At 42.9% G+C, this 932124-nt stretch overlaps 61 protein-coding genes, 1 long non-coding RNA gene and 3 other non-coding genes across 156 annotated transcripts; 32 read left to right on the forward strand and 33 right to left on the reverse strand.

The window, feature by feature from the left end:
- Nucleotides 1-1674: 1674 nt before the first annotated feature.
- On the reverse strand, nt 1675-23449 carry LOC105693493 (protein kinase C, brain isozyme). 5 transcript variants are annotated; one of them, XM_012413462.3, is made up of 14 exons: nt 22631-23449; nt 14884-14915; nt 14655-14737; nt 13290-13401; nt 6925-7053; nt 6465-6618; nt 5400-5628; nt 5177-5308; nt 4914-5087; nt 4704-4795; nt 4237-4438; nt 3932-4120; nt 3731-3871; nt 1675-3609 (listed from the first exon to the last, which is right to left on the reverse strand). In XM_012413462.3, exons 1-14 carry the CDS (start codon nt 22822-22824, stop codon nt 3457-3459), a joined length of 2016 nt encoding a protein of 671 aa, XP_012268885.1. In that variant the 5' UTR covers nt 22825-23449; the 3' UTR covers nt 1675-3456. The 5 variants fall into 5 exon arrangements, with proteins under 5 accessions (XP_012268885.1, XP_012268884.1, XP_012268886.1 ...); XM_012413461.3 differs by lacking the exon at nt 13290-13401 and adding an exon at nt 11492-11603 and having other exon boundaries at nt 22631-23448; XM_012413463.3 differs by lacking the exon at nt 13290-13401 and adding an exon at nt 11492-11603 and having other exon boundaries at nt 5177-5305; nt 22631-23447.
- Nucleotides 23450-23549: 100 nt separating this feature from the next.
- Nucleotides 23550-27384, forward strand: LOC105693443 (N-alpha-acetyltransferase 40). 2 transcript variants are annotated; one of them, XM_048649064.1, is made up of 5 exons: nt 23550-25708; nt 25782-26054; nt 26139-26527; nt 26691-26849; nt 27033-27384. In XM_048649064.1, exons 2-5 carry the CDS (start codon nt 26049-26051, stop codon nt 27145-27147), a joined length of 669 nt encoding a protein of 222 aa, XP_048505021.1. In that variant the 5' UTR covers nt 23550-25708; nt 25782-26048; the 3' UTR covers nt 27148-27384. The 2 variants fall into 2 exon arrangements, with proteins under 2 accessions (XP_048505021.1, XP_020712265.2); XM_020856606.2 differs by having other exon boundaries at nt 25987-26054.
- Nucleotides 26956-31867, reverse strand: LOC105693438 (alpha-mannosidase 2). 3 transcript variants are annotated; one of them, XM_048649009.1, is made up of 8 exons: nt 31532-31867; nt 31267-31433; nt 29745-31114; nt 29332-29670; nt 28897-29205; nt 28207-28735; nt 27963-28115; nt 26956-27863 (listed from the first exon to the last, which is right to left on the reverse strand). In XM_048649009.1, the coding sequence occupies exons 2-8, from the start codon at nt 31405-31407 to the stop codon at nt 27276-27278; spliced, it is 3429 nt and encodes a 1142-aa protein (XP_048504966.1). In that variant the 5' UTR covers nt 31408-31433; nt 31532-31867; the 3' UTR covers nt 26956-27275. The 3 variants fall into 3 exon arrangements, with proteins under 3 accessions (XP_048504966.1, XP_012268792.2, XP_048504967.1); XM_012413369.3 differs by having other exon boundaries at nt 31486-31867; XM_048649010.1 differs by having other exon boundaries at nt 31279-31866.
- Nucleotides 31868-32032: 165 nt separating this feature from the next.
- LOC105693439 (WD repeat-containing protein 37-like) lies at nt 32033-34545 on the forward strand. Its single transcript, XM_048649031.1, has 5 exons — nt 32033-32723; nt 32785-32910; nt 33000-33756; nt 33843-34089; nt 34154-34545. The coding sequence occupies exons 1-5, from the start codon at nt 32450-32452 to the stop codon at nt 34274-34276; spliced, it is 1527 nt and encodes a 508-aa protein (XP_048504988.1). The 5' UTR covers nt 32033-32449; the 3' UTR covers nt 34277-34545.
- Nucleotides 34093-37630, reverse strand: LOC105693441 (protein ARV1). 7 transcript variants are annotated; one of them, XM_012413374.3, is made up of 4 exons: nt 37477-37630; nt 35263-35347; nt 34609-35125; nt 34093-34444 (listed from the first exon to the last, which is right to left on the reverse strand). In XM_012413374.3, exons 2-4 carry the CDS (start codon nt 35344-35346, stop codon nt 34296-34298), a joined length of 750 nt encoding a protein of 249 aa, XP_012268797.2. In that variant the 5' UTR covers nt 35347; nt 37477-37630; the 3' UTR covers nt 34093-34295. The 7 variants fall into 7 exon arrangements, with proteins under 7 accessions (XP_012268797.2, XP_048505019.1, XP_012268798.2 ...); XM_048649062.1 differs by having other exon boundaries at nt 37542-37621; XM_012413375.3 differs by having other exon boundaries at nt 37465-37605.
- Nucleotides 35642-37263, forward strand: LOC105693440 (aldo-keto reductase family 1 member A1). Its single transcript, XM_012413372.3, has 4 exons — nt 35642-35828; nt 36089-36256; nt 36344-36697; nt 36766-37263. Exons 1-4 carry the CDS (start codon nt 35757-35759, stop codon nt 37138-37140), a joined length of 969 nt encoding a protein of 322 aa, XP_012268795.1. The 5' UTR covers nt 35642-35756; the 3' UTR covers nt 37141-37263.
- Nucleotides 37631-37849: 219 nt separating the features above from the next.
- LOC105693346 (sin3 histone deacetylase corepressor complex component SDS3) lies at nt 37850-40061 on the reverse strand. Its single transcript, XM_012413189.3, has 8 exons — nt 39740-40061; nt 39493-39556; nt 39270-39383; nt 38985-39186; nt 38691-38871; nt 38514-38631; nt 38304-38388; nt 37850-38231 (listed from the first exon to the last, which is right to left on the reverse strand). Exons 1-8 carry the CDS (start codon nt 39861-39863, stop codon nt 38136-38138), a joined length of 984 nt encoding a protein of 327 aa, XP_012268612.1. The 5' UTR covers nt 39864-40061; the 3' UTR covers nt 37850-38135.
- A 391-nt stretch (nt 40062-40452) lies between these two features.
- On the reverse strand, nt 40453-42279 carry LOC105693516 (developmentally-regulated GTP-binding protein 2). The gene is made up of 5 exons (XM_012413509.3): nt 42072-42279; nt 41611-41918; nt 41099-41529; nt 40825-41026; nt 40453-40740 (listed from the first exon to the last, which is right to left on the reverse strand). Exons 1-5 carry the CDS (start codon nt 42133-42135, stop codon nt 40654-40656), a joined length of 1092 nt encoding a protein of 363 aa, XP_012268932.1. The 5' UTR covers nt 42136-42279; the 3' UTR covers nt 40453-40653.
- A 203-nt stretch (nt 42280-42482) lies between these two features.
- Nucleotides 42483-47051, forward strand: LOC105693515 (ileal sodium/bile acid cotransporter-like). Of its 3 annotated transcripts, none has more exons than XM_048649037.1 (7): nt 42483-42630; nt 44436-44753; nt 44854-45063; nt 45149-45323; nt 45399-45661; nt 45779-45965; nt 46055-47051. In XM_048649037.1, exons 2-7 carry the CDS (start codon nt 44439-44441, stop codon nt 46237-46239), a joined length of 1335 nt encoding a protein of 444 aa, XP_048504994.1. In that variant the 5' UTR covers nt 42483-42630; nt 44436-44438; the 3' UTR covers nt 46240-47051. The 3 variants fall into 3 exon arrangements, with proteins under 3 accessions (XP_048504994.1, XP_048504995.1, XP_048504996.1); XM_048649038.1 differs by lacking the exon at nt 42483-42630 and adding an exon at nt 43324-43881; XM_048649039.1 differs by lacking the exon at nt 42483-42630 and adding an exon at nt 43903-44332.
- A 255-nt stretch (nt 47052-47306) lies between these two features.
- Nucleotides 47307-52897, forward strand: LOC105693527 (nuclear receptor-binding protein homolog). Of its 4 annotated transcripts, none has more exons than XM_012413527.3 (11): nt 47307-47943; nt 48047-48151; nt 48286-48510; nt 48604-48734; nt 48821-48915; nt 49987-50070; nt 50156-50455; nt 50541-50700; nt 50769-51000; nt 51073-51192; nt 51270-52897. In XM_012413527.3, exons 1-11 carry the CDS (start codon nt 47815-47817, stop codon nt 51573-51575), a joined length of 1887 nt encoding a protein of 628 aa, XP_012268950.1. In that variant the 5' UTR covers nt 47307-47814; the 3' UTR covers nt 51576-52897. The 4 variants fall into 4 exon arrangements, with proteins under 4 accessions (XP_012268950.1, XP_012268951.1, XP_012268952.1 ...); XM_012413528.3 differs by having other exon boundaries at nt 47309-47943; nt 50168-50455; XM_012413529.3 differs by having other exon boundaries at nt 47311-47943; nt 50769-50955.
- A 117-nt stretch (nt 52898-53014) lies between these two features.
- LOC105693321 lies at nt 53015-66658 on the reverse strand. Its single transcript, XM_012413161.3, has 21 exons — nt 65419-66658; nt 64633-64743; nt 64358-64449; nt 64122-64214; nt 63934-64037; nt 58478-58542; nt 58235-58394; nt 57974-58116; nt 57696-57900; nt 57374-57535; nt 56995-57276; nt 56589-56840; nt 56345-56520; nt 56122-56271; nt 55737-56028; nt 55423-55632; nt 55185-55335; nt 54896-55118; nt 54662-54791; nt 54461-54581; nt 53015-54333 (listed from the first exon to the last, which is right to left on the reverse strand). The coding sequence occupies exons 1-21, from the start codon at nt 66006-66008 to the stop codon at nt 53582-53584; spliced, it is 4464 nt and encodes a 1487-aa protein (XP_012268584.2). The 5' UTR covers nt 66009-66658; the 3' UTR covers nt 53015-53581.
- Nucleotides 58642-60088, reverse strand: LOC105693332. The gene is made up of 2 exons (XM_012413173.3): nt 59610-60088; nt 58642-59481 (listed from the first exon to the last, which is right to left on the reverse strand). The coding sequence occupies exons 1-2, from the start codon at nt 59663-59665 to the stop codon at nt 59151-59153; spliced, it is 387 nt and encodes a 128-aa protein (XP_012268596.1). The 5' UTR covers nt 59666-60088; the 3' UTR covers nt 58642-59150.
- Nucleotides 60125-63715, forward strand: LOC110117453 (electron transfer flavoprotein beta subunit lysine methyltransferase-like). 2 transcript variants are annotated; one of them, XM_048649060.1, is made up of 4 exons: nt 60125-60261; nt 61623-61762; nt 61859-62371; nt 63282-63715. In XM_048649060.1, the coding sequence occupies exons 3-4, from the start codon at nt 61897-61899 to the stop codon at nt 63623-63625; spliced, it is 819 nt and encodes a 272-aa protein (XP_048505017.1). In that variant the 5' UTR covers nt 60125-60261; nt 61623-61762; nt 61859-61896; the 3' UTR covers nt 63626-63715. The 2 variants fall into 2 exon arrangements, with proteins under 2 accessions (XP_048505017.1, XP_048505018.1); XM_048649061.1 differs by lacking the exon at nt 60125-60261 and adding an exon at nt 60541-61560.
- Nucleotides 66659-66808: 150 nt separating the features above from the next.
- On the reverse strand, nt 66809-70820 carry LOC105693504 (protein-L-isoaspartate O-methyltransferase domain-containing protein 1-like). 3 transcript variants are annotated; one of them, XM_048649024.1, is made up of 5 exons: nt 70726-70820; nt 68481-68809; nt 68265-68399; nt 67929-68180; nt 66809-67859 (listed from the first exon to the last, which is right to left on the reverse strand). In XM_048649024.1, exons 2-5 carry the CDS (start codon nt 68785-68787, stop codon nt 66859-66861), a joined length of 1695 nt encoding a protein of 564 aa, XP_048504981.1. In that variant the 5' UTR covers nt 68788-68809; nt 70726-70820; the 3' UTR covers nt 66809-66858. The 3 variants fall into 3 exon arrangements, with proteins under 3 accessions (XP_048504981.1, XP_012268905.2, XP_048504980.1); XM_012413482.3 differs by lacking the exon at nt 70726-70820 and adding an exon at nt 69806-69997; XM_048649023.1 differs by lacking the exon at nt 70726-70820 and adding an exon at nt 68932-69531.
- Nucleotides 69502-79131, forward strand: LOC105693502 (lethal(3)malignant brain tumor-like protein 3). Of its 7 annotated transcripts, none has more exons than XM_020856582.2 (18): nt 69502-69592; nt 71676-71871; nt 71956-72250; nt 72344-72583; nt 72696-73318; nt 73441-73594; nt 73669-73840; nt 73913-74159; nt 74231-74429; nt 74514-74731; nt 74825-75053; nt 75144-75333; nt 75406-75527; nt 75603-75963; nt 76039-76113; nt 76196-76505; nt 76590-78267; nt 78917-79131. In XM_020856582.2, exons 1-17 carry the CDS (start codon nt 69567-69569, stop codon nt 76713-76715), a joined length of 3783 nt encoding a protein of 1260 aa, XP_020712241.2. In that variant the 5' UTR covers nt 69502-69566; the 3' UTR covers nt 76716-78267; nt 78917-79131. The 7 variants fall into 7 exon arrangements, with proteins under 7 accessions (XP_020712241.2, XP_012268904.2, XP_012268900.2 ...); XM_012413481.3 differs by having other exon boundaries at nt 69562-69681; XM_012413477.3 differs by lacking the exon at nt 69502-69592 and adding an exon at nt 69641-69817.
- Nucleotides 79132-88502: 9371 nt separating this feature from the next.
- On the forward strand, nt 88503-93712 carry LOC105693342 (fringe glycosyltransferase). Its single transcript, XM_048649071.1, has 5 exons — nt 88503-90622; nt 90706-90791; nt 92008-92173; nt 92249-92334; nt 92433-93712. The coding sequence occupies exons 2-5, from the start codon at nt 90775-90777 to the stop codon at nt 92488-92490; spliced, it is 327 nt and encodes a 108-aa protein (XP_048505028.1). The 5' UTR covers nt 88503-90622; nt 90706-90774; the 3' UTR covers nt 92491-93712.
- A 257-nt stretch (nt 93713-93969) lies between these two features.
- LOC105693421 (kinase D-interacting substrate of 220 kDa) lies at nt 93970-118189 on the reverse strand. Of its 13 annotated transcripts, none has more exons than XM_012413340.3 (20): nt 118042-118189; nt 117363-117469; nt 104526-104657; nt 104306-104404; nt 104128-104226; nt 103831-104028; nt 103654-103752; nt 103285-103581; nt 102044-103215; nt 101740-101962; nt 101455-101634; nt 100509-100968; nt 100255-100420; nt 99708-100182; nt 99444-99617; nt 99213-99360; nt 99013-99131; nt 98875-98880; nt 98528-98642; nt 93970-96199 (listed from the first exon to the last, which is right to left on the reverse strand). In XM_012413340.3, the coding sequence occupies exons 3-20, from the start codon at nt 104634-104636 to the stop codon at nt 95403-95405; spliced, it is 4938 nt and encodes a 1645-aa protein (XP_012268763.2). In that variant the 5' UTR covers nt 104637-104657; nt 117363-117469; nt 118042-118189; the 3' UTR covers nt 93970-95402. The 13 variants fall into 13 exon arrangements, with proteins under 13 accessions (XP_012268763.2, XP_048504956.1, XP_025602086.2 ...); XM_048648999.1 differs by lacking the exons at nt 117363-117469; nt 118042-118189 and adding exons at nt 113385-113762; nt 114482-115470; XM_025746301.2 differs by lacking the exons at nt 117363-117469; nt 118042-118189 and adding an exon at nt 111271-112115.
- Nucleotides 118190-118254: 65 nt separating this feature from the next.
- Nucleotides 118255-119678, forward strand: LOC105693423 (tRNA (guanine-N(7)-)-methyltransferase). Its single transcript, XM_012413344.3, has 6 exons — nt 118255-118570; nt 118670-118806; nt 118889-119073; nt 119140-119253; nt 119336-119437; nt 119503-119678. The coding sequence occupies exons 1-6, from the start codon at nt 118488-118490 to the stop codon at nt 119629-119631; spliced, it is 750 nt and encodes a 249-aa protein (XP_012268767.2). The 5' UTR covers nt 118255-118487; the 3' UTR covers nt 119632-119678.
- Nucleotides 119679-119694: 16 nt separating this feature from the next.
- Nucleotides 119695-125426, reverse strand: LOC105693322 (cilia- and flagella-associated protein 65-like). The gene is made up of 19 exons (XM_048648872.1): nt 124939-125426; nt 124621-124860; nt 124281-124588; nt 123951-123982; nt 123708-123878; nt 123405-123651; nt 123100-123345; nt 122791-123037; nt 122346-122702; nt 122209-122285; nt 121850-122120; nt 121562-121774; nt 121311-121499; nt 120990-121243; nt 120656-120908; nt 120337-120560; nt 120094-120262; nt 119893-120034; nt 119695-119836 (listed from the first exon to the last, which is right to left on the reverse strand). The coding sequence occupies exons 1-19, from the start codon at nt 125050-125052 to the stop codon at nt 119715-119717; spliced, it is 3876 nt and encodes a 1291-aa protein (XP_048504829.1). The 5' UTR covers nt 125053-125426; the 3' UTR covers nt 119695-119714.
- A 151-nt stretch (nt 125427-125577) lies between these two features.
- Nucleotides 125578-129767, forward strand: LOC105693512 (acylamino-acid-releasing enzyme-like). 2 transcript variants are annotated; one of them, XM_012413499.3, is made up of 14 exons: nt 125578-125701; nt 125812-125952; nt 126037-126254; nt 126336-126499; nt 126580-126728; nt 127023-127287; nt 127374-127522; nt 127585-127756; nt 127821-128075; nt 128160-128297; nt 128378-128598; nt 128710-128789; nt 129079-129294; nt 129410-129767. In XM_012413499.3, exons 2-14 carry the CDS (start codon nt 125938-125940, stop codon nt 129519-129521), a joined length of 2154 nt encoding a protein of 717 aa, XP_012268922.2. In that variant the 5' UTR covers nt 125578-125701; nt 125812-125937; the 3' UTR covers nt 129522-129767. The 2 variants fall into 2 exon arrangements, with proteins under 2 accessions (XP_012268922.2, XP_048504976.1); XM_048649019.1 differs by lacking the exon at nt 125578-125701 and having other exon boundaries at nt 125708-125952.
- On the reverse strand, nt 129676-133079 carry LOC105693513. The gene is made up of 4 exons (XM_012413500.3): nt 132825-133079; nt 132437-132675; nt 132082-132325; nt 129676-131785 (listed from the first exon to the last, which is right to left on the reverse strand). The coding sequence occupies exons 1-4, from the start codon at nt 132943-132945 to the stop codon at nt 131334-131336; spliced, it is 1056 nt and encodes a 351-aa protein (XP_012268923.2). The 5' UTR covers nt 132946-133079; the 3' UTR covers nt 129676-131333.
- A 7-nt stretch (nt 133080-133086) lies between these two features.
- LOC105693501 (protein-lysine N-methyltransferase EEF2KMT) lies at nt 133087-134760 on the forward strand. Its single transcript, XM_012413476.3, has 5 exons — nt 133087-133307; nt 133405-133554; nt 133616-133804; nt 133896-134400; nt 134466-134760. The coding sequence occupies exons 1-5, from the start codon at nt 133227-133229 to the stop codon at nt 134573-134575; spliced, it is 1035 nt and encodes a 344-aa protein (XP_012268899.2). The 5' UTR covers nt 133087-133226; the 3' UTR covers nt 134576-134760.
- On the reverse strand, nt 134632-151127 carry LOC105693500 (MICAL-like protein 1). Of its 6 annotated transcripts, none has more exons than XM_020856558.2 (11): nt 150978-151127; nt 144319-144624; nt 141935-142113; nt 141327-141415; nt 137111-138753; nt 136791-137019; nt 136399-136716; nt 136161-136296; nt 135263-135494; nt 135066-135178; nt 134632-134973 (listed from the first exon to the last, which is right to left on the reverse strand). In XM_020856558.2, exons 2-11 carry the CDS (start codon nt 144468-144470, stop codon nt 134789-134791), a joined length of 3276 nt encoding a protein of 1091 aa, XP_020712217.2. In that variant the 5' UTR covers nt 144471-144624; nt 150978-151127; the 3' UTR covers nt 134632-134788. The 6 variants fall into 6 exon arrangements, with proteins under 6 accessions (XP_020712217.2, XP_012268898.2, XP_020712216.2 ...); XM_012413475.3 differs by having other exon boundaries at nt 150907-151045; XM_020856557.2 differs by lacking the exon at nt 150978-151127 and adding an exon at nt 148403-150128.
- A 2131-nt stretch (nt 151128-153258) lies between these two features.
- LOC105693514 (regulator of G-protein signaling 9) lies at nt 153259-166116 on the forward strand. Of its 8 annotated transcripts, none has more exons than XR_003150216.2 (16): nt 153259-153915; nt 154593-154813; nt 154893-155124; nt 155663-155772; nt 155846-155962; nt 156071-156142; nt 156226-156420; nt 156527-156702; nt 156785-156858; nt 156942-157071; nt 157158-157379; nt 157438-157692; nt 157936-157995; nt 158949-159908; nt 160070-160180; nt 160646-166116. XR_003150216.2 is itself a non-coding variant. In XM_048649015.1 (16 exons), exons 3-16 carry the CDS (start codon nt 154742-154744, stop codon nt 160128-160130), a joined length of 2736 nt encoding a protein of 911 aa, XP_048504972.1. In that variant the 5' UTR covers nt 153259-153711; nt 153798-153915; nt 154593-154741; the 3' UTR covers nt 160131-166116. The 8 variants fall into 8 exon arrangements, 7 of the variants coding, with proteins under 7 accessions (XP_048504972.1, XP_025602074.2, XP_025602073.2 ...); XM_048649015.1 differs by having other exon boundaries at nt 153259-153711; nt 153798-153915; nt 160070-166116; XM_025746289.2 differs by having other exon boundaries at nt 153259-153711; nt 153816-153915; nt 160070-166116.
- Nucleotides 166117-166620: 504 nt separating this feature from the next.
- On the forward strand, nt 166621-168765 carry LOC105693526. Its single transcript, XM_012413526.3, has 6 exons — nt 166621-166847; nt 167188-167373; nt 167456-167600; nt 167717-167878; nt 167965-168090; nt 168390-168765. Exons 1-6 carry the CDS (start codon nt 166715-166717, stop codon nt 168538-168540), a joined length of 903 nt encoding a protein of 300 aa, XP_012268949.1. The 5' UTR covers nt 166621-166714; the 3' UTR covers nt 168541-168765.
- A 164-nt stretch (nt 168766-168929) lies between these two features.
- Nucleotides 168930-170659, reverse strand: LOC105693525 (ELMO domain-containing protein 2). Its single transcript, XM_012413525.3, has one exon. The coding sequence runs from the start codon at nt 170510-170512 to the stop codon at nt 169514-169516; it is 999 nt and encodes a 332-aa protein (XP_012268948.2). The 5' UTR covers nt 170513-170659; the 3' UTR covers nt 168930-169513.
- A 178-nt stretch (nt 170660-170837) lies between these two features.
- Nucleotides 170838-172279, reverse strand: LOC105693323. Its single transcript, XM_048649043.1, has 2 exons — nt 171551-172279; nt 170838-171476 (listed from the first exon to the last, which is right to left on the reverse strand). Exons 1-2 carry the CDS (start codon nt 172131-172133, stop codon nt 170866-170868), a joined length of 1194 nt encoding a protein of 397 aa, XP_048505000.1. The 5' UTR covers nt 172134-172279; the 3' UTR covers nt 170838-170865.
- Nucleotides 172280-172422: 143 nt separating this feature from the next.
- LOC105693341 (signal peptidase complex catalytic subunit SEC11A) lies at nt 172423-174256 on the forward strand. Its single transcript, XM_012413184.3, has 4 exons — nt 172423-172591; nt 172713-172822; nt 172978-173127; nt 173211-174256. Exons 1-4 carry the CDS (start codon nt 172544-172546, stop codon nt 173443-173445), a joined length of 543 nt encoding a protein of 180 aa, XP_012268607.1. The 5' UTR covers nt 172423-172543; the 3' UTR covers nt 173446-174256.
- A 279-nt stretch (nt 174257-174535) lies between these two features.
- Nucleotides 174536-236104, forward strand: LOC105693462 (origin recognition complex subunit 2). Its single transcript, XM_048649012.1, is given in 18 exon segments — nt 174536-174736; nt 174972-175109; nt 175229-175432; nt 175512-175756; nt 175891-176105; nt 176282-176414; nt 176498-176738; nt 176828-177061; nt 177167-177361; nt 179147-179198; nt 228079-228226; nt 232568-232689; nt 232818-232969; nt 233126-233253; nt 233346-233523; nt 233605-233716; nt 233718-233924; nt 234076-236104. Coding segments are annotated over 18 exon segments (2949 nt in total). The 5' UTR covers nt 174536-174666; the 3' UTR covers nt 234251-236104.
- Nucleotides 191971-218986, reverse strand: LOC105693465 (ARL14 effector protein-like). Of its 8 annotated transcripts, none has more exons than XM_048649068.1 (4): nt 218368-218986; nt 192651-192754; nt 192268-192542; nt 191971-192177 (listed from the first exon to the last, which is right to left on the reverse strand). In XM_048649068.1, the coding sequence occupies exons 2-4, from the start codon at nt 192711-192713 to the stop codon at nt 192096-192098; spliced, it is 420 nt and encodes a 139-aa protein (XP_048505025.1). In that variant the 5' UTR covers nt 192714-192754; nt 218368-218986; the 3' UTR covers nt 191971-192095. The 8 variants fall into 8 exon arrangements, with proteins under 8 accessions (XP_048505025.1, XP_012268837.2, XP_048505023.1 ...); XM_012413414.3 differs by having other exon boundaries at nt 192268-192548; nt 218368-218828; XM_048649066.1 differs by lacking the exon at nt 218368-218986 and adding an exon at nt 197536-197765.
- Nucleotides 236105-237151: 1047 nt separating the features above from the next.
- On the reverse strand, nt 237152-239470 carry LOC105693464. Of its 2 annotated transcripts, none has more exons than XM_012413410.3 (6): nt 239281-239470; nt 238828-238962; nt 238675-238753; nt 238488-238592; nt 238219-238399; nt 237152-238152 (listed from the first exon to the last, which is right to left on the reverse strand). In XM_012413410.3, exons 1-6 carry the CDS (start codon nt 239342-239344, stop codon nt 238006-238008), a joined length of 711 nt encoding a protein of 236 aa, XP_012268833.2. In that variant the 5' UTR covers nt 239345-239470; the 3' UTR covers nt 237152-238005. The 2 variants fall into 2 exon arrangements, with proteins under 2 accessions (XP_012268833.2, XP_012268832.2); XM_012413409.3 differs by having other exon boundaries at nt 238219-238405.
- Nucleotides 239471-239935: 465 nt separating this feature from the next.
- On the forward strand, nt 239936-287562 carry LOC105693325 (14 kDa phosphohistidine phosphatase-like). Of its 2 annotated transcripts, XM_020856588.2 has the most exons (5): nt 239936-240148; nt 240299-240757; nt 240981-241132; nt 284206-284336; nt 287331-287562. In XM_020856588.2, exons 3-5 carry the CDS (start codon nt 240994-240996, stop codon nt 287418-287420), a joined length of 360 nt encoding a protein of 119 aa, XP_020712247.2. In that variant the 5' UTR covers nt 239936-240148; nt 240299-240757; nt 240981-240993; the 3' UTR covers nt 287421-287562. The 2 variants fall into 2 exon arrangements, with proteins under 2 accessions (XP_020712247.2, XP_048505027.1); XM_048649070.1 differs by lacking the exons at nt 239936-240148; nt 240299-240757 and adding an exon at nt 240783-240910.
- On the reverse strand, nt 241300-276425 carry LOC105693324 (arrestin homolog). 3 transcript variants are annotated; one of them, XM_048649026.1, is made up of 10 exons: nt 276041-276425; nt 271460-271870; nt 263571-263627; nt 261949-262084; nt 259162-259314; nt 251476-251623; nt 251051-251254; nt 250804-250967; nt 244017-244298; nt 241300-243813 (listed from the first exon to the last, which is right to left on the reverse strand). In XM_048649026.1, the coding sequence occupies exons 2-10, from the start codon at nt 271642-271644 to the stop codon at nt 243460-243462; spliced, it is 1683 nt and encodes a 560-aa protein (XP_048504983.1). In that variant the 5' UTR covers nt 271645-271870; nt 276041-276425; the 3' UTR covers nt 241300-243459. The 3 variants fall into 3 exon arrangements, with proteins under 3 accessions (XP_048504983.1, XP_020712244.2, XP_048504982.1); XM_020856585.2 differs by having other exon boundaries at nt 275965-276425; XM_048649025.1 differs by having other exon boundaries at nt 273605-276425.
- A 12886-nt stretch (nt 287563-300448) lies between the features above and the next one.
- Nucleotides 300449-302082, reverse strand: LOC105693529. Its single transcript, XM_012413533.3, has 5 exons — nt 301927-302082; nt 301699-301843; nt 301530-301612; nt 301302-301458; nt 300449-300762 (listed from the first exon to the last, which is right to left on the reverse strand). Exons 1-5 carry the CDS (start codon nt 301987-301989, stop codon nt 300548-300550), a joined length of 663 nt encoding a protein of 220 aa, XP_012268956.2. The 5' UTR covers nt 301990-302082; the 3' UTR covers nt 300449-300547.
- A 143-nt stretch (nt 302083-302225) lies between these two features.
- On the forward strand, nt 302226-316633 carry LOC105693528 (probable ATP-dependent RNA helicase DDX31). Its single transcript, XM_012413531.3, has 9 exons — nt 302226-302603; nt 302694-303521; nt 303587-303853; nt 303933-304153; nt 305136-305979; nt 306068-306298; nt 310407-310749; nt 314490-314685; nt 316375-316633. The coding sequence occupies exons 1-9, from the start codon at nt 302532-302534 to the stop codon at nt 316511-316513; spliced, it is 3141 nt and encodes a 1046-aa protein (XP_012268954.2). The 5' UTR covers nt 302226-302531; the 3' UTR covers nt 316514-316633.
- A 25645-nt stretch (nt 316634-342278) lies between these two features.
- On the reverse strand, nt 342279-364402 carry LOC105693360 (homeobox protein B-H1-like). Its single transcript, XM_020856593.2, has 3 exons — nt 362601-364402; nt 352940-353162; nt 342279-344563 (listed from the first exon to the last, which is right to left on the reverse strand). Exons 1-3 carry the CDS (start codon nt 363094-363096, stop codon nt 344044-344046), a joined length of 1239 nt encoding a protein of 412 aa, XP_020712252.2. The 5' UTR covers nt 363097-364402; the 3' UTR covers nt 342279-344043.
- A 29331-nt stretch (nt 364403-393733) lies between these two features.
- LOC105693357 lies at nt 393734-396876 on the reverse strand. 2 transcript variants are annotated; one of them, XM_048660173.1, is made up of 4 exons: nt 396561-396876; nt 396123-396281; nt 395910-396044; nt 393734-394469 (listed from the first exon to the last, which is right to left on the reverse strand). In XM_048660173.1, the coding sequence occupies exons 1-4, from the start codon at nt 396618-396620 to the stop codon at nt 394377-394379; spliced, it is 447 nt and encodes a 148-aa protein (XP_048516130.1). In that variant the 5' UTR covers nt 396621-396876; the 3' UTR covers nt 393734-394376. The 2 variants fall into 2 exon arrangements, with proteins under 2 accessions (XP_048516130.1, XP_048516129.1); XM_048660172.1 differs by having other exon boundaries at nt 394334-395457.
- A 156-nt stretch (nt 396877-397032) lies between these two features.
- Nucleotides 397033-397981, forward strand: LOC105693358 (huntingtin-interacting protein K). The gene is made up of 3 exons (XM_012413205.3): nt 397033-397213; nt 397445-397552; nt 397730-397981. Exons 1-3 carry the CDS (start codon nt 397058-397060, stop codon nt 397823-397825), a joined length of 360 nt encoding a protein of 119 aa, XP_012268628.1. The 5' UTR covers nt 397033-397057; the 3' UTR covers nt 397826-397981.
- Nucleotides 397982-398125: 144 nt separating this feature from the next.
- Nucleotides 398126-402463, forward strand: LOC105693335 (ras association domain-containing protein 4). Its single transcript, XM_012413177.3, has 10 exons — nt 398126-398726; nt 399134-399228; nt 399315-399445; nt 399554-399629; nt 399693-399833; nt 399920-400099; nt 400252-400749; nt 400824-401106; nt 401191-401410; nt 401515-402463. The coding sequence occupies exons 1-10, from the start codon at nt 398687-398689 to the stop codon at nt 401573-401575; spliced, it is 1725 nt and encodes a 574-aa protein (XP_012268600.1). The 5' UTR covers nt 398126-398686; the 3' UTR covers nt 401576-402463.
- Nucleotides 402464-402782: 319 nt separating this feature from the next.
- LOC105693484 (KAT8 regulatory NSL complex subunit 3) lies at nt 402783-409356 on the forward strand. 2 transcript variants are annotated; one of them, XM_012413448.3, is made up of 8 exons: nt 402783-403208; nt 403279-403627; nt 403860-404445; nt 404543-404824; nt 404901-405596; nt 405683-406052; nt 406225-406377; nt 407284-409356. In XM_012413448.3, exons 2-8 carry the CDS (start codon nt 403317-403319, stop codon nt 408414-408416), a joined length of 3531 nt encoding a protein of 1176 aa, XP_012268871.2. In that variant the 5' UTR covers nt 402783-403208; nt 403279-403316; the 3' UTR covers nt 408417-409356. The 2 variants fall into 2 exon arrangements, with proteins under 2 accessions (XP_012268871.2, XP_020712211.2); XM_020856552.2 differs by having other exon boundaries at nt 403282-403627.
- Nucleotides 408735-411347, reverse strand: LOC105693485 (crossover junction endonuclease EME1). Of its 2 annotated transcripts, XM_012413449.3 has the most exons (3): nt 409695-411347; nt 409583-409636; nt 408735-409492 (listed from the first exon to the last, which is right to left on the reverse strand). In XM_012413449.3, exons 1-3 carry the CDS (start codon nt 410931-410933, stop codon nt 409385-409387), a joined length of 1401 nt encoding a protein of 466 aa, XP_012268872.2. In that variant the 5' UTR covers nt 410934-411347; the 3' UTR covers nt 408735-409384. The 2 variants fall into 2 exon arrangements, with proteins under 2 accessions (XP_012268872.2, XP_048516128.1); XM_048660171.1 differs by lacking the exon at nt 409583-409636.
- Nucleotides 411348-411495: 148 nt separating this feature from the next.
- On the reverse strand, nt 411496-413236 carry LOC105693487 (3-oxoacyl-[acyl-carrier-protein] reductase FabG-like). 3 transcript variants are annotated; one of them, XM_048660175.1, is made up of 4 exons: nt 413164-413236; nt 412229-412562; nt 411950-412151; nt 411496-411858 (listed from the first exon to the last, which is right to left on the reverse strand). In XM_048660175.1, the coding sequence occupies exons 2-4, from the start codon at nt 412543-412545 to the stop codon at nt 411616-411618; spliced, it is 762 nt and encodes a 253-aa protein (XP_048516132.1). In that variant the 5' UTR covers nt 412546-412562; nt 413164-413236; the 3' UTR covers nt 411496-411615. The 3 variants fall into 3 exon arrangements, with proteins under 3 accessions (XP_048516132.1, XP_012268873.1, XP_048516131.1); XM_012413450.3 differs by lacking the exon at nt 413164-413236 and adding an exon at nt 412862-413081; XM_048660174.1 differs by lacking the exon at nt 413164-413236 and adding an exon at nt 412643-412786.
- Nucleotides 413237-413261: 25 nt separating this feature from the next.
- On the reverse strand, nt 413262-417850 carry LOC105693326 (transcription factor ces-2). The gene is made up of 4 exons (XM_012413166.3): nt 417189-417850; nt 414951-415172; nt 414487-414674; nt 413262-414405 (listed from the first exon to the last, which is right to left on the reverse strand). Exons 1-4 carry the CDS (start codon nt 417298-417300, stop codon nt 414190-414192), a joined length of 738 nt encoding a protein of 245 aa, XP_012268589.1. The 5' UTR covers nt 417301-417850; the 3' UTR covers nt 413262-414189.
- On the reverse strand, nt 414760-414832 carry Trnam-cau. Its single transcript has one exon. It is a non-coding gene; the product is annotated as a tRNA-Met (tRNA).
- Nucleotides 415342-415414, forward strand: Trnar-ccu. Its single transcript has one exon. It is a non-coding gene; the product is annotated as a tRNA-Arg (tRNA).
- On the reverse strand, nt 416987-417058 carry Trnah-gug. Its single transcript has one exon. It is a non-coding gene; the product is annotated as a tRNA-His (tRNA).
- Nucleotides 417851-427317: 9467 nt separating the features above from the next.
- On the reverse strand, nt 427318-624801 carry LOC105693328 (leishmanolysin-like peptidase). Of its 3 annotated transcripts, none has more exons than XM_048660240.1 (15): nt 624532-624801; nt 519081-519181; nt 465644-465674; nt 456582-456664; nt 434449-434560; nt 432820-433001; nt 432192-432395; nt 431857-432082; nt 431457-431650; nt 431282-431290; nt 430697-430829; nt 430454-430613; nt 430157-430323; nt 429931-430050; nt 427318-429723 (listed from the first exon to the last, which is right to left on the reverse strand). In XM_048660240.1, the coding sequence occupies exons 1-15, from the start codon at nt 624694-624696 to the stop codon at nt 429562-429564; spliced, it is 2049 nt and encodes a 682-aa protein (XP_048516197.1). In that variant the 5' UTR covers nt 624697-624801; the 3' UTR covers nt 427318-429561. The 3 variants fall into 3 exon arrangements, with proteins under 3 accessions (XP_048516197.1, XP_048516199.1, XP_048516198.1); XM_048660242.1 differs by lacking the exon at nt 624532-624801 and adding an exon at nt 538710-538769; XM_048660241.1 differs by lacking the exon at nt 431282-431290 and having other exon boundaries at nt 624532-624800.
- Nucleotides 624802-625084: 283 nt separating this feature from the next.
- On the reverse strand, nt 625085-627068 carry LOC105682983 (ferrochelatase, mitochondrial). Its single transcript, XM_012395249.4, has 8 exons — nt 626930-627068; nt 626657-626858; nt 626358-626579; nt 626193-626294; nt 625944-626109; nt 625740-625847; nt 625511-625675; nt 625085-625400 (listed from the first exon to the last, which is right to left on the reverse strand). The coding sequence occupies exons 1-8, from the start codon at nt 626970-626972 to the stop codon at nt 625203-625205; spliced, it is 1206 nt and encodes a 401-aa protein (XP_012250672.2). The 5' UTR covers nt 626973-627068; the 3' UTR covers nt 625085-625202.
- Nucleotides 627069-627173: 105 nt separating this feature from the next.
- LOC105682984 (EEF1A lysine methyltransferase 2) lies at nt 627174-628596 on the forward strand. 2 transcript variants are annotated; one of them, XM_012395250.3, is made up of 5 exons: nt 627174-627315; nt 627515-627588; nt 627692-627790; nt 627860-628278; nt 628362-628596. In XM_012395250.3, the coding sequence occupies exons 2-5, from the start codon at nt 627533-627535 to the stop codon at nt 628454-628456; spliced, it is 669 nt and encodes a 222-aa protein (XP_012250673.1). In that variant the 5' UTR covers nt 627174-627315; nt 627515-627532; the 3' UTR covers nt 628457-628596. The 2 variants fall into 2 exon arrangements, with proteins under 2 accessions (XP_012250673.1, XP_025602405.1); XM_025746620.2 differs by having other exon boundaries at nt 627301-627366.
- Nucleotides 628597-628623: 27 nt separating this feature from the next.
- On the reverse strand, nt 628624-633986 carry LOC105682986. Of its 2 annotated transcripts, none has more exons than XM_012395253.3 (4): nt 633503-633986; nt 630839-630988; nt 630083-630214; nt 628624-630007 (listed from the first exon to the last, which is right to left on the reverse strand). In XM_012395253.3, the coding sequence occupies exons 1-4, from the start codon at nt 633645-633647 to the stop codon at nt 629997-629999; spliced, it is 438 nt and encodes a 145-aa protein (XP_012250676.2). In that variant the 5' UTR covers nt 633648-633986; the 3' UTR covers nt 628624-629996. The 2 variants fall into 2 exon arrangements, with proteins under 2 accessions (XP_012250676.2, XP_012250675.2); XM_012395252.3 differs by having other exon boundaries at nt 628624-629996; nt 633503-633985.
- A 2527-nt stretch (nt 633987-636513) lies between these two features.
- LOC105682998 lies at nt 636514-638962 on the reverse strand. The gene is made up of 3 exons (XM_012395279.3): nt 638806-638962; nt 637028-638668; nt 636514-636947 (listed from the first exon to the last, which is right to left on the reverse strand). Exons 1-3 carry the CDS (start codon nt 638825-638827, stop codon nt 636679-636681), a joined length of 1932 nt encoding a protein of 643 aa, XP_012250702.2. The 5' UTR covers nt 638828-638962; the 3' UTR covers nt 636514-636678.
- A 146-nt stretch (nt 638963-639108) lies between these two features.
- LOC105682980 (tenascin-like) lies at nt 639109-646013 on the forward strand. Of its 2 annotated transcripts, none has more exons than XM_012395246.2 (13): nt 639109-640623; nt 641935-642090; nt 642172-642312; nt 642427-642567; nt 642628-642792; nt 642887-643015; nt 643081-643203; nt 643281-643568; nt 643664-643780; nt 643877-643999; nt 644079-644234; nt 644351-644488; nt 645698-646013. In XM_012395246.2, exons 1-13 carry the CDS (start codon nt 640554-640556, stop codon nt 645769-645771), a joined length of 1821 nt encoding a protein of 606 aa, XP_012250669.2. In that variant the 5' UTR covers nt 639109-640553; the 3' UTR covers nt 645772-646013. The 2 variants fall into 2 exon arrangements, with proteins under 2 accessions (XP_012250669.2, XP_048516200.1); XM_048660243.1 differs by lacking the exon at nt 639109-640623 and adding an exon at nt 640662-641816.
- Nucleotides 646014-654131: 8118 nt separating this feature from the next.
- Nucleotides 654132-655278, reverse strand: LOC105682989 (high affinity copper uptake protein 1-like). The gene is made up of 4 exons (XM_012395255.3): nt 655136-655278; nt 654932-655065; nt 654770-654820; nt 654132-654690 (listed from the first exon to the last, which is right to left on the reverse strand). The coding sequence occupies exons 1-4, from the start codon at nt 655139-655141 to the stop codon at nt 654492-654494; spliced, it is 390 nt and encodes a 129-aa protein (XP_012250678.1). The 5' UTR covers nt 655142-655278; the 3' UTR covers nt 654132-654491.
- Nucleotides 655279-655376: 98 nt separating this feature from the next.
- On the forward strand, nt 655377-677196 carry LOC105682994 (endoplasmic reticulum aminopeptidase 2-like). 6 transcript variants are annotated; one of them, XM_048649245.1, is made up of 15 exons: nt 655377-657579; nt 658176-658319; nt 663477-664389; nt 669880-670032; nt 670313-670398; nt 670484-670580; nt 670672-671035; nt 671120-671300; nt 671589-671832; nt 671905-672467; nt 672569-672800; nt 672883-673288; nt 673376-673518; nt 673601-673953; nt 674088-677196. In XM_048649245.1, exons 3-15 carry the CDS (start codon nt 664263-664265, stop codon nt 674244-674246), a joined length of 3108 nt encoding a protein of 1035 aa, XP_048505202.1. In that variant the 5' UTR covers nt 655377-657579; nt 658176-658319; nt 663477-664262; the 3' UTR covers nt 674247-677196. The 6 variants fall into 6 exon arrangements, with proteins under 6 accessions (XP_048505202.1, XP_048505193.1, XP_048505208.1 ...); XM_048649251.1 differs by lacking the exon at nt 655377-657579 and having other exon boundaries at nt 657924-658319; nt 670672-670754; nt 670830-671035; XM_020850679.3 differs by lacking the exon at nt 655377-657579 and having other exon boundaries at nt 657932-658319; nt 670672-670754; nt 670830-671035; nt 671607-671832.
- A 636-nt stretch (nt 677197-677832) lies between these two features.
- On the forward strand, nt 677833-768069 carry LOC105682990 (segmentation protein cap'n'collar). 8 transcript variants are annotated; one of them, XM_012395262.4, is made up of 13 exons: nt 677833-678221; nt 717123-717305; nt 722474-722561; nt 738980-739299; nt 739449-739655; nt 745683-745923; nt 746084-746311; nt 763843-764131; nt 764229-764380; nt 764621-764800; nt 764900-764998; nt 765118-765482; nt 765616-768069. In XM_012395262.4, the coding sequence occupies exons 1-13, from the start codon at nt 678156-678158 to the stop codon at nt 765781-765783; spliced, it is 2586 nt and encodes an 861-aa protein (XP_012250685.2). In that variant the 5' UTR covers nt 677833-678155; the 3' UTR covers nt 765784-768069. The 8 variants fall into 8 exon arrangements, with proteins under 8 accessions (XP_012250685.2, XP_012250681.1, XP_020706340.1 ...); XM_012395258.4 differs by lacking the exon at nt 677833-678221 and adding an exon at nt 679795-681218 and having other exon boundaries at nt 746108-746311; XM_020850681.3 differs by lacking the exon at nt 677833-678221 and adding an exon at nt 679795-681218 and having other exon boundaries at nt 746111-746311.
- LOC105682991 (ATP-dependent RNA helicase vasa) lies at nt 746580-749774 on the reverse strand. The gene is made up of 4 exons (XM_012395264.3): nt 749539-749774; nt 749021-749085; nt 747162-748877; nt 746580-747013 (listed from the first exon to the last, which is right to left on the reverse strand). The coding sequence occupies exons 2-4, from the start codon at nt 749060-749062 to the stop codon at nt 746933-746935; spliced, it is 1839 nt and encodes a 612-aa protein (XP_012250687.2). The 5' UTR covers nt 749063-749085; nt 749539-749774; the 3' UTR covers nt 746580-746932.
- A 643-nt stretch (nt 768070-768712) lies between the features above and the next one.
- LOC105682985 (conserved oligomeric Golgi complex subunit 7) lies at nt 768713-772320 on the reverse strand. Its single transcript, XM_012395251.4, has 11 exons — nt 772101-772320; nt 771810-771899; nt 771386-771571; nt 771196-771327; nt 770945-771128; nt 770677-770876; nt 770101-770595; nt 769902-770022; nt 769658-769828; nt 769126-769584; nt 768713-769043 (listed from the first exon to the last, which is right to left on the reverse strand). The coding sequence occupies exons 1-11, from the start codon at nt 772101-772103 to the stop codon at nt 768871-768873; spliced, it is 2214 nt and encodes a 737-aa protein (XP_012250674.2). The 5' UTR covers nt 772104-772320; the 3' UTR covers nt 768713-768870.
- A 186-nt stretch (nt 772321-772506) lies between these two features.
- On the forward strand, nt 772507-807591 carry LOC105682992. 2 transcript variants are annotated; one of them, XM_012395265.4, is made up of 9 exons: nt 772507-773335; nt 796617-796848; nt 796927-797189; nt 800280-800429; nt 800976-801272; nt 801358-801438; nt 801540-801588; nt 801657-801915; nt 802425-807591. In XM_012395265.4, the coding sequence occupies exons 1-9, from the start codon at nt 772907-772909 to the stop codon at nt 802963-802965; spliced, it is 2301 nt and encodes a 766-aa protein (XP_012250688.1). In that variant the 5' UTR covers nt 772507-772906; the 3' UTR covers nt 802966-807591. The 2 variants fall into 2 exon arrangements, with proteins under 2 accessions (XP_012250688.1, XP_012250689.1); XM_012395266.4 differs by having other exon boundaries at nt 801696-801915.
- LOC125499797 lies at nt 776714-778455 on the reverse strand. Its single transcript, XR_007276787.1, has 2 exons — nt 777694-778455; nt 776714-777640 (listed from the first exon to the last, which is right to left on the reverse strand). It is a non-coding gene; the product is annotated as an uncharacterized LOC125499797 (long non-coding RNA).
- A 127-nt stretch (nt 807592-807718) lies between the features above and the next one.
- Nucleotides 807719-812844, forward strand: LOC105682997 (nanos homolog 3). The gene is made up of 3 exons (XM_012395278.3): nt 807719-808405; nt 809616-809835; nt 810315-812844. Exons 1-3 carry the CDS (start codon nt 808267-808269, stop codon nt 810460-810462), a joined length of 507 nt encoding a protein of 168 aa, XP_012250701.1. The 5' UTR covers nt 807719-808266; the 3' UTR covers nt 810463-812844.
- A 142-nt stretch (nt 812845-812986) lies between these two features.
- LOC105682981 lies at nt 812987-818655 on the forward strand. Of its 3 annotated transcripts, XM_048649303.1 has the most exons (8): nt 812987-814601; nt 815315-815426; nt 815511-815830; nt 815935-817259; nt 817334-817493; nt 817576-817847; nt 817927-818144; nt 818221-818655. In XM_048649303.1, the coding sequence occupies exons 3-8, from the start codon at nt 815517-815519 to the stop codon at nt 818338-818340; spliced, it is 2409 nt and encodes an 802-aa protein (XP_048505260.1). In that variant the 5' UTR covers nt 812987-814601; nt 815315-815426; nt 815511-815516; the 3' UTR covers nt 818341-818655. The 3 variants fall into 3 exon arrangements, with proteins under 3 accessions (XP_048505260.1, XP_048505258.1, XP_048505265.1); XM_048649301.1 differs by lacking the exon at nt 815315-815426 and having other exon boundaries at nt 815445-815830; XM_048649308.1 differs by lacking the exon at nt 815315-815426.
- A 1610-nt stretch (nt 818656-820265) lies between these two features.
- On the forward strand, nt 820266-822874 carry LOC105682996 (phenoloxidase-activating factor 2-like). 2 transcript variants are annotated; one of them, XM_048649353.1, is made up of 7 exons: nt 820266-820559; nt 820673-820710; nt 821150-821468; nt 821555-821950; nt 822041-822309; nt 822392-822555; nt 822660-822874. In XM_048649353.1, exons 3-7 carry the CDS (start codon nt 821197-821199, stop codon nt 822855-822857), a joined length of 1299 nt encoding a protein of 432 aa, XP_048505310.1. In that variant the 5' UTR covers nt 820266-820559; nt 820673-820710; nt 821150-821196; the 3' UTR covers nt 822858-822874. The 2 variants fall into 2 exon arrangements, with proteins under 2 accessions (XP_048505310.1, XP_012250700.2); XM_012395277.4 differs by lacking the exon at nt 820266-820559 and having other exon boundaries at nt 820566-820710.
- A 788-nt stretch (nt 822875-823662) lies between these two features.
- Nucleotides 823663-825436, forward strand: LOC105682988 (phenoloxidase-activating factor 2-like). The gene is made up of 5 exons (XM_012395254.3): nt 823663-824010; nt 824075-824401; nt 824483-824748; nt 824839-825020; nt 825110-825436. The coding sequence occupies exons 1-5, from the start codon at nt 823808-823810 to the stop codon at nt 825314-825316; spliced, it is 1185 nt and encodes a 394-aa protein (XP_012250677.2). The 5' UTR covers nt 823663-823807; the 3' UTR covers nt 825317-825436.
- Nucleotides 825437-826497: 1061 nt separating this feature from the next.
- On the forward strand, nt 826498-833857 carry LOC105682995 (phenoloxidase-activating factor 2-like). Of its 3 annotated transcripts, none has more exons than XM_048649337.1 (6): nt 826498-826534; nt 830921-831218; nt 832305-832613; nt 832859-833127; nt 833216-833379; nt 833479-833857. In XM_048649337.1, the coding sequence occupies exons 1-6, from the start codon at nt 826513-826515 to the stop codon at nt 833674-833676; spliced, it is 1260 nt and encodes a 419-aa protein (XP_048505294.1). In that variant the 5' UTR covers nt 826498-826512; the 3' UTR covers nt 833677-833857. The 3 variants fall into 3 exon arrangements, with proteins under 3 accessions (XP_048505294.1, XP_012250699.2, XP_048505286.1); XM_012395276.4 differs by lacking the exon at nt 826498-826534 and adding an exon at nt 827840-828052; XM_048649329.1 differs by lacking the exon at nt 826498-826534 and adding an exon at nt 828303-828324.
- A 140-nt stretch (nt 833858-833997) lies between these two features.
- On the forward strand, nt 833998-925873 carry LOC105690762 (AT-rich interactive domain-containing protein 5B-like). The gene is made up of 7 exons (XM_048648873.1): nt 833998-837026; nt 854415-854666; nt 917756-918233; nt 919693-919965; nt 920081-920231; nt 920324-920540; nt 920636-925873. Exons 1-7 carry the CDS (start codon nt 837012-837014, stop codon nt 923693-923695), a joined length of 4446 nt encoding a protein of 1481 aa, XP_048504830.1. The 5' UTR covers nt 833998-837011; the 3' UTR covers nt 923696-925873.
- Nucleotides 925874-932124: the final 6251 nt, after the last annotated feature.

Raw genomic sequence — 932124 nt, forward strand, 5'->3', positions numbered from 1 at the left:
AAATACGAAAATATGTAAAGCAAATTGGAATTTCAAGGACTATTATATATATTATTATTATTATAATAACCACGTACGAAAGGTACGCGCATGTGAATCTCGAACTATTTTAAACACACAACATATTATGTATCATATTCTTGTCATAAAATGAGTTATAAGTTATGATCGACGCTATTATAACAGGTCGAAGTAATCAACTTACCTAATGTTTCTTATTTTTTTTTTTTTTATATTTTTATTTCTTTCACAATTGCAAGAGTAACTAGTTATTAGGTAGCAAACAGTATATAGTGTCCGTTCGTCTTTTGTATTTAAATATTATTTTGAAAAATAGAAGTTATACGATTTGTAGATTTTCAATCAATTTTTTTTTTTTTTTGCTTTTTCATTTTTCATTTTTCATTTTTTTTTTTTTGCTTTTTATTTTAAAGCTAAACAATTCAAATAGTATGTATAGTATATAATATAATATGTATGTGTATGTAAAAACATTAAGGTTTATATACTTATTAGGAATTTGAGAATGTCTACGAGACCTGTATAAGTGGTTATGTTTTTACTCTCATTTTCTTATATTATCTTTTGTTTGTTTTTTTTTTTTTTACATTATTTTTTGCTTTGCAATTTGAAAAAGAATGATTCCATCCACCTCTGCGTTCCTCGTTTCGCGAATCAATTTTTTTTTTTTCTCTTCTCTTCTCATTTTTCTTCAATCATTTCTTTCATCGCCGCAATGTATAGAGGTGTGTAATTATCATTATACTTATAGTTATATACACGTGAATGTATCATGTATGTAACGATATTCATAACAGAGACCCAGAGCAGGTCTTGAATAATATGATACATGTAGAATATACATATATCGTAAGGTTATTAGCGTGAAAATTGAGCTCTCATCTTTCAGCACAGTGAGTCACGGTATTACGGGGTGAGTTTCCTCCCGCGAGATTCAACCAATTATTGCATAATCCACGATGGATATATTATTCCTTATATAGGTATCATGTATTACGTATGTATGTATGTACCATACGCGTATGCATGCATCATACACATACCTTTGTATATACGTACCATACGTATTTATATACTGCGGGGAATGCGAGGAGCCCACCCCGCGGGGAGACTAGTGAATCAACGCGGTGAATTAATGAATAACATATATACATGTGTATATATATATATATCTATATATATATACACGCACAGATATATAAATATATATGCATATGTGTACCTATAGTAAATGTATCTCTGTGAATGTATATCTATGAATTGCAATGGATGATCGTGTGTATACTATGCGTAATTGATGTTAAACTATTGACTATAGGACACCGCGTGTATTATATAGCTATATATAAGCGTTGGTGTCACTATAGTTGATAGTTTCAACGAGATCTCTACCGATAGTTTCAACGTAGATTCCATCCGTATATATATATATATCAGGTATAATGTGTGACAGTTGACATCGTGTAATATCTGACATGTGACATTTATATACCGTGAATGGCACTTACGTTTCGCGCACTTGGCACGTGTTTTTTTTTTCTTCCGTATATAGGTATTTATAAGTATATAGGTAAAATGTATATACATGTGTGACCTAAGATACTTGTAATTACGATGATGATTGTGTCAAGACTGATCGTCGCCATTCGCGTACTTTCTTTCTTTCTTTCTATCTCCGCTGTAATTGTTTTCGCTTCGAACCCGTTTTATCCTTCGTCAGTTTATTTCGTAGATTCTCAGAAGACCGTGCGTGCCGGTATGCGTGGAAAATATTTCCTTCGAACAATTGTAAATCAGATTGTCAGATTTTCGGCTGTGTAATATTTTTAACGAGAGTCGAAGTATCTATGAAGAAAATTATTGTGATAGTTACACGTGTACGATATACATATAGCGGTGTGTAGGCAAGAATTGGCGATTGTTTAACAGTCGTTAAGCGCCTATGGCGATACGGATATCTATGTCCTACGATATTATCCGTAACCGAAACTCTACGCGACGACGAGGTAGGCGTAATTATAATGTCAACGGAGGAGGCGGGCGCGGTTGCGATGTATAATCGTGCCAAATAATAGTTGGAAGACTTGAGACTCTTGAGAAGTGTGTAGAAATATATAAGAATAGATTTTGAAGTAGGGTAATAGTATTCGCGGCTCTCGCGGTCGGGGCGTCGTCCGTTCAAACCAGAGTTCATTCGTCAATGAAATATCGCTCGGTCCGACCCAACCACCCGATCGCGATACGCGAAATCACGCCTACGCCCATCTCTCTAATATGGATCACTATAAAGTTGGTAAGTACGTACGTACGTACATACCTACATGTGCATACCACGTATCCCTTGCACTCGTGGGTGATCAGCCTCTGACCGTACTTATGTTCCTTTACCACTTGACCGATTGACGTTTATTCGATCACGATACGTACGGGTACGCGTCATTCTATGTATATTTGTGTATATATATATATATGTATATATATTTCTATATGCGACTGTGTGTGTGTGTGTGTGTGGATTGTATGTATACATATGCAGAGGTATGTTTAAGTATATCAGTATATAATATCGCTTACCTTAATTAACAATATTCAATCGACGACTGACCAAAGTAGGTGTGATATGTTCGAAGGTCAAATCATAAATCGCGTACGCCGCCACGGTGTGGCTACGGGTGAATGTATGTATGTATATACTCAAAAAATGTTCACGATGTATGGCAGAGTTTGTTTTTCACATCGTCCGCCGGAGACGTGGGACGCCATAGCGTACGACGTGGTGGTACGCTTACGTCGGTTTGTTTGTATTTTGCTCTCTGTGTGCTCTCCGTGAAATCAGCGGAATTTCCACCGTCGTCGGTCATCAACGTTATTTCGCCACAAATTGCACATAATCCTCGGTATAATTAAAGACTGGAATAACACGGTACGATGAAATTTGTCTACCCTAATCCTACCCCAGTATCGTACGAGCGTAGGGTATTTGACGTACGTAGAGGTATGCGCGGTACCTGCTATGTAAATAGAGTAGCGCTGAAAATTGATTGGAGCTAGTAAATAAGATGTCGAGAAAGAGTTGATAATTACTACGGGTATGACGGAAGCGAAGGAAAATACCGTTCGCATCGACTTGACAGTGGGATATCCCTCTTCCCACACAGGCGTGTGGTTTACATCATGCCCCATGTAAATATGCACAGAGGAGATATTCATAGTTGTACGCGAGCACGGTGTGTAGGTGGGAGGGGGTGTAGGTATAATAGGTACAGGTATAGGTAGAGTTATTCTATAATTGGAATAAAATTGGCAACCTCTCCTTCATCGGATACCCGCGTATACGTACGTGTAACGCGTACGTATGGAGCTGTTCGTTTTCATCGCGTGTGCAACGTATACGGGCAGAGGTGTGTACACACCGTATGTGTGATACCTGTTGTTTTAAACGTGCTGTACGAACTCGGGATTCAGGAACGAGAAGCCCATAAATTCGGTTTGATCCAAATTCATCATGAATAACTTATCGGTGGGTGTGAGGTCCGTCTTTTCCGACGTAAATTGCTTGTCGAAGTTGCTTACGTCCTTGCGGTGTTTCTGCGAAAATTAATTAATACGCGATGCGTTATACATCAGAGCCCGGAGAACCCGAATTCAACCGTAGCGCTTACACGCTGGTTAATAATCCCACGATTCACGGACGAACGATATGACTTACGATTTTAGGTTTGAAGGGGGGTTGGACTTCCCGGTTCTCGATTCTCTCCCAGTCTATGCGGCGGAAGAAGGCGTGATTCCGCACGTCCTCCTCGCCCCGCAATCCGCAACCCAATCTTTTGTTAGGATTCTTCGTGAGAAACTGAAAAATCAACGTATTTTCAATACACGATCGTAGGAGAAAACGAATCGCGAGTCTCACCCCTTTGCACGCCTCTTTCGCCTCCTTCGAGAGACTTTTGGGATAGCTGACGTTGTGGTCGGTAATGGCGGCGAACAATTCCTCCTCGTCCTCACCGTCGAAGGGCGGTTGTCCGACGAGCATTTCGTACAAAAGAACTCCGTACGCCCACCAGTCGACGGATTTACCGTAGGGTTGATAAAGTATGATCTGCGGATAGTGGTAGCGGGTCGTTCGTTGTTACGTAGGTTACAAACGAGCGGTTAAAATTCAAAGCATGAAACGAGCAAAGTGAGCACGATCTCGTATGTTGGACGAATAAATACCTCGGGCGCGATGTAGTCGGGTGTACCGCAGAACGTTTTTGTCGTCTTGTCCCCGGTTATCCCTTCCTTGCACATACCGAAATCGGCTATCTTAATGTGACCGTCCTGATCGAGCAAAACGTTGTCCAGTTTCAGGTCACGGTAGACTATTCCCCTCGCGTGCAGGTAGAACAAACCGATCGCTATCTCGGACGCGTAGAATCTGCAGATTACGTGATACATGGAAAGAGAGTTTGTTCGGTGATGCGCTCGGCAGATTTTAGGGATTACGGAGAGACGGAGTAGGGGGGGGGGGGGGGGGGGGTACGATTTTGCGAGGCAAAGGTATACGGTATGTGCGAAGAATATCGATCGAGCGTGTAAAAGGGCGTTTCGCGAGGAGAGAGAGAGAGAGAGAGAGAGATAAGGACTACCACGTGCGAGGCATTATCGAGGAAATACGCGTAAAGGTTCGCTTATATGCTTACACGGCTACTGGTTCCTTGAACTTTCCGCACTGTTGAATTTGAAACATAAGATCACCTCCGTTCACGTATTCCATCACGAAGTATAACCGGTCCTGTAATCAGACAATTTTTTGGATCGGCTCGGGTGTTACGTGAAAATTGTGCGAAAAATCTCAAAATAGCTCGAATTTTAGCGGAGAGAGAAAGAGAGAGAGATTCGCACGTAGTTACCATTGTCTGGAAGCACGAGTGAAGTTGTACGAGAAACGGCGGTTTGCTCGACAGAGCGAGTACCCTCTTTTCAACCATTGTGCACTCGACGTCGTCGTCCTGAATAATTATATCCTTTTTCAATATCTTGATCGCGTAGAGTTCGTCGGTTCCTTTCCTCTCCGCCAACATCACCTGCGCAGGTTATACTGTAACAATAGGGGTGGGGGAGAGGGGGGGGGGGGGGGGGGGGCTGCGACCGCGGTACGGAGAGGTGAACGTACCTTTCCGAAACTTCCTTTGCCGAGTACCATGAGGAAGTTGAAGTCCGTCGCTCGGATGACGTCGCTCTTCCCCATATTGTGCGGGACGTCCTTGTCTTGCGTCATCGGTGTCTTTTTCGTGACGGACGTCTTCTGAAAGCAATAACGAGCATGCAACGTATCGTCTCGACTCGCGGCGCGGGGATATTCTTTGGAAAATTTCGATCCGGCAAACAACGCTAACCCGCATCTTCGTTTTCAGTTCGGCGAGGTCGACGCCTTCCTCGGGAACCGGTACGTTGTAAAATTCGCCCTCTTCCTGCGTGAGGAGCTTGAACCATCCGGACGCCGGTGCTTTGATCAGCTCCGAGATACCGAATGACAACGATCCCATGAAATCGTTGCGCGATGTCCGATCCCAATCCCATACTTCCAGGAGGAGCCGTCGGTCCTTGTCTTCGGGCTTCAGCTCGCTGAAAGGATTCCATTATCTCAACCTGCGTGGGAATTCCCAGTTCGCGCCAATGACGCTCATATCGCGGGCGAAAAACAATGATCAAAGGATGCGCCGGAGACTACGTTTGCACGACGTGTGCCCCGGCCTTGAAAATCATCTCTACTCCGGACTTTACAACGTACAGCCGGAGGAGCGCTGCGCAGCCCCGCGGTAGTCGTTGGACCGGGCGAATCCGCCGAGGGAGCGAAGAGGTGAAAATTATAGAATTATCGGAAGTGGGTCAAGTGGCAATCGTACACGCTTTATGTACTACATACTACATACATCCAGTGTCGAAAATGTGTACGTGGCGATAGGGCGATACAGAGCAATACCGTTCACTGGATAATTGGATCACAGAAGACAGTCAACATAATGGCTCTGCAGCCCGCAGCCCGGAGCAGCTTTCAGCTTCCAATCCGAGTTGGATAATCCGTTAATGTGATTATGTAAGTGCCGCTAACGTCGCTGGCGTTCGGGACTTGATGAGTAATTCACCCTTCTCCTTATTTCCGAGTTCTTTCGAAAGTTTTAACGGACGAATAGGTACGCGGCGTATATGCGAAGAAGACCGACCGATTGTAAACTTCGGCGGGCGTGCCGAGTTGCCGGTGCAATTCGCGCTAAAAGACTCCTCAAAAGCCACTTATGTCCTATTTATAGATTGGCCAGGCCCGAAACAAACAGTTCTCGATCCCTCGCATTTTTTTTTTTCTTTCCTCTCCTTTATCTCGCGCTCGGTATTCCCGTTCAATCGTCCGAGAGGACATATCGTCAACCGAATCTGGACAATTGCGAAACTGTAATACTTACAACGTGAGCGTTTCGTTCCATTCGGGATTGAGCGAGGATTTGATGGTTTTCGTTTTCTTCTTCACGTTGTCGGAGTCTGGGATTAATTTCAACTTCACGTAGGGATCCGACAATCCGTTAGGGTCCATCGGAATGAGATTTCGGCCTTGTTTCACTGAGAAATAAATAAAACACGTCAACTTTGGAATTCGCTCGTGTTTCGAAGGTGATGAAAATTTTTCGTTTTTGTTTTTTTTCTGCAATTCCAACTACGCGTACGTAGATTACACACATCCCGCGGTACGGGTCATGAAACTCTCGCGCGAAACCAACAAAATATTAAGCCCTGTTTAGACGATAATCGAATATAGGCAGCTAAGAGGCTACGTTAGTTTATACTCGTTTGTGGTACGAGCTGTCCATACACACCGAACTCTGAGAACTCTTGGGAAAATGAAAAATACCAGCGAAGTGTTCGTACCTTCGACCGTGAGTTTGTTCCCGAAACAGGTGATGTGCAGTTGCATCCGACCACGGCGCTCGGTGTGATCGCATCCGCACAGATTCGGTACGCTCTCCTCGCATCGTTTGTGCACGTTCATGTCACATGCTGCGTAGATTCACAGAAAGATTAACGTTAGAAACAATCGGATTGCGTGCGACTTTCGTTTTCTTCGTTTTTCGTCGTACGCGCGAGTATCTAAGTAGTTTTCTTTTCGTTCTCTCCCAGCTTTTGGGACGAGTGCGAACATCCCCTCGATTCTTTCGACATTCGCCCCCACGTTTTTTGCACCCTTTGTCTTCGCCCCGTCACCTGCACTTCTCCGCTTCTAATTTTCGCGATCGTCGCACAAGGTATACGCCGTTTTTGAGATTTTCAAAAAATTTATTTTTCACGTCTCGTCCACCGGTTTCGCGCCGTTCGATAACTCTGTAGAATTTTCGAAGCTCGATATACCGACGAGGAGCGGCGTCGTTTGAGAATACTAAAAATTGAAAAGTCTCGAAAATACAAAAGGAGACTTCGGTATGTTTGGCAAAGCGTTATGATAATCGGGGAACATGGCCTTTTGTTCTGCGCTTGTTCGCACTCGTCTTCGTTAAAAAAAAAGACCATCCTCCGCGTTAAAGCACCGGCTGCTTGTATAACGATCATCGCCTGTAAACCGAGTTCGCGTAGTCGAGACGAATGTGTGACCGGTACAGTGTAACAGCGTTGTTATACCCAAAGCAGCGTTTCGTCGATAAGCGAAATGCGGTGATATCGAATAAAATACACGACAGACATCCCGAGTGCGATGTGCACCTGGTAGGTGTACACACGTAAGCCGAACGGTATTGATATTCGTCGTGTCCGATATAGTATCGCCTAGCTTGACCACATAGTTCAAGAATCATCAGGTTGGAAAAAGATGATTATTTTTACCTTATTTTTTGTCGTTTTCATTGCATTGCACTATTTCTACCTATTATGCACATTCAAATGTAACACTACGTGAATAATCTGATTTGCATACACAAGGTTACATCGTACAGTATAGGTATCTAATATAGTATAGTTATAGGTAGACAGAATGTGTATGTAGAAAAGATTATGCCAGAATTATAGGTGGATATATGTATGTGGTATACATATTACATAATATTATGATCTACTTCTATGACGTAGGCTATCTTTGGCGATATGTTTTTTATCTGTACTGCGGCATACACGACATGATACGTTTACAAGTGTGTATGCGAAAAATAGGAAAGAGGAAAGAGGAGAAACAGTTAATTAGAATGAAGAGAGATCAACGATTGGTCTATATATATATATATACATGTATATATATATATATATATATATATAGGTATAGTCGTCAAAGTTGCATTTCCACTAATTCTCAACCATTAATAATTAATCATATCTTAGAACAATCGAATACAAGAGAAAAATAATTCTTCTACCGCAAACACATGCTAATTCATAATAATAATAATAATAATGACAATAATAATAATAATAACAATAATAGATACATAACTATATGTCACTGGGTATAACATGGTATGCGTATAGATAAGGTTGAAGGTATGCAATCGAACGTGGCTAAGATATGATTGGCGAGGGGGTGGATAATTGGATATAAACTGATGCGAATAAAAGTATAAGACGCTTGTACGATGGGGGTTCCTTTATTTTTATCCAAATTACCTCCGAACATCCGTACGTACTTCGAAGAATGAAAAGAAAATTAATGGTAACTGTGATTTGCCATTTTATTTTCATCCCCCTCCACCCAGCCGTCGGCGCGTTAAATTAACCCGCGCACCGATTTCGTACGCGCAGCCCCTTAACTTTCAATGGCGTCCAACGTTAGACCGTTAACGAAGCAAATTCTGAGCAGATATATTGTAACGGTGTATACGAACGTAATTGAATCGACGGGGTATAAAGAGGGCGACGTCACTGCCTTTTATTGTTGAAATTATACGGTTGCTACGAACTTCGTCGTGACCTTCTTCGCGAACTTATACCTACGGACACGTACAGGGGGGCATTCCGCGTGGAAGGGGCCACTTTTTCAAAAATATTTTTTTTAACCAGATGAAACATTTTCGACGTCTTGAGAAGTCGCGGATACCGGGCTCATTGTAACGCCGAGAGTCAAAATTTCCAAACGCTGAGATTCGTGGCAGATTTTATGTACTTCGAGGTTTTGCAGATTTTCTATTTATTTCTCGGTCTACGAGGGAGCCCGAGCTTTGCTGGAGTCAGCGTGGCCAGCAGCGTAGCGCTTTGTTGTGAGACGTCACCTTCGGGGCTGAGCAGAGGTGACGCCCCACAACAAACCGCGCGCCCGTGGCTACCTGACTCCAGCTAAGCTCGGGCTCCCTCGTAGACCGAGAAATTCGAATATTTCGACCCTTGGCATGGATTGCGACAAATCAAAGTGGGTCTACGACTAAAACCAATCGATGTGTCTTATAATTTTTCTGCTCCCAACAGCGAATAATTGATGATTACTCGATCGATTGCACGAGTAGATGATTTTGGCTTTCAGATTTGGATTTCGGAGCTGATTATATATCAGATTGCTCTTGAAAACCCCCAAAAAAATTCGATTTTTCAGCAAAAAATAAATCATTCTTTTAATTGGGTTTAATATGCTTTTCTAACGTATTTTGATCTCAGGAATCCGAATCTGAAAGAAAAATTGATCCATCTCTAAAATTGACCGAGTTATCGCCAATTTTCAGCTTTTTGGGCTCAAAAATAAAAAATTGATTATTTAGTCTATCTTTATGTAATTTGAGCTCAGGAATCCGAATCCGAAAGAAAAATTGATCTATCTGCAAAAATAACCGAGTTATTCCCATTTTTTCGCATTTTTTGGTATAAATTTGAGGATATGTTGAAGGGAAAAAATCGTAGCTCAATTTGGACAACGGATTCGTGTTCCCGAGGTCAAAATACATAAGAAAAGTGCCATACGATCAATTTTAAAAAATAAAAATTTTTGGTCAAAATTTGAAAAAATCGTAAGGGGTACCCCTTGGAAAAATCTCAAAATTTGGCCAAAAATTTTTATTTTTTAAAATTGATCGTATGGCACTTTTCTTACGTATTTTGACCTCAGGAACACGAATCCGTTGACCAAATTGAGCTACGAATTTTTCTCATCGAGATATCTCAATTTTTCTGCTCCAAAAAGTGAAAAATCGGCGATAACTCGATCAATTTGACAGATAGATAAATTTAACTTGTGAATTCGGATTCCTGGGATCAAAATACATAAAAATAGCATATAAAATAAAAAAAAAAATTTTCACCCAAAATCGACAAAATTCGAAGGGGTACCCCTTTGGATTTTTTCGATTTTTGGGCCAAAAATAAAGTATTTTTGAAAACGTCGATGCTTTTCTAACGTATTTTGACCCCAGGAACACGAATTTGTCGGTCAAATTGAGCTACGAATTTTTCCCATCGTAATATCCTTGATTTTTCACTTTTTTTTATCGACAAATTGGTGATAATTCGATCAATTTTATAGATAGCTCAATTTGGCTACCAGATTCGGATTCTTGAGAAAAAAAAACGATGGAATTTCGGCCGAAATTTCGAGAAAAATCCCAGGCTGTAGGCCTACCATATTTTTTGCTCGGTAATTTTTAATTCAACTATAAAAAAAAAAAAAAATATCTCCAGATTCATAAAATCTGCCGAAAATCGCAGCATTTGGAAATTCTTACTCTCGGCGTTACGATAAGCGGTGTGACAACTAGCACGGTATCCGCGACTCCTCAAGACGTCGAAGAACTTTCGTCGAGTTGAAAAAAAATATTTCGGAAACAGTGGCCCCTTCGAGTCGGAACGCTCCGTGGTTATTATCCGAATAACATATCAGTCTGCGATGAGAATGAGGATGCAAAATGAGGGTGCGAATAAATTCTACCTACTGGGATTACGTTATCAACGAGCCAATTGAGGACTCAAGATAAAAGATTTACAGATGATTCATTTACCTACTGTGGTATAATATTCCGTGTAACGTATACGCCATCGTGTCAGATATCGTGTTCAAGTTATGCGTACACTACGACCCATAAAGTGAGCTTGAAATTCTGATTATTTCGCCGCGCACGGCGTTACATACCTATAAGTATACATACATATAATATGTATACGCTCAACAGCTAGCGAAATGGCCAGAGTCAATCTCACTTTGCATACGTACCTATAAATCGTCAAGGACATCAATTACACGTCGGTCGTGTATCAACGATCCTCTACCCTCTACCGATTCCAGCGGATTCAATATTATAGGTACATACGTGCAGGTTGACGTAGGGTGGTTTTTTGGGTGCGAGGGTGTTTCAGTCGTTTAACGTTCAATTCGTTCGTTTGTTATTATATATATATATATATATATCGTTCATTCTCGTTCCCACGCCGGAGTATACGTAGGTATATATATGATATTAATTATCGTGTGTGTGTTCGTCCTGGACAACAAGGCGTGTGTGTGTGTGCGTGTATAGATGAGATTGGTCAGCTGAACTACCTGAGCATTTGAGTCCCTGATGCGTGATGCCGTGCAGCATCGAGCCACAATGGTCGCAGAAGGTGGGCGTCAGGTAGCTGAACACCTCCCATTTGTGATGCGCGGTCACGGCCTGAGAACACAAACACGGGACCCAGAGCCCCGGTTTTTTTTCCGTTTTTATTCCGTTTGATAGCACATATCGTACAACATAGCCTGGCCTGCCTACACCATCGTCACCCCTTTTTTTCGCGCGTCTCTACGAACGCCGAAACGAACGATCTCATCTACGTATACCCGTTATCGGCGTCGCCGGTGCTCGGGGGGGTGGAACGCGCCCGTCGGCCACCCGAGACTCGCACCCGAAATTCCGTCTCTACCGCGCGAATCGCCCGTTCGCCCGTTCGTCCGGTCGCCTAATCGCCCACCCTCCGATCGCTCGACCGGCGAATGTAAAATTTCGACAATTCGTAAATGACTTTTGGGAGTAGCCCGGAAATAATCAATGGAACTCGGAGGGGCGGCGGGGAGGGGGGTGGGGGGGGGGGGGAGGAGGACCGGAAAAAAATCAGAGATATAATTCCTGCGGGCGTTTCGAACGTCCCTGATAACGATTTCTGACGATGCGCCGCGATCGACCGTGTTACGGCTGCGGAAACTCCATCGTTCCGTCCGTTGGAGGATGAATCGGGAATAGCGAAAGAACCGTGTACGATATCAGTGGTGTAAAAAAGTTGGAAAAAACCACCAAATAATCCAGGCAAAGAATTATTCACGAAATTATATATGTATAAGCAACATACCGTTCAAATATTCGACATCAATTGAGTAGTTCGATATAGTTGAGTATATATATATATGTAGATGTATATAGGTGTAACACAGCTATTAAGCGATACGACGCGTATATACCGTGTAAGGTATACACGCGAATGCGTATGTAACGTCAAAGTCTGACCACATGTATATATAATAAAATTAAATACAATTATATATGAAAATAGATAGGATATACAGGTACAATGTACGTAATAATATACAGACGACACAATGCTGAGTGCACATATCATCGTATTATCGTATCATAGTTTAGGTAAATATATATTTTAAATGAATTAGAATCGTATGTGATTATATTTGTTAAATATATTTTTTAACGAACAAGCCATTCAAATGTTTAGTTAGCGATTGCGTATAAATTTATATTTTGTTAGTCGTTATTACATCAATGACTTAATGAATGTTTTTTTTGCTTTTTTTTTTTAACTCGATTCCGTCACCTGCAATCCACCACAGCATTTTCCAACACCCATTTCAAAAGATTGTTTGCGATCGGAACGAGTGTTATCATTTTTTTTTTTTTTTTCTTGTTGTTGTTAAATTACACAGTTTATTATAATATTGAGAGAAAAACGCAACATATAAAATCCACAAATTCCACATAGATTCCAGAAATTCCGAATGGAGGAGAACTTTTTTTTTTCCTAACATTATATAACACATCGGCTGTAATATTATTGTATATATAAACAAATAATTGGCAGGTGTAAAGTAGTAGTAGTAGTAAGTAGCGAGAGCGCGGTATAGTAATTGTTATTTGTATAGTAGTACAGCTACTGGCGGTGATAATTTAAATTTTTTAAGTGGCAATTAATTAACCACGAGCAAATCGCATAGTAGATGTGAATCCGATGTCTGGTGTATTACGCTATGCCTGTATCGGCTATAATATACAGTATAAATGCAAAGTATAAAATGTTATGAATGGCGGCGTGTGAATTATAAAGGCGAGGTAGTGTTAGGTCTATATGAGCGATACCTTGGCACTTCATGCCCTGGTGGATGACGCCATAGAGGAGACTACCGCAGTGGTCGCAGAAGGTTGGCCCGCTGTAGGAGTGCTGCTTGAAATGATGTTTCGTCCGAGTATCCTGCACGTGACATCCGTAACACCGTTACACCGTTACACCGTAACACCCATTGCACCGTCACACCGTAGCACCACCCGTCATGCACAAAACCACGGAAATTCCCATGTTATCCATATCAATATCATTTGCCAGAAATAACCCCCGGTGAAAGCTTATACCGTCTGTACTACGATCCTTCTTATCTCCTATCGTTTAACGACCATCTCATGCTCCTTTCTACACATATGTATTACATCCTACGTTCCGCCGCGACTCAATCTCGGGCGGCTCTTTATAATCTTGATCCGGGAACTCGTCGTTGCTTCGTCATATTCGATTATCATTTGTGAAGAATGCGTTGCGTGAATCGTATGGAATCGTAATTCGTTCGTTAGGTAACGCTTGCGACAAACACGGCGACGAATACCTGAGAAAAGGTAAAGGAAGTGGAACGGTAACCCGGGGGGAGGGGTGTTAATTGAACCGAGTTTGGACGAGGGGGCGAACCGGGTGTTCGTCTGCCCGAAGGATGCCCGATCGTCTCGAGGCACGCTATACCGATGAATACCGAAAATGTGGATAAAATTCCGCGTACCGGGACTCGCGAAATCCTTCTATACCCCCCCTGGCGTGGAAGTTTCGGGAACGTGACACGGTGTGCGGGATTAACGAAATAATTCAAAAAAAAAAAAAAAACGTCGAATCTTGGCGGGAGTGAAAAATTATATCGAGGGTAAAGAGAGAGTGAGTGTGTTGTACGTATACAAATTCCTACATGCGCGGGCTACGGATGTGTAATATCGTCCACCCGCGGCCTGCTTTCTTGAATTATTTCTATCCCTGCAGGCTCTCGAAAATTGAACCTTGTACTCCGTGTGTGTTCGTACCGCACTGCGTTCTCCGGTAAACGGGTCCACACGGCTTTTAGAATACGTCTGACCTTCTTCGGAGTTCGTCATTCATCTCGGTGTGCGGGTTATGATGATACTGTACGTACGTACATTATATGTATATGCGGGTATACCTATACCGTCGTGAATTTCATAATTCAGATGCTTCTAAACCACAGATCGATGCGAACGGGGGAAACGGGAGTCTATTATTATTATTATTATAAACAATCGGAGTTGGGAAATTAGCGACATGATATGAGGGACCCTGCCGCGAGGCGTCGTTTCGTCTTCGACGTTTCGATCGACGTCTCCGTCGATTACAGATATAGGGTACGTAACATATGGAATCTTTGAACGATAACAACTCAATGGGATACTCACGTCCGAATCGGCACCCTTATCCGCCCCTGGACACGTGAAGGTCACGTACTCGTGACATCTCTTGTGTACGACGAAACTGCATACTGGAATCCATATCAAATAATCGTGGTCATTCGCGGTTCCTCTGCGTTACGCGCTCATTACGTACAAAGTTTTTAACTCCGAGTTTGAAAGAAAAAAAAAAACTCTCTCCAAAGCACTGCGAGCATAAAAATGCGGTTTTCCTCACCTTGACACTGGTAACCCTGCTTCCCGAATCCCCTGAAACAAAAACAGAAGCAAATTCAAAATCTCCGCACATCTCACCGCTAGCTACGGATGAGTACAGCCGACAATTAGCGGGTGGATCGTTTCGTGCGAGCGAAGAGGACGAAAGAGGAAAAAGGTGACGCGGAGGTGAGCGAGATGAGGTGATTCCCCGAAGAGGCTGCCGCGGTGCGGTAAAATGGGGGGAGGGGGAGGGGGTGGAAAGAAACGGGTGGGTGGGATCGGCCGCTCGCTCGCTTGCGCGGAATCTTCAACCGAGCATAATAATCCGCCACCCCGGTCTCTGACGTCACGCGCAAGACCCGTCGCCCACGAACGGAGCTACCTACTACCCCTGCAGGAGCTGCCCCATTTCCATCGGCAATCCCGGAATCAGATGTTAACCTCGAACTCGCGTTCGCTCTTCGTATATACATATGTATATTTATATGTATGTATGTATACGCGAGTCTCTTACCCGCCTCACGTCGTGTGGCCCGCTCCGAAAACGAACGGATATATCGTCGGTAATAACCACCTGTACAAAGTACTTTGTAAAATGTAACGTTAGGTCCTCGTCGCTTCGCCTCGTTATCGTCGCACAGTTGTAACGCGTTTCAGAAATAATTGTAAAACACACTATTTTCAATGGGCGCATCGTCTCACGTCTTTGTCGGGAAATTCATCGAGAGAGAAAAGCATTCTAGGTGGGTATGGGTACTACGCCCGTCGTAACGGGAGAAAGGACGTAGAATAGATAAAGACGGGTAAAATGAAAAGGGAACGGAATTCCTGCGGACGGTAGGATAAGAGTATTTGGCTTTACGGCCGGGATTCGATTCGCGGTAAAGCTGTGGAGGAGAAAGCTTTCCGGTGTGTATCTGCGGGGGAAACGATGGACGTACGTACGTACATATACCTACACACACACGGGTACATATGTATACCTTACATAGGTAGAACACCTACCCGTGGGAATCTCGTGTAACGCGGAAAACCCGCTTTGTATACCTATATTTCTGCACATGTGTGCAGACGGTGCGTAGGAGTACATAATACAGGTATGTATCTATATAATACATATATATACATGTATACACGTACCGCGATATTCCAATATACTCGTTTCAGATTTCAGCGGCGTGTACACAGAGGTACACAGGGGAAACCCCCGGAATCGATTGTGGCTTTATGCCGAAGGTAACTCACGCGAACCACCAGGCGGCAGGGCGCCCCTTTCCTTTCGCCCGTATGCCCATCAAACCCGCGCACCTTCGCAACCCCCCCTGCCTCCCCAACGAGGACGCCCCACCTGCCCGATGTGCAGCGCGCCCGGGTCCGTGTGTGTGTGTGTCGAATTTATATGTATACCGCACACACCCCCCCCACATCGAGACGATCGACACGCCGAGGTGCACGCCGAACCCCGAACCGTAACGCCGTCTCTCTACACGTACGCGCGCATGGGATAGATTACACGTGTACGTGTGTACATGTACGCCACGTATACATATACATACATAGCCGTGTGTATAAAGTAGTGAGCGGCAAGTACCGCGGAGAACTGGCCGAAAGCTCGCGTCGACGAGCAACCCTTTCCCTTCCATATTGACCAGAGCTTTTCAATTTCGCTGGCGGTAAAATGGCACGCGCCAGTTCTCTTCGGACGCGTATCTGTATACATGTACCCGCGTACCTGTAGATGGAAGCGATACGCCGATGAGAATGGAACCGTCCAGCATCCATCTTACGTTACATCGTATCGTGAAAACGAATTCCGGACGGGGTGCGAGACGGACGTACATTTTAGCTATTCAACGAGCAGCGGGCTGAATTCCGTCGAAAACTATTTTTTTTTTTTCATTCGTTCGAGAACGAAAGAATGAAGCAAACAAAATCAATGTCACGCGAAGTGTACGAGAGGTGGAACCGGAACGTTAATTTTGTATCGAAAATGAGACGGTGGAAAGGTGTTCGTTCTTTTTTTTTTTTTTTCTCCCAACTCTTATGGCGCGTGCGTTTATAATTGCCGCCGCTATCTCGTACGCTATAGCTGTTAATTATCGGATAATTATTTCCGTCAATAACGCGCAATCGTAGGTACTTTTTTTCTCTCTTCCGCCAGGGATAACTCGTGTCCGTCGATATTAACGAAATCGTTTTGGCGAAATGAAAAAATTTACGTCGAGGTGTGCGCGCGTGTTGTTCGGATTTTGTACGCACTCGTGCAATCTTCGATATTCTTTCGATATTTCCCCCCGTTCTAGTTCGATTTGATTAAAACTTAATCTCGTCGGCCTCGCGTTCACGTGTGAATTAGGGTAAATATTAAACGTCTATATATATATGTGTATCGTAGCTCTCGATATCTCTCGCAATCTGTCAGAATTAATTTAAATTTGTCGCTTGTGCAAAGATAGACATCATAGAACGGTAATTGGAGGATACACATCGGACGGAGAAACCGCGGGGGGGGGGACGCGGGTGATGCGGATAATAAATTAACGAGGAGGCGCTGCGGCAGCAGCTGCTTCAAATATTCCAAGAATCGAGGACGATTGCCCTTGATTATATCACGCGGCAACGGATAATTAAAGTTTACACATAGACGCGAGAGCGCGTAATTTCAGAGACCTCAAATATGTCGTATAGCGACCATTCCCGATGACGATGCGCAAAATTCAAACGAAATTATGTGTGCTCATTGTCACCCCGTTACGAGACGATATTCGTATCAAGCGACGTATCGCCGTACCTTTGGCAAAAGTTTTTTCGGAAGAATGAGATTCTACTGGAAATGAAATTACGAAGTTTCGGGCGACGGATTCTCTGCAGTCATTTTCCCGATATACCGAACAATAATTACACGCTACGTGTACGACCCATAGATTCTGATTCTGATTCCGAAAGTATATAACACGTGCAAAGTATTCAGCTGTCTGGTAAAATTCTCGTCGAAGTCGAGTGAAAACTGCCGACGAATAATAAAGGGGGCACGCGACGTTGGAATGCAAAGTTTTTCCACGATCGACGGTTCGACGCCCCCCGAAAACATCAGCGGTTTCGCTCCTGCAGGTTACAAACGGAAAATTTCGCGGACACCTCGGCCGATGACGCGGGTTTACAGGTGTGCGGCAGCGTCGATCGCGATGTGTATACTCGTATAATCGTCGGAGTGCGGTTCCTCGGGGCACGATAACTTACGCGGTATAGCACATCGCGTATACCTATGATATACAGCAGTAAACGCGGGTCGTGCGAAATGGAATTCGTACAAGCTGAAAAGGGAAGCCATTCTCGTGTAGGCTAACACCGATTCTTTCCTCCCGTACCCCGTGAGTCGGCTGCGCAGGGGAACGGAGAGCGTAGAAAGAAGCTTCCCTCCGAGGGAGGCGAGGGGCCGATATGTTATCTCCGATTAGCCTACATTGCTCGAAAGCTTAGGTGGCTGCGCGCGTATTATACGTACACGAGCGAAAGATCGCATATACCTGTGTACCCCGAAGGTGCGCGGGAGCCCTCCACCCCCCATCCCCGTCGGCGTCGCCGCGTAACCCTTCGCGTGAAAATCATCCGATCCGCGATCGCCCCCCCCTCCCCCCCCGCGAATCGATGTCCGCCCGCGAACTCCGACCTCCTTTGCAAACTCCCGGTTCGTCGTCTCACCGCAGGTATGCACGTCGTTTCACGTGTTGCGCGCTCCGATTTATTCAGCACTTGTTATCAGAGATTCGCGTTATTTTTTTCTCCATTTAGCGTTTACCCAACTCTCCCAAAAATTTGGTAGATCGTCGACCCGTGCGGGCGCGATCGGCTCCCGAGATCGGGGAGCTCGGGGATCGGAGAAACGAATGAAAAAAAACATAAAGAAAAGCGGAAAATGACGATTGGAAAAATAAACAAAACAAAAACAAATGAAATGTAAAGAAAAATAGCGAGCGGGCGAAATCTGTTACACCGTAGACAGTTTCCGCTGTAATTCCTATTGATCTTTCCTCTCTCGAGTGGCGAGTCCACGTTGCGTGCAGGGGTAGGTAGACCTATATCGACGCGCGCTGGCTCAACAGCCGCACGACCGTAGCCGGTGGTACCCCAACGGGCGAACGCGAGGGAAGAGGGGCAACAGGAACGGGAAGAGCGAGCGAGCAAGCAGCTCGCTCCTTCCATAATTCATATCTATTAGCTCCGTGGGTACGTTGTTACCTAACCATAACGGATACGACCTTCGGGGTGACGGAGGTTTGACGGAGCTAAAAATTACAATCCGAGCGGAAATTTATCCGCATATACAGAGTTTGGTATCCTCGTTGTTTCAGGTTACAAAACGGACCTCCTACCGATCCATCGGAATATCATCGAACGGGAAAGTCGATCCCGTCGGTTCGGACCGTCCCGCGATTATCGCACCGTGAATTTCTCGGACTGTCGGAGGAAATTTCCCCCCCTTCCCCCCCCAAATTACGACTCCTCCTTCCCAACGAGCGGGAATAATGGAATTTGTCTGGTGACGCACACCTGCGGCGAAATTGAATCAACGGGACACGGGGGTAATGGGAATAATCGAGGGAAATCGTCCCGTAATACCTCGGGTTCTAAGCAGTTGCCTCCAATCAATTCTCCGTGACATATACATATACACACATGTATAGTTATTACGTACGCTCTATACACCGCAAATCTACGCATATTTGGAAATTTATGTAACGCGTGTACACCTGTGGAGAACTAACGGTATGAATTCTTTTTTTCTTCCCACTACTTTTTTATTTTTTTCTTTTTTATTCTGCAACCGAAATTTTTTTCCAACGCCCCGCATATTTACCACGTGACTACTCAATTAACCGATTAGCTGCTTCGATTCCCAAACGTTCCGGTGGCGCGGCGGGGAAAAAATAAAATGAAAAAAAAAAAAATGTATGAAAAAATATGGTCACGCCCGAACGAGCCCTCTGCTCTCGCTCTTCCGAGGTTTGGCATATTTTCTTTTTTTCAATTCATCAAAAAATTACCCAGCTCTCGTATTACCGTAGATATGTATATATATACATATGTATATATATGTACGGGATTAACTCCGCCCGACGTGATACGAACGAGATAAAATGTGGCAAAACTGTGGATAAAAAAAAAAAAAAATAAAAAAAAAGTAACGAACGCATTCGAGTTATAGGAACTGTTCGATGTTACAGCAGCGAGAAATGGTGTTATTTATATTCTATTGATCTTTGTACTATTTTACGGACAGACATTATACGCGTCTAGATTTTATATACCGTCGTCGTCGATGTTAATATGCGTTTTGATCGGGGTCGCGCGGTGTATACGACGTACGTGTTACGCGTCGAGTGATTAGAATACCCGATGAAAGGTAGGTAGGTAGGTAGCGTACGTACGAGTCTCGATCGTTAGATACGATGTGTAGGTACGACGCGGTCGCGCATACCCAACGAAAACAAATAGCGATTAACATAATCCGATTGTCTGTTGCAGTTACAAAAGAAAAGCGATATGAGATCGACCGTACGTCGTACCTAATACCCCGCTAATGTGCCCAGACCCGCCTACGCGTTTCCACACACACGCACACACACACAGACAGACACACACACGTGTGTCATACAGGTGCGCGAATATATACCGGTGTCACAGCCTTTGTGACAATTAACCGCGGCGAGATCCGAAATATGTGTAGATATCGGATACCTGCCCATTGACAATTACGTAACATCGTGAACGGAATCAGTCCTCGAGCGTTCTGCATCGGCACCTGAAAATCAGGTGCTCCGACCTAGGGCGGCGAACCGCTACGTTTTTCGATAAATCGATTGCACGTCTGTGAGCTGCGGTGCAGCTTGTACGGGGGGAAACGTGAAAAGAGCACACGTCAGAGAAAAGTGTAACGTGCGATGCAGAACGCTTCTTCGGAATCAGATAAGGACGGAAAGGTCAGCGTGTGTGGATAGGCAGATGATCAGCCGAAGATTCGATGCATCCGAAGAGCGAGGCGAGATCGATCGTGATTCTTGACCTATTAAATTTGACGTTGAGAATTCTTCGTATTTCCGAGGCGGTACGTGGAGAAAATTGGGGGAGACGGACGGAGAGACGGAGAAGGGGGGAAACCCTCGAGATGGAAATAAATTAATCAAAGCCTGCAGATCGGAGAAGCGAGAGGAGAGAATGTCATCGGAGTGGAAAAGATGATCACCTCATTATTCACCCTTCGTTCTACGATCGTCTTAACTCTAAATTCCCTTTGATAACCCGTATACCTGTACACCGAAACACGTAACGCCTCGCCGGACGGTTTTTACAGATGTCGAGAATCCGTGGCTACGAGCCGCGGGTGATCATGGAACGAATTGTTCGTTATATTCGCGTAACGATCGTACATCTGGATTCGCGAATAATTGGCGGATAAGCGAATTTCGTTATTTGGCAATCGCTTCGCAACTCTCGGCGGCAAACTTTCTCGCCCGCGGAACGAGGCGTTACATAGGTAGGTATGATGTACATAAGTGCGTATCGACGCGATACCGACAACAAGAGAACGATGGAGAGTACGGCTCGAAACGAACGGACGTAAAGTTTACTTATATATACAAATACCCGCACGATACCCGAATTGTATAATACCGCGCGAACGACAGCCGTGATGGGCAATGAATGACGTCACTGGTGCCGATTCTCCGCGTATCCGCTATCGGGTGTCGCGGATTCGCCATTCTTTCTCCGTTGCGTTTTATTGCCTACGACGCGCCTATGGTACTGGGACGATTCGTCCAGCGTATCGAAATGACGAATCCAAGGTCTGGGAAATTGACGTCAATATATATAGCGAGAGAATTTAAAGTGATTCGAGATATCCAGTTTTATCGCTCGATCGACCTTGCCGGTTGCTTTGCGCCGGACTAAGCGCAAAAATTTAGTTTTTCTTTTTCTTCCACACGACGATCTGCGGTGAAGGAAAGTCCGGGAATTCCGAGAAAAAAAAATGTCGCGCGGTATCATCGGTCATTGCATCGAGTTGCTTGAACGCAAGCAAATGACGAGAACGTCTCTCGGGACTTCGGATCACGGGATCATATTGTCCTTGATATTTCGGGACGGGTTCGACTTGCATTATCCTTCGACTGTAACCTTCGATATCGTGCCGAATCCCGTGACTTCTTTATGCCATGGGTATCGTTTCACCGTCCAACCTCAATATCCCGCGCGTTACCCGATCACCTTGATTTCGACGAACGCACGCCAGATCTTAAAGTTTACGTCTGGGGGTCCTCGTATAGCGTCCCTGCCATGAGACGAGTTACGAACCAGAAGCTAGACTTCAAGTTCGTGCAGGTTGTAGGTAGAGAGCGAGACGCTCAGCTTAGCTCTTTATACCACGTGCTGACCTTTCGCACAGATTGGGAAATCGATCGGATTTCGAAAGGGATTCGGATGCTCGCTAAAAGAATATCGAATCAAAGCTCTGATCTTACGCTTCCGACTCCACCGTGACGATATAAGTTTCACGATAAGCGGCAGGGGCATTCTTCGCGGGGGTAAACACGTGCGACGGTCAAGGGGGTGGTAAACGTGACGCTAATGGACACCGAGGGTCGGGAGGGAGGGAGGGAAGGGGGCAGCTCCCACTATCGAGAAGCGAGTCCCGAGGCTTCGTACGTACCTGTAGGACGCGCGCGGAACGAGGATAAATTTATAGGTGTTCCCTGAGAGCGACTTACCAAATGAAATCCTTGCAGTGACTGCAGAAGGTCGGCTGCTTGAAAAATCGGGGCATGAAGCTGTGGTCCTTGACCATGTAGACATTCTTCTTTTTCAGCGCACCCTTGCGACCCCGAAGTTTTTTGGCAAAGGCCGTACTCGAGTCACCTGGTCCAAGCGAATTTTCGCACATGTTCGGGTCCTCGTCCGCCATAGCGAGATCGGATCTTCCTCCGCGGTCCCTTAGATTCCCTCGGTGTCCTCCCGGTTGATTATTCGCCGCCTCCCTTCTTCCCTCCTCGCTCTCTCTCTCTCTCTCTCTCGCCGCTCTATTTCCGCGTCCTTCCTTTTTCCCACTTATCTAGCGACTCCTCTTCTCCCGTCGGTCTTCCAGTTCTGGTCGCTCAGTTCGCCGTCGGCTACTCCCTCTTTCCAACGCCGTATTTATGGTTTATATCCAGATGCACGGCACGCAACTCTGGATACGCTCGTGTATGTGTGCGGTACGTTGTGGCGCGCGCGCGCGCCCCGTGTTTCCCCTTGACGTATATTCACAGATACAACATATTATGCATCGAATTTTTTTGTTAACGTATGGTGAAATATGGATGTACGGATCCCGTACGCGTACGTTGCGTACGGCGACGAGTGGTTGGCGCGCGTACCGCGTAACTGCGTTCGTTCGACGTCGGTGCGTCCGGCGAACGCCTCGTCTTTATCGTATTATTCTCCTTCGCTTCTCGGCGGCGATTACGTCTAAAACACACTCGACACTCGGAGGAACGCGAGATCGAAGACGTGGTGAGGCACACTGCGCTCCGTACTCCGTCCGCGCTGCTTAGCCTCTGTCTCTGGATTAGCTGTCACCGCTCGCCGCTACCCGATAATTTTAGAATCTCGCGCAGTCGTTCGGCAAGGCTATACAGCTGCGCATCGGCGCTCGAACGCGTTGCGCACTGGAATATCGACATTCGCGTCCGCGGTATAACGCGGACGACGTCGACCCCCGGCTCACGGATATCCAGGTTACCAATACCCCGACGACCACCCGCGGGGCCACGTTCCTACTACACCTCTGGCCTCTTCGGATCCCGCACCTGTGTGCGTAAGAGCAACGACCAGGTGAAGCCGGTGCGACCCACGAGGCTGACCCGGCTGGAATCGATGAATATACATTTCGTACGAATGTCGGCGCTTCGATTACAGAGAATTGAAACTCGGTGAATTATTCGCGGGACCTCCGCGAAACGATGAATTCTTACGGTGCGCTCCGGGCCCCCGTCGAAATCGTTGAATACCACGTTCGTTGGATATGACGAACGCGATGGCAGAAAAAACGCGGAGGCAAGAATCGTTCGCAATCGTCAGAAACGTTGTGCGTAAGGAGAGACCCCCACCCTATCACACCTTGACGTGTTGAAATCAATCTACGCGCGCTTTGCGGCAAACATAGTTGATTCGGTCGCCGGAAATGGCGCCACCCCTCGGATTGATGATCTTTCGAACGACCCTTTTCGCGATATGATTGAACGAACATCCCTCGAGCGGAGTTCGATACGAATTTTAAACTTCAAAAGCAATCACCGTCGACGGGTGTAATAAATGGACACGGGAATATAGGATAGCGATTTTTGGTAAACGAACTGTGATTGAAACAGCGGTAACGACGTTACTTCGCTATTCGAAACACAATATAGCTGAGAGACAAAAATAGCTTTGTCATAAATCTCCAAGCGAAACACAGTGACAAATAATTGAATTTGAAGTAGCGGTAAAGTCCTTCAAACTTTCAACTTTGTCCCTCCGACCTCGCGTACACATCATATTACAATGGTAGAAATTCAATCAAATTTTCATCCGAGTCAATAGCTGGAAAACGTCTACGGTGTTCCATATAAATTTGATTTGACGCCATTGATATATTGAACGAACCCTACCGACAAATTACAACGAACAACTAGCCGGTTGTAACGAAAAACGTTTTACTTTAGTTGCATTTTGCACGATCGCACGATATGCTCGTCACTTATACATAAGTATGTACATTATTCCCGTTGTGCGCTCGAGCCCTCGTTATGTACCCCATCTTCGAGGCGTGCTGTAACGCTGAGACCCACAATATTAATAGGTTGCCCTATCGCCGTGCAAAGATGTTCTGAATTAGGCTGTATATCTAGAGTGTCTTTTTACTGCTGGAAGAATGTTTCGGTCGGCGATTTGAATAAATAAACAATGAGGTAGAATTTATCGCAAAGTTAAAAATGTATGGTACACGATTGTGCAGAGAAAGCAATGGGATAGCTCATTGTCAGTTTTCGAACGTGTAAAGTTCGATCCGAAATGGGGTAAAAAAAGGGTTGGAGCGAAGATTTCTGGTAAAAAATGTTCAATAATTGAAATCAACGCGTTGCTGAAAGTTCAAACGGTTACAGGAAAGCAAGTGGAACGATTTTTACGAGCGGGGTACATCGTACAAAATCGAATGAAAAATGTAAAAATTGCGCCAACCGGATAAAGTGCGAATCGTATTAAAATCGAAACGAGCTACGACTGCGCGTACAATATAATGTGAAAGTATTGAATCACAATGATGAATATTCATCCGAATACCGTTTTAGAACAACTTGATATCTATTTTAGGTCGAAATATCGACAATCATTCATTCATCTCGGCATTGTGAACGTGAACCGAGATACATCTGCATGTGTGGTTTGATTGATCGTTAATTGATCGAATTAAATCGAAACTTTCAACACATACCTCTCAATGAAGTGCTCGATATTTGTCGTTACGAATTTCTTTTTCTTTTACCAAGACTCTCACCATACGTTTTCACTTGCCAAAGTTGAGCAAAATCAGCCGGGGCACTATTACTCGATTCTGCGGACCCCGTTTGATCGTCTTTTTAAACTCAAGACTTGGCTCAAGAGACTGTGGAGTAAACCGGCAAGTGGTGCCATCCAACAGTGGTTGCAGATACAAAATATACCCCTCCGATTTCATTCGAGGTTGATAATAAAATTGGAGGGTAAATTCTATCCACACGTGATGGCACATGCATAACTTACGACCGGTGGCACATGTCAAAAGAGAAAAGGTGAATTCTAAATGACGGTAATTCTCTAACATTTCTGACTTGTTCCACGATGGACCCTTTTTTATTTACATAGTATGGTGAAAATATAGACGAACTGTTTATCTCGATTGATACCGAGTTCATCATGGTCCTTTTCAACACTAATACGTGGAATGCCGGTCACGAATTTTGTACAGTGTTTAGAGACCAATAAAGTGATACCTGGCTTCAGTATTAACTGGACTTCACAAGTAAGGTGCCGGTGTTCTCACTTTTGAGATCTGAATTCGTATGTATAGGTCACAGTGTGTATCTGGCCAATCTTGTCAACATACCAGTTGCTGCTTAGTTGATTATCCAAATGAAGGTTCGAATCAAATTAGATCATTTATTTCTTCAAAATGTTGATCTTTCGATGCACTTTGCATGATACACCGTGTTTATATTTCAGAAAAGGGCACACAAAACCAGGCGCCAGTTACTGGCGGAAAAAGAAAAAGTAGCAAAAAAACTTGTAGACAAAGCTAATGCTACAATAGATCCTCTTTCCACGTTAGAATTTCTTCGTAATTACAAAGCAAAGGATGGAACTATGGTGGAGGTTTCGTGCCACAGGGTCGGAGATCTGTCAAAAGAAACTGTATCATGGATTTTAGACCTCATGGAACGGAACATGAAAAAAATGTACGAACAATCCTCATGGGGCTGGGACCAGGTGTCCAAACAAACTGAGTTATTGGAACCAGCAGCCTGGTACTTAATCGCAACTTGTGGTGGCAAACCAATTGGATTTTCTCACTTCAGATTCGACATAGACTATGGCATCGAGGTGTTATACTGGTAAAATAGACACACGAGATTTATCCATTAGTCATAGAAATTAATTATCTCAAGAGAGGCAATGCTTACTACAAGTCTCATTTTTACAATTAATACTCCCTTCATATCTCTGTAGTCAAAGTTTTGGAATGTAGTCCTTTATTCTCCTTTTTCTTATGCATAGTTACGAAATACAGCTGGAGTCATCGACTAGACGAAAAGGGCTAGGTCGTTTCATGATGCAGGTTCTCGAGTCAATGGCTTTTCAGGCTCGAATGCAGAAGGTCATCCTGACAGTCTTCAAACACAATCCTGCAGCCATATCGTTCTTCCATTCTCTCGGGTATGGTAATTCCAATGTTTCATAAAAACGGAAACTTTTTTCACGCTGGCCTAAGTCTAGTCAGTGCGATGAAGGTCCATGAAAATGATATAACATTAAGAACTGGTACAATTAAATACATATATTCAAAATGAAAGACTTGACCCTGAATCTGAGTATAATATACAACTACCATTGTTTTAGGTATGGTCTGGACAGCACAACGCCGGATACTAGAGAAAACTTGCACTACATCATCCTCAGCAAGCTCAACTTATCTCTCGTTTACCCTAACGCCAACCAAAATGCACTGGACTGATTTTTTAGGCTCAAACCCAATGACTCACAATGATTGGTACTTCGGTCAACTCATGTATAAGTGCATCCGTTTAAACGTTCTTATATGTGTTAGTATGACAACGGCTCCCCAACTAATGCATTCGTGTCTTAAGACTGCGCTCTATGCATTAATATGGACAAAATTTGATGTTGACACAAATGGACAATCGGAGATTTAAGAGAGGGTCCGATGCTAATAAACGTTAGTGGAGCTTCACTCATCGTCCAGTCTTCCATATTTCCTAAGAACTTGCTCAAATCAACTTTTCCATTATTTGATACTTGGAATCTCTGCATCATGGACTTTTCACCCCAGCAAAGATCCAAGGCCTGTCTGTGTAGCACTAGTCCCATGCCCTTGTCCGCACCCTCAGGAACTGGAAAAACCCTGAGACTGGCTACGTTTATGTCCACTGGGAACTCGGCATGTAACGGCGATAGCTCTGGATGCAATTCTTTCGATGTGCTATCAGAGGGATGAAGTGCCAATATCGGATGTAGCAGTTCTTGCGAAGCTAAATGACCTGCCAAGGACAATGTGCCCGCTGGATGGTTAGGAGCTGTTGTATTTTCGAGACAAGATGAACTTCGTCTTTCTAATACCAGAGTGAACATATGATTGGTGAGAAGGTTGTCTGATACTGGTTGATGCAATCCACGATTGTCATCTTGCATAAGCCGCCGGTCTTGCATTATCTAGAACATAAATCCATTACAATACCCGCTCCTAAAATACTTGTTTGCCAAATATTGTTAGAGACAATTCTGATGAGCTAGAGTTTTCACAAATCTCACCTCGATTTGACCTGTACCCATGGAAGCAACACCCAGTGGCTGTGCTGTCGTTACTGTCAGTCTCATTCTTTGGTCTTCGATGTATACAGCTGTTGGTAGAGGATAATAATTTCCCTGCGTAGGTAGCTTAGGAAATCTCTGTCGCCTTATCATCTACAAAATGATTTTCACACATAAATACTGAGCTCCTCACGAAATTGTTCTTTGTACAGTAAATTCGAAACAGCGAATAAATAATACTTGCATTAAGCCCATTGAGGTCGGTGAAGAATTGATCTCTGGACGAAATATCTGTATTTAATCTCATAGCAAGCTCAAAGTTATGTGTTTCCGAAATATCCACTTCATTTTGAATATGAAGACCAAGTCCGTCGCTACCGGGGGAATTGAACAGCGTACAAGTGTGCAAAAGGTGAGGCAATTCGAGGTACACCCTCGATAACAGTGGTCCTTCTACCACGTGTACAACTGTCGTGGGTGGCACAGAAATTGGAACAGGGTCTGGTCTATCTGGCAAAAACAGATAAGCCCCACTTTGATCCCCAGAGGCTGTTGTTCCATATTTTACGAACTCTAGATGGATCGGCACCGTAGTATTGCTGACACGCATCGCTTTCAGAAGTCCTGATTCTGTGAATGAGGCGGCAACCTCCGCAGTTCGTTGGATAGAAAATTCTTGTTTCTTTTGAATTACTCGCAGGTGAGCAAAGCCCGGTACGGGTGAAGGTGGAGCTCGGACATTGTACAAAGTGACGTTCGCAATATGAACCAGCCTAAGTAGAAAGTCGAGTTCTTAGTGCTGTTGACTCTGTTAGTCTTTGCATATTGAACGGTTAAAGACGATGAAATCGAATCAAATGACGAAACGGTTACGACGGCGGAATTATGGCATTAATCTCGCTCATGCTCATGAAATGGTTGACTAATTACTTACGGCGGTAAAGTTGTGTCGGTGAGGGCATGGATCAAATACGTGCTTATTCCCAGACCAGGCACAGTAACTTCAAAGGATAACTCAAACTTGGCAGCAGATAATGTTGCTACTTCGGCCCAAACTGGAGATATCTGACATCGAATCGAATGACCAAGCCGATTGGTCACTTTAACATATGGTATCGATACAGTCAATGTTTGAATCTTAGTCCTCTGTCGGGGTAGCGGATTGTAAAAGATCACCCTCCTCGAGAGCTTATCCCCGCCAAAGGTGAGCAGACGTTTATCACCAGGGCTTGTGTGATGTGATCTGAAACAGCCGACCAAATTAGTTCAAAATGTACGTATTATAGTAATGCAATTCACTGGACATGAGATACAGCAACGCAAAACGAAGTAATAATTGTTGATCGGTGTCAATAATTGAATTACAAACCTGGATTCATCCAAAGAAAAGTAGGTGGCCTTAGAGTCAATCACTGATTCTTTCTGACTTTTTAACAGATACATTGCAGACTGTTGCAGCACGTATTCACTATCTTTCAATGCCGATATCATTTTTTCAGCATAATCAACAACCACATGTTCTCTAGCTGTTCCCGCTATGCCATCGTGATGTTGAAACAAGGAGTGCCACCTCCTGGCATTTTGGAGCCTTTCCAACATAGCGCCTTCAGCTAATTGATCGCTGCCTTGGACCCAGGCTGTAGCAGCCATAGCCTCCGAAGCTCTTAGGGAACTCAGTAATACACGGTCCAATCTCTTGTGAAATGGCCTAGAAAATATTAAATATTGCAATGAATCCGACCACAGCTTATTGCTCCACCATAGTCATACTAGGCAACGCACCTCGAAGTATAATATCCACTCCAATAGTGATTCTCTCTGTCTGCATAAGTGAAGAAGTCTCCAGATAAGCTTGGAAACTTCTCTGTGGCTAGTTCGTCTTTCACCGCCTTAAAGTAGTCGCTCAGGGTCCCAAATTGAATTTGGACATTCAGTTCTTTGTTGGAGTTCATATAATCAAAAAGCCTTTGGTAATTGTGATACTGAGCATCCCATTCTGTACCATGATTATATCGAAAGTCATCACCCAATGGTATGAGCAATGCATTAGTCTTGTATAGCTGTGCCTTTTTACGATATTGGTCCAACAAGAGCAAGGCTCTTTCCGGTACATTATTACGAGTGATGTTTTGTGGGGGAACTCTCCAAGGGCAAGGTGGACCGTAATTAGGGAGACGCTTAAAGTCAAACTGGCAACATATTCGGGGATCAGGTCCGCAGGTGTGGGGTACATCGTAGCTATAGAACGGCATCATGTGTGTAAAGAATTCAGAGGTGCCATCTCCATCCCACAGTTGTCTCCACCGGAATTCTAGCTGTTTCTCCTTGGCAAAATGTTTTTTGATTGCGTAGTGTACTCTCTGTATCAATAGATTGTCCATACCAGCACCCTTGTACAAATAAGGCATCGTAGGTGATAAACCAAATGGATCGATTGTCCATCCTGACTTCGGGACAAAATCTAAATTATTTTTGAGCCAATGATGGCCTTCGGTTAATTGCGTGAGCTGAGCCAACCAGTGTGAACTCGATTCATCGGGCATCACCCAACCTCCGCTAACAATTTCCAACTGTCCATCGTGGACTAGCCGTCTCAACTCGTCTTGCCTTCTTGTGATTTGTTCATCCCACCAGAGTTGGAGAAACGATATCTCAGCCCAGATAAATTTACGCCTCTGATCTTCAGCTAGTTTAACCACTAAATTGTTGAGTATGTCACGGGTTTCTGTCTCATAGTACTTTTCAAAAGTCTTCAGCCAACCTGGGTCATTGTGAGAGTGCGGCATAACAAAAACTTTGAGCTTTCGTGTAGGATGCCATTGTTTTTCGTCATATACAATGTCCCAGCCTTGCTTCCATACTCCACCATAAGGATTGTCAAACTTCAGTTTGTTATAAACGTCTAACATTTGAATGTCAACCTCTGGGACCTTCCGAGGTGAAAAACTGCATGTTTGGTCAATAATGCCTCCATTCATTTTGTTGGAAAATGGAGATTTTATTTCCATTTCCTCATGATGTTCCATGTCTCGTTTGTGTATGACCATATCTTTAGATTGAGCTGCACTTTGCAATGCATTCATAGCTTCATGATGTTGAATGAAGTCTTTTTCCAACTTGGACAGTCTATTTTCAAAATGTAGCCACTGACTCTGTGGAAGATAATGATGTGAAATATACCTACATGTATATTAGTTGTGATTTAATTACAGAAGGTAATTTCAAAATAAATTGTCTTTGCTTGCGATGTAACACAAGACATCTACATCTAGTGAGGAATTGATCCTATTGCCGGCGCAATTACCTGGAAACTTACATCTTTGAGGGGTAGTTTTGTTCCATGATCATTTGGAAATAACGCCAAATCCATCATCAAGTAGAGCATGATGCACCCTGCAAAGACCAATCCTGCCCCAAAGACAGCCAATGTCTTTCTGACACGCATTTTGTATGCTAGGAATGTTGTTATTTCTGAAAACAACTGAATTTAATCCCCGTAGATGTCCTTTGGCGTAAATCATACCATTCTGTTTCTGTCACGATAATGTAACAAAATAGGTACTACGCACACGGTATCCCAGGTATTCAAGTGTATAAGATCGTGGTATTTCTTCGGTGACGATACGATCGTAGATATTATATATCTATGATTCGATGTTCTTTACGTGATTCTTTATCATTAGTTTAACCTCTGGACGGACGAGCTACCGTTTCCAAAGCTTTTCACCAACTCTTGTGGAATGTACCTTTCAGCGATGGTTCTGTTACTACAAATTTGTTGTCGACCTTTAATATTCCACGATGCAGATCACGTTGCGGTTGCGGATTATACATACATATGTATGTCATCTGCACTGTGGACCGAGGTCAGCCCATATCAACCTTCGTGGAGATTATCACCCGGTTGACCCGCTGCTCAAATCGCGAACTGTCTGCTAAAAATCAACCTGACGTTTGGTTCAAATCTGCAGTGTGAAGTTTGAGGTCGATTACTACGTGCGTGCGTGAGGTTGACGCAACGCACACTACGGAGAGGACGTCAGCACTTGGTGTGTCCTTATCATTATTGTGTCATTATAGAAAGTGATAAAAAAGTCGCCCGTTTCAAGAAGTGCACCGAAACATACCGACTAATTTGCCCCCTTCAACGATACACTCGTCGTGAAATAATTTTGTCAATCATGGGATTCGGTAGTGAAATCAAAGAAACTTTGACGACGGCACAGGAAGTTCTACGATTACTAGGTTCTCGGAATACCCTGTAGATTAAGAGCCCTGCATATCTCCTGCAAATTGATCTCATTTCATATTTTCCACCGGAGTTATTGACGTTTTTTCTACGACAGTTGAGCGGTTTCTCCAAGTCTTCCGTCGTTGATTCAAACAGTAGACAATTTTTATGCCATAATATTCACATCAATTAATTGCTTGTGAATACACAAATACCGTGATTACTTAATTTCAATTGTTACGTTAACAAGCCAAACATGCCCAGTGAACCATCGGCTACCACCGGAGGCAAGTGCAGTAAAACCAAAAGAATTTCAATACCTCGAGTTCAAAGTAGCACTGACACGGAGCTACAGTCTCAGCAAAGTCAAACTGGTTCAACCCCGCTGCAGCCAACAACCTTCCACTACGTCAGTTTTCGCTCGGATTTAGAGGAAGGAATAATACCGCAAATTTTGCGCTCCAGATTGCATGAGTCATTTCAGCAAATAGAAAAAGAATTCGAGATGTTGTACACAGAAAATATTGCACGTAAGTTGCTCTTGTTGACTTGCATGTTGCTATTTTGGATGTTTATCTATCGAAATTGCAGTACAAGAAAAAGTGGATTTATTGAATGAAAGATTGGAAAGAGAATGCTATGGTTCCGGAGAACGTAGTTTACCTCCAGGTGATCTGACAGACTATCCAGATACAAAGAATCTTGCTAAACAGAAATGTAAGGAGTGGCTTGTTGTCACATAATATTATTCGACCAGCATCAGTCTGGTTGCAGATAATTTATATATTTGTATGTATAAATTATAGCTATGGGTGGAGGTTCAGCTCAGAAAGTGAAGGCTTCGCATAAGCTGAAAGCTCAAACCAGCAAGATCGTTTCTAGCTTCAAGAATCCTACTATGTCTTGTACTATGCAAAGGGAGTATGTCGGTCACAGAGACGGTATCTGGGAAGTAACAGTAGGCAGATCGGGGCAACCAATAATTGCTACTGCATCGACAGATCACACTGCACGTGTCTGGGCAATAGACAGTGGTCGCTGTCTTTTGCAGTATACAGGCCACAACGGTTCTGTGAACTCTGTAAGATTTCATCCAAGCAGAGACCTAGCACTGACTGCCAGTGGGGATTGCTCTGCACATGTATGGCAAGCTGCAGTCAATTGGGAACAAGCAAAAAGGCAGCCCTCATCCGAGGAAATTGCTGGTGTCGTTCTTGACAGGGCAGCAACTGTTATCGGTTCCATAGATGAACAAGAAGAGCCACCTACCCTCAGAACACCGGTAAGGGAACTGGTGGGACATTCAGGTGTAGTGATAGCAGCTGACTGGTTGCCAGGAGCAGAACAGCTGGTTACTGCTTCCTGGGATAGAACAGCAAACTTGTATGACACAGAAACTGGGGATGTAATTCACACTCTCTGTGGGCATGATCAAGAGCTGACACATGTTTCCACGCACCATGTACATAGGCTTTGCGTCACATCCAGCAAAGACAGCACTTTTCGGCTGTGGGACTTCAGGGAACCTATTCATTCGGTGTCGGTTTTCCAGGGGCACACGGAGTATGGTCACATACATTTCATGCTACTGCAAAACATTTCTCAATTTATTCGTTTTATGACATTAATGTTGTGTATATTCCATTTAGAACGGTGACATCCGCAGTATTCACTAGAGAAGACAAAATAGTATCTAGTTCAGATGACAGGAGTGTCAAGGTCTGGGAACTGCGCAACATTCGTAGCCCTTTAGCAACGATTCGGGCGGACAGCGCGGCAAATAGATTGGCTGTTTCCAGCAGTGGTGTGGTGGCTATACCTCATGACAATAGGCAGATCCGACTCTTTGACCTGAGCGGACAACGGTTAGCCCGACTACCGAGGACCAGCAGACAGGTATAGCAATATATTAATTTTTATTACTTTCCCATTGACAAACTTACATTTCTCGTCTTTGCAGGGGCACAGAAGAATGGTTTGTTCGGTTGCTTGGGCAGAAGATGGGGGGATCTGCAACTTGTTTTCTTGCGGCTTTGACCGACTGGTCTTGGGCTGGAGCGTTCTTCCTATTAAAGATGTCTGATAATATATCTTCCCAGTGTCTATTGCGCCAAGACCTTCACCACTGTAGCATTGTCATAATTGATTAATGCTGGATGTATCCCCACAATGTTGCTGGCAACATAGCCATATGCGAACAGTCCCCCAGCCAACCCTACCAGCGAACCGCTTCGCCCACTTTCACAGACCACTAAAACAGTTGTCAAATTTATCTACTTTATTGTATAATATTATGATTGTTGCAATGTACCAACCATATCTGTAGTGAATAAATATATCTAAATACGAAAATTAGTTTCTATGTTCATTGTCTCAGTAGTAGCAGAAATGAAGCAACTATCTTTCCCAGCTTACCTGAATATGCAGTTAGAAGGCACAGCACGGTATATCCATGTATCAATGCATAGTGATGATGGGGTGAGATGTGGCCCCAAACCATATCGAGCAAAGCAAGTAACTTGGCACAACCACCAACTGTCAATGCCCTCCCCAAATCAAGTGCCCTGTATTTTTTGGGTTTACCACCTAAGATTATCCATCGTAATTCAGTCACTCCAATTACTGCGCAAACAAATGCGCCGAGAGAGAGAGTCGTATGTAAGAGTATTACATAAAAGCTCCCTTCTCTTTCGAACACATCATTGTCAGCTTGGTGCACTTCTGGCAACTGAAAAGAATCTTTAGTTGCAGACGATGACCAAATTCTGAATGATTCTCCTAGAAGGAGGACGACTATTAATTTCCAATAAGACTTGAAACCACTATTATACAGTAAATGTCTGTAGGCTGACTTATTCAATAAAACCAAGTCAACTAAAAGAATCACTGGATCATACTCTATGTATTTGTCAGCAATGCTATCGCACTTATCCTGCAATAAAAAATAAATTTATCAACCCAACATCGAGTAAGTATAGATTGATAACAAGGATCATTAGATTATATTAATTTGTATTTACAAAAATAGGATAGATGGGCAGATTCTTTGAACCATCAGTGGAAACTTACACATTTTAAAACCTTCAAAACACTTGGACTGTATCTCCGGTATAATTCATCCACCTCTGCTCCACATTTTATGCAAGTATACATCCTGAAATCACAAAAAATCTGTTCATGATGAGTTGCATTGAAAAATCAGTTCTATGTAGACTCCTAAATCAACAATAGTGTCACAGGTGCTCTTGGTAAAACTCAAGGTAAAACTTTACATGGTATGCCTGGACAATCTGTGCAGCTATTGTTCATTCAGTTGATCAGCATAATATTACCCTTGGATGGAACTGGTATTGCATTGACATACATATCTTTCATAAAAAAATGGCTATAAAAAATATCCTTGCTACTTGAACGAACACAGGAGGAAGAATGCAGAAAAGAGAAAGTCCCTGCTAAGAGCTATGGTGGGGTACTCATAAAATCTTTCCATCTAGCCTGGAGGCAGACAGATAACTGTATTCCAAACAGTTCCAAGTATACTTCCGTGCAAGCAACAGGTTCCAATGGCCTCCAAATTGACCTTAACATTGCCAACAGGGCAAATTATGCCTGCTTTGGGATTCGGAACATGGCAAGTATGTACCTTTATTGACACTAATGTTGACTGTACGTTATATAACATTAAGAATCACACAACAACCGTATATGAATTCTGACAGTGTTTCTCACAACTGAAAATATTTTTTATCTACTTCCTGCAGTATAATATGAATGGCTCTTTATCTTTGTTATTTCCTTCAAATAAATATGACTCAACTTCGTTGAGTAAATAGTCTAACCCATACTTCTAGATATGGCTTGGAAATAAAAAAAAAGTTTTTCTGCAAATTTAAAGGCAACAGATGCAGAATTGGAGGCAGCACTGACCGCAGCGCTTGAAGCAGGCTATAGGCACATCGATACAGCACCTGTATATGAGAATGAACATGTAATTGGCAAGGTGCTTCACAAGTGGCTAAGCTCTGGTAAAATTAAGCGAGATGAACTATTCATTGTATCCAAGGTATGAACATTTATTGTCTGAAAATAATTGAAGCTCCTTATGAGATGGTTGAGCTCCTGAGACTTGAGTCGTGTTATGTATGCAAAGGTACCACCTAGTGGAAATCGGCCTTCGGGGGTTGACAAGTGGATCAAAAGGTCTTTGAAAGATTTACAATTGGACTATTTGGATCTGTATTTGATACACACACCATTCAGCTTTGAAGAAGTCGGTGAAGAATTGCACCCAGTGGATAAGAATGGAGAGATAAAACTTGATAAAAGCACAAACCATTTGCAAGTATGGGCAGAAATGGAAAAACAGGTTGCAGCTGGTCGTACTAAAGCTATTGGCCTTTCTAATTTCAACATGGAACAAATTAACAAAGTCCTTACAGTGACAAAAGTGCCAATAGCCAATTTGCAAATAGAGTTACATGTCTACTTCCAACAGAGGGAATTGGTAAGATTTGATTGTAATAATTTTGATGTGTCAGAACTTTGGATAATGAATAACTCGTGGTTTCACAGGTTGAATATTGCAAGAAAAATGGAATCACAGTAACCGCTTATTCACCGCTAGGGTCAAGAGGACTGGTGAAATTAATGGGAAAGGTAGACTCTCTACCAGATTTGTTAGCCAATCCTGTGGTTTTGAAAATTGGTGAGAGAAGGAAAAAGACACCAGCACAGATCCTTCTTAGATACACTCTGCAAAGAGGAATCGCTGCCATTCCAAAAAGTACAAATCCAGAGAGGCTAAAAAAGAACATCGATTTGTTTGACTGGGAATTGACAGCTGAGGACACTGATGAATTGGATGCGTTAGATCAGGGTTCCTCTGCAAGAATTTGTGATTTTGGCTTCTTTAAGGGTATTAAGAATCATCCAGAGTTTCCCTTTTGAATAGACGTACATTTCTGTCACATTCAATGTCTGACATGTGAATTATAAAGGTGGACAGTCACTTGCTATTGTAGCGATCTTGCAGGTCGGAATGTAGCAAATAAAATTACCTACTTATCTCAATCCTCGCTTGTCACTTCATTGATATTTTTCACGTCAATTAGAATAATTTAGGTGATATGCAAACAATACCACACCTACAATACATTTCTTTTCCTCAAATCTTCAATTTGCGGCTAGCCGTTGGGCGCAATAAATAATGATATTTTTAAAGCATAAGCGTGCATATTCAAGTTTTTTTCATTGCATGCACGTAATGATTACCAAAATGATTACCAGACGATGGGAAAGATTACGAGGCCATACACCAAATACTTGTTTGTCTGATTTTATATCCATACACAATGTTAACCTGAATTCGTATGCTTGGTCCACACGGTCCACAGAAGAGAACTATGATCAGCATAATATCTTCAACCCACGTTGATGGAGCCACTCACCGGTATGTCAAAAAGCTCACATCAATTTGTTCTGATTTGTCCTTGTGAATTTCACTGATAAATTTGCTGTCTCATTAAAAAATACAAAATCGATCTTTCATCCACCAATAGAGTGGCTAATGGTTTTGATTGTAGTCTTAATTTCAACTCTTTGATATGTCAGACTGAATTGGTTCGCAAATTTTCTGGTAAATTAAAAATTCTTTCAATCTTGGTCGCATATAGTTTATTCGGATTAACAATAGCAATATTATTTATAGTAGTTAATAATAAATCCACATTGTTCCAGTATAGGAAAGCAATCCTGGAAAAACGGTTATGTGAACAAATACTATAACTTTTCATCTGTGATGCATCCCTCCGATTAGTTGTAGGTAATAATATCGCTGCTGATACACCCTTGCTTATTTTCAAAGTATATCTATATAAGTATGCAATACCATCAACAACTTTGGTTCCATTGGTGGCGCAAACACCAACATTTGTTATTGTTCATTACGATGCTCGGCGTTTGATGGAAATCTTTCCACGACTAAGTTGGTATATGTATATCCTGACTTTGGTATTGTCAGAGACTTTCTTAACCCAAATCTGTAAGACAAATAGCATTGATTGCCTATCACCTAAGATCCATCCTACTACATGCCAATGAATTCAACTTACTACTTCAGTTCCTATGGCTGATATGTTGCCAGCAAATCTAGGTAAGTCCTTGCCCTCGACATAAACAGGCTGACCACGATGGAACCTGAAATTTCAGTTAGTAATCTGATTTTAGGATGTAATCAGAGATAAAGCCTAAGAAAACTCAATTGCAATGAAATGTGCTATAGAGTAGATATTGATAAACTGAACAGTGACAAAGATACCAACCATCTTCTTTCGTACAACAGTTTTCCATCTTCTATCCTTGTTTCTACCAAAGGAGCATCGGGGGAAGGAGCAACATGCTGATTTGGAACATTGACAACATTGAAAGTGGCCAAAACGGCTGAAAATTGTAAGAATATGAGTAGTGAAAATCAATGGTACAAAACAGTAAATCAGTACCTGGTTTCCGTACAGTAGTCACTATTTTACCACGGCTAATTGCTTTCAAATCATTCTCAATTTCTTTTTCATCAAGTAAGTAATTTAATTGAGCTGGTGGTGGCTTCCGTCGTTTTTCTACTTTTTCAGGTACTGGGTCATTCGGTCGCCGGCGTAATTTTCTGGTCATAGGGGGTTTCACCTGTTTTGAAATTAGTCTATGATTTTATCTTGTAACAATAATCCTAACAAAGAACTGGGGTACAGAGAAGAACACCTAACAATAAAGACACTAACAATCAAAGGTTGTATTACCTCCATAGAATCACCAGTCAGTTCCATTGTGTGACGATCTGATTCGATCATTTTACGTTTCTCCTCCATATCTGTGAGTAGGTTTTCTTTGAGATCGATTTTTTTCTCTTCAAATTCTTTTGCCGCTGCTTTTTTCTCAAGAATATAATCTCTTTCTACCCATTCTGTGAGGTAGTCGCGGTAAATACCATTGATTCGTAACCTGATGAAAGATAAATTAGGGGATTATAATTTTGACTAATGAAGAAAGAATGAACCATTGGAAAATTTACAAACATGTCTAACCTTTCTTTATATTGTACCTCCAGACGTTTGAGCTTACGATTGTATTCTGGATGTGTTCCATCTTTCAATTGTTGAAGCTGTTTTTTTAGGCTGGCCAATTTGTCTTGATACATTCTAGTAAGAATATAATTACGGTATAAAAGGATGATTATAATTGCATTTAGCTATTGATAGCTCTTGAAAATAATCACAAGAATCATGAGAGAATTGGTTCATAGCTTACTGCTCTTTTATTTCGGTGTATTCTTCTGATTTTCCCATATCAGGTTCGCTGGCTTCTTCCGTATCTGAAATCGCAGAATATCAGATGCTAAGTTTGACTAGATAAGCAGAGAGTGGATATGGATTTTTCTTAGTTTGAGACTGTATCCAACAAGACAGAGGATTTCTCTGAACAAGCTTTTTTCAGCAGGAACAAATGGGGACTTATGAGTTTGCAGTACACCTTTACAAACGATCAAATCCTATACCTTCGTCGCTCTCATCTTGATCCTCCAAATCACGATCCTCTTCCAGGTATTCATCATTATCCTCGTCGATGTCATAATCATCTTGCCCATAGGGAGTTGAAAACGGAGACCCTTGAAACGACATTGTAATTTGATAACAATTGTTCACTGTATGCAGACTTTAAGTAGTAACTGATTGACTGATGGAAAATCGGAGTAGATTTTCTCCGCGAAGAACTTTGACATAGGGTTATGTTGTGTTATTATTTACTACAAGAGGTGTGGAGGGTAAAGAGCACGAGTGTCAACAAATGGTGTCAACTCCATGATCAGCGTTGAGAAGAGTAGAGGGTTCAGATATCGATTAATCGCACTTCGACAACATGAACGGCAGCAGGCGCGGGTTTGAATATTTTTTCACTGCGCTTTTCAGAGCTTTTGCGAAAGTGTATCAACTTTAATTAGCTACATACGATTTAACCAGGTAATTTAAAAAATGAAAAATATCTGTGACCATTGCTGAGAATAATCAAATTATTTGTTTTTCGTTTAAATGCTTCTCAATAATCAATGTCTGGAAATCCTCCTGACAACACCTCAAATCAGAGTTCTTCCATTTTTACGGACCCTACTTACTTACAACGATATAACAAAGACACTTCTCTCATTGGACGCGTGCAAGACGTAAAAACCCTGAAATGCTATGACAAGGAAGGCTTTGAGGAGGCTCAAGGTGTAGAACAAAACAGTTTATTATTATTTTCAGTAATAATTGATGTAAACAGTAATTAGACAAATGCATTATATCAGCTGGTGAGCCATTATTTCGTTCCATTATCAAACTCTTGACCGTGAGAATATACAAAAATGTACAGTATGCTATACAATTGGGTGTTACTTAATATCAGTTTACTAATACAAATAGATATTGGCGTTTACTTTTTGAGTACTTGGATAACATCTTCGTCATGCATAATGTGTTGCAATCCCACTCTTTGAGGTGAGTATTTAGTACTTGTCCCCTGCAAAAAAATGTCAAATAAATACGGTTGAAAGAGCAAAACCACTTGTTTGAATGCTGGTTTGTTATTCTGCATTGAACTCACCCAAACTAGAGCATATTTGAATTGTTCCGCCAGAGTACGGTGAATGCTATGGCAGACATGTTCAACGGTAACTCCCTTACGAAGAATTAAGCCATCGTCAAAGTCAGGCGGTTGGCCAGGTTTTTTGGTGTAGACTCTGATCAGAGATAAATACTCCCAGAGAGTTTCCAGTAAGTAGTCCAAATTTAATTTCATGTTGCAGCTGTTGGTAATTACCCAGAAAAAATTTAGCCATTGCAAATGGCTGAATCAGTATTAAGCCATTGAAACTTACCTGACCACCACGCTGTTAGCCTGTCGTGCAATTCTGTCAACTTCTTCTATGGATATTTGATCTATTTTGTTATATACGTAAAGGCAAGGTAGGTAGACTCTGTTGGCATTAATCACATCTATCAGCTCATCTGCAGTGCAGTCCTCCCTGAACAATACCTCAGCATTGAATATCTTATATTCGTGTAGAATCATTTGAACTAGTTTTTCGTCAACGAATGTTAAAGGACATGTTGAGTTGAAGGAGAGACCGCCACCTTTCTTTATTTTGAAATAAATGTTCGGCTTTTGTTTGTTCAGTCGAATGCCAACAGACTCCAGTTCTTTCTCCAATAATTGTCGTTGTACATCCTGCTTGGTTGCATCCAGCATCATCAGAACAAGATCTGCAGTCCTTGCTACGGCTATGACCTGCCGTCCTCTTCCTTTTCCCTGCAAAACAGTTGTATTCAAGGTACGCTCGGTTGGGAATTCTTTCCACATACGACCTGGTAATCGTTGGATGATTTTTACCTGTGCTGCACCCTCAATGATACCAGGCAAATCCAAAAGTTGTATGTTTGCCCCTTTGTATTCGATCACACCTGGTATACATGTGAGTGTGGTGAACTCATACGACGCAGCCTCTGACTCCGTGTGGGTTAGAGTACTCAGGAGTGTGGATTTTCCAACGGACGGAAACCCGATCAATGCCACTCTGGCATCTCCTGACTTCAATACATCAAAACCCTCGCCTTTCTCAGACTTTTTGGTTGGTTCCAGTAACTGGGAGCGATATTTGGCCAACTTTGCCTTCAGGAGACCAAGATGATACTCGGTAGCTGTTAGATACAAGATTAGTATTTCAGGGGAGCATCCCAAGAGTAACAATTCCGTGGGTCAGTGGGGAGATTCGGGTTAACAACAGCTTGCAGCTGAGGTAGTTAGCCGGTGAAATATAGACAAGGATAAACGTATCCTGACATTCAACAAACCTTTGTTTTTTTGGGTCCGCGCAATCTCCTTCTCGATTTCTGATATTTTTTCAAGGATTCCCATGACTGGTTCACCTTTATATTACCACTTCGTAATTTTTCAGATAGCTCATCGACGAGAACTTGTTGAGGGCAGTTGAGATGCAATTAAGTACCTGACACCCGCGTGGCTGTATAATAGAGTTCAGTGTGGTGCTTTTACCGATATGCATAATTCACATCAGTGAATGTACTTCCATACTCTATGAATTTCAACGTGAGATGGTGCAGATAGTCGCACTCTTCAAGTGGCGCCCTCAGGTCATTCAAGAGTTGGGCTCATCATCAGACTTGTCGGTGATGCTGCAATCATCGAGTATCTACCTGCAACGAATTTAAGCTTACGGTATTTTAATGTTCTCATTGCCATTGACGTCGTCACGCGACGTCGGTCGGTTATCATTTATTCCTGTGTAAATCGAAGTATTTGAGAAACTGGTGAGCAGTGAATCAGGAACTGATGAGATACCAAAAACGTTGGATTACTCGAGGATTCATTTCGCGTTAATTTGGAAGCCAGGTATGAACGGTTATCCCAATCAGCTATCGTTGACAATCACCTACCCTACGCATGCGGCGCGTGTATTTTTTGCCGAACACGTGAGGGCGAGGAGAATCATGGTTATTGGACATTCGGAATTCATAAAGCCTTATCTCAAGATTATACACGTAACTTGCAATCAACTGCACGTGAATGACATATCAGCATATGATTTTCTTGAATAAAATAAGTCGTGATCCCGATCTCCGGTATTTTCAGGGCCTGTCTGTACGTGTATTATTACGAGCGTAGTTTTCTCGATTGTTGCACAACAATCACCATTGTAGGCATTTGTGGGAATGTTCTTTATACGATTTCCTCCTAGTCTGATTGTGAGGTAACTTGTTATTTCTATCATCCTAACAATTAGTCATTTGTATGCATCATGCTTGCATTGTAGTGACAATTTGGAAAAGGATGATGCAATACGCGTATAAATAGTCATTTATTGATCGAGATTTTTCGGATTCTGGGTGATCCTCACTCGGCTGCATTGCCATAATGCAAGTCGCGATTTAGGCGAACGAAACCTTTGAAGATTAATCATTTGTTCTATTTCTAATCTATAGTAATTTTTAATCACTTTACTTTATCAAGAACCTTTTATCTCGCACGTACAGATATTTGATTGACACTAATCTGCGGAGAGAAGCTATCGCAAGAGAATTAGTTATGGACATAATAACCCGCAATCGCTCAATAATTGACGAACAAATTCGGCACCGACCGATAAAGATAACAAGAACTTCCAATATTAAGTCAACGTATCTCCTGTTATGACACCTTTCTAGACCTTTTCCATAATTACCACCGATATGTGATAATTACCCATAAGATCCGAGACTACATACGCATTACGCTCATTTGATTTATACTTGGTAGAGCTACGTATTTCTGCAAGTCTTATCATACCGGCCGCAAAATGAAAGTAGGTATTATTGAAGGTGGGGGCCGTCCGCTCATCGAGGTACGTTTTGTATAAATCTAGAGCCAGTGACTAAGCGAAGTCCTTGTGAACGTACAGAACAATTTTTGATACGTTATTTGTTGAGAGAAATACGCTTGTGTACGCTACAGAGCGTTATCTGCAGCAACGAACACCTATCACATCTCTCATGCACGTAAAACTTTACGGAAAAGTAAAACTTGGCGAAGTTCATAATTGCGGGAATAACATACGGCAGATTGGGCTAACATCTATTAGTAGATTTGCAGGGGAGAATAACAAAGGTAATCGTGGTCCGTAATACAAATTTCGCGTATACATGAACTATACTTGAACTATCTCCCCAGGCAAGTAAATCACATCGTCCGTAGAGAATACGTCGCAGTTTACCCATTTACGACTGATTCAAGATTTAAAACCTCTAATACCGTTAAGTGATTCGTATACCTACGTACAGCACGATTTATGTGTAAACGCGGACGAGACTTCTTACACGGAGGCTCGTTTCAAGATAATCGTGTTCGATCTTGATCGTGCTAGTAATGTCTTGTGCCACTCAACTTTATTAGCCCTGTTGTAATAAGGGGTATATAATAGCGCATTAATCGATTAAACCATCAAGGTTCAGATCACACCGATACTTATTGAAACACCGAGACCGCGCGGTATCAGTTTATACCCGACCAGTTTGTAATCGGCGAGTCAGCTTATAATCGGTTTTTCTATAAGTCACAAGTAAGTGCTATTGCAAAGCACTAAATATATGCTAAACTCGTACGACAAGTTTTGTGGCATTTGCAGTTGAGCCTTGTTCGTTAATTAAAAAATTCTCGCATAGACGATGGAGTCAGCCGTGATAGGGTTGCTCTTGCTGATGGGGTCGGCTTCGGCGTGGAACGTGACCTTCTCTTCTCCGAATGTGACGATCCACATGCACGAGACATTGTGCGTACCCTTTTCCGCCCCAGTCAACGCAGCGGACATCATCGATGGAATTTTGACGGCGAGTTCGTCCCGGGACTCGGTTGCTAGCGTCCCTAACTTGCCGGTTTTGGATCCGAGTGACGTCGAAGACTCTACCTGGAAGAGCTGTCTCAACATTACCGCAAACTTCCTCGGTCGAGCGGATGTAGTTATTTCCATAGCTTCTTCTGCGGTATGACCGGAACCGAGTAAATTTAGCCAACGAAATCTTCCATCTCGAGGTCCGCAGGGCGGCAAAACATACCGAATAATTTTGCCCTTTTGGTTCTTAGGGCAACAAAAGTTCCGAAGCCCTCGAGGTCATCGTAATTCGCGAGGAGCGCGTTATAGATACGCTATTTACGGTCTGCGTAGCGGTGCTCGTCTCCGTCCTGTACATCAACTTCGGCTGTGCTATGGACTGGGACATCTGTCAGCGTACGTTAAAAAAACCCGTTGGTCCCACGATCGGATTTTTTTGTCAATTTCTCTACATGCCTTTGGTAAGTTGATTTCGTGTGCGGGGAGGAGGGAGAAGGGGTCGTCCAATTATCGTGCACGGAAATCACCAGCTCTTTCTGTCGACAGCTGAGCTACGTTATCGGGCTTATACTCTTTCCTGACGATGCTGAGATGCGCATAGGGATGTTCTTCTCAGGAGTAAGTCCAAGTGGCGGAGCCTCCAACATCTGGACCGCACTATTGGATGGAAACCTCAACTTGTCCGTTACAATGACTACCATAAGTACCCTGGCTGCATTCGGTAAGTCCCTGTCTCGATTCCAGGCTGTCAGCATTGCGTTCAACGGATCAGTATTTAATTTTTTCATATGTACAGCCATGATGCCGTTGTGGATCTTCACCCTTGGCAGATCGATATTCCATAAGGGAGATCTCGTAGTTCCGTACTCTAAGATAGCAATGTTTGCGGTTTCACTGATCGTCCCACTGGCTATTGGATACATAATACAGAAAAAGTTGCCCAGGGTCTGCAGGCTTCTAGTCAGGATTCTAAAACCGTTCTCAAGCCTGCTTATCCTATTCATCATCGTCTTTGCAATCGTCACGAATCTCTATCTTTTCCAGCTGTTTTCGTGGCGGGTAATTATGCCAAATTTATTACTTATGACGATCCTGCAAACTCACGAAAATTCCTCCTCGAAATTCATCAATCTAATCCCGAACAATACGACTCCTGCGTGAAACAAATCATTGCAGATAATAGTTGCTGGTATTGGGCTTCCATGGCTTGGCTATTTATTCGGCATGATAGTCGCTTGGGTTCTGAAACAGCCGCGTCCGGACATCACGGCAATCTCGATCGAAACCGGAGTGCAGAATACCGGAATATCCATCTTCCTTCTCCGGTTCTCGCTTCCTCAACCAGCAGCGGACCTGACAACCAGTAAGAACATTTTAACGGGCACAACTCGTGTACACATCGCGAAGGGGATAATTGAATGTTAACGAGTGGTTTCTTATGATAATTCACAGTTGCGCCGGTCGCGGTGGCGATAATGACCCCGATCCCGATGACAATATGGTTCATTGGTAAATTGATCAACGATCGGCGAAAAAAGTCCTTGGCTGCTTCCTCGGAGAAGCTGCGAAGCTCCGCGGATCCGATACCGACCATCGCCGACGCTGATAAGTCCACACGGACTGATGGGAGTGCTTGATTGGCAGATCTTTGTCGGCGGCCGAAAGACACAACGTATCAAAATGGATTTAACGCAAAGCTATTTGAAATTGTTGTTTCACAGATCTCGGCTCGCCACATCTCACCTGCCAAGGGTCGTATCACGCGGACACAATGAGCAGAGGCTGCTCACTATTTGGTCGTTTTTTTGTAACACGAAGCATTTTTGGAGTGTTCCCTGCACCGGTACGATACGTACTTAACCATCCAAACGCCCTGTGTTTGCATTTCATATCCATCCCTAGCCCTTCCTCCAATAATGCACAGATAAAGATTTCGAGAATGAATTTTAAAATGCGATTGTGTATCGAGTAGATATCTAGCAGGAGTAGTTAAAATATGTACCTTATATGGTCAGATTAAATAACCTGGGACCTACGGTTTTAGCAACTCTCGGACCCGAAGAGTTCAGGTTGCGACTGAGGGGTGATTTTCCCCATAACTGATACTTATATTGTTGTAATCTAAATTGTAGCGAGTGCGTCGCGAATGCGGACTTGAAGTAGGATTATAATTTCCCAATTCGAATGAGATCCCCTACCTGTAAAAAAAATTAGTTATATGTTTTGAAATCCCAACAGTAAAAGTGCCTTCTATTTTTTTAATTTCCAAATCGCATTGTATACAACAAATTTTACTGTTGTACAGCAAGCTATTGTACAGACAATAATTGATGTAGATTAACAGCATTTATCGCCGCGCTCTTTTAGATAAGTATTTAGGCATAAGTATTTTGATGTTTAGTCATATATGAGATGTATATATTAAACGTTGATTTTTTTATTACCGAAATGTATGACCTGTTTATTGTAAAACGTGCGAAACATCGAATAACTGCTCAATGCTTGACTGATGGAAGTTTACGATACTGCGGATGATTCCCATTCCCGCACGTTTAATTTAAACGCCGGCCAGAGTATAAAGCGGGAGGGGGAAGCTGGGCAAGATATAAGGGTTCGTTATTTTTTCATTGGGGGGCGCCATCTCTCACGGAAAACGCGTAGGTGGAGGTGGTGGGCGCGGCGCGGCGTTGATGGTATTCATGGTGTGGTAGGTACTCGCAGTACTCGAACTCGACTGAACCATATCCCATCCGTCGTATGTATCTCACAATCAGTGCAAGCTTTAACCAAAGAGACAAGATTACAGGTACATCGCAATGAGCGTTGACGGTGTGTAGTGTGTGTCAGACGAATATTTCTTCCCTGACACTGCTCAATTCGAACAGCGAGCTGGCTAATGGATAATAATCGATAATAATCGCAGTATTTGTTATGCCGCAAAACGTTAATCCGGTATCACCGAGTAATATGTTTCGTCGGTAGTTCTCGTTGTGTCGTAAATAATCTACATGCCTATAACGTTTCAATTGGGATCGGTCGTGCATGTGTCACTCGAGTAGGAGGCGTGTATATGTATAAATATATTAGAATATATTTTGTCTATGACGTATATTCTCGCCGTGATCATATGAGATATTTGTAATATTATGGTATTAAACTCGGTGACGTTGAGCTTTCAAGTCTTGAACGTGCCGTCCTAATTGTTGTATGTAATGCCTGGGAGTCGTTCGAGTACAGATCCAGAGCACAAGTCACCCCGCGAAAGTGGCGAGGATTCTGAGGATGAGAGTGAAATCCTGGAGGAGAGTCCTTGCGGACGCTGGCTCAAAAGGCGTGAAGAGGTATCTTTCGCTTGCTTGCAAGCTTCGTCGACTTATGTCAACAATTGCACGGTAGAGACAACGTAGTTATTTTACTAAATCACTGTGCAATGTGTCATTCCAGGTTTACGTTCCTACCAAGTCAGCTTTAGCTGAAGGGTCTAGCTTTGCAGGAGCTCGAAGCAGCGGGGGTGAAATTGAAAAAATTCCGCAGAGCACAGATATGGAAGTAAGAACTTTGACAACCGCATAAACCGCTAAATTCTGAATTCTCAAAATACAAAAGATTTGTTGTCACAAAGTATCCGCATTGCTAAAGTCTAATGAAAAAGCTGATGATCATGTAATTCCATCTTTCAATAGGCTGAAAAGAGGGATCTACCAGGCGTTGACTGTGCCTACCTTGCAATGGACACAGAGGAAGGTGTCGAGGTTGTTTGGAATGAAGTGCAGTTCTCTGAGCGTAAAAATTTCAAAGCACAGGAAGAGAAAATTCAGCTCGTCTTTGAGAATCTCACGCAGTTAGAACATCCCAATATAGTTAAATTTCATAGATATTGGACAGATACTCACAATGACAAACCACGGGTGAGTAGATGTATTACAGGTATCTACTTCTCTGAAATTTGCAAGTAACTGCGATCCTACAATACTGACGTTCTACAACTTGTTGATTTCCAGGTCATATTTATTACCGAATATATGTCGTCGGGTTCGTTGAAGCAGTTCCTCAAAAGAACAAAGCGTAATGTTAAAAAATTACCTTTGCAAGCCTGGAAACGATGGTGTACACAAATTCTTTCAGCTTTAAGGTGAGCAATTTGCATTATTGAAGATTCCCATTGTGACTCCCTTCGCTGATCTACGCTAGAATACATTGAGGAAATTCTTGTTCCAGTTACCTGCATTCTTGCTCACCCCCTATTATTCATGGAAATCTCACCTGTGATACTATATTTATTCAGCACAATGGCCTAGTAAAAATTGGTTCAGGTAAGCAGTGAGATGCAGATTCTAGGTGTGCGATGTTACGTACATGTAACCCATTATTCACGTTGATCATGAAATAGGGAACACGATACTTATGTAGGCATTGAGTGGTATGACTACTAGATTTGAATGATGATAAAACTGTTGGCATTATTATCGAGTGCACGAATCATTCCTAGCTAATCGGAAAGTTGCGCTGTATCAATGAATACGATAATCTTATCATAAACGAGGAGAAATTATATCGATAAAGTCTGGGAGAGAGTAAGATCATATATTAAGAGATCTGAAGCAACAGAAATGTCCTCATGAATGACCGAATAGCAGGAATATAACACTTCGATTTACGTTCTAATATGTTCATCATCAACTGCGCCTAGCTTTATTTTTAAATATTGATAGTAACGGACGAATCGTTTCTTATATTTTGCCACTTGCACAAGTGGGACAGACAGATTGTGCTTCTAATGTTCTCTTGTATTAGGAGTAACTTGAGTCCTCATTTTTAATTGTAGCATATAGCCTAATCTAGATAATGAAAAAAAACAGCAATGCCATCAACGAGAAAGGAGGTACAAACGTACTTTCACCAACTGGAGATTAAACTTTTCAACACCTACAAGTTACCAGTTGGTGTGTAACTTGTCACAGATGGTGAGCTGGCCAAAAGTATAAACTTGGGAATTTAACATCTATCATCAGCTAAGTAAATTAGGGACGGAGAGGTAAACAACATTATTATTATAATACATATTGTATACTAACCATGAAAAATACGATAACTCATTGGTTCAGTTACTCTATTGAATCGCGATGCAGAGTAATGTTTAATAGAACAACAACACCATGTCTCCATAGTAAGTCTTGTACACGAAGAACTCTGTCATTAGGCTTCTGAAGAACCAATTGAAATGAGGGCTCAGTTTGAACTTGACATTAATACTACATGTAAATGATAAGCCAAAAACTTTCCAGCGCCACCTGCAACCCTCGCTCAGTAATTTTATATGATAGTTCAGAAGATCTTTGCCTTCCAGTAAAATAACAAAAAAACACGTTTGTTCTACGTTCCAGTGGCACCTGATGCAATTCATCACCATGTCAAAACTTGTAGAGCAAACATGAAGAATATGCATTTTGTTGCACCCGAGTATGCGAGTGAGTTAAATTACCATTCTCAATTACGAGTCATGTAACTTTGGAATATTTTCACCGAGTGGGTGGAACAATCATATTTTCACAGGTCTATTTTCAGATTCTGTGACTCCAGCCATTGATATTTATTCTTTTGGAATGTGCGCTCTGGAAATGGCTGCTCTAGAAATTCAAGGAAATGGTGATACCGGTACCGTGGTCACAGATGAAAATATCAACAAGACGATAGAATCGTTAGATGATGCTCAGCAAAAAGATTTTATTCACAAATGTCTCCAAGTAGATCCACTCTCCCGACCTAGTGCCAGAGAACTTCTCTTTCATCCCCTTCTCTTTGAGGTTCACTCCCTGAAGTTATTGTCTGCTCATGCTCTGGTTAATTCCACTAGTGAGTATTCGGAGTTGCTCTTCTGGTATCTACTTGTAATTTATTTGCCATCTTATGATAAATCGATCTCGTTAATAATTTGCAGCGAATATTTCTGAAACAATAACAGACGAGGTTCTTCAAAGGTTGTATGGGCCAGACACGGTCGTTGCTGAAATACACTACATCGGACGTCCTCCACAGCAGATTCGCTCTAGCGATATTCCAGTTGCCGAAAAGTTGGAAAAATTCGTCGAAGATGTGAAGTAAGTTTCGAATAGTATAGGGCAGTAGTATTGAAAAAATAATTTTATCATTTCATTGGACTTTTTAGGTACGGAATATATCCCTTAACCGCATTTATGCCAAAATTACCACCTCCGGTTCGACCTCGAGCAATTTCGCCTGAGGTAACTGAGTCAGTAAAGTCTGTGACGCCTGAACCACTCGATTTCGAATCCCGTAGAGTTGTAAATATGATGTGTAACGTCAAACCAAGGGAAGAAAGTCGTGAATTGCTTGTAAGTCTTCCATTGTTACTCCGACGTTCGCCTACATCGCTAAGGGTGAGAATGCGCAACATGCATTTTCCCAGCTCCTCGCAGTTCTCAATTAATGTGTATCGCCATGCATTTCAGATGACAATACTCTTGCGAATGGATGATAAAATGAATCGACAATTGACATGTCCTGTTACGCAAATTGATACGTCGATGCTTCTTGCACAAGAACTTGTACATTTTGGCTTTATCAACGAGGTGAGTATAGATCTTGAAAGCCACCTAAACTTTTCAATTCTATCAGCCTATTAACTAAACTTTTTCGTTTGTCTCAGAACGATCGTGATAAAATAGGGAATCTGATCGAAGAGGCTTTGCGGAGTTGTTTCAATAAGCAATTGATGAATCCAGGAATGGTGTCCTTGACAAGTCTACCAACGCAAACAACCCTGCTACTGTCTGGCTCTGAATTTCCTAGCTTACAACATTTAGATAATTCTATTGTCAGTACCACAACATCCAGTGGGGATTGCTTGAGTGGCAGTTCTTATGAAAGTTCTGGAGTAACCGGAGTCAGTAACAATGACATAACGGAAAGTAAGGAAGCGGAATCGTCAATAATCGCCGACAGTGGCAGTTAACCATCGAGTATTTGTGATAATTCGGTTCAATGTGCCACCATACACATTTTATATATAGACTGGCTATGTATTTTTATATTTAAGTAAATACGACGGAAGGTTGGCCTGGATGGCCTGGAGGATGGGAGGGGTCATGGCTTTAATGTGAGAGTATAACCAAGACCGTAAATGTGCACACTTTAATGACACGTAGGTATCTACGTATACACGGTCTTGATGTATAGTATGACATGACTTCAAGGTCATGCTCTCTACTCCTAGGGATGAGGATATACTTCGAAGAAAGCATAGGAATGGTCATATTGTACTATATTGTATATCGCTGAAATATTAGTGAAAATTTTATAACGTTGTTAGGATATCTCAAAGCTTTGCATACGCTCACACAGCGTAGCAAATTGGTTGAGTGATTATTTTATCTACTTCTATGGAACTTTTCTATGGGACTTTATTTTCCATTGTAGTCCAGCCGTAGATACATTCTCTCGCGGAGCCGTTCTATTGAATGTTTTAGCTGCCGAGGCGATCTAATCGGTGCACGTGACGAAAGTATGATAAGAAAAAGGATATCTCTGCGCCTTTGCAACTTTCCTTTGCTTCCAGACGTATACCTGCTATGATTTTGTTCGGCAACTGCTCCAGCCATTTGTAAAATTCTAAATCACTTATAGACACTTTAGGGGATTTATACCCTCGTAAAGTCGCATTTGTTTCCCTGAGAAATACTCGTTTCTGTGTGTTATTGCGATTATTTTTCTGTTTTTTTTTTTTTTTTATTGTAACCAAATCAAACAACGAGGACGCCGCGTAAATTTGATTTTCAAACTATTGGCGTCATTTTAATACGAAAAGTGACGCGACAAATTAACCAAAAATAAATAAATTAATAAATAAATGCATTTTTCATAATAGCGGCGTGTGTTTTTCATTTCAATAAGTTTTTATCGGCGAGCGAAAATCACGAAAAAGCGTATCATGTTACGACATATTCCTGCGAGCTTGGTGGGGTACCGATTATCAAACCAGGAATCAACTTGAGCATGAGCGCCGATTCATCAATAATCAGAGATAATGAAATCCGAAAGGTCAATGATTAGTCTTTCCCCCACGATTTTTTTTTTTTTCTTTGTTTAATATTACCGAATGTCGCTCACCAACTCCAATATTTCGATTCTCGTTTGCGGAAAGCTGCGCCTTGCACGCGATTGTTTAGAGCAGCGGTGTAATGCCAAATTTGTTCGTTGTACCTATTAAGTGTAATAATCGTAGAATGTATAAAATGTAGTAGGTCTCTGAATCACCAATAAACAAATATTTACAAATTTTATGCATATGAGACATGCACACCTTGCGTTATTGTGTATTTATTTGTTTGTGTATTTATTTATTGGTATATCAATTGTAAAAACCGGAATTTTAATACTTGGTTGATTAATATGTGTAGCGAAGGATCTTCGTTGATTAATTGGCACGCTCTTTTTTGTAAATATTTTTATTTTGAATATACAAATATCGCGCACAGTGAAAGTGCCTCCGCACCGTCTAAAATTATTTACACTTATTTGTATCGAGGTAAAGTAGAAATGATTGAATCACCGGCTGAATCAAACCACTTCATAGAAAATAGGTAGATACATATTGCTTGTTCTATAGTTTTCTAAGGAACGGTTCAATTTATACGGTGGGGCAAACATCCCTGCCTTCCCCTAATAGTTGACGACATTGCGCGTACGAAGTTCGAGAGTTATCCTGCTGATCGTATCGCACAATTGACGAACGCATATATTCACGTAATAATTTTCACACCACACATGGATACCTGGACATTATAATCGACAATTGATCGGAAAAAAATCGAGAAGGACGGATCAACATCTATGAAAATAAAGGGTTTCCACCGTAACGGAATACAATGAAATGAACGATGGTATTTAATTCTAAACCATAAAATTAGGCTCGGAATCGAGTGATGATGGCTCTATGCTTGCATCGAGATGCCTCACGTGCTACGCCTCGTCCTTGCTATGTCTACGGTTCAAAAGATAATCTAGATCGTGGGAGATGCGATCCAGCATCCCGGTCGCATTGCTCTCGCAATCGGTAACGACTATCTTCGGAGCTTTTTCTTCGCCGTCCGGCTGCTTGCGTTCGGCTGTACTGGCGATGTCGGGTATAGTTTTAACGTGCTCCCTGGCCTTCGTTTGGACGGGAAGTAGCTCGATCTCGCTACTTATCGCCAGGGTGACATCGGGCATCGTGCCGATGTTCATTCGCGACTCGACGTCCGCGTTGCACAAGACTTTCGCCGAGCAATTTGAAATCGCTACTTGAGCAGGTATTCTGTAGAGTACGCCGTGATACTGATTAAAATCTCGGAACGTTCGATGATCCGCCGTCCCGTATGATTCGAATGGAAGGGAAGACCCGCTACTGGTATTCGGAATCGCACTGGCACCCGCAACCGCACTCAGGCCCACGGTCCCGCCCGTGTCGGGAGGCTCGAGCCTCGTTTCCTGATATTTTCTCGGACTCGTGCTGTAGTTTTCCAAATTAACGTTCTCCGCCCCGTCGATTCTATTGTCCGGTAGAAATCTGGCTGCGGGCGGTAGGGAAAAATTTTTGTAGGCGTGAGCCGGTTCAGCGGCATATTCTCGCGTGTCGATGCTCCCGGCTGCGACGCCCCGGACCTCCAGGTGGTCGTTCAGCGGCAGAGATTGCCCGACGTCGTTCTCCGAGTTCTCGTTACTCCTCGAGCAAACTGTGGGCCGAAAAATTGCGTCCTTAACAAACAATTCGAGGACACGAGCTCCGAGGATGAGCAATCGCAAACGTGCGCCGATCAGATTCGAAGACCCGATCCTAATAAAATTTAGTTGCGGATATACCTTTGACCGGTTCCGAGAGATTTTCGTCGTTGGTCTTCGTTTTCCATTTGAATTTTTCAAGCATCGGCTCTATGAGTTGAATCTCGCCGTTTATCACGTAGGCAACGATGACTATGAATCCCTGAAAATTACAAAAGCGTCCTGAGGTGCTCTGGATTTCAATCTGGGACAAATCATTCGGTGCTCGCGTGATCCACTCACCAGAAGAGCGCTCACTGTTGCGAATATGTAATGCATGATGGCTGATAATGAATTCACGTAAAATATCGAGCAGGCTTCCACCGAAATTATGCCGCATAAAACGACGGCCGCACGACGCAGCAACCTAATTCTGTAACGAAAACATTAACGTGCGAAAATATTTACATTGTAATGTAATAGGGAATCTATCACTCGATGGCCTGTCGGTAGATTGCTGATTTTTCGCTCGTCTACCTAATTTTTATCGACTCCTTCTTCAGAATATTTCCGGTAACGAGTGCGTGCGCTTTGTGGACGACGCCGATGTGAAGTAAAACGAATATAAGGAGCATCATCGTAGCGCAAGCTACGAATATATTAAGCACTCCGCTTCCAGCCATGAGCCACCACGATTCGTGGTGCCAACCGGTGCTTTTGTGGGCCAATTCCGTCGCGAGCATAGCCAAAACCGGAACCCCTGCAAAATTCCACAAAAATGAGTCGAACGAAGAGCGAGTTATATATTTGCATCGCAGCGTCTCACCTGTAATCACCGCGATCACGGTGGGCTGAAGATGCTGGCTCGGTCGAACTTGAGTCAATTCGGCGTAGACGATCATCGCCTGAGATATAGGCGCCGACGTCCCCACCAGGAGAAAAGCCTCCAAGGATATGGCGACTACGGAATAGGAACTCTGAAATATCGAAGGACATCCGATGGCGTTCAAAATCATTCGCAATGAATCCGAGCTCTACGTCGTATACACGTGTGACGCACCCACCTCTGGCAAGGGGTGGTGCGCGGCGTAAATAAAAATAGCCATCGCTCCCACAAGGGCGGTGGAACATTGTAATTTGAGGAAATTCAACCAAGATCGATTGTTCCACCAACACGAGCCAAGGATCAGGGACGTGACCAGGCATTGTAGTAAACAAATCCCGCAGCCAACCACCACCACTAAAGTGGTCTGCTCCTTCTTGGCCAAGGCTACCTGTGTAGACGCAAGATATCCGCATTATATTCAATCGGATGAAATGAGAATCGATCTGCGTAATTGGAAGGGTAAAATTTTCCTTTATTCATTGTTTTACTCACTCGGACGGCACGTGCCGTGAGAAACACAGCGAAGGTCCCCGCGTGCGGACAAACGCAGCGAGTCGCGCTACCCCCTGGTAGAGAATTACTCACGCAGGTATTCAAGTTCCACGAACCTGTGAAATCTGCTGCTCCGCAGGATATATTCCACAGGCCCGATTGATTTCGGGTGTGACGTAACTGTAGGTCGACCGATATTTTGCTTTGTAAAAGCTTTGTTTGGTTTTCCGGCAATACTACGTCTACCGTTACGATCCGCGAATTAATGCGATACTCAAGATCTGTGCCATCGCTTCCAAAGCATGGTAGAATACAATTATTAATTTTTGCTTTCGCCACAGATTCTCTACGAGATTGCCAACGATCCACCGAATATTATACTCACCGGAGCTCTGCGACGTACACCCTGGGCAAAAGTCCCGTCAAATTTCTGTACGTAATGCTGACTACACCGAGCGCGCCGTTCGACCCGCCGATCCCTAAGTCGTGTTCTCGCACGCGTACGACAATTTTTTCGCCGTACCAACTGGGGTATCTGTAGGCGATCAGAAAAAGAAAGGTGAGCTTTTTTTTGCGGTTTGAATGGCGGCGCAAATGCGATGGCGTACATTTTATCAGAGCCGGGTATCTCGCTCGTGCGAGTCATGGCGTCATTGTCGTCTACTCGCAGAGGAGTCACATCAGCTATCATCCCCGACAACCCCAGGTGCATTCTAGCGGGATTCGCTATTTCGCACCAATGCACCAAATTACGTCGGGCCATTTGTTGCATCAACGACAATTGCTACGGAGTGAAATGAGGATACAGGTGGGCGCTTGCTGTGAGGAAGAATCTCACCTGCAAAAACTCACCTGCTCGTTTAAAATAGAATGCTCATTTTCGACGACGAAATTAACGATGCGCATGAACGCCCCGACCGAATGATGGAAATTTTTCAGTTCCTTCGTAGCGTTGAGATACTGCTCAATTTCCGAAAGGAGAGTCACGATGCGATCGCCCTCGCCAGGGTACAGGGGCGTTTTCCTCGATCTTAAAATATCCCAGTACGCTTCGAGGGTCTCGGCGCCTGTCGTATTCTGATATCCTAGTGTTAAACTTTGAAACTTTGGGATGAAAAAATAGGCGCTTTACGTTGGAAGTGGTTAATTTTCTCGCAGGTATTTGAAGAATGCATTCAAGATAAATACCCATTCGACAGCAGATCGGACTATGGAGCTCGAGTGTCTGCGAGGGTTTTTGTTTTTTTTTTCAACTTACGTTGTTGTACGGTGCGAGAAATGGCTCGTAGAGGCAGGCCGAAAAATCGGGCAGCTGCCACTCGGGGGTGGTCGCGTCTTTCATCGAACAGAGTCTCGAGACGCGATTACCGAGGAAATTCATCGGGCAGTCCAAAAGGGCCTCGAGCCCGGGCCCCGTGTCGGGCCATCGCACGCCCCAAGCTCTCTCCGTCGAACATATCGGGACTAGGGTGCGATTGACGACCTCCACGCGAACCGCCATCGACTTCTGCGCCACGCTGCACGTGTATATCGAAGATTTCTGAGAAAAAGTTTTATCGATAACGAGACGCAAACGGTGGAATTCAGCGGGACGTGCGCGTTATAAATTCACGCGACTCTACGAGCGCCGGGCGTACTTGGGCATTTGTGATTTTCAGTATACTCCCGGCCGGGAACAGATCCTCCCACACCTCGCTTCCGGGCTCGAGTTTCAATAATGCACGATTTTTGCTCCACCCAAATCCAATGCCGATGCTCCGCATGTTCGGGGTCAGGCACTTTAGCTGGATGTTATTACCCTGGGCAAATGTACGTCAGTTTTGACGGATGGGAATTTTTTAAAAGAGGGTGGAAACGGTGAAAACTTTCGTATTTCGCGAGGTATACGAAAAATTGGTCATGCCGCTTGCGGCGTCGATTATCCTGGAGGATAATATTTCATAATTCGTGTATGTATACCTTTTCGATGGTCGCGCTCATCGGAAAAATTCTGACGTTCGGTTCCTCCCGAATGTCGATGGTGATGCTTTTGCATTGTTGCATTCCCCAGTCGATTATTTGGCAGGTGTAACGTCCCGCGTCGAGGATCGTCGACCTGTCGATCCCGAGCAGTGAGGTGTGCTGTTCCGATCCGTCGTTCGGGAGGTGCTTCAGCCAGATCTCCCTGAAAAAACAAATCAGGCAGCCGCCACAACCACCAGGGAAAACAGATTCGTACATCGAGCCCCGGTTCTTACCTGGTAGCCTTACTGGTGTTAACCAGCATTCCATCTTTGTACCAGGTAAAAGTGAGATTATAACTGCCCTGGGCAACGCACGATACGATGAATTGATCACCCAATCGTACCTCGCGTTCGTTCGGCTGATTTACCCGCAGGCTCTGAAATGTGCAGCCGTTATCCTGGATTACTATCAGGTGGTGAAGTTATACCTATCCACGTACACGTATGAATACACATATACCGTTCGGTATCAGAGAGAAATCACGACCATTGTACCTGCAGTTTTAGAGCGGGTTTTTGCTCAAAAGTAAAGTGCGTCGATTCGAGAGAAATTTCACCGAGACGGCGCCGCTGCACCAAACGATTCAAAGATTCTCTTATCTTGTCCCCGTCGTCTGTGTTGCCAAAGAAGTGAAATACGACTTCCGAGGTCGGCCTACATCCGAATACCACGAACGTCGTTTTTGAAAAAGTAATTGTTGTTTCTAATTATTACGAAACGTCTTTAGAAATACTTACGTGACGCTTAAGGTTCGGAGTTCCTCTACGGAGGATATGTTAGCATTTCTCAAGTATTTCCCGATCTGTAAGCAGACGGGCGATCGTTTGAGTCGAAATGAAATTCGGGGGGAGCGAAGAGGATTGGGGGTGTGAGAAGTCAAGGTTCAAGAACACTCGCATCGTCGTTTTGAAAATACGTATTTATTCACATTTATTTATTCAAAATTTTCTCCAACTTCTAAATATTTTTCATCGCTTTGTCTCATTGTATTTCCCTGCTACGTATACTAAGTCTACAATCTTTTTGATTTATCACTCGATAACGGGTGGTTTTCATATTTAGCCACCGACCGGGTCGACGACCCTTCTATCCCTGTACTCGCTAACATATCTATTATGTAATAATACGGACATTGTACACGGACAACAGTCTCCCACTTATTGTTTCCGATGTCCCCCGTGTTTACAGGCGCGGCAACGAAATCTTAAGATACGTACGTACCCCGGACTCTGCACGTAACGGAGACCGCATAACATATTTTTATTAATGGATAATACATCCGGAGCTGAAATCTCTTATGCAAGATCTCAACGATCCGCTCGGGAGTTTCGCCCCCACGATAATTAGAAATTAATATTTCATTCGATTTTTTCCCTCCGAATTCAGGCAGGACGTCGTAGACCGTTCGAGTCATTCGGGTGATTCAAGTACGAAGGGATCAGCGATCGTCACCAACACGCAGGACAAGTCCACATGCTGCGGACCCAACGCCGATCTCAGGTAATCCGCCCTCACGTTTACTACCTGGATACCGTGTTCCCGGCAATAAGCTTCCAACAGGGTCATCTGAAGGTGCTGAGCCGGGTCTGTTTTTTCGTACTGCGATACCAGGCAGACGGTACCCGGGCTCCAACATTCGCGGGACGCCAGGGCCCGCAAGGTGGGCAACATTCCACAAGTCACCTCTGTCCCCGCCCTTTGGCACCTCAGTTCTCGCTGGAGTTCCGAGGGGAGTTTACCACTGGAATTAATAATTGTAAAAAAATTATTCAACCGTGCGAAGAGAGGAGTAATTACTGGGTGATTGATGTAATTTCACCACCGATACGTCGAGACTTTGTAATTTCCACTAAAACGACCGAGGCTTACCTTTCGAAAGTGGCTGTTTGAGGTGTGACTGGCATGATTACGTCCTCGTAAGTCATATTTGAAATTTTCCGCTCCTTTTTCTTAATTCGTGAATTTCCTCGACGCACTTTTGTCCACTGTGGAAAAATTTTTATCTCTTTCCTAGGCGCACTGGAAATACGCTTCTCACTCACTAGCTGATTATTCTGTGCAATTGGAGTGACTTGTTATATCACACACTCGAGTCCGGTTGGTACCAGTTGATATCAGTCGTTAAACGCCGATGATTCGCCGAGGGACGACTCCACCAGATATCGATTATCACTCAAACCACACGTGGCACTTATTTTCTTTTTTATATATATTATCTCTCGGCTTCGCTGGGTAAACTTTTAACCGATCCCCCTCCTCGATGTATTTTGCAATCTCACGCAACACTTTGCAATATTACCGGAGACACGACCCGCCGTACCTCGCGTAGTTGCTTTGGCTATTCAACGTCGAATGTCCCCGTCGCAGCGTCCGACACCCTTATATAGAGGCCGGAATCCCCTCTTCGTCGAAGCTGGTCACGTGGCAGAGGGTTATTCCAGAGAACGGGCTCCCCTATCCCCGTTGCCGTCGATTACGACGCACTTTCATTGGCGAGCCGCCGAACAGATCCACGTATTATGTACGTACGTATACACAATACAGTTATATCTACCATTGCCTACGAAATAAGCGTGCAGGAATCCCGTGGAGCCTTGAATCCGGGAATCGCACCAATAAATCGAACACACACGATTTTCAGAAACGATCTCCGTCACTCCACGAAAAATTCGTCAAGGCTCCCGCCAATGTTGAGAACCTCGGCGTCTCGAGCGAACAATTCTCGCGAAACGACCCACTGAGGATTTTCCTCCATCTTACGCTAGGTCATTTTTTTTTCATTTTTTCTGCCGTTCGGTTTCTGTGTCTTGTTTTTATTTATTATTTATTTTTTTTTTCTCGTCTCTCAAAATCTGGGACTCGCCGAGAATCGCGTTGTCAACCAGAGATTGAGATCCTCATGTTCGAGAAGCCTGCGATCGCTGGAATTCTCGAGTGTCCCCCGTACCTTGGAATCGACGGGGAAAAACCGCATCTCCCCACCGCCGGGCACCGTTTCACCTGTCTGGGACACGAGCGGAGTATTTGCTACTACGTCATCGCTCGGTCCTCTTCACTTTTCCTCCTCCTCGCTTCTCGTTTCTCGACCCTCCAAGGGTTTATCCCCTCTGAAAGTGATTTCGCTGACCCGATGATTCATCGGCGACACTCGGGGCGCCCGGTCGTAATTTAATATCTTGGGGTCAAACTACGCGGACGCGATCGTTAGCCGGTCGCAACTCGTACGAATCGATCGAAAGATCCGACGAGCTTAATCCCGTCGGTCTGCGGCATATTTTGCACTTCGGGGATTCGTGGACCGCACGTGGGTTCTTCGCCACTTGTGGCATTCTCGGTCGTACTCTTCGGTACGGCTAATAAAAGAACCCGAATTACGACGCATTGTGTCCACTCATCGGTCGAGTTATTGCGTATCCGTATGAAACGGTTCCATGCGAATTGTAATCCTGATGAATGAACGCCGTGCGAAATGAAAGGGATTTGCAATTATCTGATCTGTAGAGCGGCGCAAGTACCGCGGCTATAAATAACTCCGGGATTCACGTGATTTTTTTAGGTTTCACGAATCGCCGGTATATAGGAGTGAAGGTTTATTTTCCTTTTGTACGTGTATACCGTTCCACATATCAGTCGCGACACTTCGGGGAACGCTCGAAAAACCAGAGATATCATCGGCAATCAGTCGTCCGTTGTAATCGCTTAATCTGACTTGACTCAGCATTGTAAAAATAACAAATATCTGATCATTATAGTCTTTAGCGTATAAATGTTATACATATTTTATGAACGTTCCAAACTGTACAGACGTAACGCGATTTCGGTATGCATCTTGCAGTTCGTTAATTATAATACATCGATTAATTTATTCATATTATGTAACAGACGGGGATTTTTTATCCAAACGCCATTCTATTCGAAAGGACGATTACGACGTCACGAGTATGACGTCCGCGGCTCCGTTGTAAAGTGGGTTTCTATGGCCACGCAACGAGCCCCTCGCGCATGCTGAATTCATCATAAAGGTATGTCCACATCTGACAATGAATCGCAGAAAATCGGCGATTGTATTGCGAAAACGTGTAGACACAACAATTGAAACTGAAACCACGATTTTCCAGTTCTCCAGAATCCGAGGGTGTTCTTGAATCCTATCGCGATGCGGGGGAGAGTTACGTCCGTCAAAAAATCGCTCCTCTCTTTTGCGATCGGCGGAAAAACGGGTCACTTCGCGAGAGTCGAGAAGAGCTGGACAGCGGTAAGAGATTCGGAGGAGTCGATTACGAGGGGAGCTATCCTGAGGAACACGGAAATCACGCGAAATCATCTCACTCCTGAGATAAGTCTGCATCTTCTGACCCCTAATTGCCCCCTGTATCACGCCCCCGCGCCATCACCGAGTAACGAAGATCGGGAACATGACCCCGCTACGATCGAAACGTTCCGAGAACCCTTCTGGAGCATCTACTGGCCCGGCGGTCAAGCTCTGGCCAGATTCGTCCTTGACCACGGCGAGCATCTTTTCCAAAAGGGCGATTGCACGGTCCTCGATCTGGGGACGGGCTGCGGCGCGACTGCGATTGCCGCGAAACTGAGGGGGGCCAGCGAGGTCGTGGCCAACGACATCGATCCAGGTATACCCGTTTCATTCGACCCGATGGTATTATTACCACTGAATCGTTGATTTACATTCGCTCTCGGCTGTGAAATCGTCGTAACATGTCGGAATCGCGGGAGTTGAGAACCTCTCGCTAAGAGGAAAAATTCAGTCTAGCTATACGGACGAATTGCTCATTGCGAGACACCATAAACGTGTCGAAGAATGTTTTTGTTGAATGCTAGCGCAACAGCTGCGGGTAAATGAAAATCAGTTTCGTTGCTTTTACGGTTGGACTTTGGAACGAAACCGGAAATAATAGGTATCTGTACGTCGTCGGGCTTATCTCTAGCGTACTATAAATAACGGAGTGTACAGGCTGCTACCGATGTACGATTGATAACTACGATTCTCCGCACGAGTCTCTGATAATAATCGCAATCAACTGACTACCTTCTTTCATTGATGGTTAATTAAGTTAGCGATCCGGGTGATACACTTGACGGATAACGCGGATAAGACGTTATCACTTCTGCGAAACGCACTCGAAAAAGTCCATCGTTTCCTCCTCTGATTACAAAACAGAAAAATATACCAGCGATTAAGATCCTTAACTGGAATTGCCTAATTTGCATGCAGTTTATAGCGTCAGGTAATGCCGAGAAATACGCATCGCCTCCAATGGACCGAGGTGGGGGAAGTCATCGGAATCATCGGAGGTTTTTATGAAATAAACCCGTGCCGTGAATTTACTTTTTTGTCGCGCGTGGAATCCTAGGCCCGGTTGAAACTGTTTGGAAAAACCTTGCGGGCTTTCTCCCAGTCCTTGACCCCGCTACGGCGGGGCTCCCCGGCTCCGTTCAGGTTCCTCGAACAGCCAGATGGCCGATGACCAATCGCAGTGCAAATATTTATTAACCGTTCGACGATACGCTGGTTTTTTACAGTCGCCTGTGTGGCAGCCGGTATGAACGCCGCCTTGAACAAGGTACGGTTGAGAACGTCGAAGGATAATTTACTGGCGGAATCTTACAGGCATCGATTCGACGTGATATTCGTCGGCGATCTCCTTTACGACGCGGAAATCGCCGAGATCCTCGAGCCTTGGCTGGACGGCGCTCTTCTTCGGGGCGCCAAAATTTACCTGGGTGATCCGGGAAGGCACGGGGTAACCGACGAATTGCGCAAAAAATTGAAGAGACTCAAAACCTACCCTCTGCCGGAGAACGTGCGTCGGGAAAACTACGGCTTTGATTCCTCAACGGTCTGGCAGTTTTCCAAAATCCCTTAGTTTAGCACGTCCGCTCTATCAATCGCATACGCTCCGATGAACTGTTTTCTCGCAAACCATGAAAATACACATTTACGATATTCTTACTAATGACGAGTTTGAATTTTGTGCCCGGGGTGTCCTCGAATGACACAGGATTTCGGGTAGGAATTGTTTTCTTTGCGCAGCGTGACCGTTTTATTTCTTCATAATTAGGCCCGCGGGCGCAGCTCTGTTCGATAACCAGATCAGAATCATCGTCGCTCCGATGAGTTTGTAACGATTAAATTTACTCGCTAATGAATGAAGAGCCCGAAGGAGATTTTTACCTGTCTGACGAGCAGCGCTTCCAAGCTTCCCTGATTCGGGGGGATGACCATCCTGACGGATGTCGCGTTCGTCAATTTTATTCTGCACTCGAATCTCGAACGATCTGAAAAAAAAAACAAAAAAAAAAAACTGTGAATGAGCGATCGAAATGATACGTTTGCACCGCGTTGACTTTATGCAGACTCACCGGTCATTATTTTCGTCCCGTTTCTGCAATCGCATCCTTTCTGACGCACATCCTCCAATGGACACTGGAGAACGCAACCCTCCTCGACGCACTCTGTAACGGAGTAAAGGAATCTCATCACGCATTTGTATACCTATGTATTTCTCGAGCTCTTCGATACCCATAAAAGAGGTAATGAGTAATATAAATGCTCGCTATAGAGAATTTCAGACCGAATCGGTACAAGGGAGCCTCACCATTTTCGGAAATTTGCACCGGTGGAATTTCGCAGTAATTTCCGGTAAAACCTTCGACACATTGGCAGCGTACAGCTTCTGCTCCGATGTGCCTGAGGTAGGAGAAAATAGAATCAATCAATCGGTTCGGTCTACTGACATAATTTTTTTAAACGTTTCCACCGCCGGTTACGGAAAAACCCTGCGCATGTGTCCGTTGATTTGTATTGAATCACGGACCATTCACCTTTGGGGAACCCTCAAGGACTCATGAAATCATACTCAGTGAGCTATACCTGCAAGTTCCTCCGTTTTGGCAGACAGGATGGTGTTGATCGTCGACGCATAGAGGACCATTAGAACAATCGCGTCCGTTGAATCCATCGAAACATTCGCACCAGAATGTCCTGCGAAAAGAGATAAATCATACAGATCACGTGTAACGCGGGATTATGCGTATGTTTTCGCGGTTGGAGAAAACTTTCCCCTTGTAAGCGAACGTGATTCAGGCGAAAGAATATCGCGCTAAGGCAACTTCCTGGGTATTTTTAATCAATAGCGGTATCTGCGAAGCGATATTCCAGCGTGTCAGCTCATCGGCCCTCCCCTTGGAATAAAAGATAAGCCGGGATACTTCGTGACTTGCGTTTAAATTGAGAGGAAAAAACTGGGGATGTATTCATCATAAGGTCGTGACCCCAGAGCTGACGTGAGGGGGTCGATCATTGAAACAATTAATCTCGAGTCAAAATCGGCTCGCTTTTATGCCTAGCAATTTTCGTTTATCTTCGCGGAATCTTGAGCGAGAGATTTTAAATAAAACGATTTTCCAGCCAGGGGACTCGACTTTTGCTGGCGCCTGGCGCCTACCCGGAAAGCGTTGAATTTTGCGCAAAGAATTGTTCAGCGGAATGCGCCCCCGTGGAATATGCGTACATATGCAAAGGAAATTTCGGAGCGGTTCCCCAGGGTCAGATTCGCGATTCCGCGGGTGTTATGAAATTAATATAAAACGAAATTTCACCGGTAACTTGAACATTTCGCCAACGCTGAGGTGTAAGGATGATTATTTGATAGCTTACGAGTAATTGGAGGCCAATAAACAGTTTCCCGAGTACGAGCAGTCACGCACTGAACACGATTTGGGATTAGCCGGGCCCCCGGACATCTCGTAAGTGAGATTGAATCCGTAGACGTTGAGGAGGTCGTTTAGTACCCGCACGTGGTTACCCTCGAGTCTGTCGAGGTGAAAATCGATGACAAGGATCGGTCGGAACGTCTTGAACCATCGGAACTCGAAGACGTTGCCCTCGGTGACCTCCTGAATTTCGGTAGCGCCCAAACTGAGGGACTCCGACTCGTAGTAAGCGTATTCCGTGAAGGTCAACCCTTTGTAGACGTAGAGTTGCGTGAGGTAGACCGATATCGAGCTGTTTTCCACCGGCAAATCAGACGCGTCGATCACCCACCTGCACTTGATCGGGACCTCGAAGGGCCCGGGAAAGTTCGGGGTCAGTATCACCCCCCTGGTAGCGGTTAATCTTCCCCCGCAGTACGGCTCGGGTTTCGACTGTACGTCGTTAACGAGACAGAGCCAGGAAATTGGGATCACCACCAGCCAAACGTAAGAATCGTGCATTTTACCGGTATAATATCTCGCTTCCTCTTTCATACCAACCCCGTGTTGATCCCGTTATTCGACTCTACTACACCTCTTCCATCGAGATCTCTGAGAGCGGAATTCATCGACACATGCTAACTCGAGGACGAGCGGATTTTACTCCTACGCGCCGAATTTCGACAACCCTTTGTGACGGCACCTCTTGGATCCGGGCAAACCCGAACCGACATTCGTATACAACGGGACTGCCTCCCTCAGGAACGGTGGCTGGGGTTGGAAGCTGAAGGCGTTGTAATTAATCCAGGAATTCGTATGACCAAAAGCACACCAAAAGTCAAGTGCTCCGGTGTATGACTCCAGGAGGGTGGCCGGGGGTTGGTTTCGAGCAGCGCGCGATGGTCCACCCAGTCAAGGGCGAGGGTGCTCCGGATGAGCTCGCGATCAGACTGGATGCTTGGTGGGCGTTAGCCTGCTCTCTACCACCATTGTTCCGATGGCGAACGGTCCATGGGTGCGCACCCTCCGCGCTGACCAGGCGCACCCTAGCTTCGCAATTTGAAGCGCGCGGTTGCGGGGAAATGAGGGAGGGCAGAGCCCGAAGGAAGGAGAGATCCCCGGCCCCCTGTGACAGGGTGCAACGTACTGTCGTTTTGAGAAAAACAACATTCTTCCCTGCTCTCGGAAACGACCGATCGATGCAAGCGACAACGTTATCACCGCTATGTAGATGATACGCGACATTCAAACTTCCCTTAACAGACTTTGCGGTAATGAACACCTGTCGTGTAACAGGGTTCCATGAGTGAATTTTTTTCCTATTCGTAAAAGGGATCTCAGGAATTCAAAATCGATTAGAAACGTATAATTTTATTCAAGTAATGGAGTTGTTTACATATATTATTTACAAAGTCCGGTTGTGATTTATGTACAGCTTCAGTATATCTGGCAAAGGGAGTTGTTGAATTTTTTTTCTCATAAATTCAACGAAGATATTTCCCTCCGTATATGCGCTTTCATTTCTGCCGAAATTCTCAAAAATTGCTCCGGTCATGGTGCTTGATGTGTCGGAATGACAACAGGTTGAAGAGCTGGAGCGCGTGTCCTCACAAATAGCGTTGACGTCATTGTTTGCCCTATCGGTATCTTCCTCCCTGACTACGTTCATCATCTGTGGCGGAAGTTCCTCTTCGCTTTCGCAGCTGCTTTCGCTTTCGCTCTCACTATCGCTGCTGCTTTCGGTGTCGTTGTCAACGTCTATTTCGCATGCCTCCGCATCGCCGGGTTCGCCGTCATATAGAACTCGGAATAGGCTCTCATCTTGAGATTCATTGGCAGAGAAATCGAGGGGAACGTTCGGGCTCAGATCCATGTTTTGCGTACTCGAGGTGCCGGCAGTACCATCCTGTCCCGATGAATTAGCACCATCATTATAGACCTGGGTTATGAATCGGCGAGCCAGGTGTTTGTTTGTTAGCAAAGACTCTTTTTTCATTCTAATCGCTTGGGCCCGAGTGCAATGTCTATCCGCAGTATTGCCCCATTGTGCAAATTTGGTGTATCTTCGCGGCCGCTTACACTTCAACTCGCTATTTCTCACTTCCATGTTGAACAGAACCTGCATCTGCCTTATAAAGTCTACATCAGTCTCGTCATCGTCTGCCTCCTCTTCGGCATCGCTGTGCCGCATATGGTCATGATCTTCCTCTTCCTTATCGATTTGTTCCTGATCATCATCAATCTCCTTAGAATTATTCACCTTCAGTTTTTCTTCCTCAGGGTCCTGGCACTCTGAATAAAGATCTCGCTTCGCAAGTTCTGGATGCTCCCTCCAAACGCTCAGCCGAAGGATTTGGCGAACTCTGTTCCGGCAGAGTTCTTGGAGGGACAGAGGTTCATTTCCCGCTGTAATGAGTGTGTAAGATTCAATAGAGAAGTCCATAAATATTTTACATTCCATAAACTTCTACTTACGTAATACTATCGAAGTCTGATCCGTTGCATTGGGTATGGCTAGCATAGCAAATGATACTTCCAGGATTCTTTTACATCGCCAATTGTTTTTTGCAGTCCTGGTCAAGCAACAAAGAGATCCCTTATAAGGCACCACTACAGTTCCTCCAACTCTTACAAATCTTTTAATAGCGGCGATGTGATTCTCTGACACACCTGCTCCACAGTAAACGACATCGTATTCCCGAGTAGGTTCGACCCTTAAACAATTACCTGCACAAAAATTGAGGATTGAGAAAATCTACACCAGACATGGGTATGTTACTGTGAGACACAAATACTAGACTGACTCAATACCTTTGAAAAACGTAGGCTCGCAGAATTCAAATTCTTCGATAGCCTTAGAATGCTGTTTGAACTCTTCCAATCGATCATATGCATATTGTATACAGTCCTCGTGCAACTCAATGCCGTGATTTGTACCATATGCTCCTGAAAAGTAAATATTGTTCTTCTTGATACTCTATAAAATTCAAGTGATGCGCAAGTGTCCTCCATATTTCGCATACTTACCTAGTAGAAAACCTGCCATTGTACTGAAGTAACCGGTTCCAGAACCAATATTTAGGAAGCTTTTACCAGGTCTCAATGGAAGGAAATCCATTGAGACTCCGTAGACGCAGGGAGAGGACAAGTGGAGATTTCCATGTTTCCAAGCAAGATCTCTGTATGCAGTTTCCTGATGTGTGGATAATATATAGTTGGCACGATCTACTGCCCTGAATACCAGTTCTACCCTCTTCTTACTAATGTAACCAGAACTTAACAAATATTCCACTAACTCGTCGTTATTTATTCCAGTACTGGGACCTCCTCCCATTTTTGTAAACAGTTGGATAGGCCTGGAACCGATTGTTGATATAATTCACAGAGTAGTACAAATGCCTCAGGTATTAATTTATTTTCTATGGTGACAAACAGTTGGTTAATTTAACCCTCCGGATTTACTACCTAGAAGACTTACACGGTTCATATAGGTAGCCTGTCTTGGCAGGGCAAAACTATTTGCCAGTCGTACCCAGACCTGTTGTAACCAATCTGAGGACGAATCTGATCAATCCAACGTACAGGATGAAACAATTTACGGCGCGATTATTTGTAACCACTGATATATGCGAAAGCCGACATACAACCGCTCTTATTCCACTGCGATTTGCATTGCTTGCCTTTCGACTGTTTTGATTCGAACAAAGTTCATCAAGTGCATCGGATTCATCAGCTGATAACCACCAGTTATGAGTAACTGTTTATAAATAAAAATAAGCGTCGTCGCTACGACGTCGCTTTGACGGCGTGAACTGAACTACGTATGTGCAAGCGAACTTTACAAACTCATATTCAGACTCAACTTTGACGCATTGTCAAAAACGTGAAGGGCTTGCGGGCTGTTGTTCAAATAATTCGGATATGTCTGAGGACGCGTAAGTTGGAACTCCGTGCATCACCTTCGTCCGTCCTTTTCTCTGATTATTTTTCAAATCGGTCGAAAAATTGACTTTTTGATTCATTCTCAGGGTGACAGATGTGAATCGGATTTGAGAACGTGAGTGACGTACCGTAACGCGCAGGCGTCGTCTCAATATTTTCCGTTCTGCACGTATGATGGCGACTAGCAACTTTAAAACGTGAGTTGAGAAGATATTTTTTATGAAATACATATAGTGTATCGTGACCGTGAAACGAGTGGTACATCCGTCGTCGGATAATAAATAAGGTGATGCTTTTGTAAGAATTACATTTGTAGCGCCGTGGGTCGAATGAAATCAAAAATAGTTTCATGCTGAAATCGTTGGGCCAATGTTCGTTTACTTCATTTTATACGTGTAGTGGGGACTCACCTATAAACAGCGGTAACTACATGCATTCATGTAACTTTTCATGTTAAGATAGTATAGTTCGTTCTAAATGACCAAGTGTATCAGAGAATCCTACTGGTAAAGCCTGCAGATTTGCAAGGGTTACGATATACACGTCGTGGCGAACAATTCACCGAGCATCGACTTATCCTATTCCATCTATTTTAAATCGTATTTACACAACGAAGCGAAAGGGGAAACCAAGTATATATATGTATGATTCGGCTCCAACTGATCGTCTGGAATCACTGAATGAACGCGGGTTTGTAGCGCTGATGTTCTTGTAATATTGACGTATTTTTCATCTCCGATAGAAAATCTCGTAATTCATCGATGCCGATTGTTGCGTGGTGGCAGCAGGGGCGGGGGGCAGAGGCTGAGGACGAAGGGAGGCGTTCATTTCTTACAATTAGAGCTGGCGACATTAATTTCACCATCATAGAAATTCTCATGGGTGATCACTAACAAGATCATCGCCATGGATTCTGAAATGTATGCTAGTGCTGTTATTTCGTAATTTCACAATCATCGATCGTCGCCATTGCTTGTCGTACAAACTGATTGTGAGATCTGATTCGAAAACATAAAAGTAAATGATCAACATCGATTGGTGAAAATTGCAATTATAACATTACACTAAATTTAGCTTGTGTTGCTACGATCATTGAAACAATTAACTAAGCTAATTACAACGCAAGAAATATGGAATAAGCCTCATTCTCTGTTGTCGTCGAGCAGTTTCGAGGTTACCACAGCCGACTTTATTTTTATTCAAATTCCACCGCCATTTAGATCAAGCTTGAATTTGGGCTGTTACAGTTCCATAATTGGTGTCTTTTAAACTTTCGTACTTGTATAAATGTATGTATGACGCCTGGATGTGATGAAAAAATTAGTTGTACCTGAAATTTTTAAACAAGGCTCGTCCTACGGCCCTCCCACCCTTCGCGGTTTCGTGTAGGGATCGCAAATCGGCGTGCGCCTTCTAGTCACAAACGCTAGCCTACAAAAACGATTGAAAACTGGCAGAGAAGGAAACGCCGGACTTGGACTACGGAACTTGGCCAGAGTTGGCTGTAGCTTTGCGTTCGACAACGGTTCGACGCTAGTTCGGTCCTATGTATGACTGCATTTCAACTGTCTTGCGATAGTTTTATAAACATGTTTCATTGTATGACTCTCGCGTAGTTAATCCTCGATCGACGCGTTCGCGAATTCTGCCAAAAAACAAAGGTAACATCCCTCTAACAAAGAATTATATGGTATTAAGAGAAAACTGTGCGTTAGGGCTTTTCTAGCTATCCTTGTGCATTGAAAGTATTTGCAAATTCAACAAGCACTAGTTCTTCCGAATGTGTTGTATTTTCCTGCGGAGCTCGTCAAATTTGATTCTTTGACTATTACGAGTCGCCGTGTGTGTAATGATTTTCTAATTCTTATTCATACGAATTGAATTCAACGTAATAATCTGTTCATCGAAGAAAATTTCGGCGGGTGATTCAAATCTTCAATGGGAGTAACTACATGTTACGATTCCGATAATTCCACTGCTTGGGTGATTTCGACTAGTTGCCATCCCAATTATTAAAGTTAATACACAATTATCGACCTGAAAACACTGGTGAGCCATGTGAGCACAAGTTTTCTGTAAATTCGACGAAAATTTCGGCCAGTTTAAAAAAAAAAGCACGAGCAGTAGGGTGAGGGCAATAGATAAAGACAAACAGTTGCAATTGATTTGTAGTATGTTTAATTATGTTCATCAAGAGATAGATGTATATGAGTAACGTGACAAATGATGCAATAATTATACTGCATCGAGTAACACCTATTGTTATTGACACTTTGACAGAATGGATGAAGAAGTATTGGTAGATGAAATACATAAGAACGACAAAAGTGATACTCAATTGATGGGGGACCGAGCAACCGCCGTCATGCCTCTATTGTATATTCAGCCAGGCAAGCTACGAGCTGGACAGCCAATAAATGGGACTCCTACTGCAACTACATCTTCCCCTCCTCAGCTAGCCACAATTATCAATCCGGTTAGTAATTAAATAAAATTTCTGGCAAAGCCTGCCTCAAAGCATGCTTGTAAGGTCAAAGATTACAAATTTTTGTTACTTCAGATTACTAGTGGTCAAAACAAAGTATTTGTGCAAGGATTATCTCAAGTTAGCGTTGCTCAGAATAAACAACACATTGTCATTCATCGACCGATTACCACATTGAGTTCAACGACCAGCAATTTGCCACAAAAGCACATAGTTTTGAGAAAATCAACTGCTACCACAGCGCAAATTTTACCCATGCCCTCTTCACAAGGAACCCAATCTCATCCACCGACAGGAAAACATGCCTTTGCTTATCTCAGTAATCTCATCAAACCTAACAAATCCAGGGAACCTGTTATTTTACCCGCAGGTGAGATTTTCAAGTCTGAATATCTCCATTTGAAAATTACATTACAAATAATTCAGATACATGTATTGCAACCTTTAATATATAATTTTACAGGAGTAGTCCCTGCGCCACAAAGTTCTAAACAAAAACTGGTAATCACACCTGTGATATCGCAGTTGTCACCGGCAACAACTGGAAACACTACCACTGTACAAAGTCAGTCTTCGAAACACAGTAGTAATTTGTTGTTGCCTGTCACTATGCCGCAACATAGTGGTCCAGTCAAACAAGGCATGTTTAATTTGAAAATAAACAATGGGCAACTCAGTGCAGATCATAAAGGAACTATCACAGGTATTGGATTACAGTTGAATCAATTTAAAATGTGCATATAAATCCGAATGAGGTTCACTCAACTCTAGTCACCGGCTACAGTATGTAACTTGATTACTATTTTTCCTGTTAGTGTTGCGTGAGTCAAAAGGCGGCAATTCTGGACTTCAACCTCCACCTTTACATCCCTTAACTAAAATGGGCCTGCTGAAATCGGTAAAAGGAAGTGGAAGTGCAAAAGACGGTATTAAAATAACAGAGAATGCTGACTCAGCGGTCATAACACCAATTCCTAGTAAAGATGAGGAGGCACCACCGGAAAAACGCAAGAAAACTATAAGCAATATTTTACGGGGAAACAGCGACAAACGGGCGAAGAAACAGCCAGCAAAGTCAGTTCAGGACACCGCTCCCAGTGTCAAGCCCCCACCAAAAAATTCTGAACTAGATAAGGAAAAAGATAAAAAGCAGCAGAATGACGATGACATAACTTTAATCAAAGTGGTACCTAGTGAAGATAAGAGACTCAGGCAAGACTCCGCATTGGATGACGAGATAAAAATAGAAATCATAAAGGCAATGCCAAGCAAAGACGATACTGTGACTGACTTGCACCACGAACGCAAGGCCGGAAGTCATGCTGTTGAATCTAAGGAGGCGGTCAACTCCTCTCATCAAAATGATCCAAACTTTGATCCTGCCAAGGCACTCGATTGGCAAGACGGTGTTGGGACATTGCCTGGAAGTACGCTTAAGGTTATTATCTTTCAAATGAGAAGCTTCACATCATAATTTTCACGTATAAGCGGTATAGTAGGCTATCCTCTATGTTTTTATGTGCGTATACCGATTCTCATATAATTTGCTGTTGATTTCAGTTCCGAATGAATGAATTTGGGATGATGGAGATGGTTGAAGAAGAGGATAACAAACAAGTGAAAAGTAAAAATAGTGGTGATAAAGAGAATGTGTGTTTGTCCCAGAACTCGTCCAATGCCAGCTCTGCTCCTGCAATAAGCGGTGATAAGAAAGGTTGGTTTGGAATATATTTCTTTAAACTCATATATTGAATTGAATAACCAGATTAATTGTCGCTCTCCCGACAGTTGATGAAAAGCAACCTCGATCCACTGTTCCAGATACAATTTATTATTGCGATAATTGTAACTGCTACGGTTTAGCTGCCGAATTCGAGAGTCCAAACTCTTGTAGCCGCTCGTGTACTGAACTATTGGCGACAAAAAGGGCTGCTATGTCGCGAAGAGAGAGGGATGTGAGGTAAGTTTAATGTTGACACTGATCTGGTGTACATTTTTAGTTGACATATGTATTAATTCATTCCATTGATAGAGACTTACGTGCGAAACGGAAACGCAAGAAATTATTGCAAGAACATGGCTATACCTATCAAAATCAACAACAGCAGCAACAGAAACAAGCTCAAATGCAACAGTCGCAGGGACAGTCAGAAGAATGTGAGCAGGACCAGCAAATTGAAGTAGATGAACCGACCAAGGATAAGTCCGAAACGGATGAAGAAGTGAAATACTCGACATCTACTCCCAATGAAGAGAGTCAGGATGACCCTGAATCTAAGGTAAAATTAAATTCAACGGTCGTCGACAGCATATCAACCTCCCCCGGCTAAAGATTCCATGTAACTTTCAGTATCCCTGGCAAACTGGTAAACGAGGGTTCTCCTGGGCAAAGTATTTAGAGCACAGCAAAGCCAAGGCAGCACCAGTAAAGTTATTCAAGGATGCTTTTCCATACACTAAAAACCAATTCAAACTTGGAATGAAGTTGGAAGGTATCGATCCTGAACATCCATCTCATTATTGCGTTCTGACCGTCGTCGAAGTTCTGGGTGAGTTTGGACAAAGTTATAATTGATCTTTCTTTGACTTTTAGTTTTTAACATTGATTCATCTTTTTTCTTGATCCGTCTCAGGTTATCGAATACGCTTACACTTTGATGGATATCCGGAGAACTACGACTTTTGGGTGAACGCTGATAGTATGGATATTTTCCCTGTTGGATGGGCGGAAAAAAACGGGCATAAACTTGACCCACCCAAAGGTTATGTGGCTACTAATTTCAATTGGAACGCCTATCTTAAAACCTGTAAAGCTCCCGCGGCTCCGAAAAATATATTTTCAAACAAAAACGTGAGTTTTTAATGAAATGGTGAAAGACTAGAACTGTTCGCCCGCATGAGTCATCTCGATGAACATATCTAATACCTCGTTTCACTATTTCAGACACTTTTTCCAACCGGATTCCGGCAGGGCATGAAACTTGAAGCGGTAGATAGGAAACACTCCTCTCTCGTATGTGTTGCTAGCATCGCAGAGCTCATGGACTCGCGAATATTAGTACACTTTGATTCTTGGGATGAAGTCTACGACTATTGGGCAGATGCAAGTTCTCCGTACATTCATCCTGTGGGATGGTGTCATCACAACGGTCACAGCCTTACACCACCCAATAGTAAGAATTCGCCAATTTTTTTTCTTTTTCTTTTTTGCTTGGACAGCTCTGGAGCAATTCCCAATCTTTATTATTTATTGTTCTCGCTAGGTTATAAAGACCCAAAATTTTTCACCTGGGAATCCTATCTGAGAGACAATAGAGCTGTCGCTGCGCCTGCGAGAGCGTTCAAACAACGTCCACCTTGTGGATTCAAACGTGGTATGAAATTAGAAGCTGTCGACAAAAGGGTGCCTCTGCTAATCAGAGTTGCAACTGTTGAGGATGTTAAGGATCATGTGTACGTATTTCAAACTCTAAGGTTTTCTGTTAATTGAATAGTTCAAATTAAATTGTAAAAAATTTTACACAGGTTAAAGATTCGCTTCGATGGCTGGCCCGAAAATCATGCCTACTGGGTTGACGATGATTCACCCGATATACACCCGATGGGGTGGTGCATGAAAACAGGACATCCTCTGGAGCCACCTTTGAGTAATAATACTTTAGTTGAATCATATCTTTATTCCATATAGGATGTGTTATAAATATTTTATTTCACTTTTAAAGCTCCTGAAAATTTGACCGATCGCCCCGAGTGTGGAACCCACGGATGTCGCGGCATCGGTCACGTCAAAGGTCCGAAGTTTGCCGCACACAACTCTGCATCTGGCTGTCCGTACTCACCACAAAATCTGAACCGAATCAGACCATTACCAGACAGATTGAACGTCAAACAAGAGTGTTGCGATTTTGATGAAGATATTCATGAGAGACCGAAAAGCGACAAACTCGAAAGAATAAAAATGGAACGTAGCGAGAAGAGTGACAAATATTCGTACCACGAGGAACGGGGAGACAGAATTGCTGCTAAAGTAGAAAACAACGAATCGTTTGAAATTAAATACGAGAAAACTGAAAGCTCCGAAAAGTAAGTTATCTATCACCATAGCTATTACTAATTTCTTTCAACTCAACTTTCAATTTACGTGTGTTTTGTAATCAGGTCTGGAAAATATCGACAGCAGCAAAGCGACGGCCAAACAGATGATGATGAGGTGTCCAAAAAACGGATCAAACGGTGAGTCATCCTGTCAATCGTCGTAGCTTGATTAGATACCCAAACGGGTCCAGCAGAATCAATAATTATGATTTAATTCCAGGCGACAAATGTCGGAAGAAGCTTCTCTGTCACCGGGAGCATATTTCGGGGATAATTCGGCGATTTCGATGCAGTACGCAACGAACATACCCGACAAACAACTTAGAACCGAAATTTATCACTCGGTTTACAATCCTGGATACAATCCCCTCCCGGAGGCTCCTCATATATGGGCAAAGCACAGCAATGCACTGAACAGAGTGGTCGCGAAGCAGAACACCGACCCTCGTCGATGGTCTAACGAGGAGGTCATCAAGTTTATACACAGCGTTCCTAATTGTCGAGAAATCGGCAGCATTTTCAGAAAACACGTAGGTGTTCATAGCGCAGATATACGAATTCTGGTAAACCGCTGAAATTGATTAAACATGTTCTATTTTTATCCCCGTTTCCAGAGCATCGACGGAGAGGCATTCTTGATGTTGACGCAGGAAGATTTGGTCACATTACTGGGCTTGCGATTAGGCCCTGCGATAAAATTGTACAACAGTATAGTTTTACTTCGCCGTCGAGCGGCGTGAACAGCCACCAACGATCTTCACTATCGCGTTCAAAAATGCTGATTATCGGAGTTAAGTTGAATACACGGTATCAAAATACCGTGACCATTGAAAAAATTCGAATTACCTTCGTGATACTTTCTATATTCGCTCCTAGCTAGTAATTAGCACATCCCACATTTATACTTAGATACTCCCAATAAGCGCATAAAATCACCACAGTATTATACCGCTAATCACAGTGCCGATGATGTAAAAATCCTGACGCCTCATATTTCGAATGGTGATACTTTTAAATTATTAATAACAAAGAAAAAAAAAAAAAAGAAAAGATTATTCGAAACCAACATGTAAAAATGTAAATAAACTAAACTACAATAAATCCCTAAAGTCTATCGCTACATTTAGAGTGAAACTCAACCATAATATTATTCGTACACTATAAATTTGTACCTAAGTTTCCCCAACCACGATTGCGATCTTCTTCGAGATAAAATTTTTCATCCATTCGTTATCAAAGTTTAAAAATGGTTCTTTCCTCATTCCAGAAAAGCCAACCGAATTTATTTCAACCACGTGCATTTCAGACGTGGCTCAACGATGCCCGGTCTCCCTAATTAAGAGTCCACTTCCTCGCGATACGAAAAGCAAGGCAATTTTAATCGCCGTTGAAAAAAGTCGAATGTCTCGCTTTTCCCTTCCAATAAATTGCTCGCGCCATCTCTCTCTCGGTTCCCCCGTCAACCTGCCGGGTCCGACCCCCACCCCCTCTCTAAGACCGCCCGACGAAGTAAAGTCAAAGCTATCGCGGGGCAGGGGGAGACCGTCCGTTACTTCGGTTCAGTCGGTGGTTAGCCGCGCGCTGCGTAACTTGTGTTTTTGTTTACGTCGCTCGACCTCGCGGGACTAACGTGCTTCGAGAGTGTGCAACGGCCACCGCTGTGTGTCGAGCGTAAATAAATGTTCTTGTAATTCTCCCGTTCGGTATTTCCTTGGCAGTGTCCCGAGGTTCCGCCGAGTGCGGGGAGGCTGAGGAACAGCGGTAAGCGTGTCGCGAAATTTTTGTTGTTTTTTTGCGAATCCCCGATACTCCACTTCTTCGTACCGCCGTGGAATTCTTCGGGGCGTCCCCGGTGCATCGGTGGATGGCAGGTGCGGCACGTTGACGGTGAGTCGCGTGCCTCGCGGGGTGATGAGGCGCGTAAAAACAACAATCCCGTTTATCGCGAACGCGAGAATTGTTGATTCCAACGGGGGGGAGGGGCGCGCGGGCGGCCAGGGGATCGGGCTAGTATGAATTCGTTCGAGTTTACGTCCGCCGAGGAGAAACGTGGACTCGCGTTACCCGCGTCTGTTAAAATGTAAAGTGATCGGGGGGTTTGGTGCTTAGTGCATGTGCAACGTGTGTTATGAGCGGAGTCCTCGGAGGGAGGAAGGAAAGCCACCGGAGGCTCTGCCGATACCCAGGATGACCCGAGGCTTACGGATCAGGCGATGTTTGCAGGTGCTCGGATTAATTATCGCCACCGCATACGCCACCCTTCTGCTTTACCAGGCGGTCGCGCCACAAAAGGTGAGAAAAATTTGAAAAAAACGAACGCTTTTATTCACCCCTTATCTTCATCCCCCTCCCTCGCCAACCCGCGCTCCACTTCGCGTTCGTGGTTCGATGAAAATGTTTCTGGCTCCAATCGGTCGTCGATTGCGTGGTACGTTCGAAAATAAATTGGCCCATCAATCGGTGAACGATCTAATATTTGAACGCTCCGCGGTCAACAAATACAATTATCCCCCTACCAGCGGCCCTGGCTCATCGAGACGACACATGTGCGTTGTCGCCTCTAACGCGTAACCCATTACTCCGGAGCAAAAGAAAGAGTTAAAGAATGCAGCAACTAGATGGGAGATGCAAGAGCCCCAGCTACACGTGCACCGACTGCACATGCAGCATGCATATGTATACGTATGCATTGAGTGCGTTGCATGTACATTATTAATATTCTGGTCGTAATAAGGAGGGCTGATGCGTGAGCTTCGAGAAGCAGAACAGGAGTCTGAATTCAAATTATATACCCTTTTTTTGATCTCCTCAAGAGCCACCAGAATCGTAAAATATGTTTCTCGATCGAATACTTCATATCAACCACCCGATTGTGAGTCGAGGAAACCGTGTTATGTCGGATCCTTTTTTTTTTCTCAAATTTCGATCGATTGATTTTCAGTGGCTGGAGGATCAGCCAGAGGTGATCGTCGGGGTGCCGGTCAACGACGACGCTGATATAGGAGAGGTGATCGCTGTTACTCCACCGTTCGCGACAGCGACCGTAGCACCTTCCGGTACAGACCTCAACGACGTCTTCATCAGCGTTAAAACAACCCGCCATTATCATTACTCCCGACTGCCAGCGATCCTCAACACGTGGTTCCAGTTGGCCAAGAATCAGGTTGGTGTTTTCAAAACGTTCATTCTCATTTACCGAATATTGTATACGAGTAGTATAATAAGTTAAGACGCAAGATGCGGAACACCGCGGAGGTAGGGGACCCGCAGAGGTCCGTTGTTTCGGCTCCGTCGTGGGAAGATCTCACGAGGTGACCTTTGACCCAAAGAGAGCGAGCACCGGGTCCGCAAAGAAAGGACGGGACATAGACGTGTGCGTACGTTTCTAACTCACATGCGTAACGTATAACGCCGCATATTCCGATTCTCCCGCTCAGGTTAAATGCACACAAATATTTTATGTACAACACGCATACGTATAACTGTGTCCACTTGTAACGAGGAGACGTCGAATTGGAAATCTTTCGGGATGCGGATCGGCGTCCGACCGTCGCCGTTCATTTCCACCGTCTAATTCTAATCAATTAACCTTGTAACGTACTGTAAACGCGGTGCGTACGTATGGGATATTTCAAGCTGTCCCCCCGGCCGGTTGTTTTTTGAGAGGTCCGCGTTATACGCCGGTCATAAAAATGTTATTCTTACGATCCGGTCCTCCGGAACCTCCGGGGCTCCGGGCATCCCGATATCTCCAAGAGGGATCTCCCGTACACTCGGCGCACAGGCTATACGCGGTAGGCGCCGCGACGTGTCAGATTTCGATTCCAAATTGGATGTATACAGGTTGGAGGCAGGAGGGGAAGTTGCGTCCCGCGTCGACGCTAATGCTCGTTTTAATAATCTGCTCTATTGACGGAGAACGTTAACTGCACTTCACCATTAAGGGGATCGCTGCGATGCAGATTGTGAGTTCACCCGACGATTAGGGGAATCGAATTCCTTATCCCAGAATCAGTCGAGTTGATTTACTCTATACTATTGCTGTTCTCGTACTCTGATATAATATTCAATTCATACGGCGGAGAATTATCGCCTCTCGAGATCGTTGTTGCTTCGACTCTGAAGCACGAAATTTACCAATTTTCCATAGCGTTAAGGCGATGCGTCTATAAATACTCGTAGTCGGGCCAAAAACCGTTTCCATAGATCCGGATCATCTGCAGGGGTATTAAAAAACTGTACGATCATTACAGCGAATTATATGAGATCCGAGGATCCCTCGATCTTTTTATAGTTTTTGCTCCGCCGCGCGCAACGACCGCATTGGGATATCCAATAATTGGCCAATTATCCACTTGATTTTCGTGGCTAATCGCTCGGCAATTATATTCACGTGCGTGGACCGGAGCTCCCTTTAACCCCAGATATCGGTGCGAGGAGTTTTCTCGATGCGCGACTCGCCCGAAACCCTTCATTTCCACGTCCGTTCAAAGGCTATTACATAGATCAACCGAAATTTAAAAAAAAAAAACATTCGCCAACGTCGCAATTTCGCCTGCAATTTTTCATATTCCTCGGTGACTATCCTGTCCCATAGCACGTAATTCTTCACCGTGCGGGCGATTAATCCAATTGTGCCAATGTAACGCGACGCGTCCGTTGACGTCAGTCGATGCGGCATATTATTTATTTATTTTTATTTTTTCTTCTTCTTCTTCTTCTCTCTCTCTCTCTCCATTTTTTCATTCTCATTTTGCAACCGCTCGCTCGTTTTGATATACCGGGATTAGTTTACGTTCTGCGAACGCTGACGGTTCGCATAATAACCCGAGCCCGAGACTCACCCGATCATCCTCGCAATCAGCGAGCGCGTCGAGCTCTAAGCCGCAGCGTAAGCCCCGGCCGATCGCGACTCCGAATAACTAAAGACGCGTGACGAGTGTTGTACAGCCGTACCGAAATTGTGCACACACACACACACACACACACACCCTCAATGATATCACCTCATTCGCTTGGTTTCAGACTTGGTTCTTCACCGACAAGGACGACCCCGTATTCCAGGCGAGAACAAGTGAGTACACCTTCATCAGTACCTGATACGCGATATTGCGTTTATAATAATATGATGCATACACACCGAAAACCCCCCGCGGTATACGTATAATATTATTCTTCCGCCCGCGCCCGCTGCAGTTCACCGCGAAAAAAGTTCTCTCGTTTGCGTGCATCACACGCATACGAGGCGAAATACGTGTATACATACAGTGTAATGATATCACGCAACGCGGCGAACCGCGCGTTCAACGTCCCCCCGTATTATACACATGCGTGTTCGTTTTATACTACCTATACGGTTCGCCGCATAGCTCCGCTGCATCAGAAGGAGAAACATTCTTCTTAACTTGTCGTACGCTTCGGTGGTTGCGGGCCATTGGCGTAGGCGTTTTTAATTCAACGAGGGGAGCTCAAAGCCCTCGCGTTACGCTCTGCGGAGCTCAACTCGACCGGAGATGACAATCCTCCGCGAGCACCTGCGACTCGCGGAGGAACTCCCATTTTCACACTCGTTCGAAAGAATAAAAAACAACAAAACTTCACGTCTCTTTTTTCTATTCGATTTCAGACGGGCACATGATCAACACCAAGTGCTCATCGTCGCACAACAGGAAGGCGTTGTGCTGCAAAATGTCCGTTGAATTCGACAAGTTCTTGGAGAGCGGAAAAAAGTGAGTATACCCATACATTCGTCGCACCTCTCGTTTTTTCGTTTTTTCGTTTTTTTTTTTTCTCCTCTCGTTTACGCATCGATTCAAGATCATAATTTGCCGTACACCGGTTCAATTAGTTAGCGACGAGTGCAGAAGCTCGAAGCTTTTTAGTTCAGAGATGAGTTCAGCCTGGGACGGATGAGATTTATGAGAACCAGATGCCACTCCGGATCTCTCGTAAAGTTTTGGCGAACTCTGCTGGCACCGCACAGCGCGCGTTACGGGGTAACGTAACGGTGTATAGGTACCACCTACGTACGTCCGATTTACAAAACTTTGTTTACAAATCGAGATAGGTCTCAGAAAAGGGGAGACTTTTTAAAAACTCGGCGCCTTATCCCCTCTGTGCACATACACAGTATACACAATTTAATATACACCGCGTATACTATACAATGTGCACCAGCGTTGTAAGAAGAAATATTTAGTCTGGTTTTGGTTCAACACACAGCAGAAAAATTCTAGCGACAAAAAGTTTCTACTTGTCAAGGAGAGCTGGAGTCGTTTTTTTTTTTTTTCTCTCTCTCTCTCTCTCTCTTTCGGTTTTTCCCTCTTTTTCAAGTGGCTCCGACGCGTATGCCAGTGGTCCTCCGGAGGGACGTGGAGAAGGAGGAGAGGGGGACGGGGGGAGGAGAGGCTGCTGGCTCGGGTAGAACCCGGCTCGTTAATTACGAATTAGCCGCTTAATTAACGTTAACGTTCTCATCGGCATCCTTCGCGTTCGCCTCGTTTACCTCGTTTCTGCCGCTATCGTGTGCCGGTCAGCAGCTTGATCTCTCCGTGACTCTTAATTTATGTTGCCCCGGTGACTCTCCAAAGGTATATTTATACATATAATATAATAAAGCTCGCGTCTCGTTTTCTCGTACACCCACCCTGTATATATACGCCCGACCAACACGCACCTCTTAATTTCCCTCCCCCCCCTTCCTCCCTTGTCCCGCTCCGTTCGCGCCGCTTCTCCTATATTATAACCATCCATCCCCTTTTACCTTCCTTCCGATCTACGTTCCATATGCCACCGCTCCACTCATCTCGGCTACCTGCCCGCCCCGTTCGTATATCTCGCCTCTACCCTTCGTCTATTTTCCTTTTTTTCATAATATTACGCTGCCGCCATTTTCCTTTCTTTGACGTTCTTTCGTTGCCAGTGATAACTTTATAGCATAGATCGCGTACACGGAGAATCTTTTCTCGCAGACGTTCATCGTACACTCGTCGTTTTTATTTTCCTTCTTCTTCTTCTTCGTCTAACTTCATCTTTGGCGTTTACATAGACTCGTCGATTTTCACCGGAAATATTGATATTGCCGCGGGTTGATCTTCTACCGCGTTTTACTCGGAGGATATGTGCTCACGCCGTATTATACATATATTTACTCGAATATTACCGCCGCGGTGGAGCGCAGTAAAAATATTATTTCGTCGCGGTCCCGAGTCGCCGTAAAAACATAACTAAACGCATCGATATCGCTTCTGGACTCCGAGCGTTAATTTTATACCGCTTTTGGACTACCGCCCCTGTGACATCGTGTTTTTTTGGGTCGGGGAGCTCCAGTCGCCCGTTCGGGACGAGTGGGGCCTGTTATACTCGCATTAACTGTGTACCGAAATCCCACATTATTATACACACGTTGCTGCCGCCGCTGCCGCTGCTGCTGCGGGCACGAGGCGTGGATCTTTCACTATCCTCCCGTTCATCGTCGGCGCTTATAGGTAGTACACCTCGTGACGTAATTATCCGAACTGCGTCTAGTTTCTCCTCTCCAACCCCTCCGCGTGTCAATTCAACGATTGGAATCCATCTCATATACGTATACGTGTCTTTCGTCTTTCTCGTATAATTTCCAGTTCGGCTCCGCAGTCAGTCATGGCTGCGGGCAGGCGGTTGGATCATATATTCCTCTCTCCCTCCGAGGTTTTTTTTTACGGGACTATAACATCGGGGGTTCCGTGGGTACGTTATATTCTACTCCCCGTGCGTATACGACATACATACATATGTGTATGTATAACGAGCGTGTACGTGGAGCGTCGAAAACTAAGAGACCCGGTAAAAAGGCGAAACGTATAAAAAGTGGAAACGAAGAAGCGACGTACGGGCGCGCTTACAGTCGTGACACGTGTTCCTCCTCCGTCGTAGCGTTTGCCTGCGAGCCCTAGCAGCCGCCCCCCTGATACACGCCGCACTCTCCACTGCAGCCTCGGGATAAACCAGCTGCTCCTGCTCCTTGCTCCCGCTTTTGCTGCCGGGCCAACGATTCAATCTTTCACTCTTCACGGGAGCTGAGGGACGACGACACCGCGGGGAAGGCTTCTCGTATGTCGTGTGTGTATACCTCCTCCTCCTCCTCCTCCTCCTCCTCCTCCTCCGATATATGTATATGCGTTTCCACCGCAGCGACGCTCATACGTGCTCTCGCGTGTTCGGTAAAAAAAAGTGGAAAAAAGGAAAAACCATATTTTTTTAATCACGTACAGGTACGGGCGTATAACGTATGCGCGCGTATACCCGTATAGGTAGGTATATATGTACATATTCGATGCTGCATCGCGCCGGTGTACAGCGGGGCGTATCATGCGGGTACGCTACGATCTCCCTTTTCGTCCCTTTATGCGCCTTTCCATTCCCTTCTATCCCTTCGTTACGTCTCCTTATTTTCATCCGCCCGAAGGAAGACCGCGCCGCGTCGTTGACCCGACGTCAAAAATATGATAAAACAACATTAACTCGCATCGGGTTCTATCGCGACGGATCTTCATCGACCCGTCGATCGTTCGATCGTTGTATTTAAATGCCAAATACACAGCCAGCCGGGTGATCGGATATCACAACGCAGGTCGACGGTAGCGCGGCATGTACATAGAAAGAAAAAAAAAGAATTCGGTCTAACGAATTCTCGTCTTCTTCGTGGTCCGAAAACTCGAAAATTTCACGGGCAAGTTTTACCCGCAGTATCCTAAAATCGACCGCAAGTTATTACGGTGTAATAAACACGTCGGTGTTTATTATACCTCTGCGTTTCTTTATCCGTATCGCGGCGCACCTCAGATGTCCCGGAATATATCGTTGGGGCGAGGCGAGGCGAGGCGAGGCGAGGCGAGGCGAGGTTTGCACCACGTCCGCCTAGGAGATAACGCAACTTTTCGTTCAAATATCCGCAGAGGTTTGTCGTTTTTTTTTCTTTTTTTTTTCCCTTCCGAGATTCGGCCCACCTTTCACCAAGTCGACACGTTCGGCCGGCTCTCGCGCTGTATAATCCCTGCGGATAAATCATTCCGCCTCGGGCGTATAATATCGATCGATTAATTGGGATTCTTGAGCCTACCGTCGGCGTGGGGCCACCGCGCGCGGTCTTCGACGCGCGTATGTACCTTCTACTCCTTCGTGCCTCCGCAGTCGTCCGTCCCGTTGGGCATCTCGTGGTCGGGAACACCTGCAGCACGTCGAACGAGTAAACTGGTTTGCACCTGATATTATATGCGACCCGCGCGCCGACCGGATGACGTCTTTTAATGCCCCGCGTGCTATGCAAATTCCTCCGTAGGCAACGGGCCCATCGCCCGGGAGGAGAATTGTGCAGCCGATCGGACGATGCCTCCGTACGACGCTAGGCTAGGCGACGCTTCCTACGTTTCGTACCGACTTTCCTTTTTCTTTGGATTTGTTGTTGGTTTTTTTTTTTATTTCGCGCGCTCGTGCCGCGAAGAAATTTCGCGCTGTTGCAAAAATGGAAGAGAGTGGAGAGAGAGACGTCCGTTTTAGATTAAGACGTTGTCCGGAATCGGGTGTGCGTTAATAAATGGGGAAAAATGAAGCGCGTCCACTTCGCCGCGTCTGACGCAGACGGTCTACTACTCGACGGATCGACGAAATGATATTACGACGAGGTCGTCAGCGAGCCCCGGAAGTAACTTGTTGACTCTCGCCGACTCGCTCATTGGTACATCCGGTGCGATTGCTTAGCGGTATACGATAACCCGATAGACCCCGCGATCCTCCGACAAAGAGGTCGGGCACGGGTCGAAATTTAGGACCGAATTACCCGAACGCGGGCGGTATCGAATTTCTCGACGTTCGATGTACGCGCACCTTCCGAGACACGAGACCGAAAAAAAAACGTGAAGAGTCAACAATCGGCGGCAAGATTTACCGAACAATTAACGTACGTTATCCACTTCATTGTTCCCACGCAAAGATTCCTCCGGGGGGGGATAAATAAAGATATTCTCATAAAAAAATAAAAAAATAAAAAAAACAACAAACTTGAAATATATATAGAGAGAATTGGTTGCGCAATCTACGTGTTATCCGACGCCGAAAATGATAAGTTCAAAGATTGTGTGTACAACGTAGGTAAAACTTGTAGTCGAATCTCCGTTCGCTGTTTAGGCAGAGAATTATCGCTAAAAGGGAAACGATGTTCTCTGAAACCGAAGCCCCCGTAGTCAATGGGGAGTCTTCCGCCTCCGGCCGCCACATATTTCACCTATACGAGCAAATCGCCCCGCCGTTCGCCCAATTAGCCGGGGGACGCTATCGTGTATCTGCGTTCTACCTGCACGCATACCTAATTACTCCGGTATACGTATACGCGTATATCGTACGTAGGACGTTTCCTTCACCTCTCTCTCTCACTGGCAATCGGACACCCAGATGCGTATCGCACGCATCAGGTGCGTCGAAGGGACGAGAATCGGGTGCGGCTAATTCCGTATCTCCAATTATCTTCGTAGATGGGGGGGGGGGGGGGGGGGGGGAACGCGCCGCGATCGAATTTTTATAAATTCGTCGACCAACTTACATGTTCAAATTTTCTGATTTCAGGTGGTTCTGTCACTTCGACGACGACAACTACGTGAACGTACCGCGTCTGGTTAAACTCCTGGAAGATTACGATCCCCGGGAGGACTGGTACCTCGGAAAACCTTCGATCAGAGCACCCCTGGAGATTCTAAACCGAGAGAACACGCCGCCGTCCAAAAAATCGGTCGGTTCCTCTTTCTTTTCTTTCTTATTACGACTGTCGCGTACGTAGCGCCAACGATTTCATATTCCCGATTCCGCACCGCGGGCTGACCTATCCGGATCCAAGGTCCTCCGATGGCCGCAATAGCGACGTCACGTACAGTTTTTTTTTTTTTTTTTTCAACAAGGAGCGGCTTTCGATTATGTGTTTCATGTCGATCGCGTACACGCGTATATATCTTATCCGCATTGCGTCCAGTGTACAGCCTCTGGTTATTACAACGTAGCTTTGCGAAATAAGGTGGATGGATGTATACGTATACGTACGTATGCGCGCCGTCTACTTTATTCCAGCTCGTGCCCCGCTATAATATACCGGATGACCATCGGGGTTGACCCTATCTCGTGGGTGTGGCCGCCCGTCCGACATACCGCTATAAGCGATCGCCGCACGTTCGCGAAATCGAGTTCTAGGATCTAGGCCGTTTCGATATATGTATGTATGTATGTACGTACTTACTGTATAATACGTACATTGCGGAGGGTTTGCAGAACTTAACCGTAGAGGAAGTAGCCCGAGCGGCTATGGTAGCCGAACGAAGGGTGATAGAAATGAATATAATCGAAACATGGTGTAATTCCGCGCGGTAACTGTACCCGCCTATTCAACTTTGATAGAAATTTTTATCTTAAAATCACACCGTTACCACACGTATGCGGATGCAATTTATATTTGATTCTGCAGCGGCTAGCTGTGTTATTATAGATGTAACGTATTTTCGTTGCTTTATTAAAATTGTTCTCCGTTGCTCCCGACTACGGTCATCGCGATTGTTACGACGACGACGACGACGAGGAGAAGGAGGACGTCGACGACGGCGAAGGGGGCGTTGGACAATAACAGTCGCGGACGGATAATTGTTCGCAATTACACGGGAAAGGAAGGGGGTGGGGGGGGATTATTCGCTCGTGCATTTTTCGATACACACGTGAACGCGCGGCGCCACGCCCTGGGTGAAAGGCCTTACGCTCATTACGTACACCTATACAGGCGTACGAACGGTGTATAATACATATCAGTTCGTTCCGTATAGTAGGTACATGCCCGCAGCAAAGGGTGGAAGGAAGCGGCGGCGCACCTTGTACGTATATGTATATAATACGAACCGTTCCGTTTCGTTTCGTTTCATCTCAGAGATGTAGATACAGACGGTGAAACGATCGGTCAGACGGACGGCTAGATGGATGGATTATAGATACGTCGATAAACGGATAGACGGATCGGGGTACGTATATACATACGTGTATAGTATACGGACGAAGAAATAGAAAAATGAATAAACAAAAAGCGGGGAGCACACACCTGCTCATAAATATCGTACATCGATATCGTGTACGAATACAGCGAGCACGTTACGCGTGTATGCGTGCCGAGTAAACGGTATACGAAGTCGCATTACATCGTCGGATGAGGCTTTTATACGGAGGCGGACGATGTAAAGCGGGGTTATAAAAAGACGGCGCGGTACGCATATAGGTACCCGTATGTTCGAACGAACGCGTACGTACAATACGCGCACGTATGTACGTATGTATACCTATGCGCGGTCCGGTCATTCGGATCGGGGAGCGACGATCGGGATCTCGTGCAACGCGATCCACAAATCAAAGACGGGTCCGGTATAAGACCGGACGGACGGAGAGGGGGGGGGGGGGGGGGAGCGCGCATGCCGAGCGTATGAATTTCTCATTAAAGCCGGGGTAGACGGAGAGACGGAATATTAAAGGAGGGCGAGACGGCGGAGGAGAGAAAATAAAGAAATGATCGGACTAGTCCGCCGGCTGCCGCCGATGCAGGCCAATTGAGCGAGCTGCGCGCTGGGGCTCTTTTCTCTCGATGCCTCCGTGCGGACGGAACGCTCTTCGCTTTCGTGTATCGTATAAATTAACTCGTCGCTCTCCTACGAATTTCCCCTCCAACTTTTCGACGTTTTCATTCTCGGTGACGATCGAATATCGGCGCGGGCGAAGGAGACGAGACGATGAAAATATCCGAGCGAACACGTGCCGATACTTTTCCACATCTCTCTCTCCTACCGCGGGATAATTCCTGCGCCCGCGTGTCTCGGAAATAATAACATCGCCGTATTCGTACGGAGGTATATACGTATATTCTTGAACCGGCTCCGGCAATTACGCGAGCCTCGCGGAGCTCAAATGTAAAACAACTCGGGCGGCCCTTTCACCTCCGGGGCTCAACGCGATCGCCCCTCTCCGATTTCCGTTACTACTAACAATCTCAGCTGCGGTGCATGACTGTTACGCCCATCCACGTCGTGTACGTACATACATACATACGTATAACCAGGGTACGTGGACGCGTGTTACAATTTTATCGCAACACAAATTCCAAACTCTATTCAATAATCGCACCTCGTCATATTCCAAAAACGCGACCGAGGTGTTTTTATTAAGGGCTACCGCGGTGTCTCGTGGTCGGCGCATCTGCGCCGCAGGTAGCACCTGTCTGCCCCGTTTTATCGTTACAGCTTATACGTATACACGGTATATATATATATAACCGCGGGCGTCGTGGCGGAGCAATCAGTCGGTAATTTTAATTATCGTGTGCGTATTTACGAGGCGTAATCGGCCGGCTCGGATCTCCTTGCGCGGGTCGCGGAGAGAGAGGGGCCGCGGCGCAATTGGCCGATCCCTCCGCGCTTCGCCTCGACGGTAACGAACGAGGCGCACAAGATCGGGAGGAGAGATTACGCCCGCCTCTGCGACTAATTGCATTCCTAAGCCCACACCGGATAGGAAACCGCCGACGTACAACGACGAACGCGGACAACGGCTACGTACGCGCGGCCATAGCCGATATAAACGGAATATCAAATTAACCATCTTATACCGCGATTGGTCACCGCGGACAGTATCACTTTCAACTTTCCACCGTCATTTATCTACTCCGCTTATACTCCTCATGACTCCGGGAGTCCGGATCACTTGACCGAGCCTCTCAGGTGGAAATCTGATTCGGAGATTCCACGCTACCCCGGGGCCAACCGTTAGATCCGGTAGACCCGATAGGAATAGTTTAAACCCGCAACGGTGGCTCACCTACGCCGTATTCATCATACTCCACTTGAAATTAGGGTGCACCCGCAAGCCGTATACACGTGAAAAAATCGATCGTTCATTTATTAATCCTCGGTGCGGCTCGTCGAACCGTGTCAACCTTTTGGCTTGAATCTGTGAAGGTGACGCGTGAATTCCGATGTGATTTCCACGCAAATAACGAACGATCTCTTTTTCGCCCCCTGTTCGCGTTTTTTTTTTTTTGGTTTTTTTTTTCTTCTTCTCGTTGTTCAGCTGGGCTGCCGCGAGGCGGTTTCAGGGTAGTCGAATGTAAGGGGCAATTCGGTGTACGTAGCATCGAGGGCATTAGGACTAATGAACAGATGAGAAGCTCGATACTCGACAGTTGATAGGAAACGACCGATAATGAACGTATACGTACGTACGTTGCGCATCGTCACTAGACGGTAACCCGCACCGCGACCACTGTCCTGGCGTTGCTCACCGCCCGCTCCGCATTCCTATGCTAACCATTCCCATTTCCATTCCCATTCCCATTCCCATTCCCGTTTCAGGCCCCCAGTTTCTCGATTATTATCCTAGTTGAAAGTAGTTTAGATTTTTTTAGGAAATCGATTCAGTTAACAACAGGGTTGACGCACACCCGCGTCTTCGGTGTATCCCTTACTGTGTATACGTATATCTCTTTTTCTTTTCCGTCCATGTACAAGCAATCTATTATATATACATTACATATGAACGAGTATACGCATGTGGTTTCTCGCGATGATTAATCGTTCCGCGAGAGATTCCACTTAATATATAGGTGCGGTGATTATTTTAACCCCGCATGTAATTCGTCGAGGTACAGCATTATCGGACAATAACGACGAGCCATCTTTGTTACAGCTCAAGATAAGGTTCTGGTTTGCCACGGGGGGTGCGGGCTTTTGTCTAAGCCGGGCCTTGGCCTTAAAAATGATGCCGGTCGCCAGGTGAGCATGAATTAAAAAAAAAAGTAAAAAAAAAACTCGTAGCGTCTCCCATCCCCCCATGTTCCCCGACGTTGTAATCCCGGTGAAGAAGGCCCGATGCGAAATGCCGATCGCCGTTCGACTCGAGGAAATCGTAAAAACCTGTTGAACGCGTAAAAGTGCGTTTCAACGATCGTTGGTTTGAGTATAATCTGAACGGGCAGGATACGCCGCCGTGCGCTATCTCTATTTGTATCAGGTATAATTATTCTAGCTAACGAACCATGCGAACATCGGCGTTGTTCTCACGTCACGTATTATAATTACTGCGTACGTATGACGGTGCGGCTTTGATCCGCGGGAGATCGCTAACGCGGTTATTAAATGCAGGCGATCGTATATCCACATATTTCCGCTACCAGTAGACGCGCGAAGGAGTTCGTCCGTCATGCGGGATGTTGGAATTGTATCCGGCCGTTGTTATATATGTTCTGAAAATCGTTAACGAGGGATGCTCGCGCGCGCGACAGGCACAAAACTGCACCGGGTTATTTCATAGTTTACGACCATTATTGGCGAGGAATGTGACGCGGTCTCGAGATCGCGGAATCCGAGGATCGAAAGAAGCGTCTCTTTAACCAACTTTCTGACCGAAATTTCGATTTCGGCAAAAGGTATTTTAACGAGGCTTATATACCCGCGAACGTGCCGACGATCCTCACCGACAGCGGGAACCCACTGGTTGAAGCAGCATCGCGATTTCAGTCTAATCTTCCCAATTAAAATCAGCCCACGTACCGCCATGTGACGCCGAAGTTCTCGATCCCCGGTCCCACGGAGGGAGGAGGGGGGAGGAGGGAGGAGGAGGAGGAGTAGGGGGGAAACAGAGGTGGAGGCCACGGTATTGAGAATCCGCCAAAGTTATTCCCTAATGAGTGACTCCGGACAAACGTACAAACTTACAAACGGACAAACGAAGCAGCCGGACAAACGGACCGACCGAAACTCCAGACGCAAAATGCTAATTATACACACGACTGTTTCTTATACATCCTTAATTAGCCCGGTGAAAACGGTCGTTGAAAACGCGCTGGGAACTCTTTGACGGTCAACGGATCGAACGGCATTCTTCCTATATATCAATCCACCTACCTTTCGATCCGCGAAATTCTTCGTCGTTGGTTCAGTCCCCGAGTTATGCGACTGAATCATCCCTTTATTTCGTATGTACTTTTAGCGGTGGTAAGTTCATCAGCATAGGTGACAAAATTAGACTTCCGGACGACGTCACGATGGGCTACATAATAGAGCACCTCTTAAAAAAACCACTCACGGTGGTGGAGCAATTTCATTCGCATCTCGAACCCATGAAGTTTCTGCACAAGGAGACTTTTCAGGATCAGGTAGGAAATTCAGAACGAGGAAATCAACTATCGGTGAAAAAAGACGCGAGTTTTCTATTCGTATTGTAATTACAGATATCCTTCAGTTTTTCTAAAAACACCAAGGATGAATGGAACATCGTTAAAATAGACGGTTTCGATCTGAAGTACGATCCTAAGAGGTGAGTAGAAGGCGAATCATTTCTGAAATTTTATAGAAATACCATATACCACACGCGGACGAATCGTTCTACGCTACAATTTACGATCGAATTTTCAGATTCAAATCGATACATTGCCACCTATTTCCGCACTTCTCTTATTGTCCCCGAAGATGATCCATCGCCGGAGGGCGGCTCGTTGTAAAATAAAGATAAAAAGAATGAACAAGTAACGAACGAAACAAGACGATACTCCTTCGTGGCGCTTCGCTTCTCTCAGGGATCAGTCTTCGAGTTTTTGGATGCTGCGGGTAAAATTACCAACATAAATAAGGCGACGGTATATTATTATGGTATATCGAACGATGTATCCATCCTACGCAGTTGTGGTAGGATTTTTGTCGATTTTTGCGAAACGACGAACCAAGGATACAGACGCTCCACTGCTCTGTACGTATACATATTTAATATCCGAGCCACATATGAAACGTTCTCTGAATACCTGGATAGGTTTTCATTCGGAGCCGTTCCCTCGGGACAAAATGAATAACTCCCAACCTCAGACCGGCGCGAATACTCCGTACTATTCGCGCCGGGATTGCATCGCGCATCATTCGTTTGTAAATAAATAAACGCGGATTGTTGTTTTTTTTTTTTTTTGTACGATATTTTTCGATATTTAAGATGAAAATAATGTATAACTTTTGTAATATAGTTTTCTCAGGGTATCTCTTTGCGTTGTAGTATGTATACGTAACTAGTCCTCGCCTAGAGAGTATATGTATATTGTATACGTTGTCTCTCGCGTTTATAATTCGATTTTATAAACTCACAACGTAATTTGTGTATATTCATTTATTAATCGTTATACGTATATGGATCGTTTCTTCTTTCGCTGTGATGCAATCGTGCAATACAAATAATCTCTTTAGTATCATACTATCGTTGTTGTACAAAAAATTTTCAGGAAGAGGAAACGTTAATAATTGTTTAAAAAAAAAAAAGAAATGTAAAGAAACAAAAATTTATTTGGGTTTAAAGAGCAGCTCGCGGTTCACGTTCTCCGTGTTGAACGATAGGTGTTGGTGTGATATAATTGATAGGAGCAATACGGATAATGTCAATCGCCGAGTAGCCTCGTATCGGTATCAAAATACGAAGTCCTACCGAGTCCGATTGGAAAATAAATAACCCCCTATTAAATGCACTATATTATATGAAATGCAAATTAGACTATTGAATAGTTAGTTTATTGATCACTTCTGTACATAGATTGCTCAAAGCAAAATATATATAAATGGCGATACTGTTTCTGTATTTGTATGGTGTACATACATACATATCAAAAATATTTGTAATCTCAAATTTATTTTATACCATTAAAGAAAAGTTTAATGAATGTCGTGTTCTGGAATATTTTTATTAAATAGCTAATGCGTGTTGATGGCGAAACTGAAATTAATACATACAATTCACGGCCATAAGAAAAGAAGAAAAAAAAATTATGATGTGCAGCTATAGTGAAATCTGCTCCGGAAAAAAAAACTCGAAATATTCCAATCGTCATTACGCATGGAAATGATTATCTGGTTATTGTTATTAAAAGAAGGTAAGTGGGACTTCATCTGCACAGGACAGGACTTCAATACACAATAGTTGTAATAAAACAACGTTTTATTTAAGGCACACAAATATACACTATAATAAAATAATCTCTCCATAACCATTTCTGATGATATCATGATTTTGCCGGTATAATTTGCTCTGTCAATTTAATGATAATATCATAGTCATCGTGTATACAAAATTCATAATAAGATTGAATTACTGTGAAGTCATTTTAAAGGTACAACTGCGATAAAAAAATCAAAAGTACACCCTGTTCTCCATTAAGCTTTGAAATTAAAAACCTTTATTGCTTTCAATTATTTATGGACTTGTATAAATTAAAAATCGAGTTCTCATCACATTTCTCTGCGATATCTTACGCTGAAATGAAAATAATGAACGGAGGATTAATGGAGTTGTAGGTAAACGCTAAAAAAAAGTAATAAGTACTTGAAGGCGATTTTCTAAAAGATAACAATATGCAAGCTGTTCGTAGAAATCAGAAGAATTAACGTTATTCATAGTCATTTGAAAATTGGCATTACTATTTCATACTCTTGACGCTATCGTAGTTGGGCATTGATTGAATATTGTCAATGAGCAAAATCGACATCGGCATTGAATCGATGGACTTGTTCGCGAATATTTTTTTATTTTTTTTCATCCATAAATCGATAAATGCAAAACTAGCAACCGGCAATCACAGCCAACATTTTACAATAGTATTTATCATGCGTATGTGAAAGTATGCGTAATTCTAACTACTTGTGTCGTATACTTATTGTTAGTGTAGGTGTAATAAGTTGGTAAATTGCCTGAAACCTGAATACCCCAGGTGTAATTTACATTAAACAAGTGATGGATACCATAAAACCCATCAGAATAATCCAGACTCTGCCTGCTGATTGATTATTGTGCACGAATATTAGGGACCGTGAACAGTCGATAGACAAATAATATTTTGGAATGGATTGAATTGACATAGATGATGAGAATTGAATTCGCAATTTGAGTATATACCAAAGCCATAAATGGTATTGCTCGCGTCTGGTTGTATTTAATATTTGAAGTGAACCCATTCTCTGGTTAGACAATCAGAGGTAATGGAAATTCACAACTTCTGGCACCAAAGTTTTTTATTCTATTTCATACAAATACCGCGTTAGGTACTTGTGCAGGTACTCCAATAATGTATGTACATACATTCATGTACGAGATATTCGCGCTTCTAGAATATATCTTTATCTTCTACATATCAGAACACAAACTTGTGTCTTTATAATAAGTACCTCTAGATTATGTAAATGGCACATAATATTTCACAATGAAATGTACAAGGCGGATCGATATTATACTTAGATACAGATTGATATCTATAGTCCATAAATATGTACAATCGCAGTTTAATCTGATTGTGAGTACTAGCCATTGAACTTGTCCTAAGTACATATTATAGCTGAGCTGGAATAACATACAACGACTCAAACAGAAGTTTCTGGATCATCTAGATCTTTGGCATCCTGCCGCGAGAGGAATCTTTTAGTGGATGTCTCTCTAATTACCAAATCAAGAGTGTCTGGGTAATCAATGGTCACAGATCGCTCACCTCCGTGTGGCAAACTTTTATTGGAAGCAGGTGATGCATCGCTACTTTCAGCGGGGCTAAAGCCATGTTGAGTACTGTCTGAAAACGAACGCGTAGGGGTTGACAATTCTGATACCAGAGGTGTCGATTCGTCATCGCAGCCTTGGTCATCACCATCCACGGGAGACAATGGCAGAGTTTTCATCAACTTGTCTTTTAATTTCGTCAACTTCTCCAGGCTTGTAGCTGAGACACTACTGGCCGCAGATATAGAAACTGTAGGCTCCACATTCAGTTTGGAATTTTCTTGGTGTGAATTGAGAGAAAGCGAGAATATCGGTTTCATGGGGATGCTGTCTGCTGCAGAACTTTCATCAGCAGATTTTGAGCGAAACGCAGGTCTGGGTGACGGAGGAGGTGAGATGAGGAGAGATGTGGGCCTAGAACGCATTCTGTTGGTTCGTTGTTTGTGATTCAAGTTGCTTTGGGAACAGGCCGACCTTGTACTCCACTGAGAGATGATACTGTGTTGGGAGCTTGAACGATGGAGATGCGAAGTGGAGTCCTGTGAGCTTTCGTCTGATGTGTCAGGATCTCCGAAGACCGGTTGCCAGTGGAGGAGAGGGGAACCTTGTAGCATGACGAACTCCGTTTCAGGTACAGAGGTGATGCTGAGGGAAGCTGGATGCCCACCTAAAACATTTCTTTGCTACTGTACAAGGACCCTTCCAACATGTCTTTCATTCCTAATACAACTATCAAACCAAACCAAAGTCCTTGTGAAAAATACCTTGCAATGTGATCACCAATGGCATATAAGTTAAGGGAGAGTAAAGAACTGCTCTAGGTAGAATTAACCATTCATATTCATATCATGACTAGGTTTCATTTTAGATGCACGAGTTAAATATTGTTCTATGAAAATGTTCGATAGGTATATTGTCAAGGATTTGGATATAGCCTTGAAACAGGAAATTTACAAAAGGGAATGCCGCTTGTATGTATGGTTGGGAAAATAACTTACAGATAGAACTTGCAAGCAGCAAATATGCTGGACACCCGATTGTCACTATACAGTTTTAAATTTCTCGAAACCACAAGATTGAATGTTCATGCATGCACCCTGGTAGCAATATCGTATATGGTAGAGTATTTGAATAAATCTGGGAACTTGGTTGGATAGTTTGAGAAATAGAAAGAACAAATGCTATTGTAATACATTAATACAGATACTTCACAAGTTCAATAAAGCATTATTTAACTGCGATACCTCGATTTATCTACCATTTCAGGCTGATGAAAATGATCGATCAAAAGCGATTTTCCCAAATTGAATGCCTTCAAGAGATCCAACGGATTTCCATATTTTCTGTACATAGGATCACTGTGAAAGGATGGGAAGCCATGCATAATGATAAAAGCAATTAAAGTTTACTTTTAAATAAATCCATGCAGCACTCAGTTTCAAAAATTTTTTATTGCAATTTTCATATAATGTGGATTTGTGAACAATGAGTATGAATTGTATAATAATTCCATGCACCGCGTTGGTAAAAATATAGCGATCTTTATAATTTATACATCTCACACCGTACTGCGTTTTTGTGATAGTACCATAGTACCTATTACTCGATGATATTTTATTCAACTGAAAAATGTGGCACAGATACTTCGCGAAACAAGCTACTAACCATCAATTCAATTATCTATATTCATTGTTAGCTTGTGTTATACAGCAGTTGTGAGTTCACTTCACAACTCTACATCGGTACCACAAACACACATTGTTGCTTTAGCTTTGTTATCATGGCATAGAGTGCATGGCTCCGGGCCACTTATTTGCTTCATTACTTCAACTTACACTTCATACTGCAGAAACGGCGGTTTTCATTATCTAGTAATCTTAATAGAGTATATTTTTGATTTATCTAGTTATTGAATTGACTTATATTTTAAATATTTGAACATCATCTCACTGATATAATAGCTGGACTTCATAAAACAGACCAAGATTACTAAACAAACAACCGTTGACCTTCCGAAGAAATCAGCTGATGGAATGTCATTTCCATTTGTATCAAATACAAACAATTAATTTGTACGGTGCATTGCAGACGCAACAGTAAAAAAGTCTGAACAACTGACTTAATGATGTTTTTCAATTGAAAAGTGACGATGTTGCGGCAATACAAAACGAAATAGGAACTCGCATAAGTCGTTAGAATTATTTATGTTCAAAGATTTTCGTGAGTTTTACATTTATGTAATACCACCAATATATGTCCAGCATAACTTTTGCAGCGACCAACTTCTATTATTATAACAGGCTCAAGAATTAATGAAGGCCCAGGTCAATTGTGGACTCGCTCTATTAACATTTATGACAACTCGCGATTTGTTCAACCTTTGAAACTTCATGAATAAATGACCAATGTTTACAGAAATGAAATTGACAGAGATTGAAATGCATAGTTTCATAATTAAATAAATCAAAATCATGAAATACTAGGCTACTGCATTTTGGAAAATGCTGGAGAAAAAAAATGCAAATGAACTCTGCAAACAATCTAACCGATAGCATGTTGAAATACTAGGTGACGTTTATGACTGTACAGAATTTTATCCCACTTTATATAAAATTCTGTCTTTCACCATACCAGCTACATTATAATACCAACGGATCACAAATTCTTCAGACTTATAAATTGCACCCTCAAAATCGTTCAATATTTATAGCACCCACAATAGTCGTAATCTATATTCAAACTGCCGTAACTACACTCTACATATTTACACATATTTTAAGATATTGAGATAAAAAAGAACCTCTTTGTGCGATAAAGAAATACTCACAGTAATGTAACTACTAAATAGTTACACGATTGACAATGGGCAGAGTATTGTCAAATGACTAGAGGACTGAAGTGAAATCATTTTCTAAATCGGGACTGTGATCAGAGTTTGGTGGTTCCTGAACTATGACCAGAGGCAGTTTAAGCGGAAGAGAAGATGGAGGCTCACCTGCAAGTGAGTCGGTAGGAGCAATAGCTGGTGACGGTACATCCAGCACATCTTCGCATGCCTCTTCGTTCAATGTCTGCAAGGCTCCGCAGATCATTTGTTCCTCGAGGGTTACCTAATGCACACACACACACTCCCATAACGCACATGCTTTACAATATATTTGGCTTATTATGATTAATTAGAAAAATAAGTACGAAATTCAACCAAATCACTGTATTTTTAGATTGAATCAATCTATGATGTATTCTACCACTTTCTGAGATCATTAGAAGCCAATTTTGTAATTAAACCTACATTTGAATCATAAAGGGAACATACGAAATTTGATTGTTTTTCAATATTACCTGAAACTGTATCCAATACGTAAGCGTGTTGATTATCCGTAAATGTTAGTAATCCACAATAGTACAATGCAGGGATTATGATAACCGATTAACATTGATAGATGACGTGATACATGAAAGTATGGAAGAGAATCTCACCTGTTTTTCCATAATAGACTGCTTGTTCGGGTCCCGCCTGGCAGGGCCGTCCGTTCTCGAAGTTGTCTTATCTTTGTCAACTACAATGGGTCGTGAAGATCCACTTTGTACCACGGGCTCTGCAGCATAAGTTACACAATTGTCACTAGCACAAATCTAACAACCTCTGCGACTTTCCTGTAATTATTTTTCGCATTTACCTTTACGTGTAATTTGGTCTGATCCTACGGTAAATCGAACACTACGTGGGCCTTCTTCATGTGCAATAAATAACGACAGTTCTGCTTCCCTGAGCGACACAATCACCATTCGGAAAAGTTCCCAATCTCCGAAGGCCATTTGAAGCACCTGAAATAATCGTCAAAGTACTGGTAAATAAATAATTGTGAATAAGATTTTACATCGCAATTAATTGGAATAATGGATCTCACTTTTTTCAACTCTTGTAGATCACAATGGAGAAGTACTCGGCCATTTATGTTATTATCTCTGATAACATTTTTATAACGAGATACCTGGATTGTACTCAAATCTTCTATTTTTCCTAGTAAATCGCAGACCCCGTTCACGGATAAACTTGATAGTTTCATTTCCAGGATATCTGCCTAAAAAAAAAAAATCACGCAGCCTCGAGGTAATAAATCGAATCGAAATTATGTCAAACTTTCCAAGGCATTACTCATTATAATGCTCACCGATATTGTAGTAATAGCTGATATTGGCCTCGGCGCAGGCTCCATAGGCGGTAATGGTATCCACGGTGGGGGCTGCCATTCCATCCCAGGTTGCATGACCCAACCAGGTTGCATCGGTGGAGAGTGTATAGAGCCTTGCATAGTATTACCACGGCTGGATCTGTGTTGTCGATTAGTTAAGACACTCTTACTAGGTGGCCAATGTTCCTGTTGATGCGCATGGGTGTTCCACGGAGCAGTTGGACCTTTGAACATCCCGGAAGTCATAGCTTCTTCGTCAACGACCTGTTGTTCTTCTTTGATTTTTTTCTTAACATAAGGATCAAGGTTTATTGTGAAAGGAAGAAATATTTTCATATCTGTGACGAGGAGACTAGATCGATGAAAAGTTAGGAACACGTCGAGCTTCCGTTCATCTCTATCCATTTCCAACAGTGGCTGTACATCTTTCATTACCGGTATTTGCGGACGCACTCTGAAATAAGATAGAAATTGAAGATCGCCCTTGTGAACCAATGGATCGTGATCTACGATGCAATTGACTCACTTATCGTAAAGAGCCTTTAGTGACATAGAATCATCTAAGGTCTCTTCATATAAATCATAATAAAGGATCATCCAAGAAGTCCTGAATGGCCACTGCTCCGTGATATTGATCCAACTAGCCAAGTGGTACCAATTAAAGTCTATTTGGAATGCTTTAAGTAATCTACCTGTAATTATCGTACAACAGCGTTAATCTAAAAAAATCCACACCTTGAAACTGAATAGTGTATTCGCAACGGGTTGTAAGGTTCTCACCTGTAACGTAAACGACGTTCATGAGTCGTCTCATACTGCGCGGATTCACGTCACTGAAGTAATCGTCCGTGAGCAGCATTTTATTGAGATCATGGGCTCCTCCAAGTCTGTTCAAATTACTACCAATACTGCTTGCTATAGATTCGCTGAGTCTGAGTTTTCTACTGCCTTTTCTGCTAGGCGGTTTCAATTTTTCCGTACTGTTCATTACTCCCGACTCGGTGCTCAGTCTTCGATTCGATACCGAATGATGAATAGCACTTGTGGTTGCGTAATTGATACTGTCTTCTGTCTCGGTCCAAGCACTCTTCTTGTGATACTGGGCAGTTTGCTGGGCAACTTTTAATTTTCTCAACCCACTATTTTGCAAGTAAAATGGCAAATGAACCATATTGCGCAGGTAATCGTGGCCCCCAATATTCGACTCCGTAAACAATCTCCTGCTGTTTACTTCAACGGCCTGAAAAAAAAAAGGATGCAAGTTTCAATTGAGTTATGACACATGCATTCATCGCCATTAGTTGAAAAAACTCATCCATGTAGAGAGTAGAAAAAAGGTGCAGGGACGAGGATGTATGGATATTTCACATTTCTGTATATCGATAAATACAATGATCACAATATGGATAGGCAGAGATATACACCGAACCAATGTCAAGACCACACCGATACACAAAACGATTAATACGACGATGCCTAACTAACCTGGTCGCAACCCACCTGGCCCGTGCAAAACAGACAATCATCGATTAGTCATGAAGCGATATAATTCTATCTTATAAGCTTGCGAAATGAAATAGAAAATAAAATAAAATGAAGACAAGCTGATTTTGATCAAGATATGCAAGTTCATCGAAAATACTATCCAAAATTTTAGACCTATTACAGGATTATAGATTTTGAGGTATATTTGTAATGATGGGTGGCTGTATAAAAATCATATTACCTTGGCAATAACGTGAGGATCAATAGCTAGGATAACGATGAAAGGACAATGATTATCGCTAAAAAGTGCTTGTATAGCATCCAAAACCAGAAGCACCTTGTCTTGTTCACAACTATCCAATCCATCGACGATCACTACCAGCCTACTTTGTTGAGATGTAAAGCTGTCCAAGCATTTCACCTGAAATTCATTTTAATAAATCTAGTAAGAATCTTTGTGAGTCAGTTGAAATTACACAAATCTCCGGTTTCCATTGAACAAATGAAAAAAATGAACAACACCTACCATTTCCGTCATCAGGTTCACCTCGCCACGCAACGTTTGTATGAATCCCTCACTCTTTAATGTTTCCAATTTAGAAATACTACGCTGTAAGTGCCGTCTTTGGGAAAATACCACAGCCTGTAACATCCTGCTCCATGTATATAAATTGGCTATAATCCCCACTGAAAGTAACAGTGCTACTGTTAACAGAATTACATGAGCAGTTACACGTTCGATGATATGACTGAAACAGTAAAAATAGAGATGTCAAATTTGACTAGTTACGTGCAAAAGAATTAATTCGCAATTTGTCATTGTTACTAACACACTGCTGGTGACACCGATGAGATAGATGGTGAGTATTGAAATGCCCAACAAAAAAGCACCAAAGCAAATTTCAAATATCACAATATATGGCAAGCAGCAAACTCGTCTCCACTTCCAAGAGGATGTAGACTTCGCCATTTTTGGTCTGAATGCTCTGTACAGTCTGGTGGCGAGAGATCCATAATCACTCTCAATGGAGTCGTATAAGGATCCAACCATTTGCACCACTGCATTCTCTCCTGCCGAAGTTGTACCAACACGCGTTTGATCGGTAAAATAAAATTTGGTTGGTTGAGCTGTTGGCGAATCGCCGACTTGAGCACCGGGAGGATGACAGAACATAACTTGAAGCAGGAGCCGCAGGTCGTTTAATTTTTTAGTAAGAGCTACGTTGAAATTGTACGGCCAGTACCAATCATATCTTTGATTAGCATACCAAACAAGCACTAGAAAAACGTAGCTGAATACGACAAGGCTGACTCCAACGCTGAGTCCGATGATCCATGATTGAACAGCTAGACCGACGATCACCCCGACTAGCAGGGAAACATGCACAACGACTATAAATAGCAGGGATGAAAACTGAAAAACTGGATCCATCCACTGTCTTGCAAAATTTTTCATCTCCTCTCTGAGCTTGTTCAGCAGAAATGATTTCCCAGAACCCCATTTTGCATAAAGGCCAACCGTTATTGGTGTGGACAGCGAAGGTTCGCTAAGGATATCTGCCAGGGCACTACTGTAGAGATCATATCCCAGCATGTTCTCATTGTCCTCATTTGTATTCAATCGTCTAGCCCCAAATATTTGCCCTAAAATCGTCTTCGGGTGGTTCATGTCTATGTTGTAGGGAGTTTCTCCCTGCCGATTCGGCCGATAGAGCAGCTGGCTATTTTTTGGATTTCTGAGTAATATCTCCACGATGGCCTTAGATCTGGCTCGCATAGCCACATGCAGCACAGTGTCTCCTTTCTTGTCGGTGGCAGAAACCTTGGCTTTTTTGTCTAGGAGTAATTGAACTATTTCCGAGTTGCGTGATCTTACAGCCCTAAGTAGAGGCGTGTCACCATCCTTGGTTGCGATTTCTAAATCTGGATTTGCGTTTAGCAATAATCGCACCATAGCGACATTTCCTTTCTCTACAGCTATATAAATAGCGGTTTTTTTGTCCTGAAATAAACCACGAATCAGTTAGCAAATGAATTTCCATGTTTAGAAAATAACGTGTGACATATGTACCTTCCCAGCGATATCCACGTCGGCGTATTTTTTAATTAGAGATTCGACGACTCCTCGATGACCTCCTTTCACGGCATGAATCAAATTGGTATCACCAACCCTGTCTTGTATATTAATATATGCCCCAGCATTGACAAGTGCATTAACTATTTCGTGATGTCCTTCTCTGCAAGCTATCGCTAGAGCGGTACATCCGTCTTTATCCAAGGCATTGACGTTCGGTTTGTATTCCAACAAGAGAGTCACCACATCAACGTGATTTCCCAGAGTTGCGACGAGGAGAGCGGTCCACGAATACTGAAAGAAATCCGTATTTCAATTCGAAAATTAGGTGATACTCCGTCGGCTTAGCAGATTCGATGGACTCACCATGCCAGCAGTATCGACATTGGCACCGGCTTTCAATAACGCGTCGACAATTTCTATGTTTCCCTTGCGACAAGACCAAACCAACGCAGAAGTCCCATACTGGAAATTTGGTAACGTTGGATCAAATCAAATGGCCAAGAAAAAAACTAGAGACGCACAGGAGAATTTCGACCATACCTTGTCCCCCACGTTGACTTTAGCGCCGTGAGATATCAGATCTTTGACTATGTCCGCATACCCTCGTCCCGCCGCCCACAGGAGAGAAGATATGTGATAGTTGCCCTGAGCGTTAACATCTGCTCCACGCGATAAGAGCAATGATACCGTTTCAGATCTGCCTTTATACGTCGCCCACATCAAGGGTGTCCATCCTCCCTGTTTCGTTGGAAATTGAATGTGAATATTTTAACTACCGCTATTCTATTGACGATAATAAAAGAACGAACACTTCTTTTAAGATTCCAAAAAACTCACCATATCACGGTGCTCCAAATCAGCGCCGTGCTCCAGTAATTCCAAGCATATATCCGTGTGTCCTTCTTTGGCTGCGCACAACAGGGATGTCCAGTTGTCCTGAATTAACGCAGAAAGATAAGAATTTATGATAAACTATTCGACTTATTTCGAATGAATCATTCGCGAAAAGGCCTACCCCATCTTCGGCATTGACATCGGCTCCATGGTTGACCAATTCGCGGACGAAATGTATCTTTCCTTTGGATGCTGAATGGATAAGTGCTGTGCTACCATTCTGTTGAGAATATCGAAGAAATGTTATCGCAATGTGTTTCGATCTGCACACGCCTATAGCGATGCATTCCTCAATTATTTGTTCATTCCTCGTATACGAGGTGTATACGGAAAAAACTCACTTCGTCGCGATCGTCGACTTGGACGCGTTTATTCTCAAGAAAATTCTGCAGGCCGATGAGATTGTCGTCAGTTACGAAGTTGACGAGGGATCGGTAGCATAGGGAAACCATCGAGTCCGTACGGTGGAGTGTCTGGAAATAGAAAGAAAATCTGATAGCACAATTTTCCGATAACTCGTAGGTGGCGATTGGAACGCAAACAACGCGAAATATTATTTCAAAGATGTATGTACGTAGGCGACGGAATGTTATGGCATTTATATTTCAGCTGATTCCACAAGGGGTGTTGCGAAGAGGTATCTTCGTCATTCGGTTAGAAGCAAAAATCCACACAATTTTTCAACTGAATAATAATCACACATCACGTTAATACGATCAGCTCAAATTAAGAGTAGAAAAATAACTTGCTCACAAGTCGGGCTCACCGTGAATTAAGCGCGAGATAATCCCCACGATAATCGGGCGGCCGTTCCAGTCCTGACGTTTCCGACTTTTTTTCGCTTTTATTCATTCGAAAAAAATTATCGGTGATAACCGTGTGAAATTTAAATATCGCGACGTACGAGCCGCGCGTATTTCGTCAAACGAAAATTAGGACGGCAACCGAAACACGACGCGACAATATTCGGTTGCTGACCTACGCAATGACACCGTGCAACAGGTGGCATGAATACTACGTACGCCAATTGATGCATTTAGACTGTAGGTCGAAGCCATCGAGTTGAACCAGTTGATGATGGGTAGCTGCATCTCGCCCCGAATTCGATCCGGATCCGGATCTTAACGAACTGAATTTAACGCAGCGACTCAACGCTCGAACAGAAACACTAACGTCGTTCCGGCGGAACGACGAGATGAAACTGGAGACCGGGGAGGTTTCTGCCCTCCGTTTTTATACAGGAGTACAATAAAGATACTGCAGGTGTATATATATGTGTATATATATATATATATATATGTATGTGCGTGGCGCCGGAACGATGCGGTCAAACAAGCTCGCGATTATTATCGCTCCACCTCTTCCGAACATCAACTACCACCCGCTCCGGGTCTCGAAACGCAGTGTGTATTCCTCGACTGGGGAACGACGTCGTTTACCGAACTTTCCCCAAAAAATTTCACCGGTGGGGGTAGATACGGGATTCACCGACGACCGTTACCGCGGGGCATCTTTCGGCTGATTGTGAGGCGATAATCGGCCGGCCCAAAACTGACCAGAAATTCAACCCCGCGGTGATCGGACGCCCGGAGCGTACGCTGACCTGTATAATACACATCTGACGCACAGGTATTTACGCGCATTAGGGAAATCGGTTGGAAAATTAGTTTCCGTGCGATGCGCGGTGCGCGTCTCCGAAAGCTCTCGTATTTTCTTCTCGCGACAGGGGTATAACGGGTATACCTGGACGGATGCAGATCGCTGGGGCTCGTGCTCCTCGCGTTCCTCGATGAGATCGGTGAACGGGCGTCGATGGTGAAAACAAAGGTTGGTTCATTCCTTAGTTAGCGGCTGCGGAGGCATTAGTAGAGATTTTTGTTACTGCTGCACACAACGTACCTGACGGGGTTCGCGGCTCGAATCCGATAACCCTCAGGATCACCTCGAGAAGGGCAACCGGTTTGTCGCACGGTCGGGAAGATCGGATCGGTTTCGCCCGAGTCTCGTGGGAGGGGGCGGCGGGGGGTGCGATGACCCCGCGGGGGAGGAGCGAGGACGGGGAGCAGCGAGGAGTAGCGAATCTGCGGGGTGATCGTCGTCTGTGCGTTGACTGACCGTGTGGGAGTGTCGTCGGATGCCGAAACTGAACTTTCGACCGGTTCCATCGGAGGCAGGTGCGGTGAAGGTCAGCGTTGGCACGTGAATGTGCGACAGATGCGACCCGAAGGTGTGATGATGATGATGATGGGGGTGCTGCTGGTCGCCGCCCGCGCTCGTCGTCCACCCCGGTGGCTCGGGTAGATGGAGATGAAGAAACGACATGCGTTTTCTTCTCGATCGGGCCGAAGCGACGAGGATCGCCTCCCCTTCGCTGATGTTCGTCAGGCTGGAGCGATTCGAGGAATCGCGCGGCGCGTAGGCTGCGCTGTTCGAATTATTCCCGAAGGGGAAGGTCGTCTCGGAGGGGCAGGTGGGCAGAAGGGGCTGGGATATAGTGTTCAGGGCACCGGCCAGACTGGGCGTCACGCTCGATCGAATCGCTAATTCCGTTATGCTCCCCTTTCGCATCGAGGGACAGCGAGATTCGATCCTCGGGGAATCGGATGTCGGGGTTTTGACAGCGGAAATCGGCGACTCGTTGGTACCATCGCTTACGGAGGGACGATCTTCGTGCACCTCGGGTAATTTTTCGTTGTTGAGGATCTTCGGATGGACAGGTGCGGCGGTAACGCACCGCATCTCCTGCATGTCGTTCGACGGATAGTCTTACGTTCAACGTCTTCTTGGATAGTTTTGTTTTTCGCTGCTGACAGACGCCAGTAATGCCGGAGGTCGGAAAAGAGACGTTAAACTCGAAGCAACAGGTGGGTGGATTCTGCAACTCAATTTCCATATTTTTCAGCTCACAGGTGCAATGGTATGTACGTTAATCGCTCGTAGATTGTGTTACGCGATGTACATCTTCTCATTCGGGATTAGAACAATTTCGACTCGACGAGCGTTTAATAATTCGTGAAGAATTAACAGCAGGTGGTGATCGTTGTTTCATTTCTTGGTACACTTACAGTCGACGTCGACTCTGATGTCCTGCAGCGTATAGTCGATAATAATTAGCTTCATCCAATTATTTATAGACACGCGTCATCCGCTCAATTAAAAATAATAATTTTAACACGCGATGTAATAATCGCTGAACCGTATCTCTAATCTTGATCGTGAGCTTATATTTTACAACTATAATACCTATTACATCGCGAGCACCTAATACGAATATTTTCTGTTTCGCACGACGGTTGATTACCATCGATATTTTCCAATGACCGTTCAGTTATCCCCCAATCGATTGTTCCAGCGTAAACAACCTCGTTATCCGCAAGTCTTACCAGCTCGTTCGACGATTTCCATCGACGGATCGCAGCTTCCGACATTTTTCTAACCCTCTCCATGGTTTCTCGAGAATTTCCGATATCGTTTTCGGAGACGAACGGTAATCGTATAATCGCGCGCGACTGCACTTAGGTGCGACCGAATGTTTACTGGAGAAATAAGTCCGATCGGCTGCACTCTATACGGAAGAGCTGCGATATCCGTGATCGTGAGAACAAAAACACCGATTATATATACATATATGTATACGCGCATCGTAACCCGCCGTTGAGATCTTCAAAGATCGCGATAACTTTGAGAGCAGGTTTCCGCGAATCGTCGATCGTCCCTGATAATCAATTGCGTTTTATTACCTACTCGAGTTAGTTTAGAAAAAAAAAAATAAAAAATTATTTTCATTCCATTCTCGTTACCTGTTTCAATCCGCGCCCGCGTACGAAAAATGAGATGACCGAGGAGATTCTTATGGTCGTCGAGTCGGGGTAGCCCGACACGATCACCGCCGTCATCTCGGTCAACGATACCAAGGGACGCAGGTGGTACGTACAGAATCCCGTCGAAAGTCACCGATCTCATTTCGCGCCCATTAAGGGATCGCGGCGTGGACCGGATCCGATAAAATTCACCATCCCTCCACGCGTATCTCTTGTCAACTTCCGCGCCTAAAGGCGATACCAACGACCGTACCGTTTCGCTTTCGATACACAATTGACCATAATGGACGGAATTACCAGCGAGCGAACGAATCACGCGAATCCCCGTCGATCCCAGAGTCAACGATAAATGCAGCGCGTGCTCGCTACAAGAAAATACCATTATAGATTCATCGGCGGGGCTCAGGCTGGAATTATTCCACGCCATCGACACGGTAGTGACGCCGAAATCAAAGGCGTTTCGTTCCGTCGAATGCGGCGCGCCGCACACATCAGCTACCGCATTTTACGCGCTATGTACAACAACGAAGTCGGTCTCGCGGTAACGAGTAATAAAGTACAAGGAGGAGCGTAACAGCTGATTGTATAGTTCGATCCGGCTGCGATCACTTGATCTCGCGTTGGCCTCGAGCTTTTCGTGTCGCAAGATCGCGACGAGTTTCAAGACCAAGCGCGAGATATTCGCCAGTACACGTACAGAGTATAGCGGGTCGCAAACTGCGTGCTAAAAACAAGTCTTGGCCACGCGCGTGTCTTCCTTCCCGCTTTGTACATGCATATATATACGGCAGGGGTGTGAGAGAACGTGTAACGGAAACGGAAGACAAAATCAATCAAAGATACAACAAATACAAACTTTTCTCTACATCAATCCCATCATCAAATCCTCGTACCTTTGGCAGAGCGGTGAGCCTCAGCATTCTTTCCATTTTAAAAATGTCGGCGCAGCGATTTCCGAAGTTTTATTTCCTCGCGCGAACCGATTCGACCGTAAGGGACTACGGATCGCGATGACCCTTCGCAAGCGGGTCGGTTTCACCTTCGAAATATCACACGGTACGGGAGAACGGTTTACCGGACGCGAGATGACAGACGGGAGGACGAAGATTATCTTCCGGAGGAAGCGGATGAAATTCACGTGGCAAATAAAACGTGCGGTGGAGAAAAGAGGCGCGATTAATCTGCACAGGGCAGCAGCATTCCCTTCGTACGATCGGGGTAAAAGACGACGCGACGAGGGGACACGGATGATGATCGAGTCGCGAGCGCGAGTTCACCGGGAAAGACGAGCGAACTATGAACGATGCAAGCGTGCCACCGCGATATATGCCCATGTACCGGGTGACCGTTACGAAATATATTCTACCAACGCGAACGCGAACACTCTCGTTTAATTTTTCGTTTGACGCGCATCCGCGAAGTACGCGAGCGAAGAGGAGTGAGTTCGTTCTCACGATCGGTACGACGGATCGAAAGGTCGATGGATTCGCCTTGCAATAAATCTGTTTGGCGTCGTAAAACCGTCGGCGCGAGCGCCAAATAAAAAGATTCAAAGTAATGAACACGCGCGTATTTGTCCAATGTTTATTACGCGAGTAGTTTTCCGTCAGATCACCCGGTATGCACGTAAACAGTGTTATCTCCAGATCCGTAATAAGGCGCGTTATACCGACTGGCGATAGATAAAAAAGACAAAAATTGATAAATAAAAAAAAAACTAACGTAACAACAAACCGTACTCAAGATGAATATCTCTTTTTTTTTTTTTTTTTGGCATCGGAAAATCGATCCTCCAAAGTTTTCTTAGGAATTACGCACCGTGCCTACCGAAACTCGAACCGTGTACATCCAATTTCGCTAATGTGCGACAATTGAGCGATCGACTCGACGGAGTATCCGGTTGTGATCGACGGAAAAAAGTCAATCAAACTCGAAATCCATTTTTCCCACCTGATCACACGTAGACATCCAAACAAATATAAATCTCGTTCACTTTCCGACTGCAGTTCGCAAATAAGTTTTCTAGACGGTCGGTGTTGATTCGCCATCGGAATAAACTGGATATTAATCAAGTCAACAAACGCGTATACACATTGATAATTATTCTCATTGAAATTAGCACTAGGTTTATCGTATATTATACGGTTGTACAGCGACTATGTTTGATGAGAATTGTTCATATAGGTAGAGCGGGAGGTTCACAAAAGTTTTCCGCAAAAATATCAGACGTAATCATGTGTACCGCGAGCATAGGTGATATACGAACGGTACACAATGGTGCCGGCGCTCCCATGTATCAACATCCCAAAACCTCTGGGCAAATAGCGGGATGAAATTGATATCAGATAATCGGGGCGAAATTAGTTTGGCCACATCGCGATGAGAAGTAGATTAAAATTGATAAAACGTCGGGTATACCTCGTGCGCAGACGAATCGCCCCGGAATGGTGGTGGTTCCTTTTGGAAGAGATCAGCCCGTAGAAGAAACGCTAAGTTTTCGACGAATGATATATTTTTCGATCAGGATGCAACGGATTTCCGGAAACTGTAGAGATTATCGCGAACGCGAACTTTTTCAACGTCACCTACTGTAACAGCCGACAGGAAACGATCTCTGAAATAACTCGTCGCAAGATTCTGATAAAGTAGTCTTATCAGAACGATGAGCCGATAATTCCTTCTCCCCACGCGGCATAGTTTTCGGCCGGGTATCCCTCGTCGAAATCGCCGCATAGACGGAATAGGAAAATTTTTCGACCTTGACGATCTCGTCTGAAATGGAAACGACGAACGGTTCGGAGGAGCGTAACATAACGTATTATCGTGAGAGCGTCGAGTTGAAAGTTCGACGCCTCTAGTCGCGCACGTTGCATCTGTTCGGAGTTGCATCATATAATTGTTCGAATAATTGAGACCCGGGAGAACGTCATGTCTGTTATACTGTATGTATGTAGTTACATGTTATACAATCGCGACGAGTCGGCGTCGTAAGGAAGCGGTGCTCTTGATCGAGTAGCGCGTCGTATCATTATCTCACGTCCTTCGTCATTTATTTTTTCGAAGCGATTTAATCAACAGTTCGAGACAACGGCCTGTGGCGGCATCTTCACAATTCCGAGAGTAGGTGATCCTCGGTTTACGTTCGACAACGATTGCCGATCGTTACCCTCCACTGTCAATCCGCGATCTGCGATAATCGCAAAATCGAAAACACGTGAACAAATATCAAAAATTGTACAAAGCGAACGTAACAATTATCTGGTACCTGGGTGTGCGCGCAATCGGCGGTGCGAAGGGCGCGATGGTAGGTGAAAATAGCGCCGTAAAAACGTCCCGGATAAAAGAGTAGGGATGATTCGGACGATCCGGTTTCTTCCGGTGCGGTGGAGGCGCCTCTTTTTACCCCGTAATATCTCACCCCGTTAATTTGCGAACGGGGCAAGAGCGCCGTAGTCTCTTCGACACTCATGAGGAATTATTTCCACTGCATTACGTACGCTCGGTTTATACTCTGTCAGCTGTTCTCCCTGCGGTGATTTGTTCTATCCAACGTTCGATCACTCGTTCTCTCCCCCAGGCTTACCGCGAATGGCACTAGGCTCTCCCATTTTTCTCCGAACATGTAAACGCCTAGCGCTTTTACTTTATTTTTCTCAAACCGCACCGATTGTAGAACGTAAACGCATAATCTGGTATTTTATAATAACAGAGTCGATTATTTTCAAGGAAAATTCCGACGGATCGTGGAATTATATAACTTGACGATCGACGTCCCCTCGATAAGAAGCGCCGGTATAAACTGCACCGATTAATCTTCGATCGCACATATTTCAATCGACGTGCACTTATTTCGAACAATTTTTGGGTATACGAGTGTATACGATAGTCGAATCGGGTAATTAATTATTATATTCAAATAACGGACGGAGAACTTTTTAAAATTTGTTCGGAGCTACGTCAGTTGCACGATCTTCGTATTGTCCATCGAACCGGAGCTGACTGACGGCCAACAAAGTCTTGAGCCGATGCACCGAGGAAAATGCAACTTATTGATACACTCCTCCTATCACTATCGAGCGAGTTCCGATTACCGATAACACGTGATAATCCGTCGTTAAGAAATTTTTTTCTCTTCCATGCACCTGCGGAAGTGCACTCGACAACTCTATACCAAGGTATGTGTAATATTGAGATTCGGTAAGATCGGAGATGACCAATCGAGGTCGACTGTTGGCTGTTCGTCTCCCGAGCATGAGAAGACGGGCACGGCGCGGTATCACGAGTGTAATAATCGGCGGCTGAGATGTTGTTAACATTTCTTTCTTCTTCTCATTCTTCGCGAAACTGGAGTGCAACTGCACACAGCGTCGCAAAATAATTGCGTCATTTTTTTTTGTTGCTATTTGCATCGAGATAAATCCCGGGGTAGAACTGCGACGTGCAGTAATGTCGATAGGATGGAAATTTCATCGACTCAGATAATTACAATACGTGCGTAACATTGTGACTCTGCAGCATAATGCAAGAAACGCTCGACAATAACTTGTAATTATCTTATCGTTATAATTGAATTATATCTGGAGTCGGAATATCGCTTCAAAAATCGCACAACTGATCAATCACTGTCAACCGATCGGTTGTAGCCGGTGTGATGTGCGTTGAAGTTCTCAGACGCGCAGATTCAGAAAAGAAGCTCAACGCATTGAATTCCACGTTGAATGAAACCGGGGCGTACGGAGGAAACATCGTTCTAACAATACAATTCGTGTTTTTTTTTTTTTTCCTGTACTCTCCACAAATATGATCTTCCAAAGGGGCTATTTTTGACACCAGACAACGCGTACGCTACGATATATCCACTACGTTACGATGTTTCGTTGTATACATAGAAATAATAGTGATTGCAAATAGGCACCTGCACCCACGCGACGATTCTTGGCTCCGAATAACGCGAGACTTCGTGTTTTCAAACTATCGTTGAATCATGAAGCGTTAACGTACAAATGTATAGCCGTCCTATACCGTCGGAGTCTCTTGTACGAATCAGCAGCGATTCGTCACAACGAACCACATTTTTCGACTCACTCCAAAAGTCTGATTCAAAGATCTCCCGATTGAATGGATAATCAGGTGCCAAAAATGTCTGAAAATCAGGGGGCTGATTCCTGAAAACAACGCTGAACAGTTATTTGAACCTGGACGAGTTTGTTCGTGACACAGTTACACACGAGCTACGTGAAGATCGGTAAGGTCATTGATAAGCTACGATTAACGGGCGTACTGCAACCTTCGAGCAGAGAGCGCCGTATGACTTCAACGTGTGTTGCCACAGCGATTGAAATAAAGATCGAAAGAGAATAGAAGGTAATAATGGTGTACCTCGTTGATGCGATGTACGATCGCTTGGGAGCGTCCCTTCATCGAGTGGAGTGTTGCGAATTGTCGGCGTCGATGTTCCGCCTGAATCTCTACCTGTTTGTATCCCTTCGTATGGGGCGGATTTTTCGCCTGAAGATGCGACATCGCGTAGCCGAGCAAAATATCGTCACAGGTGAATCACTGCCCGCACTGTTTCGCAACGGGTTGTAAAAAACCGAATCTGCCCGCGAGACCCGGTGGGCGTCGCGCGATTAATATGAAAATAGCTGCTGTTCGTCGATCGTCAGTCCGCACCACCGCACTTCACGTTAACGATGTCTATCAACTTTTGAAAATCCGATCTTTTGCACGAGCGACGCGATCCCGAGCAATGTTTATCTGGAATTTTTCGTAATCGTGAAACGCGGAGTCGCGCGCGCGGGCACTCCTTACCAGGCCGCAATGTCGTTTTGACGATTGGCGCCGGTACATTATTCGGCACTTCTTTGTTAGAGCGATGCACGGATATATAATTAGGATATATCTACTGGCGAAAAGCGCGAGAGATAAAGAGAGATGAGAGAACAATGGGAGCGAAATTGGTGGGAGGAAGAAAGCAGTGTCCCAGATGATAAAACCGCTTGGTGTGAGTGCGAGAGATACGATGTTTTTTTATCCTACGTACAGTATATTTTGACATCGTCGCACACGAGTAGACGATATCGTATAGTTTTACACGTCCCTGTTTCTTTTTTTTTTTTTCACTTTTCACAATGCGCAAGCCAAGCTGAAGCTACGGTACGTTAAATTGCAAGAGGATTCCTTGGAATTCGCAGAAGTCATTATAACGAATCCCTCAATTCAAAGGGGATAATGAAGCCTACACCCCGGCGATTTCTAAAGTCCTTGGCGATCCGCTGTCAAAGTACAACGATATATAACAGCAGTTTATACTTATTTAAAATTAATTAAATCCATTTGACACGTATAATAGGCGTGACTCGAAAGAAAGGTGATCAGCCAAGTGTACTTTGTCTTATCGTCACCGTCGTCGTAATTTTGTTGTTTCAAATTTTGAGTATCATTATAAGCCAAGCGTGTAATAAATTCAAACGAACCTGCAAAAGCAATTTGTCATTCTGCCAAGCGATCAAATTATAACACCAGATCGAGTACGTTAATCAACGGAATAACTCGCTAACGATTCCCGGTACCATGTACACATTCGCAAGCATTAAATTAAACCCAACTACTCCCGTGTGATCACTCTTGCGAAGTACCGAGCGGTAAAAAAAAACATAGGATCTACGGCGTTGAATCGCCAAGGACAAGGTCGAATCCGGTCTATTCGACTTGCGGTTACACCCGCGTGTAATTATATTCCATCGCTGCAGCACCCATGCGTTCGACTACTTTGTGCTATATTAGTGGGCGATTGAAACGGAAAACAAGGAATATGGATATCGATCGATCGGGTTGACAATCGGCATTATGAATCAAGCCATGCGCACACAAATCCAGTCGGAGTTCTGTATTGAAAATCGCGAGTGAGTCTCACGTTAGCGCGAGAAAGTGTGTCAGTACGATATACCGGCGGCACCGGTTCAGCGAAACACAATGGAACTTGCGTAACGCACTGAGAAAATACCGATGACGAAGGGTAACGGACTCAGGTGCCTACACAGCCGCTGTTCTATTCGGGTGAAAAAAATTTCAACGTATTTTAATCCGAGCCGTGCAGATAAAATGGTCGGAAACGATTCAGAGCGTGAAAATAACCGTATAGGTGATATTTATTCGTCGCTCGATTCGTACGACACACCGGGCAATCGATAGGCGTTCGATACACCGCAATCAAAACTAACAGCTCAACGGGACCGCGGCGCGGATTCGGAAGTTTTTTAACGTAGGCGGATAGTGTTGTACGGCCGGTGATTAAAATCGCGATAATTCGCACTCTCAGCCGCGCGCGACCGCAGGAGACTGTGGTACGTACAAAGCAATGCAAAGAAGAAACGGAGACGTTCCACGCACGATTTACGATATTCGATACACGCGACGGAGGCCTCCGTACTGCTTATACATCGCGGTACGCCGAGTATGGAACATCGAGTAAGGGGAACGGGGAACGGGGAACGGGGCAACCCGGACACGCTCACCTGGAGCACGAAGAGCATATCGTCGAGCGCGACGGACCGCTACTCGCGCGGCACTGTAGATTACGCGTTATTCGGGCCGATCGTACGAAACCTCCTGACCTCGGACCTCCCGGACCGGTAGCTCGAGTGAAAAAAAAAAAAAATTTATACAACCGCCAGAAAATCTGGAAGAAATCTCGCGGTTCCCAGGGATACGGGAACGCCACGAGGACGAGAGGTGGGAGCCACGTGGTTCTGACGTAACGGACCCGCAGCTGGCCAATGAGATCGTTTTTCTCTACACGTCATCGAACGCACATGCAGGTGTCCTATGTCCACACTCACGGTAGCCCACAGCGGACACCCCCCCCGTGGATAGACCGAAAGTTACTCCGTAGTTTACACATCGCGGGAATGCGATGTTTCCGATCGATTTTCAGACACAATTGTAGACGCGTGCATTGGTGTGTTGTTTTTTTTTCACGGCTGATTCCAACGTGACGCGTGACTCAGAACCAGAGAAATCTTGGCGTGTTTGCTTTTTTTTATTTCATATTTGTAAAGATATCACGAAAGCGGGGCTGTTAGCGATGAGCAATCGTATAGCTGATGTTTCAGAGGCGCCCGTCGTCCTCGGTTATTTACTCAAACAGTCGTTCAAGGAGAGCTTGGATGTACGACTGCGAAATAATTGTGGTCTTCGTAGCGTCGATAATCTCATATCCGTTACGAAACGGCATTCGACTCGAATATTATTCGTAGTCGCCTGCACAGAGCGGTGTAAACATTGGGGGACGATGAACCGTGGGTCGCACATTTTACGAAGGACGTTGATCGTCGATTCGACTTAGATACATGTGTCCATAAACATTTGTTTGACCCCGTGCGTCCGTAAAGCGGAAGAAAAATTCGACCAACACGTGACGATACACATTTGTCCTTTGTCGGGGCTTCTCGCCACAAAGTTTGCCCCATTTTTTCTCGACCTCGAATTAATACCCAGCTACTCTTCATGCACACTCATCGCCACTCACTCGGTCTTTTTTCATACACATGTTAACGTGAATAAGTTGAACGCATTACATTACCGAATTTGCATCAGACTCGAAAAGCCAAGTTCTAGTTTCGGACAGCCAAGATTGCATCTTGTTGATCGTTGACCAAATCGGACAGAGACAGTAGAGACAGATTATCGCGGATCACAATCCTAAATCGCTAAATCAAACGGCATGCGTTTCGCCGATCACTTCCAGGTTCAAAATCATTTAAAAACACAGACATTAGACTCGTTGCGATTCGCGTGAAACTTGTGCGGCGTTCGGGACGGAATAGCCCTTGGTGGTCGAAAGCCGACGAACCTTTGTCGACGACAAAATTCCGCCCCTTTTTCTATTATTCGCCCACTACGTCATACCTCTACCTCTCTACCTACGCACCCGATAATTGTTTTTGTTTATGTTCGAAAGGTAAGAGGCCTCTGACTGGACACACGGTCGGCGGGGAGGGGGGTCAGTACGACGCTGTAGCATAAAGTGACGACAGCTTGGCGCCGGATTTAGCTCAGGGCCTCAGGTACCCGATGCATCAAAGAAGCGACTTCTCAATGGACCGAAAACTGGGGGTTGGGACGCGCCTCCGTGCCAAGACACATGTTGTCCATATTTCTCCTAGAAGTCTCGTGTCCATCCACGATAACAACGAAGGAATATTTGCTGGTTCCCTACGTGAGCTATACGGTAGCTCGACGCTCGTAAATTGAATTAAAGATATGATAATTTGTATTCCAGATGCGAGGAAATACAGAAAAAGAACAAAAAAAAAAAACTAGGAGCTTTCTAATTAGGAATCTGTGAGATCTTACCAGGCGAACGTAGAAAACGTGGCACCCTCAGCGAAATTCTCGGGATCCTGCGGTTACCGTCATGGGGTTGTTTTTCCTACCACGGATTCACGGATTTCAATCGAGACCTGTAATCAGGTTGAAATTAATTGAATGCTCCAGAATCTGAATGGATAGCTGGATACTGAAAAACTCTCGTGATTTCTTTAGCAAGTAAATTGATCTAACATCGCAATGTCAGGTGGATATCGACGAGTGATTGTCGGATGAACAAAGTACAGGGGTCGTGGGATAAATAAATAATTTGTACATCGTCCGATAAACTTTGGGCAGTAGGATTCGGAAACGCTTCTAAACCATGGAGTTTGAATCAGGTGATTCTCCAAGGGGTGCCAGGTGCATGGTGGAAGAGGAAGGACACAATGAATGACCGCGCTTCCGGCATTGTAGTTTCTTGTATCGCAACGTCACAACTGGATCAAGGTTAACATAATCCCGTTACATCAACTGACATTGTCCCAACAGCGTTTCTAGCGTCGTTTTGATCGAATCGACCCGAAGATTCTCTTTAATAACTATTGTTGGCTGAAATGCTTGCCTTCGACCGATTTCATTAATTATCGTGCAAGTATCGAAAGATGAAAACATGACTGGGAAAAACACAAAGATCAACGGAAAAGTAGGAACATTGTAACCTCACCTAAACAACAAAGCAATCCCTCGGTGATTCCAGAAACTGAACACCAGACACCGAATGAAAATTCTTCATATAAAACATTGACACGCGTCACCTCCGCGCACATTCCTCTCGAGTCAAGATACTATTTTCATTCAAATTTTTACGAAATTTTTACTCGGGACGCTACTACAGCACATCCTTACGAATCTTTACCGTTGATCTTTACGATTCTTTTTTCAACGGCAAACTACTTCTTTGACCGCCAGACGGCGAGTGAAAGCAATGCGTCAGCTGTTCATCGCGCACGTGCGCGATAAACAGCCAACTTCACTTTGGTTTCGCATGCAGTGGATTGCATCGGCAGCGTGCGATCAAGCGAAATGTCAACACCAGATCAGTTTGTTAGGATAAATGGATGTTGATGATGCTTCTGTTCTAGATATATTGTTTGAATATCGTAGAAAATCATGACTGCCGTAGCGCTACCGCAGAAGAAATACTATCGGCAACGGGCTCACTCTAATCCTATCGCAGATCACTGCATAGATTAGTAAGTCAGGTTATATATACCATGTATAAGCATGTGCCACCAAGAACCAAAAATTACTTCATGTAAATTCCGCCTCTTGACCTCACTATTACTTTGCAGTCCAAGGACTCCAAGTTCTATGAATTGGAATGAGCTATACCCTGAACATTTCCAAAGTATAAATGACAACAATGAGGCGGCGTTGCCTGACCAGGTGGAATTTGCAGACATTGGGTGTGGGTATGGCGGACTACTCGGTATGGATCAGTGCTATATGATGAATTGAAATTTTATGATCTGTCGCTAATTTTTTTTTCATAAATCTTACTTTGATTATAGTCACACTCTCAACCATGTTTCCGGAAAATTTAATTCTTGGAATGGAGATCAGAGTGAAAGTTTCTGATTATGTGACAGACCGCATAGCTGCTCTACGACTTCAGCATCCTGGTCAATACCAAAACATTGCATGCTTGAGGTCCAATGCCATGAAATATCTTCCCAATTACTTCCAAAAAGGACAGGTAGTGACTTGAGATTATTTTAATATTATTCATTGTCAATCAACTTATCTCCCCTGAACATTACAGTTGAAAAAGATGTTCTTTCTTTATCCGGATCCCCATTTCAAGAAGGCAAAACATAAGTGGCGCATCATTAATAAATCACTTCTTGCCGAATATGCCTATGTGCTAGCTGAAGGGGTTCGTACATTACCCATGCTGCTGTCGTTATTGTAAACAATATTTTTCCGATCATTGATATACATATACCTACTTGACATAGGCGATTGTTTACACAATGACTGACGTCAGAGATCTGCACGAATGGATGGTGCAGCATTTCACTGAACACCCATTATTCGAGAGAATCTCAGACAATGAAATCGTGAGTCTCATATTTTTGACACATTTTGATTGATAAGAATTTAAATTCGATTTCAAAAATTCCAGAACTCAGATCCGATTGTGGCAAAGCTTTACGAAAGCACAGAAGAAGGTCAAAAGGTGACGAGAAACAAGGGCGATAAATTTCCAGCAGTGTTTCGGCGCATTCCAGATCCATATGAGCAGAAACAATAAGCATTTGTACTATTCTCTCAGTAAGAATAAATTATTTTTCATCAAAAGGGCGAAAATAATCCTTCAACAACCATGTTAATTAATCAATTGCGCGATTCATCGGATGAATCATCAGCCTCAACATTGAATTTAACTTGAGATTCATGATGAGACTTATTGGGACCCACCCTGACTATATCATCACTCTGGAACTGATCGAGTGACCCTGTTGAAAATGACATTTGAGACATGTGGGAAGAATGTATGTCTTTTCGAGCTTACCCTGCGATTCTGATTCGCACATCGTATTCCGCATATGTGATCGTGGCTCTCTTTTTTGGTAGCAGAATTGTCTGATGTCTGCAGGCTCTTTGAAATGATTCAGACTCAATCCGAATTCTTCGTGTATTATTCCGAAAATTATCTGTGAGTAATATCGAACGTTAGGAATGCTGAAGAGATCGTTCGTCCAGAGTAACTTACCTGCTCAAAAATAGATGCAAGAAACTGCATAGGGGGTATGTCGTATGATTTATTTTCTAGCGTCCATCTCTTTGTTGGGGATATTTTGTACTGGCCGTATTTCACGTCTGGTATCCTTGTGAGAGATTCTTTTAAAGTGTGCACGAACATATTACTGTTGAGAACCTCCCTAGAGAATTGAAACCATAAGTCTGCTGTGTGGTAATAGGTTCTTTTTTATCGAGATTCCTATATCTTAATTACCAAATCATTCCTTCCAAGATCAGTGTAGTGATATCAATTAGTTTCTTGTCAATGTTATCGTAGCTGTCATTTCTTCGAGTTCTCAAGACTGCAGGTGGTGTGCTCTTCAACTGATCGTTCAATGTAGCCTTCAAGTCAGCATCCAATAAGCCATAGATATGCAGACTTATTGACAGTGACTTAGTGAAAGGTTTTGGTTTCTCTAATCGTTTCAGCCGAGGTTTCTTATTACAAACATACAATTTGTACTTCAATGAAACTGAACAATCGAAAACATTAGAAACTCTCCAACTCATGCATTTGAATCGGTTTTGCTTACCGGTTCTGTCATTCCCTCTTCCGTTATAACAAACTGACCTGCTAATTCCGTGCAAAGGGAATCGTACTCAATAATACTTTTCGTATATGCACTTTGTGCACTGAGGTCTAAGAATTCACAGCATAAATTGGCAGTTATTTTAGATGGATGAGAACGAGAAATAATTGTTATACGGAACGATTGCACTTTTGTCGGCTGGATCCTGCCACTAGCTGGTTCGGCGAATATCTCAATGATATTTGGCAGATTATAGCTACAAATTATTAATAATTGAAAGAGTCAAAGAAATTTCAAGAGTGGAAGTAATCATGGATAAACTATAATGTTATCGAACCTTCTCCATTGATATCCTATAACTTGATTCTTTGACTCATTGAAAATCATAACCACACGATAGAGTTTCGAGGAAACAGGCATTGGGGAAGCCGTGATATGCTCGATAGAGAAATGCACAGGAATCTCGGGGATAGCAAATTGATCCACGCATGAAACATTGTATGGAAGATATTTTGTTTTGTATGAAATATCAGTTTCTGCCTCAATTGATAGATTGGTCCATCTGTGCCCAAGCTGTAGCGGAAGATTCACCTGAAATATATGAAATAAATTGTAAAGAGCTCGGACAAATGAGAATAGTTTAGATGAAAGAGCATACTTTGTAAGATCCGAAGCTCCTTGGTTGAAACTTGAAGATAATTGGCAAATGAGATCGCCCAAGTAGAGTTCCATGGGGATTTCTACACCGAAATATTTCGCTCATATTTTTTATATTTATTTCATAAAGGGGATTAATATCTAATGTGTACGTCACTTCGTGGTCCGTTGAATTATATAGCCAACACATCTAGTGAAGGATTTAAAAATAAACTCGAATGCCGATTCAAGAAAACGATGTACAGAAGATACCTGATTTACAGCATCCATATCGCCGATATAAGTCTTTTCCAATGAAACATGTTTCGTCAGAAGGCTGGGACCACCCTCATCCTGAGATAGAGCTACGATATCGGCATTGATGATAATACTGCGGTTTTTGGATAAACTCAATTGCCATTGTAAGCTGGTCATTCCCAATATTACATAGCATACTTGAATAGTGATGATAGCTTTATCGTGTGGCTGCAATGAGAAAGATTGAAATTATAAGAAAGTGTAAATTGGAAAACTAAACTTTTTCAACTAAATTAAAATTACCAGCAGAACTCCCTTCTTGGGGAAAATAGTGCAGGCTAATCTGTGATTGCAACAATATTCCTTATATTTAAATGTCAATCCACGGGTCTTAATAATTTGCTGACAATCACATTTTTTCACTCTTTTTATATCCCATGTTGATTGTACTGCAGTGGAATTGACAACGAGTAATTTTATGAGCAACGATTCCCTGTTCAAAACTGATTCGGGAAAGCGGAGATGGATTACTTCTTTATTACCAGGTAAAATGGAATTGGTAATAGCATTGAACCTGAAAGAAACTTGATTAATATTGAACCTATGGAAACTTGAAAGTTATTACAATGAGAAAATATTGTTGGAGTGCTCCTATAACTTACTGGTCAATTCCTAATAAATTCCAGAGTATTGCCTTGCTTACATATTCTTCATTGGTCAAATATAGTAGATCTTTGATCTGCATATTACATACAATTAAAGTAGCTACATGCTACACAAACACTTATGTGCTGATTACCTCAAAGCTAGGCAAGACACACATGCAGTTTATTTTGCAAACATCTCTCGGATCTACTGTGGATAAGGTATCCTCTACCAGAGCATTGGGTCTTAACAAATACTGAACGATTAACTGATGAAAACCAGGCTCGGATGGTGTTATATAAATATCGATCTTCTGATCACTTCCAGGAAGGATTGTCTGTACTAATGGTTCGATTTTAACATTGTGCAACACATGCCCGACACGGGCGCAGGATTGCTCGCATCTTAACTTGTAATGAATTTTGATTGAACCAGAATTAAATAGCTGAAAACTCAATTTTTTTGTTTCGCCATATGCAACGGTTCCAAAATTAAGTTCCTCTGGTAATGCCTACAACAAAATAACGAGCCATTAACTTTATTGTAGCCAGGCAAGAATAATCATTTCTCCAACTTGTACTTATATTCCATAGATTTACCACAAGAAATTCTGATTCTGCCTTTCCAATAATTTCAAGGGGTATATTTGTATTGACCTCCATTTCCATTTCCATTCCCATTTTATTGCCACCTTCCAAAGTTGTCACACAACAATTAACCACATAACTATGATCACCAATATCTTTGGGACAGAATAACCACTCATGGGTCAAAATTTCATTAGCCTGAATGATTCCACGTGATTGATTCACATTTAATGAAGAGGGAATATCGGAGAATGTGTATCTGCAGGTATGAGCTATGAATACCTATACATGGATTGAAATCTCACCTGCCTGCAATCTTACCTGATGCAATGTCTTGTAATATTCCGCATAGTTACTGGGGCAATCTCTTCGCATCCTGGGTGTACAGTGGGGAATTCAACTTTATTGTTGCCACCAAAACTGAGTTTAGGGTATTCCGTAGAAGCCATGAACTCAATGGGCACCTCATTTTTTGGGTTCCCATTAAATTGGACAGACCATTGTTCAACGTATACTTGCTCATCTTTAGTCTCAGGGAAGAATTGCACAACTACTATTTGATAATCTCTGAAATGAGCACATGATGGAGAAATGCAAATCTCACAACATTACAGCAATCTGTATACCTGTGAATTATTCCTACCATCGGCTTTACAATGAATTGAGTTTTTTGTGGAGGAATGAATCTGAAAGTCATTGCGAGTTGTCCATGCGAATTTATGAGGAAAGTTGTGTACACAATTGATTGTGGGAGGCACGGAGGTAGAATCACAGTTTGGGGAAGTTCATATAGCGGGATCCAGCCAATTGACCCAGGGGAAAACGAATGTCCTGGATAAAAGAACTGTCGTGACACTGCATGGGATAAAAAATCTGATGCTCACCGATCAAGCGAATGGATACTGCAAGTGGGATGGGGACTTGCCAGCTCAAATTAGAGTCTGACTTAGAAATTTTAGCTTCCCAGAAGACCTCTGCCAATAGCTCTTCGGAGAACAGAGTATCTGGCTTATTTGGATGGAAATTTACTTGAAAAATGCCAGATTTTTGTCTGGGTATAGTTGTTCTACTAGGTTCAATGTTGAATACACATTTCAAATCTATGGTATAAATTACTCATCAACATGTTCCACAGAATGAATTTCAAAATTACTATGTAATGTAATGCTCACTTTTAATCCATTTTACCGTCATATCTGTTGTACTATTATTTGAGAGGGATATGGTTCGTGGTACGGATTCAAAATTCTTTTTTGTGCTCATCTTTGCCCACCCAAAGTCTAGATAATTATCAGATATAGCGATAGGTGGATGGGCGTCTTTTGGAAACTTGAGAGAATCGCTCATATAGCCGGAAAATCCTTTGATGAGTGGTGCAGGATCAGAAAAAATTACAGGGCAAAATTCACCTCCACCATCCCAGATGGGGGAGGGGCCTTGATATCCATATAGCTCAATAACTATAGGACTCTGGTAACAGAATAATATGACATCAAGTCTACTATTCATCGAAATAACAAAAACCCTGTACCTGATGGTGAATCAAACATGGAAGATTGAATGTGTAGAGCCCTGGCGATGGGGGGGAAAAAGTTATTACAACACGCGTGTGATTATTTGCACTTATTGTTCCTTTTGTTATATCCAATTTAAACGGACAGTGAACTTCGTCAATATCAAACATAAAGATTGCAGGCATCTCAGAAGCATTTGTGAGCCGCAAGCACTTTTTGACTGCTTGTCTTTTTTTTGAGCATATCATTGCCAGACGCGACACTGATGAAACTACATTCGGACCTTTTGTGGAACAGGTTCATCAATCATTTTCTGAAGCAACTTTCAATGGAAATGTTCATAATTACCAATAGATGTTCCTTGTAAAAAAATTTTGTGACAGATGCGATCACAGTTCATGATACTTAGGTAGCCAATGTTTTGATGGAAAGGTAAATTTGGATGATATTCAATTACGCAATCGATGGCGACTCCGGGTAGTAAATCCCAATTGTAAAAGTCTAGCTTAAATACCTCATCTAGTGGATTTTTCTCAGGGTCCCGATGAACTTCGTAACACTGCTTTACCTGTGAATACAAACTGTTTATTACATTCAATTAAGTAACCAACTGATTAATTATTGCAAGAAGAAGAAAATGTCATACACAGCTTTCATTCAGAACCTTAAAAGTTCTCTTCGCAGCCGACCCAACGCTCACTCGTCCAAAATTAATTTTTATCAGCTTCATCTTATGTTGATTCCTGCAGCAGCCAGACATTTTGCAAGTTTAAGTACTTATTATTTTCTATTGAAATTGGCATTGACTTAAAAATATTCTTCAGTCAACGAAATTAACTTCAACAGTCAACAATTGAATGAATTTGGTTTAAAGGGAACCCCGATTCACCGCGTAATGGGTGTACGTTGTGTCACCTAACATAAGGTGCACTGCAACAATACTGCAGCTATGTAGTACTCAACAAAGAGAATCTCGATTTGTTAAGCGATGTGTACGATACATCGAATGTGCGATTTTTCTTATACCGCAATCCCGTATTTGGGTTTTAAAAGTTTTTACAAAAGACGTCAAATAGGAGAATACATTTCAGTGGACAAGATGCAACATCTGCTAGAAATATGGGTATTTAAGAAGATTTAATGACAACTCTAGTCACAATAAGCCATTAAATCCTATTTGTGAAAGTTCTACGCCAGATTGGAAATTTTCTGCTCTTTAAAAATGTGAAAATTCAAACCACTGGACGCAGCATTCGATAACTATCGATGCCTAAATCGCAATATATAAATACGAGATATTTTGGTGGCAATGCCCCCGGGGCCTTCACCCCCGGGCTGTTGTGATACATTGCACTCATCAGTGGTATTCGGCTTGGAGTGTATAGGCCATTCTTCAGTCAATGGTATAGGTATGTATAAATACATCGTGACAGCAGGTAGATGCGCGATAAATTTGTAAATCAGTTGGCTCAAGTCTGGAACTTTCATATCTCTTACATCTAGAACTAATTTTCTACAGCCTCGTCCATATCTAACTTACCATTCTTATCAGAATGAGTTGAAGATTTTTCTACTTGGACGAATTCATTATTCCTTCAGTAGCTGTTATCCAAGAGCTAACCTCAGCCATTATCAAAAGTGTAAAATGACAACGGCACAGGTAAGTGAGCTCTATAATTCTGCATTTGACAATGATCATTTGTTACATTTAGCAGTAAGCGTTGATATTTCTTTCTCATTTTAGATCGATCGAGTTCTTGAGCTGTACAAATCTGTGGTACAAAACCCTTCGTTGTCAGATGCAAGAATTTTAGATGTCAATGCAGGAAATATAACTGTCCAAAGTTCGTGGAATCAGAGGAACCTTGATAGACGGGTGACCCAAAAATTCACTCAACAGCATGTCCTGAACTCAAGTCTTGAAAAACTAATTGAAACCTTTCCAATCGATGTAACAACAGAGTAAGAAGTCCATTCAATTCTCACAACCTTCATTAGGATTTATTAAAATACCACCATTCAAAAAATGTATTATTTCTCAAGAATCACTGCATCGTCTACTGATGACGAACAGCGAAGAGCGGTGCTCAGGCAAGCGACAGTGGACAACACCGCAAAACAATTCATTGAAATTTGGGACAGACAACATCTAGTGAAAAATTATGACCTGTCGGCAATAGATGTGCATGGCGACATTTATACTGATAGTGAGTAACAAAATAATAGAAACACCACACTAGTGTTCCTAGATGTGAATGATGGATTAAACAATTCATTAATTTTACAGCTGAATTCGGGGCATTTAATTGGTCACCTGATAAATCTAAGCTCGTTTATATTGCTGAGAAAAAGCTTAGTAAATCCAGTGCATTCTATAAACAAGCATCTCAAGATAAAACAACACCAACCACCCCAAAATCGGACGAGGAAACGAGGGTACTATAAATTTCCATAATCATATCAAAATTCAATACGTACTATAATATAAAAGTTTTTCAATCAAGTGACCTGATTCAGAATTCAAAAAGAACGTATCAGCTGAAACTCATCTAGGTTTGTCTGATACCATAAATCTGATATCAGCACTAATTTGTTTTTGAAGATAGGTATCTTGTTCTATGTTTCAGAGACCACTAATTAATCAGTTGATAGTAGATATGTGAGAAGGATGTCAAACTAATCAACAAATGCGAACGCGAGTTTTTTTTTATATCAGTATTTTTGTTTCAGGGAAATGAGTATTTGTATAAGCCGCATTGGGGAGAGCGATTAGTGGGCAAACACCGGCCTGTAGTTGTCATATTAGATACAGAGGCAGATACAATTACACCTCTGTCTGGTATACCAGCAGATTTATCCCCAGGGCAACCCCAGTGGAGCCCGGATGGCAAGGATATCATTGGAGTGGCATGGAAACATGAGCCCAGATATCTTGGGCTCATTGCATGTACAAACAGAAACTCGTGGATATTTCAATTGAAGAATGGAGAATACAGTAAATACATTGATCTATGTTTATTCCCTCTACCACTGATGACATGAAAGTAATTTTGGTCATATTACTCAATCGTAAATAAATAGCTGTGATATCGAGCGACAATTGTGCTGTACGGGCCCCACGGTTCAGTCCAGATGGACGATACCTCGTGTGGCTGGAAAGAGAAGCAGGTGGACCGCATCATAACGCACAAAGACTGATGCGCAAGGCATGGACCAGTACTGCAACCGAGGTCTGTGTCCAAATTATGTTCATTCTAGTTCAGCAAAGTACTGATATGGAAATATTTTTTAGCCCGAGATTCTGATCGATGTGATTAACGTCAGTATCACGATAAGTAACGAGAAACAGTTTTACGGTCTTTATAATCAAAGCTTGCCTCAACGTTGCTGGAGTAGCGATTCCCGATATTTATTTCTGAGCACACCTCAACGTGCAAATACTAGATCCTACATCGTAAATATAGGTAAGTCCATTTAAGATCGCCTTACCAAAGGCAATTGTTACATGGTCGGTCTATTCGTTCACAGATACCAAAACGATGTTTGAGATCACAAACGATACTAGCAGTTTGTCCATATTGGACGTCAAAGATGATTTTATTGCTTTTACACGAAGTTCCCTTGTTGAGCCAACCAGACTCACGGTAGGACGATTTGTTGAGACTGCTTCTAACTTGGGAAATATTGAGCGAGTAGAAATTTCAACACCTTTGCAAATTGAGGGGCTCGAGAACCTTAAATACGAGTTCATCGAACACTTGTATGATAACAACGATGACGTCAGTAAGTGGACAAGTTTCAAACTCTTATTTGTGTAAAGTGCAATTCCTTAGTGCTGAATGTGAAACGGCATTTTATACTCAACAGAACAATTCAACTCGATATACTTCGGTCCTGCAAGTGGAAGCGCTGCATCTGTACCTCTGATAGTCACTCCACATGGTGGGCCACATTCCTCATTTGCAAATGCCTTTTCGCTGGATCAAACTATCTTTGCCTTACTCGGTATGAAACCTAAATGATGAAAAATTGTTTATATTATCAATTCCCGACTAGATAATTACCACTATTCAAAAATCTCATAGGCTTTGGAATATTGCAAGTAAACTATCGTGGTTCTACGGGGATGGGTTCGAAAAACGTAGAATTTCTGCCAGGTAAAGTGGGACGCTCAGATACATTGGATTGCGTAACTGCTACCCAAGAGGCAATTAAGAAATACTCGTTCCTCAGTCCGGCGCGCATGGGGCTTTATGGTGGTTCGCATGGAGGCTTTTTAGTAGCTCATCTCAGCGGACAATATCCTGTAAGATATGAATAATATGGATTCTCAGTTGCCCTCTATTGAGAAAAATGATTTTTCACCAATGGGCAGAACACGGAGATTCTCAAATTCAAATTATCATTCATTTTTTAGACCCTATATAAAGCAGTCGTGGCAAGGAATCCGGTCATCGATATTGCAGCTATGTTCACCATATCTGACATTCCGGATTGGTAAGAACCACTAACTTTCCAATTGTTTTATCATCCACCTGATTTATCTGCACAGTTATGTTCACTTTTAGCCGAAATACACTGCCCAGAGAAGACTCAAATAACTTGTAAGCCTAGCATTGCTTCGGCATGTTAAAAGTTTTGTAAGTTTTCGCGTAGAAATAACGCCATCCTTACCCTTTACCCTATTTCCACTAACCATTGATTCGAAATGACAAAAACTTTCTCTAGAAAACAACAGCATCGTGATTGAGTGAGTGACAATTTGTTCGTTTTAATGAATTTCCAGGTGTGCCGTTGAAGCAGGCTTTCCTTACTATGAATCTATCCCTCAACCTCTGGGTACGGAGATGTTCATAAAGATGTTCGAAAGCTCACCGATTATTCATGCTGATAAAGTTCGAGCGCCAACATTGATGTGCATTGGTACTAATGATTTACGTGTGCCATCAAGTCAGGGAAAGCTTTGGCATCATCGACTCAAGGCCAACAACGTCATCACCAAGTATGTATCATCGCAATTATTTCTTGAACACGTATTTCGTAATTTCCAGATGCAAAGGGAACTTGCAATGTCACCCAAGAAATATTCGTAATAAAGTTTTCAAATATCTTTGAAGGATGTTGGTGTACGAGGACAATCATGCCCTGGGTTCTGGAGCTGTCGAAATCGACAATATTATCAACGCGGCCCTATGGCTGATGGAGTATACTTCAGCCACTACGGAATAAAGAACCTACCGAGTCTCTGTGGCTGGTTAATTTCCATCAAATATATTTACGACAACTTTCTCAATTGTAAAAAAAAGACTTCCAATATTTTGCTACTCTTTATGTAACTACTCTGGGAAGGAGTGATATTACTTCTATTAATGCGTGTGTCATGTACTGTTATAAAGTTTGTATTTACAGAATACCATTACTTAGATACTTTTTGTATCACAATAAATTCAAATATACATAATACATATACAAATAGATCCATATATTTTTCTCTGCATTAATGGTTATGCAGCATAATAAGAAATCATGCTTTTATAAAAATACATTCATTGAGCTCTTGAATGTTGTGTTTTAGATAATTGGCTGTGTCACCACAACCCTTTACCTTACTTTTGAAGTCAGGAGTTTCTCCTAATCTCACACATCCTTATGCATATCACAATAATTCATAAGAATTGGATTCCTTTGATAAAACTTATTCTACAAATGATCCTTTGTTTCATTCAATGATTATCGTACTACACGATATGAATGAAAAAAGACTATTACCTCTACAATTGTGACACGTTCGTACCCATGAATCTAAAAAAATTAATCTTATTTGCTGTCACTACTTTTTCATCTGGCATTAGATGGAAGACGCACAACTAGCTGTCATTAAATTATAATCAAATTGAGAGTGAACTATGTTAGAGAAACGCTACCAGCAAACGATGACCTAAATTCGACTATGGTAGAAGAAACGAAAAAATAATAAATAAATAACATCAAAAACAGTGCTATTGTGCGAATGTTACATATTTATAAATAACTGGCAACGACTCCACATAAGGGTCATGATCGGTTATTCAGATCTATGCGTAAAGCGGATATAGACAAAGCCAATGTAAGTACCATTATTGAATAATATCTAGCAGCCGCAGTCAAATAAGTAGTTCGAAGTAAAAATTGATCAGTGGCTCAACACTACGAGACTGGTGGTACGCTAGGGTAATTCAGAGTATTATATTCGTCGTATCAATAATGGGGACGCACTAGGTAGCGTCTTGATAAAATTTTATCAAATATTAGTACAAAAATAATTAAAAAACTATCCCGCTGGAAGCTCTAAAATTCTGTTACCAGCATACCTATATTACATTAGATTTATAGTATTACTTTCGATTAATCTTCGAGATCCTCAGAACGCTTTGAAAATACAATTTGTAGTTTTGTCGGAATGACGGTAAAAGTACATTCTACAGTGAAAGAATCTGTAAAGATTGTACTAAAATTTCGGTAAAGAGAAACTTCGATTAGCCTTTTCAAAGCGGTCTACCTCCAATGGCCCCTTAAGCCGAAGTTATATTGAATAAGATTCACTGACATTTGCTGTATTTACAAACTTCCCACTTAGTAGTCTTAGTGACAACCTAGGTATTGCAGAATATCGATTGGATTAGAACTAGATCTGTTTTCCTTACTGTAATTCCTAAACTGACCCGTTGGGTGTCAGAATAAACCGGTCAGGGACGATCACTCTATGACAGTCCCGCTATTATTTCAGATTTTTACTGCGTCCGTCTGTTTGACCAACAATGGAGGAATTTAAGAACAATGCCGATAGAATTTTAAGTCAAAAATAAGCATGTTATTTGACCGTTGTAAAAATTCCGTTGCCGGTCAATCGGTTGTAGGAATTTTTTCATTTCGGCAAGTGCTTTCACCTGTAAAACTGTATTTGACGGGCAGTTGACGGGTCACACGCCCATTCGTCTCTGGAAATAATATTCGCAGAGAATGAATTATTTTCTGACTCAGTTTAAACATTTGGCTGTCAAGTTACGTGGCAGCTGGAATTGATGGCTCTGGAAATAATGAATCATAACTTGGCGGGAGATCCTTGTCATGCACAGGTCTGGAAGATGCTTCATCCAGCATCGGAGCCGTAGGAACGACGGAACGACTGCTAGAGTCCCTTGTTCTTAAATTGATAGGCTGCGCATTCGTTGCTCCAGCATTTGGTCCAGCACAATCCGGAGACCAACATAATTTTTTGTGCTTGCGACAAGTCCACAAGCACATCACGAACAAAAGAAAGGATAAAATAAGGGTAGTTACCGCACCTACGGTGACCTTGGTGCCTGTGCCATTGCTAACAATTTCACATCCCACCTCATCCCGACAAGTATCGATTGGGCAATTTCTATAGCCGTCACAGTAATATTTCTCCCAGATGCAGTAATTACTAGAGTTCATCCGGTATTTCGTGGTATCCTTTACTTTGTCACAATCTGTAAAAGAAAAGTGTGCTACTTATTCATCTATTGTTTGACACTTTTTTTACATCACTCATGAACTGGAGATAAAAGTATCCAAACTAGAAACATCTTAAAATTACGGAATAACCTTGTGTCAATAGTAATCTTTGTTGTTCTAATGTAATCTTATCTTTGATAACAGACCATCTTTATTATATTTGTTATGTGCTTGACTGTCAAACACAGCTTTTGGGATATAGGTATATTTCATGTAGGTTTTTCATTCTTTGTAAGTCAGTATAGTGCAAAATAAATTGAATGATAAAGACCTTTGTAAGGTGTATAAACGATGCTGAGATCCAAAGTTTCGCCAGGCAATAGTTTCTCCTTGGAAATGAATATGCGAGTCTCTAGTTCACCTTTCGGACTCTTAAATTCAAGACGAGAAGAATTCCACCTCAATGAATTTGAGAGTTCAATACTGTCATCTGCTTCCGGTAAAGATTGATGTGCCATATCCCTGTGATCCAAAACACCACAGAACCATGGGCTTTTCCTACCATCTTCTTTGAACTAAAAAATACTTCTGGTTTAGTGCTTTCCTGACATTACTCCAATCAACTTAGTAGTAAATTTGACTATAGGGTCTCTTCACACATAATGTAATTGAAAATCCATAATTACCTGGACCCAATCTAAACATTCATTTCCATTACGTCGAAATGACATATTTTGAATGACTGCAAATAATCCTGTATGGCGACTTGTTTTAAATACATATTTGCAAAACTTGTCAACGCTAGTTGTCCAGGGATCAAACATGTGGCTAGGCCTAACGATAACCGCTGCGTCCTCTGCATCGGGCAACTTGATAGTTTGCTTAGAGCTATAGAGATGACAAATCTTAGGACTTTCCATCGCATCTGAAAAAGGTTTCAGGATATGGATTACTTGTCACGCTTGTTTACGAGAGGTTAGCATGAGCTTAACGCGTGTATTGAGACAAAGGCTCGCAAGAATTTGATTACCTATCTAAAAACATTGAAGACTAATTTCAAATTTATTTACTCACATTCTGTATACAGAGAAGAACCGTGAACGATAATGGTCAATGAGTAAAATGCATAAATAATGTTGACAGCACGAAGCCCGGGCATCTTGATAGAACTGTCATCGAGGTGAACCGAACACATGAATGACAACACCAAGTAGTGAGCAATCGGCTACCACATCGTTCGGCGCACTGTATACATATACCTATATACTCATAGTATATGTATGTGTATGTATACATATATCATATCAGTGGTTCAGCGAGTACTTCAGCCCAAAGCTTCAGCTGTGCTTCAGCTTCAGCCGTTTATTCATTCATTCATCGCGTCCCGTATCCCTGCTGTTGCAATGGCATGTTGTTTGATTTGTTGATTTTAACGAGATTGAAAATTGATCGCGACAATTTTACTACTTTGTAAAAATGGAAGACGGGTATATTGACCTTGGCAATCTTCAAAAACAGTTTCTTTGTTGTAAGCCAATAAATAAACTCCAATGGAATGTATGTATATTATTTGATCACTTCCACGTTGATCAATGCATTATCGTTTGCGTGTCGAAATAAATAAGTAACCAACATAATTGGCCCCTTGTTTCAGACTGCTAATACTGGCACCATCGAATACAACACGATGAGCTTGGAATTGCAAGAAAAAATTCTAAACAAGACTGTTAATTACGATCTTGTCAAAAAATACCCTATGAAACCATCTTACCAAAGGGCATTTTTGAAGTTCCTTATCAATGAGGTCTGTGCCTGATTATTGACATGAATATGAAACCAGTGTTAACACAACGTATTTTCTGCAGCTGGAAAAAAGTAACCAAGAAGTTCACGATGATCTGTATAATGCTTACTGTCTGCTGCTACAAGTATCGGATCACCAAGAAAATGCAACGCAATATAGGCATTTCGTATACAACGACACAGAAGCAATTACCTTGCAAGAGAGCATGAGCTTTGTTTCCTTAGGGACTACAGGGCTTTGTACTTGGCAGGTAGAAATTCTTCTTTGCTTTGATCGTGCAAGTCTTGGTACTGGCATTGAGTGTTTTTATAGCTGCATACTATGTACATTTTCTGACTCAGGCTGCTTTAGGTTTGGCAGAATGGTGCATGACAAATCGGAAAATCCTTACTGGAAAGAAAATACTGGAACTTGGCTGTGGGGTCGGTTTAACCGGCCTTACTATTCTACGTAATTGCGAACCCAAGGAATACATATTCTCAGATACTCATCCAGCTGTACTGAACATGCTATGCAAGAATATAATCATCAATTATCCATCATATGATGAACATGTCGCAATTATTGGTTCACCTGAAGATGATGTCAAGTTGAAATTTGACTGCAATGGAGTAAACGTTGAGGCAATTCGTTTACCATGGGAGGAGATAAACGATTCCTGGAGAAGATCTAGTTCTGCTCTGAGTCCGGATATTATTCTTGCTGCAGATGTCTTGTACGACGATTCCTGCTTCGACAGTCTAGCTACAGCACTGTGCCATCTTCTCAGAAATGACGGAACTTATGCTATCATCGCTGCTACAGTTCGAAACGTGGCTACAATATCAAAGTTTCTGAATTTGTTAGGTGAGGAACTTAAAATTTTAATGAACATTGATTCACTCTAATCGGGTTTCTTTTACTACTTATAGGATCCTATGACTTGGCTTTTCACGAAGCTCAACTCGCCGAAAAGAAGTTTTTTGCTCATGTGGATGACACGCCTATTCGGATAGTGAAAATTCTTAAGGTAGACGCTTGAAAATTCCTACTCATAATTAGCGATAAGGATAGAACTAGTTGTAAATGCTATAGGAATTCATTGGCTGTAAACAGATCATTTATTACTAAGCTTAATTGGATATATGATACACAGTCATAAATAATAAATCTTGTGCTAAAAAATATTTATAAAAGTATTAAAGAGAAACTACGTTATTAGTTTAACAACGACTTAACTTTGAATAAAATAAACTCAAAACCACTTTTTTTTGTGACGTTTTAGCTTTGTTTCAGTCTCATCTACATCCTTGTCGGCATCTTTTTTATGGCTCTTCTTATTTTTCTTGTCTTTCACCTTCTCTTTTACCTTATTCTTCTTCGAAGTAGGTAAACTACGAGAACTGTCGCTCGTCGAAGTTAGATCTCCTTTACTTTTAGCTGAAACATGAGAACGATGTTGTTTGTTTAAATTATGAAAAAAATAATAGTAAATAGGAGTCACAATTTTCGTAGCAATAAAATCTTCGTACCTGCATATATTCCCATCTGCTCATGAATGCTTCTGTCTTCTTCAACTTCTCTACGACGATCCATTTCAAGGCACTCAACTATTTCATTACGGCGCTCCACAATTTCAACCAATCTATGGATATTTAACAACATTGACTGTTGATGTTCCGAGAGAACAAGAAATAGGCTAAAATATACTGCATTATTAAATTCGAACCTTTGAATCAGTACTTCTTCTCGTTGCTTGTCAGAATCTGTTTTCGTTGCTTCAGGTTGACTCATCAGGCACCGAATTTGATATTCTACGTCTGCATGTTCTTCTTCTAGCCTTTGTTGTCTACGAAGTAGCATAAGTTCAGCCTGCCTCCTGAAGAGCTCATTCTTTTCATTAACTAGTGCAAAGAGTTCCAAGACCAATTCCTCCACATCCACGCGTAAACTTGTAAATTCTGAAATTGAATAAGTAATTTCTTTGATTTTGTTCATGAAAAAAAAAAAACAGGGATGGTCACAGCCTACAACGACAGAGATGGTGAGAATAGGAAGTTTTTAATTTTTAAACGTGACTGGCGACACATACGTATTATTTATTACTCAATAACTACCTTAACTAAAGTGATAATAAGATTGGATTTTGATTAGAGCAGAAAGCGATTAGAATTTTAATTATTCATTCGAGCAGCTGATGTATTTTTATTGAAATGTAATTTCATAAATACCTGTACTACAAAGAGCACAATCTTGTCTTAATTCGAGATCATGACAGATATCAAGATAAATCATTGAAATAATCATACATATAACGTGAATCGTTATCAATGCATACAGCAAAATAGAGGATTTGTTTTTTATCTGCATTAAAAAAAAAAATGAAAAAAACTGAATCATGACCAGAAAAAATTGAGATAGGATTAGGTGATAATTTGCAGGAAACAGTAGAAAAAAGGAGTTTATGTACAAAAAGTGACTAATAGTGTCATACATAAGAACAAATAGGAATACACAAAAACAAATAGAAACAACACATGAACACATGAGAAGAGGAAAAAAAGGAGAGTGACTTGCTACCAGCCCTGCAGGAACGGTAATCAACAATTACGAAGCATTAGGCTGACCTTCACTCTCTTGACCGGTTTCGCACTTGTCCCTAATGAGTTGCTCCAGTCGAACACCCTGTTTTTCTAATCCCTGCTGCTGCATTTCAATTTCATCTAGCTCCAATTTGACGTCCTTGACAGACATGACTTTTATCTAGAAGCATTAGAAAATGTGCGTTTTATAAGTCTGTTTTAACGCAGCGTTTTCCCCATACTTGTCATGGAATTGCTTCGTCGTAAACAATGTGGGAATTACCTTTCTTTTGTGCGGAATTGGTCGGGGTGGCGCGGGTCCCTTTTTCCTCTTCCACTTCCCCTGAGCACTTTTATCAACAAAGGATACCGAGTAATGTGGAACGCCTTCTTCCGCGTTGGATATCGGGGATAAGCTTTGTCTGTTTCTATTTATCTCGTCTTTGCTACTTTTTTGATCATCCCAAACCAAAGCTCCGACTTCTGGATTTTCACTTTCCGTAACGAATGAATCGGTCGTACTATGCGGCGTACTCGTAGACATCGGAGGAGGTGGAGCCGGCTTCGATTTTCGAATACGTGGCGTACGCGATGCAGCTACCTGAAAATTCATGAAGCGTGATTTCTGTGATTGTTTTTTCGAGATCTTACGATTCAGATATGCTATAAACGTACGTTTGAGAGGGACAATTCGTCACCAGATTGCAGAATCGGCGAGGCAAAGGCAGACGAGGAGGAGAACATATCCTGCGCCATAGGAGGTGGCGGAGCTGGCTTCTTCTTACGGTGAGTACCACCAGGTGTAACCAACGATCCCGTACTCGCTATAGAACTGTTCGATGCATATAATCCGCTGCGATCGAGCGATGTTTTCCGTGGAACGGGACTCGGTTCTGGCGTCGGCCTGTATACATGCGGTCAGATGATTATACCAATGGTGTACGTTGATAAAATTAATCGCCGTTCATAAAAAATGTATCACACGATATACTCACTTCAAGGTTCGCGGTTTTGGGATCGGAGTGGTCTTGGTATCGTCATCGCTATCGTGGTCGTCTTCGTCGCTCCAAAAAGGGTTGAGGCTAATTTGTGGTGCTTTGAGGATTCGCTTGGTCTGCAGTTGCGTCCCGCGAATATCCTTATCAGTCTTATTTCGAGACGCAGTTTTGTTGCGTACAGCTGGGCGGGGCGGAGCGACTTCTTTGCAACCGTCTTCCTCTTCGCTGCTACCGAAAGGATTCGTAGATGAATTTTTGTCAGACTTATCGTTAATCGGTGGTTGTCGAAACTCTTCTCCATCGTGGCCGTCACTGTCGTCACTCTGAAAGGGGTTGAGATCCTCGGGGTAATCCACGGCGTCGCTCAAATCCACACCCGATATATTGGACAAGCTCTGGGCTTGGCTGGGTGCGTCTGCTGGAAGTTCCTGGCCCTCTGTCTTTTTCTTGGATGTGACAGCAGCTGTCAGCGGCTCCTCGCCAGGTAAATGTGAAGGCTCTTCCCACTCGTGTACGACCTCGACGTCATCGATGGATTCTCCCGTCACTCGATCGGTTCTTTCATCTTCTTTTTTAGGCTCGTCCTTGTTCATGTTTTGTTTCGACAAATTATGTACAACTGAATTTGGCTCGTTTGCTTTGCCGGCTTCTTCGGCGTGTATACTGTTTTCGAATATTTTCAATCGCTGCTGTACGAGGGAGAGGCGTTCACCAGGGGCCTCGTACGCCTTGTCTTTATCGGCAGCGACCGCGTCTTTGGTATCCTCGTTAAATCTTATACTTCTATTATCTACGTCATGAGTCGCGATGGCAGTTGGGTGCTGATTAACGCTAGAGCTAATAACTATCTTACTCGAATATTTATCATTATTTACACCGTCGTCCTCGTGCTTACTGACCGTCTCCGTCTCCGTGCCGGAGTGAAGATCGTCTTCGTCGGAACTGTCGTCCGATCGTTGGGATTCAACGGGCCTGGCAGACGGCAAGGTCAGCGAAGCAGCGGAATTTATCGAGGACGAAGTGGGAAAAGCGGGAAAACTTGACAAACTAGTATCCGCGCTGGCGTGGCTCGATTCGTCCGGGGTCTCATTCCGCTTATCTACAGGATGCGGTGACTCCTCATTTTCCGCTGCGGGGGGCAGGAGGCGTTCGTTCGCTGGCGGAATTTCGCTTTCTCGATTATCGGAGAGCAAATGGCTGGTGATAAAATTAAGCCTGGTCTTAGACTCCAGGGATGGCGACGGATTCTCGTCCGGCGGAGGGGTGAGACGCGTCGAATCACCCGCGACATCGAAATTTGTGTGCTTCGACGTCTTCTCTTCGTCGCTGAGCGCCCGTTCGTACGGCGCTGGGTACACTTCGCCGGCGTTCTTACTTCCGCCGATCAATGCTATCTGGTTGTAATCCTGATGCATCACGGGGATCGACGACGCCAACTCTTCGTCCGGACAGGTCTCGCAGCAAAATTGGCCCTCCTCCGTTTCGTAATAGTTGCCGAGTGTTAGCTGGTTGTTGCATCGAGCGCACCTGAAGCACGTCCGATGATAGAGGGACCTGGAGATCACTAATCTTTCGGCAAGAAATACCGGCAGCCCACAAACGACGCACGGCTCCTTCCGCATCCCCAGACGAACCCCCACCTGGATAAACAGACGAGGGTGTGACCATCGATTAGACATTTTCTGACATCGATTAACATCATCACCCGGTTCAAGGAACGCTCTGGATTAATCAATGATCGTTAGCGAGGTTCTCTCGTTATCGAGAGAGGGAAGAAATTTTAATAATCAAACGCGATGCACACGGGGCCGAGGTAATTGAAACTATTCTAATATTAACTCCGGTTCTGGGCTTCGGAATTAGTTCTTCGTCGTGCCAAGTCATCGAGTACCGATGGATTTCTGTTACACGCGGAACGGAACAGTCGAATAAAATTTCATTTGACATTGTCAAGTCGCGACAATTATACACATAAGTCGATAACATATAAGTCGCGCGAATGTCGACTACAAGCTAATGAATAATATGTTGGACATAAATTTGAATGACTGTGCAGTGATGTTCGACGAACCTCGGTTTCCGAATCGGTCGTATGTGCCCGGTCGCTGCAGAGATCCGAACGATCGTCGTCCTGCATTTTATCGATTATTTTACAATTCACGTTTTTCTAAAATCAAAAATTTAATATCTTGTGAAACTACGGAATCTAGAGCAAATTGTGTCAGCATGTTGCGCGACCCGAACCAACAGCTGGGACGACACACGCGATACTGGAATATAAATAGCGCTAACGTGCCTTATGGCTGCTTCCTCAGAAGATACCACGAGGAGGCCAAATGGGCGCCCCTCTCTCGAGCAGCTGCACTCGCTAGAATGCCGGAAATTTTACTTTCCTCAATTTAATTATTCACATCGATAACGTGACGTCATTTCATGAATGAAAATCCAATAATTGGAATAAGATTCGGATTCAGAAAAAAAAAAAGTCAAGCATTTGCAAGGAACTTGGGCAGAGGTGTCGATCAACGGATCATCGTAGAACGAATTCTGTTAAATGAGAAAAAAGATGTTAATTGAAGAAATAAAAAGTTGCTTCCAAGCACCGTATCTATTCGCACGGTCGTGTGCGCCCCCCCCCCCCCCCCAAATTTTACCAGTCAAAAGTTCAACGTCCTTTGCGCGATGGGGGGGAAAAAAAGACCGGGCTCATACATCATCGCACGCTATTTACTTTGGCGTGCGATTATTCCCGCGCAAACAACAAACGTAACAAGTAGACAATTCTGCTTAGTTTTGCAAGTACCTAATTATCGTTAGTTGAAGTGGGGGATTTAATGACCGCGGGAGGGATGAAACCAAACCAAGAACCATTGAAAAAAAAAAAAAAAGACCCAAGGCAACTTCAGCCCACATGTACATAACTGCGATGGCACGTATAGAGAATAGGATAGTAAATGGTGTGATAAAAACCGATCGACGTATAGTGTCTGGATTTATTATATTTTCTTTTCGCTAAAACGTTTATACGCATTCGCGCGGTTGGGAATATCAAGCATGCAACGCCGTTGTACCAAGTAAGCAAAACAATAACAACAAAGCAATTACCTTCTAGCAGAATATTTCAGGTTTATATTGCCCCATTAAGTCCAAGCTTTCCTCCTGGAGAACAAAAATAAACAGTGAAGGGTTAAGATTCGAATGAAAGGACGTCCTCACAAATGGATTGCACTGACAACAGCGAATAGGAAAATGATTATTGGCGATGAAAGTCACGGCAAAAATAAATCTCAGCTGGCAATGGGCTTTGGTACATCGTTTACCTCACACGCAGTCACCATACATCATGTTTTACGATCATACAGAGAAAAGAGACAACAAAAGTATACGAAAACGACAACTGTTGAGGACGAGCGTATAGGGGATGGCGGGAGAGTAAAGGGCGCGGCGATTTTTTACGTCTCCAACTCTTGTCCGCGTTCGTATATTTCACATCTACATAACTTTACTAATACGAGGGGTGCGCGAATCTCGAAGAATGTATATGTGATGTGTACTCCGTACTCCGCAGCGTTTCCATTGATTCGGATATAGGTTCTTTTTTCACTTAGAGAAGTGGGCGAATTGTAAAAACGTGAGAATGCCGAAAGGAACTTCCAACAGCGTCAAATAAGCGTAATATTTCTTGCGGCACTCGGCGATCGAGCCTGGCATAAAGGAAATATAATAAATAAATAACAGCAACGGCGCGCTTCATAATGACAACTATGTGCGGGTACCTACTGCGAGCAAGAAGTCAGTGGCTGACGGTACACGTTCCGACTGCTAATAAGCAGCGACGAACCACGTCCCGTTACTTCCTCCGCCGTTTGCGGGTACCTGCGTTATTCACGATCATCGGATATTTCGTCCCATTACGTAGGGGACGAACGACTCTCACGGAAAAGTTCGCCTCGCCATTTGCCGCTGAGTATTTTTTTTTTTTTCTTTCTTTTCTTTCTTTCTTTCTTTCGACGTAACTTTTCATTCGCTCCCTCATATGACAATATAACGAGAGGGAAGAGCGTTCCCGCGTTAAAGCACAACACCGGTTACCCGCATATGAAGAGGAAAAAAATTATTTCGGGGGAAGAAGAAAGCTGCTGCGGCGACAACAAGGAGCTTCTCGGATTGCTTGGATTAGAAATAATCATTCGTATTTTCATTCGGATTCTACCTTGGGCTGGGGACTCCCGGAGACCGATGCGAGCCTTCCGTCGGTTTCCTCCTTTGTCCTCTTGACGGCGGGGCGGCTCGGAGAGAGGGCTGAAAACATACATCGTTGTCATTATTTGGATAGACGAAAAAAATTTCGAAGTCATTTGTCGCGTGAAACTTTTTCGAACGAATACCCATCGCCGCCCGGGGACGAATCGCAGCTTTATTTCCCTCCCATCCGTAAGAACTGTACAACAACATCGAGTACAACGAGCTATAGTAGCGAGCAACACAGTAATAATTATATAAATGCGTCGATAAGAGAAAGCCAAGGAGATAGCCTGCAGCGGTACAGCAACGCGGGCAAGGCAGGCAGCAAACACGACAAAGGCTGTGGCCTATTTAGCAACTCACTTCGCGATTCAGATGAGGCTGCTGCACCTAACCATCTAACAACTACGTGTGTACACACTTCGCACATACTATAATCATTAACGTATGTGAAAACATAGAAGCCATGACGTAAGATGTTAGAAAATGTCATTTCTCTTTACTATTCACCTATACGCGTACACCTAAACAACGACGACGACGAAAGGTGCGTCTTCGGCAATTAATTATCATTACCTCCGAAGGTCTGGTAAAACTGTGACAGGTAGGTGAGTATCGACAGACGATCGGGTACGGCGCAGGACGCCATGTCCTCGGCATCGAGGAGCGCGGGGATCCCCAGATGCTGTTCGGCGGTCCTGAACGCAAGTTCGTTGTTGCCGTAGACGTCGTCTTTGTTCAACCCGTTGAAATCCCTGCGTGAAGATGAAAAAAGAAAAAACAACAATAAAAGTAACAGAATAATACGAGAACGTACATCGTGGTCGTATTCATTAATTTGAAATACGGATGGTGTATATACATATGTATAATGAGATATAAACGAAAAGAGGATCGAATTGAATCGTGGAGTGGTGGGACGCCTCTCCGCCGAGCGGAGGTGATTATGTTAATGTTTGGTCATTTTCTTCATCCGGTGAAGTACATCGTCGTACTGCACATCTCGATCGGGTTTTACAGCAGGAAGTTTTGCGGTACGACGATCCTTTGCAGGAGCCCTCGTCGTTCGATGTGTAGGGGCAACGAGTATAACTCGGGACGCGCGTAAAAGGAAGATAGGCGCGAGGCGAACGACAAGTTATTATAACCGGCTCCCCGGCTTAGTAATCGACCGACCCAACGTGGCACCGCGGGGATCGACCACCGATGACTCAGACGCGAGGAGTCGGGGCCCCGAGTGCCCAACTTGCCCAGCACACGTCGACGCGACGGGGCCACACCTTGTGCCTATAGGTATACCGATACCTGCCTGCGCACCGCGTTATCCTTCAGGTATAACGATAGCTCTGGGGTTGCGTACGGGGGCGAATAAAAATCGGATGAAGGATACAGAGAGAAAAAACGATACGGTTACCAAAATTGTTCGCCGCACTTTACAGCGAAGGGGCATGTTAATTATGTAAATTTGAACAAAGAAAGAAAAAAAAAAAAATGACCCAATACCGAGGGGAATTTGTCTGCAAGCGATTAGACGCGGAGAAAGTTGTTTTTCCTCGATTTTTCGTAAACTCTGCTGGGGGGGGGGGGGGGGGGGGGGGGGCGATATCGGTGTTCATTATTTGGACACGATGGTGTTGTCCCTGCGGGCGCAGCAGTGTTCGGTCGAATCGGAATTGACCCAGTTATGTCCGAACGGTCGTTGCGAGAGATAAAAAGAAAAAAAAACAAAACCAGAAAAAGAAAGAAAGAAAGAAATTGGATCGACCGAGTGTTGGTGGCTTTTTAAGTCATCACGTCGGAGTATCGCGACTAATCAACCGGCGAATCGCTGGCACGCGTTCATCCGGTGTACCGTACAGGGATGATGAACCAGTGAAATAGAAAAAGGACGACGTCGGGATTAGGAGAAGAAACTGTAGTGAAATGCGCGAAGAGGCAGCCCGCCGTGTCGTCGCCGTCACACTTCGACGGTCAATTAGTCGCGCTGGTTTCTGCGCGAAACGGATCATCATCATTATCGTCATCTATAGACCGTCGTAATCGTGGCAATCATCATTGGCACGGTCGTCATCGGCGCGTTTTTCTCATTTTTCCGCCGCGTTATAGTTTAGCTAATATCGCGCCTTTCGCAACAACCGAGTGGAATACTGTGGAGATTATTATATTATCCGCACGAGGCAAAAGGCGCGTTCGGACGCCCCCGAAAGGGCAACGCGATAGCCCCGACATTATATGCCGCGCAGACGAGAGAATCCGCGGATCGGATGTTGTCGCGCGATCACCTCGTCAATAGGGATATCGATTCAGCGATTTTGTACGATTCGTATAACTCCTATATGTATAGCGCAATGCACGAATACCGATGCAATCTAACTGTAAGAATTTTATCTAAACGAAACACCGATCAGCTGTTGCGAATATAATACACACGCAGAGTTTCCGCAGAGATCGGTGGGACGAATTATTCCAGGTATAAGAGAAAAATATTCCGGAGCTTCACGAACTCACGCAATTGTATAATTACACGCGTACTTTCTCCGCACGGTAGAATGATTTCTTCGCGCGTGCAGCTGGAATAGTACATACGTACGTACAACGTATAACAACGGCGAAGTCTTCTCCGTAAACAATTTCGTTCGCAACGTATACTTATATAGTCATACGGTATAGGCCTGACAATGCACGCCGTACAATAATACCTGTGAGGTCGGAGGAGCTCCGCGAATCGCGAAGGACGCAACGCGCGTATCGTCGATCGATATCGATACCCGCGATGCGTCGCCTACGTTGTGTGTGAGCTTCTTCGCGGCGATACGCGTGTACACATGAGCGCGGTGTAGACGATAGGCGACGATGCGAGATGTAAAGATGAAATGATACACCGCGGCGGCGCATCGTCGGCGCATAATGAAATATCGTACGTATGTATATTATACATATATACATATACGTATACTCACACGAGTTCGGGTCGAAAATGATGAATCATCGCGCAGAAGGCCAGTCCGTCGCGCCACGACGTTGTCATATTTTGCACGTTGACCCCCGGGTACCCTTGGGTTATGCGTCGGCACCACAACTCCAGAGCTTTCGTACCCCGTCGTTCGCCCATCGCTTCGATTTTTCCTTCCTTATTTCCTTTTTTCTCTTATTTTCTCTTCTTTTATTTACTTCCACTCCAGTTCCGGGGGATCCCCGGCGCTGTACGATTATTCTTCAACGCGGAATGGCGAATGCTTCGTTGCGATTCCAACGGGGATGTGTATCTGTGTGTTTGGCAAAACGAAAGAAAAAAAATTAATGGATAAAAATTAATCACAGTTAGTGCGGCACGAATGCGGCGTGTATATTAGTCACGAGAAAAGTGCGTGTGGCTATTTTTAGAGGTTGCGCGAGCGACGGTCTGGGAAGGGATTTTGAATATTTGCATTCGCGGAGGACTATCCGGATTTACGATTTGGCGATTGATTCGCGGATATCTATATGTATATGGCGTCGCTCGACCTTGTCTCTCGTTCGATTAATAACGCGCGGGCGAAGGGGCGCGCATATTTCATCGGCGTAGCGCCGCCAACAGCGCTACGTCACGAACGTAACGAATTCAAATTCTATTCGCTATTCGAGTAAAAAACAATCAGTAGGTTAAACGGTATTAATTAAGTTCCGTTACATTCGCTAGAGCGACGTACGGACGCAGGTGGGGCGGACTCGCATCCTCCGACACGAGTTCCACCCGATGTAAATACATACATACATATAATGCAGAGTCGGTAATAGCCGACGATTATTCGAATCATATTCCGACCGTGGTGTGAAAATATTCCAAGCGAGATGCAGGAAATCGCGGCTCATTTATCGGCGCCTCCGCTCTCGATCGTTATAATTACTCCGATTCGAATTTACGACGTACCGAACGATCTGCGTATACGATTCTCTACCCGATTATTTTCATGATCCGCTACACACGTCGATGAATTATAACGAACGCTTATTTCGCCGATGGATATATATTCAAATATCTAGGTCTTCCGGTCGTCCGGGAAAAGAGGGCGTTTTCTTGCATAGCTTTTTACTTTTATTTACCTACACGTGCATATTTCTTTTGAATTTCTTCGCCACTTATACATACGTATATCATTTAGAGTTTAGTTGCTCGGCCGTCGCGTTATTTTAAACGTGATCGAGGTGTTGCCGCGGAGACGTGCAGCGCGTCGCACCTCGCATACTTCGGCAGCGACGATCGTAGAGGAGTGTACAGAAAAAAGTCACAGCCGGAGAAATCGACCACCGAGTACACGAGATAGGTACGGGACATACTTGTCGTGCAATGGGACCCGCGCCACGGTGCGAAGACTTTGTTTTTCGCCCCCGAATTTCGGGAAGCGGTAAAGCGAAGAAAATTGTCTCAATCGAGGAGAGCGTTGAATTAAAACTGAAAGTGGAGATCGTCGTCGTTCATCGGGGGAAACGGGAAATCAGGTTCCGCGTGGCGCGAGGGACCGATTATCGCCTTTTTAGAATCGCTGGAAACCGAATAGAAACCCATAGTACCCGTAAGTACACTGCACGTATACGTACGTGTAACATCCAACGGCCTCGACAGCGAATGGAAAGAAAGGCGAGCGAGCTACGGGTGTACGTACAATGGATCGCGTAATCTCTGAAAACTGTTCGACAGGTATATCCGGGACGAAAAAAAAGGCAGATGACTGTTGTCGTCGTTGTTGGTCACCTGTATACGTATAGCGTCGTTCGTTTATGGTTGCCGTTCTCGTTGTCGCGGTGCGCCAACGACGCCCTTGATATATACCATTAATTTTACAGTTAACAGTCTCGGACAGCGTGGAGCGATTGGTTTCTACCGTGCTGCACACCCCGACAGGCACGAGTTCGCGTTATTCCTATAAATATCAGCGTATAGTCGATACCCGATAGCGTGGCGAAGGTTGCTCGTATCGGAGGGTGTTTCTTTCAGTATTTCTATATATTTTTTTTTTTGTTACCAATTTACCGATTCACGCACCAGGACCAGAGTAAAGATATACATATGTATACAACGAACGGGAACCCAGATGCGGCTTACGTTCGTTCGACCGATTAGTAGAAAAATAAAAGATGACGAAGCGGGTTGTTTTTTTTTTCTTTCTCTCGAAAACGCAGTCACAGCAGCAGAGGTAGAGCAAAGTTCGAACACGGGAAGGTACCCGCAGCCAGGTGCGCCAGGAATCTCGACCGACGCTGAATCGGGGGTGCACGAAGGGCGATGGAAGGGAAACTCTGAAAAGACCGGAAGGCGCGTCGAGGTGAAACACGCCGATCGGAATTATGGAAGCCAGAAAGATACGGGGCGGAGTATAAACCTGTATATCATCCCGACTCCCCGGCTCTCTCCTCTTATTCCTGGAATCTAATTTTCAAGAAGCACGGGGGTATCGGGTAGCGGTCACGCGATTCGAGAGCCGCCCTATCATCGAGCGCGCGGTATCAATCGGGGAACCGACACCGGTCGTGTTCTGGATTTTTTTTAAATTTCGCCGAAGATTCGAGGGAATTCGAGCCAAAGAACCGCTCCCCGCACGTGTTTCGGTACACGCGTTTCGCCGATTTCAGAGTCCGCCGTTCGGCGGCAAACCCGTGGGACGAAAGTCGGCGTTTCGTTCGCCGCAGGTTTCCCTTCGCCTCGTCGCCTCGCCTGGGTGCGGTTAAGGGTCGTCGAACAATGGGAAAAAAAAGTCCCGAGATGCGGCTCTTTATAAGGCTCAACCGAAAGCCCGGAACAATAACCTCGGACAACTACAGCGGCAAGAATTGAGTCTTGAGTGCAACGAAACGTACCGGGGAACTCGCGGGGCGGCCGGCTATTGAGTTACGACCCAAAACCTGATCCAGCGAGAACGGTAACCGACGGAATTTCTTTGGGGAATGGTGTTGTTTTTTTTTTTTCTTTTTCTTTTCTTGTACTCGCATCGCCTTTCAGAGCCCATCTTCTAGTTGGGTCCGCGCGCAGCCTACAAACCTTTTCACCGGGAACAGCTAGGAAGGTACGATATAATCTACGCCACCAGGTGAACGAAGAAGGTGCGGAGACGGGAGAACACGTTGCGAAATAGCAGATCAATTTATGGATTTCACTTTCCAGTGTACCTGTCTTCCACTCTTCGTGGAATATAGCGGTACAGGTATATGATATTATGTCGTCGTTTATATCGGAGTTACGTACATTAGTTTTTCAGGTATGTCTACGTCTTGGGAGTGCGCAGGGGTCGGATAAGTGCAATTAGTAATATAGGCGAGATCGGTATCGCGATAAGGGAACGTTCGTCATCGCGTCTACGAGACGACGCGCGGAGTAAGAAATGAAAAAAAAAAAAAAAAAAAAAAACAAACAAGCTCGTTGATAATGTTTGAAAAATTTACCAATTTCTTCCGCCAAATTTTCGGACGTCGGTCGAGGGCCGGGTGAACGAATTCCAGAAGCCGGAGGGGATTTCACTCCTTCTCTTTGATCGGGAAAGCCTGGGGTACCGTTCGTGGACGGTCGGATTCGGCCGGATGTGATTATTGTCAGGTTTTGTTTTGATTCGGTGTAGCGCTGTCCAGTAGTCAACGCCGATGATAAAACCGTACGAAAAGCCGTACCGCGCGTAACAGGCGTACCGTGGAAACTGGCGATTGCGAGTAAAAAGTGAACACGAGTCGTTGCGTCGTGTACCGTACGAGCGGTCTATTCGTTTTACCTTCTACGTGATTATACCGGGGGGGTATATAGGTATACCGTGGGAAAGCAGCGGCTAACAGGCGGGCTTACTTGTACCCGGCGAGCGAGAACTGGGTGGAAGACAGGGAGGGAATAAAAGAAGCCGAGAGGGAGAAAGAGTAAGAGCAGAGGGAGAGGGGTGGGGAGGGGGGGAAGGGAGACTCGGTTTCTAGAATTTTGCCGTATGTCTTTACACACGATGCATCGATACACCGCCGTCCCTGCTGCACAGGGACGCTACGCTGCGTTGAGCAATGTTACATTACATCCATGAATCCGTTAGTTACCTTACGTCACTTTCATGACCCAACCCGGGGCGCCCTGCTGCCTGCACCAACTGCTACACGCTTAGCCGAGCTCCTCGGTCGCACACTGCACACAGAGTACACACGTGTTCTTTGGGGATTTAAAAGGGTCGCGATCGACGACCACCGAGCGGATTCCGCGTCCCGAGCGAACGAAAAAATATACCACGTAAACTATCCTCGTTGATAACGCCTCCCTCCGTCCGATACTCGAGATCGCTATTGCCGGGGCACGCGCGCTGCCGTTGATCTCGATGTTTTGGGACTGAAAGTCAACTGCCGACCCCCTCGCAGGTTGCTTGTTTTCTGGCCCCGCGGTCCGCATTCAACTGTCCAGCTTTGGCGCCACCGACGCGGCGGGCGGCGACGCGAAGCTTTTTTACTTTTTTTACCAACCGAGCCGGCCACCCCGTCTCCCTCGGTATCCGAAGTTCGACCGATAACGGCTCCGCCCCGCCATCTGTTAGCTACACGGCAGAGATCACGTGGATACGACCCCCCGATCGGGGACCCACAATGCGCCGCGCGATCTTTGGCTCGGGTTATTTGAAATTATGAAATTGCGCCGCCGTCTTCGCGATGCCGCGCTTTTTCTCGCTCGTCATGTTTCGATTTGCCGAAGCGAAAAATAACGAAATACCGCTACGCTTCTCTCGGGGAAAATTGACGTTATCCTTCCGCTTCTGTCGTCGGTCGTCTGTGTTTGTCGTCTCCCGCAGCTGGTTAGGTAATCACCGACTACGGCGAGGTGGGCGCGGATGCATCGACACCGAACCCGAACACCTTGAGCCGCCGCCGCCGAGGTATTTGTTATTCCTACGGAGGTGTCGAGATCCGAGAAACGAGGCGTTTCGTGCATCGGTATGAAATGCGCGTACAAGCGCTCATCGAAATAATTCAATTAACATAATACATCTTTCGCCTCTCGTTGCAGCCTCTACTGTTTGCACGATGATTCCACGCTTTATATTGCGGTATATATTTATTCAACCGAGGCTCTCGGAACACGTACACGTCCCTAGATGGATGTTCGTTCAACCGATCAAATATCTCACGCCGATTTCTCCGCAAATTATTATCTACACGTATACCTGTACGTACGCGCGTTCGGATGAATAAACGATTCTGTATCGGGGCGCACATGTCGCACGTATATTCATAGAAATGTAAACCCCGTTTTCTGCGATGCGCACGTTAAATTTGTTCTTCACGCCTCCGTTGTCGTCGGTCATCTCTGGTCGTTAATTTTTCGAAATATTACGCACGAATATCCATGTGAGAGGCGTGTGTGTGTGAAAACATGTGTGAAACTAGGTGGGTGTGCGTACTGCAAACGCGTGCAAGACGAACATGTGCCAGAAGACAATACCGAACTGTTTACCGTTACCGAACGCTTTCGATCGTTTAGACGAGCACGCGAAGCGAACCGAAAGAAAGTTTCCCCGTATACATACATATGTACTGGAAGATAACGTCGCTTCGTCGTCAACGACGCGTTCCAGTTATTCAAAAGCGGTTCACGCCAATGTCCCGACGTCGCCGTTCGCGTTTCTCACTTTCTTCGTCGCATCTCCGCGCAGTGCCGCGCGGCTCGCCGCTCACACGTAATTCGATCAAACTTCTCTCTAAACGATATAATATTATTATGGTTATCGTTGTCGTCGTCGTCGTCGTTCCGTTTTATTAATTTCAACGCAACGATTATAGAACACCGGTATCTCTACGGAATTGTAACGCGCCGCACGTAGCGATAAATATAAAATCGATTTCTTAACGAGTCAATTATTCGCAACGATTTCACAGCAGCCCCTCCCCCCCCCCCCCCCCCCCCCGCCCCGCGGCTATTGAGACACTTTCGAACGGGTATACGTTTCCCTACGTATAAACACGAATTGATTTATCCGTACGTTTGAAACTGTTGAAATAAAATAACTTCGACTCGTTTATACTTCCTGCCCCTGTTTAACATTTTATCCCATCGAAACGCTATTGTTTACAAGTCACGCATCGACTGCACTCCTATAACACACACGCGCGCGCGCGTTTCCTACCACAGCTAATAATGCTGGCGTGGCATTATTATACAAACATCGGATGAATACGTTAGTGGGCTTTTGTTACTTTACCGTGTTTCGTTTTAAAAATGCAACCGAACAATTGGCTTCTTTAACAATTGAACGGACGTTGGGCGGTGGACAATCGCGATAGCCGATGCCTGAGAAATAAATAAATACGCAGTACCTGTAGGATGTAGTTTATATAGGCGTAGGAGATTCGAAAACGATGGATATTCGTCGTGGATCGAGCGGTGGTGAATTTCATACAATTTTCATTAGCACGCGGGTGCGGGAAATCCAATCCGTTTTACACGCGTGTATAGTATATGACTCAGGAACGCACGATGCGTGAAAATTACGTAATTTCGCATTGTGTGAGGAAAGTGCGAGATGAAATGATCGTGGACCAAAGGATCGAAAATAACTTACGATTTCGATTCGGCGAATCGAGTGAAGAATCGAGAGAAAAAAAAAAACAAACAAACAAACAAAAAACTTACGGATCGAAGAAAAAAACCCACAACGAGTTACGAACTCGACGGTCGAGCTTTCCCGACTCTAATGACATGCCGAACTCGCCAGTGTGGCCGCGTACACCGTACAACTTCTTTCTCCCTCTCTCCCCACCTTCGCATTCCCTCTCTTCGCTTCTGTAAAAATCATCTATGGGCCGGTGTCGCGGCGCACTACCGACGGGAAATGGGCCCAGACGTAAAATGGCATCTATTCAATTGTCAATCGTCCGTAAAATATTAACGTGTAGGAAAACGTCCGGCGTCGTTCGCTTGATTAATCTTCGACACCGCGATTACCCCTCTCGGCGGTACACGCTCGCCGCGTTTGACACACTGTTCCCATTCCTCCCGCTGTACGCGTAATATCTCCTCACTTCTGCGGGTGTAGAAATTACAAATGAAAATGCGACGGACGAACAAAACCAACGACCGATCGCGTTTTATTCACGATCGCCCTAGATGGCCGCGGCGTATCGGCGATCGGCTGCACATGTACGACACGAGTGCCGAGGAATAATAATTCCGATCCCCGTCATCCGCCGTGTACACCGCACATCTCGCACAGGGGCGAGAGAATAATTGATTTCAACGTAGACGGCGTGCACGTGGACGCGGAATATCTTCGACCCTCGGATTACCCAGGAAGTCCGAGTCGTTTGGCGGTCGCTCGTCGAGGGTCCGGCGAGGTCGGACCCTCGTCCTCCGTGCTCCTAAATCGAGTGAATCTTTCGGACGTTCTCTCGGTACAAGAGCGAGCGGTATCAACGCCGGGTCGCTTATATGGGCAGAGTGTTCAAGGATATCATCCGGAGGTAATTCCGAGTACGGGTACGGAGCGGAGGTGAACGAAAAAAAAAAAAAAAAAAAAAACAGATCGACCGTTAATTGCAGGAAGTAATCGTCCGATCGAGAGTTGTTCCCGTACCCGTCGACGATCGGAAGAGTGTCTCGAATTCGTTCGTTCATTTCTTTCCAGAATAATCCGACTCCGTGTACATCCGACATTTTTGTGCAGCTCGAGACGTTTCAGTCCGCGCCGTTCCAACGCTAAAGACCATTGAAATTGGTCGCTTCAATTTTATTCGAGGTCAGTTGGCAGCGAGTTTTTAGGATCGCGGCTGCTTGACCTCCTCAATTGGCAGGAATTAGTACTATTTAGGCTACTCGTGCTCCCCTTTAATCTTATTCGCGCACGCACGAGGACACGCGGGCTTGTACATATTTCCGTACGTATACAGTGTCCCGGAGATTGAAAAAAACTTGTGCCGAAAATAAAAATCAGCCACCACGTACATCGCGATCGTGATTGATACATCCTCTCGAAACATCGGACATGGATTATGTTCATTCTCCCTAAGTTCGTAACTCGAGCGATTTACCGATTTGGAAAAAAATCGGTAAATCGTGTGAAATCCGGTCATTTTCTAGCGCTTTAATTTTCATTTCAATACTTTGTTTGTCTACCCGAATTCCTTCGAAGTAGACCGGAAAGAGTTCTTCGGCAAAAAGTGTACAATACTCCTATCGTCCGTATACTCGTACAGTACACCCTGTAACCGTTGAGAGATCAATACCGATGGTTTGGCATTAATCTATCCGAAGCACGGTATCTCCTTGTTCGAGTTCACGCACGATTCCCGTAACTGCGGAAGCTGCGGGGAAGGGGGTGGGGGGGGGGGGGGGGCAGGTACAATACACACGACGCACTTTCGTCTAAAAATCGCAACGCGAGAGATATCGTTGTTCCTCCGTCACGTATCTGCACGGGAATCGCGCGCGTTGCGGAGTCCAACGTACGCGGGGGGGAGGGATAGGACGGGACGAGCGGCTCGGTTAAAAGAACGTTTTTCATCACATCGGGGTACGGATAAGAGTCGTGCGAAGGAGGCGCGTCATCACCTCTGGTTTGCTTACGTTGGTTTGCCCTCCCCCGGTGCGCCCCCCCTCCCCCCCCCCCCCGCCCCCGCGATGATTATCCCCGCGGCCTCGTGGCTGGAAGGTTGCAGCATCACATGGCGCGTCGAAAGCTGGTGGGATTCTGCGAGGCGAGGGAGGCTCCGAGGCGTACGCGGTCGTTTACGTGAGCCGCAGCTGATCAATAAGTCTCGGTGTCCGGAAATCCGGAGGCGCGGGCAGCCCCTGGCTGCGCGGTGCGGCGAAAGCAGCCCCGTGGACGAGGGGAGGGAGATGAGGGAAAGGAAGTAGACGTAGCGTATGGCGATGGGCGGGAGGGGGGGCGGCGGGGGGAGGGGGAGCGGCGGGGGATGGAGAACGAGGAGGCGAAGGAGTAGATCGGTAGCGCGCAAGCTCTGGAGGTCGGGGAACCTCCCGAAGCTGAGAAGAGAGCTTTCGCCACCGAAAAGCCCCGATTAGCCCCGAACAACATCGACCAGTGACGTGTGGAGGCGATCAACGTCGTCGGATGCTCGCCGACGACATGTCTCTGGGTCCGACTGCCCGCATCGCGAAATTCTAGCCCGACCTATACCTACCTACCTACCTACCTACCTACCTACGGAGCTTTTCTCCGAGAGGCGGACCGGCCACCCTTCAAGGAACGCGTCGCGTCGCGAGGGCGAGAAACCTCCTCCCCGAAACTATCGCGGAATTAAAAAGTGTCGCACGGCTAACGGATCGCCGTTAGAACGCGCAGGGTGGAGTTTAACGGAGTTTGACGTTGTGCACGGTTTGCTGCTGGTGGTGTCATAGCGCGCGCAGGGTTCGTATAACCGTGGTGCGCGCTTATGCGTGCGTCTGTCAATTTTACTTGGTTGATTTGAGAAAAATATGATCTCTACGGCGTAGTCCTTTATCATCGAGTAGACAGACGGTGGCTCTGCAGATTAGATCGCGTGGGCCGGCAGGCCCCATGTCCTGATCGTCCGAATTGTGCCGATGAAGCTTCACCGCCTTCACTTTTCAAGTGAGTATCCTTCCGAGACCCCTTACATTCTTTCCTTCCTCGCTCGCGTTCGGGGTGCAGTCGACTCGATCGCGTCGAATTAAGGAGAGAAGAAACGTTGCCTGAACATTTTCGGGGTGATTGGAAAATAAACGAAGCCCCAAATCTCGATTTCGACGGGGGCACGGACGTAGAGGGAACTCGCGCGGAGGAAGAAAGATATGGCTGCTGCGCGAGAGGAGAAGAAAAACCGAATTTTCCCTCGGTCTAGAATTTTTCAACCGCGATATCGGGGAAAGTAATCGCCCGGTCGCGGTTCGTTTTTCCGGTGACCTTTGCCCCCCCCCAAGGAAATCCGAATCATACGCGTTCCTGCCCCGCGTACGGAAACAGCGCTGTGTTTTGATCGAACGGCTGCCTTCCACCCCCACCAGATTCACCTGAACTCATCCACTCGAGGTCGGTTTAATAATCGCCGCCTCTCAGCGATCACGCGGACCGCGACGCGACATGAACACACATACACTCACGCTGTTTTCACAGCTCCTCGTTCGGCGATAAATAAAGTCCGGGACATGCTTCCCCGACACTTGGTATCCCCGGTACAAAGTCGTTGGAAAAACGAGGAACAAAGTCATCCCTCGTAGATACCGCGCTGTCGATATACAACAGGTTATCGTTCGATCTTACATTTCCAGTGAGCGTGCGGGGGTGACTGGAGTGATGGGATGGGGCCAGAGCCCCATGGAGTTCGGGTAGACCCGTCTCCGGCCCAGCTCCCCAGCCTCCTCCGCAGTCGTTATCTTCACTGGCCCTGCTCGCGACGCAGAGGGTCCCCTCGAACGCGATGGAGGTCGCCGCTGCTCACCAACAGAAGGAGAAGGACCCGCACGTTCACAGGCCCTGTGCCTTTGACAAGGTATGACGCGCGTCCGCTAGTGAGACGGGGACCGCGCGTAGACGTTTCATGACCGCGTGCCTTACGACGATGCTTTCAGATGGAGGGGCTGGTGCGGGAGATGCAAGACCCTGAGAGAGGGGTGCCCGTGCGCAGCCAGAAGCAATTCCTCACCTCGATCCCGTCGGCGTTCATGGGTGAGTGTCGTCGTTACCTTCGACGAGGCGTAAGCGTAACCGGCCATCAGAGCCAGGACACTACAGGATGCCTGCGTGTTGCAGGTTACGACCTCGTCGAGTGGCTAATGGACCGTCTCGCCATCGAGGAATCAGGTACGAAACCATGTCGAAACGCTAGGAAGTAGATGGCTGAACACCTACGCTTCTTGTGTCGCCTAAGAACTGCCGATCGAAATATTGTGGGCACGTTTTTTCTAATCGCTGGCTGACCTCTTCGTCGCATCGCCTGATCGCCTTGTGTCTCTTCTTCAGCTTCGCCCCCCCCCACCCTTCCCCCTCGCCCCCCCGCAGATACGAGTGCCCCGACGGAACTGATCTCGTTTCGACGAAATCGTTTTGCTCGTTTTGTTTTTTCTCTCTTCTTCATCTCCGCGTACATCGCTCTCTCGTCGTTCGCTTCACTTTCGTTAAATCCGAGCGATATTAACACGATAACGCTTTATAATTTCAGCGTCAACTCTTTAGCCACGAGCGAGATAATATAATTGTATACTTTAACGTTCGAACGATCGCGATAACGGAGATCGTTGTAGTGGCATACGTATGCCTGCGCATATTAACTGAGCTGTCAATCGGTGGTGATGGAAAATATAATTATCCAAGATATGAAAGTATATTGTTATGTTGACAGTAGAGGCGGTCCATATTGCTAATCAACTTTGCCAGTACGGTTACTTCTTCCCGGTGAACGACTCCAAGACTCTTACTGTGAAGGACGATAGCTCTCTCTATAGATTTCAGGTGGGTGTTACCGACGATTCCCCGCACTCCGCAGGTTTTTGACCAAAAAAAATTTTCTCTCTCTGACTCGCAGACGCCGTACTACTGGCCCTGGCAGCACAGAACACCCGATAACGTAGAGTATGCGATTTATCTGGATAAACGCACACGCAGAAATAAGCAACGCCACGCCCTCGAGGATTACGAAATTGTACGTATATTATATCATTCGAATCTGTGTATCCGGCAACACGCCTGGTGAATTTCATCGTTCATTTCTTCGCATTTCCGACTCACCGTCGAATTTGGAAAAACTTAGGAGGCACTGAACAGCCTGCGAAGGAATCTACAAAACAAATGGGACATAATACAGCAACAGGCTGAAGAACAGGTGAGACCCTTCAGTCTGATCCGCGATCGACGACCGCGTGAAAAAACGAATTCTTATTTCCCCCCCTCCCCCCCGCCCCGCAGGTACGTCTTTCCAAGGAACGGAAAAAGGGGGACAAGATAGTGAGCGATTCCCAGGAAAGAGCTTTCTGGAGGGTCTACCGCCCCCCACCCGGATGTCTGAGCAGTCTAGAAGTGGTGCCTGTGCCGACGCGCGGCCGTCCCGGCGCCCCACGTCCACCCCCGAGAAAACGCACCCTCGCCGATTTGCAACGCGAGGTACACGACGCGCGCGTGACGCGAATCGGGTCACTTCTTAGGATCGACGAAACACCCCCGCCCCGCCCCCCGAAAAACTGATCCACTCGCAATTTTTTTCCAACAGGTAGAACTGCTACGCAACAGTTTGACGCGCACGAGAATAAAGATGTCGACGGCGATCGAGAACCTGAAAACGCACTTCGAAACCTACACGGAGTACGATCCGATGATCGTTCAGCCGCAGCCCTCCAATCCCTGGATCACGGACGATCAACTATTCTGGCAACTGAACAGCCCCCTGTTAGTAACGGAACGGTCGATCGACGGCTAATTATCTCGATTGACTCAATCGCGACGATAACGTCTTTTTTTTCATTCGCAGAGTCGAAGTGCCGACGGAAAAACGCGTCAAGAGATGGGCTCTGTCGATGGAGGAGGTCATGTCCGATCCGACCGGTAAGCTCGATCGGTTCGTCAGACGAGCGCGAATCGTTCGCAATCGCAGCGGCAACTTGAACCTTTGTTTTTTATCGCAACAGGTTTACTGGAATTCACGAATTACCTGAGAAAGGAATACAGCCACGAAAACATTCGATTCTGGATGGCGGTTAAGGACCTTAGACGAAGTTTTCAAGGGCAAATAAACGCGAAAGTGAACGAAATTTTCGAGTGAGTTACCGAGCGACTATTCATCCCTAGTTTTTATTCGTCAAACTCATCGAGGTGAAATCTGTACGATCCTCGACGAATTGCAGGGAATTTCTCGCGCCCGGTGCGCCCTGCGAGATAAACATTGACGGTAAAACTATGGAAAAAGTTCAGCAAGAAATGAAGAACCCGACGAGATTCACCTTCGACGCGGCCGCCGAGCACGTCTACACCCTGCTGCTGAAGAAGGACTGCTATCCGAGGTTCATTCGTTCGGAGCACTACCGAAATCTTCTGGCGGCGGGGGTGCAACCCTTGCAAAAAAAGAGGTAAGATCGTCAATGGCGACTCGTCGTACCCGTCTACCTCGCCCTTAAATCCCCGCAGATTTTTCGGGTTCGGTGGCCAGGCGAAAAAGAAGACCTCCTCGACGACGGCCCCCGCTCCGGGCAGCCTCCAACAGCAGCACCAGCAACAGCAAACGAGCATAGGAGGCGTCGGTGGAGGTCGGCGACGGGGAAGCGACAGAAGTCTATCCGGATCCGCCCACGAACTCGCTGTCTGCGGCGTCAGAGACATTTCATCCGCCAACAGAGTTCCGCACTCGCACAGCCAGTCGAATCTCACCGATATACCTTACAGGTAGATATAGCGCCGATTTCTAGATATATATATATATTGTTCTTCACTTCCGATCGCTAGCTAGCCAACTTCCGCAACGTGTAACACGTCCGTCGACGATATCCCGCGATCGGGACGTCGCCCCGTTTTGCCCCGCAGACTTTTCGACAAAGTCCGCTACTGGAGTATATAGAATATTATTTTCATTTTCACGATTTAATACGAGTGCATACGGCGGCTCGATTGACGGTTGGGTATTTTCAGAGGAGATCTGCCTTGTCTCGTAAAGATCCCAGCCAGGCCTAGCCCTGCACATGATTTTCAGTAAGTCCCTGGCAATATCGTCATGCTTTGTCGTAACTTTTTGTCGTACGTATTTTACGCTGTAGACGCGGACTGCGGTGTTCGGGGGTCGCTCAATTTACGAATATTTCGAAATTATTTTTACGAATGATACAGCCACATGCGCAGCGCAGATTTGTAATGTCGTCATCGCTACAGTCCGCGGCTGCATTTCTCCTCAATTTAATTAGTCATTATATTATACTTACGATAAACTTCTATATTATATCTTTGTCATGCTGTTGTATATCGTGTTCGACTATCAGATTATTATAACGTATCCACATTCATTCGTTTTCACATCCGTCATCCACGTTTCAACCATAAACTTGGGATTGCTCGTGTGTATTACGGTATACAGCGATTTTAATATACTTTCTATTATTCGATCCACCTTTTTACTGTATCTGTGCTAATACTCACTCGCTGTTTTCTTATATATATATCTATATAGATACATCATCTCATAGGAATTATGTTACAATGCGATATACTATATTCTCCTTGCACCTCTCACGTCAATTTATCTGTCGTAAATTTTGTTGCTACATTGTAACGAGCACCATGAATATTATAATCCCGTAACCGTATCGACAGGCCCATTGTATCGCCGCTTTGAGCGGAACAATATCAAATAATAGATAAACGAGACAGAAATAATTCCAAACCATAGCCACGTCGTAGGTGAGGTATACGGTGGTCGTACCGCAAGTGCCGAAAAATCAAAGCTAATAACTTCCCGCCGATAATATACATATATGATATATATAAATACAATTAGTCGAGAACAAGAGAGAAATAAAAAAGATGAATTGACGGTGCATGACTCTGGCCGCATAATGAACGGAGTGACATGTTACGGTATTTTACAGAAAATATATTCGCCAATCGATTATCCTAAAACGGTAAACGTACAATAAAGTTCGTGTTGTCAGGGATGCTGGGGTGTCCGGGACGACGGTTGTTCGCCCCATAGACGACGTTTGCCCGTGGGACGCGGCGCCGGGTCCGAGTTCGGAATCCCTCGGAGACGCCGGAACGTCGTCGACTCTGCAGACGCAGGCAAGCTTCGGGGGTACCGAAGGTCACTCTTCGGACTCTAACGTGGTTACGGTCTATCCCCACGAGCTGAGAGCCTCGCGAAAAAATTCGTCGCAGTTGGACTCCGGCAGTTCGTCGTCGGACATAAGCGTGGCGATCGTCGAGGCTACGGAGAGATTGCGCAAGTCCTGCGGATTGCAGCAGGCCGGTGCCGGAGGATCGGTCGACCGTGGAGGTAATCCGACGATAACCCGCAACTTTTCGGTCGGTTCCACCGGGGGACGCGTAAAATTCTCGGACACGAGTCGCCCCTCCGTATCGTCGAACGATTACTTCTCGCCCCAGAGATCGTTCGACCTCTCGCACCACGTCGCGGCCGACGCGAGGAACGATAAGGTGACGACAAGCGCCGCTGACGAGTCGTCGAAGGACGTCGAGAGTACAAACGAAAAATTGAACACGGAGAAACTTTCGAGCGATCCGCAAACCTCGCAGAGGAGGCCCTCGGTAATGGCGCCTCTGATAAGCATAAGCGCGATCGTAGGCGATATCGCCGACGAGTCGGCCGATCTCGTGAAAATCGGTGCAGAGGAACTGGAGGAGTGTGACGAAGACGCGGAGGAGGTAACGGAGCCTGAGAAGGCTCGGGATCGGCAAACTGCAGGGGTCGCAAAGGCGGACGCGACGCCCGGTAAAATCGAATCGGGCGACGATCCGGAACTCGCGGAAGAAGCTCAAGTCGTTCCTGTCTGGGAACCGGACACCCAGAACGAGGGAACGGCTGTGGAAACTGTCGCCACGCCCCCGGATCAGCAAGACAATAATGATAACGAAGTGTGCCCATGGGAAGATGAGTAAGTTCAAAGTATGATAAAAATATAAATCTGATATCGGGAGTACGGTGTAGTCGATGATCGTTACGATAGACCGATACGTATACATATATGAATAACTTTCACCCTCCGATGATGAATTGAAACACACTACGTGACTTTTGCTAATTTCTATGTTCCAGAGAAAATTGTAGAGTGGATGCGACCTATGTGAAAACCTATTCGACACTAGGTTATCTGTAATCTGGCATTCGAATAGCGTACCTATATAATCTTACGGATCTAACTTTGAGGTTCGTTGATAATCCGTAATATATCTTCACACCCGACATACATAAGCTCAAGTGCCCACGATATGAGGTGTTGTATAGGTGCCGGATCTTTTATAACGCCACATTATAGATTTTCAACGCTATCGGAGGATATTTACTTTCGATAATTCCCATTCGAAATGCACAGAAGCACAAATATCACCGAACCACGTTGCGAAACGTCACTCTTTTTTTTATTTTAGTTTTTTGTTCTATCATTTCTCTTAGTCCACATCACGCACGAGATGCGCACGAGGTATATTGCACCCGTTATAATATTACATTCGTTAAACTCGAGTCAAATTCGTTAATTTATCACTTATTCAACACGCATTATATATACTTATAGGTATAAAAACATACGCCTGTATAATTGAAGATATTATAAAAAAAAAAACCAAAATACTTATCACATCGCCAGCTGTATCATAAATGTATTTCTTCTAGCAGGTTGACGATAGTTTGTTGTTAGAATGAATTTTCGGCGATGGCTGCGACGTCAAGCGATACAAAATTTACCACGATTATAACATACGTTATTGTCAAAAGCCAAAGAAACCTAGTGAAATTAGAAAAAAAAACAATAAAAGAAAAATAAAAACTAAATAAATACCTCGTTCAAATTTTAATCATATAAGCTATACATGGTCTCGGGGGTGTGAAATGAATGAAAAATAAAGTAAAATGAAAAAGAACAAAAAAACATAAAATAAAAACCCACGCAATATAATTATATTTACTACTGCGCTGCAGGGTATGAAGATGAGAGGGAAATTAACCAAAAAAAAAAAAAAAGAAAAAAAAGAAGAAGAAATCTAATCAACATATACGCTAATAGTTTCAGAGAATAATTTGACGTATAATCAAACGACTATTATTGTCAACTATATCTTAACGTGTACGCTAATTATCATATCTCGTCATAACTATTCTATACATTTGGTGAATTAAAGTTATGAATATTTTTAATTATACTTTCGCTAACGGGGGTAGTATACATATATATGCAGATTATAGTGGACATATATAGAGTGAGTTCCATCTCACGTGAGGAGAAAACCAAAAAAAAAAAAAAAAGAAAAAGAAGAAACTAAATGAATTCGGGGGGGAAATCAAGTAGAAAGAGAAGAGAAGATTAATAAAACTATAGGCGACCGTACGAAGATACTTGCGGACTCCGACGCATTGAATATTTTAATGCTCCCAGGGCTAATTGTAATACGTACTATTATACATATATATATTTAATACATAATATGTATATAGATACCTATACGGTCGCGCGTATAAGGGTAATATATTATCGTATATCGCTGCCTATATCGTTGTTACATTATTTTTACCATTATTGAAATAATGATTGTTATTATTATTGAATCGTTTATCGTAGCTGTTATCATTATTATTGCGAAGGTGCGCTCCGTGGGTGCCTGTCAATTTTGAGCCCTATGACCTCCCCTTCGGATCGCGCAATTCCCTCCCTCGTATACATGGTATATATTATATATATGTATAGTCATATATCTTATCTCATAATTGTCGTAGAACGCAATATCTACTATATAAAAAATAATATCGCGACAAATCGGCTACGGTTCGCGGAATAGTGAGAAGAATCTAATGATTTTTTTCAATTCTTCATTTATACACATGTTGTTGTTCCTTAATTTTTCGCTGTCCTTTTGGTGATTGGAACAATTTTCATTCAATCGATCTTCGAACATTCCATAATTTTGTAATCTGTATAATCGATTGCTTCGAGAACTTATACATAGCTAATGTGATTCGGTGCTTCGTTGCAACGATCGTATATTTATTGACGATTTATGTATAATTTTTATACTATACATACCTATGTCGATTGTCTGTTCCGTGACCTGCGAACAAACGAACGAACGAAATGAATTAAAACAAAAATACCGATAATCAAAAAATGAAAAAAAAACAAAAACAAAAAGAACAAATCGTCGCTGCAGTTCTGCCTGTTATTATTAGCCTGTACCAGATGTGTAATACGCAAATTCTAATGACTAATCAGCTGTACGCTACTTACTATAATTATGTATCGATGAACTGTACGGCCTAGTGAGGCCCTTTTAGGCATCGCTATACGGCGTAACTTATTCTTCAATGTTAATGTTCGGACTAATGTTACATTATATTACTATACATTGTGTCTCTCGATAATCGATATAGTCGCATCCTCGTTAACTATACCTACCCTATATACGAACATGATATATATATATATAGGTATATTTATATATAAATATACATAATAATCAATACTTGTATACCGTATACACCTATATTCTATGCAATTATTAGAAATTTATATCGCGATCCAGCTGGGATGCGAGATCAATATTCCAGGTATTTTATCTATGTATACTATCGTTATCTCTGTACGGTATTCTACATTGACATACTATAATTACGCTAGCCTATATATGTGAACACGAGTCATAGCGCATCGCGGCTTTCCGTGTCGTACGTGTCGTACGTGTCATACGCGTACGTACACGCATACGTACGCGTACGTGCGTAGAATATAAAATTTCTAATATTTTCAACGAAAATCAGAGTCTATATGATAGATAATATTGTTGATATTGTTATCGTTTCGCTATTATTATCATCATCGACGTCATCGTCATCGTCATTATTATATTAGTGTCATAATTGCTGCATCGAATACGTGTCGTAATGAGCCGAATTTATAGGGCGTCGCGTAGTTATAGAGAAAACTGTCATACTCTCGTCTTTGACGTATCTGTTGTGAAATAATTATTTAAGTATAACTATTATCGGGTTTCCTGGACCTGCGACTGCCCCAGAGCCTGGAGCCCTCATATATACGCGCATCGGGATTTCGTAAATTCCAAAATTGGAAGCTTCAACCCCCGCATCACGAATCATTATGCTTATTTTTATCCTTGATCTTATTGTCACTCTTATTATCTCCGTTATATCGTCATTGTTATTATCATCAATGACGCGCGGCACCGCTCGTCCCGCTTACCGCCATGGGGTATACGAGGGGAATGGAAATCAGCAATTGACAATATTGAATTTTGCATAGGCATTTATTAGTTAATATTTATTCCCTGTTACCGCGATGAAAATATGTCATTTAGCTGTGCAACAGATCAACGCGTAAATATATATACGTATTCTACGTACGATGGAGAACAGCAATCGCGATTTTTTTAAGCTTGATGCGCTACACATTGATTTTACTCATTTGTTAATTTCTTTCCTTTTCGGTCTGTCAAAATGTCCCTATATAATTATACTTTACCAATTACTATATCGGGCTGGTATTGTTTTTATATCAATTTGCGTATCGCACGAAAAACTAAGTTATAATATTTTTCATCGGAATAATGTCAAATACGCCTTTTTCGGAAATTTATTTTCTCATCTCGCACGCAATTAACACGCGTTCTATACATATTAATTGTCTCCATTACCGGTATATGTATATTATACGTGTATTACCGCATCATATCCTGGACACTTGAGATTTCATTATGACGTAAGAAAAAGAAAGAAGAAAAAAAAAAAAACCAATAATCGGCCGTATGTACTCTTAACTCGGAGCTCAATATATTAGAATTATTTGAAGATACATCTCTCGTAAAATGATCCACGATCGCGGCCATGATAAATAAAAAAAAAAAAAAAACAATAAAAATCAAATAATTACATAACGTACTATAGCGACCAAGTATATAAATATACTAAAAACCTAACTGCAGGTACATAGATAATGATATATACATAAAAACCTATGTATTAACGTCGGGCAAAGTTCACATAATATTATACATGTATATGTATACCTATAATTCGTATAATATTTTACCATTACCAAGGCATGTACCCATATTTATCGTTAGAGGTGAATTTTCTATAGAGTTATATAAAATGTATCGCAGTCAGCTGTTGCTCTGATTATATCCTCGAAATTATCGTGTGATCCGATATTTGGCGCGGGGGTGGGTGTTTAGGGAACGGACAAGGGGGGGAGGGACAACTCATATAGATATATACCGGCGGAACTGCGAGTTATATGAATATCATTGGAACAATGAACTGCTGCAGTTGAATCGCGCGATGAAAATTAATTAGGAGCTGATCGCGGATAAATAACGAATCAAACACACCTATATACGAGCAGCTTCGACAAAGAGATACATTGAGCATCTGACAAGCTGCCACAAATAATGAATGTCCAAGAATTTCTATATGATTATGACAATTATCAAATGAATGATAAAACGCAAGGCCTAATGAATTTCTGATGCTGAATCTTCAAATAGTGATACACTGCAAGTATTGTTGCTGTGGTTGTAGTAGTCGTTATTATTTTCCATTGCTGTTATAATTACTATTTTTACCATTGTTGTTCCTATTGTTACTATTTATTGTTTTTATTATTATTATCACCATCATCATCGACATCATTATAATCATTATTTCCATTATTTTCAACGCCATCGTGAAAATTATGATAGATCACGTACCTATACATACATCCAATTTGATGAATCGGAGAACGTCGCGTTTGTGTACACGGTTGGGCATTTATATGACCAGGGTAATGAACTTGATCTCTTTCAAGTAGATTAGCATATTTTTCATCTTGGACCTCGGGTCAACAGGTGTGGAAACAGGGGCTGTGCGACTGAAATAACATAGGCAAGGATTCGATGCAAATGTTGGCTGAATGAGAATGGCTTCAATTTTAAATGCCGGAATCAGCTTTTTTTCATTTTCGAAATGTTTGTAACTACGCCGAAAGTGACCATCAAAAGTTTCGGACATTAGAGTTTTTTAGATAAATGCCCACCCTGTGACACATAGCATGTAAAATGAATAACCTGTACTTGAATAGAAGATGATGTTCCAATGCGAATGGAATATGTATAAATGTGTATGTGAAACAACAGGTTCGAAAACTGTTTGCGTATTTTTCTCTGAATTTCTTTCATTTTCACCGAGGACTGCAGTGTTATCTAGTATAAATATAGTAAATGCACACGACGAAAGAGATGCGAGGAAAAATGAAAAAGTAATTATTAAATAAATAAGAATAATACCGGCACAATAAGCAGCAGCAAGTGAATTATTTGTTAAGATGACAACTAACAATAAGTTCGGTTACTTAACCCTGCCATCTGAGCATTGATCGCATCAAAATTCTCAGAGACACAATCAACTGTTTGAATAATTGTACCGAAAATCGATGTATAGGTATGTTTTAATATTACGTAGATTATAACTATGATTCGGATCTGCAAAATAAAAATGAAATCACGGACAAATTTCTCATGCTTGTTAGTGGAAACGAAGAAAAAAATTATTAAAAAATAATAGAAAAATGAAACAAATTAGTTAAAAGTAAAATAGAAAGAAAAAAAAAAAAACTAAGAATAAAATAATATAATATAGATAAATACCGAAAGCAAACCAAAATGAAAAAAGTCAGCAATGATTTTGGATACATAAAATATTGTAACGATATGGGCTTACTATATAAGAATGTTACGTACATGCATACAAATATAAGCACTTATGTATACATATACATACATTATTACCTATAAAGTATACGTTAAGTCGTGTTATAACCATCGATACCGTATGCCGTATCGACCTATGGACGTTGAGTAGTTGTGTATAGATGTAGCATAATCTTTGTTACACTTCATGATACGCATATAGGTATATAATTACATATATATGTATATATACACGCCTGTATAAACATGTATATAGGTGTGCTAGTTCGGAGCAGGTGCAATTCGGGCACTGTTTAGTTAATTAGTTAAATAATGCTACGTTAATGTTAAAATTCGACAATGATTATATTATACGTACGAGGAATGAATAAATAATAATGTTACTAGCTATAGGAAGGTGTTTCAATGCAGGAATATATTTTCCCAATTCGGACAACCTGCGAACCTTATTACATTTTTATTATTCTTTGCGAAATCATCGACATTCAGTCTATACATACCATCATCAGGAAAAGGTAAACCATCCTCCTTGCAGTTAAGGATTAAAATCATGTCCAAAACGATGGTTCATCTTCCCTCTTGTGGAGTTTCGAATCGGATTCACCATTTTGTAACCACCATTTTAGAAATCGAGAATGTGATCTCGAATTGCCAATCGTTGATCCAGAAAACAATCGAGACCGAGTCGTTTTTCAGCTTTTCTCATTTCCTACAATTCCTTCTATAAGCCCTTTTACGTATTGGCACCACTTTAGCACCCCATTAATCTCTGATATGACACTCAACTCAGCTTCATTTCAAGTTACCATATTTTGCCGCGTGATGACGTTTCCCCCCAAATTCGTCGCTTTTAGAATCGAATTAATCCACGCGGCGCGAATGCGCGATCACCGAATGTCAGCTGCAGTGACGTGTTGCAGTTGCGTCCCGGCGAAGATAACAGCTTGCAGCTATCCGAATTCAGACCAAATATTCTACCTTATACGCGATGTTGCGATTAATGTGGTTCCTACCAATTCTCTTACTTTTCTCAGGATGTCCAGCGTCTCCACTCGAAACCGTTAGCGACGATGATCTTATGAATCTGATTAGAACCGAAAAATATGTCATCGTATATTTTAGTAAGTTATCACACGTTGTCAAATTTTCCTGTAAATTTATAAGGTCGAATTGTAACAATCAGGGGGCTAGTTCTTAAAAATATACGTAACAAAATTGAAAATATTGCTGTGAGTTCGATTTCCGGTTGCAGAAAGTATGGTTTTTCAGAAAAACAGTATTTCATCATAATATGGAATAATACATTTGAGATCTATTCACATCAATACCCCAATTATTTGCCATTTGACTCCATCGACGTTTCACCTGGCAATGCCATCAATTCTTGTTAGAATCATAAGCGGACCTAACCTCGAGCATGACTTGTTACTGAAAGTTTATTCACTAAATTTTCGTTTACAGCAAAAAAGGACTGTGAGCAATGTGACGCTATTGAGAATGAACTCGTACATTTGCGAGAAGATTTGGTTGATTCTCTAGGTGCCTGGGTCGTCAAAGCATTGAACAGTCAAATGGTGCGTCTCTACAGCCCGAACAAGGAACCTGCACTAATATTCTTCAGACAAGGCATACCATTGCTTTATGATGGTAAATAATTGACTATACTAGCTAACAAGAATCATTTGTCAATCCAGGATATCATACATTTGATCTTGCTTCCATTTAACAGGGTTGGCTAAATTCGATGATGAAAAACTGTTGCAAACATTTACGGATAATAAAGAGCCAGTCGTCAAAGAACTCACAGATGATACATTTGAACATTTGACACAAGCCAGCAGCGGTGCTACCACGGGAGATTGGCTCATTATGTTGTAAGTGGCTATTCCACATTATGGATTAATTCAGTTATGATTCATTGAGTTCAAAATTGAGAAACCCTATCAAGCGTCTTCAGTCTTTCTATAATGTTTTTTTGTCCATGGCACAGTTATAGTACAGATTGTGTAGACTGTCAGAGGATGGGTGCCTTGTGGGAAGCGGTAGGAGCGGAGCTGAAGCAGAAGATGAATGTAGCTCGTGTAAACAAACAAACAACTGGCGCCTCAACTGGTAGAAGATTTAATGTGTTCGATGTTCCCTCATTTATCCTGTGAGTCCCCATTCAGAAGATTTTCAATTTTAGTCTTTTGTATTTTATACCCTGAAATGATAATGACTTTCCACCCAAATTCTCAGTTTCAGGCAAGGTAAAATGTACCGCTACCAGATCCCCAAGTATGACGTCAAGTCGTTTGTTTCATTCGCTAAAGACTGGTGGAAAAATGCTCACGGAGAAAAGGTTCCTGTGCCACAGAGTCCCTTGTAAGTATCTGTTACTCAACACTCATCATTTTGCGTCATGGTAGAAAAACGACAGACTTGGTAAATTTAAATTTATTTCCAAAGTTGCACCATTTATTATTGCACCAAAGAAATCGGACACATAATCTCAATCTCTTGGAAAATGATGTTTTTTCAATTAACCGATCTTATTCATTATTATTTCCCTGTGGAATGACTTGATTGCATAGTTAGGCACCAACAGTTTTTACAGTAATTTCTTCATTCTTTTTGTACTCATTCCGATCAAAGATTATATCGAGGTCTATATTTAATTTCAGTGACGACTTCACACTTCTGATTGCCAACTTCCTGCGCGAAAATCCATGGGTAATGAAGCTTGGCAGCATAACAATAGGTGTGTTGGTTATTGTCTCAGTTGCATCAAAACTCAGACGCAAGTCTGAAGCTCCTTTGAAGAAGGAAAAGTAATTGATGGATCCTTTTTTGTATCAGAATGTATGTATGTATGTATGTATGTATATACTTTTAAATATAACATGAAAAAGTTAAGATTATCATTACTAAAAAACTGTATTGAAGAGTTAGTGCCCGATAATCGTTAATTATACGACCATGAATCTGACGATATGGATATTTTCTAATGCCAAACTATAATTTTTCTACGTGTGCTGCAATAAATATTTTATTCGTAAATTACTATCTTATTTTATTAACACCCAGATATCTATATCCTTTAGACATTCTGTCCTTCCATTCGTGAGCCATAACTCATTTAACTCTTTGTTGTGTGTTAATTAGAAATACTTTGTGGATCGACTAATCCGTTAATGAACACAAATAATTGAAGAACTTATTCCTAATGATCAGCAGATGCAGGCAAATATATTTTCGCGTTGGCAAGCACCTAATTGCATTTTATCCATATGGATTTACATATTTATCTCAACAATTCATCCAGCCGTCTTTGTACCTCACCATTATCTTGTGGATCAGCTGGTTTATCAGTAATATTAGATCTATAAATAAATTCGGTGTTATTTACACTTCTATTTCTGTATGAAAAAAATCTATTTTCACTTTTCAAGTATTAATTCACAATTCTTGCACACTGACTTTTGTAAGATATGATCAAGTACAACTCCAGATTGAACTGAATATGAAGGCACCGAATTTGTTTGTGGACCTAATGCATAAAAGTCTTACATCAAGATTCAGGATTTTGTCATAGGTATTAAAGAAATTTAAACTTAATGCAGGTAAATGAAATATCAATGAGCCTAGCCCAGCGTGTGTGAAAAAGCATTACGAATTCACTAATGATCATGAGATGAGAATCTGTGCAATATAGATCATATGAAATGGCTTGGTCCGTTCAATTAGCCAGGAATCTTCTCCCAAAAAACAATCTAGTTTAGAAAATTATTTTCATTAGATTGCCTTTTCAAACATTGTCGACCGATATATTTATCCTAAAGATAGTTTTTGGATTGCTAAGGGCAATTCTTATGCTATTTTCAAATTTTTCTTGAATGGATGAAAATTCCATCATATTACTAGGCTTTGACTCTATCCAGAATCTATCAAATTCGTATATAAGATAGCAATAGAATTGGTGGAAAACTCGTATTGTTGGTAGCGTTTTTGAGACATTAAATATGTGAGTTTTTGCTGAGCCATCTCGCAACAGCCTTAATGCCATACTGGTTAAATTGATTCCAACGATAGCAAAGGCGTAGCCATAACGAGGGTGCGAAGAATGCGACAAGACATGTTTTGCTGCACTGGGGTACTCCTCTGCGAAATAAACAAGATTCTCTAGTCCTAGAACTCCCATCCCGCGGAAGTCAGTCTTTGGATCATCACCTTGAAACCCTATATCTTTCCATTGCTTGGTGACTCGGCCTTCAAGACTTTCTTGAGGCATCAACAAGTTCCATAACTTCAGAAGCAGCATCTCATGCTCAGAATTATCGGCATCATAGGGCGTCTTTCTTATTTCTTCAGCTTGAACACACAGTTGACGGTATCCCCAAATTAACTCAACACATTTGCCAAAAGATCTTGCAAAATCTGGATGGGCTATAGGATTGATTTTTTTAGTCACCAATACAGTTCTGATTGCTTCTTCAAGTATGCTACGCTCAGTTTTGTTTGTTATTTCACGTCTGTCGCTAAGAGTGTCCAAGTGAGAGACGAGAGATTTTATGTCCATATTTCTTGACTGTCGAAGGCTACCTTCGACGGCAATTATTCTTCGGGCACCTGTCGGCTCTCCATAGCAAATTCGTTGAAGTTCACACATTTGAGTCGTCCGGTGTAGAAACCATTTAATCAAAGGGCGAAAGTACCAGTATACCAGGGACCAGATATAATGATACATTTTTTTCGGGTTCGACGCGAGCTTTATTACCTCACGCACGACGTCTCGGTTCAATATCATCACAGATAATTCCGACTTTTATTTAACTGTATGCATCTTTGGCAAATTGCTCGGATATTCATGTGAAGTATCGATTAACATAAAAACCTAACCTACTACTGGCAAGAAAATGACACCGCGACAGAGTGGATACAGGACGAAAACAGTAACTAGGGTCGTAAGTGATACCATGGATACGATACGCAAGTCGTTGCCACGCGCAAGTGCAGCGAGGGATACGAATCACGTCGAATGGAACGGTGGTGTTTAAATTCAATTGTATGTAGGTGCGACATACTTTGCGTATCTGCTGTTTTTAATATACACAGGACATTAGGCATCAGAAAATTACATAAGCGAACTTAGAAGTAGTCTTAAGGATTCCCTTGCGTCGTTGACAAAGTAAAATTCGAAGAGTCCCATTTGACTGAGAGAGGATTAGACGATCCCGCATCCGGAATTTTCTGATCAAAATCATTGTTCATCCAATTGGTGGTACCGGGTTTACTATACATTAAACAGTCGGTGTCCTCAACCTTAAATTTCGCCCCAAACATTTCGGGCGTCATATTCACCTCGGCGTCAACTTTGCACATACTCAACGATGGACCTCTGAACATTGATGTCGTGTACGATGCTTTTTCAGATAAGATCGATGATTTATAGGGGACGTTTCTTGGACTAACATCTGATTTATCAGCGTCACCTCCGCATCGGTCATCATTGTACCACTGCGACGCTATTTGCTTCAGAGGCTGTAGAAAGTTTGCATTTTGCTTAATCTTCTCCAATTCTTCGTCACACAATCGTTCGACCTCCATCAGCTTCTGGTGATACGTATTCACCGCAAGTTGTCGACGCATGTTGAACCTTTTCTCGGCTTGCGCTAAAGCTAGAGCATCCTGGTACTTGGCGAGCCTCTTTTCATACTCTAATATCGTCAATTCGCTCAGAGCTTGTTCCGGATTAACGTCAAGAATTTCACCTACAGAATAAAACGTAAACGCTATAAATTTAACGAAAAGACTCCACATATGTGTTTTAATAATAAATTATCACCAGGAAAATTGAAGCAGCTAAATGTTAGGCCATCTATGCGTTCGGAGAGAGGAGATTCAGCTGCGTAAGCCTCAGCAGCCGCACGCGCTGCTGCGGTTGCCTCCTCCAGAGCGAAGAGATCTTTTTTTTCTTGGAGAGTTTGGAATTCGTCGCGTTCCTTGCGCAAGAGAGAAACCTCTTTATCCAATTCTTCTCGTAATGAGATGATAACTTCGTTGAGTGCGGATATCCGTTCTTGTAGAAATCTACTTTTCTCGGATGTTTTCATAGAGCGAGGAGTTGCCTCGACAATTGACGCATTAGTAGCCAAATCTGTAAAATCTTCAGGTTCTTCGATCACCTCGGATAATTTTTCGTATTTTTCTTCCTCATTTTGCAGATCGCTCTGTAATCCCGGAAAATTTGGGAAGTTAATATCCAGTTCCTTCGGAGTTTCTGAATCGTTGCAACACTCGCCCGTTGATGCTGATTCATTGACTCTCGCGACACATGTTTCGGAATTTTGATTTAAATCTTCGTGGAAAGATTCATCTGAGCTAGTATCCGTTGTACTGCCCAGTGATGACGGAAGTTCGTTATCCATTTAAAATTGTTTTACTAATAACAGCGGCCTTGCAAATGATTTTTTATCATTTAGTATTCACAATTAGAGCCGAAAAAACCTTTGAAAAATTAGGTGTATATTTTTTGTAAAAAAAATTGGCCGTCATCGCAATTATTTTCTCAAGGATAACTCGGTCAGCGCGCGACAGCGCTTTCAGACTTTTGAAATTGGGATACATCGAAATTCCCGCTTCGTTTTATGTTTTCCGTTTACGGAATTCTGTAGTGTTCCGCGTTTGATGTTTCAGCCAACGCCGCGGCTTCGAGTAATCGAATGACGTGGTGTAGTGGACTGGTAGGTAGTTGACTCCGTGGTTTGCCGGTTGTGTCCACCTGAAATTATTAAACAGGTTATCGAATCGTCATTAGAAATAATAAATTTTGGTCAAAATGTTACAAAGCGTGTTCGACGATGTGAGGCGGATGAATAAACGTCAGGTAAAATCTTACGCCTATCAAAATCTTTAAAGAATTGACGTCGTATCGGCGACTGACATATGGATGTGACCACCAGCGACCTGTATCACCTATACTTCATGCTATTCGAATTGTTCCACAGTTTCTCTATCAAGTGCTAAGTTTTGGCATGATTGTCTCTTCGGCTCTAATGATTTGGAAGGGGCTTATGGTCGTCACAGGAAGCGAGAGTCCGATAGTTGTGGTTCTGAGGTTTGTATGGACCTAACCTGTTCCAATCCAACCTGACTAATTGTCATGACATACGCACGTTCATTACGTAGAGCTTGCCGAAAAGTTCAGATCCTTGACAGAAATATAAGTTTATATACAATAAGGCGTGAAAAGATATTTCTTTCTTATTGCAGTGGAAGTATGGAACCAGCATTTCATAGGGGAGATCTCTTGTTTTTGACAAACTATCAGGATGAACCAGTACGCGTTGGAGAAATTGTTGTGTTCAAAGTCGAGGGCCGTGACATTCCTATCGTTCACAGAGTGCTCAAGTTGCATGAAAAGTGAGATATGATCACCATTATCCAAATGAAAATGACCACGAGATATTATAGCAAACTTGGTTGTTATGTTTTCATCTTTCTAGGGGAGACAAGAACAACACTGTAAAATTCTTGACGAAAGGGGATAATAATTCTGTGGATGACAGAGGCTTGTACGCACCAGGACAGCTGTGGCTTACGCATAAAGACGTTGTAGGTAGAGCTAGAGGTTTTCTACCATATGTCGGAATGGTTACTATATATATGAATGAGTACCCTAAATTTAAGTACGCAGTCTTAGCTTGCCTTGGATTGTATGTACTAGTACACAGAGAATGAGACTAGCAATTAGGATTATTTATACATGGACTGTCGTATATATTACAATCAAGTGATACAACAGCTATTATTTACCACAACATAGAGTTGCAGACAGCAACAGACAGGAAGAGAATGAGAGCTTGAGCAATTGTGAGAGAAAACTTCACACAACCTCAATCAAACAAAAAAATTTGTTTAATCTTTAATCCGTAAGAACTCCCGTTGATCTTAATCAACAACCGATTATTTATTTCTCATTATTCACGTGAGATCTTTCTTTCTCCGATAGTCAAGTATTATGAAGAATAGAAATTTTCAAGGTGACAAATTTGTTACTTTTTCATCTATTAATGCAAGTGTTGTAAGATGTTTCAATATTCGCCAATTTGGAAAAATGAGGGTACTCCTCTTTGAAAGTTCGAATTGACTGCAGAAAATCAAGTAATCAAACTAATGCTGTCCCTGCGGTATTGCAATCCAGGGTTTACGAATCATCAATTTTAATATGTTCACCTTTCATCTTGGATGGGTTGATAAATTTTTTTAATGCAATAGTTGAAATTATGAAACTGTGATTTTCAAAAAGTAAAAGCCATGATGATTATCTGTTAGTATTGCAAAACTGTAGATTCAGTTGTTGGTTGAGAACTCATAACTGTACGGTACTCGCATTCTCAATCTCAACGTCATTATCTGCATCACGAAAATAGGCACGTTGACTGAGTCAACAATAAATGGGTAATATCAAAATCAATAATGTAAATACATGAATACTTTCATTCTTGAATGTTAACCATCCATTTTTAGAGTAAAATTTAACGTAACTGAGTATTTGTTTTTTGAATACATCCTACTTTCTACTACAGAAAATTGTTGACGAATATTTTTCCTTCTAATGCTTTATATATTCCTTTAATTATTATTATTTTGTTATGATTATTATTAAAATAATTGTGTAATAAAGTAATAATAATTTTTATCTGAAAAAGATGATGTCTAGCCCAATCCATAGAAACTCGTGAGATTTATTTATTCATGCACAGGTTAATCTACAACACCTGCGATCTCAAAATTCCAAAAAAGTTCAGTCAACGGTTAGCGTGTTGTCCTGCGTCTTTCGAATGTCAATGACGTCAAACTGTCGAATATTGGACCGTTCCCACTGATGTATAGCATTCATACACATTTAGTGCCGGTTTGGTTGAATGTGAGTGTTGATTGTGCAGTAAAGAGTCAGTGATGGCTGAGTGCAATGAACAATTACGTCGTTCATCCCGCGTGAAAACGCCTGCAAGATATAAAAATGAAGGTAAAACGAATCACGATTGCGTAGTTGATAATTCCTTGAATTATTCGTTGTGTTATACTCATTTATTGCTATGCAGCCCCACTGCTTGATCCCTAACCTCATCTCCGAAATGTTGATATTTCAGAAGATTGTATTTATTGATGACACGCCTAATGTTTGCACGTATGCAAAGTAATATAGAATAATTTAACATGCAAGATTTATGCTTCAGAAGGTATGTTTACATTATGTGTAGGCACAGAAATACAACAAAGGCGACAGACCCGCCGGATCGGTATCACCAATAGTGATACAGAGGAAATTCCAGATGAGCTGACAAGAGAACTTGAAACTGAGCTACAACGTATTGAGGAAGATAGGCAGAGACCAACAGGTTAACCAATTACAAAGTGAACTTTTTTCTTCTGGGCTTTGTGGAATCACAGCTGGATTTCAATCTATATCAATCTGTAGGCTCGAATGGAACCCCTTTGTTCTAATTAATTGTTATAGAACTGTATACCGAAGCACAAGATGTGAGTGGAGCTACCATGTACAAGTTCCCAGTACCTTCCAAAAGTGGTGCTATGGCGTTGAAAGCTGCCCTAAGCAATCAACCACCTTTAACTCCCAAGACACCTAGGTCTCATGCTAGATTGAAGCACGATACAATCGCTGCGCAAACTCCAATTAGTGTTCGCAGCAAACTCAAGAAAAGTTAATATTACTTATTCAATTATAATTAACGATTTTCTACATTTGGAGGTTGAAAGGAAAGTAATAATGCAATTTATAGAACTGGCTGCAATTGTATTGTCATCAAGTGAAAACGATAGTTCTTCTGAAGAATATATCCCCACAGATGAGATAGAATCAAGTGAAGATGATTCCACTGAAAGTGACGAAAGTGATGTCAAAGCGAGTGATGATGATGGTGATGATCATAAGTTAAAAAATAGTCTTCGATCTAAAGTGATTCCAACTTTGAGTACTCCAAGCACGAGGGCCAAGCGTAGGGCAGATGTTAAGTACAGTGATTATGTAAGTATTATGTGTTGACTAGCAATATATTGGAAATTCTATGAGTACAATTTTCACATATCTGGGAATATGCCTATAAAAAATAGCAATGGGCAATGGTCAACTGTTTTTGATTTCATGAATGTTATGCTAAGCACTTAAAAACGGACGAGTACTTCGAAACTCAATCAGCTAAGGTGTTAACTTCTGATCGAACCTTGGGAAGACTAGTAAATCCACGACTTGATGAAGAAAGGCTGCAGCTGCTTCTAGCTAATCAAAGCCACGTCTCTGAAGAACATAAAGAAGCACTCAAATCAATTGCGCGGGATCACAAAACTTTATTTTCAATGTGGCAGTTTGTAATGGAGTAAGTAACGTTTAAAGGAAATAATGATTGCATAATATAAATGTTGTTTGTCTTGGGCAGATAAGAAATAAAAATCCATAGACTGTGACCAAGAACATCTATAATACTTTGGAAAATTATTAACCGAGCAAAAAATTTAAGACCTAACGATCTAACACATAACTATGGATTTCCAGGGAAGGCTATAACCTGTTGCTCCATGGCTTAGGGTCAAAAAGGATTCTGATCAATGATTTCCACAAAGAAGTGCTGTTTGATTATCCAACACTAGTTGTTAATGGATTCTTCCCTAGTTTGACCATAAAAGAAGTATTTGATCAAATAACAAATAACATTAACAGTAAGATTTCCCACAGATTGATTAATTTTGTGAAATTTCTTTCTTTACAAAGATATTGGATGGTATAGTAGTTGATCTTTTGGGACTGGAAAGTCCTTCTAATCCTAACGAGGCTCTGAACATAATTGAAAAAGTCCTCAAGAAAAATCCAGATGATCGCCTGTATCTGTTAGTACATAATATTGATGGTATAATGTTGCGCTCCAGTAAAGCCCAAGATACTCTCTCACTTCTGGCTAGTATACCAAACCTTTCGCTCGTCGCCTCTATCGATCATATCAACACACCACTATGTAAGTGCTCAGTTTGAAATAATCAGTTGATTATCATTGAATTGTTTCAATACAAACATGAGTTTACTTATATTTTTATTATTCATCAGTATGGGACAACACAAAACATTCCCGGTACAATTTCTGTTGGTGGGATGTGACCACGTTGCTACCATATGAAGCTGAAACTTCATTTGAGAGCTCCATAATGGTGCAACGAAGCGGAGTGCTTGTCTTGTCTTCACTTGTAAACGTATTTCTCTCACTTACTACAAACGCTCGTGCTATCTATCTGCTCCTCGTTAAGCATCAGTTGAATCACGGAAACAACAACACATACCCCGGTTTGTTTTTTTTTTTTAATTTGTCGTAGTGCTTGAAAAAACGACGGCCATTTAACAGAAAAACAAATTAGTTTGATCAATAAATTACCATTATCTTCTCTTCAGGGATGGCATTCAAAGATCTGTATTGGGGAGCACGGGAGGCATTCCTTGTCAGTTCGGATCTGGCCTTAAGGGCACAGTTGACCGAGTTTATAGATCACAAACTGGTGCGTTCAAAGCGAAATTTGGATGGAGCAGAGTACCTCAATATCCCAGTGGACAATGCTTTATTGCAACAGTTCCTGGAACAGCAAGAAAGTGCGTCAAACCTTTGCTTATAATATTCTAACAGCTTCTTATGTTCCGCTCGATTATGAAATAACCAATATGCGATGTTTTCATTCCATACAATTCGAATTTAGATTTCAATAGTTGAACTAGACTATTTTCATATTCATACTACTCGTTCACAACATCATGGCTTTACTCATACTCAAGGATATTAGCAAATATTTTATCAAAATTTCAATTCTATACGCTGCTTTCTTCTTGGTTTTTTGGAAGAAACCTTGGCAGCTATCATAGACCTAACATGTATATGATAATTAACCTCCGATGACGGGTATCGCATTGGTAAGACGTATGTTATATCTGAGAGCTGGTAATAAAGCAATTATTTATTTTTCTAATCCTACAACTGTTCGTCTCGTAATGTTCACTTCATCTTTAAATCGAGACGTGATTAAAATATGCATCCTTTTTCATGTCTACCGAGTTCCATTCAAATATTCACTTATGCAATTTACCTCTGATATCTGTCGAAAGGTGGCAACTTCGTTTATTTGGTTATTAGTGACCTCTAATATATCTTTTTGAAACGTCCACGCGGTAAAGACAAAATACGAAAGCCTTTTAAACAGTATAGCCACATCAACGCCATAGCATCCGGATGTAATTGAATCTGGACCACATGTACTCATTGTACCACTCCCTGTGATATCGAATATTTCGCGTCTTGAAAAATTAGTTCTCAGTCGTTATTATCCACAGTTCCTCGTTGAAATAATTTTGAGGGCATGCTGGTATGTAGTGACCGAGAAACATTGTGAGTCAAGCTACCCTCGAATCGCCATTGCCTCTTACTTTGGGTTGGTACCATTGATTGGAATCCATAGTGTCATTTAGAATTTCGGAGTAAATTGTGCGTGTGTGATATTACGGTCGGTCTCGTATGTATTATTAATAAACACCCTGAAATGTGAAATGCGTCGAGTGTCAAGCAGTGGCTTTATAACTCAGTGATTGTTTGAGGCGGTGGCAGCTCTTGGGGCCAAAAACTCGCGGCCTTTTGACGGTGAGTTTCAACGAAAATATCGGAGTATCCCTGCGTTTTCAAGGTTATCCTCAGCTATCAACCAAGCAACTCGGCAATCGTCTTTGTTGCCAGTTGCACGGAGATGGGCACAGGGTTGAACGTCCTTGACTTTACCGCATATAAGAGCAACGTAAACATCGTAGTGTACGTACCCCTCATTGCCGGGCGACATTTTTCCAAGATCCTTAGCGGAACTGCGATCACTAAACTCGCCCCTATCTTCGGCATTAATTAAAAGCTCATCTTGCAGTAACGGGCCGGTAGCCCTCGAGCAGAATTATTGAAACAAACTAACCTGTCCGTTTCGAGCATCCTTGGAGATTACAAAAACTTGGACCTTACATAATTGAATGTATGAAGTTTGGTTACGAATCCATTAATCCCTAGTAGTAGCAACTTTGGTATCTTTCCATGACTAAGTGTCGTGTGTTCTGGTTATTTGGGGTAGATTAACATTTTCTTGAAGTCAATGGGCTCGAGTGAGGGATATAGATTTCTGTTTGTCTTGCCTGTGGATAGATTAGTCTGTAATATAGGTTGTTGCAAGATTATGACAGTAGAAATCTGTCCACATCCTGTAAGCAGTTTGCGATAAAGGAAATATGGTTGAATGCAAAGTGCGCTGCCAATGCTTAGAGATAGTGGCTGACTTGCTGCAGTCAAGACTGTACAATACAGTACATATTACTTTGTGTCATTGCATTTCATTGACAAAAATTTGGTTTCAGGTAGCTGCAGTACTTTGTTACAAAGTGACTACCACCGTTCGTCTATGTTCCGGTGAGTACTCTGCCACAACTTTTTCACATTCTTGGTTACTAAATGTGCTCGCTGTTTTCTGAAATGACTGCTGTAAACCATACAGATAATACCACTGTTTGCCTCTCATCCTTCCCATTTTTCTGACATAAAAATTGAACGCACCCTACCAGCAATAAGAAGTTCCATGAAAACGTGTTTTGCTGTAAATTCAAAACTATCTACCTAAGTGTCTTTTGGGTTTACGTCGTATGCTTTAAAAAGAGGATTGTTTATTATTCCAAGGATACTTTTTTCTCAGAGTCCGCGCGCGAACCGGTGAATTATTATTTTTTTTTTCTCGTTTTTTATAACGAGGCCAACGGTTTAATCGCGAGGAGCAAATACTTGACTAGACGTTTTGCCTATTACAAATGCAAATTTTTACATCATGACATTTTGAAACGTAATCGTGTAAGATATTTTTCGTGGCTCGCAAACGTTATTACTTCAAGTATAGCAAGACCTCTGAAGTGTACCGCTGAATGGTACCTATCATTACTTCCGGTACAAGGTAATTGGGTGAACGGAAAAAGTGTAGTGCAGGAATGGCTGAATTTTTCGAGTTTCATTTCCTGTTTTTAGGTCATTACCACACCGCTATCATCACCTAATCATCAATCATTTTATCTGACTTAATTCTACCTCTCCCCTCCTCTCTCCCCTAGCTACGTGAACAGAAAAACATCAAACTCTATTATCAGATCTTTAGTCAAGGAAAAAGGAAATGTACACTCCTGATATTAATCTCACATTAACGAGAAACACAATGAATATAGTCAGGCCAATTGAAATGGCCCTTGCAAATAACCATAATTGATCACTTGTCCGAGTATTGGTTGTCTCAGTCGACGCCTCATTCATTCCTCGATAGACTGTACATACAGTGGTGATTTTTTGGAGTTTGAAGCCTCGAGTATACAAGGTTAAAAGTATGCGGTATGACCATGACTACGGTATTAATATTATCGTCGTTTTATTCACGTGTAGGTGCGTGGAGCTTTAAAAAGCGGGTAAATTTTTGATCGTAATATTAATCAACACATGTTGAATCACTCGTATCATGTAACGTACATTAGCTCGGTTACTCCGTGGAGAACAAGTATTACGAGACGGAATTCTTGTCCTTCTTTTCGTTGCCTCACGAGCTGCCTGGCTGTTATAAACATCATCGCATAATTGATCGTCGGCTCGTACAGCGATCCATGTTTGACGGTCGGCGTTGGTCGAATGTCGCGTGCTAAAATGACAATGGCTATACCAGCGAACGAACTACGACCCACGACCTTCGACCCTCAGCTCTAATTGTTGTACTTGGAAGATAATCAATCCTCGTGCGAATGAAATCTCATTGTTAACAATATCGGAGGATATTCTCGGTCGCGATGTACCTCCGCAAAAATGTCAAGGCGACAAAGGCCGTTGGAGCTAACGACCACGAATCACTTATGCATTCGCGAATTCGAAAACACGAAAATTTCCATCGCCGACTTGAAATATTTATCTATTTAGTTTTTATTCTTCGTTGCTTTTCATCACTCTCTGTCTCCCTGGCTGTAATGTATATTTTAACCGAATTAGAATTAGAATTATACTCGTCTCTAGTCTAATAAAACTCGTTGGTTATTCAAAGCTTTTGTGGAGAGATGCGGTGCAGCGGCGTATTATACATTCGTTAGATTTTCCTAAGGCCGGATCCCGTCCTCACGCGATCGAGCGGTGTATCGAAAGTACTGCAGGTATAATAGACCTACGTATGAATGACAGATGGTTGTACAAAGTATAATGCGACTGTACACGTAAACTGCAAATTGGTCGAATGTAAACGTTATGGCAAACGTAAGCCCGTGACGTAAGGTCGGGCGCGCCGAGGTCGCCCAAACTAAACATAACATAATAATAATAGATTGCGTAATTATCTCCCACCGTCTATCGCCTTCGGTTAAAGTCGGATTGCCATCGTCGCTGCTAACACGTCTTCTTCTCATTGTCAGATATACGTATTACACATATCTATATCTATAATGTGCTTTATCTATTATAATGTCCTTACGTATATCAGTTCCAGTTATAGCTACCCAATCCCCGTACAGGGTGTCAATTTTTTTTTTTTCTCGTTCATGATCAATTTTCAATTCAGCCATACCCGGTGCACGCATATCGCAGGAGATCGCGCGTTATCACGACACACGTGCGATGCGTCGTCCCCGCGATACACTCCGCATACTCGAACAGTATGTGGGTTACAAGAGTGTCGGGTGTCGTGTGCCGCGTATAGATTTTCGTGCAGCGTGCAACGTGACACTTGTTCTTGATTTAATAATAATTTTTACAATGACATCGTCACCGTATAAATGCAGGGAAAAATTTTTAGCTCATACATCTGCCGTGTTACATGTATACGAATAGTTTAGCAGCGCGGAATAGGTAGACTCACGAGTCGCTTATACCCACTCGACAACCTTGCGACGGTATGTCCGATGTGTGCTTCCTTCTGTCACTCCTTTTTATTGTTCCCGCAATTGTTACTCATTGTCAGCTTCCATCTACATCGTATACCTCGGCGGTATCTCACGCAATCTTTAATTCAACTCGTCTTTATCGATGCGTCGCACCGCTGCGTCTTCGCTATTTTTCTATTTTTCATTCAGCGATTTCGTTGACGTCATCTTGAAATATGATAATTAGCGATGATCTTGAGGGAACCGGGAGCGGCCATCCTACCGGAAACCTGTTTCGATCGATACAATTGTATTCTGTCATCTCGAATTTAGAGGCCTTCTGATAATCCCACACCACACTTCCGTGTCGTGAAAAGATTACCGGTGCAGGAAGTGGTGCTGTTGCACACGAGACTCCGAAGTATACTCGTCGCGTCGCTGTGTTCCGATCGGTAAAGCAGAGAATCGCGGGGGAAGAAGGTTGGCAAAATCTTAGGGCGAAATACGTCTCGGCGCCGAAAACCCTTTTCTCAGCATACAGGTATTACTCGGTGTCCGCGAATCTCTGATACGTACTGGTTTCAGACGTTGGCATAGATTTGCGATGGGGCACCCGCTAGTCGATCCCGCGCGCTCATTACAATGTAATCGCGAAGGACTTTTATATACCGTGAGTTCCGTTCAGCCCTGCCCGGCGCGGTGTGCAACCTGGATCGATCCCCTCCCCCCCCCCCGATCGAATTGCTCGACGTTTTCTCGAAGCTGACCGTTACCGAGTGTAAAGTACACGCTACTGCACGGTTACGGCTGTAATGCACGCTCGCAGATACGAGATACGACGACTCCTATGTCCGTGGAAAATGTATAGGCGATCGAGACACATCTGATCCGGCCGGTTACCTACCTACCGTTCGACAGATTTGTGTCATATCCTTTGTTCGGCGTTGGCGTATAACGCGACAAAGCGAAACGGGGATCGATAGCCGAGCGACGGATCGATCGTTCGGTATTTCGTGTGCGGAATTAATCTAGGTTGATCTCGCTTATCCCGTTCGCGAGCACGTTACTTCTAACAAAAGCGAAATAGCTGGTAATGGAGTTCGACGCGGCAATATTCGTCACATTGCGTGTGTATCTTTTTGGAGTGATTTTGATTTTCGATGTGTCCTCGAGCCCGCGATACGAGCGATAAATAACGGGTTACGTTTATACTGGCGTGTAAATCGTTACGCCGATACGAGTTAAACAACTCTTATCAAAAGTCGACCAATTCTTATCGAGGTGACAAAAAAAAAAATATATATATATATATATTATCGCTCAGCCTTGATTCACAAGTTCAATTAAACCGGTCGCCTCTCCGCCTCTCCTTTAGCGCCCCTCGCGTCGCTGAGAAATCTGCGCTCCCTCGGTATCTTCAAGGTCACGCGAAATCGCCACTGTACGCTAAAAGTCCGCGAAATGAAGTTTTTTTATTCAACTCAATTCGGCATCGACGATACGACGCTGATCGCGACCGCGGATGTTGATAATCGGGAGGTTCGCGCCGCTCAAAAAAGCACCTTCTCGCGCTGATTCTTCTCGACTCGATTATGCGTGTTCTCACACGTTTATAATTATAATCGCATGCCATGTATGCGTAGGCATGTGGGCAGGCCTCGGCACCGAGGTCGCGGACTTAGTTTCCGAGGGGCTACGGTTAACTGGTACTACGTTACGATCTCGAAGCTGAATCCGTGAGCCTTTAAGCAGCTGCCGCTGCTCGAGAGGAGGCTGAATCTGATGTCGAAGCTGAACCCATAGGCCACGCGGTGGTTTGAACTGTTTGCGTTCGATGTATGGGTATGCATATAATACGTACATGTACGTGTTCGCGCGTCGCGTATATACACACCAACATAGCAAAGCGTGGAGTGTCGAGTGTCGAGTGTAGGTACGCTGATGGTACGACTTGATCATTGACACAGATTGCGTATTTGCCCTACTCGCAGGAATAAGGACGCTTGCATGTTATATACGCGTGTATACGTATATATGCGTTACATACACGCATTGTCGTATGGGTTGCGCGATGTGGCTACGGCTGTAACGAAGTTGTTTTACTTTTTTTTTTTTTTTTAAACATATCAATCGCGTGGATCGTTGGAGGGTTATTCTTGGCGCACGGGGTGAACTTGCAGGTCGGTTATAGCTCTGAATAATGTTACAATCGTTGCAAAATTTTTGCTCCTATATGTCGGGATAATTTTTACACGCGGCAGTGTCCTAGAAAATATGCTATCGTTGAAAATTTTTCATCGTTATTTTGTCCTGCAAACTTTTTTCCCCCCTCCCCCCCCCTCGATCGTTCGCTCCGATTATTACGTGATATTTGATACCGAAAGTGGGCGGTACAAGGGGCGATAAAAAGTACATGAACTCCCGTTTTCCTCACTCGCTCTATATTCGGATTCGCCATTTGCTATTTTAATTAAATTTGACTTTTTAATTGAGATCGAAATACGTAATGCCGTAGGAAACTTGATAAAAAAAAAAATGTTGAATTTTAGCTCGAGTTTTGCGAAAAATCCAATCGTAAGGCTATAGGCTTGGCGTTACTTTGTTGGGGCAAAATGTGAAATAGTTGCAAAATTATTTTCAGGACGCTTTTGCCATGGATTTCTGCGTAGCAATGACGAAGAATTAAAATGAGAATAAATTCCATTGAGATATCCTAGATTTTTTACTTTTTGGACCGATAAATTGGCGATAACTCGATCAATTTTATAGATAGAACAATTTGACTTCCAGATTCGGATTCCTGAGATCAAAATACATGAGAATAGCGTATGAAATCCAATGAAAAAAAAATTTTTTTTTTTTACCTCAAAATCGAAAAAACGTCAAGGGGTACCCCTTTGGATTTTTTCGATTTTTTGGCCAAAAATGAAGTATTTTTAAAATCGATCGTATGACGCTTTTCTAACGTATTTTGACCTCAGGAACACGAATCCGTTGAGTAAATTGAGCTACGAATTTTTCCCTTCGAGATATCTCAATTTTTCTGCTCCAAAAAGCGAAAAATCGGCGATAACGCGTTCAATTTTACAAATAGATCAATTTGGCTTCCGGATTCGGATTCCTGAGATCAAAATACATAAGAATAGCATATAAAATAAAAAAAAAAATTTTCATCCAAAATCGACAAAATTCCAAGGGGTACCCCTTTGGATTTTTTCGATTTTTGGGCCAAAAATGAAGTATTTTTAAAATCGCTCGTACGACGCTTTTCCAATGCATTTTGACCCCAGGAACACGAATCCGTTGAGTAAATTGAGCTACGAATTTTTCCGTTCGAGATATCCTTGATTTTTCACTTTTCGGAGCGTCAAATCGATCATATCTCGTCCGGTATCATCGATGGATCAATTTGGCCCGCGAATTCGGATGGCTGAGATCACCAATCACGAATTCACGTCGTGTATAAAGGCTCTGTGAAATTTAAACGGGAGTTATAGGTGGGCGGGCGGCTCGCTGTAATGTAGTCCCATATTTCACGATATCAATCATCATTTCTCTCGCTAGTTGTTGGCTCCGATTCGTAGCACACAGCTGCGATTGCAGTTAGTCGAAGCGTGTAATTCTCACTGGCTTTAACGGATTTCGCGAATCGTATGTACGGATTGAAATACCAACTGTAACCGTTTCCGGAATAACGATCACGGCTGCAGTACCGCGCCCCGTCTCACCTCCATGCAGACGTACAGCAGACCGAACTCCGCCGAATCTAGCTCTTTTCGTTCGAATGAAACGTGTGCACTATCGGTGGCGAAAAATCTAACGATCAATCGTCGTTGCATCCATTCCGACCTCGGGATATGGAACGTCGGTCTTGACCCAATGGTATTACGGGTCGTTCTTTTCGCATGCATCGACTATAGATCGGCGATCAAATCGGCGCAACTATGAGTGTTATACACGGTGACCCTGGAATCAGTTCACCGTGGCGGCGACTTTGGCTTTGTCGCGCTTCAATGTCCGCTTTTTGCACGGTGGTTATAACTTACACCTGTACACCGTGCTATCGGTTTCTTTAAAAGGTGATTCCTTAAATTTAGGTCATTACCGAATTGTCAGGGTCTCCCTCGCGGATCGCTCTAATTTCCCAATATACACGGATTGCGCGGCTGCGGACTAGGTAGGTACCTACCGCAGACATTGCCAATCGTTCGTCTGGAACGAGTTCAATACCTGCGGTATATAACCAGATTGTCTGACTTTGCATTCTATCGGTGCGGAATCACTCGAGAAATAGGAGAGCGGTAACACGATTTTTCTTCTACCTCGATCTCGTTACTCAACTTCCCCCCATCCGATCGGTTCGTCGTTCGGTGATCGTCGTTGTAAAAACTGAAATCGTGAGACCCGAATCTCGGTACGGTAAAATGTATTACGGTCATCGAATAAAACCTCGACGAAACTCGGTTCGGCGATGTACGTACGTACACACGGCTCTCAGAATTATTAGATACATCCCACGCAGATATTAGCTCGCGCACACCGGAAACGTCGACGACTTAAGTGGCTCGTTAATCACTACGGATCAGCGAGGCAAAAGTTGGAACAGTCCGATGCACAGGAAAAACGAGTCAAGGGTCGAGATCCCGCTTTCGTCCCGTTACGCACTCCGATGTCCGCTTCGACGAAATTGATCATCCCGATTCCCCCCGAAATATTCGGAAGAAAATTAGAGCGGGGGGATACGTCGAAGGGAGGTCCACTGCACACGCAGCCGATTATTCAGCTCGCGTTCGCGGTCGACTTCGGCCGAGTTTAACGTCGGCCGGCGTCGATCGTCGTCAAGGACTCTCGTCGAGGCTCGCACGCGTTCCGGGACCGCGATGACAAATAGACTGTGAACAATGTAGCAGTTTCCCCACCACGCGTCATTTTTTTCTTCCCTTTTCCCGTTCGTCTTGCGACTTTACGCGTGCGGAGCGACGGCGACCGGGGGCGAGGGGGGAGAGGACTCCGAGATTGCGGTATTACGGTATTGCGTGCGGGGAGTCCGAAGATTCGCGCATTTGCATACGAACCGGCAAAGTCACTTCCGGTTTCGAGTCCGCTAGCGAAGGGCACAGTGCCAAGCGTGGCTCTCGAAAAACACGTGGCGGCGGTATATATACGTAGATCGCGTATCGGAGAAGCATCCTTGAGGAATCGATCGTCTTTGACGAATCGAGCACCTTCGAAAATTGCTATGGACCGCGGGCCGATCGGCACAGACGGATGGAATCGCGTAATGGCCGAGTATTTCTATGAGCGAATCGAAGCGTTCTCACCATCTGGGTTAATCGCGGTCTAACAATAGATCCGATGAACGGTTTAACCGCGCATTGAGATCTTCGGGCCGAGGCTGTCTTTTTCTTTTTTTGTTTTTTCTTCTCAAACGGGGCAGCTTCTCCTTGAAGAACTTTCTCCGAAGTCGAGTCGTTTTCCATCCACGTAACGGAGTGAAAAGATAAAAATATGGGACACGCGGTACACGTCGATGATGATAAAATAGGTTTAACGCGTCACGGTCGTTCGATGCAAACGGTTTAACCCGCTGCAGTTGTAACACATTAATTCAAGATAAAGTTTCATATCAATTCGCTACTAACAATAAGATACGCCGAAGGTCGTGGCCTGGTTCTTTTCGAATAAAAACTCCAAGGAGAAAAGGGGAGACGAAAAACAATGAAAAAATACTCGATCGTGGAAGTATGAAAAATTGAAACGAAACGTATAATTGCATCAACGGGATGTACAGTGGGATTCCGCATAATCAATCCCAAACGTTTAACAACTCCATTTGCATAAATTGGCAAAATTCAGATCGCAACGAGAATCGAGAATTGTACGCGTGCACATATCGTCGGCGGTATACGGTAGCCGTAACCCGTCGCTTCCGACGATTTGGATCAGGATTAACGCGGAGGCGAGCGAGGTTGCGACGTCAGCTTTCGTCAAATAAGAGTACAGACCACCGAGCGAGCTTATTTCGACCGACTCCGAGTTAGCTCAGCAAAAGTTAGCAGCCGTCCCGTTCTAAAAGCTGGCGCCCCAGCGGAAGCTCTCTCGGAAGGCATGTGCCGAATCTCACGGGAGGAATTGAAACTTAATATCCAGGACATGCGGTCCGCGGACCGGGGGGATACGTACGTATGTAACGTACGTACTTCGATCTGCTCACGCTCCGCTTCGTGATATCGGAATCTCGGTTCTCCGCAACCCTCTGTATATGTAAATCTGCGGAAACTAGAATATGTGCAACATAAGCTAGAGGGATCGCCGAAGTCTCTTTCTCGCTTATAACGAAGAGCAATAATTTCCGGAGCCAAAAATTGGTGTAAATCGTGTAATCGCGTACCGCCGACATATCCCCCGGATCGTGCGCGCAGGTGGCGGCGATGTGCATTTTTCGATCGTCGCGCGGATCGTACGCGGATCTCCCGTACATATACCAGCCGCTGGAAGCCCCGTCGTCACGGCGTCGTTAACGCCGCGTTGAGAAATGCCACCACTTTCACTAACGCAGCCAAGTTTCATAACCGTTATTATCGTGTGACGACGGGTACCCCACTCGCACCCGTTCGCCGCGCACACGCGGAGTCACATTTACATCGATCTCTACGCGTCCACGTGTCTCCGTTCGGCCGCCGTTCGCGAAGTCCCCCCCCCGTACGCCACGTGTGGGCTGAAAAGAATTTTAGCTCCTCGTTATTCGCCGCGTACACGCTACCCGTTCCCTTACGCAATTGCGCTCTTGCGCTGAGTAAGGTCCACGTGCTCTCTCGCCCTTCTTCGGAGCGGACGATCGGCGATATGCGGGCCTCCCGCGAGCGCGATCGATTATTATACTCCCGCTGAAGTCACTCGGTCGCACGTCCGACTCGAGTCGTTGCTAATTTTGTCCGCGTCGCGTTTCGCGATCGCGGGATGGAAGCGACGCCGTGCGCCGGGTGTACCGCACCGTCGTCGTACGCCATAAATCCGAGGCAAAATGGTAAACCGAGCCAATTACGCGATCTACGCTCGAGTTATGCTTCCGTATACGCGGTCACCCAGAACAACTCCGGAGCCCGTCGACGATCCTTAACCAGCAGGCGAACCGACGATCGGGCATCCCGTCGACTCCCGGAGTCCCCCCCTCCGGCTCTGCGGTTGATCGAGTTGAGAAATCGATTCCCAGCGCGATCGCGCGCGCTGCGCGCTTAACCTGGTTACCTTCCCTCCGCGTCTCTCCGGCAAACTATCGTGTACCTCTATTACCTCCGCGAGACCTCGCGTAAGCGCACCTTTGTTCGAGAGAATGTTTTACCGGAGTCTCCACGTCGCGGAGCGGTGAGGGGGGGAAAAAACGCTGTAACTTCGCGCACACTTCGTTGCGTCACTCCGTTTTCGGTCCTCCGGCGGTAAAAATATTCGACGTGTCATTTGGGTCGGATAAATTTGTCTGATTTATTCGAGCGAGAGGAGGGCTCACTCTCACTCCGTTGGGAGGAACCTTTATTTAACCGGCGAAAAGGGTGCGGGTGCGGGTGCAGGCCTTGGAACGGGGTGACGGGATGACCGGATTATCCGAGTGTGTAGGTGATCGATATTATACAGAAGCGAAATGCCGGCTCGGAGGAGGATTAATCTCGAGGAAGGGTCTGTACGGGGTGAGGGCGGATTCGGCACTCTTGGGATTTTCGATCTCGTTCGTTCGCCAGATCCGAAGACCCTCGCCGCACAGCTTGGCTCGACCGCCCTCTCTGCCTCCCCGTGTACACATACCTCTGTGTTCGAGCGCGCACCCGTTATCGATTAAACTGCCACCGTCGCCCGTTTCCCCATGTGCTCGCGTACCTCGGGTCCGAACGCGATCGCGACTCGCCGTAGTTATCCAAGGGTGTCGGAAAACCACCACGTCGAAGACGATTCCTTTCTCCTTGTAACGCCGGTTCGTTGATGGGAGAGAAGGGCGAGCCGATGTTACCCGGCGTTCCCTTGATCTAGTATCCGACTGGAAAGACCGCGAGCGCGACTAATCGAGTAATCGAGCTAACTGGGCTAATAACCGATTAACCGTGAGACGGATAGACTCGACGACCTGAAATTACCGAACTTCGCGAAGAATCGAATAGATTTTTATCAGACGTCTCGAAATCGGATTTATGGATAATCCGCGCGCCTCGGAGTTGCGCCAGGAATTTCTAGGGGGCGGGGGGGGGGGCTGCGGAGGACGATTTTCCAGGAGATGCGCGGCTACAGCCGTGCCGAACGACGCCGATATAGCCGAGCGCTACGTCGTACATTGCGCAAGAGCGTTCACCTCGCACCGTTCAATATCCGCAGGAGGCAAGCCGAGCCGTGAAACTCCTCCGACGACCAAGAAGCCGCCCGACCAGCCAGCCAGCCAGCCAACCACCGAAATAGGTTATCCACCTCCTCTCCGTGCGCACGTGCTTCCTACCACTGTTTCACCTTCCCCGAGGAGCGCAGCCTCCCTAATTACGACTTCGTACCCCCACGTCCTACTTCGTTATCATTTTTGGTAACCGTGTACGTGCACGTGTACCTCGGCCGGTATATACCACGTGTAAATAGAAGGTGCACCGCTATCAACCGCACGCTTGTAATTCCCGAGTTTCTCGACTGTTCCATTACAGGAAGGAAAGTGTGCAAACTCTCGCTACTCCAAAGTCATTCCAAGCCCTGCTCCTGTATCGCGTCGCTATTTTTCTACAAGCTAATTCACGCTACGGCTGTTGGACGTTTCACGAATTTTTAACAACGAAAATTTATCGTCAGATAATCGGCGCAGCCGTTTGAAAATTTCTCTCCATCGATCTCTGATCCCTCTCAATCAAATTACGCGATACAAAGATTGTTGAAGAAAAAAAAAAAAAAAAATTCGGTGATTTTTCTCATCGATTAGCCGCTGCTTCCCGACGCAGCAGCGACAATTATTCAGGAGACTTCTCGTCGTTGCATTGTATCGAGACCGCGTATCCGACGGTTTACCCGGCCGTAACGAATTCCGGGTTTCTCCGCAATTAGGAGGTGCGGGTAATCCCTTTGCTCCCCGCTAACGAATCCGTGCAGGAGAAAGTGAGAATATAATATATTTGCCGGCCAGTTTCACGAGATATCCGGAGATCGAACGTGTGTACTGCAAACAGCTCTGCGCGCGGTTAAGTTATTTGCGCCGCACGGCACAGCGACGTGAATTTCACGTTTCACCATTATTTTCCGTTTTTGCTCTCGGGTAGCCCCCGCGACCGCTAAAACTCTCCATTCAATGAAACTCGAGCGAGAGCTCACTTTCTCAGTTTCTAAGAAAGTACACACTACGACTGTATCCGCAGATTGTACGAGAACTCGAAAACTCGATTTTCGCTGATCCCGATCGAAACGTCCTTTCGCGCGACAATCGAAGTACGAACGGTAAATTCGACCGTTTCTTTCGAACCAGTTTTTGGTTCTTTGTACGTAGGTGTTGGTTGCCGGTGCGTTCCGAAATATTCCACACAATTTTCCGGGACCATCTTGTAACGCTGCACATGTGCATATTGCGTACATACGTACTCTACGATACTACACGGCGTACACTTACACGTTTACGTGTAATACACACCCCGTTCGTACCTACCTGCGACGGTGACATAGTTAAGTTTTGAAGTAACGCCACGTTGTCAAAACGAGCGAAAGAGTTGGCCTGGATTTCGCTGCGACGACATGCTCGTGAAGTAAGTAACCGTCGTTCACTCGGGACTTAGAAAGTCTCTCGGTGACCCGACCTAACCCAATCCAATCCGTTGAAAGGTAAAACGGTACGTACCTACGGCGGAAAATTAGCGGAAGGTCGATTTCGGTATCGTCGTTCGATCGATCGTAAAAATTCCGCCGTAGACTCGCGACGACACGGATCTTCCGTCGGGTGTCCCCCGCGTATCGGGCCCTCGTTCAAGCGTACCCGTACAGCCTGGTCGGTTATTGCGTGAGGTATTATAATTATCGTCCCGTACGACGATGCCGGAATCGCTATCCGAGACGCCGTACCTCCGGCACGGCAGATGTACGAGGAGTCCGCTCCGCGGCGGTCACCACCTGCTGTACGCGGTGATCGACTCGTTTTGTCCACCGTCGTTGTTGAACACTCGTTGAGCGATATCGCGGTGTAACGTGCGCCGATACACGCGGGTCGTTAAACGGCGAACGTTTAATAATCTCGTTGCAACGACGAAGAAGTACGACGAGCCGTCATCGGTCACGATGTAAATACCTTCCTTCTCGCAAACACGAGTTATACGTACCATTATTTATTCGTATTCGACTACACGAGGTATATATAAACACACCGGCAATAAAACATTTCAAACGTATAGCGTATATAAATCGACGGTGGTTAGCTCGGGTATAAAACATCGTTCTAGCGAGGTAATAGCGGATTTTTTACAATCACGTCCGTCCCCTCGTCCTCGATGGATTCGTACATCCATTTCCGATTGACTCTGTAAAGTGAAAAAAATGAACACCGGCGTTTTACGACGGTCGAGGAGAGGATCCGGTCGGTAAACAGAATCGCTATCGTAATAATTCACCTGCATTCGGCGGCACATTTGGTCGATTCGCATCCCGGACAGGGGAAATGACATCCTGGACAACCGCTTTGCAAACAGTCGCACAGGTCTTCTTTCGTCCGTATGTAAATCCCTTTGTCGTCGTACAGTATTCGCCTCTTGCCACCGGGGTAAAGCCTCTGGGTCAGCTTGCGGATCTCTCGGTCGCTTCGCTCGGGATCGAAATCGCTCAGAAACGGTTTGAATCCGTTAGCGGATGAGTAGGAACCGCTCATTCGCAGAGTGGTGGGCTTACGCTGTAACTTTGAGGAAGACAATTTTTTTTATAACGTCGTTGTTCGATAGTCGGTGACCCTGGGAAGCTGCTTTCGTCGGTTCCGACCGAAGCTCAACGTCCCCCTTACCTTCTCATTTTGCGTAAGTTGAGGCTCGTCTCGACTTTCCGTGGAAGCGGTTTCGGCGTTCATTATTTTTTTTTTCTTGATGCGTGGATCGTCGTCCTCCCGCTCTGCAATTTAATTTTCAGGTTAGATTATCGAGAATTATGAATATCGAGACAAAAATCTAGGAGCGTAGTGTTCTAGATTCGATTTTAAAATCGGGTCCCGATGAAATCGGGAGTCGCGGATATTCCCTGAAACGGATGTACCTACACTCGTTTGTCGTACGCCCGAATTCCGCGTAGGTACGCTGGGAACATAAATTTTCCACAACTCGTTCACGGCGAATTGATTCGTTCGTTAATATAGTTAACGCGTGCGCCGCTCAGCCGTCGCTATAATTTTTACGATTTCCGTACGATTGTATATTCGCCCTATCGGTTGTTCGCGAACACCCGATAACGCCCGCGAGATAACATTCAAACTTTCTAGACATTTTTAACGCACGGATCCGTTCGTACGTAGATCTGATTAATTGTAACCTCGATTACGATACCGCCGCTCAACCGTATTTGCTACATTTCTAGGATAACCCAGATCTGCGTGGGCCTCGATGTAATCGGACCCATCGGGCCCGTTGCCCTGTACAATCTCCTCGTCGACTCGGAATCGGATTCTCGAAACGATACAGGTAACCGATATCGAAAACGTGTTGTCGTCGGAACGGAGTCCGCGTGGTATTCGGAAGTTCAAAGTTACGCACATTTCGGAACGAGCTTCGCCGGAATACTTATATTGTATAGAAGAAAGAAAGAAAGAAAGAATGAAGTTGAGCGAGTTCGTTTAATATCGCCCGGTGGTTCCCGGTCGTCTCGCGCATTTCTCTAAGTTCCCTCTTATCGTTGTATAGGTACCACGTGTAATACGCCCGAGCAATCCGGCGCGTGTTGATATTAGCATTTATTTATATCTCTTGACCCGGAATACGCTAGGCTAGCGCCTTTCCACGCGGTGCAATCGACCCAATATCGCGTGAAAACTGGAACGGGCGAACCGACTGACCCGATACAAACGACGGAGACTGTGGCCTTTTTTTTTTCTTTTTTTTTTCTGCAGACATCCACCGATACCAGCTGGGTAATTCACCTGGATTATCGACGCGAATGAATGCTCGCCTTTTTGGATAATCGCGCTCGATTCCATATCGATCATCGTCGTCATTCCTCGGGGAGTTGTTTAGCGATTGTTGGTTCGCACAGTCGATGTAACGAAACCCTGTACACGTTGTTCCCTCTGTACCATGGGGTGTTCGACGGTTAGCGTCGGACGGCTGCGGGGACCGACGGACATTGATCGCGCTAAAAAAGGCCAGTGGAACAAGGCTGCACCGTAATTATTAATCGTGTTCTCTTTCGTTCGACCTGCGGTGTATACCTACCACCCGGCTGCCTAAAATCGTTCGTTTCGTGGCGCGGTGTACTTGGATTTTTCACTCGCTTCTACGTTACGCCGTTCGTATTTTCGAAACCGCGATGTGGTCAGAAAAAATGAAAAATATATACAGAGAAAGCGATCGTACCATTCTCGGCGTCTCTTTTGAATATTGTAATTCGAGCGCGCCAAATTACGATCTTTTCATCGCGGTATACCCATTCGAATACATCCTCGAGTGCGCATAAAAATAGAAACTATTCCAACTCATAACGCTGGGCGAAAAATTAGTCGGCAATAGATCGATCGATTCGTCGTACGATCCACGCGGTTGCGTCGAACGCTCGGAACTTTCGTATATACACGTATATGTCTGTGTGTCTACATCCCGTGCACGTCGAGTAGCTGTCCCACGGCGATAACGAGCGTCGAAGTCTTGACCTCGCACAAACTAAAATGCGTTAATTCAACCGCGGCTAGATGCGCTACTACCGATCGGCGTTATTGATTAGCCAGCCAAAACCTGATCCGAGGTATCCCCCCCCCCACCACCACTTCCCTTTTTTTTTTTCGCTGGATCGCCAGGTGTGCGGCCCGAGCTCTCGACGATCGTGTCGAGGTGCGCCGCTTTCCCCCCGCCACTCCGAACAAAATTGCCGTGGAACAAAGTTTTTTTCGTATCACGCGTGGGAGGAGGATGACGAGGAGAGAGGGGGGGGGGGGGGGGGGAGGAAAGGGCGGCATATCCCAAAACCGTAAGAATTGGGTCGAAAAAGGCCGAGTTCTCGCAACGCCGGTGTACACGTAACGCGTTATCCGGCTGTGATCGCGCGAAGGATTTCGAACGCTCGCAGCGAACCGCTTGTAGGTAACCTACCGGAGATCGTCGCGGTTGTCGCACTTCTCAATTGGACACAGGTCAGATAACTGGAATTTCGCTCCCCTTGGCGAGCTCGCGTTGCACCAGATCGTGCACGGGTGTGAGTACGCGTACGCGCGATCTCTCTCTCTCTCTCTCTCTCTCTCTCTACGGTCGATCGAGTTGAAATTAACGACGACGATCGGGACTCCGAGAAATCACGATAATTTTTTGATCGTCGGCGTGCGATTTTCGCTGCGGAGTTCGCTTTTTCGGTTTATCCCGAGGCACCTCATCGCTTCGCCCCACCTCGCGGAATCTTCTCGCTTATCCCCTCCCTCCACCAACCAACTTATCCTCGACTCGAGTCGCTCGCGATGCTCTCAATAGAACGGGAACGCAGGTGACGGGTCACCGGTACGCTATTTACCTACTTTGTACGCCCACCTACGTACGCCCACCCCGCGCGATACACACTCGTTAAATATCTACAAAATGAATCAATTATGCAGGAGCACCACGTAACGTCGCAACTCGCGCGGATACGGATACTCCGTACATAACGTCATTTGTCGCGGTGCAGCGGTAGGACTGTGCGGTATAGGTATAGGTACAGGTACCACCGCGTCGATCGTAGCACGCGATCTCGCTTTCCGTACACGTGACATCGCCGAATATTTCCAACGTATATAAAAACTCGCGAATGGATCCCGAGATCGGTCGCGTAATCCGGCTTATCGTGGGCGTGTATCTGGAGGTCGAATCGGTCGTTTCTAAATGAAATTCAATTCCGTATGCCTGGTTACTTCTTCTTCTTCCACCGCTAGGAGCGCGTTTACAATTATTCCCTATAGATCGGAGGACGAGCTCTCGATCACGTTGCGGTCGGAGCTGCTCACGGACGATCGGACGCTCCGTTGTTATTTATCGGGTGCTGAAAGAAACACACACGCGCGCGTACGATGACTCTCCTCGCCTGGTAGACTCGCCTGTATAACGTAGGCGTCGATGATGGTTGCCCCGGAGGCGGCGGAGCGGGTCGGGAGAGGACGAATTGATTGCCGAGTGGAATACAGCGGAATAACAGAGAAACGGCAACGCTCTATTGTGGGTGCTTTCGTAGCGTGGCGGTTACGAATGTATCAGAGTACAGGTACAGGTACGGTACGGAGGATACGTAGGTACCTGTACCTGTACACGGAGATACGAAGGAGCATCTCGCGGTGGTGCGGGTCACGGCCTACTTCGAATAGTCCGCCCGCGCCGCGCCGCGCCGTCAATCCCCCGCGCGCCGTGGAAAAGCGAGCTGCGTTTACTTCCTCTCGAAGTAGTTGTTTGGGTCGAGTGGAGCGGAGTTCGTACCTACGTACCCTTCGCCTCTCGACGCGGATGAAAGCGATATTTTACACGGTTTACGTGCAAACTGGGCCATCTCCGTTGGCGCGTTTATTATATTCCGCCTCCGCTGGACCCCCGATCGGAGGATCGTCTCGTCAGCCGTTCGATCGGACCCGCCGAGTTTCGGATCCGCGATCCGCGTCTCGCTTCCTTTCACCTTTTTCACAAGTCGGTCCAGATACGCGGTGTGTATCGCTCGTGGATACCGAGATCACGATATGTAATATCGTCCGCGCGGACGTTGATCGCGCCTCGATTAATCCTAGAATCATCCGTCGAAGTCCCACGCTCGGGGTTCCTTCGACCGCGCGTCGTGTGCAACCGCGCAGCAGCTGGACCGAATTGTAGTCGACGCGAAGCGGACTGCATTCGATATTTTTACAACAGGCCATTGCGGCCGGAGACCCGCTACTGTGTAATTATTTTTTAAAGAAACGCGAGGAAAAATATATAAAGTCTACCAAGTTTGCGCGTTTGCACTTGTGTACAGATCCAAAGTGAATGACGGGTTGTTTGCGTCGCGTACCGCGGTCGTCAAAAACATCGACGACGGTCTTGCGGGCTGCGGCGCGAGAGAAAACAAAAAAAACGTAGCGTTGCAGCGAGAAATGAGTAAGAAACAACAAAGTCGAGGGGCGCACCGTCGCTCGACGGTCGTCGTGATTCTCGTACGACCCGCGAACGACCGCCGAGTAATATAAAGTAAGCGGAGCTCCGAAACACGTGGTCGTTGCCGCAGCGAAGACGTCGGGTGCGGTAAAAAGGGCGCTCGGAGCGGAGAGCGAATCATATCTATAACGACGACGACGACGACGACGACGACGACGACGATTTCGTTTTGAGGGGGTTCTCGCCGCGAGTCCGGCTAACTTTTGCGCGTCGAACGAGACCAGGTCAAATCAGCCCAGGGACGGTTTAATAATTAGCTTGACCGGGTTGATCGTAAAACGGATGAAATATTGACTAAATATAGCCAGGGTCAGAGATGCGAAGGCGCGTCAGGAGACGACGACGAGTTTAGCGGCATACGGGGGGTGGGGCGGCTGCTACAAGGCGAAATGCAAAGATGGCTGCGCTCCTGGCGTTGGCAGCTGCTGTCAAATGTAGGCCGCTACCGCCTCTTCGCGAATATACACGGGACGGTATAGCCACGGCTGTACATAAGCGCACATAATGCGCTATATATATCTATATATATAGTACAGATACTGTTCATTTTACCACTATAAATATTCCCACACCGCGGTGTATCAATGCCGCGCGCTCTACGACCAACGGGCGACCCGTGCGGCGGCGGCCGCGGCAAAAGCAGAAGTCAGAAGTCAGAAAAGTAGCGAGAACGACACGTCAACCTTCCGCGCACAATAAGTAAATTACACCGGCTGTACGACGTACCGTACGTACCGTACGACCGTGTCTAGGCGACGACGTCACCCACACTGAAAAAAAAAAACAAAATACCCAGTCGAGATGATGCGCCCGCCTCCGACGACGCGGTACAACGTTCAGCGTTGATACCGACGCGACAAACAACCGTGCGAGTTGTTGCACGCGATCACGAATGCAGTCGACGCTGATACATCCCGTGGCGTAATCTTGTTTCACGACGCGAACGAGAACGAGAACGAGATTCGTAATTGTAACGGATCGACATCTGGTCGCGGAGAAGACGATCGTTCGGCGGCGATTGATCCGGCTGTGCGACTCGCGTGTTTCCAAATTAGTCAACGCGAACAACAACGCAGCAGTAGGGTATAGCGTAGGACCGTACAACGGAGCTTTTTATCCTCATTTATTTCGCCCTCTATCGTTTTTGCGACAAGGTGGATCCTGCGTAGTGTACGGAGGCGCCGGACGGCGAGGTGCGTTCTTTGCCAGACGCAGAAAAAATTTCAGATATATGGTCGGAAAATATACGTCCTATTCGCCGGAGGGGCGCAGATACCACATATACACCGCTCTCACGTTGTAGAAATTATTTTCAGACAATATTTTCCGCACGCGATATACACCAACCTCCGACTTCTATGTATATTCACAGCGGACGAGGTATCTCCTCGACAAATTGCTACACGACTCGGTACCGCTCGTCGAAATCGATCATTCGACTCGCGGCCGCATCGACTAAAAACCGACGGTATCACTCGTCCGATTTTGTCAAAGTCGACGACGATGGCCCGTGCGTACCGAATCAATCCCTACGACCGAACGGACGATAGGCGAATCGTACCCCTCGCCCGGATGAGAACCGCTGGCAAACGCAGCGCCGATACCGCGATGAGGAGGAGGAGGAGGAGGAGCAGGTTGAGCACTGTTCAGCAGGGGCAGGCGGACGGATGGACGGGCCGAGGCTGTGACCGACTTCTCGTACTCTTTAAGTGGCACGCGACTCCCCCCCCCCCTCCCATCCCTCCAGAACGGGCCTGGGTTACTACTCGCAATCAGTCAGAGTCGCTCTGCTTTGCGCTCCGCAGTTAACCCAGCGGCGAGGCCCCCGCGATCAGCGTCCTTTCAGCGACGCGGGGGCGGGGGACGCCCCCGCCGAGCGTCCCCTCGCACGGGACAGGGGGAGACCCCCTCCCTCCCCCCGACGTTCGATAACTCTCTCTCGGCGAGTTCTGACCGCTTTTCATTGTGCGACGAATAATTTGCCGTTGACGAAGGAGTTGTACATTAGGCGCGGGCGATCGCCGCGTAGTCCTCCTCGTCGGAGGCTCGATACGGCTTCACTTTCTCCCACTGATTGGAGATTGAAGATTTCAGTCGTAAAGCTACACGGCGGTTTTTCTCGTTGGAAATGTATATATATGTATATGTATACTTTCCCAATTTCTATAAAGAGGAACCGATCAATCAGACTCGGAAGAAAATAAGCTTTTCGATTACTGAAAACTTTGTTCTAAATTCCATGGAGATTCGCTTCTCAATCAACGACGATACGTGCTCTCGAATTTCGATAGACGAAGAACCGTTATTATCATCTTCAATTTCAGCTAATTCGAAAGTGCACGAATACCCCATTGCGCATACATCATTTCGAAAGATCGAACTGCCCGAGCAAAACGAACTCGGTTACTCGTCTCAATAAAAATATAAATATTTCACGACTGACCGTGTATCGTATATACTTATCGTATACTCGGCTAGTTCAGGCCCCGGTCAGGAAGTTGAAAAATTTTCCGTCCTCCTCGCGATCGCGGGTGCAGAATTCATCCTGAATACATCATTAAACAGCGAGGCGACTGACTTACGCTGCATCGGCTTGCAGCGCGGTAACTCGAGCAAATAATCTCCGGAGTCTAGACTGCCGCTATGAAATTTACATGAAGCTAAATCTCAGCTGCTTCGACTCGGTAATACAGGACGTTTGGAATGAAATATTCATCTACTTATTCAATTATTTACATTCTTTTTTTTTTTTGTCTGCCTAACGCCGCTACTTTTCTGCTCTTCGTCCGCCGATACGGAGTCCCGAAATCACCGGCTTTGGACGGCTGCGAAAAAAACGTCGACACGGATCGATAGAATTATAGCTAGCCGCGGAATGCGGACCGCCGAATTCCGTCGCTCATGTACGCCAGCCTCGTATTTATCGATAATCGCGTTCCATCGTTAACGACGTTCGGGAGGTACGCGTCACATCATACGCCCAAACGTATCGCGAAAATCTGTCGAACTTCGTCGACCGTCCCGATCGATGATCGATTATCGGTACGGTCGGCGATCGGAAACAGTCGTGATTACCGCGTAGCGATCGTTGGACGATTTCGCGTAGCGGATTTCTTCCAGCCGAAAAAAGTATTCGCACGCGATACGGTAGCCCGGCGCGACGCGGGGGTCGTTACGGTGGAACGTGTGTAATTATTCGACGTTGCTGTTGATGCAAAATACGTTTTGAAACTGTTGTATGAAATCGCAAGAGAACGGAACAGGGTCATCGGAGTCGCGAGCCGCGGTCCCTAACTAACCGCGCACACCTGCGTACAGGTGTATTATACCTAACCACCGTCGGCTCGATAATCGCCTCGCTCTGAGAACAAGTCGCGAATTTTTCTCGTCCACTTCTCAATCCCGATCGTCTCACCTCGTCTCGTAAAAAACGCCGCGCGTCGTCCTTTGAGCGACTGTGGAATTGATTATTATCTCCGGCTCGGCAATGGCTTGTCCTTATTTCTCGGGTCGTTACAGAGGCACCGGGGGAACGAAGAAAAATCAATAACCTCCGTTATTACGTTATTAAATAGGCACGGCCGCGCCACCCACGTTACAACGAAACGAAGACAAAGCGAAAACCGTGAGCCATATAAGCGCCCCCGGTGTACCGCGAATAAGCCGTGGATCGTTGTACGATCGAATTTTCTGCTCCTCTGATCCGGCGGAACGATGTCAAGTGTGATTTCGTTTTATGATCTAAAAACTACGGGGGAAAGTTTGTTACTTACTTTCCAACGGTACGGTTATACTCGGGTATAATTGTATTAAGGAGAAAACTCGGAAAATTGAACCATCAACGTCCGACCGGCTAGAAATCAAATACAACGATCTCGCGAGAATCGCGATCCCAGAAACAAAGAACGCTCCTGTTATACCCTACCACAAATGTAAATACCTGCGCACACACGTGTCTCTCTGCGGAATACGCGAAAGCGCTTGGCAAACGTTGTTTCGAGCTTAGCCCCTTTCCCTCTCCTTCCTCTCTCTCTCTCTCTCTCTCCCTCTCTCTTTCCTTTCATTTCCTTCCAGAGGACCCCGAGATATACGTTTCGTATCCCCGCGTATACCCCCATAGCTACCACCTCTTGTGCAACAATTTTCGCGCTACCGTCTCGCGAAACTCACCTCGCGCTTTCTCGCCGATTGTAACAGCGTGAGTGAAAACTGACACGAGCAGTCGCTCGACGCTTCCACGTACTGTTTTTTTTTTTTTTTTTTTGTTTTTCTTCTTCTTCGATTTTTATAGTTTTATTTCCAGCGAACAACCGCGTCCGAAGCGCTGAAACGCGACTCGAGCGTGGCCGATCGACGAAAACAAGATGAACAATCCATCGGCTGGATCGTAAGCAGTTTTCGAACGCCGTGCGGCGCATCGTAACCATTATAAACTGACGCGTACGTCACACGTTGCCTCCGTAACATCTATTTTTCTCGTCGTTGAAATCGAGCACGCGATCGTCGCGTATATAGTCGCAATTGACTCCGCGGATAGACATTATGTAAATTGTGACCCCTTCCAGCTTCTTTAGTTATCCACGCTACCGACGACTCCTCGAATCTTCCTATAGCTGCTCTCTCGCACATACGTGTGCCACCAGTTGACGAATAGTAAAACCGATCGGCGTCAATTTCGCCCTACTTATTAATCACGTATCTCCTCCGCGGCGACTCGCTTTCCTGTACACCTGTACGCGTGTACGAGACACGAGTAGGTATACGGATATTCCGACCGATTGACGAAACAGCTTTTCGGGTATCAATTTTCGAATCGTTCACTTTTCTCTTTTCTCTTCGTGGCGGAGGGCGACGAGCCGAAAAATATGAAACTCGGGTAGGTTTTGATCTTTGGCGCGCTTTCTCCCGCTCACGAATCCGCGGGACGAAACTCACGATTAGCGCGGCGCGGGCCGATCGAACTAGCGCCGGTGAGCGAAAGTACGTAGCGCGTTAAGTCGTTCATCCGGCCCTGATTTTTATTGAACCTTGGTTCGGAATCGGCACGATGCGGAACGCCCCCCCTCCCTCCCCTTCGCCCCCTCCGCCCCCCCCCGGACGACGACTACGACGACGATTTCGACCTCGACGCTCCGACGACTTATCTTTGTTCCCATTACCACTTTTCTCCCAGCCTCCGCTGCCGCCGCCGCCGCTGCAGGTTCTCTACCGTACGGTATACGTGTAGGTATATATGTATGTATGTATAGCCGTCGTTACATCTTCTTTCCCCAGATGTATAATGTTACAATGAGACGAATCTGGAGGATCTAGGCCGACCGATTCGCTTCGGCGATCGGAACGCGAACACCGATCGACCCGACTTTTAACCGCATGACCATCGGATCGATCCAACGGCCTATTGCGGATACGAGAATATCGGTCGCGTTTTCCCCATCGGAAGTGATTTCGTTCATTAATTTAGGAATGAGATAAAATTAAAATTAGACGAGACAGCGATCGGCCGGTCATCGCACTTGCGTTTCATGCCAATGCGTGCAGCTGTGCACATGCCGGTGTCGAGTCTATACGCGGTGCGACGTGTATGTGTAGAAAGAGAGGTGCGTCGAGTAGCGCGTCGACGGGTCATCGACGCATAACGACCGATGCGAACGATGGGATTTCGAGCGATTTTCGAAAATTCACCGCTAATTTCACCTTTTCTTCGTGACCGACGTTGATTCGAGCATCGAGATCAACGGACGTACGTATTTTTCGGTGAGAAAACGAACCGTTGGAAAAATTGCGACGTGCGGTAAACGCGCAGTTATTCCTTCTACCTCGGTATCAACGGAAGTGTGGCGAGGCGGTGTCACGTTGCTCTTCCGCGGGCACAAAAATGCTCGACTTCGTACGTCCGTGTGTACGCGTGTATATCCCGTGTAAACGGAGAATTCTGGTAACGGAGTTACCTACTTCCATCTTTTGTTCGCATTCAACAGACTGGACTTCCTTTTCGCGCGACATGCCACACCGCGAAATGCGGTCCAAGCCCCTCCCCCCCCCCGGAGTCGCTCCGCCGTTCCCTACTTCGCAATTCTTCAACGTTAACATAACACACTGCACCGGTATCGACCGGGTTAGCCCCGCGTCTGTTGAAACGAACGTAACTCCTTTGTCTTTGCCTCTCACGTCTGTTTTGCGGGGCTCGAGTTTTTCGGAATTTCTGTTTTTTTTTGCGAGTTTTGAAAATACAGCGAGGACGTGGCGACGAGACGATCGCTCCAGAATTATATCGCTCGGACCCCTTCCGATTCGGCACCTACGTTACAAATTTTGCTGCAGCGGTTTCTTCGTCATCGAATGTTGTAGTATAACCGTACGTAGGTAGATGTGGATACGCGCGTTCTATGCGATCTCCTGACGTAATTTAGAAAGTTTGCGTTAGACATTTGCAACTGATTTCGCTTATGGCACGCTTACATCTCGTTTCAAACTCCCCCCCACCCCCCCTCGTACCCCCCTTCGCCTTTATTTCGGCACACCGGCGCGCACCGCGTGTTCCAACTGCTATCGATTCTCGTACGTGTACGTATAGGTAACGCGTAAGCACGCCCGTGCCCTGCGCCGAACCTCCGCCGGCCGTAAACGACGGCTACCGGAAAACCGAAGGGCTTCCGGATCGCGGAAAGCTCTCCGGCTCTGCGCCGAACGAATTCACGAATTCACCCTTACCGAGGGTTAAATCGACTCTTACCACGCGGGAGCGATCGGAAGATGAACTCGTCAGGGCCCGGCGTACGTACGCATCAGTCGAATGAGTCATCGTCGATATTTAGTGAGATTGACGCCATTCGACGAGTTTCGCTTATTCGCTATTTGGGTTCCTTATAAATAGTTTCTGGCTCGGCTCCGCGAGCCGCTCGGGTGTTCGCCGACACGCGAAACAGTCGAAATGCATCGAATGCGGTTAAATTTATAAATCACAGCGGTGAAAACTCGACTCGGTTTTATTGGATTCGATAGACGCACAGCCGTACCTGATGCCCCCCCCCCCCCACCGGGGAGACCCTGGCGCCGTAACGAGCCGCCGTCGAGAGATCCGACACTGAGCGTCAATCAGCGATACACATTAGCATAGCCATGAAACGCGTAGCCCGCTAACTACTTTCGGTATCCCGACCTCGGAGTTGTTACACTTCCGCTCTGTTTTATTTTTTTTTTATTTTTTTTATTTTATTTTTTTTCTTTTTAATTCCACCTCTTCTCGATCTCCGCTCTTTGAGCCTTCCGATGAGATATGACAGCGTTGAATTTTAGGCGAAATTCGCCAAACACTTGATCAAACATACGCGCGGCTATTATATTCGTTGGACTTTCGACGCTCAACGAATCGAATAATTTATCGTTATTCGAATAATCGCGAAACTTTCGATTCCCCTCTTGTACATGTATATATATCGCAGAGGGATATTTCTCCCCCGTGAAGCAGATAGGCCCAGGTGCGGGTAGGCGAGTGTGTACGGGAGTCCGTTGGGTTTCTCGGGAGGTTTGCCAGGAAGTGAAAGCGACCCGACTACTCGATCCATGCGGCGTGTATACTTTTACTCTTCGAAAACTCGGCTCACCGAGTGAGCAAAGCCAACTCGATAACGTCAACGTTGTACGGTGCGGCGCCGCACCGCGAATCGTAAACGAACCGCGTGCTTTTCTCGACCGATCAACGGACGGCGTTCGACCGATTGTAAAAAGGTAACTAGTTTCTTCGAGGATTCGGGGATACGCCTCGATTTTTTTTGTCCCTCCGTCGACGAACGTTCGTCGAACGGTTCGCGAATCGCGAAAGTAAGACAAACGTAGCGGAGAAATTGAGCGAGCGTTACGCCATCGGATTCGCTGCGAAAGAGCGGTGCGCGTCGGCCACTGGTGCCTTGACATATCTTTCGCCTTTTTTGTTTGCCGTATACTCGATGAATACCCGCGTACGTACGTACCACGCGAAGGTATTCGTCATATTCAGCTTTCGGCCGCGTCGCACGACGACGTCGTCACCGCGTCGTTCGGATATTGTTTGCGGTTCGATTGAATTTTCGTCACAGCTGCACTTTTACGGCGAGAAGAAATAAAATAAAATAACGTCGTCGACCGGGTCGAGTGCGGCGTGTAATGTACCGGCACATTGTGCGTCGCATCGACCAACGTCGCGAATCGAGTTGAGCAACAAGCGATGTCCGATCGGGACGATCCCCTCTCTCGCAGTTCGCTGAAAAAAAAAAAGCCGAAGAACAAGGAGATTTTTCAACGACCTGACGACGTACGTATTTGTAGGTACATTGCGTACCCCGAGAGGCGACGAAGGATTCGAGGACGACTTTCGATTCTTCTTTCCATTATACTAGCGTAATAGCTACACGGCGGTACGTAGAGCGCCGCGAATGAGTTTTATTTACTCCCGTTGCTTTACCAGAAAGAGAGCATCGTGCGATATCGTTCGACGGACTCGTCGAAAGGGGAGCTTCGCTCGAAGATCGATACCGCTCGTCGTCGGTGGAAGAAGTCGCGGTGCTCGGTAAACCGAGTTGTTGAGACGCGGTGACCCGACCGTTAGCGCCGATCCTCGAAAATCGGGGTCGGGGGGGGAGTTTGCTTTTGAGTTTGCCTGGCTCGATTCGGTGTTACGACACTCGGCCGATGATACCGTAACGCCTACGGGCAATTGCGCCCGGTGGTATATATGTATATATATATACGTACAAACGATGTGCAGGACTCGTTTTCCTACGGCGAAGGGGCGCTCGTTTGTTATAATTTATTAATCGATAAAATCACGACTTTTACTCACCCGGACAATTTATACTCAGCAACAATTTATTGTACGTAAAACGCCGCTCTCGCTCACCTTATAAACCGATTGTGTCTGACTTATGAGTCCGTCGTACGAATTCGCTTCGTGCGCCGAGTCACATCGACCGGCCCGGGTCACTTTCTAACGCTCGCGGAATACTTTGTGTGTAACACGGGGGGTGATTCACGACCTCGTGGTAACGTGCACTTCGGTCAACCGGTCGTCCGACGTCCAGATTCGTTCTTGTACGAATCGAAAAAGATAAAAACGAAGCGATTCAAATTCGAAGGAACTTTCTTCCAATTTCACCTTAAATTTCAAGGAAAGATCGATTGGCACGTCGAAAAACGTGCTTTTAGTTTGCACGGAGCGAAGTTTTCGGGTCCAGACGAGGGACCTCGCGTCCGCACTCGGGGACAATAGAGAGCACTTTCTGTCCCTTGGTTTCGTTCGCTCGGTGAAATTTCTATAGTCCGCTTAGGGGATGGTCATCGTAACGAGGGTCGTAGGTACCTCGAACGTTGAAATTAAAAAGCAGAGTGGTGAAAACTAGGGGACTAAGCGTAAATGAAAAAAGCAGCCCATGCCGCACTCGTCGCAGTAGTAAACAATGAAAGGCCTGAGCTAATTCCACGGCGGTGCAGAGTATACACACACATATACACAACGGGAAGTGCATCGCACGGATTACATTTACCATACATCTGTATCTCCGTCCGCCGGTCTAGCGAGTCTATTATCGCGCCATTGCGGTCGCTTCTTTGCGCTGCACCGTCGCTTCCTTTTCTCCGTTATTATTTCCCTTTTTATTATCCTTATCTCGCGCTCACCCCGCTAGCTCCTCCGTACCGAGTGGAGGGGTTCGCACGGAGTACCGCGTGGTGTTCGCATTTACCCGAAGTTGAGGGTGAAAAAGTACCCTTCGATAGAATCCAGATGAATCCCGCCGAGCCCCAACGACGGGTCGTCGTCGTCGTCGTCGACGTCGACGTCGACGTTCCCCTTCGGGGAAGAACCCCATCGCCCCTCGCGCGTTACACCGACGGCCCTCGATCCGTCGTCCCTCCGCTCCTCTCTCGTATTCCTGCAGGACTGCACCGCGCCTCGCTCACCCGTCGCACACCGAATGCGGAAGCTGAGGGCCGGGCGGGGAGGGCGCTATTCATTTCGTGCGCTCGAGTCCGAACCCCTGCACGGCGACCTCCGTCTACAACGGGCGGGCATCTGCCCGGCTGTCACACGTCGGCGAGTCGATTCTCCGCGTTTGTCTCTACTCTTCTTGCCCACTCTTCTTGCCTACTCTTCAGCGCGGGCCGTCGGGGGTGGATTCGTCGGGCGGTTTAAGCGGACTAGGGTCCATCTGTCCGCCCCAACGTCATCCGCCGTGATACCCATCTTCGTGTAAAGTCCGATAAAAATGGGGGAAACTCGACGTTGGCGGATTTGGAGATCGATTTTTGAGTTGAGCGAAGAATGTATCTTCACCGAAAACGAATCGATCGATCTTTTGGGGGGAAAACAACGGAGGATTTCGATGTACGTTACGCGTTGCGGGAAACCGGAAATCGTCGAGACAAAATCGTTGCGATGTAGACGCGAAAGGCCAAGGCGGACGAGACCGCTCCGCTCGAGTGAAATGATCGATCGATAGCTGAAAACAAAACCGCAGCCGTTATTGACCTCGCGTCGCATAAAAATCTCATATGACCAGCGTTTATCTCGTACGTTTGTTATTACGCTTGTATACATATTCGCTTATTTCCTCTCGATTCGGGTTTCTCCCGATTATCAACTTTCCTGTACCGTAAACGCGCGGCGTGCGCCGAAATCTTCGAGTGTCCGCTATTTACCCACCGCTCCCACGAGTTTTCTATTTCCGTTGGCGGTCCACTCGGATTTCGCAATGACCGGTCGCATGTACGCGGGACGATCGTTTCGCGCTGTTTTAAATCACGGCTGGTTTCGTAACCGCGCAACTGAATTCCCCTATTACCGGTCGCTCGCTCGATCGCCCACACCGACTCGACTCGACTCGACTCTATGAAAAGCGGACGCAATTAGAGGGTATTAAGAACGACGAATAACATTTTCGGGGTCATGGGGCGGTGGTGATCCACTCAATTGTGCAATTAACGGGTTACACCCGATCGAAAAGCGATTGATCGACCCCCGCGACGGGTTCACCTCCTACACGCAATCATAATTGCAAATTATCATTACCCACGCGCGACGAAGATCGATCGATCGTCCGACTGATCGGATTTCCTCGCGCACTCGATCCGTACGTTCGATAGCGTTCGTTCATCTCTACCGCCGCCGCCGCACGTTCGTTCGTTCGATAAATTCACGGCGATGGTATATTTTTCGCCCGCAGTGTCCGAAATAAGTAGAAAGCGGATTCGAAAAACGAAACGGAGAGGCTTCCCGAAATTAACGGGCGCGGACGTTTGTGGGCGCAGCTCGTCATTGCCGACTAGCCTAAAGAAAAAAAACAAAAAAAAAAAACACACAATAGATCAGGGTCACAAGTTTCCGGTACCGTCCTTACGTACGGTATAGATTTCACTCGTTCCTTCTCCTCCTCCTTCTACGATGGACAGGTAGGCAATCGTCGATGCACTTTCACGACGAAATACGTAAGGGTCCATCTGTCGTCGTTGGTCAGACAATATATGTAGCGTACATATCGTAACTATATTATATACAATACATAAGGGGCGTTGACGAGGAGAGACGCACCTTGAAGTGTAACCGCGAGCCATACGGTACATAGAAATAAATTTCGAGTATAGGTACACAGGCGCGTATAATATATCTAGGTCGAGAAGAACTCCCTGTGAGCCATATAATCATTCGGAGATTAATATTACGGATTCGATTCGGTCGGTGGTTCGAGACTCGCCGTTATATTCGTTGATTTTCGACGACGACAACGTGACGCGCGGCGTTGTTGCAGGACTTTTTTTTAATACGCATAGTCCGAAAACTAGTTGATTTCTACGTATAAGCGGGCGAACCGACGCGAAGCCGATTACTTTTGCGACACTCCCGTTCCACTTAGGTCCTCGGATTATACAGACGAGACGTACGTACGTCTCTGGTTACTTCGAGACCGTTTGACAACGGTTCTTTTCGGTCAAAGTTCAGCCGAACAAAGAGCCCCGTTGATTGACAGCGCGGAAGCGTTGTAACGCCACAAGTACACGGTACGTGTACGTATACCTACGTACCGTTCCCGTTTCGAACGACGTACGGGCTGCTGGCTGCTGTCGTTCGTAGAAAAATTATTCCGAAGACCCTTCGACGATCCAGCTGCCGCGCCGCGATTATACTTATGATGTTTGTAATAAATATTCTAGTGTAGCCTACTTATTACCAACCGACGAAAGAGGCATTCCAAAGGCAACCTGCAGGCCGCGGTTCGTGTTCGTTTATACATCACGCCGCTAGAACGTTCTTTCAGTTTTCGACGAGGCTTTTTCTATTCTGTCGTTACATTCCTCAATATACATTTTGATCGACTATGAAATTCGTCGTTCGCTCGATTTTTTTTTTTTAAAACCACCCCGTCGAACGGGTATATGTGCCTGAGTACTAGATGTGGGGCTCGAGAAGAAAGTCGAAGGCCCATCCGGTGAACCCGCCATTAGAACTTTCTCCGAGCGAGCTGATTATTCGGCCGACGAGATTATCCTCCTCGGAATCGAACATTTTACACACAAATGATAATGTGCAATCGGACTCCGAGTTACACGGTGGGCGTTTTCCGGTGTCTCGTAAAAAAAAAATGGGACTTTACGAAAGCGAACGATATCGTAACGTCGCTGCTGACGCTAAAATGAAACAGAATAGGGATGGAATAGAGAAGAGGTGAAGAGGCGGGCACAATGCTACGTCTGCTACGTAACCAGTGGGCGCGCATACACACGTACGACTCGCGGCGAGTCCGTTGCGGTTCGCGCGTCTCGTAAATGTAGCGGCCGTGCAGCGTGTCAGAAGAGAGCTGACCTACTGTCGTAAGTGGCTCAGGGCCGTTTTGGCGCCCAAATCCTCCCCACCACCTGCAACCCCGTTGTCGATAGCGTTCCGCCTCTCTCTCTCTCTCTCTCTCTCTCTGTCTTTCTCTCTCTCTCCATTTTTCCCTCGGCGTCTTTCTTTCCTCCTCCCTCCCCCCCCCCCCCCCCCCCCTCCTTCTTTCTCCCGCGGTATATCGCAATCGGCCGGCCACTCACTCTCTCTCTGTGTACTTCACTTGCGCACGCTTTCTCTCGCTCTCGCTCACCTGCGATCGTCCGTCGTCGATCCCCCGTTCGTTCGCTTTCTCATTCGACCCTCGGCCGTCCGTCTCACCCTCGGCCGAGAACCCCCTTTGGACCGCGAGGCTAGTCCGGCGGCTTACGTCGGGCGTAACGCGTACGCGCGACACGGAGGCCGGGGGAGCAGGTAATCGCGAGTCGGAGGTCGACGGAGGTCCCCCCTACCACCACCACCACCACCGCCACCGCCACCGTTTGCGGCGTCGATTGAGAGAGCTCGTCGTCGTAATTGAATCCATAAATTTGCCCCTCGCTGCCCGACCCCCGGTAAAAAATAAAAAACAATTTTTTTTTTAAACTCGCCTAGCGCTCCAACAAAGCCGTGACGAATGGAACTAGTTTAATGGGCTACGCGAGATACTAGAAAGTCCACGTCCTTCTACAGAGGCGAAGGTAGAATATTCGGATCGCGGGAAATTCTAGATATACATATACGTGTGTGTGTGTATATAGATGTAGGCTTTCTGCTTCTGTAATCGGTCGTACGACGAACGCGACCGCGGCTGCTTCCTTTAAAAGACGTCAATAATATCGTGCGGTTTTATTGCTGGCTTTTCTAGACGAGCGTTATTGTACCTAAGCACCGTGCATGCCTCTGTTTATCGTCATTTTTATGACCCAGAAAACCTACGAACGAGAGGGTAATCACGCGATAACCGGCAGATAGAATTCGTAGAGAAATCGTGGGGCGGTGGATAACCAGAATCAATTTTGTTACTTTTTAACGTCGAGAATGACCACTCTGCGTTCTGGTTGTTTTTTTTTCTTTTTTTTTTTTTCAGACAAGCCCCCGAGCGCACCGGGAAATGAGTTTTCCTTGGAACGTACGGCGACGTTTCGTCGACACTACTTTCTTTTCGCATTTCACTTTTCACTGTTTTCCGATTTCTCGATCGGATTATTAATCGTAAAAAGCTCTAAAAGAATCCGCGGTATTTGTTGGGAAATCTATTACCGTTTTCTATTCGTACGATTCACATTATCATTTTTGTATACTTTCCGTTTTAGTTCCTTTATCTATTATTTGTTCCGTTTGATTTCAGATGTGCTTTCTTTGAGTCGTCGTCAGTCCTTGTTGTCTGATAGAAAAACGATATGTCTTTGCGTAAGTAATCAACAATTTTTATTCAATCAATGAGACTCGTATCTTACAACCACGTAACGTCTACTTTGCGAACAACGAACGAGGAGCTTCGCAACTTTTGTCACGTCGATCAAATATTGGCTTCGCCTAAATTTTTACACATCGCATCACCTCTTCCAATCATTCGGTTCTATCTCCGTACGAATCTATCATCGGTTCCTTCGGACGCGTCGAATCCTCGCGTCGAGCTCCACTCGATCTGTCGGACTTCAAATCCCGATTGACGCGAAACCTAACGTAACGAATTATATCGGAAATATTTTCATGGATTCTCTGTCGCGTTGCGTCACCTTTTCGGTATCTGCCCGGGTGTCGTCCGGACTCCCCCGTGCGTCTCCGATTCGGAAGAGATTGTCAGCGGACGGGACGTTGTATCGGTAGAGCGGGTGGTTTATCAGCCGACACGCGTGTGCACCGGAGCTGTCGGCATGAATTACCCTTCAAGGTCGCGCGACCTTGGCGAGTAGTCTCCTCCGTAGCGAACACGTGCGTTCGCGGCGTAACGGACGGACTCGCCGTCGAGGCTGCCACGAGGTACCACCAGCCGCTCCGCGGAGAGCAAGCAAAAGAAAAAAATAAATAAAAAAGATATCCGCAAATCGAACGCCGATCGCGATTCGAAATATATATATCTATAGACAGACGACGGTATGACACTCTCGGCGAAATGAATGGAGAGTAGCGATTCTTCGCATCTTTGAATCTCTTGGACGCGTAACGTGGCCTCGGAGTTATGGTAAATCGGCTAATTCGTTGAAACAACATCGATTAACATGCGACACACATGTTGCTAATTGCAAGCTTGTACAACCAGCCGATGTAGACGATAATCTTCCAGTCTCGATATCTCGTGGTGTACGCTAACGGTGTATTTCCGTCGACCGACGCCGATTGATGGACAGCCGCGGTTTGTTCCGATCGAACCGTTTCTTCGTTATCGTCACACCGTGTACACTCGTGGGATCGCTGTGTTTTTTTTCCCTACCGAACTAGCTTTTTAGTCAGACGTCGAGAAACGGTCGGCTCGTTTTCCGCGTCCGGTTCTCCTCGTGTCATTACCAGCGATTTACGAATCGGATTTGCCTCGAGCCAGCCTAATTCCGGTAGCGTGCGATACACGCAACTCAAGTCCACGTACATACGTAACGTGTACATACAAAGGTAGTTGCGGGGAGGCTAACTCTGATGCATTGGGATAGTTGTACGGCGACCGCCGGAGAACAGTTCGTAGTCCATTTACGTAAAACTACCTTGATTGCGTTTGCGAGCGTATATATGTATCACGTACTTTATTTTCCCACCTGTGTATGTAACACGCTTCGACGGAGTGTAGAGGTGCCCGTTCGCCGTATCCGAAGCACCACAAAGGCGAAACCTCGAATCTCGTCAGCCAACCTACTGGCCTCTATAAATATAGGGACAGGTGTCCCTATAACGTACGCGATAATATTCACCTGCGGTACACGCGTCGTATAAGAACGCGACAGTCTACAGCCCGTCAGATTTTCATCCGCGTTCAAAGGGGCTTACCAATATCCCTTATAAGGGCGATTAATTCCGCAACGAATGCCCTGGCTGCTCGCTCGTACCGCGACTACGTCGTTATTTTTGTCTGCACCGGCATTGATCCGCGCCGCGCTACACCGTACGTACGTACGTAGAGGCGTTAGACACGAGGTAACGCGTTCTTCGCACATGTATCGCAGAGGACTTCTGAACGCGAGGCGATAAGCGTGCAATTTTTGAGCTCGCCTCTTGTCCTTGGATTTAAATTCGTTGTACCGAGCGAGCGAGCGGACGGCCGCTAGGCGGATTACCGCCGCGAGACGAACGAACGATATACGAATCGAATCGAACGTGAATTGATGCGTACGAAGCGCGATCGACGATTTTTTAATTTCCCCGGTGCGAACGCGATCTCATCTCGACGCGATTCAACTTCGATCGGGATCGAGCGAGTTCCGCGACGCGGGAGAGAAGTAGCGGAATTTCTTTCTTTCCACCCGCGCTACGACATCTCGCGCGCATCCCGCCTACTCCCTTTCGCCCGGCCGTCGCGCATCGATCCGTCCCGTTTCGCTCCGGGAATATAAGGAGCTTTGGATTTCCAAAGAGGTGCCGCGGATATTGTTATTATTATTATTTATTGCCTTTTTCGTACCAGACGCAGACGCGCGCGTTCGCGAGAAGAAAATAACTGCCGGTATTACATATTGACTCTTTGCACGTCGTATACGACGGTTTTGTATACGTTCGACACGCTCCAAGGTCGTCGCGGTACACTCTAGCCTCCGGTATCGCGGAAAGGAGTATTATTTTCGAGCGAACCAACTCCGCCGAGATATGCGTGTGTGTCTGCGGCCAGGAAGCGCGTCGATAACGAAAAACCAAAAAAAAAAAAGAAGAAAAAAAAATGAAACCATTTTTTCGCAGCCAGGGCGTCCCGTGCGCGAGGACGAGAATATGATCGCGAGGGGGATCGGGTGCCGAAAGGATGCGCGACTCTCCGTTATTCGGCGACTCGCTGCAACTCGATATCGTACAATATCGCCCGCGATTCCTCTGATCGCGGCCAGGTTTATATTCGCGTTCTCGCGATGTATTTCGCATGCCGACGTCTACATCCGAGGCCTCCGGATGGCAGAGGTCGCGGCGCGGCGCGGCGTGGCGAGCTCGCGGGCTCGCGGGCTCGGGTGCGGACAAGGACATGGGCTACGACCACAGTCGCGAGCCACCGACACGCGTTCGAGTGAAAATCGCGTTCGTACGTAAAAGCGCGTAATCGTCCACGTGTCGCCGCACTGGCCGTGTGTCTCGCACGACCTTAAAACCGTCGCTTCGTATGTGCCGACGTAGTAGTAGGGGTGTGCGCGTGTGCGCGTGTAATCTCACCTACGACGACGCGTAGGTATTGGTAACGCAATAATCGTCGCACACATGTTCCTTCGCAAACGATGTAATATACTTACTTACTTACTTACTTACTTACTTACGTATGTATGTGTGTATGTGGAATCGCGATCGTTTGCTCGTTTACCGGTTTCATTGTAAATTCACGAGCATCGCGAGACTCTTTTTTTTTTTTCTCTCGCTCCTTTGGCGACCAGACGTCTGCGACGGATTTGTACGTACGTATGTAAGCGGCGATCAGCTGATCGGTCTCCAGGACTCGCGATTAACTCGACGGCTTTACGCGTACCGCGAAGGATAATCTCGTATATATGTATAAACGCGAAAGCGCGATGAATCGCACTTCGGCGTCTGTACGTAATTTACCCGTGATGCGCGATACACCTCATTCGCCGTCGCATAAATCAGACGGAGATGAGTTTGGTTGTTGGGACCGATTGGAATTACACGCGTACATATAGCGATAATTTAGAGCGTTGACAACTCGGATCTGTTCGCGCTTTACGCGCTTAAATGATCTGTTTCAATATTTTGACGTCTAGGTGTGTAATTAAAAAAAAACGCGACACCGTATACTTCGGCCGTCCGATAGGACGTGTCGTTTACCTGTAAGTACGGCGAATTCCAGGTCGATCGCGACAGCTGCACCGCGTATATGTTATATTCTCGAGTGTGTGTACACATCCGTCGCGACGAAATTCGAGACAAAAGGAAAACGCAATCGAGCTGCCCACGTCAGCTTTTGCCCGTCGTTTTGACACACCGAAATTCTTTCCGGGCTCAATTTGTTAAACATCCCCGCGTCGCTCGATATTACTCGGCGTGTGTCAAGCCCGATGTTTGAATATATATATATAAAGCGTAACTATACCATTGTCATCACGGCGCGAGATGCCTACTTAGATTTCGAGCGTATATATACACACTGTACAGCTCGACGCGTTATTCTGCTCCCGGTTTACCGTACGGCTCTCGCCGCACCTGAATTCAGGTCAAACCGCTGAAACGAAACTGAGCTTACAAATTTTCAACGACCCGTCATTTCCGGACGCGTTACTCACATCCACCTCGTAATATTATAGATGACGATATTGTTTGATTAGCTTTGTTCTTTTTTTTCACGTATACTTTCATGCGGTTTTTGCGGACGTCCCCGACCCGTGTGTACAGACGCACTTGTAAACAACGTAATCCCCTGACTCGTGCGATTCCCCGATTTTTCGAACACGTGCATTACACATCTCCCTTGTAATAATAATAATAATAATATATTCACGTGGCTGGATACGTGAGTAAAAGTATTGTACGATAATGTTCGCGTAGCGAACGCTGTGCGATATTTGAACTTTGTATAGAAATTCTAGATGCGGATAACCAACATCTGTATTACATACATATATATACATATACATGTATATACGTGTATATCGTTATTACACCTCGTAATCTCATCACATAATACGACACGCTGCGCATGTATAACGAAGGCCAGATGGATCAACGTGACACCGCGGCTCGCTCCGATCGCAACGAATTCTCCGCGACTCCTGCATATGCTCCACAATGCATATACCCACGTATCCACGTCCACGTGTGCGTACACGTATAACTATAGCGACGCTTTGTTTGAAACTTCGAGCGCCTTGACCGGAATCGCCTCGGAAAGCTCCGCGCCCCCCCCCCCCTCCCCCCTCCCCCGTTTTCCCTCCCCCGCCCCCCTGCTGCCGGTGGTCCGATCCAATTACGCTCGGTATACAACGGGGTACGCCGTATAACCGAGGTGTAATAAAGTACCGATCACTTTTATTACAACGACGGGGGACACTTTCCTACATTTTCTCGAGCACGTTGCGATCCACCCGAGGAAATTATTTCCAAGTTGGTAGACGATTTCGCGATGACCGCGTCTCATTTCGATGTGGTTCGAATAAATTATACGATCGCGATGACTGAATTTACGCGTCGATCGTAATTCGATGTACCGATTGTCGACGGCAATCGGGGCGGAAAATTTTTTTGGAAGATATCGTTCGAGCGCCTCCGCAACAACGTAACGTAATTACGGTAACCGTCATCCCGTTCCGTACCCGACGTACTTGCGTAACGAAAAAAAAAAAAAAAAATGGAACCCGAAGTGCCGCGGAAGGTACGATTCGGTTTTTTTTTTTTTTTTTTTCGACGACGAACCGGCGCACCGTAGGGTCTATACACATCGTTCGTACCGGTGTTGGTTTGTAAGTAGGGAATCCGCGAAGGGGATGAAGGGATGATGGTTCGAGGTGGAAGGTGGAAGGTGGAAGGTGGTAGGGGAAAGTGGCAAAATGGCGTCGGCGAAGCGAGGCCGTCGTTCGTGTCGTGACTCGACCAGCGACGGTGAAGGGAGCGACGACGACGAGGGAGGAAGTTTCGAAGGGAGGTACGGAGGTCTGGTTGCACGTGCGGAGTCTGATTTCCCAGAAACAACGTCACGTGGGCGTTCGGGGCAAGGCCGCGGCAATACCGAAACGGTTCAAGGGTGAGGTGTAGGGAGTGCGGATGGGTTATGCCGACCGACGTATATATATACCTACACGCGACGAGGTCTGTTACGATTATTATTCACCCACACCGACCGCTCGCTCGCTCGCCAATCAGTCCATTTATGAAAAAGTTGACAAATCACACCCGCGATCTACCTACGCTCCTTCGATCGGCCGACCGAAAAAATTCAGACGGCGTTGGAATCCGGAATATATACTTTGTTCCTGTGTCCCAAATGGAACATGGGCAATCTGTATACAGCCGAAATACAGAAATGCGTAACGCATTCGATTTGAAATATAATCAATCTCTGTTGGACGGTCGACTGGTTACTCGGTTATTTATCGATTAAGTTTTATTTTCCATTTTCAACTCGATCCCAATACCGCAGCTACGGCGTGCACGGTCTTTTCGTATACCGTAGATAAATATTACACGCGGGTCGGTGAACCGCGAGTACACCCCGATGTCCAACGAGGCGGAAGTCGACGAAGTGTATCGAAACAAAAAAAAAAAGAAAAAGGATCGTCGAACGTCGCCTCGGTTGGAAAACTTTTTGTTCGGATATAATATTCATCCTCTATCCCCATATACATCCCTATAGTTTTCGACTTCATTTATATTCCCCGCTGGCGCATCCCCTCGCTCCGGCCAGTCATTTCAGATAAACACGCTGCTCGATATTCTCCGCGTAAACGTGCGTACGTCGGATCGTGCGATCCGCGTGTCGCAGCGGGACGCGATTTTTGACTTCTCAGGTATCGTATCGGGTGGGATCCCCGTAGAAATTCAGCGTCCGACTTACCCGGGCTCACGGTATTTCTGTCCAAGTGGTAATTAGGCGACGTTGGATATACGTCGAGGTTACAAGCACGAAACCGAATTTGATAACGAGAGTCGTCCGATAAGATAACGTGGGAAACGGAGGTCGCGGTTCGCAGGGACGCAGGGTCCTCCCGCGGCGTAGAACGAAGAGGGGGTATCGACCGTTCGCCATTCCCGTGACCCGACCTCGCCTGAACCCTCCGCGCCCTTCTCCTCACCCCCTCCCTCCCCTCCCTCCCCCCCTCTACCCCCCCGCGTGCGATTCGCGTACCATCTCGGTCAGGGGTTCCCCGAATACCAACTTCCCGCCGTCTCTTCTCTTCTTCTCGTAAAAACGCAAAGCGTAATTCGACAATTATGTGTGTACCCGATTGAAGAAAAATTGGCTCCACATCGATCGAGATTCTGTGAAGAATATTTCCATCGTTCACCTCCGAGCGGCGGTGCAGAGGAGGAGGAGGAGGAGGATGAGGATGAGGAGGGGGAGGGGAGGAGGCGGCGTGTGGCATTGGAGACTGCGATATCGGGTTTTGATGTGAACAAATAGCAAAGAACAGCGAATATTAGGTGACGTCGCGTATCGCGGCAGGGTATATGCATAAGCAGGCTGGTAAAGCCAAGGACGCTATACGTTTAGCCGATGTAAAGATTTATGTACGTCACAGGTCGCCGTTTGTTACGCCATAAAATAAAAATGTTATTTTACTCCGGTATACGTATACGTATATATACATATGAATATATAGAGGAGGCGCGTGTTAGTGAGCCTGGGCTCCTGCTGCCATGTGTACCCGGCCACCTATGGGCGTAGAAATAAGACGTCGCCTTGAAAATCAATTACTCACTTCTTATCTTATCTAGGCATTGACTGCTAGCTATACAGAACTGTACGTACTCCGCACTCGTTGCTCACGTTCGCGAGCGAAGAAGCTTTAAATAGGAGCGCCGCAACGACGCTCGACTCGGAGGTATTTTATCGTTCGGCGCACTCGCGCTACGTAGACGCCGCCTCGTATGTCGTTACAATATAATCGCGTTAAAATATATACTATATTCTTCGACTGCGAGAGATCGAACGAGAAGCGCGACGATCGTCGGGTGGCGAAAATGAGAAATCTGGACGGCGCGCTCGGATCTCGTCGAACGTCGAGTGGAGAAAATCGACGGCGAGGCGTTTTGAAAAGCTGGCAGGCACGAGCCATCGCCCGGTAGCCCCGTCGCGCGTACGATATACACGCCCGTGCGAACGCCGATCGAGAAACGGCTGTTTCATATTCGCGTCTAGTATAAGCCGCGTGCGTAACTTTCGTTTGTTCCCATTTCTCGCGCGGTTGTTTCGTTCTAATTAACTAATTGTAAGTAAGGGGCCTTTTGTGCCTCGACTATTGTACGCCGCACGTACGCAAACTACACAATTCGCCTCTCTCTCTCGTACGTCGCGCGTGTGTCGCGTACTCTGTGAAACGCTTATTTCTAATTTATATTTATTTATTTACTTTTTATTTTTTTTTTGGAATTCGTCGAGCCGTGGATTGTGCGTGTATTCCAGATTCGATCCCACCGAAAATCCTACGCCCCGATCGCGCGTGTATAATCGCTCAAAGTCGTATTTCAAATTCCGGGAAGCTTTTCTCGGGAAGATTCGCAACCCCATCCCCGTTTCGACCCTTGATCCCGGGATCATCTCGCGGAGGACATGCCCCGTCCGATCTCATCACTCGGAATCGTCCTCCGAAATTCCGTTCCACAAAAAAGCTTCGTTCGTTTATCCATCTGTCGTTATGTACAGGCATTGAAACTCGTTAGCTAAAGAAACGAGCAACCCACACACACATGAGAGAAGTGTCGTTTCTCATCGGCGAGTACCGCGAGTGGCCCTCGCCCGTCTATTTCCTGTGAACGTCGTCCCTGGCCCGTGCGATTCGCTCGCTGGAACGACCAACGAGGGTTTGGTAGAGTTTTCGTGGCGGGGCTCGAAGGGGCGCAGGGGGCTGCCGCGATCCCGACGTCCTCGTCGAAGCTGAGCCGAGGGGTGGGGGGGGGGGGAGGCGGGGGGGAGGCGCAGGCGAAGGTTGGCGAAGGAGACCGAGCGCTTTTTTGGAGGGGGAATCGCTGGCGGTCGGACGATCGCAGTCAGTCTCTGTCGAGCTACCGGCGTTAACGGAGTTGGGCAGAAGTCCGTTGGCAGTCAGTCAGTCATTAGGCGGGTTGCTGCAGCTGTCGCGTCCGAGCCGCTTAGCGCACAGGATCGTTGTTAGATGGTGCCAAAGTGCCGGAATGAGGACCAGAGCTACAACGCTGCCGCTGTCGCTGCTGCCGCTTCTGTTGTTGTTTTAGGAGAATAGGAACCGCGATATCGCCCCAGTTATTGTTGTTATTATCATTATCGTTGGTCGTCGTCGTCGTCGTCGTTCGTCGCGCGTTTCTAACGGCGTATTTCCGCACGACCGTTGCACGCAGCCGTTTTCGCAACGTGAATATCTTATTGTATCAAGGGTCGCGATTTGTGCCGGTGGTACGCGAAAAGGGATTGGAAAAAAACGAGTCGAGAGGCGATGCCCAGAGTAAAACGTACGCGAAAGGGATATTTTTATTTGAAATTCGTGCGTCTGGACCTGGGTGTAACCCGGACACTTGACAGTAGAGAGGAATCCGTTCGCAGATAAGAAGATAAATTTCGACGATAAATTTAACGAGGGACACAAAGGAGTTTGTGGTAGAGAGAAGAAGGTAAAACTGAAAGAAGGGCAACCGGTGTGAGTAGCCGCAGCAGCGTACCGGTTGTCAGTGGAGAAGTTGGTGGTTGTTCTGTATAATAATAAAAAAAATAAAACAAAATAATAATAATATAAAAAAATCGTGTTCATTTCGTGTGTATGTGGCAAGAAGTGATATTACGTCGATCACAATACTGGATACCTTACCGACCTCCATATCTGGATTATCTCATGTCAGGATGGCACTGGCACGGTACGTAATCATCGAATCCTTAAACGTCTCCTACGCGTTCGAATCGTCAACTTTGACGAACTTCGACCGCTTCGACTCCCGGCGATCGAGCGAAGATACTGGGGGGGGGGAAAAAAAAAAAGAAGAAATTCAATATTTTCGGTCCAAGTGGGCGCTCAACGCGACTCTCGGCTCGAGATCTGCGCTCTTTTCTAATCGACGAGAGCGGAATTTCGATTCGAAAATATTTTCTTCGGAAACTGCGAAGACCCGGCCGTTTTGTTCGTTCGAATAAAGAGCCGTGGGTACAATGAGAGCATAAATATAATCAGCACCTATTCGATGCGACGTAGCGTGCGTCATGCATGCAAGATGTTAATGCGTGCGGTATAGAGCCAAGTTTGTAGACGTAGACGTACGTACGTATGCGCGATTTTATTGTTCGCCAATCAATTGCATGTACGTGCGTTATACACGTCGTCCTTCGATGAATGAAAACAAAAGATTAGCTCCGCTCAAAAGCGATACAATGTAACAACACACTTCGAACGGTTCGCGAATCCCCGTTTTTCCATCCAAGGAGAAACATGTCGCCGTGAGTCGCTTACCCTCGGATACGACGATCGTTTCGACTTTGGAAATAAGTAGATCGTCCAGTTATTATTCGGCTTTCAACGTTCGCTTCGAGTACCTTCGAATCCGATGGTCGGTGCCGAAGAGGAGACGGAGAGAGACGTAGCGCGACAGATTTCGATCCGAATTAATTGATCGTTCGACGGTAGCTAGGCGATGATTTATCGGAATTTTATAACACGCGCAATCGGTGGTGTGGCTGAGTCGTCCTTCGGTGATATTCCGAGTCTGTATTTATAGTCGCAAGCTTACGCGTTTCCCCCCTGTTTTAATGCTGACGCGACGCGACGCCTGGCTCTGCCGTTACACAATAATACTGACACGGCGATAATACCGTCCCCGACGACTGTTTGCGGTGAAAAATTTTCGCTACGTGTTTCTTAATTGCGCGACGTCGTTAGCCCAGCTTCGCTCGACTCGTCGTCCCCGATTCCCGGCGACGTCGTCCTGGATCTTGCCGACGTTCTCGCGCCTCTCCTACGACGCTCCGATTTCCCAAGAATACAGAAAATAGACTCGTCGATGGCCGTCGAAAAAAATTCTTAAACTAACGTCAGAGGTTGGGAAGAGGTCGCAGACGTACTTCTTGTCCTCTGGCACGATCGGAAGGATTTACAACATTACGCGCACGTGTTTGCCAATATTCGAGAACGATTCGAGGTGTTTTTTTCAGAAATACTTTCGCGAACTTGTTTTTTTTTTTTTTCCTCTACGTTCGATTTATTCGAAAGCGGCAAATAATGCAGGTGCAACGACAAAGATTTTAAGAAAATTCGTCCACGACTCGGTTGCCGACCGACCGACCGACCGACCGACCGAATTTGGCCCTCGCCCGCAGGCAGAGAAATATCTCGGGATCGTTTAGATTTCTTTGAAGTTTATAGCCCAAAACTCGGGCCAGGTACCCAGAAACTCAAACTCGAGGCCGCCACGGTTATACCTGCGGAATACGCCAGGTGCAGAATTTTTCTCTAAAAATATATACATCCTTTCCCTTCGTAGTACGAATGTCAGGAGTCTAGACGACAAAGAGACGGGAGGACCTCGCCGGTCCTGTTGTTCGTTTCGACGAAGGTAACAACTATTCTCGGTCCTTCGCCGGGTGGTTCGATCCCAAGATCCTATTCGACTGCACAATTTTTATTCCCGGTGGTTTTGGAGAGACTCGAGATTGACTCATTTCTCTACGTGTATATCGAGGCGCGCGGAATCGCTTTTTTTTTTTTTTTTTTCATTCGATTTTACGTTTCTCTATTTATTACCTTTCATTTTTTCTCGTTGTTCGTTGGCTCGCCGCCGTAACCTTTCTAATACGATAAATTCCTAGGCTTCGTGAAGTGTCGAGTCTACGCGGTCTAGGCCTCTAATCGCGAGCTATAAGGAAAACGCTGTATCTGGCCCAGATATACTTCCAAGCCAACTGCGGAGTTCTACTTTCGGATGAAATGCCATCAGCCGTGTCTTTACGGAGATAAAAGAACCGTTCCTTCTTCTATGATGCGGGGTACCTGTACGGATATCGCGGGCTAGCTGAGCCATTCTAAAAAGAAAAGGATCGAGAAAAAAAGCAAAGTAAAAGAAAAAAAAGAAAAAAAAAAGACGGAAGATCAACCGTTAAAACACATATTCGAAACTGCAGCCGTTCTCATTGCCGTTCGAGCAAGGTAGTACAGAGACCCGGGCCTCGGAAGAAATTCCCTTGCGTCGTACGTGTTTCATTTTACACTACTCGTGGGCAGAAGAAGAAGAAGAAGGGACTCGGGGAATTGCCGTGCCCTCCGTTTGCCGCCGGTGCTCCCGGTACCTTGGGTAAATTTATAAACGAGCTGCAGGACACAAAGAAAAGTCTCTCCCCGCAGGCTGACGACGACGCGCGCGCGGGGGCCTCGCCCGCCTGCCATCGGATGCCTCGTGGGCGTCAAGGGCACAGGGCTCCCCCTTCCCCCATCTTTGTGTACCTCCGTCAGACCCACGCCCCGAAGCCCCTCGTCGAAACCGGAGGGCTGTTGCGCGTTCTCGTTCGAATATCTCGGGTGAAAAAATTCTGTGAAATTAATCGCGATTGCCGCGGATTCGAACCGTTTGCCTAGGTGTGTGTACAGGGTTACCGGGTAGGTACGTACGTCGCCTCGTTTTCAATGAAAGAACTCTGCGATCGGTCGGGTGGGGGGTCGATTTATCGGGATTCTGTAATTGCCGCGCGTGTTCGCAGACGGTCGTTTGTCGTTGGGTTAAAACTTGTTCGAAACTTAGAAGACGATTTAGAATCGTTAAGGAGAGCCCAGCGCCGATCCGACCTTCGGTGCATAAACGGATCGGCCATGGAATTTTTAACTAGGCATATCCCAACGGCTCCTCGATCCGCTCGTTGCAGCTGTGCAGACAGGCGACGTCGGTTCATGGTTGCGATTCGATTCATCGCTTTTTTTTTAATTTTATTTTTCTTTATTTTATTTCATTCTCGATACCCCCCCGCGAGGAGAGGAGACCTTGATTCGCGAAATAAAAAAAGGTGACGATATCGAAGGAGACGCAGAAATAAGAAGCAACGGCAAAAAAAGTTTAATACCACTGAATTTGAAGTCGTGCGGCAGCTGCAGGGTCGCATTTTTACGATCACCTACCGCTAAGCGTTCGAATGGGAAAAACTATCCATTAGGACGAATATCTCGGGCTCTTAGGAAGCGAGTTATGTTTTCGCGGACGTCGTGCGTTCGACGTTCGAATGTCGTGAGTTCGAAAGGTATATATGGGCACTCTGTCGGCGGTACGGTGTAAAGACGGACGGCACCGCGACCGACGATGGGCAGGCAGGCGAGCAGGCCGTTGATCTCTCGCTCGTCGTGAAGCACCGGACGACCTTGAAGCTCACGGTCAATTTGCAAAGTCCGAACCGATGATGGGCCCCGTTCCCGAGCCCCCAATCTTCCCGAGCTCGGATAACTCGCCCATTCGGGTCACATACGTGTACGCGTGTGTCCCCCGTGTATCGAGAACGCCGTACCCATCATCGTCCGCGGTGTTTTGCTACTTTCGAGTGTCACCGATGTAACGCGTTTCACCGTGTCGGTAAATCTGCGACGCTCAAACGTGTAACGGTCGGAACGTATGACGCAACGTTCGTCGTCTCGTGTTTCCACCCGGTCACTTATACGTTTGCGCTGTACAAACGACGAAACTTACTTCGTTGCACAGCGACGACGTACCGAGCGACGTGCGACTGTTGAGTTGCCGTTCAAAGAGCGTAATCGACATTCGATACACACTCTTAATTGTACGTCAGGCGTTTATACGGGCGTCCGACACACTCGTCCACGTCGCGACGCATTTTGTTGCAGCGGCTGCACCGTTACGCCGGGATAAATTTTCAACGATATAATTTCATGCATCGAATACACTTTCGCACACCGACCGAACACTTTCCGTGAAAGTCCGAACGGGAGGGGAAGAGAGCCGACCGCGCTACGTCCGTCCGTCCGTGTAAAGCACGGCGGACACTTATCACCGTCGAAGCACCGCTGAATTATTACGTTACTCGCCCACGGGGTGAATTATTCATTTTTGGCGTTGGGCGTATTCAATAACGTCCGATATATTCGCTATAGCGATCCGAAACTCGAACGAGATTAGATATATCCGGAGAATCTTGTTTCCAAAGGCGTTGTGGAATCCGTTTCTTTGCGAACGTTTGAGGGTTGGAAAAGCGAAAGACGACCACCCGGGCATTTTACTTTAAAATTGGAACCTCGTACGCCGCATCTGTGCTACTCTCTCCCTCTCCCTCTCTCTCTCTCTCTCTCTCTCTCGCTCTTTTCCGTTTCAGGTGGGAGAACCCCTGGTATTTTCTCCACCGCTGCGACGTGTATTCCCCTCGAGCAATAGCCCGAATTCTCCTTCGACTTTCCCACCGTCCGGCCAGGGGCGGTTTGGCTACCCTCTTTCTCACCCGACGTTGCACGAACGAGCCACCTATATACCTACACCGATTTCCAGACCCTCGAAGTTATCGGGGGAGAATATTCAGATCTGACCGCTCAACGCGCTCCGTAGATCGACGTCCCTTGTGTGTTTTGTCGCGTTTCATCTCGCTTCGCAATTTCGTACAGCCGAGGATTAAACGGTTTTCGCTCTGTTTCCGCCAAAGTTTCACCCGTGGTGTAGCCGTTCTACTTTCGCCGACCGTCGCACGTTGCGATACGTTGCGTTGCAACTTCCGCGTTTAATTCGTTTTATGGAAATATCTCGTCGGAAGATTGTCAGAATTTTCGGTCGCCGGCGCGAGGATGTAATACGTATCCTCGGTGCTTCTGGACTACGGAGTTCACATAACAGTTGCAACGATATTTCGGTGACGAAATTTCGTCGGGATATTTTCTACACGCCGAGGCTAGAGAGTGAAAGTTGACTGGGTGGGGAGGGGGGGAAACTATAGAATAATATCGTTGGACTTTTACAGACGCAATTACGTCGGACAAAACGCTATTCTTACGCCTTTCACTTCTCTCTCTGCGTTTCGACTGTTTCCCAGCTGGTTCGACTTCTTCGGACCCTACGTGCGATACACGGTCGCCGATTACATCGTACCGCAGCTGTGGAATCCCCCGCGACAACTGCAACGCCGTTGTTATTTCTCACGTTATCCTGCGGTAAATGTCACTTCGACTAACGCGAAGCTGCGGAGTAAACGTGTTGGGTGTTGACGATAATCGGTGGCCGAAATTTCGATAAACTTCTACAGAATTTCTCGCCATCTTTCGGGTGCTTCGTTGGTAGAATCGGAACGCACGATGTATCGCGTACGGTTTACGCGAAGAATTGAAAATTCGTCCTCGTAACATAATTGTTTCTGTTTCGTTGTATCGTCCGGCTACGCCAACTGCGGATTATCGTAGGTAGATCGTACATTTGTTCGTTAATTTCCGCCTTGGAAGAACTTCAATTAACATAAGGTAATCAACGTTCTCGGCATACTTGGTACGAACTACGTGCGGTATTTATTAAATGACGCAATTGACGTAATTAACACGACGAGGATCGCTGTAACAAGGGGGGAGGGGGGGGGGAAGAAAAAGAAGACGTCTCTTTTGTATTCATCTACGATATCGCGCGGCTATAGATGATATCATTTTATTCATTTATTCATTCCGTATATTCGTCTGTATTTTTTTCGACTCTTCGATTCGAGTCGACGCGCAGTCGACGAATACAGGAAGAAGAAGAAGAAGATGAAGAAGATGAAGAATAATGATGATAAAGCCAAGCGTGTGTTCGGATCGGCGGTTTACCTTGTTCGAATAAATTATTACCTGTCATGTAGTTTTGACATTATCTTCTCTCGGCGCACGTGCTCCGGCGTAGAGCGTGCATCTGGCATCCCTACGTGTACACACGTATGTCTATAGCTGTCCGCTTCTTCTCAATGACCATCTATTAGAAAAGTGAAAGCGCGTCTCGCTGGTGTAGCCCGTTCGTTCCTCACTTTTCTCACTTCTCACGCCTCTAACGTCGTACCTACCTACCTACCCACCTTTCCTAATTTTCTCTCCAACTGCACTTTACCGCTGTTACCCGAAACCCCCGTCTCTGGATGTTGAAATCTCCACGTCGCCGCGGCATCTAGTGGATTATTCGTTCGTTTTCATCCAGATGTTTTCAAGCACCTAATCGCGATCTCGACTCGTGGGAAAGACGTGAAAATCGAGCGATCGTAAGTCGGCTTCGAACGACCGACGGAATTTTTCTTCTACGAATACGTTTTTTGCGCTTCGCGGTTCACGTAGAACGTGCACGTGGCTCGACGGACGTTCCGTACCTGGGCCGGATACCTTTACTAATCGCGTGTACGTAGGTAGGGTACGTACCTACCTATCTACACTCATCGGGTACCAGAGTTTACTGACCCATCGCGTTCTCCTCTTCCTGCACCTCCCGCCGGTGGGGAAGACTTCGCGCTCGAGCGACGGCTATACCACGAAGAGGAAGCGGAGAAGCTCCCCCGATGCCGTATCGCCGGTGGACACGTGACGATAAAACCCCACGTGGGCCAAAGCGTACCTATACCGGGCGTACAGAGGGCTCGGGGGACCGACCGCGTACCGAGGTCGTCGGACCTATCCGATTTCTTCTTCGCCGGACTTTCTGATTTTTATCAACGTACATCGCGTAGCGGGCAAAGGTGTCGACCCGATCGTTTCGTCGGCACCGCGCGGAGGATGATGATGATAGATTTTTGGTTTTGATCGCGTTCGATTTTCCGGCGCGTGTTTTTTTTATTTCGGTCGACGCTTCGAATTCGTTGTCGGAAAGTCGAGTGTGCGCGTAATTATCCCCCGTACATTATTATCGCCGGTATCGTACGTTGGGTATTAATTATCGGGAGGGGGGATCGTCGGAGGTCAAATACCTTGAGCCTGACTACCGTCGTCGGTCGAGTGCGCTCACGCGGGCAACGGATAGATTCGAGGCCTCCGAAGTTGCCACTCGCGAGGCCTCCGCACCTAACGAACACCTACATTTTCGTGTCCGGGTTAAATGCTTCACAGTTGCCTGCTCGCATCGAGGACGCTTTCGAGGTTCTTAATATGGTTTCCTCAATTCATTCGCTTTCCTGTAACAACGACAGCGTACGCGCGTCCACCGACGTCGCCATTTTATACACGTGAGTTCCACGCTCCTGCCGCTGCCGCTTCTTCTTATTCTTCTTCTTCTTCTTCTTCTTGTTTCCCCGAAAATCTGTGGTCCTTTTTTTTGTTTTCTTATCGCTAACTTCGACTCGCTATGGAGCGACCTTGACACTGAGGTCGACAGCGCGCGTCCTCCGGATTTCGACACGCCTGTTTCTAAGCGGTATTTTCGCGCTATCCGCGACCTTTTTCGATCGAAGAGACGATGATGATGTGTACGTTTGTGTCGAACCAAGTGGTGGTGGAGGAAACGTTCCCTGTGCTCATCTGGTGTCCGATTGTTCGTTTCAGGATCCCGGTGGTGAGTGACTGCGCTCCGCAGACGTCGCGGGTCACGTCGAACTTGCACAGCAGCAGTAGCATGGCGGTGAGCCGTGTTCCTAGCCCTCCGCCGCCCGAAGTAAACACCCCCGTCGCTGAGAATTGGTGCTACACGCAGGTACGTAATGTTCGCGTTTTCACTTGTATGTATTTCAACTCGCTCGATTGATTCGCCTTCTCCGCTTCTTGTGTTCATCACTCTCAACTTCGTTTATTTCAACGTCTCCTTTGACGCTCGGCTTTCTCTGGTTGACAAAATTTGGGAGCCTTCTCCGCGCGAGCGGTGGTGGTGGTCGCGATAATCTATCGGAAATTCTTCGGCGTACGTTTATGTATAACCGGTTGAAAAAAAGCGGTGATAATTTTGAACTGATTTTCTTGATTTAATTCGTCATATTATCGGTTCGATTTTTGTTTGCTTCATTTTTCGCCTCACGTACGCCGCGGTATAGTTTCCTAGGCGACTCGAGCGACGACCATGCGTGCGGTATCTTATAGCCACCTGACATATTATCCAGTATCTCGGATGTCTAGCTTTTATTTTTAACGCGCGATCTCAAGTTATGACCTTATACGCGGTGGAGTCTGGTAGGATCGGTCGGTGTATACGTATACGTACGTACATTCGTAATTGGAGACCCCGACGACGACCACGGAGGATCGAAGGTCAGGGTGGGACGATCGCGGAATCACCTGCGATATTACGTAGTCCAACCGGCTGGATGTGCAGATAGGAACTCGAGCATCGTTGCAATTTTATACGCTCGTATCGGCTGCAGGGATGACGGAAACTGCACATTAGGTCTGATGTACGTATAAATACGTGCGTCGACGCGAGTACGTGACATCATTCCAATGAACACCGAGGAACAGAATCGAAGGTGTATGTATCGGGGCAAAAAAGGCGAATACCATTTTTTCCGAACGGGGGGGACTATACCTGCTCGTTACCGACTTTCTCGCGCTTCGTAAATTAGTATACGAGGTCAGCTGGTTCGGACGCGCGCTTCTACAGAGTTAGCCAATATATCGAGGCAAATATTGATCGTTATGTTTCTTTTTAAAAAATGAAAAAATAAAATAAGTAAATAAAAAAAACCTTCGACCTCTGCTATCGAATAACGCGGCACGGATGTATACGTTACTCGCGGTGTCCTCGCGGACGCGGATCGCGTGTTGATTCGAACGATCGATTCGGCGTTATATCCGTATCGCGGGGGAATCGCGAATCCATCGAACCTGGTGGGCGGCGAGTAGTCGGCGAAGACGTTCGTCGGTCGTTAGCGCATCGCAACGTCGGTTGCACCGCGGTACCCCGGGTTGTTGGCCGCGGGTCGCGGCGGCGGCGGCGGCGGCGGCTTACGCGCTAACTCGAACTCGCGCAGAAATTCTAGTCGGGTGACTCTCGTTGCGCGTATACGCGCAGTTGGCGCTATACGGATCTATTTTTAATGCTCACTTCCCGGCGATGTGAACGACCCGCAACTAGATATCTCCCGGTTTTATACGCCGCGCGCCTCACCGAGCGCCCACCTAGCGTTCCCTTATTCCCTTCGGATATTCTCCAGATTCTATTCGACCGCGAATCGCCGATTTGTTCATTTATTCGCGCGATCGCCGAAACGCTGCGTTACTCCAGGTTGTATCTATACGTACCCAGCTGTTCGACGGATCGTGACCTCTATAGCGCGTCGGCTAGATGGACGCCGCGCGGTCGTAGGAAATCGTTGCGGAAGAGAATATCCGAGATGATCATTGTCTCGGCACGCCCCCATTCCCCCCCGCCCCATCCCCCCCCGTCGTTCTTCTCGTGTATTTCGAGAGCCGAGAGGTCGCGGTGGAGAAAATAATAACGGTCGGAGTGTCGGGGAGAGGAGAGGAGAGGAGAGTAGAGGAGAGTGTAGAGGAAAGAGCGGCGTGATACGGTACAACCGTGTAGGTAATACCACCGAATCGAAAGTCAACCCATGCTCGAGTTAACTTTCATAATGGCTGACTGCCACTGCTGCGGACCGCTGCTGCTGCTGCCTGCTGCTGTTGTTGGGTTCTCCGTGGCCTAGGATTGATTCGTGTGAACGAGCCGTCTCCGACTCGGCGTAGCCGTTGCACCAGTCTTACTCCACGTCCTGGGAACTCGAGTCGCTTCGGTACCCGCGACCAGAAAGCTCCGCGCGCCTTACCGAGTTCTAAACGTGTTCCGCGCTCACCTTCTCGCGTATCTCGTGTAACCCAGCGCGCGCGTGATTGATACACACACCCGCGTTATCCCGCGAAACGCAACCCTTCGCGCGTCCGCCGTATCGCCTCCTCGTCCTCGGTGTCCCGAGGGAGGAAGAATCGCGGGGCGCTGAAACGCGGGCGCGCACCGTCGGAACCTCCGATTCGTCTCCACCGGCGGTGGTCGGGTTCGCGGGAGCGGTGGCCGTTGCCCCCCGGGCCTCGGTGTCATTGTCCGTTCGGTAACCGGTGGGTCTGAAACGGACCGGAAGAAGTATTACTGCTAGCCGAAGCCCTCCGCCGGTGATTGACCTCGGTTAGCAGCCCGCGAATCGTCGAGGCACCAGAACGAGAGGCGTCGTCGCCGCGGCAGCGCGACCAGTATCCGCGAGGATGATTCAAGGCCGGTTGGCCTTTGCTCGGTGACTACGAAGACTACGACGACGACGACGACGACGTCGACGACTACGACGAGTTGAATGACTCCCGGGGCGTCGACCGAGGCACGATCGTCGGTCTACGGCCCTACGGAGAGGATAGCTTCGCGCCGCCGTTGCCTCCGCAGCTGACGACGAATTCAACCGTGTGAATCCGCGGCACGTCCTTATTATCCTCGGTTTCACTCGTGACCGGGCGAATCGCGTCCGTACGAAGACTATTCGCAACGCGCAACGCTCTTCTCTTACACCGCCCGCGTCCGCGCACTAACGAAGGATCATCGAAAGGAGGAATCGATGCGATTTTATCGTATCTGTCTACGCGGCGATTATCGTTCAATGCCATGAGAATATTATCACCTGCGAAGAGTATCTTCCCCTCGTTCCTACACCTGGTATACGAATACACATTTTGTTTTTTCCTCTCCTGCAATCTGTTGTATCGTTTTTGAACGAATTGGCTCGATTGTGCTCATTTTTTTTTTCAACTACGAAACGAATATTCGAAGAGAGCGTTCAAGGATATGGATGCGGTATTCGGACATTCGAGTCTATTCTTAACACCCGGGAGAGGGGGGGGGGGGGGGGGGGAGGACGGATAGCGTACACAAATTCTCCAATGTTGAAACGTTCGGTGTTTCTTCGAAATGTGTTGCACTTCGAACGATTGGAAAATCAGCGATATACCTTCTCTCCTTCGACGAGGCATTTCTCCAAGTTTCGTAAGAGCTGTGAGCGAAAAATGGGAAAAATTATTTCGTAACTTATTTTCAAATCGGTATACCCTCGCAACTTTGACGGAGAGGGGGGGAGGTTCGGGTACGTCGCGGTTCCGCGGTTCTGAAAGGTGATCGAATCTCACGAAATAACATCGCGGTAAGACGTACGAGACACCGACGGTTGGACCACGTAGGCTTTCGAAGTGTTGCCGGTCTGACGGTGCGATTTAAAATTAAACGTAAGGTCTTCGGGAACACCGACCCCTTTCGATCGATGGGTGCAGATACTGCAGTTGCGTAATTTCATTTATAGTACCCTCGTTACGCAATTAGCATCCGAGGGAGGAGTCATTTGTCGTTCGGAATGAAAATTTACCCCGATCGGACACCGCCCGAGCGTCGTCGTACGGGCTAAATTATAACCGACAACTTGATCGCGAAACTATTATGACCACCCACTCGCTCGTCGCTAACTAGAAATATAATTTCTCATCTACGCGAACGACTACGACTACGACGTGTGTTCTTCGAATCTATTCGCCAAGGTCGGACAAACTCGTGACGTCACAGGGAGCGTTGACTCTTGAGGGGGGAAAAACGGGGGGGAGGGACGACGACCTCCCGCCGTCCCGTTCCCCCCGTTCTAGCTTCCTCACCGACCCCCCCCCCCCCCCCCCCCCCCCCCCCCCCCCCCCCCCCCCCCCCCCCGACCGCACTAGTTCTTCAGCCACTCGTCACGTATGGCTTTATCATTGAACCTATTTCCGTTTTCCTTCGGCTTATTCCTTTCTCGAAATTCTTTCGCGTAGAACTGAACGATTGATTTATCGATAGAACTTGAAATGAACGGCCCGAAAACATGCCCATTAGTTTCTTCCATGAGCCACCTCACTTTTCAACGTTCGGACGATTTCTGGCTAGAACGTTTTCTCTCCTTGTATTTCTATGCCCGATTACGATGATTGTAGAGTGAAAACTTTGATGGAAATCTTACTTCAATCGTAATTTACTTTAAGTAGCATATAGGACATTGTCCACCGGATATATTCTGACGTGGTGTCGCATTTGAAGGTCTTGTGTGCACAGGTGAAGGTGGTCAAGTTCAGCTACATGTGGACAATAAACAACTTCAGTTTCTGCCGGGAAGAAATGGGCGAGGTACTCAAGTCGTCGACTTTCTCCGCCGGGGCCAACGACAAACTTAAATGGTGAGGAGACAAACAATTTCCGTTGATCGTTTCAACGCTTAATTATAAACGACGATGATTGTTATTTGGCGTTTGTCGTTGACGCGATCGAGGCTCGTTTTTTACAACGATCCATTGGTTTGTTACAGGTGCCTCAGAGTTAATCCGAAGGGTTTGGACGAAGAAAGTAAAGACTACCTCTCCCTGTATCTCCTCCTTGTCTCCTGCAACAAATCCGAAGTTAGAGCAAAGTTCAAATTTTCTATTCTTAATGCCAAAAGGGAAGAAACCAAAGCTATGGGTGAGTTGAATCATCTTACTACTATACTGTAACATCGTTTGCTCCGAAATCGATGATTCGAGATTGCTGAAAAGTAGATACGCTTTACCCCCTGATCATCGTACGCCCCTGAATCGTTTGAATATTTCTCTTAATTTTTACCCTTTTTATCAACAGAGAGCCAGCGAGCCTACAGGTTTGTTCAAGGGAAGGACTGGGGATTCAAAAAGTTCATTAGAAGAGATTTCCTATTGGACGAGGCGAACGGACTATTGCCCGATGACAAACTCACGATATTCTGTGAGGTATATACCTTTGTATGTTATTGTTACAATTATTTAATCAATATATTATACGATTGAGCTAATTAATTCTCTAATCGACCAAACCACCTTAGGTCAGCGTCGTCGCCGATAGCGTAAACATCTCCGGACAGAGTAACACGATACAGTTCAAAGTTCCGGAGTGCCGGCTACCCGACGACCTCGGGCTACTTTTCGAAAACCAAAAATTCAGTGACGTTACACTAACGGTCTGCGGAAGAGAATTTCAGGCACACAAAGCAATACTTGCCGGTAAGTTGGGATTCGTTAGCAACTTCATTTTTCAACGCAGCGGATATCGCACATAATTAATCTTTGTTCATTAATTTGCAGCTCGAAGTCCCGTATTTTCAGCGATGTTCGAGCACGAAATGGAGGAGCGAAAGCTAAACAGAGTCGACATAACCGACGTTGACCACGAGGTGTTGAGAGAGATGTTGCGTTTTATACACGGGAAAAGCAGCGAATTTGGAAAAAATGGCCGACGATCTGTTGGCTGCTGCTGACAAGTACGCGCTAGAGAGGCTGAAAGTTATGTGCGAGGAGGCGCTATGTACAAGTTTAGCTATCGAGAATGCCGCCGATATTCTCATCCTAGCCGACCTTCACAGCGCCGACCAATTAAAAGCCCAAGCCATAGATTTCATTAACACGTAAGTTCGCCCACTCGAATATATTCGTACAACCTGCGTAGAAAATGGCGAATTCTGTCGCCGTTAGTGCCAAGTTTGATTTTCGTTCGAATAGGTATCTGAAGTGGGATGAACTTCGAGCGCAATTAACGGATGTATTCGTACGTTACAGGCACGCGACGGACGTGATGGAAACGGCGGGATGGAAATCTATGATCCTCTCTCATCCGCACCTGATAGCGGAGGCTTTCCGAGCTTTAGCGACGCAACAGATTCCACCGATCGGTCCTCCGCGAAAGCGGGTAAAGCAAAAGCTGAAAAGCAGACGCCCCTTGCCCCGGGGATAACGACCACGTCGCCCCCTCCCCTCTTGCATCCCTCTTGACTCTGTGTACAGTGATGAACGGTTAGTGGTGAAATAAATGTTTCCTAGTGCGCGCCGCCACCCCACTGCCTGGTCAAAAGTAACCAGGACCGGGAAGAGCGAACGACCTGGCATCCAAGAGCTTTCAGGGCCACGTGCCGTCGACAGAGGTGTACCCAGAAGCCAGACTCTTGTGTTCAGTGAGCGTCGGTGGTAGAGAACGATATTCTTACTCTGTGCCACTCACCGCTCGCTCACCAACCAAATCAACAACTATATTGCGACTACTATTCGTTCAGTTATTTTGTTTTTCTACAATTTTTCGAAAACCGATTCGATGCGTCGTACGTAAAAAAAAAAAGGTGCAGTATTTCGAACATGTTTACCGAAGAATGCAGCGCGTGTGTTCATCTTCCCTTTTGCCAACGTCGTCGTCGCGTGTCAAGGTGTTGGACCCGAACAGCAGCCAAAATGTCGTAACGATATTTATATATCTGCACCGACTCTGGCGAGGCGTCGAATAATTGTCGAGCGTATTTCAAGAATTGCCGATGGACCAGGAAGTGATCGATCGGACTTTATTAATTGCCACGAAACGACACAAAAAGTTGTGATAGACGTCAGCCAGACGACTAAATAATATTTTGTTCCTTTGTCAACGGATCAAACGTTACCCCCACGTGGGTTAGACACTTTGTTTATTACCGATAGTGATTTATAATTGTAAACGTCAAATTCTTCCAGAAACGGGGAAATGATTCTAGTTAGTGTTTTTTATGATCTCTTTCTCTCAATATAATTATTATGTAATAACTATTGATTGTTCATATGATTTCTATTACTACTTGCGATATCGTGCGATCTGTGCCCCTCCTCCTCATTACGTTTCCGTATTTTTTTGTATATTTTTTGTCCGTGCAAGACGAATCCTACCTTTTCTTCCTCTCTCTTTCTTTTTCTCTCCCGCTCCTACTCTCCCTCTCCCAGCTGGCACAGTTTGTTTTGTTTTTATTATTCGTCTATATAACGTGTAGTAGAGAAAAGAACAAAATTTTCGAAAACATATAAATGTATTAAATTTAGGGTTGTCCATAATTTATCGAGTTTTATGTTGGTTATTGAACAAAAGAATTAGAGGAGAAAGAACACGACATGTCTTTATCGTATGTATGTACAGTGAGGATCGCGTGAAATTGCGCACCCCATTCGCGCGTGCGCGATCGTCGTCATTTGTTTTGCAGAATATTCAACACACTCAGATTTCAGATTCAGCTGTCAAAACCGCAGAGAGTAAGGGGGCAGGGATAAACCTAACCTAATTCCTTCCAGAAGATAGAACTCTTTCGACGCAGGTAGCAAAGTTCTCTGCAAAAGTCGCAATTTGTTCGATGAGTCTAATTCTAATTTCTTACAAAAGATGTCATAGTAATATTGTAAAATAATAGTTCTCGATCAGAGTTGGAATTCCCAGCTTTTCAACTTCAGTAAGGATTGATGATTGTTATTCAGTTGGTCAATTAAATTTTAGGCTTAATCATATTTATTTCATCCCATGTCACTTTAATTATCTGAGGCTGATTTCGTGTTGCAATATTCACCTGTCACAACATACCTCAGTCATGATGTCAATCTGACAGCTCGAGCTGGGTTCTGAGGCGGTTGGTACTAGACGTTAGCAGATAACAAAATCAAGTGTTTTTTCAATTCGCGCTTGCGCACAAAATCTGGGTGCGCAATTTCACCTCAAACGTTGAAAATGTTTCGAGTTGTATTCGGAAATAGTACGTTATTATCGATAAATAAGTGAAAAAAAAAGAAATACACGATTGGAACAAAAGAAGAAAAAAAAAATAAAAACCTCCAAGGAAAGGTATATAAAAGTGAATTGAAAAAAATAAAAACCCTGTATAAATAAAGTTCAGTCAATTACAGTATGATGAAATATTAATCGTTTTGTGTAACTAATTGATAATCATTGAAACTGATGAAAATTGATTGTGTGGTGAAATGAACTGAATTATGGGCAACCAGAGACAAATGATCATTGTGTAGTATACTACTACTACTACTTACTATACTGGCTTCCCGATCCTCCTACTAGCTAGATTTATCGATCAATTTAACTATAAAATACCTACCATTACATTAACGATGTCGAATATCAATGCCATACATGTTCTGTGATAAGACCATTATATTACTGCAACAACTGTACATCTCTATCTATATCTATACCGTACACCCCATCGCCTCTCCCGTATTACTCCCAACCGACCGAAAACTCCCCTGTCACAACCTCATTTACCAATTCCAATTTCCAAGTAGCCAGTTATGAAGTTATTGGCTTAGCAGCGGACATTGTCCACTTGGTCCTGGAGCTAGCCCAGAGATGGTCCAATTTTTAACTAATTTTGAACAACAGAACGGAAAAGAAAACATGAAAACCAAACAAGCGAATAAAATGGAAAAAAAAAAAAAAAAAAACTAAACTAAACTGAAAAATGAGAACTTGTAGAAAACAGAAAATCACAGCTCTTTGAATACTGATCGTGAATGCAACAACGACATTTGTAATGGCCCTATCGGTTTTTTTCTTTTCTTATATTTTTTTTCATCGTTAAAAAAAAGTTTAAATTCACCTCACCATGTGTTATTATCAAGCTTTAGGACTATTTGGCAATTTCCCTTCGGAAAACCTGTAAATATTAAGAGTTTTTCTATTTTTATTTTCATTACTTTTCGTTCATTCTTTCGTAGAGACCTAGTTATATTAGGAATAGTGAGTGGATAAAAAATAAATAAATAAATCAAGTTCGACATGGTTTATAGCAAATGAGAATTGGAAAGGGAAAAGAAAATGGTAAAGAAATAAATACAAAAGAAATGGCAAACAATTTTCAGCAAGAATATATGAGTGTATGACTGGATAATTTGATAAAATAAGTACAAGTAAGACAAGTGTTACCTCATCATCAAAATCAGCATAAACGGGTCACTAACTACTGCTACACAATCGCCTACCGCTATATTTCCATTATATGCTGCATTTAAAATTGAAAATTTTCGTTACGAGAGGCCGTAGTCTAGCAGCAGTTTTTCGTGCGCATTGCTGACCATCAATCCCAGCTCATACAAACGTTCATTTTTCAATTTATTTTAAGTCATTGCACCACATCAAATAAACTACATTTTCATTATATAATTTTGAGAGCTTTGAATAATTTCCGCTACCCAATTGTTGTTGTTATTACTATAATTTGTCTCCCCATTATGATTTTTATGATTATTCCCATCATTATTCCCAATATTTTTATCATTATTATCGGTTTTTATTGCGAAGAACGCGTAACATCGCTGGTGACATTGCTGATTTTTTATTTATGAGCCTACATTAGCGTTTATCGGCAATCTCCAACAATCGCATATATATCCAACAGCCTCACAACTTTTATACAATATGAAATTCCGCTTTTCAATTATGGACATTGAGAATTTACGTTACAAGTAATATTTCTTACGTACTAATTCCAATCATTCTCAGTTAACTTCATATTAAGAATACCTACGCATAATTTCTAGTTTTCCGATTATCAAAGTAGATATCTTAAATATATCTGGCGTCAACGGAGAAACGGGACAAGGCGAATACCTTGCCGCGTAACACTTATTGTCATAAATTCATTACTGTACCGTAAAAACAGTCTATTGCTCGATTCCATGTAAACCATTTGCTAATTGTTACATGTGATGAACCGGGGTTACCGACAGGGTTGTGACGGTCGCATCCAATTGCGTTGGAACATCCGAATTGAGGGTTGAAATTTGCGTGCGTTCCGCTTGTCCCGGTCGTCTAGTGTATTTGGGAGGAGCTTCTGTAGTAGCCATCTGTAATAGCGAACAGCGTGAGCGTGAGTTTCGTTGTTCTATTTATTCGAATAGTTTTTCCCTCACCCTGTTGGACCGCGGGTCCGTGTCGTACTCCGGTGGTGCGTCCGATAAGTCACCGTATCGCGGCGGCCTATCTTGAAGTCTGTCGATTATGTATTGCTGGATCGAAGACACGCTGATTCTGCTCACTGAATTCCTTATCAGAGGATCCGCGCTATTTTGTGAGCGCCAAAACCGCAATCCACTTGAACTTCCAATTTCAAAGTCATTGTATGCAGAATTTGTTGTTGTGCAAAAAAAAAACAAATAAGGAAAGACAAGGAAATTCTCACCTGCTGCAGATTCTTAAAAATAACGCAATCGTTACGACTATAGCGACCAACAATGCGGTTGAAAATCCGACTTGTGCGAACGATACCAATCGCCATTCGTTGTTCCTGAAATAATCCGAGGATTAAAATTAAACTGCGAGGATCTATATTCGATCGATCGTATCGGAAGGTGAAAAATAATTATTACCAACACGTTGTGGAACACTTGTCGCAATAGCAACATGTAAATCCCGGCGAGTCACAACAAATTCTACAACGTTCGTTTCCTGTTAATTTGATGGGATTAGATACTTTTTTTTCAATGACTTCGATCGGGGATATTATCTGGTGAAAAACTCACCCTCGCAATTGTGGCAACTACACGTCGATCCATAGGCAATGCTGTATTGGGAACAATTTGCAAGCTCATAATGTGACAAGTTCTGATCGAATCTCGATTCCGCCAACTCTATCCGCGGTGCGTAATAAAACAAATCTACGATACAATGAATTTTAGTTAGTTTTTAATTAAATATCGATCGATGTGCGACCCTGACAACGTAATGTCCTCGAAATATCATGTCAGTTTCGTACTAACGGCCTATCGGGTTTCGAGGATTCAATTATAATTGTATCCGATCGATGAATTATCTTTTTTTTTTGAATATCGTTCTATTTATGTACAGCTAATCGGGTGTAACTCGGTTGGAATAGAGATGGTTCGTGAAAAAAAAAATATTGCGAAAACTATAAGCTGACGCAAGAAGTACTAAATTCGATTTCTTGCGACACACCAATTTCAGTTTAAACTTACCTGCTACAATTTGGTGATTCACAATAATGCACAGTATAAAAACCGATTGAATTCTGAGCCACATGATTTTATAAATAAAGTCAGAGTCTGTCTATCTAAGGAGGTACACCAACTTCCATTGTTCTATCTAAGATTGAGCGTCACTATCCTAATACTGATATAAACCACTGGTTCGCCAATGTCCGTACGACGTTAACATTTACCTGATAAGTAAATGGCAATACCTATCCCACCCATCAATCTTACAACCAATCTCTGGATCCACGATAAGTTCAATGTTATCAGTGATAATGCATATACCTATATCATATGGTTTTTATTCGGACTGGTGAAATTTCTTGTTTACCCATGGGCTCATTTAGCCTTAGGAAATCCAAGGACGTTGATTAGTGGATCACTGGGGAATTTTTTTCTACCCATTCGTCGCGTATTTCGCAAAATTGAAAATGGCGCAAGTTGCCGTGATATATATTCACAGGCTACGTGCGGCACGCACTTGTCTGAAATACAAGTTGTTTGCGATTGATTAAACTTTTTTTTCAGTTAATAAAATTATAGACGTAACCGGCTGAACTGTTTTGCTGTCCCACGGTAGAGATATGTTGCTTATAACTCCGGAGATAAGCTTCTGATAAGAGTTAAAATCCTATTACGATTTAAATTTCATTCCTGACCAAAGTCGATTGGCACTTTATGTCCGCGTGAAGCGATGAAATTCACCGTCTGTAGATGATTCGTACAGAATTTTCAAGGAGCCATAAATAGCCTTTTGAATACATATCTGTGGATTAAATAAATTGGTGAGGTGACAGGGAAGTTATGTGAATGGAAAAGATTCCCGCGTGGATTGCGGCCGCCCTGTTTAATGGTAGGTCACCCGAAATGCAATATATCAACGCGGGTTGCAAGCGATGAGCAATGCCATCCACGTACCACCTACCCCTATCTTTCTGCTTTTTTATTCATGTAAGCCACCCTTTCTTCAGTCAACGTTTATTTCAACATTTTTGTGTTACAGACGAGAGAAATGGGTATTGTTCGTCGGCGTGAAGACAGCGGGATCAGAATTTCGAATATGCATCGATCATTTTGATCCAAAATTAATTTGGGATACATTGTGGATGTATCTATGAATAGAGATAGGCGTAACTGTCAATAGTCCAGAACGATTATATATTTGTTATACTGATGTTTTGCTCAGAAGATTAAAATACATATCGCTCTAGATTTCATACGTGTTGAAGCAATTTTTTCGATCCAATTCTTTTTCGAATTCGAGTTCCAATTGACCGCTCACTCGCAGAGTGGGGGCTCAGTGGTTCGTCCACCGACCACCAGGTGCGCTGCAAAACTGGCTACGAGAAATTAACAAAACATATGAAACCCAACGAGATAAGGATGAGATCTCCCACCATCCTGTTTGCGGCGAACGCTGGCGAACGATAGACTACTGTCAGACACTGTCAAGGCAAGATTGGTAAGAAAGCCGGTCATCTCTTTACTAAGTTTTGTTAGGTTGAGGTTACTTCAGAGAATAATGTAATAATGAAAAGGACAAATACTTCGTCCACAATAGTTCGTGGGTGCCAGTTAAATTTGCGAAACGCAGAAATGGCACCCTGAGCGTAAGGTTAGGTCGACTAGACACCCGGTTATACATTTTCACCCGAAATTTTGACATGCCTTGTTATTTCCCACAGATTCTGCAAGAACATGGAAAAAATACTAGAAGCGATACCCGATGTGGACATTGACGACAATGGAACATTCAAGTACATTTTGATCGACGTGTATGGCAAGGACGATTCTATTCAAAAAGTCATTCTCAGGGGATACCTCAGAGATTATCATAGTGAGTTACATGTTTTTTATTTCTAAAATGATGATGGCTGGCAGCTGATCTATGGTCAGAAATTTTTGCATCCTTGTTCCTCTGTAAGTTCTGCGATGATAGCCTGCTGAATGAGAGAAAAGCTGTAGCACCATCAGGGTGGGTAAATCAACAAAATTTCATCTACATACATTTGATGGTTATCTTTATTCAAGTCATTACATACATGTGTTCATTGATTTTTCGGTGGTCTGATATTTATTATCTCCATAGAAAAAACCATTCGATATTATTTTGTTATGCAATTGAATCACCATAAAATTGCAGCGAGTGGATATACAATACGGTCAAGATTTTATTTATACACAAACATACTTGTTGCTAGGAAATTCATACAATAATTATACACACGTACGATTACAGCAAGTATATAGGATTTTGGGTAGCGGTGAAAAAAGAAGTATAATCATAAAATAATGGACAAATTCATTTGATGGTATGTCATAATAATATTGAACTTGGGTATTAATTTTGTGAAGCTGGCTTGACAAGGTTATCGCCAGATTTTTTCGCACCAATTCAACCTGTTGATTTATAGTATAAACATAGACACTGTTATAGTCTATGCGCTATACATGTGTATATATTATACTGACCATTATGTACAACTTTTTATTTTACATGTAAGTATAATCGACAATTTTTTCCCTACGCCATTGTGTAACATACAAATGGGTGTATCATTCTTAGGCAATATCAAATCGTATTCAACGAAAATACGATTCACACACAATTATATGTATATTTCTGACTCGCCAGAGTTAGTGGGACACTCAAACGCACAGTGTTCGCAGGTATATTATAATAGTAGCAAGGAAAATACATTATTCTGGTACAGGCGATGTAGAAAAGTGATAATTATGACGCGTGTCATGTATCTTTCTCGGTATGTTTATACCTACAGGAGGTCTCTATGAATAGTCAACCTTTGACCTTTTCTGTGAGAACGTAAAGTTTTTTTTTTTTGGTTAAAATCTGGTCCTTTTCATGGTCGAACAATTTCGTGATTCCATTTATTCGTCAGTGCTTTGTCAGGATATTACTATTACGGTATCAGACTGAAACCCCACAGTTCCATTATTCTGGGTTTTGATCCGAAGCAAGTATCTGCTGTCTTTTATTTCTACTGCGGAAGCTAGTATTGTCTGATTGCTTCCAAGTTTATACACAAAGTACCAAGCGCAGTGCATACACATAGCTGAACAGAATGAATCAACTGGACAAAAAAACATGACTTAGCTAATTCAAATTACATGGTAATATTCTGATTTCGATATGCACAAATTTTTCACTAGAGTATAATAAATATAATTTCAGAAATTGTTCGAAACTTTGATCGTCGATGATTTTCTTTTATGTACATTTAGCGATGTATTTGTAATTTAAAGCTCATAGGACTGGAACGAGGGCCATTCCGATATTGACTCCGGGTTTCAGATTGAATTATTCGTTTTCTTGGAATCAATCAATTATATTAACCCGCTAATTCGACGCAGTGAACCCGACGATCTTATGCCCTTTCCCCATTTCTTTTTCCCGCTCAGTTAATCGATCACATCGAAATCGATAGGTTCGTGCGTTGCTTATTTTAATCAGCACCGTGCCTATTATGTACGTACGTCTTTAGATATATGAAGTTGTAGGTTTACTTTCAATTTAACTGCAGGATAACGAATGACGACGTCTACCTGCGATATTATATTCATCCCTATGAATGCTTGAGATTTCAGCCCTCAGTCTAAATACGCGCAGGTACTTAGTTACGTGTAAATATTCGCGGATGTGCGTGGATAGTATAAAAGTATCTGTACTATAGCACGCATACTCCGTATCACTACGTAATTCTATCATTGACTCCATCAAGGCAGTTTTATTTTCACTTTTCCTCTTACTCTTCTTTTTCGCCCCCCCTATACTTATACAGGTACAATATAAAAATCTATTGCGTCGCTCGATTGAATTCCAGCGAGAGTTTGGAGGGTGAACAAAGTCAATTACACGGTAAAAATGTCGAATATCATCCGACGATAAAATCCGCGAAGATTTCGACGTTGATAAGGTGACTGTTTCCGATGAGTCACAGTTCCATCTACACCCTCCTACGTTCTGTTAGCTCAACGCGGTCTCACGCGACTCGACTACGAGGCTCGTCTGAAACAGCACCAAGCTCTGTGGATGCTGAATCCTTCTTTGTAGCTCTTGTTCGTGGAATTTTTGAGGTTTTTCGTAAAATTATTCTTGGTCGATTGACGGGGCATATCTTCTTGATTGCGCACCCCAACCTCGTCTCAGGTCCCCCTGTCTTCCTCGCATCGTTCTATGAGGTCGACGTCTCCCATGTTTTCTTTACTCTTCGGACTCCCCGTTGTTCTGAGCAACTGACCCTTGTTCGACGCCCGTTCCAGTTTCGGATTATCGTTGAGACTCGACTGCAGATAATCGTTCGAACTCTGCCGACTCGAGTCTTTACCCTCCGACTGTTGGTTGATGATCTCTCGATTTTTTTCCAACGGCTTAGCCACCGTCGGTTCTCTCATGGGCGATGGAAGCCCTATTAGGTCCGGATCCGTATTGTTGTGCATTAAACTGAACGGAAGTTTCAAAGAAACTTCACCCCCCATCGCGGACACCAAAAGTTTTACCTGCAAACATCGTAAAAAAAACTTGGGTTTCGACGATATTGCATTTTTTTTTTTTGAGTCGCCGGACCCCGTCGTCGCATTCGATTTTCCACCAAGATAAACAGAGAGAGAGAGAGAAATAAAATGTCGGAACGAAGATTACAAGAAAAGTTCTTCGCTTCCGAATCGTAAACGGTACCTACGTATATTCGCGATCTACTAACCTTGACGTAATAAGACACGTAAATGGCGAACACGTTTCTGTCTTCCGGGCTATTTCCGGTACTCACTACCGTCGAGGCCAGCGTTGCCCCCGCTTTCGTGTAGCTGTCCTCTAAGGCGATCCAGTTTTTCGTCGAACCTTTTATCGGTCTCAACGCGTAGCTCTTAGACAATGATCCGCCGGGACCTACGGGACATCCGTCTTGGGAGGACACCAGTGCCACAACATTCTTGAATTTTCCATTGCTGAACATGCACACGTCAACGTGCTGCACCACGAATACCTGTGAAAAAACCAATTGGTCCCCCAATGGATTTTCTGCGGAATTTGATGCTCCTTCGAATTTCGAAAAAACGAACAGACCTCACGTGACCGTGGCGAATTTCAAATTCGGTAAAACCGTGATCACCATTTTCTTCGCTCCTCTGAACCCTATAGCTTTTTTATGAAAAGTTTTTTCATATTTCCATTAGACTTCGAAATATTAGCCTGAGGCAATTACAAAAAGTCGCCCTGTACAGACGTATACCTATAGGAGGTATACGTATAGGCGTGTACGCAACGTGCGTGAAGAATGCTCCGGAACCGAAATTGATTAAGAATAACTCAGAAAAGCGTAAGCGCGCGAGATAGGAGCGTATAAAAGCGAAATTGTAGAGTTTGCGGGACACGGGATGAGAAAAAGGAGGCGAGGTAAACATAAAAAGACTTTGGTAAAGAAGGTGGGTACCGGCGTTATTTATCTCTGGCAAAAAAAGCGATCCTATCCAATTTTGCTCTCGTCACTTGCAACGTTGCGGCAGAATTTGGTGTAAATTTTAGCTGGTTGTTGACGAGCGACAGTTTTGCGGGTAAATTCCCCATCAAGTTTCGGGGCGATCCCCATTTGCCGGGGTGATTGCCTCTTCGCGGTGTTGGGCTCTCGCAAAACCAGAAACTGGTCGTTCTCTTCCAGACATCTCGCCTAAGCTTTGCGAGTTAAAGCTGTTCCCTGACGGGTCTACAACTAATTGCACGACATACATTCAATTACTGAACGTTTCTTGGTGCAAGACCTGATCCCGGTAGAGCCTATTTCATCTCACCCAGCGGAAAGTTTCGTACTAACAGCCTATTGGAATAACCCTAGTTATCCGAGTTTCGAAAGAATTGTACGTCTAACAAAATCGACTTGAGTAGATCGAGTCATCGCCAATTTTTAGTTCCAAAATGTGAAAAATCGAGGATATCTCGGTGGGAAAAATTCGTAGCTCAATTTGGCCAACGGATTCGTGTTTCTGAGGTCAAAATGCGTTAGAAAAGTGTCTTGCAGTCGATTTTTAAAATACTTCATTTTTGGCCCAAAAATCGAAAAATCCAAAGGGGTACCCCTTGGAATTTTGTCGATTTTGGGGTCAAAAATTGATATTTTTTTCCCTTGGTTTTCCTATGCTATTTCAATGTATTTTGATCTCAGAAATCCAAATCCGCAGGCTAAATTGGTCTATCTACAAAATTCATCGAGTTATCACCACTTTTTCGCTTTTTGGAGCAGGAAGATTGAAATATCTCGATGAAAAAAATTCGTGGATTGAAAAACAAAAAAAAAAAAAAACTCAAGACGCGTGTGAAGTATAATGATGTGATGATGAAATAAATACCACGGGACAAAAATCTAAAGCCCGGATGAAAATAAATGGTATTCAGCTATAACGTCTTAACCAACATTTCGATAAACTTAGCACTTCGAGCATGGATGAAAGTATTTCGATCAGTTAGAAACAGTGCACTCCTCGTCGTTGGAACATGTGCGGATATTCCATCGAATATCGAAAGCTGCGGGGTTACGATCAACCGGATAAAATATGAGCCAATCCGAGGGCGGGGCACCGAGTACACGTACGTACGTACGGAAGGTAAAAAACTAAAGCTATCGAACGTCGACGGACCTCTGGTAATATAATACGATATGTATAAGATGTTACCTACCTACTACCCAGTTTCTCGGGGTGGTTTGTGCGAACCGCGAGCGCGGCACGACTGAAAAATTGATCGAAGCAATTTTTTATTTTTGTTTTCTTTTTTTCAACACCCATGTAGGGGACGGTACGAAACCACATCGTCGATCACTCGGTCACATCGGATTACCGGACCGTAGATGAAAAACTAATACAATCATCGCGCTATCACGTCATCGTCGGAGCGCACAAAAAGACCGGGACACCGGTTTTCGCAAACCATCGGGTCACAGCGGATTCGCCGATCGTTTTTTTTATAATCTACGAAAGCGAATAATCTACGAGAGCTAATATTAAGTTAACGTACAACGTATACTGTGTACCTCCGCATAGTCGCTCGTACGTCGTTAAATGGTCTCGTTAAAATTCTTCTCTCTACGGGGTATTAAGGGATTCCGTAAGCCGTAAAGCCAGGCCAGCCAGCCTTCTCGTATTCGTATACGTATACGATCATGACCCGAGTCGGCTTTAAAGATCAGACCCGCGCATCGCGTATTCTCGTATAAATTTTTCTCTATCCTCTCTAACCGGGAGTGCATTACACGTTCGTCCGCGTATCCGTTCCATCGCACGCGGTCAATTTCATCTAAGGGCGTACAGAGTTTGATGAGGAATTGATTTCCGCGCGGTATTATTCGAGCGTAATTTAAGGCTCCGCGAAGTATCGCGTAACGAAGGAGGATATTCAATTCGCCGGAAGTGATTAAAGCAAGTCCGTTGAACTTGATAATCGGGTAGGAGCAATTACGGCGATCTCGATTGTTCGCGCGGGTAACTCTGGATGTAACTATACTATCTCGTTGTACATTATAATGACGCCGCGACTTGCGCAAACTTTGCTCGCGGTACCACCCGAAAGCCACCGCGCCCTTATTATCGCCGAGCGACCTTTGGTCCTTTTTTTTAATACCAACGCAAATGTGCCCACCGGCCTACGGGGGTGCGCGCGTAATACCCGTACCGCGTAGTCGGGACTAGGCGTGGAAAGCGAAAGCATGGCGGGAGGAACGAACGGCCTCCCTCTTCGGAGGCACTCTAATAAAGTTTCCGCGCACCCGCAACGATCCCTCATTCGCTTTATTTTGTGTACCCTGCCATACGCGCACCCGTCCTACCGGCGCGGCTATGTGTGCGTTCGCGCTATCCTCTACCTTTCCCTCAATTATTTGAAAACCCTATTTTTCGGGTCGCGCCTTCGACGCTTCACCCGTTGCCCCCCCCCCCCCCCCCCCCGCCCCTGAATTAAATAAGGGTTCTTCGTTATTCTCGTCCTCTCCGTAAGGTCCGGCGGTGCAGGCTCGCGTTTCTTTCGCCTGAAGAAATTCAACTTCGATATATACGGCCGAGAGGAAACAAGGAGAATTATTTCTCCGAGCGGTACGTCCGAGTACGAGCGGACTCTAGCGCTATACTCGCGTATAAATTTTTGAAACGACGAACCTCCGCGTCGATTCGCGGGGGCGGAAAATTCTCTTCGGGCAAACACAACGAGCCCGAAACCTGCTTCGTAATGCACTCGAGGGATCCTTAGGAGACTGCTCTTCGTATACCCGCGCGTCCGCCTCTACCCTTTTCGAGATTTGGGTTGCTCGTATATCTCGTTTAGCGACACCCCCGACCCCAACCCCAACCCCAACTCCTCAGCGTACCGCGCTCCTCGCTACTGTCGAATTTCCGACTGCGGGGGGAGTAGCGAAAAGACAAGACGCTGCGCAGCGGACGCGGGTATCATAGTCCTTGATTTACGCTCCTTTAAAATACACCCTCGTGTACTGTGGATCCAGTTCCTGCGTAACGCGAGATGATTCACGCGAGCACCACCTACACGGTCTCCGAAGTCTTATAAGGAACGGGGTGGATATACGCTACCAACGGGGATACCGAGTTCCACCTGACGCGCAGCTAATTTTTACCGCGCCAATGTTTTGTTTTTTTTTTGTTTTGCCGCATCCACTACTCCGAAATGAAGATTAAAATTGGTTGTTGCCTTGGTAAATTATTAACAATTCGGCGACAGCTGGTATTATTCCTCAATTTTGTAACTGTATGGACGCTTGTGCTCCGCGTTATTATCCCCCTTGATGACGCTCCGTTTTATTTATTTTTTTATTTTTTTTCATTTTTTTTCTCTTCTCGGCTTTTAACGGCGTGCCACCCCTCGAAACGCGTGAGTAAATTTGACTCCGTCGGGCGTAAAATTTCTCGAGCAACGGGAACGAGTTCTGCGAGCTTTTGATGCGTCGAATGAGGAATATTTAGCATCTATTCACACATCAGGGAAATTAAATATTATCGATCATCGCCGGACCGAGCTTTATCTTACCGGAAGCTTAGCGATGTGCACCGAATCGATATCGAAATATCGACAAATCAAGGACGACAAGAATTAGGGAGGAAAAGGAGGCGACTGAGTCTGATGTACCGGCGTCTGCTTCGATCGATCCAAATTTGATAAAAATTCAGTCTCACGTTAGAACTTTGTGATTTGAGCGGTTTAATTTATTCCTGTCGCAAAATTTGTGCGCAGTATACGACGTGACTTTATATCGAGAATCGCGGGATGCGAAATAAATACGTTATTAAATTCGGTTCTCTCTGAGCCGGTCGCGTCGCGGCGTACCCACCCCTCCATATATTTCCGTAGCGTCTCTTCATTTATTCATCCGTCCGATGGGGTCTCGTGCGCTTCCGTCTTAGCGAAGTGACGTCACGTTTCGACGTTTCAACCCCTTAGCCAAGCTACTCCGGTGTATTCGATACTGGGTCACCGACGCCGTGTCAAGGTCGTTAGATTCTACCTATATACCTTCATCATTTTCAGCGTGCCACACGTTCGTCACACCTCGCTTATCCGGTACACGAATTTCTTCCGGTCTTGAAGCAAACTCCGAACTTTTTCACGTGGTCGTTTAACGGCCCCTCCGAAACCCGATCCGACGCTCGAGTCACCGGCGTCCATCAACGTTGGTTTTATAACAGACCGCGAGACGGATCGTACCTCCGATAAGGTCACTTTATTTGTCTGACCTGACCGAGAATCACGGCCCACGAGGTTTCGATTACCGGAGGCACGCTCGCAATTTAGGGCACGCAAAACGCGAGTCGTGATATCGATCGCTGTAACGGCGGTTTCGCTTACACATCTTATTGTGTTTTCTTTGATTTGTATTTTTGGGGGTCGAGCGACGTAGCGGCTCCTCATTCTCCTCGACTGCAGTTGCGCGTGACTCTCCGTGGCCCTCGGATACAAAGTTATAAAACAGTGTCCAAACTTGTTCTCAAGTTAATTAGTCAGCTAATGAACTTTCGTCAAATCTCAATTTCATTCAAAGGGTGTATCTTTCCCTCCTAATGGCTCACCTCTTCCTCGGAATACGCTGCGGTAACTCGTAAATATTATTACGAAACAAATGTTTGCGTATAAAATTAGCACGGCGGAGTTCTGTGATTTTACCTCGACCCTCCCTCTCGCTCGGTGTAGCTCCACCGTCTTTTGGAGCCCACCCGGTAAATACATATTTCCCCGTATCGCAACGATCTCGTTCGCAACAACGAATTCATTCATCCTACACTTCTCCCGTATTTCGTACCTTCGTCTATTGTTCCTCGAATTCCTTCATCTCCGCCACACTATTCAATGCTCAAGATTATTCTCGGAGGTATTTTACCGACCTTGCTCGCCGGAATATATAAATTTAACCAAATCCCCCGATCACCTCGAGGTACATTTTTCATCCCAAAGTATTTTCGATTTTTGGGGGATGATGTCACCGCTCACAAACAACACGAATGATAATTTCACCTGTTACATGACGTCTCAGTTTTCAGCCCACCTCCCTCTCTTCCTCCCTCGCCCTATCTAATCTACGGCCAATTTATTCAAAGTTTCCCAGCTAGAAAATGTGTGTCGCTAGAGCGTTTACGCAAATAAGGGCACATTGTACCGTTTACACCATCCCTTCGCGTGTATCAACAGTCCTCTTTACACACGCGGGTTCAACGAGTCTCTGCGATCACTGACGTTAAGAGCTCGAAAACGAGGAGCGTTACACCCGTTGTACGGACCCGCTACATTATGAAATCGTACCCGATTTTTGCTCTTGGTAAAATAAACTTCGGGGCAGTGGCCGTTAGAACCCTTTCGTCATTATTTCTTACGGCACTTGGAACTTCGCCCTTCTCGAAGAAAGAAATAGTCTAGACACCGGCTCTGAAATCCGTGAAACGCTCGGCCGAGCGGAGCGGTCAATTTTTGCCGCCAAACGTGCCTCGAGGCGCGAAATAGATCCGAGCGCATAGATTAGTAGGTGAGACGAGGCGTTTTACCGCGCTTTTTCGAACATTAAAATTCTCCACACTCGACGGGAGACGGGAACTCGATTCTCCTGTAAAGCGGTGGGTCCACGAGCCTCCTTCGAACTGACGGACCGTTACTTTTTTGATGGGGTCGTATATCACGAAACTCGTGGATAGTCAACCCCTCCCTCCCCCTCAAAATTTTCGTGCTATGTTGTAAATTAGGCGCGACCCTCGGGGCCCTTAAATAAAATGCCTATTTCCTCGAGCGACTCTCCTCAACGCGACTTCTCGTCGGAGATACGATCCAGATGCGCGGACTCGTGCCGCGGTTGATCCGTTGCGCAAACTTTGCCGAGGTGAGATTAGCCCCGTAGATCGCAAACAAGATGACGTGGTACGCGTAGAGGTGACGACCCGTATGAATTTCGTAACGAATACTACGAAGCGTACGTTAAACTCGGTGGTCTTAGGCGCGCTTTTTTTCCCCCTTACCTTGATCCTCCTGACGGATTTGCTGCTGTTGTTGTTGACGTTCACGTGAACCACCACGGGGTCACCGTGGGAGTATATGGCCCGGTCAAGTCTGGCTTCCAATCCGACCCTCCCGTCGCTCAGTAAAAATGGTTTTTCCACGGCCGCGTGGGGCGGGGTCGGCTCTGGAAAAATCCTCCGTTGAAGAAAAAACAACGTCGAGAAAAGCAACGGTCCGATCCCGCGGAAGTTTTCCATCTGTACCTACCCTGATCCTCGTCGGCTACGTCACTCGCCGACTCGTTGGCTTTCGTCCTCTGCGACTTGAGCGACGCACTCAGATCAACACCGGCCGTTGTGGGAATGCTGTGCGGCGTGGTGGCGGGAAGAGGCGGAGGGCAGCTCCTCTGAACAACCCTTATCCCCATCCGAACCATGGTTCTTCGATGCAATTTTTCGTCCGCCTTTTCCGCTGAATTTTTTGCGAAAAACGTTTTATTTAAAAGTTACGCTCAAAAAATTCGAAATAACGACTGTGGCAAATGGCGAAAACTCGGCGGCGTTCCCACGCCGCTACAACTCTATCCGGGTTCGAACGATCGTACTCCCGATTCGCGGGACGAGTCGCGCTTCGCGTAGTATACCTCCGGGAACTTCTTTTCACCGTAAAATAATCGTTAAATGGAAACTTACCGACGTACGCTCTGACGTCATAGCTCGTTCCGATCGGCGCACCGTTGTATTCCTTCGCGGGTACCAGCTGCACCGAAGGTGGTGCCAGGGGTGTAACTTCCATGGTGAAGGCATGCGCGTTCGCTCCGAGTCTCTTTATCAGAGTCTCCTGAAACACGAATGAAACGATGTCGTTGACCTTTGGGGAAACATCGAAAGTCTCGATTTTTCGACAGTTTACTTCTAAAAAAAAAAAGAAAATTCTCCTTTTACCCGGCCAAAAACGGAGGATCGCCGGAGTTTCGATGTTACATCCGGCTTTGTTTTCAGACTTGCATGGCTGAGAGTGATTAGGGTTTTCGGTGCTCTTCGATCAACCCCTTTCGTACCGAGTTAAGTAATGACCCGCGTGTCCGCCGTAACGGACCGAGGTTCGCATTATACGCTTACCCCTCGGAAAAGTTTACCCCGAACCGGTGGAGCCGCTATCGTTACGGTACCGGTTGCACTTTTTCCCGTACTTACAATTAGGTTCAATTCAGCGAATGGACTCTCGCATTTGTTTATGATAAAATTTTCGCAATATGACACAGTGCGCTTGGAACGGTGATCCGTTGAAGCTGTGATTTTACAAGGAATCCGAGGATCAGATTTCAACGATCAATTAGACAAATTGACCGTAGCTAGCTCGGAAACTAAATTAGATTTCGGTCTCTTGGAGCGATTAAGAAGCTACCGAAATTAGAGCGATCAATTGTAGAGGAAGACCCCGGATGGATGGGTCGTGAAAAAAAATGCCAACCCGTTTCGTCTCCGAAGAACATCCGATTTGGAAACCTCATAACTGCTCGAAAAATAGGGGTGAAGAATTTGAAAAGTTCAAAATTTTCCAAAATCGTACGAAACGTTTGAAATCCCTGACTCTTCACCCCAATTCTTCGAGCAGTTACGAGGTTCCGAAATCGGGTGTTTTTTTTTTTTTTTTTTTTTTTTTTTTGAGTCAAAACAGGGTGGCCCGCTTATTTTTGTTGGTAATGTACTTTATCGCGAAATCTCGTTTACTTGGGTGACTATTGGCGGACTCGTGTAGCGTACGGTTGGATCTAATGAACATGTAAATTGTACGTGATTCGGTGGGGGTTTTGTTTAACCATAGAAACATATATATAACTGTGGCTCGACGGTGTAAATTGAACGACATCGGTATTCGAGGCTATGCTAATGTCGCGGCATTATAGCGACATCGAAATTGGAACGCGTTCCTGTAACTAGATTTAATCTCGGATTGCAGAAAATTTATTCTCAGAACGGACGCGTGCTACAGGTTTTATATCGAACAGGGGACGATGAGAAATCTCGAAGTTGGCTCGAATTTTTGCCTCATCGTCATTCGAACTTCATACAATTTTTTTTTTCCAACGCACACGTGTTTCGAATAAGTCCGTTCGCGAAGCTTTTTCATGGACTGACGTGCACCTCGTGTTGCCACGGTATCTTCGACGAACTCTCACGCCCCGCTTATGGCCAGATGTTCGCATCGACAAAACATGCATGTTTGGATTACGTAGGCCGATTCGTCGCATTATTTATTATTCGATGTGGAGTCTCTGCGCTGGTTATAGTGAAAAGTAGTGTCGAGATTTTAAGCGACGTGCATTCGACACGTTGACACAAGTTGCACGAAAGAAAGACGGTGTTTGTAAGACGAATAAATCCGTCGAAGCAATTGAATCGTTTCTTCAATAATTGACGACGATAATTGTATCAGGGTTATTTCATCCCCTTTAACGATATAATACGATTCTGGCACGATTCCAATTTTCATAATACCCTGACGTGGCCAGGGGTTGGCGGAAGTATATACTGAACGCTTGGGAGCACCGAATTCGGAAACTTCCAAATCAGAGATACCGTCGAAGAAATTAATCATCCATATTTTTCAGCCTCTCAAAAGTTCGACGAGCTTTAGTTCGATTAATTTCTGGGCGTGAAAACTTCGTCGATTATAATACACGCGTTCGGGAGACACGTGTGTACCATAACATAAGAGTGCGGAAAGCGTCGAACCGCGAGAAGTCGACAAACCCGGCGGAGTTTCTTTCATCGGCTCGAAGAACGACGACGACGACCCTGACAGGGGCGATAAAAAAAGGTCGGGAAAAATATTATTGACAACCGGAAATTTTGGAAGCGTTGAATGTACCGTGTTTGGACAGCGATGTTTTCGAATCACGATCAACGTACAGGCCGATGTATACCGAGGCGAGAACGAAAGCGAAAGTCAATTTGACGAGGCGATTCTTTTCGACGGAAAAAAGAAACACACCCCGCCCCCTACCGATACGGCAAAGTTCACGTTACAGCGAAAGGGGGGGACAGTTTTCCTTCAATGCTTTTCCCGATTACACGACCCAATCAAGCTGAATAAGGACTTCTCCGTTTCTATTTAGCTCTTTCTCCGTTTTTTTTTTTTTTTTTTTCTTTCAATCGACAATCCTGACACATATTTCACGGGGATTTGTTTAGCGGTATTTTCCGTCAGTCGGCGAAAAGTTTTATCAGCCGACGGTCTCCGGGATCCGTATGAAAAAGTCCCGCACAATGGCCTCGTGGTTTACCGTAAAGTGATTTGAAATTTAGTCGTGAGTTACGCTGCAGTAGACAGGGCCCGTCCGTAGCCGGTCGGAAAGTTGAGGAAATCCGGGTTCGTCGACTATATTTCGACGTTGAACAAATTAACAAGCTTTCATCGGGGACGTCCGAGGCTTTGCCTCGTACACCGTGGCGTACGCAGTTAAGAGGTTACGCGGTAAGGAGGTGTTCTCCGAGCCCGAGAGCCCCGTGAATTTGTCAAGTGCACGACTCCGAAATATCCTTAATTACCTACAGCGATCCTAATTGTCCGTACAAACTGTGTCCTTCGGTCCACCGTCTCGGAGTAACTCCGAGGGAAGTGCTGCGATAAATTTCAAAATTCATCCCGCTATCACCGCTCCTTCAACCGGAATTCTCTCCCGCGACCCTCGAGCACGAGTATATAAAGGGGGGAAAAATTACTTCTCCCTTCGATAATCGCGTTAGGCGTCTTTATGACTCGAGAATTTCGACGTTCAAACTTATTCGCGCCCCGAATCTGGAGGAGCGGATCTAAATTCAATTAAATAAAAGAAGAAGAAGAAAAAAAAATCCTCGCGACCGCCACCCCTGGCCCGAGACCGTCGAGCCTCTCGACGTCGTCGTCGTCGTCGTCGTCGTCGTCCGTTTCGCGAATATCCCGCGATTTTCACACACGACCGGTCGTATAAATACCTAGGTACGTACATTTCTGCCTCTAGTTTGTCGGAGGATAAAACGCAATTCACCCCGCAAAATGACGAGGCCGAGCGGCTAACCGGAGGCTTTGTTGTTTCCACGGAGGATTTTGCACGTGTACAAAAGGTACGTATCTTTTGTCTCCGTTTATTCGTATATCCGCCGACGCGCCCCCCCTCGCATCGTCCCTCGGACAACGAGCGTTAAACGTGTGTTTTACAAGCGCGCCTCGATAGTACGGTCTAATTATGATTTTCCATTTGGGTAAAAAAAGATCGAAGTTGAGTGGAATTTTCGGCCGATTCGACAGCCGTTCCGAAGTCGAGTCATAGGATTCCGGTTCAATTTGACGGGGCGATAGAATCGACGGTTAAAATATGCTGATTCGTCGAGCGACGTTGAAAGTTCCGCAGTGTGGAAAACCACTTTGAATATTCATGCGACACGAACGTTGATGGAAACGCGTACGAACGGTGTACAAGGCGAATATTTTCCTCGCACTACGACGTTGATTACTCTTATTCGACTCTTCGAAAACAGCCGTTGATGTCCAAACTACACATTCGCGAAATCTCCTCCCTTACCGCCGGTTTATGTACATCAGATTCAGGCGGACTACGATACACGAACGCGTGAAGAGAGGCAGTGACACGGAACAGACGTGGAACGGATGAGCGAGTTCGCCGCTTCGAATACCGGCTAATAATATTCAATCCATTAGCCGTTAGTTTTAGCGGGTGTTGCAAGGTGAAATAAGCAAGGATGGACCGCCCGTCGGCCCCGTCTGGGCTCCGGATCGATAGAAAACTTTTCCAGAGTAGTACGATACGAATGTGGGTTAGAGGTCCTGCCTCCTGCGGGTGAAGGACATTCCGCAGCCGGTGGAAATGCAGCCTCGACCTTGTTCCACTTTTGGGGGGGTCACAGATCTCGCGCTCTCCCTTTTAGCTCGGATACCGTTTTTCTCGCCGCGCGTTCGGTACCTCCGTCTCCGTTAATGCGAATTTCGAACGACGAATTTGCATCGAATAGCGAGGGATGTGTCGACGTCGCTTCGCGAGAACGGCGATCGCGACCCCCCGACCCGTTCCGCCGAGTTCGGAGACTCTCCAACGAAACTCCGAAGTTTTCGAACGGAGGCGGCGTTGGCTTACAGCGATCGATTTATACAAACAGCCGTAATAACGTAATAAAGGGTATAGCGTGTGTATTGCGGCGTCAAAGAAGACGGGGGGGGGGGGGTGTGGTATCCGATCTTCTCTTTTGTATTAGCATTCATGAATTGCAGATCCCCGCCTCTGGTAAAGACGGAGGAGCGCTGGTACGTACAAAGCTACTTTGGCACCCCATTCAAATTTGTATCTCCTGCGAAACGAGGCGTTCAGTTCGAGTTTCGACTTCGGCTCGTTGTACGTTCCCTCGAAGTCGATCATAACTCTCTATGAAAAACATTCTCTGCAGTAAATTATCATTACCGCTGATTTATACCGTTCGCCGCTGCCGTATTCTTCAGATCGTGGAGGGATAGGGTGGGTGACGAGTAAAATTGGCTCGACGCGCTTCCGTTCGAAAGTTATCGGCTGCTTCCGATTACGCGACTGTACCGATGCGTCGCGGAGGAAACCGTCGGGAAATTGATTTTGGACGTTAGAAAACCGAAAAAAAAAAAACAAACCAAAAAAAAAAAAGTCCTCGTCGCGCTCTTGTTCCGAGACGGTGATATTTTACCGATAATTTTCAAAAGCCCGTCGTTTTCTTTTCGACGCGCTAAATCCGTCGACGGCTGTAATCGCGAGAGAAGGCACTGCGAATTTTCAAATTGAAGTCGATTGAAAAAAATGAACGTCTGCTCCGAGTCATCCGTTACAGTCACGCGTTGTTGTTGTTTTTTTATTTGACTTTCAACATTTGCGAGTCGTAATCTCGTTCGAGTCGGTATCACGTGACAGCTGTCATTCCGTAATCCCATTTGTAAGTTTTGCGATCACACGTTATTCCACAGCGCCTGTGGGACGGTGATGATACCGTAAATTTTCAAACCACACCAACAGGGACGCGCGCGACTTTTTAACTACACAGATAACACACGACCGCGTACACGGTGAATCAACGCTCAATCAAACATGGCCAACAATAATCGATCGCCCATCGATCGAACGAGAGCCAGCTGGTACGAATTCGTTGCGGCGAAATGCATTATTATCAAAGGACGGGCGGCGGCGATATGGCGAGCGCGGCGGTATACAACCACCGCCTCCTCGTTCCCATTGTCGTGGGGAGATAGAGAGAGAGAGTCGTTCGGTCGGTCGGTCGGTCGACGATCAAAGCCAGACTCCGAACGGGGGGGACGTATAATTCGAGATTCTCGACGGAGATGGATAATGGACAGATGCGGAGAGATAGCGGTGCGATACGCGAGCTAAGTCGAGCCAGGGCCAGGACCAGGGCGCGAGTTCAAGGATATTCCAAACGCATAGCTGAAACACCACCTGCAGCTGGGGCTCGGTGAGCAGCCTCCCCGGCGCGTACCGAACGGGTTGTGCGAGTCGACGCGACGAGAGGCCAGGGTCAAACCCCGGTGGAGAACAACGCTTACGTCAGCACACGCTAATCTACGACGCCGTGCGCAAAATCACCATCGTATACCACCCTCTACGTATTGTCGTACGGCTGATACGAATTGAATAATACATTTGCTGTAGATGGGGGAAAAAAAAAAAAAATGAGACAAAAGCAAAAAAAAAAAAAGAAAAAAAACGAAACCCGCACCGTACTCCGCGCGGGAAAAATTAATAACGAAATTTACCGCACGGATGTGTATTATATATCACGGCTGTAATCTGAGCCCCCCCCCCCCCCCCCCCCCTGACGTTTTCTCATTAATCGAATTATAATACGGCCTGCACGTAATCGCTCTCGCTAAATTAGCTGAAATAATTCTCCATCGTTATGACTCGGCCGGTATCCGAGCTGCGAGCTTCTTTCTAATCAGCGCAAAAATCAACCTGCCGTAAGATGAAATTAAAGCTCCTCGAAGCTTTTTGTAAATATTTACGTACTGCGCCCGACCGGATCGTCGGCCGTCCGAAGAACGAAGAGCGCAAAACTACGAAAGCAAACGGTGGGAAAAATTTCTACCTCGTATCGCGTCTGTACCGACCAAACCCTCCGCGAGGAGGATCCTGCTACCGTTTTCCTTTCTCGCGCTCCTCCCAAGACTTTGGTAGAAAAAAAAGAAATAAAAAAAAGAAATAAAAAAATAAAAAAAGGAAGAGAGTTTCAGTTGGCCATCTAATTAAAAGTCGGTGATTATATAAGGCTGTAAATTATTTTCAGTCCGTTGAAACTCGAGGAAGTTCGTTTCACCTGACGTCGGAGCGTTTCGCGTCCGCCGTTGCATTTGCAACGGCGAGAGCGACACTCCGAACAGTTGCTTTTAGCGTGCGGAGCGGAATCAGAAAACAAAAGAAACTATTCTCCTCGTCAACGGCGGCAGTAGTGAGCTCCGACCCTGCCGCGAGCGCAAATTTATGCCGCTCTTGAAAGGATCGTCGGAGTGCATATAAATTTCAGGAGTACAAACGACGCTCGACAAAGGCAGAGCGCTGGAAAGGCGGAACGTACGCGTAACGCACACCGGCATACAAACGTCGGAGTAACTATTTAGGAAGGTGTGTCTCCCCCTCCGTACGTTCCGTTGGACTTTTATATATTTCCGACTCGAAGAATCGGTAGTTCGAAAGCAGGCTCGACGGGCGAGCCTGTACCCGCTCCAAATGACTGAAAAAAAAAGACTCCGCGGCGGGGTTCGTTACCGTGTAGAAAATTTGCGAGATAAAAAATTCAGAATCGGTTCGTGCTTCCGTAGGCAACAAGGTGGCAGGTATATATATATAACAACGGATTGGAAATTGAGTGTTCGGTTCTCGGCGGCGGCAAGTTAAATTTCAAATTATCCACTCAAACTCTGATTGTAATTTACGTGGCGTGATGATAGTGATGTCGGAGGGTGCCGCCGCCACGCCGGAATTACACTCTCAAATAACACTCAATTTATCTGGAGAATTGCCCACGTAGTATGATTCGGTCGATCGATCGCGAGTCCCCCCCTCACCCCTCACCTACCACCCCCCCATGCTCCCGTAAAAATTGGCGCACGGTGACTTTACTCTCACTAAATTCAATTTCATCGGGGAATTTTTCTCCCTCGGATATCGATTCGGGAATACAAAAGTAATATACCAAGACCGCGGAAACTGAAACATTCAGGTGAAACTTGAGGTCTCCCATCCAGCGCATAAAAAATTTATGTACTTTCCGGCCCATCGGCGAGATAACCCCCCTGTAATTATGTTGAATAGTGTACGTACAACTGGATTATGTATCGAGCGTTACCTGAAGTGGGGTGTTGGGCTCCTGGTGTTCGGCACCTGGGTACGGAGGGTAGAGTTGGGCCAGACACATCACGGCTTCGTTGCAAAACTTCAGGCCCATTACCTCCTCGTCTTCTCTGCCGTATCGAAAAGTCAGGGTTACCTGGCCGTAAATCTGTGGGAAAAAAAAAATTAATTCCGGATGAATAATCGTCACACTTCGCAACCGGTGGAGAAAATAATATTTTCTTATTCATTTCCCTTTTAAGCGAAGCTCAAATTTTCAGCGAATCGCGGAGGTTCGTCGGTTAATTTTTTACCTCCCCTTCTACCCTCCCCTCTCCGAAAATAAGAGAGTCGAGAAAATTTCTCGAAGCAGCTGATTTTCACCATCATTTGAAAATACAGAGTAGCTACGGCACGCGGTGTTGATTGTTTTTGTTTTTGTTTTTTTTTTTTTTTTTGTTCGTTCCGTTCGCCGACGTACGGGGTGAGTAGGAATAAATTCAGAATTTTCCGACTCGATTCGCGCGAACAACGAGATTAATCTTAGTTTATGACTCCGAAGGCGTTGCCCGTCAACACCGCGTTAGGTACACGTCGTTATTACAAATGTTGACGATCGCGCAAATTGCTGCAGCACCGGACCATTTTAAGGGATGAAGCGGAGGAGTTTTTTTTTTCTTCTTTATTTTTTCTTTCTTTTCTTCACCCCCTTCCCCTTTCGCCGTCGCCGGCACCGGATGAAAGAATAAACCATTTGATCTCCGTTCGCATTTATCCTCTTTTTCACACGGAGTCTCGGAGGTGTTGTTCCTTCGTCTCGGGCGTCGAAATAAAAGTTGTATTGTTCGATGATATTCTCGCTGAGAAACTAATTCTGCAAAGAAACTTGGCACGCTAAACAACCACCACCGTCACTGCCACGGCCGCGATGTGCACGCGAAGAAAAAGAGGGAGGGAGGGGGAGGGGGTGAATTGTGATTCCGCGCGATAGACGTTATATCGTCTGATAGTTTTTTCGTCCATCTTGTCCCAGGCGTGGCGTTTGTTCGTCGTTAATACGACGGATTGATTATTTACATACACACGCGACATCGAGGCGTCTGTCTTCCGGGACAATTTTTTTTTTTTTTTGTTTTTTCAAATTTACACGACACGTTTTAGGATCGGTAATAATAGATGAGACGACCGAGTTGGACGTGGGAATAAAAGTGCAGTTATTTTTTCCATATCGTATGAATATATGCGCTTTTTTCTTCCGCTTTGCATCTATTCTATGGGCCTCTGGGGCGTTATTGTATCCAGCGTGGCGTAATATAGAACGGTAAACTTTTATTTCTTCGTTCCTTCTCCCCTACGAACCTTCCCAAGTTTCGATAACGCGTTACGTTACAGTTGTGCGACGCAGAGGGAACTACGGGGTGTGCGAAAATTACGCGTCCGTGATAAAAATCACCGACGAGCTAAATGTTTCTCAGCGTTTGGAGATAATCCGATTTTTCGCGAAGACAAGAGTCCGTCGTAGCGAGCACTTTCGAGTCGAAAAAAAGAACGGAATCTCGACGAAAACTGTGAATTCAGAGTTCGCTCGAATTGAGACGTTATTTATGTCGACGAGTCGAATTTTTCGAGGCAGAAACTTCGGTGAATTCGACTCTCTTTGCCGACCGTATACGTTCCACACAATCGTCGATCGTGTAACAACACCCCTTGTATCGGTGTATACGGAGACGTAACCTTCTGTCTCTCGAAGATATACCTCCATTCAGTTCGGCTGAGTTCCTAAATTACCCCCGGATCGAGAAACCCGCTTATCCCGAGGCGCACCTTTGGGTCCAGATGGTGGTTCGCGGTCTTGTTTACAGCCATACGGATCTATAGCTCTTCGCTTCATCTTTACATCTGTAGTATACCCACCTACATATAGGTATATAGTATACCTTTTAGCTCGCATCCTCCACTTCTGTTAGCCCCGCACGTGCCTCCCCTCTCCTCTCTTTTTTTTTCTTTACTTCCTTTTTTGCCTCACCTTAATTTTTATTCCCTTTTATGTACCCAATTCCATTATACCTATATGTATATACAAGATCTTTGGCAAAACCTCTCCGGCATCCATTTTTACGGTGATGCATTACGGGTATGCGCGTTGGTCGCCGTTCGAAAGTGTATAGGTGTAAAATACACTTTTTTAGTGGTCTTTCACATTTTTCTTCCTCTCATTGTACCGCCGAGGGGCAAACTGTGCCCGAAATAATACCCAGCAGAGCCCGGTGGGAAGGTATAATCTGCTTATCGTCATAAAAGGGCGGGAATATAAAAAGGGAAGACCACGCGGGACGAGGAGATCAGAAGGTATAGAGGGGGGGGCACAGGTATTTTGCTGGCTTTAGGAAGTTCGACAATTCTCGCCATTGAGAAATATGACTTTCAACGATTCCTTTATATTCGAAGATCAAAGGTTACTTATTTTCTATGCGTGCAGCCGAAGACAGGTATTTAAAAAAAAAAAACCACGTCCGCCCCCCCCCAGAAATTTGAAGGTTTTCACCCCCGTCGAACGTTCGAATAATATACACGTCCACGATTCGAATCGATACACAAAGAGAATTTAATTTCAAACTACTTTCCCGCAAGCGAATCGAATTATCTCACCCCTATTCGAAAGTCGAAGCATCGATATCGCCCCCCCCCCGGGGCGATTAGTCCTTCTTATCGTCAGAGCGGATGTTCGAACCGATCCGGATCTCTCGACACCGCTACGTAATCAGCGGGCACATTATGCTAAATAATTTTATTCACGCCGTACCTTTTTGTCCTGCAAATAGTCCGGGTCGACCAGCAGCACCCCTTGAAGACGATCGATTTTACCGGCACTGACTACGAGGTCTCTGCTCGCCAGGTACAGAGTCAGTTTGTTATTGGACGACGACTTTTTGAACACCCTGGAACAAAGGTGTATCGTCAGTTTCTGAAATTTTCATCGTTGCGAAGTTCGAACCGATGCGCGTTGAAAAAGGGATGCGCGCGGGGGGGTGAGTGAGTGAAAATACAAATATCGGTAGCGTCGTTAACTCGGATGACGTGTGCGGTTTGATAATATGACGTGATATTTCGCGGGGGCTGTTCGCTAAACCCCCGTGCGATCCGGGCCATCAGAGCTCCATTGTGGGCTCGCATTCTCCTCGAAGGCAGCCTCCTCCTCCCAGTTTACGCGCAATATTTGCGGATATAGCGGAGGTCGCCGTTGCTCGAGTACAATGAGAGTTATCCGCCGCGAGCGAGCGTCCGCCATTGTGCGGCACGTGGCAAATGATTATTTAATGTCCGCTTGTAAATGCAGGCGACAGTAGTCCCGGGATAAAGGGGGTTTTAGAGTTCTGTTTCGATTGTACTGTACGTACGACTAGGTACACGGAATACCCCGCGTAAAATACATCACCCGATCGGAGGATACGACGCTTCGAATTTCATTCGACTTTTGACGACGATTTTAATTTTTCCGCTCTCGTAGGTCGCGGGTTAAATTCTAGGGAATATTATACGCGTCGGAGCTCTAGAAACGATTTCTGATTTTCCGGAAGTCCAAGTTCGATTTTTTCACGGCTTCGCCCGATCGAGAGTCAGAATTTCGTTTTCGCTTCCAATTTCCGTTGAAACTTGCCAATTTTTCTGGCGAACAGACGCGTCGAAGGTACAATCTAGGTCATGAGCCATTTCGATTCAAGTATCCGCAATAAACGAATTTAACCGATTGTAAAATTGCCGTAAATAAAGCTCGACGCGTCGTTAAAAGCTGCGCGTGCTTTAATTAATTACGAATTATACCCTCCGAAATTTATACCTAGCGACCCCCTCAACCCAACGATACGGGGGCTTTTTTTCTCCGGCTAACGACAACGGGCTTCGCCCCGCGACCTTGGAAATCATCAGATCCCCCGCATAATTCCGAGGTGCTAAAACCGCGATGTGATTGATATTTATCGCGGCTAAAAAATAACCTTGTATCCTTGTACGTACGTCGCGGCGGTTCGTTCGCGCTCCTGATTAAACGATTCTCATTTACTCGCGAAAATCCGCGGCAAACGGTGCCTGAAATTTATATCACCCACGGCTCATGGGCGGCTAGCGTTATAACGGGACGATTATATGTCTCAAAGAAACGAATAGAGAGAGGAGCGGGGTTTGATTGAAGACGTTATTCGTTAACGCGCCACGTTTCACTCCCCGATCGATAATAATCGAATCCCTCGGAGCCATTGTTGACTGCGACGCGGGGTTTTATTGTGTCGAACAAATTGAAAATTTGCATCGTCCATCACGCGGTTTATATTCCATTCGATAACCGTGGGGAGTTACGCGCGCCATCGCCACCACCACCACCACCACCACCACCCCGTCCCGTCGTCCGTCAGACGTGCGATGATTTACCTTTGACTGTTGAAAGATGCGTCGGAGAGTATCCCTGCGGGGTTGGATTCGCTTTTGCTGAAACACAAAGCGGAGATATTCGTTAGAGAAATATAAAGGTGAATCGTCTCGGCGTCGCGAGTTCGAACGTGTATACCATGTATACAAAAAACTTTACGGATAAAGTATATTGTTGCGCAGCTAAGCCGGTGTTTAATTAATTTTATCGAACGCGTCGGTGACGGTAATCCCCGCTATCGCGTTGTTGGCTCGACTGAATGCATAATAATCTGAAAAACTTTGAAACGTTGTTCGGGTGGCGTAGATTAATCAAAAATCTATAACCCGGTCTAGTTCAATAACAATTGCGTGGTAGGTCGGTGGGTTACGTTAAGGTACGCATTTACCCAATCGATTTACGGGACGATGACGTAGCCTCCTCGGGTCTCATTGCGAGCGTCGTCGTCTGGCTCCGGGCGCACCGCGCTTTCTCGTTTCGCTACGCCCAACGATTCTCCAGCTGGCTTGCATCGTACCCGAGTATACGACCGACGATCCCTCGCGCGCTCGGGAAACCAACGGAGGTTTTTCTCCTAATCGCCGACGAGTCTGAGGAAAATTGGAAGAAAACTGCGCGGGAGCGTCTGGCGTACTTTTACCAATCGACGACGAGTCTCTCGAACGCCTCATATCTACGATGGATTCTAACTTTTTTTTTTTCTTTTTCTTTCAAAAGAATATTTTTGCCGCGGCCGTGTCCGGGTTTAACGGGTAACGAGTCGTAATTCGATTCGGTCGACTTCGGACCCCGCGATGCGGATAAATTAAATTTTCCCTTTTCCGCGGAAAATTTCAATTCGGACTGGAAAATTTCCCCGCGAAATATTTGCCGATCGCTGCGAGTTAGCGACGGCAGTTATAACGTGTAGAAAATAAAATATATATTCGGGAAAAGGGGACGACCCACAGTTGGCGCGGGGTTGAAAAGAAAATCAAGGAAGATCAGAGATAAGATGTAAACAGAATCTCAACGACGTCTGCAGCAAGTTGAAGCGGAAATTAAATCACAAACTCCTCCCGGTCCCGGTTCTCGGATCGCGGGAAATCGTCTAGGCGTCTCTCACTTTGCACACCGACTACCCTGGCTCGTCGAGCGAAAGGGCGAGCCAAGTTTTCCTATACACTCGTCTCCACGAAATTTGTTTTTTTTTTTTTTTTGTTTTTTTTGTTTTTTTTCTAAAACATCGCTTCGATTTTGACGTTGCGGTTGAATAACAGACGTGCCATAGATGGGTAAAAAAGGGGGCCTTATTTTATCGACGTTATTCCCAACAACGATCTTACTATAATCTGATGCGACCGGTGACAAAGCTACGACGACGATCCCGGGAAAATTTGATTACGTCCAATTCGAAATTAGAAGGAGAATCTCTCGAGGGAAATTCGTGGCGACCTTAGAGCTCCGCGCCACTCACGCCGTTCGCGAAAAGCGTAGGTAATACGTGGTAGAGAATTTTCCGCCCTCATATCCGTCGTCGCCGCCGTTGCCGTTGCCGTTGCCGTCGCCGCCCTTTCTAATACCAGTAAATCAATTCTTTCGCAAGGGACCCGATCCCCGTACCCGCACTATTTCCTTCAGGCTGTTCACCCCGAAACAGGGGGAAAAAGCCGAACGGCGAGGTTTTCTTTGCCGCATTCTTGAGATTTTTTTTTTCCCCTTTTAAAACCCTCCGCAAAGTACGTACCGTTGAGAGACCCGCTCTCCATCGGAATTCGGGGAGTAGTATCGTCTCTTCGATCTGTTTCTGGGGTAGATTACCCGAATAACGGAGCAATTTTTCGATCGGATGTAAAAAATAAATAGAGCGGTACGAGGGGCCTCGTTCCGGGACCCGTAGGGAGATGGATGGAAACGACGTTATTTCAGAGTCGGTTCGGTCATCCGCGAGTTACGTCACGTCGATAGTTAGGCGGTTGAACGTTTCGTTCTTATACCGCGGAGTTCGCACCGCCAGGGTCGAATTCTTCGTCGTCCTTGAGCTCACAAGATTGGATGATGGTTAATTTGGCTCAAGTGACCCAACGTCGCTACGTCACTGAAAGCCCCGAATCGTCGACTGGATTCTTCTGACTTATTGTTAGAATTAGACTCGACGCTACACACGGGCAGCGAGAGCGACGCGAAATTATGCGTTGAATTTGTACCGGAGCTTTCGGTTAAATTCAACATCGCCTGGAATTCATTGTACATATTACAAAATTGCGAAATTGTCTGTTCCCCAAAGTCCGTCGGCGTCCTTTTGATCCCTCCCCCCTCCTCCCTTCCCTCCCCCCTCCTCGTGTGAATTTTCTTCGCCGGAGGATGGGGTTGACGGAATAAATTCGTTTAATAATTTCCTCGACGTTCAGGCGGAAATTTCGAGCACTTTGTTGCGTCGCGCCGCGCCGCGCGTTGCTTAGGTACGCCGTTATTGTTGAAAATGATTATCTGCGGCGTGGCGAAGAATCGGGGAAATAAAATTAGAGATGAAACGCGGAAGCGGGTGGTGGCGTGTGTTGTACGCTCGCGAACAACACGTCAGAGACTCGGCGGTTCCTTCCGAATGTTGAATTTGAAATAGGCTCCCCCCGATTTTTTTTCCGGAACGGAGCGCGCGAAGAGATCCTAGAACTGGACGTAATTATTTTTTTCAATTAAAGGGGTTTCGGATCCTTGTTCAACGAAAGAAAATGTCACGGTAGAATAAAAAAACACCCCGAGTATCGCATAATCGCGCTGATCCCCGTATTCAATTTAGGTGAAAAACTCGTTAGAAATCGCTTTCCCACCGCCCGTCACTGTACATACACCACTCGATAGCGATGATAATAATCCTGGGGAAAATTATGCTCGCTGTATTTCGAATTATATAAGCGACGAAGGTTAATCACCGTTCATCATTCTCACCGGAATTGGTAAATTTCCTTTTTTTTCTATTTTTTTTTTTTTTTCTTTTTTTCTCCTCACTCCACAATCGATACAAAATTATTTTACCCGTCGTTTGCCGTTCACGATTCTACCGTACAATTGCGCCGCTTTAATTCGTTCGACCGGAAATAGAGGAAAATATTTCACCGGTTATTCGAAACGGACTAGGTTATCACCGCGTTGTGATCGAAGCGCAGCGTACATTTTGAGTTTTCCTCCACCCCGCGTTCCGGGTCCGTAGAATTCCGCGACGTAACCTCCTTAGCGGGGTATGAATTATTGTTTCGAGTTTTGAGTAACGCCCGCGTAGTAGCGGTGCTAGCTGCGGAAAACTGCATCAGGTGCAACGTGGCGGAGCTGAGCTATTTTTAAGAGGGTTCGTCTAACCCTCCGAGCTCCGTAAATCAAGTCGTATTAAAGATATGATTATATATAAAGTACGTAACCCGCAGTACGCTCGTGCCGAGAAGATGAACGCTACGTTTCTCACCTGCGGTGCTTACACGTCGGTCAGGTATGCGCGAGACTAACGTTATTTTTCGATGTACCACACGCTATGAAATATTCGCTACAAAGCGAATCTACCTCGCGTGTCTATTTCGGAGCGGAGTAACAAAACCGACTCAAACAAACTCAAATTCGCCGTTTTCGATCGTCGGAGTTTGAGATGGGAAAATTCCTCGCTTCGATCTCGCGGCTTTGTACCCACCTGTCCGACGTATACTTCTTGCGTCGACGTATAATTTTTCGGATTTCGGGTTTACCGAGGGATGGTGTGTGTAATGACCTTGTAAAAGGGCCCCCCCTCCCCCCTCTCACGTGATTCTATCGGTTCGACTCTCGGGTGTTCAAACATCGTACCGCGTACATGTGCTTTATTATTTGTCTGTAAAAAAAAAGTACGATGGAATACGTGACTCGAACGATCGGGCTTGCGGTATCAGAAGCGCGCTCGAACCCGAATAAGTAAGCGTGTGCCGGGGGCGCGTTTCGGCCCCCCTTCCCCCCACACGCGAAAATAAGCTTTCAATAAAAATTCTCCATCGCATAAATCTTCGTGCTTCGGGGGAAGGTATACAGAAGCGTACAGATATACACAATACCGGGGTATATGAGCGGAGGGAAACAAAAAAAAAAAAAAAAAAAAAAAAAAAAAATAAACCAAAGAACACAAACTCGATAGAATAAGTACAATATAAGCGCTGCAGCTAAAAAATACAATATCACGTGATACGATCGTTACGGGGGTCTCGGTTTATTCGCCCCCGTTTTTGACACATGTCTTATACTCCGCGGTGCTCGGAGGCTCACAATAGGGACTGGATGTCTTTCGGGGCTGAGCGATAGCCGCCGATATATTTACGAGATGAGGATTGTTCCCGTTACGAGCCGCGTAATCGCCCTAATCTGAGAGCGACAAAGGCACTCCGAATACCGGAGTCCGTCCTCTACCGACGAAATCAATTTCTTATCCCATAGCCCCGAATTCCGGACCAGTCGCGGTAAAATGTTCGTCAGATCGTTCGGTGCGATCGAACCACTTGAAATCATCACGTGGCTCCTCGTGTCGCGCGGTTTACCGGTCGGATTTCGCAGCGGCGATGATCTCCGTGGAATTTCGTTCGGTTTCGGCTGCCTGGGCCGCGCGGCATCCGCGATATTTCAATCATCCGTAATTGCGACGATGTCTGCTCCGTCGACCGTCCACCGGGAGGCGGGGGAGGCGCGCAAGGGCCGGACCCGCAACGCACCGACGATTCACCTTATCCACCCCCCCACCCCCCCTCCCCCCTGACACAAACGAAAATTGGTCGACGTTTCAATTTCCGCGACGCGCCGTCGGCGTACACGGTCGATTCCGGCGAGTCGGTGCGAGGGAACCGTTGCCATTTCGCTTTATGTTAATTAATTAAAGGAGTTAATCAACTATTCATAATCACGCCCCCGCAGATTTAATTCAAAGCGTGTATCCACCGTGTGTCGGTTACTTTGCTACGCGGTGGAGCGAGCGAACCGTATACGTATACGTATACACGACTCGCCGTGAGCTAATTTCGTGCAAGGTGGAGAGCGAGAGAGTTCTACCGGTTCGAATGTTATACTACCTCGTTACTACCCTAGGGTAGGAAACTTTTCTCGCGCTCGGTTTTTAGTGAATCGGAGCCCCTATTATACCCAGCTACGGCTTGTTATTCCGTTGAAATTTCCACCTGTCCGTATACAACGCAACGAATATCTACACCGGCTACGTGTATCGCGTTATGTACGCCTGTCGGTTATGTGCATTGAGATCGATATGCCCGCTTTCATAAACACTGAAAACTATCCGCCTCCACTATACACTAGGGTGGGTTGAAGAAATTTTTTTTTTTTTTTTTTTATTTTCTTAGCTTGGGAGCAGAATTCGTACCTTATGTAAAAAGAAAATTTTTCAAAGCTGGAAACAATTTTTTACTTGATATTTTGAGGTAGCCAAATGATTACTCGATCGATTGCATGAGTAGATGATTTTGGCTCCCATTATTTTTGTAATTCAAGTATAAAATCCAAAAATGACATGCTCTTTTTTTGACTTAAAATTGAAGTTGAGTCGGGGAGCCCGAGCTTTGCTGGAGTCAGCGTAGCCAGCAGCGTAGCGCTTTGTTGTGAGACGTCACCTTGGGGGCTGAGCAGAGGTGACGCCTCAAAACAAGGCCCCTCGCTCGTGGCTACCTGACTCCAGCTAAGCTCGCGCTCCCTCGTAGACCTAGAAATTCGAATATTTTAACCCATGCATGGATTGCGACGAATCAAAGTGGGTGTACGATTAAAACCAATCGATATATTTTATAATTTTTCTGCTCCCAACAGCGAATAATTGATGATTACTCGATCGATTGTACGAGTAGATGATTTTGGCTTTCAGATTTGGATTTCGGAGCTGATTATACGTGAGATTAATCTTAAAGAACCAAAAACAAAATTCGGTTTTTGAGCAAAAAATAAATCATTGTTTCAATTGGGTCAATTAGGCTTTTCTTACGTATTTTGACCTCTGGAATCCGAATATGAAAGAAAAATTGATCTATCTCTAAAATTGACCGAGTTATCGCCGATTTTCAGCTTTTTGGGCTCAAAAATAAAAAATTGATTTTTTAGTCTATCTGAATGTAATTTGAGCTCAGGAATCCGAATCTGAAAGAAAAATCGATCTATCTGCAAAAATGACCGAGTTATCCCAATTTTTTCGCATTTTTTACCATAAAAATGGAGATATCTCGAAGGGAAAAAATCGTAGCTCAATTTGGACAACGGATTCGTGTTCCTGAGGTCAAAATACGTAAGAAAAGTGCCATACGAACAATTTTTAAAAATAAAAATTTTTGGCCAAAATTTGAAAAAATCGTAAGGGGTACCCCTTGGAAAAATCTCAAATTTTGACCAAAATTTTTTATTTTTTAAAATTGATCGTTCGCCACTTTTCTTATGTATTTTGACCTCAGGAACACGAATCCGTTGTCCAAATTGAGCTACGATTTTTTCTCTTCGAGATATCCTCAAATTTATACCAAAAAATGCGAAAAATCTGGGATAACTCGGTCATTTTTGCAGATAGATCGATTTTTCTTTCAGATTCAGATTCCTGAGCTCAAATTACATTAAGATAGACTAAAAAATCAATTTTTTATTTTTGAGCCCAAAAAGCTGAAAATCGGCGATAACTAGGTCAATTTCGGAGATAGATCAATTTTTCTTCCAGATTCGGATTCCAGAGGTCAAAATACGTAAGAAAAGCCTAATTGACCCAATTGAAACAATGATTTATTTTTTGCTCAAAAATCGAATTATTTTTTGGTTCTTCAAGAGTAATCTCACATATAATCAGCTCCAAAATCCAAATCTGAGAGCCAAAATCATCTACTCGTGCAATCGATCGAGTAATCATTGAGTGGTAAAAATTTTTTACTCGATATTCTGAGGTAGTCCACTCGTTTTTTGAATAAATAATTAATCAAGTAAGGTACAAATTCTGTCCCCATGCTGAGAAAATAAAAAAAAAAAATTTTTGTCCAACCCATCCTACTATACATGGCGATCCGCGTCCGATCGGGGGAAGAAAAACTTCACAGCCTCGCAACTCGAATCCCCGCCCAACCGCCGAAGAATAAGGCGAAGTGAAACCGGACCAAATTACATTACACTTTCCGATCGCAGCGATATTATAAAATGATAAAACTTTAGCTCGTAACGAACTTCCGCCATTTGAACTTAGCAGTTCCCGAGCGGCGGGGGGGGGGGGCGGGGGGTTGAGACGCACATATGCACGGAGAGATACCCTGTACACATAGATCCCGTTCCAAGGAGCACCGTGAACTATACTACTTGCGTAACGTTGCATAACCAGCTACCCTGTAAAAGGAAGGAGAAATCGAGCCCCCGCCGAGAGTTCTCTATGAATTTCCCCAGACGCCCGTATAGAGGCTCGGGTCATGGAGCGGTTAATGTTCATCGATCCTCTTTCTCTTACCAAAATTGCATATATACACGACGCAGACGCGTCATACACGAGGACCTACCGCGTGACTCGGACCGTGGAAATGAGTAAAGAAAAAAAAAAAAGAAAAAAGCACGAGGCACACACGCGACTCGACTTCGCACTTACAGACCGCGCACTAGATGTACGGATACTTCAGCGAAGATGAAATTCTCGACTGGAAAAGCCGAAATCCTGAGGCCCGGAGCACGAAACTTTATGTTTGTCTTCCGCCGAATAGGCAGCTTCGCGTATACGCTGAATCATCCATGGCAGAAGCGATCGCCCGGGGCGAGTCAGATACCGCAAAAGTGGTCAACGCATTGTACGCGCGACCCTTCGCAGGGTTCGGTCGCCGAAGATATTGCTGAAATAACGAGTGCGGGACGTTCGCGGTGGATTATCGATGTAGTAACGGCGGCTACTCACTTGTCATGGGCGAGGTGGTGCGTCTGTTGTTCCGAATTTTCGGTGAGTTCGTCGTCGACGTCACGGTCGGCGGTTCCCTCCTCCTCGACGTCGAGGTCTTCCGGCGAACGTTGCAGACGGCCAGTCTCCGTCTCCGTCGTCGTCGTCTCCGTCGTCGTCGACGTCGTCGTCGTCGTTTCGGCCATATTTTCCGGACCCTTGCGACGCACGCAGAGACCCAACAGACAATAAAAAATCACGCACACAGTCCCTCGAGGATATCGCCGCTTCGAAACATCGCAATGTACGATTACGGAATCGACGAAATTGTTGTTATTATTAGTTTTTATTTATCACTTTTAAGTCCGCGACGGATTTCACTCATCCGACGAGACACCGGTGTCGTACTCCTCACGTGACGAAGTCTAGCCTCTGAAAATGTGCCAATTATTTATGTTTCGAGAGATGTGCACCCCCTCATAGTACGCGTGTAACATTCGCCGTTCGCGCGTTCAACTTCAGGTACGAGGCAATTTATTTGTCCGCATCGGTAACGCGGATCTAAAATAAATCTCCGTGAAAAGCAGCTAACTGAATTCTACGGTGAAAATAAATTAGATTCAACCCCCGCCGCCCCAGCTGCCCGCCATCCGGTCCAACCTTCGCCTCCGTTTTTATTGCATTAGCGAGTTATACCCGGTGATTCGTCCGCGACGCAGCGGAATCGTTTTCGCCGGAAAAATCGCGCGAAAAATTTCCGAGGGATAATGAGAACCGCGACGCAACGACGCAACGACGCCAAATGTCTCAGGGATTCGCGATTAGCGCCATACCTTCCGTGGACGGGCCGTTAAAACCGCGGCGAAGATAAAGAAACCACACGCGTTACGATTGACTCGCGAAATCGAATATACGCCCTACGCAGTGTCCTGGTAAGGAGATCTGTTTTTTTTTTCTTCTTTTTATATCACCGCGATAAATTCCGTTTATCGCGAGATAATCTCGTTAGCGATCGTTCGCCGCGGTATTATACACCTACGTTCAAAAGGTCAGAGCGCGCGTCTCACGCGCGATTCACGATCGCGTTACCGTGAGCGGTGCCGCAAATGGTACCCACCTACTCGCCGATCGTTTATGACAATTTTACAACTGGCTTCGGACCCACCGCGAATGTCCTTAACCGCCCAAAATCCAGCGTTATACGGACGCGCGTATGCCGAGGGTCGGTGCCGGCTGACCCTCGTTTTTACCACCGATCGTGCGGTACGCGGCGCCGTTCTTTATTCCTCGTTGTTTTTTTTTTTTTTCTTCTCTTTCTCTTCTCACGGGGCGCTCGCTTTTAGCATGGAAATTACTCGATTCTTATTGTTGCCGTTTGTTAGGATCGTCGGATGCGATAGTCGCGTAACAAACACGTCCAGATAACGTCCCCACCTTCAACGGAGGCCAGGTATATTTTTGTCCTTTTGCGTAGCGGCAGAAATTCTACTCCAAATGTATTCCGCTTTTTTTTTTGTCTCGTCTCTCTAGTTTTTCCCGTCCTATGGAAACTCGGGATAGCGGTATAGTCGATGCCCCGTAGCGTATAGTTGGGACTTTCATGCCTGATTATACACCACTTGTCGAAGGTACTTATCTTGTTCCCAATGGAATCGATATTCACCAGGTATTGCACCTATATACCGGTCTATCGGCTTTCAGGAAAACTTTTACCAAAGTGCCTCCCTTTCCGATATTTTAACGTCAAAGATGTAGCGCACCGAGTGTATGGAGATTAATCTTCCGGCACGCCAAACGTCCCGTCGTCTCTCGACCCTGGAACGTTTATTGCAAAATTCAATCCTCGTCTGGTGGTCGTTTTTTGGTCGCCAGCTTTATGCGAAATATCGCAAACGACACACGATATCGTTGGCGCGACTCGGAACGGTAAAGTTTTGAGCACCGATGTAGCGATCGGTTCGAAGGCTAATTAATCGCGAAGCTTTTACCGTACTTATCGAAAGAAGAGAAGAGAAGAGAAGAGCGCGGAGGGTGGGACCGTTCGGAACCTTTGGCGTGCCGAAGGTTGTCATCGAGGGAAAACAAGCGGAATTTGGAATTTCTGGCTAAAATATATATACATATATATATATATCGATAGGTAGGTAAATTGGAGGAAACACCTACACAGTAGCTGGTTTTGATCGTGGATATTCGGCAATCAGGTTGATTTCCCTACGCCCCGTAATTTTGGGAAGGGTTCGGGTGCCGAGCGGGTTTCCCGTCCGTACCGCGTAGGAAGGGAAATTAATACGAACTTGAAATTGGCTAACGGTCTATGAATAGCAATCGATACCCGAGGACTACTACGGGGGGGGGGGCGCAGCTCAGAAACTGTTTTTGATAGACATTATACAGATAATGCGACTACGTTCGCCGGATCGTACGAACGATTCGTGCGCTCTGTCGCGTACAAATGACCTTGGCGGAGACGCGAGAGAGGGTCTTCCGAAAGGTACCTGGACAATGGGCGATGATAATCCCCGACGAACGTTATCCGCCACGAGGCGTACGATCGTTGAAATATTTTCGCCTACGATCGTAATTATCGATTATTGATTATTGAAACCGATCCGCCCGGCCGCCGCTAGCGATTTCTTCAGCTTCGATTCGAGCTCCACAAGTTCGGACGGTTAGTAGGTCGAAGTGTACGAGGCCTTGAAGTGCGCGAGGATCGCCTTCCCCGAGGTCGGAGTCAAGAATCAGGACTCGCGGGACGCCTCGATGCGTATCGACCCAGTCGCTGCTTTTTCTCGCTAAGCGAAGCTCAATTTACACAAGCCGTTGATCCAATCGTGGACTCGGCTTGTTGATTTTCCCTTAATTGAACTGCAGGTGAGAAAAAAAAATCACCGATGCGCACCGGCTCGACTCCGGTTGAAAATTTTCATTCGTTCGCCGTGGGCGATCGCGAGTTTCGATAGCTAGTTACGTTCGTTGGGGAAAATAAAGAGGTAGCTACCCCGCCCGGTCGTTACCAAGGAATGTCCAATTTTTTATCGGGGTGTCGTTCGAATTTCATTTGCACGTCATAACCGATTCGTGTATCGTATCTCGCCGGTCTCGAAAAAATAACCGACGATAAAGTTCTCTCGTTCGTTTCGACGGAAACCACGGGTGATTCCTCGTCGTTTTTCATACCTGGTACGATACGTCGAACCATACGCGTGTTTTATACGAAACGGATGTCTGGTTGTAAAAAACACACACAGCTGCAACGAAATATCTTGTTTTTTTTCTTTGTAAATCAATATTTGTACTTTTCGCGAGCGAGAACGTAGCGGCGTCGCTTTTACTTGTGAGCGCTTTCGAATAATTTTATGTATACCTTGTCAAACGAAGATATATATATATATATGTATACGAAACCTGTGAGCGCTCCACTATTCGATTCAATCGAGGTAATTTCATTCCAACTGTCACAACGCTCGTATTTGCTATTCCTATAAAACATTATTTCCCCCTCCGACGGATAGATTCGAAAACAGTCGTAGAGGAATATTACGTGTTGCTCATCGCTGAGCTACGACAGCGCGCGCTCGATTAATCCAACCCCCGTAGTCCGATCGGACGATAGATAGGAAATGATTGTTTCGTCCGTTCGCGGATTTGTACCGTGTCGGCGGCGTCCGTGAGAAAACCATCGACATTCTTCCGATTTTTCCTACTCGGAATGTCCCGATCGCGGTTCGATTACAAATTGCCAAAGAGAAAAAGAAGAATTTTTCCTACAGCAGACGCTCGAGGTCCAGATTCCGTTGGTCGCATCTGTTGCGCCGTTTTTTTTTTTTTTTTTTCAGACACCTGCCGATACGCGACGATTATTTGTAAATTCCGTAATTAATCGACCCGGAGCTTTGTCGTACGGGGCAAAATTTACACCGCGCAAGGGTAGAACGGGACGACACCGAATTCCACCACATCGCTGCCACGACCCGACGTACAATCAGATATACCCTAACGAAGATGAAGTGCAGCTCTTTCGAACCATTTGTAACCCGAGGATATTCCCTTGATGGGCGCACACGACGGTAAATTAATTTTACGGGGTTAGCGGGCTGCTCGAAGCGTAGGTATGAAGAATGGGGTGGCGAACACACGTGCGGATGGTCGGGGGGGGGGATACCGCATCGAAAAGACATTTTCTCGATCCTTTTTTTCGTCGCCTCGCCATTCGATCGTCGCATGAATTCGAACTATCCGGGCATAAAAAGAGCGCGCCTGGCGTACGCTAGAGTTGGAAGTATAACGCGTGGTCGTCGTCATTGTCAGCGCCGTGGTATTGGAAGTTCGGTTTTCACCCCACGCGTACGAAAATATATTCGCTGTGGCAAAACCGTACCGTTCGAGTCACGGTACTCCGTACTTTCGGTAGGGGGATGAAATACCGGAGAGCTACCGTGCGAACGAATAGCGCTCGCGAAATTGGGGAGTCGGTGAGGTGTTTTTTTTGTTCTAAGCCAAGCTCAATCTTGACTCGTATTCACCCTAATTTCTCCTCATTTCATACGGATTACGGAGCAGCTCTCGCAGTGGTTGACGACACACACACGGACACGTTACATCCTTTTTCTCCCTTCGTTGTTACGTCGAACTTTTTCTTTTCGTTCGTTCGGATGAAACTTCGTCGACTCTGGATCTCGATTGTTTCGACGAAAACCAACCGAAGAAAAAGAGGCGAACGAAGCGAAGTACTTCTACGGCGTGGTTCCACCCGGGCGGTTAACCTCGCTTCGCAGGTCGTTATCGGTAATTACAATGACGTGAAACGAACCACGAAAATAAAAATTTTCGTTAAACGACGCGCTGCCAGAATGTTCGCGGCGGTGTGTCCGCCCGCTCGCAAGGTTCGATGTCAACTGAGCGACGCCGACGCGAACGTCGCGACGACCCTTGCCGCCCTGTAACTACACACATACGGACACACGCGCACGCACACACATCGACCTACCGACAAGCGGTGCACCTTCCTTCTCACCTCTCTCCGCTCTCCGCTTCGTTCGTCCCTTCATCCGCGAAAGGTACCTCGAGTACCCGCCCCCCCCCTCGTCTCTTCACACCGATCGCAATGATAACCATTTATCATCGTGCAAACCTGTTAATTCGTTCAACTCTAGTTTATAACACTCGCCGGACTCGCGGACGTTCTCTTTTCACCGACTATTTTACCCGTGCTATCTGATGTTCGACGCTTCGACTCCATCTGTTCGCTGATAGTGAGCAGGAAACGTGACTATCGAATCTCTCGATCTTCCGTGTTTGGGGAAGAGATATGAAAATCGCTACGAACGTCTCGAATTGTATTTTTTGGATTTTGACGGCGAACCCCGATGACGCGGGCGATCAAAAATGTCATCGATGTTCGTCACACAACTTCGATACTCGCGGAACGTTGGCGAGAGGCGAATTTCGATCGCGAGTACACCGTCTGACGAAATCTCATCGTATTTCCGAACTTGTTTTTCATTGAAACCTGATACGCTTGTACTCCAAGTACTTCGCCAAGACTCTCGACGTTAAACGATCGCTAGCGGTCCGGTGGATTTTGAAAGATTTGTCGATAGAAAAAAAACAACAAACAAACAAGATGAAATTCGAGAACATCGAGTCACCGGACGGACCGGATCTCCTCTCGTTGTAATCGCTACATCTCCCGAAAACAGCAATAACGATCGGCAAACTTCCTTACGTAGTCCTGCGTCCCTATCAGAGGGTATAAACCGAGGTATAAACTTTCCCCTTTTGATGAAAATCGTCGCAGTGTAGCGACTCGAACTATACCTTGATACTGTAGCTGGAAAGTCATCGCGTTGCACCCCCGGAGGCGGTCTACGTGTACGGTTTCTTAATTAAGACCGCGAGCGAACCGCCTCGGGTCTAACGGTATTAAATTAAAAAAAGCTTTTCGTTGTCCGTTTCGCATTCGGTATTATTATAGCGAGCCGCGCTAACATCAGAAGCAGTAGGTCCGTCGACAAGAAGCGGCGTTTTTCCTTTGCAAAAAATTGCGAGCGATCCGAGCGCACCGAATTATCCTCTACTCCGTATTTCTTTCATGCAACGTTGACCTCCGTTCGCGTTACGACCGAGGAGATATCGCGAAGGGTCGCGTCGCTCCCCTACCCCGACGACCGATCGGGTTTACCGAAGTCGTTCCCTCGAGTGTCGATTGGTCAGTATGTTTTCGGAGCATTTTGCGGCGCATCCTTTCGGTTTCGAGGTACTGCCGGAATAATTTGAAAGAAATAATCCAGTCGGTTTTCGTTCGCTCGCTACGGCTGCATCGAATTTTCATTTCCCAGAGAGGGGGGGGGGGCGCCTACGCCACCACCCTCACTCCCGAGCGTTGTCCTCCCTCCGCTCTTTCCTTCCACGGAGATTGATAATAAGGACGAAATGAGTGGGGCAATCAATCAGCCCTCCTTCATTCCGGACGGTCTCCCACGGGGGTTCCGACCTCCGTACTTACGTAGGGAAACAGGTAAAGCGCGGGCGGCTTCTTCTTACGTAATACGGCATCGAAATACTTGTTAAATAAAACGCTGGCTAACCTATCTCTCCGATGAAGTAATAAGCCGGAGTGCCCCGTACGTTGCTACGTACCGTCCAAAGATCTCGCTGAATCGGTACGCTCGTCACGGAACCGAAGAAATTCTCATTACTATTCGGATGAAAAACTGAGTCGAGTCCCATGTAAATGCTCCTACTGATACAATAGTCGGAATAATTTTCCACTTCGAATATGAAATATGGGCGATCGGAAGTGATTGGGCTCGCATGTCGCCCTTACGCCAGGTATATCACGCTATACGTATACACGTTTCGCGAGGTAATCAGCTGTGATGACTCGGGGCAATTCTCATTATTTTTCTCGTGTTGTTCGACGTGACGTCAAAGGAAACCGGGGGACGAGAGAGAGAGAGAGAGAGAGAGAGAGAGAGCGTGACGCTCGACGATCGGGGTCCGGGTGGGCGATGTCAATTACGCAATATCGATATTGGAACCTAATTTCATTGCCTTTGATTTCCAACAGGAATAACAAATTCTAACGTCGTCCGTTCAACGGGGAAAAGTCTCCTCCCTTCGCTCGGCGGAACGCGCGTACGTCGCACGCGTCGCTTGACAAAATCGACGTGGGAATAGATTTTCCATTTATATTCGACGGTGGAACGATAAGCGACTTACCGAAACTTACCGTTGGTCAATTGTTTGCCACGTACGTGTATCCAGTTTTCCCTCAACGGTTGATTTCCGCGAGGAGATCGATGTATAGGTGTATACGCGCGTACGTGCTTTGAAGTTACACTCGTGTTATTTGTTCGCTCTTCAAAGCGCAGCGTTCGAACGACTGAGCCGAAGTTTATCCGTAGGGTGGTGAACTCGGAAAATAAAAGTACGAGAGTTCGACCACCCCCTCTCTGGTCGGATGGAGGAAAAAAAGACCAACGGCGAAATTAAACGCGGAACTTCCCCAACCTTTTAGGATCCTGTATATATCTCCTCTCCTCGGAATTCTGGCGCTTCCTTGGATATCGTACCGTCTCTAGTTTATACCGCAACTGTTTTATCAAGAACGTGAGGCTTATTAATATCCGTCCGCGGGAATGCCTCTCTATTCCCTACCCCCTTATCCTCCCCATCTACTTGTTAATCTCGGAACGCGGGGCGCTCTCAACTGCAGGACTTAGGGCTACACCTACTTTTGCGCTCTCATACCTCGAATTATACTTTCCCTAATTGCTCGGTATTTAATGTTACCCTTGGGCGCGCTGGAGCGCGCTAATTCACCTGTGCTACCTTCGGAATATTCGCGAATTCGCCGTTTTGTGCCAAGGGCTTCTCTTCTTTCCTGGAAATCCGAAGAATCCTTGGAATCGGAGCCCGATTACATCCCTTGTAGCAGGTCCGTTCGTACGTTACATCGATGACGAGACGTCCCTTTTTAACGACCTTCCGGAGACGGCTAAGGCTAGTGCGAAAATATGAAGAAGACGTGTACAACGCGTAATCGTGTAATTATATTTTCACCGCACCTTGAATATAAAATAAACTATGAAATTACGGCCATTTCGTGGTCATAGGGGTATTTGTGTATGTGGCAGACGTTAGCTGGCGTGACTCGGAAACATTAATAATAATGAAAAATCTTGGGTGTTGACTTATCCCTGCGGGTTCGCTATTGTTAGCCCGATGTTCGTCAACGAATGCAGAGCGAGGGTGTTTTATATATAACGTTGACGAAAGCGTCACCGCGCTAAAATGACAACTTACAGGTATATGCAAACACACCAGGTAATGGTCTTTTCGGTCGCGCGTATAGTTGGAAATGAATATTGCGTGTACAGCGCCGAGACTCCTCGCGGAATACGACAATTACCTAACGTATACAACATTCGTCAAAACGATTTCGCGAATAATGAATCTCTTCGTCGAAGCGTTTTTTTTGTTTTTGTGTTTTTTTTTCGTTTTTTTTTTTTTTTATCGAGGATGCGAAAGTTGTGAACGATATCAGGCTGGAAAAGAAATCAAAGTTTTACGGAACAGGTGATACGAAGATAGATTCATTCCCGGTTTGCCTTCTTTACGGTTCACCGGCCGGTTTACTCCCGAGCAAACATTCCGTAAACGAAAAAATACGGCGCCCCATTTTCCTCTATTTTCCCGCATTTCTATTCCTCTCCCTTTACCGCGTGGTCCGGGCTTCGGCGACGCTCTCGTTTCTTCGCATCTGGACCTCCGCCCTGTCCGAGGTGAGTCCGTTATCCCGACGGTAGCAACAGCGTAGCACCGGCTCCTGCTGGATTCTCCGCCTATCACCCGTCCGCGCGAAACGACCCACGAGGATAACTCGCTTTCCTAAGTGCAAGTATAAAGTTTTCCTTGTAATTTATATTCCTGCAGCAGCGTTGAAACTGTAAGCTCTGCATCGCGCGTGCGACGCGGTGCGGTGGAGCGAAGTTAGCCGAGCGAACGATGTTCGGGGGGTGGTGGTGGTGGTGCGCAAAGTCCCGTCAAACTGTGCGACGTAATTTAGAAGGGCATCGAAACGCGAGCGCGATTCGCGGAATACGACGATACCCGTGCTTCCGTAAACGGCGATTGATCGGTACCTCCGAAGGGCACCCGTTGCGCGTACCTTCCGTCATCAATTACAACGCGAATACCGCGATGGTATGTAACGTATATATTGACCGGGGCGGCGAGAAGTTTTCCCTCATATGTCGCCGGTTGCGGGCGGGAAATGACCGCATAAACCGGCCAGGTAGGTAGGTAGGTAGGTGCTGGATATTGGTGCAGCGCGAAATGAACCGCGGAAGAACCGTGCGGGGTGGGTGGGTGGGTATATACGACTAACCGGCGGGCATTTACGGAAGCCTCGGCAGGTGCCCCACGGTTGTCATGGGAACACGGCTTGCAAATCTCCGTTGCGCACGGGATCAACTAATCAGCCGACATGGACGCGAACTGTAGCCGGAGCTAAGTGATTCGCATAATCGCAGCCAACGGCGGTGCATGCATACGCTTCTCGCCCGATTCGATATTTGAAGCGAAACTACGAGGCGCCGATCTCGTCGTAATCTCCTCGGACGACCGGAGCGAAAAGAATTTTTACACTTTATATAAATTCGTTGAGAGTGCAATAATCGGAGAGTGGATTTTAGAGCGGACCCACCCGCCGGGGCTCTTGGGGTGGTTAATTTCGGCTGTTTGCCGCCGCTGTAATATCCTGCGGAACTATTGAAACCATGAATATTCATATACTTAACCCTAAGAGACCGCGGTGCAATAAGGTAGCGAAGGTTTTCTGTATATGGACACGAGGGAATAGGGCGGAACGGAGTGATTTACTTTCAAAACCAACCAACGAGATTCACTTTTATCCTGTAATGCTTGAAAAAACAAAACAATTATCTGAGACTTCCTTTTCGAAGTAAAATTTGAAAAGTATCCTCAATTTTTCCAAAAAATTGCACGTATAAATATACACGAAAAATTTAGAAACGCTGTAAAGTCGTCGAACAGTTTGCCAGTATCGTGACGGAATTCCTTCCGATGTACAGTTTGCGGACTATTTGGCGTGTGGTATATCGAAGTTTGTTGAGCCGTGCAGATGACCGTGAGTTGGAAAACTTTCCGAGTGGCATTTATCTTGCCGTATCGTCGAGTGTTTGACCCCTGCCGCAGCTTTTTCTTCGCACCGTCGACGCTCGCGTTGTAACGGTCGTGACCTTACGCCAGAAGTCGTGCGACAATTTTTTTCAATCCTCATAATTTTATCTCCATAAAATTTATACAAGTTTGGCTATTTTATACATCGAATAGAAATGTACCCCTCTCGAAATTATTCACCCCGCCGTAGCAGTTCTGTACGAATTATAAACTCGGTGTTTTCTCTTCGCGGAGAAAACGCGAGACAAAGAAAAACTTCGGACAATTTATTCGAACGCAGCGGCAGCCGCGGAGAACCGCCGTGTAACGTTTTGTAATTTTCATCCGAATTATCGTTCGCCAATTTGTTTACCGCCGTGCGCACCGTGTGCAACGACCGCTGAATCAAAATGGCGTTCGTTCGCCGCGATCGCGATCGTTTCGCCGGCGTAGCAAATACGCCCAGCCGTTGATGGGGTGTACGTAGGCCGCGGCGCGTGTACGGTGTACACATGTACGCAAATTTCGACGACACGAAGGGGCGTTGAAAGCCCCGAGAAAAACAGGATAACAATCTCGTTAACGGGAGCATCAAGAGGCACCGCGGCGAACGTCTGGGTTACAGCGTCGGAGAGAACACGGTGACCAGAAACGGCGGTATGAAAAAAAAGAAAATATCGGCGAGCTTTCCAGCCGGAGCCACCGTGTACCATCCGCACTCTCTACTCTTACGGTATTTCGCACTTAGCGCAAACTAGCCTCGGCTCTTAGTCCCCACTGTGCCTTTGCGTTCCGCCAGCACCCGCGGGGACCCAGGGCGTATTGATTTCTGTTAATTTGCCGCTGAAGTTCTGCGGGTGACGCTCGACTTGTTCACGTTTCTCCTCTCCCCCGTTTCGCCGGCGACACAACGCCCCGATGTTTTACCCGCCGCCGCCGCCGTCGTCGTCTTTCCCCGGCGTTGGTTCCTCAGGGTTTCTCGACTTTACAAGCTTCCGGGCATCCGCATCTCTCCGCGTATACTTCGGGATATTACGAAAATCTTTACACTCCTCTTCCGCTGTAGGAGGATGTCGTATACCGTACAGATCACACTCGTGTGTACCTTCGGCCAATCTTCGAGCTCCGGTCAATTTCCGGGGAACTCGTAAAAAATTCCCCGACTTCCGGAGTCGCGCAAAATTACCATCGAGTTCTTAGAAATTATTTTTTCTCATTACTTCGGAGTTCGACTTTCTCCCTAAAATTATCGGACTGCGCGGTGTATCGAGACGACGTTCTCCGATAGGCGAAACTTTATTGTTCCCACGTCGGAACGACTTCGGGGCTTACGTCGAATCAGTGACGTGATATAGTACGTCAAGTTTGCGGTAGATTCCGGCGAACTCAATGGAGTTAACGCTCGCCGAGCAAATCATAGCTGCATTATCCGTTTTCAGAGTGAAACGGTCGAACGTGGCGGTGGTGTGTACGTAAGCTCGACATTGCCAGCGGAGCAACTTCGTCTTGCAAGCGCGGTAAATTTATACTTTCGCACTTCCGTAAGCGATAATTCACCGATAGGTTTCTCGGTATCGTAAATTATTCAACTCCGATAGCGGGGATAAGCGAAAAATTTGCGACAAATTGATTCGCCCACGATTTCTGTATTAATTTCTTCCGATCCCCCGCGAGTCCTGCGGGAGCTCATTCGAACGGATAATGTAAGACGGTAGCAGCGTACAGCCCTTGACATTTTAAGGTTAATCCACGCGCCTTTATTTCGCCTCTTTGCTGCACTTGAACTTTCCCGCGTCCTTCGGAGTGATTTGTTACTCGCGTTCACTCTAAGCCTTTATTTATACCGTACTTCCTCGCTTATTTTATTTTCCATCCGTTCGAAAGTTTCGAATGTTGTACCATGGCATTTTGCATCCTTTGAGTGAAATTTATTGCTCATAAAATCGCAGAGCAGGAGGGGGGGAAAAATATCCACAGTTGAAAGAGGGACATCTTTCTTCCGCAACAAATTTCAGATACCTCCCCCCCTCCCCCCCCCCCCCCCCCCCCCCCCCCGTTTCTACCTTCCGCAAGGTCTCCCCGAGCGGTAGTCTTTCCCTGAGTGAAATTTGATCTCTTTTATACGACGAGAGTTTTGGCGGCGGGCAACACGCCGGGTCAAACATCCGATTGATGGATCGCTCAATTTCGCGAAACATCCTTCAAACATATTTTAATTATAAGCCAACTTTATCGCCGCACGTCCACCCGATAGGAACGTACGAAATCGAACACTCTTCGTTCGAGAGCACTCGCGCGAAATGTACGTCATCGCGACTAAAAGCACCCCACTCCGGTTGATTCCACTTGGCGAAGTCGCAATATGTTTACATTGCCATGCTACTGAAAACGGCGCATCCACCCTTGTATCACATCTGTAACGTTTTTGTGTTATATTCATTACTCCGTATCGTCCGGCAGTCCGACCCTCCCTTGATTCATTCTCGACTTTTTCCTCTCCCCCGCATCTCGAGACGGTTGGTCCGCTGTCGCCGACACCCTTCGGAATCACGTTCATCCTTCGATTTGTCACATTGCAGTGACCATCTTCGAGGAGGTTGAGGAGAAGATCCAGAAAATATCGAAGGACATCCGAATGGACTGTCCGGGCGGTGGATTCATCCAACACAACGCTGCCGCGAAGAAGATCAAGGTTTACGGAAAATCCATAGTGAGTCTGTGAAAAAGAACTTTTTTTATCCTTCGTCGTGTCAAATTTTCAAAAGGATCAACAAGTATTTCGAACGCATGTAGTATACCGGACCTCGAGGAGCACTCAGGCTGGGGCAGCGCGAGCACTCAGGTATCGAGTTCAAATCGAGCACTCCTTTTTTACCGAAGGTGTTGCTTTCAACGTCCAACTGTTATTGAATTCTTGGCACAATAACGGTCGAGCGTTTAAGCGTATCTCGACTCCGTCGAACTCTTTTTCTTTTTTTATTATTTATTTTTTTTTTTTTCTTCAATGATTTGGTGAATATTTCAAATCGTAAATCGCGAGCGGGTTACCAACAGTCCGTCCATCGCGTTCAGTTTCTCCGTTTTCGACGTGATTTATTTTCACCTTTTGTATGAAATTCTCATCGGATATTCTCACACCACTGCAGGGATGAAAGTCGGGATATCGTTTCTTTCGCGTGTAATGGGACACGTTTGGTTTTAGTGTTATTTCAGCGGGTAGGCGAGCTTATGGTTGAAACATCACCGTGCTTTCGTATGTGATCCAATTCGTTGGTATCGAAGTTTCGAATTTTCCGATCGCCGGACACGTATTCCGGCAGATGTCCATCGCAGGGGTATATAATAACTAAAACACGACTTTGCCTCGGCGAACCGCAAATTACGCGTGCGGATTTACCCCCCGCTCGCTCTTTTTTTCTTTGTTTCTTTTTCTCTCTCCCCATTTTCATTCCCACGAGCATACTTAATGCCCCTCGGTGGCAATCTAACTTTTTCGACTTCTCTGCACACGACGTAATACCGATAATTAGCGCGAGCTTCCAAGAGCTTTAACAAATCGGAAAATGTATAATGTCATTGTACATTAAACGGAACTCTTCAGTTTCCGCGACAGACTTTTGGCCCTGGATTAGATGAGAAATTTGCGTTTTATCTTTTCCGTTGAATATATCGCCGGAAAAATCTACTCCGTTAGCCGCTTCCGCTCGGCGTCGCGGTAAATATCGGTGGGTACAAGTAACCACTTTGCTCTTCACGCACAGAAATCCCTGGCGCGGAACTTTAAGAAAAATGTCTTTAATAATCAGAATATTCCGAAAGAAAAGTTTCAAAGTGTAAAGTAAAGTGAAGTAAAGTAAAGTTTAATAGCCTGAAAAAACCACCGTTCGCTTTTGTATATAGGGATAGCTGGTACGGTATATTATACAACATAATACATACCCTCCATATATTATTTCGATGTTTTTCAACTTTCTCCGGTTCACCTTATATTTGTTCGTAAAAGCGAATATGTGTATTTCAAATTTCGTTGTAATTTCTATAAAACTCCAGTCTTCGGCGTATACATACCATATGCGTATTGTAATACAGGTGTACGAACAAACGTAATCCATTCGTAGAAATTTCGAGTGTGCGTCTATTTGTGGTAGAAATTTTTATATTTTTTTTTTCGACTTTCGTCGAGACGAGGGATTCACCGGAGGTTCGCGGTTTCGCCCCCTCGTGAGTTTTAACGTGGGTGAAAAAAGGACACTTTTTTTTTCTTCTTTTGTAAATCTCTCAGATTGATATACCCCTCAAAAAGCTATCGCTTCGATGTTAGAGTGTCTTCGATTCCACATTCTCCTTACCCTCCAAGCTTTATTTCCGCCGGGCTGGGATTGATGGAATCCCGAAATATTTTGATAAGGAAATTGGGGGAGGGGAGACATAAGTAAACGACCGGTATCGTCTATCGATCTTATTCGGAAATGGGCATTTTTTTTTTTTTTTTCTCTCTTCAATACCTCGACACCTACCGCCGAAACGGATGTACACCTGCGCATCAAATTGAGAAATGTCTGCCGATAAATTTTACGCCGATTTTGGAAGGGGAGAAAAAACATAAAGTGTTCACAATCCGCGCTCGCTGACTCTATAGACCGGAGGCCGGATCGAAAACTTTCCCAGTTAATTTCAAAGATGCGTTAATCCTCGCGTTTCGCGCGCGCGTCAACATTCAATGATTGCGTCGTTCGATTCGTTAGTTTAACCCAGAATCCCGAAACGATCGATCCTGGATTAGGAGGAAAGGAACCCGATTAACGTTGAAAGTTGACGTCAGCCCCTTTTCATCAAATTGTTGAAGATCTGTAACGCGTACGTCGACGCATAGGTGTGCGTACAATATATTCGCGCTTCGATCGGTCCTACGAAAATGCCAATAAAAACCGATATGCTTCCCGTGTACGGATACATTTTGTTAATCATAAATGTATACGGTCAATATTTGTCCTTCGTGTACGGCGCACACGTGTAGTAATCTATCGCTTCATAGATGCGGCGGTTCAGTTGACGCGTGAAGCGGTGAACAGATTTAATGAACGCTTATAGGGTGTAGAAACGCTCATAAGCTTTATCGAGCTAATTTGATGAATATTAGCGTAGGTATACATACAGGCGTTTATGGTATGGGTGTTATTTACTTACGGCGATTAACAGTGACCGGCACTCCTTGGTTATCTTGAGTACCCGCGTTTTAACTGTTTCAAACTCGGGTATCTGTTTCGTGGAAAAGCGATAGGACGAAAGCTCGAGCTTTTATACGGTAATCGGTTTTGCTCCTCGGATTATGAAGGATCCGATCCGAACGCAATTACGACCCCTGAAATATAATTACGTAGAGTAGAGAGTAACGAATGGGCGAAATGGTCATCCGAACTTGTCGACGCGAAAATCTTGTTGCAGTCCATCGACGAAACGAACACTGCAACGCAACCCCAGCTGCTGTAATTTATGTAACTCCACAATCAGCTAGGCAGTGATGCAACAGGTGCGCCGGTTAACTGTCTTCGTACTGTGCCGTCGCAATGCAGTTTGATTATTTTTCTATTTTTCACCTTTCATTAACCGAGGTGCGATAAATTTTTTTTTCACGATGCAACATCTGCAGCGAAGAATCGCTTTTTTTTTTTTTTTCTTCTAATTTGTTAACGTATTTCCTCAGGGTTACGGCGCAGCTGATCACAAAGTTGCGGTTAAGCTATTGCAAAAGGCGTATCCCGACTACGAGGTCATCACGACGAATGAAGACTGAAATGCAGCAGCTGTAACATCTGTGTATATCTGTGCCGTAATTTCCCACTTTCAGATTCCAAAACCTGCGTGTCAATCGATTTGTTCTCAGTGTCACTTCGATTCAAATGTTCAATAAATTCTAAACTGTACTCGTACCCCAACACGATTGTATCCGCCAAATACAACAACCCTTGGCATTTTCGAACAACGCAACAAACTTGAATGTCGTTATTAATTCGTGCGCTAGGATCGACGTATGAATTCATTAGTTATTCACGCACATTGTATCCAATGTCTGTGTGGTCAATCAATTTTTCATTCAGGTAGGTTAAGCCACAGAATTTCTGGTGAACTAGTGGAATTTCAGCATTAGCTGAAATCAATGTCCGTTCATATCCCAGTATTCCGTATACTGCGGGGGATTATTTTACCGAGTGCCGTGCATTCCATGCAAATCAGCCAAAGTTTGCCTCGTTCACGCAGTGGTATCGTGCAGAAATGCCTCTAATCGGTAGAAATGTGTGGAGTATCGGTCGTGAGAAAGAAAACTCCTACCTTACCTTCCGCCGGCATCGATGGCATCTATAAAGCAGGTAACTTACCTACCGATAATATCATTACCTGGAAATAATCCAGTCGGTATCTTACCGAACGCGAAGCAGCGGTCGTGAAACTTCGCTTATCAATTGCAGAAACCTGTAACGACTCTTGTGTCGGTACTGTCGCATGTTCGAGTTACCTAAAAAATTCTCTTCGTGTACAGAGTCAAGATGACGCCACTCCTGGCTCGATTGTATCAGGGTGTCCACCGATTTCGGACTTTCGTTAGCGTGAATAAAAAGGATACCTAAAACCAATTAGAATGAAAAATCGCGTCCGATCGCAAATGGCGCGCGGTAAAGCTGTTGGCATTTTTTTTTTCGCGCCTCAACGTTATTCTAAGGACATAAGGGAGGTGAAGAGCCGGCCAACAAAAGCATAATTTTGCAAATCCGCTGAGCGATATGATCCCAGCATATATCAAGGCTGAGTGGATCCATTTATAAAGATATAACCTCGGCCACTCTATGAGTCAAAGCTGCTTATCGTCGCGGTAAAAATCTTTGCTTTCTCAAGATCCTAAGTGGTTATGACACCGGGCTTTGTATACCGAAGCTTTCCCGCTTTATGTACCTTTTCTCCTACGAGGGTATAAGTATAAGAGGTCGTGAGGGAGGGAGGCGGGAGGCGGGAGGAGGTGGGGAAGGCGAAAAAAAATTGGAAAATCCTTTTTTCCTGAGAATGGAAAAAAATGGAAATAATCAAAATCCCAGAGTCTCGGAACACCAACGCGCACGTGTGCTTCGTTCCGCCCCCTCCCCCCCCTTTCCTCCGACGTGTATACACACATCTCGTTTCCAGGTGTCGACGTAGCTACGGTTGGGGTTTACGAGGTGAAATTGAAACATGTAAGGGGATGCGTTAGTCACCCTCTGTCTCCGGCGCTCCTCATGGCTCTCCACGACTGAGCCACAATGGCATTAAAATTACCAGTCAAATTGAATTGCAAGTTGGAAATGTATCGCGTGTATACGGAGAACCGGCTACGGGTTAGCTTAGTTAGCGCGCAAGTACACGTATCAAAGGCTCTCCGAATTCAAGCTTAACAAAGCCGGCATTGGCTTTACTAACCGTGTCACGTATACGGCGTGCCTTACCTGCTTGTTACCAAAACTAACCCTCGCCTTCAAACCTTCAACCTTAATATGCCCGATGGGAGATGCTTACGAGATTGTTTCTGCCCGGTATAATATAAATGAAGAGATAATTTTATCAACTTGCGTATCCCGCAGAATAAGTACACCCCCCCTTATTCTCAATCTTCCTATCCTCGCTCGCTCGAATCGAATCCTCGAGCTTGGAAAACTTCGCCTAAACTATATACGTATAATACGATCGTTCGTCATCCTACCAAAAAACGTACACGTCGATCTTTTTTGAAAACGGATTCGGTTTCAAGTCGGAACGTACAAAGCAAGGCACGGCGTCAATAAGCTGCGAATAGAACCGTCAGGTGATCGTTCACCGGCGTAACAATGGCCCCCCCCCCCCCCCTCCCCCGATGATATCATTTGCATTATAAATTCAAATCCGCTAACTAAATCTCCCGTTCGAATGTGTCGTACAACGCCGTGTACGGACTCGCCCCTTCGTCAAATGGCTCTATAAGTATCTACTTAGGCGCGCACATTTGGCTCGAATTTCTCTATCCCTCTTACTCCTCACTCGTTGCCCGTGACCCCACCGGGCACCAGTGTGTCATGTGCAGTGCGTCTATACTATATGTATATACGCTACGTTCGCAACAACCACCCCGATCGTGTCGATGCGCAGCTTTAGCCACCGCGGACGTATCGCAGCCACGATCAGATTTGCGAGTCCTCAATGGACACAATGCTAATCTACGTGAATTTCGAGTGGGTATATACACCACCCTTTTTACCATTCTATTTCATCCGATATACATATGGGACGTTTCCTGTCAACTCGCCCGACTACCGTTCGACCCGCGCTCTGTTGTTTTTTTTTTTTTTTTTTTTCTTGTCTCCGAAAAATTTTACAATTGATTTTTTTTTTTCTTGATTCAAAATTTTTTCTTCCCGCTTTCAGTCGAATTCCTTATACGCAACGTACGGTGCTGCGGTGTGTGCGCGATGAACGGTCGGACGTTACGGGCCCGTAATTTTTTTCTTTTTTTTTTCTATCCTCTCGGCGAAAAGTACGGAAGGCGAATCGGACATATGTGCGTTCGAATGGGCGAGTTGTACCTACGGTATAGCCGCTGCAGTAAGTCGGAAATCCGGGGAACGTGTTCAATTCCGTTTCGTGATTTGCGTCAATTAGACCTGAGGCGATATTCGGGCAGGACGTAAAATTAGGTGCCTCCTTCGCCGCTTGCATCTGCTCGTCGTCGGCCATTGTCGGCTTATGCGTGTGCGCGCCTAGGAACGCGTACGCGTTGCACCAACCGATGATATCCAGCGATGCGTGAAGGCGTGGATTCTAATTGACAAATTAAATTTCATTGAGCCGCACGCAGGGGATGTTTAATGCCCCGTTCTCCTCTCGGCTGTGAGCGATCGCCGCCCCCCCCCAGGTTTTCCCAAAAGTTATGCGAAATTTTATAATTGGGAAATATCACCGAGGGGCCCCTACCGTGCAGTGTGTTCAAAGGATGTACGTCGCCCGCGGATGCACCGGATCGGTCATGGTTTATGCATTAGCCCTTTAACGCTGACGACCGGATGCTTACGGATTTTCAGTGGAAATCAGAGGTCGTAATCCGGACGCGTGTTTACAAGCGCGAAAAGCTTTTTTTTTGAAAACGGCGCAGGGGGGTGGGGTGGTGGGGGTCGGAATCGTATAAGAAGAAAAGTAATCTCCGCTGTATCGAATGCTCGTGTGCGTTTTCGTATTTCCATCAAAAAGCCCGCTTTGCCAAGCGAGCCTCGTATTAAGGGTGAATTATCGCAGAATCAAAATAATTCGATAGCCGCTATGCCGTATGTGGGGTGGGCTTATTCGAGGCGGTGTAGGGGAGCCTCCCCTGCTGCTTGTCGGCATTAGCTCGGGGTTGCCGGGTCCCTAGTTCGCGACGACCCCGGTGGTGTTGGGATAAAGTGTTGTCCTCAGATTACTCGCGGCGATTACGCGAGTTTTCCCCGCTAAAAACACCGCGGACGTGAAAATTTCTACTCGCGTCGACGAATCCAATCCGCACAATATATCGAGGTTTCGCGAAGCGCGGTTGCGCGGAGGGGGGCGCCCGGAAATCCTCCGAAAATCAGTCGATTCGATCGCCTCGAAGTGGCGGTCATTACTTGTGCCGCGTCGTTCGCCGGAATCATATTTATTCATTTGAGTTAATTCACTGGGCGTGTATAGCTCTATTAAGCCGGCGTGTCGATGCATCGCGGCACAGCCTACGGGCTTGATTTGCGCTGTGGTTTGGAAAAAGAAGTGCTCGCACGGAGGGTAAAAATGGAGAGAGTTTTTGCCTTTTTCTATACCGCGGCGCTATACGTTAGCCGCAGGTGCGAGCCACGGTGGTGGCGGTGTACAAAGTACGGTAAATACGTAGCTTGTGTACGTGTACACCGTGTATATAAGACGGAGGAAGAAGACGAGGAGGAGGAGGAGGAGGAGGAGGAGAAGGAGGGAAGAGAGAGGAGTCGACTCAGCGTCTGATGCACAAAGCATGCAGATAATAATGTAATTGAATTTGGAGTTTCAAGAGCCAATCAGAGACAGTCTTTAATCGAGTTAGACGGAGGTGATATCAGCGGAATATCAATTACTCTAATTAACTGAGCTAGATGTTCGCCAAGTTCCCAGTCGAACCGCGAAGGGAGAATAACATCTTTTGTCCGTCACAAATTACCCACGAATATTGTAATCCATTCCTTAATTCTACGCCTCGGAAACTGTGACGTCCTTCTCGCGCCGTAGACAGCCCTCCTCGAAAAGAGGACCGATATTCGTACGCGGAATAAAAACAACGTAAACGTTATTTATGCGGAGGTGCAATCGGTTCCTACGCAGATGCATACCGCAGACGCGGATCGTGATTTTCCGAAACATCGAATTTCCATGGAATTCCGGTTCGGGTACATACGATACGAGTAGAGAACGTTTGATGACGGGTATTACCGTGATGAGCTGTTTCCTGCGACCGTGGGCACGAATAACGTACCCCTCCATCGTTCGACCGCGAGGTACGTATACCTCTACCTGCACGTGTATAGTTATACGTACCTACCGTACGTGATCCGCACATACGTCTACACCGTTTGTATGCAAATTCGTACACCTTGTATAGGTGTACGTACGTACGCACATGTACGAGTCGGGATCGGTGCGCCGCTCTTGACATTGCGCACGTGGACATCGTGACGGGGGTTCGGCTCGCGATCAACGTCTATTATGTATACGTCCGTACAGGGAAACCTAGAAATACTTACTGTTCAACATGACACAAATATATTGTAAGCGATAATCGTCGTACACGATTCGTCGTCGCGGCGTTGCCTCGCTTAAGTGGCCATTTCGATTATATTGCGATTGCGTAACTATATTACACTCGTTAAATCAATTAGGTATCGTCGTCGTCGTCGTGACCACCGGATCCCATGGGTTCGCGGTGTGACTTAAAATTCGAACGACCGCGCGATGGCCGCCAGTGTCAACTCGTCAACTGCGAGTCCTTCCGCAAAACGCGAGCGTTATTACGCATGTTATATACACGCGTATACCTTGCGGTGTAACCGATAATTATCTTTAATGCTAATACCGTTCACCGGTGAGGAGGAGAGCACGATTTCGGTGCGAAGCGATACGCGCGAGATGATATTTTGGGAGCGCAAAAGGCATAATGCGCGCTTAAGGTGAAACGAAATGACGATTATTGATTCGTATGAAAATGAAACGAAGTTGGTGTATAGGTGTGTAGTGGGGGCACTTTACGCCCGCGAGTCTGTCAGGCGTTGCTGAAAATTATGTAAATCGTGGAGAAAAGCTTTGATAAACACGCTAGTCTCTGATCGTTATGCAGATGCGGCCTTTCCGTAAAATGGCGGATCCCAGCAACTCAGCTTCCTGCCTCATCTCCCGCCGACCAACTCCTCCTACCCCTTCCACTCCCTCCCGTACCTCCCCCGCGTTTCAGATTCTCGCCTTTCATCTCTCGTCCTTTACACCCTCGCCATCCCTCCCCTCCCCCCCCCCCCCCCCCCGCCTAATACGCCTACCTCCGCAGCTATACCCTCCACCCCTCCGCGTCGCGGGCGTTCATTTTCACACCCTGCGCTCGACGAGGCATCACCACCGACATCGTGCGCCACCCGCGACTCCCAAGTCTGAGGGTGCGGACGGGCGAGGGTGGATCTGGGGTGAAAGAAGAGGAGGACGAGGAGAGGAGGAGGCGCGACTACGCGGCTGCGTGACCTGGTGGCTCTCTCCCTCTCCCTCACTCTCTCGCTCTCTCTCTCTCTCTCTCTCTTCGACAAGGGGAGCGCGACGAGCTCGGAATTTCATTGGAAGAGGCGTCTCGCCGACCGGAGTAAAAGGATGGCTTTGCATATGAGAGCGTAACGACACCGTTTAAACCTGCAGCGCACATGACGCCGGTCCGATCGGCGATCGCTGTCCAAACGCGCGAAGGAGGATCCGATCGAATCTCTCGCGTGCAGCGAATGCGGCGGATTCGAATTTTTACTTTTACCGACAGGAGTTTCATGAGCACCAGCTTTGTAAATTTTCGCAGTTTTCGTCGGGCGCCCTTAATTATTACAGGCGCTAAAATATTCCAACGTTTCTGAGGAAAGCTACGCATCCGAACGCGAGTTATTCAAACAGCGTTTATGAATAAAACATCGTTTAACACTCGGGTCGCGTCAACGTGTGTCCCTTTTCGTAGCGTGGAGTTTTTTTTTAAACGGGAACCGGAGAGGTTTGTCAAACATTTAAACCGTTCGACGACGAAAAAAAAGATGAGAGAAGAGAAATAAAAGGAACCACCGCGGCTTTCGAAACCGATTCGCATCGCGTAGACGAAAAAAAGCAACTATCGTAATACCGTATCCGAGTTTATTTCTCTCATCTATATTATTTAATGGTTATTATTAGTAACCGCGCGCGTTGTGTAACCGCACACCGCGCACGACGATATCTGTAATATCAAACGATTTCACCGGTCAGATCTCTGATCGATTAAGCCGTGCCGAACGTGCGAGTATAAATAGTATGAAAAAAAAAAACTTCGATTGTGAAACGAGCGGCGACGAGGCCAACCTGAAGATGAAGATGAGCTCGCAGGATTTAAGAAAATTCCACAGTGTCTACGACTCCTTTGGGAAAAAAGAAAAAGTCGTTGAGAAAAAAAAAAAACGCGCGTGCAAGGACGAAGGAGGAGCTTGTAGCGCACCGCGTGTACACAACACCCGCATTTATTATCCATGGTGCATAATATCTGTTGATACTCGAGACTCCTTATATCCATCATTTATTGATAACATTACACGCGAGTGCTCTAATGCGCGGCGCTGCAACTGCATTAAACTGCATTTGCATTTGATCCGTTTGAAGGAGCCGTAGGTATACACGTACGTACGTACACGGTTGGACCGGTGAATAAAGATCCTCCGTTCGAGATACGGAAGCGATCCATAATCCCCTGAAATAGGACCTGTTACGGAAAACTGCGGTATCTCCGATCACCGAGGACAAGTGATCTTATCGGATACTCCCTTCTGGTCCATATGCTGAGCTAATAAGCTCCCTAATAACAAAACCACCCCTTCGCCTGTCACCAAATATTTTTCTACTCCAACAGGCCAACTGGGAATTCGCCAACGGAACGCCATCCGTTTCGATCCTCATAATCTGTACGTTGTATACCTATACTCCTTTCGACATCACCGATCACATCCACACGTGGGACATGGATATCGTGTTTCGAGGGACTATACGCAATTTGCCTTGCATTTCGAAACCCGCGACGTTCCTATACCGAATAGCGTGTGCGCGTGTCGGCCTTCTTTCGAACCGAATTCGATTCTCCGTAGCATATAAAAAGAAAACAAAAAAAAGAAAAAACTTTTTTCGGAAGTACAACTCGGAGAAAAAGTCGAGATGGAATCGGTGCGTTGTATTCGATCCTTCGAGTGCGTACGGTGGTGTACGTGTATCGCGCGTACGGCGGATGGTCGTAGTTTTCATCGCTTATATTACAAGGGAAGTTTTATCAAACCGGTTGTTGACGTAATTTTTGTCCGTCGTCTCTCCACCTCGGTTACAGAAGCTTAATAATCCCGTTGACACTTTGACGCAGGGCTTCGTGTGTCGCCCCCGGAATTGCCTGCTCAATAATTCAGAACCTCGTAATAGAACTTGTCCGCGGACTCGATCTATCATAGGAAATTGCTCGCGAGCCTTTACGCGGTATAGTTATATATATATAGGGAGAGAGAGAGAGGAAAGTTACACGTTACGTAGAAAGATAACGGTAACGTTATACCCGCTCATTTTCTTTCTGTCCTGTATAATCCATATAAATACCATTTCCAACAATTGATTAAACCCGGAAACAATTGTGCGCCCGCGGGGGCCACCCGACGCGCCGATGCACAATCCTTAGGGAATCAATTCTTCGGTCAATCGAGGAGCCGGACACTAGAGAGGAAGACTGAGGTAGTGGTCCGTAGTACACGTACGTACGTACCTACCTATGCCTTGCGCGAAAAACCTCCGTCGAAGCTTCACCGTTAGCTTAACGGGGTGAAATTGTAGGAACGCTATAGGTGTAGGTACAGGTTGCGCGCCGCGACCTCTAGCTTCGCCGGTATACCGGTGTACTCGCGTTCGGACGTGTTATGCAAAGCAGATTTTAAATTTTATATGTACACTTGAGGGTGACTCCGGAAGGGGGGGGGGGGGGGTCGCGTTGCCGAGGAGAAGCGGAGGGGGGATGTTCAACAAATTAGCACGTTTTAAATCCAATCTGAGTTGAAAGCGAACTGCTTTGCATATCTCGCGCACGCCCAACATTTGAGGTGTAAAATATTAAATCCCGTAGCCCGCGCGCGCACTCTACGAGTTTAAATTTGAATGTAAAAGTGTGCAGAACCAGCCGCCCGCCCGACTGCTTTGCATTCGAAAGCTCGTGATTGCTTCTGAGCTTTGCTTTTGCATTTGCCTGACGAGGAAAATGGCCAACGAGACGCTGTGCGACGCTAACTACTCGACTCCACCGTCTATACTTCGTACGTCCGTCCAACTGTGATAGCTGTATTTTTTTTTTTCTTCGCCAAACCCACATCGTCGAATCATCCTATCCTCGCATCGATTCGATCGAGAACGACAAAGACACTTCGCGTCACGCCCCCTCTAAAATCTAGAACACTCCGTTTGTATGAGACCGCTTTATAATTCTGCAAATTATTACATAGGTGATCAGGGTCAGACGTTTATGTTCGAAGTAAACGTAGCGCTATTGGTCCCCGGGTTTCGGACATTGTCGCAGCGCTGTATGGTATACGCGGGTCACGGGTCACTACTGTCGGTGCTCAATGTACTATTAAATGTAACCATTGTGTCCACCGTCGAAGCGGGGTCACAAATTCACTTTCTCCATTGTAGAAATCTCCCTCAGAATCGGGAAAAGCGTGCGCACGTGACCGACGCCGGAGCTCGATATCGCTGCAGGAGTTTCGAGCCTATTATAATACAAACTTCCTGCACTAACCCGCGCGTTACTCGCAGTAGTCCGACAAATTCGAAAATAACGTTTACACGCATGCTACGTACAGTATTCGCCGCAATAACTTTCGGGACACCTTTTTTCTTTTCCCTTCTTCTCTTTTTTTTTGCCAAGAAACGAATCCCCTTCCCCCCCTGAGCACTTTCAAACCATCGAGAACATTATGGCGGAGTGAAATTTTGGCAGCGAATATCTTTTTCCCATTCGCAAAATTGATGCGTGCGCTGGAAATTCCCTCGACGGCTGTCATTTGAAAGGGTGGAAGCGAAAAAAAAAAAAGAAATAAAAGAAAAACGAAAGAAAGAGAAAAAAAAAAAAAAAATTAAAAGAATGAAAAGGAGGAAGACTGGAAAATTTTCATACGGTAGGGGTTGCGCGTATTCATATGCTAAGACGAACGTAGGAATGGCAACAGCATTTTGCCAAACAAACTTTTCACTCAATCGAAAATTTACGGCCCGTGCCATCGAGGTCGCCTCCGCTTCCGCTTCTCTCGATTACGCAAGCGATTGGCCGAGGCCCAAGGAGTCGGAATAATTCCCCCTTTTGCCCGGAATCGCTGCAGCCTTCGCCTCTAACGTTGTCGCTGCTCGCGTCGCCCCAGAATTTGTAACAGCTAATTAATGTCGATGCTACCGCACTTTATCGACCGATAACTGCAGCGGCAGATCGCGTTTCACACTGCGGCGGTTTGAATGGGCCTCGAAATGCCGTTTGAATTAATACGATTCACCGATCATCCAGGATATACTTGTATCTACACATGCATATACATATATACGTATGATACATATAAGGCATTATATTTGCGCGCTTTGGGTCGAGCCGCGCGTATATCGTAGGTAGGTACGTTTCACCTCGTATCCTACGTATACCTACAATATGCTACCATATAATTTGTAGGTATGCGTGTCGCGAGCTTATGTGTTGTACGCATATTCGCGGGTTATATATAAGTCAGGTCATACACCGTTACAGTAGCTGCCGTCACTTGGAGGGTTAATAATTAGCGACGCAATTAATCTCGCGGATATGACGGGGCGCTTGTAACACCCGGGGTAACACGGCATCCCACTTAAACCGAAAACCGCATGCGCCCTTCGAAAACAATTGACGGACAGAAAATTGATTGATAATTAACTGTATACGTATACATATATATATATCCGTACGTTTTATGTAATGCCTATAGTGCGAGTACAGGTATACACCTTCCTGCACCCAGGAGAGACTGGGGAAGAAAAAAATGAAAAAAACGGAGTTCAGAAAATGAATAGAATTTCTGAAAATGAACGAAAGCAAAGACCAAATCTATCGTAAGTTGATGTCATTGAGTCGATCGAGAAAAACATCACGAGGGCAATAATTCCAATGATAATTAATTATATAATCTTTGCAAATTGAGTATCGTGTGATCGTGCGACATGTGTTTATATTCGATCCCTCCTACAAGTATCTCAAACCTCGGCCGTTATAATCAGCGAAGCTGAACTTTGCAGATTTAACTTCTGCGAAGGTTCAAAGTATACAGGCGCTAAATTTGGCAAACTCGTGGGAAGTTTTAATTGAATTCCACCTCTGAAAACTATAAATAAGGGTATCCAGTTTGCCTCGTATTTTATTCATCGTTTTCTCATCGTTTATGCCGTGAGGAGAGGCGATCGTTGATTCAATCGAAATACGACGCGGTAGAGGGTCTCGTTTTCGTCCCCCGGATCGAAGCGGGCCTCTTGGTCCTTCGATAACACTTTAGTAGACTATTTCCTGCGATAACTTCGGCATTAGGCACGGTACGTACATAGGTGCAGGGCCGAGGGCGACCGATGCGCCCGTAAGCAACAATGCCGCGCGATGACTCTGCCAACATTACGAATTAGACTCGGTTTCGCGTTTATGGGAGATTCCGGTCGGACGCATTGGCGTCGCTCGCCGGTCGCCCCCACTTTCATCCATTCTTCCTACGGGATGGAATCTAGGAAGGGATGAAAAACCGACGCCGATGGAACTCCGCGCCTTTGTCGGGTGGCGAGGTATTAGCATTGGTTAGCTTTATGAGGCGCTCAGTTCCGTCCTTCGTTCGGCCGATCAATAAAATCTGTCAGTCGGGAAAAATAATGCGAAATCGACCGATGCAGCTCACTACTTACGATACCAGAATCAAAATACGTCCCGCTCACGTCCGATCTCTCGTCCACCCTGAAAAAAAAAAAATAAATAATCACCTCCGATTCAGGTACGAAACTTCCACTGCATACTTCCACATTCACTCGTCATTTCGATCGACGATGTACGTAACGTAAATGACGTTCGTCGTTATCGTATCGGTAGACACGGGGGATGCGTCCCTGTGTGAATTTCGCTTGGATGTGAGGCGCGGTGCACCGCGATGCGCGGCTTGTGTGTCGGTTCGGTGAGATAGCTTCTTTATGGGCCATAGAACTCCGGGCTCTTGCCGGGGGCAGGATCCCGGCCTCGGCCAAGATCTAAACTTCGTAAAAATTCATGGCTGGGTACATTACCTTCCCCTTACTGCGATTCCTCCCCCATTGCGCTCGGCATCGGCATGGCAGTGTGTATATATATAGCCGTAACTGCTCCGCGGTTGGTTGGCTTGCTGGTGCTTTTAAAAAGAACTGAGCGAGCCAATTTGTAGGCTGTCGGAAACTTTTAAAACACTAGTTGACAAGCCGAGACCCGTTTCCACCCCTAGCCCGCCGATCCGCCCCCGACCACCGGCCACTTTCCTCTTTTTTTTTTTTTTTTTTTTTCGAGAGAGAGAGAGTCTCAGCTCCGAGAATGCCGCTTCGAGACCCGATGGATTGTAAAATATAACGAACTTCCCTCTTTCCTATTCGCGAGCAGGGAAATCTCATTTCAAAGACTTTTTTCTCGTATACCTCGTCGGGGTTTTGCCCGCGGAGTGAGGTAAAGAGATGTTTACTTGGGAAAACAGAAAACTTTCAAATTAACGGAAATCGGTATGCGGTTATGTACTTTCGTTTCTTCAGATTATGTCCCCTTCTTTTATATTACGAGTTTTTTTTTGTTTTTTGTTATTATTTTTCATCGCAGCAGAATCTCTTTTCTCTTGTGATTCGCGTAGCTTATTATATACGGCGAGAATCTGGAAAAGGGTTGTCCCGCCTTTTTTGCGTTTGTTAAAAACCGACGTTATTATTTTTACTCCGACGTTATTATCATGGTCAAGCGACGTTCACCCCCGGAGATGCAGATAACTTTTGGGGATAACTTTTCATAGCTTTTACGCGAATGCTTCGATGCAATAAATTCGTTCAAGTGCCTTTTTCCATCTTTCTGTGCATCGAAATTTCCCTGTATAATCGTAAAAATCTAGAATAAATCGTTCTCAGATACGAATGGATAAAGATGGATGTGTATATGTACGCGCGGTCCACTGTACGCCAAATATGCTACAGGATTTAAATCTGGGAAGTTTAAAAGTGTTTTGACGTAACCGCGACCATTTCTCATGTTTTCTATGAAGACGCGGTCTGCTGCCCTTGCGTTTGATACACACTATTAGCCGCATCTATTCTGATTTATTGACAGCTTAGCTTTCGGGATATTGAAAATCCAACTACCATCATCGTTTGCTATTCACAAACTTTGCATATGTACCGCAATAATTCAGACGGCCTACCGTACCTGCGGCTATACCATACGTCCGTTGCGTCTTTATGCAGAGTTCGAGGTTGGAAAAAGAAAAAAATCATCGATACTCGTAATCAATATTATCCAGAAAAAAATGCAAGATTTATTTATTCATCTAAATATATTTAAAGTAGGCACAGATAAGTAGGTATACAGAAGAGTACGTCCGATGGAACAGATCAAACTTCGTAATATTTCGATGGAATCGGCGGCTGCGGGGATTCGAAGATCGATCGATTGTTGGCGAGAGCGGAGGGACTTTTTGGCAAATTATAATTAGCCGAATGTAATTCTATGAGGGAATTCTGGGTCGACCCCAAGACGATGCCGGTCGATTCGCTGGGCCATGATTTTTGCGCCGCGAAGACAATGCTCCAGGAAAATACGCCCAGAACTAATGGAACAAAAATTAATCAGATATAGATTTCCAAGAACAGCACAGGTGTCACTGTACGTATGAGGAAAAATGAGCGAGGCTAGACACATTATGGTGGATTATATCTACTTTGATAATTACGTATGTAATTATTTCTTAACGTCAGTGTTATTATTTTCTTGAGTCAGCCTGGCAACAGAGTCTACAACTCACATTAGACTTTCCCATATTTAACGAAGTGTTTCATCACTTCCCAATTTATTTATTGAATCGTTGGATAATAAATTCCATCATACTGTACTTAACAACGAAGAGGTGAATCCCGAGTTGACTTAGCAATTAACGTAAGCATGTGATCTGCTGCTCGGTCCATGCAGATAAATTTCACAAATATCATTCAGCTGAAAGTTGGCCGGACGCATCAAAATCAAGGCTGACTCTTATTTCGGTTTTTGCTCAAACGACGTGCAATCATAACGAAAACTTGGAATCCATTCGACCGACACATCTACCGTTCACACTCGTTATTTGTGACAAATAATTCGGTATACACTCACTCAGGTAGAAACTTGCCAGTGGCAGACACGTGTAGTGGTTTCCAAGCATTGTATCTTCGCACTTGTCTTGTACAATATGTACGAATATCGATCCACCTTGATTTGCCAGGTTGATGATCTCAAAGGTCAGCCATGGCAGAGCCTGACTCTTTGTTTTCTGTCGTAAAATTTCAGAGGTCACCGACGATCAGATTCATAACTGTGATTCCGTACTGTTGTGATACTTACGAAAATCGTGGCTAATACAAGGGTAGCAGTGCACATCAGGTGAACCATAGAATAAAATAAGAGGCAAAAAAGGACCCACGTATCTGAAAAAAATACGATATTATAAGTCCGTAAACGAAGTGTAAAATGTGTTATTCGTGTATTTTTTCCAACAGCGCTCTTGTTTTACATTCGGGTTCATGGCTCCTGCAATTTCCTGACGGTCTTGCCCAATTCAAACCCAAAAAAATCCTTATTTCGTCAAATACGAACACTCGTTTTGAGTCGCTAGCAAATTCTTCTGCCAAAAAGTTTATCGCGAGTACCGCCGTTGACTATGAAAGAGAAAATTAACTTTTTTTAGTTGATGATTTCTTTTTCGCCAGATGAGTCGTGCAAAAAACAGAATTTTTCTTACTAAATCAAGAACGCCAATAATCCGAGCCGCTACAGTGAAACTAACGCCGCAGAATCGCTTCATTGCACCATTTAAATCACGGTAAAAGATGTAGTGAGTTGCTGATGATCTCTCCTCGATGTTATATGAAACTATACTGGAGTCCTACCCGCGCGACGATAACATGTGTTAAAAAAAATGTAAACATATACGCAGCTGTGAAGTAATTGAGCAAATAATAGTGTTCCATACGACGCCGATTGTTTCATTATAATTCCCATTGAAAATATCCGTTCTGTAAATGTGATATCGGGAACATCGCTTTAGATCATGAATATTAATTCAGAGTATAATGCTAACATTTAAATGCGAACGAGCAACATGCAGCAGAAAATACTCTGTCGACTCATCTTTTAAATTCGAAAGATAGATCGACCGCGTAAAAGAGATGGAGAACAACTCGGCAAAGCTGCGCATGGCCACGAAGCAGCTGGTCGCTGCAAGTGCTGTTGAGTGCGGGTTTCACGTGGTCTGTCAATAAGAGAAAGATTCTGTTATTTTCCTCTGCTTAGTTGCGATTTAATTTCCTAGTTGTAGTGAGTGTTATAATTAATCGTAGATTTGTCATGACTGTTCAAGACATGGATATCTCTTTAAATATTTCTACCACCGCCCCGGCGAAAGGTACATCTAAAAAGGTAATTTGTAGGTTATATTCAGGGTAAACTGCTGATCTTATTCGTAAGCTTGGAAGTCAAATAATTCAACTCGTATATTTCTAAATTCAGACAACAGGTTACAAAAAAGAATTTTTCAAGCCACAATTCAAGAGACAGATGAAAAAATTGAATCGATCAAAGGTTCGGAATGATTCCATAGAAAAAGATAATACTGAACTGATAACTGATGCTCCTAAAAGTCGAATCAAACAGAAATCATTAGCAGCTATTGTTAATAGAAACTTGATGACACAAAAACTTGCCAAAAATATAACAAAAGCTGACCAGATTTCAAAAAATGTTAAAGCAACTACGTCGAACTCTAGCTCTGAGAAATCTGATTTCAAACACCAGTTTCACGCATCCGATTCAGACAAGACTCAGGAGCCATCGGTTTCAGATAAACCAATTGTGTCTTTTGCTGACCCGGGCAAAGGAACTTCTATAAAAACCATATTGGCGCGGAAACGAGACAAGAATCATAATGCTGATAAAAAATCTTTAGGAGATATCTTTCAGAAAAAATCTGATGCGATCGATTCTGAAGTCACTTTAGCTCTACCGACAGAGCCAGCTCAAATTTTAGACAAACCTGAAACTAGGCCAGCTAATATCAAAAGAAAATCGAACGAGCACACTGGTGACTCTCGGGGTACAAAGAAAGTTAAATTCGACAATAATAAAAACTTCAATGTTGGAAACAGAGACTCCACAAAGAATATCAGCGATAACGTGCATGCCAACCAACCCCTTCGTGGAGGTGGTGGAAGTAAAATATCATCTTTGTTCGGAAATAATCCAGAAATACCAAACATTGGACAGAGATTTGTAAAACCAGTGGATGAAGCAGTTTTCTCTGTTACGAAATTCAGTGACTTTGATCTCCATCCATTCATGGTTTGTAGTTTTTCACCTGCGAAAACAGAGATGAAAACAAATTATATCGAATATTTTCTGAATAGGTGCAAAACTTGGAACAAAATATGCAGATAACAAAGTTAACAACTGTACAACAAAAGGCGATACCCGAAATTCTATCTGGCAAAGATGTTCTTGTACGATCCCAGACTGGTTCTGGTAAAACACTAGCTTACGCGTTACCTATAGTCGAATCTTTACATAAAATAAGGCCAAAACTCACAAGAGAAAGCGGACTACGAGCATTAATTGTTGTCCCAACCAGGGAATTGGCTTTGCAAACTTACGAGTGTTTCCTCAAGCTCATAAAGGTGAGAAAGAATGCACAAAAGGATATGATGAAGGAATAATTCACAACATTCTTCATCATTCCTTTCACTTGTCTTGCAGTCGTTCACGTGGATTGTACCAGGGTATCTAGTAGGGGGTGAAAAACGGAAGGCTGAAAAAGCTCGATTGAGAAAAGGATGCACAATATTAGTAGCTACACCTGGGAGGTTGTTAGATCATATAAAACACACAGAATCACTGCGCCTGCATGACGTCCAATGTTTTGTTTTGGATGAAGCTGATAGAATGCTTGATATGGGCTATGAAAAGGACATCTCTGGGTGAGTCTTACTCCTCCTCGAAAATATCTCGAATATTATTAAGTACTTTATGTGAGTTCTGTTGGAAATGTTGCAGCCCTTTTGTTGCTCGTTCGTTGTTTCGAAAAGTGAATCTTCTTGTTTTTGGGGATGAAATTTCCTATTTATTTTTACCGATCTTGCACGCACCGCATTCAATTTCATTCGTTATTTGCTCAATTACAAAAATAGCGTTTACCCCTTTGAGCGTACCCCTTATTGAATTTTTCCTATTTTTGAACCGAAAATGAAGTATTTTAAAAATTAACCGTATCACATTTTTCTAATGTAATTTGACCCCAGGAAAACGAATCCGTTGAGTAAATTGAGCTACGAATTTTTCCCCTTGAGATATTTCAATTTTTCTGCTCCAAAAAGTGAAAAATTGGCGATAACTCGATCAATTTTATAGATAGACCGATTTAACTTGTGAATTTAGATTCCTGAGATCAAAATACATAAGAATAGCATATAAAATGAAATATTTTTTTTTGGTCCAAAATCGAAAAATTTTCAAGGGGTACCCCTTTGGATTTTTTCGATTTTTGGACCAAAAATGAAGTATTTTAAAAATCAATAGTATCGAGCTTTTTTAACGTATTCTGACTCCTGGAACCCGAATCCGTCGGTCAAATTAAGCTAAGAATTTTTCCCATTAAAATATCCTTGATTTTCCACTTACTGGATCGATAAATTGGTGATAACTCGATCAATTTCATATATATAGATCAATTTATCTTCCGAATCCAGATACCTGAGATCAAAAATTCCTTTGCTCTTCAAATTTTTTAACTTCTACGTTCAGTATTTTATATTTTATTTTGAAATCACAATTTTTATTTATTCTAATTATCAACGATAACGTCTTGAACTATCCTGTAATATTAATATTTTCAGTCTAGTTCGAATAGGATTATTTTTTTCGTATCGTTTCCGGAAATGTGATGCAATCACAATTTTTCAGAATCGTTAGCGCTCTCGAAGAGCAGAAAGGTATGCCTAGATTCGGTGTGAAGAAAGTTGTAAAAACCCAAAGCGAAGATAACAGTAATTCGGGTTACAATCCCTTGCAAATGCTCCGCCAAAACGCAAAGAAAATATTCACCGACTCGGAGGTAGACGCCATGCGTACAGAAACAATAAAAACCGACGAAACAAGTTCCATAAACGAGACTTCCGGTCCCGAAAAATCGCTCGTAACAAAAGAACGGGAGAATACCGAGAACGTTGACATCGAGAAAGTGAAACCGTCGAACGTCATTCATTCGGAAATCCGTGCAGAGGACGATGACGACGAGGACGATGATGACGACGACGATGATGAGGGCGGGACGCAAAGAGAATATCATTCGGGAACGGAGAGCGACTCGGATGGGGCGGGGCAAGATTTTCCGATTAGAATGAAGAAAAATAACCGAATAAAACCGTTCCTTCCTGTTCCGCGCGATAAGAAGAAAATGATAGCCTCGCAGCATAGAATCAAAGAAGACACGGATGTAAATTTGTGTCAGGATGATGCAAAACCGGATTTAATAGCGAACCCCGAACCACCTCGAGATCAAAACAGAAGACAGACAATCCTGCTGTCTGCAACTCTGACGCAGGCAGTCGAAAAACTAGCCGGACTCACGATGGACAATCCAGTTGTCGTCGATGCGGCCAGAGAAAATTTAGAAAGAGCCGGTGGAAGCGTTAGCGAAATAAACGAAGATTTGATCGTTCCGCAAAGCGTTGCGCAAAGTTACGTCGTCACTCCTCCTAAATTGAGACTGGTCAGCCTGAGCGCGTACATCGCCGGAAAGTGCCAGGTAAATACGATAAAAATTCCGTGATTCGTTTCGTCGCAATTCTGACGACGAAATTCGCGCACGTTGAACGTGATTCTGTCTTTCTCAGGCGGCGGGGCAGCACAAGACTCTCGTCTTCATGGCGACTCAAGACATGGTCGATTATCACGCGGAAATTTTAACTTCGGTGCTTTGCCGGCCGTCCGACGACAACGACGAGGACTCCGAACCCCTGGTGGACGTCGAATTCTTCAAACTCCATGGAAACATGACGCAAAAGGAGCGGACCGAGGTCTTCAAGACATTCAGGGCGGCGAAGAGCGGCGTTCTACTTTGCACGGTAAGTTCGAAACAATAATTTGAAACGATCGCGCGATGGAATGAGATTCTAAATCGAATACCAGAAATCGGTAGGGACGTTATTTTTCAAGTTCGTGGAAAGGTCGCTGTATAAGAACGTACACGGCGGTTAACAAGATGTCTTAAAGATTGCTGTATAACTGATGGCCTCGATAATTACGCGATCAGTGGGTAGTCCCGGTCGAGCCTTACAGTCGATTCTGGTTATTTACGTGTCAGAATTGGGCTACCGAGTTTTAGAGTTCACCGCACAAAGCTCGGGACTATTATAATTCGTGAATGCAATTTTATAGTATAATCATTGCAATTAAAGGAGCCACAATGGCACGCGCTAGGGGTGCCTCCCGAAGAACGTAGTTCATTATAAAACGTATACCCATGAACCACCTGCGCTCAGCATTGGCGTAGCGATCTCCGAGAGCGATCGCGATCGCGGGGAATTAATTCCCGTAAATTTTTTTTTTTCCGATAAATTCGCCTTTATTTTTTTCTTCGTCAGTCGTACAGCGGTTGTACAACGACGAATAGAGTCCTAATCCTAGTTGATCGAGGTCGACGTCTGCGGCTCCCGATTAATAAAAACCACGGTGGCAAGTATTCCGGTGAAGGAATGCACTACTCCTGTATAAATAATGTAAAAAATTCTCTATTAAAATGAGTATAAGTGCGGGTATAATCGAGCGTCGACACGACCGTAAATAAAAGGCGAGCAGCGGACGTCACTTCCGTGAGCGCGTATAAAAAATGGAGAAAAAAAACGAATGTGAAATATGGCCACCACTCCCTTATACTCCGCTGCAGCAGACGAGCGAAGCTGTAAATTAAACCGTGACTTATTCTTTCAAGAAGAAATTTAATATCTTTGCTTCACGCTGCGCTTGGGGAAAAATTAAACTCCACCGGCGTGCTGCTGAACTGCCGCAATGCACACATCTTTCCACACGCATCATGAACGCACCTTGTACCATGTAATTATCATTATACTTCCTTCAATCGAGCAGCGAGACTCCCTGCGTGCCGTGATTGCAGCCTTGTGTATTATCTCGCGAACTTTGCAATAAATAGCATCGCGAATCCGATGAATCTTTCGTAAATGTAGTGGATCGAGCTTCGACTTCATTGAAACTACGTTTCAATTCGTTAATCGAATTGATTTTTGTAACCGACGTATTTTCCCGCGAGGGGGGGGGCACCCTGACGTGTATTCACGCATTAAAAAACGCCAGAGACCCGACGATGGAATTCGGGTGTATTTTTGAGATCGGACTCGCGGTAACGATGGTTCCTTATTAGGCGGTATTCTATTTTTTTTTTGTAGCTTCACGTAAGTTAGCCACGCTCACCGCCGCAGCAGCTCCACGTCTGATACACAAATACCATTTCGTGGTTTAATTTCATCGAACCGCGGGGGGTCGGCGACAATTTAACCGCACAATACCCCGTCCTTTTCGATCCGACTTGACGGACCGTACGATAAATTTGTTGCGCAAAGCGGCGAGTTTCCATTAAACGTATCCTCTTTGTCGTTTGATCCATAAAACAAGACTGCTCGACAAATAAATTCATCGTCGCTACAATTGTACGTGGAAAAATATACTTTCCTTGGAAAAAGTGATTCTGGTATCGAGAAAATAGGTGTCGTTTTCTCCGATCGGATTGACATGGGAATTTCTGGTCGGGTGTATCGCAGTAAAAAAAAAAACCTAGAGATATACGTAAAGCGTTGACAAAAAAAAAAAAAAAAAGCAAAACGTCAGTAAAAGAAACGATTGTAGCTCGCGAGAACTGCTGTCCGTGACGTGGATGTCCTGCAGCAACAGCGGCAGGCAGCGGTAGAAAATAAGAGAAGTAGTAACTCGATCGCTCTGAGAATAAGGATCAGCCATTGAGCCAAGGAACGGCTACTACTAGCTGCAGCAAAAGTTAGTAGCAGCTCCGTGGTGGTGGTGGTGGTTTCATCCGGTGTTATGAAGTCTAACAGTCCTGCCCAAGCGAGTGCATGGTTTCTACGTTTGACCAACTGGAAGAGTGTATTTCATCAATCCGATTCGAATTTCATGCCACGCACCATTCGCCATGGGCTCTGCTCTTTGATCTCGATCGTTTCCGCTGGAGCGAACGGGCGCCCCGTCCAATCGCTACTCTCTATTACGCTCGCACAGGGGAATTCTTTGCTCGGGGAAAATAATTGGTATGTAGCACTGCGTCGCGTGAGGCACACTCCCGAGTCAAATTTTGATCTCTTCGTATGATTTCTTTTTACTTTTTTTTACTTTTTTTACTTTTTTTTTTTACATTTTTTTTCTTTCCTCTTTTCGGTTCGAGCGAGAATCACTTCCATTTGCATTCTTCTATGGGTCAGAGAAGGCTCGATCCCCTGTAAGTTTTCGAAGGTGGTTTACTTTCGTCGACATAATAATAAACGCCGTTGTAAGCCATTGAAGCGTATCGCATTATTTTCGTGTCCGCTTCATTCTTCGCGTAGCTATTATGGTTTTTGAGAACTCTTGGGATGACTCTAGTATCTTGTTACTATTCCACCCTCTCCACTTACATTTGTCCGCGTACAGGCATACTCGCGTGGTCGAAGTGGAGGGGGGTGGTGGGGTAGAAGCGAGCCGCTTAATCATACAAATGTCTTACAAACTGAAGGGGTAACTCGTAAGGTAAGGCAACAACAAATATGGGCGCACACGTGAATCCGTGGACCCGTAGCACGCCGAGTATAAAAGGCAAAGTGCGGTACGTCGAAGTCAGCAGTTGGCCAACCGTGCGGTCAACCCCGCTGCGAACCCCAGCGGTGAGCGTTTGAGCGTCGGGTCCGCGGCCGTGCTTCGCCTCCTCTACTATGTTTGGATAGGTAATGATTTAGTACGACGCGTTGGTACTTGAATTTCGAGTTGATACGAGCAGGGTCAGACCCCGCGGGCGGCGAGAGGTGGACGCCAACTGCACGGTGCCCCCGAAGCGAACGCTCCTCGCTCGTGGGTGACGCAGGTGGGTTCCGAGGAGACGTTCGACGATTCCTCCGGGAAACTGTATCCTTACCGCGGGAGAGATCGAAAACCACCTCGTATCGGTGTAATCGGGGGGCTCTGAGAGCATCCGGTGTACGAATCGTTGAAAGCTTTCTCGTCGTCGCGATGAAACCTGGAAGAGTTAATACCGCGCGATGTTGGAGTGAATGAATGTTGGCTCGCAAGAGAAATAAGATGGAATTCCCGAGTAAGTACAATTCCTCGGGGGATCCTCGTTATTAATTCCTATGGTGAAACCCGTGGAATGGCCTCCCGCGCCGCGGTTGCCTGCCGCCAACGAGATGATCTATGGCCGGAGTGAGATGTTTTGAACGGCTATCCGTTTCCGATCTTTCCGATCGCGGGCTGCTCTTAAACGATCGTTTATTTTAATCGACGCTATCAATTTCGGTCGTGAATATCCGTATACTATTAACTCGCGACCGAGGTTCCTACGGCCTACCGAATATTAATGGGCGTCAATCGATTGTGTTTCCGTTTGTTTCGTTTAGCTCGGTTTTCGAATTTATTCCGACTCGTTCCCATAAAAACCAATATTGCGAAATTGATTCAATGATCTCGGCAGTCGCGGCCCGCGGTTATACTTTGTACGGAATTGCTGAAGCAATGTTTTTTTTTTTTTTCTCCGTCTCCTTCGTTTATTTATTTTATTACACGCACAGCTTTCAAATTAGTTGTAATAATTCGTTCGCGAACGGTGCCTTGTAAGCATTTCCGACGTAGGTAGGGTGAGGTATACGAGTATTTCTACGGAACGCTCGGCTCATCGGACATTCATGTGAACAGGAATCGTTTTTTACCCGACTTGATTCCGTCCTCTTTTTCTAATCTTACCGCTTTTACATGTGCTAGCGCCATGGTAGGTAGAAATATACGAGTCCACATGAATCATGCAGCAGCGGCGGCGGCGGCGGCGGCGGCGGCGGTCACTGTTCGTGATACACACGAATCATTTATTATCTACGAGATATTCTGAAAAAAACAATATTCATAAATTAAAGGAATGCACGGTTCAATCAAAATCATGCGCTTTCACGTCGCTGTTTACAGGACGTCGCTGCCCGCGGGCTTGACCTTCCGAAGGTGGACAGCGTGGTCCAGTACACGGGGCCCCTCTCGGCGAGAGATTACGTGCATCGTGTGGGCCGAACCGCCCGTGCCGGGTCATCCGGTTCCGCCGTGATATTCCTGACCCCACCGGAAGTCGAGTTCGTTCGGATGTTGGAGTCGCGAAGAGTGAGGATACAACAGGAGGACATGTCGGGAATACTGGATAAACTACTCGGCCCTCTGTCGACGCGTAACAGCGTCGAAGCTGCCGCTACCGCCCTCCAAAATCAATTCGAGACCCTCGTGTTAGAGGACAAGGAGATACACAAGAAAGCCTGCAAGGGTAAGTAAAAAAATCAGCTGTTTTTATTCATTCGCCATTAAGCCACGAGCCGCTTGACGAATAAATTGACGGAGGAATCGGGGGAGGATCTGTACAACGCGGAGGTCAGCGTACGGCGGGAAATCATTTCACCGTTGGTATATTTATGTATATCTATCTATCTGTCTGTATACTCCTTAGAATTCGAGCGAGAAAGTTTTCTCGGTATGCGTCGTCGCCCGAACGATAACCGACTGTTTTATTTTCTCTTTTACTTTTTTTTTTTTTTTTTTTTCTTTATATATATATAAGAAGAAAATTATTAGTCGAACCCCCCGTGGCGGATTTAAATTATTCGAATGGATTTATTATTGCAGCAAATAAATAGTTCCCCGTGCCAATGGCAACCGTAATGGGATAACCATACCATAGCAAACAAGATCATCCCTCGAGCAGCAGCTCGTACCTCGTAGACTATGTAAATATGTAGTTATGTAAATATGTAAATAGGACTCCTATACCGTGGAACGCGGCCGCCACTCGATTCCACTCGACGCACCGGGTATAGGCCTCACGCATCCCGATGCTACCGCTACTGCAGGGGGGTGATTTTATTCGACGAGGGGATGCAGCGCCCTCCGCTAGTCCTTCTCAATTGACTTAGAACCCCCCCTCTTATACGTGGCCCCGTACTACCTAATAATAGTAATATTAAGTTACTCGCACTTCGTATACCCAACACTTAATTTCTTATGCCGATTACCTTCATTTCCACACCTTTCTTTCTTTTTTTTTTTTTTTTTTTCTTTCTCTCCACCATCGAAATTCTACGGAGTTTACTCACGTCCTCTCGACACGTATGATTCTCGAGAGTCGCGTTAAATTATAGCGACAGAAATTCGCAATTAGCGACACTCGCCAATGTGACAAATTAGTTTGTCGGGTGGTATGGCCAAGATCGACGTATGACGGTGACGGAGAAGCAAGAAACGCCCCGAAAGGACATTAGGCACCTTCGAAATTTCGCGGATCGATCGATCAATCGCTAACGGTCAAGTGGCTAGTTGTGTACCGTCAATCAAATCGCGAGGCTCAACGCGATCTGATTCAGGCTCGAAACCTCGTCTTCTGGCTTAACCGTTCCAAATCCGCGACTAACCTTCGTGAAAAGCTTCGGTTGACGCCGACAAGGCTACCCTCCCCGTGAAAACCTTTCAGCGAGATTTATGGCTTGCTTTGGTTTAGCTTGGTTTGCTTTTGGTTCCGTGAGTTTAGCTCGCTTTTCGAAATACTTCGGAGCAGTCGGTACTTAGCCACATTATCGAGCCAACGTTTAAAATATACCCACTCGTACGTACCTATAGTATATGTATATCGCACGTTTATACGTCCATCGACATTTGAGAAATTTCAAATACGTTCGAACAACAGACGGGATCTATGTGTATACCTAACGAAGTATGTGCATATATAGTTTTGTCCCGTTGAAGGGAGACACTGGCTCCGTAATAACGCGGTAGAGACGGTAGAACCTTCGTCTGGAATAGCAGCCCCATTTACGGGACTGTAAACTACTAGTCGAATAAGTGAAGTACAGCTAGAAGTAAAGCTCTTTTATACGTCGGTACAGACAGTGGCGCACCAGCTTGGTGTATCCTACGGTTGTACAGGGGGAATTGAAATTTATTTTATGTCCGTATACCGTCGGTTTATACAGCGCGGTGTCTATACCGGTGTAAGGGTGTGGTAATAGGGAATAGGTGTACGCCGCCGGATATATATCTGTTATATACTGTAGGCGAGAGGCGAGAGGTGGTGGTGGTGGTGGTGGTGGTGGTAAAGTGGCGAAATGGGCGAAATGGGCGATGCGGATGAGAATAGAAGTGGAAATCTCGCTAATTCGTAACATTATCACCCCGATAGAGCTCAACAACCCTCAACGGTGACTACAGCTCCCGACGACAACCGAGGGATCCGACTTGGGCGGGGTTCCATGCGGTCGGAAGAGGGAAATACGGGCTAAAGGGGAAACAGGGGGACGGGGGGTGGGGGGTCGAGGGGTGGCTCCGCTCTCTATACTAAGCTGAGAGATTCATCCACTTTATCCGGCGTATACGGTTCGCACCCCTGCCTACACTCTCTTCGCGATAATACCGAGAGTTTGTCTCGCGATTCACTTGTCATTCCTATACGATAATCCGTTCACTGCCTCTGAAACGGGGTAGCGTCGTTGAAACTTTTCGCACCTGCGCGTCGTTCGTAACGATCATCGCCTGGATCGATCGTTGTGATTTTTGGCGATCGTTCGAAGGGCCCGCGGTCCCGACGGAAAATCATCGGGCGATAGAGATCGAGGGGGGGTCGTTTCTGGGAGGGGCGACGGAGAGGAGTCTAGGAACGGCGGAGTTACGTCGAATAAAGGATATCGTTCACACCGCCGGTTCGAGGGTGGTGGTGGTAGGCCGACGCGATCCAACCACTGAATGTGGCTTCCGCCAGCCAAAACCACTTACGCTTTGTGGCGTGGAGAGTCTTAACAATGCGATACAGCCATACAGGATACAAATACAATAAGATGTAGTTATATCACTTAGGAACAATACCCGCCCCTTACTTTTCCCCTTTCAGATTTATGTGCTAAATGGAGAAAAATATTTCTTTCGCCCGCCTTTATTCTCTTTCCCTTTCTCTTTCTACGTTTTCATTTTTTTTATCTCAACGCGACGTTTCTTATTATCCTTTTCATTCCCCGCGTCACAGACTCCTCCGCTTCCCCATATCCGAAAGTCGGTCTCGTCCGTTCGTCAGGTTGTATGCGGGGTTTAAAGTTTGGAAAAATATAAACACCGAGTGTGCGGAATCTGGTGCACGTGTGAAGTTCACTGGGGACCGAGGAACCCCACGGGTTCCCACCCCTGCGCTCGTGTAATAGGTATACGTTCGCGACGCGAGTGTGTAAGAGGAGATGTGGCTCGAGTACCGAAAAGTGTGTATAGGGCAACTATTAGCCACAGCACTTGACTTCCAGCCCTTAATGCCCTGTAATAGCACGCTGCGGAACAGCTCCCACACCCCACCCCCTCACCCCCCCCCCCCCCCCCCCCTCTACCGTTGCAGAAGGACCTACAGCGATCCTAATGGAAGCGCAATTAATCAGGGCATGCATCGAGTCGTTACCCCTACCCGTGTCCTTCGGGGCACGTGACATTATTTATCATTGTGCGGTCAGCCCGGAATTCTATTCGTGTAGAAATTAGTATACCGGTATATAGAGGCGCGCGTTTAACAATGGCCCACGTTGACGTATACGTACGGTGTAGCCGATACACTGGAATCGGGAAAAGCGTCGCGCGTCCCGAAGTGAGTCGGATGTCGTCCGGATTTCGCGAACCCGATCGTCGAAATTGAAATTCGTCTTTGCGCGACGTGTGGAACCTTGTAACGTGGATAGGAGTAAACGCACAGACGGCGGTAACGAGTTACGGTCACTCGATGGAGCGTCTTACTTTACCAAGTAATTAAGGACGATACATTACGCCCGCATAGCCTTATTCGATTCACCGTTTCCAACGACCGTATAAATGACCATTCTTTTAAGGCAAAACCGTTTATGATCATCCATGTTCTACAATCTACTCCGAGTAAGGCTTTCGTATCCATGTACACTGTACATATACCGCCGGTAGAAATGTTGAAGTGTTTTTCTCTACGTTGCGCTACCGATGAATAACATGTGTCGCCTCGATTTTTCTCGATTACAGCCTACGTGTCGTGGATACGTTTTTACGCCAGTTACCCCAGAGAGATGCGAGAGATATTCGACAGGAAGGAGCTTCATCTGGGACATTTTGCGAAAAGTTTCGGGCTCAGAGATCCGCCTCAAAAAATCGGAGGAATCGGTAAGACTCTTCAGGACAACGGAAAGAAGATCCACAACAATCGCCTCTCCAACGAAAGGTGAGTGACGATCCCTTATAGCAATCGATTCGCACGATTCGTTGCGAAACTTGTGTCCTCGCTCGAAGTTTCCTTGTTCCGTTCTCACCGATCCTCCACACGTCCAGAGTTGGTACAATCGCGGGCGAATTTTCGCGTTCAACAGCCGTGGAAACAGACGACTACTTTTCTCCGAAGTTCGAGTCCTCGCGTCCCCACCGTCTACTGCATTGATCCGGATTGTCGTACGAGCTGCGTAGTTTCCTTTCACCTATTATAAATCGCTCTGACCGCGGGCACGGTCTTCCTCGGGGGAGTCGGTGACGTCCGCGCACAACTACGTTCCAAATAATCGCTACGAACTTTACGAAATGACAGTTGAATGACAGTCAAATAACCGTAAGTTTTTAGCTATAAACGTGTCTTGCGGACGCATTAACGACGACTGGGAATGCTCCAAAAAGTTTTTAAATTCGACTCGGTTATAAGCTACTCGAGAAATGTTCGACCGGCGGAAACGTTGGGTCGCATCAGTCTGTTTAATAGCCGTATTGTATAATTACGAACAATAGCGGCAGGCAGTCGCGGTATAGTCCGCTGTACGTGGCGACCGGCCGGCTCCCCGGTGTACTCGCGGAACAGTAAACGCCATGCACGTGAATTTTCGAATCGGACAAACGCGCGCGGATAACGCGGACGACGCGTCAGTTCCTATGCTTTCGCTCTCAGCGCTCGCGATACTTACAACGTACGTACGTACGTACGTAAGCGTATGGTATTGTACGCCCGACGAATTCACCGTACGTTAAAAAGTTCGAGCGTGAAGAGGCGAGGGTGGTGGTGGGTGGTGGGTGTTGCCTCCTCGGCTTACGCGAGACACGGTGAACCGCAGGTAACAATATGGGAGATTACCGTCCAACGACATTAAACAGGCGACGGATGACGGATGACGGATGATACGTTACGGTGACACGATCAAGCGACAGTTCGTGGAACGCGCGCCGCTCGTCATCGTCGCAGTGTGTAACGTTTCAACACGCGCCGATATGCGCGGCAGCTATACCGATTTCCCTGGATGTCGGTAATTACGCGTGCATATTACATGGAATCGTACGAATAGTCGGGCATCACGGTGGAGTAACTTGAGGAGAAACGACGAGGCGCACCGACGATATGCGAAAGCGATCGACGAAATTAATTGACGCGATTATCCGATTCGTGGGAGAGCGATTTTAATCGAGTGACGTAGTGCTGGTCGAGATTCGAACAAAAGCGGCGAATAATCGCTCTTCCGAATTGCGGAGAAACTGGCGTAATATTTGTCGCGTGTATTTAATAGCCGGGTAAGCGTAATCAGCGCCGGTTGTGATTGCCGATGATTATTATATGCGGACGGTGTCGAGCCGTTGAGTGATACGGGCGCGAATAAAAAAAAACTTGATGAAATTTCAGTTTCAACGTCAGTTGGAACTCCGCATCGTCGTGTACCAGCCCTCGAGTAGTTCTCCTTTTCGTACCCCGGCACAAAGCGAGACATTTTTTACCTTCACCTTTCCATCCTTCTCCGTGTTCTCGTACCACATGCTGCAGTACCTTATCACGCTATTCCAAATGACCAAAAATCGTTTACGCCTGAAACGGATTCCGAAATTTACCGACCTCTTATTCTCGCATTGACTATACCACCGTCTATTTTACTTCTCTATACAGGCCCAAAAAAGTCTTTCCGCAAAAGCAAGGTGCTCGCGGCGTTGCGGCCAAAGCTGGCGTCCTTAAAAAAGTGCGAATGCTCAACACCTCCGAATACGGGAGTGGCTTGGAGAAGGTAAAAAAAACGAAAAAATTCTGATCTGCAATTCATGTAATTGAACGGCGTAAGTTCGGATACATATATGTGACCAGATCGTATGAAAGTTGGTATAAAACAGTTTTGTAAGTATGAATAAATAAATTTTATCCCAACGTTGCATCGGGTCGTGAACCGAGTTATTTCTCCGATTCCCAATCGTTCAACAGTCGAATGAAACCGAACTTTCCTCGGGATTTTCTAAATTCCGAATTCGTGAGCGGGATGGAAACCCGGTGCCGCTGCACGATCCGCGCGTCGCTTCCTCTGCTGCTGCATAGTAGCATGGTGGAAAAAGAAAAGAAAAGAAAAGAAAGAAAAAAAGAATGCCGAGAGGGAGAGCAGCCGTCGTGCAAGCCTGAGAGATGATTAATACGGTTGCATTATTTCTGATTTTTTGCACTACGGCGCGGAGTGCAAATTGCCCGCAAATAAAAGTGGGAGCAGCTCCGCTAGGAGAAAGGGTGGGAGGGGGAGGGTGGTTGCGAGGCAAAGGGGGAAACGGGGGGGGGGGGGGGGGGTTTAATTTAATTTAATTATCGTTCCTTTGTCCGCTGCCAAAGATAGATGATGCTTTTGGAGAAATCGTTAAATTGTGTTACAAGCTTCGGTCGTTCGGACGTTATTTTTATGGATACACCTCACAACCATTGATACACTCTACGCATATGTATGCGTCCTACACCCTTACGAACACCTGCGATTCGTCTTCCCGCGGGACAAATTGCAGGAGATTTTATAAGTTTTTAATCTCGCCAAGAATCGTTTCCTCGCGAATAGGTGGATCGTCGAAAATAATGGAATACCGATGAATCGTAGCCGTTATTGACGCGGCGAGGGGGAGGGAAAGAAGAAAGAAAGAAAGAAGGAAAAAAAAATAACGCGCAACGTGTTGTATCAAAAGAAGAATGAAGAACGGAGAGTGTTGCGGCAGATTGACGACGGCGCGCGGGTAGGCGATGTTTCTCAACAAAAACTATATGCCAGTTACATAGAGGGTCGATTATTACGGGTGATTACCGATTTCCGAGCAGTTAACAACTTTTTCGATCGTTTACACTTGTAGTTTGGGACGGCTTATCCGTCCTCCGGGTGCGGGTTCTCTCTGGAAGTTTTAGCTCCGCGTATAACTTTAATGCCCTTCGTCCGGGACTCTCGCGCATTGCTTTTTGATTTCACGCCCCGAATTAGCGTCGATCCGTTACCGAAATTAGCGTCAGACCTCGACAAAGAAAGAGTAATTTTTTTTTTTTTTTTTTTACACAACCCCCGCGCCTCCACACGGGCGAAGTTGTGGAACGCGCAGCGCGTTTTGAGGACTCGTAATGACAATTTGTCTGGACGTCGGACCCCCGTTTCAACCATTTTTTTTTTTTTCCTACTCTGTACTCGCGTAATTTCTCCTCGCCGCGTCACAGGTCGAGATGAAGACGTAGGTACGTACCTCTGTACTTTACTTTACAAACGCGAATCCAGCTCCTATGTCCGTAGCCGACAATCCGGGCGGCCATAACGGGTCTGTATAAACCGGCTGTATCTCGCTCCTGCTGCCGATGCATTACGATACACGCGTGCATCGTATAACCTAGTCCGCGGCGAGCTTGGAAGTATGAAGAAGTTGCGGATGGCTTACGTTCGTCGATATACTGCCGTATATATATATATATGTATATATGTTTACGTAGGGTAGAGGTATATAAACACGTATGTACAGGTGAGAACGGTACACACCGGAATGCTGCTACGGTATGGCTTCTTCGCACGACAAGCCAATAAAACGGCAGGTGAGCAGCCCGAGCAGGATATCTCGCCTGTAAAATGCTAATCCCTCGATTCTCTCGCTCCTAATCGTGAGCGGTGGTGGTAGCCCGCGCGTTTATCCCGACCGAATATACGGCGAATATATAACCGCGACGCCTCGCGCGATGGACACGCCGGCGTAAAACAATTAAAGGAATGGGAAATAACACGCTCAATTATCGGATAAGGTGAGAAGGACGAACGCCGTTCACCTCTACGTCTCTCCGTATGTATGTTCCTACGATCATCATAATCGCGTCTAAACGCAGTTCTTCCTCCTCGTGCATGCGGGATTCCCCCCTCGACTCGCGTGTGCGTGTAAATAGTTCGTAGGTACAACGTGTGCAATTGTGGTGTACCCGGCGTGAAAAGAAAGTGCCGTTCCCCCGGTATTGAGCTTCGCCGAAGGTTGGTGGATACGATGTAGATGCGCCGACGCGATTAGACCGCCGACAGAACTAGGAAATGAAATCGCTTTGCGAGTGGTAAAGTGAGCGAGATGATCATAGCAAAATACATAAAGTTATATTCTTACCTACAATTACCATTATCGCGAACACCCAGGGAACGCGTACGAATACCTACTTTATATACACACGCACACTCGTATATTTACTTTGTGAGAAACTCGGCAATTAACTTAACTTTTATTCGAATTAATTAAATGTATTTTTTTAATTGCTCGACGCTATGGTATATAGAGACCGATTGTGAGTTGAAACCCGTACGTAACGTACCTGTACCCCGAGTCTTTTTCAAGTGTTCAAAAAAAAAAAAAACAAAAAAAAAACAATAAAATTTCAACACGAAAAGAAACGCACTCCGATGTGATCATTTTACTTTATATATATATATATATATATATCGATACGGTTTGTGTGAGAATTTGCATTTTTTTTTTTTTTGGGAGAACTTACGGTAGCTGTGAATAATTAATGCGCACGGCTATCGGGCGATTAAAGGACATTTTAGTAGAAGATAACGAGAATCGACTCAGCGAGACCCCCGCCGCTCGTGGAGCGCGTTTATCCTGAGGTGGTGTACACCCGCGCCCTGTATATATATATATATATATGTCGACGTACGCACACATCTGTTACATATTTGTACAGCAATGCCGCGCGGGCGTGTCAATATTGCCCGAACGGATAACGCTAAACATTCGCTGTCCGACGAGTAAATAACTCGACCCCTCGTAGAGGCCGCGGTTTCGGGACACTTATATTTATCCATTTCTAGGTACAATTAGGCGAATAAATATTAATTAGCGAGGGCGGGGGGGAATCAAAGTTTTCGACGACGAATGCAGGAGTACCAAGTTTTTTTCAGCCCTCGGACGATGCTCGGACGCTGGACGCCTCGCTCGTACCGCGCGTGGTCTTTGCATGGGCGAAATTCCCCCAACGCTCTCGGTATGTATAATCTTATGTACGTGTAAACCAGGTAATTTCTCGGTACTTCGGGTTCGAGCTCGAAAATTATTCCAATAAAACTCGTTTCAACCGCTAGCCGCTCAAAGGAACCAATTTAAAAAGCCCCTTCCAAGATTATCAGCGACCGACGATGCGGCGGCGGCGGCGGCGGCGGTCGCCGGGCGAAGGCGGAGCCGCGGAGGACGTAGGCGGTTAGTCGGCCGAGGGGCGAGGGGCGAAGGGCGAAGGGCGAGGGGCGAGGGGGTAAAATATCAGATTGGTAAACTTGCCGGTAATTTGTCCTTCTCGGTCGTTCCGAGTCTCTTTTAAGGGTCGAGAACTCGACGAGATGATTACATTAAATATATCAAACGCGAAACACGTCCTGCGACGAGTTATGTAAAAAACGAATCGTATAAAATTTTATGAATATAATATATACGTACAGATATACGTAGCGGAATGAAAAAAAAAAAAAAAAAACGAGCGTATATTTTAAGCAAGTTTTCTGATTAGAAATTCTCCGGCACGCCGAAAATTTTACAATCCAGTGACGAGAACGAGTCGTACTTGGTTTATAACAGGTAATCAAAGTGAGATATATAATAATTATCGATCTCCGTGAGTGAAATTCCTCGTCAAGGATTTTCACCGTACGGTATAACAAATGGTTACCCCGTTTATTGGAAACACGCGGATTTCTCCGTCGTTGAAAAACAAACGGCACCTACCGCGTGAAATCATACACTTATATCGCACCTACCGGTTACCTCTACCTATACACACGCACGCGCGCGCACACGTTCGCATGTATTCGCTCGCTCGCGATCCTCGGGGTACATAATCGACCGAACGTTGCACGAAAAACACTGGCGGGGTCCCGGGCTATCTGGACCCGCCTCGGGGCCTTTTTCTTTACAGTTCGCCTTCGTGACTCGGCGAAGCGCGCAACTCGCTTTGAATCGTACACACACGCGATGGCACATGTCGACATATGGTCAACCCAAAACGGTGTGCAGGAATAACGTCGACTCGATCTGCATCGGCTGCAGTTTTCTATTACAACGATTCGTCAAATCGCTATTACTCGCGCTTTGACACGGAATCTAAATCTTTTTTTTTTATCGGACGTACCGAGCAACGCGGTCGCTTACGCGTGTACATATCATTAGCCGTAATTACGCTCCCCGTATTATCGGGGCACCGAACGACGCGGAAGCTGCGTCTCCCATCCCCTCCTCTACTCTCGAACATATTTCACCGATCATCCCATCAACCTGCGCCCGTCAAACGCTCCGCCGTAGATTTACGAGTCACACAGCGTGTATTACCCTTGATTCTTCGATTACAACGTAACGAGCACCACGCGCTCTAATCGAGCGTCATCGCGAACCGATTATTTCGATCGGTAGGTTGAATAACCGGTAGGGCTCGCGCCCACGCAACGGTGCGATAAAAGAGAAAAAGTGTAACCAAGGGGTGGGAAGACGGAGAGGGAGACATGAAAAAAATTGGTATTATAAAGTGCGTTAAATCTGAACAAAAATCCTTATTACGGAGGGAAATATTTAGGGCTCGTAAAATGGCGTAAGAGAGCAACGCGATTAGAATCTGAATCCGGCGTTCAAAAGCGCCCGAACACGGGCGCTGGTGGAGGTTGAGGTGGAGGTGGAGGCGGAGGTGGAGGTACTCGGGGCTCGAAGTCGAGCACGGGAAACTTGGCCGGGCAGCGCGAGATGTGAATTCGATGATTAAAAACGATTGGATTGTGCCTGCCTGCCTCAATTATGACCGAGGCACGCCATTCCCTCGTTACAAAAGGCTACATTTACCGTACGTATGCGCGCAACTCTAACACACCTTTAGGTTCCCCCCCCTGACCACGTCCCCGCGTGTATATATATATATCGGTCGTCGTCGTCGTGTTCGTGAACGTGTGTGTGCGAGTGGATAGGTGTTTCGTTCGTTCGGTATCAAGTTGGCGGCGTAGGCGCGGTGCGGGTTTAATATGTGTGAACGCTCCTTTATTAGTAGCGTGACCAATGAGCGGTGACGTCATTAATCAAATGTCTAACGTTCGCAGGCGCAACGCACGGCGCACGGTGTAAGCGCGGTATTTCGCTACTTTGTTCAATTATTATTAAGTAGTTCTTGGCACTCGATTAATTTATTACACCTTCGTACACATCGTACCTTCGTATCCCGTATACTCATGCGCGGACGTGTATCGCCCGTATCTCTTCCCAATCGAGTGCAGGTGCCAAACTTGTACGCCCTTCCCTCGAAGAGATATATAAATATGCATTTCGCCCTCTGCCCCCCCCCCCCCCCCCGAAATCGACGATCATTTTGGCAAATTTGTTCGATTCCCCGAAAAATGTCCTCCTCGTATTTCGTCCGTTGTCGCTACCCTTCCGAGTCGTCGGTTGTTTCGACGCGCGGCTTTCGACCGGGTTAATAACGCGCGCCTCTGCCGCGCGAGAGGGGTGGAGAATTTAGGGCTGGGATCCGCGCGTGTAGCGAACGTCGCAAGCGTGGTCAAAGGGGCTCGCCGTCGAGGGGTACGGAGGTCGTCGGCGTGGGTTCCTTACCCCCTTAAATTTTGAAATTTTCTTCTTTACGCGCTTAGGAAACCATCTCCATAAATTCCCCGGTTGAAACAAAACCTAAAATGGTTGAGATTACGCGAAATTATGCAAATACGTGGCATTGTGTAAAGCGGTGGTTTTTCGTTTTATTGGCTTGCTGTGGGTAGCCTCGCGCCATATAACTGAAACAAAAGCTTAGGCAACGCCGTTAAACAAAGGGTGTTCTCCCGACACACATGCAATGGCTTCGAGTCCTTCCTAAAGCATTATATTCTTCGTTAATTTATTTTATTCTCATTTATTGTCCAATTGAACCGCGCGGCTGCCGGAGGGTCAACGTTACACACCCTCGGCAACGACGATATCACGCCGCCGACGTTCCACGCACGCGATTTCGCGAGACTCTGCCCGATATACGACGACGCCCCCGAGGGGCCGCCGTAAACTTTGAAAAAACCTCGCGGCTTTATCGGCGGAGGAAAGAGAAAAAAAAAAAAAGAAAAGAAGCGAGCCACGCCGAGATTTCGCAGCTTTTTTTTTTTTTTTCTCCCCCCGACCGGACAACCGACGCGCCGTTACGACGATACGCGCGTATCCTTCGAGCGAAGACCGCGGTGATGAATCGCGCAGCTCGAAATCATCTTCCGCCGAAAAGTAATGTAATCGTTGGATTCGCGCTGTGGTGTTCGCATAGGTGTGTTCGCACAATCTCCGGTGGGTCGTGCGTGCGTATTATACACGCATCACCTAATTGGGAAGGCGAGATGAGCCGCTGATTCGTGTGCAATTTACAATTAGCCACTCGACGCACGCGGATTATTGCAGTAAATTGGTAAGTGATTCGCGCGGACTAATTTGCGAATAGACCGGAAGTAACGAAGTTAACCGGCGTTAATACCTGAACTTACCTCTACTTTGATGTTCTCACGCTAATTCAGGATATAATAGCGAAACGGGTATTCATTACGTCGTTTCGCACAGCGCCGGAAAAAAAGCCGAAATAAAAAAATATCACACACACCTCTTCCGATACACGCGCGGGGTGCGCGTACAGCATCCTCGTTGTACTTACTCCTTATTTATCATTGAGATTCGAGAGGGGTTTTTTTTTTTATTTTTTTCTTTTTGTCGAGGCGCGGTACACTTGGCCGTGTAACGTACACGCTAGGCGTAGGTGAATTTTGACAAAAGTAGATAATTAATTGTTTTTCATTGAGGAGGCGAGGAGCCTTTGAGCCGTCGAAAGGCAAGAATCGATCAGTTTTAAAAGGTGACAAATTTTCGCAAACTCCATTTTGCCCCGTCGCAAAGGGCCAAGTTACAATTAATTAACTTAAGCCTTGGTAATTCGCGCGGTAAGTCAAACTTAATTAATTACCCGTTCCCCCGGGGTTGGATCCGGGAGTGAACTGTGCGTTATATCAATTGCGAACCACTTTTGACCCGCCCTGCAGTGGCGCCTCGCGCCTTTGCTCCCTCCGACCTCATTATAATACAATCAAAATTCTAGACCTTTCCAACCGCTTGTTTTTTTTCTATCGTCTCCTGCGTCCTCCGCCGTTCAAACCGCGGTGTCAACTTTTCTCCGTCGATTTCGTACACTCCCCTCCTCTCGAGTATCTTTTCATAATCGCGAGGTAAATAATCCGTATACCTCCAACAACCGGAAAACTCATTCCGCCTCGGTTCTTCTTAACTTCCTTCTTCTTCGTAGAAAAGTTATCGCGATCACCCCGGAATTGAAAAAAACAAGTTTCGCGCTCTGAGAAATCAACACCGATCGTTTCTAGTTGTGTACGAGTTATCAAATTTATTTACCGCGACAACTTTTGACGACGATTCAACGCGATCGCCACAATTTTTATTCGCAAAACTTGTCAGATTTCTGAGATATTCGCTTCAGTAGTTTCCAAGATCGAAATCTAAAAGAAAAAAAGAGTCAAACCCAAATTCAAAAATGTTTTTTCAAATCTAAGAAAGAAATCGAATTTTTCTCATCGCATCTCGGTGTCGCGATACGTCGAGCCAAATTGTTTCGTTGGTCCGTTAATTCTTTGCTCCGTCGTTATCGACGTATGCGAAACATTTTTTCTTGTTTTTTTTGCGTTGAAAAAATTTGTTGGAAATTTCATTTAATTTCCGTACGGGCGACGCCACTGGATCGAATAGAGTGCCACTTGACGTATACTATTAATTACAATCCGACGTCGTTGTAAGCTGCTATCCCCGAGTCGATAACTTTTCTATTATCCTCCTAAAAGGGGTTTAGAATTGCCGTTCAGTACGTTAACTTTAATGCTGTATTAACCGTGCGTTAGGCTTGTTTTAACGTACGTGGTACACGAGGCCTAAAGCTGCCACAATTTACCTCTTATTTTCGCGCACTTCTCCACGTACACGTATACAGGTAATGCGATACCTAATTGTCGTTCATTAACAAAACACCATCACCTCGACGTAGATTCGTTTCCAGTTCAATCGAAGAGCATCTTTTCAAATGAAACCAATTACCGCGTGATTCTCGCTGGGAGAAGAAGAAAAAAAAAAATGAAAACAGAACGAAGGAGAGCTTAAAAGAAGACGAGAAACGTGTACGAAAGTTGAAAGACGCGTTTAAAATAGTTAGCGAACCCGATGGGGGAGATGGAGGAAATCTGTCGTCGATTAGATATGTATGTATACCTGTGGGAATAACCGGATACAAATTTACATTATGACTCGATCGAAATGTGGTTCGGTGCAAAAAAAAAAAAAAAACAAGGTGGCGTGTCGAGTATTAGTTGCGCGTCGATCAATCGGATGGAGAATATAATGGGCCAGGCATCGGGGTCCCTGAGTTCCTAGTATGACCGGTAAAAAGTCGTTAACTGTATACACATCAAAGTGTCGATACACAGGAGCGAGTTTTTGTTCTCACAGTTTTTAAAATGACGATCGCTAATGAACGCTTTGATAATTACGCCGGTCGGCGGTGTGTCCCGAGGTTCGAGTTGTATACCCGCGCGGCTTCCAGATTGTAATTAATCAATATTATATGAAACCACAATAGCCTTTGTCAGGGCTATTGTTACAGTTTACCACTATTCTTTTTATAACCGTATGCGAGCGGGCTTACGGTAGGCCGCCGAAATTGAGCAGAGGCGTCTCGCCGATCATTCCACTTTTAATTGCGGTGTTTAATTACGACCTCGTCCAAGTGCTTCGCGGCTAACATCGACGCGTAAGAGAATCTTCCATCCACCTCGTAAGCGGCACACCTGTCCAATCGCTGCGAAATTCGCTCTACGTGTTTTTTCTTTTGTTTTTTCAAAAGGTGCGATCGTAACGCGAACAAACGCGACGAGGCACCGTGCGTCGCATATCCGTACCGATAATTGTATCGAAGCGATGTCCGATCGGCGATCGGATATAATTAAGACGGTTAATATCTCGTGCGCGGGAGGCGCGACGCCGACCCGGTCAGAGATCCCACCACCTTCTGTCCGCTCTCATTCATTACATTTCGCCCTGGACAAAGATCGAGTTAGAAAAAAAAAAAAAGGGGGAAGTCGTTGAGGGGCGTTGGGCGCGAGGTGGTGCTTCGGGGGAGCTACCGTGAATGGCTACGGCTGACCTCCGGCTCCCGAACGTCAAAGACCTTCAAAAGAACCGCCCTGACCCCCGTCTGTTCGGAGCTCATTTGTTTCCTCCAGCGAAGAAAAAATGATCAACGACCTCTTAAACACTATAATCCTACCCAGACGAATTTCGTTTTTCTCAACGTACGCGATGCCTGCGTATTTTCGGTCGCTTATCGATTTTATCGTTCAAGGGATTTTCATTGGTAATCGCCCCGTGAGAGCCGGTTTCGCTTTATCGATCACCCGATCGTTGTCAGATGCGAGAACTGAACGGCCGAGTATTCGATTTTCTATTTTTCGCCAAGATTTCGAGGTGGGTCGAATCAACCCTTTTAATATCATCACCGTAGTTGCGTATGGTATATGTATACATCCGAGAGACGATTACTCGAAACGTCTAACGCGTTGCGAGGACCCTGCTGACAATTAATGCGCGCATTGCCAACGACTCGGTAGTAATATACATGCTGTGAAATAAAATCAAATAAAATGAAGATCTTTGGCGGCGCGGCGGTCGTCATTAGGGCGCATTGTATCTCCCAGGGCGCAACGGAGCGACGTTGCCCCGTTGAAGATTGCGAATCTCGTCGACGCTGAACTCCGGTTATACGCGTACGGTGTACGGCGTATATATACGCACGCCGGTAGTCCAAATGACTCGCCGGCTCATAATCGAACGAATTATAAAGCGGCGAGTTTCTCGATCCGCCGGCACTCGAAAACCGTGCGTCCAATAAATGGGGAGCGACGCGGATGATTTAAGATCGGGGGACAGTTGATGTCATAACCGGCGTCCTTTCCCCGACCGTATACCCATTACGGGGTACGTGATTGGCTTTTGATGTAAAAGCGTTTAAAAGGAAGGATCGAGTGACGAACAAAAAACGGGGATACTATATTAGGGTGAAATTCCTCCGAGTGGAATGAAAAAAAAAAAAAAACAACAAAAAGAACAACAACAACAAAAACAAAAACAAAAAAAAGAGACAACAAACTTTGGGAATGTAATTTTTCACGATCGGACTCCTCCGGAGCCGGGACTGTTCGGTTGAAATGTCTTGCGCCGCTCTGACGGATTCACGCGCTGGGAGTGGCGGAGGCATCGATCATGCAAGCCGCCCTGCACAGACGAGGAGCTCGCGGGGATTCGAGCGATGGCAGGGCGCCCAGGGAGCAAAAAAAACTTAATTACCTTCATTAACCGCGCGCTTCCGAGACCTGCTTGATGCGCTACCGAAAGATACGAGGCGCACCGGTGAGCGCCAGCCCAGTCGCCGCCATATCTGGGTTACACGAATTCCTCTACATTCGTTCCCACTTCTCCGATGTATCTATCCGATCTATCTATCCATATCTATATCTGTAACGTACGAATTATTCTAAAACGCGCGACGACGCCGTTCGATCTCGAGTGCGATAATTTTTTCGCGCGGATAAGCCGAAGTCTCGGTCGTCGAGGGCGAATGAAAATAAAAGAAGAAAAGAAAGAAAGAAAGAAAGAAAATAAAAAAAGAAGAAGAAGCTTTCGCCGGGATCCTGAAATAATTGACACTCGGTCGCAGCATTTATGTAACTTTGATATCGGAGGTCGGGGGGGCTAGGCGCGCTCGTAGGCTCTGTCCGTGAGGCGGCTCCGTCCGATGTAATAATCCATCGCCTGCAGCCGAGTACGTTACGTGCGTAATGACAATAATGATTCGCTCAGCCTCAAGATTCCTGATGATTCCCATTGTGGGGAATTATCTGAATTGCGGACCTCCATTGGCAAAACTTTAATGCCTCCTTAAGCTGCCGCGCATACCACCGCGTCGCGCACACTTAGCCGGTCCACGTTACGTCCACCTCCTATGCACGTTCGTCGTTGTTATTTCAATTAATGTATTGTATTTCCCTCTCGCATCCCGGCCGTAACCGTTGACTCCTTTACCTTCTCAATGATCGGACAAAATTACCCACTTATCAATACGCGGATCGTGCATTGATTTGTTCATCGGTTTATCGTCATTATTGATAGGATGTGTTCGAAATTGCCTAGGAGTTAATAGCTCGGCGATACGCAACGATACACGGCCGTACTGGAACCAGCTGGGAAATTTTTACAACGATCGATTCCGAGGTACATCGCGTAAGTTCAGCACCCAGATACCACGTTTCTTCCATTTTTTCCGTATTACCTACCCCCGTCCGAATTTTTTTTGTCCTCGTTGTAATTTTTAACCGTGAGAAGCAACTGCCGTTTTCCTGGGAATTGAACGTGCGGTTCGACTTCCGGTTAAACTCCGATTTTGCACCGGACTCGCTTGGAAAGCGCTCCCGTTCGGACGTTCCGATGAAAATAGTCGGGGAGTTTCCAAACTCGGATGATCGTTGCTTACCGTCCCTCGAAATGTGTATAATACGAAATGGAACGGAGTCAGCGCGTATCGGAGATGGAAAATAATGAGCGGCGGTAGTATATAGACGAGAAGAACCCGTAACCGGTATACGCGATCAATTTCGCTCTGATAGACCGCTTACGCAAGTTCGCTTATGCTTTGTAAAGATTCGTGAGGTCCGGTCACATATAAGTTACTCGATACCGTCGAGCACACGCTACGGGCTTCAAACCGCAGACTCTCTACGTTCCCATATGTATCATGTGTTGCCCCGTACCTTGTCAACGCGCATAGCACGCACATCGAGCGCTCACCTATTTTCAAACGCGAGCGTGTACGCAGAGACCGGCGTCGAGCTGCGTACCTTTTATACGTAACGTACGTACGTAGGTACGTAGGTTTGCGCGTCGTGTGCGTCCCCGAGTAGGTGCAGCGTCGCGGCGCAGCGGTCTGTACAAACATTGCGGGCAGCGATAATACGATACAACCCGATCGGCCGGTCCGCGCCCGCGGAACCCCCGCTACAGAGGGAGCTCCGCTGCCGCAGCAGCGGCGCGGGAGACAGACGATCGCGGGAAACAAAATCACCGGCGCATCGAGTTAACTGCTACAGAATACGTTGCGGTTCCCGGTGTTATATTCGTTTACCTTGCATTTACGATGCCGTTTTAATAACCCGATCCGATATCTCAGCTGCAGCGACTTACTGTACGCGAAGATATGGGCGACGATTTTTCCTCCACCCCTCGATCGAGCGGATTTTTCGACGGACCGAAAAACTCGCGAATCGTAATCGCGTCGGAAGTGTGGGATCTCATCTACGGTGACGAGGTGGTGAGTTCGTGTACAAGCTCATTACAGAACGGGCGTCACCCCGGTGCTCCGCGGCCCGTTTCCTTCTAGAAGTTAATCAAAGTCGATCGCTCGAACGAAGAGTTAACCGCTCTCCGGGACGCGCTGCGGTCGGGTATTGGGTGACAAAAATATTTTCAGTACCCACTCGCACGATTTTCACATGGTGTGCGCCGGTGTACCCGCGGTAAACAGAGAGAGAGAGAGAGAGAGAGACCGGGGGAATACCCTTCAAGGGAATACCCTGCGCTACCACCCGGATTGGCGGGGTCAACGATTCTCGAGGTATCGGGCGATAGAAGAGCGCGCGTCGCGGCGCAGATGCAGCTGCAGCGCCCCGAACGCGAACCGACAAAAAAAATTACAAAACAAATCGATTCCGGCTCGAGTTTACATATTGGAAAGCTGTAGCGGTCCGCGTTTATCCCTCGTTAATCGGATATCGCGTTTAATGAAATTTGAGAAGAAATCAAGCGATATATTGATTTTCGCCGGTGGGAATATACCGCGTATAAAACTGAAAACACTTGCGCCGATCCGAGTTCATCGGCGGCGGCGGCACGAAGCGAATCCGTGAGACTCGTAGAGAGAATCCGGCGTATCGTGTCGGTCATTACGGATGTTTTTTCCTCCTAGAATTCGATCGAAGCGGTCCGTGATGTGGAAAAGTAGGTGTCATTGATCGCGGTGGAGAGCCGCCGATATCGGGACTCCTCGGATGTGTTGTGCATAGTGTATCGGGCATGGGACCCGCGTACGCGACGGTCACGATCAGGCTGTAAGACGGTAGCAAAACTTATTCAACGGTCCGAATTCCGTGTACGCAATCTGGGCATATTACTTGGCTGATTGGATCGCTTATCCTTATCCGTCGTTTTTGCGGGTCACTCTGCCTCCTCGTCTCTCTTCTCGCGGTCGCCAGGGGGTTCGGCTATTAGAAGGTATCATTGGCCAAATAAGGTATGAATAATATTCGTTCAGAGGGTTACCCATCCATGGAGTACGGCATGGCTGCGGTCATGGACAATCAGCGGACGAATTACCGATATGATTGCTACTTAAATATCTCTCTGCCCCGGCCGACAAAGGTTCGATCAATGTTTTTCCCCTCTACTTCCCTCCTCTCTCCGTCCTTCGCCCATGCTACCGTCGTACCCGCCTTTATATTCTCTCTCATTTTCCATTTTTTATCCCCCCCCCCCCCTCCCCCGCCCCATCCCCCGATGCTCCTCTCTTTCTGCCCCTCGCTTTTTTCTATCGGCGGTTCTCCTCGCGCCGGCGGCAAGCAACTCTTTTGTTTGCTCAGTGAGATTGCCTCTCGAGTAGTATGTTCAGGGTCTCTCCTCTTCTTCCTCGTCGCGTACCGATCGTCGAGAGAAAAGAGGAACCCGACTGCACGCCTCCCCCCTCACCGTACCTCGGCTGAAAATTGTGCGGCTGACCGAGGTTTGCTCTGCGCGGCGCCCACCGTCACCACAAAAATGCCACGTAGCCGATGGAAAGGACGATCGAGACGACGACGACGACGACGGAGCGCGAGCGAATAACGCTGCGCCATACCTTTTCAAACGTCGATGTCACCGAATGGTCAGTGTTTCTTCGATTGATCCGGGCCGTACGATGAATTGGGGAGTAACGTCGTCGGATAGGAGAGTGTAGCCCGCAACGTCGAGGGCGATTACCCCGAGGTGCTTCGGACGCCACGGATCATCGAAGATCAACGCACTGGACGTCGCACGGTCAATTAGACATTAAGATCATCACTCGGGTCGGGTCTCGCGTCTCGGATATCGGGTTGCTGCCAACGTGGGCGGTCCGTGAGTTCTCTTCTGCTGGGATGCTCCCGAGGAACTCCGCCGTAAGAGGCTTCGTTCGATTCGTTACTCCGCGTCTTACGCCTTCTATATTTTCATTTTTCACATTCATTCCGTCCTCAGAATAGATATGGAAATAAGCGTACGCGATCCCCGACTGCAACCAACGTCCTCGACGTTTGATCTCTTCGCTCCCTCGACTTTCATCCGCGTTGTCGTTCGCATCGCATTTCGATATGCGGTTCCGGAAGGTAGCGTATAGGTAATCGCGGTTGGCGATCGGCGATCGGCTGATTTCCGTATAGTCGTCGCGCGAGGAGCGACGTTTGCGGGGGGGTGGGGTGGCGTACGTTTATTTTCTAGTTTTCTCAGGGATATCGTTAAACAACGAAGCAGCTGGGGTAATTGAAACCGTGTAGCGCGTAGAATCGATCCCCGCCGCCCAAATTATCGCATTAAACAAAAAACTGGTAATACAAAGCATAACCGCAGAGCAGTCGATTCGAATAAAGGTGTGCGTGTGTGTGTGTGTGCGCGCGTACGGACGCGAGTCAGTCGACGACAAAGTTTTCGAGGGAACACGCAACGTCGTTTGTAATTCGAACGATGCTGGCTGGATCCGCTGGCAAAGTATGCGCGAGCGTAGAGAGACGATCTCTCTCTCGTTGGTGAGGTGTCCGTGCTCGATACGGCCGAATTCGGGTGCGACGAGGCGCGTAAGCCGCACGGACAAACCGGAGGAGACGTGGCGACGAGTAACGCGAGAACACGAGCCTCCGCGGTACGATCCGTACACGGAGGAAATATATCGTGATCGGCTCTTCTCCTCCCTTCGCTGATGGCCGGCTCGCGCCTTACCACCGTCGTCTATCCCTCGCAACGTACACGGTATTATACACGTGTGCAACTCCGTGGACGAACCGCTCTCCTAAACCACTTCTAAAAACCCCACGGGAGAAGTGTCGAGTTGTCGGCAATGATTACGGTTAAAAAGGATCACCACTTCGGGACCTCTAGCGACGTGCGCGAACGGATCTCCGACCGAACAAATCGACCGTCCTCGTTCTCCGTTGGATTTCTTCTTCTTCTCTTTTTTTTCTTTTTTTTTTTTCTTCTTCACTTGTCGCATTTCGCATATTTCGCAGCTTTGCGTGGAATCACCGAGTGACGACGACGACGACGACGACGTACGTGTATACGTTGAGCGAGCGCGGAGGTTGAGGAGCGATTCGAGAGAACGCGTTAATGCGAATTTCTTGGACAAATAATAACCGTGGGTCATCTACGAGCGTCGCGAATCGCTAAGAAATTGTAATTTGACCGGGAAAATCTCTCCGGGGGCTTGTAAACCGTACGAAGTAGCGGGGAGCTAGCTGGCCAGCTAGCTAGCTCTTTTAACGTTGTCCGAGCGCTGACCGCTAATGGCGCTACAAATTGTCCTCGTAGGAGTGGCACTCCGATACAAAGGGCGATCTCGGACGCCGCGGGGCTACCCGTCTTGTTGACCAAATAAAGGATTGCACCTCGGGATCCGCGGGGGGTCCGGAGATCCGGGGGCCATCCGTCCCTCGGCGCGATGCGCGCTTCCAGCGGGATATTCCCGCTTCGCTTCGATTATTGGCGTACCGGGGAATCGCGAGGGGCTAAGTTGTCCGAATGTTCGAACTCGATTACACCCCGACCGTGCGCTCGAGGAGACGGCGATGCGACCGGACGAATCAGCGAGCGGACCGATAATCGACGGGATTCGTGCCGTCTCCCTCCTCCGTTGTAGTCGGTGGACATTTAGAGCCCGGTTTACGCGGTCTTTGTCCGGGTCTCCGTTTGATCCGCCAAGGGGACGGACTCGACGGTCCGTCGAATTACAGATGCTTCAATTGAATCCCGACGTCGTCAACTCGGTAGAGATTCGGAGCGTTTTGGGTACCGCGGCGATTCGCGTGACTTTGGATCTTCGCTCGGAGCACCCGATCGCCTCTGAATTCGAAGGAGTTCACGTAGCCGTTGCGTCCGCGACGACGGAATTCCCAGCTGCTCGTACGTGCGCTTTCGAGGTGTAGGAGATTGTGTGCGCAAGGCGGGGGTATTAGGTGCGGGTCGTTGAGAATAGCTAGAACGATTATGATACAATAGACATCGGGGATAATATGATCTGTCGGTATAGCGAAGATTAGTATAAAATTATAGAGAGCCAGGAAGACGTGCCTCGGCTGCGGAGGATCGAGCGTTCGCCTCGTAGTTTCGTACGTACGGGATCCTCAAGGGATCGGAATAAGTTTCGTTCCTTCACGAATGTCGCTTGGCTATCATTATTAGCAATTATATTTGAGAACCGCTGCGACCTACAGATGTCTCCGCCTAATTAGGCGGGGTTTGAGAACGAAATTACACGTTTGCCGAGCAACTGAAATGAAACACAATTCATTACACTCGGATAACTTTAAACCTCGAGTTCTCCTACACACGGGAACCGGCCGGGCTAGCTGGATATCTTCTCCTTCGTAATTGGCGGGCTTTTGCGTTGCAGCTGCTGCTGCTGCTCCCGCCGTTGCGTTTTTTTCTCTCAAATTCAAACCGAGAAAAAGTAATTCTCGTATTTTTAAACGCTCCAGTCATCAGCTGCCTCCCACGGTTTCGAAAAAATTGACCTCCGTATAACGTCAAATTTTCGATATTTCGATTCGCAATTCCAAAGCGTGTAGGTCAAGCTTCTCCGAACGACCCTATCGAGAATTTGAGTTCGCTTCCGACTCGAGTCGTAGCATAATTCGAGAATTCCAGGCTCCTCGAGTCCACCCCGTGAGTCCAGACACGGTATACACAGCGAGTCCCGCTCGATCGTTTGTAATTGTCCCTAATAACACGACGATTTCGTTCATTTAATTTCGAGTAATAATTTTCATCGGGACGTAGAACGGAGGGGAGGGGGGTGGGTTTTCGGTCGTCTGCATTTCGTGTTCAAATGACAGTAATATTGCTGCGCTGCGGTTTGTACCAGCGCGCGCGGTGATTATAGTCCATCGGGCTGCATTTGACGGAGACGAACGAACCTTTTTTCGAAGCTTAAAACGCGCCGGAAAAAATACTCTCCGGCCGGCGTAGCGGTCCGCAACGCGCCCCCTCGCCGATCGCGCCGGACCTCTAATGATTGTATTTTATGCGTTTAATGGCGGGAGCTTTGCTCGAGTATATCTCGAGGTTGAACTCTCCACGGAATTACGATACCCTCCGCGTCGTTTCGCCGATCGTCCGAGTCTCCGTCATTTTTCACCCCCCTAGGATTTACGAAAACGTTCCAAGTTCTGCAAACGTTCGTCCGCACACGTACGTACGAACGTACACACGCGTCCCGTCAATAAAACTTCGCGCCGAGATCGTGAGCGAGGTATCCGTTGTAATTTATCTGCGGTTATTGAGTTCTTTGAAGTAATTGGACCTGCTGGTTACATAGCCGTACATGAATCTCACATTGCAAACAATTACCTCGAGACCTTCGACATTCCAGTAGGTGACACACCTAGCTGTAATACCGCCGCGAACACCGCGAGAAAACTCGATGCAATAAGGGGAGTCCCTCGCGTGCGCGAGCAACGAAATGGTATCCCAAGGCGTTCGCCATTTTTATTCTCACACCCGCGAACAAAGGTTCGGAAATTCGTTGCTCGATTCGGTCGCGGGATACGGGAGGGTTCGCTTTCCAACCCTGTTGCAGAAACGGCGGGCCACTTTACGTCCGTCGCCGAGGCTCGGCAAGACGCGAATTTTTCCAACAGATGTGGCGAAAAAAAAATATTCCTCGTAACGCCGCGAGCTGAGCATGTCACCGATAATTCGACTGGGAATCAGAGGAGCGCAAGTCCGGTAGTTCGAACAATTTAAGAGAACCTTCGCAGCTATATTGTACACAGTCGACAATCGGCGGAGCTAACGCCGAACCGCTCTCTATAATGCCACTCCGCCACGCCCAGCGTCCAAAAACCGGCTATCATCTTTTGTTTCGCAGTTCTTCATTTGTCTGGGTTGGCGTAGTTCGAGGAGCGTTGAGAGCGTACAGTCGAGTTAACCTACCCCGTCCGTACCGTCCCCGAATCGGGTCGACCTGCGACCTATCCGTGAAGTCGCTATTAGAGCTCGTCTCCGGCGTGGAGCGTGTAAGAAAGGGTTGGAAAAAGGTCGTAAAATAATAAATTACATCGAGTAGCGTGGAACCGTAAAGGAATCATTTGTGGGTTACCGCTTATTACCGGTACAATGGAGGGGAAGGTACTCCGGCGGTGGGTAGGTGGTGGTAGCGGTATACCGGCGATATTTACGACTGACTTCTCCAGACGGGGTGACGACGAGTCCTCCTCGCACAGAACCTACGACGATCGTGGCAATAATTTGTCAAGCTTGTCAAAAGTGGCGAATCTCGCTGGGAGGCGGGCAGGTAGCGAGAGCTACACGTACCCGAGCCAGGCCTAACGCGGCGAGGAATTCTTTTTGCGAAACACATTGCCGGAGTCTTCCGGCTCGATGAATTTTCGACGGATAGAAGATGTAACCGAAACCTTTGAAAACCTGCCCTTATTACGTCGCGGGATCGTCGATGCAACGCGCGACCGAAACGTGTACAGAATTTTTAGTGCAAGGATGATACCTGAGTCGAGTTTGAAAAAAAGAAAAAACATTCTTTTACCGGAACGATGACCGCGAGCTTTTCTCGTAATTATAGAAATTTCGAGCTATCAATTTTTAATTTTATCCGTCTGGCTGTTACGAGAACTGTAACGTTACCCATTACACGGCGGTGATCGTTGGTCTCTATTTTTTTTTTTTTTTTTGTTTTCTTTTCCCTCTTTCGACTTCCATCTACTTACGCGGAGAAGTCTCGTTACAGTAATATCAATCTCTAATTAAGATAATGAGATAAATTGAGACCCACTTATTTTTTTCCTTGCTAATTTAGGCGCGCTCGTTTGTGATCAAAAACAGAGATGGAAACCGTGCGCAGAGAAATATATACGTACGTACGTACGTGCCTAGGTGCATATGTACGTATGTATAGCCCGTTCGAAAAGGTGAGAAGGTGTTCGAAACGGTGTATAATTAAAGTTATTATTATAACGAGCCAGTTGCTCGAAGAAACGGGGATCGAGAAGGCATTGTTAGTTGCTAATGTAAGCCTTCTTTGCATCATAAAGGCACGTTGCGCCGTCGTGTCTTTTATAGCGCATTGTAACAGCCCCGTGTAACACCGCGATATACTCGCAAATGTACGTACACGCGGTAGTCGTACATATGGCGTATACACGGTATCGAACTTATTCCCTCCCCTCCCCCACCTCTTTTTCCACCTTTCGTAAACACGATATGCTAAAATATCCCTGTACAAGATAAAACGTCCAATTAATTTCACTTAAAACTTAATCTCCGCTCGGCGATCGCGCGTCCGAAAAACCGAGGGGAGGATCGAAACTCGAAAGCAACGACGATTCCCTCCGATGTCAAAGTTTGAGAAAATTGAGCGAGCGGCCGACGCGCTTCCATTACAGCGTCGAGTATCCTCGTCGGAGTGTCAAAACGGGCGGAAGATTGCCGCGGAGTAGCGCGCCAAAAGAACTTGGAAGATAATTAAGGTTCCGTGCGTCGAGGCTCGATATATATATATATATATATATATATAGCCTGCCTCCGGTATATAAAGTGAATACATAAGGCTGTGACATATATTGATGATGGTGGCACTGCCATCTCGAACTAATACGCGACGCGGTGGCACGGGGTGAAAGAATCTAGGTATATTACCGTCCAATTTGGCGGCGTGCGGCGGGCTTCCCGAATTTTAATTACAAAAATAATCTGATAAAACAGGGAGGGTTGGAGGTACGCGCTCTGCGTCGTTTCGCTGTCGGAAACCGGGGCGACAGCGAGCGCGGCGCAAGAATTTTTCTCGCCGCGTACGCGGAGAGGCCGAAGTTTTATAAGTGGGGTGTATCTTTCGGAGGAACTAGCTCACGGAGGAAGGACGGGCGCGGACGTAGCGGCACCCCGGCGACTCCCGGATAGCCGGGACCTCGTTGAAATGATTCCACTTATCCGCTCCAGGGCGTCGTCCCCCCCCCCCCCCCCCTCCCCCCGAAAGAATCCGCGGAGGACAAAGCACGAAATCGAACGCGGCTTCGGTAGAAGCCACGGGGTACCTGGCTACCGAAGATATTTCATTTACCAGACAAAACCCCCTCGCGTTGCCGCCATATTTAACCGAGACAGGAATTCGAATTAATATTCGCCGCTGACGTTCGAAATTATCTACCCCGTATAAAAAAAAAAAAAACGAATTCCCCTCCCCCCCTCCCCCATCCACGCCCGTTGAGATACAAATGAGCGGCGATCGACTTTTTTCCGAATCAGATTATGTGCCGCTGATAATGTACGCGCGACAATTGAGAAACTGGAACATCAGAGATGCGCAGCTTCGCGCCGACCGAACGCCGGGATATCGTCTCATTCATGTATCCTGGAAACCGGCGAGTACTCGCCTGGGTACCCGACGTGTTCTCCATTTTTTTTTTGGTTTTTTTTGGTTTTTTTTTCCGCTCTCTATCAATCGTCCGAGACGGGGGCGCGTATCGTAATAATAATCCCCGAGTCTTCGAACTGGAGATCTCAAGTTTTCTCACCTGTTAAGCGACGCCTATTGTCCTGAGGATAATTTAGTTAAAATAACTAATTGTTCGCTCTTTTCAAGTCGCCGCTTATGATGTTCGAGCGGTTCCTTTGTCGTAATTAATAGTCCTGCGCGCAGGACCTTATTTCTGCTTAAATGATTCTCCATCCATCTTGCACCGGATTCTGTCCGGGCATCGTGTAGCTCGTTTCGACCGATCTACGGGGCTCGGAAATTTCGCTTCCATTTTTTTTTTTTTTCTGTTTTGTTTCTTTTTTTCTTCTCACATCGTGAAAGGAAAAACGTTGCTTCTCGAGCGACGCGAAGGTCGGCCGAGGTCGCGCTCGACGCTCGGAGGATGTAATTATGAATTTCCGCATTTTGCGAAGAATTTCGAGGATTTTATTCGTCGTAGGTCTTCGCCGAAAGGTTGGAGAAGGTGTCGGCCGTTGGGGAGCTAGATGTTCCCGAGTAAGTCCGGAGAATATGGGACTCGTTTAGCCTCACTAACTGCCGCGTCCGCAGGAAGGACGCGCTCAGGTAACAATCTAACTTTTCAGAGGTTCTCAGCCGTAGCTCCGCATCCACGAATTTTCCCGCCTCCGTTATCGCGGTTAATCGCTGAATTCGAAAGCGTGTTCCTTCCGATCGCGCCAACTTCTTCTTCACGGAGTTCGAAAGCTCGCGAATCGAGCGACCAGACGCGGAAGTAGGGGGGGGGAGAGGGGGGCAACGAGAGTGAATTCGAGGTGGTGAATTTTTTCGTGAAAATTGCGGATGGAGAAGCGGAATGGAAGGTTGCGTCGTTGCTTCTTCGCAGGACGGAGCGCGCGCCGGTTTCCCTCCTATAGGTACCCCTAAAACGGTTCAGATGTCGAGCGGAGATAAAATCATTATCCCTCGTGTTCGCTCCTACGTGGTAATTGTCTGGGCGCCATATGCCAACGGATACCCACGGATAGCCGGGAGTTTTGGAAAATGTTTAGTTTCTGTCGAGTGCACCAAAAACCGCGTCGGAAGCCTCCGTTCAAGATCAGATCTCGACTCCCTAATTACAATATTCAAATTTACACGAACATGTGCGCGCTCGAGTTTCCTACGAGGTGTAATTGTATACGGTGTATGTACGTACGTACGTACGTACGTAGGGTGCACGGTGCGACGTATCGTACGATTCGCTATCTGCGTTTATCGTTCTTGCCCGTTAATGAAAAAAACTGTTGGCTAAACATTTGGCCGTTATCGCGATCGCGGTAATTCATTAGCTGTGAAACGGTCGTCGGCTCTCGTACACGAATCTATATAATACACGATAACCCGGCACCTCCACCCATCCCGCTTATCCCACTCGATCGCTTTCGATAATCGCTCCCTCAAACTTCCGGCCGATCGAACCACTTTTTATTTCAATCGCCCCGTTTTCTCACTCCTCGTTCGATTCGTCTCGATACTTTTGCCCGATTCAGATTCTTCTAGGACGAATCTTTACAATTTTCTTCAAATTCCAAATGCGACACGGTGAGAAACGTAAAGTGGCGAGAGTGCGATCGGCACTCCGCACCCCGAGATCGGTAGGTCGACGATGCAATTTCATGCGAGTTCGGTGCAACGGGGATAAAGAGGAGAGGCGAGATAAGAGGGGCGAGCTAAATAAGAGCGTATAATTCGTCGGAGAGGCGCAGGCACCTGTCCCGCCGAGCGTACGTTATCTCCGCCGCGTGATCTACTCGTCGCAACAAAAGTGCGCTAGAAGCTAGGCTTCGAGTTAGTGCGATCATATCTCATTACGAAGGAGACCCACTACCGGACGGACGGACGAACCACTTATATACATATATCGTTAATTGCACCCACTTCCGGCGGTCGCACGCATGCGATCGCCCCAATGGCTATCCCGCCTCCCGTGTATACCTACGTCTACCTATATACCTGATGCAGCCCTGCAAGCCGCCTCGGAGGAACAAGCGGGGCACGATTTTTCGGGCCCTATTACGGCTCTGCGAAAAGCCGTCGAATCGTGCGAAGAAAATTCGTTTCGCCGTGGGAGTTTTCGAGTTGGATGAAAGAAATTAAAAAAAAAAAAAGAAAGAAAAAAAACACCGTCCAAACGTATCGCTGTGAAAAATGGGAAGTGCACGGTAATAATCGATATATGCTTAAAACTAATAGATACGTTTTAGAGCGAATAAGGGTAGCACGCGTACAGCCTACGAAATTATTGACCAGATTAAAAGTATAGAGTAAACTAGCCCGGAGCAGATATGGGAGGATTATAAAATAGAATAAATAATTAGAGGGCCGGAGGGAGGGGGGAGCGCGATGACGTGTTTTTCTAGCCAGAGGGGCTATTACGGAGATCTTCTGACCGCGTCGTGAACGCGATTCGATTTATATACATATGTGTATGTACAACGTAATTCGTCTTCGTACGTAAAATGGCTATTTTATTTTCGAGCGGTCGTATGTATAATTTTCGACGTTTAAAATATAATTTTTGTATTCCGACGACAATTCTTTGTTTTTTTTTTTCTTTTCTTCTACTCAAAGCGAACAATTACTCGTACGGTCTCAATGTCATCTGCAGCGTATAGTGATATAATACGTAACGTATATTATCGCCTTCGGGACTTCGCAACTCTTACAATCTGCCCGCGCTTAGCAACACCCGTTGGTTACACATTCTTTTTCCACCGTATTTCATCGCAATTACTGCACTTAAGTTACGGCTCAAGACGTTTCATAATTATTTTAAACTCCGCGGTCACGGAGCAAGGCGACAAAGTTCCTGTATATCATGCCCACGCAACTATGTATGTATCTCGCTGCCTTTGCACCGTACAACACACATACCTATGTACCCTACTCACATTCATTCCTTCATTTTATTTTTCATTTCATTTTCTTTTTACCAAGAGTCATTACTTACACGCGTAATATCCACCCGCTCAAAGTAATAAAAAATGAAAAATAAAAAAAATAAATAAATAAAAAAAAAAAATAAAAATACAAGAAGAAGATATCTCCTCGCGTAATTATAACCGCTGTGGCTTAAGTAAAAAGTTTCCGTTTTGCAAAGTTTTACTTATCTCCCTTCTCGACCCATTATACATTATATTTACCGTATAATACATAAATAATTGCAAAGACGCTCACCGACTACGACACACACACACACACACATACACACGTGTATATATTCCACCGCGCGTAAATACATTCCACCGATTTCAATCATCGTTCTCGTCCTCCGATCGTGACGCAAATATGTCGGAATTACACCTGCGCTTGATCCTCGTACTCCCATCGCAAGTACCTACGTACGTACAACCTGCAGCCTTATAATACCTACGGGAGAGAGACAAACGAGTCCGCTGCACTTTTTTTTTTTTTTTTTACACTGTATATAAACCTACCTTTTTAGGGGCATTCGTACGAGTCGGGAAACAGTTAACCATGTAATATGGACGTTTATAATAATAACAATAATCACAATCATAACAGCAATAATAACGACGATCGTATACCCGGAGGAACAGACCCCGACGCATACGGATGGAAAGAATATGACGGACGGACGGACGGACAGACAGACAGACAGACAGACAGGATGTGACGGCAGAAATGTACGCGCGGCGGCAACGCGACCCTCTTGTACTTTTTGTCCCATAATCTGGTGCATGCATATAAGCCACTTTTATATTGTCCAGTTCAGGAAACAGAAGCCCCACTGGCAAAGACTCGATTTAAACACAGGTTAACCACATCCTTTCAGTTTTACCCCAGCTGATCAAAACTCTGTAAACACCACGATATTCAGTTGCGTTTATTTATTTATTTTATTTTTGTCATTTTCTACGTTTGCGCAGAGAAAAAAAAAACAAAAAAAAACAAAAAAAAAAAAAAATAGAAAACGTTACGCTTTAAGGGAGCATAATAACACTCATTGTACAATACACGTTGAAAAACCGCAACGAACGATATATTGTATACCTATATTTAAAGACTGCAGATATGAGGTGGAAAAAAATTAATAAAAAAAACCACAGAAAATTAATAGGCTTAGAAATTATCTATATATACATGTGCTCTGTGAGCATTTCGAATGTCGAACATCCGGTCGTCAGCGTCGGTTTTTTGAAGAATTTGGAAATATTATTTTTTTTTTTTCACCGCGACGTATCGGGACGTTGGTTTTTTTTTTTCTTTGTTTTTTTTTTTTGGAACAATCGTAGTTATGGTCGGGTGTCCCGGCGACAGACCGTCATAAAATCGTTACGGTGGTTATGTTATGGACAGGGTAATCGGGCAACCGACTCACTCGATTGCCGTACATAAGGGCTAACCGCTAATGGGGAGAAAATTAATTTCACGTAATTGAGGGCTACCGGTATTACCCTAATCGAAATAAAATAACCCTTCAACTCTGCACGGCAGCCGCGTAATTCCAGCTGCAAGGCTTCCGGAAATATAGGCAAACGAAGGCATGCACGTATCGACGTACTTCACACGTGAACAAAATTTTTCGGGGTGGTTCGTTCGAGCTTTTTTGATTATCGCCGTTCTCTTTCACGCGCAACGTGTGTATGGAAACGAGGATTTAGCGGGTGCTCTGCGGTAGAGGAGGTAGAGCGGGGGAATGACAAATGAGATGAACGGTGTAAATTTAATATAATATATTTCCATATAATCATCATTTTTGCTATACAGACAGTATGATACAAAGCATAGTTTATTATTCTGGCTGAAAGTACGATATTCACTGCATGGCGTATCCACTTTCATATCCTCGATATAATACATATACATATTATTATAGGTACATAGGTATATATATTTCTTGAAGAATATTAATAACCGCTCCACTCGCTTAACCGATGCCATTTTCACGTATCCTATTTTTATTTATTTATTTATTTCTTTTTTTTTTTCATTATTTTTCATCCTTTTCTAAATTATTATTATTTTTTTTTCATCTCTTTTTCGTACATTCATAATACTGGTATTTTTTATTCTTATTCGTTTATCTATTTTTTTTTTTCATTTTTTTTTTTTTTTTTTATTCTGCTTTTTCGGTCTACTCAAATCCTCTCACGCCTCGCATCCGTTCGAATAATCATATATTCGAGTACAATTATAGCCTCCGTTTTCCGAGTTAATTTTGTACGTTTTATATTTTCTATTTTTTTTTTTTTTCGTCTTTTTCTCGGTGATTTTGAAAACGTGAAAGAATTTGCGTTGAATATATGTACATATATATTCGTTATATGTATATATATGTATGTATTTATGGGATTTGAAAAATATTTTGAATTATTTTTCGTTGGCTGGTCTTAAGTCGTAACTATATATTTGTAATGTTCTATTAAATCGTTTAAAATTACTGTATAGCCGTTATCGTTAATTAATTCTATATAATTTTAACTATCGTTCATATATATATATATATATCGTTTGCATATTATGTAATATATTTACAACAGTTACCAACGTTACGTTCAGATTTAATTTCATCATACCGCACAATTATTCTGAGATATCATAATTTCGTCGAACCTTGTTGAGCGCGAGAGTAACGCATACATACGTACGCATCGTACGTAATTGCGTACGTGTACGCGTCGCACATCGTTGCTATATAGGTGAAATATTTTACTCATTTATTCAGTTATATTTAATTAAATAATACGTAATATCGTAGATAGTATTAAGCTATTGATCGCATTCTTTATACACGTATTAAATAATAAATAAAGGAAACTCTACCGCGGAGCCCTGGGCGCACGGCTCGGATATCGCGTGCATCCTTGAATCCCGTGTAATTCGGACTCGAATCAATCGCGATCATTTATTCGTGTTTATATGTACTTTGTATCGTCGATTCGTTTATTTATTTATATTGCAGTTCGTCTTCATAATATCGTTATCACTGTCGCTGCCCGCTGCGATTATTCCTCATCGTTGCTTCCTTCGATCCGTCGGATTTGGCGGAGAATTTTAGAAATTTTTTTATCCCGTTTCTCCACCTCCGACTCCTCCGTTCTCTGTGCAACACCTCGTTAGATATTCCGCACACACTTGCCCGTTCGAGACGCGATTTTCTATATTTTTTCGCCACGTGTACACGTGTACAGCGCGTACATCCGCGAGGGTTAATGTCATATTAATTGTACGTTAGCGTTCTTACGGCCGCTCTGTTTTTGCCGAAACCGACGCGCTCAGCGATCGATAACATAGCCCAGAAGAAGCGAAATTCGCGCGGTTTTTCCCGACCGAAATTCGTTCGCGCACGATTCAACGCTTCGGATGCTGTTCCCCCGCCGCAGAGAAATGACTCTCCTGCAAAACCTCGTACGGACGTATCCGTATCAGAATATCCCCCCGATATCCGGTCGGGAAAAATGCGAGCCTCTCTCCCTCCCGCTCCTAGACGTCGTGTATGCTCTCGTCGTCGCTGTCCGCCCTCACGCTCTGCGGCGTGTCCTCTCTTGGGGGTGGCGTGCTCCTCTCGGGACTGCGCGACGCCCTCCCCAGACTCGCCCTGTCGTGATTTTCCCTCTCCCTCTCCCTTTCCCTCTCCCTCTCCCTCTCCCTCGCCTCGACCGTCTCGGGACTCGCTCTGTAGTAGCTGCTTAGACTGGAGAGGCTGGAACTCGCGGCGAGGGTACCCAGGGGCGCGCTGGGTCCGGCGAGCATCATCGCCGCCGCGGGGGGGTAGAGTCGGTAGGGCAGAGGCTTCTGCAGGGTGACGGCCGCCGCGGCCTGCCGGTAGTAGATGTCACTGGGGGGCGGGGGCGGGCCCCCCGGATAGGGCCAGTAAGGTCCCGCCGCCGCCGGGTGCCCGGGGACCCCGACGCCACCGGCGTACAGTCGCTGAAACGCCGCGTAATTACCAGCTTCCGCCAGGAGCTCCAGACCAACGGCCGTTTGACGCTTCCACTTCGTTCTGTAAGAATAAAACGTGAAAATCCCTCGTCATTAATTCGTTGGGAAAATAATTCGGAACGATTCCCGGTTATCGTCCGTACGAGCGTACGTACGTACGTGTGTAAGCCTGATAAATTATTATCATCTCAATCGGGCGCTGCGGGGCGAAGCTCATATTTCTCTATTAAGAAGTCGATATACTTTCTATTGCTTGTATGTACACAGAAGAAACCTCTTATACGGAATAACGTATCCTCGACGGAAGGGATACGTAATACGTCCGACACGCGAGTGCCCCATTGGGAATGAGAATTTTCTATCTAAAAACGGGTGTTCGGAGGCTTAATAGGAGACGTAGATCGTTCTAGAGTCGGTGTACGCGGGGCTGTAAGAATCGTTCTAAATGACCTAGTCGGTAAGTAGCCATCGGAAAAGAAACAGGTAAAGAGGGGGGGTGGGGGTGGTGGGTGGTGGTGTTGCCCCGCAATCCCGATTCCTTACGTCAGCCGGAACGGGAATTGAGAAAATTTGTTTAGCTTTATCGCTGTGGAAAATCACCCGTAATTCGCGCCTCCCTCGATCCTCGCGTACCTCCGCGCCCCTTCTTTAATTTTCCCTCATATATATATATATATATATGTATAGATATCCGTTATACCGTACACACTTGGCACGCACGGCTTTGGTCAAACGACGAACGCGAGCGCGAGTCGGGGTGCAATTTTCTCGGTATTATTCAACGTTGACCTCCCTCGCTCCCCCGGCGACGAAAGGGTTCGGCCGTGTCGCCTGCAGGCTTATATCGCGTGTAACTCATACGTGTATGTAAATACGGTTGTACGGGTGTGCACCCCCCTCGCGACGTATGTAGGATGTTGGGACCTAATGCTTGTAACGTTACCCATACCGTAAATGACAACGCGTACAAGTGTTATGTATTATAGGCGAGGGCGGCGCGTGGCTGCGCGGGACCTTTTCCTACCGCGGCAAGGCGAACGGGGCGCTTTCCGCCCTCGGCCCTCGCTCGGTATAGGGACGGGCGAGAGCGGCGAATGCGGGGGCGGGTGAGGGGGTGGGTCCGTAGGGCACGTTCAACGCTGGCATGATAGGCGATGATTAGGCCGCGAACTCTCCGGGCTATTTGTTAGTATAATAAGCACCGCAGTGTGGCGAACCGCGCAACTACCGCCCTCACCTAACCACTGCGGGGCACGCCACCCGCTTTAGCGTAATTGTCCTAGATCGAGATTTACATACGTAGCTGGAAATCGTGATTCTCTTTCCTTGCCTACCCCCCTTCCCCCCTTCCCCCATCGCTACCCCGGAGCGGCGCACGAATCCGATTGTTATGCTAAGAACCACGGGAGTGTAGAGCCCCGTAGATCGGAGTATTATTGGGCTCCGATAATCATATCGTATCTCAGCGATCCGACGTAGACGCGGCTCGCGGTAAAACCAACCCACGCGGGGGTTGAGAGGTTGGTTTTCAAGAATTGCCGCGAATTACCATTCTCGGGGAACTGCTTCCGATACGAAATCCAGACGTAACGCGGTACTCTGACACCGGTCTACCCGCGGAGTTCAGGAAATTGACCTACCCGCTATATACATGGACTGTTATGTATAGATAGCCACCGGAATTGGTCGGCGCATGGGTATACACTTCGGCGAGGGTCCCGTTTTAATCCACAACTACCGCGGCTCAATTTATATCCGGATACACGGAAATATTATCTCGATCCCTACGTAGGGATCGTGTGAATTTTTTTAACCTTCGATCCCTACAGTTCGCCGACGTCCTACGAAACGTTCGTTCGCCAAAATTAACCTCGTTCCACATTTTTCAACGCCTTTGTAACGACTGGAATTTCGCATCTTCTACTCACCCTGCCTACGACACGAGAGACGCATGGGAACGTGACGGGATTGTTTGAATAAAATAATCGTGAGGCGAGTCGCGCGGTTCGCTCGAAGGGAACTAACTTAGCCGAGGGTAGGATATGGAAGAGTTTGAAAAAAGGAGAGATAAAAAATAGATGAAAACAGTTGAAAGTTGAACTCAAAAAGCAATTAATAACGACGAGCCATTGTGCCGGGGCAAAACCCTAATGGCTGTCCGGATAATTCGGTTGGAAAATTCGACAATTAATATTTCTATACAAGAGTTTCGACCCTTGCCGAGAGCGCGCGCGCGCGCGTGTAGAGTCGCCGCCGTTGCAGGGATCGAATAGAGGCACTCGACATTTCGAACCCTTTTGTATATCGGGTATAAAAATCGTTCATGAATTTTAAACAGTTCAACCCCGAATCGCAACCCGCGAATCTCTCTTGTGAATCGGAGCACACAGAGTAGAACGAAGTATCGGGATCATTTCTCATTTTTGGGCTGACGTGCGAGCGTTCGTACGTCTCTGGCCTACGATTATACGATGAGTAATGTTTTTTAATGTCCCGAAGAACCGAGGCGAGCTTTAAAACACCCTTAATTGCCGTGTTTGCATTGTGTACCTACTTTATGCTGCGTGTATGACTGATTTATCGAGAGCAAAACTCGCTGGGGTTGCGCAACGCTCGCTACGCTGCGCCGATTTACCTAGCCGCGTATACCCCAACCGTGTGTAGATATATATGTAGATATATATACATGTATATCGATGCACGTGAAAGGGGATGAGGACAACGTCTTCGTACGGCGTTCGCTGCCCCTCTCCCTTCCGTCCCTTTCATCCCCTGCGTTATACCAGTTTTTCTTTGCCCATTGTCGCCCCGTAGTTCCACCGGCTCTTTGCTTCTATGGGCTAATGATCGCCTCGCTTTCGGTTGGCCACTTCCGAAGCCATACATGCCGTATCATCGCACGCTCGGCTCCAACGTTTAGGATGAAAGTTGTCGGGTATCAATCTTTTTCTTATGAATTCCCCTAACCGATTCGAGTGGCGGCCGACACCCGTAGTAACCTGTTACTATTTTACCACTGCGATTCGGTTCGAAGTCAAACCCATCATCGAAGCACCCGGACTATTTTCTCACAGCCCGTGGAGTAGGTAGAACTGCGTATACCTCAGACCTAGGTATACCCCTTATCATAAGAGCTGATCGCCGATTCCTCGATTTTCACCTTTTCCGAATTACGCGCAACAGGTTGGGATTCGTAGGTTTTTTTTTTAGGATTATCGAGCTTCCGAAAGAATCGCGCTTCAAGTGCGAGGAGAGACTCTGTAAGCGTGGTCTTATTTCGCGACACGCTACATTAGTGGGAATGAATCCGTTATAATGCAGGTGATGCAGTCGCGTGGGAAGAAGTATTCCTAGTTCTTCGTTAACGTTCCGCGTTCTCACGATTCTTATCACGTAGCCGGATTCACCTCGCTAATAAAGTTTGTCCAATTTATCGTTGGAGTAAAATATTATTAAAGCAACGACTGCGACGCGCCCCTCTGATACACCTTTGCCGCACTTTTATTTCTCCGTAAATGAAGACGATCGGTGCTTCCTTGCGACTGTCTACGGGTGTCGTCTCCCCATAATTTTCGTCCTAAATGAAAGTAGTGTACGCACCCTGTAAGCGTACCGCATGGGCAGAAAAGTGGCGCGCCACGCAACGGAGAACGTGTGGATATCCCTGCGTACATACGTCAGAAACTAGGTCTAATAAAAGGAGATGAGAATAATAACGCGTTTCGAGAGCAGCCGAGCAAATAATAATGTCAAATTGTCGCCCCGTGAGTAATATTTATTATATACCGAGGCACCGTAGACCGCCGGGCGGTGCGGCGGTAACCGAAGAGTGACACTGTTATACGTGCCTCTGGGGTAGCGGAGAATGGGGTGCCGACGATCAACGTTCCGCAGGCCAGTGACACGGCGCACGAGCATGTTGTGCATTTGTAACCGCCGTGCGAGACCACCGCCATACGGACGAGACCGACCGACATTAAAAGTGCATTATATCCCCATCTTTGTATACGCGCCAGAAACACATCGCCAAAGTAGGTGGGCATTAGTCGAACGCGCTTTCGCGCGCGTGTGTGCGCCCACCTCACTCGTATACCTCGACCATTCCCGCTTGTGTTTTACATACCTGCGTACGTGCGAATATCCTCGAAATATCATCGTCGTGGTCCGGTGGGTCCAGATTCGAGCGCGAGAGGCCATTAGACTCGCTGCTCCGGGCGATCTAACCTAGCCAACGCGAGGAAACATCGAGTTTGCCCGGAATTTTTGGAAACTTTTCGAAAAACCGAAGAGTCCATCAGTTTCTGCCAAAAAGTGTATCCCTCACCGAGAATTTGGTTTCGATCGAAAGTGTCTTGTGGCAGAAATCAAGTATCGCGTTTTCGAAGTGGCGTTCACCGTAGTTAGTTCTCGAGGCGTGTACGACGAGCGCGCGGAGCGTTTCGAAGTTGGAACAAATGAGCGGTGAGGTTAGGGCAAAAAGATAGTTCGAGCATTTTTCGGGGAATCCGGACCCGGACATCTGACCGCCCATTCGGCGCCGCTAAGCTTCGTGACAACTAATTCGAGCGCGGTGGACTAAAAAAGGGTAATTTCAGTTAGCCGCGTCATTTGTGTTACCTTTCAAACGCATCAACTCCCCCGTCTCGAGTCCTCCCGCGGGAGGACGCCCCGCGAGTCCTATCTCTTTCCCATATTTTTCTCCGGCCCTAAGGAAGCTGCACAGACGAGTTATACGGAGGGGAGGGGAGGGGGGGACGAGAATTGTGCCCTCGGGATGCGACACGTAATTCTAGAGTATTATGTGGTAGCAAGAACTTGGCGATTTACCTTTCGTGAAGTTGCCACCGCGAGCTTTTATACATATACAGAGACCAGTTCGGTTCAGCTAGTCCTCCCGGACTGTAGCGGTCATTATACATATTATAGAAAAAAAAAAGAAAGGAAATAAACTAAATAAACGAGAGAAAAAAGAAGAAAAGAAAAAAAAAAAAAACAACTACTCGCCTTCAAGGCAACCACTTCACCCGACTCGATATTATTATACTCATGATTCCCTCTACGGATACACGTCGAATGCCATGGAGCAAAACTGTTACGTTATAGTTGGTCATCGACCGATACGTGTGATTTATTTGTACTAACAGGCGTAACCAGCTGCTCAAAGCGGTTTCATACAAATGCATTTCGAATATGGGTATGTAGGTACAACGATTCGACGAGAGATCCGGTTTTCATGAAGTCGACGCATATTAACGTCGTTGTAAATCCGTGCGAAAAAATCAGCCAATCTATTGGATCGCCGATGATCGATTGGCACGATATCCGTGGTTCGAGAATAGGGCCACTTCTTTTTACCGTACAGGTGTAGCAGGGGCGAGATATTTCGGAAGTCGCGAGGGCACCGGTCTGACTAAAAGTTCGACCGGCTCTCTCTCTCACTCCCGGGTTGGTTGGTAAACTAGATGTATGTTATTATATCAGTTTCTACTCCGTAATTGACAATATAATCACAGAGTGGTGGCAGGCGGGCCCCGAGCGGGCCCGGGGGCCCTCCCATATTATAATTCACTCTCTTTGAAAAGATCGCCGCGCTTGACCAAACTAAATGCCAAAAACTCTCCAGTCATACACCGACGTGGATCTCCGCGCGCAATAATTGACGACGAGTCATTCGAGAATTGCCACATAACCGCATACCGCCTGCAACGGAACGTCGCATATAGGTGTGCGGTCTCTCTCTCGGAATTTGCAGCTTCACTCGCGAACACGGGTGTCGGATGCTTATATAAAAGCTGCGGAACGCCATTTGTATTCGTGCATGGTTTCGACGATAGAGAAAAATCCCAGGCGAAGTTTAACCCGAATAATGATGTGCAGGCGGAACAGTGGGAATGTGACAAGAAAATGTGGTTGCGGTTTGTAATACGTTAAACAGGACAGGCAAGGGCAACGAATTTGTTACGGGCCCATTAGAGCGGTAATACGCGTCGTACCGTCACACGTGCATCGCTCGTTTCGTCATTGTTTTCGTGTTTCCTTTTTTTCTCTTTTTTTTCCTTTTTTTTTTTTTGTTATTTTTTCTCCTTTTTCCCACTATTTTATTTCATTACTTTTTTTTTTTTGTTTTTGTCGAATAGCAACGATCATTAGCTTATTAAAGAGAGGCCTGCGGCGACCGTATGGCGTTCAAAAATTGAACATAAGCCACGAAAGCACAAGAGAATCCGTAACGGCGGGGTAACGGTCGACTCGCTGCGGTTTGGCTCACCGCCTAGCGCTGTTGTACGCGTACGGCACCAGATTGGATCGTGGTAAAGGAATCGTTACGCTGTGGCGAAGGAAAGTGAACCCAAAAAAGAGAAAAAAAAAGAAAAACGAAAATTAAGAAAAAAAAAAAAGGAAAAGAAGTACATCATCGCGATACCGATCGGTGAAAAGCACGGGGACTCGGTAATATCTCGTGCGCGGCGGAGGAGGAGGAGACTTGCGGAAGGGGGATAATTAACGAAGGTTAACGTTATACGATAGCGCGCGTCGCTGCGGGGTGGTTGTGTCCAAAGACAAAAGACCGTCGGATCCGAAACCCCGAAGGGATCTCCTCCGAGTTAAAACAAAAGAAAATCGCTTTGACCTTTCGCTGCTCGAGGGGCGAGCGGCGGACGACGCGAAACCCTCGCACGTTTGAAACGCGGAGCCCGACCCGCACCGCACAAACGCGGAAAAATTAGTAACGCTTTAACGAGCGACTCAAGGGTGGTGCAGGTTAACAACGCGGGCGCTAACTTCTCGCGGTAAATCCCAGTGACTAGGTCATTTTCCGACGTCTCCCGGCGCCGGCCACACCTCGGGCGCCGTCCGCGAGGACTTTTTCGACGATTCCAAGATTTATTTCGCCAATGTAGTTTCCTGTCGATGCGCGAAAATAATCGAAGCCGAATTTTACTTTGGAATATAATAAAAGTGAACCAGAAACAACGTCCGGTCTGGATAGAGCTGCCCGCGGAGAAGCGGAGTCGACGGCGATATGGGTGATGCGGTCCCGAGACTCGCCCCGGTGTTCGAGTCGTTCGTATTCGTGTCCGTGCTCACCTATACACGGCTGCACGGACGCATAAGCGTACGCGTTTAGCGGCACCGGGCGATGCACAGAGGATTTTACATCGTCATCGACCGGCGCCTGTAATTCGGGCCTCGAAAGTCTCGAGGATTCCCCTTGGTCTTCGGTTATTCGGTTAAACTGAACTTCAAAAGCAAAGCGGGCCCGATTCGAAGGCGAACAAATCCGAATCACACGCCTTGACGAGGCTCAGTTGTTTTACCAGCCTCCAGTGTTGGCCACGCCCGATTAGCGTCAACTACCCTGATGAAAAAGGATGAAAAAAAAGCGGATACGGAGAGAGATGGAAGAAAAAAAGTAAATTAACCTTCGATAGACGATAGATTTGACCGCCTCGTTTTATAGATCATCCTAAGATCTGGTAATCGGTATCGAACTATCGCCACGGAACTAATTCGCAGTTAGAACCGAAAATTATAATTCGCTCTCACTTTTGTGCAACGGATTGAGAATCTCCAGTTCCTCTACACCTTCGATCTAGTAGATAACGAAGCATAATCCGTGGGAAAATCGCAGATTAGATCGCGTTGATTTCATTAATTTTCCATACAAAGATCGTCAGATACTCATGTGAGATTTCGTGAGATTTCGTAAGCGTTCCACGAGGTTTCGCAAGGTCATAGGACGACGCGAGCTGTTTCATAAAAAAAAATTTCAATTTCTCGCCGTACACGAAAATAATCAAAGCGTGAGATAAATGACCTCAGTAGCGAGTTATACCGCTGAAATACGTAATTATTCTCTCGTGATTTTCACATTTCGAATCGCTACGCGTTCGATCGATCTCTTTATCGTACGTACCGTTGCAAAAGAAGTCGCATCGCGAGGGGCGGGTGTTCGAGAGTCGTGTATTTAAGTAGATGATCGTACACTTTACGTATCCACATGGTAGGTAACGTCAGCGGTGAATCAAAAATGTAACGAGCCGGTGGCTCACGAGTATACGGTAGCTTCGTGGCGGAGCGGTCGCGTGACAAACAGCTGGTAACGTAAGCATTCCGATTGTCTCGCTGTGATTGCCGGAGTAAAGTGGACAACTGCGGACAAACGTGAACCAACAATCACGTCATCCGGTCTTCCACCGCGTACCGCATTGTCCCTACCGTAGCCGCCTTATCAATCTTTCCGTACCTACTACCGTTTCAAAAACCCCCGCAGCTCGTCGCGGGACCGTACAACATATTCCGAATTCCGGGTAAACAGCTGACACTGATTAACAACCTGAACGGTGTAATTGAAAGCGTCGTTTTTTTGCGAACGACGCGAATTCTCGTGTCCTTACGCGGCTACCGCGGGTGCATTCGGAGGTACGAAACTCACCTTCTGTTTTGGTACCACGTTTTGACTTGCGTGTCCGTCAACGACAGCTTGGCAGCGAGTTCCATCCTGTCCTGTACGCTCAGATATTTCTGACGTTCGAAGCTTTTCTCGAGGGTTTGGAGCTGGTGATCCGTGAACGCCGTTCGGGCTTTCCTCTGCTTTTTACTCAGCGCCGAACTCGATGAACTCGACGACGATCCCTTGGGGTCGTCCTCCTTGCCACCTGGAAACACGAGACAGGAATTCACCTCTATTGCTACCTCTTCGTCGTTTCGTCTTACAATATTAAACGCGACTACGGGCAACAACGACGCGCAATTCCGCGGACGAAAGGTTCGGAGGTGAATGGGAAATGGGAAATGGGAAGTCACCTGAAAATACAAACGACGTCGTGGCTTTTTTTGCGACGTGCGAAGGAGGATTTATGGTTTTTCAGCGACGAGTGTATGATCTACGCGCGGATCTGGTTGCGCGGTTAACCGAATTCCGAAATATTCGTCGGAGATAAATGGGAGTCGGTGTGCAGGGAAACGAAGAGCGTTGGATTGGAAGTTCTCGTCTCGTTGCATCCATCGGTTTGGTTTTTATTATGCCCGCGCTGGTGCACCGCCGCACGTCCCTTCTTTTGTTTCGAAGCGCGGGCAAATCGATGCTCGAGTTTTTGCTCGTGATCGCCCACGGGGATTCATTCGCGCTTCTTTTGTTTTTCTCCCAACCCGCAGCATCCCGGCTCTCCGCGGCTCCAACCAACCGCCCTGCGCAGTCTGGTAGACATCATTGGTCGGTACGATTATTGGACCACGCAGCCGCACCACCGCAGAACAAATTGCTAACGGAGGGCGGGATTGCAGACGGAATTTTTCCGTAAGAATGCAGATTGCGGAGATGCGCGTATACGAGCTAACCCACCTCGTACAGCGACGTTACACCTCGCGATTTACGTGCATTCGTACCACGCTTTACCCGCGATGGTTGTTCGGTTTTTTTTATTTTTTTATTTTATTTTTTTATTTTTTTTCTATATTCCAGCGGATCGTTAAAACGTAGTTTCGTAGGAATGTACGTTGGGGAGTGAGCGATGCGTCTATGTCGGCGGTCTGTATGCACGTATCGATGGAGTTTCGCTATTTTTCTACTTCGTCTGCGCGGTTATATGCATATTACGATTTATGCGTCTCTGATACACGACGTAATACACGCCTAGGAACATTTGTATTCAAAGGACGATAATCTCACTCGGAAATCCTGTTACCGACGAATCGCGGTATGTATCTATATACATACGAGAAAAAAGAAAAACGAAATACGCACACTCGTATTCCTCACTCGATGAATCCCGAAACGTGGAACAAAAAATGTATATTCCATTCCTCTTCTTTATTCGATCATGAGTTCAAATCGTTGGTAAAAACGTCGAGAGGATATTTCAACCCCGTAAAACCTGCGGTATGGTATACGCGAACGTGGATGAGGATTCCGTGTGTATGTCAGTGTGTGTGTGTGCGCGTGTGGTTGTAACCCGGGTGAAAAGAAGAGGCAAAAATGTCGGATTGCCATTTCTTGTTTTTTACTTTTACTCCTTTTTTTTTTTTTTTTTTCTTCCATTTATTTTTGTCCCGCTGTTACCACGGCTCCGTGTATACGTATATAGGACGCGGGGCCAGAGCAACGCGAGTGAGCTCCCTATACGTGCCGTCGTTCTCGTGTTACTCAAAAGAAGAAAACTTGGTAAAAGTTTCGCTAACGTCTTGAAAGTGTCTCAAAAAGCGAACCCGGATCTTGACGGCGCGTCCCGGGTCCCGAGTTCTGGAGTCTCTCCTTCAACAATAAGTGTATCACATACTAAATTTAGTTTCCACCCCCGTTCGCCCCTCCGTCCCGCGTGCCCCCCCCGCACTCCTCTCTTCCGCTCCGCGCGGGGTTCCTGAGGGATAGGAACGGCCATTTTGGAAAATGGCGACGGCGGTGGACCGTTCAAGCGAATCTGGCCGATCAAACGCAGCTAAGAGCCCACGCTTTCGCCTCTTTCGCCAGGTCTAACTCAATCGCGAGCGCTCGTCCGCTCGTCCGTCCGCCGTAGCTTCCAAAGAACCACCCTCCGCCGAATACTCCTCTCTCTCTCTCTCTCTCTCTCTCTCTCCCGTTTTCCCTCCATCAACCGAGCGAAAACCACCCCCTTTCTTACACAACGCGCGTTACCCGGCGTCGAAGCATCCGCTGAGCGTCGACCGCCCACGTTCCAATCGATGAGGTTGCGAATTGCGATAACGGCCTTTTACCTCCCCTTTCCATACGGAAATACTCCCTGGGGGGCTAGACGGACGCGCAAACTGTTTCTCCGTACCGAAATATCTTTTTACTCGTCCACTTTGATATACGTATATACGTACGTAAAATTGCACACCGACGCAAGAACGTCCGTTCAATATATCTATGCCTGTACATATTATTTTCAGGTTTTCCTATAGAGAGCGTTTCTCGATCGCAAGTTCGTCGCGACGAAGATGACGAATTGTGACTTGGTACCGCGTGCGTCAGACGCGGAATTTCGCTGCCATTTTTGCATCGTGCAGTTATATAGCTAGGGAAAAATTACATCACTTTATTGCAAACTACCTTCCGTGCGATATTACCGTGCAGTATAAAATCGTGCTTAACAGGATGTTTATTAAGCAATTATGCGGTGCAATTAGTGGCATCATGGCGGCTACTGGCTTGTGAGGCAGGAGTTCCTCCTCGGTCGCATGTTTCATCGCGGCGGCGACGGCGGCGGTGGCGGATATTGCCGGGAACCGGAGTATAACCCGCGTACCTTATACTGTACACCGCCTGCTTACCACAACCGCAGCTATACATATATACGGCTCGTAAAATTGAAAATATAAAAGTTTCGCAAAGCGCTGCAGCTTTGATTTTATTACCGTCGACGTTGATAGGCGGCTCCCCCCATTTTCCGATGCACCGCCCCCCCAGCCCGCAGATCTCTCCACGTTACGCATAGGATTATCCACGTATATAAACACGTGAATTGTTGTTATTATTGTTATTATTATTATTATATACGACCGATATCCCGGCGCAAGTATTTTGCACATAAACTTTCGGTTTTATTAACCCATTGTCTTGTAACATCGTTGTTGTTTTCGTCGTCGTGTGTTGCACGCGAAGATCGGATGCGTTAGCGAGCGTAGACTTTTAACTATTTCCTAGGCATCGTTATACGCACGTCGTACATCGTCGATATCCTCGTCAGCCGGGGTAGGAGATCGATCGTAGAGATTTGTAAGATATGTTCGGTAACACCCCGCAAAAGTAGCTAGAAAGAACTGCGGCGTTGTAGAAAGTCGCGCGATAAAGGCGAAAATCACGTATCAACTTACAGAGACGCGTACATTTGTATCGCAGAGGAGGAGGAGGACGACGACGGTGATCCCTGGGGTCGAGTGGGGGTCACGCGGGTCGCCCCGCGGGGTTGAATCTGACCCTTGAGACCCTCCCCCCCGTTGCGCATTGTGTTCCAGCGTCACTTACTTAACGGGCTAAAACACCACGCCTATATACATGTGTATATATATATATGTACGTATAACCTGAGTTATGCAGAAATTATAACGCGGATCGGCGACAGGTATATGGTATATATGTATATAGGTAAGACTTCAGGCGACACGCGAGAGCTCGTGTTATCGGTTCGATTGAGATGAAATTAATCGCAGGTTGCGGGTATCGCACCTACCCAATGGCTGCGCGTATGATGCAGGGGTGATAAACAGTTATGTTGTCGTCGCTTTTAACTGAATCTAGTCAGAGGCATATTTACCCGTGTGCGTACGGTACATAGGTAAGTACATGTACGCATCGGTTGTGTTGTTTGTACCTATACACGGTATTGGATGACATGTAACGATCCGTAAACGACTCTATACGGCAGGATACATATATATATATATATATATATATATACCGTACCTGTATACCAACTTTTAACGGGGATGAAATATTATAGCAAAAAATGGAATCATTTGCAATCACTGTCGTATCGTATTATGCACGAGTAAGGTTTCAGTTATCCTATCTTTCTCAAATTTCATTTCACATTCCACGATCGAGAGCGCGGTTCGATCGAGTATATATATACACACAAGAGGGTCGGAGATGTCGATTACAAACTTGTGAGGTATACGTACAAGACGCCGGTCACATTATAGGACACATTATATCCTATACAGTAATTATAAAACGCTACGGCTTTACTACCGGCTTAATTCAAACGGAATGATATTACAACGCAAACCCGATTCCTTATACCGAATTAAGTTTTTCCTTAAGTGCCGTTGGAGCCACTTAGTCGCCGCTCGTTTGTTTTATACGCGGCTATACACGTACACTTTCTTTTGTTCGTCAAGTTCACTTTTATTTTTTGTTGGTTTCTGTTTTTTTTTTTTTTTTTTTTTTGCGTTCCTTCGACCTCTTTTTGTTCTACACTCTTTTTACTCTTACTTGTACGTATATATATACTTGTCGACTTACTCCCTTGCCACGGCAACCTCTAGCTGCTTGTACACCGAACTCTCTCTCTCTCTCGCTCTCCCGCTCTTTCTCCACCTTCTTTGTCACGCGGGGTATAATGGTATACCTAGGTATTCTCTCCCCTCGTCGTCAGTCATGGCTTGCCCTTGTTGCAGCGGGACAGCTTGACGCATTTTTTGTCACTATTGAATTAGACTCCACGAACTTCGACTCCACTTCTTCACTTCTTCAATTCTCGAGTAGGAGCTCGCCCACTTGCTGTACTGCAGCCATAGGAACGAGGCGACTCTGCGAGGGGGAGAGCGCGCGGGCACCAGGGAAAACCCATTCGGGACGCCTAGTTTGAGATGATGATAAAAAGGAAATCTGGTTCCACGTCACTTCGGATTAACTTTAATCATTTCGACGCAAGCCGGCCAAACTCTGTTTTTTTTTTTCCCTCTCTTCATTTCATTTTATTACATTTATATTCATATTCGGTTATTTATTTATTTATTTATTTATATCGTCGATGTTTCACTTCTTTTTTTTTTTTTTTATTTTTGTTTCGCCCTCGTTCATTTAGGGCCCGTGTATGTTCACGTGAATTCCGCGGCACGCCACGGTGATTTACGGAATAAAAGGTAGTAATAAATCGGCGACTGTTACGATAATCGACCTTCTTTTTTTTCTCCTATTATTTTCGTTCTAATCGGGATTAGAATCCTCGGCGGGCAAAGTAGCTTTGAGTAAGAACAAAGGAAGGGTAATATTCTCGGTCATACGGTATAGAGGCTTATCGCGCACGTCGCGGACGATCAAAATCGTATCAAGGAACCGACGACTTAAATAATCGAAATAACTTACAACCATAGCAGCGACTACAAGGGCGGAGCCTCTTATCCGTTTGTTGTAGTAGTAGCGTCAGCCTGGAAAGCGAGCGGAAATCCGCGCGTTCTCTTAGCTACCGGTATTCGAAACCTTGCGCGCGTCTCACACGTAGAGGGTAAAATATCGTAGGCCAAAGAGAGTTTTCGGTCACGCAAAACTCGTGTTAGCCAATCGCAAAGTGAGCAACGACCCGCGCTCCTCATATATTCCCGGGACAGTTTGACGAACGCGAGTTTATACGTTTTTTTTTTTTTTTTTTTTCTCTCGTTTTCACTCGAATCGGAACTTTAAAACCACTTCGCGGGTAAAACAGCCGGCCGAAGTAGGTCCGGGTTAATTTTCTGAATTTAAATTATATGGATCTTAGATTCCAGATTTTGAGGGAACAAATTACCACGAATTTATCATAGTTATACCTACAAGATTAAGAAGCGCGTGTACACGCGCATAACGGGGAGGACGTGATTTCTTTTCATCCGATAAATTGCCGCACGATTTCGTCCGATCGCGAGTTCCGTTTATTGTTATTATTGTTGTTATTATTATTATTGTTCCAATCGTCGTCGCGTAGCGCAGACCGCGGGCGTACGATGCATCGGTCAAAGCGCGTTTGGTCGAAAGTTTTAATTACCGAAGTGCAGCCGTCATCGGGTTTCTCGTAGTTGGCTTTATACGCCTGCATAACAAGATTTTCTATGGCAAAGCCTGTTAGCTTTTAACCCCACGAGTCAACCGTGTGCCGCGCGGTGGCCTCGCGCTTTATCAGAGCTCACTTGGGGTGTCGTCCGCGGATCTCCGTTTCGCGATATATGTATGCATGTATGCACGTATGTATGTATATTCTCGATTTTCTCGTTCCATCGACGCGCCGTTCCATACAGTTATATACAGGAATTCACACGTTATACGGCGAAGCGATAAACCGATCAACGATTTTCAAACTACGCCCGATACTCGGCCTCGCGTAATTATACCGCGTACGCCCTTTGCCAATTGCCGGAGCAAACGCGACGAATTAGGGGCTACACGGCGATGTGTATAGGTACGTACGTCGCTTTTCAAATAACTTGACGTAGGTTATATACGGCCTAAGTATCGATTTTCGATCCCGAAAGCCCGTCATCCATCGGTGGCGTCGGACGTCGCGCAGAGAAACTCGCGTTTCACCCGGAGTCAAACTCGGGCTACAGTATAACAGTACGGTGTGCGCGCGTGTAAGTCAAAGAGCCGTGAAAACTCGATTGAAAATTCGTTTCTCCGAGTAGGGCGAATATTCGCAGTTTCGTTATTATTTGTATAGCCAGAGCGTCCGTAGTTTGTCCGTAAGCCATAGGCTATAAACGCGTTAAAATTGTCGGCTCACGTTTACCGACTGCACGTCGAATTTAATCCGCTTATACGGATTCATTGTAGGCAGCAGCCGTGCGAGCTGTTATACCGTGCGATTGGTCCTGCCTCGGGATACCTGTGGACGCGTTATTATTGTATACCTATACCGCGCACAGTACTCGGGATTGTCAAGGTGCTTCACGCCTCGAAACTGCCAACTGACTTCCAGCTAATCCGGAGACCGGAAATTATCAAATGGCAACCGTTTAGATCTCATTCGGGATTAGAATTGGCTCCCGAAAACCGATCATCCGCACCGCGATTCCGTACAAATTTCGCACACATTTGAGGATCGTCGACGTCCGTCTGTCAGACATTGACGAAATCATCTCGGCGGATAGAAGGTTCCGTTTCTTCGTTCCATTCGCTCTATTACGGTTCGAGGTGCCCTTCGACGACCTGTGTCAGCACCCTGCGATTTCATGATATCGCATCCCGTTCGTAACTTGGAAACGACTCAAGTCTCGACATTTCGCATAGCTGGTCTCGTCGAAATCGTCGAAAAATTCGATACAGATATAATGCCCGTTCAAGAAAGTTGCTCGATTATCCACTCCGATACGATGAGCCGATCAAACGTCATGACTGAAATACAATAAACGTCGACACGCACGTGGTGTGGTGGTATTCGTAGTCCACGATCAAGAAGAATTCACTCGTATAATATCGATCTAACGCGGAGCGATTTCAATTTCACCGACAAACTAGTATAACCGGCGATATTTTTATGACGATATATTATTGATGTAGTTGGCGATGAAACGTGGAGATACCCACCGATGCGATGTTAACGCGTGTAACGAATCGAATCGCTTCGATTCCAGGTGAAATATAAATTTGTAGAATATCCAATTATACAGGTATATATGATAATTTAATAGCGAAAGAACGAGTTAGCGCGTGCATCGGGGGTATATATAATATGAGAATACGATAAGTATAAACGCTGTCATATCTCCGAGGCGGTCATTACGATAGCGCGAAAGTACTGCAGCGCGACGTTATACATATACATATATATATATATTTTTCGCCGGTAAAATTGTATCGCGAAACAATAATGGACGCTAGGGCGTTTAACAATCGCTCATACGTACTCGTCCCGTATACGATATTAAGGCCTAATACGTGTAGACACGCGAAACCGATCGGCTTCGAATCGTCAAAGTGGTACGCGGCGAGCAGATAAAAGAATGAACGGTTTTTTTTTTTTCTCTATTTTTTTCTATTTTTCATTTTTCATTCAATTCGCAAAGGAAACCGGCATCAGGTGGCTCGTATATATCGCTGCTTATCGAACACTTAATGAGTCAGCCATTGGTGTAAATTGGTATAGATAATCATTTTTGTAACCTAACGTACAGTCAATCGCCAATGTCGTTCGTTATACAGGAATGTAAATGTAACGCATACGTATATGGCGGCTACCGCATGTTGCGTCGAGTGTGTGTCACTCGACACGTGTGTAAGTCAGGTGTGCGTACAGAACATACACGTCCGATGTACGAGCGAAGTTGTAACGTGTGCCTTCGTTTAGAAATATCGTAGCGTACCTATACCCGTGCGGGAAGAGGTGTATATACTAATCACACGTATATATATACGTATGCCGCGTACGGACAGATAAAAAGCTAAACGACCAAACCGTTGAAACAATATTGCATGGTAAAAACGATAGGGCTTATCGGTACTCTCCAATTAGAATATCGTAGTAATGTCGTAACATCCATCAAGTGTACCACATACCTGTGTATAATGTACTCGCGCTGCGTTTAACCGTGTACGTACGTACGTTCATATTTACCGCGATATTCCACAATTTAACGAGACTGAAAATTTTTCATTCCGTTATAGGAATACGAACGTGTCGTCGAAGAGCTAATATAGAGCGCGCGCGTTCTCCGCGGCAATTCCGCGCCGTCGGGTACCGCGGTGTTCGTGCGAGGGCCACCGGACACTCCTTTGGGAATTCGACGGTAGGAGAATACAAACCCCCGCCGAACGAGGACTCGTACACGGGACAGCATTTAGAGATCTTAATGGTTGAAAATTGGATCGACGAGCACTTCAATTACGGACCGTACGAGCGCGTTTGTGTACCGCTTTAATCGAGTCCGATCCAATCAATCTTGAAATGTTAAGAACCTCCGGTACACAACGAGGAGGAAGGCTCGAGTCTCCCCGTCTGATATTTCTCTGTCGCACGGTTAAGTAGTCTTGTAAAAATCGGTTACAATTTTTCAAAGATTAATTATCGCTCGTCGCCCGACTGCCGCTTTTAGCTACCGCGTACATTATATTGTCCCTGCGCGTGTACATTAACGACGGAGCTCTCGAAAATTCATCATCGTCAAATACTACCGTATAATAATGATAATTCGGAGGTGAGCCGATGCTTCACGTAAAATCTGATAATTATATCGTGATATATAATAACAACCGTGCGCGCCGCCGTAGGAACTCTTTAGAAGAACAAAAACCATCGTACGAGATATATATTAGGAGCGTATAACTTGGCCACAAATTACAGCCGGCTTAAGCAGAGACCCAATACTTATAGTTACAAATGCCTACGAAATTATAGCCGGGCAGCTATGAATTACTATCACGAGCTACCAACGAACGCCGCACATACGAAACACCTAGTGAGCGCAAACGTCCGCTTTGAAAATAAACCGGAGATAAGATCGGTAACGTAATCGGAACGATGGATTTTTGGACGGGTTGTAATTATTCTCACCCCTGAAAATCGCCGATCTTCACGCGTATCGGCGCGTACGTAACGCAGTCGCGTTCGTAAACGACGACGAATAAGCGTGCAACGAACGCAGCGCGTTACGAAATGGATGGAAATTTTTGAAAAAAAAATTACCGTTCGACGATACGGATGCGGCGTCGTGGTGACTCTCGTCGCTGTCCTCGTCGAGGGTGCTGTTGTTTAGGGAAGATCTGGACTGGTGCCTGACGCTGAGGTCTCTGGGCGTCGACGGGGGACTGCCGGGTGGTCCCTGCCCCTGCAGGAGGCTCGAGGGACTCGACGGACTGGAAGCTCCGGCGAGGATGTCCGTGATCATGAACCTTGACCTCTGCGGCATGGTGGTCGAGGCATCGCCCATTGATCTGTCCACCAGGTGATTGTTCCTCTCGACGCCGTTCCTGTCGACGCTGCCGCCTCTGTCCAGATGACCGGCGCCGTTGCCGCCCACGAGACGTTCGACCAGGCCGTTTCTCTCCTGCTGCAAATTGTCCTGCAACCGTCTAGCCGAGTCCAGTCCCGATATCCCGGTGAGATTCAAACCCGCGCTACCGCCGATGCTGATGCCACCCAGGGTGGGCACGTGGTGATTGTGATGGTGATGGACCGTCATCACGGTATCAGATTCCACTTTTCCTGCTCTCCGCACGCCCGAAGGTGCGACTCCCTGCGCCACCCCAGGACTCGAGGATCGCCGGTACCTCAGAGGCGACAGAATTTTGCCGATTTTGGTCCGCTCGCCGGTATCGATATCGATCACCCCGCGCCGATTGTTCACTTCGCTCTCTCTCTCTCTCTCTCTCTGTGTGTGTGTGATTTCGAACCCTCGCAAAATCGGCGCAAGATCGCGTCCTACGCTCGCGTGGTTTACCTCAAGTTTGCTTAAGGCACTTCCTCGTTGCAGGTAAGCTCCGGCTCAAGTGCAATTAAGATGCCCGCGCTTCGCTCCTCCGCTAATTGCTAATTGGCCACTTAACATAATTACCGTACCGCACCGCCCGCCGCACTACCATTTCCGCTTTCATTTTTTCATAATTAAATTTTTTATATAAGCGCTGCTCTCGATGCTCCGTACGTGTTATACGCGTATACTCGACCGCTGTTGCTAAATTTTCTTCACTTTTATATCAGGCTCGCGTATCGCGAGACAAATGCATCCGTAAAGCGGTATGGTTATGATGCGTGTGGATCGCACCCATGCCCCTCACTTGCTCGTTTACGTTAGACGATCGTCAAAGGTATAAGGTAATCACTATATAATTGCACTCCACGGCGTAATTGTACTGCGGCGATGTATCTCGAGGAAAATGTCTCCTCGCGTTTCTTTTTCTTTTTTTTTTTCTCCTTTTTTTTCGTTTTCAATTAATCGCCGCGAAAAATCGTTAGCTGATGAGCGACGATCGATCACACATCCCCGACAATTACCCACACCGGCTGAAACGATGTCCTTCTATCCACTTTTTCGTTACCCTTCACGCAACACGTATACAACTTTACAACTGTCAAACAATAACTTTTATAATCGCACAATCAATTAGTTCACTGGTTATCGGATACAACGATCTGTCGCACATCCATCCGGTCACTCCCGCGACAAAAAAAATCCGCGATTCAGCTCCGCGTGTATTTTTTTTTTTTTTTTTTGTTTTTCAACGATCCTCCCAATCGATCGTAAGTGCGATTTAAGGCGATCGACGATACTGTCCAGACGATTTTCACTGTTCGGTATCCTCGAGCGGTGCTGGTGGTCGATTTCTCGTTTAACGTAACGGGGTTGTTTCGTCGATGACGGAGGGAATCGGGTTCCTTGGTTCGGGTGCCCGGGGAACACATATAAAGTATATGCTATGAGCTCCCTCGCCTGAGCCAAACTGAAGCAGGGCCACCGGTTACAGTCCTGGGTCGGCCATACCGTGGCGCAGACCCGCCCCCAGGAATCCCCACCGTAAAAACTCATCGCCCAATGGAAAGTCGAAACGCTAATCACCCGACCAATCGTTTACTCGTATCCGACTGAGCGCCTGTCCACACGCGCCGCCCAAGTAATTCGAAACGTGTTTCAGGAGTAATTCGATATAAAATTGTAGTTAATATCTTTCATTATAGTCGGATACAAGGGCGTGCGGCGTGAGCGAAGTGGTGGAAAAGGGAAAAAGGGGAGAGAAAAGGGGAAAGGGGGAAAGTCGACGAAGCACCAGAGTCTGCGGACAAAGACGGAGCTTGTGCGGGCCCGCAGAGGTACGCGAGGGGGTGAGCCTCCGGTGTGTGGGTATAGAGGTATACATAGAGATTTAATAAAATTGTATCGTTTCTTGAAATTGCTCGACGATTGGGCGCGGCGCCAGTTTCTCCCCTCGCAGCTAATAATCGTTGATCGGTACAGCTATAATCCGCAACCTCGCCACGGCTACGTTTATAATGGCAGCGATTCAACTTTCGTTGTTATTCCAAAGTTGGGTAGGGTGAGAGTCGGCGGTGCCGCACCACCCGTCCGACCTACGAGTACACCGACCGACCACATCCTGCGGAACCGTTGTCAGCTCCTATATGCAACACAGTTATACTTTGAGTTAAATCTTATCCTTGCTATCGATTGCAGCGATATTCCATTCCACCGCTGCCGCTGCTCCATGCAGCCGCATACCGTTGCAGCTGTACCTACATAGGTGTATCGCACACATACCACGTGTACGATGTGGTACACAATACACGTAATACCTCCACGCTTATAAAGAGATAAATGTAACCGAAGCTGGAGGGGGAGACGCATGCGACTGTACTCGTTACGATCAATCTCCAAACACCAGTTATCCTTGCAAGCTCCACCATATACGGTACGAAGCTTTTTGTATCATCGAAATCCTTCTCGACCGGTGGTTTTGAAGTTCAAAGTTCGCAGTTCTAATATAGGACTGAAGTTGGCCACGAATCTTGATCAAAACGGTCTCACCCCTCCTTCGTTACCATGGGAACGCGGTATCCCAGCAACCGTTGCCTTAGCAACCGTATCATAGCAACCGTTACCATAGCAACCGTTACCATAGCAACCGTTACCATAGCAACCGCACTTCGGTAACCAAGGCAATGCGTATTACTTGAACCGTTGTCATGGCAACTCTGCACCGAGGATATCCAAAGACATCCAAATGAGAACATTTTCAAGCAATCCTCATCAAGCGCCTTCGCGGGCGTAAAATAATGCAATTTAAAACAAAGAAACAATCCGATACATAAATGGGGGGTTGGCGCACGAAGCGCCCTAGTTTTATTACATGTAAGTATTCTTGCCAGTTGCCGCAGCTATAATTCGCATATTAAATCAGGAAATATACAACGCTAATGGCGTACTTCGGGGCTAATTGAGCGACAGCTAAAGTGAGATCGCGTGAAACTTCAATGCTGTGTACAACGAGTACAACTGTATACCTACCTAATCTATACCGATGCGCGGTGGATTTTAATATCGTACCCCAAATTGCATTGAAACGAGAAATACGAAAACGAGCGTAAAAATAAAGCAGAATACGTACGATGTTAGCATAATAATTGTTCCAGGATTTTCGACTTGAGGGAGTTTTGCACGTCTCTGGGTACCTAGGATCGAATCGAGGCACAATGACGAGAAGGACGCGCGTCGTGACGGGGGTAACAAAATCGTCGAAATTAGTCTACCCATATACCGACGGATGAGACATCATTTGATTTGTGCAAATCTATAACGCGCCCCGGGGGGGGGGGGGGGGGGGGGGGGAGGTGCGAACGCGTTCGTTATCGGGAGACATTGGTTCCCCTCGCCGAATCGCCATATGGCTCGTCTTTCCTCTTCGCTCCCAAAAACTGAGGGTACGAATTCTCGACGTACGTACGGACGTACGGGTATACAGCTAGGTGGTAATCCTGTGAGAGAACACGATCCCTCTGGTCGGATTAAGCCAGCAGATAAGACTTTTAACAGGTATTGTAATAACGATACCTATGCGGAGATATGGCGGCGCAGCGGGAGAGAAAAAGACATGATACCTTTGCGAGTTGGTAGCTATGGCACATATGCACCAGTCTGCCATGGGAGCGAGGGGGGGGCGAAGGGGGCGAAGGGGGCGATCGGCGTGTACCGGCGAGTCGCGATAGGGTGCATACAAATATATCGCGCATATACCTCGTATGCATATTCATGGGAGAGTCGCGGTATATACCTACCGTCATGCATTACTGTATGGAACGCCGCGGGCCGTACACTGATCTTAGATTAAGGTAAACGCCGGTTAAGTTAACGGCTAAACCTCGCAGTTGCGGGCTCGCGGGGCATGCGCATGACCAAACGCGTTCGGTGTTGTGTGTAGCCACTCAGAAACTCGATCTTGATCTTCGTTTGTTATGCTAAGTGCTCATTAAGATTGTAATGCGTTTTCACGAGCACGCGGGATATATATATCATACGCCGACCCGGCTATATAGTATACACGAGGCATGTACGTGTATAAATGAAAATATCGGTGCCCCCCCCCCCCCCCCCCCCCCCCTTCTGATCGGTTTCTCAACTGCAGCCGTCTTTATCTCGCGACGATGCGATTCTCGAATAGCTGAGGCTCGATCGCGGGGTCACGATCCATCCATCCACCGTGAACCTTCTTCGCCTATAATTTAACAGCTACGATCTTCGCGTTATTTCAATTATCTTATCGGACACTGCATCGTGGAATCTGCAGCCAAACAGATGCTCGATGTCCGAAGTATAAAGTAGTCGAGGGTACACCGCGTATACCTAGTTGATATCATTGTCGCCGCGGGGTAACAACGTAGTTTTTCGATAATGACCAGGCAATTAAATATATCAAGATAGTATATTTGCATTTGTGGGAAGTGATTTCCTGCAGGTGTTACGCTGCTACAGTTAACACCGTTACAACAATTCACTGCTGCAGCTCCGCACCGCTTAGATATATTCCACAGTTCACGGCTGCCCGTATTTTGTACCCATACGCAATTGTTTTCACAGATAATACACACGCCCGCAATGTGCGGTTGAAATTTTTTACGTTGATTCAACAGTCCGATATATTATAATGCGGGACTTGCACCCCTTCGGGTTCACAACGACAAGTATGACACACAATCTGGTTTATTTCGTGAAAAAGAATATATATATATATATACATAGGAGTTGGGTAGACAGCGATTCGGTCGAAAAAGTCAGACTGTACGCTGATATCATATTTTTTACATATATCTCCCATAAAGTTGTTAATTAAATCATGGGTAGTGATTCGATTCTGCAGACGACGTTTGTAATTGTTTTCTCCATCTCTGTCAATTTCTCGTCATTCGATCCGCGATGCGAAGTGATATTCGCGTTCAGAGATGATCGACCTGAAAATACACGTAACGAACGTTGATCAAACGTCAGCAGAATATGAGATGTTATTTATATATTGCAGGCCGCATAGCAACACCGGTGTACGAATGGCTATAAACTACCGTAACAGGTACAGGTGAAATTATGCTCTAGAGCAAACAATGACTGATACGTATGTAAGCTGTGTAATTTCTATTCTATTTTTTTTTCCTTCTCTCCTCTTTTCCCCCGATCTCTAACGAGAACGTTCGTGATTTAGCATTATAGCTCGTTATTGCTCATTAGGTACTTGAGTTCTTACAGAAGAACCATTAAAATAATCACCGAAGTCACGCTCTTGCGCTCGTAGATTTGAGGAATTTATATAACTCTATTACAGACGACGCTTCGTCGGATCCCCCGGCGCATTCCCAACGTAGAAATCGCGCGCACCGAATACGCCGCGCTCGTATAATATGCCTCTGCGGATACCAAAAAAAAAGGAGAAAAAAGAAACAGAAAAAAAGAAACAACAACGCGAATACACGTACGGGTAATGCGCTTCGTTTATACGCCGTACGTTGTTGAAATCATTATCCTCTATCGAGCGTGTCGTTCCGACTTTTATACACTTTTATCACCGCAAATAATTTTTAAAGGTAATTAAAACGGCTGAAAAAGATCTGGAGAAAAAAAAAACAAACGAGTATACATCTAGATATATATGCGAAAGTGAGATGGTTGAGAAATGGAGAGCGCGATTATTTTATTATTTTTTTTTCTCTTACATTCGCCGGTGATCGTCTCGCCGCTCCGCGGAAAGTTTCGACTGATTTTCCTTACACGCAATTATTTTGCAAACCTTATCGTAGCTAGCTACAGGGCAGCCCATGGCCGCAAAGCGATACGATCGACCCGTTATTTGTCAGACTAAGGAGCGCGAGCGTCGTTTAATATCGTATATCATTGTAGTGGAAATTTATTCTCTCCGAAAGAGAGGAAAATTGGTTTTAAGCGCGGTCCCATGCCCGTTTAACCACCGCGTACCTACATATATATATAGACATTATATACAACGTCGGCCTCGAATGTAATTGCGCAAGTAAACACGCCTCGCGTGCGCCAGATATTCCCCATATAATTTCGACTCGCCGGTATACGCCGGTGTATACGCCAGTCAAACGAATCCACGAAGGGCGAAGCGGAGTTTTTGGTGTGCGACGCAAGTTGATATCGGAGTCGGCGGACGCCCCGCAAGGGCGGAGACGCGCGCGGGGGGTAGCGCGGCATTTGAAACTTTATTGCGCGAATGCGGGCGGGTAAAAGACTTCTCGAGGAGCAGCGGCGGCGGCGGCGGCGGAGAACCTCGAGGCGGCGGAGACAATGGCGACGCGTTTGAAACTCCGGAGGTGAAATACCGTAGGATCTCGAGAGTTGCAGAAAATTATACGCACTCCCTGTTTAGACCTCGGTGTGTTCCCGACCTCGCGGCATTGTCTGACAGCTTAGCGGTTATTTTACACCCCGTTGACTTGATAAGGTAGACTCGCCAAGTTTACCGCTGTTTCTATGCTAATGAGTCCTCCTCCAAGTCGTCGTCGTCGTCTTCTTCTTCAACTTAGGCCAGTTCTCGACTCGCGAGTTATACGCTCTTCTCCATGCGTCGCGTATGTAACCTACCTTGTGATGTACGCGTACAGGTGCGCTTACCCCTAGCGATCGGCTAAATTCGGATTGCGAAACGTTGAAGATTTCGCGGCGCGATTCTAACGAGACTCACTCGCCGACTCAATTAACGTTGTTACATGTAGGAGGAAGATATAGAAATTGAGCCAATCGTATGGTATATATATTATATATAACACGTGTGTGCGTACGGGTAAAAGTTTATCGTTATATTATATGAGACAGGAAACGTTGAGAGAGAGCACAAAACTCGTAAAGACAAACCATTGTCAAGGAGCAATTAATTCTTAAAGCGTTTCCCGCGCGCGGAAAGTATGTAGTTGTTTTTTTTTTTTATTTATATTTACTTATTTTTTGTTTTTGTTTTTCTCTCTCTCTCTCTCTCTCTCTCTCTCTCTCTCTTATTTTATTCTCTTCAAAACGCAATTAAACCAATTACGAGGCGGAGAAATTAAGGTGAGTTACGTAAATTAATTGGTTACCTGCGGTAGATTTCACGTGTCGACGTGCTCGTATATCCTGTATGTACAATACGTATATACGCGCGTACGGCGCATTAGGTGTACATTATACGTGTATAATAATTCCGTATGGTTCCTAAAATGATAATTAAGGAGTTATTAAGCTGCAGCTAACTCTTTGCTTATTATCGCGTTACGTTTCACACGAGCGCTCCATATACCATACCGTATATACCCCATTAAATACCCATACGAGTTACACTCGTGGGCTTAATTTTATGCGTGGCGCCGCGCCGCTACTGCTGCAGAAGGTGGTAGTGCGCAAAGGACGCGAACTGTTTACGTGGTGGATGTTGTTGTTGTTACACGGACGGTCTGTAGGTATACCGCCGATGTTGGTACAAAGATGATCGTAAAAAAATACGCGTCTGTGAATCAAGACCATCCGCGTATCGTTATTAAAACCGAGGAGAAATCTTTTATAACGATATACACGCCGAGATACCGCGCGTTCTCTGTACGTGCGTACGACATGTATATTCATTGCAGATATATATATGTATATATATGTATACATGTGTGTAGCGTAAACGGGGGGGAGGGGGGGGAGAATAAAAGTTGAGCAGTTGCGTGACTAAAAACAGGATGCAATTACTAGCCGTAAGTGTTATTGTTAAAACAAAAACTTATACCTACCTACACTTCATAATTCTCGGTTCTCATTCCTTCGGCCGTAGTTGAGGTTGCAACATTTTTGGGAACGGGGCGTAACGCGTTGGGAGCCCCTGTACCGCGTAATTAGCGTTATACGGAGTTGCCTGCTTAGCGAAGATGATTCTTGAATAACGAGCGATTATTGTTGCATCGCGATTGTTCGGCTTTTGCCCTACGCAGTAACGTACGTGTACACGCCCACGTGTCTATATATAATATACAACAGAGAGGAGTCCTGCGGGGTACGTGAAAGCGTCCCTCTGTTATATACAGTCTCTTTGCGCAACGTGTGTACGGTTTACACCTAAAACGCGAGCGTGAATCAAAGTGCTGAAAAATGGACGTTGCAGATCTTGTTTTTCTTTTCATCGTTTGCCACGAATTCGCGTACGCTGTATTTTGCCAAATCGTTGTTGAATCGAACGTTTTAGTCCCTGCGGTCGCGTTATAATTTCGCGTGGATACAGTTCGCGGGGGGAAGGGACACAGCTCGCGGTAGTGTGCGGTAAAGGGTAGCCTGGTATTCGTAGGACGTCGAAGATAAGTCGAAGAGTTCCCGTACACTCTACCGCGATCGTAGAATACGGGGTTTCGTCCCACCGACGATCCGAGCGATCCTGCAATTCGAGTCCCGCCAGTCCCGAAGGTGAGTCTAGGTACTCGACTCCGCTCGACTACAAGATATCCCAGCATCAGCTACTCCGTCCGCGCGTGATTGCACGTCTCGGGCTGGACCATGATGGCCGCTGCGGAGCGCGATTGGTCCGCGGATAATCATACAGTTCCCCTCCCCCTCCCCCTCCCCCTCCCCTCCCCTTTTCGAGGTAAGAGTTACCGCCACCGCGCCGCGGCTATCATTACGCGATCGTTTTTTTCATTCCGCGGCATTTAATTTGAACAGCCCTCTCTCCGCCGCTCTCGCCCCCCTCTCGCCCTTTCCTCCGGTACGCTCATCTCCTCCCTCCGTCCGTCCTCCCTTTCCTATTATCCCTTCGCTGATCGCTCCTTCGAACGTTGAAGCTCCTCTCAACCTCTGTCATTATGTATTACCGGATGGAACGAGCACTTCTGCCGCTGGAGCTGCGGCGATGCAGCTCTGCAAATATATCGGCCGCTATATTTTACTCGCCGTTTTCAAACGGACATCGGAGCGGGAGACTGGCGAATCTTCCGCCGGTTCGCGGCGTGCGTCGCTCCGGAGAAAATATACCGATCTAGTTTCCTCCCTTTCTCTTTTTCGTTCCTACAGGGCGTTGCACCGCCTTTAATTGGACCCCGGAGACGCAGAGTCCTTCGTTCCCCGTCTCGTTTCTCTTCCTCTCCATTCTTTATTTTCTCCGTAACTGTTCACCTAATTCCCGGTAAAAGTCAGCGTCTTCTGATCGCGGTCTCCCATGGGGACACGGGGGGGGACGGGGGGCGGGGGACGGGGGGCGGGGGGGGTGAGGAGGACCAATTTGTACAGTTGAACCTAATGCGAGTCAGCAGCACCGCTTGGCGCCGGCAGTGTCGCCGACACCCGTAGTCACCGTAACATCCCATCGAGGCGCCCCCGAGAAATCCAGGGGATCCCGAAAGCGGGCAACTCGCGCGCCGTTGAACATAAGGGACAGGTATACGAAACTAATTCCGAGGCATTAGCTCGCCGGTCCCATTCGAGATCACCTTGCGGCTATATAGGTATGTACGAGAAGAGCGAGCCGAGACCCTTAACTCTTATAGTGAATGAACCCAAAAACTTGTAAAACCCTCGGGGGGTTTGTGTGACGCTGAAAAAAAAAAAAAAACAGAAAAAAAACAACAACAACAAACCGATATAATGATAATGGCGACGAGTAACAAGGCTGAATGAAAGAAAAAAAAGGCTGCTCGCATTGCAGCCCGAATCTCTGAATGAATGTAATTTGAAAGTTTCTGCGGTCTGGAAGGGGGGGGCCCGGCCCGCGGTCCGTCCCGACCTCCGTGTTCCACGATGTTTTACAATTTTCCTCAATCGAATCGTCGAACAAATGACACGGCGCGTGAATTATCTCAAGAAAACGGCGCTTATTACGCCCGCTTCGCCGTAATAAATAGATTCTTTGAAATTCCCCGTAGCTCGCAGTGCGGACGCGGGCCAACGGGTAGAAGTCAGATCTGTAATTTCAATAATCAATCGCATGATCGTCGTTTAATTTTTATAATGACCACCTCGATCGAGACGTAGTCGTCGTCGGGACCCTGGGAAAGGGTGGATCGGGCCCCGGACGGACGATCGTCGAGCTCCCTCGGCGAACGAGTGTATAACCGTTTTAAAGCCTCTTCAAACGCAATTACGAGCGTTCATCTTCCTTTCCATATTATTCGAATGGGGGAAAAAAAAAAAAGAAACAACGACGGACTTTGTCGGGTTTAAGGACCCCCGGACGACGGAAAAGTAACTTCCCTTGTAAGAAACCTATCGTCCCCGAACCGCGTCGCGCCTCAATAAAATCGAGTTTATCCCGATCGAAAAAACTTCCCTGTGTACATCCATACCAATTCCAGATAAGGAAACACCACCGCGCGTCCGCCGTCTCAATACAGTTGCGTGCCGCCACGGCTGGTGGAAATAAATCAAATGCACCGAGCATCGGATCCGGAGGTCTCACCTTCGGATCTGCCTACTCCGGGTGAAACGTCCCAGCGCCCCGATGATATTACCGCACCATCGGCCCTAGACCGTTCACGGGTCTACGCGAGTCCACTATCCCGCTGTGGGGCTGGCCTGTTCGGACGCTGAAACATAATTAGAAGTTGTTACCTCCTCGGGAAGCGATAGCCATTGGCGCGAGGGGTTCCTCCGGTCATTATTTCCGTGTTCGGATAACGAACGAAAGGTGTCCACGGATCTTCTTAGAGGCCCTCGAGTTTCGACCCTCCTTACCCTCCGCTTATATACAAACATCGCGCCGCGACCCTAAAAAAAATAGACGAGCGTTCCGAAGGCGGTTCACCTTCACCCCCCTCCGAAACGTGTTTACAACGCCGCTGAAATTTGCCGTTTGGTAAATCGCGGCTATGGGAGTACAAACAAATTTTTTTTTTCGGAGAAACCTCGTGAGTCGCGACGCGATTACGTTATTACGGAAATAAGGCGAAGAGAAACCGTTTTTACTATTCCCTCCGAAAAATTCTCGATAACTTTGTTGGTTTTTTTTGTTGTTTTTTTTTTATTCACGCGGGGCGCGCCTCTTCATGTCGAGAGAACGGTTCGTTGCTCAACGTGTACAGCGCGCTCGGAGTTAAATAATATATATAATAAAGCTATCGCGCTCGGATTTACCATTCCATAAATTATCACGGACACGCTTCCAAGTTATACGACTGTGTGTATTGTATACACATTGCTCGTACTCCGTACGGTATGCGTTATTAATATTTCGCGGCAAAACGCCTGTTTGCACCCAATTAAGAATAAGAAACCGCGCCGGCGATCGTTTCGTATTATTTTCCTTCTGCGTTGATATCGCGCAATCCTTTCTCGTACGGGGAGAAAACCTACGTCGCCTCGATTGCCGGGTGCGCGATCGTATCGGTATAAGAAGTCCGAAAGTAGACGTGGAATGGGAAAAATTTGGAATTTCGTCGTGCCCCCAGCGAACGTACAGTCTCGAAAAAGCGGAGCGACGAGCGAACAACGTTGAAGTCGTCGTAGTCGTCGTCGTCGTCGTAACTGCGTTCCGAGTTAACCACATTTTTCTGGAACGGAAGTGGCAGTTCGCTATAATTTAACCGCGCAGTTGTTCAATGTATACCTACCGGCTACCTGCGGCACACAGTATACGGTATAGCCATTCACACACGGTTAGTGAAACAATTAGTTGATTTTATCGCATCACCACCGGGACAACGGCAACGCCAACGGCCTACGTGCCGCACCGTCATCAGCAACGCCACGCTGTTAAGAGAGCCTTGAGTGGAGCCGGTGGTAGCCGGTGGCGGCTTATGCCGGCCGGCTTCCCACTCCGCGGTTTTTGTTAGCGAGCGGAGTCCGAGTCCACTCGGTAGCCCCCAAGCAAACCGGAAGCTGCGACGGCACACGGGGAGGGGGGGCCGCACTTCCGCCGACACTCATTAACGCCCCGCGTCCTACCGTGGATATATACATATGTAGTATACACACCGCGCTGATTTGTTGCTCGTAATTGTTGCGTGCTGCTTAGGTAATGCGATTTCTTTTTTTCTACTTCGATAAACGCGGATACGGTTGATGCTTTCTTCTCTCGATGATAGAGCGGGGAGGGGTTGGCTCTGCCTGCGGTCAATTTTTGCGATGAAATAAATTCTTATCCACGTTATCCGTATCACAGAGTATGAATTATACGCTTGTAAATGGAAAGTGGTTTCTGCAGTTGTAATAACTGTGGAGGTTTGAGGCGGTGGCGAGTCCCCCACCTGGCCATCTGGTAAAATTTCCACGCCACATCCTTTATGCGTGTTAATGTTTTCGACGCTGCGGGGGTGCTAATTTTGGGGTGAAAATATAATTACGAGTAAATTGGTGTTCATCGGCATCGTGTAGAATGTGAAGAGCGCCGAGCGGCAGCGGTAGTCGGTTCTTTATATCAATAGTCAGAAGTCGGAGTTTCCAAATTGGGCCCAGCGGGTCTATAAAACGAGGGGCGACGCGAGATCTAGTTGTTGACGACATGAGAAAAGAAAAAAAAAAAAAAGGAAGAAAGAAAAAAAAACAGATCAGAAGAAGAAGAAGAAGAAGAAGGCCCTTCGCGGCAAGAAAAGCAATGTCTCTCACGTGTACGAGGATTGAAGAAAATTAGTGAAATACTTCGGGGAAATCTCAAGCAATTATATAGCCGGTCCCATTCATAAAAGTTGGAGCCATTCTACCGAAGTCAGGCCGCAGGCCCGCGGGCTCTCTTTCAAAATCTATTTTTAAGTGGAGGGCCTTCATTGAGCGTTTTTCGAAAATCTGAGCGCGCATCCGGTGTTTTGCCGGTAGAAAATTAAACGACAAATCACGAAATTGGCATCCGGAGGTAGAAGGAAAAGTTAAGGGCAGCAAATTTTGAAAAGTCATTTGCGGTCCGGGCGTCTCCTCCCATACGCTCTATTCCTTTTCCATCCCTGCCTCCCTTTTAGACTTTCGTTTTTTTTTTTTTTCTTTTCTTTCCTTCCAGCTCTTCGGTCAAGTGCCATTTAACTTGCTCCGTTCGTATAGGCAGTGGGGGGGGGGTGACGTCACCGAAGCATTTGCAAGCCTGTGGTTTTCGGTAATAAATCTTCATTCGCTCACCACTTTCGCATTTAAGGTATTATATAAGGTAACGCTTAAAAATTTGTCCCGCGAAGGATGCGCGACCCTCTACACCGTTACCTACACCGAAACGTTTTCTACCCACGAATCCACCGAAAATAGCTACAAAATACACATTTATCCGGAATGGGAATAGCACGGTTACGGCATGGGGCGCAATATGGCCGCGTGAACGGTTGGCCGATAATTAAATGACAATTAAGCTCAGGTGGAGCGTGTAGCTGAAGCGTCGCGTATAGTTAGTTCGTTCGTACCTTGGGGGATAAAATTCTGGCGTACAACATATGGCGCGGTACGGGGGCATGAAAAGTGCCAATTCATCCCGGATCTTGACGAGCGTTGTTATTTTTCACCGTCGCTCCTTTCTTCCTCTCTACACAGAGATGATACTGCACACGGTAACCACTGTTCGTGGTCACTCGGCCGCGAAAATACCCCGTGTACGGTGTACACCGGGATATATGCGGACGGGACGCGGGAGGCGCTGCACAGCGTTAATACACAGACGAGTGGGCGACTTACTCGAAAACTAGTATCACCTTCGCGTTCGTACCAACGATCCGTGTAAATTCTACGCTGACCTCCACGCACACCCCGAACTCACGGTCTCGCGCGGTTCGTTTCGACGTCCGTTTCGCGGTCACGCCGAGGGTGGCGGCCTTGAAGATATATCACGTTTTCGACGAAACTGAAGAGTACAAAATTTCCTCGTGTACTCGCGGTGCCGATCGAGCCGGAGATCGGTAGAGAGAGAGAGAGAGAGAGATTCCAGAAGCGCAATCACGAATTGCCCGTAGCTCAGAGGGTATACATATATCGACAGCGTTTTTCGGTATATATATATATGAAATCGTTTTTAAATCTCCCCACTTTCGTGCTGCCCTTTATTTTTATTCGGCCGAGGAAGATGGTATCGCGTACGTAGGCCTCGTTTAATCCCGATACGCGTGATTCTCGCCCGGTTTCGCGAACTCCTACGAACGCGAACCTTACATTTCGCTCGCGGGAGAACAAAATACTCTCGAGTAAATAAGAGAAGCTATAGACATTCACCCGTGTACAGTGTGTCCCGCGTCGAGTCGAATTGGCCACCGTTCCCGCGGCTCTCTCTTTATCCGGAAATCCGTCGAACGAATCCGAGACGGTCGGTGCGAGAATTTTGAACTTCTTCGTTCGACTTGACGCGAAACGAACCATACGTTGCATACACGCGCGTACTCCAGATCGCGGATCGTGTATGTATATATGAGTCATCTGCGGTGACTCGCCGAACGAAACGACCTGTAGAAAGAGGAAGAAAGAGAAAAAGGGGGGGGGGGAACGAGAGACAACGAAAAATGAAAAAAAAAGCAGAGAGGAAAGAGAAGGATCCGCAGCCTCTACTCTGGCGTCGAGAAGATTCACACTTTTGATAAGCGAGCGCGCGTCTCCGTATGGGTGGGCATTATACCTGTACACACGCGGCTCGCACCCGACGTATTATTCTCCTTAGGACTCGGAGATTCTTCGGTATCGTAGTCATACATCGGATCACATTCTACCTTTCTGCTCCTCACACGTCCGCCGCTTCTTCACTTCCCTACGATTTACCGCACCGCGGAGAATAAGTTACAACCGAAACGCAGCCGGTCAAGAGGCGAAGGAAGCCCCGCGACGTCGGACACGAGTCGAACGCTCCGAGTGTATAATGTATATATATATATAACTACGGATGAATTTTAATATCGAAACAATAAGAGATAGCGCTAATAACGAAATTTCTCCACCGACTGCTACCGGACCCGCGCGAGCACCCGTGTTTGAATTTGCATCCGTTAAATTTGTTCGCGTTCGTTCTTACGATGCGATCACCACCGTATAGTTCGAGTTCGTAAAGAGTTCTTCGATCCCGTTTCGCCCCCCTCGCCCCGACAAGTTCTCGAGTTGGGTGAACTTTGAACGAGGACACCGTAACCTCTCGTCTTTATTACCTCGACGTGGTGGGGATGATTGATGCTGCCGAGTTATCAGGAACAAGGGCTTCGGGCGAGAGATACCTACCGTCCCTCGTGTGTTGGTACGTATAGGTATACGTGTAAGCGTATACCTTCGGGTTATACCTTTCCGAGTGGCTGTATCGGTATACCTGTACGAGGGGGACTTTGAAGACCGGCTGAATCTCGTTACCGTCACACGAGATTCTACCGATCATTTTTATTAATATGCCCCCTCGAACGCCCCACCCACCACCGCCCCGCGTCGATCGCCTCATCTGGAACGTAGAGAAATACACGAAGATATCGAAATTGATCGACGTATAATGTATAAATACAAACATATTTGTCGTAGAAATTTCAGGTAATACGAAGCGGGGACGGCTGTTATTTTTTTTGTTTTTTTTTTTTTCAAATTCGTGCCGCAACGGGGATCGATAAATTGCTCCTAAATGTCCGGAGAAGGTGTAGGGTACGTATGCCGAAGGGAGTATCGGTATCGACGCGAGTCTAAACGGAGCCAGGATCATAACTCGAATCCTTTATCTGCGTATATATAGCCGCTTTCCGGTCGATAGGGGATCGATTTATTTATCACCGTTTGTCGCGAGCGCCCCGTGTATTATAATCTCGAAGCATAGGCTATCGGAGTAGGTTTGCCTGTACCCGAGGAGACAATATCGCTCCGTTCCATCAAATCGACTAGAAGGACCGAACCACTAATTTCGGTTCCTTATCATCACGGCCGGTATTCGTTGCGCGACTCGCTTTAGCCGCGACGCGTACAAAATCGTTCGACAAGTTTCAAAAATCTAGATCGGAGTCCAGATAGTGTTGGAAAACGGAGATAACGCCTCTGAAAATCGGTGAAACCGGACGAATCCAGCGATAAAAGTACGTCGAATGTCCGTGGGAGTTTTCAGGGTGGGGGTGGGAAATCGTAGAAGGTGTGAAACGCCGGTATACGCGCGAGCGAACTGCGCGTACACACACGTATGATACACGAGAAGGGATGCAGGTAAGGGATTTCGGTGAGTTTGCCGGATGGATAGATCACGGAATGACGGACCGAAGGACGGATAGAGACATTTAATTTGTGAACAGCTGCCCCTATCGCGTTAATGCGTATAAATTAGCTACAAGACCAGAGACCGAGATAAAACCAGCTCTGAGTTATTCCAAATCGCTTTGGGACTTTATCCACGGAATGTTCAGAGAATTAAGATATCCTCGGGACCCCGCGTCCCCACCGCGTGTGTAAATACGCTACATACATATATTTATACACCTACCTACACACCCGTCTTTATACGCTCGGGATGCGAAACCTGAAAGGTATACATACGTATACATATATGTGCGAATTGTGTCCTCCCGGCACTCCCGCGGGGTCCGACTCGCACCTCTTCTCATTTCGGGCCGCTAAAACGTCGCGCGACATCGACGGAGAGGAATCGTAAAGGAAACGATGGATTTCGTCGATGACGAATCCGCAGCTTATTCGGCGATTACATATTCGTCGAATCGAATAACCGAGGAGTACAAATCGTAAGGGCGGACGCATCCGGCGCGGTGATCGTCGGTATCGAGATTCTCGTTACGAGGCGAGAAATAAAATGTCGAGTCTACTCTTCGGTCGTGGCGTCCGCGACTAGGGTTCCAATCTAAATGATTATCACCTAATTAATTCAGAATAAATCACTCCAACGCCAACAAACTTGCCTTCCCACACCGGGAGGATCGTCGTACACCGCACGCACACAACATCCCGGGCCACCGACACAAGCGAAACGAAGAGCGTGTATCCATCCCTCCCTTGGGTTTTTCGACGAGCCGCTGCGCGCCGCGTCGCCTCGTTTCCCTTTGGTTTCGTGTCGCTTTTATTTTCGGTCACCGTCCCTCGTAGTTTTACTCGTTATTTTCTCCTCTCTCAGTTTCGAATGAAATCGTGTAATGGCGCGTACAAGCTGCTCCGAGGACATCTTTGGTGAGCCTCCCGAGGGCCCCGGCTATCTCCCGCCGGACACAATATTAGTATAGGCACTTTGGCTATCTTAACGGAGTGGTCTTCCAAGTTCCAAGTTTCACCTCGCTCCGAGGTGTGTGTAAGTGTATACTTATATATATGTATATATACGGCGTCGAGACGCCTTATTTCCTCGGTCCCCGAGGCTCGCGGGACTCGAGACACCGATTCATGGCTCTATTTCGAAGCCGAGACCGATCGCGCCACATTATTCGGACCTTTTTTTTTTTTTTTAAGAGGATGTCCGCGTCAAGTGGCTATTTTCGCTTTATGGCCTTTTAATCGGTTAAAATTTGTCAGCTTCGCTGGAAACGTTCTCGTGTATTTATTCCGAGGATTGAGGTCGACCGCGTCGAAACCCCGTCGCATATATACATACATACATATACATTTCAAGGACTCGGAGGATCCTTCCATCCTCGCCTCGTCGTCCGCTTCGAATTCTACATCGAAACACCTGTTTTCGCGAATTCGCCTACGACAAACCGACGTCCGTTCGCGTCATAGTTGAAAAATTTGACGGATGAAAACAAAAAAAAAAAATAAATAAATAAAAAGCGCATTTGTAACCGTATCATCTCCGTGGAGCAGGTGGTGGCGCGTCATTCTTTTGTTGGATTACATAGTTACGGTGGTTTGATTTCGCGTGACCGGTCCGTATATAATATTCGAGTTGACTCCCCTCCCTTCCTTTTCATTCCCCGCTATACCTACCACCGTCATATTCATCGTCCGCAGGACCGGGGCAACCGCACGACCACCGAGCTAATGTCCCTAATTACATCCTTGCTTGATTCCTGTTACCTCTACCACGCGTTCGAGCTACGCCGACGACGATCCATCGACGCGTGTAGTTCGATCCGGAAGTACAACGAACCGGGTTCCGTGGATCGTCGCACTCGTCGGTCGAATCGTTGGTCATACGATCAGGTGGAAATCGGTAGGATCCAGGTCGATTTGCGTGTGAAACTAATTGGCGAAGCGCGATATTCCGGGTATCGAGCGGTGGTCGAAGTACGACGTTTTCGTCGGTGTTCGTTATTCGAAACGGTTCCTTAAAATTCCAGACTGTTTATGTTCGGAAGCCATTTTGTTTGGCGAAATAAGCTTATCGTGGAAAAAGGTGGAGATGATGTCGGGGGCGACAGCGAAGCGGAGCGGGTTCGAGGGTGGGAATTGGAACGGGGAAATTTGCATACTCAAATGAACAACTCTCGTGCGTATATAGCCCCCCCCCCCCCCCCAGCTCTTGTAACGTATATACGTGGGACACTGGCGTAGCTTTCGAAATACGTTGAATTCTGACCGAAATTCGCGTCTGATCTCCAACTCAAGCGTTCCAAATGACGCCTGAAATTTTTTAAAAACGCCACGACGGATTCGCGTTCGTTTCGCGACAATCGAATGTTCGAAGATGTGTAGCAGGTGCCATCCACGTCTCGGGAATCTCCATAATTTTCTCGATCCGCTGATATACGAAAAACGTCTGACCATATTCCCGCGTAGCGTGACGATTACGCTCGGAAGCAATTGAGGTGCCCACGTATTCTTCTTTCTCTCTCTCTCTCTCTCCCTCTCGATATTTCACGTATTTCAGCGCATGAAACGCACCTGCGGAAACACAGGGGCAGCGGGCAACGAGCAAAAATTAAACCGAGAGCATCATTACGCCGAGCCGAGTGGCTCCCGTTTTGGTCCGCGTTTATACGCGCCGCCACCTGTCACCGACCGTTGACCGATGAAAAATAATAATATAATAATATAAAAAAGCGCGCGGCGCAATAATTCAACGCACGAATATTTCCACCTAGAACGAAATAGAGACGGGTGATATCGGTGACGAACTGCGATCCGAATAAGATCCTCGTGTTTACGGCTCTAACTTGACTTTGTTCGCCGGCAATAACGTAATATGCAAATACAGATTTATTATTTGCTACGACGCCTTTGAGAGAAACTATGATATCGACGCGCTTTGAACGTGCGCGGGACATGTTTCGCCGTATGAATTGCAAATAAACTCACCCTTCCGTCACCCACTACCACTTCGCCGCCACTTCGCTCCCACACGGGCTCAACACTTTCCAACACTTCGCGCGAATCAGCTAGATCGTTGGAAATCTTACGTCTCTCAGCGACTCTCATGCGCCTTTTCGTCGCGGAGCGACGGCCCCGAGCCACGCGCGAATCCGATCCAGCCGAAACTCGATCCGGTCGGGCGGTCGGGGAAAGGGTGTCAAAACTTCGGGGACTCCGCGGATACCGCGGCGCCGTTCGTTCCCGACGTTACTCGGACTCACCGAATAAACTTCGCTCCTCAAACTGCAATTCGATGATCCGCGTAAAACTTTTGTATAAAAATCGCGGAAGATACTCCGGAGAGCGTCGACTCGTTCAGGGCGTATATATATATATATATACATATAACCCGGCAGTCGCGATGAAAGTTTTCACGGGAAGTCATAAATTTTCTCACCCCGGAATAAGAAAATTCCGCAGGTCTGCTGCACCTCCGGCTCAACGAATTGCGCGCAGTTTCTCCATCTTAACTCGTGCGAGGACTGGCGCATTGTTACTCGAAGAAAAGTTAAACGTAGATATACCCAGCGGCAGCCCCGTTCGCCTAGTCCCGGTTTGTTCGGGAATAAAGTGACTGATCTTATTTACAGCCTTCCCTCGTAAGAAGTACCGCCGCGAGTCTGTCGTTCCTCCGCAAAATGTATGTGAGACGGTGCGGCGCGGAGCACAGGGAAGAGGGAAAAGGATGGAGGCGAGAGGAGGAGGAGGAGGGGGCGATTTTCTTGTCGCACCTCTTCAGATGAGAAACACGGAGAATCCAGCTATTTGATATGTATGCTGAAACGGCCGAAAGTCGTTTGATGTCGCCATTTTAATATTGAGATTGCCGACGTCTTGTCGAATCTACATGTATAGCGCCCCCGCCGGATACGTTCCACCTACAGTAAATTCTCCTCTGTTTTGCGATCTGAGTGTAAAATTTTCGATAAAAATTTCGTCGAATTATATAGATCGAACGCCGTAGAAAATAAAGTCGCAAGTTTCCCCTCCGTGAATTCACCTGTAAACCTCGTAGGAGAAAAGGGTCATCTAATGACGACTGTTCGACGCTATAAGCGCCATCCTCTTGTGTCCGACTCTCGATCGGATCATCACGTGCCGTGTGGCATTCAATTTGCGGCTGGGCACATATGGCCGGAGGCCCTCGAGATTTGATATTCCCGGGTAACAGAAAGCAGAAATTGAATAACAGGTGTTTAATATTCCGCGGTTTGCCGGACGCCTCCCGGTTACACGTTATACACCTAATGGAAACTAGGGGCATTTCCAACAGATTTTTCGATCATGCGGTCGAACGCGAGCGACCGTAAGCTACGACACGGTATACAAGCATATGTTACCGAGGTCTATACCGATTTTTTGTGCCTCTTCGACCGAAGCGTTTAAAACATATGACGATCGACCGCAGAACGATTTTTCAACGAGCAACTGCCGCACGATCGGCGCAGCCGGAAGATCGGCAGCACGCGATCACCTTTGTTCGTTCGAACGGGGGAAGAAATCTGGACGGTTGGCCCCGTTGAGGATGCTGACGCCGGTCGAACGACCGATCGACCGATTTCCCGAATATCGATTCGAAATATTTTTGTTCGAAAAATTGTTCGGAGCCGCGCGATATTTTTAGAACGTGTGTTACGCACAGCTCCAAATTATCCTCGTTAGGCACGCACCTGTACACCGCTACCTTGGAGAATTTTTTTTTTTCACCCCTTGTATTCGCTCATATTTTTAACCACGATCAGCGGTGCGCGTGACTCGAATGCCGATCGGCACACCGGCCTTGTAACCTCCTTGCGATTTCATATGCGCACCTTATGTAATATTTCCCTGGGATTCGGCCGCTTTTGCCTCGGAGTAGGATCGAATGTATACGTACGTACGTTTTTTTTTTTGGGATATTCAAATTTTTAAGATCAAATAAATCGAGGGCAACGCGAAACCGTATACCAATCGAATCGTCGGAAGCCGAAAACCTCCGAGGAGCCGTACAATCTCGATTCATGAATAAGCCAGTGCGTCTGACCAACGACCGGCGGACCTTTGCTACTTCCACTTTATTTTCCAGCTCGTGAATATATCGCCAAAAAATCTGCCTATCTCTTATACGAATGTATGGATACTCGAGGCACGTTATTCTATCGTAGTTTTCGTACAGTCGCGATTCGGCCGACAAACGTGTAATTCTCGCGGAACAAACATCTCTGGAAATGTTCCTTACGCCCATCGATTGCCGGTCGAAAGCCCCCGATTGAGATTGACGGCAGAGGCGACGAATTAATATCGAGACACGTTCGAGTAGTTTGGGTCTATTCGGTCGCGAAGAGTGATAGTACGACGCCGTAAATTCCCGTGAGTTTTATTGTCCGCGGCAATTTAGCGACAAAGAAATCGCTGAATCGGGTCTTGCTCATTTGGAATAACGACAAACGGAGTCCTTCGGAAAGACGGAAACGCGAACCGCAAAAGACGGGGAGGGGGTGGGGGGGGGGCATCCTCCTCAATCAATGGGCGACTTTGACGGCGTCGAATGGACACCCTTCGACGCTCTCTTCATACCGCGGGGTACTCGACTGTCGGACTCCCCCGTCCCCCGTCGTCACGATTCGTTCGACTCTCCTTATTTTCCTTTCTCTCCGTGGCGTCGCGTCGCCCCCGCGTCCTCTCCCGGCCTCGTGTACACCTCCGCCGATTGTTGGCATTATAATTGAATAAATTTACCCGATGCCATTTTCGCTCCTGACGCTAAATAATATAGAAGACACCTGGCGTTCCCGCGGTCCTACCCACGAACTGACGAACGACCAGGTAACACCGTTTCCTTAGCGGTGATTGATTTTATTTTGAAAGGCACCCGTTGTCACCCCCCAACACCTAGGCGTCGTGGTGGACGACCGCATATACCACGCGGTTCGCGATATATCCCATTTTCGAACGCTGCGGAGCGTTTCGTCTTTCGGGGTCAAACGGAACACGGTTCGAAGCTGATCTGATTCGCTCGAGTTTAAATTTCGTTACGCCGACGTTCACTTTTCGTATTTTCGAAAATCGAAAACGTGGCCGTTATACACGTTGCGCCAAATGGAAATGAGTGTACATCCGATAGTACCACAGTAACACAGATACTCTAACACTCGTAGAGAGAACGCGTTAATCGTGCCGCTGCGGTATCTACTCTACACATTGCCACAAAGAACCACGCCGTGGACTATAAAGTCCGGCAGTTAACACCCAGCAGTCAAATCGTATCACGCCACTTGCCATTTCTATATGTTTTGTAAGCCGTGAAATTCGCTGCGGTTCGGAATTTTCCCAGCCGAGTTTTCCGTGCGATATAGTCGAGGGAATTGATCCACGACTCCGGCTAACGTCTCACCTCGACGAAAACCCCAAGTAATTTACTCCCCCCGAATAATATATTTCGAAATACATACTTACGACACGCGATAATCGTCACCTTCTGGAACTCGACGGGGGTGGGTAGGGGTGGGGCTGAGACTCGGAAACGCGTTGAAAATTCAATTTCCCCGGAATCGTTCAAACGCCGATCGCTGAGCGGGAAGCGAGGCGACAGATATTTCGGTATGGAGAAGCAACTCGTGCAGTCGAGGAATAAAGTTCGACGAACACACGAGAGTTGGCCGAAATAAGATTCCGCGCGCGCGGCGGGCAGAGTCACGTACCAAGGAAATTCGGTTTTTCTCATTTTCTCTGCTCTCGATTCAAGAAACTCAGCGATGAGTTCGCCCGGCAGTCCAACTATACTATGTATGGATTGAGACTGGCTGGCGCCACTCCTGCGAATAATGCCAATAGGACGGTAGAATGCCCGTGTCGCCGCTCTTCCCCCCCGTATAAACTAGAAATTACAGCCGCGTGTACACCCTCCCCTCCCCCCCCGCCCCCCTTGTTCGGGAATTGTCTCGCGGCGATCGCCGTATCGTCGAAACATACCCCATTGTTTTGTCCCGCGACACGCGGCAGCGACCGCCGCCGGTAGATCCTAAAACCGTCGAAACCCTACGCCGCGAATTCTCGCCGACACTCGCAATCAAACGTCCGTCTCTTTCCTCTGTACCGCGCGCTGTACGTACGTGTCCTACGCGCCACCGACCAAAGAATAACGCGCGTTATAGTTTTACGTCGTAATCGTACGGTACGAACGACTGCAGAAACTGCACTCGTTATATCGCTACTTTTTACTGCCAATTCTGAGCCAGAAAAATTTATTCCTCGCTACCGACAATGCCGTGGCGTTAATATCGAGCTGATTACGCGGCGGGAATTATTCGCAGCGCCGTACGTCGTCTGTCGGGACAATTTCGGTTTTATTCCAAAAAATCCCCGAGAAGCGTACGTGCGCGGCACACGTGTAACGCTGCACACATTCGATTATGGCAGCGGGATTTTATCGCGAAGGAGAATCGCCGCGGTACAGCGGTAAAAACTGAACAAAAGCGACGAGAGGCAGACGTCTCGAAATATAGACGAGGTGGTTTTTTAGGAGTTGATTTTTTTTTTTTTTTCTTCGATCGATCACCTATGTATCGGCGGTGTTGTTGTACCGTTTACGCGCAATCATCGCCGCGCTACTCGATGCAAAGAAAATTACCGTGTTTATCCAACGGGTTGGCCGCAAATATTTTTCCTAACATTGTCGAGTCAATATTTGAACTGAAATCGGCCTTCGCTATTCCCGTATCTCCGATGGGGTTGCCGGGTACACCTGACGACGCGAGAGTCTATATTTGAACAGACATCAGAGGTGAAGGCTTCGGAGGTAATAAACCGTACCGTCGTTAGCCCTCCACCGCTAAAGTATCTAATGAGCAAACGTCGAATTTGCCCTGGCAATTTTACGGATCCGATTTCCCGTATTCGTTTGATCGAATCGAAAAACGCGCAATTCTCATCAGTTTTCGCTCTCGCGCGATCGATCGTCGAACGTTTCGCGAGTTTTTCGGAAATCTTCAGAGGACGAAAATATGAAGAAGTGAAACTCCAAACTTATTTGAATGCAAACGGGGACTAGCGATCGATGAAGACCAGACCGTCTGCGAAGCTGCGGTCGAACGGCCTGAGTTCGTTCGGATGCATATTACGTAGAAAATAACATTATTCAAAGCGTTGCTCATTTGGTTTCTGCCCCATGGCGGTCTATAAACCCGAGGTTTTAGAGACACCGCAGGGCCCAGACACTCCGAGACACGCGCCGCCACGTGATCATCGTGCCCATAACGTAATACCTCCCCCGAAACTTTCGAACAACACGCACCGCTCTCCTTATCGCAGATAATGCGGACAGACGGGCGCTTGCGTCGCCCGTATATCGCGTTATACGGTACAGTGTAGGTACGTACGCGTCTCTTAATCGCAAAAACCGAACTCTGGAGCGTTCGAAAAGTTGCAAAAAAGAAAAAAAAAAGGGAAAACCACCGGAGTTGCGATATAACGAATATTACGAAACCCACGGGGGGAGGTACGTCGAACTCCGGGCGAATCGTTGCGGTGTCAGTTAGGGACGCGGATATAACGTGGACGTGTGTCGCGGCGTTCGGTCCACCGGGATGACGACCACGCGCGACACGTCGTTGCCCCCGCGTATTGCGTCGTTAACCCCTTGATATTTAACCCGTAATTACCGGTACGTCAGCGCGCGGCGAGTAATAACGCGTAGGAGAAACATCCCCCCCACCCACCCACTCGCACCCCCTCGCCATCCCTTCCACACCCACCCCCCACACCCCCGCCCCTGCAACGCGTCGGCGAACGAACCCCCGAGCGCCGACAACTCCGATGGGGTTTCCGTCTGCGGACACTGATTTTCTGATTAGCGGTGGGTCGACTGGCAGCGGTTAGCCGTTGTTAGGTTGACAACGATTTGTATGCATGGGCTGGGACTCGAACCCCGAACTCCCCGAGCTGGTAACGTCCGTGAAGATATCGCGGATGTGTGTCGGTTACGCCCGTCAGGGCTGTGTATACGTGTTAGCGACCAACACCGCGTTGCCTGCCCACTTTATCCGCGCTCTGGCGACGGGAGAGTACGACGTATATGTACCGCAGGTACCGTCTGTACATCGGCCCGGATTACCTGTAGACACTCTAATTTTCCTCGTCTATATATATACATATGTACAAACTCCGTGTTCAACGGCGCGCATGCACGTTGTAATCGAAATGTATCCATACGACATTCCAGGAGGCAGACCGCGAGTTTCCCCGTATCGCGCGAAAAGTGGAATCCGGGATCGAGGGGGTAGTTAGGGGCGATAAACTTCCGTATTTGTTTCTACGGCCCTCGATATGGCGTGGAAATTAGAAATCGTCGCTAAAAAAAGAAATGAAAAAAAAAAGATATATACCTGGGACAATGGATCGTCGAACAATTTGAAACTCGATTTATCTACCCCATCGGTGGTTGCAGCGTTCCGCCGGTACACCTATTCAGGTACCATTTTTCAGCGGTTGACTTTGATTTGACAGCGCACGTTCGCCCCAATGACGCTGGTCCTAATGACTTCACCACGCCCTGCGTTATCCGAGTACGAAAGGGACCCACCGGCATCAACGTGGTACCTACGTATATATATATATATGTATATGTATACGGTATAAAGCGCGAAAGGAGGGGATACAATTTCCCATGGATAATGGGGCTTTGATTACCTCGTGACGCCATGCGCCCGGTCAAGTGGCACGCTAGCTAAACCGACGCCTACTTGAAAAATAAACGTAGGTCTATACGACATACGTGCACCGCCGCTGGTCGTCTACCTGCGACACGTATAATGCGTGTTACATGTGCGACAACGTAACGCGACCGGTACCTACGCGTTACACATGTCGCTCGCACGCACTTACGCGCTTTTTATACACCGAGGGGTCCATCGGGTGCGACGTTTTTCGTACAGAGGACACTTGGACTCTCGAAATATATCGTTGGAAGCCAAGCCAACGGATAAATTCAATGATTCTTCAGCCCATGACGAAAGTTGCTCACCCCCCCATCGCCTCGCTTTCGCGATATGCATCGAACACATGTTGGCTGTTCGTATGTGTGTGTATACATATAAAGCAACTGGTAGCGAGCAATTTGAACCTCGTCGAAAGTGTTTTAGCGCTGCGACGGTTCCCCAGGGTCACTTCGAGGGTCGAAGACTAGCCACTTTTGAACCGTTGCGTGCAGTGTTGTGCGCCAGAGGCGAATCCTTCGTATGTATGTACACGTCTATCACCGGTGTCCTCCCGTTATCCGCGGCCCCGGGTGTTTAGGAAAAAGCGACGCGTCGATTTTGCAAATTGATTGTCGACGCGGGGTGCAGCGTAGGGAGGGTAGAGATACGACCACGCCCGTGGCACCGTCGGTAAGGTGCGGGGAGCCAAAGATTTATGGGACAGGAAGAGCGAATACGGTAAAACTTCCTCGTTTCCGCTCTTCCGCGAAAACTTCTCTTCGGAATACAGTTTCTACCGCGCTTTTTTCTTCACATCTAAGGATCGAGAGCATTTTGTTTCGTTCTGCGCAACGCCCTCGCCAAGCGGCGCGTCGATCTGGCCCGATGATCGTTCGTTCTCACTTTTTCCATTGTCCTGCAGGACCTTACCGAACTCATCTCGTGCCTTACGTAGAAACGTCCGAAAAATATCGGCCAAAAACTTGTGTGAATATTGAGAATTCTTGGACGCCGTTCGACCCGACGTTATAGGAAATTTCTCGCGCTCGTCCGGCTATCGGGGCTCTTAGAAATGGGCGAACTTCACCCCGTAACCGAGCAGCCGACCGATCGAACGGTTTTCGTGGTTCAGCTCCTCTATTGTACGAGCTTGTTCTTCCCAGCGGACCCGATTCGACGGTTACATCGAAATCGACTTCGTTATTGTCGCGTAGCCACTAGAAAAATCGCAACCATTATCGGTCTACCGACCCTCCGGAGGAGAACCCCTCCGGTGAAAAAATAAAAAAAAAAAAAAACGATCTTCAAACAATTGCCAAGCGGTTGTAAATGTATATTAAACGCAGCGAAGTCTCGTTGAAGGGCGTCTAAACCACCACTTCGGCGTCGAGTTCGCGTAATATCCATTCAGAGGGTACACTTCGCGGCCTTATAGCTGCCTGCCCCCCCGTTCCCTCACTATACTACGTGGCATTTGGCTCGACGCACTCGAAACACGTACGTCGAAGTGCCCGAGATCGCCGGGGTTTCTCGCCCCCTGCGCTTCGTCAACGGATTATTGTAACCCTGGCGACTTTTCGAGGACCGCATTGACCGCGCACCGCGTAAGCGTATATATATATTGTATACTTGCAAACCTGCTATTGAGAATTAGGAAGGAAAGAACTCATCGAGTGGCTCGAAACTACACGCACGATGTACCTTCGCGTAGATCGACGTATTGAAGTTCTTTGGTTTCGTCAGTCGTTCCGAAAAAGCTCAGAGTAATCTCGGACGCAACGATCCAACGTCGGAGAAATTAATTACGCGGACTACGGGATTCGAATTGCAGCGAATTCGAATCGGTCATTGATTAAATCCCTCAAATCCTACGCTATCGATTAAACCTAGTCATGACTATAAACAATGCAGTAGTACACGCTCATATATAACACAATAATATCGTGATGATCGCGTACGCGCGTAATATCGGCAACCTAAATTCTGGGCAATTATGTTTGAAATAGGAAATCAAAGGTAAGCTGCCTCGCTGGTTTTGGAATCATTAATTGATTCGAAAGGTTGTCTAGATTCATCGATATCACAGGGCGCATAATTATGATAAAACGGAACAATAAAAAAAAAACTCGCAGGATGTCGGTGTCGACATCTCGCCTCCGGAGGCAAAAGCTCGCGAGGTATTTTTACCGACAATGTTTTCCGCTTCTTCGACCCTTCGGGACTTTTGTTGAACCGATGTTCTTTTTTTTTTTTGATTTTTTCCTCGTGCGGTAGGTGGTTGTTATTGATGGTTCGCCCCTCGCCGCCCCTGCCTGCGTGACCGCATCCCTCAACCGTCGTATAATAATATAATTACGCGTGTGTTGACAAATTGAATCGATACCAATTTATTCTTTTCAGTTGTATACGTCGCTCGCCCTTATACGCAGCCTCGCCATTCGACGGGATTATAAATATTTCATGGGTTACGTTGAATCGCCGATGCGGCATTATACATCCCTACGAATTTACGCGACGACGCTATAAAAATCTGATAATCTTTCATCAATCAGAATCAAAGCGTGTTTACCTACACCTATAACGTACAGTCGGAAGCCGAGCGAAGCGGGCTCGATCGTATAACGTAACACACTGACTCGCGAAAGTTTCTGGAACAAATTCCCCCAACAATTGAATCGAGAGTCGATCGCCCCGGCTCATCCGCGGATAATACATGACGTTATTTCCCGATGACTCGCGACGATGGGATAAGAAAAGCAGCGATGATGAACTCGTTTGGTCGTACGCGGGGCAACGTGACGAATAATTTTCTTGCCCGACGCACGCACCCCGCGGCATCGGTAATTCAACGAGCTATCGAGAAGCGATTGTAATTTGCCCCTGCAGGGTAATTAAAACGAGCATAGCAGCCGGCTCGTATAATTTCCAATGCAGGATTATCAATATAGTTGTTCTAGCGTTGAACAGACCCATGTTTCCATCGACGTCAAATTGGCAATATCCTGGACGGTGACGATTCCTGAATTATGCATAACCCATACATACGTACATATATATATATATATATATATATATATATATATATACATATATGGATATATATACAGATGCCCAAGTCGATCCGGAGAGGAGAACGCTCTGGGATTTATAAGCCCCCCGTCCTCATCCCTCGTCTTCCCTCGAACGCTCGCTATTCCGTACCGATCAAATCCGTCGAGTAGGTATATATGTCTCGTCGATTAAAAATCGAAGCACGCGGAGATGCCTCGCACAGCGCTCATATTTCCTATACCGCATTACGAGGATTCCTTAAAAAAAATTCCCCATCTACCCGGAAAACTGTTAGACGTAAAAGCAGGAATGGCACAACGGATCAACACCCGCTTTAAACCCGTTGTATATGTATCGACCTTCCGAACGGCAAAAGCTTTTAAAAATATTTTATCGAATCACTCGATCTGCTTGGATATACGAGGTAACCACGTCGGTGGGCGCCGGACGGCTATATTGGGAATGAAAATTTGCCAATTTCATAGAGCGTCATAAAAATTTCAAACTTACGACCCGCTGCTACCAATGGGCTAACCCGGTTTTCAGTGCATGATTGGGTGAATTTATACGCTTTTAAGCGCTCGTATATACTGAGTCTGTGTTGTGTTGTTGTTGTTGTTTTTTTTTTTTTTATCCGAACTCGGCTATACCGAAACTGGTAGAGACGCGTACTCGATTTATCATACGACGAGATATTTGGGATGAAAACTGTCGTTTAAGAACATTCACCGCAGCAATAAAGCGATCAAGTCCGATCTCTGGTTCGCGATCAATGCAGATCTATTAGCTACAGTCCCACCGACGATCGGAAGAACAGCGAGGATCTTGGGCTTGAATTCCTGCGATTATCCGAGGGAGAGCTATGAAATTGGCATCGAAAGCGTTGCATTACAATAATACCGAGATTTATATGTGTGTACACGAATATAAGTCCGAATCGCACGGAGTAGCGTGGACGTTGCGTTCGCTAGTTTTTATCATTTTATTTGTTGGGTGAAACGTCTCGAGTTATTCGCTATACCGTGCTTACACTTCGGAGATTTATTTGATCGAATAGTTATCATTTTCCTTCAACTTACAATTGTATAATACATTTTCACCTACCCGCTACTTCTTATTGTTAGACGAGCAAACTGGTTTCGATGGGCATCGATCGTCCTTGGGACACGGCGCCGCAGGTTTCGAAGGACAGGGGGGCTGGAGGCAAGATTTGTCCGGCGACGGGTCAACCTTCCTGACGGAGGGACACGACCCCGGGGGTAATTTCGGGGGCGGAGGACAGGGGCAGAGGCAGACGGGACGACACGGTGGCTTAGGGAGAGACGGGGGCGGGGGGCACGCCGATTTTGACGAGTCGGCATTCGAGCGGGCGGTTTTTTTTGAAAGATCAGGGCACGGCGGAGGACCCAGGAGCTTGGCAGGCGCGCAGATCGGCGGTGACCACTCGACGGGAGTTGAAGGGGGCAAGGGAGGCGGCGGGGGCGGGCATCTTGGTGTCGATGCGCATTGATTCGAGCACTTTTCCGCCGATTTTTTGCAGGGCTTAATCGGCTTTTTCGGTTGCGCACATTTCGACGATTTCTTCTTTGTTGGCGAACACTTCTCTGAGGGGTTATCGGCACTCTTCGACGATTTACCGCCCTCGCAACTTTCGCTAGACTTGGACGGTGGCTCGGGCTTACTTTTGGACGCGAAAACCCACGGCGTAGACCAAATTCTACGGTGGGGTACCACGAAAAGTGGACGTCGCTGACGCAGCATACCCATCGGAACAGCCTCGATAACATCCTGCGGTGTGTAGTGCAAGTTAAACCGCGTGATTAGACATTTTCCGACAAATAGGTATTACATTTCTATTTGGGCAGCGCACTGCAGGGTGCGCAGGTAACGTGATAAAGTCCTCGCAAGCGGAAGACTTCGGGGGTGGACAAGGTGAACAGGGCGGACATGACGTCGAGGTGTACTGGAGGCAGAAAGTTTATCACTCTTTCTTTCTCTCCTCGTGATTATCGTGTCACCCAAGCCCCCCCTGTTACCCAAAAAATCTTCCCCCGTCCGTTCTGCGGTTGAATAAGGGATGGAGAACATTATCCTGCTCGTTTCGTTGCATGCCACGCCGTTAGTTCCAGTCAACCACCCAAAGTCAACACCCGCGAAGCCCTCGCAAGTCGTACGAGTTTACGCATTTTATGCTGTTACGTTCTCGCTGTCTACAGCCGAATATGGCAAAACACCCATTTAACGTAGTGTGTATTTGTATAGTAATATAGCTTGGGTAAGAAATACAGTGATAGCAATTTATTTGAAAGCAGACAAGTGCGATCTGGAGTTCGCTGAAAAGCGTTACTGACACCCCGTGGTGACGCCGCCTTGCGAAATCACCTTTAGAGTTCGTATTTTTTCTACTGAAATTCGCTACACCGCCTCTCGCAGGATTCTTACCCTTCAATTGAGGTAATTATCGCTTGTACAGGCAACCGGTGATTCGATTTCAATTTTTCTCTTTCGACTATCAAAATCACGAGCATTTCGGATGAAAATTATCGAATGCGGTCACAAGAATAAATTTTCAAATAGGAGCATAATTTTCAATTCAAGCGATCAGAAGTTGAAAATTGAACTTTTTAGACTTACTCTCGATGCGTAAGTTACACCTCGGCTTTGGGCGCACATGGTAGATCCTGGGGTCTTCAACTGCAATCAGAATATTCGTAAACATCATTGAAGAGATGCAAAGAAGGACGTAGAATCGTATCACTCTCAAATATTAATTCCTAAAACTCCAGACCTTAGAGTTTCTTTACCATATGATTAAAATATTTCGATAACAGTTATTTATTTAATTCTGCCTGACAAAGCATTTACACACAAAGATTCGACAATTTACTTATCCACCTTCACGTACACACATGCATATCAACGCGGTAATTATTTGGATCGCTCAATGAGATCACGACCTTGATAAAAAAAATTTCGCGAAGTAGCCCCTTAACAGCGCACAAAATCAACGTCAGTGCTAACGATGAGCAATGTCTCTGTGCGAGATGAGAATTTCTTTTTTTTTTCTTTCCCCCCGTGCGTCATAGGCTGGTAGATTTTTTGGTGATTTTTCAGAACTGGAAGTAGACTTTTTCGATCGTTTAAATCCGGTCTCTATGCACCGGCCTTGACTCGGTTCACATTTCTTCGATGGCTCACTTCCAGTGTTATTCGCGCCAAGATTTTCGGAAAGATCACAGCTTATTCTTGATGAAAATTTGGTGGAGAAGTTGTGCAACAAAGTCGGTTTTCTATCCGATAGAATTGCGGGAATTACATTTCGTTTCGAAGGTATTGGCAAAAACCGCCTCGAACTCTTGCAATTAGCCGCCGTGCGAATTCTCTTCGCCCGTATCTCGGTGAATTGTGTGGGTAACTTTTTCGCTGGTCTCGATTTACCACCAGGAATGTGATTCAATTGTTTTCTCCGCTTTTTTTTAAACTTTTCTTTCATGTTAAAATGGGGGACGCTTTCGGCCGTCGAGCATCGCGTGGCCCTGTAGTGTTCCACCAGATCCAGACACCGGGATTCCAGGTAAGTTCTGGAGTAGCTGTAGGATTTAGTGGAATCAGAAGACGGCCCCATCTCCCCGAGAACCTTCACCGGCTCATTGTCGGTCATTCCACTCCGGACTTCGGTTCCCTGGGAACATATAGATCAGCGACAATCAGGAACCATAATCGTTAATTTCATTCTGCGTACTATATCCGAGTCTTCGCTTCCAGGTTGTTTGTTTAACGAAATGCATCGGATTCCCCTTTGACCTTGTAAGTAAACGTATTCTACGATCTTCAGTGATCTTCTAAGTAAAACGCGTTTTGCCCATCTCCTTCCGAACTATCACTCGTATCTTATTACGAGGTGACTGTTTGCTAGTCATTTACGTAATATAGGCAATCGGTATTCCAGTCTAGCTTCTGTAAAACAGTCTCTGTATCCGGAACATTTTTGTTTAATCTCCGGGTCGACTCGATTCTTCGGGAGAGTTGATTGGAGACAAGAAGATGACACTCGTCGGATTTCGTCACTTAATTAAGTGCCGCGTTCGATTTTCGCTTACAATAAATAATAGTGTTTGAACAGCAATATCTCACCTGTTTACAGATTCCCATCATGCCTGGCGAGAAAGCAACAACTGGAAAGTTTTTTCCCCGCCGATTGAAAGAGATATTGTTTTTTTCTGCGGTAAGAAACTTGTGCGGAACATCCGGCAAATTTACAGTAAGAGACTGAAAAGTATCATTGAACAAAAAAATGTGAGCGTATGAATTATTGAAATCATATTTTGCTTAACTAGTTGTTGTTACCTCTTCTTTCGCTGAAGCTTTCTTAATCGTCAAGACGTTTTGCTTGGAGGACGAAGGAGAATACGAAACACGTTTCTCTGCATTCTGTTCAATCACTTCGGGAATTGGAGTTACCGGAATACGTGGCTTTTTTTTATCCAGAAGAACGGCTTTAGTCGTCTACGAAATCGTTGGATATCAAGTTCGCGATTGTGATTGTGACGCATTAAAATTATTCAGGACATTCAAGTATGAATTCGCAGTACGTATATTTTACACGTTTTAACAGACGATAAGTAGGTGATTGCATACGCAATATACGTAAAAGATGTATACTGACAACACTGTCTATACTTGTCCTCTGTCAAAATTATGACATGTATGCTACAAAGTCGGAAAATAGCACGCTGTAACTGATTGTGCAGATTGATGTGATGTCAAAATGATACGTAAGCTGACCTTACGGTAATATCTGCGTCCTACATTTTTCACAACTGATTTTGCGGGCAGGGAAAACATTTTACATTAATTTAAATTTTTTTTACGTTTTCATCGGGAATTTTGCTTCCTAAAATTAATAGTGGAATGCGTTTCTAGGCAACTCATCCAATGTGATTCGCATGTACTGTTCATGCGAGATTACTCTCTCCGCTACTTCAGTCATCATACTAAATGTCCCTTGATATTTCTCTTGCAGATATTAACTGTGATCTACGGAAATGAGAGTAGATCGAGACTTTTTTTTAACGTATGCTAACATAAAACTACAAGCCCTTGTTGGTTGACTGAGGATTTGTGTTCAATGAACGCCTTGTTGCTCTTAGATTCTATTTTGAATTATTAGCGCTCTTCTATTAATCGAAGTTGCAGTCGATGGATAGCATTCGATATAAAAATACGTCATTTTCATCCGAATCGACTTAAAGTCTCTTCGATAGAGCGCATGCGAATCAACAATGGCGGACGAAGACGTAAATGGCGACTCGGATGAGGTTCAGCAAGAAAAGTCTCAGAAAAAAGCAGCAAAGTATGATAGTGGTGCAGCAGATTTAGAACGGGTAACAGATTATGCGGAGGAAAAAGAAATTTCTTCGTCCGACGATTTCTCTTGTGTAAGTTTAATTATTCACGTGCATGATTTCAGTCACAGGTTCTTGTTTATTCGAAAATATAAATCTTAATATTCGCTGACATTTTACTACATCTTTCTCAAATTTTATTCGAGAGAGCGTTTGTCATTTCATCAATCCATCGCTTCGTTAAACTAGATTTAACCGTGAATGTACAATTTCAAACACGACCCGCGAAAACTAACCTCAAATTTTGTCACCCCTCCAATCTAGGCACTGACCATCATCGGGGATCGACGAAACAAAGAGAGGGCTGAAAAAATTGCTAGGGAAAAGGAATTGCTCAAAGTTTCCATTCACAAAGAAGACGTCGATCTGATTGTGAGTAATTTTTGGTAAAACTTTCAATGGCTTCATTCCATAAACACTCCAATTCAGATCCCAATCAGACTTCAACTCTGATTATCTCAGTGTCGAAGTATTGTGTCTACTGTAACATTTAGCTCAAGAATTTGAATTTTAATGATGTCTGATCATGAGTAATTTATATTATTTCAGATGAAAGAAATGGAAATCAATCGAGGCTTGGCAGAACGAACTCTCAGAGAGCACAGAGGAGATGTTGTCGAGGCCCTTATTACATTGACCAACTGATAAACGCCCTTGAAAATATTGGCTTCTTATATTTCCAAGTACCATTGTAAATTGAAAACAAAACATATTTACACATAGCACTACGAACATTTGTGATTCGGGAGTTTTAACACGGATATTTAATATAAAGAACACAATAAAAAAAAAAGTAACGTATCTCAGTCCAAACTTTTGAGGGTTGGTCTTCACAGAATTTTTAACAAAAATTCAAATAGTTGTACAACAAGCGTCCTCATCTCCGAAGATAATAATTTCCAGGCATAGACGATTTTTGTCGCGCTTTTTACTAGAAGATCACCCAAGGGTTCTCGATTTTTCCATCGAGTAAGTGCTAGAATTTTGAGTCGGCGACCAAAATGGGCCCTCTTGAAGAATTTGAGGGGTATTAATAAGGTGTACCAGACCTTTTTTGATAGGCTTTTGCTGTGACTATATCCGGTTATCTATAAAAAGATAGCAGCCAACGCCCTCAAACAAACTGAGAATTTAAAAATTTCATATTTGTAAGAAGTAGTATGGCAATTTAGATCTCTCACGGCCACGTTCCGTCAATATGGAACTGAACAAAATTGCGACAAAACTGGCAAGTTGCAAACGTTGTTCGAACCACATGAGCGCTGCTAGTGGCGCTACCACACCTATCACTATCCTATCACGAGCCAGTTGTGAGTGTGCAGCTGGGGAAAAGCTCGAACCTGGTGGCAATAGGGAGGGGGGCTGCAACTGCAAAGTGCAGTGACGTACCGCGTGTCACATCAATCAGCCAACTTTCCGTGATTTTGTAAACAAAAATGCGCTAAAATCACACTCTGAGGATAAATGAAAATACAGTTGATCATCATCACAAATTGAGCCGTCATAATGTGGAAGTGTCACAAATGTGGCAAACCCGTATATTTTGGTAAACAAAAGCATTTTCTTTGCTTCATCTTAATTCTGTGACTCAAATTCATAAATGCAGCAGTTGATTTGGGACGATCTTAGACATTATATTTTGTTACCACAACGTGAAAAATTTACCATAATAGCTACTGACTGTCAAAGACAATCGACAATAAACTCAAGTTTGAGTTCTAGACGACAAATTGCAGGTCATTGCACTTTGATTTAGGTTATGTATCACTAATCAACGTAATAAATACCAATTGTCTTAAACACTAGACTGTTATGCTCACTGTTAAATAACTACCAAAAATCTCAACAAATCTCTCTCAATCATCTCGCAAATACGGAGATCGAATATCAGTCACATTTTCATCAATAATTCAAACAAATTTATTAGCAATTGTTTCATAAACGATTTTCTAGCTGAGCGAAAACAATCACTGGGGTATGACTGGCATCCGGAATGTTTGCGGTGTGAGGAATGTGGCAAACGATTAAATCCTGGGCAACATGCTGAGGTAATGTGGACTCAATCGAAAGTTGTCAGGTTTGTTAAATGCAAAGCTGCCATTGTTTCATTGATGGCGAATTTTTTACATTCTAGCACAAAGGAGTCCCATATTGCCATGTCCCCTGTTATGGAGCACTGTTTGGACCCCAGTTATTTGGCCATGGCACAAGAGTGGAATCCCACACAAGCTTTGGGAAAAAAGAATCTCGATCAACATTACCCAGGTATTTAATCAACATTTCTTTGTCTACATCACAAGAAACAATAACTTTTTTTTTTGTCTAACACAATGGACTGTTGTACAAAGAGGAAAATTTCCCATTTACATTCAGGTCGCATTTGGAATCCAAATTGAAGCTGTTTAATCAATATTATGAGGGCAAAAGCGGTGGCATCAGAAGTCGTGAGGTTTGTAAAGATTTTGAGATCATCTTTCTCATCTGTATAATTTGGACTATTTTCCTATCGCAGGTAAATGGAAGATTGATATTAGAAGGAGCTCTCAGAATTCACTGGGGCGTTCGAGGTGTCATTCACTTGAAAGAAGATGATGATCAGCGCACTGTTGTTACAGCTCGGAATCGAAATTCCTGTCGGCAAAGTGTCTCAGAGGTAAGGATCTGGTTGGTTTTAATAGATAGTCTTTACAATAATAGTGAGGTATATTTGTAAAAAATGCATCGAAAACTTTCATTCAGGATGGAGGAGATGAGGATCATACAGATGCGTCATTAAAGGATCTCTCCCCACCTGAGACTGAAACTGAAAGCGAACCAAATTCAGTTCCTGTGTCTCCGGATCATCCCAAAAGTTTGACACTTCCGATGAAACTTGACGTTAAAAATATGGAGTGGGATGAACTAGATGAGCTTCTTCAGGTAACCAATATCTCAAAATTTGCGATAAAATTGTGAACATAAAGCCGATAAGACTTTGATCATTTTTTTTATCCAACTACCACAAAGCCCAAGGGTTATGACACCAATAATATAGAAACTAGCAAAGTTAATGAAATATCTCTATTATTCAGGTGGAAAGGAAAGTCGATGAGGGTAATAAGCTGTATCAAACAATGCCAGCAGGTGTACCGTCAATTATCTCACAGTCAAGTACAGATTCATCACAAGCAAAGATTGAGGATCCAAATGACTCAGAGGCAACTGAATTGAATAATCCGCAAATCCAAGATGTGAAAAGTATAGCAGATAATGACAGCAGTATTACTAGTACGCCAACGCACAGCATGGATAGTTCGTCTAGTACGGATACACCGAACTATCAAGGAACTCCAAAAAGAAATGGAACACTGCGACGAGTGGAGTACTTCGATAGTTTGGAAAAGAATATCGGCGTTAGTAACAGGACGCTGAGTAACGATGATAGCTGGATCGAAAAAGGCTTGAATCGTTCAATGTCTGGCCCTGATTGTTTGCAGAGGCATCGTACTGACAGTGATACAGATTCGGTGAATTCACTTCACTTTAGGGATGACGATAACATGACTATGTCCACTGACAGTGGTTTGGAAGTAAGTACATTGACTCATTTAATGAAGTGAATTTGTCCCTCAGTCCTTATTTCTTAATATTGTCAAACATTCAGCTGGATGGAGTCGTTTTACGTCGTAAACAAGGATCAACTGCGATAAGACGTCGACCTGGCGGCAGGCGTCAATCGCGAAGTCGATTGAGGAGACGTTGCTCGATAAACGGACACTTTTATAATCGAGAGACAAGTTTTTTCACGCCGCCACATGGCTCTCAAATGTCTGTGTGGGTGACGAGTCTGGTTAGCACTCAGGAGGTGATAAATCTCATGCTTGACAAATATAAAGTGGACGCAAAACCGGATAACTTCGCATTATTCGTAGTTCGCGATAGCGGAGGTAACTATAACGAAAAATTCTCAATCTTTTCATAGCCACCTGCACCATTTGAATCAACAGATTTAATCAGAGTTATGATTGCAGAACAACGGAGGTTAAGAGACGATGAATATCCGCTAGAAACCAGAGTAGTTTTGGGACCACATGAAACTGTAGCTCGGCTTTTCTTGGTAGACCGTTTCTCTACCCCAGAAATAAGCTCCGATGTAGCACAGTTTCTGAATTTATCGACAGCTGAATGTTCTGGCATCCTCCAGCGTTATCATTACGAGGAGGACCGCCAAATTGCACTCCTCAAAGAAAAGTAAGTATATCATTTTTTTGTTTCGAGTTACATTGTACCAGTTAATTGTTAATATGACATTGTTAGTAGTATGATTTGTTAAAAAATTGTTTCTCGTATTCCAGATACAAAGAAATGAGGCGCAGAATTATACAGCGAATGGACGAGCTGAAAGTTCGCCTATAATGAGTCTCAAATACTCTGAGAAATGCAATAATTGTGTTTAATTTTTACTAAATCTCATGTCGTTTGATTTCCTTATAGTTACATCGAATATACCTAGCCCCGCCAGTTGATGGGACTTTGCATATCGTCGAGTTTCAGGTCTTTTAACATAGGTAGGTAGGCAGTGACCTATCCATGTTTTTATTAATATTATTATTGTTATTTTTGTTGTGACCGAGTCATCAATTTCGAAAACGTTCCATGTTATTAGGTGTTATGTATATCTGAACTATCGATCAGTATTCAGTTTGCACAAAATATTTTCTAATTTGATTTTTATATGTATAAGCAAAAGATATTTTGGAGTTTGAAACCCGGTGTGTAGTCTTACTGGAAATATTACACAGAATCTTTGACAATTGACTAGTGGTAGATTTATCCGTTGTAAAATCTGTTCAGATATTTCCCATGTAATTTCAAGTGTATGAAAGATATACACTAACTTTTACAAAGATTCGTCTGTATAAATATAGTCTGATTCATTCTAAAATTTTAGTGAATTGCGATCTGAGTCTCTATGCGTGCGCAGTGTGTGTATGTGCGTGCGTGTGTGTAATTCCGTCACACAATTTATTATGCAAATCTAAGTAGAAATATTTTTCATATTCTATAGCCTAATTATGTATATTGTAATATTGAATACTAATATCTATCTCACATTAACGAATACATCAAGAATTTGCCATGACTTGATTTTGAAAGAACAAACGACATTCTTAAAATTATAACAACTTTAAATACGTTTGTCAATCTACCTACTGACACTGATTATGAAACTAGTATACTTATGTTATTGACAAATGTATGATCAATTTAAAAATGTAATAAAATGATATTGTTGCAACTTCATTTGCCTGTTTTTTAAATTCCATTACCAGTGATTCCTACACGAAGTGAATATGCGAAATTCAATAACGTTCGGTTAATAATCCTCACATCTGCATGTCCTTCTGTATTCTTCTCGAGCTTTGTGTAGAATAATTTTACAATTCAACTTTAGGCCATGAACACATCACTACCAACATAGGAAATAAACTAATTCCTTCTTCATTGTTGCTGTATATTACCACATTGTTGTACACTAGGGAAATCGAATAAGATATCGACTCATCCATGGGGAAAATGAATGCCCACCCTGCACCCTTCCCCAGCTCCACGCTCCCCTAATGAGCGATGCAATGAGATAAGAATGAGCAAACAACATGGAAAACAACGACACCGCCGTCGAAGAAAAGCGCATGCTCGTGTTGTGTATTAGTGAAGATTATTAATTTTTCCAGCAACGACGGTGTAATTGAATGAATTTAGTTATCAATTAAGTGGTTGAAGGCAATAAATGAGGCATAAAATCTGTGTAGTGTAGTGTTTCACTAACCTTGTGGTGCTTCAAATGTGTATCAATTGAGTCTGCACCATTACTATACTTAGGCTATAAATTTTCCACTGGGAATAAAAGCAAATATTCGAGGTCAGAGTTGCCTAAGAAGAAAACCCACGTTTCAATTCATTGAATGACCAGATGACTCTTACATATTACCAAAACGTTACCAAACACAAAACAGCAAAAATGTATTTTGCTAAAATCTAGAACAGGGTGAGTTATACCACAGCTTATGAATTGACTCTTGCCTGGGCAGTTTGTTGATTTATTTTGTTCTTGGCAGCAGGTCGACTGATCGATTAAAATTAAAGGCCCACGGAAATGACTGATGTTGGAAAATCTGCTACTGGACGAGACACTATAATGAAAATGTTACTTTCAACGGGGCCCGTTGTTCAGACATCATCAACAATAGGTTCAGGACTACATAGTCCAACCGGTGATACGTTTGAAGATAACTCAAATACATTAACCACATATTTACATCAGCTTGCTGGATGTTTTGAGAGTGAAATTGACGTCATTGTGAAGGATCACTGCTATGCTCGTCCATGGAACTGGAAGCCAGAAAACGTCTATGTTAAGCCTGTTAAAAAGCTATTCTTCAGTAAGGCGAAGAGCTCATTCCTCACGTGAGTAGAAATCTTTATGGATATTAAGTTCCTGTGAAAACCCAGATGCTACAAATTTTTGAATAACTGGATGACTGTTAGTACTGCTATTTATTCTTCATAGCTGTTACACTATACAAAAATAACAAATCATGAAACTAATTTTTCTTTTTTTTCTTTTCCTTGTGTTGTGTTGGCACTTTTTTTATAATGAAAATTTTTTTGTTTTGTTGTTCTGGATTATAAACAATAGGGATAAACTAAAACAGGATGAAGAGGTCGATGTGGAGGGTGATTTAACGGAGCCTCTGACGCCACCATACGATTTATCTAGGGCACGTCATGTGATGGATGAGTTCCAAAGATTAGCAAATTTTGCTCGTCCTGACGAGAATGATGATTGGGAAGAAAAGATTGAAAAAATCTTGTGGACCCCAGTTCAAAATCGTATTTTCACTAAAGTTCTACGCATATTATCCTCAGAACGTTTAGCCAGATTAGCTAAAGCAAATCATGCGACTGAACCAATCTTTCGAAGGACTTCGGTCGACGTAGCTGCAAGGAGGTTTCGAGAAACATTAGCATCTGCAAGTTGGGATTGGCGAGTCGCTCAATGGCTACATAATTTACTCTTTGAGAATCTTCCACAAGAATACATGGCTATTTATCTAGATATCCTACAAACTTTACGATTAAAAATCCCACAACTGATTGACAAGATGATTGCAGTTCAACCAAATTTGAATGCTAAAGCTGGCTCGATTACATGGGAGACCCTCGGGCCATTACTAAAAAGATCGTGGGATCCAGTGGTTTCAAGCTTAAACGCAAACAGGCCGGTATGTATCAATTTGTGTATGATACTAACTTGCGAATATTTTTATGTTTGGCACCTATTGGGAAACGAATCAATAATTATTTTGAACGGTGTTACAGAAAAAATTGCCAGGCAATCCAATCTTAATCATAGCACCATCAGGAGTTGGAACTAGCGTAACTTCACGCCAACACAAATGGACGTCACAGTTAGGAGCCTTGGGTATGGTTGTCAACGTGCATACGCACATTGGACTGACTGCAAATAGGATGACAATGATGGCATGCATGGAACAGTTGGTACAAGCTACCAGAACTAAAATACAGGATGTTCGAAGTGATTGTCCTGGAAGGCCAATTATTCTAGTTGGGTTTAATACAGGAGCTGCTCTTGCCTGTCAAGTGAGTTAATATGTTTACTTATTTTAATGAGCTGCTGAGTGAACAAAGAAATATAAGTAGAATGATTATTGTTCAGATAGCACAAATGGAACATGTTACTGCGGTGATATGCTTGGGTTTTCCATTCATAACCGTTGAGGGTAAAAGAGGAACACCGGACGACACGTTGATGGATATCAGATGTCCTGTAATGTTTGTGATAGGCCAAAATGCAACATTGGTGAGGCCCGATGACTTAGAGGATCTGAGAGAAAAAATGCTAGTGGAAACAAGTTTGGTTGTTATTGGAACTGCGGATGATCACTTGAGAATATCTACAGCCAAAAAGATATCAGAGGGTATAAGTCAAAGCATGGTCGATAGATGCATATTGGATGAAGTTGGCGATTTTGTTGGCAGCATTTTATTACAACCCCATCCACTGCCCCTAAGGCCTAATCCATTATTGAATTTGGATAAGGCGAATAAAAAAGAATCTCGAAAAAGAAAAAATTCTACTAGTAGTTCTGTTGAAAGTGAACCACATTCACTGAGCCTCAAAAAAACGAGACCCTTGACTCCCATTACATCAAATGCGGTTACGGGTGCACCCTCAGTTGGATCAATGGGATCTCTTGCTAGGTCGGGTACAATGAACACTCAGCCAACTATTGTGGCGATTAGTGGGACGAATTTAAATCACCCTTCGGTAACTAGAAGAAAACCCAGAGTTATTAGTAACCAAAAAGTGAATTTGAGTGATCAGCTTTTGTCATCAAGGCATCCAGGGCAGGTGAGTCTTCTTTTTGCTACATCTGAAAATCCATATCAGCCAATCTATAGCAGTAGATCGATTATTGCTAAAAACAATTTTCACAGCCAAACACGAGCAGTGCACCTGGAGGTATAACATTGAACATCGGTTCCCTTGCTAGTTTAGCACCAATTGGACCGTTGCGTTTAATACCGACTAGCGCTGGTCAAACAATTACAAATACAACGAAAATTAACAGTGTACCCAGACCAGCTTCAGCCTATTCTAAAGTATCTAAGATGATGCCGACAAATGCGAGCCCTCAAAGTGCTGTAAAGATGAAAACAGTTATGTCAGCGAATAAAGGTTTCTCTAAAGTCATGAACAGCAGTTATAAGCACATCAACATTACAGACAGGGGTGGTGAAGCAAAACTTGTGAACGTCTTAACGACAGCTGGAAATCAAGTTAGAGTCAGTGCATCAAGTGCAGCAGGTAAATCACGGCTTTTAAAACTATAATTCATCAATTTAACGACCTTAGAATTTCACTAAAGTGGGGGAATTTTACTGAATTCACATCTAAACATTCCACTTGATAATTATTTTCTATAATTAAACAGCCACAAAGGTTGGGTCAGTAACTAATACTAGTGGGGCTTTGACAGCATTGTTGCAGAGTAGAAGAAGTCCTATGGGAATGGTGAGCGGTATACCTTTGGGCAAGGGTACCTCTGCATCCAGTATTTTATTAACTCCCACTGTTTCAACTACAAATGCGCACACGATTGCTTCTTCTTCAACAGCGACCACACCAAAAGGTAGAATCCTATTAACCAGCCAAATAATTAATAAGTGATACATAATCTAAAGGCGATTGATGTTTCACATGAAAGATTTGTGTGAATAATTATTGTGCGTCTAACGTGTTTAAGAAAAAAAAATTTTATAATTCAAGATAAAGAAGGTGAATGTGATTAGAAAGTTTGCTAATTGATTTTCAGTCTAATCATTAACTTAAAATAACTTGATATTTTTTTTATATATTTTTTCTTTGGGAGTAACGTAATAACGTCTACGTTTGATAATAAAAAAGAATATAAAATCACAATTACACGCGATATTAGATATCAGTTGTGAGCACGTTGTTTAAAATATCATTTTAAATTTGATAGACCGCTGACATTTGCTTTTTATACTTTATTGAGATGCGTAACTTTGAATCAATGTGATTTGCATTGATTCATCAGAAGAAATATTTTATCATGTGTACATACACCAATATTGCCTTATATTTTATGTTGAATAAATATTTTTATGTAACTCGGTTTTCTTTTAATTCCTATCCCGAACCCTGGTGAAAAGCAATTTTAATAGGGAATGTAAATTCAGTATCGCTATTTCATGTACTCATCCTTACTGATGACTAATTAAAGCGAAATACAAAGATATTTCTCTGCCCATATTGCATAAAAATATTATATTACTCAGGGGTTAGCTATTGCTTATTCATGACTATATTTCAACTGATGTACGTGGCAACAGCAATTCCTCACGATCAACAAGCTCAAGGCTTTAGAGTGAAAATTATGAATGGAATCTGCAGACACTTATCTCTTACTTCATTTCTTGACATTGAATATGGTTGTCTAAACTTCAAATGTCATGTATGTCCTCACTCTTCCGTTCCTCTTCTATTATCTGAGAACGGTATCTCTATTTTATAGTGATGGACAACAATGGAGCGAGCAGCAGCATTGATCGGTCAATTCCTACATCTAGTCGTCCTTCGGATGTGAATAAGATGTCTTTGTTGCCTTCACATGCCAGTACATCGAATAAAAACTACCCTCTTGCTGTATCAACTGGAAGCGTAGTCATGTTGACCGATAGTTTGCACAATTCAAGAACTGCTTCAATGCTACTTCCGATATCTGGCCAAAATCCAATAACCATTTTACCGTTATCAAGTAAAATAAAAATGGGCCAAAAATCCATGAAATCGGTTCCAAAGATAACAGTAAACAATTGCAATCTTCAAAGGACACAAAGAGGTGCCAAGCCGCAATCGCCAACAAAAAAGAAGATCAGCAATAATTTTGACGATGACTTGGGCAACATATTAGATATTCCAATAATATTTGCTAAGGATGGAGAGAATTTAAATGCCATTGAAAAGGCATCAACGATCTCACAACTGCCAGTGGTAATCGATTCCTTCGATAAGAATATTCCAAAATTAAGTGGCACTACCAAAGTTGTGTTAATCAGTAATAAACATGACAAAATGCAACCTCCTAATTCAAATACAGCCAATTCACAATTTCAAACTGTACTTCGGGCGACTGGTCCACAACACCACATTAATCGCACGGTACTTCAAGCTCGTTCTCTTAATCCATCATTAAGTAGTATAAATCGTGCCACAACACCAAATCAATCATTACCTCGCTTGAACCAAGCTACAATCAAATACACGAAAATTATCTTGGCCAAAAGGAATCCTGTTGGTGGTAATATCCAGGAGGATAAGAGCGAACAAGTTATATTGACTAAAAACAACCCTAAGATTATCAGTCATGATAAAAATGAGCATAGATATGCTCAAGTCTTCCCAAGACATCAGATTAAATTCCAAGAGATCATTCAAGATGACGCATTAGAAATTGAAGATGCCATTAAAACAAATATTATTGAAAGGAAAATTCAAACTGTGCCAGAAATTGATTTAACATCACCAACGAAAAATGGTCACAGCGATGAATCACCCAATAAACCCGATTCCGGTGAAGAAAAGGAACTTGTAAAGACTGACGTTTTCTTATCTGATACCAATGTCTCTGCTGATGTTGCTGAATGAAATCAGTAAAAATTCTAGTGGGACTAAGAGCTTCTGATCAAGCATACACATATGTGGAATCGTAAATTAAGAAAGATCGAATTATTTACTAAAAATACATAACGGTTGTGCGAAATTTTTCGTATGACTGAGTTGAAGAAAACTCACCCTTCTTCTACCAAAATCCATCAACGGATATTGTTTCATATGTAATTTAAATCGGTAAAGTTTGACTAGAGTCGCAGCTTTATCATAGTAAGTTTGTTTAGTGTTGAAAAAGAACTCACTGTTATTATATATTTGTAATGACAATAAGGTTTATTTAATTTTTCCAATATCTGAAGTTAATTATTAATTTATTAAAGCATAATTCTTTTGGGCATACATTTATAATGGGACCTGACAGCATTTAGTATGAGGTAAAGAACTCTGTAACTTTTTTTCTTGAAAAAGCGTATTATTCTTGTGATTATTATTGGCAGTCCTACGCGATATCACATGAATTTTAACATGACACTTGATTCATTATCTTGATGTGATTATGAATATGGTGTTGCGAGTGTAGTCACAAATCTATTTTTGAAGTTTTCATTATGAATTCCAATGGTAAAAGTAATTATTTATTACCAGATATTGAATATTACATACCCCAATATTCGAAAGACATGCCATTATTTATTTGCTTGTATAGAATGTAATAAAATAGTTTGCACAAGTGAACAAACTTTCGTATGAAAAAATATGCATTCTGTTTCTCATAACTAAAAAAAGTTCCTGTTTACATTGGTCAAAGAAAACCTAAAATAATCCTTCAATATATAATTACGAACGATATTATCTAAACACAGCCTCAGTGAAATTTCCTCATAGTATTTCAAAATCAACGTATTTTATGTTATTAATAACGTCATATACGCTATGTGTGATAACAAAATAAAAAAAAAAGTTCTTACACTAATAATATCAAGTTTCACTCACGGTTGTTTATCCTACAGCATGGCTTCGCCGTCCTCAGATGTGAACATAACGTACACTTTTTTACTAAGTTCGGGCCCTATTTTACGAATTGTTGTGAGCGGTCCAGCAGCTCTCCGAATCTTTTCAGTGAAATAAGATGTACAACTTCAATTTTAAGAATTTCAGAATATTTCTTTAAAAACAGGAAACACATTGTTAAATAGACTTACGGGGATGTGTTCGAGTAGCCTAATGCCTTCTGAAGGTGTGCAGTTAGCGTAAGCCTTGGAACATAATACAGGGATTAGTAAAAATCATTTACAAGAGGAGATTAATACCTACCTCCATCAAATGCAATGGAGATGGATATTTGGAGAGGATTGCTTCTGCAGTTTCTAATTTAGCCAAGTGGAATTGGCAGAGCTGCTGTTGCCAGAGTCTTTTCAGTCCATTTCCTTCTTTGTCTACTCGCACTGTATCTTTTTTTAATGCAGCTGAGTACCAACCTAACTCGTTCTCTTGTAACACTTTCTCTTTTTCCAATTTGTAAGGTGCCTCAGCAATCGCTTTTGTGTATCGATAAATTACTGATGCTAAATCTTGCGGATTTTCAATTAATTGACTGCTACAGTTGAATCTCAATTGAATTTCTGTGAGGCACAATTCTAATTTTTGTTTAGTTATTACCGGCAACTCTTCAAATTCTTTGTTACTTCTGCCTTTAGCATTTAAGCCTGCATTTTTTCGGACTGCCCTTTTTTTTAAATCCTTATGATGTTTAAAGTATTTCTCCATCCCATAAATAATCAATGTCAATACTTTGTTAGGTGTGAGTTCCTTGATATTCGCGATTGAAGCAATAAAAGTACCATTTTCAATATGCTTTAAAGTGTTGCGGTAATCTGCAACCATAATTATTTGATTCTCCTCAATTGAATGGTTGATAACACTACCAATTTCTTTCACGGTCCTTGTCCATGTAATGGTATTTAGAACTTTTTGGGATTGTATAGCATACGTAAGCTGCAAGTTACGAAACTCACTTACAAGATCTTCAAAGAAGCTAAAGTCCTGAAATTTAAGATCTATTGCAACTTTAATGTACTTCATGCATTCTCCAGGCTTCATGCTCTTCCAACGCTCTGCGTTTGCCAATTTTTGTGCTTTTTTATGCGCAGTGTCTTCAGCATTCTTCATTCTCTGGGTTTTCAATGAATATTTTTGATTGGTGCTTAGTTCATTGACTTTGGGAGCTACATTTTTATTTTTTGCTTCAGTGATTGGCTCACTCATCATCTCATTAACCAAATATTTGTTTAATAACTTTTCTTCAATACTACCAATGGATTTCATAATACTTTCTGAAGATGAAGGCACAGATTCAGGGTATTGTTTTGCAGCAGTTATACTGGAAAAAGGGACTGCAGGAAGATCATATTCGTCATCTGATATGCTCAACGGAAATCTCGCTTTGGTCAACTCTGTTTTACAGTCATCAATTTTCTTCGTGTTGGTTTTACGTGATTTATTTATTGGCTCCCAATCATCTGAGTCACTTGACAAGGTGATTACTTCATCCATGATTTTATAGTTATTTGAGTGTGGTGTAAAATAAATTTGTCATTAGCAGTAACCTCGAAAAATTATCGGGCACTGTGATAATATGTCTGATCAATACGAATCTTGAGCGTTCAAAACTATTCATTCAAAGAACTTCGTTCATATTGATATGATAGGAATAAAATTACCATGCAAACTTGAAACATTATCTATTTCAACGTTTAAATCAAAGATGATTTAAACTACTTGTTGACACACGCGTAACCGGTGGACGGAATGGACGGGGTTCGCATGTTCACCACGGACGTAGTGACTATCGTTTTGACTCTGTTTGACACCATGGTGTGATGGTGTGGTATGCGATCATCACGCACATAGATTCAAACCGTACTCGAGTGTGAAAATGCTTAAACTGCTGGTTCACAACCAGATACGAATTTTTCCCAACCCATTGAGCATTTACGTACGAAGGCAAGAACAACAAAAAAAATGTATTACCATATTTTTTTTTCTTAAAATATTCTACTTCAGAAGATGTATGGCAATGAAGAATTAATGTGATATAATAATTAATAACTCGACATTTCAATCAATCATTGAAAAATGTATAAAATGAACTTCACTCAGATTGGTTGTTTACAGAAAACTTTATACAATCACATATTCTTTCGATTATACCATCACCAACATATTTGTCTTTGATTTATCGAGGGCACATAGCATGCCTGCCACCATCAACTGGTATTGTGACACCAGTAATGAAACTGGCATCGCTGCTAGCCAGAAAAGCAATTGCACTGGCAACTTCGGTCGCTTCTCCAGGTCTTCCAAGAGCATGAGTAGTTTTACTGCGCTCGAAAAAGGCCTTCAGCTGCTCTTCTGCCATACCACTTCTTTTGTGTATGTTTGTTATTGTGACCCCAGGATTAACAGAATTTACACGTACCTGAAAATAATGTAAGAATAAGTCAACTGCTGGAATTGTTGTGTTTCCTGATTTCCGCGATCTGAATTACTTAGGATCTGCTGAATATTACCTGTTTCTCTGCAAGCTCCAAAGCAATGCATCGTGTGAATTGATCCACCGCAGCTTTACTCATACAATATGATAAAACTCCCGAAAAAGCTCTGATTCCATTCACACTCGATACGTTAACGATATTGCCTTTAGTTTCAATCAAGTGAGGTACAGCCAACATTGTCAAGTGATACATAGATCGCACATTAATGTTGAATATCCTGAATCATTGAACAATATCATAAATTTAAAAACGATGTCAAGGTTTGCTGAGATTATTTGCTGACCAGTGAATTACCGATCAAACTGCTCCAGGCTAGTATTTTCAATCGAACCAGATTCCAAGACTCCAGCATTGTTGACGAGAACATCAAGTTTTCCATAATGTTTTATTGTTGAATCAAGAATATTCTTTGTATCACTTTCATTTGTTAGTTCTCCAGTTATTAGAAATGGTTTAGGCTCGCCACACTTGTCGGCTACACTTTTTAAATTTTCATAATTTCTTCCTGTGATAGACAGGGAAGCTCCAAGTCGTGAAAAGTGGATTGCAGTCGCTGCTCCAATGCCAGAACTGGCCCCAGTGATCAAGACAACTTTTCCAGCAAAAGACATATTCACAAAATGATACTCTACAACAAACATCATAAAGTAAATTTACTAATCTATGAAGCTGACTTGAGTAATCATTATTTATACACTAAAACACTACCAGTTAGATAAGACTCTGATAAATGCATATTTAATTTTTTTACAATATACATTTGTCACAAGGTTAAAGACCCAGCTTGTCAAAATCTCGATCGGGCCACAAATCTTTCAAATTGATTTTGATATACGATACCAGAATTAAATTCAATAGCTCAATGATTTAAATAGAATTACGAATCTACCGATTGTTCATGTAAAAATGCTAATTTGGTCAGCTCACCAGTAGTCTGAACCCAACGTCTGTAATAAGCTTAAATCAGAATGACGGCTTAACAACAGAATATTATCATCCAGTAGCTCAGCGTTGACTGAAGTACTGAAGATTAGAGCTCACAATCTTGTCAGTTAATGATCACGTGATACAGAACGGCTCACTCACTTCAAATTACGTTATAGTTGATGAGTAATTAAACTCAAGACTGAATGATTCCATAAATAGGAGATTCGGTATCTAATTATGGTACTATCGTTGATAGTATTTGTTCGGAGATCAGTAATATCAATCGTTAATCGCCGTCTTACCGAATGATTGTCCCGTTCAAGTTGACCGCGAACGCGAAACTGCTGTCATAGTTCGATAAGTGCCCATTGTCCCCTGTGATTTGCTGGTTACGAAGCTTGAGAATTTTTCGATTCCAAACTACTGCCATCTCGTGTCGAAACAATCTGTGATCACAACCCTTATAAGATATTGTTGGACCGGCATTACACGCGCGGACTTCGCGCGTGCCACATCTGTCGTTGCGTCATTTCGCTCATTCAAAATATTCTCAATGCTTTGATGTCATTTATTGTTAATCATGACTATAGCCTTAGATTTTTTTTGATTTTGGGCTAAAAAATTAAAAAAATTTCTGGCAGTATTACGATGTCTTCTTATGCATTTTGAGCTCCGTAATCCGAATCAGCTGATTAAATTCATCTTTCTATCGGAGTGATGGAATTACGGCCAATTTTTTATTTTTCAATAAAATTCGGGTGAACATCTCTTCCTTAAAAGAGAATTCTGAGAGAGGATTTTATAAGAGAGGAATTAGTTGAAGATCAAGGGCGACTTCTGACGATATACGCAAGAAATTTTTTCATCCAAATATTATACTCCATCTTGGTCATCTACGTATATATAATTTATTTTATTCAATATCTCAAAGTATTTATAACATTTTATTTTACATAATTGCGTTTGATTCATAATAGTGCATCGGACGGAGGTATAAGTGTTCATAAAGCACTTCATAGGACACGCAGCTGCAACTTTAGATCATGCTCTACAAATATCGGCGAGCGAGTGCCAAAGAAGAATTATGAGTTTTGCGCTTTTAACAGCTCTGCAGATAAACACTATTTAACGTATTTTAAAAAACGCTCCTCATCTCGTTTTACAAAGTTAATATAATACTCGATAATCATGTATCCAATCAAGATTCGTTGTCAGATAAATGATTCCACCGTCGCGGGTTCTCGCATTTTGAAACCTCGATTATTTTGTGCGTCTTATTGCATTTATAGTTCAATTTATCACTAGCATAGAAAAATCCGATGTAATAATTAAACTCGACAAGGCAAACTGGTCGAAGGATGAGTCGGTGAATGTGGACTACGGGTGATCGGTGTAATCGCTGGGATAGGACTTATCGGAGAAATTCCCTGCGTCTGTTGTTTAATCAGCATGTGTCGCAGAGACTGTGCCTCTTCCCGTAAAGTAAGAACTTGTGCCCTAAGAATAGCGTTCTCATGTTCTAACATCGTTGCCCTGAGTGCGATCTGCCAAAAAAAATATGGTATTCACAACGAAATCATTTTCTCACAATGGGACATAGTTTTATAGTTTTGCCGCTCACTCACATGATCTTCTCGTATCTTTCGCGCGTCCCTCGATTTCTTGGCGGCTTGGTTGTTGCGTTTTCTTCTTTCGTAATATTTCTCGTCCTTTTGTTCATCGGGAATCGGCTTTTTTTCACCGCGTTGTCGCCTGTGAAGAGCCGCGCTCCCTGCTCCGTTTGTACTGACGAAATGACGACTAACGAGTGTTCCTTTGAAAAAAAAAATCATGGACCATTAAAGAAACTATCACCCCGCACCACGAATTGCAAGTAGACTCAAAAACTGCAAAAGTAATGCCCCGGGTGAGGATCGAACTCACGACCTTAAGATTATGAGACTTACGCGCTGCCTACTGCGCTACCGAGGCTTGTGAAAATATGACTCGCATACTAATATATAATCATAGAATAATTTACTCCTTGATTTTCAGGATAAAAAAATTACATCTTTGGATGAGAAGTATAAAAAATTGATCGTAACCGAACCATGTGTGACGTCGGAATTTGGTTGAGCGACGTTTATCGATTGGATGAACGGCGTTGGAACTGCTGCGAGAAGAGGTGGTGGTAGCAAACCAGCTGGAAGTGCGAAAGCTGTAGTTAACGAAGAAACCGGGTTTTCTCCTGAAGATATTCCGCGAGGTCTTTCCGGTTCTCCGAAACCGTAATCTCGTCCTGCTGCAGTGAAATGTTCGTATCTGCAGAGATCTGAAATTTTTTTTTCATCATCAATACTGTAACGGACATCGTTTATTATCGATCATTCTACAGTTATTGTAACGTTTTTCCACGTCCAGTTCAATAAAAACAAAGAGAAACTTTCTACGATTTTTTTATTTTAATTGGATAACAGAATTTATAAGTTCCCTCAACAACAGCCCCTGTGGCCTAATGGATAAGGCATCGGTCTCCTAAACCGGGGATTGTGGGTTCGAGTCCCACCAGGGGTAAAGGATGATAATTTTTTTCGTCCGTTAACTAACGATTATCAAACTCCTAATTTAGGATAAATTAATCCGTATTATTTATCTCTCAAACAAAGTTGAGCTTACTATTATCTAGGGTCAACTTATGATTGTCACGTCATTGCCATGTTGATATACTTACAAGTTTTTGTACACGTACAAGTTGGTGAGAATTTGTCAGGTGATGCTCGCGCGTGTTTGTCATAAAAACATCAACTTATTTCAATCAAAGAAATGTGCTTTAAATTGGGCCACGCTCGTTCCACCAGCTGGAGCTTTAAAATAACCCGTGCAAGTTATTCCCGTTGGAACATACATTCAAGTTCCAACGTAAGGATTGCCTTCTACAGGACCCACGCAACACCATAAACAATCACGCACGCATGAACACCCTTAGAACTATATGTCGTAATCTACCTTAAAAATATAGGACTTGGGCTCTATTATATGTTTATGAATTTTTAATTAGGCCGTGTGTCATTTTATGACGATTTTAAAATATCAGAAAGTCACATCTCACAATCAGAGGTATAATGAAAATATAAATGTAAATGATAATCAAAATCCTGCATGTATGAAGTTGAAGCGTATCTGGTGCATCGATAATGAAATTGCGTGCATAAAAGAAATAACCGCAACTCGAGATAGAATAAATTAAATATGCGCTGCGGATCGGAAAAATCACCGATCGCGAATCACGAATATATTCATGTAAGTGGCATGGAAAGTTTGATCCAAAATCGATATGATCGCGAACCTTATATTTATTGTTGTCTAAGAGTATACGAATTGTTTAAACAATTTTCCTTTGGACTTTATTTAATTTTTTTTATTCTCATGGATTTTCGGTGATATCTAATGCGTCTGATGGATTCTACTTTGTCCACAGAATTGGTTCTGAAGTCTATAGCTACGCAGGTAAATAAAGAAGGCTGATGATACATAATTGCGTGAATAAAATTTCATTCACTACAGCAAAGCCGGGCTGATGGAATTGTGGGGGTCTTCATATTTCTATATCAATGATTTATGATGAAAATATGAGGGCATTTTTTCCTCCTGTTCACATCAGGTGTCACGTCAGAGAGCTTATACGCTATACTACACAGGATTTTCAAAGCTCACAATCAGAATAGACCACGAAGTATAATTTAAAAATTAGAACGTTCGAGGGATATACAATGGCTATAATAACACACATTCGAGATGAATTAATTTCTTTGATGTCGCCTTTTCACAAAAGCTTATTTCTTCACATTCTAGCGATTTTTATCGCTGCATTAATTTCCTTGTCATACGTTTTCATTATTAATTGTTCGTCCTTTTCATTCAAGTGTTATTCGAACGTCCAATTTAATAAATGGATCTTATTTAATTACATCAAATTATCTGCGTACTCTTAATTGATAATTAATAACTATCACTTCTCCTAAAATTACGGCGATTGGTCAGACACTTAGATCTTCTATCCCAGAATCGAAGCGTATTTTTTATTGCGGCAAAAAAATTTCCAAATCGAGGAAAAAATTTTCTCTGCCGTGACAATGCATTTGGCATTGCCGTGACCAGGATTCGAACCTGGGTTACTACGGCCACAACGTAGGGTCCTCACCACTAGACGATCACGGCTATCAGAGAATGTAAAAGTCTGGTGCTCATTTAGAAAAATCATTCTAGACACCGTTCGACTTACTAAATCAAGCGAAACGGCTCCCGGACTTTTTACCTAATCTATAGAAACCGGTCCAAACTCTCTTACCTGGAGGTGGAGCGAGTAGACTGTAACTTCTCAAGAGATGAAGAGCCGAAAATGCACCGGAAACATTGCCCGTCGTACAAATTGACCTCGCACTGTGCGTGTGCGAACCCATCGTGCGACGTGATTCCCGAATTACAGTTTATGCACACCCGGTGTTTATGAAAACGTGGAGAAACACGTGTGCATTCAACGCGTAGAGATTCACCCCGCGATATTCACCCTAATAAATAATTAATCACAAACAATTCTTCATCAGATCGCGCATCTCCGATCGTTCGCATTTACATTCCCCTAAATCAACACCATGATGTGCATCACACACAAAGTCATTGCAGTTCTTTTTTCTGTCGATACAACACGACGAAGACACTACCCCATTTTTGTTGAACGTTTTTTTTTTTATATCTTCGTTTTCATCCAACTTTGGTTTTCAACTTTTACCATCTGACGTCTTTTTTATTTTATTTTTGGCAAATTTATATCTTCCATTTCGCGGTTCGGGTAAAGTTATTTCCAAAGATTAGGTGTTCGTCTCGTGTTTTATTTTTTTAATCAAATTTACGATTCGCATTGTTCAAAGATTCCGCGTAAGCGTATCGTATGTACTTTTTGATAGGCAAATATATAATGTGAAACTGAGCGATGGTTAACGTTACCGAATATAGAATATATGGGTGAAAGGTTGACGCGTGCCTCAGGGGTTGCTGATAACGACCAATCGGATTATATCACCTTCCGCCCCGCCTTTTGGCACACGCGCACCTTTGTCAACCCCTACGTACCGCCTATGCTTTGAATAAATAAATACACATTGACCAACGGTGACTTTCGACCCGGGTCTCGAGCACGCTTGACCCCTGTTCGACCCTGGACTAAGCGCCTCCCCTGAATTACATAAAATATACAGAACTTTGGGGTGGCTTTGCGTTACGCCGTACCGACTCGCTGCCGTTTATATGGTGCGGGTAATCACAGATCGAATTATTGGCTTTTACGAAGTAAAGCAATGTTTGACCATATTATAATACCAGAGTGACCGCTCCGCTGGATTACATACGCCCTTTACTCGTAAAATGGCTGCGTACATTCGTTAGAAATTAATTTCACGACGAGTCAAGATCTGCTTGAACGTGAATTATTTTCTTCATCTGAAAAAGCTCTATTTTTGGATTTTCGACGAACTTATAATCCGAATTCATTTCACTTCCCCAAACGATTGTTTTTCAATTTTCCAAATTTTCGCATCCATTTCATAGCGATGGAAAAGCGTGTCGAGATTCTCTCGTCCGGAAGTGCAGCATACGAAGATGACGAATAAAGTAGTCAACGTTCGGTTACGTCGTCATCGGTCTGATCAACACTCGTGGGGGGAGTTCATCGCTAAGGACTAAATCGAGTCCGAGGGTGTACGTTTTGCACCTGCACTCGCAGGGTTCATCATCATCATCGTCGTCCTGCGTTAGTATAATACACTGTATAATTCTGGGATACCCACAGCTGCGTCGATCGCCCTTGCGACTCACCCTGCACCGATGCACTCAAATTCACAGTGTACATCCCACATTGTCGGATAATCGTCCACGGTTACCGCAGTTGGTAATGCGCACTTGCCCCAGGACACCCCAATGTGTTTCCTTGTACAAATAAATATTATTACAGGCATAACGCTGTAATTGGATGCTCACTGATTCTTTTCTGAAATGCATTATTATCACCTGCGCCACTATAATCCTATGCAGGCGTGTACCCTTCGGGTGAAAAGAAATAAAAGTTCGACTTTATAAATACGTGTACGTATGGCGAAACCGATGTAATCTAGAAGGATAAAATTCCATTGAACTGCGCGAAGAGAGAAAAAAAATACTTCGCGAGAAGAAAGAATAGTTGGAGCGCGCGCGTTAAATTATTCAGTGGTCAAGAGAAATTATCTGGTCGTAGCGAACGTATGCAATTTTGCAGGAATAAAAAAAAAAAAAAATAAAAAAAAAAATAAAGGACTTTTTCTTCTTCCCATTTCTTTCTATTCATTTTATTAATTTTTTTATAGAATTTATTATGACCAGATATTATAGCTGTTCGAATATATGTAGTTTACATTTTACAGTGAACGATTTAGACCGCGGTCAACGATCAGGCGTTTAATAATACCTTGCGATCCACGTTCTACTCTGACGTCCATATCCTTCCTATAGAATTTATGGAGTGTGTACGGGTTATCGTAGTGTAGGTGAAATAAGCATCGTAAGTGTCACGTGCTTGTGATCTCACGGGACGTATAACAATTACGTTTAATACGAAACCGTAGACGGCGGAAGGAATTATGGGATGTGTTAGCCATCGGTTCTTCTCCCCCTCGGCGTCCCCTCGTATCCTTTACCTGTGGTAGAAACAATTATGGAATAGATAATTGCCATTTAAAACCCCTAGAAACTCCGTGGACAGGCTGCACCCCTTCCCTAGTTTCACGACTATACACAGCTACGAATGGTTATTTGTTTTTTTTTTCGGAATTTCAGTTTTTTAAACCCGAGGGTCGCAGGAATGAAGATCCGTGCTCGATATATAGACCGAGTTCAAGCGTCACACATCTAATGTCATGTAATTAGATCCGCCCTTATACAGTAGAATTTAGTACGAAGATCACGATACGAAAACTACGTGTAATTAGCGTCGTTAAAAAAAAAAAAATACAAAAACCGAAGAAAATAAGAAAAAAGCACCAACGCAACGAGGTGGACGATTCAACCGAATCGTAATAAAATTGTAATTAATTTTTCATTCGCTGATTTTTGATCGGTTAAAATTTTACCGGGTTATGGTCCCTGCGGCTCTATTTCGCCGGACATTTCTATGTGAATATTTAACGGTGGTTGGTTTCTAGCCTGCCTATACGAAGATGGATAACATTCGGTGAATTAGTATGGAGAAATTTAATCCGGCATATTTCAGTAATTTCGTACTTTCTCGCATTCTAGGATCAATCATGGACGCCGGATATCTTCGCGGGAATTATTTACGGAATATTTTATTCTATATTATTACAGCCGTATCGAGGGACTCGAAAATATAGGTACTTTCCAACTTTTATAGCATTCGCGATGGTTTGAAAATTCACTCAAAAATATGTACATTAATTTATTTCTCTTTCGTTCAATATATCATGTTGCAAAAAGATGACTGCAAAATTTCTCCGATTGCAATTTTTTTGCAATTATAGTCCACAGGAACCCTTTTTCTCTTATCCTTCCTGCGATTTTCTGATATTAATTAAAGTTTTTCCCAAATAAAAATGTAAAATTCTTTTTTTCTCCTGTTCCACTACCGGGTGAAAAAATTTCTCGACAGAACCGTACGAGCAATCAAAAAAAAAAACATCCCTCAGAGCAGTCCACAACAAAAAAATCCTACGAACGTCGGAGAAAATCAGCATTTTGTCGGTTCGATCTTGATGGGAAAGAGAAAATATCTTTCCCGCAGTCCACCCGGTACGAGTGTATCGAAGTGGATAATCTTTCGGCGTCATTCGGTTGAAAAAATCAGCTAGGGTTAAACCGGACTTGTCCAATTGGTCTGGTGATCCAACCCCCGTCGAAGTGACGTTATCATGGCTACTGTCTCGTGTGCCATATTATCGTCCGGTCTACGTACGTACATACATACATATATGTATAAGTGACTAGTCGTTACGCGGGGCTGGATTTACGTCGGGTTGGCTACTCGCGTTTGTAACGTCGCGGCACGTATAAGCTGGTAACGCGTTATAGGGTACATGCATATCGTGGGGTCGAAGAGGCGGGTAGCGGGGATCCGGGGGGGAATTGTGCGAACCAACACACCTGTCGTCGGAGGTACCTGCTACAAGGTAGATAGATATAACGTGACATCACGTCACGACAGACAGACCCGTCGCTGATGGCTTCTGACCGTTTCCCCTCCGTTTCCTCGACCTCTCGCTCAGTCACCTAACATTATAACGCTGTGACGCTTCAGCCATCCCCTTTCAACCCCCCGGCGGGGATGAGTCGGGAAGAGGAGGCGGGGGGTTAGCCGTAATCACTTTAATCGCTGTCCTGGAAACTAGACACACGCACTGCAAAATATGCGCCTGTCGTGACTCGTAAATTTAATCAGAATTTCTCTAGTGTTTTCTAGCGACAGACGTACGTAATGCGAACTGCGGGTACTCCACGCTGCGCAAGGAAGATCCTCATCTCGAGGGAATCCTTGCTTTTTCTTCTTTCCTTTTTCAACGGCAGGGAAAATTTCAAGATCATCGTAATGTTTTTTTTTTTCGAAATTATTTCTATGAATATTTCAGGAGAGAAATTTTGTTATTTTTTCTTCGACGCATATCCTTCGCACGAAAAAAAGGATTTCGGGGACACCTCGATCTGCTCGAAACGTAGCCGTTATCGCGTGTCGTTGCGTGCCGTTCCGATTTACGTGGATATATATGTATAGCTGTAGGTATATTTGTACGTATAATATTTTATATAAATTCAAACATACCTGCATAGACATATGTGTGTGTGTATATATAGTTACTTCGCATCCTTAATTGGTCACACAGAACCTTCTTTTCCCCTCGAACATCCCGTGTAAAGTCACGGCGGGTATAACGACAAAGTTATCTCATCAAGTCGTCACGAGTAACCGGAAAACTTTTACCGTAGTTTGTCTCATCTAATTTATATTTCCTTATGCGGTGGGTGTATTTGTTTTTTTTCTCACACCGCCGCAGAGTACGAATGCACGATAATGAGGAAAACGATTATCTTTGAATTTGTTTTTTTCTCTCTCATGAGAATGCGAGCTCCGAGAGACACGTGAAATTTACTTTAGTTTAACAACGCAAATATAGATCCGACGATAAATAGGCCACCTTTGGTAATTGCGAGGTTGGAGCAATTAATGGACGATTTTAATGTCGAGCTTCGCTTATGTTCCGACGATCGTAAAATTTAATAAACTATCCACGTTGTTGACGTCCTAAAAATTCGCTGAACGTACAGAAAATTAGTTGCACGATTAACTAGGTCAAAAGATCAGCTATAGAACGCATTCGGTGCAGAATGCAAGACTCAGTTCTTGATGTGAAATCTGAAACGAGGAGAGAAAATAATGGAGATGCACGTCGGTTTCTAACGGACGTCAGAACGGTCAGGTGTATTCTGAGAAGAGCGATCAATTTTGACCATATATTATACGGTCACTGTACGTGTGTGTACGGAAAATGTGAACGTGTCACGGGGCACAATAAGTGTCGGAGTACACAACGGTCTGTAACCGCGTACGTTAGGTATTGATTTACAATTTAAATAGCGACAGGAAGGAGTATGATGAAATATTAATACGGTCGCGTTATGTCCTACGTTCGGGTTCACGCGGAATGACCATCGCGGTCATCCCGACAATTCGGCTCCTTGAACGAAGAAAAAATTCCTCGTTCCGCGGACCGTAAACGACGCTCGAAAAAAAACGCTGAGAAAAAATCATGGAACTAATTCTGAATGATCCTCCGCAATATCGTCGGGGAATCAATCCGCACGTGTCCCGCACGTGGCTCGTGTAACGACAGCCCGTCGGATCGCGGTTTCCGTAAATTCACCCTCTTTTTGATGACGTGCGGCCAAATATTTGATTCATACAAAAACTTCGGTCGGCACGTGGACGTTAATTTACGTGAAAAGTTACGCCGTTCGCGAGTTGGATCTGCAATTTATTAGCGAGAAGTTTGTCACGTTCGTATAAATTTCCGCGCAAAAAATCGCCTGGCGTTTGTCACGATCGGGATTGTATATCCGAACTGCTTTTCGCAATCCGATGGGGTTTTTTTGTTCCCGATGAAAATTTTGAAAAATGAGAAATTGTGACGAGGAAATAGACCACGAAGTTAATCTCGTCATCGACCAGATTTTACGGGAGGATCGGCTGGAGTCCATGGGATTGAATCAACGTCCCGAGCCGTGCGAACCCGGCTGCAGTGAAGTCAGCGGTCAAGGTAGACGGAATATCCGAAAATATATCGAGCGCGAATAAAATAACCGCCACAATCCTCGTGTAACGATGATTATTTCGTCTGATTAAGCAAGAATTTGCGGTAGCTGACGACTGCGGGAACGGCAGCGTGAACTGCGCGGTGGAAACGTCGGCGAGATTTTCGATCCGAATTTTGGAGGCTCTGCGCGCCGTTCAACGTCAAAAATCCGGGGGAACCGGGTCTTTTTGCACCATGGAGGAAGTTGTGCAATACATAAAACGCAATTATTGCTACGACGGTGATCTTTGTTCGCAGGTCGAAACTGCGTTGAATCAAGTCACGACTCAAGGGTTGGTTGGTTATCACCGCAAAAGTTTCACCCCGATTAGCGTCGGGCGAACCGGAGGACTGTACTGTAAACAAAAAAAAAAAAAAAGAAAAAATAGTTTCTGATTTTAGATTCGTTCTGAAATTGGGCCCCAACAAGTATCACCTCATGGGACCGTTCGCCTGCATTCTCCAGCCGTCGGTGACTTCGTTCAGCGATGAAAGTCTGCCCGACTGTAGAGCGCCGAGATCATTTCCGGAATGCAAGAGAAGAAGAGGAGGAGGAGGATGTACGCCGTTAGCGAACTCGACGTTCGCACCCCCCGAAATTGGGAATTCTCTGGAGCCGATCGATCGATTGCCTGATATTTCCGCCATCGATGGAGATCGACTGGACGATCTGTTTCAAAACCGGCAAAATGCGTGCGGGGCTGATGGGGCAGACAGGAGTTCCGTTGTCCAAAATGGAGGACAGGAATTCGAGGTGGATAGGACGGTTTCGGTGATTCGCGATGTGCATCGGCCGCCTCGTTGCAACCCGATGAGAAGACCGGGCGGCGGTATTGGAAGGCCTGATGTACGGGCGCAGGAGAGTAGTTCCGACGATAACATGTATCGAGAAGAATCGGCAAACGCCACGAACCTCAACGAAAGATCCGGACGCCATCGGCAGCCCCGTGCCCGAAGATCGGGAGGAAGAGATCGCAGTTCTTCCGGCGGGAGTTCTAGCGATAGTATAACTGATTCTAGATGTGCGACGCGCGGATCAACGACGAGAAAATGCGAATCCAGCTCAGACGCGGACGAAAGTGAAATGGATTTTGACGAGTCTGATGAGGAGGTAAAACCGTGGATAAAAGATTGTCAGAAAGAGGATAATCAACGAGGGTTCAATCGTCGAGGAAAAGGATGCTCGTCCTCTGTCTACGAATAACTGTCTCAAGATGGGGATCTTTGATACCATTTTTATTTTCCGTATGCGATTGCACGTATACCTGTACGTCGACATCCCACCTTCTCAATCGTTGTCGCGCGTCTGAGTTGAATTGTTTTTGTACAACGTTGTAATGTCTTTTATTTTATAAAATAATTTATCAGGCCTAAATTGAAGAGATTTATCTCCGACGAGTTTATTATTTTTTCTTTTTGACCCTGCGACGAATAATGATTTTTTTTTCTGACCCATTTTCGAAGAGAGAAAATATCGAAGGCAGGGGTCATTAGGCAGCGATCACTATTACGGGTTTAACGACACATTATATCTTATACACTATGATATTGTTTGACATACCGAGATACCATCGGACATTAGCGTTACTTTATTTACTCGCCACGGGCCCGGGGAACCACAAATTTTATTTGAACAGGACGATAAGTGACATAAGTTTGATTCGCATTTAATCATTCTGATTATTGTCATTGTGAAATATGACGAATTCCGCATTTTTCATGTTAGGTATTTCCTGTTTACAACTTTGCCAGAACTCGATATTACAGTTCGACTCTTTTTCCACCCTTACACTTTTCTCCGTTTTTTTCTAGCTGGTCTGCGAAGGAATATTGCGAAACTGTTGAAAAAAAATCAACGACGAATTTAACAGGGCGATATTTACCCTGCGCTCCCGGTTCTTTTTCTCCCTCTGATGTGATTCATCGGTCTCTTGTATCTGCTCCTTGATCCATCGCTTTTTTGATTACACCCCGTCCTTCCGCATACGCAGGAGACCGAACACCTGTGATTTTTTGAATTTTTTCCCCTGCTTCGTTCGCAGCTACAGTAGCGTTTCCCTCGAATTCCGTTATCACGTGCTTTTTTTCCCTCCATCTTCTCAACCATTCGAAGATCCAGGGTGGAGGAAACGTAGTATGAATTTTCTCTAGAATCGATTGGCGCCAAAAGTCCTGCATTTACACCGAAGCATATCGCTTCGTTAACATATCGTTTAGCACTTTGGTGCAGACTACCTGTCGACGAAAGTAAATCACTGAGTTAATTATCACGGTGTATTTTTATTCGCGAGATCTTGATGATTCTCGGCCGATTTATACTTTCGCTGAAAGCTTCAATGTAATCTCTGACCACGTCGATATAACGGGGCGATCGGCTGGTGCCGTCGTACTTGGGGTGTTTTAATATTTCAGGTTTTTCGAGAATCTGATGACCGAATTTGACGGAATCGAAAGCGTCGGGTCTTCGGTTTTGTTCATTTGACCTTCTAACGTGACTTCTCTGAAATTTGCTTCGAGCATTATTCCTCTGACGTCGTTCAGCGTTCACGTTTGCAACTTCACCGAGAAATTCGTAAACCAAGTCCGAGATCTTAAGAGTTCCAGGACGAGGGTCTCGTATAAGACGACCTGAATCGGGACTTTTTAATGCCAAAGACTCAAATCTCTGTGAATTTCCCTCTCCAGGAGTTACCCTTGTCGGCATTATTTCTGTTTGAGGTACCTTAATTATAGGTACGTTCGATCTGATGAACAACCGGAGCAAGAAAGAAATAATTCACGATAATTTTGCGTTCCTAATGATCTGGCTGTGATTGATTTGCCACTTTCGTCGAATTTATTCAAAGCAGACAGCATTATGGATAAAACAAAATCGGAGACAACTCGCGCTAATTATATTCATTTTCATGCGCTGATATTTTCATGCAATCTGAAAGGAGCTGTAAAAAAATGAATCATTCGCATGGCCATGCGTCTGAGAAAAGTTTTCAGTTTGTTCATCGGGTTTTTTTTTTTATTACTTACTGGTGGAAGATTCAGAATGGGGTTCGCCGATTACTGGTTGGAGGTAGCAGCAGAAAACACCACTTTCTGACCGTTGATATGTGAACAGCAACTGGTAAAAATCGGATGGCAAGATATACATAAATCTATACATCAGTGTGAATTTTTATTAGAGCATGTTTACAATTCAGTTTTATTGATAAAAACAATATTAAAAATTGAATTTATCTCTTTATCTTTAACCCGCACGTAAAGGGGTAATTGATTTTTGTATCGTTGCTCAACATCCCGTTAGAAAACGTAGCCTGGTAAAGTGGAACACTGCCGTGAATTCTGACACTGCCTCTGTTATCGATTCCGAGGAGGATACTTATGGATTCAGGTATTTTTTTTTCCATAATGCGGAAGGATGAGCAGCATTTAATTATTTTGTGGAAAAACCAACAGAAAAAAAAAAAACTTATCATTTTGAATTACAATTTTTTATTTAAGATTATCATAAAAATACTTCACTGATATTATTTTCGGTTCAATAAGCGTTATAGCTACATTCAGTAAAAAAACTTATAATAGTTGGTTTATCGAATGTACACTTTATCAATTATTGTGTAATTTACGGGAATGCTTCCACAGTAATAACATGCCTCGGCATTAAAATACCGAATAAATTATTATTAATCGTCTTATGTAATATCAATTATCGTTTAGTACAGATTAAACTCTATCAGACACACCGTAACAATAAAACGAATCCAGCCAAAATGGCACGAACGAGATAATCCCAAAATATCCGTTCGCCGACCAATGGCGTTAACATACATGATAGAAAGGATGGCACGAATTTGAAGAAAATAAAAATTATATTAGCACCTACGTAATTAATACCCCAAATTACAATGATATATAGGCAGGTAAATATGCACGCAGGTTCTTGATACGTTAGTAATACTTTAAATTGTTCATATGATATTTATTATCACAATTATTTATTGATCGCTTCATTTATACTCATTGTCCGTTGTCAGAAGTTAATTTCACACGTTAGCATATTATTACGCCTTTGTTCTTATTTTTTATTTTTTTTTTTTCCTCGTAATCAAAGTAAGAATTCAGAAATAAAATGAAAGGCTTAACATCAATCAACATCGATCACGATAGTTTTTTTGGACATTCCACTGAGCAGCACTTGAATATTCTCACATATTGAATCGCGTAAATAATAATTAGAAATTGTTCTGTTCGCACGCTCGCTAGACATACACTATCATCCCAATCATCATACGTACCACAGGGCATAGAACGCAGATGATACATCTATAATACATGATTCAATCGATGACACATTATTAGGAGTAAGAAAACTTAGGACAGCAATGAACATTTAGTATGACACTCTAGAGTCGAACCGAATGCCGCGAAAGGCTCGCTTCGATGAGAAAATCATTAGGTTTTTGGGATAATTTCTATGGCTCTGGGGAAAGTTTATATGATCAGAATCTGTTCAGCTGTCCAATAAGGAATGGCGATGAGACATGAGGTGTTCCGTATTTTTTATAACACGAATGGTCGCGAGTGTTTGAAGATTAGGAAAATTTGATGTCGTACTCCGATAGGAGATAGGAAACAAAGTATCGTGTAGCAAACTTTAAATTAAAATGCAGCTAAAATCTGGCTCCACTGGTGGTTCAATCTGCATTACATTTTACTTAATTTACCACTGAAATTGAAGACCTCTAATCAACGATCACCGATCACCGTTAGATTAATCTTCCATGCAAACGCTGTAATTCTGCTCTTCATATTTATAAATATAGTTCTAATGCTAATCCTACGTAGGTGAACAATATACGAATCTTACAGTGTACTGTAAGACATGTAATCGTACGAGTGGATATATCATCAATGATCAATATCTAGTCGTATCGGTAAAATACCGATTCAACAATCACTGTATCCTCTACAGTACAACGAAAACTCTGTTAGCGATAGCTTAGAAGAAAATTGGAAAACTGTAACACATTCAATTTTCAACAGTATCAATTAAACAATCAACAGATTTTGACAGTTCGCGCTACCGTAGATATATTGAGCGCTACTATCAGTAGGTAGGATCAAGCGCACTGCGTAGAAGCAAGATGCTTACAGTGGATAAAGTGAACGATGAAACTAGGGCACGGATAAAACATAATGAAAAATTGTTAAAACTGTTACAGATTTCCGGTGGATAATCTATAGTATTATATACTAGGTAGACTGCGCGGGATGAAATTTTTAATGAATCGCGATCGCGAACGCAATAATAGTTCGGAAATACGATCGTTACGCGATGATGGTTTTTTTCAAAAAAAAGTTCATCCCCCGTTGTTTGGTTTACAGTTGTTATAAGTTAAACGTATATTTAGATACAAAATTATCATCTACTACTGTCGCAGACTTTCGTACAGCGTGATTATACTCCTCGCAGTACGCAGTTTCCTGTTCCTCGATACATGCGACGAACATAAGAACGATAGTTATGTTTACTCTTTATTTACAATATCTTATGTCTTAGGTCGCGCATGTATAAGATTGAAAATATATGTGGTACTTCGTAGTCATATTTAAATAATTCAAAAACAACTGTCGGAATTGGCTTCGTTGCATGTTCATAAGTTTCTGTTTCAATTTCATTAATAATATCCAATTGATATGCTGTATCACATACATAGTACTAGTGTAACTCCTGCGCTATACATCGGAGAATTCCAGACTCGCCGAATCGGAATCTTTATCACTGATTAATGCGAATTCCAACTTCTAAACTCGAGCGATTCAGAAATTATTTAGCTCACATAAATCGTGTCGATATATTTGCGTGGTCGTACGGTGACAAAGTTCTAGAATTCTCCCATGAATGCGCAAGTATTAAAAAATATTTTGTTCAGTAATAAGAATGGCGATTTTTAAGAACCTGTCTTTGTTAAAATCAGTTGACCGAGAAAATTTCTAGAGGAATGATGCGGTGTTATCAAACGAGTGAAACGGTAATTCGCTCAAAGAGTAACAAGATTTTATAGGCAAGCGAATCGAGATTCCCTTGAGAAGGCAAAAAACGGAAAGACTTGATTGGAATGAAATCAGTTCAACTTAGGATAGATTTTTAGTGTAAATACGTACAATTGACAATCAGTTTTTCATAAAGTGAGAGCACTTTCTGTAATTTACAATTTATTTTCAGACATTGTTTCCGGTAACCATTGAAAGAATTAAAATGTACAATTTTAGCCGGCAATCGCGGTATCTATTCACCTCTCATTTGATAACAATACATAACGTACTAGAATTAAGAACAGATCACCTACAGATTATCGACAAGACGATGAATATTGCAAGAGCCGGTACGCCGAATGCGGTTCTCACATCAGAACCGCAGTGGAGATTATCTCTGTGATAAAATGTAGCCGGAGGATGTTCGTCACGAATCTTACACCCCGTACCCTGGGCCTTGAACTCCGCCTGGAACAAATTTGAAAAAAAAAAAAATATATGAAAAAATACGTTCGCATTTAAATCGGATGTGCTCTGTTTCAGATTGACATATCCATCTGTAGATAGAAGCTGGAACGTATGTTCGGTGAGGCCGATGGCTTTTGACTGAATACCTCCTAACGGATAGCTGATTACATTATTATACACGCTTAATCACTCGACGTCGTATCTCACCTCACAAATATCTGTGCAGGAGGGGCAGATGAGAGCACCCTTGTGAAGCCACTCGTTATGCATTATTCTTATAGCGATTTCTTGGCCAGGATGAAAGCACGTGTACGTGTAGTTGGCCACCTGTAACATATTCGAGAAATAGAAATCAGTTAAATGTTCGCTATAAAATATCGATGTAAATGAAGAAATGTAACTAATTGTCGTAAGTTAATTATTTTCCATTTACCATAATATGCAGTCTTCCAGCTTCACATTTATACTGATAACAACCAGATCCCCAATGTTGCCACTGCCTGGCTTGTTTGCAGGTTCTTTCCTCCCACATCTGATTAGTGTGATCGAAACACTTGGAGTGTGCGCCGTATTTTTCGAGGGCGAAGTTTTTCTCCGCGTCTGTAAATATCGTCGGATTATTAGGAGCGTTATTCGGTTACATGGATGATCTCGTTAAATAAAAATATCGTCTGTTTTCGTCAAGGTTTCTGTCTCAGGTCTCCGAAAAATAACAATCCTCAATACTTACGGGGATTATTTTCTTCGTAAAGACAATGAGATCCTCGGACTACTATATGCCTAGCTCTCCACGTGAACTCTTGAATATATGGACAGTAATCAGCCAGAGATACGGAACCTCCATAATATTGTTCCCTACCGGGTGGAACGTGTGGTATCGAGTCGAAGTTCTGTAAAATGTGAGAATTGATTGATCTCCGTTTTTCGGTATTTCCAAAAATGTAGTCTTTTTTATTTTTTCGTAGTTCAATACCTGATATCTTTTAGGCAGTGGTTGGGGGTGTTCTACGAGGTTGCAAAGTGCAACCGAACTCCTGTCGTCGGTACATTCGGTCTGCAGGGGATCCTGTTTGACCTTATTGCAAAAAGGGTGAATAGTTTTCCCCCTGGAAAAAGAAAATTTTCAAAATTGATCTCAAAACTTCTGCGAGAGATAAAATTTCCGACATCCAACCCCCATATGAATATTTCGTATCGACGATATTTGAACCTCGTACGTTTCGAGGGTGAAATTCGGGAGACAGTGGGTCGCGAGAAGACGTGCTTCGTCGATCGAACCGATGGGGGGAACTTTATCGGGTTTGATAGAGCCGAAAATAATTCATTTAAAAGTATAATATATCGATTTTATGTAGCAAACGATGCGAAACTACAATATAGGTTGAAGCCGCCATCTGCTCGCGCACTTACTAATACAACAGCTATATTATACTCATATTTATGACCACCCGATAGACAGACCGTTGGCGCATCAAAGTGGAAACAAATTATCCCTGTACGATGTATGAATACTTATTTTTTCAAAATTCATTCGCAACACGATGGAATAGGTACTCACCTTTTCTCTCTGCATGATTTCCATTTATGAATAGCGTGCGCAAAGGACATTTCATGGTTTTATCAACTCCGATTTCGGCATTGATTTTTATGCGTGATTATTTTCAAATGAAAAAAAAAAAAAAAAAAAAAAAAAAAAAAAAAACAAAGAAAAAAAAGATAATATTAATACTCACGAAAGAGGAGATGACCTGGTGGATATCCATTCCTTGCACGATTTCATGGCAAATTCGCATCCCAGTTTCTTACCCCAGCCCAGCTCTTGAGCCATGGAGTAATTAGCGCTGTACCAACCCGTGTCTTCCATTAGAGCTAAGGTAATGCGAGAGTAAACAGGATTCTGTGTGTGCGTACCCGTCATCGCTTCGTTCTGTTTAAACAAGAATGAAGACAACCTTATAGATCCATGAAAAATTTCACGAGATCCGTAAAAAGGTCATACGCTTTTTATGTACGTATACACGTGTATATATTTCAAGGTAATGAGCATGATTTCGTCACGTGCTTAGGAGGGGAAGAAAAAAAAAAAAAACATCAAGTGCGGATTAGAAGCAGGCCCGGTTAGTAGAAGCTTACTTCAAAGACTCGCTTTTCCCAGTGAGTTAACGCAGTTCCATCTTCTCCTTGATCCTCGAGTTCCGCGCCCTCGAGTTCTTCGCAGCCAAAGTGGCGTTGTACTTCTTTCCGCACGTTCGGTGTGACGATCATTTGCATATATCTTTCTACCGAACCGCCGTGAACTTGCCAGTTCGGTCTCAGGACCGTTCTGATGGTCTCTTCACTCCACTGATGGGTTTGAAGTCTGGAATTCAAGGAGTACAGGGAGTTAGCACTCGGCTGTTTTTTCATCCGAAAAGCCAGGGGATTTTGGGATCTGCAGTTACGGTGAAAGCTCAACCCGCCTGTAGTACCTTTCGTTCAGCGTTGGTTTCCCGGTATCGGGACGCCTCGGTGTTCTCGGTTCCCCATTCTCGTCCCTGTAGAACGCGTAAAGGCTCACGGAGAATCCAAGGGCGTGTAGGATCTCGTGTTTCACGGTGCTCAGGAGTGTCTCCAGTTCTTGAGGTTTCGTGCTGATGCTGCCTGGGCATAGGTTCGCGTGACCGGCTATCGGCCTGTGCGAAAATTGTATTTGTAAATCGAACCACGCTACGTATACGTTAAAATATGTGGAGGTAAAACAAGGATCGTTGAGAAAACGCCCGAGAGAACGGGGTAGAAACCAAGACCCGAATCCCTGAGATCTACGAGTGAAATTTTTAGCACACGTCGAATCGATCGGCCCCGCACGCGCGGCTATCGCGCTGGCGAATTCGAATTAATGCCATGGCGTGATCCAATCATGGAATTGTTCGAATCAGCGCTTCCGTCAGAGGCTATCCGACGGAAAACAAAGCGCCGTTTCGAGCCCGGAAAGTAATTCAAAGTGATCGAACGGGAATTCGCCTTTCGATCGAGAATGTGATTTTTCTTTCCGCAGGTTTTGAAAAAAAAAAAAAAAAGAAAAAGGGGGACGGAGGACAACGACGAAGCACTCACCGATCCAACGCGGCTTCCTGTTGGCAGTGAGCAGCGTAAGCGACCGTGAGACCTTTGTGACATCTTTCCGTCTGCATCGCCGAAACGTAAAATACAAAATCCGAACCGTCGATTCCTGGTCCCGCTTTGCTTCCTTCGGCTACTCCACAGTCGTGACCCGTCGCGTTGCAAGTTCTGCAGACCTGTTATGTGCATAGGATTGGAAAGATTCAAAAATTGATCGCTCTCCCATCCATCTCTCCCGACCGCGATATACCCTTTGGGTTTCGAGTGATCGTTAGATTTTCCTACAGAGTTGGTATACAGAAACCGAAAAAGGGTCCTCGACCAGTATATAGAACTTGGCAAACTTGTTCGTTGGCCCGCTCGAAGGAAAGTGTTAGACTCGAAAGTTTGCGTGCATATTTAGTTATAAGTGCGAACAAAACTCAGCTCAGTTTATTAATTTATCTAATGAAAACTATAATTACGATGTATACCTACGGCGAAATAATTATGGTATTTTTACAGTTTTAGCTACAAACAAGGAAACGAAGGAGAAGTTTGCTACGATATTCGATAGTTTGTGTTACGGGTACGAAACTTTTTATAAAATTTTTCCACCGTATCGATCACAGGGTAGGTACTTTGGCGCAAAGGTATGGAACGGTCGTCGGGCGACCATACCAGCTACATATTTTTATTACATCTAGTCGATATACAGAAATGTGACATACATGTACCGCATTTGCGTAAAGTGTATCGTTGTACATAATACATATCTATACATAGTTTACAAGTATCGATTACCTATAGCGAAAGTGTCACATCACGTGTGTAACCTACATCGCGAGAAGAGCTATTTTCTTCTTTTTTTTTTTTTTTTTTTCTTTTTTCGCGTTCCTCCCCGTAGAATATTTCAATCCGTAGGCTCGACATGAAACTCTCCGATCATTCGACGACGAAAAACCGAAGCAAAAAAAAAAAAAAAAAGAAAAGAAATAGAATACTTCGTCGGATATTAATATGAAGCACGTAATAGAGGGTAACGCGTACGGAATTTGAGGTGAGAAAATGCGTAGAGTGCCTACACAGAAATGCTGTTGCTGAACGGTGTTTTTGGCGAGGGGGTAACCTACGCAGCGAGTTCGTAGCGCGTAGGTAGTGCAGGGTTGGTATAATACCTATTACGCGATACATATACTTTGCGTGAAATTCTGAAGCGTGAGAGGAGCCGCGAAAATTCGGTCGCTAACACAGCCGTTATACGACTACCCGCACTCATTACCCTTAATATCCGCAGCATCGCGCGTTGATGAAGTGGTAGAATTTATGGTACCCCCATTAATCTCGACAATGTAATAAGTCATCCTATAGCTATTTATATTTTGGGGGTGCAAGCGGCGCGACGCTCACCGAAAACTCCTCCAACACCCCATTACATCGTACGCCGATTCTCACCCCGGGGACGCGACCTTCCGACGCACACGCGGGGTTCCGTTTTTTTTTTTTTTTGTTTTTTGTTTTTTTTCAATCTATTAGTTTCCGTAATTCCGCCGAATCGTATCCGAGCGTCGTGGAAGTTGTTCGTCGAATATTCCGTCGACGGCAATCGTGATTATTGATTATCAATTTTCTGAAGAAACTTACGTCGAGGTGTTCCGGTGGAACTACAACTTCGCCGCAGACGGTTTCGGTCCGACACGTGTCTATGCAGTAGGTATGCTGGTTCTTGACGAAGACTTGATTGCTCTCGCACTTCCTGAAACACGTTCGATGCAAATTGAGTTTAGTTTTGGGTGAGTGGTTAGTCGGTCGCTACATCGCCACAAAATGGTTAATTAGCATTCCGTCGTACGACTTTGCCCAATCAACGAATCTTCCCTCCCTTTCTCCCCCCCCTCCCCCGCAACGCGAACAGCACCGACTAACTACCGTGGGAGCGCGAAACTCATGACAACTAGATCGGAAATTCGAGACTTTCCGATCGTAGAAACGTCACCCACGGAATCCCCTACGTTTTTACAGGCGTTAAAAAAGGACGACGAAACGAATATCAACCGCGTAACTTCCCATACGTACGAGTTGAAGACCTCGGGGGTAGGGATTAAAAAAAAAAAAAGGCAGTTCGAAGAAGGAGGATTCGCAATTGGGTTCGACGAATTTTCACAAGTGGCATTATCGCGCCACCTTCAATCTCACGCGTCGAAGAACGGTGTTTATTTTAACGAGGATGAAAACGGCGTAAGATTTAGTCGTTACACACACCCCCCTCGTAACGCGAACGTAGCGATATCGTCGTCACACGAGGTATTATGTCATACAATATTATATGACACGTTGGTAACACGTTCTCGAGCGATCGATCTCCAAGTTTTTTGTCGTGATTTACGAATTCGTATTATACACACACACACGCGGTTCTGCGATTTACACGCGTTTTTCAACGACCTACCGCCGCCTGCTACGGGCTCCTCCGACGTCGACTCGCACGCGATTATATTTCGTCTGGTTTGAAATTAACGCGGTGCACCCGATGGCGCGAGAAAAGAAATTTTTCACCCGTACGACGCGTTCGTTTCAGTTTCTCTTCGTCTTTCAAAATTCATTTCGCACCGGATTTCTCCGGCGTTACGACAAATGGAGTTTCGACCGGTGCAATGTTTATTTAATCATCCCCGGCATACTTTGTCCAATTTTTGTCAGGTGTTGAGGTGAATATTCTCTGGTGAAACTTTGCCGATTGCGATATTTGTGGTAACTTCCGGGGTGGGGGGGGGGGGGGGGGGGAAGTCGCGTGCGAGTGTACGGAGCGTGATGTTCCCGGGTCGTTCCAGAGTTGAGTGGCTTTAGCTGCGGGGGTTGTGCGACTGTGACATTAATGTTGGGGGTCAGTTAAAAATCGACTAAGTGGAAAGCGCCTCGCGAAAAAAAACATTCGTACATAAGGTATACGACGATGTATTTCGTATATATATGTGTACAGCGTATATCCCCGTACGTATATGTATACCTAACCACCGATCGAGGGATAAGAATCGGTGACGAGCCGCACGCGATGGTTGAAAATATAACGATAGCATCAAAGCTCACCCCCAAATGTCAAACAAAGTCTAATTTATGGGATCAAAGACTTCACCGCTGTTAAGGAAATTTATTTTCATACCAAATGAGGAAATTACCAATCCCGCGCGCTATGTGGCTAGCGTAATTACATACGCCGTAAAGTAACTAAATTTCTTTCCCCCCTTGTTTTTTTTTTTTCTTTTTTTAATTCATTTCATTACATGCAAAATGCATATCTCGGTTTGTGGGGCTCTCCGATATTTCGTCTGAAAACAAATAGAGCGAAAACCGAACAGTTAGTCCGGGTCGTATACATCGATTTGTTACAATCGCAAATAGTCATTTCCAACCCCCCCCTCCCCCACCCTCCCCGGTGAATGTTCTATGACATTATACGGTATATAGATTAATACGCCTGTTATCTTTAGCCGTTTAGATTTTGTTTGCTCCGTTACCGGATTTCCGGTGAGCCTCGTTAAATCCGCCATATTTAATCGATCGATCGATACGCCATAGAGCCTCCTATTTTTGGCTTTATTATACTCATTCGCTGCAGTGGTATAAAGTATACTACAATCTGACAAGAAAACTGGAATTAAAAAAAAAAAACAACAGAGTAGAAAGAAAATATCTCCGCTAACATTTTGCGCGGCGTTACGATAAAAAAAAAAAAAAAAAAAAAGAATGAAATAAAAAAATATTTCCAAACGAGAAGTCCTCTCGACGCTCACAAGTCTCCAGTCCGCGGTGGGAAAAAAAAGCGAGCGAGCGAAAATAAAAGAGAAGGAACAAAATAAAGCTCGAAATTGTGGGGAATTGTCGAACGCGTCCACTTATCGTAAACGAGGGTTGAAATGGCATATAGCTGATATAATGTGAACCGTTGAGTGCGAGGTGGTTACGCTGCAAGTCATCGCTTGTGCAGCGCTGTACGTTGAACGTATATAAAGTATGTACGTACATCGACGCTATACGTATGTACCACCGTTGTACGTACATATCGCACGTGTGTTATGTACGAATATACGTACATACACGGGATATCCGCACACAAGTTTCGAGTCCTCGGAGCGCCCACGGGTTGCGCTGCACATAACACCTGCTATGTGTGTACGTGTATACCTGTACCCCACGTATATCCATCCGACTAGCTAGCTACCTTCAGTAGGTACAAATGTGCAGCGGAAACAGGTAAGACGTAGTAATGGACTCCTTGCTCCTTCCCTCGTTTATGCTAAAAGGCTCACTACCGGCGTGCCGCTGCTGCTGCTGCTGCCGCTGGGGTGCTGGCGCAACGCTGCTGGATATTCGCTTGCAGTTTAGAGAAACTTGGCGAAGGAACTTGTCGACCTCCCACTCACTCTACCTACCATTTCGCTAAACACCCCCCCATCCCCATCCCCGTCGCCGTCGCGTAGCGGGAGATACTTCGCGTCCCTTTTCGAGTACCTGCATGCGGAGGGACATCTCGCTAATAGTTGACCGAAATTTGACCGAAAGTGAAATCTCGAAATCTCGAAGGAATCTTGGTTTTCTTTTTTTGTTTCTTTTCTTTGTTCAGACTCCCGATTTCTATCGCGTGGATTCGAAATTCAGAATTTTGGGGAAATGAGGTGGAAATTTTCGAGTCTTGTCCGTATCACGAATACGGGCGAATCGGACGTTCGCGTACCTCGGAGGAAATGAAGTCGAAGATTTTTATAAGGTCGGGCTCGACCGCACGTGCGTGCGCGACGTTACGCTACGATATCCGGGGTGGACGTATTATGGCATCTAAACGTTTCGGGTGCTCTTATAGCGACCCGCCCCGCACTCCCAATCTTCTTAAGGTGGGCTTAAGGCGGCCGTTTTGGTGCAAATACCGGCGATGGGGGAGAAAAAAAAAAAAAAACATGAATGGAGAATCATAGAATCGGATAAAAATCGAACGCCCGATTTCCCCCGAACACGAGCAATTTCACTTACAACGTTCGGCAATAAACGTTGGCCATCCATTCAGTCGAATCTTTATCGAACTCGCGCGAGATTTTATCCCGTACAATTTTACGCGGTAGACAGAATGAGGTTTGCATAGGAGCGGTGAGCGCGTATAAGGTTTCTACAAATGCCGCAAGGTAGAAAAAAAAAAAAAAATGAGAAGAAATAAAAAGGAAATCCTAACCGCCCGCGGGATTCCAACGCTTATACCCACGCCGCGAGGCGCGTGCAATATACATACGTAGCGATTTTGTTTCCCCGACGACTGTCTGCCGAAAAACTTAACGTGCATCTGCATTAAGCATCCCTCGTGTGTCTCGTATACCCCGATATACGTGCGTATAAACCCCGATCGTTTTCATACAGAATCTAGCGGCGAATTAGAGTTCGGAGCTTGCACAGCTGTAAAATATTTTCATCATCTTTGCCGCTTCTCGCTCGCAGTGTTTTATAGATGAAAAACGAAATAAAAAAAAAAAAAGAGAAAGGGTTGTGGTATACGGCGTTGGGATCTCCGTCGCTATTGCAGGTCAATTACTACAGAGGAGAGGATTGTAAAATGACAATCGTCGTTGAAACGAGCGAGTCCGATCGTTAAACGCGTGGAGCCGATTTCTCGCCCTCTCGCTTATACCCCGATCCTGATCCTAATTCACATCGCTGATGTCCTCGCGGTTCTATCCGTAGCGTATAGCCCCTCTACGCGCGCGTGTGTGTGTGTGTGTGTATCGTACGCGGCGGCCAGATCTCCCGGTTGCCCGAGAGGGAAAACCCCCGTCGTATTACACCGCATACGTAGCTAACCGGTATATACCGGCAATAGGTCAATTTACGAGGCTCTGTTATGTAAATACAGACTCCGCTCCGGGACCTATGGACTCGTTAGAACGCGGCTAAGGATTTTCGAAACACGTCCTGATTTACGATATCGCGTCATAAAATGGGGGGGCTTTGACGACCCGGGGGCGCGGGTAATTAACCTATTCACGGAATCTCTAATTGTCGCATATACGCACACCGAAAGTCGGTGGATTTTTTTTTGACGAAATTATCCGGAAGTTTCCGTTTTCTTTTTTTTTGTTTGTCGGTTTTTTGTTTTTAACGTTGATAAAATTGAGTCGTCGACGAACCAACGAATTCCTATCCTTTGGATTTTATCGTTAGCTCGCTCAACTCGTTGTTCACCGTTAATATTCCGTTTTAATTGCGAATTACGAATTAAAAAAATGTTTAAATCTAAAACGCGGAATGCGACGAAAAAGGAGAAAAAGCGGAAAACGAGAGATATCCTGTCTCGTAAAATTTTAACTGACGAAGAACGCGCTTTTTACCGCGAGTTAAAACAGCGAAATAATCTTTACCACAAATTTTCACATTCTGCAAAGTGTCGCTCAAATCCCACGTGTCTGACAGATGAAATGGCCGCTCGTTTTCGAGGGTAAAAAAGACAAAAGCTGGCGGGTAGTAGGTGGGGGAAAATGCGAAAGCAAAATGGAAAAAAAAAAAAGAAAAAAAAGCTTGATACGGCGGAAATTTAATAGGAGTTGAAGGAACGAACGTTGTACGTACGTACGTGCTAACATAGGTGTACGCGATACCTACGTATTCGACGAGCTGCACGCACATACGTATGTATACACGTATATCTCGTCGTTGTACCAGATAGGGCAAAGTGTGTCGTGTAAAATGTGCCCGGCTATTCTGCGGAGTCGGCTTCTCGTTTTCGTCGTACGAGGGCGACGAAAAGAGCACGAGAATTTTGACGATCGGTATAATACGAGACCGCTCGGGGGGTGGTGGGCGGCTACGAGGGATTTTCGAGCTGAGCGAGTGGCGTATGTTTCATTAGTGCCGTGTTCGAGATTACGGGAGAACCGGGGAAAATTGCGGATCAACGCCCCCCCGGTCGAAACAAATGAAACGGGGAAAAACGCGCGTCCTGTAAGGATTCGAGAGAAGAGAAGAAAAAAAAAAAAAACTTTTCGGAAATTGCGAGCGAATAGAAATCGTCGAGCTTTCGTCGAGAATTTATTCGCGAAGTTCGCGTCACGTGGGTCGTTTTCGTTACGTGATTTTCGAACACGGTTATTTTGTTATCCGATAACGAGAAACTACTGCGCGGGTATTTAGTGCGCGTATCACTCATATCTCGTGTACCCGTTCCACACGCGCGCCCGGTACCGAACGACGTCAAAGCGTGCAACGGCGAACGATATTAGTTTTGCATGAGAAATGGGCTTGTCGGAGTTTGCAAAATGGCAGGCGGGTGCAGGCTGAGTACGTACTTCACGCTACACGCATATTATATGGGGGGACCCTCGGCCGATGATGACCCTTTCGGGGGTGTGACCGAGATCGGACGAATTGGCGGCGGCGGTGGAATGAAAAATGAGAAGAAAAAATATTGCGGGGGTGGAGAATTTAATTGAATATCATTTGCAAAAAGTCCGATATAATTGCGCGATTTTTCTTCGCGGGGTTTGTCTCTTCTCAATTATTATGCCGTAATTAGTGCGACGGATTCGATTCGAGTCAGCGTGCGGGCAGCTTAATATAGTGCGCGGGTGGATTTGCAAATCAGCGATTCGAAGAGGGTGACGAGGGGTTTGAGAGGCTGATTAATCCTTAACGGAACTCCACGTCTTTGATAATGACTCAATTCGAATGATTTGAAATTCCAATCTAGGTTTTGTCCTCTGAAATTCCGATGCAGGTGAACATATTTTTATATTTTTCGTCTCTTTCTTTCGAAAGCATACAGATTTCTCGGGATACGGGAATTTTCGGTGACTTTCGAAGCCGCGAGCGAGCTTTTCAGCGATCCTTCATCCAGGTGGCGTAGAAATATCCTCATGGGTGAAACGTCGCTGGGTGTACGTATGCGTACATCTATGTGCACGTTATACGTACCTACCTACCTACCTGTACCGTAGCCCACGTGTTCCGAATACGTAATTTTTTACTATTCCGAAGCCCGCGGAGCACAACGGTGTTTCGATCTCAGTCAGCCCGGAAGCTGACTCGCTGATATACGATGAATAAAAAAAAATAGAAAAAAAAAAAAAAAACGTGGAAAATCAGTTTTTCAGAATTTCCAAAGCTCCATGATCGCGCGACGCGTGCGGAATTATTGAAATATCGTCAAGATATCCGCTCAATAATATTACGGATCGAAATTTGAGGATCGCGATGCACGTAGGAGCGTGTAATTTTATCCGAAATATCACCACGGTACAGCGCGACGGGCGCGTGTGCGCCGGGACAAGCTGCGCGGCACTGCATAACGCGGATTTATTATAAAGATTAAAATTCATATAGTCAAAGTGCTCGGCGTCGTAGTTACGATATTATGACCTGACCTAAACAATAATGATAACAAACCCGATTGTTAGCCCCGTATACTATGGTCGTCGCGTAGCTTCCATTACCGCGGCGGTGACCTAAGCCGGCCGTTCCGACAAACTTTGACCTACCCGTAGTCCTATTTTGCGTAGATTACCGGCCACTGGGTGCGCGACCACCGTTTTCAGAAACGTCGGCGTTATCTACGGGGCCGCCCGCTACTATATTCGTACCAATGAGCGCGATTACCGGTATACGAATGCAACGTCGTTACATCGCTTCGTCCGCACCCCGCCGTCAACTTCTACTCTATTTTCCCATTAACTTTACATCTGCACGTGAACGAGTTCGCTCCGTCGGATGTGATTTAATTGGCGCACGATGCGGAAGTCTCGCGCGCACCGCACGTTAATCGCATATAAATTTTCATCGCGAGAGTTTCGGCCGGATGCGAAACTAGTCTCGATACAACGAATCGAAAAATTGTCACCCTGCGGGGGTGCGCGTAATCGCGCGTGTCGAATGCGAGAATAGGAGAGACGATGATTACGACGGGAGAGACGAATCGACGGTATAGTTGGAGTAAAAAATTTAGCGCGATATATCTTGCGTTTTACGGAACGTCGAAGGTTCGTTGTTCAATAAGGAACTATAGATAGAAGAAAATGAGGGAGGAGAAAAAGCAATATATGAGGATGATATTAAACATACCCATACGTACACGTACGTCCGTATGACGTAAATACGGGATTCTCCTCATTCTCGGGGTTCCTTTTTATTACAACCCCCCGCGCACGTTTTCATTTATCGACGAAGCGGAAGGTATAGAGAAGTCCTTTGTAAGTTCTTAGTTGTACCCACACCGAAGCAGGCAGGCGGGCAGCTCTGTGTGCCTACGCATCGATAAGGATGAAAATAAATGAACCAAAAACGGGGTCATCAGAAACTGAAATGAACGTGTAGCCAGCTTTCCGTCCTTCGACCGATCGCTCGGAGTTCGGAAAAGTTGAGCTGAATTTCGAGCTGAGTGGAGAAAGAAATAAAAAATTCATTCATCCGGCGCCTTCGCATATCGAGCTAAGAAAAAACTTTCGCGCGTACGGTATAACTTTTTTTTTTTCTCTCTCTCTCTTTATTTCGACTACACCGGAACCGGAGGCCTCGCACTTCGGGGGAAGTGTGAGGGGAAAAGGGTGAAAGACACGAATTTGTTACGTGAAATAATTTAATATCTAAAAACGTAGAAGCTAAAACGACCGATTGTGAACGCCCGATGCGGATGATTTACCTCATTGTTAGAACTGCGGTTTCGGCGAAATTGCTGATTGGCCGTACGATTCGGAGTTTCGCGGGGCGGTATAATAAGATTCCCTTTTTTTATAAGACCCCCTTTATTTCGTCCAATAACCGAAAATAATAAAGGAAAAACTTTCGCGGCTGTTTTAGTTCGAGATAAAAGTAAAAAAGCTCCGATTTCAACGAGCACAAAAAAAAAAAAGTAACAAGTAATTAAAAAAAAAAAAAAAGGAGATCAATGAATCAATAAATAACAACAACAACAAAATTCAACGTACAACGTAATACATCCGAGTAATAATTGACTTTGTGTCGTGCACCGTGGTGTATTTGGTGTGAAATGCGGAAAAATGTGTTCACGCAGCGAAATGCCACGGGTCGTTCGAAATACAGACACAGGTAGGTATACTGTGTACGCGTATGCGAAATTCCGAGTGCTTTCGCGTACACCTGTTCGTTTTTTTTTTTTTTTTCTCTATTTCGCGATTCTTTGAAATCAAATACGCAATTTCACGGTATATACGGGCGGCGTGTGTGTGCGAAGGGTATAATACAGCTATCGCGAACGTTGCAGTTTATGTGCACGCTTTGAAGTGACAACCGCACGTGCGGTACCGCTGCAGGTTGTTCTGCGGACGGCCTAATGACAGCCCGGAACTGCTGCGTCAGGATCTGCAACATCAGGGTCCCACTCTGGTTACCCAAAACATTATACCCACCCTCCAACGCTCCCCCCCCCCCCCCATCCCCCTGGGGTGTACCCATAATATCAAGCTACCGAAATTACAACACATATGACACGCGAACGTCCGACGTCCGCTTTTGATCCGCAAACGTATATCCCTAGGGACATCTCCGGCCGCTCATATTCTTTGGAAAGGTTACAACGACCGGTGGGTTTATTTTTTTCTCACTGTTGTGCAATTAAAAAAAAAGAGAAAAAAAAATTGTTTCGCTCGTCTTGATCCGAGAAGTGTTACTTTCCTCATTTTTAAGATTTAGAGATTTGTATTCGGGGTGAAAAAAAAAAAAAAAGGAAAAATGAAAAAATGAAAAAGAGAAACACGCCGAGGGGGGTGAGCGTAACAATGAAGCGTGTGTTGCTCGAAAATCGTGCGACGCGACGGGTTATTGCGTACGAATCAGTTGGCGCCTTGTACCACGTTGTAGATACAATATACAGCGTGTGTGTATAGGTATACGGGGGTCGTGCGGAGCTTTCAAGTCGTTTTTTATCGTCTTCAGTTCCCCTCGCAAGTTCTGCCGGCTGAGAACCGGGTCAAAAGCAATTTTCGACTCGACGACGGTGTCATCTAATAACGTTATTATTACGTTTCAGAGAATAAATATTTGAGATTCTTTTTACCTCGTGAATATAACGCGGACGGGATGGGTAGATAAAAGAAAAAGCGAGAGAAAAGATGGGAGGAAAAAATAAAGAAAAAAACAAAAAAAAAACAGGGAAAAGCAAATTTTTCAATAAAACGACCACCGACGACGGTCGGGGGTATATGGGTACGCTATATAATTCCGTCTTCGTCGCATAGGTTCTATACTTACATTCTTTTGTCATGCAAGCAAAGTTCTTTTGATCTCGTCAAGCTCTCTTTCTGTTATCGGGATCGTAAAAATGGAATGTCGTTGCGGCGGAGCAGAGCATACATCAGAGACCTTCTAATAATTAATTTCTTACCAACAATGGAGAGTGATGCAGGTCGCCAGATTTATTTATTCATTTATTCGTTCATTAATTCACCTTTTTTACTCACCTGAAAAACAAGACTCCGAGGAGTTCTTATACTTATACACCAGGTATGCGATAAAGTCGAATGCATTCTCGGATAATGCGGAAAGTTTCGAAGGTCGTTCGTCGCATCGAAAATCATGGGATGTGATACTTGAACGAAAAAAAAAAAGGGAAAGAAGAAGCAACAAAAAAATCCCTGATATATTTCAATTGTCTACCTCTTTCTGAAATTAAACTTTATACACGTACGGTATACACACATTATTTCGTAGTATTGCAGTCTCGTGTAGTTTATGCAACAAGAAAAGTATAAGCAAGTTTCATCAACTAAATGTAAAAGAAGATACGACTCGGTCGCTCGTATTTGTACCTGTTGATGTTTTTTCTTTTCATTTTTTTTCTTTGCTTTTCATTAATTCTTTGGTTTTCCGAATAATCTTGTATATCGTCAGAGACTATATTAAAAACCAGAGTCAAAAGGCTACGAAATCGGATTTTTGTTCTTCGATTTTTTTAGGTTTAGGTTCAGCCAAAGCCCCACCGAATAATCGAACCCGTTGAAAGATACATCTGCATGTGGTTTCGATCCGACGCGACGTCTGACGCTCGGGGGGTCGTCATTATAAAAATCTGTACGTCATATTCCCGGGCAAAATATTCGCCATTATGTGATTTTTCCACTGTATTTTACACGCAGGTATATATAACGGGGGTAGGGGGGGGAAAATCCCTTAGAAACCCGGCACGAAATCCCATTCGCGCATCGCACGGTAATCCGTATATTGGATTTCTTCGAATTCTCCAAAGAAGAGAACGGAGCGAAGTAGCTGCGGGAGCGCGCTGTCGCGCACCATTCAGACATATCGCGCGGCTGACAATACGCTGAGATTCTCCACTAGCTTCGGCACTACTCAAAATGCTGAGAAATCCTTTTCTCCCAGCCCCTTGGGGGTATGGAGATTCGGAAAAAGGCGTAGTAAATAAGATCGCACGATCAAAGTTCGATCGACGATTTCACCGGTCGTAATTCATTCTTTTTTTTTTCGTTGATATTTTAATGCTATTTTTTTTTACCTCTGAAATGAGAGGAAGTCGATGCGAAATTTTGACGGACGTCCGGATCTCGAAGCTGTCTCGGCGTTCATATCTTTTATTTACGGTAATAGATTTTAGAGTGCCCGCGCGTGTAACGCAACAAGTCAGGTATACCATTATGTGCGTGTACAAATAATATACATACTCGGACGAGAGTGAATGTACGGGCGATTTTTTATTATAAACGACTTTATCGCTCTCGGCAATTAAATTTTCTTCATTTAAAACACGATAACGTTGGAAAAGCGTTGTGCGTACCCGCGACCGGGTTTCGGTCTGACGGAGCGACGACGGGATTCGATAAAATTCGTATTTCGGTAACACACGTCGAGGGTGCAGGGAAATAATTGGAGCGAACTGCCGACGTCAAATTGTCGCTGGCGTAGGTACGTACGCGGTACGTTGGAATTTGCTGTACGTACGTACGTACGTATGATGAATACGTTTAAAATCGACGCGCAACGCGCGACGCGACTACCGTTCTTTATATTCTATTTTATTTACTTCGTTCCACTCGGTAATAGAATATATAAATATATTACACACATATACACGTACGCGCAAACATATCGCCATTGATATACGATTCGATTACGAGGTGGTTAGCGTAGCGCACGCGTTCGCATAATTAAAATATAACAATGAATAATTTTGCCAATTATTATTATACACTCTAGGAATTGAAAAGGTTTTTAATTTTATGTAAACCGATAATAATTTTACGCCGTGCAGCTTGGTTTTATTGTGAGCGTATAATACACGTATCTATACCCGTTTATTCTAGCTGCAGTTTTACATTAATTAAACTAATAATTACCAAAGAGACTGAAATATTTCACGACAGGTTTTAAATTAGACGCGGTATTTACGCGCCCGATGCGAGCAATTAACAGTCTCTCGGTGTAAGCGCTGTATTTATCGCTAATTACGCTCATTAATTATCCCGCCGTTTTGTTCGACCACTCCCCGCATAAATCCGTAAACGTATACGTCGACTTGCCCTCGAGTGCGGAGGGACGAAGGTTTCAAATTTTCCGCTTTTGAGTCCGCGGTCCGTCGAGGATCGGCTGATACGATCCTTACGTAGCTGCGTAGGTACGTCGATTTAACGAGGCGGCGAAATAAGAGGAAAGTTTTAAAGCTGATTTCGAAAAACCCCTCCGAACGCGAGTTCTGTTCTTCGGACCCAACGGTGAATCATTATATAAAATAAAAGGAAAAAAAAAATAAAATCGCGCTACGGTGTGCGGAATCCCTTAAATTTACCCAAAGGTCCGTAGATTCCGTTGGAGATTTGCCGGCTGCCGTTAAAAAAAATTTGACTGAATGTTTCGCTGTCAGATTTTCATCAGACAGACGGTAAAAAAAAGGAATAAAAAAAAATACGTGCACTTTGGCTCCGACGCTCCGAATACTTACGCGAAGGTGCGAAGGGCAAAAAAAAAAAAAGAACAAGATATTCCCTCGTACATATTACAGCGATGATAAAAAAAAAATAAAAAAAAAAAGGAAAAAAATCTTCAGTTTATTCATGCCCGTTATTACACATTTATAAAATTTGATAAGAAGTGATGGGCGAAAGGAAAAAAAAAAATGTTTACGAGGCTGTGAAAAAAAGTTGGGGACAGCAAAAAATAAAAAAAAAACAAAAAAAAACCGCCACTCAAACCATGGAAGAAAACTCGTAAGGGCGAGTGGGGGTTGAAATTAGAAAAGTGTTGACTCTGTAAAAAAATAAGGACGCGCACCCCGCGGTAACGTCGAGATGACGTGCCCTTGGGAGGGTCGAACGAGGGGTAGGTGTTTGAGTTTGACCGCGTACGTCGCGGTTCCGGGTCGTCTGCGGGTGCGTTTTTCTTCGTTACGGGAAAGACCCGAGTGTATACAGGGGGGTAGGTAAAAGTCTCTTTGACGTGGGGTTCGCGAGTCTTGTTTTGCGGTGCAGGTCGTGGTTAGCGGGGCGTTCACGGCGCCTGTGTTTCTCCCCGTTCTCAACGGGCGGACCGCATCTCCTCTTCCTCCCCCCCCGGAAGAGAAGGAGCGAGATGAGGAGAGAAGCTACGCCGGTTTCCCGAGGGACCTGATACCAAGGCCAGGGCATTGCCCCGTAAAGTGGTCTTTGAATGTCCGACACCACGTGTGTATATATGTATAAATAAAAAACATCTCCTCACTACTATCCCGTACCTTGGCACCATCGCCGTGTCATTAACGCTTTTGCAGCTGCTGCTACTGCTACTGCTAGTGCTGCTGCTGCTGCTACTGCACAACGAAAGATAAAGAGATAGACGGTGTTGAAACTCCTCCCGAATTCGAGTCCGTATAATTATATGTAAACGAGGAACACCCCCCTCCCCCCCCCCCCACTCGTTCGTTGTCGTCCTGACTTTCGAGAACGAGCCGCACACTAACAGCTTATGCACAGAGAAGAGATTTTGACATTTTTTTTTTTATTTTCTCTCACCTCGTTTCGAAACCCTTAAGAACATGGCGCGCACTGTGAAGGGGCACATGCCACGTGAGAATTTGGCGCCATTTTTTTTTTTTTTTTCGCTATTATTTTGGAAATAGGTATACGTGCACGTCATAGCTCTGTGTGAATTGTTCTTATTGGCACATGATATGTATACATACATTATGTGTATCTATAATCATATATTATATTTTATTGGCCGCAGAGAAACGACTGCTGACATTTTTACGTTTGGTTATAAAATTAGAAACGACAACACGACCGGTAATGTCGTTTCTTATTATACGTGTATATAAAATCTATGTACACCGTCTTTCTATACATGAGTATATGAGTCGTACCTATACATAGGATGATTGCATTTTATCGCTGCTCGTATACGGTATGAATACATAGCTACTTATTTCTTTGCGATATTTTTTTTGTTCTCTTTTGTTCTATTTTCTATTTTTCATTCGCAGGATGGACTCTGAGAAAAGATCCAGGACAAAAAATCGTAAAGATCTTCGTTGTGTGAAAAAATTTCGGATCTTCCACTTGCCTGAATTTTATACCAGATAACTTTTACTTGTCTACTTTTATTTTTTGAATTTCGAAATTTTTCCGATTTTCGCGGCACGAGAAAATGAGGCGAAAAAAGAGAACAAAGACGGGTAGGAAAAAAATTGAACGTTTCATTTGAGAAAAAGAAGGGACGAAGAGTCTGGTAGACGCGGCGCATTATATTCGAATCGGGGTATACATCGCGCACTTTCGGTACATTAGCCATCGGTAGGTTTTCCGTTCTTACGAAAAAGAAAGAACATTAATCTGAGGCTTTGTGACTAACAGTGTATAGAGACATAGGCCCGGGCTGGAACTGCAGGTTTGGGGACATTAGTTCTTGATGTCAAGCTTCGCTGAGCACGCAGGATATACCGCGAACGATTCCGAAGAAAAGGCCCGCTCTTCAAATAAAAGCTTTCTTTCTTTTTTCTCTTTTTTTTTTCTTCTTCTTCATTTTTCCTCTCTTTTGATTTCTGATATTAATCCTCATTTATAACCGTATCCATCCTTCTTTTTTTCTTCCCTACCTTTTTGCGTTTTTTTTTTTCCAATAGCGCCAGAAAAGACGCGGCACTGACCATTAAATTTCTATATCAGGATCAGGGAGTCGAACGAACTTCTCGATTTTATAAAAATATATTTTCCTTCCTTTGACACAGCTACGGGGGTCTCCTTCGGGTTTCTTCTCCTGTGCCGTATTTTTATTGGATTTTTTACTTTTATCTTTTCACTTTTATTTTGCAAAATATTACTCGAAACGAAAAGGTAGAGGGTGTATGTACGAAGTCGACGGAAGAAGACCCCGTCCAGCGGTTATATACACATATACCTGTACCGGAATTATTTCGTTCGTTCACCCGTTAAATTGCGAATTTTCAAAGTTTCCTCCGGTTACTTTGAGAAAAAGAAGTAAAAATAAATAAAAATAGAGCGCGCGTATAGGGTATAGGGAATAAAACGAAATTTCATCGGGAACCGAGGAACGGGACCCAGGGTCAAATCCAATTTTCCTAACTTGACCGAACATCCGAATCTGCTTGTCGACTGATCTCAAAATCAACTGACCAACTACGTCAAAGAAATTTTATGAACTTTATCATCCGTGCTCCGATCGAAGAGACAAATTCAAAGCCGTACGTCGCTCGGCGGAAATCGGATAAGAGAAAAAAGAAAAAGATCGGACTCCTGAGGACTTGTTTTTAATTACGATAGCTCGAAGAACAAAAATTAAAAAAAAAAAATTGCCGTGCGACTTTACGTGAAATGACGAGAGGCGTGCACTTGTATTATATTACGTATCTCACGGTGTACATGAGACGAATGGGAAAGTTTCGTTGGTGGATTTTGTATAAGACTTTGACTTGCAAATGTCTTTACGGCCTAATTGTATTTCGGTGTTACTTTGGCTCCCTCGGATCGTCAACGGCCGTTAAAGAAGTTTTTTCTTTAAAAATTTCAGTTTTTAAGACGCCCCGCGTTTCAGACTCCCCCGGATCTGGATTATTCGGCGGAATAATGATAATTATAAATAAAAAAAAAAAAAATAAAAAAAAAGCTCACCTCAGATATAAAAGCTGAGCCGGTAACAGTAAGCGTACTTTACGCTCCGCGTCCAACTTTCTTTAAACACCCCCGGAACGTACACGTGAATTGTATTATGTATTACATAACGTCTGGATGTATGCAGCGTAACTATGCGGGTTGGTTGTTGTTACTACATAACTTAAAGAGGAAAACTTTTCAACGCCATTACTCACGCTATATACCGACGTAATTAAATGCAAATATTTTACAACTACCTCGGTTCCTGATCCCCGCAAAGATAGCATATATAGAGTCGTGACATTAACAAACAGCTAAACGGGGCATCTGTTTATCCGTGCCAACGGCATCCCCCTTTAATTAATGAATCGCAAAGATCGAAGGAAGTGCTTTTTCCCCGGACGTCTCGACATTTTTCATCCTTCTCATTCTCCTCCTCCTCCTCCTCCTCCTCCCCTCTCCGATAACAAGATAACGGACATATCGCCGTAACGAGAGAGATTTATAACCGGTAGGAAGTATCGCATTGAAAAAAATTTGGATCCCGCGGTATCCGCGGTTATTACGATCCGAATTTTTTAGTTTCGAAAATAGTAGGTACGCGGGAAAGCCTGTCCTGCGGGGGATGGAGTGTCGGGTACGAAGTGAAAACTATAACACAATTTCCATAGGTATTTGCGGCGAGCGAAGAGTAGGAATGTGTGGGCTGTTAATTACGATTCAGATAGCTGATTCGCAGGCGGGAGGGCGGCGGGGGTTGCGTCGGAGGGTCAAGAGCGGTTATTCGAACCGCTTAGTTAGACATTTGTGAGGTCGCTTAGGATCCCCAGAATGTCACGATGTACGTTCTACGTGTAACTGGAAATTCAGAAATAGTTAAATACCTCTTTATATCGTTAACGTCCCAAAGGGTCAGCGGGTTTGGCTACAACGTGGAGAAATTTCCTGAAATTCCGAAGATAATTGAACGGCGAACGTACACGGTTAATACGTACGTCGCACGTACGTACATACGTCGGAATTCAAATTTCGCGAACGAGCGTCGTGTCAAAATAATTACGAGCATCGATCGCCCCCCCCCTCCCCCCCGATTTATTTTAACCTCCGAATCGCGACACAAACGCGAAGCCGTTTCGCGACTCCGCGAACCGATTCTCCTCAGAATTTCAGGGGGGAGGGAGGGGGGTAAACTTCTCGGTTTAGGAAATACCGTGGGGTAGATCGATTCCTCCGACTACGAAAACGGCGAACCGGAGGGGGTTGATCGGGCGGCTGCACGGATCCGGGCGAAGGAAGCTTTACTAATAAAGTACGAGCACGTAGAGGGTGGTTCCGTGAGTGCTGCCGGTGTATAAATAAAATGACACAGTTTCGCTATTTACCTCGAGGCTCCGGCGGCACAGGTATACACCTCGCGTGTGTGCGCTCGCTCGCTAGCTAGCTAGCGTATCCGTAACGCGACTATACCTTTACCCCGATGGGGGGAAAGAGAAGAGAAACGAAGGGAACTCCCCGGGAGGACGACGAAGAGGAATTCGCGATCCTCCGAGCGATGCGGCTTCTGTCAACATCATCAGACGCTCCCTCTCTTTCTCACCGCCCCTGACGATATTACGTGCGGTCTTGTCTGATTAATTCGAATGTCTTATATATTACATAGATACCTATGTACAGATATAGCTATGTAATTCCACGATGTATATATATATATATGTATAAGCAGTTTTATTTATTACAAGCGCGTGTGTACGCGGGGCGGTTACCTCGGTGGGGACGTTCTAACGACGTGGGCGGTACATCATCCGAGAAAATAAACTCCCTTGAATATTTTTCCCCTCGATTGTTGCAACGAAGGCGACGCAGAGTGAATGAAAATTGTCGAAAAAATACGTCGTGCGAGGGGATACGGGCTGAAAAAATGCGAAATTACAGAAAACTTTTTCAATCGCGAATGGAAAAGTTGAAAGAAGCAAATTTGAATAAAAAAAAAAAAAAAAACAAAACAAATTAAGAACGACTCCTGAAGGATTCGCGTTAAATAAGTTCGATCGAAAGTGAGCCGGCGTACAATTTTGAATGGAAATTCTTTCATGATATCGGCGAAGACGTCTCCGTCGAAATTACCGAACGGACGGTTGTTATAAATATTGAAAGGGTTCGATAAATAATTTATGCGGCTGGGGCGTGGTAACCGTGTAGGTATACCTGCAGTAGGTATACACGGAGGTGATGAAAAAGATAAGGATTGCGTAGAATTTGATGAGATATCTTGTTATAACAAGGCGGTGTATGGATAGAATAATTAATGGGAAAGGATGGGGTGAGTCGGGCTTCCCGTTTCCCGTTTCCCGTTTCACGTTTCCCGGCTTCTCGTTTCGCTCGTCCGACCGAAGTGGATGAACGGGGTGTGTATCGGTAACCCACGGGAATCTGTGGACACGGGGCAAACAGACGTTACAGCAAATAGGGGGCTTGTTGTTTTTGGCCAAGAAGTAGTATACCAGGGTACAATTGAGAAGGTTACCAGACTAGAATAACACCCGCGGTCCGTTCGCATGGCATTACGAAATTGGGTCGAGAGAGAGAGAGAGAGAGAGAAAGAGCCCTTGTAGTTTGTCAAATCCTACGAGGGTTGCGATTATAGATAACGCGTAGCGTATACCCGCGTAGCGTCGCTAGGGACGAAATATTATTCCGCGATTCGACGACAAGAAGAAAAAAACAAAAAAAAAAAACAACAACAACAACTCTCGCCGAATCGACCGACGCTCTCACCTTGAACATAAAGTGAAACAATATCGTCTTTCGCTTCTTCTCATTTTTTTCAACGGCCGTACGCGCTTCCTCCGGTCGAAAAGCGCCCTTGTATACATGTATGGTTCGGTGGCGAAATCTACTTGGTCAGAGGTTCCGCCAAGGAGTGAATACAAATAGCTCGGGGGTGGCCTTGCGCCGTGGCGCTCCGCTCCTCCTCGGCGTGATAGAATTTGCGCGGGCCGAGGCGACTGAATCGGGTTGCCGGAGGACCGGGGGGGAGGAGATAAAGAGGAGTAGGTTATACGCCGGAGTCGTTTGCTCCCGCGGGTTTTACGCGGGGTAGACGAGGTCTCGAGTTATGAGGCTGGATCGGACGTCGCGCGACGACTCCTCGCGTTACGTTACCTCAGACGACTACGAGGACGACTACGAGGACTACGACGTCGCGCTAAGGGTCGTTGTCGCCGAGGCGAATCCCTCCCGTTTTCAAGGGAATAAATTAGGCTAGGTTTTCCCCGAGTATATTAATGAGCAGCAACACCGGCTCCGCAGGGGCCTCGCCCGTTTCGCGATTTTCTTTTGGTGCCGAGATCGCGGTGTATCCGTTGAATTTTACATGAGACGGGGGAGGGGGTGGGGGAATACTTCTTTCGCTCGAGACCCCTTTTCGCACTTCCCAAAGGACTTGGCCGACCGTCGCCTTACGCGGTACCCGGTCACCTTGCGGAGTCTTTTTTTTTTCTACCGCTTCTACCCTCAGACATCCCCCGCAGTTCGTGATCCAGATTTTCTGTCTAGCGCGAAACCGAAAACCGTGGAACGCGTGGGAAGGATAATTAGCGACGACGGAGCGTCTCGTAGGTCGCGCCGAGTTCCTCCGCGTTTCCGGAGAATCCTGGAAACACACTCGCCGTTTATAGAAACGTCGGGAAACTAGGCTGTGAGGGCGTTTCTTCGACGAGCGTTGCTCCGAAATAGAGAGAGGGAGAGAGAGAGGGAGAGAGAGAGAGGGAGAGGGGAATCGAGGGGGACAGAGATAAGGACGGAGTAGAGAGGAAGCTGAGTAATATCCGTCCGAAGAGGGGAGAACAAGGATCGATATAGGTCCTTGCCGAATGTTGGTGAACGTATGTCTTCGCGTCACAGCGGTACTGCACCGCACCGGCGGCGGTAACACGCGCGGCGCAAAAGGGAGGAAGACGCCTCGGGGTATGACGCGCCAAGGATCGAACGAACCTCGCCGCGCACGCGACGACGCCGTGTTTATCCAATAAGTTGGCACGAAGCCGGGTGCCACCGTACTCCTCTTCCTCCCCCCGTCCCCCGTCCCCCGTCCCCCTCCCCCTCCTGCGCCTCGTCCTCAGCTTCTCCTATTTGCAAGAAGACCGAGTCAAAGAGGAAGAGGAATAGGAGGCTCCCTAGCTTCTCATCCCCGTTGCACCAGCACTTTGGCCAAGACGTAATTCTCCCTTGGCCTACTCCGTTCCCTTCCAATATGTGCTGCGGGGTGGCGTAGACGCCGGTTGAATCGCGGCCGATGTTGCAGACGTGCGCACCACTCCGACGGATAGACGAGGTTTTACAGGAAGATTGCTTTCCGTGAATGCGTCGGAATTCCATTAGTTTCCGAGGCAAAAGCTCGTTCCTTATGCGTTTTTTCAGAGTTTAGCTTCTTGTCCATTTTTGCAACTATACACCCTTACGCTGTGTTTTGTTTCTCTCGTCGGAACAAACGCACCTTTTTCACACCACGACGTTTGATAAATTATCGACTTTATTCGAGAATCGTGATTTGATCGGATTTTCGATCACAGAATGAGGATAAAGGCGATAAATTTTTTTCGAGCTTTTCGTCCACCTGCGTGTGACCTCCTCGAGGACGAGTCGAGTGGTCGACAAAAAATGACGAAAAGAAAAAGCGTTAAACGAGCAACGATTACGATATCTGTACTTGTATCTCCTCTCGGAATTTCGCTACTCGCGACACAGCGTTCCGTTACGCCCAATTTAAGATGAGAACCTCTTCGGAGCTTTGGCGCAACACGCCCTTTCCAGAAATAAAACCCTCCAGTCTGAAGTACAGGAGGATTTAAACTGTCACAAATCACAAGTGCGGATGTAAGGGATACGTCCCTTTTTTTTTCACATTTTCAACCACCCCGTATTACGGCGAATCGCGTGTTGATTTGTTTATCAAGTTGAGGTTCGGAACGAAAAAGAAGGAAAATTCCCTATCGGAAGAAAGTTTCGTGGTGATAAAATAATCGAAATCTGTTTCCTCGGTGCGAACGTCGGGACATCCGTCGAGAGTTACGGGGGGGGGGGGGGGGAGGGTAAAAATTAATTCAACTTTCAGCGTATCTAACGAATACCTACCCCGGTTACACAAAGCGATCAATTTCATGCTCTAATAACTCGGAAATATCCTGATGAGGGTTAAGTTTAAAAGCCGATTGAATCTGAAACGCTTGTTCCATCCTCGGCTTCTTCCTGTTTCTCAGATCCCTCCAGATCACAAAGGATTTCCACGACCCTGCAGTACATATACATACACATAAAACCGGTATATGTATAACCCTTTTTACGACGAGGATTTTCCGACGATTTCTCTCATTACTTTTTGGCAGTCAGCTCCGATTTCGGTCGATGAGATAATTTTTCGCGCCCTACGATACCTTCCGAGACGTAGGAATTCGTGAAAATAAGAGCGAACTGTACGTACGACCGGTAAGAAACTTCATTCGCTGCACCGAGAGGACAGTAAGAGATCGAATAAAGGTGGGTTGACCATTTTTTGCCCGTGCCGCCACGCGAGTGGAGGTCGATTTGCCGAACGTCAATAAAATTGGAAATTGGCGACCTTTGAGTCGTCGCCTCTGAGCTACCGTACCGCGGGGTACTGTGGAACCGGTACCGGTGCACCGGTGTGCCGCCGTGCTGCTCAACGGTCAAATTTATACCGCTCGAAGTAACCGACGGAAATCTTTCCCCCTTTTTTGGCGATGGAATATCGGGATACCCGGATCCTTTATTTCATCTCTTTTCCACCCTGGTGACTTGGCAAAATTCATCTTTATGCGATTCGCTGAATCTAGCGACGGAATTCCCTCGTTCCGCTGGCGCGCACCACGCGCCGTATCTCACGACGCTTACGGTACGTCAATATTTGAATAATTTTCAAATCCGAGAATCCGAAGACCGTCGAAGCGCGCTCATCTCTTTCGGTATATCCGTTCCGAGAGATTCGTCAGCGTCCGAATGCGAAAATCTTACGGAGGAGGCGGAGGAAACAAAACGCCAAATAATAGCCGAATCCATCATGATTTTCACGGGGGGCGGGGGGGCAGCGTGATCTCCTAGGGAAATGTGGACAGTTCGAGTGACGCGTACACTAATTCGTGTTCGTCCCGCTTACGGTCGGTCGGTTGTACGTACGTACGTACTTGTCAGCCTTAGCAAGGGAGGCTGATAGTACGGGATGTGAAAAGACGCGGAAATGAATCAAAGAGATTTGCATACAACGGGGGGGAGGGGGGCGACGCTGCAGTGGTACCGTACCAAGAGACATATCCGAGTTTTCACTCGTTCAACACCCCCGAGGCGCCTCTCGACCGAGTCTCCGGCCATAAATCAATCCACGACAACACGAATATATACGTGTACAAATCTTCGCTTATACATGCATAATCGCACGACGTTCCATCGCCTCGTAGCAAGAATTTTGGCTACGACGGGATGCAAATTTCGGCTATCCTCCGGTCGTCAACGCGATGTGATATATTTTCCCATCCGGAGCATCGACGAGGAATACGAATAAGTATCGCGTACACGCCGTATTCGATCACAATTTCCGTGGCTCGTTGAATTACTTTTCAAGGGTTTTGAGTACGGCGTGAAAAATTTTTCAAAAAGATTTTAATGCATTCTTTGATCTCCACTCACCGATTCAGTCGTATCGTATTTTTTGTCTCTCGCACCATCAGCGCTCTCTCCCAAAAATGGACGGCCTCGGGAAGAATCGTGTTCTGAAATCAGAGGCAATCATTTTTATTCGTTTCACAACATACCTTCTCTCGATTTCTTTCTCCCCGCAGGTAGCGGGGGTGGTCAATTCATCTGGAGGGAGGGAACGGTTGATTCCAAACGGGTGAAGGATTCGTGTTCGTGAAAGCGGAAGAAAGAGAAGAAAAAAAAAAAAAATGACGGCTCGCGTCACGCGATCCATAGGTGAGCGCGAAGCTATACCGTCGGCAACGGTAAAGCGATAATGTGCTGTGAGTAAAACATACCTACATTTATGTGAATCATATGTGTATTTACAGGACGAAACGTTGGGGGCTTTGTTGAAACATTAAAGGATTGAAAAAAAAAAAAGAAAAAAAAAAGAGGAACGGTTAATAACTTTGAATAATCGATTCTCAGTGTTACGTGGTGGTGCACTTCTGTTGTATATATGTATATGTACAGTTATTCAAAGTAGACGTATCGACTGAAAAAACCGGGAGGGATTTATTTTCCATCGTCCCCGATGGTTGTCTCACGTTATATCGGCACGGCATTTGTTTATCGATGAGAAAATATAGGAGGAAGTAGTCGAGAGCCGAGGAAAAATAAATATAAATTCCTTTTCATCTTTCCGCCGAGGCAGTCGAGGGTCTCCGAAGTTGGGGGTCTGCGCACACGTCGGTTGCGAAGAATAAAAACGGAAGAAAGGAATAGTATCCGATAGCGTAAAAGCAAATAGAGAAATGAAAAAAGAAAAAACAATTGCGAAAACTGGCACGCGATAACGTATAGATTGTGTACGGCAATTTTTGTGGGATATAGGTCAGGATTTCTCTGATCTTGATTCAACTTCGCGCCTAATTGAAGGCGGGTAAAATTAATCTGCTTCTACAATTTGACATGAAAGATAAGTGATTGTGAAAGGAGGAGGTTTTTTTGTTCTTTCTTTTTTTTTCTTCGTTCTACTGTTTGAAATTAACCGGCGTCGGTTAAAAAAAGCTCGCTTCGCGTTTACGTTGTATCCTTACGCCGCACGGTAGCGTCAATTCCCAGGTCGAAGGGGGCTCGGTAGGGGTTTTTTTTTATTTCGTTAAACTTTCAGCTTCACCCTTCTACGATATAGTTATACGTGTATAGAACCGCATTTATAACAAATAATTATTACAAAGCTCGTCGGAGGTGCCAAAGCTCTGTCCTCGTTAATAATGGGCTAATGAGGCATGCTCATGATTAAAACAGGTGCCATAGGGAAAGTTCTAACGACGTCTGAGGCCAAAGGATCCTACGAAACTACCCCGCGTGGTATACTAACCTTATAAATTTCTCTTTGACTTTGACGCGTGCGTTATTGCGTCGGTCGCTCTCGCGGTTCCCCCAGCTATCTTCGCAACGCCAACGTTCGCGTGGCCTCGGACAAAGCGAAACGAAAAACAAACGAAAAAAATAAAATAAAGGAAAACGAAAAAAAAAAAAAAAAATACTAGTCGCCGACTAATGATAATTAAACGATACGGTAATTAGGTAAAAGGCTCGACGCACGCGTCGCCCTACACCGCTACCTTTTTTTAATGACTTTTTACTCGCGACTCTATTCGAGCATGAGTTTCCTCAAATTCGCACGGATTCCGGATGAAAGAGGGAAGAAAAAGGAAAAAATTATAAATCAACAGCCATCGTTTGTACAAGTGATATGTTTCTTCCGTATTGTGTGTGATTTTTTCTCTTTTCTTGCGGAACTTATAGAGCGTTATTTTGCGGAATGTTTTGTAACGTGCGGTTGTTCGTGCGACCTTTTCTTCGCTTTTTTCTGTATCTTTCTTTTTTTCATCCCCCCCCCCCCCCCCCCCCCCATTTGCGGTGGTGGTGGTATCGATTTATTCAAGGACGGAAATCTAGCGTAAGAGCCCACAAAATACCTCTAAACATCCTTTTTGCGGCGCCGGTATTCCGCTGCTGAATCGAAACCCCTTATCCATCACATTCCCATTCAACTGCCCGACGAGGTCCTGATCCTCCGCACATGCTTACCTACCAGCCGGGACCGTTCGAAAAGCTTTTTTTCGGATCTCTACTTCTTCCTATATGCAAATAGGTTATCATCACACTTTGAACGTATGCGAACGGTGAAAAAATATTCTTTCTCTCGAGCTTTATTGTTCCAGATTTTCTGAAAGATTTTTCTTTTCTTAACGCGGTGGTATTGTACTTGTACACGTCTGGATTCGAGACGTTCGAAGTTGGTCGGTAATATAAGGACTCCCTGATACGGAGTTGAAAAATTGCAATTATTAATAACGAGAAAGTTTTATTGAGAGATGAAAAGCGTTGATACGGAGAACTAGGAGAAAAAAAAGAAAAAACAAAAAAAAAAAGTCAGAAACGGTAGCAATGGGGAATCAAAGAATCCGCGGGGCGTAAAAGTAGCTGATGTGAAAATAAATATTGCAAACGAAGAAAAAAAGATGGGGCAGAAAAAGTATGGAGTGGGGGGGGGGGGGGGAGGAAAAAAGTTAAATAGAAAACAGTATATTCGTTCGTTCATTCGTATATTAAATAAAAGAGGAGCTTCTTCCTTCGGTACAAAAGCGACTCTTTCTATCTTCGCATTCGTTCTTTCTTCGCGTAGAGAGCTACACGTATAAGCTGGTTTATTTTATTTCTCAGTCTCTCGTTTCAATTTATTCACTTAATTACCTCAACGGTCACGCAACATCGTTCTTCTTCTTTACCCACCAACCCGGAGAGACCCGGCTATACAACCCCAGCTGCAACCGGGAATCACGCGAAGTTGAAAATTGTATTTTAGAATGTGCAATTTCTTTGAGCCGCGGAAAACTCCGTGTGCGGGAGCGGTATCGTAGGGTGAAAAGGTGTACAGGTGATCCAGAAAGTTGGAAACAAAGAAAAAAAGGGAAGGCATAAGAAAAACAAGAAAAAAAAAAACGAACGAACGAACCTGCAGCAGATTTATGTACGCAAAATTCATCCACCTCTCGAACCCACCCTCCTCCTCCTCCTCCTCCTCACTTGCGGTCAAATTTTTTAACCGCGAAACTTCCACTTCACCCCCATCCTTTCTTTTCAATTTTTCTTCATCCCGGAACGAAACGCCCGCCGGATATTCCAAAGGGAAGCCGGGGGACCCGCGAGCTTTTATTCTCGTTAACTTTGCACCCTTATATATATATATATATATATATATATTTAACCCGGCACCCTGTACCGCGTACTGTTTATCATTACTTACGAGGCGCACCGCGGCGTTTCTCCTTCATCACAATATTTCTCAACTCCGGCGCGCCATTTTTCGTCTTATCAACGCCCCGCGAAAAAAAAAAGCCCTCCCTTTAATTTCTTCTTTCACGTTTTGTTTCCATTTTATTTTTCTTACTCCGCAATCCCAATAGGATATCGTCCGATTCTTCGCACCGCGTCTTCTCCGTTGAATTTCCTTATTCTCGCGAAGCGATAAGTATTTTTGAAAAGATTCGACAACGTACAAAGTTTTCAATATTCGACGTCGCGTACCGCGCGGATACGACGTGGTATTCTTTAATGGAAACTCCGAATGGAACGAGACACTTGAAAAGAGTCGGAGGGTATTCACACTCGCGAGATTTGATTTTTGGTTTTTCCGCAGAAACGGAGGGAGAGAGAGAAGAAAAAAAAAATCAGAAGAAGTTCGAACGGATGAAAAACCGGGCTGAGAATCGGAACAAAGTTCGAGGAGAGATCTCAAAGGTTCCTGTTTTTTTTTTTTTTCTCTTCTCCATCTCTTAAAAAAAAATTACCAAAAAAACGCGGACATTATTTATCAATATTCCGGAGATATAGCGTTGCGATTTTTTCCATGAATATTTTTCGCTCGACGATAAATTGAAAAGTTTCTTATCGAATCGTGATATCAATTTGTACCTGATTGCGAGCGCGGAGCAAAAGGTAATCGGGGCGGTCGGTTATCCTTGAGTGAAATTTTTATCGCGGACTGTCGTTCATATTAAATGTAAATTTGGTATAAGATTTAAATTTTAGATGTAATTAGATTCATTTGCTCGCGAATGTGGGTATGCGGTGGAATGTATAAAAAGAGGAAATAGAAACGATGATGCGAATTAGTATATATTAGGCGAGGTATATAAGGCGGTGGTGTAATAAAATGGTAGAATAAAAAGTGTATCCAAGGGGCGTGTACATCGTCAGGGTGAAAAACGTTCCATAGGTACCTACCTGTATCAGATCCGTTGTAAATTTTTTCCGAATTTTCGCGATATAGGGAAGGAAAGAAAGAAAGAAAAAAAACGATTATCCTCATCCCGGTTGTGGAGGAATTACAATATATCCATCCGGCGCAGATGGTCTAATACTGAAAAAGGGAATTTATAGTAAGGGCGCGTCTATATATCGCGTGCGGTATATTAGATTTTAGGATTTTAGGTTATGGCGGTAAAACGAATTTACGATCTGGATAACTGCAATTTTATTCATGAACCGAGAGTCGCATTAGGCTTCGCGGTACAACTAGCGGGTAATTTTCGACAAAAGCAAACTTCCAATTTTCGACCACGTATTCCCCCCGTTCGCGGCGAAACACGTCCAACTATAGAGTGTACAAAATGCAGTAACCTCCTTCGATGTATAACTCGCAAAATTTACACGATTACGTTAAAACGGATAATCAAGTGTAATAAACTCGAAACTTATTCGATTAAAATTTACGCGACGTTAGCATCGCGGAGTTAATCGTACGGTGTAAGGGTCTCTACCTACCCTACGCACGAGATAATAATCGTTCGCTTTTTTTTAACTACTCAACCTCGCATTAAATGAAACCCATAATTATTTAGTTACACGAGTAATCGAAGGTTTGATGGACTTGCGACAATTGTGTACGTACACCTGTATAATTTCACGCCACGTTCGAATTCATTATTAATTAATCAAACACGCGATGCGACGCGGTTACGTAGGTAGCACAAAATTGAACCACCGCGAAAGAAAAGAAGAGAAAAAAAAAAAAGAAAAAAAACTTATTTTCTCTTTCCCCTGATGACGGTTTTTGCCTAGGCCATAATACGGTGTACACGAATAGGTGAAAAATATGGCTCGCGGTGCATAAAAAAAGGAGAGGATATAACGCGATATCTTAATCACCATAACGTTGGATAAAATTTTCAACTTTCCTCGTTACCCTCCAGCAGCTCTTTTACGTATTTTAAATAATATTACCTGTATCAACTACTCGCTTATCTGACCGAGCAGCGGCAATTAGCTTCGAATAAATTTTACTCACCGAGTTTCGTAATACCTTGAAAATTTTTTCACCGCTATAAATCAACATCGGCCGTCTCGGGACCGTGAGAAAAGAAGAGAGAAGAAAAAAAAATAATAGAATTAAAATATAATTGAATAAAAATTTACGAAAGAACTTTCATAAAACGGGCAACATAAATTTTAATTTCAGAAAAATTTAAGCCCTGAAAATCGAAGCCGTACAGTATATTCCTCGCGGTTTTACGTATATATACGGGTTTAATACCTCGTTCGTTTATTGGATATCTCAAGTTTCTCCGCGTATCACGTACGGGGTAAGAAATTTGAGTCGCGCGTTCCGCGGCATCTCGTGACACGTTTAAATTTTACCGGGTCGCGAGCGCTTCGGAGACTCGTAATCGGTTTAAGTAGATGAGATTTTCGTTCATCAGCATCAAATTATTGGTGTGTGTGTACGTGTATCAAGCGATACCAAAAATTAGCTGTGGCTAGGAAAATTGACAATTTATCGGATAATTTTCAGCTTTAATAAGCCGGTCGGGACGCGGACGGTGCAGGTATTAGATAAAGTTTCGCGCGATATATACGCATATATATATATATAAGCACAGTTTTAGTTCTATTTCTTATCATTGTGACGCCACGAAGTCTGGCTCGGCTTCACGCTCGTATGATGATATAATATACCCGGCTTGCCAGAGCTAAATGGATTCACGGTAGTTAACCTGCTAATTGCTCTTCACGCGCGCCGGGACCAAATTCACTTGGTTTTGCTAGACTAAATCAGAAGCCTTCCGCCTCTCGCTACTTCACGCTTTATACAGACAGTTATGTACCTCTCTTGTGTATACACGTCTGTCTTCGGGAGGGGGGAGGGGGGGAGGGACACGCGAGTCCCGATTAAAATCAAATTGAAATTAATTTTACCGCGTTGACGACATCGGATTGTAAAAACTGTTTTCTCATCTCATTAGTTTTCGCCGAAAATTTCCGCAGCGCGGGTACAAACGGCGTCCACCTCAGACTTACGTACGTACGGGTATATTACGCTCCGTATATAGACTCAATTGCTTTGAAGTTTTCAATTTAGCGGTGCGGGGAAACCTTTGTGTACATGTGTTTACGCGAAGCCTTAATTTCTTGAACGAAGATCACGTTACGCGCGCGGGTTTACGACTCCGGAAATAATCCGCGGCGCGGCGGCGGCGGCGGCCCGCGCGCGTCTCGTAGTCGACGGGGGGATGATAACGTTCGCGCGGGTATAAACTAAACCTACCAAACTTAACCGAAACGGGTTTACGTAGAGGTGGGTAGGTACGCGTTTATACGTATATCGTACGTAGAGTAGGTACCTACGCGTGTGTTTGTATATGTATATATATATATATATATATATCTGTGCGGCGCAAAGCCGGGTTTGGTTTGCGAAACCCAAAACGGACTAATTACGCTAGCTTAACCGTGGTAATGACTATACCAGAACTATACTTCCCCGGCTGAGGATCGCGGACGTTGTGACAATGGAAGAGAACCCTCCCTCCCTCCCTCCCTCCCTTCTCCCCCCCTGCCGCGCATTAAATCCCAAAATACAAGTCGGCGAAACACGGGATTTTCCTCCGACGTCGCATTCGAACCCTCCCGACGACACGCGAGCGCGTATTTTCATTCCGAATGGCGGGACGATTCGTTGACGTGGATCGAACGACGCGTAGACGAAAAAAAAAAAAAATCCCGCAAGGATCGAGGGAACCGGATTGGAAATTTTTTGCGGCCGTTGCAGCGTGAAAAAATATGATACACGCGTACATGGCACATAATCTATAGAACACACGTGTACGTACATAGGTGGGTTTGCCCGGTTGCAGCTTAAGCCGCACCAACGGTCCTAACTCCGACTTTGGTCGAGGATCTAGGGGAACCTGGGGAGATTTCCGAAGACCCTATGTGGTTTACGGGGTGGTTGCGCGTTGCTGCTGCCCCTTCGCCCTCCCACCCCACCCCGCCCCCGCGCCCGCCCCCGTCGTCGTCGTTACCCGCTGCATCCCTTGGAGGATTCCTGATAACATTTATTAAGAAGACCTTCCCCGGGGATGGGATAGTACCTACCGCTGCGCGAACAACTTGCCCAACTAGAGCCGTGCGTAATATACTTACATGTATAATGTACGATCTGGTGGGAAATGTGAAAAGTTGGGCGCGAGTCGGTTGAGGTAAAAAAAAAGAAAGAAAAAAAGAGAAAAAAAGAAAAGAGAAAAAAAGAAAAAAGTCATCGGGATGTAGGGGCACGCGATGAGGTGCGTAAAGCGGTTCTGCGGGGTGATGAATGAAGTTCGTTAGTTTTGTTACACGTTCGCAGATTTGCTCATTCGTCTCTATGGATAGACCGAATACGTGCGAGGGAGGTATTTTGAAAAGGGTCCTAAAATCGTTAACGCTTGAACAAGCCGGTTCGCAGCTGTACGCGCGCGGTAAAAGGAAGTAGAAGGAGAGAAGAGGCGAGCCTTACAGCTGGCGAACGTGATGCACAAGAGAAATGAGTTCAAGTGCAGTTTGAGAGTTGCGGGCTTAATGGGCAGAAATGAATTTAAACGCCGTTGTTAGTTTCCCAGTGCGCGGTATTAGCTCTTCCCTTCCACCTTCCACCTTCCACCCCCCCCCTCCTTCCGCCCCTTTTTCTTCCATCTCTTCCCATTTAAGCCCCCTACCCCCACCCCCACCCCCCCGAGTGCAACGCGGTGGTTATATAACTCGCCTAGGTTTCGCGTTGATTGCAGCTAAAACTTGCAAGATTCAAGCACCGGTTGAATATTCTCTTCAGGTTCTTGCGGTGACGTTGCATTTTATCGCCACAACTCACCCTCGCGATTTTATTACCGTGTATAGTGCTCTTTTATGTATAGTAAATCACGCGTCCCTGTCCCTATGGGTAGTTTTCTATAGTTCGGTATAGCTGGCGATGAGAGGAGAAAAAAAAAAGATAGAATAATTGCTCGGTTTTTGAGACGCCTTTTTATTCGGTGAAGAGTTTTGAAAAGATTCTTTGCTTTTGTTTTGTAATATTCTTATTTTTTTTCTTCCCACTCATTCGATTCGTATTTTTTTGTAAACGGAGTTTACTCGTCGGACCTTTTCGAAAAAATGACAAGAAAAAATGCGAAATTGAAGAAGAAAACGGTGGCGATAACAATCTGGCAAAGTTGACGTAAAACGCCGCGTAACATGGCTTGTAACTTGTTATTATAAAGCGTGTGAGCTTTGCAGCGAGAGAGCGCGTCGGGGGTGGTTTTGTATGTGGAGTCGACGGTCAGCGGGAAGTTAACTCGATGGGAGTGGGTCGCCATTAGGGTTCCCTAAAAAACTAGCGGGTCGGTGGCTATTAGGGTCGCGGGGAGTTGAAAGGGGGGCTAAAAGGGCTAGCTACGTAAGGGCAAAGAGGTCAGTCCTGAGAGGGCTAGGCGAGGGGATAAGGTATATATATATATATATATAAACGGAAGGAGGATCGTCGGCGTCGCGACGTCAGGCGTATCCCGTTTCTTCGACCTCTGACGAACCTTTTAGGGGTTTTACAAGCGTATACCTCCTCCACCTTCGGAAGAAATTGGGGGCCCCTCTCGGGTTACTCCGAACCCGCGCAACACATTCGTCACTTTATTTTTCACTAGCCATCACGTATCACGTAATATGACGAATGAAAGAAGAAATGCGAATGCGAATTCAACACTTACGTTTATCAGGTCGAGTTTCTCGTCGTCCAATCTGAAACAGAAATAAAAAGAGTCGAAATCAATATTTGTGTTTTCAATTATCATTTTTCTCTCGTCCGGTGTAATAATTGCGGGTATTATTATTCCGCGCAAACGGTCATACGGATTGCAAGTACCGGTGTGAAAATGAATACCTCTGCGGAAGGGACTGCGTTTTCAAACTATTTTCCGGAGGCACCGGCGGTGGGATACCCCCCGTACACGTATACGTATAGTTTGTTAAAATCTAATTTTGGAACTTGACTCGCCGTCACAAAACTAATTTTCAAACTAGTTTTAGATCTCGGATTCTCCTTCTCTCGGGTTACTTGGCTACACCGCTCGGTATGTACACGTACGTACGGCGGATATACAAAGTAGCAGAAGGCAAAACCGGCGGCGGCGGCGGCGGCGGCAGCATCAGCATCAGCCAGCACCCCTACGTTCAAAATTACTTTCGTAATGCCGGGTAGGAGGAACCAAGCGGGTTAGGTATATACGTTATAGACATAATTGGAGAACCTCCACCTATATCTGGGGAATAGAATCCTCTATAATGGAATGTCAGGACTTTGATCTAAGGGGCTAACCACCCCGTCCGAATATAATACCTACGTACAAACGAGCGAAGCACGAATCCGTATGTCTGTGCAACCGGCGAAGAATGCGTTGAAAAATCAAAAGACAAAAAAAAAGAACACCCACACTAATCGTATTGTTAGAGCGCTTTCGATATCGTGATCTCCGAACCGTTTATCATCCTGAGGGCGCGATTACACCTCATCCTCCCTCAATTGTTTTAACGGCGTCGGTTAAACAGCAATATGGATGAGATTACGGGGCACGTAGGGGTCTGGTGCGAGCAGATTCCTTTCCATTCCATTGGGATCATCGTAATAACAGCAATAATTACCCTTATTATTAGGACGATCATCACCTTTGAGTGAAATTTGTAGTCGGGCCCTTTGCCTAGATTCTAGGCACATATTACGCTACTCCCGTTCTTGGCGAATCCTGGACAAGGACGCAAACTACATCGCATGCAGATTTACCGGAATAAAGAGCGATCCGATAACGGGGGACCAATCGCTGCTAAACATCTGCGTGTGTTTTCGTACATGTGGATATGCAACGTCGTTTACAGCCCTGTACAAAGGTTCGGTGATTTTTTATCATTGAAAAAATTCAAGTCTTCGATCAGCGGTGTTTCCCGTAATCGAGAGCAAATTTTTAGGAACAGATCCTTGCACAGGAGTGCGGGTTGCGTCCGTCTGGTTCCGAAAAAGCCGGATGCACGTAAACGTACCGCAAATCACCGTAAACTGCGGATGCTTTTGTTAGGATATAAAATAAGATGAAATAAATAAAAAGTAAAAGCGTTTCATCGTTGTTCTGAAATGTCTTTTCCTCAGCACATTGCACCCTCGAGAGTAGAGCGCTATGCGGGAGAGACAAATAAGCTTCGTTCCGTTCCGTTCGGCTCGTATTATACCCGGCGTATACATATACGCGGATCTCGTAAATGGGATTCACCTCTTGCTCGAACTACGTGTCTAGGTTGATGCAAATATACCCATGCACATTGGCTATATAGCTACGGATATATACGTGCATACATATATATATATATATACGGGTAACGATCCGAGTGCATCTAAGACGTGAATTCGTCAGCAGTTTCCCTTGCTGTTCAGCAAACCAAAGTTGGTTTCCAAGTATTGAAGAGAAGTTTGTTCCCTTAATTAGGTATTGCGAGAAGCCAGACTTCCGCGTGTGTGTGTGTGTATAAAGTACGGGATGTGGCTCTCTCGTATCTACTTTACCTGTGGAGTAAGAGCCAACATTTCCCTCCGTTTCGCGATCTTTCAGCTTCCAGGACTCCGGAATTGTTCCCACGTACCGCGTACACAGCGAGCGTTGATATAAGCCCCGTGAGAACTTTCTAGACGTATCGGAGATCGCGCCAAAAATTTGGAAACGTTTAAATCAGCTCCGCTGTAGGATCGAGTCTCGGATTTAAAATTGGAAATTTATAATTTTTTTCTCTACGTCGGATTCCGGGCAATTCGTTCGGGAATACTCGTTCTTCAATTTAATCCTTCGTTCCGTTTGGGGGTAATTTTTCATTTATTCCGTCTGGGCGGTCTCGCGCAATTTTCAGTTTCATCGTCGGGTGATTAAGATGCTTAATCTGCGCGCGTCGCTCTCGGCGGCAACACCGGCGGCAGAAATTGCAATTGGGGTTGCTCGGGCCTGTAGGGTATGTAAGGTATGCGCGGACGGGCGGACGGGCGGAAAGCGGTCGCGTCTCCGACGCGGAATAGGAGGGTGAAATTTAAACACGGAAACGCATTTGCGGTCGACGCGCGACGAGATCCCGACTACAGAGAAAACCCTCCGACTGTATATATGTATATGTATATATACATACGTGTGAGAAGATATAATATACACCGCGCCGCCCAACGACGACGATCATTATTTTTTCACGCGCCGAAAGTACGTCGAAGATGTAGGCGTGTACACGCTGCCGAGAAACGGATAATCCGAAACTCTTATTTTATTCATTTTCTTCGTTTTTTTTTCTTTTTTCTCTTTCTTCTTCTCTTCTATTTTCTTTATTCGGAATTTTATAACTTTCCTTCGCATTTCAACTGCACGGATGAATAAATCTTGTAATATTTCACACGATAAAAAATATCCCTCTCTATAGATCCGAGCGAGATACATCCGAGAATGTGTTTCTCGCGTTTTTTGACGAACAGAAATGGAAAAAAAAAAAAAAAAAAAATGAAAGAACCGCGAGCGACGCAGAAGATATTTATCGGGTATTTTTCTAACAAGTCAGGGTTAGTTACTCTCAGCTTCCGGTGGTTCAAAGTAACGTAGAGGGTGCACGTCGAGGATAGGGTAGGAGAATGGCGAGGGGGGGGGGAAGGATAGAAACTCAGTTTCCCCGGTTTTATCCAATTTGCAATAAAATTGAATTGCAAAATTTGCCTGACGCCGAGCTGAGCGCGACGTATCGCGAATTCCTTCGACGATGATATAAGTTTTCGGCCGGATAAATTCCCCGAAAATTCAATCGCAATAAAATACCACGAGGGGTAATTGCTTTTTCATCTCGTCAACAGCAATTTCGGCTCGCACAGCCGCGTCTCACTCACAACAGTATCGTACGCCGTACGCTGGAATTATACGCGTATAACTCGGGAAAAACGTGAGACGTAGTTTCGCACGGATTAACAGCCGGAATGCAGACGACGCTGTATAGGCGTCGGTGCGTCGCCCCGTACGTGATACGACGGGGTAGAAAAGATCCCCGTTGTACCGCGTTACCTATACCTACGCCTACGTCGAGCGAGAAGCTCGTATGGAATATTCAAGTAGTCTCTTGCTAAAATATGTTGCCCAGGGTAGAAATAGAAAAAAAAATGAAAAAAAAAAACAGCGGTACTTACCCACGCGCGAGCCCTTCAAACGGCGCAATTTTTTATTTCCCGTTATTTTATTCGAGGTTCTTTTTTTCTTCCTTCTATTTCCCGCTCGCCCGCACACCCTCCACTTTTCCCTCCCCCCCTCTACACGCCGAACTCTTGATTCGCGTTTTTAATACGATGCAGCGACTACGCCGGCTAACGAATCTGCGCGGGTTTCGCTAGCCCGTAGAAGGGGGGGGTTGAAATACCCTTCAATATTGCTGCTGCGACTCCTCGTCCCGCACCCCCCCCCCCCCCCACCCCCGCCCCCTCGACGGGTGATCACATGACTCGTGGGACTCCAGCCTCTCGGATTTTGCAGAGCTTTTATCGCGATCGCCGTTAATTGCACGATTTTCGTATAATTATCCGGGAGAGTAGTGCCGGCTTCCCTACCCCTGTACTACCTCCCTTGTTACTCCGCCTACACCTGGGAGCGTTGATATTAGTTTGTTGAAATAAATGGCCCGTTATTGCCGAACAATAAATATCGCGTGGGTAACGATCGTTCCCTCATCGCTGCGTTTCGCTATCTCTATACCGCGAATATATTTCGGCGGCGATCGCTTCGTTTTATTTATTTATTATTTAATATCTGGTCGGTAAGTTTCCACCGATATATTTCAAACCTCCTTACGTACAGTTACTTCCTTCCCCGTTTCTCTCGACCGCGCGAGGTATAATTATTTTCACTTCTTTTTCAACCGTTTATACGGATGTATAGACGGAGGTTACAGCTGTACGGAGGAACGGGAAAAGCTCGGACCCGGTTCCTGGTGCTGCTGCTGCTGCTGCTGTTTCCGCGACTTCAATATCTAATCATTTTTATTATACTTATTACAACCGGCGGAAAAGTTTAAATGGGAAAAGTTGTTGTGTTATGTATATGTATATACGAATACGGTTGTACGATACATATATACAGCGCACACACACGCACACGAACAAAAGGTGGAAATGTATACGGGTGTATAAAGTTACGCGAAAAGAAGAATCGCGAAAGCCAATCGAACCGCATTTCCTCTAGTTTTAGCGATTGGAATCCAGATATTAGATACTTCCGTACATAGGAGGGGGGGGTGGTGTATGTAATGTACACATCCGTTTCGCACCACGCGGTTATAAATCGAATAACGAACAGCCGGGAGGAAGTCGAACGAAGAATCGACTCGTCAAGCGGGAATAAATGAGCGGATAAAAGAAGAGGAACGAGGAACGAGGAAACAGGAAGAAGCGGTGAAATTCGGAAATCCAAGTCCGAGATGATGATGGAAAAATCTCGTGTGTTTTTTCGCGCTCTGTATAAAGAAGGTGGAAGGCAGGAAGGAAGTGTGCAGGAAACGTGGGAAACCGGAAGACGGTATAAAAAAGGAGGGTAGACGGTGGATGTGCGCGTATAGGTGGTACAGCCACGCGGGTCGGTTGAATTTCGAGGGAAGTGTAGAGGAGCGCAGTTTTGTCGTTGGAAATTACAAAAGAAGGTCGGGTAATCTTGAGAGTAAGTTATACACACCAGTGTCGGGTATAACCGGCGCGCGGCCGCGACGTCAGGGTAACTAGTAGACGGTGTAGCTGCCGGCGTGGTGGTGGTGGTGGTGGTGGTGGTGGTGGTTAGGTAGCTTTCTTGTTCTTGCATACACACTATTTGCATAGAGCCATTATTTTCCCGAGGGATTCACCCTAAAGACGCGTATACCAACCTCGAATAATGGGCGCTTTAGAATGAAATAACGCGTCCGTATCACGAGGCGTATTAACCTCGGGGTAACTTACTTTATTCCCTTAAGAAGAATATTTCCCTAAAGACTCCGTAGGCAGCGATGTAGGCTACGTGGCTGTGTATGCGCGGTAACAACCTATATGCGTACGAAACTGAGCGTGGGAGTAACGGCCACTTAAAATAAAACGAATAATATAAGATTCGGGGGGAGGGGTGGGGGGTACGAGAATTACGTCGGTGGAATAACCATTTAGCGACAGGGATTGTCCGAGGATTTCACTCGCCCGTGATATCGGAGTTGTATCAAAATCCTATCGCGATAGGCGTCGCCTCAAAAATGTAAATCCCCCGCTTGGCTTTATACGGAGGGTTTCGGGGAGAAGGCGTTGAGAGGGTCAACCGCCGCCCTGATCCCGGGAAAAAATATATCCCCACGAATTTCAAAATGCTGTATCTGTAACCTATATCCCGGCTGGGCGCTCCGCTGACGGTGAGATGAAAAAAAAAGGCAATTTTTTGTTTTCTTTTCCTCACCACGTTCGGGCTGGTACCCTGGGATCAATTTATTGCGATTTCGATTCCACACCGAACGAGTTTTGCGAAAACTGTTTCTTTTTTTTTTCTCTTTGAATCATTCGTAGAATTTGGTAAATCGATCCTTCTGGACTTCATCGATTTTACTTCACACTTCAGAGCGATGAGTTGACGATAACTCGATCAATTTTAGAGATAGATCAATTTGGCTTGCGGATTCGGATTCCTGAGATCAAAATACATGAGAATAGCATAGGGAACCCAAGACAAAAAATGTTGATTTTTTACCCCAAAATTGAAAAAACTCCAAGGGGTTTCTCGGTCTGCGAGGGAGCCCGAGCTTTGCTGGAGTCAGCGTGGCCAGCAGCGTAGCGCTTTGTTGTGAGTCGTCACCTTCGGGGCTGAGCAGAGGTGACGCCCCACAACAAACCGCGCGCCCGTGGCTACCTGACTCCAGCAAAGCTCGGGCTCCCTCGTAGACCGAAAAATTCGAATATTTCGACCCTTGGCATGGATTGCGACGAACCAAAGTGGGTCTACGACTAAAACCACTCGATATGTCTTACAATTTTTCTGCTCCCAACAGCAAATAATTGATGATTACTCGATCGATTGCACGAGAAGATGATTTTGGCTTTCAGATTTGGATTTCGGAGCTGATTATACGTAAGATTACTCTTGAAGACCCAAAAAAAATTCGATTTTTGAGCAAAAAATAAATCATTTTTTTAATTCGGTTTAATATGCTTTTCTAACGTATTTTGGCCTCAGGAATCCGAATCTGGAAGAAAAATTAATCTATCTCTAAAATTGACCGAGTTATCGCCAATTTTCAGCTTTTTGGGGTCAAAAATAAAAAATTGAGCTTTTAGTCTATCTTCATGTAATTTGAGCTCAGGAATCCGAATCCAGAAGAAAAATTGGTCTATCTTCAAAAATGACCGAGTTATCCTCATTTTTTCGCATTTTTTGGTACAAATTTGAGGATATCTCGAAGGGAAAAAATCGTAGCTCAATTTGGACAACGGATTCGTGTTCCTGAGGTCAAAATACGTAAGAAAAGTGCCATGCGATCAATTTTAAAAAATAAAAATTTTTGGCCAAAATTTGAAAAAATCGTAAGGGGTACCCCTTGGAAAAATCTCAAATTTTGACCAAAAATTTTTATTTTTTAAAATTGATCGTATGGCACTTTTCTTATGTATTTTGCCCTCAGAAACACGAATCCGTTGTCGAAATTGAGCTAAGAATTTTTCCCATCGAGATATCTCGATTTTTCTGCGTCAAAAAGCGAAAAATTGGCGATAACTCGATCAATTTTACAGATAGACTAATTTAACTTTTAAATTTGAATTCCTGAGATGAAAATACATAAGAATGGCATATAAAATGAAATATTTTTTTTTGGTCCAAAATCGCGAAAATTTGAAGGGGTATCCCTTTGGATTTTTTCGATTTTTGGACCAAAAATTAAGTATTTTCAAAATCAATCGAATATTATTATGTATTTTGACCTCAGGAACACGAATCCGTTGTTCAAATTGAGCGACAAATTTTTCCCATCGAGATATCTCAATTTTTCTGCTCCAAAAAGTGAAAAATTGGCGATAACTCGATCAATTTTATAGATAGATCAATTTAACTTGTGAATTCGGAATCTTGAGATGTAAAACATTCAAAAATACCATCGGAAACCGTATGAAAAGAAAGTGAAATTCCGGCTCGAATTTTCAGAAAAACATAAGACTTCAAGCTCGGCGTTCTTTCGGCTTTGCAATTTTCAATTTAATCATTATATACGATATAATTAAAAAACAATAAATCGTATCAATGTTTCGGAACAGGAACTCATTATTCAGCGAGCTCCTCACCATAAGTCCACCCAATGAGGGGAGTCAATAAGCGGATGTACGACTATAGCTGCTTAATAACTTCTACCCGGTTAGTGTATAAAAACTATGAAAGTTAGCAGTCTGCGATCCTCGAGGAACCGATCGGTGGAAAAGCTCGTATATAGATACACGTTAAATATTGATCGATTTACGAACTTCTGATTGGATTTAGTCTTATTTATTCAACGTGAGATTAAAACTATTTTCAACGGCCAATTTTGCGATCCTCGAATCGAAAGTTTTATCGCGCATACATTGCGGGATGGTATAAAATTTTCAACAAATTTTTCTGCCGCATTTCGAGAGAAAAAAAATAAGAAAAAAAGAAAAAATAATCTCACAGAAAAGCGAACACTACGGAATTCCACCGTTCACTTTTATTTTATTATTCTCGTTTCCCTCTTTGCTGCGCAGTAAACTGATCAACTGATTGGCCTTTGGCCAATTTAGTAATGCGCTTCAAAGTTATAGTCCGTTGCATAGGTATGTAAAATTTATTCGTACGGAACTTATCTTTTGCATACGTGCGAATAACAGGCAGAGAAATGTATACTATATATCGGTGCAGCGACTATTTACTACGTACACATACGTACGTATGGGACTCGGGGTGCAACGGTTGAGAATACGGATGATATAGATAATGATATAGATAGTGGCAAAACTTTGCGCTTTCACTGGCGGCCGTTTAAACTATAGTATATGGTACGTACATAGCAGGTGAAGGTATGCGTCACATGTACACCGACAAAACTATGCATAACGCGAGGTATATTCGTACACCAATGTAGACGTGTAACGAATTTCGCTTCTGGCGAATAACTATAATAATATCGAGGGAAATTTAGTCGTGGGTAAAATGAATCGGTATAATATGGGAACGGTCTCGGTACGATTTTGGCTTGTTCTCGGGACCATTTATCCACGGCATATCAGGCTCACCCGCGCGCGGTATCCTCCAACTCCATCTTCCCCTTTTCCTCTTCTCGCCCCCTCCCCCTCCTCCTCCTCCTCCTCCCCCCCCGCCCCCCGGTACCGATCCCCCTTTTTCCTAGAATGCTCGCGGGAGCTTAGCCGTAAATTGTAGCGGTCGTTGGTAGATAGCAGGAACGGTTAGAGATGGTTAATTACACGCTAGAATTAGTCCATGTTCCTCCGTAACGTGTATAACCCAACTACATGTATGTATATACCCGTACACATACATCACCCCGTCGGTACCTTCGCTTTCCTTCCACTCATCTCGCGACTCGTCGCCGCGAATTTTCGCGGTCGGGGATTCCCCCTTTCCCCTTCCCCCCCGAATACTGCTTCGAACCGTTCAAACTTTTCACCGGCATTCCATCGGTTACTTTGAGCTCGCAAAAAGCTCGGCGATCGGGGCGATAGATCGAAACTATCCACCGCACAGGGTCGTTGGAATGTCGACAAACAACGCGCGAGGGGTGGTAAAAAGCTGTGGACGGGTATCAACCGGACGTACGTAGTACCTTTACCTCACGGCGAATTCGATCTTCCTCATACGGAATCCTCCCAACGGAAGCCGAAGAAAAATTGCCGAATTTACCGCTTTCCCTTCGAGTCTACGCTATCCGCGGATTCATTTTCTCTCGGCTTGCTTCGGTTACCGCGTAATCGCGTAGTTTTTCTGCCTGTGGCGCCTGAGTTTTCCGTTTCTAACGAAACGACGCGGGGAGGGGGGTAAAGAAAGTGAGCTAAAAAAAAAAGGATCAAATAAACGAACCGGGGGGTGAATTCTCGAGGCGAAGATGAATACTCTTCGATTCGACGTTTCGGCGTCTGAGTGCGCGGTGGAGAACGTGATGGGATTCCCAGAAAGAAAGTGTAACCTTCTTCCTTTCGTTTTTTTTTTTTTTTTTTAACCAAAATTGAGCACGACGTATAAATATATATATGCAAACACTCGGAGGATATTCAATATTTATGGACGAACCGGTACAACGTGGCTGCAGATATACTCCGTCGAAGTTTCAACTGAAATTCTTTCCGTTACACACAGGTGGTGCGGGATACGAGATGCAGCCTGAAAAGTTTGAGGGGCGACGGCATAGGTAGCTAGCTACCGGTAGGAACTCGATATCGACTACTTTCCACGGTATGCCGCGTAGCGGAGAAGAAAGCTCGCGGGGATTCTCGGTGTCGCCTCTGCAATTTTTGAAGCTTTCGCGCTACGCGAGGCTGAACTTCTTTCGCTTTCGGACCGGCGGAAAGTTCCCGCGTCTTTAACGGAAAACCTCAAAGTGGTGCATGGGGGTAATCAGCGTCGTCCGCCGAACGAACGTTTCTTTCGAAAGACGCTCGAAGCGAAAGGTACGAAATTCGGGGGTGGGGGGTGGGACACGGCGAGGGTCACTCGGTATTCGTCTCGAGGGTTGCGCGGGGAGTGTAACGGCGTCGTACGGCGGTTCGCGCTAACAAGTACGTAGCGTTCGTCGGTTCCTGCGGCAAAGCCGGTTCCGTCGAACGGCTAGATTCTGTCGAGGAAATGCTCGGTATCCGGTCGAGTGGGGTCGAGCTGGTCAGAGTCTCGCGCGAAGAGGCGTCGATTGACAAATGACGTCACGGACGAACGCTTCCGAGTTTCGCAGCCCAATATACGCGCGACGATGGGTAGGATGAGAAAAAGGGGGTTGGGGGTAGAGCGGAGAAGAAGCACTTGGGCGTGGACGGCGGTCGATGGGCTGCGGATAGCGCGATGGACTCCGGCCCTCTCCTCTCCTCTCCTCTTTCTTTTTCGGTGTAGACGTGCGGGGGGAAAGGGGGGGGGGGAGGGGGGAGACCACCCGGTGAAACGCGACATGTGTTGCCGCAGGTGTTCCGTGTTCGGTTTCGGTGTTCGTGTTCGTAGAAATCGACAACAACGGGTGGGGCGCTTGCCGCCACCCCTCGAAATCACTCGTTCTTCGCCCTATGAGTTATTCAAGAGTCGTTATCGGACGTTCGCTTGCGTACCCATTGCTTTTTTCCTAACATTTTCTTCGTACGGTTTTTTTTTTTTTTTTCTTCATTCACCCCCACACGTTTCGGTCTTCCACTTTTATTTTCACCGTTTTTTCTCGTCGCGTCCATCTCACGGTTTCCTCCTATACACCGTACTCTACCTACCTTTTCCCATTTATATTCCGCCCAGCGAGTTGTACTCCGAAAATGTATATATACTTCCGCGTCGTTAAGAAGCAACCGTACACACGTATAGACGTATACCTTTATGTACGGTTTGTTTTTTTTTTTTTCCTCTACTTTTATTGCAAATCGAGGATATCAATATAAAGCGGGGTAGGTAGCGCGAGCTTTCGGCAGAAGCGGCTATTTCGTTTATATTGCCTTCAGGGATTAAGTTACGTCGCGTGGTCAATGTTGGGGGATTTTCTTTATCCCGATGTGCTCGAGATCGACGCCCACCTCGTGAAGAGATGGACGTGTAACCGGTTCTCCTCTCCACCCCCGCGACGAATTCAATTCCTCTCCTCCTCACTGTTCTCGAATTTGTTGAGCTCGGAAATTTCTATACTCGCTCCGGATATAATTACGTCCATAATTTTCAACCCGCCTCGCTAAATTTCCCTCTATTTTTTTCGCCTCATTTATTCTCCTCTGGCGAACAAATGGAAATAGTAAAGATGGACCAAACTGGCGCATGGCGTGTGTGTATACCGGTTAGAGAAATTTTCCCAGAGACGTGCTAAACGCGCGGACGCCGTGGCGCGAGTTAAAAAATGCTAACGGTCGAGCGTTGAAAAAAATTGAAAAAAAAAAAACGAAAAATAAGAACCGACGAAGAGAAAGAAGGAAAGAAAGCAGAAAAAAATAAAAAAAAGAGCTCGCTAACAAACGAAACGGAGTGAGGGAAGAAAATTATGCTGACGGGTAAAAAGTTTGAACGCTCTCGCTTCACGACTTGGAGAATACGTTATACTATTCGTATAATATATCTTCGAAGCTTTACAAACGATGCGCTTAATTCTTCGCCTCCAGTTTTATACCTCGTTTTTCTCCTCCACGCCTCCACCTCATAATTGACCTATACGAGCTTTATCGGCATAGATTGCAGATTCGTGCGACGAGAGAACAAGGGAAAGACTAAAACGTCTCTCGGATCCGCAGCGAGTTCTTCGGCGAATTTTAACGAGGTAAAGTTTTTTTCGCTAGATTAGATTCTGAGCACGATTTAACGTACGTTGTACGCCGGTCATCGTTCGCGTTGTAACTACAGGTGTACGCTAAGTGCGCATACTATGATCTACATTCAACCCGTGATATAAATATACGTATACGTGTATACCGTAAGAATCTCAGGAAAGTGAACAACATAGGGAACTCATGAGCGCGAGAGAGAGCTTATGGAAGTTCCGTGAGTGCGAGACAGACAGACTGCCTGCCCCTCCGTTGCCTTTGAGTCCCCACTCCGCCAAATTGTAAACAGACCATCGCTAGAGCTGTGATAGCCTGTTTAAAGAAAATCAATAAAAAAAAGTCTGTGATATCAAGAATAATAAGTATTAATAATTGTAATTAGAATCATTAAAGATTTAAATACATTTACATTAACAAAAAATAAATTATATTTTCATGAGAAAACCTTCATTTTGAATTGGGAACTTTTTTGAAAATTTTTTAATATTTAAAGGAACAAAGTCAATCATATTTATGCTAATGGTTTTTGTTTTATCAATTGTGAGAGAAAAACACTCTCAACCCGAACGCGCTTACTTACAATTAGATCACAGCTCTAGCGATGGTCTGTTTACAATTTGGCGGAGTGGGGACTAGAAGGCAACGGAGGGGCAGGCAGTCTGTCTGTCTCGCACTCACGGAACTTCCATAAGCTCTCTCTCGCGCTCATGCGTTCCCTATGTTGTTCACTTTCCTGAGATTCTTACGGTATAGGTAAGGTTATTCGGCTCCTCAGGTACGTAATTTCCATCTGTGAAATTTCGGCTTCGCACGCGCACACGACTACATCGAATCACCCGGTCTAATTTCGTGAGAGTAATAACTGAAGTAATCAGGGGGAGTGTCCGTAAAGCAGTTGGTTTCGCGGGAGTTAATTGGTTGCGTCGAATCGATGACGTGGGGAGTTTTACCCGCAGAGATATATATACACCTATACCTAGCTACCTACCTACCTACCTACCTACCGTATCGAAGTCTGAATATAATTTATACGAAAATACGAAAGTTTGTAAAAATAAAGGGAATTAATATTCACGTTATATCGAAATCGTTTGTGAACGGTGTTAAGCGATCCGTGGAACGGTGAAAAGAACTTTGGAATTCGGGAGGCGGGCGTTTTGATTGAAAATAGAAAAAATGGAGGTGAGGGAGAAAAAAGAGTATGATCGGGAGGTAGAGAGAAACCAAAGTAGGAAAAAAACATTGAAATGAAAAGTTGGAGAGCGAAAAGCTTCCGAAGCACATGTCAAAGCACTCGGTTGGATAGCTACTACGTGTTGGCAATACCTGGAGGGGGAGGGGGAGGGGGTGTCTATGTGTGCAGACGTAGAAATCCCTTCGTTGAAGAAGTGGGGGGTGGGGACGGGGGGGAGAAGGGAGGAGGGAGAAAGTAGCAGAGAAAAGTTCTTTGAGTTACTCGTTCTCTACCGCAAAAAGCTTCGATTTGCTCTGGGCATTTCCTGCCGCTGCCGCTGCCGTTGCGGCTACTGTTGTTGCGGAAGAAAAATAAGAGTAGCGAGACGAAGGTGAAAACAAAATATCAAGCGAACCGGAGAACTCTTGTCGCGTAAGATGGAGGAGAGAGATAGAGAGAGAGAGATAGAGAGATAGAGAGAGAGAGAAAACGGTAAACTCTCGTCTCATTTCATCTCCGTGTAACCTGCATAGCTGTTCTAGAATTCCTGCGGAGCAGCTATTGCTTTGCCGGAGGTAAAAATACATCCATTCCCATTTTCAAAGCATTGAGGACTTTGAGAGCCTGCAATATGACTCAATTATACGACGACAATTTTATACCCCGAGCACCGCCGACTGCGAGTTACGTAACGTCGGGTAATAAGAGGTAAAACCGAAACGGTTTCGCTACTAATTAAGCAAGTTAGTTCTGAAAATAATTTCGTTTGACGCGGAATATTACCGGCTATATATTTTTTTTCTCGTACATCCGAGTAGTCGCCAACGATGCCGGAGATTCCAGATTTTTCGACGCGGGCTACACGTATAATCTCGTTTGCAACGATTTATGAGAGAGACGCTTCGTTCGATTCCGAATAAACTTTGGGAGCACGTTAAAAAGTCAAGACGATCGACTTTTACCTCCTCGATATTCCTACGGGCGATTCGACGCTACCTCCGTACGTGTATGTATAGGAGTCGCATCGATATAAAACGAGGACACTTTAAGGACTGTCTATTATTAACCCCGGTCAAGCGGAGTCGATCGCAAGGAAAAACCCGTACATACCTCACAGCGATTGAATTATTTCCACGAATGTTTAGTAATGAAAGCCGTACGAGGTATTCGGGGAAAATCCTTTAATCTTATTCGAGTATATTTTTCCGCCGGCTCAACGTCCGGAGGGAATTTAAAATCGTAACCCGGACATCGAGAAGCGCGACCGCGCGACCGTCGGTGATAAAAAAAGAAGAAGAAGAAATTCGAGGAACAAAATCAACTTGACCGCGTAACGCGAACTCCTATGTATATATAAATAGGTGTGTAGGTTAGGTACTTACTTCCACGAGGGCGTTCTAAAATGCGCTAATTTTTTATCTCTCTTTCTTTTTCGGTTCACCCCGCAGCGCGGGATACACGTCGAGGACAATTAACGTTCCGCCGTACGTGCGGGGGGGGGGTGAGTGAGACGGGGTATGAGGTCGGGGTGGGGTGGGTAGCTAGGTATGTTCGTACTAACGGAGATATTTAAGAGGAAAACCGGCGTGCAGGATTTACCGAGACAATCGCTTTCATGTGTAAATTCAACCAGGGATTCGTAGACGTCGGGCGTGTTTTACTTCATGCCGTACCCGCTGAGGTATATACGATTATACAACCCCCTGTATGCCCGCGCGCACAGTGACAAGAACGACTCCACTTCCTTACCTCGAATTACAATTATACCTGCAGCTCTTCCGTCTTTGCTGTAACAATCCCTCTCGGAAAATTATAACCAGAACTACGTACGCAGTGTATGTGTACACACATACATACGTATCCAGGTGCACGGTAAATTCTCATCGAAAAACTAAATACCTAAGATTCTCACGGCTCTTTTTCCGATTCGTTTCCCTCGTGAAATTTCACCCGAAATTTAGATTACAACTCGTATGCGTAAAATATGAGTCACGTTAAAATGAATAAACGTTTCTTCAAAGGGGTTTGATTCCCGGGGTTATTGTATAAACGTGGAACAACAATCGCCGACTCAAACTATACGGTACAGTGGATGGGTGGGTAGAGCTCTTTGCCCAATAAATTTCCAACAGGCCCGGGTCGCTGACGGCGTAAGGTAAGGTTGGTTATTACACGAGGCGACGAGATGCGAGGGGTGGGTCTTACCTACACGTACCCGTTTACAGAAGTACGACACACCACCTACGCACACGTGAGCGTACACGGAAGAAGATGGTGCGGATTAATCGGAGCATAGAAATGTGTCACGGAATTCGGAAAGCGTTTCGACGGTAGGGCGGGACGGGGAGGGGAGGGGACGGGGAGGGTACGTAGGTAATGTCGGTGTAAATAATTCAGACGCCCTTTACAAATTCATTTCAATTCGCGAGGCGTACGGAACAGATTTGGCAGGTGCCTCGCTGTACATGAGTGTGTATGTATATATCGAGGGCGCGTGTGTTGTATACGTGTGGGAGCGAACGTCGCGGCGACGTATTTCCGGAATGGGTATTATAGGGCCTCTTCTAGTCCCAAAGATAAGGGGAACGTTGGAGGGAAGAGGAACGAAGAGCCCAACGGCAGTAGTCACTAGCTACTTCGTCCCTCCCACCCACCCAACCCCCCCTCGCCCGGATCCTTTCTTACGATCGCTTCGTATGCGACGCATTCGCTTACCCGATATATATAACGTGTATACATAGGTACGTGTGTGTGTGTGTACATATACATATATATATATACCTGTACCTGTATACGTGTGTACGTGGCTCCGGGAGTTAATCTATATTCTCGACTTCCCCTTGCAAACTCCGGGACCCTTTGCGTAGGTAGTCGTTTGATAGCTTTTCCCGCCTCTCTACTCCTCTCCTCTATCTGTACGTGGTCCAAGTTCAAATTTTCTCCCGTGTTTCAACCGAGAATTTTCTTATCTATATTACGTATGTATATATACGTGTGTGTGTGTGTATATGTATAAGTGAGAACGTAGGATCTAAAGTTTCGAACGCGATAAAACCGACAGATAAAACCAAGGCTTGTAACGTACACGGACGGACTGTAGTATACTCGTATGTGTGACAGAAAATCAGCCGTGATTTTCGTCATATCCGTTTATCGTGGATCGATGATTGAAATAATTTGTTTGTTTTTTTTTTTTCTTTTTTTTCTTTTTGTTTCTCCGCCGCGTAAAACAATTGAAATTTTTGTTGGAATCAGAAAATAAGATAAAGGAGAAATTATGAGGGTAGGGAGAGGAGAAACCAATTAAAAATTAAAAGGAATTTATATCACCGCGCAGTTTGACAGGTCGTATAGCTAGCGGTGATCTGATTATGTATCCCATGTATGTAATAAAGAGGAAAATTTTACTGCGAGGTGGTCGAAGGTACGGGTGGGTTATAATTTACGCATTAGTGCTCCGAGGGGAGACTAATTCAATGATATCGTGCCCTTCGAAATTCCAAATTTGTGTTTCACGCGCCGGCGGAATGAGGCGAAGACAAAATGGTCGAGAGGGTTGCCGGGATGCGGAAGGGGTTGCGAAAAAGGAAGAAAGAAAAAAAAAAAAAAAAGGGATGATGTATCGCGGGGCGATTTGCTTCTCCTTAATTTAATTGCCCCGCGACGGTTCGATATCGTCGGAGGTAATCGACTTTTTTAAAAACGCAACCCTTTTTTTTTTTTTTTTTCCAATCCGAGTCTGAATCACGCGCGCTTTGTATCGTTGGGAATAACGTGAAAAGCCTCAATTGCAGGGAGTTTCGTTCGTAAAAATCGATGGAGTGCGAAATGTATGGAGCAAAAAAACATGAAACGTGAAAAAAGGAAATGAAAAGGTACTCGCGCGATAATAAGGACTCTGAGGATTGTGAAGTTTCGCAAGCCTTTGCCTCTTCGAAAAGGCGAGAAGAGAAGAGAAAAAAAAAAAAAAAAAAAAAAGAAAACGAGAGAAACAACGGAGGGGGGGATGAAAAAGAGAATCCCCAGTTTCAGACAAAGCCGAGAGACGGTGCCGGTGAGTGGGAAAAGAAGAGGGTAATCCGGACAACGACGAGAAGAAAGGGCCGCGCAACGGTGTAAATAACGCATAGGCACATGTGTGCATAAATATATAGGGCATTCAAATGCTACCGTCACATGCCCTGCACTTTGTCCCCTTTGTTACGACGTGTGACAAAAGTTTGATATCGCAAGAAAGGAACAAAAAAAAAAAAAGAACAATATGAAAGGAAAGAACAAAAGAAACGAATGGCAAAAATCCTCACGGTCGTTACAAGTTTTGACTTCGACCGGAAAATTTACCGGAGTCACGTTACTTCATTAACGAGTATTCGGTACACGAGCTTCTTTCTCCATTTCTTCGAACGGACTCTTTTCAAATCTTTTTGTCGTTCGCGTTGTAATCGTACATCAATTTTCTTTGCTTTCGTTTTTTTTTTTTTTTCCATTCGATCACGCGTTTGCGTTTTTATTTTACGTTGTTTCGTCATTTTTTTTTTTTTTTTTTCTTCTCTTTTCCATCTCAACGTCTCGTCGTCGATTTGTTGGGGTGAATATGCACGATGCACGTATATATATTTACATATATTAGGTATATACAAAAGCTGAGAGAACGGAAAAATGGCGCGGTGTGAAAAATATAAAAGAAATTGGAAGGCCTCGCCGGTAAGGAGAAAAATGTCGAAGGAAGGGGGTGAGATATTCTTGATTCAAAGTCGTGCGCTCGTAGCGGCTCGATCTACGCCGTGGCGGAGGCAGGGAAAAACATAGAAAAAAAAAAGAAAAATAGGAACAAAAAGAGATAAATAAAAAAGCTTTTCATGCTTTTTCTTCGTTTTCAAAGCTCTTTTTCCCGAAAAAGGAAACAATTCGGGTAAGAGAGGGTATATTTTCACTCGTCGATGTTTAGATACTCGGAAGATTGAAAGCCGTCCAATACGGACGCTAATTGAAACCTTCGTTCGACAAGACCGGACCCTAAAAAACAGGAGAAATCTGAAGCGCGGATTTAGAAACTCTGATTGTATTCTTCGATTTTTCTCGCTTTTTGTTTGTTCGCATCGATCTCAGTCCCTCCGAAATGTACGTCGTTCCGTTGTATCCCGACTAATTTTAGGGGCGGAATTTTTACCGAATGAGTTTTACGTCTGGATACGATAAATACCTTATCTCAATTCACAGAAGTATCCTTCACCTTCCGCTCCTCGATCTCCCTCTCGCTTTCCACTCTCGATATTACTCTTCATTCCAAAACTCGCTACCCCCGCCCCCGTTCGCTCAAATTGATCGATTCGAAAATGAAAATATTTCACGAAACAACCCTTGAGATGAACGAGCCCGGACGGAGCTATAACAACGGTCGTTTCTTCCAACGCGAATTTGGCGTGGTCGGTAAAGTCGCGAGAATTAATTACGCCTTCGCTCCGCTTCCGAGCGCGTCAGTGTCTGACCACACGCCGGGCACTACTACTGCGTTTCGCGTCCGCCGTTACTTTTTACAGTTTTCGATCGATGATCGCACCGGATTATAATCACCCTGATTTTATCCACCCTCGGAGATGATCGCGCAACTGATTTTCATAAAGTGAAAAAATTGGCGGACTCGCAATGATAATCTTCCTTAATAAAAAAAAAAACAAAAAGGAGAATAATGGAGGGAAAAAAGTTCACGCCTCGCACGAACGGACGGGTGGGAGGGATTGTAGGGAAAGATGAGAATAGAGGAGAACAAAAACCAGAAAAATAAGAAAGAGAAGAATGAAAGAAATTCATTGCGTAAACTGCAGTAAATCTCTCGGCGATATAAGATTACCCCGGTGGACGACATCTATCATGTTTTATTGAAAGGCAGGTTTCGAGTCGGCTCGGAATTCCATGGCGAGTTAGGAGGAGAAAATTTATCAGACTATGAAATATCATCTCGCGCCAGGGATCTCGGATCCTTGAAAACGCGTCGGTAGGAAAATAAGAGGGCGGCGGGGGGGGGGGGGGGGGGGGGGGGGGGAGAGGTAGCGATGACGGGCTTTGCAAGTCAAATATTAAAATACTCCGCCGCAGACTCAATAAATCTGATTTATTATAATAAGATCTTCTTCGCCAGGGACGAGAGCGAGGAGGACCGAGACGACGAACGCGAGTACGAGGCAGGGATATCTCGCGCCCGCCCGCACCGTCATCCGAGATCCACATCCTTCTTCGTATCTCGAAGAAGAGCTTCGTGAGCCGCGAGAACGGCCCAGAGAGTTCCGAACGTTGCGCGGAGCGTTTCCAATCAACCGTGAATACGGGCGGCTCCACTCTCATACCGCTGAGTTTTCGGCTGGGACGGCGCGCTTCGTTTCTCAACGAGAATTATGAAAACGTCTATTCGTTTCGCAACTTCCGGAGTTTTAAATCTTTTATCGTTCTTTTAGTTTTGGGAGGATATCAGAGGGGGGGGGTGCGGGGGTCAAGATTACCTTCCCTCCTCCCTCCCGCCTCGATATTACTTTCGAATCGAACTTTGAAAAATGGTTATTGTCCGCTCTGCGCGAAGCGGACAAATAGAAAAAAATTAAAAAAATATCGGAAATTTTCGGATCGATCGCGAGCGATCATCCGGAAGGCCGTAAGAGCCATTCGGAACATCCTCCTCCGTTGGCCGATGGGAAAATTTGCCACTCTGACATACCGCAATGCACCAATCGATGGAACAACTATAATCCGATTGTACGGAAGCCGGCGCACTTTGACCAGACAATATTGAATGTTTGGTGAATATTTTTTTTTTCTTTCATTTTTTTTTTTTGCTCTTTTTTCTTTTCAGCGAATCACGAACGGAGCGCGCTGGAGCGCCCCGATCGAGGTTATTCTCAATTGAATAAATCGTAAAAATTATCCACCGATACCCCGGAGCTGATGTTGGCGATTTTTTTTCTCTCGGCTCGCGTGTACCGAATATATACACCGTAAAAGGTTATAAATTATTTCCACCTCCATTCAAATTTCAATTAACGGATGATCGGAGAGGGCTCCGAAAAGCCCCGGTGCTTCGTTTCAGGTCGGGGAACCGTATGAAGTGGGTAATTGGATTTGGATATTGGTCTTTCCCGTAGAAGCAATGAATGCAACAGACGTATCCGTATACCATCGTCGGGGCTACCTGCATCGATAAATTGACCCGGTCAGCCTGCAGAAATCTGAACAGGTAGAACCGTGAACATAATACAGGCGAACAAATAGCAATTACTATAAATCGAGCCCTGGGCGTCGGTACCATCGAGTTTTGCAGTTAATGAATTGGCCAGATTTACTCGGTGTATGTTTCCGGCCGAACGAACGTCGCCCACGCGTACCGCTTCCTAAAATCGCTGTAACGAGGATCCGGAAACGCGATAAAAAATTTTCGTCGCTCTTTTCTATTATGAGAAAGAAAAAAAAAAAAATAATCAACCCTACCGCCGTTCGGCCAACTCCGGTTCGTCCGAACGGTTTCTCTTCCGTGCGAAGATTTCGAGGAAATTTTTTTTTTTCTGGCAACGGTTTATCCCCGACGAATATTTGTGCGAGACACGGTCGATAATAATCGAGTAAACGAAGAGTTACGTAACGGCGTCGTACAGCTAGGCGAAATTCCGTAGCTGGCTGGCAGATAATCGTGGAACGCGGAATGATGAGAATTAGAGATAGAAAAAAGAAGAGAGAAAAAAAAAAAAAGGGAGAAGCGGCAAAAGAAATAAAGTGTAGACAACGTTACCTATTCGGCGAACGAAAAAAGCTTCTACTGTTTTCACAACCCACTTTACTGCAGTGATTTGTTGATTTTACGTTGCCACTTCCCGGGGAAGGTCGGTGAAAGCCTCGCGAACGATTTACTCACGGATGGGGTAGTTTTTCTCCTTCGGAATGCATCGCAAATGCACTTTTATCGAAACTATTTTTGCCGCGAACGCGGTTCACAGATGTACGGGCAGATTTTATCCGCCTTTCGTTCGCTACCGAGGAATCAATCCCCGAAACTTTTTCTCGAAATCCGTTTCCGCCCCCCTCCCCACCCCACCCCCTCACCGGCTCGGGCTCGTTCGGGAATTCATTTTCCCGGTCGGGCTGAACAACGCCAACGTGCATTATACAGTGCACACATTATGCGCTCAACCGTTTGTTTAATGTACTCGTATCATCTCCTCTCGATTGTTTACGGGGAATAAACACGGGATATTTTCATCGCAAAAAAGGTGGCCGTAAATGGAACCCGAATTTTCGACACCGCGATTTGGAGCAGGGAGAAAAACGGCTCGGTCCCGCCAAAATTCCGTTTGGCGAATCTGTGGCGTTTTTCGATAGCTCGACGCGGACCGCAAGCCGCGCTCGGATACGCGGAGACAATTGGTGGCAATGTAGCGTCGATTCCGAAGGAGATCGGGGTACGCGAAACAGCGTCCCAGCTCCGCGCGGTATGAGTTATACGTCTCCCGCAGGGAAGAGATGCACAAGAAACATCCGAAGCGTCCGGACTCGTTGGATTCCTTCACGCTCCGTCTATCGGAAATACGCTTGGCACGTTTCCAAGAGGACGACGTAGTCGGTTTGCGCCACGGAGGTTTTCCTGGCTAGCCCAAAACCCGAAGAACCGACGACGCCCGGGCAGCGTCGCGACGCCGCAGAACTACGAACCGTACATTCCCCTGTCTTTTTAGCTGCTAGGGGACAAAACGATCTCAACGATCTCGAACCACTCGGCGATCGAGATTCGGAAAGTTGAATATAATTCCCGATCGACGCACCGAGTTTTTAGGCTTACCGATGTTCGACGAATCGCGCCGCTGATGCAGTGAGCAGTGAGCAGGTAAAAAACTAATTTGACCGCTCGTCCTTATTCTCGTATTCCGCGATGGGGTAATAAAGCAATAAAGCGGTGCCTCGTCGTCCTCCGAATCCCGTCAACGATCCTGCAGGGTGTTTCTTGGTTATCGTCAATAAAAATGGCGAGGTAAGTTACTCGCGCCGCTTCGTTTGAATCGGAACCGCGCGCTGAGGCTCGAAGGAAGAAGGCTCTTTTAGAAATTAACTTTTCGCGCCTCAACGTCGGCGTGAAACCGTCGAGAGAACACCCCACTTCCGTGTCGTAAATATGTACGGCTGCTACGTTCGGGGTGTCTATCTCTCGGCGGATATACGGCGCGAACGGTATACATAGCTCCGTTGTAGTACAAGAACGAAAAGCTCGTTGTAAAACAGGATCCAAGCTTTTCGTTTCAGGTACCCTCAAAGTTTCGCGAAAAAATAAGTTTAAAGCTCTCTTTAAGTCAGTTGTGGAGCGCGGGTTGCTCGACTCCTGCAGAGCCGGGCCGGTCGACTTTTCCGTATTCTCGTGGCAGCTCCGCACCGAAAGAGATATCCCGCCGACTGACTTTATTCTTTTTAACGGCGCACCATAACGGCACGGTTCAAGTGAACGACGAAAATGGAAAGAGATGAGAGGAGAGGAGAGAAGAGGGGGAGGGGGAAAAACTTCCGCGGAAGAAATCAGAACTTTTGTTATTTGACTCGGCTGGACCAGATGGCGAGCCACTTCGGTGACACGGGACAATTTGGGCCGGTATTTATGGCGGGGGGAAAGGAAAAAAAAAATAAAAGGATGAGAGAAGAAAGGACGATACGGGATAAAAATAAAAACCGTGAAAAACAGAAGAGAAATAAAAAAAAATTAAAAAATTAAACAGCGGGAGAGAATTACTCGTAATAATGATGAATAAATGAAAATAAAAATGAAAATTTCAACCCGCGCGTATGATAGGGTGAAATTTTGTGGAGTTCGTAAGTTCGCGATGTACGTCACCTTTTTAAAAAGGCGAAGTATAGGAGTATAGGAGAGAAAATCGTACCGGTTGAAATATGGACCACTTTACTCGCAATCGTTTTTTCCTTGCTTCTCTCTTTCCTACGTTTTATTTTCTCTTTGCTTCGTGTGCTTTTTCCTTTTGTACTCGACGGTTTTTCTTTTTTTTTTTTTTTTTTTTTCCGTTTTTCGATAAGGAATAGAACGACCATAAGCATCGCCATCTGTAACTTCTCGTGTTTTTCTTTTCATTTCACTTCCGCCTCTTTATCCCCACTTACCTGTTTCGGATTTTTCTCTACTCGTTTTCCCTCGTTCAACCGTTGCGAACGTCATAAACGCGTCGCGGTACTCTGAGGTGAAAAATAAGAAACTCGGGGAGCTGAAAATCTTCTCAACCTCACGAGGCGAAATTCGTTGCGGTTTGGCGCATAATAAGTTCGATGGCATAGAAAACGAAGGTGGTTATAGCGGTTCGTCTGGTGAGTTAAGGAGCGCTGATTCATCATGAACCACTTCTAGGGTATGGTTGAATCATTGTTCTAAGATTACTTAACACTTACCGAGAATCCATTAGCACGTGAAACTTCACTCTAAATGGTCCAGACTTCAGACTCCGGAGTCTCAAACTTTTACCCCAACTTGAACTATGAAACTTGCAAGACAAAAAAGAAAAAAAAAAAACGCGCAAAAAAAAAACCGACGAGAAAAAAAAATATACATATATATATTCTCAGCGAACTTGGGACACTGCTCGGAACTTTTGGTATCCATTCAAAGACCAAGTTTAATGCGGGTATCAAAGTTGGTGCATTTTTTGGGGATAATTTTTGCCTAACCCCTGTGAAATAAATTTATAATCAGAGATTTATAAGCGTGAGAAGGATAAGAATTAATGGAGATTGTCGTCTGCGTATTTCCGACGGTCCAAACTTTGACTGACAGGAGGTGATTTTTTTCTGGCAAATATTTTCGGTTTTTAGAAAGCCGAAGAAGCGCTAGCTGTTGGGGGCAACAAAGGGAGGAAATTCCATTCCAACACATTCTTCAGTCTTTTTCTATTCGCAAACTCATTTGAAAGTTAAAATTGGCGCGTAGGAGGCGCCGGCGGACCTCGTTGTTCTACATCTGCTCAATTTGTCTCCTGCAGGAAGGACGAGAAAAAAAAAAAAGAAGATTTCTCACCCGACCCAAATACCTGAGACGTCGCAAAAGGTAAAAACAAAAGGGACCGAAGAAGAAGATAAGGGAGGAACAAAAAAAAAGGGAGGAAGAAAAAAGAATCTCTCAACATAAAACGATCCTACGAAATCCTATCCTCACAGGATTAATCTACCCGACATCTACAAGGATCGTCGGAGATTCCTTCGACTCGGATTAAATTCAAGCCCGAGTTATCCCGATGGATTAAATCGGTTGGGTCAAGAATCGCCAGCAAAAGTTCTCAAAACGAGGGTCGCAAATTTCAAAGTCGTCTGATTCAAATCATTCGATTTTCGCAATTTTTATCACTGTCCCAGAAGGACAACGATTTAAAATAGATATACGGCTCTATGGATTTCCAAAAACGTTTCGTTTTTTGATTCGCATTGAAAAATTTCAAAATACTGCTATTAGTCAGCAGGTGCGACAAAGGGCAAAGGGTTCTCAACACCCTACATATTGTGGTTTCCGGTTTATACGACGAGCGTACGCGGTATACCATAGCTTATATACGTTAGTTACTCCATACCAACATTCTTGGCAATATGTGGAGCTCTCCAAGGATATATTGCGCCGTGTTTTCCAGGAGCGGTATAGGGCGCAGCGAGAACCCCCGTGTCCTTCTCGACGCGGCTATACCGTGCAGGAATGTCGACACTGTTCAGTGTTCACCGATCGCAATATCGCGGACCCCCGCTGCCGCCTCCTGCACCACCGACCCGAGGTCTCTCGTCCTTCCAAACGAGCCGGAACGATATCACGGCGACGGGCACACCTTTCGTCTCATAGCCGCGGATTTATTCGCACGACGTACCTACGTCTCGCCGGTCCGAAGCCGCCCCGCTAATCACGCGACGGAAGTACTACACGCGGCCGGTGCACATAACTCTTATCTCGTTCTCGCGTACGTTCGGCTGATCTCCGATCCCCCGTTAACGGAGGAATCAAAGGATTAGGGATTCTTGGGTAAAATTTTACCCGGTGAAATTCGAGGTTCGGAAGGAAAAGGGCTGAATTATTTCATCCCGCGGGCGAATAAAGGACGACGTCGGAGGGCCGAGACCCTCTTCAAAGGGCGAGTAAAATTTTGACGCGACTTCCAACCCGGAGAGTTGGCGAATCCCCGGCGCCGTAGTTTGCGAGCGAGCGAACGGTGGAATTATACGGGGGACTCGCGGAGGTCCAACGGCGCTTAATTATACTCAACGGAAGGAATCTTTAATTACAAAAGCCCCCCCCCCCCAGATCTTTTCCCGAGCGATAGGCGACACCGAGACCAGCGAAAAACTGAAAATATCCATCCCGACGCGATGTCGTCTTTCGGCGTAGTTGAACGGACCCGCCGATATCCTCGGAAAATCAACCGGCCAGAAAACATCCATTCCCATCCCTCCGTCCGCAATCAATTCGCGGGGCAAACAAACAACTGCAGCTGTACAGTGGGAACACCATAATAAATACGTGTCTCTTGACTTCTGGTATTAAAGTGGGACGCGATAAATCACGTTCGATTTCTATTCGTGATTCACGTTTGTTCTAAAAAAAAAAAAACAAAAAAACATAGGAAAATAAAAGAAGAAAAAGTACTAACGAATCGGAAGGAATAATGCTACCGCCTCTGCAACCGTGCAGTGACGCTTATTTGCTCGGTCGTTTGTCATTGGTTCGAAATAAAAGCGAAACGCGTACGATTTACGATTTTTTTAATAAACTCCGACGTTGCGTCGAGTACACGGTACACCTGTAACCTTCGTCGTTCTCGCGACGGTGGCTAAAAAATGCGAATTTTTGGGGACGTAAGAAACCGCGAAGCGTTTCGCATCTCGTTGCAGGGAGACAAAGAGATGTGTGCGCGCGCGAGTGTGTGTGGTGAAAAACGGTGGGAGGCTGCGGCCTTGTAACACTTGGTGATCGTAACGAATCCGTGTGAGGTACATAGGTGCGGTACGGGAAAACCTTTCACCGACAACGACGGGAATATCAACGGACCGAAAATGTGGTAGAAGTAAATTTGCAAAAAAAAAAACGAAAACACCGAGTTTTTCAATCTCCAAAAAATTAAAAATAGAAGATCGGTACTCGTCCGCAGGTTTCAGTTCGCTGAGGATTGCGTTCTGGCCCGGAGCCATCGATGGGTAAGGAAGAATGGAAGGAAGAGGAAAAAAAGAAAGATTTCATTCCGCCGTTCCACGTAGCTCTCCTCGGTTTCGTTCGAAGGTCTCGCGTAAGTATAGGTCGATCCGAAAACGTGAACACCGCGGAGCTAAAAGAACCTGGGAACCGTTCGCCCTTTGAAAACCCGTCGTGATTTCTAGTCTCGTGCGCTATCGATTCCCCGGCTCCTACACCGAACGTAACCCGCAGACCTATCGTCTCGCTGCACAATTTCTAACGGAGATTTTTCGCTGTCTGATCTCGTCGTGTTAAAGCTCGCGGAGAAATAAAAAAGAGAAAAAAAAACAAAAAGAGCGAGGGAAAATGAACACGACCGGCGTAACGCCGAGCGATCGATGATTCATCGCGGATCGTTGTTCGTTTCGATCTTCCATGGAGCGAGCGTGATAAAAAAAAAAAAAAGAAGGGGCAAAATGGGGAGTGACGAATATCGAAAATCTGAAATGAAAAGGTATTCGAATTTCGTGGGAATAACGGCGCGGCGGCGGCGGCGGCAGCGGCAGCAGCAGCAACAGGTAGATATTCGATTCCTTCGATAACGGATAAAGTTTTGTTGGCGGGCGGATGGTATAGGGTTTTCCAGGTTGGTTCGGATGGGATCGTACCCCGTACAATGGGTAGCGTTTTCAGCGCTCGACGTGAAATTTAAACGCCGCAGAGACGCGTCGGTGGATCCGAGTGATAATTGGATAGAAAGTTGGTCGTCGCGATTCCTAGTGAACTCTACGCTAATCCCGCGAACATGTTCCGCGAAACATGGATAAATAAAAAACGAAGGATAAAAAAAAAAAAAAAAAGACACGTTCACCCAAAGTTCGGATCACCGGGTGATTTGGGAAAAGCTCTCAGTGACCCCGGGAATTTTAATCTTCGACTCGATCAAAGCGATTTCGTAATCGACCGTACGAATATCGATCGATAATCCGATAGCGAATCGAGTCGTCGAAGGGGTGATTTGATTCGATTTTTCATTTCACCGTAATTGAAACGGGGGGGGGTTAAAACCTGGGCGTCGATTCGTCGTCGGAACTTTTACCTGGTGGGAAGAATCTCCTGGACGTGGGGCGAGGGAGTTTGAGAAAATAATTTCATCGTACGTGTCGTTTAAAATTACGGGACAATCGTGTTCGTGTGATATTACGAATCGGAGTATTCCCCGTTCCGAGCGAGAGCTTTCGACTCGAATATTTCCACCGGATTAGCCGGACGATCGCTCGTTTTGACGTTTATCACGATTTCTGCCTACCTTATGTGCGGCGCGCCGACCCGACCATACGCACTTCGTTCGTCCGTTTGTACCTTCGGCAAGAAAAAAAAAAAAAAAAACGTCGGTACGAAAGTAAAAAATAAAGCTCGTCCGCCGGGAGAACAACTCCCCTCCGAACTGACGACGTTGTATAGTCTACGGGGAAAAAAGAGCGGACGTAACGGAGGGACGTCGATGAAAATTCAGCGGGCGTCGGAAACAATATCATCGAATCGCGTAACTCGGCCGAGGGCAAGGGCTGAGAATCGGATCTGCATATTCCAAACTGCAGCTGCAGGGGTTGTTAAGATAGCGGAATCGATTCCATTGAATTCGCCCGGAGTATGGTAAACGTTACACCGTCGATATATATCCATAGTATATACATATATGTATATCGGGAGTATGCGGGTTGCATTGTGCGCGAAAATCTTAAGCTATTCGGCCGGGTTTGATAGCGAATAAGAAGGTGGCGTGGGGGGTGGGGGGGGGGGGGGGGGGGATTTCGCGCCAAGTGTATTACGGCGGTGTCAATGTAGGCATTACGTCCGCACAATGGGGTTCTCGCTTTCGGAGGTACGCGGCGGAGGTTGAGAGCTATGCTATACCTCCGTTTCGCGTACCGTTCGCCATTGTCTTGTCCGTATACATATATGCATCTCGCGTGTGTACACGAGTGCAGGGGTATTCTTAACGCGCGGAGACGACGTCAAAGTACGGAAACTACCGCGTTCCCGCTGCAGTCCGCGCCTTACAATTAGTCCCGATCCCGCCCCGGACAACGGTAATTCGAAACGGGGATAGTCACGCGGGGACGGCACGAGTTTCGGTCCACCGTATAAATGGCAAACTCCTCGCTTCGGACGATATATGTATGCATAGACGTTACTTGGAGAACGTCCTTTATCCGCGCTTACACTGTACGTCGCTCGGACCGCCTTATCTGGTGTGTACGCAGCGACCGTTCACCCTTCGTCATATCTAGAGCGTATCGATTTCGTCCGCCTTGATTAACGCGCGAATTGATAATCGGGGTTTAATGAGAAACGCGATTTCAATTTTCCATTTCATTTTCCCCCCCCCCCCCCCCCAAAAACCCCCGTCACCTCGACGAAAGAAACCACGTCGAGGGGTGTGTAGATTTTTTTTATCGTCCCGCAATAATTCCTCTCTTCCTTTTCATTTTTCGTGTTCCACGAGTGACACGAGTTCGCGTGTCACGTGTGTAGAGAGAGAAAACAAACAACTGAATACCTACCGGCGGTCATTACACGCGTTTACGGCGAAAATTTAAGGCTCGCGTACAATAAAGTAGCGTAAGCGCGACCTCGTTACACTTTTTTTACGCGCTCGCCAGCGGTGGGACGTAATCGTTGATGAATCTTCACACCTTTTGCCATCGACAGGAGAATTCATATTGTTCGGAACAAGGCGGTTAAAGGGCGGCTAATTTAGCGATCAATTTCGTCAACGATGTCGTCGGACCTCCGAGGCGGAATGGGGGCTCGCGAGTTCCTACCCGAAACTTTACGCTCAAGTGAAGCGAGAAGAGGAAAAAAAATGGATGAATAAATGTAAAATAAAATATACAGTAATAAAATATTGCACCTAACAGGTGCGGTGCGAGTGCAGGGGGGGGGGGGGGGGGGGGGGGGGGTTGCAACGACGGTATATACAGTGGTAACAGTTGGTAGCGGCTGGCGAGCTCTTTAATTCTGGAGAGTGCATCATTTGCATCCGCGTGGGGCGCTCTAGTTTGCGGGAGGATCAAATGGACGAGGAGAAAACTCGCAAGAAATCTCCTTTACATAGCTCCGTATACATCTATATACCCAAGTATATACCTAAGTCTATATATATATATACACGTATACGTGATACAGTTTTGTACTTTTACCTCGAAGGTAGAGCGAGTAAGAGAGTGACAGTCGGACGGACGGACGGACGGGCGGACGGACGGAAAGACGGACGGACGTGTGGAGGGGGTTTCAAGGGGTTGGAAAACGAAGTAAAAAGAACGAAACGTTCTCCAAAAGGCGTTACCACACTAACGACGTTTCACCGTAGAGAGCAAATTTGCTTCCATTTCAAACTTTTTACCGAGTGTTAACGTACAACCGCGCTATCTCCTCTTTTTTCTTTTCTTCTTTTTTTTTTTTTTTCACTTCTCTCCTCATTCTCTGGACGGACACTTTATGCGCAGAAATTTTTATTTGCACAACCGCGCGCCCAAAGTTACAAGTCTTAATCGAGTCAACTTGAATAATTTCGGATTTGCAAGTCCGATCGAGCACATGTCCTTATTCCTGAAAATGAAAAATCGCGTCAGCAAAAAAAATCGAAGGCCGCAACGCGAAATGTGAGGATAATTTTATCGGGGAGGGGGTGGTACGAGATACACGGTGAGGTTTACGGCGGGTAGTACAGTCGGTTCTTCTCGGGCTTTCGGATTTGAAACGGGTTAAATTATGAAAATCCTCAATAAGCTGGAGGCACTAATCGCGCGGCTTTGTAGTTCGCTAATCCGAGCGAAGTCGGTTATAGTTGTTCCTCCAGACCGCCCTTGGGGTCTCTTCGCGTGTGTCTAACGTGGAAAATCTTCGTATACATATAGAATTACGTCTAACAAAGTGCGTGGATACGTGCACAGGTGAAACAACGCGCTTGCACTATTCAACGAGTCGGTGTCGGAAAGTTCATCTTTCGAGCTTGCGATTATACCGAAATTTCGATAAGAGGAACGTTTGTGAAAAATAGGGGGAAAACGGGCGTTGAGCGGGATAACAATAAACGTCGAAAACGAGCGGGATATTATATTCCGCCGAGGAGAAGCCTGGCTGGACGTTGTACCGATTCGGGGTGTATATGTACAGGTATACATGCACGGACTGTAACGCTGACGATGTTCTGATATCGAATTTCCTTATCTTTTCGAATCCGGATATACAATTTCCCGTGCAAATACAATTTGCAATAACAGCGATACCGTACATTATATCTCTGAATAGCTGTATCGTTCGCTTGAAATCTCATGTTTAAACGGGCGCGCGCGGTACATCCGTTCGTACAACTGCACCGTTACGCCATACACACTACCTACTGGATGTGAAACCGTATCGACGTCGTATCAGCGCGAGAAATGCGATAATTTTTTTATTAAATGTCATTCGTTTCTTTCTTTTTTTTTTTTTTTCTCTCTGCTCTCATTCAAACTACGGCTCACGTCGTACCGTATTCCACGTGTTGTGAGGTTGAATTTTGCGCAAAGTTATCGTTACGCGAAATACCACGGTTACGAATAGACTGCGGTTCCGATGATACCGCGCGGATTCCTGTAACACGGAAAAACTTATACGAATCGCGCTATCCCGGTGAAAATGTAAAGCGAAGTATAGCTTATTGTTCACCCGAAGTTTCCCCGTAATAAAAGCGGATCGCGCAACAATGGTGCCATTTCCAGTCAACTACTTACGCCGCGAGGACTGGTACCACTTGGTTCCAGGTTCTATTTCTCTTCTATTTCATTTTTTTTTTTTTTCATTTCCTTCATTTTCTATTTACTTGTATTTAGTCGTATTTGCCTTCAACCGTCACCGGCTCCCCCGAGTCTATTTTCCTTCATCCCTTTGTAACGTGTACTCCTTATTTTTTTGTGCACCACTATCTTCGCCGCGAGCGTTTGTTTCGCGGTGTGTTTTTCAAGAGAATGGTAGAAGAATCGCGTCTCACGTCTGTTGCCTCCGCGAAGTGAGGTGTGAGAGCGAGCGAGCGAATGGTGGAAAGGAATCTTCAGGGTTTATTATAGAGGAAAACGATTTCAACTGGAAAATTCAAAGACCCCCCGGACGTAGCGTGACTGGAAATATTTTCCCTGTAACGAAGAGTAGGTGTACGTGCGATAGCGACAACGGTGATTGTTGAAAATAAAACGAAAAAAGAGAATGGAAATTTTTCGCGAAATAGAGTGACGGGTGAGTAAAACCAACGAAACGAATCTCTTTCTACTCTCACTCTCTCCCGCGCTTCACTTTTCTTCCCTCAAATTCAATTCAATTCAGTTTCAACGATTGAATATTTATTGTAAAAACCAGTTTCCACCGTGTTCTTCTCAACGGCGCATTTCCAACGGACTTTATATACATTCGCGATAGGGGGTGTGTATACGTATTCACCTACACCCGCAAACAAAAACCATTACACTGCGTCTCGAATGGCTTTTTATCGACGGATACAAAAAAAATAAATAAATAAATAAAAGAAGATTCAGCTTATCAATAATCCATAATACCGTCTCACAATTTACAGCGAGATTTATTCGAGTATATATATATACGGTATACAACAGCGGTACAGGTGCATGATACATCCGATATAAAAGAAGAAAAACGAAGAAGAGAAAAGGAAAAAAAAAACGACAAAAGCGATCGATTCCGTGTACTTGACGAATAAATTACCGGGCTCTTTAAAAGTCGATCGAAATCGTTTTCCGCTTCTCTGGAGCGTCGAGAGCAGCGGAAATCAGAGTGGGAGAAGCGACGTCGAGTTCGAATAAAACGTCAGAAATATAAATGACGAATACGTGGAAAAATAATTTCATAAACGTACGAAGGAACAGCTTGCCACGGCTATAAAACTATTACATCCGTTGGAATCGGTAGTTGTTTTATTTTTTTTTAAATTTTTTTGTTCCAGCGGTAAAAAGATAAAAAGTGAAAATAGATTAAACAAAAATGAAACAACGTTCGGAGCAGATGTTTTCTTGCATTACATAGCAATTACTGGTAACGTTATATCCATAGAATTACACCCGTGTTCGTTGCCGTTGAAGTTTTCAACGTTACCGCACCGCACCGCCGGGGCAACGAACAGCAGCACGAGCTATTACGACTCTGCTATAACGCAGTCTGCACGCTACGCGAGAGCACCGAGAGCGACGTTTAGTTAGTCACTGTGAAATGGACAGGAATTGCCACTAGAGAAAGCCACCGTTGGGGATTTCTTTTTTTTTTCCCTCCTCCTCGTTTCGTTCTCATCTTTTTACGTTTCTTTGTTTTTTTTTTTCCCATCTCCTTATCGTCTCTGCGATCGCAGCCAATCGAGGAAATTCACTTTTGGAATTCGAACAACCGCACAAGCTCACGAGATTTGACGGGCGTGCGATCGTCGTTATTTTTAATATCTCCGATCGATGCGACGTGATATCGGTACGCGATAAGGAGGTAAAAAAAAGGGGCGAAGGGGGGAGGGGGGGAAAGGAGAAAAAAAAATTTTGCCCCACGATGACGCAGAGTTGCAGATTTTATGACATAATTGAAGCAATCAGTCATCCGAAATCTCCATTACGTAACTGTCACGTATACGCTCACGTAGATCTGTCACTCTGACGGAGGAAAAATGGGAAATAGTGAGAAATCTCGGCTACACGTAAAGATTTCTGGTATTCTAGAAAAAGAAAAGATGGGAATAAGAAAAACGGATCGGACGCGTGCATTCTCCCGTGTCGTATATCATGTTTGACGAACGGAAAAATTTTTTAAACACCTACAGCAAATTTAATGTTCCGTTTACGGGGAATAGCGACGATTAAAAGATAAACGTCGAGAGCAAATTTGTCGAAACTGGTAACATAATCACAGTTGAACAATTTTCACTTATGTTTAACTTGGGAATAAACTTCGCAAACTTTTTTGTTCGATTCGTTGCAATTTTCGTGATCCGTATTTTCCAGTTTTCTTTTTGTTCAATAAATTTTCACACATCGAGCTACGGACGAGTTTCCGTGATAAACAAAAGGTCGAACCGAAATCACTGGGAATGGAAAAACACTCGATTGAAAAAAAAAAAAGTCGTTCAATCGTACGGAAATTAAATAGGCGTTCGTTTTAACGAGGGATCGGGCAAGATTTAAGGGTGGAAGGGATTATCCGGATCGGGATCTCGTCGATTTGTTTTGCGGGGATTGTTGTTCGAAGAAGAAACGGTGTCGGCCATAACCGGACCGGCGTATTTATACATACATATGTATATGTAACGCGAAGTTGCCGCGCAAGGGTGCAGGTTGGTTTAGAAACGACGGTTGAACCGGAGCTTGACAACTCACTCCGATCCCCAGTTTGCGTTTAATCGGGTAACCGTTCTAATCCTGGCCGTACGCCAGACCAATCTCGAGACCCCTTACGTACGGCGGAGTTTCGGTACCGATGCACCTACCTTATACGTAACTTCACTTATCTCTACGCTCGGTTGGACCTTTTGAAAATCTCTTTTATTTCGCGTATACCCGAGTCGCTTGGAAATGATTCAATCCGCGGACGGGGATCGTGATTTTTTCGCGGTAAAATGACGAACGAAGTGGACGAGAGAAAAAAAAAAACAAAAAAAACGGGAGGAACGGACGCACCGCAACAAGCTTTGCATTTATATCGTCCGTTCATTTTCACGAGTCCTGCGCGTCTCGTCTTTGCGCGTCGAGGTCGTCACACGTTGTACACTCGGAAATCGCCGATGACCGGTACGCTCGTCCTAATTTTACCGCAGCAATTTTGGCCGCGAACTAATTGCATCGATATACAAGCAACCTTAATTGAAATATAATACGTGATATTGGAGGTATAATAAAGCGCGTTAATTCACGCCATGAACCCTTTAGCGATTCCCGAGAATCGTTAAATACCTGATATAATCGATGACTGATAAGTTTCATCGCAATCCCTGTTCATATTCCAGTTGGAGGCGAAATTAATTTTCCGTCAAGTGTAGTTCCCCGTATAATTGATTCGGATCAATCGATTACACGTCATCATCGCCGCGTTCTCCCGAATTTTTATCTTTTTTCTTTTTTTTTTTTTTTGTCTCTTCTCGTAGTTGAAAATATCATCGAAATGTAGGCGATTTTGAAACCAGAGAAAAAAAAAAACGCATTTTTTGCCGATCGTTCGTTAGCCTCGCGGAAAACGAAGGAAAATCTGCAGGAGCGCGCCGGTATAATGAGATAGTAGGAAGGTATACGGCGGGGTATACGGGGACAGTATGCTATCCACGTCCGGACATTTTTCTCGTTTAAGTCGTGCGGCACCGCCCCCCCCCCGCCCCTTCCACGGAGTCCTGATCCCTCGGGATAATTAAGATTCATTGCGGGTAAGGAGAAAGGAGAAAGAGAGGGACGGCTGCTAGGGGATGAAACTACGGGAGTCGTTGGCTGCAGCGGCAGGGGAGGAGGGGTTTTAATCAGTCGACGACGAGACCAGCGCCAGCAGCATCCCGTACACCGGTGGTATATGAACCTGCGGTCCGTCCTCGGAATATCCAACTTTCAAAAAAGGTAACCCCGCCCCCTCGTGCCCCTCGCGCCTCTCGCTACTCCTTTTTCCTCCCGATCTCCGATGCTTTGTTTCTCGTACCGCCGAATCGCGCGATTCCATATTTTCTACGATTTTTTCTCACGCGGATCAAGCGTTTTGTCGACATTTTTTTTCACCCCGCACTCGTAATTTCTTACTACCTTTTTTTTTATTCCGTACACGTTTACGAGCTTACAATTTCATCCGAATATGAAATAGAAAATTTTTTCCTTCGCGTTCTTTTTCTCTCTTTTTTTTCTTTCTTTTTTTTTCTTTTGTTTTTTTTTTCGTTTCGGTCATACGAGAGCCGCAACCTGCACCACCTCTGTGTCCGCAATAAATTGCGCGCATATTTTATGGGGTGGATCGTAAACAGAACGGCCACCTCCACCGCACTGTGACTCTGGCTGCGTTATCTCAGCCACCTAATACTCCGCTACCTTTGCCTCTATCCCGTACCTACGTACGTATATTACCCATTTCTCTTCTCTTCCTCCGACTCGCCCGTATTATACGTCATATATCCATACCGAATACCCACCCGCCACAGCCGCGCCGCCGCCACCCCGTCGTATTTTCGCTCCCGAGTAATAAAACATTGAAGATAATACGAAGACGATACGACACGTATGTTGGCTCAGCCACGCCCGGGTTTTACAACAGATTTCGGATATCGCGAAACTTGGTGAATTTCACAAGCGGGATAAATCCTTCCGAGAATCACTCGGAGCTTTCCTACCCCGTGTCGTGATAACGACTGTGTTTCAAAATAACGGGACGTCACCGCGAGTATCCGCGCTCCGGAGATTTGAAAAGCGCTGTAGGGCGTACTTGGCGATGTTTTCTTTTTTTTTTGTTTTTTGATCTCAGGTGCTTCTCGGTTCGCTGAGAAAAAAAAAAAAAAATTCACCGCAATCGAGGTGTGCGCGTTGAGAGGCTCGGTAAAACGTACCCGTAACAGCCCAGTTACCCTTGGGTAATTTAATTCGGAGAAATAAAGTGAAGAAAAAAAAAAAAGGGAGAAGGAACAGGATTCGTAAAGTTTATACTGCACAGTTCGTTGCTAGGTATATGGAACAAGGAGTCGCACGGGTTGTTTTAGTTACGAAGGACCCTTCGATCTTACCCTCTTCTCAGTTCTCCTGTAACTTAAGCGCACCCGTAGAAACCCTTAAACTTCCATTTTCCCGCTCTCCTTTCCCGGTATTTCAACGACGCTTTTACACTTAATAATTCGTGGGATACGGATACCCGATATCGCCAGGGTTCGCATCTATTTTTGGTATTACTAGATCCCTTTCCCTGACAAGTTTCGCGAATGAAATACGACGGGGAGAATCGCCAGATGCTCGAACGCCAGAAGAAGCGAGAAACGAAGGAGTCGAACTTTTATTATACCTACTCGAAAAAAAAAAAAAAATTTTTTTCTTCGTCATCGAGTCGCGCGGCGAAAAAAAAAATCCTCATGAATGGTAATGCTTCGCCGTTTTCACGGTCGATTTCTCTCGCAGCGATATTTCCGACGTCACGAAGGGAGCTTTTTCCCTCGACACTGCCCACCGCAAACGACTTTGCTTCAAGTTGTGCATTTTTCAAGGACCTCTCAAGTTCGCAATTAAAACCGCTGAAAGGTTTCTCCGCCGAGTTGGACAACTTAAATAAGTTGTTAGCTACTCCCGGCGAGCTTGAGCTGCCCGATGCGTTATCTCCGCGGATTCATCCGATTCCGCGAACGACGTAAAATCGGACGTCTTTTTCGCGGCGCGACAAATTTACATTACAAGTGTGACGGTGACAAGCCACGTACGTACTTCGGGATACTCCGAATAAAGGAATAGAAAATAGGAAAGTGACGAATAAAATGGCGAACAATACGCGCATAAATTGCACATGTGATTGCAGACCTGCAGCGTCGGAGGGAGTAGAAGGAAGAAGAAGAAGAAAGAAAAAAAAAAAAAAAAAGAAGGAATAATGAAAAGTGCAGTGCAAGTAATTTCCGATAGTGCTCCTGGTAGGATAACGTGAGGGAATGTCGACTCCGATATAAATCCTGCGATTCGAGACTTGGGGAAAAGATAAATATAAGAAAGAGAGAGAGATGACTTTTATTCGGTGGGAAAAATGAGAGGAAAAACAGGGTCGAATCCCATGAAGATATAATAGCGAGAAAATCCGAAAGATATTGAGCGACCATTTCATCACGAATCCGAATGGATTTTAATCGGATATCGACAGGTATAGTTTTCTCCTTTTTCTCGCGTGTACACATATATTGTTTCCCGTCAATTTTCAAACTGTCGATACCCACGTACTCGGCCGAGTCCCGTAGGAGGGCTTCCATATAACAGTTTCACAATTAAGGCGTTCAGTTTCAATTTGCGATATTCGACGGTGCGCGATGCGACCGTGGAAAAACTATACATCAGTCTCCGGACAGCCGGAAAATCCTCCGAGCGGAAAGTAAGCGGTTTTCTCTCGAAAGAGTGGAATTCTCAGTGGCTTACGGGCTTAAGAGAAGTTTCGCGGACACGGTTACTCCGCTACCCAAAAGTTGGACAGCCAGGTCAGACGTTATTGGCTAGAAGCGTAGGCTACCCCGAGCTATATATAGACGCTCGGACCGCGAAAGTCCGAACCAAAGTTCAAAGTCCTTCCGACAGTCGATTCAAACGGGCTTCGTTCGATATCGAACTCCGCGCTCGGGGCTAGCCCTTGTCCGACCGATGTCCACCGCTGCAGCCGACGGACGATTATACCGCATCCAATTATCGCCCGACGTCGTAATGATTAGGAGGATCTGGCCGTCCGTTGATCGTTTCATAATTAATCCGGATCTCGTCCCTCCGTACGTGACGATTTATCCGAACTCCGATTCTGCAGAGTTCGGGTCGACCGTCAGGTCTTCCGTCGGATCGGACGGACGAGGAGAAGGGGAAAGGAGGATTTTTCACTCTTTTTTTTACCGCGTTGAGAATCTCTTTAGTTTTGTAGTTTCTTTCTGGAGTTGGTATCTAAATCCGTCATGGAATATATTTTCTCGGTTGACTTTGAAAACTTTGCGAAACCCTCGCATCCGGTTTTTCGGGCAAACAAGAGAGAAGAAGAGGAAAGGCAAAAGAAAGAAAAAAAAAAAAAAATAATGTATCCTTTGGTATTCGCGGAAAAGCTAGACGGGTGTACAGGGTATGTGTACGCGGACGTTTCCGCACGGAGTGAACACCGGCCGAGAGGTTTTCTTTCTTCGAAATTTTCGCAGACTTTTTGCGAATAAACTTACAGATCTGTACGAGTCTGCAGTAGTAGCAGGGAGACGGAGTACATATGTAAGTTTAAGGAAAAAGTTAGAGAACGCTCAACGCAATTTTGACGCGCGTGAGATCTTGCCGGACGAATATCGACGCTCGTTCTCCGAATGCGAATTCGAAATTGGAAAAGAGCTACGGAAAAATTTCAGTAACGAATAAGCGGAGATTTCGGCGGTGCCGACTAATTTCGCTAAATGCTGTCGAGAATCTCCGGCTCGGTGTACGAAGTAGTCGATTTGCATGACGGCGCGCGCTACTATGTGTCCGTACCGCAGGTATGGGACGACGGTGCGGCAGCTGGTCCGACTTTGGAAACGTCCAGCGGCATTACCATAGAGCCAAAAAGTTCCCGGACAACGCAGAGATCCAGCTGCGGTGTGTCGCGTTTAATTCGAAAATCGTCGGGAGATCCGACCAAATGAACCGTGCGCAAATAGAAGCGAAATTTAGCGCAGTGAGGAAAATCGGGTGGCGAGAAAAACCGCTCGGGTAATTCAGTTGTTTGCGGGGTTTTCCGCGTTGGTTTGCCGGGAGCGGGGGACGAGGAGAACCCGTTGATCCGCAGTGACAGCGGCGGAGCGGATTCGAGTCTCCGTTCCGCCCCGATGTTTCGCGTATCTAACGGTCAAGAGGGAAATCAAACTGCCGCAATCAGCGAATTCAATTCCGAACGGTTTCGCCCCGATGTTTTGTCCCCTTCCCACACCTTTCCACCGCCCCTCGTCTTTTTCGTTTCACTTTTTCGCTTTGCCTCTCGCGTCTTTTTTTCCGGAGTTAAAAGTCGGAATCCCAATCAGTAATTTTCCGATTGCAATCAGCGCGTCCCCGCCCCGCCCCGCTCCGCGTGCTCGTAGGATAATTGGCAATGGTGTGTAATTGCAGGAAGTGATTGCGCGGCGGGTAAAAAATGTGCAAAAATTAATACGTCGCCTAACACTCGACGCGACACGCCGCGCGTCACCGAGACTTGGAAAAGCTCGAAAGTTCGCGCCCCCCCCCGTACCCCGAAGACTCGGTAAAGCTCGTTCATCACTCCATTTATCCACGTGTTCGAGCCGTCGCGCGAATAAGCCGCACGCGCGCAAACCTTTTCAAAATTATGCGCGCTCCGCTACCCCAGCGTTCGGAGTGACTCGGAATTGAGCCACGTCCTGAAAAAAATTTACGACGCGGCGTTATCGGGGGGGGGGGGGGGGGGGGGGTCGAAAGCGGCGCGACGTTGACGGGAGCGGTGCTTTCGAGGCGCGAATTAACGAGGAATCCATATTTCGCCGAAAAGTTATTTATTTGTGTACAGAGAAAACTTGCTCACGCGGCATATTTTGTGTCACACACCTGCCGTACCATGGAAAAGCTAAGGTTACCGAGAACTTTGCAGAAAGTTTTCGCACCGCTCCGTATCGACTTCCGTCGTTCGTTTTTTGTTCACGTAATATTACAGTCCGTAATGTCCGGGAAAATAAGTCCGGTAACGGAGGGTTTTCCGTTATCAAGATTGACAGTCAGACCGCCGTGAATATATCAATTATACAACGTAAGCCTTGATATTTTTGGGAGGGTGACTTATAAACACAAATTGGACGCGATGCGCGCGGGGGCGGAGGGGGGCGGGGATTTTCTCGGTAATCCAAACTTTCAAGACACGATTAAAACAACGCGATAGAGTTCAACAAATTTGCGAAAGGGGGTTTTATAATTGCGCACAAAGCTCTCGCGGCGTAGAAGAGGTCAGACCGAGAGCGACGCCGGGTAACCTTTCGGGGCTGCTGGAAAACCACTACGGTAATTATTTTAGGAATTTGTACCGAGCTACTGAGCATCCTTAGCGGAGTTCTCTAATCCAAAACTACGTGTAGCCCCGGAATACCTCAAGTTTCACCGGTGAATAACTCGACTCCGGTTTCGCGCCAAAATCCGCGGGGGAGGTGGACAAAAACTGGGAGGAGCTGTTCCCCCCCCGCGTACTCGTTCGAGGTGTGAAAATCGCACTTTTCCGTGGACGGAAATCGGTCGGTAAAATTGAGGCGAAAATTATTATATCCTTAGTCGCGCCTCGCGGAGGGGAATAAGCGAGCGGATGAAATACCGAACCCTTTGAATGGAGTTCAGTTTTGACTTTCGGGTGGAATATTAGGCGCGCCGCAAGCCGCAAAACTTTTCCCATAGTTGACCCTGTTTGACAAATACCGTCCCTCGGGAGAACAAAGGCAAAGTAGGGAAAGGGGATTTCGGTTTGTTGGCTATAGGCACACGGATAACAAGGCCCCTCAAATTAGTTGGACGGGACATCCGGTTCACGGTGACAATTGATATCTGCCCGAACTATTTCTGATTCAATCGCGCCCCGATCCTCTATTAATTATGGTAGATCTGCCCGTACAGCTTTAGGCTGGATGGATTTAAGCTGGTACAGGGTGAAAACCGGCTTCGCATTCGCCCCACGATTCAAAGGGGTGGGTGGGTATCCCCTCAACGTATAGAACATAACCATCTTCTCGGAAGGGCGATATTCCCCACCCTTACCTCACCTCACCTTCCTTCCTTCCTTCCCTCCCTCGGTGGAATAATTCCAATTATAATTAGCGGAGAATTTCGCAAGACGAAAGGAGATGAGACGAGACGAGATGAGATAAGATCTACGTGTTTCTCTCGCCGCTTAAATCGACGATTTCGCTAGCTGGTTCAAAGCTCCGTGCGACCTATATTGTAGCCGGCAATTGTGATGCGATTTTTGTTTTCGCGCTGTGAAGTCGCTAGTCGAATCAAGTCGAAGGAATCTGCTAAATTTCGCTAAAAGCACCTTTTAACCAATTCCAAACAAAAAATTCAAAGAAGAAAAAAAAAGGAAAAACTTCAAGCGTACAGGATATCGGAAAACCTGCAGCTTCATTTCTGATCCTCGTGGCAAGACTCGATTATTCCGGAGGAGTAGGAAGCGATAAAATATTTTCACCTCACTTTGAGAATATTTTATGACGAACCGTTGCGGGGAATATTCGATCGACTGATTCTTCTACTTTTTTTTCTGTCCATCTTTTTCTCCTTTTATCTGAATTCTTTTATTGCAACAAAAATTTTTTTTTTCTCTCATCTCTCCGAACTGTCGCACCGGCCGCGCAATTAGTATCCGGAATGATATACGAAATTAAACTAGAAAACGTACCGCGAGTGCATATTTAACAAGCACGAAGCAGCACTCAAGTTCTCGTATGTATCCACAGCCGAGTAAATGGTGAATAGTAAATAATGTAAATTGCTCGAGTTCTACTCGCAGCTGCGAAGGTGCCTACGAGGTATAGATATGCAGTACGCTGCCTCAGCATCGAGTCGTCTCGCGATACACGTGCAGGCTGATTCGCTTCAAACTTGTGAGAAAATTAAAATTTCGGGTCGCGGGGGGGTGTACGTTACAATTCGGCAATTGCAGCTATTCCCATATTCGTTCGACTCGGTAATTATGCGTAAACGGAATTTCCCCCTCGCGATATATCCTGATCATCGAACGCTGTAAATGAATAAAAAAAAAAAACAAAAAAAAAGCTGTATCAGGCCGGACCTACTCTCGGGATAATTGTGAGCGACTCACCCCGTGTAGCCATATTTTTGTATTATCCGCGCCGTGATGATTACGCAATTGACTAACGCTCATTGCGATCAATTTCATCGATCGTTATACGCTCCAATTGAACGGTATTTGAGAAATCTCTCCGCGTTCTTATAACTCCTCTAATTGCACGGATTTTAAACTTGGAGAGCTCGAATTCACGTCTACTTTATGCATATAATTGTGTTTTTTTTTTTTTTTTTTTTTTTCTTTTATTTCTTCTATTTCAGGTTCGGGCGTTCAACTATACCTGCATATTTATGGACGATGCTGTTCGCAGTGAGACTTCCGTTTCGCGGAATTATGTCTGACAACGAATAGTGGGGCACTCATTGTCTTTTCAAGAGAGAGAGAGAGAGTTCCACCGTTTGTTCTGCGGATTGGAATATAAACGAGAGTGGAGGAAAGTAAGAAAGAAAAAGAAAATTAGAAAAAAAAAAAAAAATAGTAAGAAAGAAAAACAGCAAAAAACGGAGCGGAAGAGGGTGGGAAAAATAAAAGTGGGAATTTTCAGGGATGGAAATTCTTCCCTTCACACTTTTTACGAGGTTCCTCGGCTAAACCACCATTAAAACATTAAGCATTCTTAGCCCTCTCTTTTCCACCTTTTTTCATTTCCCTCTCATTAGGGTGAAAGGCAAGTGCCGGTGGATTCGCGGGAGATTCCTACTGCCTTAAGTAATCATTATTTTTATTTAATGAAAAGTTTTTCCTCCCGTTTCTTCAACGTTTCCTTTTATATAAGCAGCTATGAGAAAAATCGTTCCTTCTTATTACGGCCATTTCCGGGTCTTCAAAGATTTTTACTCTTCCAGTTTTTTTTTTCGTACAACCTTTCGAATAGCCGTTACTACGCGGTATAATTAACTTCGAGCGAAATGAATTCCTACCGAATCATAATCCAAAGGGCACGAAACATCCCTCGCGATCATCACATGCTAGATTCTTCTCGAGAACAATTTCGATCCTTTTCTTTTTTCCCCTCGCGAGCAGAAAGTAGAAAAACAATAAATAAATAAATAAAAGAAAAAAAAAAAAAAAAAAAACTGAAATTCGAGCATGTTCCCGTACTTGGTTTTAATACGCGGCTACACGAGAAGTGTATTACACGGATAGAGAAACACGAGGGAGGAACATTCATTCGTTGAGGCCGTGCACTATACATCTGCATGAACTGCTGCATCGAGGGAATAGGGAACACTAGTTGTTACTGATGTTCATCGTAATTTCCCCATCCATCAAGCCCACAAGCGGTGGGGTTTTCTCTATTTGAAAGCTGCAGCAACACAACAGCAGCGGCAGTAGCAGCAGCAGCGGCAGCGGCGGCGGCGGCGGCAGCAGCAGCAGCAAATCGTTGAACGACATGCGAACTAAACACGTACAAGAGAGTAGCAGCGCATAGCAGCGGTAGAAATACCCTCGCGGGTTGAACACGATGATGGCATTCGGTCACGGCAATCGAACCCGATGCAAGATCCGAACCTCCACAGCGTTTAACGATCCCCTATTATACCTTACTTTTCATTCCCACTGCAGATCCCTCGCCAACTTATCCTCCGACGGATAGAACCGTCCTTTTTCACGGGCGATTTTTTTCTCCCATCCCTTCTTTTTCTTCTTCCGCTTCTTCTTTGTTTTTTTTTTCTTTTCACCGGCTGCTTCTACGCTGCATTTTTCACGTCAAACAGTTGAATTGATAGCAGGTAATTGACAGATTTCGAATTCTTTTTTTTTTCAACTGCGCGATACGATTTCGAAGAACGTTTTTTTTTTTGGACCTCGGTATGCTGCCGGCTTGGAAAACTGGCGTAATCTACTTTTCTTCTTCGTTTTTGTTTTTGTTGTTTTTTTTTTTTTTTTTTTTTTTTCAACGCTCCCAGAGCGCCTTCCATTCCGCATCCCTCGCTTCTCGAAGTCCCGAACAACCAACCCCCCCGTGCGATCCCTTGTGACATATTTCCACTCGCCTCTCACTAATTGTCCAGGGTGCGTTAGACGATCTCGTTATTTACTCCAGTCGCGTAGTTTTTCCTCTTCCATCTTCTTCCCGCTCGCTCTTCGCGCGCTCGTTGAACCGCGTTAACGTTACATCGTTTCCCCTTTTTTATTTTTTATTTTTATTTTTTTTATTTTTTATTTTTTATTTCTTTCGTTCTCTTCATTTATTCGACTTTTTAATTTGCGTACGCCATTTACCCCGAGCGTTCGCATCGGTCTCTTCGTAAACTCTCATCTGTACGGCGCGTTGACAATAACAACGATACAAAATCATCCCCAGCGCCCCGGTGCTTTTCGTCGTCGTTGATCGACTCGAGTTGAGAAAAAGTAAATTTGAAGAAGCGTCAACGTAGCGACGACGCGGAAACGGGCGTGTACGAATTATTAGCGAAGGAGAAATAACAAACGAGGGTCGTCGATTCGCGAAAGCAAATGAAAATCCATAAATCAAATTCGATACGTCGACGTTTATACAGATATATATATATATGTATGTATATACGATAACGAGAATAACGACAAAGATAAGAATCGACGTAATGCGTTCCAAGGGGAGCCGCTAGTTTTCGCTCTACACAAAGGTTTCGGACGATTGATCGATTCGCGTTACGTCGCTTGTATAACGAAACTTGATTAACCGAGCGACGGACGACGTATTTGGAAAATATTTAACTCGGACCACCGCCGAATGTATTCGGCATTTCGTACGCATAACCGGATATACGTGCGTATTAATTGTCCGTATGCGCAGAGCTTCGAGTACGAGGGAGGTGCGCGTGTGTCCGACCCTTCGGTTTGCTGATTAGATACGCCAGGTGAAATAATTTATTTCCCTCGGCGCGCACGAGGATGTCCGCGTATAACCGGGAGTAAATATACGAGCGGACTAGCTGTGCGTAACGAAATCATATATGTATGATTGATAACTTGCAAATATCAAAACGTTCGTAGACGATATTGGAAGCGAGCCCGCGAAATTCTTCCCTGTCATTTTTTGACCAACGAATCGTCCGCATTGTTTGTAGAGCTGTATAAGCGGCGAACACCGTGGAGCATGAAGTAATCCGCCACGCGGCGATCGCTACTCGCGAATCGGGTGAAAGTTGCGTTCCGATTACAACGCGTAACGTCACCGCGTTGGTACTGTACGGTAAAAGTCAAGTTGAATGGCATGGGAACGTGAGCGAGAGGGTCGCGAGGTTGTAACTACATACAATAGTTCTCAGGCTCTATGAATCGCTGAACCGGTTTTCCGACTCATTGTCAGCGATAAAAATTATGCGAGAATACTCCACAGCTGGTTACGAACGAATTAACGATAACTTAGAGTTTCTTTGTTCTGAAAAATTTATTAGACAAATTCTACCGTTTTGGAACCAGGACGATTTTAATTGGAACGATGAACTTTTAAGGAATTCATACAGATAAGAAACTACCGTTGAGCAACTCGAGATTTCATTGGGTGAAAATGGTTTTTCAGTATCCAAAAAAAATAAATAAATAAACAAAGATCAAGAATTTAGGTATGTATGAATAAATATATATACTAAAATTCAAAATTATTACAGAGGTACCTGCTCTACCTACCGCGGCAGCTGCGGTCGCAGCAATGGGAGAATAAGATCTTGTCATTTTGCCAGGTTCGTGTGATACAGACGCTTGAAGAGGATCGGGAATCCCACTCGAGGTATTAGGTGGCTCGATAAAAATTTCGTTCAAGTATCGCAACCGATGTAACCGATGGAATATTTTTCTCAAATTTTTATTTCACTCCGTTCGTTGAAAAATCGCGCAACGTTCGCTTTGATCTTCATCAATTTCCGATTCGATAAAACACCCCGTATATACACGTATATACCGCAACACGCTCCCTGCCATTCCCGTCAAATCTGATATCCCAATTTCGACGACATTCGAACGTCAGGTTTAATCGCTGGCACCGATCTCCTCGACTGTCACGAGCGATTCCTTAATGACATCGATTACTACGCCGTCTCGTGTATTAATGGGATTCATTTTTCCCTGGGATTGCTAACCTGTCAACGATCAGCAAAATATTCGCCTCCCAACGTTATAATCCGCGTTCGCTGATGCCTGCCAGGGCGCGGTTTCGTCGCGACGCCGTGGAACGAACAAAAAATGTCAGGGACTTCGATTTTTTTTTTCCGCCCGCCCGAAAATGAAGAGCCTAGATTTTCTCTACCTTTTTTTTTCCAGGGTTATGACGAGAGAGAGAGAGAGAGAGGGGGAGAAAAAAACGTCCACGTTTGTCAACCGACGTCTAACGACTCGATGAAATAAAAGGAAATGAGAATAAAGTTTTTAGGAGAGAGTGGGGCAGAAGCGACGAAACAAAATCATTCGATCTGCCGGGTCGCGCGCTGTGGCGGTGGCTTTTCAGGGGTGGAGTTCAAAACAGAAGGCAATCAGATTCAATCTTGCTTAGCCACGGTGGCCTCTTGACAGATTCATGGGTAACAACTGCAGCAAGTTTCGAACTCGATAATGAAACGCCCTCGCTCCCATTGTCCAAAGTTCGATCGCTCGATCGTCGCGTTTGACGAATGAAATTGAACCGTACGGAAGCGGAGGGCGGTCGGTAGGGGGAGGACGCGACAAAAAAAAAAAAAACAACAAAAAAAATCTGATAATGGAGAATCGGGGAGATGAAACGGACGGCATCCGTTCGAATGAAATGCGTTCGTTAATGAATCCGGTTAACGTCGACGATCAAGCCGACGAGGAGTGTAGTTTGCGCCTGCGGGACGCTGCTGACTTGTACGCTATATGTACGTTAGTTCACGTATGTACGTGTATACGCGGTGTTATATTAAACCGGCGAAATTAATGCCTCGACCTCGATTCCTGCGGGGTTGGGACAAACACTGTACATCGTGCACTCCCTCAAACTGCAGTATATACAGTGGGTATACGGTGGCCGGTATACCGTTTCTGGCACTGCAGTGCAACGGGGGTTCAACCGTATTGCCAGATAATCGCGGTGACCTGCGGCGAACTGCTAATTGTAAGAGGATGTCCAGATAACGAGGAAAGTGGTCACCACGGTAGCAGCCAATTTCCAATAACCGCGACCTACGGTCCACCTGCAGTGCCAACGACGACGACGACTTATTACTCGCCCGCTATACCCCCCCATCTCTTTTCTTCTTTTCCTTTCTTTTTCAGTTTTTTTTTTTTTTCTTGTTTTTTCCCCATTTCATTATCTCAACTACACAAACAATTGAGTCCATTTATTTCCGCTGATCGAACGGAGCCGGGGTAATTCGGAGAAATGAAACGGAAGCGAGAGATAAAAAGAGAAAAATTAATATAAATAAAGTGGAAGAAATTCATACAAACCGAATAATGCGAACGATGGAAATTTTTCCCATTGTCGAGTATTTAAAACATTCTACAAGAGAGAAAAAAAAAGTCGTCTTTGTTTCGTTCTACCTCTTCTTACGAATGGAATTTTTATTTCCACGTCAAGAAGTTTTCTCCAAAAAAAAAAAAAAAAACAAAAACAAAAAGAAGAAAAGAAATAAGGAAAAAAAAAAACGCCGGAGCATTACGGGAGCGGTTAATTTGGCAAACGATGGAAAAGAAAGTGGAAAAAATTGTTGGAAAAAAAGAGCGATCGTATCGGAGGACGCAGGGGTGGATCAGTCGTCGCGACGGTGCCGCGTCGTTTTTTAGGATATATACAGTGGGGCTTTGGAGATGGGTAAAGTTCGTTTGGCCAATATTTTCGTTCGATTAACTCTGCGTGACGAAAATATTAGTTCACGTCGAGTCCGGGGATGCGGAGTAATGTGAGGTAAGGTAGGGAAAAAGCGATTGGGGGCGTGAAAATTGAGAATTTTTAGGTCGCGTGGGTGTGCCGAGTTAAATCCCCGACGGTATATATATACGAGAGTTAAAGAAAAGAGGAAACGATGAAGCTACGTCCGTCTCTGTCGATCGCTCGACACGGTGCACAATTTTTTTTTTTTTTTCTCTCAAACTCCGATAACTCATGTTCGCCGAGACTCGAAAGCTCTGTTTTCCGCATTTCTTCATTCCTCTTACTCTCCGCTTTTATTTCTCCTCGCTCCTCTGCATCTTTTTTGTTTTTTTTTCGTTTTTTTTTTTCTCTCGCAAAATATTTGAAATAAATGTTCGACTGTTCACCGACGCTCGCGTCTTCGCTCTCCTCCTCCTCCCTCCTCCTCCTCCTCCGACGCGCGTATGAGCCACGGGCTCCACGAGTGGGTGGTAAAAGTGTGCGCGCCGGCAGTGTCGTCTCCCAAGAGGAATTCGACCTCCTCAACTCCCGCTAAAGTGACTCGCACGAAGGGGGCTACGGAATTTCATTTTGTCTACTCTACTTATTTTACGGAGAGTAAAGCCGAAGTGGTGCCATATTAATCCTGAGGATTGAGCAAGTTGTCCCTCCGTTGAGTAAAAATATAACAAAACAAAACAAAAAAAAAAAAAAAAAGGAAAGGAAGAGATAAGGAAAAAAATCTCACCTCACGCCCAACAAACCTCATTTTTATCCAGGCGAAATAACGACCCCCGATATTTTTTCTACTCTCGTTTTCCCGTGCGTATGTAACATGATTTTTCGTTGAAACCGCCGTTAACGAGGTCATTGTTAATTTTTAATTTCATTTCAAAAATTATCCTTTGTTTCTTTCGTCCAGGAAGCTTCGAGCTGTCGGAAGTATCTGGTAACCTCGTCCATTTTTCGATCAGTCAACGTCACAACGATTCCATCGGTCGATCAATTCGATTGGGGGTGTCGAGCGTGTAAACAGGTAGGTATTGAAAATGAAAAGAGGGGTGAATAAAACCGGGCGTTCGAGAAAAACGAGAAAAACCAAAAAAAAAAAAAATCCAGCGATTCTTCGTTGCACGGCGCGTTGTTCGGACAAAAGCTAGTCGGCCAACGAGGGAAATACATGCGAGGTAGGGATATATTTAATCAGGACAAATTGCCCCGTGGGAAATATTATCATACTACCCGAAGAGGAACCAACGGCACGTGTCATGTCGTGTCTGTGACGAGTTACCGTGTACGAGCGTGGTAAACCAATCGGATCAATTATTATCGGTGATACGTATACGTATACGCACGCGTAAATCCCCGTGTAAGAAATATAATTTACGTACGATAACGATTTTATTCTCACGGTTTGCGGAACTCGGCGATATATCCGGGGCGGAATCGCGTATGAGCGGAAAATGTTTACGCTCGCTAAATTTTTCCTCAAATTATCGTTGTAATATTCCAGCAGAGCGGCGAAACGTGTACACCGTACGTACCACGTATGTACACGGTACATAACTGCAGCTATGTAACCAACGCGCACATACTTTCGTCTGGCAACGAGACGATATGAAGCACCGTTTGATTTACAATCCCTTGTAAATCACTGCGCGGGTGGTGACAGCTATAACTTTACAACGGAAAATAATTGTTCGCGGCTCAACGAGCGTACCGCATTTATTTATGCATTTCATTTCTATAGGTATATAATATACCTTATTTCGAACAAAACTGGGCGAACGACGCATACGCGCGTCACGACGACGATGATAATAATAAATCGGATGCGGAGTGCCAAGAATTTTATCAACGGACCGATGGCCCGCCCCATCGGATTTCGTGTAATTTATTATTTACTTGATGGTAAAAGCGATTACGTAACATAGATATATTGACGAATGAATCGACGAAGTGAAATAAAAAATTGACGGTGGTCCGAGGTTCGATTGGTCGATTTTGAGCGGTGGAGTTTCGGGTACCGGGGCGACCGCGTGTAAGCCTAAAGCTCGGCGAAGTCCGCTTATAGGTGAAAGTGCATGCAGGGAGGCTGGCTGGTCGGTGAATTTGAAAGTTTGGAGAGCCGCCAAGGTAGAGGAGGTCATTCTGGTAACTTATGCTTATTGAATTCGGGGATTGGAATCGGCATTCGCTTATATTTTATGCGATCGAGAATCGGCGGACGGCCCGGGATGACTCCGCTTTTGCGAATATTAAATCCATAGATTTCAGGAGGAAGCATGTCGGGGAGAGGATGAAGGATGCGTACCTGGTCTCACGGCTGAAACCCCTTTCTTCACTTTTGAATTTTTCAGAAGAAATATGGTGTGCATTCACGCCAGAAAAGCCAAAGAATCAAAATAAAATTGATCGAGTTATCGCCGATTTTTCACGCTTTGGAGCGAAAAAAATTGAGATATCTCGATGGGAAAAATTCGTAGCTTAATTTAATCAACGGATTCGTGTTCCTGGCGTCAAAATACATTTGAAAAGTGTCCTACGATCGATTTTAAAAATACTTTATTTTCGGTCCAAAAATCGAAAAAATCCAAAGGGGTACCCCTTGAAATTTTGGCGATTTTGGACCAAAAAAAAATATTTCATTTTATATGCTATTCTTATGTATTTTAATCCCAGGAATCCGAATTCTCAAGTTAAAATGATCTATCTATAAAATTGATCGAGTTATCGCCGATTTTTCACTTTTTGGATCAGAAAAAATGAGATATCTCGATGAGAAAAATTCGTAGCTCAATTTGGCCTTCGGATTCGGTTTCCTGAGGTCTAAATACATAAGAAAAGTAGCATACGATCGATTTTTAAAATACTTTATTTTTGGCCCAAAAATCGAAAAAATCCAAAGGGGTTCCCCTTGGATTTTTTTCAATTTTGGAGTAAAAATCAACATTTTTTTTCATTGGGTTTTATATGCTATTCTCATGTATTTCGATCTCAGGAATTCGAATCCAAAAGTCAAATTGCTCTATCTCTGAAATTGATCGAGTTATTCATAAAAAACCGCGACAACAACCCCATGGAGAGGCATGTGACTTCGGACAAATGTTTGAATTCATTCGTCTCCGTTGTATCGCCTTGATTTTTACGAAATCTTCGTAATAACGCGATGTGTTAATTCAATCATATTTGATATTTACATGAACTTTAGAATCCAATGGTAAATGGCGTAATGAGAATGACGTAACATCAGTTGGCTTGTCATTTAGGCACGTGACTCCGACAATACACACGCGTACCTAGATAGAATCTCGAAGAGACTTGTGTCATCGCCAATTTCATTCCAACGGCAGATCGTCCCGCGGCCTGCAGTCAGAATGAAGAGAAATCCACAACGCTCCGTTCCTCGGTACGTACGTACGTACGTACGTACAGATCGATAAAAAGCGCACAAACCGCATCGATATGTGTGCATTTCATGCCAACAACGGAGAAAATAAGAGAGAAAAAGCGAACAAAGTATGTACGCGTTCCGTCAGTCTCTGTGCTGCGTAACTCGCATGCACATCGTGTATACTGCAGTTATCGCGTTACGCAACAAAGAACGTATACCAGAACCGCGAAGCGTGTAATGTGATGTAAATTTTACATCGACGACGTACAACACCTCGTTGCAGTTGTGGTTATATTAAAGAGAAAAAAACAGAAAAAAAAAGAGAAAAGGAAAGAGAAGAGAAGAAGGAAGCGGGGAAAAACCGGCGCGCGTTGAGAAATTCCCGCCTCTTTTCCTCTGCACGTAGAAGTCGTTAAACGATCCCCTCGGCGTCAAGGAAATGCGAAAACTTTACCTTATCTATATGTATTATACATGACTGTATTTTACATGCGGAAAAGCTTTGAGTTTCCTTCGAATAACCTAACAGCCAGTACGCTGTACGAGGAATAAGAAAATTCGTGAAAATTTCAGTTCGATATTAAATATATAAAACGCGGCGAGCATGACGTCGGGCTGGTCATATTATAACCCGAAAAAGCTCTCGCACTTGACACGTGCGCTGTGTATCGTGGGTTTGCGAGGTAGGCGAAATTATCGTGTATTTGCGAGGGGTAGATTCCGCCCTTATCGTGCGAGAGGAAGGACCCCGGTCTCGAGTAGTTGGATCCGTATGTGGGTGCGGAGGTTAGAAACAAATGAGTAAGAGAGGGCTTTTCGATGGCGGGGGGTAATAACGTCGGAAGGGCGCGTCCCACGCGCGTCGTTCGTATAATCCGTTGAATTTTCTAACGTTCAATTCCTTTCTTTTCTTTTGATTTTTGTTTATCTTATATATACACTCCTAGTCTTCCGCCTATACCTACGCGGAATTGCCTCCGTTATCTCGTCCAACTTACTTCGAATTCGGGGGATGAGAATCGCCGTTGTTTTTCTTTTTCTTTTTCTTTTTTTTTTGTTATATCCTCCCCGTTTTCAGACACAAAAGATTCTGCTTACGGAGCGTGTTGATATTATAGGCATTAGGTAAGTTATAACAATACTTTACGTCACTCGCTATACCTCCGTCACTTTCTCTTTCTCGCTCACTCGCGAGGGTACGCCGGGGTCTGGAATCTCAGACTAGACATAACGAGCTTGACTTTCGGAGTTAAATTTAGTTAAAACTTTTCAAGTGTTTATAACTAGCTCTACCTTCGTCTCCCCGCGTCCGCGAAAACCAGGCTTCGCAAAACTTTTCGTCAAAGTGTATGCGATATACACCGGCGCGAAAAAGCTCCCACCCCTCTTTCCCCCCGACTGCACACGTACACCTCGAGGATTTTGACTAATTTCAATCAGCTGCTCCGAGAGCTTTGACTCTAATTTCCACTCTACGCCGAATTAGACGAGAATAACGAATGAGTGAATGGAGGAAAAAAATGCTGAATTCTAATCAGCCTGAGTAGCTTCGAAGATTTTCGAATCTTATTCACGGGCGTAACACGTCCTCGTGCCGATGCGGGTGAAAAAAGGGCCGGTAAATGAATTGGACGAGTGAGGTCATCGGACTGTGACTGGAAATAAATGTCGAAGCCGAAGAGAATGGAAATAAACGTTTTCGATGCTCAATTCAAATGTATTTCATCAGATACACTCTGAATGGATATTAAATCGAACAAATAACGCGCAACTTCTCGCTGGAATTGTTCGTAAAACGGTACAGAGTAATGCATAACTCTCTACCGCATATACGTATATATATATATATTTACATACGAGTATGCGCATCGTATGTACATACAAAGTACATTAGCGGTGAGGATAGATATGTGTAATAGCTTCAGCTACCGCTGCCGGGAACTAAGATGAGTTTTTAGGGGGTTACGTAACTTTGGGGGTGAAGGAAACTCCGCGGGTTCTTCATTCGCCAACTATTATTATACGAGCAAAACTATAATATTATCGCAAAATTGTTTCGCCCGTTTCAAACCCCAACATCTCGCATATTATTTGTATTAGGATATAAACTTCGCATATTCTGCCGTTAATATACCCTATTCTAAACCACTCCCATCGCCAACAACAACAACAACAACAACAACAACAATAATATCAATAACAATGGTTATTATTATTATTATTGCGACATAACAGGCTCAGAGCACGGGGGGGTAGACCATTCAAATGCGAATGAGCGGATATTTAAATTGCCCCGAACATATTTACCGATAACATTTCACGCTGATTACATGTATCGTAAACCGGGGGGGATGAAATAAAAAAATAAAAAAAGTAAAAAATAAAAAAGAGAAATATCGATGGCGTGTAAATTGTTGGCTAGATTTGTGGATAACGAGGTGTTTCACGGTCGGCAGAGCGAGGTAAGTAACCCCCGTATACTCGGATGGTTAATCCCTGCGCTCCGTTCTTCAATTATTCCCACGGGGTAGTTGGCGCGAGTAATTAATGATCTGCGGAGGATTGATTTTTCTCTACTCACCGATAGACGCTATCGTCGTACCACAGTAAGATCCTGAGCGGCTGGCTAATGCTGCGCTTCTTCACCTCGTGCACCGGATCGATATGGACGCCGTGAACCACCTGGAACATCGGTTGAAATTATTATTTTATTTTTATTTCTTTCATCGCTGTTATCTCGTTTTTCCGATTCATTTGCCCCCCCCCCCCCCCCCCCGGGGCACGGGGGCCCTATGTATTATTTCGGTCGAGAACCAAAATCGGGCATCGGATCGGCTCGGACCCGAATCACCTGAGAATACGCATCTGCGCGCGGTATTTATAGACCCGTTGGTTGCGTAAAGTTCGAGTTTATTGTTTTCCTTCGTTCGTACCGGTTTGTTTTATTTCAGTCGAAAATTTTCGCGCGGACGTAACATTTGTTAATTGCGGGTTGTGTGTATATATATATATGTATATATATACAGCGGCACAATTAACGCGCCACTAATTGCATCCGACTATTGAACCCGCTCGTAAATGCGTGAACGGGTATACCGAGGAAAACTTTTCATTGGCAATATACCTAGCCGACTACAACCGGTGGTTCTATATATATATATCTATATATATATACACACATTTTCCTAACACTGCAGAAATGAAGGGGGCAAAGTTACACTGTGCTCATTTTTTACGAACATAGTAAACCCGGTTGTTAACAATGGGCTTTATGTACCTGTAGCAACTCTGACGCGTAGTATACCGGGTACCGTGTTTCGTTGTTGGTTTTTTGTTCCGGCTTTTTTTTTTTTTTTTTGTTTTTTTTTTCTCCCGTGTTCCACCCTCTCCCCCTCTACTTACGAGGGCGCGATAATCACTCGATAAAAAACAGCGAGCTTCGGAAACGCGCCGCGGGACGAAATGGGGAGTGGGGAAAGAAAAAAAAAAAAAAATTTAATAAATAAACTGCTTCCTCGACCGAAGGAGAAGAGTGAAACGGAGTGTGGTGGTCGTGAAACTCCGATGGGTTTTTACCGTCTGTGCGTTATATGAGAATCCTCGGCGAATTAAATCGACATGTGTGCGGACGGTGATAGAAATAATCGAGAAGTCGAGCGCCTCGGTGACCGAAGGACTTTTCGAGTGAAATAATACCGAGGGTTACGGGGGAGGGGAGGGAAGGGGGGATGGGATTCGGCGTCGCGACGTCAGCGTAGGGGAGTTTGCGCCCGCTAGTCGGAAATTTGCCAGTAACAGTATCATCGGGCAACAATTTAATTTGCCGAGAAATCCTTTAGAATCCTCTTGGTCCCGTGGGAAAGTCTGTGGGAAAGGTTGAAGAAGAAGAAGAAGAAGAAGAAGAAGAAGAAGAAGAAGAAGAAGAAGAAGAAGAAGATGGGGGAAATGAGATGAGGAGTCGAGGGGAGCGTCAGGCGAGCAGAAGAGCCAACTTCGAGGAAGGAGCCTTCGAGGGTGAAGGGAATGAAAGTCGAGGGCGAAGTGAAGAGGAGGAGTGCGGGGTAGGGGATGTGGCGGCGGCAGCGGCAGCGGGAGCCGACAAAAAGAAGCCAAATTATCGCTCGCAACACACTCGAAGACCCTCAGCCAATCTCGACAACGCTATAGGACAGGGTGAACGCGTATACAGCGTTCAAGTTTGTGCTCCTAATCTCCTCTGCAGGAGGCTCTCGGATATCAATTAATTGGCTTTTCACAACTGGAAGATAAACGGACCTCCTCGTCCGGATTTATACCGACGACGTTTGAATAATTTCCGTAAGTCGTCGAAAAATTCCGCGTCACCGAGGTGCGATTCGGATACGTAACGGGTAACAGGTTCCTCGTTACAAGTGCGCTTCGAACAAGTATAGAGAGTTGTTTCGAGCTCACGTGCCATTTCCAAAGTGCCAATCTAGTTTAATTCTTGGACAAGGAGTTTCCACGTTGTTTCTCAGCGACATTGTTACTTGCACTTTGTGTCGTAACCCGCACCTGTTCTTTTGCCCGTTGTACACACGTTGTACAGCAGCTACTCGAAATCTACGCGGCGGCGAGGAACGTAACCATATCGCGCGCGCGCCCTCGAGAGTGTTGCAAGTGCCGCAACTTATAACGGGTATACAAAGTTTAATTTAAACGTACAAGTGGCCAACGAAGCCGTACCGAGATCCCTCCCCCCACCCCTCCGAACCCGCAAAGTTCGAACTTTCAAACTCATAGCCGCATCACCAGCAACGTTGAATTCGGAAGCTTTCCAGTTACCCTACTGCACCGCTGTGAGATCGAACTTGCGGTGGTCATGTTACGACCTACAACACGTCCACTTCGCCAAAGCTTTCGAAAGCGTTCGAAAAACAAAAGACTCGTGTTCCTTCCGATATTGAAACATCAACGTCGCTTGGGTTTCAGCGTTTCTTCGGACTCGAGTGCACCGCGAGAATCGCGGTGCGGGGATAAAACAACACCGCGTCGTCGATGGGTTAGAGTGAAGTGGAGAAGGGTTCGGAGGCAGAGACGGCGATAGAATTGGGGTGAGATTGTAGGGTCAAACGAAGGGCAGCGACACGAGTGGCCGGAGGAAGTTGTTACCGCAAGAAATAGGCGCGGAGGCGTTAGGGCCGCTCGAAATCGCGCCGGAGCTTTCGAAGTATAGAGTTACGTGTATAACTCGAGGAAGTTCGCTCTCAAGTGCGTCTTGCCTCTTAATTATCAAACTTCGGTTAAGTAGGGTGCTGGTAGTCACGACCGGTCGCCTCCTCCGTCCTTCGAGCGGAGGTGGAAGAAAACGGCCCTCGATCGTTCGTTCGGCCCACGCGCCTACAGGTACCCGAATTGATCTCTCTGCTATGTAGGTGTTTTTTTTTTTTTTTTTTTTTCTTTTCACCGTTAATTGCCGTCGGCTTACGAGGCCGAATCTCCTCCTCCGCGCGCTATCTCGTCTCACCCTCCGGCACAATTGACCCGACGACCGGTATCGATCCCGATAAAATTTCATACGTCGAAATCAACGCGGTCGAACCCACCCGGGGCGTTAAATTTCGTCGGCAAATTTGTAGCACGTCAAACGACTCCGGACGTTAGCGGTTGGCGACCTTCTTTCAATTTCTGTACTCCATCCCGGCTACCCTCCGCGATTTTTTCTACCCTCTTTTTTTTTCTTTTTTTTTTTTATATTCGGCCCTCGAGATGAAATCACCGAGGAAAATTGTTATCGCCGTCCGGTCGTCCAGTTCGGTGGCAAAGATGCGCGTACACACAACGGGGGGTTTCGACTTTACAACCTCCCCGTGACCCGGTCAGCAGAACTACCGGTCGTCGTCGTCGTCGTACACGTTCCGAAATTACGACCACTACCGAAAATTACTCGTCCAGATATTAAGTCGTATATTTGAAGTGCTTCGGGGTCGATTTTTTTTTTTTTGTTTTTTTTTTTTTTTGTTTCTGTTCTCCCTTTCGCCGGCGGGTAGCTCGGACTCGATACACGGCGGCACGCGTCGTCGAAGAGCCGTATTTAATTTGAATCGCGAGGCGGAATTGCTGGACCGAAATGGCGGACAGCGATGGGGTCTTGTTTTTTCTTTTGCTTTTCGAAGACTATAGAGAAAGAGAGAGAGCGAGACAGAGAGAGAGAGAGAGAGGCTGCGAATTATCTCTTATCGGATCTCTTCGAGGTTTTAAGGAGTCTCCGCTGGATGCCTTGTGGATCTTTCTTTTGGAAAAAAAAAAAAAAAAGGGGGCAAAAGGAAGGAGGAAAGCTGAGGGAAGATTGCCGAGGGAGTCACGTCGGGAATAACGACGCCGTAAGCCGGTTCTTGATTCACCGTTCCGCATTCCAAAATGGCGACTAGCTAGTCACGTTCGCCATTCAATGAACGCGAATAAAACGTAGAATACACACGTATAGAAACGTGTATATGTATACAAAGGTTGCGGAAGACGCCCTGCGGGGCATTCTTCCCTTTTCTATTCTCATCCTTCCCGTTTGGCGGGGAAGGGTTCCGGTGATGGGGGGTATCGAAATTTTCCTTTGATTCGACGTGCCGATCGTCGGAGGAAACAAAAGGGAGGGAGTAAAAAGCGATATACGTGTGTAACAGTTATACACTTGTATTATACCTATGTAGGAAAGAAAACAAAAAATAAAAAAAAAAACAACTCGATCGCTGCAGCAGCGCTGCTCGCTAGATTAAATCCGATTCATCATTTCTTTATATATCCTAAGAAATTACCCGACGTTATAACCGCGGGGGCGTACAGTAACCCCAGATAACGCCGCGGAATGAATCCCCGAGAAAATCTACCCTGGCAGCAGCTGATCGACTCCCGTGTTCCGTTCGTTCGTAAAATACCTTCGTTTTTGTTTCAATTTTTCTTTTTGTTCCCCCCTCCGCCCGGGGTTCTTCTTTCGCTTACTTCGCCTGTTCGTAACTTTTCGTTTTCTCTTCATTCACCCGACTTCCGTTCTTTTATCATTCGACTGTTTATCGCTGCGCTTCCGCCCTGCAGCCGCGTCATACGTATACCGAGCCATAGCAAATTCCACAGGGTATATTATGCCAAATGGAAAGCGCAGCTTCAACTTCCTACAGGAAATCATTATAATTTCAACGCGAAACGTAGATACGCGCGATACACGTCTATTCAAATATTATACCTACGTACAAACGTATATAATGTGTCACATGAATTCCAGTTATTCAATGACATCTGTATGTGTATGAAATGAAAATCGACAATGAGGATTACCGCAAAAAGGAAACAAAAAAAACAAAAAAAAGAAAACTCGCGAGTTGGGGGGGGTGGATGAAAATTTGATATTCCAAAAAAGATCAGCGAAGCGGTGGGTTAGGGTAATTCTTGGGGGGGGTGGGGGGAGAACAGACGAGAGTGGGAAGTAGAAAATGGGAAGTGAAAAGTCGAGTGGGGGAGTGTATATAAGAGGCAAACGAGTGAAAAAAAAGAGAAACGAAGAGGCACTTTTCCTTGCTTCGCGGAGGGATGAGATTTATTTATATCCTCACAAGAGATATAAACGGATGATGCAGTGGGGTTCGCCGTCGAAGCGCAGCAGTTGTGACACAAGGACCGACGAAAAAAAAAAACAAAAAAAAAAGAAAAGAAAGAAAGACGAACCAACCGAGGGGCTTCGACGATCCGAGTACACGAAATAAAGTTAACGTTATTCCGAATCCTCGAAAAACTCGAACGTCTCATCCCCTGCTCTTCACCTGTCCCTGTCATTTTTACCCCTACCCACAAACCCGCCTCGGTCTTCCGCGTCTTCTTTATTCATTTTTTCCCATACAGCGAGTCTCCCCGTAACGCGGTGTACGGAGAAAAGCTTACGGGAAAAGTGTTTAATTGCCAAAAATCCCCGAGGGGTGAGCTTTGAAACGGGGATAAGAGAGAGAGAGAGAGAGGTTTGAAAATTACCGACACGATTTCCAAATGGGGCGAAATTCTCTCTCTTCGAGGTAGCTAGCCACTTGCGAGATTCTACGTGAGTTTCGAAAAATTTTTCGGTTCTTTGATCCTTCTACGGACACTTTATGTTCTTTCATTTATTTGTATTATATTATATTTTTTCATTTCTTCGAAAGAACAAAGGCCCCACTCTTCTCGAAAGGTATAACTACCTTTATCCTTTTCCGCACCTATCCCGCCATAGGGGCCGGTGGGCAACCAGATACCGTGAAATTCGTTCCGAGACATATAGTGGGGTAGTTACCGTACGTGTGTAGTATGTACGTACCACACATACGTCGGTCTGCCCATTTCTCGGGAATAAAGATCTCTCCGTGAAAGTTTTAGTATATAACCGACGCGCGCTGCTAATGGCGCTGCGCCCCCCCCACCCCCCACCCCCCGTCCACCCTCTTAGAAACGTATAAAACTTGAGGAACAATTTGTTAATTACTTTTCAACGTCTGAAACGCGAGTCGGTATTAATATCGTCTAGTTTTCCAGCGGTTTTGCCTTACTAGTTTCAATATTTTTACAGAACTCGTGTCTCAACCGCGCGCCGCATATATTATATCGAGTCATCCGACTCACGGAATTGCATCGAAAAAATTGAACAATCGCAGTTGTATCAAATTACATTTACACGTGGATATCGAGCGTTATTTACGTAAGTAAACTTTTGGCGCGGCGTGCAATTTGCATCGAGTTTGAGAAATTTTTTTTTTTTGTTAATTCTCTAATTCTGATTCCACTCGCCGCGCAACTTGGTGTATAATTAATTAATGTATACGGATAGGTACATAGCTGCGGAGGTACATAATAGATATGAAAATGAGACGAGAATAAATTTCAAGCGGTTATACGGAGTCTCGGTGAGTTTCTTCGCCGGTTCGCTGGTTAATAGCCACTTTTAATTATGGTATAATTCTCCTGTTTCGTTGCTGCAATAATGATAACGTCAATTGCTATCGGGCGTCGAGGGTTGCTTGCCGTTTATTCTTTTCGACTTTGTTGTTTCGCGCTCTTTTCCTTTTGTTTGTTCTCGTCGTTTCGCGTTCCCCCCCCCTCCCCCTCCCCCCTCTCACCATCGCGAATGATCTTATTCCCTCCATTGTTTTACCGCGGTAATATTTTCGGACAGGTATATTTTCCTCGTCGGTGGATGGCGTGTATATTATACATATATATTTTTTATACGCCGTAATTCCGCCTCGTCGTTACAGCGAGAATTTTATACATTCAATATCGTGTATCTCCGGCGAAAATCTCCGCCTCGTTCTTCGCAGTTACCTCTATACTCAGCTTCTTCAACTTATGTACGAACAAAGAGACATTTGATCGTTATATATTCGCGGGACTTACGTATAACCGCGCGCGACTCCGTCCCGTCGTCGCGTGTTGCTATAGGTAACGCGCGGTACGGGTAACCGGGTACCATGCCGCCGCTGCTGCAGCGATGCCAGCGATAAGTACATATCGTTAAAAAGAAAATTAGGATCTCTCCGTTGATGACACCGTTCAACTTTTTAATTACCTCATCTCAGGATGAGAAGAAGCACTTTCGCCCCCCTCCTACCTCCCACCCTCCTCGCCCGCCCACCCTTGAGAGAGGTCGTTTCTTGGTTCGCTTATTATTACCTGTGCCGTTGCTCGCAGGGATGATGATGATGAGAAAAGAATATCGATCCATCTGCACCGGCGATATATATACATATACAAGGTCAAAAAGTAGAACGAAAAATACCCCAATTTTCTTGTACGTTCACCGCTTCGGATTATAACTTTCGTAACAAGGTAAAGTATACCTCGATTTTCGGGACATCAAAAGAATTTGCAGAGAGAAAAAAAAAAACAAACAAAAAAACAAACAAAATAGAATTTGGAGGAGAAAAAAATTCAATCTCTGCCGAATTAGGCTTCTCCGTCGGGTGATCGCGAATCACGTATTCGTATTCGCGATTAATGCGACTCTGTATGTACGTTACGCGTTTATATAAATTTCACGATAATTACGATGAGAATTGTTTTATCCGCCGGTCCAAAATACATATTTGCAGATTTTCGCCGCGATATTGTAACGAATATGCGTAATATACAGGCGTTCATAGTTTCGCGAATTTTATCACTCATTTTTACCTGTCCCAACGGATATACGGGGCATCGATACATCGCACGGAAACAGGTGGCTATCGATTTTCCATATTTTTGTTCTCTCATTTGTTGAAATAATAAATTGTATTCGTTATATTTATAGACCTATAGCTACCGTATACCTGTACGCGTATCTCCGCATGCACGGCGCAAAAAAATAGTTGTCCAACCCCTGCGGCGAGAGGGGGACGAGTCGGGATTCGCGATATAATTAACCTCGTTTATTTCGATCAAATAAAACGATATATCGTAGAGAAAATGTATTCCATTTTCCATCCATACGTACGCGTACGCGTACGTATACCAGCTGTAGGCCAGTGTACAACGGCCGGCGCAATTATCGTTAATCAAATAGCCGTTGGATTCCGAAATGATGTTATCACGCACGTATTGACTCATGGAATGAAAGAACGTCATTTATCGTAAAACGAGACGGTTACCCGGTTGAATTTTTTATACGCGAAAATGTTCGGGCGTGTAAATACATAATACGTGCACGCGCGACCACCGCGAGTAGACGATAGGTAAAAGTGGAAAAATTAATAGGCTCGCGCGCCTGTGTGCCATTTTTCTAATGAAACGAAATTAATTTCAACGTTGAAACAAGGAATAATTCGGGAATAAAATTAATGCGACCCTACGGGACTCGGGTACACGCAAACCCTTCCGAGAGACAATGAAGGATACTTTTCACCGTCCGTCCGGCTACGCCGAAATAACATAAACCCCCGTCAGCGTGTGTGCCGAAAGGATTTAATTAAATTCTATATTTGCTTATTAAAGGACGTATACGCGCCGAATGAGACCGTCGAAAATAACCGAACCGAAATTCACTCCCTGTGGTCGAAAAATTTCAAAGGATCCCAAAAAACAAAAAACAAAAACAAACAAATAGCCAAAGTGAAAACACAGGAATATTTCCGAATAAATGTTACGCGAGCGAGCTAATTTTTGACAGGGTTAAGCTTGGACGAATCGTTGCGTGATAAGTCGTATTATTCTCGTTCGTCTGCGGGGACCAATTCGTTTCGTACGAAATAACGTCGGCTCCGAAACGGTCCGAGTGGAACACTGCAATAAACGAGAATGCGATGTACATAAATTGCCAATTGAAGCGATCCGTAATTATGTGAGCTTACCGAACGCGCCCGTTCCCTGCTTATTATCGATCACCGCGCGCGCGTCCGTCGTTACAAAAGTACAAAGGTAGACAAAACCGCGTACACCGCATTGTGTTGGATTATTATCCGTAAAAATGATTCGACTTAAATTTACTCCAGATTCGCGAATCGTCGGAGGAAAACGGCGGTAGGTAAAACGTTAATTACTCCGATATCGGAATGGGGTATTTTGCGGTACGGCTGGTTGTGTTGCCGGGTGTCCGCCTACCACGGTTATTGGTAATACTGAATTTCGTATAATTTTGGCAAACCGGAAGCTTCTGAAAGCATTTTCCCCTTTGATGTCGCCGTCATACACAGCGATAATTGACTACATGACGTATGTACAACAACCGGAGGTATCGGTCGCTTGGCAACCGGCTATACCAGTCTCCTGATTCGATTCGGGCGAACGTTGATATTATAGCGAAATAGACGAACGAAATCCGGCGAACACGAGCGACTCGACGAAGGAATAAATTAAAACCGTAGAGGACGCGGAAAACGCGGAGATTCTCCAGGATCGGAGGAAACCGCCGCGGAGCCGAGAGGAAGAGGTAAAATCGCTGAGGGGCGTCGGAGTGGTAAATTTGAATCCAACTGTAAAGCGATCGAGTAAATTCCTATGAACGGAGCACTAAATCGAAGGTTTCCGCAAACTCCGAACCCCCTCCCCTCCCCACCCCGGCCTCTAACGTACGATCTATGAGAGGGCCTTCGGAGGTCGAACCATCCGTCCGTGATACGTAGCGCCGTTCGCTTTCGAATCCCGAACTGTTTAGCGGTTTAACGAGAGGCCGCGCCATCCGTCTTGATTGGAGAGAGTGAGTGAGAGAAAGAGAAAAGAGGAAGGAGGAGCGGCACGGGAAACCGGGAGGCCGGGGGGGCTGGCAGCCCGCACCGCCGCAGAAGAAGAAGAAGAGGGATGATGACGAACCGCGGCAAGGGCAAAACCAAAGGTTACTAACGAGCTACGCTGGATGTGGCGTGTCGCTACGGAAGAGAGGGGACACCGGTCAGAGTTGAATTTCCTTTTCCTGTTGTACGGACGAGGGGGGAGACGAGAGGAAACGGATGCGCCGCGTCCGTTCGCTATTTACGTCGCGCGACGTTATCAATTCTGGTGAGGCGGTAAGAAAATTCAACCCCCCACCCCCCACGTCAATTCGGGGAGGTTTTCCCCCCTCGCCTCGGGGCGTCGAGGGTCTCGCGCGTTTCTTGTTACGCGGTATTGGAGTGAGTGAAATTTTGGCAGGACGAACTTCCTTCCGCGGATAGAGCTGACCCTTTTTTTCCCCGTCCCCTTCCGCCCTTCCGCCCTTCCGGTATCTCGGCTACTCCGCGTCGTCTTGATCCTCTTACCGGGCGACTTCCATTTTTTCGTCCACCCCCTCGCTACTCTTGTTTCCCAGAATAAGTCAAAACCTGAGAGCCTTGAAGAGCGGATACGAGTTTTTCTGCGACACCTACGAAGTGAAACGAAGGAGAAGAGAAAAAAAGGAAGTCGGAGCCGGACAGCTTTTCGAATTAATTTCGGAAATTTTCGAAGAAGATTTGCAACGACTGGGCTCCCTCCCCCGCGATCGGCGAAACCCCGATGGCGAACAACCTCTTCGAAATTCCGAATAGGAATAACGGATATTACCTCGCTACCTTCGTTGAATATAATATGCGAGGTCTTCGCTACAACGCGCGAACAGAGAGGGACGAAGGAAACTTTGGTGTATAGGTCGAGTTAAAGCTCGAGGATCGCACATGGAACACGTCCGGGGACCCCACACGGTTGTCCAAAATCACCCGAATCTGAACGGCGGTTACCTAACCAAACAATAGCTTAGGGCTTTTGTATAAATTAAACCAATTTGCATCTCATCGCTACGCAGTTTTGACCCGTTAAAGGTCGACGCGGGGTGGCTCCCGTTCGTTTCCCGCGTGCCGAACTAGAAAAAAAAAATAACCAAAAAAAAATAAATACACGGTACAAGGGTCAGGAAATCCTGCTCATCGCTCGCGCTACGCACGTTCGTTCTGCAAGCTCACGTTTTTCCGAAATACGGTAAATTATTATTATTTGAAGAAAAAAAATAATGAACCTGAAAAATTATCATCGTTCCTTTTCACAGTTACCCTGTACGTGGATTTGTTTATTGAAGAAAATTCCCGAAGCTCAAAATATATTCATAAAGAAATCAGGGCGCATTCACGCGAAGTGGTGAATCGGCGAATGGTCAATAAGTCCGAATTCACTTTTTGTTTCTATTTGCGGGAGTTTTGAAATAAAAAAAAAAGCCTTCGCCCATCTAAAGCCGGATTTATTAACGTATTGAAAAATGCCGATGGTGAAAAAATTAGCTGCGAAAGAGCCCGAGCACGAGAATTCCGTCTCTGGCAATCGGAATATACTGCAGATCCGAAAAATAATTCATCAATGGCAACGGTGAAGTGAACAAAAAATGGAAAAAAAAAAAGAAGAAAAATAAACGAACACACCCGAATGAATAAAATATCTCGCGTTGGATTATAAATATAACTGCGTAAAAAATGCAACGTTATACGTACCAAAACTAAATCTACTACGTTGGGCGTATTTGACGGGTTAAACCGATCAGGTTTCAGCGTTGCCGATCATCGTATCGATCGCGGTACAGGTATACGACGATTCACAATGATCGCTCGCTGCTATATAAGCTCATCCACCAAAATGCCTATTAGTTGATGCAAATCAACTACTACTACTACTGCTACTGCTACTACGCGTAACAACGGATATACCTGCAGTGGTTTTAACGCGACCCGTATCGTATGACGTCGTTTCAAAAAGCGAGGAAGCGTAACTCACTTGAATAATAATCCCCGGATTCGGATATTCGAAACGAACGCGGAAAGAATGCTGGAAGAAAAATAATGCGAGGAAAGCTTCCAACCTCTCACCACGTCGTATGAAATGTACGTACGTGCACACTCGTACGGACGTAGACACATGGAAATTTCCGACACATTTCGCGTTGCGTTCCGACTGGATCTCGTATTGTATATGAAACGGCGCGACTGTGTAACGTCGAGACGCAACGCGATTAGCCGATGGATTATTCACGAGGTTACGTCTCAGCAGACACCAGATGGTTGACAGATTCGGTGATCATGGTGCAAGCCGGAGATGTAGGAGGGTAAGAGGACGATCGGTCCGGTGCGAGCGACAGTTCCAATCCAATGACAATGTTCGTGAAATTCAGGTACAAGCGGGGTTTAGCGTTACACTGTAACGGGAATTTAATTTAATGTCGGTATAATCGAATGACGATCTTATAATTAATTCAACGATCTACGTCGCGTCGCGTCGCCTTATTACAAGCGATGTACGGCCGCGGACGGAGAAATTTGACGCTTCGCGTCTAGCGGCCGGGGGTTGTACACCATTAAAAATTATCGAGTAGAATAATTGGTATTTCCAGTCGGAGTCTCGCCGTAATCGCGTGCAATTCCAACGGCGATGGCGATTCTATTAAACATTCGTTCGCGAACTCCGACGCGGGAGGATAAAGAGCGAGAGAGAGAGCGAGAGGGGAATATTCCCACGGAGGAGAATCCAACTAATTCAACGGCATTATAGCCGGTTACAACTGCACCCGGTTTGCCGCAGAATACGATCATCGTCGGTTATATCACCCCAGACTACGCGGCGTTACTTCCAGACACTCGACGTCCGCCTCGTTCTTTGCAGATGTTTGGCAGCAACACGCCCCCCCTCCCCCCCGTCCACCGCCCTCGGTAATAAAATCACTGAAACTTCTACGACCGCGAATGTAGCGCTTTTTCACCCACCTCATTTCGCAAAACACTTGAAGTATGTTAGAACGCGTGTGCGGTTTTACACGTGGGATGCGAACGGAGATTAATAATCGATCCGTACAGATATTTGATTTCTCTTACGTCGGATGTGAGGCTCGTGGGTGGATAATACGCGGGAATACGAAAGTAACGCAAGCTCATATTCGCGGAGGCGAAGTAAACAGAGGGGAAAAATTGACGTAACAAGAAACCCGTCTCGCTGCTTTTCAATTCAGATCCAGAAACGCGGGAGATATACGCGAATGAATTATATCGGGGGGAGGTAAGAAGATTGACGTTGTCGGGCCGTGTTAACGTATAGTTTCCGTTCATATTGAAACAGCCAAAAAATACAAAAAACAAAAAAAAATATTCACCCAATGCAGTAGACAAGATTCGCCGATCTTGTTCAGAGTAACCTATTTTTACAATGATATTCGAAATCGGAGACGAGAAGTCCGAAAAAAAAATTTTGTTTTTTCCCACCCCAGTGACACTCGCGAAACGACGAGTATACGATATCGACTCATAGTGCAAAAGTAGGGGTAGCGGTATACGCGATAAAGCCCCGGGGGCAAGAGAATCGCGGTAGATGGAACATGAAACATGAAACAGATGAAACGGGAAACGGGATTGCGTTGGTCGGCGGTAGCAACGAACTGAAATTCGTCAGCGTCGCTTCCAACTGGGATTGAACGTTTCACGTGGAAGGCCGACTGCGATATATCGGCGAAGTTTAGGAACAGGTACCCGACACTCGACTCTCCCTTTTCCTTCGGAACGTCCCGACCGCGCTCCGCCGCCGTAAGCTCCCTACGATAACGACGAACAAAGGGGATGGCGACCGGGGCACCCACGGCCCAGGAAATTCTCTCACAGTTCCGGAAATTTCTCGCATCTGACCAACGCCCGGACAACCGGATTGATGACCACCGACGAAACAACGCTCGGCACATCGCGTTCTAGCGCGAAAATTGTAGATATATTTTTTTTTATAAATATTTTTGGTCAAGGAATTCCACATCGTCGTCACGACGAATATTACGATCTACGCGTGTATCACGAATACATTAGCCACCCTTACTTTTTACGAATTGAAAGTATAAGTAGAGTATAACTTCTCGGGGGGGGGGGGGGGGTATTGTACAACCTGTATACACCGAGCCGGGAAAACGAGGAACCGCGGAGGCTCTAATTATTCCTCCTCGCTTTCCCCAATTACGAAGAAAAAGAAAGAAGGGAATTTTAATGCTCGAAGGAAAAGTGCCCGAGGTACAGAAATGGTCCGAGCACCTTCAACGCCGAATATAATTAAGATCAACGACACCGAGGATTTTTCTTAAAACTTTGAAAATACACGTCTGCAGATAAGACGTTCCGAAAAAATTTCAATTTTCGACCGAAGATAAAAAGAAGATTCCAGTCGCTCTATACGTTCCGAGTTCCGAGAGAACATTCGCAGCTGTTATACCTATGATATCATAGACACCGGGGCGTGTTACTTTAATCGTTTTTCCGTGGGTCGGTTTTAATGCGGTGCTTTTCCAGCGGTGAATGGTGAGGAGTTTGCACGAGGAGGTACGGAGGGGGGGAGGGGAGGGGGGAGAACAGAGGTTTGTTTCGTACCTTCGCACTTAGATGGAGAAGGGAGAGAAAAAAAAAAAAAAAAAACAAGGGTAAAACCTTCGACGTTTTCAGCTTACAAATGTTGCCGAGCATTAGAATAAAAGAGGTAAGCTTGTACTTGGAACAAGACCTGATTTCCGCCGTACACGAATCGCGAGGAGAGAAGCTTTAACCGTAACAATCGCCGAGCGGAAAGCTTTTTCCAATTGTTAATCCAACTCTCGACGTTTATACGTGAAAACGGTACCGTGTACAGGCAAACCCCCCTATCTCTAACGAATATCTAAACTCTGCCGCGTACGGAAAAGTATGTACGAAGATCTAGAAGAAGAAGAAGAAGAAGAAGAAAAAGAAAGGATAGTTAAATAGAAAAACCAAAACGGTGAAATAAAAAAATCTAGTTGATGTAATGAAATTGAAAACAAAGAAAAAAAGGGAAGAAAGAGAACAATGGAAGTTTAACAGGTAACATCGGTGGGAACTTAGTTTTAATTAAACTGCTTATATATCATATAATATTATGTGAGGTAGATTGCACCGGTGCAGACAGCGCGCGCTTTATAACGCGAGTGTGTGTACACGCGGCTTCGCTACCGTCGCACGTTTTAATTATCCGCAACTAATTATACATTATATGATTATATTCAAAGAATTAGGGATATCGGGTTACTCGTTATAATTATCGTCGTTATTAGCGCAATTAAAGTCGCAGTTTTTTGAAAATTGTCGATCACAATTACTCGAGAGTGCTTGCACCTTATTTTGTGTTCCAAGGGGTCGTGACCAAAAAAAAAAAAAATCATCTGGAAAAGTTTTCCAGGATCTTAATTTTCGGAAATGAAAATCCTTGGGGAGAGGATTTTTTTTCTCGTCGAACGTCACGAGGTTTTTGTGAAAAAATTGAAATTCGACCCGACGCGATGCGACGCCGACAGAATTGGTTATTAATTGGCCACATTAGAATCGGGCGAACCGTACGTTGCTATTTAGATAATCATCGTGTATCTGGATTACAGCTATACGGGAGGCGTATACACATATTTTGATCGGATCGCGGGGCACCAGATATGATGGGAAATCGTAAATCATATTCAAATAACTATATCCACCATCCGGGATTCCCATGGAGCCCGGCGGTAATTGGTGAAATTGATGTAATATTATCGCGGTAATACGACCCGCACTCTGCAGCCTCCCTGCAGCGAATCCGAAATGTATCCGCCTGATTCACGTGTAACGCGTACGAAATCGAACAAAAGAAAATTTCAAAATTATCTCGAGGACCGAAAAATCGATGGTTCCGACGTTACGTGGAAATGGCGATTTTTCGACGAGTCCAGCGAAGCTTCGCGTGGATTACAAATTTTCAGTCTGTCGAGTGTGTACAACGTGCGGATCGTTTCGCCCGTGCGACGCGCGTACGGATAAATTCAATCGAGATCGAAAAACTAATTTCGGGCAATAATTGGTTCCGCTATATATTTTTTTTCGAGCAAAACTGCCGCGGGTGCCGCGGGCACGTAACGGCGTAATAATCATTATCGTCATCGCGTTGCGGGTAAGAGGAAAGTAATAAAAAATCATCGAAACGCTCGCGTTATATCAACCGATGGAATAACTGAAATCACAATTTCAAAGTGAAATGGTACAGCTGGAGGTCACCAATTATATTCTATTTCGACCGCATCGCCCATCTCGCAGTCCGCCCGTAGAATTCCTATTTTTCCGTTATACGGATTCATCGATATTTCGATTATAATTCGATATAATTATGCGATAAATTCACTCGGCATAATTAAATAGTACGATTCATTCCACATCGTATCATTTTCAACCGTTATCAATCAACGACTACGCCGCTAGCATTTATATGTATATAATTGGATAAAAAAACCGAAATGAAAAATCTCGAAAAATAACGTAACAAAGTCGACGTAATTGTCGTACGAAAAAAAACTCTATTCAAATATCGAAAACCGTCTGATGAAAAATAAAAATAGAAAAAACGAAACAAAAACTTGCCCTCCCTGTGCGCGTGCAACATCCCTTCATACGTGCCAATGTGTATTTTTTTCCCAGCGGGATGTCCTTTGACTTTACATGTGCAGATGGGAGAAAAAAAAAAAAAAAAAAAAAAAAAAACCAGTAAAAAACCGTCATTCAACTGCGATTTCCCGCGCGAGTTCTGCTTTGTCCGTAAAACCGTGTGGGTGTACGCGACGATGATTTGTTTTTTTTTTTGTTTCATCTTTTTTCTCGCTACGACGGGGTACATTTCCGCGCGAAGATGAAAGAGATTTTCCAAAAATTTTCCGACGAACGGGGGGAGAAAAAAATAATTTTCGCAACGCCAAAAAAAAAAGCGAAGTGAAAAAAGAATCGGACGGGTTAATCGCGATTTTAAAACAACGTCCCGGATTCGACGGTCCGACACGTGCTTTGACATAAATCCGTGAAATTAGTTGTGCGTACAATAAAGGTATATAGGCAGAGACGCGTGTGCGTATTCAATTAAAAGAAATGATCGAACGCGATTGACGAAGCAGATTAAAATAATTAAAGGGAAACGAAACACAAAAAAAAAAAAAAAAAAAAAAAAAAAAACAGCCCAAAAATAAAAAAGGGTTCCACCGAATTCGGGGTGTACATGTACACCACAGTCGGAAGAGGATGATCGTTCGAACGTGAAATGAAGCGTTCCGGACATGCGGGGGGTCGTATTTGGATACGGGGATATTCAATGTTCGAATGCAAACGAGATATGGCCGCGTGGGATGTATAGAACAGTTTGCGAGCGAAATGATTTCGGATCGATACCGACGTCCGTCGGCCTGCCGTAACTTTATTCCGACCGCTGTCATCGGTTCGACGTGTCAATACTTAAATCGTTAACGGCGATCGTTTGATGACGGAAAACCGCGCACGATGCGTAACGAAACGTTTCACGGTTTATTCGTTCGTTCGTTCATTTTTATTTATTTTTTTTTCATTTTTTTGTTTTTTTTTCTTTGCCTTCTTTCGCCATAGGCGCGTGCACCCGTACAAATACCCGCGCTACATTATACACGGCAAAATCGCTCGCAAATATTTATTCACGCTCTCGCGTATTTGCGGAACGCAGCACTTGAAATTTCTCTTGGAAATCAGGAGCGGTCTTCTCCATTTTTTTTTAATAAAAAATCCTTACGCTACCGGCGGATCTGACTATTATTATACTCGGATCGCGTAAAAACGCCGATGTATATCGATACATCCGGACGTATTTTCGCGAGCTTCTAACCAGCGGCGGGAGGGGGGCGTGGAAATATTCTGATTCGATTTTCGAGGGCGGTTTTCGATATTGAAACAAAGCGGGGTCGTACATTCCGTATCCTATACGGTATACGTTTATACACACGTACAGTGCGCGGGGTTCCAATTTAAAATTTAACGATGAAAACGGGCGTCGCGTAGTCGGGGTCCGGTGCAGAGTTCCGTCCCCGCTCGGAAGGTAATCGGTGAAAAGTTTAGAACCTCCGACACCCACCTACCGCTGCAGGGTTTACCGCATCTATTGCACCCGCTAGTGAGCGCACACACGTACACGCACACGAGTACGGGAGACCAAACAACGACGTACGCGAACCTGTCTACCGCAGGACTTCCACTACACCGAACTATTTCGGAGAGCGCGCACCCCCCCACCCCCCCCAGTTTCGTTGATGCCGCGTTAGCTTCGTTTTCCCCAATTTAACTCGCTTTCTAACCGATCGGGAGTCCGGATTTCGGGTGTTGCACGTTGCACACTTACGCCCATCGCCCGTATCGATATACAGCGCCACGTCGATCATTCTTCCCGGTATACGCCGGTGTTCGCTTCTGCCGCCTGGAGCATCGCACCCCCCCCCCCCCGAACAACGTGTAGCGGGCGCGATGATGTACCTTCGTACCTTCGTACACGTGTTCTGGAATTCACCCCGTCGAATGCATCGAATAATTTATAACGCTTGTACGCCGTCAGCTCGCGCGGACACGCGCGAGGTGTACCCGCTGCGGCCAATACGGCGAGATGAATAGGTAAAACGAGAACTGGTCCGAGGTGAGGTCCGCTTTTGAGAAAATTTGCGAAACTTTGGAGTTTTACGCGCGAAGAGAACGCGTCGGTGTATACGTATATGGTTGAGTTCGAGCGGTGGAGGTGGTGAGTTTCGACGACATACGTTAGAGGGGTGAAATTCGCTAGCTACTGCGAAACACGGGCGGATTGAAAAGCGTCTGACGGTATATAACTATTTTCCGATAATGACGACATTTCGGATAACCGCGTAGAGTTAGCGTGGAACACACGGCCGAACTCGCCCCGTGTGCGACGACCGTACCGGAGTTCGGTCAGTTTGAATTCGAACCGTCCGAGGAATTTCAGCGAACGTTCGCGGCGAACGGGCGGCGATCGTTTTAGCGTCGGTGAAGAGCGGCCTTCGCGGCAGAGAGATAATCTACATCGGGGTTCACTGGCGTGTCACTTCTCCCAACTAAACGTTCGTACGAACTAAACCAAAGCTGAAAATCCGAGCGGTTCGTCTTGCCACGAACCCCCCTTCCTCCTCGCCAACACCCTCCTCCGTTCCTCTAACTCGGACGGAAGAATACCACCCTATCTTATCGAATGAGCGTGGCTCAACCAGCTTCTCCGAAGATAACCGAGGAGAGGAGAAATTCCGAGTGAAGTTTCGATAAAAAGTTTCAACGGAAAACTTACAGTTTCTATAAAATCTATGCGAAATCGGTGTATAAAGCTTCCAGCGTGTGGCGAGAACGAGACAGAAGAAAAAAAAAAAAAAAACACCCGATGTGAAAACTTCCGATCATTTCACAGATTTATTTCGTTAACGTGTGCCATGGAATGATAATTTAAAAAAAAAATAAAAAAAAATCGTCTTATCCGAAAAAATCGCGTCAGAGTAGCGTACGTGTGAATACTTTCTTCGGGAAGTAGAGAGAAAGAAAAAAAAAAAACAACGAAGAAGAAGAAAAGGGAAAAAGAAGAAATCGCACGAGACGCGAGAGAGACCAGAGTGTTTGAAAGTGAGGGGGTGTGGGGGGGTAAGGGGTGGGTGGGTCTTCTTATCTCTCGGCATCCCCTGCAGGCGTCCATGAGTCGTGACAATAGTTAAGTTTAAAGCACGTTCTCTCGTGAGACGACCGCTAAAACCAGGTAGATCTAACCAAACTTAACGCAACCCCCAACCTCCTCGACGAGCGAAGCCCAACTCACCCCCGCACTTCGCAGCGAGGGGGCGAGCACCCGTTGCGGTTAACTACGTCCAGTGGTATACTAACTTCTATTGACACGTTCGGCAACTCACTTTCCTTCGGCCCCTCCCCTGTGCCGTTGACACTTAAGCTCCGGTTGCCTCCGCTCGTCGCATTACTTTTACCAAATATCGATATTTATGGATTACCTTATCGACATTCACGTCGCCCCTCGTTAAGCGAAATAATATCATTCGCCGTTCGACGATGGAGAAATTTTTTTTTTATTAGCTCGATAAATCTCCTCACCTGCAACAGACAAAAAACATAAAATGAAAAATATTCAAAATATCACATCGAAGTTTCGTTTTGCGGAAAAGGAACGAGAAAAGAAAAAAGAAAAAAAAAAGAACCAGGGAATATATTATTTCGTGTTTGGAGGGTGTAACGCGCGCGTAAATATAAATGTTTATAAATATCCTACGTACGCGTATAGGGGGGCGGTATTTCAGATGCGTCAAAAATGACGACGGTAACGTTGCCGTGTACAAAACCGGCTACCGTACGTTACATATAGAGTGAAAAATTTATGCGGATTCCACCAATCCCAAATGTCGTTGGACCTATAAAGGGTAAAACATGTTACTCCGCGTGACAAGCATATAATTTAGCCCCGCACCAATCACGTCCTCGTACACGCGGGAGGGGGCGTGCGGTATAAGCTCCCGGTTTATTTTCTCCCTGCTCTGTCGCCCCGCGCGCCACGGGGGCGGAAAAAAAAAAGAGAATAAAAAATAAAGAAATTTCGCGGGGTGGACGCGAAGCCGGAAGTCTATATATACGGTCGACGGAAGGGAAACAGGCGAATCTTATTTACCGCGGGGTGTTGACTCGACTGTTCTTCATTTTCGAGAATACTTCAATTCTGCACGCCCATCCGAATCTTTGAGAAGAAAAGTATATAGACTTTCGGGGGGGGGGGGGGCCGCGTATCTCTCGGTGGATCCTTGTTACACACCGTATATACGGCGGACCGTCCCTCCCTCCCTCCCTCTCTATCTCCCTCCCTCCCTCACCAGGATAAATAAACCTACGATCGAGAGCATGTCCTCATATATACAAACATTATTATACACCGCACGTAGAAAATTGTTACTTGCCAACAACGAGTGTAAACGCCAGGGCAAACACCGATCACCCCCGTCCCCGCCGCCGCCGACGAATCATTTCGATACGACGTTCGCGAAATGAAGGAGAACCGCGAGGGGGATCTTAGCGATGTCTGATCGAGTCGGTCCATATTTATAGAATTTAATATACGCCCCCCGAAAGTGCAAACAGCGAGCTCTGAATTAACCGGCTCATAATGTAACCTAACAAAGTTTGATGACTTCCGTTGCGATAGGGATTAGATTAAAACTTGTCGGTGTAGCTGTAACTGTGATATGTATATGTATATATATATTTACAACTTCGATACGTACGACCGTCGCGACGTCGGTATACCTCGTACTCGAAAGCTTCAAGGACGACACGCGCAGCTTGCGTATTAAATTATTTATAGGGGTAAGGGATATGTCGTTATACGGTAACCCTACGGAGGGCGCGTGTATATATGTTTCTGGCCAAGGTGTGTACATAACTACAAATTTTATGTACATGCGAATATTATACGCACATAATACACAGCCGACTGGTACATGCAGCGTTCGATCAATTCGATTCGCAGCTAGTTTCCTATATCCGATTATTACCGTTATTATTATCGTGTCATTGTTCTCATTGTTACCATGATTCGGGTTTATATCTTACCCGGATATCCCGTGGATGAGAGGGTTGCAGATTTTGGCAATTTTATAATTTCGTAAGGTGAATTGTATCAATCCCCGTACACAACGGGGCGGGGTGGGCGCGCCTTTGTTTCTTGAAATTGCGGATTGGATTATACGAGGAGATTTCCTGGGGGCTTATTCGATTGTGCAAAAGTAGAAAGTAAAAGAAAGGGAACAAAAAAAATGGAGGAAAAAAAAAAAAAAAAATTAACCGACCAAAGAATGATTCAGTGTTTCCCGTTGATAATTATACTGTAGGGATGAAGGGAAAGGGAGGGGAGGCCTCTGGCAGCGAGGTAACAAAAAAGAAAATTGAAATTAAACGGAAAGAGAGGAGAAAAAAAAAAAATGAAAAAAAAAAACCGAAGCGAAGATAAAAAGGAGGCATGCGAAAGAAAAAAGGATAGCGCTCTGCTGCACGAACGATTTCGAGTTATACTATACGAACGTCCGGGAATTAAGCTTAATCCGTAATTAACTGTACGGATTAATTATCCACGAGGAAATTCAATTATCTTTATTACATCTATATATATACGGATCGCGCCATTATTGTTATCCGTTGTTACTCATTTCGCTTATTCACGTTTTCGAAGCGAGGCGTCGACTCGAAAATTTGCAACTTTTATTCAAGGACTACGTCGACGCGTCACACACGGAGGATTTTGCCCATCCCTAATACAAATAAACTTCGAGAGTAAGAAGTAATTGACTTATAATCGAAGTCAAAGAATCACTCGCGGTGATCGTTGAAGCGTACGCGACGGACGGTGGGCTCGGCACGCGTGTAATAATTCTTTCCACCTTGTAAAATATTCTTTAAAATTTCTCAAAAGGGGGATGAATATTGTAACAGGGTTATATTTTCGTTCGCCCCCCCCCCCCCCTCCCCCCGCAGTATCCGATCATCGACCGGCTGCCTCACTTCCGCGTTTCCTCTCAATTTTCATCCTTTCACCTTTTCGCGATAAACCATACACGCGTATATACACGTATACGCTATTTCGTACGCATTCCGGATCTACCGATAAACTTTTTATTGCCCGATCGATTTTCGTGCATTCACTCGTTTAGAGAGATACGCCATAAACCACGCAGAGAGAAAGAGCGAGGAAAAATAAAAGGCGCGTTCTCCGCTCGCCTCCTTCTTTTTTATGGGTTTTCCGCTCTGAGAAAATGCGTAAGATCGGTACGTCTGAAAAAGGGGTTATACATCAATCTAGATTTTTCATTTCTATACCGTGTATGTACAAAATAAAGCATGGCCGAACGAAAGGCATCGAAAATTGCGTGCGCTTTCGGCATTCGAACAAGGTATATTATATATACGATTCTCCCGAGACACAAGCGAAACCCAACGTTCTTTTTTCTTCTTTCCCAAAAAACAATCCATACCTCTCCCCAATTTTCTCGCATACATATATACATACTTCGTGCCGATCGAAGTGTACGCGGAGTAAAATGAATCGTATTTTTGATGGCGTCAGGTGTGAGTGATTTAGAGACGATATTTAATGTGTAGTATGGTAGAAAATGGGCGTGTAAAATTTCGCAAAAGTTACGTGCGTCACATAATGTTGCCGAGGTTATACATGCGGTACATTTAGGTATATATATATATACGTATATACAAACGTGGGCGAATTATACGTACGTACAATACACCTGTGAGGGTCCAATAAAAAATTTTACTCTCGTATTAAATCGCAGTAAATGAGATTTTTACACCTGTTTTACTGCGGGGAATATTGTATTATTATGTATGGTAAGGAGAGATTTGAAGAAAATCTCTTTTGTTCCATAAACAACGTACAAACTGCGCGTATTTCACGTGCGACCCGCGATTTATTTCCCATTCCCTTCGTTTACCTCCTTCTTTATCTTCCGCGGATACAAGGTCGTACCAAATAATTTGGGTGATCGAGGAAGAAACCGTCCGAAATTTGCTAAAAGCTTTTTTTACGTCGCGCTGCAACGTGAACTCGTTCGATTTCCGGGCACATACGAAGCGCCGACAACCCTAGAAAAGAATGAAAGAGAATAAAAAAGAAAAAAAAAAAATACGGGAGAAGGGAAGAAAAAAAAAAATATGAAGAGAGAAAAAATATACCCCAAACCCCCATCCCATTTAGTTCTTCCCTGTCACGTAACATCAACAAATCCCTAATCTCTACTCACGCGGCGATCGTTGCCCTGATCCTCAAACTGCGGAAACGGTTGCGTACAAAACGCATGCGAAGGTCGAACGTTTTACCCCGTGAATGACCGCTAATGATCCGTCGAAACTCCGATTGAATTATTATGCACGGATTCAAAAAGATGCGAAAAAAAAAGGATAAAATCGATACTAAAATCAGATGATCGCATTATCTGATTCGCTTTACAGATCATTCATTCATTCGTCATATACGGAGGGTTTTTCTTAGGGAAACTAAAAAGTGTAACGCATTTCCAGGTCAACAGCGATCTCCCTTGTTATCGAGTGTCCGACGAGAATCGAGCATAAAAAATGCATTCGCTAGATTAAATTGTACAATTGTATAGATGGGGAACGAAATTACAATAATGAGATGATATCATATGTATATCGTCGGAACAAAGTGGAGGATATTCTAGACTTTTCACGCTATTTATAAAATTGATCGTTATTGCCCGCCTTTCTCTTTTTCTTTTCCCTCTTTTTTTTTCAGCAGGCGGCCGAGAGAAGAGGGCAAAAATTTTTCGTTTTGACTCGACAATGTTTTCCTGTTTCCTCCGTATATCTTTTCTTTTTTCAGAAATGTCCCTTGTGCTTAGCGAGTCGTGGGAAGGAGCGAGGAGATTTACTCAACGATTAATTTAAAGTTTCTTCTCGCCTTTTTCCTGACGGGGAGGGGGGAGAAAAAAAAAAAAAAACGAAATGAAAAGCAAAAGCTGCCAAAACGTAAGAAAAAATAAAGAAAGAGAGAAGAGTGAAGAGCGAAAAAGACAAACTACAGGTAGAAAAAAGTCTACAAATAAATCTTAAATCAGACAGCCTCCCGTATAAGCAGATAAAAAAAAGTCCCGAACTTAGACGGGCGTTTACACACCTATACGACGTGAACATATAGGTATATATATTTATCAAAGTAAGGAGAAAAAGTATTTAACGCGCTCAGAGAAATTTACATACCTGTTGGAAAAAAAAAATTTCCACCACCCTCTCTACGATTCTCATGAAATTTCAAAACGAAAACGAAATAAAAAGCCGACTGCAAGTATACCGTAGTTTTTTCACACCGGTAAAAAATTTCCTAATGTTACCCCCTTCCTCTCAGTCGAAACGAAGTTTAACTCAACGACCGAACTGTGGATCAAACGCGCGTATCTCTCGCAGAAGTCAAAAGAGAAATAAAAAAAAAAAAAAAAAAAATTGGAAAAAAAAAAGAGAAAAAAAGCTCACCCCGCATATATTTTGTGATCCGACGCGTCGCTCTTGGCGGTATTTCGGCGGTGAGCTTTTTTTTTATTTGTTGCAGTTGACAAGATAATCTTTCCATAATACTTTGTCACTCGTTGTACGGTAGACGGTATTATAGTACCTGTCTACTTTTTACCTGCAAGATGTATGTGCACGTACTATGTACGTAAACGACGTTCACCGCCAAAGATCTTAAGCAACGAAGAAGAAAATAGAAGAACGGAGGAATAAGAGAAAAAAAAAAAAAAAATACAAGAATGGGAGATAAAAAGTGGAGAGATAAAATGAAATGAAATAAAACAACGTTTTTTAAGTGGGTACGAAAAAAAAAGCGAGGGAGCAAAGCGGGTAGCTTTCCGTAGGTACGCGTACGTATACGGGGTATACAGGGTATACACACCTGCGGGATAGCTTGGGCGTAAAAGTCCGTCAGCTTTAAAAATTTGATTTCCGCTCTGGGCTGCGTGAAAAAACACTCAGGCAAATCACTACGCCTTCGTTTGTTGTTTGGAAAGCAATCTCTCAACTGAACTACCCGGGGCATCGTGTGCATAAATTTCTGTACAGATATAATGCTCGTACACGCGCGCGTATCTACACCTGTGCATAACGTAGGTACGTACCCTACGGTTTGGAACATATCTCCGCATGTATATATACATATATACCCGTATATTTGGTACATATAAGAACAAACCCCAACCAGTTCTCAAAGCGGCGACGCGACGTCGACTTGTCGGAAATATCATACCGCATCTAGGTTAGCTAGACCACGTCGCCAACGGAAAAGCTCGAATTCACGTCCTTCTGACCTCGTCCACCCGCAGGACCAGGTCAACTCGACCCAAAAAAAAAAAAACAGATGGACGAAGATGAAAAGAAATGAAAACAAAAAAATAAAAAGGAAATTCGCTCATTCTGATCGAACCTTGTCAGAAAGCTCGAAACTTTTTTTTGGGGGTAAAAAGCTCCGGATGAACGAAGACGTGTCTCGCTGTACACACGAATCAAAAATTTGGGTAATTCGTCCGCGATAGGAGGAACAATTTTGCGATTCGTCGGTAAATGAGGAAGGTAGGTTGTGATCCGCGGGCTTTTAATATCGCACGAACGGTTGCAGGCTGTGAATATGAATCGGTGGAGGTACCCCGCGTGTGTTATAGATGTATTATACAATCGGCGAATAAACTTACCATGAACATTAGCGATCAATCCTCCCCGCGGGTGCCGCGCCTGCACCAAACGGGGTGGAAATAGCGGTTTAGAAATTTACTCAACTATACGGCGGCGGACCTCGCCACAGATATTTGTTGAACTGCTGAAACTTTACCGTTGGGTTGAACCATGGTGTGGTGGCTCTACCCCGCCCATATATTTTCCCCGCAGAAACTCGCCCGTTATTCCTCACGTAGAAATGGACTCTGTATATTTATATACACGCGCGTACACGTATGTATACGGGGATAACGTATGCGCCCCCGCGTTAAAACTCACACACCTCCTCCGGTTCGTGAATAGTTTAACCGTTTCCAGAATTGAGAATACGAGAATACTTCGGTTTAGGCATCTCTCAAAATGCGAGATCTTTAACAGAGCGGCGTCATTTTCAAGTTCACGACGCTCGTTCGTAACCCTCTTTCCCCCACTTATCTCAAACCTTCTTTCATTTTTTTCGCAAAAAATGTGGACGGCTGTCTCGGATCCAATGGAAGAAAAAAAAAAATATCCCGACACTTGTTTGAAAGAAAAAGTATATCATCTCCGAAAAAATATAGAAGCTACGTGTGCGATTTCGGTATTTGGTCATTTTTTTTTTTTTTTTCTTTATAACGAAAAAAGCTGCTGGTTAGTAATCGATTGTCGTGGCAAGTTTCGAGGGTAATTTCTGCTTACATTATGATACAGTATGATAAGTATCTACCGTAGTAAGTAGCGTTCTCTGTTCGAATATTATTCCGCATTTGAGAAATAAGCTCCTCGTGCCATTCCGCCCGAAAGTTTCGCGATTCGCTCAAGAATTCGAGGGAGCTATGGGCTGCCGAGAAGTCTTCTGGAAAAATTCCTCCAAGCGAAAACATGCGATACTATTTACGTATACCGGTACGGAAAGAGAGAAATTCGGCATGGCTGAGCTTTGAGAATACATAATCCGCTAGAATCGACTCAACGAGGGTACGAAAAAAGCGGGGGCGAGAGAAAAAAATAAATAAATAAATAAATAACAAAAATACCGAGACGATGATCTTCGCTCATTTTTGGTCGCGCGCGAGCGGCCGTCACGCGCGATCTTCGCTCTCATCTGTTTTCCCGTCGCGTAATCGAACTCGCGAATATAAATCCATTACCTGCCCGCTCAGACTTCGACGGATGCCTTACCCTACTTTGCACGCGTATAATGAGATCCGATGAGACGCTGCAGCGGCAGTCGCTACTCCATTTTCATTATTATTCATTCATTCGCCTTTTTCATCGAGCTGGTGTACTGGCAAAGATTGAATTTCACGATGATATGATTCGCAAGAAAATATCTAGACGGATAAAAACTCGATATACAGACCAAACAAACTACCTCCCCGCAGACGGGATACTCGGAAATACGAATTTCAGACGATACGTACGAAGCCAGGTGAAATTATCGATACCTTGTACTCGATTTCAATGAAAAGGAGCCGACGTGTACCGTAGATTCATTCACTTACGATTAATTGCGATCGCCTCTTTGATGAAAACGTCGAAGGTCCTCGGCTGCGAGAATAAATTATAGATTTCTCTCGGAATACCTTCTTCCATTGGGATTCTTCGTGCGACTTAATTTTCTCAATTATCAACGTACGCTCTGCGAATGTTTGAAAAAAAAACAAAAAATCCCACGCAGCTGGGCATGATCCGAGCTCGGTAAAACATGAGTTCGTCGGGTGCGCGGGGAGACCCTTACAACGAGTTTCTGCTCTGTAATTTTCTAAATTACGATGCAGCTCTGCGGTATTATGGAAATGCAACGCTTTCAAATCCGGATAAATCAACCGCGGCTGGTATGGGCCAACGATGCAGAAAAATAACTACCGGGCATAAGTTGGCTCGAAAATCGAAACGATTTGAAATTTCTTTAATTATTATTCATCCCCGGATTTGGTGGAATAAAATATAACGAACTCGTTCCAATCTCGGAAAACCAAAAGGCGGATGTAACGCGTCATTTGGATGATGCGTAAGGATAAAATTTACAAGAGGTTAAAGGTTAAGGTCGCCTCGGGGCTGCAACGGCCGTATAAAAATCATATCTGATATCGTGTCGCAGAAAATATGGTATCATGAATACAAATACCGCATTTACGTCCTGAAATTCCGGCTTCAAAAATTTCACGGTACACGCACCACGTGTACCGTGTACATGGATATATACCTACGTGTGCGCATCACATAGGTAGCGAAGTTATTTACATAACGAAATGAAATAGGAGGCAAGCGATAGCGTTACGTTTTACGTTATTTTTAATATATTCACAATTAGTTGAGAACTTTTCATTCGCAACGATATTTAATAAGCAGAATTAGAGTTCAAACAAAGAGTAATTTGATTGTAAAGGGACAACGCGTAACCCGTGTAATAAATTTCATGCAAAAAGGAGAGAGAGAAGAAACAAAAAAAAAAAGAATTGTTTTCAAAAAGCAAATACGTATGTAATCAAATTATCCGTCTTCGGATGAGAATACATACCTCGTTAAGTACGGGTAATCAAATCGAGTTGATTATATCGGTAGAAAGTTTTTCACGAATTGCAAAAAAAATTCAGAACGAAGAAGCGATTAATAAAAATTACGAATAATTTTCCGCGTACAACTAATTGCGAAATCCTGACCGAGGTACAAAAATGAGAGACGTGTAATTTGCTTCTCTTTTCACGTACGCACCGCATTTATGAAAAAACCCGCGCCCTTCGAAATTCATTTATTACATAGCCACGATAGAACATAGCTGTAACGTGTGAGTTATAATAACGGCAACACGTGTTCGGATATACTATATATTTAGTGCGTCATAAATATAAAACGTGCGCGACTTACGTTACGTAGTAATCGACCTAAATTAATACATCAATAATTAACGCCGCTAGGTTTCGCCTCGAAATATGTTACATCGGTTCATATTGTTATAATTAACTTTAACTATTTTACTACACGACACGTACATACTTACTTATTTCCGTACATGGATGTACGTTTAATAATAATTACGGTCATTACTGTAATTTATCACATATTTTAATTTTTTTTTTTTTTCTTCTCTCTTTTTTCCTTCCATTCCTTCCAATGTGACACCGACTCTGTTCGATTCCGACGATTGAACATTCGCGTACAGAATTAACGTGGCAAAAAAAAAAGAAGAAAGAAAGGAAAAAAAAATACACGAGAAGAAATATTTTAATAATTATGGTACAGCGCGCTTTTACCCCCGCGTGTGTAATTTATCTGAGAAGAGTTATACGGCCTGCACGCGATAAGAATACCGAACATAGGTATATATATGTACATCGGGCATAGGTGCAGGGTTAATGGGATACAGGTATACGCGGGGTTGGGTATATATAAAAGAAATTAACACGTGATCCAACACTCGTATAACACCGGGATGTATAATCGGGTGAAAGAAGAAGGGAAGAGAGGGGCGGCAAAAACGAAGGGAAAGAAACGTAAGGAAAAAAAAAATACAACGAAGTTCCGCACGATTGGCGAAGGTATACATAACGAAAAAAGAAAAGAAAAAAAATGATGAAAAATGAAGGTGGTGGAAAAGTGAAGGAGGGTGGATCGCAGGATCATGCAAAATTATAACGTCGTTGTCGAGTTCTGAAACAGTAGTGGAAAGAAACGAAACGAAAATTGGCGAAAAAATAAAGAAAATAAAGAAACGACGTATCGCGCTGGCGTTAATAACTTTATCAAAAACTCGCGTGTAACGGAGTTCGTCGGAGTTTGAACAGTCAAACTATAGAAAGTGATTCGGCTGGGTGGTATTTTATTTCCTATGTCCAACGCCGAGTTACCTTTTTTAACACTCGCACCGATCGCGGTTGACCTCGTCCTGTGCTTCCCGCCTCACGTCCCGTCGCACAACTTATCGCGTGACCGATGATTGTCGGCCATCACCTTTCGCACAGGTATAACGCGATATACGAACGTGCTAATTCGTACTTATTTTATATGTACTACAGTGCGAAAGGTTCTCTGCGATAAGTATAGGTATTACGTAGGTAACTCGACGCCAGGGAAAACGTCGTAAAAACCGAAGAAAACTCATTCATGGAAATTATTTTCAGTCGGACTCCGGATCTATTGCTGAATTTAACGACTGAAAAAATGAGCCCCCAGTTTTTTAGATATCCGCAATAGGTGAGGTCGGGTTAGCTTTAGGTGGCGGTGAAATTTAAGTTAACTATTAAAAAAAAAAGAAGAAGAACGAAGATAGGGTACAATTTTAATTTAGGGAAATAACGAGTACAGCAGCAAGCTTTAGCGAAGAAGTTGAAAAAAGTAGAAGGTGGAAAAACGGAAGTGGAAGGCGAGAAGCAAAAAGCTCTCACATGCGTATGTTCCCGTACATTCGAAGCACTGTTCTCCTTTTTTTTTTTTTTTTATTTTTCTTTTACTCTCCTTTTCTTCGCGAAACGTTTTTTCCTCCTATTTTCGCACTCGTCAACGCAGTCCGTGGTTGCACGATGGCTCGAAAAACAACGACGATTCCGACTTCCTGCAGCTTGCACGATGAAAAACTCGGATTTCAATCTCTCGCTGACGCGCGACAACGACAATTTTCCCTATTTTATCCTCCTCATATTTTTTTCCACCTTTTTTTTTTTTTTCTTCATTCTTTACATCTATACCCACGATCGGTACACATTTCAGTTGAGAGAGAGAGAGATGGAGATAATAGGTAGGTAAAAAACATGTGCGAATGATCCGTGCGTGAAAAATGCAAAGTGAGGAAAAAAAAAACGCAGAGGGAACGAGAGAGAGAGAGAAGGAAGGGCGAAAAATGAAAAAATAACGGGAGGAATTCGTTGCGGTAACTCGTAAACGTATCCCTTAACGACTTTGCGGCGTTAATCGACACGGAACAGAAACAGAAGTTGATCAGGTCTGGAGATTATTCAAAACGGCAGCTATACAATGTACACCGACCACAGCTTTACTCGAGCAAGGTTACAGCGAATGTATTATACATAAGGTGTACGGGGAAAGCGCGAAAGTTGTACGATAAGCTCCATAAATTCTGATCTATTATCACCGTGCGACGAATAATGCAGACGACGGTAGGGAGGGAGGGAGGGAGAGGGGGTAATTAAAGCGGGAAAGAAGGGGGACGATCCATCATTTTTTGGCAATATTTGAACCCTTGCCGCTTCGATGGGGGGTGCGGTGAGCGATGAAGAAAAGGGGAGAAAGAGCGAAAGAGACAGAGAATCGAGAGTCACTTTCATCTCGGCAAATTTAGTTGAGGCGCGCGAGGCTTTGAATGGGTTCATTTAATCAAAGCCGAAATTTAGTTTGTCAAAATTTTGTATCGAATTCGTTCGGGTCGTAAGGTCATTCTTATCCCATTTCCGTTAGCGCGGGCCCCGCGAGCTCGAACAAGGCTTAAATTGTTCCTCGCGAAAAACTCGTCATTCGATCTACTCGATGGGGGAGGGAGGAAATGAAAAACAGTACAAAGGCGTTACAGACGACCTGGACCGAAGTAAATCTCCCGTCGGAAGAATCTACTTCGGATATTATATTATTATCGTTGGAAAGTTTGAAAAATATGAGATAAATTTTTTAAATTGCATTCGAATAGGTCAGCAGCAGTCGATCCGCTTTGTTTTAATTTTTCAACGCGTATAAGCTACGGTACGGAATCCGGCCTTTATTAGTTCGTCCTTGGAGGGAAGGTGAAGTAGTATTTCACATCGGGAAAGAGAGGATTTGAAATACCGTAAATTCAGATAGAAACTAAACCGTTATAATCTTCGTGTGCAAACTTCTAACCCGCGTGGATTTCATCGATGAAAATCCGATGGAAGAGATTTCGCGGAAGCGCGAAAAAAAAAGGATTAAAAGAAACGGCAGGACAACGATGAAGAATTATTCGAGAATTTGTCTATCGCCGCAAGTTCTCGTTGTGTATTTGCGTAGGTTATATACGAAATCTGTGAGAAACGCAACCCTGGATTTATTCAAGCGTATCCGATAGGATTTCGTCAAAAGCTTCGCGCGGTGTCGGGGCGTGGTGAGCTTAAGTCGCCGTACCGCCGTAGAAGAGGAGCTACATAGTTTATGGATATATTTAGGGTGTTAGCATTTGAGATAGGTCTGACGTACGCAATATAAGATCCAGCGGCGTGGATTTTCATGTCGCGAGCGTACCGTACAAGGGCGAAGTAGGTACGTATACCTCAGATAACCTGCGATATCAACCCTTACCTGCAGCCCACGCGCGCTAGGCAGCGCCACCCGTGAAGGAGAGCGGAGGGGGCTGACGCCTGATCAAACAAAGGACAGCCGCGGTACCGGTGTAACATCACTAATTCAAGCGAAACACCGGCTATCCTGTCCCTACGGTTCACCTATTCACGAGTGTAACACATGGGGCATTTCGCGTTCTCATTTTCTACCTTATTCACCGACGAACAAAATTCGACGAACAGTCAAGATCGTGGAGCGAAATTTTCACGCGTACGTTTCCGCCGTATCGTATCTAGAATAATTCAGCGGCGTCAAAAATCACCCGACGCGAAAAACCGGCGGGTCGAAGGTGGCCGTAAATAATAAATCCGCGTAGGCCAGCCGTGTGTCACTTACGTGTATTTTCGTTCCGTCGCTCAAAGTGCGGCACGAAACAAAAAAAAATAAAAAAATAAACGAAAAAAAAAAAGAGGAAAAATGGATTTTCCAGTTTTTCGCTCACAGCGCGAAGCGTCGTGTAATCGGGCGGCGCGAGTGGTAAATCGCCGAATCAAGGGGGTTGATTAGTTTTTCCAACCGGGAGGACGACGACGACTACGACGACGAGGGTGATGAAACGCGAGCTCGTTCGTTTGACGAATTCGATAACCGACGTGCGAAAAATTTTCTACACCCGGTCTGCGAATCGCAAAAATATGCACTCCAACAGCTGACGAGTCGGAGTCGGTAGCTCCGAGTCGAACCCGACGGAGTGCCATGGATATTTCTCTGAACAAACGCGATTACACGGTGATTTCGAATCGCGGTGTTCGGTGTAATACGTGCGAAAGTGGCTCGGCTCGGGGCCTGCGGTGTAAGGAGAGGAGCTCCTCCCCTCCTCCCATCCGAGGTGAATTTCTCTGTAACCGCGTACGAAGTACGTCGTACGATATACGCGTTACACTCGGCTCAAATTTACATAGGGGTAGAAGATACAGGCTGCCGATGTATACGAGGTAAATATATGCACACGTACGTGTGTATAACATCCGCATAAGTTGCAGGAGTTTCTAAAGCGCGCGACGTTATCTCGCGTCGCTCGAAATCGCGGTGAATCCTGATTGGCTTCGTTGAGGAACTATCCCACCTACGTTATCGTCCTCGAGGATGCTGCACCGCGGGGTTAAGGCTGTATAACGGACGTACACCCTACATATGTTACAGGCGGCGCACATACGCGAGTAAATAGATTAAATACGTTATCTAAATATATATGTACCTTATACATATATGTACGGGGCATAATACACGTATACTTTATCGCATAATATGCATATATTGGCAGTCGTATTCCCCGGTGGGTACGGCGTAGTAATAATTCGTTTCAATGAATCCGGCCCCTCTCTCCTTTCATCCCCTTTGCCGCTCCGCTGTTTCGCTCTACCCCGCGCTTTATACATACCGCGCGTACACTCTATACACTCTTCGACCCGCTCCATGCAAATGTATTCCCTGAATGAATCCCACTTAATTACGAAATTACATTTCCACGAACGTCTGCCGCCCGCGGGAAGGGACCAAGAATTTTCTGGCGGGAGAACCGACTGTTGCTCGTCTGCTACAATCGGTTTGCGATATCCTCGCTTAATTAAAAGTTCCTCAAAATGGTTGTTTTATTTGCCCCCCCCCCCCCTCCCCCTTCTTATGATTGTTATGATTTATTAACTTTTCTTCTTCTCCCGAACAGCGTCCCGTTATTCGAACGGTGAAAAAGAAGCCAATGCAAATTGAGGAAGTTGTACGAACGAACGCGGCTGGGTTTCGTTCTTCGTTCGCCGCAAAGTGAAGTAGACCGACTACTGGCCGTTGGATCTAGAGAAAAAAAAACCTGACGTCAAAAAACGGCCGCACGCAATTCCGGTAATCGGAAAAATTCATAACCGGACTTCCGCGTACACGTTCAAAAAATTTTTTAATTTCACTCGCGGATAATTGAGCTCGCAAGCTCCGAAGGAGGGTGGGCTGTGTTATATTAGTTGTGTAATTCGAGTGCTCGCCCCGTTTTGTTGGCGTAGTGAAAAGAAATAAAATTCTCTTTTGTTTCCAACAATAATCAGCTAACGTCGAATTTAGCCTCTCGTTCTCTCGTTGTATCGTCAAAAATTTTTGTTGCGCACCCGACTACTTTTCTCTAGCCAAATTGGACGACTCGCGAACGTAAAATAGACGCAACGGGCGTACGGCAGGGATACGATTTATTTCGTCACGCTAAAACCGATCGCGAAATAACAAAGGAAATACAACGATTCGATATAATCCCATATGAGATCGTTAACGTAGAGCCGATTTATTAACCAGTTATCGCCTGACGTAGTTGGAAACGGGAGAAAGATACAAAAATAGAACCGCCGAGTTTTCTCTACGGCTGCACTGTTTCGCCGTCAATCTGTAGACAACTAGCTCCGTTTGAATTATCGAACGAGCCCGAAATATATATATATATATATCGACTATTTCGAAACAACGGCGGAACAGCTCGCTGCCCACGATCGCAATTAGGTGCTAATTAAGCGAACGCAATAAAGCGGCGCGAGTCAGCCCGCCGTCACGGGTATCAGTTTTCGCGAAGAACTGAAACTAATGATACCGACGAACCGTGCGTCACAGCGAGTCGTCTGTTCCACCGAAATCCCACGGCAGTGCGAAAACAATTCTAGAAAACTAACCCCCTCCGAAAAAATAATAACTACAGTCGAGTAAACAATACAACGAAAAGCGAAATTTATCATTTTCGATGATAGTTTCATTTCGCCTTTTTTCGACCACCACATCGATATACCTACCTGTATACACGCTCGCGGGAAGATTGAATTTGATCGGGGTAGCGATGGATATATTAATTAAATTGGCATCTGCGCTCGTACACATCGGAGAGAGAATAATTTTTTTTCCGCGTAGCGATACGATCCCCTGTAGTTCGCGCGGACAAAGCTTCGGCACGGGTAGGTACGGGTACGCGTATGAACGGAGTTGAAAATAATAAAAATCAAAAAAAGGTCCACAAAAACGCATCGCGATTTAGGATTCACCCAATTTTCGAACATAAAGTGCCGCAGTTTCCGCAGCGCGCATACCGCCTACTATGCACTGCATCATATTCCGGGAAAGCTGCAGCGCCGCCGGTATATTATATCCCCCATGGGTGCCGCAGATATACCGTATATATATATATAATAAAAGTTCCGAACGTGTATAAAAATGTTTTAATTTAATAAGCTGATTCAACCGGTAATATTTCAAACAAAACTTTCGGAAACTAGAAATATTTATGTACATAGGTATATATATATATATATATACTCCGCATGGTTGATAGCGTACCGTGTACTGAAAAATTTCAGTGACATTGATTTTTTTTTTTCTTTTGCAAACGTCACGTTGAAGGGGGGGTGGGGTGGGGTGGTGAAACGCTGTTTATCGGTAGTAGTTGACCTACTGTCACATTTTCACGATTAAGTTCAAGTTATAGGGCTCGTAGTGGAAGAAGCTAGGGGTATGAAAAGGGAGGCAATCGAGCGAGTGAAAGAGTAGAATGGAGAAGGGACTCGTACGACGGGGGGAAGGGGGGGTGATGGGAAAGTTTGCAAGTGGTACGATACAGGCGATACACAATAGCCCGCGATGATCGATCGAAAACCCACAAGATTATCTCCCACTAATTGTCACCCGCATCTCTTCCCACGTGTACCCTACGACTACGACTACGACGACGGCGTACATATGTGTACACCGAATCCTCGAACGGCTCACGCTTTATCCCACCACCGCACGCGTGATCAATTTATGGTTTTCCCGCTGCACAGTTTCCCCTCTCACGACGTCTTTCGAATACGTATGCTTATAACGCGCGTTTATACATACACGCATACCATGTGCTTGTTATACATATATCTACGTTATTGTATCTCGCGCAGAGCTTTGGTGTACATGAGAGAGAGAGAGAGAGAGAGAGAGAGGCGGGGTGAATATATACGAAAAGTTACTAACGGCGACGACGACCTAATATTCCAGCTCAAATGCTGTAATATACGGACAATCTCTATATATCTATAGATACACAGGGGAGAAATATTATCTCCCTTAGATGCACGACTGCACTTGAAAAGAAGCTTTCTCCCTGGCCTCTTCATCCTCGATAATCCCCGCGTAGGTAGCGTATTTCCGACTTATCGATGCGCGCGAATAAGTTCGTTTCTCGGGAACTAAAAAATCATGAGAAATAATCTCCGAAGAGTCAAAAAAATTAATGACGTTCTCGGAGCTTTTTTCGACATTCTTTTCACCGTCGAGCGTCGAGTCGCGGTATAAAGTTCTCGATCCGCGTCCAAAAAAGTGTTGAGTCTTATTCAGAGTCTTCCCTTTTTTTTTTTTTTCTTTTTTTTTTTATACAGCCCGATAACTGTAGCTGTTACGAAAGCTGGAGCTTAGAAAGTTGTTGGGGAATATTCGATTCCGATCAAAGAGCTTGCGAAGGTCGTTAGATCGAGGAGGAACTTCATCGGCTCAACACCTTACCCTCCCTTAGTTTTTTTTTCTTTTTTTTTTTTCATTCTCATTTTGCCTTCGCGCGCGAGCGAATTTATCCCCTGTATACGTATATATATAACTTCGGAGGGAATCCGATTAGAGACAGGATTATGTACATTAAACAAACTTTCGAGTGCAGCTTATTCTTAATACGCCGAAGTAAAACTGATACCGACTAAAGGGTGGGGGAAGGGGGGGCGACAGGGCGACAATTTTTAAGCTATCAATACGGAAGTTCGTTGATAGGTGGTCGGTATTATATACCCAGCTATACGTATACCTTCGTCGAATAACCGGCGAGTGACGGAGAGTAAGATTTCAGCGATAATATAATTCAAAGTTAATTGATTCTCTCCGACGGATATTAAGTAGAACCACCCGCCCGATGTAGTTGAGTAATTGTTCGTTTTCTTAGTACATACCTAACTTTACTTCATATTCCCTCTCGTTTCTCATTTTGTATATACATGTATATATCCTTCACTTTTTTTCTTTTATATACCTCTACACCGTACCGTAGACCCGCTTACGCGTAAAACAGAAAAGTTCATCTTCAGAATGAGAATTCCTTCGACGGTGGTATACAGCCGAATTCTTGTATTTTACAATTAAACTTTTTCATCCCATTCAGTTTTATTTTCTCGATTTCTTTTCTTTTCTTTATTTTTTTTTTTTTCATTTTAATTCGCCTCTGTTTCGTTTTATTTTTTGTATTATAATACCGAAGTAATGATATTGTAATATCTCGCAAAGTGGTTGGAAAAAATAAAAGTTTAGCTACCTACTTTAAGAAATTGAAAAAAAAACATTGTCGTCTTCGATGAATAATTTTACAATATCTTCGTGAAAATCAGATATCTTCGGGAGAACAATAAAATCATCCGACAATTGGCTAGGAGTCTGAGGGACCGTATTATACCGTAAAAAGCGATTTTATTCAAGCGGATTGAAAGTGAAAAATATCAATCAAATTGGAAACAATAATATAAAATGTACAAAGAAAATATGAGATTTACAATTACATACTTCGATGAATATCGATGTATAAATTAAAAGATCAAAGAAAAAACAGACGAAATTACATCGAGAAGAAACAATTATTAATATCAGGGATAAAGGAACAAGGAAATTCAGAGCGGTAGTATAATTAGCCCTGAGAAAAACCAGTCGCCTCTTAGGGTGGTATAGGTACATACAGCACAAGTACACCAGCAATTCGTCGAATCTAATCGGATCACGAGGCTCTGTAATTGCAGCCCCTTTTCATTTCCAGTTTTGCAAACCGGACGCGCGCCTCAAGTTCGCTCAGTTTTGCTGTCGATTGAAACGACGAGCTTTCCCGGTAAAATCCACCCAGCTTTCCATTTCTACTGGGCGGCTAAGTTACCAATTACTCTCAATTGGAAGATGATGAAATTCACGAGCTTCGTTTTGCCAATCTCTCTCAATAATCGTGCGTGCTGGTCAATTTATGCAGAAAATATACGCACGACAACGTACCACACCTCGCAATTAATTTTGCGATGGACCATCGTACGTTCGAGATTCGTATGAAAAAGAAATTGGACCTGATGTTCGACCGAAAAGTAGTTGCCTGAGCGCGAAACACGTGAGCTTTGCAAGTTTTCATACTGTTTTTATTTTTTTTAATCCTTGTTTTTTTTTGTTTTTTTTTTTTTAACATGAGACAATTTTTTCAACACACGACGATGGAAAGAGGAAAAAAATATATACATCGTCCTGTGTAACGGACAGTTACGCACTTACCGAGAGACAAATGAGAGCAGAAGTGTATATAATATGACGCGATAAATGTCAATTCCGTAGACCGTTTCCCGTACTGAAAATGTTCGCGATACATGTAATACGTCATGGAGATGAACTCTCGAACAACCGGAGAGGCGATATTTTATTCGTGAGAAAGTTAGAAAAATACCAACTGAAAGAAAAAAAAAAAAAAAGAATCAAAAAAGGACAAAAAATCATGCACCAAAAAACGAGAGACTCCGATATCGTGGAAAAAATCGAGGCATGAGTGAAGCGGAGAAAGAAGACAGTTTTCTGGGTGAGAAGAAAAAAAAAAGAAGTTGCCAGTTTCAGATGGAAAATTTAAGAAGACGAATTTTTCCCGTATCTTGTGTGCGAGGATCGTAAAAATATACTCGTCCCGCTTGAAAAGGAGCAAAAAAAAAAAGAAAAAGAGGATGAACACCGTAACGATATTTGTAGGAAAGAAAGGCAAAAAAAAGAAAAAAGAGAGAAATGATAAAATACATATAAAAGACACTCGGCGGTTTTCCTCCGCTTAACGGTGACAAGAAGCAAACGAAACGGGGAAGAGGGTTTTATTTCTAAACGACGCGACGCGACATTCGCGCCATCCACTTGCAGAGCCCCGCGCCCGGTTACGCTGGATCGTGGTAAGACTAGATCCAATTTGATGGAACGGTGTACGACTGTTGAAGAGGACAGGGCGAATTTCGTCCGAACAAAAGTGTCTGCCACTGCCGCTACCGTTGCCGAAGATCGCGGGAAGAAAAAAAGAGAGAGAAAAAAAAGCAAAAAACGAAACGAAACGGAAGAAACGAAAAGAAAAGAAAAGTATAAAGTAAATCGTAGTGATCGCGGAGGAATGGTCGAGAAAGAGAGAGAAAAAACTGGAGATGAAAGGAGTTGAAAGAAGGATAAAAAAAAAACAAAAAAACAAATAATGAAAATCGAAAAAAAATTCATGTCGGTTACAACCACCTATCCACCCCCACTGCACGTAGACACTACTCCTGCGGGATAAATCCCTCGGGCTGCAATCTTGCAATAGCCTCGGATTCTATGAGTAATATATATATATATACCTACACACGTATGTACGGCGCGTACGTGTGTGTAGGTATATATCTACGTACGCTTGGAACAGCTCAACCACACGAGAGGATGGGAAATAGATCTTTCTTTATTTCACACGAGAGAAAAGTGAGTCACGTCCACCACGACTTTAAAATCCTTCACTCCCGTCAATCTCTACAACCTCCATCGCGTCGGTACGGTGGAGTTACGGTACGTCGTCGTCGTCGTCGGAGAGAGAGAGAGAGAGAGAGAGAAACAAAAGAGAGCTCGGAAAAGTTACGCGTTAGAGGGAGGAAATATTGTAGAATATAGTAAAAATCGAATAAAAAATTGTGAGGAAGTGAGAGAAAAAAAAAATTTATTCATAGACACGACGGCCGAAATCGATCAAGTACAGCAGGTATGGCTGTTGACCCATTTCATTTTTCTTTATGGTTTTTTTTTGTGTCGGAATTCCACCTGTCTATACAAAGATTGGCGCGAAAGGGCGTTACCGCACAGGTGGATAGCTATGATCGCGAGTGAGGAAATAACGGAATAAAAGAAACAAACGAGTTGGCTAAAATAATTGGAATTCGTTGTAATCCTGAAGGAAAATCTAAACTGCATCCATACCGGAGGGCTTTAAATGCGCCGAGATAAAAGACGCGATAGCGGAAGGAGCGCCCAACCAGTCAAACGAACCGGAGGAAGGAAACGAAAATGCGGAAAGAGAGTTGGGAACGGGGGGCGCGGAAAGAAAAATAAAGAACGAGGAAGAAGAATAAGGGGAAAAACGAGGGAAAACTCGCGGCGGTGGTACGAGGGTAGAAAATAAGACTTGGAAAACGGGGATATAGCAAGTGTCTAATTTCAATTTCCGGGAGTGGGATATTCTCCGTCGGTCGTTTAATTAAATTTATTTAGAGATAAAGCAGAAATGGAATAAGACTAGCGTACACGCCGTGTGCGTCGTCGGGGGGTAACTACACGCGCCCATACACCCCATGTATATTCAAAGGTAGCTCATTTCCCTATTTTCATCTAAAACCGCCGGGTGAACGAGCGATGAAAATTCCACCCGTATTCAAACGCGAAAACTCTCGCGAAAGTTCACGCGGAGGCTCGTAAATCCATCGAGCGACTCCGCGTATTCCCTCAAACGGCCTAACCTCCGCCGTCCCTTTTCATTCTCGAAACCATCGAATATGCGATTACACGGTACAAACCTCCGCTACGTCGTCGTCGACGGCGTCGGGCGCGGAAAGAAGGCCGTCCGCGGACGCGTGGGGGGGGGGGGGATATTCACCCGCGCAGAGCCTAAGAGCGGAAGCGATCCGGTCGCGACGTTCGAGGCCCGTCGAGGGACCCCTGGAAAAGGGCTCCCCGTGGAACCGGGTAGTAAATGTTTAACGGAATACGGCGCACGGGCTTCCCACTTCCCATTTTCCGCTTCCCACCCAATCGAGACGATCAATCCCGCGAGAGGATAAGGGAACGGCCTGCAGATTTCCGCGACTCCCTCACTCTCTCTCTCTCTCTCTGTGTATACGCGAGCGTATGTACACAGATTACATACGCTTCGCACATATGTATTACATATACGGAGGGATCTACGCGGTGGAGAGACGCGATTCCGCGATGCGGAGTCGACGCGACGTTTGCTCGGCGTATGTTATACCGAGCTACCCGGAACACTTTCGTGCATAGGTAATCGAAATTGGAATTCAAGACTCCGACGTCTCGTTTTCTGGGCACACCTACTACGTACACTCACTTACCTATATATATACATACATATACACGTATGTATGCGCGATAGGTACAGTCTACGGGGAAAGATACGGAGAGCCGTCCCATCCCTCATCCCATCCCCCCAGGTGCATACCTACCCGTTGGACAAAATCGAGAAATTCTCTTCGATTTATACGTTCCTCCATTATTTTTTCTCTCCTCTCTCTATACTTTTCACAAGCGTCTATCCGACGATTCCCGGAATCACGGCAGACTTCGCCCCCCTTCCTTTCGTACCTCCTCTTCATCTTTTCATCAATTTTCTCTCGTTTCTTATACCCCGTATATTATAACCTCGTGAAATATATGAGGGCGATATGGTTATCGAACCGCTACCGAAAAGTCAGGTGAACAGCACCGCGGTTGATTGTACATTTCGTGGCACAGGTGTATTTCGGGTTTCGCGTTTCGATCGAGCGAAAAAAATTCTGGTATTCATTTAGCGAGTCAGTTTTTCATTGATGTGACGATATTGTTACCGTTTATTGCGAGGTAATTAGTTACGTATACGAGAAAACGTATAGATTACGTACCGCGACTGTATATATACGATCGTTAGCGGAGATACAAACGCTTACTATGTAATTTCCACCCCCTCGTGCGAAGGCGACTTCATGTTACATTACGTATAGGCGACGATACGCGGTGTACACGTTATTACGATAAGGGATTGTTTCTTGTACCAGCTAATAAAAATGACGATAATGAAGACGCGATGTGAATTAATTTTCATATAACTTTGCAATTATACGCAATTTTTTCTCTTTTTTTTTCTTTTTCACTTTTCAATAAGATACGCGATGGAAAAAAGAAGTGAATAACAATTTAACCGACATTTTTACAACTGCGATTGCGAATCGTAAATTATAAAATAAACGCGATATGGAAAAATATATTTGGCAAAAGCTATGAGCGCACGTAGTTCCAGGCGCGACGTATGGTTGAAGCGGTTACGTCACATCGATCGGATACATTTACCCTATAACACAAGAACGAGGCGACATAACGACGACGAGAAGGAGGACGATATAGTATAAGCTAATACTTGTTAAGTACGATGAAATTGACGAGAGACAGAATGAGGTCGACAAGAAAGTAGATTACGACGTGATTAGGTACGCAGATAATGTCGGCGACGGCGTGTATATAACAATTCCGAACAACTACCCGCAGCAAAGATACGGAGCGAACGAAAAAAAAAAAAGAAGAAAAATTCTTTCCAAAGTAAAAGAAAGAAATTTTCAAACATAATAAAGTGGGTGAAAAGTAAAAATAAAATGTGAAAACTCTACGAATCGCACCGCTGAGGGCCGTTAGATTATTTTCTTTTTTTTTTTTTCTACACAAAAAGTGAAGCAGCAGCTTGCTACTGTATAGAGGGTTGGAAATTCGTTAGATTAGATACACACCGTGGACGAACGCACGTTATATATACCATGTTGAATAGGATGGGTTGAAGAAAATTTTTTTTTTTCACTTTTTTGGCATGGGAGAAAAATTTGTACCTTACTTGATTAATTATTTATTAAAAAAACGAGTGGGCTACCTCAAAATATCGAGTGAAAAATTTTTTCCACTTAATGATTACTCGATCGATTGCACGAGTAGATGATTTTGGCCATCAGATTTGGATTTCTGAGCTGATTAGATGTGAGATTACTCTTGAAGACCCAAAAAAAAATTCGATTTTTGAGCAAAAAATAAATCATTTTTTTAATTGGGTTTAATATGTTTTTCTGACGTATTTTGATCTCAGGAATTCGAATCTTGAAGAAAAATTGACCTATCTCTAAAATTAACCGAGTTATCGCCAATTTTCAGCTTTTTGGGGTCAAAAATAAAAAATTGAGTTTTTAATCTGTCTGATTGTAATTTGAGCTCAGGAATCCGAATCCGAAAGAAAAATTCATTTATCTTCAAAAATGACCGAGTTATCCCCATTTTTTCGCGATTTTTGGCATAAATTTGAAGATATCTCGAAGGGAAAAATTCGTAGCTCAATTTGGACAACGGATTCGTGTTCCTGAGGTCAAAATACATAAGAAAAGTGCCATACGGTCAATTTTAAAAAATAAAAATTTTTGGTCAAAATTTGAAAAAATCGTAAGGGGTACCCCTTGGAAAAATCTCAAATTTTGGCCAAAATTTTTTATTTTTAAAAATTGATCGTATGGCACTTTTCTTATGTATTTTGACCTCAGGAACACGAATCCGTTGTCCAAATTGAGCTACGATTTTTTCCCTTCGAGATATCTCCATTTTTATGGTGAAAAATGCGAAAAAATGGGGATAACTCGGTCATTTTTGAAGATAGATCAATTTTTCTTTCAGATTCGCATTTTTCAGATCAAATTACATTGAGATAGACTGACAAAGCAATTTTTTATTTTTGACCCCAAAAAGCTGAAAATTGGCGATAACTCGGTCAATTTTAGAGATAGATTAATTTTTCTTTCAGATTCGGATTGCTGAGCTCAAAATACGTAAGAAAAGTGTAATACAATCAATTTCCAAACTACTTTACTTTCGGCCCAAAAATCGATTTTTTTTCTGGCTTTTCAAGGGTAATCTCACACATAATCGGCTTAGGAATCTAAATCTGAAAGCCAAAATCATCTACTCATGCAATCGATGGAGTAATTATTGGGCTACCTCAAAATATCAAGTAAAAAATTTTTTTCACATTTGAAAAATTTTCTTCTTTTATAAGGTACAAATTCTGCCCCCATGCTGAGAAAATAAAAAAAAAAAAATTCTTCCAACCCACCCTAATGTTGAATAAATAGAAGTCCGCGTATAACTGGAACTGACCAATTCGCGGAGCTGTCGCAATGTGCGAAATACTGCGACGACTGAGGTAAAAAGAAATAACGAATAAAAGAATTATTATTATTACTTTTTTTCTGTGATAAAAATAAAAAGGCAGGTACTTATATACGTGTGTGTGTGTGCATAAGTATACAAACGTTCGTACGTATGCATGTGAAGAGTAACAACAAAATCCAATTATTAAAATCGTCACAAGCGGGGTGAGAGGTTGATAAATTACACCGCGCGTTATACACCGCGGATATAAAAGATATATATATATATATAGAAGCGAGTCGTAAAGATGAAAAAAAAATGATAAGAGCAAAATAGAGCTGTAGCGATAATTTTCTTTTTTTTTTTTTTTTTTTCATTCGTCACACGACAATTATCGTTGCGTACGTATAATTAATCGACTGCACAAGCGCGGGGTGTGAATTCAGTATTCCTCCATTTTCATTTTTCTTCTCCGTTAAAAAGCGACGCCATAGAAACCGTGATGAAAAAAAAAAAGAAAAAATAAAGAAAAAATAATAAATAAAGCGAACGTTCGGTAAACAAGGCATTGTACGACGGGACTGTTACATTTTTTTACGGGGTTCCGGGTGGCCGCCGGTCCCTTCGTACGAACGGCACACGCCAAGCCATCCTCCCCTTTCGACCCGTGACAAAGTTCGAATTTCCTGAGCCTCCAAAAATTCGTGACAGAAATACAAAAGTACAAATACGTATACGTATATCTTATACGTACACGTAGCCAGCGTACAGCGGACGATTTCCCTCGAAGCAATAGAGGGGAGGTTCTCATTCGCGTTGTGCCAGTTCCTCTTAATTTTTTATCTTTTTGTACTTTGAAAATTCGTACATCTTTTATTTAAATTTTTGTTTCACTCCTCTTGTTTTTTTTTTTCCGGTTTGTTGTAGACGCGTATTTTCGATGTTTCGTACCGTTTCTCTCTCTCTCTCTCTCTCTCTCTTTGTTTTTTGTTTGTTTTCACTTTTAAATTAAATCCTCGTACCCCGTACGCAAAACGCGGCGCCCTCGTTTGCCTCGCCCTTCCACAGCCGAACGAATCAACCCTCTATACAATAATATAGCTCTGGCGCTCGACGAGGCAAACCGATCCTGCACGGCCATCCTTTACCCTACGCAACCCTTGAGCTCCGTATCTCTCTCTCTCTCTCTCTCTCTTTTTTCCTCTCCCCGTGAATATCTAAACGGTACGCGGGTACGCGTGGATTACACGGTGGGTACGCACGCGTTATTTCGTACTCGCTTCTTCGCGATCGTACGTCTATATTTCTGACGACCTCGTGCGCGTAATACGTACCTGTAATACCGCAGTCTATATACACTCCGCACATAGCTTTCCTCTCTGTTATACGTACTTGGCGCGTAACGGGAAACAAGCCCACCTACCCCCCTACCCTCCTACTCGCCGACATGCACCCTCGACCCTATTCGAACGGCGCGGTGCAGATAACGTGTTTCGAATAGTCGACGTCAACTTCCATTTGTCGCGTTTTACCTTACAGGCACAGTACCCCGAGGTATCGGTTTCAGCCGTTCTTGTCAAATTTTCGGCGATTCGAAAACGGGAATGAAAAAAAATATATCCGCGTAAGGAATTTGATACGTCGGACTATAGATTACATACCACCCCACATTCGGTACAAGCTTCATATGTATTCAATTTGGAGTGAAAAAGTTTGACGGATTTTCCAGTTTTTTTTCCTTCAATTATTCGTTTCGAAAATTCAGAGTGGGTCGCGACGTTGGACACGAGTTATGCGATCTTGAAAAGTAGAAAAGTAAAATTTCAAGGCGACCCGCCAACGGAGAAAAACGAGAAAAAAAAAGCTTCGCCCACATATTTCGACGTACACAGGGTGGGTCGCGCAACGCTGACAATAAGAATCTTGTTGCTTTTATTCGTGTGATAAAATTTCAAGAGCCGTAACTCACGGAGGTTCTCGATAGAATTGGGTGTTTTTTGAACTCAACTTTTCAAGTTGAACCCTCAATTTTGTCAATTCTTCGCTTTTCCTCTTTTTTTTTTTACTCTTTTCCTTCGTCTTTGGAATACGTCAAATGTATCTGTGATCATTTTATTCGATCCACCAAACAGAGAAGCGATTGAGACGAACGAAAAAAGAGAAAAAAAAAAAAAAAAAGAGACCCACGTCGCGTGGAGCTTGAAATTTCGACGACATGACACACCGCGGATTGTTGCGTGAGGAGAAAAAAAAAAAAAGGAAAACGCGTACCGCGATAAAATGTGCACGTTTTGTGTTACAAGTTGAATAAATTTTAATCCGAAAAATAATAACTGGCAGGAGTAGGCCGCGCGTATGAGGTACCTAGAAAATAAAGCAATTCAATTCGGATGAATCTGGTACGAAGTTTTTGATGATTTTTTTTTCCAAAATTCACATACACCCGAAACCACGTCCGCGTCGTGTTCCTGCGTATTGAACGCGGGAATTGTTCAAAACCGTTCGCTACGTTGTTCCATTTAATTAATTTTACTTTTCTTCACATCTGTAACATTATAGTAATCGACGTAATTGGCAGGATACGCGGGGATCGCCGGACGGTTGAATTATTCAATTGAACGATGTAACCGGTAAATTTTCCTTCCCCCAGGGTGAACAAATTTTATTTAGCCCGTTTTCTCGCATCGCCGGGATTCGCATGTTGGTCATCCGATGGCTAGCTATGTACAGAACACAATGTACATAAATATGTGTAATAACATAGCGTTCTATATTAATTTGGCTGCTAACAAACGAGCTTCGAATCTACATACATACACGTATTGTACGTATAGCTAAATTCACAGAAGCCATAAATGAAACTGCAATAATGGATCCCTCGTACAAAGGGAGGTACAGAGGCTCTCTACCCGTTCACGTATATTACCCAACGCTAAAAACAAGGAAATAGTTAAAATGAAAAAAAAATATTTTAATAACCATTAAAAACATGGGAGGATAAAAATAAAAAATTCTACGATATGTTTTAACAAACGGGAGATCAAAATAATGGAATTGAAAAAAGTGAATTTTTACGATCATGGAGTACCCATAAAAAAAAATATCCACCTGAATGAAAAATATTACGTAAACGTTGTATTCATTTTTTTTAATGTTTCCCGTTTTTCGCTTTTTATCCCAAATCCTTCGTAACGATCCTCGGAGAGCTTAATGAGCTCTAATTTCACAATGTATCTATCCCTCTGAGTACATCGTAATAACAACGAAATCTTAATTTTTAATTTCTGCAGAGGTGAAGCAATCAAGCTCCGCACAAAAGGCGTATAAAAATGTAAATAATAACAATAATAATAAACTCGAGAATATGACGCTTGAGCTGCGAAGAGAATATAGGTGCGATAAAATAGAAATCAAAAATAAAATAAGAAAATTGAATTAAAAAAAAAGCAGAGTAATAACGTTTTGCGGCTGGATATTTTATTCCTACAAAGAGACTACCTTCATTTATCTTCATTATACGATTTGGTGTTGCCGAGTGTTCGCGTAGAAATTAAGAAAAATTGTTTTCCCTGCAGCAGTGAACGAGCGAAGGAACAAGGTGAAGAAAGTGAACTGGGGGGAAAAACGAGGGAGATATAAAACCGAAGATGAAAGCCTCGGCAACTCGGAGGAGAAAAAAAAAAGAAACGTACAAATAAAATAAAATAATACAAAACGAATGAAAAAGATAGAATAAAACTTTTTCCCTCGATGAGATTCGTCCGTTCGCCACGGGGTGAGTCGGGACATAAGGCGCGTACATGGGATTCAATTTTTTTTATCCCGGCGCTGCTCTCCGCGCTCTCGGAACAGGCGGGGGTAACAAAACTTACAAGTTTCCCCCGAAAAGAAATTCTAATGAAAAAGTAATTGAAAGAGTCATTGAGAAAATTTTTCTCTCCTTTCTCTTCTCTTTGCATCGTTACCGTTCATCGTGGTCTCTTTTTTGTTCCTTTATCACACACGATGGTTTTTTTTTGTCATTTTGTATTATTTTTTTTTTGTTTTTTCATTAATATTTGCGACGCGGGTGTATTATAGTCATGTATACATATATATACGTATCGCTCGCACCGAAGGGATTGGCTATTGCGCAAGCCGCGGATAATGCCGTCGCCCGTTGGCGGGATGTCAACCCGGTAAAAGCGGGAAAAGAATAAAAAAATGAAAAAAAAAAAACAATGGAAGAAAATAGAAAAAGTATATATATCTACCACTAGTGCTATTATTTGAATCCGCAAGCTCTTCCTTATATTGGAATACCGCGTACAATAGAGTCTAGAATGCTGCCGCAGACAGAACTGTCAAGAATTTTCTTCATTCTACAATAACTCACGTCGTCGTTAATAATAATAATAATATATGAACGTAGTGAAAAATGAAATATATAGATAATATCGAGGGTATCGGAAAGCTGTACGTCAAATAAAAGTGAACATCACCGAACGGAAAAAAAAAAAAAAAAAAAAACAGAATAAGAAAGTAGACGAGCGTATTTAAGATACACTTACATCTTGAATCGATTCGAACATCGAAGAATAAAATACGAGTGGATAATTAAAAATTGGATTAGCGGTGACTAGAATAATTGAGCCGTTTTTCTCACGTAATACATACGGTGGATATACGAGGACTGATCTTGAGCTCGGTTGTTTAGATTGCCGAGTATTTTTCGTCTGTAGACGTACATGTATTATTGTATATACGGTGGTCTATAATTATGTAGCAATTAATTTTACTTATCGCAATTCCATCCCCACGGCGAGATAATTCCCCGTTATTTTATTCCATTATCCTATCGCGCAGCAGCTGAACCCTTCTGCTGTATAAATACAATTGACCCCTGATTATTCCGATAAGCCATTGCGCCACCACAATCTAGAGTCTAGAGTCTCTGCACGTATAGTCTGTACGTACGTACAATATACGTATATAGGCATTAATAGCGTCCAATCGATATTTTCGTCCCGTGTACGGTTTATAACCGTCATCTGCAGCGATGATTGTTCTGCGATATGTCCCGGCAGGAAAAAAAAGCTCAAATTTCTCGCGCATCGATTACCCACGTGCTTATTATACCGATAATTATTTCAACGAATAGAAATCTCGTGGATATAATTACGAAGTTAACCAATGTGCGCGTCACGTACATATCCGGATGGGTATATATGTACTTTCGAATCGGTATTTAATAATGAAAATTACATGATCATTATCGCGTCACGTTCTGAACATTTTTATCGCATGATAATGAACTCATCTGTCTTACCGAGTGTGGGTACGATCGCTTTTTAAAATACATGGAGATCGTAAAGCCGTAACTCATTGTCAGCTACTTCTGCCGGGTATATTAATTTACACGTGACGTTCTACACTCATTGAATCAACGTTCGGATCGCTGAAACTTTTCACACCTCATGCGCGAATTATATTAATTAGATACGTTGTATTCCGCGTGAAATACAAGGGACGAGCGAACCGTGAATATTACATTATCGTACGACTCGCGTATCGGACGTTATATGTATAGTTATCGTTGCGATCAATCGTCAGAAATTATAGAAATAATAAAGTAAACTTCCACATCGTTCGAGGGAACATACGGTCCGTGAAACTATACGTTTCGTGTTGCGTACAAACACGAGGGGGTAGGTAGAAAAATTAAGCCATCCACTCGATTCACGCCCACGTTCGCTATCGCATCGAAATCCCCTTTCCGTCCACCGTGAAGGTTGACCAACGACACGAGATATAATCCTATCCCCCCCCCCCCCCCACGGGCGATCGACCGCAGCCAGTTTTGTCTTTTGGAAAATTTTATCAATCTGCGTTCAAACGAATTTTATCAATCAGAGCGGTGGTCGTCCGACGAGAAAATTTTCGAGCTTCGGATTTAGGTTGAAAAAAAAAAAAAACAAAACGGTCATTTCTCTAGAGTTTTTCAAGTGAGCGAATTGGAGAGAAGAAGTTTAAATCCAAAAAACAAAATTTGACCCCGCGAGCTCTCGTGATAAAAAAATTTATCCAACGAGGTAGATTACTTTTCGCTCCTATACGGTACATACATATATTTCGCGAGGAGGTATAATTGAAGTAATATTCCTATGCACGGTGCACGGCGAGTGCTGCATAGGGTTTTCCCATCCATCCATATAATACGCGATGTGTAATTGGCGCGAGGGTGTTTCCCAGAATTAATCATTTCAGAACATAGGTATACATATACAACGCTTTTTTTTCCCGCCATTCGCGTTTCTCACGCAATGTCAAGCGCACTGTACACGATATCGAAGCGGTTTCGTCCTACACCTACCTACTCCTGCCTCGACATTACCCGGAAATCCGCGAACCGCGAACTATGCGATGCACGACGAAAGAATTAATTGAAGAATTACACAAAAGAGAGAGAGAGAGAAAAAAAAAGGGATGAAAGTTCGAACGGATTGAGAGGTCGGGGGCGAAGAAAAGGAGATAACGTGATCGATGATGATAGCATGGAGTTCATCGAAATGAAAAATTCCTGTCCTCCTTCTCCCAAATATTTGATAAAGAGGTGTCCACCGCTACTCGTAAATCAATGGTCACGATTTTCCTTTTTTTACATTCTTTACCTTTCCTAGTTTCCCGCTCCATTGTCGTTAGTTTCGACAATGGAAAATCTACGGATTAATTCAACACGAATATGCGTAGTTGCAACAGTCCCATTGACGGAGACGAGACAGCCGAGCCCCTCGGGACGACGAGGGCGGTTTAGCGAATACGTGTAGGATAATATTCGATTCGAAGTGAGACAAAGGACTTGTGACAACAACTTCTGCAACTTATTGTTAGGTGTCAAGTTTCTCTTCGAATGTCTCCAAGGTTACAATGGACGATAATGCTCGGGATTATGCTCTGGATATCCAGCGACACGAGGGAAGATATTACTCGCAATCGTACGTATACACTCTATACCCACACCTATACACCGTGAGACCGAACGTTCAACTTTCCAAGATGTCACCGCAATTTCGCAAACTTCGATTACACCCACGTCTCTCTACGAATGACACGCGAGGCTTCGTGTAACTGTTCTACACATGAGACAAGACCTCGATATCCGGGGGGGGGGTATAACTTTTCCCTCATTTTTTTAGCGTTTAATATCGAGCGTAATTTTCACGTCCGTTCATCTCCGTCTTTCGACTTTTAATATTCATGGGTGTGTCAAACCTCGACGTGTTCGCGAATATAGGGGGACGTCCTTTTTTCTTTTTTTTTCATTCATTTGTACACCGCAAGGGACGGAAGTTGAAGAAAAAATAATGAGATACGTTTTTGGTTTTTTCTGCATTTTTCGTCTCTTTTCTTTTTCGTTTATTTTTATTTTTTCCATTTTTTTTTTTTTGTTCTCATTTTAGCGGCGCGTCGAATGGGTCTTTTGACGTTGACTGCTGCCTCTTGTTGCTCACACTACTTTACTGCACGACGCGCGAGTTACGTAAGGCGTGGGGCGGGCGACACATAAAGTTAAGGGCGAGTAAAATCACGAGTTCAAAGGTTACGCGCGAGACAAAGTAAAAACCTCGTCAGCTGTTACGGAAGTAGGCGTGTTCGCAAAGCGCGGCAAATATACCGACACATCGCAATATCGGTTTTTTCAACGTTGCCAAAGAAAAAAATTTCAAATTCAAATATTTTCCTTGCGCACAGCTTCCCTCGCAAGTTTCAAAAAGACTCGATTAAACGTGAAAGAAAAAAAACAAAAACAATAATAATTAGAACGCGATGCACGACGCGAGTGCGTGTAGACGATACTTGAAAAAAAAAAAAACTAAAAAAAATAAAGTAAAAATAAAATTTGATTCGCGAAGCCGAAAATGGGAAAGTTTGGTTGTGCGCCGGTAAAGGACAGTTTGAAGCATAGTTCAAACTTTTGAAACCATAGCGAAATTCTCCTCGAGCGAGTTATCTCTTAGCGGGCGAATAAATCAAGTTTTTCTTCCCTCCCGAAGTTGCGTGCAAGTGGCGTCGGGGGTGTGAGGTTAGGGGGTGTGAGACGAAACGGCATAGTGTTGCGCATAAATTTCATTAGCTTAATGAATTCTTTAAGAAGATCGCTTTTCCTTCCCTCCCTCCTCGCTTTTTCTTTTTCCCCCCCGGAAGAATTTCCCTTCTTCTTTTCTCCCTTTATTTCAACCGGCGCGCGTCGCTCGAGCCGCTGCGCTTCGTTTTCTGGGGGTGGTGTGGGGTGTGCTCTTTTCGCCGGATACGTTTCATCCCTCCCTTTCCCCCCCGCCTCGTAGGTGTGCGGGGCATTTCGACGTAACTCAACCTCGACCCGACCTCGGAACGACGCAAAATATCAGAACGGGTACAGCGAACGACTTCCGAGACAAAAGGGGGTGCAACCTTCTTTCGTCCTTCTGTGTATTCCACTTACGCTCAAACTCTGACTATGTCCGTGACTTTTTATCGATGGAAAAAAAAACGTCGGAAATTAGACGAGGAATGAAACTTTACAACGTGAGGTATAATAATGGCGTTTCGTTATCCGAATGATTTAGGATCGTCTGAGCAATCAAAAATCAATTAAGTCTACGCCAAAGATATACACTTACGTAACGGCACCGTCGACGCCGAAGGCGGAAGCTAGACGAGAATAAGGAGAAAACGAGGATTGCAGGGAAAATCAATTAACGTGAGTTGGTGAAAAATTTTTCTTCGTCCAACTTTTTTTTTGTTTCCTTTTTTTTCTTCATCTCTTCTCTTCCACTCTCCTCCCATTTTCTTCGACAATTTTTTTTCTTCTTCTTCCTCTTATCTCTTTTACGCGCGCACGAATATACATGTGGGTGTATGGCACACTTGCGCTGCGGGTAAGAGGCGAGTGTATATGGAGGAAAAGCGGAAGAAATAAGCTGCGACGTCGCGAAGAGGTACAAGGGATGAAGAAAAGCGAGGAATTAACTATATAGCCGGGACGTTGAGAGAAAAGGACGAAAAAAATAAGCGTCAGCAGACGTTTTCAGGTATACACCATTGATATATACCCGCATAAAGTTTTCCTCCAACGTAGGCTCGGAAATCGGAGAGATAGCTTCAGATTTTTTCTGACCATTCCAACGACCTCCTTCCGACGCGGGCTTACGTACAATAAAGGTATAAAAAATGACGGAACCTCCGTAACTTATGACACGCCGTTGGGCGATTAACCACTGTCGAGTACGCGATTGAAGAGAGTTAATTTCTCTAATTTTGAAAAACGTTGAAAAAAAAAATAAAAATATATATACAAAGAAAGTCAATTGGAAGCATTCCAATCACTCAATTCCCTCCGTTTGATTCAACCCTCTGACTTCGGCGGTGCACTTTGTAACCCGCATCTCTTTCGCGTGGGAATACCGTTAAGTGGTTGTTGCATCTATCGCGTATACCCTCATATTACGGCGCATCGCTTCTAATTTCCTTGGAGAATCAGACCGCTGTTGCGTCTGCGATACATGTGCCGCACGTACGGTTATGCGGGATTGTCAGTCATTTCTGATTCTCGAAACGCGGGGCGAGCGGCCCGATCGAACGATTCCGAGACGCGGCGCGTATTTTATGATCTGTTAAAAAGTCGAGACGGTGGAGAAAAAACAAGTTCATCAAAAAATTTCGTTGCTTCTTTTTACAGAGAATTTTTTTTCAAAAGACGACCGCGTAAGACTGTAGCTCCCGTGGATCGGAATAGTCGTTTCGAAGGACAGCCAGGTCGATCATCCGTCGTTAATTTTACCTATCGGAGTACCTCAGCTTTAGAAATATCGTAACGCCCGTACTCCGTACAGTTCGCAACTACGGTGAAATAACAATAACAATTTTTATTACTTCCTCTATATAAACGGCTCGTAAATAAGTATGAAACTCGCTCGAATTTCACAAACTGTGACCGCGCGCCACTTTTATAAAATTTATACCATTTTTCATACCTCACATCACGGGATATCGAGTACAAGGTACGTACGTTACGTACGTACACCTGTAATCCCGACGTGAACGTACAAAAATCGGAGAAGAAAAAATAAATAAATGGAGCAAAATACTTGCAACAATATATGTACCTAATAAAAATGGGAGAAACAAAGAGGCGAGGTAGTCAGACTGAAAAGAAAACGAACCTCTGCGTTCGTTTCACGTGTACGCAAGCCCGAGGGATGAATGTCTGATTTTTAATTCAGGCTTTTAATTTAAGGGAAAAAAAAAAAAAAAAAAATTTTCATTACCCTCGCCAATTAATCATACGGTTTAATTAGACGGTATAAACAAAATAAAAAATTAATTGACATAAGTAAAATGGTAGAGAAGAATGAATGAAGAGCGAAAAAAAAAAAAAGATAAAAAATACAACAGAAAGGAAGAAAGAAAGAGAGGAAAATGTGGCGCTGCCGTGAACCCGCGTGAGTTTCTCAGTTTCAGACGAGCGTCCCGTCTTAATTAAGACGTGCGGAACGTTGGCAAAGTGTAACGCGATTAAAGTGATTATATTTCACATATCATACACATGGTATACGTATACCTATCCGCGCGTAATTACATATTAGAATTCTTTTCATTTTTATTGTATACCCGAACTATCGCAACGATAAATTACAAGTGATATTATATGTAGATACGATCGAAGAGAAAATATAACACGAGCGTATATACCCGTACACACCTGTACAGGTATATAATTTTACGTGTTTTTTTTTTTTTAATCATTGTAACACTTTTTTTTTTTTGCTACTTTCATCAAATATACGCTCACTTACGAACGGGGAGCGTGTGCGATCCCGGATTGAAAAAATGAAACGAGATTAGAGAGAAGAAAAAAAGATCAATTTTTTGAAAATCGGAGGTTAATTCGACGCGCAATAAATTGACTGAATATGAAAATCAGAGTCGATCGCTGTGCGGGTCCGGGCAACGAAACGCGAGCTCATACATGGGAACGAGTTTATAAATTTGGAGCTGCGTGCGTGCGGGACGGATGAATATACGAACGAACGATAATCGCACGGTGGAAATGCGCGGGGATTAATTCCAGTTCATTATGATTCGCTTTGATACCATTGAAACAACGATAATACGTGTCATCAACTTTTGGTGCGTACGGCGTGTACTTCGGTAATTTTCATTGATCGATCATAATTCTCGTTCGATTTTACACGCAACTGTATTCAATCTGTTGATCCTTCGACGATTTGCATATTCCGTATCGTATCGTACGTACATTCGATGCTGCGTTGATCATATGTTAATACAACACGTCGTATGAATACACCGTGAGCGATGTTACAATATGCGGATGAAAAATTGACAATTAAAAATTAAAAAAGAAAAAAAAAAAAAGGAATAATTATTCAATGTACATAATTAGGAAAAAATTGAATTACTTTTAATTAAAGGGGTGTTATATGGATACCCGACGGAAGATTGATCCGAAATTTTTCAAAAGAATTTCAATACCACATATACCGGAAACCCCGGAAATACTCTGCTCTATTCTGCACACGTCGGTACGCGGATCAAATTTTAATTAATTGGATCGATTTTTTTTTTTTCACATTTCCTTTTTTTTTCGATTCGCGTAACATCCAATTAAAAAGGAGCTAGGCGATGTGTCATTAATTTATACATAGATCGGTTGTTAGCGAAAAATAAAAAAGTAAAAAAAAAAAAAAAAAAAACGGTCCCCCTTCCCCGCGTACCTATAAAGCATACGCTACGGGCGAGAGATTATAATTATTCCGACGTTACGCGAATGAAAATAATACATGTATAGTAACTATAACCGATGAATTTGAATATCATTTAATTAGGAGAAAAAAAATTTGTTAAAAAGTCTTCGTACAGTCAATTAAAATAAGATGGGTAAACTCCATCAATTACCTCGCCAAAACGCTTTCGGAGGCCTACGTAGGGAATATTTTCATTTTGTACGCCGAAGTTCGGTTTATACAACGAATAAAAAGCGGAGAAATATTGAAAGAAATTTCTCATATTTACGAAGCCTATTTTTTCTTCTCCCTTTTTTTTTTTTGGGTTTGGTTTTCCAGCCGAATTTCAATTCAATTTCGTATATATGAGAAACGTCGGCGAGGTCTTACCTACCTACGTTATTATACTTTCACTCGGATTTTTTTCTCGTGTCTCCTCTCCCCCCCTCTCTCTCTCTCTCTCTCTCTCCGTCTGCGTACGTGTGCGTCGGTACGGAGTGAAAGATCATTAATTACGATTACGAACCACCCGACAAGTGCCGCCCACGTCGCAATATCGTTGGTCGATAAATTATAGCCGCGGCTTCAACATTAAGAAGCCTTCAAAAACAGCCGATTTATAACTTTGCCCGAAAATATGATTATGCGTAGCGTTTTTTTTTTTATTTTATCATTTTTTTTCTCGTGTTCTTCGTACGCATCACATGCACGTACGATCGTAACGAAGTTTAACTTCGACACATCCGGGGGGGAGGCGGATGAAAAATCACGTCGCCGTCCCGTCAGAAATAACCCGCGGATCCGCCAAAAGTTGCGATTTATACGGAGTTTTTACGCTCGTCCGCTTGCGTACGTATACACATTATACGCGTGTAACACACTTCTGAATCCGAGCGAAGAGGTAAGCGGGCGGGTACGTGATTAAAATATCAGCGAATTACAAATTTATAAACCTACGTGAGCGGGGGTAGCTTTTAACTTATGCTAGTTACTTATTCATGAAATTTAAAGGCGGGAGACCCGACCGTCCGGCGGATCACAGCGGACAAATTAACTCGTTATCGGCTCCCCTTCCGTCCCTCATCCCAGGTTTTCCGGCGATCCTCAGTCTCCGTTACCGCGCGCAACTCGCTCCACGGAATCGAAACTCACCTGAAACAAAAAATCGGAACAATTCACGTCAGGAAACGTCTCAACAATTTCGTTCGACGGTTGAAAGAAATTGGATCGGTGCGGAATAGGAGAAGCAAAAAAAAAAAACAAAAAAGAAAAGAAACAAGAAAAGAAAAAAGAAATAAATTCAGGGCATAACTAGCGGTAATCGATGAGATTATCACGTTACCCCAGCGCACCGCAGTCTCTCGTTACATTATAATACTGCAAAAGGTACGAAGGGGAGAAGTGTGGGTATATGTATGAAACGGGTGCATCGCGGAGCACATTGAAAAATGAAGAAAAAAGAAAATGGAAAAAAAAAAAAAAAATGAAAAAAAAGGAATAAAAAATAAAACGAGAGGGGCGATAATTTTATGGAGCCTTCACTCGACGTCAATTAACGAGGCGTAACGTACACAGCTATATACACGCACAGTGACACCGTAACGATCCGGATGACAATAAGTATATAGATGTGCTGACTTGCAGATGCTTTTGTACAATATTGATGAGCATCGGAGCATCGATTCGGCTATTTTAACAAACCCCCCCCTAGCCGTATCGGCGTGGCGTGAGCCGTCTCTTTTACTTTTAAAACCATAAATAAACGAAGAGCATCTATAGACGATCATCGTATAACGCGATGAAAACTTTTCAAACTGATTTTTCTCGCTAATTATCCGCGACGTACAGAAAAGAGATATAACAAAAAAACAGAAAATAAATAAACTTTCTTACCACCTCGACGTTCAACACGTCCGTCTCGATATCCGAGAAGGAGTGTGAAAAAAAAAATGTACAAATATTTGAGCGTGATAAAATTTTGCTTTTAAAAGTTAACTATAGGTATATACACATATGTATATACAGATCGTATTATACGTACAAAGCGTGGAGTGAAAAAGAAATTAGGTGTTTCGTGCTATAAAAGTTAAATTAAAGCACACTTTTCCATTCATATACGTATATAAAAGCTCTAACGTTTGAGTTATTAACTTTAGAAAACATGTGCGTATATTATACACAAACTACACGTACGTATACCGGTGGCCATTTCTATTGTTCAACTATATAATTATTCTCCGCCGCTACGTCAGAGGTGGGTAATTACGGTTATATATATATATATATATATACGTAAGAAAATATAATTCTTACACACAGTTATATATATATATTATTCAGGAATTCGTATATCAGAGGTAAATCTGTTGTAGTGTGAGTAAGAGTTGTGAAAAATTCTATAGACGTGGCGGCGTTTCTCTTGGCGCAGTTAGCCGCGACACCGCGAATTTCGTTCGACAAAATTTCCATGCGATTTACGTGGGGACGATTTGGCCCGGTGTGTACTTCGAACGGAAGCTACGGTGCGTTTGAAAATATCGGCGAATATAATCCCAAACAATTAACGAGGAAGCTATGACGACGATCGCGACGAATCATCGTCCCGTGGAAAATGAAGCCCGTTAAAATCCGACGCGATAACGCACATACGGTATATGCACGATTCGCGCGGCATAGAATCGGGAATTCGCGAAACGGCTGTGCGGCGCCGTTGATCGGGACTTATAACAAGTTTACCATTAATTATCAGCGCGTTAATTCGGCAGTAAACACTGTAGCTAAATCATCGCACACCGTACCCGAACGGATACGGGGTATGCGCCTAAACCCGGCGTTCGCTGATTTCGTTGTACCGTTGCGATACACGCGGACCAGGTATACGACAAAACGTGGGGGGAAAAATCGTCAAATTCGCAAGTAAATAATTTCGAAAATAGCTCTACAATTACTTAAAAACTGTACGATTTATAGATCACCATTAATTACGATGTACAAGATAAATTACCGAAAGTATTTCCACACCGCGTCCTCAGGGAGTCACTGAAATAATCCTTGCTTTCGACTCTTTCGCCGTACCTACAACGATTTCCCAAAAAAGCCGAACAACAAAAAAAGAAAAAAACCTACCAGCCACCGAGTGGACGAAAATCTACGAGAACGTCCGAAGAAAATTCAAACTAAGCAATCCTGTTGAAAGAAGAAAAGTTTAAAACAAAAACCGTAACGACGACGACGACGACGACGACGACGACGATAATAATAATAATAATAATAATAATAATAATAATAAATCGTCGGAGGGAAGGGAGATTCGTTACCGAGGCAAATATTAACTCAGGCGTGACAATGCATAGCTGGGCGGCTTTTTTGCACATCGCCGTTCGTTCGCGGTGGCGAAAGGGTTTCGGGTTGAAGCGGATGGAGGCTGAGGGGCCTCCGGCGATGACTTGGCCAAAATATTCCAAGTTTTTCGCTGGCCGGTCGCACGAGCCGCGTACGTGCATATATTTGTATTATATTTTTATTGTTGACCCAAAGGGTCGAGAATTATCCCCGACGAGTCGTTTCCGTATAATCTCGCGTAGTATGGTCGAAACAACCCTTATTACGTAGGTAGGTTTAAGGTAGGAATATAAAGGTACTTGCGTACGTACATTTGCGTTCAAACAATTGAACATACGGGCGTGTAAAAGCGTCGTAGCGGAGATGGAGATTTTTTACTTTTGAGAAAATTCAGCAGAATCACCGCGCGTGTGTGTGTGTGTGTTCAGTGTCCGATGGAACGGCAAAAATTAGCCACGCAGAAAGAAAGAGAACGGTAACGAGTGTACGCAAACGAAATTATATAAGTGGGAAAAAGGAGAAAGAGAATTTACACACACATCGTCGTAACGTAGTTCGCGTCGCTTTTTCTTTTCCTTTTTTGTTTTTTTTTTGTTTTGCTTTCGTTTCTTTTTAATTTATTTAGGTAATCGCTGAAACGACCCGGTTTTTCATTCACTGCTTATTCGCAGGAATTACGCGAGTGAAAAATTTTAGTTGAGGTTAAAAGAAGAGATGAACTTCGCTGGGGGGATCGCGACGAGAGAAAATGTGTTTTTCACCTATACGTGACGCTCGTGTGTATAACTTTTTAGGAAAACTGAGAGAATGAGAGAAGAAGCGGCGAAAATTTTCCGCGGCCGCAGTTTTTCGCGTGTCTATAATACACGGGGATTGATCGACGATGACGTTGTAAAGAACTAAGTTAATATTTTACGCGCAGCTATTCACGTGCATTGGATTATGAATGGGCCAAGTTCCGTAAGATCATCCCAGAGAAAGTATATATAGTCGCGATCTTTTGAAGATTAAGAAAAACCGGAAGAGAATCTATATCGGATCGCGTTTGTATTCTCTCTTATAAGCGAACGATCGTCGTCGCTCGCTCGCGCGCTTCTTGATGCGCGTTTACCCGATTCCAAAAGCTGATATAATCGGATTACTTACTCTCGAGCTTATTTCGGCATTCCCGTGCACGCGTAAAACCTCGTCGGCCAAGAGAAAAAAAAAAAAAAAAACTACAAGAATCCGAAAAACAGGTTCGATGTCATCAAAAAGCACAAATTTCTGTGTCACGGGGGGGGAGGCGGCGACACGTCTTCAGGGGTCGAAAAAACTTGAAGAGGTAAAAACGACGAGGGGTCGGGGGGAAGAAGCGAAAAATAAATAAAGTAAAACACCTTGAGAAATTGGCGAATGAAATTCAGCAAAAACTTGTTGGCTATCCAGCGTACGTGCGATCGTTAAGGTCGTTTATGTCGCGATAAGGTTTCGCGGTTTTCTCATTCTTTTAGGTACATTATTATACCCCGGCTAGTTAGGTGTACGACCGGGTCATTTTTCTGTCTGACGAATGCGGCAACACTTCGTTACAGCGATACAACATCCAGAGAATGAAGAAGAAACGGAAGTCCGAAGCGAGAAAGTTTTTTTTCGCTTTTTTTTTTCTTTTTTTTTTCATTTTTCTTCCTAAGGGAAAACGTTGTCACATATCTTTGAAACGGGGGAGGGGGGTTGGGGGGACTAAGCGAGAACGTTTTTTCTCATTAACGAGACTTTGTCGTTTCCTCTGGTCCACATCGCAGGTGAACATTGAACTTTGAACTTTGTAGTTCCCGTCCCCTGTATCTGTTCCGCTCTTGATGACCCGAAGAAAGGTATGACCCGTATACACCCGCACAACAGGTGTATCCGTGAACTCGCACACCACGAAGAAGTAAAACAAAATAGAGAAAGTAAAGAAGGAGCTATCGATTTTACGGAGAAATTGAAATATAGATAACTGAAAAGTGCATTCGATCGGTAGACTGCACCGCGTAGTTACGCCATTATAACCTATGCTTATACAAGTATACGTACTTCTGCACCGTTCATTTATTCAATCAACAAAGACTAGACTCCACAGGCTGTTCGATCAATCCATAAAATTATTATCGACGAATTCATTACGTACGTCACGCACGCTGTTGTTATTCTAGTATATCCGCTCGGTCGACAAAGTCATGGAAAATCATCGGTCGTTATCTGAATTTTCGACGAGATTGCGTCGAACGTTGAAAAAAAAAAAAAAAAAAAAAATCAACCAGATAACACGTTAATTGATCGACGGAAAAATTTCGCGTTAAATTTGGTGAAAGTATCTCGAGAAATTCGTAAATTATTTCAGAGAGAAGTAAAAATTTTATCTTCCAAAACTTTCGTCGTCTTATCTGCTCCTTTGACGGAAGATTCTTTTCGGGGGATTTTTTTATATCCCCGCCGATGTTTGGGGGCGATTGCAAAAGAGATTCAACGGAGCGAACGCCGGTGCGAAGGCGAAGGTTAGGTTAACGAACTTTTAATGCGAGGATAGAGGGACTCGTTGCTGATAGTTAATGGCGGTTCGCGCGACTCGCTTGCCGAGCTCTCGGGAAGAAGAGTGTAATAATAAGAGAATAGGAAAACGGTAGGAAAATAAATGAAAAAGCAGAGAGAAGAAAAAAAAACGGGAAGAAAGAAAGAATCGGGATAAGGGGAAAGACGAAAAGAGAGAAAAAAAACGGTAAGAAGAGATGGTGATAGGGCGTAGAATAAGGCGAGTGCGGAATGGCGGTTCGATAAGATCACGGAGCCATCGACGTTACCCCTATAGGCCACCAACTACCCTCGATTCGCCTTAGCGATGGTCAGGCTACCGGGGATATACCTCGGGGAGCGCTACCTTCAAAACGTCCTATTTCCAACGCCGCTTTGCAGATATTGTCGCTGCTGATGCATCGGGGTCCGAAAAATTCGTATTTCTTTCTACCGGAGCCCCCGAGTACGAGGCGAGAGTCGGCGTTCGCAGAAAAAAGGACTCGCCACTACTTACGGTTCCCGCGGTAAAACTACCCCGTGATTCTCTACCTCGCCAACAAATCAGATTTTCGCGAACGAGTGTTCGCTGCCTAATTTCCTCTCCTTCATTTCGATTCCTTTCTTTTCTACGATCTCGAAAAAGCTTATATTGTGCGTATAGTATATGAACGGGAGGAGAAATTACTTCCAACTTTGAAGTTTTAAATAACGATAGACGTGGGGGAAGGGATGGGGATATTCAGACGTATGTTTTCAACATATCTTCGAGGGTATATACCTATGTGGGTGTAAGGTCGGGGTACGGGGTACGGGGGGGTCTGTGAGTACGGAATTTAAGCGTTTGAAAGAACGTCTGCGGCGTGAATCGAGTTTAGAAAACCTTTCACGTTCAGCTGGGGTTGTTTTTTTTTTTTTCTTCTTCCTTCTTTTTTTCTTATTTTATTTTACTTTACTTTTTTTTGTCCGTCTTCTTCTTTTTCGGGACGATTCCCGCAGGAAGACTTCGAATTCTTCGCGTCATTTTACGTGCGATCTTAGCTATCTCCAGCACCCCACCCCCGCCTGAATACCTATACCTCTTTCATTTTCTCTCCGTTTCCCTCGTTCCCTCCTTTTTCCGGTTCCCTCGATTCCGAAGAAATTAATTTAGTACTCACGACCTGCACGTGCGATAGAATTCTTTACCGCACTACCTACGCCGTATATTAGGTGTATACGAATACACAAATACACCGCGTATACCACCTTCGGTAGGTAGACACGTACGTACACACGCGGCACGAACTAATACGGCGGTTAGACCCTCGCTTCTGTGCGTGCCAATTTGAATTGGAATTTCTACTCCATTATTCCACGTGTATATATATAGCATAGCGTTAATTCACGTTCTCATACCAAAACCCTCGTCATTCGCCAATTTTCAACTATATATAATAAACGTACAAAATTTCCACATCCGATGTATACCTATTATTATATATTCTCCACCGTAAAATATTTCATCGAAAAATATGGATACACATGTATGTATATTCCACGATTTCTATACCTTGGAAACCTCGGATCGAAGGGCGAAGAGGGGGTTGAGAACTTCAAAGAATCCATAACACGTCACGTACGTATGTTACATATCTTCAAAGAATTTCTTCGGATTTGCATCGATAATACGGTTGGTAATAAATATTCCTAACTTTCCATCGATCGCTCGCCGAGATGTGATACACCACACGCGTCGGATCGGTCGCTTCGTGAATTACGAATTTCTTTTCCTCTCATTTTTTCTTCTTCTTCCAGCAATCCGAATACACGCGCGCACCGTCTCTCCGACGCGTGCATACGATAGAATTGATTAATTCGAAACCAATTTGCAGTTCCGATGGCGATAGGCGGACGCGCGGGTGTACGTCGACCGGGGAAGGGCTGGGGGGCTGGTGGGTGTCCGGTAAGTGTTCCGAACACCCAGCCGGCGGAGGCAAAGCCAAGCTTTCAGCCGGGGCCAAAGCTGACGCCTAATTGTAAGCCGGGCTCGAAGCTAGTCTAATACACCCAGGTGGTAAACTCTATACCTGTATAGAGAGACGTTCCCGAACAGGTTGCCTTGCACGTGAAGGGAATAGGTAGAAACACACCGGTACACATATACGATGTGTACGAAGGGTCCGACGATAAGAGGAGGTGGCGCACGGGAGAATCTGAGGGGAAAAGGGAATGTAATTTGGCACACGTGCTACCCGCGACGACATTAACGTCGTACGCCCCGTTTAACGTACGTGTGCAACATACACGCGCGTGTACTTCGCGTATATATATACATATATATACATTATTATACATATATGTAGAGGTACAATTGTACATATTCGTCGCGTACGCCGAAAGTTAGTGCAGGTCGCGCAGTTTCTACCTGTAGGTACAACGTACCCTATATATATACATGTATGTATAATACGTTCCACGTTATACACGGAGACCGCGACGTCGTGTCCGGTTACGTATAGTCGGGTCGTAGGTACGCATTACGTACACGTGCACGTACGTATACCCCCGTATATCGAAGGCAATGTAGGGTTGTACCCCCTGCATGCGACTCGTGCAGAAGCCATAAATACACGTTAGGTGAGTTAGCCGGGTGGTTAATGACGATGATTGTGAGCGATTGGCGTTAGAGCTCGTTAACCGGTGATACGAATTCCTCCAACGATTCGACGTACGGTGACGTTAACGTCGTCCTCCTCGTGTCGTACGACGGCAGAAACTGCGCCAAACGCGGCGTTAAGTTTGCGGGACGATTTCGACATTGTCAATTTTTCGCTAGCAGAGCTTCACGACCCTATCATCCGAACGGGGGGGAGGGGGGGATTTTACGCGCTCACGATTAATTAGTATAGGAAGTCGCATCGGGCATTGGAAGTTGAATCGAGTTTCGCGGCGTCGCGGCGGTGCACCGCCTGGAGTCCGAGTGCACACCGGTTTCGGGGGAGACGCGAGTTGCGAAAGTTTGTCCCTTCCTGTTACCTCTGCGCTCTCGTAAGTCTCGTCGTTAGCATCGGGTTTCAATTTGGAAGGCCCCCCTCCCCCCGAGCCATATCCGGCATCAGCCATACATGATATGCATATACGCGTGTATACGTATGGAGCGTATACACTTGCTGTAATATTCACGGACAAATTCAACCGGCGTTATACCTAAATTATCCACCCCTCGCGTACGTTATGAAATTTTGATGCGCTGACGAAAAACGGAATATCTAAAAAATTCGATTCGTTTCACCCGGACTTCGTTCGGATTCTTCGTTTCGGTATCTGAGAAAAAAGGACTTTTCCGAAATTTCGCAAAACGAGGGACAGTTTTTTAATTTTGAAAATATTCGGGCGACGAAACGGACGATTTTTTATCGGCAGGGTTGGGGGGGGGGGGGGGGGGGGGGGGCACGGGATCCCAATTTTGTCTTTAATTTTCCGATGGGTTTTAATATTTAAGGATTACGGTTCAACGGGTGGATCTGTTGCGAGGTATATACCATCCACCCCGTAAGGGATGCGCGGCCCTCTGGTTCGGGGGGGGGGGGGGGGTAAGCGTAGCCGCAGGAATCGGGTTTCTTTTCGTTTTTAGAGATACGGCACCTGTGACGTGAACGCATTACGCAAATTTTCGTTAAAAGCTTGTCCCCAGCGATTTACCCAACTCACCGAACCCAACAAGGTATACGTTACACCGCGTACCCCACCACACTTTTGTGTGCACGCACGTACACGGGTGAAATTTTTCAAAAGCCGACCAGATCCCAACATCGTCCTGCATAATTTCCATTCCATTATACATAAATTCGCGGTTGTGTGCCGCGCGTTGTCGAGGGAGAAAAATAAGGACCGAAGAGAAAAGAGGGAAAATAAAATGGAGGAAAAGATGTTTGAAAAAAAAAAAAAAAAAAAAAAAAGAAACGAAGACGGAGAGAGAAAAAGAATTGTTACAATTCGAATTACTTGGGAGACCGACAACTTATGTTAATATGTGTATGTCGCCACCCCTGCGAACGCCGACAACAACGACCTACGAGTTTTTCCCTCCACCTCAGACGCGCTTGTGTATATATTCTTTTACTTTCTTTACTTTTTTTTTCGCCTCTTTTTATTTGTACCTCAAAAGAATTCAACCAGACGATATTTGAGTGTCTGGAGAAAAATTGGGGGGAAAAAAAACAGACATACTGATTTCCATGCACAAAGAAAAATGTGTGTGAGTAGAATAATCGGAGGGTTTCGTTGGGAAAGCATCATTTTTTTCACGACGTGCGAACCTTGTCAACTGCGAAAGAATTGAATATGGGTGGCTATTTCGAAGATGATGTACCAATTTCTTGACTTTGAATCGGAAAAATTTGAGATATCTCGATCGCTTTTGTTCTTAGCTCAATTTGGACAACGGATTCGTGTTCCTGGGGTCAAAATACATGAGAAAAGTGCCGTACGATCGATTTTAAAAATACTTCATTTTTGGCCCGAAAATCGAAAAAATCCAAATCCAATCAATTTTTAGAAAAAAAATTCGGTTTCTAGCGTATTTTCATGTATTTCGATCTCAGGAATCCGAATCTGGAAGTTAAATCGATCTATCTATAAAATTGATCGAGTTATCGCCAATTTTTCGATCCAAAAGGTGAAAAATCACGAATATCCCTATGGGAAAAACTCGTAGCTCAATTTACCCAAAGGTTTCGTGTCCCCGAGGCGGAAATTCTTCAAAAAAACAGTCGCTGAAGCGATTGAAAAAATCTCATAAGTGACTCCACTCGTATGCAAAATTGAAAGTAGAAGAAAAAAAAAAAAAAAAAACCCGGCAAAATCGAGTCGTGAATAAATTCACCTCTATGTGGCCATTTTACCAATTACGTAGGTCGTAAGGATATGTACATATACGGTAGGTACATACGTACGTACCTATACCGCGTAGGATCGTTTAAGAAGGTAAATATATGCAGACGTTTCTAGTGAAGTGAAAACCGCCCCCTAAAGTGCAACAGCAGCTGCAACGGCTCAGGTCAAGATACAGTAAGCGATTGCGTGCAACGTTGCATCGCACGTATCGGCGCGTATATATATATATATATACAGAAAAAAATGCATATGTATCGAGGGAAGGTGCATATTGTCAGTGTATACATATACATAATATGCAAATATGCACGTCCAATATTCCAGGGTCGATGGTATGCGAAAGGGGAAAAAAAGCTGAGTAAAAAAAAAAAAAAACACAGAGAAAAAAGGGAAAAAGTAAGTCACGCAGTTCACTACACACCGGAATAGTCGCACCAACGGCGGTGCAACGGCGTCGTGACGTGATGGGCTTTCCGTCAGCAGTCTTTGCAGTCCGCCGCACGAATCTACTCAGCGAGTAACTTATCTTTATTTTACCCCCTCGTTGTAAATTAGCGTTCCCCCGTCGCGTTCAACTAATGAAAATAACTACACGTCGTTTGCGTTAATCGCGCGGCAAACTCTCGCTCGGAGTGCGCGCCGCACTAGATAAATTACAAGCGTACAACGCTATGTGAAAGAAAAAAAAATTTGAATAAAACCATCCGCGGGAGTTCGAGAAAATTGGCTACCTGTATCGGAGGGGTGAAAAATGACCACCTTCGAAATAGGAATTTTCTATCGACGACGATATTCTGGAAATTGGGTACATCTTTCGGGACACCCTAAAATTAGACCTCGTTATATTTTCATTTAAATTCTTCACGGAGCTTCTTCTATTCTTCATTGATACCGAGTACGTATAAATCAGAGTTTCGAATGACGTAGACGTGTTAAAAATAAAAATCGTTCGAGTTCGCGAAACATAATTAGCCAGCCTCTTCCGCGGTTGGTCGTCAGTTCAAATAAAATTAATATCTTTTGAAAATATATATGACGTCATCGGAGACGGACCGCACGCTCAGAAAATTTTGAATACGGTAGCCTGACTTATCTCGCAGAGAAGCTGGAAATTTGTACAGCGTATAGACGTAGGTATATGTACGTACACACTGCGTATGTACTTAGTACCGTACACCACCGGGGCGTAATTTGACGAGGAAGTAAATCACCAGCTTCATAATTTCAGCTCCATTTAATTATAGCTCGGTGGTGGTTCCCTATCATGTAAACAAGGTATATGTACACCCCGCAGCATTGTATGTATACAGGTATGTAATACCTATGTAGATGGATATACATATATACATATATATATGTATGCATATATATACCTTGCGCTGTACATATATGTATAACGTAGTTGCATATAGAGAGCGAGTCTGGACGGCGTAACACGCGAATCAGAAACGCACCTGACATTTGGGCAACCAACCCCTGCGGTGTAAATATTGACACATGTCGCGCTAATTGAACCCTTGGCTCAATTACGCACGGGGTGTAAGTTTGTTCGTGTCGCGGAATACCTACCCCACTGTACTGCCTCCGCACAGGAATCATCACCCGCTGGATAAGCAAATATAAATAATTTATAAATATGCATACGCATATAGGTATGTACGTACGTGTCCGCGGACGTGAAAGCCCGTTTGACATGTATTTTCAAATATCATTTTTCTCGGTCCGTCATAATTTTTTTTTTATTTTTTATTTTTTATTTTTTCAACCCCCGAGGTTCGCCAAGTTCGCGCGATTGTCGTGCGTAGCGGTAAAAAAAATATCTCAAAAATATAAAATGGAATTAAAAGCAAATAAAAAAAAAAAGAAAAAAAAAAAAAAAACCGAAAAGAACATCAAAAGAGATTCCGATACGTCAAACTGTACGTAACTACGGGTATAGTGTCTATATTTGTTGAATATAAAGTGTATAAAAATGAATGAAATAACGATAACGATTTTTGTGCCTGTGCAGTGAAAAAATTGGAACACGGATATAAAAATGAGAGAGAGAGAGAGAGAGAAAGAGAGAAGAAAAATATAAATAATTATCGAATGGAATCGAATAAAGAAAAAAAGAAGAAAGACATTGTTTCGCGGCTGGTGGAAATTTTTTTTTTTTTTTTTTCCAACGAACGTCACGGACTGCAGCAGGTTGATTCGTTCGGATATGTCGTGCGAAGCTATATGGGCCGTTGATCCGTACTCGTAATTTCGCTCTATATGCAAATTAGCGGAGAATTCTCTTGGCGATCGTCGTGTAATCCTTACTGTTCTCAGTAGCCGGGTGGCATGGGGTTGTCAACGTTTCCGTTAACGGTTAAAAGGTCAGTACCTACGTCAACAGCGGAAGAGTCGGTCGCAGGGGTCGCGGGGCGAGTGCTGAGTGGTGGAATTGTGAAAAAAAAAAAATCTAAATATCAACGGGAATTTACGCCGCTTTAAAAATTCCGCCGGCAGATTCGAACCATCTGTGAATCCCCAGCTGCGTCTGCGGGGGACTGTCGAATGCGCTCTGCACGTTTGCGGCGTTGATAGTTGAAAAAAAATAATAAAATGAAAAAAATAAAATAAAAATTTAACAACGATACAGGTGATACAAGTGAGAGATCTGAGCGAACGTACGTACATACCTCTTTGTGTACGGTTGTACGTACGTAAAAAGAGCGTTGGGTTCGTTCTCTTTACAGATGGATATAATTGTTAATTAATTTTAATTGCGACTCGCCTAGGGCAACGGAGTATACGGTTGTGTGCATCAAGTCGGAATTTTTCATTGTCAGATTTCGCCCAGGTGTATGAAAAACCTTCGGTGAAGACCGAGGAGTCAACCGCCGTGGATACGGCACCCGAAAAGTTTTAGGAAAAATATTAATTTTGCACTTTTCTTCGATTCTGAAAAAGAAATTGAAAAAAAAAAAAAAAACCATTTGCGGACGATACAAAAATATTCGTGTCTGTGTAATTCGATAAGGAAAAAGTAACAATTATTCGAAAAAACGTACTAGACGCGATTTCGATATCGAAAATTGTTCGTTTTTTAATTATACGCTTCGTAATTAGATTACTAATTAAAAGTGAACAGCTGGGCGTATCAAGGTTCTCCTTGATTTGATGAAACTCAAAACAAGCGAGAGAAAAAAGCAATGTAAATGTGAAAGTAAAAAAAATAAAAATAAAAAAAACAAAAAACCGCCCCTCAATCTAGAAAATAAAAATAAGATTAAAGCGCCGCGGCATCGGAAATAAACCCCGAAAACTTCAAGGTCGATAGCGATGCCCGCCATGCATAGTAAACCGGAGGATCTGCTTTTGGCAGGAGATTAATTGCCCATATGGTACACGACAGCATCGCGATGGAAAAACGAGACCGGTTATCCGTATATTAAAAATATATCATAGAAAAAGAAATGGAAAAAAAAAGAAAAGAATTTGCAACTACATAAACCGTCGTTCTCCTCTGTAGCCGTACCAGAGAGTGCGGGAAAGAGATATCCCGAGCAAGCCAATTTTCCAGTTGAATTATGTCCTCCGATTTTCAAGAGACGTGAAAATTGCGGGATTTCAAAACCAATCAATTTTCGAGAACTAGCTGTATCATGATTTCATTGTCGGACTAACGTGCTGACGTCGGAATATGTTGTTTTGTTTTTTTTTTCTTTTTTTTGCACGTCAAAAGCTGAACGAAATTAATGGCGTGGTCAGAGTAAAAAGAGAAAGTAAAAAAAAAAACGCTGCAGTACCTGGTAACCTGTGTGACGTAATGTAAGAACAATAATATTAATTTGACGAATACCTGATGAGATGAGTTTCGTCGCGATAGAGGAGAAATCACTTTTGAATGAGAAAAGTTAATGGAAAATAAAAATTCATAAAATTATATTCGAAGAACGGGAGGCCGTGAAATCCGATATTTTTTTTTTTTTTCTCTCAGAGTAATTCATCTCGTTGAAAATATGATTCTTTCAAGACAAATTCTATACTTCTTTGTTTTCATCTCTTCAATTAATTTGTTGTTTTTTTTTCCCGTTTTTTCGTACCCTCAAGCTCTCGCTCCGACTTCAAATTACATTCAACTCCTACTCAAAAGTGGCTGAATCTATAGACCGTTCGCCTGTTATTTGAAACGACTGCGTAATTCATCAAGGAAAATCGATTAATTACACGGCCTTTTCGGTTAAATTGAAACAAGGCGTAAAATAATACCAACAAAGAAAAAAAAAAACCAAAGAAAGAGAAAACCGCTTGACCGCGTCTCGATTCCTCCTCTCACCGACGATCCGATTCATCGGGCATCTAACCATCTCGAATAATTAAATATTATTCGTCGACGCTAATCGTCCAGCTTATTTACCTTATTACGGGGAGGGGGGGGATGAAAAATGCGACGAATCGAAAGTACGTAAAAGAAAAAAAGAAATAAAAAAAAAAAGAAAAAAAAGCTCATCGAACCGCAACGGTATCGCGAAGACGTCGAAACTCTTCGTGGTTCTCTTGATTCCGCGAAAGCTAATCCCAGAGTTATGAATAAAGAATAATCGTTTCATTCCGGTCGACCGTTTGCAGATGGTCGTTTCGTCGGGTAGTCGAGGGGACGACGGTACGTAAGATGTGTGTACACACATGTGTTTATATTACGAGACGTAGCCGCGACGGTATCAGCTGACGAAGGGGAGAGGGCGCGGTAGGTAAACTGGGTCAGGAACGTGCGAAGAAGAAGCGCCACGCCGTCGAACTGCACAGGGGTAGGGGATCGAAGGGGGTAAGTTTACGCGTGTAACGCGAGTCGCGTAAGAAGGTGTCGAAGCCGCTGGTGGCGTACGGTATCCACATACGGTTCTTACGGGTACCTACGTACGTCGTTCTTGAATAGTTTCCGACTCTAATCCAGCGACGAATTCATGCGGGAACTTAGGCTTAATTAATAACTTGGTAACGAAGCTCTTCCGCAGAAGTCGAGTATCTACGCAGTGTCTGCGAAACCGCGACCGTAGGATATACAATATCGAGCGAAATATGATCGGAATTCGTGAGTAATTTCGACTACGTCGATCCGACGGGCGTCCGACTGTAGGGATGAAAAATTAAACGAAATTCTTCGAGGTAAATTGCGTGTATCGGTAAGAATACGTGAGAGTGAAACGAGCGAAACGAAAACAAAACCAAGTAAATTCGTTCCTCCTCGTTTAAACTCGGGGGGGGGGGGGGGGATGAAGTTATTTGGAAATTAACTCTTCCCTCTTTATTATTACAACGTTATCCTGGAATCTCCCTCCCTCTCCCTCTCTCTCTCTCTCTCTACGTCCGCATTATCGTTAGTTCGGGACCCTGAATCTGACGGGTGCAGAGGGAGGGAGGGAGGCGGCGCGATGACGAGGTGGAGAAAGAGGTGCAGGAGGTATACACGGTGAAGAAGAAGAAGGAAGCTAAGGAGGAGCGCCGAAAGTTACCCGAGCGAAACTATACGACGACGACAACGGGTAACCAGAATTAATTAACACCTGACACTCGCGCTAATTGACATTCGAGCGGTTTGCGATTTAATCCACTTGGAAAGGAATACCCACTTGGCGTCTGACTGCTACCTACCATCTAAAATACCACCCATATACAGACCAACGAAACAAAGCCTATTACTACCACCGTCTACGCGACATCCTAATAACAACGGAGCCACCACCACCACCACGTGGATTCCCGCCTCGAATTTCCAACGTCTCCGCCACCGCCACCGCCGTCGTAGCTGACTCCGATGCCTGCAGTTGGCGGCTCCGGCGTCGGCCCGCCGGGTCCGACGAACAAAAACTTTATTCACTCGCTAACTTCTGATTTACGCGTACGTCGCTTATAACGCCGGATAGAATTCCTCGGGGCAGAAACTTTCGCCTCCTTAATTAATGCCCAATCTGTCCCGTTTTTTCCTCCTCATCCCCCCCCCACCCCCCCCTTCCCTTGCCATTCGATTTTCCGTCTTCTTTCTCCGAACAGGACCTGCAGTTCGCTTGCTCTTATTCGGCACAGGAAATTCGATCCCTGTTCACAATCGCTGAATTCTGTATAAGATATATAGACGAGTATGAAAAATTTTCCGATATAGCGTACATCCGTATAACCGTGTTGGAAAAATGATATTCGCTCAGGTATGTATACAGTATATGTACAGTCGAGTTTATACTTACGTTATATACGTGTACACAGAGTTTGTATATACATATATACATGTTACCGGAAATTATATACCTGTATATGTACATCGTTCGTGGAGCTAGCTTCCAATATAACCGAGGCCATTATTTTACGTGGCAGCATCTGCCTGCTTCGACAAATCGGATTAATAAGTTATTTATGGTTCATAATTTCAATTTTTCCAGCTCACGCACACGGAGGCTCACTCATGCAAACCCGTGCATATACACGTATATACAGATACACGTGTGTGTGTGTGTGTGTGTGTGTAACAAGCTCGGTACACTACAAAGTATGCACCTGATACAACCTCAGTTCACTCAGAGCTGAGCAAAATATGTGGAGTTTATCCATCGAAATTTGGTGCGCGTGAAAATTGAGTGGCTCACCGATCGAGTACGTCGTACTTCGTGAATTTCACCGGTTGGTCGGAAAAGAGAAAAAAAAAAAAAATTCAGGATCGGATCATCGCTGGGTAAAATGCGCCAGATCTGAACGCAACAATTAGCATGAGAAAGCGGAAGTTCTGACCGCAGAGCCGTCGGGATCGGCCGTGTCCAGTGGGGGTGGGGGATAGGGGATCGCGCGTATCGTCCGGATAGTGAGGAGTGCGGATTGTGGATTACGGATTACGAATTCTGGACTTGCACTAGGTGCGGCGTACCTATGGTATATATATATATATATGTATGTATGTACGTGTATTCCGGAGCTCCGTGCTACTCTGTAATCTGGAATCTCACAGCATCCTCATTAATTACGTAGAACGATAAATCACAGACCACATAGACAACGGAAATCTCATCTAGGGTAGTGGATGGACATATATATATGTATATGTATGTATATATATACAACGTGGATCGGTAGCGCGGTGTACAAATGGAATTAAGGGTTAAGTCCGCGTATAATGCAACGGCACGATCATATCGACCGGTCGCAAATCTCACCCACCGAGTCGCACGGCCCTCTCAGTTTTTAATTTTTTTTCTTTTTTTTCTTTGCCTCTCTCTTCGATCTCCACCCTTAGCTTCCATTTTTCTACCTTCGCATACTCGGGTCGTTCCCATCGACTGACGATGAGTACGAGGTGTTCGGTGCATCTTGAGCGCATATGACGTGAAATATAAAGCAACAACCCCCTAAATATGAAGTGCGGAGCGCGCGACGAGCGATTCCATGGATAGAACGTCTCCGTAGGAAACATAGGTGGGAAACTACACAGGGTGAGAGAGAGAGAGAGTTCTCTCATCCACCTCTGACAGACAATAGCTTCGTGGCTCAACTAGACTAAGCTTAAGTGCGGAATCGAGTCACTCGCTCTCTATACCGTCGACTGGATCTAGGAGGCATACACCGCCTTCCGACGACCGCGACCACTGCGACGCTATTCTCCACCGTATACCGTACCTACCTATACACACACACACAACGTATACATACCTCTATGCGCACGTAGGATTTACGTAATACGCACGTTTCCATACCTCGTCGCGGGAAACGTGACGCTCCTCTCAATTTCTACGAGTACAAAAGTTATCACTATTTTTATCATCGCCCAATAATCAACCGATCTTTTTTTCTTCTAATATTCATACATAGATTTTATTCGCGTTTCGCATGACACGTACGTACCTACCCACCCACCTACCTACCTACCTACCGTGTAGTAGTTCTGAATTTGATCGACGCTAACGAAATTTTCTTCGTTTTTTTCAAGTTTTATTTATTTTTATTTTTTTTCAATTTTTAATTCAATTATATTCGCGGAACGTCCACGTATCGAAGAAAAATTTACATATTTTATTATCGCTTTTATTCTTGTTGTTGTTTTTATTATTATTATTTTATACCAGGGGGTAGGATATTTCGCGAGGGGACGGAACCCGGCCGAAACTCTCGACAATAATTTTGGCACGGCGGATAGACGCGGATGTCGAGTTGACCCTTGGTGATTCAATTTGAAAAATTTTCATCGTCGCTTTAAATTTATTTTCCCGTTTCGGTTTCACGCAATTTTTCGCGTTTTTTTTTCTTTTTTCCCCTACAAACACGCGCATCGCGCATAACCGTATAAATGTACAGGTATATAATTGCTCGCGTATTTTTTTTTTAAGCAAAAAAATTGTTTTTTGAATAAATTTTGACCCTGTGAACTCGTCCAAAGAAGGGAAAAAAAGAAAAAAAATGAGACAGTTCGGTAAATTCTGAATAAGAGCGTCATCGAAGAGACGAGAGACAATTTCTGAGAGTATAACGTTGAACCGCGAAAGAATTCTTTCTTTTTTTCTTTTTTTTTTTCTGGTTGGTTTTTTCTACTTTTTACATCATGTACAAAGGAGAGCTATAGTAAATGCCTTTTTCGAGTATAGAAGTACCGAGGAGCGCGGAGGTAGAGAAAAACCAAAGTCCCGGTAGCTTTGGATCAACAAGGTTGTACAATACCTGTGTACGGAGAAATTGAAGGGTGGAGTTGATGGAAATTGAAAGCAGCCTTGCTGCAGTTCGCAATTGAAACTGATCTCTTGAACGAGACTCCGCGGAGATGCTACAAAAGCTTTATATACGTCTCCGCGACACACACAACCCACACCACCGGCCGACACGCCGTTAATATCGAAGTACGTTCCTACCTACCTACCTACCTACCTACCTAGCTACGTACCGAGCCATAGAAACTCCATGAAATACGAACTCTAAATTCAAACGACGGAGTATGAACATTCGTACAAGTATGTACTTTTTACCGAACGTTCACTTCAACCCTCCCTGCCTACGACGGATGATAAAAAAACGCGAGAGACGAAACAAAGAATTGGAAAAATAATTACGCCTCGTGATAAATCGAGTGGAATCGTTCGGCGAAAAACTTTTATCTTCCCATTCGATTCTTGTCGTTAGTGCGATAATTTTGTTCAGTCGGTGATCGTGATCGTGATCGAAGGACTTTTACAAAATTTTCCATTTTTCGCTTTTTTCCTCAGACTGTACGAGTACAACATTACGCGACATTTTACGGAAAAAAGTACCTACTCACTCACTCGCGATATCCGTTGGGAACACACACACACCACATACGAAACGTGGTACATTATCATAAAGCAACGGTGCTATTTACATATTATTCACCATATAACAGCATAACGACTATACGTTACACGAAATACATATTGCTGTAGGTGTGTATATGTATATATATATATTTATATATATGTTACATGCACACCAACGCCAGATAAACACCCTTAGGGCAGCTTTTACACATCTCGCCTATACACGTGCTTTTGTTGCCCGCGGATCGTAAAAATGGCCGCAGCTGAAGATAAAGCTCAACAACAATATTGTATTACCTCTGCACACGTGGAATAAATATTATTTCAATTCAACAATGCTGAAAATTTAGCAAATCTTTTTTTTTTCATTCCATCTCTCCGCTTTTTTGGTTTCTATATAATTATACATACGTATGCCATTTTTGATTCGCTGGTTTTGAGGAGGGTAAAGCGAAACTAAAAATCTTTCATTTATTTGATTTTTTTTCTTACTTTTCATCCGGCGAGCTTTCTCGCCTGCCACGATTGACGTTTTAATGGGTATACATACGCTGAGGCGGCGAGCGTCGAAATGAAACTACATGTTTTCTCGAGAGAGAGAGAGAGAAAAGTTAAACACGATGAAAATCCAGAATAAGTGGAAGAAGAAAATAGAGCGGGTAAGAAGGTCGCTAAGAAGTAGGAAGGAAGGAAGGCAGGCGGAAGGAAGGAAGGAAGGAAGGAAGTGAGTGAGTAGAAAGAAGGAGAAGAGCCGGAGAAGTTTGCCGAGAAAGTAACGCGATCCCTTCGCGAAAAGGTAAGAAGACCAAACATACCTGACCTAACTTAACTCGAGTTATAGCTCTGCCTCGCGTCCTTGCTGCAATTTTACACGCGCTGCAGCGGAGCAGCAACTTTTACTTTGATTTACTTACTTCGCTTCGAGTTTTCTTACGTTATTTTTTTTTATTAACTTATTTTTTTTTTCCCCTTCTCCTTTTACTTCGTCTCACTTCTTCATAATTCAAACTTGATACCGCATGTATAAACTGGCGCGGTTGAAACCTTTTGAAAACAGAAACAATTCCGAACGGTCGCTGAGCTGCTTCCAACATCTTGTTACAAGGTTCAATTAAAAATTCTTACGCGAGCGTCGATTTTCTCATTTTCAAAGGTCCAAAACTTTCCATCGGAACTCCTTCAATTATTACATCGCGAATTCGGACGCCGACTACCGCGATATCGAAAAACAATTTCCATCGGAGCAAGAGAACATTTTTTTTCTATTTCCTTCTTCCTCGATACGAGTAAGAAAGAACCACATTCCGAAACGATTTATCCGAAGTAATGAAAAATATCGTCCAGAAGAAAGCTTCGAGAAAAAATCTTCGCCACATCCTAGGTCACGTTGCAGGCGCGAAATAAAATTCAGCGAGCGACGGAGAGAAGAAAAATGAAAAAAATTAGAGAGAGAAATGAACAAACAAAAAGAACAAGAAAAAAAAAGAACGAACGAACGAAAGAAAGCGAAGTGGAGTGGAGTGAAGGAGCTGTGAGAAAATTTCAAAGGAAGCTAACATGAATAATTCCACAGAAGGGTGTAGGTATATACTTATGGTAGGTATAAGCAGAAAAGCGAGGAAGGAGGCGACAAACGAATGGAAGAGAACAAAGATTGCGAGCGAGGGGGTGGTAAAGCGGGAGGGGATCAAACTAGCTCCCAGTTTACACCAACAAAGTAAACAAGCGAGCGAACAAACAAACAAACAAATGCTACAATTACTTCGTGAGTTGCTTTTCCGCTAACTGTGTACAGGTGATGTAATACACGCGTATACCTATACGTACATCGCACGTACACACCTGTACGGTATATTTATATAAAGATATCTGCAGCGGAACGTTACTTTTGACGTGTACAACGTACGTACGGGGATAGGACGCGAAACGGTTTTTCCACTCCACTCCTGAAACTCCGACGCGCGTTATTCATCGCCGTAGTAAAAGCTGAGAATAACGATAATTTCTAGCTTCCATCTCCAATTAACCGACGTTTTATGCGCTGCATAATTGCAATGACATAATTTCCCTCGTTTCGATTCTCCGCAGGTGTCAGGGGTAGGTAGCTGCGCGACGGCGTCGATGAATAATGAAATTCGAAACTTTCTACCCCAAGCGTCTCGATTCCTTCCAATTAATTATCTCCGATACGATTGAACCAGGATTCCCAACTAGACGAGTGAGCCCGGCGCAGCTATACAACGATAAAAAGAACAAAAAAAAAAAAAGAAAACTCTTCGTAAACCGACCGTAACAATGCCAACACACAATTCGGATGCGATCTGACGAGGCGGAATTTTCCCTCAAAATTTTACCGCGGAGATGAAGTCCTGCGCGCTTTTCTTCTATTTTGTAACAAGTAGGCACGCGGAACAAACAAAGATGAGGTTAACAAGTTTCGTTTAAACTTTCACTATCGCTTCTCCGAAGAGCCGTTCTTATACAGGCGTCGCCTCTTCCTTGAGGGAGAAATAACGGTGTGGAAAACTGTGGCTGATAAGCAAAAACGACGAGATAATTTTAGCGAGCTACTTCAGACTTGCGAAATAACGGGGGTGTTCTTCCGCGGTGAACCTGCCGGAGAGGAAATTTTCAAGCGGGGGATTTTTTCGAAGGTCTGATAATTTTCGCAATTAACGGGGGGACCGGTAGCGTCGTGTCGGAATGAGAAAATGCAACTCGCTCGTTTCGTCGGCTCGAATGGCAACGATATAATTCGCAATAATTCGGACGCGGTTAATCGCGCGTTCAATTACCGTTTCTTTTTATCACACTTTCTCCTCGGCTGTGACGTTCGATATTGGCAACGCGATAATTTTGCTTAATTTTGAAAGACCGATTTCCGAGGGGTTTTGTCAGCGGGTGAGAAAAAATGAGAAGATGAAGAATAAGACGAAGGAGACGGAAGATTCGTCTCATTCTCAGAATTAATATCGTCGAGGTACGTACGTCGCGTGGCGTACGCTGAGCGGGTACGTCGCATGGAGTACGCAAAGCGAATAGAATGGGGAAAAGTGAGAAGCGCAAAGTGAAATAAATGAAGATATAACTGCAGCGAAGGTAAGTTGGTACGAGTATAAGGTAGGGTATAGACGTATAATAAGCACTTGGTATTCTCACGAACGACGAGAAAGTCTCTTGTCCTCTCCTAGCGACTTATGGCTTACGGTCTTTGGCCCCATTCGACGTCGCGTAGATGCGACGACTCGCTTACATTAGTTACCCCGCCTATAGTAGTTCGTCGTTTCACACACGTAACAAACCGAGGAACGTACCCACACACGCGCGAAACCTAATAATGAATGGATATAAAAAAAGGCATGCTTAAAATTTCTCAAAAATACCTGCTACACCTACAACCTACTTACTTTAATGCGGCACGACTACTAACCACCGTAACGGTAAAATTCGTCAGATTCGACCGTGTCTCGCACGGATCGACTAATTTTCATTTATCACTTCCCGTCGACGTGCTATAGTTATTTAAAAAATGAGACAACAATATTTAATCTATTCATATTATTCGCCGAAGAAAGTCCACTTCGCTGACGCGTGTGAGATGAGGAAAGAAAAAAAATAAATAAAAATTGGCAAAAATTTGGCGGTAATTAGGCGGTTAGCGGAAAAAAAAGAATGAGGTCAATCGAAGTCAGTCGCGAATGATTTTACTTGGTATTCGTTGAGTCGTTTCGACGATGACCATGTATTACTGCGAAATTTAATTGCGTGTATAGTTATAAAGGTGTAATCGATGACGAGTTATCCCGTTGGTCGCGAATACTACCGGTCTTAAGTGTTGCACAATTTATTGCGTTTCTGTCGTAACGTCAGTCGCGTGGAGAAGGTACGTAGCGAGAAACGTTCGTAATTTTATACAAATCCCTCGCTCCGTTATGTACGGTTGTATCCTTCTATTTCTTCCCTTTTCCCCTTTTTCGACGTCCTCGCTAAACGGGTTTTTCAATATCAAAGAGAAGTAAGGACGAGTTTTCTTATTCATTATTCACTTTTTCAATATTTTATTTCACTTTTTTCCCCCTTCTTCTTATTTCATTTTATTCCGTTTCGTTTTATTCGTCAAACTGCACGTCGCGCGTGTACATATGTAAGTACCTTTGTACCTATACGTACACCTTATGTACAAGGAGACCGGCCGCGATACCCGCGAGCTTTTCAAGCTCTTCTTTTATTTTATCCACCGCATCGAATATCGATATACCACCTTATAGTTTTTGTCAGAAAAATTTCTCCATTTCACATGTGTTATTACACATTGTTCGTACTTTTTTCTATACCTAACCTATTTTACATCCAACCCAATAGTAATTTCGCACACATTCCACACATGCGACTTTTTTTTTGCGCGGAGAATTCGAATACCGATATAAGTCATAGGTTCCCCGTTTTATTTGCGACATTACGCGCTTTGCTTCGCGGTCGATCGCTTTGACGCCCTTCCAAAGTGAAATGTTTTTTCAAAAAAGAATCTTTTTTTTCCTATTCATACGAAGCACACGGACGCAATATACGTCTGCGGTAGGCGAAGGTATTCTTCAAACTTCGATACGTCATGTAAAATGTTTTCCAAACTTCTATGTACACATGTACAGTTGTAGTTCGCGGCACATACGGACAACGAAAATAGATCGAAAGAAAAACGAATGGAATAGAATAAAACAACCCCGTATGCAATCGCTCGGTTTTTCAGTCGATAACATTTTTTCAACCGATTCAAATGTACAGCTATACTCCCTTTCACCTCGTCACAATCGGAATGAAAACTCCCGCGTAGCTCTGTACCTGGGTAGTTTTACTATATTTCGCACGTTTCTATACGCGCACCCTTCAGTCGGTACAACGTTGCGATAGACAGAAAAAACAAAACCCCCTCCAAAAAAAAAAAAAAAAAAAAAAATGGACCAAAAAATGGACCAAAACAATTCAATATAGTCGCAGCTGATGAGAAATGAATATTTTCTACGCGTGACGATGTTCCGTTCCGTTTATTAATTCCTCCACTTGTTGTATTATTTATTTTTCTACGAGGGAGTCGAACTCTCAATATATTCGGTGATCGAATCAATCTGTTAAAAATTCATAAGATCGTATCAACATATCGGCAGTTGAACTTCCGCCGAATAAACGAAGCATTGACTACGCACACGTTCTCCAAGTGGGTATATCCCACCCATCTATAACCTGCAGCTCCACCGTTGAAAATATCGCTATACTTTTTCTATCTTTCTCCCTCTATTTCTCTACCCATATAACAGCGCAGCTGAATCATAACGCAGTTTACGACCCTCGATACGCGATACGTGGTATCATCCTCGATCTCTGTATTTCTCCCTTTTCCTTTTACCTTTTTTTTTCGTCGTCTTTTTCCCTCTCCCCCTCATCTTCAATCCCCGTATAACTATAGTATACGTTGCAACAAAAGAGAAACTTCTTTCCTTCTTTCTTCGCCGCGGCGTCCCTTTCACCACCCCCCTTGTAGTAACTACGCTCCTACTCTACGGTATATAACCATAAACTGATCCCGACGCAGGCTCAAAAGGATATGTACGTACCTATATTACGCGTACATATAAATATATATACGTACACCAAGGTTTTGAATAAAGGGCAGCGGTCAGGCTAATTAATTAAGGACTAGCCCGAAACACCGCAAGAGCTTGGGAGGAGCTAAGCCCCTATAGAGAGAAACTTAACAAAAACTTTAGGTAATGGCAAAAGCAACCGCCCTCGGGGTAAAAGGAAGCCGATGCAGAAAAAAAGAAGATTTCACAGAGAAAGAAACTAAACGAACGAAATAATGATAACAACGATAATGACAATAATAATGATAATAATAATAATAATAAATAATAATTTAAGGCGAAAAAGAATCCACCGTACTAATTACCCCATAGGATTTCTAATTAAATGAGACACCGACGAAGACGACGCTCTACACTTGATTCGCTCCGTACGAAGTGAATATACTTTACATGTATGTATCATCATACCGTTGGCGGTTTATGCTACGTATTTGCACACCGACGTACACACACAACCGCGAAAAGTCGCTATGCAATTTTCTGCACCGCGAGAGAAAGTCTTCGATATTGCAGATGATGACCTCTAAACTTAACCGTATTAAACGAAAGAGCGATGCGACGAACTTGTGTGAACGATGGACTGGTGAAAAATTTACGCTCCAAAAGGGAAGATGAAAAGTATCACCTATTTTTATATAATTAAGTAATTCGTATTCCGACTTCGGAGTAAAGAGACATGAATAACTATATACACGGTGTGTAATGTAAAGATTCACATTATATTATACCGACGAGAAAATGAGTGAAGAGGGTTAAAATGAAAGGGTAAATTTATACGCCAGAAATATAAATGGAGATAAAATGAAAAATAATAAAAAAATAAAAAGTCTTCCTTTTCCAGTAGAAACCAAGCTGCTGCTGCTGCTTCTGCTGCTATTGCTATCGGAGTAGATCTTTCGCAGCAGCAGTAAACCGGTGAGTCAATAAATATAACTAGAAATATTATGAGTCTAAAACTTTAACCTTCTTGCTTCTCGAGTCGCGATGAAAAATATTGTCGAGTACAAAAAAAAAAAAAAAAAAAAGGGAAATGCAAGAGAAAAAAATATCCATACAATTTTCAATCATTTTATACACATGATAATAAGAGAAAAAAAATGATTTCCGTTTACATATTTGAAATTTATTTCGATATTGCCGAGGAGTCAAAATGTTTTTCCATTTTCTAGGCGTTTCATCTATTAAATACCCTGTTACTGCACATGTACACGTGTATATATGTATAATACACGTAAATCAGCAGACTCGGCGAAGCGACTCTAATAATCCGGATTATATCGCGCTCTTTATTAATCCGAAAGACAAATTTACACCGCGTCAAGCGGCTGACCAATTTCTATTTGTTCATCGCCTGCTATGCCGACTCCGAAACGCTTATGGAATAACAAACTACAGTTTTACGCAAAAGTTATGCGGATGTTGGAATAATTTGTTCCTTTTTTTTCTTTTCGTTTTTTTTCGTCAACAAATCAAACGAATTATCAAACAGATCGTTGAACAGCGTCGCGTCCGAACGTTCCTTTGATAAGGACATAATTTTAAGGTCCCGCATGCAAGCTATTTCTAGAATCAAGTCGAAGGGTGTGGAAAGAAAGAAGATGAACGAACGTATAAAGCTATCGGTGGAGCCGGTACGTCAGGAGGGTCGATAAGGGGTTGAAAATGAAAATAAGAAAAAATAAAAGGAAGGAGAGAGAAAAATGACGAAGAAAAAAAAAAAAAAAAAAAATGAAAGAAAAAAAAGGAGAGAAAAGAACCGACGTGGAATCGCCGGGAGATTTGCGGGATCGCAGATGACCAGAGCGAGGAGCTGAGTGGAATTGAATGGTTTCCCCCCAGCTTACGACTGGGTGAAAATCGAAATTTATGGTAGAATCGTGATCACGAATCGCCCCGGCAACCCTCCGAATTTTCGGATGGTATAGTTCCACTGTGCCACCGCGGCAGATTCCAGCCTTATTAATCCACGACCACTATAATCCATATTTATACTTTTCGTTTTTCCTTTTTCAACGAAATTAAAATCCAATTCGTAATGGAGTACGAGTATACATGTATACGTCTGGTTTCAACAGCCTTTGACGTCGATCAGGATATTTAAATAGAATTGGAAAACGAGAACCCCAACGTTAAAAACATAATGATAAACTGTAACGGACGTAATAACAAGTTGTGGGTACATCTGCAGGTACGCAATCATCGTCGATTATATTTTCGCAAGAGTTAAAAGTCGAAAGACGTTTCGATTACAAGGAATAATCTATGAAAAAAAAAGAGGAGGGTATACCCGCGAGTTGCGGATAAAAAAAAAAAACAGAGAGAGAGAGAGAAAAGAACGAATGAAGAAGAAGAAAAAGAAAAAAAAACCGCGCCAGGAACAAAGGAATCTTAAATCACCTTCGTGATTGGCACGACGATAATTTTCCCCTTAAGAAGTTACCGTTACATCTGTACAACTCGTTTCCCTAAGAGATTTCTGTATACATATGTCAGTCTCTCTCTCTTTCAGCTGATATTATACAGAGGGAACTATACCGTAATGATGGAAGTTTGTAATGTATACATAATACAGTACATAAGCCAACAAGCGAAAGGCAAAAGGCAAAAGGCAAGAGGTAGGAGGCACTTAGGTAGGTACGTATGTACGTACAACGACGTACACGTACATACAACGGCTATGTACACGTGACATAAAACGTACACACAGGGTGGAGGTGAATTTAACGACTGGCGCGTACGCGAATACCTGTACGGCAAAAGCGTGGGCTTATACGTGTCGGCGAGTGTCAAGTGTATGTGGGGGGCGGCGGTGGCGAAGGGGCAGGGGGAGGGGAAAGATTTCATTACAGATAGTCACTAGCTTCGTCGTTCACGCGTTGTTTGCGTTTACGTTCCCCTCCCCCCCGTTCGCCCCGCCGCGAGCCAAGAAGAGTAGCTCCGGTGCAAGGTGAGCACTTGCACTTAATTTTGACAATGAGGAACCGCAGGGGATCGACCGAACGACTCTCGCGGAGCAACGAGAGTGGAAACATCGTTCTCAATTTGCGCTGACATAAAAATCAATCAATCGATCACTCACGATTCGGTCCGGTCTGGTCTGTACGTCACATTTCTGGTACGAAGATCGTGAAGCTTACCTGAAATCAAAGGAAAACAAGGTGGTTGTTAGTAAAAAAATTTGAAGGCTCGGGTTACTTCATGTAACAAGCGACGGGTACTCGGTATTTGACGTGAGCACAAACAGAAACATCGGCATCGAAATATGCCGGATGAGAATAGCCGCTATTTCCGAACACATTACAAATGAGAAGGTCATCCGCATGATTTAATCCGACTAATGGACCGTTAGCTGGTGTGATAATTAGTAGAAAATATACCGTAACAAACCGCGACAAACGATAGAGCGTCCAAATATCATGTTCCGTTGGAAACCCGTGCGATGAATATAGTATATATGCTATATCGGGAAACCGCGTTGTTATATACTTCGGAGCGTTGTCATCGTGACCATCGTTGCGGATAATTAGCGGCGGTAATGACACGCCCGATGAGAGCCGACCTTCAATTTTTGGCGATCGAAAATTATTTCTTCAAACCGAAGAACGCCCACGGCTGGCTGTTCCAATAAATTACCATTCTAACAGGTTATACAATCTTGAATCGAGTTGATTCGAAACGAGATCATTTGAGAACGGCGAAGAATACATAATCCGGACTAGGCGTATAACCAAGGTCACGAAGTCAGTGCCACTGGCGAGATTACCGATCTGGAAAATCGACCTGGCGACGGATAATGGTGCACAGGTGTACCGCCGTACCGTGGACAAAGACCACGGCAAACGCTCGGCCGAATCAGGCGAACGAAAATATTCGGATCGGTAAAAAACGTCCGATGACGAGAGGGTTTTGTAAGAGCAGGAATTATTCGGACACAAGCCTGGGATTGGATCATTCGATTTCTTGACGTTTCTGTTCAATTTATTTTTCATCACGGTAACCGACGTGGAATGTGGAATGTTTTACGCGATTTCGATATTTTGCCGATACACGTATGTACAATGAAACAACGGATCCAAATTGGTCTTGGGGCAAAAAATGAACGGACGAAACGAGAATGAACAAAAGGTAGGAAAATGGAAAAAAAACAAAAAGGGTCGTACACGTGTGTAACTCTCTCTTTGACAGATGAGAACGATACGGGATTGTTCCGATTCACGTTGCAACGTGATTACAGAACCGCGGTCGTTTGAAAATCGGTGATGAAATTATGGAAGAAGAGGGGGGGGGGAACAACGGAGTTAAAAATTCGTCAATTTCTGATTTGCGAAATTCTCTGCCCGTTGACGCGTTGACCGGGTGGGTTTTTCGCGGGGGTAGCGATACCGACATTTATCGACATTCGTCGCGAAAGCCCTTCCTCCCCCTCCCCCCTCGGTATCGGAGGCTATTCGATCGTTGTTTGACAACCTTTTTTTTTATTTTCATTCCGACCACGACCGCGCGTCGACGTATACCTCTTTCCTATATACAGCCGATCCGTTTATCGTGTCGAAGTGTCATATTTCTCCGACAATCCGATGATCGTATACTTAACTACACACTACCTACTACGTTGCACCATTTATTTCATATTTACACGAATCATTTTACGCTTATTTCGCTGCACTTTGCTTTGTTTTTTTCTTTTTTTCTTTCATTTTTCAATCTCGACGTTGCGGATAGATCGGACCACGCCGATCTCGTCGGGGAGAAACTCTTTTCTCCGATTGTTAACCTTTGTTCCAGATTCCGTACAGTGGAGTCCGATCGAGGCCTACACTCCTACCGCCGAAGACGAAACGAGTTAAACCCGCGGAGCGTTGCACAAAGATGCTAGCGAAGAAATTTCATCCATTATTCAGGTATACATCGGAAACTGGCCGCCTCGAAAGGGAATGAGATATAGAGAAAAAAGTAAAACAGATTCAGCGAAAGAGAAAGAATGAATTTAATTCTATTTTCATCCATCCCTCTCTCGCTACGTCAAAAGCTCTTTTTCCCCCCCCCCTCTCAGATTCCGATAGACGATAGTATGAGTTACATATTACAAGGGCTTTCGCCGGGTTTCTCCCCGAGATAAAAGTTGATCCCTGAATAAATATATTTCCAGGAATATAAGTGAGATTCATGGTCCGCCGTACCGGTCCCCTTCCCTTCCCTTTTCGTCCTCCTCATCTCCTCGCAGCTCTTAATCTCCCTCTCCCTCTCTCTCTCTCTCTCACTTTTTTTTCCCGTGCACTTTCCGATCGTTCGCGCGGCACGTCAGTCCCTCGGATCCCAAAGTTGTTAGGGTTCCCGGACCGCTTATGTCAACGCCAGAAACACGCGGGTTAGAAACCACTAGGTATACGTATACTGTACCCACCTATTGCCGCACGGCCATCGGCTCACCTCCGCCAAGTGGAATCCCAAGTTTTTACGCGAGACTCGTCGAGGGCCAAGCGAGCGACCCTCGCTGGGCGAGGAGAAGGCGAAAGAGGGATGGACATCGCGGGATAGGACGACGTGGGTGTCGAGTGCGAAGAGCGAGCCGGTCCACACGTGGTGCTGGTGGTTGGTACGGTACACGTAGCCGATGTCGAGGAGAAACGCGTTGTGAGTTGACGTGAAGATCTGGTAGCGTCGCTTGCGCCGAGCCATCGATCATCCCCCGAAGGGAGTTTCTCTCGTCTCTCCGCAAATTTTTCCCGTTTCTAGTTTACCGAGGCGAGCTTCTCTATACGGTCGGGGAACGAGTTCGCCGGACACCGGCGCGACGGCACATCGTCGCGACGAATTAAGGTTTGATTTTTTTAGAGGATCGTCGCGCGCGCCCTCGGAGGATGTTGCGGGGGAAAAACAGCGCTTTATATACAAAGCGCGACTTTGGCGGAATAATATTTTCCTCCGGAAACGGGGGATAAAGCTTGTCGAGCTTTTACAATGGCTCGTGATTATCGGGTTATAAACTATCGATGGCGGGCTCAAGATGAAAATAATTATAAAGGTAAGAGCGTAGCGGCTATACCGTAAGCGAAACCGAAGCGTCGCGCCGCCGACTACGCGACGTTGCGGCTGAACTCATTACAAGTCGTAATTAATTGAGAACATGGATACACGCCGTGTGTAATTAGTGTTACAGAAGCTAATTGCATCGTGCGTATACATCCGCGAAGCATAAAAGCCCCGACGGAACGCGATTCTTGGAAAATTTAATTCGACCATTCCCCGGGAATCTCCGGAAAGATCTGAAAATTCTAGCTAAGATTTTCTTATTAAAGAAGATATTAGGGTTCGCCCAGCGCGCGCCACGCGACGGGATTAATTTATTCAAAGGACCAAAGCTCCATCCCCCCCCTACGTATTTATAGACAAACAAATTTCACCCAGGTCTCATTCCGTTTTTAATCCACCCCGTTGCCCGTCGAATTAACTTTCTTTTTGTTTCAATCGTCGTGTAATTTCGTATACTTTTCCGAAGACGTCGAACAATGAAAAGGAATATTTTTAAAAAATTTGATATCACCGTACCGTTGAGTACAAATAATTTCGTCTCGTATACACGCGGTGTACACGCATCTTAGGTACGAGAATCGATAAAAATTTATGTTGCGAAGCTAAGAAAAATTCCAATCCTCGGAAAAGCCGACTGCGCCTCGCGCGCGCTCTAGCTAAACGATGGTGTTATCGATCAAGAGAAATTGAACGCTGCTTGTTACGTATACGGGAATCTCCCCATGAATAAAACAAGTGGAAATGAATGGGCCCCGACGGTAAATCGTCACTTTCCATCGAGAGATTCCGTTACGACCGTATACGCGTACAACGTTGCGCCATTGGCGCACCATTTGCACGGGGACATCTCGGGCGAATTAACGGCGCGCGTTTCATACCGTGGAATAATTGAACGGTTCGCGACGCGTAATTCTCTCCATTCGTTAAATTCTCTTGCTCTTTTTCATCGAGCGGCGCGAGGAAGCCAACGCCGCGTTGCAGATATACCATACGTATACGGTGCACGTACGCCAAAAAGTTGCGGAGTCTGAATCGTTCCACTCAACCGCGCGCTTCGTCCGTCCGCGCTTCGCCGCATTTGCTAAATAAATGTGTATCGCGAATACGTAACAATTCCGTGGTTAACCTCAAGTGCAAATCAGGTTACGTAAACGCGGCTGTTCAAAAAAAAGCTAGTTCCAGCGGCGCCTCGGGATTTAAAGAGAGAGAGATAAAAAAAAGCCGCGATCCACCGGCCACAGCCGTGCGATGGTACTACTCGGGAATCGTAACGAAAAAAGAAGTATATTCTCACTCTCCGATCTCGTTACCCTTCAATTTCAACGGGTTTACTTTCAACCTCTCAGAGCTAATAATCGTCAAACGATCACGGGCATATCGTATACAGCGAATATATGTATGAAATTTATTTGAAGAATGAGAGTGAAATGGAAAAATTAAAATTAGAATCGATTGGGAGGTAACGATCGTGACTCGTGTGGCTTCGATTGTTTTACGAATAGTAAGAAAATCGGTCAGCAAATGATCGGAGCAACGTTACTGGAACACGAAGCAGCGCATCTGGTGGACAGAAAACATCGTTTGTGCAATAGGACTGCACACTTGAACCTAACGATAAGTGAATAATACGCGGAGTCAATTGACGAGAATGCGAATGTTATTAATATCGCGTTGCACCGAAACTGCTCGGTAGTATAAATTATTTGTGCTCTTGAGTATAACGGAAGCAACACGTGTTCTCCGCGAACTAATTTGAATATCGTATATACCTCTATACACACACGTATTCTCACCTACCGCGCGACCCGCACCTCCGCGGTGTAGATTTGTTTCTGGAGAAATTTCAATTAATCCGCCGCGCCCTGTTGGAAGATAGTTTCAAGCGGTAATATCGGTATTCCTGTTCACCCGTTCATTTATCTATCCGTTTTTCGTCTCTATACTTTTTCACGTTACACCGACGACGCACTCTAGACTCAAGGGGAAGGTTATATCGCGTTCGAATCGATTCATCTTCTCCGATATCTCTTTTTTTTGCCGGGACATAGTTTTCCTTTTATTTCTGGTTTTTTTTTTTTTTTAAAAGTTCGTTCCAGTTCAGGTCGTCGTGACGAGGGCTACCTCAAAATATCAAGTAACAAATTTTTACCACCTAATGATTACTCGATCGATTGCACGAGTAGATGATTTTGGCTTTCAGATTTGGATTCCTGAGCTGATTATATGTGAGATTACTCTTGAAGACCCAAAAAAAAATTCGATTTTTGAGCAAAAAATGAATCATTTTTTTAATTGGGTTTAATATGCTTTTCTGACGTATTTTGACCTCAGGAATCCGAATCTGAAAGAAAAATTGACCTATCTCTGAAATTAACCGAGTTATCGCCAATTTTCAGATTTTTGGGGTCAAAAATAAAAAATTGATTTTTTAGTCTATCTTAATGTAATTTGAGCTCAGAAATGCTAATCTGAAAGAAAAATTGATCTATCTGCAAAAATGACCGAGTTATCCCCATTTTTTCGCTTTTTTTAGCATAAATTCGAGAATATCTCGAAGGGAAAAAATCGTAGCTCAATTTGGACAACGGATTCGTGTTCCTGAGGTCAAAATACATCAGAAAAGTGCCATACGATCAATTTTTAAAAATAAAAATTTTTGGCCAAAATTTGAAAAAATCGTAAGGGGTACCCCTTGGAAAAATCTCAAATTTTGGCCAAAATTTTTTATTTTTAAAAATTGATCATATGGCACTTTTCTTATGTATTTTGACCTCAGGAACACGAATCCGTTGTCCAAATTGAGCTACGATTTTTTCCCTTCGAGATATCCTCAAATTTGTACCAAAAAATGCGAAAAAATGAGGATAACTCGGTCATTTTTGCAGATAGATTAATTTTTCTTTCGGATTCGGATTCCTGAACTCAAATTACATTAAGATAGACTAAAAAATCAATTTTTTATTTTTGAGCCCAAAAAGCTGAAAATTGGCGATAACTCGGTCAATTTTAGAGATAGATCAATTTTTCTTTCAGATTCGGATTCCAGAGGTCAAAATACGTAGGAAAAGCATATTAAACCCAATTGAAACAGTGATTTATTTTTTGCTCAAAAATCGAATTTTTTTTTTTGGTTCTTTAAGATTAATCTGACGTACAATCAGCTTCGAAATCCAAATCTGAAAGCCAAAATCATCTTCTCGTGCAATCGATCGTGTAATCATCGATTAATCGCTGTTGGGAGCAGAAAAATTATAAGACATATCGATTGGTTTTAATCGTAGACCCACTTTGATTCGTCGCAATCCATGCACGGGTCGAAATATTCGAATTTCTCGGTCTACGAGGGAGTCCGAGTTTAGCTGGAGTCAGGTAGCCACGAGCGAGGGGCCTTGTTTTGAGGCGTCACCTCTGCTCAGCCCCCAAGGTGACGTCTCACAACAAAGCGCTACGCTGCTGGCCACGCTGACTCCAACAAAGCTCGGGCTCCCCGACTCAACGTCACTTTTAAGTCAAAAAAAGAGCATGTCATTTTTGGATTTTATACTTGAATTAAAAAAATAATAGGAAAATTTTTTTTTTTCAACCCACCCTAACGTACGTACGTGGGTACATTACCTTATAATGCTGCAGACTGCATTCCATGTGTACATCTATATAACATAGAGTAATATTTTTGCCAATTGATATCGCGGATCGTTACTAATTCGTTGCACAATCCAATATTCGCGATAGCTCTGATGCCGGCTGTACAGAGTATGAAAAATTGATACGATATTATTTTTACTTTCTTTATTTTTTTTTTTATCTTCTACAAATCGCGCATCGCTAGATAAAAGTATTAAATTGAATGAAATCTGCTCTTCCCGAACCTCAATATCCCCTCGATATCGCGCTTTTCTTTCTTTTCCTCATTCGTCATTTTGGAAAAACAAAAATAAAATAAGAGATTTTCTTTCGCAGATACGCGGGGCGTAACGTGTACAGTGTACACCTAATACATGCGAGGAGTGTATGGAAAATGTAAGCCAGTGGGTCTCGTTCGGTAGTTGGTATTCCCGATCGGTGGCGAAATCGAGATTCCGAACACGATCGCGGTAGTAGCTGCAGAGGAGGTTGGTTCCTCGGCGTGGCCACGTAGTATAAGGTGTACACACGTGTCGCGACACAACAACCCCATCGAGTCGACGGCGACGATTACGGGACGACGCCGACGCACAAACCGCAGATCTCTTTATATTCCTCCGACCTCGTAACACGGGGAGAGATAAAATAATTCCTCACGTCCGATATCCCCCCCGAGGCGGCGAATATTATTTCTTCCGCGTACCGCGAGTTTCGGCGACGCGATCCGCGAGGCGTTCCATGTATATCCTTTTCGTAATTACAGGTGGTCGAGTGTCCGGCGCAACTTTGAGCAGGTGGGTACCAAAAAAAAAAAAAATATATACATGATCTACAAACAGACACACGCGTGAAAATCGATCTAATCCGCAACGTGTCGCCTCGCAGCAGATGGTTAACCCGGAGGAGACGGTACGGGACATATAACTTTCTCAAATGACCATTTCTTTATACGGAAGCATAGGTATGTAGGTACGTACCGCACATTTCAACGTACACGTTACACGTATACCCGTGTGCGAAGTGGGGCTTTTGTTCGAAGACGGACACGTTCGTCAAATGTAGGACAAGATATACGGCGCACATGATACACCACATCCTTAATTGGTGGGACAGAAATGACGGGAGATTCGAATGAAAGTGATTAGAAATTTCGTCGTGCGTGTATCTTGACCAGCGAGAAAAAAAACAGAGTAGGTAACTTTTCAAAGGTGCCAGGGAGGTTTTCGAAGAGAACGATTAATTAATGGAAAAATATCAAAGGGTTGGCATCCACGTTGCCGTCGTTCTATCAGTTTCTCAAGGATTTCCCTGATAATCCTTCCGCGTGTATCTTTATAAATCTAAAAGGAATCTCCAGTCATGTACATACGTATACGTATGGAAGTGCGTGATAATAAAAATAGGAAATGAACGAGGGGAAAAAAGAATTAGAAAGGGACCCCCCAGAGGTAGGTAAGGAAAAGGAGATGGAAGAAGGGGGTGGCCTTTGCCTATCGTACGCAAAAGGACTCGCGAGGCGTGTTAGCGTTATCTGATGACTTGCCGTAGGGTTTCAACAAGGAATAAACCTTTGTTCCGCGTGTCAGGTTCAAGAGGAGACAGACAACGCTCGCTCCGCGCCTCCTTCCCTTCTACACAGAAATCCCCCGAAGCTGTTGTCTGCTTCTCTCGGCAGAAGCAGATTGTAATTCACGATCCGCCTCCTCGGTTGATTAGAAGCGAACGAAACTGCGTCATCAATTAGATATAATTCATTAATTTTCAGCTCTTACCGTCACACCTGCACCTGCTCCTCCTCCTACACGTCAGCCGTACGTCGCGAATAATTCTCCCGTCCCTCGTTACGCGAATCGCGTGTGTGTGAAACGAGATCGCGCGAAATAAATGACAAAAACAAAAATCACCAACCAAGTTGACTCGGTCGAGGCCGCCGGAAGCGACGATCGGAACCTCGCCCGATCCGCAACGCCGCCAATTAACCCGCAAATCACGTAAGACGTCTCCGACTGTGTGGATCCCGGCTTACACGGAGTGTAAACGCAAACATCTAATTAGTCCGAGTCACCGTCCTATTATCAATTAGCGAGGCACCGAATCGCGACTCTGCGCTGCAACGCGTATAGCGGATACGAAACGGGGTGGGCGAGTAGAGCCGCTAGTCGATTCGAATCGGAAGGGCATTACAACGATATTATTATAGATCGCGAATCCGCGTTGAATAAGCAAAACGCCCACCGGATCGAACTCTGCTTTTCGTTGCGACGAAAATCCTCGTCGACGCGCCCACGTATTTCGCGGTGTATAACGCAAATCTACACGGGGTGAATTGATCGCTACGAAATACGTCGATTCTTATTTGTAGAAACGCGTGTGTGCGTACACGTTACGATGAGTAAATACGTAATCCCGTTGGAGGAATTTTCTTACTCGCACAGTTTCCACTATATATACTCTATATACAACATTTTCATCCCTCGACGTAACAATCGAGCCAAAGAAGTTACGTAGTTACGTGCAAGTAATACTTGAAGAAGAAGAAGAAGAAGAAGAAGAAGAGGCTGCTCACAGCTGTGAGACTTTGCGACGTAAAATATAAACTCACATCATGGACTTGTACGGTTGAACTGTGACGTCGGTAAGCTCAGTTTATCGAGCTAAGAAAAAAAAAAAAAAAAAAAAAATCAGATACATGCGCGGTAGACTGTCAGGGGCATCGTCATGTATCGGTCCAGGTATATGAAGCTGTGCCGATAAGTTCTGTATGTATATAAGTAATAATATTCTACAAGATCTTCGGACTAGAGATGAAGTTTATCCGGAATAAGTTGAGCCGAAGAAAATAATATTTATTTCGGCTCATATAGCCAGCGTACGTGGAATATACGACGTATACCCACGCTGTACGGGACGGTTAACTCAAAGCTCGGGGAAAAGTCTGAGGTGTATAAGTTTGACGGTACCAAAGTTGAGCTGTAAAATCCTCTAGCTCAACTGCTTCATCCTGAAACTTATATCTGTGACACGGAGCCAATTTCTCCTAGCCGTAACCCCCACCCGTGTCTACGAACCGTCAAATCTGAACGCGAAAATCCACGGCTGCGAGTTTGAAAAAATGATCAAAATGTGGAGAGGAGATTTTTTGTTTTTTTTTATTTTTTTTGTTGATAAATTGAAAGAAAAGAAGAATCGAGAATATAAATGTACTCCGACATAAATTCGAGTAACCGTAAGCTACTATTTTTCAGCGAAAAGTCAGCTCGTTGCTCCGTCGGGACTCCGCTGCCCCAGGGGGCTACTAAAAACTTTGAAGTACACGTTTCTCTCTCTCTCTTTTCATTGGTGTATGTATATTTGCACGGAGCTTATGGGATACCTTTCTATTCTACAACGTGTTGTTTCTCTACGACTCTTACTCTCTTTTTCTCTTGTTAAATGCGATCGACGAAGATTAGAGAGAGTGTTTGAAATGAAGAGCGATTATTTTCATTTTCATCTTTCATTATTCAAGCGTAAACGACGATGTAATATCGTTCACGATTCACCATCAAGTACGTATGAATATCTAGGCGACGGTTGAATCTGATATGATTTCACTAATTTACTCGTTTCCGCGGACACTGCGAATATCCGGTGGCAAGTTTAAAATTTATCTGGCTGTAGTATATATATACATGAGGTATGATTAATAGTTGAAATTTCACTTTTTTTTTTTACTCTCTCTCTCCACGACAGCTGGTGGCTGCCGGGGAGGGGCCCGGTTGTTCGAAGCGGTCGAACCGAAACCACTTTTGCATAAGTTTGACTCGTCGAGTCATTAAGTCTCGCGACAAATTGAAACTTGTCCCGAGTGAATTATAACCACATCGAGAATCAACCGTAATATTCGAGCGGGTTGTGTTGAGCGCGATTTCGATACGTCTATCGCGATGTCTGTACTTACCTATGAGTCAAAGGAGAGAAAAAAAAAAGAAAAAAATCGTCGAAGATTGGGAATCGGGTTTGATAATATAACACAGTTCACCACGATTGATGGAGCAATTCTGTACGGGATACTAAAGTGTCCCGGTTACACCGGAGCTTTTCTTTTTCTTTTTTTTGTGCTTCATTTTCTCTCTTCATTCTTTTCCTTTTTATACTCCTTTTTTTTTATTCTTCTTCTTTCTTTACCGACCGAGAGGTGGGCACAGTTTTCTCCCCGCTAAGCGGCAACCACTCGATTTCGCGGCCTGGTTTTCTCCCGAAGAGAACCAATAAAAGTCTCGATTGATTACTCCGGTCTGATTGGTTTACTCTCGCGTTCAAAGCGTCGCGACGCCCTTTGGCCCCGTCATAAGTCCACTCGAAATTTCCTTTCAATTCTTAACCAAAGTCCGCCGTGTATAGTCGTAGCTCCCTCCTTTGCCTACACGCGGCTTTTTTTTTTTTTTTCATTCATTCCTTTCTTTTTTTTCTTTTTTTTCATTTTCATTCTCCTGTCTTCGACGCTTTTCGTTACCGACACCTATTCTTCCACCTCTCAGACGAGTCTGCGGCAACTCGAAGCGCGATAAGTGACGACCAATTAGATCGGAATATCCCGTATAATTCGAAATAAAAAGGTCCGTAGAAACATAAAGAAAATACCACCGCAGCTGGGAACTACGCGAGGTGGACGATTTATATCGATCACCGGCCAATAATATCGTGTAGACGTACGTTGTCATTAACGCGGTACATTCCCGACATCCTTGCACATAATATCTCGTCTTCGACGGACATGCGAAACACGCGTTACGTTTTTGAGAAAGAGAATATAACGAAACGAATGATAATCGGACGTATACGGGTACGCGGTAAAAAATACGAGGCGCGTCTATCGAAATATCCATGTTATATCCATCAATTTTATGTACATAAACGTACGGTTATAGAAAATCCGCGAGCCGCGACGCGGCAAACAATATTTCCGTATACACACACGCGAGGTATAGCTGTATGTTTGCACAGGTAGGTGTGTGTATCCGAATAGATAAATACACATACGCTACGTATGCATACGTGGACGTGTGTGTGTACTACGCATAGAGAACCCTGCTCTACTGTAATCCCGAGGGGAGAGGGGCGGCGGTATCGTAGGACTCTTGTTGTTGAGGATTTTCCATCCCCATTCCTTCGTCCCCGCAGTGGTCCCCCAGTAGCTTTTATTTGTTCCAGGCACCGCACCCGTTGTATTGAATAATGTGCCGGCAAATAACTTTATCAATGTAGACGGAGTGGCGCACACAATGGGTGAAAATATTTCTCGCGTACACGATCCGCGTCGCGGTAGGTTCGGAAATTATTGTGAAAAAAAAAAAAGAAGTTAGCGCGCGGTAAAAGCGACGAAGAGATCGGACCGAAGGAATCGGGCTTTCCGAATCTCTCGCGACCGGCGCGTTCTAGTCGTATTCCGGTTATGAAATAATAACGGCGTACGAGAGTTATATTCGGTTAACTGTAACATAATTAATTCAAGGGGGATGGCAGGACGCCAAGGAACGTCGACCGTTCAAACATTCTCGAAAGTCCTTTTAGCCCTATTCGCGATCTCTTGATTCTTTTTTCGTGAGAACCACCTTGGTATCTATACGTTATTACGTGTACCAACAGCGAAACCGAAATCCGCAAATCCCAACCACCTAGGCACCACCTCGTCCCCCGCTGTTGCAATGACTATGGAATATAAGTCTTTCCTTTTCTATTTCTTCTTTCGAATTTTTTCGATGTTTTCTCAAAGAATAGACCGCGCATACGTCGAAAGTGGAGCGAAGAAAGAAGGAATGTTAACAATTCTTATACACGTATCTCAAAAAATTCAAATTTCGCATATGTATATATACCGCTCGCATGTATAATATATTCTCTTATTATACAATCATATATGTAAGCGCATGTTCCGCACATGTACACGTATATAACAACCGATACATACTTTGCGGATGTCACAAATTTTTCGAGCGTAAAAAGCAGGAGAAAAAAAAAAATTAGCCCGAGGAAATATTTTTTGAACATGGTTCGCGAATTGTACCCGAGTCGAAGAAGAAAAAAAAAAAACAATTCGGAAAAACGCGATACGTCGTGTAGTGGGTACATACATGATCCTGGAACGTATGTGTTCTACAACGTCAAGAATTGAGGTAAATTTTTTACAGACGGAAAATATCGACTTCTATTTCCGTCGCTGCAACCGCAGCCGTATCCTAATTATCATTTCACTGCATACCCAATTTAGTATGTACATAAGTATACGGCATGACCACGACCTGGAATCGCTACCTGTAATATAAGGAGTTTTACGACCTCGTCTGATTGATTATCTCAATTAATCGCAACAAAGAAGGTATGTTGTACGTGTACAATATACGTGGTATTCTCGTATCCCAGAAAATGAAGAATAAAAAGGATAAAAAAAAAAGAAAAAAAAAACGACAAGGACGCGAGATAAAATAAGATTCTGTATAATGTACCGCGAGTATACGGCTTGATATTGTATCGTTTTTACATGAAGGAACAGAAGTGTAAAATCAAGAGTTGAAAGAAAGAGAAAAAAAAGAAGAAGAAAAAAACGCGAGGACTCTAACTGAATCTCGAGTCGTCTTTGCCTCGCTTGCAATCAATCACTTCGTGATTTAATTCGTCTTCTGCCTGCCGGGTGGGTGGGTCGACGAGATCCAACAATGAAAGAGAATTAAGATGAGAGAAAAGAGAACGTGAAAATTGGATGAAATAAACTTCCGCGACGAAGTCGAAATCCTTACGACATTTCAGCGTTATGAATGGGTAATTTTTCAGTTGTATATATAAATAATGGGGAAAATCAATCGGATTTTCCGCAACGACCCCTGAGCGAAATTGGCGTCAATATCGAATGACACCGTGGAGCCGTCGGTATATTGTAAATTTTTCTACGAGACTTAATCAGAAAACTTTCCATTTCTATAGCAATACAGCGCAGAGATTACACCGTCGCCGCGTCGCGGAAGCGCCAGAGCTACGGGAGCGAAGAGGTAAAGAAATACGAAAAAAAAAAAGAAAAGAAAAAAAAGAAAAGAACGAAAAAAGAAAATGCAAAGGAACAACCTGCAGCCGCCGTAAAGCGAGAAGCGCTGCAAAGACACAGAAAGCGGACCGAGAGATCGCGAGCGAGGTGGAAAAATATGACGTCGTCGAAATGAAGAAATCAGATTTCCACTCCCCGGTAGCACGCGCGTTACGTTCCCATCTGCAGCAGCAGCAGCACGCGTGTTTGATAATATTCTTTTGATGTTTTAGTGTTCATCGGAGCGCGCATTTTTCGATGCCTTCTTCGCCCCGTTGCAGTCTTTGTCATTTTCCCTACCGCGAATCGCTGCGCAAAGACACAGCCGACGGAATCGATGGCTTTTCCGACGCAACGCGAAAGCTCGCGATCCGCGTGCAAATTGGCGCGCGGCGCGCTTTTTAATCAGATGCGAATCGAGCGACGAAGAGATTCTTACAAATAAACGAAACAAACGAATATTAACGCTCGTACGGAAAATTCTTATGGATCAGATGCAAACGCGCGACCGTACGGAGTCGGGTTCAGGCATCGATACAAGTAGATACATACGTATATACAGACAATAAATGGAGTGCGAGATACACAGCCAGTGTTTGCGCCTAATTATATCACAACGGCGATATTAATCGGCGGAGCGTAAAATCAAACAGTGTTTCAACCGATACATAAACGTGTAACGTAGAAACTAGCAGACTGCAGCTAAATTCCAGAACTAAAGCAGATTAACGGGGCTGTGAGTGGAGATCGTCAAATACTGCGGTGCAGAGTAAACGTAAGGAAATAACGTTATACATGTGATCCAAAGTGAAGCAAATTTCTGTTAACGCACACTCGTACACGTTATGTGTATCCGTTGCGTACGGTACATGATTTCGCGTTTCGCGAATCGATTCAACGACGAAACAAAAATGACAAGATATAACTAATACCCAGCACCGGGCAACCTATTTGCACGGAGCGCGGTGTCAAAGGACGAGTGCAGTAGCCCGAAGCTGCCTGCGGTGTAACAGATTTCGGTTATAAGGGTGGAGAACAGGAGAGACAGAGAAAGACAGAGAGAAAGAGAGAGAGAGAGAGACGGAGGCGAGGTCTTTGCAGCGTTGGGAAAGCTGAATGGGTAAAGCTTCTGATTCACCGTCGAATTCAAAATTGGAGTGTATATGACCGTGTAATCAAAATGCCAATGCTGCCTGCATCGGTGGTGAAATATATATATATAAACGCGTACATACCGTGGATACATTCGCGGGGGTACGGTGTACAGCAACGACTATAAAGCTGCAGGCGGACTTTGGAGTCCGGAATGGTATACGGACAACGAAGAAGAGCCTCGGGAGCTTAATTCGTCGTCGGGCGAGCGAATAATTTTACGCTCTTCGCGACACATATCGCATTGACCTCGCGCACCGTACAAATCGGCTGCCGGCGAAGCTGCACAGTGTCCAACTTGAGAATTCCAATTTCCGAATTTACTGCACCCGGTGGTTCCAACGCGCGGCTTTTCCAACGTCCGCTATCCGACTCGAATCAAGTGGGGACGACCTTAGGAGTTCGCGTTTTCGATATTCGAATGGACGTAATTAAAATGTCGAATAAAAGTAACTCCTTCAAATTATAAAGGACTCGATTCCGCGAAGGAAGAGTCCGCGCGAATTATTCATATTTAAATACCCCGGACGACCCGTATAAAACTTGGCGATATTTTGATACGGGTGTATTCGTAAAATTGGAATGGGGCGGTACGAGGGGAGGCTTTGCATAGAATTTCCAGACGCCTGCTCCGGGGCACGTATGCCTGGATGGATGTGTATCTATAAAACCGGAAGCGGATGGCGGACGACTATTTGGCAATCGGCCACGCGATATGGAAAACGAAGCGTATAAAACGCTGCGGAAAAGCGGCGTTATACCTACTGCACGGCAGCGCGGTAGGTAGCAACCGATATAGGATAGGTCAGCGGAGAGGTCCGTATAGGATGGATGCCGAAAATTCAACGCCGATAAGCCGTGATTGATTTCGCGAACGTCGAGCCAGAGATTTTTCAGCTTCAAATTTCGTTATGATTTTTTTTCGCCTTTTTATTTACCATCGACGTCTTTACGTCGGCTGAAAATTTTCCGATATTTTTCGAGGCTGCATTTTCCCTGGATGTAAAAAAATTTGCGTACCAGTATGCGATATAATATACACGAGATGAAAAATCATTATTTCAAGAACGGAGTACACATTATGTATTGTCCCTGAAAATAGGAGTGAGCTCCGTTCACTTACGGTCTAAATGAAAATCTATGAGCCCCACGTGTATACCGGCGACGAATAGAGAATATATTTTTTCATTTGCGTTCACCTACCTGCATATATAACTAAGTTTTATATACTTTATTTACGAATACAACTGAGCTTTTATAAATAGACGACAGTGTATTTCGCTCACCGATTCATTTATATCAATATGCAAGGATAAACAGTATATGGGGAGCAAAAGACCGAGTTTGGATTTATCGTATTCGTTCATTCATTGTGTTTTTCACTCATTTTATTCATTTTCACCCCTTCTCCTCATTGGTAGCTGTTCAAGTTGACGTTCGTGAACTTGACAGACCCATCCGCGCCGCGTAGAAATATTAAATTTAGTTAGTCGCAGCTTCGAAACGTTCCTTCAACGATTATTTCATCGAATTACCGTCGCCCCTCTCTCTCACTCTCTCTCTCTCCTCGTCAAATACGAAACGACGCAATTTGATCACGAGTTTTTTTTTTTCCCCCTTCCGGACCACGTCACCCTTATCGAAGAGGAAGAGAAAAAAAAATGCATACGTTACGTCCTGTACTCTGCGGTGAGCAAGGATTTCGCCGAATTATTTTCTGGTCACTTAATCAATGTTGTGCATAGTTGGAGTGAAAATTTATTAAAAAAAAAATGAAAGGAAAAGTCAATCGTCGTTGCGCAATTTAATCTGAAGCGATCCGAACAATTATATTTATGAGCCCTGAATAATACGAACAAGAAAAAAGAATGCTAAAAATAAATAAAGATTATAGCTTTATTTTGTCGTTATTAGTTTGTTTTTTTTCTCCCTCCCTCCCGTTTTTATATGCATTTAACGATCTTTCACTCTATCTCGTATAACCCGAACGCCTATCTCTGAGTAATAAAGCAAAAAAAAAAAAAAAAGAAATAAAAAAATAAAGAGTAATGAAAATAATAATCGGTTCTGCCTGTGCGCGCAATCATATTTTACGCCCGCTACATCGCGGTAACAATTTAGGTACTTTTAGATTTAACGTTTCGATATGCCCCTGGCCCCCATGAGGAGAGTGAATACATTTTCAGTACGCAGTTTGGAAGATTGATTCTTCCTCTTTAAAACAAGACCATTTACGACGATGGAAATAGGTAACTCCACCCCGCTGCGTAATGCTACGATATTATATACGCCGTCAATATTCATTAACTCCTCCAGTTTAAATCACTTCTGTTCAATTCCGAAAATATTTACTAACGATCGAAACTGCATCACGCTATCCCATCGCGAAAACTATACTAGAGTGGTCAGAACGGACCACTCGAGAATTTTCCATTTTCAGTGAAAAGAATAGAAAAAAATAAAAAAGCCAAAGCATTTTGACCTCGGGGGCCCTGTGTCTGAAATTTTTCACTTCTCGTAACGATAGATTCGTGCATCACGTGCACGTGACATAATAACAATGTGAAATAATGCGTACAGGGAAAGAAGACGTGTGCGTGCGAAGGCCCATCGGGGCGTACGAGGGCCTCGGATTGACACTGATTGGTTCGAAACATCCGCGTGTCGCTTCGCTCCCATAGCACTTCCGTTTCCTGCGGGATTTTTGTTTTTTCGAAAAGACGTGCGAATTCGATGCGAGCAACGAGTAACGGTATCGTCGTACACGTTTTGTAGGATGGAAAAATCTTTCGCTCCCGAATACAGTAGATATGCGCGATACTTGGGAGCAGCGAGAGCGACAAGCATCGAAGATACGTCGGCGCACAGGGTATGGAGGTATAAAGGCGAAGAGACAAAGGCGAAGGAAAACAAAGGTGAAATATATATAAAGGTATATAAATATACGAAGAGCCTAGCCTAGCTTGTTGCGGCCTCGATCTGCACGAGGACGAAAAAGAGAAAAGGTAGCCGGTATCGCAAGATCCAAAGTAAACGTGGATACGTACGAGTGGGAAGCACACGACCATCTATTTTGTAATAAATTTCAGTTTCCCCTCTCTCTTCTTCTTTCGTTCTCACTCGTGGCAGCGAAAGAAGAAAAGGACAGACACCCGCGAGACGGTCTCGCAGGAGTTCGAAATCAAATCCCAAGCTGATACGATAGAAAATCCTGGAGGAAATTGTTGCATGTACGTTATACGTTCGTACCTACTACTATTTTTCAGTACCATGCAACTACGTGCATTTGGAATACGTGTATATAGCTGTCCTGCAGTTACATCGATGCGAAACGATATCTTTTTCATTTTGTTTTTTTTTTTTTGCAAATTTTTTTATCGCAGTAACGATTTCATTCACGTACATACTTTAATCACATGACGTGAGAAAGTATGTACGGAGAATCGATTTTGTTCGCATTGAAAAGCACGTGGAGGAGAAAAAGGTAGAAAAGGTAAGAGGAAAAACTATTGTTAGAGTAATTTTATAGAGGAGGGATTTGAAGGAATGTAAAAAAAAATCAATCTCCATTCTAATACGTCGTTTGGTGTGGCAAAAGAAAACTGTACAGGTGAATGAAAAGCTGGAAGAAAAATAAAGGAAAACTCCGAGGAAGACGAAAATCGTAATGGAATGGGGGGGGGGGGGGGAAAGTTGGCGAAAGGAAAAAAGTACGGGGAAATAACTCCACGCCCAATATACATATATATTCCTATTTCATTCAAATGCGATGGGATATATCGAGGAGGAATTCACCCGGCACCGTTCGTTCCCTCCTCTGCACCGTGCAGCGGCGTCGCGTCGACGGCGGCGGTCTCGCATTTTTTCTCTCTTTCTCTCGCTCCGCGCTCCGATATGCGAGGAAGTTTCAGCGGGGAAAAAGAAAGAGAAAATATTTCAAGGTCATAGAGCGGTACCCGCTCCACTGGATGCATATACACGGAATACGAGCGTACAGTTTCCCGCATCTGCTGCACGGCGCGGCACATTGAACGCGTAAATGTAGCCCATACCTACATGGATATGATATAACACAGAGGATCGCATGCAAGACGTAAAAGTAAAACGCGGTTTAAAAACATTGCACAACACGTGCAGTGGTGAGTTCATACCGAGCGTTACTACGATACGCCGGTATCCCCGCACGTATAACGGAGCACACACGAAATTTCTATCTAACTCCCATCGTTGCAAATTAACGAGATATCGCGCACGGGCTGCACGCGTGCAAAAACGAAGCGTCCGTAGAATAAAATGAAATAAATGAACAAATAAAGTCGCCTTGTATAATTTTTCGTACATACAGTCGGTGACCACGTCAGGCCTCGTTTCGCCTCTATCGTTTATGATTATTGCCTCTTTGTTTCGCTCGGAATTTTTTCTTTCCATTCGTTTTTGTGAAATCGTTGAGAAAAATTTGACCGGTCACGCACCGTGCGCACAATTTAAGCGTTCGCTGTTTTCGACCTTACGCAATATCACGTACGCTCTGCGGCTAATAACTCGAAAAAATTCCCGCCTCGAAAAACTCAATCTCGATGTGATTGACCCATATGTATACTCGCAAAGTATTCGTAACAACGTTACCGATATTTTTCACGCTGTAACGAATGAGAGAATTGTTAAACAAAACACGGGTCGGTTGTGAATTGATACTTCGACAGATAATTAGATGAAATACAGAGAGGGAGGAGAAATTTTTATGATAATCCGTGTACGCGAAACTTTGTTCCGTAACTTTTTTTTTTCGTTATAAATTTTTTGTTTGTTACAGTTATTATTTTAGCGCGAACGAACACGATGGGCGGGTTGCTTTTTATTTGATTCTCTTCATACCTCAAGGATAAAACTGAATTGGTTATGAATATTTTTAAATCGTAAAAAATGCAGATATTTTTTGCAATCGAACTGAAAATTCACTTCACACTTAGATAAATATCGGCGAGTGGTGGCGGGGTACGCTATACATATGCATAGTTCTCGTTTTAGTTTTGTGGAATCGAGTCCAATGTCACGAATCGTAAAAAAAAAAAAAAGTTACGTAAACCGCAACCGGGAAAGTTTTCATATAACACGTAAAAACCCAAATTCCACTTGCATATCCTATAATTTTCACATACTCAGGTACACCGCTGAATGTGTAATTTCATAGGAAATCGGAATCTGCGGTAAATTAATTCGCATTATTGACACGATTCTGAATGAAATGAAGATTAAACTTTGAGGACACTAAAAACTGGTTTTTAAAAATTATAATATTGATATCGGACAGCAATGAAATTGTCGTGCGATACGAAGTAATCTGTACGGTCATCCCGTATCTCCACGTGATCCGATTAGTGTTTAATCCATTCGAATGCAAGTCGCTATTTATGTGGAATCTGTACATGCGTTCGTGAATAATTTAATTTTCGGTGAGAACTTGTTCGCGAAGCAGGTATTGATGATCCAAGAGCGACGCTCCTGTCACCTGGTCACGTGTTCTCCTGACAGCTGATACCAGTTTGTATACAAACTGTCAGACGCTTCGAAAGCGTGGAGGCATTTAAATCCGACGTACGAAGACCTTTAATTGAGATGGAGAAACGCTTACAGCAGATGCGGATGTACTGAGATTCTATTTTAGCATTTTTTATCTATTCACAGAGGGTCAACCGATGGCGGAAATACCGATAAAAAAAATTCTTCGTCGATACGAACCAACGAATTGGGCTTCTCACGTGTCAGTTCTAACAAACGAAAGTTTGGAAGTTGTTTGAAAGTATTCTTATTTAAAAAATGGAACAGAAAGAGGTCGGATAAAGTAACGATATGTCAACCGTGAGTCTACCGAATAAAAGGAAGAAGAATATTATCGACTAAACTGCTACCGACTGACTCCATAAAACAGTAGCGGTGATCGTAAAGGGATTGGTAGGAGAGTGACATGCGGCTCGAATAAGGAAGTATTTGAGGTTATCCACCGTCTTTACACGGATTTAAAGCTCACTCACCTCATGCGCCAGTGGATGTTGGTGACTGCATTGTCTTCGTTCGAACATTCCATTCACAAAGTCCGCACCGTACACAAAAAACACAAGAAACAACGCGGCGCGTTGCATCTTCAACCGCACTCTGACCATCATCATAGACCCTCGCACTCGGAACTCATGACACATACTAACGTGGGGAACTCGTGTCTCCCGGTCTTATACGAGGGACCCACTCGTGAGAGCGTCGCGACGCCCGATGGATTTGCCCGCCGATGCGGCGCCTGTCCGACGTCTTTGACGCCTCTGACGCGACGCCTAGACCCCACGCCGTCTGGCGGATATCGAACGCATTTCCACAGCCGCAACAACAAAAACCCCGGCCAATCCAATCTCTGGAATATTAGAATTGCTGCACGTGCGCCAGGTCCGAACCAATTTTTATATTGGTGTAATTTCGGAAAAAAAAATCAATTTAAATCAAGTCACCATAAATGAGAACAATATTCTCTAAAAGTATTAAAATATTATCTGAAATAGCCGAGTTCGATTGGTTCCAGTGAATCGAAAGACGAGATAATTGAAAATTGTTTTTATTATTACCTATAATGCAGGACGAACGAACAGTTGTTTTATATACCTGGTTAGAAATTTTTAGTTATGTGATTCAAGTTATTTCACAAGTGCACACTATTTTATACTTTGCATAGCTTTGCAAACCAGGACTTGCTCTCACCGCATCTGGTGTTTATACAGTGAGGACATCTGGTAAGGAATTTCGGATTTATCAGCTGATCTGATTTCAAATGCGTTGCAACGATATCCGTCAAGGCATCTATGAATAAGGGATGATCATTTGGTGCAGCAGCTCGACGAATTTTTTCGATTCCCAACTGGAGATATTGATAAAAAAATTTCATAATTAGTGACGAACTTGATAGAGCTTACAATTAGAGCTCCGATGAATAATCAAATCAAAAATTATATATGTGATTGTTTTTACCTCCTTTGCCAAATCATGACAATACTCGATATCCATTTCATGAAGAGTTTCAATATGCTCATTGACAAAGGCGATCGGTACCAAGATGAAGTGTTTTCTCCCTTGTTCGACGTATCCTTTTAGGGCAGCTTCGGTAGATGGTGCTAGCCAGGGTAAAGGACCGACCTGTAAAAAGAGGTTGATAATTACAAACGGCTGTTGAAGCTTCTTTGAAATTAAATCTTCTCACCTTTGATTGCCAGACCAAACTGTAAGGATTAGAATATTTCAGCTCTTGCATCACCATCTGAACTGTGGCTCCTACTTCCGATGGGTACGCATCTCCCCTATTGACTGCCTGAAAGAATTACAATTCAAAGTAATAAGAATAAAGGAAATTCTATGCAAAAAAATAATTTGACAGTACAATATAGTGCTCTCTATATGAACTCACCTTGAGGGGAAGAGAATGAGCAGAGAAAAGAATTAATACATCCTTTCGCACCTCCTCTGGATATTGAATCAGCTGTTCTTTGATCCTTTCAGCAAAAGTTTTAATCAGGAGAGGATGCAGTGCCCATCTGTCTATTATACTCCACTTCATGTTGCTTGGTACCGGGCTAATTTCAGATTGTTTTAGGTTCAAATTGAAGAATATTCAATTCAGCAGAGATAAATTCAATGAACGACATTAACCACTTACTTCGACTGATAATGATCATATATAGAATTAAAACTCGATCCAGAAGTAGCACAGCTGTACTGCGGGTACTGAGAGAATATGACCGTACGTTCAATGCCATCCCTGGAGAAATTTCATGATGAGGAATAATTTTTCGGTTCAGTACTCAGGCTAAAAATTTCTTACTCTTCAATTTGCTTCAACGAATCATTGACTAGTGGATCGACATAACGGAATCCAACGTAGTGTTTATGTGGAGCAGTTTCAGGAGAGACTTTATCCAACTGTTGACACATGAGTTCCCCCTGCAAGTTAGTCCACTTGAGTATAGGAGATCCTCCGCCAATTTCTTGGTACTTTTTCTGAACCTCTGAAGTTCGCCTTTTTGCGATCCATGGTCCTAGGCGGCTGTAAAAATTTATCATATCACTAGACAGTAAAAACCAAGGCATGATCAACATTCTTGAGTCTGTAAAGTTTGCTACCTTTGAACCGGTAACTGAATCATGTCACGGTCTGTCATGATCCGTAACAAATAATCATGCACTTGATCTGTAGTTTGCGGGCCACCCATGTTGAGCATTAAAACACCTGTTTTTGGTTTGGTAGAGAATTTTTCTTTTGGCTGAACAGCAGTCGCTGACATGAGGCGCACTGCTGATGTTGGTGCCGTAATACATTGCTTGCCTGAGAGCACAAATTGGATGATATTTGGCTTTTGATCAATGAAAGTATAGCACAGAAAAATAATTACTTACCAAAATTAAGCATAGTAGATAGATTACTTAAGCTGGTATTCATAATTATAGAAGTTCCACAAAATTTTTCGATAAATGACTCCACTAATAATTGCAGTTTCACTGTGATTTGTCTGTTGTATCATGCAATGACAAGCTTTTATGCTATTGAACTGATTATGCACCGGTTACTGTCGTCATAGTTTATGCGGATTCCGATATCTCTAACCTTATGTAATGCCGCACTGTTCGTCTCGGGTTCTTTATATCTTGTTGTTGCAATACTTATGTCAGAACATCACTGCTAAGCCTATCTGTGTGTACAAGAATCACTGGATCTCACCGACTCAACCGTCGCAATTGACCACGTAAAGATTGTGTGAGAGTTCATCTCGGGAGGTTAGGAGGTAAAGTCAAGTTTGGTTAGAATAGAAAGCAAGGATAGAAGTGCGATTAAGGTACCCCTACCATCTGCATGACGACAATACCGTTGCCCAAAATCTTCTCAGTTCACATGTTAACAGTTTATAAGGAATTAAATTGATACACCATAAGTCAGTGAAAACATATGTTGGTTAATTATAGTTGAGCACAATACATTTTTAGATACATTGATTCTCTGAAATGGCTGAAGCCCCACAACAAGAGCTCGATCCTTCCGAACTAGGAACTCAAGATTAGTGAGTATTGAGTATCATATGAAATGATCTTAGATTTACTCAACAAATTATGAATGTTAAAAACTTGACATACCTTAACATCATATGTAATGTCCATTTACAGTTGGGATAAAACATATTCGTTGGAAATAGACAATTTCAAACATCATGGTGATGTCGGAGAAGTTTGGTTTGGAGAAGATAGTGCTCTCAGGATAGTTAGGTACTGTATCTTTCATCATCAGATAAATTTCAATTGCCAATTGTATGATTAATATGTCATTATTAACAGGTGGCTGAGTTCGAGACCAGAGTTGGTGAATGAGAATGATAAGATAATTGATCTTGGATGTGGTAATGGAATGATGCTGGTAGAGCTACATGACGAAGGTTTCACCAACTTAACTGGAGTAGATTATTCACAAAATGCTATAGACCTGGCATCCCAAGTCTTGAAAGACAAGAATCTCACTGATATCACGCTAGAGACTTTTGATATCCTGGCGGACGATGTATCCCGTTTCAGGTCCAACTTCAGAATAGCACATGATAAAGGAACTTATGACGCAATCAGCTTGAATCCTGATAACCCAAAAGAAAAGCGTGAAAAATACATAGAGAACGTTAAGGAGCTACTTTTGCCTGAAGGTATTTTAATTATCACTTCTTGCAATTGGACGGAAGAGGAACTACTGGGTCATTTTAAAACTGGTAAGTCTAGTTTGGATCTGAATCAATACACCTTGAAAATATCAGTTGAAGAATAGTAATGCTGTGTAACTTTATCATTGCAGATTTTGATCTCATACACACCATACCAACACCTTCGTTTAAATTTGCTGGACAGACTGGGAACCTGATCAGCTCCATGGTTTTTAAAAAAAGGTGACCTCAAGCTTGCCATAGACATTTTTCATCGGCGCTATTTTGAACCTTGTTACCTAACAAATAAAACACTTACCTCAGATAATATTGTACATTACCAATTTGATTGGATGTTATCATTGAATAAATCAGAATCTATATGAATGAAAGATAATCGTTCTTGTTTCCCCGTTATTGTTTCTGTTCGTAGTTTTTATTGTGCAGTAAAATCTGAATCTTTCAAAACGATCATCAATCAAGGAATTCAAACGGTGTTTTGCATAAGGTAACTATTGTTATACACATACAAACTTTACAAAATATGCTAAACCTATACATAGTATAATGTAATATGATTTACATAGATACAATACATGTATAATTTAATATTAGTAAAGTAGTATTTTGTATTTGACTAGTGCAGCCATTTTTTCGGTAACCGTAACTTGTATAAGGCATTCTTGGTGTATGTGGCAGAATAGCCGCTCACATACCTAAGTAACTAATAGGTATATGGTATTACAAATATCCGCGTGTTTCAGGTCAATAAAGTCAATGATAATTAGACTTAAAGACGCATTAATTATAAGGCTACAGTGAGAATGTTTATAATATGTAGGCACACTTATGCATTTCGCCATTTCCACTCAAATTTCAAACGCAAAGGCACACTTTTTGGTTTTATAATAATTATATGTTATTTTTATTTGTAATTCAAAATACTTTCCCCCAAACGCACACTGTATATCTTTACTTATTATACAGTATAGATTCATCGGCCGATACAAATCGTATTATGGTAACATAGATAGCTTTTCGTATAATTATAATATTGAGAGTTGTTCAAATTCACACGAACTCACTGCGCGAATCATGCCGTTTGAAATCTAGGTCTAGATAGAGGCATTATATTTATATAGGATTGAAGCTTTGCAAATCTCAAACCATGAATAATTTTTTTAAATTCAACGTGTAAATATTTGGTAATAATTAATCTCCACTATACTATTATATCATGACATAAAGGAATAACTTTAACGTTTATACATCAATCAGGTTCGTAAAGTAGGGACGATTACATGCCGATCGCGCCATTGTTCTTGGTTCATTTATTGTTAGTAGAATATATATCTATGTATAAGTTTTTTTTAATAATTATCTGACAGATGGATAGAATTTTAGTAGAATATCAGATCTGTGCTACTATAATTTTGAGTACGCGGGTCGAATGATAACCAAGTAAAAAATGATATAAATATTTTCGAACGCCGACGAAACTCGGTCAGAAATGTCGAGGTTTTCTCAATGGCCATTGTTCATACTGATTGACCGTTCTGTATCAGAAGTGCCATTCATTTAACTGCTAATCATGATTGATTTCTATAATAGCCGATAGGTTTTTGCGTCGATCGATATTTCTGACTGATTTTAGTGCGATTTCTATGCTATTCCAAGTTTTCGATTTATTTTATACGCTTGCAGAATTTATTGCAGAATGAATTTCCCCGAAGTCGCCACCGTCAGTATTAGAAGCGCCAAGGAAATTCTCAGCAACGGTGAACTCCCTAAAATATAACTAATTACTCGCAATTATTCGCTAAAAAGTAATCAAATCGTTCACATTCACAGTAATGTATAATTTGTCAATTACCACTACAAGCGAGGTTCTCTTCAACGTAACCATCCTGGCAATAGCAACGCTTTCCGGACATCGTATTGTTTCCTTGAACGCAATGAGCGCCTTCGCTGCACTCGGAATCTTCGTTGCACGGAGATCTGATTGCTGTAATACCACAGATATCATATGTTACTAATCGCAATTATTTAAATTCTTCGCGTTTCGAACCGATAAAAACGGATCCGCAACATATTTACTGTTACATCATATCATTGTGGAACATAATAGAATTACTGCCGAATCGAGGTGGCTATAAAAGTGTAAAAAAAAACGTTAATTCGATACGGTCAATATCAGCACTCAAATTGTTGGCTATAATGTTGTTTAGCAGGGTCGTATAGACGCGAATGGGAGTATCCAGGGAATAGCAAACACAAAATACGTAAGTGCACGTATAGGTTCACGTATGTTCAGGTTCGAAAGTACAAAATTACCATCGGAATTTGATTCGCAATTACGTTTATTGCCCTACGATTAAGCAGAACCTGAGCTCTTTCGCAGATGCAATATAAATTACGGTTCTACGGCACCTCGACATGCGATGTCTTCTTTTAATTCGCATTGTTATCGGGTTAGATCATTGCGCGTTGGGGTGTTATTTTTTTATTTCTTTTTCTTTTTTCTCAACGGGGGTTTAAGTTCAAACTCCTGAAAATTTTAGCGATTTTTTTTTCTTCTTCAAAAATTTTGTTTTCTTTTTTTCTCTGATTATTGCGACTGCCAACTTACCCTTGAATTTATTGGTACAGGCACCGTTTACCGGCGCCGAATAATCTCCGCAAAGACATCGCGTTTTTCCGTCTCTAGGATCGGCTATACAAGTTGTATTTTGAATCGCTCCGCAATCCGATTCCAACTTGCAGGTACGGGATTTTCCGACTGAAACAAAAATTGATAATTTGACGGCGACGGGGCGTGAGGAAAAATGGGGTAGCTTGAAATCCTGACGGAGAATTTCTTTGAAAATGGGCACACCGACAATTATGCATATCTTAGATGTTGTGTCAGAAGTGAGGCGAAGTTGAGGTCAAGTGGGAGTAGATATTCCCCGATTAATTACGAATGTTGGAATGAGTTTTTAAAAACAAGGGCTTTCGTATCACGTGATAGTTGATATATCAAGCGAGGCATTTAAACTTTTTACGCCAGGGACACACGCGCAGAGCCAAATCACTCCTGACCTAAATCGAATTTGATCGTGGAACTAGAATTAACAAATTCATAGCAGCAGCTCTTATACGTTTACATGTCGTGCAGTTCTACTAACCATTATTATTTAGGATCCAGCTATACATACCACGTTATACTTTCACTTTGATAGATGAGACGACGAAGCGAAACAACTTTTTTATAAGTCACGCGTTTATACAAAATTCATAAACACGAGCGCGACAATTAAGAGACAGAAATTAGTGCATTATTTGTACGAAAAAATATACCGAAGACTTTTTTACGAGCTCTATCGAATGAATTATTCAGATTAATCAATCAATCGAACCAAGACTCTCGTGTAAAAAAATGAGAATTGATAAAAACGAGCTGATTCAAATCACTACCAGCTACAGCTGTGCCGTGTCTAACAACGAGCCTCGTGGATGTACATACGTGTAACAAGAATGATTACCAACGAAAACTTCCAAAAGCCAGTGTGGTACAATGAGCATAATTAGTCAGCTATTAGTATATTAAAAACCCACCTGTGTTATACCCTTGTTGGGTTTTGAACAATTAATAATAATAAAAAAGCCCAAAAAGCTAGCTTCATTAATATTTGTCACCCACTGATCTGGCGTGAGTTTAAAAATTATGTCATATACTATATTATACTCCGCAGACGTACGTGTACAAACGTCAAAAGCCTCAAGAGGGCAATTGGTAGGTATAGCGAGTCAGAGGGTCGCATGATGCCGAAATTCGCCTCGACTCACAGCAAACCCCAATTACGATAATAATTGAGGTGTTTCCACGAGTATACGCGTATACTATCTTCGACTGAAATCGCGTTTCAAAATTTAATTTTCTTGCGGGACGCCTTTTTTTTAGTCCGCCGCGATAAGTGTGAGTATAAGAGCTAATTTTCGCGCTCTGTGCAGGATTGAAAATTAACCGAGAGGTTTTTCGTCCTATTGTTTTTATGTCTCTATAATTTCGTTTTTTTGTAAGACGAGTGCAGACGGTCCCATTCGATTCAGTTACTCCGATTAGCCGCACCGTCCGATTCGACTCGTTCGCCATGCCGCACAGGACGATGCGGCTGACCCGACTCGTGCCTTTTCTACTTGAATACCGCCGATCCGAGCCCCGCGGTACTTAGCCGCCTTGCAGTTTCCTTCGCGATTTACTGGGTCATGCACAACTTGACTAGATTCCTGAAAAATTCACGTAGCGTGTTTCGTCGAATGTGATTTCCGGAATGGTTACTTTAATTTCGTGTCACAGTCACGAGATCCGCATATCCTTGGTACATACTTGTGTTATATACGACGTATACCCGAACGACGGGGCTTGAACTCGCGGAGAAATTGTTGACTCCGGATCAAAAGATAGGACAAAGTATGACATGATCTTTACGCCTCGCTGTCACGCGAGTTGAGTATGGGGGGCTACCCGCAGTTTCAACCAAATAATACAGTCTCTTGATATTGCAGGTTTTCACGGGGGTCCAAAATACAGGCGAACTTATCCACCTCGGTTGTCGGTTTTTCATTCGTTTCTTTCCTTTTTTTTTTTGTTTTCTTTTATGGTTGCACATGAATTTATAGGTACCATCTCTCTACCTTGCACCGATATAAATACCTATAAGCGTGCACCCGAAGGTATGGCGTACGCGGCACGAAAATTACCCCATAAGTCAGTGTTTTCTATCGATTTCGACTTTGCAAGGGGGAAGGAAAAAAAAAAATTTAAAGAATATCGATTCTTCGGATCATGTTCTTGAGTTACGATTGTTATAATTTCCCGCACTATCTACCGCGTGTAGACTTTGACAATGAAGTTGCAAAAAATGTTGTTATACCTACAACAATGGCTTCATCGATTAAATCTGCAATGGCGAGTGATCTGAGTTCATACGAAATGGAATACGCTTGTGCCAGGTTTTGATCGATGAAAAATAATCAATTCAATGAGTAAATATCGATTACGTCGTTGAAAATTCCAATTTCGCAGTGTGAAAAATGTGAGTGCTGGATAAAAGTGGGGAAAATAATTTCATAAAATACATAGATATATATAATACGATATAAAATATCAGCGTAAATTTAAGCAACCGACCGACATTTTGTTCCGGTCGAAATTTCTGGAGAACAAAAAAAAAAACAAAAATGAAATTCATTCACTACACGTTATAAATTTTTTTCCGTTCCTTTTTTTAATCGTCTTCGACATGCTCACCTGGCGTGGGCTGAGGTGGTGGATTTTGATTTTGATTCTGTGGATTTGTTTTTCCAAATGTTGTCAGAGCGTCGACACTCGGCGCCATTATGAGTCCCAGAATCGGCAGCAGTACCAAGATACTCATCTTCGTTGCGTCCCTCATAATTCCGTTGATATTTTTCCTTATATTTCCGGTTCCTTCGTTACGCGTGTCGAAGAAAATATGAGAATTAAACAAAAAAAAAGAATATACGCCGTCGTCGCGCGTATACTCCACCGATTTTTGGTAAACGAATGGAACGAACAATCGGAACGCACTTGGGCTCGCGATCGATGTGAAAAAAAAATTATCGAAACGAGCTGGTCTTTCCTTTCAGAGATGTGAAAATTTCTTTCGCCCCCGATATCGCTCGAGCTTTCAACTTCCCTAATTATAAAGCGATCCTTTTTTTTTTGGCTCACCGTTGACCACAGTAGTAATTTCTGGACTGCGTGACGCCAAGAAGTCGAGCCACCTTATATGCCTTTCAGTTTCCCCCTCCATAAGACCGTTCCATACCCCACCACCCGAACCGCAACCCCAAACGTGGCAAAGGCACCCCTACGTCTGCAAGTTTCGTTGTTACTATAACGCCAGACCTTAATCAAACTGGCAGCTGAGCCTTTGAACAATTTTCCCAAAGTATGGATGGCGGGAACGCACATCGACTACCTACGCTGTTTCATTTCCGGCCGAAACCATCAACTATCGTCTAATAATCTAGTCTTCGCGAACTTGGAACGCGAATATTTTTCTCCCTTCATTTATCCTCGAATACAGCCAAGGACGAAACAATCGGACGATACACGATCGTAACGATCACCTGATAATCCGATTTATTTCAATTTTCTTTCGCATGTTTCTATTTTTTTTTCTTATTCTTATTTTTCACATCCAACCGAAGATTCAGCGACGTCCCTAATCTAGCGCAACGTTGTAACACGGAGTAAAGTAAGATCGTTGATATTTGATAACGATACATTAGCCGGGCAACCGACGACGCCCTAAGAAACGACGACACGCCAACCGTTACGTCATACCGATGCGGACTAAAGAAGCATAGATATATGTATAGCTGGTATCGCACGGATTCACGTACACGGGTCTAGGATACGTGAGAAGGAGAGAGAATGAAAAGACTGACCGTGAGGTACCACCAAGCGTGACGTCAAACCGAAGAATGACGTTTGCAGAGAGCGCGCGCGGTTGTGTGTAGATACGAACATGGGTACCGTAAGAATTTACGTAGAAAATTGGCGAATCTCGTCCTTGGAGAGAATACAGGAGGATTCGAATTTTCAAAGATAGTACCCCCGCGTATCGTCGACGGGTGAGGGAAGAATGTCCGCGCTGGCCATAGGTGAAAGCGAAAGAAGCGAAGTAATAAATCGTTGAACCCTTCGTGCCAAAGTAAAGTCTGTCTACCCTATACCGTTTCTTATGCACAACCTGCAATTCCGCGATTTGTTTTACCATAAAATTACCAATTTCACCCCTTATTCCGTGCGCTGGAAAATACCAGAAAATTCCACGTGCCATCCGTGCGATGCGCACGCGAGTTTTTCCTTTTTGTCGCTTCTGACCTTTTTTGGTATTAATAATCGAATTCGAATAAAATGCAACCATCGTTTCACGGATAGTGATTTATTGGAAATGTTCAGGATCGACGAACAAATTATTATTCGTATTACATGCTCCGTCCGAGACACAAATCAAAGTAATTTTCCTCCAGGTCCGACTCAATGTATTCAGGTTTCGCCAATGCGGATTGTCTACCGCATCTAAACCAGTGTAATGTAGATTCTCCCCGGCAATGTTATGGGCCTGCAGTAGATAGCGGGGTTTCGCTTTAGGGAAAATGTCAACCGATTTAATCGTTATCGTTACACTGCAGGTTTGTTAGTTATAAGGTAAGGTAGATAAGTACATACCTTTTACCCGATGTACTCACCTCACTTACTCGAGGCCATGGTAAGCCGATAACTCTTCCTCCCCCCCCCCTCCGCCAGTTATACGGCCGCAACGAGTGCACCTGCTGAATAATTATAGATGTCAAAGTTTCTCCGTACGAATCGATTGATAAAGCGGATCCAGATATCGTTCGCTATCAGAAGACGCTGCGGTGCCCATTCGTTTCATAGGCATTTTTCAGAAGACAATTGATCTCATTCCATCGAGTCATCGACGACAGATGAAATATAATAAAACATCTCACAGTCGTCGGAGTTATCTGAAAAAGGAGGAAAAGAAAATTGTGCGGAGGTTAGAGAATAAATAAGCCGACGACGCGACGTTACAAGGATATATTATCGCTAATCGGACTGGTACAGGCGCATATCGGACGTAATAATTATACGTACCGTATTTACATACAACTGCGTTATCGCGAAGACAGTGGTTTACTGTTATAAGGGAACGCGTGTACGGATTATTGGAAGATGAATTCGAGACGTAGAACGTTTGTAAATGTGTCGTAATTACTGGGCTGACCTTTGCAAGCTCTTTCTTAGCACTTCAGATATATGTTACATCGAGATAAGACGCGAATTCGCTTAGTCAACGAGCCCGCAGATGTGCCGTAAACTTAACGAGCTTATAATTCATTTGTCCGTTGCTTGATTCTTTCATCTTGTTTTATTGTAATTTGATTTTTTCCTTTTTTTTTTTTCGTTAGGATGGCAATAAATTATGAGTATTATTTATTTATTTTTTTCCAGCTTCTTATCTACCGCGAATATGTGCAGAGTATGCTGAACGAATTTTTTTTATTTCACACGTCATCGCTAGAGGTGATAGGAATATTTTCAACAAAATTCAACTCGGATAGTCGAGGGCGCTTTCGAGATATCAAATCGATTTACGAATTTATAAGATAGTTTTATTACATTTTTTTTTTTTTTTTTTCTTTTACACATCAATCACTGTATGCAGACATTATTATAATATACGCTGTATATACACGATTACAATTAAAAATAAATAGAGCATATTAAGCAGTAATCAATTTTTTTTTATTACCTCAACGTCACTTGTTTGTCGAACTAATATACCTCCGACGAAACATTCTTAAATTTGTGCGAGTGTAGTTCGTAACGACAGCCACATTTCTTTTTCTCTTTTAATTTTTAAAAACGTCAACTACTTCCCCTTCCAATTACTCGTTCGGCGGAAATTCCCTGGAAACGTAGTCGTCGTTGAGCGAATTCAGTCTTAGGAGCTTTTTGTGAAGTCGGTCGATGTGGGCTGATATGGATTCCATCTTCTTGTAATATCTGTTGAGCTTTTCCTGAAGAGCGAGCTTGCGCCGCCCATCCGTCTCCGATATTTCGTTCCGAATTACGTGGTTCTCGTCGTCAATCGCCTGCTGTAAGACAGCCATGTCACCGGCCGACTGTTCCGTCAAAAATTCGTCGTCTACAGCCCCTAAAAAATAGATCATGGAAACACGATTAACATCCGCGAAGAACAGAGCTGGCGAGAGAACAAAAATTCAGCGAACTCACCTTGCGCCGGCAGCACGTTGTTTACGAAACGCTTCGACCTTGTTCCGACCTGATCGGCTAGACGAGGAATCGGGGGCACCAGAAAGTCTCTGAAATCTGAATAATCGTGTAGATCTGGCAGCATTTTATCCAAATCCAACCAATTGTCGTATTCGGGGTACATCGAGTAGTCTTGATCTTCGGTATTTGGCATCGTGAGCCCACGCGATATTTTTACAAGATCGTCGTGCCCAAGGGACTCCGCCGCGGTGTCGTCGAGCGTGTCTGAAATGTGGAATTCCCCGTCCTTGAAAATGACCTTGTAAAAATGGGGAGCTGTGGGCACCGATTTGTCGGAGATAATTTTCTCCGGTTCACTTTCTTCTTCTTCTTCTTTATCGACGATCGGCAGAGGCGATTCCGGCGAAGATACGGGCGGGGTAGCCGTTGTCGGGATTCGAATTCCATCCTCGAGTTCCTCGGTCGATGAACCGGACGTTACGGAGCCCATTTCCGGTTCGAGGAGCGGAGTTTTACCCGTGGTTTCATCGGCCTCCGATTGATCCATGTAATTGTCGAATATGTAGGAATAGTAATCCTCCGACGAGTAGTCGTAGTCCTCGGTTATCGGTGAATTCAGGGGTTCGGATATTTCTGCACTCAGCTCCCTAGGTTCGGCGGTCGACGTCTCCTCGCTTTCGCTCGTCGTGGCTTCTCGAGCTACACCGTCCGAAGACGGATTTTCGTCTTCGTCTTCGCTATTCCAGCCCCAGCTCATGGAGAAAGGAAAAATGTGTATCCGACTCATGAAGCCTCTACTTTTTTTCGACGACGTCTCGACATCCGGTTGATTGTTCTCGGTATCGACGGGTCCTTCGGTAGTTTCTGGGTCCGAAGACGAAGAAGCCCAGTTGCCGAAGCTGAAATGCCAGCTCCAAGACGATTCGGATTCTTCGGTCGGCGCGACGGTCGGGACCGATTCAAAAATTTCGGTCGTAGACTCGGTGGTCGTTTCCACTCGAGGGTCATCCAGGTAATCGTTGACCGGAAAACCGCTCCTCTGTAATTCACTGTGAATAGTCTGTTCGAAGAGACGTAGAGCGGCCCATACATCACCGTAGATCTGAGCCGCCTTCGCCCAATCGATATCCGCCTCGGACTCCCGGAACACGTCGTCCAATTCTTCGATGCGCGTTTCGAGCTCGTTCACTTTGTCCAATTTCGACATGAGCTCGTCCGTTATGTCGACAGCGATCCGGCTGGTCGTTCTCGGTACGATCGTCGTTGTCACCGGGATCGCGGTCGGCTCGAACTTTGTCGACTCTTTGAACTCGTTTATACCGTCCCGCAATTTTGACAACCGTTCGTCTCGAACCGTATCCGCGTCCACTGTTTCACCGGAGTTCTCCGAACTCCTCGTCAAAGCGCGTTCGCTCTGACCCGGTCCATCTCGGGTCGAGAATTCCTCCGTCGGCAACTGATCGCTTACGGCCCGATGAACCTCGAAAGCAGCGGCCAGCAGAAGCACGATCGTTAGCAAGAGGAGAAGACGTCTCAGTAGTTTGTTCGAACATACGCTCTTCCGTATCGGTGCAGGATCGAAAATTGGATTCTTCGGCTTCTCTGACCACGCCAGGCCCGCCTCCAGGCCCACTAATTTTTCTGCGATTAAAAAAATTCGATTCAGTATTCGTTCGTTCGGTCTAGGAAGGAAGGGCCGGAGGTGGCGGTTTTACGTTCGCAACGCGAAGCGGATCGAAGAGTCTTTGGATTTTAATAAAATGAAAATCTCAACTCACCGTTACTTCCATGATTCTCCATGTTGATCGTCGAACGATCACTGCTTGACTACGGAGTATCGTTCGGGTCTTAGACGACGACGACGCGATATTAAGACGCACTTTACCTCGCTCCGGCTTCGTTTTAAAAAAAGTGCCAGCCGAGCATACAGCTGATTAGCGTATTTGAGATGATGCTAGGGGTCATGAGATCGCCTCGTATCACCACCGGCCCAGTACCCAGAAGTGCTAGATTGTCAACAATCCCACACTTATAGTAGTACATCGAACAATCCACTAACACCAGTTCGTTATCGCGATTCCAATTCACGTACGATCTGCCATGGAAAAACTTTGAATACAGATTCGATTCGAAGAAATTGAGCATTGGCTATATTATTCAACGATCTTCCGCGATAATTTATCGGAATAGCTACTTCGTCCGGTTGGTCTCAACTTGGAGTGTTTAAAAAATCTCTAAAAAGAATCATTACGTCGCCATCAATAACGTCGTTGAATAGTGTTCGAAAGAATTTTACTCCGCGAATCGACTCGATGATATTTTTCCACCGTCATCGAATCGCTCGATCTCCGACGCAAGTCGGTGTCGTGATTTCAAGAAGAAACATCGATAAATATTATCATCGACCGATGAGAAAATAAAAAAAAATACTCCACACCGATCGACGGGGGTACGGAAAAACACCCGTTCCTTTCAATGATCGTATTAACAATCCCTGGAATGAGAATCCCGGGGGCTCTACGTCTTCCGCCCCGATTTTCCGAATGTCCGTTAATTTTACCCTCAGCGGTAACGTACGCCCATGCAAATGATCACCACCGTGCGGATCTATTTTCGGAACCGTCGTCGTTCGTCCTGGTCTACCAGGCTCGGGGAAAGGATCGAATCATTCGTGACGTCAGCGCCCCGAACGCGACCATATCGTAACGCGACGATATCGCGACTCGCTAGTCCCATTCATATCGGCGAATAAACGGAGATTGATAATTTACACGCGTTGCGTTTGCATCGATGCGATTTTTACCGACGGCTCGTCTCCTCTTCGCGACGATCTGTAATTTCGAGTGTTCGCCGGCATCTTCTTCTGGGTTATTCCGGGGGGTCAGATCTGAAGAGATCGCCGACAAACGTCGACCGTTAATCGTGAGACGAAAATTTTCGGAGGGCAATAACAACGCACCAGAGGAAGACTCGTATAATGTACACATATTTACTCGCTGCGTATATGACAGCGAAGCTGCGAGAGCTCTTATCAGTTCGTCGAATATACATATACTCGCTTTGTATCACCAGCTATTCGATTTTGGAGTCAAGCAGTATCTCGTAATTTTAAAATAAACCTCCGTATCGATCGAACGGCCGAAAATCAGGGCGTGAAAGATCGAAACCGAGCCGTTTTCCGGCGTCCTTGCGCACCGGCTAATTGGTAGACGTTGATTGATTAGCCCCCTTCGCAGTCGTCGAGAGAGCTCGAATTTATAAAGTCGTGAACACGGGATACTAGTAAATGGATAAGATTGTTAGGAAAAAAACGAAATAGGTATCGGACCGTCACGGATTCTCATATCTGATATAAACGCAGGTGGCTGACCGCGTGTCTGCTTCACGTGATAAAGAAAATTAGCCCGGCTTTTGCTCGATATAACGGCGAAGATCGACGCCGGAATTAGTCGATCACTTGAAACCGTTGAATCAGGTTGAACCCTCCGCTTCTTGTGTGCGATCAACTTGCCCGGCGATACTGAAAATGTGGCCGACCGTCAGTCCTCTTCTCGTCACGCTCGTTCTTTGCATGGAATTCGCACTGCTGACTAACGGTTCGTAAAAATCACCATACATTCGAAAACTACAGAGAAACGAGAACGGAGAACCTTCGCAGGGTTTCGGGGCGACCGAGATTCATTAGCGTCGGGGTTACCGCGTCCTTGACCTTTGGCGATATCAACGTTGAATCCTCCGGGGGGTCCGAATTGATTTTTACCTCCGTAAGTCCGAAGGATGTCCGAGTAATTCGGAAACGTCCGTCTGGCGATCGTGTTCGCCTTATTTTTATCTCTCCTTTCTCGCTTTTCATTTCTTCTTTTGTTCATCTGGTCGCCTCGGTTTTCCGCGCGCACGGGTCACGCGATATTTATCCTACGACGAATCGTTCGGTAATACCGTTTGGCAGGTGTGGACGGAATTCTAATTTGAAAGGGAACCGACACCCGCTCTCTTCGATCGACTTTTTTTTGTTGTTTTCGCTCACCTGTTTTTTCAAACAATTTTTTGTTTTGTCTCTCGGCCGTTCTTCGCTCTCGTTCATCTGCGATAAATCACAAAGCTGCAGGCGGTATATTAGTTATTAGACGATATCCATCAGTTTTCTGCAAAAACGTCACGCGATTCGCTGTCCATTTCGTGCGGCACAGGCGATTCCCTTTCTTCTATTCGTGACCGAATATTCTCCGAGGGTCTCCGTACCGATGGGGATTTCGACGCCAGTCATCGCGACGCCCCGCGAACTTGTCACGTGGTTATTTTCAACGTTTTAAATTGACCTCTTATTCCTACGTAACACGTACGTACGTCGTTGCTCCGTTTCGGGTGTTCTATACATACACACACACCCGCGGGGTTTTCCTACAGTGTCGACCTGATAATTTTCCACAAATTCCTCGACTTCGCGTGCTCCGGTTTCTCAGGGCGTTAAAAACCTCCGTCACGGATATCCTGAAACCAATTTAACTATCGGGAAAATAGAAAAGGCACCTGACTTTTCGCGGATAAATCGCGGAATTTACTTAGCAATCATAGCAACAAAGAATAGAAAAATATCGCTCTAAGGTTTTCTAACACCGATTACAACCGATCAGATGCAATCTATAAGAAATTACGATAACAGGTGTACAAGCCCGCGCGTCTATCGTAAAGAGATTATTTAGTTTGCGTTGAAAAAAAAAAATAATCGATTCCGATAGATAGAACACCTGCAGATGCCAGGTGGTGTCTGCGTTCCTCCGAATTTCAGGTGCGTCACCGTTTGCAACGGACTCCAAATCCTCGTCAATGATAATGATAACAGCTAGCCGATCGTTGAAGAATCTGAATTTTGTTTTTTTTTTTTCTTTTTGTTACCAAATTTTCAGGAAGCTTCGTATCAGACAACATCCTGGGCAGATATTCGCAATGGGACTGTCTAACGGACGTCGAATGTACGGCGAACGGGACTTCCTGCATTTCCGGTTATTGCGAATGCGCTCCTGGATATTTTTTCAACAGCGACATGACCGAGTGTATTCGGAGTAAGGAACCGCCGCTTACGCTAAAAAAAAAAAACAAATTTCCGCAAGATAAATTTTTTTTTTTTTTTTTACCTCAATCAGGAGCAACAGCCTACGGCGACGCGTGTAGCGAGAAGCAGCAGTGCAGCGGCTATTTACTCGAAGGAGGAACTTGCGAAAATTCAGTTTGCGTGTGCGCCGATGGTTACCATTACATCCACGGGAGATGTTATCCGTCCTCAGGTGAGTAATTTTATCTACGATTCGGGTGAATCAGTTTCATAAACTTTACTATCTAGGTTCGACACTTCTCCGATTATTTCCAACGAGAGTCGATTTTATTTCTTCCATTTTCAGGATTGGGCGACAGTTGCGAGGCTGACGTAAATTGCTACGTGAACGCGGACACCGAGGCTCTTTCCTGCGTTAACGGAACGTGCGTGTGCAGCGAAGGATTCTATCAACGAGAATATCGAACTTGTCGTCGCATCGGCTACGGTAATTATATCCCACGGTTTCTGAAATCAAAGCGTTTCATATACGATCTATCGTTCCCAGCTGTTGGTGACGAGTGCGCGATAGACTTGGACTGCAAATTCGCAAACTCTTACTGCACCCGTCGTTTCGTATGTGCCGATTCCGCCGACTCCAACGGCGAGATGACGCTCGAAGAAAACCACCCCATCGAGGACGATCGGTCGGCAGAACGAATCGTTCGAGTCCGTGAGTAAAACCGTAACGGTCGATTGCGCGAAAATTCAAAAAAAAAAAAATTCGAGAAAACAAATTCATGCAGACGATTGAAATTTACGTCTAGTCGTGGGCGCTGCGTGCGATTCCGACGCCAACTGCACCGACCTTGGAAACTCAAAATGCGGTCCCGACGGCACCTGCATATGCAACAGAGGCTACTACGCGTCCGCTGACCTTTCGAGCTGTTTAGCAGGTCAGTTCTCCGCGCTTGAACGATAACGAGAACTTTTCGTATCCAATTAATCGTCACGTGTCTAGCTATCGGTGAGGAATGCGGTGGAAACGATACGGTGATTATCAGAAACTCTTTGTGTCGCAACGGGACTTGGAGTTGCGGTTACTCGACCGTTGCCTCTCTCAACCAGCAGATCTGCAGAAAATGTACGTTCCTCCGAACATTCTCCGTTCGCATATTAAAAATAGCGACAACGATCACGAATCAAAAAAATTCTCCTCAGCGACGAAGTCCTACAACTTTTCCTGCACCTTCGACGAGCAGTGCTACATATTCGGTCCGGACGCATCCTGTCAGAAGAAACGTTGCCTCTGCAACTCGCGATCGCATTGGCTCGAGGATCAACTTTTCTGCTGGACGAACAAAGGTATCGGCGAATCGTGCGTCCGAAACGAGGACTGTTACGTCGAGGGACTTTCTTCGGAACTCAGCTGCAACGATTCGGTTTGTACTTGTCCGCCGGGAACGACCGCATCCTCCGATAAAACCAGTTGCCAGAACGTCGACGCCAGTGAGTACTCCTGATATCACCGCACCTTAGCAACCCTCGTTGCACCGATGCATCGTTTTCTTTGAAATGTAAAATTCATTGAACAATTCAATCAGCCCTCAACGAAAGTTGCGAGTTCGACGCCAACTGCACCATCGCTAACTCCGCTTGCATCGATGGGGTCTGCGGATGTGCCGAATACTATTACCCCGTCGACGAAGCGTGTCTTCCAGGTGAGGAAATTTTGAAAAAAAATTCTCATCCAAATTTATGTCGAACTACGTGGATGAATTTTTTCTTACTCGCGACCCTCGTCGCGTCTCTCGCAGGTCTGAACGCGACGTGTTCGACGGACGACGACTGCACCGTCCCGAGTTCGGTGTGTTCGCGAGCTGAGGTCTGCGAATGCGGCGGTAATACCGTTGCCGCGGGAACCAACCTATGCAAACCAGGTAAGGAAAACGAATAACTGTGTAGAAAAATTGTTGAAAGAAAGAACGTTTTATCGATGATTTGCTTTGACATAATTAGTGGCGGACTACGGCGAAGAATGCGAGTACGACATTCAGTGTTCAAGTGTCGTGGAAAACGCTTACTGCAGCAAATTGTCCGACTCGAATCAAACGACCGCCTGCGCTTGCCGATCGGATTATCATTACAGAAACGGTGGCTGCAATTTCAAATCAAGTAAGAATTCGCACGTCGTCGATGCGACGTCGTTGATGATCCTTAAGAGTTGAAACGCGTCGAGTCTTAATTTGAAAGAAAAAAAATTAAAAATTGAAAAAAAAAAAAAAAAACAGGGCTGGGATCTCACTGCTCGTCGATCGTCGATTGTTACCTGGAATCTGGTCAGGAATACGCCGTTTGTCTCAATGGAAGGTGCGCTTGCGATTGGGAATCGACGGCGACTTCTCCCACGTCTTGCGAAACCTACAGAGGTAAGTGGAGGACAACGGAGTTGGGATGAATAATTTTAATAACTTTCTTTTCGCTTTTCTCTCTTCGATTTGCCATTATTTTTCCAAACGTTAAAATTGCGGCACCTCGTGCACTCGTACGATCCGCTGAAACGCAATCTGATATATAGATTAAATAGTTTTCTTACATATATATGTACATGTATATAGTCGGAGTATTCGGTAACAACGATTCGAATCGTATAAGAGGCACAGGAATTTCCTTGACATTTATCAAATTGCCGCACGTCCGTGTAATAAATATTAATATTATAGGTACACACGCGCGTACGTGAGTACACAGGTAATTACACACCCTGCGTATCTGTAGAGCGTATATATGTATATATGTATATTGTACACAAATTTCATTTTTACACGTGCATCGAATACAGCTGCAATTACGTGTAACCGCGACAAAGATTGCCCGCACCACGTACGTACGTACGTATGTACAATGGGGTGAAAAGAACCGTACCTTTCGTTGCGACGCTTTCACTCAGATTAGAGCTGCAAATTAATATGAATTAATCACTCGGTCGGTGTGTCGGTAAGTGCAAGTTAACCGTGCTTCGTACCGTGCGATGCATTTCTCCGCTGCTTATTCCCGGCTTTAATGTGCACACATAATATGTCCGTATACCGTACGAAGTTGTACCTCATATTTACAACAATCGCAATCGCTGTAATAAAAAAAAAAAAAAACAGAAAAAAACGTAATATGAAAGGCAATATGAAAGGCTGCAACGATTTTTCAAGGTAATTCATATTTTATTATTTCGCATCCGTACGGAGCATTGCATATTATAATTGTCTTTCTTGTACGGAAAATTCATTCTCGCAGACCCAGAGACTACGTCAATATTTTTTTTTTTTTTTTTCTCTTGGGTCGTTTGGAATTTCAAAGGCTTTTGAACCTGGAGGGTTTATCGACCTTTGATTACCGTGCGGAAGCTTTTCGGGTAGGGTATTTGGACCGTCCAATCAGAAATAAGGAGGACAATACACGGAGCAATGTTATCGTAGTATACGACATAAAGAAACTGCACGCAATGTTCGCCGATCGTTGTTATACCGCGCGTGCGACGCGTTGTCTATTCGTATAATAGGCGAAAGTTCGGTGCAAATAATTGCGCAATTGGTCAATTTCTTTTTGTTAATTGCGGTATGCTTTTCATTGAATTTCCGCAGGTGACGCGACGACCTTCTTCTTCTCCACTTCGTTGGGTCTGGTTCTTTTGGCTGTAAAAATCCTCGTGGTCTGATCGTACGAACCGACGACAATACGATATTATCGATTACTAGGATGAAATTATAATCATTGCCACCTAACTTACGTTTGACAGTATTGATATTTATAGACTCTAACACGTATACCGTCTTTGTTGTAATTTGAAGAAAAAATTTAGATTTAAAGTTGTGTAAGAATAATGTAATGTAAGGGCTGATCGATATCCAATAAACTAACGATGTTTTTTAAATACCAAAAAAAAAAATTTCACTTCCGGTTCTATTTTCAAAAGTTCCATAGGATAATATACAGCGGCCGTAATACTTACGGATATGGGCATAGGTATACACATACAGGCACGGGTTTAGCTATAGGGTGGGGTTAAGGTGGCCAACGGTTATCGCGAGAACTAGTTAATCTTGATCGAAGACAAATTGAACCAAGGCAGACCGACGGCTCGCATTAATACAGATTTAAGTTGTGGGGTTTAAAGCTCCACCCCTACTCGCTCTGCCCTCCCTTCATAAATCACAAAAGAGGACCACCCCGCTACCGAGGAGTAGTGACGTCATACCTACTCGATAAATGACGACGTAAGTATTCTGGACACGAAGACCCGGAGCTCAGTAAGTAACTTTCGTCAATCGGTGAACTCGGGGGGGTTTTTGAATATATTATCCTCGGACGTAAAACAGGCCTGAATTCGAGAGATTTTCACCAATCTCTCAGAAAATAAAATGGCACAAAAATAAAATGGAGAGAATTCGAGAGAACTTGGGGATTTTTTCATTTCTATAAATCTGTCGTTTCTTATTTTCACATATAAGCGAAAAAGTTGGATAAGAATTGGTATCGCGGTTCGATCGGCCAACGTTCTGCTTTCGGTTCACCGGACGTCGCGCCGCGTCGATGGCGTGATTCCTAATCGTTTTCATCGTTTGGTTGTTCCCCAGTTTTCGGAAGACCAAAAAGGAACCTATACCCGCGATGATATACGTACGTACGTATTCGCGTACCGGTCATCGATTGCGTTACGGGCGCCGGTTACGTCATCAAAGCCCTTTTTTTTTTTTTTCATCAAAAGCGAATAATACAACCTCCAATAAAAACGACGTCATGACCGCGGAGGCCGACCCGACTGACCTCTAATAAATTATCTACCGAATCTACTTGGTAAAAGTATGAGAAAGAAACGAACCGCAGAAGAAAAAATTCGGGCTCCGAGTTTCTAACAAGCGTTTTATATTTTATTCGCTACCGTGCCACGAGTCAAATGATTCCATAGTATACGCTGCGATGATATATTCATGTTCCGTTTCGGCATGAAATTTCTTTTCTATGTATTTTTTTTTTCTTTTTTTTTTTGTTTTTTTTTTTGTCCATTATCAAAAGTGCATGTAAAAAAGACATTTGAATAGAAAAGTTGACTTACTTTCGATTCTTTATAGATTAAAATAATGATTTTTTGAAAAAAAATAGAAATCCTGGGGTCAAACGGTCTTTCGGTATTCGTCTACAGATATTATAATACGCGAAACCGCAAAAATTTATCTAAACTTTCGATCAACGGTCGCCATCCGCAGGCGTGCTATGAGGTAATACCAAAGAAAGATTACTTCGAGATCGAATTCCCGGATATGAACGCAATTCGTACCAACACTATACCATATACATTCTGCATTACATCTAACGAGAAGTCTTCGGATCTTCGTACTCGGGCGTAAAATATCCGTTCGAAATTAAAAGCTCGTCCGAATCGCAAAATCGATTAAATAATTTTCGTGGTTCGAAGCGAACCGGATTCCATACCCGGGCTGACCAGATCAAGGAAACCAACCTCGGATCGAATTCGATGTATGTAATATTTATTGGACGTTGAATAGAAGGAAACGAGAAAACAAGCTCAACTTCTGATTGACGGAAAGAATCACCGGGTAACGATACGTCTCGTTAATTATTTGTCTAGCGAATGGATGAGCGCGCTTTTGGACCGTTGAAAACTGAATTAAAATGGTGAAACGGAGAGCGGGGGGGTGTATCGAGTTACGTTAACATTAGCGGGTTAGGAGACGGTAAAGGTCACACGCCAAGCTGATACGGGCTGCCGATAGGAAGCCCGCGAACCTGCACGACCTCTTTTCCTCCTCCTTATTCCTGTACGTATTCACGACTACTTGGACTCCCTTGTAGGTTCCAAAGATATATGTATATTACACAATTGGATACATTTCCGGACTAAAACTTCCGCGTTATCTTACCGCACACGAACGGTGTGTATATACGAGGGAGGGCGCACACTTTTTAGAAATCTTAGCTTCGGCACAAGTTACCCTCCCTAATTCTCTCTTTTTTTTTTCTGTAATCTTGGGCCCGGACGAAACCACCTCAATTACTTTCCCGCCAACAAATTCAGCGGCCTCAGAATTTCCGCAGGATAAGCGTCGGGGGGTGTCGAGTTTCGCTTTCCGACCCTCGAAAATCTTCGAAATTTCGAGTGGACGATCGTTGATCCCGTGCGAACCCGTGCGCGGTATAAGAAATGAAATAAAATGAGAAAAAAAAAAAGAAACGTTTTAATGGAACACGTCCGCGTAACTGTACGCGTCCTTCGCGAGCTTGGTGAGAAAAATATGCGACGCTTATGTGGGAAACCGCATAATTCTAACGACCCTCCCGCATACCTGTGCGGCACGTACAGGTATATTGTAATGGACTGTTCCGACAACGGGCGGGTATTCGAAAACCATATTACATATATATACTTTTAGACGTCGTCGTCGGGTTTCGCTGCACTTGGCAAACGCTCGGTTGCAGGACCATCGCCGCGCTTAAAGTTATAACACTCATACGTACGTGTACACCGCAACAGGGGTTACAAATAAAGCACACTACGAGTGTAAAACACATTAGAAAAGGGGGTGCATACTTAGCTGTACCTATACGTTGTGTACATGAATCTCTGTATATATACATATATATATATGTATGTATGATCAGACTGTTGCGGAGTTCGCGTGTCAAGCGCGTGGTTTTCTTGTGTGTTTTGTAATATTTAGTACCATGGTTGAGGTCAAGGCCGAGTCTTGCAATTCCATCGAACGTACTGTGGAAAGAAGTTGGAAGCAAAAAAAAAAAAGAAAAGAAAATGGAAGAAGTGAGCGAAGAGAGAAATTTACCTTTCGGTATAAATCGTTGGATTACATATATTTTCTCATCATACCGCTGCAGGTTTTTTTTTCTTCTTTCTTTCTTTCTTTCTTTCTTCCTTTCTTTTATTCCTACACATAATTATTACAGCGCTGACCAATTTTCAGAATTGCTGCGGTTGAGATTTTAGAAAAAAAAAAAAAAAAAAAAAATTTCTCCGTACGTGACGTGCACTTCGTTGCACGTGATGTAGGATGTCGTATGAAATATGTTTCCGATGCGAATCAAAAGAATCATCCAAAAAATTCGTTTCATTTTCGATATTCCGAGCTAAGCGAGAAAATGTTCAAATACGTTCAAATTCGTTTCGCGAGAACGTCGCAAGGGTAGTTTGTACCGAGGAAATATTTAACCCAAAGATTAAAACGCGTGTGTCACGCCTCAAGTCTCTCTTCGAGAAAGAGCGTAAAGTTTTCTATTTTTACAAAGCAGCTGGTACATGCGTGTGCGAATGTGAAACCTTCGTGTTTTCCAATGTGGCGACGGGAGGGGGGGGGGGGGGGGGGGGGGAAATCCCACATACATATGTGCAATTAGCACCCTATTCGTACGTAAAATAGCCGAGGCTATTCTTGGCGCGATATGTATATTTGGTGAGAAACTGTATACAGGTATATTCCGATATCGCAGAGACATGAATATATATAACAGTCGAGCGGCATTCGGTGGTAGCAGGTCGAATGTGTCTGTTCTGCTGTATAACGTAAGTTCCAACAGACTTTTGACGTCGTTCGTCAGAGGCGCACGAATTACAAATCAACGGGCGTTGAAACATCTTTAAAAAAGCTACGTAATCGTCGATTTCGATAACTGTATCGTTGCGTACTTGAAACGAAACACGTACGTATATGTGTTGAGATATAAAAACGCATAACATACTTAGAAAAGAATAATCAATACTCGAGTTTTTTTTTTTTTCTTGCTATTGTTCTTTTTCTTTTCTTTTTTTTTTTTTGTGAATAAGTAATTTGCTTAAAAACGAGGTCATCTTACGATCCGTTTGTTCCATAAGAAAGCTTCGGCCGGTGGGATTTTGAGCTTATCCCCGGTAGTGCGGTCTACAGGCGGGATTAACAAACAGCTGAGCTTTTTTCCAACCATCGATCGCTCTGCTTTCGAGGATACCAACGTCCGGTAGAAACGACTGAGTCGCGTTGCAACCCCCGAAGGGATGATCCCGGGGCAACAAAAACTATCTACTTTATTAACCGCCGCGAAAACTCGACTGACTTCGAGTTTAAGATGGGGAAATGAATTTTTTTTTAAAAAGATTCTTCCAATCTCTCGGAGAACAGAAAAAGTTCTCCCGTCGAAACTGTACAGCAATAACGTCGTTTGCTCGAATATTTTTTATTTATTCATGATTTTTCCCTCAATAATCCGAATTTTCGTTACGTCCACCCCAAAATCGTCATTGGTATCGGGGAAAAAATATTTTTCCAAATTTTCAACTACGGTGATGTAAAATTGTTCCGACAATCTATAGTGATCTCCGGTTGTGTTTTTGACGACGCTAGAACAACGCCTCGTTTCTTCTTTCTTCTTTTATCCTCGCTTTTTGGCCCCTATCGTCGTCGGTGCGAGGCGAAGCGGCTTTTCAAAAGTGCTGTGGCCGGTGGAAAAAAAAATGTTATCTCTCCGTTTCTCGACGGGGAAAAGAGCCCTGGAAATATGGTGGAAGAGTGGCTGGTGCCTTTCATCCTAACTAATCATGACGCCGGATCGCAGATGCATCTGCGGTATCTGACCTGGTAAGGGGAAGCCTCCCGACTTATCACCCTAAGCGTATAAATCGTTATATATACACCGATATAGCGCCCGCCCGGCGTTTCCATGACATCGGCGTGCAGCCACCCTTCGGTATCGCGAATCGTCGGAGGAAAATCTGCAACCAACCGCCGTTCTACCGGCGAATCTATTCAACGCGAAGAACCCTTAGCTACTCGTGGTGGCGATATTCGCTGAAATATCGATATACACCCCGGACGAAAGAGAGTCTGAAAACCCGTTTATCTCGATATTCGATTTTCTTGTTTTCGGACTTCCCGTCTAACGAGGTGGACTAGCGTCCAGCGAATATCGACCGTATTCACGCACAGCTGCGAACACCCTAGTCAGCTGTCGCTGCACATGAAGTGTAAACGCGCGGCGGAAAGCATCCCTCGTGAAAGAAACTTCGTTGGCGAATAAACGAATCGATCGTCGAATTTTCGTTGTACCGTAACTCGCGTCGTTCCCTGACCTTGGGGTCAAACGAGAGACGAATCGAGGGCGGACGGGGCCGGTGATGCCGAACCCGCCCGGGTGATTCGAAATATTTATAATTCAGGACACTCCCGGCAGACTGACTGCATGTCGGCGGAAATTTATATAGGTCTACCGCAGAAGCGTATCCCGTGGGATATCTCAAACGCGTATTTTCGCACGTGCAACACGCTCGACCCGCGCTGTAAGGCGTACGTACGTTAGTTGAAATTTGTAACCCGACGTACAGGGCGCGGTCTACGTGCTCCACGTTCTCGTGCTTTTTTATCGCTCCGCCTTTTACGGGTTTTGGGTAGTTGAACGTTGATGCTTCATTTGCCGGATAAATGTTCGCGGCCTTGTAGAATTTTGACACGCGACGATATCCAGTTTGATTAAATTTACCGCCGTCTGGTCCGATCCGTCCGACCGTGCCCGTGCACCTCTCGAAAATTACGTTCGTCAGACGAAATGTTATTAGCGGGCAACACGCTTCGCAAAATTGTTAGTACACTCGAGCATGACGGACGTGTTCGGGGACAGGGGGTTAGACTATCGGCGATTTAAATTAGAATCTGGGTATGAGTTATGTGAAGAATATATTTAGAAAAAAAAGAAATTGGACGAGGGTAATTAGGCGGGTTGATTTTTTTTGAATTTTTAAGAAATTCCAAAACTCGTGTCGGTGTACGTTCTATTTGGATTAAAAATAAAAAAAAACGTCGACGAAACAAGAGAGATGCGCGATATCTATTCCCGGAGTAACTGGAGTGTTGCGATGCTCTACGGCGGTGGTTGGGTATTTTAATGAGAGAATTTCGAACGAGAAATACGCGAGAGAGGGTAACAGATATTGAAACTGTTCGTTGCTATTCAGGGATTCCGAGGGTCGTTAGGCGGTAATAATAATCCAGGTTGCTGCAGTACCGCCATTGAGTTTTAAATTAATTCACTGCATCTTCAAAGCTATGGAGAATTTTTTAAACGAATTGTTCGACACCTCGCGACGCTTAATTAGCCGTGATTTTCGTTCGTGCGAATAGCTGTTGAATAAAAAACGAAAAAAAAAAAAAAAAAAAAACCAACCCGACGTGTGATAAAACTAAAATACATTTTTGGAAAACGTTGTTAAATTTTGAAGAAGAGTTTCGCACTGCCGTTCGAACAAATTTTTCTTGATAAGAGTCGAATCCAATTAGGTACGATATAATACAAGAGATACGAGATGAGAACGTAGCTCGTAAATCTCTATAAATACACGCGTATACGGAATGAATAAAATCATGCGTGAAATATAGAACATTTTTTTTCAATTATCAAAATTGATCGCCCTCTGAACCCGCGACATAGTATGCGGCGGCCGAAAATTTGCAACACACCGACTCTTCAACTCGGTCTAATACGACCGAGAACCGTTGCAGCTTAGGCGCCAATTAATTTGGCGATCGACGCAATCGCTTTTATTTTTAATGTTGTCAAATGCTAATTGCTGTTACCAGAAAAAAATTACGCTCTAATCGCTTCGAGTGGGTCCGAATCGACGCGTTATCGCCTTCTCGCTTCCTCCCATCGAGAAAGCGACGAGATGGAAAGAGAAATAGAAAATCTCCACGAAAGTGGAGATGAAAATATTCTTCTCTTAGCCGACGACGCGTAATGGAGCAACTTCCGCTCCTCGAAAAGACGACCCGACCCTCCGTAAAAATCTCATTCTTTCAGTATTATTCGCACGGCTTCCGATTGATCGGTGACCGTCTTCTGGATCAGCGCAAAAATCACTGTGAGCGGCGGTAAAGTGAGGCAACCGAATCAACGAGGATAACGATTAGATTGCAATTATCTCGTCTTTCTAATATGTAGTCGGTTATCCATCGATCATCTTTTACCAAGTTTATTGTAAGCTACAAGGGATTAAAAAGGCTGATCAACGGGTACCGGTGACTTTATTATCTTTCTCTGGATTATATAATCGACGGTTGAATAAAAAAAAAAAAAAAATGAACGAAGAATACGAAAGGAGTGAATATGTTACTGGATCAAAGTTTTTTGGCTAGTGTTCTTATTGGTTCTCGAGATGATCTTGAGAGTCCATCGTAGCGAAATTTGAGTGCCGATTCGACCCCGATTGTGCAATTGTTTCGAACCTTTCGCCACGAAAGTTGGCGCCGATCTCCTTCTCGACGTTTGATATTCTGGATTCGTTCCAATTCGCGGTAACGGCGTGCCTCCGGATGTGATTTTAGGGATGGGGTGAGCTCAACCAGAAAATCAGAAACTCGACTAGGAAATTTGCCTCCGTTTCTTCGCTACACAGCGATTACATATTTCCTCGTCGATGCAACGGCGGAGTATGCCACGATCAATGATACCAGACCGATGAACCATTTCGGTCATTGTAATCGGCGAGAATCAAGATACCCCCTATCAGTCACGAGCGGGTATAGAATCGATCGTCAATTCAATTATGACTGTATCGACGGTGATATTCGTCAACCGCAACGAATTAATTTACACTGCTGGAGAATCGCTAGTAAATTGAATTAGAGCAATTATGCGCGATGACGTAACGGGGGTGAGGTGTGAGCCATTACGGTCGATTTCCTTTTTCTTTCTTCTGATAAAGAGCGAAGAAAAGGTGCATCGACAGACACTTCGCAGTCACTTCGGTTCTTTGCCGATTATTAAAATAACGAAAGGTCAAATGGTAGCAATTTTTCGTCCATTGATCTCGCGAGAAATCGACTGCCTTTGATTTTTTTTCTTTTCCTCCGGTGGAAGAGGAAGAGAAAAAAACTCGTCTCGTACGTTTATTGTTCGGATCTAGTTATCCGATTCAAAAATTGTAAACTTTGAGCGCTGGCTAATCTCTAATTGCGCCTTGATGACGGATAAGGTTTCATCGAAAGTGTTTTTCGCTGACCAAAAAACTGATAAGCCAAATTATTGCAGATTTAAATTTTGACGATTTTATTCGGCTTTCGATTACTCCTCGGATCGATTTCACGCCAGAGTTTCATCAGCGAGCGAAACTGGGTGAGACGGCTCGTTACAGATCTTATCAAAGTGTTTCTATCGGTTAGTGAGTCTCCCCAATAACGCGGCTTCCGATTTATCAGACCTGACGTAAATTCGTCTGATGAAGAATCGAGCTTATTTTCGGAAATTCATCCTAAACCTTTAAATTCCATCTCCTCGAACTCCCTTATTTCCAACGATCCTCGTACGGTCCATATATTTTTTGCAGCGTTCGTCGTAAACCCTCCAACTTCGGCATGAAATTCATCTCGCGGTTCGTCAACCGCGTTAATTGCAGCACTCGGTGATATCGGTGCTGATTCTCTGCCAGGCGAAAAGCCAGTAGCCAATAGCCCCGCCCAATACAATAGCGACGCAAAGCCAGACGTTGTAGGTCATGAAAATCAACATCAGGAAGTAACTGATCACGATTTGGATCATCTGAAGAAACGTCTGAAGTATGTGAACGCCGGAGAATAACGACGGCCTGAAACAGAACGCCGTTCCGATTCAGGGCGGGAGGAAAAATAACCTCGGTGAATATTTCGATCAAATTTCATGCTCACTCTTTTCGATCACCGAGCCGGGCCAGTGACGCGCTGACGTACAAATGTTCACTGAAAAAATCAACCAACGATTTTTCGAATTCTTCCGGAATAAAATAGAACTGAACAAATCTGACCTCGAGGGCCATACCCGGGCCCTTGTAATATCATGGGAATGCCCACCGGTAATTTTTCAGACCCTCGTAAATCGCTGCCATCAGGGTGATTCCGATCATGGAGCCCACGATGCCTTGCCAATCGTGAGTTTTCCAACCGTCGAATAGGATCACCGTGTTGAGTCCGGTTTGAAAGGACATCTGCGACGGAAATAGATTCGTCGATTAATCGGCCACTACGGTAAACAGTTTCGAAGCGACAGCGGCTTACCTCCATTTAGCTGGCTTGAATTTTTACTGCTACGGGGTTGGTTATTAGCGACGGAATGGAGAGGCACTCGTAAAACCGTCTCTTCCAGCTCTTAAGACAATGCCCTTATCGTATCGATAAGATACCCTCTTATCTAAAGCAAGCTGTAAGATGACGTTGGAGAAAACTACTACGTGATCAATCTTATTATCTCTACGTACACATTGTCAGTACATACCGATCCATCGATCGCCTCTGTACCGCGATTACGTTTCAGGACGAACGACGTCGCGACGTTCCCGAATTTCCCACAAAATTTTACCTAATTCGCCGTTCGCAGACATTTCTGGATATCTGCAGCGTTCAAATTTTTCCTCAAGGGATGAGGGATGATAATTTCGAACCACGACGCGCTCGGAAAATATAATTATTTTACCACCGGATCGAACGCGTGATACAACAATGCGCACAAATGATAATCGCCTGATATACATATATATTCCGACCACAAATCATTTGGCGAATAACGTTTTTGATTGCGCGTCGATCGCTACGTTGCGTGCACAACGCGTTCCATTGCCATATTCACCTTATTGGTACAAATGTCAAGGGGTTATGACGAGGTAGATTGCGACGTGGTAAGGATCGATAAGGTTTCATAGATCATGGCGGCACCCGATAGCTCAACATCTGAAAACGGCGACTCCTCGTCTCCAAATTCATCGGAGGGCTCGTTCGACGCGGAGGCATTGCGGTTGGAAAACTTGGAAAATGGATCAGTGGAAGTAAAATCTTCTTCCGAATCGGAGTCGACCGATTCAAAGAAGCAAACGGCCGAGGGTGAGGTATACGAGCGTTGAAATTCCCGCGCACCCTGGACGGGTAGATTTTTCGTTCTCCCGTCATTTTGTGCACAGAAAATCAAGGAGGGGGTGTGGAAATCCTACCGTCTCTGCCTGATCGCAATTTTGATGACGAACTTGATCCACTACTGGAATCCAAAATGGCACGATGATTCGGAAAATCCTGCGGCAGGTGAGCTAGAGAAATGAATAAAAATCAACCAGACCGCCGACACTAACGCTCACCCCCAGTTATGCTCGTCATTCACTTCGCGCTGATCATGGTGTTCGTACACCTGCCCCTGAACTACGTGGAAATATTTCTCGCCCATTACACGAAACAGCCGCCGATAAATCTATGGAAAATTTGTCCCATAATCATAGGTAGGACTCCTCTGTACGATCGATGTGCAACGAGGTTCGATAATTTTTTTTTTTTTCCGTTTCTTAGGCTACTGTTATTCCATCATGGCGTACTCTACCCTCCAGTCATGGCTGGACTCGGTCCACTGCGGTAGAAATTTGTTCTATTTGATCGTGACGGTAGTCGAACAAGCGCCTTGGCTCCGATGTCCTCCGGGATCGAGTGGCGAGTGTCTCGTGGTCACGAGCGAAACGAAACTGTCGATGGGGTGCAAGTCGGTTGAGAACGACACCAGCATTTGGTGCCCGGAGAGAGAAAACTTCGACTTTTCGGCCCAACTGTGGTTCAAGTTAAAGCCCCTTTTGTCGCGACGGGCTACCGATGGAAAATTTTCTAAACGAACGAATGAAAATTTGCCAATAGATCGCGATTCACGAATAAAACGAACGAAAGTTCGGCGCATCTGGACACCCAGTGGAAACTTGTACTCTGTACGATAGCTCATTGGATAATCGTAATGCTCAGTGTACTGAGGACTGTTTACAGATTCGGTAAGGTAGGCGCTAAAGAATGTCTCGAATATTTTCATGCGCATATTGCAACGCTCGTGAGTAGAGAAAAAAGAGAAGAAAATAGAAAAATCTGCATTCCATGTCAGACCATCTACGCCCTGAGCATAGCCGTTCTCGTCTTCGCCGCGTTCCACGTGACGTACATTCTCTGCAACATAAACGTAATCGCTTTAATGAGGATCGCATTCCGACCGCCGAAACTCGAGGACTTCGTAAACGGAAAGGTAACGTTCCCTCTGCGCGAGACACTCTTCATTACCTCTTTTTTCTCTAAAGCTCTGGGCGATCGCTTACATTTCCACATTATGGCGGGCCCACGTGACGGTGCCACCCTTGACGATGACCTTCATCTCCCGGGTCGATTCCAAATTCAACGTCGGATGGTGCGCTATAACCGCCACGTTCGCTTCCTTCTTTTTCATGTTGATAAAAACGATGGGTCGAGGAGGCTTGCTTCGACTGATAGCGAAACGTTTGAACGTCGAACCTCGACTCCTAGTTTCGAACAGTTGAGTATACTTTGTACCGCCCTTCGTATCGCTCGCCGATTAAATTTGTTGAATCGTTTCGACAGACGCCAGCAGCTCTCTTGCCATGATGCCCCAGCACCTTGGTACACTGCCAATGCCGCTTATGTGGACATTTTATTGGTTCGCTGTTCGATATCTCCTGCTATGGCTTCAATCCGTAAGTGGAGTGTACTCGAGCGACTTCGCGCCTCCGTTGAATCCACGTTTTTAATTGATCCGGGTTTTTTTTTTGTTTTTTTTTTTTTATTTAATTCGTACTTCCATCGTTTTTTCCTTGCTCCAGACCATGGTGGTAGAAGCCATCCTGGAAAATCTATTCTCGAAGCACGACATAAGGAAGGAATTTCGAATTTATTTCATCGGTCTCTACTGCGTAATCGGGTGCATAGTCAACGTCACCGTCATCGTAAAGGTTCGGCGGAATTTCGGTTGTCTAGCGAATTGGCGAATCTCAAATTTTTCACTCCTCCCCCAGCAAACCGCGATGACCTTAATGAGCGTAGTTTACGCCCGTATAGTCTTGGACGGTATCGCCCTGCTGCCATTAGTGCAGGCAATTTTCATCTTCCTTATTTACGGGCTTAGCGTTTTCGTCAACGACGTACACTTCACGTTCGGATCGCCCCCTTCCCTCTTCTGGCGTTTCTGTTGGAAAACGCTTCCCTTCACCTTGATGGTTTTTAAAACTTTGCCGCTCGATCGGATCGCGGGGTTACAAAAGCTCGAACTTCCTCACTCGGTTTTCTTTCGCAGACTCTGTACCTGACAACCCTTTCCGGGAAATTAAATGCCCACTTTCCGGCGCTCGGAACGCCACTGATGCTGCTCCGTGGGGCCATGATGGCCATAATCCCAGTGTTTGCGCTGAAGCAAGTCATGTCCGCCATTTACAACGAGGTGAGTATCTAATCGTGATATTCGTACGTAAGGGAAAATATTTTTTTAACGCTTATCGAATTATCGAGTGTGTTCGCCAACGAGGCAACTTAGAATCATCTCATTGGTTCGACAAATATAATTCCGACTGATTCTCCCTGCAGAATATCGCGTACATCTTGAACCCCGTATTCGACTGGGGTCCTCCGGATAAAGAGGTGAGAAAGGCTAGAAAACGTTTCAATCCAAAAATCGACGTGCGATCGCAACCCGAACGTACGGTGGACTACGTGAAACCGGCGAGTCTGGAGCGCAACGACAGCATAGAATGAAGAAGGGTAACCGGAGGGAATAAAATCTCGTCCGTCACTCGGGAGGAGATTGTAGAAATTTCGAGTACGAAAGGGCGAAAGTGGGGGGGGGGGGGGGGGGGGGTGCGGATGAAATTCCGGCCAGTATCGTACTTTCGATTATATTCCCTTCGCTTTTTGATCCCGTTTTTCGGCGTCCGCCCGAGCAGTCTGGAGTACGAGGTACAACACGTTGGTACGGGGCGCGTGCGCTCTGACCCGTCTAACGACCCCTGGAAGCGGGCATGAGGGCTTCGCTTCATCCCCCCGTTCGTCCCGACCCCGTAAAAAATATAAATTCGTTCGTCCTTCGGGCTACCCCCTCCCCCCCCCCCTCCGTTAACCCTCGGAAGGTTGAGAACGCGCAACCTGTGGCTCCCGGAGAGCGGGTAGTTCGGGTTGGGCCGGGCTACCGCGAATTGCTATCGGGTGCTAGCGGGAAATCCCTCTTATTCCGGAAGTGATCCCCACGTTCCGTTCTCGGCTACTGGGCTCAGTCAGTGCCACTCTCAGCTCCGGGCTGACGGTATCGTCGGAGTCAGCGACTCGCCCTTTTCCACGCGAGCTTCGATTGACGGGATTGACGGCTGAAAAAATTTCCACACCACGTAACCGCCGGCCGATCGACGCCGTTAGAGGAGGACCGTTGAACGGGAACCGCGAAAAATTTGGAAAATTAACAACGTGTAAATCGGAGCTACACGCGACTGCGTGAGACAGTCCGGCCGTAAGCGCGGACTCGTGAGAGGGAGAGCGAGGCACGGCTAAAGATTCACAGTCAAATCCTTCGCCCCGAAGCGTTTGCATCCGAGAGACGACACGCCCGCGTACGCCGTGTTTTAATTTCCCCCCTTTTAATTGCAAAGTTTAAGTGAGAATATTTTCGGCATTCGTTTCGGTAGAGAGTTTCGGGCGACGAATGACGTTGGAATTCGTTTTTTTAACGAATCGGTCGAACGTCGTAGAATTTAGCTCACGTTTTTGGGGCGTAACAGGTGATCCTGGTCGAAGAAAAGTTTTATGGTATTCAACCGGAATTTCGATATTCGGTAAAAAGAATTTTTGTGATATCCTCTCGTCAAGCTAATGCGGAAAAGTGAATAAATTGAACACTTCGTCGTTTCTGATGGGATAACGTTCGAATTAATTGGTGATAGATTACAATCGAGTGTAGCCTATTCAAAGAGCACCTGTTCGAACGGTTACATAATTTCGAAACTAGAAGAATAGAATGGAAAAATAATTCACAACGCGTAGAAAAACCACAAGCGCATCTGCTTCTCTCGCGTAATATACCTTACACTGTGGAATTATACGTACTCACATCCACTACAATTGAGAGTAAAGTGTGTCAAGTTGACAAAGTGATTGTTCTTTACCAGAGCAAGTAGTTGCTCGAGAGCTCTTGTTGGAAAATTAGCGGCACGGAAGGCACGCTGCTCTCGTCGATACCTCCAGCGTGACCTACGGCCGGGTTCGAAAATTGCACGCTCTTACTACGGTTGGTTTTTTCTTCTTTCTTTTTTTTTTCTTTTTCCTTTCATTCAACGCCGCTGATATAACAACCCTTACGTAAACTACGATGAACGAATACCAGACCGGCGAATCGACCGGAGAATCACAGGTGAATATGTTAAAAATAAGATGGTGAAATTGACGAATCCATTTCCTTGATTTCGGAATCCTCTGGCATCCGGTTTTTTTCTTCTTTCTTTTTTTTTTTTTTTTGCTAAATACGTAAAATACATCTATATGAATATATGGAGATGTCGTGTGTGAATTACATACATGACATAGCGTATATCGTATCCCGATAACGTTTGACCTTACATTACATAAAGATAAACTTTTCATCAAAGAAACAAATTACCACGATCTTCTTGTGTGTGCGTGTAACGTGTATGAAAAAGCTGGGCCATTAGCCCTTGAAATACGCCAACAATTTTCAACGCAAATTGCGATAATTATTACGAATTGCGGGACACGATGACGGTGATCGAATAATCTCAACCTAATGACCTGTGCGACGACGAACTGACCCCCCCACTTGCGTACCGTCCATTCAGCGATGATGATTACAATGAGAATGATGTGTAATAATAGCGAAAACAATATCGAGGACCGGGCCGCGAAACATCTCTGTCGATTCTTGACGTGGTAACGCGAACGAGGAGTGAACCAAAAATAAAAAAAAAAATTGGAGGGTGAAAAAAGAGAAATGCGGAGAACGGAGTGAGTTCGTTCGGAGGGGATCGTTTTCCTAGACTTGATTCGATCAATTATAATCGATCCTCGTTAGTCCCCGGTCATTATCTTCGGGCGTGGAAAAACGAAATCGAACCCTCTCCATTTTTCATTTTTCTACCAGCACCGGGGTAGCACCCCTGGTATCTTCAGGTTTACACGTCGTCGTTCTATCGTACGGGTACAACATACTCACGGAAGCGTATACATATAATCCCTTCGAATATGCGATGTCTCCCTTATTCCGAAACGTCCCTTACCACAAACTCAACTGGCTCCCTGCTTGCAGTCTGCATCGATCGATATTGTTCTCTCCTTCCTTTAAGGCAGGCCAGTTTTTACGTACGACAATATCGAATTCGGTTAGGTAGGTAGTACGTGTGTCTCGAAATTCCGTTGCAGGCTTTATTGGAATCTTAACCGTACGGTTCGAACGAATATTCGTAGTTCGCAATATCGCGATCAAAGTCAGTCGATTCTTATGGAAATCCTGGCCTCCGAAATCGGAGGGTAAAAATAAAAAAGAAAACAAAACCGTATTTCGTTTTACCATTTTTTTAAAATACAATACTTATCGCGTATTCATCCACTTACACCAAATGGCGGTGACTAATTTGATCAGTCCGATAGAAATTCCTAAGCCTATAACTTCGACTAACAGGATCATGAACGACCCTCGATTACGTCTGGTAATACGTCACTCAAGTTCGCCAGAGGAAAGAAAGAAAAATGTACTTCACTCCTAATTTTATTAGTAGACGAAAGAAAGTGAGAAAAAAAGATTCAACTCTATGAGGGACTTTGGAAAGTGTTTCCAGAAGATTTTTTCGAGTTCAAACCATCGATCCGTTTTTTTTTCCTTTTCAGTTTTCTTGTATTGGAGGATTTTGAAATAACCGGAGAAAAATACTTGTCATCTGAAAAACCCAGTTCGTTGATCGTGTGATGCTGCTCCCTTTTTCCTCTTCCCCTTGTGTTCCACTAACCTTTTAATCCACCCGATTTCAGTTAATTATAGGCCATCACCGAAAAGAGTGTGATTCTAAGTTCGACGCGTCTAATTGTGAGAGTACACTAGCTAATTGATGTACGTGTGCAGAGAATCGCAAATAATTCCCCTGCCCGTTTACGCTTCTAGAAAAAGTATGATTCTCAAAATTATTACATTTGTTTTCTATAAATTAACAGACGAGAGCATTAATTCGAAGAGGATTTTTTCAAATTTTGACCAAAAATTTTTATTTTTAAAAATTGATCGTATGGCACTTTTCTTACGTATTTTGACCTCAGGAATCCAAATTTAAAAGAAAAATTGATCCATCTATAAAATTGACCGAGTTATCGCCAATTTTCGGCTTTTTGGAGTCAAAAATAAAAAATTGATTTTTTAGTCTATCTTAATGTAATTTGAGCTCAGAAATGCGAATCCGAAAGAAAAATTGATCTATCTGCAAAAATGACCGAGTTATCCCAATTTTTTCGCATTTTTTGGCATAAATTCGAGGATATCTCGAAGGGAAAAAATCGTAGCTCAATTTGGACAACGGATTCGTGTTCCTGAGGTCAAAATACATAAGAAAAGGGCTATACGATCAATTTTAAAAAATAAAAATTTTTGGTCAAAATTTGAAAAAATCGTAAGGGGTACCCCTTGGAAAAATCTCAAATTTTGGCCAAAAATTTTTATTTTTTAAAATTGATCGTATGGCACTTTTCTTATGTATTTTGACCTCAGGAACACGAATCCGTTGACCAAATTGAGCTACGAATTTTTCCCATCAAGATATCTCAATTTTTCTGCTCCAAAAAGTGAAAAATCGGCGATAACTCGATCAATTTTACCGATAGATCAATTTAACTTGTGAATTCGGATTCCTGGGATCAAAATACACAAGAATAGCATAAAAAATAAAAAAAAAAAATTTGACCCAAAATCGACAAAATTCCAAGGGGTACCCCTTTGGATTTTTTGGCCAAAAATGAAATGTTTCCCAAATCGATCATATTTTCACTGTATTTTGACCTCAGGAACAAGAATCCGTTGACCAACTTGAGCTGCGAATTTTTTCCATCGAAATATTCTTGATTTTTCGCTTCTTGAGTCGATAAATCGGCGATAACTCGATCATTCTGATATATAGATCAATTTAACTAGCTGAAGATTCAGATTTGTTTGCTCAAAATACGTGAGAGAACGCAAAAAAAATATTCCGAATTTTGGCTCCAAGAAAGGGTTAGGACGAACGTTTTACGAGGGCTTGTAATTTCACGTCTGCAACAACAGGGATAAAAATAAATATCTCGGTCTTCGGCAAATAGGGTATAATGATCGTGGGACAATCCGGTCTATTACGTAAGTATTAAAAATACCCAGAAATAAAATCCTGGGAAATCTAGAACGTCCCCTGACTTCTTTGGTTCTCATCCATGGCCATGAAATTGGCAAGAAATAGGCTGGAATAATATCAAAAGTATTGAAAACAACGTTCAGAGTGAATTAACACAAAGAATGATAAATATTCTCGATCAACAGACCGTGATTCAAATGATCCTTGAATAATCGGATTTTATCCTTTCGTTTCAGGCCCACCGTAGGACTCAACGGAGCGAAGATGCTATCGGATTTAAATTTTTCCCACAATGAAGATTCGAGATATTCCGACGAAGTAGAGTCGAATAAAAATATGGGAATTCAATCGAAATACCGGCTAGGAAATTTCTAATTGTTTTATCGATCTGAAAAAAATTTTTTGGTGCTTCGATCCAGAGATGAAATAAATCATTGACGATTTTCAATAAATTTTGATTAAAAAAAAAACGTTTTCCACCCATCGGTGCAGTGCAAGTGACATTTCCGTAGAATAGACTATATGCATAAAATACGCAACTTAATTTAAATGAAACAATTTTCTACTAACGTTATACCTATTAGAGCTTTTTGACGCAAATTTTTCTGATATCTTTACCTATTCCTATTTAACTAGACAAAATTAACTATACCTGATCCAACGGGACCAAAAACCTCATTCGAAAGTACATTGCGTAATATCTATTCTGAAATTTGCGCCAATCGCATCGCATCGCGATTTTCAAAAACGAAACATATCAGTGATCTCGAATTTTCGAGCTCGTTAATAATATCAGCTTCTCAGAATCCGAATTTTAAAAATTTGCGATCCAGAATCTCTCCGGACTGTGAACACATAATACATAAAAAAAAAAAGCAAAAATTAAACTGCGAGGGAAATCGAAAGTAAAAACTAATTAGTGGTAGAAGAAGTGTAAGAGATTTGAGGCAGAAAAAAAACAATAAAAAAAAAGTCAGAGGGGAAAATAGCAGGAAGAAGTAGAAGAAGAAGAAGCAGACAGGATGCCTCCACCGACCTCGACGCGGGAGAATTCCGAGGCAATTCGCATGGAATCCCTAGGGAAGACTTCCGCTTCTCGACCGCCGGGCCAAAACGGAAACGCGAATACGGAAATACCGGGAAATTCAGGTACGCTATACGATATCCCTACTAAAACTTAGCAATTAAATCTTCGGCAAACTGGCCCAGATTATCTCAGCGACCTACGATCTTGCGATTTCCCAAAACTTACGCTCGAACTTTTGAAGCAAAATTTTTCGAGTTGGCGAACGTATAACACCGTGAGGCATGTACGTATCGTTAATAAACAAACTCTAAATACGAGACGATCCGCAATAAATAATTGCGTATTCGGTAGTCGCGTAAACCGGATGGGATATAAACTCCTTAGGGAGAGTAAACTTCGAATGAAAGTTTCACGAAGAAAAATGGTCACGTAATCCGCACGGATCCCGGCGGCGCCGGCCTCCTCTCATCCCCGATTACGATATTTCAGGTAACTCGAAACGTGCGCGGATCTCGGCTCTAGAATAACGCGATATTTAATAATTCCACACAAGACGCCGTTCCTCGCGTCGAGAATATCGTCCAACAGAAAAATCCACTTTCTTATTTTCAAAATTAAATACCACCGCGACTGTGTTCCAGTTTCATTCGTTCGAAACTCTGCGCTCGCTCCGCTCGTACATTTTCACCCTCGTCAAGCGTCGCGTCAGAAGTTTATCTCCTAAACTTACCGGCGCACCGCGTCGTTCGCTTCCGTACTTCAAAAGTAAAAACTGTTACCTCGTGCAACATTTTCCGTACCTACGTCCGAATCGTTCTGAATATTTAAGCCGCACGAAGCTGTCGAGAATAAACTCGCTCCGGTGGCGCGCACGCTTTCAGGAATATTGGAAACGCGTTATATTCGTATCAGGTATACGGTGTACCCGTACCATAGGTCACCGTGACCTGCCACATTCGCGGGTGCATCGCTCCTTCAAAGATCAAGAGGCACTTCGAACGCTACGTGAATTGCACCGCGTGGTTTCGGGCCTCGACGAAGCTGTTTAACCAGCGCGGCATAAAATTGTTTCAACTTGGGACACGTGCGGAGTGAATAGCTAATTTGTCGCCTTGGTGTAATTGTAATTCCGTCCGTTGTACGTCGATAATTACCGAAAAGACATACGGGCAAAGAAAACTCTTGCACCGGCTGCAATGTTCATTCGCCGAGCGGCAGCTGAAATTCAACATCTGTACGGAAAGAATGGGACGTCTATCGGCTGTTATATTCTTAATTACAGGTACTCGATCAACGAGCGGTTTACGTAATAACGGGGCGCCGTTGGTACCGAGCGTCGATTATTGTTACGCAAATATATCGACGTAGTCTAGTCTGGCGCACAGCCCGGGAAGAGCTGTGGGCTACAGCGGCGAAGCGAATCGGGATTAATTTTTAGTTTCGTTTCAATTTTTTCCTTACTCCCGTTTTACTCGAACACCCCGTATAAAGTGTGCGACGGTACGTGGTGCCTGGGGGAGTATTTTGCGGTTTACTTACTCGTTTAAAACGCCTGCACGTTTCACGTGACGACGGTGTAATGTGCAAAGTCTGCGGATGTATTATACACGGTACACACACATACATATATACGAACGTGCGAGTTAAGTTCTCGAGGATTATTTCAAGGGGTGGTGAGCCACTTGTAATTAAGGGCGTAATCCCCATCCACGTGCTCGGTATTACGCACTTCTCATTCTCCTTATACTCGTTCTTTCCGTAACAAAGAACCGGGGTCTCTCCAGCCCTGACGAAAAGGATGCTCGATGGGATCGTAGAAATCGAGTCGCGCGGCTCGCTGAAATAAAGTTGGGGAAAAACAAAAAAAAAACGAACGAACGAAAAGAAGACTTTGTTTCGAACGTTACGTGACGGATTTTTATTTCGACGGCTCGATGAACGTCGCATGTATTTTACCCGATACACGTGCACGCGAATCCGTATGCGCGTAAAATTTATTATAATCCGCCAGAATGAAATTCCCCGTCTTTTATGCATCACCCATGTGACCTTTTGACCCGTATATTTCACTGACTCTCCTATCATATAACTTCGTACGCGTGAACTGAAAGAAAATCGTTGTTCAAGCGAAAATATGACGGCTCAACGGATTCTCTGAAGATAATTATCATCGCTGACACCTACCGTCGGTGGTTTTTTCTTCCTTTTTTTTTTTACAATTTTTTTACAATTTCTTTTTTTTTTTTCTTCTTCTCTTCTTCTTTCCGTAACTTGTGTACGATGTGCAGCACCGCCACCTATGGAACATACAGCCCTCGAGGGACCTACATTATTTTTTTAGTCGAATAAGTTTAAAAAAAAAAACAAAAAAAAAAAAAACGGTGACGTGAAAGAGGAAGCGTAGGGAATCTTTTCATTTTTTTATTTATTCATTTTCTTTCTATTATATTTAGTTGAAAACGAGCTGCTCCAACGGGAGATTTGTTTCCCTTGAAGATGGGATAAAGATGAGACGGAAAAGTCGCACGAGTGCAGCTGGAAAAAATTATGAAAACCGGTTTTGGTTTTTTTTTCCATTTTTGCTAAGGGTGCGAGCGGTGGGTTTGTGAAATAGGGTCACACATGGGAGAGATGCAATTTTCGTGGGGTTGGGATCCGACCCCTCTCGAATGGAACGGTAGACAAAATGCGATTGTGGAGAATCGTTGGTCGAGTACGAAGACAGTATTGAGACTGGGGATGTCGAGGGGAGAGAAACACATTCGGTTAGACGCCGGATCGATGCGCGATTCATGTTTCCCGTCTCCGCGAACCCGACGCCACTGCTATCAGGGGTGGCGGATACTACGACGTCTCCTCGACACCGGAAGACTTGCTCCCCGTTGAAAATCGCGAAATATCTTGTCGATAATTCCTCCCCTTCTTTCTAATCGAATAAGGGCAAAAAATTGCACCAAAAGCGCCAGCGGCCATCTTTCTTTCTTCCCCAACTTTTTCCTCGAGTAAACTATTTCATCAATCCATTTTTTCTCGCGGTGGTTGTGGAAAAAAAAAATTTTCAAACATTCGTTCTCGCGTAGACGAAAATCCATGAGGGGAATTCGATCTCGTTTTTTGTTTAACGAGAATTTTTAGGAGAATTTCATGGGCGACTAGGCGGATAGATATGGAATAAAAAATGTATGGATCGTAAAAATTCGTTGCGATCATATCATCTCGCCTAGTTATGGCGATTTTAATTTTTCAGCCCCCTCGTAATTACCTGGAAAATTTACAGCGTTGGGCACAGCCCTGTAACAGCGACTAGTTGACATAAAACGAAGGAACGTAGTCGATTGCTTCCGCAAATTTGTCGGTACGAACCACGGCGGAATTTCCGGATTCATATTCCCCCGGATGGTCTCACTCCGCCTGTAGAATTCCGAGGCGAAAAGGTTACCCCCAGTTCTGCGAGATTTACGTTCCACCGTCAACGTCGACCGGGGGTTTCTCTATACCCCGAAACTGGCTGGCAGTCGGTGGTTTTTATCGGTCGGTAAAACGGAGCTTGCATTTCTCCATCGCGGAAAGGATGTGACGAGGATTGGTTCCTGCCCCAAGAAGATGGCAACACTCCCCGCGGCAAAAAAGGGGAGGTTGAGATGAGCCACCACCCCAAAAGCTCGAACCACCCCTGCAGCCTCGACTGGGCCAAATCGACGAGCGTCGCCATTGTTGCTCGTCCCACAGTCGCTATATCGCAGCCACAAGAATATCAATGAAATGTCAAGCCACGGTGCACCGTACGTTGCTTTTGATCGCGGTGATCTCAACCTCCCCTACGACAGCTCAAACCTCGTTGAAAACGTTTCGAATATCACCGGAGTGCAGTTTCACGCGTTAGACTCGTAATTTTTTTTTTAATAAGAATATTAGGGAAAAACAAAAAATCAACGGAATCAAGAAAATTGAAACCCGGAAACGAGATCGAAAAAATTAAAAAAAAAAAATCTCCGCAAAGTGATTGAACGTGTTGTGCCGCGTTTGTCTTCTTTGCCCGGCTCGTTAAAGAGGAGGAAAAATTAAAGAGGATAAGGGCATGCGGAGTGCTGTTTCGTCTCTGGAGAGAAAGAAAAAATCTAAAATAAAACAGATTTATAAATATATATATATATATAATTTCAGCATGTTGGCGCGCACGAATTACTAACCCAGATCGGTCGTACGTCCGCACGTATTAAAAAAAGCTACGGTAGCTCTTTTTAACGTACGCTGTTGCTGGTTCAGTCTTCCTTCCGTACTTCGAGTGTTAAACATCCGTGAAAATTCGTGGAGACCTTTACCCGTGGCTCACCGGCGACGAGGAAGAGCAAAAAAAAAGGCTAATTAATATTCAGACAAAGTTTGTACAGAGTTGAATTGTGGCGGAACAGAGAGAACCGCTTATTAAGATATCATACGCCTTGGTAGAAGGCGACGTCAAAGGATTTGTTTACAGAAGACCGCCACCCATACGGTTCACCATGAGTGAACAGGACGTCGACGACGTTGCCTTCCTGACAGGTGAGAGATGCAAAGGTACAAATTTCGAACGTCCTTCGTCTCGCGTATTCGACGAGGAGTAGGGGAAAAAAAAAATCGGATTTGGTTTTCGTTAAACCGATCGCAGCGTTTCGGATGAATTTTTTACAAGCGCAACGCGGTGGCCTCCAGAGTTAACTTTATAGCCACCGCTTGTCCGAGTGGCCCATTTATACCGTGATCGACATTCCGGCCTGCAGCCCACCGTTCGCATAGACGCGGGTAACACGTGTACGCGATCAATAATGCCGCGAGCGCGTTATGGGCATACACCTACTTTTATTTAGCAGCTACGAGCAGCTGAACATTGCTCAGGATCATTCGACGTCACGAATTTTCGTCGGTCACTCTGAAATCTGATTGATTTCTTCTCATGACGTTTCCGCAAAGGATTATTTCCGGCTTTACCCCCCACCGGAATTAAAATTACGCCACGAGTGCGAAGATTCGTAACTTCGTAAAGACGAGGCGTGCAAAAATTTATTCGGAAACAGATCGTGTGGTTTCCAAATTGATTATTTGCCCCAATTGAACAGCGTCGCGTACACGGATGCGACGTTAATTTTTTCCCCCGACAAATCAAATTTCCATCGCATCAGTCGAGGGTGCATTCGGTATCCGCACGTAAATTTCATCGATAGATTTAAAAACTCATTGCTTTTATGAAAATTCGCAAACACGTATAAATCGCGATCAGTCGATGAAAAAAATCAGGAGACGTGACATCCGGTTTATAATAACGTTACCCGCTTTGATATCATTAATTTTACCCATGAATAATGGATAGCGGTGTCGTTAGTTTGAGTGCCTAACAAATGAGGCGGCAGCCGAGCGCCCGGGATTCGCTGCAGTCTGACTGCGTCGGGCCTCTACTACTGTAGAACTTGGCGCTGTGCGGACGATTTTTCGAGCGCTTTTCAGGTGACGATACGTGAAAAGGGGAATCGCAAGTGACTGGGTCATGCGATACCATGAGAAAAATTACCGCAACTAACCACGTGCTTAATCGAACCTTCGTTTAATGATTACATATTCACCTGGTCTGCTCTCAGGGGATAGTAACACGGGCCTACACAAGCGCAGCATCTACGAACACAACGGGGTCGCCGTTTGCTCGCAAAAAAGAGCATTGTGCATAGCGACCATCGTCCTCGCCATCCTATTCGCAGTTTCTTTAATCATCGCATTCGCCGGGCCACAAAACGGTGAGAAAAAAATTCGACCCTTACGCTACGGGCGCTAGGGGTTGGGGCACGGAGACAAAAGTTCTTTTTAATCAGGCACCTGGATGTCGGGAGATTGTTTCTTTTTTCGTTTCTTTATTTTTTGCCCCTTTGGATTTCGAACTTCCGAATGGTCCGGCATCGCTACTGATCTGATTTCAGGTCGTCGAATGTTTTTAAAATGTCGTTTTATAATTTAAACCGTGTATAATGTTTTCGTCGGTATTGTACATATTTTTATTCTTTTCCTTCAACGGGATAGATTGCCCTTGCGCCGGCGAAAAACCTGCCAATTTGGAGGCGGAGGATGACGGTGATTCCGGTGGACCGATCGCCACGAATGGAGAGGTTAAAATCATTGTGTCCCTTTTGAGAATCCTCGACTCGGGGCTTTATCGATGATCGTTCCTTTGAAATGTTATTCTCTCCGTAGATATTTCCATGGAATAACGTCAGACTGCCGACATTCGCACATCCGACGAGGTACAACATCACCATTCATCCGAATCTCACCACGCTGGAAGTCAAGGGTGAGCTCGTCCCTGCTTTCGAATTTTTTGTCCGCAAAAAAAATGTTTGTCACTCCCGTCGTTACTGATGCGCGTAATCGTAAAATTTCAGGGCAAGTCACTATCGAATTCTACGTCGACAAAGAGACCAATTTTATCGTCTTCCATAGTAAAAATTTGACAATAAACGAAAAGGTGAGTTTAAACACCCGACGCCGTTCAAATCCCTCGTTAAAATTTCACTCAACCTCGCACTCGTCTTGGTCGCAGATGGTCCAGGACCGCAAAGGCCACCGCCTGAAAATATCTCAACTGTTAGAATATCCCAAACATCAACAGCTTTACTTAGAACTAGAGGAGAGTAAATTTCGCAAGAGAGGAAATTACACCGTACATCTAAGATTCACTTCAAAACTATCGAATGAGCTCGAAGGATTTTACCTGAGCAGCTACATTACGGCGGAGGGAGAAAAAAGGTAAGGAATATAAATGACGAGGCGATTTTCCGATATCCTCGTCATATTCGTCGATGAATAATTTCCGAATATTCGAACCCTCAGGCACCTAGCCACGACACATTTCGAGCCGACATACGCCAGGTCTGCATTTCCCTGTTTCGACGAACCGCAGTTCAAGGCGAAATTCAAAATGTCCATATTCAGGGACAGATTTCACATAGCGCTCTGTAATATGCCTGTCGTGAATACGGAGGACGCTGGATTTTACATGGGAACTGGTCTCGTGAGTCCGATTATAACAATCGCAATACGTTTTTTTTTATTTTTTTCTTAATAATTTTCTTCCGAAATACTCATCGCTTTTTTGCCAATTAACTACGAAAGAAACGACAGAGCTTCTTGCCGCCGATAATCGTTCGTCCGCTAATTTCATCCGAAGCTTTATAAAATCGCTTTAACATTTCTAATTCTCCTGAAACAAGAAAATTGTGAATAACATCATTCATTATAAATATCATTAAATGTAACGCGTATGTCGAGGGCCGGTTCGATACGCCGACGTTTGATTTAGAACGAATCGTTTTCCCAGCTCCGCGACGACTTCCAAGAGTCCGTCGAAATGTCCACTTATCTGGTGGCGTTCGTCGTTTGCGACTACAAAAGGGTCACCGATATGACGTCCAGGAACGTCTCGGTGAGCGTTTACGCCCCGGAAGCCATGCTGCCGCAGGCTCAGTACGCCGTTAAAACGGCGGCGAAAATAATGGACTACTTCGAGTCCTACTTCGGCATACATTACCCCCTTCCGAAGCAAGGTAAGGTGATATTGCAAAGCTTGAAAAGCGGTGGAATACCCGCTTTAAAAATCTCCCTCGATCTCATTTCAGACTTGATAGCTATCCCCGACTTTGCCGCCGGTGCGATGGAAAATTGGGGTCTGATAACTTACAGAGAAGCATCGATACTTTACGACCCCGAAGAAACGTCTACCGCTGCTCATCAGTGGGTGGCGATAGTGGTGGCCCACGAACTGGCCCATCAGTGGTTCGGTAACTTGGTGACGATGCGTTGGTGGAACGATTTATGGCTTAACGAGGGTGCCGCCAGTTTCTTCGAGCACAAGGGGGTGGATCACGTGGCACCCGAATGGGGTATGATGAACCAGTTCATACTCGATAAAACGCAATCGGCTCTCGATCTCGACGCGTTGGCGAGCAGCCATCCGATCAGCGTACCTGTTAAAGACCCCTCCGAAATCGAGGCGATATTCGACACCATAAGTTACAACAAGGGGGCCTCGATTCTCTACATGCTCGAGGAGTTTCTGCTCGAAGATGTTATGAAAAAGGGTCTGAACGATTACCTGAACAGCCACAAATACGGTAACGCTGACACCGGTGACCTGTGGGCAGTTTTTACCAAGCACGCGAATCACTCGTTCGACGTCAAGGTGAGTCGATCCGGACATTGGGGTTGAAACTCCCGACGTCATGTTTTACGGTGCACCTGTTGCCACGCGTACGTACATCCGATCCGTAACACACCTTTCAGAGCATAATGGATACCTGGACGCAACAAATGGGCTATCCACTGATCACGATAAACCGGAAGGGTAACACGATATACGCGACCCAGAAAAGGCTGCTTTTGTCTCCCAGCGACAACGAAACCGATCTACTGGAGCCCAAATCACCCTTTAACTACAAGTGGTACGTTCCCCTCAGCTATTACACGGACATCGAACCTCGGGTGGCGAACAACGTCTGGATGAACTTGACCGACGGTGAGCACGATATTTTTTCAATCTCCAATTACGTTCAATGCGTAAATGTATTTTTTTCTTTTTTTTTTGCTATTCCTTTCAGTTTCGTTCGAGATTCCCGCATCGGTTGAATGGATCAAAGTGAACGTGAACCAGACCGGTTTTTATCGGGTCACGTATTCCGAGGAAATGTGGACTTCGATTATAACAACCCTCCACAACAATCACACCGTTTTTAGCCCCGCGGATCGAGCGAACCTGATCGACGACGCTTTCACGCTGTGCAGAGCGGGGGTGCTGAACGCAACGATTCCATTGGAGTTGTCGTTGTATCTACTCAACGAACGAAACTTCGTCCCTTGGGCAACAGCTACGCAGCACTTGGAATCATGGTCAAAAAGAATGAGCGAGACTTTAGGGTTTAAAAAATACATCACATTCATGAAGACCTTGCTCGGACCCGTCACCACTCACGTCGGGTGGAACGACACGGGAACGCATTCGACCAGGTGAGGAACCTCGACAGTTGATTACCGGTCCTCGAAGGGATGTGACGAAAAATTCGGGCGCAGATTGAACCAGAATTTGTCTTTCAGGTTGCTGAGAGACAACGTTTTGCAGAGCGCGTTGACGGTGAACATCGAAAGTGTCGTTAAACCTGCGAAAGCATTATTCGACAGCTGGATGAACAAGGGAACGAGGATTCCTCCCAATCTACGGGACATCGTTTACACCGCGGGTGAATACAGCTTCCTTATTTCCTCCCTTGTTCCCAGGATGTTTTTTTTTTGTTTTTAACAAAGAACGCATCATTATTCCAGGCATAAGATACGGAGGTGAGAAGGAATGGGATCACTGCTGGGATGTCTACAAAAAAACTCAGATACCAAGCGAAAGGAGGATTCTCTTGAAGGCCCTCGGGGCGTCGATGGATCCTTGGATTCTGCAGCGCTACTTGTTATCCTCGTTAGAGAGAGAAGAAATAAAGCCACAGGATGTCGAGGCGGTTCTTTCCGTGGTGGCTAATAATCCAGAGGGCAGATTCCTCACGTGGCGTCACTTGAAAGCCTACTGGCCCAAGTTACAGTCGATGTTTGGAAACGGAACATTCACAATGGGAGGACTAATTTCTGTGGTCACTTCCCATTTCTGTACGGAATACGATTATCAGGAGGTGAATATATATATTGTCATAGTCTGATCAAAATTGACGCTAAAAACGGTGACAGTTTTCGGAAAAATCACATTTCATTCCGATCGATCGACCAATTGATATTAATCAACGTTCTTTATTTTATTTTGCTTCAGGTGTCGGAGTATTTCAAAAAAGTCGACGTTGGCAGCGGTCAACGAGCTTTGGATCAGAGTTTGGAGACGATAAAGCTGAACATCCACTGGGTAAGAGAGAACGCTGAAACAATAAACCAATGGCTACACAACTATTTGAACATCAAAGGGAAGAGCTAGGTGAATTATGAGTGAGTTTTTCATTTTTAATACCAATCCAATAGGGACGGGCATGCCCCCGCCCTTTTTTTGGGTAGACAGTTAATTAGATAATTCATCGATAACGAAAAACCGCCAGTTTTTATGATTGAACAATTGGTCGTCGACGTCCAAAGTTTTCAACAATTCTCTGATGACCGATAAAATTATCCTTATAGTAGAGAGAAGGCCATAATAAAGAAAGAGTAAATGCTCGTCTGGATTTATTTATTTTTTTTTTTTCCTTTCTTTTGTATTTTTGTACCATCAGTCGACGACGTCCGAAAATTCTGAACTTCGAATAATTGTAATGGGATTGGGACGTGTCGTGAACCAGTAAAATAAAATCCATTCAAATAAAAAAAGGAAAGAATATTCGATTGTCAATTGCAGCACACAATTATCTGCTTACTTAAATAATAAACGTTAAGTCAATCGATAAGTAAATTCATAGGGACCTGCGAATTCGCTAGTACTGCCTTAACATGCACTTTGCATATCTGGAAAAAGTTTGATAATTAACAATGAATTTATTAATCAGTTAGATACAATAATAAAAACTAAATAAAAATAACTAACAAAAAATAAATATGTAAAAAAAAAATCCTCTCTAATATTTATTACTATACATGGTTCTGAACAGCCAGAGGGGGTAACGAACGATTTGAATCTGATTCGATTTTTAGGAAAATAATAATTATTAAACAAATGATCGGATCACGAAAATTGTCAAGCACGGTCTAACAAGATATACGATTGATAAGCGAATCCATCCATACGTAGAAAGAATTACATGGCTGAACGATTAAGATTTCGATTAAATCTTACCAGAAAATCAAACGTCAAGTAATATTTTCTCTTTCCAAATTTTTCTCTTCGGAAGAAAGAGCAAAAAAAAAATTGGAGAATCTTACTCTATACCTGCCTGTTGAATTCTGAAAACAGAATTTATGGTTTCCTGGTTTGAATTTTCGAACCTAATAATTATTTTCGGCTTCGAAACGGAATGTGTACAATAAACCGGTAAGATAAAAATTGGGGAGTGAGAAGATCTGAACAAGATTTAGATTTTTGGTATATTATAATAAAAAAATAATGATAATAATAATATAAATAATGATAATTACTATCATTATTATTATATAAATTTAAGTAGCATATCAAAATTGATATTAAGTTGCGTGTAAACTTGTGTTGAGTGAGACACAATTTATACCCAAGTATACACGAGTACATACCTAGAAATGAAACGTTAGTAAACTAATCTAGACTAATTAAAAAATAATCCTGAGCCAAATGCGTTAGAATTATAAATTATGTAGATGTAATAATATTATAAATGGTGAGAAAAGTAAGAACGAAGCAGTTGAAGAGAAAAAAAAAAATTGAAACAAAACTAGAACATGAAAAATGGAATGCAGAATAAATAAATAATATCAATATCCTTTACATGTTGTGCGCAATGTGTTCATGTTGCTGAAATTAATTCGTGCAGCCTAATTAATCAAACTAAGGCCTGAATATCTGGGTTTCACGTTCGTTCACCGTCATGCGACATAAAGAACATACATCCATTATTATATATTATAGGTATAAGACGTCGAGTGATTATTAACCAGATTGTGTGCGTTAGAAAATTCTATAAAATTAATTAAATTGAAAAATTCGATATTTTACTATACCGCAAAATAAGTGTACGTATAATTATTAGCGCAATTGTTAGTCACAACGATCTACACGTGTGTGAAAATTTTCGGTTCTCTACTAGACTCGGAAGAAAATAAAAACGGGTTAGCACAAATCTCGTAGTAACCATGAACGCCGTAAAAACAAAATGCAGCAAAAAACTGAAATGAAATTTCGGGTCCAACCCGAGAGTCCGCGATCGTATTTTGTCACAATTTTTTCACCACTCGCCGAATTATAAAAAACGATCGACCGATCGAATGGCGTGGATATTTTTCCCTCCCACAAACTGTAAATATAATAATACGTATTAAAAAAGAATTTCATAAATTCGTTTCAATAGATTTTTATACACGACTATTTTTGACATTTATAATTATTATCGATTCCTGACGCACAACTGTTTAAATCTAAAACTACCCCTTTTTTGCTGATAGAGGGTAGCTGCTGGTTACATACGCGCGTATAGCATATTTTTTCACAGTAACAATTTCCTGTTTAAAGAAAAAAAGAATGAAAATAAAAACGTGATAGATCATCGTTTCAATTTATACGTATATATACATATATTTTTCCCCCTTTTTTCTGATCTTTTTTCGTGTGTAAAATATTTTTCAAACGTCGTTGTGAATTAATGAAATACGTCATTACGTAAATATGTAATGTGCACCGGCAAAATTCCTAAGATTTACCGTTTTTAACTAATTACCATATATATTCTATTTATGAAAAATGTGTACGTCATTTACACGTGCAACAAACACGTCAGAAAAACCCAACAGAATAAAAATGAATAACAGGGACGATACGATTGATCGATTGAAATTCAAAATCAATATTATAATATACACGTTAAAGACTGGACTAAATGAAGAGATCAAAGATTAATTTATTAATCGAGTAAAAATATTTAAAGAAAAAATAGAAAAATAAATAATAACCGATTGATTCTAATCGTGTTGATAGCTACAGATCGGTATGTGTATGTATTATAAATGACTCCAAGAAAAAAGAGAGAAAAAAATACAAAAAAAAAAAAACATTAATATTGTCTAATGCTGGATTTCGTATTTAAAGAAATATACGAAAAATGTCGCATATATATATATTAATATTGTATATTGTATATTGTATATTGTTCTCTATACATATATACTGTACGTACTGTTGTCATAGATATTTTGTTGTATCAAATTAAACTATGTAAATCACACAAAATGAATATATTATATGTTTAAAATACAAATAATAATTTATTATGAACTATAAGTGTTTGAAATGTAACAATGTCAACCAGGTGGTAACGAGGTGGACCGAAAAACTTTATTCATCAGCCCGAATGTAACGAAACTTAAAAGTGGGTCCCATTAAAAATCCAGCCGTGAATATAATCAGATGTCTTCCGCATGATCCAATGAACCCGAGGTCGCGTATAGCATCGACGGGTCTTTGCATACAATCGGAATTTATTTTTACCGCACGTCAATGTTTATTCTTACTTCAATTCCCGCGATAATCTATCCCATTTTTCAAGTGTTTGTTGGTTTATTGTTCGATTAGCGTTTGCGGTCATTCAAATAATCGATCGATAATTACTCCCATTCGCACCGATAATTTTATCCGTTTCGCGATTACCGCCGATATTTTTTACAACGAAACAGCCGAGAACGTTTTTTCGGATTGGTCCACGCGGTAGATTCCGCGCGAAGATCGAAAATCGGGTGAGATCGCGCCGCGCCACATTCGAAACGTTCGAAACTCGAGGCGTTCAATCGAGCGCGGGAGAAATTCAAACTGGAATCACGTTGCAGTGACGTCATTATAATATGATGGTAACCTTGGTGGGAGAACGACGTATGCGGCTGCCATTCTCTGCTCATATTTCGTATTTTATCAAGAGAAACTGTTCGAAATTGTTTAAAATATAAGAGTTCCATTAATCGCATCTCTTTGAGAGGTGTAATTCCAAGTCGTTAAATATATACAATTTTCAACCACGTGAGTGAAGTGAGTGCGGATAAAAGGTCTCGATTAATCAAAACTTCGTTATATTCCACTTGTGAAAATCACATACGTCGGTTAGCACATTTTTCTAGTCCGCAAATCTAACCGACACAGCTCCGCGCTGTTGGACGCTCGCAATTATCGGCAATCAATGCGATTACATTCGATATTATAAGGAAATTCGAAGATATCGCTGTCAAGATGGAGACATCGGTTGAAAAAGGTGCATTGGTGCCGCTCAGAATGCAGAAAAAAATGCAACACGAGGTAAGACAGTAGAAACGAAATCATTTTTTTTTCGTTCAATGTGAATACACTCCATTCGTCACGGAATCGTCATCATTTCCCTGTGCCTGAGCACGACTGAATTAATCAAATATACGTTTGCGTTGCGTATATTTGATCGAACGGAGACGGTGCTCCTCGAGTACAAGATATTGTTAATGTTGAAGAAAGACCGGCAACACCGCAGTTGTTGCAACACACGATTGCGGGCAAAGTTCGCGAACGCAAATCTGATTATTTCAAATTGCCTTCGTAGTGGTTGCGTCGCGTATAATATTTACATCTTTATTAGCTTTGAAAACGAGACAAGATATATAACGTTGCTCATAGGATAGTTGCATATGCCGTCGCCTTATCAACGAGGTGCAATTTTTCAGTTTTCAGTTTTCACACGTTCCATTATTCCTCCATTTTACCACGCGCCCGTTCAAATATGATGACCGCGGCTTCGGGAAGATGCGCTTACGTTTCATGCTCACGTTTCCTCAATTTTCACAATTATTATTATACTGAATTAAAGTGCTGCGCACTGTTGCGCTCCGAACTCTCCGTTACCATGTATTTATTCATTCACCCATACTTCTCTGCGATGCACACATACGAAAGATGAAATTATGTATCCAGAGAAATATAAATGAGTGCAGGCCGATGAGCCTCTCGTTATAACATCGTTCGAAATATTTTTATTTTGCGCCAACGGATTTCTTGGAATAATTCATTAACACATTTTTACGATACACTTCAAATATTTGAGAAAGAAAACGGAAGAGCTAGACATACAGAAAAAGAGAAACTACAGGCTCGATCGAGTGCGTTACACGAACGACGGTCGTTCAAGTCTCCTACTTTCGGAGGGGCAACGCGTTATTGATTTATTGATAAAAAAAAAAAAAAAAAAAACTCACAATCGATGCAGATAGCATACTTGAAAAAAAAAAGAAAAAAATAATACAATCGTGCTAATTAACGATCAACGTACATCTGCATCAGGTATTTATTCAGTTACTACTTCTTCACAAAGTTTATACGCAATTACATTGATAAACGCGGAACACTTTGGACGATTTTAGATGATACGATAAAATACTACGATACGTAATTCACGTAATTATCACTGTTATAAAATAGTTTTTATGATTATCACAATGTATCAAGGTCGCGTTCGCTTTGTTCGGCGTAAGATCACGCTATATTTCTGAATTTCTTTGTCACATCCACGATAAGCTGACGATAATGATAATAATATGTTCGGATCTCGCGGCTCGTGGGATCTTCCTTATCAAATTAATAGACTGTATAACTGGATTGGATATAGTGTGACCACGTTACATAAAGCATTGGAAACACACAACGATAATTAATGCACTATCCGTAGTATATCCCACGAAGAAGAGAATGAAGGAAATCGGCAGTAGCGAAGCGAACAAAAGATTCAAAGTTTAAAAACCAGCACTTTAAATATACGCAAGCGTGGTCCGCGTAATAGCAAGTGGAGGGGGAACCCCCCGTAAGTTACGGCCCTGGTCAGTCGACGTTGCCACAGCGTCCGTGTCATGCTGAGTCACATATCGTCAGCGATCTCTCAGAGCGTAGGTGTGCTCGTTTTCTCAGGTTCTTTCTATATTGAAAACCACTGCAACGGAGTGTTGTTAATTGTTTGAAAATAAAGAGCCACGTATCGATAAATAAAATGATAAAAATGGTGTAGTGAAAATATAATTGTGCGGTTACCGCTAGCCTCGATACTAAAAATACGGTAATACGCGCCGGGTATCATAGAACTGTCAGTGCGTGTCAGTCTCGCGGGTATTTAACTAGTTAAAAGACACAAGTCGAAACGTAACCTAACATTACCTCATAACCCTACTAAGATTTAAACTTAAGTCAACGTAACTAATTTAAAATATCTATGGCTACGCTTTTACATAGGAGAATATACGTCTGTGGAATATCTGTGACAGTATTTTTATATAATGTAGTGAAGATGTGTTGATTCTTTGATGATTTGAAACTGTGTAGGGATTTGTCATTTAAAGAGACCACAGCCTCTGCTGTTGTACCATCGATTTCGGAGCAGCTGTACCAGTCGAACGTATTTTAAAAGGGGCTCCGAACTTTGACGTACCGTACCGCCTCTGTTTTGAGGTTATTTTTGGTACCGAGTAACTGACCTATGACTAGCGGAGCAGAGAACAACTCGGGGCTTTATTTCTGATCTGACAGTCGTACAGGGAGGTTGTGCCTTTGGATACCCCGCTGCACAGATTAAATGATTCTTTAGTAGACTTGTTGGTCAATAAATTTCAACATGCGTTACCTCATATTCGTACTTAACATCAGAATGAGCCCAAAGGTACTGTGACGACGTTTGAAAAGTAAAACGTTAATCAAATTTGTGGGAGTAGAAAAAATATAAACAAGAAACAAAGGTGTCAAATTCTGATAAACTCCAAGTGCTAGTTCGAAGTAATATATTAATTTTATAGATTAAATTGCGTAGAAACATCATAAACAATGCTGTGTCTGAAAAAACTTTACCGCGAAGAGCTGCTGCAGCTTGCACTGCTCCTTTCGCTCCTTCGAGTCGATCCTGACTCATACCTCGGTTTGGATATTCAAACCATAGGAGTTGGCTCTCTGGACCTACACAATGGTTCGGGATGGCATACCGATGCTCATACGATCGTGCATCGTCCGATGTATGTACATCCTAAAAACTTAGACTCAGTGTTGCTCAATTACGAGAGAGATCTCTTCGAAGACTTGAATTCCCTTGGTAGATACAACAGGATAAACTCCGGCCAAAATGACATCCACGCTTATTTGCTCAACGTCGAAGAACCCCAAAGGGATATCGACGTTCCTGGACCCAGCGTATCGACTTCGAACGATCCTGCGAGAAACATGACTTCACCCGACCCACCAACCCCTGCAGATACTCAGAATGGACATGTCGGAGCTGCTGAACTTACCCAAGAGGTGAGAGCAGCCCTCTTTTCTCTTTTCAATCGGTAACAGAGTCGTGTTAGATTGCTCTTGCGATGAGAATTGGAAAAAAAAAGAATGGTCTTCTTCATTCTGGGGATCGATTTTTTAGGTAAATTTTGCACCTGACAGCAGGTGAAACATGGAAGGACACTGTGACAGACTGTATTTTGTATCTATATATAATCTTATCTCCTCGATAAGCATCTTTGAGTATTTTCTGTTCTGATGTATAAAAATATCCCTCTATATCTCGATCAAAAAGAAAAGTTGTTGCAGTGTCGTTATAAGATGATGAAAACTGGATCCCTTAATTTGAAAGAGTTGTTTCATCCGTTTTACTCAAACCGTTGCACACAATCGATTAACGATGGTTGAGCACATCACAAGTGTACGTAATTCGTATCGTAAACAGGTCTGAATAGTCAAATCCTCCGTCTGGTTTTTATGCCTACCTTTGGACTGGATGAATATAAACGTCACTTTCAGGTGGTGGTATACAATTTCTGGCTCGCTGTTCGACTAAATTCTTATCAACTCCAATTATATCTGATTGAGTTTAGTGGGTTGTAAACAAACAATTATTGATCAATATTTTCGCTGTGTATGAAGGAACGAGAATAACGTATATATGTAGGAGATTATCAACATTATCATGATTCGTAATTATCGAACGACCGAATAACCGTTACGAACCATCGAAACGTGGTAAAAAAAAAATATTCTCTAAAATTTCACAATCTGAAATCCATCGGCGAGCGAAATCCTTCGTATCTAACTCCGAAGAGCCACATCCGGAACTTGTTGAAAAAACATCCTGTGACGATAATGATAATTACATCGACTAGTCGAAAACTGGAATATCTTCTCCAAAATTTGCGAGTTCAACTTTCTACCTTCTTCTATCGGCTGAATATATCTGACGTACGAGGCGTCGCCTCTCCGAGAAGAAAATTAGTCTTCGATCGCGAGAGTTGAATAACCAACAGGTTAGCGCGTTCAACGTCCTTTTCTCTGCTGTCTGGCTCGCAAGGGTGGCTCAAGGGTGAATCAACGGGGGTTCAGAGGGTGGCAGACCGACGCCGCGCTCGTTAAACCCCTGGGGGTAGGAGAGAACGAAGGGCTACTCGAAACGCGACCCTTAAGATTCGTCTGCGGAATTCCATATAGCTCTTGCTTTCGCGATAACAACGCATCGTGACGCTATTACAATAATTGTAAATCTTACTTGAAATAAATTTACTCTTTTTTTTCTTTCCCAGCAAAACGGTCGAGCATTTTTTGATTCCGAATTCGAATTTGTTCTTCCCACCTCTTCGAAATGCGGTTGAGTTTTTTTTGCCCTTCATTACCGTTTATCTATATATACGTTGCGAATTTATTCTCGCGGTAAGGGTTACAGCCCCGCGGGAGGTAGTCGACTCGTGAAACGAAAGTGCATTAGTTTGCTACGCGTCGACCGAACCGACGACCTTGCGAAAATAAATTTTTTACATCACCTTTCTCCTCTTCTTTTTCCTCCTGCCAGTTGGCGAATTTTTATGGCGTTTATTTTACGATACCGTTGCTATCTGACTATCTTTCGGACGTTTATCGTACGTCGATGTCAGCTGCATAATTCACACGTGCATAAAAATTAAAATATATAAAAAACAAGTCGGAGTAAGAGATATAAATTTTTTCTACACACATACCGCGTGTACATTTACAAACACGCGGCGGTACGTGTGACGTGCGGATTATTTGCAAGTTATTTTTGAGGATTGGCAAACTTCAACCTCTCGATCCTACCGTGTACGCGTTCGCCGTATGCGCGGTTTACGTATACGTATACCTATATACGTTCGGTTTTGCGACTATGTGGGATAATGGCATGCGGTACGTACAACGTCTGCTCTTAAGTGACTACGTTGTAGATAAAACTGTTAACTCTGACTCCCGAAATACGTATGCACGTAGCTGCAGGATGCACGTGTTTACGAGGCTGGCTTTAACTCGCCTATACCAGCAGCGATACTCGAAAAGTCATTGTCCGAATCCCCGATTCCCCCTCGCCGACTACTCCTCACTCTCAACCCCGACGATATACTCGAGACGAATCTGGACTTGACTTTCGTAACATGACCTTAGAGCTGACCGAACCGACGTAAAAACATGTTACAAGTTTACGTCCTACGATTGAATAAAAATTTCAAGGGTCACGGCGACACGTTTCATGCGCGAATAATCTCATTTTCTCGCCGTCGTCGTCGTCGTCGTCGTCATAGTTTCGACGATCACTTTCTTTGCAAACGCTCGGAAAATTAGAAATTCCGTAAACCGTGAACAGCTAACATGAGATGGAAGTTGAGCGTCGACGCGTTTGTTGTTTCTCGTTAGTATTTTTTACAATTATCACGCGATTTTATCCCGACGTCCTCGGTTGCAGATATGCCCAACCAAAGATGAAAAGTAGAACTACAAGCCATATTGGTTTTCCCGATCTAGGTCAGCCATTTCCACTTTACGGGGTTTACTTTGCCAAACATAGACCGCGAACACCTTTCAAAGTGTCAAGATTTATCCACGTTCGTCCACGACTCTGGCTGGTGGGTCTCTCGTCGGACGAGTCGAATCGCTAAATTCTGCCTGCATTTGATAATGTCGATTGTTCGCTCTGGTGCGCAGCATTTTAATTAGTCAACATCGCAAGCTTCTTAATTCTCATTATTCTGCTTCCTGTTCGACAATCTCTCGCGTTTTGTAGTTCGAAACTCTTCGTATCTTCGTTGTTAGAAATAATGCGCATTTATAGACTTTTTTTCAATTTTTCTTATGCACTCGTTAATCTCACGTCCGTACATTTGTTTCAACAATTTTCTCTCGTAGTCAGCGTTTTAGCGTCGCTGGTCACTGACTTTTGACTCTCATATATACCGAGCCTGAGTCACCCCACTGTATAGCCGGAGACGAGCTCATCGTCAGTTGTATAAATATAATTAAAAATTGATACGTATATATTTTCGTAAAAAGAATTTCTCGCGTCGCGTTTGTTACGAAAACAACTGACAATGAATTAACTAATTAACTCCGTTCCTTTCACGCGCTGCAGTATTCATATATATACGGGGCGCGAGTTCACTATCCGCTTAATTTTTTCTCATTTCGTTTCATTCGTCTTTAATCTATTTAACTTTTAACGATCGCTTATCAATTTCGTTAAACGGCGATGTGTTGATTCCTTGTGAGAAACGACGCGATCCGCGATCAACCTTCTCACCTACGCTAATATCTGGATCAGTGGGGCGTTTACATGTCGATCGTCCTTCGATGGCTGCTGCAATTTTTACCAACGTTCGATTGCACGTGCGTATCGTGATGATTCACATCGTCCAACTACAGCGGATACCATAATAGCTCGCGACAAAAAAAAAAAAAAAAAAAAACCATGGAAAAACCGAGGACTAAACGGCGAACAACCAGTTTTCCTATTCGGGACCGTCGTTCCGACCGCGCTCGTGAAAAAAAATAGAAGAAATAATTCTAATCGATGATCCCCTTTGTCATTTTGGAGTCGTTCGCTGCGATTGAAATGTTCGAGCGAAGAACCAGAGAAAAGAAACGGAAAATTCGCCGGTATTTCGGTTTAACATACCGTGGGCTATCGACCGCTCGAAAATTTTGACAAACAAGCTGCCTCAAGATCGGCAAACCGTGCGATAGGATTTTTCCTCAGGCGCCTTTTCGAAATTCAGATTTTGGCCGCGATGCGACCTCGATATTTAAAATAATCGGACAAAGTGGAACGCGATGCTGAAGAAAAAGGGAATAAGAATAAAGAAAATTCGTACAACACGCGATGCGAAACAGATGGGTGGCCTCGATTCCGGAAAATTAATGCATTTTCCCCCCTGTCCCGATTATTTCTGCAACGATGCAACCCGACGCAGCGTCGAGGGTGCGCTCCCGTTGTAAAATATTCTCCAACTCGGGGTCGTCAAAATTTATTTAAATACTTCGACGAGCTTTTTGTTCCTACGTACGGTACGACCGATGTGGGGGTATAATTATCGCACGCAAACCGTCACAAGGTTTTTTGGAAATTTATCATCTCGCGTTATTCCAGTAACTCAGGGCCGAACTCCGCGCTGCTGTTCTCTAGAATTAACAAGAAAATCTTTTCTGCAGCAACCGTTGGAATCACTTCAGAAACTGTTTGAAAACTTTTGAATTCGTTTACGCGGATGAATGTTTTTTTTTTTTTTTTTTTTCGTTTTGATTTTTGGTTTATTCAGACCTCCAAACTGATCGGAGTATGGTAATTATTCTTGCGATAAATATTCAGGGTACATAATCTGTTTATCGGCTGACGGAATTTTTTTTAGAGTTAAAACGGTGGGCATGAAGTATCTAATTTTCATTTATTTAAAAAAATTTAAAGGCCCTCGGCTCGTTGGTTTTATTATTTCGTTCTATTCTCGTACGTTCGTTGCGGAGACCTTGCCTTGTTTGCTTTAACTGCATTTGCGAGATAATTATAGGTACATCGAACGTACGTGTACCTTGAATAAAGGTAAATACCTAATCCTGGAGAAAAAAATACGGGTCCGGAGACCCTGACCAAATTTTCGAATCGATCCTGCGACGATGAATTTCACGCGAAACGATACAGATCGGGATTATGCATGACGTCGAGCAGGGCAACCGCGAGTTTGAAAATACTGCGAATTTTGACCTAGATCGTATCTAGCGCCTTGAGATTTTGCCGTCGACGTTTGTTTGCTGTAAAGCCGTATTCAAGAAGTAAAGAAAACAGGGGCACGATAAACGATGAGCGTTTAAAGAACGCAACTGACATTTCACTCGTGCCAAATTTTCTCCAACCACTTTTAAGTCGGAATTGCGAAAAACTGCAACCGCTTGTACGATGTACGTTATTTGGAACGAACTGAAATACCGTTAAAAGTTTCTCGCAAAGTGGCAAAAAAATTGACACAACAATTGGTATTTCTGAAATCTTGGATATTTAATTTCTTTGGGACCTGACGCAGGACACTCATCGTCTCTGCACCCCGTTCGTTCACGCGATACGCGAGAAGACAAAGTGAAAAAATTCTGCCCACCGTGACGATCGTTTGAGCGAGTCGATCTATCCGATGTGCGTATCGATTGCTCAATAATTGATCGATCAATGTCCGTGACATATTTCTGAAGTGGACGAGAAAGCCTGACGTTTCACGATTGAATTCAATCGAATTTAATACATCACGTATTACGCCAATCCGAGCGAAGCTATGGCCGATTACGAATAATTAGCCAATTATCAAAATTCGTCGTGACGATTCGGAAACATGTAAATTCTTTCATCTTATTGTTTCACTTTTTTTTTCTCCACGGAGTCACCGATTTACGAAACACACTCTGTTTTCGTATTCCGCGATGCAGCCTCAGCGACGGTTTCAAAAAAAAAATAAAAAATTCCGTACACCCGGCCGCATCGCTTGTGCAATTATTCGAATACTCGTACGATAAATAAATCGGAGCAACTCGAACGCGAGGACGCGTATCCAGAGTTTGAAAAAAAATTTTTTTTTTTTCCAAGTCAGCATTCCCTCCGATGGAACGCGTTTTTTCAGCGGCCTAGACGAAAAATCATTACATTAATTCCCCCGTTTCTTATCTTATTTTTCCTCTCTTCCTAGCTCTGGTCTCCCTCGAGCGGACGACCTCGAAATTTTCGACGGTGTCTCCGTTTGTTTCGCGGGAGTCTGTGCGTGGGTCGGCGGCGTCGATGGGTGGGCATCACCCGATGCTGTTAGGATAGGTTAGTTGCCCGACCATGACCTTGCCCGTCCCCCGCGATGCGCGTCTCTTTCGCGGTGGCGCATATACGTATACATATACATATGTATATCTAGATTTCACATTGGCGCGGCTCGGAAGGAACGTCGATTTAATTTGGCGATTAGCTCGTATTTCTTATCCCGCGAATGTCGACGACCTCTAGATCTCGCGATCGTCGTGTTACATTATCGCCCCTTTCCTCCCGTCACCACCTGCAACGGAGCGCAAAGTTACGCAAATATTTATAACATCGATCAAAGCAAATTCTATTCTCGCACACCTGTCGAGTTTACCAAATAACGTGCTCGGGATTCCTCCATCACATCTGTAAAACTCGCAACCACGTACACACCTATCCATTCACTTACACCTGCGACGCATAGTTGAACAAACTTTTAGAGATAAAAAATTTCTAAATAAACTATAATGCCCCCCTCCCACTTTTGTTTAAACTAAAATGTGTACGTATGTGCTCGTCGCTAGATACAATAAACGGTCTATATTAAACAGCCAATGAACGAGCTCGACTTTATCTTGACCTGTTAAATTCGACCTAGCGTGTATAGTTCGTTGAAAATATCAGGCTTCTGAAAAAATTATATTTTTTTTTTTTTCTAAACCATTTTTATTACCCTATTTTGAAATTGAAGCAGCTTCTTCCCAGAGCTTATTACCGCTCGCTCTAGACATCGGACTTGCGGACTTGCAGTAAAAGCGATGGGAGAACATTTTTTTTTATTTTTTCCACATCGTACAGTGCATCCAGAAGCACGGCCAAAATTCAACTAACCTTGACACCTGTGTGTTGCGACTATTTTTTCGTTTTTTTCTCTCATTCATTCTCTCTTGACTTTTGTCCAAAAATTTAAGACACCTGAATTATGAATGTAGCTACAGGGCGACTGATGTGCCAATGTCGCATCTGCTTCATTTAATACCTTAAAAAATTTCTATGTATTTGCTAACAGATTGACTATAGTTCAAAATTCTTCCAAGCTTCAATTGCAGACATTTAATGATTTTTCGTCAATTTTCTATTTTATTTTTTTCCGATACGGACATCTCTTTTTTAAAATAGAAATAATCGTAGGTCAGCGAATTTTTACTCTTTTCTACAGCGACTCACGATTTATGTAACGACATGTTGCCGAGAGATAGAGGGAGAGAGCCAAAAAACAAGAAAAAAAAAAATATAATTATAAGCGAAACTTAAAAATGCAGAAAAAAAAAAACTTTATACCGGCCGAATGCCGTCACCGATAACGGATTATTCATCAACGCGAAAAAACAACTCCCACTTTTCGCGCGCTCCAGGTTTTACATTTTCTTTATTCTTCATCATATTATTCATTTATTTATTCATTTGTTAATGATTTTCGATGTACGCGTACAGTCACATACCATGTGGTTTTCCTTCGTTTTTTTTTTTTCATCATTCCCATTTGCATCATTTGTTATTTTTACTCGCGAGAATAGACCAGACTTGTGATGTTTGATAAACCCGAAAAGAAAAGAAAAAAAAAAAAATAACGAAACTTATACCGCGAATTGAGAGGAAAAAAAAAAGTTGCGTAAATTGGCGAACGGATTGCAGATTTGATTGGACCGTAACGCGACTATATAGTTATATACGCGAAACGAAACGCAACTCTATCGAGCTGTGAGTAAGTAAAGCCAGCCCGACTCGGCTTGTAACGTCGTAGACACGTAAAAAGGTAGAAATAGTCAAATGATTTCGCATGTCTATTCCAATCGACCTTCACCAGTTGTACACAGCTGATGCTGCTGCCGTTGCTGTTGCTCTTCGATTGTGAGATCTCCTCTTCTTCCACATCGCACCTATATAACACCTATATCATAACGTCGGCGAAGATTCTTGCCTATACCGTCGAACTGGAAATTGAATTGCGCGACTACTGACGCGACTCGTATGAGAAATTATGCATGCGGATAATCATCCGCCCAGCGCGGGATCATCGCCGTATAATTATCGTCGTGGTTACCGTATAGTTTTGGCCAAAGTTCTCTCCTCGCGTTGTAACGAACGTAATCTGCACCTCTATGATATGCATTTAATTCGACGTGAAAAAAAAAAGTTCATAATTCGTAATTCCCACTTCGTTTCGGAGATGCGCTTACACATGCGATCTTCGTGTAAATCGAAATGAGCGTGTGACGTAAAGTCGTGAGATTTCTAGTTTTTCTTTTTTTGCTTTTTATTTGTTTATTCTTTATTTTTATTCCACATCGACGAGCAAAAAATAAAACTGGTTTCTCGGACTGTGCGAGTGTGCGTGTAGAGATGTAAAACGGAAACCGTTCTTTTTGAAAAAAAAATTTGTCAGCAACTTGATTAAAAATCGCGTTTGTCGTCGTCGCGACTGTATACGTGTTTTATTTGCGTGGGCAATTATTTTTGCAGCACTCCTTTTATCCGCGGTGGTACTTTGTTTGTAGAATATTACGATGTAATTATCTTCGTCTTTCTATTTCTTTTTATTTCCATCTCCTTTTTCTTGTCAGTCTGAAGGAGGATCTTGGCAAACTTCGAAATATCCGTAAAAATAACCGCGCTCTAATAAAGTACCTACACTATCTGTAAAGTTTTTCTTTTTTCGCACACACCGTACCATACGCTGCACGGTTGTAACGATGATAAATATCCATCCGAGGTATACCGCGACTCGACCAGATATAAGTCGAGTACACTCGGTATAATTATAAACGAAAGTCAAGGACCTTTTAATGCGACTACGTGTGCGATTTACACCTAGCCAACAAATCATCGAAGCTCCTCTCATTTCGTTGTAATTATAAGCATTCGGGTAATGCGCGCATTGAAACTGCGTTAAAATTTCAAGAAAAATCAACGCAGTTCAAACGTCCGAAGATCCGTGGATCGAATAATCGTATCGAAGGCGACGAAATAAAATCACCGATAACCGACGCGTGCACGATATATTTCATCGATCGTTCGAATGACGCTGACCGTTAACATTGGAAATCTACTTCCATTCAAGGCGACCCGCTCGCTTCGCGCCGCGGAATAGTATAAGGTGAATAAATTAACGAGCAGACTGTTAATTACAGCGTACGGTGTTCTGCCGTCCGATATTCCGACAACCTGATTTTTTTTCACGAAAATATCAATCTCACAATCGGCGTTACCTCTGTACCCCGTACCGATCGACGCTGTCATCCCGTCGAATGACGAGTGTTTTCCTTGCCGATATGTATAGTAAATTTCTCATGTGCACGCGGTAGAGATAGTTGCCAAACTATCAAACAATGTTTCATCAGACTTGCGGTCTGGGAACCGGTGAAGGAGCATAGCTATCATCGCGGGATGATTACAACTAGCGGCTTCTCGTGTCTCTCGCTCTTTTTCGCAGCTGATCTTCCTGGTTGAAAACCTCTCTTGAAATGTATAATATATTTAGTGCACTGCGTCGCGTCGTCCGTTTTCTCGCCTAACATCGGGCGTTAAAATGTTGTCTCCGACAATTGTCGCCTGAGTATGTAGTTGCGTTTTCTTGCTTATGAAAATAATAAAGAACGTATAAAACCTGCCAGCCAAGAGGCGCGTCGCTCGCACCGCGATGCGGACGCTCGTGGACCGAGGGAAACTCGTTCGAGTTCCTCCGACGAGTTGCACACGTTGACGCTGCTTATTTCGACCGAAATAACAGCGCACCAAGTGATCGGCACGTGTAGAAAATCTGATGCAACGTCGCGCGCTACCGAACGATCATGACAGTGATTATGATGATGCTGATGATTATGATGATGATGGTAACGCTGCATTTGGGTGGTAGGCGTTGATGGACTGTCTGCAACATTGAACGGTGTGTATCCACTGCGAAAACACGTCGGTAGCGTACGTCGTAGACGAACCGTGCACGATGAAGTCGTCGCGCGAAGCGCACCCCGGGGGGGAATCTCTCCCCCGCTAAATTTTGTCCACGTGCAGGCAGAGCTGAACCACATTACAAGCGCGCATGCATGCCAAAATGAGCCGCGTACATAGATACATAGAAATAATGTTAATATCTCTAACAATTTATCACGTGGTACCTGCACGAGCAACAATTATTACGCGGTAAACACAGTTCGGATTTGCCAGAAACGCAGGTACCTGTCCGACGTTGTAATCGCTCCGCTGGTGGAGATTGAAGGTCGACCTGAAGAAAAAAAAAAAAAAAAAACCACCCCTTCAGCGTTGCATCGTTGCAGATTTTGGGTTTTCGCGATCCGTACGTTGATCGCTTTTTTCCATCTCTCGACCGCGACGTTCGACTTATTTTATTTAATCTATACACGGCGGTGCGAGGGGCCACTTTGGGGAGTATAAATCGCAAGGAAATATCGGATGCGTTCGGTTCAATGTAACAAAGCAACCGAGGTGACTAACGTCGAATCGATCGTTATCGTAGGTCACTTTAGATGTCAAGAAGATACGAAGATTCGTTAAATTACCATTCAATTATATGCGAAAGACGTCCAGATAAGATAACCGCCGTGTAACCTTCGCTAATACTACGCTAATTAAAAATTCACGTATTCGTATCTAATTGACGGCATCTTCTGCCGTGTCTCGCGTCTAGTTTTTTTTTTATTTTTTATTTTTTTTTTTTCTCTTCTTCTTCTCAAGATTTTAGGTCACGTTCCAACGATGAAATAAATTACTCGCAATCCAAGATTGCGCGGTTTCTCTTGATATACGACTCGAGTTCCTTCGGCTTCCGAATCGTTTGACTGGCCAAAAGAATTATTACCGATGAGTTTGTTCTCCGGAGAATGACGTTGCCGCACACATAGATAAATATACGAGCGCATCGGTACCGCGTTCGCGTTGAATTGGTACAAGGTTGAACAACGGGCAGAAAACAACGCCTTATAAAGTGATTATGTTAAGTAATATAGTCCGAGAACGAAGCCGTGACGCGCGCGTATCACCGTCGCGAGCGCGAAGGTTTGAAAAGAAAAAAAAGAAAGAAAGAAAAAAAAAAAAAATCGCCCCGATAAATCCAGTTCCTTCGAAGATTGATTTTATTCGAGCACATTTTAATTTCAAATGCCATTTTTATACCGGAACGCTGGTGCCGATTTCTCGCGGACTGGATAATCAGATCCGGATGAAAATTCCTGTTTTTTTTTCGCCGCCCGATCGAGAAATCGGCACGAAATCGGCGTCGTTCCGTTTCCTAACGCGTTATCGCCGCTCCGCGCGTAACTTATCGAAAAATTATTTGGCGAAGATCGTCGGCGATGGGGTTAATTGAATCGCGAGTCTCGGTCATTTGATAAAGTTATACGTCCACGTGACGTCAGGGTGTCTCGCTGCGTGACAAAACATTCGATTTAATCGAGGAATCGATTAACCTGGCATTTAAGGCGAACCGAGCTCTACCTGGAAGACTGGAAAACAATGTTGCCGTTCAGAAGGAAGCATCGACAATTTCCATAAATCAACATACATAGATATGGTTCACACGTGAGGACGCGTGTACTGGATGTGCCATAACCGATCGACTTGTTCGACCCGAGGACCTTTGATGACCTCTACGACGGGAAGCGGCGCAGAACTTTACGGGCCGAACACTTTCGTTGAACGGCAGAACCCGATGAGCGGTGCGGGTCTTTTAGTCTTGCTCGAATGCCGGTTTTGTTGCGTTATGGTATAAAACCGGTACCTCTGCTCGCTAATCGACGGATTAGGTCGGACTCGATTTGTCGGACAAATGTGGTAGTCGTGGTGGTAGAGGTGGTGGTAATGGTTGTGGTGGTGGAGGTAAAAGTGGTGGAGGTAACGACGACGACGACGACGACAACGCTCACGATCAGTGACGGTGGTTAGAAGATCGTTCGACGAAAAACGAAAAAAACATCACCGTCCGAAAATAAGATAAAGGCGGAACCGCATAAGGATAGGAAGAATTATCCAAGGAGAGAAAATGAATGGCGCTTAAGAGAAGGAAGAAGAAAAAGAAGAAGAAGAAGAAGATAACGATGATCTCGGTCTTCGTTCCTGACGATGTATGCGAAATATGCCAAATATTAACTCGTTCGGAAACGGTAAACCTTAAAAACTTTCGTCACATTCGAGAGAGAAACGGAGTTGCGTTATAAACCTTCCCTATCGTCGATTCTGTAATCTTCGATCCCCATCGACGTTATGTGATACCGTTATAACACGTGACTCTGCTACGCCTACCCGTGATCTTATTCGCGAAAACAAATTCTGATGCGTAGGGACGCGGCAGCGGGGCGGGGGTGAACATGGAAAATAATATCGCCGGTGATCTTTGGCCTAGAAAAAGAAAAAAAAAATTTCCCGGGAATATTTTCACTTTGGGACTAAGGGATTTGAAAAATTTTTCTACAACCGAATCCGTTGAGGTGTATTTCGAGTTAATTGAAACTTTGTATTCGTCCCCGCAATCGCGAAGAAAGTCAAACGCAATTGATGATGAATTCGCGATTAGCTGATTATCGTTATTATGGTCTTTTTTTTTTCTTCATGTACGGATGATGAATTTGCTGTAAGCCTACTAATTTTGTAATTTCTATCTTTGTTTCAGGTACGTATTTCACCGAGTTACGTCGCTAGTCGCGGTAATTATCTTCTCTTAACGATGAATTCGTCGAAAATCGGTACGTCTCATTCATTCTCTTAGTGCGATCCATACAACCCGTATCTCGTTTGGGACTTTGTTACTTCTATGCCGCATCGTAATTATTAGGCCGTTACGCAATGCACACACTTATACGCTCATTCGGTAATTTAATTCAACAGCCATAATGCCATAGCTACCTACTCCTTTCGAACGATTTCACCGTTTCTCCAAATAACTTTGATTCGGAAATTAACTCCGCAAGATTTTACCGACCCGTGGTTGAAACCGAGACGAATTAAACCCACGCGATTCTCTTTTGTTATCAAGAAATTGAGAGCCATTGAATTTTGAAATTCGCATCTTCTTTGAAAGTTTCAAATTTCGAGGTCGTAAATAGCGCTGAATTTTCATTGAATATTTCGAGAAGTTAAATTTTCAATTTCAGACGTCACATTTTGCGAGTTTCTTCCAGCATAAAGCGAGTGAACGCCAGTTTTTTAACGAAGGATTATTATTTGGTGTTCGAGTATTACGTGGTTACGAACGAAAATTTTCTACTTTTTCTGGTTATCTGCTGCAACTGAACTTGATTAGAAGATTTACAATTTCGGAGCTGAGACCAGTTTGTTATCTTAAAAACCAACAATATTTATCATTCGGTATTCCGTCTTTGAAATTAAACTAGAATCCTTGGAGGGAAGAAAAATTATCTCCGCACTCGTAACGAAACTCGGCTTTTCAAATAGCTTTTCGAGAAAATTCCCGCATGCAAAATGATTATTGTTCCGATTCGGAGAGTCCATAATTTTCGCCTCCGTGAGGTCGCTGAATCAGCGAACGAAAATTGGCGTGGGCAGTTGGCTTTGCAGCTTCTCTTCGGTGTCTCTTCAGGGATTTCCTTATGATTGGATTTCTCTGTACTCTTGTATACATTCGCTTAGCTCAGCTTCGACTTTGTTTGCCGTTCTATTTTCAAACTCACCGCGGTACCTATACATCTACCCGTATCCATCGATATTAAATTACGCCGACAATTTCTTTTGTCTTGACAATATATTTTTGCGAAAGATCATTTTCCTCCTTTCGTTAGTTTTCCGTAAGACGTGGCAACGTTACCGTTCGGGAATTTAGATGAAATTTAGGAAACGCCGGTATAGAGCGCCGAAAAATCTCCGCAAAACGAAGAAATAATTTATTTCAAAGCGTCCGGCCAGGGTCAAACCGAATGCAACGAGTTTTCGAAAATAAATCATGCATGTACTTAAATCTATATACACCGATGCAGCAGTCAGCCAGATACCGAAATTGCTTTTATGTATACGGCAAGGAGCAAAAGACCGCTGACCTTCACGTCAACCAAAAGTTTATTTAAAAATAGGCTCCAATTTTCTTTTCTTTCCTTTTCCTTTACTTTTTATTTCTCAAAATTGAAAACTCGACAAATAATAAAAGCATTTTATTAATTCGCTCGTAAATGACACGGTGACATGGATTCTTCGATTATATACTCGACACATTTTTCCAGAACCCGCAATTCCTCCGAATTTCTAACGATCAGCAGTTTTACTGATTTTTTTTTTTTTTTTTGTGTCTCGTGTATCGTGTATCTGTCGGTTATTCGAAATTTCTTAAAAATAGTTCAATGAACATTTTTGTCGATTCCGCAGACTAAGTAGTGTGGATTATTTGTACGTACACTTTTATCATAGGTATAATAAACTGGGATCTAGACACATCGTCTTCTCTCGAATTTCTAAATATAAAACGCACGCGAAAACAAGATTCATAAAAATAATCACGCAACTAATGCATAGCTCTTGCTCTGCTTGGCTCAAAGAGCAAACATAGTTTATGAGAAAAGTAATAAACCTCTCGGCGTGATCAAATTTTAATATTTTTATCTTTCTCTAATTAGCGAATTCGACTAATTTTCATAATTTTGTCGAACGAATCTCACCTTTCATGCATTCATCTGTAGGTACACGTGAACTTTGAAATGAAAAATCGATTCATTTTGTTTTACGTCAGTCTGGATTAATTAAACCGCAGCAATATATACTCGCTGTATATCGAGTCACGATAAAACTTGCATTAATATTTTTTTAGAACCACAAAATGTATCATGCATGAGTATATGATACGCACACATGTTAAACCGTGAATCTTGTGTATACCTATACAGTTATTAGCTATGTGTGTAATCGAATAAAATGCGATGAGCAGCAGCCAGGTCATTGACTCCTGTACTTTCTTGATCAAGTCTTTATCTTTGTAATGGTTAAATGTGTATATATTTGAACAGCGAACTACCGATGCGGTGGCGTTTTCAAATGAAAATTATTCAAAAGACGCATCTGTTGACTTGACGATACATTTTTATTTATTCTATTACTGTCGTATAAGTTTAGATCGTAAAAACGCGCTTAACACAGGCCTAGAACTCATAATTCTACAAAATAAAAAATCCGCAGAAAATCCCAACAAACAATTGAATCAAATTTTCATAGCACTCCGCGTTGGAAAAAAAAACCAAGCCCCATAATTTGTTGAGTGATTCAATTTTTCGTTAAAAAAAAATCCTTCATTATTTTTCAATAACGTAAGATCTACAAATGTTTAAAAGTCAGTCGGTAACAGACGAATGCATTTATGCGTCGATTCGAAGAGCGCACTCTGACCGACTGAGCAAAATTACATCGGTAAAGAAGTTCGTCCGCGAGAAGGAAAGGAAACTGTGATTGTGACGGATCTTATTTGTCGGCAAAGAAATTTTCGTCACCATTTTCTAGATCGTTGCGATCCGTGATCTGCAGGAGAGTTTGAAAAATTCACGCGCAGTATCTCTCTAAAGAGAACGGTGCTCTTCACGGGCCGGCGAACTCCGAAGACGGGAATTACCCGCAATTATTGCAAATCTGGTTTACGAACGTAGTTGTTACTTTTATAGATATAAATATAAGGAAGCCGATCGACGCGTACCTTTTTTTTTTTATACAGCCAAATTCGGTACCGAACAACCGATTACATTCTATTTCCTGTATCACGGTACAAGCTGGAACCACCGTATGTTTCACGTACAAAAATGCAACACATCGAATTCCTTCGCCGCAATTTCGAAGCTCCTGCTTCGTATAAAGTTTACCGTAGAAAAACTACAATGTACAATGCGTTATTAATTTTGCTCACGTTCACAGGTGTATACCGAGCTGTTCAAATATATTCGCGAGTCAAAAATTTGTAGGTATACATACATATCAAACGAACGTTGAGGCGAAAATCGCATGCACATGAGATTCTCAAACTGCAAACAGTTTCTTAGGCAATTATTTGATCTGCACTCCGCGGTCCTTGCGATACTGATTATCATTTATCACTCGACTCTATTCTTTGTTTTTTTTTTTTTAAGTAGGCATAGAAATGTAAATTTATAATGGTGTAGAATCGGCCACACGTCCGTCATCGCTTGAAATAAATTTTTACTTACATGAAGATACGGTTTATGATCTTGAATTTTATTTGTTTTACTTTAATCAAGGTTCAACAGGTTTTTAGATATTCAAACACCGAATCATAGAGCGGGTATATGTAATAATAAATTTTCTGTTCTCGGAATTAACGTTACTTTTTTTCTATTCAACTATCTATACTGGATATATTTTTTTATGCACATCGTTCCTCTCCGTATGCGCGCTCTCGTCCTACGGCTGCCACGCATGGGAATCGGTTGTTCCTAACGATAAGATAGAAAAAATAAATCTAACGAAAATCGATCTCCTGTAGGGAATTACAAGCACATGAATTTTCGGACAAACTTGGCGTCAAAATGGAATGAAAAAAAATGATTCCTCGAAGAGGAATAAGATGACGTGTTATACCTCGTCGTTACACGTGGCCAATTTAAGATAAGGATGTTATTTGGTGCATGAGGAAAAACTGTAGAAAATATTTTACGGTGACGTCATTGCAGCTTAAATTCGAAAGTATTCAAAGTGCGTATCCACCCGTTTCCAATTTGAATCATGAACATACACCGAGTTGCATACCTTGCAGATCACATCCATCTGCACATAAAATATCTACGATGATAATGACGTGTGATCCCTAATGTTCAGAGATGTTCGATGCAGTTCGCGTTAGGTCGGCAGCCAATTCTACCAAAATACGTGCTGGTGCACCTTGGACTCTTGGAGTTTAGAAAGTCTGTAACCGAAAATATCCCTCCATTTTGTCTTTCTAATAGCCCGACCGATCACCTATATAGCCCAACACCCATGCACACAAAAATATTAGTATAACTTAGACTTTCTGCGTTCCAATAGATCACCGTATTTCTATCGTCAAATAAATTTACCTCCTCCGCTTGTGTATATGCATCTGAAAATTGTTTGATCATTTTTTTCTTCTACTATGCTATACCGTGTCCTCCTTGTTTCTCTGTGAAAATTCAAAGCCGCGTCAAAATTTTCTTATTTTCTTATTTTCTGATTTTTTATTTATTTTTTTTTTTTTTTAAATTTTCAGTACCGGGTCCTCCTCTCCCCTCTCTGTATTTTAATTTTTCGCTCCGTACCGCTAATCGCGTTCCCTAGTGGTTGTACGTTAAACTAATAGTCGCGAACCGCCACACGCTCGTTATCTTCGAGTATACACACAGCCGCGCATCGTCGTCGTTGCTTTCAAAACCAAAAGTGTCGAGGTGAAGTTAAGCGGGATATTTGGTGCGCGTTATCTTGTTCTATGATAATTTAATTAAAGTTAGTGATGAGAAAATTGTGCGTATAACCGATCAGATTTTCATGTGATTCAAACGACGTGCGACATCATGATATTGGAAAAGATATAGTTTCATTCGAACTGGACGCACTTTTTTATCGGACCTCGTTTAGGCGAAGCACTTATCGTCGAACGCGCGTACGTAAACTTCCTTTACGTGCACATTAACGGATACAATTGAAGCACGAAGAATTTCCTCACACCGGTGAGTCCCTGCATCAATTTCTTCGACACTTTTCCTATAATCGTAAGATCGTAGAAATCGTCGTCCGAGCAACAGTCGATTCGAATCCCGTGCGCGACTGAAATTTTTATTCCCCATCTACGTTCGGATTTCGAATGTGAAAACTGGAAGTTACCCGTTCCGACGAAATGTTGCGTCATGCCGAAATGAAATTTTGTTTGAAAAAAACAGAAAAAAAACAGAAAAAGCCTCTTCAAATTTTACACCACTCGAGCGATATTACATTAATGGCGCCAAAATTTTCTTCCAGACATTTTTAAATCCCCACACATTCGCAGTATCGCAACACGTGCGTCACGTGTGCGCTTGTGTGATGGTTCTCCGGTCGCTTCTTATATATCGTCCAAGTATTTGTATGTGTACACGTTCATCCGATGACGTCAGGAACCGCCGCTATACATAGAGACGTACATACATACATACAACACCGTACAAATATCCATGTAAACATGATTGTCGCTGATGCTAGTTCGTGACAGAGTATGTCGATTATTGTCAATCAGACTCGCATGTACATGTGTACACACGCGGTATATACATGCCATTACGTAAGGTGAATTTTAATGTTATTTATATGGTATAAATGCACCGAATACGGAGATATGCATACGGAGAAAGAGGTATTGTTTTGTACAACGTAAAATTGTTAGTCAAATCCGGTTATTCGTGTCAATCGATCTGTGAAACGAACGAATGTTAATCCGTCAGAGCATTATTACAGATAAGAATTGAATTTCCGGTATTGCTGCAATGTGCGTTAGACCCGTACGCATATCGCGCAATTGCAAGAAGATGAGAGAAATTAGTCACAAGTGATAACGTCTCATATTACCTACCTATTCGAACGCATTTGGGGAGTTTTATGGAATTTTTTCTCCCCATTTCACTTGTTTTCTATACGGACTGACGAAAATTGTCGTACAACTTACTTACCCGCCGTAGGTATATCGGTGAATTATTTTCACATAATCGGGGTGGTAATTGATAAAAAATCGAGTCACCTCGCCGTGAAGTTAATTTGCAAATTATATGTTTCTTATAACGAGTTTCAACTCGAAAATTGAAGGGCGATTCGCGAGTTGTGCCAAAAGATTCGATCTGCCATTCGTCTAGATCATGGTCATATCGTAGATATTTGTTATTATTTTATAATCGCGAACACGCGAGATAAGATTTGGAATTTCCCAATAATGGTCTAAATATATGATACATACCGTACATTTTGGGTATATAACGGACCTATGTATAGTGTATTTTGCGAAGAAAAATTTTACTTCGTTCCTCACGTATTTCCGTCAATTTTCCACACGTAACGTGTCTTTCATTTTTCTTTTTTTTTTTTTTTTTTAAATCTTTACATTACGTGTATCACGTCCAAGTGATATACATATAGGAAAATTTTTCTTCTTCGCGAACGCGCGCGCTGCAGCATTTTATGTGAAATCGCGTCACAGTTATAACAAGAAGAACCTGAGACCAGAAGATTTCTGAGAAATTTTTCCCGATGTGAATATTATTGAATTGCATCATTTCTGCATTCAATTACTTTATGAAATTAAACTGTAGCGTTGTCAATTCACCGCACATCGCGTATACAGCCAACTTATTCCGAAAACATAATACGGATTTTCCAACGATCTATATTTTATCTCAACTCGTACGCTGTACGAGTTGAATGTTTCATTTAATATTTCAATTTTCTACGCAGTCTCAATAATACTTATCACTCGTCTCAACTTCTTAGATATGGATTTATCTGTGTACTTCTTTATTTTATTTCTTTTTTTTTTTTATATCCGTCTGTGAATTTTAGACTTTATGACGTGCGACTTAAACGGATACGCATCTTGATCCAACGTAATATATCGTATGAGAAAGAAAAAAAAGAAAATAAATTTATATGTATTAGAGATTTCGGAAACTTCGAAATACGAAAAATGTATCTATGCATGCATGATACAAAGTTCGATATTTTATCTAGATTTGGAAGAAAAGATTCAGTCACACTACGTATGAACTTTCGCTGCCTCAGGAATCATTATACAATAGCCACGCAAACGTACGAGTCCTTTTTTTTATCTACAATTCTACTCCCACTTTGCTGAGAAAAAAGACATTTTTTTTTCTTCTATTAGAAAAAACGTCTACAATTATGATCGGTACAGCCTCACACTCTATAGGTATATCATGCGAGATAGACGAAAGAGATAAACATGAGGTTATTTCTTGCGCTTGATTTTTTTTTTTTTTTTTTTCAATTATAATAACGCCTCGAGGGGTATGATTTCGAAAAATTATCGCACGGTTTTTCGACGAAATTACTCTTATTTAGTGATGTAAAATTTTTTATTATTTTTTTTCGTATGTTTTCTTCTTCGCGCGACGGGTGTACTCTTTTTTTCTATTTTCTATCATCTTCAATATATTAATAATTCTGTGATCTTTCATTAATTTTTTGTTCTCTGAATTAATTTCCTTCATTTTTTTTTCAAAACAATACAGTAATTACCCTCATCTTTCCCGCAAACCCCGTTGAATTTACCGGTGAAAGACTGACAAATTATCGAAGCGTTGCGGGTATGTTAAAAAGGTCTTGATATTTTCTTTTTTCTCATCTCTGCCTATAGATACCTATGAATTTTTGAAATCCACTAAATTGAACGCTTGTGTATTACAGTCCTCGTACAGATATGTATATTCTATGCGAATAATCAACGGAGTTTTCATTTATTTGATCATTTCGCGTCTTCCACCCCCACCCCCAGTCGCCGACGCCAGACACTGGTGACTAAATATAATAAAAATGTGCCCAAAATTTTGGTTCACAGTTAGTGGGTAAATATTGAATATCCTATATACCTATGTATAGCACAATACGACCCTGATGACGTAACTTAATTTGATGTATATAAGACTACATAGCTACGTATGTGTAAGTTTTGTTTTTCCTGTTTCGTGGTGATAATTAACACCACATTTTCCTGGGATTCTGAGATACATGACTTATATGTTATATATTACGTACTCGTATGTATTTGTGCATGATACGTCGCAGCGGATCCGAATATCATTACATGCATTCTAGATTTGATGATCGTTACGAATAATGAAATTTGCCGAAGAGGAGAAAATTCATTTATTGTACTTAAGTCGGTTGCTAATTGCCGGGCAATTTTTTTTTTGTCACCCATAAAACTACCTCATTTTTTACAGCGGCCCGCAAATTCGTACGAAATGCAATCGTGATATGGAATTCATTTGATTTCGATCTTTATTTTCTCAAGACTGATTGCGAGATGTGTAATATTTGCAAAGTGGAGACGAACGACGATCGAGCGCAATGAAAAAGAGTTATCATCATTATAATCATCATCATCATCATCACCATCGCATGGTTATGATATCAAATGAACACAAAACAAATCATGTATTATCAGACCTATTAGCGAGTTTTCATTCGTAAACTTTTTCAACCGGTGGCTTTTTTTTTTTGTTCCTTCAGTTAATTTCACGTAATTTACTCCGCGTACCGCTGTGTACCTAATTACCCGCTTACACATATATATTCACAAACCCAAGTCTCTCATTCGGCTGATTATTTATCAAACATACTGTAATATAAGTTACGAGTTTAGGAGTGTTTCACGAACGAAATGAAAACCTTGAGAGAGGGAGAGAGAGAGAGAAGAAGAAACACTTAGAAGTTTTCTTGTTTTTTTTGTCTTTCACATTTACAATTATCATTTGTACTTGAATATAATCTTATTCATTTTTGACCCTCACAATCTGAAGATTGTTTAATTTCCATACGCTATCTCGATAGGTCGTCGCTCCGTCGAATTATACTATATATATATATACACGATCAACTATGTACACGTATATTTTTACGTACGTGCATGTAAATAATAATATATCTTTACAGAAATGAAATACGGTGTGCGAATATTTTTTTTTTTTTTCTTCTTATGGACGTAGAATTATGTAAAGAGATAAAACTTATGAAACGAAATGTACCTACACATTTTGGGACTCGGTATATACACATGTGTATTAACGTAGATCCAAATACTATATACATATGTACGAAACGCTACGATTCTAAGTTTTGAAATAATCGTACATAAAAACCAATTACGGTATCTGTTATGTATTATTTTATACATATACGTGTATACGGGTACATCGGATCGTGATAGAAACGTATGTGCTTTAAATATCATGAGCGCATAATTACGGTCTATTTTGATGTCTCCTTCTCGAACATATTATACATACGTTCCCTGAATAAACAGACATGGCTGTTAAATCGATAATAGGAAAATTGCGCAATATGTTGAAATCGTTTTTTTGTTTCTACTGATACACGTGCGATGTCAAAAACGGAGGAGAAAGAAGGATACAGAGTACGAAAAAAAAATTGAGAAAAAAAAAAGAATTTCAGACTTTTTTCACCATGCGATTGAAACGACGTTCCTATATATGCTAATATCGTATCCACATGTTAGCAATGTGTACCGATGGTTTCTCACAATTATCGCCTACATAGGTCATACGTGGTTACATAACCGCACCATCGAGAATCCATCGATATGAGCTTATTTTTCGGAGCAGACGAAATATTTGTCTCCACGAAAATTATGGTTGTAGAAAATTTTCCTTCGTTAGTTAAAAATTAATGCACACGTGCCGTGCGACAAACGCGTTTACTCGTAATGAGAAGACCTGGATGACGATGATACTGATCGACCGATTCGATATGAAAATTAGAATTCTTCTTTTTTATTTTTTTATTATTATTACTTTTCTTTTTGTACGATTTTTTTGCCCAAACCCGTCGGAACGTCGCATATTTGTATCCTGATTGATGATGCGTGTAATTAGTGTTGTAATTGTATACGTACGTATACGTAAAGTTGGAAGGTATGAGTGTGAAATTAGTATACTTTGTTTCCTATATTTGTATAATAGTCTCCGTTACTGCAGGTTATGATTTATTGTTTGACCGTGTGATGGGTATATTTCCGTAAGTGGTTAAATCATAAATCATCCGAGACGGAGTTATATCATTTCAATTTTGTTACGAGATAATTAGGGAAAAAATTAATGAAGAACAAACGCGCAACGTTGTCTGCGGTACGAAATTCACATTCGAATAATTCGAAGAGAGGGAACAAGAAAATGGAATTATTCTCATATTTTCGATTCGCGAGGCCTCGATTTTCTCAATACAAAAAAATTCCGATTGTTAAAATAAACGGTGCGCGCGGAATCGGTGTTCCTATTCGTATATATACACGCAAAATTCCGAGTGGTTTACATTTCAACTTCCGCGGCATGAAAATTTATGATTTCCTGTCCCAGTAGAGCATGCGATCGTTGTTCGATACGCTCAAACATTGGTCAATATTAACGTCGATTGAATATCGATATTTCTTTTTCACTCGGGTTCGAAAAAAAATCCAATCGGAACTGGGAAAAAAATCGCAAGAAGCGTGGCGGCCTCTAATACCGTAGGATGCGTCGATTTTATCGGTACGTATTGTACAATTCGCGTCCCCATTCGCGTGACAGAAGAGTAAAAAATGAAAAATGAAATAAACCAACCAACTACCTAAGTAAGGAATCATAAAAACTGTTTGCGACCAACCGGTTTTCGGTATTTTGCGAAGAGGTGACGTAAATTTATACCTGCCTTTCCAGCTCCTCATCCCGCGAGATCCTGGGGCGGTTGAAATCTAATTTTTTCTATTTTTATTACGTCGTAAACCTATTTTTTTTTTTTTTTCTTCTATGTTGTGAATTTTTTAATCGTTGGGAAGTATTCCATGATAATTTCCCCACCGTTCCAAAGTCTCCCGACCAATCGGGATCATAATCGGAGATCGCCCTCTTACTGATCGTCGTGAGGTGAGCTGCGGGTGGTAAGGTAGAGATTTATTTATCCTTGAACAACGCACAAACAAACCCTTCAGCTACAACTGGTACAACAGTTGGTTAAATTATTTCTCGATAAAAGTGCGAACTTATTTCCAGAGAAAATCCATAATCGAATACCTGTCATTCTCGTTCTATCAAAAGTAGAGAACAAAAAGCGCGTTTTGAAAAAAAAAGACGAATCAATTCCCGACGGTATCCCCAGAGATGAGAAAATTAGGCCATTGATGATACGATGTTCGAAATTCTCAATCGAGCCACTTGACCCATTTTTATCTTTTTCTTTTGAGGGCCAAATCTATCTAATCTATATATTTATTTTTTCGTTTATCCGTTTCCGTGTAGAAGAAAAAAAAAAAAAAAAAAAAAAACCACTTAATCTCTACGTTACCGAGTAATAGTCTGCTAATGAAGTATAATAAAGATATAGTAGTTACGTTACGTTATGTGCCACGTGCATTACAAGGTAAAATATATATACTTATGTTACACGGTACATGTGCAAGTATATACATATATCGTTTACGATATCGGAACACATATGTAACTACTTCATGTAAATAATTTATCTCAAGGCCCTACGAAGTTTGTCAAATTGTGTAAGCCGCACGTATGGTATACTCTATCCCCCCGAAATATTCGGTAGACTGCCTGGAAAAAAAAAAAAAATCTTCGATACGAAAAAACAGGAAGCCCTCGGCGAACTCGGTATTTCTTATTTGAAAAAAAAAAGATAACTTCGTTAAAGAATTCGATCACACAAAACGAGCAAATTCGTGAAAATGCGTGACGAGAGATCCAGATCTCAGCCCCCGTCGACCGATCTCGTTGAAATTAGACTCGAGTGAAAGTGATTTCGAATTTGTCTCGATATCTAATTCGGGAGCTATTTGATAAACGCAAATCCCCGCTTCGCCTTTCGATGAATTGTCCTTCCGGTATAAAAATTCTTTCGAACGAACTCGCCCATCCGATAAGCTCCATCAGAGATGACATATCGACAATATTTTGTACATACACACACACACACATATATATATATATATATATTATTGCGGTGTACACATGTACGTATAAATGATAAAATTGTAGCGCGATGTGCAGCGCGGGTGGGACGAGATTGATAAGTAAGTTAAGCCTATAAATATGATACATGATCGGCGTAAGTTGTTAGTTTTGAAAATAAGGTGGTCTCGCGTCGTACCCCCATCAAAGTGTCATGTTTGAGGCAACGGGGACTTCTTCGTCCGTCCGTCATTCATCCGAATCCGAACCCCGCGACGAACCGAGGCTGCAGCGCGCTTATCAGAAAACGCAGGACAGTCAAGGTATACCTCGAAATCAGACATGTACACGTATTCAGTTTTTTTTTTCTAAAATTACGTCGACGTTACGCGATGAAAAAAAAAAAGAAAAAAAACCTTACCCCGCAACGATCCTGTCGCAGGATAACAAAGTTTTCGACCACCTTCGGAGACCGAGTAGAGAAAAAGAATCTTGTAGGATTATCATAAACACCTCGACCACCCCCGACGGTCGTCCTTTCGGATAGAATGGAGATTTCCTTGTCCTCCGAAAATATATATAAGTTTTGAAAGATGCTACACCGAGTGACTAATGGTTAGCGCAGGATATTCGAACCAGGGAAATGGTACGTGTATAGCCGATACTCTCCCCGTCAGACTCTAGGACTGTGAAACTTCGAAGAAAGCAGTGAGAAAGGGCGGAAGGTGCAGCGGATGGAATCCTTCGTATGGGATCTGAGGTTTTTTTAATAGTTTCGCTTTTTTTTTTATTTCTCTTCTTCATCTCACCGTCTTTCGAATTTATACCGATTCTCAGGGAACTGCAGGTCGGTAAAATGGGGAAAATAATTCGTTTTCTCTCCCATTTTTTCTCGCACGTACAATTGTTTAAAAAAAAAAAAAAAGAATCCATCCACATCGTGTCCTGCGGGGATTTGATATTTTAGAAACGACGACACCGCGCGCGTACACCAGATTTTCGAATCCCGCATGTGAAGCATATTTTACCTCCCCCTCCTCCTCCTCCTCCTCCTCGTCCTCCTTCGCGCGTAGGTATATCTATCATTGGGAGACACACGCCTGCCAGAGAATAGGCAGTTTGTAAGAAGGCTTCAAAAGGATGCCGCGTCTTCATTTGTCACCCTCGACGCAGGAAAAGGATCGACCAGATCACCTGCGCCCATGTTATGCCATGTTACGCTCCTCGCTGCACTACTGCCGTGTAGAACTGCGTTCAACGATCATAATTTTACGTATAGGTATACATACATACGTATATACATCCCGTACATCGGGTGCGACTGTGGTATACGTAGAGTATCGGAATAAGTTGGGGGGAAAAGGAAGAAAAAAAATTACTTCAATCGTTGCAGGTGCTTCTATATATCCTTCCGGATGCATAGTTTTTTTCGATTAAATTTCTCTCGATTTTCATTTTTTTTTATTTTCCGCTTAAGAATGTCCATAGGACGAACCGCATGCTCGATCAACGGAGACTCGTGACCGAGCGACCGTAAAATTTGTGCAAACATAACGTCGACGAAATATTTTGACAGCGTAAAGATTTATCGGTGCGTGATCGATGCTATGCTGCAGCGACTCCCAAGAGATCGCGCGGTGCCGCAGGTGCAGTGTCGCAGGAGATATAATATTTTTTATAAGATATAAGCACACTATATCACGTATGCGTGCAACGCGACTGCGAAGGATCGGTAGCGAAATTTTAGTGTTTTTTTATAAGTTATAATTTATTTTATATCGAAACGAATAAGTGTTGAGTGTATTTCGTGTATGTTATAATATGTGTATGAAAATAATGGCGACTGCACCGCAGCTGTAAACAGCCGTCCGAACGAGAACTTGGAGAAGAATTATTTTCGACGAAGCCTTTAGAGCGATTGGCTGGAATCTCGTAATTAGTCGGACTCGAGTTTGTATGGAGGGAGAAAAACCGGTCTTCTCTTCTCAACAATATCAACGCCTTTTTCGTTCCTCCGGTGCAGGAGGAGCAGTAGATTCATCTATAAATAAATTTGTGTGTATAGGTTTCGAAAAGTTCGTAAAAATCACGCGACGATCGCACATCTACGTTTCATACGACTGACATTGTCTAAAAAATGGAATTCTTACAACTCCGGAAATTTTAACAAAAAAATTCGCTGTTGTATACGGTACGTGCGATGAAATTATATAAGCCATGTAATACATGGGGGAAAGAAGACAAAAAAAAAAAAAAAAAAACAAATCGCGGTTGTACATAATACACGTATCGAAATTCAATTTCCGGTAGTATATACACCCGCGAATACCAGATGCGGTTGATATATATATTTCACCGAAGTATAAGGTGTATATATATATATGTATATAAGCGTCGGGACGCCGGACCGTCGCGGCGCCGAATACAAACCGCCATGCTGTTGTAGCTGTTGGCCAATGAGAAACCGGCTCCAATAAGCTTTGAGCTGTTCTCCGACCGCGAGACTAAACGCGCTCGTAATCCTCTCTCTCTCTCTCTCTCGCTCTCTCCCTCTTTCTATTCCTCCCTCTTTACCATTTTCTTCCATTCTCTCCTCTCTTCTGAATTTTATTCTTCGATCCCGCACTAATTATCCTCCGTTGCGACGATATCTCATGTGCATAATATGCTGCACATACCTCATTTTATATATATATATACATTTTAATTTTTACGTTGCCCGATGATTGTTCGTTACACCGAGTTCTGATGTATTATCATACAATACACGTGGGACGTATATAATGTATATACATATATATATACGGCCGATGCGTGACGCAGTCAATTTATATGTATTTATATATAGAGAAGTTTTCGCTGCTGTATACATGCACGATGCACGTATAACCATTGTCGGTATAATAATGACGAGGACCATAATTAGAACCGATTAAGATTACCGGTTAATTAACCACACGGATTTTACATGCGTACACCCGTTCACATAACATATTGCTATATACCTGAAGTCTACATGGTATATAACGTACGAACGTACGTGATTTTATTGCACATCTTGTGTTCGACTTTATATAAAGCACTTCGTGTCGTGTACACGCTGAGAGCACGTTTCGCGCGTATATTGTAATCGCGGAATTGTGTGTAAAACGGATTAAGGATTATAATGCACGGGTTATCCGATGGCGTGTATAATGAATGTTATAATGTGAAAATGAACAATAATGCGATCTAAGACCACCGACCGGTGCAGGAACGCCTTCGACGGCGATCGTTGTCGAAGATACGAAATTCATGCTGCAGCATAAATATACCTATGTGTGTATGGTTGTACGTGTAATAAACGCGTTATGTATCTTGTAACTTATTATCCAAGGACCCAATCTTCGTAGGTACAGATCGAATCGAGGGCGTATTTACCTATTATTGCCCATGTTACCTATTATCGCGTATCGCGCCAGCGATTTCACGTTACATCGAAATTGTTTCGAAAAAAATAACCGAAAATCTTCGTCTCCATTATCATCACGATAGTGTTTACGGAAATTCCGGACAAAAAAATTGTAAGAAAACAAAAACCGATTACATCGTCTACCGTACAAAGTATATATGAAGTACCTATACCTATACGCGGGGTATATCGCGATCTCTCGCGCAGGTATTGCGGATATTACATTATATTTCGATCTCGAGATAAGACAGACCGTGGAACGGAATCCCGCGGGGCGCCGAGGGGAAGCGGGCGGGTGGGGATGGTTATAAAAAAAGGGGGAAACCCGATAGCGGAACGATAGGTTAGAAGGCGAGTCGCGATTGGACCGAACGAAGCTGCAGGTTGATTAATGATCTTTTCTCAGCAACCCTCGCGCTTCTCCATTTCGCCCTTTCTCACTCTTTTCTTCCCATCTTCTTTCCTCTCTCTCTCTCTAATTCTCCATTCCCTTTTTATTCTATTCGTTCTTTTTTTTTTTTTCATTTCTACCGCGTCGTCGCTCCCACGTGTACATATCGGAACATGCAGAAGGTACGTTACGTACCTACCTCGTAATTCTAAACCATCCGCAGCTACCGCGCACGACGGTCCCTTAGCAGGACAGGACACCTTATCGCGGTGTAACGTGTAGGAAGTACAGTATATATATATATTTGACCGATATACCTCAGGCCTCCGTATGTACGCCTCCGTCTACCTATGTGTAAGCTGTATACATACAGTCTTTCTTATCGCTTAAAGAATGGTCCTCCGGTGATTGGATCTTCCCTGTAACTTTTACGATCGCTACTCAATCTCCGACGAAATTCGAGGCGCGAGTCCCAGCCGTTACCGATATATCTACACATGTGGTATACATTTACGTCTATACGTACATATGTGTACGCATCACATATACCTAACTTCACACAATGGCCGGACTCGAGATCGTCTAATATTGTATACAATTAAACCATTGAATTATATCGCGCAGCACCACATATAAAGCCATGTGGGTATATAATTTTTTAATTCACCGTATTATATACCGTATAGCCTAATAATTATATATATTCAAATATAATAGCTAAATAGGCACTGAGATTCTATATACACGTCGCTCACGTTTATTTATTCATTTATTTTTGATAATATTACAGTTAATTACGCCATTTTTTAATTTTTAATTTTTAATTTGTTTTACGAGCCTTACAACGGGGGGGCGACGTTCGTATCTGAATATATGTGTACGGATATAGATACGTTAGAGGCGACGCCGAACTGCAGGCGTCGAACTCACCTCGCCATGCAGATATACATATAGAAAAATGTCGAAGCGAAAGAAAACTAAATTTACCAAGTCCGAATTTTAATGGGCATCGCGCATCGAACGTCGATGACTCGGTATAATCTGGAAGGTGTCGAAGACAACGAAACCGCGAATGAAAAGTCGATCTGCTTGCGGCTCTTCGTATACATATAGTAACATAGTCGCTTTGAAGAAAGGCGAAGGATCGAAGATCGAGCGAAAGGAGAAAATCCCAAGAACAGAAGAATGGGACGTGGGCGTTCGCTCTACGGCACCCTTGGGGCCCATTAGCGGTCACTCACTGCAGTCCGTCTCACCGCAAAATGTCCAACTATCTTCTTAAATACGTGAATATCTTGAACGCTAAGTAATTTATGGAACTAGCTGAACTCCGTGACGAGCAGGTACAGATTTTATTCCAAAAGGATCGCGTCGTTGTACACGCAGGTCGCCTGCGGTCTCCGTTCTGTCGCACCTCAAATTTACCAAACCTCGAGTTGAAAACCACTTCGGTCTAACGGGTTGTCGTAAAATGTATACCGTACATCACGATCCCTTCCCACGCGATTGTTTGTACTTCTTCGTCTATTACAATGAATCCCAGACCGCGGAAACCGCTTTCGGCAGATTTTAATAATTTTAAATTTCGAACACAAAAAAAATCAAACGCGCGTATCGCGACTGGTCCGAAATTTTCGAACGATCGTTATTAGATCGACGGCAGCGATTCGATCGGCGGATGCGTTTTCGGAACAATTTCGTATGATTTCGTTCTCTCCATTTTTACGGTTCGTGCGAACCGTTTGGCTTTCGGAGGGCTCTTCGTCTTCCCGCTACTTCTCCTTCTCCTCCTTTTCATCGCCGCCTCGAGTGGCGGAGAGGGCTTGAAAATATAAAGCATTTATTTCCCGGTTTTAATTAGTGCGTCGCGCACGCAACCGTCGCTCCATAATGGCGGACGCTATTCTACCGCGCGCCTGGAGAACGCCGCAGAGGCGAGGGCGCCGTTAAAGAACGAGGGGAAAAGGGGGATTTGATTAATGATCCCGCGGGATGTTGCGTACATATATATACATACATACATATATACGTATAGTTCGGTATACGGCGAGGGGGAAAGAAAGCGTGTATCCTCGGGGGGATTCCCGGACTTCTATGTATATAACCGCGAACAAGGGTGAAACTTAGGGACCGACTGCCCCTTACGAATACTCCTTCCGAACCGTGCGCCCGCTGTTACCTCGTAGAAATCAAGAAATTTCGGCTCACCGGATTACCGATATACATATATATGAAGATAAAAATTTAAGCTAGATCTTATTCTTTTTCAACAATTAGGTGTCACATGAAATCTCTGATTCGTGCTCTTTTTTTATTTTCCAAGAGGTTCGACGAGACTGTACGAACTGTACGGGTATACATATACATAGATGCGTATCGAGACGACGGAAACTAACGCGTGCAGTAAAATCTTTCGAAGGTATAGTTAGATGATCGGGTTTTCTCGGGTTTGTCGGGTGCTGGGAGTCCAAAGTCAGACGGGAACCCCCGCTGTTCCGATACTGCGATAAGCGCCTTATTACCTCCGCCTCTCGGTATCCGTTGCCTTCGTCTTCTTCGTTCGTTATTCTTTTTTGCTCTTCGTCCTCGCATACAGCCGCGTATATATATATATATATATATATCTGTACACATCCAGGACAAATTCCTTTAGCTGCTGACCGCTCGGTGGAGACTTACTTGCTGTATCCCAGGGGATCCCCGTAAGGATTATGTAGTTATTCCGGAGGAGGAATTCGAACGATCCGTTCGATATATAATCCCGTGTGTAAGTCGCGTTATATATATTCAAAAAAGGTTGCGAGCACGGAAATATTCGGAGTATCCGAGAAATTTTCTTAATTTTTACGTCCCTCCGGTATATCACCTGCCGGAATATTTGCACCTGATCATTCTCGTCATTCCTTGTACATGTCTATTATATAAATCCGAGACGGAGAAAAAAAAAACTTTTCCAAGGTGCATTTATAGGGAATATATATAAAGTGGATAATTCTCCCGGTTCCTATAATATACCGGTGGTGTACGGGGGGGGCAATGTGTGTGTTTACACGTGAAAAAGGTTGGCGTGGAAATCAGGGATAATGTCGGTGCGGAACCCTAACGGTAGTCGATCCATTACAGCGAACAGGCAAACCTCCGCGCTCTTCGTCTTTCTCGAATACACGCACCGCATCGCAGAAAAGTCGGAGTTCCGAATCTCGAGGATTCGTAGGAGGTGCGCCGGAAAAAGCAATGCCAAAAGAAGCCAAAGGCGCAGAGGCCGAGGAAGGGTTTCCTCACATTCGCCGTCCCTGACGTATATGAGGGAAGAAAAAAGAACGGCGAGGGTCGACACCCCAGCGATGCCAACGTCTTCGGGTACCTCGTACTTTTTCTACGAGCAATTATCAGCGCCCCCGTAGAAAAGAGAATCGCATAATATGAGGCGGCTGCTTTCTTCGCCATTTTTTTTTTTTTTTTTTTGTTGTTGTTTTCTTTTACCTTTCCACTGCACAACACTAACGAGATTACCGACCAATTTGTAAGGATTAGGGACAACGCGATATTCGGGTACACGCAGCGTCTTTTACTGTTACGGGTCATGGACACTTTTGTACAACTAATTTCTGAAACCAACTTCTCGTCGAAATCAACCCTTAAATTTCAGCGTGAAATTTTTTTTTTTTTTTATGAATGTACAGAAGTCTACGGTACGATGAGAATTTTCTAGATAATTAAAAAGAAAAATCAGCTCCGTTGTTTTTTCGCAATTATTTCTTTCTTTTTACAATTCATAATATTCCAATTGAAGAGTAAAAAAAAAAAAAAAAATTGGCCGATTTAGCCCTTCGGAAAATCTTGATCTGTGGCCATTCTCATGTATTTTGATCTCATGATCGAAAAAATCAAAGGCCACAGTATCTTAGTATCCCTGTGCAATGTGCATTCAGCTTCGGGATCAAAAGCTGAAGTTGAATTTCTCGGAATCTCCGAATATCCCGTGTAATTCACATCGTGTATAGGATAAAAAATTCTTCATACACCCGTGTAACACCCATTTAATTAAACATCCCAAATTTTAACTACATACACATGTACATGTACATTGTATACAGAGTAATTGACTTCCATGGGATATACAACGATTGTCTGCGTGCGACGTCGCGCGATCGTTAGCCCGTGAATCGATTTGTCGACCCAGTTAGTATCGAATTTAAATTTCAAAGTTTCTCGTCCGATGACCACACTGACCATACCGTGGCGTGTAACCCGTTCGGATGACAATGAGACCCGCGCGACACCGAGAAGATTGACTTTTCTTTTTATATATATAAATTTTCTGTAAAAAACACCGCGACGATATTAACGCGGCGCGCTCGCTTTCACCGCAGGTGCAGCACGAATAAATATCGCCATTGTTGTTATTATTGATATTGCTATGTGCATATACCTCCGGCCGGACAATACTGCCGTTAATGCTCTTTACCTTACAGTATATACATATACGTGGGTAACGACGACGATGACGATACGCCGGTGAAATTTGAATAAATACAATTTGTTACGCTTCTCAATTCTTCTTCTGCAAAGTGGTGCTCTTTGCGTCACGATATCTCCCCGACAATATCATGCAACTCCGACTTTTTTTTTTTTTTTTTTTTTCTCCAGCTATTAAGCTACAAGCAATAAACGTTCGCTAATTACGATATATCGAACCGGTGAAATCGATGATCGAATCTCTTTTCGATCGCGAGCTGCAGGATGTTTGATCTGATGCATTAAAGCGACGAATTTTTTTCTACCATCTTCCGAATGATATCGAATCGATTGCGCTCACTTATATTTCTATTTCTTCACTTTGATTGTTTTTTTTCTACCGTAAGAACGTCCCGGACCGGTACGGTGTCGTTGCATACGCGCTGCACGGCTCTATAGCCTCTGCAATTACGCTCTGTCGGTGTCGGTGAAAAAGTTTAGGAATTTTTGTTTCTCTCAACGCACGTTCGCCTCCCAGGGTTTTCCCAGAACTGAAGCGAAATGTCCTGGAATTTAGTTCGCCGTCTGTTACAACCGCTAACTCGAGTCGAACGTTGGAAGCGAAACCGTGAATATTCAGATTTAGTCACGGGATATGAGACGAGCCAAGAAATTACCAAGCCGATATACCATGCGGGAATAATTTGGGACAGCAGTGTGTAATTTATAAGATCGGCGAGTGTACGTGATGCCGAAACGATCTTTTATTGTATATCGGTAAACCAGAGCGAGCGCGGGGTCGATCGTCAAAAACCGATTCATTTTGTCCAAACCTGATCGTCAAGTTTTTGTGAATATGTATGTGGACAGCAACCGAAATATCATCAAGTCTCTGCACTGTATATGTAGTTGCTGATCTATTGATTTATAAATTACGTATAGCTTGTACATTTTACGCAAATTAGGACTTCTTTTCTCACACCTCGGTTTACTTCCCTCGATTGATTAAAATCCATCCCCAACTTCCTGTGATCCGCATCACGCATGTATCTTTGAATTTTTCTTACAAGTTGGAAAGCGAAGCTCGGAGCGTTGAAAAAAATACTCTAGCGTTTAAAAGGAGGGAAAAAAACGAGGACCGATATATCTATACAATATGTGGAACCTAGACGGACGCAGAGGCGTGGGTGGCGCGCGTACGAACGGCCATGTTGAATTTCACAGCGGGACAAACTCGCGCCGCGCCCATCCCTGACCTGTCGGTTTCCTTGCGGCGACCCCGGGCTCGTCCTGTATCCTCCAATTTCGAGAGCGCCTTTTCTCTTCGGTACGAAGGTAGCGTCCGATGCACACTTCCCATCTCTGTGAAAGATTCACGACGACCATTGCGGAGTATAGAATAATGGAATGGAATTAACGCGTGCAGCTTGAAGGAACAGGGCGCTATATTTATTCGAGATATTGTATACATCAGCTATCAAGAGACGTGTGATCGCGTTTTATAGCGACGTTATTTTCTCTTTATTTTCATTTTTATTGTCGTGGATAGCAACGAGATCGACGACGCTGTTATACGATGACGCGATGATCTAATTGCTGCAGCACTTTCGAAAACGATACTAAATTGGCGATGAAAATTCCGAGAGATTGGGTAACGAGCTCAGAATGCTATAACGAATTCGACAAATTGACTAATTATCGTTGAATTACTTGCAACAGCTACATGTGGTCACATGTATACCGGTACCGCATAGCGTTGTACACGCGGTGCTCGAATATGGCGATGACTTTTTCACATTAATTCCTACTCCTGTCATCCACAACCCTCGGGAGCGCAGGGAAAAAGTTCAGAGTTCAGACAAATCGTGTCATGTGACCAGAGCGTCCGATCCTCGAATTTAAACCAAATGTGATTCATCCCCTAATTTGATCTGTGACCTTATTCGAATTATGGATTCGATTGTAGACGTGCTCCGTCGAAGGAAATTTAAAATAGCGGATTATCGTCACCGCGTCAACGGAAGTCTTATTTTCCAGAAAGTTGATTAATTTGCGATCTATACGGACGATAATAACTATTTCAGATAATTACACGCTCGGGTGGTTTCAACCGCCAATCAAACGACTGATGCAGCAGCTCTAACGATGATTGTAGATTTTTGTGAGATCGGACGACGTTTCTTTTTTTTCTTCTAATTTATTTAAGATCGGGTTCTGCTTTGTACCAAAAAGTATACCGATATGGTTTTTCCAATTTTTTCCCCTTCTTTCCTATATCACTTCAAAATTCATGATCATCGATTCTCTACCACAGAAGGCACACTTCGAATGAAAATTTTATTTTTAATCGTTCGCCGCCTCCGGTGCTCCAGGAGTTATAACATTACTCGGTCGAAAATGTCTCCCCTTCAACCGAACCGTGAAGGCGTATAAAGTTAATCGAATGTAAGTAAGACAAGGATATACGCAACGTATAGATCCCACTGTGCATGCGTGACCGATCGCACACCTGACGACAATGTGTATCACCTACTCGAAGTTTGTTACTTCTAAAAAGTGATTAATTCGCGCAGGCGCTTTCTCGTTAACCTATGTACCTACCTGGAAACAACTGTAACGTACCCCGTACACCTATTATACGACGGGCACGCAACCCCCGCGCAAAATGGCGGCCAGCCCCTAGGTCGCCGTTGATAAAAATTGGTATATTAATTATGTGAAATTACGAAAGTCGCGATACGGTTTGATTAATTGAAGAGCGCTTTATTCCCGGTTTTAATGTCGGAATGATAATTAGAAATGCCAATTTCATGGCTGAATATATATATACATATATATACTCTAGTCTCTGAATTCAGCTCTCGAATGTTATTTTTTTATTTGTTTCATTTTATTCGATTTTTAATGATCAGCGCGCGGTGACAATAAACCCGGCAACCAATCGGAGTACGACAAATCTGCAACGGCGTTATGTCGTTGCTATAGATCTCTATTATCAGATCGTGGGATTAGAAAGTACAAAATAAAGATTGATATTTTCCCGCAATAACCCGTTAAAAAGAATGTCCTTTCGTTACGTGCGCAGGATATCGAAGAAAAACTTGATCGAGGATGAATTGCTCTTATCTCAGCGATATCCTATACATACATACACCTGTATATATTTAACAACAACGATGAATTTTTTTTTCATTTTAAGGACATGGATCTGATTGAAGTCCTATGGAAGCAAGACGTAGATCTTGGATTCACTCTGGATGACCCCACCGCCTCCGTCAGCGACAAGGGGGTTTCATCCCCCAACGACCCAGATCCCGAGGAACCCAATGAAAAATTCGACAAACTGAAGGCACTCGAAGCACCGAATTCTACGGAAATACATGTGAGTCATTCTATTATTTATTTATTTTTTTTCATCCTTTTTTCCTCCGAACAACAACTATTTCCCTATTATACGTATAATATATGTGCAATTTACTTTAACCGATTTGGCGAATCGATCGACAAAAATATTTTCCAACGGAATCGATGATAATATTATTCATTATATTTGAACAATGGATTAAATGCTGCAGGTTTTGTGTACATAGGTGAACAGTATATGTACATAGCTACAACTGTGAATCGATCGTTGTTCGCTGGCCCATAAAACGCGGATAAATAATTTACGATCGCGAACTGCAATTATAACGAGTTGATTAACAGCGGCTATTCCGCTCGATTTATTCCGTTCTTAAGCACGGTAATTCCCGCAGTACAGATGTAGATGATAACTTTCTATAAAATATAGTCGAGGAAAGAATATTTTTATATATCTCGTTTATCGGTTTTCCGCGCGTTACTTCATCGCGACTTTTGTAGATAATTTCATTCGACGATCGTCCGCGATATCCAATAAACTACACACGAACCGATATTATAAAGATTTTTATTCCGCGTGTAACCCCGCGTTAGTTCATTAATCACTGTACATCATACACGACATCGAGTAGCGATTTTATACGTACAGATTCTTTTTTTCCCACTTTTTTTTTTTTTTTCTACTTCTCGATCACAAAATAAGTCGCAGGCAATTAATTACCATCGATTTCAGTCCGTCGATTGTAACCGTTCGTTGTATTATATGTGCGGTGTATATTAATCACTCCACGCACACATATATATGTACACCAGTCGTCTTAATACCTTTTCTGTATACCTGTCTCAAGTTTTGTAATCGGTAATTCGTATCTCTGAGAACAATCAGAGCGGACCGATAAACGGAACGTGGTACCTACGATCTTATATATTTTTAAGAACGGCTGTAATATCATTTCAAATAATTCAGTCCTCGAATCATTGTTATATAGTGTATGTATACCGAAACGAGTTATCCAGATTCGAATCTCCGTAAGGATCGTATGAATCGAGATTATTTTTTTTTTCCTTTTTTTTTTTTAAACTCGTCTTCAAAATTGTCAACTGTACGTTTTTATATACATACTCTCTTTATCGGGTATATAGGCTAAACGTACATCAGCTTGTATCATTTGCGGTGTATACGCGATGCAGAGGGGGCGAAGTCACGAAACGCCTGAATAAGAAGAAGGAATAAGACGCGGGACGTTGAGTTCGGTTCGGCTGGTATATATGTATAGCCGCGCGTATCGTTGCCTTGTTCTGGCATGGCCTCGGGGGGGTGCGGACCCCGAGGATGACGTTGCGCCGGCTGGCTGGGCGGGTCGCCCATCACGCAGCCTCCACCTCTTATAATTTTCTCTTTTTCCATTCGATATATCCTCTCGTTTGCTCCTCCGTTGCTGGATACGTTACCCGCGTACAGTCCCCGATCTCCCTCTATACGCTATACGTTCGCGTGTAACGCATTGTTCACCAAAGTTCTCGAACCTTTGTGCCAGTGCCAGTCGCCGACGCCGACGCCGACGCCGACGCCGACGCCGACGTCGAAGAGCGACCGCCTTTACGGACTTGGAATATCGCTAACCGCGATCAGAAAGAAAACTAAAGATATTTAACAAAGACGAGACGCGATGTCCTGAGCTCGTATGCGTGCCGTGTTTAGACGCGGTACGAAGAAACGAGGAAAAACGCTGCCGTTGAGCGGTATGGAAAAATAAAAAAATAAAAAAATGGTCCCGCAGATCCCGATCGACGATACTTCTGCCGTATCATCGGCGTATCGGAAACGATAACGTTACGAATAATAACGAAACCGGCATCCGGATGAAAAGTCGAATATCGAGCATTGCTTGGTACCAGAGAATTGTAAACGAGCGCCATTTTGTCGAAGGATACGCTGCACCGTGTATATAAGCGGGATAGACAAAAGGAGGAAAGAGCCCCGCGATCCCGACGCCCACTCCCGTTTTCAATTTCTGGAACCATTAATACCTCGGCTATACACCTCCCTTCCCATTGGAGGGAACCCGAAACTGGTCCATCTTTCTTCTCGTCCATCATCTTTCCCTATACGCCGCTTCGTGATCCCCTGAAATTCGAGCAGGCGCCACTCGTAGCGAAACGCAGACTGGCTGAGTGTTATACTGTATATATATATATATATATATGTATAGCTGTGCATCGGGAGAAATGATCCGCGCACGCAAACGATTTTGATATATGTATAGGTACGTCACGTCGCAAGCGGATTTCTGGAATATCTTATTTCACTCCGTCGTTTTTTTTGTTTTTTTTTTTCTCTCCCGCTTCGTCGATAAGAGCGATTTCAAATCAGGAAAACAGGAGAGAAGGACCCGTTGAGTCTGATGCAAAATAAATGGAGGGAAGAACGATTCCGTCAGCTCGCGTAACTCGGATCATCAACAACCTGTAAAAATACTCCCCCTGTCGCGGAGTAAAATCTGCGAACCCCGACGATGTCTCGCTCATTTTAAAAATCAAGTTTCCATCGAACGTCGCGTTCCGATTACAGATCTGCATGCTTAATATTGCGGCACGTTTTAATATCCATATACCGCGATTGAATTTCGCGAGCCAGCGCTCCTCCTATAGTTTCCGGGCGACGAGCCTACAAACGCACCGGTAGACGACAAAGATTGGAACGTCGCTCGTTTATTTCACCCCCGACCGATACCGAGTCAAAGCACGTAGGTAGGACCTTTCGCCCCAAAGCTGCGGCCTATCGTATGACAAGGCTCGCGCAGCTCTCTTGGCAGGAGGGGGCGAGCGTTCGGGGGATCGGAGAACCGTGACTGGCACCATTTTGCAGCTTTGGATGATACGGCTTCGAGCGTAGCTCCTATACTCTCGTGTATACTATTTAAAACTAATCAATGTGTGCACCGACGTCACATACGCGCGTACACGGGGGATGAACGCATGTCAGGAGTTTCAAAGAACGGATGGCATTGATTTTCATACATATGGGTGTGTGCGTGCGTGCGTGCGTATACACGTATATATGTATTCGTTATATTGTAACGACGAAGGTTGAGGTGGGTTATAACGTTCGTCGTTTACATGGTCCTCCCGAGGTTCCTCATCTTCTTCTTCTTCTACTTCTTCTTCTTCTTCTTCACCTCTGCCTCCTTCGCCCTCGCGTCGACCGGACGATGGTATATAGTGACAGCCGGATAGTCAGCCTGCCCGCTTAATTGAGAGCTATGCCAGAAATGTCCGACCGTCTGTTCGTCGATGACAGAGACCTCCATTGTAGAACGGACCGAGAATTAAATGAAGATAAAATAATAATAATGATCGTTACACCGGTCGGAATGGATCGTACGAGATCACAATCCCATTTATAATACAACAAAAACGCGTAATGATAAACGAAATATTTTACAAACTATCGACGCTGCCCTCTGTGTACACAGTTATCGCGGCGTGAAAAAACCGCAACGAAACAACAAAATACGCCTAAGAAGTAAAAGGGAGAAAGAAAAAACAAAGAAATGTTCAATTAGAGCGAAAAACACACCGGTATAAATACGTACACCGTGTCCCAGGGTCACGAAACGTACGTATATTACAATTCGTGCGTAAGTGGCCGGGGTTTTCGCTTTTTCGCTTTTTCGCCTTTGATCTCTGGTAATGAATTCGTGGCGTAATTACGATATAACGAGAGAGTCGAAGAGCCCCGGCCCTCCGCGGCTCGCGAAGAGTCGAAGAGTCTCTTTGTATGTATACATACATATATGTATACAGACGCACGCACGTAAACCACGGAGTGGCGGGGGAGAGTGCGGCGGAGGCGGAGGCGGAGTACGGGAGTGCGCGGGAGGAGTGAGCCGAGTATATCCGAGGGTGGTTTCGTATTCAAAAACCCCTCCGATGTAGCAGGGGGGCCCCGCGGTCGGCACGCAACAATACATCACGCTCGGGATGGATGGTATCGGAACCCGCGGCTATGATTAATGGTCACGACACAATGCTGTTTTCATTAAACTCATTTCACTGTACAGTACCGCGGTGCTGTGTATATATATATATATCTACCCGTTCGCGGCCAGGCTCTCCTCGGGGTCACTAAGGTCAATTCGTTGGTTACATTTGTAACGAACTTGAAATGGAACGTCGACAGATCTATTCGAACGCGGATTCCCGCACTTCCGGAACAACGTCGCACGCGATTCGCGTCCAATCGTAAGCCGATGAAATTTTGTCTTTTCGTATTCGGATCGTAAAGAGATCGGAGGAACCGCGTCGCGGTATAAAAATTATATGGAATGTGACGGGTACAGGTATATAAACGTACCTATAACTTTGTACGTATTTTTTTTTCTACCTCCCGTCAAAAACGTGACTCGGTCTTATATGACTTTTCAAAGCAGCCGTGTGTTACGAAGCGATGAAAATATCCTTTTCTCGTATTGTGTGTAAGGGTGTATATACCTATACACCTACGTGTCGCGTGGTGCGCGCCGCGCGTCCGTTTAATTGGCCCGAACGATTACCTGCAGGCATCGGAGAGCCACGAAGCTCGGGCAAAAGGGAGATCGAGGAACGTTGTGCGCCGTATGGTGTCGTATCGGGGAGGGTGTACGACGAGATGTGCGTTTCGGGACGCTTCGTATACATATTGTTGTCGAACGCGAGACGAAGATCTTCCCCCGGTTTGTGAACGACGAGTGACGAGTCCGTGTAACAATACTCGCAATCATCCCCGTCACCGCTCTCGTGGAAAAAAAAAAAAACAATCTTTCAACGCGAGTATTTTATACGTATAGGGTATTCTTATGTATCCCGAGGTCCCGAGGGACATCGCCTCGGTCCTTGTAACGAATAATGAAACGAAAGAAGACGCGACGCGACGATTTACCCCTCTGCGGCCTTACGCTGCGTATACGCTTATTCCGCTTCTACGTTACTGTACTTCATCGCTGCTGACTCGTCGTGGATCGTGCCGAGGGTAGATATCGTCTACGACGATGAGCTCTCACGACGACGCAGCGTCACGTATTATATCTTTCAAACGCACTCTTCCGCACTCGTCACCCCGTTTCGAATCGAACGCGGAACCTGGTCGATCGGTTCCGACGTATTTGTATACAAACGAAAAATATCAAACGTTGTACCTGCTCATTTCAGGAATCCATCGCCAAGGATGTTGAAAAAAATCGAACCGAGGACGTCGATCCGTGGGCCGGACTTCCTTACACCATTGATTTGGAAACCGGTGAGTTTTTCACTCTGATATTATACTTTTTCATCCGTCAGGATTTCACATTCGATTTTTCGGCGTACGTATACCTATATCATTCCACGTTTTGAATACAGCCGTATGTACAGAGAGAGAGGGATGTGTACCGGAATTATCGATTCATTGTTTATATACGGTGAGCGCACGCTGGGCGCAAACCTTGTAAAATTAAGGCAGTAATTTGTAGGTACACGATAATAATTCGGACAAGGTGGTGCCGCCTGATTTCCAGCATATAAGCGGAACTCTCTGCACCTGGTCGTCTACAGCCGCACCCCGTCGACGTTATTAACATAAACACAAACTTAAACACGACGATATTACGAACCACCTATACGGCGGACGGTTATATTCTGTACAATTATACGCGGAAAGAGGACCCCTGCGGCCAACATCCCCACAGATCCGTCTTCGTGTAACACATTTTTTATACTTCTTTCTTTTTTTTTTTTTTTTTGAAAAAATTCAGAAACTTCTACTTACGCTGTACTGAAATGCGGAGAGAAAAAAAAAACGAATTGAAATTAGGAGCAAAAACATCGGTGGCGGTACGTTATTCTTCTTAGTTATATAATTACCTCTCGTGTATATCACCAATGTCACGCCAGTGGGTTGCGGTTATCGTCGTTTCGAAGCTCGGCATCTGGTCAATAAAATAAAATCGATCGATCGCCGATCGTCTCCGTAATGAATTGAACGGTAAAAAGTTCTCAGTCATTGCGCCCGGTTTAATTAATCCACCTACGCAAATGTTGATTATGGTATATACCTGTTTCACTACCTATACATACACCATCGCTCGAACGGTAACAGTGACGCCGTCAGACATTCTGAGCTTTTCGGTGAAAATTCAACCCTTGCAGCAAAAGTTTCGGACGATTTCCATATCCTCGTTGTAATAAAATAACGATATATATATATATATATATATACGTGATTTCGTATAGGAGAAGAACGATACGAGGAGAGTTGTTGGATCGGGGGGGGGACCCTCCTGCGGAGTCTGGGCGCGCAGCAGTTCCGGATAACGTGGGGAGTGGCTCGAGGAACGCCCTCTCTTCCTCTTCCCCTTCTCGTCCAGATTTTCCCCTCTATACCACCGCGTCCTCTTACCTCCCCCCCTTCTATCTCCTTCGTCCCTCTCGTAATTCCTCCCCCCCTCCAATCGAATCTCAACGTTGGTACCGCGCACCGACTCCCCTCGTCCTCCCCCCCTGCATTTAATTACTTTCGACTAGACAGGCTCCGAGCGCTTCCATATAGTTTTCGTACCCATCCTCCTCTCTACCTTATACCGTTCTCGAACGGGCACCGCCGGTTCCTATACGGCCGGTAAATTTTCAAGCGCCGTATTATTCATTAAACAAAGATCGAACCCGAAACCACCTTCGTGTAGCCGAAAATCGAGGTCGTGCAGTCAGAGGGGGCAGGTATACAATCGGAGTAAAGAAAATCGTTTTCGGTAATGACGAAATTCATCGATATTTGAGACTGTGTTAAATATACGCATGGGATATATGCGCGGCAGCTGCACAGACGATTTATAGACGAGGTAGTAGCTAGCCTTTGATCGTTCGGATCGCCATATAGCCGTGGGCGTCTTGTACTCGTCGATTGATTAGCTTTTTAATTAGCCCCTCCTATTACGTCCGCGGGTGTATTAGCTGCGTACGGTAATATAGGTACACCACACGGCTTGAAAAATTATGTACCTCGACGTACATCTGATATGGGATACACACGAAGCTCCTTATAAGTACGTACGTACGAGTACAGAACGCGAAGATACGACGACGCTATGACGCGTCGTTCACCTCGCAACCCCCCGACCGATCACATTTGCGTCAATCAATAGCTTGGATGTTTTTTTTTTTTTTTCTCTTCAATCCTCGATTCGATTTCCGTGATTTTTGGACCGTGTTGTATGGTATATATTGTATACGGTTAATTGTTCAACGCGGACGTGTACTCGTCGCTATACCGAGTGTGCTCGAAATAATATATTCCGATGTTTTATTGATACGTTATAGATGTTGTTGTATACGAACGCGTTGCAAAATGTAATTACTCCGAATATAAGATCGATGAAAGCATTTTTGTTATTTCTATCTATCGTCGGTTCAGCTGCTGGCTATGTATAGGTAGTATACGCCTGTATGTAACGAACGAATATATGTATACCATATAACAGCGTGTATCGGCGTTGCACCTTTCGGGCCACAAGAGCATTGATCCATTAATCAAACGCCGCCATTTTGAATGAATATTTTTACACGTATGCGCCTGCAGCACGGGATATGTAACGTATCTGTAGATACCTGCACACGAACGTCGCGTACAGTAGAACGCGTAATATCTTTGTGCGTATATATACCTTCTTATTATACCGCGCAGAGACGAACATTTGATCAGCGCACAGATTGCTCGGTAATGAGTCTCAGGATTTGCCGCCGATCTTTGGATTATAAGATTCATTTATTTCTTACGCCCGATACTCCATGCTCTGCAGTTTGTGTCGATCGAGCGATTCGATCGAATCTCAGTTTATGTATAAGGGTTGAGACGTAAATGCAGTAGGTATATAGATCGTATCGCGATCGTTGATCTGCTGTATAGAACCAAAAAATCACCTCGATCAATTCCTAATGTTGGCGATCACAGTCCAAACTTTACAATATAGATACTGCAGCGATTCTGACGTTAGAGAGAGAAGAGAGGGAGAGGGAGAGAGACGAAAAAAATTGAACAAAATCTCGGTAGTGACGTATCGAAGTCCGGCGACGTTTTTTTTTTTTTTTTGACCCCTTGCTCTAACGCCGCGCGGATCTATTCGATATATTATTCAAGGATGGAAAAGAGAGAAAAAAAAAAAAAAGAAAAAAAAAACTTTCACGGGTAATATAACCAGAGGCGTTTCACGAAACGTTGATGCCAATCGATAGGCCGCGATTGATCGTGCTCATCTTCCGATATATACCGGCCGTACCTGCAGCGGTGCGAAAGAAAAAAAATAGTAAAAAGCCTCGCCACGTCGAATGAATTAGCGGTAGACATATTGACTCGATTTCGATTTCTACGAAAATGAACGTTCGGCTGTATCGATGCTGTACCTGATCTCTTTCTTCGCATTCATGTCAGTCTTGTGTATATTCGCCCTAATTTTATTAATCACGAAATTATGATCGTTGGATCGATGGATCGGAATTATTCGTATATCTAGTCAATTCGAAAAGACAAATTATTTCGAAGAGATCTAAACTCATGAATATTCATTCAAATGGTACGTACATGAAATGTGACGAAAATATGTGTACATACCTACCTATATCATCTGTACGCAATGGTTTTTTCTGCCTCGCTGAATACATCGCATTCCTCTCGAATTTTTTTTTTTGTTTCTTTTTTTTCTGTTTCATTGATAATGGGGACAGACACCGAGGAATAAACGGAACGCGCGTACGTACAGTGAATACGCGTTGTGTGATGTAATCGTATGTATACACGAGAAAAATCAGCACGTGCTGCAGTGCTCGGTAGCCGGGTGGAGATCGTTTTAATGTCCGTCGGTTGCTGGCGTCAGCTGACTTTCGATCTGACAATGGATCGCGGATATCAGAGTCTTATACCTACATACCGGATTGATGGATTATCGGTAAACACGCGCGGGCCTCCCGTATGTGGCGAAACTCATATTCGGACGGTGTGTGTATAGGTATACGTAGGTACGTTCCGATGATCGTTCGGCCACCCACGAGGTCCTCTTGTCCCGCCACGTTCGATCCTCCGAGATGAATATTTTCTAGTTTTATTGTTATTCGTAGAGCGTACGGTAGATAACCTCGTCCTACGATCCATCGAAATGTAGGTAGGTAGGTACGTACCTCGCATCATGGAGTGCACGGACTCGAGTCCCTCTGCACAGCTGCAGCGGCTATTGCAGTCCGATGTGCCTTCCACGCGCGCATAAGGCTGCAGGAAGAGGGTCACATATATACCGGGGGACAAATTGTTAATGGGCGTATGATTTTTTAGTCTCCGCCTTCATCGATGAAGGTACACGATCCGTGTGTAGTTCGTAGGACGGATTGCGAACCACGCGATATTACCTGAAGTTATTCGAATTCGGAGCTGATGATCGGGCCGGAAACCGCGTTCCCCCCTTTCCTTCGACCGGAAAAAGAGACACCGATCGGGGAACGAAACATGACGACTTTGAGAAGGAAAAGAAATTTGACGTATGAATTGAAAGACGGAAAATTCATCGGATATATTTCTCTGGAGCAGTAGTCCGATTGGAGATCCATTTCGTTCAACATGTGGCATATGTACGGGAGTGATTGGAATTGACGAATATTGGTGTGTTTGTTCCCTCGGACTTTTGTCAATTTTGGGGTAAAAAATCGATATTTTTTTTAATTGGATTTCCTATGCCATTCATATGTATTTTGATCTCAGAGATCCGAATCTGGGAGTCAAATTGATCTATCTTCGAAATTGATCGAGTTACATAGCCAATTCGTCGATCCCAAAAGTGAAAAATCGAGGATATCTCGACGGGAAAAATTCTTAGCTCAGTTTGCTCAACGGATTCGTGTTCCTGGGGTCAAAATACGTAAGAAAAGTGTCTTGCGAACGATTTTTGAAATACTTGAATTTTCGCCCAAAAATCGAAAAAATCCAAAGGGGTACCCCTTCAAATTTTGTCGATTTTGGACCGAAAAAAAATATTTCATTTTATACGCTATCCTTACGTATTTCGATCTCAGGAATCCGAATTCACAAGTTAAATCGATCTATCTATAAAATTTATCGAGTTATCGCCAATTTTTCACTTTTTGGGGCAGAAAAATTGAGATAACTCGATTAGAAAAATTCGTAGCTCAATTTACTCAACGGATTCGCGTTCCTGAGGTCAAAATACGTAAGAAAAGTGCCATACGATCGATTTTAAAAAATAAAAATTTTTGGCCAAAAATTGAAAAAATCGTAAGGGGTACCCCTTGGAGTTTTCTCGATTTTGGGGTCAAAAATCAATATTTTTTCCAATTGAAGTTCCTACGCTATTCTTACGTATTTTGATCTCAGGAATCCAAATCCGGAAGTAAAATTGATCTATCGATAAAATTGATCGAGTTATCGCCAATTTATCGATTCTAAAAGCAAGAAATCTTCGTGCCTTCAAATTTTTGGAGTTGATTGAGATTCGAGCGATCGCACCATTTCTTTGCCTCGGTGATTTTCTGGGGGTTTCATTGAACAATTGAAAAAGTACGTATAATAGCGCACCGTGTCGGATTCAATGAAGATACTAAACTGTCAACTTCCTGTTCCATTTCCTGGGCACTAAAAACTTGTGCTAATGCGTAATGCGACAATTATACTCATACGAGAATTCGATTCAATTAGCTGTGTAGTTCGCCAGTCGACAATGTTCAGTTAAATTTTTTACCCCACCTTACATAATGTACACCATACATAAAATCGGATTTTTAACGGCGTAAGTTAAAAATATATTCAATATTTATGTTCGACGTTATTACTCATAATGGATCCTACTTGTGAAACAGACTAATCAAGCTACACGTTGCTCCAAAAATTAAGAACAATTCTAGCGTATGAATAAATTTTTTTTTCTTTTTTTTCTTTTGTAGAAATCATGCTACCCAAGAATATGTGGTGACTTGCCGTACATACAACCAAAATTATATTGATATTAACGATCTTTTAATTACAACACGTTTCCTCCAACGACACGCTTGTGGTGGGATACATTATACGTTCCTTACCATTTCCTTGATCTTTTCTAATTTTATATCAGAAATACGTTAAACCGTAGCGAAAAATTTTCACCTCAGCTTCGCAAAAGACAGAATAAATTGTCGAATGCAAAAAGTATAATACACACGGACTTGGACCAAGAACGGGAATTATAAACGACGTACGCGTGACACCGGGAAACGGCCACGCCTACGAAATGTTTTAAGGAAATTGCTTGGTTTTGTTTGTTTTATTACATTTTTTCCTTTTTCTTTTTTATCTCGTCAGACGTATACCTCGTCTGCCGCTGTGTACAGTTCCAACCTCGGAACGATTTTCCCCTCAAAACTTCTGTGCAGGTCGCATTGACATTTTGTCGAATAATTAATTTTTCAGTCGTACGTCGGCTGTACGGAACAAACGCGCGTTCTAAGGAACGACGCGAAACTTTTCTCCTCTCAAATTACATTGCAATTTTTCTAGCGGATTCGAAGTCGCGAGTGTCGTGTACGAGGGCAACCTGCAGGAAGGAACTCAGACTCCTTTGGTAGATGCTCATTGTAATTCAGATCACTTTTTCGTCCCACAAGAGAATCAATATTTGGAGCTATCCGTGTTCCGCCATGTTAGTCTGCCCCGCTAGAATCCCTCGGGGTTTTCTACCCAACCCCGGGGGCAGCTGCTCTCGCCTTTGCCGCCTGGCGAGGCATCCATAACGCGGAACCTACTCGGGGGTTGGAACATCGGGGTATCGTGACTTGCGACAACCACCCCTGTTACACGAGTACACACCATTACTCATATCATGGCTCACCACGCGTTGTAAGTTCAAACCCAACCTCGATTCCCTCTACTTCCATATATACCAATCGGAGAAAACAACGATACCGTTTTAATGCGCCTCCAAGCTATTCGAGAGGAAAAAGAAAATGGTACCCCTCGTCCGACGATTTCCGTTAAAATTGGAAGTACGTTCGATTCATTTTACAGGGAAATTCAGATTACGTATGCGCGGAATTTTATATCAACGCCTCGATGTGCTCGAATCGCTTCGGAGAGAACAAATGTGTTCGCGTTTCGATTGGCGGTGATCGTCGGTTCGTGAAAAGCTTCGAAAATATTCTGAATAGTGTTGGGGAATTCGTCGTCGTTGCGGCTCATATACCCCGTAGGGATTTGGACAGCTGAATTTTATCAAAGACGTTTCAATTCCCCGAGGATTAAAACATTTACATAAAACCTGTGTTACGAAACGGCCGTATGCACGCACGTTTACTAATAAATAACGACGTGTCAATGCCAATGAAAAATTAAACTTCGCTAGACCGAGGCTTTTCGGAATACATACCATCGGCCTGTAGCTGATACAATGCCTCTTCACCTTTTATGAATTCCACTACTTTTTACCTGATGCAGATACGATGGAATATATATACGAACGTTGTTATAGAAAGGATTTTGCAAATCATTCGGACCCTCAAAGTTTCATTTAAGGGGGTGTACGGTATGGTTTTACGCCACAAAAACCATCCGGCCAACTCGATACGGCCTCTCCCTTTTTATTCTTATATTTATTTATTTATTTATTCATTCCTTTTTTTTTTCTTTTACTTCATCGATCCTAATTTTCAAAGGTTGTGAAAAATTTCAAGTTTTCCGACAGCGTCGTCTATCCGTGACCTAATTCATGAAATTCCGTTACTAACCCGGGTACATATTTGTTCGCATCATAGATACAATATATTTTAAAAAGTAAATTTGGAAATACAAAAAGTGAAGAATGCAAAGCTCAACGTTAAACAATGAGGATCAAGAGCCCCCGAGTTCTCTCGGACGTGTTGGTTTAGGCTAGATATGTATCTGACTGCAGAGGGGTTGAGGTCAGCCTGTCACCTGAAGTGCCATTAGCCCTTTTTAGATGCCCTCTCCACCCAGCTCTAACCTGTCATTATTGCATAGGGCCATTTTTTGTACGAGGACTTTCCTGAGAAATCTTTAGCCGGTATAAAAAAGTAACAAAGTTCTCTTCCTAACCAAACAAAGTCACGTAGTCACAGACGTCGGTGTACGAGGGTCTAATTTTGTCTTTTATTCCGCCACTAACTACGACTCGAAAGGGTTCAATTTTATCCGAAAACCCTGCGCCGCTTTAACGCCCGATGAACGACACAGCGCTCTGAAATCTTCGCGCTGTTCAACGATCACAGATTTTTATCTTCCGAGACTGTATGTATAGCAACGCGTCATTATTAAACCTCCTAAAAATATATTCCAAACGTTGAACCGCTTCGAGACGAGTTCCGAGAAAATAAGGAAGCGAGAAATTCTTTCGATCCTCATTCACATCTCAAGACGAGCTCTCCGATCGTCAACGTACACGTCCGGCTGAAGAAGCCCGCGCGAACCTTGCAAACATTGTATGTCGAATGCTACGTATCCCTATATACATAAGGATAAAAACGTACAAGTGCAAAAAGGAAGGGAATATATATGTATACTTGTTGCACAAAGAAAAAAAAAAAAAAAAATAGAGAAAAATTAAAAATTAAATCAACCTTGAAACCTGGTGCACTGACAATGAGTAGCGGAGAATATCAAGGTAATAACAACCTTGTGTAACGTTTTTTTTCTCAAACTGCGGTTCGCGATCAACGAATTCTCGTTTCGTTTTCTTTTTATTTTTATTTTCTTTCGAAGTAATCGGTAGTCCAAATCACTTTTTTGTTAAATCGATACGCGAAATCGTTATTGAAGCGAACGCTGCATCGGTTGAGTTTCTTAAAGTGGGAACGAATTGCCGTGTCGGCATAAGTCCTGTATTACATGTGGATAAATTTTACAATCTTGCAGTTATCACCCAGTAAATTACATGATTTATTTGACGCTTGTCGACAACGATCTTTTCCTCTCGCGCTAAGGATGTTCGAATCGTGAAGGGTAACTACCGTAGCTACAGTGATGTACGAACCGTTGCTGGACAGACGAAGATATTTATGAAAATTGGTCCGATACTAGAAATGTTGAAAATCGAGCGTGGTATTGGAAACTCGCCGACGACGATGATCCTGGAACCCGGAACTAGCTGGGAGTGTTCGCGATTATCGGCTACTTCGGTTTCGCTTTTAACACGCAAGTTTCTTTTCATTCGAACGACAAATTTTCACACGTTTGAGCTGTACACTTTTGCGAGGTAATGTGATGAGAAGACCTACCTCATCATTGACGCGATGACCGTGCAGTGGCTACCAGAGGTTAACATTCCAACGGTATCTAAAAATGCAAGCAACATCCCAAGAGTGTAAGTCATACTATGAGGTGGCAACAATGGTCATTGACGGGGCACAACAATCCAGAATGACTTGTGCCTACTCCTGTAAGCTACTCCTATCTACAGGTCTTTGACCTGGTTTAACAAATTTTTCAACACTCTATTCTCCAGGATATACGTCTAATCGTGGCCTGACTTCCAGTTCCATTTAATTGACTTATCCACATTTTGGTCTCATCATCCTCCAGGGTTATTCTTATATCCGTAAGAAGTAGTCGGTCGGTTCGACTTGCGCTAATTTTTCATTCGCTTACGTCCTGCACGACGTCTATTTTCGTCGTTTTAGTATCAATGCGTAGTTTGATCGATATAGGGGTGAAGTTTTACGATTCCCATCGAAAAGCGCGTGCATTAATTTACCGTCGTTACAACTGGAGCGTAACGCACTCGACTTATAAATCTGCTGACTGTTTGTTTGGCAGGCAAGGTGTGATATTCTTACAGATCTCTATTCACTTGTGCTACATTACACTTACGATCCCAACAATGACCGACACTTTTAGCGTTGATATTATTCCACTAATTAGATTAACTTGCAGGTAATTTAGGATACCTTGGCGTAGGTATCATTCCGGTCATTGATATCCGTTATAGCGATGATCGTTTTGTACGTCAAGAAATGAATTACGGAGCCAAAAAAGTCTGTGTGTGTGGATGTATGATAATCAACGTTCATCCTGGATGGGCATTGAAACGCTTCGCGTAAAATGTATATATATGTGATCCGAATTCACGTATGAACTTAATGCCTCGATTTCTGTTGAATGTAATATTCAAAACCCTGCGCTATTATATCTTTTGGAGAAATCTATCATTGATTTTTTTTATAGAAGGCTTCACAATGCAGTGAAAGCACAACTTCATGCCGCCACTATTATTTACCGTAGACGGGGTGCTCGTGTCCTCTAGTTCTGTTCTTTAGCAGCGGTTCCACAACACCTAACATATATTGTTATGTTAGATTTTGCCTAGGCATGGGTGTAGCACGCAGTGATTTGCACTTATCAGTTAATAAATCAATTCCCCATGCGGTATTATTATGAATCGAAAAACTCGCCACTGTATGTACGTATTCTCATGCATTATTCAACAATACTCGAGTTATAGATCGTGAACACGATAATTTTGAGATTGGTGTAAGCAGCTTGAATTGAGAATGGCAAATTTTCTAGGCAACGCATAAAAGTAAAGCACATCACGAGGGAAATTGGTATCGTTTGCCTAGTAATTTCAATTTAATTTTTCGATAAACATTAGATGCAAGATTTTCTGCTGAAAAAGATAAAGAGAAAAAACGAAACAAATGGAAATTTGAAAAAAAATTGGAGAAGGCGTAAAATCGGGGAATTGAAATATATGGGTCTTCGCAGGTATGGGGTGTAGTTAATATAAGGGAATGGTGCGAGAGAAGTTTTTTTCACTGACCCAAAAATAAAGGGCACTGGGAGAAGGACGGGATAAAAAACCAGTGGGAATATCCTCCAAACCAGACAAAGGCTGAGTGATCGGAGAACAATAGATGCTGAGGCACTCTCTGCTTCGACGAAACCTCTGCAACACTCGGCTCTTCCCTACTCCCATGTCCCTCTCTCTCGTAGTCGACATATTAATCAAATCCTATCAATGAGATTATTACTCATGCATCGTGACCACACTTTTACCTAGCATGTACGACGATGTTACAGAAAAATGTTCCGAAATGTTTCTTATCGAAATAGCAAAAAAAATAACAGCTACTCCAAATCCTCTAGATAAATTTATTCCAAAGATATACCGAGATAGATGAAACTCGTGATGTTACTGGTAAAAGATAGCGGAGGGCTCAAGTTCTCTGTATAATATTAAGCATCATTTATAAACCTGTCGGACTAGCTACTGCGCCATTTGCTGTTGCTAGGGCGCCGCTACACTCTCTGATTTCTACTTAAGTCTTGATTAGATTCTGAGAAATGTTGGAAAATTTTCTGTCATTATTTAAGTTTACTAACTAATAAGAATTGGAACTTTGACATAGCATTGGAAGAGGAAATAGCACAAAGTTGATTGTAAGACAGAGGTAGAGTTGAATTCTCCGAAGCTCAATATAGTTGATCCGGCATAGCAGGTCTTTGTAAGTAACATTATGCCAGAATATATTACGTACATTGGAATACAATCTTATTGGTGGTAATTACACGGGCAATCTGATGGAGGTTGGTGGGCAAGTATCTCGAATCGAGCACTAGTGAGAGTGATGACACAAGAATAAAGGGTATCAATAGAGGAGGTATTTGACAGGATTTAGATACAATCTAACAGCAGTGGTTTACAACCTTTATCTAAGTCTAGGTCTGATGCCGACCGTTGACTGACTCTAAGAATTGCTAGTCACTCAGCCACTGTCTTTTTATATAGGATTATACTGGATCCAATTTTGGGACTATAAATGCCCTTCGGATCAATGGCAATTCAGTGGCGTGGCTTAGGTCAGTGATTTTTTTTATGCCAACACTCAAGCTGCTTCTAACTTCAACTCATATCCTGCCAACAATCGTCCCAACAGAAGCTATAATATAACTCACAAGTTCTACATATCCAGTACCAGAATCTAATGACTTTGTAATGAGGAAAATGTTCTTCATAGAACTAACTTCCTAGTGAGTAACCAGCGATAGTACTTGGCGGATCGCTCTTATAGTTGGTGATACAACGATGAATATTCAGGGGATGTATGAGGTAAAGGAAGTGCTAGTTAAGGGTGGATCGGTCCCTCAATGACTTGGGGTTTGGGAGGAAGCGATGCACCCCTGGCTGTCGCAGCATAGCGAGGTAGACCGATCAAGCTATGGTAACGCTCCCTGCTCAGCGGGGAGTCATAGAATGGTATTATGGGTAGAGACCTTCCCCCTCTAGCTCTGAGTCCTCCGGCTCACATTGTCTGGCAGCCATATTGGTATAACAGCCAACCCCGTCCTGATTGGTTGGTTCCTTAACAGCAGAGCCACGGCCCTGGGACAATGCCTCCGCTGGCTCCAGTTAGGCAATGCTTTGCTCTGCGATACTCTATCAGTCAACTACATGCACCGCTCCAATCAAAATCATCTTACACTAGAATCTTGTGGATCATTTGTTAATAGTTTGACAATTGTTATTACACTTGTGATGAAAAGCACCAGAATTTTCATAAATGATATTGCAATTCAAATTTTGCTGGTAAAAAACTGAAACAATTTTATGAATTAGTGCTTTCATCTTCTACCAATGTCTCGATTAATTTTTGATTTTGTAATATATTTTTCCATCGATTAGAGTAAAAATTATCCACTAGATCAGAATCGTTTTTCTTGTTTGTCCTTCACAAGTCATTGAGCGACGGCGGGGAGTTTCGTTCGAAAATTTCAAAGTGATTCGCTCGTGCGATAATATGTGGAAATAAAAATGCGTTTATTATTCATTCGCGTTTTGGAGCATCTTAAAACTCTCATATGTCATGAGGGATGTATTCTGGACCGAAGACTCTTTGTATAGTGGTGGTTTAGATTTTTAGAGAAACCAAAAAAACTATCGGCCGCTGCAGTTGTGACAGGAGTTAGATGAAAACTGGACTTATAAAAATTGTGCTGTGATAAAAACCGGTGTAAACCGTTTTGGATTATTCAATTTTCGGATTACGAATATCTAGGTGAGTTTAACCGATATTCGACGGATATAATTTCCCACCGTTTATTGAGATTGCAAATATTCCATCATCCGCAATTTTATTACACAATTGAAATCCTCTCCTATTATAGACTAAAAATAATGAAAACTTTAAAAATAGGCGTTCGTCACCCAAACTGTGGGAAGTTCTCACCGTTGAAAGAGTTGACAGTTACAACAATAATTGATACTAATGATCGCAATTACGATTTAAGCAGCTCGTGCTGCCAGGTGCAGAAGCTGGTCATTTCGCCCGTTTCTACAACAAAACTTACACTACATATCCTTAAGTGGTTGATCATCGGTAGTAGTACGATATGAAAACTGAAAAACAAGATGTCAAACCGAACAGTTGTGCTATATGCCATTGTAAATAATTTCGGGACTTCGTCGCTAACGCGAGTACAATCGTCGTGGATATATTTGTCAACTAGTGGGACAATGCTGTCAAGATCGGGATCGTAGCTTAAGCCGTATAGATTTTGAGAGGTCCCAATTTCTGCGCCATAGGGCCCAATGAGGCTTCTGTGCGCGTGCATCACGTTCATACATTTTATTTATCGTAGGATACGAAGGTGTGCGTTGGTCTTAGATAGTTGTATTATAGATAGATCCTAGTGTTCATTGGACCCAACGATAGCCCGGCGCATTGGTCGGAAGGTAGAAGAAAAAAAGAGCCAAAAAGAAAAATTTTTGCCAAGTAATGCAAGAAATATTATTAGGAAAAACGCCATTAGCCGAACAATGGTGAAATATGAGAAATGATCTGTCAGAATTTTCGTGTCTAGGAAGTAGTTTGTAGGCATAACTTCAAAGGTGTATCGTTAGAATGAAAGGGATTTTTGCATCGCCCGAAAATCCACCATGATCTGGCGCTTTTTTCTACCGACCGACTTACCGCGTTTTTCATCAACCAAAAATCCCATGAGAGTATAAATTCGGGTAATCGAAGTCATGTAAAAATCGTATACCTACTTGTATATGGTAAAACCCACGAAAATTTCAATACCAAAATTTATTTCGATGTCCTAACGAATCCTTTGTCGTATATCCCGAGCATTACTCAAAATATTCACTCGTTGGAATTTTTTTCCCGACTCGCCGTACGAACCGACGGCTATCATATTCGTCTCATATTTTTGTTACATTTTTTTTCCTGTTTTTTTTCAACAGGAGTAGAACATTATGTTCGTTACTTTTTACGACTTGCGATGAGGGAAAGGGAGACGATATCTAGGTGGACCAAAAAAAGAGGGATGATGGTTCAACCGGCTGAGGTTATGGGGGTTGTTGTTTATCTGAATTTTGATCGATGGTTTTCGTGCTCCAGTGGACACTGAATTATTACATTCCGGGTGAAAAGTCACGACTGTATTTTAATGATATGCATCGTTCGATTTTCAAATTCCGATTTTCAATAGGCGATCATTTTTATCGACTCCTTCTATAATGAGCCGACTAATCGCACGCTCTCCTCGGATCATTCGGACACAGTCATGCATCGTGCATGCAAGAAATTGGGAATAAATTAACCATGCAAAATGTTTAATTGAAAGTCTCTATGGAATAAGAAAAGTCTTAATATGAGAAAGAAGCGTTTCTTTTCACCTGAGAAAGTAAGATCATTGTTCAATATCGTGATTTTTATAACCAACCAGAAGAAAAGTGTAAATTATCTAGTTCATAACGAGACCCCTTTTTTATCATTCTTCACTAACCATTTATGATTAACGGTGCAGTGGCTATACGTTTTTATATTCTAACAGAAATCTACGTTCGGATTAGAATCGAGAGAAAAAAATGGATAGTTTTTTTTTCTTTTTTTTTTTTTTTGCTTCAAGAACCAACTCCTGAGCTTGTCCTTTCCATTACACCTGCACCTGGTTGGTTCGCCTGTATTGAAACTCTGCGGTTTTAAGGGATGCTTTAATTCTAAGTACAAAGTGAAGAAGTCGGCAGCAGCGGTTAGCCTCACGGATCCAAAGTTCCCCAAAATTACGACAGCCATTGTGGCGATGGTCAGGGGTTGAATTTTCGAGCCGCAGACAATGGCGCCCGCCTCGACTTGTTAATCTAATAGCCGTCCCGAACTGCCAGCACCTTCCGTGCCTCGGACAGAGGACGCGCATTCCTACGGGATCCCTTAAGAGTTTCGAAGCCGCTCGAAAAGTCAAACGCAGGTGCCCACTGACCGATCTACACCTCGACTTCGTTTCACCCTGTGGTTCCCACTTGCCACAACGTTATTATTTTATGAGATTATTATCTCAAATAACATTTCCCTTCGGCAGCTACCCTGCTGACGTTCTTTCACTGCGGAACACCTTACCGACCTCTGTAGCATCAATTTTTAAAAAATAACATTTTTCTAGTCCTCGGCCTACGCTCTCGCGATGGGAATTTGGAAGAGATGAGGAAAAAAATTATGAATTAGCGCTGATTTCCTATCGCTGTTATGGGACAGAGGATTTTTTTTTTTTGTCCCGGCTCCCGACGAAACAGGGTACGAGAAATAATTTATCTATGTATTCGGAGAGAGTACTTACTACCCTTGCTCCCCCTCCCTAAAAAAAAGCTGAATCGTCGACGTAATTTCGGCGTACAGAGCAAGTAAAATTTCTAAACAATTTTGGAATCTGAAAGGAGAGCGAATTACGGGGGCTTGTATATAGGGGTGGTTCGAGAGCTGCGATTGGTCGAGGGCGTGGCTCAGCGGAGGGTTGCGTCAGGCGGCGAAGGGAATAGTGCTAGGGACCAGCAGGTGGATGGATCTCTCCGGCACACACCCTTTATATTTCTCTCTCAATTAGTTACGTTTTTCCTTCTCCCTTCTCCCTCTTTCCCTCTTTCCCTCCTTCATTCGTTTCGCCTCTCGTTCGCCTCTCCCTTCCCAATTCCTTCCTCCTCCCATCCGCGCGCCCTTCGTCCTTCTCTCTTTTTTAAATTTTTGTTTTTTTCCCTCTCTCTGTATTCCAGTATATACCTATACCTTCCGTATACCTATACCAGTTTACTCTCTCCCTCTCTCTCTCTCTATTACCCCCAAAAATTTTTAACTCGAGTCTCAGGAACCAGTCAGTGTTAACGCGGACGTTTTTAAATACGCTTCAATTCCTGCTACGTGTAAATGCAATAAATACTAACTGTAATAGTAAAAAAAAAAAACATCAATGGACGAATACAACAGTCGATCTGATGCTAATGACGTTTGTAGATGGTAAAAAAAAAACGATTATGATGTGAATGATAATGAAAGTTATTTGGGAATTAGTGAAATTCGGTGGTGCGAGGTTTTTTCAATGGTGGGATGAAAAGAAAAAGAATATCGTGCGGGAGTTTATGACCCGCGAATATCAGGGATTTTAAAATGTGTCACGCACGAGGTTACAGTTTTTTTGTGGACGTATCTTGTGTCGTGTCCGTGAATATCATTCGAACTCTCTGATTTTTGGATTACCTCAAACTTTTCGCACAAATCCCCCTCAGGATCTAATATAGTGCCAAAGGTGAATAAACGCTTCAGGACTAAAGAATATTAGAAAATGAAAATGAATCTGTTCCATATATTTCGAACTTCCCAAATTTCGAGAACCCTCCATAATTAATTTCTCTTTTTTTCTATTAATTACAGGCGAGTACATCCTAAAATCGAACGCACAAACGTCGACAACCAGCAGCGCATCTGGTAGCGAGGACGCAACAGATCCTGAAGAACAGCTTCTTGGCAGCCCTTTGAATCTGGGTGAAGAAAATTTACTCGACGACGATTCACTAGCTCTAAACGATACTCTGGGTCTCGAGAATGATTTCACCTCTGTTCTGCTGGGTGGAAGTCTCCTAGGACCCACGGGAGTGGAGGGCCTTCTAAGCAACGACTCGCTCGGACTACCCGACGGTTTCAGTCTCGAGGAAGCTCTGCAACTCGTCGGCCTCGATGAAGTTCAGCCCCAGGTAATTATCGTCACCGTGGTGAACAAAAATCGAATCCAAATTCGAAAACGTGATCGCAACGCGGCGATTCATTCGCCGTTCTCTCTCAAACGAAGGGGGTCGTGTTTGCGCGCAGGGGATCTTGGGCTAAATGTAATATTTTCATGTAGAAAGGAAAGCCGGTAGTGAACGAGAAGGAAAAAGGAGGTTCCGGATCTAGCCAGGACCAGAGCTCTGAAACTGGAGAAAGCGCGTCACCGTCGCCTTCCGAAACCAGCAAGGATTCCGGAACAGCCGCCGACATGATTCACACGCCACAGTTTCATCACCCCCATCATCCCCATCACCCGCATCACCCGCATCACCGTGGATTCCAGGTAAGTCTCGCCACAAAATCATAGCGCACGGCGCCGAAAGTGATACAAAAGGAAAATCGAAACATCTCGAGATACGTCGATAAAAAATGTATCCGAAAAAAATTAACGAGTGAAATATTCCTACGATCTTACGACGAACGCGGTTAAACGGAAACCCATGCCGACTCGCCGATATTTCTTTCCTTGCTCCTTCCAGTCCTATTGTGTTCCCAACCGCCACTTAAAAAAAAAAAAATATAATCACTGATTACGTAGCAATGTTACGTTGCGAAGGTTCACGTGCTGCATGTAAAGGTCGATGCGCGGGGCGGTTATTACGAATAAAAGAAATCGGTATTATCGAGGAAACAGAAATGGAACATTTGCGAAATTTCGGATTCCCAAGAACGGGATGACCGGACACGCCGAATCGCGAATTGCACGCGTTCGAAGGAATGACCTTCCCACCTTCCGGTAGCCAATGGGAGAACGTCCTTTTCGTCGGACCTCGAATAAGAGATTCAGCGAGTCCCTCTTTGCAGCAAATCGCCTCTCTCCCGCGTTGCACATGTCCCTCGGCGTATCTCGATGCCAACATCCACACGCGACTCGAACTCCGAAATGTTCGGACAGTGAATGAAAATCACGTATCTTACGCTCGTTGCGTGCACCGGCTCGCACGATGTCCCCGTGAATTCGCGTCAGAAAATTAAACGAATCCCGCGACGATGCACGAGAAAGAATTCAGGATGAATTTTATGCCGACGAAAGATCGCAAATTGCATGTGAAATTCGGTCGATTTTTTTTGTCTATTTCTCAAAGAGGAATGTGTTGAGTAATTTTGTTACCCTCGATTCGGAAAATATTACCATTCGAAACTTGAAGTGTTTGTTCGACACCCTTACTTGAAAAAAAAAAAAAAAATACATCAGTGTCAGAATTGTGTTAAAATTCACTCGTCAGACGAAAAGCTACGAAGGATTGGGAAGTGGACCATCTAGGCGCTAGAAAAATTATCGATAAATTCACCTGCTTTAAGTTTTTCGTTAATTTATTCATAAATATACGTTCGATTCCGAATGCATTTGGTATGCTAAAAGTGCAACACGCTACGCCACCCGCTGCAGATTGCCAAAATTTGTCAAGCCCAGAATGTTGGAGGCTCATACTCGACGAAGGACTTTTCCAGGTAAAAAATAATCTCTGTAAGAAAATAAAAATCAGCAATCTCCACTCGACCGCGGTGACATTTTTGTTCCACGGGGTATTTCGGTCAGATTTTTGCGAACCTGAAAGAAATCAATCAATTTTATTCGACTCCGAAAATTCGCATTTTACCTATCATCGTTTCTGAACGGAGTTGATTTTTCCACAGTTTGATTCGCGTCGCGCGTACCTCGCGCTGAGGGTTTTTAAAATTCGTGTGGGTAATTACCCGCGTAATCTGACAACCTCGACGGATATCCTAAGACTCGTTATTATACGTCCGCGAGTACGGGTCGAGACGGTAATTTAAGCTCCGCTAGTCGCGTAATGCTAAATTAATATATTTCCAGGTCTATACGCCTCCCGTATTTCGTAAATATATCGTGTAACGAATATAGGTAGTACGCGTACGAAGCATGCGAAGTATGTTATCCGCAACATTATGGCAACGTAGAGATTCGTGAACGACAAAGGTTTTATTTAATTATCTTTTTTTTATTTTCGTTCATTTTTCTCTCTTCTTCTTCTTCGCAATATTAATACGTGAGTTACGCAATCGAACGTGGGCCGCACTTTGCAACGCTGCGTTCCGCGATACACCGTAGTCAAACGTGTCATTTTTGGAACCCGCTTCTCACGCAAATTGTATATTAACACTGACCTTACTCACCTGTAATTACAACCTGCTTATACCTCCGTCTCTCTTACTTTTAATCCCCGCCAAACACCGCCACGCATTGGATAGAACGCCAGAATAAGTAACAACGAACGGTCTATAACGAGAACGATTTTTTCGTTCTTCCTCAACGCCGTGTATTCGCACTTCATCTTCGTCCGACAAACTTTATTGCCAAAGGGAACGTAGGAATTTTTTTACTACCAAACTGGAGCGGTGCCATTAATTTTTGTTCTTCTGTCTTAAAAATATGACGCTAATACAGGTACGTTACGAATGAAAATGATAATTTCCAACGCGAAGAGAAGATAAAAAGAAAAGCAGACCATCCCAGCGTTTCGTATGGTTGAAAAATAATTTCCTCGTCGACTTTTTGGGGCACGAAAGAGTCCGTGTAATATTTTTAACTCGATTTTTGAGACGCTCCGGTTCTCGCGAGTCGTGTTCAAAGTCGGTAAAGTGACCGTCGTCGTCTAAGTCCATCGTACAGCTTCTACTGTAACCCGGAGTTGCCCATGAGCAAAGTATGAATTTTAATAAACTATAATTAAATGCGAGTTACAGAAATTATTTCACCATCAACCGACTGCATAGCAGTCTACGACCGTACGTTGTAATATTGTATGTACGTATGCGCAAAATTGAAACGAATGTCCTATTCGAATGAAAAGAGGGAAAAAAATATGTGTGCAAATATAAATGCAACTTTGATTGGAATAAACTTTGAACGGTCGTTTTGTATATTTTACACAGCAGCGGACCTTGAGAAATTAAATTCAACTTACATGCAAGATTGAAATAAGCGTTTATCACCGTGTTTAACACGCTTGCCATAGACATTCTTATTGCACCTGAAAAGGTATGAACGAAGAGCCGGTACACTTACCCGCAGAAAGTACGGTGCGCTGAAGAAAAGGATATAATCTCTAACCGATACAAATCTCTGAACACCGCAACAGTACTAATAGCTTTCTTCAGCTGTGAGAATTATAGGTACTTTTCGAGTGAATCTATGTAAACCTTTGCTACAGCCCACTTAATTACCACTAAAATCCGTGGGGGGTCTCACCTCTGTCAAAACTCTGACCTCAAGAGGAGGACGACAGTCGTGAGTAGGTATCTCGTACCTGAAAATTTTCAAGATATATCCGAGGCGTGGTTTCAAGCCCCTAAATCTTGAAACTCTTTTGACAAATTATAGCTGACAATGAGTGAATGCGAGTTACGCTGGTTACGAATTAATTTCACGATTTTTTTTTTTTTTCACCTCTAGAGTTACTCCGATCCACGACCGGCACTCGTACTTTTGGGTTTTAACGTACCGAATTTTTTTTCATGTCTTCCGTTTTTTTTTAGTTTTCGCTTGGTTTATTTTATTTTTCGTCACTTTGTAGAATCGGCAGTCACGTAGGTAGAAAAGTTTTTGCTATACGATGCTCGGCGCAATTACTCACAGGTAATAAGTAACGCCAAACGAATGACAAATAGCTGTAACGACACTCTCAACCTCATCCTGGACTTCTCACACCACCTCGTCCAAGATTTGCACCATTAACGAGCTCGCCGCTTTTTGTCCACCGCGGTACACCAAGTTACGTGCACGTTTGGTCGGAAACTGTAATCACGGGCTTGAATATTGTTTATTCCAAATGAAAAAGCTAAACATCCATATGGTCTTTATTGAAAAGCTGTATCGGAGGATTCTTTTTACTCTGCATATAGATATTATCTCGGACCTCGCGAAAAAAAACCATATCGAATTCTTATCGGCATTGGCGAATCGAAACGCGGTCGACAAAGTTTTTCGAGCACCACGGTCGAGGACGATCAAATGCACGTTATGCCCGGTTTTTGAATAAAAAGAGAAAAAAAAAAAGAAAAACTAAACGGTACTGAGAAAAAAACGGGTCAAGGTTTTCAATCAAGTATTAAATATCAATAGAAACATATTATCACGATGAATTGCAGCCCGGTGCATTTCGCAGTGCCTGAAGATTTCTAGAAATTTTATAGAAAGGCTCTGGTTACCCTCGCAGGAACTGATTACTAAATCGAATTCAAATTTACTCGCTTTCCTAAATCGCAGGTGATGCTAGCAGAGTAAAAGTTTTAGCCAAGAATGGACGGGGGGTGTATATCGATAAATTCGTGAAATCGATAATTTTGTCGTGTACCGAATTTGACAGCGTTTCGAATTATTTTTTCATCGAAGACTTTCGTCTCATTGTTTTGAGACGAATCCGCCGGTATGAGGAAGTGCGTTAGTTAGCGAACACCGTGTATACCGAGTAGCTGAGTTTTGCCGAAGAATTTCTTGGTTTCGCATGCAAGAAATTCAAGCAGTTGTTGGATTTATGCGGTGTGAAATGTATAATGTTCCCATGTCCAAATGATCAAGGATGCCTGAGACCAATTCTACGAGTGGTCATTAAGGCCACCTTTATACATACATGGGCATGTGCAACTACCAAACATCTGACGACGGCACCTTTGCTCGAATACTCTTGCAGCAGCAGCAGCAGCAGCAGCAGAGACCAGCAGCTTCGTGTCATTAGGTACATAAAGTAGCACCGCGTTCCGCTGTGTGAAAAAAATAAAACGATAAAATATAAGAGAAAACTTAACAACTGTTACTCAGGAATGAATATTATCAAAACTGAAAAACAACCTGCAAATTTTTACATCAGTTTTTTTGTCCAACTGCAAAAACACCTACTCGCTGGTATAACAGCTATTCGAGGATTCACGCGTAACCCTTTTTGTGGACACAAACCTGGGGATGGTTACGTCGCCTGCATATTGTTAACCACTTTGATTACCGGTCCTACAGTAACACCGCCTGGCCAAGTGCTATCAATAGCGATTCGACCTCAGCAAATAAACCAGGTCAGCCACAGTCGAGTGGACGAGGAGAATCGATCGAAGTAGTAGACGGGAAATAAAAGTGGAAAGTTAGTCGTCAAGTTTGGAGGACATAATGTTTGCTACTGCTTTGACCGTGAAGATTGGGATGAACGGCGTCACGTACAAACGTTGAGAGAGAAAAAGAAAACTGCGAAGATGATTGAGGAACGTAGAAAACAAAGGTCGAATCGTTCATAGCGTGACCTTGTCGGGTCGGCTCAGCCATCTGCCTTTCCAGCAACCAGTTGGTACCGGATGTTATACCTTCCACAATATCAGAATGGGACCCGGAAATACGATTGTTACGAAACGGCTATTCGTACCTCAAGTTTCGTTTAAATTTTTTTCCTTGCTTTCTTCTTGTTGTTCCCATTTTCGGATTGATTTTTCAACGTGGGAATGGGGGATTGATTTGTTCGGAAAGAGATTTGAGAAATGCGGTCCGACGAATCTGTAGAATTGCAAATGTAAAAAGAGAATTTTCAGCATATTGTTTTTACTAATCGTTGGAACGACAATTAAGTCGCTGTTCGCTCAATTAACGGTGAAAAACTAATTGCATAAGGTTAAATCGCATCAGCTGCAAAGCGGAAATTCACAAAAACCAACGCTAATCGCAGTGCAAATATTTCAGTCATTGCGGTCACGATTTGCCTCGCTAAATAATTTCAGTATTATTATATTATTTCGAACTACTAAACAAACTTCGGGTGTTTAATCGAAGTGCGACAAAGTACAGGTGGATTCTTATAGCGAGCTTTGTTTTTACCACGCGTTTTCGGTTTACCCATGTGGTCGAAGTGTCCCGGTCGAGAGGGGTCATTCCGGTCCCACATATCTTTAGATTATTCCCAAAACTTCCTTCGCCCGAGGAACGAGGAACCAGCGGGGTTCCTGAATATCTAGACGTGACACGCGTCATACCCGCAGGTCGGATGCGACATCAATTCTGTTGAGGGACAGGGGACAGATGAACATGTGCCGGAGAGAAATATTCCTGAAAAGGAAGAAGTCGATGTGATTGCCTTGATGCCTGTCGCTTCCCACATTCCTCTTCTTTTTCATCCTACAGAATTCCATTCGAATTACAGACAAAATAAATTAACAGACTGACTTAAATCGGGCTAAAAAAAATATCATTTATATGTTGTATACTTTAATTTCGAAGTGATTTAAAATTTCTATTATTCGAATTTTTAATTATATCAATATCTCTCTTGAAAGCGTTGTATGATCAAGAAAAAAAACTCTTCTGCTTTAGGGCCGTATGCCCTTTGTGCGCGCAATGAGCATGGAACAGCGATGGCAAGATTTGGCTTCTCTACTCTCACTTCCTGGTGCACCGCACGAATTCGCTCATCCAGGACACCCTGGTTACCCAGGACACGGTATCTCCCACAGCCACTATGAAGCACAGCGCAATGTGTTGCTTCATAACGCGACTCTCGCACCACCGGTTGGAGATCTGAACTCCACGGGACCTTATCCTCATCACAATGTTGGTGAGCATCGTTCCCTTTGATTTTTAACAAAAAATAATCGCATTTAAAGATACAGATTAATCCGTATCTTCGAATGCCATTAATATTGTGAAATGGCATAAACTTATCCTTGAATTGTGTCAAATATTTTTTGTCTGAACTAAACTGCTCACTTGTACAGGGGGTCCGTCGAACCTTGGATCAGCAGTAGCCACATCAATGAATTTGACTAACAGCAGCGAGCCTATGGGTGGAGCAGATAGTTCTAGTGCTTATAAGGCGGAGCCCAATGATATGATGTACTACCACGCGCCATCGTCAGATTCGATCAACCAAACCACCGATGGATTTCTGTCATCGCTACTCAATGACGAAGACCTGCACCTCATGGACATGGCTATGAACGATGGTAAGTACCTCCGAAATTTTACTCCTAGATTTCGTACTGCGAATGCCGGACAAGCTATTTCGTCGCGTCGACGGAATTGTTCACGAGATAAGGGATGATTGAATGGCTGATTGTGAGCTCAACAGGAAGGCTTTTATTATGGATCAACTTGTCAAGTAGACAAATTCAATTCACAACTATTGAATGAATAATTTGTGAACTACCGTCGAGTCGATCTATGGCACACATATCGGGTCAGGGAACTGCAGATCTTGAATGAGTCAATTAATTGTTAATTACAAATAAAAAAAAAATTTATTATAAAGATGAACATAAAAAGTTAACAAAGGAAAGTCTATCTTATGATAGATAGTTTTGATACAATATCACTCACATCTCGTAATACTGAATTTGTACGTTAAATGGTAAACTAGGCGACTAACGCCTATGTCATAGTATCGCTATGACTATAGCTTACACACTACAAGTCTTTTTATTTTCTTAACGACTAAGTCGACGCGTAAACGTCATAGAGTGAAGCTCTTAATGTCAAATGTTATTTCGATTAAGAAGTAAACTTAGTTATCTTAATATCACGTTCCGAATAACTTTATGATTATCCTCGACGACCAGTCTTCTGACCTACCACTCTTCAGCTTCTTCAACGGGTGCGGAACTATAGGCACTCTCAGGATAAATGTTGCTACCATCTCCATCATCAAACTGTTGAAATAATGAAAAAAAGTTCAATATCAGTATAAATTCACCCATAAAATCGCTCATGCAAAAAATACAAATTTTTTTATCACAAGTTCTGACTGAATTGAATAGGATTTATAATCTGATACATAAAAATGATATTTAGACTCACCGCACGAACATCTCTGCCGCCAAATTTGCTGGATTTGTATGGAGCATAGCCACCAGTGTCCGATCCAAGCCATGCTGGTATAGGTTGATTGGCTTGTTTAAGAATTCGCTTTAGATCACTGACCAGGGGCGCATCTATTTCCGAATCAAAAAAGCTGGTCGCTCGTCCCCTGTTGCCTACTCTTCCAGTTCTACCAATTCGGTGGACATATTCTTCGATAGACTTTGGCATATCAAAGTTTATGACATGTGCAACACCTTTGATGTCAAGACCTCTGGCTGCGACAGCTGTTGCCACTAGGATAGACATCTTTCCACTTTTGAAATCTCTGAGGGCTGTTTCCCTCTCACGCTGTTCTCTGTCACCATGGATGCTTGTTGTCGGATAATTTTCTTCGGATAGGAATGCAGCCATAAAATCAGCAGTTCTCTTCATTTCAACAAACACTAGAGTTCGTTCAATTTTCCCCTTATCCTTTTCTGCTTCAAGGACCTCCTTCAACTTTTTCCTTTTCTCAAACTTTCCAACTTCGTGAAAAGTCTGCTCAACGTCCTCACACGCTCCTCCGACTATTCCAATGCTCAGGAATAGGTAATCTTTAAGAAATCTTCTGGCCAAACGTTGAATTTCATCTGGCAAAGTAGCAGAAAATAACAACGTCTGCCTATCCTCAGCAGATACCATGCTTTCATCGTCGAGTATTTTTTCAATATCTGGTAAAAAGCCCATGTCCAACATCCTGTCTGCTTCGTCAAGCACCAAAAACCGTAGAGAAGAGAATCTGATTGTTCCTCGATTGACAAAGTCAACCAATCTTCCAGTTGTGGCAACTAGAATGTGGCATCCTCTAAGTACCTGTTGCCTTTGATAGTAACATGCTGTTCCTCCATATATGTTAACACATTGCAATATCGAGTCTTTAGCAAACTTCCTAGCTTGATCGAATATTTGGCTGGCCAGTTCTCGCGTTGGGGCTACAATGACAACTTGAGGTTCGACGCATGACGAGTTTTTGATCATATCTCTTGGATCGTTCAATAGGGTATTCACTATAGGTACCAGAAATGCAGCCGTCTTACCAGATCCCGTTTGAGCACTAGCCATCAAGTCTCGTCCAGCAAGAATGATGGGTATAGCATATTTTTGAATTGGGGTGGGCTTCAAGTACCCAGACTTCTTTATGTTTTCTAGCAGAAAAGGTCTTAGCCCAGCTTGTTCAAACGTCTCAATAGGTTGAGGAGCATTTTCTCCCTGCACATTCACAGGGATTTTGTCATATTTGTCGAAGTTAATGCCCATCTCGACTCCAGTACCAAATATATCTGCGTCTTCATTTGAGGGTTCAGGAGGAATATATATTTCTTTGTTTATAGGCTGTGGTTTATCTCCATCGTCATCAAAGCGACCACCATTTTCATCATCGCCATCTCCTCTTCGGCCTCCTCTGCCACCGCCACGACCCCCACGTCCACCTCTTCCCCTGCGAAATCCTCCGTCATCATCTCCATACTGGTCATCATCATCTCCAAATCTGTCTCCTCCTCCATCACGTCCGCCTCTGAATCCTCCACCACCTCGTCCACCTCCACGACCTCTACCTCCTCCTCTGCCTCCATACCTATCCGAACCTTCGTCGCCATAGTCGTTGTTATTATTATTTCGGGGAGTGAAACCACGACCCTTGCCGTAACTCCTTCCCTCATCGATGTCACCATACTATTTTTGCAAACAGATAAGAGCAAGTTCAGACCATGGAAACAATTGTTAGTTTCTTAGTCTACATCTATTTTATTTTGTCAAAATCAAATCAAGTTTAATATCTAACTGGATTATCCTGCAAAATTAATAAATTTAATCACCTGTGCTGATGGAGTGCCGGTATCATCCCATTCATCACTCATTGTCTAGGCAGTTGTTTTTAGATCTGTATGTGCAGAGAAGAAAATCCAAAATTTATCTCAACATTTAATGATACATATCCATTATCAGAGCTACTTCACACGTGTAGCGTGTAAAGTGTGGACGCTCTTGGATGCCGAATATCACGTGATCGCAGAATCCCAACAATCGTATGTTCGAGAAATAACGCGAAAAAAGGAAGACAAAGAATGCTACACCTTGCATGCAGAAGCAGGTTCGTTCGCGTTAGAATCAACGTACGTATAGAATACGAAAATTGAAACCTGCTAATCAACATCGATCACTTTATGCAGCTAAATTTGGCTATTTGAATTAATAACCGATATAACAACTGGATATAAATCAGAAAAACGAAAATAGCACAAGAGATTTTAGCGTGCCACGTGCCGCGGCATCCATGTCTCGAAAAGAATACTTCGAACCGGTAAAATCTCGCAAATAATCAAACAATACTCACAGTATATGGATTCTATGTATGCTGGGGTATCAGCGACAAAGTTGACCGTTCAATCCAGGAAGATGATTTTCGATTTGCCCAACCGGAATTAAAATTGAAAGCGAAGCCGACTTATGAAACGGAGAAAAATTCCCGACCCTGTCGCTGAACCACCAGTAACTGACCCTCGAACCGCAGTCGCGAATCACGAATGACTGAGGAAAGAACTAGTTTCGCGAACGGGGCAAACTGACTGTCCAACTTCAGAGCTAACCAGTTCCCGCGGTTCGTATATCGAACCTGAAAACGGTGCGTGAAGCGCATGCGCCCCGAAGTGCGACCAATTCTACATCAGGAGCGGTACAAATTTAAAGGTCACCCGGGAGCCCGTATGGATTATTCGCCTTGATATTGCCCAGTGTTTGGGGTGGGCAAGACCCACAATTTTCCGTACAGCCCTTTCGCTTAAAACTGCTGCGACACACCAGCTCCTCGATTATCGATTCTATCATGCAGCTCAACTTCAAATACTGCGCATGCCCTCGGAAATGAAGTTATAATTTTCTAGGTAATACAAAATTCGTAAACATGCGGCAAAATGAAAATACTTAATATTTTATTAAGTTAATACATGTTTGTCAGGGTTTTCAATATTTCGGGGTTTCAAATTATTCCCCAATGATTTCGACGGCGTCATTCCAACGGTAGATGAGCTGGTTCAGAATCGTATCTGAATAATAAAAAGAAAAATCATCGTTTAGGTGGGGCCGGCAAATGCGACATCATGCCTTTGTGCTAACGGAGCTCGTCTCTTATCTGTCCAACAAAAATAACTAATGCTGCAAGCAATGAGATACTATTTCTTCATGTTGTCTCTAGTTTCAGTATACAATTTCTTATCAATAAATTCGTTATGAGCCAACAAATCGCGTTTTTCGTAACCAGATTTTCATTTTCTCGTTGACGATTCCTGAAACTCCTTACAACACGGGCATAATCCGGTCTTTGCATCGCGGAATGAAACGTCGCTAGTCGACCGATCAATTGGAAAGGTACGGGATAAGGTTTTTCAACGGGGAAGAAATGTCGAGTGCGTTTGATATACTTATGTATCACTAATGAGAAGCATTGCCGGCAACGCGATAAGTAAACGCTGACTCAGCTCGATTTTACACCACGTTCACAGACCGATGGTGTCTCCTCTTTGCGTGTGCGTTTGTTCATCGCATCGTAATATTGTACATATATGTAAATTGTTGCGTCTATATACGCAGCGTGTATTTTACTGGCGCGATCGGCTACAGTGCTTAGTACAGTCTTCTATCGAAATCTTAATTTTCTTCGAAAATATCATCCACGGCGACATAGCATACCATGGACACATATTCCATTACAATGTCGTGCTCATTTCTGCAACACTTCTCTTTTGATCTCGAAGCGTTCGCGCAATATTGCATTTTAGTTTTATACGATACAAAATATCCCATGACCTTATCGAGCAGTCATCGAGTATGCAAAATAAAATGGCAATAATTAAGTTGATTGTGTGACTTTTATCACGCACAATACCTACAATGTTGCCGTTACGTTCCTCCGATTTGCGAGGTCGAGAGGGCTCATCAATGCGAACAACAATTTGCAATATATAGCGGATTATGAAGACCAGGGCTCCCTCCGCTTTACCATTGAAATTAGCATTCTCAATAATCGATCGCAGATTATGGACGGGGTTGATCTATGAGAAATATTGTGTTACCGCAACGATACGCAGAACTAGATACATGTCGAAATCGTCGGTTCGATCGGTTATGTGTACGCAAATGAATCAATCGTAAGTCCTTGCGAGTTTCAAGTTTCTTTGAGAAACAATTTCGAGATCCCGTGCGGTCAGACGATCGAATCGACGCGCTTTTAGCCTCAAGCCTTCTTTATATTTTGTCGCCGACTGTATTTGCAAACTCGGCACAAACGTGAACATTATTCAGTATTTCACGCACACTCGCGACTCGCGGATGGCCAAATGACACAGAACGCGAGTTGTCTGCAGTCCTATCGTCGGTGTGGTTGAGAAGTGATCGCTAATAAGTTGTTGGTTCTTACTTATAAAAAGTTCAAGACATGCCGCTATCTTCGTTTGATTACCAACGGTAGCGACCGCAAGAAAATTACCGAAATTATTATCGAAACCTCAATTTCCGAATTCGCTTTACGATGTCCTCGACTTTTATTACTTTCATCGTCTACCCAACGAAATCAAAAGTCCTGAGTCACTAATCTCTTCGAAATCCATGCGATATCTTATCACCGGTTGCCGTCCCCTGCAGAGCGAAAGGCTTGAACTTTCGGCGCGTTTGTCGAAACCATCCGAAATCTCATGAGACGACGAACGATGACGCATAAGAATCCATCTAAATATCACAACTGAAAAAACGGTAACGGGACTTGTGAATATTTGTTAAATTTTTTTCTCAAATTTTACTATTCGTTTACATCGTTGTTTCGTTGGGCGTGCCTTGAAATTATTGTTCCTAAAATTGAATATGATTTACGCAGATCGTAAAATATTTTCTTTCGCTTGAGAAGAACATCGGCCGTGATATTGTTAGGTATCCGGATGAAGTAAGTCTGGGCATTTTTTATTTAGCGTTTGAATCACACCGAGTCGTTTTCACTGCACTCGTGCGTCGTCAGACTCATAGTTTCACACGTTTATTGGCCTACAGATACTTCGCGTAACACGCGAAAATAAAAATTCCTCCGCTCTTTTTTTTTTACCTCTGAAAATTCTGGTCGCCAGATTTTCCATACAACCGATAGTTTGAATCTTCTTTTTCTGGAGGCACGTATTTTCTTCTGCACGACGCGTTTTACCATTTCCACGTGGGGGTTTTCGGACGTCGTAAATTTTACCCGGTCGTGAATTTATTGAGTTTTGGGCATCGTCATTTCCCACTTCAAGTGGCAATCCGGGGTCAAAAAACCCTCGAGAAAACCGCTGCGCCCTAAGGAAAGTCCCTTTACCTTCGTAAAACCCTCGTAAAATTCAAGACGGTTGTCGACGACACTCGGTCATCTGGTTTTCTTCTTTCAATTCGACATACGTGTAACTCAAGTATCTTCTTTTCAGTGCTCGAAAGTATTACGGATTGTTTGGTTTTTTTTCGGCCACCCCGTTAGTTCGTAGAATCGGTTCTCCAAAACTAATTCCCGGTGATCGGTTTGAACCAATTTTTTTTTTTCCCGTTGGTTTTTTTTTCTTCTTTCTACACGATCTGCGGGCATCGATTGTATATCGTTACACGAGAAGGAATAAACAAACGACCTATGATTTTGAAGTCGGATACCGCGAGGCACGAAGCCATTGAATATTGATAATATAGAGGCGATTTATTCCGCACAACGTATACGATCACCTTTTCCGTTCGACAGAAATAAACGACGCCGCATTTAATCGCGAATTTAATTTGAGCGGGTTGACTACTTGCGGCATGAATCATCATCTCGTTGCCGCTGCTGCTTCGGCTGCTGCTGCCACCGCCGGGGATAATAACGTCGATTCGTTGCGTTTTTCTTTCGCTTACTGAACTTTACATTACACCTGCACCACGTTTGCATCTATAGTATTTATTTACGAATAAATACATACGTACAAGACCTCAGAAAAAATCGATGTAAATGTATCGAGCGTGATATCAACGTAATTGCGAAAATACAATTAAATTTTTACAAGGTGCCGAGTGCGGTTCGCTCAAGAAAACTTTCACGTTGTTTTGTATACCTGAACAAAATTAACGGCGAAGATTATTTTCTCGTATAAATTTGTTTTATCTCGGCAATAAACGGCTAAAACTCGTCGTCTCCTTATCGCAAGTTGGCAAATGCGGATTGCAGGTCACGTGAACGAAAGAACCGAGGTTCGTTCCAGCTGCAACGTAGTGCATGTGCAAATAAAAATCATTGTTATATATGTCTCTTATACACGTACGCGTGCGTGTGCACACGTATTATATCGACGATATGTAGAATAGCGCAGAGCTAGACAAACGTTACAAGGAAAAATGTTGGAAAAAAATTAAAAATCGCGCTCCCTCTCAACCCCGTGATAAATAATTTACTCTTTTTGCTATTACGTATCGTTATTACGCTACTGCAGCGGCATTGCACTCCTAACGTTTTATCCTTTCCGCGCTTTATCGATAACACCGCGGTGTAGATGTGACGCTTTTCGACAAACGATGTATCTCGGATCCATCGGAGCGTTTGGAAGTAAAAAAACAAATCGTCTCGGTCGAGAGAAATGAAGGAAAAAAAAAAATTTTCATCAAACTCGTGGGCGGCTCCATGTATTGTATAATAGGTTACAGTCCGTGGAATTATAGACGTTCGAATTTTCTAACAGTTATGTTACTAGAAATAGACGAAAATTGGCTGCTGTACTCAGTCCAATAAACAACGTTCATATAACATCCGACATGCAAGACTCTACGTGTATACTGACCCATTTTCTATCATCATGCCGTCCAATAAGCCAACTCATTGTGTTGTTTTTCAGCATCGCGACGAATTATCTCGACGATATCGTTAGGTGCGAGTAATCGTGTGAAAATTTTGCTCAACAAAAATCATCGAATCGCAATTAACGAAATTCCTTTCTCTTTGTGAAAATTTCAATTATTAATGACTCGACGTTTATCAGTTACAAACTGTCTGTCTCATCGATTACCTCTCTAGTATCTCTCAATTAATCACACCGCCAAATGGCAGCCACGCGATTGTTTTTAATCGAGAAGTTCTATCGCGACAAGTGTCGCGAATGCGATCGAGATAGTTACATAGGTATAATGGGGATGTTACAAAATTTCATCGATTTTATTTCATCGCGCATCACCGCGTAGTACATATACGTATGTATATATTCAAATTTTCTTTCCCGCGCCTTGCATCGATTGTGAACCGTTGATCATACTTTTATTTAAAATCAAGGTCGTTCGTAAATGTTAAGAGTTAATCGACGCGAAGAGACAAACGACGCTCATATATATTTAAACCGTCGTTTGAGATATTCTTCAAATATTCGTCAAGAGTGGCTTCGATAACGTGGATTTTAGCCAACAAACGATGTTGCTAATAGACCGATACGTTACCTGCATACCTACACACATACAGTTGAATCAACATTCGCTTAACGATTAAATAATATATCGCGTTATTGGTCTGCGACGATTACATAATCTTTGAATACATAGTTGGAATGTAACCGAATTTGTGAAAATTTCGTAATAATTGATCGCACGTTCGTATTGGGGGTGAATGAACAAAAAGACGCAAAGAAAAAAAAAACGAATAAACTTTTCTAGAGATATACGTATAGGAATGGGACTGGACATATCGACCGCCTTCAATAGAATCAATGGTAAGATTAAAAAATCAGTAGATGTCAAATTTATCCTCATACGAACCCCACCCCACCCCACCTGTCATAGAATCGACGTGATATCATATCTATTGATTAACGCGATCGGAATATCACCTCTTGTGACGTGAGTACGGCATTGATAGTGAGTGAACTTTACTCGTTTATTATCTCTGATCAAGGACAAAACACATCGAGTTCAGCGGCAACGATTCGCGTTGCCTCTAACGTCCAATCCGCTCATTTCCGTACGTGAGGTTGTACGAATTTTCGGAAATATGCCCTCCTTTATTTTCTCTCTCTCTCTCTCTCTCATAAGTGAATCCGTTCCAGTATAATTACGCCAAGCGCAGATTAACGACTTTGACTCCGCATTATTTTATTACGATGATGCGTTTCATATACATATATGTATATGCGTTTATGTATACCTATGTACACGAATGTAAACCCTACACCTAAATCGTATGTTGTACACGATCCGGTTACAAGTTGCGTCACGCATCGTACGATTCAAGAATTTGTCTACGAATACCTACCTATACGTATACCTGCTTTGTCGCATTGCAATAACTAACCAAAAGCGAAAGCAAAGGGGTTCGGTATTGTTGTTATAGAAAAATCTGCGCAAGGTGACGACGAACGACGGCGACGTCCAACTGCACGACGGCTTACGTGGTGCGTCAGCAAGCTTTATTGCACATCGCGACGAGAATCGGAGAGGAAAAAAAAAAAAACATGTTAGAGAGGAATAGAAAAAAAACATAATGAAATTGAATTACGGTGCGTGAGTAAGAAGAGACCAACGGACGACATTTGTGACCGTGCAATCCGTCATCGGACGTATTAACTCGATATGAATTTATTCGATCACGCCATACGTATAATTTCCTTCAAAACATATATATGTATATATAGATCATAATAATTACGTAATGTATTATTGAGCAGCTTCCGTTGATAAAGTGATAAGCTTGCTTTAATATAATCTCTTCACCTCTCGAATCTACCGCACCCCGCTATTCCGTCTCTAATTTCGTTATTTTCTTTTTATTGTTTTTCAAATTTACGACGTCGTTCGATCGTTTCGATTCAGTGAGTCATATTTGAAATTCTTCCGACCCGTACGCGATACAATAAATCCTGACCGACACCGACAACGTCGGGTTCTACTTGCTTTCTCGCGATTCCGATAAATTAACGAAGAAACTGAAGAAATGGAGATGAACAAAAAAAAAACGAGGATAATATGATCCGCGTAGCCTTCCAAATTTTGCCACTCATCGATGACTTTCTTCGTTGCTCGTGTATGTACAGTATACATATACGCTCGTGTAATATAGCAGCGGTGGTTTACGTAGTACATAATGATTCGAATTCGCGGCATGCAAGTCACGTCGATAACGAATAATCCGATCGTTCAATCTGTCGCTTATGTTGCAAGATAAGGTGGCGGCTACCGCTCTACTAGACAAACACCTTGATGAAACATTTGTCTCTACGTACGTACGTACGAATTTATTGTACGTACGCACGTATCATCACATAGTGAAAATGAAAGACATCGCATCACACGATAGTACGTCGAGAGCGGCGTCATCGTAGTCGAACGATGATGTGTATCCCGCGGTTGGCTCGCGATATACATATGTGTGTATGTACGATGTTACACATTCGTACGCGATAAGTTCTGCAATTTGTACAAGTATAGAACAATTACGTAACGAGACAATAACAATCATTACTAAACGATTTCGTTCTCTCTTTCGGTTGATCGTTTATTTGTTTATTTATTTTTTTCTACTTCACCAGCAAGTCGCAATGTTAGTCCGTATGCCAGGAGTCGACCGACCTTCGTTTGGCCATCGACTAATTTATTTTAAACGGTTGCTAACTACTGAAAATTAGTCTAAGTGGGTGCGGATGAGCCATAATAAAATCTAGAAATGAATAGGTATTATGTCTGTAGATGTTAATTTACTGCAATTTTTGTCACTTGAAAATTTGTTTATTTTCTTCTTCTTTTTTTCATCTTCACACATACCTTTTATCGGCGCTATACTGTGGAGGAGTTTTTTTTTTTTGCTTTTGTGCAAACATAAATTTATTTATTCAACACGAACACCTTGTGCTTCGCGCGGTTAATAATCTTTGCAGATGCAAAGTAATCCGTTCGAGTTACCGTCTGTGTTGTCACCGTTATGCAACGTTTACCTATTTCAATTTATTTTCATTCTCATTTTCTAGCTTTTCTTTTCTTTCTCTTTTTTTTTTTCTTTGTACTAATGAGTAACGATACCTTTCGCATTCTTTCACAGCTAATAGTTTTGAATAATTTCCAGTCGTCGTCATCGCGGTTAAAAACGCCAACTTGAGCTTCGAAGGTGACGACGCCCCGTTGCCTTCGAAAGGAATTATTTAAATATTTATTTATTGCTATAACTACAACTTAATGAGGTTATACACACAACCTATCTCGTATGATTGTTTACTTTCTAGGGTATCATAGAGCGATTGTGTATAGGCTTGAATAATTGTACCGTTGCGTAAAAATTTTATTCTTATCAAAAATAAGAGGGGGCGAGAAAACAAGATCACTATCATTATTCTAATTTTTATCTTCTCCCCATTTTTCCGTTCGATTCTTTCGTGCGAAAAATTTCTATTATACAAAATTCAAATTGTTGATATCGGAAAATTAATTACAATGTAGTTACATTAACATCGATTTCATCTTATTCTGTCGTCGCGTAGTATGAAACGTGCATCGTTTCGTAGCTTAATTATAATAACCCGTATAGATTATTTACAAAATGCGCCGGATATGAATCAATAATCGATGTATACTTATTATACTCGAGATGATACATTGTTATCTACGTGCTCCGAGGCACGTTCCACGATACTCCTACAATATAATTTTATCAATAATGAGTATACGTATTTTTCTCGGTACTTTTTTTACATTATAAAAAATTTACGCCTCTCACCTATAAATTAATGGGTTTTTGTTTCTTTTTTTTCCGAATTTCAGAACTCGAAATGTCAAAAATATACGCAAACTGGTTTACTGATTTCCATTTTTTCTTTTTTATTATTTTTCCTAATTTTTTTTTCTTCTATTTGTTCCCCCAGTTTTTGTGCAAAATTTGTCTGCCCGATGAAATTATATCGGAAGGCGTGATCTCGGTAATTTCTACGACGATATTCTCTGGAAATAGGATCACAATTAATTTCGCTGTCCAAACTTAACGCGACGTGCTCAATTCGAGGAAGGAGACTTATCGTCGACAAGATATGCCGGCGCGGATTCACAAACGGCATCGCTCGATGTACATCTAAACGGTGATGGCGATATGGGTGCAAAAAAAAAAAAAAAAAAATCAATCTCATATCAGCAAATAATATGATTATCGAATCTTGTCACTGTCTATTTTTATACCGCATTCGTGACGAAAACTTCTGAATAAAGGGAACAAATCATTTTTTCCTTTATTGGAAAAATCGACTTATGCCAGAAATCCGTAACGATGTTAAATAAATCATTGAATCCGTTTCTGTTTTTCACACCGAAACTGGGTCTAGGTCGGGCGACTACGGTGATGATGTGTAATTTTGGAATTTATCTCGTTCCTCGTCCCTCATGCACTTATATGGACATGTGTAATACGCTTCTCAAAAATGGCTAGAAATTTTTTTTATCAATTTTGACGCTGCTACGTGGAGTTTATTGTTGATGATAAGATATGAACCTCGAATATGAACCTGGTACATAAATTTTTATACGTTAACATATACTTTATAGTGTATATAATTTATTTTTTTAGTAAAAAATTACGAACAATTTAACGCGGCCACCTATAATTGCATAAAAATTCGGCGCAATTCGTGATCCGCGTAGAATCGAAGATCGATCAACGCTACTTCGCACAGCCCGATTGGAAGATTTTTTTTCACTATTATCATCGTCGTCTATCGTATTCGGGGGGGATTTTCGCGATAGACAGAAGACAGATAACGTGAAAGTCTTTTTTTCAAGCACTCGAGCTTTCGCATTGTTTTTTCAATCGGTGCAATAATTTGATAATGATTTGCGTCACGAGTATATATTTTTTTTATCGTCGGATTTTATTTTTCTTCTTTCCTTCTCCCACGTTCTTAATTTCCACCGGCTGGATGATTAACGTTAGGTAAGCGGGAGATGCGTCTTGATCCGAACGGAGAGTTATAACCAGCCAAGTCAGTAGGAGGAAATAACAGCAACTTGTTTGCCCCATTACGCTATTTCCTCATTAACTGTATACCTACTTGATCGCTGTGCGTCTATATCGCCATAAATTGTCAACGAACGAGGCTGTAGAGCCAAGAGAATAATCATCGATATCAATCGCTGCGAATAAATTGCAACGATCAACGAGTATAAACGCGACATTTGTCGAGAGAAAAAGGGAAAGAAGAATTTTTAGGCAACATCAGCTGCGTCGTCGTCGAGAATCGTGCAACGATCGGTACACATGCGACTAAGATCATAATTTTATAATGCAATTTCAACCCCCCCCCCCCAGTTTCGTTCGGACGATTCCCGATGAGAACGCGGGGACTTGAGGAACGTAGGTGGATATGTGCGATGGATGTGACATCGCGTAGCATAGGAGAAATGAAATCAGCTGAAAGAGTCGGCGGAGCCAAAGTAGTCGTCGAGCGGGTATATACGCAGTGGTCATCGTACAGAAGAGTAGCAATAGAAGAACCAGTCGGTAATGATGACGGGGGTCCGAGTGACTCGCCGCCGAGTTTGTTGTAATAGTTGTGCAGAGTTGCTGGCGAGTAAGCGGGGAATAAACGCGGGAATGCCCGGCATATTTTCGCGCATACACGTACCCTACGGTACGTACGTACGTACCCACCGCCACACGTACGCCGTATATTCGTCTCGGTAAAGAACTCGCGTGACCATCTTACACCAGCTCACAAGTTGTCTCGGGACAGTTATAAGTCAGTTCTCCGCTCAAAACCCGACCGTCATCTTCCTACTTACGTAACGCAACCGCCATATATATTTTTCGCGATCCGACAAACATATCTCGCTAACGACGTCCCACACCTGAGTTCGAAGAGGTGCGATAAAATAAAAAAACAAAAAAAGAAAAAAAAAAAAAAACAACGAGGGACCTTCCGTTCCATGCGAAAATGTGTAGGATGATTTTTTGAGAAAAATTTTTTTCGAGTGGACCGGAGCCTCATTTTTTCATTTCGCCGATTTTACGCGCAAAATTTTCTTCCAAAGTGCGCGACACGTTCGCTTGTAAGATAATAAGGAAGAGTGACATCGCTACTCCGCCCGCGGTGGGTGCGGCGACTTATTGTTGAAGTGACGCATCTTGGAGAGATAGAGGATAACAAGGAGGAGGAGGGGGAGGAGGAACGAGGAGGAGGAGGAGGTCGGAACGGAACGGTAGTGCAAGAATTCGAGGGGGAAATTTCAATAATTTATATTATATAGATACTCCTTACGATTCTTCCACATTTCCTCGCGGTATACATTATACCGGTGTACCTGTGCACGCGTGTGCGTTTACATACATATATATATATATCGTTGATGTGTGTCCACCTGTATACACGAAAGCATATACTTTGTATTATCACTAGCGACGACTACGTACGCGGACGTTATCGGCGCGTGACCGCAGAGGCTTCAAGCTCTTGCGGGAGGAGAGAAAATTGAGTTAACCAACCAGACCCACAAAGCGCTTACTTTGCTTCGTTCATTATTACTCTCGACGTTCAACCGCGCCGTTATAAAATCTCGAGTGTGTCCGTACATTAGAGTCAAATTTACATCGAATCGGTGCTCTTCGAATACGCGTATAGATTGGCGACGAATCAACGTTTTTTATACATCGCCCGAAGACCATCGAGACGATTCGTGATCGAATTTGCCAATCCGGTTAAACTTTGAAGCACAGATTCGGAGCTGCCGGTAATTTTTTCTCGTTTCTATCCGAACCAGGCGGGAGAGTTCAACGCTCATTCGTGTCGCTTCGATTTCAGGACCGCGTATCGCAATAATACTATGCTACAACAGGGAGTGAGAGTTCACACGAAGATATTGGACGACTAGATAATTACGAGGAAATAAGAAGATAAATTAAAAAAGTGTGCAAAATAAAGGAAAATAATAGGAGAGAAACGAACGTGAAAGTTGATAAGATTGGTGGAAAAACTGCGGGGAGGGACATCGTTGGCAAACTGGAGACACCGAGAGTTTTTAGTTCGTCAATTATTTACGAAAAAACGGAAGTTGATCAGATATTGGGAAATATGTATTGCTACACTCACTACAGTATCTACTACACCGCGAAGATACTTGAAATTTAGCTTTAGTGGGGATTATTTGAAAAATATTGAAATACGGACAGTTATTTTTCAATTTATCTACGAATCTCACTCGCGCCGAGTTGATTGTAAATATTAAATTCTATCGCCCATATTGGGTTAATAATAATTGTTGATCGTTGATCGGTGTTAAAATATTTATTCGCTGACGAATTCGGTCTCGAGTGGAGCTGAATCGGCGTACCGAATCGGGGAAGGATAAATTTCAATTCTTCGGTTGGGAGTCAACGCTTTGAATGGCGACCATGGGAGTCATCGTTTATCCGCCGAGTAGGTATTTCAGTTGCTGACACAAAACACCTTTTCTCTTTCTGTTTTCATTATTTTTATTCATTCTTCTATTTCATTGTTCTTCATCACATATTCCGTTGTGCGAGAAATTGTAGAAAATTTCCTCCGTTACATCCGAACGCGTTAGAAGGAGATAAAAATGAAGATTGTATGCTTGATTACACGCCTCAGGGGTGTTGATTAGGTTTGTGACATAACGAGCCCCATTAGAGGAATAGATATTCCGAGAAATTCACATATAAATTAAACTTGTGCGTGAAAATCATTTTGTACAAAGTTATCGAACTCGTATATTGTAAGACTAACGATAAGTGTAAACCCCGGAGCTCAATTGGGTCAAAAGACATAACGAGAAATGAGGTGTATGAGCTGCGATAGCGACTATCGTTTTTCCATTTTGAAAGTCACGATGAGTTGCAATATCGCAATGGTTATTTTTGTACAACCGGAAACGTTGTATGTACCCACCGTTATATTTACAAATCGGAACATTGTTTCTCAATAACGAATACATAACAATCGAATCGAATCGATACGTAAATTCGCGTACTCTTCGCAAAGTCGAAATGTATATATACATATGTCGATCGAAAAAGAAAAGTCAATATATAAATAAAATCTATGTAAAAAGTTGTTGAAGAGAAAAACCGGATCTCGCCAAACCGATGGAATTTCATAGAAATAAATGATAAATCGTTTTGCGTAATCGTATCTAATTTACAGATCACGATCGCCGATTAAGGAGAGCAACGAGGCCATCGAGAAACGAGACTCTCAGCACTGTTACGTATATTTTTTTTTTTTTTCGTTGTCTCTCATCATTCGATTTCAAATTATCTAATTTTCTTTTTTTTTTTTCTTTCATGTAGTGTCTTCAGATCTATATTTATAAACGGGGGAAGTTTTACAGATGCGAATACGAGCTTACTCACAGGCTATTACTTATTTCTTCTAATTCGATGCGTTTTCTATTTCTAATGTTTTTCTTATTCTGTCAATGACGTATAGTCGCGCTTGACCGCGCCATATGTACTGACCTCTTGGCGGATAGATGTGATATTCCCCCGACCCCTCTTCTACTTTTCTTCAATCATGCGTCTGCAACATTCATTGAATTGGAATTTTACCGTCACAAAAATTTCAACAAACTACGACTCTCGATAAATAATTCAAGTTACTTTGTATGCGTCGTCGGACGTTATCTTTGGTTTTTTTTTGAAAATTTTGTTCGTTCAAAAAACTCACAACGAAGCCTGACACACATAAGCTGTGGTCAGAGGCTATGAAACGTTACGTAAATGGTTTATTTCATATTTTTTTTTACTCTTTTCATCTCACTTTTTCGATGTAGTGACTTTCCATATGCTTATGCGATACACGTAAACTTAACTATTACGCGCAAACACTATCTCGCATGAAGTTGAACGTAATTACCATAATAACTCTGGTAAATATGAGCCCAGCGATAATGAAGTTTGCCGTTTTTAGAAGCCGCACGTTCACGCCGATCTGTTTCAGTAAACAGTAATGAATGGGATGTTTAATTCCCCAAGAAATTTTCGTCATAATTAGATAATTTTCTTACATTGTTCAACAAATTCAGGCTCCCCCTCGTTAGGGTTTCCCTCGCTATAACGTAGACTGTAAAATTCGAGGTAAAAAAAAGGGTGAAACAAAATGTAGGATTATCAAATTTTTTACCTTCTTTCGAATCTCCGTACGTAATCGTAGTAATATGTTTAATTGTAAATATGAGACATACCAGAGTGGTCTGTCTATTCCGTTTATCTCGCAATATAATATTCCGTGACATACATATAGGTGTAATGCACGGACAGGCAAATATCATGGACCTGCTGAGTCATCGTACATTCATACTTTCATTGCGCTTATCCAATTATACTTTGTTTACCAGCCTACGCGATAATGTTGATTGAGATAGGAAACGTTTCCCCACTGACTTTCGAGCTATCGACGCGCTTGTGTGTCGACTGATTATTCACTTCGATGATTCTGACGTTGCGTTTATCAAATTTACGCTAATTTGTGTGAAAAAAAAAAAACCTAATCCATAGTTATCGTCGAACCAAGCCCCCCTGAGTCGCTAAACGATTCATCTATCGGAAAATTCGCCATTTTGTTCTAGATGTAATTGTCCTACGCTACGATTCTTGAATCCTCGATCTAAGCTTGGAGTTTTTTTTTTTTTTCGCTCGTTACAGGCATGTACACAATGCGAATGTTGGACCACAACAGCAACAATGCTTCTGGACCAACGGGGGCCGCCGCGTTGCCCGGTGTACAATCGGCGGGGGGTGCCGGTGCCGGTACTCCCGGTGTAACAACCCTTGCGGGAGTAACGGATGAAAGAATGGACGCGTCAAGCGACAGTGCCGTCAGCAGTATGGGGAGCGAACGGGTACCGTCACTTTCCGACGGTGAATGGATGGAGACTGGTTCGAACTCGAGTCACACGCAGGCGGACTCTCATTACTCGATGGACTACGCCAGGTGATCCATTCGTTTCACGGTCCTAACTTCGATCGGCGTCTCGATCTCATCCGCCCAATTCCAACAAACATTTGACGCGACATTGAACAATTTTCAGCAAATACCGCATGCCCTATGACTACAGCTATACAGCATCGGGTGGCAGAAACGGAGCGTCCCCAAGATGTCAAACGGAACGCCCGATGCCACCGGTTGCTCAAAAGAAACATCAAATGTTCGGGAAGAGATACTTCCAGGAACAAGGCACCGGTAATTTTCCGTTTTATTTCTATTATTCCGAATCGGAGGAGAGTATTTTTTAGCAGTTGATACGACCGGGTGATAAGACCGTGAGACGCGCGTTTCGTAGAACCTCGCGGATTGTGTCATCCACGGCTAGTCAGACTTTGTTTGATTTTGCTTTCCGTGTAACGGATGGCGCGTAAAATTTATCATCGACTAAACATGTATCGGATGATGCTGATATTCGTGTATTTTTCTTATCTTCAGGATCGTCACTGGGAGCCACCGCTCACCCGACGACCCCGGTAAAGTACGAATACAACGACAGCCAAAGCGTTGGTGCTAGCGTTCCGGGAAATGCTTATTCTGGACCCATCGAAGGCGCGGCTGGACCACAGCCTGAAGTAAAATACAGTTGTAGCGTCGATTTTACTCGTCATCATTCTGGTAAGCAAAATTATGCTTCCGTTTCCCGCTGTGTTGAGCGAATGATTTTCCTCCGCTACAAAGGAATCGCGAATTAATGATTCATGTTCCGAATTTCAGGCAGGTCTGCCATCGAGCATGTACACCATAATCACACCTACCACATGCCTGCTGAGAGCTCCGGCTCCATGCATCGCCCCTTGTCACGTGACAAGAAAGGTAACAGCGATAAAAAATTTTTTTAATCATCTTTGCAGTAAGTTGCACAACGCTGACCCTCAATTTCGGTCACCTGAATCGAGTCAGGCAGTTGAAATATCAAATTCTTTGATTTTTAGCCCGAAAGTCTGAAGGAGACGAGCACTTGACCCGCGACGAGAAACGCGCGAGAGCGCTCAGCGTACCAATTCCGGTTAGCGACATAATCAATTTGCCAATGGATGAGTTTAACGAACGTCTCAGTAAATATGATCTGAGCGAGGCTCAGCTTTCTTTGATTCGTGACATAAGGAGACGTGGCAAGAACAAGGTAGCCGCACAAAATTGTCGCAAGAGGAAACTAGACCAAATTGTCAGCCTCGCAGACCAGGTCAAAGAGATGCGTGACCGCAAAATGCGCTTGATCAGAGAGCGCGATTTTATGCTGCTGGAAAGGCAACGTGTCAAGGACAAGTTCAGCCAACTATATCGGCACGTTTTCCAGGTAAATAAATAGCTCCTCACTCTGTTTTCTTCAATAAAAGAAAATACAATAAAAGAAAAAAAAACAAAAAAAAACGAGACAATTTTCAACGATCCGAAGCCTGATTCAATTTTCTTCTCCTGTCGTTTTTCAGTCTCTGAGGGACCCAGATGGTAACCAGTATCACCCGTATGAATACAGCCTCCAACAATCGGCCGATGGAAACGTTCTTTTGGTACCCAGAAACGGGACGAATACCCATCATCCCCACACCTCGGCTATTGAGCCAAAAAATAAACCAGATCCAGAACACAAGGACTGAATCAGTTTTTGATTTTTGTTTTTGATTTTTTTTTCTTTTTTTTTTTTTTTTTTTTTAGTGGGGACACCGATTGAAGAAGGTGTTTCTCGAAGGTGATAATTAATCAGGACACTTGATTGTGTTAAACCAGAGCTGAGGATAATAATGACTGGGAAATAAAGTGAATTATTTCTTTGTTTGCCACAATAAAAAAAAAAAAAAAACTACCCCTCATGAACAACGAATTATTTAGAATATTTTTTACAATTCTAAAATAGATCAGCCACTCCATCAGCATGATACTTGTTCCGGGAAAAAATTACAGATAAAGTAACGACAAAGCAGTGATAACGCTTCGGTGAATAGGACGGACATTTAAATTTTTTTGAAAATAATTACGTATTCAAGTGTATTTTAGCATTCTTGCTATCGATAGTATTAAAGAGAGTTCATATAATAATTCTATGAAAGAAAACTCGTGATACATCGATCGATCAAAGAGATAATCGTTTTTCACAAATAACCTATTCAAAATTGTTCGGAATAATGTTCATCCTATAACTCGTAGCTAAAAAAACAGAAACCGAACTACGAAACTAGATTACTTTTTTATCAAAACCAATCATGGCATTTTTGTTTTAGTTCAATTATTTTGTTTTTATTTTTATCTTATGATATACGAATACAAGTAGTCTTCGTAGTTATAGAAACGAGTGTGTAATTGATCAAGTAGTCTAGTTCTAACTCGGTTGAGATGACTAGACAAAATTCATTTTGAAATACGCGAAGTATATTCAATAGAACAAACGGAAAAAGCTTACATAGTTTGATGAGATTGAACGATCTATGAACAGTATTACATATTTGAAAATAAATATGTACTTTACATAGATGTAAATATGAAACCATTTCATTAAACTCATAACGAGCGGAGGAATCGGAGCGGGGAAAAATTATATTCATTACTTTATGAAATGTAATGCATGTAATTTTGAGTATAAAAATTGTTAAACGAAGGTTCATATGAATATTTGAAGTTGCATCGAATGCATATTAATGTATTTGCGTGCAATTATTATGAATTATAAAAACGATTGAAAAATTACAAAAAAAAAAAAAAGGAATTATGGTTGTTTGATAAAAGGCAAATGCTTGAGAGGTATTGCCTGGATAAGATAGACGTTGAACAAATAATAACTATGATAATTGTTTAATTTCTCTCTTTAATATGAATATGAGAACACTGGCAATTATTTCGCTTCGATTGGCACACGAGACTGACGTCTGTTCACAAAGTACTAATATGATATAAATGTATAATATAAAAGAAGAAAGGAAAAAAGTTAATGAAATAAGAAATTGCAAGTATGTGAATATATTAGCTGCAATATATGTATACGTTCATATATATATTGCTACAATATATATGTACCGATTATAATGATAAACGTAATAAAACCATATTTTTATAATATAACACATAAAAAACATTCAGGTATTTCACATTTGCCTTTTTATGTATATATTGATGTAGTTAGTATAATTTTCTATATATATGAAACAAAACTAAATATATGTTAAAAGAAAGAAAGAAAGAAGAAAACTTGAAAAAAAATAACACGAAAAAAAACTTCAAACTAAATAAACAACATTGCGGTTTCTGTCGATAATTATTAAATAACTGTTTGCTAAGGTTTACATAATAATTATACATACCACTGGGTGTAGGATGGCTTTTGCATACCACATGTGGTAGGAAGAGGTTTGAATTGATGATTTTTTTTTATTCATTACAGATAAATTACCATAGTATCTATGTAATTGATATCTTGTAGTACAAAAGTGAAATATTAATATAATCATTGATAATTTTTTTTTTGCATCCAATTATAATGAATTTTCACACCTCTACCAACCGATGAATTCCTATATTGTATAATAAAGCTGGAATTTAATAAACCTTTGGGGAAATTGAAAAACAACATTAAATATATATATAAATATATATCGCGATGCTCTGTAAATGCGTGAATTGTGAAACCCCTCCTTTAATATAATGGTTCGTATCACGAACTGCAAAATATTTTGTACCTAGCTTTGTGTAATGCAGCTATACAGCAGTTAGCTTTGGAAAAATATGCATAACGATATGATAAAATTGCCTGTGAGTATGAAAGATGTGTGAATGATACAGCTGTTAACTAGCGCATTATTGATAGAATTACGATGAATAAGTTATATAAATTAAAAATTTTTGAATTTAAGATAAATAATAATTATTATATAATAAATAAACAATAACGCCTATGACTATTTAATTAATAAAATACGAAAATATTAAACTACTCACATCAGCGGTTATCAGCTTTCCATTGCGTAATACTGTACACATTAACTACGTCACTTCTTTCTCATATTGTTACAATTATATGAATCCCATTTTTGTATTAAATATTTGAAAGTTTTTTACTAATTGCGAAATCTAGAATTTGCCAAGTAATGTGAATGTATTGCTATTATTATTTTTGTCATCACTGTATCATACATATACACCTGTTGCCCGGGTAATTAATTCATATAACTATAGATGTCTGGAAAATTTCTCGTGAATATGAAAAAATTGTGCGAAAGGCAATGATTTGGCATAATTACACAACCGATGAGTATTTTTGCAATTTTCGTACCGTTCTGCAACTAACAAACAGTTAAGTGTATGCAATCTCTTTGGTATGTGCATTCGCGCTGCAATTGTTATTATTAAATTCGGAAATGTTATTGAAGATGTCATGTAGAGTTCATCCATAACGTGGCGCCACCTAGATGGGCACTAAGTTATAAGAATTAAGGAATTCGGAAGTTAGTTTTACCGCGTCTACCAAAGAGGTGTATTGCTAGTGAGATTTCAAATTTCGAGAGTAACGCAGAGGGTTGCAATTGTTCAACTTACACGTAATGAAAGAAATAGTTTTTATTTAATATACTAGATACCGTATTTACACAAACTTGACCAAGAATAACTCTTTGCGACTCGAAAGGTTCAAATTCAGTCTAGATTTATAATGTGTTCCCAATATTGAATCATTCACAATTCGCAGTCTTAGTGGAAATTTAACCGGACGAAGTTATATTACGCATTTGTCTAATTGCGGCAACAACCCTTGCATTACAGCCCAAGCTTCCACTCTGATAATCTTCCGGGCTGAGTCTAAGGAGGGTAGACATTTGTTGCAGTTGCTCGGTTAATGAGAGACCCAATTCTTCCAAAATGTTTCCCAGATAATCTAGTGAATAGCCAAAACATTAAATTATAAATGGTACTTATCGTTCATCATAAAAGTAGCAAATCACTTCAAGAAACCTCACCGATATCTGTAGCTAATTGTTTACAAGCGCTAGAATTCAGCTCGCGAATGCCCAGTGTTTGATCCTGGAACATTGTGCAAGTTCCTTTTGCTACAATTCCCAAGAGAATATCAGTGAACCCGGATTCGCTCGATCCTTGAGCGTACTGTGGATCAGCAGCTCTCAAAGCTTGAGTTAAGCTCGGATTATCTCTCAGCAAGAACGGCTCCAAGTGTTGGGGTAACGTCATAAGGTACTGTCCCACCTGAGTGATGTATTCTTGAGGAGCAAAGCTGTAATCTGGTAAGTCTGAACTCAAATTTGCCATTCTATTAGCTTCCGACGACCAGGCAGGTGCCTTTTGCACGAGTAATAATTGAGCAAAAATTGGTGCGAATATCACTTCGTACGTTGTGTTGTGCAAGTCCGAGCATAACTTGTGTATCGATTGTGTTGTAGAATCAAGAATTGTTTTATCCTCTGCAAAGAATCATAGGTTTCAATTTTTAACCGAAACTCTTTCTACGGTAGACAGTAACAACATATTTCTTACGATTTTGAAAAGATGCGAGCAGGTTGTCCAACTCTCTTCTTCCCGCAGCATCCAATAAAAATTCTTTGTAACGGGTGAAGAGACTGTTAGTATTCTGTAATTTGTTGTTAGTATCCACAATGTCTGTTACAAGTACTTTTTCAAACTGTTCGATGTTCCCCATTAGTTCACCTACATCGAATTTGTGGAAAGAGTTAATAATCATGATAAAAGTAAATTGAAAAGCATATTTGAAGAAATTCACCGATGCTCTGCAACAGGGTCAGACACATTTGGAATAAATTCCAATCCTCTTGTTTGTTTTTCTTTCTTTCCAACTGTCGAATGCCTATTTTATAGGTCTCCAGATATTGATTGAAATATGTCTGCAAATCAATGATATCGACAGATTTAGGTAATTCTCAACAATAAATAATTAGGACTGTAATCAATGACTGCCTTACGTTTAGTGCTTTTAATAACCCAGGGTAGCCACAGCCAGCGGTGAACAGTTTACACCTTCTATTAGCGCTGTTCGCATTGTCAATTGCTCGTGAAATGCTGAGAGAAAGTGCGTTTATTGTATCACTAAGGTCATCGTAGATGCAATCTAGAGTTTCAATTTCGTGATTTAATTTGGCAGATTCATAAACGCTGTATTTGCTTATGTATGGAACATAGGGCGCGTATACAGCTTGCGCCAGTAGCAATAGAGAGCTTTGATCCAATGCTTTCCCTTGGGACGAGTTTTCAATAGCTCCATTCAAATTCATAGAAAATTCGCTTACGTTTTCTTTCAAAGTAATCAGAGTTGCCAAGTGAGTATCACTTGCTTGTTGTTTCAAGGCTGATTCTATACATTCGATAAAGCTGGGAGAAAGACTCCGCAACAAGTCTGCATATACATCGATTAAAGTTTCAATCGAGGAATTAGGAAATACTTGATTACACCATTTCACCTATATAAGGGATTTCAGTCAATATTAGAATAATTAACAAAAGTCAGCGGCACTCAAAAGGAAACACAGAATTTCGAATACCTGATTAAGCCAAGTAGATAATAATGTGTCATAGTAAATTCTGAGCCAACAAATAATAGTGTCTTCCTGCTCAAGTTGCTCTTCAATTGTTTTTCTCCACTCCTGGCCCAAAGACACTTTCAAACAATTATGATAGTATTTCAAGAGTTGAGGTAACCGATCCATTTTGGTGAAAATATTGACATACATCTTCGATTGATCTGAAAAGGAATCAAACCTTCAACTATCACTAACCAAGTCGTTTATCGACAACAACAAAGCTAGATACCTAAACTCGATGCTGTGAAAGCTTGAACCAATCGCGGACTCGCCATAGCTTCCAGTCGATTTTTCAAGCCCTCAAGTTGTAATTTTTTATCCTCATAGTCTAATACATTTGCCAGCATCGTTAGCGATTTTTGCATACTGGACAACTTATTGGCAATTTTTTCAACATCTCCTGATTCAAAGACCTGAAGTAAAAAAACGAATTGTGTACTCTTTTCTATCAATACGTATGTCTTTTTGAAGAGCAAATACCTCCTCAACGTCGTTTGCCAATACAGTCCAATTATCAGCTTCGTGTAGGCCTTGCTTAGCTGTTTGTAGGTCTGTTTTGATCCTATCTATCCTTTCTAAGTTAACCATGGATAGTCCTGTGTCTTTTTCTACCTAGAAAATATTGCTGATCATAGAGTATGAGCATTGATTAGTTGATGTTTCGACATACTTTAGCAATTTCCTGTTTCACAGCAACCATTTTTTCTCTTAGGAGAAGAGCCTCCTGCTGTAGCACCTGTGTATCACGTAAGACACGTGGTAATCCTGACAATACCGATTGACTGGTTTCTTCAAGAGCTCCATTGACCTGCTGCACGTACAGTTGCAGCTTCATAACCAGCGACGATACAAAAGCCTGACCAGAAAAGAAATATTCTGAGCTGCGTTGCAAAGTACAATGCGATGTAAGTTGAAAGATGCATTGGGCAAGATATTCAGATGATGAAGGGATTGGGATCAATGGTCAGCTTATGTGTTAAGTCATCGAATCCTAAGCCTAGTGATCCTAACTATGTGTGGCAACAATCGATAGCGAACGTCAGAGGTAACTTTGACATTTGGTGAAAATCTATGAAATCGAACAATTTGCTCACATCTTTGTTTTCCTGAGCCTCGGCTGACTTGAAAGTTTTATTGATCCAATCTTTAACGTCAAAGTTGTCATCGGAAAAAGCTGAGACATCCTGAAAATAATATCATTTTAGGGTTATGAACCGGAGAGCGTTGGCGCCAAACGTTGTCGATGGATTGGAAGGAAACTGCGGTGTCGGTGGTTGACAGATCGCCATAGCAGAAAAAAGCCGCTGGTGCTTAGGGTATAGGTTATGGAAATAAATGGTGATGAGAGGAATAAAATCCATGCAACATCGTCAAGTGACAGGTACCATTGTCCGAGATGAGGAAGAGAAGCAACAACAACGATGACCCTTTATCAGATTCAGACCCAGCGGAATCGAGGCGACGAGGCGAACCGGGGGTCAAGCGAGGTCACCACTGATCGGAAATTTTTTGGTCCCCGAGAACGAAAGTCGACAAGTCGATTTGATTTGCTTTGGTTTGATTACGAAGTTGAGGATGACAACGTTATCGTTTCCGGTAGCTGCTGCGACAGCCTGGCAGGTCTTTCGTGTGCGCCACGCCTCCCTCCTGGTAAAATCTAAAGATGCGCATCGTGTTTTGCGCAACAGTTGGAAGTTGGAATTTTGCCCCGAATTTCCTCCCTCCCCCTATACCCCCTGACGACGTCCAAAAAGGAAAAACGGCCAGTACTTTGTTAACGTTTGTTATATTTTTCTACCATACTACTTTAAAATAGAAAAAATCAGACGCCGTTATATAGTATCGAGTATATTTTCATACGCGTTCACAGTATAAAGATTATTCATATTTTTCTATGCTATCGGTAAAAATAACGAGATACTTAATACTAAGCCTATAAAACTACGAACTGCGACAATTTAACCGAGAACGAGTTTACAGTTGATTAGCAGTTCATTTGAGGTTAGTTAGCAGCGATTGTTTAATCAGATTCGAGAGGAAAGACTCATAGTTCAACTCTCCGCCTACATAAATCTATCGGAGCACACATATGTTACAATATTCATAGAATCTACAAAGAGAAGAAAAAATAAACGGAATTTAAAATCGGTAAAAACAAGAGACAGTAACTAATATAAAAATTCAGAATAACATGTCGACGACGACGACGGAGGATAATAATATGGCGTCTGCGCCACGGATACGACGACGCCGATGCAAATTTATAGGAACCTGGTTGTCGCACAACCAATTCGCAACCTGGCTAACGCCAGTCCGCGGTGATGATCACAAAGCGTACTGCGCGCTCTGCGACAAGGTGTTCTCCGTTGCCCACGGAGGCTTGCACGACGTGCGAGCCCATTGGAAGGGCAAACGTCACATCGGCCTTCAAGCAACAATCGGAAACACCACCGAGATCCCTAGCCAATCCGATCAGGTCCTTTCCCAAGGAGCAGGACAACACCACAACCAGCTGCAACCATCTCAATCCCAGCCACAGCTGCTTCCTGGTACTTCCTATCAGGTCCACCAACTGCTCCTCAAAAGGAACACTCTCGGTGATCTCGAGTTCAGCGAGCAGGTAATCGTTTTCTGTTTTTTTTTCTTTTTTTTTCCCCGTTTCTTTTTCTACATTCCGTCCCTTCATTTCTCCGTTTCTTTTAATTTTGTTTCTTCTCATCTCCCTTCGCTCTCCAATTCATCTCCCTCCATCCCCCCACCCTCCGATCGCAACCCCCTAGCGCTCCTCTCCATTGGTTTTCGTTCCTCCTCTCCTTTTCTCTTACTTCGTTTCATTTTATTTTTTACTTTACCTCTCTTTTTATTCTTCATTATGATTATTATTGTTGTTATTGTTATGATTTATTTTTATTTTTTGCGCTCTCGTTCTCTTTTTCAATACACTACCTTCTTTTATTACGAGTATATTGATTTTTACAAATTCTTCGACGGACGCCAGAGTATACGAACGAACGAACGGCAATGCGAACCGACGAACGAACGAAAGAAGGACGGCGGAGCTTGGGGGGGGCGAAGCGGAGGTAGTTCGCTGCCTGCTGCCTGCCCGCCTGCGACGGGAGGGTTCCGAAGCGAACGGACTATCGCGGCGGAGGTGGCGGTGGAGTCGCTTGTTTCTCCCTCTCCTCATCCACTGCTTCTTCCTCCTCCTTCTCCTTCCCCCTCTGCTCTTCCGCCATCTCCACCTACTCCGCCGTCGACGTCTCCCCTGCTCCGGTATTCGCCCCGTCCTTCTCTCGCGCTCGCTCTTTCTCTGTTCAAGTATCTCCGTCTCTTTCCTTCGATCTATCTCGCTCTTACTCTAAATTCTTCCCGTCTCTGTTACTCCACCGTTCTTAACGTCAAACCACTTAGGGCCGCGGACCTCGGCAGTCAGTCGATCTTTCGTACCATTCCGGCATTTTCCACCTGATCGAGTGCAAGCACGCCATTTTGGCGAATATTAGTGCGCGAATCCGTAAAACGTTGTCAGTCGCTCGGTGGTTGACAGAAGGTTAGATATCGCATCGTCGTTGTCCGAGTGTTTGGCGGCATTTTTTTGTTTCTTCTCCATTATCGATAGAGTCGATTGGTTTTGAGATCGGTTGTGCATCTACCTCTCCGGCTAATACAATACGCGACTGTAGACGAGGTTTGACCGGTGTTTCTTTTGACAACGTCGGAAGTGTGTGACCACAAGTGCCTCGAAAAGCAACAACGCGTGTGTGTGAGACTGAGAAACAAACGGCAGCTTCTGCCGAGTGTGGCGTTCTGTGTGGCGTGCTTCGAAACGCTGGCGTGAGTAATTCGCTTCATCGCTCTCGAGCTGCTTGCTTGCTTGCTACCACTAGCCTCTGCTCTACTCGGACAAACGTGCGCGTTTATTATGCGGGCGTGAGTTTACTAATCTTAAGTTTTCTTTATAACAAACAGTTGACACATCTTTATCATTATCCGATCATCGACAGATTACTACGCGACAATTATTTAGCGTATCCCCTTATCTCCGTTCGTACGAACGTGCGAATACTATCCGCTGCTCTTCTCTCCTCTGACCCGGCGTCTCCCTCCGCGTTTTTACCGGTAAAATACAACGCACGTGATGCTGTACGAGAGATTCTCGTAGTTTTTGGAATGATTTACGTATACGTGTACGTATATGGATATTGGCATTTATTACGCGATATCTTTCGCCACGTGTGTATGCGGTACGATGGGATGTGAATTGATGTTTGTTTGTTCGTAGTGCGGATAGGGGAGGGAAAAACGATGAAGGGGACGACGACACGCATCAAGTACGCAACTTGTAGTAGAGTCGAGTTTTAAAGACGGCGTAACATAAAACGCGCAACATAACACAACACGTATAACGTACATACGTAGCTTTTATGACTATGCAAGGAAACTGAGATGACGGAGATGCGATAATGATGAAATATCGTACATCATATTTGAAATGAATCCAATTTTAAAATATCACCGCTTTCATCTGATCTCGCTCTCTTTTTATTTTCATCTCTTTTTCTCATTTACTCCGTTCCTCGAACAAAAACTTAAAAATTCCTAAGGAGTTGCGACGCCAGTCACTCACTCACTACAGCACCGTTATTAATGTTAATGGAAGTAATAAAACCTTGGTATTTTAGAACGCGAACTCAACTTTATATATCTTATTATTTTCATTTTATTACAATTGTCCGTTTAAGGGATACAAAAAAAAAAAAAATTTATATAGATATATGTATATATGCATGTATATTCATATTAAAAAAAGCTTTAGATCATGCCTCGGTAGTGGTAGTCGAGGGGGGTGAAGCAGGGGCCATCTGGGGGGGGCAGGGTGGAAGAGAGAAACGGAGAAATAAAAAAGAAAAAAAAAAAAAAAAAAAAAAAGAAAAGAGATGAAGAGAGAGACGGATGCAGAGACAAGTGACAAGCGGGCCACTGCTTGCTCACCCCTCCTGTCGCGCGCTGACGTCATCCACTACAGTTTTGAACAAATCATATAAATTGATTTTGTAATTAAACGACAACCGTCCTTTCTTTGACTATAGAAACGACGTCCACCGCGACCATACCAATCGGGATATACCCCCCTAATCTTATAAGAGAATCGGTCGGTCGGTTGTCGTCGTCGTCGTCGTTGTCGTCGTCGTAACGCGAAGCGAAGAAGAAAGTCGGCTGGAAAAATATGATAAAGAGTACAGAGGATACGAATAATTATAAACAGATATTTGCCGTTAGAGCATTGTATCGACATTACCGTCAATTTTATTTTCTAATACACCGGGTATACCGCGGAGAGATTCTAGTTTATTACTATTTCAACGACAACCATCACGAAAGTTAGGAACGGTCTAAGTTATCCTGTTATTACGATAGGTCTTTTTTTTTGTTTTTACTTTTTTTTTTTCTCCATACTTTTTTCATCGATTTTTTCTTACCCAGTTTTTTAATCTTTTTATTTTTCTCTTATTTTTGAGATGACTGTACGTAAAACTTAGTTTAATCATTTCAACTTCCTTCGTGGAACACGAACACATCGCCGCACGTGTAGTAACACGGAGATACAGGCATCATACTACTATATATCGGTATATAGGTATATCGTACTATACATCATACGGTATGTGAACATAGACGAGATGCGCGTGTGGATGTTATACACGCCGGCTCTTAAATTTCCATCATACGCGCGCGCGATGTATGTATAATTTTTCACAGCGTAGAAAACTTGAGTTTGCCGTAGGTATATACCTATATGTATGTACGTATAGGCATGTGATGGCTACATGTGTATGTATACGTAATAAATATACCTTTGTACATTATATACCCGTACAGATTTTTATATTACATGCACGTATTATCATTGAACGAACTCTCTATCTAAATTAACAAAAATTTTCAATCGGTGCAATTATTCTCCCTGTGTACCATATTATGTGTCGAAGATAGTAACTTTTTTTTTTTTTGATGAAATTTAATCGGATTTTTTATTTCTCTTGTTTTATTATCATGTCTGTTTTTTTTTCATTCAAATAGATATTGTACAGATACGGTGTGAATATTATTTGTTCCCAATCTTTTTGCGTTCAACTTACCGGTGAAATTTATTGACCGACTAGGTGTAACATTTATTTGTAACCTCGTTCATGCCTTATACCTTCCAACTAGGTGACTTTTCAGTATTATATATGTATACCTATGTATTCCATGTATCTCGTTCCGACTCTATATAGGAACATCCATGTACAACATTTGTGCATGTGTCCGTGTATATATTTATAATATCTTTGAAAGAAACCAATTCTTTGCTCGTATAGTTCGTGGAGCATAAAAAGAAATACCGAAAAAAAAAAAAAAAGAAGAAAAAATAGAAAAAAGAATGACGACAATAATCATCGCTGTAATAATAGTAATAATAAATGAAAAATAAATTGGGGAAAAAAATGGAAAAAGAACGTAAAAATAAAAATAAGTTTTCAACGCGGAGCTCTCTCTAAACTTTTAAGTTAGTTTTGCTTCGTGTTTTCTTTTTTTCTATTTTCTATTTTTTCTTTTTTCTTCCATTGGTTACGCCGCTATCAGTTTACAGATAAGTTAGCTATAGGAACCTTAATTTGATTCAAATTTTTCTGAACGCGCTTATGACGACGATGTTCGAAACTCGCCCACCACCATCACGAACGCCGGTGATTTTGAAACATTCATTTATAATATACCGGAAGGGAAACTTGGAGAAGGGGAAAAATAGGGAGAAAAAAACGCTGTTAACTGTTTTTCCCTCTCTCTCTCTTTCTCTCTCTCTCTCCCTCTCTCTCTCTCTTTCTCTTTGTTTAATGTATATTTTTTTATGTCATTTCACGTATCGCATAGGTACTCCGCCCTGAAAAATAAAGTGTGTGAATATACGTATAGTATACGTGTAGGTATACGTACCAATATATGTTTTCCCGTTCTCGGTTCTTCCATTTCGATATGTATTTTCAATTATCAATTTCTCCATTGTTACGATATATACCGCAAGCTCTCCTGGGCTCGAAATTCTTCAAAGTTTAAGGTGGGCTTAACTTTCATATTAAATGTCAAAACGAGCAAAATGTATAAAATATCTATACGTACAGCACGTATAGGGGGGTTTCTTTTTTTTCAGGGAGAAGGAACGGGCGATCCACGGGGAATCGCAAAGGGGGGGGGGGGGGGGGGTGGCGAACGCGAATCCGCCAGTGGCGAACCAGGGGTGGTTAGCGGTAAAAAAAAGAGGGGTAGCGGAATGGGAGGGCGGAGGGGTGGCGGAACAAGCCCGAAAAATGTATATACGCGCGCGGGCGCGCGCGCGCGTGTGTGTGTGTGTACGTATTATATTTATAAGGGGGAGAAAAGAAGGTGCCTGGTAAAATTGCAGGAGGAAAACGGGAGGGGGGAGGAGGTTCCCTTGACGAAGTATCTTGTAGAGAGGGGATGATTGTCAAAACAGGGAACCCCACCGAAAAATGTTCGTATTTATGGCACTATTTCCGTCCCCTCCTTCGTCGCTCGTCCTCGTCCCCCCGTCGACGGGTTCGTTTCGCTCCCGTTCGTCCGTCGCGGGTCTTATGTACCTCCCCTCTTCGAAGCTACTCGCGCGGCCTCCCGCCCCCGTCCCTCTCGCTCCTCTCGCCCCTCGGTCCGCGCGTCGTCGGACGAACTCCCTCTCCTTTATTTCGCTGCCCCCTTGCCTGGCTGCTGCTGCCGGTGCTGCTGCTGCTGCTGCTGCTGCTGCTGCTGCTGCTCTTCTCCCACCAATTCCACCACCACCACCTCCTCCACCTCCACCTCCACCGACGACGCCACTTTAATGTTACATTAATAAAAAGCAACAATCAATATCTTCGCTGTAAAAAATTTAAATCTATAACAGAATTCCCGAGGAAAGCGAGGCACCACCACCACCACCACCAGCACACCGTCGCGATATCACCAACAAACACCAACACCACCCCAACGGGAACCGAAAGACCGTTGGGAACGTTCGGTTCAGGGGGGTCTCGCCAGTAACGTATCGTCCTATCGTAGTGCCCCCGTCGATCGTACTCGTTATTTTACATGATAGATTTATGGGAATACGATTCTCCCGTACCGTAGGTCGGTGCGGTCGAGTGGCGTTCGTTGTTATTATCATTACCATTGTTATTACCACCGCCGTTGTTCTTATTATTTTTATGGGATAGTTTAACGCGGGCCGTACGTCGACCGTTTGACCGTCCATGCGTGAAGTGTGAAGCGTTACTTGCGCTGATGTTGATGGTGAGTGAGTGAGTGAGTGAGTGAGTAGAAGAAGTTAGAGGCGAATGAGTGGAGTCGGTGAGTAAGTGAGCGAGCGAGCGAGCGAGCGAGTGAGTGAACGAACGGTGAGCGTTGAGCGGCCGCGTGGTTGTTCCTGTTGTGCGTAGTGCGGGCGGGTCTCTGAATGAAGGTGCGCACGGTGGCTGCGGAAGGAGTGCGAGGGGGCCGGAGGGTCACACCGAGTGAGTGAGTGAACTACGGGGGTGGAGTACGGGGAGGGGGAAGGGGTCTTCCGTGCGTACGTGCGTATTATACTACCGCCTCCGTCTGCCTTGCTCTTGACGTACACGTGCATTACACCACCGAATGGGAGATAAGCGGACGGACGGACGGACGGACGGACGTAGATGGATAGACGGAGAGACAGACCGAACCTATAAAGCTCCTCTCGCGTCCTACGATTGTTGTGTATTACTTGTTCACGTATACTTTGATACGCCGATTAATTATCCAATCTCTTTCAAGGAGCGTTTTCGTTTTATTTTTCTTCGATCGGTTTTGGGAGCCCTCGGGTACGATCGTTCGTTCTCTTCGTTCAATCAGTTTTCAAGAAATTAGAAGAATTTTTTCTTTTCAATTTCATCCGATCTTTACCTCCGTACAGTTACTTTATTTCGCACAATAGGAAGGACGCGGTGTATTGTAATTGCGTTACGATACACGAACTGACGGATACATGTAGTTCATCGTCGTATATATCGTATTCCGTGTATATATCCCATCTATCCATCTCTTTTTATTCGCTTGATATAGGTATCCTTAAACTTGCATTGTTTTCTGATATTACCCAGTACAATACGATACACAAGTAATAACGAGTACAGCGAGACTCTTGCGCAGATTTGATTCAATTTTATTCTATTTTATTTTCTGTTTTTTTTTCCGAACCTATCGCGATCTCCTCTGTTTTAATTTAATGTTCGGTTTGATTGAAAATTGTCGATCGAATCGGTCGGTGGGCAAGTCAGAGGGAAACGAAACAAAAAATGAACAAATAAAAAAAAAAAATAAAAGAAACGAATAAATAAAAAAATAAAAAAAAAAACTTCGATCGTCGCAAACTGCACGTATTCTATATTCGCACACATAACGCATTATCACCGCTCGTGTACGATACGTGAAAATAAAATGAAACGTCGAAAAGCAGATAACATTGACGGAAAGAATATTTAATGTAATAAACAAGAGTAATGTCCCCGCGGCTGCAATTTTTCAATACACATGTATGCATAATCGTACACACGAAGTTACGTGCATATGGTCGCGATTTATCGCGGTACATATCTATGTATAGCTGTATGTTGTACATGTAAAGGAAGGCATCGCACGCACGTACTATGAGTGTACATGAATGTATTGAATCATCGGTGTCCGTCGTCTTGCCGCAATAATTTTCCCCTAGCAGTCGAGATCTGCAATTAAGAGAGAGAAAAAAAAAAATTTTTTTTTTCTTCTCTTACTTCGTCTCATTTTCATTTTTTTTTTTCTTATTATTTTTTCCTTACTTCTGCAGTCGGTTTATTCTTTTTCCTTACTTTTTACACTTTTATTTTCCACAAGTTTTTCTCGTATATCTATAAACTTGGATTACGTACGAACTCCTAAATGAGATGATGTTTTTCAGGAACACGTATACATCTATGCGTCTAATACACACGTTTGCGTTTAGGTAAAACGAGACGGCATGTACGCATACAACGGACCTCGGGCTCGTAAATTGTCTGTCGTATCGTGCAAATATTGTTACTGAAAAGAAAAAGGAAAAAAAAAAAAAAGGAGAAAATAATTGAAAATTTTTTTTTAAATTATTCAAAATTTTTGTACAACACGTGGTAAAATTGTACGTTATATTTAGAAACGTATGTCACGTATACGGTGTACGTGTACGTGTGTACATAGGAGAGTTAAACTAAATGCCGGGTCATCATCAATTAGGTGGTGGAAGACTAATTTACGATGTAAACTCCGACCAAAGTTAATTTCCTAGATTGTACATCTCGGGTTCTATAATTTTTCCCCATCCTTATTTCTCTCGTTCCATCTTTGTTCATTTATTTATTTATTTTTCCCCTCGATCTATCTCTCCGTTTTATCTTTATGTATATCGTGCACACACACACACACATACATAATGCACACACGGATCTACAAAAATACAATGGAAATTATTTCCAACTCCGAATGATACCGTTAGATCAAAACTCGCAGCCCACAAATAACTGATATTCGATTTTCACAGTGTTTCTTAAGGCTCTTTGCCCCCTTCCCCCCCCCCACCCCCCTCGGCCCCGTACCACCCCCTTAATCTTCCCCCTCGCCCCTCATCTGCGCCGCTGAATTGTTCCGCTGGCTGCCTCCACGCTCGTTCATCGTCGTTGCACGCCTTTTACCCGAGATACGTATTTCATTTCTTCATCGGTATAGATGTTACATGCAAGGGGGCAATGAGCAAATATTTATACCATTCGTTCTTATAACTTCCCTAATTTTAGTAAGATTCCTTGATTTTTCCATCCGCCAAATTTGTAACGTGCAAAGGACATCCCGCATATACCGGGTATCATTTATATATAGGAATAAGAGTTATAGGTATCGTATTTTTATTCGTATTATTATACTTCTTGATATCGGGGTATTTTGAGAGCAGGGTTCTCTTCTTTTTGAAATTTCGACTTTTCTCACGAAACCTTGCCGGCGGTTTAGTAGATGCCGATGATATTTATTCGGTGTAGGTGCATCGGTTACGAATGTCGAGCGTGCGTGCGTTTGTGTGAATGCATGTTTATTGTAAAACCTTAGGATAGTAGGTACCCGACACAAAAGACGGCACGGAGTTTCGTGCGGCGATCAGAGAAGATTTTACAAAAACCAGGCCCGTTTCTCCTCCCTTTGCTCTTCGTTCCCCCCCCCCGATACTCCCCGTATTCCCCTTGCCCCGTTCCTGGACGACCTCGGCGATGATACGACAAAAAATCAGATGCACGGCCATTGGCTGTTCTCAATTCGAATTATTGGCTTCCCCCCCGTCGTCACCCCCCCTCGTATAGCCTCCCTCCTTCTCCTCCGCCTCCACCTCTTCTTCCTCTTTCTCGTATATTTCTCTCTTTCTCCTCTTCCTCCTCCGACCCACCGTCGACGTCGCCGTAGTTCGTCAGACCTAACCCCACTCCACCCCCGGGCGCCGCCACGAAAGGGCCGAAAAAACTTGGAAAAAAAAATCCAATTTCGTTGCTATGGCGACCGGCGTACGTTGACTTTGATAAAGATCCCCCCCCCCCTCCCCACTGCCGCTACTCCCCGTGAAACCCCTACCTCTCCAACCCTCCCTTTCCTTCCTCCCGACACCCAGCCAACGTTCCTCCGTGTTGGGGTAATTTTTTTCATTTTTGTTTTTTTCATTTTTCACTTTTTTATCATTTTATTTTATTATTTTTTTTCCATTTCTTTTGCTTTTTTTTCTTTTACTTCGTCGTCGTTTTTTTTTTTTTTTTTATTACGTCCCTCTTTCGCTTTTTCTCTCGAGGTGTGGGGGTGGGGCGAGGGGGAGGGGGAACGGAGAGATTTTTTTTCTGTCAGTCGTTTTATTTCATTCCTTTTTTCTTTTTATTTATTTATGACTTTTCTTTTTCTCTCTGTTATTTATTATTATCATTGTTATTATCGGTATTATTATCATGAATTTTTATTTTTATTTTTTTTATTATTTTCGAAAAAAAACTTTTTTAATAAAAAAGTTATGTCCGTATCCCAACGGCTTCGCATTAAAAGTTTTAGAGCGGACGATATTTCATAACTTTTATATTTCGAAAATGTAAAATGTTTTCTACTTCTCCAATGCCGAGCTTCGATAAATATATATATTACGTACATACACGTATATGTGTTGTGTTATATTATTATACATATATATATACATACACGGAGGATGTATGGATAGGTAAAATATCTGTATGTATACCTGTACATAACTACACGCGGTCGCGGTAGATATACATACATCTACCTGTGATCCTATATATACGGTGTACTACCAAGTCTCACGTGCTGAGCTTTGTTAAACGAATATTTCAAATGTTTCAACGTCAAACGTATTTCTCTGAAGTACAGTCTCGACTGGTAATATTATTTTACGAAAGACGACGACGACGACGACGACGACAACGAAGATGACTTATCTCCCTATAGCGAGAGACAAAGACACTTTGAATTTCCGCAACCGTTGCAGTTGTATCTGCATTCTGCATTGAATTTGTTCTGGGATGGGGTATATACGTGTGTTCGTCGTCCTGTATAATGTACATATGTATACGTGTGTCTATACGCGCAGATGTTCTTTGTGTGTGTGTGTGTACGAAATAAAATTGAAGAAAAAATAAATGTAGAAATATTGCGGTTTAAAAAACCGCAGACAAAGTCCGCGCTCGATCCTGCAAAGAAAATTTAATTCCTCTCTTTTTCCTTTCCTTTCCTTTCCTTTTATTTCCCTACCCCACCTTACCTTACCTTACCTCACCTCACCTCGCCTCGCCTCATACTACTTCTTCCTCTTCGTCTTCGGCTCCTTCTTTTCGTCTTCTTCTTCTTTCTCGCAGCTCTCCGCGCGCTGGTTTAAATTAACGTTCGCTGTACAAGGTATATATTACATATATGTATATGCAATACATATGTATCCGGCTATATATATTATATACGTACATGCACAAGGGGAATATATTTTCCTGGGGAAAGGGTAGATTGTAAAAAAATATTTTTCTAACGATCGACCGTCAGAGGAAAACCCGCGCGCGAGGAAGGAGGGTATCTTTTTTTTTTTTTTTTTTTTTTATATTATTTTTTTAATATTTCCTTTTTTCTCTTCATTTTTTTTAACAATATAATTAATGGACTTTATATCTTGTATCAACCGACGAACCGCGATTAGTGTATATAAAATTTATATAACTAAACACCGCGAATGGATGTACATTATATATATATTTATATACCTTAATACAAGACGTTGCTTCGGTTGAATAATATATCCTCGTATATATTATTGGAAAAACAAAGTAAAGTTCATTGCAAACGAAAAAAAAAAAAAAAACAAAAAACAAAAAGAGACAATAAAGTTTTTCTCTTTTACAAATACATAAGATTTTATGCAGTAATAATAGCATTATACGCTCGTACGAACGTACACATATGTATTTGCGGGGGATTTTTAATTGAAAGATTGCGTAAAACATTCTATCAGGTACGAATACCCACACAACACATACGTGCAAAAGTCGTAATAATGTGGATGCTGGAAAAATTATTTCTTTTTATACGTGTATGTATGTATAAGTACAATAAAAAATGTTCGACGTCAGTCGCGAATTCAACTTTATTTTGCTTCGTATACACGCATATACACGATCATCGATTACAAAAAATCGTCGTTCGGTATGCGACTGCAGTGTGCGGTCGGCGAGCTTTTCTTATTCTTATATCATACCTAAATGCGTAACGAAAAATATATTTCGAAATTTATATAATTTTATTCAATTTTTGGTATATTTTTTCTTTATTTTCGATCTGACGTAACACCTCCGCAAAACCGAGTTAAAATTTGCGATGACATGTTTTTTTCACGATCGCGCGACGCGCAATTTTCCTCGTGCAGTTTCGAAGATTCCTTGAGGATCCGCAGACGGTACAACAGGCGATGTTTTTGAACATTCGTTGAAATCTCCGAGTCAGCTGCTATCCTTCGGCCATGTTTTACTTCACGGTATAACATTCGTCGAAGATTGCGAATGAAAATTCATCCGACGAAAAATCTGGTCAGTCGATTAGGGAAGAAAAAAAAGATACGACCGACCGCCTTCCTCCGCGTCGACAGAATGCAGAATCGCAGAATTTTTATTTTTAAAAAAAGATTTCCAATTTTTGAATACCTGCCGGCCCTCCGTAAAGCGCTGTTTTAAACCAGACGTCGGTAGGAATGCGGTGCGAGAAGAAAAAAAATGGCAAATAAGTAAATAAATATAAATCAATTTGAGGAAGATAAAAAAAAAAAAAAAATCGAAAAAGAGAAGGAAAAATGAGGAGTCTAATTGACGCGCGCGACGGATTCATATATATATATAATATTGATATTATATGTATATCGCTTCATATAAGGAAGTGATATTTTTGGACCGCACAAGCGTATATTCGATACGTATATGTAATAAATGTAGAGTTTTTGTCAAAGGAAATATAAAGTACAGCGTTGCCTGTACGTTATATCTGGTCATTTGCATCGGCGGTGGGGGTGGGTTTTTACAGGAAGTATATTATATACCCGTGTGGTGTACGCGTGCATATTTCTTACATGCGTCGTTATACATATGTACGTATACATATGGACATGTGCCGTAAAATTAAGTGCGCGGACATGTAGAGCGTTTCACGCGCACCTAATGCGTTTTATATATATATGTGTATGTATATTTTTTGTTGCCCTCCCCATTTTGTCTATATGTTATAATCATCGATTGATCGATTTTCAATTAACGAGATGCGCGTCGAAAATTGCTGCCGCCGTTCCTGCTCCACTGCTGCTGCTGCTGCCGCTGCCGCTGCTTCTGCTTCTTATTTTGCTTGGTTGGTCGTAATACGACGACGAAATAGCGAACATTTTTACTGACTATACCTTCGGAGAACGCGCGTCTTTGAATATTTAATGAAGCGACGAAAGTAATGCGATTTTCCGTGTACGAAACGTGGGTTCAGTCGCCACGTGGTATTATGATATCGTCGTGGCGGGTGATCCGAATGTGCGGTGTCCGAAGATTAGATGAAAAATTACGTTAAGAATTCTCGAAATTGTTGAACGATTTTCAACGATTTTCCGCGATGCCGATTTGTTAGAACCGTCATTTTCTGTAAAAAAAAAAACATTTTATAAAAAAACGAAAAAAGTGTACCTTGAAATTTATCCAGCACTTTTCCACTTTTGGACGCGTTTTTGAGCGCTGGCCGCAACATTTTTCGGTATGATCTGGTATATACAATCTGTACTTATATACATACGTACATTACATGAACGAATGATCTTTTCGCGCCCACAAACACCCCCTCCGTTGGAACACATATACATACGGTTGATAAATTCACTCCCTACTGTTCTCAGCCCTTTCTCTCGACGGCGATGGTAGGGGCGAGACTGGGGGGGGGGGGAGGTGAGGGTGTGCATTTTATATGCGAGGTATCTCGATTAATCAAGTCGGCGGCAATAATCTATTCATCTGTATTCCGTAGAAAATTTGAAAATGAAAAATAAAGAAGCATTTCATTAGAAAAAGGAAGAAGGAAGGTGAAGAAATCAAAATGGCCGACGTAGATAGGAAAAAAACGAGGGAAATCATAAATGAAAATATTTTCGTCCGCGGTTATTATATTTTTATTCGCACTACAGTAGAATATTTGCCTTTATTTGCAGGGAGAGAGGAAGCGAGAGAGAGAGAGAGAGAGATTTATCCTATTTTTTATTTTATTTCATTTATTTTTTAATTCGCACGGTTATCTTCTTCGTACAAAAGCTTTAAAGAAGATTGGGCAAATACAAAACAGACGCCCCCTTTTATCGGCCGGGGATTCGAGTTATGGCTTTGTACGAGTGACGTATGTGTGCGTATTTTATACTAGAGAGTAGCTAAAGTACGAAGGGATTATAAAAATTTCTAGATTCTTTCGGCCATTTGCGGTCTAGCTTTGTCGAAGCTGCAGAGCTTTTATTTTCGGAGGAACGAGTACACCGCGCCGTCGCCCATAAACTTTTTTATCCACCTTTCATGCGTGTACACACAGGTACTACCTGAGTGTGCGAATCTTCATTCCTTCATTTTCGTTCATTTTCGAAAATTGTTCCGCCATTATTGCACAGTTACATATATATATATATATAGATGTAATCCGCATAGCTTTCTGCAGATATATAATCATGGATGGCATCGATTCGTTTTCATCCTTCGATTATTTTCCCCTATAACTCAAGGGTGGGGCAATTTCTATATTTTTTCTTCTTTTTTACGCGATAAGCCGTGGGTTTTATTTTCCGTTCATTTTTTCTTTTTCATTTTTGTTTCAATATTTTTCTTAGAAGTTACGACGGTATAGAGTCCATTGTACGTATACTATACGTGTGTATAGACGGGTGTAGGGGTATGTATTAACTCCCTATATATATTTTCTTTTTTTACTCTGGAAATCGATACAGAGAATGAAATTCAATATCTGAGAAAGAACTGGCCGCTGTTGCACCACGAGGGGTATTTTTCGCCCGGAATTCAAAATGATGAGAGAAGGTCGAGCAAATAAAAGGAGGGAAAAAAAAGTGAACGCTTCGCAATTTTGAAATTTCAGAGCCCATGTACGTTTACCGGTGAGTTTGTGCTGCATAGGTAGTGCAGCTGCATTATGGAACGCGTATATATATATTATATACTTGTATATATACGTATGTACACGCACGTATAATAATACATATAGCTACGTCGGCGGGGAGTTTTTCATTTTATTCTGTATAGTACCTACACATAAATTCTTACATATTTTGAGTTTCGAACGCGAGGGGTCGCCATAATACTTTAACAATTTTTCACTCAGAACTTTACCCTCCTGCATCGATCCTTTTTATAAAAAATGCAGGCCAGCTATACCTATATACAAGTACACATACATATCTACGTATCACGTGTACGTATACATCATATATATAGAAAAGCTACGACCAGCGGTCTATCTCCGTTTTTTCGCCACTCCGACATCCGCCCTGCAAGAAACGTTACCTACGTTCCCCCGTTTTCACTTCTTTTCGTGGTCATCGCATGAAATTGTATCGAAAAAAAAAAAAATAAAATAATGGCGAATTAGTAAGATACGTGTAGAGTATAAAATCGAACGTATTAGTGTCAACTTATCGACAGTATCTACAGCGAAAGAATTTTTGTAAAATTTTTTTCTCATTTTTCCATACACACAGAAAGAAGAATGACAACGTTAAAAAATCTGCAGAACGTTGCAGTTACTGCAGCTTTTATTATAACAATCTACAATCTTGTTTCTTCCGTTATGTGGCGATGCAATCTCTTATCTCCGTATATAGAGAAAAAAATGTATACACACGTACAATACGTATATACGTATTATAATTAAAATAATTATTATCGTTACTAACCGCATAACTTTCGGGAGTATGGGTGGGGGGTGGTGGAGGGATGGAGGGGCGGAGGGGAAGAGCGAGGAAGGGGGGTGGTGCGAGATTCCGTTCGGTAGACTTTGGCGGGTCGAAGGAGGGAAAAGGGGGTGGTTAATCCGCGTTTCTTAATATATTACGGAAAAATATAGACGCGACGTCGAGCGTTGCCGGTATTCGGTGGTGTTGGTGGTAGTAACGGTGCTGCTTCATCAGTTCGGTTGTGCGGGCAGTTTGTATAGAGGAACGAGGGGGAGCCTGTGGGTTATGAGCGGGGGCGACGGTGATCGGGGGATCGGGGGTTCGTCGGGAGTGTAGGTGGGGGGGGGGGGGGGAAGCGAAGCTCGAATCGCGGAGGGGGTAGACGGCGAACCCCGTCGACGTGGTACCCGCGAGTCGTGGGGGGTTGCTCGAGAATTGCACCCGCGATGGGGGTGAGGAGGAGTCCCGGCGCGGCGGAGGCCGATGGGGGCAAGAGGGGTGGGTATAGGCTTTTGAGTTGGTGAACTTTGTGCCAAGTTTGAAACGGGCAGTCGGCCGCCATGACGCCGTTGCCCTCTCTCTCTCTCTCTCTCTCTCTCTCGCTCTCGATCGCTCGCTCTCTTTCTCTCTCCCGTTTTTTGCTCGCCCCGTTTTTTCGTTCTCTTTTCCCCTCGCCGTCACCCTTCTCTTTCACCCCCCCTCTCTCCCCCCCGCACTCCCCCCGCACCCCGCAGACCCCCCCTCCCTTCTTCTTTCTCTTTCTGGTCCCATCCTTAGGTATATATTATGGAAATTTTGAACCGATTCGAAAATCAATAACTATGATAAACGCGACATGTATATATATATGTGCATGTATGGATACATATATGTATATATATATAGATTACTTGTACATGCATGTAGTGTGTATGTGTAGACACTCTTTGCACGATAGAAGGCAAGTTTTAAAAGTTATATACACACCGTCGAACACCTAGCATAGATCATAAACTATGCGAAGAAATATATGGATGTGGACGGGAAGGTATAGGCCAGTTAGCTCTTTCGTTCAACCATTATGTTAGGGGATACGCGTACGGCGGTGTATACGGGTATCCCGAGGGATACTCCGGAGGAGCATTACCAGACTCGTGTACGTGTACGTAGGTACGTACGTACGTAGGTATTGTGTACCAGCCAGGAGAAATAGAAGAAGAATGAGATGAAAATAAAAGAAATGACTCGATTCTCGACGAAGAGGAGTTCGGTTTGAGATGCGCTGTAACCATCTACTATACGGAGTGTGGCTGGTGCAACTCACTGGCACGTCGTCGTCGTCGTCGTCGTCGTCGTCGTTGGTCGTGGTTTTTGATGGTATACGGGTAGGTAGCCGATGCTGCCGTTGCCGTTGCCGTTGCCGTTGCCGCTCGGCGCTCGGCGCGTACGGTTCCCAAGCCGAGACTGAAAGAAAGAAAGAACTAACGAAAGAAAGAAAAAGAGACGAGGAAAGGAAGAAAGAAAGGACGAAAGAAAGAAAGAAGGAAAGAAAGAAAGAAAGAGGGATGGATGGACGGATGGATGCTGCGCGAGTGAGAGGCGGCGGCGACGAGGGGGAGTGAGAGAAGACGGAGAGAGAGGAGCTTTTTTCGTTTTACAAACGGGTTCAATTTTTTCTCAAAAAGCGGGTGAATACTGTGGAACCGGTTGTCTACGGTGGGGTATATACCAGAGCTGCCAAGGCGTTTCAGGGGAATGCTATGCTGCTATGCTGCTGCGCTTGCACTACCGTATGCACTTTGATCAGGGCCTCGTATAATACTCATTTTATGCCTTTATCGAATAATCATTAATCTTTCCATTTTTTTTTCCCCCCTCCCCCCTCTCTTTTTCTCGCCGTAGTTTTTTTTTTCGTTTTCTTTTTCTCTCTCTCTTTCTCTTCCTTCTTTTCTTCTCTTTTTTTTAATCTTCTCTAAAATGTATCCACCTATACACTCATCGATTTTACACCATCTCTCATATTACCGCGACCCCGACCGCCTCTCGATATGCCCGATATTTTTCAAGTACATCCATACCTCGCAGTAGGTATTATAATATGAATTCATGAAATTACACGGAGATATCTTCGCTTTTCTTTTCAAAGACGTAAGAAAAGTTTATTAGAACGGTGAAATATTGTCGCGAAGCTCAGTTTTGGAATGTGTAAATATATATATATATATGATTTCAGATACTATATCTGTTACAATATAAAGTCGCGCTTGGTATTGTAACGGAGGATTAAATTAGTTGAGAATGCGCGGCAAAGATTGACGTCGCGGTGAGTTGTGAACCATACGCGCGATAAAAGACCGCTATAACCTACACCAATAGGAGGTATTATACCGTGTACCGCAAATGTTTGAACTGCGGCGGAAAAGAGAGTAAATGAAATAGAAAAAAAAAAAAAAAAAAAATTAAAATAAAAGAAAAACGAGATGGAAGAGAGAAAGCGGGATGAATTAATCGGGGAATATCGAAGCTGCACACACCGTGCGATGGTATATGGTACTTGTACAGCGAAAAAGTAAAATAAAAATGAAATTATGATCAAAAAACGAGAGACGAAAAGAAGAAAAAAAAAAAAAACAAAAAGAAGCTGAGTTACGGAGTGCGGAAATTGCAATTAAACTTACCGCGAATATAATTTTTTTGAAACGCGAATTCATCAAATTAGCAGATATATATAACGTATATATATTGCACATTAACTATGCGAAATGACGTCATTTTTATCATATATTTAGAGGGTCTTCATAAACAGATGTTCTTACGTTACATTAAGTCCAATATGGCGCGTTAATCTTTGTAGACGTCGCATTTTATGTTATACTCATCTCACGTACTATACATACATGCGTACACACGATATACATATGTAAAGCACCGACATACACACATACACTATATATAAAAACGAAGAAAAAAATAATATCATTTCTCTTTTCCCTCTGGGTTTTTTTTTTTTTATTTTTGCTGCTTTTTTTTTTGCTATTTCCTCTTTTCTTCCATTTTTCTTTTTCTTTTTGCTTTTTCTTTCATATATACCCGCAACAATGGAAACTTCTCATCGCGCGTGCGCTGCAATAGCATGGCAAAGCAGAGGGGCACTGACAGGACATGCTATATATAATGTACATAATAAAATACATATATAAAACATGTGCACTTACATCCCTTGTGCCGATTTACAAATCCATGTGCATGTACGTTACACGTGCTATACAAGAACAAAAAACCAGATGATACAAGAGTGAACGAAAAATGAAAATGAAAATATATAAGTCAAAAATCGAGTCTACTGAGAAAAGACATTCGAAAAACCAAACTCATCGATGAAACGAACAGAAAAACGAGGGGAAAAAAAAATGGTGAACCTTCGATGACGTCAAAAATTATCCCAAGTCTTGGTTCTCCTATGTACACGGTGACTTGACTTTAAAGTACTTTCGCGTCACGTGATCGCTACACCATATACATGTACGTGCGCTTTGAACCGAGACGCTGAGACTAGAGGGCATATGTATAAGCTTGTATAATGTTAAATAATATCGAAGAAGGTGTATAGAAGTTCCGCTGTTGCTGCTACATGCCATTACAAACCGCATAATATGCATACAGGGGCTGCTGCTGCAAGCGAGACTGAATTCTCATGCTCTCTTGCGAGTTTACCGTATAGTTGAGCGCGAGCCCAACGAACGCCGCTTTCGGAATTCGATTTTTCTCTCTTTTTCTTTTTTTGAGTTTTTCTCTCACCTTTTTTACCGTTACAACGCGCTGCCGAGACGAAGGAAACGCGAGAGTCGAAAAGATTTTTAGTTTTCTTACGTCTGTGTTTTTCCTAAATTTTCCTTTTGGAATAATGCGCGCGTTCGTATATACACGTATCAACTCGTGATAAATTTACGCTCGGATTTATTATTATCGAGCGTATATCGGGACTTCACAGTTTCAAGTTTAAGAAAACGCGGGCGTTCGGTAAAGTTACGGTAAAATTCGACCCGAGACTAGCGCGCGCGATTCCACGCGATGCACATGTTACACAGGATGAATGTTAAGCTCACTTATCGCTTTCCCGAGTTTTACGTTGTTGCGCTTGTTATTAACGCGATATTTTTATTTAAAAAGTTATCGCAATATTCATTAATTCGCAACGACCGATGAATGAAATAAAATTCCAACGCGGGAAACTCGACGTCTTATGTACGATTGATGAAATTCCGTTAAAAAAAAAAAAAAAAGAAAAAGATAAATAAAATAATAACAATTTTATTTTCGTCATTTTCAATCTGGGTACATATAAAATTGTTCGAGCGTGAAATGAATGAAATTTTTTTCCTCATGTATGAAATAAAAAAAGTAAATTTCTTATTACAAAATGTAAAATGAAGCAAAAGAAACGAACGTTTCCCATGGTCCAGATGTACAACGCGATATACAAGTCGGGCGATTCGGAGATAGGGAGTATTGAAAATTCGGGGGGAGGAGCGAGGGGGCTGAAATCTCTTATTACGTTACTGTCAGGGGGGCAAGAACGCCGGGATTGAGTGAGCAAGAGAGAGGGAACATTGGCCTTAAGAAGGGGCTGCGTTGGGATATGTGGGGAGCAGCAAAAGCCAAAAGGAGGGGAAAGGGGCGGGGGATGGAGGGGGTAGTTGTGTAGCATTTGTAGCATTGAAGCACATTGTAGGTCGTTGCGTTTTATAACATAACTCCTTAATTTCTGTAGTGTCAATGCACCTTCGAGATACGAAGAAGCCTCGCTGCTCTTTCATTGTGAAAACTATAGTACGTACAAGAGTTAGTTTGAAACATCGGTTGCATGTGTATTCCGTATCGTCATGGTATAACCGCATCGTTTCTGCGAGTGATTTGTGGCTTCGTATGCGTGTAATAAAAGTGATGCAGTTCAGTGCAGTTTCATTATACGCAAAGTTTGAAAATCTAACAAGTGTTTTTTCGCTTTTTTTATCCCTTCACGTTCGCCCGTTTAATTTTTACATGTTTGTCCAACCCTCGATTAAACGATACTCACATGTGTTTGCTTTGCTTTTTATAAACATTCAAAATTCAAATACGAACCTCTGAAGCATGCGTGAACCGACGACAGTGGGAACTCCGCTCAAATTTTATACCGCACTCGGAAATGTTGCATCTACATACCGTACCATGGAGATATAATAACGTTATACCTATATAGATGTACGTATTCTATAATATCGATGTATACACATGTATATATTTTACATGTACGTATGCATGTGCATGTGATACGCGTCTAGCCGCGGCGTCCTGTTCGTCGAACTTATCTACGAACAGATAGGCGATAAGCTTATTTTCCCTCAAAAATTCCTATATTATATGTAAATCGTGTTTAAATTTTTTCGCTTATAACGTTCGGAGATTTTTCCCTCTCTCTCCCTCCCTCTCTCTCTCTCTCTCTCCCTCTCCCTCTCTCTCTCTCTCCTTTTCTGGGTACTTTGATGCTTTGACCGAGGTTATAAAATTCTTATCGAGTTACATTCTTAATTTTCATATCAATCTCGAAGGCGGTCCCTCGATTCGCATGAATATCCCTATTTATGATACGTACGTTTACGTTTACGTATAAAGTGATTTAATTATTTATTTTTTATTATGAAAATATGTTTGTTTTTTTTAATTCGAGTATTTCATTATTCTATGTACGTATATAACATCGGTACGATAAAATACCTATACGTATATATTTACACATTTACAATTAGATATGTACGTTACATGTGATACGCATGATATACGCACGCGTAACTACATCAATGTGTCAGTTGTAATCGCGGCGTGTATTATAGTGTCAAACAAACAGAACAGTTTTGTACTATACGCTACCCATCGCACGCAATAGATTAAAAGCAATTCATTGAAACAATTGCGGAGTAAAAATCGTATGCGAAAAAAAAAAAAAAAAAAACCGAGAGATACGAAAATTGATTATTCAGAAATAGCGAGCTTTAATATCCTGTTATTCCTGATATGCGAATGATTTATTTGTATTTATCACCTGCTGTCAATAGCAGGAAATTTGATAAAAATAATTTTTTATTTTCCTCCTGCTTTTTTTCTGCGTAGAATACGAGGGTTTTTAATCAAGAGTCCTTTTTACCTCGATTAAATCAAAGCGAATCAAAAGGAGAGATTGAAAAGGAAATCATATTTGATTCGTAGTATTCCAAAAAGTACAGATTATGAGCGACGAATGATAAGAAGAGAGGAAAAAAATCCCCATTGAAAAACAAGAACGAAAATTGATAAATGAAAGAATAAATATACATAGATGAATGACCCCCGGTTATAGATATCGTAGAGACGTATTTTATTTATTTCTTTTTTTCCCCCTAGAATTTTGTGTTTTACATTTACATACTCACGAGCCTATGATACACATGTAATCACGGTTTCACAGTTTTATGTGGAATCATTTAGTTAGAATGAAAAATGTTCGTCTGAAGTCAGCTGCGATTTCGTATGAAATAATTCGGATTTATAATTGGAAAGATTTTGAAGAATTAAAAAAAAAAAAAAAAAATGCACAATTCATAAAATGGAAGCGTTGAAAATTCGCATATGCGTATCGGCCGTTTCAATCATACATTATTATATTTTCACGTTCAGAAACTTGATATTTATATTTTTAATACAGTGAGATAAAAGGCAATAAGTTTATACACATGCGTTGGTGTTTGTTTATCGTATACGTGCCAGAAGGTTTGTTGTCGATTGAATTGAAAAACGTATATAAATATTAAAAAAAAAAAATAAAAAAAAAACTAATGTTAATTAATACGTGTACGTGTGTATAAACTTACGCGCAGGTGTGATTGTGTGTAGGGATTTATCAGAATTTTGTGATTAGTTCAAACTCTAAACCACGTTTTCCTTGTGACCGCTTGTGACCGAGATTATATAGTTCACCATTGCGGTTTTTATATAGGCGTACCCACATACGTAGATTATTATACTCTACGCATTTGTCAGAGCCACAAATTGCGGTTATACACATGTGTCTATTCGTGTTCTACTAATATCAAAGTAAATTCTTCAAATAGACATCACATTGTAAAAATAGAAGCATTATCTAATTGGGACCGTTCAGATTTAATAAATTTTCGCTATGTTATTCCCCTGAAGTCAATTGTAAAATAATAATAACGAACTTGTCCGATTTAAATTATAGTCACGAAATATACGCGGCTTTCATAATTTGTCACACGATTCAATTAATATTATATATTGTAGAACGTATAATTATTTCCTCATTTTTATCGACAACCAAAACCGCATTCAAATGAGGAAATGTAATTCGTAAGATTGTTATCGGTTTTCATTTTACGTTCTGATATGTTCCATAGCCGTACTCAATTTGATCGTCGATACGTGCCGAATATATATTTTCAAAAAGAATGACTTGGAGAGATATTTTCTTTTCTTTCTTTTTCTTTTTTTTCTCGAAGAGCAAGGATTTTTTTTTTTTACGCGGTAGTATTCGCGTGTTTGAAGTACAGATCTACTTTTTGGCGATAGTCGATATAAAAATAATATGCTTGAATATATATATATATACATACATATTTTTTTTTCAACGTCCGCTCAGCAGCCGTACTAAAATTAGCTTTAAACTGTTGAAAAATTTCTCACCAGCAAATTCGAAGGCTCCTTTCTAGCTTCTGGGTAACAGAATTTCAAACTTAAGATCCCTGTGGCCTTCGGCTATATGTTAAAAATATAAAGAAAAAGAAAATACTTTATGTCATTATGACATCTGGCTATATTTATTTGTATGAAAAAGAATAAAGAAGAGAATGAAAAAAAAATGTAGAAGAAAAAGCACAAGAAACCAACAAAAAAAAACATCATTCCATTAACTCATGAGGTAGAAATAAAAGAATTGCCAGGCACCTTTGGTCAGTCGAATATCACTCCGACAGAGTCTATTCTATGTCATATTTGAAGATATCGTGTCATATTTATTTCAAACCTTGAATAACTGCTTTAATTTTTTCTCGTATTTTTAACCGCTAAGTTCGGGTCCAAGTATCATTTTTTTTACTTGATTTTTTCATTCAAAAAAGTCATCGTTGCTCATAGATATCGCATTATCTATCCCGTCCTGCGAATCTGTTGTACAGAGTTCAGTCTTTCAACTGTAGGTTATTCACAATGACGAAGATTATATCCGAAAAATTTCATCCTTCCTTCAATTGCCAGTTGAACAAAGTTCAGCCGAACAAGAGATGTAATATCATATATATCTGTGCCGCTTGTAACTGACGCAGAACTTATTTTTACCTTACAGGAAAATAAGTTGGTGGTTCGACAAAAGTCTGATAATAAGGAAGAAGGAAACGCAGAATCAAACGGCAGTGATTACGGAGGAGATTCACTGTGGCTAAAAGGAGATTTGGAAGAACTAGTCGAGGCGGAGGATATACAAGAGATCGACGAGTTCGAGGACTCGGACAGGTTCGAATTCGAACATCAAACGAGCGATTGGTCCTACCTCGACGAGGACGGAGACGAAGGCACCGGTATGTAGCGTTCGGAGTAGATCGACGCTAATTGTTTGCTAGATACGATTGTAATATCATTTTTTTCTCTAATTGAAGTGACTGGGGTAGAGGAAGGCGACGAGACGGTGAACTACGGCGGGGAGGGAGGAGAGGTGGTGCCCAGCTTGCGCATGCTGCAGCAGCGAGGCGGTTCAGCGTCAGCGTCAGCATCCAGCGGCAACATGTTCCCTCAACAATACTGTCTAAGATGGAAATATCATCACAGCAACCTACAGACTATGTTCTCACAGCTCCTAGAGCGGCAAGCATATTGCGATGTCACGCTTGCTTGTGAGGGCAAAACCCTACGTGCCCACAAGGTAAGGACAACCTGTGGCTTACTTGCTCGGAAACATATTCGACACCGATGTCGGAGTTCAAACGATAACGGGGAACAGATTTCAACCCTGCAACTCCAACTCGAATGAGGACTTCTTTTTGGAAATGGTTCCAAGATATAGTCGTACCATATACATATGTTGTACGGATCATACCCTTGAGTCTCGGCAACCCTTCCATCTTGAAACAGGCTCTTTGCAAAGAGCGATTGTCATTGATGATTCAGAAGTGTAATCGTTAAAACTACTTGGAATGTGACAGAAGTAGCTTTATTGCGTAACAGTGAAATGAGATTGCCCATCTTCCGAGTAAAGATCCAATTCTATGTACGGAGTTGCTCATTGCTGTTCTGTCTGGAACAATTTTATATTGCATCTCCTATCTGTGCATTGAACCAAGCCATGTACAGGCACTTTATCAAAGTAAAGTACATTTGGCTTGGTTTATTTTTTCTTTGGGAGGGGTCCAAATTGTAAAATCAATACTTCCTCCTAAATTTAGAAGCGAACCAAGAGTTTTTGCTTTACTTGGTACTGTATGACATATTTAAATGATAATACAAGGGGGTACACTCTGGGTTAAAAATTTATTCCCAAACGTAATAAACAAAGGATGTCAGTCACCTCGGTATAGGGGAGAGTATCGGGAGGAGGCGGAGTTTGGAAAAGGGAAAGACAGCTGTTTCCCCATCTACCTACACCTGCATCCAGGTGTACAAGTATGCAGGACATTATTGTGAAAAAGTAGAAATTACTACCTATGATATTTTGGAAAAAAACTGAAATTAATCACCGTAGCGTTAGACTTTCTAATTCGATATTTGCCCCCAAAAACATATCTGCCGCGAATCATCTGGGATCGGGGTCTCGCAAATGTATTGTGAACTGCTCGCGGTACTATTGAATACTTTTTTAACAGCAGGTTTAATAACTATCATATATTGTAGACCGGAGAGAACAAGCAGGGTACAGTTATGAATCGGCGATATCTGATGATACGATATTTTCAGATGATAGGAACGAAACAGTGCGCAGAGTTGTGATACGAAAAAAAAATTAGTAACACTTCGTGTTTGTGAAATCTTGAGGCCTTGGTATTTGAAATCTACTTGGTCGTTGTCAGAGAGCAAAGATAAAAATGAAATTTTATTGTACCTATAACGCGAGCAAAGAAACAACGTTTCACTAAATTAAAATTTAATTCTACGAAGTGAGCTATAAAAAAGTATGATCAATATTTTTGTATGAGTAAGTACTTTTCCCCGGTGCCACTGTGTATTTGAATTTGTGCCCGTGCTTCACTCCTATACTGAGTCATTCCTCACACTTACAGTTTGTTTCCCCCCCTCCTCCGCATCCCTTCACCATTCTAGTTCCTGTTCCCTACTCCTCAATGTCTATCTCCTGCATTGGTTGAAATTCGAAAATTTTAATGCCTTTTTTTACTGCCCTGGCCTTCGCAGCTGACTGGTTTCTAAGAATTTTGAGCTACGAGGCACTCTCTAGTTTCTTTATTACAATATTTTCATCCTTGATGTGGAATACTTTGAATGTATTCTTTTTATAATAATTGAAACCAGATCGTCTAACACAAGTACTCTGTACATCAACTTACATTTGAACCACCAGGCGTGTGTAGTGTATCTAGACGTCGATATGCATTTATTAATTGGAAGCTAGGGAACGAGATTAGACTGAATTATTTTTCAAATATAATAGCTATCGGATTAGAAAGTTTTTACAACTGTACCAAATGATAGTACTGTTCAATCGTTTAATTTAACCAAGTACCGTTTTCTTCTATTTCATGTTATTTCCCACAGCCTATAATTACACAAGCATTATTATAGAGTTTCTAGTCTGCTTTATTTATACTTCGTTCAATCGCACAGGAAACTAATTTTCTTCTTTTTTTTTTTGTTTCTCATAAATTCGTATTATACTTCATCAAGAAATTTTTATAATCCACGTAGTGTTTTTTTAATCAATGATATAATGATTAAAACAAAAAATAAATAAACGAAATAAATGAAAATAATGAAAAAATAATGTAAATTAATTCCAAGCTCGGAGTTGTTAAAGAAAGGTGGTATAGGAAAAAAAAATTGTATACAACTGAAGTAATGACGCGATATAAAATGAAAAATATAATTTATTTTTTATCGCAGTATTTTCCCATAAAGGCTTGGGGGTGAAATAAAATAGTATATAGCTGCTCTGAAAAGTAACGTGCCTTGGCTTTATGACCTTATTTGTGGAGACATAAAAATTGAGAAAATCAATACCAACTTCAGATATTAAATATTCAGGCTATTGACTGCCTGGAGAACTTGGGTGGGGCTATGCTAGATATATTCACTTTTTTTCTCTGCACCAGTTTATAATTATTACTAATTTTTTAATTTGTTTTTTTTTTTTTTTTTCCAAAACGTTAATTGAAACATTTTTATTCGTCAAACAGTACGTGCTGTTCAACGATAAAAGCAATTTATAGCGAATTACAATGAATTAATATAATTACCGAATGCATTAAGATTCCGGCTGTCTGCTTTACATCTTAAAATTTACATATTTCACGCCAGTTTAGGTAATATGTGTTTTTTGATTTATTTCAGTGTACTGGTTAAGAGTGTTTTTAACTATACTTTTTGGAAGGATTTTAATTCCTATTCAGTTTTTAGATAATCATTGCTATCGAACCATTTTCTTTTTTTCTCTTTCAGTTCTGTTTCGTTCACATTTTCCCAGTCCAACGATAAGTTTTGTCGAAAACGTCGCATTCCAAATTTTTTCTCATACAAATCGTTTTTACTATTCGTTCTTCTCTATAATTAAATAGCCTTTTTAAATTTTTTAATAGTTTTCGCTGAGTCATTTTCCTATTGCCAGTCTGTTTGAGACCTAAATGGCCTGTGAAATATGCAGATCCAATCATACATCATTTAAATAATCAGAACACAATTGTTACTTTGTCAATTTATCATTAAAAAATTATGATAGCTCGCATTGTTTTTGGGTGTTTACTATCATTTTTCAAAAGCAATTCTAACAATTTGATATTTTTCAACACAGGTGGTATTATCAGCTTGTAGCACATACTTCGACACAATCCTATCACAGTACGAAGAGAAAGATCCAATCGTCATAATGCGGGACGTTAAGTTTTCTGACATAAAAGTCCTCGTAGAGTTCATGTACAAAGGAGAGATAAACATCGACCACGTAAGTATCTTTTTCGTTCGTTTTTGCACTTCTTCGGCAGATTGTGATGATCACATCAAAGTGGGATTAGTTGTTTGCAGTTTGCCATGTTTTTTTTCAATCCTCTTATTGATTGGAAAATATATGAGAAATGTCTTAGTAGAATCATAAAATGAATGGAGGCTCATTAACTTAATAAATGATCTATGTCTGTGAATCAGACGTGAGTGAATGAAATTCAAAGTAGCATACAAGTTGAATCTACGCTTTTTTCTTTGAACTAAAAAAAAATGAAAGTATGTATTTTTGAAATACATTATTCTTGTTACTCTGGTGACCCACATAATATTTTTCCGATTCAGCCAGCAATAGAAAGCTGTTTGTAGAAAGTACATATTATTTAGCATTCAGAGGCCAGCGTATTTGAGAGAAAATTGATAAATATGAAAGCGTCGTTTATAGCAAAGATTCATTTGATGAAAATAACAGTACTTATTTAATCAAAAGTACACATCCCACTATACATATTGTAATGGACTCTTTAAATAAGTATCAATATTTTTTTAGACGAGGTTGTCATCCCTACTAAAGACAGCGGAAGATCTGCACATCAAAGGATTGGCTGAGGTCAGCTGGCGTAGTGACTCGGGTCAAAATGACTTGAGCAATAGTGGCCACAGTCCGGGAGCAGCTCCTCCAGGAGTAGAAGCAGTTCTCAGAGAAGGAGATGCCGATGAGCCTCCGCCCCCAAAACAAAGACGTAGAGGTCGTCCTCCGCTCGATGATCCTCCATCTGCACACGACGTTTTCACACCAAAAGTCACCTGTGTAACTGGCAATGCTGGCTCAGAAGATGCATTTAATGTAAATCATTGGAGTAACTTTGATTTTCATTGATTGGATCAACTTTGAACACATGGAATAACTTTGATTTTCATTCGACCCACAGGAAGAGATGAGCGAGGGAGACCACGAGAGTTGGGACGGTGAAATGGTGATGTCTGAGAATAATGAAACCCCATTACCAGTGGTGAGCTACAATACTATGCAATTTTCCTTGCTCATCACCTTTGAAACAATAGTTTCTGGCAATTTATTCTACAAAATATGTTCAACTGTTGATTTTTGCAGTTGTCCTATATGTCGAAAGATGACGGAAATCTAGACCAAGACAAAAAACGTATGTATTATTGCTACATAAAGCTTATGTTTGTGTTTACACGCGACTATATATTTATTTTGTCACAGCACCTATCAACACGTCTAATTCCAACGCTTCAAACCCAGCAATTCCAGAACAATTCCGAGATGTAGTGAAAATGAACGACTACTTGACGACTGGACGTCGCCAAGAATTCTGGGAAGAGCCCTTCACGCGACGTGTCATGGATGCTATAAAGAGTAAGGAACTGGAAATGAAAACTGCAGCTGAAATTCTTGGTGTGTCTTATGGAACTTTGTATGGCAGATACCGTGACAGCTATGGTTGCCTTAAACACCCCTATAGGTTCGTAAAACTTCCTATTCTTGCATTCGTACTTTTTGTTCTAAGCTAAAATCAATGCATGATCGCTCTGCCTCATCTCTGGTCGCAACCATTGGCTCAAATATCTTTGTGTCCAGACAAGACTTCAGTTATTTACAAGGCCTGTGATGGTAATTAATTAGATCGCGCTGGCATAAGTTATCTCAAAACTAATCAACATAATTGTGTACACCGTAAATAGTAGAATAATAGGATATGTAAATACCTCTGAGTTCAGCCAACATATGAATATAAATATAGTTTAGTCCATACAGAGTAGGCATAAATGTTCTTGTTGAGATCATATCTCTATAGATCACCGCATCGTCATGCCATTATGCACGAGAGTTTACTAAACTACTACTGGTTGTATAATAAATTAATGCTCACAATCAGTGGGTTTCAATTGTTGTGTTGATCTTTTTTTTCCGTTATTAAAGATTCTCCTAGAAGTGAATAGTATGTTTTGTATGGTCGTTTGTAATTTTCAGAGTCAGAGATTTCTGGTCAGAACCGGGCCCCGCGGAAGTCCTGGCCAAATTACGAAGGAAGGAAATTACACTTTTTCGAGCTGCTGAATACCTCAATGTAACCGTTCACACTCTCGCCACATACTTATCGACGCTCCAAGGATCGGATAGAATCTCACTTTCTGGGGAATTAGCTGGTCCCATTACTTCACTCGACGGCAACATGGAAGCAGAAAATGATGCGGTGAATGAAATACTTCAGAAAATTAACGCCAACGTTGGGGTGGTAGGGCCGAACGCGTCGACACCCATAAAACGAGAAGGTGGTGGATTCCTAGATGCTACGTCTCCGATACCTAAGGCCGCAACTTCAGTTCTTGAGAATAACCCCGATATTACTATAGTGAAAACGGAAAGTATGCCTCGCAAGCGGGAATACTCGAAAGTTCCAAACTCTGAAAACAACAATGCTAAATTAATGAGTGGTGGTGGAGTTAGCGAAGCGTCGCAACAAAAGCTCTCAGACTCGCTATCGTTGAACAGTGACAACAACAAACCCTAACTATTCAGGCCGTACTTGGCTCCTATGAATCCCAGAACATCCCATGCCAGCTACGCGTCTGAGCTTTGTCCACGCAGATTTTACTCTAATGTTTTTAGCAGGTTTTTAACCAATTTTCAACTGAATTAGCCAGGCAGGCGTACTGATTTCAATATTTACTATTGATTTGACTTGGCTCTTAAGTTATCTTTGCTCGTCAATAAGGGATTCTTCTCTTGTGCCCTCGATCAGATGGCAGTGGGTTATGGTTACTTACATCCAGTGATAAAGATATTTTATCGATGTGGAGCTGATTCATTGTGATTTAATAATTCATGTTTATTTCTTTTTTAAAAAGTCTTGAATTTATTACGTTAATCGAAACTCGAAGTTCCATTAAGTCCTAATGTAGGTAGATAATAAATTTTGAGATGACTTGATTTGTCATATTGGTAATTACATAGATGTTCTGCAAAGATGAAATATTTTTTTCTGAAATCTCAGCTACTAAAGTGTATGCGTGCTATTCGGATTAGGTAACTCTCACACCACAGATTTATGAAATCCAGTAAAGATGTTGAATAACATTGATACGAAGAAAGCTTTAAATAATAAGAAACATAAACGTGTTTCGTATAATCCCTTCTTGATCGATCAATTCATTCGTGAAGTTAATATATAAATTTCTTTGGGAAAATCGACCGCATTGAAACACAAATAAGTTTAGTTTTTAGTGCATAGCACTTTGATGAAAAAAATCTCATTGTTTAATTAATTGAACTTGTGTGTAGTGATGACCATGTAAGTTTGGCTTAATCATAAATGGTGTAGTTGTACACTACGCAATGAGATTTAGGTTGGCAGAAAATATTCCTAAGGGAATTCACAGCGATACACAGAAGAGGTGGTGATCGCGAGCGGTTCGACCCGCATCCGTCGTACGCAAATTTCCACCACGGATATGTGGTGGCAACCTACGTCTCATCGCGTAGTGTCTAACTACACCACTTATGATTGAAGCAAGTGTACATACATGTGTAACTTGTGAAAGATCCTTGTTCACGAAATCTGGATTTTTTTTATGTTCAAAAGTCGTAATATACCGCAAGTAGATCTTTTAGACGAATTATTAGAATTAAACGCGAGCTTTTTATAGAAATTTTCAGTGGTTTTTATTTAGTGATTATCATTAATTGGTATCGAAGATTTCTTTGACACAGTACGAAATATAACGTCCATTGTAAATATCGGTGCAATAGTGGAACCTAAAATTAATATTATTTGTCACAAAATCATGAAAGCTATTCTAAGATAAGGATATACCTGTATTTAATTGTGCAATTATGTTATTTTTTTTAATTGTTTTCTATAAGTTATCGCAAATAATTAATATCGGGGTATATCTTGGTCGTGTCGTTGATGCTTTGTTGGCATGTGTACCAACTTGCATTTCAAATTAGTTTATTTCGTGTGAATTATTTTGAATTCAGTATCCGCTAAGGCGGGTATCAAATCTAAAGCACACGTTGAACGTACTCACGAGATAATGACTGGATATGAGTATTCCTGCTTGCTGAAGGTGAATAATATAAGACCTAAGAATATGATAAACGTATTTCCATAACACAATATTTTTAACGATAGAAGAAGAAAAGTGTCCTCACATACCTAACATCCATGATTAGGGTGTGCGTAAAGTACTTGGCTGAAATCCGGTGAAAGAATTGGCTGCTTCATTGAACATTGTACAATTTGTGGGATGATTATAGATTTTTTTTTCATCCGACAACCATCAGAGTATTGCATATTAGTTAAGCGAGGAGGCTAAGTGTATAGTATTTTTTTTCTTTAAAAATCAGCTAACAATCATGAGAATACTAATCCATATATTTATTACAAAGATTGATTTGTTTTTCGCTTATTTCATTGTGAAAATGTTGACACATGTTTCAGTCACTTTACGAACACTCTATACCGATTGCATTAATTTTTAAGTTTATACTATAACCATTATTCTCACTTTCCAATGTTCTGTTCATTACATACAATGAATACAAAAGTAGATCTGCTCATCATAACGACTAATTCAAATTTCAACAAACTCATTACGTCTCATTAAACTCGTATTAAGTAAATAATGTTTTTACTTTATTTTTTTTTCTTCTTTTTTTTTCTGTTTTTTGAATAAAATAAGACTAAGACATACCAAATGAAAAATGTAACGACAAGTTTTGTTAGGATAGTTCTATCGCATATCAAGAGAGCAAAATACATGCTGATGCTCTCTGTATTGCCTACGCACGCCCCGAAGATTAGGTGCATCGGGGCGCACAAAGACCACTTTTACTCTAGCAAGAGTATACGACTAGAAGTATTAATATTAAATATTAATAAACAGTACAGCGGTTTGCAAGTAAATGGCTACGTTTTTTAAAATTATAAACATACGCTTGCATGTGATTTATTTAAGGTATAAACTATTTACAAAACCGAGAAGATTCCTTATTTATTACGTTTCATAAATAATTTCACTAGTATTATTCCGAACAAGTAACTCTCTCAAAGCTCACTGTCACATTTTAATTATCATTTTTCACAACCAAGGGCAAAGAAGCTCTGTGTCTACCCCAATTAGTTTGCTAACTGTACATAAATTTATCAATTGTCTGACCATGATTAGTCAGCGTATGTAGGAGAGCCTAAAAAAGAAGGAAAAATAATAAGAATTTTGACAAGAGAAGGAAATTTGGATGTTTTCTTTGAATATATGGAATGCAGAATAATATGATAGAGATTTGAAGCAACTGTTGAGTCTCAATTTATTTAGTCGAAATGAATGAGTTGTTAACACTGTGTCCCATTTCAAAAATGTATTAAAATAATGCAAATGATTGTTTACAATTAAGTCTTTTCATTAATGTAACTTTTAACCAAGGTTTAAGGTAGTTCAGTACAAAGATCAGCACTTTAGCTCTTATTTATCCCAACTCGCATATAATAATTATGCAAAACTTTAGTTATAAATTTTTTGAAATGTGGCCACTCGCTTGGAAATCTCTGTATTGATATCACGTAACAGAACGTGCTGTATTTGTGATGCATGCGCGTGACCACATTGACATTGTACGAGAAGACAGGACAAGACTAGCCTATTGGCAATAGAGGCCATTTACTACGGCTATCACACCATGAGACTAATATCGATATCATTAATTACATGTGTCGTTTGATATAAATGAGTAATGAGTATAATTATGTATAATCAATCGTTTTATACACAACCTAATTATAAACTACGTACACTATGTACATTCCTAGTATACACGCTCTCACTCTCACTCTCACTTCCATACACACAAAACATTTACATTACATTACATTACAATACAGTACATTACATTACATTATACACGCATAAAACGTATGGACCTATTATATATTTATAACGATCATATAGTTATTCTAAACGGACCACCGCAGCATCAACATACCGAGATCATTAAATTAATAAATTCATTAACAAAACATGCCTTTGCCTAGATACAGAAATTCGTTTAATAGTTACCTAGAACTGGTTAGAAAATGTGTCCCGTGTATAGAACAAATATTTATACCAATATATTAAGTTCAAGTACAGAGGCAATAAATAATTGTCTTTCCTCTAAATTTGCATTTATTTGATAAAAGAAGACGACTAGCTTTACTCGAAAATGTAGGTAGAGTTCAGAGAATAACTAATGCAGGTTGATATTCCTGGCAATATTATTACACAGAGTTATTATTCAGACGATAATTAAAACTGTGCAATGGTTCTTCGACAGAGATTTTATACACGAGACACAGTGAAGATATTTTTCAAATAATGTGAAAAGAAGTTCATTAAATCATGGTAATTCAAACATATATATATGTATATATATTTATTTATATAATATATGTATGTATATCTCAAGAAATACCAGATGTATTTTCACCGATCACTAATAATCAACCCCAGCAAAACACCGAGCCTTCATAGTTTCATACTGACCTTTACTTCATTTAGTCTGATATTTCGAGATTTAAGAGCATGATATTAAACTTAGGACGGAGTTAAGTGATCAAAAAAAAAAAAAAAAAAGAATAAAAAAAGAAAACAATAAGAAAACTTGAATCGTACTCTTTGATTAAGAAATATCAATTATTAGCCAAAGTTAGGGTTTTGCGTTTACTCTTAGTTATTTCACACACGATATATGTTTGACATATGATTATTTTAATTTTTTGAAGTATGTATTATTATAATCGTGGTAATTTTTAGACTAGAGAACAATATATTAGCGTATAGAAATTAAAGTATACATAATGATATAAAATAAAAAATAAAATAAAATATATATATTGATAAAATATTATTGAGGTCGCGCCTAGAGATTGGAAGTGCATACAATGCTGGGAATGAATGAATTTGAAAAAAAGAGAGAGAAATTTGAAAAGTGGTATAAAGCAGCTTAGATTGCGATATGTAGCTAATCAGGCTGCTTGCGGAGAGCATTCATTGATTGAACAAAAACTCAGTAAGTGTAAATGTTTGTAAACAAATTATGAAACATTATTTGTTCAGTGCCTACATATTTACACAGTAATAATAAACATGAAGATTAGTGATATCGTCGTCTTATTTTATCATAATTTATGTAGTCACATCCCCCAAGCAAAAAAGGTAAAAGTAATAAAGAAACCAAGAGAGACAAAGGAAATAAATCAACTCATACCCAGGGCCCTTGATTGTCCCATAAAATATCCACTTGATCCACTTGTTCGCATCTGCACCTGCAGTCAACTGCACATCTTCAACTTTTCCTTCAACTTTTCACCCCTGCCCCCTCTGCGCGACCGTAAATCAGCGAATCGGTGTGAGCTTTTGAAGGGTAGTTGCGTGCGCCTCGTTTACTTTAGCACGCACGAGAAGAGTGTCCAATAGTGAAAGAGAATTCAAAATATTTGAGCCTGTTACGGAAAGGAGGTGTGGATATTTTCAAAGCTTTTCGCGTGCCTCTCAGCGGTGACGTCTTGAGAGGGGCGTTGAAATTTGAAAGCGCGCCGCGCTCAGCTCAGTTCCAGGCAAGTAATCGTGTTGAGTGGACGTGTGACGCGTTTTAAGGCGTTAATCGCTTCGGTTAATTTGATATTTAGTTTTCATTACAATTTTCATATTAATATACAGAACTTTTCTATATTAAGTACGACTTTTCTACAAAACGTTATACATTTTTCCATCGTCATCGCTTGAGCTTTTCCTCCGGTTTGCTTTTGACAAATAACGATCTCTCATTCGCAAAGATGAAAGTTCTGGTATCGCAGCAATTGCCGATGCTACATGTGTCGAATTCCTTCTTCCCATATAATCCAAGTCTGGAAGAAGAACTGAAGCGACTTTTCAACTTTACTTTGAACCCCGATAATTGCGAACGTGGTAATGGTAAGTCGAGTTTCTTCTGTTATTAATTAATACCTGATATTGTTAAAATTTAAAGGGCTGTTCGACATCAGCTGATTCTACGATGTCGAACTTATATTGCTAGAATTTCAAAAATTATATCGTCGTTTATATTGAATTCTGAACTTGTATTGCACAGTGTTATGTATAAGTCAAGTTTTAATAATTTTTGTGAATTGATAGTTTGTTCTGGTATGAAATGTGCAAAATACGTCACTACGTACTCGCTAAAATTCGCAAATTCGACACATTTATTCAAGCTTTTACGTTGCTGCTTGATTGATCAACCAGATTTCAACCGATAATTTTTTTTTGTATAAATAGGAAAACTCCGCATCACGCATTTAATCGGAATATCAAATATTCTCCTTTTCCATCGACGTGCGTTATGGCTATAATGAGTTAGGACCCGGCTACTTTGTACACCAGATCAAAGAGTGCCGCTGCCGCATCAAGCGGCAGCGGCGTCTTTGCGTCCGCGAAGGTCACGATTGCGAATTTGAAAACAAAGCAATCTACGCACTTGAAACATTTTTCTAGATTTTTAGAAAAATAAAGCTAGCATCGTAGCAGAGGATAAGCAAAGCGATCGAATTTTGACAACATTCTATCATTGTATTTTTTATTTTGTCGGCAAACTCTTTGATGTCGGCTTTTTCCCTTTCATCTGGTTACACTATACGCGTACATTTTGCGATTTATTTTCATCATTTTTTCGTAAGCGACTATTTATTGATACCGATGTACGAGCATAGCCAATCGTATTCAAACTCGTAGAGGATTAAGATTTCCTCTACGGAACCGCTGACAGAGTGATTCAATTTTTCCTTTTTCATTTCTTGCCGCTCGGTCCTTATCTTTCGTCCTCACGTTATCGCGATATCGTATTACCAAGCCCTCGCTTCACTCTCGTCGAGTTCTGTTTATTTCAAGTTCCGACCGCGTGCTAGCTGTCGGCTCCTCCGTTAATTATAAACATTTGTTGATGTCGATGCACAGGCATAAGCATTATAAAAAATTTCAACTACAAACAACCGAACCACTGTCTGTCCCAGTAATAATTCAACGAGCCTAATTCGACGCTCGCCACACGTCGACTATTCCTATGATCGTTTGAATCGAGAGCAATCTTACGAAATCCGGTGTGCCTCAATTAACGATATAATATTATTTTTATACTTTTGCCGAATAGATGTGAGAGAAGAATTCAAGCAAAATGGCCAAGACTCCGAGTATTGCCCAGAGTTGGAAACTGGTGCGATTCCTCTTCCAAATCCCAGAAGGAGGAAATCTAACAGGAAACCTCTTGCCACCGAGTGCGTATTCTGCAGAAACAATGGGGAGGAAGCTCATTATTATCGTCGTCATTTGCTCAAAGATGCCGATGGTCGCATTATGTGCCCAATTCTAAGGTGAGTCAAATTTTATTTCGATAAAAATAAATGCCCGATTCTCAACAGCACGAGGAGTCCGGAGGTCGTATTACGGTGACTCGTCGCTTACTCAGAATTTAATTCTCCTTCATCGGAAATGATTTAATCTTTCGAGTCAGATTTTTTTCGCCTTATTTTTTGAACGCAAGAACTGCGTACCGGTCTCTACAAATCATCTGTATTATTATCACCATGCTTCTCATTACACGTATTTGTAACGAAGTTGGTTTCTCAGTGATTTCTGTCTTCTTCTCTACGTTTCGACTTTGTTTACAAACTCAAGTCAGTTTACCACGTCTGCTTGTTGAATTACGTACCCCTATTAAATCTGCGTGTTGAGATACACCGTCAATGACGTTATTATACGAAGAGCGAGCCATTCTCAATATATTTAAAGCTACAAATATCCATCGAGAAAAATTGAAGTAATTATTTTTTTTGTAATTTTGTTTTTTCAGAGCTTACACGTGTCCGATTTGTGGAGCGTGCGGGGACGCGGCACATACGATAAAGTACTGTCCCTCGAACAAGAATCCGGAGGCTGTTGCAACCGTAAACGCGTTGAAGGTTTTGAGAAACTCTACTGGCAAACGTCGTTCGAAGTAAAAAAAAAACAATCAGCAACATCGATCTATACAACGATGCCCTTGGATTTGGAGGATGTAACGCGGAATCATCGAGTCCGCCGAAAGAGTTGCGTTCCGCTGCCGTGTGAATCGATGCCATCGACCAGTGAACAAGAAATTTGAAAAATTATGGTATAACAGATATACACTGACTTACCTTCACCGGTTAGGGCCGAGTTTCCTCCGACGATGCCTTGAAATTTTCCTCTTCTCGGGAAATTCGCGCCTTTTTGCTGCCGCAGCGCTTCCTGTGAGATCAAAGAACCGATTGTACATGATTTTAAAACACCGTTGAAGGCGGCCGTGTTCTGGCTACGGTCGATGCGTTCCATCAGTTTGTTTAAAATTATGCACAACTCATAAGCTTCTAGTTTCACAGGATGCGCTACGTTTTTGTCATGGTTTTGTCGGAATGATCAACGTTTAAAATATGATTACGTTCAGTTATTATCGCGGAGCTATATTTTACAGCCTTGATTCATTTTCATTGCCATGCCGTCAATTTTGCTTTTATTCCGCCAATTCAGATGCGCCAAATTAATAATAGTATTTTGTTCACGCGACGGCGTTCGCATCGATGTAATAAACGTCCAGCGTTCAAATCACGGGGCTTCGGCAAAAAAAAAAAAAAACAAACAAAGAAAAAACAGATAAGCAAGTGTTAAAACCGTTTTTGAAATCATATTCCAAGCCAATCAAGTATTATAATATTAGGAGATACTCATAATCAGTGAGTTTTGTTTTTACTTTTCTATGCGATTTAGAAAGTAAGTTCGTTAATTGTGGTAAGAATACTCCAATGCTGACTAATACCATCTTATGATAACTATGCACAAAAATGAGGTTTTTCCAACACATTTTTTTTCTAAATATCGAAACTGATCATGCTTGACCGTACTAAAAAAAAAAAAGAAAAAAAGAAAAAAAAAACGATCCACGTTTTGATTACACGAGGTCCAAGACGAATCACGCTACAGTTTGATCATTTTCATCATTCACTATTATTCATAGAAATCATGATTTTACAATTTCACTATCAAACCAAATTAGGTGGGATTTACAGTTGCGTGCACGATTATACCCATACCCGCAGTAAATCAAAATCATTTTTAGATGACCATAGCCACAGCCGTTCCGATTAATACACATACAGATGCGTGTCGGTATCCACCTGTATCAGCGGCTGTTTTTTTTCTGAAAAAAAAAAAACAAAAAAAATGCAAGTAAAAAATCTAAACCTTATAAAAATCCTTGTATGATTCGTTCACTTGAAATCGCGTTCGAACAAAGCAAAGTGAAAACGTTTAGCCATCGAAATCTGTGTCGATCGTCTATTGCGCAAGCGGAGTTAGAAACGATTTGATATTATCTTTTTATTTATGTTGTATTTACGTTTTAAGTAACTTTGAAATCGGCTCTGAAAATTCATATTATTTACAATTCGTCCTACCGCCCCTCCCTTTCCTCTGCAGATCCCGTTTTTATCATGTGCGACGATTTTGTTATATGCGACAAGTGGATTTTCCGACTCTGATTTCATCCCTTCCATAATATCGACTCGTTTCATATCCCGCGACGGTTGACACAGTTCCAAAAGATTTGAAAAACGTTTTATTCTTCGCGCGTTTCCCGTACAATTGCGAAATGACGAAACCGAAAGAGTAGTTGGAGGAGAATGTTTATTGGAGTAAATGAGAGCGAGAACGACATCCTTGGTCGTTTCAAATTACATTGGCCAGAGACTATCAGATCCCAAGTGTTCTGCCATATTTTCTATTTCTTTATTTTCTATTTGATTTTTTTTTTTCATTAATTTTTTTGTTCTGCTTTTTAAAATAAACTTCTTCGGAATTTCGACCGTTTGACTGTCTATTGCTACGACTGTCGACGTTTCTTCTAAAGTATAGCTGGCTTCTATTCAAAATCTTGAACCGTCTAGTCTAGGATAATACAGAGCTAAATACTGTTTACATTATACTGATCGAAATTCTGACGAAGATATTTTCAACGATGACTGAATATAATCACAATTATAATACATACTTTAAACTACGTTATGTACTTACAGAAAAGATCCAAAAGAAAAAAAAACCAAAAAAAAAAAAAAAAACGTATCTAGTGTGATTAGTTATAAGTTGATTTCCAAGACGTACCTTGTTAGATATGTATAGGGAATACAGATTATCGAGTTTTGTCTCGGTACTTTTCGTTGAACCAAGTTTTTGAATCTGATTGAGATAAGACTTACGCATAAAATGTTCGGAGCTGTTATAATATATGATATATAGTATATACGGATAAATATATATTTATGTATGTTGATACTTTGCACAAGCTTGTCGCGAGTTCTAATTGACTGACTGAAGTCATACATTAATATTGGTAATATTAAATTATAAGTGTTAATTAATCAACGATTAATACTCCTGTAGTATATATAATACTTAACTCGAATTGTTCCTACATAGTTTATAATTTCCGTCACAGTATGCTGGCTGGTTGGTACAGATCACATGAAAAACCGTTCGAGTTTATTAAAAGTAATAAAGAAAAGAAAAACACCATATGCCGAACGTGTATGATCCATAGAAATGAAAATAGTAAATTGATCATAGTAATTGTTTCACCGTAGTTCTCATTGTCCGGAAAGAGGTATTCAGTAATTCAATAATTAGCTGAAGCCACGATCACATAGAATCTTTAATTGCGTTGCGCATTGCGAAAACGATACCCACAAAATAAGTATATGCCGTAAAAATCCGTAAAAAAAAAAATATTTTAATTTCATTTTTACGCCCTATAACTTACAGTCCGTTATAATTTGCATATTTTAAAAAATTGTACAAAAACTAATTTCTCATTCCACAGCTGCAAAATGGGGATATTTACAATACCCAATTGCGGCAATTGCACATATGATTTTACCAGTCAATTTTTCTCCAATCGGCATTTTGAAATAGTAACGATAAGTTGTAGATTCACTATAGTATACGCACATAACGTTCGGTTTGGTTTAAATACCACATAATGCATTTCTTTTTTCTCCGCTCGTATGGAATATCGCAAATACATGTTTTTTTTTTTGCTTCTAATTATTTAAAAAAAAATTCTGCATTTTTCTTTTCTTTGTTTCATTATTCAATTGAAACTCCTTATCGTTCTTATGCCGTTCTTTATTATTATTCTTTCGTACTGATCTGTCCTTTATGTACTACCGATGTACATTTAATTATATTGTATTATTATTTTTATTATTATTATTCTTAGTGATATTATTTAACCGTTTGTCTTCTCTGTGTGAATTTATATCATGATTTATTGATATTTAATTGCAAAGCAGCATTTTGTAGAAAAATCATAAAAGAAACAGCAATACGAATAAATGAATGAAAGAAATAATAAAAAAGTATTGTGAATTTTGATTATTTTGCACTGGCTTTGTTCCGACGATTTGTCAGATATGTATCACTGCCCTACCTGGTAAAACTATACGTATATGCCTCTATGTAGGTACATGATTCGATTCGTATCGATATTAAATCTATTCAAAACGATTTCTTTTCAATCGCGTTTGCAGATATGGAAAAATCAATCGCTCGTCGTATGCAGAAAATTTTTGTAAGAGTTTAAAGAATTTTTCATCCCTCAAATGCACACGGGTTCAATCTGATATCAAAATTTCAATTCAATTAAATGAATTTTTTTTATCACCGCATACTTTGAATAGGTTTGCCAAAAATTTAGTATTTTTTTTATTTATTTTACTGTCTGCGAAAAGTGTTTGCTATTTGTTCATTTATTTTTCTAATTAAGAATCAACGAACGAACTACTGGTAGAATTATTAACTCTACCTCTACCCCCTTTATCAACGTATGCGCGCTGCTGTTCATCGTATCTCCCGATAGATCAATGCTAAATTATTAAACTCGCGTGCAGCGTTTTATGAACGAGGGGAAAACCACGAGAGGTGCAACACTTCGCTTCGTGTATGAAGAGAATGCGAATGTTGGTCAATTGAGCAGTTATTATTGTGAATTCAAAGCTGACCTTAGCCTACCTGTTTGCGGTTGGTTTTTTCACCCTATACGTCACACCCAGTAATTGGATATTTTGTTAAGGTATGCAGTTCCATTTTATTCATGTTGTACAAAAAGTGATCGCAGCATCCGCCGCGCCTTATACTATGCAACTTTATCTTCGCCGTTTTGAATCGGTCCAGCCGGTAGCGCCCCCACTGTAATAATTTACCGTGATCAATTAATTCGAATTTGAACGCGAATCAATTATTTGAAAAAAGAATTGTCGCTCGAGGGTCGAGCGACCCTGCTGTTTGCAAATTATTTTTGGTTTGACCGTGATTTGATGAATTGTCGTAGCTTTAAAAAATTTCGATTTACCATTCGTTGCAAGGGAGCGTAGCGAATTGTTCTAGCTCAAGGTTGATGGATAAAAAATAAAGCAATTTCATCGATCGTTATTCAATTTGTGTCGGACAAATCGATAATTCAATTCCCTACAGATTCTCCAAATATGAAATGTAGGTCGTACATGCATGCATTCAACATTCTAGCACATTCGAACACTGCATAACTCTATTATATACATTTTCAATTCATTTTTTGCATTAACCTTCGGCTCGGTTTCAAAATAATTTCGAGGCACATCAACCGCTTGCATTAGAATGGATATTTTTTGCACCTGGGTTCAAATCTCTCGTCGAAACGGCAATTGATCACGGACTATGTCCACTACATACCTCCGGCACTTAGGCCTTTACACTTCTGAATTCATGGTGCGAAGTTACGCCGGATGAACGTTATTATGCGCTTAGAAATTCACGTCCAGTATCGTTCACCGGGACGCAATGTGTCACCATAGTCGATAGTGCAGTGGTATAACAAAGGTCTCAGAACCTGCAGGACGCTCTGCGCGGAGACATAAAGGTTGGTGAAAATTTGTAGAGGCTTCAAAGTTGATCCTGGATTAGCGGAGGCTGCAGAAATTGGTCAATCGGAGTGATTCCGCAGGGTAAAATGGTCGGGAAAATGTTTGCGTTTTTGATGACAATTGGTACTTTACTGGACGCGACGATTCTGATTTCGGGGCATTTTCTACATCCGTACAAGAACATCGTATCGCCTGGAGATGTGTCGATAGCTACCCCCTCGTCGTCGGGTTCGATGCCTCTGTTTTTACTTCACATTTTGAAACAAAAACTGAGTTACCCGAAAATTATAAGAGTTGTCACGACTACCTCTGCATCCGCCACCTGCATATGCGTTCCTTATTACCTGTGTGACTCCAACAACAACATAATCACCGATGGAATGGGAGTGATTGACATCAGGTGGAGTTTAAAATCATTTGCTATTCATAGTTGTGACAAAAATTGAACTTGTATTAATACTATATTTTCTCTCTTTGGTTGTCTTCCTTCATTTGGTTCCCTAGAATTCGACAATGCTCGGGGGATTTGGAAGTCTGCTGTTATTTGCCTAATACCAACGGATCTACACCCCAACCTATTCCTACTGTTCCACCAACTATTGCTCCTACAATACCACCAACTATGGCGCCAACAATCCCTCCAACAATGGCACCAACGATGGCTCCGACGATGGCACCAACGATGGCCCCGACAATGGCTCCAACAGTGGCACCAACAATGGCTCCGACAATGGCACCGACGATGGCCCCGACAATGGCTCCAACAGTGGCACCAACAATGGCTCCGACAATGGCACCGACTATGGCCCCGACAATGGCTCCAACAGTGGCACCAACAATGGCACCAACGATGGCACCGACAATGGCTCCGACAGTGGCTCCGACGATGGCACCAACGATGGCACCAACAATGGCACCGACAATGGCTCCGACAGTGGCACCAACAATGGCACCAACGATGGCACCGACAATGGCTCCGACAGTGGCTCCGACGATGGCACCAACGATGGCACCAACAATGGCTCCGACAGTGGCACCAACGATGGCACCAACAATGGCTCCGACAGTGGCTCCGACGATGGCACCAACGATGGCGCCAACAATGGCACCAGTAACGGTATTCCCGACATCACAGCCAAATATTAACTGCGTATGCGTGGAATCGTATCAATGCGATGCCACAGGCGTGATAATCGTATCCGGAGCAGGTGTGATCGACCCCCGACAGCAACAAGGTTTTTGTCCGATCGCTACACAGGTGTGTTGTCGTATCCCAACAAATACCGTAGTATTTCCAACAGCTATGCCAATGGTCACTTCGATGTCTCCCGTAAACCCCGGTGAAATTTGCGTCTGCGTTAGACCCTGGCAATGCGATTCAGCCGGTTTTGTCATCGTCTCAGGCGCCGGTAGCATTGACCCTCGATTCCCAATCGGACGTCAAGGTCAGTTAGGTGGTAGCTGTGGCATAGCAGATGAAATATGCTGCAGGATTCCACCCAATGGGCAGGACTCCGCTGTCGGTGTCCCTACCAGTACCGGAGCTACCGCAACCCTCGGACCCCTCAGGAATCCTGGAACAGACCGAGCTTGTATCTGTGTACCGACTCTACAATGCGCCGCAGGATTTGTCGTCACTCAGGACGGTGCTGGGATCATCGACCCCAGATTCGGGATCTGTCCAATGGCTCAAGACATCTGCTGCCAGCCGCAAGGAATCATCGTATCTACGGGTTCGAGCGGAAGGCAGACTCTGATCGTTTCCAGTGGGACACCCGCGACTACCTTCGATGCCTGTGGGATTAAAGGTGCAAATTCCACCTCCTCAGGTAGCTCGGAAACACCCTAAAATCCCTCCTCGCTTCTCAATCAGCGTATTCTTGAACCCGCATTATTTTCAAAGGTCAATCGATGCCCACTGGATCCGGTGGCACCGCCTTTGCGGAGTTTCCATGGATGGTAGCACTTTTGGTGCGTCAGACCAGCGCCCCTTTGCTCTTCCAGTGCGGCGGGTCTCTCGTGTCGACGAAAGCGGTGCTCACTGCAGTACATTGTGTAACTGGGTAAGAAACTGCGAAAAATAATCGCAGAAAAGAAAAAAGTCGGACCACAAAACTTGGCTAATTGCTGGAATAACAAAAACAGGCAAGAAACGGGCAGACTGGTGGTACGCGTCGGCGAGTGGGACACAAGAACTACTAACGAGCCGTTATCCTATCAGGAAACCGGGGTTCAAATGGTCATAAAACATCCGCAGTTTTACAGCGGTGGTCTTTACCACGACGTAGCAGTCCTGATACTCGCGTCCGAAGTTAATTATCAATTGAACGTACGCCCGATCTGTTTACCTCAACAAGGCATGGTCCTCACCCCGGGAATCAGATGCTTCGCTACGGGATGGGGACGTAATTCTTTCGGTAAGAATTTTTTCCCCCTATTTCCAAATCGAAATTATTCATTACGTTCCGCTGTTTGATTATCGATGAATTGTATTAGGAGTGGAGGGGCAGTATCAAGCCGTTCTGCGACAAGTCGATCTGCCGATAATCGAAAGGGGCGAATGTCAAACGCGTTTAAGGTCAACGCGACTCGGTGCGTATTTCCAATTGCACGGTAGCTTCATGTGCGCCGGCGGTGAACCCAGCAAAGACACTTGTACGGGCGACGGAGGAGGTCCTCTGGTCTGTCCCACTTCGTCGGGTAGATACGTTCAGGTGTGTATCGATGCTGATATCCTAATTAGCGTGGACTGATTTATTCTCACCCTGAAATCTTTTTTTTTTCAAAAAGGTTGGAATCGTGTCCTGGGGAATCGGATGCGGTGCATCTAGCACTCCGGCGGTATACGCGAGCGTTCCTCAGCACAGACAATGGATCGATCAACAGTTGGCTAATTACGGAGTCCTTTAAATCGTGATAATTATTTTTATTGATTACGTTATCATCGTCCGGGTGATATAACTCACTCGGTGTTTTGGTCTAGTCGTGTGTCGTTTGAACTATTTATTCTGGATAATACTATACATATATATTGGGTGCATTTCTCCTGGACGCGATGGGGTCACTCCGATCCCTGGTATAATTAATTGAGGAAGTGCAGCTGTGTTCCTAGATTCATGATCAACATTATCCTGCACTATTACAGCGGCGGGATTTTACGTCCGTCTGATAACGTCAGCACATATATTCTCTGGAATAATCGAAATAGATTTATTTTACCGGTAATCGAAACAGGATAAAATTTTTACCTTTCACAACGTACAGTTTTAACGGTTTAGAAATCTTGTACACACGTCGATATTTCCGAAATGGGGAAACTATAATTCTCCTCCGAAAGTGTGTTTGTTTAATATTTTTCCTGGTCATTTGTGCTGTATATCATTGCCACCAGCGTACGCCTCTGGGGCATACAAGTTTACACGAGGCATAATCACCCATTCATCGAGCACGCGTTTCATGTATTACAGTACGTGGAATTTTTCCTCCGCGGTTCCCTGCGCATTGTGCAGTAATTAGTGGTACGCGGTCAATCCGTTTTCGCACAAAGCCACGCTATATACCACCGATGACAGAAACCGACAACGCGTTGTGTACGGTGAAAATCTATAGCCGACACAATAGCGTGACTGATACTTCTATTATTGCCAATTAAGTTACCGCGAATCCCTCTCTCCGTACATTTTACATTTTTTTATTTTTTCCACCGACACGCCGCGGCACGGGTGTAAGTGACCCATTTTTTCATTCACCCATTTCGAGCGAAACATCAACGGATTGTTATCCGTTCGCCACTTTTGAATCGGTATAAAGTTGGTCATTTTTAAACGACTGCGTAACGATATCGATTCCCTACATTTGACTCGTATAATTTGGGGATTTTTTTCAAGATTCCAGAGAATTTGTCTTTTCACTTACTCGGCGGATGCGTCAGTTCGGACGGAGTCGAGAGTGAGCAACTCGGTAATAAATTATTAGCTTCAAGATGAGAACTCGCCAAGTATTTTACATAACAAAAATGAAGTTTAAGGTCAATGACGTGCAGTCACGGTCTTGAGACTTTGTTTGATGTAACTTGACATTCGTATCCGCTAATCGGATTTCACGTGTGCGGAAAATACATTTCTTTATTTACACGCATACCGGTTTTCCCCCGTGTACAATGCAACACGTTCATGATTATCATTCGTAATGACGGTCGTTGCGGAATACCGATAAGTGTTTTGGATCGAAGAATTTTCTTTGAATCGTACATTACGTCCTCTAATCGAACGTTCGCGTGACGTAGGTGTTGAGCTAAACGCGATTCGCGAACCGGTTATTGTTTTTTTTCTTTCTTTTTTTGTCGGAACAAGATTCAAAAAACAGTTTTACGGATCTGTTAGAAAAAATAGTTGACTTATGCGGTACAAATTAATATCATAATAACGAGACGTCGTGACATTCGATTATTAATCACCAATATTTTTCCGGTACAATAACGACTTTGTTATGCGAGTCGGATCATCTGAGAAAAAAAAAATTTTCAAACTCCCGTAGAAAGTCGCCGGTTGTAAAACTTCCCCCTGGAACGACAGCGGGCAGGTAGAACCATTAGTGTCTAAAATGAAAAATATTTTTTATTCCTTTATCCTTGTCCGGAGATTAAGCTGCCCTCGTGGATACGAGAATACAGGTATGCAAATGTTTCGCACGACTGACCAAGGACGTCATACCTCGTATGTCCAGATTTGTCATCGTATTTCCTAGGGGTACGGGAAGGGAGGGTTTTGATAAATACTAATTCTAAAAGGAACGAGTACTCTGCGTAATGGAATGGCTTTTTTAGTTTGACTTTCACACGGATGATCCCGATAATAAATGATCTCAATCATTTCATGATCTTCGTTATTCCGCAGCTCAGTTGTGTTGCACGTTGATATTTATCGGTTCAGGTTTATTCGGAGGAATGACAATTCTTTAAAGATACCGCTGCCGAGACAAGGAGACCTTTGATTCGGTGTCTTCGATTCGTGGAAAGCGTTCACCATGAGAAATTTATTCGCGATAAGAAGAGCTGTGCGCGGCGTTACTGACATAGTTCACAATTAGTCGAAGTGGCAGAAGGGGAAATCCGAGGATAAACAGCTCTGGTCAGTAGAGGGGAAGGAAAGACCGGTCTCCGTCGCCGATCGTAGCAATGTGATATAGTTGCAATACGCCAAAGGTCCGTCGATTAGTGAAGTCGTTCGCGTCTTATTTTCAGGATCAGCTCAACGTGACCTCTGGAACTTTTTTCTCCCGGTAAGTGAATACAGATTTCCGAATGAGTTTTATTGTTTTTCCTTTTATAATGCGAAACTTGGCGGTTCGGGGCTGAGACAAAATTTTGAAATTACGCGAAACAATTGATTTACCTTCGTATACTCTGAAAATCCCCGTATAACGTAATACGAGTGTCGCGATGATCTAACTATTTGAAATTAAAAATAACTCAGGTGTTTTTGTCAATATCAATAAATTCAAGGACAACGATTTCACTTACCGTCTATTTACACAAAGTGAATATAATAATTCATACGAATAATTAAACAAATATTAATTTTGCATTAGACGTGTGGTTCAACCATCGGTCAAGGACCCTTCGGCTCTAACAGTTTACTCAATCCTTAGTTCCTCCGATCCGCCGGTGAACCGAGAGTGGGAGTCGATTCGAAACTATAATATCCTCTTATGATTTTAGGAACGGCGCAGTAGTCCCGTGTACGAGATACGGAAGACACTTAAAATATGCAGTGTCTAGGATTTTTAATCGCTCTTCTGGGTGTAGTCAGTGGGGCACCAGATCGCGAAAAACGGCAAGTCGGTACCTCTCTGGTCGGTCTGCAGTGCCAGGAGATTTTCGGCGTCGCTTGCGACTCGCTGAACAATCCTTCGCCTCCGCCACCCCTAAAAACGGACCTACCCACGGAGGCGCCGTCCGATTGCCAATGTGTCACCTACTATTTGTGCTCTAGTGACAAAGTCGTTGTCACCGATGGTTCATTCGTCATTGACAAAAGGTCAGTATCCGAACGGTGCCCTTGACGAACTTCGTAGATCGCCAAACTTTCGTCATTTTTTATTCATTCCAACTCTCCGAACGCAGAGTTGGCGAGACGTGTCCCGGGATCCTGGACGTCTGTTGCAACAAAGCGTCGATCATTCCCGCTCCGACTGACAACGCGACGTCGTCGCCTCCGACGGACAGACCGCGACCGAACCAAACGCCAACGCCGATCCCGATCCCAACGCCGACGCCGTCGCCGATCCCGAGACCGACCGTGAAGCCACCCGCAATCCTGCCGGGCTGCGGCCACCGGAACCCCGGAGGAGTCACTATTCGTATCGCTGGAACCGACACCGAAAGCCAATTCGCCGAATTTCCGTGGATGGTAGCGGTTCTCAAAAAACCCTTGGTTCCGGGGGGACGCAGCGTTTACGAATGCGGTGGTTCACTGATCCACCCCCGGGTCATCCTCACCGCGGCCCACACCGTGGAAAAGTAAGTGAAGGGATTGACTGAAAAGTGACAAAGATTTCGTCGGCTGTTCGAACGGGATCGTTATCGAATTTCAATTTTTTTCCATCTCAGGAAGAGCGTCGAAGAATTGCTCGTAAGGGCAGGTGAATGGGATACGCAGATACGATCGGAGCCGATCCCCCACCAGGAACGTCAAGTGATGGCGAAGATACTACACGAGAATTTCAACACCAACAATCTACAAAATGATTTCGCCCTTCTGATAGTACGCGAGGCTTTCATAATCGCTCCCAACGTCAATGTGCTCTGTCTTCCGCAACCGACGGACATTTTCGATGCCGCAAGATGCACGGCTACCGGATGGGGGAAAAATAACTTCGGTAATTTCCGTCGAAGTTTTCGCGAGCTATTCTCCACCACGCATTTCGCCACGATTCTCTGATCGAACTCTACAAATTTCAGACCAAACCGGCCGGTTCCAGTCCGTCTTGAAAAAAATCGAGCTTCCCGTGGTGCCCCACGAGCCATGTCAAACATTCTTACGTTTGACGAGACTCGGTCAGCCTTTCGTCCTCGACAAGACATTCATCTGCGCCGGAGGAGAAGCGGGACAGGATACGTGCACGGTGAGAATAATAATGAATCGTCGAACTAAACGATATCGACAATCAGTTCACTGATGGGATTGATCGTGAACGAGGGGATACATGTGAATTTTGTCAATTTTCAGGGTGACGGCGGAAGCCCGTTGGCGTGTCCTCTGGCAAACGATCCGAACCGTTACGTTCAAGCCGGTATCGTGGCCTGGGGAATCGGATGCGGAGGTGACAGACAACCCGGAGTTTACGCGAATGTAGCGAGAGCCAGACGATGGATCGATTCTAAAATGGCACAATATAATCTAGACACTTCCTCGTACACAATTTGATCGGTAAAAATTGAGCGGAGGAATTCTGTAAAACGTTCGAAACTCAACGACACATTGAAGCGGGACAAGACCCGCGATTCAGTGCGTTGGATTTTCTTTTTTTTTCTGTTCTGCTCGTATAAAGATAAGCGATAACTCTTACTTAACCCCGTAAGAAGAGATGTTTGTTTTAAGTAAACAGAATAAAATAACAAGTTTTAGTTTATAAGACAAAATGAAACATACAATTTCAATGATACCCTCCGTCTGATCTTCACGTATAATTTTAATAGATAAATAGTATTTTCGCTATCAAGTTTGTATATAAGTACATATGTATCTCTTTTTTTCACAATCCTCACATCCGAAGTCGTAACGTATAATAATGTATCGTCGAACAATAATTACGGCAACGCTGTTCATATGTATGGGCGATGCAGTAATTGTGATAATTATTAGCGCCACTCACAATACAGAATCGGTAACAACAATTTGTGAAAGTCTTTTATTCAACGTACGGAGTTGTTCTCCAGACGTTTGTTATTCGAAAAATATGTTTTACCGGTCGGTCGTCACGAATCTGGCCGGCCTTGATATTTAAGCTGGATTTGGGTACAAGGAACGTCATAACTCACGTATATTAGCGATCGAGGGAAAAAATTGTAACGCCACTCAGCGACGAACAGGTACATATTGAAAACGTAAATCGAATAACAGAAGAGGGAGGCGTGTCCAGAGGCCTATTTGGTCGTAGCAAAGAGTCATTAAGAACTTCGGGCCACAGGGAGGATTCCCCCCCTCCCCCTCCCTCTCTCCTTCCCTCAGCGGAGACCCACATTGACAATCCCTACTCGCACATTTTTCGAAGATAGCGCGATTGCACCAGCGAGAATAAGTCCGCTCGGATCGACCGAACCAGTTATTCTCCTTCGTTCTCCCGAGAAAACATATCACACGTGAAAGCAACAGTCATGCGGATCTCAGTGCCGGCATACGTATTCATTTTAACGTCGGCCACGTTTTTCTTATCCGTCATACCACCGGCGACGAGTAACCCTCAGGATGGAAGCCTGCGATCGCAATTGGGTTGCGTCTGCGTTCCTTACTACCAATGCAGTAGCGATAACACGGTAATCACGGGCGGTGAGGGTTTGATCGACATCAGGAGTTTGCAGTAAGTGAGTTTTTATGGCTTATTTCATCCCCGAATCGTGATAATTCTGGAACATATTTTTCAGAACGGGTCCCGATCAGATCGAGGATCTTTGCGACGATTATTTGCAAGTTTGTTGTAAATTACCGGACTCCGTGCAGTCGCAAATTGAAAAATCAGAATCCAGTTGCGGGCTGAGTCGTCCCCGAAGACTTCAACTGCAGGTTCCTCGACTCGACGCCGAAGAAGCCTACCCGGGTGAATTTCCGTGGATGGTCACCATATTCCGCACCAAAATCGTACAACGGAAAAACGTTGCCGAGAGGGTGAAGGTCTATCAGTGTCAAGGGACTCTCATTCACGAGAAGGTAGTCCTGACCACCGCACAGTGCGTCAAGGGCTGGAAATCCGGGTACAGATTGTTTTCGTTTCTCGCGGTCCTCGAATTTCTTCGCGTTATAGAGATGACGAACAAATGTTGACGAATTTTCAGAAACGCAAGCGACCCGCTATCGATTCGAGCCGGACAATTGGACACCATGACTACGAAGGAGGAATTCGACTATCAGGAGCGCGATGTGCAGAAAGTCGTGGTACACAAAAACTACAACGCCCAAAGACTGAATAAAAATGTCGCCCTGCTCGTTCTGAAGAACCCAGTGACCATAGGAAGGGACGTCGATATCACCTGTCTAGCGAAATATAGGGACGTCGAATTGGATCTCCATAATTGCGTCACGATCGGCTGGGATAAATTTTGTAAAACTTATACCTTTTATAAATTCCCCAATCCAATTTCCATACTTGAAATTTATAGTTTTATATTTGTGTTTTTCATAATTTCTCAAGTATCGCCGGAGGACGCTTACTTCCAGAGGAGCCAGGTGAACATATTAAAAAAACGAATCGAACCGTACGTGGCTACCGCTGAGTGCGTCAGACTCCTTCGCAACACTCCGCTCGGCCGACGTTTCAAACTTGAGAATAGTTTTATTTGCGCCGGTGGAAACCCAGCGAAAACTTTCTGCTCGGTAATATTATAGACAATAATGCATTACCTTCGAGTTTCCAAAATTCGGACACCGATATTTGTTTTTTCTTTGTTTTTCATCTTTGTCAGCGTGAAATTGGAGGGCCGTTGGCGTGTCCGTTGAAAAACGAGCCCGACCGATACGTGCAACTTGGTATCGCGTCCTGGTGCATAAGTTCCGGTAATTACCAGACGCCGAGTATCTTCGCGAACGTTCTTCAAATCCGAAGATGGATCGACAACCAAATGAACAAACTGCATCTCAATTCCTCCGTCTACGACGCCAGGAGATCATGAGGAGGCGTTAAGTAATTAAAATACTCGAAGACTGATTCTGTGCCAATTGATAGTAAACAGGGTTTCGTATTTTAATTCCATAGGGATTTCAAATAACACAACTGAATTTATTTTGCTGTATATTTTTGCATTTGTCGCCATTTTTATTTTCTTTGTTGAAACTCATTCATAGCCTGAGTCCGCAGTGTTACTCGTTAATTGATATTAAACCCATTAGCAAAGAGTCGATGGAAACTGAATAATCGTCGAACGAGTTGCATAAACGATTATGGGTGTGGTCCTGCAAACTTTCGGTTCGATGACGTCAGTGACTAATCAATGATTTTCGCCAATGCCTATTCGTAGGCAATTTCGGTTACAGGAAAGTGGGAGAAAAAATTGTTATTCCGATCGTCGTGTTAAAAATCGGTAAGCCCTTGACGTGGCCGTGGTTATACTCGATGGGAAAAAAGAAGAAGAAATTCGTTCGCTCAAGTTTTCGTTTACATAAGATCCAGCCAGCTTCGATCGCGGATCGTTCGCGAACGCCGCGGCTAAATTGAGTGATACAAAAATCGTTCTCGGAAGAGACGATTTCTCTTATTCCCCGTAGTCCAAGAATTTTCGTCACCAAAAATAAAAACAAACAAAGTAATAATCAGAAGGAGGAAAATATTTAAACAAGAAGCTGACCTTAACACGGAACGAGTAGAGGCCAGGAACCAATTGCAGGGTCACACAAACACCTGTACAAGTAACATACATACGTATTCAAAGATTGTGTCGTAAATAAAAGTAAATGATTGCATCAATAATGTACGCGACTCGTACCGTGCGTATTGAAATGTAATAAGAAAGAGAACGAAAACTGTGATTTTCTGCTTTCGGAGTATAATTAATTAATGGGAAACCTCGGTTGCGGAAGTCGATCATTTTCAGAATTCTCGAGATAAGCTGGAACAGTTCGATGACGTATGCATGCTAATACACGTTCGCATACCATTGCAAAGAGTGTCCGCCGTTGCGCAGCTTAGGTAGGATAATCGTCGCGTCGGTAATCCTTAACTCATTGGAATTCGATAACATTTTGTCAGGTGAGATCTGCAGTTGGTGAAAATATGTCGTTACGATAGCGTCGCCGATATCCTTTGAAAATTTATCGGAAAACTGCGGCTCCTCGCTAACTATACATCGTATCGGAAAACGTGCGTCCGACTATGATTACCTTCAAACTGCTAAGTGAGTGTAGAGTGAACGACAGCTTTCCGTTACTTCGTTGCCAATTTTCATGTATGCGAGTAAATATATGTATATATATATGTATATCATGAAAACATGCAGGATTGTTCGAGCAGAATAATTGCGGCTATTGCCATATCCCATTGTGAAAATTGTCTTCGCGTCGGTCTCGAGTAACTGGTTTCATTTCATGCGAAACCACACGGTATACGCGACTATATAACGTACAAGGAAAAAGTTCGAGAAAGGTGCGTCGACGAGGTTATTCTATTTCGTTGATTGACGCCTTTAATTGGTGTATAATCGTGACGAAAGTGAGATTTATAACATACGTTAATAGACCGTTAGACGGTCAACGTTTCCGAGAGTCCTGGTCGACCTCGCTGGCGGATTTGCGGTAGCATAAGGAAACGGGGATCCCCTGATCAAGATATGTCCGCTTACTCGTTTCGCAAATTACGGTACACAATGTTAACTACGCCTAAGTTTGTTGTTTTTTTTTCTTTCCTTTTCTAATCTGGTATCAGGTATATTTAGCGGTCGAATGAATCAGAGTAACGGAAACTATACGGTGCTTCCCAAACTCCGGGTATCGATGATCGGAGTCCCTGAATAGTTCGGGATTCGTAGGGATTTACAAACCCCCTTCAAGGTTGTTAATATCTAGTAATCGACGAATACCGATACGAAAAATGATGATAATTTCTTCATTTGTCGTGTCTACTTTGTCTACGGTTGTCGGGCGGTAATGAGAGCAGTTCATTGTCCAAAGGTGAGATCCGTGACCCTGTGAGCGGCATAAAAGGACACGGAACACCTGCTCTCCGAAGAGAACAAAAAGAAGGAACGAATGAAAGAATGGAAAAAAATAAGTTACGACAAATCACACGTCGGAATATCGTGGTATCATACGTAATAACGTGTCCAGTCTTGGCTCTCCGGCGATGGATGGTCGCATTTCTTGACTTCCCATTTGTGCAAAAAAAAAAGGCTGAATAGAAAAGTTGGACGAGGCGTGTCCGACGATCGGTTAACGAGCCCCGCTGAGATCCCCTCGCGTCCCCCGTAGGATCTGTTAAAGGAATCTTGCCCCGTACGCTCGAGGCGTACCTATACTCCTGTAAAAATCCCCGCCATAAATGAGAATAGATTTTTTTTCTTCCTCTCCTTATCCCGAGTGAAATAAAAAGATTTCACACTTGAAGGCAATTCGCACGAAGCAGCAAGAGAGGAGAGTCCGAACGAGTGTGGGGGGGATGGTGGGGAGGTCAGGATATATATACCAAGGAGAAGGGATGGACGAGGATATACGCCGCGCGTCCGTTCCGTCGCCTTCGTATCATCGCCGGTCCGTCCTCTCCTATCTCTCTGTCTCTCCGTTTTTACTATCTGTTCGTATATACTCGGTTCCCACCACTTATTTTTATTTGTTCTTTCGTCATTATTATTTTTGCTTTAATTACTTCATTATAAAGAGGAAAAGATTATACCGTAAACTCCATCTTCTCTTCGACCGTGGTGAGTACTGCTTCTGAATCAATTGTGCTTTTGTATCGTTTTAAAAATTCATGGACAAAAAAAAAGAATAATTTCGTCCCATTTGTTTTTTGAATGTCTTCGGCGTAACCGGGTCGAAAAGTTCAATAAAAGGATGGAAATTTTGCGTGATTTATCACATTCTCGGAAACCTCAAATTATCAGTGCGATATCGGACGGAATTGTTTTTTTATTTTTATTTTTTCTCTCTCCTAACATCGGATGCGAGTCAACCGCATTCACGTTTATGCGTCGTACGTTGTGTTATTGTTGTTGTTTTTTGAAAAAAATCGTTTTTAAAATGAGCGGTGTCAAGAGTTCACGGGAAGTCTTCTATTTCAAACGATGTCAACTTATATGTATATATATATATATATTTACGTAATAATTTATCATCCGTTCTCGAGATTATTCATTTATCCTCGTATATCGAAGTGGATCACATCGGAAAAACTGAAATGTTTATTTACTTAGTTTTGAACTTTAATCGCGATATGATAATTATCGCATCCACGCGAGATGCGGGTTTTGTACGGACGCGTATACATATGTATGTGGTCGGAAGAACAAAGTTTTAAACCGCAAGTGAAACTGCTGAGGATATCCTGTCCTTCTTCTTCGTTATTATACAGATAAGTTCGCGGCCTTGCTCGATCCTTACGTGATTATAATTTATAAACTATATAATTATGTCATACGTACGTTGGAAAGTTCATTCGCTATTCACGGTCGACGTAATAAACAATTACAATGCAAGCGCTATAGATTATCGCAGCGAATGGGATGTCGCGAAAAATTTTCATCGAAGTTCGACGGCGGGACCTGGACGGCGGAGAACGTAATACCTATACCGTACAATTAGGCACATGCAGGAATTTGATTTATCGGAGTTACGCAATTTCGGATGCTCTCTTCCGGTAACAATTTGTTATACGCGAATTTAACGAAACGCGCGCCGGCTCATTCCCATTTCTATAGGTACGCGATTATATTTAGGAAATCAGCTCGATATTTTATGCGCTCTGTAAACCGGGCCATGCGATAATTTAACTTCGACGTGTTTTACTCCGGTCTACGGATAATTTAACGTTTTAACGTTGAACGTTACAAGACGATTAGAAAGGCAGGATTATACAGGAATCGGAGAATAGTACATCATATTATTCAATCGACTTTTGAGTCCTCCGAATTGATTCCGTCAGAGAATCGAATGAACTCGGATTACTGCCAAGGAAAGTTGAACGTCGCTGCGTTGATCATCCCCCGAGATTCGTGAATTCGGATCGCTCTCATAAAACTGTAGAAAAGTCGGACTTCTATCCGGTATGGTATTCCGGTTTTGTCGGAGGGAATCGATTCGGCACAGCGGAAGGTAAAATATTCCGGAATACACGTAGCGCGTTACGCGTCAAAATGAAAAATGGAAAATAAAAAAAGAAAACTTTCCTCAAAAGTTGTACGGTGGACGAAAGATTAAGATTTTCATTCTCCTAAAGAGATGAATGATCATCGACCGGCAATAACAAAATGGCTTCCGAATCAATGTCATATAAATACGTATTACACGGAGGGTGTAACGTGAAAACTGGTCGAGCGAAATGAATTGATGAAAAATTCAGACTTTTCGAGACAACCACCTGATTGCGAGGAGTTTTGAAAGTTCAGCATCCCGACCGAGAGATGCGCGTGAGATAACGTAAAAAGTATGTACCAGTCCCGAGACAACGCCAAGGTCGGGATTACGGGTATGGTAATCAGCACGGGTTGTTTCTCAAGCTACGTCTATAATACGATCGGCGGTTATATCGTTAGCGAGAGCACGAGGTTGCGATCCAGCTTAGAAAGAAACGGCGAATTTTGGGGCTGATATTTGAAAAATTCAAAAGCAACTTTTCAACGGCGTCGTCGCTATAAAATTTGTTTTATAGCTCAAATTGTAGGATCGTAAAAATCGAGAGGAGCCTGGAGCCGAGCAGGGAAATTATCGGCGACTTTTCGGTTATTTCGGATGCGATCGTGCAAAACTGTGAAAGAAAAATTAGGGAGAAGAGAATGGAATCGGGATCCTTCCGATCCGTCGATCAAAGCTCGAGTCGCGAGAAGTTCATATCACGTCGTCGATTGTGTATAATTGTGAGCTGACGAATCCGCGCTAATTTGTTACCGACGTCAGAGTCTAACAAGTCGCAAATAACAGGCGTAACAGGTTTTTGTTGATTTTTCTCTCAATAAACTAGAATAAAAAATAAATAAATATCGCGCGACGGGATGATTTTTTTGAAACTTGAATAGAAATTCAAATGCTTGAATTCACCGTTTCGCGTTGTTTGATCATAAGGTGAGGACCCATTGAGTATTTAGCTTTCGAATTCCGTTAATGATTAACAAAGAATATATTACGCATTGATTTGAAAATCATATCTCTGGTTGTGAACACGATGACCCTGAAGCCCGTCGACGACTTGCGTGAAATAATATAATAGAATCCACGAAAAATCATTTTTGGAACATACATATACGCGTATAAGTATATCGAAACAAATGGAGGAAAGAGAAAACAGAGTCATTAGGACTTCCAGCGAGAATTTTTCCTCTCACTCGTTATCGTAGCCGACCCGAAATTGTGAAAAGTATTCTTATCACCTCAGATGCGTATACGTATAGTATCGTAATTGAATGATAATTGAGTAGTCCAAAGATCCGTGACTCTAATAACAAAACTAAAAATAAATTTCCGTCCGTCAAAAATTCACTCCCTATTGCTTCGAGCACATCGCGGCACGTTCCGATTTAATCTGGAGGCGAATTGCGTATAGATCTTTGATTCGAAAAATTCCAAAATCTTTGCAGATCCGACCGTGGTCAGCTGCAGAATGAGGTGCTCGATGAGGCTGATCGTATTCTTGGGTCTAATCGCCGTTTCTTTGGGGGCCCCGCAAAAATGCGGCGATCTCGATTGTCTGATCGACAGTATTTACACCCCGAAATCACCGACAGGAAGTAACGGTGGAGTGACTCCGTCCCCGATCAATAATGGCGGACAAATTCCGGAGAGCGGCGGTGGAGAGGATGATTGCGAATGCGTTCCATATTATCAATGTCAAAACAACACAATCGTCACCGAGGGAATCGGTCTCATCGATATCAGGTACGGTAGTCGAAATCATTCAACGATTCGTAGGAAAGAAATTGGCGAATGTTTTCCTCCGATCCCGTCCGTAACGTCATCGATCACCGAATCGGATGATTTTTTCAAATAGTTCCAACGAATGTCTTCGCGTGATTAGAGATTGTCCGAAATCACGTCGCTTGAATGAGACGCAGTAAAATTATTGGTTGCGGAACCGTGAGTATCGGAGTAGCGGCGGAGGACAGTTATTAAATTCTATATCCTTGAACGTCGAGGTAAATTTGTTCGGTATATTCGCTAGGGACAATAAAAGATGAAAAAATCGAACAAAATCGAGTCGCGGGAGAAGTTTTCCTTGAATCACGAATACCTTCTGTTTTGTTCGAAAATTTTTACGCGATAAAATAATCGTCTTCGATGATTATATTCAAAGGTAACGAATATCCGATAACTCGACGAAATTTGCATACTCGCCGGTACCTAACTGTAAATTTGTATGAAAAAAACTTGACGAAAAAAAGCGCGCCTCTATATCGCGTTAATCGGCAAACAAAAAATTAATCCGCATATGCATCGCATGCACGATAACCGAACCTCTTTATTTTCGTCGATCTTAAATCATATTGCATGCCTCGGACGCTTTATGTTATACAAGGGAAAACCTTGATAATCGTACGTATTTATGTAACGGATTATGATCCGTGATTATCTCATCGGGAGTCGGACAATGAGACTCGTGGTATTTCATTTAAATTTTATCTCTCGAGTAGCGAATTCGTTTCTCAAGGAGAGACTATACACTTTTACGGATATCTGGGAGGTAAACTTATGCTAATTTATGCGCGATCCATCCTCTAACTTTAATCAACCTTTTGCATCTTGTTAGAAGACCTAATTGGCAGACTAATTACCAATCTTAGTCATCCGAAAATTTCGTATTCCGAGATTCTTTTTTCCTGCAGTTACGTTATACGTATTTATCAATAACTTTGCAATGTTATTCACATACGCCATTTTTTTCTTCTCATCTCCTCACGGTTCAACGACCCACTAATATTTTCCTTCTCATTTCAAATACCAATTGTCCAATTGAAACGATTTCAGAGTGAAAGGTGCTTGCGACAACTACTTGGACATATGTTGCAAGAAACCAGATGTGTTGAAACCGGAAGATAAGGTTACTCCAAAACCGCCGGTACGACGAGGATGTGGCCAACGGAATCCGGATGGAGTTGGTTTCAGAATAACCGGACACACCGACAACGAAGCTCAGTTCGGCGAATTCCCTTGGATGGTCGCGGTCCTCAGGGAGGAAATAATCGGACAAAATGCCGAAAAACTGAACGTATACCAATGCGGAGGTGCCCTCATTCACCCCGAAGTAGTCCTCACCGCTGCTCACTGCGTCAATGGGTTAGTATGTCTTACTATTCTATCTTCTGGACTCTGTCGTGTAGAGAAAAAGAAAGGAGATCAGTGCGACGAATGAAAAAAATAATCCAGAGTCGAAGCTGATTTATTCGTTTCGAATCACCTCCTCATTAACACTCGACTCATAAGTTATTAATTTTGGCGATCGGTGACCTCGTTGTTGCGTGCGAAACGCGATTGGCTTGGCTTTTCTCGATGATAGTTTGTATTTTTAAAAACGGACGCAGGAAGCAACCCTCTCAATTGAAGGTCCGAGCCGGCGAATGGGACACTCAAACGAAGAACGAGGTCTACCCGCACCAGGATCGAAACGTGAAATCGGTCGTCGTACACGAGGGCTTCCACTCCGGTGCTCTGTACAACGACGTCGCCCTCCTGATTTTGGAGACGGCCGTTAATCTGGCGGAGAACGTCGATCTCACCTGTCTTCCGGCACACGGGGAAACGTTCGACGGCACCCGCTGCTTCGCCAGCGGATGGGGAAAAGACATTTTCGGTAAGATCCGATCCGCGGAAAATTTTTAGAACGTATGAAAATTAAAATTAGCGATTACCTGAGATCGACCGTGAATATTTTTTTTCAGGCAAAGAAGGCCACTATCAGGTGATCCTCAAGAGGGTGGATCTCCCCATCGTTCCACACGACGTGTGTCAGAGTTCCTTGCGCACGACTAGACTCGGAAAATACTTCAATCTTCACTCGAGCTTCGTATGCGCTGGCGGAGAATCCGGCAAAGACACGTGCAAGGTACGTACGAAAGATGAATTGCTTTTTTGCATCCATTGAGTTTTCTAATCGCGTTCATTGCACGCGATATTGAAAACGATACCCTTGTCTATTTTTTAGGGTGACGGAGGAAGTCCTTTGGTTTGTCCTTTGAAGAACGACCCATCTCGTTACGCTCAGGTTGGTATCGTTGCCTGGGGTATTGGATGTGGCGAAAATCGTGTTCCTGGCGTCTACGCTAACGTTGCCGCAGCGCGGCATTGGATCGACGAGCAGATGGTCTACAACAATCTCGACATAAACACTTATCAGGCTTGATTTTGATTAGCGTTATAATCCTCGTCTGACCCGTCGTCACACGTTGACCCAAGAAGGACGGAAATCTTGCAAGATTGATTGAAATTGGGGAGAGATGATCTGTTTTGCATTTTTTACTCGCCTCAAAACAGGAAACTCCCTTTGGAATTTAGCCAATTAAATGTAATACCTATACTCGAAACTTTTATTTCATTTTTCCGTATAGAACGAGCTTTCGTTTCATTCCGGCGTTATCAAATCACGCATCTCTGCATAGATTTTAATTTTTGACCCGCAATCAACTACTCCAAGTTGTTGTTCGATCAGTAGACAGAATTCGATTAGATTTACCGTTCGTTACATATTTTGTATGTTTTTTTGGACTTTTTTTGGGCGCACGTTTCGTTGGTTACAGGTCATGCTGAAATCGAAAGTTTTATTATCCTTATTTTCTCTATCTTTCTGCTTGGGGCGTTATTTGACGTTTCTTTTTTTCGACCGCAGTGCGAGAGCCGCGATTTCAAACATTATAAATAAAACTGTTATGCAGTTGACGTATACGACGATCGTAATTTAATTAAAGTCACTTGAACGTGAAGCGTTTTTGATTGCAATTAAAATCAAAATATGGAGTAAATCGTCTCTCTGCCTTGTCCCTCGGTATGAAATCGATACCTAAGGGGGGGAAAATGCTGAATAACTTTGTATCGTGGATATTGTGATAATAAAATTTGAAAGGTAATTTTTAAATCGGTGATTTCTTTGTTCGAAATCTCTTTTATCATCACGTTATATTTCAGAGTAAAACAATGCATGAATCGGGCGTTAAATTTTTTTTTTTTTTTTTTCAGGAATTATAAGTTGAGTTCGCATTTTGTCGCCGGTTTTGATCGTGAATTGAATAATCAAATCTGACGAGCCTTGATCCAACGAATTCAATTGTTCGAATACTATCAAAGTAGTGGGTAATTTGCTAGCCGTACAGAAGACATTGGGGTTTGAGGTCCGATCGATGGATTCCTAATTAAATATTCCGACCAGCTATTCAAACGAAAATCAAAATGAAATTTCATATGAATTCCAATTATGAGGGACTGTTTACATAAAAGAGGATGTAAAAGTAATTCCTCGACACAATCTAGGATGATTTAATTATTGTAAATTTCTCTCCGGAATTCTCTGGCATCTGATCAAAGGTGTGTAGGATAATTGAATATCGTTTTTCCTGTTATAATAACAACGTCGTTCGAACGGAACGAAATACGTTATACCATGTGTAGATGCATACGTGTATCTATTCATACCAATCAACGTTTCCAGGTCATTTCCGTTAGCTACGGAGATATGAATTCCGGAAGTTTTAGAACTGTAATAACAATTCGAACCTGGAATTCGCAGATTTACCATACGAGAATCTATGCTTTAATTGAAAACGAAATAACCCTGCTAATTTGCATCCGAAACTCATCAAGAGAAAAATCTAGCCGAGGCCTGTTTTACCGACATTCTACCAAGTTTGGCAACGATTTCGTAGAGAGCAGATTGCGTGCCGATAAAACTTTTAAATCACCTCGACTTTGCACCTGAATTATCCTTCGCTTATCAGGAAGTACGCCCTGGTGATCAGGATACAAAATAAGTACCGTACGAGTTAATAATTTTTTTATCCTATTCATCTATATAATATGCAATTTCAAGACAGCATTTTGTCACACAATTTAATCGAAGATTTGAATTAGTCGCAGTACCAATTTGGAAGAGACCTAATTTTTCGACCTAGAAAATTTTTAAAATGCGAGTTGCAGATGTTTTATTCAAATTAGTTATCCACTGTGCGCTAGGGGCGCCGCTGTCCGCTCTGGAGTCGGTTGATGCTCATTTGCAGTTTCAAGCTATTATCAAATTGCAGTGGAGATCGAGTTTCATTCATGTGTTCAACTTCCGCTTTATCGTTCCAAAGTTTTATCATCGATGCACTCGACTGCCGTTAAAACTTCTCTCTCTACTCTCATAAAAAAAGTGTTCTAAATCAATTTAACCAAACTTGATCGACGTTTCGATAAGATTCGATTGCGCGCCTGCATGTGCTGAAATAAAAACAACGCCACGTGGTCTACGTCAACATTACGTAAGGGTCAGCAGCCCGCCATCAGCTGAACGTTACGTCGCGAATTCCAACCTCGACGTGACAGGTGGAGTTTCAGGCGCCCTCGAGTTGAAAGTTCACCGATCGAACGGCCACCTCCGACGTAAGTGATATCTAAAAAGTTTCCTCTACGCACACCCATTCATCGAATCAAAAATAATGCGACAGAACTTCTGTATTCCTTTCGAAAAAAAAGAAGAGAAACGTCGCGACTCGCCGACGCTGAGTAATCTTGACAGTTGAAGTCGAATCACGGCGAACTTCGAAAGCTCCGTCACGCACGCCCGAATATATTAAAAACGTAAAACGAGTCAAAAAACTAGTTCAACCCCTTCGACGTCAAACAATAGAAGTCCCAAAGCTGACGACTCGACGTACGATCTCGGATTGCGGGGCGGTTGGGGATCAGAAAACCGAGCGGTGCACGGTTTTTGGCGCGGGTAGCGGGGTGGGGAGAAAACGGCGGACTCTGATCAGAGCGGAGCGCCTGTTAGTCGTCGGCCATGTTTGCTGCGCGTAACTCGTCGTATTTTCGTCCACCGTGAGTGGCTGGCGTCGTTGTGGTGGGGGAAAGTGTATTCGTGACGTCACATAATTAGAGTAAATACAAAGTAGTCTTGATGGGACAGCGGCGTGCGCCGCACCATGAGTCGCTGGTCCGCGCGCGTCAAATCTTCTGTATCTATTACACACGCGAGTAAAGTTTAATCGTGTTAACACTATGTGCATGTGTTGTTTATCTATGTATGAATATACATAAAAGTTTACCCTCACACGCAAGCGAGTACATACGTTACATTAATTAATAAATACATAATTGTATAAATAAATAAATTCAACAACAAATAATATCAACAAAAATAAAACAACCGAATACACACCTATGTCTATAAACAAATATGAGTTATCACATAAAATGAATATGTATGTGTAGGTATATACATCAATTAATATCCATATAAATAGATAGTTGATTGAATCATTGATTAATTAATTAATTAATCGATCATAAAAGTGTTTCCAGAAAAAAAAAAAAAAAATTCTACGTATACATGTATCAAAACAATCATAGTTTGAATAGTTATAAATAATTCAGTAATAATTGAAAACAAAGAAAAAACTTATAATCATAACAACGGTAATAATAACAACATCAATTAATTATAGATGTATGTGAAAACAGTGAGTGACATACACACGTCTAAGAGAAATGGATAAGATCGAGGTGAGTTTTTTTTTCCAATGTATTTACTTATTTTTAAAGTTTTTTTCTGCAATTTAAAATTGAGTTCTTGAAATATTGAATTTGTTTTTCATTATGCCTACGTTATCGCTATACACGACTCTTGAATATTTCTACATGATTAACGTGGTAATAATTAATTCATCATTATTATCGTCATTGTCATTATGATCGTCATCATCCTGATCGGTTTATCATCCGTATTTCCATGAATACGATTGGTAATAATTTTCGACAAATTTCTGGAGATTACTGTACGTAGGTTTAACTGACTGTGTGCTCGTGCGTTGCGCGTGTGTGTGCAAGTAATGTGGTATATACTTTGTTTTTTTTTCTCCTTTAATTTTTCTTTTCTTCTCCTTTTTTTTTCTCCTTTTCTTGTTCGTGTATGTATATATAATATAATACAAATACATAGTATGTAGTTGATTCGTCGTCGAGCAAGCAAGCAAGACATCTGGCATCCATACCATTGTGTACTACCTCCTCAACGAACGATATTATTATACAAACTGGTTACCTCTCTCTGATCTCTAGCTCTCTCGCTCCCTCGCACTCTTTCTCTTTTTACGTTACTCTCTCTCTCTCTCTCTCTTTCTCCCTCTCGCTCTCAGATCTTCAAGTATATTTATAGCAGTGCCTTAACCCGAATTAACACATTCCCTTTATTCGTTTGTTTCGATACTCGATAGCTCTTTAATTGTCGAATCGAATAACCGTGAAGATTTATATCGTTGTGTGAATTTATAGAAAAGAGAAAAAAAAAAAAACATTCCTCTTTTTTGTTACGTTACTTATTTACATATATATTTATAATCTAACTTCGAGTTGTGTGCAGCCACCAGCAAAAGCAGCAGCAGCATATCATAAGCTATGAAAAATAACACTCGACTTATTTATACGATATGTATTCTTGACGCGTCACACACCACACACGACACATATACACGTTTACATATTGCCTGTATATGCGTTGAATACATACGTGCGTCCGTGTTACATATAAATCTTAATTAATTGACAAAAACGCTCTGATAATAAATTGAATACAAAAATATAAAATAGATGAATGAAATTTCTTGAAAATTGAAAACGTATATTATTATAACAACGCTCGGGTGTTCAATAGATTGAAAATGAATATGAATATGTGTATAATTTAATGATTTTCAAAGTAAATAGGCAATTATCAATTTTATCGGTCTGATTAGAAGTATTCAGAAACTTGAATATGGATGTGTATGGAATATGTGGGCGTAGTATACGTTCGTGTATTTATGACCAAAGTTTCAACGATTAATCCAATTAGTTTTTGAATTCCAAATTTTCGGAACGCTAAAAACTAAAGATAAATATAAATTTTATTTAATTTCACGAGTCTCGGTAGACTGTGTTAATATTTACTTCTGCTTCTCTCTCTCTCTCTCTCTCTCTCTTTCACTCTTATCGCGATTTTTTTTTTCTCTTCATCTCACTTCGGAAATTATTATTATCGTTATTATTTATTTCTTTCAATTTTTGCCGCGAACTGTACGCCGTGTACGTACGTTATATGGTAAAACTTTAATAGATAAAATTAGTCAAGAATACGTACAGTGGGTTGAAAAAGTTTATTCTGTGACCGCAATACAAATGATGAAAGTTTTTATAATATGAAATTGAATTTTCTAAAAATGCCACGTTATACGCACCCCGTATGCTGGTAAAACGATATCATCCTCGCGAGCGAAGTTTAATTATTATGAAAATACCTGAGAACGTAGATATTAATAATATTTAACGCTTCTCGTATTACTATTACACATTGTCACCGCAATAAAAATTCTACCATAAACTATACCGACTCCCTCGGTCGCCATTATGGACAAACCAATTTGCTTAATATTGATTAACTCTCATATTATATCTACCTATACGCGTATACACATAGGTATATAATCTACATAATATGCATCGTTTCAAATCGTAATGCGATAATTCAAAAATAAAATAGAAAGAACCAGAAAACGAGAACCAATGAAAAAATAATGTTTAAATAAACGAAATAAAAAAAAAAGGGAGATGTTAATATCAAAACGAAAAATGTTAATAACGATAGTAACGATAAAATCAACGAAGAAAACAACGTTTGTGCAGTTTTTATTTTATTTGATACACTGGCAATGTTGGCTTATTCAAATTTATATACACTACTATACGTACGTACGGTATATGGGTGTGTGCGAGTACCTACGTGTCGCGATTATCGTCATCGCCATCATCATTACTCGTATTATTATTACTGCGCTGTTGTTATTATTGAATCAACTGACCGTTAATACCTAAGATACATCTCGAATCGAACCTGCATCGTACCGTCCGCGTACATACACGCGTGTGTACTGACACATAGGCATATGGATGTAGGTACGTATGTACGTAGACGAGTGAGTGTATTTATCACGAGGCTGACTGATACGGTGGCATTTAAATTATATATGTATGTCCGTTGGCGGCGAGGCGGGAGGGGCTAGAGAGAAGGAGGGAGGACAACCTGTGACAGGGTGGGGACGGATCTGTCATCGCTGAAGACTAGTGGGTCGCTCTTTAAGTTGTGTAGAGAGAAAATAAAACGAAAAGAGATACGATGAAATATAAAGTAAAATAGGATAGGATAGTAACTCGGGTGGGAGGGGGAGGGGGGGGGGGGGGGGGTCTTGTCACGCGGGAGAGGAGAGCGAGGTGCATCGCTTCTCCGATTCATTGTCAGATATAATTATACACATTCGGGAGACGATAAGCTGCGGAAAGGAAAAGAAAGAAACGAGATTTTTTTTTTTTTTTCTCTTTTATTACATTTTTTTCAATATCGCGTCAAAAAAACAAGCGGATTGAAAAATAGATTTGTTCGAGCTCGATGTTTTCCGATTACGTTATTTATTGTTGTTGTCATTATTTGTTTTTATTTATTTATTTTTTTTTTTTCTATTTGGATTTCAACGCTGATGACTCATCGACGAAAAAATGTCTCTGTTATTAAGTGGCATTTAGTTATTCATTTTTTGTATTTTGAATAATTCACGGTATTTCTTCCTGGGATCGATGAAATCCGTATTTTTTATTCCAAAGTTCGGTTATCGAATTTTAGAAGTATAAAGTACGTGTTTGTTCGAAAGGAGAGAAAGAAAAAAAATTACGATGAAGTTTTTTTTTCTTAATATTTTACTACTCAACTTTCAACTCGACTGATAATGTAGTTGACAAAGAATAATGTTTGCGTACGTACACGAACGTATACACACGTACGTAAGTAGAGATACGTTATGTACGGCGATAGCGTGCGAGCGAAAGAAGAATCGAAAACTTAATGTTGAAGAGACCGTGATGAGGGGAGGTAATAATTACGTAATATACGCGTTTGTGAATATCTATAATATACCTGTCGAGAATTGCAAGCCACGAATTGTATTTACGTAATTCAATTTCCGTACTACTCCTGCCGCTGCTGTTGCTATTGCAGCGTTATAATTCCTCCATTCTATCATTTTCTATTATTCTACCGTTCTCTACCTTCTCGTTGAAATAATATCATTTTATCATTATTCAAATACAATATAATACGTGTAAAACTTGTATATATATATATATCGAAAAAAACTCCCCTGTACATACAATAAGTACCTAAACTCGAGTTGTACCCACACCGACCAAAATTGCAATATCATCCGAATGATTATTAATTTTTTTTATTTTTCAATTCTTATTTATTTATTCATTTTTATTTCTTCTTATCTCCGCAGCTTCATGATTATTCACGCTTTTAAGTTTTTACCTGTACGATGTATTTTATGTATTGTATTTAAAAAGAAAAGCTATTCATTGTTCGTTTGGCTGATTTTTACTTATCTACTACGTGTACGCCAATTATTCGTTTAAAACACGTTGGTCGGTTGGTTAGGTATACTGAAAATTTATTCTAGAAACTTTGTAACGATAATATAGAGCATAAGTGCACGTGTGTGTGTGACCTTATGATACAATTAGCCCATTAATTCGGTCTACGCCGTAGTTATATTTTACGAAGAAGATTGTTCACGGGATCGAGAAACTCTATCGATCGATGCGTATTAACATATGCACACGTGTTATATATATATATATATATATATATTTCTTATTCGTCGATGTGACGTAACGACGTAGTGAAAATATCAAACAATAACAATGACAATAACAGCAGCAAGAACCTCGACAAGAACGGCAACGGTAATGATAATGAGAAGAAGGTAAACTTGCATAGAGCTCTGCAGCGCGATCGTGGGAACCTTATAGAAATCGTTCACAATATATCGATCGATATCGCAGAGAAATTGAGCCGCATGTATATTTATATAATATGTATATAAATATGTATAGTGGATACGTGCATACGTATGTTCGCGCGTGTACGACACACGGTTGACAAGATGTCCGTACATACTTTATATCGCGTACACACACACACACACACACTTAGCTGTACAGTTGAAATAATAAACATAAATAGTTATAACTGTACACTAGTTGGTCTTTCGGATCTAATGCTGTATAAGTGAATTCCTACTGTCCGCAAATAGCCGAGCAGAATATGATGCAACTTATAATACGTTGCCTTTTCTTTATGCCTTCACTTGTGCGGCTCACAAACGCGACACTTTCCCTACCGGGCGACGATTATTTCGGAATTAAAGAAGAAGAAAAAAAAAAACATCATTCGTCAGGCGTAATTGTTTATTTATTTATTTTTTTCTTTATTTATTAATCGATCGAGAATATATAGATTTATTTGTTACTCGATTTATCGAATATAAATATTTATAACCATCGATTTGCATATTATAAGTTTGCTCAATCGTTTGAATTCGTCATTGTTATTTTTATTCTTCTTTTCAAATTATTTATCCATTCGTTGACCCAAAAAAAAAAAAAAAGATTTGCAGAAAAGTCTGATGTAGTCGATATGTGATCGTTTGTTTCTTTTTCAATTTTAATTTTACAATAGTAATCCGAAAAGATTTTTTATTTTTTATATCTGCTTCTTTTTTTTATCTGTGTACTTGCAGTTAATTCGTTAAAGTAACCGGAATTTTAAGCAGAAATATTTAATATTCAAAGGTCGCTCAAAGGGTATGAAATTTTCATTACCCCCTCCCGGCTCTCTGAAAATTAAAAAAGAAGAATCGTAAATTTTGAGTTTCACTTAGCGCTCGGCAGATCTTCTTCCCCCGTTTTCGGGGAATTATTTTTTCCTCACAGACAAACTTTTGAAAAGAAGTGTAGATAATTAGAGAAAAATTTGACGATTTTTAAGACAATACGAAACTTTCCGTACCTCCGAGCGGCGACCTTTTACCGATATCGTCTCCGACAATCGAGCGAACGCGAAAAGAAAGAAAGAAAAAAGATTCAAAAAAATATGTATCCGAATGACGATTTTTAAAGAGAAAAAAAAAAAAAACAACATATTTCCACACACCTTGTCCAACCTCTGAATATTTTTTATTCATCCCGGTAGAAGGTTTGGCCACGATTTTTTTCATCGTTATTATATTTTATTTTCACCAACCTGACCAAGGATTGATTTCTTCGGTACACATACGCGGTACACTCTGCATCGAAAAATAGATCTAAAAATATGACCACCTCGGTAGTGCCGTATACACACATTTGTTTGTTATATTTTCTCGAACGAGAGGAAAACTGAGAAACAGATTGACGAAGCGACCGGGGGCGGGGGTGGAAGAGGGGGATGGTCGTCGAAGACGGGGGCCAGTTGAGACTTGAGATTCTCTCGGCATAATATCATAACGCATACGCGGAAAGAACGCGGGGCCATGTCGTATTGCTGCTGCTGCTGCTGCTGCTGCTGCGTTGCTATATCCACGTAGTCTAGAGAGAGTATAATAAGAGAGAAGTGTGTACAGATATATATATATATATATACATATATATTTATATATGTTATACATAAGAGCGCGAGTGTGTTGGATAGAATGGAATGAAATGAGATAAAATGGGATGGGATATAGAGAACCTGCTGCATGCGGGAGGAAGGGACTCCGCGTACGATACCTGTATAAAAGATGAACAAGGACGGAATATCGCGCTACTTGTCTCTGTCGTTTCTACCGCCAGAGTTACTCCGAGTTCTCTTCTCTTCTCTTCTCTTCTCTCCTCTTCTTTATTCTCTCCTCTCTTCTCTACGCTCCGCAGAACCATCACCGCCACCAAGAAGAGACGAAAGATGGAATCTGAACGCGTATGCTGAATTCACATTCCCGCGGAGGCTTCTCATATGTCGTTATAACCGACTACTTTTTATTCCACCGCATTTTTAACTCGGGCGAAATTTTAATATCGCTAGTTTTTTTCGATAACCCCTTCGAGGGTGGGTAAGAAAAAATTAATTTCTCATTTCTTACTTTCAATTCTCGTTTCCTCGCAACGACGATGCACGTATCTATCTATGTTACAGATATACATAACGTTACTAAATATATATCTACACGCGTATATACATATATGTACACATGTAGAACATTGTAACTGAATCTACTTGGTAATTTGGTACATAGATTGCGTCTCCGGGTCGTTATTTTTCAACTTTTCTTCTCCCTTTTTTACTCCCTTTTTACCCTCCCTTTCGAACACCACCCAACACAAACGTGTACAAAGACCATTTCTGCCTCCGCCACCGCCGGTTGGTTATATTGCGGGGGGGTTTGCTGCGAAGAGAGAGCGAAAGTGCGAGAGAGAATAGAAAGGGAGAGGGAGAGAAAGTGGAGAAAGAGTAGAGCGGAGGAGAACGGAGAAATAAAGAGAGAAAATGGAAACAGAAAATAGAGAAAAAAGATGAAAAAAAAACGAACGTTGCGCGATAGAGGGTGAGTATATTGCCTCGGAGGTAGTAGGGCGGTCGGAATAGGGGTAGGAGGTAAAATCCAATGGCGGAAAATGCTCAATCATTAACATTTGAAAGCGAGACGAATGAAACGTACATTTTTTTCTGTCATTCTTTTTTTTTCTCGTCATTTATTTTTGTTCAAATTCCTTCAACGTTGGTGCAGCGATAGCGCGCGTGTACCTCGTAAATGGTTTGACGAATGGAGAGGAAGAGGGGAAGAAAAATTGAAACGAATAGTGAAGAAAAAAAAAAAAAAACTTACAAGTACGCTACGATATACGAGAAATGAAAAGAAAATGTGAATTATAAAACGATACGAGTTTTATCGCGTTTAGAGTTTACATATGCGTTATACGTACGTGTGCACACGTATGTGTACTTCGTACATACGTGAAATTGTACGTATACGTATAGATATGTTACTAAGGTCTAATAATGAGTCGTATGAAAGTAGGCCATTTTAATTACATACACGGAAACGTTTGTTGCCGCTTCTGAGGTCGCTGAGGTCGTTAATATAGTAAATTTTTCTTCATAATTATTACCATTATTATGCATAGATACGTATGTATATGAATGAATATTATTAATCACATTAATAATAGTTTTACTCATATGCATTCATACTTTGTATACATCCGATTGGTAGATGTCAAAAATGGAAATTTCATCAGTCGCAAGTGAACATCTGTTATTTATTTATTTATTTGTTCTTTTTTCGCATTTTTTCTCTTCCCGTTTCCTTTGTAATCAGAAATATTTCTTCATATTAAATAATTCTCGCAAAGTAGCCACGGCAGCACACTTTATAATCCGTACATTATCGTTCGTTTATATGCCACTATCATCGTTAAGCTACAGTACGTTTTTTTGCGTTTTTTTTTTATATCTTCAATACTAATTATACATATACACATAATCTGTGCATGTAACATACATGGGCATGTAAATCTAGTTTGTTACTTTGTTGTCGAGAAAGTTGGAAAACCGTTGTGTGAGACACATGAATACGTATAGATTATGTACATAAGTTATTTGTAATACGTATATCACATTGATAAAAATATATATATGTAATATACGTATGTACACATTTATGCTTGCAGACGCATAAATTATAAATGCGATAGTATACACGGTTTAGCGATGAGTAATGGTCGAAAATTTATTTCATAAGGATACTCATACCGTACGCATTTCATGTAAAATAGTACAACCTATACATACATCTCTGATATCACTTTGTTTTTATCTCGTTTCGTTTCTTATCTCTTGATCAATAACGAAATGTTGTATTCTCGAAATTGGAGAGAGAAAAAAAAAAAATGTACTTGGAACTCGAAACAGATATCGAAGGATCCGATCGATCGCGGCACCGAAAGGCTTAAAAAAAAGAAATCGGAAAATGAATTATTCTTGATTAGAATATTAATGGATAAGGGAATCGCGTGGCGGTTTATTACATATCTATGTGAATCGATGTTTGGTGGTCCAATAGAAGCGTTTTTATGTATTTGAACCAATAAATTTGCCGGTAGGATCGCATGAGGGATTTAAAAAAAAATAAATGAAAGAAAAGAAAGATCGTCGAACGATGGGAGGGTGAAAATAGTAGGGATCTTCAGACGCTTCGGGGTTTGATCGTTCAGAGGTCGCAAACTGCTGCTCCTGGTTGACGTATTACGGCAGCAGCAAAACACGCGTCTCTTTATCCGTGCAAATAATCGACTCTACATGATACATACATGGTTATACAAATATTACAAATAAATATATATAGCTCAGAACACATGCAAGTATAACATAGTTTCACGATACACGGGTATGTGAACGCACGACGAACGAATTCCGCGCGCGCGCGCGCCCGCCATTATAGAGAAAAGGAATCGCGGCGTGGTGGAGGAAAGGGGGATAGAAAAAAAAAAAATTCCGACCCAATCGTCGTTTCTTCAAAAAGACCAAAGAAAAACGAATCTCGATCACGGACGTACGCACACCTCTTTACTAATTAATTGTTCGATGTAATTTATTGTGAAAGAAAAAAAACAAAAAAAAAAAAACATACCAAGAAGAAATTCTACGCGTATCCATGATACCAAAATCTACAACGTTACGCCATTTGAAAGAATGATGACTTAAAATAAGCAAGAGCAAAAAAAAGAGAAAAATTGAATCGGGGCGAGGCTGTTTATATACAATATTTATTCAGTCACGATGTATCACATACGTTGTACGTACATAGTGCGCGTGTATATCGTATGTATACGTACGTGCCCATATGCACCTGCTATGTATATAGTCGATATTTAATTTAATTACACTTTCTGTACATGTAACGTGTAGATACTTTGATGGTAGGAAGTTTTCTGATTATAGATAAACGAGTCGATGAAAAATTGTTAAGGGTGTGTTTCGAAGTCGGTATAAATTGGGGGATGGCGGCAGAAAGAGGAGCGGTAAAGGGGCGAGGAGGGGGAAGATATTCATGACGGGATATTATCATCTTCTTTATTTCCCTTGAAAGATTAATTTTCGTTTCCTCCCGCACATCATCTCTGAAGAATCTTCGTTGCCTCTGGGCGCTATGTAGAAAATTCAGCGAGAATTGTCAGAAATTACGTCTACGTCGATTTGCGATCTTTCTGAAGTCAAAGTAAAAATAAAATAGTCATAACAATAATCGGAGAAAAAAAGATCAAAGTCTCTTTTTGAAACGAAATAAAAAAAAGTGAAAATTAATTGCCATCAAAATCCTATAGTGTCGGTTATAATTGGTAACAATTTTTTTTTTTCTCTTCTCTTCTTTCTTATATATTCAATTGCGAATTCATGGCGATATGAATATATTTGTGTATGTAATATAATAACAATGTGATGATGATAATAATAAGAAAGATTGACGCGTGGTTTATAGGGTATAAGATATTACATTTATAATATACTTATATTATAGCGTGATACGTTATACTTTCGAACCTTATACACTTATGTATCGATGTATGTATATATATATGTATTATACCGATATATATGATATATATATAGTGCACCATGCTGCGCGGGATTCAAAGATCGAGCAACGATTCCAACGGAGTTACACACTCCGCTACATAAATAACCAAGAATCTTGCTATGTGCTTTGCACCGACTCGTTTCGATCTCTATAATAAAAACCATTACATGTATTATGTATTTATAGATGTACTATGTACGTTACATCTATACATATATATATCACACACATGCACATATGTATCTGTGTTTCGTATGAGAGTGGAAAAATAATACAAAATTTTCGTTCACGAGACACATTTTCGATATTAAATTATGATTAATCATTTTCTCTCCCAATGCGCATCTATATAACGTGCGCGGCGGCGGCGGCGTATAGCGACGATATTCGATGTAGAAAATAAGACGAAAGAAAAAACTAAAAAAGAGAAAAAAAAAAAGAAAAAAAAAGCAAAAGAATAACCAAACTTACTTTAGTCTGATCGTCGTTTTTCCCTCCGATTTCTTTTTCGTTTTATTTCATTTCAGTTTATTTCATTTTTATTTATTTTTCTCTTTTTCTTTTTTCATGAAACTTACACTCCTCAGCTGTGCTTCGCAGAGTTGAAAAAGAACTGTATACATGTATACGTATGTTGTACGAGAAAATTCGAGAGAAAATATAATCAATGAAAAGAAAAGTAATGGGAGAAAAGAAGAGAGAGAAAAATTAATTGAGATTAAAATAAAGCAAGATTGAGAGAAAAGAAATATAAACCAGTGGTGAAAAATAATAACAATAATAGCAATAATAATCATAATAAAATGAGGAATGAAAAAACGTGGATATATATATATACATATAACCGACGAAACCGGTAAAACTGCCGTCTGACTAATTTCGACGATGAGAACCAACGACGAATATGAGGAGAGAAGAGTCTCTCTTTCTCTCCTTACTCTCTCCCTCTATTATTCCCTCTATCTTTTTTTTCATCTTTACCGATGCACATAATGGTGTGTATACATATATACACGTGAATTATAATACGTTGATTTAACAACGTAGATAAATTCTACCCACGGGTTAAACTTTGTTATTCGATTAAAATTTATCCTTAACGTTAGAAAGTTTTGGATGAGTTTATACCGCATAAGCGTGATTATGTATGTATGCATATGTGTGTGTGTGTGTTTATATGTACATGTCCATGTACTCTATATGTATATGTAGAGTGAAGATACCTATTCGCAGTGGTATTTCTGCACGATTTTCTTGTTTTCGTGGTATAGTCGCTACCGCTGCCATACGTACGCAAGTACGCGAAGAGTGGAGTACTTGCAATCTACGTTATACATCAAATAAATATAATCCACGTCAGTAACACTCGCTCGGCACACACGCACACACGCGCACAAACAACATTTGAATAGGTATTTTCTGAAATTACATTTAACAATTTTCGACGATCCTCTCGTCCCTGCAGATGGCGGTCTGTCAAGTGTCGCCTCCTCTTATTTTTACTCATTTTTATTTCTCCAAATTTAATTCGATTTTATTTCATCCATTTATTTATTCATCTCTCCTCTTATTTATTTTTTTTTTTTTGGCGAAACAACAACGCGGTTATAAAGAAATGAAATGAAAAGCGAAGAAAAAACCGGAATAAAAAGAGCAGGGAGAAGCGGCTATACAGGGGGCGGGGGGGAACGGGGGGGGGGGGGAATAAAAGCTGACGAGTCAAGTGCACCACGTAATATCTACCTGAATCAAATCGAGTCTATCTATGTACGTTAAATATATAATATATAGGTTGACGCGGCGTTACGTGCGATGTATGTGGATATTAATATGTAAATAAATATATGGTACATCCGATGGGAAAGATGGACGGTGCGGTCCCTCGAAACGAGTCTCGTGTGCGCGCATATGGGAGTTGGGAAAGTACATACATACGTGCTCTCCTGTGTACGTGAATCATACGCACCGATACACGTGAACGCGACAAGTATGTGTGTAGATGAAATAGAGAGAGGTATATAACGCGGAGCTCGTGCACCAGAGCGCACGTGCAACGCGAAAGAAGAGCAAGACAAAAATATATCATCCGTCCTTGTCGCGTCGCATGCATCCCCCCTATGTATACAGATATGCATTTACGTACGTATCATGTGTACCTTCTATCTGAATATTATATGATGGAATTTTCAGAAGAGAGAAAAATATAAAAAAAAAAAAAAAATTGAACCAAGGAAAAATAACAACACATTTGAAAAGTGAGATGAACGTAAACTGGACGGATTTCTGGCCATGTATTTTATCGCATACGTATATACGTGGACGTACATGTGAATATTTAAAGAAAAAATGAACAAAATGAAGAAAAAGGAGATATCCGTCTCGCTCGTTCTTCCATTTGCCTTTTTCATTTTTATTTTCATCTTTTTTTCCATCTCCATCTTTCTCACTCTCTCTCTCTTATTTCGTTGGAACCGCAACTATCTTCAGTGATGAATATATGCATATCCTATACATCATGTACACGTATATTCCATGTACTCGTTCCGTAGAGATTCGCAATTCTAGTCGTTTCACGATTGGGATAACTTTGAATTAAAAAATTGCAGATATGCGCTTATGGTCAAATTTATTTTCACTTTTTTTTATCGCTTGAGGTCGAATATAAATTATAAAATTTTTTATTAATTACCATTAATCGACTGGATATTTTCTGCAGTAAAAAGCAAAAAAATCAACGCAACATTAGCGCAAAATATTTAAATTTCGCCTGTTTTATCGTTTTTCTAGAGATTTTTTTATCGCCAAACATCCGACATATTAATTTAAATGACAAACTGTGAACAAATACTTGATTTCATATTATATTCCTGCTGGGCATATATATAGATATATAACATTACATATGTATACCTATACCGGTTATAACATTCCTGATCGAGAATAGAAAAATGGCGTCGAGGGAATAGCGTATATACATGATCGAGAGCGGAGGGAATATATGGTTCACATAGATGTATGTGCACATACCCTTTATTGTATGTACATGAATATTTCATGCGTGTGCACACGTGTATATACCATACACCAAATCGGATATTTACTTGTTTTTAGTACATGAACATGTTTCACGTATACATACAATACGACCGACACAGGCACGCATGTGTAACGTATACCAAGAAAATTTATAATTCTTTCTTGCCTACTGATTTTTGAATATTTATATGTAACGTATATGCGTACATAATTCCGTTCATGTATCAGTTTATGTACATATAGAATTTGCAGTATATTTTCAATTGTATATGGCGTCGTTGGTGACACTGCAAGCTAACGTGGGTACAGCTGTGGTAAAATAAGATTGACGCTATAAATACTGACGGCAGTATATCCTCGATAATCTCTAGCTCGGACTGTACCTTTGAAACATTGGAAATAGTTATGCCAGCGGTTCTCAATTATCCTACCCGGCAAAACGCTGCATCTTGAAAACTTTATTGATTTAATTATATAACTTTATTGCAAACGGTTTGAATAAATTATTATATACCACTTACGTTTGCGCGCACATTAATCACATGTAGTAGATACAAATTTTATAATCAAACGCACGCATATATATTGAAGCTAATGGATTATATTGTTTAATTTCTAATTAGTTTATTTTTTATTTTATTTTCTTTATCAAAAGATTTATCTTTCGCTACCATTCAACTGCTCGTGAACCCTGAATACTTTTTTTTTTTCTCTTACTTTTTTTCGCGGAGGAAAGTTCACACCTGTATATAACATATTCATAATATATTTTTACATCAACATCCGAAGTAGCGAATAAATTAAACTATCGAATTGGTCCGAAAAGATCGAATTGAATAAAAATCGGTGCATATAATTTGAAATCGAAGGTAAATAAGGTAAAAAAGAGAGAAAAAAAAAAAATTGGGGGAAAAAAGGGAAAAAGGAAAAGAAATTGCAAACTCGTTGCAAAGCGGACGGGTACAGTCGGTTCAAAAAACGAGGTCAAATAATAATTTTTTTTTTTTCTTTTTCATCAATTCTCGCGGGATCGTTCAGCTAGGAAGGTCTTATAAACACGATTAAATTCCGTACATTATTATACTTGTTATTCAATTATTCGAGTCGCACGTGTGTGCGTGAAGTGTACAGTTTTCTAAATCGGTATGAATTTATCAACGCGTTCGGAATACTAATAAAGATAGCGATCACGAGGAAAATTATTTACGACTGTCTTATAGGTTCCGATACAATGAAAAATCGTTTGTGTGCAATCCCCGATGTCTTCGATACGATTATATCGTGTGATTTGTTCGATGTGAAATGAGAGAATGAAGGAAAAAAATAGTTTCTCAATAGGAAGTTGTAAAATGTAAGACGATGATTAGGCGCAACGTGAAAACTTGATTTCCACCATTTTGTGGATATATCTCATACGTAGAACAGTGCGAGAAACGGCTGAACTGCTGCCGGCAACCGTTTCTGTGTATTTAAACTAAAGTTATACGAAGGAACCCTGCACCACCAGTTCCTTTTCTTCTCCTCGTTCTCCTCCTTTTTCTTCTTCTTTTCCTGCTTCTTCTGCTTCTCCTCCCTACCGCCGACAACGATGCGATGTACCATATATACACGTACAGCCGCCCATAGCATGTATAACTTTACTTACAATTCCAGTTCCTAGAGCGACAGATATACAACCACTTAGAAAATCAATGCAACACACTTATATACCTACCTCCTCACGCGACAAAGTCAACCTCCAACTTACTACGCGTACGTTGCATGTAGTACGGATACTCGGCACAAGGAAAGATCAACGAGCGCTTAAAACCGGTATTCAATTGTCATTCTCTCTCAATTCCTGCATTATGTTCCCACTTATACCTACGGATGCTGTGTACACTTGTACGTAAACTATACACACATACGCTCAACTTCGTAACACCTTTTATTCACAATTTATTTTTTTTATTTATTTTTTTTATTTCTCCAACTATTTTCTACCGCAGTTGTCGTCATTACCCTAATTTAATGAAAAAATCTCGAGGGGTGCAGCGCACGTCGATTGAATTTTCTTCCTTTCTTTCTTTCTATTTTTTTTTTTCTCACAGTCACGTTCATAGACATCGCGATCGTGATTCATAGTCCATATTTAATTATGATGTATGTACTCGGATTGTTGAAATTGAAATTCATCGATTCCATTGTTCGCTCATAGCCGCGATGAAAGACGATCCCATTTTTACATATTACGTAATGTCAATGTTTTGTAACCAAATCTCGATACATTTTTTTTTTTTTTTGTTATTCTCCGTTCTGAAATTGATAGTGTTTCGACGGGTTCCGTGAGAAATGATTAATGATCCTTGGATTCATTTTTGGTTTTTTTCTTCATCTCATTAGGAATATACACAGTTTCGGTACATCCTTATAACGCAAATCGTACGAATACTCGAAGTTCGTCACGTATTTGATATAAAGGTAGATACGTACGTTGTGTGGCAACGGACGTATTCCCCATGTAAATTTGACGGTTTCGCGGTAACATTTTGTCTAGTTGGAGTTGTGTTTCTGACGCGATATGTACGATAAACTTTCCTTTTGAGTCACGCTTTGTTTCGTCGCAATCGGCTATCCACCCCCACCCTCTTCTTCTTCTCTCCCTTTTCCATCGCAAAACCCAATCAATTCCATTTCGCTACAACGGACTGGGATATCCTACAATTATTTTACGAGCCACACACGTACGCTCATCACTATTTATACGGTATGTACTGTACCGACGTGCGTCGATCATCATTTTAATCCCACGTATCGTAATAGATCGTTATTCAAATAGATCGTCTGATTACAGTTTTATGCAGGGTAATTGGTTTTTTGTTTTTGCTCGTCATATTTTCCACCAAACAATTTCATCGATCCGATATGAAAATTTTACACTACCTTCGCTTCGGATAGCACCAATTTTCATCGAGTCCTTCCGAATCGTATGTTGAAATATGAAAATATATATGCACAGAATGAGATGAATATATAATATGGACGGAAATGGAATGAAGCCAATTCTGGCATTTATATTGCACATTATTTATACCATACGCATATGTGTGTATTGAAATTTTTCTACGTAGATAGAATACTGAAAAATTACTTCGTTGAGGTTAAAATCAACGTCAGTTTCGCACAAACCGACGCTAAGAAATAACTATACTATTTTTTTTTTTTCTCTTGCCCCGATTTCATTGTCATATTTTCTAATAAAAATTTAGCGATCGTCGCGCGTACGTGTGTACGTACGCTGCCTGTCGATACATATATTTCACCTTGATGTATGTACTCGTATAATGAACTATAGATTATACCATATGTACGCGTATTGTATGTGTATGGGTATACATAGCGGCCGAGATGAAGGCGATCCCCCAAGTTCAATGCCTATATCCTATCGGCGATCAGTCGCTCTGATCCGATCGCTTCAATCCCCCCGTCCTCACGTCCGTTGGTCCGTGTTCGTCTCTACGTCATTCGTTTCTCTCGGCGAATAAATAAATCGCCTGGTATTCTGCCGTATCGATATTACCTACGTGTATGTCCGCCGTACACGTACGCACGATATACCTGTACACAAAACGTTAATTATATATATATATACGTTATTTCTTGCAGCATCACGAGGATATTATCTCGTTTCGCTTTAATAATCATTACATTTTTCTCTCTCTCCCTCCCTCTCTCTCTTTCTCTGTTTCTCTCAAGGAAAGACATTATTGAAATTCTATTTATTTATCACTCGTTCATTACTATTGTTGTTGTTGCTGTTATTTTTGGTGAAATATTTGTATATTTCGAATTAATAATGATTACAAGGACATTTCGATTTTTGTATCGTACATGCAGGAATATACTGTTATAGGTATAGGAAAAGTGTGTAGGTTGTGTACGCAACAGAACGAAAAAGAGAAATAAAAAAGAAAAAGAAAAAACGTAGGCAATGAATTTATACGTAAGCCGATTACAATCGCGCAGCGATCAATAAATACCTGTAATATACGCATTATATTACCCAATTACGTGTACACTATACGTACATAGAATTAAGTTTTTTACCTCAGTTTTTTTTTTGTTTTTTCTTTAATTCGAAATGGTTTTTTCTCTCTCTTTTCCGTCGGATTTTTGCATTTCTAATTTTTACGTAATATAAGTGGACAATGTAGGTCGGTGATCTCGATCATGTGATTTTTATACAGATGCCGTTTTGTCGGATTTCTCTCTTCAAGGTACACAGTAATGTGTGAACATTTTCTGTGTATGTGTGGATGTAGTGAATTGAGGAAACTTGATTATTTTTCTTTTTTTTTCGTCAAAATCGTTTGCGAATAACTTCAATTGTTAATTTTGTGAATATCTCTTTCGTTTCCAGCTCCTCGGAGGGGCGTGTTTCAGCCACGGGCCATACACGTTCTACAAAGCGGTGCGTATCGGTAACGGTCGTGTTCTTCGTTTGGGAAATTTTTTTCTCACGAAACTTTGGAACGATGCCGATTTAGTGAGCATTGGTGAACTGCAGTTATTGTGGCTAGATAGCAGGGGTCCTAATCAACCCTTGGCGTCGCTCAGACTTTATTTTCTACCGGAAAACACACCGGACGGACGAAGGGATACGCACGGAGAGGTGAGTCCTTTTGCAAATATTTCATTACCGATGTAGATACTGTTTTCATTCGAAATTTAAAATAAGATTTCTTCGATTTTCAAACATGGCGACGTAATTACCTGCAGCGTTTTGAAAAAATCTTTCTGCTTTCTGACCCTCGTAATATTTCCGATACTGAATATCTTCACATATAATACATGTATAATGTATATATATACCACCCCGATTCGTTTAATATTACGTCTCCGTATTATATAGATATGTATTTACATAAATTCATACATACCGATACGTATATATATATATATGTATATTTATACACGCGGTGAATTAGATCAAAGGTATCGGGGAAACCGTGGAAACCGCATTTTTTCCCCTCAGTTATTTATTTTTTTTTCTCTCTTCTTCACAGCAAAGGGAGAACTGAATTTCTCCTTTGATAATACGCGTATAATACACATGAAAATTCTGTTATACATACGTATGCGTGTAGATGTGAGTGATATACGTGTTAGATAGTAAATCACAACACGGTGCTTCGGAGGTGGATTATTCATAAGAGGAAAGGGGAGGGAGGAGCGAATGGCGCCCCTGGGGGGGGGGGGGGATGCTGTGGGTGATACTTTTCGCTGATAAATTTAGCTGTCAATGGATACGGCTTTGTCTAATCGATCAGTCACGGGTTTCCGTTGCGTTGCTAACACTTATAGGTGTATCACGCGTCTCCGAGACATTCTATAAATTCAAAATAGACGATGAGATGATGGTATGTAAAGAATATCAATATACTTGCGTATGTACTGCATGGATATTTGTACATATAAATACCGATGATAAATTCGCGCATTTCATCATTCAATATCTATGAGTGTAATATGTATAGGAAATAATATCGATAATGATGAGTGGCGAACTTATGTAAATTGTTCGATAAAAAAAAAAAAAAAATTCAATAATAATGGCGAATTTTGTTATATACCCAAGAGGTGTATGTACGTAGTATATATTTACGTATATACTCGGTATGTAAACGGAAGTAGAAGAAGCAAAGCTCTTGAAAAGGATTTTAAAAGTTGCGGGGGATGGAAAGTATGGAAGTTTTATATATATATATGCACGCGAAGTTAGATGAAAGGTGATGCGGAGAAGTGTATAATATGAGCACATGTATTTTATATATATTACTGTATATATATTCGAACACATGTACCTTCGTATACACATCTGTATGTACATATCCTCTACTCCCGCGCACGAGAAGAGAGTATAAGGGATGAAAAGTGAAGGAGGGTAAGAAAAAAAAAAAAAAAGAGGTCGGAGGGGCTACATCGGTGTTTATTGTGTGCACACTGTGTATACGCATATGTACACGCTGACGCAGTCGAATCCACACCCTGTACGTATCCCATATCCGTGTACAGTGTATACTCACGTTGCTGCTTCTCACCATTTCACCCAACGTCCATTGAAATTTTATCCAATTCAACGCCAATTGAGCGAACAAGCAGAGTCAAAAAGTATACGGATACGTACAACGTACAATTATGCATCGTCGTCGTTCTTTTGTATTAATTTATTCCCTTATCAAAAACGTGTATCGAAGTAGTGTTAACTACTCCGCAAGTGTTCCCATATGTTTAAAATATATTTATGTACACCACGCACCCCCCCGTTCGGCGCGAAAATTTTTATGGATTCATGGTTTCTTCGACGAACGGATGGATGGATGGAAAAAACGATGGAGGTTTAAGGCGCTGCGAGGGTAGTATGTACAAATATATGTAGCGTGTAGCGCGGAGTTTGCCTCCCGAGCAAAGGGAGCCCCGGAGCCTTGGAGCTGCTTTTCGAAGCTGGTTGTTATTTGGACCAAGTTTTACTGAAAAGCGGAAAGCGGGAACCTCCCGATGCGATACGGAGTGGGAGAGAAAGGGGGATGAAAAATGCGCGATGGAAGGAAAGAGAAATATGTTGTGTACACGCGCACACCTACGCAGACGCATCGTGTATTTGTGTTTGAAGGTTTTTCACGTGTTCGTGTGCGCGTGTGCGTATATATCGGGGAGGGGAACGGGCTCCAGGGGTGGCGTTCGGCTTATGCTAGCTATCGTAAGCAATACTCACTTACCTAACCTATACTTACATATTTATGTATCGCACGTACTACATACAGACGTGTCGTCTAAAAGGCAAAGAGAATTTCGCTAACCCTCGGTTGATAACATTAGGGTTTGAGATTAAGGCTTCCCCTACTACTCCATCTCGTTCTCGTTCTTCCCATTATATATTTCCGTCCCCCTTCACCCTTTGAAATTATATCAATTCTGTACACTCATTGCCAATGTTTCTTCTATTGTTCAATTTATACCCATATATACCTAACCCTGTTACTCGCTACCTTGCCATTTTGCACACGTAGAAAGTTATTGGTGACGAATCATTTTGTCGCCATTGTTTGACCTGTTCTTTTTTTTTTTTGTTTTGTTATTCCTTTTTTCCTTTTTGCCTCAATCCATTACAGTGATTTGATTCTTTTTGATACTTTACTTATTTTTTGTTTTACGCGTTATTATTTCTTTCGTTAGCTCTCTTTTATCTGAAAGTTTTTAACTTCGCTTCCTTTTTTTCCTATATCTTATACACACATTTTTATTACACCTTTTATTATATATACATGCACGTATGTATATCCACCGCCTAGTTCACGCGGAGAAAGAAAGAAATGCGACGAATAAAACCAAAAATAATAATAAATGAAGAAAAAATAAATAAGTCAAGAGAAATAACAAAAACGATAAGAACGTAAGAAAGAAAGAAAGAAAGAAAGAGAAAAAAAAGTGTATAAAATAAAATGAGAGGAGAAACAGAAAGAAAAAAGAATGAAGAAGAATGAAGAAGAAAAAAAGAAAAAAAGGTCTAAAAGCGACGTGGAAAAGGGATAGAATGAAAGAAGAGAAAAAAAAAAAAAATTACGAAAAAGAAAAAGGCAAAAAAAAAATATCGAGGGTATAGAGGAAGAAAAACGCCACGCGTAGAGGTGTATAAAACCTACCCTTGTATACCTATGTATATTATGTGTATGTATATATACAGGCTTATGAATTCACGACGAACGAATCTATTATATAGGTGTAGTACATACGGTGTATGTATGTATGTCAGAAGAGGGAGAGAGAGAGAGAAATGGAAAAGGCGGAGGAGAGATGAAGGGCGGGCAAGGGATGAAGAGAGGAAAGAGGGGAAGGACAAGTTTATCCTTCCTATACTTTCCCCTCTGGGCCACAGAATTTTCTGCAGCCTTCTGAAATTGCACTTCGCGTATAGGTATACAACACACGCCTTTGCACGCACACTACACGGGTATTCTAAAATACATGGGGGACGAAGAGTACATAGCTGCTTTTATTATTCACATATTTGCTTATGTGTTCACTGATGTGATTATCATATGCGACGGTGTGGATAGAATATTATTAATATAACGATGTTATAACGCGCCGTTAAACGAGAAACTAATTTCATTACGGGTGTGCATGTACCGTGCACAAGCGCGCATTCATCTACCGATTATTACATAAAATTTGTTATTGTTAATATTGTTGTCGCGTCGTTATCGTCATTCTTATAACATTGATATCATTACCCATTACTGTCATTTTCGCTGTTGTTATGATTATTATTATTATTATTATTTTAACTATAACGTGCGTGCGTAGGGCGTGTAGGGATTAGGGATTAGGGATTTGGTTAATCGTAAGTTGGTGTTGCGGCGGCGCGCGGACGGGGAGGTTTGGAGCTCCGGTTACTCGTATGTACTACACGGGGTATTGTATACCGTAAGAATCTCAGGAAAGTGAACAACATAGGGAACGCATGAGCGCGAGAGAGAGCTTATGGAAGTTCCGTGAGTGCGAGACAGACAGACTGCCTGCCCCTCCGTTGCCTTCGAGTCCCCACTCCGCCAAATTGTAAACAGACTATCGCTAGAGCTGTGATAGCCTGTTTAAAGAAAATCAATAAAAAAAAGTCTGTGATATCAAGAATAATAAGTATTAATAATTGTAATTAGAATCATTAAAGATTTAAATACATTTACATTAACAAAAAAAAAATTATATTTTCATGAGAAAACCTTCATTTTGAATTGGGAACTTTTTTGAAAATTTTTTAATATTCAAAGGAACAAAGTCAATCATATTTATGCTAATGGTTTTTGTTTTATCAATTGTGAGAGAAAAACACTCTCAACCCGAACGCGCTTACTTAGATCACAGCTCTAGCGATGGTCTGTTTACAATTTGGCGGAGTGGGGACTCGAAGGCAACGGAGGGGCAGGCAGTCTGTCTGTCTCGCACTCACGGAACTTCCATAAGCTCTCTCTCGCGCTCATGCGTTCCCTATGTTGTTCACTTTCCTGAGATTCTTACGGTATGTACGTAGGTACGTGTGGGTAGTTGGATATAGATATTGAATTAGGTAAGGTTGGGTTGGGTAGTCGCGGGGTAGTTTAATTGGCTGTACTAGAGGTCGTTTGCGAATATTTTATCGCCATATACCAGCGTAACTCGCTATGTATGTATAAAGTGTACATATGTATGTGTTCGCTCTGATATGTAGTATTATATGTACACACAACATATTCATCTTGTATACACGGTATGCACTAATGTATAAATGTATGAATTTATACATATGTATTACTGTGGGGCACAGGTACGCGATAACCGGATTTCCAATTTCAAATACACCAGATTCATCAACTATTTAATATTGCCAATATGCAGTCGACGCTCGCCCCGTCCATGTGTCGCGCACAATCTATGTACAGTGTACATATTATACGTACGGTACGTACATTTTATTTATCGTCGACTCGCGTGCGGAGAGCGACGAATTTGAAAGAAATGAAAAATTATCATCGAAACGTCAGAGACGAACGAAAAAAAAATTATCAATCACGTATGGGAATACAATCATTGATTTTGAGATAGTTGAAATGAAGAGTAATTGTTTTTCTCGTCATTTTAAATTGAAAAATTGAAGAAAAATAAGAAAGTAAAGTGATACTCAACATTTATTTTCGTTCTTTTTATCACGTGACACAATCGATCCTATTTCTTTGTCAAACGAAATACGGGTATATACTTGTGCATGTATGTAAATACGTATGTATATACGTATATATCTGCCGTGCGGAAACGGAAATATAGAATATCAAATATATTTCACCGGTTTACTGCTGCTGCAGTGGTATGTATCGGATACCATTTACATACATCTACTTTTTATACTTATTTCATAGGCATGTACAAGCGTACATGTTCATGTAAAATATATACATATCTGTAAAACATTCGGATGAATTCGCAAAGCACATATAAGCTGAATTCAGTTTTTAATGAATTCCCTATTCTTTGAAGGTGAATAAGAAAACGAAACCAAATAAGAGAAAAAGAGACAGAAAAGTGAAAAAAACACGTTAAAAAAATGGACCAAAAAATAATGATGAAAATAAAAAAATTAGCAAACCCTCGGGCTACGCGCATACACACCGTCGCGATATACCTACGCGCTATCTACGTGTAATATACACCTTTATTTTCAAATATATATATATATATATTTAGGTAAATCGTATTTGGTTTAAGAAATCGAGAAAAAAGAAACGGGAAAAAATGGCAAAAAGTGAAATACGATTTCTTCCATCCACATCTACATCTCTGCGCACGTATACGGGCGAATAAGAGGGCGAGTACGAATGTACGTGCGACTCGTTTGTATTATAAAATATTCAGTGAAATATATCTAACCATGTAGGTATAATCACGAGCGAATTTATAATAACGACGACGATGAGGATAATCATAACAACAATGATCATAATGACGATCATATTCGTGACGATAATAACAATAGTGTATATGCTATTTAAATGAGCGAATGAAAATCCGTTTGCATTTATACGCGACGTACGGAATAATACCGTGAAATTTGATTCGATGCTTAAATTATATGTGAACTTATACGTACGTACGTATGTTTGTACATGCATTTACCCTATATGTATATTCATGAGTTTATAGAATTAGTGTAGGAATAACAGTGTCCACTGTTATGATTAATTGTTTAATTTAATTACGTACAGTCGTAGATACGACCAACTTATGTGTTCCTGTATACACGTTCGCGGATAGTCGACTTGATCTTCTTGTCGTCGTGTAGTTTTAAATATATATATATACACACATATATACATATATACGCAACGAAGCTGGAATAATGACGCAATGCAGCAGCGGCAGCGGCAGCTGTAAGTTTCTCAAATGTGTATCCAATTTGCGGGTTGGTTGCAACGCGTAGGTATTATTCGCTGACTGCAGCACCACCACCTTCGCATCGCGTATGTATTTACCGAAACTACCGCGTTAGTGTGTCGGTGATCGACCTATACGTGTGTAATATGCACGCCTGCTGCACGCGCTTATATACCACCTAAATATACAAGTCACTCGAGCACGCCATCTAAGCTTGATATTTAAGATCGTTGTTTTATTTTTCTTTTAATATATATATGTATATATATATATTTATATGTGTATATATGTACATCATACACCACGTGTATAATGTATGTACATAGTTATAGTTGTGCAGGGCTCCCGCTGTTCAGTCAGAGGCATTTCCGTTTTATTTTCGGCGTTCAATCGCCCCCTCTTCGTTTTCTTTCTTCTTATTCTCCACTTTTTGTTATCCGTTTATTTTTTTTTTCTCATAATATCTTAGACACAAATTCACCACATATATATATATATATACATATATGTTTATTATAATACAGTACATAGGTACGCACGGTCTCATGTATTACATTGATATACGCTAACCTCCGTCATGTGCAGTGATCTCATGTGTACGTATGTGGGTACGTGTGTTTCACATATTTCGCTAAAATATATAGCGTATCGTAAAATGTAATTTCCGAGGTAATTTCACTTTCCCATAAACGAGTTTCAAATTGTAAACCAAATGAGAAAAAAATTGACAAAATTGAGAATAAGATAAATAAAAATGACAATCATTTTCTGAAATCAAGATATTCGCACGGGTTTCGTTATAACGATAAATTTTTTACTAAATAAAATAAAAAGTTCAGAGACGACAGATTTGCAAATTTTTTTTTTTTCCTTTCGATACCATGCGAGGAGATCAGGTCGACGGTTGTGGCTCGGATGATGCGCGTTTTAATTTATAAACGCAGTCTAGGTGCAGCGATGCCGTTGCTGCTGCTGCTGCTGCTGTTGCTGCTGTCGAGTATATATCTGTGCGCATCTTCGCGTTGGTGTAGAAGCTTATTTTATGTGCTTGCCGGTTGAATATGTTTATAGGTTAGTGTCCAATATACCGGGTGGTAGATTTCAGAAGTTGAGAATACCCGGAATTATTAGCTTCATCTCAACCCCGCGCGTTTTTTCACCTCATTTTTCTAGCTGCTACGGATACGCTCGTAACATTGAAAAAATGAAAAAGAAAATGTTGAAATTGCGCGTCATCGTTGAAAAAACATCCCCCTACCTCTTATTAACGGTGCTATATTCATTTCCAATTATATTCACACGGTTTTGAAGAGAAATATTTCCAGTTTTCTACGGATATCGTAATACGATCTTGGGATTCATTTATTGTTGCACGAAGAAAAAATGTTGTACCGCGCCGTTCCCGGGTATAATAATATCTACGGTTTACTTATATATATATATACATTCATCCGTCTCTCTCGGTCCCTTTCCCTCTCGTTTTCTCACGCGCGCGCCTTTATAACATATAATAATATATAGGTGCGTGGTGTACGTGTGACTATACAAGTGCGCGTACGTACGTACGTACATATATTTACGCGATGGTGGGGAATTTTTTAAACGTGTTTCCAAAGTGTTGGATACACGAAGCGCGCACGCACGCGTGTGTTATGTACACGAGAAACTGCATACGCATGCATGTACGTCGATATCCTCTATATAGCGTGTATATATCCAGAACTGGCAAGTGAGAGAAAAACATTTTAGTTCGTTGAAAGGAAGGCCTCGGCTATAATAACCACATATATCCGACGGTGTACATATGTATCCATATATATATATATATATATATATACATACATAAATACGCACATACCTACAACTGTATAGTTCCCCACGTATGTAGTCGGTTTTGTCGGTTTTTTTTTTTTTTTTTTTTCTTCTATCTTGTTATTTTCATTTTTGTTGCATCTATTCGTTACACACACGCGTGTACGCGATACGTGTGTCGTACCCTACACGTAACGTGATACGTACAACCGTTTGAGCTTGAGGAATTATTTTCTATCTGTAATGGAAAACACGGTGATATTTGCGAAAAAAATTTTCGGTGAAGGGGTATCGGCGACAAATGAACGAAATTATTGTCTCGTTTGAGAAAAAAAAAAAGAGAGAAAAGAAAAAAAATGTTCAGCACGTGCAGTTACACGGTGTAGGGAGATGTTTGATTTTCTTTTTCTCGGTGCGGCTCTGGTTCATTGTCGCGAGCCATGAGATCCCTGTTCTCCGGCTCTCTAACTCCTCGCCCCCATCCCTTTTATTCTTGTTAGATCTTAAGTCGTAACTACGAGGGTCGTCAACCCTCCCCAAGAGGCAAAACGTTCGCTCCGTTCGTTCGTTCGCTGGGCTAGCTAGCTAGCTCGCTCGCTCCTTCCCTCGGGTTTGCTCGAATGGAATCCCAACGTTGCTGTAGAGGCGGAGAGAAGCGAGAGGGAAAGGGAAGAGAGGGATCAACGATGAAACACAAAAAAGAACCCGTTAAAACTTGTAAGATGTATATATAGGTCTTTTACTAATCTCTAAGAGAATCGAAACACAGGAATACACTATATGAAATTTTTGTTCGACCGAAACCAAAAAAAAAATTCAATCACGAAAACTTTTTTATCGTCATAGTCGTTATCGTTATTTTTTCCTTTTTTTCAATCCTTCGAATCCTTCGCGTCTGCGGTATACGGGGTATTTCGTGTCGATTCACTTTGCATGTGTTCTTGATTTTCTCAATGGTTTTTTTCTTTAATTTTTTTTCTTTCGCCGCATCAATTTCAAAAATGCCACGTCTCGAACGTTCATAGGTTAAAGATTTCGTGATATTTGATAAATGATAATTATGATGAAAAAATTGAAACTGTTAGGGGCACGAGTTGTAGGAGGTGATTATTGGGCGATCAAATTTCGAGGAACCCTTTTTCCGCCGTGATCATTAAATTTAAAATTCGTACCGCCGTTTCCAAGCGCAATGCGGGTCATGTGGATGAATGAAGTATACTATGGGTTTTCATTATTGTGCATCAGCGGTGCAGCGGCAGCAGCATCGGTACGATGTTATAGCTAGAACAGTGTCTAGAATTACCTGGCCTAGGTTAGCAGCAACGGCATCGCTATGTACATATGGTATATATGTGTGTAAGATATACCGTATAGGTATAATATCGTATACGCGGTAACCGGCGCCGGCCACCTTCCAACCTCGACACTAATTCACATATTTTTCAACCATCGTCATTGCAGTCGATATAAAAGAATGAAACGAAAGAAAAAAAAAAAAAGAGGAAAAACTCAAGTGAAAATACAACCTCGTACATTTTATATTGCCTACACATAATTCACATCTGCCCACGCATATTTTCATTAGGTATTCTTTGAATCATAAATTTTTTTATCGGATAATATGATATACGAAAAATTATATACATACTATGTATATTCCAGATCCGACGCTCGTCGTCGACGGGATTTTTTTTTTTTTTTTTTTTTTTCTCTTTATCGTTGTTTCGCTGCAGGGGGTTGAATTGTTGGTAAACTTTGATTCGAACTTTACCTAGTTGAAAATAATCTGTACCTAGTATAATATCTGTATAGCGATATTATATAGGATGTGTACATAAACAAGAGGATATATCCATGTGCTTCGCCTAACCCCTATGTACATATTATGTATATCGTACACATACTCGATGTATATACCCTGTGGAGTTCGGGCAGGGGGTAACGTTCACCCGCCGACTCTCTAAATCCCGTAGTACGGTATACGGTGACCGCAGAGGAAATTATTAATTCGGCTCAGTGTTTTCCACCTTCATTTCGCTCCGGTTTATTTTTATTGTTCGCTTTTCGTTTTTTGTACCTCCTGTTTTTTCTTGTTTTTACGTAGGAACAAGTCGGAGGAAAGACGGAACTTGAAACATAAAAATGAATGGATTGAAAAAAAACTTCGCGAATGGCAAAATTTGATTGATTTTCTTCTAGTTTTTGTATTTTATATTCTAGAAGAACATTATTATTCAAAAAAATAAGCCTCACCCTTCGGGGCTGAGCAGAGGTGACGCCCCACAACAAACCGCGCGCCCGTGGCTACCTGACTCCAGCTAAGCTCGGGCTTCCTCGTAGACCGAGAAATTCGAATATTTTGACCCGTGCATGGATTGCGACGAATCAAAGTGGGTCTACGACTAAAACCAATCGATGTGTCTTATAATTTTTCTGCTCGCAACAGCGAATAATTGATGATTACTCGATCGATTGCACGAGAAGATGATTTTGGCTTTCAGAATTGGATTTCGGAGCTGATTATACGTAAGATTACTCTTGAAGACCCAAAAAAAAATTCGATTTTTGAGCAAAAAATGAATCATTTTTTTAATTGGGTTTAATATGCTTTTCTAACGTATTTTGGCCTCAGGAATCCGAATCTGGAAGAAAAATTAATCCATCTCTAAAATTGACCGAGTTATCGCCAATTTTCAGCTTTTTGGGGTCAAAAATAAAAAATTGAGCTTTTAGTCTATCTTCAAGTAATTTGAGCTCAGGAATCTGAATCCAGAAGAAAAATTGATCTATCTGCAAAAATGACCGAGTTATCCCCATTTTTTCACATTTTTTGGCATAAATTTGAGGATATCTCGAAGGGAAAAAATCGTAGCTCAATTTACTCAACGGATTCGTGTTCCTGAGGTCAAAATACATAAGAAAAGTGCCATACGATCAATTTTAAAAAATAAAAATTTTTGGCCAAAATTTGAAAAAATCGTAAGGGGTACCCCTTGGAAAAATCTCAAATTTTGGTCAAAAATTTTTATTTTTAAAAATTGATCGTATGGCACTTTTCTTATGTATTTTGACCTCAGGAACACGAATCCGTTGTCCAAATTGAGCTACGATTTTTTCCCTTCGAGATATCCTCAAATTTATCCCAAAAATCGCGAAAAAATGGGGATAACTCGGTCATTTTTGAAGATAGATGAATTTTTCTCTCGGATTCGGATTCCTGAGCTCAAATTACACTAAGACAGATTAAAAACTCAATTTTTTATTTTTGACCCCAAAAAGCTGAAAATTGGCGATAACTCGGTCAATTTTAGAGATAGATCAATTTTTCTTTCAGATTCGGATTCCTGAGATCAAAATACGCAAGAAAAGCATATTAAACCCAATTAAAAATATGATTTATTTTTTGCTCAAAAATCTCCTCCCTTGCATTCTTTCTTTTCTCTTATTCCGGCTTTTTGTTCTTTTGTAATGTATTTTTTTCTCGCGAAACGCGAAACTACAATATTAGTCGAGTGGTATTAAGTTGCCAACTATACTAAACCCCCAGTGCAGGTTTCTTTTATGTCCTATAGTTTCGTAAGCTTTTTTTTTCTCTTCTGGAGCACACGAGAAAAAAAATATACCTTCATGCAATATAACATAACGATATTAATAACGATGATAACATTTGAGAAATGGAACAATTTTTAATAGTTTTCTCGCAAACACGATGCGATGCACGAAAATAAGAAAATTCAATTCAATTAAACGAAATGATTTAATTGAATTTTATATTCTGATGGATATTTGTGCGAAAGTAATTATTGGTAATAATATTTTTACCCTGTATAATATTATATCGTTTTCAACGATGAAAATAGAAAATAGATTCTCTTCTATCAACCATCCAATTATAGCGCAAGGGTTTCCTTTGAACTTTGAACCAACCCCATCGCAACCTCATCCCCTTCTCTGTCTTTCTCTCTACCTCTCTCTCTCCATTCCACCCTCCCCCCTCAACTCTATTAACCCCACCCATTCCCTTCCCCCCCTCTCTCTCTCTCCCTCTCGTTTCATTTTCACCCACGTTCTTCAATTTATTTTTCTTTCGGTCTTATTTTCTTAATATATTTTCTTCGCTTTATATCGCCAAAAGAAATACATAAAAAAATAGTCGCGTACATCGACGATGATAAGTTTGTCTGTTATTATTAACGTTAACACTATTGTTTGGTTTTAATCATAGTTCAGCCTATTTATCTAGTCGTATGAAGGTTCCTTTATCAGGAGCCTATGCGTATGATACATAAGATACGCATATACCACATAAATACCTTTTACGTAAGTTTTTTTTTTATTTTTTTTTAAATTTTTTCATCTCATCTCTCACTTTTCTTATTCTCTGGACGGCACAAAACGAGGGTCGACTTTTAACGGAAATCAGGGAAGCGACCGCGGACAGGTAGATGAAAAATGAAAAAAAAAAAAACAAGAAAATCAAAACCATACCGAAGTTATAGTTGAATTGTTTTCAAATTTAGGTTTTTTTGTGACGATAAAGAAGAAATCGCCCGTACGAACGAATTGATTGTCGATAATCCCTTTTTTTTTACTGTACATATGGCGAAAATGGATATTAAATATTTGTAATATTTTTGGAAATCCGTACAATAAAATAAAATAAATTACCGACCGAAGTGAGTCGAGTATAAAATGCATAGCTGTATACCTGGAGTGGGTAATTAATAGTACCCGTGTACAGGTATACATACATATATGGGTGAGTTTGTGTATATGTACCTATGTACATACCCAATTAACAAAATTTTTCGAAACGGTTGTTTGCCGTCGTTTTCGAATACATAAGCTGCGCTTTGTGTGCAGCTGCATCGCTTGTAGAGCCGATGAGAACATATTATACCCTACATACTCGTATGTACGGATATACTATAGTTTACCGAGTCCTATGTACATATCATGTATATATACCTCGATATGTGTATACACCTATGCAGGTACATTGGTCTCTCGAGAGCCATGATGCCGTTTGCTTTGAATCAGATTTTACTATGCGTGTAAATCTGAATGCATATATATATGTATATAGCCGGTAATATATACTATATATATAAGTTTTACCGGATAGGTATACAGGTATTATAGGTACATACGTACATATATATGTACATACAATCTATGCTTAGGTAGCTTTTAGGCAAGTGGAAAGCTGAGAGCTTTGCAAAGCTTAACGAGCTTTTGCCGCGGCAACGCGGGGATCGGAGCGAGAGGAGGGCAAAGAGCGCGAGTTATAAACCGTTGAAATTGTAACGAGAAACGACAGAATTTCGAACCGCGTAATAGCTACTCAAACAACATGTATTCGTTGCAATTTGTTTAAACAGTCGTAAGAAAAAAGAACAAGTAAAAAGAATGTTATGATCGTAATTATAATCCGTCTACTCTCCTACGCCGAAGTCGCCGAAGGTGAGAAGAGGCAAAAAAAAAAAACAAAAAAAAAAAATTTATGTACACGAAGAAAATTTGCACATTTTTTCAATCCCCTCCGCACAAATCATATAACGAATGTATGTGTAATACATTTGTACACTCGAATCCGATCGATGATTGGAAAATAAATTTTTATATAATATTCGAGAAGATTTATCATGTACTTTTTGCGTTATGTACATACATATGCATATGTTTAGTTTGAGTAGAAAGAAAAAAACTTGAGTTTTACCGTATCTGTCGCTGTATCGCTATACCCGGTCATAGTTATATTTAAATTAATTTATTCGTGCGAAGAATCATATAATATTACGTTATGTTGATTCGATGCTTTATATCGTATACGTATGGTTGGATATTTTTTCTTCTAATTTTAATTTTAATGTAGGTGAATTGTTTGCCGGTGTATTTTATGTAAATTATATTTACACTCAATGATTACCCACCTCTACCTGTACATACGTATTATATTACGACAAATAGAAACGCTGACTAGGTAATTGAAGCCTTCGGTCGGAAGTTGTTTAGTAGCAATGCCGAAAAGTAGGTGGAGTTGAATGAAAGAAGGAAAAACATCGAGTTATTTCCACTTTCCGATTATACCCATGTTTCATGGTCGTCACTCATCTTTTTCATTTCGCTTTTCACTTTTTCCCCCCTTTTTTTTAGCTTTGAATTTTCGATTCTTGTATCACATCACATCACATTTCATTTCGTTTCATTTCGTTTCATTTCATTTTGTATGATATTTGATTTTTTTCCTATTTCTCTTTCTGTTTTTTTTACTTTTTTTTTTTTTTTTTTTCAAATGCAATACCCGCGTTGCATCCACTATAAAACTTTTAACGAACAAACAATTTCGCTTTACCTTTATGTATACAGAATGGTGATGAAACGGAACGCAACTCGCGCGCACCACATACACACGTGTACCTGTATGTTGTACTTCGAATATATTTTATTTTTTCTTTTCATTTCGTTTCGTTTCGTTTCGTTGTTTTTTCTTTATTTTTTCCTTTTTCGTTCATTTTGTTTTAATTTTTTTCAGTTTCAGTTTGTTTCATATTCCGCGTTCTATGCCGCACACATGTATCGTATACATACAAATTTATATAAATGTGTGTACACACCTATGCGCCCACGTGTATGTAGGTACATGTACACTGTAACCTTCATTCAACCTTTGCTTCTATAACCTTATATCGCACGCGACGTGAAAATATTTGACGACACGATTGTTCTCGAGTTAATCAAATTTTCCCCTGTTGCTTCCCCCACGTAGTTTTCTCCATCCCTCTATGTATTATACGTATAGCTATATGACCCCTCGATTTTCCTTTTTCTTTGTTATATTTTCTTCCTTTTTTTCGCTTCGTTCTGTTCCTTTTTCTTTCGAAGTGTTGTTGCTGTCGGTTTTTTGTTTTCTTTTCTTGTTATTCTCTCTTAATTTCCAAATGAAATTCAAAGTTTGTAAGTCTGCAGATGGAAGGTGAAGAATTAAAATTTAATTTTTCTTTATTTTTGTATTATATATTCCACGTTATATAGGTAAAATTGGGTTTTTATTGAATTCAAATTATATTATATACCTGGCCACTGTATACATTTACCCTACTGGGGAAACTATGGAAGACTTGTGATTCGAAGAAGGGAGGAAAAATTGATTTTCTCTCTCTCCCCTTTCAACTCCCATTTATTTTCCGAGCTCTTCTTTTTTCTCTCTACTCCTCCTCTGGCCCTCTTTTCTCTCTCCTTCTCTCTCTCTCTATTTCCCATTTCGTTTTAAAAACGGATTTAGAAATACCAAGGATTATATGGAACAAACGGTGCAATAATGGACGATTATAAACGGATTAATTTATTACAACTGATGTAAAATAATGTTATTATTATTTTTATGTTTTCTCTTCGCGCATAGGTTATTATTTTTATCGAGTTATCATAATCGATTAAATTTCGTCCATTTTCTTCTTCTTTCCCTTTTCCATCTATCCCTCGGAAAAGTTATGGTACATGGATCGCGTGATTCTTTTTTATTTCTTTCTTTTGCTTTTCCTTTTTCTTTTATCTCTCCTGTTTTGTATTATTCGGTTGAAAATTTCAAGCCTTATAAATACCTTTGCTAACCGTTGTGGAAGTCTGACGCCTATGGGTCGGCCTTGGCTATATACCTATACGTATGGATATATATGTAATAAAGCGAGATATACATACACATACACGTTTAATACATACGTATAATAATATACATAGATATACGCCGTGCCCTCGGTAGCTGGTAAATAATTGTCAAGGTATAACTGAAAATGCTAAAGGCTTCTCCCAGAGTCTTCGGGTCAATATATTTTCATTTGTAACTCGGTGCAGGTATATAACCCCCTGGGTTTTACAATAATAGGGAAAAACGTGACCCCCTCTTCCCCGCCGCTTTTCATCCTCTCATCCCCATTTTCCACCCTCTGTATACGCTATTCAACACCAGCAACGCTACCCTCTTTTTCCCCCTTAAACGAAAAACAAAAAAAACAAAAAAAAACAAAAAAAAAAAATGGTTATTTCGTAGATTCTGTGTAGTATAATTTAATATGATTAATCTTGATGATATTGTTTCACATTATAACTCACTTCGCGCTTTATCAATCAGAGTAGATAAGAAAATAATAATTTGCGAGAGAAAAAGGAGAAAAAAAATATTGAAAATTAAAATTTAATTGAATTGAATTCCCGAGTTTGTATGTGAAGAAAATATTTGCGATGACTCGCTGTTGCAATTGCAGTATTTAATATAATTCAAGGTGTTTGCGTGTGAGTGCGTTCAAGGTCGTTCTAAAATAAACGTATACATGTTTAATATAAAACACTATATTCTTCGTGTCTTCTTTTCTCTTTTTTTTTTTTTTTTTTAATGATTTCAAAAAAGAAAGAAAGGAACAAAATTATTGAAATGAAAAATATTTTTCAATTATTCGAAGTAACGGATTTTTATTAAGTTTTTTTTTTCTCACTTCGATATTTATTATACAGTATTCCTTCTCGCATGGTTACGTATCCAATTTTGATTTAAATCGCTGAAAGTTCGGAAAATAGAGAAAAAGGAAAAAAACAATTCGTGATGATTCTGCCAGACGAACATCAAACTTTATCCCGTGTTCTATATTTTTTTTAAGTCAAGTAAAATCAAGTCATCGAAATTAGAAAACAAAAAAATCGAAAATCATTCTCCAGTAAAGTATAGATTCGTGTTAACACATATGGACGATTGTTTTTTTCTCGATGATACATGGATCGTTTTTTAATCCATTTTATACATCGATCAATACGTGTACGTACGTCCGTATACATAATGCGAATAGCTGGGAGGTAATATAATATTCTGTTCAAAAATTAAATGAAATAAACATGACCCAGATTTCGATCGGTATTGCAGGACGAGAGCCACGAGAACGTTGCGCGTTGCCGCGGTTCAGAGTATGTCCGGTTGCCTACGAATCGGCGTAACGCCAACGTCGTCTCCATAGATTAGGTGTCTTTTCTTTTTTTGCTTATTATCACGAACAAATTGTGATGAGAATTATTTTTCTTCCACATTATACATGAATCGTTACAGAGGACACACACTTGTGTGTTTGTGCGTCGCGTCGTTTGAACGTGTAATTGTGTAGATATACAAACGTAATAACGTGGTAATTTTCTCTTCCTCGCGCGGACCACGACGACGACGACGACTACTACGATATAATTCCCTTTGGTCCCTCTAGAAACTCTATAATATAGCCGAGGATTAAAACGGTGTTGTGTTACGCATTTAACTATGTAACGTTCCGGCAGTGGTCGTCGTGTCGCGTTAGCCTTTTCGTCACTTTCTCCCCTCTCGGAGGGCCCCTCTTTCTCCATTCCGTTAACAACTCTGACGCGAATAATTCGATTTGTTCACGCATGAATTTCTTCATTTTCGTTACAATGATTTTTCACGATACTTTTTTACATACACGTAGATGAACACGCACACGCACATTTACGCACGAGATATCATACGATACTGTATAGATGTAAACGTACGTACCACGGTGGATTCTCCTATTAATTTGCGTATCTCGGGTGATCGTTATTACTCGTTATTATAAATTAGAAAATGCTTTGAGGGCCGAGCGGGCATGTACTGCTCATAAATACATATTTTTTTTTTTTCTTTTTTTATTCACATATATGCAGCGTATATACGTACACTCGAGAACGGCAACGTTATTTCTTGCCTATATGCCCACGCGCTCTGTATGAGAATATACCTTTGCCTTGCCACTAAAAGTTATTTATACTTACATTAGTTTCTGTGCTCCACGAATTGTACGTATATCTATATGTATTTATACGTACGCGCGTACATGTGTCGCGTGTGTGTATATAATATATAAAAACACACCGGTAACTATACGCGCGAGATTGTGTTATATATTATCACAGTAACGCGCTAACGTGTGTGGTAGTTGAAAAAGAAGAAACATTATTTCTATGTGAATACGTACACGCACATATGTACGATTGAATCACGTCTATACACAATACACATCTATGTATCCACACACCGTACGCTATGATATTATATCTACTCCATATGTATAATATCTGTACATATATATGTATATGTATATATTTCACACACGCGACAGCTATACACGAATGCTGCGCGATGTACAGTCGAGGACAAAATTTAATTTATTGCAGCTATTTAATCTTTTCTTTTTTCTCATGTTTTTTTTTTTTTTTTTTTTTTTTTTATTGTACTTTTCCGTTCCTCCGCAATAACGAAATTTTAAACGAAAGTCTGCAATAAATCTGGATAAAGAAAGAAAAGAGCAAAAAAAGAAAAAAAAAATCAGAGATAAAAATTTCTTTCATCCGATCAATGTTTGATTTCGGATTTTTTAATTTATTGTTCTATTTGTTATTATCATTGTTATCACCTATCACGTTTTAATCAATTTTCCCTCGTTTACCGAGAAGTCTTGTTAGCTCTATGACATAGTGACGATTTAATAAGGTTTTATAATTGTATACACGCGGTATGTGTTTATTGATGAATGACGCGATAACTGTGAATATTGCAATTATTTATAAATTGTGATTACACGAACGCTTCGTGATTTGCTTTTTTCCGCATATTTCACATACGGTATGTATAACCACCTATCGTCTCACGGTCGATTGATCTGATGTAAAAATTTTCTAACTGGTTTTTATATAAATATCTAAGGTAGATATACAATTTGTACGCAGGGATACAGATACATATTTCGCATGAATATAATAATTGAAATCGATGATCATAGTTTTTTTTTTTTTCATTTCAACAAGTTTCTCATTCTTTTTTATTTGAATAATTTCTTGGTTACAGATGCGTTCACTTGAAAATATCTAACGCGCCTATGTTAATATAAATACATTCGCGGTTCTCGCGTTCATCCGACGTACGAAGTAGTGGGGTACTCTTTTGTGTCATCAAAATTCCATTTATCCTATCGCATAAATATTCATTTACTCATACGCATACGCGTACGTGATGTATAATGTATACACGCGTTACGTATTCTTGTCTCTCCGATAACGCTCCTCCCATCTAATAATAAGATTGATAAAGATATGTCGGTCATTATAATATTTCATTTCACCGGAGAAAAATAAAACGATAATAATAACAACAACGACGTTAATGGTAGTAATAATAATAGCGATACGTTACATGTGTACGTAATAACCGAGTTCACAAGTGTTCAACGGGGGACAGTGCAGTAGCTATTACGAGGGACGGTTGTATTCGTGAATTCGTGTAGCGCATTCGTTCGTATTTGTATACCGCACTTGTACACACGCACGTGTGTATATCAATGATTTAAACGTGTGGCGGACGCATCTTTCAATTACCCCTTTGTACAGATCATATTTATATACGGGGTGTTCGCTTTTAATTGAATCAATTCGATCAACGGTCCGAGTAAATTTGCTCGCTAGAATAAAAGAATAAAAGAATAAAAGAAATGAAGTTTTGCTCATTTTTTCGCGATGATTCATATTTCGTACGAATGAGGAAATAATTGTTATATATATGTATGTACGTACGTACTCGCCTATATTTGATTTTCTTTTTTTCTCTCTTCAGTAACATGCGAGGTCTAGCGCGAATGTATATTCATACGTGTATAGTGTTATATGTATCTAGACGTTTACATTGTACATTTATATCTTCACTGCACTCGCGTAGGTATACGATTTTGCTTCTTTTATATAGGTATATATATATAATGATATGAGAAACTGGAAACTGGTAATATCTGCCATATGTATGTATATATGTTTTATATTTATATATTTGAATTTCATATGGTGCGTACGGTTTACGCAACGCGTTTCGCCAATTATCGTTACCATATGTATTATATACCTATATGCTCGAATACCGCAAATTTCACATGGTAATACGACACGCGGTAAATAAATATAAATACACATATATATACATACAACGCACACATGATATCGATGCACATTTGTACCCACAAACTATACTTGCGCGCATAGGTCTACTTTTTTCTCTTTTTCTCTTCTTTTTCACCTCCTTATCGCGATTACAGTTATCTCGTGTTTTTTTTTTTTTTTTTCTTTCTTTTTTTTATTACTACGTATACTATAATTGAATATATATTTGTTGTAAGTTTATCGCGTGAAATATATAGTATATTATAATATCGTATCTGATAACGTACATACCGCTTTCACGTGTATTTATAATCTCTATTGTGCGTTCGCAACAAGAACACCAGGTATGTTAATATTATCTTTACATATACGTGTACCAATAATTATTTACTTCTCGAAACTCGGAATATCTACCTTCAACCTCAATTAAATATAAATATAAATATAAATTATTTTTATGCGGCTATCGCATTACTAAAGAAGGAAAAAAGAGAAAAAGTAAAAAATATTTTTATTATAATAATAAATAAAAACCATGACGAAGGTAATTATATCGCGAGTACGAACACGTACGCGTATGTAAGCGTGTGGATGGGTATACGTGTATACTTACACTTTGATACGAGATAAATATTTTTAGTTTAAAATGGCGTCGCTTCTACCCCTTCCATGCAATTATACGTACTACAAGTATAACGTTATAATTCTCTAGGCGCGCATAAAGTATCTTATTTAAATCATTGGAACGGTCGTCGTCATCGTCGGTGTGACGTCACGCCTCTTAATATCGCACATAGTTGTCTCTTTTTCAAATGATACATACACGTATGCGTGTATGCGTGTACGTATATTTTAATAAAACTTATCTATATACGCGTACAATTTACCTACTCTTGCTCTGCAGTTGGTACACTCTGCCAAAACATCTGTCTCTCATATATATATATACATGCACGTTATATTCATATAACGCGATGTACGTATGTACAGGTACACACACACACGTGCTTGCATATGATGGAGAATGCTGCGTCCGTCAAAAATACGTGTTTGATTCGATCGCGTATAGATAATATCTTACGTATGCATACATACTTCCTGCATATAACGTGCGCATACGTATATAACGTATGTAAACTTGCGTTGCATGTGATATCCGTGCATACGGATAATATAGTACGTACATACACTCTGTGAATGTGGGCATTGAGGTTCGCAGCGGTTCTCAATTATTTCTTGAAATTTTTCTCCGCTCATATTCTTATCCTTACGAACATTTTTCTTTGACTTTTTATCCGATGAATATTCATCTTATATGAACTCTCCTCTTCCCTCTCTACCGCCGAATTTCTCTCTCTTTCTCTCTCTCTCTCTCTACACGCACGATATGCGCGGTGCGTGAGGAGTAAGAGAAGAAAAGAGAAAAAGAAAATCCTTTCTCCTCGCTTCGAAAATGTAATAAAAAAAAAAAACACGCATATCATTACGCACAATATATACCTTTGATAATTGACGATCTATTTAATATGCGTTTACACATATGCGGATAGATGTGTGCTTGTTACCTGATGTGCACACACACACACATACACACACACGTGTGTACGTAACTTGAAACATATCCTTAAATCGGGTTCCCTTGCTAAAAATAATCTCGTCGAAGGTATTCGTGAACGTGAACGCGAATACTGTTCGAATAAAGTGAGGTGGTGGAAAGAGATGAGGTTGGACTAGGAGGGAGGAGAGTGAAAAAAAAAAAAAAAGAAAAAGTAATGAAAAATAAAAAGTAGGGAAAGAAAGGAAGAAATATAAAGAGGAATGAATATAATAGAGATAGACGTAGAGAGATAGAAAGAGAGAGGTGAACTGATGTATGTAGCGAGGTACTTCGGTGAAGCGAAAAGCGGGGTAGACCTGATTTATATTGCCGTACCGCTTTATACACGTTAACCGTATACACACGTATGTGTATGTATAATATTACACATGTATGGATACATGTACGTATATCTACAACTACATGTATTTTATTATGTGCATACGTGTGCGTGCTATATCGTATTATGCTATCGCGTATCGCGTATCTATTGTATACTAACTCAACACTGTATATCACGGGTACATACACGCAATGCATATCACATTTTTTTCATTTATTTATTTATTTATTTATTTATTTACTTGTTTTTTCCTTTTCCTTTTCAAATATATTTTATTTGCCCCTTGTTTTTGGTTTATCGAATTCACGAGCGCAAATAATGTACACGTATAATATGCATACCTATATCTACTCGAATAAATAAATTTACGAACGTACGCATGAGTATACGGATACATGTGTACATTTTTTTCTCTCCATTGTGTGAAATTGTGGGAGAACAATCTAATGTCGTGATAAACATTGAATCAAACAATGGATCGAATCCAGTATACCTACGTATACGTGTGTGTGATAATGTGGTATAATTAGATTTTTTATTTAATCAGCATCGCACGCGCACGCCGCATTTTATTTCTTTCGTCTGCATTTTTGGTCCGTAATTCTTCTTTTTTTTTTTTCAATTTCACGTCATATTTTACACGCATCTAGAGATTTTTTTTTTCGTCGATCTGAGAATTTTTCTCATCAAAATATCTCAATTTTTCTGCTTCGCAAAGCGAAAAATTGGTAATAACTCAATCAATTTTATAGATAGATGAATTTAACTTGTGAATTCGGATTTTTTCACCCCAAAATCGACAAAATTCCAAAACGAAGTATTTTTAAAATCGATCGTATGACGCTTTTCCGATGTATTTTGTCCCGAGGAATACGAATCCGTTGACTAAATTGAGCTACGAATTTTTCCCATCGAGATATCTCCGTTTTTCCGCCCCGAAAAGTGAAAAATTGGCGATAACTCGATCAATTTTTTAAATGAATCAATTTGTCTCTCAGATTCGGATTCCCGAGATAAAAATAATTCAAACTACCGTAGAACCCCCTTGGAAAAAGTTAAAACAGGATTCCAAAACGAATCAAAATTGCACGGAATGTTGCATTACATTTTATCGTACAATATGTTGTATACCTACCTAGTTGTAAAAGACCAGAGGTTAGGAAAAATAAAAAAAAAACAGGAAATAAATAAAAAATAAAAAAAAAAGGTGCGTAGGAAAAACTTATTCTTAAAATGCTATTCGTATGCGGAATGTTCATCTTTAACTTTATTCGAGGGTTTTTCTTATCGTGCAGGAATCGATTCTTTTTCCTCTTTTTATTTCATTTGACTTTTTCCTTTTTTTATGTCTCTTCTTTTACCAGGTATACACATATATATATATACGTATACATAGGGGAACACGTGTTATCTTCACTCCTGGGGTGAAATAAAATTGAAACTATATTCGAGAATTTCGTATGTATAGGTATAGGTTTTTCACGGGAAAAAAATGGCTTTTTTCATCTCGTTTTGTTTTATTCGATTTGATTTCATCTCGCCATGTAGATTTTTATTATTATTTTATCAGTTTTTTCCCTCGGCATTTCGTTGTTTTTATTATTAAAAACGAGAATTATTGCGGTATGTCGGTTGCATTATACGTCGGTACATACGTATTATTGAGGAAGTAATTTTTTTGTCTGGAAATTGTGTTGGAAGTAAAAAGGATGAAAAAAAAAAATAAAAAAAAAAAAAGGAAAAGAGAACATCGAACGCGTACGTTGGTTCAAATAAATTAGTTACTTTCTAATTCGAGATAAACTCTGCGTAGACATTATGTTCGAATACGTATGCACGTGTACGCGTATTATTTATATATTTCTAGGTTATTCCCAACATGTGGATAGAAATATTTCAATACATAATTACGGTGGTTTCCTTTCAGATATTATTTTTCAAACTCTGATTTAACAACTCACGGATATCGATTGATTGCATGTAATCTATGAAATCATTCGAGATTATCGATATTTTACGTAACTAGATTAACATATATATATATATTTTCCTCGACTCTTTCGTCTCGATTTTTACATTTCATCAAAATTGGCAATTAATTATCCAACTCGTCGCTCCCGCGCACAGTGTATAGTCCTATACGTGTACATCAGTTTCAAACTGTTTTTTAATTCATGCGAATATAAGAAGAAAGAAAGAAAAACAGAAAAAAAAACAAAAAAAAAACTGCAAAACTTGCATGCGGAAGAAATTGTACATATGTACATCTGTTACATACCTCAAGGTTCGACGAAAAATTGCTTCTCTCCCTCTCCTTTTATGTATTTCCATTATTCTTCTCCCTTTTTCTCTCCTTCTCACTCACCGGTGCTTTTTGAAACCTGTACATATAACTATATATTATACGTTCATGTATGCGGTATACATTCGTGTAGAGAAACACAGGCATTTACCGACACATTCGCGTACATAAATTTATATGCTAGATACAAATACATACCTGGGTACATCGGTATATATGTAGAGTGGATATAGGTACGTACATAGATATATGTATATATATATATACCTGTTTTAAAAGCGACCGCCCTCTGCTATTGGAGGGACGAGGGGATCGAAGAGCGGTGTGCGGTAACTATCGAACGTAATGGGAGGAGAAAAGCGGGGAAAATGCATGGGGCTAGCGGAGAGATAATAGTGAAATGCAGTTTGAAAACTTATTACATTATGACGTAGCTCGCGTTATCGAATTCGACGTTATATGCATAGCGCATACAGACGCATACCATGTAACGCACGCACTCACACATACGTGAGTCTTACGTGTAACGTGTGCGCGGTACATGCTCTGGTTTTTAGACATGTGCTTGTATATCACCGTCGTACATGCCCACCGGATATTACGAGGAGTGATTTTTATCCCATCACTTACGGTGTTTTCGTCACGTTATCGACGATTACGGTACAACGACGTTTTGATCATTTTGAAATACTACTAATAACGATATAGCGACGTTACTTAACAATAACAACTGTAACAAAACTAAGCCGATAATAACAACGTCGATGATAATAATAACGATTAATACTACGGCAGAAATTTGGCACAAAGTGACAAATCGTCAAGGGTTATATTTTCACCGACAAATATTACACTCCCACGACCCGTATTTACCTCACCCTCCGACCTTTTCCCCCAACCCGACATTTTTCCACCCTTGTACCACCACCGCGCCGGTGTGCCAGGACAATAGTTATCCGTACACGGTGTATACGTCTGCAAATTTATACGTAAAATAAAACGGAACGTGCCGCGGGCGGGGCAGAGGGGTAGTGAAATTTGGACGGGAATAAAATTGTCACGTGCATATATATAGCCTCCTGTATATATGGATATAATTTGTACATATATATATGTATCGAGGTATCGTACACGTGTAGGTATAGTAGTTGGTGTAGGTTTGTGGAAATATATATATGTATATCGGAAAATGAGAAGGACGGGGAGTCCTGTGCTGCTGCTGATGCCGCGCGCGAATTCAACGCCGCCGATACTTTGGAAACTCGAAGTAAAATTATATCCTTCTATTATTTTATCACGTTGTAAAGAAAAATTACGTCCTTTTTTTTATCCGCGTAAGAAAAAAAGTAAGCGAGATCGAATTTCGTTGTAATCTTTTTTCTTTGAATTTTTTTTCATGGGGGGGTTCTTTTTGTTTCATTCAAATTTATTAATTCATTTATTCATCTCGTGTGCGTATAAATTTTCACATCGATATACCTGCCTCCGCGTGTATTCGCGTACCTACGATGCGTCACCTATAGGATCATTTGTATATATGTATATTATACACACACGTATACGGTACGCACGTACCCTCATACGCTTCGTACATAGATATAATTCATTGTTTAACTAATCGATATTCCGGTCCAGGTTTAGATCGGTTGTTCACGATTCTGCATACGGATTCTGCACATATGATATGCGTTATACGTAACTATCGAACTATACATACATATACATATATATATATCAAATACTCGTTGCTACATAACAATTATTAATACGAAGTTGTTTACGAGAAGAAAATAAGAATCAAATATACAATAGACGATTCCGCTATTGACCGACTTGGACCAAAGAGATTCTTCTCACATCGTCAATCCATTTTTATTTCCTTCCTTTTTTTTTTTCTGATTTTTTTTCTTTATTTCTTCGTTCCATTTATCTTTCCGAGGGTACATTTTATTTTATTCCATTCTCTCTTTCTCTCTTTTTTTTTCTCTTAATATTTGTCGCGTCAAAGGTCTCCGCGATAAAAAAAAAAAAAACAAAGAATTGATCTGTCTTTCCTTTTGTTAAATTTCTATGATAATTTAACAAATGGATACGTAGGTAGTACGTGATGTTGATAACAATTATCATTACAGTAGGTTATAATGATAATAATGATAACAACGGTTTTAATTAAGGGAATTGATCAGGGAAAGTTTTCAATGAGTTGTCGCCGAAGTGATTTCGCGAAGCGAGAAATTACGATGAATCCCAACTGCAGGCTGTTTGCATCCGGACATTAAAAAGTTTGTTTCAATATATATGTATGTATATGTATATCTGTTTTACGAAGACCGAAAAATGAGAGTAAGAAAAAAAAAAGAAGCAATTAAATTATGAACAAATTTCTCCAAATTTGTATCTGGGCCACGTGGATCGAAATCGAGGCGATTCGAACGAATAAACGCAGAAAAGAGGCGAAAGAAAGGAAAAAAAAGTAGAAGAAACGCGAGCGAAGTACATCATAAAATTGACATAAAAAAATAATGAAGAAAAAAAAAAAAAACTATTACGTATGTACGCAGTAAAATCTAGTCGACTGCACTGCATAGATGAAAATTCCGGCTACCGCTCTAGTGCTGTACGTATACGTATACGCGTATACCTATGTATATGGGTGCAATAAAGTTGGGGGTGGAGTGCAGCGAATGAAAAGCGGTAAATAGGGTTGACTGGTGTGGGTAAATAGGAATTCATATATATACATATATGTGTCTGTTTGCATATGTATGCGAAAGGTAGGTATACGGCGGTGCTGGATGTAATTCGGAAGGGACGGCGACGAGGGAGGGGGAGGAAATTTGTATCGGGAAAATTTGAAATATGGCTTCAGACTAAACATTTGGTACCTCTTGCACCGCTGCAACGGCAGTCCGAATTTCTGTCGTTTCAATAGCGAAACGATGCTAAATAATGAAAATAATCCTCGACGGATTACGCGTCTAATATCTCGCGTATTTATTAGAAATGATAAATGCGAAATTTATTATTATCATTATTATTATTATTGTTGTTGTTATTATTATTATTATCATAATCATCATTATTGCCGCTGTTATTGTAATCATCGTCATTATTTCCTGCCGGATACGCAATATAAGCTGTTTCCCGCCTATGTAATTCAGGTATACATACACTACATACGTTTATATGTCTACATACCTACACTTTACTTTTTCTCTGCCCCGTTTGTTCCTCGCAACCCGTTTTGTCGTTGTCGTTTCTATTATTTTGTTATTAATTAATTTACGTTTGTTTCGAATAAACATATATGCGTGTCGCAGAATGCAGTTCAAAATTGTTTGTCTCTTTGATTCGCATAGATGACTAATTCTACGTAACATTTATATGGCGTGTTTGTGTGTGCCTATTATACATATCTACGTAGGTATTATATTCGTAGGAAGAATAATGTAGTATTTTATACATTGCCACTCGTATTATTACAATCGTGTATACGGCTATGAAATTGGAAAATAATAATTACATACCCTCGAATGCATCGATCGTGTATAACTGTGTATAGTATAATTTCGGTTTTCTATGATTTTGGACAATTTCCGATGATACAATAACATCAACAATAATGACAATAATAACAGTTATAATACTGACAATTATTACGAACGTTACGTTTATCAGTTTAAGAATAATAATGGTGATGATGATGATGATGATGGTGATGATGATGATAATATTCTCTCATCGGTGCTGCGGCACACCGAGTTGAATAATAATGTTTGGACGACGGTATGTGCGTTATACGTACGTACGTATCATGTACCTGCATTCATATTATACATAGGCAGAGCATACGTACGTGGGTAGGTACGTGTATATTGTTTCCGTAACTCTTCCAGTTCCACACAACTAGCGCGGAAACATGCACGGTACAAATGTACATAGTACAAACATACATTTATTCATCCGTATATGTACCTAGGACTCTCTCTCTATGCTACTCTACCGTTGATGCGTTTCACCGTGTGTGTGTGTTCCGTTCTTGTGCTATAATATGGGGGAATTGTGTGTATTTGTACGTGATTCATGTGCCAATTAGCACATAGGGTACGTACGTACACATTGCTTCGATGCACTGTGAACCTCCTCGCGTTCTTTAATTATACATATGTACATGAATACGCACATGTGAGCGTATACGTACAGTGTTTTTAAACGTTTGAATAAAATTTCAAATTGAAAAAAATTCAAACGAGTGTGTTTCCTTTTCCGATTATTATTATTATCGTTGGTAGTTTTTTTTTCTATTTTATACTACTCTTTTCTCTTTCTCTCTCTCTCTCCCTCTCTCGCTCTCTATGCGTATGTAAAAGTATCGCTTGTTATCCTAGTTCAATTAAATACGACCTAGTTTACATGCGTAATATGGTTATAACTTGTATAATATTTATAGCTCGGTGTTAAGAGTATCGATCGGAGAGTAGAAATATATATATATATATATGCGAATACATACACATATGTATTATACATACAGCTATGTATGAAATGAAATTGATAAACGATTCTAAAATCATTTTCTCAGAGCCGATTGATGGATTGATTGATTGATTGATTGATTGATTGATTGATCGGCTGATATATTTTTGTATCATTTTTCTCCAACAGCTGAAGGTTTAACTTCATTTCTTTTACTGGAACCTCAAAATCGATACGAATTTGTAAATTTTGTGTCTAAAAAAGCAACGAAAAAAAAAAAAGTTCTCTCATTTTTTTCACTCGTTTCTTATCTATATTATTTTCTTCTCCTCCGCGATAAGCGATATTTCATTGCATCGTACATATGTAGTGCAAGGCGTACGTCGAGTGATTCTTAAATAACATTTATTATTTGAGAATCGCAGTATGTATGTACATTTATTACATGTATACAAAAACAAGAAAGACCTTGACAACGATCAACTTATTATACTTGTCGTATGTGAAACTCTCTCAACCGATGATGCAGTTTGTAATGCACACCATTTCGCTGCAATATTTATGCATATATACATTTATATATACGATATATAGGTATAACGCGATTCTCGCCATCTCTCTCTATCTTTCTCCATTTGTTTCTTTCTTCCTTATTTTTTTAATTTGATTTCTTGTATCTTCTTTTATCTTCCTTTCGTTCATCTTTTCGTATCTTCTGCCATACTCCCATGCATATTCTCGCACAGTCACATACGTATATTATGCGTGCGTGTAATAATGTAACGTAGACGCGCATGTGAAAATATCTCTACATACGTGTATACATATGTACATACGTATAATGTAAATCGGTAGAACAGAGAGGACTTTACACGACAAACTCCGCGCACGGAGTGAGACGAGAGACGGTTGAGTATCCGGTCGTTGCCCACGTCCACTTGTTTTGTCTCTCCTCTCCCTTTCCCCACTTTTTCTCTCCCTTCCTCGCGCCCCTTTATCCCTTCCTCGCTCCTTCTTTCTCTCTCTTTCTCTCTTTCTCTCATCCCCGTTTCTTCCCCTTCGCCCTGCTTACCCCTCCCCCTCCCCCTCCACCTCCCCCTCCCGCTCGCCCTCTCCCTCTATCCCACCGCAATGACGGTTAAGTCTACTGCTATAGGGACTTGCCAACGTGTAAAGAACGGACTGTACGCGTTAAGGGTAGATACGACGCTTTAAACACACGGGGAGTCGCGGGTTACGCGGGGGAGAAAAAAAATAAAAGTCGCGTCCTGTTTGAATCTTTTCTTCTTCTTTTTTTTCTCCCTGTTTCTTTATAATTTTCATTTCGTTTTTCTTTTCTTCTCTCCTCACTTTTTCTCACGTGTCCTAATCGGCGAAGATGAAGGAAGTTCGCGAGCGAAGTATAGATGGGTATATCATTTTCACAACTCAACCACCTCTGTAACTAAGAACGTCAAAAAAAAAAAAAAAAAAAAAAAAGACAAAAAAGCTAGGATGGACGAAGGAAGATGGTAGTTACAATTGGAAAGAGAAGTTAATTTTTTTTTTGTCTTAAAATTTTCAATTTCTCTTTATCGCGTTCGATTATAGTCCGGCTCCTTGATTCGGGGTTGGCTGAAGGAGGGAGAAAAATTGGTTGAGAATCATGCGGCGAATCTAATCTATCGTAATATATATGTTTATGTAATGCAAACGTTATATTATGCGTCCTAGTTCGGAAATACGATCGGAGATACCAAGATGGCTGCTGCCGCTACTGCCGCTGGTTTGCCCAGGTTTAGAAGATAACGAAACAGATATTAAATCCCTCTTTATATGAAACGAAAAAAGTACGTGTTACTCGATGCGTATTCTTTATCCTTTTTTGTTTTTTTTTGTTTTCTTTCTCTTCTTATTAATAATATTGCAACATGTCACTTTCGTTCTCCTTCTTCTGTCTCGCGGTTCTTTTCTTTTCTTTGCATCGACTTTAATTACCGTCTACTCGAGTATATCTGTTGCACCCACGTAACCGTTTAGTGTTGTCAAAGAATAATTTATTCGGCGTGATTTATTGAAATGTAGAAAATTGATTTTTATCGTCGATCGACACCGAATCAGCCCCGTGCATCGAATACCCAGACGATGATAACGACGGCTTTGGAACGATTTAAAAAAATTTCATCTCCGCAACGTTGAACGTCGCCTTTTAGCAATTTAACTATTTTCATTTCGTACCGTTGGATTTTCTTTCGGACTGTAATACCCCCGTATATATACACATAGTTTGAATTTTTCTATCGTTATAATATCAGCTTCTATAATAATAATTGTTTCAAATATATATACGTGCATATACATTACAATTTATTTTAACTCATACTCCACCACGTATCTATATACACTCTATACGGATTTATAAATACTCCAACGCTTCATCTCTACCCCTTTTTTTTTTTTTTACTCCCATCTTCTCTCTTCATTTTTTTTCTCTTTCTATCTCTCGCCTCTCTTATACCCCCGGAGGGTTTCTTCTCCGAGGAGGATGAGGAGGACAATATTTTGCCGGTTTTACTCGTTGCTATAGCAACGGCTCGACTCCGAACCTCTCGACGGTGTATGTCATCTGTTTTTTTTTTCATTCCTCCTTTTTTGGTTTTTTTTTTTTTTTCCTTTCAAATTATTATTTTATTTTATTTATTTTCATTCCGTTATCCTTCTCATATCTCATTTACAATTATGTATTCGATGGTCATTTTTTCATTTAAATTATTTCTTCCTTTTTTATCGTTTCTCTCTCTCAATTATCAAACGTAATAATATCTAATTTAGTTGAAATATATTTCCCCTTCGATGAATTTGCATCGATTCGCTTACGTGTGTGTCCGTGCAGTTATTATATATAAATATATATATATGTACTTGTGTTATTATATTCTTTTATCCGACAATGACACGTGATAATTATTATTGAATGATGAAAAATAGAAAAGAAAAGAAAACGAAACGAAGAAAAAATTGAGGAAAGAAAAGAATAAAAAATTCCTTCAAAGACGAGTATCGTATTTCTGTGAGATAAGCGTTCGTCATTAGCCTCTCCTTCCTCAGCACCGCCCCGCTCGCACATATCATACACATATAACCTTATCTCGGGACAAACACATGAGGCGCTGCTGCTGCTTTTGCTTTTGCTTTTGCTTTTGCTTTTGCTTTTGCTTTTGCTCTTGCTCTTGCTACTGCAGTCGCTTAAGGCAAACTAAAATAATTCATTTCTTTCTTATATTATTATATACTATACGAGTTTCACCTTTCAAAACGACTACGCGAGCACGTATAGAGCGGACGAATAAAGGAGAGACCTTATATCCCGTGTAGCTGTATTGTATGCACGGTCCATACAACCGAGAGAGAATCTTCGGGAATAAATTCACGTACGGAAAGGGAGAGTGATCGAGCAGTATTTTCTTTTATCTTTTTCTTCTCCTTTTTTTTTTTTTCAATCACCCTCTTCGTCCGTTCCTAGAGATCGTTTTGATAATTATTATCGGACTATCGAATTCTGATACGCGCACCTGAGATTTATTCGATTGATTTTTCAAATCCTTTATTTTTATCACTCGTGATAACTGATTTTTGATTTTTTTTTTCTCTTTTGAAATGAATAAAAAAAATCAGGGATAAAAATATATTGTAATTATTTTGGAAGAAGTTGAGAAAAATTTCAGCAGCTGTATCTGGACACTTGAAAGAAAGTGTGTTATGTGGAGGTAGATACATACATACATACGTATTATAAAGATATACAGAGCGCTGCACGGTTTATCTGTAAGAAACGTCGTAACTCGTATAACTTTTTAAAAGTGTATCTAAACCAAAGAAAACGACAAGCTCGAAACGCGGTGGCTACTGCTGCTGCAGAAGATGAAAAAGAAAAAGAGACGAGAGAGGGAGAAAAAAGAGAAAAAAGACGAGGGAGAAGCGACCGCGGAAAAGGGGGGAATACCAGAGTATACCTTATACATACACCTCGCCTTACCTTACCTTACCTTACCTTCGTACATAAATGCAAATAGTCACGACCAGCGGTTATCTTGATCGGTATTACGAAGATCGAATCTGGATAACTGCCTTTCAACTTTACCCATATCATTTATACCGATATGGATACCTACATCCCGGAGTCGCATACAGGCATCATCGTTCGCATCGAATGACGAGTATTTTTAAGCGATTATCGTCATTCAATTTTATTCATTTCCTTTTTAATTCATTTTCATTCTCGATTCGGTTAATACTATATACGAATAAATTTTTCAAACGTATTCCATTATGCTCGCGATCGTCGAAAATATTTATCGTCACAATCCGTTCTCGTTCCCACCGATGAGACCTTCGTTGCCGACCGAGTAACTTAATTAATAATAATAATTATTATTTTTTTTAATCTTTTCTTTTTCTTCTCGTGTTTCTTTCGGCCCTGCGTTAAATTCCGGAATGAAAATATCGGTATAGACTTTGCCTGCCCGCGATGACTGGGTAATTATGTTTAATTAACGAGTTATGCGTAATTACGTGTGCGAAAAATATTAAGAATTTCGTAAAATCCTATTACATCTATCACGCGTATTTTCGGTTGTTTAAGATCCTCGATAATTTTTGTAATTTAATTTCACTTCCGTTATTCATATTTCCTTTCAAAGTTTTTTCCGTACCTTGTTCATTCGTGCCTCGCAGTTCATATTTTTGCTACTTTGGCTCCATTTATTTTCGGTCGCATCACCATCTCTCGTCTACTTGGTTTTAGCAATTTATTCCGAATCTGTTAATTAAATTCACCTGAGCATTGAATTATTTTTTTTTTTTTAGATTTTTCTTTTCACTTTGCGAGGTTCTAGTGTACATCACTTTTTTGAAAAAAAAAAAATAGGATGTAGGTATATCTGCGGTCGTTGCAAAACTTGAGTAATTTACGTGAAAATATTTTACCACACGATCATATAACAACGTTTTATAACAATTATAACCATAGTTATTGTAATTATTGTCATTACTTAATTTCTTTTATTCTCTACTCGGAAGTGTTCATGACTAATCAATTTTCTTTTTATTTTCATTTTTTATTTGTTCTGGAATCGTTGAAATTCTGCTTACGACATAGGTATACATGTACATACATTTATACCACGTACATTTTTTCTCATATTCAGCTGGTTTGAAATCTTTTATCGATGACTAGCTTTTGCCTTTTTTATTTTTCTTTCAATAGTTCCAACTGTTTCTGTTTTTTTTTTTCATCTTCATTCAAATTTAATTAAATATTGTAGTACGTACGTGACGTATTTGTATTTTTTTTTTTTCTCTACGGTTCTGAAAACGTTCCCGCTCTCGATATCTCTACCTTATGTATACATATGTACACACGTGCTCGTGTATAGTGTATTAAATATCCTTATCGAATAATTTTAATCTCTTTGGCACGAATGAATTATATAAAAGTTTTGCGGTTGTTTTAAAAGCCGATGGTTGCCTACGTGCATATATGCTTTTGTGTATACGTAGATCGGTGTGTATATATGTATGTATACGTGGGTTAGGTTATACATATCGTTTTTCTACATATACGTATATACCTCATTCTTCAACGTTCACATGATAATAGTTTTTCTAACAACGTATAAATTCACGAATTATACTCGTTATTATACAAACGTTTCTATATTTATTTAACGACATATTACATCGTATGTCATACATATTTATATACAGCAATTTTGTATAATTATATCAGATTATGCAATCAATACAAGGCCACGCAGCCGCGAGGGCACCGAAAGAAAATCATATCGATTTCTCAAACAAAAACCGTGCGCTTAGGTGTATGACAATGAGAAAAATTAACGCGATAATAAAAATGGCATATAACAACAACGTTGTATCAAATCGAGAAAATGGAAGAATTGATATTTTCCATTCTTTGCTTCTCGTTATCCGCGAGTCTTCGTTTTCGAATAGTTATATCTCGTCGCGATAATCTTCGAAAATTATTTTTCTCGTCATTTTCAATACTCCTCTAATTTCGCCATATTTTTCGCGATGACGTTGCGGGTACCTATATATCATTGTCCTAGCTGCGAAACGTCTGCTTTAAAAAGATCTTTTTTCTTTCCGCGTTATACCTGTACATAGATGCGTGTATATATTCACACGTACATTACACAATTGTCTATTATATCTATTATACTCGCGTTAAATACACGTTTTCTACGTTATTATATATAAATATGTTATGGGAAACGTTCACACGCGGACTCGCACACGCGATGATGAACTTGAAACCTCGGCGCTAATAGCCGTTAACGCGAGGTTGTAGTACAGCAAAAACGAAAAAATTGAAAAAGTGAACGAAAAAAAAAAAGAAGAAGAAAATTATTCATACCTGTACATTAGAGGATAAAAAAAGAAAACTAGGAAAAAATCAAACTCGCGGTACGTCCGTACTAAAATTATAATCACGAATTTTAATGTCTAATAATATCGAATGACCATGTATAAATCCTATTATAAAATGGGTATAAGTAATAAATATATATATAATATTATATACACATGGGTGTATAGACGTGGCGTTATAATAATAGCCCTCTTACATAATTATTTTCCCATTATAACAAATTATGATTATTTTTCACTTATGTGCATAGCGCATGTATAAGTGTGTACGTGTGTATGTGTATAAATTTAACCGCGTTTATGTACATAATCTATGCTCGTTTGTATAAAGATACGTGTGTACATAAAATTTCTACACGGTCGCCGCTAATTTTATCAGTTAGGAAGATAAAGTTTTGTTGAATGCGTAAAAATTTTTATAGTAAATACATTACATATACGTGTGGATATAAATGAGATAAGACTGCAGCGGTTTCATACACACACATTAGACACACACACGCACACGCGATGCGTGAATTCGAATTAATTAATTAATTAATTGAATAATTAATTCATTTATCTCACGCGCTCTCTTTTCTTCCTTTCGTTCTTTCTCCTTCTTTCTTTTCTCTTTCAAGTTTACCTTTGAAATGCATTGAAAAATTTTCATTTTTATCGCAGTCGAAGTTTTATCAATCCTCTCGAATTATCTGTGCTCGTTACTTTATCGTTATGACATATTAGATCGATATATATATATATATATATACGCATTTACGTGCGTACGCGTAGTATATGACGGTATACCTAAGATAGACCGTATATTAGGGGTACGTACGTACATAGGTGTAAATATGTATTACATGGGGAGACAATCGAACATCAGTGATTTGTTGTTGTTGCCGGTACAATAAGCCTTTGCGATAACCTTTATTCAATTAATATTACACAGATATTATAGCGATTAATTGGGAAGCAGGTAATTGTGATTGCAGTGGGTGCCGTCTCACCGTCGATTCCCTCTGTACGTGTGTGCTAGCGGTACGATCGATAGAAATCGACCTGACCTAATCTAACCTGCTGGTGTATGAAGTTACGGCGTTACACGCGTGTATAAGTTTATATTAATATCATCGAATGAGTATCCAGTCGAAGTTAAATTTGATTTCGTTATTTTTCAACTGTATAATGGTATATCCGTGTATAAGCTGGATATTCACGTCGTGTATTTCTGCAACGGTGCGATGCATAGTATATAATCTACAATATACGTGAATATCGTAATTTCCTGTATCATTATATTAAAACTCGTAGTTTCATTATTATCATGATTATCATAGTTATCGTTCACTTGCATAATAATCGATTACCTTATTTATTTAAACATTATAACACTTGAATGGGTTTGAAGATAATTGCAAAAAAAAAAAAAAAAGAAAATGCGGCGTTTCGATATCGAAGGAACGAGTTAATTGTAATAAATTTATTAACTATTCATGCGTGATAATAATATATTATTGATACGTTAGATGGGTTTTCATCGATACGCGATATCGAAAGTTATATCGAACAAAGAGCAGAGAATCATATTATCTCCCCTATTTTTTTTGTGCGTGTACACATGTATTAATAGAAATATATAAATCGTTTTTATTTTTCTACCCCCTTTCTTTATTTCATCTTTCTTTCCTTCTTTCTTTTAGCTACTAACTTAAAAGCTGTCTGAAATATGCGCGTAGTTGAGCAAAAAAAAAAAAGAAGAAAAGAAACCAAAAAACCAAAAAGAGAAAAAGTAGAAAAAAAAAAAATTACATTAAAATAAATTATGCAAAATACTTTCCTTCGCCTGAATATGAAATCGTGGCCAAGTACGTGTAACACGATGCGAAATATGCGCTCGAAACAATAATGTGTTGATAGTGTACGACGGTGTTCGAGAGAGAAAGAAAACTTCGGGCGCGAATAACGTTCGATATTTTAATTAGACTCCCGAAGTATAACGGGAACAAAAATTAAACGGTCCATTCGTGCGATTCGAAATCAAAAGCTCTTTCATCTTTGCGGTTCGAAATATCTTATTAACACACCCCCAACTCGGAAATAATAGAATCTCCTCGTCGTGTAGCGTGTTCTTTGAACCAGTCGGATCCGTGAAGTGGGGGATGAGAGAGACGGGGATATTGTAAGGGCGGGAAGGGGGATACGGAAAGTGGGGATTGCGGAGCCAAAAAGAGGGGATGGAAGAGGGAAAGGGCGGGTCGAAACGGGGCATAAACTGATTACGTGTTTGAAATGTGTGTTTTTGTACCGCAAAGACGCCATCGATTTTATCATATATAGTATGTTTTATGTAGGCACACATATATATATATATACACATGTATACGTACATAAATTCATATATCTATATATATATTTTTTTTTCATACGAGCGTACATGTTCTTTTTTCCCAGCCTCTCAGTTTTTCATTTATTTTTCTTTATTTATTGAGTGATTTATTCTCGTTATTATTTTTTTCACGTAATTTTGTTCCTTCTATTCGTTCTTTTTCTTCCTTTTCACTTTTTCTCGTTATTTCGGTATTTTGCCGTATTCCAAATCTATTGTGTTTCTTCGTACGCGATGTACACCTAGTATATGCGGTAGAATGGGTTTATAAATGAATACCGGGAGGAGAGAATGGAAAAAATAAAAAGATTGAAAATCTTTCGGGACATGATTAACAGTCGGCTGTCTTTCCGTCCCAGGGACAATCCTTCATTCCTTTTTGCTCTTTTACTTTCCTCCCATTTTTATTTTCTTCTCTCACTTATTTATTTATTCAACGTTCTTCCATTTTTCTATCTCTCGTTCGAATCGTGCAATAATATTTTCCGATGTTTGCGCAATTTCCGAAATTTCGGAACAACGATTGAGATCTATCGAGAAATTGAAAATTAAAATTCGATTCAATATCGGTACATGTGCACGAATCTAATCGGAGTTAGCACACCGTCGTCTTTCTTACAAATCAGCTATTTTAACCCCTTGCGTCGCGAACGCTGATCCTTTAGGGGGTACGAGAAAGCTTAAACCGAAGCTCCTTCTGCAGGACTTAGAGAGGGTTAATATTTCAAGTACGTAATGTAACTATAAAGATGTATAATACGTGTACACGTATATCAGTTAGAAACACATGGCTCGTGGCGTATTCCTTACACACATACCCATGTATGTAGATACGTACATAGCTCTGTGGTATATAAGTATATACACACATAAATTGGATGGGACATTAATTCCAGCTCGTCATCGTCGTATTTTCCGTTGTATTTACTGGTATATAATAGAGAGAGAATTTGTTTATTGCAAAATTTTTTGCACATCGATAATATACGAGAATGAAATACCTTTGTACGTACATATAAAATACTTGTAAGTAATGTAATGATAAGAATAATATTTGACGCCATTTTTAATTCGATCGCTACGTACAATCCGTTTTATGAAGTTTCTTTCCGTGTGTAATACGACGTGAACATAGGTGGGGAAAATCGTCGTTCGAGGTACAAGAAGAGAGGGAAATAAATGAAAAGAGAGAGAGAGAGAGAGAGAGAGAGAGAGAGAGAGCGAGCGGGGGAGGGCGAACGAAGGGGCGCGGGGGAGGGATATGGAATTATAATATTAACGCGTCTGCAGTATATCGTCATCGCGTTGGAATTATACATACTTATTATGTATATATATCTATCTATATATAACGCCTTCGAAGTGCCAGTTAAAAAACTGTCGATGATGCGCTATAATTTACGTGATTTATTATTATACACCGGTGTATATTATCATATCGATGAAACATCGATTGTACGAAAATTAAAGATGCGTGTGTTTGATTCGTTTATTTTCACTAATAATCTCGAATTTTTGTCGTTTTATTTCATAAAAATATCGTGAGAAAATGAAAACTCTGAAATCACGTATATGCACTATACTATGAAACGATGCAGGAAAAAATCTCGACGAGACGAGAAATAAAAAATATAAATAAAATAAAAGAATAACAACAATGATCGTAAAACCGCGTTAAATACCTCGACAACGGAATTTCTAATCTAATCAATAGCTGGAATACAATAACGTATGTATGTGTCGTCGTATAATTTCAGAGAGTATATTAACGTGTAAGAGTTAATGTCGCTATTCCAATGCTATAAGTATAATTCTCTATACCCTTTAACGCAATACCTCTTGACAATTATCGATGAATAAACCTCGCACTCTTATTACAAACTATAGAAAAAGCTCGTACGATTATGTTCAAAATCTCTTGCGGGGCTTATTCTCGGTGATCGTAAAATGAATCATATATAAAAATATCGTTTGTATACCCTATAGCTCACATGTGTATATGTATATATATATATACAATATTCATGTATACATTTATGTGTTGATAATGTATGTATTGTATAGTCCGTCACATAAGTTACTCTCGCTTATAACCTATGCCAACGAGGACTCGTACGTATAATCATTAAACTGCAGGTACGAGAGGTACGGTATATAAATGGTGTATATAAATATATCTACATATAGACGCACGTATATATTATACAAATGTATATATGCACATCTATGTATAGGTATGGATTTTTATGTATACATAATACGGTTGCCCACGTAAACGAGGTCAAAGAGAGGAATAAAACGTAGCGAAGAAAAAAAGAAGCTTTTAAATAAAGAAGATGTTTCAAAGTAGAGGAAAGAAACGAAAAAAATAAATGAAAAGTAAATTGAAATTTTACAGAAACGTAAAAAGCAAAAGATAGAGAAACTGGGGAAATAAAATCTACGAATCAAACAAATCCAAACAAGGAAGAATTAAAAGAAAAAAAGAAACGAAGGGAATAATTTACTACGGAAAAATTCTCTCATAACGTGTGTACCTGAAACAATGTATACGTATACCATGATTTTAAAACTCTCATTGTTATTATTAACATTATCATTATCATCATCGTCGTTATTATTATCTCTGTTATTATTTTTTATTATTTAGTTTTTCCTTTTTTTTTTTCTTTTTTTTTTTTTTCTTCTCCTCTGGTTCAATAACACAACGTGTACGTACACATATGTATCTGTGCAGCAGGGCCAACAGAACCGTCGGTAGTAGTGGGACAGAGATGATTGCCTTTGCTCTCTCTATCTCCCTCTCCCTCTCTATTTCTCTCTTTATTTTTCTCTGTTACACACACACACTATTGCCGTATGCACGCGCAACGGCGCACACGATTACAGGGGGAGCTCCGTATTCGGAGTGTATAAGTATATTTCCCCCGTTTCTCCCTGCCCCGAAACTCCTCCCTTCCCTCTGTGCCACCCTTGCTTTCCTCCGTCGTGTTCTATTCCCTCCCCCCTTCATCCTCCTCGTCTCCCCCTCCCCCCCTCTCTCTTTCTCTTTCTCTCCTCTGCTGCTGCTGCTCTTCTCTTCAGTTTTCTCTCTGCCCCCCCCCCTCTCCCCCTGAGAGTAACCTCCTCCTCTCTCGCTCGCTGCCCCCCTCACATTATTTATCACAGTAATTCTCAATAAACTACTTGCTTCCCCTTCTATGTGTGTACTCGCATACGTATGTATTTATACATGTACACGTGTACGTATATTTGTAGGTACGTATATACGTATGTATACGTTACATGCATACCCTACCTCTTATTCCAGAGCTCTTTATACTCGTAAAGTAATAAACTAAATTTACTTCGCCGCTCTACCGGTGTGTGCTGCAAAGTTCTCTTGTTTGTAAAATGAAAAGAGAGCGAGGGAGAGAGAGAGAAAGAAGAAAAAGGAATGAAGAGAAAGAAAAAAAAAATTAAAATTAAAATTAAAACTGAATTGAAAAAAAATATTGTTCCTATAATTATATTATCGTTCGTTCATTCCGGCAATTTATCATGTACGTTATATTGTTTGTTTAATATTTATTCACCAACGTATGTCCCTCTCCGTATATATATGCGTTATGGTATGTAATAGTATATGTGAACATTTATTTGCATTTTTTTTTCTTTTTTTTTCCAAATGATTTAGTCGTTAAAAAATCACTAATGTACGATTTTACGATGACGTATCGTTAGGTTAGGTACCTATGTGTGTGTGTGCGATGTTATCGATAGAGCTTTGTTGGATAAAACCGACACATCCTCATCATCGTCATCGTCTTTAAATTGTACGTTGATCGTGTCAATATTTCGTCACGTTTTATTGAATAATATAAATTTCGTGATTCGCGATGTATGTACTTACTTACATATGTATGTATGTAACGTCATCGTCGTCGCACGGATCATCCGATCGGTATACGCGATACACGACGCGTCGATAATACAACTTTACAATTATCGCTGTAGTTTACTAGTTTTTTTTTCTGCTTTTTTCTTATTTCGCGCGATATTATATCGTTGTTGAAATATTTGAATATTTCGAATTTTCCGTAGAATGGATATCGATATACGTTGAGACAGCACCCGTTTTATTATCCCTCAGTTTCGATGCGGAATGAAAAAATGTAATCAAAATCTATAAACGTATACGGTTGGTATTGTGTGTCAGACACCGATATTGTAATATTATGTATTAATAATGAAATTTTAATTGCGAAAATTGACTTTCTAAATAATGTAGTAACGATGATATCGATAATAATAAATTGAAGAATGTTGAAATTTCTTTCTTTTTTTTTTTCAACTTATTCAGTCAATTTGGCGACGTAAAAACTTGGAATTTCAGATTTTTCCTCGTGTATACGCTAATTATAATAGTGATCTCTCGTTAAGTCGAAGATAAAAAGAAATAAATAATGATAATGACAATGAAATTTATGTTTCGATACACGCCAACCTCGATGAATGAATGCTAAAGAATTAAAGAGGTGAGATAATACGAAACGAATACATCTTAAGAGCACGAATCGGTCGTTGATAAATCGGAGATTTTAAATCCCATCGTTTATCTGTGTATGTACACGATATTTACGAACGCACGGAGGGGTTAGTCGAAAAATGAACAACTCGGCGTTTGAGAGACACTGCTTCGAGCAGGTTGACTCCCTCTCACCCTCTCGGGGCTCCCTCTTCCCCCTTAGGATCGTACTCGGGACCATAGCGGTGTCGTCCGTGTTACACGAGGCGGTGGAAAATACTCGAGGCTCAATCGATAAATACCAGCTTAATTAATTAAACTGCTAATGTAGAGGATATTTAATTGACTTTTTATCGCTTTAATATATTTTCATTTCATATTAATTTATCTCGTTTTTCTATTCCGTTATCTCCTCATCGTGCAGAGCGTAACGCGTTCCCTTTTTCTTCTCTCTCTCTTCTTATTCTCGTCGATTAAATTTCTATTACGAGGATGGAAAATGAAAAAGTGGAAAAACTTCGCGTTTGATGGTATAAAAATTGAATTTCTTTCGTTTTAGCTGTTATTTCTAATTTTTATTTATTTTCTCTTTTCTCTTTACCTTCACTTTGCTCTTCAACTTCGATTCAACAAATTTTCAAACTCATCTATTCAAATTTTAAACTTCAACAACCGACGTCGGCTTCAAAAATAATTTCGGAACGAAAGAAAAACGATCATTAAATATGAAAAAAAAAAAATAAGGAAACAGAAAATTTTCCTAGTGTATCTACGTTCGTAACGGGTGTATAGAATTTTCGTTAAATGACGGAGGTGTTTGTATGTACATCGTACCTGTTCAAATACGCGATGTTAATATCGGAGGATGAAAGGATTAGGTTTAATTTTGGTAAAAACCGTGAACTCTGTATAGCGTCATGATGGACGGTCGCGGTAATTATACCCACGCATCATAGGAGGCTCACGGAACCTGCGGGAGTATAGGCGATGTCAGGCGATAAGGAGAAGAATATACATCCGACTCCCTTCCTCCTACCCCCCCCTCCTCCCACCTCCTTCCCCTTTTGCTCTTCCTTTTCTCCTCTTCTCTTCAGAGTTGATTTTTGTTTCAATTCTTCCTTTTCCCTCGTTCTTCTTTTTTCCTTCTTATTTCGTACAAAGAATTTCTTGACCGAATATTGAATACCCCCGGACTCGTCGAGAAAAACTTTAACTCGAGACTCGTCTTCCACTTTCTGGATAGTTTTCTGTTCTTTTTTTTTTTATTCTCAATTTTCTTCCAAACGACATTTTTAGAAACACCGAAATCATCGTTTTTTTCGATTCATTTCATCTTCGCATCTGAGCTCCTCTCTTTATATTTTTGTTATCTTACAATAATCGAGTAGAAAAATCTACGAAGTTTTTTTTCGCTTTTTTTCATTTTTCTCTGTTTCCAAATAACGCAGTAGATTTAGGAATTTATTTCCTCTGAGATATCATCCGCACGCCTGAAAGTCTGATCAGAAAATGAAGAACTAAAAGAGGGATGAAAAAATTTTTATTAATTTTTTTTGGTCTCTGTACAAATTGATCATACATGTATACATATATATAGGTTTCGTTTAGTACATGATACTCGCGCGCATCGTGTACCGTTGCCTTCCGGAGACAAATAAAATAAAAAAGATGAAAAGACAAGAAAGAAAAAAGAAAGAATTGAGGTATAAGAAAAAAAAAAAAAAAGGAAAGAAAAAGAAAAAGCAAAGAAAAGAAAAAATACAGAAAGGGGGGAAAAAGGATGGAAAAAAATAAAATAAAAATGAAAATAAATAAATACGAAAGAAAGAGAAGACAAAGAAAAGAATAAAAGTAAAAATTGGAAAAAAAAAGAAGAAGAAACTAAAAGAAAAGAGAAAAATACAGCGAAAATGGCTGCTTCGATACATTATCGAAGAAGCGAAACTTCTTCGGTGTATACGGTATGTACACATATTTATGTATGATACATATACATGTCGTACATGGTGTGTAGCATCCGTACATGCATTATACGAGATCGGTATAAGCGGTATACAGTGGAATTGTAATATTTATAACCAGACATTAGGCAGGCCTTAGGTATACCGATACGCACGAACGTAAAATATACATAGCCATTACATGTTACACATACGAATATTTCTCTATACGTAGACACGTGCGCATGTGAGCAGTTGGGCAGCTGTCGCCGACTGTACTACACGTACATACGTACGTGAACGTGTACATTATATGCAAGCGTATTTATCCTTATATGTGTTTAAAATTTTTGTATTTAAATATAGTGCACGTACGTGCGTTACTTTTTTCCCTCCATTACTGGTTCAGGATGGAAAAATGGTGGAAATGTGATATTATACAAAGGCGTAAGCGAAGGGAATTTTCGTCACGGACTGTACGCTGAAATAGAAATGATTAAAGTTTTAATAACTGACACAGGGCCGCGGCTGATATATTATAATTGTACATTACACGTGTATGGGCATGAAAATTTTTGTAAACTCTTCGCACGTGTCCTTGCGTTATTACGAAATCGGCATTTGTACCTCAATTGATGCGGATTATGCATTAATTACACGTCGTGCACGTATATAATATTTTGCGCATCATTTCATATTCTATTCGTTCGGCGTATATCTTCGGTGCTCTACAGAGCTACGGATCGTCCATTCAATCCGCATTTTTCGATTCGCGGAACACGAGTTTCCGACAATAATAAATTTCAATCGATTGATATCGATGCTTTGTACATACGATAACGCTAAGCGCAGAAATTCATCAATTATTGCATATGTTTTTGTTTTTTTTATATAATAATCCGTTTACTCATTTTTCAATCTACTTGTTTCTATCGTTCTTCTTTTCGTTGAGAAATGTATTGTTAGGCCATTAGTAGTTGGTTTATTGCTTCCCCGCGATCCGTCTGGTCGGGGTGCAATCCGGTGTAGGGAAGAGGAAACCCGTAGAAGCAGCTAAACTTCAAGAATCTAAAGAAGAGAAGAAAAATAAAATCTCTCTCTCTTTCTCTGCCGAAGAGAAAAGAAAGAAAAAGAAAAAAAAAAAAAAAAAGAAAAAAGCACAATGGCCGCTTTGCTCGTTCATCGTCGGGAGCTTGGCTACCGCTGCTGCCTCTTGCTCCGGCAGTAGAAGGAAAACGAAAAGAGAGAAAAAAAAAAAAAAAAAAAAATTATTAAAACGAACAAATGATCGAAAAGTTATCAAATTTCATTCATTGAATTCTTCCTTGAATCGCACGTCACAGATGATGATTATATTCCGCTGTTGCTCCGCAGGGTAACACGAATAATTATTTTTAATGAACGAATTAAAGCACTTACGGTATTCACGCTTCTCCTTCTCCTTTTTCTAGTTTCTATTTTTTAGTTTTTTTGTTTTTCCTATTTGATTCTCTTCAATGCAACGTACAAACGTATAAATATATGCATCGTATTATATGTATACGTACGTGTGCACTATCGTATGTGATGCAAACTTCAAGGACGACATGTGCTGACCAACTTCACTGGACGTCGTCACGATAAAATATGTACGAACTGGTATAATAGACTGGTATCAATGTTCGTTCGAACTGGGATTACTTTTTATGCACACGCTTTTGGTAAAAATTGAAATTCAAAAAAATTCAAAAATTCAAAAAAACAAAATCAAAATTGAAACAGTGAAATCAACGTAGGAAGAAACAAATAGTGGGGCGCTGACATTTTTCGAAAGAAAAAAAAATCTATCTTCCATCAATTGCGATTGAATTCGATTAATAATTCAAACGCCGCGTACGGCGTACGAAAATAATCTCCGGGTAAAATTAAATGTTGAATGCGTCCCTGCGCGTGAGTTATATGTAATCAAACGTATATCTCGCCACGTCGTGTGCGTGCGTTTACCCACACACTCGCCATGTAATGTGTAACATATATAAATATAATATGCGTATATAATTTAAATATAATACATACGACTCGTTCGTCATCGTACTGACATATAAATCTACGTGTTTGTATTCAATGGGGGGATACACGATTATTTCTACTTGCACAGTTTTACACACACACGACGACGTACGCGGCAGTAGGCGAGTGAGCGGGAATAAAATCTTAACTGTTTCCTGTCTCTACATTACGTTTTGTACGCGTACCTAACCGTCTTTTAGTTTTTGTTTGTTTTTCATTAATTTTTTTTTTTTTTTTTGTAACGTACGAAAGTGTGTACGCGCACACGTACAACACACATTAGATGCAATAATAAATGTTCGTTCATTAGCCACAATAACTCGAGATAATGTATACGGTACATACACATGCGTATCCGTACATGAAGTTTCAGCACATTTTTCAATTGCATTGTTATTTTTGTTTTTTCATCAAATTTTATAAAATTCAATCGTCATTATTATTCTTGTTTTCCTCGATCTATTTTACTCTTATGCAATGTATAATGTATCACGTGAACGTGTGTACGTGCATACGTCATTCATCCGGTTTGAGGCTAGAAAAAAGCAAGAAAAAAAAAAAAAAAAATAACAAAGTACGAGAGAAAAAAAAAAATTAACGTTTTTATAATATAAGGCTCTTTTTTGCAATGTTACTTCGGTATGTGTGTACGTGTGTTAATGCTGTAAATGTGTTCGAAATACGTGACTTCGCGAGGAGCGCATATGAGAGGGGATAAGGTATATACGAAAAAATGTTGAAAAAAACAAAAAAAAAAAAGAAAGAAATGAGGTAGAAAAAAAGTGGAGCACGAAAGAATAGCGCTTTTCGAGCCTCCCTCCCACTTTGCATGAAATACTTGGATACTGATAAAAATAACTTCCCCGACTTCTCCTACCGAGATAATAAATATTGCTTGTATATAAATGTAATAACGTATCGTACCATACACCTATGTACACGATGTACATTATCTATATTATGTGCATGCAACGTATGTGTCCGTATACGCGCCCATATACTCTGCATCTGCGTACCGAGAAAAAAAAAAAAGGGGGCGGGGGACGAGGAATGGAGAAAAAAAAATTAATAAATTAATCCAAACTCAGCGTAGGTTAGCTACGCGTAGGTTATTTTACAAATTGCATATATAATATTTCACGAAAAGAATTTTAAATATTTAAATTTTAATCATGACTCCTGCGTTTGTATCTTTTGAAAATATAATTGCGTATATGTAACATCGTCGCGGTGAAATGTAACTACCCCGTTTTTCACATATACCTGTAACTCTTTTTTTTTTTTTTTTTTTTCTCTTCAATTCCTTTTTTCTTTTATTTCGCTTTTTCATAATTAGAATTCGAGCGAGAAAAAAGGAATTCATTTTTTTCTTCAGTCCTAATTTTAATTTTCCCTTTTCTTCTATTCAGAGAATTTTTTCACGTGTCCGATTGTATTCCTCTCATTTTATTTCGTCTCGTTTCATTTCATTTTATTTTCTAAAATATCGAGCGAATTTTTCTTTTCTACTATCCCGAGCCCAGCATAGAAATACGATTCAAAAGGAAGGTATGAAAAATGAAAAATAACTGCGACAAAAAAAAATCAAAAGATATCACAGGTTTTGCCTTTTTCGGTTTTATTTCATTAATATCATATCTTCCGTCAGTAACATACCTACGTGTATCGTAATTTCGATATCATGATCATGATCGTTGTGGTTATTATTATCATTATCATCATTGTTATTATTATCATCATGATAATCGTTGTAATTCAAATGTGTGCGATGCAATAAGCGGACGCGCAAATGCAGCAGCTCACAGCACGGCGAACGTAATATTGTGCGTGGGCGTGTGTACTTTGAATGGTGTAATTACGTCAAACTAACATTAGAACGGGTGAAGGGAAAGGAGGGCGGTAAAGGAGGGATCGTTCGCATCGGCGGAGCGGGGGCTGGCGAGAGGGGAGTGAATGCTAATTAGAGAGATGCCTCTATACACAGCTATGCTAGACTTACGAGGTCCTCCTTATATTTCTCGTTGACACGGACACTTGCATTAAGAAGAAGACGATTCGGTATACACACTGTTACACAAAAGCTCCTTACCGGCGTACATAGGAATTTATTATTTTTATCATCACCGTTATTATTGCTGTTGTATATATATATACATATATATGTACGTGTATATACACGCGTTACGTAAATTTCGTTCACATATTACGTATTTTATATTATATCGCGGTTCTAACAGCGACTTAATACGACATCTACTAGGACGACGACCCGCTAAGAAATAGTAAGTAAAAGAAAAAGGAAGGAAAAAAATGAGAGAAAATAAAAAAGAAAGAGAGACAGAAGAAAAGGAAACAGGGATAAAAAGAAAAAAAGGAAACGTTAAGAGAGGGAATTGGTCGGGGGAGGTCGTTGTTCGGTGGGGGGTTGGATATATATATATATATAAGGGACGAATATAAAGAAAGAAAGGGAGAAAAAAAGAGGAAAACATAAAAAGGGGATGAAAGTTTTTTGTCTTTTTTATTTCTTTGCTTTTATTATATCTTAGGTATCATATGGGGAATTTCAAAGGGATGAAAGAATCTAACCTGATAATTCCGTATATCCTACTCAAATGTATATGGAAAAATGATTTTCGGTCAAAGATATATACGTTGTCGGTTATTTTATTCCCTCTTCTTATTTGTTCTTTGTTTTGGGATTTATTTTTATTTTATTTTATTTATTTCTTTTTTTGCTTTTCAACGCAGGGTTTGATAAATTGAATAAGAAAATAAACACCCTCAAAGTCGGACGACAAGAAAACACGTTGAGTTTGTAATTGAATAAATTTAAAGCGAATTAAGGTCAGGCGAAGATATTCTACTATATTCCTATACGCGCAGGACTCCTCGTCTAATTTGAAACTTAGAATTTAGGCGCGTATGTATCTACTACGTGTACACGTATATACGTATATGTATATAATATATTACCTTTACATATGTATTTACCGCAGCCGAAGCCAGTCTCTAAACTTTACAGTAATACTATATCCACAAACTACGTTATACACAGCGAGAGAAATTGCCCTGCACTAAACACGTATATATCTATATTATATAGCCACATACATATATATATATGTATACATTTGTATATGCATGTGTATATATAATATACGTGTATACGTACAAGCGGGTGGAAACGCATTTCCAAGCACGCAGAGCGTGAAGTGGCCAGTAAACGTTTATGTATTATATACCGTGTGTATGTGCATTCAGCTGCATTACATACGTATACAATATACATTATGTATACATATTATATACTCGGCGTCGTATTCTTTTTCTCTCCAACATTTTCTGTATGAATAGTAACGAATAGAAGAACGAGTCATAGGTATTAACAACGGTGACAATAATTCAATAATTACAATGATAACAATAGAAGATTAAAAAAAATGTAATAAGATTCGTTATCGCATAAACCTCTACTACGTATAATATTACACGTTTATTCTCCGCAATTTTTTTTTTTTTTTATCTTTTTTCTTTGTGAAATCTCTTTTTTAGTCTTTTTTTTCAACTTGTCATTTCCATCCGACTTGATATATTACAGTACAGTATTAATATACATGCATGTAAGGGTCCGTGCATGTGTGTGCACGTTGCGTATATAGATGTATCATACATATATGTTACGTGTCTAATTATCTGTAAAAAATTTTATAACGCCGTAGAATTCCCTGCAGTGTCGCTCATTCGTTCGTACGACGATTTGTTAAGGTGCAGCACGTTATTCTCTCCATCGAACCGTACAGAGATTTGACAATCGTAGAATTATCAAAAAAATGAATCTCGGAATTGTCGATAAAAATGACGAGAGAAAAAATAGAAGCTCTCTCTCCGGTGTTCGTATTTCTGTTCTTTTTTTTTCAATTTCGTTTGAGCGTCACCGTCATCGTCTCAAGTCACGCTGCAGGAATAGCTAGCTGCTGCTGCTGCTGCTGCTGCTCTTCTCCACCGAGGGTCGACCCTCCCCATCTCCTTTCTCTCTCCTCCCTCCCTCCCTTCGCCATCCATCCATTTTCTCTGCATGTATATTCATCGTACCTATGTACGTGTAATGTACGTAGAGCCGGGATACATGGACACATCCAAATATGTATGTGTACATATACACAGAGTTCATGTAATGTGTGCCCGAGACTTATCTATAGCCTAAGTTTTGAAGTTCATATGTATACATACGTGTACATAACTATTTACATCGATATGTGTGTAATATATGTAGTGAATACACACGCGCACGTGTATATGAGAGGGTTTGCTGGTAATAATCGCCATCTTACCATGATCATTATTTCGGTTGCTGTTGCCGCTGTGCTCCTGAGAGTGCAATGGATGTAGACGGTCGACGCGTCTAAATTGAAAACAAAAAAAAAAAACTGAAGAAAAGAAGGAATAATTTATATAATGCACCGCTTCGAGTACGCTACCGTAGTTATAAATTTTTGTAACGTGTTCCCGATATTTTGAAATCGTATTTTAATATCCCCCCGAAATTGCGTTATTTTAACATCGCGTGTACGATATGAAACTCGTGGTGTATTAAACGAGTACGTTATAATAATCACCTTTGAAAATTTGATCATCGAGAATATCGTTATCATCATACGTGACGATGGTTTTATCGGTTTTTTTTGTTTCACGTAAAAACTGTCCACCCATAATACATCATTCGTATACATAGTTCGTATAATAACCTGTCATTGATTTTCCGCTCCGTTTCTCTGTCGCACTGTACGTACATAATGTACAGTAAAATAACGCATCGTACACGCGTACGTACGCGTTCCATATCCCTCTATATGTATACGCGGCGCACTTGCATATCCCATATACACCAACCTACCCCCCCTCTCTTATGGCTGCGGAACGATGGCAGCGGCAGCATCGGCATCGATGCATTTTATTTTCGTTGCTCCAGGATTTTCACGTAGCGTGAATTTAACTGATCAATTATAAACACCTGCTCTATGTGCAACGCCGCACGAAACGCATTCACCCATATATGTATATATGTTCATGTACGTACGTGCATGTGCAACGTTATGTGTATTACGTATTTGTGCTTGTACGTACGAATATAATATGCTTAAAAAATCGCGAGTACATGGACGTGTGTATAACGGGTATACGCGAACGAATCCCACCCGCCTCTGTTACACGTATTCACACGTATGTAAATGCACGTACTCTTGTTTTTTTTTTTTTTTACTTTTTTTAACAACTAGGTTCAACTACACATATCCGCTTATTGTACGTACTTCGGATGATATTTTATTCCAAAAACGTTATTTTAAACATGATCCTGCGGACGAGGAATCAAAAAATAGAATAAAATCAAATGATAAAGGAACAATTTTCATATGCGTTGTATTCAAATGAAACGGGGAAAAATGGAGTAATTTATGTATGTAGGCGCCATCCAAAATTACGTATTCATATTATTTTTTTGAGGACTTGATATTTTTATTATTGTTTTAAATATTTTGTCACTTGCCCCCCTTTCGCGACGTTGTATTCAATTTTGAATAATTATTTTCTTTTCTATTTTTTTCTTTCTTTTGTTTTTTTTTTTTTTTTTTGTCTCGGTTCTCTGATGTACGCATACATTTATGGAAAATGTGGTGTACGGAGACGATGCAAATTTTTCCTTCCTTTTTTCTTTTTTTTCTTTCTAATATTTTTTTTCGGTCGTTCGTGCAGCTTTTTCGTCTGCGATAATGTGCGGTAGGGTTATATTGTAGCGAGTACATAGAGATGCTTTGGTGATGAATTAATTCCATTGAATAAACAAACAGGGAAAATTAACATTTGGGGCCATTAAACGTCCTTCGTAAACGCAACGAATACATCAACGCGCGAGCGCGCGCGCGCGCCGGTTTCGTAACGCACTCAGAAACCGATAGTGCCCGCGAGTATAGGTATATATAAATATGTATATATATATATACAATACAAATGTACATGTACATATACATCCGCGCGAGTATGTATATCTTTGATATACATTACATACAGATACGGCTTTGCAGCAGTTTATAAAAAGAATTTTAGCCGTTTTATAAAGGCCCATTTACAGTAGATGTATCTTTATACGCGTAAAGCATGTTTGAATAGCGAAAAGTCCCGGTGAACTTCTTTTATTTCCTCTTTTTTTCCCCCTTTCTTTCCTTCTATTTTATTTTATTTTCTTCCTCTTTTTTTTTTTACCTTCCTCTTCTCCGCACTCTGCAGGCTGCCCTTTTTCTTATTGTAAATCGAAAGTCAATATATATATATATATATATATATCTAGAGAACCAACGGCGTAAGTACATCCGGATTTTATACCCACGAATATCCTTCCTCTTTCGAAAATTCCCCACGTAGTGAGAAGGGATTCGGAAATTCACTCGAATATTCCACCCACCTGTAATCTTTCATTTTTTCCTCTCCTCCCTAATATTATCGTGCGACGATTTTTTTTTTTTTTTTGCCCCAAGTTTTGAAAAATTTTCACGAAGGATATTCCGTTGAACTTTTACGCGTTACGCACACATACGCCATTGCGATAGCACGGAAGTTTGAAGGTCCGTTGCAGATACGAATGAAAGAAAAAAAAAAAAATAGAAAAAATAAAATAAATCACAAATAAAACCGCAGAGAAAGATATTAGAAAACCGTGCCAATTGTACGTAATTGAAAGTTATAAAAATCCGTATACCGGAATGGAGAAAAAAATTAAATAAAATTAAATAAAATAATAAAAGAAAATTAGAAAAATGTTGAGAAAAATGAAGCGAAACACGACGTTTGACTGCGTGATTTATATCGTAACGTCAAACTAGTCGCCAATTTACTTTTTCTTTTTACTTGAAAATTTTTCTTCTGCAAATATTATAACAAATGACGTAGATGAATAAATATAGGTACATCGACGCGCTATTTATTTTTACGTATCCGTATATCTGCAGCTGGATAGTTTTAGAAAATATTTTCAATTCTCCGTACGAATTTATCGTTTATTTAAATTTTTCGACATTATTCATAGATTTTCATTTATTGTTAGTTACATTTTTTGCACCTAAAAATCGCCAATTATTACCCTATATAGACATGTATACATAAGACGCCCTCGTCGACTTTGCCCGCGATATATACAGTGAGTATATAATATAGCTATATACTTACTATATCGTATATTCCACATAGGTATACAGCAGACTTTACTACCTCCGATTACTTTTTCAGAGGGCGTCCAGACATTTTTTTTTCCACGTCTTTTTCTTCCAACTTCTTTTCCATTTTTATTTATATACTTTCCCTTCTTTTTTTCCTCTCGTTTTTTTTTTTTTTTTATTTCCTTCCTTTTTCCCTTCGTACCACCCACACCCCTCAATTTTTTCGATCTCTACTCTATCGGACGACTGTACGTACACCGCGATCTACGTTAACACGTGAATATTGTACATGTACGTGGTAATACGTATTTACAGATGTATTCGCATACGCGCATGCGAATTCTCGTTATTTCATTAACCACGGAGGAAAGTTTGAACGCATGTATGTACGTACATGGCACGTATATACATATATATATACATATATGTACAACATGTACAATATTATACCCCGAGATATTGCAGCAATACCTTTTAAACTTTGAGAAAATGAAATAATAATAATGATCATTATTATCATAATAATGATGTATACACGACACGCGAGTACACCCTACGTATATACCGTATAACCACGTATACATACGATCAAACTTCGTTATATCATGAAATTTAATTAATTTCTGTAATGGTCAGAGCAAGGATTTTCCTGCATGATTCTGACCGCGTGTAATATATGTGCATACCTATTACGCGACGGAAAATTTGACGAGAACATTTTTTTTCCTTTTTTTTTTCCCAATTCTGTTCTCTCTCTTATCCGTTTGGTAATTTTCTCGTGTTTCGCTGGAAGCGAGGAGTAGAGAGAGAGAGAGAGAGAGATGAAAATTGAAAATTTGAAAATTTACGAATATATTCCGTATACGCCATATCGTAGATTAAATTTAGTTAATGTAACAAAGCAATTTCTACGTTGTATCTGCAGTACGAAGTTCCGTTATGTCTGTATAGTTATACATTAGTTAATATATTTGTGGGTTTATATAACACATACGGGTATTATACATACGTAGATACATAGCCATGTGGATGTAATATAGTTGAATAGTTTAGGCAGGAGTTTAACCGCACTGCAGGGTAGGGTATACTCGTGTATATTTTGCTCATGGCGAATCGAATAGCTGTACATACCTACCCGTATATACGCTCGGTTATATATATATACATATATGTGTGTATAAATTAAACGCACACCTGCACAACCGAACACACGTACACGCGGAGTTACCGGCGCATCCGTATATGTACGTGTAATGGAAGAAGCTTGAAATGAAACTGGGAAAATGCACTTCTCGCGTTTATTCTACCCGTCGAGTTGGCGTATAATTTTTTGGTGTTTGCAAAAAGAAAAAAAAAATAAAAAAAAAAATAGGGAGAAGGAAAAATGAGGCGAGACAAAAAAACAAAGAAAAAGTGAAAATTGGTCGTCCGGACGTCGATGTATGTTCGCGCGTGTAAAAAATGAAGAAAATAATTAAGTAAATAAAAAACCACCGTCCATGTAATACGTATAATTTATTATCGTATATGTACCGCAGCGAGTTATGCAGCAGCTGCAACGATCGCGTTAATTATATTTGTATCATACATACCGACCTACCTGGTGACGTACGAAGAAAAGGAGAGAATGCCTCGTGACGAAGGTGGAACAAAGATGCGTTTGAGATGAAAACAAAAAAAGAAAAAAAAATTAGAAATAAAACGAGAAACTGTAACGGCTAATGAAAAATTTGAAAACCCGTCGATACGCGAAAGGAATTCCGAGTGAGTCGATGTATAGGTAGTTGGATTTCTTATAGAGCGGATATTTTATACGGCAATGTGATCTATATTTGAAATTATTTATTTCCGAGGAGACGCGTGAGCTTTGGATTTTGATACGGTAAGAAGGTAAATTGAGCGTGACGATAAGAGTGAATAATGAATGAATAAATTTGAGAGAGAGAAAAAAAAAAGAAAAAAAAAAAAACAAGAAGGAAAGAAAAGAAAAATCTTGATTCAGATTAATCGCGGGACATATAATCTTTTGAAATTGCATTCATACAGCGCACCGTGTACTGTAGAGGATGTAGTATACTCTGGAGATGTAGTCGTGTAATCTGCAATTAAGGGAAGAAAAGGTGAACAAAGAGGAGCCAGTTGTGTATATATACACATATAATACATAGCAGTATATATATAAATATATATATATATTCGGTACATAAACAAAAGGGCTAAAACAAAGAAAATAGGTAGCGTATCGTCGTCGTGCGTTGCATGCAGGACCAGCAAGCCAGCAGCCAGCCAGTCGCGCCGGAGATGAGAAAACTGAAAAATTCTTTTTCCATACCAACGCCATGCGGCACATCGCGACCGGTCCACATCCACATCCACATCCACACGACGCACGTCGTGCAGCTGGGTACATCTTTTTAGTCGAGTCAGTTGCAACTCGCTATCACGTTATACCCTGTATCTATGTGCGTACGCGTAGATAAAATATATATAGGTATATCTGTATATATGTATATATGTATAGGCATTACACATGTTCATACGTGTCGTACACAGAGACACGTGATGCGCTGCGCGAGTTTTTTTCTCTCTCTCTCTCTTTTTTTTTTTGTTCTCTTTCGTTTGAATGGTTTTTACATTTTTTACACACACATTTCTTTTCAATCTGTTTTTTTCACCCCCTCCCTTCTCCCCCTCCCCCTCCTCTCCCCCACCCTTATTTCCTCTCCATTCTTTTCGCCTTTCTTCTCCTTGACACGAGCCAGAAATGCCTTCGACGATAGATGAATGGAAAAATGCTTGTTCAACTTCAACGCGTTATGTGCACCGTGTAGGTACCTACTGCGGAGGGACACTCAACGTCAAAAGTACATACGAATATGTTGCATACACGCATACCGATCATTGTGATCGGTAGGGAAAATGATCAGTGTGTCGTCGGATTTTTTTTTTCAACTCTTTTCGATATTTAATTGACCTTTAATTTTTTATGCAACCTCGATACACCATCCTTTTTCAAATTTTCGTTTTGATTTTTGTAGGTCTTTGGTTTTTTATCCGTATGAAATTTGAGGCCACTCTCTAATTCGTTTAATATATATATTTTTATAACGTCGAGATGAATAGAGCGAGAAAAGGAAATGAGGGATGTGGGAGGGTTTGGGGGGGGGGGGGTCGGGGTGAACGAGAAGGTAGGGGGAAGAAAGGTCTAGATAATGATATTTGTTGGTGTACGTGTCTGTGAGTTTCTCGCATGTCCATGAAACGGTGACACCTTTACGCCCGAGCTAATTATATAACCTGCTAATTGGTATCAACGGTATATTAACGTTAATTGGAAACCTTACTAATTGGTTTATTGCAGCGGTGGCAACAGAGCACCGGCAGCAACGCTTATACTTTTCTCGTTATTTGTCATTGCTAAATATTAGATAATATGCAAATTAATATTAGACTCGTGTATATCGTTGTCTGTGTGCATCGCACGAGTAATAAAAAAATCATTCGAATTCAACTCGATCGGTTCCTTACACGATCGCAACGATCTACTTTCGTACACACGTTGAAAATGGAAAAGGTAAAAAGAAAAAAGGAAGAAAAAATTTAATCAATTTTGATAAAATTGATAAAAATGCTCGAAACAAAAAAATCAACGACGCGCAAAGTAATATTCGCTTTTGTCGCGCGTGGCTTTTTTTTTTTTTTGGGAATCTCTTTTGTACTCAATTTTTTTTTTGTTTTTTTATCAATGATTTCTCTCGATGGTTTTACGCGCTATGATATACTTTCGTTCGACATATCCTATCAGCTCTCGCGCTTGTTATCGATCACTGTAATCCAACACAACCTGCCTCCTGCCTGCCTGCCTGGCACCGCATGAGGAGGTATACATTATACATGCATACGCATACACGCATATACATATGTATACTTTATATATATATTTATACGTACGCATATATATATATTTAAACATTATATATAGACGGTCGTTCACCAGCGGCAGTTGAACGAGTTCTATATATTTCTCGAGTTCTTCCGCGGATACTGCAACCACATTTTAATACCCCTTCGATTCGTTTTGTTGATTGTTTTTTTTCTTGTTTTATCGCATTTTTTTTCAAATTTCTTGAAACATAAAAGAAATCAAGAGAGAGAGAGAGAGAGAGAGAGAGAGAGAGAGAGAGAGAGAAAGAGAGAGAGAGAGAGCGTATAAGAAACACCGGGTGGTTATTACAACTTTTTTCGTTTGTTTGGGCTTTTCTTTTTTATTGTTTTTGAAATTGCATCGCGCGGTGAGTTTATTGGGTACATTTCCTCTAAGACTTGTGTCCCTTGCTCCACTTTCATCCCATATAGTGGTGGATACTCTGGGGTTTAATCTAACAATGATTTATAACCGACGCTGTACGGGATCTCAACTTCTAGGATCACCTGCGCCGTCGAACGATATCTCAAAAATCCCTCGTTGGTTCACGCTTCCTCATTTTCGCGATTTCATTATTCTATTCCCTTGTTTTTTGAAACTCCCGCGGTAGCGATTTTTATCAGATCTACAGATAATTTTAGGATCGTCGGTAAAAAAGGTATGCACTAAAAATCACATTTCCACGATCTTTCAAAAGGAAATGTTATAATCTCGTTTTTTTTTTTTTTTGTCTCTTAATTGCAAGAATTCTTCAAACTAACGGAAAACTCTATGAATTAAAAAAAGCAATTGATGATAAAAATAATGAAAAAAGAAGAAAGAAAATATGAAAATGAAACAAAGAACAAACTCATCGCTCTGATACGAAAAGCGTAGATGTGGTTCAGTGAGAACCACTGCACACGAGAGTTGCAAGTATGTTTGTGTTGTGTATTTGAGTCGAAATATATAACGTTATGTATATTAACTCACACGAAGGACGATCGTTTCTATTACGTACATATGTATATACACTGTGCCTACACCCTCTGTTTGTTATATACACATACACCTATACCTATATATCCCCACCTGAAAGTAACCCCGGTATAGATCTACATATGTACACGTATACATACATGCATATGTAGATGGTCTGATTGTGAGTTTACGTTATGTTCTACAGCGTGCGTATACATGTACATATAGTTAATATATGGTTATCATAGTTCTTCTTGTTATTTATATATTATGAATCAGAATGTTATTACGTAAACGCATACCTATATCTTCTCTACTTTATTTATTTTTTTTTTACTCTTCTTTCACTTTAATTTGTTCCTTTTCTTTTTCTCCCACGTGCAGTATGATATCGATTTATCATACCCGTGTATCTCATATTTTCATTATTTGCGGTGTACCTACATGTGCGTTGTAAAACTTGGAATTTCTATTCTTCTTTTTTTCTGTACACATATACCTACGAGTACATAATACGCGTAAGTGAAAATTAATTGAAAATTTAATCATATGTACCTACAGATGTACGTACACGTACACGTGGTACATCTATGTATTTCTGTTTAATTAATATATGTACACCATGATTGAATCGTGCAGCTGTTTTTAATTATTTAATTACAACTCTCAACATTTTTTGATTAACCTAATTACTCGATAGCAACTTTTTTCATTTCTGATCAATGGCTGAGATGGAACTAATGTAACGTCGTTCATACACCGTTATAATAATGAAACAATTCGGTTTAAAAAAAAAAAGAAAGAAAATAATGAAAAAGAAAAAGAAAAGAAAAATTTCTACACAAATTTATACGAGGCGTAAAAATGGCGAGCGGACACAGTAGGTATACCGTTGCATGTTTTCTATACATATAACTGCGATGACAAACTGTGACGTTACAAATTGAAAATTACTTATGTATGCGTGAGAAACTCTGGTATGTGTACAAAGGTATGTAAAGGGGGGTAAAGGGGTGGAGAGGGGGTAGGTTCGTAATTATGTATTTATATATGTATTATACCTACCAGCTACCGTTTCGGGTCGAAAGGGCGCAGCAGTCCCGACATCCCTTGACATATAAATATACCTGTATACACACGTACACGTATTACCTATATGTATGTATATATCTTTGGGTGAAACGTGAATTTTGAGCACAGCGAATAATAATTAAAAAAGAAAAAGAATACCAAGCGACGACGAGGTGAATTATTGATTTCAATCGATCTTGATTTTTGGTATTTTTGATTTCGGGATGATATTTTTATTTTTCATTTCAAATTTTTCTACCTGCGCTATAAAAACCAATTTCACGTGCGATATTAAATTCTCGTTTTGGTTTGCGCGTTCGCAACAGCAGCAGCATGGAAAAGCTATATGTGGCATGGCGCATGGGATTAAGTTCGCGCGTTTTTGAACCGCGTTGCAGGTGATGATTTAAAACCGAATTTTATTCAACTCGTACGTTACGAATATTGTGTAATGTAGAATGTATGACACATATGCGCGCGTACATAACCGGTAAATAGTATCCGTATACAGGCGGGATATGCCCACATGACACGACATTAAATATACACATATTTTATATGTACCTACGTACCATACATATAGGAGGGGCGGCGGGACTCCTGTACGTGGGGAGGACGACGAGGTGCATCGACGGAAACAGATTGAAAATGTATTCCGGCGTCGCCATGGCGACCCATCACGCCCTAAATACATCGATAACCTATCAATTCACGGATACTGCATTAAAGGTGGTCGAATGTCACTTAAACACCCGATGACTGCTAACTCCGACTGTTCAACACCCGTTCGACTGTCAAAATTTGATAAAGAATGTGTGTTTCGATGAATTAACGTCACACGGGCGTACGTACCTACCTGTATACGCGGCTACACCGGCGAACAAATGATAACCAATAATTCGGACAGAAGTCGATCAGTCGACGATATAATTACCGAATCGATCGTCAGCCAATTAGGATATCAAATGAAAATTCATATCGAGCGAGACGAAAAAAATACGTATCTACACGCTCGGAGGGCACGATAAAGTGAAGAGTCAACTTTTGTTGTTATTCATTTATATTTATTTATTTACTCTTTCGTTTCGTTTTTTTTTTCGGTTTTCTTCTTTTTGTTCATATATATATATATATGCGGGTATTTGTTTTTTGGCAAACAGCCGAAACATATTTTACTTCGGTAAATCTTCCGGCTGTAATATTCATGTTTAAAAAAGCTGAAATAATACAGCCGTATAACGTACCTATGTACATTGTACACGTATATACGTCGGGGGCTATGTACACGACGTACGTGTACATGGGCCATACACCGACGCGGCGCAACTGCCGGAGGGTAGACTGGAAATGTATGTATGGGTATAGGAATGGGAAGAAAGAGGAGGAAAAACGGGGAGGGCAGGGGTAGTTGGTGGAAGAAGGAGAGCGAGAGAGAGAGACGGACGAATGAGAGGAGGAGGAGAAAGGCCTGTGTATGAAAAGTTAAAAGGAAAACGCTAGAACGCTCGTGGGAGGAGGAGGTTGGGGTAGGTGGGACGGTATATATCGCGCAGCTGAAAAGAGCCGAAAAGCATAAGTGACGGCCGGGGAAAAATGATGGAAAAAAATATGTATAAATGAGAAAACAGGGGAGAGATTTCGGAAGATAAAAATCTGAAAAACTTGAACAAGAGAGAAAAAACAAATAATAATTCCTTCTTTTCTCTTGAATTTCTCCCGAAATTCTTGGCTAACGCCCCTCACCCCCGATCATGTGTCAAATATCAATCGCTCGATAAATAATTCATTTTTAGATCGAGTCTTACGTGTCTGGGTCTGAGCAAATAAAAATCACACTAGCAATAATACTAATGATGATAATATTAACAATAATAACAACGATGATAATACCGCCCATCTCGTGAATCTATTTCGCTTTGAGGGCTCCCAGAGGTTGGGAGGTAGAAAGCTCTGGGAGGATTCATAACTCTTGCCAAAAGATCTCCTATCGATTTGGTTTATCCTGACTCCGTACGCTGAGGGCGGTTGGGGTGGTTTCCGTGGAAAATAGGGAGGCTAACAGAAGAGTGAGAAAGAAGAGAAACAAACCAAGGGAGTCGGTGGTGTGTAGGTGCGGAATAAAGAGGGAAAATGGCAAGGGGCGAGGGGCAGCGAAATGGGATGTGCGAAATGGGAAACGGGAAGGAGGAATATAAGGGGAAATGTAGTAAGAGTATAAAAGAGAACAAGGGAAAAAGGATGGGAGGGCAGGAGTCGGGTATTAACGGGGGTGAGAAATTTTGCAAAACTTTTCTTCCCGGCTATAAATTAATAATGTATAACCAAGGTTTGCGGTTCATGAAAGGGGTTGTTATTTCTGTACACGTACCTTTGAACTTCTGTTACATTTATTTGTTTATTTATTTTTTTTCTTTATTAATTAATCAATTCATTTACTCGTTCGTTCATTTTCTGCTTTTTTTCTACCTTCGCCGAGTAACACCTGTACAAGCATTCGGTAATATTCTACTTATGTACCTCCGAAACTAATTGAAAAATTTTTTGTTTAAAAAATATTGACAAGCTGATGTTACTATTAAAATATAACGTTGCTACGTGATTCGAATGGGATGTGAACGTGATAGCGGAAGTCGCTAGCTTCAAGTTTTTTTCTTATTTGTTTTTTGGTTCCATTTTTTATTTAGAAAAAAAATAAAAAAAAAATAATCATCAACGAGAGCTTTTATTCACGGTAGTTTTTGCCATTAGCCTAGATGTATACATATATTGGCATTGCAGCTTCGGGTAAATAGGTGCCCATGTATACATACCAGGGTAAAATGAACGCTGGGTATAAGGGAAAATGTGAATATTCCGTTTAGACCGGATAACGTAAACTTCGGTCGGCGAAGAAGGTTTCGTGAAAAAGGCGTTCATTTTTATTGTCAACGGATACGTATACCTACGTTTACTTCTGCTATACATTTCTCCACATTTCGTTATGCTTTCCTCTTTCTCGATTCCGCCTGATTTTTTTAATGGAATCATAAAAAAAAAGGAATTAAATTTTACGCACAATCAGCAATGGCAGTACGTGAATATTTTTGTAATTAGTTGGGGGAGGGGGTTAATTGCCAAAAAAAAAAAGAAAAAAAAAAATTGAAATTCGTGTGGTCTCGCGATTCGACATACTTCAAACATTCCGTTGAACTTCATTGCGTGTGATGTGGACATAAGCGATGCGAATAAATTATGCATATTTATTCACACATAATAAATCATCTGGAACAATACCCGCGACACGTCATCGAATACCTTATATATACATACGATGCGATGAAAGTGAATTCAGTCGGTGATTTATTTCGAAGATATTCGTTTTTTTCCTTCTTCTTTTCAGATATCAATTTTTAATAAATCAGTTATTAAAATCGTCATTTTGGATCTTGTAATTTGAACATTGTCCAGATGAAATGAAAAAAAGCAATGGAATCGTACATGTACCTGGTGTGACATAAGAAATGTAAACTCGAGCAGGTGACCTTTTAATGAAAAAAAGGTCGATGTCCATGTAAAGAAATGTAAATACATACGACAGCACAACTATACTATACATACATCTACATATGCCGAAGTTTCGTATTCTACAAACAGATTATTCGATACCTTGATCTTACATCTTCTTCACTTTCTCCTCTGCCTTTGAACCGACCGTGTCGTTTACGATGACGAGCGGGTCAAAGGATCACTTTTATTTGTATATATATATATAATATTTTGTTATTTTTATTTATGAATTTTTTTATTCTTCCATCCATAACGCGCTGAATTGTTGCAATAAAAAGGTAATAATTTTCTTGTTGCAGGACGAGGTGTTGACGATATCGGAAAAGGTCGTAGTTCGCGTAAATGATTTAGTCACGTGGTTATCGCCGTCTTTGGAATGGTCCTGGGGACGAGAAGTTTCGCCCATACCTTCGCCGGGATTATCGCCTGAAAAAAGTCCCGGCAAAGAGGACCTCCCGTTGCCAACTGTACTGACGGATCCCGGAATCGATTTTTCCGACGTCGAGAAACAGCAAAAAGAATACGAGAGCAGTTTTAGCGGTACAAAAAATGAAGGACCCACGCAAACCAGAGTGGTCGTGTTGTCCTATCCGAGGTACTGTCGGTATCGGGCTCTCCTTCGACGTCTTCAAGGAGCCGAACCTTCCTGGCTCTGTTCTCCGGTCGCAGCAGCGGTCGGAGGATTCACAGCTTTGCCGGGAACAAGAGTACTCTTTTGCAGAGACACCTTCGACTATCCCGACCTTGAAACTCACGAACTACTGTGCAATCATTTAGGTGAGCGAAGTGATTTTTTTACTCTTCTTTCTCTTCCTCGAATGATCGAAATCGGCGCGCTCTGGAAACCTGTGCAACGGAAAGTTCGATGTCGAGTTGGGAATCGTTATCGTGATATAATTATTTAAATTAACAACCCCCACTTTGGGACGTTTTTTTCTGTCCCGATCTCGGGGACCGCGATCGCGCCCGGTGTGTTATGACAGCGGCAAACGGTACGATTCTGCTAGCACACGACTCGCCCCATAGTTTCAATTTGACCGTGATCATAATAGGTGTCCGCGGGCGCGCACGTGTTTTCTAATTGAGTTACCGATAACTGATTTAATTCTAATTGTTTTTTTTCTTTCTCTTCCTAAATGAATCATCGAATCACCGGTTTTTGAATACCGCATACAGGTTTTGTATTGCATAAAATTAACATGCGGAGGATTATTGGAAATTTAATTTTCGTTCGTAAATTATTAAAATTTCCGGTACCGTACAGATAAAAAAGTATGGTGCTCGTGTTTCAAGGAATAATTGAACTCACAATCCATTTACGATGACCATTGTTATGAGGATTTCTATACCCGACAATCGTATCGTATATTTCAAAATAATAGGTAAAATGGTACACCCAATTAATTTAAGTGCCTTGTGAAGTTTTTCATATAATATTGATATTCGCGTGCTATTTTCAATCATTTATTTTACTTCATTTTCTCGTATCGTTTTATTCCAACACATAGGTGAATTTTGTCGGGAATTTTGTTACATAATTTTCATCGTCGAATGTGAGAGACAAAAGTATGGGATTGTGTGCGCAAATGTGGAGGAAAAATGTGTCACCCTCGCGGTTGTTAATTTGCATACATAAATCATACATGATATACACACAGTACTCGTAACGTGTTTTAATTCTTATTGTTAACGACAGCTTTTATGTTCTTTCTTTATTTTTTTAGTATTCTATTTTTTCCTCCGTGGTACAGATTTCTTTGGATTTTTTTTTTTTTCTCTCACACAACGAATGCGAACCGCCTTCCCATCCTTGTCTGACCGTCCGTTTATTTACAGTAAATAACGTACGGTGAATTACTGTTACAGAATATTTATTTCCGATGTTTTACCGATATAAACATTTATACTCGGAATTTCTGTGTATTCGATGTGATTTTTGAAAATATTTTTGTTAGATCAAGTCCGTGTATTTTTTGTTTTATTTATTCAATTTGGTCGATCTCGCTTTGATCATTGTTTTAATCAAATTCGGTAGCTTCGTATGCTGTATTCGGAATAATCACGCATTCTCTATGTGTCAGCAGCCATGTCGCTTCAATTAACGCTACATTGTTTACCATGTATCGAAATTCGCATGAATTTTATTTGAAATGGATGTCACGGCTTTCGATCCCCGTGAAACGACTCGTTTTATATACTAATCGTAGAATTTGTTTTGTCAATTATTTCTTTTTAGCGCCGAAATTAAAAGGTAGACCTCGTAGAAAACGAAAAAAGCGCAGTACGTCACCTGGGGAATCGAGCAACGAAAGTGAAGCTTCCGTTGCGTCTACCTCGAAGACTGTTTCTGCCAGTATTGTACCTGGACTACGACCACCTTCTTCCGGGGTTCGCCGAAGCGAGAGGAAAACAAGCTGTGAAGAAAAGAGATTCCTCTCCGATGTTCAAACCTTCATGAACTCCAGGGGAACTCCCGTTGGCAAGATGCCGTTATTAGGATACAAGCAAAGTACGTACGCCCTTTGTAAAATTTCTTATGTTAGTTGCGAGTTATTTGTTTCATCATTGCTTCTTTTTTATTACTATCTGAATACTGACCGGTGGTTTTCTCTGTGTTCCCGCAGTCGACTTATTTCTATTTTACACAAAAGTTCAAAATTTGGGTGGATACGAGTCTGTCAGTGCCGGCAGATTGTGGAAATCCATTTACGACGAGATTGGTGGAAGTACAGGATCGACCAGTGCCGCAACCATAACTAGGAGGCACTACGAAAGGTAGGATTTTTGTTAATTCTTCTTTCCGACCTTTATCACTAAATTCTATTCTCGTCAATTTAATGATTTGCATAATTTGGCTTGTCGATTAGGCTGCTCTTGCCTTTTGAGAGACATCAGCGTGGAGAGGAAATCAAAGTAAGACCTCCTCACGGAAGGCGTGCAAAGACGGGTAGCATGTCCGAAGAAGTTGAAATGAAACAGGAACCGGAATCCCCGAGTCCGTCACAGTCACCGCAAACATTCGCCACCTCCAATACTCCCACTTCAACGCCGGCCACTCCACCTCCGCAGTCGATAATCTCCACGGTAAAACTTCATCGATTTTTATCGTCTTCTGCAAAGATCTATGGCATCGTAAAATGGGGAGTAAAAAATTGCATGAATTATTATATTTGTTACAGCCTCTTATTTGTGCGGAAAAACCGAAGTCAGAAGCTGGAAAGACGTCGTCGCTACGCAGTGTGAGAGTTAAGCCAGAACGTCTTAAATCGCTGAACACAATCATAGCGAACACCCCAACAGCCACCAGCCCCATCCACCTACCAAGCTCTCCTCCGTCTTCTAACACCCCTGTAACAACACCGACTAGTACCCCATCGACAACACCCTGCAACGATGGTCAAAGCGTATTGGAAAGACAATTGAATAGTCCTTTCATGTCGCATCAAGTACCTCCTTCGTCGCCACCGCCAAGTTTACCTGTGAACAACGTCAATACCACGAATACGAATGCTTCGGCTGTTGTGACGTTGACACCACCACCGGAAAATGATATTAAAGAACTTAAATTGGACACTAAACAAACAACCCTGCTGGCACAGGGAAAGGAAAATATACCGTTGTTTGGTGATAAGACAATAGTCCCGCCAAGGTCACCCGAGGTAATTGATCTCGAGACTGAAATGGACACTAGTAGAGATAAGATTATCATTCCTAGCTTCAAGAAGCGAAAACTCGAGATATTGAGGGAAGGTGGACTCGAGGTCACGGCTGTTGATTTAGAGGCAAGACCAACTGTGATCCAAGCAACGATAACACCTGTTGTTGTACCATCTCCGGCAGTTGTGAAATCTGAAGAAAAGACTGTTAATGCACTTACGACTCCGGTAATAACCAATTCTAATACAAAATTAATATCCGTCACCGTTACACCCGACATAAGTCACATGCTACCTTCGCCGCAAGATAATCAAAATTCACAATCTCGGGTTCTCCACCCTCAACATCAACACCAACATCAACAGCAACAACAACAACACCACCAACAACTTCAGCAGCACCAGCAACACCATCATCATCAACACCAACACCAACATCAACATCATCAACTTCAACATCATCAACATCAACAGCAGCAGCAACAGCAGTCTAAGCAAGTCACGAATAACAATAACTCGTCAATGAACTACAACAATGTTCCAAACAGCAGAGTTATTAATCTTGGCAATTCCAACGATACGACGTTATTACAGTTGTACGCGAACGCTGTCACAGTCCCATCGAGTAATGGTAACAGTAATAGAGTTTTGCCATCGCAGCAGGCACCCAATGGCAGGGTAGCACCACCGAAAGTAACGCAATCTCGTTCAATATTTTCCCATAATGAGAAAACAGTATATGGGAATCCTAAGGATATTCTGATGCCACAAAAGTATCTGCCGCCACTTTCGTCGGCTTTGTCTTCTTCCCCGAGCAATCACATCAATAATAATTCAACTGGCGTTTTGGATCTGACTCAAAAAGTGGAAGAAAAACCTGCGACGTACACTAGGCCGAGTTTAGAAATTGTTCGAGTTCCAATCGTACCAAGGCCAAATCCTCTGAATTTGGAGATGAAAAATAAAGAGAAACAGAGCCCACTACAACAGCAGCAACAACAGCATCAGCATCATCATCAGCATCAGATGCAGCATCAGATTCAGCATCAACATCAGCATCAGCATCAACATCAACATCAGCATCATCAACATCAGCAACATCAGCAGGAATCACCAAAGAAAACTTTCAACTATCCTATAATCGATTCTAAAACTATGGTATCGAACAACTTGGAAATTACTTTGGTAAACCCGAATAAACAAAAATCTCCGCCAGTGTTAACGGGACAACTCCAACATATATCTCAACAAATACATACAACAAGAAATAATGCCGTTCTGCAGCCAAGGAGACCATCGCAAGCCCAACCACTACCACCACCACAACAACAACAACAACAATCACAACCGCCACACCCACAACCTCGACCACAGTCACAACCACAACAACTACATCTACAGCCACAGCCACATCCACATCCACACTCACATCCACATCCCCATCAACAACTACAACCACAGCAACAGCAACAGCAACAGCAACAGCAACAGCAAAATCAAAATCAACATCAACATCAACATCAACATCAAAATCAAAATCAAAATCAAAATCAAAATCAAAATCAAAATCAACATCAACATCAACACCAACATCAACATCAACACCAACACCAACACCAACATCAACAACAACAGCAGCAGCAGCAGCAGCAGCTGCCGCCGCCACAACAACAACAACATCAACAACAACAACAACACCAACATCAACATCAGCAGCAACAACAACAACAACAACAGCAACCGCAACAGCAACAGCAACCACAACTGCAACAGCAGCAGCAACAGCAACAGCAACAGCAACAACAACTGCAACATCAAAATCAACAGCAACATCAAAATCAACAGCAACATCAAAATCAACAGCATCATCAACAGCAGCAGCAACAGCAGCAGCAACCGCAACAGCAACAACAACAGCAACCGCAACCGCAACAGCAACAGCAACAGCCACAGCAGCAGCAAAACGCTAACGGAAAATTCCCTTCGCGGACAGAACCCTTGTCTCCTTACACACCAAGGAAACCGAATCACATGGTGATACCGAATATCCCAGGAATTGCCAACACACCGAGTCTGAATCACTTAAACAATATTGCAAATTCACCATATGCAAGGACGAATTCGCAACAACAGCATCAGCATCAACAGCAGCAGCCACCCATCTCTGGAGATCGGAGAAAGTCTGATACTCCGAAGGATCATCGAAGAACAAGCGAAAGTGAGAGATGTAACGTTACGCAACAGCAGCACGAGAGCTGCGAAAGGCAGGGTGAAACGACACAGCAAAGACATCATGGTTCAAATGCTCCGACTAACTATCACCATCCTCCACCTCCGGCAGCTCCTTCGTCCCACTTGCCACCAAATCCAGCATTTCTTACCCAGTTACCAAACCACGGAAAGTTCTTACCAATACTTGATCCAATGTACTATTCTGCGATTTACAACGGTATGTTTCCACCTCCGATTCCTCCATCGGCACCGTTTCTGTCTCCTGAGTTCAGGGCTTATTACAAAGAATTTTTCGCCACCCAACCAAGACTTGCGATGGCCGGACAGCCCACTATCCCAACATCCAAATAAAATAAGGGATCTCAAATTAAGTTTTAACGAAGAGTAGTAAATCCGTACTGTTTTTACACATTTCCAGGTTCTGCGTATCTCGTTTTTTTTCCTGATTATTACTGTTTCATTTTTCCAAATATTTTTCTTTTTCCCTTCAACGTCGCATCGAGTCACGTATATTAATAAAGTCAATATGTTACCTGGATGATTATAATAATTACTATTATTGTTATTATTAATTTTAAACAGAAAACTTTGTCTCTTAGGCTTAGGGAGCAACCATGCAAACTGAACAGGAGATTTTAAGAGACGATGAATACCAGATTATACTCTAACTCGACCAATCGTACAAAAATGCTATCTTACTTTATTTTCATAATGAAAAAAGAGAGAATGAATATTTCTGCTTATTAAAATTCTTGGTCCAGATAGCTTATCATCAGTGCGTACGGTATTCAAAGTAATCTGTGATTGGCATTGTAATAGACAAGCTGCGTCATTCTTTTATTACGACAGAGTTTAATACGATGTTCTGTTTTTTTTTTTTTTTTTCTCTTTCGTTTTAAATTCAACCCTGTGATAAAGAGGATAAAATTAAGTATTATGAATAATAATTGTACATCGATGCTCGTTTTTCTTTTATCCTTTGTCCCATTTCTTTATCTTTTCGTTATGAAGAAAAAAAACAAATAATGCAGAATAAATGAGAATGAAGATCAAAAACAGAATATTCAACATGATTGGCAACTGTATGACGGGAATTATTTCGTTCCATTGATAATAATTGATGATTTTCGAAAATTTTTAATGCACTTTTCAAGCGCGTAATGTGATATACTAGAAATGGGGTGCCGAATGGCCGTGTGCATGGATATCGCATAGGTATTTCACTGCATCCCTGATGTTAACGTTGCGGAACTATAGTGTGGTGCACGATGTTCTCGCTCTGTAATTATTATACCGATTAAGTTAGCTAATTTTCGATATACCGTACAGAGTTTAGTTAGTGTATACATACCATAGATATAATAGCGACGCTGAATACATACCTATATGTAACCGAGGTATAATATAAAAGAAAGCATGTATGATTAGAACACGTGTAGTATACATATACATATTATATATATATATATATTCACACATATAAATATAAATAAATATACATAGTTTGACTTTAGTATGAAGACGTATACATAAGGCAGCAAAATGTATATAGTGTACATACCAACGACCTAATCTATAAGTTAGTTAAGTTCAGAATTATCATTGAATATTATTATAATAATATTATTATCATTATCATTATTATTATGATTATTAATATTATTATTATCATTATTATATGAATAAGATTAGCATAAATGCATATATATTATGAATATATCATATATATATTATATATACATGTTAAACAATATATATATTATAATAATATGTGCACCGTATAATAACTAGGAAATAATGAACATAAATACAAATATCTTATTTGAAGGTAATGAGCAGGTAAACCTTATTGCAAGTATGATTAGGAAAACTACCGAACTTCAATCCGTATACCTTGAATAGTATTAGTCGAGAAACGACTGATCTGATTATTAATAATGATTTTCAAAAAGATCTCAATCATTACCATGGGGTCATCTCCCTTACGTATCGGTTTGTTGTTTCAAAATTGTCATATGTGTTTCTTTTTCTTTTTCTTCCACTACTATATTCTCTTCAAAAGACGATTCATAGAATGGAGTTTACTCGAATACACGGCCCTTTACGTCCAGATTTTTTTTTTTTTTTAAATTCCATTCAAATAATTCACAGTCAATGATTTGCATGCAACACGGGATCCTCTGATCAATTTTCTTAATGAATAAAAAATAAAATAAACCACAGTAAAACAAAAAAACTAGTATAAAATATAAGGGCTTGTAACGGAAGAAATGTGCCATAAAAAGTGCTTGTAGGTATAGATTTTAAAATCATAAACACACTTGAATTAGATATGTTTAATTATATGAACTTCGGATGAAAGAAAAATTATTAGTATTTTTATTTTGTTTTTTTTCAACGTTCTTTGTGAGCCCAATAATCAAAGGCCAAGCAAGACAAGAGAAAAGAAAGAGAGATGAAAGAAGTTTTGTGAATAAAAAGATTTTATTAATTTTTGTTATCTGTTTTTTAGATATGACAAATTTTAACTTAAAATCTCAACTGTTTGCTTATATATAAGTATAATAATAATAATCATGATGATGATAATAATATGAGAAAATTTACGTTCGTTTCTGTTTGCGAATTTTTTTTTTGTTCCCACAATTAGCTGCAATTTTACGTTAACTACCCCGTTTATTATCATCTGTTTTAATTTCTCTTCTTTCTTCTATTTCCCTTCCTTACTTTATTATTAATCTTTAGAATATAAATATTTTTTATCATTATGGGCATTTCAGTTCCTAAGTTGGAAATAAAATATCTACCATAAATTCATTTTGACTTTTCATTTTTTATACATTTTCAAATGTCTGGATATCAATGCGGTCAAAATCATATCAGTTTTGTGCGTTGAAATATTCGACGAAGAATTCGAGTGCGATGTTCGTTTTACGGTTGGTCCTCAGAGCGCGCTGCTCGTGCCGAAATTCTATTGTTAACTTGAATTTGAGATCTGCTGTACCGCGAACGGAGGCGGCAAATCAAAACGTATCGCGCAGAAACAGCATCCGAGATGAACGCACTTTTTACGGCCTAGCTGAAAAGAATTTAAAAAACAAATTCCCCTTCTCATTTTGTAGCAGCGGTCAAACGTTATTACTGAAGTTACAATTACCTTATAATTGCCCTTTGATAGTTCTGTTGGGATGCACGGTAATCAAAGGCTATGAATAAAATCCCGCAGTGCAGCGGTCGGCGATTATCTCCAATGAGAAATCGCGTGTATCTACCTTGTTTCTGCCCCGCGAAATTTAAAATCATTTTACGGGCAGCCATAAAACGGTAACCTGTTTAACCAGTCTGATGCTGATGCACCGGCGAATGGCATGTATATATAGTTATGCAGCTATGCGAGTAGGTTTCTTCATAAAAATCACTCAACTCTGTAGCTTGTTGTTTTTTTTTTTTTATTTTTTTTATTCTCTTCATTTTACTCTCATTTTCATCCCGCGCGAATTAGAGCATCCGTGCAATGTATGAAAAAAATCATACGATTCATAATTCGCGCATCACGAGTCGTCCTTTTTTTTTTTATTTTTTATTTTTAATTGCTAGGATCGGTGCGGGATGATACGGTTAAAAAATTTATTGAGAAATAAAATTTTAATATTGATTGTAATTACAGGTTTTATTGAATTTATGAATTACTATTATCAAATTATCAGCTCTAATTAATATAGTAGGTGAGTTACTACGGGTATAACACATGTAGTACATAAATAATAAATTATTATCATACCCAGTCGGGAATTGGTTACGATAACGAAATAAGAATATAAATTCTCCGATAACACGCACGAGGCTCATACACATACGTATACATACATACGAATATACATTTATAATATATAATTCCCACACACGCGAACATTTTTATGCATTAAGAGTTATTTTAGATCCATGAGAGTACGTACGTATATGTATAATATCGTATACTGTACAACGTCGCGGGCTTCTACCGCACAAGTTAAAAATGTAAAGGAGAAAAATTATTGTCCTTGACACATTTTCTTGTGTCCACTCGCAGCGCAACCACATTCAATAATATTTGTGGATCATAAATATTCATTTTCATTGCCCCCCCATCCCCCCCCCCCCGATCCCCCATCCCCCATCACCCCGACGTTGCCCAACCCCCTTTTTTTCTCTTACTCGTACTTCCGAATCGCCCGCTGCATCCCTCGTCCATTGTTTCTCCCTTTCCACGATATTACGGTACAAATTGGAACAAAGTTTCTGTTAAAGTCGCGTGTGCAACGTTTGGCAACGTCGCGGGGTTTCGGATGGAAACTCGGCGTCATGGGGGTGGTTTTTGGGGGATGGTCGCGCGGTCGGGTCGTGGGCGCCCTGCCTCATGCCACCGGGGGTAACGTACAACGGTTATAGGAACGGGAGGTTTGTGACGCTGTGTTTACTTCTCCACCCCCATGGCAACCGGCAAACATACACCCCCGCGACAATGTTGCGCCTTACCACACATACCCTATCATACCTTTCCGCCACACGGTCACGCGCCTCCCCAGAACTTTATATGTGTACGTATACCTATAGGTGTAATACACACCCACCGTCATACGCGGTAACGTGACCCACCTCGTGTACACATACGTATAACGTATGTGTATATATATATGCGGTACGTGTGCGGAGGTATTATTATCAAGGGGTGTGTATAAATACATGTAAACTTATCTCCCGCGTACCTGCGTATGTCGATACGTCGGAAGAGAGGAAGTACGAAGCGCGGTAAGATTCGCGGATCCGCGGTCCGACATAATTTTCGGCGATCTTTTTTATCCCTCGGTATCGGCTGGGGGGGAGGGGGGGTGGGTTCGCGTATACCGGAATGGCCGTGAGGCATCGGAGTGCAAGGAAATGTGGGGTACGAACGCGGGTGCACAAATATCGCGCGTATAGCAGTTGCGACGGTTAAAGCGTCGGCGTCGCCGGTCTTCTCGTCCGAGGAGGGCGAGACCCCGAGAACGGAGAGCGCGCGGCCACGGAGGAGTTACACCCACCAGACAATAGTTTGCCGTATCGACCTAGCGCACCCTCAACCACCCCCCTCCGCTACCCTCTTTTCCACCTTCCCCAGCACTCTTCATCCCCTCGTCGTACGCTCACTTGCTTTGCTCGCCTCCTTCTGATATTTGTACACGTATATATATATATATATTGTACATATATATATATGTATAGGTACGAAATATATACATAGTAGTGCAGTTGAGCTTTTTTCGTCCTTTATTTTTTTCTCAAGTTTCTTTGGCCGCGATTCTTTCTTCGTCCTTTTCCTCCTCAAACAATTCAAGTTTTCGAGATTTTGTCTCTATTTTGATACCACCCTCACCGAAACCGCGCGGAGACAACGAAATCACCCTCGTTATCCCTCTCCTTTACTATTTCAACGCTCGAGTTCCAACTTACTTTTCTATCGAAGTTTTATTTAGCGACGGTTTTCAACAACCTTTGTCACCGTTGGATTTTCTAACGCAAATTAATTATTTCAAGTTTTTTAATTCTCGTCTCTGTCTGTAGGTCATTCGGATGCGAGATAGTTTCGGGTGAAACGAGGGAGGCTGAAGAGAAGACAATAAAAGTAGATAAGAAGACTGAAAAAAAAAAAAAAGAAAGAGAAATAAAAAACAGAGATGGAAAAAGAATCGTATTAGGAAGGCACTCGACGTATTTGTCGAGATGTATTTCACCGCCTAACAGTAACCGAGCAAACATCCAATATCCTGTACCGATATATAAGCACGATGAAAGGAAATGATATTTCTGTTTGATTAGCTGTATTTCTTTTGAGCTACTACTGCCGCTTATATGTTGTTGCCGCTGTTGCACGTGGGTAGGTAATGTTAATACAGAACTGTAGAGCATCGTCAACGGCTATGATTACAAGATATATACATTTTATCGTAACTGCACAGTCGTATACGTATATAGAAGAAAAAAAAAAAAAATAAAAGAACACAAAGAGCCAACGTTCGTATAATTCGGTAAATTGGTACATACGCCCGCTTAATACAAATGATTCCAGTTCGTTAACGTTTCTTTATAATATCTTGTAAATATTGGGACCGGTAAAACTTCAATTAGGGTTGCTGAAAATAACGAGGTTAAGAAAATTAATTAAACGTGAGACGGAGTGAAAGAATTTTGAAAAAAAAATCTTCATTTTGGTCGAACGCGCGTTTACGTGGCGCTCTTACATCTCACTAACGATAAACGGTACCTACTCCACGGGGCAGTTCTCGAAGGTCGTGATTTGTTTCGAAGTTTGTGTGAATGAAGCTTATCCTAATATCTTTGAACGCAAACCAACGGCAGCTACGGTATAGTCAGCCGGCAAAGTTAGCCGTCCAGCCATTCGCCAACAGTTTCGCTTGGCCATTTACTCGCGAGAACACGTAGTACGTATAGGTATAGGTATGCACTTACGTGTGGTATGTGTGTACAAGGAAAGTTAAATTTCGACCACGTGCTCACCCATTCGCAACCCTCGCCGTATGAGAGCACGTTATAGGCGTACGATACGCGGTGACCGAAGCTTATTATATCCTCGAACTTTGACAACGCAGTAATGCGATCTAGAGTTAAGTGAGAAAAATCGAGGAACGCGAATTCCTGATTTTCATTCACACTTCTCGTTTCAACCCCTTCGCTGCTAGGGGAGCAAAAAATTGAACAGGAAAAAAAAATTAGTATCATTGCTCCTCCTGGTGTTACACGCGGTTTCCAGACACGTTCTTCTCACCTTATACCATACGTCGGATTTGTATTAAATCGAATGACGAATCACACATTATAACGTACGACGCACTGCTCCGGATTAAGGTATAACATGAGCAACGATTACCCGTGCTTGATGTATTGTAATTTGGTAGACGTTCGGACGAAACATTTCAGCATCGCAGAACTTTTCTTTATCGCTAGCAAATGCATAAAATGTGTCCGGATGAAAGAAAAAGAATTTCTACTCTCCAGAAACGAATCGTTCGATTTTCATTTCGTTGAAGGCTAATTTGCTTTTTCAAAGTTGCCCGGTCAACCACATTCCACGTATCGCGGTACATAGATGCATACATATGTATATTATAATTTTATGTATACGTACATGAGAATCCGGGGAAGCATCGGATCGCGTCTTTCCGCGGCTGACCCAGCGCATCGTCGGGTTATCAAACGGCGTTTATATATATATATACATATATATACGTACACACGCCAACTATACGCTGTCGAAAAGATAGCGATCGGCCATCATCATGTCGAATGGAGAACGGTCATGGATGGTCAGTGCGTGGCAACTGTCGAGGCAAGGTCAAATTATTAAAATAGCTGGTATTCGCAGACTAACGCGGCCTTCGGCTTTGGATAACGTACATATGTATAATACATACAAGCCGTATGTACTACACATACACGTACGCTCTTTCGTACAAGTGCATACATATGCGTGTACGTATCGTATGTACGTGCGACTTCAGACTCGCTACAAAGCTGACGATGTGCTGGCTGGCTGGCTGGCTGGTTGGCTGGCTGGCTGGGCTCTGCCTTTCTAGATTCTCTCTTGCAGGTTACGATACTCGCTATGTGCATCGAGCACATTAACGCGCGCGTCATCTTTCCAACGTTATTAGCCCGTTAAAATTCATTACGCGCGACTCCATTTAGCCCCGCGCAATTCCAGCCGCTACCATACCGTAGATTGATTTATTGACGGTAACCGACTACTCTTCTCATTTTCTTTCGATAGATCCCACTTACGTTTCGCACAGGTTGTTCACGGTGTACATGTATAGCTCCAAAAATATTTATTGGACACAAAATAAACATAAGGTTCACATCCCGTGCGCTGCACTGCCACGGTAAAAGTTTGTCAAAACTATATTTTATGTACTGTGTAACGTACATCGGTGTACGTACATACGTCATGTATCGCGGAGGCTGCGACGGAATTGTTGACCTAGGTCAAGATCCCGAGGTATACCACTTCGCAGTTCGCCTCGCTCTTGATGTACCCGGTTCGCCACGAGGGGTTGCGAAATCTGATGAAATTTCTCGGACGGAGGGACGTTGACCCTTGTCGTGATATTTTCGCGTGTATGCGGGTATCGCAGGTATAGAAAATTTTACACCGTTTCCCGTAGCACTTCCAAAAATCCCGTCAATTTCAGCAGGTGCTGAAGTTTCGTTCGAATTCCCCGTGAAAACTTTTGTCGGATGTATACTCGTAATCGAAGGTTAATCGGTTAGGAAACAGGAGTGTAGTGGCAGTGGCGTAAGAGAAGGTGAAAAAAAAATGAGTATATATATATTTCGATCACCCTGGCCCCCCGAATTACACGGCACATGTCTCGTCGTCCCCTTTTTTTTTCTTAAACCCCCCGACGTTCGACATTGTCCCGGCTCTTTAGGTGTGCATAGTTTTTGCGTAGATCATCTTAAGTTTCAAACGAAATATCCACGGGGAGAACAATGTAATATCTGTATGCGGTAAACGCTGTGTATGCCGCATGCGGAGGGTAAGAGAGAATTTTGTTTAGAAACCGAGGAGAGTAATAAAGACTTTTAGCCGGTCCGTTAACGGTTAGCCTTCTTCTTTATATTACGTACCCAGTATATGTACATATATTCAAGAATCGGTGAGTTTGATTTGCAGCTGAATAAAAAAAAAAAAAGAAAAAAAGAATCTCGCTCTCCCCTAGCGCTCATTCTTTCATTTCCTTCTT

Source organism: Athalia rosae, chromosome 1 (genome assembly GCF_917208135.1).
Source record: "Athalia rosae chromosome 1, iyAthRosa1.1, whole genome shotgun sequence".
In the NCBI taxonomy this organism is placed as follows: domain Eukaryota; kingdom Metazoa; phylum Arthropoda; class Insecta; order Hymenoptera; family Athaliidae; genus Athalia; species Athalia rosae.

Excerpts from the sequence above, each read along its gene's own strand:
- LOC105693493 (XM_012413462.3), bottom strand. The coding sequence starts at position 22,824 with ATGGCGGACGAGGACCCGAACATGTGCGAAAATTCGCTTGGACCAGGT. Across the intron at positions 7,054-13,289 it reads CCAGGGCATGAAGTGCCAAG|CATGTGACATGAACGTGCAC; the intron begins GTATCGCTCATA and ends GAATCTACGCAG. Across the intron at positions 3,872-3,931 it reads CGAAAGAGGCGTGCAAAGGG|TTTCTCACGAAGAATCCTAA; the intron begins GTGAGACTCGCG and ends TTGATTTTTCAG.
- LOC105693443 (XM_048649064.1), top strand. Across the intron at positions 26,528-26,690 it reads GGCATCGAGGTGTTATACTG|TTACGAAATACAGCTGGAGT; the intron begins GTAAAATAGACA and ends TCTTATGCATAG. Across the intron at positions 26,850-27,032 it reads TCGTTCTTCCATTCTCTCGG|GTATGGTCTGGACAGCACAA; the intron begins GTATGGTAATTC and ends CCATTGTTTTAG.
- LOC105693438 (XM_048649009.1), bottom strand. The coding sequence starts at position 31,407 with ATGCGTGTCAGAAAGACATTGGCTGTCTTTGGGGCAGGATTGGTCTTT. Across the intron at positions 31,115-31,266 it reads TCAAAGATGTAAGTTTCCAG|AGTCAGTGGCTACATTTTGA; the intron begins GTAATTGCGCCG and ends TATCTTCCACAG. Across the intron at positions 28,736-28,896 it reads ACCGACACAACTTTACCGCC|GCTGGTTCATATTGCGAACG; the intron begins GTAAGTAATTAG and ends CTTTCTACTTAG.
- LOC105693439 (XM_048649031.1), top strand. The coding sequence starts at position 32,450 with ATGCCCAGTGAACCATCGGCTACCACCGGAGGCAAGTGCAGTAAAACC. Across the intron at positions 32,911-32,999 it reads GAATCTTGCTAAACAGAAAT|CTATGGGTGGAGGTTCAGCT; the intron begins GTAAGGAGTGGC and ends TATAAATTATAG. Across the intron at positions 33,757-33,842 it reads GTTTTCCAGGGGCACACGGA|AACGGTGACATCCGCAGTAT; the intron begins GTATGGTCACAT and ends TATTCCATTTAG.
- LOC105693440 (XM_012413372.3), top strand. The coding sequence starts at position 35,757 with ATGGCCTCCAAATTGACCTTAACATTGCCAACAGGGCAAATTATGCCT. Across the intron at positions 35,829-36,088 it reads TGGGATTCGGAACATGGCAA|GCAACAGATGCAGAATTGGA; the intron begins GTATGTACCTTT and ends GCAAATTTAAAG. Across the intron at positions 36,698-36,765 it reads ACTTCCAACAGAGGGAATTG|GTTGAATATTGCAAGAAAAA; the intron begins GTAAGATTTGAT and ends GTGGTTTCACAG.
- LOC105693441 (XM_048649062.1), bottom strand. The coding sequence starts at position 37,606 with ATGCTGATCATAGTTCTCTTCTGTGGACCGTGTGGACCAAGCATACGA. Across the intron at positions 35,348-37,541 it reads CGAATTCAGGTTAACATTGT|GATGTATACTTGCATAAAAT; the intron begins GTATGGATATAA and ends TTGTGATTTCAG. Across the intron at positions 34,445-34,608 it reads CCTTCTAACTGCATATTCAG|TGGTCTGTGAAAGTGGGCGA; the intron begins GTAAGCTGGGAA and ends CAACTGTTTTAG.
- LOC105693346 (XM_012413189.3), bottom strand. The coding sequence starts at position 39,863 with ATGTCGTTTCAAGGGTCTCCGTTTTCAACTCCCTATGGGCAAGATGAT. Across the intron at positions 39,557-39,739 it reads TCAAGATGAGAGCGACGAAG|ATACGGAAGAAGCCAGCGAA; the intron begins GTATAGGATTTG and ends CTGCGATTTCAG. Across the intron at positions 38,389-38,513 it reads CTGTTGTACGAAAGAAGATG|GTTCCATCGTGGTCAGCCTG; the intron begins GTTGGTATCTTT and ends CTGAAATTTCAG.
- LOC105693516 (XM_012413509.3), bottom strand. The coding sequence starts at position 42,135 with ATGGGAATCCTTGAAAAAATATCAGAAATCGAGAAGGAGATTGCGCGG. Across the intron at positions 41,530-41,610 it reads TCATTGAGGGTGCAGCACAG|GGAAAAGGAAGAGGACGGCA; the intron begins GTAAAAATCATC and ends ACTGTTTTGCAG. Across the intron at positions 41,027-41,098 it reads GCTAACAGCGTGGTGGTCAG|CTGCAACATGAAATTAAATT; the intron begins GTAAGTTTCAAT and ends AATTACCAACAG.
- LOC105693515 (XM_048649037.1), top strand. The coding sequence starts at position 44,439 with ATGGAGTCAGCCGTGATAGGGTTGCTCTTGCTGATGGGGTCGGCTTCG. Across the intron at positions 44,754-44,853 it reads TTTCCATAGCTTCTTCTGCG|GGCAACAAAAGTTCCGAAGC; the intron begins GTATGACCGGAA and ends TTTGGTTCTTAG. Across the intron at positions 45,064-45,148 it reads AATTTCTCTACATGCCTTTG|CTGAGCTACGTTATCGGGCT; the intron begins GTAAGTTGATTT and ends TTCTGTCGACAG.
- LOC105693527 (XM_012413527.3), top strand. The coding sequence starts at position 47,815 with ATGCCTGGGAGTCGTTCGAGTACAGATCCAGAGCACAAGTCACCCCGC. Across the intron at positions 48,152-48,285 it reads CGCAGAGCACAGATATGGAA|GCTGAAAAGAGGGATCTACC; the intron begins GTAAGAACTTTG and ends ATCTTTCAATAG. Across the intron at positions 51,193-51,269 it reads ATTTTGGCTTTATCAACGAG|AACGATCGTGATAAAATAGG; the intron begins GTGAGTATAGAT and ends CGTTTGTCTCAG.
- LOC105693332 (XM_012413173.3), bottom strand. The coding sequence starts at position 59,665 with ATGACTTACGAGGACGTAATCATGCCAGTCACACCTCAAACAGCCACT. Across the intron at positions 59,482-59,609 it reads CAAACAGCCACTTTCGAAAG|TGGTAAACTCCCCTCGGAAC; the intron begins GTAAGCCTCGGT and ends TATTAATTCCAG.
- LOC110117453 (XM_048649060.1), top strand. The coding sequence starts at position 61,897 with ATGCGGGGGAGAGTTACGTCCGTCAAAAAATCGCTCCTCTCTTTTGCG. Across the intron at positions 62,372-63,281 it reads GGCCAACGACATCGATCCAG|TCGCCTGTGTGGCAGCCGGT; the intron begins GTATACCCGTTT and ends GGTTTTTTACAG.
- LOC105693321 (XM_012413161.3), bottom strand. The coding sequence starts at position 66,008 with ATGAAAGAGGAAGCGAGATATTATACCGGTAAAATGCACGATTCTTAC. Across the intron at positions 57,277-57,373 it reads TGAAAATCACAAATGCCCAA|AAATCTTCGATATACACGTG; the intron begins GTACGCCCGGCG and ends ACTTTTTCTCAG. Across the intron at positions 56,841-56,994 it reads TTCTCGCACCGTACAACAAC|TTTCAAAGTTTAACACTAGG; the intron begins GTAAGTTGAAAA and ends TTCATCCCAAAG.
- LOC105693504 (XM_012413482.3), bottom strand. The coding sequence starts at position 69,831 with ATGCATGTAGTTACCGCTGTTTATAG. Across the intron at positions 68,400-68,480 it reads AATGGCAGGTTTTCTACTAG|GAGCATATGGTACAAATCAC; the intron begins GTAAGTATGCGA and ends TTTACTTTTCAG. Across the intron at positions 67,860-67,928 it reads TCAGACTTCGATAGTATTAC|CGGGAAATGAACCTCTGTCC; the intron begins GTAAGTAGAAGT and ends CACTCATTACAG.
- LOC105693502 (XM_020856581.2), top strand. The coding sequence starts at position 70,036 with ATGTATGATTCGGCTCCAACTGATCGTCTGGAATCACTGAATGAACGC. Across the intron at positions 72,584-72,695 it reads TCATAAAGGAACTATCACAG|TGTTGCGTGAGTCAAAAGGC; the intron begins GTATTGGATTAC and ends TTTTCCTGTTAG. Across the intron at positions 75,528-75,602 it reads TCCTCTGGAGCCACCTTTGA|CTCCTGAAAATTTGACCGAT; the intron begins GTAATAATACTT and ends TCACTTTTAAAG.
- LOC105693342 (XM_048649071.1), top strand. Across the intron at positions 92,174-92,248 it reads AGGAGACTTTTCAGGATCAG|ATATCCTTCAGTTTTTCTAA; the intron begins GTAGGAAATTCA and ends TTGTAATTACAG. Across the intron at positions 92,335-92,432 it reads CTGAAGTACGATCCTAAGAG|ATTCAAATCGATACATTGCC; the intron begins GTGAGTAGAAGG and ends TCGAATTTTCAG.
- LOC105693421 (XM_048648996.1), bottom strand. The coding sequence starts at position 106,932 with ATGCAGGAGATGCGGTGCGTTACCGCCGCACCTGTCCATCCGAAGATC. Across the intron at positions 104,658-106,299 it reads TCCGACGACACTCCCACACG|ACACTCCACCGTACGGACTC; the intron begins GTCAGTCAACGC and ends TTCTATTTCCAG. Across the intron at positions 99,361-99,443 it reads ATCTACAAGAGTTGAAAAAA|GTGCTTCAAATGGCCTTCGG; the intron begins GTGAGATCCATT and ends CGATTATTTCAG.
- LOC105693423 (XM_012413344.3), top strand. The coding sequence starts at position 118,488 with ATGACTGCCGTAGCGCTACCGCAGAAGAAATACTATCGGCAACGGGCT. Across the intron at positions 119,254-119,335 it reads CCTATGTGCTAGCTGAAGGG|GCGATTGTTTACACAATGAC; the intron begins GTTCGTACATTA and ends TACTTGACATAG. Across the intron at positions 119,438-119,502 it reads GAATCTCAGACAATGAAATC|AACTCAGATCCGATTGTGGC; the intron begins GTGAGTCTCATA and ends CAAAAATTCCAG.
- LOC105693322 (XM_048648872.1), bottom strand. The coding sequence starts at position 125,052 with ATGTCTGGCTGCTGCAGGAATCAACATAAGATGAAGCTGATAAAAATT. Across the intron at positions 123,879-123,950 it reads GACGGTAAAATGGATTAAAA|ATTTGAAATGTGTATTCAAC; the intron begins GTGAGCATTACA and ends TTTATACCATAG. Across the intron at positions 120,561-120,655 it reads AAGAGGGAATGACAGAACCG|AAACCTCGGCTGAAACGATT; the intron begins GTAAGCAAAACC and ends GTTTGTAATAAG.
- LOC105693512 (XM_012413499.3), top strand. Across the intron at positions 126,255-126,335 it reads CCAATCGATGTAACAACAGA|AATCACTGCATCGTCTACTG; the intron begins GTAAGAAGTCCA and ends TTATTTCTCAAG. Across the intron at positions 128,298-128,377 it reads AACTATCTTTGCCTTACTCG|GCTTTGGAATATTGCAAGTA; the intron begins GTATGAAACCTA and ends AAAATCTCATAG.
- LOC105693513 (XM_012413500.3), bottom strand. The coding sequence starts at position 132,945 with ATGTGTTCGGTTCACCTCGATGACAGTTCTATCAAGATGCCCGGGCTT. Across the intron at positions 132,676-132,824 it reads TTCTTCTCTGTATACAGAAT|ATGCGATGGAAAGTCCTAAG; the intron begins GTGAGTAAATAA and ends AACCTTTTTCAG. Across the intron at positions 131,786-132,081 it reads CGTTTATACACCTTACAAAG|ATTGTGACAAAGTAAAGGAT; the intron begins GTCTTTATCATT and ends TTTCTTTTACAG.
- LOC105693501 (XM_012413476.3), top strand. The coding sequence starts at position 133,227 with ATGGAAGACGGGTATATTGACCTTGGCAATCTTCAAAAACAGTTTCTT. Across the intron at positions 133,308-133,404 it reads TAAATAAACTCCAATGGAAT|ACTGCTAATACTGGCACCAT; the intron begins GTATGTATATTA and ends CCCTTGTTTCAG. Across the intron at positions 133,555-133,615 it reads TGAAGTTCCTTATCAATGAG|CTGGAAAAAAGTAACCAAGA; the intron begins GTCTGTGCCTGA and ends TATTTTCTGCAG.
- LOC105693500 (XM_020856558.2), bottom strand. The coding sequence starts at position 144,470 with ATGGGCGAACGACGGGGTACGAAAGCTCTGGAGTTGTGGTGCCGACGC. Across the intron at positions 142,114-144,318 it reads CATTTTCGACCCGAACTCGT|GGATTTCAACGGGTTGAACA; the intron begins GTGAGTATACGT and ends ATCTTCACGCAG. Across the intron at positions 141,416-141,934 it reads GTTTTACCAGACCTTCGGAG|CCCTCTCTCCGAGCCGCCCC; the intron begins GTAATGATAATT and ends GTATGTTTTCAG.
- LOC105693514 (XM_025746288.2), top strand. The coding sequence starts at position 154,742 with ATGGAGGTCGCCGCTGCTCACCAACAGAAGGAGAAGGACCCGCACGTT. Across the intron at positions 155,773-155,845 it reads GCTCTCTCTATAGATTTCAG|ACGCCGTACTACTGGCCCTG; the intron begins GTGGGTGTTACC and ends TCTGACTCGCAG. Across the intron at positions 156,421-156,526 it reads TCGCCGATTTGCAACGCGAG|GTAGAACTGCTACGCAACAG; the intron begins GTACACGACGCG and ends TTTTTCCAACAG.
- LOC105693526 (XM_012413526.3), top strand. The coding sequence starts at position 166,715 with ATGTTGCGATTAATGTGGTTCCTACCAATTCTCTTACTTTTCTCAGGA. Across the intron at positions 167,374-167,455 it reads CATACCATTGCTTTATGATG|GGTTGGCTAAATTCGATGAT; the intron begins GTAAATAATTGA and ends TCCATTTAACAG. Across the intron at positions 168,091-168,389 it reads CCTGTGCCACAGAGTCCCTT|TGACGACTTCACACTTCTGA; the intron begins GTAAGTATCTGT and ends ATTTAATTTCAG.
- LOC105693525 (XM_012413525.3), bottom strand. The coding sequence starts at position 170,512 with ATGATATTGAACCGAGACGTCGTGCGTGAGGTAATAAAGCTCGCGTCG.
- LOC105693323 (XM_048649043.1), bottom strand. The coding sequence starts at position 172,133 with ATGGATAACGAACTTCCGTCATCACTGGGCAGTACAACGGATACTAGC. Across the intron at positions 171,477-171,550 it reads TAGCTGCTTCAATTTTCCTG|GTGAAATTCTTGACGTTAAT; the intron begins GTGATAATTTAT and ends TTTATTCTGTAG.
- LOC105693341 (XM_012413184.3), top strand. The coding sequence starts at position 172,544 with ATGTTACAAAGCGTGTTCGACGATGTGAGGCGGATGAATAAACGTCAG. Across the intron at positions 172,823-172,977 it reads CCGATAGTTGTGGTTCTGAG|TGGAAGTATGGAACCAGCAT; the intron begins GTTTGTATGGAC and ends TTCTTATTGCAG. Across the intron at positions 173,128-173,210 it reads GTGCTCAAGTTGCATGAAAA|GGGAGACAAGAACAACACTG; the intron begins GTGAGATATGAT and ends TCATCTTTCTAG.
- LOC105693465 (XM_012413414.3), bottom strand. The coding sequence starts at position 192,713 with ATGAACGCCGAAACCGCTTCCACGGAAAGTCGAGACGAGCCTCAACTT. Across the intron at positions 192,549-192,650 it reads AACTTACGCAAAATGAGAAG|TTACAGCGTAAGCCCACCAC; the intron begins GTAAGGGGGACG and ends TCTTCCTCAAAG. Across the intron at positions 192,178-192,267 it reads AAATGTGCCGCCGAATGCAG|AGTCAATCGGAAATGGATGT; the intron begins GTGAATTATTAC and ends TTCACTTTACAG.
- LOC105693464 (XM_012413409.3), bottom strand. The coding sequence starts at position 239,344 with ATGTGGCTCAGAATTCAATCGGTTTTTATACTGTGCATTATTGTGAAT. Across the intron at positions 238,754-238,827 it reads TAGTTGCCACAATTGCGAGG|GAAACGAACGTTGTAGAATT; the intron begins GTGAGTTTTTCA and ends TCAAATTAACAG. Across the intron at positions 238,593-238,674 it reads AAGTGTTCCACAACGTGTTG|GAACAACGAATGGCGATTGG; the intron begins GTAATAATTATT and ends GGATTATTTCAG.
- LOC105693325 (XM_020856588.2), top strand. The coding sequence starts at position 240,994 with ATGGAAAAAATACTAGAAGCGATACCCGATGTGGACATTGACGACAAT. Across the intron at positions 241,133-284,205 it reads ATACCTCAGAGATTATCATA|TGACCATCTTCGAGGAGGTT; the intron begins GTGAGTTACATG and ends GTCACATTGCAG. Across the intron at positions 284,337-287,330 it reads AGGTTTACGGAAAATCCATA|GGTTACGGCGCAGCTGATCA; the intron begins GTGAGTCTGTGA and ends GTATTTCCTCAG.
- LOC105693324 (XM_048649026.1), bottom strand. The coding sequence starts at position 271,644 with ATGGCCGAAACGACGACGACGACGTCGACGACGACGGAGACGACGACG. Across the intron at positions 251,255-251,475 it reads TGACGTCAGAGCGTACGTCG|CGGAAAAGGCGGACGAAAAA; the intron begins GTAAGTTTCCAT and ends CAAAAAATTCAG. Across the intron at positions 243,814-244,016 it reads ACGTGTCTTATTACGTCAAG|GTAAAACTTTTGGTGTCCGC; the intron begins GTTAGTAGATCG and ends CGATGTTTGCAG.
- LOC105693529 (XM_012413533.3), bottom strand. The coding sequence starts at position 301,989 with ATGAAGCGATTCTGCGGCGTTAGTTTCACTGTAGCGGCTCGGATTATT. Across the intron at positions 301,613-301,698 it reads CAGGAGCCATGAACCCGAAT|ATACGTGGGTCCTTTTTTGC; the intron begins GTAAAACAAGAG and ends TATTTTTTTCAG. Across the intron at positions 300,763-301,301 it reads ACTGGCAAGTTTCTACCTGA|TTCTGGGCGTATTTTCCTGG; the intron begins GTGAGTGTATAC and ends TTGTTCCATTAG.
- LOC105693528 (XM_012413531.3), top strand. The coding sequence starts at position 302,532 with ATGACTGTTCAAGACATGGATATCTCTTTAAATATTTCTACCACCGCC. Across the intron at positions 302,604-302,693 it reads CGAAAGGTACATCTAAAAAG|ACAACAGGTTACAAAAAAGA; the intron begins GTAATTTGTAGG and ends TTCTAAATTCAG. Across the intron at positions 303,522-303,586 it reads TTGATCTCCATCCATTCATG|GTGCAAAACTTGGAACAAAA; the intron begins GTTTGTAGTTTT and ends TTTTCTGAATAG.
- LOC105693360 (XM_020856593.2), bottom strand. The coding sequence starts at position 363,096 with ATGACGGTCCATCACCATCACAATCACCACGTGCCCACCCTGGGTGGC. Across the intron at positions 353,163-362,600 it reads CGCATCCGTATCGTCGAACG|GTGGCAAGGAGGACGACCCC; the intron begins GTAATTTTTTTT and ends TCGTGTTTCCAG. Across the intron at positions 344,564-352,939 it reads ACGTGGTACCAAAACAGAAG|AACGAAGTGGAAGCGTCAAA; the intron begins GTGAGTTTCGTA and ends TTATTCTTACAG.
- LOC105693357 (XM_048660172.1), bottom strand. The coding sequence starts at position 396,620 with ATGTTTTCCCTGCCCGCAAAATCAGTTGTGAAAAATGTAGGACGCAGA. Across the intron at positions 396,282-396,560 it reads GACGCAGATATTACCGTAAG|ACGACTAAAGCCGTTCTTCT; the intron begins GTCAGCTTACGT and ends ACGATTTCGTAG. Across the intron at positions 396,045-396,122 it reads AAGCTTCAGCGAAAGAAGAG|TCTCTTACTGTAAATTTGCC; the intron begins GTAACAACAACT and ends GATACTTTTCAG.
- LOC105693358 (XM_012413205.3), top strand. The coding sequence starts at position 397,058 with ATGGCGGACGAAGACGTAAATGGCGACTCGGATGAGGTTCAGCAAGAA. Across the intron at positions 397,214-397,444 it reads CGTCCGACGATTTCTCTTGT|GCACTGACCATCATCGGGGA; the intron begins GTAAGTTTAATT and ends CCTCCAATCTAG. Across the intron at positions 397,553-397,729 it reads AAGAAGACGTCGATCTGATT|ATGAAAGAAATGGAAATCAA; the intron begins GTGAGTAATTTT and ends ATATTATTTCAG.
- LOC105693335 (XM_012413177.3), top strand. The coding sequence starts at position 398,687 with ATGTGGAAGTGTCACAAATGTGGCAAACCCGTATATTTTG. Across the intron at positions 398,727-399,133 it reads TGGCAAACCCGTATATTTTG|CTGAGCGAAAACAATCACTG; the intron begins GTAAACAAAAGC and ends ACGATTTTCTAG. Across the intron at positions 401,411-401,514 it reads ATTGCACTCCTCAAAGAAAA|ATACAAAGAAATGAGGCGCA; the intron begins GTAAGTATATCA and ends CTCGTATTCCAG.
- LOC105693484 (XM_012413448.3), top strand. The coding sequence starts at position 403,317 with ATGACTGATGTTGGAAAATCTGCTACTGGACGAGACACTATAATGAAA. Across the intron at positions 403,628-403,859 it reads GCGAAGAGCTCATTCCTCAC|GGATAAACTAAAACAGGATG; the intron begins GTGAGTAGAAAT and ends TATAAACAATAG. Across the intron at positions 406,378-407,283 it reads AACAGCGACCACACCAAAAG|TGATGGACAACAATGGAGCG; the intron begins GTAGAATCCTAT and ends TCTATTTTATAG.
- LOC105693485 (XM_012413449.3), bottom strand. The coding sequence starts at position 410,933 with ATGGATGAAGTAATCACCTTGTCAAGTGACTCAGATGATTGGGAGCCA. Across the intron at positions 409,637-409,694 it reads CTCCATTGCATTTGATGGAG|GCTTACGCTAACTGCACACC; the intron begins GTAGGTATTAAT and ends TTATGTTCCAAG. Across the intron at positions 409,493-409,582 it reads GGCTACTCGAACACATCCCC|ATTCGGAGAGCTGCTGGACC; the intron begins GTAAGTCTATTT and ends TTCACTGAAAAG.
- LOC105693487 (XM_048660174.1), bottom strand. The coding sequence starts at position 412,694 with ATGTATATTGTAAAAAAATTAAATATGCATTTATCAGAGTCTTATCTA. Across the intron at positions 412,563-412,642 it reads ATCAGAGTCTTATCTAACTG|AGTATCATTTTGTGAATATG; the intron begins GTAGTGTTTTAG and ends TGTTTGTTGTAG. Across the intron at positions 412,152-412,228 it reads AGCCTGGAGCAGTTTGATCG|GATATTCAACATTAATGTGC; the intron begins GTAATTCACTGG and ends TCAATGATTCAG.
- LOC105693326 (XM_012413166.3), bottom strand. The coding sequence starts at position 417,300 with ATGGGTTCGCACACGCACAGTGCGAGGTCAATTTGTACGACGGGCAAT. Across the intron at positions 415,173-417,188 it reads TCTACTCGCTCCACCTCCAG|ATCTCTGCAGATACGAACAT; the intron begins GTAAGAGAGTTT and ends AAAAAATTTCAG. Across the intron at positions 414,675-414,950 it reads AAATTCCGACGTCACACATG|GAACACTCGTTAGTCGTCAT; the intron begins GTTCGGTTACGA and ends TTTTTTTCAAAG.
- LOC105693328 (XM_048660240.1), bottom strand. The coding sequence starts at position 624,696 with ATGTGTCATGAGTTCCGAGTGCGAGGGTCTATGATGATGGTCAGAGTG. Across the intron at positions 456,665-465,643 it reads AGAAACTCGACCTGATAAAC|AACACGATTCTTCCCGAGGC; the intron begins GTAAGTGTTGAA and ends CTCTGATTTCAG. Across the intron at positions 433,002-434,448 it reads TTCCACCGGAACACCTCGAC|GTCTGCAGAACTTGCAACGC; the intron begins GTAAGTTTCTTC and ends TGCACATAACAG.
- LOC105682983 (XM_012395249.4), bottom strand. The coding sequence starts at position 626,972 with ATGAATACCAGCTTAAGTAATCTATCTACTATGCTTAATTTTG. Across the intron at positions 626,580-626,656 it reads ATTCAGTTACCGGTTCAAAG|CCGCCTAGGACCATGGATCG; the intron begins GTAGCAAACTTT and ends AAATTTTTACAG. Across the intron at positions 625,848-625,943 it reads CTCATTCTCTTCCCCTCAAG|GCAGTCAATAGGGGAGATGC; the intron begins GTGAGTTCATAT and ends TAATTCTTTCAG.
- LOC105682984 (XM_012395250.3), top strand. The coding sequence starts at position 627,533 with ATGGCTGAAGCCCCACAACAAGAGCTCGATCCTTCCGAACTAGGAACT. Across the intron at positions 627,589-627,691 it reads GAACTAGGAACTCAAGATTA|TTGGGATAAAACATATTCGT; the intron begins GTGAGTATTGAG and ends GTCCATTTACAG. Across the intron at positions 627,791-627,859 it reads AGTGCTCTCAGGATAGTTAG|GTGGCTGAGTTCGAGACCAG; the intron begins GTACTGTATCTT and ends CATTATTAACAG.
- LOC105682986 (XM_012395252.3), bottom strand. The coding sequence starts at position 633,647 with ATGAGGGACGCAACGAAGATGAGTATCTTGGTACTGCTGCCGATTCTG. Across the intron at positions 630,989-633,502 it reads ACCACCTCAGCCCACGCCAG|TCGGAAAATCCCGTACCTGC; the intron begins GTGAGCATGTCG and ends TTTTTGTTTCAG. Across the intron at positions 630,215-630,838 it reads CTGTACCAATAAATTCAAGG|CAATCAGATCTCCGTGCAAC; the intron begins GTAAGTTGGCAG and ends GTGGTATTACAG.
- LOC105682998 (XM_012395279.3), bottom strand. The coding sequence starts at position 638,827 with ATGGAGAATCATGGAAGTAACG. Across the intron at positions 638,669-638,805 it reads GGAGAATCATGGAAGTAACG|AAAAATTAGTGGGCCTGGAG; the intron begins GTGAGTTGAGAT and ends TTTTAATCGCAG. Across the intron at positions 636,948-637,027 it reads CAACGTGCTGCCGGCGCAAG|GGGCTGTAGACGACGAATTT; the intron begins GTGAGTTCGCTG and ends TCTATTTTTTAG.
- LOC105682980 (XM_012395246.2), top strand. The coding sequence starts at position 640,554 with ATGTGGCCGACCGTCAGTCCTCTTCTCGTCACGCTCGTTCTTTGCATG. Across the intron at positions 642,793-642,886 it reads AGAACGAATCGTTCGAGTCC|TCGTGGGCGCTGCGTGCGAT; the intron begins GTGAGTAAAACC and ends ATTTACGTCTAG. Across the intron at positions 643,781-643,876 it reads CGACGAAGCGTGTCTTCCAG|GTCTGAACGCGACGTGTTCG; the intron begins GTGAGGAAATTT and ends CGTCTCTCGCAG.
- LOC105682989 (XM_012395255.3), bottom strand. Across the intron at positions 654,821-654,931 it reads GAGGGTCTGAAAAATTACCG|TGAACATTTGTACGTCAGCG; the intron begins GTGGGCATTCCC and ends TGATTTTTTCAG. Across the intron at positions 654,691-654,769 it reads CGGCTCGGTGATCGAAAAGA|GCCGTCGTTATTCTCCGGCG; the intron begins GTGAGCATGAAA and ends GTTCTGTTTCAG.
- LOC105682994 (XM_048649245.1), top strand. The coding sequence starts at position 664,263 with ATGCCTCCACCGACCTCGACGCGGGAGAATTCCGAGGCAATTCGCATG. Across the intron at positions 672,468-672,568 it reads ATCACTCGTTCGACGTCAAG|AGCATAATGGATACCTGGAC; the intron begins GTGAGTCGATCC and ends CACACCTTTCAG. Across the intron at positions 673,519-673,600 it reads GGACATCGTTTACACCGCGG|GCATAAGATACGGAGGTGAG; the intron begins GTGAATACAGCT and ends TCATTATTCCAG.
- LOC105682990 (XM_012395256.4), top strand. The coding sequence starts at position 680,754 with ATGCTGTGTCTGAAAAAACTTTACCGCGAAGAGCTGCTGCAGCTTGCA. Across the intron at positions 739,300-739,448 it reads TCGATGAAGTTCAGCCCCAG|AAAGGAAAGCCGGTAGTGAA; the intron begins GTAATTATCGTC and ends ATTTTCATGTAG. Across the intron at positions 739,656-745,682 it reads CGCATCACCGTGGATTCCAG|GGCCGTATGCCCTTTGTGCG; the intron begins GTAAGTCTCGCC and ends CTTCTGCTTTAG.
- LOC105682991 (XM_012395264.3), bottom strand. The coding sequence starts at position 749,062 with ATGAGTGATGAATGGGATGATACCGGCACTCCATCAGCACAG. Across the intron at positions 748,878-749,020 it reads CCGGCACTCCATCAGCACAG|TATGGTGACATCGATGAGGG; the intron begins GTGATTAAATTT and ends TTGCAAAAATAG. Across the intron at positions 747,014-747,161 it reads GCGGCAGAGATGTTCGTGCG|TTTGATGATGGAGATGGTAG; the intron begins GTGAGTCTAAAT and ends TTATTTCAACAG.
- LOC105682985 (XM_012395251.4), bottom strand. Across the intron at positions 770,023-770,100 it reads GGTTATTAAAAGCACTAAAC|ACATATTTCAATCAATATCT; the intron begins GTAAGGCAGTCA and ends ATTGATTTGCAG. Across the intron at positions 769,829-769,901 it reads GACCCTGTTGCAGAGCATCG|GTGAACTAATGGGGAACATC; the intron begins GTGAATTTCTTC and ends AATTCGATGTAG.
- LOC105682992 (XM_012395265.4), top strand. The coding sequence starts at position 772,907 with ATGTCGACGACGACGACGGAGGATAATAATATGGCGTCTGCGCCACGG. Across the intron at positions 797,190-800,279 it reads AAACCCTACGTGCCCACAAG|GTGGTATTATCAGCTTGTAG; the intron begins GTAAGGACAACC and ends TTTTCAACACAG. Across the intron at positions 801,589-801,656 it reads TCTAGACCAAGACAAAAAAC|CACCTATCAACACGTCTAAT; the intron begins GTATGTATTATT and ends ATTTTGTCACAG.
- LOC105682997 (XM_012395278.3), top strand. The coding sequence starts at position 808,267 with ATGAAAGTTCTGGTATCGCAGCAATTGCCGATGCTACATGTGTCGAAT. Across the intron at positions 808,406-809,615 it reads TAATTGCGAACGTGGTAATG|ATGTGAGAGAAGAATTCAAG; the intron begins GTAAGTCGAGTT and ends TTTGCCGAATAG. Across the intron at positions 809,836-810,314 it reads ATTATGTGCCCAATTCTAAG|AGCTTACACGTGTCCGATTT; the intron begins GTGAGTCAAATT and ends TTGTTTTTTCAG.
- LOC105682981 (XM_048649303.1), top strand. The coding sequence starts at position 815,517 with ATGGTCGGGAAAATGTTTGCGTTTTTGATGACAATTGGTACTTTACTG. Across the intron at positions 817,848-817,926 it reads ATGGGGACGTAATTCTTTCG|GAGTGGAGGGGCAGTATCAA; the intron begins GTAAGAATTTTT and ends GAATTGTATTAG. Across the intron at positions 818,145-818,220 it reads CGTCGGGTAGATACGTTCAG|GTTGGAATCGTGTCCTGGGG; the intron begins GTGTGTATCGAT and ends TTTTTCAAAAAG.
- LOC105682996 (XM_048649353.1), top strand. The coding sequence starts at position 821,197 with ATGCAGTGTCTAGGATTTTTAATCGCTCTTCTGGGTGTAGTCAGTGGG. Across the intron at positions 821,951-822,040 it reads GCGGCCCACACCGTGGAAAA|GAAGAGCGTCGAAGAATTGC; the intron begins GTAAGTGAAGGG and ends TTTCCATCTCAG. Across the intron at positions 822,310-822,391 it reads ATGGGGGAAAAATAACTTCG|ACCAAACCGGCCGGTTCCAG; the intron begins GTAATTTCCGTC and ends TACAAATTTCAG.
- LOC105682988 (XM_012395254.3), top strand. The coding sequence starts at position 823,808 with ATGCGGATCTCAGTGCCGGCATACGTATTCATTTTAACGTCGGCCACG. Across the intron at positions 824,011-824,074 it reads ATCGACATCAGGAGTTTGCA|AACGGGTCCCGATCAGATCG; the intron begins GTAAGTGAGTTT and ends CATATTTTTCAG. Across the intron at positions 824,402-824,482 it reads GTCAAGGGCTGGAAATCCGG|AAACGCAAGCGACCCGCTAT; the intron begins GTACAGATTGTT and ends ACGAATTTTCAG.
- LOC105682995 (XM_048649337.1), top strand. The coding sequence starts at position 826,513 with ATGATTACCTTCAAACTGCTAA. Across the intron at positions 831,219-832,304 it reads ATCGGTCTCATCGATATCAG|AGTGAAAGGTGCTTGCGACA; the intron begins GTACGGTAGTCG and ends AAACGATTTCAG. Across the intron at positions 833,128-833,215 it reads ATGGGGAAAAGACATTTTCG|GCAAAGAAGGCCACTATCAG; the intron begins GTAAGATCCGAT and ends ATTTTTTTTCAG.
- LOC105690762 (XM_048648873.1), top strand. Across the intron at positions 918,234-919,692 it reads ACTACTGTGCAATCATTTAG|CGCCGAAATTAAAAGGTAGA; the intron begins GTGAGCGAAGTG and ends ATTTCTTTTTAG. Across the intron at positions 919,966-920,080 it reads GTTATTAGGATACAAGCAAA|TCGACTTATTTCTATTTTAC; the intron begins GTACGTACGCCC and ends GTGTTCCCGCAG.